Here is a 1,133,444-nt window from a genome sequence, read left to right as displayed (position 1 = left end):
GGTCTTTTGACATTCCAAAACTAGTTTTGTGTATGCAGTTAGAGAATGTTGGCTTGCTAAAATATTTTTTTTCAGAATTCTGCCCTTAAAGGAACAAATTCTTCCAGTAAGAATTTGCTTTTCCTTATCTGTGCCTTGAGCTATAAATGTTCTGCCAGTGCCCTCAGGACTAAGTCCTGAGGCAGAGAGAAAAAAAAAAGAGAGAAAAGAGGCCTTTTTAAAAAACATAAGCAAGTAAACTTAACTTATTCTAACTGTTACTTATAAACTAGTGAGTTTTATGTTGTAATATCTGATTCATAACTCAGTTTTAAAAATGAAGCTATGAAATCTCTGGTTGTGTCTGTATGTCTGTGTGTATATTATAGATGTGATATGTCTTTACCTGCAGATGGTATAACCAAAATTAATTTGGAAATGAGCTCTATTTAATTGGCTTAAAGGAAATTAAGGGCCTATATAAATTCTCAGAAACTAGCCCAAATGAATTTCAGGTTCACCTGATCTGGGAAATAGTCAATATTAAATTAATATTTGGTATCAAAGTTAGCTTAAGTTTGTTGGCTTAATGAATATAGACGTGTCTTTAGAGTCATCAATATTAAATATAATAGCTTTATTTCACATAGGTTTACTAGGAGTCAAATAAGAGCTTATCATTTCTGTTATAAAAATTTGACAGCAAGAAAAATAACTTGGTATGATGAAATTTTAAAAGTAAATTTTTAGGTGAACCCTTTAGAAATAATTATACTTTAGGAATGCCCTCTTAAAAATAGTTTCCCAGATATTTAGTAACTTGAAACTGGAGAGTTTTGATAAATTAAGTTAAAATGATGAAGGTTTATTGAATATAGAATCATTCCCAAATGAAATAGATACTAAAACATTAACTATTGAACATAGGCTTCTTTTTACAGAGAAACTAAAGGTATTTAGGACAACTAGTAAATATATTTGGTGTTAAATTGAGACATTTTCTGTAAGAAAGCACATGTTTTTAGAAATTATAAATAGTATTTATTAGTTTGCCAGTCTACAGAATGCTAATGGAAAAGACAGTTCATAATTGCTTAATTATTAGTTTTCACTAGAAATTAAGGTGCTTTTTTTTTTAAGAGTTGAGAACTCTAATTAAAATATGTAATTAAAGGTACTAAAAATTAATAAGGAGAACATTTTTGTTTGCAAGGAGAAAAAAGTATAAGGAATGGAAATGCATTTAGTTAAGGGAAGAAGAAATAATTTTGTCAGTAAAGAGAAAGGGAAATGCATAAGACAAAAATCTGGAGGCAGAAAAGAAGTTATAGAAGGTTTGGGGGAAAGAAACCCTAAAAAAAAAAAGAAAAGAAAGGTTTGTATGGGATCAGGGCTGGCTAAGAGTAGAATAAATTTAATTGAGTACATGAATTTTAATATTTAAGGTAGTGCCAAACCTGAATTTGGTTTTCTGTCTCTTGAGAGGACAAAGTTTTCTTAGATTATTGATCTGCTTTTGGTAACAGATTATGAAGTTTCTTTATTTTTTGAAGTAATCTGTTGTAGCTATCTATATTTGCCTTTGAAATCTTTTATTGTCACTTTGGTTAAATAAATGTAGTTTCACAGTGACTGAAGATCCTATTTGACCAAGTGTTTTTAAACCTTTTTGGTATTTTTGACAACCTTTTCCAAATCAAGTTTTAAATGAAATTCTTTGACCTCTAGTTAACTTTGAGGTTTTCCAGAGGTCCCTGGAACACCTGAAGAGATTTGTTTTCTCTCGTTATCAAAGAAAGATGTTAAATCTGGCACAACATTGTAAAATGACTATTACTCAGTAAAAAAATGTTAAAAAAAAAAAAAGAAGTTAAACTAGTTAGGCTTCTGTGGTATGTTAAATGACATGGAAAGCATTGTCAAATGAATGGTAATAAACATTCTTAGGTTCCATTGTATGGGTAAATGTCGTAAATGTTCTAAAAGTTATGTGAAACTTCTAAAACTTTAATATGTCCTTGTATAATGTTATCAGTCATAATTCGCTATTATTTTAATATTGTATGTCATAAAAATAACCAAATTCTTTGACATTTGCACTGTAATCAGTCTTTAACTCTACCTTTTAAAGTCATTTGCCATTTATAGACAGTTATTATTGTATTCTGATGCTTTTCCAAAAATACTTTATCTTCAAGAATATACACGGAAAGGACCTTTTGACAAGTACAGGTTTCTGATAACTTTCAGATCATAGCAGTGAACTGGGTAAGAAATTAAAGAATTCTAGTAGAAACCCTGATGGCTTCATAAAACTATTAACAAAAGATCAAGAATTAGTTACATAGGACTGAGTGAACTGATGAATATGGTTATAATTTTTATGGCTTTTTGTCTGAAGTATTACTAGCTTTTAATCTTTGTTTTCTAGGTATAAGGAAACCTTATATCTTAGCCAGGTGGAAGGAAACCTTTAACTAACTGTGACTTACAGCAAGTTGGTGAATTATACATTTGTAAGCAGAACTGAAACATTTATCTTTTTTTTCTACCTGATCCCTCCAGAAATTGGAAATTTTCCTAACAGCCCTCTCAGGTGAATAAGGAAGGTCACCTCCTGGCAGGTGCAAGAATGTGAAGATATTTTGGAGACCTTGAGAAGAGAATTCATGCAAATCTATAGATGTCGCAGGCGGAATCTGATGGCAAGCTCTTGGCATGGCTTTCCTGGCCTTAAGAGGCCTTTTAAAAGTTCAACCTGAGATTCCTTGTGAAAAGTTTCAGCACAGCCAATTTAAAAGAATCTATATGATCACCTACACTTATGTAAAAAACCAGGACAAGTTTATTTTGCAAATAAATTAGTCTTAATTTACCTGTATTTGGTAGAAATGAGGGTGATTTTAGAGAAAAAAGCATTAAGTTTCAGCGGATATTAAGTTATAGTGTTCTTAATTGTCTTCAAGGTTTATATTAACTGCCCAAGACTTACTTCTTTTGATGGCTTCTTGTTGCTCTGTTAATTATAATTATAAAGTTTAAAAATAATTATAAAGTTTAATGGAATTATTAAAAGGACATTATAAGTTTGTTTCTGAAGCTTATCACAGTAATCTTTGGATGAAGATCAAATGCCCCCTGACCTGTAACAAGGAGATGATGTATACTGGAAAAGACATCATTTAAAGGACTTTCTCCAGCCTAGATGGAAGGACCCTTATCAGGTACTCTTAACTAGCTAGTGAGCAGCAAAACTGAAGGGAATCGACTCTTGGATTTATATATTCCACTTAAAAAGTGCCCCTGCACTGGTCTAATAGAGAGGACTGCTGACCTTGAACTCACCTTATAACAACACTTAGAGAAGAAGCTACACCCACCCCAGGACGAGAAGAAGGCCACATCAGAAGCAGAGTACTAGGCCTGACCCATATGACTGTTTATAGTATTTTCTTAATTTCTTGGACTTTTGCATAAATCAAATGTTTTTCTATTATGGGCACAAATTCTATGCAGAATTCAAAAATTAATCCAATTATTGGGTTTACAGTCATTACCTACATCCAGTACTTCTGGGTTACCTTGGTGGATTTCTTCTCTCCATGGCTCTAACTGGATGGCCCTCAGGAAATTCCTTTTAGAAGAAAGAAGTTACAGTTCTGTTCAGGACCCCCTCACTTGGCCATCAGTCATATTTGCTCTGACCTTGGCCATAAATATGCATTTTCTTTTAAAGGTTAACTAAGGTCAGTCAGAGCAATGAGCTAAATTTCAAAGGATATAACTTCCTGATTATTAGGAGGGACACTCCCTCAGTTATGGGATGGATTTATATGACTAACACCAGACGATGATCATTTAAGTTGAAAGGCCCTTATATTGGTAACAACTAAATCATACTAGATAATCAGTCTACTAACACTAGGAAATTGGGTTGAGTACATTATGAACAATGCCAATATATCATTTCCCTTAAAGATAGCGATTGGTCTGGAACAGACTGGGTCAGGCAACCAGGGGATATGCTGGCCTGCACCTAATGGAAGCTCTTGACTTGAAGTATTTACTTATGACTTTATTAAGGCTACTAGCTATGTTACTTACATTCTGCCTATTTTACAAGATCATTTTTTCTTGAATTACCAAATGTGTAACTGAGCCTCCAGTGAAAATAAAGATGTCTAGGTGACTTGAAATGAACCAAATATATAGTTCTGTATGAGATCAGTGATTGCAATAGTCAAACTCTAGATAAGGGAAGAAGCAACAAGAGGGAATCTGTTCCTGGACCATAACAGACAAGCACGACATGTGGCCCAGAGACTTTTGGCTACTGATGGATAGGGTTTAGTTCAGTAATAGCACATCAAGTGACCTACAGTGAAATCCTCTCCAGACCTAGGAACGAGCCTTCCTAGCGCTGTGGGACAAATTGGTCATGAAATGCCTCCCAAACCTTCGTTGAATCTATGACCAAACGGAGGGCACTGCCAACTAAGGAATGTTGCCTACCATCCAGTTCTACAAGAATTGGGTCACTAGCCACTGCAGTCGCTGACTAATACACTCTGAAAGAACTCCAGGACAAAGATCAGGATGAGACACTGTGTTCCAGGAAAACTGGCAGAACAGGCCCTTAGAGAGTTGAAACTATTTCCAGAGAAATTTTTTATGAACCTGGATTTTTGCATCTTCCCTTACTTAGAAAAGCACGGAAACCTTTGGTGATACCTGCTGCTCATGACTAGCAGCGGCCTTTTACTGAGATGCATGTTTAATTGCATGCACCCCGTCACCTAAATCATATTTACTGCAGGGCGTTCCTCAGAGCTCAGAGCTAAGAGGCTGGCTCCTGGCTATAGTCCTTGGGAAGTCTCCAAATAAAATGGAAACTCACAGCACTCACGTTGTGTGTTTCAACTAACAGTGGAAATGACCCATTCAAGGTCACACAGGTGGTCAGGGGCAGGCCTGGGACAACAATACAAGTCTTCTGACCTTCAGCCCATCTTCACACGTGCGTTCGACTGTTCAATTATTGATTTATCCGTTTATGTCAAAGACCTTTTACCAAAGCCCTATGCGGAGTCAGTCCCCTTCTCAGGAGTTTGTTCTGGAGCAAAGATGGTGCCTCAGGGCTGAGCTCACAAAGCAGAGGGGAGAACTAGCCACAGACACAAAGAGAGGAGGCCCAGACCTGGCTGCATCCCACACCCTCCTCACACTTTCCGAGATTAAGCTCGGCCAGGCAGACTGCGCCACAGGGCTGGGCATGAACTGAAAGGTTGAAAACACAGGGTATTGTGGCGCTCAGCAGTCTTTGCACTCTGGGGGCCAGTGTTCTGAACGTGGACTCAGGAGGTGGCCCTGTCTCTCCTCTGTATTCCACGCTCCCACCCAGGCCCAGCGAGGGGGAGCCCCTCCCAGCCTGCAGGCTGGTCTCTGATGAAATCTTTTCCCTTTAAGGTCAACCTTTTAAGCCACATTCACCTGCAAAACTGTTGAGAGTTGTCACACTAGATTTGTTCCCAGCCCTTTAATGAGAGAGTTCCGAGTCTGGTCACCTCTGCCTGGAGGTAGAGTGAGGGCCTGAAAAGCAGGGAGCAGTGGAGGGTCCCCTCCCAGCTCTTGCTGTCCCCCTCATTTTAGAAAGGATGAGAGGAACAGGAGCTGCTCAGAGCCAGGCTGGGCGCCTGGTGTTCATCTGGAACAGGTGAGCCCCACATGCCCCCTCCAAGCCCCGCTGAAGCAGTGGGAAGGGGCCCGCAACCTGGAGAGGCCCTTGTGATGGGCTCCGCTGTGAGCAGTGGCTGCTGGGAGGCCCCGGCCCATCCTCAGGCCCCCTGTGACCCTGCCCGCACTGTGAAGCCTTCCTTAACCACCCAACCTTCTGCAACTGGCCTGTCCCCTACTGACAGTCCCACTAGAGGGGCCATCTCAGTCCTGATTTGTATAATGGCTTGTGTGTGTTTGCTGTCTCTTCTGTGGGCCTGCCCCCTCCCCCACCCCTCCCCAGCACTCAGCTCCAGGGGGCACAGAACAGGCTCCTTCTCTACGGGGCAACCAGTCCGGGAAGCCACAGGGGCGCAGGTATGTCTTCTGACTTAGGCAACCTGCCTGTGGGCTTTGTTTCCAGCCCCTGCAGAGTGGCAGGAAGATGGCACTGGAAGGAGAGGCCTTGGCCTCTTGTTTGTCTCCAGCCTGAGCTGGAGACGTAGAAAGAAGTCAGGGTGTGAGCAGGAAAGGCTGCAGGCCAGCTTCCCGAGGTGTGTCCTCAGACGTGGCCCACGTGCGCCCTCGCGCACGTGCGTGTCTTGGGGAAGGAGGTGGGGAGAGGGGAGGAGTTATTACGGGATTATCCATGCAGATAATGTTCAAGGCCTTGCCGTTGCTGTCCCATGGAGAATTATGGCCATTGTGACACTGTGACGGGGAGACGGGAGGATGGGGCTGATGCTGATGTCAGAGGCTGCTGTTCACTCCGGACGGGCGGGAGCTGCTGGTGACCTCCTGGGCCAAGGCTCCCTTCCTCAGCTGTTCCAAGCTGACTGACTAGTTAACTCTCACTGTCCCTCTGAGCAGTAAGGTGGGGACAGAGGTCTGGGAATTTCTCTGGTCCTGGAAGTCATGTGTATCTGGCTTTGGTTTTTAATGAGGGCAGAGCCCCCAAAGGAGACCGAAGGGCGCAGCAGGCCAAGAAGGGAGATGACCAGAGATGGAGCCCAGGCAGGACAGAGCGCAGGGGAGGAGGGACCAGGGCGGGGGAGGGAGGGAGGGCTTTGCAGACGAGAAGAGGACTCCACTCATTTACTCAACAATCCTTTATTGAGTCCACTGTGCTGCTTTCCAATTCTGAGGAAGCATCAACCAGATGACCTAGTATGGGGAGTTGTAGGGCAGACAAGGAGGTTTGGAAGGGAGGGAACACAGTGGGCAGGAGGAAGGGCGGGTATTGGAAGTCACGTTTGAGCCGAGTGTGGAAAGTACGATTAGGAGGTAGCCAGATGTGAAAGCGAGAGAGAGCGAGGGAATGTGGTGCAGGTGTTCCAGGTAGAGCAGATGGCCGGCCGCATGGAGAGGACACCTGAGGGTTGTTGAGCCATGGAGTGGAATGTTTGCAGGGTCTGGTGGGAAAGGAAGGCTGGAAAGAGAGACAGAGGCCAGAGCATGCCTGTCAGGCACGGGAAGACTCCTCTGCAGGTACCCAGGGGGCAGAGGCTGAGAGTGGAGGAGGTTGGCCTCGAGCTTGTCTGGGCCCCCAGGAGGTGAGCCTGGGGCACCCTGGGTGGTGTGGGGAGCTGTGGGCTGGGGTACAGACAGACTCCCAATCCCGCTTCCACCAATTTATGACTGTGAGCGGCTCACTTCTTCAATATGAACTTGCTTATCTGTAAAATAGGGATATGTTTTCCTTTTATTTGTGTAATTCTCTCAGGGTGCTCATAAGGCTTAAATCAGGTAACAATACATCAGGAGTCCACAAGACAAAGCCCCGACTTCTCAGCCAGTCTCTGGGCCCTCTGAACCCTCCCCCCTGGCTCTCTCCCCCAGCCCATGCAGACCCTCTCCATAAAGGCTTCCCTTTGGGCCGCACCTCACCCTACTCTCTAGTTAGAATGTAATACCTTTTGGGCCCCCTTGAAAAATGTTTTATCACAGTATCAATGACAATTGCTCATTTCCCCCACAAACACCTTTTTTTTTGTTGTTAAAAAAAGACTTGCTTTTTTTTTCAGCGCAGTTTTAGGTTCACAGTGGAACTGAAAGATACAGAGATTTCCCATAGACCCCCGGCCCCCATACATGCAGTTTCCCCCTCTTTCCCTGTCTGTATACTTTCCAAATTTTCGAATCCCTAGCATTCAGCACAGTGCTAGGTAATTAAGATACTGAATAAGTGTTTAATAAATAAAGCTTGGAGCCTAGCACTTCAGAGCCTCTGATTTTTCCCCACATCTCGTCCATACTGCTTATAGAGTACATGCTTATTTAATATCAAAAGAATGGAGTGTTATCCTCCAAAGGGGCCACTGTGAGGGCAGCAGAAAGTTAAAGTGGGGCAGGGTCAGAGGGAATAGCTCAGTGGTAGAGTGCATGCTTAGCACGCACGAGGTCCTGGGTTCAATCCCCAGTACCTCCATTAAAAAGAAAAGTTAAGGCAAGTTTAACTCATTGGGCTTGAGGTAATTATGGATTATCTCCCTTTAGAGAACAGCTTATGTCCTCCAGCGCTCAATTCCTTAAACTGAGTTGGTTGCCATTATTTCACAGGTATCATTCTTATGTGTACAAAGGAGACAATCAGTATAAGTTCATGGAAGGTATGGAATCTATCCCAAGAGGCTGACACAGTGCTGGGGACTCAGCAGATGGCAACAGCTGATACAGAGCGCTCCGTCTGCACCAGGCAGCACTCTGAGCAGTTCACATGTAGTCACTCAGTCCTTAGAACCACCACCTGAGAAGTCGGTCCTATCAGGATCCTTGTTTGTAGAAGAGGCACCTGAGGTACCGAGATGTGCAGCTGGACCAAGTCGGCAGAGCTCTGAACTGAAGAACCTAGGATGCACGATCAGGCGGTCTAGTCTGTGTGCTTCACCTTTTAAAATCTGCTTCTCTGTGAAAAGTGGTGCCCATGGCTGCCTCTCACACCCGGCACGTCATAGCGTGATGAACGGCTATTCTCGTGCGCCCTCCATTCCCTGCAGGTAAGCCAGGGGTGCTGGCAGGGGTGCTGACAGTGAAAGCACTGTCTTTCTAAACCAGAAGAGCAAACTGAAGGCAGGTGGGCTGAATTTAACCTTCCAGATACTTTATTTGTCCTGCACCCTACAAAAATTTTGAGTTAGTTGCCAACATGAACTGTGGGGACAGAAAACAGATCAGTGGATGCCAGGGGCTGGGGAAGGAGGGAAGAGTTAAGTTCGAAGGGGAAGGGGTGATGGCTGCATAACTGTATGCAGTTGTTACAACTCATAGAACTGGACATTAAAAAGAGTGAATTTTACTGTAGGCAAACATATACATCAGTAAAACTCGGTCTGAGAGATGAATTCCCAGGCCATCTGGGTTTCTGACCTTGGGCACTGCCAGCACTGGGCCTGCCCTCTTCCTTGTGGTACTAGCAGCTGGCCAGCGGGGGCTCTGACTCCTCTCGGTTCTCGGTGTTTCCAGAGCAGCCGCATTGGAGGCCATTCTCCACGCCGGGTGTAGCCAAGTGGTGGCAGCAACTGCTGAGTGTCTGGAGTTAGGGGAAAAAAATTATTTTTAAAAGGAGACCAGGGAAAAGTAGGAGGCCGAAGAGGGGAAAGAGAGGCAAAGCTGGGACGTGAGACAGGAGACAAAGAACAGACCTGATTTTATCCTCTGCTTCCAAGTAGCCCTGGCAGGCCTGGAGGAGTAGACAGGCAGGGGAGGGCTAACAAGGTGGCTCGACCCAGAGCTTTGGGGCATGCCAGCAGCAGATCTCTAGGATCAGTGTCCTAATTCTTTCAGGTTAGATCTTAGGTCACTTAACTAGACACAAACCCTGCTTAGTTTGTAAAAGCAAGCACCCATGATGCAGTCTCTTGCTCTCGTTACCTGGGGGGCCTCTGCAGGGGTAATGTGGAAGATAAGGGTGGGAGGAAAACACACCCAAGAATGTCTTGCTTCCAGCAACCCTGGGATACTCTGATTCTTACACTGGTTATTTCCAGATTCTTCAACCTGGAGGGCTGTGGGCTCCCATGAAGGCTGCCTGACAGCATGTCCGGATTCAGTGTAAGGATCACTGCTGATCGCTCCTGCTTGCTCGGTGGGTCCTGCTGTCTTCATCTTTGGGTGCTCTACTGGACTCTAAAGCATCTGAGTGTACCAGCTTGAATTCACAGCACGCTCCCATCCATCCATCAACCTAGCCTTCAACTCCAAAAATACACATTGAGACCTAATATATGCCCGGCATCACTCTAGATGTAGGAGTACAGGACTGAATGTGACAAAAGTTCTGTCCTTAAGGGCTGACATTCTAGTGGGGGAGTGGACCAGACAGTAAAGGGGTGAAATTTATGTTGGATTGTGATACTTGCTATGGAAAGGATGCAGGTGGGGGTGGGGTGCTGTTTAAAACAATTCGTCAGGGAAAGTGTAACTTGAACAGAGATCTAAAGGCTGCGAGGGAAGGATTCATGCCAGTACCCAGAGCAAGTTATTTCCTAAGCAGAGAGAAAAGGAAATTCCAGCTTCATCCAGGGCATGGCTGACTTTCAGGGGGTGCACCCGCTCTGCCTGCTGGCCTGTGCCATCTGCCACCTGTATCTCACTCAGCCTGACCTGCCACCTGTACTCTTGTGAGCAAAACTGAGGCTACTTTCCAGCCTTCATGTCTGTGTAACACCTCTGGGGTTCACGCTGACGTGGCATCCCCGAAAAGCCCTCCACAAGGAGCAGTATGAGGATATCTGGCTCTGCTAAGTGTCCAGGGCCTGCCAGGAGTTTATCAGAGCCAAGGAGGAGAGCAGATACTGCGGTTTAAATTTAGCTAAGAGCATGCAATGTAAGGTCAAGGGCCAAGGAAAGGGAAAAAGAACAGCTGTTAAGAGTGAGAGATACGCTGCTGTACCCAGTTAGGTTGGGAGGAAGATGGTCAGGACAGGGGCTGCAGTAGATCTCCCTTACTTGTTTTCCTTGAAAGCAGTCTCATAGATTCCCCTATTGGAAAAAAACTATTAAAGATAAAACAAAGGTACAAACTGAGGTTGACTTTGAAGTTTGATAATAGCAGAAGGGTACTAGCAGTGGTCCAGGAGAAAAAGCACCAGATTTCAGCATCTGCAAAGAGCCTGGATGGGGCAGAGCTGAGGGCAGCTGTTGCACTGAGCAGCGTGAGACTAAGAGGAGGGAAGCAGGTGGTCTAGTTTCATCCTTCAGGTCTAATTCTTTGCTGCTGCCTGTGTGACAAAGGCCTAAAATCAATATATTACTATGCATAATGACTGAAAGCTGGCTATAGCTTGGAAATTCCTGACCTACTGTGGAAATGAAGTCTCTTTTCTTTTTTGAATGTAAGAATAAATCATCTCTCTTATGATTGCATTTGGAATTGTTTGAAGGAGGTTGAAAAGACAACTACAGTTAATCTGAATCTCTTGAAGGGGTCAGAAGTTCTGAAACAGTGGTGCTCAGAAAAACAAATGCTGTAATTCTGCTGACTCTCAAAGAAAATCTTCTTGTAAAGTTAGCAGCTTCCAAAAGTTGGTGATGGGGTTTTCCCTTTGTGTGGGTGTTAATAACAAATCCCGGCTCTTAAACAGTTTAAGATTAGAGGTGAAACACACTAGATAAATCATCAAGTAACAGCTGTTCATCACAAATCATTTACTTTGAAACCAACCCAATGATGAATAGCTCAGCAGTCAAATAGTTTATCAGCATTTGAGGCAGTTTTAAAATCACCTGAGCTCATGAAGTGTAAAGGGTATTTAATACTACAAAATAACTCAACCACAGAGGAATTGGACATAAACACCGAAGGACATCTTTGCTCAAGACTATAAAAAGTTAAGTGTCTGGAATAATTTTAGTTAAAACTGAGAGTCAGGCGAGAGCAGTCAAGTTGGTGGAGTGAAGGACCTGGAGCTCACCTTACGCCAAAATCATAGCTAACCGAACAATTATCGATGAAAAAGACTGAAACCTACCAAAAAAGATCTTTGACTGAACACATGAAGAAGGAATCACAATGAGCTGGGCAGGAGGGGTGCACTCACAATATAATCAAAACTGACCATCAGAGAGGATAACCGACTTCCTTGAACCCAAGGTGCTGGAGAAAACCAAGTCCCAGCTTTACCCTGTATTTAACCTTTAACCAAGTTCAGTACACGGTTCATTCCACGATACTGCTCGTTTGGAAAGTACAGCCTCTTACAATTACCGTGCAGTTAACATCATACCAGAAAGGGAGCATCGCCGGGGGTGTCAGCCAAGACACAATGGCCAAGAATAACCCAGATGTTTCAGTCACTGAAACACCAACTTATTTGTGCTTCTTTTTGGTAACAGCGTACGAGGCTCAAGATCGATCCAAACGACTAGAAAACCTAACGAAATTAATAGCATGTTTAGAGAAAAAGTCACCTGAATCTCATGAGAACATGGTTTGGAACAGCCGTTGGCGAAGGAGAAACAGCAGGAGCCACAGTGATGCCGTCTCTGGAGCACCAGGCTTCTGCTGTCATCAGTAACTGCAAAACATCACTGAGAGAGCCCTCCTCAAGCCTGAAAATTTGTTTTTCTTATCAGAAGAAAACATGCCGAGAGGAGAGGGGAGGACCTTAGTATGAAAACATTCCTGCGTGAGTAACTCTTAGGTTGGAATTGTGACAGGAGGGGAATCCCAGTGTGTGTGAATGGATTTACAGCTTATACCTTTGAGAGGAGAGATTTAATTATGTCTCTTCATTGCAGGCAACTCACACTTGGGAAAGAACACCATCATTTTGAGATTTGTATTTTATTTACAAGTAAATGAAGAAAGTCTCCTATAACCTCTAATTTGGGGTGAGAAGAGCAATATAAAGAAGTAGCTGCTGGCTCCACAGTGCTGTGTGAAAGCAGTCCCTGCCACTGTTTCTTTAAATGATGATTTTCTTATTTAAAAAAAAAAAAAGAACCCACGTAATTTCTTCATGTTGTATACAGTGGAAGAATTCAAAATAAAAATGACTTTCCCAATCTCTACAGTAGTCTTTGTAGGCTGTACCATGTGTGAAGCGGCCAGGATGTCACCTTCACTCAGTGACAGCCCCTGCTCCCCAAGAGCAATGGCCTCTGAGCCAAAGGCTTAATACTCATCAAGAGTGTCTGCTCGAGGGATGGAGAGGCCTCGGTCCTTCAGAGCCTGAACTTTCAGCTTCTCGGCCTCCAGCCTGGTCTGCTGCTCCACCCTTTGTTCTTCTAGGATTTCTTCAATGGACACTTGCTGGAGGGGTGTGTCACTCTCCTTTTCTAAGTCCTACAAAACAAGCAGGTTTGGAAAACTTCACCTGATGACCAAAACATCACATCTAAAGCAAAGGGGTTTCGGGTGGTTTTTTTGTACTGGTGGCAGGGCTCAGATAGCCCGACAGACAAATAGTACAAAGAGATGGCTTGGCAGTGGTCCTACAGAACACATAAGCGTGTGGGAACAGGGAGCAGTACCAGTGTGTATGACCAAGCTTTAGGTTATCCAAAGTCAAGTCCTACATTAGTCTCTTAAAAAAGAGAAAAAGAAAACAACAAGAAAAGAACATCAGGGCTGCTCACAAACAGCTATCTCCCCAACCCCAGTCAATCCAAGAGAGAAGTTACCAACATCAGGATGGCTTCAGGGTAAATTCTGTATTTTTACAGCTAATTTCTGGGGAGGGGGGTTGCTCAGTAAGAAGGTAGGAACATTGATTCAAAGTAGCACTGTTGCTACCCCACCCCCCGCATTTAAAGGCAATAAACTGTCCCTCTGTCACATTAACTAGGAGTTGTTAAATCATAACACAGTACTTCCTTCCCCTCTATGACAAGTCTTCTGGAGAAAACCTCAGCAGACCATTTGGCCAATATATTTCTACACTATTTTAATTTAAAATATTTTTGCTTAATAGAAATTTTTTCCCCTTGTTTCAAAAAAACACGTTCCTTGTATGAAATTTAGAAAACAGACAAGAAGAAAAAAATTTTAAAAAACTATCTATGATCCAGTGTGGAGGAATAATACTTTGGTGAACGTCCTTCCAGTTTTTCTATGTATATACTGACTTAAGAAAAAGCTCAATGCAAAATTGGCTATTTTTTCCACTTAATACAGTGTATTATGCTTAATATTTTTACTTTTGAACACTTACAAACGTTTAATAACTGATTTTATAATGCAAAACCTTGCTGTAACAGTATCTCACTATCAACAGGCTCAGTTTATGCTCCTTAAAATGAACCCACAGGTTATTCTGTGGTTTCGTTACATGGAACGCCCATACAGACAGGGATTCCTACTTCTCATTCTCCTCTGTCACTTTTAATTATAAAATTCTGAGAAGGCATCAACACATTGTCCAGATGTTCCAGCCTGCCACTGGATACTAATCTTCACGAGCTGCCAAGGCCTCAGAACCCACAGGCGCTGACACAGCAGATGGAGGACTCTGGCCAGAGAGGTCAGAATGAAAGCCACATGTTTACATAAGCAAGCCCTGCCCTGGGTCAAAACTTAACTGCATCCAGCAAGATGTATGTTATCAGGTGTAATCTCCCCTCATACCCCACGGGCGGCAGAAGGGAAGATAACGTTCTTGGCTTAGTGTACTACACCTCTTGGGCTTTTCAATGTTATGCATTGAGCTAGTCATGTGGTTATGATAATGCTGTTTCACAATGATCAGTCTGTTACTTCAGACCATGTGTGTCTCATTATCCTTGAGGTAGGATCCAGGGACCTGGATATTTACAGGAACTAAATGGTTTCTAGGTTTGAGATTCCCTAGAATTGGTATGGAATTTCTTCACATTGACTGCTGATTTGTGTAACTATGTAAGCATTCCTGAACCATATTTTTTCAGTGGTACCACCGTAAAAATTCTGCAGCATGCAAACCATAACATACAAAAAAGGAGTACTTTTCTTTACAGAAGGGCTCCCAGGAAACAGTGAATAAACGCAAGTTCACTTCTCTTCACACACAACCAAACAGGGCCATTTGTGCCAATGTAACTCACACAGGAAGTGCCAGCTGTGGCGTTTACACTATTTTAGTTTAAATTGGTTCCCCTGACAGTGAAGTGATGTATCTCCCCTTCACAAATCAAATTCAGAAAAGAATGAAAAAAAGGAAAAAATCACCTACAATCCTGCCATCCAGGGGTGGGTCAGCCTCTTAAGGTGCTGCCAGACCACTTCCCAGTCACTTACTGCCCGCTCCCCAACCCCAGGTGCTTTATTTCAACCTTTACATGGTACCAGGAGGTAACAATTTCCGCTGCTTAAACATGTAAGAAATGATAACACTGAACCAAAAATGTCAACCACAAAAATATTTTTTAAATTAGGAAGAAAAAGTTATTTCATATATTTCACAGCAACACTTAGACAGGATTGACTAGTCATTCCTAGCTAACTGTTTCAACGTGAGGTCTCGGAACCAACGTGACCCTGGCAGAACTACCTCCATCCTTCCTCAAACGGCCTACCATTAAAAATAGCTATGGACCAAATCACCCCACTCCAAAGACTTCTGTAAACCTGACTTAAGATGTGGCTAGGTATTGGGAAACTTTACTGAAAACTTTAAAGATAAAATCAAGCAAACACCAAGGTTTGATTTTCCTGGAAAGCCAATAATCAGAAGCACCAGGCTTAGGTCAAAGATTTTACATAACGTACTCCTCTTTTAAAGTAAATGTTTCATCTGAAATACGAAATCAAGTTTTATCTTCTTTTAAAAATGAGTACTCTGACGGGGGGAGGGTTTAGCTTAAGTGGTAGAGCAGATGCTCAGCATGCATGAGGTCCTGGGTTCAATCCCCAGTACCTCACATTAAAAAAAAATTAAATAGAACTAATCACCCCCCAAAACAAACAAAACAAAAACTTAAAAATAAATAAATGCTTAAAATAAAAAAGCACTCTGAGTACTTCTCTTTTTTTTTTTTTTTGATTTTTTTGGTTTTGTTTTTTTTGAGGGGGACGTAATGAGCTTTATTTTTCATGGAGGGACTGGGGATTGAACCCAGGATCTTGTGCACGCTAAGCACTCCCTCTACCACTGAGCTATACCCTCCCCCCTGAGTACTTCTAATATATATGTTTTGGAATAGTTTTCTAATAGTCCACACACATATTCAGAGACTTAACAGTAACACCACTTTAGAGGATGTGATTTAACTTGTCACCTGCCAGCTGGTCTTCCTGACCCAGATGGCAGGTACCTCCTCCTTGGCTGTGAGCTAAGGCTCCAAGTGAAGGTGAGCTCCACTCTCAGGAAAGTTAACAGAAAGGATTCTTCTGCAGCCATTCTTTTCCCTCCCCACGCTTAAAAACATGAGTGTCACACTGTATATGCAATGTGCCTTTCCCCCAAACACCGCTAATTAACTTTCTGTCATGAACAACTGTTTAAATGACTCCAAAATGTTCCAATGTCAATTAAACCATACTCCATTGAGTTATTCTCTTCTTAGGTATCAAGCTTCTATTTTCTATTAGAGACACCGGAATAATACATTAACAAACACGTGTGTAGGACAGTATTTTTTTTTTATGATATTGGCAAAATCAATGATATTTTGCTTTAGTCAAAACCTTTAAAATGCCACGAGGCACTTTAACTGTTTTCTGTAGCTTTCCTTTTACAGCGTAACTTTCCTAAGCTAATTTGGTGGTTTCCTATGAGAAGCTGGGTGAATGTGGAAAATATATTTTTCCCATCTTGGAAAAGAAAAAAACCTAACTAGCATGATTAACAAGATCTATAGCAGCTTAACAGTTTTCACTTACTATTTCTCCTAGTAGGACCACATTTTCTCCTCTGACCACAAAAATCCCTCGAGGAATATCACCGTATTTTTTGCCCACATGAATACGCTCCACAGTCTGATGTAGCACTAAGTTAGCTATAAGTGTACAGGGAAGAAACAAAGATATTTAGTTCAAATTACTCGTAAAGGTCCATAACTCAATTAAGCAGTGAGTTCAAGTAGAAAAGGTTTAGCTAAACATGATTTTCAAACCTTCTAATTCTCAGAAAAGCTAAACTTTTGATCTCTTTCTGCTTCATTAAGACAAACCACTTAGGAGACTTTCAAACAACTGCAAACTGAGAGAGTATTTGCCATTACGTTGCACGAATACAAGAGGATGGTGGAAGTGAGTTAAGAAAACTGAATTTCTTTATGAGGTAACTGCTAGTATCACCAATGGCTGTAAGAAAATAAAAATGATAGGGCACCTGGAACACTAAATCCCAAACAACTGCAGAAAGGAAAACTCTGGTTTTTTGGAAGGAAACGGTTTCTCTGTGTTGTGTGGGGGTGTGATGTGATGGTTTATCAAAGAGCTGACTTTGTTTCAGTACTTAGGATTCATTTAATCTAATGGATTATAATACAACAATAACCTATTTCTTCCCTTTGTCAGATAACCATAATCTGGTCATCTGAAAGTGAAGTCAGAATTCACAGCTTTTCCTTCAAAGTTGTCTGATGAATTTGACTTAAGATTTAGAACCTCAACCTGTGAAGAATAATTACTTTTCTTCAGTTGATACTGTTTGTCTTACTTGAAGAAAGGCAGGTATCTGTGCTCCTCTTGTCTATAATTTTTGTAAGTTTTACAATTATGTTGTTTATCCTCATGGCCAAAGCCGCTTATCTAGCAGATGTCCAGCAAATGTTGATATGAAGTGAGAAGTTCCTCAAAACAGATGCAAATATAAGATCTCTCGAGAAAAATGCAGGAGGCAAAACCAAGACCAAGACCTTGAGTCCGATGTATCCGTAAGTGTAAAATCTTGAGTTTAATGTTGGAGGTCCCTAAAAAGCTTCAGGAAAGGCCTTCCATCCCATTTTCATTGGACAGGGAGGGATTACCTTCAGTGCAGGAACTGCTTTGAAAAGTAGTCACACCCAAGCCAATGTACAAATAAACAGCTTTTTCAGTGGACTGAGTTTATTTCTATCATCTGGCTCCCTCTAATGGGGAAAATAAAAAATAGCCCCAAACACTGTAATCACCATGTTTGAGTGAAAACCAGTTTTTGAAATACAAGCTCATGAACAAAACTTTTGGACCATCTAACTGTAATCTAGAAACTCAGAACAGTATTCCATTATGCCAGACACGTGAAAAAAGTTGCAGATAAAAAAATTCAATATGCAACAACACAGAAATACAATGGACAGCTCTTATTATGCAGAGTATAGAAGCCCATAACTAATACATACCAAATTGATCAATGCTTCTTAAAAAGCCTATAAGTGTCCTTCCATCTCGAAGCAGGACCAAGTGCTTTTCTAGGGAGAGGAAAAGAGATCTTTAAAAAAAATGAAAACTGTTAGCTTCAGTGAGTTTAAAGGATAACAACAAAAACAAAGCTACTAACAGATTCAGCTCTGCCACTTCCTCTTCCGATATATTTAAGGCAGAGCTCACTGGGGAATCAGAAGGATGACCAAGGCAGCCTGGGGTTCAGATGCGAAGACTAGTGGTGAAAAGAATCAGAGGAGCGTGGCAGAGGGGAAAGGAACTGGGTGTGTGGTCAGGGGGCCTGAATGACTGGCTCCGGATGCTGATGCTTGCGAGGTACACCCTCTCGGTGTCGTGTCAGTGTCCATACCTGCCAGTTTAGAAATTGAGTCTACATGATCTTTGTGATCTTAATTCAAGAATTATTTTCCCCTCAACTTAGAAGGAAGTTTCTATTTCACATTTTGGAATCAGGTGAATTATTTTATTTCATTTTATTTTAATTAATTATTAATTTATTTAGAGTTATAGTCAATTTACAGTGTTGTATCAATTTCCTCAGGTGAATTACTTTAAAATACAAATAGTGCCTCAGACATATAAAAAGAGGATGCTGAAAACGAACTGGAGAAAAAATTCAGTAATATTTATTGAGAGCTATGTGCTGTTCTGGGACCTAGCTCTATAGCAGAACATAAGATTCAGAGTCACCAGCCTCATGAACTTATATTCCTGGTGGACGAAGTCAAACAAATAAAAATGGCCTATAGTGACTAGTCTAGCAGAATAATAAACAAGATAATAGGATAGCGGGAGGAAGAGGGGAAGCAGCTACAGAAGAGAGGGTGGGTGGCTAGGGAAAACCTCTGAGGAGGTGACTCTGAGCTGACACTAAAGAATGACAGTAAGTTAGAACAGCTGGCAAAATTCACTCGTTTCTTCAGTGCCATACCTAAAGTACTTTCTAGATGCAGAACAGAGGAATAAGACCGATTCTTTCCTGAAGGAATTTATAGGCTTCCTTGGGGTATAGTTAAGTACCACAGGAAAGGCAATCTTAATTATATGAAACTGAGAGAAACTGTATCTAGCTGGAGGAGGTATCTGAGTTCGACCTTGAAAGGTAGATAATTTCTGGCCATGGGAAGAGTGACAGGGAAAGGGAAGAGGAAGGAAATCTGTAATTTAGGTAGAAGAAAAAAGAGCTGTGTATCCAAGTGTTTAGCTAAAAGGTGAGAGTATGAGGGGGAATAAAAGGAGATGAGGTCTGAAGAGTACTGGGAGCAGGCTGAGTCTGGGTGTGACTTCACAGGAAGCAAGGAAACACTTAAGATTAAACTGGCAGAAAAGAGAGCAGGTTTGAGGCTATTCCCAGAGTCAGAGGCATGAAGAAGAGACCTGAACCAGCGAAGAGTTGGGAAGGGAAGGGCAAGGACTCAGACACTGAGGTTGTAAGGGATGGGCATGGACACCCAGTTCTGTCTGCATATGTAGGTATATGTGAGAGAGCAGATGCTGAAGAGAGGAGTTAAAGAAGATGTAGGAATTCTGAGTCATCATGTCAGGGAGTCACCATTTACCAAAAGTTGGGAGTGAAAGAAGCAAGCTCAGGTGGAAGGTTATCAGCTGTTGTGATTCTGAAGTGCCATCAGGACATCTATGTAGAAATGTCAACAGGCAGCTGGAAATGTAAGACTAGAAGGCCGAACAGATTACAATTAGAGTAATTATGGATAAGTCCAGGAGCTCTTCTAGAGATTTAAAGAAAGCATCAGGCCAACGATGGAACCTAAAAGACCATCTGTTTTAGGGAACAATAAGAGCTGCAGAGGTAAGAAAATCGGCAAGTACCAGTGTTGGAGGAATCAAGAAAATAAAAAATCCAGTGGTGACAGTATCACAGTGCTGCGGAGGGGAGGGAAGAACTCAGAGGAGCGCATGAGACTGATGTCTTTTAAAGAATGCATCTCAGTAGTGTGTTGAGAACAAAAATCAGACTGCAGGGGTAACAGAGGTGGTATATTGTAGGTGGTCAAAAAGGAGAGTTAAAATGGGAGATGACTCAGAAGAGTTTTGTAGGTAAAGATACGAAAAAAGGATGGGAATTTGACAGGGAAACACAACTGAGAAAAAATTTGAGATGACCAGAGAAGAACATACATGAAGGGGAGGGTGCAGGGGGAGACAGAAAGAGATAAGATATGAGAAGAAAAGTATTAATTTGGATTTTAAAAAATGATTTCAGACAATGGGAAGATAACTTGATCATAAACTCACTCTTCAATTTGCACACACTAACTATAGGAATTGTTGTAACTTGTTTGGAACTGTCTGTAAACTATTCTGCAGCAATTACAAGTTAATGAGACAGATCACATGATTAAAACGATTTAAAAAAACGTTGCTTGAGGAATAATTCACAGATGACAGTTTAGAAAAAGGAAAGACAGGACAACTTATACAGGATTGAGCTCTGCCTCAGGACAGTGACTAGGAATAAGAGGTCCTCTTAACAAAAGCAAAAGAATACTGTCTAGGAGGGGAAAAAAAAAGTTTGAAGTGACTTAGCCTTTCTGGAAATGTCAATACCTTTTCTGGCAGCGGTCTCTACTACCGTAACCTGAACGTCTAAAGACTCAACGGCAAAAGAAGATTGCAAACGGACACACAACATAAAGCTTATGTTTAGTATCAATTAAGTCCAACCGCTGTTGTATTTAATATTTTCATTTGTTGACGAGTCCTTTCTCAAAGGAGTCTCATTCATCCCCCAGGAACCACTTCGTACTTTGAAATATCACAGGTGGGAGATGATGGACTGGGGTGGGGCTTGAGGGAGGAGGCAATTTTCGGCCTCAGCAGCCGCATCCCTGCAAAGCAGGAATGAATTCTACAACTTGAGCGGGGACTGGTGGAGGCTGCGAGAGACAGGATACAGGTAGTAGGCTAGCAGGTGGGCAAACGGTGTGTCCCGTGGCTCCTCCATCCAGTGAAGGACGTCAACGCCGAATGCCCAGAACTCTGCCAAAGACACACCGCCCTCCCGCCCCAGACTCATTTTCTGAGCTCCCTTCCAAGAGGCACCCTCCTGGAAGGAAGGGTCTCACCGCAGACTTCACCTAGAGGAGATGAACTACTCACTGTCAATGTCCTCGATGAGGCTGGCGGTGCCGGGCATATAGTTCATTTTGAACTGATATAAGGCTGCAATGTATAGCGACGGTGGGCCAGTGTGTCCAATAACTCCTTCTACCTACAGGAGTCGCCGCCTCGGCGGGACCGGGACAGGAACCCGGACCCGGACCAGCACGTCCGCCCCGGCTTTCAGCCGCCGGGGCCTGCCGGAAACGCCGCCATATTACCCCCACCCACTTCCGGCGTCACGTGCCCGTCCTCAGGAAGAGGCGGGACGTAGTGCTGTCCCTGGACTACATATCCGCATCCCTGATAAGAGGGAAAAGGAATTTAGTTTGGATAGATGGTGGTGAACTGTGCTCTCCTTTTTAAGGTACACGGTGTCGCCCCTCGTTTTCCTGCTTCCTAAGCCCCAGAGTCACAGCGCTCCGTCCTTCGACTCTCAAGACTCGGAAGCTGAGGGGGCGGGACCCGGCCTGAGATTGGCTGTTGTCGGCCGACCCCCCTCACTGCAGTCCATTCGCGCTCGCCGGTAGGCGCCTGCGCAATGGGCCGGCAGTGGGGGGCGGGAAGCGCCTCGGGCAGTGGAGCCCATGTCGGCCTTGAGGCGTTCGGGCTACGGCCCCAGTGACGGTCCGTCTTATGGCCGCTACTACGGGCCTGGGGGAGATGTGCCCGTGCACCCACCTCCGCCCATATATCCCCCCCGCCCCGAACCTCCCCAGCCTCCCATTTCCTGGCGGGTGCGCGGAGGCGGCCCGACTGAGACCACCTGGCCGGGAGAAGGCGGAGGAGGCGATGGCTACTATTCCTCTGGAGGCGCCTGGTCCGAGCCGGGTCGAGCTGGAGGAAGCCACCAGGTAAGCTTTGCGCTGTCTGTCCCAGGGAATCCGATAGGGGAGTCTTTGGGGGTGAGGGCCGTTGGGATTGATAGACCTCCAAGAGTTCGTAATGAATCGGGCTTCCTGTGTTTTCCTTACGCGGGGTTTGGAGAGACCGAGACTAGGATCGTGGGGTGGTGGGATTTCCTTGAGTTCTCCTTGCCCCTCCTTTTCTGGTTCAACCATAATAAATGTCTTGCCATTAAAAAAGAGGAAAAGATCTTGCGCTGCCCTGCTAAGCTAAGTAGCAGGCTGCGGAATCTCTCGCCTGGGAACGACGTTGGGCTGGAGGGAGCCGGCTCTGCTTTTCGAGCCCTAACAATTTATCCTGCGTGGCTTGTCGGGCCGGCTCTCCACGAGAAGCCGGGTGGTTGCAGCCCCCTCCGTCACTCAGCAACCCCTCCCGCTGGGAAGGAACCTGAAGAAAGGGGAGGGATCTGGGCATTTAGCCCTTTGCCCCTAGTGCTTTGCTTGGTATTGAATCATGCGTAATCAGTGTTGTAAAGCACCTTTACGTGGATTGTTTTATTTGATCTTAACTGTGACTGAAACGTAAATGTCATCAAAGCGTCCCTATTTTACGATAAAAGAATCTTTGGCCGTGAGAGATTAACTCAGTTAATCTGTTCGGACCTCTAACATTTTATCCCCTGTATTCCTGCTGGACATATACTTCTGTTTCGTTAATGCCGTATTTTTCGTAGATAATTTTCGTTATAATTATATCCTCATTGATTGAAAATGTAATAGTGAAATTCCCATACATTGCTGGTGGGAATGTTAAATGGTTCAATGCTTTGGAAAACAGTTTGGCAGTTCATCAGAAGGACGAGCATACTGTTAGGATATTACTCAGCAGGTCTGCTCCTAGAGATATTCACAGGAGACCTGAAAACCTGTTCACATAAAACTTGTATACAAGTTTATAGCAGCGTTTTTCATAATAGCCATAAAGGGAAATAACCCAAATGTCCATCAACTGATGAATAGATAAAATATACTGTCTTCATACAACGAAATTATTTAGTCATAGAAAGGAATGAAATACTGATTCATTCAACAACATGGATGTGCCTTGAAAATATGCTACATTAATGCAGCCAGTCACAAAGACCACACATTATATGAAATGTCCACAATAGGCAAATCTGTAGAGAGAAAGATTTGTCATTGCTGGGGGCCTGGGTACATTGGGGAAGATAGACAAAGGGTATGGGGTTTCTTTTTGGGATGAAGAAAATTTTCTGGAATTAGTGATGATAATTACACAACTCTAAATAGACTAAAAATCATTGAAATGTGCACTTTATTAGTTTTTATTTTTTAAAGCATTTTTGGGTTTTTTTGGAGGGGGTAATTAGATTTATTTATTTGTTGTTATTTTTTAACGGAGGTACTGGGGATTGAACCCAGGACCTCGTGCATGCTAAGCTCGTGCTCTACTGCCGAGCTCTACCCTCCAAATTGTGCACTTTAAAAGAGTAGGTTTTATGGTATATCTTTTAAAAATTCTATGAGAAAAAAAAATATAGTATGAGAGGTTAATTGCCAAGAAAGGCCCATGATTTCTCTGTCTAAATCTGGAATAAGTAGCCTGTGGGACTTCAACCCCATGACACTTCCCAGAGTGATGAAATGCTTGGCCTATAAGTAGGCAAACTACATCAAAGCTCAATTGAAGGGAAAGATGACGCCACTTTAGCTTACTGTGTTATCAAAACAGAAGTGTGTTTTCAGGGTTAAGGTTAGCGAAGTGAAGATCTTATTATTGTGTAGGGAGTTGTCAGGTGTAGTGGAGAACAGGTGTGTACACACGGTGGGTCATGGTGCCGGAGCTGTTGAGGAAGCTCCATAAAGCTGGAATGTGCAACAGGCACTGTAAACCATCTCAAGGGTTTATCTTCCAGGTTGATGTTTCTGAAACTTGGAAAGTATGGGACGATAATTTCTTTTTTTTGTTTTGGGGGGAGATAATTAGGTTTATTTACTTATTTTGGTAGAGGTAGTGGGGATTGAACCCAGGACCTTGTGCATGCTAGGCATGTGCTCCATCGCTGAGCTGTACCCTCCCCCCTGGGATGATAATTTCTTAAGCAGCAGAAGGAAACTAATACAAAAAATATACATACGTGTTGTCATCCATGTTGCAAGTTTTTTTCCTAAATCATTGTTAACTTTATTCTCGTTTTTGACGTATAACTTTTACATTTTTAAATAATCAAACATGTCAAACTTAAAAAAAAAAAAGTTAGGCATCCTTTAAACCTTACTCTTTAAATTTGTGGTCCATGGACTAGAAGAAGCTTCATTGGAGGTTGCAAGAAATGCAGAATCGCTCCTGCTTCAGACTTACTGCTGCTGCAGTTTAATAAGATCCTCGTGTGATTCATGAGCACTTTCAAGTTTGAGAAGCATTGCACTGTAGAACTGAATATATTGAGATAATGGTGCCCTGACCCACTACAAAGACTTGACTTTGTGTTAACAGATTTAAATGTGGCAGGGGGAAAAATGGAAAACCTCCCCCTATTTTCTTTCTTTCCTAACCCTGTTAGTTGTCCTTGCAGCCCTGAAGTTTGATTCCTGAACTAGCAGCATATGCATCACCTAGGAGCTTGTTGGAAATGCTGCATTTTGGGCCCCGCCCCAGACCTGCCGAATCAGAATGTGCCTTTTAAGGAGATCCCTAGGTGATTTACATGTTCCTCGAAACAAGTCATCCAAGAGAGTGCTGAGATGGAAGCTGAAAGCCGCAGTCTCATAACCTAATCTTGGAAGTGACGTACCGTCACTTCTGCCATATACTGTTGGTCAGAGAGACCAACCCTGGTACAGTGCTGGAGGCGGCTTCACGAGGGTGTGAATACAGTAGGTAGGGGTCAGTGGGAGCCATCGTGGAGGATGGTTACAACAGGAGGATTTGGGAAGACAGCTCAGTTAGGCTTCTGGATTCGTTCAGAAGGGAAGTAAAAAGGGCATGCGTTTGAAGAATGCCTGAATGAAGACAGGTTTTTTTTTTTTTTCCCAACACTTTATTATAAAAACTGTCAAGCATACAGAAAAGTTGAAATTATATGAAAAGTGAATACCCATATATTCACCACCTAGATTCTGTGATTAGTGTTTATTATATTTGGTGTATCACATCTCTCTATCTTATTTTTTGGTTGCGTTTCAAAACAAGATACATAGATTTGAAAGACATTTTCAAGGGTAATTGTAAGTGAGAGCTGCAGCAGAAACAAGGTAATTCTGAATTGTTAGTATTTCATAGGAATGACAAGGAAGAGGAACAGGTTTTTATGGGAAGATATGGTTTAATTTTGTGCCAAAAGAACTAGCGATTGGTTAATAGAGGAGCTTTAAAAATACAAAATACAAAAACTTGGTAAGGGTTTATGTACTGCCTTTATTTCCTTTTTTCTGGGAGCCAGCTCATCACGGTGGTTACCGTGTGCCAAGCTCTGGATGCAATGTATGTGATTGATTAGAGAGAAGTTTGTGATTTTCTGGGTGGTTTTTTTTTTTTTTTTTTTTTTTTTTTTGATGTCCAGTGTTAGAGTCTGTGGCATCCAGGAGTTGCTGTCTGTGGGACCAAAACAGTAGATGTGGGGCTCAGGAGGGAGATAGGGGATGGGGACAGTGATTTGAGAGTCACCAAATAGAAGCATAGTGAATTACCAAACTGGGTCATGCTGCCAGGGGGAGAGCTTTGAGGTCTAGGATGGATGACAGAGAGAACCCAGCAGGAGACCATGAGCAAGAATAACAGAAGGATATTAGGAAGTCAGGAAGTCATGCAATCAAGACGAAGTGAGGACACTGTTATTTTGTAGGTAAGTGGTAGGAGAACTGAAGAGAAGCAGCTGGATTGGCAATTAAGGAGGTATTGTTGATTTTAGTGGTGGGAGTTTAAAATAATATTAAAGTAATGAATGGGAGGTTTGGGTGAGAAGACATCTAGTGGAAACTGTTAGTAAATGAGAAAGTGGTCACTGGAAATCAGAATCTGAGGGAAGAATTTTTAGGATTAGGTGGCTTGAGGATGTTTGTCAGCAGCGGAGGGTAACGTAGTGGATTGAGAGAAAAGATGCGAACAAAAGGATGGAGTGTGATTTGGGGAGAGGCAGATTAGGAAGTGAGGAGGAACTGAGAAACCTCTTCAGAGCTAGAGGGGGAAAAAGGAGGCTTGGAGTTAGTTGCACGGGAGGGACATTGAAGGAGTTCATAGCTCTTGGTGTCCTTTCTTGAGGTAGGGAGGTCATCTGAGAGTGAAGTGGTTGGGATATGCTGGGAGCTTGCTATGGTAAGTGAAACAGGTGCTGGGAAAAGGGAGGCAGTGTGGAGGCGCATGGAAGAGACCCCCCGATGAGACTGAAAATGAGAAATGTGTGATGATAGAGCATAAAGTGCTTTTTGGTGGTTTTGGAATATATAGCTATAAAAATAATTTATAATGCGTTCCCCCCCAACCCTTTTTGTCTAATTCTTGTGCAAAATTAAACAAATTTATAAATAGATCCTAGGTAGTACCAGCACTACTCAGATTCCTCAACTGTTAGATTTATTTGGGCTGGAGTTATTTTTGGGAGGCATGGCAGCAAGTTACTTTGTAAAGTTAACCATATATCCACTTCTACCGGAACTAGTTAGTTCTGAGATAAATATGAAAGGAGTTGACTCCAGCCTTCATCTGAAATTTAGGTATTTCTTCTCAAAATAGAAGACAGTAAATAATTTTGCATAATTTAAATGGAATTTCCTTTGCCACAAGCACTTTAATTCATATTACTAACACTTGTAAAGACCTTTTATCATCTTTGTCTAGTTTACATCATCTTTTATCATCTTTGTCTAGTTTCAGACAGCAAATAAAAGTTTTGGAAAGACTTAGGCACCTGGTAAAATTGGCAACTTGGTCTGTAGAACGGCTGTCAGCTTCAGCCAGTTTCCTGTGAAACCAAATGCGTTTCACAGAATTCGTGTCATGTCAGGAGGTCCTTGAGCTGCAGGCTTTCATTGTTACTGGGAGTATTTTTAGATTTGTTCCATTTTGTACAAAGGGAGGAAAAAGAAGCAAAGACAACTTTTTTTTTTATTAAGGCTTTTTTTATATAAGGCTTAATTTTTACATCTTCATTAAGGATTTTTTTCATATAAAAATTATGGTGTATTTACATACTTGTAAATTTTACCATTTTTAAAGCGTAGATAGATCTGAATTTTGACAAATGCGTACGGTCATGTAACCACTACCACAATCAAGGTATAGATATTTCTCCATCTTAAAAAAAAAAGACTCCTAAGATAAGATGGAAGATTTAATTTTCATTCATCTCTAAATTCCATTAAAGTTACAAAAAAGGGACTGTGTTTCTCATTGTTTTAAAAAGTATGTCTTTGTGAGCTCATTTGCATAACATGTATGTATTTATGCACATATATTCAATATTTTGCATGTGTTTCAATCAGTTGCAGTAATTCTTTTTATTGCTTAAATGATCCCCTATTATGCCAATGGGAGCCTCTCTTCTTGGTTTCTAAGTCCTTTTGACATAACTTAACATGCCAATAACGTCAATTGATTTTTGACAACTTTCTTGATTTCTGGTACAAGATGTAGCAGGCCTATTCTGTATTCTGTCCTAGGCATTATTATCAGGCATTCCTTTAAGAAACCTTGATTTTTTTTTTTTAATTGGAGAATTATATTTAGAAGCTGTATATGTCAGAATCCAGGCGGGAAAACAGAACCTACACTAGTTCTTTTGAAAGAGAGAATTTGCTTTAGGAAATTAGTTAAATGGGTATTGGAAATCTGTAAAGGTAAAAAGAGAAAATGGAAGTAACACAGGAAGCAGCCTCAACTCCTAGGGCTGGGCAATAAAGAGAGGAGGTTGGGGTTATTAGACCCTGGAAAGGTGGAAGAATGGCTGGGTGGAGCTGGAACCGGGGAGGAGGCATTGCCAAGCTGGTGCTGGGAGTTTTGGGAAAACCAGAAGAGTCTGGAGACTGCTGCTGACTGGGCTTTGCTGGCCTGACACTGGCAGAAACCTGAAGCAAGCAAACAGGAAGGAGCAGATCCATTCTCCCCGCCTCCAACCTAGCGCCCCCTATTGGCAGAACCAAACAGTAAACAAGTGGCAAAGGAAAAATGTTTGCAGACTCCCTCCCCATCCTGCGTAACAGAGTGTGGTGTTTGGAGCTAAGGGCCAGTAGCTTAATAACTGGTACAAAAGTCAGATTTGGGTGCTGGGTGTACTGACTGCTACTGTGTTGTCATTGCTTCTGGCACTTTTCAGTGGACAGAGTTGCATGCATTTTAAAATAGAAAAATAAATGAGTTCATATATCTATTAATTCAAATTTAACATTTTTTTCTTCTTTGATTGTATTTATTACTTTTGTGTGGAAAATCTTGGTTCTTAACAATATTAAGATAATTACAAACACTTGTGCAATCCTACAATATTATATAAAATAACTTCAAAATAATGCCAGTTTCCAGTTCTGGCGTGACAGCATGGAGAGCTATGTGGACCCGGTCCTCGGTGAAACTGATGAAAAATACTTTTAAAAAACAACCAAATTAAAGTCTCTGGAAATGATCTTAGGGAATTTAGTAAACGAAGAAACATTTATTATAGAAAATGTACTCAAATTCAGTAAGAACAGTGAGATTCTGTGCTGTTTGAACCAAGACCTCCTCCCCTCTCTACCCGCCAACCCCTGCACCTCCCCCCAGCTCAGTGAGACAGACACTCCATTCCAGACTGGAGCAGCGAAGAAAACAGGGCTCCTTCTCCCCCCAGGTCCCAGTCATCCTGGGAGGGGCAGCACATCCACATAGCTCATCTTGCCTCTAGCTACTGTTGCAGAGGGCAAGTTTCGGGCAAGTTTCGGACAGGTGTGGCCAGTAGTGGTGGTTCCTACCTGTGGGATGGAGGCTTTACCCTGGGCAGAGTACTGCTGAGAACACTGGGTCTGATCACCCTTACTCTGACTTGTAAGGAAGTTAGCTGGGAAGGCCTGAGGCTACTGCCCTTTCCCCCCAGGTGCTCAGCTCTTAAAGCAAGGGTGTCTCTCAGAGAAGCACACCATTGTCCCCATCCCAGCTGCAGAATGTGGCTCAGACATTGTATCTGGAGGTAGAAGCAGGCTGTAAAACTGGTAGCTCAGAATCTTTTCCCAAAGGAGCTTACTTTATTTAAAGCATTAGAATGTGGAAAAGCTGCAGCCAAAGGATGTTCTGTGGAGGTTGTTGTGAAAGACAATTGGAAGGAGATCAGTGGATTCACTGGAGATACAGACTAAACTGTAGGGCAGCGGGTTTGCTAGAGAGAACCAGGGAAAGAGATTGCCTGGGGGGAGCCTTTTGGGGTCAGAACAAATCTCAAACACTGACTTCAGGAAGTGTCCCTTCCAAGAAGCCCAAAATTGATCGGATCCGTTTGTGGAGCAGTTAACGTCCCAGGATCTTGTTGGAAACAACAGAGAAACTAGCTGGAAATTTGTGGAGTTTTAACAGCTAAGTGTGGTCAAGGTATACGTGTGTATGTGTACACATACATATATACACATTCATTGAAATAATTAAAATGCGCATTAGGAAATATTCACTTAATGTAAAAGAAAGCAATAAAGGAAGAATTGAGAAACAACAAATATGATATAGAAAACAAAAGTGAAATGGCAGATGTAAATTCAGCTATATCAATAAAAACATTAAATGTGAATGGATAAAACAATCAAAGACAGAGATTGTCAGGCTGGATTTAAAAAAAGAAGATCCAATTATATGCTATTGTGATGTAATAGAAAAAAAAATGTAGGTTTCTGCCTCATGTTCTTGACACAGAGCTCCTGAAACCCTTGTAAATTCTTAAGTCATAAGAGCACTAGGAGCAGCTTTTGTTCTACTATTTGGTCTGTGACCCCCCCATTCCTGACACAGGGCTCCTAAATCCTTTGGAATTTTCTGGGCAATAGAATCTTTGTACTATTGAGGCAACTGTGGGTGGTCTCATGATTGGCTCCTAGGTGGAGCTGGTCACCGGGAAGACCCAGCCATGATTGGAAGCTTAGAATTTTTATCCCTGCTCCCCATTCTCTAGAGGTGAGAGAGGAGCCAGAAATGAAGTTAATAATGAGTCATGCCTATGTGAGGTAGCCTCAGTAAAAATGACAGTATGGAGTTCAGAGAGCTCCCAAGTTGGTGAACACCCACATATTGGGAGGGTGACACACCCCAGCTCCACAGGGACAGAAACACCCCCAGACCTTGTCCTATGTATCCCTTCATCTGGCTGTTCATTTGTATCCTTTTTTCATATCCTTTAATAATCTGGTAAATGTAAGTTATATGTTTCCCTGAGTTCTGTGAGCTGTACCAGGAAATAATCAAGTCCAAGGGGAAGGAGGTCATGGGAACCTCCAATTTGTAGCCAGGTCAGCCATAAGTTGTGGGTAACCTGGAGATGTACCCAATTTACAAATGGGCAAAACATAAAAAAATGAGCCATTTTTTATGAGCCAATGAGCCCATGAAAAATTCAAAATCATGTTGTCAGGGAACTGCAAATAAAAATCACAATGAGATACCACTTCACACCCACTAAGATGACTATAAAAATAAATAAAACCACGGAAAAAACTGGTGTTGGTGAGGAGATGGAGAAATTAGAACCCTTATACTTGGCTGATGGGAATGTAAAATGATACAGCTTCTTTGGAAAACAAATACCAGTTCTTCAAATTGTTAAACAGAGTTATTGTGTGACCCAGCAGTTCTACTCCTTAGTATATAGTGAAGGGAACCGAAAACATATGTCCACATAAAACACTATTCGTGGGTGTTTACAGAAGCATTATTCATAATAGCCAAAAGGAGGCAACAATCCAAATGCCCAGAATGGATAAGCAAATGCAGTGTTTGTATACAGTAGGATATTATGTGGTCTTTCAAACAGGAATGAAGTACTGATACGTGCAACAACAAACAGGCTACGTGAAAGAAGCCAGTCACATGGTATCACATATTACATGATTCCATTTATATGAAATGCTCAGAATAGACAAGTATGTAGAGACAGAAAGTAGATTGGCGGTGGTGTAAGGGCTGTAGGGATGGGAGATAAGAAGGTCTAGTTGAAGGAAATAGTGTTTCTTTCTGAGGTTTTGAAATGTTCTAAAATTGATTGTGGTAATGATCACATATCTCTCTAGAGTGTATCTGTGGATATACTAAAAACCATTGAATTGCACAGTTTAAATGAGCGAATTGTATGGTAGTGAATTACATCTCAATAAAGCTGTTAGTACAAATATTAACACCAGTTCTATGACTAACAGTTAACTAATGGATGCAGTTTAGGTTTCTTTGCAGTTCATCTGGTCCTTAGAGTATATTCCACTAAGGATGTATAGTCAAAGTAATATGATTTAGAAGTCATTTGAAATCATTCTTTTTTATGTATACACCAATTTGATATTTAGTTATCTCATCACCTGACTCTTCCTGTAGTGAAAAACAACACCAAGAGTTGTGGCTACAACAATGAATATTTACTTCTTGCTCATGTACTGTGAGTTCACCGCAGTGGCTCTTTTCCAGGCTCTGGACTGGGTTTGAGTTTGTCCATGGGTCTTCTTGTTCTGGGACTCTGGCTGAAATGACAGCTCCTATATGGGATATGCTGATCTTGTGGTTGGAGGGCAGGGGTGCAAAAGGGTTGCTAAGATTTGCAGTGACTCCTAAATCCTTTGTTTCAGCTGGCCCTTATTGGTTCTTATTCATATTTGTCACTTACCCGTATTTCTTTTGCATACAAGGTTAAATTACATTTTTAAAATATGTGAATGTAAACCTGTTTTTCCAATTCAAATCCATCGTACACGATTCTTCCTCATCTTTCTCTAGTCAGTATGTTGTCCTTTCCCATGTGAAAAATACTGGTTCCTCATAACATTGCTTTATTTATTTATTTCTTCTATTCTACAGCACACACAAAGTAGTTTAAAACTTAAAACACCAATATCATTACTAATAGCATTCTCTGTAAAGTTTAATGTTTCTTTGCATTTCTTTTGTCTTTAGACCACTAAGGTTATTCATTCAGAAAACTGTTCAAGAGTTACTTGGATTAATTACGTGTGTGGTTATCCATTTATTAGTTTTTTTAAAAGATAAAATACAATTTGAATTCAAACTAAAGTTTCCACATCAACTTAAGGGTTTGAAATTTCATTGTTCTTTTTCTTTAACTTTTTTTTATTGAGTTATAGTCATTTTACAATGTTGTGTCAAATTCCAGTGTAGAGCACAATTTTTCAGTTATACATGAACACATATATATTCATTGTCACATTTTTTTTTCGCTATGAGCTACCACAAGATCTTGTATATATTTCCCTGTGCTATACAGTATAATCTTGTTTATCTATACATTTTGAAATCCCAGTCTGTCCGTTCTGACCCCCCACCCCCTTGGCAACCACAAGTTTGTATTCTATGTCCATGAGTCTGTTTCTGTTTTGTATTTCTGTTTTGTTTTTTTTTAGATTCCACATATGAGCGATCTCATATGGTATTTTTCTTTCTCTTTCTGGCTTACTTCACTTAGAATGACATTCTCCAGGAACATCCATGTTGCTGCAAATGGCATTATGTTGTCGGTTTTTATGGCTGAACAGTATTCCATTGTATAAATATACCACTTCTTCTTTATCCACTCATCTGTTGATGGACATTTAGGCTGTCTCCATGTCTTGGCTATTGTAAATAGTGCTGCTATGAACATTGGGGTGCAGGTGTCATTTTGAAGTAGGGTTCCTTCTGGATATATGCCCAGGAGTGGGATTCCTGGGTCATATGGTAAGCCTATTCCTAGTCTTTTGAGGAATCTCCATACTATTTTCCACAGTGGCTGCACCAAACTGCATTCCCACCAGCAATGTAAGAGGGTTCCGTTTTCTCCACAGCCTCTCCAGCATTTGTTATTTGTTGACTTTTGAATGATGGCCATTCTGACTGGTGTGAGGTGATACCTCATTGTAGTTTTGATTTGCATTTCCCTGATAATTAGTGATACTGAGCATTTTTTCATGTGCCTATTGATCATTTGTATGTCTTCCTTGGAGAATTGCTTGTTTAGGTCTTCTGCCTATTTTTGGATTGGGTTGTTTGTTTTTTTCTTATTAAGTCATATGAGCTGCTTATATATTCTGGAGATCAAGCCTTTGTTGGTTTCATTTGCAAAAATTTTCTCCCATTCAGTAGGTTGTCATTTTGTTTTACTTATGGTTTCCTTTGCTGTTCAGAAGCTTGTAAGTTTAATTAAGTCCCATTTGTTTATTCTTGCTTTTACTTCTATTGCTTGGGTAGACTGCCCTAGGAGAGCATTTTTGAGATGTATGTCAGATAATGTTTTGCCTATATTTTCTTCTAGGAGGTTTATTGTATCTTGTCTTATGTTTAAGTCTTTGATCCATTTTGAGTTTACTTTTGTGTATGGTGTAAGGGAGTGTTCTGGCTTCATTGATTTACATGCTGGTATGCAGTTTTCCCAACACCATTTGCTGAAGAGACTGTCTTTATTCCATTGTATATTCTTGCCTCCTTTGTCAAAGATTAGTTGACCAAAAGTTTGTGGGTTCATTTCTGGGCTCTCTATTCTGTTCCATTGGTCCATAAGTCTGTTTTTGTACCAATACCATGCTGTCTTGATGACTGTAGCTCTATAGTATTGTCTGAAGTCTGGGAGAGTTATTCCTCCAGCCTCTTTCTTTTTCTTCAGTGATATTTTGGCAATTCTAGGTCTTTTGTGGTTCCATATAAGTTTTATTATGATTTGTTCTAGTTCTGTGAAATATGTCCTGGGTAATTTGATAGGGATTGCATTAAATCTGTAGATTGCCTTGGGCAGTGTGACCATTTTAACAATATTGATTCTTCCAATCCAAGAGCATGAGATATCTTTCCATTTTTTAAAGTCTTCTTTAATTTCCTTCATCAATGGTTTATAGTTTTCTGTGTATAATTCTTTCACCTCCTTGGTTAGATTTATTCCTAGGTATTTTATTACTTTGGGTGCTGTTTTAAAGGGATTGTTTCTTTACTTTCTTTTTCTGTTGATTCCTCGTTAGTGTAAAGAAATGTAACTGATGTTTGAATGTTAATCTTGTAACCTGCTACCTTGCTGAATTCTTCGATCAGCTCTAATAGTTTTTGTGTGGACCTTTTAGGGTCTTCTATATATAGTAACATGTCATTGGCATATAGTGACACTTTTACCTCTTCTTTTCCAATTTGGATCCCTTTTATTTCTCTCTCTTGCCTGATTGCTGTGGCTAGGACTTCCAAGACTATGTTGAATAGGAGTGGTAATAGTGCGCAGCCTTGTCTTGTCCCAGATTTTAGTGGGAAGCTTTTGAGTTTTTCACTGTTGAGTACTATGCTGGCTGTAGGTTTGTCATATATAGCTTTTATTATGTTGAGATATGTTCCCTCTATACCCACTTTGGTGAGAGTTTTTATCATAAATGGGTGTTGAATTTTATCAAATGCTTTTTCTGCATCTATTGAGATGATCATGTGTTTTTTGTCCTTTCTCTTGTTGATGTGATGTATTACATTGATTGTTTTGCTTATGTTGAACCACCCTTGTGTCCCTGAGATGAACCCCACTTGATCATGATATATAATCTTTTTTATGTGCTGTGGATTCTATTTGCTAAAATTTTGGTGAAGATTTTTGCATCTATGTTCATCAATGATATTGGCCTATAATTCTCTTTTTTGGTAGTGTCTGTGCCTGGTTTTGGTATCAGGGTGATGGTGGCTTCATAGAATGAGTTTGGGAGTATTCCCTTCTTTTCAATCTTTCAATCTTTGGTATGAGTTCTTCTTTGTATGTTTAGTGTAATTCCCCGGTGAAGCCGTCTGGTCCTGGACTTTTATTTGTAGGGAGGTTTTTTATTGCTAATTCGATTTCATTTCTAGTGATCGGTTTGTTCAAGTGGTCAGTTTCTTCTTGGTTCAGTCTTGGTGGACTGTATGTTTCCAGAAACTTTTCCATCTCCTCTAGGTTATCTATTTTGGTTCCATACAGTTCTTCATAATATTCTTGTATGATATTCTGTATTTCTATGTTATTTGTTGTAATTTCTCCATTTTCCTTTCTTACTTTGCTTATTTATGCTCTCTCTTTTTTCTTCTTTGTGAGTTTGGCCAGAGGTTTGTCGATTTTATTTACTTTTTCAAAAAACCAGCTGTTGGTTTGATTTTTTTCAGTTTTTTTTAAAATCTCTATTTTATTTATTTCTGCCCTGATCTTTATTATTTCTTTCCTTCTGTTGCCATTTGGGGTTTTTTGCTCTTCTTTTTCTAATTCTTTTAGCTGGTGGGTTAGATTGTTTATTTGAGATTGTTCTTCTTTTTTCAGGAAGGCCTGTTTCACTATAAACTTCCCTCTTAGCGCTGCTTTTGCTGCGTCCCATAAATTTTGTGTGGTTGTGTTTTCATTTTCATTTGTCTCAAGGTATTTTTTAATTTCAGCTTTGATTTCCTCATTGACCCATTGGTTTTTTAATAGCATGTTGTTTAATCTCCATGCTTTCCTTTTTTTCTCCTTTGTTTCTCTGTAGTACATTTCTAGTTGCATGGCATTGTGGTCAGTAAAGATGCTTGAGATAATTTCTTTCTTCTTAAAATTGTTGAGGCTTCTTTTGTGCCCAAGTACATGATCAATCCTAGAAAATATTCCATGTGCACTTGAAAAGAATGTATATCCTATTTTGGGGGGGGATATAATGCTCTGAAAATATCTAGCCAAGTCTAATTTTTCTATTGTATTATTTAATTTTCTGTTGCCTTATTTATTTTTTGTCTGGAAGATCTGTCTAGTGATGTTAATGTAGTGTTAAAATCTCCGACAATGATTGTATTCCCACCAGTATCCCCCTCTATCTCTGTTAGTAATTGTTTTATGTACTAAGGTGCTGCTAAATTTCATGATTCTTATATGACTTATCTCCCACTGTGAAGATGCTGATTTTCAGCCACACAAACATAATCACTCATTTTCAGCTACAAACCCACACAACAGTATCAAAACAGTACCAACAATGTTGGTAATTATTAGTATGATTACTAAAAAGAATCCATTTTAGTGGCCGTAGGGGGAAGTGCACAGAGTATGTCCCAGTAGGGATGCTGGCCACATTACTGTGCTTTACAGTCACTTGAAATAGTTTCTCTTTGGGGGGTTGTCCTGTCAATTTAATACTCAGTGTTTTTTGTTTTGTTTTGCTTTCTTTCAGGGATTTAAAAATATTTCATTATCTTTTGTAATTATGTAAAGTATTTTTCATTGTTCTAAAGTCAACTGTACAAAACAGGGTATATTTAAAGGAAATCTACCTTCAGTCCCTGCCCCACCATTTTGTTTTTTAACTTTTTATTGTAGAAATTTCCAAACATCTGTAAAAGAAGAGAGACTAGTATAATAAAACTCCCAGATATCCATCACTTATCTTTAGCAATTATCAAGTTGTTGTTAATCTTGTTTATTATACATCCAGTCACTTGCCACACTGTTAAGTATGGTAGTTTAAAAATATGTTTTAATATTTGTTTAGAGAAGTCTTGAGGGCAGGTTCTGATGGAGCTGATCTGCTCTCCTGGAGAAACAGATGATTGATAAAAGAAAGGGTAGTGAGAGCTGGAGGAATAAAGTGCTTTAGAAGGTAGAAGTTATGTGGTCCAGAGCTATGTGGAAGGATTGGCCTTTTAACAGGGCCAGAGACACTTCATTCTTGCTTTTTGGGAAGACAGTGACAGATATGGTACATTGTAGATTTAGTAAATAGGAAGACGGAGTTTCTGTCTGATTGCTGCTGCCTTTTTTTTTTTATTTAAGTGAAATACAAGATAAAGTTATCAGTTGAAAAATGAAGAGTAGCCTAAGAGGGTATGGAGATTTGAGGGGACAAAAAAAGGGAAACAGTTGTTCTTGAGAGTGAGACGCAGGTCCAGAGGAAGTGTAGTGCAGTTCTCGGCAGTGCTGAGTGTCTGCTTGCATGAAACCAGAGAGCCTGTGTTTCCCTCGGCTTGTGCTTAGATGAAGCACACAAATGGAGTCAGTGGATAATGGGGTTTAAACTGGGTGAGGTGTTTGCAGGGTGAGTGCATCTGAGGGAAAGAGCAGCAGGGGATTCAGGTGTTGGGAAGCTGAGTAAGGAAGGAGTAAGGACACGAGTGGGTGGAAGAGGTAGTAGAAATGTGTGGGGTGCTTCCAAGAATCAGTAGGAAAGAACAGAAGCCAAGGAAGTTCTGGGGATTTGGGTGTTCACCACACTCGGCCAGGGTGAGTCAGCTTCCACTCCTGTCTTTTCATCTCTTTAATCAAGGTTCAAATTCTTGGTAAAGAAAAATCAATTAGTCAGACACCACTTCAGGGCAAGGAAGGGAGGGCATTAATCAGGGGAATTTGCCTGACTGAGAAATTTGGTTGTTAGGATCTGACGTTTGCCCATAACATTTTCCTTGTAATCTTGCTAGTTTCTATATTGCTCTAGTTTTTGTGTTATGTAAGGGAGATGTTACATGCGCGGCTTGTATAATGTCATGTGGAATGATGGCATGCTTTGAAAACAAAGTATTATGAAACTGGTAAGTAGTGCAGTTAAGCTATGATGGTGATAATTAAATTCTCAGTGACGCATCTGCCAGTGAATTTCTTTCTGAGACCATATTTCAAGATTTGAAGATTCTGTTTAAGCTTAAAATTATACTTAAACTGTAAAGCTCAAAGCAAAATAACTCAGCTTATGGGTAACAAATATATATATTAAAACAGCCTGAAGGGGTTTGAGTTGATCTGGTCTCTTATCAGAGTGTATTGGCTTATTGCAAATGACTGCACTAACTTTTTGAGTTGGAATGAAAAGCTGTAAGGGTTAATGTCACAGGTGGATTTTCTCCTTGAAGGGGTAATTATTCTTCATAAGTTCCTAGTACTGAGTTAGCTGTGGACAGCCAGCAGAAAGCTTAGCTGTAACAGAAAGTAGAGGAATATGAAAAAACTAGGGGTGTGGCCAGGCAAAGAAGTTGAATATTGAAGATGTATGCATTTGAAGTAAAGTTTAGTAGTAATATTTTCAAGTTCCAAAGTTGTTGAGATAAGTAAATACTACTCTCCTTAACAAAGAACTATAATTGTGTTGCACTAATTAAATTAGTAGTGATGGGGTTAGTGATGGGAGAGGGATAAAGGAATCCATTGTCTCTAGTTTTGCTAATTATCTTGACATAGTAGACGTATTATTGATATATCCGTTGTTTATCGTTGATATAATGTGTAAGAATAGTTAATAATTGCTTTTTCTAGAACAAGTGATTTACCATATAATATATCTGCATCAGTTTTAATAATGAGTGATTTTATAGTGGGGCTCCCATTGCTTTTTTTTTTTTTTGGTACTTATACCTGCCTTTGTGAACTTTTCAGAATGATATAAGGATGTTAGTAAAAGTGACTCTGTTTTCCTTTTCTTCCTTAGGAGCAGCCACCATATCCTGGCTACAATTCTAACTATTGGAATTCTGCGCGACCTCGGGCTCCTTACCCAAGTACATATTCTGTAAGACCAGAAATGCAAGGCCAGGTATGGTCTAAAATTGACAGACTTTCTGAATTTTTTTCTTAACTAATTGATTTATTTTCAGAACCTGTGGAAATTTCATACTAAGATGTGTGGGTTTTTGTTATTTAATGGACTCTACTTTTAAAAAATTTTTTATTGAAGTATAGTCAGTTTACAATGTTGTGTAATGGACTCTATCTTAATCATTTTAATGTTTTTAACTCAGAGATAAGGAAATATCTAGGAAAAGGTAGCTGGAGGAATAGATTATTTCTCAGGGCCTGAAAACAACAAATACAAAATGTACTTCTTTTTAAAAATTCGGCCTGTTTTTGGAGATACAGTTGACATATACCATTATGTTAGTTTCAGGTTTACAACATAATGATTCAGTGTTTGTATACATTGGGAATGATCTCCAGAAGAAGCCTAGTTAACATTTATTACCTTACATAATTATAAATTTTTGATGTGTTGAGAACTTTTAAGATATACTCTCTTTGCAACTTTCAAATATGTAATACAGTATTTAATTATAGTTACCATGCTGTACACCCCCATAATTTATTTATTTTATAACTAGACATTTGTACTTTTTGACCACCTTCACCCCTTGGGGAGCACCTCCAACCCCTGCTCCACCTCTGGCAATCACCAGTCTGTTTTCTGTGTCTATGAGTTGGCTTGTTTGTTTTTTTGTTTTTTAGAGTCCACGTATAAATGAGATCTTATGATATTTGTCTTTCTCTGTCTAACATGTCATAGAGGATAATACCCTCAGGGCCCATCCATGTTGTCCCGAATGGCAAGATTCCCTTCTCTTTTATGATTGAATAATGTTCCATTGTAAATATATACATCTATATGTATACACACACCACATTTTCTTTATCGATTCATCCACCGATGGACACTTAGCTTGTTTCCGTGTCTTGGCTATTGTAAACTTTGCTCCAGTGAACACAGTGGCACAGCTGTCTTTTCGAGTTAGTGTTTTGTTTCCTTCAAATATATTTCCAGAAATGGAATTGCTGGATCATATGGTCATTCTGTTTTTAATTTTTGAGGCATCTTCATACTGTTTTCCGTAGTATAGTGTCTGCACCAATTTACATTCCCATCAACCATGCACAAGGGTTCCCTTTTCTCAACATCCTTATCAACACTTGTTATTTCTTGTCTTTTTGAGAATGATCATTCTAACAGGGGTGAGATGGTATCTCATTGTGGTTTTGATTTGCATTTCCCTAATGATTAGTGATATTGAGCACCTTTTCTTGTACCTTTTGGCCATCTGTACATCTTCTTTCAAAAAATGTCTATTCAGATCCTTTGCCCATTTTTTTAATCTGATTCTCTTTTTATGTTGAGTTGAATGAGTTCTTTATATACTTTGGATATTAACCCCTTATCAGATCTATGATTTGCAATAGTTTTCTCACATTCAGTAGGTTGACTTTCATTTTGTTGATGATTTCCTTTGCTCTGTAGAAGCTTGTTAGTTTGATGTAATCCCACTTACTTATTTTTGCTTTTGTTGTCAAAAAACTTGACTTCTTATGACAAATATTAAACTATAAGTATTTCAAGCGTTCCAGAAGAGTACAGAAAATACGTACATCTTTTTTTTATCTAGCACCTAGCTTTGTCGGTTTTTAAGTTTCAGAAATCTTTTAAAAAATAAGATAAATACAATTGGAGCCCCATGTAACACTTCTTTCCATTTCGTGAAGTTTTATTTGTCTCACATGTGTTTTCATGTTTTTACTACTTGCATATGAATTTTATAGTTTTATTTAACATGTTTTTAAACTTGGTATGAGTGGTTTCATACTAGCTTTCTCCTGTAGCTACCTTTAAACTCAACATTGTTTTTCCCTTTTCTATTGTATAACGTATGAGACAAGAATTACCCCGGGTATGGAATAGGTGGGTTTGGGGATGTACATCTTGATTTAATATAGTCAAATTTTCATAATGGTTGCACCAATGAGGAAATGTTTAAACAGTTAGTCACTGTGGGGGAGGGCATAGCTCATTGGTAGAGTGGATGCTTATCAAGCACAAGGTCCTGCATCCAGTCCCCAGTAGCTCCCTTAAAAAATAAGTACATGAATAAACCTAATTACCTCTCCCCACAAAATCAATAAATAAGTAAACAAGTAAATAAATAAATCATTGCCACTTAAAATTTTTTTTAAGTTAGTTACCCATAATTTGGCCACCCTAATAAAGCAATAATTGTCTCATTTGCAGATTTCCTTCCATTTTTTTCTATCCAGATATCATATTTCTATATGCAAATACTTTTTAAAAACATGATTGCAGTATATACCATTTTTAAAGCAGCTGCATTTAAGCAGCTTTCAAAGAATTTGAATGTTAGATCCAAGTTAGAATTCTCTGTAGACTGATGTTCTCTGCAGAGTTAAAATTTCACATCACCATCAACTATATTAATGTAATTCTCCTGATAGAGTTCAAAGTCACATACTCTATTCAATTATGTTCTAATTTACTTGTGATATGGAGGCTAAAGTAATGGAAATAAGTTTCTTTATGGGGTTGAATAATTAATTCATTAAAAAATTATGTTCCTTTTTTCTCATTAATTTGATGATAATATTAATCCTTTAAGATTGATTTTGAGCCAGAGGAATTTATTAAAGTTAGAGCAATATTTGATTATTTACTTAGGGAAATATAAAAGCAATAGGTTTTTAAAGTAATGATCACATTATGTATATGAACTTTAGGATAAAGTTGATCAGAGATAGTGGAATGCAAAATAAACAAAAGATCATGTTACTACTTATCACAAACTTCCATTTTATCTGTGTCACCTTCATTCCTGTGACTGAAACTGAAAAGCAAGCATTGTTATCCCTTCACGCTCCATGCTTGTGGTTTGGGCTTTAAAGCATACAATTCAGTTGTTTTTAGTATAGTCACAGGGTTATGCAGCTATCATCACTGATTCCAGAATGTTTTCATCACCCCAAATAGAGCAGTGTACCTATCACCCCATTCCACCCTCTCCCCAGCCCCCTGGCAGCTTCTAATCTATTTTTTTTTCTATGGATTTGCCTCTTTTGGACATTTCATTTTCACATGTGGATATCCAAATTTTGGAATCGTATAATACGTGATATCTTGTGACAGGCTTCTTTAACTTAGCATAATGTTCATGCACATTGTGGCATGTATCAATACTTCATTCTTTTCTGTGGCCAAATAATGTCCTCTTCTGTGGATATACCATTTAATTTTTATTTTTCCACGAGCTGTGTCGTGTAAAGTGGTATCTCCCTGTGGTTTTGATTTGCAGATCCCTGATGACTAATGATGTGGAGCATCTTCATGTGCTTATTAGCCATTCGTGTATCTTATTTGGAGAAATACATATTCAGATCCTCTGCCCATTTTGAAATTGGGGTATTTGTCTTTTTATTGTTGTTACAAGAGTTCTTTATAAATTCTACATACAAGTCTCTTATGAAATATATGATTTACAGGTATTTTCTCCCATTTTCTGGGTTGTCTTTTCACCCTCTTGATGCTATCCTTTGAAGCACAAATGTTTTGAGTTTTGATGTCTAATTTATCTGTGTTTCTATGTTGCTTCTGCTTTTGGTGTCAAATCTTAAGAAACCATTGCTGAAGCCAAGGTCACAAAGCTATACTCCTGTGTTTTCTTCTAAGAGGTTTTTTTCCCCCCTTCTTTTTTAACAATAGTTTTTGTTTTTACATTGAGGTCTGTGATCCACTTTGAGTTAATTTTTGTATATGGTGTGAAGTAGGGTCCAAATGCATTTTTTTTTACTTGTGAATATCCAAGTATCTCAGCACCGTCTGTTGAAAAGACTACTGTTCTTTCCCCATTGAATTGTCTTGGGACCCTTGTTGAAAATCAATTGACCATAAAGGTAAGAGTTTTTTTCTAGACTCCTAATTCTGTTCCCTTGATCTCTGTGTCTGTCCTTGTGCCGGTGCGAAACTGTTTTGATTACCGTAGATTTACATTAAGTTTTGAAATTGGGAAGTGTGAGTCCTCCAGCTGCTTTCTTTTTCAAGATTGTTTTAGGTATTCTGGGTCCTTTACATTTTCATATGAATTTTAGCATCGCCTTTGCAATTTCAGCACAAAAGGCAGGTGGGATTTTCACTTGGGTTGCATAAAGGTCAATTTGGGGAATGGCATACATTACTTTCACAGTTGATGAAGGAGGCAGACAAAACTCCTTACTTAAAGTCATGAGTCACAGTTTTTCTCAGCAATATTAATTTTTCTGATTCCATCAATTGTTCATGTTGATAAAGATCATTTTTAGGACATGACATTTTTCCCGCTTAGATAAAGGAATTTATTACATGTATCTATTACATGTATTTAAGAAAGATTGACTTTTAATTTAGTGCTGACTCTGGAAGCAACAGCAATAATGTGAGAGAGATTTTTGATACAACATACAAATTACTGGATTCTGAACCCAGAGGTATCTAGACATAACCGTGTGGGATTAGCACACGTATATTTTCTGGTGAAATATTCCACATTTTTCTTCTGACCAAAACAGACTCCTGTAGTTCTGTGTAGATATGGCTGGTTTCCTTATTTCAGAATTATGTGGTTTCACTCATTTGTCTTTCTAGCTGCCACCTCATGATCATTCTTCTCTTTGGTAGGTTTTCTAAATCTTACACAGTCTTAATTCAGAAACAGCTCCAATAAACCAAGAATGCACAATTTCGTGCATTTTTTCCCTAAGAGTATGGAATTTACATTTGTTTCTTTAGAAGCTTTTAATGCTGTGAGGGCCCCTGAGCAAGTCCCCACAGCTGGTTAGCGTGCTGTGCTCACGTGTGGTTTACATGCCAGGCAGGTGCTGGGGGCAGTCTTCAGAATGCAGCTTTCCTCGTTTTCCAGAGCTTCGTTCGTCAGCTCATAGTCAGGGTTGTCAGGGAGTGGGTAGGGTGGTTCAGGGGGCAGGTATGGGCAAGCAGTGCACCAGCTCGAACAGGCGCTGTGTGTCCCTGGAGGGAGAGGATGCTCATTAGACTGCTGATGAAATTCCTCAGCTGCTTTCTGAGTTCTTTAAACTAAGGTTGCTTCTTATTTGCTCTTAACTCCTCCATTTGCATCAAGGACTATCTTCTGAAGCTCCAAAAGTATCTTCTTTCTCTTGGCCTCTGTGTCAGGCTCTGAAACTCAGCCAGGAACTCCTTTATTTTCTTTGCTGTGCTGCCAAGCTGCTGTTCAGAAGACTTTAAAACCTTGAAACATTCTGAACTACGAACACTAGCTCATCCTTAGTCACTGCCTGTAGCAACTACAAAGCTAATAATACATATTCTTTTGACTCCACGATCGTTTGTAAACATGCAGATTGTAGCTCTGATCTGTGGACCCAGTGGGTACTTGGGAAAAGTATGAGCAGGCAGGTTTTCTGGTAAATACTGTGATTTTTTTGGTTTATTTAAAATCCTCTCACTGATCATTAAGGTAACTTGCTTTTCTAAAGCTCCCTGCCACCAGTATTTCCTAAAGAGTGAAACATGGATGTTTTCACGTTGATTTTTCGGGTAAAGAAGACCGTCTCTTGTCTTCTGGGAGATTACACGACAGAACACTGAGTGTCTGTGAATAGAAATGCTCTAACAAAGGAGACTAAAGTCCTTTTTACATTTTGAATTGAGAGTTCATGATACAAAAAGACGTTGGTCAGAACCTGTAACACCTTTTCATTTAATTTAAAGGGGAACTTGGTTATAAAATACAGCTTATTAAGTACTGTGGTTAGGGGTTCCTGGGAGACAAAAATTGAAATAGTTCTGTAAGTAGAGATACTGCATGAGGAAGCAGCCAGTGAGTGACAATAGATTTGGCAATCCTGAAAACGAGGATTAGTAGAAACTCAAGTTGATGCTGACTGCTGCTAATTATGAAGTCTTGGAGTACTTTTGTGGTGAATAGATAGGCACACCAGGAGGAATTGTGGTGTTGCTAGAGGAAATCTTTTTTTCCCCCTGCTTGGATTGGATCTGTTTGCTGATTGATATTCAGTATACCAAATGGAAGGGGAATCCATTAAACAGTGTATCACTTTCTGGGTGAGAGACTGGACCACTTTTCTCTTCTTTGGATTCTACATCAGCACAACAGTCCATCAACTGTAAAGCCAACTTTTGGAAGAAGTATTTCCTCCTGGCTAATCTTTAGCTTGCAGTGAGACACCATATGGTGTGATGTTATTTTGACTTTGGAATGCTAAGTCATATCGGCATTTACATCTAGAACAAGAACAGCACTCAGAATTGTTTTGAGTTTTAAGAGCTCCAGTCTCTTGATTTCTTCTGGAATCCGGAATGAGACTTTTACAGAAATTTAGTGCCTGTCAAAGACTTTATTTAGTTCTTCTTGTAGTTGCTCAGTTTCAGATTTCATGTGTTACCATACCAGTTGACAAGTTGCAGATCACAACTTGCTGTCCTTAGACATGTTTCTCTTCATGAAAATAGTCTACTTGGCCGTAGATGAAGTAGCGAGCGGCCCACCAGTTTCTAGACATACTTGGAATTTCATGACATTTAAAATTTTTTTTTTTACTGTAGAAAGTAATACAACTTTATTATTAAACATCCAGGAATAAAGGAAAGGGAGAAAAAACACTCAACTTCTGTCATCCTAATATATCTATATTTTGGTAAATTTGGTTTCAGCCTTTTCCCTATCATGTTTACATAGCGTTAAACTTATGGTACATACACTTTTTTGTATGACTTTTCACTTATCATATGTACTTTCCATGCTATAGGGTGAAATAACAAGAACTCTTTTTTTTTCTTAATATTAAAGAGATTTTCAAACACAATCCAAAGTAATGAGAATAGCACAGTAATCTCCCATGGCCCCATCTCTCAGCTTCAACTAGTATCAATCAAGGCCATAACGTTTCATCTATATCCTTGGAGTATTTTGAAGCAAATTCCAGCCATCATTACTATTTCACTGCTAAATACTTATGTATCTTGAAGATATAAGGAAGTCTTAAAAACAGTACTGCAGTGCCATTATTAAAACTCAAAGGTAAACTAAAAGTAATACTTTAATATCGTTAAATGTCTGGTTAATTCTAACAGTGAATTTTTTTAAGACAGAATAAACTTCCCTCAGTGAATAGTCCATAATCTACCTAAACATTCCATCGGTACAGGACATTTAGGTTGCTTACAAATCTGTGTGATTGCAAATAATGGCGTGATGAACAAAAACAACTTTTTCTCGGTTGAATCACTTCCTTAGGAAGGATTTCTAGAAGTTGAATAACGGTACAAAAAGTCACACGATGTTTTCTTATCGAGTCTTCAACTGTGTATGTTGCATAAGGGATTGTTTACAGACAGCAGCCTGTGGGCAGAAGACTTTATCAGCCTTGCAGTGGCTTTGACAAAGGGTGTTCCTTGTCCTTCTGCTCAGGGACGCCTTGCTGGGTCCTCCCTTGCGCCTGTCCCTGCAGGAATTCTTTGGTGGGAGTAGCCTGTCTTCTATCTTCTTGCCATAAAGGTATGGCTGAGAATTTAAGTTATTTCCCGCAGAACTAATGCCCTCCCTCCCACTTTGATCTGTCCCTCTATTTGATGTGTTAGATCAGGAATCAAATTTGAATTTCATCTTCTTCAGTCATTAACAGCTTTAGAAAGCAGATTTCTTTTTTAATTGAGGTATAATTGACATATGACATTAGTTTCAGAGTATACATGTAATGATTCAGTATCTGTGTACATTGTGACATGATCACCACAGTAAGTCTAGTTAATATCACAGGGCTCTTTTCTTATTCTTCTACCTAAAATAAGATGGATTATCTAGTCTTAGAAGGATGAGTACTAGAGAAATTGATTCTATGTTTTTACCATTTTAAAAAGGTAAAGTACAAATTAATACATTAAAGTAGTCACTTAGAGTTTAGCTTTAATCTTGTTTAGATTACTGAACTGAGGGTTCTAGGTGGAAAGGTGATTTAAAACTGCAGTAAGCAATGTATGAGGAATTTGTCTCTGTGTGCTGTTATTATCTGGGAAGCAGAGTGGGATGGTGCTCAGAACTTGGGCTTGGGGTCAGATCTGGTTTCGCTTCCTGACCTTGGCATCATAATACTAACAACAATATTATAAATAATTCCCAATCATTGAGCATACTGTGTGCCAGACACTGTACTAAGCATTGTATTTCTCTCATCTCACTTAATTTTTACAATAACCCTGCAAGATAAGTTCATGGTCTCCATTTTCCTGCTGGAGAAACTAAAGCTCAGGGAGGGTAAATGCAAAGCCTGTGGCAGGGCTGGGTCCATCTCTGTGGTCTTTTTTTCTTACTGTTCTGTCATGCTTATGTGTTTCTTTCTCTAGCCCTTCTCCCACGTTTCCCAAAATTCCCGCCTCCGGTTTGTGGGACAAGTTCCCTGCTGTCAGGGGTAACTGCTAGGTGCACTGATGGAAGTGGTGGAGAAGCGCTGCTCTGAGGCCATTACTTCGTCGTGCATCACAATATACCCTCCCTTTGTTATGACATAGACTGTGCAGTGGTGGTCTGAGTTTAGTGTATGTGTATGATTATAATACAAGAAAGAACACCTCAAAGATCGATATTTTCACTAGTTACTGGTCTCCTTTCTTCCCAAAGTTTTCAGAGTTGGGTATTAAGTCAGGGTGTTTCAGCTCTTCCACTCATTTGTCTTTTTTCCCCTCAACTTTGCTTTTTTAGAATTTGAATTCTTATACAAACGGAGCATATGGCCCGCCATACCCCCCTGGCCCCGGGACAAATACCGCCTCGTACTCTGGGGCTTATTACACACCTGGGTATGCTCAGACCAGTTACTCCACAGAGGTTCCAAGCACTTACCGTTCACCTGGCAACAGCCCAGCCCCAGTCTCTCGTTGGATGTACCCCCAGCAGGACTGCCAGACTGAAGCACCCCCTCTTAGGGGGCAGGTTCCCGGATATCCTGCTTCACAGGTGAGCTTTTTTCTGCTGTGTTTTTGTTTTTTAATATTAATGAATGGTACTGGATTTATTTCTCTGTTCACTTCAGGAGGTCAGGTTTACACTTTTTAACATTCTATGAATGATACCATGTTTATTTTTCTTTTCTTCAAGGGGAGTTCGAATATATCTTTATTTGTGCTTCCTTGTAGCATATTGGTCCATTTATTTACAGTATCTTTGGGACAGACTTACGTTATGCTTCAGCCACTGAAGTGTAGGCCCTGTTCCTTCTGAACTTGATTGTCACTAACTCTGCCCCTGGTATCCTTGGAACCAGGCTGTTTTAGGCTTGGAGAAATTATTGCAACAGATTAGAGATGCTACAGTTTAGCCCAGTGGTAGCTAAAATACACCATTAAGCATCTCATGTTTATACTGGAATCTTGTCGTTACTTGATTCAAGTGTGTTTTAGCAATGACCAGCAAATTTCCTTCCTCTCAATCCAGAACCCTGGAATGAGCATTCCCCATTATCCTTATGGGGATGGTAACCGTAGTGTTCCACAACCAGGACCGACTGTACGACCTCAGGAGGACTCATGGGCTCCTCCCGGTACTTACGGAATGGGCACCCGTTACCCCTGGCCTTCAGCTGCGCCCTCAGCACCACCTGGGAACCTCTACCTGAGCGAGAGCACTTCATCATGGCCCAGCAGTGGCTCTCCTCAGCCCCCTCCGTCCCCACCACCCCCGCTGCCCAAGGTAGGGGGCCTTCTAAACGTTGTTCTTTTGATGTTTGGAAAATTAAGACAGCACAACATGGAACTTCTTTGCATTGGTTTGTGTTAAATGGGGACCCATCGCAAAAAGTTGGTGGCTACTGCCTATAGCTTTACCCATCCTGGTTCCCCCCACCATTTTTTTTTTAATAGATTTTTTTTTTTTTTACAGCAGTTTTAGGTTCACATCCTTTTTTTGAAAGATGGAAAAATGCTGATTTACTGCTTGTTGTAATACTAGCTGAATGTTAAACAAAATCAAAAATTGGATTTTCTTACCTCAGTCTCCGGACAGAAGACAAAACCAATGTGAAATTGCATGGTTTAATTAAACCATAGACTTGAACATCATTTGCTTGTCGCTAAGTTCCTTTTCAAGATTCGTCTTAAGGTTTTATCTCTTTAGAGGAGAAACTGTCTAATTCCTATTTATTAAGTCGCTAGACAGATTGCGAGGTGGCCCTGAGGATGACCTGCCTGAGGGTAGATGCCAGCCTTTCTTCTCAGGAATTCTCTGCCTTTCGTCTTTTTTTCCCTCTTTTTTTAATAGAATAAAAAGGAGTTTATCAGGGTACCCAGCCATAGACAGCAGCGGGCCACACAGAGGTGTTGTGTGAGCCGCCTTTTATCTTTTTAGGGCTGTGTTTTTCTTAGATAATTAAGGAGGGCTGTCCAGTTTCATTGGTGGGGAATCTTTCCACGTACCTTCCTAGTCAGGTGAAAGATGGGGGCTAACACATCTGATGTTGATGGATTCCTGTTAAAACAGCTTTCCCCCCTTCTTTGCCCCCCACTCAAGGACTCCTCGTATCCCTATAGCCAATCAGATCAAGGCATGAACCGGCACAGCTTTCCTTGCGGGGTCCATCAGTACGAGTCCTCGGGAACAGCGAACAGTGATAACTCAGAACTCCTGGATTCCCAGGTCCAGTACAGCGCTGCGCCTCAGCTGTATGGTAGCGCCTCCAGCGAACATCCCAGCAGTCAAGATCAAAGCAATAATCTTCCTGAAGAGTGTTTATCTTCAGATGAGGGGACTCCCCCAAGTATTAAAAAAATCATACACGTGCTGGAGAAGGTCCAGTATCTTGAGCAAGAAGTGGAAGAGTTCGTAGGAAAAAAGACAGACAAAGCATACTGGCTTCTGGAAGAAATGCTAACCAAGGAACTTTTGGAACTGGATTCAGTTGAAACTGGGGGCCAGGACTCTGTCCGGCAGGCCAGGAAAGAGGCTGTTTGCAAAATCCAGGCCATACTGGAAAAATTGGAAAAAAAGGGATTATGAAAGGATTTAGAACAAAGGGGAAGCCTGTTACTAACTTGACCAAAGAACTCTTGATTTTGGTTAATTACCCTCTTACTGAAATGCCTGTTGACGACAAGAAGCAATACATTCCAACTTCCCTTTGATTTAAAACTTGAAAAACTGGTAAAGGACTTGGAAGAACATTTTGGTTATGAGTTGTTTAGAGTTTTCAGACCAATGAATGTAATAGGAAGCTATGGAGTTACTGATTTTGTCAGGTAGGCGTACCCTTTAGAAATGTATGTGTGTCGGCAAGCTGCTTCTTACCAGCAGGAGGGAAATACACTTTATGTAACAGGCTTACCAGAAACCTACCAGATAAGACTGGATATTATCTGAGACTAACAGGCTGTTTTTTTAAACATCTGGATTACTCTGTCGCATTTTTGTACGTTGTGACTGCTTTCAACGTGTACTTCATGTGTAAATTATAGCTTGGACTCCAGCCTTCTTGGACCTCTGTTTTGTTTTGTTATTTGCAGTTCAGAAGTATAGTATTATTCTCTACTTCTTGGTACATTTTGTAGTAATATGTGAATATAATTATTCAAGAAACTATATTGACAGTAGGCAATTCTGGATGAATTTATATCTTTTCACCACTTGAATATAATGCAGTGTGTAGTGAGTTCCCAAGGAAGATTGTCTCCTTTTTGGTACAGATCGTTAGGTTAGAGTTTTACCACGTCTACTTTTTATGTGAATATTGGAAGGTTAATTTGGAAAAGGCATGGGCACAGGAATGAAAATGTGGCCATTTTCTTTTTTGCTTCTTAAATTGTATTTGGGTAAAGATTCATTTAACCTCCCCCCTCCCCCAATTATCTTTTCATTACTGCTGCTTCCATACTGAGCAACATGATAAACACAGATGAAAAATAAAATGCCACAGTGAGTAGAAATCATAACCACAAAAGTAATAAACATGACCATTTGGGAATGCTGTTCCTCCATCTGAAATATTAGCTTCACCATCAGGACTCCTATGAGCAGATTTCAGCTCAGTTTATAGCAGAAACAGTGAGGGAGGAAGAGGATTCATGCTCAGGGAATGAATCAGCCATAGCTAGATGGGAAATTATTGTGTTCTGTTAAAGGAAGATTTTTTAATCTTTATTTCTCTAGAATAAGTTGCATGGACAGTATTGCTTGTTTTATAAAAAAGATGTTTACCACCACTAGTAATAGTCACTTTAGAGCCAGACTGAAGGAAGGATATTGAAAGGGTCTTAGCTGGATTTGCGTGGGCAGCCCTGTGCTATCACATAGAAGAGAGGTACATAACGTTTTACATCTGAAGTGAGTCCCAGTATACAGTATCTGTTATTGGAAAAGCCACCATTTCTTAATAAGATATCCAAATGATCATTTTCTTTCTTGACTGCCAAGCCTATTAATAAGATAATAAATCTATCAGCCATCTCCTCTCCTCACCAATGCAAACATATTATGTGATAAGAAGAAATAGAGTATGAATATTGGCCGGGTCTTTTGTGTTGGTATGAGTGATTTTATGAGATAATACGGTGACAATTTTATTCTAGGATTTTTAGTTTTTGGCCTACTATAGGAATGTTAAAAAAAAGGCTTTTCTATGAAAATTTCAAAGTTTATCTGAAAATTTAGAAGGGGAAGAATCTCAGAGCTAAGTTAATACAAAACTAGTGAGACAGTGAGATAATTCAGGAGAGAACGCTACTCTTTAACTGAGTGCCCAAGGTACCAATTTCCCTGAAGTCTTGATTTATATAAAGTCGTACATTATACACATATATACATATACGTGTGTGAATGTTAACAGTTTTTTTTAAACTTTGAGGTAATTTTAGACCTGAAGAGTTGTAAAAACAGCTTCTGTATACTCTCACCGTCTCCTTTTGTTACCGTCTTACATAACTATAGAACATTTGTCAAATTAAGAAATTAGCTTCGATATAATACCATTAGCTAAAGTAGAGAATTTTGAAAGTAGAGATTTTCTTAGTCTTTTCAGTAATGTCCTTTCACTGTTTCAGGATCCAATTCAGGATCCTGCCTTGGATTTAGCTGCCATGTCATCATAGTGGCCTCCAATCTGTGACAGTTTAGCATGACACCTGATGCGGTAATGTACTTCTGGTGTTGTTAACCTTAACCGCCGCTAGGATTCCCTGCTGTAAACTTACTGTGTTTCACTTTGTAGTGACTAAATATTTGCTGGAGATGTTTGAGCTATGCAAATGTCTTGTTTCTGCTGAAACCTTGCCTCACTCATTTTCACATCCACTGGCAGACCTTGCTCATGGCAGCTACGGCTGTGGTGTTCCAGCGGTGACTTCCTGTTTCTCTCATTCCCTCTACCTTCATTAACTGGAATTCTTCTGTAAGGAAAGGCTATTGCTTCTGGATTTACATTTTTTAATTATAATAAGATATTCAGGATAAGCACAAACTTAGAGTTGCAAACCATGATAGAATGATTCCAAATGCCAATATCAAAGAAAGGAAAATTCAATGGGGAACCTGTTCCAGAAAATATAGTGAACTTCAGAAGGAAAATAGTACTTATGTTTTGTGGATTTGGTTTTTTTTGACTTAGTATTGACTCCAGGCTAAATTCAAATTTTTCTTGGTATTTCACATCTGGACTTTAAAAAGTGTCTAAATTTATATCACTTGGGGGATAATTTTTGTCAAAATCTTGAGTGAAGTTATCCAGACCTAGCATGTTAAACACAGCTGTCTTCTTTATAATAAGCCACTATTATTCCAAACATAAATGCCAGTACAAATAGACAAATAGACCCTAATGAAGTATTCGTGGGGTGAGCTATGCTGGTCTCCACATGGTTGGTGGGGAATTCTTTTAAATGCTTTGACGAATAGGGTTCTGAAAATAGGTTTTTAGTTGGTTAATGTAATACTGTTAAAGATAGGCAGATTTTTTTTTTAAGTTGAAGAATGTATTAAATTGACATAAAAAAGGTTTTTTGGAGGATGGATAGTTGAGACTGGAGTTTTTCATCTTTTTTCTTTTTAAGAAAGTTATGAATTTAAAGACTCAATTTTATGGAAGTTAGGTGTTTAGGGGAAAGTCAATTCTGCACAAAGGAGCATTCATGCTTCTGTTCCCACTCCCATTTTTCCTTCTACAAAAGTAACCATCATCAATTGTTTTTTAGAAAAATTATCTCCATATTTTTTAATAGCACAATTGTATTGCTTCTTCTTGGTTTATCAATTTTAGGGGATTTCTACTGATTTTCTATTACAGAGGATGAAGGTTAGGTCTCTTTCTTGGTCTCTACCTTACACACATCTCAGTCCCCATCCCTCCAACTTCTCAGTCCAGTTACACAGTAATTCTGTTGTACTTTCTTATGACTGTGTAGACGCTAACCAGAGCTCAGTCATGTAGTAAACTGTGGTTGCTTTTCCTCCTCTGAACAACCCCTTGTTTTCCCTGGAAGAATCATTTGTCTGATTTGTTTTGTTTGCTTATGTACTTATGACTAATTTGACCTCAAATCCTCTATCATTTGTCTAAGTCTTCTCTTAAGATGCCCAGACATATTTGATCAACTTCAGACTCTTGAAGAAGTCTATCCCGGAGTCTTCTGACTGGAGAGGAGCGCCCTTTCATTCTGGAGCCTTCTGCTCGTCCTGGGGGTCCTCTCCACCTCTTCTGCTAATTTCCTTTTTTCTGTAGCCTGCGTCTTTCTCTTTCTTAGTTTATTCCCTCATTTTGGTAGCGTGTTTTCTCCAGCAACTCCCTGAAAAAGGGTGCATAGGAAATAATTTTTTTACATCCTGGATATTGGAAAATGTGTTTTCATGATCCTTTGTCTAAAACTTGGCTTTTCTCTTTAGGAGCCTTTAAGGTATTTTTTGTCCCCTCTGTTCTGAAATTTCCCAACAGTCTAGTGTTGGTGTGGGTCTGTTTTTGTCCATTTTGCTTGGCACATTTCATTCTGGAACCTCCTGCTCTTACGTCCTATAACAGCTTCTTGTTCCTTGTTCGTTTCCCGCTCTGCTGCCCTAATAATCTCTATGACATCTTGGGATTGCTGCTGTTTCTGTTAACAGAACCCTTAGACTGATCAACTTAATCTTTTCTCTTTTTATTTTTTGCCTTTTTGCCCTACTTTGTGGGAGATTTACTCACTTTATCTTCCACCTCTTTTTGAGTTTTACATTTCTTCTGTTATATTTTTAATTTCTGTTTAATTTTTAATTTTTTGCTCTCTGTGTTCTCTATGGAATTCTGCTCTTGCTTGTGATTGTAGCATTTTATATCTCTGAGGATAGTAATAATTTCTTGGTATTTTCTTCCTGCACAATGCATTTTCTCTGAAGTTGCTTTTTTTCTTTCTTGTTTGATCTCCATCTTTATCATGTTAGAGATATTTTTCAGATATCTATTAGTTCTTGGTTGTGTTTTTTTTTTTTTTTTTACAGTGTTACTGTACTGGAGACCCAAAGTTGTTTCTAGAAAATGCTTCCTGACTATTCTGTTTAATTTTCTTTTTTATCATAATCTGTCTTGAAGGAGATACTATTTTAAGTCTGGGATTGGGAAGGGAGGGTTATCTGGGTACTTTTCACTCCTTTGTGAAAACTGCGTGGCTTTTCTCACCAGGACTGGTGGGCAGTAGCACATTTGTTGTAATAAAAAGTGAGGCAGAGGAGAGGCCAGCTGCTGAGAGGGAGGATTTAGGGGTTTCTGAGATCAGGGCATATTTTCTCTTAGCCAACCCTTAAATGTTCTTTTATTTTGCAAATCATAACTTTATCTTGGTAAGTAAATGCCAAGAGCAGTATTGCCAGGTAAAATACAGGACTCTCAGTTACATTGGAATTTCAGAGAAACAACAAATCATCTTTTAGTACCAGTGTGTTCCAAATGTGTTCCAGTGTGTTCCATTGCATGGGATATAATGATGCTAAAAATGATTGTTTTTCTGAAATTCAAAATAACTGGGAGTACAGTCATCTGTCAGTATCCGTGGGGGATTGGTTCCAGGATCCCCCCACCCCTTGGAGATACCAAAATCTATGGATGTTCAAGTCCCTTATATAAAATGGTGTATTTGCATATAACCTCTGCACATCCTTCTGTATACTTTAAGTCATCTCTAGATTAGTTGTAATACCTAATACAATGTAAATACTATGTAAATAGTTGTACATACAATGTAAATACTAAGTATATAGTTGCCAGGTGTGTGGCAAATTCAAGTTTTGCTTTTTGGAACTTTCTGGAGGTTCCCCCCCCCCAAATATTGTCAATCCATGATTGGTTGAATCTGTGGATGTGAAATCCACAGATAGGAGTGCCAACTATATTGTATTTTTTAAATTAAAGGTTTTATTTTGAGATAATTGTAAATTCACATGCAGTTTCCTGAAATAATGCAGAACTGTCCTGTACCCTTTACCCAGTTTCCCCCAATGGTAACATCTTGCAAAACTTTACTGTGCTGTCACCACCGGGATATTGACATTGATGCGATCAAGATACAGAGCAATTCCATCTACCACAGCTGTTCCTCCTGTTGACCTTTCACAGCCACGCCTGCTCCTCCTTCCCCACCGCACCAAACCCTTGGCAACCACTAATCTGTTCTCCATTTCTAAATTTTGTCTTTTTGAGAATGTTTTGTAAGTGGAATTGTACAGTATACAGCCTTAGAGATTGGTTTTGTTTTTTTTTCACTTAGCGTAATTAATTCTCTTGACACTCATCCAAGTTGTTTCCTGTATCAGTAGTTCCTTTTTATTGCTAAGTAGTGGTCTGTGATATGGACGTACTGCAGTGTGTTCAGCCATTCCCCTGCTGACAGACATCTGGGTTGTTTCTAATTTGGGGCTGTTATGAATAAAGCTGCTATTATGTACATTCATGTACAGGTTTTTGTGTGGATATGGTTTTCATTTCTTTGGGATAAATGCCCAGGAGTGCAGTGCTGGGTCATATGATACTTGCAGGTTTAATTTTTTTAGGAAACTACCGAACTTTTCTAGAGTAGCCGTGCCATTTTACATTCCCAGCAGCAATGTATGAGTTTCTCTGCATCCTTGCCAGTATTTGGTGTTGTCACTGTTTTTTTATTTTAACCATTCTGACAGGTGTGTGGTGGTATCTCATTGTGCTTGAATTTGCATTTCCTTAATGGTTAATAGTGTTGAACATCTTTTCATGTGCTTATTTGACATCTGTATATTCTCTTCTGTGAAATGTCTGCACATGTCATTTGCTCATATTCTAACTGGGTTTATTTTAATAAACTTACTTTAGAACAGTTTAGATTTACAGAAAAAGCTGTGATGATACTACAGAGTTCCCATACACCCCACCCCCTGTTATCAACATCTTCGTGTTGTACATTTGTCACAATTAATGGATCAATATTGATACACTCTCATTGACTAAAGTCCATACTTTATTCCGGTTTCCTTTGTTTTTATCTAACACTCTCTCTCTCTTCCAGGAGTCCGTTCAGGATACCGTATTACATTTAGTCATCACATCTGAGGAGCCTCTTGGCTGTGATAGTTTCTCAGACTTTCCTTGTTTTTGATGACTTTCATAGTCCTGAGGAGTGAGTCAGCTGTTTTGTAGAATGCCCCTCAACTGGATTTGTCTGATGTTTTTCTCACAGTTACACTGGGGCTGTGGGGTTTGGGGAGGAAGACCACAGAGGTAAGTGCCCTTTCTCATCATATATTCAATGTATACACCACCAGCACAGCTTCTACTGCTGATGTTAACCGAGGTCACCTGGCTGGTGTAGTGTTTGTCAGGTTTCTCCACTGTGAAGGGACTGCCCCCAACCTTTTGATCCTGTACTCTTTGGAAGGAAATCCCTGTATGCAACTCCACACTTACGGAGTGGGGAATTAATCCTCCACTTCCTTGAGGGTGTTCATCTACAAAAATTATTTACAATTTCCCTGCAAGGTAGATTTGTTCATTCTCTCCCATTTGTTTGTTTAATCGGTCACTTAAGTCAGGAAGGACCCATAGACATTTATTTTGTTTTTGCGTTATGATCTAACATTACCTTGTTTATTTTGTTGCTCAGAATGATTGCCTTTGGTGGCTATTTGGAGCTCCTTTAGCTGTGTCCTTTTGCCATACCCCCATCATTGTCTGTAGCTTTTTGTTTGTTTTTTGGAGACTTCTTTGCTTTCCAGCACCACACGGTTCTCCAGGCTCATCTTGTACACATTTCCTGTTCTAGTCCTCGGATCAGTTATTTCTTCAGGAAGCTCTGGTCCTGCTTATTGAAGACTGGTATTGAAACCAAATTTGGGCTCCATTGTTTGTCTTTTTACTGTTGAGTTTTGAGAATCCTGTGTGTTTTCTAGATACTAGTCTTTTGCCAGATATGTGGTTTGCAGATATTTCATCCTAGTGTGTAGCTTGTCTTTTCATCCTCTTTTCTTTCTTTTTTTTTTTTTTTTAATTGAAGTGTAGTCAGTTACAATGGGTTAATTTCTGGTGTACAACATAATGTTTCATTCATACGTATACCTACATATATTCATTTTCATATTCTTTTTCATAAAAGGTTACTATAAGGTATTGAATATAGTTCCCCGTGCTGTACAGAAGAAATTGTCTTTTCATCCTCTTAGCAGAGTTTTTCAAAGAGCAAAAGTTTTAAATTTTGATCAAATCCTATTTATCATTTGTCCCTTTTAAGGACTGGACATTTGGTGTCAAGTCCCTAGGTACTCCTTGCTTACCCCCAGTTCCTGAAGATTTTCTCCTGTTGTTTCCTAAAATTGTTACATTTTACATTTGCATTAGCCAAGAGGAAACCTTGGCTTGATGGAAACTTCCAGGTGCCTGAGGTGAGTCACCGTGCTGCATAGCTTCAACTGAAGTTATCAGGTTGTCAGCTCAAAACAGTCCTCACTGAAGACAGAGACATCGTAAGGAAAGTATAAATCACTTTCCTCAAAGTTTAAAAAAAAAAAAAGGTTATTCAAGTTGAAGGCAGGAACTATTCATTTGTGGGTATAAAGTAATAAACTGTGTTTTCATGAATGGTTTATGAACTTATAAAAATCACCAACTTTGGGCTAGAAAAGAACATCACACTTGTTCTTTCAAGTTCTAACATTCTTATTTTATAAACAATGTCAGTAAGTAGTACAGCCGAAATTACAGCTGAGGTCTTCTATTCGCTGATTAAAGCACCCTGCCACATAGCCTCTGCCTGTATGTTCTTGATTAAAATGTAGATTCATTTTCCAGTGATTAAAAAAAATTTTAATGTAGATTCGTAACCCCTCTGATTAAGTATCTCTGGGTTTGGACCTGAAAATCGACATTTTAATGAATCTGCTTAGCATACTTTCCAAGTCATCAGAGCATGAGAATCACTGTCACAGCCTGAGGCCTTGTTATTTTATAGTCAGAGCATCAGAGACAATTGAGGAGTTTTCCCAACTTTTTGATGGCTAGGTGTCCACCAGGGACTGAGAACTTCCGCCTCTAAAAACTATGTATCCTCATAGCATCAAATGCCTTGTTAGGTTCTCATACTTTTTGAATATTGGAAGATGGCTTATTCTGGAAAGAAATAGGAATTCAAAATTGATGCCTAACAATTATTCTGACTTCGGATATGAAATCCAGTTGTTTCATGACTCTTGGACTCTTGCTTTTGCTCTTGAGGCAACTTACTGGCCATTAGCATTATCTTTTGCACCAGATCACGGAGTCAGCAAACTACCACCAGAGACCAAATTGAACCCACCGTCTGTTTTTGTAAATAAAGTTTTATTGGGACACAGCCACATGCATGGGTTTACCTACTGTCTCTGGCTGCTTTTGTGCTACAACAGATCTGATGATGTCTCAGAAACCTTACAGCCCACGCAGCCTAAAATATTTATCTGGCTCTTTGCAGAAAAAAGGTTTGCTGCCTCCTACACTAGAGAATTGAAAGAGGAAAAGTAGACTTTGTTTCAGATCTTACCTTTAAGCCTTTTCTGGTAAATGACTTGATAGATGACTGCAACAATAGCCAGTGAAATTGGTGGTTTTTTTGAGAGGTACCATAAGATAGTGTCTTTCTGAAACTACCTACCTACTGGGCCTTCTTGGAAACCTAGAATTTACACTTGTTTTTAAAGCAGTGTTTTTCTTTCTTTCTTTCTTTTATTGTATTATCAGTTTACAGTGTTGTGTCAATTTCTGAAAAGGCAGTGTTTCTTAAAGCATGAATCTCAAACCTGTCTGCATCTAAATCATCTGCAGGGCTTGTTTAAAATACAAATTCTGAATCCTTCCAAAGACCCACTGAATGAGAATTTCTGGGAGTGTGCCTGGACGTGTGACTAGCCCCTTTTCCATCAGTGTGTCTGGTCTCCGTCTCTATTACAGCACTCAGCAAGGTGTATTTTTCTACCTGCTTGTCTGTCCTAGTGAGACTGAACTTCAGGGTAGGTGTTGTGTTATTCATTACTTTCGTTTTCCAAGCCCCAGATTGGGTACATTTAATTGTTGTAGTTCTCAAAGGGCGGTCCGAGGACGCTGGGACTCTTTACTTAGACACCCCTTCAGGGGTCACAAGGTCAAAACTATTTTCTTAACAATAACTAGGACGTGATTTGCCTTTTTTCACTGTGTTGTTGATATTTGCACTGTTGACGCAAAAGCAATGGTGGGTAAAATTGCTGGCACCTTACCAGGAATTAGGGTAGTGGAAACAAACTGGTTAGGGCAGTGGAAACAAACTGGTCATTGTATTTTCCACTGCCATGCATTCGTAATAAAAATTGTGCCAATTTCACTTAAGAATGTGCTTCATGAAGAATGAAAAAAAATTATTAACTTTATTAACTCTTAACCCTTCAGTTCACACCTTTTTCAAATTCTGTGTAACAAAATGGTTAGTATGCATTAAAACAGTTCTGCATACTGAAGTACGCTGGTGAGAAGGGGTTCCTGGACCAGTTCCAACGTGTGTGTGGAGGCTTCCCCACACCACTAAGCAATTCCTAGAAGCCAGCAGTGTATGGAGAATGCAGTTTAATTCTGACACTGTCTACGGGAGACAGAATCAGATTTCACAGGTAAAGGGCTCAGTCCCACAGGACCACCCTCCGCTTTAGACCGACTGTAAATGAGAGATTCCCACGACTTCCTCCTCCTCAGCTTCAATTAATTTGTTAGAACAGCTCACAGGACTCAGGAAAACCCACTTATTTACTAATTACTGGCTAATTGTAAAAGGATATTAAAGGATACAAACAAACAAACAAAAAAACGAGCCTGATGAAAAGATACGTGGTGCATGACACAGGGGAAGGGGTGGAGTTTCCGTGCCAGGTGTACCCTCTCCAGGTGTACCACTCTGCCCGGTCCCCACGTGTTCCCCAACCTGGAAGCTCTCGGAACCCTGGGCTTTGGGTTTTTAAAGAGGCTTCATTACAAAGGCATGGTTGATTAAGTCATTGGCTGCTGGCAATTGATTCACCCTCCAGCCCTGCCCCCCTCCCCAGAGGCTGGGGGTTGAGGCTGAAAGTGCCCACCCTCTAACCACACGGTCGCTTCTCCTGGCAAGCAGCCCCCATCCTTGGGTGGGATCCGAAAGTCACTTTCCTTGAAGTGTTTTCAGGAACAGAGGACAAGACACCAAATATCCCACTGCTACAAATTTTTTTCCTGCTCAGGAAATGCCAAGGGTCTTGGAAGCTGTGAACTAGGAATTGGGGGATTAATATATACTCATTTGAATGACCAAATACATATTTTCCTGTAAATCACAATATTGCAGCTGGTCTCTTGAGGAAAAAGCACATGACATTATTTGACTTGGTAACTGAGCTAGCTACTCTTTTTCTGTGGAACATCATTTTTATTTGGAAGTACACATGGCAAACTATGGCTATTCAGATTTAGGTATTTGACAGAACTCTCGAAAACACTGAGCTTGTCACTTCAAGGAAAACAACTGAGACTATTTGTTGCCAATGATGCAATCAGAACTTTAAAGAAAGAATTTTTCACTTCAATTAAAAAAAAAAAAAGAACTTTGGAAAATCTTTATCTGCTATGAGCTTGACAGCTTCCCAATACCTAAAAATGACTTTTCTAATGAGATTGGTGGTAGTTTTTAAACATACGTATATAAAATGAAATGTGTTAATTAACATTTGGAACACTGCATAGCTCAGTGAACTGTTTTCCAAATGACCAGTGCATGATGTCATAAATCACACATGGGTGAAAGGTCCGTTCAAAGTGCAGGACAGACCAATGGGTTTTAATGTATCAGAGTTCAAAAAATTCACTGGTATGTTCTCAGATTCCACACTGCAACTCACTTTGAAGAAGCTACCATTTGTTGAATGTTAGGGTAATATTAAAAAGAATATCCACAATTATCTGAAAAGGCTATTAAAAGACACCTTTCTTCAACTACATAGCTGAGTGAGGCTGGGTTTTCTTCTTTTACTTCAGCCAAAACTAAAATTGTAACAGATTGACAGCAGAGGCAAATATGGGAATCCAACGGTTTTCTAAGTCAGGCATTAAACAACTTTACAAAAATGTAAAGCAGTATCATTCTTTTCTCTGATTTAAAAAAAATTTATTTTGGCAAATAGTTATTTTTCCATAAAAATGTTTATTTACATGAAACGGGTTTTTCTTATTTTTAAATGAATTAAGTGCTTAAATTTCTCAGTTTTAAGAGCTAATAAATAGTGATCGATAAATAGTAACACAAACAGTAAATGGTGATAGATACAACCTAAATAAACAACAATTTAGGGTCCTCAATAATTAGAGTATAAAGTGTCCTAAGACCAAAAAAAAAAAAAAAAAAAAAATCAGAGAATCTGGTATAGAGGCTGCAAGAGGGATTTGGAGAAAAAGGACCTAAATTCAAGTTCTGGTTCTGTCACTTGACTGACTTCAGTTCTAGGTAAGTTACCTGCAGGATCTGAAGACAGACCCTGTGTTTCTAATTTTGGCTCCATCTCCTGCTGGTAGTCTGTATGACTTTGGGTGAGTCACTCTACCGCAAATAGGGATAACCTACTTCATCAGGTTGCTATGAGGATTAAATGGGATGCTACTTGTGAAATGCTTACCATTGTGCCTAGAACAACCCAGTAAGAACTCAGTAAAAGCAGCTACTATTATTAGTTATATTAGCTAGTCATCAGACAGCATTCTAGAGACGAGGACACAGTCCCGGCTTGCTTCATCTCTGTAGAGAACAGAAGCTACCCAGGTGTTACACATTTGAGAAGGTGTAAGTAAATTTGTGGATATTTGTGTGTGGCTGTTAAACTGTAAGAGAATTAATGTGTTACAAAAATCCCCTCTTTCAGCTTCTTTTTTTTCTCCGCTTCTGAAGAAATAAAAAACTGAAAAACATTCCCTGAACCCTTGCCCTATAATCTAGTTAGAAATTATAAAGTATTTTATTGCATACCCAAAGGGACTGAAGTCTTCCAGAAAACGAAATACTCCAGAGATGTGGGCAGGGCTACTACTTGGGAAATTCGTTTACACTCTTCACCTCCACTGTGTCCTTTCGTTTGGACAAAAATACCTCATCTCCAACCTACTTTGTGCTTTTTGAACCCTGTCAAGCTCACTTCTACATCTTTTAGAGATATCTTTTTGGCAGCCTCGAAAAACGAATCAACGCATGGGAGAGGGGGCAAGGCCCTCAAAACGACGTTTTTTTCCTTGCAATTATCAACGGTATCGGTTATCAGCACCCAAAAGTGGAGGTCTGGATAGACGCAGCTGCTGCTAGCGCCCGGTCCTACTTCTCACCAGGGCCGTGGGCCTCCCCGCGTCCTCGCGGATGCCTGCACCATCCCCGCCCATCAGTAGAGTTAGCCACGGGGTCAGGAGGCCTGTTTCCCCATCTATGAAGTGAGGAGGCTGGGCTGGCTCATCTTAAACATTCTTGCTTTCACTGAAATTTGAAATGCTCCCCACCTGTAAGGTCTCATTCCCCATCCCTGCCTTCTAATGACCCCTGGCCTCACACCGAGATACCGCACTTCGGCTCGGCGCGGAGGGCATGCCGCACCACCACCTGTCCGCCCAGCGCTCCAGCCTCCGGCCGGCTCGGAGGAACACATCTCGCGCGATTCCCTCCACCTCTCGCGACACTTCCTGCCAGGGCTCCTACGGGCTCCGCGCCCCAGCCGTCGCTTCCACGCCCCGGTTTCCTTCATCTCACCTTTGCTCTCGGCAGCCCGGCCCGCCGGGAGCGCGGTGGAGCCCCGAGTTGGGCGCAAGCCCGGCGGGGCCGCAGCTCCGCCCTGCTCTGCTTCGCCCCGCCTGGGCTCGGGGGGAAGGCCTCCGCGGGGACATGTCGTGCCCCTCTCTGCGAGGGCCGGAGAGCGTGAAAGGCTGCGGGGCTTCCAGGTGAGTCCGGGACGGCGCGTTGGGGGCGGCGGCTGGGCCGAGGGGCCCGGCCGCGGGGAGGGTTGGGGGCGCTGCGGGATGGAGATGCCAGGGCGGAGGAGGACGCGTTGCCCCGGGCAGGAAAGGGCGGGTTTGGGAGGAACAGCCCCGGCGGGGTAGGAGTGACCCCGGTTCCAGGGAAGGGCCCCTCTATTATCGATTGCGCCCAGAAGCACCGGGAATTTACCGCGTTTCATCTGGCTCCGCTCCTCTCTGCGGGGCTGGAGGCCGGACGAAGAGACGTGTCCGCGAGCCGCGAGGTCCCAGAGTTGGGATGCAGAAGGCTCGGGGTCGCGGGGAGAAGGGACATGCAAGGTGGCGGAGGAAAATTCGTGCTGGGAAAGAAGATAAAGTAGCGAAAGCCTGGAGAGCTTCCGCTGAGTCCTGGAGGCCCGATGTTTGCGGTCCTGCTGCGCCCCGGTGATGAGACAGCGATGATCTTGCCCTTTCCCCTCGGAGGAGCCTGGGTTCATCTTTGATGTCTGCAGTGTTAGTCTCTGTCGAGTGTTAAGGGGATAGAAACACAGGTCAGAGTCTTCCGTGATGGAAGGGGGCTTTTGAGGTCACTTGTTAACTTTTCACCTGACAACTGGATGATGCGAGGGGGTGCGTGCGTGCGCGCAGTGGCCCCAAGCGATGGTTCGTGTTTTCAGAATTTGTACCCTAGTCTCTAATTAAGCACCCTTCAAAGATCGATAAAAAGTGACTGGTTCTTAAGTGAATACATTTATTTTCAAGACTGCAAGATTCCAGTTGTCATGTAAATGTGTAATGATGGGCCTGGAGCCTAAAACCAGGCGTTAATAAGACATTTAGTTGGAGTAAATATTTTTGCCTTTGGCACTAGACTTGGATTGGAAATTGGGGTAAAACGTTTTTTTTGCAATCAAAATTTCGACCACGTGTTTCTTGTGAGTCTGTCTGGTTTTGTTTGATTGAAACCATGCAGTTTTCTGAGAGAATTGGAGATCATTGCAAAGCAGTTGGTCTAACAATAAAAAGCATTTTTAAGCCTCTCTTCCATCCCCCGAAAATCCAGCTGTTATTTTATTTTAATTTTAAGTTGTATAGCCCCCTTAGACTTCTTTGTTTTCAGAAACGACTCCTTAAAGTGACCAGTTTGGTGTGTGTGAACAATTACACTGTTAACAGAAGGAAAAACATTTTTTTCTGATAGTTTTCTTTTGTCTTTTAGAGAAAGAAATGTCATCAGTGGAATCACTCCAGGAACAGTTGTCCCAGTCAGATCCATCTCCATCACCAAACTCATGTAGTTCCTTTGAGCTAATAGACATGGATGCTGGCAGTTTGTACGAACCAGTTTCTCCTCATTGGTTTTACTGTAAGATAATAGATTCTAAGGAGACATGGATTCCTTTCAATTCTGAGGATTCACAGCAACTGGAAGAGGCATATAGCTCTGGTAGGATGAAATGATGACCTGTAATAGGCAAGGACTTACTGTCAATCTCTCCCAAATTATAACGGTCCTTATAATGAGTGCTATTTAAAATAAATTTTAGAGTTTTTTCTAGTTGTCGCCTAAAGCATTTTTATATAGAAGCTCTGAGTTACTGTTCAGCCAATTTATAACATTCAAGAATTTGGTCTGTATTTTAAAAACAGTATCTGTTGTAATTTCTGCCTACTTATCCAATAATGTTTCTTACATTCTACCTTACGTTTCAGTTTTTGTTTATAAAGAGTGTGATGGGGGCCGGTGTCACATGGCAAAAGAATGAATTCTTTGATTTTTCACTTGTTTTTCTTCTTTTATGAAACAAGGCTGATGCTGATTACTGCTTTATCATCGTGATGGTCATGGTCATCGATTTACCTTTTGGTCCCTTAAGCAAAAAATTCATAAAAGCTTTCTTATTTACTTCTTTTTTTTAAGGGACTACTGTCTCTCCTCGGAAAACGAACAAAACAGTGTTTGGGAATTTTTTTCATGTTTCATTAAAACCATGAATGATTTTGATGGTTTATAAAGTAGTGTAACCAAGAAGAAACTGATCATTCATGTGTTTCATCATTTAGAGTATAACTCAGAATTGTATTTTGGGGCTGTTTTTTTGCTATACAATGTACTTCTTTTCCTTTCCAATCCTTGACAGGAAAAGATTGTAATGGGAGAGTGGTCCCCACTGATGGCGGCAGATATGATGTTCATCTGGGGGAGAGGATGCGGTACGCTGTGTACTGGGATGAGCTAGCATCAGAAGTGAGACGATGTACCTGGTTTTACAAGGGAGACAAAGATAATAAGTATGTTCCATATTCGGAGAGCTTCAGCCAAGTATTAGAGGTATTTCTTTGACTGTTTTTTACTCATTTTCCTCATTTTTTTCTTCATTTAATAGTCTTTCCTTCCTCTTGGGACTTATTTTGTGAAATTTCCAGAAAAAGTTTGGTTCTGTTTGCATCACAGTTTCTTTCTGCAAGTTTGTTTCAGGATAAAGGAGATTTGAGATTTTGAAATACTATGGAAACTATTACGCCTCTGAGTTAAAAAATTTTTTCCTAATGGTGATCGTTGTTAACATTTAAGCTATGATCACAGGCTTTTCTTTTTCCTTTTATTTTTCTTGCTCTGAAAACATTCTGAAACTTGATTTAAATTGGAATAGGACATTAATATTATTGAAAGAAATAAATCAAAATGTGAATAATGATTATGTCTAGTCTAGATCTGATGGAATTGGTAGTAATTTTTTTCCTCTGTCCTATACTATGTTATCATTGTAATTTTAAAAGGATTTTAAAATAAATTTGATAAATCAAGAAAAAGAGCTATATGTAACATAGTCTTAATTATGGAAAATGTGCATGCATTACTATTATTGAAAGGAATATATCAAATTGTGTACAGTGATTATCCCCAGTCTAGATGATACAAGTAGGGGTGATTAGGTTTTCTTTGTTTTATACTAGTATCTTTTGTAATTTTAAAAGAATTAAAATTGATAAATTGGAGTAAGATGTTCTCTAATAATTTTTTTTGTGTTTTTTGGGGAAAAGGTTGGGGAGGTGGTAAATAGCTTTCTTTCTTTCTTTAATGGAGGGACTGGGGATTGAACCCATGATCTCGAGCATGCTAAGTATGCGCTCTGCCACTGAGCTATATACTGTCCCCCACTGGAGTAGGATATTCTTATTGTAATTGTTTATCTAGCATTATTCCTGTGAAGAAGCTCAGTTTTAATAGAAAAGCTATTAGAGAAATCTAATGAAATGTGTTTTCTTTTAAGGAAACTTATATGCTTGCTGTAACTCTGGATGAATGGAAAAAGAAACTGGAGTCTCCCAACAGAGAAATTATTATATTACACAATCCAAAGGTAAAGCAAATTTCATCTCTTTAATGTCCAGGTTAAAGGTTAATTGCATTACTAAGGGGAACTTAATTGGTTTCTTTTTCCTGGGGATTCTACTTAGGATAACCTTTGGCAGTTTTTATGTTGCAGTCACAACTGGAAACTTAAAAGGTAGCCAGTACAGTTATTTGCTGGGCCAGTTCTTACATAAATTTTCTTAAGGGAAAACTGTGCCACCACAGGTTAAGAAAATCACTGAGATGTTGTGTGGGCGTGTCCTCCTTGTGTAGCTTGTTGTTGAAAGATCCGTTAGGCTGACGTATTTTCTTTTTTCTTTCTTAGCCTTATTGAGTTATAATTGACAAATAAAATAGTAAGAGATTTAAAGCGTACGACATTAGCCTGATGTGTTTTCAGGATTCTCATTTCTGACGATGTATGTATGTATTTCAAGCTGTAGGAGCTGCATATGAAAACTCCAGTTGAGACTTGACTATGTTTTATGTTTTGAAAGATCTGTTCCTACCCCTCCATGTGCAGAGATGTCTTTAATGCAGCTTATGTTTACTGCTCTGATCTTTTTTTATTTAAGCTTATGGTGCATTACCAGCCAGTTGCAGGGTCTGATGAGTGGGGTTCAACACCCACTGAGCAGGGTCGACCAAGAACAGTGAAGAGAGGGGTTGAGAACATCTCTGTTGACATTCATTGCGGTAATGTTAATCATTCATTTTGTTATCTTCTGATATACTTACATGCTTGTGACTTGACTTGTGGCCTTTTATTACGGCTTTAGATTACCTCAGGGCTTTAAAATGACTTTAATCAAAAGGGCTTAGAAGATTAGCATTACTTCATCTACTAAGAATCTTAATAGGTATAAAAATCTCTTTTAAAGTTGCTAAGTATATGGTGGGGTAAATAAAATTTGGCAGTATGATTCAGTAAAGTACAAATGAACTGATTTAGTCCTATTTCTAAGAAGGTTGATTCCACTTGCTTGATTATTAATTTATTCCAGTCATTCCTGTCCTTGAAGGTTTTCAACTAGGGAAAACTGTTTTTCAGTAGGACCTTGATAGTCATCAATTGCTAGGGTCATTTATGGTTGGTTTTATAATTCATTTCAGTGGATTATAAAATTGCCTTTTATCTTACATAGGAGATGGCTTGTGTCTTAGACAAACTGTTAGACTTACTGTAATTTAAAAAGATGAGTTTAAAATTTCAGGCTTCAAATACACACCAGACGTTATTGGTACGGCTGATAAAAATGGGATGTTAGGTAAAAGTATTCTGTCGATGTTAGACTGCCTGAATTTGGTAACTGCACTGTGGTTATGTAAGAGAGTATTCTTAGGAAATACACATTAAAATATTAAAGGGTTAAAGAGGTGTGATGAGTACAGTCTGACGATGTATGTATGCCACCTGCTCCCTGATGGCTGAGAAAAATAAAGGTGAATATGCATACACGTAGGATAATGAGGTAAATGTGCTAGTGTTGGGTCTGTAAAAAGTACAGGAGAGTTTCTGCACTGTTCTTTCAAGTTTTCTGCAAGATTGCAGCTACTTCAAAATAAAAGTTAAAAAGCTGAAATGTTTTTTTCATGGACTTATTTCAAGATAAATTAAAAATAAAATAAAATTACTATATTTTTACTAAGTAGCTAAATGTGGGACTATTTGTGTCCTTTAAATTATCTGCTCATATTTTAACTGGCCCATCTCTATAACCTATTCATTGTGAATTTGATTTTAGCATACGTGACTAATTACATAGACTAATTTTTCTTTGTAAATTCATTTGTAGGGGAACCTTTACAAATAGATCACTTGGTTTTTGTAGTCCACGGGATTGGACCAGCTTGTGATCTCCGCTTTCGGAGCATTGTACAGTGTGGTAGGTTTGCAGAGCACCTAAGATTAAATCATTCAGGGGGACTACAAGTGCTCCTGGGAGCTGAGATAAAGTATTGCCTTTAGTCTGTTGCCTTAGCTGCGTAATGAGATTTGGAGAGCTGAAGACAGGTGGCAAGGTGGTAAAGCTTCCCAGCTTAGACCTAAAGTGCTAGTAAATTCTCTAGGCTAATAGGTTTATACTCTTAACTAATAATTCTTGAGTGAACAAATCCTTAAGCCTTATAAAATGATTTTATTATATGATGGTCCTGTTTCTAACCATTCCAAGTTTAAAGGGAATCATAAATATATAACCACAAAGATAGTTTAAATGAGTAACAGAAGCTTTAGTCATTTTTGTAATTGATACTGTGATAAACCTTTCGATATTCTAATTGGAATATTTAGGTCATTAGTATAGCTTTATTTTGAAAGATAGTGTCTTCTAAAACTTCTTAGTATTCATAGTCTAACTGCCCCAATTTGGGAGTCCGACCCTAATGGCTAATGCTTCTAAGCATAAACCTTCTAGAAGGTTAAGATTGACGTAATAGGGATTTCAAACAGCAGTGTATTTCTTTTTAGTCTAAATTACTGGGTGATGGTTGTTTATAAGAACGGGAAAAGTAGGATGGGAATCTGACTGCAAGGCCACTTGATGTAGTCACTTGATTTTTTTTTAATTGAAACAGTTCCCATGACACAGTAGAACTTCTGAAGTCAGCATTTTTTTGATGAAATGTTTTGTATATAAAAGCAAGTTCTATATTGAAAGAACATCTTTTCCTATATGCACTGTTAATTTTTCCTGAATACCACTCTATTTTTGACGCAAGTCAATAGGTGCTCTAAGCAAATGTAGATAGACGCAGTATAATTACATGATCTGTTGCATCCTAATTCTGAGAATTCACTGCTTCACTGTTGATGCATAAGATAACTTTCTTTTCCAGTTAATGATTTTCGCAGTGTTTCTTTGAACCTGCTACAGACGCATTTTAAGAAAGCCCAAGAAAATCAGCAGATTGGGAGGGTAGAATTTCTCCCAGTCAACTGGCACAGTCCTTTGCATTCCACTGGTGTGGACGTGTGAGTAACGCCTTACACCACTGAATTGTTAACTGTGATTCTAGTATGTTTTCTGATCGATATGCTTAGGAACATTTCTGCTATAGCTGGTTGTATATTTAAAATTTTGTTCAACTAAAAGCTTTTTGTACTTCTCTGTTTTTTTCTTAAAGGTACATTACTAAATGGTGACCAATCCCTTGCTTTAGCTCAAGTTAGGAGTAAAGAGCTGTGTGTATCTTCTTCCAATATGTTTTACTGGCTCATTAGTGTTTACTGTTACAGCTTTATTTCTTTAGCACTAAAGCCAAACATTGCTTTCTCCCCATAGTGTATAAGCATTTCCATTTTCGGATGTCAAAAGCCAGCATACCTCCAGATGTGCAAAATATTTTGTTTTCCTTCTGTGATCATATTTAGATAATGTTTGTCCAAATTTGGGGAAAAAAGGAAATCCCCAAACATGAAATTAGTAGCATCTATAACTTGAGATGTAATTCATACAGTGACTTAAGTGATGGCTTTCTTACGTTTATAAGCCCAGTAGTTTCATTTCTAAACTTTATGATAACTTCAGAGAAGGCTGCCTTATGTTAAGGATACCCAGCTGTGGGCTCTCCAGGAAGAAGTGTGTTCGTAACATAGCTTCTAGGATAGAACTAGGAGGTGCTTCTCTGGTAGATAAAATGAAGTAGTCAGCATTATTTCCATGCTGGTCTTGGAAATGCTGTTCTGACTCTGTGTCTCTCAGTTCTTGGTACCCTGTGATTTGAGCATAGTCCATGTGCCAAAGGTTCCACTGTGGTGGTGCTTTTACTAGATATGGAGTTCACATTCCTTCCTGTCTGAGCTGATTCTGCATTGAGAGAGGGAGCTGATCCACTTATCACTTGACTTGTGATTTAGAACACCTTAATGCTAAGAATTCTAGGAAAAGCCTCTTGTATCTTTTGTCTTTTTAAAAAATTGTTTATTATAGAGAATTTTGTATCCAAATAATATATGTAATGAATCTTCATATACTGACTTTGATTGCCCAGCCCTAATAAGCCTCAGCACGTGGCCAGTTCTACCCCATCCATTTCTTCACACTCCTGTATACTGCCCATCCTGCCATCGTTTTATTTTTGAATAAAATCTTACATATCACATCATTTCATCCATTTCATCTGTAAATGTTTGTATATCTTAAAGGATTAAAAAATATAACCAATAATGCTATTATCACACCTAAAAAAATTCTTAATATCAGCAAATATATAATGTTCAAATTTCCAATTGTCTAATAAATGATTTATATAAACACATTCATACATATACATGCACATACACAAATGCACACACATATTTTAAACTGGGTTCCAAATAAGGTCCATGAATCGCAATTAGTTGATATGTCTATTAAGTCTCTTTTTTTATTTATTGAAGTATAGTTAATTTACAATGTTGTGTTAATTTCTGGCATACAGCATAGTGATTCAGTTAAACATATATATATATATATTCCTTTTCATATTCTTTTTCATTATAGGTTATTACAAGGTATTGAATAATTCCCTGTGCTAGACAGCAGGACTTTGCTGTTTATTTTATATATAATAATTAATATCTGCAAATCCCAAGCTCCCAGTTTATCCCTCCCCACCCTCTTTTCCCCCCAGTAACCTTAATTTTGTTTTCTGTGTCTGTGAGTCTGTTTCTGTTTTGTAAATAAGTTCATTTCTGTCTTTTTTTTTTTTTTTTTTTTTGATTGTACATGTAAGTACAATTTCTTTCTGGCTTACTTTACTTGGTGTGACAATCTGCAGGTCCATCCATAAGTCTCTCTTAATTTCTTGATTTCCATCTTAATTTTCTTGCAATTTTTGTACTGAAGAAACTGGGCTGTTTGTCTTGTAGTTTCTCACACTCTGATTTTGCTGATCACATCCCTTTGGCTTCTTTAAACGTGTCCTTCTGTCCTCTGTATTTTCTATAAATTGATAGGTATCTTTTGTATCTTTAAGTATCTGAGCTGGATGACTTAGAGGAGGTCACGGCTTGTACTTAGGTTTTCTGCTTTCCATACCTTTCCTTTTTGCAGAGATCTGCAGCGAATAACCTTGCCCAGCATCAACCGCCTTCGGCACTTCACCAATGACACAATTCTGGATGTCTTCTTCTACAACAGCCCCACCTACTGTCAGACTATTGTGGACACGGTTGCTTCTGAAATGAACCGAATATATAAACTTTTTCTGCAGAGGAATCCTGATTTCAAAGGAGGTGTATCCATTGCTGGTCACAGTTTAGGTAACAAACGGATTCTCTGTGACCAGAGAGGACTGTCACATTTAAGGACACCCATTTCTGAAGTACAGTGTCTTTCGTCAGTAGCAGATTCGGTGGTGTAGAACGGGTCTGTGATGAAGGAGTTGGAAGGGTGGCAGTGGTGGGTTGGAAAGACTCCCTGCTTCGTAGATTTTGCTCCCTGGGCAATTGGCTTATTGCTTTTTTATGTAAAAGACAGCTATTTGTGCTGATGCTTTGGAGTGTCCCTTCTATTTTACTTGTAGGTTCGCTTATATTGTTTGATATCCTAACAAATCAGAAGGATTCTTTGGGGGACACCGACAGTAAAAAGGTAACTTCAATGTTCAGATATATTCTCTGTAGAATTTCTTATAAGGATTTTTAGATTTTAGGCTTATATTTTGTTTTACTTTGTCTAATACCATAATATTAAATTTATATTTATTCTACTTTTAACATACTTGTAATTACCTCTGTCATTCTTGGATTATAGAAGACAGTAATACGCTTCTGCAAATATTTGCCACATTCTAAAATAATTATCAGTCTCTTATTTTTCACTATAAATATACACTAATGATCGTATATTAGAATTTTAGAATCATTCGGTTGAAATAAAATTTGCATATGAGGAAATGAAGAATGAATTGGATAGAAATTGATATAATTTATAGAAATTCTGTTTGAAAACAGTCCTTAAACATTGTTTCCCTAATAAAGAGCTCAGGAAATGCTTTGTTAATGATGATGAAGAATACTTGGATAATCATTCACTCACTCATTCATTTATTTAAAACATTAGGTTTCAACTGATGTTATAAGAACTTACATATCAATAACCTCTTAATTTATATTATGTATAAATTACAGTTCATTTAAAGTTAAGATACATCTCTACGTGGAAATCTTATATAGTACATCTCTTTATTGCAAAGTAGTATTCATGAAGGGAATGCAAATGAATGTAGAGAACATGAGCTTTACAATTTAACTTTTAGGATTCGCCGGATATTGTCATGGATCACGGAGACACACTGACATTAGAGGAGGATCTGAAGAAACTTCAACTGTCTGAATTCTTCAGTATCTTTGAGAAGGAGAAAGTAGATAAGGAAGCTCTGGTAAAAATAATCTTTGAAAACTTTACGCTGTACCATTTTCAGCATTTTTATTGCTTATCTTCACCCTACTGCTTGTTAAGAGTCAGCTCTTCAGAAGCGTTTAGTCATGAATACTTTATCATCAGTAATGTTCTTTAGCATTACTTACATGTTTGGTTTTTTTTTTTTTATCATATAAAGTGATCTTTGCTTTGTGGGAGTTCAGAGTTCAGAGGAGCCATATTGCCATGGAAATAGAGCAAAGACTAAACACAGCCGAGCTCTGAAAACACGAAAGCAGGAATAAATGACCACTAGCTTTTCCAACTTTTATTTTCTGTTACACTTTCCAGAGCTCTGCTGTGGATATTTGCTTTTGTTTGTTTGTTTTTTGCCACTTCTGATGTACTTTTTTTCCCCCATGTTTGTGATACATTAGTCCATTTAACAGGTGTTTAGTAAATGCCTGCTGTGATCAGGCAGACCATACCAAGCAGTGAATTAAGGTAGAATGGTGATAACCTCGTGATGTTTAGTGGAAAAGACACATGTTAAATAACCAAACACATGATGCAGTTCTAAGTGCACAGAGGTTTCAGAGCTGTAATGGGATGAGCTGACCTAGTCTGCGAGGGTGAAGGGAGACTTCCCCATCCAGGGCCGGCACTTGCGCTGACATCTCAGTTGTCGGTCTGTTTCATGCTGTGTGTTTGCTCTGCGTTCTTTCTGCTTGTGTCCGGGGGCAGGCATACAACTGTCCTCAGGAGCGTGACATCTAAGGAGCTTGGAAATCATGGAGGGTTTTTCTGTCATGAACTTAGATACTCACTTCTGTAGGTTTTCTTTATAATAATATCTGTCACTACAGCATTGATACTTGATACTAATATTTTTTACTCTTCTTTAGGCTCCTTTATGAATAAAATAGTCTTCCCTTCTCAAAGTTGTCAATGATGTCGTACCACTAGGGAGCCCTTGTCATGTAAAGCAAAGAACAACTTAGGCCTTATTCCTCCCAGAGAGCTGGACATTTCATTGATTTTATTTTGCCTAGAAATAAGAAAGACATTTGATTTTCTATGCCTAGGCTTTATGTACAGACAGAGATCTTCAGGAAATGGGAATTCCCTTAGGACCAAGAAAGAAGATACTAAACTACTTCAGGACCAGAAAAAATTCAATGGTACGTGCTTACTATAGCTTGTAGGGTTAAACAGGTGTTGACACCCTTGTACCCTTGTGCTTTGTGAGGTGTTTAGGGAGCTATGCAGTTTTTCCTGATCTTTGGCTCTCTTTTTAGAAATTAAACACATTTCCTTTATTTATATTAAACAAAATGTAATTAGCTTCAGAAGTCCTGTCTCCCTGGACTGCTGCCATTCAGTTTTTCCCCTTTTTTTGCTTGTTTTGTAACTGCTTTTTTGAAATACAGTTCACATCACATACCATTGAAATTCACCCTTTCAAAGCAGATAATTCAGTGGGCTTCAGTATATTCACAGAGCGGTCTAGCCATGACTACTGTGTAATTCCGCAGCACTTCTGTCTCCCCAAAAAGAAACGCCGTGTTCACAAGCAGTCACGCTCCCTTTCTCCCTCCTGGGACTCACTGATCTGTTTTCTAACTTCATGTATTTTCTTATTCTGGACATTTCACATAGATGGAATCATACAGCACGTGGCCTTTTGTGACTGGCTTCTTTCACTTAGCATAGTGATTTCAGGGTTTGTCCATGTCGTAACAGTGCTTCTGCATTCGGTACTTTTGGCCACTGAATTCCTTTCCAGATCCTAGTAGTGAATTCTTTTCCACCTTTCCGGCAGGTTGCTCTGTTCTTATTTAAGGCCCAGAGGGGCAGACTGCTTGCCTGGGTGAGAAGGGCGCAGCGCTCAGTGCCCCTGCGCTCTGCTGCTGTCCCTCCCAGGACGGCTGCCTGGAGCTTCCGCTGCTGCCCACGTGCCTGTGTACGGCTTCCGTCACTTTAGTGCTCGCAGGAGTGTCACTTCATAATTTAAGGCAACTTTTGTTGCCATCAGCTTTATCTTGTTTTCTGAGAGATTCTTCTTAAGAGTTGTTGGCTATCATTCAAAACCTTCCCAAGCATCCTTTCAAACCAGTAGAAAACTGTGTAATTCTTTGGGTATTTTTACTACATAGCCACTCCACAAAACTATTTTTTACTTCTTTAGGGTATTAATAGACTGACCCTGCAGTCAGCTTCAGGGGCGAACATGTCTAACCTTTCCAAAGAGTCGGAGTTCTGCAGTGGTACTGCTGGAAATGATCAGCATCTGGATGTTGGCATCGGGCAGGTAACAGTACTGATTCTCTTTGGTCATTTTATTGTTTGCCATTGCTATGGTAAGAATACATGGAACGTTTGTTATTAATGAGAGAAACTTTTTATTTCCTCTTTCCAGGTGTCTGTAGAATACCCCCGACTCATCTATAAACCAGAAATATTCTTTGCCTTTGGATCTCCCATTGGAATGTTCCTTACTGTCCGAGGACTAAAGAGAATTGACCCCAACTATAAATTTCCAACATGCAAAGGTTTCTTCAATATTTATCACCCTGTAAGCATTAGATAGATCTTGTGGTTTTGCCTGAATTCTTAGGGCTTATTGGTAAAGAGCATATGACAGTCTTTTGTGTTGAATTACTTTTTTCTATACGCTTCTGTACTAATGGGACAGTTTATAAGAGCATGAATCTGAAAGCAATGGGGCAGAACTGTACATTTTAAAAAAATGAGCTGATAGTTATTCTTGCCCGGCACGCAGTTCCTGAGCCTGTGGCTGCCTGTCTTCAGGAGAGGTACACGTAGTATTGTTTTTCCTACGTAGTTTGACCCTGTGGCCTATAGGATTGAACCCATGGTGGTCCCAGGAGTGGAGTTTGAGCCAATGCTGATCCCGCACCATAAAGGCAGGAAGCGGATGCACTTAGGTGAGTCGTGAGTGCAGAGCCTGGTAATTCGCCACCTTCTGGTCAGTGCAGCCTGGCTGGACCTCACCTGCTCTGTCTAGCTGCGTTTAGCTGTGTTCCCACATACAACCTTCTTAATTCACGTGTGTTTCAGAACTGAGAGAGGGCCTGACCAGGATGAGCATGGACCTGAAGAACAACCTGCTCGGCTCACTGCGGATGGCCTGGAAGTCTTTCACCAGAGCCCCCTACCCTGCCTTACAGGCTTCAGAAACTGCAGAAGAAACTGAAGCAGAACCTGAGTCAGGTTCAGAGAAGCCTAGTGGTCAGTGACAGTGTACACGTGGGGTTCCTGCAGCAGGCCAGATAAGAGGGACTCCGTGGTGGGTGGCTCGTGTTCGCCCAGGGTCTCCTTACTGTTCCCTTTCTGTTGTATGGGACCAATCCTGTGAGTCCTGTTGGGCCTTCAGCTCTGCTGGCACTTTTTATCATCTTATAGCCACAAATTATGGGAAAACATTATTTGTGAGAAAAATGTTGAGAAGCTGAGCATCTAGTAACAAGGCTTTAAAACACTCCCCACTTGGGAGCTACGGGGGTGATGCTAAGAGCTTACACTGTGGGAACCTTGCTTTTACAGGGGACTGTCTGTGTTCATGGGTCAGTTTTATTTCCCTGGGAGGGGACCAGCTAGGATGCTCTCCTCTCCTTTCAATTTTGCAGTTAATACTGCATCCTTTTGCTTTCATTTTCTACTGCCTGAAGAGTGCTAACCCTGCTTGCTTTAGTTGACAAATCAAAGGTAAATGAATTAGCTATCAGAGGTGCAGGAAAATAAAAGAGGGACTGGATAAAGTCAGTGGGACTTGAGGAGAAGCTTTAAGGGGACTGGGAGGTAGGAGAGAGCTGAGCAGAGCTCATCCTGCGGTAAACGTGGAGTCTGAGGGCAGGTGAGGCTGGAAGCTTTTGGGTTCTTATTATAGTTCCTCCCTATCCAGATGTTAGCACAGAGGAGAGCCCTGCGGCAGGGAAAGAAGACGCCCCCCCCATTAACGTGGGGATGCTGAACGGAGGCCAGCGCATTGACTACGTGCTCCAGGAGAAGCCCATTGAAAGTTTTAATGAGTATTTATTTGCTTTACAAAGCCATCTGTGCTACTGGTAAGTGTTGTTTGTTTTTGTTTCTAGAGGATTTTTTGTTCTAATTGTTTCACAGATACTTGATAGATGTAGAAAAGGACAGGCCAGTGTACATGCGGGGTTACAATGATTTCTTAACTCAATTAGAAAATAGTCTTGTCATTTAAAGAAATGTGGTGTAAACACGTTTTATTTTGCAGTTGGGTAGAGCATGGGGCCAACGGTGCCAGCAACCATGAGTTCAGTTAGCTTAGCCTTGAAAGTGTGTCCTCTGGCCATTAGTGGGACAGGACGGGTACATACGGATGAGCTGGAACAAAGACGTTCCTGTCACTAAAATTATTTTAAGAAACTCATTTGAAAGTATTTATAATAGCTAGATCAGACTTGTTTTGTCTTAATGTTTAAATGTTTTTTTCCCCAGATTTGAGATACAGTTGACATACAACATTGTGTAATTTTAAGGTGTACAAATGTGATGTTTGATACACATATATATTATGAAATGATGATCACAGTATCACGTCGCATTATCACCTTTGTGTGTGTGTGTGTGTGCGTGTGTGTGGTGAGGACATTTAAGATCCACTCTCAGCAACTTTCCAGTATAGAATACAGTATGGTTAACTGTAGTCACCGTGCTGTACATTAGATCCCCAGAACTTACTCATCAGAATTAATTATTCATAAATATAATTAATTACCTGATGGATTATGGGATGGACTAATGGTACTTACTGAAATTCATGATTTATAGCATAACAGAACTTAATCACTGAAGAAGTTGAACTAAAGGAAATAAAGCTAGGAAAATAAGTTGGGTCAAGGATAAGTGCTCAAAAAATGGATGCTTTATAGTCCTGAGAGGACTTGAATTTTTCTATTGAATTCTGATAAAGGGATTATTTGATATAATCAATATTTTCTCCGTGTATAATAAATACAGCAGAGGCCATGACATGAAGTCCATGTGCAAGTCAATAAAAGCGCTTTCTGTAAGGGGCCGAAATAATGCTAAGAATGATCTCTCCTGATGTGACCTGTAGATGTTTGAAAAAGGCGTTCTTTAAAAGTTTGAATGGGCAATACATTCATGTGGCTCAAACTTCAAAGAAAGACAAATGACGAAAAGCCTCTGTTACATTTTGTTCCTGCTAAGTAGTTCCCTCCCCATACGCAACTAACTGCATCTCCTAAACTGGTTTCCAGGGGTCTGCTTTACGCGGACATAATACAGGTGTGAGGGAGTGGGTTATACTGTTTCTTTCCTTTAACAAACACAGATAGTTTGTTTCAGGAATTGTTCTGTACCTTCCTTTTCCTTTCAGTATGTCTTGGGTTTTTCTGCCTGTCATGTAGAGAGAGTCTCTTCATCCTTTCTAGCAGCATGGTGTTCCACTGTGAATATATCATGATTTATTTAGTTCGTTATTACAAAATAATGGCGATAATTCCCCGTGCTGTACCATATATCCTGTTGCTTATCCATTTTATACATAGTAGTTTCTCTCTCTTAATCCCATACCCCTATCTTGCCCCTCCCCTGTTCCCTTTCTCCACTGATAACCACTAGTTTGTTCTGTGAGTCTGTTTCTGTTTTGTTATATTCACTAGTTTATTTTTAAGATTCTACATATAAGTGATTCCATATAGTATTTGCCTTTCTTTGATTTACTTCACTCAGCATAATAATCTCTAGGTCTATCCATGTTGCTGCAAATGGCAGAATTTCATTATTTTTAATGGCTGAGTAGTATTCCATTGTGTATATATGTGTGTGTCTCTCACATCTTTATTCATTTGCCTGTTGATGGACACCTGGGTTGCTTCCATGTCCTGGCTATTGTGAACAGTGCTGCTGTGAACACTGGGGTGCATGTGTCTTTTCAAATTAGTGTTTTCATTTTTCTCGGGTATATACACAGAAGTGGAATTGCTGGCTCATAGAGTAATTCTATTTTTAGTTTTTTGAGGAGCCTCCATACTGTTTTCCATAGTGGCTGCACCAATTTACATTCTCACCAAGGGAAAGGACATGGGTGTACTTTTGGTTTGCTAATATTTTGTTGAGGACTTTTGCATCTCTGTTCATCAGAGATGAAATTTTTTGTAATGTCTCTGTCTAGTTTTGGTTATCAGGGTAATGGTGGCCTTGTAGGATGAATTTGGGACTATTCCATCCTCTTCAATTTTTTTGGAATAGTTTAAGAAGAATAGGTATTAAATCTTCTTTGAATGTTTGGTAGAATTCCCCTGTGAAGCTATCTGGTCCTGAACTTTTGTTTGCTGGGAGTTTTTAAAATTACAAGTTTCACTACTAGTGACTGGTCTGTTCCAGTTGTTTCTTCTTGATTTAGTCTTGGTGGTTCTTATGTTTCTAGGTGTTTGTTTCCTCTAAACTGTCCAGTTTGTTGGCATACAGTAATTCATAGTGTTCTTAAGATTTTTTTGTATCTGGGGTGTTGGCTGTTTCTCCTGTCTCACCCCTTATTCTGTTTGTTTGGGTCCTCTCTCTTTTCTTCTTGGTGAACCTGGTGAAACGTTTCTCAGTTTGTCTTTTCAAAAAATTGTCTCTTGGTTTCATTGATCTTTTCTGCTTTTTTTTTTTTTTTGGTCCCTGTTTATTTCCTCTCTGATCTTTATTATTTCTTTCCTTCTGCTGCCTTTTTTTCCTTTCCAGGGAGTCTGAAGATACAGTATTGCTGGTCCTCAAAGAAATCTACCAAACCCAGGGTATCTTCCTCGATCAGCCTTTACAGTAAAAATGAACCACCCACGGCTGCTTGATGTGAGTTTTCCAGTGTCGTGTACGCAGCATGGTTCGTGCATATTAACGCTTGAGAAGGAACTGTGGAACCTCCAGCCCTTTATAAATATACTTTTTGTTGCCGTCACCGAGATCTGTGTTACAATTCCTTTTAGAGGGAGCCTGGTTAGAGTTCAGGGGAAGGAAGTAAAATGGCCCACTTAGAGAAGGGTCAGTGGATTTGTTTTGCTAGCGACTTGGTCCAGTGACCCTCAGAATCTTACTAGTTCTGAGCCTCTGAGAGTTACCATGGCAACAGTCAACAGCTTTAATAACAGCCCATCGTGGGATTTACACGCTCGGCCTTTTAGATGCGTAACTAGAAAGTGTGTGTGTCAGACTCCGGCGTTCTCTCCGGTCGCCTTCTGGTGCTGACCCCTCTCCCCCCCCTCTCCCCTAGATGGACTCTGAGGCGTCCTTCCCCAGAAAGCCCACCTCTTCACTGCTGCACTTCTCCTCTCCTCAGCCACGCCATTGCCTGCATGTTACCTGCCACTTACACCTCTGGGGTCCTTGGAGGAGAACCTTCCTTCCCGAGAGGGCGAGGGCAGCAAGGGGAGCCCCCTCCGCCTTCTCACACTGCTTCACATGGACTCTTGCCATCCTTTCCTCGTAGCTGGGGGTGGTCTGCATCTTTAATTCTTTGATGGTGTTTAGGTACCACACGTTACTGCTTACTACTTGAGATGATAATATAAAGTCTGTTTTGAGTTTGATTTGGGTTGGGTAGAAATTTTTCTGGGAAATTGTTGCTTATCTTTAGAAAATATTCTTATCTGGAAGTGGACTCTTAAGCTTCAGAAGACATCTGGGGTCTGCTCGTCTCACGGGTGTTCTGTGCGTTTGAAGGCCGAGACTGAGGGACCATGGGAAGACAGGTGGGCAGTCTCTGAGCCAGCTTTTCTTTCCTCCGAGAACTGTATGAAGAAAGACTAAAACTTGTGAAGATTGTTTACTCTCTGCAGCTGACTGATTGCTAGGAATCCCGGAGGCTGTTCATTGTTTTTATAGCTGTTTGAGCTGCTCGCAGTGTCTAAAGTGGACAGTTCAGTTCACATCAGGTGCATCTTTACAAAGCAAAGATATCATATATCCTAGGCCTGCTCTTTTATATCATACTTCACACTGGGAGCCTCCAGCTGGAGTCTGACTTAGGTATTAAGTTGAGGGTAAAGTTATAAAAGCTGATGAAATTACACAGCCCAGACAGACTGCTTAGGTTTTGAATAAAACCTTCTAGCGGAGCATTGATGGTGAAGTAGTTTGTGCAGATCACCTGCCGCGTCTGTCAGGGCGAAGGTAGCGCGGCGTCCCCTTTAAGAACACCCTGTGTACGCCACGCCGCCTCAGTCACCCGCAGTCCCGCATGCCTCCCGCACAGGCTCCCGGCACAGGCAGAGGCGGTGGAGCAGGTCGGTCTGGCTGCGTCCCTGGGGCTGGGAACGGCTGTTGCAGGGTCAGGTGAGGCGGGAGAGTGGAGACCAGCTATTCCTGAGGCATCTTCTCACCGCTGTGGGGGGCTGTTTTGTCACTGGTCACAGCTTCTTGTTGCCTTTGCTGTTCTCTTTGTGAGCGTCCTTCCCAGTCCCCTCAGGTTCCCGCAGGCCCCGCGTACACAGTGGCACAGGCAGGTGAGCTGTGTGTCTTGTAACTTTCTTATGAATATATTATAATGTCCAAAGCCCTGGCGTTTAACATCCACGTAAGCCATCCCTTCGACAGCGGTGGTCTTCATCCCTTTCTGGAGAGACAAGCAAAGGGGGGGTTACTGTCCCCCTAGAGGTAAGGCTGGGGTGTAGGTTGGAGCCTCTGGCCCTTCCTGGGCCACCGGCGGCTGGACTCACGCCGCCTCAGCCAGCGAGCAGTTTCAGACATGTGGGGCACTATTCCCTTACTATATAAACTGAGTTTGAAGGGTTACTGAAACTTAAGGAGCATCCAGTGTATATTAAAGGGGAAGCTTTCATCAAATTGTCTTCAAATTTAAACTTACTCTCCATATTAACAGAGTAAGTACTATTTAAGAGGGAACCAAAGGACAAGCAAGAGTGAGTTCCTGTAACCAAAGCTGAGCAGCGCCCCCTGGAGGGCTGGATGCACCAGTTTGTACGAAGCGTTTCTGTCCTGGGGGGGAGGGGCAGGTGACTGTAAAAGAGCTTTAGTCTGTCCACCTGGGGTAGCGTCGTGGCTGCGTATTACAGAGTAAGAAGCTTGACTTAAATTCTCCCGTTGTTTGTTGTTTGCACTACTTCAGCCGGGTCACGTGCGGACTCTTGACCAAGCCTATTCTTAAACTCCAGTAGTACCGTTTTCTACATATTCCCAGCCACAGAACTGGTGTTGCTTATCACACACATGAGACTGTCTGCATGGAAAGAGTAACAGCACTGATTAGCTTTCTAATATTTTGCACTTTTTGAAATGTTTATGTGATTATATTTAAAACTTTAGAAAATGCTGAAATAAACTATATTGACCAGTTTGCCTACTTTGACCTGGCTCATCCATCATAAAGTAAAGAAAACCAACTCAATAACCATGTCTTTTCCTCTAAAACAAGTTTAAAAAGTTTTGGCCAAAGAACGAATATTCAGATTCTTTCCCTTCGACTGGTGTCTTCCCTGTTAAAGGCAGATGGAGCTCAGAATTCTAAAGTTCGGTGAGTCTAAGGTTAGATACGGAGATGACCCTTTAGTGTTTATACACATCAGCCACTACAACAGATAATTGAATCACTTACATCCGATGTGGAATCCACTGTTTCACTTTGGAGATATTCCATTTCTCAAAAACAACCTTCACCATTTTGTTTGAATATCACATTTACTGAAGGAGAAAGATAAACCGAAAACATGTTCTAGAAAGAGCTGAATTCATCCCCAGTTGAATTTCTTTGAAGATGACTCAAGGGGGACTGCAGTGTCATTCCACCTCATTGGCTGGACCAAATCTGGAGGGAGAACCCCTGAGTTAGTTATTTTTTAAAACAACGTCATATTTAAAGTATAATCACAAAGAGAAAGGGAGTCATAGGTCCTAGAGCATCGGTTCTGATGATGTCTTGTAACTGCTCCAGCCCATTGTGAAGCAGGGACAGGAGAAGGCCTGTGTGTGCCCAGATGACGATGCTGTGGGTCCCCCCCGCCTCAGCTGGCTGGCGGCCACTGCGTGTGGGCAGCTCCTCAGTCGTGCGCGGAGGGAAGGGTGCTCGTGAGGACAGATGAGGTAGAGATGGCTGTCAGCTTAGTGCTGAAACCACGCTCCTCACCGCTTTCTTTTTTTTACTGTTTGTTAGTAATTCAACAAATCATTTGTGTTCACCGTATTCACAATGGACAGCAGTATTTGGCTGGACCTGGATTATGTCTGCATAACACAGTGGTAAATTAGCCAGAACTGGACATTTTCCTGTTTAAGCCTTGATGGAACTGTCACCAGAGAAAGTAACCAGAACTAAAATAACTTAAGATTATTATCCCTAGATTTTAAGATCTGGGGCTTTGGGAAATGTAAATTAAGTTCTGATAATCAACTCTGGCTTCCAGGACAAAGTGGGGCTAATGAAAAAGGCTTCTTTGTGACAAGATCTTTCCCAGAACAGTATCAAAATTAAATGTAAAAGCAGTAGATCCTGGGATATCAAGCCGATGGACCAGGTTCATCGCTGCTGGGGGCCCACGGAAAGAGCTCGTCCCCAGAACGCGTGGCACCAGGCAGTGAAAGAACCTGGGCTCCTCACAGTAAATCCACGCGGGCCGGTGCGGGACCGCAGCCGCGGGGGCTGTGCCTCGCTCGTACCTCTTAGGAAGTAAAAGGTCAGAAAGTCCTGTCCTGGGCGTGGTCACCTGTTCTCCTGGAGGTTGCTCCTGTGTCTAAATATCAAACTGATGAGGGCCACCGGGCCGCTTCTGTGCCATGGGAAGTGCGGGGCCGTGTCCCAGCGGCCTGTGGCAGTCCGCGTCCGTCAGGGGAGGGAAGTACTGCCGGTAGCAGCCGTAGGCCAGCGCCAGGCCCAGCGCGGACCCCGCCAGCACGTCTGCGGGGAGAGGACACGGGCCTTCCGGCAGTCGTGGTGGGCGCCGCGCAGCGGGGCGCTGGGCCCTCCGGCCACTCCAGTGGTTTGACTGCAGACCCCCCTGAAGTCCACGTTTATGGTTTCTTAGTTGTGTCACATAGAGCAGCACTGTCAGCATCAGGTTGTTGTCTGAACCCCGAATCAACACACATTTTTAATGAAGTAAGTGTAACAAGGCCTTTTCCGAATTCATTTGACTGAATTTTTTAATCCAAAAGAATAACACATTCACTAAATGTTATCCACAGCCCTTCTCACCACTCAGAGGTTCTAGAGGAAGGGCAAACTGTCCAGGAGGTGCTTCTCTACAAAAATTTGGTTTTTCCTTCCAAACAGACCTCCTCAGGGCCTCTGGGCAGTACTGCCAGCTTTTATTTTGAACTGTGAGGTTTTCTGTGCAGATTATTCTGTTATTTAGATGTTTTACTCTATTCATTCAACTTAAATTTCTTTGGTTTAATCACAATTTTGTGGTTTCTTGAATTTTACTTTTGTTTCTGAGCAGAAGTCTCAGGACAATGACCTTGATTTATTTTGAGACAGTAGTAAATTGAGCTTTGAGGTTGGTTGTAAAAAAAAAAAATTCCTAGAGAGTTTATTCTGAACTTATGATGCTTCAAAATAATGGGAAAGTTAGGATGTCCCTCCTCGGTAATCTCTTTAAGGATACCGTGTGCTTTCTCATGCTGCATGGAGCTCTGAATGCAGGACAGAACACTGGTGTGTCCACTTAGCAGGTGCCTGGGGAGGGTCTCCTCGTGCCCAGGGCTGGGGAGGGCTGACAGGAGAAACACGGAGGCATCCGTGGCCTGGACACCACGCTTACCTTGCCAGTGATGCTTGTAGTCACAGGTGCGGGACAGGGCGATCACAGCTGCAAAGAGTAGAGGTGACAGAAAGGCACAGAACCTCCAGGATTTCCCTCGGCCTCGCGGCGTGAAGCAGTGTAGCTTCCCTGCCAGGTAGAAGGACGCGAAGGCCAGGCCGGCAAATGCAACTAGAAGAGGGAGAAGTTCTAAGTCAGGTCTTTGAAAGGAAAAGGGGTATTTCTACAATGGAATACTACTCAGCCATAAAAACCGACAACATAATGCCATCTGCAGCAACATGGATGCTCCTGGAGAATGTCCTTCTAAGTGAAGTAAGCCAGAAAGAGAAAGAAAAATACCATGTGAGATCGCTCATATGTGGAATCTAAAAAACAAAAACAAAAACAAACAAACAAAAACAAAGCGTAAATACAGGACAGAAATAGACTCACAGACAGAGAATACAGACTTGTGGTTACCGGGGGGTGGAGGGTGGGAAGGGATAGCCTGGGATTTCAAAATTGTAGAATAGACTACACTGTATAGCACAGGGAAATATACACAAAATGTTATGATAACTCACAGAGAAAAAAATGTGACAATGAGTGTGTACATGTCCATGAATGACTGAAAAATTGTGCTGAACACTGGAATTTGACACATTGTAAAATGATTATAAATCAATAAAAAATGTTAAAAAAAAAAAAAAAGGAAAAGGGGGTTGGGGGCATGAGCAGATTTTTAGCCCTTTTTGTAACCTCTGGTGTAGATCATCGATTGAGATTATCGATTACAAGGCAGAAGGAAACAAGGGAAAATGAAAGACTGTCCCAAAGTGAGTAATAGCTGCCCTGAGAGCAGTTTTTGGAGTACCAGCCACAGGACTCCGGGCAGGTGACTTAACTTCTTGATGCCTTAGTTTCCTCCTGAATAAATGGGAATCATAAAAATCACAGTACCACCTCGTTGGCTATTATGGTATCAATAGAGACACGAGTCTAAAATGCTTCCCAAAGCACCTGACACACAGTAACCCTTCAATAAAGGTTAATTATGTTTTTATGACTAGTACGAGATTGCAGGATCTAGGCAAATAATACAGTAATAATGTTCAGAATTCCTTAAGGTGAACTACTTCCTCTGTCCTCAACTATCTACCCTAATAGTCAAGGTTCAAGCTTATTAAGGAGGGGGCGGTTCTCCAGTTTCCAGATACAAGAACAAGAGTACATGAGATGTTCCCATCCTGACAAGCTTCCTAGGTTACACTCAGTGATCCAAAAAAAAAAAAAAAAAAGCACAGAAGTAGAGCCCGGGTGGTGCTCATACAGGAAGAATGTCCACTGGGGAAGCTCTTCCGGCCCTCGTTCACCACATCCTTATCCCCCGTGCACATCAGGTCAGAGCGGGCTTGCCCGTCGGGGAAGCAGCGGTAGAAGAAGTCCGGGCGTGGCCTGGAAGAAATAAGCAGGGTCTGAACAGGGATCATTTACAGCTCCCGAAATTATTTTTCGGTTGTCTTGTGTCAATAAGCCTATTTACCGTTGGTCAAATAGTGTCTCTGGCAAAATAATGAAACTCGACTGGATAGTCACCACTAAAAGAAAAGCCTTGCTTCCAGGGTCAGTATTTAAAATTGGGGAGAAAAAGTTCACAGTGACACGATTAACTTTTAGGGCAAAGAGTGAGTCACACCGCCGCTGCCGGGGATGCCCTGGAGGACAGTGGCTCTGCCGTGTGTCAGTGGAAAATGCTGCCCAAGGCAGAAAAGAGCCCAAGTGTCACCTGTGGGACTGAGGTAGAGGAAGGGAGGAAGTGTTAAATGAGAAAAGAAAGATGAGACAGAAGAAAGAGAAAAGGAGCGGGGAACGGTGTGGTTGGGGTGCCCTTAACTACCTCTCCTGGTGGGGATGGGATGAGGCTGGTGCGGTGGCTGGCGCTTGTCACTTACCTCCCCACTATCAGCTTTATTGTGTTGGTGAAGACGCCGTTCAGGGCCAGGGCAAGGCTGGCAGCTGGAAGGCAAAGAGACTTGCTGTTCGTGGTATCTGCTAGGACTGCATGGTCCCTGTCATGTTAAGAGAGCAGCCTGGCTCTTCTGAGATGAGGGCTGAGCTGAGTGTACAAATAATTCTGGCCCTCGGTGACCAGTCGGCTGTGGTTCAGGGAGCACTCCTGTACTAGACTGAAGACATCCTTGAGGTACGAATAATCCAGTGCGTTAAAGCACACGTAGGAGGCGAAGCCAGTTCTTACAGTGCAGTTTCTCTGCTTCACAGGGTAACAGGTGGGGACACAATTACTTTAGGAACACAGAGCTCAGGGGCCACACACTGCGGCCACAACCCCGGGGTGGACCCCACCGCCCCTGCCGCTTTCCAGCCCAAAGATGAGAACACCAGCCAGGAGGGCTGGCTCTTACCCAGGCAGGCTTGTCTGCTGTCTGCCGTGTCTGCCTTCTTGAGACATTTGGCCAGGAGGATCAGAGACAACGGAGAGAGAAATGCAATGACCTGAACCAGAATACGTCCAAGGTTAAAACTAAAGAAAACCACACAGAAAACTCCGCACAACTAGTTGTGAAAAGAGCTCTTAGGGGAAGAGGGATGAAGTGACAGCAGAGCTCACACATCAGACCTAAATGTTCCTCCAAATGCAGTATCCAGTGTCTGTGGCTGACTGGGCTCAAAGTCCCACCGGTGAACACCAATCAGCCTTGTTCTAAACGACCAGTTACCCAGCACCGCCCTAAGGAACCTCGCCCACAGAACCTCTCTTAAGCAAAACAGACAGACGTCTTGCTCCCTAAACCTGGGTCTTAAACATCAGCACATCAGCGGAGGGAGCAGTGCTGTCCCCTGCACGGGGCATCCGGGAGCCAGTGTGAGCGCCTCCCGCTCCCTAGCACTGAACTCGGAAGGAGCCCGGAGGCCGCAAGGCAGGCCGCTCCGCTCCGCACGCACAAACATCGGCTTGGTTGGGAAGTAGTCGGCCTCCGCGTACGGGTTCCGGTACAGCCACATCTCCTCCGGCTGGATGAGCCTCTGGAAGGGCGGGAGCAGCTCCGTTACCCTGAAGGGGACACAAAGGTGTGAGCGTGTCGGCGGCTGCCCGGAAGCGCGCCCGGAGCCCGGCAGAGCGGCGGGACCTGCCCTCTCCAGGCGCGGGCGGGCGCGAGGGTGGGGGCCGGGGTCCAACCGCAGGTCTTACAGGAAGGCGGCGAACAGCGCGAGCCGCACGCCCACCTCGGCCCCGAGGGCCGCCGCCGCCTTGCCCATCCCAGACGGAGGACGGAGGACGGAGGACGGAGCTGACGTGGCCCCGTGGAGGGCGGTCCCGGGCCAAGCCGAGCCGAGCCGTGCCGGCGGCAGCGCGGCCTGGCGGACGCCGCGGAAACTGCACCGGGAGCGGCGGGGAGCGGCGGGGTCGGGCGCGCTGCTCTTCCTCCAGCCTGGCCCCGGGACCGGCTCCAGCCGCGCGGCGGCCACCCCGGGTCCGAGAGCGATGGGACAGGAGTGCGGGGTCCCCGCCGGCCAGGCTCACGCGCCGCGCCGCGCTGCGCTGCGGCGAGGGCCCTCCTTCCGCGGAAACGACGAGGCCCCCGTGTTTCCGGATCCATGTTCCTCAGCAGCGCAGCCCGTTCTGCCGGAAGACGTGCGGGCTCCCACCGGGGACTTCCAGGGCTGCAGGCCTGCTGGCCGCGGGGCACACACAGGGTCAGCCAGACCCGCGCTGGGTCCCCTCCCAGCCCGTGACGGCCTCTTGCCCCGTGACTTGTGGCAGGCAATGAACAAGTCCACATATTTAATTTGGAACATACAGGACAATTTATTGAAGTCAATCTCAAGCAAAATCTGAAATCAGTGGAATGTCATTAAAAATCTTTCCAAATTAATCCTCACGGAAGCAAAAACCACATCTGAATTCCAAAGTATTTGTGAAATAAAAAAAGGCAACATCTCAGTAGATACAATGTACAAAAATTATATGTTCCTACCAGCACACACAGCAGAAAGAAGCTTAAATATTACAGGCAGTCCTAAGTACGCTATAACTAGCCAACAATAAGCTATCTATGTACAGGTTAACCAAGCTTTATATGTGTCACACTATGCAACAGAACATAGGCCAATCAACAAAATCCCCGAAATATCATATATCTTGAAGTCTATGTGGCAACATCAAGTCATAATACAGTAATGCCCTAGCGGAACACCCCCCAGGGAGAACTAACACTAATCCCTCAGTGTCAAGAGCTTCTAGCCAAGTCACAGAAACTCAAGAGAGATCGACTTTAGTGAATATTGATGCTTTGTTATTAAAGACTCAAGTCTCAAGTGATTTAGGCAAAATAACATTTCACAGGGTCTACAAAGTTTATTACAGATAAAGTACAGAAATAACCAGTCTACAAAGGTCATTATCATAGACAAAGATCACGAGGAAATGAAAACAGAACCTGCAGGTATCTGTGTTCGTTGTGCAGTAATATCACAAGCCGATACAGATGAATTTCTCCTAGCAATTCCAATTATGCACACACCCTTGTATCTAAAAAGAGCCTTACTGTTAGCCAGTTGTGAGCATCATTTAGCATCCGGGTTATCAGCGGCAATATGCTTTTCTTCTTTAGCACAGGGTATGTGGCAGCACAAATAAGATAAAGGACAATATTAGTGACAACAAGGTAAATTTTATCCAGTCCACTTCTAAACCAACAAGAACACCATATAAACACCTCAGCTAGGTGATCTGATGGCTACTGAGAGCCATTCGCACACATCAGGAGTCTGGCAGGCCGGGAAGGGAGTACTGGAACCCGAGGGCGCTTTCTTGCCAATGAGCGGACGCAGTCATGTCATAGAAGAAAACTAAGGACTGAATAAATGACTTTGGCAACTACTCATCTTTTCCCTTTTTCTCACCTGTTAGCGACTTTTAGGGGTAATTGTCCTCCCCCTCCTCCTGCGCACACATGTGCCACAGCACCTGACCTTGTCACTTAAGCAATGGACTGACGAAAAAAGGACGAAAAAAGAACGGAAGTGGGTTTGAAACACACAGGCCACACCCAGCATTTCGGGAGTGTAACATAAGTGCAAATTTTTGTTTTTTCCCTACACAGGCATATATTAAAAAGAAAGAAGAGGTGCTTGGGGATGGGGTTGACAAAATAAAGGACATACGTGGGAAATACTCGTATAAATGCTGCTGGTATCTCATGCAGGAGTCTCTCCCCCAGGTGTGTGCATGGATCTGAGTGATACCGGGACCCCCAGCTGCAGAACCCCGCCTTTCATCCAACTCAGAGAGGGTGAGAGACAGAACAGTATACAAAACAATGCTTTCTACTACATAAATTCAAAAATTACTGTAAAATAAGGAGAATCTGAGGAGTTTCAAGTACTTAAAAAACCTGAATTCAATGAGGCAGAGGTCTCAATGTTAAAGTGACTACTTCGTACCTGTGGTAAACATCATCATCCCTCCCTGACTCTATTAAACCCCCTTTTCTCCCTGTACCCCACCCCAGATAGACGTTGGTAGATTTCAGTATATACAAATGTCCAACTCTTCACTATTAACACACGGCAAAGCTGTCTACCTGTGTCTATTCCCGAGCCTGTCTGAAAATGGAAGCCACTTCCACTCTTTGTTTACAAACAACCAGAGACCAATTCTACGTGGCCCTGGGCCAGAGGAAGTTGTTCCAAATGATCACTTCACGTCTGCAGCAGCTTGGACAACCAGGTGGCTGGACACATCGGCCTTGTAAGAGCAAGTCAAGTCTAATCTGCACTGGCCAGCAACAAGGCCACCTCCTGGTGTTGCCGTACCTCGGGCGGAAGGACATCCAGGGAAGCTTCCCGGGCTGTGGGGACTCCACGCTAACTTGTTTTCTTATCCTGGTGGGACGTGGCACCTTGGCTGGAAGGTGACTGCTGACGAAGAGCTTTATGTTTTAAAGTGAAATGAAAGACAAGCAACACTCCTCGGCAGTCCAGAGCCCGAGTCTGTCAAGCTGGCCTGTTTCCAAACTGCAGACCCGGGTCTTCCCGATTAGAACAGACCATGCAACGAGCTACTCGGCTTTACGCAATCACCTCAGGGTTTCACGACATGATACACAGGCGTGTTTCCAAAGCTATGTGGAAACGGCGGCAGGGAGCTGGCAGCAGCCCTCCCCTCCCCCCACCCCACTTTTTTTTTTTTTCTTTCAGTTTTTAGATGTGTTCCTGACTTGAACACACAGAAATCTCCAAGTTTCAGTGATTCTAAAAGCCTATTTTATAGCTTAGGCCAGAGCATTTTTGAGAATTAAGATAGGGTGGGACCTTGTTAAAAGGAAAATGAAAGCAAAGCCCACCTCACTCCTAACTTGAGCCCTGATTAGGTATTTAGGCAGTGACTCACTTCCTCCTGCTGCTCAGCCTTCCAGGAAAGGGGCCATCCACCCTCCCTTCTCAGGCCCCCAGGTCCGGCCCCTCCTCCTGCCCAGGGCTGGGGAGGTCCCCCTGGATTGCATCTTCACTTGTTGCCGATCCAACTTCTGAGGCTGTATGCTGATTATCAAAAATCTAACATTCACTTCTTCCTCCAGAGAATCAACACGAGGTTAAAAAAATACCACCATCCTCCCAGGCCACTTTAAGTTATTTCATTTTCAGACAAGAATAAAAACCAACCATTTGTGCTCTGACCACATACAGATTTAAAAGCAGACAAAGGACAAGTTCAGACGACGCATGAGTGACATTTCATCCGGGGCGGCACTGGCAGGCACCCCGCCAGCCAGGCTCACCCTTTCTGCCTCCATAACCTGCGACTTTAGAATCTATAAAACAGGTCAGCAGTGACACTGGAGGTGTGAGGACAGCTCCGCGGCATCGGCAGAACTAAAGCCACTTTCAGATGTCACAGAACGTTCGTGGACAAAGACTCCAGAGCTCGGTCAGCTAATCTGTGTTCTACCCTGATTTCTTAAATGGCAGAGTAATCCTATCAGTACCCCCCCCCCCACTGCCCTCCCAAAAAATCTCAGCAGAGCTCTGTTTCAGACATACGAACAAAACGCGACACAGTGAAGAAGCTGCATAAAAAGACTTAAACTGCAGGTGTTCATCGCACACAGGATATACCCTGGCTTCCCGTATAAAAGTCGTCAGGTATTAAATAGCACTGAGTCCAGAACAAAGCAAGGAGACACGATTTCAGGGCGGAGACTGTTTCAGCAAGAGTTGCGGTTTGAATATTAAAGGAAATCCTTCATGTTAGTAAGTTTAAAAAAGCAAACATTTATCATATACATATATAAAATAAAATTTCAGTATGATAAAACCTAGATTTTCTTAAATTATTCTGTAAAAGGACATCAAACTATATAATTCCTCAAGAGATTCTTCAAGAGCACAGTTTAGTGTTTGGTGCGCCGTGTCTCACGTGACTGGGAGCAATCACATTTGGTGACGTGTAGCATTTTCTATTCTGCTCTTTCTTTTGAGACCATGTCTACTCAAGAGAATTATTGGAGGTCCGATAAGCTACCTCAGAATTATTTGCTGGAATCAGGCAAATGGCAGTTTAGGAGCTTAAGTAAAGGAACTGTAGTGTTTTTTTTTGTTTGTTTTGTTTTGTTGTTTTTTTTTTTAACAAGAAACAATCCAGTATAATTGCACATTTACATACAAAAAAAAAAAAAGAGAGAGAGAGAGGCACAAAACATTTTTTTCCTTCTTTTTTCCAAAGAAGAGCTCTAAATTGATAGGAAAAAGGAACACACGTAACACAACGGAAGGTTTGCGGTAGAGCATCTATCTCCCCACCTTTGTAAGGTTACTAGGTACTTCTTGAGGGAAGATAAATGCTACCAGGTACCAGCAACTGTAAGCAGTCAAAATTCACAGAGAAAGTTAACGTTCATTGGAGCTAGCCCTAGGCTTCTGAGAACATGTTACAACGGTTCAGACATTACTGGTGAATTCATATGGGGGATACTGGATACAGAAGTTCCTTAGCAGTAGAAGCAAGGGAACTCGGTGGGCAGACATCCTGGCTCACGTGCATCTGTGAGACCCAACCCCTTGCGCTAACACTGCTTCCTCGGGGGCCCTCCCTCAGTGCTTCCTGCGACGAAGTGTGTTTGCGTGGCCCTTACATACCCTGTACAAGTGTTTTCCCTTCCTCGGGGGGTGATTTTAGGGACTGGACAACACTAAGCATAAGTTGTTTACATATAATTTGGGGACCCCCCCCAAAATTAGGAACTAAACCAAAAAGATCTATTCAAACACAGTTCAAATGCATCGGGGTGGTTTCACCAGGAAACACGACTGAGGGGTCAGTGGACAAAGGGGATGCTCGACAGGGAGAGGAAAGTAGAGACAGAAAATAAAACGCCCATAATTCTCTCCAAGTCAGACCAGAGTCAACATTAAATCGAACAGAAAATGGTGCTTATTTGATCCAACTTTCAGTCTGTGCCTTTCGTCTCCCTTTAGCTGCCTTTATCAGTGGGTCAGGGGAGCGGGAATGACCATTCTAACTACGCATTCACATCCACATAAATGCACTTCATCAAAAATACCCATTGTCAATGGAAAACATTCCAAACTCAGTGAGTGCATCAATTTCTTTTTTTTTTTTTTCCCCCAAAACAAAACCAACAACCACCTTACATACCATACCGTTCTAGGTACAGCTGTCTATCACAAAGCCCACCCAGTTTAAGACCACAGAGGTAATCCACTGAGGCCTTCTGTTTTCAAGAGGCCGGATTTGGTACTCCCACAGAGCCCTTCCCTAAGACTATGAAAGACACCTGGAAGGGAAAGAGAAGTCAGCCTACCTACTGCCCAGGACAGAGGTGTATGAGACCATCACACCCTTTTCTAGGGGGCTTTCTCCAATTCCTACTTAAAACACACACACACACACACGTACACTGATTAGACTATCTGAACTACACTTCTTAAAATTTTAAAACATGAAAATAAATAAAGGAATGATGGCTACTTTTGCTTTTTACACCAAAGGAACACATTCTAGACTTTAAATTTATCTCATTTATCTCATTCTTTTCTCGTTCTTATTTTAAAAGTGAAGACATCGTTTTCCAGCTGCAGAGGCATTGAAGCACAATAAAAAGCAAGAAAAGACCAAGGGAATCTAACCCTCCACAAGAGTCCCCAAACCAAAAGAACAAAACCGAGAAACCAGCTACCACCAACTGCTCCGGCCTGCACCACCTGCGTCCTGTCTCCGCTCGAACAGGGCGGCGCTGATGTCCGCGCTGCAGCGGCCTCTCCTGGCCCTCATGCAGCACCTACTGACTTTTTTCTTTTCCTTTTTTAATTTAAATAAAAAGAAAAAACAAAGAAAAAGGAAATCACCACCCAGTTATTCTTTGCCTTCTTCTGCGTGATCTTGTGATTCCAATTTACATTTCATCTTGCTCCAGTATTCGGACGACACGGGAGCTCCGGGGTCGTGTTCAGAGCAGCAGAGACGGCCTTCCAGCGCGGAGGGAACCAGCGCCCCCTCCTGGTGCTCTTTACAGAACGAGCGGGGACAGAACTCACAGAAGGAAGCGGCTGCACCGCCGCACTGGTCGCACCGATGCCACGGGCACTCCCACTTTCCTGGTGAGGGCGGGAGGGCGAGCCCGGTGAGTGCCTGCGCCCACGGCCCGCGGACACCCCCTCCCCGCCTCCTCCAGTCCAACCAGCGCGCTAGGCCCGGCGGCCCAACCGGCACAGGTCTGGGGGCCTCCAGCGCGGCTGGGGGCTACCGCCCCGCACGCAGCGCCCCGCGGCCAGCTCCTCCCCTACGTGATAAAATACAGGGAGCGAATGCTTGCTGGCCCGCAGGCACCCCGCACTTGCAGAGAGACCGATTTCTCACTAGCAACATTTTTGTTGGCTCTTGGGGCCTGTTCCTTCCACGTTTCCGGGTCCACGGCTCCACCAGGGAGCCCAGGACAAACTCCCAGCTACACATCACCGGCAAAAACTCGAGTCAGGGGAGGGTCCCGGGGCCGGGCTTACCGTACGGCGGCTGGGTCAGGTTAAGGCATAGGAGGTGGTAGGCTTTGGGACAGTCCTTTTTGTCGCACATGACCAGCTCTCCCCCGTCTCCACACTGAAAACAGTAATCTTCATGCATCTGCTTTGGTTCTGTTTTGATTTTTCGTCTCTTCTGCTTTAACTTAGCATTTTTTGCCTTTTCTTCGGTTGTGGACGCACACGCCGCCTGGTAGGACGGAAGGACCGCGGTTTTAATGATCACAGTGCATGAAGCTTCACAGAAAAGGAAAATCCTACAACCTCACGTTCACTGAACTTTGTCTGTTGTTCAGTGACTAAACCGCCGGAAGGACTCATCTCGTGACAGAACTATACTAAACATAAGGCTTCGTTTCCACTGACTTTTGAAAAAGTGCTTTTTTTAAAAACTTCAAAGACACTGAGATGTAATTCACAAACTATAAAATTCACCAATTTGATGGTTTTTAGTACACTGTGAATTTTTTAAAAACTGAAAAGGATTTTGCTAACTTCAAACTCAATCAGAAATAGACACCCCTTTGCAGAACTACCCGTTTTTACTGAGATGTACCCCTTGTGCAAGCTGGAGTCCAAACTTTGGGTAAACATAACTGACAACCTGCACACCAAACCAGGTCCCACTGGCCTGCACGTCCCCAGCCGGCCCCAGACAACCTTCATCAGCAGCCCGCCCCCAGCTCCAGGGCCTGGGCGCCCCCTCCCGACCTTCGGCCGCACTCCGAGAAAACCACTGCAGTTGTCCGCCCCACAGTGGCACTCCGTCCTGCCGTTGCCCAGACAGTCCAGGTTATAGTTAAATGTTAACTCCATCCCTAGAACAAGAGAGAGAGAAAATTCATCCTCAGGTCATGGGGAGGAGAGATGCTGTCAAAGACGCACCTTCATAAAGAAAAAAGACATAATTCTGACATGAAGATTTTTCCCTCTGAAGATGGTGATGGAAACAAGAAAAAAGGAAAAAACAACAAAACTGGAGGAAAATGTCCCCATCCACCAATGACTAAAGCAAAACTTAATATTCTACAAAAGTCATGTCCTTTTCAGTGAAGTGGTCAAAGACTATGTAATAGGGACTAAGAATCTGAAATCTGTGCTCAAGAAAAATGGGTTCTAGTTTAGCTCTCTTTTCTAAAGCTAATTTACACTAGTTTGTAAATAACAACACAACCATGGAATTGTGACAATTCATTCCAGGACTAAATGCCTATTACGCTCAGAAGAGTTCATGATGCACCATACACACCAAAATCCAGGGATTCAAACTAGGAGGTCCAAGCTTGCTTTTAGCTGGGCCTGGACAACACCCAGTGAGTGCTAGAAACACAGTTCACATCCCTTTTAGCTACAGCATTTCTCCTCTCACCCATTTTCCTACAAACTTAACAAATGAGAAATTAAGTTGTGCTGTTAAGATGCTGGACGGCTAAGGAGAAATGAAAGCAGTAACTCTGCTTCAAGAAACTTTTATGTCTAATTTGAAACAGACTGATCTTTCAAACTAAAAAATAAAAAACAAAGCCAACCCCCCCACAAACAAACGAAGAAACCAGCTGATGTTAACACAGGCTAATTACTTTTAATATTAAAAAAAAAACCCAAAGCTGAAACACCTGCTTGCATTATGCAGCCAGCAGTAATTTGGAGAACGAATTCAGCAGGATCACAGACACACAGAATTCTGTATTAACCTCCCTTACTCAGCTCCCTTTTGCAGGACATAGAGGTTAACTTCTTACTGGCAGATAGCAGTTCTAAATATAGCTCTTTATCTTATTTGAATAAATACTTGAACATCAAAACTTGAAGAATGTCCTGCCTTCTAAGATAAACTTAATTCCCAGAGAGGGAGCAAGTTGCTTTTACCTGCAGGAATGTCACAAAGAGCAAAGAGTCCCACTCGAACATCACCATTCACCGTCCACTTCTGTGTTTCACAGTTGGGATTACAACTGTGGTTCATAAAGCGAGAATAATTTCCTTTTGGGCCAGCATCAATGATTCGGTCCTTCAGGAAGAAAAGAAAGGAAAGGTCCCTTTGACATAAACCTGAGCATAAGCCTGTCTTAGAAACATCCAATGCTGGCAAGAGCTGCGAGGCAGCAGCAGATGGCCGACACCTGACAGCTCCAAAAACGGGGTGCTCTCTGTGCAACTAAGTTCTCTACTTTATCTGATGAACTTCAAGTCAAAGCTACTAAGATGAAGTGGAGTTTAGTTTCTTTTAAGGTTTGTTTCTGGCAACAGACAGATCACAGAATAATGCTACTTAGAAGATTAGCTGGCAGTAGGCTTAAGGAAAGGTATTTTCCGAGCAGAGCGCTCTCCTGTGCTGTCAGCCCTCCTTTCCGGCCCCGAGCAAGAGACAAAACTGGGGGTGTATGTAGTGGGGTGGACAGGAGCTTAGACCATAAAGAGGGGAGGAGGAAAAGTGAGAAACTTCTCTGAGTGAAGACGTGGAGATCTGACTGATGGTGGGGCTAGAGCTTGGGACATAATCTTTGTAATCTTATTTAATTTACACTAAAGTTTAAAATACTGTTAAAAGGTCAACATGTTGAGTTTAAACTCTGATAATCTGGAAAAGCTCTAGAGGATGAAGCCTCCTGAGTGCTGTCAAGCTGGCTGGTGGGGTCACTGGCAGTGAGGAGAGGATTTAAGGGGCCAATTAGCAGTCATAAATAAATGGCATTTAATGTTTATGAGTACATGTTCATGAAAGTTGTAAAACGTTTAAACAATGACGTATCAGTTAATACTTTTTAAATGATCTCTAGTTCTTTTAATAATACTTTGACTCTCAGTTTTAGAGACAGCCTGGAACTCAGGAAACACGGGTACTAGTCTTCATTAAACTAATGGCTTTTCATTAAACTATAACGATATTCAACAAATCTTTTTATCATGACTGGACCTCAGTTTCTTGTCCTCTGTAAATCAGAGGACTGCTGAATAAATTAAATGAAATAGTTTTGTTCTAAGGTGCATCAAATAGCAATTAGTTACACGTATTAAACCAGAAGTTTTACTGTCATTTTTCTTATGACAGCATCCATTTTTCCTAACTCATAAAAAAGTCGAAATACACAGAACAATTTAGGGTTACAATTTTTGCTAAAGCAGAATTTTAATGGTGGTTTATAACTTAGAATTACAGAGCTGATTCTCTCCTTCGGTGATAAAGAAACTGAGGGCCAGGTCTTTGGGTGACTAAGACGAGCTGGGACTCTGATCCAGGTGTGTTACCCCTACTCCTGGTCATCTTCCACTCACAGCGCTGTCTCACGTGACCTGTGCAAGGCTCCAATAACCATTTGCTTTTGTACTCTGGTATACTGACCACATTACAGTGGGTAGCATACTGGCTACTGCAAATCATTATAAAATTTGCCTGAAAAAATCAAATTAGAGGAAGGAAACTGAGTTCAACCTAAGAGCATGAAACTAAACCAAGAAATCCTTTTTTTCTTACCAAAAAAAAAAGCAATTTTACCTTGGTAACAGTTAACATATAAAAATTAGTTACACTGTTCTCGTGGGCTCGCTTGATTCGCAATCTGCACTCTTCTTCGTCAATTAATTCGCCAACATATTCATTTACAAATTCACCCTGCAGAGAAGCATGCAATAGAGAATGTAAAATTAGACTATTACATTAGCAAGTATTCCTTACCACCACATGCACAATCCAAGAGAATCAGCCAAAGAGAACCCTGCAAGCATAACTACAGCACAAAGTTAGAACCAGAAATGGACACTGGTACAAATCTACAAGGCTTACTCAGATTTCACCAATTTTACGTGCCCTCATTTGTATGCATGTGTGTAGTTGTATGGAATTCTGTCCGGTGTAGAGTCAGGTAACCACCACAGTCCAGGTACAGGGCTGTTCCATCAACACAGAGAGCCCCTGTGTAGCTCCATCCCTCCTCCACCCCATCCCGTTCCTAATTTGTCCTCCAACACTACAGTTTTGTCATTTTGAGTGTGTTCTAGAAACGGAATCACAGTATGTAACCTTTAGAGACTGACTCCTTAAAGAGAAACTCAGCCTCATTCTCTTGAGATCCATCCAGACTGTTGTGTGTATCAATAGTTGATTTTTTTTTTTTTTTTTTTTTTTTTACTGCTGAGTGATGGGCCACACTGCAGATGCACCACAGTTTAACCAGTCACCTGTTGAATGGTTTCCATATTTGGGCTATTACAACATTCTGATACAAGTTGTTGTGCACACAGAGGTTTTCGTTTCTCTGGGATAAATGCTGGATCATATGAGGAGCATATGTTTAATGTTTTAAGAAACTGTTGAGCGACTCTCCAGAGTGGCTGCACTCTCACCACATGTTCCCCGTGTCTGAGAGAGCCAGTTTCTCCACATCCTCGCTAGCACCTGGCATAGTCCCTTTTTTTAATTTTGCTGTTCTAACAGGTGTGTAGTGGTAAGCTCCTTTTGAAATAAGGGTAAATACTGTACATTCAATCTTTCATGCTTAAAAATGCATAATCATTAAAAGCATGTTTGATTCAGTCTAGGACAACAGCATTATCTACAGGATTTATCAGTGTTACTAATACATTTCTGAGGCAAAGAAATGCCTTAGGGAATAAGTTAAGATGTATTTGCTTATTGTTTTACTAGACTTGTGTTACTCCACCCACCCCCAAAACAGATTCTCATCAGCCCTTCTGATAACTCTTACATCACACAACTGACAGCAAATATCAGTCATCTAATACAGTACTGTATTATATTTTCTGATTTTGGTACATCACTAAGAACATAAGCTGATGTCCTTAATATTTTAATATAAAAGATTTAACTTGCTCTACTGAACAAAGAAAAGACGGTCACTTTTGTATATGACAAAAGAAGTGAATGGGTCAAATTGGGACGAGCCAACCCAGCTACCCACGAGTCAGGCTTTCTGGGCAGTGGGGTGGGGGCACCATCTACTTCAAGCAGCCACATGCTTGGATCATCTGGGGCATGGTCACACAGAAGTCCACCTCTGGCTTTTTGTCACCCTCATTTTTCTTGACTTACAAGCTATGACAAAGGGTTAGGTTAGAAAAGAGACACAATTCATCTGTAACTGCAATACTGTAACAGAACAGTTCTGCACATCTGTGGACCAGGCACTGGCAGCCTTCAATGGCTTTTTCTCCATCCAGTCTGGACTTGGACCTCAGCTAATGAACAGCATTTTGCACTATTATACAGTATCGCCACCCTCAGGGGCGTTCCATTTCAGTGCCGTCTTGGCTGCATGGCCACCTAGTGTTACTGTACTTAACTATTTTATGCCAAGTTTTCTTTAATGGAAACCCACAGAGCAGAACTCAAACCTAATCAGCTCCACTTCACTTTTTTTTTTTTTTTTTTTTTTACATAATGGAATTCAAGTTAAGGCTTCATTTGGAGACAGGGTTCTGTGGCTTTAAAAGCTTGAACACCATTTATTATGGCTTATATTTACTATTGTATGAAAAAGAGTGACTGTAGAAAATTAAAGTGCTGATAGCAAATGTGAGCAGTGCAAGTCTCACAAACCTGACGTGGCTGTGAACAAATGTCTCTACTATTCTGTCAAAGAAGTATTTTAGGCATCCAAAAAGTGACAAATCTTTAGCCTCAAAGAGTTACTTGCTGGACTTAAAACCATTAACTGTGAATTCAATTGTGAATAAAAATATCACAGTAAAGACCTTTTAAGATGCTAGAAATCTATACATAAAGGCAATGGCGAAAAGAGAGTGTTTGATTCAGTATTTTATATAATTTCTTCAATTTCTAAGAAACCACTTCCTAATAGGAAGTCCCCTGTTTAGCTCCGGTACACGGTCAGGAAAACTTTATGATTATGCTGTACAGTGACTGTATTTCTGGCTATTTTGTAAGAGACTGACTGTTTTACATTAGCAATTACCCGAGTGCTAAAGGGCAATCCTACCCTTTAATCCTGATTGTGTTTTCTTTTCTCTTTATTACATCATTAATTTAGTAAATAAGAGTAAATTTTAGAATAAAAGGTGTTAGCACGATATTAACTTGGATAGATTTCAGGGCGGTCCCCAAAACTCCCCTGAATTCATAGGCAAAAATTTGAACACGTGGTACACGAGGCGTTAAATATCAAAACCTGCGCATTATATAATGACGTGTCAAATGCAGGTGGCCTTTGTCCAAGCAATGCAATCCGCATGTCCAAGGTGGATATGATTTTTAAAAAGGTGATTTTTTTAAAAACAGTAGAAAGGTGCCAAGAATAATTTTCAATTCCCAACAATCCATCTTCTCTCAGTGAATACACCTCCCCGTTCTCTGTATAGGCACTAGGCAGGCGGGGACTTGTTTAAAGATGCAGATTATGCAGGCCTGTCCCCAATATTTCAGTAAGAGTGTTTTAACAAGGACCCTGGGAGATTCTCAGGATCTCTAAAGTTTGAGAGCCACTGTTTGAGTAGTAGGATGTACTGGTGATTTTCAATTTTCTTTGAGTTATTTGTATTAAAATTTTTTTCTACAGTGGGCATGCATTTCTTGTGCGAGACAAAAAGACTGCTTTGAAAAAATCACCTCAAAGTATAAGAATGAAGGTAATTCATAAGTTGTAAAGATCTCAACTTTTTCTAGTTGCTTTTGTATATATGAGCTACTTTGAGATTAGCAACAACCCTTAAATACATAGGGGATAATTATGTCCATTTTAGAGATGAGGAAACTGAGGCTCAGGGAAGCTGAATGACTTGGCCAGGGTTTCATGGCTAATGAATTATGATCTCGGTGCAAAGTCCTTGTGTTGCTAGTTTCTGTCCCAGTACATTATTTTACTCTTGTGCACTTTTGTTTAACAAGTAAAAAGTATTTCAAGTAGAATGACCAGTGTCCCTTTTCTTTTTTATGACTGATCATAGGAAAGCCAAAGTTGACGTGCATTTTATTGCTACATCTTCCTACCGTCTCTTCTTTGCTGAAGAACTGCCAAACCCTCAAGAGGGGAAGCTTCAAAATTTTGGACTAAATCTCCATCTACTTTGTCCTTAATGAAGCATCTCTAAGAGGCACAGGTCCTGGCTGTTCCTCTCCCACCACTGCCCTGTCCCATGCTACCTTCTTAATGCTCCTCTTGGTCCTGAGGCCCCAGCCTCTCCGCTCCGTCTTGATGATTTCCGCATCGGGGTAGAGCCTCTTTGTAAAGCACTGGTTCTGGCAGCGCTCCCCCGCCGGGCACACCTGCGGGTGGCACTCGTACTGCAGCATCCTGTTCAGGCACTCGGACTCCAGGCCGCACGGGTTCTCGTCAGCCGGCTTGCAGTTACAGCGGGGAATCTCTGACAGGTCTGCAACCTGGATCTGCACCTTTCCTATGACTTTGTTAGCCTGGAAAACAGAATCACAGATGAGAGGGAGGAACTCGACAAGGCAGGCAGAAACATCCAGGCCCCGGTGGCTCCGCTGCTGCCTTGTGGTGAGACCCTGAGAAAGGCTCTTTCTCTTAATCGTACTTTCCCCCACAGACGAGCTAGGAATACTACCTGCTGCTCCTTAGTTGACAAAAATATCACAACTTGATGTGAATTCTCACTTGTTTATCCTGAGTATTTCTCCTTCCATCAGTTGATGGAAATTTCATAACTGAAAACAACTGTGGACTCTCTGGAAGGAAGGGGCCACACACCCATATTCTCATTTGGTTACAGGATAAGCTGACGGAGCAAGAACAGGATTTCACATTGAACACAATGCTCCCCAGTATGAGGGGCTCATCAAAGACCAGGTCCTCAGGGGGCAGCAGCCACGGCTCCCAGATGACGCTCCAACAGCAGCTCTCAGCTGGTTTTTCGGAAGACTGGGTGGGAATCGGCCAAAGTTCTGCCAAGTCAACAAGGGCCTCCTAACTACTAATCATCTTGTCGTCAAACACCAGCGTTCTCACAGGCAAAGACTCACTTTGATGTGTTTGTAAGGAGGGGGCTTTCTCGAGTTTTTTTCAATCTCCAGGGCTTCTTTACTTTCTCTCTGTGCTTTCAATTCCTGGAAGCGTTTGGCAGCTTCTTCCAGTGCTGCAATGAGACCAAACAAAAAATACATAAATACCAAAAATAAACAAAGCCCGCTGGGAGAGTACTTTTAGTACTTTTACACTGCCTTCCAATGCACTGAATCTGGCCTGAGGTTTTTTTAAAATGATACTCTGGAAACAACCATTTACCTACCACTAGGATAGGGTAACACTGAGATAGGATGTAAGTCATTTATGGCTGGATGCTGTGCTCTGGGCCAGTGTCCTCAGAGAAGAGGCCCCTCTTCGACGATCAGCGACTTCCACATGAACCAGAGAGCAGCGGTCACCTTGTACCAGATTCTCATGCATTTCACTCTTACCCAGAGAGCTAAACTTCCCGGCAACTGGTGACTCTTTTGTGGCAAAGGAGCTTCACCTGATTCAGAAGACTGCATGTTTCCAGAACAACCTCTATGTCTGTAGAAACATCACTGAAGACACTATTTTCATCCCCATGCCACAGTCTACTTTACTGAATCTTTCTAATTGGTTGGATTGTGATGTGGTTCTAATGTGACTGGAAACTTAGGGACACCACCCAGTGAAACTCCTCATCTGATTAACATCATGTGCAAGTTAGGAGGTGCTGAGAGCCAACCTGGAGCCTGAGTTCTAAGCCACTGTAAACATTATACAATGTACCTTTTTTGAAGGTCTTGTTAATACTAGTTTGTCCCTCAGCAAAGCTTTTGTCTCCTTCGACGTAAGGGAACACTCTGCCCTGGTGGACCCAGTAGTAGTCGTGGGAGCCGAAGAAGAACACAGGGAAGTCCCCCAGGTCGTGCTTGAGGCCCTGGATGTTCAGCGGCACGGATCTGGGGTTGCAGATCTCCGCTGGCCACCATCTGAAAGCAAGAGGACCGCAAATCGCACTATGCTTTACGTGGCTGGCAGGAGCAGGGAAAGAGGTTTTGTACTTTGCAATTTTCATTCAGAATCTAAGGACACAAAGTGCCGGGTTTATCTTTAATCTTGCCTAAACTACACATCATTTGGAAACACACTGATTAACGAGTTAATGAATGAAAATAATGAACACAGACTGAACTAGGCACTAAACACCCAGTTTATGTTCTTTCTTCAAAAATTAGTATTTGAAATTTATAAAAGAATATATCATGAAAATGTTATAAAGCATAATAATAAAGTAAAAGTGAACCCACTACACAAGAATTAGAATTTATCAGTAATATTCCAAATCTAATTTCAGTCCTGGAAAAGTCATGTTTTTCTCCAAACGTGACATCCTTAATACCAAGATTGTCTTTCATGGTGTAAACATTTATTTCTAGTGGTCAAGGGAATCATCTGAAAATAAACTGCTGCTCCAGTCAAGAGTGCCTGCTCCCATTCAAACTGGCGTTTTCTGACTCTTTATTCACCCAGGGTAAATAAATACTTCTTGGGCAGACGTACTAGATTTGTATCAGTGCGTATTTCAGAATCTAATTTATCTTAGATCATTATAACTGTGGGATTTGGGACAGGACTGAATACGTAACTGCTTCATGCAGTGATGACCAAATCCACACCGTCACTAAGTGAACCACCTGTGAGGCACGCTGGACGGCTTCCAGCAATCGGGCAAGTGAGGAATGATGCGTGAGGCTTCTGTGGTATATGAAACCATCAACACCAACAGTAAGTACGCAGACACTTAAATTTTTTCAGTCTCTTATTTTACAGATGCCTCAGAAAGCCATTTATTTAATGAATACTTTAATTACTGAGATGATAAATGATGGCACGGTCACACTCCCAGATTTCTAGTGCAGAAATGGCACACGCTTCCTCTAAAAGGTACCCGGCTGTCCATCTAGGTGTTAATTAAAAATCTGAGGTATTAAAAACACATTATATCTAAATCTGTAATTTTAAAAAATTATATGAACACATGTAGAAATAATGTACATACTGTTTAACATGCTTCCTAAACCAACTATATATCATGGATATCTTCCCATGTTCCTACAATGACCTGCATTTCCTTTTCTTGGCTTCAAGGTGCTCAACAATAGATACACTATAATTTATCTGACAAACCCCCTACTGACTAAGCATATGGATTGTTCAAATTTTTGCAATTAGAAATAACACTGCAATGAACAACCCTAAAAATACATTTTTGCCTGCTTGTCTTCCCAAGTCCTCCGTAACCCCCAAATTGTTACTCTTTTAAATCTTTGCCAATCTGTTAATTGGAAAAAAAAAAAACCCTCTTTGTTTCTAATGCACATTTATTTTTAGTGAGGCTGAGCATTCTTACCTGTTTCTTTTTTGTTTGTTATTCTTGTGCAGACTGGCTTTTTCTCATCATTGCTTTTTCATGTAAGGTATTTGTCTTTTCTTATTGAGCAAATACTTTCCCTAGTTTGATACTTGTCTTTTAAAACTTTGTATCTTTTGCCATAAAGTATATACTTATTTGTGTATTCAAACTGTCAATTTTTTTTTTAAGAACTGGGAGGTTTCTTGTCATGTTAAAAAAAATAGTTTGGGTGGAGTAGGTAGAATGTCCCTCATCATAGCTAAAAATGAAGTTTTTAAGGTTATACAAGTAAGCAAAGTGGTGTATTTAAAACAGAAAACAACATAGCCTTTGTTAAAAAAATTACAGTATGTTTGAAATCCTATAGAAACATACTTAGGATTCTAACTGAAAAGCAGAACTCTATGTTCTCTTGAATAGTATCTCTTTTCTTAGCAAAATGATAAACATATGCCTCAAAATGTAGAATGCAGAGTTTTAAAAATATATCGCTATTTTTAGATAGACTGGGATTTCAAAATTGTAGAATAGATAAACAAGATTATACTGTATAGCACAGGGAAATATATACAAGATCTTATGGTAGCTCACAGAGAAAGCAATGTGACAATTAATATATATATGTTCATGTATAATTGAAAAATTCTGCTCTACACTGGAATTTGACACAACATTGTAAAATGATTATAAATCAATAAAAAGTTAAATAAATAAAGGATAATAATGAAAAAAATTGCTATTTTTGTTCAAAACTGGCTTCTTAAAAGGAGAGATTTGTTAAAATAATGGCAATCAAATCACACATTTCCTACTTCACTCCCTTAAGAACTAAGGGCTGCTAATGAAATAATCTCTCTTTAAATTCTAAAAAGGTTTCTCTTTTCACACTGTTTAGAACTTCTAGCTAGAACTAAAATGGACCAGATTTAGGGACAAACAGAGCTATTTTGGCCGGGATATTAACTCTTAATTTTATTGGAAAACAGAAATTAACACAAATCTAATTAGGATGCAAAAAAAACCTTACCTGCTATGCACGTGAAGCCTTTAATTCCAAAATCTATTAGTACCATAGTTCATTAGTATAAAATAACTGTCAGAACTTAAAAACAAAAGTCAACCAATAAAAAAAAAATCCAACAACCACTAACCTTCCCAACCTTCTAAACACCCAGACTCACAGTAGGTCTCTTTTCTTTCTTTTTCTAAGGCTTTCTGTTGTACTTCTAGCAGCGCTAGCTGGTCTACCTGTCTCCGAGCCACTCTGTGTACAGACTGTGAACCTATGTATGAGCAGTGATTGAATACTTCCTCTTTGTCCCTGGAAAAACTTGCCTGTAATTTCCTAATTTGACCCAAACAATCTGCTTGTAATGTAGTTTCTTGCCAGCTTTGCAGTCATTGCAATTCCAGCAGCCTTCTGGCATGTCTATGCTCAGGCACTCGGGGTGGAAGGAAGCGGGGCACGACTCACAGCAGAGCAGTCTTCCACCTTGAAACAAATAAACAGTCTTAATAACTGAGAAAAGAGGAAAGAGAAAGAAAAAGAGAAAGTTACCTCTTAAGTGCATGAAATTTGATTCAAACTGAGGGCAATTAACAAAGGGATTGAGTCATATTTTAGTGATGGATTAAAATAGAAAGCAATGAACATAGTTAGCTACTTCAGTCCTTTTCTAGGCTTCAGTAGCCAGAAACTCGAAGCTTCTGAGTATGAAAAGCATTACTCTTTACCCCTCTAAAATGTGGGCTACTGAGGTATCAGTTTAGCAGGCAGCTAAAACTCATAACATGAAAAAATAGATACATAAAATCCTCAGACTGAGTAGATTTGAGAACAGGTTTTCAGAGAAATATGCAGCAACTTTCTTTTCTCTCTAAGAGCTAAGAAAGAAAGCATGGCCATCTTTGTATTTTAATCCAGTGGCACTGTTAACTAAATCCCTTTATAGTAACATTAGCAAGCATGAAAATGGCCAACAGGTTGACCAGTACTTTTTTCTTCCCACATAAGAATACAGAAAAGCAGAAGTATTGTCTTTTGTTGAATTGGTGATTACATTATCATTACCTCTTCAGTGAAGATGAAGTTCAAATAGGCTATACAGCAGTGGTTTGCAACTTTTTCATCACCAAGCATCCCCTTTCCTTTTCTCAAGGACCTATGTTTTCAAGTATTTTATTTGAAATATTTTTGAAACCAACTCCCCCCCAAAACCCATGCATTTTGAAAGTAACAATTAATTTCTCCTGTTTTAATTAACCAAAGAAATACATAAGAGCCAATCAGAGCTTCTGATCTCAATAACAAAGCTAGTATTATCGCATTAAATTGTTAGAATCATAGCCAAATATAAACTCATACAACTGTATTTTGCACAAATGTGTGACTGTTAGACTTTCTGAAATATTAAATATAGTTCATATTTTGTTTATGAAATTTTCTGACTTCATATTGAGAACCACTGCTTTATAGCATAAAACTAAGTAAATATCAGTGTAGAATGAAGTACCACACGCAAGGAGATCCCTCCAAGTTCCCTGGCAAAAATCCTCTCTTTTTAAATACATAAAATGATCTCTGGATCAAGACCAAAACAGGTGTGGCAAACATTATTTTTAAATGCAAAGAAATTAAAGAGATTTGCCGGGGTTGGGTGGGGAGATTAGGTATTTCAACAAGTGACAGAGAAGAATGTTAACTACTGAAGATGAAATACAATAAAGACATTTACTGAAAAAAAAATCATCTTTCCATTGGAAAACTAGGTCTATAACCCACGAATAGACTGAGATTTAAAGTCTCATAAGCAAAAGTTTAGGAGCACTCTGTCTTTACCAAATCACAGGCTCCAACCTTTTGAGAGTTTACTATCAATTTTCCAGAAAATCTTGTCATCCTGGAGACTTTCAAACTTCTAACTGATTAACATAAAAACAAAAAGAAAATCCATATACAATCAGTGATGAATTAAATTACTATATTTCCTCTGCTTAAAAGCTTTTTTACTTCAATCATTGGGATTTCTCCCTTTGTCTGCAGATCTCAATATGGATTAATTGTTCCAATTCTCCAACCTAGAGATTAACTGCCTAAGTGCTCTTAGCCTACGTAGGGAATGCTTCTGTAAGTTTAAAGTAAAATGAGATAATTCATTTTTCCATCAGAAGGAAAGAACCAGTAGGGAGAGCAGTCTTTACAAATAGCTTTAGAGGAAGTGATTATTACAGCTGATGTGGTAAAGTCAGGCTGGCCATTTTTTAACATTATGGAATAGTCCTGAACTTTTAAGTCTTATTTCAGAGGAAATACAGATCCTGAATCATCAGTGAAAATCATGATTTTTTTTGGACAAAAATACAAAAGGGAAATAGAAAAATAAAAATATGAACAATCCACCTTGGTGCTATGCAAGGAAACTGCTTTAGGATGCAAGAGAAGTAAGATACAGTTCAAGCTAAGCAAACAAGAGGGCTCAAAATAATTTCAATTCATGTCAGGGTCAATACCGAGTACTGAAAACAAAGTAAGCAACAATTGAATTAGTCTAATTTTATAAAGGCGCCAGCAGGAAAATAAGGCATTTCCTAAAATGCCTCGGGCAGGCTAATTTTATTGCATTATGGAGTTAGTCAGACCCACGTCCATCTTTGTTTGGAAATAGGTAAGTATCACCAGTAAGATGCCATACTGTGACTTCAACGGAAAACAGACAAACAAACCAAAAAGCCAGTACTCTCTCCAACCTCCATCTCCATGGGTTCTAATCCACTTGCTTAGTTATACTTTCTTTTTCAGTCATGGGTTGCCACTTCAGATGTCTAACAGCAGGCAACACAAAGAGAGGTGGGGGGAAGCCCATGGAAATAGACCTAGTAGACTAGGTCTGAATTAAATTTTCTTTAAAGGTTCCAAACCTGGCCCCAGATCATATACAGAAAAAGGCCTGCACCTTCCAGGTTATTTATTTTACCCTCTGGGATAATAACTCCCTAAATAATACATTATTGTTAAACCACTTTCCCCCCTTTATTACATATAGGCTATGTAAAACAAAACACAAGATAAGATTTTCTTCTATGGACTAAATTAACTGGGAGAATATAAATGTACATTTAGCTCTTGGTTCTCTGTGGATAAATTATCTATAAGCAGTTCTTCAGTTCAGCTGGGCTGCCTTCCAATTTCCAGTATTTGGGGTGTTCTCCCCAGCTGCCCACCAATGTCTCCTAAGAGAAGGGCAACTAGTTTTCACAGCATCTTAACAAAAACACTTAAGAAACAAAATGATAGAATGTATTCCAAAATCAAAATCAGTATCTTGGTTCCCCTCTATATAATAACCTCTCTTGTTATTTAGTTGAAAGTTAGTAACAAATTACATGGCGTCTAAATCTATTCTAACACGAATGGTAGATCTACACCAGGCAAAAGAGAAAAGAACACAAAAAATATTCTTCTGTGTTGAGCAAAATCCTACTCTTGATTTTAATAATCTATAGATATATGGAATGTGTGAAAATTTATTCAAGGAGAAGAGTTAGTAAAAACTTATAATAATGGAATTATTTTAAGCCCTTTTTAATAATTTTGCAGCCATATGAAGACACAGTCACAACCACCAAGGTAGAATTTACCAAAAGCAAAAGATGGTGTTTGACAGGCATACATTTCCCCCCTTCCTTTAAAGAGAAAAAAATAGGAAATTCAAAAAATAAAAGTAAGAGATAAACTATTTTGATTATTACCTTTCTCACATTTCTTTTTGGAAGCTGACGAAGAAGGAATCATAGGTAATTTCATCAACTCTGCACGATTTGATTCATTCAGTAGGTAGTGGGACTTATAGGCATAGGAACTGAACATGGGGTCTGAATGGTCCTGAACTATCAGCCCTATACGAGACAAACAGAAAGATGTGAGCGGCAATGAAAGTACCCATGATTCCATGCGGAGAAATAAACCACCCCTACTATGCAGCTGTGCTTGAAGCTGGGGGGAAACGAGAATCTGAAGAGAAAGATCTGACAGAAAAGGCTTCCTGTAGTTATTAAAGGGGCTTTCCAACGCCTTACCCTGTACAGAAACCTACACACCCGAAGAAAACTCCAAATTAACTTGAGGATGTCAACTGCGTTTGAGTCATTCTGAAAACCCCCTCTGGAAAACAAAGCTACGTTCCTTAGTGTTCAGGAGTCCTACAACGACGATCCAAAGGACAGAATGACACTCGACGTCACTGCTGGGAGTAGAAACCATCGACACAACACAGCAGAGACCCTGTCCGCCTTCCGTGTACCAGGCAGCACTGAGCCTCTCCTCTGCTCTGCTCGGATCTTCAGATACAAAGTCTAGCTTTTCTCGGGGCAGATAACGAAGCTTTTCTCTATCAATACAATACACGATTTTAAAGAAGCCGTTAAGTTGCTCAACTTTACTGAGGTAATGCGAACCACTTAAAATTTTGTCCTGCCATGGTAATAACCAACTCAAGTGCTTACCAACTCAAGGGTCTATAAAAACAGTCCTGTCAAACTACCAATACAGCTGTCCTATTCGGAGGAAAACAGGATCTGCTCTCAACCACCCTGACTCCCCTCCTCCTCCCCCTAGTTAAGTTCATCATGTAGCTGCAGCCACTTCTAAACCCAGGGACCTGTGACACCAGGGAAACTTTCCTATTTGGTTACTGGCCAGCTTATAATGATCTAGGACTTTATAATACAAATCATGACAGAGGTTCATAGAGATCATTTTTGAGAAGAGGGGAGAGTTTTGTTTTTAAAGGAGTGACCATTTACGTTTTCCTGTGAATGTTATCTTCATCTGGTGCTACCCTACACTGAGAAAGATTCAGAAAACATCTCTGACACAGAAGACAGAATGGAACTTGAAATTACTAACTGGTAATAATACATAAGAATTTTCAAATAAAGGTTATATAATGTTGAATGGATTTCATACACTTAATAGAGGAGAGTGGTGTGGCTCTGAAATAAGAACAACTTAGAATGCTAAGTAATTTTTATTCTATACCAGCCTCCAGATGCAGGGAAATGCCAGAGCACGTACACCCGGGGAGGCACGGCTGCCCAGCCTGCGGTGCTGTGCGGCAGGGAGCAGAGGAACCACCTTCTAAACCCGAACACTTCTTACAATTTTTCTAGACATTTCAGCCCTTGAGAACTAGCCTAATGATTTTAAGCAATCAATAAACAAGAACTAAGAGAAAAATCCTCTGTGCGGAGGGAGAAACTCCGTATGAGGCAAGAAACAAAACCAAAATGGGCTTAGTCTCCAATATCAAAGCATAAACAATTAAAATACCCCTTTTTTATGCGTGGATTTATTACAACTGGATCTCTGTGGAAAAGGAGACCTCTATAAATACTGATAAAAGAACACATTTTATTTACTTCTGAAGAACTTTAAAGCCTTTTCAAACGCCAACATCTGACCTACTTAGGGTGAGTTTCTGTAAAGTGCTGGAAAGGAAATGGAAGTGTCTGTTTATTGCACAAAGTCGCCCAATTAAAATATTTGGGAATTAAGTAACTTTGCCTAAAGAGGCATTTAAATACAGCAAATCCTTCAGAAAAATTGCCAAATTGACAAGATGCAAACACGATCCTGTTGTTAAAATATGGGTTTTCCCCTCACTTCCATTATCTCAAGCTTTTAATCAAGGCATATAAGTTAAGCTTAACAAATGGCTAGAGAAATGGCCAGGACCTGGGTTCTTTGACAATGGTCATTTTCTACCTGTCTTAGGCCAAAAATACCCGTTTTAAAGGTCACCCAATTACTGAATGAAACAGAGCAAAAGAAAATACTGGGTGATATACATACTGATGGTACTCGACTCAGAATGTACTCCAAAGTAAGCCAACGTGACAGTTTTAAACTTGGTATTTAAAATGTTGGCTCAGTTACACACACACACACACACCCCCACACCCACACACCTCACTCTAGTAAAAGTGAGTAAAAGTAAGTGCCCAGAATGTTAGAATAAAACATTTACAAAGAAAAAGAGACCTTTTGTTATCACTGACACGCATCTGTTTAAAAGGCTCTAAAGCTAGTCATTCAATTGATAATTCAGTATTGCCATCCTATCATTACTTTCTTAGGGACGGGGAGATGGAAAAGACACACACTGACTTTTTATTTCTTTGGCTAATACAACATGGCATCAAACACTTCAGACCTTCTCCTCCCTGTGCCATCCAGGTGTCAGAGCAGGACCCGGCTGTCCTCGGTGCTTACACAACACTTCCCTCTAATGGCAGGCCACCGCGTGTGCCTGCAAATCTCTGGCAGACTCCAAGTAGACAGCGTGGACCCAGACGGCTGCTACAAGAGGACCACCATTTATTTAATCTTTTTACTGTCCACCTCTGCTGGCTATTTTTTTTTTTTAAATGAGAGTTCTAAAGGCAAAACAACTCAAGGTCTACAATCCTACCTAAATTCTATTAAAAATACTTTAAAGTACTTTTACCAAATTAAAAGAATGGTCTCCTAAAGCCAAAAGCAAAACAAAACAAAACAAAAGCCAATCTTCATCTTCAGTATGGTCTAAATACAATCTAACAGGCTTGAGACGCCATTTCAAGTATTTCACACTAAGGGGAGTCTGGAAAACTTAGCAGCCACGTGAAGAAAACAAACTGCATTGAGGGATATTAGTTGGTTTCTAAAATGCTTACTAAACACTAAAAACTGCTTTATTACAATACAGCTGAGGCACTCTGTAAAGTTGGATACTCTGTATCATATTCAACTAAAGAAGTTCTACTTTATATTTATCATGAACTCACTGTTCACAGACCCCCTCAGGGATATAATATTTTTTTAATTGATCACTCTCTCAGCAGACTTAAATATCAACAGCTGGCAAGTAAGAAAGCCTGCACTGCTGGCTCTTAACACACCACATATGTTGCCTTGGCTTTGTCCCATCAGGCTTTCGTCAGTGCCAGACCAAAACGTGATAAAACATCAACAATTACAAAAGAAATGTGCTCATCTTGCCTTCCAAGTGAAATCTCAAATTAGTTGGAAATTCTGGAGTAAAGAATATGATATGGGAGAGTCTACTTCCAACAGAAGAACTGTTTGCATAAGAAAAGAGAGTTGACGCCCAAACGATGCGGAGGTTAGGGGCACCGACCCCCAGGCAGTTGAAATCCACTATAAATTTACAGTCCTCCCACCAACCCCCGTATCTGTAGATTCAACCAAGCTTGGGTTGTGCAGTACTGTAGCACGTACTGAGAAAAATCCTCACATAAGAGGACTCATGTGGTTCAAACCCATTTCGTTCAAGGGTCAACTGTAGATTAATCTTTCGATGCTTCAAATAGGAACACTAAGAACTCATTTATAATTCTGAGTTGTTAAAAAAAAAACGCAGATTTTAGCTTAATTTAGGGAAGAATTACTATTCTGAAAGTTTGAATGTCTAATGGTATAAAAGAAACTGGTTTCCTTCTGGAAGTGTTACTCTCAGGGATATTACCGAAACTCAGTGTTAATGGGGAAATATGCCAGTGGGCTCAGAAAGACATAAAGAAAAAGGACTGATGCTCACCTCTTGCACAAACGAAACAAAAGCCTACATTTACTGCAGAGGAAGAGTTACTGCTCCGTTTGGAATGATTACTGCAGATGAGAACACAGGAAGACACAAAGATGCTGCCGGCAGCGATGCAAGTATCTCCAGAGTGATAGGCCATGGGGCACCTCAAACATCTCATCATGCGACCTGTTGAAAGACCACCAGAAAGGAATCTACATGACAAGGCATCAGCAGACACAAAATGAGACTTCTGGAGCTGGGCTCTTTTGGGATCCAATGTGATGCTGGTTATAGCAGAATAAAAATGTCTTTCTTCACTTGCTCGGCCTTTCTTACGCTGTGCGGCCCCTAAATGCAGTGTTCGTCTAGAGATCAGAAGAAAATCCGTCTGCTCCTGGGCTGAGGAGGTGGTGGTCTCCAATATGGCACCTGTTTAAGGAGTTTTCAAGGATAATTTTGAACACATGGAATTTTCTTCTCATGGTCTGAATTAGAACCTAGTCTCCTGCTCATCATATCATCCGTTGTGGCTGAGCTGTATTAGCTACAGAGGGAGAATGCCTGATGTTCTTTAGATAATGTGCTTATGATTGGCTACTAAACTTAAAAAAAAAAGCTCCATCCCCTCCCTTAGCTCTGTTTTACCTTTACTTGCTTTGTGGATATCTTTCTCCATGGAGCAGGCAGAGCAGCAGTGCTGGGGACAGCGGAATCCTTTTGATTCAAAGATGGCAGTGGGGAATTTGCGGACACAGGCTTCATGGTAAAATTTCCCACAAGCACCAACGGAGCAGCGCTTCACATCTGTACCAGACACTTTACATGAAAAACATGGGTGCTGTCCTGGAGTATTGGTGAGGAACACAGATTATATAAAGCCTGATTAATGCGTATTCCTTTTAAATAGAAGCAGCTACTGACATCAAAGAGCTACCCCCAAAAGGGATTCTACTACTATGTGTAAGATTTTAATATACAAAAAAAAGGGAGAGAAAATAGTTAAACCGTGACTTAATAAAATTTGCTAGAATAATTGATTTGCTATAATAATTGATAATCAATTTGGAGATAAAGCACTAAAAACAATTTAGACTTCCACTTCTCACTTTATACTAAAATTAATTCCATAGAAAACCCAAAACAGAATCTTTCAACACCTGGGAGCTGAGAGTGGCAGGGTCTTCTCAACACAGAATAAAAAAATTAGCAAAGAAAACACAGATCCCATTAGATAATCACAATTTCCTTTTGTAAAACATACATAAAATAAAAACTCACAATCTTAATAAAAATATAGAAAGTTACAGCTAGACATCTTATGCAAACTGTAGAAAGTCAAGGACAAGAAGATATTAAGATTACCCACAGAACAGACAACAATTACCTTCAAAGAAGCAGGACTGAGAGCTGACTGAAAGAGAAAGATGGAAGCCAGAAAACAAGGGGATGCTACCTCAAAGGACTGAAAGAGAACTGTCACCAAGCCAGAAGTCTACATCCAGTGAACGCACACTCTTCAAGAAGGAAGTGAAATCAATACACATTAGGGAGGACTAACAAAATCAAAAGCTGGTTCCTTGAAATAGGTTAATAAAACTGATATCCCTGGCAACAGCTGACTAATAAAAAAGGGGAGAAAAAGCAGCAAAACTAACAGTACCAGAAGTGAAAAATGGTACATCACTACAAATCCTACAAGTGTTAAAAAAATAATAAAAAGATATCGCTATATTTTTGCCAATAAATCTGAAATTTTAGATGAATGAACAGATTCCTAGAAAAACAGAACTTACCAACACTGGCACAAAAATAAATAGAAAATATGAATAGTTCTATAAACTATTAAAGAAATTGAAACTATAATTAGAAACCTTCCAACAAAGAAACCTTTTTAAGCCTAGATGACTCCACTGGTCAACCTGCCAAGCATTTAAAGGAAGAAATAATGCCAATTAGAATAGAACAGAAAAAAAAAGAACGAACAAGTAAAGGACAAACAGATGTAGAAAAATAAATGCAACAAAATGACAAAGGATTATGTTTTGTTAAAAAACAAAACAAACAAATGAATGTAACAAAACAGACCCACAAGTATAGAGAACAAACTAATGGTTACCAGTGGGGATGGGGTGGGGAAGGGGCAAGATAGGGGCAGAGGATTAAGAGGTACAAACGATTAGGTGTAAAACAGATAAGATACAAGGACATACTTTACAACAGAGGGAATATAGCTAATATTTTATAATAACTTTAAAATGAGTACAATCTATAAAAATTTTGAATTATGTTGTACATCTGAAACTAACATAATATTGTAAATCAACTATACTTTAATCGATCAATACAAAATAAAGCAGAATCATGGGGAAAAATTCACATATGGAGAAAACAGGCAACATACATAAGCAAAAATAACAAGACTTATAAAGAACTACGAATCAATACAGAAACGGTCTGATATGAAAGTGGGCAAAGGGGATAACTGGCAATCTACAGAAAGCAGGAAAACAGCCGATAAACACATGGCAAATGCTCAACTTCACTGGTAATCAGATAACTGCTAATTAAAACCACAAGTAACATCTCAAAAAATACATCAAGTGGAACAAAACTTAAAGAGTTAGATAATACCAACTGTTGATCAGGGTGTGGGGAAACAGGCACTGCTACATACTGCTGGTTGGACTCTAAGTTAGAAGGAGCTACCTTATGAAGGCCACAGGGCCGCATCCATTAAACTAAGAGGAGACATTCTCTTTCTGCAGCCTAGAAATTCTGCTTCCTGCTGTCTTCCTTAGGGAAGAATTGTCCGTGTAAAAGGATGTTGACTGAAGCACTGTAACTGCAAACAACTGAAAGCTGTAATTATCTGCCTTTTAAATAAGATTAGCATTTTCATTTTGTGTCTGTGTTACATATGGAAATTATAAGTGACTATTTACTGGCCATTTGGGTGTCATCTTTTGGGAAGTGTTCAAGTCTTTTGCCAATTTTTCTTATAATGCTATAAAAATTCTAAAGGAAAAAAATACAAGGAATATTTTTTTGTTTTGATTGTTTTACAAAAGGTTAGATTTGGTTTTGGAAGTACCTAACCTTTACAAATTGGCTGGCTAAATTATAAAAATCTTTTAAAATTAGCACTTTTAACTCTGGTGCTCAATTTTTTGGGGCTGCTTTGTTATAGAAATAAAACAAATTAGTGGGTTTTTTTTAATTGTTCTTCTGTTGCATATATGTAATTTCAAATTATATTTTAACACATAGGTAGATATGAAAACAATAGCATTGTTTTTAAAATAACTTTCAGAAATCTAAAATATTAGAAGTAAATTATTTTGAAGGTTAAGAGGTTTGACCTCACCTAATGTATGCACTGCTCTACGTAAAAATAAAATAGGCTTTCACTTGCATAATGATCAAAGTAAGTTTTATAGAACTGAAAACTGCTGTTAAGTAGCAATACAGTAGCATTAACAGAGAGCTGAGCTATACCCCCCCCCGGAAGACTAACGTTCAGAGCTCTAGCATGTGAACGCTTCTACCACCGTCCCTCCTCACTAGGACGTCCTTTTATTGCCTGATACACATTTTATTCAAAAGGGAGAGTGAAAATGCCTTCTCCCCAGAAATCACATGTCCTAAACAATAGAAAGTGATAGTATAAGTATCCTCTAATACTTTTTACATGAAAAGTATTTATCTTTTGATAAACAAACAAAAAAACTTCCTAAATGACCTTAAACAATGGTTTGAAGAATCTGAGTTTTCACTCCTAACATGTTGGCAGTGTACCAAGTTGATACCAAACTGATTTTCATGTGATAATAAATAAATCAAAAGCAATTTAAAAAACAATTACTTCTGTGGTTTTGATTTGCATTTCCCTGATTACTAATGAACATCTTTACACGTCTTATTGGCCATTTGTGTATTTTCTTTGGAGAACTGTCTATATATAAGTCCTTTGCTCAATTTTGAATTGGGTTATTTGGGGTTTTTTTTTTTTTTTTTTTTGGTATTTTCTTCTCAGAGTTTTATAGTTTTAGCTCTTGTGTTTTGGTCTTTGATCCATTTTGAATTAATTTTTATATATGGTGTTTTGTATATGGTAAGGATTCTTTTGCATGTGGATCCAATTTTCCCAGCACTATTTATTGAAAAGACTATCCTTTTCTCATTGAACAGTATTTGCACCCTTGTTAAAAAATCATTTGACTGTATCTGTGAGTTTATTTCTGGGCTCCCTATTCTATTCTATTGGTTTATATGTTTATATGGTCTTTACATCAGTACCACACTGTTTTAATTACTGTAGCTTTGTAGTAAATTTTTAAATTAGAAGGGAACTTTGTTTACTTAATTGTTTTTAAAGCAAATTTCCCTATTAAATTTCCTAATAAATGTGTACCAAATTAGATTATCTTTAACCTTTGTTGGCAGAGTTCTAGACTTAGGATAGAAGCCCTAAGAGCATTTTAATATTGAGATACATGGTCCTTCCTACCAGCAATTTAAGCCACAGGCTGCAAATCTGAGTGCTTAATGAGGCCAGGTAGGCTACATCAATGACTGAGTGACAGGGCTTTAGAAAAAGGGAACAGTAGGGGACATGGGGGGACAGGAGTACATGCCACTCCATGTTTGCACATTCAAAACTTATTCTGAAGACCAAATAAAACAATGTGCACATCATTTGACTTTGAGACTAACAGTTGACAAATTGTTCAAAAGTTTTTCTGCAGGGTCTAAATGTCATAAGTGATATTTTACATAGGGAAAAAGATAAATTATATGTTTAAAGCAGCTTCTATAAGCTTGATTTTTGCCAGGGTACATAGGTGTGTGTGTGTGTGTGTGTGTGTGTGTGTGTGTGTGTGTGTGTGTGTGTGTGTGTGTGTGAAAGAGGGGATATATGATATATGATCTCCATCCTACTAGTCAAGGTGGTAGAAGGCAGTGGTAAAGAGTGAGGACTCTGGGGTCAGGCTCTGCCTCCTGGGCCTAAACCAGTTTCATCATCTGCTCTTTGTGACTCTGAGCAAAGCTGGAATACAAACTCTCTAATTCTCAGTTTCACACTCTGTAAAATGGAAATAATAGTATCTGTCTCAATATTATGAGGACCAAATGAGGTGAGAAGATAAAATGCTTAGTACTAAACATACCTGGCATTTAGTAAGTGTTCAGTAAAAATAATAATAATAATAATAATGGAATTCAGAATGTACAAATGATTTTTTGGAGGCATACAAATAAAAGAGTCTAAAATAAATAGGAGAATCCAAATCAAGGGGGGAAGGAAGTAGGAGAATAATGAGCTGTCAAAGGTAAGGTCAGAGCATCATAAATACCTGATACCCAACCGGCTCACAGTTCCTCACAGCAAAACCAAAACACAAAAACACACACGGTTCCTAGGAGCACTACCACGCCACCTCCAGTTGACTTTTCCCTTGATTTACTGTTACAGGTTAAACAGTTCTATTTCCTGCTTTCTATGACTTTTAACTAGAATCATGGTGACACAGAGAAGAAATATAAACTTGCCTATTTCTTTCTCTGTAAATTATTTTGATAGGTGGCAATCTTTATATGGGGGGATAAGATATAAATGGTGACTCCAAAACCCCCATGTTTTAAAAACAATTTTCAGTAGCTCCACCTTTCCATTAAAAATATGATCACCATGCTTATAGTCTGTGATGGACACGTATTCCAGTCTATTAAAGTCAAAGGGTTTTAAACCAGTTTATTAACCACAAAAATTTCAAACCCATCTGAAAAATAATTCACTCTACATACTTTGTAAGCTCTTTAAATGAAACACAAATGTATCTCCATGATTTGATAGATTTTACGGTAAAGGCACTGGCAGGAAGAAATCTGACAGCAATATTGCTGACTACTCTTCTGATCTTAGAAAGCCTCATCACATGGTCTCAACTCGTTGAAACAGCTCTGGGAGAGGAGAGAAGAGCTGCGTCAAGGTGGTAAGAGACGGAGACGTCCTGGGAGATGAGGGCATTCATTGCATGAGCCTCCCTCCCCGCGGAAGCTCACCAGTTTTACATTCGATGCAGACGAACTTTCCATCAGGGAGTGATGTCAACCCCAGGCACTCCAGGTGAAAATGTTTGCAGCACTCTCCCTCACAAGGAACCAGAGAGTCACCAGAGCTTTCACAGATCTGTAACAGAGCAAAAAACAGTGGTTCTCAAACTTGAGCAGGCACAGGACCACTGGAGGGCCTGTTAAGACACTTTTCACAGGGTCCATGGTTTCTGATGCAGGAGATCGGGGTGGAGCCCAAGAGTCTGCATTTCTAATAAGACAATGCTGATGTTGCTGGTCCCTGGATAACCGGATAACTATTTCTAGGTGCAATATGTATAAAATTTAAAAGCCATATTTGATCTTTTATTACTCTTTCTTTGGAATCTGCATACTTTAACTTCTTCACAGGGCAAAGTGGTATTTTTCAAAAAAGAGTCAATATACATTAAAAAAGGTAACACCAACTTCAATTTAAGAAAGTGTTTTTGAAATCAGCCATCTTCCATTCCCTTCCAATTAATAACAGCATCACAATGAAGACTGGCACTCGCATGTAGATAATAAGAATTTCAACTCAGGGAAGAAAAGAGACAGAAATGGCTTTTAGATCTGTGACTTTAAAGGAATCTGATGATTTAGAAAGACACTGCCCTCTCCAACACGAGGCAGAATAGTCTAGCAATTCTTTTGAGCAGCAGGACAGGTCCCGTGCCTACCTGACACACAGCGTCCTTCTTACTCATCCCAGTGCCTCTTCTGGACAAACTTGAATCCACGGACTGCACATCAGAAGCATCTGCATCTGCGGTAGCGGAAGGGCTATCAGCTTGCTTTCCAAAGCCTACCTACGTGGAAAAAAAACAACACCTTTTTAAGAAAAACAAAAAATTTCATCAAAACTAGGTGCTAGGAAAATCCCAGTGCAAGACTAGCTCAAATAAACCACTGTACATTCTCTTGTTTTCTTTCTTTCTAAGACCCCTGGGTACCAGATGTCTGGTGTTTTGAGAGAAACTGTTAAAATTAAAACACTATGCTTCTGTTAGGTAAGAGATCAGCAAAATTAAAAGAGCCATAAGTCACAAAATAACCAAAATGATTTCTTTACTATGAGTTTGTTTGTTTGTTTTTTAATTCCTTGCTCTCCCCAAATAAGTCAGGCAAAGCATTGCTTGGTTATTGGTTTTGCAAAGCTGGACAGCACTGCGCCCAGACCCTGGGCCATGCTTACCTGCAGGTCGCTCAGTCCCCTGGAGTCGGAGTCGGACGTGTCTCTGTACGCTGAGCTAGCCATTTCTACGTCCGTTGAGGCGCGGCTCCTTTTCTTTAGGGGTTTACAGGAATCTGAAATCTCGCTGGCACCTTAACACAACACACCGAAATTAATCCTAAAATAGTGCTTAAAGTTTGTTGTTTTCAATTTTGTGTGTATGTGTGGGAGAATATTTTCTTTCCCCAAACTCATCTGTAGTGTGGAAAAAAAAAAAAAGCACGGCTCTCTTTGCAACAACTGAAGTCACAAGTCAAAACTTCGTAAGCTTCTGACCTTCCTGAAGATGAGTAATGATTTAATTTACAAACCGCTCTGTTAAAACATTGAATTCAGTGCTCCTGCGCTAAAGCTATTTTCAGGCCATAGAGCCCAAGTTCCAACCTAAAAACCAATTCTATCAAAACTGCAGGACAGCTGATACGATTTGGAGCGATCCAGAGAACCATTCAATTTGGAGGGGGAAGACATAAAACCCAACACACTGTGTAGCTTACAAATATGGTCGCAGAGACACCTCCATCTTGTTTTTATTAGGGATGTGACAAATCTTTGATTTGTATTCGATTCGTACACGGATAGTGCCATTTTCCCCCGAATTTTGCCATTCAGTTGATTATTGCCCCCCAAACAGATTCTGGATGTTCGCAATTGTTCATCTGAGACTTCCTTGGTGAAGGGCATTTACTGTGACCATTACAAGTGCTGCGGTACAGCTACATACGTCATGCCATTTAAGGAGGCACAGTGCTGAGGGCTGTAAACAGACAATCAACGTTCGAGTGCAGCCAAATCACGAAGAGCTGGATGAGAGGCCACTACGTGGAATTGGTTCGGGAAGGAATAAATATGAAAAAAAAAAAAAAAAAGGCAGAGAATAGTGTGGAATTTTTTTTTTTTTTAAAACTGTGTGTAATACAAATCCAGCCAAAACAATAGTGCAAAAAGTTACAAAGCAACAATCTCTTGGGCTAATGCGGTAGAGGCTACACAGAACAGCCGCGATGGTATGTGCAGGTCGGGCACGGTGAACACCAAGGAACCAAGGAGACGGTTAATATTTCAACCCACAGTTTGTGTTTTGGATGTTTTTTTTGCCCCCAAAATTTCCATACAACAAACAGACATCTAGATCAGCCCAGCAAGCTATGGTGGAAGTGTGCAGTCCAGAAGAGACCATGGAGGAACAGGTCTCCCGAGGCCATGAAGATCCGCAGGGCTGAGCGCGCGCAGCACGTGGCGTGTGGCCCCGGTCTGTGCCGGAGGCTGCGGGCCTCTTTAGACCGCTCAGATTCTGGAACCTCGTTACCACATCCCACGCTACAAGGTTTTCACTCAGTGTTTCCTGACATCTATAAATGAGGGTGCCTGCCCGTGTGAACGCTGATTTAAAAAAAAAAAAACACAAGTACACAAATCTATCTCCTTCATTGCTGGTGTATGGACCCAGAACACCACCACAAAATGTTTCCTTGGCCTAAAAGATCACTGGATTAACAAGGAGTTTTAACAGAGGAACAGGAGTGCTGTACTGAGAGGCTTTCGAAGGGAAACACAGGTACCGCCATTTCCGATGAGTTTCTGAAAATGCTAGAAAGACGACAGACTGCCAAAGACAGCCGCCATGCTGTTCTCCATGATAACGGCACTAATATTTTTTTTTTTAAAAAAAAATAAGAGCTTTTAATGATTGTAATGTATACAGTTTGGGCTGTTTGGCAAAACCCTGCAGATGTGCATTAATGATGCTTTATTGAAAAACAAAAAACAAAAAACAAAAAACAGTCCATGTTGAAATTGATCAGTGTAAGTTAAACGGTGGTTTTTAGGCTGGACCCATGATTTAAGCTGTACCCATCCAGCTCAGACCAAAAAAAAAAAAATCATTTGAATGTTAAAGCAATCGTTCAGAGTCTTGAAGAAGAAACCAGGCAGGAAAGTGCCAATAATGATGATTGGCAAAATCAAAATTGAAAACAAAGGAACTGTTTTATCGAGCCGCCGACAAAGAAATCTTGCATGGAGACTACAAGTCTGGAGTTTCTGGGATGAAATTGTACAGGAATCTCAGTCCACAGTTTCCTCAATCGCTGCGGAGACGGAGCTGTCACTGAATCTGACAGAGCCCTGCACTCCCCGGTCCGCCGACCCTGTGGAATGGTGGAAACACAACGCAATCAGGCCTCCTAATCTCGCAGCGATCGCGATGTCTTTTCTTGGAGCTCCGCCAAGCAGTGTTCCCTCCGAGAGGCTGTTCAGTTCTGCTGAGGATCTCCACGGAGACCATCGCTGCAGACTTCTCCCCGAGAATGCAGAGAGGCTGGTTTTTTTTTTTTTTTTTTTTTTAAATAATGCAATTTGCCCAGAGTAAACTACAGGGTATTAAATACAGTCTGATCTCACCAAAAACGCACGAATCATGCTATGGAGTTTGTACTGTAGTCAAATTGCACACAGAAAATACAGATATAAGTTTAAGCTTTCTTAAACTTTGTGCATATCGCAATTAGACTTTGCATAAGGTCATCTAATAATGGCCATAAATATGCTATGAATCATTTTAATTTACAAAAAAAGATTTTACAGCACTGTAAAAATAAACGTGGCAAGGTTTTTTTTCAATCAGGTTGTCTTGTCTGATTTGTCATAGTCCATGTTTGACAAACATTAATAGCTACTATTCGGTATTCACTCGAATACCAAAAAAAGTGGATTCGTCACATCCCTAGTTTATAAACCAGTGAAACCCCAGAATCTTATGGAGAAAAGTTGGAAACAGTATCAAGTCTACGTGGTGTTCTCCAATTTACCAAAACAAATAAGACTTTTCACACGGAGGCACAGAATAAGATCAACTCTAGAAGACACATGCGCGCACGCTCACACACACACAAACACAGGGGAATACTTCAATTTCACACAAATTATCGACTGAAGAGCAACAGCAATGATTTACAGAGACAAACAAAAATACATGAAGTACAAATAATTCTTTAAAATTGGTTTTAATCAAGGAAATGTAGAGCAACAACGTAAGAACTCACCTTTTTGTAATCCAGTCTTCACTGTAGCCTGAGGAACTGTTTCAACCTGTTTGGGGAGAAAAATATACCATTAATAAGGAATTCTTATTTTTCACTTCATTAACAGAGGAAAAAAATAATACTTCCATCAATCTAAGTGATGATGAGTGATTAATGTATCTGAAATCTGGACTCGGCCCCATTTTCTGGGTAAAGTTCTCTGTCTCAGGGTCAGGGAGGGTTTAAATCCTAGCTGCCTGTGCTGAATGCCAAGTGACAACACACAGCCACACGCTCTCTAGCCAAGACCTTTCCCACCATTCCTCGTATGTGAAGAGACCGAGAATGCTTTCCTCAGAGTCGGGAGGGCAGAAGAGGGGTTGTTTCTGCAACCAGCCCCAATGCTGCTATAAACCCCTACCGCCCCAAAGACGTTAGGATAAATTTTTACTTACTATGATACTCAGGTTAATGTAACTCACACCACTTTAAGGCCTTTCCGCGCCTGCACTCACATCTAAGTTGCTGGGAATCAGGACCCTCTCTGTAGAGAGTGCTACAGGGCTCCATACAGCTGGAAGCTCAATAATTTTGCTGCTACTACAAACTTAAGAAAGTAAGTTTGTGATATTGCAAAAGCACTTTCTCGAGTGTCTTATGAACAGTGTCTTGATCCTACATTAGGAGAGCGAGATCAGAAGTTATTCTGCCAATGTGTATGGAAAACGCGTGGTACTCTGAGGACTGAACCACTGGAATTAAAGAAAGGATGCTGTTTGGAGGATGCTTCCTGTTTAAGCAATGAACTGAACTTTATGTTTCTTTGAGTTGTGGTGAAATATGAATGTTGATGTTGAAACACATATTGTAAATATTTAAGGATTGTTCTAAGCTTTTTAAAATTTAAAAAAAAATTTTTTTTACAACAGGTAAAAAAACATACAACAGAAGTGCTTTTTTAAGACACAATTAGTAATACAAATATAAAATCTTCTAAACAATCACTGGTATTGTTCTACTACTAACTATAAACACAGTGGCATTAACAATTTGTCCTTATGCTTATTAATTTTAGACTGACTGGTCACAGACTGAATTTGGGAACCAGCTGGCAAGATCACATCTTCATTTTGGTAAGAAATACTGCAGATTCGCAAGAGCTTAGAAAGATTTTTTGGAATATAATTTCCTAAGCTTGGAAGTTAATTATGATAAATGAATGAAAAATTAGTATTTTACTTAAATTTTAGTTAAATATTTCTGAGAAAACTGTTTTACAAGCTTGATGATACCACAGAGCACCCACAATGTCACCTTTTAAGTTTGGAAGATTAAAATTATGAAGGAGATAATTTAAATTGAAAACTTCACATTCTTCCATACTTAAGTAGTTTTAAAAATATAAAGCTTATTGAATTAATACTCTTCAGAGTTCTTTTTATTTAATAGTAGCTGTCTGGGCTGTAAAACTGGATATTCTTTCACTTTAAAAAAATTAAGAAAAACTCTGACTTTGAGTTTAATTTAAAGGAGTAATGATTTCCAAAATTTTCTTTGAGAAGGTATGTTAATATGTATATGAAGACACTGATTACTCAGGTTTAATACCCTTCATTTAGAATACTTTTTTTTTTTTTTTTTTACTTAGTGTGTATCTGACAACCCATTAACAGGTGAGTGCCATTCCACTGGGAAAATAACATTCCAAAAAATGTGACACCAACAGAAAAACCACATCATCTATGATTATTTCTTAAATAAAACTCTTAGAGTTAAATTAATTTGATGTGTTTAAAAAATAAAAATAATACATACCAGCAGCTTAAACCAAAAATTAAAAATTTTTAAAAAGGAACTCACTGGTGGTTCCAAATAAAAATCATGAAAACATGAAATCATTTTGCTCACAACAGAAAGTTCAAAATAAATGTGAGGAATTCTTTAAAAGTCTTGTACCACTGGCTTAGCATCTCCCGAAGCCTGACCGCTTTCTGTGAAAATGCCTGAAGCAGAATCACAGGGATGGCGGTATTAGGACTGGGCACTGGGGTTCACCAGGACAGAATCACTAGATAGTCCAGAAAGGAAACCCTGTGTAGGGGAAGCTTCTTTTCTTTTAAGAGACCAATATGAGCCACATTTACAAATACAATGTTTTAACTCTCTACATGTAGGAAGCCAACCTGCTCCTTTTTGATCTTCTTCTTTGGCACAACCTCAGTGGATTTTTCTGATTCAGAACGAGTTCTAATTGATCTTCTTTGTTGCTTCTTTTCTGCTGAGCCTAGAAGATAATTTAAACAAACAAAAACTCATTTGATGGGGTAGCTGGTGATCGCTGGTCCTAGTGCCCCTACTTACAAGTCTGAAATAAAAGGGGAATGTAAAAACAAGACAACTCATTTGAGGATGCCTTGACATTTAAGTAAGAAAGATTTGACCAAATCCCCTCATTACTTTTGGTCTTTTAATTATAAATCATTAAAAAAAACTATTAAACACTTGGGAGTACATAAAAAAATTGTACAAATCAAATTGTAAAGGCTGATGGGTTGAGACTAGGACATAAAGATGACGCTATACAGATGAAGAAGGATTGATTTTTTTAAAATTATAAAGTCAAGCTGAAATAGCAGACATGGTTTAGTTTTAAAGCAGATAAACACATTTAGGTAACTATAACTGAAGGGATTGAGGCAATGGTTGAAAATGATTTTATTCTCAGTTCACACTGGGAATTAATGGTTCCAAATTCAATCAGGACTACATATTTTGCATTTTAACAGATCAATTAATTCTATACGTAAAATGCTTACAGTGCTGGGTGCACTTATAGAAGTTTTGCTGTTGTGTTATTAACAACCAAAAAGTAAAAAAATAGAAAAGGCACAAAAATATGACCAAAACCGTAATTTGACTATCAAGGGACTTGATGCACTTTAGAAATAATTACTCATGGAAAACTAGTTGAAACACATCATCAAGCTTTTTAATGTTAAATGGTGAAAAAAAAGAAAGTATGAAGATTTTTAAACAGTAAAAATTTTTGACAGTAAACAGAAAACTCACATGGACCCCATCTAGGAAAGGATAAAACTTGCACCAAAGGCCACAACGTGAAAGAATACTGTCAGGAATGATTTCATTCTGTGGCCCTGAGGAGGAATGATACCTTCAGTGCAGCTGTTCCCAGCTTTCCAGTGCCTAGACCACCTAAATGGTCCTTCCTAGACAAAAACCACCTTGCAGAAGCTACCTCCATAAAGCCTTCCTTCCACATCCCCTGTGTATTTTCTGGTTTCGCTGTTATTGTCTATGTGTAAATGGCTTCCCTCACGTTTGTTCAAAGCCAAAACAAAGGAGGCTCCCAGTACTTTTGCGGGAGGGGGGAAGGAGTAGGTTGTTTAATAATAATGTACTGTTTCTGAGCTGTGGTTAATTAATTTCCAGCAGAGAAGTCACAAAACGAAGGTGTCCTTTATTCTCACACTGATAAAAATTTACTAAGGCAACAGACCTCCCACCCTCACAGACACTTGTGTATTCCAGACAGTCATATTTTAGTATAGTCAATATTCAAGTACCTATAAGGAAAGAGGAAAATGAAAACATAACTGCTTAAAACAAACAAAAAAACAAACTTGACTTGTTTTGAGGATGAGACAATGTAACTGTTCCATCAAGCACAAATGATATCTGATCTGCTAAAGAAATTAAGGCAATGTGACTCCTTAAAATTATTCTGAAAACTACCCAAAGAACACATAAATTCTACTACATTTGAAACCACTGAAAAGTATTGTGTTACGTTCTAAGAGAGGGGAAGTGAGCATCTCTGGATTCGGAAACTAGTTTAGAAATCTGGCATAAATGCAAATACAGTTCTTCAAACCACAGAAATGGAGCAGTGCCACACACTTTCTGTAGTCCCTTAAATGCACTGAGAAGGCTCAAGAACTCTCCATAAGTAGTTAACACCCGTGGAGATGATGGTGCAATTGGTTTCTGAAGGGAGATCAGGTCTCTTTTCTGAATTTTCAGCTACTGAAGTTATTTTCACAAGGAGCAAAATGGTCATTTAAAAAGACAAAATATGCTTGTCAACTACAACTAGTAACAAAACTTAAACCGAGGTTAAAGCTTTAGAGCGCTCATTCCTGAACTGAGGCCCCAACATTAATTTACAGTCTAATTACATGTGCCTGTTTAAGGAAGAAACTGGGCATTTTCCAGATATAAGAATTATAATCTTTTGCTTTCACTTTAAAAAAAAAAAGGAAAAGAAGAAAATTCATAGCAGAACTTATATCTTGAAATGCAAAGACAAACATAAAAATAAAATGCTCAGGAGCTGAGTGGAAGAAAAAAACAAGCTCCATTAAAAGTAAAGGTATAATATTTAAGAGCAATCTAACATTATGCGAGGAATTTCCTTTCTCCCTAGCTGGAAGAATGGAGACGTTTAAATAATGATCCTCCTAGTCTCACACTTACAGTCAGACAAATTACTAACAGCTTGGGGTAAAGAAAGATGACAAAACTGACAGACCTAACTATGGAGAGCTGAGGCCAAAAGATCCTTTCAGTAGTCAGGGAAGGGAGCAAACATTTTCAATTACAGCTAATTAATGCAAAGTCTTCTAATTCATTATTCATTGCTTCAACATTGTAACTTCACTTCTCATGTAGTATTCTGAAATGATACAAGTCAAATCTGGTTCTGGACTTTGCTACTCCCTCCTTATTAAAAAAATTTTTTTTAATGTGTTGTAAGAATCTTATTTATTTTGGGAGGGGGAGGTAATTAAGTTTACTCATTCATTTATTTTAATGGAGGTACTGGGGATTGCATCCAGGCCCTTGCGCATGCTGAGCTCCACCCTCTGCTCTCCCTCCTTACTTTAATGGAGCTTCCTTTTCCAGCTCACTTTATGATCAAGGCATTCTGCTTAATGTGCCCTGTCCAACAGATGCCCCATGTCCTCTGCCACCACCTCTGATGGTCTTGCAGCCCCCAACGCTTTTTTTTTTTTTTTTAAGAAAGCTAGCCCAAGTTCTTTCCTGAATAATGACTGTTTTCATTTAGCTTTTATAATAATAAGAATTTTACTCAAAATTTCCCGTACAAAAATATCTACCCCTTAGCGCCACTCAGTTACAGGTTTGGCTCACTTACTTCTGATTCAAGATTACCACCTCAGGTCTTAAGATTTTAATCTTTCTAGGAAATAAATACATTTGGTCACTTCTTAGATTCCAAAAAATCTTTTTAAAGAACAAAGTGAAACACACTCCTTTCTCCTAAGATTTCGAATGACCAAGCTAGGTGATATCTCTCTTCTTGATGGCTGTGTGCCGCAGTAACACTGTCATGTCAAGCCAAACCCTCCACTCAGTGGAGCTGTAAGGTCCTCGGCAAGTCAGTCTCTTCATAAAGATGACTTTTACCTCTTCCAAAGGCACAGTCTTACTGAATACAGGCATTTCTCCTTTAAGCAAGGATAATTTAGCTTGATTTCAATTCATGGTATCTGTTAAGCAGGGAAGATTATAAAAGGAGTTAGGCCCGGGGCCCTTCAGCCCCCAACACAGCACACCTCAGAACAACAGAAAGAGCGTGGACATCCACTAACCTGCGACCGAGAGCGGGTAAAGGAGGAAACGGCAAGGGTGTTAACAGTGCTGGAGAAGTAAAGGTGTCATTCTCATGAGAGAGGTTGTCAGATGGTACATCTACTCACATATGCACAGATTTTACAACTATATTCTTTTCACTATAGAACCCTCCTATTATTGAAATTCCTGTAGGAAAAATAACTGTTATTGTTACTATGAATAAAGTTCTCTAGCTCCTAAACCATCCTTTCCCATTGAAATAATTGCTTTTATAGTATGATTTTTTAAATATAATTTGATTTTGATAACTAAAGGTTTCTTAGGAACATAGCTGCCATGTGACAGCAGAACAGAACCAAGGCCTCTCAAGTGGATCGAGGTCCTCTTCTGTCACACCCACCTGCAGGACCAGATGCTGCTTCCGGAGATGACATACTCTGAGTTGCCTTTTCATTTCTCTGGTTTGGTGTAGAAATTATAAGTCTGTCTTGTCCCCTGACACTTATTTCCGTTTTGTTACCAATTCCCTTCAAAATAAGCCAAATTAAAAAATAGGTGATTACCAGGTAAATGACATCACTGGCTTATAAAGACAGCTTAAGATGATCATAATGTGCTTGAATTTTATAGGGTCTTTGATTGCAGTTAATGTATTATCTTAGCCATTATCAGAACAATTTTATTAAGTCATCAGGATGTATTCTAAAATGTACAGTAAGATTATGCGGGGGAAAAAAAACTATTTGCTAAATCCAGAAGATGAGTATCACTAAAAAATGAACCTGTATCACCGAATCTTCTGCCAAAACCAAAATACTTTCTGGTCTGAACAGTCTCTCCCTTTACCCACATCACAGTAGAGAACTCAAGCCATTTTCACTTGGTAAAGTAACCACTACACATAAAAATGTCAACACGTCTTTGAAAGAGAAGGAAATCCTTAGACACAGAAGTATGCCATTCATGGTGACCAAAATGTGCACCCAATAAGCAGTTCGGAGCAGACAGAAGGCAATTACAGTTCTGTCTCCTTTTAGGTATTTTTAATGCAATGAAATAAAGGAGTGATTTATAAATATAGTATACGTATTTTTAAAAGATTGGTTTTATCTCAGATTTCATTTACATATAGCACTCTTTGGAGGAGGGTGACAAATTTTTCTCTTGTGCATCCAAAAGCAGATAAAAACCAGCTCCTAGAATGAAGCCAATTCGCAGTCAGAAAAGATGCAAAATATTCATTTGCTATTCAAAGCTACCAATAGAACCAAGTGGATACTTAACACAGGTCTTTCCAAGTAGCTTAGCCTTACTGAAATCAGCTGAACCTATAGGCAGAAACAGGTTAACAGAGGACCCTTACACTTTTCTTTAGGAAAATATATCACTAATGAGGCATACCTATATTTAATTTTAATGTGCATATGAAAATGTTAGGAAGAAAGTGCAAAAGTCTTTAAAAGTAGCATACACTCATGAGGTGCCACTCAATTCAATTCACAAGCCCACAGTTGTGGTAAGGGCTAGGAGGGTAGTGAAGAGGTATATGGAATAAAAATTGCAACTGTTGTAAAAGAGCTTTAAAGTCTTAAACCTAAAGTGTAAGTGCCCTAAATGGTCACCCTGGCTGGTGGAGGCATTCAGTTTGAAGAGGCTACTTCCACCCCATTACCCAAGCTATCGCCTCAGCTCATTGTTACAGAGCAAACACAGCTCTGCTATTCCTCCAGCGTGCATCAGACACCCCAAGCCAACACGAGCCTAACAAAATCGCTGGTGCAATCAGACAGATGGGCAGGTACAATGATCACAATGGTTACTTCAGATAACTGACAGAAATGATTTAGTAAGAAGCATGCTTTGCAACTAAGAAAAACTAACCATACAGACTAGAAACAGGCAAAGTGCCCAGTTTTTTTCCCATGACTTTAGGGAGCTGAGCTCAATTTTGGCTGCCCAGTTCAAGATTAATTTAGCACAGATGGGGATATTACAAAAGAGGGAAAAGAAGAAGAAAAACAAAGCCTTTTTGCCTATGTGTTTTTTGCCCCATCTTAAACAGAGTAAACTGACTGTACATTTCAAATGTAGTGGATGCAAAGGGTATTTAGATTACCACCTGGTGATGTTTGGCGTTTTTTTAAATATCATGGCTGACTAAATACTCACGTTCCCCAAAAAAAACCATGAGGAAAGGAGGTACCTTCGTTGAATAAACAAATTGATCGATAAATTTCCCATCTCCGGCAGCATTCTGAAGAGCAAACACTTGTTCAATTTTCACAACTGGAGACATGTTGCACTTTTGCAAGTCCAGGCTCCCTTTGTGCATTGTGATGGAAGCTGGTAAGGATTTCCTTGCTGCTGCCGTCTTCCAGGCTATCTTAACTGGAGGTGGGTCCTCCTCTTCGGCACTGGTGTGCCGCCTCTGGCTATGTCTCCGAATTTCAGTACTTGACAGGGAGGAGGCCGCCTCGCCTGCACTGGTCTGTTCTGGCTGAGTATTCAGCACTGATCTCGGTCTTCGGGGTTTTTTAACTTCGGCTTTGGAGGCAACATTCTTTTTTGCTTGGGATAAAGCCTCCTCAGGCTGTTTGTCAATGTAGATAAAAGTATACTGTTCTATCCTTTCCTCCCGGGTCATTTTCAACGCTTTCTCTGCGTGGGCAATGCCGATGTCCCATTGAGCGCGTTCTCGCTGAGGCCGGGGTTTCCGAATCTGGAAGCAAAGACAAACGGGCATTGAGAACATGCTTGGATCTAACAGGGACCTTTAAACCAATGTGTGTTTCCCACGTGATCTTCTCATCTTTCCAGGTATGCATAAACAGCTTCAGGTTCCTCAGTCAAAGGAAGGAAATGTCCCGACTCCGAGACCCTGATGAATCAGTGGTACTGTGGATGACTGCAGGTCTGCTCTCTTGCACAGTAAACCCTTCTTTGTTGACCATGCTGCGGGACGAGTCCCTCAAAGAGGCAGTCATCCTTCTCACACCAAACTCATAAAAAGCGAGCAATGATGATGGCAGGAGAAGAAAGATTACAGAAATGATCACGTCCAGTGGCCAATAAAACGCTACCGTTAAAAATGCCACCCTAAAGCTCAGAGACCACAGCAAAGCTAAGTAAGTGGCGGAGCGCCAGGGGGTGAAGCTGCGCGGCCAGCTGGAGCCAGAATGCACACGGGGCAGGGCGCAGGGACCAGGAGCCGGGAACGTGAAAGCGGACGAGACAGAAGACAGGAATGTTCGAGAGGAAAAATAAACCCGAGTCACAGTTTCCACAGGCCTGATCAGAAGACTCTGGATTGGCAAGACAGATGAGAACATTCAGAATAAAGGTATGCGAGATGACCAAAGCAATCAGGAACGATCCAGAGGGTTAGACAGAGGGAGCCAGAAATTAGCTGATGAACCCGTGAGACAGAAGAGCGTACACTGAACACAGATATTTACATCTGCAGAATGTTAGGTCCTGATAAAATCAATCCAAATCCTCTGTGATAATACGCAGCTTCGTGTAAAACTATGACACGTTTCTGAATCACAAGAGGCCCACGCTAAATGAGCTAAGCTTAAAAATCTCAACTGACAGATTATCAAAATTCTAATAGAGTCACCGCCTCATCCAACATCTTTGGTTCCCTCTGTGGTGTGAACTTGGTTGAACCAGCTACTTAAGCTTTCTGTGCCTCAACTTTTTCCTCTGTAGAAACAGGAATAGTAATATCTACCTCACTGAAGTTGTTATGAAGAGTAAATGGATTAATATATATATTAATTATATATTATCTATATATCTATTATATATTATAATATATATATTAATTATTATATATATACAATAAATATAATGCTTAAAACAGTGCCTGTCTCACACAGAAGTGCTCGCTAAATATTTTAAAACTTTAACTTTCATAAAACAATTCTGCTAATTAAGAATAAAGGGGAATTAGGGAAAGATGGTGAAGTAGGAAAAAGAATAAAACCCCCCGGCAAAACCCACATTTCACTAGCATCCCCTGGACTATGTGCATTTGAAGTCAATTCAGACCAGACTCCAAGACTGTATTAAGCAGATGGTGAAAGTTTTCAATAGTATCGTAATACTGTTTACATGACAGATTAAATTTATTGACACATAATAAATTATTAAAATTGAACTTAGAGGAGTAAAACATATCATTCTAATTGTCTGAATTCAAGTTACGAAAAGCTCTGCTAAATTATTAAGCCCTTCAAGAAGCGCATTCGGCCGATGATGCCACTATGCTGTCGGTTACCTTCTGCTTCTCAGAGTGATTGCTGGCTTGTTTGGCTGCCTCAGCCAGCAGCTCTTCATACTGCTTGTGACCTTTGTACTCTCGTACCCGCTTCTCATGGACCCATGCCCTCTCTGGCTGGTTGCTAAAAAACTGGACGTGATATTCCCGGGCACCTGTAAGGAAAAATTCTCATTAGCCACTTCAGAACAGAAGCATCTACGTGTACTTCACCAAAAACGTGGACCTAAGCCATGTTCCCTAGTATTATGCCTATTAAAACTTGTACCTCTTGGATTGTCCAAAGATATAATCCAACCCCTACCAATGGCACTAATAGTTACTGTAAAAATCACCCCCAAAATGATTAAAATTAGCAAGCAGATTTTAAGAGAAAAAATTAGGGATTCTGGTAATTATTAGATTTGTTACCTTGGTTACACTACTTTTACTGGCTTCAAACCTTTCTACAAACAAATCTGGGTATAAATAAATAATTTTTCCTTAAAAAAATATGTAACGTATTTTCTTGGATTTTCAAAAGCCAAGTGCTGGTCAAATTACTTTTCTAGTGACACAAGCGTGTGGCACAGACCTTGGGGAGGAGGAGAGGCCACTGAGACTATCCCAGGGATTCTGTGAGGTCAAAGCTGCCTTCACAATACTACCAAGATGCTGCCTTCTGCGCTTAATACTGCAAGAGCAATGGTGGATAAGACTGCTGGCACCTCAGCACAAATGAAGGCAATGAGTGTAGTACTGCCACACACCAACAGCTAATGAAAAACAAGACCAGTTTTACTTAGTGTCCTTGATGAAGCAGTAAACATTATTGATTTTACTAAATCTCTCTATGTGATGAAGTGGCAAGTGTGTATAAAGCACCCTCCACACTGAAGGCATGACGGTTGTCTTGAGGGAAAGAACTTTTGTGACTGCTGGAACTGCAAGATGAACTGGCCATGTGGAACACCATTTTTACTGGAGAGAATGACTGACAGGAGAACTATGGATATTTGAATTTGAGAATTTGGCAAATATTTCCTCAAAAATGAACAAGCAAGTCTGTCACTTCAAGGAAAACAACTGACAGTATTTGTTGCCAATAATAAAATTTGATCTTTCAAGAAAAATGAGAATACTAGAAAATGAGTATCTGCCCCTATGAGCCTTCCAACTTTCCTATAATCAAAGAATTTTCTGATGAAATCAGTGATGACATTAACAAACGTGATTTAAAAAAGTATCTAAGAGGAAAGTGACAACATTTGGAAGATATGCATACAATATTTTTAAAAGGCCAGTGTATGATGTTAATCACAAAAGGCAAACAATCCATTCAAAGTGCGAGATAGAACCAATGGATTTTAATGTAACAAAGTACAAAAAGTTTATCAATGTGATTTCAGATTCCACGTTGCAACTAACCCACCATTTGGTGTAAGATCAAAGAAACTGATCCACAATTATCTGAAAAGGCTATTAAAATTCTTTTCCCTTTTCCAACTACACATCTGTGTGAGGCCAGGTTATCTTCATATTCTTCAACCAAAACATAACAGAATGAATGCAGAAGCAGATAGGAGAATTAAGTGTCTTCACTTAAGCCGGACATTAAAGATTTGCAAAAATGTAAAAAACCCATTGCTCTCAATTTTTTATTTGAGAAAATATTTTTCATAAAAACGTAATTAATGATATAACATATAATAGGTTATTTTAAAATAAACTAGCAAACATTTTAAATTTTTCTCAGTTTTAATTTCTAAATGAAAAGAAATAGTAGTAGATATAATAACTCTTATAAACAAAAGCTTTTAGAGTCCTCGAATTTTAAGTGTGAAAGGGGTTCTTGGGCCAAAACATCTGAGAATCATTGTTCTACAGTCATGCTCCTCTGAAAGTGTGGTTCCCAGAAGAAGCCAGTCTGTGACAAAACAAGCAGAGAAATTAAGAGTGAGCGTTTAGAAACTATGATAATTTGATACTGCGTGACATCTAGGCCCGGGACCAGGGATCTTGCACCCTGAATTTTTTTGGAGGGACAGGCCTTTCACTTTTCTAATAGTTAATTTTATCATATTTCACAGAAGTAGTGGTCTGTGGTAGACTGGAATTTTTTTTTTTTTAAAAGAGCAATAAACTGGTCCTTTACCAAGTATAGTTTGGAAAACACTGCTCTAAAGTCTCAGGTCAACCTGGGGAACCCAAGGTAACTGAGGCAGGGGAGAAAGCCAACAAGCAGATCCTATAGGAAACATGGGGAGAAGCTTAAATTGAACTTAGTTATCTGAAATCGATTATACCTTGATTTCAAAATTTTTTAATTTTATTAGACGTTAACAGGAGATTATCTAAGGATTTACTTTAATCTGGTTTAAAACCAGATTAAAATTTCAAGTGTAAAATAGCCTATGAAAAGAGAGAAACACGCACCCACAACTTGGATTTCCGTATCATCTAATGTGAGAAGAACCAAGCATAAATTTGACTATAATTAATCAAGAAGGTTTATCAAAAGTCCACGGGTTTTGGCACACAAAAACAGAAATATAACCTAAACTAACAGGGGAGTTTGGTGGACGGGATGGTGGGTACAAGTAGCAGGGTTAAAAGAACACAGGGCATAATCTGTTTCCAAAAGTCATGGTTAGTTATTTAGAAGCAAACATGATCCCAAAGGACTTCATAGTTAAAATCTCATCTTAATGTTTATTTTCAACTTCTTCCTCCATTAAACCATTTACTACAGACAGACAAATCAAACAATCTGTCTCTGTGTTAGCACATTGCTTCCTGCTGGCTGGAAAACTATAAAACAAGAGTGAAATAAAAACCCAAAGACCTGAGAGATGAAGAAACTAGCACATCTGTCCCTAAGTAACGGGCTAAATTTCCAATAGAAAAGTGTGGGAGAAACATTTTTATATAAGAAAAATATATAAATAAAACCAACCAGTTTTAAATTAAAAAAATTTGGGGTTTAAAGTTACAATAGGTATAATGTGGTACGATTTGAAACTCTCAGTTAAAAATCTTTATTTTCATATCTATTCAATACAATATGCAAAGAGAAAAAGAATTACTCCCACATTATGCATCGGTCAAAACCCACAGAACTCAACACACTGATAGGAGTGAATGGGAAAGGAAGCTGGTTCTAAAGAAGGAAAGAAAGGACAGTCGGGCTAGCACGTCACTGATTCTAAGGTTCATTCTATATAGAACAGTGCTACCACATCACTTTCTGTTCTTTTGAAAAAAACTATAAAGGTATTCAAAGAGAAAATAAAAGATACATGATTTTGGACTATAACATCTGAATGTGCTAAAGAAAACACTGCAGGGAAATAAAAGTAACATTGTTGGAAAGGCAAGTAAAAAAAACCCCACAGACCTGCACAACACAAAAAGCGAACACCACTGTAAACTGCAGACTTCAGTTACTAATGATGGCTCAACACTGGTTCTTTCTGTGATAACTGTCCCACACTAATGCAAGACGCTAACAGGGGAAGCTGCGGGGTGGAGGGAGAGGGAATATATAGGAACTCTCTGTACTGTCTAATTTTTTAGTAGACTCAAAGCTGCTCTAAAAAAATCGTCTATTACTAGAACCAGAATTACTCCCAAACTCTTAACAACAGTTACAGGTCTGGAGGACGAAACAATGGGCATGTTCGCTTCTGACCATATATATGGTACTGTTACAAGCAGAGGAAGCATTTCATTTTTAACTTTTAAACTTAAAGTGAGACCTAAACAATGAAATACAACTTAAAATAGACATGTGACCCAAACATCTTTCAACATGCTCTTACAAAGAATTTTATCTTTATGTGTGAAAACCGTTAAATACGTTTTCCAATGCTGAGACTCTGACTAATAACAATACTGACTAATAACAATATGGAAACCAGTGATTACTATATCTAATTCAAGATAAATTTTACGAAGTAGTTTAGATAATAAGCAACACACAGTGCTTCACGGGTATCATGTGTGGAACAGAATCAACACAATTAAGTTTTATACTGTGTTTCTGGTTTCCAAAAAACTGTCAGAAAACTACTTCACTTAAAACTGCACCGCACAGCCATGCAATGGAATATTATTTGGCAATAAAAAGAGAGGTTTGAAGCATTGATACATGCCACTACACAGGTGAACCTCTAAACATGACGCTAAGTGAATGAAAGAAGCCAGACACAAAAGACCACATATTGTGGGGTTCCATCTCTATGAAATGCCCAGAATAAGAAAATCAATAGGGACAGAAAGGAGTTAGTGGCTGCTTAGGGCTTGGCAGCAGGGCAGGCATGGGGAGTGATTGCTAGTGCTGGTGGAGATGGGATTTCTTTTCTGGGTTGATGAAAAAGTCACAAAATTAAAGTGTGGGATGGCCACACAACTCTGTAAATGTAATAAATGTCATTGAATTGCACTTTAAAAGGGCGAATTTTATGGTATGCAAATCATAGCTCAAGAGGGGTATTATTTTAAAAACTACTGCAGACAAGAGAAAAATTTAAATATTATCGGAATGTTCCTTTTTCAAACCTCAATTCTCAGATTTCCTCAGTAATATTTCTTAAAATCATTTTTCCTGCACAGAAGTAGGAGATTGCCTATGGAGTACCAGACCAGATTAGATTAATTCATAAAACTAAATTTAAATACTTCCCTTGAAATACAAGATGAAGCATAAACTGTGCTTTCATTTGTATCCCATAAAAAAGCTGAATTTGGTAAGTTTTCATAAAGTAATTAGATGTTAAATGTGACATTCTTTATATAATCTCAATAGGATGCTTTTCTAAGGGGAGAGAACTGAAGAGCCACAACTCTCTCATGATGCAATAGTTCAAAGCGCTCTGGGGGCCCGAGGGGGACGTGCATTGCTTTCTCTGAGAAGGCTTGGCCCTCTTAGGAAATCCCTGTCCCTCTATCCTCCCATTCAAAGAATCACAGATTATTAAACGTGCAAGGTACTTTAGAGATTCCTAGTCCAGCACCCTTATCATATAAGCGATGGAACCAGGGCTACCGCCCCGACCCTCTGAGTAGGGAAATTCATTGACCTTCCCTGTATAACACAGTCATGTTTAAGAGTTGGGTTATGGAATAAGACTTCGCTGAGACTCTACACTGATCTGCAACGTAAGGACAGTAACAGTACCTGCTTCACAGGGTTGCTGCTGAGGACTGCAAAAGAAAACACATAAGAGAACTGCCCAGGTGCCACGCACAAAAGCGGACATTCAATAATGTGGGGTGTTTTTTTTCCTGTCCCACTGATGCTTCCAGTCACCCCAACCTTTAACCAGCAGTTACAGTGACAAGATGACTGCCTTCTGTGCAGGGGCATTCTTTGCTGTGCAGCACAGGAGTTAAAGATACAGTGGATCCTGTCACAACTCTGACTCACCAGACACCTTTTGTCCCTCATAACAGTGAACAGGGACAGAGGTGGAAAGTTTAAAATCAGAGAGAAAGAAATAGGTGCAAAGTTGTCACAGACAATAAGGAACTTGATAAGTGAGTTTGCAAAGTAAATACCCAGAAACAAATTCCAAACTCAAACCTTCCTCTGGCTACCAGGCAAGTCTATTCCACATGCCAGAGTCTCAGGAATCTAATCTACATGTTTTGGTCAAACCCAGGAAAAGGAGTAGAGAAAAGTCAGAACACACGTTTTCTTAATATTTACTCACATTCCTAAGGTGGGGTTCTATGGCATGTAGCTACCTTCAAACTCTACTTCTTCATCATACTGAATTCAGAAGGACGTCCCAGTAAATTTACAGATTCAAAAATTGAGCGGAGGAGGATAAAAGCATCTTGCAAAATTTATCAGGATGGAAAGCCCTTGTCTGAGTGAAAAATTAATAGCCATGGGAAACAATGATGAAATAAAAATGTTCTAGGAAAGCTTCACCCCAAAGCCTACTGAGCTCATTTAAGACATTTTATTACTAATCCATCTGCTCTCTTTTGGAATTCACTTGAGAGGTCAGAGGAAGGATTTTTAAAAAAAGAAGTGTGAAAAAAATCATAAACAAATGCAGGGTGTTTATAAAGGAAAACAAGGCCTGTGTCAGTTGTGGAGGCTCCCTGCCAGTCAAGACAGCTAATTATTTCACCGTTTATTAAAAAGTGATAGATACGTGTTTTCTGGTGTCAGCTTCTGTATCATGTATGTATTCTTTTATTCATATACAACATTTAAGATTTTCTCTCCCCGACCTTTAACTTAATAGCTACTTATGCCTTTTCTCACCTCTTGTGTTAATTTTGGTGTGGACCTCAAGTTGGGGATCACTTGAAACCATACAAGGCCACCAAGGGTAGGTCCCCACCTTAGACCAAACAAGATCGCCAACCTGGAACTTAACACCGGCAGACACTTCTGTTGTTGGAACAGAAGACAATACTGGCTGAACCTACAGGGAAAAAAGGTCATAAAAAACTTCATCAGGAGAAAAACTTTTTAAAAAGAAATGTACACAATACACCAAACACATTAACCATGTAAAACTGATTGTCAATCAGACTTTTCTCTGATGCCTGCTACCCATAACTTGCAAAAGGGCAGAAGAAAGGAAGGAAATAATAAGCCTCATTCCAATATTAAAAATAGGACGGTTTCTGTTGCCAAGTTACTGATAAGGCATCTTGAGAATTCACATCTATTAAAAAGTAGTTATAGTTTTGAAAAGGTAAGTAATTTGCTGGAAGTATCTTAAACCAGTTCCAAGATTTATTTCAGTATAACTTCTGAAATAAAGTATGGAACTATAATGAAACGTATTAAACGTGTCATAATTTAGTCACTCTGCTTTCACCTTCTCACACCGCATTTGGTGAGGCAGTCTTCAACAAAGTGACTTACCGGGGGCTCCTCTTTTAGTCCTGGATCTTCTCTTGGTTTTTCTGATACAGTGTCGACCCTCTCATTTGGTCTCTAGGAGAAAAGAACAAAATGGCAGCAAACCAAAGAGCAATGACGTACACAAAAAGGGTCAAAACTAAACAGCAAAGGGAAGAGAGAACATTTATCAATGAGCAATGTAAGAGGTAAGAATACAACTTATGCAGTACATGATCCTGTGTCTTTACATTCATTTTCCATTTCACACCATAGCTGTATCTCCCATTTCTTTTTTAATTTCTTTTAAAACTTAATTTGTTGGTTTTGGGTTTTTTTTAACCTATGAGAGTACAGAAAAGTGGGCAGTGAGATTGCTAGTAAGATGCAACTTGGAATTCTTCTGGAGAGTAATGTGGCAATATGTATGAAAAGCCTTAAATTGTCAGACACTGACCCACAAATTCACTCCTAAAAAAGTGTATTGAAAAAGCATTGATACATCTATATATAGAAAAATACACACATATACATATAAACAAAGGTATGCACAACAGTGCTATTTATAAGGGCAAATACTAAAATCAGACATCAGTCTAAGATGTGCAAAAATGTAGAATTAAAGGACATGGGAAAATAATAATACAATGTTATTTGAAAACAGCAAATTGCAAAGCAGTTTGTATAGTCTGATTCCAATCTTGGAAAAATAATTTTTTATCTGTACAGAAAAAAAGGACTAGAAGGCTACCACCAGGCAAAGGAGTAACAGATTTCTGAGGTGTGTTTTTCCATATTTGTAAAGTTGTCCTTAATAAACCTTACATTATTTTTCTAGTCATAAAATCCATAAATATGTTATTTAAAAACTGATTTCTGTAATCCTTTGGGGAGGTAATTTGGATGTATCCATCAAAATTCAAAATATGTACAGTCTTAAATTTAGCAATTATATTTTAAGAACCTATCCTACAGAAATAAAAAATGAGAAAATCTAAGCAGAGGGATGGTAACTACAGCATTATTTCATGTCAATAATCCACGTCTATCAACATTTTCCTAATTTTTATTTTAAAATAGACTATATATACCTTGAAAAATATTTGAAACATTGTACACCAATTGATAAGAGTAGTTACCTTTGAGGAACAAGATTAAAGAAACAGTGAGGGAAGATCTATACTTGTGTGCATTTTCAGTAAAAAGTAAATTACTTTCGTAATTTAAAGGTTTAAAAAATTTCCTTACTTGTCAAAGAACAAAACTTAATTTAGATGGCTTAAAAAAGAGGGATATATCCATTAACTTAGGCCTAATTCCACTAAAAAAAAGGCTAATTTTAAAAGTTACTTAAAATTCTCAGTTAATTCAAGACATTTAAGACATTGCTGTAAAAGTTTTACTAAATAAAAGAAATTGTAAAAATTGTTAGGAAATCAGCCAGACTCGTATCTCAAACCCCAAGTTTCAATCATTCATTCAACAGTGCCTACGATTTCCCAGGCATTGTTCTAGAAGTTGGGTACACAACAGTGGAACAAACAGACGTGATCCCTGACCGCAAAGAGCTTACAGCTGGGCAGCAAAGACAGACACTCAGCACAAACGTACACATACACAGTGTAAACATATGAAGAGAAATGGTGTGTGTGTGTGTGTGTGTGTGTGTGTGTGTGTGTGTGTGTGTGTGTGTGTGTGTGAGTGTGTCTTTAGAGATAAAGGTCAGGAAAGGCCTCTGTGAGAAAGTAAAGTACGATTTGAATAAAAAAAGAGGAGTTAGTCTAAGGAATAGACTTACCATATGACCCAGGAGTCCTGCTCCTGGGCATATATCCAGAAGGAACCCTACTTCAAAATGACACCTGCACCCCAATGTTCATAGGAGCACTATTTACAATAGCCAAGACATGGAAACAGCCTAAACGTCCATCAACAGATGACTGGATAAAGAAGATGTGGAATATTTATACAATGGAATACTATTCAGCCATAAAAACCGACAACATAACATCATTTGCAGCAACGTGGATGTTCCTGGAGAATGTCATTCTAAGTGAAGTAAGCCAGAAAAAGAAAGAAAAATACCATATGAGATCGCTCATATGCAGAATCTAAAAAAATAAAATCACAAGGGCTTCAGCTGCCTAAGGAAGCCCAAGTGCTTGGCGACGGCTTGGCTCTATGTTTAAAGGGGTGGGTTTATTTTGTGACTTCATTTTCTCTCTCAGGAGAATACTGAGACTGCAGCACATGTATAGATACCTTAATTCAATTCTGGAACTAAAAATTGAGCTAATTTTTTTTCAAATAACTTACAAAGAGTAATGCAAATTTAGATCATTTAGGTTTTGTCCAATCCTGCTGTAGGTCAAGAATCTTTAGAATTTTAAGTATATGTATTCTATCTCAAAAAAAAAAGAGAGAGAAATAAAACAAAATCTCATCTGGAAAGATAACATTAACCTCCGGTTATTTTGCGACTTTTAAGCAGCAGGACAGGGCTGTGACTACTTGTCTTCTCCCTTGCCCCCATTGTATCCTCATGTCCAGCACGGTGGAAAAACAATAAAATAAAATAAAAAAGAGGAGTTAGTCTAGTAAAAAGTGGGAGAAAGAACATTCCAAAGAGAAGGAGTGGCCTGTGTGAGGTCCCTGAGGTTGAAGAAAGGCAGAAACTTCAGAAAGGCCAGGACAACAGACTTACCTGCCACGAAGAGGAGAGGGGGGACAGGACAAGGTGGCGGGGAGGCACCGGGCCCTGTAAGCCACATCCCTGTGTTCTACCTTCTGGGCACTGAGAGCCTCTGATGAGGATCAGGCAGAGAAGTAACACATGCCAGTTTATGTTTCAAAAAGATCATGTTAGCTGCTGTGTGGAGACTATTTTGGGAGGGAGCAAGGGGGAAGCAGAAAGTTTAATGAGGAGGCTACTGAAAACATTGGAAAAAGCCCCGGGAAGGAAGGCGGCAGCAGCCTGCTGGTGGGCCCGAGGTCGGTTCTGTCAGGTGCATCTGCGGTGGCCCCGAGGCTCTCTCATCTCCTAGGACACACTCACTGAGCCAGGAAAGAAAAGTCTTATGATCAAGGGAAAATTCTTCCCCGGATCACTAGTGTAACAGGCAGTTTAAAAATACTGTCCACATTTGCACAGGCCCACTGGGCAGCTTCACTTCAGTCCACGGAGGAGCTGAAGCCTTCACCTCACGCTCTTTCTCAGCCACAGCAGGAAGGCGGGGCCCCAGAGGAAGCACACCTGCACCCAAGAAAGCAAGCCCTCCGGCTCCGCACCGCGGTCTCCGTGATGCCTGCGGGTCAGGGGTCTCTCTCCCGCTCTGAGAGCAGACAGATGAGGAGTGACGACTAATCTCTGCCAAACGACAGAACCCTACTAATGTAACAACTGGTCTGAAGCCCGTGAACAGCTTGCCCTTTCTGGATTGAAGACAGGATTTCCTCCTAAACCTTTGTATTATTCAAATGTCTTATCTCTTCTTGATTTTTTTGTTTGTTCCAGATTTGTTCCTTCAGGCTGGCTTGAAACACTGTTAAAATCACTTTCATAGAGCTGAAATTTTTTTACACAGTCATTTTAAAAGGAAAGAAATGGTAAGGGAGAAAAAGAAGCCCAGGAGGATTTATTCTAAGCATTCAAGACTATATAAATAAAAGAAGGAAAAAGAAGTCAAATAAGGATGCTGCAATGACAGGAAGGGAATACAAACTGTAAAAGTATTGACGCGTGAGCAAAACAGAAATGTTTAGTAGGCTTTCAGAGATTCATGACTTGAAAGAAAGGTAAAGCGAAACAGGAGAGCATCCCAAACATCAATTAAGAAGGGGGAGTTTTTAAGACAAAATGGTCAAGAGAAGCCAAATGCTTAGGAATCAAGAAAAATGAGTCAGAAATTGCCAACAGGTAAAACACTTCAGGGTGTAAAATCCATTTCCTTCAGTTGTTTAAAGGAGAGATATGCTTAAGAGAGATTAAAATCAAACAAGTAGGGACAGAAGACACCTTCTCTGGTACTAGCCATGCTGCTTCAGGAAGAGAACGCATCAGACAGAAAGACAACAGTAAGCTAGCTCTCCATAGTGTCTGAGTCATCTTAATTTTAAATTAATGCTTTTGCGGGTTTGTATCACTTTACATTTTTAGTTGATTCCACATGGAAAGACCTTTTTTGTTCCCCCAGTAAAGAATCATGGGAAGTTTCTTAAACAGGAAGAAAAAAATGCATTGAGAGCAGCTAAAATAAAATTACATTGCTTTAAACATTCCTTTAAAAAAATTTGGTCTAGGACTTTTATTAAAACCCAAGAGATTTATTAACATGAATAATATGCATCAAACCTGGCAGAATTCCAAATTTCTTTTACTTTCTGAATAACTGTGGAAGTTTGTAATGCATGGGAACAGTTTCTAAGAATTTTAAGACCTAACCCTCTGAGGCTACAGAACCCAATATAAACCACTAACTTAGTGCTAATAGGACTGAATCAGCTATTCAGCTTTTTATAAGTGAAAACGGCAAGCTAAGAGTTAATGAGACTGGTCTTTGTGGATAAGCCCACTGAGGTGCTGGTGGAAGACCAGTGTTTGAAGAGGGCCTACATTCACATGCCTGAGGCATTACACCTGCCAGGGAGGAAGAAATGCAGAAACATTTCCACATGTTTCTAATTTGGTGGGAGAAAAAAACAGCTAAAACAACTTTACAAAATATACAATTTCAGTAGTGATCTCAGGTCTCCTGCTGCCTAGATGTTTGGACACATTTTCATTGTTGAGAAGATATACTTGGGCTGTTCCAAATAAGTCACTCTTTAGAAGGCCAAACAGCTCAAAATTGGGAGGAAATATACATAGATCAAATACTAAGAAGAAAGAAAAGAAAAGGAATAACTGAAATCTTGAACTGTATTATTTTAGATGAGATTTTGTTTGCTCAAAAAGACCCTATGAGTGAGCTTGTAAGGAAAAAGTACATCCATCCATCCATCCACCTACCTACCTACCTATCAGCAAATCCAGCTTGGGGACAATCATTCCAGGCACACAGCTCTCATTACCATTCCCTCAGGCATCTGGGGGAGGGGAGCTGTCCAGTGGTGTCAGCCGACTCTTACGTGGGCTTCTATTTCCCTTCTAAGCCCTCTAAAATGCTGAACACCGAGGGCGTGGACCCCTAGTGACAACCAGGAGGCACAAGGGTATCAAAAATTAAAACACTTAAAAATGATGTCCTAAACAAAGCAAAATAGGTATTGTTCAAGTTAAGGAAATCCCATTAAAAACATATAAGGTTAGAAAATAGGTTGATTTGTGCACATCCCTGGTCCGTGTGGCTTAGCAGAGGTGCGACTCTGAAACAAGCTCTCGCCTCAGAGTTCTATTGTCAGAACACAGCATCACTTTTATGGCTTATAACTGTCCCCCATGTGTGATAAAAGTTTAATTAATGAAATTCAACTAACAAGAACTTAGCTGTTCACTTTATTTCTTTGAAAGAAAAGGGAGGAGGGAAGGGAAAGTGGGAGGAGAGAGAAAAAGAAACAGGGAGAGAAGGATGGGGAACAGGGAGGTAAATGGGGGGAGGAAAGAAAACCTGGACTTCCCCCCGAAACTCAACTTTCAGGCAATGGTCTTGGTAACATTTACTGTAACCAATGCCACTTACCACATCTACACCTTCTTTCAAGTTGACATTCCTTTACCCCAAGATATTGTAAGTTCCTAAATAAGGAATATTATGCCTCACATGATTTACTAAAAAAGAAAGCAAACTTAAACTCTTAGATTACATCTAACCATTTCAATCCCTGGCTATAGCAGTTAACTGAAAGTTAAGTGATATAAAGGGCCAGACAAAGCAGATATCCAATAAAGACAGAATCTGCTTTAAAATCTCACTGAAAAGTGACTACTAGAAACATCATTGTACTGAATTTATCTTTGATTCCAATAAAGCAAAAAGTGGGTATGAAAAATGAACAGACTATCTTCTCCTGCCTCTGCTTCCAGCCCTACTTCTATTTTGAGAGATTTTTAAACTTATTTTTATCAATAAAGGCAACAAGTCTAGTCTAATAAGTATAACTGGATAGTCTCCTATTTGCCAGATTCTCTAGAGCAAAAGCAAGATGAGCCAGCAAGCTGGTTCTCAGGAACTAAGCTAAAGCCAAATTCAGATTTTATACATTTTTGTGATTCCCAAGGGTCATAATGCATTAAATATCTTTTTACTGCAGGTCCATGAAAGAAATACTACACTGGATGTATCTGGAGTGCAAGAAGTTAAACTTCTCTCCTTCCAAATTGACTCATTCATTTAACATACAGTATAAGGCACTATGTGAATGAAATTCTGGAAGGGGGGCATTAAATAAACGACATAAGAAATTCAAAGTCATTTCAGAAAACATTTAGGTCCAAAGCCTTCATTTTACAGATGCAGATCTAAGACACCAGACTAGCTAGTGTCCCTGATTACTCTCTATCTCATCACCCAGTTTTACTTTCCTCACAGCACTCACCACTATCTGAACTTACACATATTTACGTACATATGTGTGTGTTTTCTGGTTCCTCTTACTAGAATATAAGCATCTTGAAAGTAGGCATCTTTACTTTTCATTCATTGCCCTACTCTCAATTCTTGGGAAGATGTCTAGCACACATTAGGTATTCAATCAATATTTGTTAAATGAATAAAGAAGAAAACCATAGAAAAATGAGGAAACCATACTGAGATATCACACTGAGACTTGTGAGAGCCTACAACCAGGGTGAGCTCCACTCCAAAAAAAGGTAACTTTTGAGTTGAAGGTATGAAGTACTGGAACCCAACTACCAAGGAAAAGGTGAGTTGGTAAGATGTAAACACGTCTTTGAACAGAAGATAACATATTAACCTATTCAGGCATACCGGATATAAAAGCAGACAACTGTCACAAAAACAAATATTCATTTCTTCCTAAATCAGTGTCTGAGAACACCTTCAATTCATACCATGTATTAGAATACTAACTAAAAACTCTTCATCCAAGCTAGAATTAATTTGTTACATACCTATTATTATTATTATTATTATTATTATTATTAATTATTATTATCTCGGCGATGTTAAAAAAATTCAGCAGCATGCATCTTAAGTTACCAATAAAGGATGACTTTTATAAACTCTATCTTAAGTTTTAATGAGTAAACATAAATACTAATGTTGACTTTAACAAAAAGAGTTTATTTACCTCAGGTTGTTTTGTAGCAAACATTAGGAATAAGTGTTAAATCTAAGCTCTACTGGTGAACGTTGGTCTAGAACAATGGAAAACCAGTATCATTAACCATCTTCCCTCTGCCTTTCCTCTTCATCTTCAGAAACCAGGAATTTATTACAAGCAAAATTAAGTGGAGCTATTAAAGAACCATAAGAAGCAAGATTCTTAGAACCACACGTTTAAAAAAAATTTTTTACCCTAATGATGTCCATTCATTTATTCAACAAATATTTACTCAGCACCTATTACAGTATCCCAGGCTCCTTGCTAGGGGTTAGAAGTTATCAGAAATACTTATATTTGAAGAGATTAAAAACTGAAAAAGATCTCCTGGACTTCCAGTAAATGTGAGATATTATAAAATTTTTCAAAAAGATGTTTCAACTTACATTTTGTTCCTCTGGTTCTAATTTGGGGATTTTGTGTGACTTGCGCTCCTCAGATCTAGATGAGTCATGCTTGTTGCTTTTTTTCCTCTTTTCTTTTCTGCTTTCATGCTTTGACTTTGTGTGCTCACTTGCCTGGACTTCATTTAAAAGGTCTCCACAAAGGGAGGACTCAAACAATTCCCTGCCATTCTGGATAGTTTTGGTTATTTTTAGTTTAATTTCAGGTGAGCCAGTCTTCTTTGGAATCACAGTTTGTGGTACCGAGGGAGGAGGTGGTGGCTGTGGAGGAGAAGGTTTTTCCAGAATTTCATGTGGTCTTGTGTTTGGAATTTCTGAATGGTAATAGTCAGTGGGGCTAAAGTTTCTAACTGCACCAAAGCCATTGGCTGACCCGTTGGGATACTGATTATATGACTGGTATTTGGTTTGAGTTTCATACATGCTGATTGATGGTGGGTAGCCATTGGTGAGGGGGGGAAGATCTTCTGTTGTAGGTGGGTACTGAAAGCCTTGCTGCAAGGTAGCTTCATATGGTGTCTGGCCACCATCTTCAACAATGTCACTGTTGTTGTCAAAGGCATCCTCCTGACGGATGTTGGCGGAGTCAATGAGTTGAGGTGGTTGCTGAATTGTGTTTCCCATGATCCCTTGCATGAAAGAGAAAGAGAAATCCATTGTTCTGCTCCAGCATCCTTAACTTTCCCTTTCTCTCATCGGGCCTAAAGTTTTAAAAGAGATTAAAAGGTGTTAGTTAATATCCTCAAAGGCTAGAGGCTAATCAATTGCAAAAGTCTGAATTCAATTTTCATATCCAGATATGCACAAATGCTAAATATTTTTAAAGTAGGTAGTCAATATAATTCTGACACAGGGTAAACACTTTTTTTTTTAATTGAAGTATAGTCAGTTTATGATGTGTCAATTTCTGGTGTACAGCATAACAGTTCAGTCATACCTATATACATACATATATTCGTTTTCATACTCTTTTTCATTATAGGTTGCTATTTTTATCTTAAATGCTTATCTGTTTAAAACTCAATTAGTTTCACAATAATTTTAGTAACAACATTTTGTCCACTTTGCAAACACGCAAAATAGCTTTGACATTCCTTTTTGTTTCCCAAGTTAGAGATTATATAAGTCTCAGGTTAAAACTGGTAATTGCAAAATAAGCAGTGTCCTGAGATAAATTAGGTTCCCTATGTGCTTCCCTTAAATCATTCATGTTCTGTCCAGTGGTTCTGTTACTACGAAAATAATAACATCTTATTACAAATATTTTTAAATACAAAAGTAAAAAGGCCAAACCTTCTGCCATACCATCATTCCCAGTCTTCTGTGTCATGGATAACCTCTGTAAACACTTTAGTGGGTATTCTTCTAAATCTTTCTCTATATATTTACACATAAAATATTTAAAATAGAGTTTACTCTGTGACTTGCTTATTCAACTTAAAAATACAACATAGATAGCTTTCTACATCAGCATGTATAGATCATTTCCATACATACTTCATATTGCACGGTAAAAACCTGTAGACTCTACCATATTTAACCATTTGTGTACTGACAGTCATTTAGTTGCTCACAACTGTTTGATACTATAAGTAGGTCTATAGGAAATTTTCTTGACACTGTATCTTTATGCACATATGTATCCCTATATGAAAGATTTGAAATTAGCTACTGCAAAACTGTTCTGTGGGCTGTACTATATAAATTTACACTCATACCAGTAGTGAGTAGGGATGCCTGATTCCCTACACTCTTGCCAGTATCTAGTTGTTTTTAACCAGTGGTATAGATGGCAAAATCATCTTTAGTTTTACCCAAAAAAAAAGACATGTCAAGACCTATATACTGGTGACTCTGATTCAATCAATCTGGGGTGAGGCCTAGAGCATGAGTATTTCAGGACCACATCCCAGCTGACACTGACGCACACTCTTGGTTGGGTCACTGCATTATACTCTTACAATTCCTGCACCTCCTCGAGATGTCTGAAGATGCCCACATTGTGTAACAATGTTAAAATCTAAATAAGCATGTATTAGGAAATGCTCTAAGATCACTCTGCTTTGCCATAAGGTTTGACAGGTCTACATCTTGGGACAAAAGTTTAACGGACAGTCCAGATATTATTTTGAAAATCCTATAACCATTTCTTCTAAAAAGCTCTAAGGCAAAGAGGATTTCACTACTGTATCAAGTCTGAGGGTCTGACTGTAGCTGCAGGAATACTGGGAAGAGGATTCTGATGCTACAGCCCAGTTCAATTCTATGATCAATTAATAATGTCCACCATCTTGGTTCTAATAGGATTTGCCATCATGATAAAGCAAGTAACCCAAAACAACAAAGGGAAGGAAATGAAAGCTAATGATACACTTTTCAAGGTGAATCCAATTAAACAGCTGTTGTTTATTCTGCTGTTAGCAAATGGAAACAATTTTAGAAGTTCTAAAACTGCAAATCAATGAGTACGAGCGCGTATAGGAAATCAAACTGCTCTTATTGCTCCACAGTGGAGTGGGGGCAGGGCCAGGGGGCATTCCGGAGCATGCCTGTTTTTTTCAGCATCTACCCTGGGCCAAGCACTTTATATATATCTCATTTAATCCTCATGACAACTCTGTAAGACAGGTACTGTGACTCCTGGCTCACAGGTAAACAAACAGCTTCAGAGGGGTCAGGTGGCTTGCCTAAACCACAATGCCAAGCAGGCAGAATTAGGATTTGAACGTAAGCATGTCTGACTCTAAAGCCCAAGATTTTCGCCCCTATGCCGCTTCCACCTTCCTCAGCTGTAACTTCTCAGAGGATGTGTTTCTTCTGTTCACTTACTTTATTCCTTGGCCACTGTCAAAACAGCAACTAACTATTCTATAATGACCACCGCTAACACTTAAAGAGCGCTCAGTACATGCCAGCAGCCATTCTGAGTGCTCTACGTGCAGTCCTACATTCAGTCTCCCAACAGCCTTCAACTAGACATTAATATTAGTCCCATGATGGATGAGGAAACAGAGGTAAGAGAGGTTATGACTTGCTCAAGTGCGCAAGGCCAGTCATTAGCCGAAGGAGCTGGGATTCGAGCCAGGCGGTCTGGTTTCACAGTCTGTGATCCTAACCAGCATACCAAACTGATAAAGCTGACACAGGTTAGAAATCACTTCTTCACATACAGCTTAAGAATCGAGACATTACCCTAATATGACCCTTGGCAAAAATGTATAGCTCATAGACACTAGAAAGGTGTATTCTAAAATTCTGTAAACACACACGGGGCAACTATACAGGTGGAATTCAAAAGTTTTTCAAACTTCCAACTTGAAGCAAGTTAAACACCGACATTTCACAAGATGCAACCTGTTTTTGGTTCTCACAACTGTCATACACAAGATTATCTTCTAGATAGTCTCCCAAATTATAGTCTACAGAGGTTTTCAGGCATATGTATTTAGAGACTAAGATTTCTGATGTTTTTGATTTAGTTCCAAACACAAACTTCCTAGACGTTGGATATTTTCACCCTCTCTTCCTTCCTCTAGCCCTAGAACCAAATATTTCATTTTAGTTTGAAGAAATAGCATTATCATATTACAATTATCATATAGGGGTTTACAATTACACAGTGTTTTATATGCATTCCGTTTTGGGGAGGTTTGGGAAAGAAGGTAATTAGGTTCGTTAATTAATTAATTAATCAGTTTTTACAGAGGGACTGGGGATTGAACCTAGGGCCTTGTGCATGCTAAGCACACTCTAGCACTGAGCTATCCCTCCCTGCCATATGCATTCTTACTTGATCCTCAAAACAATCCTGTAAGGCTAATGGGGCAGGTGTTAGCTTCATTTTTCAGATAACTACATTGAATATTTGAGTTGCTGAATTTCCCAAGACTACAAAGCTAATTAGTGATTAAGCCTGAAAAAGAATCAATCTCTTAGCTTCTAATCCTGTGCTCCTTCCCACAATATCTCACTGCCAGAGAGCATCCAACTACCCCAAGATAACATACTATAACCTTAGGTGTCATACGCTCAAAACTCAACAGACTGTCCTTTCCCTAACTCAGCTTTCAGACTACCCCAGACTAGTCACTGCTCCCACTATTTGTCTAGCTTCCCAGGCTAGAAGCCCCAGGTTCCTAGGTGCGGCTTCTTCCCCCTCCGGTAAGCCATAAAATGAATCACCGGACAAAGCCGGTAGTGTCTTCCTTTGAAATCTCTCTGACTTCTTGATCTCTACATCATGTCAGGCCAGGCCCTTTTCAGCACCTTATCCTGGAACTGCAACAACTGATTTCCTAGATATTTCTCACCTCTGACTTCTTCCTGCACAGCAGTTAGAGGATGCGTCCCGAAACCAAACTTCAATAAATCGATTCCTAAGACACTAAAACTCCATAGTCTATCAAGTCCCTTCCATGCCTTTCAAACTTTTCCATAACCTGACTTTTCCCACAAACCCAAGATGCATGTGCATCAATGAACTTTTCTGAGAATCTACTGGGCCAGCTATCTATAAACTGTGGCTTCACTCGTATATTACACTTCGTTTAATCCTGTGAAGCAAAGCATTAGTCCCATTTTACAGATGAGAAGGAATGGAGCGCAAAAAGATCAAGTGATTCGCCCTTAGCCACGTGGCCAAGAGAAGCTGAATAAGACAGTGGAATCAGATCTCCTGACTCCACCACTTGGTACACGGCGGCTACCTCATGATCTGCAAACTATCCAAACTCCCCATTTTTTACCAATATGCTCCATGCTCATAATCCAAATTTCTGTTTGACAGCTTCTCTCATAACTCACAAGCATCTTAAATACCTAATAAAGAACTCTTAGTTTTAATTTTACTTAAAATATGTCCTTACCCCAGTCTTTCCTACGAGAAAAAAGATGAAACCTCCACCTATCAGCTGCCCAAGCCAGAAGCCCGGGAATCACGACACATCCCTTCCCTTGCTCCTACCTGCGTCCAGTCAGTGAACTCCCTGAGTCTTACCTCCAAAGGGCATGTCTCACTTCTGTCTCTCATTCCGTCTCTCCTGCTCCTCACACTAGTCCAAGCTCCTCGCCTGGTCTACTCCACAGCCACTTCCCCAGTCTCCATGCTGGTCCTGCCTCTAAAATCTATTTCCCCATATAACAGCCAGTCACCTTTTAAAACTTATCCAGTCACGTGACTACCGCTCAAAATATGGCAGGGAAAATGAACATTGTGGATGACTCTCACGAATGTCATTTTGAATTAACTAAGCCAGACACAGTGATTCCACTTACACAGTGCACGGTGCGATTTCATTTACATAAGGTTCAGAAACAGGATAAAGTTAAAACTAAATGTGTAGTTAGCTGCCAGAAGAGTGGCTGCTTTTTTTGAAGAGGGTGCTGTAAACACAACAGGGGGACTGTAGGGATTTTTCTGAGCTACTAGTTACATTTAATTTATTGATCTAGATGGTAAATATATGATTTACTAAAATAAGCAAAAATAAAGAAAAAAACCTTCAATGCCTTCCCAGAGTATCTAGATAAAATCCAGGCTCCGCACCACTGCAGCAGGCCCCTGCACGGTCAGGCCTCGGTTTACCTTTCCAGAGTCATCTCCCAGCACTCCCCGCTGCAAGCACTGCATTCCAGCCTCAAGGGCTTCTTCTCAGTTTCTCAAATGTGCCAATCAGGGTTTTCACATGTGCCGCCCCAGCTGCTATCAGGGTTTTCCCATGTGCTGCCCCAGCTGCCTGAACACCTATATTCTCTCGGAGAGAACTTCCGAGGTCCTCTGCTCATTCCCTCACTGAGCCTGTGTTTTGTCCTTTGTACTGACCATAAGATGCGTTATACAGACATGTGTTTGCCTTCTTACTGTCTGTATCCCTCATTCCACTGCATGCTCTACAGGTGCAGAACCATGTATGTATTATTCAATGCTGGACACTCACTACTGTTCAATTAATAAATGAATCAAAGAGTCCCTGTCCTCAAAGGGCTTAAAACTACTACACCTCCACTGACCGGCAGCATTTCTGGGGATGTTAGCCTATAATGTAACTTAACTTACCCACTAATCCCTTATTTGGTAAAAATGTGTTATGCTTATTGTAAAAAACAAACAAAACATTGGCACCCATAATTACGCGGTCAACCGATCTTCTACAAAGGTGCCAAAGAGACAGGATGGTATTTAACACATGGGGCTGGAACAAATAACTGGATATCTATGTGGAGAAAATGAACCTCAATCCTTACTTTATATTATACCCCAAAAATTACTAAAATTAGTTCATAAGCCTAATGCTAAAGTCAAAACTTCTAGAATAAACATGGGAGTAAACATACTGCTAAGTAAGACAAAGATTTCTTAAACAAGACACAAATACCATAAACTATGAAAGAAAAAGATTGATATCCAGAGTGTTTAAAAAAAGTTTTTTAATAACATTAATTTTTTAATTAAAAAAAGATGAATAAAATGGCATTCAAAATTAAAAATTCTTGCTCTTCAAGAGATACTTAAGAAACACAAAGGTGAGTTATAGGCAGGGAGAAAATATTTGCAAAACATGTGTCCATCAAGGTGGGGAGGATATTGCTCAAGTGGTAGAGCAGGCACAAGGTCCCAGGTTCAATACCCAGTACCTCCTCAAAAAATCTAATCACCCCCCCCCCAAAAAAGAACCGATGTTTAGTTGAACATGTGTCCAACAAAGAACATCCTTACATCCTGACATTCTAGGACATGGGGAGAGACCTATTAAGGGTTTCTGAGCAAAAATGAGGCAAGAGAAATGACAGTTTAAGTATTCGTTACTCCACAGGTTGCTTACTAAATGCAAACAGGAAAATGTACAGTAGAGAGACGTGGCAGGCCTCATTTCAATAAGTGGTTAGGTACGGCAACACCAGAAGTGGGACTGACTGGCCTCATGGTGTGAGTCAGTAACACATCATCATCTCTGCAGTTCTCTTCCCCGTGCTCAAACTGAACCTCAAAATGGGGAAACAATTAGGCAAATCCCAAACATCGGACCTTCTCTCAAAAAACTGGCCTGGGCTCTTCAAAAATGTTACAAAAAACCAAAAGGTGGAAAGACTATTTTATACATATTTATTTATTTAGGATAGTAACACTATTCTGTCTATATATATTCAGAATAGAAAGACTATTCTCTCCCTCTCCCTCTCTCTCTCTATATATATGTATATTTTAATGGAGGTCCTGAAGATTGAACCCAGGACCTTGTGCATACTAAGCATGCGCTCTACCACTGAACTATACCCTCCTTCTATATTTTAGAAGACAAGATAAACAACCAATGCAATGCGTGAACTTTCATTAAGTCCTGGATTTAAATACACACAGATTAAAAACTACATTTTGGAGAAATGCATATTTAGAATATGAACTCGTTATTAAACAATGGAGCTATTAATTTTCAAGGGTATGGTAACAGTGTTCTGTTTATATATGAGAATGTATCTCCTTATTCTTAGGAGAGCTATGCTGAAATATTTAAAGTGTCATGGGATCCACAACTTTCAAACAGTTTAGGATTTAAAAAGTACATATACCTAAAATAAAACAAAGGAAGCAAAATGTTAACCAGTTAGCTAACCCAGGGGTTGTCTGTAATATTCTTTTAACTTTCCTAAAGGTTTGAACATTTTAAAAGTTAAATGTTGGGAAAAAATAAAAATAAATAATTTAGCTAAAGGGTTGAAAGAAGTATTGAAAAGAAAAAGTAACCGCTTCTTAGGGTGGTAAAAGCCCGCATTAAATCCTGACAGCATATTCTGACCAACTAAGCCAAATGGTCCACATTATCACATTTTCTAGTAAGTCTAAGCACGAATAGAGCCATGCTTTTTCATATTCTACCCCCAAATAATACAATAAAGCAGTTTTGATAATTTTAAAAAAGGTGTTTTAGGACTAAAACTAAATTCTTTTATATAGTGATTCTGTACGCACTGGAGTCTGGCAGCTAGTCTTCAAACAGCAGATGCACCAAGTGACAGGACAGTCAGGAGGCGCTCCAGTGAACACTGTGTTGAGAGAATCAAACTGCTAGGTTCAGAACTCAGATCCAAGGCTTACTAGCTATGTGACTTTCAGTGACTTCATCTCCCTAAATCTGTTTTCTTACCCAGAAACTGTGGCTACTCTGTCTACCTGTGCAGCGTTGCTGTAAGAAGTAAGAGGTAATCCCCGAGCGGAACTTGGGACAGTGCCCGGAGTGCCACCAGAGCCCAGGGTCTGCTGGCTGTTAATTCTATTATCCTTCAGTGCAACGCTGGGCTCACAGAACCTGTGAAACCCTGACCTCAGATCTGAAGGCATTTACAATCTCTTTGTAAATTAAACAAGACAGGATTTCATGGGCAAGAGTCATAAAATAGTAGTAAACAATGCAAACAAGTTAAACAGAAGGGGACCAGGAATTAAACTGCATGCCATTACAATTGTAACAGACATTTGAGAAGAGTGTTCACTAGGGAAGGAGGCATTTAGGCCACGGAAGACAGGTAGGATGTGGAAGCTGGGTGTTTCTCACCCACAGATTTTAAAACTACTGGGCAGAGGCCACCAAAACTCTCACACCTTTGGTACTAATAAACCCCTGATAAAGATGGTAGGTCTGAAAGTTTCTGCATTACTAAGGTAATAACAATACTGACTAGCATTTGAGGACTTACCACGTGTCAATACTGTCCTAAGTGTTTTTGTTACATTATCTCACTTCTCATAACACCTCTTTGAGGAAATGCTATCACTACCCGCATTTCACTCCTGAAAAACGAAGGCCAACAGATTAAGGGACGTGCCCACAGTCAGACATCCTGTTAAGGGAGGACCCACACCCAGGCGGTCGGTCCCACAGCGCTGGCCTCTGACAGTAATCTCACTCCCACAGCCCCTGAGTATGTGACACGAAGGCTCACTTGACATTTCACACTTCCCAATCCAACTCCCTAGGGCTCTACCATGTACTTCCAAGTAAGTGAAACCACCACGGACAAATAATTTAGGACAAACTCTTCCTCTGACCAATGTTTCTAGGTTTGTTTGTTTTTTTTTAAAGATGAAAGAAATCAATAAATGAAAAAAGAAAATCAATGAATGAGTTTTTTCACTTAAGTTTGATGAAGCTGTTCACTAGACATTTTTAAAGGAAAAAAGTTGAAAATTACCAACTGAAGCTTTAGGTCATTCATTCATTTATTCACCAACTTATTCATGAGGGGAGTGATAACAGAAAAGGTACAGAATCCTTAAATCAATCTTAGGTACAGAGTTAAACAAAAGGAAGCATATCATGTTTCACATGAACAGCTTAGGTTATAAATACCAACTAAGTATTCATCATGTGTTAAATGTATATTCTAAGTCACTATAACAAATTCTTCAAATGAACAATGCCCTTTGGTAGACCGTACATATTGTTGGATTCCAGTTTATAGAACTACATGCTATTCATAGCAGCACTATTTACAATAGCCAAGACAGGGAAACAGCCTAAATGTCCATCAACAGATGACTGGATAAAGAAGATGTGGTATATTTATGCAATGGAATACTACTCAGCCATCAAAACAGACAACATAATGCCATTTGCAGCAACATGGATGCTCCTGGAGAATGTCCTTCTAAGTGAAGTAAGCCAGAAAGAGAAAGAAAAATACCATATGAGATTGCTCATATGTGGAATCTAAAAAACAAACAAACAAACAAACAAAGCATAAATACAAAACAGAAACAGACTCATAGACATAGAATATAAACTTGTGGTTGCCAAAGGGGTGGAGGGTGGGAAGGGATAGACAGGATTTCAAAATTGTAGAATAGACAAACAAGATTATACTGTATAGCACAGGGAAATATACACAAGATCTTATGGTAGCTCACGGAGAAAAAAATGTGACAATGAATATATATATGTTCATGTATAACTGAAAAATTATGCTCTACACTGGAATTTGACACAGCATTGTAAAGTGATTATAAATCAATAAAAAATGTTAAAAAAAAAAAAAAAGAACTACACGCTGTGCTATTTTCCTGTTTAACACCAGTTTCTTCTCAATAAGAAAAAACTTTTTATTATAGATCAAAATTCCTCATATTAATATCACTATTCAGGCTTTCTGGAATCAGAATTAGTTTCAAAGATGTCATATAAATTATCTATTTCTATCTTTAGCTCCAATAATACATTCCTTCAATACATTCCCAGGTTGCTTAATTTGTAAATCTAACTGCATCACTTTCCTGATTAAAATCCTTCAGCGATTCCTAGAAAAAGTCAAAGCACTTTGGCTAACACAGCATATAAGGCCCTCCAAGCAAGGCCTCCATCTACAGCTTCAACTTCAAGTCACTTCTGTACACGAGTAATGTTAGATTAATGTTATCTCCTATGCCTAGGGTTTTCAATGTTAAATTAATGTAATCCCCTATGCCTTATACGCCCTTCTATGCTTTTTTTTTTTTTTTCAGCCTGACTTTTAATCATCTTTTGAACTCAGGAAGTCATTTCCAAGAAGTTGTCACTTAAGTTCTAGGCTAGTCTGAGTAACTTTCCTCTGTATTCCTAAGATACACTATGCATACCTCTTAGAATTAATCATGAAACAGTCTGTTTGTGCAACTTTCTTGAGAGCAGGAAGTAATTTTATTCATCCCTATGCTCCTAGAACCCAAAGCAAAGGCTCAGGGCTTAATGAATCTTTTAAACTGAACTGTGTAAACTTAAGGGAGTTATTACATATAAATGAAATGATTTAAAGAGTTGCTGAGGATCTTCCCAAGAAGAATGCAAGATAATATAAATGCAACTATGGCCTCCTCAGGAATATCCTTGGCAAAATCTGATTGATAACTACTCACCTAGCCACTACTGAGATTCTCCTTAATTCTGGGCTATCCTCCCCTGCAAGGCCTAAAGCCCCAAGAGACTGGCATCAAGTCAAATGAATTTCCAGAGAGAGTCTATTAACCCAACAAAAGGCCAAAAGATATCAAAAACTCTATGTAAAACCCTAATGTTATTACTACTGTGGATGTGAAATTCAGAATGTAGAAGCTCTCAAAATACAATTTTCATAGTCATATTAACTGAACTGGCATGAACATCAATTCTTATTTTCCAAACCTATTCCAGTAATTCTAACCAATCACACTAAAATACAAAGCAGACTTGATACATAAACACTAGAATTTTTACAGAGAAAGAAAAATAGTGGAAAATAACGTGATTCCCACAACACAGAGGAAGAGGGTGGTCTTCTTTCACCCAGGATAAACAAGGGATCCAGATGTTTCTTTATGTGAACTGTTACAAGAAACATTTCTCAAGGTTTATGATAAATCCACAGTCTGTGTGTGTTTCTATAGTAACAGGAATGGAGTACACGCAGACAGTCTACAGTAATGAATCAGCTATGCTGGTTCTTGAAAACCTGGCATTTTTAACTGGCGAATTCTGTGGCAAACATTTAAAAAAAATACATAATGTTCAAAAATTAAACGGTCATTTCGTTTTAAAGCAAAAAACAGAAATTCAGTACATAAAGGTAAGCTTAAGTATACATTCTTTGTGGCATATTAGAGAAAGCTATCAAATATATTCATATACTGATTTCTAACTGAATGATTACTAATATTTGAAAATCAGGCCCTGTATTTGAAATCAATTCAATATACACACACACATACCCCTCCAAAAAACCACTTCAACTACGACTCATACTTAATGACAGAATATGAAGATTTCCGGATGACAGCGTCAAGGGAGATTTTCATTCTACTATTTTTCCCCCCAAATCTACACCAAGAAGAAAACGGTAAGAGGAGTTTTGTTTTGCTTTTTTTAATATGGTCTATTATTTTCAGTACATAGGTTTGAGAGGGTGAGACCAGAACCTCTACAAAGTAAAAACTTGAAAAAACATTCTATATAGGAAGAATGCTAAAATTCCCTAATGCCAGGATTTTAAGAGAGTCTATTCTTTTTGGTTCTGTGTTCTATTCATATTTTAATCTAATTATATGATCAGAGTGATCCTTCGGCAATAAGCTATAAATTCTGTATTGCCTATTTTGGCTTTAATTTAAAAATTGTTTTAATATAAAAATTGTTTAATTGATAGTAATGTAATAACAAAGGTATATTGTTTAAAAAAAAGAACAGAGGTATATTATTTTGTTATATCTATTTTAAAACTGTAAGTAATTCATCCTTTTTGGAAGTAAATTAAGAGATAAATATTTTTTACAAGCCCAAACACACACCTTTAAAAATCAGCAAACATAAAGTGCTACTAAGTATGAACAGGATATAAGTTATGCTAAAATTCATATTCTTCCTTCACGAGCTTTTCTATATTTTAACTTCATCACAGACACACAAAAATTGGGGCTGGAGGTTACGGGAAAAAAAAGAAAAAAATCAATCACTTGGTTCTAAGAACCTAATCATATCTCTACAGCACAAAAAGGAAAAACAGTATTTACTTTTTATTTGTTAAAAGTAGCTAGAATTCATGGCATCTAATCTGGCTCTGTTATAGACAAAAAACAATAACTGAATTTGACACAGTGCCTACCAACTCAATGTCAATCTTCAAACAAAATGGATCCTACTTGAAAATGTTTAATCAAGGAAACACAAAGTTACAAATGGAAGTGGTGTTGCATTTGTTTTTAGATTATTTTATCTTTTGAGAGAACTGAAACCACAGAAGTTTACAAGATTTAATATTTATTCACAAACAAAATACTTTTAAAAACATTCAGGTGGTACACAGCTGGTACTTACAGCTACCTATCCACAGCTGTAACTATAATGGTGTAGAAGAAATTATTTCTAACTGAAATTGGGCATTTTCTCTCAATTTGTTAAATTCCCATGATAATATAAATGCTGGGACTTCTGAGACTTTGAGGCTGCCATATAATGATATTAATTCTATAGATACTTAACAAAATTTTAGTTTCCTTATGACTTTTTAATGAAAATTTAAGGATGTCAGAATGAAGCAGTTTGAAAAGAGTGCTGGTTAATTTCTGAATCATTTCAAGAGGTTTACTACCATTCTGATTGAGGCTAACTCTTTGAAAGTTTAATGCTATGATTTAGGGGAAAACATTTTCATTTCTGAACGATTTTTTCAGCAATTATACTAATAAAAGATCAACTCTCCAAATGACACAAAAGGCTTACAGTATTTTAGTATGTTAAATAAATGTTCTATATTAGTAAACCTTATCTGGGTATCTTGACTTAAAGGTACTTTCCGAGGTAGCCTTTTAAAAAGAACTCTAAGCTGCTGACTAATTTCTGGGTTAAACTGGAAAGTCTGCTTGCTTTAAAAAAAAAATAAACAACTCAGGAGAAAATACAGTCCCTTTATATTGTCATGTGACTTTACTCATTTATCCACCAAGATAAAAAGGAAATCATGTCACTTTTATACAGTTACTGATAACATGTATCCAAATCAAAGTAGTCTTACTCCATTTATATCTAATAAACTCAAGATGTATCAACAGAAGATACCCTTCTAGAACAGGATTTGTTACATGACACTTACTCATTAAGCAACAAAGCAAAATCATAAAGATTGGTGATGCTCTTCAATAAGCAGAGAAATAAAATGTGAACTTGGTGCTTAAACAATAAAAAACAAAACACAAATAAATACTGGTATGACTTTCTCTTCTTGCTCCCCACTAACATAGTATTTTTGTCCTATTTTCTTAAAGACACAGTCATATTTCTACAGAATGCTCTGCTAATCTATCAATTTTACTCAATTTAAATAAGAGTGCTGTCACCAAAGGCTACATATTGCATGATTCCACTTATGTGAAATGTCCAGAACAGGCAAATCTGTAGAGACAGAAAAAAGATCAGGGGCTAGGGGGAGGAAGGAGCGGAGGCTGACTGCTGCTGGGCACGGGCTCTCTTTTTGGGTGATGAAAATGTTCTGGAATTAGTGGTGATGGCTGCACAACCTTGTGAATATACCACAGAACTGCACACTTTAAAAAGGTGAACTGTATGGTATGTGAATTATGTCTCAAAAAAAATGCTATAAAAGAAATCAAGAAAGTGCTTGCATAAGCTTCTCAACAATAAAGTCTACAATATCCATTCAAAGAATTACTGGTTTGTATACACCAGTGTGCAAATTTACTTGAAGTACACAGCCTTCCACTTATTAAGACATGGGAATTAAAAGATGAGGTGCTGGGAAAGCAATAGACCAGCAAACAAAATAAGCTCCCGGACAGAGGACGCAAGCCTGAATGGGGAACTTGGAACGTCACAGAAGACACATGCAGATTAGTGAAGAAAGGACAGAAGATTCAAAGCATGGCAGTGGGACACTGTTTACCCATATGCGAAAAAAATTAGATCCTCACCATATCACGTATCAGCTCAGGTGGGTTAAAGACCAAGTACAAAAAGTAAAGCTTAAAAAACTATTAAGAAAAAAACAAAACATAAAATGGAAGCAGATCATTATGAACACAAGGTGGGGAAGGATTTCTTAAATAACAGAGTACAAAACATATCCATTAATGAAATCAATGATACTGTAAAAAATAAAAACACAAACTGTATGCCAAAAGTTAACACAAACAAGTGAAAAGAAGGCTCCAGCCTGGAAGAAGATAAACGCAACACATAAAATGAAGCTGGGTTCTGCCCTCCAGCTTTCTGCCAAATCTCCTCAATTCTTGTGATGTTCATTGGCTGAGCCGTATCATTTCTCATCGGAGTTAGAGTAACAACTCCAAACTGTTCTCTCTGCTTCCAGAGTTGTCTCCAATCTGCTCTCTGTAGCATTGACAGTACTTAAACAGAAAAAAGAAAACCCCTCACACTTAGTAACTTCCCTTGGTTCTCCATGCTTTAGGACAAAATCCAAAAAGCAAAAGGCCTTCTCGATTTGGCCCCGCCTACCTGTCCAGCCTCCTCTCCTCCAGCTTAAGCTTTCCCACCTTGCGAAGCCTCTCCAGACACCCCCACCCTCTGAAGCCAGTCATACCAGCTCACCCGTACTCTACCATAGCACTCAGTACATTGTAGGGGGCCACCTTGTCCTAAACAAAGGGGGTATGTGCGTAAGTGAATATGATCTCAAAACATCTGTGTAAGAACTCATAGTAAAATACTTGATTATATCCATTCTGGATACCAGCTGCTGCCTTTAATTGCCCTGTGTAGGCTGAGACATCACTGGGCCGAGATTCCTGCCAGCTCCTCCCTCCTTCCCATTCTGCTGCTGCTACATCGGGAAGGAGACCAGAAGTTGCAGCCAGGTTTTCCCCAGCCCTAATCTATACAGGCTTCTTTAAGAAAACAAATATGTATTGAGCACCTACTATTTACGAGACACTGGCCTAAGCTCTACAGTTGTAGAGCTGGAATCATACAGCTGCATTATTTTTGCAGAGAGAAGAGCAATAAAGGGGAAGTCCTGGAGATGAGACTCAGTAAGATTCATTTATTCAATTCATATTGAGTGCCTGTATTATGTTTGGTCCTAAGTACTATAGATAAAAGATGAGCAAAGACAGAGTCCCCATGGACAGAAAGGGGCAAGTGCTCTGGATGAAAAAGGAAAACATCCAGGGTTGAGAAGCTGGGGGATGCGGCATAGAAAGAGCATTCCGGGGGCCTCAGACATTTCAGGCCTAGGAAACAAAAAGCCCTAACCTGTGGCAAGGGAGGGGAACTCCTTCACAAAGACCTACATTAACCATCGCCTAAAATTGTTTTAGTTAAGAACTTTCTTGGCTTCTTAGTATCACATCTTCCAAATGATCTAGATTATTAGAAGGGCCTTTCTTGACATGTTGCAGAACCAAATCACAAGCATTTGATAGAAGCACACTACATAATTCAGGGAAATAAAAATAACTGAAATGGCAGAGAATATGGAAAGACATGGGACCACCTCATCTCTGAAACCCCAGGCCAACCCCAGTGGCTAGTACAACATCAATAAACAAATCAATCACAAACAGAAGGGAGTATCACAGTCAGGGGCCATAGGGCTGGATTCACAATGGAAGTACATTAACATGGCCTAACAGCCAGTAGTAACTAGCATTACTGAAATGCCACAGGCTGTTAGCAGCATGCATTTAGAACTGACTGTATAGACTGCTTTTTCCTTCCCAAAAAGATCACAAATAAAGCTAAAAAGTATCTGCACAATGATCATATGTCCAACACAAAACCAAACTAGCAGCAGGTAATCAGGTCACTAAGAGGAAACAAAACAAAATGAAATTTCCCCAATTATTTTTAAACTTCTTCAAAAGTTTAGTATTTAATCTTATTATATTTTATTCAGTAATATTTTCATCAGAATTAAATGAGAGCAGAGGATTTTTTTTTGAGTGCTGGGAATTCAGAGTATAAACACATCACATGAAAATCACTGACAAGAAACGGTTTCCCCAGGAAACTTTAAATATTTATGTAATCACATTTAATATGAAGCTCTCTACCATGAATCTAGTAATTCTACAGGCACATATAAACTATTAACATATTAGGGTTCATATTTTCCAAAACAGTAGTTGTATTATGAAAAGAAGCTTCGTCTTTCGTTCAGGGTATAAAACCCGCAGGCAGTACTAACGGGGTTAAGAGAAACTGTCACAACATTATCGCTGTTGAGTTTAATACATAAGGAGACTCTGAAATTCTAATAAAATGACTTCTCTTTCTTTGAATCATTTATAGACTAACACAAACCGGTACTAAACACAAAGTCAATGTGTATTAGAGTGCCAATCTGTACTTGAGATTTGAGGCATCTTTGAGCAACTTCAACGTTCAGAGACTTGTCAAATGGGTTCAGATTTCTGAAGTTCATATTCATCTTTAATTTCCAAAGCAAAGGGCAGCAGTGCCTTCTTAGGTCATGGAAAAACCAAACAACCAACAAAACAAAACTACTTCACTTCCAGCAAAGGTACTGCGTACTCATGTTTTGCTCACTACGGTACTGCTATCCCCAGCACAGTAAGGGAATGGAAAAGGCTGCTAAATGAATAGGGATGGCAAAAAGGACAAAAGGGAATTAGAACAGCTATTTTACTTAATTTTCATTTCCAACCAAGTAATGAAGACAGCAGAAAATGTGTTCTGGCTATCAAACTACAGTCAAAAGGACAGCCCCAAATCACTGCATTATTATTGGCCATAAACAGGACTTAAACTTCATAATCTAAAATTATGTAGATAATTTCAATGTGTAACTGTTTTGGAAACCTCATCAAACCACTGTGTTATACTAATCTCCAAAATTACTAACACTTCCCAAGAGCCAAATATGAGTTACCAAATCAAGTTTCATCTTTAGTATCTGGACTTTATGTAACCCACTGATCAAGAACTGAGCCAACATTCAAATATATGGTGAAGAATCAGACTAGGAAGGCAACACACTTATCAATGAGTTCACATTCTGAAACAAGGTTTTTCAACCCAGCAACACTAACATTTGTTGTAGGTAGGAGGTGCTGTCAAGTGCATTTAAGATGTTTAGCAGCATTCTGGATGCCAGTAGTACCACCCACCTGCCAGTAATAATAAAAAAAATCTCCAGACACTGCGAAATGTCCCTTGGAGGGCAGAATCGTGCTAGGGTTGAGAACCACTGCCGTAAAAGGATGGCCACTGAATTGTAAATGTTTACTATTGTTCTCTTTTGCTTCTCTGTAAAGTTTATAATGAACACATAAAAATATAAATACATTTTTTCAAGAGAAAAATACAATTCATTTATCATAAACCAAGGAAATGCTCATATTTATTCAGCGTGATTCCTATTTTTCAATGACTAACATGCTCAGATGCATTTCTGAATATGGCATATTTGAGTATTCAAAAAGTTTAACAACAACAACAAAAAACCCTGCAACAACTCAGAATAGATAAGATGTTAATCTACATAAGAATCTCTCTGAAATTTCAAACAAAAATACTTTAAAGATGCTTCAAGTAAAATAATATAATTTACTGAGCACTAATGATGTGACGTTCCAAGTGCTTTACAAGTATTATCTCATTTAATCCTCAGAAAGCCCCTGTAAAGTGGATACTAGTATCTCCATTTCACAGATGAGGAAATTGAAGGACCGACAGGTTAGGTCACACCCAGGCAGTCTGGCTTCACAGACTACACTCTTTTCCACATGCTATACTGTCACTGACCACTGAACCACTTTTCTGTAATGCCTGCATTAATTCAGAAAGGCAACCCTTACTGCTTCAGAAAACATCTCTATTACTACAGTTAATGAAGCCAGTATCTTCAACTTGTAAAGGCTGTGATAGAATAATAATACCCTCCCCCAAATTCCCCAATCCTAATCCCTGGAACCTGTGGACATGTTGCCTTATGGGGCAAAAGGGACTTGGCCAATGTGATTAAGGATCTTACAATGGAGAGATTATCGTGGATTATGGGGGGGGGGGGCCCCAATGTGATCACTAGGGTTCTTATAAAAAGAGAGGGAGAAGAGTCAGAGTCCGAGGGAGATTTGAAGGTGCTCTGCTGCTGGCTTTGAAAACAGAGGAAGGGGACCACAAACCAAGGAATGCACGCACCTCCTCCACCCGAGGAGGTGGAAGAGGCAAGGGAGCAGATTCTCTTCTAGAGCCTCCAGGAGGAACAGTCCCACTTATACCTTGATTTTAGCCAGTGGGACCCACGGTGGCCTTCTAACAGCCAGAGCTACAAGATAATGAATTCGTACTCTTTTAAATTTTGTTGCGTTTAAGCCACTAAGTCTGACATCATTTGTTAGAGAGGCAACAGGAAACAAGAGTCTTCTCTGACAGCATTTCCACTCACTTTGTCTTCATGAGTCCTATTAGCATCCCTATAAAACATTCAACAGGGAGGAGGAGACCTCCCTTAGATTCATTAACCTACGATGGAAATATCACTTTAAAAACTCTTACCCCATCACAACATAAACAGTCCTATCCATGGATACAAATATGCTAATAGGACCTACAACTTGTCTCTGGACAGCCAGAAAAGCCATTAGGTTCTAACTGCTGGCAGGGTGCTGCTGCCACCGTTCACAATGCAGAAGAAACGGAAACGATCTCTTCCCACTTTGTTGGCACAGTCACGGCTGCTTTCTATGCTCTGAAGTTTACTTTCATTCCCGTCACAGATGTGATACAAAGAACGAAATGGCAGTAAACCACTACCACGTGCGACACAGTAACATGGGTCCTTTTCTTACTAAAATACTTACTATATTTAAGATGTTCAATTTCTGACAACCGAAATCTCTGGGCCACACTGAATTTTGTGGCTGATTTTCACAAAAATATGTGGGGGCAGAGGGAGAAAACTTGCAGTAGTAAAGACAGGACTATGCTAAGAACCATTTCTTAAAGTCTGTTAATTTAGACAAATAGTAGCCGTAGTTAATAAAGAAAAGAAAAGCCTCTTGCAGCCATCCAAAAGAACTCTATTAAGCCAATATTTTTCCTAATGAATAGCATCTAACTGGAAATTTTGAAAAGGTGATTAATGTATAACTTCCCTAAACAAAAAGGCTTTCATTCACATCTGAAAACATTAACTATTTCAGAATATGTCCAGAAATAGACGAGTACAAATAAGATTCTTTCCACACGTATCATGTTGGCAATTAAAGGTCAGAAATTAAATTACCTAATTTACTATAAGGGAACATTTGATCTCCGACTACTCACAGATAACTCAAACCAGCCTCAGTCAAACACTGCTCTCATCAGGTAGAGTGCTTATGTCTCCTGCATGCCGATGTCCACTCCCAGACAAGTCAAACAACACACTGGAAAAGTAGGAGTTGGCAGTTTTCTTCTGGCCAAGCAACGGCATACAAATAAATGACTTCGAGTAAATTCCTTCATCTCCAAGAGGTAGGAAGTGAGGCCCAGTACTCAAAAACCGACCTTGGAAATATCCTCCCACTTGTTTTTTCCATTTTGTCAACTCTATGATGTTTTATGTGGAGAGAATTTATTTAATACATATATGTATCCCTGGACAAAAGTTTGTTTGTTTTTAAGTTAGAGTTCCCAGAGAAATGTTTCTGTACAGACTCATTCTAAACTCATCACCTTAAATTACCCACACCAACCCCACCAAGATAATCAGAAGCTGAGCCTCACCTTGCCCATTCCCAGACTCTAAGTGGCTTGTTAGTCCAGATAGATATCTCATCCCTCACAAAGTCCTTTTTTTGTTTTGCCTGTGACGTGGTTCATTACTGAACACCAACTATGTACCAGACCCTGTTCTAGGTCCTGGGAAATGAAAGGAAATAAGATTCTGGTCTCATGGAGCTTAAATAAACATGAAAATTTCAGATAATGATAAGCTACTATAAAACAGGGTAACAGGATATAGTGCCTGGGGGGGCTGGCTTGCTATAAAAAGGACAAATGGAATCAAAACCAGGAATTAGTCATACTGAAAGACCGAAGGAAGACAAGTGAGGAACTGAAGTATCTTTTACTTCCTTTCAAGATCTCTTTGTTTCAGAGGCTTCTAAGGTATGGCTATAGTAAAAAGATTTAAATAATAGTTTAGTCAAGTATTCCACATAGTATAAAAAGTTTCAGCTTTCAATACTATTTAACCATAATTACTCCAAAATACTACTGAAGTGAAATAATTTTGCTGGTGAGCAGTACAGTCTGTTAATAACTGCATCAATTAAAAGAGGTTTTACTACTTTTATATTTAAACTTTTTACTTAAATTCTAATTTTTAGAAATTTAAAAATATTAAAAATTTTGTATTTAAAAAGAAATCACCAAATAACTATTATTAAGTTGTTTCCTGTGAATGGATTTATTTACTACTTAAGATAGTGAGCATTTGGAAAAATGAGATTTTAAAAACCCAACTCCACAAAAACCAATACAGTAATCACAAGAGCAAAGAATGTGAAAGTGTCCACTTCTACTTAATTCTTTCCCTTCCCTTATCTAAATCTGTGCTAGTCGCACGTGGCTATTTAATTGTAAACAAATTAAAATTAAATACAATAAAAATTTAGTTCTCAAGGACGCTAGCCACGTTTCAAGTGTTCAAAATCGACATGTGGCAAGCGGCTACCACATGGGACAGCAGAGACAGAGTATTTCCATCACTGCAGAAAATTCTATTTGTCAGTGCTGATGTAAACCATTTTTCAAATTTAACCTAAACAAAATCATCTTTAAAAAGCTTATAAAAATAAGGCTAATCACGAACTTTTTAAAGAAATTGGTGACCAGTACTGAAAAACTAGATAGAAACCATGCAAGAGGAAATTCAGCAATCAGACCTGTAGGCCAGAATAAGAACAAACCAAGGAGAAGCAAAAATGTTTTTTGACACTGGCTTTGTAGTCATGAGACTTGAATTTTAGTTTCGATTATACCTCTAGCTTAGCTGCATGAATTTTGAAGAGATACAACATATTTGGACTTCTGTTTATAGCCCATAACAGAGGTTAAATCAGGTAATCCAAGTCACCTGAAATGACCCCAAACAATGGGAACATGAGCTGTGATTCCTCTTAGTTATCAATACATAAACGTATGCTTTGGATTTGCATTCTGACAAGAACATATGTGATTAAAAAATTAACTTTAAAGTCTTACCTACCACGTTAACATTATTTAAAGATGTTCATTTTATAACAACTCTGTGAAATTCACAACAAATAACTATTTAGATAAATAATACTTTAGGGGGTAAAATGATTCATGACCACCATATTTCTTTCTACAAAATTCTCTACATAAGTAATCAAGGTGGTAACCAAGTGACACGTTTTCTTCTAGTTTTTTTTTTATTTTTCTGAGTTTAGACTATTAATAATAGAGCAACACTAATTTTTAAAACAAAACTGTATTACTCCACAATCTGTTTAACTCTAATGTTACCACCCCAATAAATTCTGAAATTTTCACTTAATAATTTTCCACGAAAAATGTGCTAAGAGAAAGATGATGGTCAAGGGACATTAAAATATCCTGTATTAGGGAGTGACCTGTGGGAATGTGAAACACAATTAGCTAATGAAATACCAAAACAAACAAACAAAAAAATTGTTTATCAATTCATTTAACCAGGAACCCTGCCACTAAATACAGTCACACAATTTCACTTGACTATGATTCCATTAAATTACACAACATTTTAGGTTGCTTTGTAGTTCTTATTTTTTCCTGACTAAACCACATTACTATTGAACTGTCTTGTACCCAATACAAAACTTACTAGTAAAACACCCAATTTCCCTTATCTATTTGGTTTAACCTCAACATTTTCACTTTGTTCTTGACCACACCCAGCAATAACAGACGTGGTATTACCACTGGAAGAAAATTTACATTAAATTATTTTCCAGTCCCCTACATCAAGGGTACTGGTTCACACTGAAAATTCTGACACACTAACTTGTATCAGTCATCTTGTTCCATTCACTATGAAATCTAGCAAACCAACAAGTTCATCCGCATATTTTCCTACCTCTTTCCCTAACGAATTTTTAAATTACAGTAAAATGGTTTGAGATTGCTCAGAATTTACTTTCTTTTACCATAGCAAGGCAAAAAGACAGTGTATCACAGAAATGATACGTAGTTTTAAAAGTACTAAGCAATTTATCATAACATCTAAAAAAGATAATTACTGGGGGGAGGGTATAGCTCAATTGGTAGAGTGTTTGCTTAGCATGCATGAGGTCCTGGGTTCAATTCCCAGTAACTCCATTAAAAAATAAATAAACCTAATAACCTCTCTCACAAAAACAAAACAAAAATACAAAAAATAAATCTCTTAAAAAATAAAAAAGACAACTACCAAGTTTATCTTTCCTATAAAGATCAGATTTTTTGTTGTTGTTGTTCATCAGGTTTATCACTTTATTACTTTAGGTTCAACTGTATTCAACATTTCATTTTAAAAATAAGCAATAAAAATAAGAACACAAAGAACTTCATACCATATATTCAAATTTTATCACCGATTTGCTTAATCAGAACACTGATTAGCACTGGTGAAGCCACAGCCATCACGCTGTTGTAATAATGACAGTGGAGGTAAATTTGGACTGGAAAGTTAACTTCATGTTTATACTTGTACCAGCATGAAGTCTCTGTACCAGCTGAGAAACACCCATACAACCCATGCAAAGACTCTGCTCAAGCACTAATTAACATTCAACTTTTACCTTTTACAAAAGTGAGTTTAGGACAACTGAGTTCATTTCTTTATCTACAAAGCATTCAACTAGAAACTAGCTCACTTTGCATTGTTCTTTTTCTCATATTGAAGAAGTCATTTATCATCAGCAATGTGCCTGGTCCAGTTCTAGGCTCACTACAGTACGTCGAATTTGGATCCCTAGAATCCCCAAAAGTAGTCATTTTCATCTCCACTTCAGAGATAGGAACACTGAGCCTCAGTGGTACGAGGTGCAGTGGGGACAGGAACTCAGGTCTCCCTGACTCTTGCCCTACAGCCCACTGCCTGCTGAGTTTATTTAAAAAAAAAAAAAAAAAGTTCTGTTAAATGGCTTAAAGCAAACAGAACAATAAGAACAACTTTCACGGTGAAGTTCAGTTAGAGCAAAGCAAATCTCTCTTAATAAAGAGAAAACCATACTTTAGTTTGCTATAGTTAATTTTTAAGTAAATTGGTAAGTTTGCCATAGTTAATTATACAGGTATAGCACACATTCTATAGACATTTTCTAAAGTAAGGTGTTTCTAAGTGAAATTTGAATGAAAAGAAATATTTTAAACCACATACAACACTCTCAAGTAAAGGAATCTTGACTGAACAGGAAAATGATTTTATAATTGAAAAAATCTACCACCTACTTTGTTTCATAAGCTTAAACTTTGTCATGTTTTCTTAACACAGGAATATTGTTTTTATTGATTACTTTTAAAATCTCACTCCATTAATTGATAAAAAGTATCAATTATATCTCAATAAAGCTGAAATAAAGTTTTTTTAAAAGTAATTATTATTATAAAGAAAAAATGCATCACACAAGCTGTAGTGTTCTTGTATTCTTGTATTGCATATTAAAAACCACAAATAAATGCAATTTTTAAAAACAAAGCCTTTCTGATATTGCTAGGAGTTTAAATTGGTTCAAACCTTTCTGGAAATGTTCTAAAATCAACTGTGGTGATGATTACACAATTCTATGAATATACTAAAAACCACTGCATTATACATTTTAAAGGGGCGAACTGTATGGTATGTAAATTATTTCTCAACAAAACTATTATTAAGAAAAACTTTCTGGAGAGCAAATTCGGAATACGTGTCAAAAGCTTTCGTTATTCTACTTCTAGGAATTTATTGTAATGAAATCATCACAGTCATACAATTTTTTAATATGAAATAATGTTCATCAAGTTATAACACCTAAAAATTGCAAACCGCCTAAAATACCATCAATAGTATGATGGTAAATGGATATGGCACACCTATACAATGAAATTACATGTTGATTTTTAAAATCACATTGCTCAAAAAATTTATTTCACAATAAAGCAGGTTACAAAATAATATTATGTACAATTTCAATTTATAAAAAGAAATACACAAATGTGTGAGAAAAACACTGGAAGGATACAGAACAACATGTTAATTGTGGTAACTGCCAATCGGTAGGATTTCAGGTGATTTTAATCTTCTTTACATCTTACTGGTTTCAATTTCTCTACAATAAACAACCCTTTCATAACTTGAACATAATGTTATTTTTAAACTAGTAGCCACTTAGGAAAGTACAAATTTCCCATTAAAAAATAAAAACTAATAGGGCTATCAGCGTTTCTTAGGAGTACTGTGTATGCAGACGTATGCAGATGTGTGTAATATCTTAACCTCAATACCCTAATTCTATCACCCAATAAAATAAATTCTAATGACCAAGGCTTAATTGTACAGGTGATAACAATACTGAAAGCATGAGATGACCATAAGTATATTAACTCTATACACAAAGCCAAGTTACCTAATTTAGGTTGAAATAACTATATCAAATCATGTTCGTTTCCACATTTAGGAAAACTCAACATATATGTTCATTTCAAGATTTTAAATAATGTCTCATCCTTGCAGGAAATAACAATTAGCAAGGGATATATGTAACCTTCACCTAGAATAAAAAAGAACAGCATTCTATAGGAATTCTAGGATACAGCAAAGTATGACATGGTTTCTCACTACAATCAAACATGACATAGTATATTCTAATGTATTTGGATCCTGCAGAGATCATGAAAAACACAGCTTAAAATAACAAAATTAAAATAAACAAAGGCTTTAATTTATGTATGCAAATACGTTATCAAAATGCCCTCAAAGTTCACACTGAAGAGTTTTATGCAAATAGTTTGTATTCATCAGAGAGTCAGAGGGGAAAAAAATTCACTTTTTCTGCTATCAAAATCCTTGAAAGTCAACATGCAACCTTTCCATACATATAAGAAAATACTCTAGAAAGCCAGGGAAGCGCATTAAAGTAGGCTTATCCAGTTAAACAAGAAATGTGGTTCACCTAGCCAAGATGCAGACAAGGTAGGAATCAAAGAGGCACCAGGATGAAGAGTCAACACAGACGGCCACTGCTGACGACTTCAGGTTAATACTTTATAAAATGGTTACCTTAATGTGAAAGCAAGAGTCAAGCTAGTTTTTGTAAATAAGATACTTAAGCTAGGAGATTACTGACATAGGCAAATCCGACATTTTCCAAGCAAAAGTCACTGTTAAGAGTTTGCACATAGATCTAAAATCAATAGTCACTGAATCCTACCAAAAAGGGCAACAGAGATGAGCTCTGAATAAACAACTTGGTATAAAATTGCATGATCCTTTAGGATTCAACATTATTTTTTGTTTCACATTCATTAATAAAACACCAAGATTTCAAATCACTAAGTGATTACCCTAAATGTTAGGAAAACTGTCTAATTGTCTAGATAACCCTTTGGATAACAACAGATGATTCAGTTTACATGTGCAGACCCCTCACGGTTATTAGTTTTTCAGCTTACTTTTCAGTTGTTATCCCTGAAGTCCAACTACTACCAAGGCAATAACCAGTTAAACCAATCAGGCTGTCCCTGTAGCCTTTCTTAAAGGGCTTATTACCTGGGTGGTGACTACGTGATGTTCACTTCCTAATTATTTGTTTATACTGTATGTTTAGGTTTTATGCTCTTTTCTTTATATGCATGTTTTACAACTTAAAAGTTTTAAAAATGCACTTTAAGGGTTTTATTGTTTGTTTTCTATGTACAGCTTTCTTAAGACTCCACAGCTGAGAGATGTTAGTATAACACAAGAAAGGGGGAGGGTATACAACTCAGTGGTAGAGCACGTGCTTAGCGTGCACATTAAAATAAATAAATAAACCTAATTAACCCCTCCAAATTAAAAAAAAAGTATATAGCACAAGACTCACGAGACACAGTACTGTCTTTGGTTATGACCAAAACGCCACTAGGCAAGCCTCCAGATGAGATTCTTAATCTTCTGAATCTCAAATCAACTTGATAAGCTAAATTTTGTTTTGCCCACTTAAATCCCAGGAAGCCACATACTGCTTAAATTTAAAATACCTACTTATTTGAGTTCAATGGTTCTTGTGCCTTGCAACTTCACATACACACATAAAAAGATCAAGTTACTTGTGTGGGAATTCTATCAAACATCTCAGAAGGTGTCATGTAAGTGCAAGTATTATTAGATAATAATACTCATATATATATAGTTAAAATGGAAACTATATGTATATAAATTTCCTCAATTTCCTATTCACTTTCTCCTCAATACAGTCCTAAATCTGGATAAAAAAAAGGGAACCTATTAGAAAAAAGAATTCTCAATTTAGATCAGTCAATGATGACACAGATCCACATCCACAATTTAACATAAATCAAGAATCATTTACCAAAGAGCTTTTCAAATTCAAAATCTTGTTAATAAGCAGATGTACTTCAGGAGTAACAACACACATCCATCTAGCAAAAATCCAACATTCTCCAAATTGCAAAATTTTAAACAAGACTTTTCCTTCTTTTCATCCCACCCTGGACCGGTACGACATAATACAGGAATGTTTAAAAGTACTTTCAAGGTCAGCAGTAAAAAACAAAACAAAAACAAAGTTCAAAACAAAACAAAAAACCTCTGAGCACTGAAAAAACGTGTTAGGTAGTCGCAGCATAATCAACTTCTCAGATTTACCTTTATTAATATTTATTACAAGATCAGCCTGCAGAAATGAAGTTCACCATTCATTTAAAAACTCAAAGGCAGAACATGTTGTTTATTAACAAAGAAATAAATCAGTTGCTCTTTCAAAAAAAAAACTAGACTCTTTGTTCTGGTAAAATTGAAAACAGCATTGCATCAAGAAACAGATTTCATAGATAGACACCAAATTCTAAAACTTTTAAAAGTTTTAATGATTTTAATTTTTTAAGTGTCTATAAAACAGACTTTCTGTTTTAAAAGAACTCAATGAATAAGTATCATTGTTATTAATTATCTTCTTGATAGTAAAAAAGTAAAATAAAAAATTAAAATAATCAATGGTGCCTAAGGATTTTTTTAAAAAAAAATTGTTTTCAATTAGGTATTTTTAGCTCATTTTTTAAAACTTACCAGTGTCTCACTTTTCTTTCCAAGTTCTTTTCCAGGACCATGATGGATGGATCTCTTATTTTTTTCATTTCACCGTTACCTTATTTCATTGATGATTTTATTAAAACAGGAAAATTCCTGCCAAAACCACTTCATTACCCAAAACATAAATTTCAAGGTACCTGGACAAGATTCGTTTATGCATGTAATAATCTTTTGCATATATGCTATATGAACCACATGGCGAACGAAGTATGGAAAAGAGAAGAGCCTTTGCCTCCTTGTACCTGAATCCTCTTGCACCCATTACACTAAGCAAGCCTTGAGTGTCCCCCTCCCCTTGAGCACTGACAATACACTTCCACAATAATGAAGGAATGTGATGGGAGTATAAAGAGCCAGGTTACACCAATGCCATGGACTGAACTTCTCTAGGCTGCAGTGAATCCTCTTCTAAAATAAAGTAGTTAGATTACATCTCTTGTATTTAAGTAGGCTGTTAGGAACCTAATTCAGCACTGGCTACATTACTTATAATAGCAAAAACATGTTAACAACTTAATGTTACTATTAACCAATCTTCCAAACAATGGAATACTATACAACCCTTAAAAAGCTGTAGGTCTGTATGTAGTTATTTAAAGGATGTCCCAGGTAGTCCACTAAAACAAGAAAGCAAAGTGCAAAGAGTATCACCCAATTTGTACGTATTTTAAGACAGATGTACATATATATGTTCAAAAACTTTCTAGGGGGACACATAAGAATCTTCAAAATGGTTATCAGTGGCGAATAGTGTACTAACTTTAAAAAAAACTCTTATAGCTTTTTATAATATTTGGGGGGAAATTAAATAATGAACATGTATTATTTTTACCAATTTTTAAAAGAAACGAAAGAAAAGGTTGGCTGATCCAGGTTTTATAATTGGGAAAGACTTGGGTTCACATACTGGCTTTGCTATTTACCATCTGTATGATGTTAATAAATTATTTAACCTCAATTTCTCCATCTGTGAAAAGAAGTTAATAGTACTAACCCTACATAATTGTTGGCAGAATAAAAGGAAATTACATAAGACACTCAGCATAGCACACTGTAAAAGGACAACTATCAGCAGCTATTACTATGATTATTATAAATATTATTATAAACTCCAGAAACTGAGTCTATTTAGAATCAGACAATTGACTCAAAGCATTGACGATTCATTCACCGATGACCAATCTCAAAGGCAACTAATTTCCTTTACTCAAAACTCAATCTGATCAGTATTAACAAAGAGCACATCTATTAACTTAAAGATTAAAAAAAAAAAAAAGCTATCACAGGTAGCAGGTGAGCTGATGGATATGGTAATCAGAGCAACGTCTGGGTTTTAATTAAGTACCATCTAACTAGAATAGCCTTCTTCATTATATGGATACCCATCCAAGAAGCCAGAATACTCTTTGACAGCTGGGCAGGGGACCCTTCTCTTTACAAAATGCTGAATACACAGGAATATTGCCCCTTTTTAAAAAGTAATTCAAGTTTTCAACCTGAGTTTTTTTCTTATTTTAATAGACAACAATTTCTCATTTTCCTAAAAATGGCTGGCACTGACAGTTCATTTACAAATTAATTACAAATAACATGTCAATCAAGTGAGAGCTATAAAAATGAAATCCCCATAAAAACAAATTCAAAAAAGCATCCTGAATGGCTTTTCTGAATGGAAATTTTCTTCACAAGATTTTTAAAAATTCAGGCTGAGTATTATCAAGTCAAAATACCCCTAGTTGTAAGTCTGGCCTCTATACTAAAAGTATTCTCAGAAGGTGAGTGCTAACAATATTCAATTTTATTTTTCCAACAGACTAAGAATATCCCAAAATTCTATATAAAACTTGAAACGATGATGCATTAAGATAGATTAAATAATATGCAGTATAAGTGGTTTGAGTCCATCATATTACAATTTTAACAGGCCTTCCTGGTATTAGAAAACAGTTTCAATATCAATGTGATGGACTGAAGTTTGGATTACCCCTATTACAATTATAAAACAAAAACGAAAGGTCACGCAAGACAATCCTTTTCAATATGGAAATGAAACAGGCTCTACTTAATTTATCTACCATAAGTTTGTTAGTATTTAAACCTTTAGAACAGTAACTATTTCAAATCACGTAAGTAGATACATTTGAATACATTAAAGAGTTACTGTAGCTTTCCTGAGAGTGACCTGAAGTTCCCACCAAAAAAAAAAACAAAAAAAAAAACCAAAACCCCAAAAACCTGGCATCTGAATGATGCTCCAAGCCCTGCATGCCTGCTTCATAGATCATTACACTGTGCTGAACTGACATTTGGAGACTATTGAGCTAGATACATGAAACCAAAGGGAAAGGATGGGTGAGTTTCTTAAAAAAAGAAAAAAGAAAAGAAAAAAAAGAAAACACTTCTTAACACACCCATCACCCATAAGCAAGAGCTATCACAAACACCATTTGAAAAGACACATTTTTAATTTTTCAACATTCAAAATAGAGCAAGCAGGTAACCTACCACAGCAGATTTCCCTACCCATTCTCTCCCCCACACAGTGCTTTGCCAAGAGCACAAACCCAAGTAAAATAAGCGAGGCAATTTCCTTGTTTACTTAAAGAATTGCAGAAAACATGCTGACTGCTTCCGAGGCTTCTGAAACAAATGCATTTTCAACATTTAAAAGACTTTTCATGATCACGTTTGAAACAACAGAGTAGTAATGATTCCTTCAGCTAGTAAAAAAATACAGTTTTAACTTTATAAAAAGGGTTAAATTTTACTCTGCAGCTCATTAGCATGCCTTGTTTGCAACCAGAAGGAAGAGGGAAGAGGGGGGAAGCAGCAAAACACACAAGATGGAAAATATTACTACCTCTTTCGGTGGTTATGAATAATTTTAAATGACCCCAAGATGTATGGGAAGAGTTCATGAATAAGAAAGAAAGAGGTTTAACAATCTGAACTGGCCCCTTCCAGATTCATACTGATGTCGGGAGAGAAAAAGGAATTTATTTACACTGCAGTGCCTGGCAGCAAACATGGCTGCCCCTGCCCCCTTTAAATCGGAATAGTCTTCACTCCCTCACCAAAACCATCAAATTATGGCCATGTCTCTCCCTGTCTTGCTACCATTACATTAACACATCTCCTCCTCCCTCAAAGCAGTAAAACCCACACCTCCCCATTTCACAACATCATAACCACCAGCTTCTCTATTCTCTAGCCTTGAAAGAAAAGGCATAGAATACACACAAATATAGAGACAAAAGGCTTTCCCTTCCTTACACTTTAACACTCCGCTTCCCCTTCTTTTCCTCCCACTCTGTGACGCTTGGTCCACAGTTCTCATCCTTCTCAATATTCAGCTAATTTCCTTCCCTATCCCAAGCCTGGGTCTTCCAGTTTCCTGAGTCTATTTCCTATCTCCCTCCTGCATCCTATCTCAGTCCTTTCTCATCCCTTTTTCCTAATCCACCTCCCCCCCCCCACTTCCATTCCCTCGTGCTTCCCTTGAGGCCCCATTTCTCCATCAAATTCTATCTCCTTCCTCCAGACTCTTCTAGTTCCCACACTCCACCCCCAAACCTGCCTATTTGTCAGTATGCCCAGGTCTCTAATCTCCAAACCTAACTCTTCTCCTCGCTCCCTGCCCCTCCCCCGTTCCATCTTTATCCCCGCCCCCATCCCACCTCTACTCCCAATTCCCAGCTCAGCGCCACTCCATCTCTCATCCCAATCCGACCTCCCCTGCCCCACCTCCTAATCCCCTCCACACCCCCCACCTTGCCCCATCCTTCTAGACACCCCTCGAATCCTTTCAGGCCACCCGCTAGCCCTCCCATCCCTAAGGTCTCTCTCCCTACCCTGGTCCCATTCCTCGATCGCCCCCTCCTCAGCCCTTCCTTCCAGTACACACACACTCACACACACACTCACATGCATTCACTTTACCTTCAGTTTGTTCCATTCTAACCCCCCGGCCGTGTCAGTACGATCACAGGAGAGACACGGAGGCCCGGAGCGGGGCTGGGGTGCGGGCAGCCGCCGGGGCCGCGGGGGGAGGAGACGGAACCAAGCTAGGCCGCATGAAATCCCCGGGCTAAATTTCCCCCGCGCCGGACGCCTCTGCCATGGCGGCCGGCACCGAGGAGGGCCACGGCCGGGCCGGGCCGGGCGCGCGGCGAGAGGAGGAAGGCTGTGAGGCGGGGTGGGCAGGGGAGCCGGAGGGATGGGGGTCGCCGCGCAGCTGCAGCTGCCAGAGACGAGCCTGGGGCTGGCGGCCGGGCCGGGGCAGCAGGGTCCTCGGGACTCGACTCGGCCTCGCACGCCTCTCCGCGGCGACCAGTGGACAGTCCCCCTCGGCCTCCACCGCCGTCCTGGCCGCCGCCGCCGCCGCCGCCGCCCCGCTCCCCGCCGCGCCGCCGCCGCCGCCGCCGTCTCCGCCGCCGCTGCGCACAAAGCCCCCCCCAACCTCGACTCTCGGGACGCCGCCGCAGCCGCCGCCAAATCCTCAGCCGCTCATTGGCCGCTGGCCGCGGCGCCTGCCGGGAAATGCAGTCCCGGGCTCGGGGTGCAGGGGGCGAAAGGAGGAAGAGGCTCATCAGCGGGAGGAGAGAAGGGGCGGGGGCAGAGCCAGAAACGACAGCAGCAGGGCAGAGTCTAGACGAGAAGTGAGACCGCAGGCGATAAAGGCAGGGAGACTGGAAGGCACGATGCGGAGGGGAGTGAAAAACAAAACAAAACTAGAAGGCAGGTTAGAGGTGGGACCTGTGAAGCCAAATTGTGCTGGTGCATGTTCCTTGATGCTGGTGAAACAACAGCACGTGTGAATCACCAGATGGGACTCCTCGGGGTGACACTGCGATGCCATCCCTAGACGTTAGACATACCCTACAGACGGGCGCCTGGTTAAGATGACCGGGAAAGGGGACCCCTGTTTCTGTGCCTCCCTGGCTGTCTCCTGCCGGACAGCTGTCAGAGGGGGCGCTCCCTGTTCCCCGCAGCTCTGGGTCTGGAAGCCGCGGCAGCGATTTCAGACCGGAGCCTTGGGGGACAGTCTCCCATGGCAGGCTCCTCGGATGCCTCCCTGGCAGGCCCCGAGTCCCGCACGCCTTCCTCCTGCTCGCCCTGCGGGCCCGGGGGCTTGTGGGTAACGGGGGGTCGGCAGCGCCGCCCGCACCCCGACCCGGAGGGACCTGGCGGGCTCCGGGACCGTCACGTGCCAGGGCCTCCGCTGCTCGCTGCCAGACCTTCGCTTCGAGGAACGTGAGGGAGTTTGTCCTGGACAGAGCTCACTCGCGCAAGAATGAGAGGAGGAAGCGGCAGTCAAAATTCTCTGCAACCCCACATCCCTCCCCATCCTAGGAAATTTGTGTGAAACAATAGAAGGTCCCAGGTGTGTGACACAGGAAACTAGCCTTGCAGGAGTGTGCCGATTGGGGGATATTTCCTGGGGCCTGGTGATAATGACTTAGGACGTTGCAGCACAGACACATTAGGTACACAGGAAACCCACGCAGCGATCAGATGAGGAAACCAATACTCCGTTCTGAGAATAATAAAGTCATATCACCACTAGACGTTACACTCTCCATCAACGTAACAGTGCTGCATCTATTTGGTACCCTTACGGGCAACTCCTGCTATCTTTATCTTTAAATACCACTAAAAAGGGAAATTAAAAGATTCCTACAGATCAATTATTTTTATGATTACTAATTATGCATTCTTTTAAAAAAAAAGCATAACCCTGTTAATAATACTAAGGATGATATTCAGAATTGTATTCCCTATTACTAGAATCATTAACTATTTCTAAACCTATGCTTGTGTGGTTCCTATGCTTGTGGTATCAAAAGTTAAAGGAATCAACAAAAGCACATTGTGTTGGTTTTAAACGTCTTTTTAGAACACAGGTCTCCAATGTGGGCCACCTGAGCTAATTACAGTTTAACTCTATCTCCTGGTAAAAGAGGTTAAATTGATCTTTTTTTCTTTCCTTCTTTCCTATGATCTTTTATACCTCCATTCTTCTTTTCCACCTTCCTGCATCCTCCTTGCGTTGTTGATAAGCCATTTCCTTGGACTGACACCTGGATTTTCTTCTTGAGGAGGATGTGGTAAATTACTCCCAAGGACTTTATTTTAACCTGCTTCTAAAGCTATGCTAACAAGAGTTTAAAATGAAAGTTATGTGAAGTAGATACATAGTCTCTTCCTACATAACATACACATGTTATTAATAATATTTCATTTGGAGCTGTATTTAGGGGAATGGCCATTTAAAAATAATAATTCACATTTTTAGCATCTAACATCTTATGGGGTTCAGAACATGCTTTCTCTTCTTCATAGAAAATGAGCAAACAGTTCATTAAGACAGCAGTCTAACACAATTTTCAGGGCCAGGGTTAGGGAGGAAAAAACTGTTTTTCTCTTTTGAAGATTATATCAAAAAACTCACGGCATGATAAATCACTTATCCTGAGCGTCAAAAAATCTCTAGGCCTGAAAACGGGAGAAAGCAGGAATTGCTTTGAACCAATGGATTCCAATAAGTAAGATTCTTAATCCTTAATTTTTAAAAATACAATTGCTGACATATGGCCATGGTAGAAAATCTAGCTCATCTTTCAAATACTGAGCTTGAAATCGTTCATCTGGTTTATGAATACTTAATGATTTTCACTGTGCCTGGTTATAAATGAATACAATGCATGAGTAAGAATATTTCTCGGTATAAAATGTCTCCCAGGGAACTGAGAGGAATATTTTTGCATCTTTTATGATCTTTTCCAGAAAAGTACATGTACATGATAGTGCAGTGATTAATTTATGAAATTAAGATGAAAATTATACCTACCTAGCCGTTTAAAGCTCAAAATTTACCATCGGGAATTTTCAGGGAAGGAAAGGTAAAGAAGGCAAAGCTTTGTAGATTTTGTTAATTCTAGTAAACATACAATGTGAAGTGAAGCCTTTATGTGGAAAGTTGGGCATCAGACATGCACAAAGGGCCCTCTAGTGGCCAAACTGAAAAGTTTTTCCTATTTAACATAGTTGATCCGTTTAGTTATTTGCTGAAAAATGCTTTGTGGATTAAAGCAGTCTACATTTTTTAAAAAATGAAACTTTATACCCGCCATCTTTCATTCTTACAAATGTGCAGCCCAGGTGAGTAAGGTCTGCGGTCAGTCACTTGTTAAGAGAAGTATTCTCCGTGTAAAGGAGATTCCTTGCGGTCTGGTGTTCGTTAAAGTAGAGCCGCCAAAATTTTTGTTTTCCTTCTAGAGCCAGATAAAGTGGATGGGTAGAGATAACTGGTAAGCGAGAACATTTCTAGATCTTTCACGGTTCCACGATGGCTCAGTTCCCCATCCTAGGAACTGAAGTGCCTCCATACCTGCACTGCCAGTGACACTGCACAGCTAATACAAAAGACATTTTAAATGTTATTTGAGATTTCTACACGAACTACTGATCATAAACAGTATCTGTTAAGAGAACATTTTTAAGGCAATGTTCTTGAGTGGAATTCAAATTTTCGTATGAAGATTTCACAGCATTCCAGTTTGGGCCCCGGAGATAGGAGGGGAATGTTTTTCTTACCATTCCCGCCCTTTCTGCCACTCCGTCCCCACAGCTTTCCCCGCCACCTCCCCGCAGCTGTGTAGTTGGGAGGGGAGGGGGATATATCAAAGTGATGTAATTCCTGACTCCGAGATGGTTACCATGGCAACTATCAGGCACATTACACTGTAGGTAGAGTAAGAGCTTCTTTAATCCAGCCTTCAAGGAAGGTTTTTTTCTGGAGGTGGGGGGCAGAGGGGGTGAGTCCACAGCCTATAGAAAGTGAATAGGCAGAAAAACGTCAGTGTTGAGCCTCCCCCACCTCCCACCCAGTGTAGACACTCCTTAAGCTAAACCCAGTAGGGAGGTCATTTTACGGATGGGAACCAGACCTCGCCGTCCCTGGACTGCCACCGCGAAGGGCACCCTGGCTCCCCAGAATCTGAGAGCTCATTGGTAGGTGGTGTCGTCACTCAGAGTGACGTAATGGGTGAGGAAAGAGGTGGAGCCATAGAGACTTGGCTTGGGGCCCTTCTAGCTGGGGAGCTGGGGGAGGAGGGGAATAGGGAAGGGACTGGAGGACTGAGGCAGCCGTTCCGGGGAGCCGGCCGGAGGAGGTAGGGGTGGGCGGGCCAAGTCCTCCGGCTGTTACTTGGTCGACCGCGCCTGCCTGTTTTCCTCCGGAGCCTGCTCCCTCCGCATCCTGCTCCTCCCATCAGCACCCAGATTTCCCGACAGCTTCCAGTCCCCACCCCGCACTCTCCTCAGCCCTTGACCTCGGGCCTGCGCCTGCCCCCCAACTTTGAAGCTCAGCCTCCATCGCCCCTCCTTCCGTGCTTCGCTTCCTCGTTTCTCTTCTGTACCCTGCGCCCCGCTCCTCCTCGCCTTCCTTCCATAAACCTGGATCGCCAAGACTCGAGGTCCCTGAGCCTGCATCACCCCCGCTCCAAAAAACAAAGACCTCCCCCCGCCCGCCCAGACCCCACCACAACAAACACAGTCCACCAACACACAACGCGCACAAAAGCCACGGGCTGGGGAAGCCGAGGGCGCGCTTTGCCCCCGTGTCGTCGAGAACCCGAGGCCAAGGTAACCCAAGGAGCCTGGGCCCTGGGCGAGCCGGCGAGGGGGTGCGAAAACGCAGGCGGGGGTCCCCGCCCGGCCCCGCCCCGGCCCCCCGGGGAAGTGGTTGCCCACAGGCCGGGCTGCGAGTGCCCCGGGCGGGAGAGCAGATTAACCGCCCGGTAGGGTACGGTCTCCCTCCGGCAGGAGACCATCATCCGCCCTTAGTCTGGGCTCAGACGTTCCCAAGTGTTATTTGAATTCTTGTTCAAAATGTCATCTCCGTGGCCGAGGTTTCCGTCCATGCCAGACCCTGGTACTCCTTTCCCAGCTGCAGAGTTGGCCTAAGGCTCTTGCCGCCCTCGGCTGTAGGATGAAGAAAGATTTTGGTACAGCTTATTTAAAGGTTTAAAGCTCAGTTTGGGCTCTTTGGAGAATCATTAGCACAGAAACCCGGTTTACCTCCTCTTGAATTATCAGTTGGTACCATGTATATTTTCACTGCTACATAAATGAGTGAGTACTTTCCATCTTTAAAGTTGCAGCTTGGCCAAGGATGGGAAGAAAGCTCATTGAAAACAAACCCGGGATATTTACTGCCTACCTGTGGTCTTAGGCTACAAATAAGTGGCTTGATTAGCTTATTAAATACTTGGCAACCATTCAAGTAGATGTACTATTGACCAGAAATCAAGATGTGAAGATCGCATCATCATCATGAATATCATTGTATTAGAGAGCCTTTCATTCTTTTTTTTTTTTTTACCGTATAATGTATTTTTTTAAACATTTTTTATTGGTTTATAATCATTTTACAATGTTGTGTCAAATTCCAGTGTAGAGCACAATTTTTCAATAGAGATCCTTTCTATTTGTTGAAATCTCAAAGTACCATTCTCAAATCCAGGGCTAAGAAAATATCATTCATGACTTTTGGAAATGATCTTGAGGGAGATTTCACACCATGAATAGAATATGCAGATTTTCTACCTTTGTAATAGCTAAAAACACTTCAGTCCTGATATTCGTACACTTGATGTGTTTTGAAAGTACTGAATTATTTACTTACTCCTTCTACCTAGGTCCTATGTTGACTTGTTGAGACAAATATAAATAATGGCCTTCTACAGTTATAATTCAGTGTCAGCTATTGCTCGAGCAAGGTAAGTCTTAGAATTCCCCCTCCCTCCAATAATTATATGAACTTGATTCTTCCAGATAGAAAAGATTTCTATAAAAGGATAGGCTTAGTACACAATTAAAGCTTTGTTGGTTTTAACTATGTTGGTTTTTAGGCAGCTGACATCTTAATGTATTTAAACTTAACACCAGATTTTCTATACACTTTAGAACACAGGCTGAGTAAATTTGTGGAATTGTGTTACAGGTAAGATAGAAGATGGAATGGTTTGGGAGTGACACCTCTGTAACTGATGAATGTTACATGAGGCCCTTAGATGTAAAGAGGAGAAAAATGGCTGGCAAGCAAGCCAGTCCTAGGGCATACACCTGCCGCGTCAGGTCTGGGTCACTTATTTATCCCAAAGGATATCCACTGAGAACTTACCATGTGCCAGATACATTGTACATTTTCCCTTTTGGCCATTCAAAAAGTGCTTTATCCTGGCGCGCTTCAAAAACCATCTGAAAGGATGGGAATAAAGCCATCTCTTTGCCAAATAAGTCTCTTTGCCAGAAACCTTTGCCTAGATGGGTCTAATTTTTATTTTCAAACAATCTGAAGTGCCAGTTTAGCTGAAGATTGTGAGTTGTTGCAAAATTAAGATGGAGAGATCCCTGGCTGGGGTGCCCAATTCTAATTCTTATTCCTCGCATTCTTTAGGAATCTTAGGAGAAGGGCATTTCAGCTATAAGTCCCTCTCATTGGGAGGAGTCCCGGGCACCCCAAAGACAAAGCAGTATTATGTGATTGGATATTATTATTCTTAATAGCAGTATTATTAATCCCCACGAGGATCATGAAATGTTTCATTCAAACAATATTTCTGCCATCAGGATAGTAGATGAAGTCACAGGTGTTCTACCCATTTTAGGATAATAGAGAGAAAATTTTCAAATATAACCCCTGGTGGGAAAATGTTTGCTTTTTAAACGAATAGCTGCAGAATATCTAACTTGCAGGACCGTGATTATTCTCAGGACTTAACATGCATATTTCCCAGGGAGTATGCCATTCCCCCATAAAGCATACTGCTCTTCAGCTCTGCTAAAAAGTTACATTTCATTCATTAATGAACAATATCTGCTTTTAAAACTCAGGCTTAAAAACTATTGTTGTATTTTCCCAGATAAAGTATCTATTTCTTTAATTTTTAATGTTGTAAGAGTGTGTGCTCAACTCAAAGGATGTTGCTCTTTATTCCAGATTCCCTAGCCATTTTGTCCATCCCAGCAGCTCTCCTTACTCCCCATCATTTGCATTTCTCCACTTGCCAGATTCCCGTTCAAATAAAATACATGTGAAGAACTTTGGAAGCATGAAGTACGCCTGCCCTAGTCAGTCAGGCAATAAGGTACTTCACTTCCGAACTAGAATTACACAGAAGCTGCACACATCTACTCGCTGGCTACAAGAGGTCCCCGGTAAACGTCAGCTGGAGCAAACTGCAAAAAAGCCACAGGTGCCAAGCCCTCAGCCAACAAAAGACACTGGCAAGAAGATTAAGGAGGAAAAGCGATCTTACGGACAAATAATTATGGATGAACTTAAATATTATCGCAATGGATTCTATTTGCTTTGGATTGACACCAAGGTTGCTGCCCGGATGGTTTGGAGGCTGTTGCATGGACAGGTGCTGACCAGACGAGAGAGACGAAGGGTAGGCAAGAGTCATATTTGAGAAAGAAAATGTAAAGTTAAAATGAACTATTTGGGAACCAAGTTTTGAACTCAACTTAAAATTCATCTTCCAAATCCCAGAGTAGGAATAGTAAGTCATGGTGAGAACCAGAGTTTCTTATTTGTTTGCAGCTGACTTGCTGTACAACTTTGGGCAGGATTCTTTAAAATTTTTTGTACATTTGCCCATAGAATGGTTATAATTGTGTTTTCTAATCTCTCCACGGAGTTGAGAGGCTTCAATTTTGATCTGTGCATCCATAGTAGAAACTGCTGTTAATATATTTGACAAATTATTTTTTTTATTGTTTAGTTGATTTACAGTGTTATGTTAGTTTCTGGTGTACAGCATAATGATTCAGTTATATATATTCTTTTTCATTATAGGCTATTATGAGATATTGAATGTAGTTCCCTGTCAAGTGCATTAGGACCTTGTTGTTTATCTATTTCATACATAGTAGTGTGCATCTGTTAACTCCAAACTCCTAATTTATCCCTCCCCAATTTCCCTTTGGTAACCATAAGTTTGTTTTCTGTCTGAGAGTCTCTTTCTGTTTTGTCAATAAGTTCATTTGTATCATTTTTTTTAGACTCCACATACAAGTGATATCATGTGATATTTGTCTTTCTCTGTCTGACTTTACTTAATGTGATAATCTCTAGCACGTTGCTGCAAATGGTATTATGTCATTCTTTTTTACGACTTGAGTAGTATGTAGTCCATTGTGTATGTACACCACATTTTCTTTATCCAGTCATCTGTTTATGGACACTTAGGTTGCTTCCATGTCTTGGCTATTATAAATGAACACTGGGGTGCATATCTTTCAAATTAGAGTTTTCCCCAAATATATGCCCATAAGTAGGATTGCTGGATCATATGATAACTCTATTCTTAGTTTTTTAAGGAATCACCATACTGCCTGAAAAACCAATTTTAACAGATACCGTATTATTAAACTACAGACCCCTAACATAGATGAAAGCTAAGAGATGCCAATAATATGTTTTGGTTGTCACAGATTTCCTTCAAGATATCCCAGAAATATTACTTCAGAGAGGAAAATCTGGCCTTTCCATTTTATAAACAGCTGCAGAAAATCTGTCTTGGGTTTTTAACACTTTAAGAACCAAGGCAGACTTTTTTTTTTTTTTTTTTTTTTTTGGTCTGTTTTGTTTTGGGCATGTCCTAAAATAATGAATATTGCATATGCATTTAATTCTTTAGCTGTTGAGAACATGTGCTGATTTCTTCCGCCTGGTTCCATTTATGGTATTCATCATTGTCCCCTTCATGGAATTCTTATTACCAGTGTTTCTGAAACTCTTCCCAGAGATGTTGCCATCAACTTTTGAAAGGGAATCCAAAAAGGTATGTAGGATTTTTTTAGCTTTTTAAAAAATGAATAGACTTAAAAATTTTTTTAACTGAAACTTAGTTGATTTACAATGTTAGTTTCAGGTATACAGCAAAATGATTCAGTTATATATATACACACACATACATATAATTTCATATTTTCTTCCATTATATTACAAAAAACTGAACATAGTTCCCTGTGCTATACAGTAGGTCCTTGTTGTTTATCTATTTTATATATAGTAGTGAGTATCTGCTAATTGGCAGGCTCGTAAATTATTCCTCCCCCATGACTTTCCTCTTTGGTAACCATGGTTTGTTTTCTATGTCTATGAGTAAAAATTAACAGACTTTATTTTTTAGAGCAGTTTCTAGATTTACAGAAAAATTGAGCAGAAAGTACAGAGGGTCCCCAGATAACTCCCTCCCCCACCATTTCCCCTATTATTAACATCTTGCATTTGGATGGTACATTTGTTACAATTAAAGAACCAATATCTGTACATTAGTATTAATTAAATCTTATACTTTACATTAGGGTTCACTCTTTGTGTTGTACAGTTCTGTGGGTTTTGAAAAATACATAATGTCATGTATCCACTGTCGCAGTATCACACAGAATAGTTTCCCTGCCCTAAAAATCCCCAAGTGCTCCACTTCCTCCCCCAAACTGTAGTGATCAGTGATCTTTCTACTCTATAGTTCTGCCTTTTCCAAAATGTCGTGGATTTGGAATCATACAGTGTGTAGCCTTTTCAGACTGGCCCCTTTCACTTAGCAAGATGCGTTGAAGGTTCTGCCATGTCTTCTCATGACTCCATTGATGGATGTACCACAGTTGTTTATCCATTCACCTATCAGAGGACATCTTGGTTGCTTCCAATTTTTGGCAATTATCAACAAAACTGCTGTAGATATTTGAGTGCAGGGTTTTGTGTGGACATACGCTTTCAGCTCATTTGGGTGGCTACCCGGGAGAGTAGTTGCTAAATTATATGGTAAGACTGGTTAGTTTTGTAAGAAATAGCTAAACTGCCTTCCAAAGTAGTGGTACCACTTTGCATTCCCACCGGCCGTGAATGGGAGTTCCTGTAGCTCTTCATCTTCATCAGCATTTAGTGCTGTCAGCGCTTTGACTACTAGCTGTTCTGATTGGCACATAGTGGTACCTAATTGTTATTTTAATCTGCACTTTTCTGATGACAAAGGACATTGAGTATCTTTTCACATGCTTATTGGTCATCTGTGTGTCTTCTCTGGGCAGGTGTCTGTTCAAATCTTTTGCCCACTTTTTATTTGGGGTGTTTTCTTATTGCTGCCTTTAAAGAGTTCTACACATGTTTTGGATACAAGTTTTTTACCAGATATTTCTTTTGCAGATCTTTTCTGCCAGTTTTTACTGTGTCTCTTTTTATGGAGCAAATGGTTTTAATTTTAATGAAGTACAACTTATCATTTTTTTTCCCCTTGGATCGTGCTTTTGGTGTTGTATCCTGAACCCAAAATCGTCTATACTTTCTCCTACATTTTCTCCTAGGAGTTTTAGATTTTTGAGTTTAACATTTCAGTCTGTGATCTATTTTGAGTTAACTTTGGTGACAGGTATAACATTAGTGTCAAGTTTTTTTTTTTTTTTTTTTTTTTTTTTGCCCGTGGGTATCCAATTTTCCTAACATCGTTTGTTGAAAAAACTATTTTAGATTTTCAACCACTAAAAAATAAAACAAAAATCAGCTGTTACTACAATGACTAGTTGAATGGTAGGCATGATTTATCCAGCCAGCCAGACCCTTTGTGAGTGGTCCTTGAGAAGAGGGTGTCCCCCTGTGTCAGTCACTGGAAAGGTGAAGGGCTAGACCATAGAGGCAGCCGCTTCATGCTCTCTATCTGTGCCACTCTTCTGGGCAGATGGATGAAGCCACAGATGCAACACTATGAGGCCATGAGGGCAACTTTTCAATCAGACCGGGAAATGTTTCACAGAAGAGGTGACCATGGAACCAAGACTTAAAGAGAGTAGATTTTTACCACAGTGTTTGAAAGGCATGCTGGGTAGGAAGAATGAGCACTTAAGATGGCTTAACAGTGTGGAAGAATATGACATCTCAGAGACCACTGACTGGTTCTCTGTAGTTGGAGCAGGGGGTACAAGGTGACCAATGGGAGAAGATGAGACAAACGTCATGTGCTGGGTCAGGTTGGAAAGCATCCACCCCTCTAAGGAATTTAGACTTTACCTTTGACACTAGTGAATGAGGGAAGGTGAATTTAAGCAGGGAGTGAGAAAAAAGTGGCTGATCTGTATTTTAAATTAATCTAAATAATCTAATCAATTATGATTAGAGCTGCATTTTCAAAAAATAATTTGCTAGCAGGAAGGATTAAGGAGGGCAGGGCCAAGAGAGGAAAATCAGCTAGAATGTTTCTGTAGTGACACGAGAGAGATGATGAAGCCTCAGTGATAAAAGTTGCATCAGGAATTACCTGGAAGGTAGATTTGAATTAGATTTAAGATGCAGAATCAGATGGCAATATTTTACTGTCTGGCAGCAGTTTATTTTACTTACATTTAAAGTAGTGAGGTTCTAGAATTAATACCATAGGATTCCAAGGAATGCGTTAGTGTACGTGGGAAGATGGGGGACTAGAGAGATTGATTTATCTAAATAGTCTTCTTTCCTCAATGCTGTTCATTCCCCGAACATACAAATAGGCACCTCGTGGCCACAGTCCTAGAAAACACTTTCTCCTTTGCTTTGTTCCATGAAAGAGGAAGAGCGCGTGAGAGTGAGCGTGAGTGTGCTAGCTGCCTATTTCCACCAGCACAGAACACGCCCTCTCTCTCCTGGTAATTATCTGGTATATTTTACAGTAATTTGTGGAATTACTGGATTGACATTAGTCACTAAAGTTTGTCCCTCCCATTGGACTAGAAGCTCCATGAAGGCAGGAATTCTTATCTGTCTTTGCTCATTTTATCCCGAGCACCTCACACGCGGTAGAGACTCAATAAATAAATGGATGGTTGGATATAGATGAATGAAATGGATGGCTAAATGGGTTTTAATGATGGTATTGCCATTGTGTGACTTTTCTGGCTGATTCTTCTAAGAGCTCTCTAGAAAATCAATGATTGCTATGATTGGCTGGTCATTAGAATCTCTAATGGGAAAAAAAAATATATATATATACACATACATATATGTCTTCCTGTTCCTCTCCACCCACCCTGAGTCTTGACCATAGTTATTTTGAAAATGCTACAACACACACTGCATCTCTGATAACGAATGAGGATTTAGAAATACTGGTCAACACAGTGTCTTAAGAGTGTACATTTAATTCTCTTTGTGTAGTGCTTTGTTCAAATCTGTTTTAGCCTTAACTCATTGTCTTGTAATTAATTGTGCCTGTTTTCTCCTTAAACTGGAAGCTACTTTAGCTTCATTTTCTTTGTCTATGGCCCAAGCAAAATCTGGGGCCACTCAGACCAACGGTTGGCTTGGCCAGCAGCCTGCATGGTTTGTACCAGGTTAAGAGACAGTGTGTGTCTTATTCGAAATAGTGGCAAAGGCTCCCCTTGAGAGGACATTTGGGATCTATCAAATATTTATGGTCATTGTATTAGTGAGAAATAAGTGGTAAGATTAAGGAGACAAGTTGCACATCGAGGCTACTTTTTATTTGCTGTGATTCTCGAAACCCATTCAGTTAGGTCTGAAAATAATATTAATACTCAAAATAGGGTTGAACAGCAAAGCCAGAGTTATTTTTCTCTCATCTCTACTGAGTTGTAATCATGTAGGGTTGATTCACTTTGATTAACCTTTTTCTCTTCTATTATTAAGGAAGAAAAACAGAAAAAGAAAATGGCTGCAAAGTTGGAAATGGCAAAATTCCTCCAAGAAACGATCACAGAAATGGCGAGGAGGAACAGGGCCAAGCTGGGGGATGCCTCTACCCAGTTCTCATCCTACGTCAAACAGGTGTCTGTCTTCTACATAAACCCAGACAACTTCATGTCACCACGGAGCTTCCAAATTGTTCAGAAGCTCTGAATTTGCAAATATCTAAGTTACAGAGATACAATATTGCAAACATTTATGGAAGTTTGCAGAAAGACCTATCTTAAATCCATCAATGTGTTGAAGATGTTGATAACTTCTTGGAAAGAAGAGAATGAGAGTTCAAACTTTTGAACGACTTCTGATGTTTCCGTTGATCTAGTCTGACTTCAGACAGATTTTTTTTTATTCCTCTTTGATCAGAGGGCCCAGTTTCAGACATAAAATAGAATCCGTAAATGCTTTGGTGTACCTTTCAAATAGTCTACAGGGAAGATTCAGTTGAGTAGGAAGCATGTTTTAATTAGCCTCTTTGTCCCACTGCCTAGGTCCAGACGGGCCACAGGCCCAGCACGAAGGAGATAGTCCGCTTTTCCAAACTCTTTGAGGATCAGCTGACCTTGGAGCACCTCGACCGGCCTCAGCTGGTCGCCCTTTGCAAACTGCTAGAACTACAGTCCTTTGGAACCAACAATCTGCTCCGCTTTCAACTCCTGATGAGACTGAAGTCAATAAAAGCAGATGATGAAGTAAGAACTTAACTCGAGGTGTAAGGAATCAGCAAGGCGTTGGGGGCTGTCTTAGGGTGGCTTTGTGATGGAGTGCAGTGTCTCCTGGGAGGTCTGCTCATGGACTGGTTCTGGTAAAATGAGTGGTTTAAACAACCCTGACAACCTGAACCTCGATTACTCCTTTCAGGAGCTGTCTGTTTTGCTTGGACCCACATTCTTGAGGAGGCCGTTGCAAGCAGTTAGTAATTTGGATGTCTTAGCTGGGGCTAATCGAGCAGCTAGGACCTGCTGGGAAGGAGCAGAAGAAAAGCAGACCCCTGAGAATAGTAGATTCCACTGCCAAGGATAGTGCTCTGCCCCCGCCACCTCTGCTTCCCTCCTGCAGCTGGGCCAGTCGGCCTGATGAGAAGGGGTGGCAAAGAATAACTCAGGGGTGAAGGCAGAGCCTCAACACCTTCTGGAACAAGGGTACCATTTGGACCATAGTTACTAATTAGAGTCCTTAAAAAGTGGAAAGGATGTTTTTTGAATCTGAATCAGCTGCTTTAAAAGCCTTCCGCCTGAGGGAGCAGGATTCCCAGAACTGAGAAGGCATGATCCCATCCACCCCATTTGGATTTCGGCTGTTGCTCTCAGAACTTTGGAACAAACAGTACTGGTCCCAGAAGTACCATTGTTTGGGGTCATACCAGGCAGCAAGCATGTTAAGTTATTTATTGAGGGAGTTTGCAAACCAGAGAGTTAGGGCGGTTCCTGGGTTGGTGGTGGGGTTGGGGGACGAACACTCCTGAAACGTGCAACAAATGGTATACTGAAAGCTTTTCAAATGGAGTATTTTTCTAACAAGTCTCAACGCTGCTATGAAAGGGAAGAGGAGTAGCGATGTCACAGCCAGGCGAAGAGCGTGTCAAGAGTGGAAGGAATGACTCTGGTGACAGACTTGAGGAGGAGTTCTGTAAATATCTCTGATGTTAGTAACACCTGTGGGCAGGACTCCATCTCAACCGCTGCACCTCCCTAAGTCACCTTGTTTTATTTAAGCTCCTTGTCTTTGCAGCAGTCAGTGCAGGGCGCAAAGCGTGAAAGCGTCATAGTCTGCGTGTCCCCTGGTTTGCTGGGATTTAGGGATTAGGTAAAACTGGAACCCAAAGACCCAGTGCCATTCCTTACGTGTCCTTCAGATAATTGCCAAGGAAGGGGTGAGTGTTCTGAGTGTGTCAGAACTGCAAGCCGCCTGCAGGGCCCGAGGAATGAGGTCGCTGGGTCTCACTGAGGAGCAACTGAGACAACAGCTCACAGAGGCAAGTAGCAGCTTCCCCGGGGCCCCTTCGCCGGCACCCTCTCCCCTCCCCTTTGCAGACCTCGCTCTGTGGTTTCTGCTTTGCCAGCGAACCGTCTTACCTAATTTGCCTTCTGGAGCTGGGCAGTGAGAAGCTGAGGAAGCTGGATGTCTGTTAGTTTCCTATTGCTGCTGGCAAACCACCGCAGTGGCTCAAAGCAACATCCATTGACCGGCTCAGGGTCCAGCAGGTCAGAAGCGCAGGGTGTTTTTCTTTCTGGAGGCCGTCAGGGAGACTCTGCTGCCAAGCTCCTCCAGTTTGTTGGCTGAATTTAGTTCCTCGCAGCTGTGGGAGGGAGGTCCCTGTTTCCTCACTGGCTCCCAGCCCCCTGCTACTCTCAGCCCTGGAGACCCCTCCATCTGCAAAGCCAGCAAGTGAGCTTTTCGCATGACCTCCAGGTCCGGATGTAAAGGTCTCACGTGATTAGGCAAGCCCTACCTGATAATCTTCCGATTTTAAGGTCAGCTGACTTGGGACTTTGATTATATCTACAGAATCCCTACATGGCAGCACTTCGACTAGTGTTCAGTGAGGAACTGGGACGAAGTGTAGATACACCAGGGACTGGAAGTCTTGGGGCCACCTTTGAATTTTGCCCCCTCCAGGTATTGTAAGGGCTTGAGCAAAAGCTTAACACAGGAGCTGGCATCTGCGTAAACCCACCTGGGGGTCTTAACCTTGCTGGGGGCTCACCTGGGGCTGCTTTCCCAATCAGTGCCCCAAACCAGTGTAGAGTGTCGTGTTTGTAACACATTTTCCCCTCAGATAACAGACTTTCCCTCAAATAACGGATTTTAATTAAGATCGTCAATGCCTTCAAAGGAAGTAGTAACTCCTATTAAAATCCTCATTCCTAGAACCATAAAAAAGAACTCCGTGAAGTGTACACAAATCATTGAGATAGGAGCCATTGCTGTGACTTTGAAACCATGTCAGGTAGCTGTTTCTTCCCATGCTAGACCCACGCTGGTTGGAAGATGAATATATTGTAGTTACTTAGACATCATTTATTTCTTGAACATAGAGTATTAAGTGACTTCATACTGTCAACCTGCTTTCTTGAAAGGATGTATCATTTCACGGTCCCACTTCAAGGGGGTGAGAATACCAATCCAACCATGTGATACTCGGCACTATGTATTATTAACAGTAAACTTACAGAACATCTTCACTTCATAAAAAGAGAAATGAAAACCATGAGATTCCACAGTCAGCTGTTAGGTTGGGAAAGGTCAGGGTTGACGACGCAGTGTTTGGGAGGATGTGAGGAAGGGGCACTCATGCACTGCTGGTAAAACCCTCCGTGGAGGTTTGGCAGGAACTTTCACAGTTTAAAAGTGCATTTACTTTGACCTAGAAATTTCACTTCTAGGAATTTATCCTATATTCCTGCATATGTGCAAAATGATGTATCTGCAATGTATCCATTGCAGCACCACAGCAAAAGACTGAAAACTGCCAAAAGTTCATTAGTAGAATCAATCAAATAAATTATGGCATTTCTATATAGTGCAATCCCTTACAGATGTTTACAAAGAAGGCAGCTCTACATCTGGTGGTATGAATCAATTTCCAGGACATTTCAGTGAAAGAAAGCAAAGGACGAAGCAGTCTGTCTCATCCTTGGTATAGAGATAAACGTATAGATGCATATTTGTGCACCTCTGGAAGGTTGTATAAGGTGGTTGCTTCTAGGGAGGTAAATAGGGTAACTAGAAAATAGGGGTAGAAGGCAGGCTTATTTTCACTGATTACATTTTATTTATGTTTTGAATTTTGTCTCTCTTGTATGTATTACTGATCTAAATATATATATATTTATATATATATATATAAAACATATATATACATGTTTTAAAATGTGGCAAATTTGATACTTGAAAAACTACATCTCATTCTCATTTTAATGTTAATTTCTTTGGTTATGAATGAAGCTGATTTATTCTCCTTTCACACACATTACCTACTGTGTATCCAAGAGAAGATACTTACTTGGATCCACAATTGGTTTGAGAGTCTGACTGAACATTCCGTCTCCCTCGAGTGTGATCTGTGATCCCACTCCCACTGGGGTGAGGGGCTGCAGGGCCTGGTCCAGCCCGTGGTACCCAGTGGGCGCCTCGGGGGCTGTAAAGCCAGGGAGGAGCCCGTGACAGTGGGTCAGGCCCAGCACTAACGTTCTGTGATTGTCATGTTTCACCCCCTCCTGTTCTCCAGTGGCAGGACCTCCACCTGAAGGAGAATGTCCCTCCTTCTCTTTTGCTCCTGTCCCGAACCTTCTACCTGATAGACATGAAGCCAAAGCCGATTGAGATACCACTCAGTGGGGAGGTGAGTCCTGGGTCGGTGGGGAATCTGGACTGGGGCCTCGGCACAAATGTCTTATTTCTTTACAGTCGGGTTAGGTAGGCGTCTCTTTTGGCATATCTTTTGGAACTTGGCCTACCTGGCTTTAAAATCTTTTTAAAAATTCCTTAAAAAAGTGAAAATCGCTCAAATGACCTCTTGCTATTGGGCTGTTACTGTCTTTAACCCCAGCTTGATTTAGGAGTCTTCCCAATAGAAGTCCAGTTTATTCTTTCTCCTTAACTATCTAGTCTTCATTAGCAGACTTTTTTCCCCCATCACTGCTTTCTCCTTTGAGACTGAACAGTTCCCATTCTTTTATGTCTGTTTCATTTGTCCAGATTCCTCTTAATGTTTAAGCAGTGAATGGCCAATCTAGAATGTAAACACATTTTTTGGTCTTCCCTAACCCTCATTTCCTTAATCATTTTGTGTTGCCTTTAACTCAGCAGTTTTTCTTCTCCCAGTGTTTTACTGAAGGACCCAGGACTGGCCCAAGCACTAGAGCATCTTGCCCTGGGTCCATCAGAAAGGGCCTCTCACGTCCCTATTTTGTGGCTTCAAGTCTCAGGACTTGAGTGGGTGAGAGGGGAGAGACCATGAGAGAAGTTGCTGCACACATGGCTGAGTGGGGTCAGCTACGTGCTCTGGAATGAGGACAGTCATTCTGAATCTTAGCTGTGCAAGCGAGTCCTGGGGGAAGCCAGCGACAATGGTATAAAGTCCAGCGTGAAAAATGCATTGAGGAAAGGCCATCTTGCTCTCCCTTTCCACACCTCCAGAGACCACTCAGGATTTGAGCTTTGTCCAGAAAGGATTCTAGGAGACGAGGAGCAATTCTGGAGCACAGACCAGGCCCTAACGGGCGTGTGCGTTCTTACTCTCTCTGAGACAGACCGGCTATTTGTCATCCTCAGACGGCTCTCAGGAGCAAGGAAATCTTGGGAGTAGCACCATGCCTCGGAGCTAAATTTGAGTTTCGGAATTCTTCTAGAGGGGCATAAACTCTTGATCCAGATGTTGCTTTCTGGAATGGTTAAGAAAGACCGAGGAATTAAGAACAAGCTCCTAGGCATTTCATTGTTTTTGTTTTTGAAATCCATGTTTTTAAACTTCTATTCTCCATATGTACAAAATGAGAATGAGTAGTGTGCCGGGTTCTATAGAGAACTGAGATGTCAAACTGAATATACTATAATTTTTGATATATTTTCCCTCCAAAGTACATTTAGAAATTACTTCCGAAGAGCAATGATATATTTACTTTTCAAATCTAATTAACGTAATTGCTGAAGACAGGTTAGCTAGCTATTCTAAAGCACCACTCCCTGTCTTAAATATTAGAATCTAATTAGAGTACAACTTTTATTTATAGGATGCTCAAAACTCACAGGATAAATTACACTAAGTTTCTATTTCAGGGACATATACTTCATATGTTATTCATAAAGGAAGTCAGGGATTTAGTGGAAAGCAAACTTTGCTAGACAGCTTTGACTACTGCAGAAGAGCTTATGAGCTTCAGAAAGGCTTAGTTTATATAAAATATTTCTCTTTCTAGGCTACGAAGACGGAGATTCCTGTAGGATCACCCACTTCCCCTGAATCTAAAGAGAACATGGTGGGGTTAGCACCTCAACTGAAAGGAACTAAGGTTAGACAATTACTTTTCACTTGATTAATTAGGTTAAAAAGTGAAAATAACAGAAAGTTAACTTCTCTATTTTTAACCCCCTTAACGGTGCTGAATTTCCAGACAATGGTGTTCTTTCAGAAGGAATTTGTATTGTACTGTTTGATCTGTTTCTAAGAAAGTTCAACATTTGGCTATATATATTCAGCTTCCAGATTTTGCCTCTTGAGTCCTGTGCTAGGTATGAAGTAGTTGTTTCAAGTTCCTGGTAGTCATGGCAGTGACTGTAGCTCCAACACACACTGTGTTTTAAGCCAGTAACCCAACTCTCAGTTCTGATGTTTAAGGATGAAGAATTGATACAACTCCCACCAGTGACATCACCACCCACACCACCATCAAAGCCTATTTCATTACCTAAAGGATCCATCACCTCTGCTAAAGAAGCTGTAAGTTTCTAAAAAAAAGAAAACCCTTTCCCTCTAGTTATTTTTAAGGGCAGCAAGAATCCAAATTTAGAACTGTTGCAGAACAGGGCTCCAGCTCTTCCTGTTGTCCTAACAGGAAGTTGTAGGCTGAACGTTAGACATCTTATAACCACTACATTAAAAAAAAAAAAACCTCAATTATCCAAAAGCCAAAAAAAAAAATCAACAAACACAATCATGGATGCGACCTAAACATGTTAAGTCTAGAAGCTAATTACAATGTAGGCAGATTCTTAACTTTCTTTCACACCAGATGGAAATAGTTCCCATATGGTGTGTATTTCACACAGGCTTCAGATGTCAGGAAATACTAGCAGGGAAGTAATTTAAATCTTAGAAGTGCATGTAAATAAGAAATTACTTATTTACCCACTGTTCCCATTTGGGGTGAGAGCAGAAAGCACGACACAGTAAACTGTAGAGGGTCACGAGAGAGCTGATCTGGGGGGCCCTCAACTGGCTCCCAAGGACCAAAGAGAGAACCAGTAGAACACCCAGATCTTTAATCCAGGGGCCTTGTTTGCATGTCTTTATTTTTATTACCAAGGGAAATTATAAACTGACTTGATGTTGTGATCTGTCATTATTTTGGGGAAAAAGACTCCCCTCAAATTGTGTAGGTCTTGTGGTGACCAGTGCCTAAAGTCCTTATGTTTTGTGTCTTGACACCCCAGGCCAAGTCACAAAAGACAACCTAGAGCAGCAAGTCTAGTTCAAAAGGAGCCTAAGGACTAGTGGAGGATGAAGCTCCCTCTCTCCAGCTTCCTGCCCTCAGCAGTGGCCTCCAGAAAGGACCGATGTCCCAGCTAAGACTGCTGTCTCTGGTCTGAGACATAAGATCAGCTGTTTAGTCCTTGGGGCAGCCTTTCTGAGGTCTCGCAACCATTCAGATGACGTCAGCAGTGAGCCCAAGCTCAGACCACTTGGAAAACGATCATCACAAAGTCCATTTGCTCTGTAGCATCAGGTCATCCCACTGGCCCTTGGGTGAAGCCCACTCGCCATGTTCTTTTTGAACAGCTGCATGTCCTTCAAGGGAGGAAGTTTTTTGCAGAATGGAATCAGCTTGGTGACCCCAGAGAGGACTTGGAAACTTCAAAAGCCAGTGACTGTGAGAGCACCTGACCGGCCTTTTCAGTGACACATCAGCAGGGACAGTGCCCTGGAAACAAAGCAGCTTGTGAGATGGGATGGATAGAACTCCGCGGTCAGGCCTTCTTGGATATAAAGAAGAAAAAGCTTCTTGAAGAAAGTGGGGCGCCAAACAGACTGGCAGTCACAAAGACTCAGCTGCTGCTTGGCTGCTCCGAGACATCCCCTCCCGGGCCTGCAGGTTCCCAACCTGTGGGAGCCTGGGAGCTGCCACTGCTCTAGCTCACGTGGCTTCCATCAGCCTCCATCTTGCTAGGAAACGTAATTAAGGGTTTAAGACTTAACCATTTGTCTGTGCTGGGTGTGTGTTTTTCCTTGTCTGTTTGTCTCTCACAAACAAGACTCTTTGTTAGTCATCGGGCTGGTTAGAGTCAGATGTAACCCCTCCACTACCCAGTAACAAGTATTACGTTCAGGTATTTTCTGTTGGGTGTCTTCCGTGCTGTCAATACTGAAAAAAACCTAATAAATAGATCACCACGCAGCTGAGCAACAGCTCTCTTCCCTTGCGGGGTGTTTAGATGGGAAGAGGTATTTCAGCTGTGGGTGATGAAATTAGATTTCTTTACTTGCTGTGAAATTGCCATCAGTCAGACGGGAGGCCAGGGAATCGAGTCAAACGCAAACCTCCCCGTCTGTGATCATCTAAACGAGGAGTGTCGTCAGCACTTGGCAGCAAGGAAGTGCATTTTAGGGCGCTGCCTAAACCTCCCCTCCACCAGAGGACAAGCCTCACCACATCCTGCTGGGGACTCCAGTTCCTGGAGGGTGACAAGTTCTGACGGGTGGCGTTCTGTGGAGCTGGCCGTTGGCCTCGCAAGGTGATTCACAGGCAGCGTTCCTGTTTTCAAAATGATGGGTGTTTCTTTTCATTAGTTCACATTTCAAGTAAGGAAAGGATTAGCTGTTCATGGGCTGAATGATTCATAGGCGCTGCTGGGCTGTCCTCCACGTCTCTGGCTTCGCCCGTGAGCAGCGTGGGACTGGTTAGGTCCAAGGGCTCCCGGTCAACGTGCTGTCAGTTGGACTTTGCCCGTTTTTGCTTCATAAACAGGCATCTAGGATACCCGATGCACCTCTCTTCCCATTCTTCTGCGAGTGGCTCAGAGACGTCAAGGTTGCTTCTTTGGTCTCATGTAGAGCACTTAGCTGTCGGGTTCCATGATCGTCAGACCCAGCCCCGTGCTGAACCCGACTAGCAGTGTTCTGGTAAATAGATGATCAACAACCCACCCTGGCGGGGCATGGCTGCGGGGAGCCCTGATTTATAGCATCTGCAGATTCCAGGGATGTAAGTGATGCCCACATGGCTGATTTCAAGCTCCCAACGGGAGGACACTGAGCATCCCAGAGGTGGGAAGCGATGTGCACAATCAGCTCAAGACCACACTTGACCGATCCCAGCCCTCCTGGAGTAACAAGTAAACCTCTAGTTGGTGTGTGCAGCCAATGTGTCGGTTCTGAGCAACAATACAGACATGTGGGAGGCAGCACAGCATACGTGGCCCTAGATACTGCTAAGTGCTGAACACCCGGGCTCCTGCTGACCTCCCTCTCCCTGGCTCTCATCCGCGGAGGGGCTAGAGAGGCGCTCTCCCACTCTCCACCCTTCCCTGCAGATGCAGGTGCCTGTACCAGCTGCTAATAGTCTCACTGAGCACAATTTTAGGCATTTTCTACAACCCCACCTCAGTGGTGATGTCAGGCTTGGCCTGTGTTGCACACACTGAGAGGAGTTCTACTACAACAGAAAGGCGTTGGTGGCGCTGGACACATACGGACCTGCACTTGGTCTAATTCTGTATCTCAACCGTTACAAGTCACTCTGGTGATATCGAATCAATGTCCTGTGATGTTAAAACTGAGGCTAAACGTCTCCCAGTCACCACTTGTGCACACCTGGAGGTAAGATCGGACTAAGGGAACCTTAAAGCAGATTGGCATATGACCTAACCTTGACTGAGAGTCTGGCCTGCTGGCTCCTCCCAGTGGCGGCTGATAAACACAGCGACTTCATTGTCATTGAGATCGATTTCTTCATCTGAGGTTCAATCTTACTTACCTGGGGTCGATATAGTACATTAGTGGTGCCTGGGGACTGAAGACGCCCAGCCTATGGCAATTAGAAAGGGCAGGAAGGCAGTATTGATTAACTCAGCGTGATCCCAGGCCCTCGTATTTAACCCTCAGGAAACCAGACAGATTCAGTGCCCTGACAGCACGACATCTTCATTAGATGAACTGGATTCCTTTCCTCAGGAGACCCAATCTGGTCATCTAAGTAAAATGGCCATTTCATTTTCTCTCAGGTCAATTTCACTATCTTTTATTTGACAGCCAGCTCGGTCTCTTGGGAAATTTGTGGGTGATTAGAGTAGTAACAGCAAGGACATCACTGTTACGATAACAGTACCTTAGATTCCCCAGCACCTCTCCTGAAGGCACACGAAGCCCTTTTTAACAGATCCTCCATCCATTCATGCAACATGGCTTCCGGGGAGGGCCAAGGCAGAAATTACCATCACTGTTTTACAAGGAAAGACACCACTCTCAGGTCTCAAGCAAATGGTTTTAAGAGCTAAAATTCATTTCTGGCTCTGTTCACCAACTTAATGCCTTCTTTAAACATAAACATGAATCACACTATGTTGACAGTTGCATATTTACAGAGAGACATAGGAGAAGAGAGAACTTTTACAACAGTGGCCAACACGGCAGCTGCCAAGAAATAGCTAGCTCAGAAAGAAAAGTTCAAGAGCAATCCTGTTCTCCCTCTAGAAAAAAGGAAAGGATTTTTCTTTTGCACTCAGAAGGGGTTCAGCAAAGAGCAAGCTTGAGATGCAGAGGCCGCTGACTAACAGGCTGAGCGCTAAGGTTCCGAGGAGCCAGGACCCACCTCGCGAGGGCAGTGATGGGCCAGGAGGTGGCAGGGGAAGAAAATTTCCAAGCAGCCAAAACACCAACGTTAAGAGAATTTCTACCCTTTCCTGAGGGATGGGGTCTGTACAGAAAGAACTACAGGCCCAACACATGTGGTCTGATCACTCGAATACAGGCAGAATGGGACGGGGAGGAGCATGAACACAGGAAAGTCTGGGAAATGAGAAACCTGAAGCAGGGGGCCTGGAGGTAAAGCTAGTCTCAGGTGACAAGTGCGTGCTCAACAGAACCACACCCACGCCCACACAGAGGGGCAGCTCTGGGCTGGGCTGGAGTGTCTGCAGACTCTTGTCAATCCATCCTTAGCTCTCTGCTTCATCACAGTCTCTCTACCCCTGGGCTCAACTGAGCCTGGCTCAGCCCCCACCTGGCCTCACCATTTCCCCCAGGAAATGGTCAGTCGTGGGGGACTTCGGGACCTGGCCCTGGACCTCCGCTTCCTGCCCATCCTGCACCCACCTTCTGTCCCTGCCTTTCCAAGAGCATCAGAAAGGTAGGAGGCTTGTCCGGAGGCCTGGGGGCAGGACCTAAGGGGAGGAACAGGAGGAGGGGACCCAGGCAGCAAGCTGCGCCCTCCGGACAGACAGCCCCCACCCAAGCCTGTCAGCCTGGCTCCTTCCCAGCTGACGTTCCCTTCCGCGTCACACAGCCCGCAGAGCAATGAAGCAGCAGCAGTTTTTATTGAGGGACCTAAACTGAAAATAGGTTTAGAACATAATTTAAAAAAATAAAACAGCAAAAGTAGCAAAAAATATATGACCTTTTTAAAAACATTTTCCTTTTTTTTTTTTTTTTTTTTTGCTTTTTTCTTTGTTTTTCATATATAGCAACGGATGTCTCCCAGCCGCCAGGAGCATCTTACCCAATGGGTAAACCTCTGGTAACGACCCTTTTAAAAAGACATGTAAATATATACTCAGATTTATACACTTTGTGTTTTCTTCATAGCTATGTACAGAGCCCCCGGGTTGGGGCTGGGCCCCAGGGCCACAACACTGCTCCCAGCCTCTGCGTCCCCATCCTCTGGTACCAGGTATTTGGTCAGCAAAGCAAATTAGTATTGGAATTAATAAGCCACTGGCACCGTCCATCTGGGGCAGAGGTCGCCTTCAACCGAGGCCTGAGCGCCGATTCCCACCCCTCCCCACACCCCACCCCCAACTACCACTGTAGCCGGAGGACCAGGCACCCGCCACCAGAACACCGGCATCGGGGCCACGGTGGAGCAGACAAAACCAACACAGGAAAGCTCGGTGGTCTCTCGCTCGTGTGCTGCTCATCTTCCACTTCCCGACCCTCCAGGCGGCGGGCAGGGGCCTTGGTCCCACATCTGGGAGGCAACGAAGTGGCCTTCAGCGAGTACCTGCTTCCCTGCTCCTCTGTGTCACCAGCAGGCTGAGAGGAGGAGGGGGCGACAGGGGAGCTCAGGGGTGAAGGCCTCAGGTGGGCAGCTGGCTCCTGCCAGCAGGAAGGGGCAGAGGGGAGGCAGTGAGTCCAGCAGGAGTGGGGGCAGGGCCGCAGCTGAGGATGGAGTCCGGACAGGGGTGCTGGGGGGCTAGTCAGCGCCGTTTGAGTCCGCCATTGGCAAGCTGGGCCGGGTGTCGGGGCAGGCAGGGCTCCTCGGGCAAGGGCTCATGAGAGAAGACGGAATCCTCTCCGGAGGAGCAGGTGGAGCTGCGGGTGTCAGGGAAGCTGGGGGAGTATTGGTCCAGGGGCATCGACAGGTCCAGATACTCCTGCGGAAGGAGACAGAAGGACGCTGGCCCCGCGCTCTCCTCTCGGCAGCAGGATTAATTCAGAGAGGACCCGGCTGGTGGTGACTGAAGACCTGGGAAGGGCAGCCTCACCTGGTTGGAGGTCAAGGCCACGATGCGGTCCAGGTCTTCCACCAGCTGCTTGAAGGTAGGTCTTTGCGAGGGGACTGCATGCCAACAGTCCCGCATCATCATGTACCTGGGACAGGACGGGGAGGTCAAGGGAGGAAGGACGAAAGCAGGCTTATGGCAGAGGGACCGTCTGGAGAGGGTGTCTGGCTCGGCACCCCTTCCTTCCTCTCCCTGCCAAGCCCATCCCTCCCCCAGGGCCCAGCCCAGGACTCCGGGCATCTCCTCACGCTTACAGCTCATTGGTGCAGTTACTGGGCTTGTCCATACGATGACCCTCTTTCAGCAGCTTGAAAAGCTCCTCCACAGGTACACCAGGATACGGGGAGCCGCCCAGAGTGAAGATTTCCCATAGGAGCACCCCAAAAGACCACCTGTGGACAGGTGCAGGGCCTCTGGGTGTCATGGGCACAGAGCTAGGCCACCCCAGAGTCCTTGCCCCTCTCCCGCACCAGCACCTGAATCCACCCTCCCCCAACACAAGTCGTTCATCCCAGGGGACGCCAGGGGACAGTGGCCTTTCACCCTCAGGGAACAAAGTGATGGAACACATCCGATTTTTTTTTTTTCCTTTTTCTTTTTCTCTCCACGATGGGATGCAGGACTCCCTGTACTGGAAACTCTCCCCGGATATCCCCGGCAATTGCTCATTTCAGACTCACACATCACTCTGGTGGGTGTAAATCCGGTCAAACAATGCCTCGGGCGCCATCCACTTCACAGGCAGCCGGCCCTGCAAGCAGCACGGGGAGTTTGGGAGTGGCCCGGGACAGGGCGGTGAGAGGATGGAGGGGCACACGCAGGACAGACGCGGGGCGGGCACATTCTCAGCTCCGCCCGCCGCTGCCAGTTTCTCAAGGAGGAAGCCCAGCGGGGCAGAGGACAGGCACCCGGTGCGTTGTCAGCACTTACGTTGGTCGTCTTTTTATAGTAGTCGATGTGGTGGATGTCGCGAGCGAGGCCAAAGTCTGCAATCTTCATCACGTTATCCTCTGTCACCAAGACGTTCCTGGCGGCCAGGTCTCGGTGTATGCACTGCAGAGACAGGACAGGGGGAGAGATGAAAGAAAGGAGGGTGGGAGGCAGGGGAGGGTGACCCTCCGCCCCAGTGTCTGCTCTGCAGCTGCCAGGCACTTCCTGAACATTCCAGATTCCTGCTACAATGTTCCTCTCCTCCATGTCAAACCCAGTCATCCAAACGCCTCCAGCTCCAGGCCTCTTCATCACTTTAGCAGACCCTTCATATCTGCCATCCTTTCTTGCTCCTCACAGCTCTTAGCTTTGGATTTGTACCCAGAAAGCTGAATCTTTATGCTCGTGTCTGCACCAGCATCACGCCCTGTCTCCCGGGGTGCATCACGTCCATGCTGGGCTGGGCTTGAACAAAGCAGCACCTAATGAGCACCCAGACTGTGCCGAACTCTCCCACATAGGGCCTGTTTCCACCCCCATAACCATTCTACAGCTGAGGTGTCATCATTCTGACTTCCCCTTTGAGGAAATTTAAGTTGGTGGCTGTCTGAGGAAGCTAATCCAGTCTGGCCACAAGGCCACGCTGGCTCTCCTGACACTGAGATGCCCTGAGAGCAGTCCACACGCCCTCCACTCCACCCAGGGGAGCCTTCAGGTGCTGCACCTTCTTGGAGGCGAGATACTCCATGCCTCGGGCCACCTGGTAGGCGCAGGATACCAGGTCCTTGGAGGAGAGCTGCTCCTCCGGGTTGTGGCTGGGGTTGTAGCAGTATTCCAGCCCGGGCGGCCTCCGGGCCTGCAGGTACTCCCGGAGGTTGCCCTTGGAGGCGTACTCCACGATGACATAGAGAGGACCTGGGGGCACGAGGAGGCGGAGGCCATCAGGGCAGGCCGGCCGGCACACAGGCTTAGTTTCACCCCCAGCAGCACACCGCGAGCGTGTTCTCCAATCCTAAGCTCCCCTTTAGGGACCCCGGAAACTCGTTCCACTGCCCAAAGAAAGTCAGGGAAATCATTCCTCCCGGGATAGTCCAGGAAGTTCACAAGCAAAGCTTGGGGCAAGAGCCCTAACCTAGACCACAGTAACTCACCTGTTCCTGTCCACACACTGTGTGTGAATCCAGGTGCTGGTATTTTCAGACAAGCCCCAAAGGGCATCAGCCCAGACACTGAGGAACACATCCCAACTATTGCTAAACTGGGCTCTCCTCCCAACCCGCTTCCCTGAGCGTGGCTGAGAGATGCCCAGCCTGTTGCTGACACCCCAGCTTGGTTATCTTCTCCCTGAGAGACAGCGGGAGGCCCCGGTCCCTGCCCGAGCCCCTCCCGCACTAGCACGCGGGCAGGAAGCCAGCGGGGCTCCGTGCCTACCGTCCTGCGTGCAGGCCCCCAGCAGGTTGATGATGTTCTTGTGTTTCCCGATCATCTTCATCATCTCCATCTCGGAGATCAGGTCTGACAAGTCTTTCTCTGTTGCATCCGCTTTACAGACAAACCAGAGAAGGGGGTGAGACTCATTTGCTTTGGAAGGGAGAACAAGTAAGGGGGAGGACTAAGATGTATGCCCAGGGCGCCTACTTCTCTGGGGTGTGCTTCTCTCCTCCCCTTTTAACCTCCAAATTTACTTTCCTCTCTCCTCTCCTGAGAGCCAGTGTTGCGGTAAGAGGTAGTGAGCAGGGCAGAGGCTATGCAGGAAAGTCAGCTGGCAGTGGGATCTGGAAACATCTGGGGGAGGGTGTAGCTCAGGTGTAGAGCGTGCTTAGCATGCACAAGGTCCTGGGTTCAATCCCCAGTACCTCCATTAAAAAAAAATACATAAACCTAATTATCCGCTTCCCCCACCAAAAAAATTAAAAATAGATAAACAACAGGTTTCTACTGTAAATACAGAGAACTATATGCAATATTGCAATATCTTGTAGTAACCTATAATGAGAAAGAATATGAAAAGGAACATATGTATGTACATGTATCACTGAACCATGATGTGGTACACCAGAATTTGACATGGCATTGTAAACTGACTATACTTCAGTTTAAAAAAAAGTTGACTAAACACCTGACCACAACCCAGGTGGATGCCAAGGAACAAAGTGGGATCACAGTGATTCTGGGGTGCAGAACGCCCCCCACTCCTGGACGGACAACCCTACGCAGGCCACGTAGCAGGTGCAGGCACTGGAAGGGCCCCAGGCAGGGTGTTCTCCTTGGCCCGAGGCCCACACTCTGCTTGGAAAGGGAAAAGATCGTTTCTGCTAGAACAGAAATACCACTCACACTTCAGCATCTTCACAGCCACTTTGGTCACACGGTTGGGTTTGTCCTTGTCCAGCCCAATGGCCTCGGCCAACACCACCTGCCCAAAGCAGCCCTCTCCCAGGGGTTTGCCTAAAACCAGTCTTTTGGGGAAACAAGGGTGGTATAAGCTGGGGGTGTAAAGTTCAAACCCAAGAGGACACCCCATCCCCCCTCCACGCGTCCCCCCAGCCGAGAGCAGGAAGAGGAAGTCATGGTTTCTGGATGCACCTGGTACACAGTCACTTCCTGGGAGGTTCAAGCCCATGCAACTTCCACCATTAGAATGACAAGTGGGGATTCCTCACGAAGGGGAGAGGGTTACCTGTCCCGAGGGAGCTCCCAGCGAGGGTCTTCGGGAAGCTCATATTCAGAGACCCCAGCCAGCATGGGGGTTCCACTGGAGGAGAGCCGGGAGGGCCGAACCAGCAGGACTCCTGAGTTCATGGACGCGCTGGAGTCAGCCGACACCTACAGGGAAGCGTGGGGTCACCCTTCTAGCGGAGATGGGGGAAACGGCAGCAGATTCCTCCCACCCCACTCAGGGCTTTTGGCCACTGGCAGAGGGGTGTCCCTGTCATCTGAGTCCCCTCCCCAACACAGAGAGGCAGAAAGACCACCAGAGGTCGGAAGACCTATGTTCTATTTATTATTTTATTTGGGGTAGGAGGTAATTAGATTTATTTATTTATTTTTTAATGGAGGTACTGGAGATTGAACCCAGGACCTCGTGCATGCTAAGCAGGCACTTTACCACTGAGCTATACCCTCCCCCTGAACTACATTCTAAAACTGACTTATTTTCACCACCAATGAGCCTTTCTGGGCTTCAGTTTACTCACCTTTCTCATAAGCATTCCAGACTGACGTTTTGTAACTTATCACTGCAATAGCAACTCTACTCTTGTCCCAGTTCATTGTGAAAACCCTGCCTTAGATTCTGGATTGCTGATTCCCAAAGCTCTTTCCAGAATTAGCACGGCTCTGGGTGAAGGCTGCCTACTTTCACATGCCTGAACCTTCAGTTCCAATTCCTGGGACAAAGGGAGGTGGGTGCCTGGGAGATGGAATGGCCATCTTTCTCTCCCCTACTCTGTACCTTGGTACCGCTAACCGGCCCTCAGGGGGGCAGTTCAAATGTGCGTGTTCAGCATAGCTAGGACCATCTCCCAGTCCTGCGTGCCGGGTGAGCAGGGCACTGCGGGGGGGTGGGGTAAGGTGGGCACAGGGAATCCATAGGCTGGAACAGCTGACAGCCTGGCTCTGAGCACTGAGCACTGAGGTCAGGATGTTCCCCTGCCCCGGCCCAGAGGCCAGGAGCAAAGCCTGGGGTGGTCAGTTGAAGACAGTGCACAGGGACAGGGGGTTAGAGGGTCCCGGGGAAGCCCTTGGGGCACAGGGAGCTGGTGCGGCAGGGAGTGCAAATCCCCCATCTACTTTCTGTTACCTGTCTGCGCAGAGGGATGCTCTTGGCCAGCTTGTGCACGGCCATCTGGCTGTGGAAGTCACTCTTTTTGGTGCCGCTCTTCATCTTGTAGATGATGACAGACCCCACCATGCAGGAGATGAGGAAGGCCCCCGTGCAGTAGATGATGATCTCCAGGTACAGGGGCGAGGTCATCACCGCTGGTCGCTCTTCCAGGGCTGGGTCAGTGCGAACAGGGTGTTAGCGAGCTTGCAGGGCCCAGTCCACTAGGGTCCCAGCTCCTTAAGAAACTCAACACCCATCTCCTTTCTTCTGCGAATCTTAAGGGCAGGGAAGAACCAAGCCAGGTCGTAGCTAGGACGGGGTTCTGGTGCTGAGCAGATGACACAATCTGTGATCTTTGAGGCTTCCTGATGCTGACTTGAATCCCAAGAGGGATGGACTAGAACTACTGCTACACCAGGCCCATCCTCATGAACTCAGGGCCCCCCTGTGCTCAGCCGCATTGCTGGGCTGGATGGGTACCGGGTACCCTGTGAGAGACGGCTGGGAACCCACTTCCGCTAGATGCCTTCCTCAGCGTCCCCATGGAAATGTGCCCCTTCTCTGCAGTGCGAGCACCAGGTCAAACACCTATCACTGGGGACAGCCGACCATCCACGAGTCTGTCGTTATAGACAGTCCTCCAGTACCTTGAAGGCCCGGATGGCACCTCACTTGTGTCTGGAGGCCACAGCGCCTGGCATCGGGGGGCACCCACAGAACGAGGACACGTTGGTGGGGGGAGAGAAAACCAGCCTGTGTCCTGACTGAATTCCTCCCCCTCGCCTGTGTCATCTGTGCAGGTCAGACACGTGCACGCCAGACCACAGGCAAGACTAACTTAATTTCCAAACGTGTCTGGGCGGCTAAAGAGGAAAATGTAAGCTTTACTGCACTTCTTAAGAACTCTACTCACAGGCCTAACTCCTAAAACCGAAGAAGGAAGCTGGGGAGGGGGGAACTGTCTGATTCTCTTCTCTACTAAGAGTACACCCTGCTCTCACCCCCATAGAAACCCGTGCAGTTCAAACCCCCTCTCCCTCCCATGCAGAGGCTGGGGGGGGGGGTCCCATCCAGCACCGGCTTCATAGAATGCCCCCTCCCCGACGTGGAGGGGTCCCTCTTTCCCCTAGAGCTCTCCTCCCACTCCTCCCCTTTTAAAGACCCCAGCCAGCCACAGGGGCCAGCACCCCGGGGACCTCCCCTGGGAGGCCCTAAGTGTGACCTCAGATGAGCCCAAAGAGAACTTCCCGAGGCCTGACAAGGGGATGGCAGAGCTGATAACACGGAGAAGTGTTTCTGTTTTTCTCTTTCCCCAGCGTCGAGAAACAGAGACAACGGACTGGGAGCATACACAGGACACTGACAACGACGATGATAAAAACAGAACGCTTCTCTGCCTCCAGTGGGGGCATTATCAGAGGAGGAGATGGGGAGAGAGAAGACAAGAGGCCCGAGTCTGCAGAAAGCAGAGCAGCAGAGCGCCCAGACCACGTGCAGCCCCGCAGCCACCAGCCCGCCACCCTGCACAGGCTGCAGGCTCCTTCCTTCCCGGCCCTGCACACACGCCTCCCCCCCGGAGGGTAAATGGACACCACCAAGCTCGCTGCGCTGCGCTGCCCAGGACAGGCCTTGCTTAAAGCAGCTCAGGTCCGCTCATCTGAGCTCCCCTCCCTCTCCGCTCCGAGGTCAGGGCAGGGCGGCAGCGTGGGAGGATGGAGGATGTTGTTCCTTGCAAGCGGCAACCCCTCCTTCCAGCGGGGGCCTACATTCAGTTAGAAGAGGAGTGCGGCCTTTCTGAGACCTTGCGGGCTGGCCATAAAGGATCAGATGAGAGAAGGGAGGCCTGCTGGACCCAAGGATGGAAGGAGCTTGCCCTGGAGGAGAGCCCGGCTGCAGGTTAAATCCAGATCCCATGCATGCATTGCACTGGACAAGGGGAGAGCCAGTCGCAGGCGTGCAGGTGGGGGAGGCCTCCGCCTTCCCGCACCACTAGGAAAAGCTCCCGTGTGAGCTCGGAGGATTCGACCCACAAGGCTGGACAAGCAGCTAGAGCCGCCTGCTGGCCCTTGAAGCCCGGCTCTGTGTCTTCCCCGGCCCCTCAATGCATGCTCCCCCCGTGCCCGTGGATGAGGGCGGGACATCGAGAGGAGAAGTCCAGTGTATACCTTCCAGAACGGTCAACCATGCAGAGTGATGGGAGAGTCCGATAGAGTTACCCGCCAAGCATGTATACTCCCCCGCGTCCTCAAAGGAGACATTCCTTAAGTGAAGCACCTCCATCTCTTTGTCGGTGGTATTAACTCCGGCAGTCTAGAAGAGACAACGGAAGCAAAATGGACAAGCCCGGGACATGAGACCTCTCAGAGATGCAGAGAGAGAGGGAAGGAGGAAGAGCAAAGAGGGGATAAAAAAAACCCAGAGGAAGAAATGCTCCCCAGCGTCTCCTTTGCAACAAGGAACAAACAAAAACCACCAGGCAGCGCGAGACCTGTTAGAGGAAGAGAGTGAGACCCTGAGGGAGGAAGGCCGGCAGACCTGAGATGACGGTGGGGTGGCTGGTTATGACCCGTCACCAGACGCTGGCAGCCCCGGCCCATCCCAGCATGCGGCGGCGAGCTGCATGGAGAAATGAGGCCCGGCGAGCGGGCGGCTGTTTGGTTTCCAGTAAAGAAAGTCTCAGAAGGCACACACAGGAGGGATGGAGGGGGCTGCAGCCACACACACACACACACACACACCCCTGTGGATGCTCTTCCTTTCTCTCCTCCATCACTGAGGAGGCAGCAGGACCATCCCCCATGCAGCCGAGGAACACACACAAGGCACAGAGGGGGCGACACCAACACAGAACCAAACCAAACCAGCCTCCCAGGCCGGGTATTTTTCCATGGCTCCAGGGCACTAGGAACACAGCAGGACAACAGGGAGGGCTGGGCGCTGGCCTCCCCACCTGCCCCAGCAGCTAGGGGCCCCCTCCGTATTCCCGTTACCTTTTGCCACAGGTCTGGTGACAGTGAGCCACGCAGACTGGTTAGCTTCACCAATATAGTTGGAAACCTTACACACATACTCCCCGCTCTGGGCCTCTGTCACATTGAACAGGGTCAGCACCTCTGCATCCGAGCTATTTATCCCCGAATGCTGGAACAAACCAACGACATGCCATCAGTTGGGCCAACCCTGAGATGTGGCCAGATTTTGCTCCCAGGCAATGTCACAGGCAGGCCCAGGGAGCTGAGGGAAGGGAGGAGCAAGAGAGACTTAGCACCTTTCCCTTCTGAGCAGGACGCAAGTGGATTTCAAAAGTCCGAAGCCCTTGACTGAAAAATGAACTTCAGAAAGTCACTACCCACCCCAACCAAATGTTCTGTCTGTGTTAAACCCTCTCCTCCAGGACGAGGGCAGGGATTGTGAATGGAGACGTGGCCACGGCCCCACTTCCTACATGGCAGTTTCAGCACCAGGAGTGAGGGTGGCCGGTAAATCTTTGGGGGTAATCAGGCCAGGGAGGACGAGGTCTAACGCTGGGACCAGGAGGGAAACCACTTTCCCAGCTTCTGGTTACTTCCTGTTGTAGGATCCACTGGAGAATTAGGTAATTCTCTTCCCTGGATTAATGGGGCATTCAGGGACAAGGGCTGGGAGTGAGAGGAGAAAGGAATAAAGAGCCATTACTCCTGAAACTCTGAGGGCTGACCTGTGGCCTTTGCCTTTCCAGCCCTACCTAAGTCGTGCCCGGTCGTTCACCCCACGGGCCAGAAAGGACGTGACTCGGGAGCCAGGGCAGAGACTGGGAGACGCCTGCTGGAGAGGCTTTGGTCGCGGGCCATGGGAAGGCAGGAGTGCACACACCTTCCTGGAGCAGCTGCCCCGAAAGCCTGGGCACAGTCACTCTTGAAGCTCTTTAGAAGCCAGCAGTGCCCACCCCCCAGCCCTCTGTGCCCCTCACATCTCCACCTGTGACCTGCCCCTGGTGGTCCTGCAGGATGTGGCTAGGTCCCCATTTAAGTCGGAGCCCGTGCCTGGAGGGAAGGGATGGGTCCCCGTCTTGGGCCCTGAGCTCGACCACAGCAACCTGGACCCCGGGAGACACAGGTCTCCTCCCCAGAGCCCAGCCCACGGAGACTAGGGCCAAGATTACCTTCAAGATCTGGACATAAGGCAGGTTGTCTGGACCAATCTTACTCCCGTTCACCTCGATGTGCTTTAGCCACTGGATGTGGGGCTGTGGGTCACTGTACACCTTACACATGAACTCCACGTTGCTGCCCAGGGCCACTGTCTTGTTGGCGGGCAAGCCTGCCTGCAGGATGGGCCGGTGAGGGGACCGCTCTGCGGAGGAAAGGAGTACAGGATGGAGGCCCATGAGGCTCTGCCGTGGCAGCTCCTGGCTGGGATGCTGACAGAGGGCATCCTGAAGACCTCCGAGAAGCATGCACCCGCCTCGGCTCTCTCGGGGATGGGCAGTGCAGCTTCCCAGGCCCTCGGATGGGAGCTGGGAGAAGGGATACCCTTCTCTATTAAGACCCTGTTCCCTGAGGCAATGCATCTACATTCACAGGCATAAGACGTCTCTCTTTGCTTAACGCAGAACCTCATAGCAGAACCTCATACCTTAGTCGCTCCAAGACCTCAGCCCAGCCTACCTGCCCTCAGCTACAATCAGTCACTTAGACTCGTGCTGTTCAAGTGTGGTCCACGAGCAGCAGCACCAGCATCTCCAGGAGCTTGTTACAAAGGCTGAACCTCAGACCCCACCCCAGACCTCCGCGGCCAGAAGCTTATTTTTACACCATATCCTTCAAGCCGAGGCAGAACGCTGGCTGTGTAACAATTTACCTTAAGGTGCTAGAGAATGAGATGCAGAACCTCTAGAAGGAAGAGGCTGAAGCAGTAGCACCTAGAAGCATGATGTTCCTCCTAGTGTCTCATGCAACACCTGGAGCTCTGCATTAACTAGGTGTCTGACCTCTCTGAGCCTCAGTCTGCTCTTCTGTGCAATGGGAACAACAGCATCTCCCTTGCAGAGGCGCCATGAGAACTGCCTGTGGTGTATTTATAGTACCCAGCAGGGCAGGCTGCTGGCATTGCGGAGTGATAGCTACTATTATCCTAAATTTAACATCAGTACTCCAGTCACCGCCTGCAGGGGAGACTATCAACAGCACCTTTCACTCTACGAGTCTGTGGTACAGGCTGATCCTTGCAGCTCTATTCACAGATAAGAAAAGGGGGTGGGGAGGTTGCAGCTCAGTGACAGAGTGTGTGCTTAGATGCACGAGGTCCTGGGTTCAATCCCCAGTACCTCTGTTAAAAAATAAACAAATGAATAAACACACCTAATTACCTCTCCCTGTAAAAAATTAATTGTACAAAAAATAAATGTTCTAAAAAGAAAAGAAAAGGGAGGCACAAAACAGGAAGGTGATGGAGCTAATAAATGCCACAGCGTCCTGACTGCATCCCTGAGTCAGCCTGGCCCCCGGCTCGCGGTCTTACCCACAACGTCCAGCTGGTAGGTGTGGTTGATGCTACCGTATTCGTTCTCCACAATGCAGGTGTAGTTGCCTTTATCCGAAGGCACCACTGAGTCCATTATGATGCTCCAGGTGGCATAACGGACCTGAGGGGAAACGTGCCAAAGGGCCCCACTGTGGGTCTGGAGGCAAACGTGAGCAAAGCCACATGGCGGCGGTGTTGGGGCCCAGTGGCTGTTACCGTCCCATCAGAGCACAGAGCCGAGTGCGGGCTGCACCTGAGCCAGGACAAGGCGGGCACTGCCACCCAGCCCCTTTACACTCTGCAGGAGAGAAGCAGGCAGACCAGGGTGAGAACTCCGGAGGTCTGCCCACAACGGGCAAGGCCGCCCGTGATCTGGACAAACGTGCCGTCCTCACTCTCCCAAATACACTGGGAACTCTCCCAGCCCTGCACCTCTGTCCACGCTGTTCCTGTGCCGGAACGGCTCCCTGCTTAGAGTCCAGCCCTGTCCGCCCGCCCTTGACATCTCATTTCAAAAACCATCTCCTCCAGCCCCGTCTCCAGCCAGAACTGTCCTCCCGTCCCTCTGTGCCCCACAGATGCTTTCCATGGCAGTGGTCACGGATGCCTGCTGTCCTATTAGTTGGAATTCTTTATGGGCAGGATGCTGCTTTGCAACACTCAGAGCACAGAGTCTTGCATACAGCAAGTGTCTGGTGAATTAACTTTAAAGGTTTCCTTATTTTTTCTGATCACCTCTGCTTTTCTTATACAAGATGCTTGAGAAAAAAGCAGCCAGGTGAGATGGGAAAGAAACAGGGATGACATGTGTGATCAGAGACTTTCTAAAGGAGGGATTCTGATGTTCTGAAAAGCGTTAAACAGGCAAAGGACACGAACAAACAATTTACACACCAGGAACTGGAAACTGCTTATTAACATGTAAATTCTAACTTTGTTACTAAGCAAAACAGCCCACGAACAATGAGATATTTTCATGTGTCAAATTTGTTAATGAAGGTAGAGTGAGCTTGTCATTTTCATACTCTGCCGTGGGAGAGCGAATTCATTTTCCGTTTTAAGAAAGTAACTGTTACCACAATAAAATAAAATTAAAAAATAAAATCACACCCTCAACTCATGACATCGCCCTCCCTTAAGAGTAATTTATCACAGTAAAATTTTATGTCTTCCCATTGTACTTTGAACTCTGTTGCCTAGTACATTTTCTGGAAAGACATATGTTCAAGAAATGTTCACGTAATAAATGAACAAGTGAATGAATAAATAAAATTACCTAATTATGGGGGAAAAGTAATTGGGTGATGTGCGTCAAGGGCTTAAAAAAATTGCTTGTACTTTGATCTAGTAACTTCTAGCAATCTGTCCTAAGGCAGAATATTTTAAAATATGGTAACAAAGACTTATGTACAAAGATATTCACTGCAACTTTATAGCAGTGAACAACTGGAAATTAACTTGTATCACAAAACAGTTCATTAAATGATGGGGTATTGTAATACTGGAACATTATGCAGCCATGAAAAATTATCTTTCAAACACATGGCAAAAGACATATGTTATAATGTTAACAATTGACAAGAAATTATATACACAATGTGATCAACCATGTAAAAACCATATACAAAGAAAAAAAAAGACTGAAAAGATTGAACTTTACTGGCACTTTTTTGTATCTGAAGATTTTCTAATTTTACAGATAGAAAGCATTATTTAAAACAATCAAAGGCATATAAAAAAGGATTTTCTAAGTAGCATCTCCTGCTCCTCTTACTCTGACCTTCATATGAACACATGTACCTTGTAGCCTCCGATCCTGTGGTCAGGTTTGAATTCCTTGCCATTTTTCAGCCAGCGCAGGGTGGGGTTGGGAGTCCCACTGGAGGGGCATTTGAACTTCACTGTCTTGGCAGCTGGCACCGCGTGCAATTTCTTTTCCATCTTTTCTGGGGACGTCCAGTAGGGAGCCACGGCTGCCCGGGGAGAGCCGAGAAAGACGGGCAGGGGCTGGTCAGGCTCAGGAGCGAGGACCCCAGCCTGCTCACCTGCCCACCACCTGGGAACAATGCCTGCACTGATCTGATCCCCCGAGGGATCCCACCGCAAGCATCGTGATGCCACATGTCTTCTCCTCCCCTTCTCCAGACAATCACCAGAGCTTTCCCCCTTGCCGGTTCAAACCCGACACCCAGGCCCGGAGGGCAGTAAGGTAGGAAACAGTGTCTCACGCATACGGTTTGGTTTGGTGTTATCCGTCTCTTTCTCCTCTGAAGAGGAGTCATCATCGTCATCGTCGTCCTCTGAGGAGGGGAGGGCATCTACGGCAAGGAGAAGGGAGCACTGAGGTCCCTCCAAGGGAAAGGGGGCCGGCGAGCTTTCCATCCAACCCACAGCCACCCCATGAACAAAAAGGCCAGTCAGCTGTAGATATACTGACTCCAGTCCCCTCCTCCCTTAGTGACTGTCCCTCTGTGGAATAGAAACCGTTTGTTTAAGAACTGCATGCTCTACGCCTGTGCCCCTCCACCCCCAACCCCAGCACACTGCACCCCTCTGCCCGGAGGCCTTTACCCCAGGCAGTTCCATCACGGGCAGGTGAGTCCTCTTTCGTCTAACTCCACCCTGCATTCAGAGGCTCACTCAACTCATCATGCCCCAGAGGCGCTGAGTCTCTGAACTAGCAGCCAGGGAAACTGTCTCCTCCTCTGGAGACCCAGACAGATCTAGGCACTGCAGCCAGAAGCCAATTCCGAAGCCGCGGGCCAAACTACCTCCAGTCAGAATCTGTCCAGCACGTGTCTGCTGAGGTTTGGAAGCTGCCCTTCTAAACCAGAGCGGGTAGGGAGCCCACCACGCGGTCCGTCCACCAACACCTGCCCCCAGTAAGTATCCATCCCTTTTAAAAGGCTTGACACACATGTGGTCACCAATCAGGGTAATGCCAGATCTTTTCCCAGCCCTTCCTAGTACTTGTGGGGTCTGGAGGGAAATAAAGAAGGCAAGTCCTCAGGGAGGGGCAGGTTCTGGATGATGCCTGGGGGAGGAAGTGCCAGACCTGCACCCTGGGATACACGAGTACAGGAACCTTCAGCTCAACTTCGTTTAATCTAGGGTTTTGTAAAAGTCACATTCGACAAGTGGCAGATCCCCAAAGTCACTGAGTCCCAGGGTTCCTTGGTGGCCCTAACATAGCTCTGGAAGCTGAGGGACAGATGTTTCCCATTGAGCTGTGGCTATGGCGATGCACCTTTGTCACCCCTGGTCACAGGAGGGACCTCACCACATATTCGGGGGCTCTAATCACTAAGCCAAGTCCTAAGTCCAAATGGCAAGGGAATGAGAGGATGGATGCTGCTGGGCCCTCGGAGCACCCCAGAGACTTCACAGTGTCTCACTGCCCCGGGTTCGTCCGCAATCGCCTGCGGGGTAGGGCCCGGAGGCCCGCGCTCTCTGGCCCGAGGCCCGCACCATTGGTCATGCCCCAAGAGCTAAGCCACGCTGCGGGCGGGGAGCGATGTTAGTGGGCGGCAGCTTCTGAAGCAGAGTGGGGGGCAGATCACGGAATGGGAGGAGATCTGGCTCCCCCTGAAACCAGCAGAGAGGCTTGGAGGGGTGGGGGGTAGGGGAGGGCGAGGGTGGACTTGGCTACCAACCTGAGACGTTGACAGAGAAGTAGGTGGTGTCGCTGCCCGAGGGGCTGCTGGTCACACAGGCGTAGAGGCCGGAGTCGGCGGGCACGGAGTCCCGCACCTCCACCTCCTCCCCTGTGATGCGGGTGCGGTTGCTTTCCACCAGCTGCACCCCGTCCCGCAGCCAGTTGATGCTCTGCACATCGTCCCGCAGCCGACAGCGGAGCTGCAGCAGGTCACCGGGGTGGACCAGGAGGGACTCCACTTCCACGGGGGCTCCCCAGGGCTGGGCTGCAGCCACCACAGGGGCCGGGAAGAGGGGGCGAGGGGCAGGGGAGGAGGAGGGGAAAGACAAAGGGCATTACGCCAGCCGCACTGAGCTGCAACATCCCAGGGGTTACAGAGCTGGGGAAGTGGGAACGGGAACACGGGTCAGTCGGGAGGCGGCTCGCTATCTGGGCACCCCCATCACTGCGTCTCTACCCAACTCCTCCAGAGGGCAAAGGGAGAAAGAGGCAAAGTTAGGAAGCAGCTGCAGCAGCATTAAGCGGTTCACGTTTCATTTCCCTCCATCCAAGGGGTGACTTGTGTGTGTCCAGAGTGCCCCCTCCCCACACACATAGCTCTTTGCCAAGAATGGTGGCTTCCCAGAGGAACACTCCGTTTGCTTCTGGCTGGGGCGGCCTCACCCTTTACCCTAGGAACCCTTGAACAAGCCTCCCCAAACCCAGGAGCCCCCACTCATGTCGAGAGAAGGCAGTTTGTCACTGGGGGGCTCTGGGTTCCAGTGATTCAGCATTGGGGGTGGGACTGAGCCCCGCAGAGTCAGTGCATAGGATGCATATGTGGGAGAGACAGCCCAAGGAGAGGTCAGCTCAGGGGAGCCTCTAGCTAACAGGTGTCGGGCCAGCGGATTCGGAGCTTTTGACTATATTAGGAACGAAGGCCTGCAGCTGCCACAAAACCCACACTTGCTCTGGCAGCAAAAGCCACTGCACACAAAGCTCCTTTCTCCTCACCCGACTGCAGGGCTCCCCCTCTGGGGCCCCCCACCTTCCTCTGCCCTGTCCTCCCCCAACGCACTGGCACTCACAGCCTCTCCCCCTCACCGCTCCTTCCCTGGAGCCCGGGGGGCCACACACCCAACCCTCTTGCCCAGCAAAACCACAGTCAGGCTAACAAGAAGGCCTGAGGCCGGACACACCGGTGAGTCCACTGTCCCGTGCTGACCGGTCCTCTGAGCACCCCTGTCTTCACTAACAAGGGGAAAGGCAGCGCCTAGTAACTCTTGGGACGTGCAAACCTGCAATCCTGCTCCTGGCATCCTCTGCTGCCTGCCCATCCCCCATCAGAAGAACACACCTGTTGAGCTCACGTCCACCACCTGACTAGTCTCTAGCACCTTCTACAGCCTTCTTTCCTTCTCGGGTACCGGTTCACCATCAGAGGCTTGTCGGGGACAAGGTCCCCCGATGCCTGCAGGTCCCCCGATGCCTGAGGCTCTGCTGGGCTCTCTCCACACCCTCCCGCTCTCATCCCTTTCTGACCCCAGTCTGGGTCAGGTGCCCTCCCATTGCGCTGGTCACACTGAAGGACAGTCCCCTTTCTTGACTGAGTTGCGAGGGTGGGGACACGTCACATTTACCTTCAAACCCCAGCACCTGGGACGGCGCTTCCTGAATAACGTGATAACATCATCTCTTCATCACCTCCTTCCGGACTCCCTTTTCTCCTTCACCACCTCATTTTAACCGACTCTTTCTGAGATCCTCAATAGGTTTCTGCTGGAAACCTCACCAATGAAGGAATGAGTTTCCAGGCATTGGCCGGGGCTAGGGACTAAGGGCAGTTTCCCCCAGAGGGGCCGGGATGGGGCTCAGGGGCCAAGAATGCGGGCCCCGGCGCCTTTCCACCTGAGGGCTCTGTCTTAAATTTGGGGTAAATATTGAGTCATCCAAGGGGGTTGCTGCTTGAAAAGGGTTTGGAAACCACTCGGCCAGGACTCATTTATTTTTGTGAATCAGGTCAGGAGGAACACCACAAAGGTGAACAGACCGCACAACTGATTAAAAATAAGCCTTTGTGGATCTTGGGGAAAAAAAAAAGTTATTCTTTCCATTTTTAATGGTTTGTGGTTTTGCCAAAAGGAGGTAGAAGAAAAGCCATTCAGACTTGACCCTGAAGGAAAACAGAAGACGCTCCGAGGGATCAAATCTCACTTCCCCGCAGTGACCTCACTGATTAAATATTTTGCAGCTCGTGATCTGGACCAGCCGTTGGTCCAACAGTAAACTCCGGTAAACTCAAATTCTTAGCCGTTGGCATCACGGCCTATTTTGACAGGTCCCAGAAACAAAAAGGTAGCCAGGAGAACACGGGCGTTTCCCCAGGAAGAAGCAGCGAAGGGAGACGGGCCCTGCCGAGACCAGCCCTGGCGGATCCAGGCTGGAACTTCTGGCTCATCCCAACAAGGATGCGAACACAAAACCCTTCTGCGTGATCTATAAATCTCCTCAAGAGCCAGCTTTCTTCTCCCTGCCCCTGGAGGTCAGAGTCACCCTGAGGCTCCAGGATTTGGTGAGAACGCCTCATTCATTCTCCTGATCAAGGTTCTACACATTTTAAAGGATGAATTCTAACCCCGTGATCACCTCCCCATGCGACCTTCTTCCCCCCACCTTCCACTCCAAGTCTCTTCTCTGCACCAACAGCATTCTGCCCCCACACAGCAAAACCTCTTTCTGCTGGAGGCTGTCAGCCATCTCTCTAGAGCCCCCCACTCTCCTCAAAGTGCACCATCAAAGACGTCCAGGAAGAATTCCACGGGCACAAGTGTCTTTATCCGCGCTTTCTGTCAGTTACTGTCTGAACCACACACATTTGCACTAAGTTCCATACCATCTTGTACTGCTGCTTTTTCAAACATCTTGATTGAGATAGAATTCACATGCCATAAAGTTCACCCATTTAGAGTGTATAATGCAATGTTTTGTTTTGTTTTGCTTTTTAGTATATTCACAGTTATGCAATCCAACCTCAGAGATTTGGATCACCCCCCAAAGAAACCTTGTACCCAGGAGCAGTCACTCAGTATCCCCTCCCCTTCCTCCCAGTCCAGGCAACCATTGATCTCCTCTGTCTCTAGATTTCCCTCTTCTGGCTATTTCACAATGGACTCACACAATATATAGTTTTTCATGTCCTGCTTTCATTTAGCATAATGTTTTCAAGGTTCTCCCATGCTGTACCATGTCTCAGTACTTCATCTCTTTTAATGGCCAAATAATATCCCCTTGTATGGATGTACCATGTTTTATTAATCCATTCATCGGTTGATGGACACGCGGGTGTATTGTTTCCCAATTGTCAAAAGTGTCCATATCTTGCCTCTTCTAGGAAATAGCAAGCAACTCAGGACAGAATTGCCCATTCTAATTTTCCCACAGTGCCTAGGAATGTCAGAAACACAGAAAATGCTCTGCAGGTCTTGAAGTGGATTGAGCATCTGGCAAAGGCTAATTTTTAGAAGAACCAAAAACCAGCCTACGGCTCTTGGGTTATACTGGATTTTCCCTGGTTCTTGAATGTGTGTCAAAGTCTCCATTTACAGAGCAGGGATAATGCCACTTTCTCCTAGGAGGTGATGGAAAGGTAATCGACCATTGCTGGTTTACTGCCGAGAGCAGCGGTCCTGACCTTGGGGAGTTCCACGTAAGGCAGCTGATGTGGGACATCCCTGGATGCCTGCAACAATCAAGTCATTCCCCTACATTTTGGTCTTTCCAGTGTCCTCCATTTATATCCTCATTGGAAAGGCCCTTGTATCTGTGGCTCCATCTCTGCTGAGCTGGTCTTTCTCTGGTCAAGACCAACGGGCCAGGGTGATACTTGTTGGGGATCACTTAGCAAGAAAGGAGCTGAGTGATTTATTATTTTTTTTTATTGGGCTGGTCATGAAAGATGAAGAAAAGAAGGCAGTTTATTGCTCAGCCACTTGAAAAGACATTCCACCTCTTTGAGCCCCTGATGAATTGGAATGGGGACACTGAGGGAGGCAGTAAACCAAAACACTTGCTTTATGTGTCTTGTTTCCTGAGAGACGAGGTGGGGAACGGAGGCTGGAGGACGTTTGGTATCTGGATTCCCTGGTGACCAAGCCTGAGGCTGAAAGCGGCTGGCGTGAGTCTCGCTTGTACGGCCTCGGAAACACGCATTCTGCTTTCACGCCCTCAACACAGTCACTGTTTTCATTACCCTCCGGGAGTGGGGAGGTTGGGGTTAGGGTTGGGTTTGATTTGAACACCCTTGGAGGATTAAGGCTGTCAATGCCTTGGTCATCTCTCCAGAAAACAGGAGAGAACAAAGGCTTCGGCTTAGTGGTCTGAATCGAGACTGAGGAGGACTCTGGACCTGGGGCAGTTCCTGGGACGGTGCAGATGGCAGGTGGACCACGGAAGGCTGTGGATCCTGTATCCCCATTAGTGGGAGTGAAAGGGATTCATACAGCCATCCCTAATCCCACCCTTCTTTCTGATGGAGTCTCTCCATCCCCCAGGGATGCAGACCAGGGACCCACACTTTTGAGTAATCCTCAGGAACACAGCTAGAAAGACAGAGAGGTAAGGGGTGGTGTTGCCAAGTCAAGGAGCATGATTAATGTCAACAGGGCCCTGCTGAGTCCCTCTCCCTTTCCTTCAAAATACCAGGGCTTTGCAATTCCCAACAAGCCCAAAGGTTGTGGCATTTTGCTTATGGCAGGACTGGCCAGAAATCTGCCACTGTCACTGAGGAGGGGGTTCTGCCTGGGTTCGTCAGGTCAGATCCAAGTTCTGGATTCCAGACTCTGAGTCTTCTGCCAGCCGTGGGCACTGCGTGGGGTCGGGCCCAGGCTTGAGGAGGCTCAAATCCATACACACCTTGTCATTCTTATAAGAAGATGAGACCCCAGCTCCCCCAAATCTAGGGAAAAGAGAGGGAACTTTCTTCAAAATAACTATCACTGGAGGACTCTGCGAGCCCTTGTTACTGTGAAAAAAGAGAAGTAATGGGTAAACTAAGGAGCGGAAGACCCGTACCTTGTGCTAACCAGGGTGATACGATGTACGAAGCGCTGTATCATGAGACATGGGGACCGGGAGAAGAATGGCGAGCCCAGGACGGCTGATCCAACACAGGATCTGAGGTTACAGAACGCAAGTACTGGTGCTCAGAGCAGACAGCAGTGTTCACAGCGGAGGTGCTCACAGCGGTAGGGAAAGGGAGCAAAAGTTGGTGGCGGGGGCGGGGGGGACAAAAAAGAATGAGGTGCTTACGAGCAGGGCTGTGCCTCGGGATGAGGGGGAATGAGAGATGCGGTCAGATCGTATGGTTGAAAGCTGGGCATAGACCAGAACCACCAGAGAAGTCCCAGGGAACACATTTCTCTGCAGAGACTATGAATGCAGGCCTTTCATGCCCCAAGGATGAATATACCTGAAAACGTATTTTGAAATACCGCGTTACCGGCCCTGGTCCCATAAGAACCAATTTGGTCTGGAAGTGATTCCTCCCCAAGCCCCACGACTTAACGTGAACCCCGTGAAAAGTTAACAGCTGATATTTGCAGAGCGCTCTGCAATTTACCATGTGCCTTGCCATATATTATCTTGGGATCCTTCCACAAGTCTGAAAACAGTAATGCTAATACTGGCCAATATTGGCAGCATGCTTATGATACATCCCATACAGTGTGAGAGCTTTTTTAACACCGACCATCATTGAATCCTATGAGGTCAATACCAATGTTATCTCTACCCGATGGGCCCGGAGGCTGACAGTGTGCCGAGCACAGCTGCTTCACAATAACCCTATGAAGGAGGTATTATCCTCATTTTATGGCAGGGACACTGAGGCACAAGCAGGTTCAGGGTGTGTCCAAGATGGCCTACCTAGTCAGGAAGTGGCTGGGCAGGGATTCGAACCCAGGTGGCCTGGCTCTCCAGAAGCCACACGCACTCCAGAGCCCTGGTCTACCACTTTGAAAGGCAGCCTCTATTTTCACTGTCTTTGCAACCCATGACTTTCAAAGAGTGACAGAAACCCTTTCTGGTCAGCCCACTGGTCCTGTCCAAAGGCGTCCAGGTTTCCTACCGTCTCACATGAGATTCTGAGGTTGGCAGCTTTGGCCTCATCTTCCCCTTTCATTCCCTCAGCCCCACCACTACTACTTTGTTACTTAGTGTTTTAAAGTCAGAAATGCACTTTCCCGGCCATGCTCACCTGCCCTATAACGCTGAGCAGGTTTGACTGTGCACACTGGCGGATGAGGAAACTGGAGGGTGGCACTGTGACACTGGCGGACTCAGGACTAACCATAATGCTTTCCTTTGGTGTGGCACCTGAAACTTCACCAGGCATGTTGATTCACAATTGTGTTAATTCGTCTTCACTCCCATTTAAACGTGAGAAAATGGAGGCTGAGAGACTTCTCCCAAAGTCACAAAGCGGGGCTCAGCCCTGGCTCTCGGGGCTGGGTCTGCTGGGTCCTGGGCTCCTTACCCAGCACACGGGACAGTGGCAGGGACTTATAGCCCTGCCTTGGCCATGGGTACACGGCCCGGCCCCTCCCTCCCCCCTGGGTCCCTGGCTCAATCCTGGACCAACCAGCCACCTGACACCTTCTCTGGTCCCAAGCCCCTCATCTTGAGTACAGCTTACAGCTGAGCTGATGGCCGCAGATGACCCCTGCCTGACTCCACTGAGAAGATTAAGGACATCAGGCAAAGGAGCTCTCAAACCTTCACTTGGGCCAGCTCGCCTGATCACACATTCTCAGACTGTCCGGTTCTCAAGTGCTGACCCCTCCGCGCAGGCTCTCCACATCCATCCCTGCACACTCCCCAAGAGCCCGGTTCGGTGGTCCTCCTCCTCCTCCTCCAGGACCTGGGCCCACTCAACTACCTCCCCTGCTCTCCCCGCCCCCCAGCTCCCCTGGTTCCATCTCTGCAGCCAAGCTAACATCTTCTCTGTCCCTTTTCTTTTGCTTTCTCCTGAAATGGCTTTCTCCTTCTGTCTCCCCATCACTTCCCCAGATGTGAAAATTCATTCTCTGGAGGAGACTTCCTCAACTCCGTTCTCCATCTCATTCTTAACGGGACTTACAAATTTTCATGGCTTTTATCATGTACTCATTCAAGCTGCTATATATAAGTATATATATAACATATACATTATATGTACATATAGGTATATATAATAGACATGTTTTATATATACACATGTGAATATGTCTTTTCTACCCTCTGATGTCAGGGGCAGCATCATCTATCATTCCACACTCCAAAGGGGAAGGACATAGCGTTTGGATAACCAGCCCCCAACAAAATCCAGGCGTGACGCCTTGGGGTCCCCACTGAGGTCATCCCTAGGAAATCCTTTTGATTTTGCATTTCTGGGCTAAGAAAATTAGGGGAGAGTGGCCATGCTCTTCAGGAACGTGGGGGAACTGGTGGTCCAGGCTTGTTTACAGTCTTGGCACAAACTCCCCAGAGATAAATGAGGGGGCAGTTGTGGGCGGTGTGGAGGAACTCGGGGTGGCTTGGAAAGCAACTTAAAAGGAACACAGAACAGCCCAGCGGGGCTCCGGGAGCCCTCTGCAGAGGTTTTTATTACGTTCTTTTGGCTTTGAAATGGAACTGAAAACTTACTTTAGTCCGGCCAGGCCAGGCCAGGCCAGGCCAGAGGGGGATCTCGCTGAAATCCTGGGGAACAGCTATCATCCGGCAAGGATGGGGGGTACCGAGAAGCCCTCCAGACACATGATTCCCTGAACGTCCCCAGGGGACAGGGAAAGCTGCAGAAATGGGGAGCAGAGGCATGTGTGGCAGGGGACACAGGAACTCCAAATCAATTAGCGGGGTCTGACACCCTGACCCAGCCGCGTTCACCAGGCCCCGACCCAGGGGGCTTGGAGTGTAGGATGGTGTTTTTTTGACAGAAAAGAGGGAAAGAAGTAAGAAGGAGCATTTTGCATGCAAATGGGCCACTGCCAGAAGAGCCCATTAAAATGTAAAAGCTCCACATTCAGCCTGACAAAACGGTGCAAACTGCTGTGTTTGCCAGAGGGGCAGCGATACAGCTCCCGACAAAGGGGCCAGGGAACAATGGGACCTGAATGGCCCCAGTCAGCAGGTCCCCTCTCGCGTTGCCATGGGGACCCCACCGGGGCTTACTAAAGGTATTTCCTGAGGAGAAAGGCAGTGCACACAGGCCCAGGCGGCCCGGCTAATCCTGACAGGAAGCCATCACCATTCAGCAGCCCAGGGGCTTGGGGCCGGGACTTGTGTTTTGTTTTTATTAAAAAAAGCTTTCGGGGCTTTTGTGTGTCCCACCTCGTCACTGTAATTTAGTGCAGAGCTGCCTGCGCTGGCCAAAGCCACAGCCGGGGGCCCTGCGCCCACTCCAAGACCCCCCAAAACCAGCTTCCCCAGGAAGGAATCGGGAGGGGAGGCCAGTTTCGGGCACATCTTCCAACAGATGCGGAGACAGGAAACCCAGCATCAGACTGGAGTCTGGCTTCTACCTGAAGCCTCCGTGGTACCTGGATTTTCTTCCCTCCTAGGCATTGGGTCCCCCAACCCCTGCCTTCCCAATACCTCCCACCACGGGGAGCACGCTTGCAGGCTGGGGGGAAGGCCTGTAATTAAGTGATTAACAAAGGAATGTGCCCAGGAGTTGTTTTAAAAGAAATTTCCCCTCTGCCTCTCTCCCCAGGTGTTTACAGACATGCTCCGGGGCAGAGCCAAAAAGGAAACTCTTCCCGCGCCCAGTTCCCAAAAGGATTTCAAGGATTCCGGGTACCCTTGGCTGCTCTCCTGCCTACCTCTACCAGGAAGAAAGAGCCGCCCTGGGCGGAGGCAAGCTCACCTTGGACGTGCAGGAATCCACTCACCGAGGCCAGCACAGGTAGGTGCCCGGCGGCTACCAGGAAGGGAGGCCCAAGCTCCCGGTTCCTAGAAGTTGGTGTCACTGGCTCACATTTGGCACCAGAGGAATCAGCCTTGGCAGATTCAGGGAAGAAAGCCAACAACACAGCTGGCGGTGAAGACAGAAACTCCTGTGTGACAACTGCCCCCCTCGGACACAGTTTAGGGTCAATGAACATTTCCTGAGTAAACCTGTAAGTGGAAGGAGCCGGCTCCAGTGTCGATGGTAAAACCAGGGAGGCTCTACTCACTCAGGTCCGTGTGTTTGCAAAGCCCACGCTCTTGCCTCTAAATGAACCGCCCACAACACACACAAATGTTTTGAGCCTGGCCATTTTGATAGAATCATAAGGAGTTAAATTGATCATCTTGGCAGCATTAAGACTATCCCGCAACGGCCCTGAACACCTGGGAAGTTTCAAGAGCCACGCATGGTGGGTCCTATTTTGGGAGAAGGAGCTGGAGAGCCTTGTTCAATGATGGAAAACTCCCCCGACTCAAGCCCAGTAGGCACACTTATGTGGATGTAAGCTGAGCAGCTCGGGATGCTCAGGTGGGGGGGTCTTCCCTGCCTTTATTGAAAATCACGTCCTAAACTCAAAGCAAAAGTTATGTTACAACTGTTGCAACTCAGAAGGAACAACACCTTCCACTGAGCTGTCAGGGAAAAGCCGGGCGATTAGCTGAAGTGGGGTGTGAGTGTGTGTGTGCGCGTGCGTGTGCGTGTGCGTGTATGTGCAGGGGTCCCGCTGCTAGAAGGGGAGCTCAGACCCTCCCACCACTGGCCCGCAGCCCAGGCCTCCCAGCCATGTGTCTGCAGCTGTGACCTGTCATGCACTTCCTGGTCTGGGTTCTGTAATGGAAAGATCATTAAGAGTGGGGGGAGGGAGGACAGTGAGGAGGTAGCCCCGCAGCTCCCACTCCACCAGGCTCTGACCTTAAAGTCCGGTCAGGTTCCTTGAAGGAAAAGAATGTATGCCCTCCCCCCCCCAGGGCCTCTGCACAGCCTCCCCTCCCCCAGGCTCAGCGGAGCTGGTTTGGGGAAGGAAACACCAGCAGCTGGGTAGGAAAGAGCTGCCGCTCCTGAAACTTGCTGATAAATTAGTGGAGGCCACAGCTGTTTCAGAACCTGCCTTCTGGCCCCTCCAAACCTCTGTGGATACTTGAGAGCACAATACACCAGAGCTCTCGGCAGCCCAGTGGGTCTGCAATCTGCCCTCCCTGGCCGGTCCGATGTCTGTGATGGTGGGTCTGGGTCACGGGTCACTGCCCACTGCCGTGGGCAAAGGAATGGCTCTTCATAAAGTCCTATTTTCTTTTCCAATGTTAAAGAAATGCCCCTTATTTTTACATTATGAGAATAAAGGTAATAAATATCCTTTTAAAAGGAAGTGGTGTAAAAAAGGTGGTTGCCAGGAGCTGGAGGAGCAGAGACTGGGGAGCTAAGCGTTTAAATGGGTAGAGTTTCAGTTGGGAAGGTGAACCGTTCTGGAGATGGATGGTCGTGATGGTGGCGCAACAACGTGAATGTACTTAATGCCACAGAACTGTGCACTTAAAAATGGTGAATTTTACATTATGTATATTTTACCACAATAAAAATAAAAATGGTAATGGTAGTGGACATGACAGCATTGGGTTTTTAAAAAATGTTCTTAAGTGGCAAAGTAAATTGTCAACCCAAAATACCGGGGGGAAATGTGACCCATGAAACGTAAAAATCTGGAACCAATGGTCTATCCCACAGATTGGCAGAGAGCGGGGACTCCCAGGACCCAGGGACCACATAGGCATTCTCTCCCCATCACGCGCACCGTGAGACTTGGGCGTTCAGCACTATTTTCAGAGGCTGAAAGAGCATGGTTTAGGGATTTTGCTACCTGAGCGGGTAGGGCTGTCAGGCACAGAGCTGGTAGACCAGCCAGGACCAAGGTGGGGGGGGGGGGGGCAGCATCTGCAGTGGGGACCCCTTCACTCACACAATCGGAGGGGTCTTGAACTATGGGGCTCCTGGGGGAGATTCCCACTCTGGGCAACGTCCACATTCCGGCGCGTCCTAAGGGATGAGAGCCTTGAAATCCTTGGAAAAACCACTTAGTCCCAAACTTTGCTTGAGCCACAGGTGGTTGTAACCGCAGAGTATCTGCATAGAAATGGCGGGGGTGACTGGCCCCACTGCTCACCATGTGACCCTGGGCACGTCATCTCCTCACTCGGCCTCTGTGTCCTCAACAGAAATGGAAGGGCCGACTGGTCCAGCGCGAGGCCCCCTACAGCTGTAACCCACATCTCGGTGCCACTGGGCCTTCAGAGCTGAGTACCACCCACCGCCCCTGCCTGCCCCCCAGCCCAGGGCTCTCTCTGGTGTGAGGGGCGGCGAGAGACCAAGAGACCTCGCGTTCACTTTCTTTAAAGAAGAGGGGATGCTCTTTGGTCACAGAGTTCTGGCCACCAGCACCTTCAACAAACATCTCTCGCCATCTTTTACCTCTGGCCAGAGACATTCTCCCCAGAAGAATCCCTCCGCATCTTTTACACATTAAAACAATGGAATTTTATTTTGATGAAGAAGAACAGAGGATACAGAGTTGCTAAGAGGCTGTGACTGGCAGAAGGCTGGGAGCCCACAGATTCTGGGAGGATTTATTCACTGTCCTTTTTTGATGCCCGTGATAAGCCCCAGAATTGGCTAGGCACATCAATGTTAAAAACGGACTGGGAAACTTTACAAATCAACTACACTTAAAAAAAAACAACAGACTGGGGGTCTGAAGATAGGAGAAAGGGGTAACGTTATAAAACAAATGCTGCTTCCAGCGTACAGGCATTAATGCAGGTTTTTTGGGGGGATGGGTAGGGATCAAATCATTTCATTGAGGGGCTTCAGGGTAGGGTTGAAGGGCTGGGAGGACAATGAGATCCAACCGGGATCTCTCTGGCTTCACAGTTGCTGAAAGCATATAAGTTTTCTTTTTCCCCCTGAAGTTAAAACACCAGATTTTATTCTAAAAGAATAAAAAACTTAAAAATTACTTTACAAGTGATATATGACTTTTTAATGACATTCCAGCCAGAAAAAGAAAAAGAAAAAAAGGAATAATGACTTCAAATCCAAGTAGCTAGAAGTTATTCTTATTAAACAAGTGATCATCAGTCCAGACGTCCCTATCTATATGTGTAAATACAGAGAAATAATGGAGATATGACTATAAAATAGCGTTTGTTCTACGCATGTTTTAAAATCATTTAATCTTTTGCACTTAACAGCAAAACAGAATTGAAATATGAAACATTCTAATTTTAGATAAATGTTTACCGCTAAAGCTGATAAAAATCACAATGGAAAAGAATTGAGTGGTTGGAACTTAATATGGTCTTGAGGTTCACATAACATCAATGAAAGTTTTGGATGCCAAGGGGAGAACTTCATTCAGGAGGTTAGTGAAGGAGCCCGACACTTCTAAGGTTCAAAAGCTAATTCCTAAAACCCAAGGAAAATAAATCTTAATTCCAAAAGTAAACCCTGAAGTTCGACAATCAAGGGGCAGAGATTTCTGAATGCCAAAGGACCCTTCCAAGGGCAGGAGAGGTGATCAGCATTCCAAAGGCGGTGATAATTGACTTAAAGCCCCCAGCAAAGCAGGAGGAGGGCGGGCCAGGAAGAGGGTCTCCTTCCTTCCAGAAAAAGCTTTTAGACAACTTTCTAGCCCTAGTCCTTCCTCCCTCCCAATGCCTCCAGGCAAATGGACTCAGTCCACTTCTGCCAGCCTCACCTCCCCAGTCTTTCCAGAACAGAGGTTAGAGTCCTAGGCACTGATGTCAGGTAGACCTGTGTCCGAACTCTAGCGCCGCCATGTATTTTTGCTGTTTAAACTTGGCAGGTGTTTGCCTGTTTGCCCTCTCTGAGTCAGTTTCATGAACCATTCAATGGAAACAACATCTCCCTCACAGACTTTTGGGGGTGAGAAGTCATTGATATCAGAGATGCTCGAAGCGTGGTCCCCGGACCGGCAGCATCCGCATCCTCTGGGAACTTGATAGAACTCCCCTGCTCGGCCTGGCTTCAGAGTCCAGAACTCTGGGGATGGACAGTGGTGACGGGTTTTAACAAGCTCACCTGGGTGATGTCCCTGCTAGGAAAATATGAGCACCACTGCACCAGGTGGTACAAAGCATTTGTTACGTGGCAGCGATAACTATTTCTCACCTATTTTCCTTATCTTTCTGTTGAAAAGGATTTTATTTCTATCTTTTTTTTTAAAAACTAGAAATCGTAGGTATCTCTTTAAGGAAAGAAAAGGGACAGTTACTTCCCTGTGTGCTCATGCATGCATTCATTTATTCCAAAAGCCTTAATCAGTACCTGATTTGGAGCAGACATTCCTCTAAGGTGTGATGAAAAATCAGAACAAAACCCCTGCCTTCACAATGTCTGTATACACACACATCACAGCCCACAGACGATGGTCAAGTTGACCCTCTCCTGTGGCTTCAGATGTCCTCATAATTTGGGTTTTATGTCCTTATTTGAGGTTGTCTTTGGATGACGCTTCTTCAATGAGTCACTCATTGTTTTTACCTCTACGGAGTAAGAGTTACACTGGCCAGGTTGGGGGCCTGACCGTGACGAGGCTGGGGTAGCGGGTGGCATTTGTCCCGGGCCTCCCATCCAAGCCCGGCCTCCAAGGATTTTCGTGCTTTTTCCCCAAAGGTTACACAGATAGTTACTGACAAAACTGAGAAAATATTTACCAGACAACTCTCCATAAATCTGTGTTCCATTTCTGGGGCCCACGTCAAGACAGTATACCACAAATTAATATATATATTTTAAAATCCTATAATTATTCAGTGACTCGCCCAACTACATTGTAATGTATATTTTTGCTTAAAACATTAAGTTGTTCAATGTAAACACTAAGAAAAACAAAATTTTAGGACTCCTCCCCCACTGTTTTTTTGTATTTCTTCATGTTTTAAAATATACATATGTATTTTATATATATATATAGACACATACATACATACATACATACTGGTAGCCTCAAAACAATGCTAATGCTTCAGGCTTCCTGAACCTTTTATTTTTAATTTTTTTCTTACGGAGACACTGGGGATTGAACCCAGGACCTCATGCGTGCTAAGCATGCGCTCAACCACTGAGCTATGCCCTCCCCTAGGCTTGTTGAACCTTTTAACATGCTTATTTCCACCCATCAGTCATTGCTGGACCACTGTAGAAGCAATCTAGGTGGGTTTCTGTGCCCCGGCAATCTGACTATATTCTAGAATAAGTGTGACCTACAAGGAAAACTCAGGTGGGGCATCTGACACTTCAGAGACCTCTGATGCCAGACCTTCTCCCAGTGGATCTCAGCTACAGTGGAAGAGGCAGCCCCAGTGGGGTTTTTGTTCTAGTGATTATTCTAAGCCAGGGAACCTCTTTCATTAGGGCAGCTCACAGACCTATGACCGATGCACAACCTCGCAGCCAAGAGCAGAGTGTCACACAAGGAAGGACACAAGGCAGGCGTCTCCAGCTGCCCTTACCCCAGTCACACACGTACGTACCATCCCAGAAAGGGACCTGGAGCCTGATTCCTATGAGGTAAAGGCGACTGACCCAGCCATGTTTAAATTCCAGTGTTAGTCTGCCTGAATTCGGGGGAGAAACAGGGACATAGTATAATACACTGGAAAAAAAAATACTGGATTCAGACCTACCTGAGCCTGAATCCCACACCCACCTCTCACCAACTAGATGACCTGAGGCAAATTACTTAACTCCTTGAACCTCAGTTTCCTCATCTGATTATGGGAATAAAACCAATGGCCATGGTATCAGTGTAAAGACGTAAAAATGTGTAAAGCATGTGGAGTGTGCAGATGAAATAAATAATATTTATTATTATTTTAAAAGACCTTTATTGGTATTACCTTTCTAGGGCAGTATGTAATCAAAACTTCTAGAATATAAATATCCTTTGATACATGAACACCTGGACAAATTTTATTTGCAAAAGTATGTTACTTAAGTGCAAATTATTGAAAATAACTTAAATGCCCAATAGTAGAGGACTGAGTACATAAATTTTGCACACCCATACAGTGGCATACTATGCAGTTATTTAACCATGATGGAGACATCTCTGCATGACAGTAAGTACCCACTTAAGGTACAAACCAGTACATAATGTGTAAATTCCATTTTTGAAATGCAATTTTTAAATGCAAGAACAAGACTCTAAAGAAATAGTTGCTGTTAATAGTGATTATTTTGGGAAGAGGGAATGTTAAGAGCTTTCCTTTTTCTCTTTACAAGTCTATATTTTCTACAATAAACCTAGATTACGTATCAAAATATGCATGTTTTAAAAGAACAAATTAAAGCTGTCTTTTTGATTGCACAGAACTTTGCTCTAGTGGAGGAAACAGCCACATGTTAAAAACTCCATCTAATGTAAGGGAGGGGAAAGTAAAGTGCTGGACTGAAAGTTGCACAGAAAGGGGGAAAAGGAGTGATTAACTTGGAGGCAGAGAAGGGCTTCAAGAGGGAGGTGGCCCTTAAGCTACACCTTAAGCTAAACCCAAGCTAGACTTTAACCTAAGAGCAAGAATTACAAACAGTGAAAGGAGAAAAGGTTAGGGATGGAAAATCCTAGCTAAGAGACTGGAATAAACAATGGTTGTGTATGAATGTGTACGTTGTATTCAACCAGAAAAAAGGAAGTCTTGTTTGGCCGGATGGATGGATGGATGGATGGAAGAGAGGGAAGGAAAGAAGAAAAGAAAAAACTAAATCAGTAAACAAATGAAGGGACCATTAACCAGAGGCTAGTTTTCGATCCTGGAGGACACAGAGGAAAACCTAAGCTCTAAATTCAACTTTCTTGGTTGATTAAGTATTTGAAGCTTCAGTGTTGACAGTTCTGAACCCCTTTCCCCGCCCAAGCGCATCACCACTAATGTCCACTCTCTGCTGAACTCCCTGACCCTCTCACCCACTTGGGGCTCAATGCGCCTACACACCCAGGGCCTGGGAAACACGGCAGGGCCCCGCTGCCCCAGCATTCACCTCCTTTTACACAACCCGCCCCAGGAGGCTTGGCCACCACACAACATGTGAGATCAGGAAGGAGCCCTGGGTTTCCAGCCAACTTTCTCAGTGCTTGGAACAAGCTGGGCAGACCCCTGTGCCCAGCAGCCCTGTCTGCAAGGAGAAAGGCTTTAAATGAAGGCACTGGGCACTTCGTCTAGCAAGGGGATGGGGAGAGTCGATGTGAACTGAGAACAGGACAAGGTACCACCAAGAGGCACCCAGCCCACCCTGGAGGCATCAGGCAATTGTCCCCACTACTTGGCCGTCACCAGCTGTGAGTCAGAGCAAATCCCCAAGTTCAGGAGCAGCCCACACTCCAGAAGGCTTCTCCTAAGAGGAAGCAGCTTGGGATTTACTCCAGGCCTTAGGAGCCCAGGTGGAGCAGTTAACTTTCAGGGGAATCATGTGGGGAGGGGGGCTGCGGCAGGGGAGATGGTAGGCAGAGAAGGGAATGCCTGCAACAAGTCTGCAGATGAGCCGTTGCTCCAGAATGAGCAGGGAGGCCTGGGCGGCTGGATCTGGGAGACCGGCAGTGCCAGAGCAGCTGGACTCTCCCTCCCGGTCAGCAGGGAAACAGTTGTCCCGTGGCCAGGCTTCAGGGAGGGAAGAGGCAGAGGTGGTGTCTATAGACTGAGCTGGAGCCCCCAGTGGCTTCCAAGGAACAAGGCACTGTGAAAACAGGGAGCAGCTGCCGGTCAGGCTCTCTGACCCTGGACCTCGCCCTCCCGGATAATGACTCCCCAGAACTCACTTCTCCCCGGGCCATCCATCACCGCCCCAGACACAAGCCATCACTCACTGCTTCGGCCTGACCAGGAGCAAGTGTCCCAGCCGGGCCCGCAAAGACATCTCTGACCCTCTCTCTCCAGTTCCTGCTCACCCCAGACTACAGGGGGTCCCAGAAACTGGGGTGGGGGGTGGGGAGGAACGGGCGACAGCATCCCAGCCTGATTCTTTGTTTGGGCTCCCTCCCTTCCCCCACCCCGGCCAGGGCTCTGGACAGCCATTTGTTCTTCCCTGAGAAATTCCTCCTCCCTGACTTCGGGGAGCTGGCTGGCAAAGCCAGAGTGGAAAATCGGTGGAGCTAATGGTGTAGCAATGCGGGAGCCGGAGCCAAGAACACGGCCCTGGGGTGGCTCTGCTGCACTCACCCAGCGTGGTCAAGCGGACACGTGAGCCTCTGCCCTCCTCCCTCTCATGCTCTCACAGGCTGGGTCCTCCCTACCCCCGCCCTCTGCAAAGCTCAGCTCCCGGAACACTTGCAAACACACCCTTCCAGAGCCACCTCTCTCTGGGATGTGGCACAGAGCAGATCCCCTGGGAAAACCGGGCAGCCAAGCGCACTGCAGATTCCCACAGACCAGAATCCTCCACCCTGCTTCTCAAGGGGGTCACCCCACACCAGTCTCTGCGCCGTGTAATTCCACTCGCCTTCTGGCAGAGGGTGAAGAAACTTCTCTTAAATGTTCAGTGTGAATTAGAAGTAAACAGGTTCTTTGCACAAGAAGAAATTATGCTGGGGACCGGGTGTGATGGAGGAGCCTTCCTGCATGTTCCCAGGGCAGCCACAGGACACTGGTCCTCCAGACACTGGTCCCCTGGCCTCGCCAATCAGCCACAGCCAGTGGGATCACAGCCTGTGCAAGGCTCGTGGTGGGATGCCCTCTGGTACCTATCTGAGGTCCCCCCGCAGCCAGGCTGCAATGCCTACCCCTTGGGGCCAAAGACAGCTGCAGGACCACCTTGTGGGGGTGCCTTGGGCAGCCAGGGCCCTGGACTAAACTTGAAGCTGGGGCAGTTTCTCTGGCACACTTGCAGCCTCTCCCCCATGGGCCCAGGTTTCTGCAGGATGCAGAGACAAAGGCTTGCTTTGTGGCACCCGGCGTCCAGGGGGCTCGCAGCCAGAAATGGAAACGTGCGGCTTTTCCATTAAGTGTAACCTCTCCCCCTTCAACCGGCCACCAGACTCCTTCAAATCTGGGTAGGTGGGAGGAGCTGTAAAACCCCAGCCATTAAATCGTTTATTAGTTGCAGGTTTCTGAGCATGTAGGCAAGTATTTTGAGGCTGCAAGACTCATACGGTGCCCTCCACCATGGGGCCTGGGGGGTTTAACCCCGGTTACTGCTGAAAAGGGGGGCAGGACCCCCCACCCCCAATTATGAGAAGTGGCCTTGCAAGCAGTTTTGGATTCATCCACTTGCTTTTCTCCAACTCTCAGTCTAAAAGAGAGAAAAATACACAGAAACAAGCCTCTTCAAGCTCAAAGTGTCTTTCAAGCTGGTGCTTATCTTTTTAAAGGGGTAGTCTACCCACACCCTCTGCCCCACCCCCGCCCCAAAGCCTGGTTTGAAACAAGTGGAGCCTCTTTAAGATCCCAAACTAGAGAAGGGGAAGGAGAAGGGAGGGAAGGAGGGAGGCTGGTTTTCCTGGAACCCTTATTAAATCAACTTTCCAAGGACAGCCAGGAACTCCAGGCCCTCCCCACTCCCCGAGGAGCATTTGCAGACTGGGGGAGGGGCTCCCGAGACACACACACACACACACACACACACACACACACACACACACACACACACACACACACTCACACACTCACACACACAGCAAAGCCTTTCGAAAGGGGAAAAGCTCTCAGTCAGTGTGATAGAGGTTTTGGGTGGTTGGCTTCAAACTTTTGGGCAAACCTTTTACACCCAAATTGTAGCCTTTTCTGGAGGACAACAGCAGCATTGTTATTTAATAATCAGGGAATACTTTACATTTATGAGATACCTTATAGTTTACAAAGGATGGAGACAGACTTTCCCTTAGGACGGATTTCACAGCAGTTCTCTGAAGATGGTGGGGCCTGAGTTCTGCTCTCACAGAGCTCAGAAGGAATCATCAATGTGAAGAGACCAAACCACCAGAGGGGCTGACAACCAAACAGGGACCTGGGACTCGATCTCCAAGTCCGGTGGATTTCCACCTCTGCATCCTAAGACATTCTGGGTCTATCCAGGAAACAAGCTCCTGACTAGAGCATCCCCTTGTGGGCAAAGGGACCCGCAGGACTCCCACTTACGGCTCATTGACTCTGTCATTTGCATCTGATATTTGCAATGACCTTAGGAGAGATTTTCATGACCAGCACATTTGATGGAGGCGCAGAGAGAAATTTCCCACCAAGAGCCAACAGTCGGTAAGAAATGGGGCCAAAATTAAAACCACGGCAGTGCAGGGAAGACTCACACCCACAGATGTGTACTCGAATGTTCACAGGAGTTTTCGTAATAACAGCCTGAAGTGTTAACAACCCAAAGGGCCACCAACAGGTGAATGGAGACACGTTCACCATGTAATTCCATTCTGGGAAATTCTAGAATAGGCAGAACTAACCAACAGTGGTGGGAAGTAGATTGGTGATAGCCTGAGTCCAGTGCGGCAAAGGGCGCGAGGGAGGTTTTGGGGGTGATGGATGGAAATCTTCCATATTTTGATTGGGGTGGTACTTACATGGGACGTTACATTGATCAAAACACATCGAACTGTACACTGAAAACTGGTGCACTTTGTAGAATGTAAATGCTACCTCAATTAAGTTGAGCTTTTAAAAATAGTAGTCTAACTTCACTCTTCATTGCCACGGAGCCTAATAGCCCCTCCACCTCTCCTGCCCAGTCCTTCCCCTTCCTGGAACCTGTACTTTGTTCTCAGCAAGACCTCCAGCCCCCTGGCTCCACCCTCCATCACTGCCTCAGCTCCCTTCTTGAAGGGCCTGGTTGTGCATCGGGACAGAGACAAGCACAACCAGGCGCTTCAATGTCCATCTCCTCCCCCAACGCCTTACACTTGGACCCTTGGACACCCCCTTCCTGCTTACAGGTGCGCCAGTCCAATACCTACTATTCCCTTTCTCCATCCTCCATTCTCGGGCTGCAAAAGGGATTGTTAGAGAAAGTTTAAAAAAAAAAGTGCTTTAGGGTCCACCATAAATTCATATTCTCAAACGTCATCCAGGCGCTCCGTGCTTTTGGATTCATCACCGCCTTACGCTCTGGCTGACCCAAAGCTTCTGCATCCAGTCCGCACAAGCCTCCCACCCGAACTCACTCCCCTCTGCTCTCATCGGTCCCCCAGAGCTGACATCCAACCTACTCAACCCCACAGATTCCACTTCTACGGCGTCTCTGCCGTTTTTCCTTCCTTTACATCCTTTACCCGAGTCCCTACCCTTTCTTTCTCAAGCTAGACATTCAAAACAACCAGTTAACTGACTCGTCAGTCTAGCAACAGTGGTAGAGGCAGTAATAACTACTAACATTTCCCTTGTAAGTGCTTTATCTGGATTATCTCATTTAATCCGGCATCACTGTCCCTGTTTTAAAGATAAGCAAACTAAGGCTTAGTGTGTTTGAGTCATTTGTCAAAGCAAGTCCCGAGCATGATTCACCCATAGGTCCGTCTGACTTCCTCCTCCCATCCATCCAGACTCAGCTGCCTGGACATCTGAAAGCTGGATCATGTCATTATCGGCTCAGAACTTTTCAAGACTCCCAGTATCTCCCCATTTAAGCACATTTTCCAGAGCAGGGCATTAAGGTCTTGCATATGCTAACTAACTCAATCCAAGCTTTACTTCCTCCCTGCTCACCAGGGAGGTGGTTCTCTATACAGCTTATACATCCTGCCTCAGCACCTTTGCTCATGCTGTTCCACCTGGAACACCCTCCATTTCCCTTTCAGTCCCCTACCCATCCCTCTAGACCATCTCAGATGCCCTCTTCCTTGGCATTCCCACTGCACTGTGTTATAATTCTGCTGTGTGGTTTAAACACAGTCTACTTTGTATTTAGTTGCCCCGGTACTTGTCACCCTCTACCTGATGGTGAACTCCCTGAGGGCAGAGATGCTCCCTCCTACTCTGGTCTTCATCAACTTCTAGGTCAGGCCTTGCCTTCAGTTCTGTCACGGAATGCCACATGCATCTGCCTGCTCCAGCCAGTGCACATTCTAGAGGGTCCACACACCCTTCCCTCCTCCTTCTCCACCACCATTCAAGTGGACAAAAATTCGCACTCCTCATTCGTCATTCAAACACGTCCTGGCAGTGAGGCTGATGGCCCTTTAAATGCAGCCACTACATCACCTGCACACCTGAGCCCCCTACCCACTGCCTGCCTACCTCCTCTGTTTATGTCATCAGCCACTGAGTCACAAGTCACACTACCCTTTGGCAGCAGAAATGCCCAAATATTAGTTCTTAAAGACCTTCGAAAGCCAGCAGGTGTGCTGTACCTGTAATCTCCATGAAGTTATTTTTCCAACTCCAGAAAATCCCATGAGTGGGGGGTGGTGGGGATGGGCAGAGTCCTTCCTGTTACTAATAATTGCTCCGAATTTCCAATAAACTGCAGGCCCCTCCCAGCTCCCACGGCCAATAATGCTCCCCAGTTCTCCATCTCTTCCATTTCCTCCAGCAATACATACCCAAAGCAAACCTCTCATCAGGCCTCCAAACAGCCTATGAGACTCCGTCAACAAAGACACAATGGGGGGCATGTGGCCACGAGATCTGCCCCTCACAGATGTGAGTCTGGAATAATCTTCTAGAAGCCAGAGGTCTTTACGGAGCTCCCACATCCCTCCACGTCCCCTGTAACCCGATTCACGTTCAAAACTCGAGTCCATAGGTCACTCACTCCCCACTGCATCACCCAACCCCGTCTCATACATCATCCAGGTTAGGGAGCTGGCCCTCGGGTCCCAATCAGACTTTCTTTTTTTCAGGAGGAGAAAAGTATAAACCACCCTGGCTGTGTCACTCCTGGCAGATGGGTGTCCTCCATGACCCAACCTCTGATGAAGCTGGTGACGTTTATGGCCAGGCCTCAAGCAGCCCAAGGAACCTGGGAGTCTCTCCTCCAGGCCAGGAGCCCTCTGCTCCACGTGGATTGGAGCCTTCCCAGTCGGCCACATCACGTTTGACCTGGACCACAGACCACCCTGTTTCCGAGGGCGTGGAGCCCAGGCTGACCCGCAGCCCGGGCCCTTACCTTGTTCAGGCAAGGTCGGGGCCGGCCTGGCCGTGCAGAGCGTGGCTGTGACCAGCACAGCCCAGAGGAGGAGGCACTTCCAGCTCCACATCCCAGTTCTGCAGTTAGAGGTCGGGGACAAGGCTCCACATCTCCATGGAGACTCCGCCGTGGGCTTGATTCTCCTGTGCAAGTTGACCCTGGGGAGAGAAAAACCCAAGAAGTGAGGAGGGTCTGCATGGGGGTGGGGAGCCCAGAGAGAAAGAGGTAAAGCGTGTCACAGAGCCACCCTAAGTTAGGATAACTTACTCCTTCAGGCAACAAAGAAGGGAACTGTGGTCCTGCCCTAGTGCTGAATTTGAGGTTATCAGCCTTAATTAGACAAAGGAGTAAGTTAATTCAGTCCTACAACTATTTACTGAGTGGGGACTGTTTCCTTTGTTGGGAAAATCGTCACAGAGATTCCCGAGGCATGAGCCCCAAGATCATTTGTGCTGCTAAAATGAACAGCCTCAGGAAAGTCCCCTAGGAGACGTGGGTGGGCAGATGACTCCCCCAGGAGAAGACTTCACCCCCTCTAGGGCACCCCAACCATTCAGTGAGGGATACAGAGAGAGATGAAGCTTATGGAATAAGCCCCAAACCAGGGAATGGGAACCGGGCGAGATGCGGACCCTCCCTGGACCCGTGTGATGAGGAAGCTGAAATAAGCCATCTCCAAGATTCTTTTCGTCTCTAAATCCGGATGCCTCCCAGGGACCTCTGGTTCTACCAAACACAAGTCTCACCAACTGCTTAAAAAGGATCTCCGAGTGTGGAACCGTGAGGCGGACCCAGTCCTCCCCGATGCTGAGAGGTGACGGCGGACTGTCCAACAGAAATGAATCCAGAAGTGGGGAAAGGTCGCACTGAGGAAGGAGGGCTCCCACGAGCCCTGACTCAGAGGTGGCCCACGCCCGCCCGGGGCGGTGGGGGGTGGGGGAGAGCACAGACTGCAGCCCTTGATCCTTCTCAGACCCTGACTAGTAACATTTAAAACAACCCTCCAGGGTCTCTGGGAACCACAGATCTTTGCTGCTCAGCATGTACCAAGTGATGAGACTTTCTGGGCGCCGTTTGGGCTCCAGTCGGGGTGACCGCCTCCGTCTCCCAGGTGGCTTTTGTCCTAAATACACCAGGGAACCATCCAAGTTATTCAGAGAATCCACTTCCCCGGAACATGCCCTAATGTGGTGCTCGGCCCGGCCTCCCCCCACCCCCCCAGCCAGACAGGGCCCCTCGTGAGTGAGTGAGTCAGTCAGTCCCGGCCGGCCGAAAAGCCCCGGGTTCCTGGCTACGCTCACCGTCCCCTGCCAGTGGGAAGACCCTGCCGGTGGGAAGACGCAGGCACCGCCGCTAGCTCCCTCCCAAGGCTTTCCTAACATTAAAAAAAAAAAAAGAACTTCAAATCAAAGGAGAAGTAAACACTTCTCTCCCATTTTTCTAAATTTAGGAAAGGGACTAGACGAGACATAATTGATCAACGATTTACTGAAGACCTACTATGTGCCGAGCATGGACTAGTCAAACTTCGTTTCTTCCTTGCTATAAACTTATTGGGGGCAGGATAGGCATTTTTCTGGCCCTTTAAGCAGTAGGGAAACTGAGACTCAAAGAGGCTGAGTGCTCTGCCCAAGGACGTGCAGCGAGGAAGCAGCAGCCCTGTGGCTCCATCACCTGGGCCTTCCGATGCTGGAGGCCAGGGTGGAAGCAATGAAGGGGTTGATCAAACCTAGCTCTGTGGGATGTGAACTCATTTCCTCCAAAGGGCGTGTCTGTGCCACAAGGAAACCACATAGATAAGGACAGATCTGAGGCAACTCTGGTGACAGGTGAGCCTTGATTCTCAATTCCTTTGCTTGAGAGAAAAACCCTTGGGAGCAGCTCACGATGTACCATGTAGGACACAGGATGGGGCAGGATCTCTGGCTGGGGACAGACGCAATGCTTGCCAGAGGACATCCTCCTAACCCACATTCCACATCTCATCTCCTCCCAAGGATACACCAAACAGATGCAGGCAGAAAGCGACACCTGACTTAGAACCTAAGCCCAACAGGAGCAGCCAGAGTCATGAATGAATTTTTAGTGTCCAACGAGAAAGGGTGGTATTATCATCCTTAGAGGATGAAGCTTGTTCGCCCAGGCAGACAGGCAGCTTCCACCAGCACTCGGCCACTGTGGCCCCTGAGGCCCTTGAGGCCCCTGAAAAGCCCGCCCACCTCCTCCCAGGTATGGTCTCACTGCCGGCTGACCTCTTTCAGCTCTGAGATTAATGCACTTCAAACTAATCTGGCAGCTTCCCTGCAAAAGTCTCTTCCTCTCTTTCCCCTCTGGGCCCTCAGTCCCACATCTGTAAGACAAACAATGGTCAGAAAACCCAGCCCCCGGGCACCCGCTCCTGGTATGAGCAGCAAGTGGGTACACACCCCATTGCAGGAAACACAGTGACATGAACCCCTAGTCCACATACTCACTGGCTAGGACCCCTGGGACTGCCACCTCCTTCCCATTCTACTAATTAATGAATTCTTCAGATCCCTTAGGAACAGTCCCCTTCCTTCACTGCTTGACAGATGTGACCTGTAGCCTTGCAGGTGCACACAGCAGCTGGCTCCATCAGGCTCCCGGCATCAGTCACATCTCCTGGGATTGGCAGCCTGGCTTCCCCTCTGGGTGCAGAGGTCCTCACTGGGGAACGGCGGGAGATGGGGGACACATGATATCTCAGTTTTCCCACTTGTCCTCAGAAGGACCTAAAATGGTTGCCTTGCCTATATCCCCTGGGGTTATGAGCATCAAATGGGCAGCGTGGGTGACAGTACCTGCTCTCTCGTCTCGAAAGCACTAATCAAATGTAAGGAATTATATATAAATATTGTGCTTCGAGTTACTTCTTGGTAGTACTCTCAGGAGGCTTTAGTACTTGGCACAGGAAGACATGAACCTCCTTCCTTTACAGAGGCATTTCTCATTATCCGCCTTCACACCCTAGTCTCTAGACCTGGCTGTCCCACACGATGGCCACTCGAGGCTACTGAGCACTTAAAACGTGGCTAGTGCGAGCTGGGATACACTAGAAAGGAAAAATACCTGCAAGAATATAAAGTCTTCCAATAATTTTTTAGACCGATTTCATGTTCTAATGATAATATTTCGCATATATGGGGCTAAATCAAATATATGATTAAAATCAAAACAAAGTAATTAATGAAAATGAATATCACCTGTTCCCTTTTATATTTATGTTTTTTTTTCCCCCCAGATTCCACATATGAGCAATCTCATGTGGTATTTTTCTTTCTCTTTCTGGCTTACTTCACTTAAAATGACATTCTCCAGGAACATCCATGTTGCTGCAAACGATGTTAAGTTGTCGTTTTTATGGCTGAATAGTATTTCATTGTATAAATATACCACATCTTCTTTATCCAGTCATCTGCTGATGGACATTTAGGCTGTTTCCATGTCTTGGTTATTGTTAATAGTGCTGCTATGAACATTGGGGTGCAGGTGTCTACCTGTTCCCTTTTAATTTCAAACGCAGCTCCTAGAGAATCTGAGACTCCATGTGGCTTGTATGACATTTTACAGGATGTTGGGTCTTCTGAGGATCCTCTAAATTTCCCAAAACACCACGGGGTCACAAGCTCCTTAAGAGCAAGGACTATACTCTCTCTATATATATATTATCTCTATATAGGATTCTGATACAGAAACGCTTTCAGAAAAGAAGTTGACAACACTGGAGAAAACCATCACGCACTCCCTGTTAGCTAGCCAAACTCTATTTGAAAGCGTACCAACCCGGACTTTTTCTAAACATCTTGATTCCTGAGCAGTGAAGAAGTAATGCCAAAACTTTAATCCCGTTAGACAGGAATAAAACTTTTTAACAGGAATGGTCGCCTTTCTCCAAAGTGAGCATTCTCTACTCACTGTTGAGAGTAAGGGCAAGTACTTAACAAAAATCTGAAGGAAAAAAAAAAATGTATGCGGCTCAGCTTCCAAAATTCTAGTTGGTCCAAGGGAAATGCTAATTTAAAATTTTTGAGTCCCTGTAAAAATGTGCCCAAATGTCCTCGGGAGTGAGGTATATAAAAATTGAGTGATAATAAGTGAAACAGTTAACTGCTCCACCATAATCCAGGCATCCTCGCTACTGAAAACAGGATGGGCCAGTGGACCACCACCATATTCTTGGAGGTGTTCACCCAGGCAAGGGCTCTTTACTTGGAACCCAAACATAGCTTCTTTCATTGCAAGCAGGGAGAGGTGGTGAGGAGAGAATTTCTGTTTAAGGGAGATGCGGCCTTAGGGGGAAAAGCAAATATCCTGGCCCAAGTCTGGTTTTTAATCCTCTCTGGAAACACCAGAATCTTCTCTAAATCTTCTATGTCTGGACTCCTACCAGCCCCTGGTTGGCTCAGACCTTGCACAAAACTCTTGGGAAGACAAAGGCAGGACGTATTTCCCAAGTGGAAATTAAACTCATCTCAAGTGATGCGAGGCCCTTCCAGAGCAAGATGTTTGAATCACTTCTCTCTACCTCCTCTTCCTCCAGGAGCAACAGGCACAAACTTTCCTAGCCCTGAACTAACAGCCATTTTGATGAGAGACTTAAAACATGGAGGCAAGAAGAAAACGGTCAGAGGCTGCTCCAACCCCAAGCTCTGAGGAGCACATTTCCTCTTTGAAGAGTCTTGTTTCAGGTCAACATCCAAAACAAACAAAAAGCAGACAACAAAAAGCAAACCCATGGCCTTTTTTTGGTCTACCTACTCAATGCTCAACTCAGTTTTCCTGGCCTCTGGGGTCCACCAGGAATAAAGCTGGATCAGGCTTAGGGGTGCCTGGGGATGTTCCAATCCTCTCCCCCTCAAGATGGGTAGGGCCGTAGCATCCGCCATATTCCTTCTCCATCTCATCCCGAGGTTTGCTTCCCTTGCTATTCTGAGGGTGCCTCACGGAACTTTCTCACATCCTCTATGGCGAGGAGCCAAGGAAAAGAAGCACCCAAGACTGCCTACTTTGGAGCCAAAGGAAATGTGCCCACTCTGGCCCACATCCCATTTGTGAAACTGCCTCCAATATGGGCATTTCTACGGGCATGGTCAGAGCACAGGCAATGAAAGCACACCGTCCAAGTGGCTCCCCGCCCCGGATGGCCCTCATTAAAAAGCTGACACCCAGCTATGACTAAGAGTAAATGCAACAGATATTTCAAGGAGCTCGTCACCGATGCAGTACACAGGCATCCCAGCTGGAGCCAGGCCCCCGCAGCCTCCCTGTCCCCAAACACCCAGCGCTCCTCCGGGTGTCAGTGGCAGCCTTGGAGCCTCTCCCGATCAACTGGGGGGAAATATGTAAACAAGCCATTAGGGAGACAGGCCAAGAGGACAGACAGTCAGTAAGGTCGCTAGGTCCTCCACAGTGGCTCTCCCCCGGTCACTGGAAGGAAGGGAGCTGACCCAGGCTTGGGGGTAATTAGCCAGACAGAGGCACGTCCCCCGGGGCCCTGCTACTTAGCTTTTAAACAAGCCTCAGAGAGGAAACTGGGAGCCTGGGCCAAAGTGGGAAATGGCCACTTCTGCTCAACCGTCTCAAGGCTAAGGTTCTACAATTTAGATGGGATTCCAAAAAAAGCCCTGGGCCGGAGGTGCAAAGGGCAGGGCACATCTGTGGAGGAAACAGTCACCTTAATTACCATGTCTAGAGAAAGTGCGATTTCATTACAGCCTCCAAACTACCGCCCAAAGAAGGAAACCAGAGAAGTGTTTTCAATTTGAAAGAGGCTGGGAAGGAGAGGGTGAGAGACCAACTATCCCCACCCTCCCGCAACTTTGGAAGCAGAAGGTGCTTTCCTACCTCAAAGGGTAGAACCAAAAAACCCTCAACAATCCAACCCCTTTCAAACCTGTCCCCAGTATTGACATGGTAAAATGCCCCACTTAAGTTTCCGGGAGCTGCAGCCCAAAGAACCCCTTAAAAACACCCAGGGAAGGCCAGCCCCAGGGCCCCCCTCCCTCGCCCCTGGCTGCTGCGCCCCGAGCTCGCTCCAGGGAGGGTGGAAAAGGGACGTGTGACGCCACTGCCACCGCCGGAGACCTGGCGCGGGCTCCGGACAGGGTCAGACGCTCCCGCTGCTCCAGCTGTAACTGAAGGGACGAAAAAGCAATGCTTTGGTTCCAGAAACGTCCGTCAGGGCCAGTTCCGGGTCAGACCGATGGCCAAAGAGGCCACCTCTAGCAGATGTGCTATTGCCTAAAACCTTGACCCCAATTCCTATGACGCCTCTTTTCTCCACAAGCCAGAAAGCACCACCATCATCAGATCCTTAAGAACCTGGGATCCAGGGTAACTTCTTTTCTCCCCAAATCCCCAGGTCTCATCCCTAAGTCTTGAGAAATTTTAAAGAGCGAGGTGGTAAGGACAAGTTGAAGGATCTCAGCTTTAATCTGGGGGAGGGGGAAGGGAGAAGAGCTAATGTGGCTGCGGTGTACTCTGGTGGGGTGAAGCGGAACCAGATGCGGCGGCTACATCTGGAAAATAGGGGGGAAAGTGTTGGGGGAGAAAGACACCGCAGAAACTTTTAAAAGGGCTAAAGCTTCTGGGCCCAGAAAGGAGAAGCAGGCTTCACCGCTCCCCCCCCCCAACCCCAAAGGCGTCTGGCTGCCTTCAAAGGATATGTGTTAAATGAACTCCATCCACAACGTCAATAAATTCCTCTGCAAATGAGGGTGCCAGCCCCTCTTCTCCCAACCACAAACATAACGGGAAAGGGGAGCGAGGGCAGAGGGTTCTGGGCCAGAGAAGCAACATGCATCGCTCCTGAGTGAACCGCACCGGACAAAACCCTCATCCCTTCCCCCACCTCCCAGAACCCGCTTGGAATTGAACATTCCCCTCCCCCCCGACCCCATAATGGGGCTTAACATCACCCGCTGGGCGCCCTCCCCTTCCCCAAACTTCCGACCCTTTCAGAGATGGACTAAGTAGAAGATAACCGCCTCTGGAAAAGGGAATTTCTTTCTCGCTCTCCACTAAAGCAGATTCAGCCATTTGGTGACGACACCTCCTTAAAACCTATTCGAAGCGAAGCTAACCTACCCCTCCACTTCCTTCCCTCTTCAGGCCCCCAGCCTCCCTCCCACCCGTAAACGCGACTCCAGATTTTCCCAGAGGTGGAAAAGGGCTTAGAAACACCCCGGGATTTTAACGTTCCACCCGAAGCTACCTGCTGGATTGGGCTGAGTCCCCACGAGTGGACTAAAAAGAGGAGTGGAATGCAACACACGCATACACACACACACAACCCCATCTCACTGCCCGCTCCCGCCTGCCTCCCCAGTCCCAGGAAACCGAGGGCCGCCACCGCCTCGGCCCCGGCCCCGGCCCTCCCAGGACTCACCGCCGAGCCGCCGCCGCCTCGCCAGCTCCCCGGCGCGAGTTGGCGGAAAAGTTGGGCGGCAGGAGGAGCGGCGGGACAAGCGCGGGGAGGGGGCGCAGAAGGCGACGCGAGCGGAGGGAAGGGAGGGGAGACAAAAGGGGGGCGCCGAGCGCTGGGGAGGGAGTCGGAGGTGGGGGGGGGGGCGTGTAACGAGCGGAGGGAGGCGCCGGACCCGACCGGGCTGCTGCAGGGAGAGCGCGCAGCCGGGAGGCTCGGGCGCCGGGGGCCGCTCGGGACGCCGAACCCGCCCCGGATCTGGGGCCGCCGCGGCTCTTACCTCACTCGGCGCTGCGGTTCCGCCTCTGGAGAGTCCGCCGTGGCTCGTGCGGGCGGGCGAGCGCCCGTGCCCCCGGCTCCGGCCCGCCGCCCCCGGGCTCCGCTCGGGTCCTGGCGGGGCCGCGACAGCCCCGCGGCCGGCGCTCGACTCCCGGTGGCGCTCGGGGCTCGGCGCCTCCAGCCCGGGCGGGAACAATGGAGCCGAAGCTGGTGCCCCGGAGGCGGGGCGGGTGGGAGGGCTCCTGTCCGCCGCCCGGGGTCTCCAGACTCGGTGGCCCCCCTCTCCAGCACCGGGCGGCGGCCCTCACGCTTCTGGCAGACCGGGCTCCATGGCCCCGCGGGGGCCCCGGCGCCGAGGCGTGCCCGACTGCCTCACTGGTCCCGTGCGCCCCGCGGGGCGCCCCTCGGACCGGAGAAAAGTCCTCGGGCTCCGCCGCTCTTCCAGCTGCGGCGCGCGCTCACGGCCAGGGAAGGCGAGGTCGCCGCAATGCGCTAAGCTGAGTGTCGGTCCGGTCCGGACGTCGCCGCCCAGCTCCGGGCACAGCCCGGGCTCCTTCTCGCGCTGCGGCTGGACCAGAGTTCGCACTCCCGCTCGCCGTCGCCCGCTGCCGAGGCCGCCGCACCAGTGCCCGCAGGAGCGCTCCGAGCGCTGTGCGCCGGCGAGGCGCGAGGGCTTGCTCTCTCACTCCCAGCCCGCGCTGGTCCCACCTCCTCCTCCTCCCCCTGCAGCTGCCTGCTGGGCCTTGTAGTTCCCGAGCTGCGGCCCCCGAGAAGAGGGAGCGGGCTGAGCGGCCCCGCGCTCCGCTGCTCCTTTTCTGCGGCCTGACCTCCTCTGGCGCGCATGTCTCCCATCTGAGCACCCCCAGAGGGGCGCCCGAATTTCGGGCGGGGACAGATGAGCAACTGGGGGTGAGGTGGGGAGACGCTGTGTCCTGGGGTTGCCCATGGTAGCACGGGCTTTGGAGTCTGACTCTCTGCCTCGGGGAAACGATGTTCTCTCTTTACATCTCAGTTTTCTCATCTGTAAAAGGGAGCTAATAATACTTTCCATATAGAGTTGAGAATTAAATGAGGGCCTGGTACATAGTTACTCAATAAATCCAAGCTGTTTTTATTCATGAGAAGCTGTATTTATTCTCCTCCTGAGACCCTTCTCTTCCATCTCACTTCTCCCAGCCAAACAGTCCGGGTTTTGTGGTCCTGCGGGAGCTTGGTCTTGTAAATTCTACAGCACCGTTCTTGGCCTCCAGAAGCCTTCAGCCATCAGGGAAGGTTCTGGAAGCAACAAGGGAGCAAGAGAAGTTGGGAGGTGCTATTGGTTTGGAAATTAATCAGAGCCCATCCAGCTCACACGCCAGTACTCTCTGGAACCCAAGAAAAAGTGGCTAAAATGCCCTTTCCCCTGGTCCTCCCGCAGAGAGGTATAATTTAGTGGTTCCCTCTGGGGAACTTCTGAAAGATACAAATTTTTGGACCTGCTCAGACTTAAGGAATCAGGCTGTCCCAGGAAGGAGCAAAGAGTCTATTTTTTTTCTCCAGCACGCATGGTGCCAGGTTGGAGACCACCAGTAGGTTGAGAAGTATGCCACCCTCAGTATGAAAGATACCACCATTCTGGTCCTTTACTTATATACTGTGTGATATTAGACAAGTCATATATCTGAAGAAAATTACGACTTGTTTACACATTTCCCGCCAGTTGGTTGGGACTCCCTCACAAGGTTGTCACCAGAATCAAATAAAATAACAGACGTCAGTGCACCAAAAGTGTTACTTTTTGGTATAAATAAAGTTGCTGTGTATGTTCACAGTAGCACCTGCTCCCCGATCCTCACCCTACTTAAACCTACGAGGTCGTGGAAGCTCAAAAACCAATTTAAGAAAAGGATCTCCAAGTTATTTCTTTATCTGACTAGCAGGTAAAAGAATAGTGACACCACATAGTAGTGTCATGTACATAGTAGGAGCTCAATAAATGTTTATTGACTGAAGAGTAAATAAATACATATATGTGAATGAATGAAAAATTTGAAATGAAATAAAAAGCAGGGACTCACATATTTGTGGAATAAATGAGCTTCAGTCATTGCTTATAGGGTTAATTCCCCTATGAGCCTGTCCCTTCATCTTTCAACCCCTCAGCTCCTGATGAAACTCTATTTAACCTTTAATATAAGCTGCCCAGCCATAGGCCGCCTTCATTTTAAATAATGCTCATTCCAGGCCTGTAAGGAGGCCAAACTCGCACCTCTCCCCCTCTTGGAGGGGCCTTCCCAGCCAATCCCAGCTCTCCCAGTGCCTGGGGCCCCTACTGACCTTCTGGTCTATCCCACTGATTTGATACTTAACTTTGTTAGTTGTCATTTTCACCTTTTCTCGGTAACCAGCTCCTAAACTGTCCTAGGGCCAGGAGGCCAGGATCGCATCTGTGGATCTGACCCAGCTCAGGGGTCCACTCAGGAGGTGTTCCATCATGCTTCTTGTTGGTGGACTTGGTTTCAAACCTAAGAGAAATACAATTCGAGGGGATATGGCTGGGATGACAAGCCATGGACAGTCCAGCATTTAATGTTAACACCCAACTGTTTTCCCACTTTGTGACTGGAAGAGGATAGTTCACCATTCCTCTCTCTGATTCTTCAGAATAGGATTTTTGTGTTTGTTTGTTTTAAATCCAGCCCCTTTGCCTTTTGATTTGGAAGCATTTTAGGAGTATCTTGAACCCAAAAGACGAGGCTGAAGAACATGTCCTGGATTTAAGCAGAAAAACAATGGGATCTCAATGCCTGTCTATTTGGCGTCCAGTGGCATTGACCTGGTACCGAACAACTTTCTCTGTAGATGTAGCAAGAAACCAGAACGAGAGCCAGTGGTCAACTTGTGAGTTCTCTCTCCCCCTGGTCTCAGGGAAACAGCCAAAGACAGCGCCACAGAGAAGGTGAGAAACCCAGGGAAGGAAAGGGCCGTCCACAGACCACAGACAGGCCTTCTCCACTGAGAGCTCGCGGCTTCTCTCCTCCCAGCCCAGCTCCCCTTCTGTGCTGCTCTCCGCTCCCTCCTCCTGAAATGCAGACCATCCACTTCAGGACAGGCCCCGGGCCAGTGGAGGGAGAGCCTCCCCAGGGCAACCATGAGCCGCTCCAGGCCGAGGGGGTCAGACAGCCACTCTGCTGCCTCCGTCCTGCTCCGTCCTGCCTCCGTCCTGGCACCTTGCCTCTCCACCCAGAAATGTGATCTGCCCTCTGAGATAACAAAGCGCTGGGAGGGTCAGGGACGATGTGTAGGCCCCTTGCCCTGCCAGCTAGATGTCTGAGGGGGACAAAGGCCCTCACGGCTCGAGGACCTGATAACCAGCTGGGGGCCTGTCGCCTCCCGCGCGTCTGAGTGAGGAGGGGAGTGGTGCTGAATGAAACCCAGGGAAACAGAACTCTCCCCAAAGATCGGGTCTCTTTGTTTGGGAACACTGCAGAAAATCCCTTCCCTCTTCCTCCAGGTCCCTCAGCATTCTTCCACGGAGAAGGCTGCCCTCCTCTCCTAGGGCTCCCCTGCTCCATCTGAGTTAGGTTATTTTGGGGCTCAGCTGTTCCTAACAGGAATGAGCGCCCCTCACTACCCTGGGTTGGTCCTGCCGGGTTAACACCTCTTCGTTGTGGGAAAAGTGGGGGGAGGCAAGCATCTGGGGCAAGGGTGGGCCAGAAGGCTGCTCCAGCCTGCTGTGGGGGTCCCTCAGGCTGGTGGGGATCACCAGAGGCTAGGCACTGAGGACTGGCTGCAGGGGGCAGGTCGGGGAACTCAGGAGGAGGGAACTGCCTGGGTTTCTCCCTCCAGAGTGGAGGTTCCCAGGTCCCTGGGAGCAGGTGGGCCTTTTGCCCCAGGCCCCTGGAGTTAGGGAGTGGCAGTCACCATCTGGCTGCCATTTGGTGACCCCTGGCTGTTCTCAGCACAGCTTCAGCCTATCAGGGGGAAGGGAGGGTCTTGTTTGGCTTGGTGTTTCTGTAAATAACATTTCACTCTCTCCTACCAACTGGGGGTGGGACAGGGAGCTGGCGGGAGTGGTAGCGCACCTCCTCTGGCCCTAGTGCAACACTGACTCATCGAGCACTGGGGCGGGAGGCGGGGGACATGGCTCGTGGGGCAGACACTGTGCCGGGCAGCGTGGACCCCAAGATGAAAGAGACGAGGCTGCAGCCTCTGGGAGCTGACAGTCTTGCAGGGGGGAGACCAGGGGCACCTGCAGGGTGTTTGGGGAGAAGGCATCAGGAGAGGAGACGACTCAGGGGAGTAGTGCCCAAGAATCGTGAAAACTGACAGCATGTGAAACTCCACAAACTCCTCCAGGATAATTGAGGAAGGCAAGACTGGAGAGAACGTGCGGGGGTGTTGAAGCTTCCGTATTATCTTGCACTGAAGAGATGAACCCACTGCTTGGCATGGAGTAAGTGCTCAGTAAGTGCCCTGTTCTTATATTTTAGCCCAGGAACACCCCTTTTGGAGTCTTTTTTCTCCAGGTATCTTTGTGGTGTTGCCGTCAGTCATCACCATGCTCAGATTCTCTATCCCCTGGTATCTACAGGAAAGGATATATTTTTCCCACAAATCTCCCCCTTCCTTGTTGAACCGTTAAAGATAAGCAGCCCTCTTTCTTACAGATCTAACTGCGAAACAAGAAGAAAAATAACATGAACACGCGTGGAGAAGTAAACGTGGCTTATAAAATCTTGGCAGTCACAACAGCCATGGTCCCTGGTCTAGGTTTCAGACTCCTTTCAGGACACTGACAGCAAACTGGCTGGCCTTTCGTCCTCTGCTCTTCTTCAGAGCTCCCTAAACTCTCCCCTTTTTCTGACCCGGACTCACAAACCCTCACTTGCCCAGTAAAAGCTGCCCATCCAAAGCACGGTGCAGGGGGCTGGAGAGGTGACAGAGGAGACAGTGGCCCAACAGTGGACAATTTGCATTTCTGAGGACTCCCCAGGAGTAGAGAACCCCCCGTTCCTGAGGCTTCTGCCCTGCCCAGGGACAGAGATCAAAGTTGCAGGGTTAGACTGGGAGCCTCAAGAGTTCCACTTTGAAATGGATTCCATCCAGGGATATGCAAACAAAGTTGCAGATGACCCCTCCTGGGTTGTTAAGAACTTTTGGTGATATCGGGATGGATGAGGTCAGAGAGGAAGAGAATTTAAAAATAGTGTTCTCCCAGGTAGGTTAGGAAAGATAGATATGCATTTTATTATTTAAAAAAATTTTAATTTTTCCCTTAATGGAGGCATTGGGGATTGAACCCAGGTCCTCGTGCATGACGAGCACATAGGTGCTCTACCACTAAGCTATACCCCCACCCCCTAGCTGTGCATTTTAAAAGCTGGGAAGATAAAGGTGTTGGTGAGGGTGTGGGGAAATGGGCACCCCAAACCCTTGTTGGCAGGAGTGCTGATTGGTTACCCTTGGGGGCCATGTCATATTTATCAACATTTAATAAGTATATACTTTACATACTCTTTGACCTAACAATTCTTCTTCTAGGAATTAATATACAGATGTCCTTGCATACATGTAGAAAGACTATGTATAAAATACATATATATATATATACAATGATAATCATTGCAGCCTTGTGGCTGCAGAACACTGACAACAATGTACTAATTCACCACCTGACTCTTCCACAGGGGACCGGGTGAAATAAATCATGGTACATCTGTAAATGCAAAGTTGTTCATCTGTTAAAAGGAATAAGATGGATCCATATGGAAAGGAACGAGCACTATAAATGTAACAGATCACTTGGGTGAAAAAAAAACAGAGGGGCACACACACACTTACACATGCCGATACCTACTTTATGTGTAGATTACGTGGAAGGAATCTCACACACACACACACACACGCATAACAGGTGAATTGAATGCCTAGGAGGTCAGATATGTGAAGGGGACTTTCAAGCTATCCTTTTTGGCCCTGTTTAAAAATTTCGTCATGTGCCTGTTTTCCTCCCTAGTTGGATGTCACTATTCTGTTTAAAACGAAACAAATTTCTGTTCACCAAACAGCTAATAGTGGTTTTCTCTGCAATGTGATGACAGGAGGCTTACACTCTCTTTTTTACATACCTCTGGAGCGTTTGAAGTTTCTGCAAGGAGTGTGTTTACAGGGTCATCTGTGTGGTTGAGCAGGTTGCGTCCAGGGCGTGTGTTTCAGTGACTGAAATTCTGTGCAATGCTGCCGTTACATCTGCCCAGAGGAGGCAGCACCTTCTCCCGCCCCTGACTGTGTACCACTTTTATGATCAGCAAAATGACTGTAATAATAATAAATATTACCATAATAAAATTATTATTATTGCATATGTAGGAAATGCAAACTTACAGTGAGCACTATGATTTCATCTTAAGGGAGGAAAAGCGATCAGGAAGACACGTCTTGCCAACGCATGTCCATTTGGACACCACTTAAGTGGCCGTTCACTCTCAGGCTGTCACAGACGCTCTTAATCCCTCACCCGCAGTGGCCACAATCCCAGCCACCCTGCAAAATGGCCCCTCACGAAAGCCAATTTCTGACATCACAGTTGACCAGACAATGCATTGGTTTCAGGAAGTTCTGGAGATCCCTCTGGCCCTGAGTCTTTCCTGAAACCTGCTCTCCCTGATGCCAGCCAGCGCAGGGCCCCGGGGAGGCCTGCCAGAGTCAGAAGCCAGGTGTCGCCCGCAGCGCCCTGCAGCTCATCCGAGCCTTTGGTCAGCAGCGGGGGTGGATTTCTGAAGCCGAACTAGGAAGCAATCTGGGTCGGTGTTCCATCTTTCAGGAAGTTTCTCTCTCAGGCTAGGTAGAGGCTAAAAAATTCACCACTGGGTTCCTAAAGCCACTTGTTTGATTGGTCTCCAAGCATGTCAGCTTATTTCCTAAGAGGTGTTAGAAAATGCAAATAGCAGTGTTAGGTTCCATCTCTCTGCTTAAGGCTTTAAACAAATGTTTTGTTTGGAGGCCCCAACAGCTAGGATTTAATGAATGCTTGCCATGCAGACACCTTGCTAAATGCTTTTACGTTTGCTAAATGATGTCAGTGCCTTTAAACCCCACAACAATGAGATGAGCATTGTTAGCTCATTGTTGACTCTTAGCGCTCATTTCATAGATGAGAAGACTGAGACTTGGGGAGGCCAGCTCCACCTAGGAAAGCAAGGTTACTGATCCAGACAGTCTGACTCCAGAGTCTTCACTGCCAGCCATCCCATCTTGGGAAAAGAAGCTGCTCCTGATTCAGCAGTGTCTCCAGAAGGGACTTGAAAATCGCTCTTTCTTTAAAAATTCAATTATTAAGAAAAAAAGTTTAAACCACACCAAACATAATTGTAACAGCCTGAGTATGTATTTTAAAGAGAACTTGTTACTAATCTGCTTGAAGCAATACCAGGCCATTTTTTTTTCCTAAAACAGTTTTGCCTTGTGGGATCTCGTGACTGTGTGTGTGTGTCAGGGGCAGGGAGTAGGGTGGTAGGAAAAAAAAGAGCTGAAATCTGACACCTGTGGGCCCAAGTCTCCGTGTCACGTAGGGGTGTCACTAGGTTTCAGAATCGCTCTGCTTAAGTTCAGCTGGTCCTGCGGGAGGTGTTCAGGAATTATGAATTAATGCTGAAGCAGGAGCTAGGGGAGAACATGGAGGCATTTTAAAAGAGACTCAACCAGCCAGGGCAGAAACTGTATTTTAAGTAACCATATCTCTGTTATGAATAGGCCCACAGAGAATTGAGATGGAAAGAATCTTTCAAATCAAATGCACTTTCTGCTAGGTATGTTTCAAGTTTATTTTTCATTTTAATCTTTTCCCATACCCCCACCCCCAACCACTTATAATCCTGTCTCCGTCAGTCTTTCAGAGTTTTGAGAAGAGGAGCAGGGGACAGTGTTCTGATTAGAGAAATGATCTGGTCTTTTACTTTGCTGCCATTGTCAGAAACTCTTGTTTGACCGGAGAGTTTTCTCACTTCTATAAAAGATCCCAGAAGCGTATCCCCTGCCTCCCACCTCCCACCCTCCCAAGGGTTACTAGTTGTCCCAATGAGAGCTGTGCTTAACAGTGTGATTCCAAACCCAAGTCTTACATGCAGTCAGCGTCATGAAAACAACCAGTAAGACGGTCTGTCATGGCAAACAGCTGAATCTGGGGGGAAGGAAGGGAACATCAGGAACATGAGTCCCCAACTCAGACTGTGTGTCCCTGTCTGTCACCGAGCCTGTCCCCCTGCCAGGAGGGCCGCCTTCCTTGGCAGCACCCTGGCCATCCACGTTGACGCTACAAAGTCCTCTCTTAATGACTTAATGGAGACTCAGGGAGACTAGCCACTGCGGGGCTCAGCTCTGTGATTTCTTCCTTCCTGCATTTTTATTGAAGTGCCGGGAAGGGAGCCAGGACATTTGATGATGTTTGTTTCTACAGATACTCCACTCCCTTTTTTCCCTTCCAGATCAGATTATCATGTGTTGGTGGCAGCAAAAAACCTAGAGGATTGATGACAGGTAGAGAATTGCTGGGAACACACTGGGACGGGGGACCAACACCCGGCTTGATCCAGACAGCAGGTTGAGTCGCCCCTGCCCTGGATGAAGGCGCTTTGTCCTGCGACTGCTGAGCTGTCAGGCCCCCTCCCTGCCCTCCTTTTCCTGTTTCTGCTTCAGGTGGCCTTTTATTAAAACTCTTAAAGCCCGTTGGAGGATCTCAATGAGACTTTCTGTAGCCTTAATCAAAACTACAGGAGAAACAGAGCTCTCCTAGGCTTTTGCTTCGCTGACTTTCCAATATTCCCCTGGGGCGAGGGAAGCATTGGTGTATCCGGTATACAGATGTTTTGTTTTGTCACCTTGGCAAGCTTAGCAGCCTCTCTGGGCCTCTATTTTCCCAACTGTAAAATGGGTGTATAGGGTTGTGAGGATGTTAAAAAAATTTCATCTAAAATCCTGCACATGGAGCCTGACACATAGTAGGTGTTCATTAGATGTGGACAGCCTTTACCTGAGCTACTGTACAGGGTATCAGGAGTATCACTGAGCCAGGAGGGCTGAACAAGGCTCTAGCTCAAAATTCAGACAGGTGGCGGGTAGAAATCAAGCCACCCCACTGAGGGATGCTAAAGCCATCACCCAGATTTGTCCCATTTTTGGGTCTAAAGAGGCAGGGGCTTCCTGCTCCCTTTGCCTTCCTTCCTCTCCCTGACCACCATCAGGGGTCTTCATCTGCCCCAGCCCCGCTCAGCACTTCATCCTGAAATTACCCACAGCGCCCAGGTTTCATAAAGACGGATGTCAAAGAGGAAGCGATTGTAGCTGAGAATAAAAAGGTGAGCGATTAAGGAGAAGGAAACAGACTGGTGATTCTCAGATTCCTTTTTCTCAGTAAACTCCTTGGCCATCACTCTCTCTCTCTCTCTCTCTCTCTCTGGCCTCACAGTCTCCATCTCTCTGTGCCTGACAGCCAGGTTTCCAATGAATGAGGTCAAGCTGAAGATTTATGGAGTGTCCACAATGTTCCCAGCCCCGGCTCCTGCCCTCTGCCTCACTTCTCTCCTCCTGGACAGGACCTGCCGACCTTCGTCTTTCAGGAGGTCCCTTTCAATCCCTCCTCAATTGTATTATCCTTCTCAAGGGAATCAGTCCACTTGCAAACTAAGGAGGACCCTCAGCATTTCCTGACCACGTCTTGCAAAACACAGAACTCAGTCCTCCCTATTCATCAAGGCTGATTTTTCCTAGGGTCTATTTCCTATGGGGAGTAGGGGAGGGTGGGGCGTGCAGGGGGAGGGTGAAAGGTGAATGAAAGCCAGCAGGGGCAGGGGCTGACCCTCCCCAGCAGTGGGGCATCTTATAGACTCATTGGAAGCCCCAAGCCCCCCAGCCAGGCTTCGGGGATGGCACCCAGGGGATGCCCTGATGGGATCTCGTGCCCAGGGCTGGGTCGGCTGTGGCTGTATGTAGCCTCTTTCAATGCAGATAGAGGAAGTGGGAGCAAGAAGACACTTTCTGGATCAGATCTTTCCGATTCTCCTTCATGGCAAAGAAAAGAAGCTGTTTGGCTCGTGCAGGGTGGAGGGGGAGGGGGACGACTTTGTTGGGAGGGGTGGCAGTGCTTACAATTCACTTACATTTCAGGTGCTTTTTCTTTTCAATCACTAAACCTTGCTGACTCCCCCACACTCCCAGCGGCAAAAGCAGGAGAAAACAGCCTCCTTAGGGTGGAGGTGCAGGGAAGGAAGTAAGGTCTGTGCCAGGAAGAGCAGCCGTCCAGCTGTGAGATCCAGGAGCGGCCACGTGGCATGGGGAAGGGTGATCTTGTGTCTAAGAGGACAGAACGGAAGACAGAACGGAAGTAGGGGGTGTGGAGGGGAAGGAAGAGGTCCGAAGGGAACAGGAGAATTAAAGTAGCTCCAAGACAAGCACAGCAAGGAAGGAAGAGAGGGGAGAGAAATGTGGGGGGTGGGGGGGGCGAGGGAGGAGGTTGCTGCTCAGCTGCTGTCACTGCCGGGAGAAGACAGAGAGCCTGGCTGCGGGGCCATTGTGGGACTCCAGAAGGGGCTCGTCAGGGGCCATCACATGGGCCACGTGGTCTCCAGACAAGGGTTCCACCAGATCGTCCGTATGGCTCAGGCTCCTGTCCTTCTGCGGGTCCAGGCTCCTGGGGCCACGTGGGGAGCTGTTCCCCAAATTCTTTCTGTTACTAGGATGACACTTCCAGGGAAGAGCACCTTCCTGCCTCCTGGCTGATCTGGTGCTCGCCTCCTCGGGGGTCGGTTTATTAACACTGCTCAAAACCAACCAGTGGAATCTCTGGACCTCGGAGTGCAAACATTAAATCCAGTGTCCATTAATAGGAAGACTTTACATACAGGTACTGCAAGGGCGTCCAGGTTGAGTGAGATGCAGCTTACGCTGCCGAGTGACTTCCTCTCTGCGGTGGATGAAGGAAGGAGGCTCCTCCCACCTTTCTGCTGGCAGCACCCGCCAGGCCCTGTCACAGTGACAGAACCTCCAGAGGAGGCTTCCTTTGCTCATCAGGGGACAGGAGGAAAAGGATGGTTAAATGAGTGCAATGGTCCTCGCATCCCAGGTATCAGGGGTCACCCACCGGGAGGTAGCAGCCATCATCCGCTAGCATCACTGTTCTTCATGCTTTGGAAAGCGCCAAGCATGGGTCAAAGGGAGGCTGGGTGATTTGCCCAGCTGGGTTTCAGATCATGGGATCTTAGGAGCTCGGAAGCTAGGAAGTTCCCAGTTTCTTGAGTTGGTTTCCCTCTGTGATGAAGCTTTCAAGAGTCTGCACTGAAATGAGAAAAGAAAGATCAATAGAAGATTTTTCCATCTTTCTTTAAAGGACTCTCCTTCATAGCCTAAGATGGTGTCTCTCCTCCTTTTTTAGTACTGAAATGTGCTTTTCTTTTTTTAACTGATAGTGAGAGGAGATGGTGGTGTTTTAAAAATATTCTGCTTTGGCAATGTAAAACGTTTTTGTCAACTTTTAGTAAATTGGGCTGGACCAAAATTGGGGATCAGATCCAACCTTTTCCTAGTGGAAGTTGGGAAACTGAGGCCTAAGAAGCTCAAGGGACCTGTCTGAGGTCACACGGCAGGTAGGTGTTGGTTCTCAAAACTGCTTCCTGCTACCTACGTGGGCCCTGGAAGGTGTGACGAACGCTGTGAGGTCCCTGCAAGTCTGATGACCTCCCCATCTCCGGTTGTGGCATTAGAGCCTCAGCCCCTCTCTTATAACCAATTGCCACCAACCCTGCATTTGCTCCTTTGCATGGAGTCCCTCCTCCCCGCTTATGAAGCAGACAGCAGCCCGGCCCTCCCCTTCGTATGGCTGAGACCAGCCTCCTCCATAAAGTCATCCTTAAAAGGCAGAAATCAAATGCACCCGTAGCCGTGCTGCCAGGTCCGACCCATGGACCTGTGTGAGGGGTGCGCTGAGCGGCTCACTGGCTCATAAATTCTGTATTTACCTGGCTTCCCCTTGTACTCACCTGACCTCAATGAAACTTCCTGAGGGGAAAACGCAGTTTCTCCTCTTTGCTCTGTGACTCTCCACCCCTTTGGGTCTATTATTGATAACAATGCAACACACTCTGTTCTGAGTTCCTGGAAGGTCAGATCGCTTGAATAATGAGGCAGACTGGAACTGGGAGGTGGGGGAGGGGAGGGGAGGATCGGACGGAAGGATGCTTAAAGCCAAGCTTGAGATGAGAGAGGATACCCTAGTTCGAGGAAACCCTGGAGCTTAAAGAGGCTCCATCAGTCCCAGGACAAGGCTACCCTGGGAAGGACTTAGGTTCTGATGCTTCCAGACATGGAGGAAGGAGCTTGAAGCCCCTGGAAGTTGGAAAAAGTCTTGTATGGAATGGGAAGGCTCCTTCCTGTTCTGGAAACTTCCAGCTTCCTCTCCTTAGCAGACTCCTGAATTGGGGAGTGGGTTCCCTCCAGCTCCTAGGCAGAAACAAGAATCCATATCCCCTCGCTCGCGTTGTTAGTCTCTGGGGGGACCACGGCCAGCTTTCTGTTTATTTGTCTTGACCAAGGAGGGTGGGGCTCAGATGAACACAGAAGTTGCATTTTGCCTTGGGGTTTAAAAAAAAAAAAGTAGAAAAGAAGAGCGCTCCCTATTCCGGCTGCCTCCTTCGCCGCCAGCTTAAAGGGCTCTCAGCCCAGTTTGCAGATCAATAAGGACTGAATAGATCATTCAGCTTGAAATGGGCCCATTCAGGTCTTTGTGCGGTGGCTGTGGCCGGTGGTACAGCCTTCCCTGGGGAGAGATTCTGCCGGAAGTGGGACTTTTACCACCTCCCGGAATTAAAGCGTTCAGAGAGGGAAGAAGGCGAGAACACTCACTGCAGAAGGAAAGCCTCAATAAGTCAGGCGAGAACTTCATTACAGAGGAGCACCCACTCTACCCGAGGCCGACAGTGTCCCTTGTCCAATCAGAGAATCTGAAGAAGTGCCCGCCCCCCGCCCCCTGGCATATAAGTGCTATTCAAGACAACTTGTTTTTCCTGGGTTTGGTACTCAAAGGCGATAGTCTGGAGTTACAGAAATAAAATGTCATTTTTTTGCATTCCGATACCCATTAGGTTACAAGATGTGATGGATTTTGGAATCGGGCAGGCTTTGGCTCTAATACGGACGTAGGGAACTTGGTCAAGGTCATGGCTGTGATTTAGCTTTGTGGATTTGGTCAGTGGCCCAGCCTCTTTGGGGACTCAGCTTCCACATCTGTAAAGTGGAGAGGAAGAATGATAATACAGCTGGAGCTGATGTCAAGATGACGTAAGGATAAAGGCACACGAAAGCACTAGTGCTTAGTTGGTTCTCAGAACTGCTTCCTGCTACCTACCGGGCCGGAATCAAGACTTCTGAAAAGGGGAACGTGAGTAAGTGAGGAATTCTGTCATTTCAGAAGCTGTAGACTCCCTGTGGCTGTGTCCTGTCCCCAGGCTGCTCCGTGAAGGCTCTCATCCTTAGAACTCATTTGTCCAGCCACTAATCTGTTTAGAGGCATCTTGGCTTGCTGGAAAGACTGGAGAATCAGAATCCAGAAGACAGGCTCTCTTTCTGGTCCATCACCTGGTCTCAGAGACATCACTGACCCTCTGGACGAGATGGACCTTCAAAGTCATGTCCTCCAACCGCACACCTGAAGCTTGATCCTCACTCCGCCCCCCTCCATCCCTCATAAAATGGTTGTCCAGCTTCTGCGGGAACAACTCACTACATTTAAAACTTCTTGCTGCATCTTTAAGACAATTCCAACTGTGATAATGTTTTTCTTTCTGTTCAAGTGCAGTTTGCTTTCCTGATGTTTCTTCCTATTCATTGTATTTCTACCCCTTAGGGCCGTAAAGAAAAATGGACTTCCGCCTCCCACATGACAGTCCTTTTGTATTTAAAGAGGAGGATCTCATCTGCCTGAGTCTTCTCTGGCCCCTCACATGCTGTCTTGAGTTCCTTGGCCGTTCTGGTTGTCCCCTCTGTGCTCACCCAGATTCGGTGACTTCAGTTCCCTCATTTTAAAGCCAGGGATCGTTATTCCTGACTCGAAAGATGGCAGGGAGGATTTATCAATGAAGTGTGCCCTCAGACCAAGGATGTGCTCCATCAATATTTGATGATAAATGAGTGAATGAAATAGAATGTGAAAGCACTGTGTGAATGTAGTGCGTTCACTGTGTTAGCCTGCTCGGGCTGCCAGGACCAGGTACCACAGACCGGGTGGTTAAAACAACAGAAATGAATTATTTTCTCACCATCCTGGAGGCTGGAAGCCCAGGGTCAACATGCTGGCAGGTTTGATCCTTCTGAGGCCTCTCTCCTTGGCTGGGTGCCCCAGCGGTCATCCCTTGGTCTGTGTCGTTTGTGTCTTAATCTCCTTTTCTCATAAGGACATAAGTCATATTGGACTAGGCTGCATTTTATAGACTTCGTTTTAACATAATCACCTCCTTAAAGACCTTATCTCCAAATACGGTTACATTTTAAGGTACTGGGAGTTAGGGCTTCAATATATGAATTTTGGGGGGTTTACAATTTAGCCCGTAACACTCACCATATATCGTTAACAACTTTATTTATTGTGACACTTTTCAGAGATAGTATTTGCATGCTTTGGGGGGAGAGTCATGGAGTCCTTTGCATAGGAGAGATGAGATAGTGCAGGCCCATTTTAATAAATATATCTTTTTGAATAGGTAATGTTTTCCCATGGTTCAAAATTCAGAAAGTCCAGGGATGGCATAGCTCAGTGGTAGAGTGCGTGCTTAGCCTGAGTTCAATCCCCAGTCCCTCCATTAAAATAAATAAACAAATAAAGCTAATTACCTTTCCCCCAAAAAAGAAATAAGCACACACACAAAAAAATCAGAAAGTCATGGAAGAGGAAACGTGCATGGACAGTTACCATAAGATGCTCTCAGTGTCGCCAGTAACCAGGGAGATGTAAATTAAGATCATACTATGGTGCCATTTTACATACACTAGATTGGCAAAAAAAAAATTAATCTGTTAATACCAAGTGCCGGTGAGAATGCAGAGACACAAAAACCCTTTATGCTGCAGGTGACACTGTAAATCGGTATAATTCTGTTGGAAACCATTTGGTAAATGGTCACTGAGTTGAAGGTATATCTACCTGTTGACCCAGCAGCACCACCGCCAGGATCAAAGACTAGATTACTGTTGCACGTGTGCACACGAGACAGGCGTAGAAAGTTCATAGCTGCAAACGGGAAATAATTCAACACCTAACACTAGGAAAAAGGATAAATAAAGTGGGCGTATTCACTCAGTGGAATGGTAACTAACAACGAAAACCTGTGAATCAAGCATCAGGCTGGATGAATCACAGAACTTGGTGGTGAGAGAAATTTGCTCATCACAGAAAAATACATACGGTTTGACACCATCTTTATAAAGTTCCAAACAAGTCGAGTGAAGGCAGATACCACGTAGGGGTATGTGCATTTATGATGAAACTCTGGAGGTAGACACAGTTGAGGGTAAGGGGATGGCAGTTACCTCTGTGGAATCAGGGAAGTGAAGGAGGACGTTTCAGCCTTATTGTAATGTTCCATTTTTTGCCATGGATGATATTCTACCCACCAGGCAGAATTATTTAATGTCGTACCTCAATATATACATTGATTTCACATGTTCTTTGAACATATGAAATGACTCATTACAAAAAAAGTTTGAAAAGTTCAAAAGGTAGAAAAAGGTATATAATGAAAATCTCTCTCCGATGGCAATGGATGTTTTAAGATTTTTGTGCCTCATTCAGAGATGGTGTTACCTAGAGACATTTATCCTTACATCATTCAGCGGTAAGTTATGTTTGTCTGTACTCTACTTCCCCTCCATTTATGCGCTGGTAGGAATTCTGCAGCCTCCTTTTAAACAACACTATCATTAGATAGTAAAAGGTCAAGAAAGTAGAAAGTCTGAGGGAGAAAATGATGGATTTGACTGTATGTCCAGTAGTTTGGATTTGCAAAAAAAAAATCAGAGACAGATTTGCACTCATGAGTAAAAAGACTGGCTAGCAGGATTTCAGCTTTGTGGCTTAGACTGATGGGACATGGAATTCAGACCTGTTTAAAGCACGAAGTCACCTCCTGATTGAATCAAAGAGCGGAGACCAGCAATTCTTGCTCCTTAATAATGAGATCCCCTGTGTTGTCAGTGTCTCAGACCAACAACACAGATGTGAAGAAATAAGGAGAGGGCAGGCTTGTGACCAAATAAAAGCAGGAGGCGAATACATCGAGAGATAACACGGTATCAACATCAAATATATGTCAAGTGCATGCCTGGGATTAAGGCAGTTTGGGGAGCGGCAGGGACCGGGAAGCGTTCTTGCATGGAAGCCAGGAGAGGAGGCGAGAGCTTGGCCCAGCGGCTGGGAGCAGAGGGCAAGGCTAAGTGCCCACTGAGATGGAAGGTGGGTGAGTGACACTCAGGGAAGTTGCTAGGTTCAGACAGGGCCAACTCACGGAAGCTGCCAGTAGCTTAGTTGATCTGGGAAGACTTCCCAGAGAGGCTTTCAGGAGCAGCTTGAATGGGGAGAGAAACAGGTTGGTGAACAGATTGAGGGTGGGAGTTTCAGGCATCCCGCCCTGGCAGAGCTCCCGAGGGACACTTGCTTATCATCTTTCTGTTGTGTCTTTCACTCTTCTGTATTTCCTTAAAGATCCCAGAATCTGGCATGGGTGTCTGCTTATAGGATAAGCTGTTGAGAGTGGGTGTGCAAATGACGGCGATCGGGACGGGTTCTTGGTGTGGAGGTGGGGTGTGGATGTTCAGCGCTGGAGGAATGGGTCCTGGCAGAGAGGCAGCGCCGTCCGATGCACTGGTCCCCGCTGGGAGTCAGGAGCCTGGGGCTGCAGGCTCAGCTCAGATACTAAATTGTTTCGGGACCTTGGAAGGTCACAGAACCATCTAGCTTTTCTCAAGGACGAGATGGGTGTCCTAAATGACCCGTAAAATCTAACCAACTCAGTGATTGCCAGCCAGAAGAAGCCAAGTCTACCATTTCAGTGGAGCTGAGTATCTCCACAGCCTTGAAGCTTCCGATAGAAACATCACTCGTGATTGTCGCGCTTGCCAAGCACTTTACACAAGTCTTTCCCCATCTGTCATTTCACCTGCACCTCAGAATGACCCCCAAAGCGGGTAGAGCAGGTGGATGACTAGCGCCGTTTTACAAACGGGGAATCTGAGAGAAGGGCTAAGTCGTGCAAGGTCGTGGTGCTGGACCCTGGCTGGCTCTCTGCTCCCCGCACTCTCCCCGCTTGGATGTCAGGGGGTGTTCAGTGCATACCCACTACTGGCTCTGGGATGAGAGCCTGAAGCCCTGGTGCCGGGTCCACTCTCCCCACCCCAGCCTCAAGGTCAGGGTGGACAGCTTTCACCTGAGCATCTCTGACTGTACATCCGCTCCACCTGGCACACCCCTGCTGCCCTTGTGCTGGGACAAGGCACGCCGTTCACTTCCACAGGGTTGTGTGGGGAGCTGGCACTCGGGCCCCCGGGGACCTGTCCTCTGAGCTCCCGCCCGGCCGCCTCCAGGCTCTAGCCTGAGGGGCGTGGCCTTGCTTTTCTCCCAGCCTGGCTTCCTGTCTAGACATCTCGAATGGTCCACTGGATTTAGCACGCTGTGTCTGCCTGCCAGCTCTGTCAAACCCACACATTTCAGTGCCCAGTGGTGGCCTCCTTTTCACCGGAGCTGAGTCCTAGGAGTGGCTGGAACCGAGGCTTGAGGCTAAGAAGCGGCATAATGAAGGGGCCCGAGGGAGGATAAAGATGACAACACCCTTAGAGGCAGCTCAGCTAGAATCCTGTCCTTTTTGGAACTCGCACAGGCACTCACCCTCTCTCCCCCACACCTGGAAGGATGGGTTGTCAAGGCAACTTCTCATAAGCCCCAGGATCCTCAGTCCCATTGGTTCCCATGGACCCACTGTAGCTGGCTTGGAGCAGAAGCCTGTCCCTCAGACTGGCTCCGGGGGAATGAGAGCAGAGCTAGTCCTCTGGAGTATCCAATCCCAAGCTAAGATTCTCTCCTTCTTGGACCCATCCTTGCTGGAGGCTGAACCTCCTACAAGAGGCAAAGCTGAGAGAAACATCAGGCCAGCACTTCCAGAGCGAGGATGCCAGGGCTGGTTTCTGAACAGCCCATGTGATCCCCCAACGTACGGCTTAACCCACCTGCCCCGGCTCCTCACTTGCCCTGGACACAGACTCCCTCTCTTACCTGCCCAGGTGGTTCTAAAGGGCTTGAAATCAAGTTGAGAGACAAAAACATCCTGATCGAGGGACATTCTACAGAACGCCTGACCAGTCCTCCTCAAAATCACCAAAGTCATCAAAAGCAAGGACAGTCTGAGAAACTGTCACAACCAAGAGGAAATTAAAGAGCCATTAATATGTCCAACAACTGTGTGGTGGGGAGGGTAAGCCCTGGACTGAGTCTGTTATTAATACTAATAGACACCAATATAGGCAGTGCGTTTTTACAATTTCAAAGCAAAAATTTATTACTATTATTATTATTATTAATTATTATTATTATTATTATTATTTTAGTTGAAGTACAGTTACAATGTGTCAATTTCTGGTGTACAGTGCAATGTCCCAGGGATTCTATTCTTTACATCAGGGACTCATCATGAAAACTCACTGTGTACCGAACTGGTATAAATCTGGGACCACAAGAAATTACATGTGTGCTGGACTCTGAGGAGAGAGAGATTTTGGGTGGCTTCCTGGAGGAAGTGAGCCTGGAAGCATGGCTGAATGATAAGCAGAGGCCTTTCTCCTTCCTCAGATGAGGCAGGGGTGGGTTTAAAACCAGGCTCCTAACCTTAGTGCAACCCAGGGACCAGACCCTTCACATCCAACTCTTCAGGACTGGCTCCTTGCACCCTTGCCTCCTCCTGTGCTGTCCACAGTCCTGCCTTTAGGTCTTAGTCCACCCCAGTTCCCCCACCTGCCATGTTCTCCCTTCTCCTTCTTCCTGGATCACTCCAGCCCATGGCGACTTTGCCGCTCTGTCCAGACTGGCACTTTTGGTTCGAAAGCCCTTGTTTGGCATAGCACAGACTGCCCTGGATGGTGGGTTATCTTTTGTGGACTGGCTTGATGTCCCCTGACAAGCCGACTCTGGGTCTCACAGCTCCCCAGCTCAGCCCTGGCACGTAGCAGACGGTCGGTCAGCATTGGCTGATGAGTTTACTGGTTTCACGTTCTTCGGGGGCCGGAAACCTACCCCCCACCCCAGCACTTGATCGTACCTCTGATGCCCAGTTGATTCTTCCTGTCGAGTTTCCTGTGCCTCGTTGCCCACCTGCCTTTCCGTGGGTGGGAAGACAGGGTGGAAGAGAACATGGCTCCCACTTCCCCGATCACTGCTCCCTGGGAGCCTGGGAACTCGTGGACCAGTGCTCCAATAACACCCACAGAGTCTGTATCCTAGCGACTCTGCAAAGTTGCATCCGTGCCTTTTGTGAGTGAAGAAAAGCTCGCCTCTGTCTCCTACGGCCTCAGAGGTAACACTGGATGTGAGTGAGTGTGTGTGTGTGGGGGTGTGTGTGTGTGTGTTGTGGGTGGGGGTGGGATATGTGTTGTATGGATGTGATTGTGTGTGTGTATGTAGGTGTGTATGGATGTCCGCACGTGTGTGCTGTGTGAGTGGGGTGTGTGAGGGTATGGGTGTGTGTGTTGCGTGTGTTTGTGTGGGTATGAGAATGTGGGGGCACATGGGTATGTGTGAGCTTGTGCTTGTGTGAGCCTGGAGTGCTGTGTGTGTCCATGTGTTCACTGTACGTATGTGAGCGAGTGGGAGCGTGTGTGTGTTGTATGTGTGAACGGTGGGGTATGGATGGGCTGTATGTGTGCGTGTGTGCATGTAAGGGAGGTAGGGTCTTCGTAATCCTGTTAGAAAACTCAGGACTGTGCGCCCCGCTCCATGGGTAGAAGCCTGTGTGGTCCTGACCCGCCCTGACTGAGGTCTGGGCCCTTCACTCCCTCTTCCTTCCCAGTCCAAGCCACTCCCTCAAGTCACCCGCATCCCGTGGATGCAGCGTCCTTGGACATGTTCCTCCAGCCCCCACTGCAGAGGGTCCTGACTGCCGGCCAGGCCCCTCCTTCCCACCTTGGCCCCGTCCCCTTCTAGTAAGGACTGGACAACCTCGGAGGATGCTGGGAAGTGGTTTGGCGATCCACCATGTTCCACATTCCATGTTCCAAACCTTTGGTGTCCCCCGGCACCCCCCTCTGTGGGGGAGATGAATTTGGCATCAGATACCAGATGACAAGAGACTGCTGACACAGGCCTGAGGATGTGTGGGTCCTGCCGGGGTGATGGATGATGAGTTTCCAAGTGAAATTGAATAGAACGACCATGCATAATACATCTTTATGGGAGCAAATTCCAATTTGCATCCCATTAGGCCGCTGAAGTCTCAGAGGCCCAGCGGTGCTGCTCGAATCTTCTGTCGGAAGGAACCCAGAGCCTGTGCCAGCAGAGGTGGGACCCGATGGGAACTGACGTCACCGGAGGGGCCATGCTCTGTTCTCCCACGAGCTGTCTCTTGGTGCTTTCCCCCCCGGGCCTGGCTCTGGGCAGCTCCTCTCATGTCCTGGGCCCCCACGTGCTCTTTCCAAGCAGGATTCAAGGAGAGCCCGGCTCCCCAAGGCTGCTGTAACTTACATTCACCCTCCTGCTGTAGGTCATGACTCTGGAGGAAAAGAATGTGTGTGCCAGTTTGCAAAGAGGTAAACGGCAGCGAGAGGAGGAACGTGGTTAAAGTCTGTTAGGTCGCAGAGAGCTCTGAGCTGGGGACCTGGGAATGGGGCTCAGTCCCTGCTCCATGAATCACTGCTCCAGCTACCATTCCAGCCCCAGCACTGAACTCCACTAGGAAACCCCTGGTTTCCTTATCTGCGGAAGACATAGCATCCCCTGCCCCACCGGGCTTTTGTGAGTGTGAGCATTTGAGACTTTACAGTGATGCTCAACTAGGGGTGATCTCTGGACCCCAAATGCGGTGAGGGTGGGAGGCGGAGGGGGTGTGAGACTTCGTGTTAGGGGTGCAGAGGGGAAGGGGAAGATGGAGTATAGTTCCCTGTCCTGGAGCCCAGAAACCTCGGTCCGCTGATTCCTCCTCCTTCCATCAGCCCTGCCTTCCTCTGACAGCTGGGCCCAGGTTAGGTGCAGGCAGTAGGGATCTAAGGGCTGGAGACTTAGTCTGAGAAGGTAGAGCTTTAGGTTTCCTCCCAGGGACAGAGGAGGAGCATGGGAGGGGGTGGCAGTGCAGTTTTACTGGAGCTCTTGATATTTTAAGAGCAGAAAAGAATTCTGGAGAAACTGGGAGAGGAGCCAGGCTTGGAGGTGGGTGGGGTGAAGTCTGGTCCAGTAGAGGGAGGCCCAAGCTCTGTGGCTGTGGGTGATTCCTCCTGACAGTAACTGGGGACTCCCCAGACCCCTCTAAAACCCATCAGAGGCTTAGGAGACAGGCCACACCCATCATTCTGCCAAGAGGTCTCCCCCTGGTTCTCAACTGAGCCAGGGATGTGCCTGAGTGAGGGGTGGAGGAGCTCTGGGTCATAGGACGGAACCCTCTGTGAGCCCCGCCCAATTCCTGTCTGGCCCCCTGCCCGGCTGGCCGCTGGCCTTTCCTCCTCTGCTCTGCAGCTACTGCTGTCCTGATCCAAGGCCTCAGTGCTTCTGCAGGGCTGTCCCTCCCTGCGGCCAGATTGATTGGCACTTGACAGGCCCAAACTCCTAAATTACTCCCTGGAGTTCACGGAGGGGTGCAAGGCTGTGATTAGGTGAGTCAGTGCCCAGGGCCAAGTCCTCCTGGAGGGATATGCATGCTGCTGGTGATGTGGTGGGGGGGGCTGTAGGGTGGGAGGGGGGCCTGTCCTCCCAGCTCTCAGAGCCACTCAGAGCTCTCAGCTTACATGGCACTAAGTGAGGGAGAGGTTTGACAATTGCCTTAGGACCCCTAACATTTCTGTTTTCCCCTCTCGGTTATTGGGGTAACACAGGGGGAGCATGTAAAGTGTCAGAGGGTATCATTTGGAGGCTGCGCCCTGACCTGTAGGGACGTGTCTGCAAGGGCATGAACGTCCCACTATAGCTACAGTGATGGACCAGACAGCAAAGACCGGCCCGGGCTTTAGTTTTTTTACCCCTGCAAAATGCTACTTCAACTAGTCCCCTGGTTTTCTTGGGGTAGTAAAATGAAAGAGAAATAACAAAAGTACAAATTTGATCAAAGGTCTATTTGTGCCTTGGAAGTACCCTATGTACTGCAAAATGTTAAGGTGTAACATTATGGGGTTTATAGAGCTGACTGTAACAGTCCTTGCTATATTAGCCAAGAACGTGAAAATAATCTGTTGTGGGGACAGGAATGTCACACGGATATGTAATCGTTTGATGTCCTGCCTTTTGAACAGGTGCCAAAGCAGGTTAGAACCTGATGCCCATAGGATGGGTAGCGAGTGTCCAAATACCTTACCTCTCCGGTTTCCAAAGAGGCAGCAGGTTTGACTCTACGAATTTCTCAGGTTCCGTGGTCCCCCTCGAGCCATTCTGCCTGGGACACACCTTGTTTTATTTTTCTAAACAGGTTTTGTGATGTTTCTACCCAGACTTTTATGCTTCGGTCAATCACTTCCCCAGTAATTATTCACTTTCTCCACCAGACAGACTGCTCAGTTGGACAAGATTTGTGGTTGTGCCATTGCAGCTGAATCCCATTTTGTGGGGCATCTTTTCCAAAGCAGCCTCAGGTATGAGCTGTCATGGTGCACGAGCCTTCGAGCAGCCCACACCGGCGGGCTGACTGCTGCCGCGAAATTGTTCTAGACCTGTTGCGTGATCTGCCGTGGACAGGACGCACACCCTCCAATTATGCCTTCCATCACTTCCTCCCTCGGTTATTCCTGGGTAAGTTTTCACTTCTCATGTACCTTTCATAATGGTTAGCGGTGAACGGGTGATCCTGGATCCACTAAACAGATTTTCAGTCCAGACCCAACACCTCCCTTGATTTCAGTCACAAGTCAGACATCACTTCATCTGGCTGGTTTTGGCTAAGCTGTCAACAGGGACCTGAAGTTTCTTCAAGTCGTCCTGTTTACATTTGCTCCTGGTCTTTCTCTTCCCCATTTTTTTTTTTTTTTTTGCAGTAAAATACACATAACATAAAATTTCCCATCCTAATCATTTTTAAGCATACAGTCCCGTGGTATCAAAGATATTTGTCATGTTGTACAACCATCACCACTGTCCACCTCTAGAACTCATTTCTTTGTATAAAACTGAAGCTCTCTATACCCATTCAGCAATAACTTCCCCGTTCCTCTCTGCCTCCAGCCCCTGGCAACCACCGTTCTCCTTTCTGTCTTTATGAATTTGACCACTCCAGGTGCCCCATATAAGTGACATCCTACAGTATTTGTCTTCCGGTAGCTGGCTTATTTCACTGTGGGTAATGTCTTCAAATTTCATCTGTGTTGTAGCACGCGTCAGAACTCCCTCTTTGAAGAAGAGTTTTTCTAACAGATTTGGCCGTTCGGTTTTCGGGTTTGAATGCAGAACAGCCATGATTTTCACAGATCAACAAGGTTGCTATGATACTCACGGAAGACGTGCCTCTTTTTGCAATCATGGAGCGGTATCTGTTGTCAGTGTGAATTACTTCCTCTGCACTTGAGAACCTGGGGGATTTCCAGCAGGAGCATTTCCATGGAGAGTTACTCATTAACACCTTAATGTTCTGTCTGCATCGGACCACTTTATAACACCACGGATAGGTTTGCACGGACAAAACAGGTGACCAGAGTTGCCTAAATCTCATGGCTGGCATTGAGGCAAGGTCTTAATATTTTTGTTTTCATGGGAGGGAGATCAGCTTTTCTGCATTCTCTTGTTCATCTAGATGGTATGCACTGTGTGCAGGGCACTGAACCAAGGGCCAGGGACAGAAGGTACACAGAGGTCCAGCTTCTCTCTACACATGTGCTGGGACAGGTGGACAAGTCAGTTGCCCTATGCATCTGTAAGTGCTCCACTTTGGAGGCCCACCTGTCCTCACAGGGGAACCCAAAGCTCGCAAATCCTTCTGGGCAGGAGCTAAATCTTCACCTCTTCCTCCAGTAAAACCTTTCAGCTTTCTGTGACCGGCATTTAAACATTTCTCCTTGTACTGAATTTCTAGTCGTCTCAATGAGGGATTCTTTTTGGAGTGGGGGCTGTCAAACTGGGAGAGTGCTGTGTAATTTGAAAAAGTGTTTTCCCTGTTACACTCTCATTTCATATTTATATCATTAAACACAGAACTTATTACTTCTAGAGTACAGATTGGAGAAAGCACAGCTTCTTTCTGGGAGGGGCGAGAGTGGTGCATTCGGTATCAGTTATTCTCAGCGGGAAGGAGAGACACGGGGTCTTGATCAAGAGTTGTGCTTTCACGGCTCGGTTCAGCTTCCATTTCTTCTCGGCAGGGTGCGTCTGCGCCAGGGAGCATGTGGACCTGGCCGGACCTGTCAGGTGTACTGGATTTGGAACCATCTCCCAGTGGAGCGGGTCTGTGTTGCTTTGCCTGACTTTGCAAAATACAGCCTTTCTCAGTATCCTGCTTTTAAAGATGGGAGAAGCCACACGGAGGATGGCTGCCTAGCCCTTGCTCTTGAAGGCTGAGGCAGCTTGATTTAGGGAGTAGGAAATAGCCAGGAATGCCCCCCCCACCCCCAACCACATAGACACACACACACACACACACACACACATATCACTTGAATACAGAAAGGATTCCTTAGGAGGGGAGGGGCAGGCGGGGAATTGCAACCTTATCCCCTGGGACTTGGGCTCAGGAGCCGAGCCTCCAGGTTCAGTGAACCTGGTAGTAACATGAACTTGGTTGCCGTATTTCTCAGCCTGAGCTCATGCATTATTTACCTGCTGTAAGTAAACCTGCTTCTCCCAGTGTTGCTGGGGAAACCACTTTGATTTAGCGAGTTGGGTCTTACTCTCCAACGACAACACTGCTGTGTGGGAGGAGGGAGAGGGCGGATGCTGGGTCCCAGAGGCTCTGGGTGTGAATCAACGAAGGGGAGGGAGACACCGCTTTTCCCGCCCACCGCCTACGGAAGAAGGGCACTTCCCGTGTCCCACTTCTCTGAGTGCCCCTTTCTGCTGGACGCCCTCCAGGGTTGACTAAGCAAATCCCTCTTCTGAGCCCCCGGTAAAGGCCAATTGCTGCTGTCACCCTGACCGCTTTCAGAGACAGACACAGCAGCCTGAGCTGCACAGGGAGACGGGGGTGCGGGGGGGGGGTGCGTGGGGAGTATGGGGGGGTCAAGTTTCCCCAGAGGCTGTTTCCCTGGTGAATCAGCCTTGGGGAGCCAACTCGCATAAACACAGGTAAAGTGGTCCTCCCTCCTTCCAGACTCGTGTCAGCGCCTGTTCCGTGAGTGCCACCCGGGACCTGACAGCTGCGGGAGGCTGAGGAAGAGCTCTGGGTCTGACGGGTGGAGGCCCTGCATTCAAGTCTGAATGCTTTCATTTATAATGTGAATTGGAGCAAGTTGTGTGGTCCTTCTGCCTCTCCGAGCCCCATGGGTGGAAGGACACTAGGGGTTTGGTGCCTGTTGCCCAGGAAGTGATCTGGGAACACTGTCCTCCCCGACGAGGGGCCTGTGATGTGGGGTGAGGGGCCACCGGCCAGCACCTCCACCTCCTTTCCAGCCAGGCCCTGGCAGCACTCTCTCTACGGCCGTATTGATTTTTCCTTTCCTTCCTTTGTTCTATTTGTGGCTTCTCTGGCCCCTTGCAATTGCATTACTTCTGCAGAAGAGCACCAGGCGAGGGGGCCTGCTGTGCACGTGAGTGGCTGGGCCCTCCTCCTCGCCCACAGGCCTGTGCTGCGCCCCGTCTGGGATGCTGAGGCCTTTCGGTGCAAAAATGGCACCTCTGGCTCCTTCCAGATTCTCTCTCTGCTTCGACTGGAAGGAAGCTGCTATTTGTCAGGTGAGCGTGGGGGCGCCTGCCTGGGTAATGCAGACCCACGGTACGTCAAGGACGTAGTCATCCTTGCATTTACAAATATTTAGACAACAGCTATAACTCGGGGAACTTTGATTTTTTTTTTTTTTTTTTTGCTAAACTACCGTCAGACACTAGGTTAAAGGGAAAAAGAAACCCGTTTCCTAGGTTATCGCTAACTTACCTGTTTTTAGCAACATCTCTCTAGATTTTCTTTTGTCCTCCTGGGGCTCTTTTGTTATATTCAAGCTTATATTTAAGTCCTGAGCAGCCGGTACAGAGATTGGAATATAGGTGTTAATTACCTCCTTAACATTTCTGCTTTTACATTAGGTGCTAAATATCCCCAAGTGACTTCATTTCTCTCCACTTAAGCCGGTTCACCTGCTCCAGGCCTCTGTGCCTCCTGTTTTCTCTTTCTGAAACGGCCCTGTGGCTGGGACATCTATGTGTGTCACTGTGCCTGCCCCCAGCTCTGCTGACCTCATCTGTCCAGAGCTGGTCCCATGGATTCCAAACCAGATTCTTGAAGAGACTTCGAATTTCATTCAAACTGAACGACAGATCAGCAAGGAAGATGTGGACCCCCTCTTTTGGCTGCAGGGGCTCTTCTGGGAGGATGAGGAGGGATCCCTGCCTGAGGAAGGGGCCAGCCAAGGCGGGGAAGCCAAGTAGAGGGAGGAGGGTAATGCTAGGCGTCCTTAGCGGCACAGAGAGCAGAGTAAATACAGGATAAACTTTATTATGTGCGAGACACTCAGCTATTCACAAGTATATCCTTTAATCCTCCTAATGACCCTGTGAAGGAGGAATAACTATAATCCCATTTCACAGATGAGGAACACTGAGGCATCAGAGGGTCCAATAACTAGGCAATGACAGACCGAATGTGAACCCAGGCAGTGTAACAGTAAGGAACCGAGCCCTTGCCTCCACCCCACGCTGCCTTTTCTACTCTGTGTTGCCGTCCTTGAAGGCGAATGAACAGCTTTGAGAGACACAATGATCATTGCTGTTTTAAAGAGGAGGAAATGGAGGCTCAGGCAATCGGTCACAGCTTGAAGAAGAGTATCACCCCGGATCCCCTGATTCCAGATCTCAAGGTCTTGTCGCAAAACCAGCTGCTAATCAACCACAAGGCCTGAGTGAGAGTCTCCCACGTGCCCAGCGCTGAACTCAGTGGACAAAGAAGTTTACCAAGAAAGAGGAGGCCCTGCCTGGCAGGTGTGAGGGCGAGGCTGGTACCCTGCAAAGATGGGGCTGATAGCTTTGTTCTCATGCTGGGCGTCCTGTCATCCCTCCCTCCCGCCCTGGGCTGGGCTAAGGCAGCAGCTGGGATCCTGGGCCTGGAGGTGCCAACAGGGCCGGTCATTCAAAAAGCTACAGTTGGGTTTTGCAGCCATAGAGAAAGATACAGTCTTTTTCTCCAGGGAGTGGAAGCTGATACTGTAAACACTTTGGGCTTTATCTCTGATCTGGTGGGTCATCAGAGCTGCTTTTCTCCCCAGGTAGAGTTACCAGGAGAGCGCTGACCCAGGGCTTTGGAAAGCTGTGCCCTGCTGAACAGATGGTACAGATAGGGGCGGGGAAGGCCGGAGACACACATGTAGGCAGATTGAGAAGGGAGCCCAACGATTACCCCCAAATCTGGAACCCAGACACCGAATTCCAGGCCTCAGGGAAATTCCGAAGTTTAAAATAAATTCCTGCGGGTTTCAGCTTTTAGTCTTCAGCTTTCAAAGCAGTTCCTTTCTAGATAATGGGGAAAAATAACATGCATAATTTAAAAAGCTCCGAGCATCCTGAAACTAAAAGTATGTAAAGGCTTGTGCCAGGCCCTGAAGAGCCCTAACTGTGAGGTGATGGGTGGAGGGCACAGCTCTGAAGCACTTTTCTTTCTTCCAATCTACAGCCTTTGATCTCGGGGCCTTTCCCTGGCAGTTGCAATAAATCATAGTTCTGTTCAACAAGGTGGTTATTTTCCAGCTAACTTTTAGCATTGGAAGTGGCTTCTTGTCTTCTGTTTCCCCTGCTTGTAACACTCTTGCTGCTCTTTGGCTCTGTGAACTCCTATTCATCCTTCAAGACCCTATTCAAACATCACCTTCCAAACTGGCGTCGCCTGCTCTCCTTCTAGCCCCAGAAAAATCATTAAAACCATCAAGCTATTCTTCCACTGTCCTCCATCCATGAGCACCTTGTTTACAAGTCCACACAACTCATGAGAGATTACAGTCAGAGGTATTTTTCTGGCCAGATGGACCACAGAACTTGAGAAGAGATGATTTCTTATATAACATTGTATCTCTGGCACCCAGCACAATGTTTAGTACTTAACAAATGGCTTCAGATTAATGTCATTGAATGAATGCTCTTGTTCTTTCTGCATCAGAAGGGGAGTGAGAGGAAAGCAATATGGATGAGCGTCTTCACAGACCAAGTACTAGCTAGGTGTCATTTGTAAGTTATTTAATTTCATCTCTGTTAGAAGTGATTTCATTTGTGAAACTCTTAACATGGTGACCAAGGGAAAACAGGTGACTGTGGGAGATGCAAAGAACAATACTCATTCTCTAGGAGTTTCATATCTTACTGAGGATGGACACATACACCCCGCCTCCCCCCATAGATCACATCCACTCAAAGAAAGATCATTAATATTGTAAAACACAGTAATTTCTAAATACCTGATACAGTCCTAAATGTAACAGAAATGGGAAAATGAGAGGTAGCTGTGGGTGTGGTGGGAAATACAGACATCAGTCTGTCCCAGCGGCCCGTGCTCTCCTATGTGTAGAGACCCGGTGTAGATTACGTAACCTCCAGCACTCCGCTGGCTGGAGCACTGGACAATGATTTAGAATGATGACCGATGTTCATGACTGTTCAAAAAGTGCTGTAACATCCATGGTTGTATTTTATCCCCAGAGCCATGCAGCTGATGATGGAGTGGAGCCTGGGATAGCTTTCTGTCTCTGCTACTTATGAGCAAGGCTTCTGCTTGCCCACATGGCATCTCTGGGCCTATTAGGGAAAGGTGGCCCTGCCTCAGGTAAAATTTGGTTGAATTTAGCAGACTGTGGTGTAGCCTGAACAAGTGTAGGAGGCAGCCCGGTCCTGGCCACGCCCAGCAGAAAGCTTTCCTGAACCTCAACACGCAGCAGCCTGACCGAGAACACACAAGTGCCCACACCCTCACTTGCTCACACTCCCTGCCTGCCCCTTTCGCCCCGATGCCAGGACACACGTGCCCCTGGCAGCCCACACCTCTGTATCCACCCACATTCTCCCAAGAGTGTTATACCAGATTCAAAGGGGGGAGTAGGGATTGGTTCTCAGAATGGAAGGCAAGCAACAGAGTTAACCTTGGGGGACACCTGGGCTGTAGCTGGGACAAGCACAACAGTGCACAGGAGAGTGAGCCAGAAATGTGTGTGCAAGCTCTTCTGAGTGTGTGCGTGTTCCAGTGTATGGGTGTGCATTCTAAGTAGAAGAGAACTCCCCTCTTGCAGCTTCAGGACTTGAGGGCTGGTATCTCATCCCTTCCCTTCACTCCCCCATGTCTACTGTGTGAATAGCTCCCCTCTACCAGATCTTTGTGCAGTGCTCAACCTGAACAACTGTACACAGTGCTCCTTGAACTTGTGGAAGTTCCTTAATTCTTTTTTTATTTAGAAAGTTATAAAAGTTAGGCACTCTTTGATAGCAAGTTAAACTAAGTAAAGGAGTATGAAAACGAACTGAACAATCACCTTCTCTATCCTTTGCTTCTCTTACTTCTACTCCTGAGTAACCAGTGTTAATATTTCCACTACGTTGTGAATGCTAAGGGAAATACAAACATGCAGTATATAGACATATATGGGTTTTGTTTCTTTTAAACAAACATTTTAACAAAATAGAATCATACTATAGATGTGTTTTTGAAAAAAGAGTGTATCAGGGGAATCTTGAATGTAAGCTAATATATAGGGATCTATTTATTAATATTTTTGATAACTGCATAATATTCCACAGTATAGTTGTACCATCATTTATTCCATCTTTCTTCAGTTAATGAACATTGAGATCTTTTCCTTTTCCCATTTTTTTTTTCTTTTGGCTACTTCAATCACTGTTATAATAAATAAATTTCTACGTATTTCATTATATACTGGTACTCTTATTTCTGTAACTTAAATTCCTCAAGGTGAGGTTTTGGGATCAATGTATATCTTTAATTTTAATGGGTTTTTCCAGATAATATTTCAAGAATGTTTTAGCGGTTTGCATTTCTATCCGCCTTATATGTAAATGCATATTTCCCCACATCCTTACTAGCGCTGGGAAGTGTCCATTTGTTTGCTGTGTTGCTAATCTAATGTGTTAAATAATTACACCTCATCATCATTTCATACTGCATTTCCCTTACAGTAGTCAACAAGAAAGGCTGACTATTTTTTTTTTTTTTTTTTTTGGAGGAGGTAATTAGGTTTACTTATTTCTTTTTAGAGGAGGTACTGGGGAACTGGGAATTGAACCCAGGACCCTGTGTATGCTAAGCGTGCACCTTACCACTTGAGCTATATACCCTCCCACATTAACTGTGCTTTTGTACAATGATTGTATTTCTGCTCTGCTGAACTGCCTTTATATTTTTCTCCTTTTTCCTATTATCTCTTTCTGATCAATTTGTAGGCAGTCTTTGTATATTAGGGCTATTAACTCTTCTGTTAAATGTGTGGTATTATATTTTCTGTCAGTGTTTTATCTTTTATTTTATTGAATGTAACTTTTACCATCTTTTACATTTTATATAATCAACCTGTCTTCTCTTTATAGACTCTAGCCTCTGCAGGTCTCCAATATCCTGAGGTTATATGAATATTCTGCATTTCTCCATTTAAAAAAATACACCTAAATTGCTAATCCACTTGGATTTTATTTTTAGATGTGATGTTAGGTATGGAGATGTTTTTAAATCTCTCTGAGCCTTGGCTTCCTCAGTTGTCACATGAACGTCCCTAGGATAAAGGAAAATGTATGTAAAACTTACGGTTTTATCAACATGCGGTTGATACCAGGTTAACCGTTACGTTTAGAGTTAGAGCAGAACCATGACTGGCACTTTTGCTGAAACTCTGGGGAAACATGCTTGCTTTCCATTGGAATGTGTAGTTCCAAGGAACCCAGTAATGTGGAATTTCTGGGGCCATCTTTACTGCCACATCAAAAGAGCTTGCCTGAAAAATAAAGCCAACACAGAGGAAGACAGAGCTGAGAACTAGAGACAGAATGAATCCTGACTGACGTGAGCTGAATCCTGATCCACTGAGCCATCTACTCTTGGACGATTTTTAGTTCTGGCAGCCTGGTTTGAGTTAGGTTTCAGTCCTGACTACAAGTCTCCTCTCAGGTGTGGGCCCCCTCCCTAAGTTCAGCCCCTCAGTGGGGATAAAGTAGATCCAGGTAGAGTCAACTAGCCAGCCAGTCTCCTGACCAAGGTGTCCAAGGGACCCCAGGATCACTACTCTCCCGACTGGTGAGCAGCCTGCCTGGGGCCCACTGGTGCCCACTGGTACCCTGGGCGGATTGCTTCCCTGAGTCTTAGGTGCTCCCTCTGTTGGTTTCCTCCTTTTGCCGGTTGCACGCTCAGATGTGTGTGTGTGTGTGTGTATGTGTATACTTTCCTCCTACCCTGCTGGATTATCACAAGGATCAAATGGGATGGAGCGGGCATAATGCCTGGCACTTCCAGCGAACCCTCTCTTCCTTCCCCTTCCCTCCTCCTGACTCAGGAATGGGATTTAAGAATCTGTGATGTAGTTGGATTTTCAATGCCCTGGATAAAGCAGGGGGCAAGTGGTGTACAGTTGCCAGAAACAGGCGCTAGTTTGAATTAATTTTATCTGTTTGGAGTGAGATCTCTCAAAGTCACTGAATAAGTTGAGGTCACATATGTTTATGCAAATAAGTATTTTTCTTTGGAGCTGACAGCCCAAGTCCTTGTTTGTTCCATGACGCTGCAGCCGAGGCCAAATGTGCCATGTTTTCTCAAGCGATGGCTGCCAGCTCGGCAAATGTCATAACAGACGAGGCATCTCAGGGGCGGGGGTTGGGGGGTGGGCAAGTGCCAGGGTTCACTGTGGCTGGGAAGCATCGAAAAGCAGCTATTTTCCCCCCTTTTTTTCTTTTCCTTTTTTTTAAACTGAAGTATTGTCGATTTACAATGTTGTGTTAGTTTCTGGTGGACAGCATAGTGAGACAGTAATCCATATATACGTATATTCCTTTTCATAATTCTTTTTCATTATAGGCTATTACAAGATATTGACTACAGTTCCCTGTGCTGTACAGTAGGGCCTTGTTGTTTATCAATTTTACATATAGTAGTGTGTATCTGCAAATCCCAAACTCCCAATTTTTATTCTCTTTACTTTAATAATACGTTTTATTCTTCTCTATTGAACTATGCAAGTAATTCATACCTGAACAAGTCAAATAGTACAGAGTATATAAAAACTGATTTTCTTACCCATTCCAACCCCACCCTTTGAAGTAAACATTGTAACCAGATTCATATGTATCCTCCCACATTTTTTTCCATATGGACTTTTTTCACATCTTTCCGTGTATACACATTTCCTCCACATTTTTTAATGTATGCAAACATATACAAACATATATATCTATTTATAAGCTACCCTTTCAAATTTTTAAACACAAATCAGATCATATTCTGTAACCTGCTTTTTTAAAAAACATAATAAACTAGATCTCTTTTCAAGTGAATGTATGTCGATACAAGCCATTCTTTTTCAGAGTTGCATTGTCTTTCATTGTCTGGAGGTGCCATGGTTTATTTTTTACTAACTTCCCATTAATGCATTTTTCAGCTTCTTTACAGCTGTTTGTTATTACATATGCTGCTGAATTAAATACCTTTGTAAATACATTTATTTGTATTCAAGGAAATGTTTAGTTATTCTTCTTTGGCCATGCGCTGTGTATGAGGGACACTTACTCTCTCCATATTTACTAGGTCCATCGGTCTGTCTATCACGCGAGAGGGCATCCTAACGCCCTTTCCCACTGCATGCGTTTAGCGGAGCCCTGTTTGGAAAACACGATTATGTGAATGCAGAACCTGGACTTCAGATATGAGAGTAGGCTCACTCCACCCCTGAGCCGGAGCAGTGATTTCTCCGCTCCTTCCATTTGCTCTGCCCTGTTGTGCCCTCCTCGTCCCAGCCGCCTCCACAGCCAGTGACAAGATGCTATTGGAGGTAAAGGGCTTTGAAGTCCAGATGGATGAGATAATCAATCTCTGCTCTCCGGGGATGCAGGGCAGAGGCTGTGCCCACTGAATGGCCTCAGTCGTGCTGGGTTTAGAGCAAGTACTTAATTAATATGAAATAAGAACAATAAATCCAGGAGCTGAAGTGCTCCCTTTGAAGTTCGGGTCAACTCTGAGCCATCGGAGAATGAATGGAATGGATGCTTGAAACTCATAGATAATCCCAAACCTCATCTTAATAGTTAATAGGTGCTGGCTCTTTACCTAGTAAACCCTCAGAACTGCTAAAATAAATCCTCTACTGTATTTACTTTTTCATTTTTCTGGAGCCTGTGAAATTGAGCAGTGAAACAGTCCCCAGTAAGGTGAAAGAAGGAAGAACCAGGAGTCCTGAGTGAGACATTCATAGATGTTTCATAAGCAACTTTTGAATCACAGTGTTGTCTGCCAAAGGGCCCGGCCAATTACGGACCCAGACCCAAGACCCGTCATCCTGTGGGCTCCTCCTGACCTGGGTGGGGAGAGAGTGAGGCTTTGGGAGATGTGAAATGACTCTCAGTCTGAGCCTTCTGGCCAGAGACGCCCCAGTTTTGCCCTTGAGCTTACTCACGGACTCCAGCCTTTAAGTTGCTACATCAGTGTTTTACTCCATTGGAGGGTCCGGTCCTTTTTAGTAAAAAGGAGTGAGCTCATCACATCCCTGAGCGAAAAGGGAAAAGGACCCACTCTGTGCAGGTGGACTGAGGATGGGGCGGTGGGGTGGGGGTGGCCAGGACACCCGGGTCTGCACCTGGTTTTGCTGCAACCTCACACTGTGACTCTGGGACCTCCGGGTTGGCTTTTCCTGCCGCGGTACCTCTGTCTTTAAAACAGAGGGGTTGAAATTTGGGATCCTAAGATTCTGGCCATCTCAGACTCTGAAAACAACTCCACAGGCCTGAAGAATTTAACACTGTTGCTCCACAGGGGGGTTTCAGCAGGAAGGGCGGACAGATGGCTTCGTCTGGATCGGGTTCAGAAACATGGTGTGTGATGCACGGTGTGAAGGAAGCGTGGTGCCCTTTAAACACAGCTCACCCTGGGAGGGCCGCTCCCCCCTCAACCCCGCCCCACGTCACATTGGCATCTCGGCCTTGTACTGGGAAACACACTCGCGCTCACACACCTCCCCCAGCACACACTGACACACACTCGATGATTCATGAACGAACGGGACCTTTACACACGCATGGGATGACTCATCAGGGAGCTCACACACACGCAGGCTCACAATCCCCGTGACGTGTAGACACGCCTGAGCCCACGGCGACAGACACCCCCACGGGGGGCTTGGTTGAGTATCTCTCTGGCGTCTGCAAACGATTTAGCCCTTGGCTCTGCAGAACTGCCTGTTCTTTGTCTTTTCTGTTCACAGTTCAACCCTCTCCTTCCCGTCCATCCCCTGCTTGGCTGGTTTCAGTCTCTTGCTCAGTGGTCCTCAGCCACTAGACCCCGAGATCTCAAAGGCTCTTTCCAAGTCTGAAGCTCTTTGTTTCTGATAATCTCCTGGCTGTGAGAAGTTCTTTCCCCACGGGCTCACCCCCTTTGTGGCTGGGCATCTCTTCCTGGCTTCCCCTCTGGGTCTTGTCAGGAGGGTCTCCATACCTGTGCTCCCTTCACAGAGTGAGGGGGACCCAGCTGTCACACGATGGAAGGGCTGGCACCTGTGGAGTGTGGTCTCCAGCATCTCTGAGAGCCCCCCTCCTCCCAGCATCCCAGGCAGAGGGAAGTGGAGGGCTGTCTGCAGAGCCCATCTCTGGGCATTGAGCAGGACCAGCTGCTTCTGAAGGTGCTGAGGAAGGAGGGTCTCACTGATCACCAAGGTCTGTGCCACCCTTGCTGATCTGCCTTCACTCGACGTGGCCACCAGCCATGGTTTTACTGGGGAAACAGGGAGCGAGTCCTGGTGCTCGAATGAGTAGTGGAGCACTTGCTTTTCCTCTTTCCCTTGGGAATCCCTCAAGTGAGAGGCGGTGTCCCCAGTCTGGTGAAGGGTGCAGGCCAGGACCAGGGTGCTCAGGCATCTGTCTGTAGCCAGGGGGCCCTGGGTGTGCCATCAGCCATTGTGAGCGTCTGCTTCCTCCATTGCCAAGTGCCCTAATGGCACCTCTCTGACTACCCCAAACATGTGTTTGTGGGGAGCCAGGGAGACCAAGGGACTGTGCTTTGATGAATTCCTCTCTCCAGGAGAGAGGATGGGCAGGGACTGTGCTCCAGGGAGTTCACACCCAAGGAGGCGCTGGTTCAGGGATGCTGAGAACCAAGGGGCTTTCTGTGCCTAGAAATGTGTAAACTCTGAGCTCTCCTCTAGCTACCAATAGCTATGCACTGAAACACCTCTTTTCAACTCCACAATTTTTATGAGCCGAGTAAGCCTGGAGAACTTTTTATTTTCCCTGGCTGCTTGTGTGAGAACCTTATCCCTGACCACATTCAATCCATCTGAAGGTCTGGATTCTGGAGAGAACTACCTTGCCTTAGCTCACCAAGTCCCTGCCTCAAGCCTGTGCCCTCCGAAGAGCCTCTTCTCCCCTCCCCACTTCAACACTGGAAAAGGCTTCCTCAGCAAACATTCCTAGAGAGATTTCCAGTTAACTCCTTCCTTACAACTGGTCTGACTTTGGATTTAAGCTTACTTTGCATAGAATAGCGAAGATTATCTTGGAGATACCGTAGCAGGCTCGGCTGGCCCCAGCCAGCTTCAGCCAGGACCTTAACCCCTAATGGGGAGGAGTTTAAGATGAAGACATGACAGGGTTGACCTGAACAGGCTTCGTGTAGAAGTTTCCCCACAAATTCCTATCCTCTCTGTGTCATCTTCCAGAAAATGTATGGCAGAGGCAAGAAAGACTGTATTTTATTTTTAAATTATTTATGATAATTTTTATCGATGTATATAGTCAGTTTACAATGTTGTGTTAATTTCTGATGTACAGCATAGAGATTCAGTTATACATATAAATTTTTTTTCATTGTAGGCTATTACAAGGTATTGATAGAGTTCTCTGTGCTAACAGCGGGACCGTGCTGTGTATAAGAATGTCTCTATTTAATTATGCATGGAGGGGAGGGTATAGCTCAGTGGTAGAGTGCATGCCTAATATGCATGAGGTCCTGGGTCCAATCCTTGGTACCGCCACCAAAAGTAATAAATAAATAGACGGACCTAATTATCCCCCCACAAAAATTAAAAATGAAAAAAAATGCATTAATGGGAGGGAGGATCAATCAAATATGTATGGCACTCAGCAGCCATGTGTCAAATGATCCCACAGGATCCACGCGTGAGGGTTACTTGCACCTCTGTTCCAGATAAATTTGATACCTGGAAACCTAACCCAACGTTTATTTAACTCTCAGTTAAATCTTTAATTTATATAGCACTCACCGTGTGACAGGCACGGTTCTAAGCCTGCTCCTACAATTTATTTAATTTTCCTAAAACCCTTATGAGGTAGGGAACCCTCATCCCCACTGTGCCCGCGAGGACCCTGGCAAGAGCTGAAACAGTGCGCCCGGCTGGTGAGGGGTGGGCGTGGGCCTCCCGCCCAGACCGCCTGCCCTAGGATAGGAGCCCGGGGTCCCGCTCTCTGCCTGCTGGATGGTTGGTTATTCATAGAGTGTCCTAATTCGTACAAGCACTGCTTTTCTTGGGGCAGCAGAAATTCTTGACCTGTGGGCGGTGAGGAAAAAGTAAACTCAGGCTAGAGTTGAGGCCTAGGTGCACGACGTGACGATGGCCTTCTGTGCCCCCCCTGGGCCGGCAGGAGCCGCATCCACACAGAGCAGCGCTGGGGCTGCCCCTGGTTCCAACTGCCCCCCAGCCTCTCCAGGGGAGTCCCGCCGAGCCGTTGTCCTCCTGGCCCCAGCGATCCTGCCTCTTTTGGCAGAGACTGTGCGGCTTCTCTTATTTACCCATTAACAATTAAGCTCTAGGCATTTAACATATAAACACAGAAAACATCAGCATAATTATAGCAAAGATTTCAAAAGCTCCTTGGCAAGGAAGGGCCTGAATATTTACTTAACAAAAGAATTCCTTCCTTCAGTCTCTAATAAAGAATTCACAATAAGACTTAACTAGCCGGCTTCGCCAGTAAATTAAAAACATTCTTTTATTCACAAAGAATATGATTTGCATTTTTTAAAAATGTGACGCACCACAACTTTTCAAGAGAACATTCACAATTTTTTTTCTAAGAGATCGGTTCCCACGTTTTCTTAGAATAGTTCTCACTTACTGAGATAGTTTCTCCCTGAGCAGAGATAGATGGTGTGTGCATGTGTGTGGTGTGCGTGTGCGTGCGTGCGTGCGTGCGTGTGTGTGTGTGTGTGTGTGTGTAAGCGTCTTGGGGTCTGAAATTTCATTCTTAGAGACGCTTCCTTTGTATTAAGCTTGTCTTCTAGACATTTTTTTGGGGGGGTTGATGTTGTTGTTTTGTTTTGTTTTTAGGACCCAAGAAGAGTGTGTGTTCAGACTAATGACTCTTTATTAAGTATTTCTTACTTAGAGGGATTTAAGCTGATCTATAAAGGTCTAGGGCCCCTGGGAAGAGGAGAGGGAAGAGGGGAGAAAACACTAGTGAGTTTATTTGGAAACAGGAGGGGTATTCCCTTGTTCAACCATTGTTCTTTTTGTCAGCCATAATGATTCTCAAATTCCAACCATTGGCAGACATCTGGGATACAAAGATAATCAAGAAAATAGTACAGTGAGGAAGACAGACAAACAGTTGAGCTACACAGTTGAAAAAGATGCACAGTCTGGAAGGAGTGCCCAACGCTCCTTGGTCCAGGGTTGACAGATGGATTCCACATGGGGACAGTGAGGGGGAAGTTTTCACAGAGAGGAGAGTTGAGTTTCAAAGGTTGAGGAATAATAATAATAATAATAATAATAATAATAATAATAATAATAATAATAATAATAATAATAATAATACTTATGTTATACCTGCTGTGTATCCAGCATTATATAAAGCATCTTACCCTTCATCTCATGGAACCCTCACAAAAGTACTGCACGGAAAGTCCTATTATTAGCCTTATTTTACAGATAAGGAGACAGGCTCAGAGAAGATAAGTAATTTTCCTAAGTCCCATAACTAGAGAGCAGTATGGGATCAGAGCCTGGGGATCAGAAGTTGGGGGGCGGAGCAGCTGTGCTCATGGCAGAGGGTTCTAACCACTAGGGTGTAGCACCATGTACAGCGGTAATTTTGGTTTCCATCATGAAATATTTCAAATATCAAGAAAAATACAAAGAATAATGTAATGAAGTCCCATGAATCCACCATCCCACTCCATTAAATTCCAGTATTTTGCCTTGCTTAGTTTTTCTTAAAAAAAGAAAAAAAAAAACAAAACAAAACGAAATTATAGGTGCAGTTGGAGTCCTCTTGTATATTCTACCCAGAACACGTTCCCCTCTGTTCCCCGAGGTAAGTACGTAGCCTGAATTTGTGTATATGTTTCCAGGCATATTTTTATATTATTAAAACATTTGTATAGATCCATCAGCAATATATAACACTGTTTTGCTTGTTTTCAAACTTTGTGTACATAGTGTCATTTTACAACTTGCTTTTGCATTTGATGGTTTATCTTTGAGATTTTGTCTATGTCGGTACCACATTGTTATAAGTTTGTTTATTTAAAATAGCATATTATCAAATAGCGTTTGAAATATTGTATAGTATTACACTGTATGAATAATATACTGTATGAATCTCTGGCTTAAAATATTTTGCATAAAATGTTATTACAATGCGGCAGTGAACATTCTTGGCATGTCCTTTTTTGTGCTCCTTTGAGAATTTTAGAAGGGGCATTGCTGGGGAGAAGGGCAGGGCCATTTTTAGCTTCATTTTGTGAAATTCCTCTCCAAAGGGATTGGCCAGCTGTATTCCTACCACCAGTGTTAATCTACATCATACTTGCTATGATCAGACTCTGGGTACCACAGGACTTCTTACCGTCATTTTAACTGCATTCTCTGATTACTAGGGAAATTGAACATCTTTGCAGTTTTTGTTTGTTTCTTCCGAGAATTTCCCATTTACTCATGTCCAGTTTGATATTCATTCGTTTGCTTTTTTCTTAATTGATTTAAACAATCAGAGTAAAATGGACTTTTCTTGGGGGGAGGGGAGTTTGCATTTCTGAGTTTTAACACAGACATAGATCCCTGTAACTACACAGCAATTGGGATACAGAACAATTTCATTACCGCCAAGGAACTATTAGAATACTTTGAACATGAATTCATTGTCTTTAATAGATTTGAGACTCTTTGAGTCATCTGTCTCTTCTTAGGTAAGCTTTGTTAACATGTGGCTTTCAAGGAATTGATTCATTTACCTAAGTTGTCAAATTTATTTGCATAGCATTGTTTCTAGTATTCTTTTATTATTCTTTTAGTGTCTGTAGTCTGTGGTCTATAGTGAGATGTTCTCATTCCAGAAGTTGGTACTGTCTGCCCCCTGTATCCACAGATAAGGAAACTGTGGATTCGAGAGCTTACTGCACTTCACTATTTAATATAAGAGACTGGACCATCCGCAGATTTGGGTTTCCAAGGGCGGTGTGTGTGTGTGTGTGTGTGTATGTGTGTGTGTGTGTGTGCAGAGGAGCTTAGAACCAATCCCCCTTGGATACTGGAGAAAGGAGTGTAATTTGTGTCCTCTCTTTTGCCATCCTCTCCCCTTTTGTGTTACTCTAGCCAGAGATGTAGCAATTTTATTGAAATTTTCAAAGAATCTAGTTTCATCATTGATGTTCTCTGTTGTTTTTGCTTTTTATTTCATGGATTTCTTTTTGTCTTTATTCTTTCCTGCCCTCTCATTGTTTTGGGTTTACTTTGCTTTTCTTTTTCTACTTTTTTTTAAAGCGGGAGCTTAGAATATTTCCTTGAGATCTTTTTTTGATTTTAAATTTAAGCACTTAGTAGTATACATTTCCCTCTAAGCACTGCTTTAGCTGCATCCCATGATTCTGACACGTTGCATTCTCAATCAGGTCAAAGTGTTTTTTAATTTCTCTCAAAACTTTCTCTTTGGCCCATGGATTAATATATTGTTTAATTTCCAAGTGTTTGGAGGTTTTCGAGTTATCTTTCCAGTATTGATTGCTAGTTTAATTCCATTATGGTCAGAGAACATACTTTATATGATTTCAAGTCTATTTATTAAGGTTTGTTTTGTGACTATGGATATGATCTGTTATGGTGAATGTTCTATCTGCATTTTGAAAAGACTGCATATTCTGTTCTTGCTGGGTGGAGTGTTCTGTAAATATCTATTGGATCAGTTGGTAGATGGAATAGTTCAGTTCTTTCTATGTATTTGCTGATTTTCTGTTGGCTTGTTTATCAACTACTGAGAGAGGAGTGTTGCGGTCTCCCACTATAATTGTGGATTTGTTTAATTCTTTCAATTCTATCAGCATTTGCCGCATGTATTTTGAAGATCTTTTGTTAGGTTCATACACATTTAAAATTGTATCTTCTTGGTGAATTGACACTTTTATTGTCATAAATTGCTCCTCTTTATTCCTAGAAATTATCCTTGCCATGCAGTCTCTTTTGTCTAACATTAATATAGCCACTCCAGCTTTCTTCTTTTTTTAGGTTTTTTTTTTTTTTTTTTTTTTTGGCAGGGGAGGGAGGTAATTAGGCTTATTTATTTATTTACTTTTTTTGGAGGAGGTACTGGGGACTGAACCCAAGAACTTGTGCATGCTAAGCTTGCGCTCTACCACTTTGAGCTATACCCTCTCCCTACTCCAGCTTTCTTTAGATCAGTGTTTGCAAGGTACATCTTTTCCTATTCTTTTATTTTTAACCTACCTATATTATAAAATTATGCATAGCAAATTGTTGTATCTTGTTTTTTTTTAAAAATCTAATCTGACAAACCCTGTCTTTAGATTAATTTTACTTCATGTCAGTATTGATATGTTTAAAATTAGCTCTACATTTTTAGTATTTTGTATTCCATTTTAACTTATCTGTTGAGTTTTTAACTATATCTCTTTGGATGATTTTAAAGAAATGTTTTCAGTGGTTGCTCCAGGGATTATTATATATATACATAATATTTATATATATATATTTCACAGTGTACTTAGAATTAATATTTTGCTACTTCACGTAGCAGGTGGAAACCTTCCCACCCTATAGGTCCCTGCCCCCTCTCCCTTCATCTTACAGTTGTCATGTGAATTACATCTGTGTACACCAGAATTTCACTGAACAGTGTTACCATTTTTGCTGTCAATTGTCATACATACTTTGAAGACCATCTAAGGAGAAGAATAGTCTATTCTATATAACCAGATGGTTACTGTTTTTTCTTTCTCTTTCTTCATTCCTGATGCCCTAAGTTTCTTTTAGGTATCATTTTCCTTCTAGCTGAAGAATTTTCTTTAGCATTTATTTTAGAACAAGTCTGTGATGACAAATTCTCTTCGTTTTCTTTTTTTTTGAGAATATCTTTCACTCTCACTCTTTTTTTAAAACTTTTTTTATTGAGTTATAGTCATTTTACAATATTGTGTCAAATTCCAGTGTAGAGTACAATTTTTCAGTTATACATGAACATACATATATTCATTGTCACATTTTTTTTTCACTGTGAGCTCCCACAAGATCTTGTATATATTTCCCTGTGCTATACAGTATAATCTTGTTTATCTATTCTACATTTTGAAATCCCAGTCTGTCCCTTCCCACCCTCCGCCCTCTTGGCAACCACAAGTGTGTTTCTATGTCTATGAGTCTGTATCTGTTTTGTATTTATGGTTTTTTTTTTTAGATTCCACATATGAGCGATCTCATACGGTATTTTTCTTTCTCTTTCTGGCTTACTTCACTTAGACATTCTCCAGGAACATCCATGTTGCTGCAAATGGCGTTATGTTGTTGGTTTTTGTGGCTGAATAGTATTCCATTGTATAAATATACCACATCTTCTTTATCCAGTCATCTGTTGATGGACATTTAGGCTGTTTCCACGTCTTGGCTGTTGTAAATAGCACTCTCACTCTTGAAGAATATTTTCACTGAATAGAGACTTCTTTTTTTTAATCAAGGTAAAATTCACATAATATACAATCCACCACTGTAATTATTTTAAACTGCACAATTCAGTGGCATTTAGTACATTCTTAATGTTTTGCAACCATCACCACTAACTCAAGAACATCTTCATTACCTGAAAAAGAAACTCTATCCATTAAGCAGTTACTGCCATTTCCCCCTCCCCCCATCCCTTGGCAACCACTCATATTTCTGTCTCTGTGGATTTGTTTATTTTGGACATTTCATAGAATCACACAACATGTGACTTTAATGGTTGGCTTCTTTCAGTTGGCTTAATATTTTCAAGGCTCATCCACGTTGTAGTATATATCAATATTTCATTCTTTTCTATGATTAAATAATGTTCCATTGTATGGATATATCACACTTTGTTTATCTGTTCATCAGTTGACAGACATTTGGGTGGTTTTCACTTTTTAGCTATAATGAAAAATGCTGCTGTGAACATTTGTGTACAAGTTTTTGCGTGAACACCTGTTTTCAATTCTCTTGGATATATATCTAGGATTGGAATTGCTAGGTCATGTAATTCTGCGTTTAACTTTTTAGGATCTGCCAGACTGTTTTCTACAGTGGCTGCACCATTATGTATTTCCACTAATAATGTATGAGAACTCTAATTTTTCCACATCCTTACTAACACTGGTTATTTTCTGTTTATTTTACTTTATTTTATGATAGCCGTCCTAATGGGTGTAAAGCGGTATCTCATTCTGGTTTTTAACTTTGCATTTTCCTAATAACTAATGATGCTGAGCATCTTTTCACGTGCTTATCGGCCATTTGTAGATCTTCTTTGCAGAAACGTCAGTTCAGGTCTTTTGCACCTTTTTGAACTGGTTCCTTTGTCTTTTTATTTGAGTTGTAGAGTTTTTTTTTTTATCTATCCTAGATACTAGATACGTGATCTGTAAGTATCTTCCCCCATTCTGTAGGCTGTCTTTTCATTTTTCTTGATAGTGTCTTTTGATTTGCAAAAATTTTTAATTTTGATTAAGTCTCATTTTCTCTGTGTTTTTTGTTTCTGCTTTCTGTGACATGCCTAACACTTCATTGCCAAAGTTAAGATCACAGAGGTTTACGTCTATGTTTTCTTCTAAGAGATTTATTGTTTTTGCTTTCACTGTCGGGTCTTTGATCCATTTTGAGAGAGCTTCTGCGCACGGCATGGGATGGGAGCCCACTCGCAGTCTTTTGCATCCGGTTGTCCTGTTGGCCCAGCACCACCTGTGGAAGACTCTTCCTTCCTCCATTGACTAGTCTTGAAACCTCTGTGAAAAATCAGTTGACTATAGATAGATAGGTTTATTTCTGGACCCTCAGTTCTGTTCCTTTGATCTCTATGTTTACGTTTATGCCGATACTACACTGTTTTGATTACCGTTGCTTCATTGTAAGTTTTGAAATTGGAGTAAACACAGTACTGTATTAGTCACCTGGTGGTCGATAACAATGTACACTCTTCCAGGACAGGGTCTGGTGTGCTGTTTCATGGACTCTGCTCCTGTGTTAGCATAACCCCAATGCAGATGTGGAGTAGTGGTACTTTGGCTTGGTTCCTCGTGGCCATGGTGCACTCTGTTCCCACCCCCCACCTTGCTTCACTCTGACCCAGGGCATCTGAAGCAGGAGTCTGCAGGAGCTGACTGCAGCTCCTCTTTTCAGCCTCTTTTCATACGTAGAGAAGCCAAAATCTAGCCCCTGGTTTCAAGCCATGATCTGGTTCTGGTCCTGTGTCTCCCAGGAAAACATTTTTTTAGAGTAAACCTTTTTATTGAAGTGTAACACATATACAGAAAAGCACACAAATCACAAGTGAACACCTCGAGGAGTTTTCACAAGTGAACGTGCTGTACACTAACCATCAGGCCAAGAAAGAGAACAGTGTGAGCCTTCAGAAGCCCTTGGTGCTCCTGCCGGTCACGACCCTCGACCTCTGTAACAACACGAGCATCCCATGGGAGCCCAGCTCGCACGGAAACCACTGGGACCCAGAGCCTGGCGGCACCTCCATCACAACCCCATGCAATGATTTCTGTCTCTGTTCTGCTTCTGGTTCACAGAGATCATCATCTTGTTTTTGAGCCTGGCTCTGGGGGTTGGATTATCTCTTAAAATATTTTATTTATCACAGCTTTGTGGTTGGAACAGAGAGCTCAACACTCTATTTTTACTGAGACATAATAGACACAAAACATTGTATATAATAATTGGATTTATGTATATATTGCAAAATGATCACCATCAGTTTAGTTAACATCCATCATCATGTAATTAAAGTTTTTTTTTTCTTGTGATGAGAACTTTTAAGATCTACTCAATATCCTGTACAGTGTTGTTAACTATACTTACCATGCTGTACATTACATCCTCAGGACATATTTATCTTATAACTGGAAGTTTATACCTACCGACCCCCCTTCGCCCACTTTGTTCAACCCCCCACCCCCTGCCTCTGGCAACCACCAATCTGTTCTCTGTATCTATGAGTTCGAGTTTTTTAGATCCCGCATATGAGTGAGATCATACAGTATTTGTTTTTCTCTATCTGACTTATTTCACTTATTTTGGGTCCATCCATGTTGTTGCAAATGTCAGGATTTCCTTCTTTTTTAGGGCTGAAATATATATTATATATATGTCTATACAGAAATCGATATTACAGTTTCTTTATCCGTTCATCTACCAGCGGACACTGAGGTGGTTTCTGCTATGATAAATATTGCTGCAATGAACATCGGGGTGCAGCAGTCTTTTCAAGACAATGATTTTGCTTCATTCAGATAAAAAGTGGAATTGCTGGATCATATGGTGGCTCTATTTTTAATTTTTTGAGGAACTGCCATACTGTTTTCCAGAGTGGCTGCACCAATTTCACTGCTCCATCTCGACCGGAAATCCAGCAGGACCTGTTTAGGGAACTGTCACTCGTTCTGGCTGGAGACCAGGAAATGACAGTAGACAGGCTGGTTCAGCGGATGGAAAGTTTTGCACGCTCACTGACAAACTCACCTTATCCTCTGGGTAGTAGATGGACGATGAAAAATTATACGCCAGCAAGTGAAATGACTTGACATGCCTGCATTTTAGAAATATTTCTCTGGCTAAACTAGACAGGATGGGATAAGGAAGAGACGTGCAAAGCCAGAGTTCCCAGCTGGGAGGGAATTTCAGTAATCTGGGTGAGACGTTCCAAGGGCCCATGAGAGCAGGGGGGCTAGGGGTGGTGAGACTGTAGAGATACATTTGGGAGATAAATAGGAGGCGATGGATTGGATGGACATCAGGGATGATTCTGAGTTTCTGGAAAACTGGTGGAAGGTAGTGGAATTTGCTGAGCTTTAGGAATGCAAGGAAATGAGCAGGTTTGTGGGAATTCACTTTATTTCAAAATTTTGTCAGCGGGTGTCTCTGCACGTTGTCTCCCGAGGTTCTGGTCCTGACTCACCTGACAGATGCCTGTTTCTGAGCCCCTGCGATGAGGGCTGGACCCTGGGGAGATGAGGGTGGGTCGGGGATGAGCTAACAGATAGGTGTGCCCTCAGGCTGGGGCTCTTTGGAGCGAGAATTCATCAGTGAACAGGAAACGCTAGTCCTCAGGTTGGTGGTTCCTGCCCACAGGCAGTGTGGGTGCCCAGAATCTACCAGAAGTTTGGGCCCCTTTGAGAAAACTAGGGTGTGGGAGGCAGAGAGAGTCAAGCGTTTGAGAAATAAATAGAGACACAGAGAGACAGACAGACCTAGGAGCAAGGTCTTTCCCTTCTAATTGGTCAGAATTCAGTCATTTACACCCTGGCTAGAAATGTCTGCTTTTGAAAGTCCTTTAGTCCCTGGGATCCAGTCTCCTAGCACAGGAGAGATGCACAGGAGGGGAAGATACTAAACAATTCAGTGGCTGGACATGAATGAGCTTGGAGTTAGGGGGATAAACTGCCTTCTCCGTGATCCCACAGAAGATGCTGGAGGCGGGTTGGGAGTGGGGGTGGGGGAGGGGAGAAGTCTGTGATGACTCCTCCCTCTCTCCCTTCTCTCTCTCCACCTGCTCTTAACCTCTTCCCAAACATCCAGTCCTCCCCCCACCCAGACTGAATCTGACTTGGCTGCAGTCTGATCAGGGTTCCAGAAGCACATCACTGGAGCCCATGGTTTCCAGCAGAATGAGCTCAGACCCTCCAAGTCCCCTTCGCGGAGGACCAATTAGAGAGCTGGGTGCGGAACAGGCACTTTATGTCTGGGTCTCACCCCAAGCTCTTGTGGAAGAAGATGGGTACCACCGTCATGGTCTTGTTCAAACTCTGACTCTTATTACTTATTTTAGGCAGAAATAGAATAATAGGATGTTAGGACCTTTGAAATCATACTCCAACCCTGCATTCCATACGGGAGGCTCAGGGGAGTTTAAATCACTCCTTCGGTGTCAAACCAGGAACATTTTACTCTGCTTTCCCCCTCCCCACCCCACCCCTGGCAACCAAAGGGCTTTGGGGTCAGGCAGTGAGCTCAGGGTACCACCGCCGGGGGAGATACTGACCACCTTTGTGGATGGGCCTGGGAGCTCTTGGTCCCATGGGGACAGGCAGTATAGGATCTGAATTTGGGGTCTCATCAAAGTCTGGGGTCCACACGTTTCTCTGTAACCACGAATATAAGACAGGCTGCTTAAATCCCGTGGGTCTCACCCCTGCAGGCCCCTGCACCTGGGATTGGAAGGATGAATAGGGACCTTGTTTGGTAGGAATTTCTTTCCTCTGCTGTTTGCTTTGGGTTTTTTCCCTCTCCATTCCTGGCCGCTAACCCAATATTTGGCTCTCTGTGAACACTAAATATAATTCTTCATTTAACCCCCAGAATCATGGTTTCCTACCTGCTTCCCACGACCGGATCCACGGCCTGGAATGAAAACAGAACCCAAAGGGCATCGGCTGCTCACGGCTGAGGGTGGGGGCGGGTTCCGGGCGGCAGGGGAGCAGAGGCAGGGAGGGAGGGCAGGAGGGAGCATTCACCCACGCTGGGTATCTCTCAGACATCCTGAGACTGGGAGGGGCAGAGGGAGGGAGGCGACTCATTGGCTCCTGTCCCGCCTCCCTGAAACCCGGGCTCTGATCTTCTAGTCCCTATCCTAGAGGAGGCCTGGTTCCCACCCACAGCACCTCCACACACCCCAGCATTCCAGGCCCAGGGAACTATGAGGTAGGCCCGGGGCACAGTCACAACAAACAGCACCTACCCCAGAAGCGCACCGGCCGCCCCCGCGGATGTCTCTGGGATGGAAGGTCTCCTCAGGAGACCAGTGCAGGCAGGTGACAGCTACATGGAACTGGGCAGTGGAAAGTGCCCCCGCCCCCAGCCTCCCGGGGAGGAGCCCGAGCAGCTGCCGTTGAAGACCAGGGCTTGTCAGGCATCTGCCTCTCAGGTCGCCCACTGGCTAAGCCCCAGCTGGGGAGGAGGAGGCTGGGCGGGTAGGGAAGCCCGGAGCCCAGTTAATGCCGGTTACAGCTCTCCTCTGAAATCAGACGTGGGTTTGCAGATCGGGGACCCCGTGGTGGTACATACTGTCTCTCTCTGGTCGAGCAGGAAGACAGGAGACAGAGCTTCCTACCCCGTGATTTACAGCCTTGGCGTGTTTTTGATACACAAATCACTCCAGAGAGCGAGGCTCAGTTATGGCGGTGCAGATGCGATGCGGAGGGAGCGCTTCCTGCCGTGGCGGGGAGGCGGCGCTCAGACCCATCACCTGCCTAGGAGAGGCGGGTCCTGGGCACTCGGGGACCTGGGGAGCAGAAGCAGGCCTCCACTCCACCTGAAGCTCACCTGGCATCCTGGTGGGCCACGCTGGGGCCTGGGATTGGGCAGCAGGGCAGGAGGCGATTGGCCAGCTAGGCCACTCTGCCCGTCCTCTGACCTCGCCGCATCCTCACCCGAACCCACCTTCGTCTTCGCGTGTGGGGCACACTTGCCAGGCGCTGGGCACCGCGTTGGTGTGCAGGGGACACAGGAGGCACCAGCACCCCGCCCTCAGTTCCACAAGGAAGCAGCAGGGCCGCAGGGCCTGCAGCAAAAGGCAGCATGCGGTTAGTGCCTAAAACAGTCCAGAGAAGTGTCCTGGGGAATCAGAGCCTCTCCCCGGAAGCGGAGGAGCCTTCCCCAGAGGTGGGAGGTGATGTGATGCTGGCGCCTGGGGCAGGGCTCCCTGCCCCCTACAAGGCTGATTGGGTCTGTGGGGATCCCCCTGCCCCCCAACTAAAATCTGCCCAGAGCACCTGCTTTTTTGCTCTTAGATTAGCCACGTGGCAGGGGCTGCCCTTCCTTCATGGGCTGCAGGGTTTCTTGGGGGTGACACCAGGCAGGCATCACCCGGCTCTCTGCCCCACTGTCCTGTTGGAGTGAGAGGGCTTGCTTTGGACATCAGTTCAACTTTTACCTCTTGTAACAGGGTCACATGGCTCTTCCTGCAAGACCAGTGGATTTGGCGGATCTAACTGACCTGCCTTGGCGGGGAGAGGGTCCCCCATCCCCCTCCCCTGCCCCCCAGCACCACGGGGAGGTCTCCCCTCAATTCTCCTTAGCACGTGCTTTTCCTTCCACTCTGACACCCCTAGATGGTGATCTGGGTGCCAGGGACACAAAGATGGAGCAGAAGGTGCCGCCACCCTTGAGGAAGCCGCAGCCCGTGAACATTGCACCGTGGACGGTGCTTTCCGGGCACAGAGCACTTAGACTCACAGAACCCGTGGCTCCCCTTTCCACAGGGCGGGGTGGTGGGGTGGGGAGGTACCATTACGCCCCACAGGGTGGAGGCAGGTGACACAAAGCTCAGACTCTCAATGGTCTCCTCACATTCTTACCATCAGCTGGTGGGACTTGCTTTCAAGTCCTACTCTTGCCACTGTGATTTTGGGCAATTTTCTCCTCCATGCAAAACCAGCCTCGTCAGATTGTTGTAAAGATCAAACACTGCCCACAGAGGACACACTGGGAGGTTAGATTTCCTTTGTTGGGCAGGGGAGCACGTCCATCATGTTTATGTGATGCTCCCCCAACACTGATTGAGATGGAAACTTCTGTTTCTGCCCCTCTCCCCTTGCCTGGGTTCTTTATGAGGGTGAGGACGCTGGGACAAGGTTGGAGGTCAGAGGAGGGCGCTGGGCTTTATTAACTAACCTTGTCTCATCCCGGTGGGCAGAGGCCGGCCAGGTTGGTACCCTGCCTGCCCCGCCCGCTGGCGGAGGCAGCTTATGGATTTGGTGACAGATTCCACTGAGGAGATGAATGAAGCAATTGTGCTGTCAGTGCAGAAAAGATCCCAGATAGAGGAGATGTTTTCAATGGCAATAACCCTGAGATGTAGTATTTCACTGAGTCAACAAACAGAGTTATCGGGCCCCGGCTTCCCTTTGATGGGCCTGCGCGCACTTGAACGGCTCCGAAGCTGTTCTTGGCACGGTCGGACCATGTCTAAAAGCTTTTATTCTCTTCTTCGTTTTAATCACCCCTCCCACCTCCTGGAGGGATTCCTGATTCACATTCTTAGACAACAAAGGCAGCTAACGGAATCCCGGTGGGTGAGGTCCCAAACCAGAAAAATAGTTTTCACATTGCCCCTCAGATGCCTCTCCGGGTTTAGCCTTGGTTTTACAGAAACATCCGATGGCCAGATTTAGAGGCGTCTCTTAGGAGTTTTTAGGGGGTTTTGTGGGGAGAAGGGCCCTCCTCATCTGCTTATCAGAGTTTGAGAGGGTAACTTCGGGCTGGCTGAGGGCAGAGATGGACTTGCAAAATGTTTGCTGGGTGAATATTGGATTTTAAAAAAATTTCCGTCAGCTGGAGTCAGAGGGGTGGATGGGTCAGAGTGATGGAGGAGCCAGAGAGTTTGGGAGCCTCGGGCTTGTCGACAATGAGGGGCAGGCCTGACAGTGAGGCCCCAGTGGATGCTGCTGAGAACTGCCTGAACTTCAAGCACGTAGCATGAATCGGTCCTGGGAGACAGACAGCCACAGAGACACAAGGATGTGGTGGGGGGTGGGGGAGGGGGAGGAGGGGCTGGGGGGTAAGGGGTGAGATTTGGAAATTGGAGAAGAAAATGCTGGCCTGGAGCTATCCATAGGAAAACTACCTTCTCTTCCAAAGACTTAGACTCCCCTTCCATCTTGCCTTTAGGAGTCTGAAGAAAGCACTCCAAGACCGAATGTTCTGGAATTACCAGAGATTGCTCAGGGATTGCTCAGGGATTGCTGTGAGAATGAGCGAGCCTGGCCTTGCAGAGAGATGACCCTCCAGCTCCCAGGCTCTTTCTGGGTGGCGTCTTGGCCTCTGGTGGTTTCAGCCAGGCCTGTGCCCTTTCATTGACACCACAGCCAGGCAGGGCAACATGGCGGCTCCTGGGGTGGGGGAGAGAGGTCAGAAACAGAAGCTGTAATTAAATCTTTTTTTAACCACCTCACCCCCAGCAGGAAGTTATTCTTGGTGCTCAGTGAGGAGGAAGAAGGGGCGGAGTATGAGCCAAAAGGCCGCTTTTGAACTTGTGGCCTTCCTGGTGATCAGCGGAGGAGTTTTTAGATGAAGAAGAGATTTCCTTGAGCACCTTCTGAAAATAGTGACTGGGACCTCTAGTTTGACTCTTTCCAGGTTCTACTGCTGCGTTGGGGGCAGAGAAGGCCTAAGCATTGAGCACTGGCATCCTCCAGCCAACTGCAGCTCCCGGTCCGCCTTCTGTGGATGGCGGGTTTGGATATGGACCACATCCTGGAGACACAAATGGAGTCGCCTCACTTGTGTGGGCGGAGGCAGGTGTGGCTGTGGTGAGCCAGGGGCTTGTGTTTTCCAGATTGGTGGCCTGTTTTGGTGGAGCGGGTCTTGGAAACGTGCTCCATCCACAGCTCCTTCACCTCCTCCTCCCCTGCAGTCAGATGAGGGCGGGACGTCCAGGCCTGAGGATGCTAAGCAAGAAAGCAGAGACAGAGGATTAGCTGTTTTGCCAGGACGCTCCTTCCTGTCCTTCCTTCCAGGGGCTGTTGGGAAGAGCAGTCCATCTCTCCTTCCTCGTCCTCCTGTGTGTTCTCCACTCCATCAGTCCCCCAGCCCTCTCCTCTTCCCCCCAAAACTGGAGCCAGGGCCAAGGAAGTGTGGCCAAAACTGCAACTTGGTCCTGTCTCCTGCGGAAAGGCTTCCAGCATCTCCCATTTGACAAAAGCCAAATCTGCAAAAAATATAGGACATGGGGTCCAAATTCTTGGAACAGGGACTACAAACACTTCACCTCCAAGAAGAAAAATTACCGGCCCCTCCAAAATGAAGACTTAGGATCCTGTTCTGCTCCAGCTGCTCCTTGGGGCAAAATTCTCTTCCACTTGCATTTTTATAAAAAAAAAAAAAAGTGGGGGAGCATCTCTCTCCTTTAGTTCCTTCCTTTTGGAGCTCACCCTCCTCCTCACTGCCACCCCCCCCCCCCCACCTGTGGGGCCAGCTGGAGCCTGAAGCATTTCCCACACGTGTATATGCAACTTCCTTTCCACGGTTAATAGTTTGTCATCCTGACCGCGGCAGCCCGTGTGACGTCACTGGCATTTCAGCAGTGGATGAACGGGCTGCGGAGGGGAGGAGAGCTCTGGCAGGGCCGTCATCCTTGATGGTGGCCGCAGGGGCTGTCCAGTTCTGCCCTCTTATCCAGGGAACCTCCGCCTGCCCCTTCATTTCCATCCACTCTCCAGTCCTGCTGTCTTCTCCTCTTCAATTTCACTCACTCCATCTTCTTCCCCATCGCCTGCCACTACCAGCTGGCAGAAGCCTCCCAGGTACCTGTGATAGCCTCCCCCCCTGCTCCTGCAGCCTGCTCCCTGCTCCTTGACTACATCCCCACACTGAGGCCAGAGTGATTTTTCTAAACTTCAATAGGGCCCTTCCATGCCCTGCTTGGATCCCTGCAGTGGTACCCACAGTTTTCACGAGGGGGCCCAAGGGGCTCAGTGTGGCTCTTCTGAAAACTGCCACATTTGACCTCAGCTCGCAGCTTCTCGTTTCTTCCACTTCTGTTTTGTACACTGGGTTCCTGCTTTTCCCTGTCAGACTGGGCTCTCAGCTCTGCCTTCAGCAATCTGTGCAGGACCCTCCCTCTGCTGGGGAGACCCCTTCTCCCCAGTGTATGCAGTGTGTGTGTTTGCACATCAGGACACAGCCACATCCACACACAGGCGCTCATGCTCACACATACTACCCAATGCCTGGGCCTGGTTTGACTCCTTTTAGGGAGTACAATTTCCAGAAAGAGTTTCTAGATGGACCCCCAACTTCCCGGCTATTACCAACCCACGTCGTAGACAAAGATGTCCCTTGATCTCTCTGTTTTTGTCACTGTTGACTACTGCCTCCTCCTTGAAAACTGTCAACTGTGGTACTTTCCCCTGACATCCATTCCTTCTATTTTGGGGTAATTTTTTTTTTTAATTTAAGAAATCTACTCCTCTGTCTATGCGGTTTGTGGAATATCAAGCCCATCTCGTGCTCTAACTGGCGAAAACGGTTGGGCATAAGCTAATCAGAGCCACAGAAATTGCTTCAGGAGTTGGGCTATGACCAAATTCAAGCCAATGATCTTGGGGAAAAAATCTGATAGTTTTCTGGGTAAGAAAATTTCTTGCTCCTCTGGGAGATCTCTGGGTATGTGGGTCTTTCCCCCTAAACTCAGAGGCGGTGATATGAAACCTAGGAGTTTTGGTAATTGGCATTAGAAGAAAGATAATCCTACATAAGGCAGAGCCAAGAGATAGAAAGAAACTGGATCCTTGATGTCATTGTTGAGCAGCTGGATCAACCTAAACCTGAAGCTGGTATTGGCCCTGGATTTCCAATTACATGCACCTTTAAATCACATTTATTATTCAAGCCAGTTTGAATTGGCTTTTGGGTTACATGTAGAGAAGTCCTAGGACACTCACTCTCTTTCTCACCTGCTTTTTCTTCTATCATTTCTTTCAGCTTTTCCTGGGTTCTTCTTCCTTTTCCTTTCTACTATTTGATGGTGTTCCTTGGGGTTTAATCTTGCTATTTATAGACTGAAGGACCTCAGGTACTTGTATGACTTCAGTTTGCCATTGTCTTCCAAATCCATAACACTAGCTAACAACTTTCCAGCATCTCTTATTTGTCCCACAAACACCTCAAAGTCAACAAGTTCAAAATTGAACTCTTTATCATCCCCACGATGCTGCCCTTGGTCCATATTCCCTGCCTTTGTTAACAGCGCAGCTGTCCTCCTGGCCAATCAAGCCAGAAGCTGGTGTCATCTCTCTTCTTACACACAACCCGCATCCCTGCAGTCACTACATCCTGTCCATTCTTCCTCCTTAAATCCACCTGATCTGCCCCTTCTGTCCTGCCTCACCTCCACTGCTTCGATTCGGTTATCTGTCATTGTTCACTAGTCAAAGGCAGGCTCCTCTAGGACAGCGTCACTTCCTAAAACATAGCTCTGACTGTGCGTGGGCTGTCCCTAGAAGAGAGGGTTCTCCTTCTCGGCCTGAGCTCCTGCTCCCAGATCCGTTGCTGTCCTAGGCCTGCTCAGCCTTGACCTCTGCCCCCTGCCCCTTCCCCCATCTTCAGCACTGCTTAGGTGCCCCCCTCTCCTGCCCCCTTAGTTGCTTACCTCTGTGCCCTGCTGACCCCTATCCCAGACTTATCACACTGTCAGTTTCCAGACTCTAAGCTCCTTGAGGGCAAAGGCCATGGAACTCCCAGCCCCTCTCCCATGCCTCCCACACAATGGATGCCCTACGCCCCAGGCTGCTCCTTATCTCCCCTGCAGGCTGGGAGCTCAGTGAGGATGAATGGGTCTGGTGTCCTCAGTCCTCAGCAAGCAGTTGCCTGTAGTAAGTGCTCAGCAGATGTCCAGCCGAGCCAATGAATGAGCAGCCCCATCAGGTGATGAGACCAGCTTCTCCTGACAGAGAGAGCACTGTGAATTAGCTAAGGGGTCCCTGGGGCCGAACTGCCCCCACGCGAGGGTCACCCCAGGGGCCTGTTCCAGGTGGGAGCAGGAGGGAGAGGGTGGAGGACCCTGGACGTCAGCCCTCTGATTGGTCCCAGCAGCAGGCCTGGAGAGGGGGCGATGCATTACCCTCACCCCCAGGTCTTGGGGGGTTTGGGGGGAAGCAGGGAGGACTACATTGAGACCTAGAATCCCAGGAAAATGCTTTTGGGAGCAGACACAGGGAAACTTCCAGGCTATCAGGGTCCAGACAGGGGCGCAGAGGCACATGCTTAAGGTAGAAAGAGAGCTCTGGCTGCCTCTGCCACCCCCCACCGCCAATTCAGGTGCCCCCGACCCCCTTCTCCTAGACCAGCTCTGGCCCACCCCTCATGAGGCTGTCTGGGACCACCAGCATGTGATTCCCCCCTTCACTTTCAGGCAGGTCTAGAGTCCTGAGCACGCATGTGCCTGTGGGTTCAAAGCGGGTATGTGGGTGCGGGGGGCGGGGGCTGATGCTGCTCAGCTGATCCCGGGGTACCTGCAGCGGGCGAGAGGGCACTGGCTCCGAGTTACTTCTGAGCCCTGAATTATGATGAAAACTCCTGATAATAACAACCACATGATGGGAACTCACTGAGGTGTCTAATCCTCTTTCCAGCAGGCTGTTAATGAGGTCACATTCTGCAAAGCAGGCTGGGACTGCCAGCGAGTATCTGAGCGCAGGCCCTGCACGCCCTCCCCTCCCCGCTGCCCCTTCTGCGGTGGGTGGGATGGTGGGTGGGATGCAGTGGGAGGCAGAGCCTTGGCTGAGGGCTCGGTGGGCTGGGCTGGCTGACATCCACATGAGTAGGGTGTTGGGACGAGGGGCTGGAAGGCCAGGCTCATGATTGCGGGCCCCCCATCAATGCTTCCACCAACGGTGCGGCTTTGGTTCATCCCCTCCATGAAGGGAAGCCCTGCTTTTCAATTGCTGGGGATGTGAGGGGGTTTCAGGGGCCAGGGTAGCAGGGAGCTGGAGCAGGAGGGAGCTTAGGACAGACAGAACCCAGCAAGCAGCAGCTTAGAAGCCACTTGGAGCCACATTCAACTGCTCTGTAGCCACAAGTGACCACCCAGGGCCTCTTCCCACTGTGGCTACTGGTGTGTTCCCACCAGGACAGTTGTGCTTGTCATCGCCGCCTTCTCCCCGCTCCCTGCCTTCCTCCTCCCTGCTTTCTTTCTGCCTTCCCTAGATTCCAAGCACCACCCTTTATCTCCCTGGAAGAAAGCTCACAGAATTATTTCCAGGAATATTTGAATTTTATTAGGGCTTCTCAAGGCCAAAGGGCCTTAAGAACTGCAGTAATGTGGGTGGAATCTGACAGCCTCTTTTGGAGGAAATGAGAAGATAGGATGGTCTCCCAGGCTCTATTTTGAATAGCCCTGCCTGGGTAACCCCTCCCTCCCTTCCGCTTCCCTCCCTCCCCGCCTCCTTCCTTCCAGCGCTCACTTCAGGCTGGGCCCTTAGCTTGACACTGGGATGCAGAGGAGTCCAAGACCCGGCTTTTGCCTTCACTAAGCGCTCACACTCACTCCACACCCTGCAACTCTCTGCTTTTAAAAAAGTGCTGGTTTTTCCAGAGGAGGGAGCAGGGCTTCTGCTGGCAATGAGGTTGGGAGGGAATTCTCTGCTCCCTGGTTGGGCTCTGGATCACAGAGAGCCTTAAATGGGCTCCTTCTGGGGGTGGGCTCAGCTTTCATGAACCAGGGGCTCCCAGTCCCAGTTTGCTTTGGCTGAAGGCACCCGGCAAATGGCAGCAGATTCCTTGGAGTTGACCTTGTTATGGCTCTGGTGACTGCAGACAGATTTGCAGCTGAAGGCTAAGCCCAGGGCCTGGTGGATGAACATGGGTTTGAGCCACCATCACAGTCCCTGCGCACACCCAGAGCTGGGAGGCAGGGAGTGTTTTGTTAATTTGCAGTATAGTTGCTTTGCACTATCATGTTATTTTCCAGTATACAGCAAAGTGGTTCAGTTATAAACATACATATTTTTCAGATTTCTTTCCATTATAGGTTATTACAAGATACTGAACATAATTCCCTGTAAAACCTTGTTGTTTATCTCTTTTATGTACAGTGGTTTGTATCTGTTAATACCATAGTCCTATTTTTAATGTTTTATTTATTTAACTATTGTATTATTTAATTAGGGAGATAATTAGGTTTATTTATTTTTAGAGGAGGTACCAGGGATTGAACCCAGGACTCTGTGCATGCTAAGCACGTGCTCTACCACTTGAGCTATACCCTCCCCCCCCGCCATAGTCTTATTTTTTCCTCACCCTTCCCTCCCCGCTCCCTTTCCCTTTTGGTAACCATAAGACAGTTTTCTATGTCTGTGAGTGTTTCTGTTTTGTATATAGATTCATTTGTATTATTTTTTAGATTCCACATATAAGTGATATCATATGATATTTGTCTTTCTCTGACTTACTTCACTAAATACAATCATCTCTAGGTCCATCCATGTTGCTGCAAATGACAACATTTCATTCTTTTTTATGGCCAAGTAATATTCCATTATCTATCTATCAATCTATCTAACTGTTTATCTATCTATCTATATACACACCACATCTTCTTAAGCCATTTGTCTATTGATGGAGATGTCCTGGCTGTTGTAACTAGTGCTGCTATGAACATTGGGGTGCATGTATCTTTCCAAATTAGAGTTTTCATCATTTCCAGATATATACTCAGGAGTGGGATTGCTGGATCAAATGGTAGTTGTATTTTTAGTTTTTTAAGGAAACTTCACACTGTTTTCCATAGTGCCTGCACCAATTTACACTCAGGGGGATGCTATCTGATGTCCTCCCAGGGACACTGTGAGATCCAGAAGCTCTCAGCTCAGTGCTTGCCTTTTGGTGACTCAGGAAAGGCTGATGTGGGAGGGGCAAGAGACAGTTTGGCCCATCCTCAGGCAGGTTTCCTGAGCTGCTGTGGCCTGAGTGGGGCCAGTGAGGCTAGCCCCAGCTCTCAGGGACAGCCCTGAAGCCCTCACCAGCCCCCTGCCCCCATCAAGAGCCTCTTCTGTCTTGCATCCTGTTCCTGAAGAACCTTGCTCCCCACTCATCAACAGGACCAGCTCTATAACTTGCAGGGCCCAACACACAATGAAAATGCAGGGTCACTCCCATTAAAAATTGATTAAGCATCTCAAGATGGCCATGAAAGAGCATTAAACTAAGTTGAGGCAGGGGGCCTTCCAAGTGCCATGAAGCCAGTCCTGGCTGCCTGGTATTTGCTTCTCAAAGGGAGTCTTTGGGGCCATCTCAGAAAACAACTCTAAGTGAGAACTTCCAGGCCCTGTGACAGGTGGTCAAGGAGTTAGTACTGCCTGATAGTCTCAAATTTTACCATGAGGATTGGGGACCACCTACCCCAGTGAAAGGTAGTCTCCTTGACTTTTCCCTCACCTGTGTTCTCTTTTCAGTCAGGGGGCCAGGGAAGAGGGGTGGGGGGTGTGCGTGTGCGTGTGTGTGTGCGTGTGCGCGTGCGTGCATGTGCTGGAGCAGAGGAGCAGTCAGGAGGAGGGATGGTGGCAGACATCAGGGTTTGGTTTTCTATTAACCTTGGCCCAACCCTGGTCCTCAGTGGGGGGACATCCCTCTGGATGCCGTGTTTGAGTGACCTGGGGCTCCAGGCACAGGCTCTTTCCTGCTGTCCCCATGCCAAGGTGGGCCCTTGTCATCCACCCAGCTGCTTGGTAGGGAAGACAAACACTGCAGAGTGCCTGGGAGCTCAGAGCTCGTGCAGAGAGCAGAGACGATGTTTAATGGGCTTGTTATCAGGCACCTGCTGGGCTGCACGTCCCTCTCCCAAGAAGACAGGGCACTGGATCAATTATCTGGCCCGAGCTGCCTCCCTGGTGGGAGGAGAAATGCCTCAGAGCAGAGAGGGGGGAATTTACAAGATAGATAGGTCACGGGGTACAGGCAAAACTCAGTGGCACTGATCTGGGGGAGACCAGCAGCACTCCCTCTGCACTGCCAACAACCATACAACTCACTGATGAATCCTGGAATATCCTGGGGTACCTCTGGGGGCTACAGAGAGGTACCCACTCTACCTGCCTCCAATGAATTCACAGATCTCACAGTGGCCTCACCTCCTTGAGACCTGGGACTGGAGGCTGGGCATTCAGCAGGGCCTGGGCACATGGAAGGGGCTGAAGGACAACTGAATGGATTGAACCAAGAAAGTGGGGGCAAAATATGGCGAGGACAGTAAGCCGGTCAGAATTCAGACAATAAGAAATCAGAATGATGAAAGAAGAATTCCATTGGGCTGAAGGTGGGCACTGTCAGAAGAGAGGGGATTTGAGTTGCGTCTTGAAGGATTCAGATTGTTGGGAGCTGGAGAGAGTGGGGGACGGAGATCAGGCAATGCAGGGGAGAGACTGAGAGCAGAAGTGTTGGAATATGGATGATGTGGTTTCCAAGGCCGGCTCAACTCTGAATAGCTGTGTGGCTCTGGGTAAGTCACTCAAACTTTCTGAGCTTCATTTTTCTTTCTATGTATATGGGGAGAAATAGTGCCTGTCTCGTAGACTTGTCGTAAGGATGACCTAAAATATTTCCCCAAAGCTCATATCAAGTTACTTGGCATATAATAGATGCTAATGAAATGGTGTCAGCTTTTCATTATTAACTACCAAGACAGAAAACAGAAAAGTACAACATGTTGGAGGAAGAGGCAACAACTTTTTTCACTAGAGAAAAACGGGGTTTATTTGAGGGGTATGGGCTTTAAAATGTATGATGGAGTTAGACTATGTAGGGTTTTGAATGCCCGTTTCAGAAAATGAGCTTTTTTGGAGAAGATCACAAAAATGAAGTGATCCTTTGGGATCTCGGAGAGTTATTCCTTTTGCTCTAACCAGTTTCGTCAACTCATTCTCAGTCAGTGCTAACCTATCAGTACTCTGTTGCCGTACACTTTCTTCCAATTACTTCCAGACATCATGAATTTTGTCTGAATTTGGGCATAATCATGAAATCTTTGGATCGTATGAGCAAAGAGGTTATTAGAAATTGAAAGTGGAAGCCATTGGTATCTTAGAATTTTTAAAAATAGCCGTAATTCGAGCATTTGCCTGGCTCCTGCCTGTAAAAAGTCACAAGAAGTGGGGAAAAGACGATGCTCCCGCCGCTGCCTCCAGGTGGGAAGTAACGGGAAGTAACAGCCAAATGGAGCCCTTCACCAGTCCCCTGGCTCTTGGCGCTCAGGCGGGAACGATATTTCTTTACATGGGGGCTTCCTATTTAGCCTCCTTTCTAGAAGGCAATCGAGGAATATACTTCCCAATATAAAATATGCAACTCCTTCCCCATTTCTGGGGCTTAATCTCAAGAAATGTCCATTGTAGCTTGTTCATCATAGCAAAGCCATGACAGCAGCTTAAGTATCCATTAACATGGTGTTGACTAGGCTAACTGGGGGGTTATCTCTTCAAGAGAATGTTAAGCTGGTATTAAAAGTTACGGGGTATAATTGAAGTATTTATTCATCAAAAGCTTTCTATGGTAGAGTTTCAGAGTTAAAAAAAGCAGGTCTTGGAACAGTATATTTGGATGATCAAGTTCATGCAAGTTAATTTATCTTTATCCATGCATTAAAACTCAGAAAGGCTATAAACCAACCTATTATAGTGGCAATCTTTGGGTTTATGAGTAGATATTCGATGTTTACTGCACTATTTTTGTATTGTATGAATTTTTAATATCATTCTTATCATAAGAAAAAATATGTCTCAGATTTGAAAAAAAAAATCATTGTGCCTTTTTTGTGGGCTTGAAAGGAAAATGAAACCAGTAAATGCCCTTGAGGGGAGAGGGGTGGGAAGGGACGGACTGGGAGTTTGAGATTTGTAGATACCGACAGGTATATATAGAATAGATAAACAAGTTTATACTGTATAGCACAGGGAAATATATACAAGATCTTGCAGTAGCTCACGGTGAAAAAGAACATGAAAATGAATATATGTATATTCATGTATGACTGAAAAATTGTGCTGTACACCAGAAATTGACACAACGTTGTAAACTGATTATAACTTAATAAAATTTAAATTTAGAAAAAAGTAAATGCTCTTGAAAAGTAGCTGATTTTAGAGTAAACAAGGTGAAAAACAGCTCCCATAAAAGAGAAGATATTACAATGGTTGGCATAATTGAAGTCAATATCAATCATAAGAAAACAATAATGTTCATTGTAAATCACTTTTTTTTCATGTGACAGCTTTCCTGAGGTGTAATTCATATATTGTACAAGTCACCCATTTAAAGTGTATAATTCAGTGGTTTTTAGTATATTCTCAGAGTTGTGCAGTCGTCACCACAATCAATTTTATAACATTTTCATCACCCCCAAAATAACCCCATACCCACCAACAATCATTCCCCATTTCCCCCACCTCCTCCTTGCCCCGGCAGCTACTAATCTACGTTTTCTCTCTCTGGATATTTCATACAAATGGCATCATATTATATGTGGTCTTTTGGGTCTGGCTTCTTTCACTTAGCATGATTTTCAAGGTTCATTCATGTTGTAGTATACGAACTACACACTACATGCTTATATATGAAGCATCAGTGCTACATTCTTTTTCTTTCCCTGAATAATATTCCATTATGTGGAGAAACCACATTTCATGTATCCATTCATCAGTTGATGGACATTTGGATTATTTCCACTTTTGGCTATTATGACTAATGCTTCTATGGAGAAATTTATATGCAAATTTCTGTGTGGACATATGTTTTCATGTAAATGACTTTTAAAGATTGTTTTCATCAAATCTACAGCTTGTGATTAAAGCTCAACACTTAAAATCCACATGAATGTTATGAGGATGATTTATGTTGATCCCCCTCCATCTGCTGCAGGCTCCTGGGGTCCCCTGAGAAGTCAGAATTGAACGGCACCTGGGACTCAGATGTGTCTGGTGGCCCGTCTGTCAGTGACACATTTCAAGAGGGCAGGATCCCACAGTGAACTACGGAGGTTATGAGAGATGTGGCTGTTCCCCTCCTTTACCAGTTCTTGTCTTGGCCATACACCAACAAGTAAGTACAGTTGCCCTCCATATCTGTGGGTTCTGCAGATTGAAAATATGCAAGAAGAAAAAAATCCAGAAAGTTCCAAAAAACAAACCTCGAATTTGCAATAGTATTTACATTGTATTGACAACATTTACAAAGCAGGGACATTATATTAGGTTTTATTAGTAACCTAGAGATGATTAAAAGTATAGGGGAGTATATGTCTAGGTTACATGTAAATATTACACCATTGTATATAAGGGACTTGAGCATCAATGGATTTTGGTATCTGAGGGGGGTCCTGGAACCAATCCCCGCTCCCCGTTCACCAAGAGACGAGGGATGATTGTATTTATTTGGGCACTTAGCAAACGCCCCACGGAGCTGAGGAAATAGATCTGAAGTGAATAAACGGACCTTGCTCTCAAGGAGCCTGAAATGCCGCCTCTAGGTCGTCACAACGCTGCAATAATACAGCCACAGTTAACCTAGCAGATTGTTGACCAGCATGTAAATTAAGGAATCAAGGCGAGTGGCTGAGGAGGGAATGGTGGGGGGCAAGGATCTCTCTCCTGGAGATGATTAAGATGATTAAGATACACTCCGCCTTGAGACGCAATAGCTGTGATTTCCCAGGCGAGGATGTGCTGCTCCTGAGAATTAGAAGGTCTGACGTGAAATGTGAGGCAGCAAACACGTGGTGACTAAAAGCAGGGGTGGTGGAAACAGACCAGTTTGGAGTTTGAATCTTGGCTCTGCTGTTTATCAACTGTGTGGCTTTGGGCAAGTTACTTCGTCACTAAGCTTTACATTCTTTACTTGCTAAGAAAAAAAGAGAGAGAAAAAAAGAAAAGAATCACATTGTGAGGTCATGTAAGCAAAGTTACTGCGCATAAAGTTAGTCCTGTAAATAACTTTTCCGGTTGGGTACCATCACACACATTTTGCCGAAGAAGAAACGGAAGCTTGGGGACAAAAGTGACATCGAACCCCAAAGCCTCCGCTCTTGTTTCCGATCAGCCTCCCTCCCACTTGCTCGGCACACCTCCTCCCACGCCTCTGGTCCTCCTCCTCTTCTCCAGTCCTGCCCCTCCATCCTCCGTGTGATTACACACGGTCTTGTCTCACTCACGCTTCTTCCACAGTCATGTCAAAGACTGAACTCTCGCGTCCTTGTCTGGGACGTAGTTAGGAGACTGGAGAGAGAAGAGGGGTGAAAATGAAGAGGCCACTCAGGGGTGATAGCTTCTAAAAAGCAGAGGAACCCAAGCATCCCTGGGACTGACTGTTCAGGAGAAAGGGGCCAAAGGCAGTGTTTTCTGAATGGGGCAGGGGCTGGAAGGACTTTGTATTGACTGGTGGAGGCAGGGAGGAAAAGGCGGGCCAGAAGTGAGAAGAGAGATCTGATGCCTTGTAGGACCCGGCGGGCGAGGGAACCCGCCCAGAGAAAGCCGGTCTCTGCAGATGGGGGACAGTTAGAGGTGCTGAAGTAAGGGGACACCATGTCCTATCACTGGGGGACCCCTAACTAGGGTTACATGGGGTTGTTTGCGCGTGGGATAAGGGGTTAGGAATTTGTTAGTTTCACTTGTTAAACTTGTAAGGATTGCATTTCCTAGCCCGACTCTTTTGTTTTCTTCTGTGTCTTCTGCCCCCTATTCTGTGTCTCTGATGCGTGCGAGTGATGGCTTCTCTAGGGGGAAAATACACAAATGTGCTGCCTGTTCTAGGACCCATATGCTATTTTCATTAAAGGAAGACTGTTCAGAGCGTTTGCAGACACCTGCTCTGAACGGAGCCTGCGTGTGCTGGTGCTGACAGCTCCCACTGGAGCAGTTGTGCAGGAGTGAGGGGCTCACAGCCCAGAAGGAGGCCCCTCCAAACCCAGCAGGCGAGGTGATGCAGGTGAAGGTGGCAGCCAGGAAGGTGTGAGCACGGGTTTGACTTCACCGCTTCCAACTGTGGGACTGGAAGCCTCGGTTTCCTCTTTAAACAGAGGAAACAGTACCCACCGTGAAGACCTCGCTCTCCTCCCCCATGGAGGGCTCTCTAGGTCAGTGTCTTCGTGTGGCAGGATTCTCTGGCTCAGAAACCAGGGGATAGTCATTCAAACCACAGAGCTGCCAGAGTCGTCCTCTGCCGACACACGGCCCACCTGGCCACCTTCTGCCTGGGCAGGTGAAATGGCGAGCAGCAGATGGGGAAGTTATTTTTAGCATCCCGAATAGGATGACGTCGGTGACTTCCAAGGCCACATACCTGGATCGGTGCTTATCAGACATACGCACACTGACCCAGTGTGCAGTGAAGAGGAAATTTCAGTAGAAAAGTGCCAGGAAAGCTCCTAGACCAGGCAGAGAACAAGCATTCCAAGGTGCACCCCTGCCAGGCACCCAGGGTGAGGGCCCAGCCTTCAGAAGTTTACTCTTGAAGGGGCCACCTTTTCACTCAGCTCTGTGGCTCTGCACCCACAAATCCCCCCTACCGCCCCTGCCCTTCTTGTTTTATAGAATTTTTGGTGATGGTGGCGGTAATTAGGTTTATTTTTTTACTTCTCCCTGCTCCTTCCTGTTTTAGGTTCCTACCAATCTTCCCGCAACTTTTCCTGACACCCCGAGCAGTGATAGGTACCCCCGTGAGTCATTCACACGCACTATTGTTGACACACAGTATTGTTAACACACTATGGCAATTACCCACCCCTCAAGCAAACTGAGACCTTGTGGGGCCAGGCCCCTGCCTGATTCCTGTTTGTACCTCGGGGACATCACACAGAACTTGGCACATGGTGGGTGTTTGTTGAATGAATTATATGAATTTGTCAATCAGCTATGACAACGAAGACACTTATGAATCTGTCAGACTTGTGACATCTTTCCTTCCACTTGGCTCCCACAAAGTTCTCTCTGATGTTGCCTTCATTTTTTTTAAATGAAAATGAATTCAAATTACTTTGGCTTTAAGAATTTCACAGCCACCCACTGAAGCCACTGTGGATCTGGGGAGCCCCGAAGAGAAGGCTGAGAGCCCCTGTCCCTCATCCTCAAGTTAGAAGACGCTTGTCTCAGGGGGACCGGCTGTCAGCAGGGTGGGGCTGCTGCACACAACACAGGGAGGAACGCGCAAGCCGGTCAGCTGGGCGCCTGGGGCTGCCCCGCCCCGACCTAAGCCCCCGCCCGGGGTCACTGGGGGGCTAGCTGGGCTTCCCCTAAAGAGCTGCCTTCGTTGTGGGTTAAAGCAGCCCTGGAAATGCTGCAGCTCTAGAAGGTCAGGGTCAACCTGGGCTCACCCCGTCAGAGGTCAGGTTTTCATCTGAAATCTTGGCCCTTCTCCGCCCCAGGCATGATGCACAGAAGGCTGGGGCCGGTCTTATCCTTCTTCTCTCCAAAGACTAAGGCTGGCATGTACCTCTTCTCCCAGTGCCTCCTGGCGATATGCTAGGAGACCCAGGGGGTCAGGGAAGAATGGAGTGGCTGAAGGGGTCTCCGCTATGCTTGGCGGTCTCCACTCTGGACGTGTGTGGCTCTTTGGCTCTGGCTGCTGAGCTGGAAGGCCGTGCTATGGACTCATCGATAAACGGACTCCATCTCCATTGCCTCTGGGGGATCAGGGTTCACTGGGGTTAGAACTTGAAAGATGCTCCAGGGAGATGCTCAGAGAAACTAGGACCATTTTAAGGGGAAGGTGTGCCAATTATAAGCATGTCAAGAAAAAGAATTAAGCCTTAACCTGGACTCTGAAGGAACCTCCTTGTAAAATCTTGGAGCCTGATTTTCAGCAGCTGAAGGGGACTGGTCTTATGTCCTGTCGTCGGATTTTCCTCATGGAGTCACCAAAATGAGATACCAGGAGCTCTAAGAACATGTTACTTCAGAGGCTGAATTACAGACTCTCAGCAGCCAAAACGGCTATTTGCAATAATGACTATTCTAGCGCAGGCTGGAAAAGCCTGGTAAATGTTGCCCTGATTTGAAGTCTCCCCCTGCTCCCCGCCCCACCACCTCCCCAGTGCTGAACGGGTTGAGAGGCAAAGGGACTATTTTCTGTTTGTGCTGTAGAGCCAAGCTGTCTGGAACTACGGTCTGGAAGAGCCATTTCCCCACCCCAGCAAGTGTACCTGGCAATCAGGAGCCACCGCCGGACTGGACCCGGGGCAGCCTGGATAAACATTTACTATGAGATCCGGAGGGGTTATTAGGGGAGGGCAGAGGATGTCTCTGTGTGAACCTCTGCTGGTCACTGTTAAGTCCCAAACTGAGCTCAGCCATTGACCTTTAACTCATGGAAATTCAAAACACTGGGAAGAAAGAACAATCTAAACCAGAGATTCTCGACCTTGTCCACACTTGAGTATCACCAAGGAGCTTTGGCTAATCCAGATTCCCCAGGCTGTGCTGCAGGGGGTTAAGTCAGAACCTCTGGGGGCGGGACTCAGGGTCTTAGAGCTCCCCAGGAGATTGCAACAAGCAGCCTAGGCTGAGAACCTCTGACTTAAATGGAGCTTGGAGTACCTGCTGACTCTTCATCCCCGAGACTCAAGCCCTGCAGCAAGGACCAGATGGAGGAATGACTCTGCTCTTCCCATGGAGGGCCCGGTTCCTTGTGTTTTTCATGCAATGAGTGGCTTTCCAGGCTGAGTGCGATTCTGGAATTTAAGGACTGTGCATAACAAGGAACTAGAACTTCAGCTAATTCAACCAAAGCATCTGGACTTTATGGGCAACCAAGGGACTTTGCAAGTAGAAAGGTGACCATGTGAAGTTATATCTACATCCAGACTCTCAAACCTCAGCCCTGGACGACTCCCCTGCATTCCTGTGTCAGTGGATAGTTAACCATTCACCAGTGGCCCTGCGGGAACTCCAGGCATCGTTTTGATCTTCTTGCATTCCATCCGCCCCTGCGTTGGTCCCCAGGTCTCACAGATGCTACTTCCCTGTCTCTTTCTAGGCCCTCTGCCCCTGCTTTGGGTCAGTCCTTCCTCTCCCATCTATTACCATCACCTCCTAAACAGCCTCCCTGTGTTAGTCGTGTCCCCTTCTTCCCCGTTATCTGCCTGCCATCAGGTGGTGGTCCAGATACAAATGCCCACGTTGTCCCCAGCGTAAAACCCATCAGGAGCCCCTCACTGCTTCCCTAAGGGCGCTTACACATCTGGGTGTGGCCTTCAGTGCTCTGGTGGCCAAGCCCCTTTCCAGCCCCAGCTCCCATCACATTACCTGAGGACCCTATACTCCAACCACATAGAACTTCGCTTTTTCACAAGCCTCTGCTTAGGCTGTTCCCTCTGCCAGGCAGGTATTCCATTCCCTCTACTGCTAGATTCCTCCTTACTTGTCTCTTAATAGTCAGCCCCCGTGTTGGATCCTCCCCGTTCCCCAGGCTGTGTCCGGTCCCCGTTCCCCAGGCCCTGCCTCTGTGAGCATCACTCAGATGAAGCATTTCAAACAGGGATGCTCTTGTGTTTCTCCCCACGAGACCGTGAGCTCCTTGAGGGCAGGAGCTGGGTCTTTGCCTCCTTGATGCCCACACGGTCCTGGGACCCAAGGAGGCCTGTGTTCAGTGCCCGAATTTGCTTCAGTATAATCGCCCCCTCCTTTCCCCTTGTTGATTTCAGACCTGGCTCAGATTCCCGTGGTGAGCGCAAAGCCCTGAGACAGGAAAAGTGTGCCTTGGGCCCCCTTCCATCTTTTTTGGGGGGAGGTGGTAGCTTTGTTTTATTTTTGAGGTGGGGAGGTAATTAGATTTATTTATTTATTTTATGGAGGTACTGGGGATTGAATCAGGACCTCCGGCATGCTAGGCATGCACTCCACCACTGAGCTATGCCCTCCTCCCTTCCATCTTTCTGTCCTGCAGTTGCTCCTTCTTTCTTTGAGACTTCTCTTCAATGTTCCTAACTCTCTTACTCTCAAATCATTTCTCTCCAATTCTTTCTCTCCCTATCAGAGTAATCCCCAAATTCTTTCTCTATCAGGGTAGTCTCTCAGAATAAAAACAGTTGCTCTGAAACACAAATAGCTGTTACCTTAACACTGCTTATTCGTATTTTAACAGAAAAAAGTCAAAGGAAGTAATTTCTAAGTGTGGAAATATCTGGCGATAGAAGGGAAAGCTAGATTGAAAAACAGAGGGTGAGAGCCTTCTGGGGAGACTTTCTTCAAAGACTGTCATGCAATCTCTTTTACCAGAGGACGGATTTGGAAAGGGTGACATTTATTTGTCTTCTGCTGTGGAGAGACTAGGAAGGCAGCAGGCAGGCCCTCGCTGAGGGCATTGGAGGCAGAGCAGAAGAGCGACAGTTGTCATTGGGGAGTGGAGTGAAGAGAAGTGAGCATGGGCGGGTGAGCTGCTCAGGACCTAGATCGCCAACACTGGGCAGCCTAGGGAGTGACTTTTAGGTTGATCTCGGCAGGACTCCCCCAGCTGAGGGAGACCATGTTCTGGGCAGGGGTCAGGACGCACGTTCTGCAGGTGAGCCACAGCAGACCCCAGTCTCGGGCTGGGAGTGACCCACGCCCCCAGCAGCTGTGACCCCCGTGACATGGATACCATCACGGTGGGTAGCTCGGTGCCCCAGGGGACTGCTGCACAACGTTCTGGCGGGCAGGGTTCTTGCTTTTCTGGGGCAGAAGTGCCAAAAATATATAGGAGTTGCCTTCAAGCTTGCAGCCAGCACCCAGTGGTCCTCGGGCCAGGTCATCAGGGTGCATATTCCTGCCACGTGGCACCTCCTTCAGAAGTGGGTGCAGCCACGCCCCGAGGGATGCTCAGACTTACTTGGTACCTGCTTCATACCTATTCTCTCCTTGGACTGTGGCAGTTGCTGTTTCCTCCACCCTCTTCAGAGGCAGGAGACTTAAAGAGGCAAACAGGCAAAGTAGGTAGCAGCCACTGACCTTCAAGGGGCTCCCCAGAGACCCCTCACTCTCCTTCCCCCAATATCCTCTTACAGTTCGCTTAACTCTCTGATTCCTTATGAGGATTCCACCCCTGGTGTCCGGACACTACCTCTTGTAAGGATGCAAAGAGTCTCACGTCCTCTTCGGACACTTAGCGCCCACGTGCTCTTGCCAGATCCCACCTGGGGCTGTTTTCATCCATGGGGAGGCCAAAGGGAGGATGGAGTGGGGTGGGCAGCGGGCAGGACTGTATGAGGGGAGAGCAGTGGGTGCCAGGGGACGTGGGGACTTTATGTAGACGGAACCCACCTACTTTCCAGTCTGTAGCTGCAGTGATCACAGTTTCTAAAACCCAGCTGGGGCATTCGGGTGATGAAAGATTTTTGTCCCAATCCCAAAGTGAGGGGGCAATTTTGAAACTGTAGCTCAGGACACCAAAATGTTACAATTTCCAGGCCATTTGGCTAGTTTATGGGGTCAACAGGATATTTGAAACTGGAACTGTCCTAGAAAATGCTGGCTGCTCTGTGGCCACCATGGCGGTAGCAAGTGCCAGGAGGTCCCCTGGTGACTGCCTCCTGCTGACCTCTGTCTCATCCTTTGTTCTGCATCATTTAGAGGATGGAGGTAAACGTGTCACCACTGAGGTCCTGTCTGGTCAGTCGGACCCTCCCCCGGCACAGGCTTTGGCTCAGCCCAAACAGGAACCATGGTGGTCCCAACAGTTCAGAGAAATGGGTGAGAATCCAGAAACTTCTCTGCTGTCCTTGTCTAGAGGTCGAATCATGTGTTTTTCTTCTGCGGGAAGGAAAAGACGAAAAGAGGGAGAGGAAAAAAGACTGGGTGGGGCGAGAAACCAGCAAAACACACACAGAAGGGGAACACACTATCCAAAATCCCTTCTGAGCTTCCTGGAGGAGACCGCGAGTGTCTGGTTTTCGACAAACAGCTTGGAGGCCAGCCTTGAGCCGGCTTTGTGTTTCCTGGGGAAAAGGTAGGGATTCTCCAGTTTTCTGAAGGAAAAAAAAAAAAAGATAGGGTGGAATAGAGGGTGCCTTGACACCCTGTGAAAGGCCCCACGTTTCTATCTACACTTTCCTAGCCTTGGAGGCCCCGGGGCATGGCTGGTACCCCTGCCCGGCACAGCCTCGCTGGCTGATCTCATCTCTTTGCAAAGAATCTTGTCCTGTGAGTTAGTCTCACGCTTGTGGGCAGGATCTGGGTCTTGTCCACCTTCATCCTCCCCATGATGCCCAACAGTGCAGTGCACGTAGCAGGTGCTTAGTAAACTCGGCCATAGCCTCATTGGCTTCCTTTTAGCTGCAGAGGCTGCGATCCCAAAGCTTGGAAGAACCTCCCATAGCACATCTGTCAGAGTAGAGAGGCGGCGTGATTGTAATCAGGTGGGAGCGGAGCCCTCAAAGCCACCTGTGTTTCTGTGTGACCTTGGCAGGAACCCCTCCTCTCTCCCTCCCCCACCCTGGCCCTCCCACGCTCCCCATGCACACACGGGCTCTCCCATCTGTGCACAGAATGCTCCAGATTCTGGGATGAAACATCGTCTGTCCAGGTACAAATGATTGCTACTTTACTACCTCAGACATCCTCCTTTCCCCCTTTTAAGTCGTCTTTGAAATTAAACTAAAAAAGAAATATTTGCACAGAGATATCCCCCAAGGCCATTTTTAATACACCTGGTAATCAGCACTGGCTTTCAAAAGTATGGTTGTTATTGCCGTAAAATTATTGCCTCATTTGACTAAAATCCTTCTGTGAATGTTTCTGATAAAACTTTTCTTTATTAACAAATGTTTTCTAATGAGGCTGTTTTCCTCCCCTTTCATCTGAGAGCCAGAGCTGCCTCCCTGTCGAGGGTTACTTGGATGGTCAAAGGCTTCCTTAGCTATTTCCCACACTTTTCTTCTAAGGGCCTCAAGGTGATTTCTGGACCCAGGAGAAACTTGTTTTGCATCTAGGATGAAATTGAGGCACCGTGGAAGGGGTGGGCTTGCTGTAAATGGCTTGGCCCCAAAACACACGGCGATCAGCCCTGGAGCAGGGAAAGGACACCAGTGCCCTGAACCTCCCTTTGCTCTTTAGGAAAGTGCCTTTGGATACATTATGATGGAAGAGAGGTTGATCTTTTATCAGCCTCACCATCCCTGTTCTAAAATGTTTCTCCTCACCCACCCCACACCATTCTTACGTTTGGTAATGGGTAGACCTTATGAACTTTTGACTTAGTGGTATTTTTCGTTTTATCCTTTTATTTTTCCTTCTTTTGAGTAGCATCGTGACATCCTTTTGGAGAATCAACTCTCCTCCAAGGATGGCGGGTGATGGTTAGTTAATCAGATGCCTGCCTTCCTTAAGCGACGGGGCAGGCATGTGAACTTTGCTAGACCAGCCAGGTGCCTATCCTTACTGGCAATATTCTAACATGTTCATAGCATTCTTATTTAACTGGATTATTTGATATATTCTTAGCGTTGCCACATTTAGCAAATAAAAACACAGCATACCCAGGTAGATTTGAATTTCAGATAAGCACTTTTAAAGTAAGTTATACTTTGTATTACAACATGTCTTCAGTATTGCACGGGGCATACTTATACTGCAAAAATCTTCACTGTTAATCTGAAAGTTAAATTTGACTGAGCATCCTGTAGTTTATCTGCCAGCTCAGTCTGCTGAGATGCACTCACTCCTGGGAAAAGTTTAATTGTTGGTCCAGCCATCGAATGGAGTCCAAGCAGTGAATGTTTTGACCGTGGCTTTCTGATAAGCAGATATTGAATGGGAACTGGGACCGTGTGGAAGTATAGCTCCTCTAAAAGACTAGACAGGCAAGCTCATAACAAAACAGTGCCCCCTTCTTTTCCTAAGGAAGAGGCAGGCCAAGGGCTCTGTTTATGTGGTCAAGTTTCACAGCCAGGGGTGGAAATAACAAAAAGATTTAGAGATGTGTTCCTGGATTGGAGGCAAGGGATCTTTAAGAGCAAAAGAGCTATTAGATGCCAATTAAAATGTTGGTATTGGGCCAGAACATCATGAATTTTCATTTTTCAGGGCAGCCGTGAATGGGGCTGTGAGAAATTCAGCAGAGACTTAGGAAGGGAGAAGACTGGGGATGCAGGCTGGTCCAGATGCCAGGAGAAACCAGCATTTCCAGGGGGCTGGGAGCATCCCAGGTGGGAGTGATGGCCATTTAGGCTGGAGGGAGGGCCCCAGCACTGCGGTGTGCCTGCTTCCCACACAGGCACGGAGCTACCCGACAGGTGGGGAAGGAGTCTCCTCACGCCACCCTCAGACAGCAGATTGTCACTCCGCCGCAGGGCCAGGGCGCACTGAATTCTTAAGTGTTTCCATAAATCCTAGAACCAATCAACTTGTGAATTTCACAATTATATTGCACTGTATATTTCCTATATTAAACATGTCTGTTTGTTTAACGTGAACGTTTATAATAAGCCCCTCTTTTGGAAATATCTTCAAAACCAAAAAGTGGCCCAGACCAACCTCGACTTCCAGGGATGCCTACTGTCTCAGGCGGCCCTTGAGAACCCTGTGCTCCCAGCGTCTCCACCTCAACTAAGCCATGGGAAAACAGACAGGACCCTAATTAAAGTCAGGTTTACGTTCATGGTCAGCTGGGTATGCCTGGAATGATCTGAGGCCCTCCCCACTGGCTGCCTTGAATCTCTGTTTGCTGACACCTGAAATTACGTTCTTCGACAAGGACACAAGTCTCAGTGCAAAATGGGAGTGGTGAGGAAGGGGTGGAAGACCAGAGATTTGGCATCCAAATGGGGTTAAAGTTTCAGCTGAAAAAGGAGGCTGAATCGGAATGCAGATTTCAGAGTCTGCAAGTCACCCCAGGTTGTGCAGTGCAGTCCTTGGAGCGCCCGCTCCAGGGGTTGATTCTGGCTTTGTCAGGATCTAGCTGTGTGACCTAAAGCAAGTTACCTGACCTCTCTGTGCCCGGTTGTCTCATCAGTGAAATGAGGATAACAATAATATCTTCCTTCCTGGTTTGTTAGGAGAAATTAAATAACATATATATGCAAAGTGCTTACAACAGAGCCTGGCACAAAATGAGAGTTATGTTAGAGTTAGCTTTAATAATTGGCCCCCACTGTCCACCTTCAGCTGTTTGCTCAGGCTCTCCAGTCCTGCAGCTAGAAGGTCAACAGCTGGGTCTCACCTGATTTAGGAAGATCTAGGGGAATTAGCTTTTATTTTCCTAACATGCTCACTCTCAAGGAAAGAACACCATTCCCAGAGGATTTGTGACGAATTATTTCTATAAAACCATGGCAAAATAGCTTCTGAAGCACTTGCATTTAACAGATTAAGAAAGCCTGGATTTCAGGAATGCGATGCTGGGGAATTTTAGGCATCCCTCTGTTGACAGCATCCAAAGATGCCACTGGTACTGGAGGGGTGGCTGGGGCTGCAGCAGCTTAGTGGGTAGGGGTGGATCTCGTGAGGCTGATTTAGATGGGAGGTTCTTGCAGAGGGAAGAGCTGTGCCACGGTCTAGAGCAGTGGTTCTCAACGCGTGGTCCCTGGACCAGAAGCATCAGTGTCACCTGGGAACTTCTTAGAAATGCAAATTCTCGGGCCCATCCCAGACCCACTTAGAAACTCTCAGGATGGAGACCAGCAGTCATATTTTAGCAAGTCTTCTTGGTGATTCTGATGCTTGCTAAAGTTTGAAAACCTCTCTGGCCTGGAGGATAAGTAAAGCCCAGGTTCAAATAACTGAGGAGAAGTCAGAGCCAAGAGATTGGAGGAGGGTGAGAAGGAATCTGAGCCAAATCAGAGAATGGAGGTTCTGGGAAATTGCTCTGAACACCCGTGGCTATTTTCAGCCAGACTTTATCTTCTGCAGGTGCAGCCTGGGGATGGGTTGGGCTAACTTAAAGGGCCAGAAGCGAAGTGGATAGGTAGAGAAGTATTTGCAGGTGTTTTTGCAGGTCATACCGATCCTTTTGGAATGGCAAAATGTGATCTGTCACCCTTTCTGCTTTCAAAAGATTAGGTCCTGTCAGTGCTTCTCTGAGAGCGCTGGCCTGGCTTGAATACAGTATGATAGAAATGGAATTCTGCCAGCAGATGAGTCCTTACAGGTCAGAGCCTGGCCGCCTTCTCCAATGCAGGAATCCACTCTGCAGTATTCCTGATGAAGGGTTGGGATCCCCCTCCAACACTCTAACTTGCTGGAATTAATTCCATTCGTTGAAAAGTCCTTCCTTTGGATGGCCCAAGGCACCTATCACCTTAAATAGAGTAAGTGCTCGCAACATACTGATTGAAACTCGAATACCTTATATTGAACAGACATCTGATCCATGTGACTCTCCCCTCTGCCTGGAGCAACACAGGAAGTGTCTATTCCTGCTTCTATTCAGAGATGCCCATCATGCCTCCCTCAGTCTCTTCCCCAGGGAAAATGCTTCCTACGTTTCTTCCAAAGTTCCTAATATAAATTGACTTTCAGAGACCCGAAAGACTCCAAATAAAATGACTGAGGAGCAGAGACATGGAAGAAGGATCCAGGAAATCAGATTGTACATAAGATGAGAGGGGGCAGGTGGGGGCATAGAAGAGAATGGGGAAAGGTCAGATAAGTGGGGCTGATGAAACAAGGAAATTTAGCATCTAAGCCCATGGGCACTGGACGACCACTGGGGAGTTCTTTGCCTTGGGCCTTGTGTCTCTCACCAAAGCTAGGGGGATTTGGGTAGGACCGAGCAGGACCAGCCAGGGTCAGGTTGAAATTACGGTCACGACACCCCCGCAGGTCCTTTGTCCGTGAACTGCTGCCAAGCCAGGGCACAGCAATACTGTGCTTCAACAATTGGTATTTTGGACCTAACTTCAGGGCTTTACCTAATCCTTATTAAGTTTAATCTTGTTTATTCTAATCAGTTGAAACCATTTGAACTTCGTTTCTGGAATGTGTTATCTGTCCCTTTCAACTTCGTCTCATGCATCAAATTTATAAGCTGACTTTGATCTCCATGTCTAAATCGTCAACAAAAATGTGGACCAGCAGCTCATTAGGGACCGCCTTTCAAACTGAACCGATGTTAACCATCACCATTGGCTATGGACCGTTCCACTAGCTACCTGCTCATTTATTCATTTGTTCCTGGGGGAAATGCTGTTCGGGCAATGATGGTATCTTGTTCTAATGGTGCTGGGTGAGGACTGTGTTAGGAATATCTATGGCAAGTGCCTGCTGTATCCACGGGCCCTTCTAAAGAAATTATCTTGCTTGAGGCAGCACGGGGCTACGGTATTTTACACCGTAGGAGCGAACTCATGGGCTGACCAATCAAGTACCTATTTCCAGGGGTTTGAATTAAAGGTGGAGAGGCCAGGTATTTAAAGTTAGTTATAAAGTGTCTGAATAAGCAAACCATGAGGAGGCAACAACTATGAGGCGGCTCAAACTGTAATTTTGTTGTCAGTATGTCAACTCTTTTGCTACAAAACACCCAAGACTCTTGGATATGATAAAACAAGTACCCTTTTCAATACACAACTGAGCTTATTTAAAAAAAAAAAAAAAAAAAAAAGCAAAAGAAATCCCCAAGGCCAAAAATAAAGAGAAAACTGAAAACCAGGCTGGTAAATATGTGATCAAAGACTGTGGCAGCCCACGGGGGAGGGCTGGTAACAGCTGGATCTAAACCCCTTGGGAGACAGAGACTTGGGCCTACATCAAGCAGAGAGGTTGAAACTGAGGCTCTTCCCTAAGCTGGAGTCATTTATGGGCTAAATGCTCAGTAAAATTATGGGCTTAAAAAATATCCACTCATCAGCAGAAGGAGCCAGCAAAGACACTTGTCTGCTTTGGCTTGGGTCTGGGTTGGAAAGAGTACCCCCTGAGAATTTGTAGTCACAGCCTGTACCTTGCCTGAGTTTGGTTCTATTTTACACTATACGGGTGGTCCAGGAATCCTCAGGCTAAGACATTAACATTCAAGTGGCCCAAGGCCGATGGTACCTCCGGGGAGACTGGCAGAAGCAAACACAAAATCCCACTGGAAGGATACACCCCGATCCCAAGCTTTACCGGATTCCCACAGATGGAGTTCTGCTGACTATGGGCTCAAAAGTTAAAACTCACAAGAAAATAATCCATAATGAACATGTGTCAGTGGGTGTGACTAAGAATTTTGGAAAATGTAAGAGATGGACATTCTTAAAAAATAGAGGCTTGAAATGATTAAAGACATAAATGAAGCAATAAAAATGCAAGAAAAGAGAGAGATACAGTGAAAATACACTGGGTATATGAAATGAAAAATATGGGCACTGAAATGGAAACATAATAATTGTATGAAACAGTAAATCTACACAAAACAAGAATAAACAAACTGAAAGCTAGCGCTAAAGAAATTGCCCAGAATTTATTGCAAGGGGTTAAAGAGTTATAAAACATTGAGGAGATGTTACCAGACATAGAGGATAGTCTAAAAGTCTAAAAAGTTTCAATATATATCTAACAGAAGTTCCAGGAAAAAAATTAAATAAAAGAATGAAGGAGAGTCAATATTTAAATGACTGATAATTTTCCGAAGTTGAGGAGAGATATGAATTATAGATTCATGGCAGAGTAAATTAAACCAAAACCACAACTAGACACATTGTGGTAAAAAGGCACAACAGTAGAGACTCAAGGGAAGTATTAAAAACAAACATAGTAATCCACAAAGAAACAGCAATAGACAATTACCAGATTTCTCAACAGTAACAACAGAAGCCTGAAAATCATGTAGGAAAATTTCAGAAGACTGACAAAAGATTTTTATACCTGGCTAAACTGTCATTCAAGAGTGAGGGCAAAATAAAAACATTTTCAGAACAAAGCCTGAGAGACACTAACACACACTCACTGAAAGAATTAGAAGTTGCTCTTCAGAAAGAGCAAAACTGAAAACAGAAGGAAGAATTAAGGTGCAAGTAGAAATGATGAACAAAGAAATTAGCAGACAAAAATCTGAATAAGCATTGATTATCTAAAACAATGATAATGATGATGATTAATTTGGAGGATGTAACAAGCTACTGAACACCTACATAAAAGATGTGCAGAAATGACTGAAGTTAGAATGCTAAAATTCTGTATTATTAAGGAAGGGTATAAAGATATCAATGAAGGCAAATATACATTCTCTGGCAGACATGAAATTTTGAAATTAGAGAAATTTAATACAAAAAAGTATAGAGTGAAGTGTAGCTTCCTTCCACCCATGACCCCAGACCCCAAAATCTCCTCTCTCAAGGTAACCACTTTTGTATCCTTCCACAGATTTATTGCATTTGCATATGCAAATAAAATGTATATGTTCATTTAAAAATACCTACAAAAAGTAGTATGCTCTAAAGACAATTTTGCACCTTGTCTTTTTCATTTAACAATAAATCTGGAAGAACTTTTCATCTCAATGCATACAGATTTACCTTATTCTTTTAAAAGATTGCACAGCTGGTCTATTTCAATGAGGGAGAAATAAAAACTTACTCTTGTCTATATCAAGTAATGAAGGTTTACTGTAAGGATATATGAGGCAAGTAAGGGAAAATGAGATCTGTAAAAATAAAAAAATAAAAAGATAAACCTCAGCAAGTGTTCATGATCTCCCCTAAAGTTTTGTGTCAATAATGAGACTCAGTTACTCTTCAAGTGCCCACAAGCAATGAATGAGAGTTCTTGTTGGTCCTCATCCTTGCCAGCACTTGGGGTGTTGTCAGTTCTGGATTTTGGCCATTCTACTAGATGTATAGTGGTATCTCATTGTTTTTAAATTTTCATTTCCCTGATGACGTATGATGTGGATCATATTTTCAAATGCTTATTTGCCCTCTGTCTCTGAGAAATCTCTTTGGAGAGATGTCTGTTAAGATCTTTGGCCCATTTTTAAAGTTGGGTTATTTAATTTCTTATTGATGAGTTTTAAAATATATATTGGGTAACCATCCTTCATCAGATGTGCATTTCACAAATATTTTCTCCCAGCCTGTGACTTGTCTTCTCATTCTCTTGACAGTGTCTTTTGCAGAGCAGAAAATTTTTAATTTTAATGAGTTCAGTGTATTAATTCCTTGTTTCATCAATCATGCCTTTGGTTTTGTATCTAAAAAGTCATTGCCATACCTAAGGTTATCTAGATTTTCTCCTCTATTATTTTCTAGAAGTGTTATAGTTTATGTTCTATGTTTAGGTCTGTGATTCATTTTGAGTTAATTTTGTGAAAGGTATAAGGTCTGTGTCTAGATTATTTATTTTTTCATGTAGATGTCCAGCATCATTTGTTGAAAAGCCTATTTTTGCTTCACTGTACTGCCTTTGTTCCTTTGTCAAAGATCAGTTGACTATATTTGTGGGTCTCTTTTGGGCTCTCTGTTCTGTTCCATTGATCTGTTTATCTATTCTTTTACTGATACCACACTGTCTTGATTACTGTAGCTTTATAGTAAGTCTTGAGGCTGAGTAGTGTCAATCCTCTAACTTTGTGCTCCCTCAATATTGTGTTGGCTATTCTGGGTCTTTTCCCTCTCCATATTAACTTTAGAATCAGTCAGTCTATATTCACAAAATAACTTGCTGGAATTTTGATTGAGGTTACATTGAATCTATAGATCAAATTGGGAAGAACTGATATCTTCTCAACATTGAGTGTTCCTATCCATGAACATGGACTATCTCTTCATTTATTTATCTCTCTTTTGATTTGGTTCATCAGAGTTTTGTGGTTTTCCTTATATAGATCTTGCACATATTTTGTTAGATTTATACCTAAGTATTTAAATTTGGGGAATGATAATTTAAATGGTATTGTGTTTTTCACTTAAATTCCACTTCTTCATTGTGGGCATATAGGAAAACAATTGAATTTTGTATATTAACCTTGTATCTTGCATCCTTGCTTTAATCACTTATTAGTTCCAGGAGGGTTTTGGGGCTCTTTTGTCTATTCTTTCAGATTTTCTACATAGACAATCATGTCATCTGCAAACAAAGGCAGTTTTACTTCTTCCTTCCCAATCTATTTACCTTTTATTTCATGCTCTTGTCTCGTTGCATTAACTAGAACTGCCGGTACAATGTTGAAAAGGAGTGGTGAGACGGGCATCCTTGCTTTGTACCTGATCCTAGAGGGAAATCTTTGAGTTTCTCACCATCAAGTATAATTCTTTTGGAATTAAAAGGATCATGTGCAGGTATGATCGGTTAAAAATAAATTTTGTTATCCATTGTCCAAATACTACCTCCTCCCTAAAGCAGTTCCTGATTCCCCCAATCAGATGGTTTCTCCTTCCCTTGAAAAATCCCATGCCATTAATTTTGATCTTTCATGGCACATATTATATTCTGTCTTGTTTTTTAGTTACTTATGGGCTTTTCCTTGGTCCTTCCTCCTGGATTTTAAGCTTGAGAGCAAAGACCCTGCCTATCCATCTTTGTACTCCTAACTGTTCCTAGCCCTATGCCTTACACCATTGGGTTCTTAATAAATATTTGATGGACTTATCCTAACTGAATTGTTTAGCCACATACTTCTGCACTATTTTTTTTTTTTTTTCCTGTCGGTGACTATTAGCAGTGAGCAAGCTTCTCCTACTCCTTGCAACTTATTTCCATAGTGTAGCACCTACAGAAAGCTTTCTTCACACTTTGCCCTGGAGCACGAACACGCTCAAGAAGTCATTTGCCCACAGCATTTTTCTCCCTGGTCTGTGTCACTCTAAACAGTTTGGTTCCATGAAATACGTGGAGCTAACTTGTTGCTAGCCTGACAGCCGTTACTTAGCCATACCTCCTTGGAGAAAGTCCCTTGATTTCTGACACTTGCAATCTGTGAGGAGGAGTATTGAGATCCTCCGAGGACAGATACTGACAAAGGCCTCTTTGTGCTGCTCCAGCGTTGTTTAGTGTCTGGCTTTGGAGTGATGAGGGCTGGGACGTGTTCTTACCTGGGTACGTCTCTGTTACAGGAAGACGGCTGTCTGAGCTCAGGTCCCAAGCGCGTCATGAAGGGCACAGCCTCTCTGGCGGGGGCAGCAGCCTGCATGTGATGCTTTTATAAATCAGGTTCTGAGAAATTCATTATAGCTAGTAGACGGAGGAATCTCAATTTGTTGGAGTGTGATCTTGAAACGGCATGAGTTTTTCCCAATCACTGCTTCTTTTACACAGTGTAGACCCAGCATCCCACTGGTTAGTGACTTACTGACTTTTTGGCTGGGTGCTGACTTTCCTGTCACTCTGAGTCATTTGCCGCATCTCATCCCAGCATTTAAGACTTCAGTCTTAAACACAACTCAATACTTGTTTCCTCCCTCATCCAGGCTGGTGAGACTGTTAGTTTCTAGACTGTTAGTTTCTGTTAGATAGAGTGCAGAAAGGGGGTGTAGTCTGTTTTGAGACACTTCCTCCTTTACTCTCTCCAAGAAAAGGATTGAGGGACCCAGTGTCAATGCAGTGTCCCAGGCCTGGCTTTCTTGGAGGCAATGTTCAGTTTCACTATGGCCTCCTTCAAGGTGAGGGACAGCCATCAGGGAGGCACAGAGTCCCCTTTGGGCCCCACTTCTGGTTTGCATATCGAACCACCCAGCTCTGTGGCTGCCCCAGAGCCCCTGGTCCTGTCCCTCTGCTAACCACAGGCTCCTTCACACACAACCACGGGAATCCCTGGGGTTGTCTTTATAACCCCCAGAAGCCATAGTGCACTGGAAGAGATGGGAACTACCTGCCTTCCTTTTAGGTGCTCTGTGCTACTATCCCTTCACGTTCAGCTGGCACTGGCCATTCCCATGAGCCTCTCACCTTCAGAAATCTCTGGTCCAGAAATAGTCCATAAGAGCATCTGTTATGGGTTGAATTGCATCTCCCCCCAAAGATAATCCGAATCCTAACTTCCAGTAACCCAGAATGTAACCTTATTTGGAAAGAGGGTCATTGTAGATGTCATTGGTTAAGATGAAGTCCGGAGGAGGATGGACTCCTAATCCATCGTGACTAATGTCCTTGTAAGAAGAGACCATGTGAAGGCAGACACACAGGGAGGATGCCGTATGATGACAGAGGCAGAGACTGAAGCGTTGCAACTACAAGCCAAGGAGCTATAAAGATTGCTGGCAAACCACCAGAAGCCACGGAGGGGGAAGGAAGGATTCTCCTCTGCAGGTTTCAGAGGGAGCATGGCACTGTCCACAACTCGATCTCGGGCTTCTGATCTCCAGAACCGAGAGCCAATAAGTATCTGTTGCTTTATGCCTCCCTGGGTGTGGTTCTTTGTTACGACAGCCTAGGAAACTGAGATAGTATCTCTGCTCTCAAAAACGAAGGAGCATACGCCAAGCACCCTCTTTTTGGCCCATAGGTGGAGGAGGGGACTGAAATGCCGCTGCACCATGCTCTTAGGATTCCAGAATGTTCTTTGAAGAGTTTCTCATTACCCTCCACTCCAACAGCAGAGGATGAGATACCAGTCTTTCAGGCATCTCTAACCTTGAATAGAGGTTCTCTTGGCGTCCCCCTCACTGCTTTTTGGGGCACAAAAAGCACCCTCATGACCACCTTGGTGTTAAGACCAGTGCCCCTGATTCCTGTGCTAGACCCCCTCACATGGCCTGGGATGGTGGTTGGCTGGCTGGTTCTGGCTCCTCTTAGCCTGTCCTAGGTGACCTGGTTGGTAATTCTGAACGTGAGATCCTAACTGTGACTGGCCTTCTTTGCCCTCATCTTGGACCCATGCCATAATCCTGGGCAACCAGCAAAGAAAGCCCCATTCAACATCTTGTTCCCTCATTTAGATGCCAGAGGAGCACTTAAATGCTCTCTGCTTCTCCAGAGGGGCCTGAATGGGCTGTGATGTGTGGCTTCAGGATCCTGATTCCCTAAGGTAAGAGCGGACTGCTGGAGCAGGTGGACCCCTAACCCAACAGGACCGACATCCTTATAGAAGAGACCATGTGAAGGTAGAGATAAGACCCAAGGTCCAGGCTGCATCAGAAAGAAGCTCACCCAGTCTTGGGGCTCCTCCAGGGAGGTCTGGGTCTCAGACAATGGGAATCTCATTATGTTCTTTCCTAGTGGATAGTTTTTAGTGGGGAATCTTGCTGCTGTGAACATCCCGGGCTGACCTGAAAGTGTTAAGGGTCACAGTTCAGCGTGAAGCGCAAAGTGTGGAGAGGAGGAGGCTGACTTCAAGCCTTGCCTTGGTTCTAGTGAAAGAAGAGGGACATGTCCTCAGTGGAACCACTTTTCTGTTCACACCTTCTCCAGTTCCTCCTGGGGGCTGCCTGTTCGTCGCAGAGTAGGGCCAATGGTTTGCTGGACCCCAGACAGCTCTTTTGTCTGGCTCCCGGGAGGACTTCTGGTGGGGGCTGGAGCAGGCCGGGCTGGCTGCTCTGAAGGGATGGGATGTGCGGTGGCCTTGCCCACACGTCTGCCCCCACCTTCCATACGCGGAGGCCCTGCCTGGGAAGCGGTCAATGAACTGAGGTCTGGCTTTGCTTGACTCTGCCATTTGCAAGGAACCGAAACACCCAGACCACATGGAGAACACGGGGCCATGCTGCCTCAGAACTTGATCCAGAAGTCGCAGCTGCCAAAGCGGCTCCAAGCACCTGCTCCCCGCAGAGCTCACTCCGGCCGCGTGGTCTCTCCATCCGGGCGTCTCTTCTCTCTGTGCCTCATTTCTGACCAGCTTCCCAATCTTCTCTTTGTGTCCGCGTCACACATGGAGTCAGATGGGCCGAATTCGTATGTCAGGCCACTTCAAGGGATGCCAGCCGGCCTATGGGCGGGATTCCCTTGGGTCAGGCGTCCAACTCAGGCCAGCCCCGGGGCAGAGCCTCTTAGCACCGCCCCTGGCGGAGGTGTGGGAGGGGCTGCGAGTTCACCAGCCAAGGTGGGCGGGGCAGCTTTGTAACTGACATGTCCTGCCGGAGGGCTTGCTTCACAGCAATCCGTCTATCCCTCCCTGACGTCTTCCCTTCGTAAATTAGCCCTCTGGACAGGCCAAGGCTGTAAGTTCCCTCAGTATAAATTCCTCTGGGACAAGAGATGTAACAGGTGGGCAGTGGGTGCCGGTGGCAGAGACGGGGTGCTGAAAGTCAGGCCAGGCACATAGTAAGTGCTCAATAAACAATTCTGCAGGATAGACGAAGAACAAATGAATGAGTTACTGCTAGATCGTGAGGAACATGACTATTTTGAAAAGATCCAAGTAGGGAGAGGGAGCAAGCAGAGAGCCTCCCTCCTAGATTAACATTATAATTTATTGACTTTTCCTAGTAGAATGTTAAGATAGGACCTTACAGGAGGACATAACATTTTAGCAATGATTGACTGTCTGGTTAATTAAATTAAAGGTATGTATTTATCCCTCATCTCCATTAGCATGATGGCCCCATCTTCCCACGTTCTAATTGCTGCATCATGTCCTGGCTGGACCAGCCCACCCTGGGAAAGCCCTCTGGGGGAAGGGATTCAGTCAGGAGTTACCCAGGACAAAGAAGCCCTAAGTCTCTGCTATTAGTTAATTAGGTGCTGGATAAAATAGACTTGAAAGACTGAGTGAAAGGGATCATTACAGGCTCCTAATGGCTGGGAATTGATTTATGAGCCCGGCACCACATTTGCATGCAAGACAGAAAGTTGGTAATAACCCAGAGTGGGATTTTGCAGCCAGAGGGATGGAGGGTTTGGGGCCACTGGGGGAGCCTCTGTAGGGATTTCTTTGAACTTTTCCCTGCCCAGCCACTCCAGGAGATTTTCTTAGGGGAGCAAAGAGGTACTCATTTTCCAAACATAAGACTGTCCTCAAAGATGGCCACACTCTTGACAACAGGAGACCCAAACTATCCCGCTTCTCCCTTCATTTTGTATATAATGATAGCAATATTGACATGGTGCCTACTTACAGCTTCCGGGCCAGACTCTGTTCTCAAAATGCTTTGCACGTGCACTGAATTACTAAATCCTTATGACAACGTTGGACAATGGTGCTAAGAGTTGCCTTTTATAGCTGAGGAAACTGGGGCACATGGTGCCCAAGCTAGTTTGTGGCTAATCCGTGGCAATTCTATGATTCAAGCCCCAGCGATCTGACACCCTTAAAGACTGTGTCACCCATGAAGGAGTGGAACTGCCCCTGACTTGACATAACTTAGTCTGTCTTTGGCTCAGTTGAGTCCTTCCCTCCCCCTCAAAACCCAGGCATCCTAGGCTCCCGCCTCCTAATTTTCTAAAATAAGCTGGTCTCAGATCCTTCATTTCCCACTAAAGTGTAAATGACTGAGAATTCCTTAAAGGGATACCCCGCCCTGGGAAAACATTTTAGCAGGATCTGGAATGTTAAACTGAACGAGTGAAACTTTAAAGGTGGGATCTGAAGCAACTTCGGGAATGCGTGTTGTGGGTGGGTATTTGTACGCTTCTGGGTCAGACTGCGGACTGGTGGGCAGGCAGGCGATGCTTGTTCTGTTCGTTTGGGGACTTAGGCCGCCCGGAGGATGGAGCTGGGCGGAGCCTCGACTGTGCCCCTCAGTGGCTGGCTGCAGGAGCCTGCTCATTGAGCTTTGAACAGCAGCGCAGCTGCCAGCCACCACCAACTCCATCATTAGAAAACCTGGTATGAAGTTTATAGCATATTTCACAGTTTTAAAAGTGTGCTTTTGATGTAAATCTCCTCAAACTACTCAACCTCATGGGGCAGGTTGGCTTGGTCCTGGTGCCAACCCCGCAGCCGCCCTGGACACGTGGGACTTTTCACGGCAGTCCCTGCAGCTGTGATCAAAGGCAGGGGTGAAAGCATGCCGGCGACAGGAATAGCCTCTTGGATGGAGTGGGGAGAGAGCAGAGACCCCCCTGAGTGGCCCAGAATAGAGGTCCAAGTTACACGTGCGGCCTGCAGAGAGGAGGGCCTTCTGATAGGGTCCTGGGGAGCCTAGACGCGCAGGCGGGGATCACAGAGACGTCCGAGGTGGCCCCCACCCAGGAAGCAGGCCCCGCCCTGGATCCATGACTCGTGTGTGGCCTTTATGGGCCATGACCAATGGCTCGAGGCCTGGGCTGGCAGCCCTAAGCCTCCATCCTGGGCAGGAATTCTAATTAAACTGGGGCTCCTGAAGCTCACTTACAAAGAGCTCCGCACCAGGCGCTGCCTTTCAAGCCCCACTAGCTGGTCATACTCTGAGTGCCACCTGCCAGTCGCCAGCTCTGGGTGGGGGTGGAAGGGGGTCCCTGCTTATGGCCAGGGACCCCAGTCTGGTCCTGGGGGTGGGCCTTGAGATTTTTTTAAAAATTGAATTATAGTCAGTTTACAATGTTGTGTTAATTTCTGGTGGACAGCATAGTGATTCAGTTATGCATATATTTATTCCTTTTCATATTCTTTTTCATCATAGGTTATTACAAGGTATTGAATATAGTTCTGCATGCTATCCAGTAGGGCCTTGTTGTTTATCTATTTTATACATAGTAGTTTATATCTGCAAATCCCAAACACCCAATTTGTCCTTCCCCACCCCCACTTCCGCCCCTGGTAACTGTAAATTTGTTTTCTATGTCTGTGAGTCTGTTTCTATTTTGTAAATAAGTTCATTTGTGCCATTTTTTTAGATTCCACATGTACATGGTATCATATGATATTTTTCTTTCTCTGTCTGACTTACTTCACTTAGTATGACAATCTCAGAGCCCATCCAAGTTGCTGCAAATGGCATCATTTTATTCTTTTCTACGACTGAGTAGTATTCATATATATATACCACATCTTCTTTATCTAGTCATCTGTTGATGGACATTTAGGTTGCTTCCATATCTTAGCTATTGTAAATAGTGCTGCTATGAACACTGGGGTGCATGTATCTTTTCAAATTAGAGTTTCCTCCAGATATATCGGGCCCTGAGATTCACACAGATCTCTAGAGAAAACACTTGACGGCCTCTCTGATCATTCTGCCAGACACCCTTCTTGGTGTTTGTGTCTTTCTTTTACATTTGTCACTTTCTTCTCTTTTCTTGACAGTGAATTGGGTTCCTTTATGTATTCAGGGACCCAGGGGAATTCAAGGTGGTAGAATCCTCTCATCCAGGTTTCTCCGAGGGCTCAGTGGGCAAGGCTTCACTTAGGGGTATATGAGCATCAGGGTCCCTGGCTTATGGGAGATGGATGAGGGATGGAGGGCTTTCCAGAAGAGCTGGACCCAGAGCTGAAGCTTAAGGGACTAGAAGGGTTTGTGTAAGCAGAGAGGAAGCCCAAGGGACAAGGAAATCACTGCCGTGCACATTTTCAGTGCCGTGCACATTTTCAATCAAATTAGAATTTTATCTGCACATTAAAAATCCTTAATTCCCAAACTCATCTCGTTCTGATCATTTCTAAAGTGAAGGGCTGGAGGAACCCTCCTCCCCTTCGATATTCGATGTTTAGATTGTCCTGTGGCTACTTACTTTTCTCTTTTTTTAAAAATGGAAGTCCTGGGGATTGAACCCAGGCCCTTGTGCAAGCTAAGCACGCATTCTACCATTGAGCTATTCCTGTCCCCTATTTTCCTTTTTAAATAATGTCTAATTTTTCTTTTGCTTTAAATTCATTGTAATTCCAGCAGTCTAAAACGAGAATGCAGCTGATGGTAGCCATGATGGAGGGTGGGGAGTAACATACCCCCCAGGGCTTTGACTGAAGCTGTGTCAGCAAGTGCATTACAGAGGTCACTCCCCAACCCCTCCCCCCGACCCACCTGGGCCTGGGTCTCCATTGCCGTGCCTCCCCTCAGTCCTGTTCTGTGATGAACCAAGAAGCTCAGGGAAGAAACGGTGAAAGGTCTGGGATGAAAAATGAGACCCCAGGGGCCCCTGATGCTGTCTCGTGGGCACAGATGCTCTCTGGGCTCCGTGGGGCTGCACAGGCTGACGCCTAGGCTCCAGGCCCACGTTCCTGCTCATCCAGAAGACGCCCACACACCCAAACCGCCCAGAATCCGGCTTGCTGACCTTGGCAGGAAGGAGGGCTGAGTCGGCCTTTTGCATAACATAAATACTCAGCACAGCTGCCTCTGACCTACCCACTTTTTGTCAAATCCAAGAAGGAAGGGACCTCGCGGCCAAACCCTTTACCCCACTGTACCTCAGACCCCTAGAAACTTGGACTCTGCTCCAGTTAACGAGTTGGAGCTCTCCAACCCCCCAAAACTGGCTGCTGGTGGAGGAAAAGTCTGGGTAAGAAGGACAGTGAGAAAATCCAAGGAGCTGCCTGTGCTAATGGAAAAAGAAAAGATCTGCTGTTGAGAAACGTTCTTGGGAAGCTCCTGAAACTTCTTGTTAGGGAAGCTCTGGGCCTCTGGGCCTGGGCTGGCTGATGGGAGGGTGGTAGGGGGTGGGGGAAGGAAAGGAGAAAGAACAGAATAATTCCCCTTGGCGAAAGGAGTTATCTTTCCCAGTGCTCTTCTCACCCATCCTCAACATGAACGCTGGACCCCTCACCCGCCTCCCAACACCATGCAGTCCTTTGTTCATAATGTACAGTCACCAGCCCCACTCCTCCCATCCCCTACAATGCCCTCCTTCCCCACTCTGCGTGTCTAGGTCCCACACATCCTTCCAGACCTGACTCAAGCCCCACGACTTTCCTGAAGCTTTCTGCTACTCGCTTTGATTTCTCGCTTCTTGGAACTCTTGACAGCCTAGAGTCAGTCCCCCCACACGCTGTTAGCACTTGGTTCTCTAACAGCTTCATGAAAATTAGCTCTATCCCACCAGCTTGTTGTCATCACTTAGAGAGCACAGCCCAGTTGCGTCCTGGGATGGACTCAGCAAGTACAGGTTGACGGACAGGTTTCTGGAAGGATAGCAAGTCCTTCCAGCATAGGAGGATTGGCCACCGTGCCCATCTTCTGGGGACTGCCAGACCATGGGGTATATTGGAAGGAGGGTATTCGGTCCTGACATTTGATGATGAGTCTCCAGCAGGAAGGAGAACTGAGCTGATTCGTGCCTGTGTGCTTTCTGGATGGAGCGCACATCAGTCCCAAGGCGCCATTGGTGGTCCTTATGTGAGGGCCTGTCAGGAGGTGAAGGGGCAAGATGCTGCCTGAGCATTTCAGGGCCACAGTTTCCTCATCTGGATGGCTGGTTTGAGTAGGTTATTCCTAATGTCCTACTACTGTGGTGGAATTGTGAGCCCCGAAATTCGCATATTGAAGCCCCAACCCCCAGTGTGACTGTATTTGGAGGCAGAGCTTTTGGGAGGTTAAGCAGGCTTTAGAGTTTCTCCTGGGATTGGTGGAGGGTAGAGAAAGGCAGCACGGGGGTTGGAGGGAAGGTGATAAACTTGGTCACATATCACACATGCTGTAGAAGAGATGCTTGCTTTGGGAGCTGAGAAGGATGGATGGCCTTCTGTTCCAGTCAGCTCTAAGAGGTCAATCAGAATGTACACGAAACACTGTGGCATGAGGGGGAGTTACTGAATTGGAAGAGGGGAACCTTCTTACTGCAGTGAACCCCTCTGGGTCTCGGTTGACTCCTATGAAAAATAAAACGACCCACCCTGTTCAAAGGCAGGGGCCAACTAGGTGATTGCTTGAGGGTCCTTCCAGCTCAAAGAACCAGTAAGGAAAGTTACGAGAAGGGAGACTGACTGCAGCCCATATGAGAGAATATTTCTCACCCTAACCGCTGCTTGGCAACGGAATGGTTATCTCGTCAATGGATGTGTTTCAGCGGGAGCTGAGAGACACCCAATGGGGCTGCACCAGAGGCCAGATGGCTTCTAATGCTAAGTCTCTTCCAGCACTAAGGGGCTTCTGTGAGGCTATGCCTCGTGTCTCTTTATACTCCTCATCCTTTCCTCGGTCACTGTTAGCCCCTTACAGTCAAATATGGCCCCGTGTTACACTTGGCCATGAAAACCAGACCACAGCACAGAGCCAAGCCCAGCTGTAAGGGTCTCCATCTTCCCGACTTATTATTGCCATTTGCCTCTTGAGCGGGGAGGTGGTCTGTGTCTCAGGACCTGGGACTTCGAGTCATGGAAGGGTCAACAGGGTAAGACATATCTTGGCAAAGACACCTGGAGAGATGGTGGCTTTGGGGGTAAGGTTATATGATGGATACCCAGCAAACAGGTACTGAGTCAGAAGATGCTTTCCAAGAGTGATGAGGGGCTCATGGCCCCTCTGGGGTTCCAGTAGAGCCTCCCACACTTCTCTCATCTCTCCATCAACTGCCCACCTGTCTTCATCTAGAGCCTCACCTGTCTTCTACGACCATGGGCATCCTTATGGATTCTCAGAATCCTAGCATTTCCCATCTGGAAGGATCCTCTGAGAATACATAATTCAGTGTTTCCCCAAGTGTCAGTCTTTCACACACCACGTTCGCAGTTTTTGCCATATACATATGCCAACTGTTCTATTATTTACTCATAGCCTTATTTAAGTTAAGACTTTTCAAAAATCTGCATTTTTTGTATTACCAACATAAATGGAAAGCCAGCCATACTTTCCATGCATTCAAGATAACCACAATTAATATTAACCATTACATTTAAAAAATGTTTGCCCACGTACCCAAGTAAAATGATCCCAAGACCTTATCATGGTTCACCCACACTGTGCTTTTGGAAACATGCATCTGCTGTAACCCTTCTTCTCAACAGATATGAAAACTTAGGCCCAGAGAGGTTTAGGGAGTCGCTCAAGTTCCACAGATGGTGAGTGGCCTGCACTCTTGACTCTCAATCGAAGACTCTTGGTTCCTTCTATCTCACGCCTCTTCAGATGAAACTGATGGGTTAGGGTTGGAGTGTTAAGATATTTATCACCTGTATTAGTTCTCCTGGGGTGGCAATAACAATGTACCACAAACTGAGTGGCTTAAAATGACAGAAAATTTTTGTCTCATGATTCTAGAGGCTGGAAGTCCAAAATCAAGGTGCTGCGGGGGCCATGCTCCCTCTGATCCCTCCAGGGATAGGATCCTTCCTTGCCTCGTCCAGCTTCTGGTAGTCCTAGAAGTTCCTTGGCTTATGGCAGCATAACACCAGTCTCCACTTGATCTATACATACATGGTATTCCCTGTGTGTATTTCTGTGTATTTACACGGCCATCTTCTTATAAGGAGACCATTCATATTGGATTAAGGGACCACTTTACTCCAGTATGACCAGATCCTAACTTAACTAATTGCATCTGCAATGACCCTATTTCCAAATAAGGTCACACTTCGAGGGACTAGGGGTTAGAACTTCAACAGATCTTTTGGGGGGAATACAATTTAACCTATAATACCATCCCAGAGGGACTTGAATTTCAGAGGGGACACTGAAAGTCCCCAGATGCATCACCAATAAGATGAAAGGAATGGGATTACACACATTGATAAAATTATAACTTGCATTGTACATTGCTGTGTCCAAGCACCATCTCATTTGGTCCTCGACATAGCTCTCTGAAGTAAACAGGTGCTGTAGATCATTGTAGTAATGGTGCCAATGAATCGTTCTCCCTGTGGCTGGGTCTTTGTAGAACCCCTTTGATAATGATTCTGGACTCAGCCTCATGACTTGCTTTGGCCAATGGAGTATTAGTCAGAGTGATACAATCAGAGGCTTGAAAGACGCTTATTTAGTGGCGGGTTTGCCTTCTCTTGCTGCTGGGAACTCCTCTGCTATCATGAAGAAGCCTAGGCTAGGATGAAAGCCTAGCCTACGGAGGATGGGACTTCATGGGGCAGAGAAGACTGCCGCAATTGAGGTCTCCTAAACCAACCAGCCTCCAGATGACCGGCCAGCTGAATGCAGCTACATGAGTGACCCTGGGCAGGACCAGCAGAACAACTGCCAAACCCAACCCAACTGGCTGAGTCACAGAATCATGGGCAAATAAAATGATTGTTGTAAGCCATTAAGTTTTGGGGTGGTTTGTTACTCATTAACATATAATTAGCATAGCAGACGCTGCTGCTATTTTACAGATGAAGAAACGGACTCTCCAAGGGTTTGATTGACTTGTTTCATCAGCACAAGGACCAGAAAGAAAGAGAAAGCCCCATCCTTCTTTGATGCAAGAACCGAGCAGTTGAACACAGTGCTATGGGCAGTTCTGATCTTGGCTGACCAATAACTCATGCTAGAGTTTGAGAAATTCTAGAAGAAAGGAATAAAATATTCTAGGGACTGAAGTCTGGCCAAGTAGGAAGAGACTACAGAGAGGATGCCCTTTGTGACTGGAAAGTCAAATGTATATGTTCGGAGCAGTGAAGGCTGCAAAAACATGGTAGAAAGGTGAACACAGACATGGCTACCAAAGCTAAAAATCACAGATTCGGGGAGCAGGAGGACAGCTCCCCAAACTTAAAAGAGGCACTTCTAGGACTAATAAAGGAAAGGGCTACTTTTCACAGTGGGCATTCGAGTAATAGGTCTCATTACTTTTAAGTGTGGTAGAGGTTTAAAATATAAAATAGTTTTATGCATTCATTAATACATCCAATCACATTTAATGGGGGCCTATTCCATGCTCAGTGTCAGAAATTAACAGCACTCAGACAGACACGTTGGTTATCCATTCAGCACCTGCTGATTGACCAGGCCACGTGCCAGACCCTGTGCTCGGACTGCAGAGAGAGTGGTGAGGAAAACAGAAATCCCTCCTGCCCTCCTTGAGCCCACAGTCTCTTAGAGAAGGCAGATGTTAGAGAAATCATTCAATCACAAGACATGGTTAGTCAGTCACTGGTGAGCATGGTGTTTTAGGAGAGAAGTACAGGGAGCTTTAGGAATGTAATAAAAGAGTCACTATCTGGTCTGGGGAGTCATAAAAGATCTCCCCCAGGAAGTTAGGGGTAAGCTGAGAGTAGGAGGCGGAACAGTCATGAGGTTGGCAAAGGGAGGGGACGTCATGTGGCAAAGGGTGGAAGAGCGTTATTTGAGGAACAGAGAGATGTCCAGTGTGGCTGTGGTTTTTTTTTTAACTGAAGTGCCGTTGATTGACAATGTTGTGTTAGCTTCTGGTGTGCAGCAAAGTGATTCAGTTATATATACGTGTGGGTTTTTTTAATATTCTTTTTCATTATAGGCTATTACAAAGTTTTGAATATAGCTCCCTGTGCTGTGCAGTACAGGATCTTATTGTTTTCTATTTTATGTATAGTAGTTAGTATATATAATATATATTGTAGTTAGTATCTGCAAATCTTGAACTCTCAATTTATCCTTTCCCACCCCCTTTCCTCCCTGGTAACCATAAGTCTGTTTCCATGTCTTTGAGTCTGTCTGTCTTAAGTTCATTTATGTCTTTTTTAGATTCCACATATAAGTGATATCATATGATATTTGTCTTTCTCTATTTGTCTTACTTCACTTAGTACGATAATCTCTAGGTCCAAACATTTTGCTGCAAATGGTATTATTTTATTCTTTTTTATAGCTGAGTAGTATTCCATTGTATGTATATACCACATCTTCTTTATCTAGTCATCTGTTGATGGACATTTAGGTGGCTTCCATGTCTTGGCTATTGTAAATAGTGCTGATGTGAACGCTGGGGTGCATCTATCTTTTCAAATTAGAGTTTTCTCCAGATATACGCCCAGGAGTGGGATTACTGGATCATATGGTAAGTCTATTCTTAGTTTTTAAAGGAATCTCCATACTGTTTTCCATAGTGGCTGCACCAAACTGCATTCCCACCAACAGTGTAGAAAGGTTCCCTTTTCTCCACACACCCTCCAGTATTTATTTCTGTGGACTTTTTAATGATGGCCATTCTGACCAGTGTGAGGTGATACCTCATTGCAGTTTCGATTTGCATTGCTCTGATAATTAGTGCTATTGAGCATTTTTTCACATGCCTATTGTAGTGTGGTGATATGGGGCTACAATAGGTCCTTCCCTGCCTTGCTCTGCACCCGGGAGGCTGAACGATAAAATCACTTCCTCTGGCTTCCCTGCCCTCCGGCTTCCAGTTCGGTCTGAGTGATGCGGGCACGTGGAGGAGATGGAAGAACCCAGGGGAGAGACAGAGACGGCGGGGCATTTCTTCTCCTGCGTGGGGGCCGACGTTCTGGCAGGGGCTGGGCCCTGGAACACCAGCTCCTGGTGCATGCCCCAGCTTTCCTGGCTCTGGACCGCCCTTTGTTCACTCTGCCTTTTAGGGCCCTGCAGTCACCATGACTTCCCACAATTGCTAGTCCTGAGTGCCTTAATCTCCCTTTTTGTTTTCCTTAGCTTCTGTAAATAGCCTCTGGTTCTCTCTGTCTCTCTTTTCCTTCTAAACTTTGCAAAAAAGGTAGTCAGCTCAGTTGTTGACTGGGGAAAATACCAGGGCAGACAGGCTTAAATTAACCACGTATACAGAGTTAAAGATTAAGGAATATTACCTTGTTGGAGGCACTCACTCATTTTATACTTTGCCCCAGACTGTTACTCTTAAAGAGATCCTCTTTAAAACAGTGGTTGCAAATTGGAGGCCTGTGGGTGGGAATCAACCTATAAAAATGTGTTTGGCCTGTACAGTTAAAAAAAAAAACTCTTAAAGTAACGTTTAAAAATTGTATATAAAAAAATCTGATTTCCAGCTTCTCTTTATTTTATTTATTTATTTATTTATTTAAGCACAACCATTTTTAAATTAACTTAAATCTTTTAATTGAAGTACCATCAGTTACAATGTGTCAATTTTTGGTGTACAGCATTCCAGCTTCTCTTTAAAAGTTAAAAGATATGCTGGCACTGGGCTTATATGTGGTGGCACAAGACAGCAGCTGGCTCTGACAGTCTTTTTTTTTTTTAGAGTATAAAGCTTCTTCAATTCACCTAGTCAGCGGTTCACAGAAGGCCTGTGGACTTGAACCTATGGGACATTTAAGAGAGTGCTTGCTGGTTTGGAAGAAGCAAGAGCTGGCTATCAATGTGGTGGTCAGGGAGGTTAACTTTTAAACTTAGACCTGCAGGAAATAGAGTCATCGCAACCTCCGTGCCTCAGTTTCCGTATCTGTAAAGTGGGGTTGGAAATGGCGCTGTTGTCAGAAGCACTGGTGATGGAGAATGCACAGGGCAGGCTTGAACTTGGGGCTGTAGGGCGTGACTATGGGGCTTGGCCATCTGGTATCCAAACAACCCCCTGCCCCAATCACCCACTTAGCTAGGGGCCAGCCCCTCCAGGCGGTAGGGGGGGGCACCTCCTGCTCCCATTCCCCACTCGTTTCTTCCCAGGCTGTCACCCTTCACGCTCCATCTCTCAGCCTCCCCGAAGGTGGCGGTCCCTCTCAATAGTCCCTTTATTGAAGTGTCTTTAAAAATCCCAGTTGAGGGATTTTTCTGTTTCTTGCTCAGAAATCTAACTGAAGGTCCCACTAAGGATTTTGGGCTTTACTCTCAGGGAAATGGTAAGATGTTTATGGGATTTTAGCAGGGAAGGGACATGATATTTGCTTTTTAAAATATTTTAGAGTTTCTGCTTCTAGTAATGACGGAGTAAGATCTCACCAGACTGACTCTCCTATAAAAACCAACTAAAAAAATCTGGACAAGTTGCAAAAAAGCCGCAGAGGCAGATACTCTTCAGGGCAGTAAACCCTCAGAGGACGGGAGCCATACCAAAGTGAGTTCTCAGGCCTGTGGCTTTTCTTCCTGGGGCCAAGGGCAGTGATGTGAAAGAACTCAAATGCCTACTGCAGCGCAGGTAAACAGACTGCGGATTGTCCACACAGCATCCAGCAATAAAAAGGAATGAAATATTAACACCCGAACGGATCTCAAAAGCACCTTGTGAAATGAAAAAAGTCAAAACAAAAGACTACATGCTGCCTGAGTTCATTTATATGGAACTTTAGACAAGGTGAAACTCTAGTGACAGAAAACAGATCAGTGGTCACCTGGAGCAAGGGTCAGGGGAGGGTATCGACTGGATGGTTGCATGAGAAAAGGTTTTATGGTTATAGAAACATCTGTGTCTTGAGTGTGTACATGTGTAGGACTACCTACAGTTACTAAAATTTTATCAAACCTTGCACTTAAAATAGGTGAATTTTTTTTGGTACAAAATCATACCTGGCTGTGGTGTGCTGAACAGAGGGGAAGGGGGCAGGAGTGGAAGCCGGGAGGCCAGTGGGGAGGCTAAGGTCTCCCTCATCCCCCATCTTTCAGGCAGCACCCCCTTTCCAGTTGCTTTGCAGCTGGGGAGGCTGGCAGAGCAGAGTTGGGGGCCCTGGTTCTTCTCCACCCAACTATAACACGAAGGATCAAATCACCGCCGCTGCTCTGGTCACCATCTCCGCGTCTGGCTGCTTCCCAAGGACGTTATTGGGTTAACAGAGATCTTGTCTACAAAGCAATCCCAGTTCCATGGAGACCAATATCCACTAAGCCCGGGGAAGATAAGCAGCTCACCCACAGCACCTTGTTTTCTCCAGGCCGCCGCCTCTGGGGACCCTTTGAGCCCTAACGGCTTGTGATTTTAAGTGCAATGCAGCTGTGATTTGAGTTTTTACTTCCAGTCTTTTCAAATGTATACCCTGTCATCCGCAGCACCTGATTCCGCAGCACCTGATTGCATCTCGCTCCGCCTTCGAGGGCCGGCAGATGTCCCCTCCATACTCTGTGAAGGCCCAGCTGGCTAGTCTCGGTCCCCCTGCCCTGGCCTCCCCTTCAGTTATAGTCTGGACTGAATGACTGGGCGTTACATACGGGGTGATGCAAACCACTGTAGGCTGATATTTCATATATGATATTGGTCTTTCCTTAGAAAAAACTTTTTATTTACTTTTTAGTTTTTGAAGGGGGAGGTTTTCTTTTTCTTTCTTTTTTTTTTTTTAACTTATTTATTTTTCTGGAGGTACTGGGGATTGAACCCAGGACTTTGTGAATGCTAGGCATGCACTCTACCACTGACCTGTACCCTCCCCTCCACATCCCACCCCTATATTGATCTTTTATGAACTAGTTTGCAGAAGGTTCCTCCCTTCCCCAACCTCTCTGTCCCAACACACACACACACACACACGCACACGCACACACACACGCACACACAGTCTCACATTCACACTCTGCTGTGAGTTTGATCGCTAGGTACATACGCGATGAAGTTGTGTTAAGAGTTCTGGTGTTCTTATTCTGCTCCCACAACTTGCTTTTCTTTCATTCTGCTTGACTCTCTGCCTTCTTGTCCCAACACTGGCTGCTCTTGGCCGGGTACCAGGCAGGTAAACTCCAGCTAGTTCTCAGAAATCATTAGGAAGCAATCCTATCTGGCTGCCCCGATACCACCCACTGACCTTACTGTTCCTAATTTCACCAGCGTGGACAGGTTGTATGGACAGAAATCTTCCCCCCAAACAGATGCTTGGCTGAAGAGGTGGGAAGGAAGCTCTAAATGAGAGAGCTTTCCCCCATGTTCTTTCAGAGACGATTGTTGGCCCAGTAGCATGATGGCTTTTAACCATAGACCGATTTCTATTTGGCCCTAACCACATGGATCCCAGACATTTGGCGATCAAGACTTATTTCCAGGGTTTTATAGAAAGAAAACCATTTGCTGTATGTTGAAATGCATGGTCTTGAAAGTCAACGAGATTTGGGGTCAAGTCCTGGATCTGCCACCTACTAGCTGTGTGACCTTGGTCTAATGATAGCACCTCTCTGTGCCCCAGTTTCTGTATCTTTAAAATAAGATCTGTTGGAGAACCAGAGAAAATGACACACGGACAGTGCTTGGCACCGGGGCTGGCGTGTAACTAATTACTCAACAAATGGTCCTTGTTATGCTTTTCCTGCTGTGCCCAAAAATGCGGAGTGCAAACCAAAACGGCTCTCCATTTCCAACAGGGAGGCAAGGCTGTAGGGGTGGCCGGTGGGACAGGCTCTCTGATTCCCATCCTGAGGAGCTCTCCAGGGCTCTGTTGGGAAACCAAGCTGCTGGCTGCATCTGGAGGCTGTTCTTTCTGGGCGGGGCCCTGCAGGCATCAAAGGCTGAGCCCTTCCTTTTGAAGGGGAGTATTTGCAGCTCATTAGCTCTGTGGCAGAGACCACCAACCAAATCAAATAAGGGTTCTGGCTTAGCCTCTGCAAGATCCCCAAAGACCTCTGCAGCCTTTTTGGAGAAGACAAGTTTGTTTCAGACTGACACAGTGAGGAGAGACTGGGTGCAGAACACAATCGTAGGAGTTTATAATGAGCAACAGCTCTCGATGCTGAAGAGAAAGCTTCAAACACTGCAGAGGGAGCTGGCTTGATTGGCCCATCTCGGTGTTATGCACATCTGGACACTCTAGGAAAAAAATGCCATACGATGATGATGTTGGTGTGGTAACATTGCTCCGCAATGAACTCTTGGGCAAGATGCACATCAAAGTCCCAGACAAATGTTCTCCTACTGTACCAGCCACACACCGGGTGGTGCTGATGTTTTGATCCCAGCCCTAGAGTGAAGGGGTGGGGCTGCTTCTTCTTGAGTCCAGTCCGGGTAACTATGGGCTGTGCCCACAGAGCACCCCACCACCACAGGGCTCCCAGAACCTCCAGCCCAGGATTCTGCATCCAGGCAGGAATGTGTCGAAGTTTATCTAAACATAACTGGTGCACTGAGTTCTGTTCCCCTAGACCGGTGGGGCTGGGGGACGATCTCACAAGTGCCCTGGCTCACCACTGGTGGCATTTCACAGCCCTTCTCTATCCTGGAGTGAGGACAAGAAGTCTTTTAACTTGACTTCATGGGATTGGGTTCTAGGCTGGCCTTAAAGGAAATGAGGGGGATGGGCATAGCTCAGTGGTAGAGCACATGCTTAGCATGCACAAGGTCCTGGATTCAATCCCTGGTATCCTTATTTAAAAAAAAAAAAAAAAAGAACTTAAAAAGTGCTTATAAAAAATAAAGTTATAAAAAATAAAAAGAAGAAAATGAGAATGCAGCTGCTTATAGAGTCTACATCAGGAACACGAAAGAGCACTTTGCTCCCTTAAATACCTTTCCCTTGGTTGATGCTGCCTGTGGTCATTTTAAAGCCTTTAATTCCCCGATTAGGGGTGATTGAAAGGCAAATAACTCTAGGTTGACCTAACTAGGATTTTAAATTCACAGTAAGTCTAAATGATTGAGCTGAAAGAATTTTCCTAAGGGCGTGATTTGCTAGGCAGGCAAGAGATGGTTAGGGTTTTACAAACCTGCTGGGGATGGGGCTGCAAAGGAGCGAAACTGGTACCCAATGAACAGTTCTACCCAAAGCCTTTACTTAGGATGGTGGATTAAAGGCCTGTGTGGACCAGAATGGCCCTTATTTATTGGAAGTCAGTAGGGGGTAGATGTGGATTGATGGGTGGAGTCTGGGTGATGTCACGTGATGGGGGCTTGATACAGATTCCTGAGGGGTGCCTGCCCTCAACCAGCTGATGTCCTTTGAGGGACAAACCTTTTCTCTTCTCTGTTCATTTAAGATGCCTAGATGTTTTCCCAAGGATGCCAACGCTCCACTTCCTTTCATTATAGGTGACTTAGAGGGAAGGGAAGCAGGCATCACTGAGAGAAGGACACTGCCTGGAGGAAGTGAAAAGCCCCATTTATTCCGGCGCTTGTCAGTGTGGAAGAAGTGGGGTCGGGATGGAATTTGAGATGGGCTGGGAATTGCCGGTGAGGAACAGGGAAGGACAAGGAAGGAAAAGGAAGCAAGAGAATGTTTTTCTTTCTTTACATTTTAAATGGAAACAAGCACATGGGGAGAAAGAGGACTGGGAGAGAGGCCAGGGCAGGGCAGACCCTCTGAAACGGACCTGTTACCCCTTTGCTCCCGCTGCAGCCAGGAAGCAGGGCATTTTTCAGGAACATGCTTCCTCATACAGCTGTGCAGGGAAGATGCCACAGGTTACTCCCGTCTCCTGGCTCATCTTCTGAAACTGAGAATATTTTTTTGAGGCTTTTCCTCTTTCTTCTGAGACTGCAGATAATTAAGGCTCTCTCTCCTCCCCGCTCCTCCGCCTCTGCCCTCCCCTCCTGTCCCCCACTGTGCCCACCTCCACTTCTCTCTCTCTGCTTTCCTCCACCGCCCCGCCTCCCTCTTCTCTTCTCTCCCAGACAAGCCCGACCTCCTGCATTTAAGGGCAGACAGGCTTGTGCCCAGCAGCCCACGGCTCTGGCAGACGTGCCGGAGACAGCTCAGCCAAGTGGCCCAAACTAATGAATTCAAGACCTGCTCGGCTGGTCCAGAGAAAAAGCTGGGCTTTCCGTCTTGCGGGAAAAAGCAGAACTCTGCCCCCTTGTTGGGAAGATTTACACCCGGAGGCCCAGCGGGGCCCTATTGCATCAGGGAAACAATTACTTGGAAAACTACATTTTGTGGAAACAAAGAACATACCAAAAAAACCCCCAAAAAAACCCAAAAACCCATCATTGAATTCCTTGTTGCCCCTTCCCCCAACCCCACTTCCTGTGCCCATCGCCCCTCGCCCACCACCCAGCATCTCTAGGCTTTCCCAAGCCACCGATGGTCTACCTCACTGTGTCCTGCTCACCCCAGAGAACCAGGACTCAGTTGCTTCGAAATCAAAAGAACAGGCTGAAACTCTGCACCTGGAGAAGCTGCCCCACCAGGGAGGGGAGCCCCTAGAGGCAGCAGGAAATTTGTGGCCTCGGGCTTTACTCTTGCTGGAACCCCTCGCCCCTTCCAGTGAAAGCAAGGGTGGGGTAGGGTGGGGTGGGGTGGGGGCGCCCGGGTTCTGAGAGGGAGTTCCCAGCACCACAGCCCTGCTTGAGATCAGAAGCCACCCAGCTCTGCCTGCCTTCAAAATCCCAACTCGTTAGGGGCAGCCGCAAAACACAGCCCCCCACCCCCACCCCCACCCCAAGTGGCCACAAGTCTATGGAGAACTCTCTGTGGGACTTGATTACTGTTTTCAAGTACTTAACAGGCTATCATTTGGAAAAGAGAATTATTTGGTGTGGAGCCAGAGGAGAAAATTAAGTCCAAAGGGAGAAGTTATAAGAAAACAGATTTAGGGCTCAATAAAAAGAATAATGGTTTTGTTCCTGGTAGCATTGGGCACTGTAATGTGTGGCCTTCAGAGGTAGTAAGTTCCCCAGCACTGGAGGTATTCAGACAGAAGGAATTTGGTTTTTTGTTTATGGGGGTGGGTGTGTGTGTGGTTTTTTTTTTTTTTTTTTTTAATCTCACAGGTACTTTTATTCATGCTTGAGGGCAGCGGCCCGTCTACAAGTCAACACGATGTCTCACGTTCCCAATCAACCCAGCCAGACCGTTCTTCCATCCACGTAAAGCTGGTTCATGGTCGCCATGAGCAGGCGCAGGACTGGAAGCGTTCAGGGCTTTACTTTGTTTTTTTTTTATCAGCACTCCTGATTTTATAAACGATGAAGCCCTTCAACCGCCTTCCTACCCAAATCTCCTGGTAAACTTGGGTATAGTAGGGCTTTGTGGGGATCCGAACATTCTTAACGCGGCTTTGAAGCATCTCGGTGCAGGACCAGCAGGTCAGGCGGTCCCAACCCCCACACAGCGACTCGGGAAGGGGAGCGAGTGCGCAGGCGCCGCGTGGGCACGGCCGGGGAGGCGGGGTCAGGCCGCGGGAGTTCCGGCCGCGCGTCCCTGTGTCCGGCCGCCTCTCCACGTGCTCCTGGGAGGTAGGTGCTCTGCTGTTCATGTCTCTTTAAGGGCCTGGCATGTACACAGCATGGACTCAATGTTTGTTGAATGAATTAATGATTGAAAACCAGGGCAGAAGATTGTGTTCAGTGATGTCTAAGGTATGTTCCAACAGTGACTGTGGGCGTCTCAATGTTTTCTCGCTTTTCGGAGGCCAGGAATAGAGCAGTTGTGAAAAGTAACAGAGTTGTGAATGGGAGAGGGCTGGGTCCGCGCACTGAGTCATTGGCGGTGGTGGTAGGAATGGTGGAGGAGCCACAGGGCTCCTTTCCCACTGCTCAAAATACCAGGCTGGTTTCCAGCGGGATCCAGTACTCACACCAGGGGCTGGAGCCATGAGCTGGGAACAGAACGTCTCACAGTTCTCCGAGAGCAGCTCGGGGTCTGTGAGTCCCTCAGACATCACCAAAGGGGAGTAATGGGGTGGGCGTGGCAGCTGGAGCAGGGCTGCGTGTCCCTACCCCCCAGTTCCAGCAGAACTACTTTGCTCAAGTCTGTCTTATAGAACGGAATCCCTTACAATATTTTTGAAGAAAGGGCTGCACACTGAGAAGTTCCAAGTCGCTAGCCTATAGGATTTGTTCATGTATTGAGCATCTACTGTAAACCAGACGTTGCTCTAGGTGCTGGGGTTATAGCAGTGAAACAGACAAAAATCCCTGCCCTTGGGACCTTGGATTCTAATGGAGGCAGACAGACAGACAGATAGGAAAGTCAACTGGAGTATGTTTGAGAGTGCAAAGTGTTATGAAGAAAAATAAAACCGGGAGAAGGAACAGACAGTGTGGGGGTTTAGGGGTCAAAGAAAGCCTCGCTGAAGAGGTGACATTTGAGCGGAGACTTGAGGGAGGTGTTAATGGCCAGCGGTTTGGGAATCGCAGTCCCAGGTGGAGGACCTGTGGGACCAAGGCCTGCGGTAGGGGTGCCTCGCGTATTGATGGAAGAACAAAGAGGCCGGGGCAGAGGAAGAAGCGGGGTACGGTGGGCTGTTTCTACAGGGGCTCCAGTGATCTGTGACTTTGTGTAACCCCCAGCCCTTGAGTGTGGGCTGGACCTAGAGGTTTGCTTTCAATGAATATAATACAGCAAAAATGATGGGGGCCCATTTCTGGGAATAAGTCACCAAAAGACTGGCTTCTGCCTTGCGTGCCTCCTTGTTCTTTCACTTGCTCTGATGGACGCACCTGCCACATCGTGAGCTCTTAATGGAGAAGCTGCGTGGCAGGAAATGAGCGGGAGCCACTGAGGACCTCGATCCCACAGCCCCCAGGGAGCTGAGTCCTGCCAACCACCTGGTGGGTGAGCTTGGAAGTGATAAGCCTGGAGATGGCCACAGTTCCAAGTGACACCTTGATGGCGCCTTGTGAGAGACACAGAGCCCGAGGACCCTCCTACACCACACCCTGCCTCCTGCCAGGAAACTGTGAGGGAATAAATGTTTGCTGTTTCCAGCCACTAAGTTTGGGGGTAATTTCTTATGCAGTCATCGACAACCAACACCCACGGGAAGACTAGTAAGAGATGAGATCACAGAGTTAATGGAGCCAGATCATGTCACGTTTGTTGGTCATTAAAGCCCTTTGGCATTTCCCTGGGGAGGTGGGAGCCATCGGAGGGTTTAAGGAGGGGAGGGGTGGGATGTAATCGGACTTAAAAATCTTTGAAAAGATTATTTTGGTTGTTGCCTGCAGAATAGGTTTAGAAAAGGGGGCAAGTATGGAAGTAAGAACTGTTAGCAGGCTACTGCAATAAGCCAGGTGCAAGGATGGTGGCTTAGACCCTGGGAGTAGTGGTCGAGATGATGGGAAGTGGTCAGAATCTAATTTACTGTGAAGCAGAATCAATGGGATTTCCTGATGGACTGGATGTGGGATGCGAGAGAAAGAGGGAGGCAAAGAGGACTCCAGAATTTGTAATGGAGCAGGTGGAAGGATGGGGTTGCTATCAAGTGAGCTGGAGAAGACTGGGGGAAGATCTGGTTTGGGGGAGGGAATTACAAGTTCAATTTGGGGAAATGTCAAGTTCTAGATGCCTACCGGAGATCCAAGTGGAGATGTAAGTAGACTGTTGGGTATATAAGTCAAGAGTTCAGGGAAGAGGTCTGAGCTGGAGTTTTACATTTGGAAGTCATCAGCAAATATATTTGAAGCCATGAGACTGGATGATATCACAATGGTGGGGAGAGAAGTGAAGAGGTCTGCTGTATGATTAGCAATTCCACTTCTGGCTACAGACCAAAAGAATTGAAAGCAGGGTCTCAAAGAGATATTTGCACACCCATGTTCATAGCAGGATTATTCACAAGAGCCAAGAGATGGAAGCAGCCCCTGACCATCGATGGATGAATGGATAAACAAAATGTGGTCGATATATACAGTGAAATATTGCTCAGCCTAAAAAGGGAAGGAGATCCTGTTACATGCTACAGTGTGGATGAACCTAGAGGATGTGATGCTAAGTGAAATGAACCAATCACAAAGAGACAAATATTGTATGATTCTAGGTATAAGAGGTACCTAGAGTAGCCCAGTTCATAGAGACAGAAGGTTGAATGATGGTTGCTGGGGAGTTGGGAGGAGGGGAGGCGGTGGAGGGGGGTTGATGTTCAGCGGGTATAGAGTTTCAGATTTACAAGATGAGAAGCGTTCTGGAGATGGCTCACACAACGTGAATGTACTTAACTATACACTTAAAAGCGAGTTAAGACAGTACATTTTATGTTATATATGTTTTACCGTAGTTAAAATAATTTTTAAAGTTAAACAAACACTGGCTCCCCCCCCACACACACACCAAAAAAAGCAAGGAGGTCCAACTCAGAGCCCTGGGGTACTCCAAACGGAAGATGGTCAGGGAGCTGGGGAGAAAGTAGAAAAGGCTGATGACAAGGGTGGGAGGAAACTGGGGGAGTGTGGTGTCTGGAAGCCAAGTGGAGAAAGTGCCTCGCGGTAAGGGGGTGATTGACTGTGTCAAAGGCTGTTGAGAGTCAAGGAAGATAAACACTGGACTGAACAATGTGGGGGCCATTGATGACCTTGGCAAGAACAGTCTCCGGATGAAAGCTTGAATGAATGGCTTGAGAGGGATGGAGAGAACTGGGGACAGTGAGTGCAGCTACCTTTCTAGGAGCTTCACTCAAAGGAAAGCAGAGAAGTGGGCTCAAGGAGGTGTATTTGTTTTGTTTTGCTAACATAGGTGACATAATAGTCTGTCTGGACGGTATAGGAAGGAACAGGCAAAAGAGCGTGCGATCTGGAGCACAAATGCAGGAAATACAGCTCTACCCTGGGACCTCGAAGGTTCTAGTTCCTAAAGGAACTAAGGTTTCAGTTCTAGTTATCCTAAACTGCCTTTCCAGATTCTCTCTCACTACCTCTCTTTATTTCACTCCCATTTTAGAGATATTGTCTCCTCTTCCCTGAATAAACCACCAACTCTCCTGTTTCTGGACCTTTGCTTATGGTGTTTCCTCCACCAGGAATGTCTCCCCGGGCTTCTCAAAGGCTCTCCTCATCACCCCTAGAAAAGGGAGTTTCTTCCTCCACCCCACCCCTCAGAATTCTTCATCTGTGCCTTCCTGATTTCCTTGTCTCCCTTGAGTAGCTGTCTTATCTTCCTCTCTAGACAGAGAGTTACCAGAGGGAAAGAGTCACGCCTGCCTGCACCATCACCACCATGTGGCTGACACCTCTTGAGAGCTTCCTATGAACGTCACTATGCTAAGTACACTATCTCATTTAATGGGTTCCAGGTTCAGTTTTACAAAGGAGCAGACAGAGGCTTGGAGTAAATTGTCTGAGTCGCAGAGACAGAGAGTGAGTCTTGGGGGGATCTGTGTGACCGGGGCTGATTCAGTGTCTGTAGTCACCACTCCACTCACTGCTGCTGCCCCAGCCCTAGCTGGGAGCGATGCTCAGTAACCATCCTCACTTGATGTACAGATAGACCTAGAGAAATCAATCTGGCCCCAGGACGAATGGCTCCACACTTGTAACTTACTCCACCAGTTACCTGGACCCTTTCTTTCAAGCCAGGAAAGAACACAGCACACAGCCTCGCCTGCTGTGGAGACGGTGGGCCCTGCTGTGTACGAGGTGTGGGCGAGGCAGGGACCACGCCTGGCCTGGCTCGTTCTGAGGGTTCTCCATGAAAAAGAAAACTGCCAGAGAAATGGTCTCCGTGGCAGGAGAGGGGGAGCAGGGGGAATAGGACCGGGAGGAGGACGGAGGGATGGAAGAAAAGGAGAGAGAAGGAAATGGAAGGAGGAAGGAGCCTAGGAAGGCAAGGACGGGAGGGGTGTGAGCTGGGGAAGGTGGAGGGAGAAGGGTGGGCCGAGTGCTGGGAGAGGAGAGGCTGCTTCCTTGGGTCCTGGCGCTGTGTGCCCCGGGTGGGACGGTCTCCAGGCTGTCATCCTCACAGAAGGAGTGAGCATCTTTGCCTTCTCCCTCTTGCTCCACCGCTGCCCTGATAGCTTTCCCCGGGAAGCAGCAAAGGGCCTCTCCACCCTGCAGAGCCCGTGGTGCTGCGCGCAGGGCCGCGAGGTGGGAGGAGCCAGGCAGGGGGCGGAGTCTGGGCGTCCAGCCGGCGAGGAGAGCAAGTTCCTAACTGGGGGCTAGCCTTGGCCAACCTCGTCTCTGCCTCACAGAGCCCTGCCTTCACTACGGCCCCAGCCCGTATGTGCTCAGCGGAGTCCAACGGCCATCGTGTCCAGCAGCTACCTTTAAAAAGTGTGAAATGTAGCGTTTTGGGGAACATACTGTTAGGGCATCCCACTCCAACAGGTGTGTCTCCTTTGATGCAAGTACTTTGGGCTGGAGACATGGCTCCTCAGGCTCTCTTGGGAGCAACTTACAGCCGGGGGAAGAGTCACTAGGAGGCACTGTGGGGAGTCTGAGGCCAGGGGTGCTGAAGCTGTGTCAGGAACTGCAGCCCCACTCCAGAACACACCCATCCTGCCTCTGAAGGCAGGAGCGCGTAGGGGTCTCCAGGACTCAGGTGAGAGGCCCTAGTCTTTGTTCTGGTCCAGGACTCCTCTGAGGCTGCCCGGAGTGGAAGGAACATTACAAACCCCTCCCTGGACTCTGGTCTCTGAGGTGTGGGGAGCTGAGGTGAGTTAAGCTCTAGGAGAAAACATCTTGGCTTCTTGCTACCCCTGGGCCTGTGGCCTGAGGCAGTTAAAGGGGTGGAGAGCCTCCTAGGGCCACTGCCTTGTACGCAGAGGATTTGATTTCAGGCCTCAGCTATTAAGGGAATGCCAGGGTGAAAAAAGAGAGTTTGGCAGGTTTTTAAAGAGCTAAAATAATTGGCCATCCATGCCAAGAGCTCATTAGCTCAAGCCGGATGCTTCAGTGCAGACGGCCAGCCTCGCACCCTGGGCAGAGGGTGCCCCGATTTCTGCTGCCAGCTGGGAAGGGGTGCCTACACACGGCCTGCCTGGGCAGCTGGCTCCTCAGCCAGCCTATGGGATGAAGGCTGGACGATGGGCCCTTCGGCACTGAAATGCCTCCAGGTTTCACACTCTTAGCTTCCAACTACCCTGTAGAAAAACAGAGGAAACAGAAAGAGCCCTGGCTGGAAGCTGAGATCCTGTCCCCTTAGACAAGAACATGAGCCTTAGAAGTTGGCTTTATTCAGAGCTGGAGGAGGTCTCCATGGGGACGTAGGAAGTCTTGCCCTTTGCCAGCGTGCCTGCCAGGTTTATCTTCCTGTCATTCCACCTGCCCGTGGGAAAGTCAGAAGACTTTGCCTTTAATCCCGTCCTGCTTGTTTACCAGAAGCATGATCTTGGGAAGGCCAGTTGGCCTTTCAGAATCTCAGGTTCCTCATCTCCATATTGGGATAGTTGTGATTTTGTGAGGCCACATGAATGAAAGTGCTGTATAAATAAGGAATCAATAAATAAGGAATTTATACATTGTGGGTAGAGTTCAAAATTAGTGAGCGTCATAGGGAAGGAGGGCCTTGTAAAATCTGGTTAATCAGGTCTGGCTCCCAGGACTATTTTATGAGTCAGCAGTGGAGAAGGTGTCTTTGGGGCTAATGGTTGGGTCTGTCCAAGAGAGTAGGATTGTCCTGTTGCAATCCTGGGACTGACTGGTAGGATCTAGGACATCAGATAGCTCACCTGGAGTTAGAAGAAGGCTCATCAAGGGGAGGAGAGTGTCCAGGGTTTGTTCAGTTAACTCCTTCCATGCCAGTGGCCTCCAGAGTTTTCCTGGATGAGAACACTGATCACAGCATCTGCTCTAGATGGTCTGACTCTGAGCTCTGGATTCCAGAGCCTTTGGAGGCAAAAAAGAAGAAAGCTCACATGTGGAGGTGGTTACAGCCCTCACTGGCATTAGAGCGAATTCCAAAAAGGCAGAATTTCAAAAAAGTATATAAGGCCAGGTCACTGTCAAGGCCAGATGCCCTGAAAGCCTTGGGGCAGTTGCCCCACTGACTCCTGAGATAGTCAACCCCCCCCCCAACATGTGCAAGGAAGCACTCAAGATCTGGGACTTCCCATTTTCTTTAAAGATGAGTCATAAAATTAAGTTATCTTGTTTTTCATTTTGAAATTGCCTGCATGTAAATTCCATGAGAGGCAGATTCTGTCCAAGAATAGAGCCTGGCACCAAGTAGGCACTTAATAAATATTTGTTTAAGTGAATGAATAAATGAATGAATGGTATGGCCTTCTATCTCACTTTTTAGTCTCTTTCCATGTTCTGTTCTTTTTATTTTATTCTAGCCCTTCCCTAGGCCAGCATGGGAACCCAGAAGGATAAATAAATTATATACTGAAAAATGGGTTTTTGCCTAGGGATGGACGATTCATATATTCATTCAACAAACCGAGAACTATATGTCAATATTACGTGCTTTATAGATATTTCTTTTAGTTATCACTTTCAATGGCAATAAAGAGAAATGAAAAGTAAAAAGATTGGAGGGAAAGATTTCTCACAGTCATTTCTCACAGATTACATGATTGTATACTTGGGAAATCGAAAAGAATCCTCAGATAAACTCAGAATTAATAAGTGAGTTTAGCAAGGTCACTAGATATAAAAAGCAATATGCAGAAGTCAATTGTATTTCTATATTCTAGCAACAAACACTTAGGAAATGAAAATTTTAAAATGATACCATTTATAACAACATAAACTATCAAATATTTAGGGATAAATCTAACAAAAGATAGGTAAGATCTCTTCACTGAAAATTACAAAACATGATTGAAAGATAGTAAAGAAGAGGTTATTAAATATACCATGGAATATACCATGTTCAGGGATTGAAAAACCCGGCACTGCAAACAGTCAGTTCTCCTCAAAGGGAGGAAGGGAGGGAAAAAAATAGAACTATAGAGTAGGGGTGGTCATAGCTTAAGTGGTAGAGTGCCTGCTTAGCATGCATGAGGTCCTGGGTTCAATCCCCAGTACCTCCTCTAAAAATTAAAAAAAAAAAAACTAATTACACCCCCCATTAAATAATAAAGTAATAATAAAGAAATAAAAATAAAAAACAGTTTGGCAAATGATCTCTAAGTAACCAATAAGCACTTGACGGATGAGCCTACAGTGTGCAGCTCAGATCCCCTTTTAGGACGAAAGCACTCAATCCCTTAGCTTCTGGGAATGTTGGTCTCAACTGGGTCCTTCTCCAGGAATTGCTTTTGGCAAAAGAGAACTTTTAACACTCCTCCCTAGAGATAGTCCACATCTAGTGATTGGTCAGTACTGGCATGAAGGTCTGGCCTCCTTGTCGCAAGGCAGGACACCTCTGAAGGTTCCTGCCAACTCCAGAGCTGCCCACGGGGTCAGCTGAAGCCCACTGCAGTGGAATATCAATCCTGCTGGCTTCTGTCTCCTGCAGGGCGTGCTCCACAAACTCCCTGCACGTAAATCTCCATCTCAGTCTGTTTCTCAAGGAACCTGACCTGAGACCGCACTCAAGTTCATTAGCCATCTGGGAAATGCAAATTCAAACCACTACGTGGCTAAAATGGCTAACATGGCTAAAATTAAAATATTGACAATACAGAGGGTCGATGAGGACATTCCTAGAAGCTCACTGACATACACATTTTCAGATGCTTAAATGATCTCTCAATACCAGCCCCCCTCCTTCCCTTGACATCACGGCAAAAGCTTCTGCTGACTGAAGGGAGCAAAGGATGGAGGCAGTGAGGGTAAGGTGTGAGAAGCTACTTTTTGTTCTCAGCCTTACAAGCTCTTGAGGTAGCAGTGATGCCAGATTGATCCCGGGACATAGGAAAGAACTTCTGCTCATCTTTGAAGTTTGAAACATACCCAGTGGATCATCAGCCAGTAAAGCATCTGACATTGTACCTGGCATGCAATGCACCCTCAAGAAATATCAAACTTCCTTTTCTTTCGAGGGTGCGGCATTGCTTGAAGATCCTATGGGGGATACGATGAAATGTGAGGCATCATCCCAGCCTTTAAAGAGCTTAGTGACTTAACATTATTCAGCGATGAATCCCACCCATCAGAAAAAAAGGGAAAGCACCAAAACCCCTCCCCACTGAGCCACGGCCCCCATGGGAGTAGAAGTCAGACATCAGCCAGTCTGCTCAGCCCCTCTCCCCACCCCCCAAATTTAATCTGTTTAATTATTTCTTCATGTGTGCTCTAGAGAGCCTGTTATTTTTATGGGTCTATGTCTATTAATTTTTCTTCCCCAGCCTTCCCTCTTTCAGCACGACCAGAGCAGCGCAGACAGAGGGCTGGAGTCAGGCTCCAGTGAGCAGAGATTACATAGATATTCACAGAGATGAGAGGAGGCAGGCAGGAAAATGCAGTCACCTCTGAGGCTGCAGAGAAGCTGTTAAGTGCTGGAGATTTAAAGCTTCATTCGCCTCTGTGCTGACTTCAAGCTGCTCTAAGCCCAGTCTCCCAGACGGCAAAACTCAGACCAGCTGCGAGAGAAAGGCTATTACTCCCTCCGGAGCCTCGGGTCTGATTTAGAGGGTGCTTAGAGGAGGCAGGTGGGAAGGAAGGAGCAGAACAATCAGAGTTTTATTTCTGGGGAAACTTTCTCTGCTGAAGAGAAGGCCAAGGACAGAAAGAAAACCCTCGTTAGTGATTTGCCACGGTCACAATGGAGGAGATGGGAATTGGGGCCTCCATTAGAGCAGGAAAAAAGTCGGGTTTGATCTAAAGGAAGACCTCTTCACCTGCAAGAGTGGTTAAGTATTAGCAGGACGATCGGGAGATAGAATAATTGTCTCACAGTAAGATTTGGATATTCACCTGACCAGGGGCAAGTGGATGGACCCAATGACGCCATAAGGTCATTTCCAACTCTGTTTTGTTGTGGGTGCATCCTGGAGCAAGGCAAATTAGGTCTCCATATGGGACTGGGTTGGTGGAGAGGGGTGCGAGGATGCCAGAAACAGGGCTGGGGGGCCTTCCTTGCCTGTCTCCCTGACTGGAGCAAGCACAAATAACTCAGAGGATCCTGTAGTAGAAAGAGCCTGCGTCTGGGAAAGGAGAGCAGAGAAAAAGCTTTTTAGGGTGGCATCTGGGCAGGAGTATGGAAGTTGAAGAAGGGAAAGGGTAAAGAGGACTTTTCCACTCATTGGGAAGTCCAGAGGAATTCAGACATCAAACTGAGTGATTGGGTGATTGGGGCTGAGCCTGGGGCTGACAATGGAGCCCAAGGGCAGGCTTTGGGAATCTGAGGGGCAACAGCTGATGGGCCAGTGAGGGTGGGGGATCCACTTTCATCAGTGGCAGAAGCTTTATGTAGTGAGTGGTTCTCTGGGACAGCTCTGTGGCTGTTGGACACTCGGCTTAAGGTATCTATCTATCTACAGGTAGAGGGTTGCTTTTCTTTTCCCTTGCAAAGATGTGTGTGATTGGGTAAAAGAGAAAACATTACATTCTCCCCAGAGGAATGTCTGGCCTGCAGAGCAAGATGGGTTTTCCCTCCTGGAACGGAACAGCTGCAGGGAGCAACCTGGCATGCGCCCAGTGGCCGTGGAGTCATGGGCTTGCCTCGCACCCTGGAGCCATGCTGGTGGCCCACACGCATCATGGGAATTTCTCAGAAATTGGCAACAGAGTGGAAATGGGAGTTTGAAGCTTGTTTTGGGGGTTTGCCCTTTGCTGAAGACCTTTCTAGCCGCCTCTTCTGTTCTCTGTTCTTCTCAGACTTCTTAATCGGTATTTTTCCTTCCCAACTAAAAGGTGGTTGGGAGTCAATGAAAAAAATAATTTTTTGAAACCACGATTGGTCCAGCAAGCATGACCCCTTCTGCCTGGGCTGCCAGAAAAGCAAAGGCCAAATTTATTGCTAGAATATCAGAAGCAGAACATTCTCCGTGTCAGAAAGCATCAATTCCTTCTGATTCCTTCAGATGGATTCCATTTAAATGGATCCTGAACTACATCCTTCTTTAGAGGTACCTTGAGTCCTATTGAAAGTTAAGTTCAGCACACGATTCAATCAATCACATACTAATTTTCATGCTCTGGACAATGCTAGGCAAGTGGAGGGGATCCAACAAAGACATGGTTCCCACATCATCCCTTCAGTACACACAAGGCGGGGGACAAGATGCACACAGGGATGAGACTGCATCTCCAGGTGGTTTGGCACCTCTGTGGTCAGAATGAAAGATAGTTAAGACTTGATTCTTCTACCATCTTTAAAGCCAGAGCTTGTCCAGAGTTTCCTGCTACGAGTTAGGGTTTCTCTTCTCTTAGTCATTCTGTAAAGGGGGAAGCTGGTCCAGAGAGGTGGTCCAGAGAGGAAAGGTGACCTGCTCAAGGTCATAGAGAAAATATCTGGATGAAGAGGGACAGAGAAATCACGCGGAATGCTAGGCCTTCAGGGAAGGGAGAGCCCTTTGCCCAGGATAGAAGGAGTTGGCATCCACCATCCCATTCAGGGGGCTTTCAAGGCCCTGAGGAATCTAACAGCAGAATTGAGGAGAGCTTGCTTTCTTTTTTTGAGAAAGGAAGCCTTCCTGGAAAACTGCTTGATGATATAAGGCCAGCCGAGTACTTAGCCTGCATTACTGAGCTCTTTGCCTCCCCTGAGAATGGAGACTTCTCAGGCTTTTCCCACAGGGCAGTGCTGCAGAGAAAGGCAAGAGGAAGTGTCCTGGAGAGGGAGTGGATTTGGAGAGAGGCATTTTACAGGGAAAGCAAGAGGTCCACTCGGATAGAGGAACAGTTCAGAGAGGGAAGAAAGGGTCAGATGCTTAAATATCCAAGCCCAGGAAATGGGAGCGGTGAGACGTGAACTTCCCTCTCGATGCCTCTGGGTGTAGCGTGAACTCTTCCTGGAGGACTTTGTTCCTCTCCGCTAAGACAATGATTGCATAACCTCTCATTTTTAGCCAACTAATGGGCTGCATTAATAGCCTTTTTTTATTGGCTTTTTATGAGAGGATGATATAGTCCTGGCTTTTTAGTAGTTAGTCAAATTGTCTAGTTGCCCATAAACCAAGACAAATTAGAAATGACCATCTCTCTCCTGGAGTCAGACATACTAAGTAGGTTTTTTCTGGAGTTCTTTTGGGTGTTTTGTTTTGTTTTGTTTTGTTTTGTTTTGAGTACTCAGACAGGAAGGAGGGTGGCTGCAGATAGAGTGGAAGTGAGCAGATTGTTCCCTTGAGCTTAAGCACTTTTAATTCAACAGCCCCAGGGGTGGAGGAATTATTCAATTCTGGACTTGGAAGCAAGAGGCCAAAAGCAGCAGCCAGGAGTTATGATTTAATGGCACTTAATTAAGTATCATTTCCACTTGAGGAAGATTTTTCTAGGTCATTAATTTACAATCTTCCTACTGCAACTTCTCTGGGAGAAGGGGAGAAAGTTTCTTCTTCCATCTGAAGAAATTTGAAGGAATGGAGTAAAGGGATTTCAGGAATTTAATGCTTGAAGTTCCTTTCTATGAGGGTGTCTTAGAGTCCCATGAGTTCAGGACAGACTAGGGCTGGGATCTGGAGTTTAGTCAGACGTGATATGCTGGTTTGGGCTCAAAGGTGATTTCTAAGTGAATTATATAATGTAAAAGGTCACAGACCTTTAGCGATCAATTCATCTAAGGGCCTCATTTTACAGATGAGGGTCAGGGAGGAAAACACACCTGCCCACCCGCAGAGCAAAGAGGCCAGACCCACTGGAACCCTGGGTCTGCTGATTCCTGTTGACTTTTTATCTTGTAACATGGCCTTCCTTCTGTGCAAGTTAAACATCCTCTTTGGCTGGGTGGCCCCACTAGGGAGGAACATTTTCTTTCTTCTTTGGTATTCACCTGCCTTCATCCCTCCCCTTTATTTCTAAATTTTTACTTATCCTCCTCTGCTCTTATCCATCCCATAGAGCAAGGCTGGAGCAGGGTGCTTTGCATCTTTATCAAGGCACAAAGAACAAACCCCAAGAGACTCCATCTCTGGCTGGAATGTCTAATCTTTCCCAACGCTTGCTTCAATGGCTTGTCTTAATTTGGAAAATGCTGGACCCTCACGAAGGCTAAATCCTGCTCTTACTCATTCTTGGTTCCTTTCCTTTCTCTGATCTTCCTCCCTGTCATTTATTTTCCTCCTGTTGTTTTGGTGCCGGGCAGTTGAAACACTAAATGGTGGGGACGGCTGCCTTATCACTCCAGCACTGATCCAGAAGTGGAAGAGAAAAGCTGTTCAGAGAGGAGTCTACCTCTTCTCGGGAAAGTGGCCCCAGCTCTGTCCATTACCAGGAAGAGGCTACAACCCACCTTTTCCACAGAGGGAGACTGGAGACATAGGAAGGGAAGTGACTGTCCAAGGTCACCAAGCAAGTGATGGGTCCTCTCAAGAATAGGATTCAGATCTCCTGACTTGTAATACTGTTCTCTTTCCAATGCATTTCACTTTAAAAAATCAATTATCATTGCACTCTAGCAGGCAGAATCCAAATTAATGGACTCTCCATTTGATAGAATTCTTCAAGTATTATGACACATTTACTAGATTTTTACAGCCATCTTTCCAAAGAGTTCAAGACATACTATACATAGACATTGAGTCTTGTCACGAAAGTTTAAGTAGAAAGCATGAAAATTGCGTGGAAGGAACAGGTGATAAGAAAACACTAATTTGTGCTTTTATTCGACAAGTGTTTTTGGATTGCTTCCTATAATTCAGCAAACAGTGCTGGCTGCTAAAGGAGATATCAGAAAACCATCAACCAGTATTTCCTCTTCATGGGTTTATACTTAATTAAAACACACAGAAGGAAAGATCAGCGGAGGTTTGGGTGGTCAGGGAGGGCTTCATCGATGAAGTCAACTTGAAGTGGACGTTGAAGGCTTAAAGAGGTTTGGATTGGCATGAAGAAGAGAGAGGAAGAAAGGGAATTTCAGACCAAAGGCAAGGTTGGGGTCAGATTAATCATGACTCATTTCAGCCTTGGTGATGAGCCGTATTTGCCTTGAGACAGGAATGGAGGTAGAATTGAATAGGTAGGGTAGGGCCAGAGCATTGAATGCCATGAGAAGGAGGGGATTATGAGCAGAAGTTGGGGAAAGACTAAGCACTGTTTAATTTAAAACTTCCGGCAAACTGGGATCAAAAGGAAGAAGAAAGAGCCTTTTTAGCCCCGCCTCCCCAAGATCAACAAAAGATTCTGTCCAGGATGAACAGTGACCTTGCAGCCAGCATCCTTCCATGGAGACAACCCAGGCGCTTGGGGTGGTGGGTGAAGGTGCCCGCGGCCACCGCCGTGGGGTGGGAGGGCGCCAAAACGCGGGTGCCATTTTCCTGCATGTGTTTGAAACCTGGACTGACAAGACGAGCTGGATAATTTTGCTCAGTTACGTATTGAATTCGCTTCTCTGTGGTACAGGATCCCCTTGAAGCGTGACAGCTGCAATGACTTCCAGATGTTTGCCTCCTCTCTTCTAGCAGACCAGGGTGGATGTGGTAAACGCCGCGATGGAAACCAAAAACCCAGCCAGATGTACCATGTCAGTGTCAGCAACACACACATCTGGCTTCAATACCGGCAGCGATAACCAGAACAAATGGCTGTTATTCCCGCTGTATTCAACTTGTCAGCATTCCCCGTTAAAAGGCGGCGGGGGCGGGGCGCACGGGCCGCGGGGAGCGACGTGGCGAGGCCGGCCGGGGAGGGGGTGCGGGCCCGGGCAGCCAGGGTAAATATTTGCTTTGCTCGCCCGGAGCGAGGAGCCTCGGCGTCCACCGGAAGGCGCGGCCCTGGCGGCCAGGCTGTCCCTCCCCGCGACGAGGGTCTCCGGGCGGGTGGGCCGCGGGCCGGGCTCTCCGATCGCCGCGGCAGGAGCTGCCTCGCGCGGGACCGGGCGTCCGGGCGGCCCAGGCCGGGCGGGGCAGACTGCGCAGACTGCCGGGCTCCCCTCGGCGGCCGGAGGCCCAGGCGGCCCCTTCCTCGTGCGATCGCTGTGGGCCGGGCCGGGCCGTCAGAGCGCAGACCCGGGGGGAGCGTTTAGGAAAACTCTGTGCGAGTTTGAGGACAAGTAACGTGAGCGGAGCTGGGCCTCAAGCGGCGGCTTGGGGGCCCGGGTGCGCGTCCAGGCCTGGATCCCGGTTCGCGGCCCAGCGCCCTCGCAGGAGCCTCGGCGCCCGGCCGGGTGGGGAGCGCCGAGCAGCCTCCCGGACCGTGAGCGCGGGTCGGCGGGGCCGGGGGCGGGGCGGGGCTGCCCCGGGAGGGATGCTGCGGCCCAGAAGCGAGGATGCTGCAGGGGTTACGCCCGCGGCCAGCTTCACTCAGCTGTGTCTCCTGAATCCGCGACCTGGATGACCACTGTGCTGGAGCATGAGTAAATCCCAGCTGTTATTTCAGTGATCGTATTTTCTAAACAAAAACGTCGGGTAAATAGGTGTTGTGAAAACAGGACAGTTTGAAATCTGGCCTTCCTGGGAAGGCGGGTGCCCACGCCCACGTCTGCTGGTCTGCAAGCAGCCAGGGGAGGAGGCCGCCTCAGGAGGCCGCTGCCTCTCTTCACCCGTAATTATGTTCGGTCTTATATTTACTCACAGCCGTTATTGTATATTTGAAAAGCCCTTAATTTAGCACCAGAACGGTTGAGTTTGGGTCCTGGTTCTGATGCCAACCAGCCAGGTGATATGAGCTGGATCTTGGTTTCCTCCTTTAAAAATTGGAATCATACATATATTTTTGCTTCAAGGGGGTGGATATAGTTCAGTGGTAGAGCGCATGCTTAATCCTGGATTCAGTCCCCAGTACCTCCATTAAATTTTTTTTTTTAATTTTTACTTCATAGAGTTTCTCTGACTGTAAATTGAGATAATGTTTACAAACAAAAGTGAACTATGTGTGGGACTAGAATTCGGGTTCCACCATTGACTAGCTGTGTGATTTTATGCAACACATGTCATTCCCCTCCCCCACCTCAATTTTATCTCCTGAGAAACTGGCTCAGGGACTGGAAAACAAACAGCCCTGAAACATACGCTTACTACACATATGCAGGATTTGATATATATCCATTTGTTTGCAACAGAAAAAAACAGGCTCAGAGAAATTGTCTTACCTCCCCCAAAACTACATAGTAGACACTTGAAGTTTTCTTTCTTACTTCGGTTTGGCTTAGACTGACAGATACTTGGGTTTTAATCAGTCACATCAGTTTGGCTTTGCAGGACATCCTTCCTTCTACCTTCGGTTTTAAGGCCAGAGGTTTATTCAGCTGGGGAAGAAGCCTCATGATTGAGGCTCAGGTCAAAACCGCTCTACGTAAAGCCCCTGGAATGCTACCTCGAAGCGTCCCTGGCTTAAGCCCACATAATTTCCATGTAGTTTGTTCCTCTTTTTTTGGGTCTATGGCCTAGGACAAATGTCTCTGCCCTGTCTTAGTCAGTCTCTCCCTTTTTCATTTGCTCTGGCTTTCTGCTTGTAATTTTTCCAAGAATCCCATCCTTTTTTTTCCAGTTCTTATGGAAACATCTCTCTCTCTCTCTTTTTTTCCATAACTTTCCCAGTTAGGTCCGCCCTTGCATAATTCACCCATTAGGGTCTTTTTGACCTTCCCTTCTGGGTCACTGTCTCCATTTTCTAAGGTGACTTAGCCAGGCCCATTCTCCCTGTCATTTCTCTTTCCAAAAATTTATTTTGATCAAAGGGATGTTTAAAAGATTTTATAAGCCAAACATGGAGGTGAGGGGTATGGCTTAGAGGCAGAGCATGTGCTTGGCTTACACAAGGTCCTGGGTTCAATCCCCCGTGCCCCTGTTAAGGGGGGAAAAAAGCCAAACATTACAGCCAAACTGTTGTCTATAACAACAGTAACAAGAAAAACAGCGATTCCTCAACCATTCCAGGTTACCCCCCCCCCGACCAGAAGCAATCACTTTAAGCTCTTATCTGTTTCATCTCAGTATTTAGCCCTTTTAAATAACATGCTTATCCTGTATTTCTCAGTTCATTGATTTTAGGTATGGTCTCTTGACTTCCTGCCACGGAAGGTGAGACTCGGCAGCATAGTAACTAACAGGAAGGGCTCTGGAGAGAAGTTACGTGGTTCAAATCCCAAGTCCAATGCTTTACTAATTTTGCGAACTTACGCAAGTTGCTTAACTGCCGTGTGCCTCAGTTTCCCCATGTGTAAGATGGATGATAATAGTATTTATCTCCTAGAGTGTTTAGGAAAATTAAAATTGAAAATATAAAGAGCTTGTAATAATTTCTGGCACACAGTATAATATACACAGCCATAGAAATGTTGTTTTTCATCATTAAAAACTGGCCTGTACACACCTTCCCTCTGCTCATTCTCCCAATATAGTTACGTCTCCATTTTTGGTTAGATCAATATTAAGTATTTACATTATGACTATGTAAATATTATTTCCAGCCAAGCCACGTAGAATCATATAATTATGTTTCTTTTCTCATTCAACCTTTTGTTTTCACTGGAATTAATACTTTTCTATCTTTGCATGTGTACGTGTTCTGTTTAGTGTTCTGTGTACCCATTATTAATTCATCCACAAACTCTCCTGTCAATACATTCAAATACAGGTACTCTCTTGGCTTCATTATTTTCCTTGGCAACCCTTCTGGAGCTTTTGAAGCTCTCCTGTTCCCAAGTGGGCTGGTCACCCTGTGGCCTGAGTCACAGTTCTGGTCTGTGGGTGGGACATCCCGGGACATCCCTACAGCATCATCCTGGGATTCATCTCTGCTGCTCTCCTGTACTGGCGTCCACACATGGTAGAAACTGCTGACTATCCTCCATCCATTCTTTCCTTCTTCCACAGTAACAGAATTGTAGCTAATAAGTGGCTACCCTGCTGAAAACTACATTTCTCAACGCACCCCTGAAGCCACCCAGGTGTTACTATATATGACTAGGTTTTGCCAGTAAGTGCAAGTGAAAGCAATGTATGTCCCTTCCTGGCTTTTCCATAAAAACCTCCACACTTTTTCCCTCTGGTGAGCTGGACCATGAGTGCCTACAAACTTTGATCATATAGGAAAGGATAATGCCCTACAGTAGTCGTCTCAAACTTTCGCATCTATCAGACTTATGTGGAAGACTTGTTGAAACAGATTTCTGGGATCTACCCCCAGAACTCCTGATTCATTAGACCTGGTGTTGGGACCTGAGCATTTACTTTTCTAACAAGTTCTCAAGTGATGCTGATCAGATTGCTCTGTGAGCACCACTGCTGTAAGGAGCAGCAGAGAAACAGGGTGGAAGGAATCTGGTTCCCTGCATGACTCAGTGGAGCAGAGTTGCCCTGCAAACCTGGAACCATGAGGCAAAAAACAAAAACAAAAACATATATCTTCGTTAGCCATTAAATTCTTTTTGGACCTCCAGTCAGCCTTCCCATAACCATTTCTTCTTCTCCTTTTCTTACTCCTTTGTTTTATCGAAGCACATTCACCAATAGCTTCCTGAGAAAAGAAGATAAATTTTTTGAGACTTTGAAACTCTGTTTTTATATGAGTGCACTTGATTCACAGTTTGGCTGGGTATAGAATTCAGGGTTAAAACCATTTCCCTCAGAATTTCTCCATTGCCTTCAATTGCTGTTCTGATTCTCTGTCTTTTTAAGTGGCTTTTTAAAATTTCCTTTTAGAAACTTTTATGATATTTTTATTCCTAAGGATATGAGATTTTAGAAGGATTTGTCTTGGGCATGCCTTTTCTCATTCACTATACTGTCCTTCAGTTCAGACCCAGTATTAATTCTTGAATGACTTCCTCCCGTTCGTTTTCTTGGTTCTTTCTTTCTGGAACCTCTGTCTCAAATTTTCCTATGCTTTACATCTTCTATAACCTTTTCTTTTTGGTACACTTTTTGGGTGATTTCCTCAACTTTATCTTTCAAAAGAAAAGTTGATATTTTTCCTCATATATTTAACTACTCAGACTATTTTCTTGCTTTCTAAATTTTTTACAGCCTCTGTTCTTATTTCACAAATTCAGTGTTTTCTCTCTCTCTCTCTCTTGTTTTTTTTTTTTTTTTTTTTTAGAGATTTTCTTTTGCGTCCTGCCCTGTTTTTTCTGAGCTTCTCTTTTTGGTTAGTTTGGTTTGTTTTGGTGTGTTTCATGTTAGGGGCTCTTCTCAAGTGTCTAGTGATCCTTTTCTGCATGGAGGGAGGGTGTGTGTCCCTCCATGAGGGGACGAGCTTCACCACAGCTTATGTAGGAAACTGATGCTTCCTGGGGTGGCCTGGGGGACCTCTCTAGTCTTTGCTCATAGGAGAACGTTGCAATCTCCTGGCCGGGGTGAGTGTGGGGGTAGGGGGCAGTGTGGGGGCTCTGCTGCCAGCATTCTGGGAACTGAGCCGGGGAAGGGGCTGGGAGTCTGACATTTCAGAAGGTATGTCATCTTTCCCTTAAATACTCTTCTTTCATTCAGGTGCCTCATCCTCTCCTCGGCAGTACCTGATGTTTCTGGCCCAGAATCCATCTGGTCCAGCCTCTCTGGAGGGTAAATCTGCTGCCTTCCTGGGTCAAGGAGGGGCTTTGGAGGGCCTAGCTGCTGCTTTTAAAGGCAGTCATGGATTTTTAAGTCACGGCATGGATTTTAGTTTCCTCCAATCCCGCTAAGTCATCACTCATCTGGTCTGCTTTTCGGTTCTCAGAATTTCAATCACATCTTTTGGTTTTTGTCATCTTCACTTCCATTCGCTTTTTCATCGTGGGTTTTTAGGTTTTGTTTTGTTTCGGTTCTTTCTTGTCACTTTAGTGGCTTTTAGAAAGGAACAGAAATAATAAACATCTGCCCATCTTTGACTGGAAGCTTCTATTCTTCTTAGTAAAAATGAAAACATCAGACTATCTTAATCACCTAAATTATATTAGTAGTTGTATTAATATAGTGACATTGTATTTTTTTCTCTTTTCTCTGTTTTATGTAATGAGTTCACATTCTTTTTAGAATATCTGAATTGCATTTCTTTTGATCCAGTCCTGGACATTCATCCTAAGGCAACAACCAAAAATGTGTACAAGAAACCTTCACAAGGAGGTTCCTCACAGGGTATTTATAATGTCAAACCAAGGGAAACAGCCTAACTGTCCAACAACAGGAGGCTGGTGAAACACTTTCGGGAACATTCATGTGATGGCGTACTTGGCAGCCAATAAAAATGATGTTGTGGGGCACTAATGATGTGTAAAAATGTTCATAATACATTGTAAGTTTAAAAAGGATGAGCAAAACACTATGTAAAGTATGGCCCTTTTATGAAACAAGAGTGTATGAGTGTGTGTATATGTACATAATATGGCAATGATCTGTGTATATATAATGTGCCTATAATAATAGTATTATTGAGCACTTCCTGCTTGCCTGGTGATGCTCTGAGCCCCTTCTTTGGATCATCTTAGTTCATTCTCACAACAATTAGATGAGGTTAGTGCTATTATTCTTTCCATTTTACAGATGAAGAAACTGAGGCCTAGAAAGCTTATGTAATTGACCAGGGGCATGATTCCCATGCAGGCCTGCTGACCCCTGAGACTGCCTGCTTGATCATAACCATCGTACACCAAACTATTAAAAGGGGATGGCATTTCAAGTGACCTTCAGTTCCTTTGTGTGTTTAGGGAGTGAGGAAGAGGGTGAAGAAATAAGACGGGATTTGAAAAGATCAAACTTCGTTGCAGTGTTTTCTTTGCTATTTATCAGTGGAAAACTACCTCTTTTCCCCATTTGTTAGATTTTGCTTGTCTCTGATATATCTCTAATGTATGTTTAAGGGTGGTACTTTTTTGTGCTTGTCCTGTATCATTAGATGATGCTGTCTGAGGGCGTAAGCTGTCTACTTTTAGGTCAGATTCCATTAGAAAGCAAACCCTGAAATGCCAAGCAAAACCACAAAGAAATATCACCTCACACCTGCTAGAATGGCTGTCATCCCAAAGACAAGGGGTAAGTGCTGGAAAGCGCGTGGCGAGCAGGGAACCCTGGTGCACTGTTGGCGCGAATGTAAGTTGGTGCAGCCACTGTGGAAAACAGTGTGGCGGTTCCTCAAAAAATTAAAAACAGAACTCCCATACGATCCAGCAGTCCCACTCCTGGGTATAAATCCAGAGGAAATGAAATTGCTACCGTGAAGAGGTATCCGCATCCCCATGTTCGTTGTGGCATTATTCAGGAAGACATATAAACAACCCAAGTGTCCGTCAGCAGGTGAGGAGATGAAGATGTGTGATAGAAATATATAGATATCTGTGTCTCCGTCTGTCTGTACCTTGTGCTGTCTCAGACCCTGAAAGGGGTTTTATTTTACTAGGACACCTTAACAATAGTGTGATTTATGGAGCAATTCATTAGAGCCAGAGGAAGTGTAATGTAACAAACATTTTTCACATGCCTTCTCCCTTACCACAAATGCAAAACCACCGACAGGAAAAACTGAGGTGCATCATATATATAACAGACATATGTGATGGAATATTATTCAGTCATGAAAAAGGAGATCCTGCCATTTGTGGCAATGTGGGTGGACCTTGATGGCATTATGCTTTAGTGAAAGAAGTCAGACAGAGAAAGGCAAATACTGTATGATCTCACCTATATGTCAACTCCAAAGAAGCCAAACTGATAGAAGCAGAGAGCAGAATGAAGCTTGCCAAGGGCTGAGGAGTTGGGGAAATGGGGAGATGTTGGTCAAAGGGTACAGACTTTCAGTTATAAGATGACTAAGTTCGGGGACTTGAGGCACAGGGTGGTGACTGTTAACAGTGCGGTACACTTGAAAGTTGCTAAGAGAGCAGAGCTTTCCTGTTCTCACCATAACAACGCCAACAACAAAATGGAAATCACGTGATGTGAAGAATTGTGGTAAACATATCACAGCGTATACGTGTTTCAAATCATCACATTGTACACCTTAAACTCACACAACGTTCTCTGTCAATCATCTCTCAATAAAGCTGGAAAAAGGAAAAGAAAAAGAAGAAAACAAATCCTGCAACAAGAAATCCAAGCAACAAAAAGACAAGGAGGCGCCTCTTATTTAGGTCAAATATTCTGTTGGCCAAAGTTCCAGAATTTAGCATTTGTTGTAGGATTCGGCCTTCCTTTGGCTTGTGTTTTTCCATCATACCTGGTGCCGAGTGGTTTATGGGCTCTCAGTAAGGGCTGTTGGCCTGCTAACTAGTTGTCCTAAGGGATAATCTGAGGAACCAGCACCGCTGTTACCACTTCCCCTCCCCGAGGTTTGCACTGAGAGCCTAGGACTCAAGGAGCCAGGTTCACTGCCGTTCTTGTGCTGCGATCAGGGACAGGCGCCCCCGGGAATAGCTGGGATGCTGGTACCTGCCGGCCTCCCAGCAAACACGCGGGGCCCAGCTGAATCTGATTAAAGGTTCTTCCTGATTTATGGAGCCCCCACCGCCCCCCACATCCTCACCCTGTGCTGCTAGAACTAGCTCATTAAGATGCAGCAGGTGTTCGATATTGTTTTGCTATAAAACTAAATGGGCTTAAAGTGTTCGGAGATGATGCATTCCTATCTCCGAGTATTTATGAAGGAGACTCTGGTTTGGCCCCAGTCCCAATATATGCTCTTCTCCAGACCTCACACACATTACAGTCTGTGTTTTTTATGTTTTCTACTTCTTTCCCTTTTTTTTTTTTTTTTTTAAAAAAAAGCGTCCCTTCTGCAATGGTTGCGTCTGATTAATATCCTTGTGCTCTCAGAGACCCTGAAAGTGGTTTGGTTTTGCTAGGGTACTTTAACAGTTACGTGATTTACGGAGCAATTCATCGGAGCCAGGGGGCAATGGAATATAACAGAGCATTTTTCACAGGCCTTCTCCCTGACTTACCACAAATGCAAAACCCCTGATGGGAAAAGCTGACGTGCAGACAACACGGGAACCAAGGTAAATCCACGGAAAGAGCAAAAGGCACAGGTTTCCAAAGGCCATGTTGAATCATCAAACGTAGTAGGGACCCATTTACCCCAGGTGGACTCAAGTCAGGTGAAAAGCAAAGGGCGGGGGGCAGTTCCCTCCCTGGGGTTCAGTCCGAGATACCGGTGTCGCCGCTGCCTTTATCTCACTAGCACTGGGCTGAATACAGCTTCCTTTCTGAATCACCGACCTTCATATGATCTGGGGCTAAGGGGCAGCCTGGAACCAGGTCCAGCCACTGGCGTGTGTGTGTGGATGACACTGCCCAGGGCAAGTGGCCCTTGTCCCCGGCTCTGCAGACCAGACGTGCCTCCCAAGTCAGAGCCGCGTCACGCATCACGGAGAGATGGAAAGGGAAGTTCTGCTCGTTAGGAACCATTTCCCCCTGCAGCACTGCCGCCGGCCTGGCAGACTGCTCCCAGCCGGCCCGGGGTGGACAGAAATGAGGCTTCCAACAGCCTCGGGAGTTACTGGGCAGCCCGGTGCGAGAGAGGTTTGATGGTTAGCCCCAGCTAAGTGCAGCGGGCAGCCTCTGAGCCTTGGGCTGAGAGCCTGTCTTCCTGCTCCAGCTGGGCTAGGCAGCTGCCCACGGCGTTTTGCTCTAGACTTGATGGGTGACTCATCTGACCGAGTGTTTTCCTTGCTGGCACCTCAGCTTCCCAGCCTACAAAAAGGAGGATTTGAGGGGAGCCTCTGCACCAGTCAGTCAGTGAATAACTCCGGATTAAAGAACTACCGGGGGTCTGACACGGGGCTCGCTGCCACGGCCCCTTACAGATACAGACATGGTCCCTTCACGTCAGGAGCCTACAGTCCATTTGGGGAAACCATATAAGCACGTGAAAAACAAAAAGAAGATGATAAAGTGCTGAGTGTATAGCATTGAGTCTAAACACAATTGAAGTTTACGGGGCTCATGTGTACGTCGGGGTTCACGGACTTCAGGGTTCATGGATGGGAGCGAGATAGAAAGCCTGGAGGTCAAAATGCCAGCAACATATAGTTCACAGAGTTTCCTGGACTGTAATAAGGTCAGGAAGCACAAATGGAAAGAGAGTATCGTGGGTTGGACTGCCTTTCCTCCTGGCTACCAGGTGCACAGTGACGTGCGATGCTCCCCAGAAGCGTCACCGTGCAGGAGCCGTCCTCCAACGTGGCCCCAGGGATCCCCGCCTCCCGGTGTTGACCCTCTTGTGTGGCTGTTTCCCACACTGTCCCAGGGTTGGTCTGGGTGACCAACAGCATATGGCAGACGTAATGCTGCTCCACTTGTGGGATTAGATTTTGAAAGACGCCATGGCTTCCATCTCTCTCCCTCCTCCCTCTTCCTCTCACTCGCCCTCTCTCACGTGCACTGGGCAAAGTCAGCTTCCAAGTCATGCGCAGCCCTACGGAGAGGCCCATGTGACAAGGGACGGAGACTTTCTATGAACAGCCCTATGAATGAGCTGGGAGGTGGGTCCTCCAGCCCCATTCAACCCTTTCAGATGCCTGTAGCTTGATCGCAACCTTGTGAGAGACACTGAGTCAAAGCCACCCAGCTGCACTGCTCCTGGCTTCCAGACCCATAGAAACTATGTGAAAAGATGCATATTTATTGTTTTAAGCCACAGTCATTGAGCACCATCCCATTCTGAGCCAGCTCCCACCTCTGTGGTCCAGTCTTCAGCGCAGGCTCTGCAGAACCAGGACGTCTGATTACACCGCTCTTCTTCCTGGGACCAAGTTGGTACCATCTGTTTCAAACTCAAGGCTTGAAAGCTCCTCTCGGTGGTTGAACTGACCTTGGTCACTGCTCTGGGTTTGCAGGAGTAGCCACACAGTCCCCTGGTTGTGGATACATCAGACAGTGCTGCTGACTTCTGTGCAAGCTTGGGTCTTCAGCCTGCTGAGTGGACGTGACTAGCCGCCTTCCACGTGGTCTGTGAAAGCCACCAACCAGAAGAACATCGGCAAAGGAGTGGCAGCCCCCACCTCCCTGCGGTGGTGGACATAGAGCATGAGATGCTTATCTAGAGACTTTCCAGTGCCTTCTGGCGTTGAGAGAACAGTCCGAATCAGGAATCATGACACTACCCACAGACATGATGGTGAAATCTAGCCACTGGCAAAGCACTTACTGAGCTCACTGTTCTCTCTTGGCCAAAGCTGCGAGGCGCAGCTAGACCATGTCAGGGCTTGTCAGATGTTTGGAAGAAGGGGAAGAACCAGGCTGGGAGAGCCCAGGGCCCCACGTGGGAGGGAGGAGAGCAGGACTTCAGTCTCCAGACACATTGTCTCCGTGGCCACCCCAGTTGTCTTCTTCTTCTGGGATTTCTCTGCTTCCGTGAGCGGCAGGACCATCCGCTCAGTTTTCCAAAGCCACAGGAGAGAATGGTTTCGGATCTCTCACACTCCTCCATCCCTTATCCAGTCTGACCGAGGGCCTTCTGTTTCCCCAGCCTCCTCCCGTCTTCTGTTCCCGCTGTGGTGGCTGCAGTGGGCCCTTGTTATTTCTTGCCGGGATTATACCTGGTGATCAGTTATCTTTCCAAGACAGAGCTCTGATACCGTAATCCCTTTGCTCAAAAGCATTTAGTGTCTGTTACCTGCAGGAAATAATCCAAACTCCAGGACACGGAGGGGGCGGAGCCCTCCTGGTTCCATGACCGAAAACCAAATAGGTCAAAAGAGGCTTTACATACAAAGTGTCAAGACTGTGGCTGGAATTCTCTTTCCGCCACCTCTCAAGTTCTCTAGGCCTCAGGTGTCTCTTCTGTAAAATAAGGTAACAAGGCTTGTCTTGAGAAGAGCCTGGCCCCTGGGAGGCCTGCCACAAATAATTGTTGGGTGAGTGTCTCTCATATATAAACCTATAATTATCTCTTATCTGTGGTCATGTATTAAGTGATCCTCTTTCTTAACTGTAACTATATTGTTATTGTGTATTGTGTGTGTGTGTGTGTGTGTGTGTGTGTGTGTGTGTGTGTGTGTGTGTGAATAGCTCTGCACACACTGTAGCCTCTTGTCTCTTTATCCACATTCAGGCACAGCAGTCATCCTTCCATACGGCCCTTGCGTGGTCTGTTTCCTCTTCATGTACTAGTATTTTCTTCCTGCTTCTAGTCAACTTTTTGTTTATTCTGGTTTATTTGTTTCCTATATGCTTACCAGAATCCTTCCAAAAAGCATCTTTTAGTAAAACTGTGAATCTTTTGGAGGGGGGAGGGTATAGCTCAGTGGTAGAGCACGTGCTTAGCATGCACGAGGTCCTGGGTTCCATCCCCAGCACCTCGGTTAAAATTAAAAAGTAAATAATAAATAAACCTAATTACCCCCCCAAACCTGTAAAACTTGTAGACAACAATGTCCCGAGTGCTGTCAGCCCTCTCTTCTCTCCTCACAACTCCCTTTGTGGACACACGCCATGTGCCTTCGTGATTTGGTTGAAATAGGCCCATCCTGACAGGTCACTTTATAGATATTCCTCTACTGAATAAGGCCCTCGGCAAGGAAGTTTTCCACATCCATCTTCAGTCACCAGCCAAGCAAAAGCAATTTTCAAAGTCTCAGATGAAGAGAAACTTTCCTCTGATTCCAGAAACCCCAAGACCAGGAACAGAGAAAGCTATTTATCTGTAAAAGCACAGCCCCACTTAAGACAACTCAATTTTGTGTCTGCAAAAGAGGAGAAAGCATGAAGAAAGGAAATTCAACTAATGTATGTAAGTTCCTGACACGTAATACACATTTAGTAGGGCTTCCTCTCCCACTTTGATTCTGTTCATATTTGTGTCAGATGCTGTTTTCTGGTTGCAAACAATAAAGCAACTGGAGCTAATTTAAGGAAAAAGGAATGAGCTAGAGAGATTTCACCGAGGCATCGTGCTGGAGTAAATGCTCCCTCAACTTTTCTGGTTTTTTTTTTTCCTGCTTTGCTCCATTCTATCTTCAACATTCCAAAAAAAGAATTTGCCATTCCTAGAGTGATCTGGCTTGTGACAAGTGCCCCACCTGGAGGGTGTTATTAGGGGTGGTAGATGGATCCTGGGTGGTCAAAGAGCCATTTGTGACAATGACACACCAGAGCCTTCCCACCCCACCTCCACCTGCACCGCCTGCCATGTATGCTCCAGTCTCTCCACCACTCTCATACCCCTGGGACTTCTGTGACTTTATTCCTTCTGTGTGGTGTTTCCTTCTCTGGCCCTCCTCTTAGAGGTCCTCATCATCCTTCACAACTTAGATGTCATCCCAAGGAAGATGTGCAAATGACCGACAAGCACCTGAAAAGATGCTCCACGTCACTAATCATTAGGGAAATGCAAATCAAAACCACTATGAGACACCACCTCACACCCATTAGGATGTCTGTTATCGAAAACAAAAACAAAAAGAGAAAAAAAAGAAACCAAGTGTGGGTGAGGATGTGGAGGAATTGGAGCCTTTGTGCCTTGTTGATGGGAATGTAAATTGGTGCAGCAGCTGTGGAAAACAGTATGGCGGTTCCTCGAAAAAATTAAAAGTAGAACAGCTAAATAATTTAGCAGCTCCATTTCTGGGTACACATCCAAAAGAGCTGAAGGCCAGGTTTTCCAGAGATTTTTGTGTACACATATTCCTAGCGTCATTATTCACAATAGTCAAAAGGTGGAAGCAACCCACGTGTCCATTGACAGATGACTGGAGAAACAAAATATGTTACATGTATAAAGTGGAATATTATTCAGCATTAAAAAGGAAAGAAATGCTAACACATGCTACAACATGAATGAACGTTGAAGACATCGTGCTTAGTGAAATAAGCCAGTCACGATAGGACAAATATTGTTTGATTCCACTTATATGAGGCAAATTCATAGAGGCAGAAATTAGAATGGTGGTTTCCAGGGTGAGGGAACGAGGGATGAGAAGCTATATTGTCTAGTGGGTACAGAGTGTCAGTTTTGCAAGATAAAAAGGGCTCTGTGGATGGATGGTGGTGATGACTGTACAATGTGGATGTCCTTAATCCCACCGAAATATGGTACACTTAAAAATGGCTAAGAGGTACAACAGATGATTGGATAAAGAAGATTATGGATAAAGAAGATATATATATACAATAGAATACTTCTCAGCCATAAAAAGAACAAAATAATGCCATTTGCAGCAACATGGATGGACCTGGAGATTGTCATACTAAGTGAAGGAAGCCAGAAAGAGAAAGAAAAATACCGTATGATATCACTTATATGTGGAATATATAACTCACAGACTCACAAGCATAGAAAACAAACTTGTGGCTACCAGGGGAGAAGGAGGGGTGCAGGAATAATTTGGGGGTTCGGGATTTGCAGATACTAACTACTATGTATAAAATAGATAAACAGCAAGGTCTACTGTAGAGCACAGGGAACTATATTCAATACCTTGTCATAGCCTGTAATGAAAAAGAATATGAAAAATATATATGTATAACTGAACCACGATGCTGCACACCAGAAATTAACACAATATTGTAAACCAACTATAATTTAAAGAATAATTAAGATGGTGAATTTTATGTTATGTGTATTTTACCACATTTCTTAAAATAATAAGATAAGATTAAGAAGGGCCACTCAAGTATTATGAACTATTGCCCCACAAATCCAGGATCCATCCCTGTATATACAGAACATAATAATGAAGTACCTTTTGATGATTTCTTTCAAAGAAAATCAAAATTTAAGTAAAGACTATTCCTTTGAAAGAGACCTCACATGTCATCACTTTGGTACACGCTTCGTAACTACTGCCAGACAGTGGCTTTCAAATTGGACAATGGTTCTCAAAGATTAGCATGAATAAACATCATCTGAGAAACTCATTAAAATACATCTTCCTCATGAAAATGATCTCCCTGAGATCATGATTTGGAAGTTCCGGGACGAGGTCTGGGAATCTATGTTTTTCACAAGTCTGATTCTGATTCAGATGGTCTGTGCACAGCCAGGTTGGTCCTTCCGCTGGGCACCTGTAGCTCCTTGGACGTACCTTTTAGAGCCCTCACTGCGTCCTGTTGCTTCTGTTCCTGCCTCTGGCTCCTTATCTGGAGCGGAGTCCTTCCTTGGGTGCCTGGAATCCTCTGCGCCAGCACAGTGCCGAGCACACATCAGACACTATAGGATATATCTGCGTATTGAATGAATCACTGTCTCCCGGGGCATGCTTGCAATAGCCAAGAATCAGAGACTCGTAGAGAGTGGAGAAGGCTACTCCAGACATGATGGCCCTGATCCCTCTGCAAGGACAGCCCCAGTGTTGCCCGGGTTGTCACCTGGACGGGCTTCAAAGGTGTGGAGACAATTTCAGACCCTGCAGGGGGTGAGGGGAAGGCACGATTGTGGGAGGTCTGGAGAGAGGAGATGTGGTAGATCCGTAGAAAGAACCAAGTCCTGAAATGCCAAATGAAAGAATGGGGGAGGCAGAAGACCATTTAAGGCCAGGACAACTCAGGGACGGTCAGTCCCCTGGCTTTTCTGAAGGCTTCAAACTAGCTACTCAAGGAAAAAAAAATCCTGCCAGAGAGGGGGGCCGACAAGCCCAGGTGGTGGGGCCAGGCTGGGGCCTGGCCAGCACCCAGACTGGCCACTCAAGAAGCACAGGGGCTATTTTTTGTGAGGAACCAGAAACAGGGAACAATCCTGGCTGGCAGGGCGCTCCCCAAGGAAATCAAGGGGCTTCCCTCTTAGCCGCCCTCACTTCCCATACGCTGGTGTGTTTGTTGGCATCACCCTCCTGTTAATTAAAGGAAGTGTGTGAGCCTTCCGGCGCTGGTACCCTGGCTCCGGCATCACTCTTTCCAGGGGTCTCCACCGAGGTGCCGCCACAGCCTGCGGGAGAATCAATTAGGCTTCCGCCCAAAAGTCAGGCTGCGTTTCCCAGCCTGGAGGTGAAACAGCTCCCTTGCCACTGCCGCTCAGGGCTCACATGTCGGCTCCACGTTTCTCCCCGTAACTCTGGCCTGGCAGCTCCAGGGGCCTGTGCTGGGGGGGGATGTCTGCCAAAATGAATAGAAAAATAACTCTTGGGAGCAATCCACCAGCCTACAGACCCAGGAGCTCCAGGGAATCTGCTTGTGTAACGGGCTGGAGCCTTTCATAACCCATCCCGCCACCCCGCTGTACAGTTCTAACTTTATTTGAGCCTGGCCTTATAAACAATTTTTTATGAAGCCGGAGAAAAGGTGCCCCAAGCAGAGGTGAGCAGGCTTCCCTAGGAGTCAGTAAAAGTTACACCTGAGGTGTAACAGCCTTCATTAAAACGCCGCCAGGGAGCTTCCAGTTTTCCAGCCTCTCACCGACAGGCCAGGGCCCAGGGCAGACCCACACAGGGTGGTGGAGGGAACCCAGCTGCATCAGGCAGGCTCTGGGGTGTGTTGGAGTGGAACCCCAGTCCCTTCCCTTCCCAATTTGCAAGCATCACCACAGGGAAGGCTGGTACAGCATTAAGCTGCCCAGTACGTTCAGAGGCTAGCTCTCCGGGAGTTCATTAGGACTCCACACCCCATCAGCCGGTGGCAATTCCAGGGGGTCTGCCTCCTTCCTCCATCCTATCCCGTGGTCCCCACCCTGGTGATGTACTGACAGTCGTAGTCATTACAGAGTATATTCATGGACACACACACTTAGATCTTGATCGCACCTTTATAATGAGACAGGGATGGTTGTCGCCAATCTACAGCCATTAAGGCAGGGAAAGCCAGCAGAGCCAGAATTCAGTCTCTAGTTTTTGGACTCCAAGCCCAGCGTTCTTTCTGCTAAACCACATTGTCTCGCCAGGCTTCCTGCTCTAATTAACTCATTTACATCAAGCAGTTTTGGACTCGGTGTGCTTTAAATTTCCAAGAGTATATGCATTTTGTAAGTGTATTCCAAATTCTCTTTTTTCCTCCAACAATCTTGACACAGATGGGAGGGCTCGTGACAGTCATTATGGAATCACAGCTGTCCCTAGGGGTGTTATTGAAGGAAAGTCACCCTTAAAATTATGCCACATCAGCAGTTACTTTGAGTAACTCCAACCCTAAACAAGAAAAAAAAAAAAAAAAAAGAAAAGAAAAAAATATAAAAAACCAGCCCTGAGGTAGTTTTCGGTTCCCATCATGCTTTTTAAGTGTCAAGATTTGACTCTTCTGTTTGATTGGCCTTTGCAGCTTGGCTCAAATTTAGCTAAAACATTAAATGAGTAAGAACGCAAAAGTCCAAGAGAAGCTGCGCTTTAAAGGGACACAGATATTATTACCAGTTGTAAAGGAAATGTGGAAATTGTGGGGCTCAAAGTCACAGGCTGGATTCTTTCCAGTGGTTTGATTCTGCATCTTGGAACCAGTCTGTGGGTAAAGACGTGACGAGGCCCTCGGCCCCGGGGCTGGGTAGGATTCCTGGAAGTGAGGTACACCGCAGGACTGCCGAAGCGTCGGGGTCAGCTGGGACCACGCGCCCTGAGCCAGCGGATCTTGAGACCGCTTGAAGGGGAACACTGTGCAGTCCATCCTGGCGGGATGCCTTCCTCTCCTGCAGCCTCAGGGGTAGGGCTCTGGTTAGCAGAAGGGTACGAAGCACCAGTCCTCAGGGTTTGCACTGCGTAACTGAGTTGGGTGGAGCCCTCGTTGAAACCTAAGGAAATATGGCTTGGAAACTGGAGTTCTGTTTGCCAGTCCTGCCTGAAATGCAGCCACTGTGCCGGAGAAGCGAACGCAGGCACTGTTTGTGCTAGCATCAAGGACCACGCTGTTTCTTTGACACAGCCAAGCCCTGCCCCCCCCCCCCATGGCTTGGAGGAGTTCCCTTTGACCGCCAAGGAAGAAGAGGAAGAAAAGTGCAGAGTCCTTATCCAGCAGGTTCCTAGCATCTGACCAAAATCTGGGACCTTGAGGAGAGGGGTAGAGAGAGATTCAAAACAGAATCAGTTTTTTAAAAAAAGAGCATCTTGTACCAAGTTGTTCCAAGTTCAGGAAAAGCTCCCAGCATCAAGTGTCTCTTGGAGGAGTTTGTTGTACATGCTTCAGAGCCACATGGATTAAGTTTCCCTCAAAATATACATCCATTTGAAAATTAAAGGGGGAAGAGCCTGAGACAAGACATGTTTGGGTTTCTGTCAAACTCAGAGCCTTTGGAGAGCAGTTTGGAAGCCAGGATGTGGCTTTTTAGGACTTCCCCTGTCCTAACCAGACCTCTGCCACTTTTGTCTGGGCCAAGCTCACGCCCCGTCTCTGCTCCGGGCATCTCAACGCACCTCCCCTTCCCTCTCCAAGGGGCTGTAGTCCGATAGCGGTTGGCACCTTGCTTTCAGTAATGGATTCAACTCCCCTGTCATCGTCTCCATACACTTGGTCCAGCTGGTCTGAAGAGCCTCACGTGACTTTATCAAACACTGGGGAGGGAGTGTCAGAGCAGGGGGACCTCAGAGATCGTTAACTCCAGCCTCCCACGTCCCTTCACTACAGACTAACCAGCACCGCAAAGCTCGTCAACTTCACCTGCATCGCTCCTCCCAGAGTCCTTAATCCTCATGGCGATCTCCTCTGTGACTCACAACGTCACCTCCTCTGGACGCCTTCCTCTCCTGCAACCTTATTTCCCTGAGTCTTCTCCCACCCCCACCCCCACCCTCACCCCAACAAAATCCTCTTTTCTCATACCTGCTTCTTCCACATCACATCTTCCTTCTAGAATCAAATTCTTGAAGTACATCTTCTAATCCTTTAGTAGTTCTTTGGGTAAGGGTTTGTGAGTGGTTTTAAAAAAAAAAGGCCCAATTTTACTTTGAAAAATACCTTTATTTCACCCCTGGTGGTAAATGGCACTTAATCTGGGTTTCAGATTTTAGGTTGACTATTATTTGCACTGAGCACACTGGAGATATCTTCCTTTCTTCTCTGGCCCCTTTTGTTTCTGTGAGGTGGATCCTCGCTGTAAGTCTTTGCAGGTAATACGTCGTTCCTTTCTGGTTTCTTCAAGATTTTTCTCTTTGTCTTTGATGCTCTGCAGTTTAGTATAATGTGTCTAGGTATGGATTTATTTTTATTTATCTTTCTTGTGATTCTTTAAACAGTGGTTTGAATCTTTTACCAATCTGGGGTCATTCTCATTAGTGACAATCATAGCTGTATAGATGATCTGTTTCTTACATGCTCTGATTTACAGATGCTGTCTTGTTTAATTCTCATAGCAGAGTCCTATAACCATTTTATAATCCAGGAAACTGAGTCCTATAGAGGTTAAATTATTTGCCAAGGTAAGATAGTAATTGGCAAGGCCAGTTTTTGAAAACAGATACTACGTTTTGAATACGGTTTCTTCTTTCTGGTACCTTTTTCTGGTACTCCTAGAAGCTATACTTGTTTCTTTTCATTCATCCTTGTCTTTTAACCTGTCTTTTATGTATTTAATCTCTTTGTCTCTCTGTGCAGCATTCTGAAATATTTCCTGAGATCTCTCCTCCACTTCACTAATTCTCTCTTCTGTGTGTCTGTTCTGCTATTTAAGCATTCCTTGCACTTTTAGTTTCAGGAACCATGTTTTTTATGTCTAGAAGTTCCCTCTGGCTCGTTCACATCTTTCCATTCTTTTTTAAATGGTGCCTTATACTCCTCTTAGGAGTACCTTCTTTGATTTGTAAAATCATTCAACAGCACTAATTTTATGGGCTCTATCTAGTTGTTTATCTACTGTCTGAAGTTTTGAGGAGTTTAATCCTGCCGTTTTTTGACTGCTGCCTCTTACACATGATAGATTATTTCCCTCTGTTTTTATATATATATATATATTTTACTGTAAGCAGAGCTTTGTTCCTCGTGTAGGAATTCTCTGTGGCCTGGAGGGTTGAAGTTTAATTTTAGGCTGGTTTTATGTTGGCTCCTGCCAGGTATCCTAGGGGTATCACTGGCAAAAGACCAATTTTGTATTAATTTCTTGGCTTAAGATTTTCTTCTGATGTAGGTAGTAGGTATTTGGAGTCTAAACTTGTGTCAAGCACCTGACTGGGGTTTTGCTATTCCACAGGGGACCCTTTTTCCCCATTTAGTGTCAGGGCAGAGATGAGCTTCCTTGATCCCTTTCCTGATGGTTGGCTTTTCTGAGAGCATCTGGGCTTCATGAAGGGGACCCAGTTCATTTCATTTCACCCGGGCTTAAGGCCTCATCTCGTGTCCTTGCCTGGGTGTTACAATCCAAGTCCACAGCTGTTCTGGGTTGGACCATCTCCCCAGGACCACTGCAGCATAAGTTCCAGAGTCTGCTGTTCCACTTTTTAGTTTCCTCTTCACCACCCGGAGATTTCCTGTTCTAACTTTCAAGCTCGCCTGTGCTTTGTTTATTTATTTTTATTTTATTTTTTTTAAATCATGGTAAAATACACATAGCATAAAATTTACCATCTTAACCAGTTCACATTATTGTTTACTCATCACCACCACCCACCGAAAGAACTATTTTCATCTTGCAAAACTGACATTTTGTACCCATGAGACAACATGGCTCCTCATCTCCCCCTCCCTCAACCCCGGGTACCCACCACTCTACTTTCTGTCTCTATGTATTTGCCTCACGTAAGTGGAATCATACAATGTATCCTTCTGTGACTGGCTTATTTCACTCAGCATAATGTCTTCAGAGTTCATCTATGTTGTAAGCATGTGTTAGAATTTTGTTCCCTTTTAAGGCTGAATAATATTCTGTTGTGTGCACATAGCACATCTTTATCCATTCATCCCTTGATGGACACGGGTTGCCTCCACTTTTTGACAATTGTGAAGAATGCTGCTGGGATTGTGGGTGTGCAAATATCTCTTCACTAGCCCACTTTCAGTTCTTTAGGATGCGAACTCAGAAGTAGAATTGCTGATCATATGGGAGTCCTACTTTTAATTTTTTGAGGAACTGCCATATCAGTTTCCATAGCAGCTGCACCATTTTACATTCCCACCAACAGTGCACAAGGATTCCAATTTCTCTCTATCCCTGCTAACACTTGTTATTTTCTATTTTTCTGTTTGTTTGTTTTCATAGCAGCCATCCTAATGGGTCTGAGGTGGTATCTCACTGTGGTTTGGGTTTGCAATTCCCTAACGACTAGATGAGCATCTTTCCATGTGCTTATTGGCCATTGGTGTATTGTCTTTGGAGAAATGTCTCTCGAAGTTCTTTGCCCATTTTTTAATTGGGTTGTTTTACCCCGTTGTTGTTGCCATGTGTTTTAAGAGTTTTATTTTGTAAGATCTTCCTAAGTGTTTGTATGAGAGGATTTCTATGCTCTCCTATGGCTGCTTGGCTGGATCAGGGATTCTCTAAGATCGCCTTTCTGATGTTTTTCACCATGCCCTACACAATGACCAGTTTCACAGCCAAGGAACTTCCCTTCATCCTCAGCCTTTTCTAGAATGTGCCCTCTCTGCTTCCTTGTCCTAACAGGGTTGGCCTTGCCCTAATGATGCCACTGACCCTGCAACCCTCTCAAGTGAAGGGCCCAACGCTCCCCTCCCATCCTTTCAAAGCATCTCAGATTCGGGGGAGGGGTCAAGCATTTATTAAAGACACTTTAGTCTTCCTCTCCACTCCCACTCTGTCACCCCCTCCAGCGTCTGTCCTGGGAACCCAGCAATCATCTGAGCTGCAGCCTCGCTGGGTGGTGTGAGTAGAGCCTCGACTCTGGAGCTGGGTATGTGGGACTTCAGCCTTCTCACCTACAAAAATAAAAAGATGGGATAAGAAACTACCTTGAGAGCAAGTTGTAAGAATTAAATGAGATAATGTACATCAGATGCTGACCCAGTTCCTCGCACGGGCTGAGTGCTTCTGGGGTTTATTTCAATTTCATTTGACTTCACTCCACTTTGGCAATCACACGGCTACCAGCTGGATTTTATTCTCACCCCACACAACCCTCCTTTTGTGAGTACAACTCCTCTGTGATCTTGTCTGCATAACCTGAGATTCCTGGGGCTGCTGTAACAAATCACTGCAAACTTGGTTGTTTAAAGCAACAGAAGTTTGTTCGCTCAGAGTTCTGGAGGCTGGAAGTTCAAAATGAGTATTGCTGAGCGGAAATCAGGGTGTTGGCAGGGCCTCACCTCCCTCCCTCTGGAAGCTCTAGAGGAGAATTCTTGCTTCTTGCAGCTACTTGTGGCTGCAGACGGCCCTTGGCTTATGGCCACATCCCTGCGGTCTCTGCCTCTGTGGTCACACTGCGATCTCCTCCTCTGTGAATCAAATATCCTTCTGTAAGGACCCTTGTAATTGCATTTAGGGCCCGCCTGGATAACCCAGGGCTATCTCCCCATCTCGAGAGCTGTAACTGAATCACATTGGCAGAGTTCTCCTTTAGCCAGATACGGTCACAATCACAGGTGCCAGGGACTGGGTCGTGGATATCTTTTGGGGGTGGGTGTCACTGTTCAGGCCTCCACACCTGCATCCCCACCCAGGTTTCCACTCCCATGGAACATTCTTTTCCGCAGCATCATGTTGCCAGCCCTCGTTCACTTCCTGTCCTTACAGGTCGTCACTGGTCCCCTAGATTCACTCCCCCGCTCCTCGCAGCCCTCCCCCACAACTAGACCCCCTCACTGGTCATTCCCACTGCGCTCTCCGGGGACTTCAGTGCCCTCACCTCTTTGGCCTTCCACCAATGTCAGCATCTCTAATCCACCCAAAGAAGCCAGGCGCCTGCAGGTGGGAAAGCTCTCAACTCCTTTCCCTTTCCTCTAAAGTGATGAACACATTTCTTCCCTCTCTCCCTCCTGCTTTCCCCTCCCTCTCTCTCTTGATTCTTATCTTTCTCCACTTTGGGGTGTGGGTTGTATTGGGGGGGGTGGGATGAATGGGAGAGGAATGGTGGAGGGTCCCACCTGCAGACCTGAGGGATGGTGGGCTCTGGGACATCTGGGAAGGTGCTGACTTGCCGCAGTTTGGCCAACACAGCTATCAACTCAGGCCGAGTCAGCGCCAGCCCAGGAGGAGATGATGCTCAGAGTGAGGGTGGGGCGCTATTCCCTACTAAAACCGGGGTGTCAGACTACAAAAAGCAGATGGCGCTGCAGAACAGTCTGTTTTCCTCCAGGTGCTTAGATTCTTCTGGATATCTTCCAACCTGATTAAATATCTCTGAGGGTGGGTGGGGAAGGAATTCTGCATTTCTGATCCACTTGGGGCATTTTAAATAGTCGAATTCTTTTCAGGGTTATCCATTACTCTGATCGAACTCCTTTGGTCTAATGAGTAGAACCTCCTTATGCCCTTGGACATAAAGATGGGAGTGTTCACATTTCCTTCTTCCTGGAACTGGTCCCATGGGAGCCCTTGGCTGGACTCTCTCGAGGGCCCTGCACATTAGTATACTCCAGTTGCGAAGGAAGAGACTCTGTCTGGACTTCTGCTGCAGCAAGATTCTTTTAAGGGCTCAAGATCTTTTTTACATCTGCCCCAATCCTGGCCCATCCCAACCAAGCATGCATATAGTAAGGATGGCCATTTCTCTGGGTGAAGATTTAGAACAGGCATGTGTTTGATAAGGTTTGGAAGTGGGAAGTGGTTGCCCTGAAAGCCTGGAGATACCTTCCTGAGGGGGCCCAGCATCCTGTGATAATGAGGGATTACCCTGATACAAACCTCACTTCCATTTCTTAGGTCTTTCTGATGAACCAGAAATCATATCTCTTCACCTTCTGTCTCTAGCTTCCCTATGCTTTTATCTTGCAAGGTGAAATGAAGCCAGCTCGAGCACTTGGTGCAGAGGAAGGGAGAGACACGGAGACAGGATGACTTAAAGGACCCCCCTTTCTCTCAGACTGGCTTGGAGTTTCCCCTGGGCACACCTAAGCATGCCCTGACCAGGCCATACCTGGACCCAGCAGGTGGTCTGACTTTCTGACCCTTGGATTATTTCCTGTTATGGTTTCACATTTGCTTCTTGGATCAGACACTTCCCACGACCCCCCTGGTACTCACCGTGCTCACTCGCTGGTTCCTGCTGTGCCAGGTAAACGTGTCTTCTGGTGCAGCTGACCCTCCCTTGGCTGCTGCTTGTCCTGGGAGTCACCTAGGGTTGGCGAAGGGGATGTGAGCATTGCCAGCCTCATATAATCCATCCTTCCTGGACAGCCTCCCCAAGACCTGTCTTCCAGGCACCATCCTGTCCCCCAAACCTGCTCCTTGTCCTGTATTTTTTCTCTTTGTTAGTAATAACAGCAATCACTCAGTTAGTTATTCAACCAGAAATCAAAGAGCCACCCTGGACTCCTCTTTTCCTTTATCTTTGCTTCCAGTTAATTTGTTTCTTGTTAATACCACCCGCCTAAGGTCTGTCAAATCTACTCCTCCCTTTCTGTCTCCCGCTCCTGCCTTAGTTCAGACTCACCGTTCTCACCCAGACTTCCTCGCTGGTCCCTCTGACTTCAGTCTTGCCTCATCCCACCCCTAATGCACCCTCCGCCATGCCACTGCGTGGTCTATAAATGCAGGCTTCATTCCATCTACTTCCCAACTTAAACCACCCCAGTGGCTCCCCAGTGGCTGCAGCACGCAGTCTGAAACCCTTAGCCTGGGAGAGGAGACCCCCACCACCACCCCCGTGTTCTGATAGCTGCTTTGTGCTCCTGCTTTATGTCTTGCCAGCCCCACAACTGACCCTAGCTTGTGCCCCCAAACTTTCGTGCCCTTCCTCCTCCCCCCTTTCCTGCATGTCTCCTTTGTCTTGAATTCTCTTTCCAACCTCAGGCCACCTTTCTTGGCAGGCAAACCTCCACCAGTCCTTTAAAACAGATCGGATGTCATCTCCTACACAACATCAAACTAGTAGCTCTCATCACTTGATGGGAAGGGAGTTAGGGTGATTTTTCACTTTCTTATGAATCGTATTTTGTTTGAATTTCCTTGAGACCGTGTATTATTATTATCATTTTAAAAAAAAACAGTGAAGATGATTTTTTTTTCCACCTTTCCTTTGAAAACGTCCCTGTCTTTCCTCTCCAGCTGCGATTAATTACGCCTTCGGATGGTCATTCAAGGCATATGTTCATGTATGACTTTCACAAATGATTATAAAAAGCTGTTTCTTTTCTGGTTTATAGCTGTCTTCTCAGCCAAAGTGTAAGCAATTTAAAGACAGAAACTGTGTCTTATCCAACTTGGCACCTCCGGCACCTAGCACAATACCTGGTACATAGGAGGCGCCCAAAAACATTCATGGAATGGAACTAAATTACCCACGTTCACTTAACTAATTAGTGGTGGAGGCTGGATTAAAATCCAGGCCAGGTGATTCCCACTTGGATGTTTTTCCCATTTCGCTACATTGATGTACATGGCAAACTGTGCCTGCACAGACACAAGGTGTCTTAGCGAGGCTGCACGTGTGGAAGAAAGAGAAACCAGCTGTCCTCTTTTGTTAAGTGGGAGAATTAGCCTGTTTGTCCTCAGTCTTTATAAGGACCACATGGGACAATGTCTGTGACCACGTCTGATAAAATAAAAAGTTGCATTTTGAGAAAGCAGATTATTATTGACATATAGTTCACTGCATAGCTTGCATTTTTAACAAATGGGTTACAAATTAGAACAAATGTTTCTGTATTACTATGAAGCCATCAAAAAAGGATTTACTCTTTATTCTCTGACCTTCCAGGCCAATTGTAATAGATGAGAGGGTTCTTGTATAGTTAGAAGGAGTATGTGTACTCTTTTGTCCCCATATTATGCTAGGGAAATCTCTCCCCTGTCTCTTAGAGATGGTCCCCTATTCACTTTACCCAGATGTGTAACAGGGTGAGTCCCAGAGGTGGTTCTACATCTGGGCTGCCGAGCTGTACATCGCCCTTCTCACTGTGTAATTTCTGAAATCCTCGGTGGGATAAGATACTGCACCCTTGAAACACCAGGATGCTCTACACAAGGGATGTTCTGAAAACAAGAGACCTCAGAAATTTAATAGAAGATAAATTATTTTTAATTTAGCTTTTTATTTCGACATAAAAGGGGATTTCCTAGCAGTTGTAAGAATTAATACAGAGAAGTCTCTTGTATGCTTTACCGATGGTAACGTTTTGCAAAACCACAATGTAACATCACAATCAGAATGGGACTTTGATAGAATCCACTGACCTAGAAGATAAAAAATTTAGCAGAAGAATTGGAAGATAGTGATGAAGAAATCACCTAAAAAGTAGAACAAAAAGACCAAGAATTGGAAAATAGGAGAGGAAAAAAAATAAGAAAATTATAGGGCAGATCCTTGGGGTTCAATATTTGAACAAGAGGAGGTCCATAAAGAGGGAACAGAGTAAAGTGAAGGAGGAAATTCATAATGAAGTAATTGAATATCTCAGACTCGAGGACGTGTGTTTCTTGATTGGAAGGGCTCACTGAGCTCCTGGCACAGTGGGTGACAGTGGAGTTGCCCCGAGTGCATCTTCCTGAAATTTCACACCTTTGGGATCAAGGAGAAGAGCTAACAAGCTTTCAGAGAGAGAGAGAGACAGAAGTTTCATCCACATCATCAAGTATCAAGATGCTCCTCGATTTCTCAACAGCAACCCAGGAAGTTAGAAGACAACAGAGCCGTGCCTTCGAAATTCCAAGAGAAAATTATTTCCAGCCTAAAATTCTATCTCCAGCCAAACTCCAGAAGAGAAGGATGAATTTTCAGACAGTCAAGGTCTCAAAAACTTTACTCCCACGTACTCTTTCCCCAGAAGCCCCTGGAGGATACGCTAGCAAAAAGAAGGGAGGAAAAAAAAAAAACCCCAGAAAAGAAGACAGAGCTCCAACACAGGAAAAGATGGGATCCCTGTGGCGACAGTGGGGAGGGTCACTCTGCCCCAGCCCAATGAGGGGTCAGTCCAGATGGGAGGTCCCAAGGCGGTGAGGGTGATTTCCATCAGAGATGTCGGCCAAATGCGAATAGTGCACTTTGGGAAGAGTTGGAGGTGGAATGAATCAGGCATACAGAGAAAACTAAGGAGACGGAGAAGGCAGTCATAACATGAGTATCAATGGTACCAAATTACGGCAGCGTTGGGATGATGTGGGGCTGCGGGGTGGGAGTTTTCGAGGTGTGGGCGATGATGGTATAAGAGAGGCAAACCTTATTTTCTCTGGGAAGTCAATAGATTAAAGCCGAAAAATTAAGAAGTAGCAGTATGCTCACGTGATTTAGAAATGAGGGTAACTACCTTGTGAATCAGCTCAGATTTTGAATTTGTAGTTTCTGGGGGATGGGAAATAAAAGGGGGTGGGGCTTGGGGATATTGCTGTTTGGTTTGGTCTGGTTTTAAATATTTCTTGTTAAGACTATCTCCTGCAAATCTACATCCATGGTTCACGGGCTGCATCACCTGGGGCTCCTCAGAAACCCCAGGACCTGGGCCACACCTCCCATCGATTTTTACTCAGCAGCTCTGGAGTGCAGTCCAGGCTTCAGGATTTTAAAACATTTTCCCAGATGAGTCTAAATTTCAGCCGTGTTTGAGAACCGCTGAGAAAAAGTGTATGTGTAACTTTGATAGAAATTGAAACTAACTTTAAAAGAGATTAATATATAAATAAAGCACGTAGGATCGTTCTGGGCCCTCTGCCCTTCAATATATGAATACTCCCAATGGGAGTTGGGGGAAGTTCCAGAAAAGGGTGGCCTGAGATGCTCAAGGCAGATGTCACTCGAAACTTCCAGACTTTGATTCTTACCAGCCAAAAAAAAAAAAAACCTCACTCGTCCTCAACCTGAAATTCCTTTAACAGAGGAGAGCCTTTCCTGGGGGGTGATGGCTAAAACAGAATACCTGGGAGATGCCAGAGGATTAACTTTACATGGAGGTGTGAATGGCATGCATCTGATCCTCCCTTGGAAGGGTCAAAGGGCAGAGGTCATGAGAGTAATGAGAGCCTGAGATGGAGATGAAGGGGAGGAGGAGCCTTGAGGTGGGGGAGGTGAGACCAGGGAGGCGAAACAAAGAAGCCAACCTTCAACTCCTTTTTATCTAATTCCAGATGAATAAATAGCCTCTCCCTCTGCTCTCTCGAGAAATCCTCCAAGAAGTCAATTTGAGTCTGCACGTTAATTGATGGCCTTGGCTGGTGGCTTTCAGAAGGGAGAGTCTCGGTTCCCTATTCTCTTTTTTGGTCCCTGGGTCAAGCAGAGCTGTGTTCCACCCCCTGAAGGAGGGTGGCTGCCTGTGGCTTTGGGTCACTTGAGAAGAATGGCGTGATTATGCCCGCAGTCATCACCATCTCCCCGGACACATCTACAGGTGTGCCCTTTCTTACTGTGCCTCCCACAGGTTTCCTTTTCCCTCCGCTGTTGGCCTCTCCTGGATATAGGAGCCTGCCTGTTATTCACCACGCGGTGTATTGTTACCCGCTTTGATTTGCTGCTGTTTGAACCAGATGCTGTCTGTCTTGTAGCATTTAATCCCTTGAAAGGTTGAAGGATGCAATTTCTGTGAGTGATGGCTCTTTATAAGACGGCAGAGTCATATTGTACTTCATGCTTATCTCGAGCAGATTTCCCTGTCTCCTCTCCCACCCCAACTAAGAGATTAATGAATTGAGAAGTACGTTTTGGTGGCTTTAAACAGACTGCCTCCTGGGAAATGCCAGCACATTCCTGTGATTGCTAGGGGTCTAGAGGGTTCCGTCGCTGGCCTCTCCTTTCTGCACGGAGGCACCTCAGCTCCATCCTGCATCATAAATCGAGGGGAGCATGAGCCCTCGGTAGAGAGTAATGACCCTCTTCCTGGTGGCATTTCAAATATCTGGAAAGGAACAGACACAGTTTGGAGAGTTTGCTTTTAAAATAAATGTCCTTTATGTGGAATCTAAAAAAAGGAGACAAATGAACTTATTTACAAAACAGAAACAGACTCATAGAAAACAAACTTGTGGTTGCCAGTGGGGTAAAGGGGGTGGAGGGATAAATTGGGAGTTTGGGATTTGCAGATAATAATTCCTATATATAAAATAGATTAACAGTGGGGTCCTAGCATATAGCACAGGGAACTATATTCAACACCTTGTAATAGCCTATAATGAAAAAGAATATGGAAAGGAATGTATATGTATATAACTGAATCAGTGTGCTGTCCACCAGAAATTAACACATTGCAAACCGACTATACTTCAATAAAAAAATAAAGTAAATATCCATATGTTGAGTCATTTGTATATATATATTTTTAATTTTTTAGTATTACTTTAATTAAGACTTTTTTTCTTAAAGTATAGCTTTTTTTTTTTTTTTAATTGAAGTATAGTCAGTTACAATGTGTCAGTTTCTGGTGTACAGCACAATGTCCCAGTCATACGTATACATACATTTCATATTCTTGAGGTATAGTTGATTTACAATGTTGTGTTAGTTTCTGGTATACAGCATAGTGACTCAGTCATACATACATATATTCTTTTTCATATTCTTTTTCATTATAGGTTATTACAAGCTATTGAATCTAGTTCCCTTTGCTATATAATAGGACTGTACATAGTCATTTGTATCTGCTAATCTCAAACTCCTAATTTACTGAATCATTTCCCCCCAATTGACTTTTATTCAAAATTTTAGATATACTGTGGATGGAATTGACGTAATAAATAAAATCACCCTGCAAATTATTCAACTAGCATTTTTAAAGCCTTGTAGAAAAGAAAACAAGGAGGAAAAAAATCCCACTCAGATGAATGAATCAGAGATGCTGAGCATAGAAGTGGAATCTTCAGATCAACAGGACACAGTGGCCTTTACTGATTCTTATAGATGCTACAGTTAAAAGTTACGTTACATCCTCTGAAATCTCAGACATTACGCTCTGCAGACATGAGGTCGCTCTAGTTACCAACATTAGAGAAAAACATATCTTATACAAATAAGCCTAATAGGAAAGAAGCACTTCAAACTGTGCCTGGCACCTAGGAAACACAATAAACATTTTTACTCATGTGTTATTTTAGCACAGGACCACCATGGAAAAACAGCCACAGCCCTCTGCCAGGAAAGCGTGGGATCGAGGCTCCACCCTCAGTTCCCACTTATTGGGGCCCAGACCCCATCCAGGCTCTGAGGAGCCCGGCTCCTGGAACTGATTAGGGAGAGAAGACACAGCCCCGAAAGAAGCAACATTCCTGGGGGTTATTGGGGAAGGCTGGGATGTTTTCGAAAGGAAGGAACCTTCCTTCCATCTCAGTCCTGAAAAATGACTAGGTGTTCACCAGATGGGCCCAGAGAGGGGAGGACTTTCCAGGCAAAGGGAGCAGAACCTGCCTAAGCACGAAGGTGTGAAAATAGCTGGGAAACTGCGGTGGGTGGGAAGGGTATGTTTCAGGAAGGAGGATGAAACTGGAAGGCAAGCTGCAGATACTGGAGAGTGGTTAAGTGCTCCTTGAAGGAGGCTCACCTTCACTCAGTGGGGCCGTAGCAGGCTTCTCAGCTGAGCTTGTGTTTGCATGCGCATCTGGTGTGTGTGCACTGTGTTCTGTGTTAAATCACCATAGACACTAAGCCTTCCGAGGGATTAAGGGACAGTTCAGAAAAGGACTAGAGGTTAGGTGAGCAGGTTGAGTATTAGAATCATGCTCAAGAGGAGCCCAGTAATCTAGGGACTAGGCAGATAGCAGAGATAAAGAAGGAAGATGTTAAGGAAAGGAAAAATCCTCCAGGAAGAGCAGGATCAGATGTGATAGGACTGGAACCTTGAAAACAGCCTAAAGCTGCATCCTCGGTGGAGGAGTCAGAGAGCTTTGACAATGTGGGTCAAAGTGCGGTTGGTCCCACAGATCGCCCCCGGGGACTGGGGGAGGAGAACCAGCCTTGTGAAAATGTAGACTCCTGGGCCCTGAGGCTGTCGTGTACAGCTCACTCTACGGAGGATTCTTGGGCATCCTAACGTCTGAGGACCAGTCCCCGGGCAGAGGAGAGCGCCCCCAGAGCAACTGGAAGAGCTGGGTTCCAGCCACTGCACATTCCTTGCTGGCTGTGTGGCCAGGAGCTAATTGCTTGACCCCTCTGAGCTTCACATTTTAAAAAGGAGCCATAGGAACCTGCTGCACCTGCCTCACCCCTCAGTGGAGCGAGAAGCTCCAAGCCAGACGAGAGCTCAGTCATATTATGAGAATGCTGTGATGACTTCAAACGTTCCATCACAGGAGAAGAGTCCCTGGGGTCTTGGAGAAGGTCTGTGTGCTTGATTTGGGTGGTGGTTAAGTGGAGAGTATTTCTATCAACATATTTGTGCATTTGATTGTATGTAAATTATACCTCAATTTAAAAAAACAAACAAACAAACAAACAAGAACAAGAAGAAGATGCAGCATCCGAGTGGGGAGCGGTGGCCCTTTTGCATCTGCGGTGGCAGCCGGCTGGCCCACGGCCAGGAGCCTCCCGGCAGAGCCACAGCGGAGGCCCACGGAGTCCTGGGCTGCAGCTCCCTTCTTCCCAGTCACTCAGAACCTGATGTCTCTAGTGCATTTGGGGGACAGTGTTTGGCTTTTAGAGACCAACAGGGTGACCTAAGCTCAAGGGGCCGGAGACTCAGAATCAGGGCTGAAGTCAGGATGGGAAACGCGGCCCCAGGGGACCTAAGAATTCCGCAGCCATTCTTCACCAACCAGGTATCAGTCTGTGGACGTGGGCCTTCTGACAGGGGTTTTTCTGCAGGGAAGTTTCTGAAAATGGACATGTGTCCTAGGCCGGGTCCCCAGGGCTGCTGGTGTCACGGTGCTTTGCACTTGACCGCGAACGTCATTTCCCCGCGGCTCCCGGAACAGCGCGCTGTTCTTTGCGGGGGTTCCGTCCGCGTGGCTGCCCCGCCGCGGCTCATGTCCTTAGATACCCACAAGAAAAACACATCTCTCTCAGCCACATGACCTCCCCTGGTGGAACAGAACACAGTTACCTAAGAGTTTACAGGAGAAACATTACAAACCACCTCCCTGAGGGGGTGTCGGAGCTGTAGTCACTGGTCCAGGCAGGAAGCTTGGACTCTGAGCACGCCCCCTCCCTGCAGAGAACCTGGGGGCAGACTCCAGGCCCACGCTGTCTCCGGAGGCCAGAACCCTGCGGAGGGATTGAGAAAGAGATGGGGGAAACCCAGCTCCCTCCAGGAGACGGGAATTCAGGAAGAGGGCCCACTGCTGTTTCTCCCGGGAGCCGCTGCAGGGGTGATTTTCAGATTCCGCTTTACAGCTGCTATAATTAAGACAATAACTCGAAAGCCTTAGATAGGCAGCCAACATGAAAAGTCCAGGACCTTAGCCATCCAAATGTTCGCAGTACCTTCCCATGTGTTCTCAAAGAGGCGACTTCTCCAATAAAGCAATAGGAGAGATACTTGGATGTGAATGAAGAGTGGATGGGGGGAGTGGGTGATGGAGACAGTTAGACAGTGGCAGAGGGCCAGCTGGAGGCCCCATCAGAAGCATCCCATTCAGCATGCCAGCCCTCTGAGCCTCCCATCAGACACAGCAAAAGCTCTCCTTTAAGTCAGTTCAGAAACACTGACTCCCTCTCTGTCCCCCTGGGACCTCTAGGGGCGTCTAGGGGCTTCTTCTGGGTCACCAGGGGCTGCCACCTTTCTCTGACCGGTCAGAGGGCTTAGCTCTTCTTTTATTACCGGAATGTGAATCCCATAATCACTTTGCTCCTGCTGTTGAGTTGGCTGACCCCTGTGAAATGATGGTTTTCATCAGAGAAATACTGTGAGCTGCAATGGTATTCGGAAGGATGTGATTCCAAACCGAGGGGGAAAATAAATGGTTCAGAGACAGTTTACTGATCTAAAACCATCCACGCCTTCTGGGAACAATGAACAAGTTCCTGGTTCCCCACCCAGAGAATGGCCTGCAGTACAGGCAGCAGGCATGTCCCCTGGTAATTCATGTGACTCGTCCCCCGTTCCTCCCCGGACAGCCTCCACCCGCTCCAGTTCTGGACCTCAACGAGTACGTCCAGCTTCTTCACTTAAGTGCCCACACAGATACACAAACACACACGCACACACACTCATGCCTCACACCCCTGGCAGCGATCTGTGGTGGCACTAACCATCATTAAGTGTCAGCAACTGGATTTGACAAAGATGAACTCCCAACTGACAGTGACGCCTGGAAATGTTACCTGCTACGTCTTCCTGCAATATTTTCAATCCACCTGATTGTGGTAATTATGGACAAACGTGTCTTCCTGCAGTCTCCTGCTTTCTTTCCTGGGTCGGTAACACAGCCTAAGGGCTGGTTTTAAGACCTTTGGGATAGGACGGATGCCAGAAGTACCCAGTTTTTCCATTTGTCCAAGGAGTTGGCAGCCTGCAAAACATGTCTAAAGTTATCCCTCCTTCCAAGTCCTCTCTACACAATCAACCTCTCCAATATAATTCCAAACCCTTTCTTGATTCCTGCTTTTAATAAAGTACATTTACAGAGGATATGAATTCCAGATTTGATTTCAGACTCTGGGGATGTATATTCCTCTTCTGGAACTTGTATATCCGGTCCTGGGATGAAAAAAAAAAAAAAAAAAAAGGAAAGAGAGAAAGAGAAAGAGAGGAGGGGAGAGTGCATAGCATAACAAGCATTCCTTGTATTTCTTCTGTCTTTTGCCCACTGAGCATGGAGGAGAGAGACAGGCTGATACACAGCATCTGGTTAAAGTCAGGTAAGTAACACTCTGGGGGAAAAGCGTGAAGTCAGTTGCCAACCTCCTTCTCTTTCTAATGTGTTTTTGCAGATGGATAAAAACTGCAGCCAATATAGATGTTTCCATTTCAGGCGATACTTGGGAGCAAAGAGAGAAGCAGAAACACTTTGTTCAATCACTGTCTTACCAGCTCCAAGCCATTCTGAACATTTGGCATCATGAATGGAATGAAGAATCACACCATCCACCACCCCCACCCCGCCTCCCAGGTGCAAATATGCCAAAGAAACATCTTCAGCTGTAGGATTCCCTTGAATGAAAACTAGGAGATATGAGGGGGGCCCAGACAAGAAACTGAAGGTGTGCTTCCAAACATAAACGTCTGTCACCATTGTTGCCCTGGGCCGTGTACGTCTCCTGCTGGGTCACGGGAGAGGCTCACAGCCCTGTAGGAGGAGCGTGGAGCTGGGATCGGGGCGTCTCACTCCTGGTGTGGATTTGCACCCAGCGCCTTTTGACCGTGGATGAGACATTTCATCACTGGACCTTGGTTCCTGCACGTGTAAGATGGAGACGGGAATGTCTGCTTCACCTGGTCCCATGGTCCACATGAGCCTTTTCCTGCACAGGAAGGAGGTCATGCTAAGGAGCAAGGTCACCGAAGCACCCACCCTCCTCTTGAAGTAGAACATGAAAGACTTGAAAATGCTCTGGGCTTTTCGGTGAGCCCCCTCCCACTGTGAGGTGGGAAACTAGATTTACTCCTGCCCTCTAATCTCAGTCCCATCCCAAGCTCTGGAGCAGTTTCCTTTGGATAATCCAGTCTTTGCCTGGGTGTGTGAGGGAGGCTTACTGTATTCTCACGGCTGGAGCGGGGCAGGCTTGAGTCCACATGGTGTTTTCTGCTGCAGGGTGGCCACTCTGGGCTGCTCCCTGGGCTATTGGCTTGTCCCATGGCCTTGGCAGCAGGCCAGTGCATGCGGCTGAAGACTGTGGGTCCGGTAGCCAGTGGTTCATCTTCCTCTCCTGGCTGAGTTGGAGCCCAGCCTCCCTTTCCCCTAGTTTGGCTGCCCCCAGCTCGCCCTCGATGCTGGAGGCCCCTGGCTCTGGCTGTGAGGTCAGGGCCCAGGCAGTTGATTTTGCAACCCCTGCCCACAGCACCATCTTGCCCCCACTTGGGTCATTCCTCTCTGGTGTGTTCTTGAGCCAGATTCCAGCCAGCATCTGTGCCTCACCCCCTGCCAGGAGCAGACGGGAGATTCTGAGTTCTTTCCACACCACACAGGAACTGAGGGTAGCTTGGGAATGCTAAAATTCTAGCCCTTCCACTGTCTAACCACGCTGTCCGGCTGAGTTTGCTCGGATGTGGCTGCTCCCACTGGTGTGGGGAGCCTGTGTCCCACGCAGTCTTAAACAAGGGCAAGGCCTTGTGTTGATTTTAATTTATCTAACACACCTCCCCCTCTGGGCTGCCCAGAGCCAGAAAAATCAAGATCAATGTCTCTCCAGCCTCCATCTCCCTCTTCTTGTTCATGGTCCTTTAGGACCAGAAATGGGCAGGCTTCCTGCCCCTATAACTCATCATTCTCCTCCTGTCCTGGTACACTAGCCTTGTGGCCTAGCTGCCATAAACAGAAATGGTCCTTGTGGCCCCCAGAAGTGGTCCCGTGATCGGAGCCCTACCATCAGGCTTGGCTCTTGTTACGCTAAGTGGGAGCTAAATAAATTGAGAAAATCCTATTTCTCTCTCAACAAAGCCTAGTTTCTACAGCTATGATGACGACGAAATTCCCATTTTGGGTGGTGAGAACCTGAATATTAACTTTTTTTTTTCATTCATGCTCTGGAACTCTAAAGGCAGACCTATGTCTCCGAGGAAAGGGAAACGTGAAGCGGTGGGTAAATCAATGAAATGTAAACGCGAGAAGTTAATTAATAGTCTTCCAAAAATGTTATCCCTGTCTCAACCAGATAACCTTCAGACGCCCTCCAACTCAAAAGGATCTAACTCCTAAGAGGGTGTGTGAAAATGCAGTTCGGAAAATATGACGCACTTTTCGAATGTATACGTAGATGCTAACTTTATTATTCCTGCTATTATATTTCCAAAGGGCTAGTCTCTCAGAAATCTTCCTAGGGCATCTTGAACTTTGATGAATGGCTATTTAACAGGCTGGTGCTGAACAAGGATGCAGCGTGAGCATCCAACAACTCCTCTTCTGGTAAAAACTGTTCCCTGAATTATCCTAAAACATCTACTCTCCATTCGCTCATGTATTACTTTGGAGATCATAAATGAGATTCCAGTTGCTGTGGTCTTTCACTTGGATAACTCACTTTACCCCACGCCCCTACCCAGCACCCCTCCATTCTCATTCCTCCTTGGGGAACAGCCACTGTGACCTGGGAAAGGAATCAGAGAAGACGGGTTCCTCAGCGGCTCGAGCCGGTAGGCAAGCAGACAGCTCTACTACAGAACATGAACTTGTCATTTCCTGACCTTCAGATGAATCTGAGGTTGGCATCAAGTATTGGAGAAGTAACCCTCATAGAGCAAGGCCACTGGACTGCTCATCAGAGCTACTAAACCAACCTGTGCTCGTTTGCCTTCTGGTCTGATGCCAAGCCCCTCCACCGAGTGAAATCAGTCAACCAAACAAGCACCACCCCTGGGTTCAGTACTCCGTGAAGATGGTGCAAAAGATAGCAGAGCATCCCTGACCTGGGAAGCTTACAGTCCACCAGGAGGAGATCAAGTCAATAGTGAGTTAATTAGAAAACAAAATTGAACGCTGAACTCTGTGGCGCCTTCTGTAGGAACAATAGGAATCTGAGAAGGAGGAATAGTCTTAGGAGATTTTATAGAAGAAGGGAAGGGTGTCTAGATTGCGATAAGCCTGAGAGAAGAGAAATAGCATGACCGGGAAAATAATGAGGAAGGCATGAGATGAGGAGAGGGACATGTGGGCGTGTGCTGGGGACTGTGAGAAGACTCACCTGAAAGGGGGGAAGGAAATGACAATAGATTGGTAGGAAAATGGCCAGACAGTGGAGGTTCTAGACAGTGGAGGCTCCAGACAGTGGAGGCTCCAGACAGTGGAGGCTCCAGACAGTGGAGGCTCTAGACAACGGAAGATCTAAAACAGGACTTGTGATAGACAAAGGGGTGTCACGTGCAGGTGCACAGCATGCAACGTGATGAGGACAGCTGTGCTTTGGGGATGCTTGGGGACAAGACTGACTGTCTCATGGGGCGTGTCTGAAGCTGGACTAGTTATTGGACTTGACTGTGGTAGTGGCAGTAGGAGAAAAGAGTTTGAAAAAACACAACTGAGAAATAGGGATTCCTGATCATTGTCCGGCTCTGGGACACAAGGGAGAAGGAACTTGTTGGGTTTTAGCATCAGACACAGGAGCAGCGGTGGTGAAACTGAGAAGAAAAACTGATTGGAGGGGAGGCTATCATGGGTGGGAGAGTAGCAGGGGATGAACCCTGTCTCCCAGCAGAGAGATTGGTTTCTTTTGGTTATTTGGTTTATTTCTATTGGTTATGGTTCCAGCTTGGCCTCCTAGCTGGAACGATCAACATGGACCCAAACGATGCCACACATTTTGGCCACGTGGATGGTTCTGTCTAATAGCAATGGGACCTGGGGTTTTTCAGTCACTTCTAGAAGTTACAAACCTGCCTATTTCAGCAGACGGATGTGAGGCTGGGAGGCCCTGGGGTCAAAGCTGACTGTTCTCAAGTCCCTGCTCCACTACTTACCAGCTGTGTGGTTTGCTCAGTTCCTCGTCTGTAGCCGTAGGGATAATCGCGCCCACCTCATGAGAAAGCTCGCATTGAGCACTTGAGATGTAACATAGTGACTTATCTTAGTAATGGCTCAACAAACGTTAGCTGTTTCATTTCCATCATATAAAATAAGAAGAACTTAAACAATTTATAAATTTCAAAGCTTTCAAGAGAGGGAAAGATTTTTTTTTTTTGGTAGAGACAATGGGTTGGATTAGAAAAAGTACTGGACCTGGATTCTCTGTTCTAATCCTACGTCCAACACCAAGTAGTTCTGTTCCTCAAGGTGAGCCTCGAAGAAATCTCAGTCTATTCACTTAATATAAATAATAAAGCGTGTCCTGCCTATTACATGGTTCTGAAAATAGAAGAGATGATTCAATGTGACGCTATTTGATGCGAACTATAAATGCTTTACAAAGGAAACGTATTAATTTGTTATCTTCATTAGGATGTTAAAGAACCATCTTTCATTTTTGTGTGATGATCAGAATGAACACTCAATTCATTGGAAATGCTTTCACCATGTCTCAAAATAGCATTCCATGAAAATCTTATTTCCCTAGGTTCCAGGGTTTAATTGCCTCCGAGGATGTTTGGTGGCCCCTGTGAAGAGAGAAGTCTTGGGTTACTTGACATTGGCCTGGGCTTTGGGAATGGGTGGCTGTAACTCTGAATGGCATCACTGTTGAGCTTTACACGTTTATTATTTATTTTGGTTAGAGCAACCAGCAAGGATGGGGATGGGATCCCTGTGGGTGTGGTGGGCCAGGGGAGGAGTAGCCTGGTCAGTGGTTAAACTGGGAATTTCCAGTGCTCATCAGTCCTTTTAGGAAAGGCCCAAGCCCTCCTCTTTCCCGGTGACTGTCCATCCTCAATGAATCTCCCGGAAAGCACCCGCCCCCAGCTCTCCCCTGCCCAAGCAATGCTGAGTCTTTAGTATGGACGGTTCATAGAAAAACAAAGCTTTGAGAGGCAGGACAGAAACAAATCCTGACTTGACCTCAAACTGCTCCTGCGGCCCAGGGTGCATGTTCCCTCTCCGCACGTCAGTCTCAGCGCTCGGGGCTGGCAAGGTGGGAGCCGGGCTCACGGCGCCCTTCAATCAGGGGACGGCGCTTGAGGCAGCGAGGAGGAGGCGGGAAGCGCTCATTATGTGAGCTTGTTAGAGTCTGCTCCTCTCGTCTCTTTGTTTTCCTTCACGGAACTTAGTTTTATGATGGCCTTGGACCAGAATGAAGCAAAGATTCTGAGTCAACATCACCTTCATCCGGCGTTTTAGAAAGAGATCCTTTGCAACCCAGCCTCCTCTCTCCTCTCGCTCCGTTGTTGATTTGTGCAGTTTTCATTTTTCTGGAGAGGACAGTCATTTGCTTAGAAGCTCACTGGAGGTGATGAGAATTCTAACTGCTGCTTGCTAATAGCCGCCTGACGTTTGCTAGTCAGTTTCTATATTCGATCCAGTTGGTGTAGCCATTGTGATATGCCTCGGCCATGGGACCAATCTGAAGTCAGGGCTGTTTTCCACCCACAAGGCGCAACTCACAGCTCCATAAACCAAGGCCCTTCCTTGACCTCCTTCCCCATGACCTATGGCAACAAGCATAGATGAGCCTGGCTCAGGCCTCGGGCTCTACTTCTCTGGCTCCCAGGAATCCTCATATCAGCCACCTTTGGGAATAAAAACACTCTTAGAGCACCTGAAAAATAAAAACTAACTCTGGTACATTTCAGAATGTGGGGCTTTTTCTTTCCCTCCACAGAGTATCGAGGTGAGATTTGGAAATCCTAATTAAAGTGCTTTTGTGCTGTTATTGCAGATTAAAAGATAGGGAACCACTAACTAGGTTCTTGCCACTGGTTTTCAGCTGACACTGTTCGCTCTCTCCAAATCCTTTATTTAATCAGGGGGTCAGGGGAGGCAGGTTCAGAAATCTGCCTTCTATTCTAAAAGCACAGGCATTTTCTTTTTAAGCGTATTACATTCAAAACAAAAGCATATTTGCATTTGGAATTTATCGCTGTTCAAATGGATTCACCACATTCACAGCCGACGTCTTTATTGTCATCCGCAGGCACCTGGGAAAGAAGCAGTGGTTTTCACTCTCCGGGGAGAATGGATTTAGACAGAAGCAGCAGAGTGACCGAAGTGCCTTGTAACGTGATCCCATCGCTCTTGCATCAGGAGGTTTTCGGTAAGGGAAACTTTACATTTTTGACTCTGAAAATAATTACCTTGTAAAAATTAAGAACTCTAAGAGACTTTGGCGTTAAGGCTCTGCTAGGCAGCAAAGTAGCAAAAGCCAGTTTGGTCCTGGTGAGCCCTTTCACCTCAGTGTGGCCAGACTCCTGGCTCTGCACTCCCAGGGGATCAAAGTCAAGCTGATGCAGGAGTACCAGCTCTGGCTCTGCACTCCCAGGGGATTGGGAGGGGCCGAGTTCTGCAAAGTCAAGCTGATGCAGGAGTACCAGCTCTTGGCAGGCCCAGCCCAGGGACTCGCCCACCACCCTGCCTTCCTTCTTCCACTTCTAATAAGAAGGCAGTCCGGCACCATGAGGACTTTGGTCACGTGCATCCTTCCGCTGCTGTCAGCTGAGCACCACCTCGTTCCAGGCTGGCCGAGCAGAATGTGGATGGTGACACTGACTTTCAGACGCTACCAACCGTGTCACCGGTGATGACGAGAGGAAAGCTTCTCTGCATTCTCTTTCCAGGTTCCCCTCTGTCCAGGTGGCTGAAATGTTCCTGGCTTTTGATAGGGCAGTTGGGCCATTTCAGGTGTGGAAATGGAAAGAGCGGCGCAGTTACCTTTCACAGTGGTCGTTTGCCGTTCACGGTGCATTTCCAGGAGCCTCAGGTGGGCGCCGCCTGCGTGGGTCTTAACTGCCACTTGGATCATCGGCCCTCAGGGGTCCATGCAGAGAAAACCAATACAGACCAGTAAGTAAAATCTCATCGTGGTCAAACATCCTGTGCATCTCAAGTGACCTAGGAATCTTATTCGCTTTCTGGGGCCCTAAAAACACACCACCAACTGACACAGCTTCTGAACCAAAGAGGCCCTGATGCGCAGTCTATTGGGAATGCGCCCTGTCTCCGGGCTTGGGCTGCTCTGCTGGGCTGGCCTGGGCCTGGGCTGGCGTGTCTGGGGTGAGCATCTCCAGAGACTGGAAGCTCTGCCCTCCTCCAGCCATCCCAGCGTCCACAGCAGGGTCCCCGGCCCCTTGAACTTGATCATTTGGGCTGCTACTCCTCCCTGAAACTGCTCCTCTCTCGCCTTTCACCGCAGACAGCCTCGGCCAGCTCCCAGCGGCTGGTCCCACAGGTGACCTGCAAACCGCTTTCTGTGTTCGCGATGTTTAGGGGATGGTTGGATTCGTTAGGACAGGCTAGGTTGTGCTGTGATAACAGATTCGCCCCAGACCCCAATGCTGAGCACACATAAAAATTTATTTCCTGAGCATGCTACATGTCCGGTGCAAGTTAAGGGTCGGGGGTATAGGTGCTGGGAAAATTCCACTCCATCGCGTCACTCAAGGATCCAGGCTGATGGAGGCTCTCACCGTCTGTAGCTGCAATATGTAGAACATGTGACTCCTTTGGTCTCCTCGGCAGGGAAGAGAGAGACTGGACATCTCACCTGCTCTTCAGTGCTGTGGAGTGACAGGTGTCACTCAACCTCACATCCCATTGGACTAAACCAGTCTCACCGCCTCGCCAAACCCCAGAGGGCCAGGTAGCCTGGTCTCTAGAAGGAGAGGAGACCCAGACAGTGTGAGCACTGGAGATATCTGCCACATGACCCGTGCTTTTGTTTCAAGCAGGACTTATTTATTTACTTAATATACCTAATAAACACCCAGTGCCCCAGGGAAGGCCTCATCAGAGCAGCAACAAGTTTCGTGAATCCCAATAAGCTTGGTTCTGTAGCCTCCCGCCGGGACGTGAAGGGTTCAGAGCTTCTTTTTTTTTTTTTTTTTTTATTCCTCCCACAGAAGAAATCAAAAACCAAAAATGTTTTGAGGAGCACAGTCTTTGATAGCCAAGCTATACAGCAGCGGCAAGGAAACCCTGAAGACTAGGGGGGGCCCTGCGTCGTAAGAGCCTCCAGCTAATTAACCCCATGGCCATTTGCGGTCCCATCCACCCGCAGGCATGCAGATTCAGCCTCAGTCTGCGCTCAGAACTCATCCTTAGCCGGGCAGGCTGCGGCCGTTCTGAGATGCCAGAGTTTAACTTACTGGAACAGAAACCACATCAAACAGCCTGTCACGTGACAGCGCCAAGGCCCTCAAAGCCCACATCAGAACGCTCTGGCTAGTGTAGAAGTCCTGAGATGTAATGTGTATTCTTCACTGTGAATTAAGAACATGTGGGCCCATCCTAAGCAGCGCCTACCCCGAAAGTTTCTAATTAGGAGTTGAGACCCTGGAGCGTTAGTGGCCAGAATTGACCTGGCTGTGAGATGGAGACCATGTGGACTGGGTCTAACTTCTGAGAACTTAAATCACCTGCACACAGTAGGTGCTCAAAAAGGGTTTTCTTCACGATGATATTATGTTGTGTGACCTATGATGGCCGGGATAAAACTCGGTGGAATTCCCTCTGCTGGCTCTTTGGAGGATACAGACACAGAGCCATGTCTTGCCTTAACTTCCTCACAGTAAGTACAAAAAGCTGATCGTCTTCAGGATCTGAGAACCATCAGCAAACGTTGGTTACTGACCACAATGACAATGGGTACCATTTATCGCGTGCCTACTCAGTTCAAAGGCACTGTTTGAAGAACTTTACACAGATCAGTTTATTTAATCCTCATAACTACCTGTGAGGTTCAGTTATTATCTTTCTTATACGAATGAGCAAACTGAGGCTTTAAAAGTTCAAGGAACTCATCTGGAATCACAAATTGAAGACATCATGGAGCTGGGTTCTAACATAGGTCTGTCTGATTATAAAGCTCGTGTGTGTTTCCAAACAACTTCCTTTAAACAACACAACTAAAAGAAAAATGTAAAAATACAAAAATGAAGAGGGAATGAAATAAGTATCATTTGTAATCCACTCTCCAGAGGTATTAACTGTCATGATTTGGAGCGTGTATATCTTGGACTTCCATTCTGGAGTTACAAGTGACTTGAAATTCCGTGGGCTGTTCTTGTTCTTGGCCTGAATCTGCCTTCAGTGTATGTCAACATCACCCCAATTTTCCCCCAAAGAATACACTCCCAACACCAAAAAGTATTTCTTTAGGTAATATAGACATTTCAACAATGTTAATTCTTCCAGTCCGTGAGCACGGAATATCTTTCCATTTATTTGTGTCATCATCAATTTCTTTCAACAGGGTCTTACCGTTCTCAGTGTACAAGTTTTTCACCTCCTTGGTTAAATTTCTTCCTAGGTGTTTCATTCTTTCTGTTGCAATTGTAAGTGGGATTGTTTTCTTAATTTCTCTTTCTGCTAGCTCGTTGTGAGTGTATACAAACACAACAGATTTTTTGCATGTTAATTTTGTTTCCTGCAACTTTTATTTATTTGTTTATTATTTTGAGTGGGGTTTTTTTGGTGAATTCTTTGGGACTTTCTATATATAAAATCATGTCATCTGCAAATGGTGACAGTTTTACTTCTTTCTTTCCAGTTTTGATGGCTTTTCTTTCTTTTTCTTGCCTAATTTCTCAGGCCAGGGCTTCTCATACTGTGTTGAAGAGGAGTGGCAAGAGTGGGCATCTTTGTCTTGTTCCTGTTCTTAGAGGGGTAACTTCCAACTTTGCACCATTGAGTATGATGTTAGCTGTGGGTTTGTCATAAATGGCCTTTACTATGTTGAGGTACATTCCTTCTATTCCCATTTTATTGAGAGTTTTGTTATCAATGGGTATTGAATCTTGTCAAATACTTTTTCTGCTGTATTGAGATGATCTAATGGTTTTTATCCTTAATTTTATTAGTGTGGTTTATCCTGTCGATTGATTTGTAGATGTTGAACCATCCTTGGCTCCCTGGACGAAATCTTCCTTGATCACAATATGTGACCTTTTTCATGTATTACTGTATTCAGTTTGCTAATATTTTGTTGAGAATTTCTGCATCTATGGTCATTGGAGATACTGGCCTATAATTTTCTCTTTTTGTGTGTGTTGTCTTTGTCTGACTTTGGCATCAGAGTGATGTTGGCCTCATAATATGAATTAGGAAGCAGTCCCCCTCTTCAATTTTTTGGGAAAAGTTTTTGAAGGATAGATATTAAATCTTCTTTGAATGTTTGGTAGGATTTACCTATAAAGCCACCTGATCCTGGACTTTAGTTTTTCACAGGAGTTTTTTTGTTTTGTTTTGTTCGTGGGATTTTTTTTTTTTTTTGGAAGGGGGAGGTGGTAATTAGGTTTATTATTTTTTTTTAGAGGAAGCCCTAGGGATTGAACCCAGGACCTCATACATGCCAAGCACACACTCGACCTCTTAAGCTATACCCTCCCCCAACAGGAGCTTTTTGATTACTGTTTCAATTTCTGTACTAAAATGCACAGAGGGACTGAATAGACTTTTTCCCAAGGAAGACATACAGATGGCCAACAGGCACATGAAAAGATGTTCAAGCATCACTAACCATCAAGATAATGCAAATCAAAATCACAATGAGATATGACCTCACACTTGTTAGATCGGCTGTTATCAAAAAGACAGAAAATAAAAAGAAGCTGACAAGGATGTGGAAAAAAGGGAACCCTCATACACTGTTGGTGGAATGTAAATTGGTGCAGCCACTATGGAATACAGTATGGAGATTCCTCCCCAAAATTAAGAATAGAACTACCATATGATCCAGCTAGCCTACTTCTGGGTATTTATCCAAAGAATATGAAAACACTAATTCAGAAAGATACATGCACCCCTATGTTCACTGCAGCATTGTTTACAATGGCCAAGACATGGAAACAACCTAAGTGCCCATCAGTGGATAAATGAATAAAAAAGATGTGATACACACACATATGCATATACATGCAATGGAATATTACTCAGCCATTAAAAAAGATGAAATCTTGCCACTCACAGCAACATGAATGGACCTGAGGATATTATCCTAAGTGAAATAAGTCAGAGAGAGAAAGGCAAATACTGTATGATTTTACTCATATGTGGAACAGAAAAAAATGAATACAAACAAACAAAAAACCCCAAAATGAATGAATAAGCCAAACCAACAAAAACAAACACATAAATATAGATGACAGAATACTGGTTACCAAAGGGGACAAGGTTAGGCAGAGGGCAAAATGGGTAAACGGAGTCAACTAAATGGTGACAGACAGAAACTAAATTTATGATGGTGAGCACACTGTAGTGTATACAGAAGTCAAAATATAATGTTGTACACATGAAACAAATATTACTGTGTATCAGTGTTACCTCAATAAAAATAAATTTTAAAAAAGAGTTGCCCAATAATGTAGATTTTGCTGAAGGTTTTGTGGCATCCTGGTGGAGATTCCCTGCTGCCCATACAGGAAGATTATCTCCCACCCACACTTTTAAACAAGTCATCCTCTCTGCTTTTGCCTCATTCCAACATTTCTTCCTTTTCCCCTGGGAAAAAAAAAAAACCTTCTTATTATTTCCCTTTTTCTAATTCGCACCCTCACCCATCACCCTGCTCAGGAAAACAATAGATTTTTCTCAGGATCTTCTCTTAGTGCCAGAATTTAGGATCATAAATGATGGAAAATTTACTCTTGTCTCTCTCACATGCATTTTCTTACAAAAATGGGTTTATTCTGTTCAGTAAGCCACTTTTATCTTCCTCAAGAGTATATTATGTTATATAGCAGAAATCTTAAAGTTCTGTTTGTGATTGTTTTACTTGATGGACTGAGAAAGGAAAAGCAGGTGTCCTCCTGTGCACTGGGGAATTTCTGGTAGAACACAGTTACCACAATAGCCTTTTGGGTCATAAAGTCATTCTGAGTATATTTAGGTTAATATTCAATATATTTTGGTTTACATTCAATATATTTTGGTTTAAAGTATACTATTGTAGAAGAGAAATTTTTTTACAGGTCACCAACACCTAACCAGGTAAATGCTTTATTTCTACTTCTAGTCAAAGTCTTTTGTTAAGCAAGAGAAAGCAGTAGTGCCGATGAGAGTTAGATTATGTTTTTCCCTCCACTATCCTGCGTATATTCTTCTGACTATGCTTTTGGAGTAAATAAGCCCTTAAGAGAAAAGCCTGAGCATCATTTCTCAGATGATACTGACAAAACAGCTTTGGGCAGGTGCACCAGTGGGAGCAGATCAACTTCTGATGGCCACGAATTTCTTATGTAAGAGAGCTGAGCCTGGGGGTGGAGCAGCTGGTACATTTTCTGTTTATATAAATGAGGGTTTTTCAGACATTTGTGGCTGCATACCATGTATGGGATCAAAGATGGCCACGAATGCTTTGACAGACCGCTGTGCCTCCACGCCTTGAACTTTGCGTGGACTCTTAGACCACTTTGCCCAGTAGAATATGATGGAAATGACACAATGGTATTTTCTTGCTCCAGGCCTTAAAAGGCTGACAATTTCTGCTTCCTGTCTCTTGGAACATTCCCTCTTGGAATCCAGCCTCCATTTCATGAGGAAGCCCCAGGAGCCCAATGGGGAAGCCATATGGCAAAGAGCGAACACATCCCCCCTTCCCCTGTAGGGAACAGCCAACGGCCCTGGCTGAGCTCCCAGCTTGCCAATCAAGTGAGTAATTCATCTTGGAAATGGATTTTCTAGATGGAGTTGAGCTGCTCCAACTCGTACTATTTGGGCGAAAGATAAATTTCTCAGGTGAGGTCTTCACAAGTTTCTGATCCACAAGCTTGTGAACAAAATTAAATGGTGTTTTAAGCCACTGAGTTTCTGATTTATTTGTTACACAGCCACAGGTAACCAGAACACATCTTTATCATCAAAAACATTTTAGCAATCTTGGTAAACTTAGTTCTTACGTACCAGCCAGTTATACTGTGTGCATTATAAAACATATCAGAAATAGAAAATAAAAAGAGATTAACTATAAGGAGAAATTCTAAAATTCTCTTCTTACAGAAAGATTGTTTTGAGCAAATATGCATTTTGGCCACCACTGTTCTAGAGTAGATAATGTTTGAGACTCAGTTGTCAATAAATAACCCCCCAATACTAGTCAAGTATCTTGAGACATGGAGAGTGTATAGTTACCACATGGTCCAAGAGGGGTTAATTAACCATATGTTTACGGAGAGCCGAATTTGACCCAAGCAATAATGCCCAAATTGGGAGAAGGGCAGATTTTTGCCACTTCCATATTTCTCCCTTTTAAATTTCTACAACCAATAAATAGGTTTTTTGTTTGTTTGATTTTTAAAACACAGGGTTGATAGTAAACAATTTATTTGAATCTTGCTGTGGCCTAGGGAGAATTTATATACGCTGCTCCAAAGCCATTCCACAATATGTATTATTCCAGGTCACTAAATAAAAGTTCCCATCATTATTTTCGTAAATACATGATATTCCAATAGGTGGAATTATTATTATTCTTGACCCACAGCTTACCATTGGATATTCATAGTGGTTTTCCAATTTTTAGTAATCATGACAATCATTCTTATAACTAAATATTTGCAGGCTTTCCTTTTTTTTTTTTGAGACTGTTGTATCCTTGATACTTGTGTTTGTTTTCTGTTGCTATGTAACAAAGTATCACAAACTTAATTGCTTAAAAAGAGCATCAATTTATTAGCTCGCAGGTCTGTAAGTCATGGTCCATGCAGGCTCTGCTGTGTGTTCTTCAGGGTATCACAGGCATGCGTTCCTTTTTATTTAATTATTTCCCTCTGATGTACCCAGACTGTTGGTTATGGGCAAGCACTGGTTGGGAATAAACACTGTAAAATTTCTCTCCAGAAAGCTTGCACCAATTTATAATTTCTCCAGCACCAGTGTCTGTTTCTCAGCACCCTCAACAATACTTGGTACTATAATTAAAAAAATAATTGTGTCAGCTTAGTATAAAGACTGTGCTATACTTATACATATGACTTGTATTTCATGTATTAAATCTTCCCTTTGATTTTTTTGGCTTATTGCCTACTTTTCCCATTTATTTTTTATAAGCTGCTTCAGAATTTTTTTGTCTGTGGGAAGGGATAAAGCACACTATAAATAAACAATTTTAAAGAGGTAATTTCCTAATTCTGGGAAAGACAGAAACGGCAGTTTTATTAGTCAATAACTCCTTTCATTTGCAAGTGTCATAAACACAACTCCAATTGGCTTAAGCCAAAAAGGAATTTATTGGCTCACTGAAGAGTTTCAGGCACAGCTGGATGAATGGTTTAAATAATAACATCAGGACTCTCTCCATCTCTCAGTTCTGGTTCCCTCTGCTTGTCTTCATTCCTAGTCAGACTCTTGCTTCAGGCCAGCAGGGATGGGAAGAAAGATTGCATCTTTCCCAAACACTTTAACAAAAGGCACAGAGAAGGCTGTGATTGGCCAGCTTCAGTCACGTGCTCATACCTGAGCCAATCATAGTGGCCAGGATGACCGAATACTCTGGTCAGGCTTTAGCTCCACATCTTCAGTTAGGGGCATGGTGGGTTCCAGCACAGCCAAACGGAATGAATACTACAGGATTAGGGGGTGGGGTAACTCCCAAAGGAAGGGGACTGCTAGACAGAAAGAAGGCACATGTCCTTTTGAGCAGATTTGGTAGGGTTTGACCAACTCACAGTTCTCTCTGGGTCTTAATGAAAGGCAGTTTGATACAATAGGAATAGGATCTAGGATTCTGGAAATCTGGGATTCGTCCTGCCTTTTCACCACTTCCTGGGGGAGGTCTCTGAGCTTCAGCTTTCTCATTCATCAAAGGGAAAGACTGACCCCCACCTTACCTACCTCAAATGATTCTGGTCAGACTCAGATGAGATCGCGAACGTGAAAGTGCTCGCTGACAATGAAGTATCGTGCAAACACACCCTGCATACAAAGAAAACAAAAACTAGGAAATTCTGTGTGTTCCCAAGTGCAGTTTTGCACGAGCACCCCCTTGGAAATCAAATGAAAAAAATCAGTGCCTTGTGGCTCTAAGGCACATACCCTCCCTTAACACTGACTCTGTCTAAAACAGTTTATTCTAATTGTGCCAGAAGTCATGTTGAACTGTTGTCCTCAGGAAGCAGGAGAGGGTAGTGGCCATAATCAGTGTTGAAAGTTGGAAATAGTACTGACATCACACCATACTGGTGTCTTTCTAGGAAAAGTTGCATCCTGTCTGTCTTTGCTTTCTAGCTGATTAACAAGCCTGTGACCTTCCCTAGCACGGGAATGACCCACAGTCCAATGTGGAGCAGCAGGAAGCACCGAAGTGCATCTGGGCAGCCATGGAATCGCGATTGTGCTGAATCCCAGTTCAGGGCAGGGTCGGAGAAAGATACCAGGCATGGGGGCTCTCCGAGAAGCTGAGGAGTTCTGGCTGGGAAATTTGTTTGGAAATAGGCACATGCAGGCAGGGAATTAGGCATGGGGCTGGTTTTTCACCCGGTTACCCAGGGAAATCTGCACTAATTGCTTCTTGGCCACCAGTGAAGACGAGTTCATGCTGCGTGCTGTACAGAAAAGCAAGATTTTCACAGATATTCCTGCTCACACCTGCCAGGATGTGGAAGGAGACGAGAGGCACAGCCAAAGGAAGTCACCACCAGCCTCAACCCAGAACGGTCACTGTGCACCAGATCTCAACATGCAGCCCCCTCTCTTCACCCCCCCTCGCCCCACCCCGCACCCACCAGGTTACTGCCTAAAATTCTCACAATTCAGACAACTCTTTTAGAGGTATTATTATCTCCAAAAAACCTTGTTAAAATACAAATGTGGGGAGAAGGTAGGGTGGTTGAGGAAGAAGGCTAACAAATCCGTTAAATCATTATCCTCCAAGCACTGGGATCTGTGAGGGGCACAGAGGGGAAGAGGGGGTCAGAGTGAGGACAGTAGATACTTGAAGGGGATGAAGGGTCTGGAAGATAAGGTCTGCCTGTCTCTGAGGCTGGTCTCTATGGGTTAAAAATGGCTAAAAATGCATCACCAGACAATCACATCTCTACACACTGGATCACGCCTGACCTCATCTCTTGATTTAAATACAGAGGAGAAGACAACAGGTTTCGTCTGTCATTCCAACTGCAGATTTTGCTAAATGATTGGTTATAGTTTAGTGCCCTGCTGGATCCTCCTGAGAGTTGAGATCCCCTGGCTGGAACTAGTTTTCAGTACAAATCTGTAAAAAACAAAATCTAAGTCTCATTGATTTCCAGATGGTACCCGTTATCAGGACGACTGCTGCTTCAGGACCACTTTCGAGCCCATCTTCTCCTAAACAAAATGAAATTCTGGCCCCCAGGGCAGCCTTCCCTCCATTTTGTGTTTCTTTGATGCCTCATGGCTGCTTCTTTGGCTGTTTCTTAGCCATTCTTCTTTTGACTCCAACTAGTGACTAGAACTGTATTTGCCAACTGTCAGGTCACCGCTGTCATTGGCGCTGGCCCCTTCTCCCCCCCCCCCCCCATTTAGGGAAGCTGTATTACCTCATGACATATGGCCCCGTGCACATTTTGAAAGCAAAGAACTGGAAAGTTTCTCTTTTGGCAACGTTTCCCCCAGTTGCCCTGGCAATTTCCACATGCAACACTTTCCATTCTCATTGAGTGCAGAGTTGAGAGAGTTGGAAATAGAAGACCTCTCAGGTTTTCGGGGTTGGCAAAAAAAAAAAAAAAAAAAAAGCCATCTCCAACAGATGCCAAGACAACTGGTCAGTTCGAACACTTTGGTCTGAAGCAGTAGTCAATGCAGAGGAATTTGGGACCTCATTTCTCATGCTCTGGGTCGCCTTAAGAGTAGATTTTTTTCCTCCCAGGTTGACATTTAGCCCAGTTAATAAACTCAGCAATGAAACAGTCAAATTTTGTAATGGCAGGGCAACTGAAAAGAAATCACTGGGAGAGAGACACGAATGATCACAGAGAAGGGTGACTCTAACCAGGGCTACGGAGTGGAACCCGGGCACCAGGACCCGATGGCAGTCACAGATGGCCCTCTAAAGGGCATGCGGCCACGGGAGTGCCAGGCTCACTCTGGAATCAATTTGGATCCAGTTTGGAAGTGCTGGGAGCTCTGGTCAAGCCAAGAGAGGCCAGGCTGCAAAGTTAACAGCCTTCCCTTCAACTGTGAAGGCCAGGACGGCATGTAGCAACCAGGAAGACACAGGGGAGCTCCCTGGACCTCTGAGGCTCTCCTCGTGTGAGCCACACGCAGCTCGTTCTCTGCACCCCAGAGGCTATCTTGGGGTGAGAAGGAGGAGGAGGAATATTTTAAATCTATGAGACACTGAACTTTACCCAAAGGGACTGTTTAAGTTACTGAAGCTTTAAATGGGGTTGGAGAAGTGGTTATTTTTTCACTTTCTAACCAGTGAGTGAAGACCAGCAGAGTCACAGACAAAATAAATGAATTGCATCTTCTCTGCACCGCCCTGCTGGAGCGTGGATAAACTTTGCCTGTCCTGCTACAGGAAAGTAGGGCCTGGCCCCTCTGCTCCTCAGCCTGCTGGGTTCCTTTACCTCTACCTGCAATGGACCCGTCTGGGCTTTTGACTCTGCCCAGGTGCTCCTGGTTGATGACAAGCTGTGATGTCCCTGCAGGCTGGGACTCTTGGGTTCCTCTCTCCCTGGCTCGTGTTTGCGGCAGGCTGCTCACACGTTGGGCATTTGGTTACTTCCTCTCTGCAGGTTCTCTTGCCAAATCTCGTCCCTAGAGGAGTTGTCCTTTGTCCCCTTCCACAGTTCCCAGGGGCATGGCCAGACCCAAGGCTCAGACTGAATGAGATGCAGAAAGAAATCCTTAAAAGGGCCTCAAAGCTACATGCCATCTGGCAAAACGCAGGCTCCTGAGGACATCTTGTAGAGAAACAGTATCTCTAGTTAGGTTAGATAGAGTTAGGAAAAAAAAGAAAAATGGCCTATTATGTTTCTAATGCTTCCCTGGTAGACATCCCGCTCCCTAAGCTCATCCCCACTCTCCCTCTCCCCATGTACTTTTCTGCCTTTTTGTTTGCACATCTTGTTCCTAAGGGCTCGTAATGAATACAAGTAAAAACAACAGTGACACTTACTGAGGGCGTCTTATGTGCCAGGCTCTGGGTGAAGTGCTTATCATTTAAAGCCACATCTGTCCTCTGCGGTTGAAGAAATACTCGGGATTGAAAAATAAGCAGCGGAAACTGTGGCGGGGGGATGTGGAGAGGCGGCCGGAAGCTGCTGGGTTGGAATACGGACAAGACACAGACTCAGAAACTCACGCTGGACTCTCCTCATTGCTAGCTGATTTCCAGACTTTCCTGTTCCTGTTGCTGCCAAAATCCTCCACACTGTGGCCGGAGCTCCATGCCTCCATCTCCTCTTCCCTTTAACGCGGCCTCCCGCCCCCGCAATTCTGTTGAAACGTCTCAACCAGGCCTTCGTGACTCTCTTCTGGCCAAACCCCATGGTTTTTCCCTTAGTTTTTGTCCTTTCTGACCTCCCGGCGATATCTGACTTTGTTAATTACCCGCCTCCAGGACACAGCTCCCCAGCTTCCTCTCTCCTGCCTGCTTGTTGGTTGAGTCCTCTGAGCATCCCCTGCGCCTGGGGATTCTGCGGGGCTCCTCCGCGTTACCCATCCCCTCTCTGCCGGTTTCAGCTGGTGGATCTCTGTAGATCTCCAGTTTACCTCTCCAGCCCAGACTCTGCCGCATGCTCTCACATGCTCTGTGGGTGGATATCCCACACCCTTGAGGTCCCCAAATAAATGTATCTTCTTTTCCCCTCTAATTTCCCCTCCAGATACGCCCATTTCCAAAGCGTGTCTAAGGCAAAAGCAACCCCAAAGCCTTGGAGTCATCTGCTCCTGCGCCCCTTCCCCCACTCTACACACTCAACCCCTCAAACTGCGCTGCTTTCCCAGGCCTCCCACTTCTGACCTCCTCTCCACCCCACTGCTCTGCCTGGTTCAGACCCTTCCCACCTCAACCCTCCCCCTCCCATTGGCCTATATAATTCATCTCGGAGTCGCTACCTCTCCATGCCTCCGTGTTTTTCTAAAACATTTCATTTGAAAGCAATTTTTGTTCATCAGCACCTTTTAAATCATCTTTGATCTGGAGATTCTATGCATAGAAATCCAAAGTAAACAGAGATAAGTGAGAACAAAGATTGATAAACAAGAATATTCGGTGATTACCAGTTAAACGGACAAGAGTGGGAAGGTGGGTAATAAATGCATTACAGTGAGTCCACTACAAGGGAACATGGTGCAGCTATTAAAAACCATGCTTCAAAAGGATTTTTGATGATATGGACAAATGTTAATTCTATATTGTTAAACGAAAAACACAGGCTACAACCCAGAACTTACACCGTGACCCAGGTCTGCTGCTCGAAACATCCCAGCAACGTTCCTCTTTCAGTTCTGTTAAGCTCTTTCCTTCCCCAGGGCATTTGCACATGTCAAGAAAAACTGGGAAACACTCCGAGCTAGTTTACAAGTCTCTAAGTGGTAGATAACTGAGAATAATGCAAATGATTATTTTCCATGTGCCAGTGAGTTCTGTCCAGGGGAGGGACGACTAATTTTCTTGCAGTTTGGCATCTGTTTATATTTCATTTCAGTACACCTGATTGATAGGTGTGGTACTTTGAATTCTCCTTCAAACCAGTTGTAACATCTTACTGGTGCCCCCATTACTTTATGAGTTAAATGAAATCTTTGGCACAGGTTCATTTTATACTTCTGTAGAGTCATGATTTACCTTTAAAAAATATATACCGTTTAACCCACACCTGCCTGTTCCTCCCTCTCTTCACTGGTCTAAAACCCTGCTCACCCCAAGTCTCAGCTTAAATGTCACATCCTCAGAGATCAGGATTTATTTATTCTCTTACTTGTCTGTCCCTTCATAGCATTTGTTACAGTGTATAATTATATATTGTGTGTGCTTACGAATGTCTGGGAGTCAAATTATCCCGTGATTTGCATTTTCTTTATTTTTTTAAATTTTACAAATTTTCTATAATGAATATGTTACACTTTTATATATTTCTTAATGTTATCTTTAATCACTACTTTCCAAAGGAAAAAAGAGAACCACAATCTGTCAGTTGCCTCCTGCATCTCCAGTGAAATCTCCCTCCTCCAACTACTCCAGCCCACCCAGATTGCCCCCTTTCCACAAACTCCCATTGCAATTATACTCTGTTCCACACAATTATACTTACTGGAGCATTCAGGAAGAGCATAATGAGCACCTAATGTGAGTGTGTGAGTGTGTGTATGTGTGTGACTGTGTGTGTGTGTGTGTGTTTGAGAGAGAGATGTGACCCCAAGAAGAGTAAGTTGTACTTCCTACTCTGAAAGAGTTTATAACCTAATGCGTGCTCTAGGACAGCTTAAATATTACCTAAGGAAGTGCCAAAGCTCTACACCAGGTTCAAGCTTGTGCTGACTGAGAGCCCAAACGATCACGTGGCCTTAGGTGATCTCAGCCCATTTGGGAGTTCCGTGAGTGGAACTAGGATGCAAAGTCTCAGAAGCCCAGACCGTGTTCTGGCTTCTTTAATATGACCCACAGTAGCAAACACGGCCCAGAGACACAGCAGAAGCTTTTGCTCACTGATTGCTTCATCCATGGTCCATGATGACTGGGTCAAGTCTTAGCATGTAGCTTATCTGGGAAATGGGAGTTTTACTGAGAGGCCCTCCCCACTCCGGCAGAGTCCATACCTGGGTTTATCATATCAGCATCCCAGTTATTGCAAAGTTAGATAATCGTGATTGCCCATCTCCTGCTGGGACTACTGAAAGAGATGGCAGGAAGATCATGCAGAGGCTGATAAAACAAGGTCTGAGTCTGGGTGGGAGGTTTTGTGACCACCTCCTTGGGGTCTCTCCATAAGCAGTTGCAGGGGGTGGGGCGCACAGCAATGGCTGTTTCCAGGCAAGTGGTCCTGTTCCAGCCGCCCAGGACCCAGACCGCCAGGGTGTTTCCCGGAAGGTGGGCCTTTGCTTAAGCAGAAGCTGGAGGCCAAGCACCTTCCCACTCGCTCCACTTCGGTCTAGTCACAAGGGTGTCAACTCTTGTACAACAACTTGCTTAAGACTTTAGTTCAGGAGCCCTGAGGTCAGACTTTGCCATCATCCTGTGGTTTTACATCCTGCATATGACAGGTCTTCTCTGGAGCCTCCTTGAAAATATCCCCACTGTCCACTTTGAACCTTCCATGAGGAAACACAACCCCAGCCACCTCGTGTTTGGATCTGCAGAGTAATCTGGGACAAGATACATGGATCAAAGGAATTCTGATTAGGGAGGAACTTATTTTGGAGTCACAGTCTATCCATTGCCTCCTCCAGGTAGCCTTAGAAACTTGCCTAAGAGTAGAGTTCATACCCTTCTAACCTCCAACCAGTTTGCTGCCTCCCACTTCCTTTTTTTAAAACTCCCTGTTGGCACAGTCTGACCTTCCTTGTGAAATGAGACACCAAGAGCCTGGTATCTCTCTGTCTCTCTTTATCCCTCTTGCTTTTGCGAGGCATCCCTTCCCTTGAAGACTGACAGCAAAGAGCTCACTCCATCATCCTCCAAATTCTGGGATGCTGTTTTCAGGGACGAGCCCCCGGGGGCTGGATGGAGCAGGGTCTAAACCTGTGTGGCAGTGTTTCCCGTTCTGCAGTGGCACCGTGGGGGTCAGGCCCCGGGCATGAGAGATGTAGATGCTGGGGGCGTCTTGGCCGGGACGGGCCGCCAGGGTCCCAGGAAGCGGACTCCGCGGCCCAGTTGGAAACTCAGCGCCCACCTATCTCGAGATCGTTGTGCCTGGTGTCTTTCTGAATGTGAAATTCTAGCTGCCAGATGTGGGGCGGGAATGCCAGGGTGACTGGACTCTCCAGTCCCAGGGCAGCCTTTCATCCGAGTCCAGGGAAGGGTGAAAAAATCGTCATGTAAGTTCTGCAGCCTGGCCGTGATGATTTCCACACAGCCATGTGGGCCACATTGCTCTGCCTCTCCTGGAAGATCTTTGGCTCTCAGACCCCTGGCTGGCTCCCAGCAGGCCTCCCTGCAGCTCTGCTCCGGGGCCTGGCTGCCTCCGCCTGATTAATGCAGCCCAGCTTTCCCCAAAGATGCCTGGTGAGGGGGATGCAGGCGGGGCAGGATTTAAGTCTTTCTAACAGCCTAATTGACTGATCACTTTTATTTCTCCTTTGCTGTTGACTTCCTGTTTATCGTTCCTTCCCGCTTCTCCGAAGCCATTTGCAGCCACACGAGGTTTTAAGACGCTCTTCATTCAGGGAGAGCCAAGAGACAAAACTGCAGTCTGCCTACCGGAGAAAACAAAAGAAGCAAGGGCTCCGAGGAACGATTCCTCCTTTGCGGGGGTGGCTGCCTGCCGCTTTGCCCCGCGATGTGATGATTGCAGTCATTAAGCCCGTCTGGTTGGGGGGGGGGGGAGGCCAAGGGAGGAACCAAAAACAATAAAAGAGAGAAAAATGAGTCCCAGGGACTGAGAACTGTGCAGACAGAAGGGAAAAGAAAAGAGAAAAAAATCCCCTGCACTCTTTTTACAGTTCATAGCCAGGAGGATAAACACCACTTAATTTGCAAATGATTGCCATTTGGAGATGATTAAAACAAATGAAATGTCGCTGGAAGAAACTGCTTACACGGAAATCGCGAGAACGCGTGCTGAGAACGCGGGTGAATTTCTTCTCCGCTGTCTGTTCATAGCTCTGCTCCGGGACGTCTGTTCCTAGGGCAGCTTGGTGTTTGGTTGTTTACAGCAAGGAGGTGGCGGTTCAGACCTGAGTGATAGGCTGATTTCACCCCTCCCTTCCTCTAATCATTGGGCCCTGTCTGTAGACATTTTTGATGGTCACAACTGTGTGTGCGTGTGAAACAGAGACTGGGTTGTGAGCACAGCAGGTGTGTAGGGACCAGGGACACTGTTGAAAATCCTACAGTGCACTGAACAGCCCCTCCACAGCACAAAATGTACCAGCCCAAAATGTCAGTGGTGCTCTGATTGAGAAATAAGGTGTCCACCCAAAAGCAGAATGGAACAAAGATGCATCGGTTTTAAATTCTACTTGACGAAGTTGGGGTAAAGGCAAGGAGCCCATCTAGAAAGTTCCCGACTTTCTGGAAACACACAGAGCTAATAGGATTTATGGAACTGGTATTATTACAGTCCTGGCATGATCAGAATTGAGGGTCTCCTAAAATCCAGGTGGAGACATGAGCACCCGTCACTACCCCCTAGTGGACCCAATCGGTCAGCTGTCCATGTGTGAGCAGCCACCGCCCTCTAGGGGAAGAAATGCAGGCGGCTGCCTGCCCCCGAACCCCGCGTGCATGTCTTAAGGCAACAGGATGAACCTCGGAGGCCCCTTCTCCACTTCAGCGGTATATGGGAAACAACCCCAATTTTGTGGTTAAAAGGCTGCTTTCAAGTCCCAGCTCTGCCATTGCTCACAGTGACAAACCTCTTCACCTCTCTTAGCCCCCATCACTCCCTTTGTACTTGACGGGTTCTGGGCATCTCAGCGGAGCTTGGATGAGGACTGTGGAGGCGGGAAAGCATCATATAAATAGATGGAGGTGGGTCTGGTACATCTAGGATTACAAGGTTGGAGATGCTCAAGGTTAACACATCGTTACTGAGAGCCTGTCCCCTGCCACCCTCTCTTGTAAGGGCTGAAAATATAAGGTAGACATGACAAGCTCGTGGTTGAGGGAGAAAGATGATAAGGTGTCAGCCAGTCAGATAGAGTGTATGATCAGGAAGCGTTCACAGCTATGAAGAAGAGCGTCTAGGATGATGGGATAGAGTAAGACTGGGACGGGGAGGTGAGTACCACTTTAGTTAGTCCTGATGGTCAAGGGAGGTCTTTCCATGTCTGGGACATGGAAGGAAGTGAACTTGCAGATGGAACTACCTTTGGACCAAGGCACTAGACACCTGGGCCCTGCGTGAAGAGGAACCCGAGCATCCTCACTGCTGAACACTGGACTTCAGCGAAATGCTTCTCCACTCTGTCTCCCAATGCAAACTAACATGGAGAGGACTAGCATGGCAGAGGGAGGCGCCTGGGAAAGAGAAAGGATAATTAAGGAATTCGTATGTTAAACTCCTCAGATTGCATCACTGCATCAGATTATTGCATAAGGAATTGTTTCCCAGAGTTCCTAACTTTTTTTTTTTTTTTTTTTGGTTCTTTGTGTTCTGGAGACGCCCATGGATTAGAGTATTTGCCACATTTGCACATGCTGTGTGAGGGACATTTTGCAACATTAAATAATTCATGCTTCTTTTAAAGTTGCATATATGTTTTAAAGTTGCATATATGTTGGTCTCGATGTAAGATGCTCGGAGCTTACCATTTCTTTACCTTGACAACCACATGGACATTCAACACTCATTGAGAATCATTTTTTAACAAGAATATTTATAATATATAACTTTAATTATATACGAATATAATATATAATATAATTATAAGTACATCTAATAATATAATTTGGATAGTTTCTTCCAAAGCTCTTCAGCTTTATTGAAATAATTCTAAGTTAAAATTTTCATACCTGCTAATTATACTATGCACCTACAAAATTTCGAATAATTTTGAATATTTGAGAAAAGTGACTCTTTGAAAGCATATGTGAAGACATCTTATTTTTTAATTTTTTTAATTTTGGGAGGGTAATTAAATTTATTTATTTATTTTTAATTTAGGTTTGTTTTTTTTTTTAATGGAGGTACTGGGGATTGAACCCAGGACTTCGTGCATGCTAAGCTAAGCACGTGCTCTACCACTGAGCTACACCCTGCTCCCCAGTTTTTTATTTTTATATTTACTTTTGGTTACATTTTTAATGATAATATACTCAAATTTTGTACATCTGAGGACAAAAAAGTTTTTCAAAATCTTTTGTGTCGTTCATCTCAATAGAACATGAGTTATTAAAAATGATTTTACTAGTGATTTTGCTTAAATGACAACAAAAAATGAATTTTTGTGAAATAAACATAGGTTATGAATAATGTATGTCTCTATTTTATTACTCACTCAGATGTCACCAGCCAACCAGGAGAACCCTCAAAAATGCACAATAATAATTAAATTCAGCCGTCTTTTGTCTTCTACTAACAGATGGTCATGAAAACCATACGCTGACACATATTTTTCAGTTTCGCCATTATGAAGACATTCGTCATGGTGGCAGGGTAGAATGTAGCTTATGTGACAGGTTTTCATGGTATGTGGGCCTCCATCTGTACCCTTGTCCTGGGCCCCTCTAATGCCAGGGGTGGGCCTGTGTGTGATGATCTGTGGGAAGGGGCAGTAACACCTTCAAAGGCCCTGAAACAGCAAAATGTTGGGTGTGTTGGAGGGGCAGGAAGGCCAGTGTGGCGGCGGCCGGGTGGGTGATGTGGGAGGGGTGGGCGAGGCCTCACGACATGGTGAGGAGCTTGGGTCTTCCCATCCTGGCTGTGGGAAGCCAGGGGAGGGTTTTAAACTGGAGAAGATGGTTCTGGGTGCTGTTTAGAGAGTGATGTCTGGGGGAACAAGAGTAGACGAAGGGGCCCCACTGGGAGTGTTGGCCGTGCAGGTGGTAAGAGTGGTCAGATCGGGGATGTATTTGAAGGAAGAAGTGAGAGGACTCGCTGGTGGATTGAGTGTTGGGGAGGTGGGGGGTGGGGAATGATTCCCAGGTCTTTGGTTTGAGAAACTGGTGTGTGGTGGAGGGAAGCCTAGAGAACCTTGTATTTGGAACAGAAGCCCTGCTTTTGTAGAAGCCCTTATGCTCCTGCAAACGGCTACGGGAGAAACTAGAAAGGTAGGGGAAATTTACCATCGTACCTTCTCACATTCCTGTCAACGCCTTGCAGCTCTCACTGCGGCTTGTTGCCCAGGTGCCAGCCTGTCCCATCAACTGTCCCTGCAAGGTTTTGATGGGGTAATTGAGCTATTATCCACTAAATTCTTTCTAGCCTCAAAATTCTATGATTTTTAAGGTGACGAGGTAGGACTCAGCAGTATTTGAATTCTGAAAGATTTCTCGCAGACAGAAGAGGAATCCATCCGTAAAGGTAGAAGTGTTTGCGTGGCAGACTTCCAACCAGCCCCCAGGCACACCGCCAGCATCCTTATCCAAGAATCCTTGTCTCTGTACACCAAGGGTACACATCCACATAGACGTGCAATTTTTACGGAGCAGATTTGGTTAGATGTCCTCATGTGTTTTATGAATCCACAGCTCTGTGCACTCAAAATAAGGGCACAGGATGTGAGGACAAGAAGGAGCTCTAGGGAGCAGCTGTTCTGATGCTCAGTTGCCCAGGGACATGACGTGGAGGATAAGCTGCTGTGAGACGGTCATTGATATGATCACATAGCTGGCTGGGGGATTGAGCCCAGGCGCTGGGACTTCCAGCCCAGTGTGCTTCCCACATGGGGAGTCTCTGGGATGAAACAAGGGGTCGTACAAGGCAAGGACCTGACATCAGAATAGGTCTCAGAGCTCTCCTTGCAGTGACTGTAGACTTATGCCATTTTCTGCTCTGGAGAGCCTCATCAACCTCCCAGGAAGTCAGAGCTCTTTCATAAACACAGTAGCACCGATCTCCACTGCCCTTCATTCAACTGGCCAGTATTTGAGTGTCGAACCCAGCACTACTAAGGATACAAAGAATAGGGCTGCCCTAAAGGCGCTGCCAGCGTCTGTGTGCGTTGGATGGGGTGGGGGTGTGGGGTCAGGGAGACACTGACATTGACGACTCCAATGCAGTGTGTTCGGTTCGGAGTCGAGATGGCAGTGGTCACAGGGTACCCTGGGATGGCCCAACACTGACTGCAAACAATGGTTGGTGTGGTGTCCGCAGCCATCGAGCCCTGGGCTGCACTGAGGTGTTAAACAGGAGCCAAAGGAAGAGTGCCCAAGGCTGTTTCAGGAAAAGGGAACAGTGTGTGCAAAGGCAAAGAAGGACAGCAGAATTTGTCAAGTATGAAAAATTGCCAGTACTTGATATCTGGAACATGGGTGGAGGGGAGGAGAGGTGAGGGATGGAGAAGTGGGCAGGGGCAGGGCCAGTGACGGTTACTCCCTGATACGGGTGCTGGAATCTGCAGCAGACGTGCAATGGGCCGCAGAGTGAGATTCCCAGACCTTAGGGCTAGTTATTCCAGAGTCAAGAAATGCCTTCTCGGATAGACTTTAGAGTTTGGGACTAACAGACACACATTACTATATATAAAATAGACAAACAACAAGCACCTACTGTATAGCACAGGGAACTCTATTCAATTTCTTGTAATGAGCTGTAATGGAAAAGTATCTGAAAAAAAATATGTTTGTATGTATAGGTATAACTGAATCGCTTTGCTGTACACCAGAAACTAACACTATAAATTGACTGCACTTCTGTAAAAAAAAAAAAAAAGAATTTAAAAAAAGGAGAAAAAAGCAGTTTGTACAAGAATCCAGAAAGAGAATGAGAGAAAGAAAGAAAGAAAGAAAGAAAGAAAGAAAGAAAGAAAAGACAAGACAAGACAAGACAAGACAAGACAAGACAGAACTCCTTCTCCAAGGCGGAAGTTTAACCAGGTGAAATCTTCGGAGTGAACATAAGGGATAGTGTTAAAAGTTTAGAACTATCAAGCCACGAAAAGACATGGAGGACACTTAAATGCATATGACTAAGTGAAAAAAGCCAATATGAAAAGCCTGCAGACTGTATGATTCCAAGGATACGACTTTCTGGAAAAGGCAAAACTATGAAGACAATGAAAAGATCAGGGATTTCCAGGGATGAGTAACAGCACAGAGGACTTTCCAGTCAGCAGCGAAGATACTCTCTGTGGTACTATAAAGGCGGATGCATGTCATTAAATATTCTCCAAACCCATAAAGTGTACACAACCAAGAGTGACTCTTAATGTAGACTTTGGGTGATAATGACGTATCAATGTAGGTTCATCAGCTGTAACAAATGCACCAGCTCTGGTGGGGGATGTTGGTAATAGGGAAGTCTGTGCGTATATTGAGGTAGGGGGTATGTGGGAAATCTCTGTATGTTTCACTCAATTTTTCTGGGAACCTAAAACTACTCAAAAAAAAATAGTCTATTAAAATTTCTTTTTAAAAATGTTTAGGGACGGGTGGAAGAGGCAGCCACAGAGCGGGCTGAGTTTCTCCCTCTTCTCTTCTGGGAACACCTGGTGCAGCCTGCTCTTCAGAATCTTACTTTGTCTCACCTGGTGACTCCCTCCCACCAGTCTGTCATGCGTGGAGCCCCAAGACTATCAGACTTTACCCCTGCGCATGGCACAGGCTCTGCCTGTTAATAACGCATAAGCCTACTAATCACAAAGTACCTGGCACGTAGTAGGTGCACATGAATGAATGATGTGAATGAGTCAATAGGGATTCTTTGCTTTGTTCCCCACACCGCCCCCCAACAACGCCATCGCCGCCCCTCCTCCAGGCGCCCCCCCCCCCCACGTGCCAGACCTCGAATCTGATTGGCTGGGGTTGGCAGAGACGAGCCCTAGGGGTTTGTGTACCAGATGCTTCAAACAAGTCACACCAACTTCTATCCCCACCACACCCTTGCGGTCAGTATTGCAAATCCACAATCTCTTACCCCAAAGCCAGTTGTGCTTCAGGGTTCTGAATTTTTTTTTCTTTCTTTTTTTTAGATTTTGGAAAGGTAATAATGCATAATATACTTTTGATGATAGCAAATCCCCAGTGGGTGGGGGCGGGGTGGGGGGAGCACCTTATAATCAAACACAAAAACCCATTCTGCCCTGAAATGTAAAAATATTCATGCTAAGTAGGAAAACAAAACCTCAGGTCAGTTTAGGTCAGGTCTTGCTGCGGAGTGAGTTACGAAACGCTTCTGGTTTTCAGCGTGTGGGAGTTTGGAAATGTGGACAGGAGCTGGTGGGCCTGTGCAAGCCTCACTTTTTGGAAGAGGCAACTGAGGTTCAGAGTCACGTTACTGGGGGGCGGGGTTGGGGGGAGTCTGGATTAGGACACGATTTCGCCCAACGTCAAAGCTCATGATCTTTCTACGGTGTATTTTGGGCTCCTTGGCTTGTCTGCTGCCCAGTGCAAGGAGTAAATCTCAAGTCATATGTGAGCCTCAGCTGACGGAGCAGTACTGAGAACAGGCTTGGAAAGTTTGGTGTTTTTTTTTTCTGGAACAGCAATGCCGCCATCTACTGTACACACTTGAGAACGACATCTGTCCCGCAGCAAGAAATGATGTTTATTGTCCTGGTGATGACCTCTGTACAGGGCAGCCGACTTGTCTCTCCCTCTGTAACGAAGTTGTATGCAAGACATATTTCAGGGATCAGAAAGTTGCTGCTAAATTACCTCTACATAATTCATTCTTGAAAACAAAACAACAACAACAGTAATAATCATGAAACCTCTTTTACCCAATTGCCAGAGATTCTGGAGTAGCTCTCAGAACAGCTCTTCTAAAACATGACACCCTCTTTCTTCAAACTTTTCAGTGAATCCTATTCGTTACAGAAGCGACTCCATTGGCCTCCTTTCTTACCACCTGCCTCTCCAGCCGTTCCCCCCAACATACACTCCCTGCTCTCACCCGGTCTTTATCTCACCTGTATTTTCTATTACAGCACCTGAAACTGCCTTTTCTTTGCTTTGTTTCGTCTGCCAGACTCTTAGTTCTTGTGCCTTTCAGGCTACTTGGAATACAGTAGGAGTTTAATCATTTCTGAGAGATGAAAAATTAGAGTGAATTTATTTCATTGGCTTAAAATGTAATAGGGAAGAACAAATCTGACTCCATATTAGACCTGTTCCCTTGGCTCTAACCCTGTGCTCTGTTTCCTGGGCTTAGTCATGCTGGTTCTGCACCTTTTGTAAAATAATGTCGCCTACAGCCTGAAATATGTAAGAGAACCCACTCTCAAGGCTCTGACCTTTTAAGGGTATAACACCTTCCCATTCATATAGAGATAAAAAGTTGCAGAACACAGAGTCACATTTGTCCTGTTGGAGGTTTACAGGAACATCGTGACCTAACCTACGTGGACAGCTGCAAGAACAAAGGATTCCAACACCAAGAAGTCTGCACCAACCAACCACACCCCCTCCCTTTTTTAGTATAAAAGGAACCTGAATTCTGACTTGGGGAAGATGTTTCTCCAGGACATAAATCTGCCATCTTCTTGATCTGTGGTCTTTCCAAATAAAGTCATTATTCCTTGCCCCCAACACCTCGTCTGCCAATTTACTGGCCTGTCGTGTGGTGAGCAGAACGTATTTGGACTCGGTAACAAAAACACCCAAAAATGTGTTCATCAGTTAAATGCACATACAGTAATTGTCAGGCTTCTAAATCTCAGTGTAATTCTACTTTCAAAATCCTTACTTGACTATGAATTTTGGAAGAGGGTAGGATGAAGAGAGCTTGAGGATATTTGTTTCCCTAAAGAAGGAAAAGTATCAGAATCACACTATGCAGAATAATGTTCCTCTAAGACTGGATTCTTTCCTTGAATCTCCCACGTCATCTTTTCTTCTCTCAAAGTAAAACCTCAAAATGAGTTAGCCAAGGAAACAAGAACCCATACATAGAATACAACACTTTAGAAGTTGGGATAGGTCACAAAATAAACAGATAGAGTTATTACTTTTTCAGGTATGTGTATTGTTTTTGCAATAGCTTTATTGAGATGTAATTTACATACCATAAAGTCACCTATTTAAAGTGTACAATTCAGTGAGGTTTAGTATATTTACAAAGTTGTGCAATCATTGCCATAATCAATTTTAGAACATTTTTGTCATTCCCAAAGAAACCCTGTACTCTTTAACTATCAATCCCCCCAACCTCCCTGCTCCACCACAACCCCAGCTCTTCGCAAATACTAACTTCCTCTCTCTATGGATTTGCCCATTCTGGTCATTTCATATAAATGAAATTGTATGATTTGTGGTGTTCAGTGACTGGCATGATGTATTCAAGGCTCATCCACATTGTAGCATGTTTCGGAACATCTCTTCTTTTCATGGCTGAGTAATATTCTGTTGTATGACTTTATCATATTTTGTTTATCCACTCATCACTTGATGGACACGTGGTTTCTTTGACCAGTGGCTATAATGCCTAATGCTGCTACAAACATTTGTGTACAGGTTTTGGTGTGGGCATAGTTTTCAGTTCTCTTGGGTCTGTACTTAAGAATGGAAGTTGAATCAAATGATGCAGATATGTTTATTTCCACCCACTACGAGATTAGAAACAGCCCCAGGGCAGAGTTTGAGGCGTTCATCTCCTGACCCAGTACTGTGTACGTAGATGTTCAGCAAATGTTTGTTGACTGGAATGAATGAATGGGTGATATTTGCAATCCTAACACAGAACGTGGTAGGCAGTAGGGGGACTAGACAGGCAGCGTAAATAAAATGAATCTGGAAAAAAAGCAACCCATCTTGATCCCACCAAGTAAAACTGCAAAATACACTTCTCAGAAGCCCAGCCGCCCTTCTGTGAAGTGGGGGTAACAATACCTTGCAGAGTTGTGGTGTCAGATTGCTTTCTCTCTGAGGAGGCCTGGGACAGACCTGGGACACCCTTGAGGCATTAACCAATGCTATACATACAGCTCCTTAAATTCAGGATGGTCCCTCTCCCACAAACCAATCCCATCTTTGGCCTTCTGTGAAATATTTAGATTTAACCTTGAAAGGACTGAGCTTTCGTCCCACTCTGTCTTTTGCAGGCCTGATCATTACACCTGTGTCTACATTCATGCTACCAAAGCTGCTAGTTTAAAAAGTGAAAGGAGGTGACTGATCCAGTGGATTTTGCTCTCAAGATGAGAATTAGAAGTGCCATCTCCTCAATCTGTCCTGGAATCATCATTACTTCCCTGGGGCAAGGTGTGCCACCCAGCTACACACTCTCCAAGTCTGCAGAATTAGACTTTCTGCTTTGTTTATTATTTGGATGTCAAATAGACTCAATCTGTCAACCTCTGAAAAAGAATATATATATATATACTGAATCACTTTGCTGTACACCTGAAACATTGTAAATCAACTGTAATTTTTAAAAAGGAAAATAAAAAACAAATAAAAAAACAGAGTATGATTCTTGAGATTGAGGACAAAAACCAAGAGAGGGGGTTCTGTGTTTATTACACGGTTATGTTAAGTATGTTTAAACATAAGTAAGCATACAATTAAATATTTTTAATGATGGGATGAATTTTGTTGATTAGGATTATCTCCACAGTAAAGTGTGTTTGAAATGACAGAATCTCTAAATTTCAGAATGTAATTGCATGTCAATGACTTCCCAGTTCAGGTACCAAACTCAAGCTAGAAGAGAAAAATATCACCTAAGTCAGTTTGGCTTCACTAACTAGATAAAAATGATATGTAATCTGCACATCAACTCAACAATCTAAAAATTGTTAGTCTCAGCCTAGTATGTACACCATATAATTTTTGTAAATGAAAGACACTTCTAAAACAGATGAAACCTTCTATCCTCATGAACTGGCACAAAATTTTTTCTTATAATTTTGCTTGCACTATTAATTTGCTTATAACCCACCTTCTTTTAATAAATAGAGGAGAAGTTCTCATTTCCTGTTTGTGGACAAATCCCCCAATTAGCACTGTGAGAACCACGGTGTTTTATTGCAGGGGTCAACGAGGACCCCCAAAGGTTCCCAATTTATGGTGGCATTTGACAGTTCACAGACATGCGCCCCCTCCAGGCGATGGCCAACAACTGAATCTTAGGATGTCTGCTCACCTCATGCACCCCCACCCCAGCTCTTACCGCCTCATCCCTAGGGTGGGGGTAGGGGCGCCGAGGAGGCAGAGTTTGCAGCTAGAACTGGACCCCATTTGGGAAGGAGACCAATTTCTGTGATTCCATCATAGAAAGACCTAGAACTAAAAGAGGGCCTTAAAGACAATCGTCACTCCTGCTTACAAAACAGCACAGACGCTCTACTGTGGGCGGAGGTGTGCGCACGTGGATGGCGACCCCCCGCGGGACCCTGTGAACCCACAACCCCAGGACATTTTCACTGACATCTTCCGTCAGTGATTAGTGCTGTAATTTTTTTAACTAGAAGGGGAGGGGGGGAAAACAGTCAAGAGTGATGTGGGTGTGTATATTTCTTGGAATTCAGAGGTTCGGGGAACGCGGAAGTGGGGAACCCACCAAAAATATCCCTAGTACAGAAGTTGGCAAAACAAACAGCTCTTACTTTTTTTTTTAAAGCTGAAATGTGTAACAGGAGAAATTCTCTCACAAGGGGAAAGTGTTCCTAAGCCAAGTTCAGGCGGAGGAAAAATTTTCCAGCATGTCAGGAACGAAGCTGACGTTCCATTAAGTAACCAAAAAAAAAAGTTCTGGAGGAAAGAGGAAGGAAGAAAAGGCACCAAAATTAAGACGGCGCTTTCCATTCCAGACGGCGCAGCTGAGCGCGCTTGGGAAGTTGCCTGGGAAGGGAGGGAGCAGCCGACTTCTCCCCGGAGGTCCCGGCCCCAGCGGATGTTTCCTGTCCTGCCCCAGGACCTTCAAGCCGAAGCTTACAAAACATCCTTTCCCCTGGAACCGAGCGCTCGGTGCGGAGACCCTCCCCTCCCCGCCTCGGCGACCTCGGAGCCCGCCCTCCGCTTCCTCCCGCGCAGCCCCTCCCTCCCGGAGCCGCGGCGCCCGGCCCGGAGCGCGGAGAGGAAGGGTCCGCGGTAGCAGGTGGCGCCACCGGGAGAGAGGAGCCCCGGGGACCGCCGCCCGCGAGGTAGGAACCGGGGCTGCACGTCCTTGGGTCATCTGACATCTATTGAGCAAAGCGGGGCGGGGGAGGGGGGACCTTGACCTTCCAGCCTCGGGCTGCGGGCATTTTCTTGCTGATGGGTGTGCGTGGTGGGTGAGTGGGCTCCGAGAAGGTCACGCATTTCTTTTCCCTCTCTTTCCAAATGTAACTTTGGCTCTTGGGCGCCTGAAAGCACACGTTTTGTTGGCGTTCTGGTGTGGAAAGTGTTAGGGCTGAATTCTGGGGATTCCCGAGATTTTTTTTTCTTTTTGGGGGGAAGGGGTGTGGGGAGGGAATCCGGAATGTCAAGGGGAATTCGTAAATTACCTTCAGCACTGAAGGGATTCAGGAAGAAGGGAGCGCTATGGAAGCTTGAGGAAAAGGCATTTTCGCCTGGATGAGCTGGGGTCTAGTTATGTCCCCAGGACCTGGGTCGCGTGTCCTTCTGCCCCCCTCCCCCGGCAAAATGCTCCCTGCTTCCCTCTCTCCCGCCCGCCGTCCTGGGAACACACCCCTGGAGCTGCTCCTCCCGCGTGGGGCTGTGGCACGAGTCCCAGTGCTGTGCGCTTAAGGGCAGAGCCCAGATGCCTGGAGACTTGGATGTCTGTCCGTCTAGGGTAGAGCGAACCGGTCCACCCGGAAGGTTGCATGTGACCCTGGTCTCCGTTAGGGACATGCCCCAGCAGCTGGTTGCTGATAGTCTAGCCTTGGCAGCCTGTGCTGAGATTGGACTGACCCAGAGAACTCAGCATGGCTTCTGCACAAATGTTCAAAATTTTATGAAGCATTTCAAATGCCCTTTCTCTGAACTCCAATGGCCTTTACTTCTCTGCAGTGCACATTTTGCTCCTTATCAGCACACTGCCTTGCACTGTTCTCTGACAAGCGAAATAAACAGGAGAGTGAACTGGCCAGCCCAGTCAGGACCTATCAGTTGATCCCAAGACAAGACAGTAAGGAACTCTTTTTGAGCCCTGGCTGTGCCAGGCACCACTCTAAAGGAGGTGAATGTTAACATCCTCAGCCCGGTTTTGTGGGTGGGTGACTTTGGACGAGTTCTGTGTCCTCAGCCTCAGTTTTCTCATCTGTAAAATGAGACAGTAATGACTCCAACCTCACAGAGGTGTGGCAAGAGGTATGTTCATTTCAAAAGGTTATTTTATTAAAGCAGGTGAACAATACAGGCTGGTCTCCCTGTCCTCAGAGTGTGCAGTGTAGATGGGGGGGGGGGATCTCTTGCCACTGAAAAGCGGCTGGGTTCTGTAGGAGGTACCAAGAGTGCCTTGTTAGGATTTGTACCTTAATGAGGACATTGGATTTCACTTGCCAGCCAGTGCAAGCCCATAGGTGTCAGCTCACTAGGCTCTAAGCTCCCTAAGGGCAGGGTTCGTATTGTATACAGGTTCAGTGTGCGTGGATTCAGCCAAAAGGAAGGAAGGAAGGAAGGAAGGAAGGAAGGAAGGAAGGAAGGAAGGAAGGAAGGAAGGAAGGAAGGAAGGAATTACAGAAAATTCCAAAAAGCAAAACTTGGGTTTGCACTGAAACTATTTACATAACATTTACATTGCATTTCCAACTGTTTACATGGCACTTACATTGAAGTACAGCTGATTTACAGTGTGTTTGGTTTTATAAGTCATCTAGAGATGACTTAAAGTATAAGGGAGGATGCAGTGCAGGATGTGCATAGGTTGTATGTAATTACTATGTCATTTTATATAAGGGACTTGAGCATCAGTGGACTGTGGTATCTGCAAGCATCCTGGAACCAAACCCCACCCCAGCCCCGGGGAAACCCAGGGATGACTATGTATTTTTTTCCCTTAAAAAAAAGTTTCTCAAACTGTGGTCTAAGGACCTCATCACTCTTGAGAAGGGATGCAGGGTCCCCTCTGGGGAAGAATTCAGCAGGGAGCCTGTGGGTGCCCAGGAGGCTCCTCTTCCCACTCCCAGCAAAGCAGCTCTATCTCTACCCGACTTACATGTTGGGGCAACCAGCTGAAAGATTTGAAAACAATTTGCAGAACTGCTCACCTGAAACAGGTGATGTTGTATGCAGGCAGAACAGAACTGCTCATGGAACGGCGTTGATTTACAGACTGATCTCCAGCTTGGCCCTGTCTAGGCTCTCACTTGGCCCTCCCCATCGCCTCCCACGTCATGACCATCTCCTGCCGCAGGAATCCCCCAGGAGTGGTCGGCACCGACCAGGCTCAGCAGATGAGTTCTGCCGTCTCAGGCAGCTGGTCCTCAGGTTCAGGGACAGACAAGGGCCAGGACCCCAGAGCGCTCATGTTCCAACCTGGCCTCTCTTTGAATCTTTTCTGACAGTCTTAAGTCACTGTGAGCTCGATTCTGCTCGCGGTGACAGGTTGCGTGACCAATGATCACAGTAGCTGTTACTGATCTGCCTTTATGATGACAGCTTACTTACTGAGCCAGGCAGTGTGCTGAGCACGTTACGCAGAGTAGCTCACGTCATCCCCACAAAAGCCCTATTCCCCGCTCTGCTGACGGGCAGTCCAAAGGTGGAGGTGTTACGTGACTTGACCAAGGGCATCCAGCCAGTTGGTGCTGAAGGTGGGATGGGAGCCCCATCCCCCGAGTCTGAGCCACGCTGCCTTGAATATTTTTGCAGCCCCACTGGACAGAGGTAAGAGGGATATTGTTCTGAGTGCATTTCTTTCATATTTTTGGCAAAGAATGTCCCCCGAGAATAGGCTGGGAGGACAGAGTGGCAGGGCCAGGACAGAACGTTCCGTGGAGGAAGTGTGCTGCTGTGAAAAAAGTATTCAGGGACTGGGGAGAAGGGTATATAGCTCAGTAGTCAGAGCACATGCTTAGCACTCACAAGGTCATGGGTTCGATCCCCGGTACTTCCATTAAAGTAACTAAATAAATAAGCCTAATTACCTCTCCCTCCAAAAAACAAAAACAAAAACCCACAAGCAAAATAAATAAAATGTCTTTTTTTAAAAAAGTAGTCAGGATTCCTGTCCAAGCTGTGCCTCAGGGAAACTTCACCCCTCCTGAGAGGTGGGGAGGTTTAGTGGGAAAGGACCAGCTCTGTTGCCAGACTCCCTGGGTTCAAATCCTAGCTTTGCCGCAAATTAGCTCAGTCATCTTAGTCAAATTATCAAGATAACGACATTTCGTGTAGAGGGTTGATAATGACAGTACTTTATCGTAAAGATGGTATTATGATGGCTTAGTCCATCTAAAGCATGTAGAGCTGTGCCTGGCACATAGTAAGCACTCAATAAATATGTAATTATGTGTAAAAGGGTTGGGTTCACCTTAGGGAAGGTAGTTGGGGGGCAGGCTGGAAATAAGAAGTAACTGGTGTTTGAGACTGTAAAATGGGAGCCAACAATTTAACTGTGAGCTGGGGAGAGGAGGGCTGTGCCTGGACCCCAGCCAGGAAGGACCCGCGGGTCCCTGAGAAGAGACAGCGTAGAACCTACGAGAAAGAGCTCAGGTGTTCTCTCCGAAGTTTAAAAAAAACAGAAACAACTAGTCTTTAAGATGGGCTTTGCCAAATTGGATCCAGTGATTCAATAAAGTATAACTTATTTATCTTTGCAGTTATGGAAATGAGTCCCACCTCTGACCTATTGTCATTTCAGAAAAAAAAAAAAACAACAAAATACCTTACTTGTAAATGCCACTGGCTGAACCGCTTGTATTTTTGGAAGGATGACTTGAAGATTTCAAGCTGAGATATAAAATTTAAGAGCTAAATATAGCTGATGAAAAAAACATGACTTACAAAAGAATTCTGTGGTTTTTTTCAAAGAACAGCTCTGTGAGCGCTGCCTAAGTCTAGGTTAAATTTGCAATGATTTTTAAAGTAGTGTGCACCAGTTTGCCAACCTTCACTGGAAGTAAAAGTTGGCAAGAAATAATTACTGTCTGACATTTACTGAGCACTTCTTATGAGTTAGGTGTTGTGCTCAGTGCTTCACATGTAATTTCTCACTTCTTTAACCCTCATGTCCATCTATCAGGTGAATACAGTTGAACCTTAAACTGCATGGGTCCACGTATACAAGGATTTTCAATAAATACTTGCAGTCCTATAGGATCTGGGGTTGGTTGAATGCACGGATGTGGAATCTCGGATACGGAGGGCTGGCTGTAAAGTTACACTTGGATTTTCGACTGTGGGGAGAGTTGTGGACCCTAACGCCCTCGTGTCATTCAAGGGTCAACCGTACTACTGTTATCCCTAGTTTACAAATAAGGATAACAAAGCTTAGAGAAGGAAATGATACGCACAGAACCACACGGCTGTGAAGTGATAGGGTGGGGATTCTGACTCAGGACTGTCTGGTTGGGTCTTGGTGCTTAAATCTTACATTTTGGGTGCAGCCTTTATGGAGACAGTATGGAGGTTCCTTAAACAACTAAAAATAGATTTATCATATGATCCAGCAATCCCACACCTGGGCATATATCTGGAAAAGACAAAAACTCTAATTTGAAAAGATATATGCGCCCCTAATGTCATAGCAGCACTATTTACAACAGCCAAGATGTGGAAGCTACCTAAATGTCCATGGACAGGTGATTGGATAAAGAAAATGTGGTATATATACACAATGGAATAGTACTCAGCCATAAAAAAGGATGAAATAATGCCATTTGCAGCAACATGGATGGACCTAGAGATTATCATACCAAGTGAAGTAAATGAGAAGGAGAAATAAAAATACCATATGATACCACTTATATGTAGAAGCTAAAAAGAAGATACAATGAACTTATTTACAAAACTGAAACAGACTTATAGAAAACAAATTTATGGTTACAGGGGGAAAGGAGTAGGGAGGGATAAATTGGGAGTATGGGATTTGCAGATACTAACTACTATATATAAAATGGATAAATAACAGAATCCTAGTATATAGCACAGGGAAATATATTCAATATCTTGTAATAATCTATAATGAAATAGATTTGGAAAAATCTAATCCTCCCTGATTTAAGCCTTTTCTACGTGTTTGAGGAGGGCTGTATCTGGAAGGGGACGGAGGGAGCATTAACTCACAAGCCTCTTAGGCATTTGGAGAGGAGGGGGTCAGAAGATGCAAAGGTACCAGACAGGAGAGGCTCCTTGCAGCCGCACCGAGGTCAGCAGACTGTGTCTGGGGACTAGGCGTGGGGAAGCTCATGAAGCGAGTTGTACTTCACCCTTCTCCCTGTGCTCCCAGAGGCCCGCTGTCTCCAGGGATCTGTCCCTCCTTTTCTGCAGGGATCTCGGTTGCTCGCTGGCAAGACAAAGGGGGCCCCAGCTGCAGCCTCCCATGGAGCTGCTCTTAGCACTGAACCCCCTTCGTGTCCCTTATCTAAAATGAATTCCCTTAGTTGCTGTCCCTCCGGCCCTCCTTGGCCCGTGCTTGACTGTCAGCAAACCACTGGAAAGTGATGAACAGATGAGCACAGGTGCATCTCTAGTGGGAGACGGATTTCACTGTGGCAGCAAATAGGGAGCATTCTGGAGGCGGGAGGCTCCCCAGACACCCCCTACCCAGCCCCCCAGTTGTTACCTGCTCCATTCTGGAAAGACAAGCTCCTTTCTGAGGGTCTGGGGTTACTTGATGGAGGAGCTGTGCATGTGAATTCTCCAGACCTTTATAGCATTGACTCAACCCAGACAGCTCCCGGCAGCAGCATGAAGTGGGTGACGTCTTTCCTCGGTGCTCAGAGTTCTTTGTCTGTCTGTCTGTCTGTCTGTTCTTTTCTCTTGCCTAGCGTCCCCTTTTCCACCCACTTTCTCAGCGTCTCATATGCAGACTCCTCCTTCTTTCCCCATCGCTAGTAACGCCTTCAGGCCCTTCAGTTCACTGAACAACCGTAAAGCACACATTATCCACATGTGTGCGTGTTTATAAGAATCAATTTTTTTCCTTTCTTTCTTTTTTTCTTTCTTTCTCTTTCTTTCTTTCTTCCTTTCTCTCTTCCTTCCTTCCTTTCTTTCTTTTCCTTCTCTCCTTCTTTCTTTCTCTGGAGACAAGATGACCATGGAATTTATGAATCCATGAGCAGTGTGGGGAAGGGTATAAGGATTTGGAATATAGGTCCTTCCTACACGATAAACCAGGACTCACGTGGGTCATTAGTGATTGTAGAGGCCTTAGCTTAGTGACCAGGGGTGGGGTCAGGGGAAGGAAGGAGATCTGTGGTATCTCCCAGGCCTCCCAAGACAGACAGGAAAGTACACACCCTCTGTGCTTTCAACCCTGGAGGGCTCCCTTAGCCTCACCCTCTGTTTACAAAAAGAGGTTCCCAAGAGACAGAAGCAGACGGGAGGATTTGGAAAAGCAGGACCCAATACTGAACAAAATGTTCCAAGGCAACAGAGAAGGGCTTGGTGTATGTTCACTGGTCTACGCGGGGCTCTTCTGGACCCTTGGAACTTTCCATAGCTTAACTCGCTGGCTAATTATTACCAGCTGTGTGGTTGCTGACAGCCACCTCTGTGCCAGGCCTGCCAGCCGAGTTCCGGGCTAGCCTGAGGGCTGCACCAGCCGCCGTCGGGGGCTGAGGTCCCTGGAGTTTTCTTCAGGAACAAGCAGGGGGCCCCGGGCTGCCCACCTGCCTGCAGCTTGAGTGACTGGCCTTTCTGCTGCCTCCTGGCCTCTGGCTGCTTGTTGTCCAGAGCCCCGTCTGGTTTTTGGGGATGTCTGAGCCGTCTGCATACCCCGCATGAGCGCGGTCAGCTCCCCCCCTGGGTGGCTCAGTGGCCCACGTGTGCAGCCCCTCTGTGCACAGATGCCAAGGGCGTCTCCGGAAAAGAGAGGCTCGCACAGGCTTTAGTAAATACACAGCTGTCAGGGCTCCAGGCACGTAGCAGCCGTAGCCTGGTGAGGCATTTGATCTGCTTCTAAAACCATGAGCCTCAGGACTGAAATGGATCTTGGAGACTTTCCAGACTAAACTCTTCATGTTACAGGTGAGGAGACCGACTCCTAGCTAAAGAGCAATTTGGCCAAGGTCATGGAGCTTGGGTCCACAAAACCAGCCTGCTGCCTGGGTGGTCTGGGGGGTGGGGTTACAGTTTCAGGGGTGCTGGGTGTTTCCATTTGCCCCTAAAGCCCCTCCCCAGCCTTCTCCTCTCCCCTCTATGTCCCGGGGGCTGACCTGAATGGCACCCTTGCATTTGGCTTCAAGTTTAAGTTCAGCCAGTGGAGGCCACGGGCAGGAGATCAGAGGCGTGGATATTTATTCCCTTTGCTCCTTTCCTGCTCCATTGCCTGGGCTGGTTGTGTCCTCTGACTGAAGGCCACACTCCTGTCACACAGCCCTGTCCCTCTGGCCCCTTAGACCCTAACCCTAACCCTAACTCCAGGGCAGCAGCAGTGCCTGCCCCACCGGGTAGCCCTGGAAAACGGCACTCTCTCATCTCCAGACTCTACTCAGCCCTCTGTCAAGGGTCCCTTTATGAAACTCTCAAACTGGACAGTGTTACCTGCCAGGGTCCTGACAGATCCATGTGGCTTTGTTGACCAGATAAAGAAAAGTCTGTATGAAAAGAGGTGAAATTTAGCAGGAGGGTGTATTTGTTTCCCAAGGCTGCTGTTAAAAATGACCATGAACTTGGCGACTTAAAACAGCAGACACTTCTCTCACAGCTCTGGAGGTCAGAAAGCCAACATCAGTATCTCTGGGCAGAAATCCAGGTGTCCACCAGGCTCCCTCCAGCGCCTCTAAGGGAGGAAGGCTGGAGTTGAGAATCTCCCTTCCCCAGCAGGTTAGGCTCTGATTAACTATTTCCCCTGAGGCCTTGTTAAGAAGAACGGAATGCTGGCGGGTGTCAAATGGTTTCCTTCCGCAACCCCAGCCAGAAGCCCAAGGGGATTTTCCTCTGATATTTACTGCGGGAATCTGGTCGAGCCCCTGGAGGCAAATCTCACAGTGATGTAGGGGTCCCCCGTGACTGGGTCCCCCTGGAGTTTTAAACTCTCAGAGTTGTTGACACTGAGCCCTCAGCAATTCATCAATTACAGTCCCCCCCGGCACCAGTGGTTTCCACAGTGGTCCTCATCGTCAGTCTCTGCTCCCCTAAGGTGTGACTTCCTGCATTCACGTTTGATCGCTTCTTTACCTCCTGGCCCTGTAAGATGTTCTGGGCTCATCTTGTATATTTCCTGCCCCTAGTCTTGGAATCAGCCATTTCTTCAAGTAGCCCTGGTTCCTTTTATTGGAGAATGGGGTTGAGAACCAAGGTCTGGGTGCTAGTTATGCTTGTTGCCTCTGAGGTGCTGTTGTTTCCAGGCCTTCTCAACTTACAGAGCAAGAAGATACATGTGTGTATACTAACCTGCATATACACACACATTTAAACATATCTGTAGGTAACCATCTGAATCTATACTAAGCAGAACATGAATTCACATTGCTGTGTCCAACTCTAATCCACGACCTCATGGATCTTTCTAGACCTCCCCTTGCTTGTCTATAACTTCCCACGCCGACAACGAGAAATCTGGCTCCAGCCACCTTCCGTCCATTTACTTCATTGTTCAATTGCAACATGCACGGATAGCGGTTTTAGAACAGTTAACACGTACTCCCACGGGAAATGACAGCTTTATCAGCTAGAGAACAGTGCTGGTATACAATTTCTTTGGCCCACGGTCTTATAGATGCCACTCATTTCCAATGTTAGTTAGGTCAGCGTCTTTTCCCCCACAGTCCCTCCAGTGAAGTTCTTTCAGACAGTTGTGATCCAGTTAGACTGGTCACGGTCTGCATCCCATCCTGGCAGTCCCCGCTCTCCTCAATGATTTTTCCTTAATTTATACCCAGGAAGGTTCACTCTTTGTGCCGTAAAGTTCTATGGGTTTTGGCAAATGTGTAGTGTCCTGTCCCCAGCATTACAGTATCCTATACAATAGTTTTACACCCTAAAAAAATCCTCTGTGCTTCACGTATTCAGGCTGATTGAGAGTAACACTTGGGAAAGGAAAAAGAGGAAAAGCAAGATTGGGCAGGAGAGCCTTCAGACTGTAATGCAAGCCTCTGCTGGGCCAATGCGCAGCTCCCAAGCAAAGGTTAGAGGAGTCCTGTGCTCAGCCGTTGGCTGGGGGCTGCCGGGGAAGACTGATCTCAGCTCAGAAGCAGAGGCAGACTCTTGAGTCTTCAGAGGCACTAACAGCTGGAGGTTATCAGCCAGCCACATTCCTCGAAGCTGGGTTGCTAAATCCGTTCACTTCCTTTTTTTTTTTAATTGAAGTGTAGTCAATTTACAATGTGTTAATTTCTGGCATACAGCATAGTGATTCATTTATACATATATGTATATATATACATATATTCCTTTTCATGTTCTTTTTCATTATAGGGCCATTACAAGGTATTGAATATAGTTCCCTGTGCTATACAGTAGGACCTTGTTTACCTATTTTATATATAGTACTTCTACAAATCCTGAACTCCCAGTTTATCCCTCCCCACCCTCTTTCCATTAAATCCATTCTTGACAGGGATCTGAGTGTGGTAACTCTGTGTCCTCCGGAAATATCTTTGAAATTTCCAAGCAGAGGTTGGCTGACTGTTGGTGAGGAATCTTGAGCAGAGGGATCCCTGTATCAGGTGTGATTTGGAATCAGGTGACCCCAGTGGCCTCTTCCAGCTCTGGGGCCATGACAGTCCTTCAGCCTGCTCCAATGCAGACAGCCCAGGTATTCCGTTTCTCACATGCATTCCATCTCGCGCAAGCCCTTCTCCTCTTAAGCTGACCAGCTTACGCCCTGCTCTGCCCTAGAGGAAGGATCAGGGACCAAGGATAATTCACGGAGATGCCGAGGAGCCAGAGATGCTATGGTTCCCACTTCTGATGCGCACGCCTTTCTAGATCCCAGATGCACAAGAAAATGGTTACAGTATCAATAGCAATGTGGACCACAGACTGGGGCGTAGATAAAAAGCTTGTGAGTACAGGCAAGAAGGTCGAAAAATTCAAAGCTAAGACTGCACTAACCAAATCCGGTTTGGATTTGTCCCCTCCCCGGAACATGGAAAAAGCCAAACAGCACTCCCTACTGACCCTTAGAGCCCCGCACACTGAGCCAGGTACAACGTTCTTATTTCCTTCCATCCCCACTCCTAGGGGTGCTCCTGGGCTTTTATCTGCAGGTGCAGAGCCATTCCAGAGCGGTCCTGACCTTTCTCCGCAGGAAGGTGGAAAACTTCCAGACTTCCGGAAGGAAAAGTGGCTCTGATATTTTGTTCTACCTGGCCTTACTCTGCCTTTTGTTTAACCTGCTTAACTTTAAAAGCCTGTTTTATTTTTGTAACTTGGCAGCGCTGCCTGGCTCACAGATGTCCTAAGGCAAACAGGCAAGGTCTGTATATAACCTCTTAGGACAGTCTTAGCTCCCAAGCCAAAAGGACTTTTAATATTTACTTTGTCTCTCTTTAGAGATTTACTTTGAACGCTTGCTTCTGCTTTGAAGCATTTTCAGGCTTCAAAGACCCCGTTTGTTGTGCCCAGCCAGAGAACAGTAGCATTTTTTTCCTTATATTGACACTGCTATTTTTATACAATGAATCACGCATACCAATTTTAATTCCAAAGGCTCACAATTAAAGCGCTTCCTTGAACCCAGGACACTGGCCAGCCTTCTCACCTTCCTGTCCACCCTGTCACTTCTTGGTGGAACAACTAAAGCCAGAATCTGCTGGGTCAGAGAGTGGAAATAAAGTACTGGAGGATAAAATTTCCTGACCCTTCCATCCCCAGGATCAGACAATCGGGTTAGAATCCATATTTAAATACTCAATGGTTGCTCCAGGTCTCTACTCCAAAGTTACATGAGACCCACAAACGTACTAAGAGTTAATATTCTGAGAAGACATTTGCGGTTAGTGAGTCCAGGATGTTTGAATTATAGGCAGATTCTGTCTCTGAAAACAATGCCGGAACACAAAAAAATAGCCTGCTTAAAAAAAAATAAATCAATAAAAAGCACACAAAGCACATACTGTCCTTGAGCCATTCTGTAGGAATAGAGATGACAAGTAAATGAAATTTTAAAAAAAGCAAAAGAAGTGTTTTATTTTAATTATAGTATGGTCAGCTTACAATGTTGTGTCAATTTCTGGTGTACAGCATCGTGTCTCAGTCATATATGTACATACATATATTCCTTGTCATATTCTTTTTCATTATAGGTTACTGCAAGGTACTGAATATAGTTCCCTGTGCTATCCAGTTGAAACTTGTGGTTTATCGATTTTATATATAGTTGTTAGTATCTGCAAATTTCGAACTCCCAATTTATCCCTTCCCACCCCTTTTCCCCCCTAGTAACCATAAGTTTGTTTTCTATGTCTGTTGAGTCTGTTAGAAGTTTTTTTCTTAAGTGCTTTCATTCCTCTCCTGGAGAATACAGAGTGACATTGTGAACTTGGCCGCCGTTTCCACAGAAGGAGAGCAGGGTCACAGGTCTGAGGCACCAGCTCTCCTCTGGAAACTGCCAGCTCATTATAGGTGACAGTTGCATCACCTTGAATTAGGGGAACAAAGACTTTTTTGTCCCCCAGATTTCAGCTTTGCTAGCACAAAGTGTTAGAGAACGGTCACATACAGAGTGGCTGTTGGAATTCTGGAGGAATTTCTAAGAATTAGCCTCAGGCAAAGGGCATTTGGCTGGAAACTTGCTCTGAAAACTTACCTTGTAAGTAAGCATGTGACTTCCACCTGACTTAATTTTCCTCAGTCCCAAGGGTTCCAGGGCCAGGGAAAAGGTCCCAGTCTGGGTTGCTGGCGTGGTCACTCTTCAGAGTAAACTGGGAATAAAATCAAAGACAAATCACCAAAAGTAATGTCTCTCTTTGACACTGAGTATGACTGGGAGGATTTTAAAGTAAAATTTTTAAAAATTTCCTAATTCAAAAGACAGATATGGATCTTTGTATTTGAACTAAGTCTGAATGAAGGAGAAAAAGATAGAGGGGAGAACAAAGGACCGAGTAGGAGTGGGGAAATCAGAGTCCTGGTTCTAGCTTTGGCTCTGTCTCTTAACCTTGGGCAAATCTACAGCGTATCAGGGCCTTTGTTTACTTATTTTTTTTTTAATTTAAAAATTTTGTTTGGTTTACTTATATTAAAATTAGAAGGTGGAACTAGATGGCCTGTAAAAGCCTTTCCAGCTCTGTTCTAGCAATTCGTCTCTTAGTTGTTTTGGGGTGTTTTTTTTGGTTAAGTTTAAGCCAAAACAATGATGCAAAGTGGAATATGGGTATAGACTTGCAAGAGGGTCATCTCGAGGCTGGTAGCTGGCCTCAGGCGACTCTCACCTCATGCAGTTTGCGAAGATGAGCTGACATTAAGATGGGCGTCATGACAGGCTGTTTGTATATATCTGTTGAATGAATGAGTGAATCAATCCATCAGTCAGTCAGGACAGCACTGAGACAGGAGAGGATGGAGACCTTGTTTATGTGGCACAGATTTGCTTTTCAGTGATGCCTGGGGAGAGGTTTTAGGGGCAGATTCAGCCGGAGCTGAACTTCCAAGGTGAGGGCTAATTTACACAGCACTCTTCGTCTGTGGAGCAGGACGGAGACGCTGCTGGCAGGATGCTGAGGACTGTGGTTCTTCCAGGTACAGGTGGCTTGACTATGAAGAAATGGGACTCTTTTTTCTCCCCAGTTTAATGACCAGAATATTGATTAGTATTTGCTTTGGCTGAGTCTTACAGAAGCCCAAAACAACAGTGGCTTAGCAACATGTAAGTAAATTTTTCTCTCACATAAAAGAAATCTGTAGGTAGGCGATTCATGGTAGGCGTGGAGGCTCCACGTGTCATGGATGAGGGTCTATCAAACTCAGATTTGAGTATGGCTGCGTGAACTCAGCGATCGCATCAGCATTCCAGTCAGCGGGGAAAAGAAAGAACCAAAAAAGGGCTCACCTCCTGTCTTCCTGTCTTAGTCTGTTCTGGCCCCTGTAGCAAAATACCACAGACTGGGCCGCTTGTAAACAACAGGAATTTATTCCTCGTCATTTTGGAGGCTGGACGTCTGAGATCAGGACACCAGCCTGGTTGTATTCCAGTGAGGCGCTCTTCCTGGTTCACTGCGGGTGCCTTCTAGCGGTGTCCTCACCCGCTGGAAGGGGCAACGGGTCTGTCTGGAGCCTCTTTTATAAGGACACTGATGGATTTAAGCATCTCCCAAAGGCTCCATCTCCTAATACCATCACCTTGAGGGGTTAAGATTTTAACCTGTGAAATTTGGGGGTGCAAAAACATTCGGACCATCGTACCTCCCTGTGCCCCACCCACCCATGATACTTCCTGGGAGTTGAACTTGACATTTCTGTTTTTCTCCCATCGCCCAAAACTTGGTCACATGGCCACACCTAAGCGCAATGGAGACTGGGAAACAGCTTTTATTCATAATACCTAAAAATCAGGGTTTTTTTTTTCTTTTACTAAGAGAGAAGGGGAGAACTGATGTTAGGGAATATTCGTCTTGAGGATTCTCAGACTTCCAGTTATGCAGTGATACTCCCATGGCTCCACTCCTTTGATCCCTTAAAATCATCTTCAGGGCCCAGAGCAAATTATTTTCAACATTCCAAGGGAATTTTCATCCTGTGGAGGCAAATCTGATTTCCAGAAGCAGGCCGGGGTCACTCAGGACAACCGTGATGGTGATAAAGCTGAGAATTGCCATTTCATAAGAATGAAATATGCACTTCTACTGCTGGATAGTATAGGCTGTCCTGGGTATTGTGACCATGCCTACAGAAAATGACTCTAAAACCTGGACGTAATACATAAAGCAATTATTTGAAAAGGAAACAGAAGTAGGTAGATTCTGGTGGGTAGGGTATAGCTCAGTGGTAGAGTGCGTGCTTAGTGTGTGTGAGGTCCTGGATTCAATCCCTAGTACCTCCATTAAAAAAAAAAAAAAAAAGAAGTAGTTAGATTCTGGTGTTGCAGGTCAGCTTGGAGAAGAGGAGATGAGGACTTATACAAGGGGCTTGAGTAGAAGAGAGACATACACGAGAAACTCCAGACTCTTTCTGTTCCGGGGAATGAGAAAAGTGAAGCCAGGAAACCATGAATGCTGAAAAAGTAGGGGAACCCAGGAAGGGAAGAGCCCAAGAGGGGATCCCCAAGCCAAATCTCTGATCAACCCCTGGACCACTTCTGCACAGAAAACACTGAAAGCTGCTCGGCTAGACAGAAGATCAGCACTCAGACTAGATCTGCACCCAAGAAACAGGGTTTGCATTTCAAGCCCAGTAAGAAAATTACACCCTGGAAAAAAGGAAAAACAGCTCTCATCAGAGGAAAATAATGGGACCTGAAATCTCCACAACTTAGTATTCACGATGTCCAGGATGCAGTCCAAAATTATCTAACGTATCAAGAACTGTAAAGACGAAACACATTCTTTAAAGTCAATCAGATCTAACCTGGAGATGAACGTTATGTTAGAATTTAAAAGGCAAGTGTTCTTAAGTGTTTCTATACTTTTAAAAGATTTCATAGCTATCCTCAGTGAAGTAAAAATAATAACAATGCGGGGGGAAGCGCTTATTTTCAATTAAGCAAAATCTCAGCGGAGGAAAGGGAGGTTTCAACAGAGAAATTGAAATCATAAAAAAGAACCAAATGGAAATCCCTTTTTCAGTTGCTCTCTTTCTACTTGAAAGATTTAGAACATTTTGACCAAGGTGTGCCTTGGCATGGACTTTGTTATGTTTATTTTCTTGGTGTTTGTTTAGCACATTTCTGATTTTTACTACATTTGGGAATGTTTGGCTATCATTTCTTCACATATTTTTCTACTCCATTCTCTTCTCAGCTTCTGGATTTCCAATTGTATGTAAATTTGACGTTTGATTTCATCTGAAACGTCTCTGAGATTTTGTCCATTTTATTCCTGTGTTTTTCCTCTCTATTACTCATCCTGAATAATTTTGATTGATCCATCTTTAACTTTACTTATTCTTTCATTTGACATGTCCATTTGGCTATTAAGTGCATCTGGTGAATTTTTTTTTTCAGAAGTTGCACTTTTCAGCTCTAGAATACACATGAAGAAGTACATTATTCATGTACTAAATGGGCTATGAAAAGTTAAGGATGTATTTGGTAACTTAAAAGTCAACCGCTAAAAACAAAATGCTAACACTATAGTTAAAAAGCCATCAATAAAACTAGAATGGAATAATTGTTAAAAAAAAACCTCAAGTAATCAAAAAAGTAGGAAATGGGAAATGGAGAAACAAATGTCAGAAGAGAAAAAAAAAATAAAATGATCGACCCATTCCCAATCATAGAGATAATTACAATAAATGTTAATGACCTAAACATTTCAATTAAAAAAAGATCGGCAATTGTTTTTATATGGATTTTAAAAAGCCAAATATAACACCTCATTGAAGAAGATATACAGACGGCAAACAAATACGAAATGCTTATATGAAAAGATAACTCCACATCAGATGTCATTAAGAGACTGCAAATTAAAGCAACGTGATACCATTACACACCAGTAAGAATGGCAAAAATCCAGAACACTGATGACACCAAATGCTGGTGAGGATGAGGAGCAACAGGAAATTTCATTCATTGCTGGTGGGAGTGCAAAATGGTCCAGCCACTCTGAAAGATGGTTTGGTGGTTACTTACAAAACTAAACCTACTCTTAGAATAGGATGCAGCAATTGCATTTCTTACTATTCACCCAAATTAGCTGACAACTTATGTCAAAGCAAAACTCTGCCCACAATAATAATAGCAGCTTTATTCATGAAGTGCCAAAACTTGGAAGTAACCAAGATGTCCTTCAGTGGGTAACTGCATAAATAAACAGTGATACATCCAGACCAGGAATATTATTCAGGGTTTAAAAAAAAAGAGAGAGCTATCAAGCCACAAAAAGACATGGAGGAATCCTAAATGCATTTATTATTAAGTGAAAGAAGTCAATCCATAAAGGCTACATACCACTGGATTCTAACTATATGACATCTGGAAAAGGCAAAACTATGGAGACACTAAAAATATCAGGGGATTGGGGAGGGGAAGGATGAATAGGCAGAGCAGAGAGGGCTTTTAGGGCAGTGAAACTGTATGACACTACAGTGGTGGAGACTTGTTGTTATGTATTTGCCAAAATAAGTGGAATGAACACCACCAAGAGTGAATCCTGATGTAAACCAGATCCTGGCTCTGCTTCCAAGAGAAGTACAAACCATTACATGTTGGTGGGAAGAGAGGTGTTTGGGGCTCTCGGGTCTACGCGGGGCCCTCGTCAGTTTACTTCCCAAAGACAAGACTTCCTTTGACTGTCTTCCTCTGGGTCTGGAGCCCCAGCCACCCCTGTCTCTGTACCAGCCAGGCTGGCAAAACCAGTGAACACAAGCATGTCTGCAGAGATGTTCTTTGGGCCCCTATAGTCCCCCTTTTGCATTCTTGTGCAGACTCCTTTTCCCCCTCATTGTCTCAGTTTCTCTGCACCACAACAGGACATGGGCTTCACTTTTCCCCTTTTCTCTTAAACCATTTTAGTAATGCCATCCCGTGCCTTTCTGCAAACGTAGTAATACAGCTCCTCCCATCAGCCCATCTTGTCTAGCCGGCAGAAAGAAATCTCTCCCATCCTCACCGTCCTCTCCCACCGCCTCTCCTCCCATTTTCCCCTTGGAATAACCCACTGGGAATAAAGCCCTTCCTCCCTAGGAGGGGCTGAGTGTTCCTCCGGAGGGGACACCAGCTCTGACAAGGTCATGTTTGCATTTTCAATGACACTTCCATCACAGTGTCCAAGTATTCCAGACTGACTGCAGGCAGAATTTGAACTTTTAAAAAATTACCTGCCAAGAGTCAACTTTGATTCAGCTATTTGAAATCCTTCCCACAAAACCTCAATACCCAGTCTCAATGCCCTTTTACTAATTAATGTTTATTTTCCTACCCCCAGGTAGTCTGCTTGTCTGCGTCTACGTAGGCTCAGACAGCGTCCTAAACCCCGGGGAACTCTCTGGATTTAGTAGAGTGAAGAGAAGGTATAAACAGGAAGCCAAAACTTGACATAAAAAAGAGAGATCTGTTGTAAACATGTCTCTATTAGGGGTTTCCCATCCTTTCTGGAAACAATAAAATGTAGCCACATCTTTTTTGTCCATAGCTTCCAGTCGAGGAGGAAGTTAATGTCCAACACGATTCTGTGTGCATAACCGCAGGCTAATATTTATATGTAAGCCAGGATACAGGCGCTGTGCCAGCACTAAAGCTTGGATACAGAGATAAGGAAGCGTTCTTGCCATTAAAGAACTCATATTCTAGTAGAAGACAGACAAGTGAAGAGATCATCACAAAATGAGGTTGGTAAAGTGCTATGTTAGAGAAATTAACAAGTGCTGGGAGAGCAGCGGGAAGGAAGGAGATAACATGTGTAAGATGATGCACTTACCAACAATGATGAGTTTCTACGATGTGTGTGCCAAGCAGTGTTGGGGGAACAGTGAAAACGAAATCAATCCCCTGTCTTCACGGAGTTTACATTCTAGTGCAGGAAACAGGCAATAAGAAAAAAAGATGTAAGATCAGGGAACAGGGTGGTGTTACACAAGGCAGTTTGAGTTGGGTCAGGAAGGATAAATAGATGTTAGCAGCAAAGGGCGTTCCACTCTGTCAACACACAAAACTAAACGCTGGGATGGCCAAGAGGTGGCTGGAGGAGAGGGAAGCAGGGGACGGGAACGGATGAGAAAGAGCATGAAATATTCTGAAAAGGGAGTTATGAGCTGCAGAAGTAGTAGATCGCAGGTGTCACGGGAGGGCCAGGGTGCATTTTTTTTCTCCTGAGTTTGGAAGAGAATTCATTCATCGGTTGTCAGAACCGGAAGGGACATTAAGAGGTAGACAGAGATCATGCTTCCTTATTTTACAGACGAAGAAAGGAAGACTCGGAGACGGAGAAGTAACTTGTCCCAAGTCACCCGGCTAGTCGAGGGCAGAACCAGGATTCCTCCAGTTTTCTGCACAGCTCGGCGCGGGCTTCTGTGCGGGAGAAGCGGCTGGGGGAGGCCCGCGGCTCGAAGGCAGCCCGGGTCGGGGATGCCGGCACACACCGCCCCCTCCCGGGGCTGCTCTGCAGGGCCTCCTTCCAGCCGCTCCCCTTACAGCCTCCCGCTGGGGCTCCCCGGGCGCTGGCGGCAGAGGCTTGAGGAGCAGGCAGGGAAAGCGACGACTCCCGGCCCCCCCCGCCCACTCCACCTGTTGCCCTCGGCCGCCGAGGGGCTCAGCATCGCCCGGAGGAGAATGGGGGCCGGGGGTCGGGGGCTGCCGTGCGGGCCGAGCCCTGCGATTGGCGGAGAAGTCGCAGCGTCTCCGGCAACGCCCTTTCGCCGGCTCTCCCGGAGGCCGGGACCCTGAGGCCGGGCTCCCGGGCACCCCCGCCCACCCGCAGCCCCACCCTTCCTCCTCCGCCTGCCGCCTCCTCCTCCCGCTGGGGTCCGGGTCGGGCCGGCGAGCCGCGGAGCACGGGCAGGCGCAGCCGGGGCGCCGCGCTCCGAGCCATGGGAGGCGCCCACTCTCAGACCCCGAGGGGCCGGGAGCCGGCCGCGGAGAGGCCCCCGAGAGCTGGAGAGACCGCGTGAGTCCCAGAGCCCCCCCTCCCCGGCGCCCCCCACCCCCCACCCCGGGGCCACTGTTCGGGGTTTCGCGTGCCAGCACGGGACGGGAGCGCACGGCGTCCGTCCCACCGGGGCTGGGGAGGTGGGGCTCCCGCTCGCGCCCGCGGGGCGCAGGGGCGCAGGGGCGCGGGGGTGGGCCTGGTAGGACATCCCGCCCCGGGGACGCACAGCACCGACCCCACCGCGACAGAATCGCGCCGAGGCGAGGCTGAGGTCCCGCGCCTTGTTCACGTTGCGCGGTTGGGACAAGGGGACCCCGAGGTTTTCCGGACTCGTCCCGGCAGGAACACTTCACGTGTCCTAAAGGGCTCAGAAACACTCCCGAGACAGAGCTATTTGCAGGGGGGGAGTAGATACGAGAAAAGGACTGAGTCTCAGAGATAACTCCGCTCGTGTCGGCCTTCAGAGTCCAGGAACTTGATGCAGTGCGGGCTGTTCACAAGAACTCCCTCTCTTGTTGGCTCCGAGGGCTTCACAATGATCTCAGAGAAAGGGCCGTATTGTAGCAGCAGCAATTAGGCTTTTGTTCTGGGACAGCTACAGTTGGGGACACCAAGTACTGAAATGCAAGCTCCGAAGGGACGTTTGTAGAGAACGTGATTTAGAGCAAGTTGCACAGTTTGAAAGACGGCCTTGAATCTTACCACGGCGAGGACGCATTGATAAGTATTAATTTGAGAACCCACTCTTTAAGCGTTTGATTTAAAACGTTTGAAGTGTCTCTGTGTCTTGGAGGTGAGGTAATGTCAAGGAATCCATACTCTATTTCAATGCCGCCAATGCCAAGGTTATTTAGTTTGCGAAAGATACACTTGGCCGTCATATAGGCAGCCTGGGCCATGGGAAGGCTTTTTTTGATTATCTTTTATGATTATCTTTTCCAGACAAATTAAACTCCGGATATCCAACGTGTTAGTTGTTCCTCCTGATGTTTACATGTGATCACTAATCTAAATTTAGTTCCAGGGGAGGGTATCGCTCAGTAGTACAGCACATGCCTAGCAGGCATGAGGTCCTGGGTTCAATCCCCAGTACCTCCATTAAAATAAGTAGATAAACATAATTACCTACCCCTCAAGAAAAACAGAACTTATTTCTAGCATCTTAGCTGAGAATTATTGAGCGTGGGAAATGTGCCAAACACTGTTCTCAAAACTCTGTGTTGTTTAATCCCCAAGAACACTGAGTTAGTTTCTGTTATTGCCCTCATTTGATTGGTGAGGAAACTAAAGTACAGAGACGAGAAGTGACTTGTCCAAGGTCACACAGCTAGAAAGTGGAGGACCCAGGCTGTCTGACTCCAGAGATCCTGGTGCAGCTCCTCCCCACAGGAGAGTTGTGACCGTCTTAGGAAACAAACATCGCAGTTGGCAACAACACACTCCATGTTTTCTTTAATTCTTCCCGAATAAGGGGAAAATCAGAATTAACAATGTTTATACCTAATAAGAGAAAATGGCCAAAGTGGATTTAACTTTTTAAAAAGCAAACATAAGAGGCAGTTAGAAGACTGAGATGAAGTTAAGAGTTTTGGAGACAGGATAGCCCTGGGTTTAATTCTAGGCTCTGCTCCTTAACAGCTGGAGATCTTTTATCTGTTCCTTAACCTCTCTGTTTCCTTGTGTGTAAAGTGGGAATGAAGACAGTGTCCACTTCGTAGGCTTTTCTGAGGATAGGATCATGAATATATGAATACCAAGTTAGTTTTCTCTCTGAGCAGTAAGTTGTTTGAGCAAGGATGACAGTTGACTATTTAATCTTTGCGAGCATGTGGCTGGTTTTATGGTGTAGCTCCAAAGTAAATATTGGAATCATTCCCTGATAGGAAGCTGAAGAAATGAACTCAGAGCTTTCTGGGTAGGATGAGGAATTAATTCTCAGTTGTTAAATTATCCCATGCTTTGACAACAGACAGAGGATCTCTCTCGCCAGTGAGGGTCTACATGTGCCTTATATATTTAGCAAAGCTTGCCTAAAAATAATCAACATAAAATCCTATCCTTGGTCTAAACCTGGGAATACAGCCCAGGGATGCCCTTCCCTACTCAGGTGACTACATTAAGAAGCACATAAGGGGGGAGGGTATAGCTCAATGGTTAGAGTGTGTGCTTAGCATGCACGAGGTCCTGGGTTCAATCCCCAGTACTGCCATTAAAACAAATAAACAAACCTAATCACCTCTCCCCCCTTAAAAAAGAAAAGCACATAAGCCCATGGAGGTAGTGTTGGGATTTGGGGCTTCATCAGAGTGTGCAGGTTCTGCTTAATGAGTCAACGCTACAAGCCACGTGGCACAGAGTAGGGGAAAATGCTAGATGAGCTTCGATGCCTGTGATATATCTGAAAAGCAAAAAGCATGCTTTTTACCCAAGTCCTGTCTCCTTCAGATGTACAGTCACGAGGGTCTCCATGGTCATTTATCATTATTATTATTGAAGTACAGTCAATTACAATGTGGCAATTTCTTGTGTACAGCGCAGTGTCCCAATTATGCATATACATGCATTTATTTGTTTTCTTTTTTTTCATTGAAGGTTATTACAATATTACAAGATATTGAACATAGTTCCCTATGCTATACAGAAGAAACTTTTTTAAAAAATCTATTTTCATATATAGTGGCTAACATTTGTAAATCTCAAACTCCAAAATTTACCCCTTCCCACCCGCTCCATGGTCATTGTTAATGTCATGCAGCTTCAGATTTCCTGCCAGACACGTGGTTGCCTTGGATAACACTGACCTCGAGGAAGTTCTTCTGCTCAGGCCACTGCATTTTCAAAATCTATTGTTCCTTTAAAAAAAAACACATGAAGATCTCACCAGTAATGCATTAAGACTGGCATTTGTCTCTTGAGGGAGAAAGTATGTTTCAGAATGTTCACAATTTATATTTCGGAATAATTTAATCAACTGTGAGAACTGACCAGGTAAATCTGTCTCACAAACACTCTGTTTTGAAATATTAACATGTCTGGATGTGCATGGAGAGAAAGTTCTGATATTAAGAGAAAACTCATTATTAGGGAAAATTGTAGGTGTCTCCCTTCCCCAGAGCAAACAAATGAGCGGGTTTTAGTAAAAAACAAAATTAGGGAGATTTTCACTTCATTTATTCAGGGAGGCTGCCCAATATGGTGATAAGAGCAGAAGCTGCAGAGTCAGGCAGACCTGGGCTGGAATTCCAGCAACGTCGCTTGCCAGCTTGGTTTCAAGAAGCTTTGGAAAATAATCGTTTAACTCTTCAGTTTAACATGACAGTAATAATCATATCTACTTAATGACTTGGTGTATATTATTGGTCCAGAGCGTGGTACTTCAGGGCTTCCTATCTGAGTTATTATTAATGCATTCACTTGGGTATGTACTGAGAAACTGGATGCTGTGTTGGGTTCAGTGGATGCATATTTTTGAGTGAGGCAGGGTCTCTTCTAAAGGCAGGGTTGACTTGTGTGCTGATTCCGCAAGACCTCTGGGAGAAGCAAGACAAGGACTCTTTCGAGTTAACTTTTTCCTCAGTTCATTTCCATTTCCCAGAAAGATGCGCTATCCAGCGGGTAGACCTGTGTGTGGGGATGTTGTAGTTTGGGGAACTCTTTGAAAACATTGACCCCTGAGTGGATTATTTTCGGCAGTGTGGCCAAGGTGGGTTTTCTAAGAGCAGTATATAATTTCGGAGAGGTTTGGAGACTGACATAAAGCAGAACCTATTTCTCAATAGGGAATATGGCAAGTAACCAGTCCATCTAGTGTTTGGAAAGTGGGACTCAAAAGCAAGAAACTTTCTGAAACCCATTTCTTTCAAATTTATGATATTGTTCACCACCTCCTCACCACACAATTTTTATTGTCATTAAAATCATTTAAGTCCCCAGTTGCTATAGAAATTTTTTCAGACATCAGTGTCAAATGTTTTAGCGTACAGTTAAGAGAGAGTTTTAGAGAACGTTTGTGGGGAAAAAAAAAAACCAGAAAAACCAGCTATATGAAGTAAAGTTAAACGAAATATAATGTTTAAGTTGGAGGAGGGACTTGAGAGATATAGAAAGATATAATTAGTTGGACATGTTGGCTGCCTTCATCTCTGGCGATGCCAACCCAACAGGAAGTGGTTTGAATCGCAGGATAGTGGAATTATTTGTGTCTATATGTTGAGTTTAGATATCACAACTTCTAGACCGTGTGGGTAGTTGATAGGAAAAAGGATTGGTAGTAAAGAGAGTTAATACTTGAAGAAAAAGCCCTTTCTGCCAATCATTAAAAGGTAAGAGAGAGGGGAGGGTAGCTCAGTGGTAAAGTGTGTGCTTAGCATGCAAGAGGTCCTGGGTTCAATCCCCAGTCCCTCCATTAAAATAAATAAGTGAATAAATAAACCTAATTACCTCCCCCCAAAACAAAAAATAAATGAATAAATAAATAATTTTTTAAATGATAAGAGAGAGACTCTAGGTGGGGTTTCGAGTTTGGTTTTGCTCCACGATTTCTTCTTTTAGCTTTGGTGGCCGAATGCGCCCCAGCCTCACCTCCGCCCTACAGCTTCTCCCAGCTGGTGTGTGTTTTGGTGTTAAAAGTCAAGAAGAAAATGGGGGAGGGAGAGGGGCAGAGCTGCTGGTGTCCTGAGCTAGCAAAGTGGATTATTTGATGTTTGAGTTGGGTGGTAGCCAGAGTGGGCGGCAGGGTACATGAATTTGTTAACCCAAGGTCAGGATATGTACTTGGTAGCGTCCAAGTACATCAGGGTGGCATCCCCAATGGCCGTGGAACCTAGAGGAACATCTGAGAAAGTTCACTCTGGCTGTTCTAGGGTGCTTTTCTTTGCAGGTTGTGTGTGTGTGTGTGTGTGTGTGTGTGTGTGTGTGTGTGGTAAAATACACGTAAGATAAAATTCACCATCTTAATCATTTTTAAGTGTACAGTTCATTGGCATTATGTCCATTCACAACGTTGTTCAACCATCATGATTATCCACATACTGTTCAACTTTTTGAGGACCCGGCAAACTGTTTTCCACAGGACTTCACCATTTTACATTCCCACCAGCAATGCATGAGGATTCCAGTTTCTCCACCTCCTTGCTCACATTATATTTTGTTTGTTGTTGTTTTGCTTTGGGGATTTTTTTTTTTTTTTTTGGTTCATAGCTATCTTCACGGGTATTAAGTGGCATCTCGCTGGTTTTGATTTGCATTTCCCTAATGATTAGTAATGTTGATTGTCTTTTCATGTGTTTATTGGCCATCTGTATGTCTTCTTTGGGGAAATGTCTATTCAAATCTTTTGCCCAGTTTTGAATTAGGTTGTTTGTTTTGTTGTTGTCAAGTTATAGGCATTCTTTATATATTCTGGATATTAATCCCTCATCAGGTATGTGATTTGCAAACATTTTCTCCCATTCTGGAGGTGGCCTTTTTATTGTGTCAGTAATGCCCTTTGATGCAAAAAAGTTTTTAACTTTGATGAAGTCCAGCTTATCTATTTTTTTCTTCTGTTGCCTGTGCTTTTGTTGTTATATCCAAGAAGTCATTGCCAAATCCAATACCATGAAGATATTCCCCTACATCTTATTCTAAGAGTTTCATAGTTTTAGCTCCTAAGTTTAGGTCTTTGATCCCTTCGAAGGTGAACTTTGCATATGGTGTGAGGTAAGGGTTCCTTCAGTCTTTTGCATGTGGATCCAGTTTTCCCAGCACCATTTTTTTTTCAAGCATCCTTTCCCAATGAACGATGTTTGCATGCTTGTCGAAATCAATTGACAATATATGTGAGGGTTTATTTGGCAGCTCTGCTCTATCCTGTTGACATATATCTTTGCCTTTATGCCAGCACCACACTTGGATTACTGTAGCTTTGTAGTAGGTTTTGAAATCAAGAAGTTTTAATCCTTCAACTTTGTTCCTTTTCAAGATTGTTTTAGCTGTTTGGGGTTTCTTGAGGTTTGTTTTTGTTTTTGTAATTTAATCTCTCCATCTGTCTTTGTCTCTGTCTCTGTCTTTTTCTTCTTGGCTGGTGGCAGTCAGCAACCTTGCATGGGAGAATGCTGGACTGCCTTCAGGTGGGGGGTGTGCTATCCCAGAAATTCTCTTTCCCTGCCCTCCCTTCTACCTCGCCTCCAGCCAGACTTTTCACCTCAAGACACGAACCTGCTATGAGCCAGACACTCAGGCACTGAGTGTCCAAAGAGGATCCAGATGTGGTGGGGAGCCCAGTAGGGGAGGGCAGGAGTCACTGTATGGTCAGAGGTCCCAAGAGACAAGCATTAGGGAGCACCTGTTCCCAGAGGAGAAACTGATCCTTGAAGGTGTCTTCAGGGATGAGTGAGCAGCCGGGGGGAGAGCAGGCCAGGATCTGTCATGTCCGGGCAGTGGGGAGGAGTTGGGGGTCAGGTGGGGATGGTATGGATCTGGGGATTGGGAAGCAGCGAGTCTGGAGGGGTGGAGAAGGGCTGTGTGCCAAGGTCTTTGTGGCAGTGTGGGAGTTTGGACTTAATTCCAGGAGCCATAGATGGGGGCTTTCAGCTGACGGTTGGACAAGCCCTGGGGGGAGCTGGGGGGAAGTATTCTCCCCGAGGGGCTCAACGTCTTGGTGGGAGTCCCTGTGATTCTCCCCAGCACCTCATCCATCTCCGAGCCAGGCATCACATCCAGGATGCTAGATTTCCCTTTTTCAGCTTCTTTGTCCTCATTTTTTAAAATATTATTTATTTATTTATGTTTGTATTTGGGGGAGGAGGTAATTAGGTTTATTTATTTATTTATTTATTTATTTATTTATTTATTTAATGGCGGCACTGGGGATTGAACCCAGGACCTTGGGCATGCTAAGCATGCGCTCTACCACTGAGCTACACCCTCCCCTCCTCTTCATTTTTGCATATTAGCAATTCAATAACATGTATAAACATTTTCTTCTTTTCACTTTTCTAGTTTTCCAAATTTTCTATCACAAATACTTTCCTTTGATAATCATAACATACATTTTTTTTTAAATCTGAAAATTTAGAAAACTCAGAAAACTACAAAGAAGATAAACCACTCATAATCTCATCACCCAAAGATGACTGTTAATATGTTGGTACATTTTATGACAGTCTCCCTTTTTTTGCAGTTAATATAATTTTCAAAAGTGGGGTTATATTACATATGTTTTACATCCTAATTTTTTCACTTAACATTAGAAACATTGTATCCTTATACTGAAATATTTTATTTCTTGCTTAATGGTACACTCTGCATGTACTATAATTAATTTAATTTTTTTCCAAATGGCTGGTATTCAGGGTGATTGCTATTTTGATTATATAAGTAACACAGTTAATAAATAAATTCTTTGTGCATCTCTGATTAATAACTCAAGATACCTAGACATTTAATTATAGGGTCAAAGAATGAACGTTCTAAAGGTTATACTTCCTTTTGTATTACTATATATTTCTATTATTAAATTATTCCCCCCAAAGTAGTACAAATTACCCCCCCGCCCCCGGAGTATAGCATCCTTTCCATTACTGACCACTGTCATTTTCAATCTTTGCCAGTTTGGTGAAAGAAAAAATATATATAATCTTGTTTTGATTTTTTAATTCTTATCAGTGAGAGTGAACTTTTTATGTTTATTAGCCATTTGTAATGTTTTAATTTATTTATTTCTCTTTGCCAATTTTGTATCAAGATACTACTTTTTCTATATTTATTTGTGAGAATTCTTTGTATGGTGAAGCCAGTTATCATTTATCAAGCACTTACTATGTGCTAGGAAAATGTTAGTCTCTCATGTGCATTAAGTGGTATGATGCTCAAAAGAACCCAGTGAGGTAGGCGCAGTTTTAAATTTCCATTTTACACATGAGGAAACAGGCAGAGATTCAATAACTTGTCCAGGATGTCACAGCTGGAGTGACAAAATTGAGATTTCTAGATGGCCTGAATTCAGAGACCTATGTGCCTGGCCCTTGTCTTATATAAATCTGTTCACCCTTGCCCACCATTTTTGTTTTGTATCTTCTGAAGGAGAGGTATTTTTTTTCATTAACTTTTTATTTGAGAACCGTTCCAGATTTACAGAAAATTTCAGCAGATATACCGAGAGGTCCCCATAGACGCCAGAAGCAGCTTCTCTTATTATTAATGTCTTATATGAATATGGCACTTTAGTTACAGTTAATGAAAATGAAACCATCATTGATATATTATTATTAACTAAAGTCCATACTTTATTTAGATTTCCTTAGTTTCTACCTGATATCCTTTTTATGCTCCAGAACATACTACATTTAGTTACTTTTTAATACAAATCAGCCTATCCTGTTCTCCTTTGAGGTTTCCTCTCTGTCTTTGTGCTTAGTAAGCTCTTCCCTGTCCCAGAATGAGATCACTGTTCTTCTTCTAGTTGTCGCATCACGTCCTTTTCTTTATAAGAAACCATTCATGGTGGGGAAGGTGGCTCAGTGGTAGAGTGCATGCCTAGCATACGTGAGATCTTAGGTTCAGTCCCCAGTACCTCCATTAAAATTAAAAAAAATTTTTTAATTAAAAAAGAAAAAAAGAAATCATTCACTCGATCTGAAGTTTGTAGACTGTCTAGAAAGAAAGCTCTAACATCTTATTTTTTTTTCAAAATAGCCAACCAGTTACTCCAGTACTAGTGTTAAATAGTAAATAATCCTTTCTCTTCCCACAGATTTGTAATACCATTTTTAAAAATTCAATATTATATCAAGATATTCAGTATCTTTCCTTCTGTTTAACCCTTGATGGTTTTTCTCTTTCCATTCTCACTCACTCAGCAAATATGAGTTGGCTGCCTTCTTACATTCAGGCACTGTGAATATTATTTTTTATTTATGTGGGAATTCACAGGGGCACAGGAAAGCATTTCTCAGTGTATAAAATCTGAACTTTAGCCTCCAGTATTGGGGGCAGGACATTTGCCAGAGAGTCAGACAAGGGAGGCGACCTTGGGAAAGGAGCTTGGCAAAAATAAGAACCTTCACCACTGAGATTTTCTTGTAGGTTTTACGCCGACCTAGGTCACCCTGCTGTCCACCTGAAGGTTTCACTTTAAGCAGTTTCACTTCCTGTGCAGAAACAGCGGTGCCTTCAGATTCTTGCAGGTCCTCGGTGTGCTTTGTCCGGCTTAGTTTTTCATGAACAGTCTAGACTTTATTCTTCACAGTAACGTGGTATAAAGTCCAGATTTATATAAGGAATGACGAATGGTGCACTGCTTCTCTCTACTCTTCCTTTATCTTCCACCTCATCTACCGGTGGGGACTTGGGAGCCTTGGAGAGTAAGTGAATCCCTCTTTGGACATTTCTTCAGTCTCAGTGTTCTTACTGCTAAGGGCACTGGATGTCTTTTTTGTTTTTTGTTTTTTGTTTTGGCCTGTACATGGTACAGTTTTACCTTACTCTTATGGTATGTCTGCTGTGAATGTTTTTAATAACAATTGTAAACGAAAGAAATGCTCTGTGGCTTACTTAAAGGCAGGGGTGTGACGTAGAAACTTGAGCATCGTATCTGTTTTCTGGAAGCAGGGTAGTTCTGTTTCTAATTAAACCCATACGTCTGTCTCACACCGCATGTCCCCATCACAGCCTGACAGTGTGGAAGGTGGCTGGTTTGGATGAGAGCTCCGAGGAATCTTCGGAAGATGCTTTTGCTGTAGAGCAACAACTCTGAAAACTTGCTTGGGTCACAGATCCCTTGATAACATAAAACTTTTCTAGACTTTTTCCAAGTGAAAAGTACACATATACACAGGACCTGAAAGTTAAGAGAGGGGTGGAGGGTATATCTCAGTGGTAGAGCAGCTGCTTGGCATGCATGAGGTCCTGGGTTCAGTCCCCAGTCCCTCCACTAAGGGGGAAAAGATTTAGGAGGGTCAAGAGATCCTGAGGCTGAGGCATTATCTTACTTTAATCCGCTCACAGACCCTATGATGTAGATGTAATCATCTCCATTTTACAGATGAATAAACTGAGGCCTGGGACAGTTGAGGAACCAACGCTGCAGAGTGAATGGTGGAGCAGGGATTCAGGCCAGCCTGGCTGAGAGGAAACAGTCACCCCATCATTTCCAGAGAGGGTTCTGCCACGGGGCAGCTTATTCACTAGTGGAGGCTTCAGTTTATCTGCTAGAAAATACGTTTTTATGGCTCTTTCCCTACTGATAACACAGTTCCAAGAACGTAAATGTTTGCGAAAACCTTGTCCAGCCCATTCGGTAGGCAAATAGCCACATACTGTATTGCATTTACTCAGAGCAGAGGGAAAGCCCCTCCCGGGTTTCTTTGCTGAATTATTTTTGTCTGTGAGCTGGGTGTTCCTAACAACTGCAAAATGTTATGTTTCCATAGCTACCTCAGAATTGTCCTTAAATAGGGGTTTGAGAAAACAAAACTAAGAAGGCTTGGGCAAGGCACAGCGGTGGGAAGACAACAGACTTCTACCTGCCACATGTCACCTTCCAAGCACTTCTCTGCGTCCAGTGGAGCCTCGTCTCTGTCCCTTCCCCATTTGCCCCCTCTGCCTTTTCAAACTTGCTTATCCGCTGGTTTCACCTGTGTGAAGCCATGGTTCCCATCCTGGCGTGATGACATTCGGGAACACAAGTCAAGTTCTGAGTAACAGGGGCCACCTTTACAGTTGGTCCCCAAAGTGAAAGTTGGAAGGTTCTGTTGAAGACCAGATTGGAGCCAAGAGATACGGCCAAGTTTCAAGAGTAGCGGACGACAGCGGGGAGGAAGAGACCGAGGTCCGCCCTGCTTCTGGCCAGGTGGAAGGTGCTGTTCTCCAGTCTTCCCACCAGAGGGCGCCAGCCATCACCGGCCGAGTTTCTGGCCCTGTTGGCCCGAGGTGAACAGGACTTCAGGCCCCGCCTTTGCTGGGTGGGATAAAATGAGAAAGGCACCTGATACTAACTTACAGTACATGTAGGAGAGAAAAAAAAAGATTAGGGAACAAGGGAGAGTGAAACTGAGGTTTTTGATATTTCCAGTTTCTTCTGCTGGCCGGGCTTCTCGTCTCCCTGGTGTGTTGTTTCTCTTCACGCCTCCGAATGGCAGGGTTCAGGGCGTAATTTTTGTGGCTTCTGAGAAGCCTGGAGTCTTGCCTGTCCTTGGTGAGAGTTCCCTGGTGTTCACGGTGCAGTGTCAACACCCAGGGTTGGATGCAAAAGGGGTCCTTGTGACTTTTTGATTAATAGAAATACAAATCTTGAAGAGATTCTCTTCAAAAAATGTGCTGATTGACTGTGTGACAGAAGTTTCTGGTGCCTCCCCCCCACCAGGCTGCAGTGGAGTGAGCTTTCGCTCCCGAGGGGAAGGGGGAGCCCTGCCTCCCCGCCCCACGTGCTCCGGTTCCCCTTCGGCGGCCCTGCTGTCCCAGCCCCTCGGGAATGTCCCTCAGAATCCCAGAGCCAACACCTCTAATCCGGGACTGGCTCTTCCAGCATCTCTTTTTCTCAGTTTTTGTTGCCTGAGGCCTACACTTTTCAATTTCCTTTATGTTTCTCATTCAGCAGTCTTTTCCCAGTTTACGGCCTCTATCTTTTAAGTAAAAATTTGTTTTATACCCCTGATAATTGTCTTGTCTGACTGATTCCTTACCCCTGTGTGAACGGCCAATGGGGCTGGGGAGGGTCTTGTGTTTGGGGCTGAAATGCCAGTGAGGGGGTGGGTGTGTGTGTGTGTGTCTGTGACTTTGTGTGGGAGGTGTGTGTATGTATATGTGTGTGTGTGTGACCGTGTGTGTGACTGTGGGAGGTGTGTGTATATATGTGTGTGTGTGACTGTGTAGGGGAGGTGCGTGTATGTGACTGTGCGTGTGTGACTGCGTGTGGGGTGTGTATGTGTGGGAGGTGTATGTGTGGGTGTGTGTGTGACTGTGACTGTGATTGTGGGGTGTGTGTGTGACTGTGTGTGGGAGGTGCGTGTATGTATATGTGGGGGGGGGGGGTCCGTGCATGCGTGTGAGCAGTTCTCCCAGGGCAGTGACCCTTGGGCACAGAGCCGGCAGGAGACTCAGGCTCCCGCTGAGCTGAAGCGTCCTCGGGGCTGTGGCGGGTCCGTGCACAGCCCCAGTGACCGGTCGCATCCCAGACTCCCCACCTGCCTTGCAAAGCAGAGAGGGGTTGATGCCATGGTGTTCATCAGCAGGCAGATCTCTCCCCGGGACTGGCCTTGCTTCTGCGTCACTGGCGGGGAGCGTGGCCCGGGGTCTCCTTTCTCCTTTGCATCAGTGTCGTCACCTCCCTCAGGCCCCCCGCCCCTGCCCTCTCCCCGCATCTTCCTTCCCTCGGGTTGGAAAACCCTCTATGGAAGCTGAATCCTGTCTTCTCCTTTTTTGGTCATCCTGGAGCTTTCCTCCACTCCTGACACTGGATGTGTGAGACAAATCCGTCATGCGTCTGTTTTGTGTGCTTTGAGTTCAGACAGAACAAGTGGGTCCCTGGGCATGGGGTGCCCTCGCTGAGCCGCTCGGTAGATGCTCTTGAAGGAGTGAATTTAATTAAAGTGCGGATGCTGAAAACAAAACCATTATGAGTATCTGATTTAGAAAAAAAAAAACACCTCAGCGTCTAAAGGGAGAGAAAAAAAGGAAGCTTCCAGCACAGGGACGCGTCCGTCTCTCTGAGTTGGGGAATGTCTGGCCCGTTGGCCCCTGCTGGGGTTGGGAGGGAGCGTGAGTTCTGGGAACATCTGAGGCCACGTCTTCCCCGACAGCCGCACCCCGAGCCCCGCGATGAGGCTGAGGAATGTTGCCACACAGTCTGCACGTCTCCATCCCAGCCCCCGCCCGCCTGGGAAATGTGTCTGCCAGCTGTCCCTGCTGGAGGCTTGCAGAGTGTCAGAGATAAAGAGATGATTGAACCAGGAGGCTGGTGACTAATGGAAATGCCCATCCTGGTGGCCGACTCCCGCATGGAGTCCCAGCTCTGCGTGTCCTGCCCACGGCTGTCCTTGAACCGGGCTCAGCCGGTCCGCGGGGATGCCTGCAGGCCGGTCCTCCTGGGGAAAGTGTTTCGTGTCCCTCCATCCCTTGGGAATCCTACCAGAGGGCCCCAGGTTTGTTACAGGGAGTAGGAGGGGTCATGGTGGAAAAGCTGAGACCTTGTCAGGGGACATCCATCCTACGGGCTTGAGTCCTGTGTCCTTGGCTGGGTCCTGCTGGTGGGGGTGTGGGGGGTGGGGCTGAAAGGGGTTCTGAGTCAGGCCTGAGTCTCTCCCGCCCCTGCACCCAGAGCATCCAGACCACAGGCCCTGCCAGTGGAAGGGTCACGGGAGCTGTGGATTGTGGCTCCAGGAAGGGGAGTGATGCTGGGCGGACAAGGATGGGGAGTCCCTGGTGCAGCCGTGATGCGGCTGCTGTGGGTGGGGGAGTCTTGCTGAGGTAGGTCAGAATGTCTTCAACGAAAGGAAACAGTCAATGATGTTCAGTCCATAAACACCGTATTGAGGAGGAAATCTTGAACTTGCTACTGATTAAAAAGCTGGTCTCCGGTTTAGAGGTTAGAGGCATGCTTCCTGTGCAGAGAGTGAGGGGCTCGGGGGTGATGGACTCCCCAGGGATTCAGGGCGCTTGAGCCAGCAGCACGCCCGGACATCCCCCCGAGGGCCCAGGCCCAGCGTGTCTGATTCGCTGGGTCCAGGTAGGGAAATTGCATTTCTAATTCGCAGGGGATGCTGACATTGCTGGGCCGGGGGCCACAGATTTAAGGCAAAGGACCTAGAGGCTCCATCTACCAAAAAAAGAAAGCAAGAGGGGAAGAAGCTGGGAGGGGCGGGGTGCGGAAAGGAAGCAGTCAGCCAGGGTTTCAGTAAATCCGTTACAGGAGACCCAGACTTCATTAATAATCAAATGTGTTCAAATAAAACCAACGGTGGCGTAGCATTTCCACCCATTTGCCAAAGATTTGGAAGATCAACTGATTCAGTGTGGGTTCGGATTTGGGGAAAGGCTGTCTCCTACCCTGCTGTTTAAAACCGTAAATTAGTTGCAGCCCTTCTGGAGGGCAGTTTGGCTGTGTGTCTCCAAATATATAACGTGTTCTAGAGTTTTAACTCTAAGACAGAATCCTGGAGGCGTGAGAAGATGCGTTGTTCATCTGGGTTCCACTTAAAATGAGGAAAAATACACCTCCTAAATATTCCTCCATGGGGAGAAAATTATGTCATTTAGATAGGCACACAAAGGCTGCAGCCAAGAGGAGATCAGAATGCGGGCTCCACGGGGGTCTGGAAGGGTCTTGGCGGCTCGGTCTGGTTCCCTCTTCCTCCCCTGGATCAGGGCGTACGATGGAAACTGGAGAAGCTGGGAACAAGCCCTCACCTCTAGCAAAGGGCAATATGTATATTTAAATCTCATTTGTTTAAAAGTATCTGTCTGTCTATTTGTCCGTCTGTGTATCCATGCTCATAAGTACATACGTGTGTGTATGTAACAGGGTGATTTGGGAAGGTTCTGTCTACTCATTTAGTGGCCAAATGTTATGGAGCAGACAGAACAAGGCGGACAAGGTGCTTTGTGTCCCTGGGGCGTCCTTCTAGTTGGGAAAGATGGATACTAAGTGGAAAAAATAGAAGTAATTTGATTCCAGGTATAAAAAGTGCCTTGGAAAAAGGAGAGAGAGGTCGTAAGGCGTTAGACAGTCAGCCATCACCCCAGGCTGTTTTTCTTGCTGACAAATTTCATGCAGAGATAACGTGAACTTATTTGACCAATAAACCCAAGTAGGATAACGCTGTATGTCTAAGTTATTGTAGTGCTGGCATTTCTGAAGACATAGCTATTTGAATATCCAACCGCTAGCTTTTGTTTACTGAAGATTATCTCAGAATACATGAACTTGAAAAGCATTTGGGTTCGTTTCTATTATATGTCTGAGAGTTTCAGGAATCCTTTATACGTGTAAGTGCTCAGTTCTCTTCAAATCAATTAAATAGCGCTCTTTTACAAGTTAATTTTAGTAATACCATCCAAAGCTGGAAAATACCATACATTTTTCACGCAGATACATAGACACATACAGACAGATGCAAATACCTATAGCTTCTGTTTTAAAACTTAGCCGTGAATCAGGTAAATTATAAGAGGCTGGATCCAAATTCTGTGTCTCGTGGATGGCACAATTTAAGGTTGCCTGCTCGGATGGCTAAGGCTTTTTATTTGTAATGTGGTGAAGACACTGAAGCTTTCTCAACGCTTTTTCCTCTTCATGTGGCGCCAAATCTGCGATCTTTATTTTGTGTGTGACTTTGTTAATTACGCCGAAGTTTGGACAGTCATCATTCCGACGGAGCTTTGACAGATTCTGTTGCTTCTAGAGTGTTTTCTCCCCATGGTTTGATTTGTGATATTTAGCCATCTCATCCATCTGGAGTTTATCTTACGCTCCAAGGTAAGGGTTTGATTTCATCTTTTCCCATTGCCAACCAATTACTCTTCAATCATTTATTATATAATCTTCCCTTCCCCACTGGCTTGTAACTTCTCTACCACCTAATAAATTTCTCCATCTTACAGGTACGTTTTCTGGGCTTTCTGTTCTGTTTCACAGAACACAAATATGCCTCTCTTTGCATAAATGTGTCTTAATATCTTGCAGAACTAATCCCTTTCTTGCCTCTTCTTTCCCCAAAGAACCTAAAGTATGCTTACCAGTTTAGTTACCCTCCCCACTTTCCAGATAAACTTTTGAAAAATGTTGACAAATCCTCAGAAAAATCCCATAAGAATTCTGGTGGTAATCGCATTAGACCTGTAAATTAATTGGGTAGGATCGCCATCTTTACAAAATTTAGTTTTACCAACTTGGAACATCATTCTGTGTTTGCTTTTATTCAGCTAATCACTTAGCTTACATTTATCCGTGAAGAAAATGAGCAAGGTTACTATCGGGCACTTTTACAAAAGTTCACACCCACAGAAAGGACAGCTTCCCCCTGTCCCGCCGGTACTGTAACAGGGAAGTAAAGACATACATTTTTCTTCAATTTTCACCCACATGCAGTTTCAGAAGCAAATTATGGCAGTGAAACTCTTCCTGTAGAAAGTAATAGGCTGGAAGTAATAGGCTGCATACCACGTGGTGGGGTTCTGAGTTCCCCATCTTTTTCTCCCAGGAAGGTTATGCATCAAAAACACAAGCTACCGTAACGAAGATCCCCACGTCCCCAGAGCAAGGTTTCCGTGGAGTGGGTGTCCCAGTTACTTTGGAAAACTTTTTGTGGTTTTATTCTCTCTTCTGAGCAGATCCTTCTCCCCACATCCTCCCAGCAGTGAATCTCTGCTGCCCTTTCCCAGTGCCCCCCCCCACGCACACAGTCTGCACCTTCTAACTTCCCAGGGACAATGTTTTGTAAATGAAAAGGGGGACACGTATTTATGGGGATAGCAGGTAGAACATTTGATATCAGGATGATCTCAGAAAGTCGGAGCCATCTGACCAATGTTCCTCTGGTCTAACAAATGGGGAGGTTTATTGGGGGAATATTTATTTTATTTTGAAGGGGAGGAAATGAAATGGCCACAGGAGAAGGAATATTATTCTATTTCAATGTCCGTAATTCCCCCGCCTTAGCTCCCACCCTTCCCTGTAACCCTGGTTAATGAAGTAAAGGAGATCTCTCAAAGTCAGGGTAACGTGCGTTATTAGAAACTTAAACTCGTAAATAATTTAGAAAGGGTTTCAGATGGTTTTCGTGTCTCAGGCTCTGTGTATAAAGCTCTCTGATTGGAGGGCCCACTCTTCCTGGTGCCTCATCTGCTAACAAGGAATGTAAGTTGCGCTGAAAAATAAACAAAATGTGCTACATCAGTCATTTTACAAGATGAATACCCGTTTAACAGGCTTTGTGATCTTAGTAATGTGGTTTAGTAGGAAAAACCAACCTGTATCTGCCGGAAGAGACGTTTCTAAGCTTAAAGGTGGTTCACTGCTCTGAGAGGATCTTCTGTGTTTATTGTCCCTTTGCTTGTTTTCAAGTTCAGATTTGTGGTAGTTGGTGGCAAGCATGAGGGACAACGTTGGGGTCATCTTCCTCACGTAGAATGGACCGACTGACTGAATTCTGTTTCTATCTTCTGTGTTCAACAACGGTTTCTCTAACACTCTTACATCCCAGGGGACAGCGCAAAAGTGAACTTGCTTATAAAGTCAGTAAACATGAAGTCATGGCATCTGCTGCGGATGAGGGAGAACCTTGTACACCTGGCTCTTCTGTGACACTGGTTTTGTGTCAACGTCAGAACATATGTGTATTTCTTTTCTGGCTTCTCCAAAAGCTGACCCCGTGTAACTCTGCTCTGGGGCGGTTCTGCTGGAAGGTCTGGTTGTGACCTAAGTTGAATAACATACCTTCTGGGGAAGTCAAACTTTGGTTTTATGATGCAGAACAAAATAGATGAGAGGGTGGATCTGATGAGGTGCCCCCAGAGCAAAGACCAGGGCAAGGATCTCTGAGCAGGCTCTAGGTGGGGAGCTTGGCCAAGTCTTTAACGAATGCAATCTGGATTCCTTCTAATTTTCCTGGAACTCTGAAAAAGTATTAACTATGGACATAAATCCAGCTTTTCTCTTTAAAAAAACAAAAACGAGAAAGGAGGTTCTCTGTACAATGTAAGTTTCAGTGTCAATGCACAATACAGATTCCCTGATCGGGGTGTGTGGGTAGTGGAGGGAAGATCTCAAATCTCCGGGTGATGACAACCCCCAGGTGAAGGACAACATTGGATCTTGTAAGGTTAAGACCATGATGTTAACTTATTTGCATATCATCAGTGCCGTTGTTGGCAATGGCAGTCTCTCACCGGGGGAGTGATGTGTACCGAGTTGTGACTCTGCAGCCCGCGCCCCGTAAGCAGGAAGCCAAGACTGCTGTGGCGGCCCCACATGGCGAGGACTGATGGAGCCACCAGCCCAGAGTGGCTGCGAGGGCATTTTTTTTTTTTTTATTCCAGTTTGATGCAGAACGAAGGAAGGAAACTGAAACTTAGAGACGAGGGTTCCAGATTCCGTTCTGGTGCCAGATAGCGGGGGCACCATTCCAGACAGGTGGTTGCTCTTTCTGCTTCAGTCCACTGTAGTCATCAGCAAACTGAGAAGACCTGTCGCACTCCCTGAGAGGATGGTTGGGCGATTGTGGGGTTGTTAGCAGATAGAGAGACCCCTAAATTAGGAGGCCCACCGAAGTGTGAGTCCTTATCTGCTGGCTGGCAAGAATGCACAGCTGAGGCAGAGGGATGAGTCAAAGCTGCCCTATTTCTCCAAAGAGGAAAAGGAAGGAAAGCCCTTGGCAGGAGAAGGAAAGAAAAGCAGGGAAAGGAAGCGCCTGAGTCGGGGGCTGTCAGCCTAGATGGCCGGTAGGGACAGCTCCTGCCCAGGTCGGGCCGCGTGGGCTTTATGGGAGGCTTCTGCCATCATGACGTCCTCCTTCCAGGTGTGATGGAGCCAATCAGCCCTTGTACAGGCTTTTTCCGGTTGTCATGGCAACCGTCAACCGTCATGGCTCTGGTGGGCGTGTCACTTAGCATGCTAATGCGTTACAATGAGTGTATAGTGAGGCTCGAGGTCCACTGGAAGTCAAATTCTCCACCATCTTGGGCTCCATTGGTTCTAACCAGCTCTTGAGTCTTCTCTGCAGCTGCCTCCTGAGACTTAGATGAGGGTAATTGGTTTCTGTTTGAGGGACAGGCAGGGGTAGGAGCCTGGGGGCAACAGTCTTGGTAACAAAAAGGAAAGTTGCTTTTAATCAGAATGCCTGCAATCTGGTGGACACAGCACTCCCCCCACCCCCCTAAAAAAAAGCTCCAAAGATTCTGTTCAGCCGTGAAAGTTTTAAAGGGAAATGAAGGCACAATCTCAGTTAATGGTTGAGATAGGTGGTCAGGGTTGCCACCCCCCAGTGCTGCAGGCTTGTCCTGATCAATAACTTGAGCTGCTCCTCTGTGACTCAGGGAGGCCTGGGCGACGTCAGCTTTTCTATAAACAAGAGGCAAGAGTTGTAGAGGGGAGTCCCACAGGGTCCTGCTCAGTGTTAGGGTCGGATGAAACTCGACTGATGTAAGGTACAGTTATCATTACATCTTAGAGTCCTTCTGCGCTTAAATATTCAAGAAGAAACAAGTTAAGGGTTGAGGGTGTTTAGCTTGGTGGGCGAGGAGAGAACGTTCAGTGATCAGGTTGATGGTGAAAGCACATGCCAGGAATGCCCTACCACGTCTTCAAAGCTCATCCAGGCGACAGGTGACTCTCAAAACGCAGGATGGGGAGGTTCTGATGAGGCACCTAAATCTAGCTGCCATTTGCTGTTTCAATTCACGTGGGCCAGTGCTTTTTCTCAGCCCTTCAGAGCTGCCCGGCCACTTTGGTTACATCATCAATCTGGCATTTAATCCTAATTGAATTAGATGTATGTTCTGCTCATCAAATTCTTAAATTGTTAGAAAATACAGATAAGTTGATGGGTTTGCCTGGCTGCCCACCGTTTCTGCTTTCTCGGTGGTGACTTTATCTCTGATTCCCTTCATGCCATCCCGGTCCCAGCCTCCTTCCCAGCCTCTTCCTCTCCCTCAAGGTCGCCTCTCACACACAGGCCTTCTCTTTTCACCGGCTGTCGGAAATGCTTATCTTCTTTCTTTGCAGAAGCAGTTTCCTTTTCCTTCCATTGTAAAAGGTTCCGCATCGTGCGTGGACTGCTCACCACTCCGACACTTACTGAACAAGAGGAGTGGAAGATAAGGAGGCCAGTTCCAGGTTTCACCTCTTCCACCCCAGGCCACAGATTATTGCCGGAATGATCTTTCTAAATGGAAATGTAACTTACCTGCTCCAAAGCCCAGTGACTCCCCTCCATCCAGGCTCCTTGGGCCACGCAGGCGTACAAATGTCTTCTGTTTGCCCTGCACCATGTTGGCCTCTGCAAGGTTTAAAACAACTTAAATTAGTAAGAACAGGAAAGCTTGGAAGATGGCTTATAAAATCCAGGGTTTGTGGTGGGAGGGTATAGCTCAGTGGTAGAGCGCGTGCTTAGCGTGCACGAGGTCCTGGGTTCAATCCCCAGTACTTCCATTAAAGAAAAAAAATTCAGGGTTTGGGTGATGGTTAGATGGGCTCCAAAAACTGGGTCAGGTCACCCCTTAGCCACAGCAGTGTTTTCTGGATGACACAGCTACTACCCAGGCCTTGTCACTTCCCCCCACTACAAGGTCAAGTTCAACTTGAGTTAAGGTCTCCCCCATAACAGGTGTGCGGATCCTTCCCCAGCAATCAGGCCCCACCCTGCCTCTGCCCTCCCCTCCTGCTGCGTTCCCACGGGCATTCTCCCCGTAGCCAAGCCACTAAGTGGATAATTTCCTTGTGTGAGAGTTTGCTGACTCATATATTTTATTCTGTTTTTTTTGTTTTTGTTTTTTTTTTTACCAAAGAGACCCATTTTGCAGACCCCTCTGGAGCATCCATTTAGCAGCAAGGTGTGTGGCTGGCCCTGCCACCACCGTGGAGTGTTTCAAGGAGTGTCATTTTAGATTTTCATGGTGTATTGATCCAAAGCCTCTGCGAAGGGCAAGAAGCACAGGAAGAAAGAGAACAGTTGGGCCCTTCCTCTGCTTACGGTCATTTCCAAAACCAAGACGTGCCATTTGGTCAGGAATTTGCAGACATTCTGCTCCGTGAGGCTAAGAGTGCAGCGGCAAAAAGATTTACCTTGGTTGTCAAACATCGCCCATTCTTTCCCAGAGTTACAGGGAAATTGGTATATCGCTTAGCCTCATTATTTGTACTTCTGGAGAAAAAAAATCAATTAGAGCTATTGAGTAATTACTTTACTGCTGTTCACATTAAGTTCGAAAGCTTGCAGAGGATGGATTTTCAGAAACCCAGGCCTTTGCTTCTCCATTTTCGAGAAATTGCTGTATACGCTGAGCTTTGTCTTGCCGGCGTCATCACTCGTATGCGTTCTGTTCTGTGCTGCTTCAAAATCCTGATTTCCCCAGGAAGAGTCAGGCTTAAGGAATCTATGTCACCCTAGCCAAGCTTCTCAGGTCTATTTGTAACCTACAATATTGCTTTTCTGCACATTTATTGAATACCCTGCTGAGGGTGTGGCCCTGTCCTGATCTCTGGGGAAACAAAAATAAACCAGTAAATACAGTGTGGTTCCTGCTGGTTAGAAGCTTATGGTCCAGAAGTGGGACAGTCACATACGCAGATCTGCAATATATACTGTGCTCAGTGTAGGGTGACCTTACATCCTGGGACGTCCTGGTTTATGTCTGTGGTCCTGGTGTAACTATTAGCAGTGCCCCCCTTTCACAGCTATCTAAGGGCCACGGTAAAAGCCTCTATGAATGTTCTGGGTACAGAAATGGTGGAAAGCAGGGAGAAATCAGCCTGCTTTCCCAGAGCCGATACTCTGGCTGGGTGAGGAAGAAGTCTGGGCAGTCAAGGTCTAGAGACTGGAGGTGGAGGGGGCGGGGATGAGGTGTGCAAAACTCTGCAGGCAAGAGGGAGATTGTTCCGGAAGCAGCAATCCATTGGCTAAAGCTGGTCCTTGTTTCCCAAATTTCTCCTGTGAAAAAAATTCCCCAGGACACTTGGTAAAAAATGTAGATGTGCAGATCCTGCTGGCAGTTTGGATTTGTGTCTTGATCAAGAAGCACCCCCGTTGATTCCTGGACATAAACACGATTCAGAACCAGTTCTCTAGTGATCACAGCTAGGATTCCAAAAGGCCGGAATAGAGGGGAGAGGAACGGCAAGACTAGAGCACAAGTCACAGAGCAACCAGGCAAGGGCGACCCCAGCTGAGAAAACTCTCAGAGGTGGAACCAGCTGGGAGACATTTACAGTAGCTCTATGAAAAATGGGACTGCAGGGACTGTCAGACACAGCCAGGATGCAGAGGAATGAAAAGCTTGGAGGGCTATTCAGGAGGAAGAATGAACAGGATCTAGTATATAGCAATTACTGATTTACATGGGTCATAAGATTTCCAAGCAGCAAAACACTTGTGTCAGACCTAGGAACCTGGGGGGTCCTTATAAATAATCTGAAGGTTTATGTGATGAGCCATAAACCTAAAAATAATAACAGTTGGATAGTGTTTGGGTTCTTTCATGTAGACCTAAAACACACACACACACACACACACACACACACACACACACACAAAACAAAAACCGACTCCTGTTTATTTCACATCTCTGTAGTCCCCAGAAGTTGTGACAGTTGTGACAGTTGTGATGTGTTTATCTCTGGGAAGGGGCTGAATGAATTCTAAAGCATCCAGATAACCCAACCCTTTAGTCTAGACTTCAAAAGACAAACCTCTGCCCTTCTGTTATGGGAAGAGTACCTGCCATGCCGTATCTTGCATTATTTTTGCTTTTGTTTTTATTATTGAATGTGTAAGACAGCCATGATTCATCAGCAGTATGCATGCCGACCCCTTCCAGGGGAGACGTCTCTTTGGCACCTTCAGCTTGACTGTTCCTAAATTCTGGGGCTGCTTTCTCTATGGGAACCTGCAGCCACCCCACAGATTGGCTGCAACTCTGGAAATTAACTCGGAACTCCTTATTCAGGCAAGATCATTAAGCCTGGATGTTTGAGGCAGTCCTTTCACTTGGTGCATTGCTGATTCTGAGCAGGGCAAGGCCAAAGTGGAATCCCTGAATGGAAAATGAAGAAAACTCGAAGAGACCTCTATTTCCCTCTGCCTTCAGCCATAGAGGGTGTTTATTTTGAAGGCTGCCGTCACCAGGCCTGTTGGCTGACTTCTGAAGCAGCAAACGAAGTCGGAAATCAAAGACTTAGAAGTTATGAAAAGAAAGAGTCAAAAAGAACGAGGAACCCATCAGGCTGTCATTTCGCAGGGTAATTTAGCGCCTGTTTTACCCAAGGCCGGGCCACGGCGCATCCACCTGTGCGGACTGGGGAGGGACAAAGCATCCACAGTTCCAGTCCTTGGCTTCTCTTGCAGCGTTGCTGAGGGATTTCCAAATCTTAGGAGTGATGGGGTTGAAGGTGAACCGGCTGAATTCTTCCAGGCGGTCACTACTAGGGAGGGGAAAACACCCACCACTGCGACCTCAAAGTTTTTTACAAAAAGGGGTTAAACTTCTCTGCGACCCAGTATCACCCACGCCATTAAGTAGCGGTGGCAAGATAAAAAAAAAATAATAATAAAAAGGGAAGGAGGAACAGGCCAGCGTGCACGGAGCCGGAAAACAGACCGTCCCCGCTGCGGCCGCGGGCAGAGCTGTTAGAGGCGCCCGGGTCCTCGGCCAGCGGCCAGAGTCGCAGCCGGGAAGCCCCTTCCCGCAGTGCGGGCGCGACCAGCGTGGCGCCGCGGCGGGGGGATCCGGCCGGCAAGCCGCGCACTTCAAAGGCCCGCCGCCGCCTGCCGCCCCCGCGGGCGCGCGCGAATAGTACGGTCCGAGGGGGCGGCTCCTGGGGTGCGGCTCCGCCGCAGCTGATGCGCGCCCGGCCGGCGGGGAGGCGGGAGCCGGGCCGCCGGGCAGCCGGACCCTGAGCCCCGGAGCCGCCAAGGCCGAGCCGCCGGGCGCCGCGGGCCCCAGCCCCAGGAAGGCCCCAGGAGAGGCATCTTCCCCCGCGGGAGTCGCCGGACGCGGGGGCGCCGCGGCCGCGCGTTCCGCAAGGAGGACGAGGAGGAAGCGGCGCAGCTTGCCGGCCGAGAGGAAGCGCTCCACCCGCGCCCCCGACGGCGCTCGTTTAACCACATCCGCGCCTCCGCTGGAAACGCGTCCAGGCGCCTGTCACCGGTTCCCTCCATTTTGAAAGGGAAAAAAGGCTCTCCCCCTTCCCCTCCTCCTAGGAGCCGGAGCCGGAGGAGCCGCGCTCATGGCGTTCAGCCCCTGGCAGATCCTGTCCCCCGTGCAGTGGGCGAAATGGACGTGGTCCGCGGTGCGCGGCGGGGGTGCCGGAGAGGACGAGGCCCGAGGGCCCGAGGGCGACCCCGAGGAGGAGGACTCGCAAGCCGAGACCAAATCCTTGAGTTTCAGGCAAGTACACGCGTTCCTGCCGAGATGCACACGCGCTGCCATCCATCCATCTGCGGCTCATTCTGTGTGCGTGTTTGTGGTCGCCACCCGCGTAACCGTGTTCATGGCAATGCTGCGTCCCTGCCTGTAACCAGGTCCCCGCTGTGCATTCGAAAGTTCAGGATGTTCTGTCCTCCCGGGTGTCTTCTCCCCCAGCCCTTCTCCATTTCAGTATGAGCTTTCTGAACCTAACCCAGCATCTGCAGTCCCTCCGCATCCCCGTCTGCCTCGGTCACTTTCTCTAAGCTTGAACCTCCCAGCCCCCGCCCCAACACACACACACACACACACACACACACACACACACACACACACACACACACGAGTCAATCGTGGATCACACCCTGTGGAACTTGGGGCCCTCCCTTGTGGGGAAGAAGTCACTCCCAGGCCTTCCTGGGGCCCCACTGTGTCCCATATATGCACCCTTAGTAAAGAAGGTCGCGTGATGACAGGCCTCTGGCAGCTGGTGAGAAATGGTGGTCTCTACTGAGCTGTCTGTCACCCGTAAGATTGCGGAAGGCAGGTGACAGCATTCTCGGCCTCCTGCCGAGTGAATTCCAACCAGGTAGAGGCCTGCGGAAGAAAAAGGCATCCTGGCGAGAGAATTGGCTTAATTTTTTTAGGGTGAGGGGGCAATCTTAATTTTTAAACCTCCAGGAAAGGGCTCTTGGGAGAAAAGGAGTCTGTTGCAAAGTGCTTTAGGGGGATGTCACAGGGAAGGATGACCTCAAAAATAAAGGGTGCTGGAGAAAGACTCTGGAGGACGGAGATTTCAGGGAGACGGAGACCAGACAGAAGCCGGAGGAGGGCCCTGTTAGGAAAATCCACAGCAGCTCCCACCGGCCAGTCCACACTGAGGGCCCGTGGGTTGTAAAGTTAGGCCAAAATACTGGACGTTAGCCTTTGTGTATGTGGAGGCTCTAAAAGGTGTCAGAAATACCGTTGAAAGTGGTAATTCCCCATTTTTCCCCCTTGGCAGCTCGGATTCTGAAGGTAATTTTGAGACCCCTGAAGCTGAAACGCCCATCAGATCGCCGCTCAAGGACTCCTGTGATTCACAGCTGGGACTGGCAGGCCCTGGGGCCAAAACCCAAGGTAAAGACTTTCATTTTCTGCCTCTTTTGTTTAAAGTTTTGAAAATGTAAATGAGGGAAAGAAAAGTGTTCACTTAGGGCCATTTGAAAAGGTTGAGATTGTCTCCTTCCTGAGCAGGAGCTGTTTGAAAGCTGCTGGTTTATTTGAAATGATTTTTTTGTTGTTGTTAGTTTTTACAAAAAACAAGTGGGGTGGTCAGAGGCTTTCTTCCTGAAATAGGTTGTACGTTTGCAGAATGAGATTATCATTAATTGAACACTCCTGCTAGGCCCTTCCCCTCAGCCCCTGAAAAACAAAAAACGTGTGTGGTAACGCCAAGGTGGAGGAATGCTTAGATTTGCTTCACACGTTTCTCCAGAGTGTAGCTGGAGACAAGAATTAGAGGTAAGTGTTGCCTTTTTTAGATAAAGAGGAATCTTAAGAGGCTGTTGCAGAATTGTTTACCTCTTCCTCATCCCCCAGGGATGGTGGTAAGTCCCCGGGAAACCCCGGCCCCTCAGCCCAACCTTGAGCCTGCCCTTCACCTCCAGAAGCTGCTGCTCTTCCCCTTTGTTAGTAAAAACCATTTTTGTCACCCGGCCAGTTCTGAGTTAAGCGTCACCAGTGCTGATGGAGTTTATCTCTCCGTTCAGTTAATAGAACGCAGGGAAGCAGTCCCGTGCCCACCAGGCAAGCGCTGTGGAAGGAGATGGCGCTTTCAGAGGGGAAGCAAAATCCATATGTCAGCTTGTCTTCAGTGTTGAGGGGAAAGATAAAGCAGGGGAAGGAGGAACTGAGCGTATGTGGTGCGGGTAGGAGATGTGAAGGCAGATGAGGGGGAGCCTTCCTGATCAGGGGACTTGAGCAGAGCCGGGAAGGATGATGGGGGGCACGGCTGGGCAGGTTCCTGACCAGACAGCTTTCTCAGCAGAGAGACTGGCACCTGCTAAAGTCTGAGACAGCGCCTGCCTGCGACAGGGGGAGGCCCTCTGGTGGCAGGGTGGCAGCATGTTTGGAGCCCCGGGAAGAGGCCAGGGTGGCTGCAGTGACTAGGCAGGGAGTAGTGGAAGCTGAAGTCATGCAGGTCCAGGGACGTCTGGACCTTAACATAGCGATGCTTTGATTTTCTTTCTGACTCAGAGAGGAAGTCACTGGAGGATGCGTTTGCTTCCTAGGGCTGCCCATAAAAAGTGCCACAGACTGCGTGGCTTAAGACAACGGAAATTTATTCTCTCACAGTTCTGGAAGCTAGAAGTCTGAAACCAAGGTGTTGGCAGGGCCTTGCTCCCCCCAAAGGTTCTGGGGAAGAATTCTTCCCTGTTTCTTCCTGGCTTCCGGCAGTTGCTAGCATTTCTTGGTGTTCTTGACTTGTGGCAGTGAGACTCCCATCTCTGCCTCCTTCATTAGATGGCCAGCTTCTCCCTGTGTGTCTCTGTGCCTTTCTTATAAAGACACCAGTCACTAGATTTAGGGACCTTCCTAATCCAGGTGGACCTCATCTTAACTACATCTACAAAGGTACTACGGTTGACCCTTGAACAACACATGTACGAACTGTGCTGGTCCACGCGTATGCTGGTGTGGAGGGTTTTTGACTGTGCTGGGGTGGGGGGCCCCTGCGTTGTTCGAGGGTCAGCTGTATTTCCCGATGCGGTCACATTCACAGATGCGGGGAGTTAGGTCTTCAGCGCATCTTTTGGAGGGAACACAGTTCAGCCCACGGCAGAGGGCTTTGCAGACAGGGCTCGTGTTTTGACTTCCTTTTTCAAAGGCTAACTGGCTGCTGTCTGGAGAAGGAACTGTAGGATGGATGTCTTTATTCTCCCAACAGTTATTGTGCTTTCTTGCTTAGTAACTTCCTCGTGGGGCTCTGGGCTTCATGACGGAGCTAGAATTACTGGGGCGATGACATCAGCTTTTCGTGAGCTGGTTTTGCTTCAAGGTGGTGAGCTCGATGCTGGGCTTCCCTGCTGAGGATTCGGGGGCAGAGTCCTCCTGGGAACGGGCACGATTCCTGCTGGAGGGCTGCCTTGTAGCAGTCTCAGTGACGTAAGAGGCCACTTCACAGCTTCCCTTTTCTTCTCTTGAGATTGGCAGATCAGAAGGGAGATTTGAAAGCCTGAAAGAACTGTTCTGTGATCAAATTTAAATAAAGCTTACAGGATACGTTAAGTAGCTGTTTGAAAGCCTCTTTGAATTGCTCAGCTTGGCCTCCCCCTCCCTCACTGCTCGGTCAGCTGGTAGCCTGATTCATCCTGACACATTCTTTGCTCATTGAATAGAGGCCTGTATGGCCCAGGCCCCCAGAGCCACACGGACCCAGGTGGTCCCTTCTGTGCCACTGACTCATTTTTACAAGTTTTGGTAACTTCTAGCTCATACTCCCTTCTTCACTCTCTCTAGCAGTTTTCCTTTTTGAGAATCATGGACCAGGAAAGTTCTGTGGAGTAGATCGTAATTGCAGACCATGTATATGGCCGGGGGTACAGACTAGGGAACAACCACTAAGTATTGTGAAATCTTTCAGTTTAAAGTCTTTAAATAAAGACCATCAGCCTGGTAGTATCCTGCCTTCTCAGACTTCTTCAACCCAACACCTAGTCCTGGTCCAGAGCCCTGTTGATGATGGCCTTTTCATATATACACAGAAAATGTTTTTGTTTGTTTATTTGTTTGTTTAAAAAAAAAAAAGACAGACAGAGGTCTAATCAAGGAAGATATCAGTGGGCAAAAATTCCCAGAGTCTAATGTTGAAGTCTAATTTCTGGGCCTCAATGGTTCTCTTTCTCCCCAAACTGTTGATTATTTAGCTCCTGATAAAGTTAGTCTTTTATATTCCTGTGGTTCTAGAGAACGGTGGGACAGCAGGTAGATTGTATAAGACTGTGTCTTCTGTGGGGCTGATCTGTGAGTTGTTACCCAGTCAGGGGGTCAGAGTTAACACACGTAAAAGATCCTGGCTCCCTGGTGTGTCAGGGCCCTCAAATGTGTGGCCTTACATCTGTACCCAGGGCCTCCATCTAGTTCTTTGGACTCACAGAAACATCTTCATCTATTTTGGGTTACTTTTCTTTTTATTGGACGCTTTTCTTTTTTTTGGACGCTTTTTAGGGACTTAAAAGTATCTGAATGCTATACAGACATATCTCATTTTATTGTACTTCGCAGATACTACATTTTTTATGGATTGAAGGTTTGTGGCAACTCCTGCATTGTCAGATGATAGTTATCTTTTTTTTTTTTAGCAATAAAACGTATTTAAATAAAGATATATATATTGTTTTTAAGACAGTGCTATTGCAAACTTAATAAATTACAGAAAAATATAAAAATAACTTTTTTATGCACTGAGAAACCAAAAACAGTGCCAGTGACTCATTTTGCACATCATACTCACTTCATTGCAGTAGTCTGGGACCAAACCCACAGCATCTCCGAGGTACGCCTGTAATAACTCTAGAGTTGTATGCCATCCTAGGAATTAGACGTGGGCGAGGTTGTGGAGTTTTGTTTAAGCCACAGATAGAAGCCAGTTTCAGACTAACTGGCAAAATAAAACTATAGCCAGAGAGGTTTCTTGGATATACGAGAGTGGTGGCTATAGTGTTGGGGCCAGTAGTTCTGTGTTTGCTATCTGTCTGCCTTTCTCCGAAAGGGATGTTTAAGTTGCTGGTGTCACTGCTCTTTCTCTTTGCTGGGAGGTGTGTCACTGAGGAGACGTCGCCTACCTAGGAAAGAGGTACAATCTCAAGTTCATCCCTTTTTTTTTTTTCTGCTGATGGACTGTGGTTTTGTCCAGTATTTTAGATTATAAAAGCTGCAGTGGATGTCTGCTAATTGAGGCCTCCCCCAGCATGCACACACCCCTTTATTTACAGATTGTTACCTTTCTTTGAGGGAGAGAATTTTAACTCAGGCTGAAGCTCTCCTGTGCCCTAGGAACAACTCCCCAGTTTGATGTGCTGATTAGATTGCCTAGATATTTCAAACACATACTCCAGAATAGCAGGGGAGAGATAAACAGGATCAATCCGTAGATATTTACTGCTGGATGCCTGGGGAGACTGCAGAGCTGTTGACACAGTTTGGGTTCGTCTAAATCAGGCATCAGCCAACTCATGGGCCAAACCTGGCCTGCTACAGCTTCTTACTGTTCTGCCCAAGAGCTAAGAACTGTCTCTACGTTTTTAAATGGTTGGGGAAAAAAATACTTTGTGATGTGTGAAAGCGATGTGAAATTCAAACTTCAGGGCCCACAAATAAAGTTTTATTGGAAGGCAGCCACGCTCGCTCAGTTAAATGTTGTCTGTGGCCGCTTTTGCACCGAGGTTTCAGGGCTGAGGACTGGAACAGAGACCAAATGGCCGGCAGAAGCCTGAGGTAGTTACCCTTTGGCTCTTTATAGAAAAGTTTGCTGACTTAGATACACGCCTATGACAATTTTGATGAAATTGTGAAGTTTGAGTGATTTGGGGTGATGGCTTTTAAAAAGCTACAAGGCTACACCTGATTAATTAACAAATGAACCATGGGTGCTGGGAGCCATTCAGGTAAGGCTTCAGGGAGAGGCTGGTTTGGGCTGGCTGGCTGTCTCCCTCCCAGACAGATGTTTTGCTCTGTCGCTCTACCGCATTGTCAGTTAACTAAAAGATCTGATAAAAAAAGGAAATTAGGGAAGAATGAGGAAAATTTTGGAATCATTTGCTGGAAGTACAAAGATACAGACTTTTTCACTTTTGCCCATTAAGTGTTTTTAATGTAACTTTTGAGAATCTGTAATCTGATTGTTACTATGGGATATTGTTGGTGTACACTGTGTGGTTGACATGGTGTCTGTATTGGATTGTTGTAGACTCTGTGCATATAAGACCTAAAATGGAGATCTCATTAAAATATAAGTGTTAGATTTTTGATTCTAAAGCTTTGGGCTACACATACAAGCAAATACTACACAAACATTTTTCATGAGGTACTTACTGGAGAGTTCCAGTATGAACCATATCTATAAGCATGGTTCTCCTGAGAGATTTTAACATCCTTTCCCTGCCCCCTACCACAGGGATTGCATCATTAGAGTTTCCTAGAAACAGTGGGACTAAGAACCCTTACTGTTACCTAGTCTGATAATTCAGCCCATGTGGCTCCTTGGGTAACATCCCAGGCTGATGCTCTTATTTTTGATTTTAATTTTTTGGCGTGATTGTCTCTTTCACTTTTGATTTTATTTTTACTTTTATAATTCTATTTTTATAAAATGTCTAGGGCTTGAAAACCTCAGTAGCATGATACAAGTCCACTTCCGCCCTCCCCTCCTCCAACCATTGAATGTTTGTAGCCCTCAGCTTGGACAGTCCTACCAGTTAGTAAGTGGGGTCAGGCCGTGTTTCTGTGTTGCTTTACTTACACTAGTAAATGACCCGAGGAGGGAGCACCTCACTTCTATACGGCGCTCCACCCAAAGGGAGTGGACTCGTGGGGGAAAAGTATAGTTTTCCCAGCAGAGATCTCAGAGGATGTAGAACCACAGTGTTTGAATAAAACACTCGGGGGCGGAGCAAAATCTGCCTTGCCGGAAGTGAAGATTTTAGTAACCGTCAAAGCAGTATCGTTCTTTGCAGATGAATAGTAAATTCAAGACCATCTTAAGTGTTGCAATGATTAAACTCATTTCAGACTTGCATTTCCCAGTCTGGGGCTTACCTGAGCGTCAAATAAAACAGTATCACTTACTTTGAGAGTTTCTGGCGGTGGAGGCATTTTCTCGGGGTGGGAGGTGTCGGGGGCAAGCCTTCTCAAATTATGTTGCTACCATTTAATGTTCCACCTAAAAACTGGATGTGATCTAAAGCCACTGAAACATTTAAAGGGCAGTCATGATATCTTTTTTGAGTGACCAGCACTGCCATTCACAGGAAGCCCCTGTGAATGGATATAAACCATTTTGTTACGGTCTCCTGAACTCAGATTAGAGATGGGAAGATCATGGCTTATCCACCCCAAACAGCCATCTCTGTGGGAACTTGATAACTGAGAGTTGCTGACTTGTCCGCTGTTAACACTGGGCCTAGCGAGGGACCATGCTGGTGAGTTCAAGATCTCACCCTCACCTTTGCGTAGACATGAACCTAATTTTGTGGGTTCAATGCAAACATGATTGGGTCCTCAGGGGTTAGATTGATGGTGGCCAAACTTGTAAGGGGATAATAACCAAATGGAGTACTTCATTAATTCACCAATGAGAAATGTAATTTGAGGGGGGGAATGTGTAGTTTGGTGGACCTGTTTGGCAGGCACAAACAATGTCTTAGCCAGTCCAGGCTAAGGCTCTTCTCTGTGTCTTTGCTGGAAATCATGACAACAAAGTCCTCATCGCCACCAAAAGATTTCCCACCACAAGATTCTCTCTGCAGGGAATGTATGGATCTCTCTCTTTACTGAATTCAGAGAAGACTTATCAAAAGGAATAAAAGTTCTTAAAATGATGCCAGGACAGAGTATGTGATGGGGGAAAACATCTTTAGTGTCTTGTTAAATGATACTAATTTTAAAAAGAAATCAGAGGCTACGTCTTCCACGTGTGTTAACTTGACATGTATAATGTATGAAGTATAAAGTGTATTTTATGAGTTTTGAGCATCAGAAACTTGCAGCACCATTTAGACATGGAGTCAGAATAGGGGAAATCGTCTCTGGGTCAGCAGTGCTTTTGGATTGAAAACATTTTGCTGCCTTAATGCTGAGCTTCAGCTCCTCAGTGAGGAGTAAAGATGGAATGGACACGTTCCATAATGTCTCCGGCTTCACGCTCCACCTGTGCATCGGGCGTGGGTGAGGACAGGCAGGTGCAGGGAGATGTGGGCAGCCTTCTGGGACTCAAGCACCTATTCTGGAGAAGAAAGAGTGCTTTCTGAGAGGGCGGTATTAGTTATCTCCTGCTGCATGACAGATGACCGCACAACTCACTAGCAGCTTAAAACAATAAACATTTGTTATCTCCCATAGTTTTCATAGGTCCAGAATTTGGGTGCAGCCTAGCTGGGTGGTCCGGCTTGGGGTTGCTGTGAGGGCGCAGTCACGACGTTGGCTGGGGCTCTGTAGTCATCTGAAGGCTTGACTGGGGCTGGAGGACCCCTCCTCAGGCAGCTCCCCCATGTCTGGCATCTTGATGCCGGCTGTTGGCGGGGGGCCTCAGCTCTTGACCGCACGGGTGGACCCCTCTCTCGGCGGGGTTGCTTGAGTGGTCTTCCAGCGTGGCAGCTACAGTGTCGCTGATGGCAGCCTCAGAAGTCGCACTGTTACTCCACAGTACCCTTTCGGTTCCACGGGTCCAAGGGCGTGAATACCAGGAGGTGGGACTCCTCCAGGACCATCTTGGAGGCTGGCTGCCACAAGCCCGTCACTCTCCTCCTTTGGGGCCTCTGCCCTGCCTCCCCCACCCCTTCCTTCTGCCCCTCTTCTTAGGGTGCGGGAGCAGAAGAGGGGGAAGAAATGATGTGCTTTCAGCCAGGGTCCCCATCCTGTTCTGGGGGCGTCTCGTTGCTCTGTCTGGAGGCTCCTCTCTTGCCCAGCGTTCCACTGCTTTCTCTTTATCCTGTGTCAGCTTCCTAGCCCTGTGTGGGCGGTTGCTGCTTTGTGAGAGAGGCAGTTGGTGTTTTGAATCGTGGAGTAATTATCCCCAGAGAGATGTGCTTTATGGTGGTGAGGCAGCCGAGAGTGAAGTCCTCCTTGTGGGTTCAGTTAGCCCGTTTCTCCTCGCCGTGCTGGGGATGGGGCAGAAGGCTCTGGAACCGTGGCTTCAGACAGCTCAGCAGCACTCCTGAGTGAGGAGAGAAGCCGGATTCACACTGTTGGCTCAGCTCCTGGGGAGGACTTGTGTCCTGGGGGGCAGATCCTCCTGACTAGTGGGCCCCACCCTCTTATCTCCGTGTAACCTTGGCCTTCAGAGGGCGGGGTTGGGCTCTTTTTAAGCAAAACAGCACAGGGCGCTGGTTTGGAAATTTGAAGTACTTTCTTCATCCTTAGTACAAGCTTGTTCAGTTTAGAGCGACTTTCTGGAATATTCTCTACCTGCAGAGTCTTGTATATTAGCATGAGCCTCTCAGAAGTTAGAAGTTTATTTCAGGAGGACAGCCTGGCACCTGGCCCCCCGTCTCTTACAAAAAGCAAGTAAATGACACCCAGCCCGACCCCCAGCTTCCGGGTAATGTTCTAGTTTGGCGGGTTTTTTGGAGGGTGGGGAGGAGGAGGTTTGGACAGTTAGTTTGTTGTCTGGGTTCAGGCAGGGTGTGTGGGGGGGTGTTTTTCTGCCTTAAGCAGTGACATCTTAACCTTCACGACATACCGAGACTGTCTTAACTCACCCGCTTGGAAGCCCCTGGTCACTCCCAGGCTCTGGGTGACCTGGGGCCCCAGAGTTGTCAGGGGAGTGGGATCGCTGCAGCCCACCCTTCGGGTCTACCCAGTGGGCCTGGAAAAGGCCTCCTTGTCCCGGTGTCCTGCCCCCAGGATACTGCAGTGTGTCCAGTTCTATGCCATTTTGAGGCCGAGGCCCTTGTCTGGGCAGCTGAGAATGTACAGATACAAAATATATTTCAACTTTGGGGGAATCAGAGGGACCCAGAACTCAGAGATGCGAAACTCAAAAAACAAAAAACAAAAACCCTTCACATTTTGGGCACTTGCCCTAAATGCTAAATATGCCTGATTAACAGCCCCCTCGGGTCAGACCACTTTAGTAGAAAGGGGTGGCGTAGTGCCAGTCACACTTGTTTCCCCCCAAAGCCCTTGGTTCACACACACAGGAGAGCAGAACAGGATGGGAGGGGGGACCGGGGCAGGGAGAGCAGGGTGGGAGGGGGGACCGGGGCAGGGAGAGCAGGGTGGGAGGGGGGACCATGGCAGACATTGCTAGGAGGAGGGGTCTTCAAAGGGGAAGGGGCAAAGGAAGAACAGGCGTTACCCGTCACCACTGTTGCGGAGAGCTGAAGGCTTGATCACTGCTGTGCTTTACATTTTCCATATGAAAGTCAGTCAGGTGAGAAGGGGGTCCTCTGTGTATCTGCCGCTTGCTCAGCAGTGACACTGAGCATCAGCTCTGTTTGGGGCACTCAGCTTCTGCTTTGGGGACACAAAGGGGACTGGGGGAAAGGCCCCTGCAGAGCTCAGAGTCCAGAGGGAGCTGACCACCTTGCTTCCCAGGCCTCCTGGCCTTCCCCAGACATCTTAGCAGCAAATAGATAGTTTTAGCCAGGGAATGTGAGGGAGTTCTGGGAGGAAGTCAAATGTTAAAAGTTAGAATTAAAAAAAAAAAAAAGCAACATCCACCCCCCCACCAAAAAAACACCCAACACAGAAGCCTTTTGAAGGTGCCAGTTGTCATATCTCTAAGATGGTTCACATACTTGGCTGTGTCTGTTGTCAGAAAGAGAAGTGATGTCATTTTTTCACCTCTGTCTATAAATAGAATTTATCCGGCACGTTGCAGGCTTCCTTAAGAAAAATTTAAAATTCCATACTGCTGTGATGGTGAGACCTACCCACTCTCTCAAATATATGTTCCTACAAGGGACACATGTAAGAGACTGTTTAAAGCATTTCCGAAATGTAAGTCTGTGCTGTCGTGGAATGTTTTATAGGATTGTGGGACATGCTCCTGCTCTGTTACCCTGAGTCTCTTCATTCTCTCTTCTTTTTTTAATAGTTTTATTGAAATTGAATTCACATGCCATACAGTTCACCCATTTAAAGGGTGTGTAACTCGGTTTTTATTCTGTTGACCATAGATGTAAGGGTTGAACTTCTGATTCTGTTTCATTGATCCTTTCCTTATGCACACTGTCGTGATTACGGTAGCTTTGTAGTAAGTTTTGCAATCAGGAAGCAGCAATCCTAACTTTGTTCTTTTTTCCCCAAGGTTATTATAGCCATTCTAGGTCCCATTACATTTCCATATGAATTTTAATAACAGCTTGTTAATTTTGCAAAGAATCCAACTGGGATTTGATAAAGATTGTGTTCAATCTGTAGATAACTTTGGGGAGTATGATCATCTTAACAATGTTAAATCTTCCAATCCATGAATATGGAATGTCTTTCCATTTATTTAGATCTTCTTTAATTTTTTCAAACAGTGTTTTGTAGTTTTTAGAGTACAAGGCTTGCAATTCTTTTGTTAACTTTGTTTCTAACTATTTTTTTTGATACGACTATAAATTGAATTGTTTTCATGATTACATTTTTGGACTTTTCATTGAAAGTGTACAGACATCCAGTTGATGTTTGCATATTGATCTTGCATCCTGCAACCTTGCTGAATTCAGCAAGGTTGGGTTTTTGGGGGGCTTTTTGGTGAATTCCTTAGAACTTTCTATACACAAAATTGTATCCTCTACAAATAGAGTTTTACTTTTCCTCTTTGCAACCTGGATTTTTTTTTTTCTTTTGCCTAATTGGTCTGGCTAGAACTTCTAGTACTATTTTCATTAGAAGTGGTGAGAACTGACATTCTTGCCTTGTTCTTGATTTTAGGATAAAAGCAGTCTTTTACCACTAAGTGTGACATTAGCTGTGGATTTTTCATAGATGTCCTTTATCAAGTTGAGGAAGTTCCCTTTTATTTCTAGTTTGATGAGTGATTTTTTTTTTTTAGTCATGAAAGGATGTTGAATTTTATCAAATTCTTCTGCATATATTGAGATGATCATGTGGTTTATGCCTTTCATTGTATTGCTGTGGTATACTGTGCTAAATGATTTTCAGATGTTAAACCAACCTTGCATTCCTGAGATAAATCCTGCTTATTCATGGTGTATACTCCTTTTTATGTATTGGTGGATTTGATTTGCTAATATTTTGTTGAGGATTCTTACGTCTGTTTTCAATAAGAAATATGGTCTGCAGTTTGTGTGTGTGTGTGTGTGTGTATTTGGTGGTGTCTTTGTTTGCTTTTGACATCAGGGTAATATTGGCCTGATAGAATGAGTTGGCAAGTGTTTCCTCCTCCTATAGTTTTTGGAAGTTTGTGAGCAGTTGATATTAATTCTTCTTTAAGTAGTTGGTAGAATTCACCAGTCTTGTCTAGGTCTTTCTTCGTGTGAGGGAATGGGTGGTAGGAGTTTTTAATTTACTAACTCAATCTCTTATCTTATTTTAGATATATTCAGGTTTTCTGTTTCCTCTTGAGTCAGTTTCAGTTGTTTCTGTGTCTTTCTAGGAATTTGTCTAAGTTATCAAATTTGTTAACATACAGTTATCCATCATGTCATTTTCTTGTTTTTATTTTTTTATTTTTATTTATTTTAATGGAGGTACTGGGGATTGAACTCAGGACCTCGTGCAGGCTAAGCATACGCTCTGCCACTGAGCTATACCCTCCCCACCCCTTGTTTTCTTGTTTTCAAGTGGAATGAACAAACCCTGCTCTGCCTTTCTCACAGGGTTGATTGGAGGGTCAGGTGAGGTGATATGTAGGGAAGTGCTTTGGCCATCATGAACTGTGAAGTAGTTTATTTGTTCTGAATTCTTAGTTCTAGGCAGATGCACCCCGGTTACCACAGTCTAGTTTATGCAGTTGAATATTTGTACTGTGTTCCTCCGTGAGTGGCATTTCAGGGGAGAGACTGTCCCACTTGTTACCAAAGGAGCATGAGCCAAGATTGGGATGGAGAGGGGAATTAAAGTGACCTGGGGGCCTGTTTGCCTGTTTCTTGAGGGGTGACAGAACGTGGGTCCTACACTGTCAGGGTCAGAGGGCATCAGTGCCCCGTTAGGAAATCGGCATCTGACCACTCGGCTCCTGCCAGCTCCGGGGGCAGCTCTTACCTTCCTTCTCAGAGGAACAGCGCCGAGCCGGGTGCAGTCTCTCCTGTCCTTGCCTCTGCTGTACCCTGTACCCCAGATGCCTCCGTTCATTCTTACCTCCTCCCAGCGTGCTTCTAAGTCCACAGTAGAGGTCCCGTTAAAATACACCCTCACTGGCTTTCAAAAATATAGAATCAGTGCTTCCAGAAAGTTCTCTTGCTAAATGTGTAGGCAGATTGAAAGAGGAAGTAACTCATTTTGAAAGGGAAGAGAAGCCGGTGATGCGGGAAGACCAGAGCCCAGCAGTGGAAGCGTGCACTCTGTCAGAACACGCGAGCTTCGATCGTGTTGCAAAGGTGGTGGTTACTCCTTCATGACGAGTGCTTGGCTGTTCTCTGAAGGGGCTCTGCACGTGAAGGGGGCTCTCCTTTACTGAACTATAACCCCCCGTGCTTGATTTGTGGTCCCTTCACACCTAACACAGCGTGTGCTGCAGGTCATAGGGCCTGTGACTGGTTGGTTAGATGGTTATCTTAGAAATCATTCTGTGATTTGACTTCAGGGCTTCAGGTCCTGGTGAAGCTGAGGGCGTTAAACTAATTCGGGAGTGCTGACTGTGAACGTCCAGACTGGGTCTTCGTGTCAGCTTTCTTAGTCCTGTGGCTGACAGTCAGTAGTACGTTTGTAAAACGTCACGGTCACTGCTGCGCCCTCCGGGTTTGTGTTCTTTCTGCAGATCCTCCATGCAGTCCTGAATAGCAGAGACCCACCCTGTGGGCTTGAGTTCAGAAATCCAGGCCAGTGCCTTGGGAACCAGGGGTCCTGTTCTAATAGCTGACAGACCGAGCTTTGCCAGTTACGAGACATTACCACCTGCGGGGTTGTGTGAGGTTGTGGGGTCAGGTCCCCCCATGAGGACAGAATGGAGCAGGGAGGTGGGAGTAGTTGCGCCTGTTTGAGATGTGCAGCCCGGCTTGGTCACCTGGGTTCTGGACCGCAGTTGTGCGCACTCTGAAGCGTGGCACGAGTGGTTTGTCCCTAGAGCAGCCCTGTCCCTCTGCTTCCTCTGTGACTCTGTGGATGTAACACCGGAGGGAGGTGTGCTTGACTGTGTCAGACCAGAGCCTCCAGCCTCCACCCTGGAACCCTCCTTCCTGGGCTTGTGGTCCCACTTGGGTTTTCTCAGGGTCATCCTGGGAGTGAAAGGAAATCAGATGGACGAAGACAGCTCTCGAATTAATTGGGGGGCTGTGTGGCATGGGTGAGCCAAGACCTGTCTGTGCCCTAGACCACGTTCCATGCCGCCTCCTCCCTCCTGCTCCTTGACTCTCTCTGTTCCAAACTTTCTCAACCATGGTTTTGTCACCTGTAAGGTGGGGTGAGAGTTGTTTTGAGTGTGAAATAAAGTCATATATCTGGGCCTCCAAGCACAGTTACAACAGCAGTGCAATTATGGAGAAAGAATTCTCCAGGAGGGAGACACATCTCAAACAGCCCTTAACAGTAGTAAGGCCCGCCCTTCTGTCTGGGAAGAGAAGGAGAGGCAGGGCTGGGCGGGGCTGGAGCAGGAGTCCTGTGTTGAATTGGAGACAAAGACGGATGGGGTAGGAGGAGTCAGGTTTGGGGAAGGAGAAATTTTTATGCTTAATAAAAAGGATTCTGGGCCTCCGGATGGGAGAATTGGCTCAATATCACTCATTTTGTTTATATGTCTGTAACATTCGGGGATGATTTAATGCTTATCCAAGGTTTATTGCATGAGAATCGTTACGTGAGTAAACACTCCGTGGTTAAGCCATTCTGGAAGTGAGGCGAAGGCTCTGGTCCCAGAGTTTTCTAGAAATCGACTTGTCTGATAGCATATAGCCAGCGTCTTTCCATGCCAGTCACCACTTCAAAACATAATTTTTCATGTTGTTGGACCAATACATTGTTTTTGTTTTAGTCATTGAGCTGGAATCAGACAGCTACTGAGGGGAGGTTAAGCGGTCCTGTGGGGCAGCTTCCTCTCTGTTCTTTTTCTGGAGGATGTGGGGAGGGCACTGCCTAACATCTTGCAGAGCCTGGTTTTATGAGAATCTGCTTGGTGTGCCTCGTGAAGACCATCAGCCCTGGGCGTCGTGAATCGAGCCGCTGCTTCCGTCACACGGATGCAGGACCTGTGTTCTTACTGCCAGATGAGGCTGCATCCCTCTGCTGTCTGGGGCCAACCTGTAGCGTATCAGATACATGAACATGTGACTAAATAGCGCATGTACTTACGAGGCTTTTCCCTCGATACTGAGTATGTGGTGTCTTCAGACACCGATTCTCTGAGTGTTGACACGCCAGCTGGGTGTCCTGCGGTTCAGCCCTAGTCTGACGCTAGCTGCCTGGAGTTAGCATCAGACTCCAGAGGCTTAAGGGCTCTGCCCCACAAGGCTGTCCTTACTTGAGGTGCCAGGTGCGTCCCAGGTGGTCCCCAGGCTGCCCACACTTCTGCCCGACTTGGCTACAGATTTGGGGGTTCCCACGACCACTCCCTCAGCCTCTGTAATTCACCACAGTGACTCAAAGAACTCAGGAAAATACGTTTACTGGTTTATTGTAAAGGAGGCGAGTCGGGGACAGCCAGACAGAAGAGACGCGTGGGGCCGGGCGTGGGGCAGGCACGGGGCTTGCGCGTCCTCTCCAGGCCTGTCACCCCTCCAGCACCTCGACAGGTTCACCAACCCAGAAGCTTTCTGAATCTCACCCTTCAGGACTTTTTAGAACCCAGTCTCCAGCCTCTGCAAGTTCCCACCCTCTGAATCATGATTTTGGGCTTCCTGGTGACCAGCCCCATCTAGACACTAGGGGCCCCCACCCTGAGACACCTCATTACACTCAGGTGTGGTCAGAAAGGGCTCATTGTGAAAAAAACAGGACAATCTCATCACTCAGGAACTTCCAAGGGTCTCAGGAGCTCCGTGCCAGGAACCCCGGGCGAAGGCCGGCCTCGTTGTACCACAGTTGTCTGATGTGAAGATGCGTCCGTAAAGGTGTTCATCACAGCAGTGATTAGAAAGACAAGGAAATTTGGAAACCCTCAACACTTATGTAATGAGTAGTGTGGCTTTAGTGTTCATGTCATTAGTTTAACAACCCAGTGTGTGTTTTGGGGGATGGGTGAAAGGTCACACTGGGAGGAGCGGGGTGAAAGGTCACATCGGGGAGGAGCAGGGTAGAAGGCCAGGTGGGGATACCCGAGGAGATGGAGAGGGGTGAGGGCAGGTGCCCACGCGCGTGCGTGCTGCTGCCCTGGGGCTGCTGGTGAGGGAGAGACTGCTGTTTCCATCCACTTTTTTTTTTTTAAGTTGCTGTTCTGGGGACACCCAAAGACTTCTCCTGAGAAGGAAATGGCTCAGTAAATATGACGCAAGAGGTTTGTGATTTGGGTATTGCATGGCATCCCCTAGAAAACCACGCTGTCCAGTAAGGTCTGCACACTTGGGCCAGACTGTGGCTGCCTCCTGACCTTACGCTGCCCTCTGCCCCGCAAAACCCAAACCACCCTCTAGAGAAGGAACACACTCATCCAGGTCTGCTCCTCGGAGGTCCAGTTTCCCACGGGGTGATCTGTCCAGGCGTCCCCTCCTGCCACCCCGTGCCCTGTCAAGACCACCCCGCCAGCTTTCACTGGACGTTCAGTGCCCCTTAGGGCCCGGCCACCCACCCTCCACGCCCCTCTTCACATCAGCACGTGGGAAGCTAGTGACTGACTTCTGTTTAAATGGACTAATTTAAATTTGTGTTTCAGCAAGCATTCCCTCTCAGAGATTTAGTTCACACCTAAAGTTGCTTAAAATAGCACTTTGCAACATTCCTTTGGAATGTTCTCAGAGGTGACAAGCTTTACTCTTTGATGTTAAGCTGTTTTTCCCCCAAGTAGCTTGAGAGTTTTTAAACCTCAGGGTGGTTGGTGGTTTTGAGGGGGGATTGAAGTGTCACTATCAAGCAATCAGGAGCCCTTTTGAGGCCCCTGAAAGTGGGTCCCGAATACAGAGGCTTCTGCTCGGGGGATTCTAAGGCCAGGCTGTGAAGAAGGCTTTGGGTCTTCTCCCCTGGGGAAGGCGACGGTGTAATTTTTCCATTGAGTCTCAGGGGGCTTCAGGGACCCTCTGAAAATTCACCTCAGAACCCTGCTTCCTGAACGACAGCGGAGATGTTCATTTTCACGTGTTGGTTCAGAGAGATTGTTTAAAGGCTGCCGCCTCAGAGTCCCAGCCCGTCTCTGAGACGTGGGTGACTGCTTAGATCTTGAGGTTAGGAGGCCAGCACGTGTGTCTGCGAGATACAGGAGGTCTGTCCAACTTTACAGCTCTGTCACTTTATTACGTACCCTGTATTTAGAAACCCGTACAGGGACCTCCCCCAGCTAAAGGAGAGGAAGTGGCGGGCAGATCTAAAAGGAGCTTTCAGAGAAGTTTTTGCCAAAAAAGTTACAATGTGAGGAGGGGAGAAAGTCAAGCATGCTTGAGAAAAACACCAAATCTGAACTGTTGGTGTACAGTGTTTCCCGAGCAGTTGCTGTTTTATCTCCTCTCAAACGAGATTACCCATGTGGAAGCAGCTCGTGGCGCGGGTTCTCAGTCTGTGTGAGCTGCATACATTTCTGAGTTTCAAAAATATTTGGTGATCGTGGCATTTCCCCTCTTGTAAGGCTTTCAAGGTTTCCCATCAGCTCGTATTTTAACCCGGCATATTTTCAAAATACCAGAGCGCCAACCAGAACGTCAAGCTGTTACCCCAGTCTCTAGAATTCTGGCATTCGGTGCCTTTTCTTTTAAAGTATTATAAAGTGGGAGGGAAAACCTCTTCTTACACGAGGGTCATCGATATCCTGAATCAGCATGGAAGAAACCTACTGATCAGAGCATCCAGGGGGCATCACACAGTGTCTCAGACTTGGGGGAGGCTGCTCGTTGGAAGGAAGGGTTTTGTTAACAGCAACAGACGCGGCAGAAGTGGAAATGTTGGTCTATTTTTGGATTTCCTCTGTGTTTGCTTTGAATTCGTCTACTGATCTCATCTCTGTCTGTTCACGAAGCCGCCAGGCAGCGCTGTGCTTGTCAGAATCATCCAAGCTCAGCCAGGCTCTTTGCAGGGGGAGAGCCTGTCAGCGCCCAGGAGGAAGGTTTGAGGGGCTGCAGGACCCTTGTAGGGACAGGGGGCTGACTAGAGGGAGGTCAGTTACGTAACAGGGTTCTCAGAGGAAAACACAGGCCGACAGCCATGGTCAGAATGAGCCCGCAGACACGGTGGGTGTTTCTTTTCTTACCGAAAGTTACTAGTGGTGCGATGCCGGCAGCTTCGGTCCTGTTTTAGGGCAGCACTGGGTGTTGGGGTCAGCTGGCACTGGGACCTTGCTGATAGAGAATGTAAACGCAGTGAAATCTTACTCAAACGGACCATTGTGAGTTACATGAGAAGTTTGGTGTTTTTCTTGTTTCACATGTTCACAAACTCCCCAAACTGGTTTAAATCAGTGAGCAGCTGCCTCCCGCCCCTGCCTCTACCCCTGTGAGTGCTCTCTCCTGGTGACTGAAGATGCTGGCCTGCGGTGGGTGGGGTCTGCAGGGAGTGGCTGGAGGGCTGGGCATGGCTGTTCACCTGGCATCTGGCTAAGAAATGCCTGGGGGCGGGGGTCTTCTCCCCAGGCTGGGGACTGAATTCAGGGAAGGGGTGTTTGTTTTCCTTCCCCATTCCACGAAGACCCTTTCATCCTCAGAGCTGCAGGTGTTTCAGGTTGCTGGCACTGGGCAGGGCTAGAGCTTGGTCTCCCTGAGACCTGCTCCTCTGTCCCCAGCTGGTGCGAAGGGTGGGGATGGGGAAGAGGGGAGGGTCTAGAAGAGCTGGTGGATGTGGAGGAGGTGGAAAAGGCCCTGCCTTCTTCTAATGGAGGAGATTAGGGTGGGAACTGATAGCTGGGAGAGAGTGACAGGTGATTCTGTAAGTTTCCCCTTGGCCTCAGCGGGGCTTGGGATGATGGTGGAGGAATCAGGAGATGAAGACAAAAGATTCCAAGAAGTGGGAAGGCATGGGGCTACAAGAGGAGGACCACTGGGTTGGAGACACTGTCCTTTCCTTGTCTCAGCCTCACCCTTTCCCCTTAACCTGTCTCAGCCTGTGGGGAAGGAACACAGAGGAGTCCGTACTGGTGCCCGGGGCTCCCTTGCAGGACACCGATGGTAAATGTGTTGGAGTCAATGGCAAGGAGAGGAGAAAGGGAGAGAAATTATGTAACAAACAAGAAATTTTTCTTTTGGATTGTCATCAGCTTCCAGCGTCCCACGCAAGGGTGAGCCATCCATGTCCCCACTGTCCAGATTAATAATTGTCCAGATTTTCCCAGACTTGCGTTCATCATCCCCTCACCTTTTTCTTTTGTTTTGTCGCTTGGGTATTTTTAAAACAAATTCCAGGTATCATGTCACAAATATTTCAGGATGCAGCTCTACAGTGGGCGCTTTCCGATACAACTATGATGTCATCATTAATAATAGTACTCTTTTAATTCACAAAGGTGGTTGAACTTCAAGTTTTATTTTTAAATTCAAGTAATCTTTTTTAGGTAAACTTTTAGAAAAGAAGATAATCGACTTATGTAAAAAAATTAGAATTGCTAGGGCTCAAAGATGAGAGTGTAGGGGGGAGATAACTTACAATTATGTTGTATCCAGTGACTATGAAAGAAATCGCACGTACATCACAGCTCTAGTTACTATCACAGCCCAGACCTCTCTGAGCTTACTCACTGCCTCCTCAGTGTGTCTACTTCAGGGTCCCAAAGAGCCCTGAGTGTCAAAGGTCGACCTCACAACCCCACTCCAATGGCCCCCAAGCTCTTTGGCTGGTGGCCCCGAATCTCACTGAGCAGTGACACCATCCTCTGGTTCCACAAGCTGAACACGTCCGCGTCATCTTTGATACCTCCTTTTACTTCAGTCCTACGTCCGGCCTGTCCCCAAGCCTCATCAAGTTCACCTCCTTTTCTCAGATACTGTGCACTTCCTGTGCATTAACACCAGTCTCGTAGAGGCCCCCAGGGTAGCACACCAGTGGTCCTGTTTGTCCCGTGTTGACCTCCTTCCAGCCCGTCTGCACGTCGCAGCTGGAGTGAGCTGATGGGAACACAGATCTGGTTTTGTTCCACCCCTGCTTAAACGCTCTCTGTGGCTCAATGTGAAATAACTAGGGGGGAGGGTATAGCTCAGTGGTAGACTGCATGCCTAGCAAGCACGAGGTCCTGGGTTCAATCCCCAGCACCCCCATTAAATAAATAAATAGATAAAAACCTAATTACCTCCCCCTACCAAAAAATGTAAGTGATAACTATCTGTGCTGTGATCTAATCAAGATTTGATATATATATATATATATTTTTTTAAATACAACCGACTGACACTAGGGTGCCAGCAGGAGTGCCCAGGCCCCACCTGGCTTCTAACCCAGACTGTTCGTGTAGATTTTTGCAGCCCCGGGTTTTTGATGCTGCGTTTTCACTATTGCTTGTCCTCCCTCCCCTCATGTTAAATCCCAGCTATCATGTGTTGAGACCTGTCTTGAAAATTGCAGTATTAATAATGGTTATATATCTCTTTAAAAACAAGACAGGCTGGTCATTGGTGACTGTCTGAAGCATGTGTGCAGAACAGTCTGTAAGCCACTGCCTAGTTCCATCCATAGGAGCCGTGCACAAAGATGTGTGAGTGCCTTAAAAAGCAACTGCAGTGATGCTCAGTTCTTTGATCCTGGATAAAGATTAGGAGGTAGGCGTAAGTTTCCCTTAAATCATGAGATAACGATGGTAATAACCAATTTATTCCATGTTTGCTGCCACTGTGCTATAATTTCAGATGTCTAAGTCAGGAAAGCATTATCTTAGTTTGTGCTTTAGAGAAATACCCTCATTTATACCTTCCTGATCGCAGCGTTTCTCCTAACAAGACCCCAATTTAAAAGGATCTTGAATCCTCACACATGATTTGAGAGAATTCCTGGCCCAGCTTAGAGAGAGATTTTGAAGAAGAAATAACGTTACTGTTTTATGATTTGTGTCTTAATAAAATAAAGGCTGTTTGCTCTTAAATCCATTTTTCTTGTATCTGCTTTTTCAAATTCATCTTTAAGTCTGCAGAGAAGTTATTCTGAGCAGGCCACGATGAGCTTTTCATTTAATTTTAAAACAGTCCAGTTATTTAAATTCTATTCTGGGGAAGAGAGAATACTTATTTTTAACATCCAAAGATTAAAATGCTTCCGGCACAAAACTGGACCCTGAAGCTGTCAGGCAGGGGCTGGGAACGGTGTCAGTGCTGGAGCAGAGCCCTGCGCCTGAGCTGTCAGTGTCCAGAGCTGCTTCCAGACCAGTTGTTTTGAATCCACGAAACTGTAACATTGTATTAGTATGCTTTGCAGAAGGCCTTTTCCTAAACAGCTCTACTGGGTGTAATTACTATTTGTATACCTTGGGTAATAAATACACAGGCACCGTTTGGGGTGGAAAGCGTCGCTTGAGAGTGTGGTCCAGCCGTCCCCTCTCAGGCCGCCGTGCCATCCTTGCCGGACCCTGGGGGTGCTTAGTACAAGCAGAGAGAGAATAGCTCGCTGTTGGTCTGCGTGGGCTCAGCTCACGGAGAATATTCACCAGTGCCCAAAAGATCACTTTTTAACAGACGGCTTTTGTGTTTTGTTCTAGACTCAGAAGAAGTGGATGAACAGCTGGTGGCAGAAGTGGTTGCACAGCGTTCATCTGAGGCTTGTTCTAGTCCCCCAGGAAATGAGGGGGCTCAGCAAGCTGCCACCTGTTCCTCAGCCAAGGGTTTCAAAGAACAGCCTGAACCTGACATTAGCAAAATCTCAGTGGTGAGGCCATTTTCCATAGAAACCAAGAATTCCACGGATACCCCAGCAGCACTTGGGACAAACGCAGGTTATGGCAGTGTCACCACGGACTTAGGCGAGGCCGGGCCCTCCGGGGCACCAGACGCCCTCCAGGACGAGGCCATGACCGAGGGCACCAGGGGGCTCCCGCTGGAGGCGCCCGCAGAAGCTGGCCCGAAGGCAGGGAGCCCCTGTCCGGAGCTGGTGCCCGGCAGGAGCAGGCTGAGGAAGCCCAAGCCCGTCCCCCTGAGGAAGAAGGCCATCGGCGGGGACTTCTTGGAGGGCCCACACCTCCCCGGGCCGTCCAGCCAGCTCGGTCCTGATGGAGCGGATGGGAACCACAGCCCTTCCTCACGCAGATGTCCCCCCAAGGTTAAGGAAACTCCCGGCCCTCCTGGGAATGACATCAACGACTCAGGGGTTGAGCTGCTGGAGGGGTCGCAGAGCTCCCCGCTGAAGCTGGAGTTTGATTTCTCAGAAGATGTGGCAAGTGAAGAGGCCAGGAAAGCCCTTCCCAGGAGACTGGGCAGGAAAGCGGGGAGCAGACTGACTCCCCAGGCCCAGAAAGATGGTGCCAGCGCGGCAGGAGGAGCAGAGCCGCCTCCTGGCCTGGCCGCAGACGGTGGTCCTCTCCCCCGAGCATCTTCCACGCTGGACCCCGGGCCCTGGGAGAGCCCCACGTCCAGTCCCCTTGGGGGCCACTCCGCCCTGCAGCACTCCCCCCTGCTCTCCTCTAAGGGCTCCTACCGCTTCGACCCAGATAACTTTGACGAATCCATGGATCCCTTTAAACCCACCATGACTCTCACGGGCAGTGACTTTTGCTCTCCCGCCGGTAGTCATGTTCATGAAATCTTAGATTCACCCAAGAAGGCCAAGTCGCGTTTAATAACGTGAGTGACAGCGGGTGTGGGTGCTGTGTTCCGTGTCCTCTCTGTGAGTTTGGTGGCCACAGCTTTTGGTTTTGGTGACCTGAAGCTCTCTTTGAAGGTGCCCCAGGCAGACTCAAAGCTAGTAGCTTCGTACTACAGTGATCACTTTTTTTACCTAAGTCTGGTGTGGAATCAGAAATACCGGGGTCTCCTTTTTGGATGTCTACCATGCTTCTGAGTCCTCAGCTTACTCAGCTGAGTTCTTCCCCCTATTTTATCCCCCACCCCGAGTTCTTCCTGTTTTTAAACAAGGGGGGGAAAAAAGGGTACTTTTTTTCTGTTTAAAAAAAAAAGTTGTGAGACAGGCAGGTAGAGATTTGGTGGTTTTCAGAAATCCTATCTGAGCTGTCAGGATCATTTTATCTACAGAATTCAAGTGTCATTGCTAGCCACCGTCTTCAGATTGTCTATGGACGAAACAAAAGTTCCAAGCCTGCAGATTAACCTGTAACACGTGGGAAAGGGTCTTACAGAAGTCTTCTCACTTAAACAGAAAGCTGTGATTTTTTGTTGTTGGAAACAAACCTACCACTAAATGGTGATGAGAATTCTCATGTCTCCTTATAGAGCTTTTGGCTCTATGAGGAAGGAGGGGAGTTTCCAAAACGAATCATGACTGTTTTCAACGATTGCCTAAATCTGACTGACTTAGTCTGTTAGTCTTTTGCTGTATGAAGCCTCTGCCCACCGCCACCTCCCTTCCCCTGGGAAAACTGGGGCCACTTTTGCAAGATCCTTAGAATTCTCAGAGTGACGACCCTCCGGCTGTAGTCCCTTCAGTTTCAGTTTGTCACACAGTTGCCATGTCCTAAAACTTGAGTCGCTGACGGTCTTGCTTTGTGGCCCCGTGACGTTTTACTAAACAATCAGCTATAAAGAAGGGCCAGTGACACGGAGGATGAACTGTGAAAAGCAAGGCTGAGAAGAAGCACCGGGTTTCTAGTTGTTACCACAGGTCAGTCTGGGAGATGATTTTCAGCATGACTGTGACTTAAAGGAAAACGCCAGGTGGCGTGGCGTGGTGGATCAACACCAGGGAAGGAGGTTGAAAGAGGCATGAGCAATGTGGGAGTCAGTTCTCTAGCACCCCCAGGATGCTCCCCAGAATTGTCAGGGGCATGGACTGTCACTGGTGGTTCTCGCTCTGTTCTTTGATTGTGTATACAGATGAGCACTTAAATGGTTGCTGGGAAATATTGTCGATCAGGTGTTTTTAAAGTGCCCGTCAGTGGCTCAGGTTAGTTACCTGTGTCTGGACAGCGCCCCAGGCATGCGATGGCCAGGTCTTTGCCCGGGTGTTTCCTAACGTGGGGTCCCCTAATTATGGGCAGCCCCGCCTGGCGGGATTGGTAAGGAATCCCTGGGAGCCTCCCTTTCAGTTGCTTGTTGAAGGTGTGTGGCCAGCGCATTCATGTGACATGTGACCAGATCGGGGCCCAGGAGAAGGACATTCACCCTACGCCTTGTTTTCAGCAGCAAGAAGCGTCCTCTCTCAGTGCTGCCTCCCTCACCTGCTGCATTTTCCTCCGGTTCTCTTTTTGATGAATGAACTTCCTGGGCTAAAATACCTGATAGATTTTTTTAAAAAACTCTTATGCAACGAAAACTCTTGTCTCCTGGTTCTTTCTGCAGGAGAAGGGTACTCCACCGCTAGTGTAACTCTAGGGTTTTGTTTGGCAAATCTTTTCATCGTAGGAGAGATTGGAAATACACAGGTGGAAGTAGACTCCAGTGGGGAGTTAGAAGTTCTGGTCACCGGGTGCTTGTGTGACTTTTCTTAAAAGATGTGTAGAGTAGGCATTTCAGATCCTTCCTCTGTAAAATAGAGACATCAGCCTATGACTGGGATTTTGTGGACCAAATAAGATAAGTTATGGAAAATCATTGTAAGTGTCTTAGTGATAGGCACCTACCGGAGACATAAGCAGATACATTTTCAATTATATTCTCACTCCTTCATTGATTGCCTTTAATCAGGATGATTCGACATCTGAGTAAACATAGTCGGCAGTAACGTTGTTTTTTGACATTTACAAATACTTGAGAGTTTACTTTTCATCGATAAATTTGACTACGTGGCATTTCTGAGGGTTTCTCCCACTCTCTCCCTCCGGATAATCATTCACTCACTGGTGATAGCGTACATGGGTGTGAGATTTTAAATTTGTATCCCACCTCATAGAAAGAACTTTGCAGCGTTTACATCTGCCAGACTAGAGATGAATATTCCAGGCTTTACATGATTTTTTTTTTTCTCCATCTGTCTGTCTCTTTCCCGTCTCTAATTTTGTTGGTGCATCAGGACTACTGAGCAAGTGAAATTTCTCTGTTTTCTGTTGTAAGTACTCCTGCTGTTCCTGTTTCTCCCTGGGACCATTGGCAGTTCCTCCCCCGCCCTCCCCGGACCGTCTCTCCATAGCATGTTGGCTTTCCTTTCTGAGTTTGACCTTCTGGTGATTTTTTTTCTTTTTTCCTTTTTTTTTGCATTTCATTTGCCCCTCCATGAGTCAGCTTAGCCTTGCAGTCGATAACCTAACGGAGTGGAACTGGGCCCTCCCACCTTGGGTGCGAGAGCCTGCGTTCCTGGCTTGGCACGCCCCGTGTGGCGCTTTGATGCTGCGCGCTGGCTTGGTCCCACCATCATCCATCCCCACGGTGGTTTGAGGAACTTCTCTGCTATGGAGCGTCAGAAATAATCGACTCTTTTGATAGGGTCTTCTGCTGCCTTGGTGCAGGGGGATGCGTTTTACCGAGTCAGCTCAACTCAAGTTTGATGTCAGGGGTAGCGCTCAGGCATCGCGAGGGAAAACCAGGTGGTGGTTCACACTCTCGTGATGTGTATGCTGGTCTGTTCTTTGCCCCCCAGAGCGAGAAAAAATTGCTCTTTTTCTTTTCTTTTCTTTTTTCTTTTCTTTTCTTTTCTTTTTTCTTTTCTTTTCTTTTCTCTTTTTGATCAGAGTGGTGGTACTGGAAATTTTAAGTATGTTGAAACAGACCAGAATCTGAATCAGTCTTCGGATCACAAATTAGATGCTAGTTTAAACACAGCAGGCGGTTTGAGCTTCCCCAGTTCCGGCCGTGACATTCATTTTCCATCTTACTACTTAATAGGAACGGTAACAGTTTGCTCAGAAATTTTTATTTTTACACACTCTGTTACCCACAGCCCTTCTCCGTGAGCACACAGGTCTGGAGCCGTCTCACCAGACTTCTGTGGCTGTTAGCATAATAAAGAATTTTCAAAGACCGTGGTCCAGCGTGGTAATTCTAACAATGACTGTCAGAGCCCAGTGAGCGCGGATCAGACGATGCAAATGTCTCCCTGAGCCTAGGCTGCTCTCGAAAGAGCCATTGGTGACATGTCATTAAAACCCGTAGGGGCCCGAGGGCTGGTGTTCAGCATCCCGAGACGCGAGTGTTCCCGTCTCTCACGCGTAGACGTGTGCCTCGTGCAGGGCTGTATGCTTGGCTTCTGTCTGCACACACCGCTGTCTGCTCCATCCCGCAGCACGGACGTGCTCAGCGTGATTCCAAACCGGCCTGGTGTTCTCTTTGTCTCTCCCCAGGAGTGGCTGTAAGGTGAAGAAATACGACGCTCAGTCTCTGGCTTTGGACGGCTGTTCTCAGGTAAGTCTGTGCCTGTCCCCACAATGTCTCCTGGACCAACCTTCCCCACCGGGGCGGTGATTAAGGAAGATTTTCCAGTGGGGATCTGAGTAACTCAGCTTTAAGTAAACCAGCTTCCAGATCCTTAACTTCCAAAACTGGTTCAAGAAGGCCTCCGGAGACAAGGGAACCATTCCTTCAGTTACATGCATTTCTTTGGGGATAACTTTTTGATGGAACTAGGGAGGAAATACGAATTCAGAGAGGAAAGAGAATGACGTAAATTTCTGACATTAAAGGGCTTGTTCATGTTCGATTCTAGGTAGGTCATTAAGTGTCAAATCACTAGATTCACTGGGTTGAACTTACAAGCAAAGTCAGTATTTAGAATATAACAGAATTTTTTTCCTTTCTCTTTAATTTTGTGTCTATAAGAGGATGGATGTTTTGCAAACTTACTGTGATAATTTCACGGTGTATGTATATCAGACAATTATGCAGTACATCTTAAAAGTGTGCAGAGCTGTATGTCAATTTTATCAATAAAACTGGAAGGAAAAATAAGTAGACAAGCAAGTCAAGAAATAATATACAGCAGGTAGTATGTTCTTGGACTATTTAAACTCATGCTGAAAGCTATTTAGATGTCACCTGGAAATGCACTGGGGTACATAAATTTTCCCCCAAAATGTAGGCACCATGTGCGCAAAATACATGAAAACTACTGCCTTTAACCACTTCAATGTCTTGCTTGTAAATTTAGGCTAGAAAAGCTCCATTTTTGAGTTCTCGGGTTTGGGGTGCACAAGCCTGGTCCCAGGAAGTATGGCCGCTCGTGGCTGAGAGGTTTGTGTCCTGGTCCTCGGTCAGCTCACCGAACCCCCATGGGGGGTGGTCCTGAGACGTCACTCCCCCCACCGTGTGCCCCCCTACACGGTAGCATCCTATCTATCGCCTTCCCCAGGATGAAGGAGTGGTGACCTCCCAGCTTTCAGACATCTCCCACCGGGACGGCCACGCCACCGATGAGGAGAAGCTGGCGTCCACGACGTCGGGTCAGAAACCCGTGGGGCCCGAGGGGAAAGGTGAGCCAGAGGACGGCCCGGAGTACTTTGAATGTTCCAATGTTCCCGTGTCTGCCGTAAGTCGCACATTCGCATCCTCAGAAGCAGGTATGGAAGCAGATCTTCATCTTTCTTACTTACGTAAGCGTGGAAATGCCTGAGAGCCCAGGGCAGGAGATGCCTTAGGGAGGTCAGAGAACTGGGCCCCTCGGGGTAGGTTTAGGTTTAGGTGGCCGGTCTATGCTTTGCCTCTTGGTCTGGAGAAGAGACGCAAAAGTGTGTCCCGTGGAAGCTCCAGGGACAGACGGACAAGTGTGGCAGGACGCACAGAGACACTGGTGTGTCAGACTGCTTGAACTTTGTAGCAGTGACTTTAGTCTGGCTGCATCTTACAGTGCAGTGTCCCGTAACCACGTTGTGATCATTGGGCTCCTTGTTTCACATCTAGAAATAATAATAACCAGCAGGTGTGGTTACTCACCGCATGCAGGCACTGCTCCGAGTGCTTTACGTGTGTTCACTCGTTTCTCCTCACTGGGTAGTGTTCTCCCCGTTTTTCAGAGAGGAGAGGGAGACAGAGGTTAAGTGGCTTGGCCAAGGTCTCTTGTCTAGTAAGTGGTGGGACTAGGATTCTTTAGGATTCAAGTTCTTCACAGCAGTCTGGTTCCACAGTCTTCTGACCACGAGGCTAACTTGTAACAAGATGGTTTTCATTCCACTGGACTGTTACCAGTTTTTTTGCTCACGTACATGGTGGGTTGAAATGGACCAGTGCCCTACAAAATTCTTCTTCATGGTCTTTTTTTAACAGAGGTGCTGGGGATTGAAGCTCATGCAAGCACATACTGTACCACTGAGCTGAACACCCCCCAACCTCCCTCATGTTCTGGGCCAACCTGGGCTGAAATTTCTGGCTGTGGTCCTCTTTAGAACATTTCAGATCCAAGGCCCTTTTCCAGATCCCACATCGTATCTGTGTCCTTAACCTTGACTCGTGAAATGTTTAGCACCGTGTTCTGACTACATTAAAGGTCATTAAAGACTCAGGTCTTCAGCAGTGTAATTTAACGTGGGGCTTTTATACTTAGAATTCTAAAAATCATGATCTGTCATCAAACCAGGGAAGCAGGTGGAAATCTGGACTTTGTGAGAGTTCTGTTCCCAGCTCCCCGCCAACCCCAGGTCTGTTTCCCGTCTATAAAGTAAAACGTGTCAGGCAGTGTTCCAGACTTCTTCCCTGGCCTCTTTCTGCTCTGACACTTTTTCCCCAAAGACCCCCGTTTGCCATTTCCTATTCTGTCTCTTTACCCCAGTTACGTAGGCTAGCCCTGAGTACTCTCGTACCTACACTTATTTCTTACACATAAAATACCTTTCTTTGCCGTCTCCTATGGAAATTCTGCCCATCCTTGCAGGTCTAGCTCAAAAGTGTCACGTGGCTCCCACAGAATTTCTTCTTATGTTGCCGTTCAGTGTATTAGTTACAGAAGGTACCTTTGATAAACTTTTTTTAGGTTAAGGACTATGAGTGATTCATCTTCAAATTTCCTCTGATGCAGGTGCACGGTCACGTTCGTTGAATAATATTCTTCCTCGCTAGGAGGAAATCCCTTTGGCAGAAATCTTTGGAGCTGGGGTTCTACGTACAGAACAGCTACTGTCAATGCTGTTCGTAACTGACCAGCCATAACATGGGGAGGTGGTGGCGGGGGTCTGTGTCCTGGGAGAGTTACCTTCGAGCGAGGTCTCGATAGATACGGACAGAGATGTACCCCGGGGTGATCTCTCACAGGGGTGGGAAGGAACCTGTCTTGTAGGTAAAATGCCCAGTAACTCTCCATGAGTTCAGGGCAGGTGGGAACACCAGCTCGTCCTGAAAATTTTGGGCTGGATCCTGTTGGTATAGGGGAGCCGTTGAAAGTTTTTAAATGGAGTCGTGATGGTCATATTTGTGTTTTAAATAATGCACTATTGACAGGACACTAAAAGAGTAATTTGTTATTGCATGTACAGGATTGTAGGTTTAATGTTATGTGTGCTGTCCCATATTTAAAATTTTTCTTTGGTAAATACATGTGTCCTTTAATTAGAAAAAGCATTATGTTGTGTGTTTTTTTTTTAAATGTTGACTCTGGTGGTAGAGACCAGGAGACCAGTCTGAAGGGTGTGGGAAGGATAATGAATTTCGTTTCCAAGCACTGCCATCTAGAGCTTATTGTTTTGTCTGCTGTGTTAATTCGATTGAGGGTACCTTTCCCGGCTGGAATTTAGATTCACTCCAACTTGGTAACAGAATAGCTCTCAGTGTTATGGGTTAGGACAACTCCCTTGTAAAACTTCTCATGGACACAAGGGGGCAGCCTTGTCGCTCTTTCCACCTGAAGACCTGGTTCCCGTTATGGAGGACGGGCCACGAGCTCCTTTCTCCAGGGCGTTTTGGACCTTTGACAGCAGTCATTAACATGCAGTGCGCACTCAGGACCCCTGAGATGCTGGTCTCGGGTTCACAGACATCCCTCTAGGCCTTCACTGGGGTTTCCCAGAGTCTCTCACTAGGAGGGGACAGCACCAACTTCTCGGGGTGACCGTAACCATGACTCTCTGTGTTTCAGGCATCGAGAAAGACACGTGCCAAAAGATGGAGAAGGAAGGACCTGCGGGGCCCGTGAGTTCCTCCACTTCGGGGGCAGGGCGGGCGGGGCGCAGGGTGTTTCAGCATTTGTTCCGAAGCCCGTGTTAATTCCCATAAATAAATCCTAGGCAGTGGTTGGTGACGGGAGTGAGATGCAAACAAAGCACAATTTCTTCAGGTCCTGAGACGTCCTGCAGTGTCACCACCAGCACTTGCCTGTGGCTGGACATCCTGAGATGTCCCCTAAGTGTGAAGTTCAACCAGCTTCTGAAGGCTTTTAGTACAAAAAAGAAGGGAAAACAAAATACCTAACTTCTTACATTGGTTACACAGTGAGATGATGACCCCTTGGAAATGCTGGGTCCACGAAACTGTATCAGTAAAATTTAATTTCACCTGTTTTTTACTCTTTAAATGCGGCCACTGGAAATGTTTTAATTACACATGGCTTACATTGCACTTCTTTTGAGAGGTGCTGGTGGGAGATACAGAAAGGAAGCCAACGTTACATTGGTTGTGAACGTTACACTGGGATGTGTCCCTGGGGCTGTGGGCACCAGGGCTGACCGGCTCTGTGGCAGGTGTCAGGAAGGCTGGACTTGAGCTGATTGAAAACAGTTTTTTAAAACTTTTAGGCTTCCAAAAATAATATGAGGAATTCTTGTAAATGTTGCATGCATCCTCCCCAAATGTTAACATTTTCTATAATCACAGTGCAGTCATCAAAATCAGTTAACACTGATACAGTATTATTATCCAATCTGTAAACCATACTCAGGTCTTATCAGTTGCCCCAGGAATGCCCTTTTTCTGGTGCAGACCCCACACTGCACTCAGTTCCCGTGTTCTCAGGCCCCTTTAATCCGTGACAGCTCCTCAGTCTGTATCCTTCCGGACCTTGACACTTTCCAAGAGCGCCAGTCAGTTATTTTGTAGAGTATCTTTCAGTTTGCGTCCGTCCAGTGTTTTCTCACGATTCAATTCAGTTTATACATTCTTGGCACAGATAGATCAGAAGTGACCTTGTGGATATCAGTGTGTCCCATGATGGGTGGAATTAGCTTTGGTCATGTGGTTGAGGTGTGGTATCTTCTAGGTCCCTCCTTTTGAACTAAGTTTTAAAGGAAGAATGAGGGTTTCGGGGCAGATGAGATAACAGGGGGCTCCAGGCAGGAGGGTTGTTCCTCCAACGACACGGGGTAAGAAGGGGTGTGGACTTCATAAGGAGCTGTAAGGGTGGATACTCTCCTGTGACTGGAGAGTCCTGTGCTCATGGGAGGTGAGGGCCAGGCCATGGGGGCCCTGTAGACGTCATGTGTGGAGGGCTGGAATTCACAGCGGAGGCACCGGTCACTATCGCCCGGTTTCAGGCGGAGCATCGTGGTCGGCAGTCGTTCGGGGGAGGGGGCGGGGGCCGAGCCTTGGCAGGTGGAACCATCGCTGCTCGGTGGCTCAGCAGGATACACGGCGGCTGGGGTGGAGGTGGCAATCAGAGAAAGCCCCTGAAGGCCACTCAAGGCTTCTGCCCTGAACATCCAAGTGGTCAGTGTCAGCTGAGGACCAAGCCCACGGGGCCCCCGTTAATAAGTGGCACCACTGTCCATCTCATTGTCTACCCCTCACTCTGGGGTCGTCCTGGACTCCTCCTTTCCTTTACTCCCACGGGCAAGGTCTGTGGCTTCTCTGTCCAGAAACTGTAAGTTGTAAATCCATCTACTTCTGCTGAGCCCGTGGTACCACAACCACCACTGAATACGGTGGCAACGTCCTAAGGAGTTTCTCTGTTTCCAAGGCTAATCTTGCGTCTTTTTCCGTAAGCCAGGATCGTCCCTCTTGGCTTAAACCCCTTCGGTGGCTTCCCTTGTCTTTAGACGAAGCTCAGACCCTCCCTGTGGCCAACGCGACTTCTGCAGAGACCTGGCCGCTCTCCCCGCACCAAGCACCTGACTCTTGCCCTCTGAGCAGGGCTGCTCGGTTCTGCTGACCTGCCCCCTCGGGTCGCCTTCTGTCTGGCTGTCCTCACAGGACCACAGTGCTCGCTGCTGTCCCTTGGCACCTGCCGCAGTAAACTGCCGTCGCCGGAGTCAGTAAATCAGGAATACAGGGGGAGAGGGATGCGTGAAAGGTCGTTTGTAGACGTGGGACTCTGAGACACCTGTAGGACCAGGTTCTAAGTTCACATCCCCGGAGGCAGCTTGGAGTCCAGAGCTTTGGCTCAAAAAAGGTCTGGGTTGACATAGGTAGACCTGAGGGCCCTGGGGACATGGGATAGCGGAAGCTGTAGGATCAGATGATGTTGTGATCAAAACAGTCTGCCTTGATCCACAGTAAAAATACATGTTGCGTCTTGACTAATAGACCACGTGCCACATCTCAACACAGGCATTTGTGTATTGATAAAACAGATTGCATGGAACGGGATCTACCTTTCTCCCTGTGAGTCCCTTTAATTTTTTTTTTTCTGTTCTAGTTCATTTTTTTCATGCGCATTCCTTGTCCCAGTACCTGTTTTCGTGACTCACTGTTAGGCTGTGACCCACGGGGTTTCCCTGGAGGATGTGGAGGCAGAGGGAGGGGTGGGAGTCATGCACACAGAGATCGGGGACCCCGAGCGTTAGCCTCTCATGGGGACCTCACACTGCAGTGGTGGTTATTTCTGGACAGAATCATCCTTTTGGGAGCCTGGTCACCTCATCCCAGCACAGCCCCCATGACCAATGGCACAGTCCCTTTGAGGGCTCCGAATGCCTCCCTTCTGCACGTGGTGAAGTGTCCCCTCATCTGGGGGGTGCCTGCAGTCCCCCCGCGAGAGGATGAGACTCCATCCTCCGCCCCACACACTGCCTGGTTGTGCACGGTGACCAGTTCCTTTTTGACGTGTTCTAAGTCCTCAGGGGGCACTTTCTAGTCTGTTCCGTGTGTAAAAGTGGCAAAGGGGTGGTTGAAGAAGGGCATGGCGAGTGGGCCAAGCATTGTTGGTCTGCGTGGCTGCAGATTCAGGAGGTTCCCCCAGATCTTGAAACACAGTTCAAGTTGCAGATTCCCCACTGATCCTCCTAAGGTTAGCCACACCCACCGCCTCTTCCGAGGAATTGTGAGGATGAAAGAGGCTGATAAGGGGAAAGGCTGAGCCGGGAAGCCTGGGCCAGTGTGAGGGTGACTGGGAAGCGGGGGAAGAGAGAGAAAAGGGGGAGATCTGTCTCGGGCGCCTGCAGCCCTAGAATGTACACTGGGTTGTGATCTTTGACCAGCAACCCAACCCCAGCTGAACTTGCGGGAATAAATAATTTCTACTCCCTTAGAATGTTGAATAAATGTTGCATAAAGAAATTGCAGTATTCAAAACACTGAATAAAGGAATCCGTTTAATCTAGCACTTACCTGTTTAAGCCTCCCGGGGGGTTGATTCGAAGTGCATTCCTGTTGTAGCCTCGTACCCAGCGGTGGGGGGCGGCCAGGGCGAAGTAACCAAGGCCTGGCCTGACGAGGGACACTCAGCGGGGGCCTTAAGTCTCATCTTGCTTTTCAGCCCGTGATCTGCAGCATTTTTCACTGAAGAGTCAATTTGTTTATTTATTTTTAAAGAATTCTTAAAGTTGTTAGAAGTTGAGTTCTCTTGGCTTTTCCAGCGTGTCTGTTTGAGGAAGGTGGTGGGGGTGGCGCTGCTCTAACAGGTTCAAGGACAGATGGGGTGAGCTTGGCAGATCAGGGATTCTGAGTGTCTCATCCGAGGAGGTGAGCAGAGAATTAATTACTTGGTAGCATCTGTGCTCACCATGAGCATGCAGCCAAGACTCCCCTGCGTCCCGCTGTCTGTAGACAAGTCTTGGTGGGTCCTCAGTGCTGAATGCTTTGTGGGTCGGGGAGAAGGACTGGGGGACATGAAACAGGACCCTTTTGGAAGGATGTGATTCATTCAGCATCTTTGTTAAGCACGTACCAGTTTGCCCAGCCCAGGAAGATCGCCAGGCCAGTTTTTTGTGATGGTAGATTTAGTGGGCTTTCTACGTTGTTTGATAAACTGTATTAAAGGACTGAGGAATGGAAAAAGCTAAATCCTAGAGGACTGGAAAAGGCGGCTGAAATTGGCCACGGCCATAAATTCCTCGTAAGAGCCATTGCATTTTGAGCTGTGCGTCTCGTGGGCATGTGGCCAGGCAGAGCCCACCCGTCTGGCTGTGTTTGCCTCCGTGCAGGGTCTGATCTTCAACTGAGAACGCTGCCTCCTTCAGACACCTCGTTTGTTAGAGTGAAGTTGTTCAACAGGCAGGCAGACTGAATTCACTTGTCCCCCCACAAATGAATGAGATGCGGAACTCTAGACAAGACAGCATTTTCCTTACTAGGAAAACTTGGCTTATTTCCCAAGTAACATGAGGGTCACGGGAGGCACAGGGCCAGTTTCCCAGAGCTGACTTGACTTGGGGATTCCGATTTAGAATAAGAAAAACAAAAGGCTGATTTAAAATGTATTAATTTAGAATCAAAAGTCACAAGGTGAACCCAACATGTGGGCTTGGCCTAATGCGATACTGCCCTGTAGGCAAGTTATAGGGGAACAGGATTATGGGATGTGCTTTCTTGATAAGAAAAAGATTAAAGTGATGACTGGGCATGTTGATTACAGCGTGATCTCATCATTTCTGGGTCAGGAAACCCGGGGCACCTTCACTAGGTGCCTCTGACTCGGGGTCAGTCACGGCCTGTGATCAAGGTGTAGACCAGGGCTGCGGTCACTCCAGGCTCCATTTGGGGCAGATCTGAGACAAGAAGGAAGGGGACAGGGCACAGCCACTCCAGGAATGACAGCAGTTAACACCAAAATGGTGGGAGATTTGACTCCCAATAGACTTTGAGCTTCTTTATAGGCTCATTGTAGTATAGTAGCATGATAAATGACATGCCCACAGGTGCCCCGATAGGCTGAAAGGCCAAAGAGTGGGCAGTGGGCAACTTCCTGGGAATCCCAGCCCCTCCCCCAGGGTAGTTGGAATGGTCCTCCCTCTTGCCGGTGTGTGAAGCTACCGAGCCCATAAAAACTAGCAACACTGCACCTCTTGGCCGCCACCCTAGCTCTCTCTTCTCATCTTCGTAGACGGCTCGCACTCTGGCTGTGGAGTGTGTGTCCACTTTTGCTTTAACCTGAGCATCACAACCCCCACACCTGGTGGCCTTTCTCTCACCTTCTGAAACAGCCTACACTCTATGTAGTATGTGTCTCTCTAAATAAATCGACCTTTACTCAGCTGTGGCTCGCTCTGTGGCATGAAGCCAAGGACTCACACCTGGCAGGGCACGTCCCGGGGGCTCAGCTGAGACCTGGGACACGGCCATCCCCTCACCCTACATTCGTTTCTCCTGTATCAGATTCGCCTCCAAGATCACTCCCGTGGCTGTTGGTGGAGGCGACTGTTCCCTACCACGTGCTTCCATACAGTGCCTCACAGCCAAGCGTCTTTCAACTAGTGACATCCCGTGACTGTATGTCTTCTGTTCTTTAGAATAGAGCCGCCAGATCCAGCCTCGCTCAAGGGCAGAGACACACGAGAGGACTGATACCAGGAGGTGGGGTGGTTGGAGCCTTTTGGGAGGCTGCCGACCACAAGCAGCTTCTGGCCCTAGTGATGGAAATCCTCTACGGTAGAGAGTGCTTCCGGGACCTGGGCTTCTGTCCGCGTGGTGTCCTCCCCCAGATGCAGCTGGATCGCGCACTGCCGGCTTGTGGCTTTTGCATTTCCCTTTTCTGTGCCCTAAGCCAGGGTTTTCCCTACTGGGCCCTGGGTTGAGGGCTGTGAAGCTCCGTGCAAAAATAACATGGTTTTGAGCATTTTCTAGAGAGTGGTGAGTCCCTAACGACCCTGTGGGTCAACGTGGGTTGACCTTGGACTTCCTTTTCAAGCTTGATTCGAACAAGACACCAGAGAACCTAATTGATTATAGTCGATAACTAATTGATTGGTTATGCTGACGTGTAAAGTTAAGATTTTTTTTTTTTAAAAAGAAAGAGAAGATTCCCTTTGGCTGGCATCTTGGATGTTATTAGATCAGCTTTTTCCCCATTTGTACAACAAAAAGTAACCCTCCAAAAATGCTTTTTGGGAAGAAAAATGGTACAAAGTCCATGTTCTTGTGAAAAACAAAATCCTAACCGAACGTGGCTCTCTGGAACCCGCATTTACAACAGAATCAAGGTGACACATCCCAGGCTGCTGAGAGGGAATTGAAAACGTTAGGAGGACCCAGGACTTGGAATGCAGCCCAGACCCTGACGTACTGTGTGCGCTTCGCAGCATGGCTGGGTGTCCGCACACCAGCCCTGCGGAGCCACCGAGGTTCCCAGTGACCCAGAATCGCCCCAGGGGTGGGGTCAGAGTGCACGTATAGCTGCCATTTCTGCCTGCTTAGGCCCGAAAATCATTTTAGAAACATTTCCATCCACAGTGGCTAAATAAGGATACACACAAAGCATCAATATGTTAAAAGGTTGACACTTTTTTTGAAAATGGGACGCATCATCCCAGATTCCCAGGTCCAGCAGACACGGACCGTGGGTGGTTTCTCCTTTATACCCGTGACGCTTTGATGACTGACCACAGCGATAATTACACTTTCTCATTTTTGCACAAAAAGAAAACTGCTCCAGGCCATCTGTCAAAGCAGAAGCTAAGACCCCTGTGATACTCATTAATAATGGCTTTTCCTTTAGATCTTACTGTAACTAGATTTTTTTTTTTTAAACCTTCTCCCTGCTGTTTTTTTTTTTTCTTCAAACGTGCTTTTAAAGAGTGTGATCAGTTTAGTCAAGAGGAAGTTACTGATGGATATTTGGGGTGAAAAAACTGAAGCCTGGACGTCTTACCTGTGACCTCTCCTCCCCCTCCCGCCGCAGGGACTGCTAGAGTCCCCAATGGAGAAGGTCCCGGTGTCGGTGGCCTGCGGAGGGGAGAGCCCCCTCGATGGCATCTGCCTCAGTGAATCAGACAAGACCGCCGTGCTCACCCTGATCAGAGAAGAGGTAAAGGCTTCCTTGTTCTGTCCACTTATCGCTCTGTTACTTTGTGAAGCCAGTGTGCTGATGGAGAGATTCCATCTCTGCTGGCTTGAGTTCTTTCTCCCTGGGCAGAAGGTCGTATTTCCTGCAGCTTGTAGCTCATATAAAGTGCTCTCTGTAAAAACTCCATGGTGATGCTGGAGTCCTGGCCTTCTGGTGTCCAGGGGGCAAAGCTTGGAAATACCCTTAAGATTAGCCTTGAAGTTTTCTCATTTGTTTGGGGGTGTTATTAAGTTTATTTATTAGTTTTTTGATGGAGGTAGTGGGGATTGAACCCAGGACCTCATGCATGCTAAGCATGCGCTCTACCACTGAGCTATACCCTCCCCACCAACCTTGAAGTTTTAAATATCAAACTTTGCCAACTTCACCCACATATATAACTAAACCAGCGACTTCATTCACAGAGGATATGTGCTCATGCCCTAAAGTTCCTTAAGTTCTGGCATTACAAGAATATAAAATTGTCTCCTGCCTTCATCCATCCTTTAATTAAACAGTTCAACTCTTGAATTCCTGTATCATGTCCATTGAGCATCCTCTGTTCAAACAGATCACAGCTAGGCCTTTCCTGGATGATGTAAAAGGCAGGAAAGCAGTTGTTAGGTGCTGCTAATCAGTTACCACCCTCCCTGTTACCTTTCTGCGCTGTCTTTTACGTGCTTGGTTTGTGTGTGTCTTGATGACACCACCCTTTTTTTTTTAAGAAGGTAATCCCTTTGGTGTAGCAATTTTATTTTCATGTAATAGGATGAGAGTAGTTAAGTACCTCTGACCTAGGTCTTTCAAACCTGTAAACCACAGCAATAGGTTGGTAATTAGGGGTGTCCGCTAGTCCTATGTCAAAACGTGGGAGCTGTGGCAACGAGGCCCCCGCAAAACCTCGTAAATGAGAAAAGCAACTTCATCTTTCTCCTGAGAGTTAAAACTATGAGATGATCACCGGATTCATCAAAGCAAAGATGTGCCTGGTCCCCCTGAAGCAAACACGCTGGCTTCTAGCTCTTGAGATCCTGATTAACGGCACCAGAATAAAGGGTGTACCAATTAGGAAGAAGCACAGAAAAGTATAGTGCTTATCTAAGCTCTGTGCAGGGCAAACGGGGTTTGAGGCCATGAATTTAGAGTATTTTTTCCAGTTAGCACAGGTATCCCAGATGCAGGGACTGGGGTTCTGGTCTGAGGAGCAAAGATCTCGCTAGCAGTGAGATGGATGCTCCTGCCTGGAGGCACTGAACGCCTGAGCCCCATTCTGACTCAATCCAAAATCTCCGCAGAAAAACAGTACCTGGACACGCCGATGTCCACGGCTTGGATTTTCCGGCAGTTTCATCTCTCATCCTAATTAAACTGGCTCTTTGGCATCTAAATGGCTCTTGTTGGCATCCTGCCTCATCAGGGTTCTGGGCTGTCAGAGCTGAGAGCCAGACTCTGGACCCAGGTGACGTTTACAGAGGTTGTCATTATCACTTGGAGCTTTCCTGGGAGGTGTTCCGCTCCCCCTTGCTCTGGCGACCACATTCCAGCATCCTGTGCAGCCGAGAGCATTTCCCCCAGTGTTTGTGAGCCTTGTATACAGATGTGAGGTTTTATGTTCCTAATGTAGATTGAATGACTTGGGATGGACCTGGCAGTGTGTTGTCTTCCATCTCTAATCTTAACTTCAAACTGTAAGAGATTGGTTGGGTAAAACCGAGCTGTGTCCCCATTGTAACCTAGATCATCACTAAAGAGATTGAAGCAAATGAATGGAAGAAAAAATACGAAGAAACCCGACAGGAAGTCTTGGAGATGAGGTGAGATGGGAGGACTGGGTACCTTTGTGCATTGTTAGATTTGAGACGAAGCGACGACAGTGTTTGCTTACCACAGAACCAGCTGTTGAGAACTTGAGGGCTTTGCTGTTTGCACCTTCATTTGTGATTAATAATGTCATTTCCTGAGTGTTGCTGACCAGCTATTGTGTTCAAAAGCTGTAGCTTATTTTGGGTTGTTCAGAACATTACAAGTAAGCAGAACCCACATAATCCTTGTCTTTTGAAAAGACAAATTCGTGTAAAAAATAATCCACTTGAAGTACAGAGTAATAAGATTTATTGACATATTCAATTATGGAGACGTTGTATCATAATCCCTTTCTAAAATGAATTATACATGGCAGCTTCAAGTTTCATAACCACAAAGTAGATTATGAAAGCAAAACTGATGGACTTTAAGTTGAAATCTTTCTATTGTTGCTGCTCACTCCCTAGAGAGTTAGAAGCTGTGAAATAACTGAGGATGGCAGCAAAGGCAGGGAGTGGGGGCATAAATAACTTATAAACTGTGCAGTCGGCACTTGGATGATTAAGAAACATTTTAAATATGTACACTCTAATTGGTGGCTCTTGTACTGTTTGGTTTTCTGTGCATTTACTGGGCATAAGTCCCTGTGCTGGCATGGAGGAGAGAAAAGCCCAGCCCCGACCTTGGGGACCTTACAGCAGCCATCGTCAGAACCTTGGATACAGGGCCAGTGTGATGGGAGCTGCTGTGAAGGGCAGGGGGCGTGGTCACTTCTTACGGGGGGGGGGGGGGTGTCATCCAGAGGCACACCCATCACTAGGCGGGGTCAAGAAAAGAGTTCACTTCGCTAAAAAAATAAAAACTAAACATTAACATGATGGGGTGATCTTTAAAGATCTTTGAATAGTGGAAGTACTTTTGGAATTAAGACAATAAAATGAAACCTGGAACTGAATCAGAGGGACAGACTGCCTGTAAGAGTGGACTGGGGCCAGGAAAACCTGAGCTCAGATCAGATCTCTTAGGAAGAGCCCCACGAATGTCATGAACTTATTTTGTAGAAGACTGACTGATCTTAAGCAGATTCAAGTACTGCCTTGAGGTCATTCACGTAGGTGCAAAGAAAGAGCCAAGGCAGGTGCTGCTAGAAATAGAACAAAAGCTGTGTTAAACATAAAATCTTAAGAAAAACCTTTTTGAATGTTAACAAATCTTTCCTTAAATGAAAAAATAGGGGAGCCCCAAAGCAAGTAACTAGGTTATGTAAATTTGTCCATAGATGTTAACGTGTTTACCTGTTGGGGTAGCATTTCTCCACCTTGCCTTGTCTGAAAATTCTCTCCTGATAAGATTTTGTGTTTGCTTCTTTAAGGAAAATCGTGGCCGAGTATGAGAAGACCATTGCCCAAATGATCGGTGAGATTTTCGTCTAGAGTGTGAGTCATAGGATCCAGAGGTGATCTTCAAGGCAGAATGCAGACTCAGCTTGTCCATTACCAAGACACAGCGGCTTCTCGTTATTTGCAGTAGTTGTGTTTTATGAAGTTGCCACAAACACTGAATTAGCCAAGTTGCTCCCCTGGGAAGCACAGGGTTCGATCCCCGTGAGCCTGTGGCCACAGCATTTTTGTCCACACATAACCTTGCCTTGTGTGTGTTTCTGTCTAAAAACCTCTTCTTTAATACATGTTGATTCATTAACATTGAGCCCCTGGCCCACAGTGCTTCAGCTCCCGCCCGAACGAGGCTCCTATAACACACGTGTCCTCCCCGTGACACACCTCACAGCCTTGTTGCTCTTGGACGTGGGACAGCACCTCAGCCCTAGGTTTGGGGGCCACTTCAGAGTCACCAGCATAGAGGGGAGAGGGTAGTAGCTCAGTGGTAGTGCGTGTGCTTAGCATGCACAAGGTCCTGGGTTCAATCCCCAGTCCCTCCATTAAATAAAGTGCTTAACAACAACAACAACAACAACAACAACAACAACAACAACCACCACCACCACCTATTCTGTCGATCAGATCTACAGACACATTGAAAATATCCTAAAAAATAAAAGTGAAATAGAGATATTTTTTTAAAAACACTTTTTTGAATCAATTCTTATTTTGTGGTTGGCTTTATTCCTTTGATAACTCTAAGTTTAAAAAGCTAAAACTCTAAACATTCTTAGAAACAATGAACAGTACATATATATAAATTTTAAAAATATGCAGTATAGTGTGTGTATGTATTTACATGCAATATATTGTATATGTGCACATTGTAAGAATTCTACCTAATGAAACAAAAAATGAAAAAAACATTAGGCAGTATGACAGAGAAAAAACAAATACCATATGATATCACTTACATGTGGAATCTAAAAAAATGACACAAATGAACTTATTTACAAAACAGAAAGACTGAAAACAAACTTATGCTTACCCAAGGGGAAAGACGGGGAGGGTTAAATCAGGAGTTTGGGACCAGCAGGTAGAAACTACTCTGTATGAATTAGACGAACAACAGGGTCCTACTGTGTAGCACAGGGAACTAGATTCAATAGCTTGTAATAACCTATAATGAAAAAGAATGCATATATGTGTGTATAACTGAATCACTATGCTGTACACCAGAAATTAACACAACATTGTAAATCAATTACACTTCAATTAAAAAAAATTAGGAAAAAAAATCTCTTGTAGCTACTCCTGTAAGGACAGAGTCCCTAAACAAAATCAAGTCTTTCTGCATCAGCTTAAGCACAGAGATGATGTCTTCTGCCATCTGAGTCACCCAGCACCAGGGTAGCTGGGTGGCTTCTGCCCTCGGTTCCTCTGGGTCTCTGCTCAAGTCGCTCCTCCAAGAGAGGCCGCTCAGGATGAAAAAGGCACCCCCACCCCTCTTGCCCTGCTGTGTTCTTCCCCCACCGCCTGCCACCATGTCCCCCAGCAGCATGGCCATCCTCGTGCAGGGTCACCTTTCTCACTGGGCCCCCCACCCAGGGTGCCATCCAGCGGCTCAGGAGGGCAGCTGTGAACTGTCTGTGGAGTGAACATGCCATTGCTTCTGACTGTGATTCACAGAAGACGAGCAGAGGACAAGCATGTCGTCTCAGAAGAGCTTCCAGCAGCTGACTATGGAGAAGGAGCAGGCCCTGGCCGACCTGAACTCTGTGGAAAGGTCGCTGTCCGACCTCTTCAGGAGATACGAGAACCTGAAAGGCGTCCTGGAAGGGTTCAAGAAGGTAGTGTCCTTGTCCTCCCGTCTCCTGGGCCGCGTGCCGTCTTGGTAATGGGTCTCCAAACCTAGGGGGGGTCCCTGCTGGCCTTGCGTCCTCTGTTCCTGTGAAGCCGGGGCTTTCCCCTCCTTCCTCCCTTCTGTGGTTTGCTCAGGCATCTGGACCCCCCAACCCCGGGTGGCGTGTTGGTCACGCCTCTCCTGGGTCAGGGCAGTAAGCCCCGGACACACCCAGAGTGTGAGAACCATGGGGCTCTCAGACATCAGGAGAACTTCAGAAATGTTCTTCTTGACTATTCATCACTTTAACATGACTAAAAGTAAAAGGGAGTCTGCCATAGCCCTGAGAAGCTCAGGCTGCATGTTCTAGAAGAAAGCAAGTGTAACATTTCAAACCTAGGTGTAAGTGGGCGTGTCCATTTAATGCAGTTGCACCATCAGTAAGACACGTTGGTAGCAGTGAACATTCTTTTTTTATTTTCTTCCCCATATTAAAGTAAAAATGAGACTGGCCAATTTCTCTAGAATGGGAATCAGATTGCCCTTCACTTTTGAATAACTACCCTCCTGAAGCAGGTGTATGAGTGTGATTTGGAAATTGATGCATGAAGATGTTATCTGCAGTTTCTTCAGCAAGAATAATCTGTGTCTGTTTCAGATGAGCACAGAGTGTTATTTGAAGGCGTCCGCATTTGTTAGGTTTTCTCATTTTTTGAAAAATGAGAACTCTGATGCTCAGTATGTTACTGGTAGAAGAAAAACGAAATGACCTGTGTCTTTCATCTTAAATTGTCCCCTGGGACCAGAACGAAGAAGCCTTGAAAAAGTGCGCTCAGGATTACTTAGCCAGAGTCAGACAAGAGGAGCAGCGGTACCAGGCCCTGAAAATCCACGCAGAAGAGAAACTAGACAAGTAAGAGCTTACGCACGAGAATTTCACTCTCCGTGTTGTCGTGGGGAGATGGGCCGAGGCAAGGGGGAAAATATCACTGTTTCTGCAACTCCAGATTGCATCTGTGTGTATGTGTGTGCGTGCTTTATTTAATTTTTTGAAGAGGTAGAATCTTCACATGGTTCAAACATTGAAAAAGAGGAAAAGATGCAGTCTTCCCCTCCCACCCCATTCCCTTCCACTGGGTTCCCTCCTCTTTCCTCACCCCAGGTCATCATCACTCTTTTATCCTTCCTGATGTACTTTTTCCCCTCCTCTCCCCCCACCCAGCTTTATTGAGCTGTAATTGATGTGTAAGTTTAAGGTGTACCACGTGTCAATTTGATACGTTTACATATACATTTATATATGCACCACCATCAAGTCAGCTAATGCCTCAGTCAAATCACAAAATTACCATTTTTTTAATGTGGTGAGAATCTCCTTTTTTTTAGAGATGGCATACCTCGCTTTTTTCATTTAGCAGTATATTTTGGAAATCTTACCATGTCAACCCATAGCTTCCTTTTTTTTTTTTTTTTTTAAGTCCTGTGGTGTTCCGTTGTTGGAATGTATCATTTATGTAACCAGTCCCCTCCTGCTGGACATTTAGGTTATTCAGAATCTTCTGCTACAAACAGTGCTAGAATAAGAGATCTTGTATGATTGTCATTTGGCAGGCATGTGACATCTCTGTATGATACAAAAGGAACTGCTAAAGATATGAATGTGTAACTATGATAATATTGTCAGATTGCCCTCATTAGACTTGCGTTATTTTACAGTCCTGCACAATGTCTCAGAGCGGCTTGTCTCCCTACAGCTTTGCCAACATAGCAAATTTTTGGTTTTCAGCAAATCTAACCAGTGAAAAGATGGTATTCTGATTTAGTTGGTGCTTTGGTTTGGTTTTTTTTGTTGTTGTTTGGGTTTTTTTTTTTTTGGCCAGCAAGAGAGCATTTATTTCATTCAATGTGGTTTTTTTTTTCATTCAATGTAGTTTTGATTTGTGTTGATCTTATGAGTGAAATTGAACACATTTTAGTAGCCGTCTATACGTATTACTTTACATGAATGATTCTGTTCTTTGCTTGGTTTTCTATTCTCAGTTTATGTTTTTAAAATACAAGTATGTTTAGGATGCCAGCCCTTTGTGATATGAATTATGAATAATTCTTCCAGCTTGTCTTTTATCTTTTGGCTCTGCCTGTCATGTGCTTTGATATGCAGAAATTTCCTTTGTAGTGAAATTTCTCAGTGATTTCTTTTATAGCTGTAGGATTTCCTGTCATAGTAACGAAGATCTTCTCCACGCCGAATATAAAATATTCTCCTATGTTCTCCTTCATTTATAGGTTAATTTTTTTAATCCTTAAATCCAAAACACTTGAAAATTTATCCTGGGAAATAAAGGATGTATAAAGGATGCCTCCAACTTTATTTTTTAACTACAAAAATATATACTTGTTTTTTTGCCATCTTCCTATTTATAAAGGCTTTCTTTTAAATTTTCTTTTGTGGGAGTAATTAGGTTCATTTATTTACTTATGTTAATGGAGGTACTAGGGATTGAACTCAGGACCTTGTGCATGCTAGGCATGCACTCTACCACTGAGCTATACCCTGCCCCCTGTAAAGGCTTTTAAGTTCCCCCTTTCTCATTCCTACTCCCAGAGGGACTTTTATTGAAGGTTTATTTTGTCTCCCTCCAGTCTTCTCTGTGAACCTTTACAAACACCACCCAACATGGCCTTGGACTTTTTTTGTTTTTCTGTAATATTGGAGTCATATAATACAGGTTTCCATTTTCACTTAATTGTATGTCCTGGCCATTTTTTCCATCTCAGAGCACATCACCCCATCTAATTATTTTATTAGGTTGTAGACCATTCCATTCCTTTAGGGATGGGCATTAGACAGTTTCAGCTTTTCCACTGCGAACAGCGCTGCAGCGAACGTCTGTGGCCTCGCCGTGGTGCCACGCGATGTGCTGCGGAGGGTAGGTCCCTGAGCCAGAGCTGCTGGGTCAGCAGTGTCTGAAGTTGAAGTTGTGACAGTCCCCACCGCGTGGCCCTCCACAAAGTCTGCGCCGCGTTCGTTCCCCCATCAGCACGTGAGCCTGTTTCCTCCCTTCTCGGCCAGCACGGGACAAGGTCATCCTTGCTGATTTTTGCCAGTCTGCTAAATGTTTAAAGTTTTTCACTTTAATTTTCCTGCCTCTAATTACTAAGTGAGTTTTTAGCAACCTTTCATCACTCAGTTGGCTATTTATCAACTGATGTCTATGGTTTAAAAATTTTCCTTTTGCATCTCATTAATGACAGCGCTCTGAGGTCTTTGTCTCATGGATGTCAGTGGTTAGTCTCCGGACTCATTAGCTGTGTTAATCCCACAGAAGTTCCCACTTGCTGTTGTACTGGGTCAAAAGAAAATCGAAGATTGTTGTAGAAACGGTCATGTGATCCCATTCTCTAGTGGCATGTGAATTTGGAAGGTCACGAGGACACTGTGGCCTTTGAGATGAATTCTGCCATTGGTTTGCACCATGGAAATCTCCCTAGCAGTTGTGTGTCAATTGAATTTTTATAAATTAAAATGGAATTACCTAGGTCACCGATCCCTGTTTTACCTCTTAATCACGAAGTCAGTTCTCATAGGTCCGGATCTCGCAGATATCAGCAGTTAGCGCCCGACCCCTGGGCCGAGAATGATGACTAACCACGTGCTTTTTGCCCCTTCATCACACAAACCCATAAACAGAGCCAACGAGGAGATTGCTCAGGTCCGGACAAAAGCAAAGGCCGAGAGCGCCGCCCTCCACGCGGGGCTCCGGAAAGAGCAGATGAAGGTGGAGTCTCTGGAAAGGGCCCTTCAGCAGAAGGTAAGGGGGCCGAGGTGTGAGGACCACAGGCACTCGTGGTTTTGCTCCCCTTGGTTAGCGTGGGTCTGGGTGAAGAGGCTGTCTCTTTGTTCAGACACTTGGGTCCAGCTCCCTTGGAACTGACTCGGGTGGAGACAAGTGAGGCAAACCGTTGACCTCCCAGGTGCCCTGGTGGGACCCACCCACAGGCAGGGTGCACGGGGAAGTGCAGTAACTGATGTGCTGCTGGCGACCAAACGCTTAGGCTCTGAGGCTACCTTTTTTTCTTTTCGTTTTAATGTAATACATGAAGCCATCTTTCCCCTTCATTACAGTTTTACCCTCCAGGGGACATACGGCAACGCCTGGAGGGAGGTGTGTTTGGGTGTCATGACGGGGAGATGCTGTGGGCGTCTAGTGGGTAGAAGCCAGAAATGCTGCTGAACGTCCTGCAGTGCACAGGACAGCCCCACAGCAAGGGCTGCCCTGCCCGAGTGGCCGTGGTGCTGTGGTCCAGAAACTGCTCGATAAGTAGGAGTCAGTGGTGATGACGGTCCCAATCTCTCACTACTTGGCGATTCCTAGGTTTCATTTTTGTATGCCTCTACTGTTCTTCTTACTGTGTCTACTTATGCACTCAGGCCCATGGCATCCATTCAGCTAGTGCAGGGATTTTCATCATGGAGGCCCTGGCGTGGTCCCCAGGATGCTCAGACTCCAGAATCCCAGGTCCCTGGAGATGCTGATGGATTAAGTGATCCCCAGATACTTGTGTTTTTAACAAACACCCCCAAGATAATTCCTATGATAGCAAGAAAATTTGAGAACTAAGAGGTTCAAGGACAAACTTCAGAGGGCCGGTGATTACCCTCACTCCTCACTCAATTTAAGCGTAACTTTGTGAACACATAACTACTTTCCAGGGAAGAGGTATACAGCCTTCCTTTCTTCAGAGGGTTTCTGAGGTAGGAAAGTTAAGAAGCACTGAGTCGGGATGCCCAGCGAGAGCACAGCCAATCTTGGGATGATTCCGCTGTCCTTCTTTGTCTCAGGGCACCAACTGCATCCTCTCATCATCTGTCTTTCAGAACCAAGAAATCGAAGAACTGACGAAAATCTGTGACGAGCTGATTGCAAAGCTGGGAAAGACGGACTGAGTTTCCCCGGTTAGCTCAGCAGATCTGCATTTGGCTGCTTCTCTCTCGTGACCACAATTACCTTGCCTTATCCAGGAATAATTTCCCCCTTGCAGAGAAAAAAAAAAAAACAAAAAACACATTACAAAAGCACACACCTACTGCTGCCTGTCCTGCTTTGCTGCCAGTGCAACGGCCCCAGAGGAAACGCCGAGAAAGGAGTGGGACCAAACCCCGTCGAGAGGCTTGTCCAGACAGGCTGCGGAGCCCGGGCTACAATTTCTCCATCTTTAGTTCGTTTTAAAGTCATCTTTACTTTCCCACAGTGTGTTCCGTTTATGATTTTGTAGCTACTCTTTGGGGTCATCTCCTGCCCACCCCTTGTCTGATTTTTTAAAAATTTTACTTATTTCATCTTTTAAATGTTAAGTTTCAATAGTAGTGGTTTTATTCGAGGAGATAGTTTGAGCAGGTGAGCACCAGTTGTGTGCACGCTCACATACGCACACACACACACACACACGTATTTATATGTGCTCCTGGCTTTTTTCTCCCTGAAGCATAGTCAGATAAGAACTTCTCTACAGAAGAGCATGTTTCCCTAAATGTAAAACGCTATTTTGAAACAGAAGCCTTGCTCAGAATGCCAACTTCAGAATTGGGGGGTTCGAGGTTGTTGAAGATGTGAAGCCCCCAGACTCCACGTCTGGCTTGACTCAGAACCTCGGACTCAGGTGTCATGTGGGGGAGACTTGGCTGCAGTGTTCTTGCCCCGCGTCTGGACGCCCCTTAGCCTGGATGCTGGGGGACCCCTTGGGGTTAGTCCTCAGACTGAGAGTGTCTCCTTTCTGTGTGGCCCCTCACAGCTGGGGTGGCGTAGAGCCACCAGTCTCCTCTGCATCCTTCCTTGCTACAAAATCAGCATTTACCCTGTATTCTCTTTCTGTTGGAAGTATGCGAAGAAAATCTACTTGTGAAAGGTTTTATTTAATGAACCCCATTCGCAATTGTAAGGTGAAGCCATGGTCGGGTTTTTTTTGCAAGTGTGATGCATTGTTCTTCAGATTTTTTTTTCCTAAAGACAAAAAAATTCCTCTCAAACTCAAAATAGCAGAACGTTTAACAAAATGGGTAGGAAGAATCATGTGAACCACTCCAAAAATCAGCGCATTTTGAATATTTTTAAACCAAGGACAATTGGATACTGGAGAGGGGGAGTGCAGGGAGCAGACTGCCCCCCCTCCAAAAAAACCAACAACAAATTCCTCAAGCTGTTCCTGGACTCCATTCAGCGTGGCAGGCTATTCACCCCCAAGTAGAAGTTTCCTCTGTACCACCGTGAGTCCCCTCCCATCTGATAGGCAAAACCAAGTCCCGGCTGGGGTTTTGAAGCACTCTTTTATCTTAATCTGAACAGCCTGAGCATCTTCATGGTGACATGCACTCTCCTCAGTTCATGTAAGTTTTCAGACTTTTCTTGTCAACCTGTTGCATGATCCACCTTCAGCAGTGACTTGTGCCTCGTGGAGAATGTGTGTAGACCTTTAAAGGGTGACCCTTCCTTTAGCCGTGTACTCTTTACGTGGGTGCAGTCTTTAGCCCCAGGGAGGTCAGTGATGTCTTTTAAAGCCAGAAGTCACATTTTACTGATACGCATTTATCGTAATTGGTGCTTGGGCTGTATTTTAAAGCCTATCATCTTAACATTTTGTACAAAAAAAGACAACAACAGAAACGATCTTCTGTGTTTGGAGAAGTGACTTGACAATCACTGGGGCTCCGAAAGCCGTCGCTGTGCTGCTGTTAGGGTCCTCAGAGGAACAGGTGTCTCCAGTTGGGGTGACCCACAGCCCCTCCCACTCCTCCGCGCCTCCAGAAACTAACCCTGCGTTTTGCAGAAAGAAGCGTCACTAACCCTTGTTGGCGGCTGTGTTGCGGTGACACATCCGTGTTTACTTGTTTCACGTTGATCTGTTTGACACAGGAGAGGCTTTTAGTGGTCTCCGTTAGGAAGCCGCGGCCCTCTTTTCAGGCATCGCATGCCTAAAAGGAGAAGGTCGCTGTGTGTTAGGTAAGACAGAGGTGACGACAATCCTTCCCCAGCAGACTGGTGAGAAGAGACCCCTTAAAACCTAGACCTTCGTGAATGAAGTTGCCGCCCAAGGAAAACGCAAAGGCTCCTGTCAAGTAGTACTTGCCGCTGGCCTCTCAGCCGTGACTGTTGCAAGGAAACGGTCTTCCTTCCCACTTAATAGATGCATGTCCTCCAACAGGAGGAGCATGGTAGCTTTACAGCTGGCAAATCAAGAGAATACACTGGGTAGATGAAGTATGTTTGTTTATTTTTATTATTTTTTTAATAAGGGGGGAAAAGAGCTTTTAGTATTCCGGAGAGTAAAAATACAGCCCAGGGTTTTGCTTCAAAATATGGGCGGGCCCGATGCCCTGTGGGTTAGGAGTGACACAGCCTGGGACAAGCGTGGGGAGGACACGAGGGGGAGCCTGGCATGGACGGGGCTCGGGAACCCAGGGGTCCCGCTGAGGCTCTGGACCCACAGCTGGTTCTTAGCTTGTTGGCTTTGCTGAAGTGGAGGTAGATGGTCTTTATCTAAAAGTGTTGTAAGTGGAGGATCTCGTGTAAGACAGACTGAACTGTTTGTCACTCGGGTGGCTGGTCAGTCACAGACATCCCGAACTGTGCTTGCCTTAGAGAAGCTCCTAGAAGCCAGAGACACGCCCAAACCCTTTGTCTGTAAAACCGGTCTGGAAACGCTGAGGAGTCTGTTTGCTCACGTGGCTGCTGGCATCTTCAGACCCATCCAAATTAGGAAGTGCAGAAGGCACACGTTGCTGGAAATTTCCAAGGGTCTGGCAGCCTTCCGGGACGATGCGGAGTCCGAGGGAAGACGTTTGGAGGCCAGCTCAAGCTGAACCCTCTTTCCAGCCAGTTACCCTTCCTAACATCCCACACTTTCTGCAGCCCTCACACAGACACTCAGCTGTCTTTCAGACAGCCCTGAATTCGTGCGGACGAATTGCAGTCCGGGAGAGTAAACGGTCCCAAGTGTTCCTGGGCTGACTCAGGGCAGCCAGAGTGAAGCAGTCATCCTAATGGAAGGGAGCAGAGGACCCAAGGGCTGTAAAGCTCCAAGTGCAGTTGCCAGAGCTGGTGTGGTTTGTCTGTGTGCTCGAGCTGGGAACGATTCGGTGCCTGCTGTTTCAGTAGACTAAAAGCTCCCAAGCTCCCTCTCCTCCTTTTGGTTTTTCACTGCAGTTGGTAGGTGTGTCATGCACTGTCCACGACTTCTTTGTAGTTTGGTGACGACCAGGCAAGCTTGCTTTTGGCCTTGGGTGGTATCTTACACAAATGATTTCTTTAAAGTAATTGAACCTCTTGTTGGGAAGAGAGAAAACTAGGTGTTGAAGGATGAAGTGAGTCCGGCAAAGCATTTTTAAAGTAAAGCCGTATATATCCTGAAGACTTTGAAAGATAGCAGATTATTATTACTTGCTTATTAAAAGAATAAATATTGTCTGGGAATCCCAGAATTGTCAAGCCAAAGGTCTATAAAGTCACTTCCTTCAAAGATTTCAACAAGTATTTTAAGGAGACTTCTGTCCGAAAAAGTTTTGACTGGCCTCCAGATTCCAGTGATTTTAAGAAAGCAACTCATCACACAAACCTTGAGTCTCCCATGCAGTAAAGAGAGAGGAATGGATATAATAGACGCTTCTAAGGATCTCCTCTGGATGGCAGCGTTTCCAGTGGAGACTCCCTCCCCAGTGCTCAGAGCTAGCATTCTGGAGACTAAAGATTGCACTTTCTGTTGTTTTTCGTCCAAATGCAATCCCATTTCTGTGCCTCTTAGCATGCAGTTAGATTTGGACAAATAAGATTCCTAAGGAATGACTTTATTAACTATAATATGGTTACAGCTATTACATATACACACACACACACACAGGTTATAGTTTTACTCCGGAGACGGTGCATGCGACGCTGGCCTGTGGCAGTCTGTCTGCTGCTTTAACTCAGTTGGAGGAGGCCCGGCCTGGTGCTGAGGTGTGGCTTTGAACCATCCCTGTAGTGATTCTTCACTTCCGAAGGTTAAAGACGCCACGTTCTCCCCCTTCTGCCTTTCAGTGGTATCTGAAAAGTGCCCCCAAAGGCATTTCCCAGTCACATTGTTAACCAGTCAACTGTGTGAGTAGTTTTCTAGTGGTCATATAAAATGTGAGCTCCGGAACCAGCCCGCCGTCCAGACACAGGGCAGTCTGCAGGTGAGACAGGCTGCCTCAGCCTGGGCCCTTCTCACCCAGTGGGACAGGACGCGGGCATTTCTTTTACATCTCAGAGGTCACAGCAAACTTCTCCGTGTCGCTCTCAGCAAGTGTGTGTTCGCCAGTAGATTCCCCACGTGTACTCATGTGCCAACGAGTAAATGTTAATGACTTGCACATCTGCTTCCCCTGTGTCCCCACGGGTGCCACGAAGTGTGTAAGGAGCCTCGTCCAGAGGAACGTAACGCTGCACTGACTACTGCTCCCGGGATTGTGTCGCGTGGAATGAGCCTCTACATAAGTTTTATATGCACAAGTAATTGCCCTTTTATATGTCAGGTAAATATTTGTAAAAGTTATACTCACACAAATGAAATTATTATAATGATTACTAATATATTTTTTCCATGTTTCATTGCCTGAATAAAGACTGTTTACCACTGTTAGATGTGGCCGTGTGGATGATTCCCCTCCTTGCCCCCACTGCCCGCATTGTGTCATTTTATCCCTGAACATGAAAATTTACGACAGCCTCGCTTTTACAGGCTCCATGATTCAGTCTAAAAAAAAGAAAAGATGACATTTTGGCTACACTCATTCTGTGGGATTTCATGCCTTTGGTTGGGTGTGTAATTAAAAAAAACAAAACAAACTTTGGAATTCGGACCTTACCATATAAATTTCCATGCCTTTGCATCTGTGCAAACACAGTATTTAATTGGGTGCTTTTCGGTTTTGCTTACAGACTGCTTGTCTGCTCTGGTATATTTCAAGTCGTAAGAACCTAAGTCAGTCCACCACCCCCACCCCCAGCTTTCCAACTCTGAAGGACACAGGATCCGCCAGACTGTGTAAACATTGCAGCAAAGCCCGCAGAAAAGAGTTGATGTTTTATGTTTCTTCTAGGTTAATAACAGGAAAAATTTTCTCAGTACCAAGCAAGCCAGCTCTCCACTTAAAGGGGTAAGAGACTGGGCAGGAAATGTCGTGAGTTTTATTACAGGAAACGATCAATTAAGAGGCCAGTTAAGGCTCCATCCATGTGGCTTAGTGGGGGATCCACTAAGGAAAATCAGAGCAGGGTTGCTTTCTCTTTCCCGCATCGTAAGACACGCGGCAGCCTATTAAGTTCCTAAAAAGAATATTTCTCTCTAGTGTGCCCCTGAACCGTCCGGAGTAAGGATGTGGCAAACTTTTATTAAATTAATAAGTACATAATAAATTAGTGTAAATGAAGAGAAAATGCAGCAGGAAATAGAGTGCATTGTAGAAGTTAAGGATAAGTATTGCTTCATGAAATTTGTTTCAGATATAAATAAATGTGTGCTGGGTCACAACAAAAAATAGGATGCAAAAACTTGATCTAGTCAACAGAAGTGCTTTTACAAATGAAGAAACTGAGGCCCAGAAGGAGATGTGGGGCATCCACTTGTGCATTACTGACCATTGTTGCTGTCACTCAAAATGAGCAATGAAATTAATTGCCCCTTGGTCCTTTGGGAACTCTTTAAATCCAAGTTCTCCCAGCTTTGGATAGCAGTATAATTCTATCATTCTTAATGTTTGTAGGTAATTTAAGAATGAGTCAAAACCAAAGACTGTAGAATGAATGTTTTTTCTACATTCATTCATTCACTTACCAAATTTTTAACTGCATTTGCAGAGTTAAAGGGAAACATGCAAAAATTTCTCATGCTAGTTAAACAGAAATGTTTTGAAGTTTAACTGAAGCTTCATTTAAATATAAACCATATGCTAATTATAAAACTACTCTTTCCCAGAAACTATAAACATCAGTCAGCCAAGAAGGTGGCTGGCATGAGAATCCAGGCAGGTCTCTGATCTCAGATCTCATTCTTAAAGGCACTACATCCTGGGAATACTTTGGAATATGTTCTTCAGCAGGGACAGGGCCAAGGAGGAACTTTTTATTCACTGAATGAATTTTCTTGCTCTTTTCTCATCTCAAGTGGGAATATTCAGTGGATATCAGAGAAACTTGCATAATGACATCACCAAAGTTCAGTGGTGTTAAGAACATGAAACACAAAGATGCATAATTTGGGGGAGTGGGTATAGCAGGGTGGTAGAGCACATGCTTAGCATGTGCAAGGTCCTGGGTTCAATCCCCAGTCCCTCCGTTAAAAGAAAAGATGCATAATTCATGACTGTTGGGAAGGCAGGCGGCATCAGGGAAATCAGAGCTCCAGTTCCTTCTGCCATCCTCGTTCGCAGAAACAGTTTTGGCATAAAGGCTGAGACATGGTTTCTGGTCCTAGTTTTGGTCAGCTGCCTTGGACAGGCCCTTAACACCTTCATCTGAACTGGGAATGCTAGAAGATCCTTTTCTGTGATTAGAGATTTTACAATCTGTGAAGTGCTAACGGTAAGACCAAAGTCTCCCAGTGTTTCTTTCAAAACCATTCTGAAAAGGCCCGAGTTGTCCTGACGGTAGCGGACTTGCCACAGGATGATGGGTCTGCAGGGCTTTGTGCCACGAAGCCTGTGCCTACAGCATTTGGAGAGGTGAATGCCTGTCCACATCACCCAGGACGGGGAGAGGCCCGGGCCGCCAGCCCCAGACCAACATCCAAGGCCATGCTCTCATTTTCTCCGGCGACTGCAGCTCTGTGGACCTTGGTTTTGTCCTCAGGGTGAAGAAGCTGGGTCTGTCCTCTGAGGCCTTTGCCAAGAGTGAGTGTCATTGTTACCAGTCCCTCTCCGGATTCTTGGACAGCAATACCGCAAAAATGGATATCGCTTCCACAAGACTCTTAGGCAAGCAAACTTTTTGTTAAAGAGATGGTTTTTGCATAAAGGAGAAGGCAGCGGGGTGGGGAGTGCCAGCTCTCCGAGTAAAAGAGGCGAGTTGCTTTTATAACAAAAGGGAAGGTTTGTCCCATGATCACTGATAATTCCCAGAAACATCAGACTTCTTCGATCAGTAGCAGGGGATGCTCCGAGGTGGTTCTCAGGAGTAGGGGGTGCTTCTGTGAGGGGAACGGAGTGCCTGAGGACTTTCTGCAAAAAAGCACCAGAACAGATAAGGTTAAAATTTATGGTTGAGCTTCTGGTAACAGATAAAGTTAATCTTTTATTCCTGCGAGCCTGGTTTTTGTCTCTGGGACTCAGGCCCCCAGGACGTTTCTTCTTTAGCTTGCAAGGTCTTTTTTTGCCCAAGGCTGTTCCCGAGTCCTTTTCCAAAATGGCTGTGCTCTTGTCTTCCTGTCTCCGTTACAGCGGCCGCACCCCTGACTCCAGCCAACACAAGCGCAACATTTTCCCAGGAATCTGCCCACAGGCCTCGCAGTTCAGCTGCACGCCCTGTGAACACGGCCAGCCTGCGCTGTCTGCATTTCTAGACTAGGCTGACAAAATGTGTCGAGTCCTTAAGATGTGCAAACTCACAGTCACAAATAAGCAATTGCAAAACACCGTGTAGATCCCAAAAGGCATTTTTGTTCTAGACACCAAAAATGACAGCACACTTAGCTAATTTGGTGCATTCAGGCATAATCACAATATTTTTCTAAAACCCTGAGTCTGGACAGATCTGTCCAGCTTCGTGGTGGCGTGCCAAGATGAAAGCGATCTGTTTCAACCCCAGAACTGGCACTGACTGTAAGGTCTTCTGAAATTCTGATTTTTTTTTCCCCTGACACATTATTTTTTTTTCTTTCTCCCTCTTGGTTGATCTTTGTAATAACCCCAATTTTCGGGAAAAATAAGATGTCTAAAATATGATTTAATGTGTGTGGATGGTCACTAGGGGGCTCCACTCCCAAAGACTTGCAGTCAGTCTTGCCGGCCGTGGTTTTCAAACAGCAGGTCAAACCCCATTTATAGAGGCTGTGGATTAGAAGAGGCCAGAAAAAAAAGAGTGTTTGTATGAGTAAACAGTGAAAGAAAACATTGTTTTGTGGAACTTTTATTTCACTTACATGTGTATGTAAGTGTGTACTGGGTTGGAATTTTATTTCACTTACATGTGTGTGTAAGTGTGTACTGGGTTTTAAGTTGGGGGCTTGAAAAGTCCAAAAGAAAAAAAAAGTTTTAAAGTGGTTAAAAAGCCATTAACTTCAGGTTATGGGGGAGGAAGTTTGTTGAATCAGTCAAGGGTTTTATGAGAGTCAAAAATAACTTATGACGGCAATATCCATCTTTTAAAAGTAAGCTACAGAGTTAAAACACTCGGTAACCAGGCACCACGGTTTATAGTAACTTAAAGAAATCCAAACTTGAGAACAGGAGCACGAAGCTGCATTCTGAAAACGGGACAGAGTAAAAATTCCTTTCTAATGCTCAGTCAAGAGGGAGAGGAGAAGAGAGGAAGTTAGCAGGAGAGCGTATGGAGAATAAAATCCTGTGACCCGAAAACTGCTCTAAAAAATAAAGTGTGTTCAAAAAATAAAAGCAAAATTCTTCTTTACTAGCCCCCTTCCCACTTCGTGGCAGCAGAGAGGGAGCTACATGTTCAAAAGCCCCACTTCTGTTTTGTTACTGCTTTAAAAAAAAAATAATGAACCTGATTCACATCTGAAAAAAATGAAACCTTTGTTAGGAGCAAGAATTCTCCTCGATTATACTCAGTTCTCTTGGCACAGTTCAATTCAAAACGAGAAACGGTTCGTATCTGCAGTCACTGAGATCCCTCATGCAAATCCTAACGGAGACCAGGGTGATTGTTACCACCAAGGCATCCTTTTTCAGCTCAGTAGCCACAAGCGACCGGTCCACAGGCGGGAGATGAGTGAGTGACTCAGTCCCGAGGTGACCACATGTTTTCAGAAGTGCAATAAAGCTTGAAGTTGAATCCGAGAGATTGAATTAAGGAAATAAATGTAAGGAGAAAACAGAGAGGTTCACCGCAATGTCACGTGGATAGAAATCAGAGAATTTCAGGGGTCCGGGAGAATAATTGGTCAGTTGGAATATTTGTTGAAATAACCACAGGCTTCTCTAAATATCTTACAGCTATTTTGGAATCATTGCAGAAGTACAGGAAAGTGGATCCTATAAACTTTCCTTCTTTTGTGGCGAGCTCTCTGCCCCTACCCTTCCCTATTTCTTCTTCCACTCTTACTGTGTCCAAGACAGTGGGAGAATTTATTGAGTGTTTCCCATATGCCACGTCCCCCGTGGGTGCTGATGGAAGAATCATTTCTTGGTGATGATGGGAGAGGCTTTGCTCATTTCTTTCCAACAGTGCTGCCCCCTTCCTTCAAACATTATTGCAGTGTGTGGTCTGATGCAAGAAGGGACAAGGAAGGATCTGTGCTCACCACCCATCTTAGAAACAAGCATCACTGTGGCTTGTCACCAAGTGGTGGAGTTGTGGGCTATCTTGTTCCCAGGAAGAGAAATTACCTTAAATCTTTTTAAAGCTGCAAATCAACAGGTGATCATTTGTCTTAGATCAAAGAAAGGCCCCTCCCTTTTCCTCTCTGCATCTTCTATGCAAAGGGCCTGAGTCAAGTTGAAGAAGAGAGCTTGGTTGAAGGCTCAGCCAGCACAATGGGGCTGTGGATAGTCCCTGAGATGCCTGATCCTCTTTCCTCACTGGTAAATTGCCAGAAGTTGGGACTCGCTCTGTGAGTCTGTTCTTTCTGAAACCGCGTACGTGTTTAGGCATTCTGTCATGTTCCATGGATCTTTAAAACTTGAGCTCTTTTCCAGTTTCTGTTCAGGCTTCCTTCATTTTCCAGAGAGGTTCTCCTGCTATAGCAGTTTTCCGAATTTGTTTGGTCACAGTCCTGCACTGAGAACTGCTGCTCTTTATAGGATTCCTGTTTGAAAGTTCACCCTCCAAATTAACTTTTGCCTGAGCCCTAAAAGAAATCAGTAGCACAAAAAAGAGAGAGAGAGAGAGAGAGAGACGGAATCATGAACCCCTAAGCAAAAATACAGCCAGCCATGTCTTTGTGTGGGGCCGTGTGATCTTCAGGGAGGAGCGGGTTCCCTTGCTGGAGGCAAATGCTTTTGTGTGTCTGGGAGACAGTCCGGGGGAGGGGGAGGGAGGCGTCAGTGCCAGGAGGCGAAGCCGGCAGCATCTGGAGGTCCCAGCTGGGTCCTTTTCAACTCCGTAGGTGGATCAAATTCTGGGCCTCTGTGCTTTTGGATACTGATGTGCTAGTTTCCTGACTCTGGAAAATTCCTATCTCTGGTCTATGAAATTGCCCAGTCCGACAGTTTTTCTAGCTTATCTGGGAGGAGATATCTTGTAATGTGATTCTGGTCACATTTTCTGATCAGCATGTACTTTCTCCTTAGACGAATTTATCATTCTGTTTTATTTATGATTTAAAATTCTATTTTATTTAAAATTCTGTTTTGTTTTCAATTCTATTTTATTTACTATTATTTATTATTTTAAAAGGATCTAAGGCAGTTTCCAGGACGCTATAAAATCATCAGCGTCACTTAAGATTTCAGTTAAGAGTGATGATGGCGGAGCATTTGCTTGATGCAGTTAGGACTCGTGGCTCCCACCCCAGCCACACGACAGGCTGAGCCAAGCCCGCTAAACTCCTGTCATCCCAGATTGAATCTTTCTGAACTGACTCTGCAAGTTACTCTCCTAAAACGTCTCCCTTTTGCCTTTATCCAAGTGTTAGTTAATTCCACAAACATGTGAACATCAATTACTCGAAAAGGACTAGATTAAAGGTTATATGAAGAAGACATAATTCTGGCCTTTGACAGACCCAGGATCTGATTCAGGGCTCAGTAAACCATGGCCTGGGGCCAAATCGAGCCTACTGCCTGTTTATCGACAGCCCTCAAGCTAAGAATGGCTTTTACATTTTTAAATGGTTGAAAAAAATCAAAGGCAGAATAATATTTCATGTCGTATGAAAATTATATTAAATTCAAATTTCAGAGTCTATCAAGTTTCATTGTAACACAGCCCCACCCATTCGTGTATGTAACGTCTGTGGTGCTTCTCCATCCCCACAGAATCAAGCAGTTGGATGGAGACCTTTTGACTCACAAAGTCTACATTAGTAACTACCTGGTCCTTTACAAAAACTAATTTGCCAACCTGTGTTATACGATTCAGGTCATCTATTGAGGGTCTACCGTGTTCTTTCTTGGCTCTTGGTTCTACTGGGCTCTGGGCTGCAAAGTTCCTATCCTAACGGCCCCTGCACACTAGAGGGAGATGGACATTAATAATTAGATCCTAGGGTACTGAGGACTGTAATCTAGAAAATAACAGTAATCACAAACCCCTGGTGCTTCTACATGCCAAGCACCACTCTGAGGATTGTACATGCGTGAACCCCCTTCATTTTCACAATAACCCCATGAAGTGGTTTTTTATTTTCCCCCATCTGGAATAAGTCTTTTTTTTTTTAATTTTTACCTTATGAAGTGTTGAAATAATTTTTAGAAAAGGGCATAACCATGCTTTCTATACAGATGTAAAAAATGAACACATGTCAAAGATTTTATTAAACTCATTAATGAATGAGGGGACCAGTAAAATGAGTGATGCCAAGGAGAACTCAAAGAGCCTAGACAGATTGAGAGAATAAGGAATTCTGAAATAAACTTATGAATAGGTACAGACGAAGTGTGGCCGCAAGGCAATAATCAGTTGCGTCCTCTCTGACACAGACACACGTCCAGGGACAAGGATCGTTTCCACTAGCATCGGTTTCTACGATTTACAGAGTTGAAAGGAACTTGAAGGTGAGAGTGAAGAGAACAGAGATGGGGCAGCTGATCTGAGTCCTCACCAAGCTTTTTTTTTCCTGCCTATTTCAGTCTTTCACAATCTTTTTCTGGCGGAAGTCAGTACTAGTGTGTGTCCATAAAATTTATGTTTTATGCACTGAAGATCTTCTTCATACAGTTAGCAGTTGGAGGGACCCCTGAATTAGGAAGCCCACTGAAGTGTGGGTCCTTGTCCCCCTGGCTGGGAAAGAATTCACACAGCAGAGGCAGAGGGACCAAATGAACAGCCGCTTTACTGCTCCGAAGGGGAAATGGAAGGAAAGCGCTTGAGCGGAGAGAAGGGAAGAAAAGCTCTCGAGGGAGCGGAGAGCCGTCAGCCAGGGTGGCCGGAAGAGACAGCTCCTGCCCCAGTCGGGCCAAGGGGTCTTTGGTTAGAAGGCTCTGCCATCATTGCCTTCATTTCAGGTGGTGGTGTCATTATTTTCTGCTACGGGCTCTTCCCCGCTCAGAGCTCAGCCCTGAAACAAAAAGCAATTAGCAGAAACTTCGGAGGAACAAAGGAAGACATACTGGGGTACATCCTTCGATTTGTAAGGAGCCAGCTGTGCGGTAAGAGAAATGTCCTGCCTTTTCATTAGCTGGGGACTTCCTTTCCCTCGGACATCAGCCAGGGGGACCTCTGCTGGCCTGTGGCAGAGCCAGAGTGAGAGTCCAGAGGGGCTGGCTCAGGGTCCGTGCTCTGCACGGGTGAAGAACGAGGCTCTCATACCATGTGCTCCCTCAGGCAGAACACCTGATTTGCACAGTCCCCGCAGGGCATGCCCTTCTCTCCCATTAGAAAGATGACTTTACGCCTGGCTTAGTTATCACCGAGGGTTCTCCCTGACACTTGATGATGCTTCTGGCAGGACTCACTCGAATCTCCGGCCCCTGGTTAATGGAAAGCCCAGTGCCCTCCCCAGATCACTGAGAATTCCACACTGGCTTCCCTGCTTATGGTGAACTTGGAGCCAGCTTCCTTCCTCCAGTGAATTCTTGTTCTTCACTCTGGATCCGATGGCTGTTCCTAAGTCCCTATACCTGCAGTGACTGAAATGTGTACTTAGCATCTTTTTAAAGACGTCTTCACCAAAGTAGTAGTAGTAATAATATAATAATAATAATGTAAACCCTGTGGCTGTAGAATGACTGCAGAACAGGTAAACATCCCAGGAATGCAACCACTCAACTTTGAGCATTAGACAGGGCTGGTAATACCTAGTACCTCCTGAGTGCTTGTGTGCTAGGTACTACCTATACAGCTGTATGCACAGTAAACTCCTCCACAGGTAACACATGGAGTCCACGTGTTCAGTCCCCCAAAACGCAGATTGGTTAATGAAATGACCAGAGGTGAGCTTGTTCCACTTGCAGGCCAGGCGTTCCAGAGGTCCAGCTGTGTGCTGTAATTCCATCCTATGGTTCGGCCCCATCCCCCGAGTGGTGACTGACCACTCTGGCTTAACCATCCATAGCGTCAGTCTCCCATCCTGGGGTTAGCCGGCCTTCCAGGATGGTAGCCCCAACTTCAGGAACCTCCTAGTTAGATGGTGCCAAGGAGACGGGCAGGGAGATCACGGGGCATGAAAGCACCCTCTGTCTTCTGAGGCTGTGCCGCCCCCTCCCACAGTCCTCCCCTCCCCCCAGAGGAAGTGAGACCCTGAGCCCAGCACAGCCACACTGCTGTGAACTGTCACTTAAAAATGGTTATAAGAGGAAATTTTAAGTTACATATATTTTACCACAATTAAAAAAAAAAGAAAGAAACTTAGCCCAACTCTGGATAAGGATGGGAGTTGGGCAGAGGAGGGGAGCCAAGTACCAATTCTCTTCTAACTAAATTTGCTTTATCACAAAGTGCATCATGACAGGCTTCATAGCTGGAAGCCTAGGTAGGTGACCAAACTCTGGGGTCTCCGTTTCCAATTGCATCGCACAGACCCCACTACCATTCCACCTCTTGGTTGAACTATTTCCAACAACAATAATAAACAAAAAAACCCCAACAAGGTCTTACTGTATAGAACAGGGAACTGTATTTAATATCTTGTAATAACCTGTAATGAAAATATATATATATATAAAACTAAATCACAATGCTGTACACCAGAAACTAACAGAACATTGTGAAACAACTATACTTCAATTAAAAAAAATTTTTTTAGCTTTTAGAAAAATAACAAACAAAAAAACCACATTTCTTCCTCTTTATTATGCACAACAGTTCAATAATTCCTCCCCTGGGTCTGTCTTTTTAGGCTCTGTCCCATCTTTTAAAACCTAAATGTCCCTTCAAGGTACTTTTCTAAACAAAAACAGTTCCCTCCTTCAGAGGAATTCCTGCAGAGGACTTTAAAATGTTTTTTCAGTATTGAAAGGTGACCTTGAATCCACTCTGAATTTTCTAAACATCACTTTCAAATTTTAGTGCTCTAAGTATTCATTTGGAATAGAAGCCTGACAGTGTCACGCACCCCCCCACGCCCTCCCCCCAGTGGTTGAGAAGCACTGCTTTAATCTCCCAATTCTGCACATGTGTCACATTACAGATCGACCTCAGGGCTCAGAAGGACTGTTTATGAGCTTGTCTCCTCACAGCTGGAGCTCCTGACAAATGCTTGGATGCAGCCAGCTGAGAAGAGGCGTCTCTCCTGAGCCTCCTTCCCGGGACTTGGTACCACAGAACTGCTCTGGGATTGGCCCAGGACGCGTCTCTCCACTGCCCTCCGCAGCCCTGGCTGATGACCTCTGGCAGAAAATTTTGGCCAAGTTGTGATTTGATAGGGAACAAAACCCAGGAGGAGCCATGACTCAGCCCCACGGCCAAAAACCTAGAATGGAATGCTTTGTCTCCTCAAGTTATCTCGTCAACCTTCCTGCCTTTTTTTTTTTTTTTTCCCCTCTCTTTGCAAAAGTGAGACCCTGAAAGGCCACAGCTGCTGTTGAACCTCCAGGGACCACCTCAGTTAATTCCTCAAATTAGGGCCTCTGATTTTAACAGTGCAGCGAAGATCCAAAGCTCAGAAAACCAAGAAAGAAAATTGGCATTGATGAGTCCCCATTCACTGGACTGCAAAAATCCACAGCCTCGCGAGGAAGAGTGTTTAAGTCAGAACCGGGCTGAGCAACTTCAGATGCTGGAGGGGTGATAGACGAAAATGACGAATCAAAACCTCCCCTTCATGTAACTTACTGATGAGAGAAATCTCACTTTCTGCTGATCAGAAAATGTCATTGCCAAAACAAAAACAAAATCGAAAACAAAAACAAAAAAACAAAAAAAGAAAAGAAGATGTCATTGACAGAGGGCAGGACCCTGGGAGATGGTCTCGTCCCAACTCCCTTATTTGGCAGATGTGAGACATGGGGACCTGCCGGGGCCACAAAGTCGTTTTGTGGCCGTGATGGGATTGTTACTTATGTCTTCTTTCCACTCAACCAGTTTACCTTTAGAAGAAAAATTTCAAATGTCTCTAAGTTTTAAGGAGGAGAGGTGCTTGCTATTGTGATAGTTATGTTGTAGTCTACACGAATGGCGCCCCCTGGAGTTGTGACCTGTCCCAGTTGTGACTGTTCATGGTGCCCTGATGAGAGTTTTATAACTGAGAGTCGGGTGGGGATGGCTCAGTGGTAGAGCGCATGCCTAGCATGCATGAAGTCCTGGGTTCAATCCCTAGTACCTCCATCAAAAAATAAATGGAAATAGTTTAAAAAAAAAAAAAAGAGGTATACTCTGTTTAGGAAAATTGCAGCAAATTAGACAAAACTCTCAATGGCAATCTTGGAAGAAGAGGTGTTACCCTCATGGGCCTGTTACAGAGAGGTCAAGTTTGGGGCTGAAGGGCAGGGTGTGACTTGCCTGCTTTTCTGGTTGTGACTGGCAGCCTCCTGCAGTCTCATAGTTAGAAAGCTGCTTCCCTTTGCTGGGTCGTGGGTGGGGTGGTCCCCCGCCCGTCTCTTCTCACCCTGTCTGTGGGTCCTGGGCCCCTTTTCAGGGCAGCCCTGCCCCCCCCTGACCCCTGCGTGGAGCCGAGACCACCCCTTCCTGACCTTCGCTGCCCTCACTCCTCAGGTGGGCCCAGCTTTGGCTGTGGCCCAGGGGACATAACCTTGAGAAGTGGAAATTCCAGAAAGTTGGGGGAAATATCTTCACCGAGAGTAGAATGAGTTTGAATTTGAGAAATGGGGAAGTGGGTGAGTAAGAGCGAGTTGAGCTGCGGGGAAATAAAGGGAACAGAAGAGGAATCAGTCTGACTTGACCCTTGAGGGAAGCTGCCTTAAAAATGTGAAAATACTTTGCAGAGGAATGTGGACACGAAAACTAAACTAAAGAAAAAACAACTTACACACCAGCATCTAAATGTCACTTGTTCCCAGAGGCAATGAGCTCAGAAGCTACAAGGAGAGGGGAGCCTCTCCAACTATTAAATGTATTTTTTTAAGGCTCTTTTGGGTTATTTGGTTCCAGGAAGAACATGGGCGCGTATCCCCGGAGAGGTGTCTGTGCAGAGGCTCGGGGAAGGGCTGAGATGCTGAGTGTTCAGATTGGGGGTGGCTGGTGCCCAGAGCAGAGAGGTCAACCAGAAATAGTCTGCCACTGGTGGTTTCAGCCAATAAATTCAGCCAGATTTTGAGATCAAACGTTTGGAGCTTGAGAAACTCCCTCCGGGGCAGCTTTTGTTTATCATACTTTTCTGGCCCTCGGAGTTCACAGAGGGTGATCGCACAGAGAGATCTTACAAAGGAGGTCCAAGTTTACCAAGGCACAATCTTAGGAATGGAAAACAGCTCCAAGGTTGGTTCAAAAGGGTCACACAGAAACCGAAGTGGGCCTTCTTCATAAGGACCTCCCGAACAGGGAAAAAAGCTGAAAATCCAACTGCCAGTGCAGGCAGCTAGCTGGGCCCCCGAGGGGAGAGAGGAACCAGGCTTCCTGATTCCCAGTCTTGTTCTTTTGTTATCAGCTTGATCCTACAGCATAGAAGTCAGCCTTGTAAGTATAAAAGTAAATTCAAAAATGAAGTTGTGGTGGGGAAGATACAGCTCAAGTGGTAGAGCGTGTGCTTAGCATTCACAAGGTCCTGGGTTCAATCCCCAATGCCTCCATTAAATTAAAAAAAAAAGTGAGGTTGATTTATTTTATTTTATTTTAATTTTAACCTTTTTTTATTGAATTATAGTCATTTTACAATGTGTCAAATTCCAGTGTAGAGCACAATTTTTCAGTTATACATGAACATATATATTCATTGTCACATTTTTTTTCACTGTGAGCTACCACAAGATCTTGTATATATTTTCCTGTGCTATACAGTATAATCTTGTTTGTCTATTCAACATATGCCTGTCAGTATCTACAAATTTTGAACTCCCAGTCTGTCCCTTCCCTACCCTCACCCTTGGCAACCACAAGTTTGTATTCTATGTCTATGAGTCAGTTTCTGTTTTGTATTTATGTTTGTTTGTTTGTTTGTTTTTTAGATTCCACACATGAGCCATCTCAATATGGTATTTTTCTTTCTCTTTCTGGCTTACTTCACTTAGAATGACATTCTCCAGAAACATCCACGTTGCTACAAATGGTGTTATGTTGTCGGTTTTTAGGGCTGAATAGTATTCCGTTGTATACATATACCACTTCTTCTTTATCCTGTCATCTGTTGATGGACATTTAGGCTGTTTCTATGTCTTGGCTAGAGGTTGATTTATATACTAAATACAGAGACACCTAGTGTCCCCAGGCACTGCACAGAATCCAGACCTCGAAGCAACTTGTCACAATCCAAGGACATCCAGTCAAAAGGGGATCAGGAAGATGCTACCACCCAGCCTGAGAGAAGGCGGACTCACCAGGCTGGGGGCTGGGGGCCTGGGGGGCTGGGGGCCTGGGGGAGGCCACTCTTACCCCTGCTGCAATTTCAGGAGGCTGCTTCCCCTTTTGCAAAACCTCCGACTTCCTCCCTCCTCTGTAGGCCAAGGCCTAATGTTCTACCTCTAGAGCTTCGTTGGTTTGCCTCTGAACGCACCTCTGTCCCCTTGCTTTGGGTTAACAAAGGCTGGAGGAGTCAGTGTTACCGCAGGTGACTTCAAGGTAATACTGGGGATTCCACCCCTCTCCATTCCCTCCCTTCATCTTTACCTGCAGATCCACTCCCCTCCCCACCTCCTGCTGGTTTTGTTGGATTTTTTTCTCCCCTTTCCACTGTTTTATATCAAAAAGTCTCCAAGGTCATTACAGTGTGTGGTCGACTACTGCTGAGTCTTCAGCAATTTCCATTCATTCAATGAACCCTTCATCAAGTGCCTTCTGCGAATCCAGGCTCAGTATTAGGGAGTCAAGGCCAGTCCTGGTCCCTCCATGGCCTGGGGGGGTGGGTCAGAGAGGAAAACACTAGGGAGGGCTCGCAGGGAGGGTCCGGTGCCCAGGGGAGGGGAGGGGTGTACGTGGGAGGCTGGCTCTGCCTGGAGATCCAGCAAGGGTTACCCTGCGGGTAGGACGCAGGTGAGAGGTGACCAGAAAGTTGACTTTGAACCCAGGGGAAAGCGTGGCTAGGAGCACCTGGCCACAGCTCTGGGGCTCCAAGGAGGTTGTAATACTGAGCAGTCAACCATCCCTAGGAACCTGGGCCTCCTTGGGTTTGTCCCACGGAGGTGGGGGGAGCAGTCCCTGGGTGCCCTGACCTGAGAACTCTGGGCCCCCCCCAATGCCATCATCTGTCTCCCAGAGAGGCTGCTGAGGATTTGGGAACGGCTGCATTCACAGACAACCCCAAGGAGAGGAAAAGGCCGGTTCTATAAATAAATGCGCGGCTCCTGGGTGATGCCCTGTCCTCCCACTCCCACCCCCATCACCTTGTGACTGGCAGAGCAGAGCAGCTCAAGCCAGGGATCAGTGTGAGCACAAGGTCACGGTAGATACCCGGGTCCATAAATACTCCTGGAGAGCTTTAGTCTTTGGACAGGAGCCGGGAGGGGGAAGACCAAGGGAGGAGAGAGAGAGAGCTGGACACCGGCCGGGGCTAGCTTGAAATGCTACAGTAAAAACAACGAAAAAGAAAGGAGCCTGGCTTTCCTCCAGAATGTGGAAATCTAGAGAGAGTGTGCAGAAGGGAAGGGGAAGGGGCGATTCCCACAAAAGTGCTCTTGTTTTTAGGGTGGCGAGCCTGAACCTGAGAACACAGATCTGGCCCCCAAACGTTGTAGAAAGACCCAAGAGCTGGTTCCACCAGAAATTGCAGACTCTCTCGTAATACAGTCAGCATCAGAACGGCTGAAAGTTCACAGAAAATGAATTTTTGGCCCTTCCGCAGGGGAGAAGCTCAGAGAAGCAGGAAGAGAGGGCAGGGCTCCTGGGCCGATAAGGCAGGGGAAGAGGCTGGGTCTGGTCTCCTTGGATACGCAGACCAGAGGAGATCACTTGGAGGGGCTTTTCTGTGGGTTCTGAGGACCCTCGGGACCTCTGGGTTTGCACACTCTGGGTGGTGCAGGTGGACGGAAACGGTGGAGAAACATGATGGAGGTGGGGGAGAGCTCTGGGTAGGAGCAAGTTGCCCAAGAGGACGGCACCTAAATAACGACAGCCAGGATGCACTGCTGACGGTGCTGCAGAGCTGATATTCTGCTGTTTCACCAGATGTGGCGCTGGGGCAGGGGGCGGGGGGCGTGGCGTTCAGCGTCTCTGTCAGCAGCAGAGACAATGTCCTGAGCAGCTTGGATGAATCCTCTGGTGCACATGCATACTCCCAATGTTAAATATGGGAGATGGGGGTGGGGAGCTGGATTTGGGGTCTGTAATTTGGGGACCCAGTGTGTCTAATTCTGTTTTCAATGATGGAGTTTTTTGGTACCCTTTTGAGTGAAACTTTGTGTGACTTACTTAAACACAGACCGCCACTAAACTTCTGCTGTTAGAAGGCAAAGACCTAAGTTACTTAGGGTGATGTACTTCATGCAAGCAGCTAATCAACAACAAATTAGCTAACTGGGACACGGTCACACGTTATGAGCATCAAATGCTGTTAACATCTTTGTCTTCCTCTTAAAACCAAGGTCCAGGTCGTAGTTCCAGAGTGAGTTTGTGTTTCCAGCTGATGTTCGGAGGAAAGACTTGGAACACTGCCCGCCTTCCCACACCTCCCTGGGAGCCTGTGTTGGAGACAGAGCATGGCGCTGGAGCCACGACAGATGTGACCCTGTGCCACCTCATATCCACAGAGAGGAGCCATGGAATTAAATTCCTCCTTTGCCTTTGAGGACCTGGGTTCTGCCTCTGCAGAAAATAAAGATTAAGGAAGATGATGACTGAGCAAATGGGGATACAAGAAACTCTCTTAAGAGGGTCAGAGGTTAAAAGCTAGCTAACAAAAGCCTTAAGGGACTTTTCTTGTGCACTTGGAGCTGAGTGACCATGGGATCTATATTAGGTGATATTTAATCAATATGAAACATCTTGCTGGGATCTAAAAAGCTGAAACTCAATATATCCATCAAGTAACAGATATATTTAGTATGTGTTTGTTACGTGCAGTCAATGAACTCCATGGGGCACTGCTCTGAAGACACTGTGTCATGTATCAAATTAGATTGGTGAGTCAAGAGATAAACATATGGAAAGTGAAAAAAGAAGAAGGAGAGGCAGAGGAAGAGGAAGAAGAGGAGAAGGAGAAGAAAAGGAGAAGTCAACCGCAATTTTGTACCATTAAGTGAGGAGCTACGCGGACTTAAACTTGACCCAGAAGCTGCACATGGCTTTCTGCTTGAGACCAAGTGAAATCACCACAGTCAGGATTTATGGAAGGATGAGTCATCATAATTTGTAGTTTGATTTTAAGTTTTCAAGGCTTTCTTCAGAAATTGGTCCTGATTTCATCGCATCCCAGCACCGGCCAGCCACCCTCCCCTAAGCATGGCTCCATGCGAGGCGGTGCCAGCAGTGATGTCTCCCTGGCAAAGCCTCTGGGTGTCTTGCTGTAGCTGTCTGGAGAGCAGGAGAATTTATGATCATTGGTCTTCACAAGGGGCACATTTGCCTTTGGGGTCCCATCATGACTTTTTTCAGTGAGAACCTGCAAAAGAGTCATCAGCGACAAGAGTTCTCTTGACCCTCTGTCAGCAGCGTGCACGGATGGTGCGCCCCCGTGTGTAGTTTCCAGGGCTCAGCACACGTGACCGTCTCCCTGTGCCTCCAGGTCAGTCTCGCCTCCCCTTCTTCTGAGATGCAGCTGCTGAAAAAAAGGCAGAATCCGTTTCAAATGCATTTCTCAGTACGTGGCATGCACTTTGAATAAGCAGCAGAGAAGCTGCTCCAAGCGCTCGGCAGGGTCTTTCCTGATTCTCCGGGGGTTTGTCCTCACTTGTGGTCCGGCCCATAAGCAGACCCAAGCTGGTAGAAGCCACATATTGACCTTCAGCATCAAGGTCAAGAGACCCTGAAAAGAAAAAATCGACAGCTGTTACCGCCTGTATAACACGCCACCCAGCACTTGATTATATAGTCCTGGGTTATAGTCTAATTCTGTCCCACAGATCAGCGTGTCAATTGACAAATATCAGCTGAGTGTCTTCGCCAGATAACATCGTGATCTCCCTTCCCCAAACAGAGGGAACAGGTTACGTACTTCCTCATTCTCCCCGGCCTGCACTCCACAGTGCTAGACACTCAGCAGGAAATTATGAAGGGACAAGTTCGGTCTCCAAGTATGCTGTGCCAGCCAGCTACCAGGTCCCCACTGCCATCTGTCGGTGGGAGGAGCACTGCCCAGGGGATGATGCGGACACTGCAGAAGGCAGAGAGGTGCCTGAAAGCAAACAGGCTTCAAATCCGTGCCCCACAAATACTGTTACCTGGTCAAACCCTTACCCAAACTCATCCTTACCAGTGAGGACTGATGGATTGAACCCAGGACCTTGTGCATGCTCAGCACGCGCTCTACCACTGAGCTATCCCCTCCCCCCACCCCGTGGGGTTTTTACTTTCTCAGATGTCAGGGCTAAGGGGGCACCAACTGCTCTGTAGCCCCTAAATCTTAACATTCTCTTTTTCCTAACCTGGGGGCTTCCTTCTCTCAGAGCAGCTTTCTTCACCCACCATGCGTAATCTGACACCCAGCTTTGATGCACAGAAGAAGAGGACCTGGATTGTTTTTATTCAGCTCTAATTTGAAATATCCCAAATAAGTTGACCAATGGGCCAGACTTGGGTCACAGCCTCATCCCTGGATGGATGCACTGAGCCCAGTAGGTGGGACATGGTGATGGGTTTGGATTAAAACAGGGATCCATTGACCCTATGACCAGATGACGGTATGAGGGAGGCAGCGTTCAGGGAGAACAGAGAGATGACAACCCCTCCCCTGCGCCCCGGGCTTTGGAACCCGAGTTGCAAGTTGTGGAGAGAGGAAGAGGATTTCTCAGGAGAGCGGAGGTGTGGGGAGGGGACCTTCTCCCAAGCCGCGGTGTGTGGGCGAGTGTCCTGGGCGGACGAAGCACTGGAGCCAGTCCTCCATCACGGGTCCCCTCACAGCTGCTTTCCAGGTCTGCCTTCCTCCCACCCAAGCCCTCCCAGCCCTCACACCAGATGCTCATTGGCTTTTTGCCCCACAGAGGTACCAGCGATCCTCTTCAGAAATCAGTGACTGATGGAAATCACACTGTTACCATCTTCTGGAATCACTGAGCTTTGCATTGGGCACAGACTGCAGACCAAGTCCTCTCTCAGCCAAAGTCCCCTGAAGTGATATGGGCAGAGGTGCCCTTTTCTTCATGAATTACTCCACCTGCAGTTTACTTGTACTTTATTTTACTTCCCTTTCCATGTCTGTTACCCAGCCCGGCCCTCTACCAGCTGGTGTGACAATTATTCTTCCTTCCTCTGGATTGAACAAAGGCTTTCTCTCCCCGCCCGCGCTGCCCCCAGCAGCCCTCACAAGGTGTCCAACTCTTTGTTAACAGTCATGACTCCTGCCATCTTGGCCCAAGAAGGGCCATCAGCTGGTCCGATCCTTTTATCTCACCGGGGAGAAAAGGAAGCTAAACAATTATATCTGAGCTTTTTCCAAGGCCACCCAGGACAGCAGCGGCACGGGACAGCTGAAGTCTTGGTGTTGTCTGGTTCCGAACCCAGCAATGTCTCCAGGACTGGACAAAACACCAGCAAAAACTAGAAATGGGGTGGTACACAGAGAATCACTCAAGCAGTTCCTCAGGTCCTGTGACCAAAATCCCCCACTGTCATCCTGCTTTTTTTATTCTCGTTTAAAATAAATCTGTCCCCCTTAGGGACATGTCACCGCAGGACCTCTTACCAAGACAGGGCGGGCCTCCCGTGGCTTGTTCAGAAGAGAGTTATCAAGCGACTCTCATGCCAAGTGGGGGATGCAAGAAAAACAAAAACAAAAAAACCCCAAGCAACCAAACAAAAAATACATTAGCTCTGGTCCCTAACCATCAGAAAGTTTTCAGCTGGTTTGAGGAGAAAGGCCAAACATATTTGATCCAGTTCAGGAGACAAGGACATCAGAGAGCAGAGTGTGATGTCATCAAACACGTGGAGACACCAGGCTTCACAATATTGTCCTTACTCTGCATTTTGTCATCATCTTATGTTAAATATATATATATATTAGAAACTTCTCCTGAGCTCCATAAAGATGCACCCAGATCTCCTCCAGTTTATTCTAGAGGTTGAAGAAACGTAATTATTGCGGGAAAGGGATAGACTTCAGGACCAAGAGTTCAGAGGATGAGAAGGGTGTCCAAGGAGAGGCCACCCACTGGGCTCTGAGCGCCACCCCCAACTTCTGGCGTCACCAGCTCCTCATCTGACGCGCGAGAAACTGAAATCCTGCAGCAGGACAGGGAAGAACTCGGACCAGAACTCAGAATGCCTCTTGTGTCAACTTTCAAGTGATCCTGTGAAAGCAATGGATGCACACAGTTCAGGACATCAAGTGATGCTACGAGACTTATCACACAAAAGAGCTCTGGGCGTCAACCGCCACCCTGACCTGAGAGGTAATCACTGTGAACTCAGCTCTGTCGGACGCTCTTTACCTTCTTGGTTTCAGACATCATGTTTGTGCTCTATTGCTTGTTTTTTTTTTCCTTCTGTGGACATCTTACTATGGAATATGAGATTTTTCTCTCCCTTACTTCTCTCCTTTCTGGTTACATAACCAGTTTTATCAAATCAACGTTCCACGTTTCCATTAGTCCTTCTGTAAACATTGTCCAGAGAAAAGCCACGTAGCACGTTGTGATTACGCGTTCTTTCCTATATAACTTTCTGTTTTTCCTGGAATTAGTAACTTGCCTCTTGGTTGTTGTGATTGTTTAACTGGTTTTCTGTGTCTCTCTCATGAATTCATCTTCCAACTTTACAAGTTATAAAATTATAATTTCAGAATTATCAAATTCATAATTTTATAAAATAAGAATATAATTCTATAATTAATAGGACTTATAAAATTCTTCCTAATACCTCCAAACACATCAGGTGAGCTCTTAATTTCTTATAAAAATAGAAATAAGACAAGTCCTTTGGATTCACCAATCCTGAATTTCTCACTCTTCCAGCCGTGATAAGGACTGCTTTTCCCCTAGGTCTGATGCTCAGCTATGATTTTGAAACTTAGCTTCATTTTCATCCTGGGAATTCCTTCCACCTCCTGTGTTGGGCCTGCTTTCCAGGATTCTAAGTTTGTCTCCTCCTTTGGGAGGAATGCATCTTCCAGTAGCTTTTTGCGAATGGGTAAATGGGAAGTGAATTTTGTGAGAAAAGGTATTCCTGAAAAATACCTTTATTCTATCCCCGTGATGGGTTTACACTTTGGTTGGGTATAGAGGTCTAGGTTGTAAGCCATTTCTCCTTTCTGAGGCCTTTTGAAGACCTTGATCCCTTTGGCCTTGGGAATCCAGTACTGCTAATGCTAGTCTGCCTCCTGGACTTCTTTGAATATGACCTGTTTCTTTCTGGAAGCTTTTAGCATCTTCTGTTTATCCTGGAAGTCCTGAAGTTTCACGGGGATGGTGTGGGTCTGTTTTTATTCACTGTGTTGGGTACTCAGTGGCCCTTTTAATTGGGAAACCGAAGTCCTTCAGTTCTGGGATTCCATCATGATTTAGTTTCTCTCTTCTGTCCTTTTGTAACTCTTATCCAGACATTGCCCCTCCTTGGTTTGTATCCATTTTTTCCCCGTCTTTCCTACTTTCCAACTTTGTATCTTTCTGTTTTACTTTCTGGTAGATTTCTTCAACTTTATCTTTCAACCCTGCTACTGAATTTTTTCCTATCTTATTTGTAATCTCTGTGACTTCTTCTTTTTCTTTTTCTTTTTTTTTTTTTTTAACATTTTTAATCTCCATGACTTCTTTCTTGTTTTCTGAATGCTCTGTCTCTCTCTTTAAAGGGCATCCTGGTATTTTAAAGAAGTTATTATTATATTAAAAATGAACACTGTGTCTTTTTTTTAACTTCAATATTATAGTATTTTTTCTCTCCGTGCGTTGCCTCTGTTTCTTTGAAGTTCCCCCATTTCCCCTTATTTGTGTATCTTGGTCTATCTTATGTTGGAGGGTTCCCTCCAATATTACATGGTCCTTGATGGTTCACAGTTCTGAGTGAGGCACTCAGACCTATTTGAAAGTGTTGAGCATAACTGGGGGGTTTGAAGGCAGGTGGGCTGCACCAAAGCTATTGCCCTGGGAGACAGAGACCTGATTCTAGTGTTTTTCTCTTGAGCTGGACAGTTTCCCAATGATATGAACCCTCCATTTTCCTGCCTGGGGGTGGGGGTGGGAATTGAGGAGGTACAAGCCTTTTTCAGCAATCTTCCATCAAGAATGAGTAAGGATTGTGTAAGGGAGATGGGAGATCCTAGATCTTAAGCCCTGAGACTTCGTGTTCAACCTCTCAGTCTTCTTCCTCCCCACACGAGCTTTCAACCAATCTTCCTGTTTCCAACCTCACCCAAACCCCACTTCCCCTGCCGCCACCCTGAGCCCATCTGGGGCTTGGAGATGCTGAACAGCCGGTTTCTGACTGGCCTCCAGTCTGCGTAGGTCTAGGTTTCTCTGGTAAGGTCGGTTAGTTTCCACTGATCATAGCTTTTATGTTTCTTGAAGGTTTAACATTATTGTTCGTTGTTGCTGTTTTCACATTCTCTTTGTCCTTGAGGAGGTAGATGCCTTTCCTCCCTTTATTGTCATTTCAATGGAGGTTTAAGAGGGAGCAGGGATAAAATTATATCTTCTATAGATCGTGCTTAACTGGGATGTCCATGTGCCTTTTTGAAAATTCACTGTTCCAGTTTTCTTTTTTTTTCTCCCTGTCTCTCCTTCCCTTCTTCCCTCCCTCCCCACTCCCTCCCTTTCTCCTTTCTTTCCTTCTTTTTCTTTCTTCCTCAGTTCCTCCTCTCCCCCACCCCACCCCAAAGGTTGTTCCTCCCTCCTGGAAGGTGTTGCAAAGGCTGATGGTCTCTGCTCTCTCCCTTTCTCCTTCCCTCCCTCCTCTCTCTCCTTTCTGTCTTCCATTCTTTCTTGCTTTTCTTTCTTTTTTCTGCAATCCCTCCCCTCTCCCTCCCTCCTTCCCTCTTTCTTTCTATGGGAGACGTGAGCCCTCCTTCTGGTGTCTCCTTGGCCAGGCAGCTGGGGATGCACTCTTCCAGGGCTCAGCATTCACGGTCTGCAGAACCAAAGGCAGAGGCACTGACTGGTGCACAAGATCCCCCTGAAACTGGCTCTTCATCCTTGGACATCGCTCTTGTTATCTTCTCAACTCCAAACCTAGGGAGAGTGTGTCATGTTGAATCAGAGGGAGGAAACACATTCCACTGGTAACCAGCAGTGTTTTTGAGCCCCATCTTCAGTGTGGAAAGGACCAGGGGAAAACAAGTCAGGCAAACCCTGAACTAGAACTTTCCCAAACCACAGGACACTCTTAGACATGCTTTTTTGTCTCAGGACACTCTTTTTCTCTTTCTCATTTTTTTCCCCTTTCTTTTTTCTTAAAAACATTTTTTTTTAATTTTTATCTTTTTAGGAGGGGTAGGTAATTAGGTATTTATTTATTTATTTATTTATTCCTTCGTTCATTCATTCATTCATTCATTCATTCATTTATAATGGAGGTCCTGGGGCTTGAACCCAGAACCTTGTGCATGCTAAGCATGTGCTCTGCCACTGAGCTATATCCTCCCAACCCTTTCTTTTTTTCTTGTCAATAACAAAAAAAAAAAAAAAATTCACCAGAGTATTGAGACATGGAGCTAAGGAATGGCCATGAGGACAGAGGGGTGGGGAGGGGCAGAGGTTAGGTCTGGAGAGATTTTCAGGAAGGCAGACCAACTGTCCCCCAGAGGAAGATCAAGGGGTTAAGTGCGTGAACTGGGAGAGCGACACACACACACACACACACACACCTCTCTGAATTTCATCAGTTTTTCCGTTTTTAAAACTCTTGTCTCTGAAACAGGAACTTGCCTTGAGGCTCCTGAACCGAGGGGCACAGGGCTAGCCTCCCTCCTCCTTGCTGTCACCTCGTCCTTGTCAGCGGTTGGCCGGCCGGCCGAGGTGGCTGCTTCTGGCTGGTGAGGAGCTGGCTCCCTTGTGCAGGGAGACTTGTGCTTCCCAAACCAGGGCGGGTAAGTGGAGGCTGCAGTGCCCCCCAACCCGGGGGGCTCCTGGGGGGCTCCTCTCTCACTTCTAAGAATGAGGCAGAGAGGGTGTGTGTGGGGGGAGGGGGGAGGAACAGGAGGTGGGGGTGGGGTGCAGAGATTCTGCCAAATTACAGATGGAGCCGCCTAGATCCAGAACAATTCCCAGGGGAGCTGCTCCCCCGCCCACAGGAAGGCCGAAAAAAGGCTTGAAATTCACATTATTTTTGGTACTTGGGAGATGGGAGGGGAGTGAGAGAGGGCAGTGGTTAGTAAATAGAACAGAAGGGGGAAGAAAAAAGGAAAAACTTGGTCGGTGTCTTTCCTAAGCAGCAGCTCAGGACTGCAGCAAAGACGATCTGATACGAAGTTGGACTTGAATATTTCCTGTTCCGCCTCCATGGGCTAGCCTGGGCGGGGAACAGTCGCAGACTTGATATCAATTTGGTGTCTGCCCTGCAAGCAGCAACTGCTGCCCCACCTCCGTTTTATAGCCCTGTTTTTTAATGTTTTTTAGTGACTTAAAACAACACAGACTTATTATTTTATTTTAGTTTATTTTTTATTACACTACAGTTGATTTACAATGTTAGTTTCAGGTGTACAGCAAAGCAGTTCAGTTATACATTTACATACATGTATACATTTATTTTCAGATTCTTTTCCATTATTTATTACAAGAAATTGAGTAAGTTCTCTGTGCTATATGTCCTTGTTATTTATCTATTTTATATATAGTGGTGTGTATCTGTTAATCCCAAGCCCCTAATTTACCCCCCCTTTCCCCTTTGATAACCATAATTTGTTTTCTGTGTCCGTGAGTCTATTTCTGGTTTGTAAATAAAACTTGTGTCTTTCTTTAGATTCCACATATAAGTGATACCATCTGATACTTGTCTTTCCCAGTCTGACTTACTTCACTAAGTATGATCATCTCTAGGTGCATCCATGTTGCTGCAAATGGCATTATTTCATTGCTTTTTATTAGCCCTGTTTTTGAGGTGATGGGGCTCTGATGTTACAGTTCTGTGTATTCGAGGTGGTTCTTAAATCACCCCCCTCTGGTGATGTGAAAAGCCTGGGTACCCCCAGGGAACATGGTTTTAAGAGCATCAGTCTCTACATTTGCCTGAGATGGAGAGAAAACCGGGTCTCACATCCGTCTCCTCTGCTCCCCACTCTCCTTTCACACCAGCCCTCTCTCTTCTTCTCAAAAAGGAAAGAAAGGCATTGCCCTTTGCCGTAAAAACCTCCAGGGCCAAGACAAGGGACAACGAAAAGTATCTGGGTTTGTGTTGAGAAAGCAGAAGCCTTTTGTAACTGAGGTGCGAATCATTTCACAAGGTAGGTGGTTTCCAATTTATGACTTTCCATAAAACTTGGAGAAAAAAACCAAACTGAGCTGACCACTGATAGATCATTACAATAAAGTTTTTAAATAGACTTTATTTTTTAGAGCAGTTTTAGGTTCACAGCAGAATTGAGCAGAAAGCACAGTGTTCCTGTACCCTCCCTGCCCACCATATGCACAACCTCCTCCATAGCGTAAGTTTTGAACAGATGTCTGACCTATAACTCGAAGGAGTTCAAAAAATTGAATGACACTGCCAAGTTTGGCTATGCTGAAAAACAAATTTTGAGTTCCCTGGGAAAGGTGGATCAGCTAGAAATCTTCACGCAGAATTTGTGTTCACAGGCAAATTCCAGCCTCCCCTCTGAAGCCACGAGGCCAGAAATATGTCCCAATTTTCCTTCCTTCTCGACAGCCCTAAACATTGTCATAACGAAACTCCTTCCAGCCCCATCGACTTGTTAATGTGAACAAGGTTTCTCAGCACCTACATTCCAAAAAATGAGAAATTGGGACAATATGTTAAACCTACTCTTCTTGCGGTAACTAGTATTAATTCATGGCTATTTGAACTAATTACATATCTATGTAAATATGTAAAAATCCATGTATTTAAAAATCCATCCTCATCCATCACATTAAGAAAATAATTTCCAATAATATTTTACTATTTTATGTTTAATGATGAATAAAATATATATCTATCTTGTTACTCATAATTGTAACGATGACTTGGTCTCAAAAAAAAATGTTTCACACTTAAAGCCTGATGGGTCACAGGATATTTTTAAATTGTGACTTTTTAAAATTGTAAACTCAATTTACATATGCATTTTTGTTTCAGAAAATATGATAGGATAATCAAAAAGAGATGTTCCAATAATAAAAGATGTCATAAAAGTATATGACATTTGGATACATACACTTCTTTAGAACTGGAAAGAAAATACAGTTCAAGGAGGGAAGGGAAGCATTTAACTTTTTTGACTGTTTAAAGAACTGCTTCGTGTTGAGAAAGGAACAATGGTGTCAAGTAACTCTGATATTTAGATTCTATCGGGTACATTTTAAAAGCGTGATCTGACAGTTTTATTTTAAAATATCCCATGTTGCGGGGAGGGCATAGCTCAGTGGTAGAGCGCGTGCTTAGCATGCACAAGGTCCTGGGTTCAATCCCCAGTACTGCCATTAAAATAAATACATAAATAATCTAATTACCTACCCCCAATTAAAATATCTCATGTTAACAATTGGCAGAATACTTTCTTTGCAAGCACTCAAACCTATGATTAAAAGTTACAGATGCCATCTTAAAAACGTGCAAGGAGATAGACACTTTTCCAGCCTTTTTAGGGGGTGTGTGAAGAAAAGCTTGACAACCAGCACTTTGTGTCATGGTCTTATTTCTTCTGGTAATACAGCATTTTACATTTCTAGATTCTTTACAGCTTTGAACAATAAAAAATGCAGGCATCATTTTACCTACAACGTCAGAGGGTTCCTAATCCAGAGTTCTTGGTACCTCAGCATGCTGCCCACCTACTCTGAACTGGGTGCTAGTTACAGGGTCATGATACAAGGGCTTAAATTGGAGAAACCAGAAATAAATCAGCCTATAGACCTCGCGGCTGAGCTATTTCAAGACTATGCACTTACATTTCAGGGGCCATGATTTGACTCCTGGTGTAGTCAGTAACATACAATCACAAGCTGCATCCTAATTGACTTGTACTGTGACACTGGCTTGTCACCTTCTGAATTTATGGGGCCACCGCAGGGCTGGATGGTCGCTAATTGAAATGATCTAATCAACCCTGTTGTGCACCCTGTCATGGGAGAGTGACTTTCTTGGGTACCAGCCGAGGTTCTGGGGGAGACTCCACAACACGGATTGTAGCAGCGAGGCAGGAGAGGAAGAAGCCCTGTTCCTCACGTCGGAACTGAAGAGGAAATGTTAGCTCACCACCATCTGAGTACTGCCAGGCACAAAATGCAAAACTGCGCTTAACCGGTGTGCGGAGTGTGTAAGTAGTGATGGCTTCATTAAACTAGGGTCGAGAGGGGAATACGTTTCACCGCAAGTGACTTTAAAAAAAAATCTATTTAAGCACAAAGCACTCACAAAAATTTGTTTAGCTTTAAATTTTTTTCTCTAATTAAACCTTTTATTTGGAGATAATTATAGATTCACAGGCAGTTGTAAGAAATAATTCAGAGAGACCCCACGTACCATTTTACCCAGGTTCCCCTGATGGCAGCGTCTCGTAAACCACAGTACGATATTGCAACCAGATATTGATGCAGATACAGCCAAGAAAGAGAACATTTCCATCAGCACAATGATCTACGTGTTGCTCTTTTTTTTTTTTTTTTGCCACACACACTTCCCTTTCTACCCCACCCACTTCTTAACCCTTAGCAATCACGTATCTGTTCTCCGTTTCTATTATTTTTATCATTTCAAGAATGTTATATACACAGAATCAATCATATAATATCTCAGCTTTTGGAACTGGTGTTTTTCACTCAGTGTAATTCTCTGAATATTCACCCAGGTTGTTGTGTGTATCAACTGTTTGTTCCTTTTTTGTTACTGAGTGGTATTCAGTGGTACGTACGTTCCACAGTTTCTTTATTCACCTGTTGAAGGACGTCTGGGTGGTGTCCAGTTTTGGGCTATTATCAATAAAGCTGCACTCAGGTTTTTGTGTGAACATAAGTCTTCATTTCTCTGGGATAAATGCCCAGGAATGCAATTACTGGTTTGTATGATAGTTGCATATTTAGTTTTTTTTAAGAAATTGCCAGTTTTCCAGAGAGGCTGTACCATTTTACATTCCCACCAGCAATGTACCATGATCCAGTTTCTCTGCATCCTCACCGACATAGGATGTTGTCACTGTTTTATATTTTAGCCATTCTGATAGGTCTGTAGTGCATCTCATTGTGATGTTTCTCATTGTGTAGAATATATACATATATATATTAAAAATTTTTGAAATTTTCCCATTTTTATTGATATAATTGACATATAAATTGTATTTGTTTAAGATGTACACAACATAATGATTTAATACATGTGAATATTGCAAAATGATCCCACAATTAAGTCTAGTTGACATCCATCACCTCACATAATTACACTTTTTTGTTCTGAGAACTTTTGAGGTCTACTCTCTTACAAACTTTCAAATACACAATAGAGTATTGTTAACTCCAGTTACCATACTGTACGTTACACCCCCATAACTTACCTATCTTATAACTGGAAGTTTGTACCTTTTGACCACCTTCACCCATTTCCCCCACCAACCACTCCCACCTCGTGCTCCCTCCCTCCTCTGGCCCCCACTTGCCTCTGGAAACCACCAATCTGTTCTCTGTCTCAGGTGTTTTGGATTCCACATATAAGTGAGATCATACAGCATTTGTTTTTCTCTGTCTTATTTCACTTAGCATAATGCCCTCAATCTCCTCCTTTTTTATGGCTGTGTAATACTTCATTGTGTGTGTGTGTGTGTGTGTGTGTGTGTGTGTGTGTATGTGTGTGTATACACATCACATTATATCTATATACCACATTTTATATATATATATGTATATCCCCCACATTTTCTTTATACATTCATCTATCAATGGACACAGGTTGTTTCTATGTCTTGGCTATTGTGAATGATGCTACAATGGTCATGGGAATGCAGGATATCTTTTTGAGATAATGATTTTGTTTCCTTCTGATACATACACAGAAGTGGAACTGCTGGATCATATGGTAGTTCTATTTTTAATTTTTTGAGGAACCTCCATACTGTTTTCCAGAGTGGCTGCCCTAATTTGCATTCCAACAGTGCCCAAGGGTTCCCTTTTCTTCACATCCTCCCCAACATTTGTCATTTTCCAATAGCCATTTGCTAATAGCCATTCTGAGAGGTATGGGGTGGTATCTCATTGTGGCCCTGATTGCAGTTCCCTGATGGTTAGTAATGTGGAGCACCTTTCCATGTACCTATGGCTGGTTGTATGTCTTCTTTAGAAAAATGTTCAGATCTTCTGTCCATTTTTTAATCAGATTGTTTTTGTTGGTGGTGGTGTGTATGAGTTCTTAATATTTATTTTTATTTATAAAAATATATTTATTTATATGTATTTAATATATCTATATTTATTTGTTTATATTAATTTTATTTATATGTGTATATTTATATTTTATATTTATCTTTTTATTTATCTTGGATATTAAGCCTTTACTGAATATCTGGTTTACAAATATCTCCTCTCATTTGGAAAGTTGCCTTTTCATTTTAATGACAGTTTCCTTTGCTGCGCAGGACTCTTTAGCATGATGCGGCCCCACTGGTTTGTTTTTGCTTTTGGTGCCTCTTGTTGCTTTTGGTGTCACATCTGAAAAAACCATTGCCAAGACCAATGTCAAGGAGCTTTCTTAGGCTTTTTTCTAGACTTTTATGGTTTCAGGTCTTCAATACTTTGATTTATACAATTTCCTTTTCAAAGACTTGTTATTTGTGAAGTCTTTTGCAGGGGCTTTAAATTTTTTTTTAAAAAATTTATTATTAAACAAAAGAAGCATAAGGCACACAATATACTATTTAGAAATATACAAGAGCACGAATGAATCCTGTCTCCTCTGACCACCTCCCGGGTGGTCTCCCCCCTAGGGGCCACCACTCCTACCAGCAAAACCATATGAAACTTTCCACCTAAAATAAAGGCACCGATCTCAGTTCAACCACTCTTTCCTACCCCAGGTCATTGCTGGGAATGATGAAGATTGTCTCGGGCACACAGAACCCCTGGGAATGCTTGTTAAATTTTCTTTTCCTCCTTTGTTGCTGTCGGCGAATCCATTTACAGGCAGAGGAATGAACTGAATGAAATCATTTCTGCTCCCCGCCCCACCCTCAATGGCTTCTCCAGTTTCTTGGTTTCTAATCGGCTGAGGACTGGGAGACCACACAATGGGACCTTCTGAAATGAGGTCTTCAATCAGAGTCAATAAGCAGGGACTTTGGCAACTCAGAGGCCCTTCCCCTCTTACTTTCTGGCTCGGAGTTTTGTTCCAGAGGTTGAAGTTACCAGAAGGTGACCCCCAGGTCAGAACCATGTTCCTGTCTCTGTCTCTTTGGCAAGCCAGGACCTTGAAGCCTTCCGACATCAGGTGCTAGAGCGTCCATTTGGCTGTTTATCCAATTATCGCATGTGCAGCATCATTAGGTTTTAGGTGTAAGGATGCAATTAGCTTGTTATTACTTGATTACTAAATGAAACTCACGCTGGACTGGGCTTAATTCTGCAGCTTCAGTGCTACACTTAATTTTAACAATGTTTGGCAGACATGTGGAGTCATCATACAAATTATGATGAAATATGAAAGAAGATTCCTCAGCAAATTACCTGTCTCCAGTGACTCACACTGAATCGCACTAGGTCTCGGGTTCAAACTGCTCATCAGGTTTCGTATATGTTTTCCAGTGGCCGGAGTTTTAATGTGAATGGATACAAAATTGGCTAAAATTTCTTTAAAAATGTATCCACAGACTGACAAGTATTTTTAAATTGAAGATAAAGTTAGCTCTATTTTTTTTAAACCACAAAGCAGCTATGAGATCTCTGAGTTTTACATTGAAACCCAGTTATTCACTTATAAAATAAACATTTTGTCTCTTATCATCAAATAATACAAGCATCTTGAGGAATTCTTGGACAATTCAGAAATAGGACAGGTTTAAAAAAAAATAAGATATTTGCTCACTCTTACTCCTTTGTACTTTTTGAACTTTGGACTGTGTGCACGTATTCCCTAGTTAACAAAATAATGGGAGGACATAAATCCATCTGTCCAAATATCCGGTTTGATTGTCTTTGTTTTGTAATCATCAGCTTGTGTTGGGAACTGCTGATGTAAGAGGCAGCCTGCTTCAGTGACCTCCACAGGCATCTCTTGGAATAAACCAGATAGAATTTATTCCAGATACAACTTTGACTATATTCGCCTCCAGGATTTTCTCATCGCAGCCCCCAGGCAAGGCTTGGTGTTGAAGAAATGGATTATGTAACTAGTCTAAGCAAACATAAAGTGAAATAAAGCAGTAAATCATGGTCAGGGACCCAAACTGAGGGTATCTAGTTCTTCTCTGCTCTGATGCCACAGGCCCAGCTCTTCCCATATAATCACAGGGCACATCTCTGGGGATGCGGGAATCCCAGCCGTGCTCTGCGCTTATCCAAACTGACGGGAAAACAATGCCATGAGCATGAATCAGTAGGAATGGTGCATTGGGCCGGGAGACTGTTATTTCTGGGACCTGGATGAACACTTCGTTTTGAAGTTTATATGAGCATCTGATTTAGCAGTATAGCAATGTTTTCCAAACTCTGTCACTAGGAAATCATTTTGGCATGTGTACATATGTCATGTCTATAAATATGTATGAGTATAAAAAGTACTATCGCGTGGGTGGCTTGAACAACAGAAATTTATTTTCTCACAGTCCTGGAGGCTGGAAGTCCGGGATCGGGTTGTCAGCACAGTTGGACCCTGGTGAGAGTTCTTTTCTTGGATTGCAGATGGCTGCCTTCTTGCTATGTGTTCACATGGCCTTTCCAGGATGTCGTAGAGACAGGGAGCGATCTCTTCCTCTTCTTATAAGGCCATTAGTCCTATCGGAATAGGATCTTGCCTTTATGAACTCATGTAACCTTAATAACCTCCCAAAAGCTCTGTCTCCACACACAGTCAGATTGTTTGTTGGGGGAGGGGAGGGTATAGCTCAGTGGTAGAGTGTGTGCTTAGCATGCATGAGGTCCTGGGTTCAATCCCCAGTGCCTCCATTAAAAAACAAACAAACAAATAAATAAATCTAATTACCTCCCTACCCCTGCCAAAAACAGCCCACAAACAGATTGTGAGTTAGGTCTCCAATATATGTTTTATTTTGGGGAGGGGGTGTATGTGTGGCATAATTCACCATGTAAAAATATATGTATTTTTTACAAGTTTGATTTTATATACAAACTTCCTGCTGTTCCACCAATTTTTTCTCTTTTTGACTTTACTTTATCACTGTCCCTCACTGCTGTTTCCCTTATCCTATAAACAGAAATTGCCAACATTTCTTCCACTCTCCACTTTTCCTATTTTCCAAGCTCTGAGAATTTGAGCTAAGAGATCACTCTGGCTTTGGGGCAGGGATCGCTGAACCAGGATTCAGAACTCATGGATTCAACTCGTGACTGGCTATATGATTCTGAAATTGCATCTCTCTCCTTAAAACCTAAATTCTCCCATCTGTAAAATGAGATTACTAATATATAATCCTGTGAAGGTGTGAAGAAAGAATAGTTAATAATTTGTCATGTAATGTTAGCTCTTGGTAAAAAGTTTCAAAATGAAAACAATTTTCATCCAAAAGTATGAAACTGATTGTTAAAATTTAACAGACATTCATAGCACTTACCATGTGCCGTAAAAACATTAACTCAACAGCCTCAACAGCACTGCTGTGAGACAGGTTATCTGTTACGACCACCTTCTCCATTTCACAGAAGCACAGAGAAGCAGAGCAACTGGTCCACGGCTATACAGCTAGTTAGTGACAGTCAGGAATCACATCCCGGCGGTAGCTCGGTGATGGAGACCAGTTACTACGCAGTCACCAACTGCGGAACTGCTGCTGTTTATTTACTTCTAATTGTGTCACTTCCTTTTTCAAAAACCTCCAGCGGCCCTTGAACTAAAGTAAAATAAGTTCAACTCATTTGCTTAGCAATGAAGACCGTCTAGAGACCTTTCTTTTGTTCCTTTGTTTCACCCCCCTTAAAATCCTTCATCCCGTCCACCCCCATCCCCCACCCGCATCCCCCACCCGTGCTCCGGCTCAGCTGGACCCGTCGCTTTATCTGGAATCTACCTTTTCTAAAACCCCTCTCCATCTTCTGTATTTTACACTGTCTGCATCTTCAAGTTCCTTCCAAAGTGCCATTTCCTTGATACGTTTTTTCCTGCAACTCTCAATCCCAGCCGGTTGGTTTTTTTTTTCCCCCAGAATTTTTTCTCCCCTCTCTTCTCTGCGTGGTATTGGTTCCTGGCTTTTATGATAGTTCTTTCTGTATATGTTATATTCCCTCCCTAACAAATGGTGGGATCTTTCAGGGCTGCAATATGCTTTCTCATAGAACTTTAAAGTTTTTTTATTAACATTTAAAATCATTATTGTTCTTCTTTGATAACCAAACGTATGCAGGCTTATTGCAGAAAAATTAAACATCACAGAAATAAGTCTCCTAGTGAGATCCATCAGTATAGCCCCTCCTCCCCGACCCTAAGAGAACAGTTGACAGTTTGGAATGTAGGTTTTTTTTTTTTTCAATTGAAATACAGTCAGTTATGATGTGTCAACTTCTGGCTGTAGCACAATGTCCCAGTCATGCATATACACACATATATTCGTTTTCATTAAAGGTTATTACAAGATACTGAATATAGTTTCCTGTGCTATACAGAATGTAGTCTTTTAGGCTTTTTTGTGTGTGTGTGCGTAATAAACATGTATCCTTTTTATTTACAGAAGTGGGATTGTACTATACGCGGGAGCATATCCTTTTTATTTACAGAAATGGGATTGTACTATATGCAGGAGCTTTATGCTTTTTTTTAACCACTTAAAATATTTAGTATTTTTCATATAGAGATGTATCCCATTCTAAAAAAAGAAAAGCTGTTAAAAAAACAAAACAGCTGCATAGTATGAGATTGTGTGGTTGTGACAATACTTATCTGTTTAGTCCCCTGTTAATGAACACAAAAGTGATTTTCAGTTTTCACCCATAGGATCACTGCTGCAATGAATACGTGTGTGTGTTCCGTATACACACAAGCGCACACACTCCGTATTGCACTGTCTGTATTTCCAGATGACTTTCTGTAGGACAAATCCTTGGACGTGAAATGGCTAGCTGAAACGGAATGGAGATTCTACACGATGACAATTCTTGAAAATGTGGAGGGAAAAGAGTCTGGTTTTATGTCTTCCTGTATCCTTCACAAACTTAGTGGTGAAGAGGGCAGACTCTAGTAACAGACTGCTCAGGCTTGTATCTGGGTTTGGTCCCTGTGTTTTAATCACCTCATCTATAAATGGGGAGTAGGACTTGACTCCCAGTGTTGTAAGACTTAAATGAGATAATATGTGTAGAGCAATTAGCATTTAGTAAGTAGCTGGAAAATAAGTAAATGTAAGATATACCGGAGGAAAAATGGTTAATAGATTCTGATAATTGCTGAATGAATAGTATGAAATAGAACAATAGTAATTTGAGTAATCTTCCTAGAAATGGCTGGTACTTTGCTATCAAAACCAAAAGCAACTCTTTATAAAATGACCAGCTAGCATTATAAGTGCAATGGCTTTGGAGCAATGTATGGCCTCTGTGCAAAATTATCTGGGTTGAACCAGGCACAACCACTGACCTTGGCCTCTTCAGTTGCACACTTTCCCCAGCTGAACGAACTGGCCCCAGCCACAGCCTGGAACCTTATATAATGGGTGTGTCTAAGGACAGAGAACAATGCGCTTCCCCCCAGGGTGCGTGGGGCTCACCACTGAAGGTTGTCAGGGTGTCTAGTTACCCAGCTGTGAACACTGAAAATAAACAGAAAGTGCATAAATGGCTAGAGTATAAGGCTCTCTGTTTAAATTCTTAGGTTCTGGGCTAGTAGTCTTCATCTTCACGGAAAGATTCCTGTATCAGTACTAGACAGTTCTGGGGATAGTCGACCCCAGAAACATCTCTGCCACTAACTAGCCACAGAACCTCGAGCAAATTGTTGAACCTCATCTTGCACCGATACAACAGGGGGCTGAAATGGCTGATGTGAAAGGTCCTTTCTGACATTCCTTTCCCCACAAGCAGAATCACATTTTCAGACACCAGGATTGTTTATTGCAGTGAAAAAAAAAAAAAAAGAAAGCATAAAAATCAGGCAATGGAAATACTTTCAAAATATGTGGGTCAGGAGATGGCAAAAGGACCACAGCAGGGCTCGCACTCAACTGACACCCGCTCAGTGGGGCCACTACAAGTGGGGATGGTCGGGGTCCTCAGAGGAAGCATTGGAAATGCAGGGAGGAGGGGGTGGACTCAGGGCAGGAATTGTAGTCTGACTGGAGCCAGGTCCTGGCTGGGAGGTAAACGTGGCAGTAAGTGAGGCTCTCAGTGAAGTCCAAGCATCACCCAGAGTTGCACTAATGACCTTCTCCCCAGCCCAACAGGTACACCTCCATCCCCCTCACCTTCCTGGCCCACAGGAGTCAAATTGTACCCATCTTTTCAGGCCCATTTCAAAATCTACCTCCTTCTTGAGGAACCCCTTCCCCACCACCTCCTAACCCAACACACAAACACACACACACATACACACACACAATTGCACCTCGGTCCTCTAAAGGCTGCCAGCACTTGCCCTCGGTACTATTCACAGCACTTCCAGGAGGGATACCAGGCTGCCTCAACCCCTTAGTGACACTTGGAGACCCCAGGCCATTGGCTCTTCTTTGCCTCCCAGGCATCCAACACAGTAGTGCTCAGAAAATATTTGTGGTTCCGTGATTGAGTGACTCAGACAGGCCCCACGGGGAGAAGAGTTTCGTGGGTTTTTAATATGAACCATACCATGGAATCTGAGACTTTTATCTTATTGCTCAGAATGGAAACCATCAGTTCCAGTCAGATTTGCTGGGAGCCAGAGGGAATTTGGTTCCTTTTCGCGCAGAAAACCATAATCTAATTTTTAAAGTCAAAAACATTTACATAGCGCTTGCTTCATGTTTGGCTGTAATCGAAACACTTTACAAATGTTCCCTCATTTACTCTTCATAACCATCCAGATGTAGAAAGTGAAGGCGCCCAAAGGTTGTCACTTGCCCTGAGATCAAAGCTAATAAGCACCAGAGCTGGGATGCAACCCCAGGCCATCTGGTTCCAGAGTATATGCTCTGCCTGAAATTTATGTGAGTGGCAAAAATCTTCATGAGCAGAAAAAAAAAATGACATTGATGTATTTATTTCAAAGGAAATTTTTTTTTTCATGTGTCCCCCTTTCCTTCCTCATTCAAAGCAAAATGTTCTAAAGCTAACAGTCTTTTTTCACACCTGAGAGAGCTAGGGGTTCTTTTTTTTTTTTTTGCTCTGACAGTCAAAATGGAAGAGGAAACTTGTGTGGTTTCTTCGCTGGTGTTTTCGGGGTGTGTGCTGCGCTGCGGGTGGTCCTTCAGCCTACCACCAGGCTGATGTGGCTGGAGCCCCCCCTTCCTCCAGGCTTCGTTGCCTCAGGTCCTGGAGACTTTTAACAGCCTGCCTGTCCCCCTCCAACACTGGGATATGGACCCGCCTTTCCGGCACTCCCGCCTGATCCAGACTTTGAGCCTCAGGGGTCTTCTTAGGCCCACCCCTTCGTCAAAGCCCCGCTGGACCCAGACCTTGTCAAATGTATTTGCATCAGAATCCCCAGAAATCGCAGCTCGAGGTCTTCCATCCCAGGGTGAATCCACTCCATTTCTGTTTGGGAAGTTAAGTGCCTGACTTCTTGTATATTTAAATATCTATCTCGCCGCGTGGGAGGCCGGCGTCAGAACCCGACAGACCAGCCATTGATTAACTGTTGGACCCAGGGCAAATTACTTAACGTCTCTGAGTCTCGGTTTCCTCATCGCGAAGGGGATTGATACCCACTGGGTTGCCGCGTGGATCCAAAGAGCGAACGCAGAAGCTGCACCGGCACCCAGCGCAACTCTTGGGTTCCTCTTGGCAACATTACTTAATACCTGCTGGTCTGTTTCCCATGTTTTTGCAGAGCACCGTCTAACTCTGAGGGCTACAAGGTCGTCTTGGCGCCACATTCTGATAAAGCCCCTATTCACCCTTGTTAGAACGGAAGACCCCACTGGGCTCCTGGGGCACATTCATGACAACCTGTGGGAACCTGCGCTGCTTCTTTTGACTCTGACGCTAAACCTAACTCCGCGGACCCAGATGGCTTAAGGGCGCCGGGTCCGAGGGAGGCCCTGCTGAAGCCGCCGGAGGTGGCGTGGTGGGAGGCTTTGGCTTCGGGAAGAAGAAATGGGATCAAGAGAGAGCCTGCGCTCTGACTCGCCTCCCTCCTTCTGGGATGCCCACAGCCCCGGGCCCCTTTCCCTCTCGGACACCTGCTGAGCGGGGCCCGGCGTCGGAGGCAGGGCCTCCCCCGGCGCGGCCGGCTCCACGGCCCCGCTTCCCACCTGCGCCGCCGCGGGCGCGGGCGAGGTGGTCCCGGAGCGCAGCCTGGGGGCCGCCTCCTGGGCGCCCCGCCCCTGCCAGGTCCGCGCAGCCTGGGCGCCCGGCCGCGCCCCCTCCCAGCCCGCGGCGCCCCAGCACCCCTCTCCTCCCCCGGCGGGCTCGGCGGAGCATTGTACTCACATCCGGGGCTGGGTTTTGCTTTAATACGAAACGTAATTAACCCGGAAAAAAGAGCCGAGAGACCAGAGAGAAGGAGGGGGCGGGGGGTAGGGGGAGAAGAGCCAGAGGAGCGCGAGGCCCCGAGAGTTCGGCGGCGACAGAAATCCCCCGAGAGCGACGGCCCGGCGGGCCCGAGAGGCGCGTCCCAGCCCGATGTGACCCACGCACCCTGCCCGAGCCCCGGCCGTGCGCGGCGGGGTAAGTGGGGCGCCCGCGCGGGCCCGGGAGCCGAGCGGCGGCGGCGGGCGCGCGGGGGCCGGCGGGGGGCGGGGGAGCCGGGCGGGCGGCCCCTCCTCCGGCCCTCGCGAGCGCCCGGGGTGGCCAAGGTCGCCGCCGCCAGGGGTCGGGCTGCGGGGGTGGGGCCGCGGGCAGGGTGGGGGCGGGTGTTCTGCTGAGCTGCGTTTTCTCACGTTTGCAGCGGCGAAACTTCTCTGCGGGTTCTGGCGCTGGGGCAGCGGCCCCGCAACGACTGCCCGGGCTGCGGGGAGGGGAGGCGAGCAGAGAACGTCCAGGCAAGTCCCGGGGGGCGCGGACTGGGCTGTGGAGGCTCCTTTTCCCCTGCCCTTACTACCTTCTTACATGGCAGGCCTAGAATACTCCCGAGGGAGCGCCCTCCCTTCCCCCTGGGTCCAGCCCGGGCCCTCGGGCTTCTGGAACTCGGGCTTCTGGGGTGACTGGAAGGAAACCGTCCTAAAATGCAGGTTCGGTGCCAGGTTGGGAAAGCACTCGAGGGAAGCTGTCTGTCTGTCTGTCTCACCAACTTCTTCCTTGCTTTACACGCTTCCCTCTTCTGCTCCAGTTCTAAACACTGTTATTTCATCGAATTAAAAAAAAAAAGAAAGGGAAAAGAGAGGCCTTGTAGGAAAGAAAAGTGTGCAGACACGTCTAGAGAGGAGGCGCGGCTGGGCCACCTCAGTAGGGGTTGACGCATCTCCTGCCCGGGCCAGCCCTGTCCCCCACCCCCCTCCCCCAACCCCAGCCTTTCGCTTTAAAGGTTTCCTTCCTTCTGGGCGAATCTTCCCCCTCTAATTCCTTCTCCAGCCCCTCCCTCCTGTCTTTCTTTAGGACTCCAAATGAGGTTCTCGGAGGAGAGTAAACAGCGGAGAAGGGGGAGGGGACATTCTACCGGGACGCCAGCTGTGGCTCCTGGAGGCACCTCCGCCCTCTGAGTGGTGGTCGCACTTGGGATGAAGTTCCAAAATTGGACTCATGTGTCCTTACAGGCAACTAAGTCAGTCCCCCTTTTGCTTCTTTTTGGAGTTTCATCGTTTTTCTTTGTTTGGTGGCAAAACCTTCAGAAACGGAGAAGCCGAAGATCTTGGAAGAATAGAAGCGTTTGTTTTCCATTTCAGTTGCATTCAGTTGACATTTGTCGGGTAATCGATTGTTGTTTGTTTGTTTTTTGTTTTTTTAATGGAGGTGCCGGGGATTGAACCCGGGGCCTCGTGTGTGATAAGCTCAACCACTGAGCTGTACCCACCCTCCCTAGGGAGCTGTGACACCAAAGGCAGTGATGAACAAAACGTAGCCTCTATCTTCAGGGAGCTTACAGTCTGATGGAGGCCATAGGCCGCACAGAGTACCTAGAATACAAAGCAGATTGCTGAAATCGAAATCCAGTATGCTTTGAGAAACCACAGGAGACTTTTAAAAAGCCTCCTCATCGTTTCAGATATTAGCCTTCTCCACTGCTGCTTTCATGCAGGTGACTTTTGCCATAGCGAAGCTCTAGTTTGTAGTTTAAACTCTGTGGCCAGCCTGGTGTATGACATCTGCTAGCTGCTAAGTAAATGTTTGTTGAGTGAATGTGTGAGTGACTGCAAGCACAGGCATTGTTTGCCTTTGTCCAAATGGAAGAGAAAGGAGTGGTGTGGCAGTGCGCCAAGCCAGTTCAAGCTGGTTCATGAGGGTTTACCTTGGATATTGCCTTTAGACCTAAGTATCCTTTGCCCTATTTGTAGGCCTTGCTTTTTGCAAAGTCTGTGGCACTTCTAGTGATGGAGTCTTGCTCCCCTTTCAGATGGGTAATCACCTAGTTGTGAATTGGAAAACCACCTACCCTTTGGTGGAGAGTTTGCAAAGCCTTCTTTTCCCTTGTCGGTGCATTCTTTATTCTGTGTAAGGAAGTAGGGTCTGCAAATCCCATCCTGTCTTCGTAGTGAGCTGAATCACATTCAGCCCGGTATTTTCCTTGACGTTAAAATAAACCCTGAAGACCTGCAGGTTTTGGTGGCTTCCTGCTTATGGAGAGGTTCTGCAGAGTGGGAAGGGGGAGGCATCAGCCCTTATCACCAAGCCCCTCCGAGCAGCCTTCTCGCTGGCTTGCACGGTGTTTGCTGAAAGTCCTGGAGCACTAGGGAGACCAGGACAGCAGGGGCTCGTCTTCAGGTGTCACCAGATCTGTCTGCTTCATGGGGCAGGTGGACAGGTGGGTGATGCCCCTGCTAAAAGTTTGGAATGCTTCAAATTAGGTCTTGCTGGGGCCCCAGTGCACTAAATATCCTGTTTCACTGAAACTGCTGAGAGGCTATTTGTTCTGGCCGATGCAGCCCTAGAGCTTGGAAAAAATGATCTGGGTGCCGGGACATTGGGCTGCTCTGCTTCTTCCCTCTTCCCACCGTGGGCAGTTGGGGCTGCCTTACTTTCAGTTTGCTGTGTGTCTGAGCGAGCTTGAGAGGACTCTGGCAATCCAGTCTCTTAGGCTTTGGACAGGAAGGAAGGAGAGCAAGTATTATAGAGTGACGGCCCATGGCAAGAGAAGAATCCTAGCTCTGCCCCATGTAAGCCCATCCCTGAGCCGAGAAGTGGGACGGGAGGGGAGAGGGGCTGACGAGCGCTCGCAGGGCCGGGGTCCGTCCCTTCCTTTCCGTCCTCACCAGGCCTGTGGTTGGTGCAGCGGGACAGTAATTGGGAGAAGACTCTGTTGACCTTAACTCTTGAATCTTGCGCTGCTCTGCTCTGGCCTTCCATGGTCCCTGCTGCTAAACCCGCCCTCCTTTTTGGCTTTATAACTTTCTTTTCTTCTGGAGGCGCCTTCTCTGCCCTGACCCCCAGCGACTGAAGCACTTGCAGGGGGTGGAAGGCTGAGTTGGGCTCTCTCTCCTGCTGCTGGGGCCGCACTCCTGACACTGCCCAGTGTGGGCAAAAGGCTTTCAGCTCTGGACCTGTGATGTACCTGTCCGCCCCTGGAGGCCGGCCAGCTGAGGTAACGAGAGTGGGAAGCGAGGTCCCTTCTCCTTCCGCTCTTGAAAAACACAGTAGTTAAAGTGCGGAGGCTGGGGCTTGCGGTCCCATCGGCGGGGACCCCCACCTGGCCGTCCACTTGCAGAGTGGCCCCGCTGCTGTGATTCTCCCATGGGCAGAGCAGGAGGTGGCTCCAGGGTCCCTTCCCTGGAACCGGCTCACCCGCCTGGTTCTGTTAACTTTCAGGGTGGCCTGGCTGAGATGGAGACTGGATTTTTGATGGAACTCTTGGATTTCTGTTTTAACCTCTTGGAGAATTTTAGAGATGAGGAATATGATGGTTTGGACTCAAGGAAATAGGATGGCCAGTGGATGCCTTTCTCTCTGAGGGATCCCAGTGTCACCGCCTGGCCGCTGGGATTTGCTTGTTGATATCTGAGGGGTAGAGATGGCGAGGCAGCTGCCTGCCTTGTATTAAGCAGCTTTGAGGTAGTTGTGGGAGTCCTATACCACTTGTTAGACACTTCTCACACACACACACACACACACGCACACCCATCTTAACACCAGCATTTCCCCAGTGCTTAGTCTTTTCCAGACCTCCTGGTAAGCTCTTTTCACACATTATTTCATTTAACCCGCACGGCAGCCTTTGAAGTAAGTAGAGCGATTCTCTCCATTTTGCAAATGAGTGTGAAATGGGCTTAGAAAAGAGTAGTAGGATCTGTCTGACCCTAAAACCTGTGCCCCTTCACTTCACTCCAGCACATCGATGGGTAACTGAAATCAGCACACCCATTTCCCTGTCACCTTCTTGCAAGAGTTTCGTCAAATGCACTCACAACCATCGCTGTCACTTGCACATTCCCTTTGCTACACGCAGCCCCTCCTCCTTCCCTCCCTCCCTCCAGAGACCAGAGCATCTGCCTTTAGACAGACTTGCTTAGGTCATTTAGATGTTCCCCCAGCACTTTGCCAAAGGCTGGTTTATGGGAGAAAAATGGATGCTTCCTCTGCATTCTCCTGCTGCCAGTGTTTTCGTGGGTGAGACAGTCAGGTTTTAAATGACGATCATAGCCCTGGGCTGCTCCCGTGCGGCTCCCATTAGGAAGCCGGACAGTGAAGCTGAATTCATCCAGTCTTCTAATCCCGGGGGACTTTCACATTCTGAAAGTTGGAGATCTCAGTTTTTATAGGCTATTTATAAACCCACGGTGGCCGCTCCCTGTGCTGGTTGATCCCTTTGGTGGCTGTGGTCCAAGGAGTCAAGGGCAAGACTTTGTTTCCTGCGACCCCATTTTCTCTGAACCCAAAGGAGGCTGCTGTGAAGTGTGGTCATGCGCATTGAAAGATTTTGTTGTTTTGGGCATCTTTGTTGCGGTGGTATCAATATTCAGGTATTCATGCCTTTTCCCCAATATTTTTTCCCTTAAAAACTGCTCGAGGGTCCCTTGCCCTGCATTTTGGGTTCTCAGGTCCAGGGGGAACTGGGCACTGTTTCTCACCCTCCCCTGGGGCTGTTGGCGGCCCTCACCCTGCGCTTCCGTAGGGACCGAGTTCTCAGTACATCCCCTCCTCTCCCACATCATTCTTCTCCTGCCTTAGACTATTTGGAATGTGCTCTGATGACAGCTTCAATATGCAACGATGTTATCACAATAGGAAATAGATGTTCCCACACTTTCGAAGTGATAATCTTTCGCCGGCCTCAGGGCTGTGTTCTGAAATAGCTGTGCTTGAGTTTGGTGGCTGCGCTGGTTGTGTTTTTACTGGGCCCTTGGCATCGCCGAGGCTCCGCAGTGCACACTCACACAGGCTGGAGGTTGAAACCTAGGTGAACTCTCTGTTCACGTGGCCCCTGCCTCTTCTAACTTCCACACCCCAGTTCCTGTCTGCTCATGCCAGCCCTCTCTGGGACCTCTGATGTCATTTCCCGATTAACTTTCTCCTGTCGAAGTTTAGCAGTTTCCTGTTGGTATCCCTCCTGCTCACCACGGATGCTGCCGTCCCCAGCTTCCACCCTCCAGGGTGGCAGCGCAGCAGACGTGCTCACTGCCTGCCCTCACTACTTGTCCAGGAACGCCTTCTTGACTTTTTTCTGGAGCAGAACCCCTGGAAGTCCTTGTCCTGCCAACGCCAAGTAACGTGAAAGAGAACTCTCCAGATTGAAAAATGGATTTAATTTTGTTTCCATTTTTGAACTGTCGGAGGTGAGAGTGGCTTGTTTCATCGTGGGACCAATACCACTTAAGGCTTATGTCTTCTATCACTTTCTCTTGTTTTTATTTACCTGAAAAATGTCAGAATTATCAGGCCAATGAATCTCCTTTATTTCACTCTTTTTTCCCCCCTGTATCTGCAAACCACATTAGAGATCTTAAAAATAAAACATCCATTGGATAATACAGTAAGCCATAGCTTTCATGACTTTAGCTTTTCTTAAAGAAAACCTGTTTATCCATCTCTTTATTCATCTGTGCAGCCCTTTAATTTAAAAATGTCAGTCCCATCTCTCCACTTTCAAGAAGGAAAATTCCACTGGGGGGTCTTTGTAGGGGTCCCTGCTTCCATTCCCGGGATGGAGCCATCAACTCGGGTGTGAACCTTCAGGCGACCCCCAGGACAGGGGCTCCTCTTAGGAAGACCAGAGAGCAAGGAACCAAACCCACAGAGGAAAGAAAGAGCTTCTCTAAGAGGATGTTGCAATAGGAAGTAAGAAACCCAGCTAGATTGGAGGATGCTGGAGCCCTCTGGGTAGGTACCTGGCTTTTAGGCAGTTGTGATGGGTGGAACATTGCTTTGTTACATTTAAGACTTTGCAACACAAAAAAGCCCCAAGAGAGCTATAATTTAGGCAAGGTTTTGCTTGTTTGTGAACTCTGGAGAATTGAGAAATTTATTCTCAGCTTCAAACTTATACGCTGGGGATGGGGTTGGGGGGTTGTGGATGCAAATACCTTTTCCTCCTGCTAAATAAAGTAACATACATTTCTTGTAGAAAATTTTCAAAATATGGAAAATATATAAAAGTAAATAAAATTTGCCCATGATCCACAGATGATGACTGCTAATATTTTGATGTCTGCATGTCCATCTTTTTCTATCCAAATATAGAAATATAAAAGTAATATTTAGAAGATTGGGATCATATTTTAAATCATATTATTGTATCTTAAAAAAAACTTACAGTTAAGTTTCTCTCTAATTTATTTAAAATTACTTGAAAATATAGTTGTTTTGTTTTGTTTTGTTTTGTTTTTGATGGAGGCACTGGGGATTGAAACCAGGACTTCATGCATGCTAAGCACTCGCTCTACCACTGAGCTTACCCTGCCCCACAAAACATAGCTTTTTAAAGATCATGTAGCGTTTCCTTATGTGAATCATTTATTTAATTATTCCCTAGTCATTGGGACATGCAGGGCATTTCCAACTTTTTGTTATTGTAAATTCTATTACAGTGGCTATCTTTTTATTTTAATCTTTATTTGCATCTTTATTTACTTGGATGGAATCCTAGAAGTAGAATTGCTGGGTCAAAGGGTATGAGCATTTTTAGCTCCCTTGTTACATACGGCCAGGCTGCTTTCCAGAAAGATTCATGCCCCTGTCCCGGGTATAACAGAATCCTGTTGCTGCTGATCCATGCATGGGTGACTCCATGCAAAGCCACTCCCTCAAGGTTTCACTTTTACCATGAATTAAATATTAAATGTATTCATATTTTCATTTGCAGCACATACTTAGGAACTTAGACACTGAAGGAATCTAGATTGTGTAAAACTTCCGTCTTTTCTTTCTAACTTCTCATTGTAATGCATTATTTACTTACCTGGATTATGTGAGGCCATGTTGTGGTTGGGTCTGGGCACATGCGTGTGTATGTGTGTGTGCGTGTGAGCATGAGGAGGCGGGAAATTGTGTGCACACATAATTTTGATTTGCATTTAACAAAGTCTCGGAAGGAAGATGAAGCTGGAAACTAACATGAAAAAATGTTCCGCATCATTATACGTTTAAACAAGCCACAGTTAAAAATAATGAGAACATTCTATGTGTGTGAGGTTACGGCAGTGGTAACAATATACTGCTGGCTGCAGCGTAAACAGATGAAATCACTTCAGAAAGCAATTTTGTAATAAGTCTCAGGAATTATAAAAGATCATAACCTATGATCTAGTCACATTATGACTTGGAATTTATGCTGTTTCCGTGTGTAAAAGAAGAAACAAAGTATAAAAACATGAATTTTAGCATTAGAAAAATTGGATGTAATCTAACCGTCTAATCATAGAGAAATGGTTTGAGTAAATTATACTAAATCCAGCCCAGTAATATTATGCAACCATTAAAAACAATGATTATAAAGACCGTGTAGCAACATGGAACATGTCTGTGATATAATTTAAAGTTTTAAGAAGCCTGATTATGTGGACAGAGACATGAAAAAGCATGCAAGACTGAAAACGGTTGGCTTGGGTGATTTTTTTTTTTTTTTTAAAGACCAGCAGTGTTATATGGTGATTTTTGCACTGAAAATGGAAGACACTAGGGAGGCTGGCATGCTTTGGAAAGATAGGGTGCTGCATGCAGTGGACCGAGGTCCCTGCCTGCACACACGGTCTGTGCTGTTTGTCATCCCTGTGTTGTGATGGCAGAGGGGATCCTTGCTGGGTGGTCTTATCGTGGTGTTAGAGCCAAGGCAGAGGGGCTGGCCTGAGAGAGGGGTGTCTGGCGCTCTGACCCAGCGAGAATACTTTGCATGTTGTCCCAGGAAGTGTGACAAGAGTCGTTGTCTGGGTGACAGTGTTAGGACGCGGTGGTGATGGAGCAAGTCCTGGGACCCATCCCCCGGTGTCACCTTCCACCCAGTATTTTTACCCCGGGGAACTCGGTTCAAATGAAATTTAAGATAAATGATTTTCAAGTTTAGAAGATGGGCTGAAACTATGTAACTGAGGAGTGTTGTGAGAGTTGGAAAGGACATTTCCAAGGAGTGAGTCTGTGTATGTCCCCCTCCCCTTTACATACCTTTCTCCCCGCACTGCCAGGTTGTTGGGGCTGGCCTAGGGGTGGGGGCAGAGTAACTGTATTAGAGGAGCCTCTCTGGGGAACAGAGGAGGAGCCAGTGGGACTTGGAAGATGATGGTGGCAGGTTGAAGAGGCAGGGAGGAGGGACTGGAGCCTGGGGGGAACGCAGGCTCTCTGTACCACATCTCAGCTGCTGTGACAAGGGATGTAACAGATGGGGCTGGGAGGACCGGGCTCAGGACCTCGGATTTGGGCATTGTGTACCATCTCTGGGTCCGCTGTCTCTGCGTGGGTCGGCCAGTTATCAGCACGCTTCCATGTGATGCTTGGTTCTCTGCCGCCCACCCTCGCCCCACCTCCCACGTGCCACTGAGCTCTGTGACTCAGCTGCTTCTCAGGACATCTGAGCAGCTTTTTTTTTTCCCCTGGGGCTGGCACCACTGTCAGGAGATGTGTAAGCAGAATTCTTCTTTTTATTATTGTTCCTTTTGGTCCCTGAGGTGCCTCTCCCACCCACGGGTCCGTGCCAGTGGGAAGCCCCCTCAACAAGAGTAGATTGTTGGCAGATGGTGGAAAGAGGGCCTTCTGTAGCCTCTGATTTGAGAACGAGGCTGGCACTGATGAGTGAATCCCTCGGGCTGCAGCGGGAGCACTGGAAGGCAGTCCACTGCAGTTTATATGCCTCCTCTTAGAGATGTCCCAGGAGCGGCGACAGCCGTGACTGCCCTGGAGCGTCTGTATTTGTGGCTGGGCTGGCATCAGGGGAATTTGCTGAGTTTTCCTGGGGGATGGGTGCCCGCTTATGGCGGCGAGGCTGACCCAGCCTTTCTGCCTGGGACTCCTGATCTCCCCTGATCCTCTGGGGGAAGCCGCATCCTTTCTCAGGGATCTGCTTCCCCTCCCACCAGCACCGGGCCTCTCCCTCCCCATCTTTGACCCAGTGTCTTCCAGACTTGAAGTCCCTTCCATGGTCCCTCCCATGGCGATTGTTCTTTGGCTTGAGCCCATCTCTCTCCCTTTTCTGAATTCACAGTTGCCCCTCGTGAAACTGGAGCTGGGCTGGAAGCTTCGTCTGGGGAGGCACTGAGAAGCAGGGCAACTGGAGTGGGTACCTCTGACCACGTGATGTGCTGCATGCACGGCTGTTCCCCTCCCCTCGGCCACCTTTTCCATCCTCCTCCTTCCACTGTTTCTTACCTCCTCTTTTACTTCTGCTCCTTCTCCTTCCTCTCTAGCTGCGCCGTTTCATCTGTGTCCTGTTTCCCTGCCTGCTTTTGCTCTTTTGTGCCCCATCATTACCCAGTGAGTCACGGTGAGATCCCCTGACCCATCTCCCTCCTGACGGAGTCATTTGCCCCTTTGGGATTCTGCCTGACCTCACCTGGAATCTAGGGGCTCACTGTTTCCTGATATCCTTGTGTGTGTGTGTGTGTTTGTGTGTGTGTAGGGGGGTACTTTTTTCTTGGGGCAGCCTCTCAGCATCGCAGGGCCTCTTGTAGGGGCAGGAGAGAGCAGACCACACCGCCATCACTACCCTTAGAAATAAGCCTGATTTCCTGGGAACGTGGGTCCCTGCTTGTGGGACTTGCCCCTCCTGGCCCGGGAGCCTGCGAGCTCACATCTCGGTAGCCCATGTGCTGACCCAGTATCGTGATGCAGGGCCTGGCCCTCCACCAGCCGTCTCACCGCCACGCTTAGTCATAGACTAAGGGCCACGGTGGGCTTGGGTCAGTGAAGCTTGCTTTGTTGGAGCCGAGCAGGGCTGGGGCTGGGTGGTGTCTGTCCTTGAAGGTCTGAATGTCACATGGGGTTTTCTAATCCTTGGGGACCGTGCCCCACTTCTGCAGTATATTGTGCAGCCAGGTGGGGTGTCCCTGCCTGTCCCAAGAAGGCGCCCGTCCTCTTGGGGGATTGAACAGCGCTCCTGCCTCTTCCTCTGGCTCATCAGACAGACGGAAGGAAACCTGGAGGAGAGGGAGGCTGGCTTGAGGGCGCGGCTTTTCTCAAATCACCAGACCCTGTTTTGGAGTCAGGGAATGTGTTCAGGGCTGGGCTCTTCTTCTGTTCCCTCATCCTTTCAGTTACAAGTGGCTTCTGGGACGTAGGGAAGTGAGGGGTGTGATGTGGGAGCTGAGGGGTGGTCCTGCCCCAGGAACCCCTCGGATTTGAGTCCTTGGTGCCCTGGAGGCCTGCTCTTTACTCCTGAAATCGGAGTTTATCCAGGTATTTGCACTGGAGCTTAGACCCTGTCTGAGATTGTTCCTTTATGTATAAAATTGGGTTATGACCTACTTTACAAGGCTTTTCTGAAGAGTAATAATAATTCTTAGTGTTTCTGAAGGCTTCCTGTCTGTTCAGCACTTAATTCTCATCAAAATCTCAAACGGTGTGGGTCCTAGTATCATCCCCATTGTCCAGATGCAGAAGCTGAGGCGAGGAAAGATGAAACAGTTCGTGGTCACACAGTCAGCCAGCGGCCAGAACTGGGATTTGAACCCAGGCCCCGGACCCCAGGTCTAGGATCTTGTGTTTGTGGATTTTGATGATGTGGAGGGGAGTTGGTAGACGTTTCCAGGGACTGGTTAGGGTGGGACATTTGGGGCCCTGGGGAAGGGGGCGGATGAGAGGGGCGCCAGCCTCCCTCCCTCCCTGAGGTGAGTCAGGCCAGAGCGAGGTGCCCGCCCCCACTTCTCACGGCCCCTCCCTCCCTCCTGCCACGCAGGGTGATGTGAGCAGAGCCCAGGAATGCCTTATGTGGATCGGCAGAACCGCATCTGTGGGTTTCTGGACATCGAGGAGAATGAGAGCAGTGGCAAGTTTCTGCGGAGGTACTTTATCCTGGATACGCAGGCCAACTGCCTCCTCTGGTACATGGACAACCCCCAGGTGAGAGGTGGGGGGGTAGGGGGTGGGGGGGCTGGGAGGGTGGGGTGGCCAGCCGCCGTCACTGCCTGGGAGGATGCGCAGAGGCTGAGCATCGAGGGCTTCCTTTCTCACGGGCAGCACCAACCTGCGGGTCAGTGAGTAGGAAAAAATCCTGCAATGCACACCTACACCCACACCCACAACCACACCCACACCCACACCCACGCACAGGAGCAGACACGCCTGCACAGGAAACCAGCCCAGATCTTGGCTGGAGGAGACAGAAGCTCATCTCTCCTGCCCCTGGGGACCGGGGGGTCTTGTCTTTTTCCAGACTCAGGAATGTAACACTTGCAGAAGTCCAGCCGAGGCCGGCCAGGCTGGATCAGGCTCTCAGGCAGGGCTTGCTTCCTCTTACGTCTCGCCAGGGCTGTGGCCCTGCGGCCACGCCTGCTCCTCCAGCCGGGGGCCCCTCCCCAGCAGAGAATGTGACCAAGCTTGGACTCCTTTGGTCTCCTGCTCAGGGAGTCATAGAATCCTGGGTTGGAGGTGACTTTGGGGGCTGCCCCGGGTGTGACAGATGAGAAATTTGACTCTCACGTTGGAATTGGCTTCAGCAAGGACACAGCCAGGACTGGGGGGTGGGTGGTGCTGGCTTAGCGCTCTGTGGCGGTCAGGCGAGAGGACAGGCCCCGAGGCTTCACTGCTGTGCCCGGAGTCACTGGTTGGGAAAACGTTGCTCTCCTCCTGACTGGGGATCTCAGATCTTTTTCTCTCGAGCTGAGTGCTGTCGGCTCTCCCCTCCCCTCTGCCCTGGGCGCGTGGTGGGATGAGGCTCCCAACGATGGTCGGGCCCTGGCGCTCAGCAAGGTCGTGGTCATGGCTGTGTGGGGGCAGGGAGGGGTGCGGGGCTGAGACCTGGCTCTCCTTCAGAGATTTGGGAAGAGGAGAGTCTGAGCGTTGGGGGCTGGATTTGTGCTTTAAGATGTGAAGTGGGAAAAATCTGGAGACCAACTCTCTAGAAGCCTTTGGTGTTTGTCTTCTGGACTTGCTGGCTGAGAGAAAATGCTACACATACGGCCTTTATACCTTTACACCAAGGTAGGTCTGGTTGGATGGAACGGCCCAGCGGCCAGCAGTTCGCTGGGGGCAGAGGGGTTGCAGTTTCCCCTGCTGCTGCCCATCTAGGGAAGAGGTGGGGCCTGGAGGGGGAATCTCAGGTGAAAAGTGCCCAGGAGATCAAGGATCAAGTCCTCTCTCCGCCACTGCGTTGTTTTGTAGGTTAGGCAGGTCATCACTGTAGTCACTCTACGTCATCCGTAACCTGGCTTTTAGTCCTTTGTTTCCTGAAAGGCTGAGATCCTGGACAACACTATTTAACACATCCTTGCACAGTATACCCCAGGATGCTGAAGTGACAACTGTGAATACGTCCAAGTCTTGGTCTTGTAGGTAGGGAGATGGAGGACTAGATAAAAATGTGGCATAGAGAGCTACGGGCCAGGCCTTTGTGGAGGGATGGCTTAGATCCAGGTCTGCAAGGATGGGTGAGCCGTGAGTCATTATTCCTCCAAGGAGTTCATAATGGTAGCACATTTTACAGGTTTGAAGTGTTTTCACTTAACGCTGGCTCATTTGATTGTTATGCACCCTGTCCTGAGCAGAGCCCAAGGGGAAGAGGAGGGCGTCCCAAGGCAGGAAACAGCGCCATTAGCGGTCAGAGACAGCACCAGGCAGGGACGTGAGCTCACCTGCTTCCAGGATGTCCAGGGTCGGGCTCCCCAGAAGGAGACCCCAAGACCCAGCCTCAGGCACCGAGACAAGGATCGTGGCAAGTTCTTTATTAAGGAGATATTTTCCTGGAGACTGTTAAGAGGATTGGGAAGCCGGACAAGGGTGTGAGCTCAGGCAGAAGTCTGTCAAGGGTAGGCTCAGCCTGATTCTCTGGGACTCGCCGTGAGTCAGGCCGAAGAGGTGCCCTAAGGAGGCGGGCTTCCGCGTGCCACACTGTGGGCCGAAACGGCAGAGATGGGAGGCCAGCGACCACGTCTGCTTGCAGGACAATGGTGGGTGCGTGTCGGGAGTCACCGTGGACCACATACAGCTTTGACTGCCTGTTAGATTTAGATTGCTGTGCTCAAGTGTGAAATCAAGGCTTTTTTCGTCCAGAGAGTGGTGGCACCAAACAGATACAGGCTGAAACCCACTGGCTAAAAGGGACCCTGTCAATGGAAAATTTCAGTGTTATCGATTCGGCCACCGATTTGGTTAATGCATTTAAAAATCAATCTGCTGACAGTACTGAGCACACAATTCCTGAAGAGAAACAGAGAATGGCTGGGTTTCCCGTAAGACGTGACTGCGATGTGCTAGGACCAGCATGTGCCTTTCAGTTTCATGTTGGTCCCTGTCATGACGGAGGAGGTGAAAGTCCTTCATTAGGCTGCTTTACTGTATCGCTGTGACCCTCAGGGTCACTGTGTTTCAGTTGTACGGCAATGCTCGTGTTCCACCCTTGTGATGCCCGCTTGGTTAAGTATCACGAGACTTCATCATACAGCCAGGAGCAAAGGGTGAACAGAAGCATGGCAACAATGTCGCACGAGATTGTGCTCTTCTCAGATTTACTACATAATCTATGTTTTCTCTCTTTTGCCAAAAAAATACTCAGATGCTTTCACTTTCCAAAGGCCATGATGTGAATTATGGATTCTCATAATCTCCAAAATGATTGCTTTTCTCTGGTAACTCTGGGGCCACAGTAAAAGCCCTTTGCTTTTGGCTTTTTTTTTTTCTTCAATAAGCTGGAAACGATTCTTTCCATTGAAAGGGGCAAAGAGCTTTAACTGTGTTGACAAAGAGATGGATCTTTGGCTGGATTTTAGTGGAAAGAATACAGAGGACCAGGAAGAAATTACATTCACATACAACGTATAATGGATAATACTTTTGCCTTAAAGGCTTGGTGAAAATTGCTATTTTTTTTTAAATTGCGTTTTCTGTATCAGAAGTTTCTTTGAGCAACATTTGGCTGAAATTCAACAATATTTAAAAAGCTTCTGTGTCGTATGCTTCAACCTGTCAAAATGCCAAGAACCAGGAATATAACTTTCGTTAAAAAATGGCCAGCACATACACATGATACAAAATTCAAAATGTGGGAAAACTGATTTAGTGACACATTTCTCCCCACCCCATCCCTCAGCCACATGTCCCCCCAGCCAGTGGCAACCAATATTTCCAAGTTCTTTTTTTTTAAACAGCTTTATTGAGATATAATTCACATAGTTATGTATATTTAAAAAATTTTTATTTATTTATTATTGTTTACTTGTCTCTTCTTTTGGGGGGGGGAATAATTAGATTTTTCTTTTTAAATGGAGGTACTGGGGATTGAACCCAGGACCTCGTGCGTGCTAGGCACACACTCTACCACTGAGCCACACCTCCTCGCTATTTCCAGATTCTTGTGTGTCTCTGCAGAGATACTCTCTACAGGTGTAAGCATCATGATAACTTTCAGATCTTCAGCAATTGTTTGCTCAAAGAATTTTTTTTTAATTTATTATTTTATTTTTATTTAAAAAAATTTTTTTTTATTTCATTGTGGGGGGAGGTAATTAGGTTTATTTATTTATTTTTTAATGGAGGCACTGGGGGTTGAACCCAGGACCTCGCGCATGCTAAGCATGCACTCTACCACTGAGCTATAATCCTCCCTGCAAAGTGTTTTTAATTCATGATTTTGTGTAATTGGTATATTAACTGTCCATGTAGACACATGACTTCAAGGGTTAATTGGAATTGCTGGCGTGCTTTGGTCCATACTAGGTTAGAGTAAGAATGCAGAATTCCTTTTGGAAAAAAATCCCCAAAGATTTTAAGCAACAGATTTGTGTTTTCACCAAAATGCAAATTCTGCTTAGGGTCAGTTACTATTAAATTAATTATTTTAGACTCAAAATATTATGTGGACTTTCTGAGAGTTAAAATAAGTGCAGTTTTGTTTTCTGTGCTTTCTACAGTCATCTTATTTTTTTAGGACAATTCTTGTCCTGAACAATTATTCTTGTCCTATAACAGGATGTGCTTTGTCTAAATTAAAAAGAAGTGAAAACTAAGAAGCACTTTGGGACAACCATGTTAATAGTTAGCATTGCTCAGTATGAAAGTCCAAGCAACTAGAGATGGAAGCTGTGAAGATGAGCAGGTTTTACTGATGCAGGACTGTGGTGAAGACTGTTCCAAGTTTTCTTGAAATTTGTTGTTAGGTTTTGCTTTCAATTGTAACCTTCAGCATTTGTTTTGTCTGCCTATTGTATATGTCTATTTTTACATGGTTAAATATCTACATGCAAAAAAATGCCATTTTATTATTAAAATAATGTGTCTGGGAGAAGGATATAGCTCAGTGGTAGAGCACAAAGTTCTGGGTTCAATCCCCTGTCCCTCCATTAAATTAATAAGTAAATAAACCTAACTGCCCCACCCCTCCAGAAATAGAACTCTGAATAGAGCTTATTTTTAAAAAAAAGGAAAATAAATTTTAAAAAGATAATGTCTCTAAGGCAGAGCAGGCAATTGTGTGTTTGGGAGAAGGGCTGCATATCAGATTTTGCTTCAGAATCCCTTTTGTTAGTTACATCAGCTGAGCACGAGGCACCTGGATGAACATGTTAATTAGGAAAACAGCCCCTTTTCTGAGCCTCCATCATCTTTACCTCAGACCCTGTTGCCATGAAGAATAAGTAAAGTGATGTGTAGGGAAGCACTTTGATAAACTAAAGTGCTACAGAGACGCCATTTGTTCAGGAAGCTTGTTCTGGCAGTGACATCAGGATGGGCGGGGAAGCCGGGGAGCCTGAGATTGGAGATGATGGCAAGGAATTCATCCTAGAGTTTCCGGAGGTGTTTGCGGTGGCGGTGTGGTGGGAGCAGCGAGGAAGGGACAGATCTAAAGGCCGTCTGAAGGCAGCCAGTGGCCCGCCTGGTGACTGACGGAAGGGTGAGTTACATCCGTCAGAGGCATGGTACCCGGTTGACTCGGGGAGAACACGGGGCGGCCGATGGACCTGGGATGTTGGGAAGGGAACCCTTTGGAGGGTGGAGGGGAAGTGATGACTGAGTTTGAGGCAAATGTGTTGGAGGCTGCGTTGATGAAAGGGGTGAGGAGTTGGCTTATGAGTTTAATGTTTTGGAACCGTTTCCATGGCCAACAGTTGGAGTCGTAGAACTTGAACATGTCCGGGAGATTCTCTACAGCTTAGCCCGGTGTCTTTAGGTCATTATCACTAGGACTGAAAGAGGGAAGCAAGGAGCTGGGGAATGGGACCAAGAGGCTGACACGTCATGAAGTCCATCCTGGCTGAACAGGTGCTGGTGTGTCAGCGAGAGACACTCTCAGATCCGAGGATGAAAGCATCGCACCAGCACAGCCGTTTATGTCATGGGATTGGCTGTTTTTAAATGGAAGTATAGTTGATTTGCAATGTTGCATTAGTTTCTGGTGTCCCACAAAGTGATTCAGTTACACATATGTATATAGATAATCTTTTTCATACTCTTTTCCATTGTAGGTATTACGAGATACTGAGGGGAAGCCGGTGGGGAGGGACAAAATGGGAGTTCAAAATTTGCAGAAACTAATATACATAAACTAGATAAACAAGGTCTTACTGTATAGCTCAAGGAACTGTATTTAATATAGTAGTAACTCATGGTGAAAAAGAATGTGAAAATGAATATATGTATGTTCATGTATGACTGAAGCATTGTGATGTACACCAGAAATTGACACAACATTGTAAACTGACTACACTTCAATAAAAAAATACATATACAAAAAAAAAGATATCGAATATGATTCCCTGTGGACCTTGTTGTTTATCTATTCTGTGTATAGGATAGGATTGACTTTTCTTGAAGGGAAAGATTAAATGCTATTTTGACCTGGAGGATGGGGAGAGGAGCCTCGGGTCTGTCCTCGAGTTGGATCAGCAAGTGGAGCCCCAGCTGGTGGAGGTGTGCTGGGATCGGAGCAGCAGGTGAAGCCGCGGTGCGGCCGTCCAGGGCCTGGGAATAGCTTGCTTGCTTTCCTTTGGGTTGGTCTCTCATGCCGGGGCGAAGGCTGGGCAGTGGGCAGAGGGAGTCAGGCTCTCCCCTTCCTCCGTTCCCATCACACTGCTCTGCTGAGCAAGCCTTTCTTTTCCGAGAGTCTGTGTCTGGCCTTGGCTGGTGGTGGTTTGAGTTGTGGGTTCACCTCGGGGGCAGCCGTGGTGGCTGGACCCACCCACTCCTCCCCCTACCCTGGGTCACCAGCCGGCTGGTCTTGGCTGCCCGTGGTGCGCCTTGCTGCCGGCCAGGCGCCTGGGAGGGACGTGGGAGAAGGTAAGAGGCCCCAGCATCCCCCTTCTCCCGCTTCGCTCCCTGAATCTTTTGGAGTTTGGCACCCACAAGCCAGTTTGACTAGCTCCTGCCCTGCCCAGTTCGGGCAGCTCTGTGGGGCCTCTTGGTGTCACCCAGCTGGCCCTGCTCTCGTCTTTACCTTTCATTGGTAATGAGCTCTCAGATAATGAGCAGGTCCTGGTGGAGTTAAAGGACTGTCTCATGGGAGGAGGCCTGGTGTAGAGAGGAAGTGCCTGCGATGTGAGAATCGGGAAGGGTTGGGTTCGAATCCTGGCCTGACTAGCCTGTACCTCCGTGACCTTGGGCAGCTTGCTTCACCTGCTTCGCTTCACCCGTGTTTGTGGAAGACTTCATGTCCGTGAAGCCGGGTTAGGATTAAGCGACGGGGGGCCGCAGCAGCAGCCCTGGTGTGTGTGTCAGTTTCCTCCCTCCGTGCAGCCTCCCAGGTGGATGCTGGAGTTGTGAGGTCTGTCTGTCGGCCCCTGGAGAGTGAGGCCGAGAGGCCCCGTGGTGAATGACCAGGCATCCACAGAACCTTCTAGTGCCGATGTTCCGTGAACTTAGGCTCTGTGGACGGATCTTCTGGTCATTTCTGTGTTTTTGTGGTTCTTGCTTGCTGGTGGGGAATTGTTTCTCTTTCACCAGGAAATCGTGTTGCTTCTAGAAAAAAGGCTTCCCCTAGGAAGTGTGTCACGTCTCTGGGGGTCCTCGGCTCCTTCCTTGGTGATGGGACAGAATCACCCCTGGGGTCCCTGCTCAGGGGGAGTGGGAGCTCCTCTGAGGCCCTGGGTGGCAGAAGAACCCTTGAACAGAAAGCAGGGGTTGGCAGCGTCTTCCTAAAACCATCTGTCATTTCACAGGAACGTGCCCTGCCCCCTACACTGTTCCAGAAAGTTTAGAAGCCCCAGAATTGTACAGGCTGCCCCTGGGGGAGAGACACCCAGTGTAGGCTGGGCTCTCCTCTCCCCCATCTGCCACCCACGACTGCCCTGCTCCTCTTCCCTGAGTGCTGGTGCCACACTGGGCCGCAGCTGGGTGTGGCCCTTTGTCTCACCAGCTGTTGCCAGTGTCTGCAGCAGTGAGTCTCAGACCTGGCGGCCCAGTGGATTCACTTGCGACCTTTAAAAATATACAGGTGCCTGGGTCCTACCCCTTGTCACTTGGGATGAAGCTTGGGCATTAGTTTGTATAAAAATCCTCCCAGGTGATTCACACGAGGAGCCTCCCCCACAGCCTCTGTCTCCGCTTCCCACCTGCTCAGATGCTCCCCACCTGCTCAGATGCTCCCCACCTGCTCAGATGCTCCCTGGCCTTCTCCCTAGTCTGGTCCTCAACTCCCTCCCTGATGGGACTCAGTCTGTCATGCCTTCTGCACCCGGGACAAGGGAACTGCAGACTGAGGTGACACCCAAGCTCAAACATGAACATGACTTCTGGAAAAAAACGTTTGCCCGTGGTGGCGAGAAGCTGTCCTGGTCTTCAGTACCATCTGAGTGTAGCCGGCTCTCATGGGCTGGTTTGGAAACTTCACCACCACGTAAGCAGTGTTTTCATTTAAAAATCGAGGAGTCTGCCGGGTAGAGGAATAAGATTCTACTCATGTCCTCAGTGTGCTTAAAACTGAGGAAGAAGAGACAAACTCACAGTAGGACATAGTCCAGTGCAGACTCCAGGGTGAGATTTTCTCCTGGAGACCGGTGGTTCTCAAACTTGGGCCTATTCGAGACCACGGAGGAGCATTTAAAAATGGGCATGTTCTGACCACATTCCACTTGAGTCTGATTCCATGTGTTTTGGGTGAGGCTTGAGTCTGGGCCTTTTTAAAACAAGCTCACCAGAAGAGGCTGATGTGCAGCGAAGCTGGAGAGGGGTGATGTACACACGAATTCAGAGAGAGGGCGATCAGGGCAGGCGGCAGTCATGGCCAAGGCCTCGTGAAGGCAGGGCCTCTGGTCCTTTCCCTGGAAGAGCCAGGCTGGGGCCAGGGTTGGGAGGGGCGGCTGGTGTGGGCTCTGACGCCGGGCCCTCCCCAGGTGCCGATGACATCTGGCTGCTGAGACCCTCAGCACAGGTAGTCGGCACGCTCTTCCTGAACCGGGGAGTGTCTTCCTGGGGCTGTTGCCCTGGCAGCCAGCTGTCACCGGTCATCTCCTGGGTCCAGCAGTCACCGTGGACACTGAGCCATCACTCTGGCTCAAACCTTGGCTGTTTCCTCCTGTCACTCATTTCCCCCCGGGTGGGGAGGAAGGTGGGGGGAAACCGCCTTTTCAGACATGTGTCATGCATGTGGGCCTAGGAGCAGGCGGGCAGTGGGCAGGCTGTGGGGAAGGGAGTGGGGACACCCCCAGGTGGCAGGGCTTGGTGAACGGCTGTGTCTTTGTTTCCGAAGTGGGAGAGCCCGGGTGGCAGGGGCTGAGGGTGGAGCGGTCCTCTGGAGGGCGGAGGGGATGCAGGGGTCGAAGTGGGATCCGCTCACCTCTGGCACTGCGTGAGGGTTAGGGACCGAACGGCTCCTCAGATCCCACTTCATCGCTCATAACTGGAGACGGGGCTCTGGGGACCTCTGGGCTGTGGCTCGGGGTGAGCAGAGTGAGTTGCGTAAGAGCGGCCCCGAGACTTGGCGTCCGCAGTGTGTAATTAGTGTTGTGGGTCCGGGAGGGGTCCGGCCCTGCGCGGGGGCTCGTGCTGGTTCGTCTTACGTAACCCTCACAACGAGCCTATGAGGCAGGGCTGAGGAGCCCCCCTTTATAGGTTAAGAAACTCGCCTGCAGTCCCCGGGCGGTAATGTCACAGCTGGAATTCCAGCAGCTCAGGCGTTTAAAATGACACTGCGCTGCTTCTGGGGCATCAGGTGGGAGTCAGGAGACCTGAGCTCCAGTTCAGGCTCAATTGTGTGGCCTTGGGCAAAACCCCTTACGCACGAGTCACTTTCCTCAAGTGTGAAACAGGAGGCTAGGGGCGGACCAGGTGCCCCTGCTCCGTGTGTTCCTGTGGGCGATGCAGGCCGGCCATGGACAGCATCCCTCTGAGCAGAGCTGTCTGCCTGTGGTGGTTCACAGGCTCCTCCGGGGCCGTGTCAGCCGCTCACTGGCCTTTTGGGGTGCTGTGGCTCCTTTCTGGACTCTGATTTAGGGGTACAAGCCCTCTCTCTCTTTCCCCAGTAGAGGTTTTCTGAAAACGAATGCAGCCACTATGTAGTGGAAAAAAATAGGTCAATCCGATAATCTTTACTGGAAATGCTAATTCAGCTACTTGTCAAAACTTTTAGGTTTATGGCCTAAGGGGGGAGGTGTCCTTCATAGATCTCTCTCTCCCTAAATTTCTAGGGCTATCAGAATCCTTTTGTCCTGGTTTATCCCCGTCCCTTTTCTTGTGACTAGGAAACTTCACCCTCTCCTTTGCTGATGCATGTGAGTTTAGGTGGCTGGGCCCAGAAGGGCTCTTCTCCACCATCTAAGGTGCTTCTTAGGGCAGTCCCCTGGAGGGACAGGTCAGTTCGCTGGTAACCCTTTAGGATACTTACTAAATCCCCATTACCCCAGATTTGTCTCTTGTTCATTGCTTTGAGGTGACCCCAGGTAGTGGGGGCTTCAAGGTTATTCTTTGAGGCTTATGGCAAGTTTAAGAGGTTACCAGGAGCTGGTCCTTGGGGGAGTGAATTTTCCAAGGTGTCAGTGAGAAACTCCACGGCTGTGATTTCTCATCCTGGCCACTTCCTTGGTTTGATACCATCCTCCTGTCTTCACCGCCTCACTTCTGACAGTGGAGACATTAGAAAGCCAAAGAGGTTGTGTCACGGCAAAATATTGCCAGACAAGGTGCCTGTGAGTTTCTGGCTGTGTTAATAGTGCATTTACTTAGTGTTTTATAGTGTTTGGACATCATTCCATTTGGAATACTCGTAACAGTCCTGTGAAATAGACTGCACAGCTGTATTTTTCCTTTTTGTTTTTCTGTACTGTGTGAATCTGTACCCTGTTTATTGAGAAAAGGATTTGGAGTGGCATAAAACAGGACCAAGCCAGCAAAGAGATCAGAGCAGTCAGGACTGAAAAAAAAATCTTAATGGCTAACCCTTGCTGAGACTCGTGTACATACCAGGGACGATTCTGAGGGGTCTTTAAAAATTTTGTTTGTTTGTTTGTTTTTGAGGGGGCAGGTAATTAGATTTATTCATTCATTTATTTTTAGAGGAGGTACTGGGGATTGAACCCAGGACCTCGTGCATGCTAAGCATGTACTCTACCATTTAAGCTATACCCTCCCCCGCTGAGGGGTCTTAAATGTATTAACTCATCCTTAACTACCTGCCTGGTAGGCAGACACTTGTCATGCCTGTTTTTACAGAAGGGAAAAAACTGAGGCTTATTGGTTAAGGAATTTATTCACAGTCCAGTGGTGGCGCCCACACTTTTAACCCCTGTGCTAGAATACCTCTCTGTGACAAATGAGGCCAAGGGAAATATTGATGTCCTTGTACCCAAAACCGTGATCAGTGTTTTACAGACGAGGAAGGTGAGCTAAATAGGAACGTGCCTTGCTCAAGGTTGCAGAGCCAGTCAGTGGCAACACAGGTCTTCTCTCTCCTAGTGCTGATTCTGTGGCCTTTGCACAGCATCCTTCTTAACACGAAAAACAAACACATGTCTTTCAGAACCTGGCAGTTGGGGCAGGAGCCGTCGGATCTTTGCAGCTGACCTACATCTCGAAGGTAATGTTGGCCTGGAGCTCTGGGAATTCGTGGTCTGTAAGTAGGTTTAGTATCTGAACTAGAGGAAGTGTCACCTCCTCTGGCGTTGGCACTGGGGAGGTTGCGGGGCAGTCATGGTTGCCTGGAACCCCTGCTGCTGGCTGGGGCGGCGGGGTGGGGGGGACTGTGGTCAGCAGGTTCTCGGAGGGCGGCTGGACCCCTCTGTCAGTGACGCTACTGGCTCCCGCCAAGGAGGGAGGGGGTGGGGGGAGGAGCAGGATGTGGTCTTTTTTGTATTTGGGATAAAAAGGAACACAAACACCACAACAGAAAGCCTGGTGAATGTAAACGATTCTCCCAAAGGGTGTGGTTCAGCTGGCGTAGCTCAGGAAGAGTTGGGGCCGCACTGGGATTTTATCCATCACTGGACGGGATCTCTGTGGAGGGAAGGTTCAGGCTGCCCCAGGAGGTACTCAGATGTGCCAGGAAGCCATTCCACAGCCAGATAACTGCTGGAGGGTCTGGCGGGCCTGCCGACAGGCCATGCCCTTGTCCAGTTTGCGCAGACAGGGCGAGAGCAGCCCCTCGAGGTGCTGAGACCTGGGTGGGGGCTGGAGCTGGTTGATGGAGCCCCACCCGGAGCTGCTGAATTCAGCTTTTTTCAGCAGCCCCTCCCTGGAGCAGGCACCAGTGCTGACCTGTGATGCAGCCATGATAAAAAAGAAAAAAAAAAGCTGGGGAGGTAGAGCTTTGCCAGAATGAGGAACTCTTTGTCCAGCGAGGAGAGCCAGGTGGCGCCCAGCCAGCAACGAGGTTCTGGAAGGCCTGCTCTCCCCCGCCCCGTCACTTTGGGCCTCTTGGGGACCTCTGCTTCCTCGGCCACCTTCTCCCACCCTCGGGGGTGTTGAGACCCTGGTCTGAGTGGCTGCAGCAGGCCCTGGGGGTCCTTGAGCAGCCGTCTCTGCTGGTTGGAGGTGGAGGCGGCGGCAGGGGCAGCAGGAGCAAAGGCGAAAGGTGCAGGGCCACATCTGAGCGCCTTAGGGAGGGAGGGGAGGACCTGGGGGGCGCAGGGAAGGGCCTTTGAAAGCAGGCAGTTTGTGGTAAGAACGTGTGCCCGGCTGGCCCTTCTTTCTTCCCCGCTTGCTCTGAGCTCCTCACAAGATTCGGAGAAAGAGAATTCAGAGAGAGGGGAGCCGAGAACCTCAATATTAATGAAACTGCAAACGCTCCTGTTGGAGAGTGATTTATAAATACAGCTCCGATGAGGGTTTTTGAAATTCCCAGCTTTGGAAGCAGCTTCCCTTAGCAAGGATGGACCTGCCCTTTGCCCTTCGCGGATGGAAGAGGCAGGCCTGGGTGGGTTTTGCAAAACCCGCAGCTGCCCCCTGGTCAGGCTTCTCTGAGCAAAGCATCTTCGCCTGCTGCCTGGTCCAATGCCAGAAAGCGGAGTTTTCCCAGAAAAATACTTTAGCCGGTGCTGGGATCAAATTCAGCATTCTGGGGTTTTTTTTGTTAACCTCTAGATTTGTGCCTCCCCGAGTGTCAGCTCAGTGTCAGCTTGGCTGGGGGTTGGGTGTGTGTGGCCTCTCTGTTCAGGGGTGTGCTTTCTTGAGCACTAGTGTGGGGGATGATGGGGTACTTCAGAGGGGCCAGCAGAGATGAAGGTTCTCGACTTGATGTCACACAGGCCCTTGATGGCAGCAGAACCAAGCTAGCCGCCCACCTACCCTTGTCCACACAGCCAGCCCCACTGTCCTGCCTCCAGCGTGTGTCCCATTTTCTCTGGGCTTCCCCGACCCACTACTTTACCTACAATGAAGATTGCCCTAGAACAGTGTTCCTGACTTTCGGGGGAGGGTTCAAGGATCCTTTGGAAAGTCTGATGAAAAATGTGGACCCATTTCCCAGGTAAATTACATATGTGTGTACACACCCTAGTTTTGCCTGTAACTTCAGGGCTCATTGACCCCACGAAGCTGGCCCAGAGACCCTGACTTAGAACCCCTGCGCATCGTTCTGTGTAAGTGATGCTCCCCTCTCTCTTGAAGCCGCCTTGCAGGGCAGGGTCACTCTGGACACGGAGGCAGAGCTGCACCAGGGCTCCGAGGCCTTGGTCTGATGCTGCTGCTTCAGGCAGAGGGGCCCCAGCTCCACTTCCGGCCGAGGGCAGACAGGGTGGGGCGGGCCAGCCGTGCCCCGCCGCCCCATGACTTTGCTGCTCCTGTGGTCTGCGTTTGATCTGATAAGAGCAAGTTCCCGAGAGTCTGTCGAGCTGCGGGGCGGCCTCATCTGCGTCACTCTGCGGGTGACCGGTGCCCTGTCCCTCCCTCACATCCTCACTGCTGCCTCAGCCAAGGACCCACCAGCCAGCCACCATTGTGCAGCCACTGAACTGTGGCCAGAGTCAGCCTGTCAGCCACACTGCTTCCTTAAGAGCCTCTGTTCCTTCACAACATGTGTAGGGGGCTGCGTGGCCTGGCCTGGGCATCACCGTGCGGTGGGGGTATGGGGGAGTGGACTTAGTTATGCCTCCCGGGGGACAGGTTCTGCCCTGCCACCACCAGGATGTCAGGGGGAGGCCAGAGGTATACCCCTCCGTAGTAAGTGAGACCCCCCGAACTGGGCCCTTCTCTTTGAGGGCACAACGACCGCTAGATACTTCATTCTCTTGTCATTCTGAGGCTCTAAGAAGAACGATCATTCCACTCTGGTTTTGCCAATCAGGAACCTGATCAGAGACATTGAGGGTCTCACCCCTGCTAAACAGCCTATCAGGGCTGAACTAGAGCTGAAGTCCTGTTATTTCAGCAAGGAACTACTTTGCAAAAAATCCTTCCATGGTCACCGTGAGGCATGAGGCAAATTATAAACAAGGAATCACGCATACCCTCAACTGAAAACTGGGTGAACCTATAAAAACGAATGAAAAACCAGGCAACCTGTCTGAAAGCTTCAGTTCCCGTAATAAGCACGTGGGTAGCGTTCTCACTGTGGAAGCTGGTAACGAGTTGTGGTCAGAGGGGACCGTTTGTCACCCAGCCAGGGTGAAGGTGTCCGTTTGGGTGCTCTCTCCAGTTGACGATGAAAGGTCAAGTGTCCTAACATAAGCCAGGGACGGTCTCGAGGCCCCCAGCCATTTCAGTGCCCTTTGAAAGCCAGAAGTAGAAGGGGGGCCGTGAGACAGGTGGGTTCTGAGGGCCAGGGGGGCCGGGGCGGTTCTGCGACTGTCAGGGTCACACGGGAACCAGGAGCAGGACACACAGGAGTTGTGGGCTCAAGGACCCACAGGGACACGGATCCTGAGGGACAGAGGAAGCACACGGGTCACTGACAGATCAGAACATCAGAGGCAAACAGGATGAAGGCACACACCCTGGTTCACATTGAATTCTGGGCTCTGAAACCCAGAAAAACAAGATAGCACGGCGGTCGGCACTCTGATGTCGTGGGGCTCTAGCGCGCGGTTCCTGGGAGTGCTGAAGACCTGATGGAATTTGCACTGTCTGCGTCTGAACTCAGGATACGGTGCTCACCACTGCGTAAATCTTCATGTTTTGGGGGACTAACTAAAGACTTTCCCAGGCCCCATGGCCTGCACCTCACATCATGGTAAACATATCAAAATGCACCCACATCCCTCATTGACTATAATTGTCTGGCTGTAAAATATTTGAAAGGATTTTAAGTTTTTTTTAATTCGGGGGACGTAATTAGTTTTATTTATTTATTTTTATTTTTTTATGTATTTTTTTTTTTTAACCGAGGTACTGGGGATTGAACCCAGGACCTTGTGCATGCTAAATAAGCAGGCACTCCACCACTGAGCTGGACCCTCCCCCTGCCCCAAAAGGATTTTAATCGTTTTACTTTGGGCATCATTTGGCTGTAACTCATTTAATTTATGATGAGCTTCATTTCACAGCAATCCTCTTATACATCCGAGGATTCTCGTGAACCAAGAACATTGAAGCAACTAAAGTATTTTTGAATGTAATGCAATATTGGCGAACGTTTAATTGGAACGTTGATGACGTTGACTTAACGTGACATCTTGTAGGCATTTACTTAAATACTTCTCAGCGAGATGGAGTGTTATACAGATTTGTAATTAAATATTTATTAAAGTCAAGTATGCCATGTTCATTTTGTGGGTTGGAGGCCAGCTCTTGTACCTTTATTTTGGGCTCCTGAGCACCTCACAAAGCCCTTGGCCTTTTGCCTATAGTGCTGAGCATGGCACCACCTGTATTGATATGTAGGGGGTGGGTTTAAATGACTGTTCAGTTCCTCTTTGACTGAGGAGCTTCTGTATGACAGGATGGGTCAAGTGCCTCACTCGCACTGTCACGTTGAACTGTCGCCATAGCCCCTTGAGAACACGATTTCTTATCCCTGTTTGGGAAAACAGGAAATGGGGGTCAGACAACCTGGGGATGCCTCCGGCACCAAAGCCCAGGCCGTGCTTCCTTTGATCTTTTATATTTTATAGGCTGCCACCTCGGTTCCTGTCTTAAGTATTTCGGGCAGTATTAATTTTGGTTGTTAAGGAATCTGGGCAGGTCTTTAGAAAGAACTTAGAGCCAAGAGGGAGACTGCAGACAGACGGGTGGGTCAGTCAGGCCCCGAGTAACCGTGAGCCACGAAGAGACCTTAATTTCTTTTTATTTTTAAAATTTTTTGTGGGGGTGGGTAATTAGGTTTGTTTGTTTGTTTGTAAAGGGGAGGGACTGGGGATTGAACCCAGGACCTTGTGCATGCTAAGCATGCACTCTACCACTGAGCTATTCACCTCCCCAACCCTCAAGACCTTAATTTAGACTCAAGTTTTCTTTAGCTCCTGACTTCTAATTTGCCTCCTGTAAAATTAGCAAGAAGCACTCCAGGAGCCCTGGGTGAGAGCGAGTAGGAGAGTGCCCTTGGCTGGAAACGAGGGGCTCGTGTCCACGGAGGATTATGAGAACATGTGAATAGTGGTTCCTGCCCTAGTTTCCGGAGCAAGGGGGCTGCCGCCTTAGAAACCACAGGTACTGGGGTGGAGGCCAGCTCTGGGGGGACTCAGTCCATCACGGGCAGTCACCCAGTTCCGTATGCTGTCCTTTCTCCGATCAGTGCATTTGAACCTGAGTGTGGCTCACATGTGCACAAAGGAATGTACATGCAAGAGGCAGACTTGGAAAAGCAGGAAATACTTCGGCTTTCTTGTGCCTTCCCTTCACCTCGGGTCTGTCTCTGATTCTACCTGCTTCTCTCTGGGGAGGTGGAAAGCAACTATTTTCACGGTTAAGCCGTCAGGGTAGACAGAAGGGAAATCGGTCACGTGTCCCAGTGAGTGAGTGACAGGCTGCCTTACTTTTCTGTGAGCTCCGATTGGAATCTATGTATTTGTGGCAATTTTACCTACAATTTGCAGAACCGTTTAGGGAGGGTCTGGTCTTTGGGAGAGGAGTGGAAATCTTGCTGGTGTGAGGGGTGCCGGTACAGTTTTGTGGTCCAAAGAGAATTCTGGGGTAGAGTATAGCTCAGTGGTAGATCGCATGCTTAGCGACCTGAGGTCCTGGGTTCAATCCCTAATCTTTCCATTAAAAAATAAAGAAGAATAAAAGTTAAATAGTAAAAAAAAAAAGGGTTAAAGAATACAAACAAACAAACAGAACAAAGAGAATTTTATCAGGACTCTGTGGCTTTTATATATTTTTGCAAAGATCAAGATAAACACAGACGTGAAGATATTGGTTATCTTCAAGGGGCGGAGACGGGATTCTGTCTGGGAGGGGCACACAAGGGCTTCTAAGAAATAGGACTGATAATGGCCTATTTCTTAATCTAGGTGGTGAGTACAGGGTTTCCACTTAAGTATAGTCTTTAAAACGTTCCCATGTATTTTACATACTCTTTTTGTATAACATTTCCCAATTTAAAAAATTTGGGGGGAAAAAGGACTTTGCAGCACTGTTAGAAACGTATTCATGTTTCTTTAATTTTTTATTTGATTTAGGTGAGCATAGCTACCCCAAAGCAGAAACCCAAAACTCCGTTTTGCTTCGGTAAGTACTGAACCAGAGGGCAGGTTTTCTGAACAGCCTTACAGCTACTTCCTCCTTTGCGTGGAGTCGGTCCTGTGATCACATGTGACTTATACCCTGTGTGTATGAGTGACTTCAGTCCCAGCCACGTCCCTGGGCCTCAAGTGATACTCCTTCCCTCGGTCTCACTGCAAAGATTGTCAGTAACATAAGGCAGAGGTCCTTCCAGGGAACAGTCACGTTTCAGTGTTCCTGGCTCCACAGGGCAGGGTGCAAGATCCTTTCAAAGTTTTTAGGAATCCTCGACTCTGAGCAGTGTGCTCAGGAAAGGTGGTGATCCAGGGAGTTGGGGGATGGTAGAAAAGGAGGAGAATTCTGTCTCGGGTCTCACTGTTGCCAAATGAGTGGCAGTTGGGGGTGACACAGGAAGCGGAGCCACTTGGCAGATGCAAGTCATTGAATCATCATATCTGCTCAGCTTCCCCTGCATGTCAGTGCTGTCTGAGCTACGAGCCTCAGCAAATAAACAGCCTCTGTTGCACATCTGGAGGGGGTCTGAGGGTGAGCTCCACGAAGGCTGGGGTGTTCCTCTGCTGTGTCACTGCCGTGTCCCCGGCACTTAAGAGTGTGGTTCTTGGCACGCAGTAGCTGCCCAGTAAATATTTGCTGAATGAATGAGTGAACTAATGAATTCTGTGTCTACCCCCATGATGTCTACCTGTTCCAATTCGGGCTTATTGATGCGAGGAGAGTAAAATTGCCCCCTGAGCTACATCCCCTTTCCCAACTTCAGGTTGATTCGAACTTTTTTGGTGCTCATTCTCCTATTTCATTCAAACATCGTTGCTAAGTTCAAAAGTGAACCTCAGATTTTGTGGGTGGCAGATCTAAAAAAACAAAACAAAACAAAACAAAACAAACAACCTAGAAGTAAATTGTTGACCTCATGGAGTGCTCAGAGGAAAGACCCAGTTGTCGATGAGGTCAGGGTCACAGGTTTGATCTCAGGCAAGCTTTGTTCCGTTTCCCAGCCACAGACAAGACTTCTCACCCAGGTCAGATGTGCCAGTGGAAACCGGGCACTGGGGCCCAAATTACCCACATCCTAACCATAACTGTAACTCTCCTGGTGCCTCTGAAAAGCCGTTCAAGCTGGTCTCTTATGGATGGTGGATCAGTGGCCTTACCGCACAGCAGCACGTTAAAGCTGTTAATGTTGTTAGGCAGCATTCTTGTGGCCAATGGAATAATCCACACTTTTTAAAAGTGAGAGCCCACTGCTCCTCAGATACTCACACGAGTGACTTCATAAAGATAAAGGAAATCTTTTCGTCCGCTCTGGGGGGCACTCTCCATCCTGCTGGGTCCAGCACCTTAGTTTTTTATGGAGTCTTTGTGTTGCTTAGCTTATAACCTGGGTTCCTTTTTTTCATCCCTGTGCCTTTTTCAGTCATCAATGCCCTGTCACAGAGATACTTTCTTCAAGCCAATGACCAGAAAGATCTGAAGGACTGGGTCGAAGCCCTGAACCAAGCCAGCAAAATCACTGTACGTATGAGCCTTCTTCCGGGTGGAGGGAGTCGGGGCCTCTGCCCCGCAGGTGGCCCATTTGGGTGGGGAAGGACCCCCTCCCCATCAGATGGCAGCGGGGACTTTCCCCGGACCCCACTCCACACCAAGTCCCCTCCCTCTTACACCTCGGCTGACTAACCGCAAGTTGAACTGAGAGTTTGAGTTTGAATCAAGTTCAAGGGGAAGTTTGTGGAGTGTCCCCTTGGTGCTTCCTGGGAGGGCTCCTGGTTGGTCGTGGTCTGGGTCATTCTGGGATGCTGATTCAGAACCTGGTGGGACTGGAACATGGATTGCTGACTACGAGGAACAGTAACGGGAAACACAGATGAGGAGGGAAGTCAGGGCCTTTTCCTGGCCCGGGGGAGACTCTCTGACTTTAAGAGGTGGCCCTGGGACCCGTCCAAGCCATCCACACACCCGTCCTGGGAAAGCCTTCCGTTCAGAAGCACCGCTGAGCTAGTTCTATGAAGATTCGTTTTCCTGGACTTGGCTGACGAAGAACTCCTTTCGTTTTTCTTAGAAATACAGAAAAAGAAGGGTAGGAAGAAAAAGAGGGAGAAACTGTATGTCTGGGATAAAACTGGACCTTGAACCAATAACACAGGCGGACTTCTGGTATACAAAAGAGGCTTTGTTGAAAAGTTTGATTTTCTGTATCATACAGTCAGAAATGCTTACATTCTAGTGACTTCCAGGGATAACCAGTCTTTGCTGGGGCAGGTTATTCTGTCTAATACCTAAGGGTTCCCGTGAATAAATTAATAGGAGAAATCTGTACACCCATCCAGTACCCGTGATACTGCACCCAAGCAGGGTACCGTTCAGTCATTGAGGCGGTTTTGCTTGTTGGCTTGTTATTCTGATAAACCTCGGTAAACCTGTGAAAAGGGAAAGAAATGGTGGGGTGGGGAGCAGGGGGTTTGCTGCCAGCCCACATATGTCTGCTAACCACGTGCTTATGTATGTGAGTCTGGAATGATGATTTTCTTTGTTCACGTTTGGGTCTTCACCTTTCTGTGTCTTCCGCAACTTGGCGGGTTTCTTTCAATGTCTGGTACTTTCTTCTCGTTCAGTGTTTCCTCCTGGATTTCCTCCTTTGCTCCTGCCTGGTGAGCTGGGCTCCACAGCGTGTGAGGCGGTGCAGCCTCTCAGCCTTGCTTTAGTGCCTTGAGTGTAGAGTTGCCGGCAAAAAGCTGGTTCCCTGTGCTCTTCCGTGGCCCCGCTGAGCAGAAGTGATGAGTGACAGGAGTGGGAGGGCACGTGCTGGTGCCCAGAGGCCTGTCGGGCTGTCACCACCTCTGCAGGGGCTCCATGTCCTCAGGATCTCCCTTCCTTCCCTTTGCTCTGTTTATTCATCTCCTCACTCCTCCGTCCAGAGGTCCCTGTGGGACAGAAGGAAGGGGAGGGGAACTCTCCTTCCCAATTATGTGCATATTTACCTCAGGGCACCTTGTGTGCAAAGCAGAGAATCTTGAGGGGACGCAGAGATGGAAGACACAGTGTTTCAAGCCAGGCTTTCTCACGTGGTGTACCATTCACTCCTCATCACTCCTGTGAGACGGGTGGTTTTACTCCCATTTTTTAGGTGAGGAAAACGGAAATCAGTCTTGTCCCAAATCTAGAGGTTAGTAAATGGCAGAGCTGAGATTCAAACCCAGGACCCTCAGACTTCCAAGCCCTGAAAGAGTTCATTAAAAATGTGAAAAACGAGCAGCCGTTGCAAAAGATGTTAGATTACACGCCGCTTTTACGTCCATGGCTTCGTTTTAGCCTCGTGAAAACCTTAACTCGGAGGAACATGTGTTACTCCCTCCATTTATAGAGGAGGAGATGGAAGTGCGCAGAGATCCGAGTGGCCTGCCCAGGGTCAGGGGTCGGTTTTTCTGCCCACAGATCACTGGTCATTTAGTGCCAGGTCACTGAGTCCCCGTGATTGAAGATAATGGTCGGCACGTGGTGATTAGAGAACTGGGTTCTCTTGGAGTACTAGTTTGGGTGCTACGGCTGTCGTAGCAAAGTGGGCCACTTAAAGCAGCAGACATGTATTCTCCCGTAGTCCTGAGGGCTCTGAAATCAAACTGTTGGCCGGGCCATCCATGTTGCCCCTGAAAGCTCAAGGGGAGACCCCATCCTCGCCCGTTCCAGCTCCCACTGGCCCCCGGCTGGCCTGGGTGTTCCCTGCCCATGGCTGCATCCCTCCGTCTGCCTCCGTCGCTGTGTGGCCTGTGTGTCTGTGCGACTCTCCTCTTCCTATGAGGTCATCAGCCCTTGGGCTCAGGGCCCTCCCTAAACCAGTGTGACTTCATCTTAATTTAATGACATCTGCCAAGACCCTGTTTCCACATAAAGTCATGTTTCTGAGGTTGTGGGTGGACAGTTTGGCGGGGACACATTATTCAACTCACTGCCTTTTTTCAGAAGGATTGAAAATTGAGCCGTAAGAGTAAATCACAGCTTTCCCTTCCCTCCCAAGTTGGGTTACTCCTTGTAGACAAGTCCTTGCAAATATCATTTCACGTTGCAAGTAGGGGCTCCCTGTGGCCCACCCCATGGACTGCCCCCATCAGAGAGCCCTCCACAGTGTCGTGTGTAGAGTGCCCACCTTTCATCCGGCCTCTGGGAGGTGGACAAGCCAAGGGGATGACCTTGTTTTCAAGCTCTGGACCATAGTTTTGGGGAGTTTGTCCTCCACAGGCTGATTCAGAGTCTCCGAAAGTGGAAATGGCTGTGAATGGGCTCCGGGTTGGTCAGAGGCAGCCCACAGTGCAGGGGTGTGAATGGGTCCTTGGGGTAGGCTGACAGGGTTGAGGGGCAATGCAACAGCCCAGCTTCCGTGAGTCCTTTTCTGGCCACTGTGAACTTCCCCTCTTCTTTGCTGAATTTCAGGAATTCACTTGGGGGCTGTTGTGCTGTTCCATGGTGATGATATCACTAGCCATCCCATAGCTGCTCCACTTCCCTAAAGAATTTCATCACACCAGAGCCAAATGCAGAGAAATTGGAAAGGGTGGACCAGGTAGGTAGGTAGGCAGTGGTGCTTAGCAGTGAGGCAGTTGCTTCGTTTTAGTGAGCTTTAGTTTACTTCATCTACGAAATGGAGAAAATAGTGCCCATCTGGTAAGATGGTCTGAGATGAGAGATAACTTGGTAAACAGACGTGTACTTTGCCTGGAACTGAACGGATGCCCAAAGCAATGAATCAAGTCGCTGTTGTTTTCCTGCCAGAAGGAAAGGAGAGGGTAGATTTCTGGCCCGACAGTCTGGTCTCTGTTCAGGTGTTAATCATGGCTTTGGGCAAATGACTGGATTGCTTTTGGGCCTCTCTTGTGATGAAAGATTTCATCAGCGTTTCCAGAATAAATGAGAAATGGACAAGGAGGAAGAAAAGTGGTGACGTGAATGAGGATAAATGGTACCTGACACACAGCCTCGGGTTGGGAGGATGGTCAGGACTGTGGCAAATTGAAGGATCTATTCCCTGTTCGAAGACTGAAGTATGTAATTTTCAGCACAGCTGAAAATCAGGATTTATATATGAAATAATCCAGATTTTAACTGCAGATTGAAACACACAGTGGATGGGACAAATAAAACACAGTTGGGGCAAAGTCTGCCTTTAAGCCACTAGTTTGCAACTTGTGGTCTCAAACTCACCCTAAGACTTCTGTGATTCTTTATCAGCTGTGGTGCTCCAACTCCACCAAGGAGCGGAGCAAAGACAACTCATTCTGCAGAGAGAGCTTCGTATGTAAGTGGTAGTACCGTTTGTAAAAGGTTACTTAGAGTATTTTGTTAATTAAAATACTTTTGTATTTTTATCTGTGCTCCTAAAGTTTTAAAATTTATATCCTCTGACATTTGTTGACCAGGACAACACCATGATTATGTCCCTCAGTGACAGGTCGGGCCCCAGGACTCATGCTCCCCAACTCCTGTACGGTACACCACACACATCTGACCTCCTCCCTAGCGTGCTTTCTCCCAACTTTACATTCCTGCCTCCTTTTTATCCTCCATATTACTGTTTACCATCTCCCCTAGGGACCTCCTCCAGCCCCGCCAACCACACCAGCCACACCGGCCACTCATTTCAAGTAGTTCCGCTGCCGCTGTCTCTCTCAGCTCCTGGTTATTGTCTGCATGGCACTCGCCACGCTTTGTCATTACTCTGATTGTTAGTCTTGCCCTGTGATTTTTGTCACTCTCCCCTATCAGCGTGTACATGGCGTGAGGGCAGGACGTGTGTCTGTGTTTGCCGTTTTATCTTTGGTCTCTAGCCAGACACGGGCAGCCTCGCAGTAGGTGCTTAGTACATTTGTTGGCTTGCAGACTTCATCACATCCAGGTTTGGATGGACGGAAGGGCAGTGGAGAGAAGGACATCTTACTGTAACTGGATACATTAGATTTCCTCCCCACACCCCCTCCTGCTGCGGTCGCTGCTTTTCCTAAGCCTGTTAACCATGCTGTCATTCTTCCAGGTACCCAAAGCTGGGAACCTGCCCCTGACGACTGAAGTTCTCAAAAGCCTAGCAGTTCCTCCGGCCCTGGAGAAGAAGCCACAGGTGGCCTACAAGACTGAGATCATCGGAGGGGTGGTGGTGCACACACCCATCAACCAGGTGCTGGGCCCGGGGCTGCCAGGGGGTCGTGGGGTTTGGTGGTGTCCGTGGTGTGCCAGTCACGTGACAAGAGGACTGGACTGAGGGGAGAGTAGGGGTGGGGTGGGGGAGCCAGTGCACATGGAGTGGTCAAGAAAATCCAGGGCAGGGGTGGGCGTGAGTAACAGCAGAGCAGAAATTCGAGGCCACCGCGTCCTGAAGCTCTGTGGCCGGTACTCCTCTGCACCACACGTGGGAGGCTGACACTTGTAAACCCCAGAGGAAGTGGGGCCCGAGGGCGGCTGGAAACAGGCCCTCTGTCCCTCCTCCCGTCGGGGTGCTTATCCCCTCTTGCGGTTTGCATTCTCCAGTATCTTGTCCTTTTATCCTGGGTCCGCCCAACCTCCCCGTACTTGTTCTGTGAGAGCGCCCAGGACAGTGCATGACGGAAGCAAAGCAAATGTTTATTTTCTTGTTTATTTCTGATTTGAGTGCCGTCGTCGTCGTGGGCCGGGAGACAAGAGATGATTGGCCAGAGGGGTGGGGCGGGGCAGGGGGTGTGGCTCGCTAATCCTGCCCCTGTTTCCTCGCAGAACGGTGGGGATGGGCAGGAGGGGAGTGAGCCCGGCTCCCACGCCATCCTCCGAAGGTCTCAGAGTTACATCCCCACGACGGGCTGCCGTGTGCCCCCCGGGCCCCCCCTCATTAAGAGCGGCTACTGTGTGAAGCAAGGGAACGTGGTGAGCGTCAGTGTCCGGGCGGGAGGGGGTTCCTGGGACCCTGGGAGCCCGTGAGTGTGGGCGAGGCAGAGGGGAGGGTGGTTTGCACGGAGGAGCATGGAGCCAGCCACACCCAAACCTGGGAGAGGCTTGGAATAGGACACCCGCCACCCCGCTCCCCCCCGTCCCCCCACGCGCAGCTTCAGCTCCCGGAATAGGAACGAGTCCTGGCCATAGCCCCAACCCTGAGCGACCCCCCCCCCCCCCCACTGCTGAGACCTCTTCTAAAGCCCTGCTTTTTACCTTTATTTCAGCGGAAGAGCTGGAAACGGCGCTTCTTTGCGCTCGATGACTTTACCATCTGCTACTTCAAGTGTGAGCAGGTGGGTAGTCACCCTGGGGCCCTCCTGGGAGGCCGTGGAGGGAAGAGGCGCGTGACTCACACCCCCGCGTGCGTGTCTGAGCCGAGAGGTGGGCACGCAGCCTGCAGAGTGCCTGTGTCCTACCTCCACCCGTCCTGTGTGGGCATCTTCACCGCCACGTGAAAGTGGCCTTCACTTCCTCCCTGCCTCGGTGGTCAGAGCCACAGAGCACCGTATTACATTTTTTCCCCCCTCAATTATTCTGAGACCTTGTCTTGCTTGCGACCTGGTTTTGGCCAGTCATCCATGAGGAGGGAGGCGTTTGGGCCCCTTGGTCTGGGCTGAGAGCCTCAGTCACCCTCTCTCCGTTTCTCCCGCAGGACCGAGAACCACTGCGGACCATATTCCTCAAGGATGTTCTCAAGACTCACGAGTGTCTGGTCAAGTCTGGGTAATTGTCTCTGCACATTCTTCTGTGATCCGAACCCCCACGTGCCCTTCTTCAGTTACTACCCTTCTGAGGCTGCCTTCCAGAGTCTTCCTCCAAGAGCGGGACGTTGTCTTCTTGTTGGCATCTTGCAGCTGACACTCTGCATCCAAGCTGAGCAAAATATCCCTCTTCTGTCCCTTTAGTTTAACTCCTGCGAACATGAGCGTCTGTCATAGATTTTTTTTTTTTAATTTTGTTTTGGAGGGGTAATTAGGTTTACTTATTTATTTTTAGAGGGTGTACTGGGGAGTGAACCCAGGTCCTCATGCAGGCTAAGCGTGTGCTCTACCACTTGAGCTATACCCTCCCGCCATAATAGTTTTCTGATGGAGAAACTATTTTCTGAATAAAGGAGAGAGCGTCTTCTCCAGTATCAGAGGGAGATGCTCATCTCACAGGAGACTGGGGCTCAAGGGGCTGTGCTCCTAGTCTCTTGCTTTTCACCATTTCTGGGCAGACCCCTCTTTTGCCGGTGCCTCTGCCCTGAACTTAGGACGTTTCTCTCCTCCTTTTGACAAAGTCCCTAATGTCTTCTTAACACCAGGGTGATTCACGGCAATGCTGTTGGGCAGGAAGGGGAAGTATTTTTAATGTGTTCCTCTTTCCACGAGGAAATGGTTACCTTTCAAGTGCCATGGTGCGTCTTATGAGTTTGGAACCCGGGCCCCTTCCAGGGCTCTCCCAGCTCCAGCACGAGTACAGGGGCCTGAAGAACCCAACTTCAGAAACCCCAGGGCATCTGGGCATCGAGCAGATCCTCATTCAGCCCTCAGTCTGCTGGGACAGTATGTTGTATCTCCGTCCCACAGACTATGTGGGCAGAGCCAGATCACCAGGGAAGCTGTTGGCAGCGGGCAGACTGTTGTCACATGAAGGCATGGGAGGGTCTCGCATGACAGCAAGGGGCCGCACGGCCCAGGGAAGCAGGGACTGTCCTGAGTCTTGCCAGTGGCAGTTGCAGAGTGTGGAAGATTAGGGAAGTTCCCACGGACAGTTTATAATTCGTGAAAGCTACAGAGCTACAGAGGGAAGTTCCAGAAGCCAGGCTCCAGAGGTGACAGTGGGCGGAGGAGAGCTTGGGCACGACGGGGTCCTCACAGGGCTTCCTGACCCTGGAGGCCTGTGCAGCTAGATAAACATCTTGGGGCAGCTCTGCGAACCCAGATCAGGTTCAGTCCTAAGAGTTCTTTGCACTTTGCCAGAGTCAGGCTGAACTCCAGTGAAAGGAGTAAGGGAGTTGAAGACCCCTGGGGAAGGAAGTTCCCGAGGCTGTGCAGTCAGTGGGGGTTTAGGGCATCTGAATAGTCAGTTAACATTTGTTGAATTGAATTGAATTGAGTTGAGTTGAGTTGAGCTGTGTTGAATTGAATTGAATTGAATTGCAACATGCATCCTGAGAAGTAGATGTGAAAAGGCTGGGGATTTCCTCCCTGTTTTGCTTCTACCTCCTCTGCAGTTGGCTACATGATTGTACTGTCTGTGCATGAATAGTTTAAAAGGTTAGACTCTTTTAGCCAGAAAGAAGAGCCATCTCCACTCAGATACTCAGAAAGTGATTCTAAGAGCTAGTGAAATGATTTTCAAATGACCACCACTCTGTGACGTTCATTGTACCAGTTGCCTTGGTGGTGGTGAGCTTGGTAGAGGAGGGCTTTGGGTGTCTGTTTTATCGTCGGAGTACAAAGCTCACTAAGTTTCAAACGTATTCCTAAAATAGCTTTTCCCAGTGGAGTCGTGTTGGGTCCCAGGTCTGTCCGAACGTCGATTGCCATCCATCCCCTTCCATGTGGGTCTTTAGTCTGAGGCTCCTCCTTTGTCCGGGTGCCCAAGTCACTGGCCAAGCACCTGCCGTTTCCTTCCAAGTCCTGATTCCTGAAGTCAGCCCTGCCTGGGATCAGCCCTTTCTTAAAATCCTTCCACCTCTAGGCAGATAACACACCATCCAACATCTGATTGTATAGTTTTGCTTTGTCATGTTCTTTGATGGGGAAGGAATTGGATCTTTTTGCTCCTGTGTATTTCCCCACAGTGACCAGATACACAGAGCAGGCATTTCACACTGTAAATAATTTCGGGTGACTTGAGGTTGGTGGCTGAGCGTCTGCTGCTTCTTGCCTCCTTCCTTGCAGAAGTCAGTATCCCTCTTCCAAAGCTCACACCCGATTTGAAGCATCTTAAAGTGGTCCACTCCCTCCTGCCCTTTCTCCTCTTTAGCATCCAGTCCCCTCGTGAGAGCAGGAATTTAAGGACGCTGATGAAGTTGCTGTGTGGGTGGAGAAAGGCTCTGGGACTGAGAGAGTTGGGTTCCTTAGGGGAAACCGCTGGTGGTGGAGTAATTAAGGGACTCTGGGGTTAGACCTGGCTTCAAATCTTGGCCCCACCATTTACTTACTCCGGCACCACAGACAGGTCACGTCACTTCTCTGAGCCTTATTGCCTCATTGGATTGATGTGAAGATTGGATGAAATAACACATTACAAAGCACTAAGAACATGTTGGTGGTTGTCAGAGGCAGGGGGTTGGGGGATGGTCGGAATGAGTGAAGGAGGTCGAAAGGTACAGACCTCCAGTTATAAAATAAATAAGTCCTGGGGACAGAGTGTCCAGCACGGTGACTCTAGTTAACATTACTAGAGTGTATCTGAAAGTCGCTAAGAGAGTAAATCTTCAAAGTTCCCATCACAAGAAAAAAAAAATTGTAACTGTGTGTAGTAATGACCTTACTAGACAGTGATCTCTTTTTAGGTTTTTTTTGTTTTTTTGTTAAATAGAGGTACTGGGGATTGAACCCAGGACCTTCTGCATGCTAAGCATGCACTCTGCCACTGAGCTATACCCTCCCTCCCGTCGATCACTTGCAATGTATACAAATAAGGAGTCATGTTGTACACCTTAAAACTAATATAATGTTGTGTGTCCATTAAACTCCAATAAATATGTATATATAAATATTTATATAGAATTGAGATATAATGGACATATAACTGTGTGTGAATGTTTATGTGTGTGTGTGTGTGTGTGTGTACACACATACATATATATATGCCACTAAAATTTCCATCCACTTGACCCTAAAGTAGAAGCACTCAAAGCGGTACTTCTCGCAAAGCACTTGACACATCTTAGCCACTAAAAAACACACGTGTAGGTAGTATGGGGTGTGGTACAGATGAGGCAAGAGGTTTTAGAGGCAAAGGAGCTCTGCCTTGTTAGAACTGGTGGTGGTGTGCATTAGGGGAGCGTCCACAGGGGTGGTTAAATTACCTGAGACTCTCCAGGAAGGGAAGCTGGAGGAGACCCTGTGATGTCTTCCGAGGCCGGGGCCACAGGAGGGACAGCTGGGGACCCCCCTTCACAGGAGGGGACATGGGTGCCTGACGTCGGGCACATCGGGTCCTCAGCCTGTGACCAGCATGCCCAGTAACTTTCTTTCTCTTTCTCTGTCTAGCGATCTCCTAATGAGGGACAACCTGTTTGAAATAATCACAAGCTCGAGGACCTTCTACGTGCAGGTAACAATTTCCTTCCAAGAAGATGCCGACGGTCCTTTTCTGTAGATGGTGGACTTGTAGGCCTGCCTTCCCCTTGGCCTTTCTCTTTTACTTTGTGTGAAGTTTCTAGGTGGTAAATTTAGCCCCCGATGATCAGTCTGAGTCCCATTTTATTCTAAACAGGATGTTTGCCTAGAGCTTCCCAACCATAAAATAATGAGCGGGTCGAGCCACTAAACTGGGGAATGTGAGTTTGTACCAGCTGCTCTCGGCTGCTGGGCGCCAGCTAAGCAGAGAAAAGGAGAACTGGTCAGTGGTTTCACTTCTCCTTCGGAGGGTATTTATAAGCCCCGTCTGTGTGGACATCGCTGTGTGCGGAAGGACAGAAGCACAGAGGGCCCTGTGCAGACAGCAGGTGCACGGCCCAGCTGCACAGAGCAAGCCATTGTTTGGGCTCCGACCGTTCAGCTCTCAGAAGCTTCTCCCCTCCACCCACAGCTTTGGAGTTCTCCCAACTCCTTCTGAAGTCATAGGAGCTGGAAAGGCAGATTTCTATCCTCCAGCACGGTCTAGACTTTCAAGGCCGAGTCCCCTCCCCAGCCCACCCGGCGGTCCGCACAGCTCATTCCTGCAGCCTCGTCATGATGCTGCATTTCTGGCGTTAGGACCACCATGGAGGGTGATGGTTTAAAAGTGGGGCTCCCCGAGCAAAGCTTTTCAGGGTACCTGGCACACACCCCGCTCACTACCTATTCGTGGGGTCGCCCTTTCCCCCTTTCTTGGGCAGCAGCTCCCTCAGAACTGGTCCCCAACCTGAGCCCAGCAGGCAGGCTCGCAGCCTGACGCACCTGTGGGTTCTCTCCATTCAGACAAGCGCGTGCCCTCTGGGAAGAGCTGTGGAGCATGTTGCTGGGGTGTTAAGAGTTTGCTCCACCGCCATCCAGGCACAGAATTCGAGCCATGGGTGCAACGAGAGAGTTTCTAGTTTTTGGATTTAACAGCTATCTGGAGAGCATCCCCAGAGGGCAGGCATTGCCTCACCCTGGGGACACTGCGGTGTTCAGCGGAACAGATTCTGAACTATAGAGGGAGATAGTCAAGTAAACGGTCAGTTAAAACAGTGTGAGGAGGTGAGGGAGGGCGGGTTGGAGAGATGAACGCAGGGGAGCTTCTAGGGCAGTGAAACTGTTCTGTATGATAGTGTAGTGGCAGATGCATGAAACAGAACTTTATAGCATGTAGCATAAACCTTGATGCAAATTTAAAAAGTCATTTAGGAGGTCATGTGATCCTAGCATGGCGTGCAGAATCTGACAGGTGAACGTCAGTGTGTTACAAATATGAAACAACCTCATGGGGTGGGGTTGGGGGAATAAAAGATAAAAAAACAAAACCCAAAACCAAGGTGGTAAGGGCTCGCCCTAGAGTGAGTAGCGGTTGCCATGGGAACTCCTAAGAAGGGGACTTCAGGGACTCAGGGGAGGCCTCCTGAAGGAAGACGCATCTGAGTCCACTGGGGAGAGAGTGGCCCCTGGGGCAGAGGGAACAGCAAACAGCAAGTGTCAAAAAAGCCTGCAGATCAGAGGGGCAGAGAGCGACCAGGCGCTGGAGAGCTGATGGGGAGGGTCAGGGCCCTGTGGGCCTTGTCAAAGAGCTTGCATTTTATCCTAGAGGTTAAACTAAGTTTGGGGGCGGGGGGAAATGACCCAATCAGATCTGCCTTCTAAAAATAACACTTGGGCAAGTGACTTAACTTTCAGAGCCTTGTTTTCCATCTGTACAGTGGAGAGGACAGACCTCGGCCCTGGCCCCTTTGACGGGACGCTGGCTGTGAGTGTCCTGGCTGGAGCAGGGTCGGGGACAGACAAGGAAAGGGTAAGACAGGAGCTCAGGAGAGCAGTTGAGAGTCTATTGTAAGAGTTTAGGTGAGGGATGAAGGCAGCCTGATCTCAGGTGGATGGAGAAAAGTGGGAAATTTTAAAGCTTTCCAGGACTTAAGATTGACTGGATGTCAGGTAAAGGGAGAGAGGGGAGAGGGAGGGTCCTTCTCAGATACCTGGCTTGGTTCTCAGGATGGCTGAAGGCAGTGATCACCGTGATGGATGGTCACACGGGGGAAGGGATTGTTGAGAGCAGAGATAAGCGTCGCACTGGTGGTTGTGAGTGCCTCTGGGACATCCAGGTGACCTGTTATGAAGGCCTTTTGTTAAGGTGGTGCCTGACAAGTCAGTGTTACTAAGTAAATATTTGTCAAGTGAACAATTATGCTGGTAAGAGTAGAACAGAGCTTTGCACTGGAGATAGTGATTTGGGAAACATGTATGCCAACCACCACCAAAAATGTTCCAATGACACGACATCCTTTGCCCGAGTGTCCACACATCGACCAGAACCTCATCATCACTTCTGCCCTCCTCTGCCATCTGCGCCCATGTTTCTGGGGTAAAAGAACACTTAGCATCGCCCTGCAGAAATAAATGAGCGAATGGATGGATCTGTGTTTGGCACCCAGCTCAAAGAGAATAGAAAGTTGGTGAAGAATAGAGATTAAAAAACCATTAAAAATAGTATTTGTTCATTTTAAACCAGCAACCATAAACTCCTTAATGTGAACCCAAGTAACATTTTATGAAAAATAACTATCACTAAAACAAAAAAGCAATGTGAGGAGCATTGTTGGGTTTTTTTTTTCCTCACATTTTTGCAAATCTCATTAATGACTGGCTCATTAGAAGTCAGCAGAACTTTTCTATCTGCTTCTGCATTCGGTCTGTGGCCATATGTTGTTTTGATGGAAGAAAATGATGAAAATCTGGCCCTGCCCAGTTATGTGTTTGGAAAAAAGGAGTATTTTAATAGCTCTTTCAGATGATTTGATTCTATACCAAACTTGACAAATAGTTTCTTAGTGTTTAGGTGCAGTGCGGAATTGGAAACTGACACCAGTAAACGTTCATACTCTTGTGTTGAAATCCATTGGTTAGTTTTACACTTTGAATGGATCCTTTTTTACCGATGCATGATTTTGCAACTGCATGCATTGGTCATTTGGAAATTAGTGGTCTGGACTGAGGTGCGCAGACCTTCTAAACGTTGACACATTTTATCAGATAATACAGAAAAATCATATTCATTAATGTCACCGCTGGTAACATCAAACCAAGTCTTTGTGAAAAGCTGTCAAACTCATGGAGGTGGATACAAGGTTCCTGAAATTCTCTCTCTTTTTTGTTTCTTTGAAAGCTCAAACTTCATCATATGCAAAAGGAAAAAAAAAGTACTTGCCTGATTTTCCTTGACGTAACAGGCTCATTCATTGCATTAGTTTTTCATAAAGAGCCGGCCATGCCCATGTCTGATTAAGTTTGACTGACAGTTTGCCAGTTACTCATTTCAAGTAAAAATCATGTTTCATGCAGAAGGTGAAACAATACAGTAGCTACTCAGACAGTGTGGTGTCAGCAGTTTTACCCACCATGCCAGAGGGGCCTTCTGACCCGCTGCCCGAGGTGGTGATCAGTAAATCTGCCTGAAGGAACCACGTTTCCTTGGTGTCTGGGAAAGCTCAACCAGAGAGCCGGGCGGATCCAGGCAGAGAAAATGAACTCCTTGGACAGAAGGGAAGGACTTGGGGATAGAAGAGGGCTGGATTCTAGCTACGTAGGGGCTGGTCATTTACCTCTATGTCACCTTGGCTTTAGATGTCACATTTATGTATCACTGCTCACATCGATGTCCCAGGCACGGTGTCAGGCAGTTTATAGGCAGGACTTAATTCTCACTTAATTCTCAGCTGTCTCTGAGATCGTCTCCACTTTAGAGGTGAGGAACCGGAGTATCTGAAGGCAAATTACATGTTTGAGATTATAAACCTGGTGAATTATGGTACTGACTGAGAGGTCCCAGATGCTAGAGGAAGACCTCACTTGTGTTGGTGAAAACTGAAAAGCTCAGTGCAGAACCCAAGAGGTAGCAGGTGTGACCATAGGCAGCCTGGGGAGACTGGCTCTGAATCGGGAGACCACCTTGAGGCAACTGGGTGAGTTGGTAGGTGGGTCATCATGGTGACAAAGATCCAAGATCTGGAGGTAATCAGGTATCTAAGTTTGTGATGTTAGCAGGTTCTCAGTCTGGGGCAAGGGTTTCAAATGAGATTCCAGTCTTTGGAATACAAGGCAAGCAGAGTTCACCGTTTCCCCATTTCCCAGTCACAGAGGGTCAGGGGTATTAAGTAGCTTATCAAGAGGAGGATCAGTTGCTCGAAATGAGAAATGTAGTGTAGACTGGTTTTGGTGACTTGGCAGAAGCCGTTGTCAGAACTAGGGGCTATGTCAGGGTAAGAATAGTCACAGAGGGCTCACCCATGGATTGCAGAGTGTTGGGCTAGAACTCCTGGGGTGCTTATTGTTTTAATTTAGACTACAAGGTGAATGACATCCCTTAGAACCATGTAGTGCATAGCTGATGAATCATGTGGCAGGGCTGTGTCTAAAGATGGGACTGGTTCTTGGGGAGAGGGTAAGGGTTATGAGCTGTTGGGAAGAGAGGGCTGCAGAGGCTGAGAATAGGATGAGGAAGGAGCTGCCTAACATTTTGGACGACTGCAGTGGAGGGAACCAGAAGTACATACTGGAAGGCTTTTCTTGGTGACCTTTCGCATTCATTGCTTGAAACCACTGAATCTGTTACGGTGCGGGGCTCACGGCAGATACTCAATGAAAGCTGTCGGACTGCAATAAACCACAGACTGCAGTGACTCATTTTAATACCCTTTGTTCCTCTCACCTCAAAAACTGCCCTCAAGGACAGAAACCCTTCTTTTTGTTTTGAGCCAAGCACGAGAAATATGCCCACACTTAAGCAGACCGGGAAGAGAGGAAGGGTCAGCCTGGTACCTCACTTTTTGTTCTGCTGAGTTTCAAGGTTTGTTTTTTTTTTTTTTTTTTTAAGTCTCAGGAATTCACTGTGGGGTTGATGGGTTTCAGCTCTTTTTTACCTTTGGCTCATGAAGCTACCTTTGTGATGTGGTTTTAAGATATTTTTGAGTTTTTTGATGAAAGCTAAGCACAGGCTTTCCATAAAAGACAGATACACACATACACCATGATTTTTGCATATTGTTTTTGAGGTTTCACTGAATTGCTGTTGCCAGTGGATTCCAGCTCTTAAAACTACTAATAGAGATTTTAATTGTGATCTCAATAAAATAATACTCTATTTCTTCTCATGTGGAATCAATTTCTCCTTTTCTATTTGAATAAGATTTTAAACATCACTAAGCATTAAAATAATGTTTCCTCATGTTTATTATCCTCATGGCTGGGTTAACTCCCTAGGTTATCTGACCGAAAAATGTCCTTAAATGGAATTAGAGAAACAGGGAAGAATTATAATTAGCAAATAATTTCCATCTCAGTTACTAAATGTTTTAAGAAAGAGATTTAATTATTTTGCCTTTCGTATTGGCACAGATTTTTTTGTTTGTTCTGTGGGGTTTTTTTTGGGGGGGGTAGGTAATTCAGTTTGTTTATTTATTTATTTATTTATTTATTTATTTATTTATTTATTTATTAGAGAAGGTACTGGGGATTGAACCCGGGACCTTGTGCATGCTAAGCACACGCTCTACCACGTGAGCTATACCCTCCCTGCTAGCACAGATTATTTTTTTATTGCAATATTTAATTCTAACAAGGGTGCGTGTAAAAAAATATATGTATATACACAGTTGGTAAATGAAATTTATATTGTTGGCTAGAAATCACTCTGGCCACATGTAACAAAAGCCTTAAAAGAATGTGTTCTCTTTCATCCAACAATTTCCCTGGGAGCTGACGACTCCCAAGTATGAAAAGGGGTTTCTCCACAAAGATGTGAATAGCAGTCTTATTTCTATTAGACAATTGGAAATGATTGAAATGAGCTTTAGAGGATTTTGATTCTTGTGTTTGAATCTGCTGATGGGAAGTCAGGTGATTCCTGGTTTTCTCTGATTCAGGGATTCCTTGCAGAGTGGAGCTGGGGTGAAGCCCCCTAGGCTTGTGGTGTGATTGCTCCTAGAGAAGATGTGAGCGTTTGTTGGTGAGGTCTCAAAGGGCAGTCAGATAGGTGGCCTGTGGCTTGGGCGGGTGGAGTAACATTTAACATGGGGGGGTGTGTTTTGCTGAGGTAGCAGACAGAGCACCTTAAAAGCCCTGGAAACTGATTCCTGGACTGTCATCACAGGGCCCTTGTGATCGGGGCTGAAAATGGCAGGTCTGCTGTGTGATGCGGGAGACATTTGTCTGTCCCTCCCCCAGCTCCGTCGTTCCTTCTTTCTCACATTTCCCCACCAAATCAGCTTCTCTTCCCTTACAGGGAAGATCGCTAAGAAATGCTTTTCTGCTCATGTTCAGTTTAATTGCTGCCATCTTATTCCAATTCCAATATGGAATTTTTCCTCCCTCAAATATGTTATCTTATTTGATCCCAGCAATTTGATCCTTTAGGTGAGAATTATCTACAGAAAGAAAAAAAAGATGAAGAAAATGAGAAAAAAAAAAAAAAAGTCCCAGGGAGGAGACAGGGAACATATTTATAATATTGGAATTTGAGGCTTCATTTGTGTCCCTCATATCATATAATAATAATAATAAAACAGTAATGACTAATACTTGTGAAGCCCTTTCTGTGTAGTAGGCACTGTTCAAACTGCTTTACCTAAATGAGTTCGTTTAATTTTTCCCAGTAGTTCTGCTTGTGGAACAGCTAGTCCTCATAACTAGTAAAGTGCCTTCTGGAGGAATCTTGGAGACCTTGTCCTGGATGTCCTTTTAGATGAGGAATGGATTTCTTTTTCTTGGAAAACCACCAGGTTGTCAAGTACCTGGGCAAAGTCCAGGGCAGTGAGAGGGCAGGTGCACTTGCAGCTCTTTGTGGCCCAGTGCCAGGGTGTGAAACTGTTTCCCTTGTAAGTGTCCTGCACACACCTAACCAAGGAGGGTTTGTTTGGGGTGACAGAAAGGGGTAGGGATGCAAGTTTGAAGGTTTAAAAAAAACCTGGTCATATATTACCTTGATACAATGCAAAGAAAAAGAATCATTGTAGAGATGGGGAGAGGGAGGGGAACATGTGGAGAATTTTGCACGCCAGCGCGTGATGTTTGCATTCACACATGCACAGGCACGCACATGCATGCTGGTGATGTTGGGTGACGCTCCACTGTCAGGGGAAGGTGCAGGGGGACAGAGAGAGCTTAACAAATACACACTCCTGGAGGTCAAGGATTCAGTCTTGGTCCCATCGCTGTGCCAGGTACCTGATGCCACGTATAACACTGAGTCAGGCCTCAGCAAACGTTTGCCGGGTTCTCTTGAGCACAGCCTCTGTAAAGCTGGAAAACGCTGAGAATTCCCAGGGCTCGGCCTGCTGTGGCTTGGCCTCAGATTTTCCTTCCTTTCTTCACAGAGCTGCTGCTGCCCCCTTCTGGGGCTGCCCGGTATTTCTGGGGGAGGCACTTTTTAAGGGCTCAGCAGTGCCCCTACCTGCTGGGGAGCTTGGTGCTCCAAGTCTCGCAACTCTGGAGGTCTGGGCGAGATTCTGGACAAACCCGGCTCGCTTGTGCTTTGAGAGAAGCCCTGTTCCTGGAGGAAAAATGGATGAAAAGATGGGCTGCACTGGGAGGCAGGAGACCTGGAATCCAGAGTTTTCTGGGCCTCATTTTCCTTTTCTGTAAAGCAGGAGGAGAGGGGCTTCTACAGGGATGGGCCTCCAGGCTCTGCCTTCCTCGTGACCTCTGCCCCACTGCCAAGAGGCTCCACTTTGAGCCCTTTTATTTATGGGGTGTCAGATACAATTCTGCAGGGGAAAAAAAAATGTCCTCAGATGACTGAGGGCCACTGGCCTTAATGACCTCTGAGATCCCTTCCAGTGCTAATGGTGTGATTTTTATGAACTTAGAATTGAGTCAGAGATGTGACAGCTGAGATCACAGTGCCAGACAGGTCTCTGTAAGTGCAGGGCGGGGGATGTTTTGCAGGCAGACAGCCCAGAAGACATGCACAGCTGGATTAAGGAGATCGGGGCAGCTGTCCAGGCCCTCAAGTGCCACCCCAGAGTAAGTCACTTCCTTCCTGTCCCCAGGCAGCGTCAGCCTCGCGGTGAGTTGTCCCGAGTGGGCAGGTGTTATTTGGTGACGTGAGCAAGCTGCCCGGTCCCTGGATGCAGCTGAAGCCCGGTGCTGTCGTGCTTGGTTTTCTCTTTCGACTGATTTGGGCACAAATTTTTATTTTTTGTTTTTTTGAGTCGTCAGAGAAGGTGAGGTAGGGTTGGATAGAGAACCAGAGCTTCTGATGCGTCTGGTGCGTCTCCCTGCCAGGCTGACCTTGGCACATCTGGAGCGGATTCCGTGGGCTGTGTCTGATTTCTGTCGACAAGTGTCTGGACCAGGGAGGTGGTGATGCTGGGTGGGGCAGCCCTTCCTGGGGCTTTGGTATAAACATCAGGAAAGCTCATGTTGTCCTTTCCCTCCTCCTTTATTTGTGTAGGAAATGTCCTTTTCTAGGTCCATTTCTTTGACCCGCTCTGGAGGCTCCAGCCTTGCAGGGGGGCCCAACTCTGCCTTGTGCAGAGGGCGGCCCCCTGTGGAGGAGAGAAGGGCCCTCTGCAAAGCCCCCTCCGTGGCCTCGTCCTGGCAGCCGTGGACGCCTGTCCCCCGGGCTGGGGAAAAGCTGCTTCCCGCCGAAGAGACTCTCGAGGACTCTTTGTTCACGCCTCGCCCCGGGGAGAGCGGCACTGCTGGGGTGTCGCCCAGCTCCCGGATGAGGCACAGATCGGAGCCCCAGCACCCCAAGGAGAAGCCGTTTGTATTCAGCCTGGATGATGCGAGCATACGGACCTCTGACGTGTGATGAGGCGTGGTGCCCAGGGAGGGTTGGTGGGGGGGGGCAGCTCAGACAAGGGGCCACGGTGCAGCTTCTCCACCTGCTCGAATCCCTAGGGAGCTCTGTGGGAGGGGCCCTCCCAGCTGGCTTAAAAAAATATGTATATCAATGCAGTGTATTTAATTTGGGGAAAGTCACTAGGTTAGGCCTGTAGGTATGCCCAGTGGAGAGCGGGGTGCCTCTTACTTGACTATTCCAAGGTCTTCCTGGTGAGAGGAGGTTGGAAGTCCAATCTCATCCCCAACCAAGTTTTATTTCCCTGTCTTAGTCTTATCCCTTTGTTTCCAAGCCAGGCACAGAATCTTAAGGCCGGTCATCTGGTTTTATCCTATTTCCTGTTTATTGGCTGAAGTTTGACTGTGAAGAGCAGGGTGGAGACTAGTGCAGCTGATGGGAGGGGGGGAGGAGGGGGGAGGAGGGGGCAGACCCAGGCTCCAGCTCCACAGGGACACATTCTGAGGGGAGGTGTTAAAATCTGGGGGCTCGGGGGGGGGGTCCCTCAGAATGTTGACCAGGGCTGATCCCCCCAGGGGACCTCCGTAGGGGAAGACCTAGGGACCTCTTGTAAGGTACGGGGAATGATTCCACCCCAGCGCATCAGCCAGTTTTGGAAATGACTCTCTACTCTTCTGGACGGTCTCTGACCCTAAATACTGTCGATGTGAGAGACAGACCTGCCCACCCGGCTTCTGTGTCAGGCCCCAAGGATGCGTGAAATCAGCATTCAATGTTGAGAACAGAATGGACAGTACCCTTGATAACCGGGTTACTTGGAACATGGAGAGGGTTGATGAATGTGTGATAATTCACTCCTGTGACAGATCAGATCTCTGTTCTAGAATGTGAGAGTCACTTTACAGCCGGTGCTGGGAAGAGATGGATTATAGTTCACCCAGCTCAAATGTTTTGATCCATGTTTTCTAGATAGAAGAAAAGGTCTGTGTTAGCAAAGACGGATGACCTTGACTCTGTGCCTCACAGCCCTTCTTTAAGGGGCCGATGGAAGTCTAATTTTCAGTGCTGTGTGGTGTGTACCCTGCCAGGTGTGCTTTCTTCCCATGCTTTGTGTTGCCCTTTGAATGATGCCTTGTGTACTTGCGTGATCACACCTGTCATCTGATGAGGTCCCCTGTACTTAACAGCGAACAGATAACAAAGATAATCTCGAGAGATATTTATATTTTTAATAAAATAGAAACTGTGCATAGAAACATTGATTTAGAGGCTGTGCTTTGCTGCCTAGAGACTTCCCGGAGAGAAGAACATAGATTGTATTTCCCACGCCACATCTTAGGAGCTACATTCTTCTGTTTGACAAGGGAGTCTTCTATATTTCCAGGGTCCCTGGGAGAATCTGTCCATCCGGCTTAGGTGGTGAACCTGAAGGGGTTCCCTGAAGGGAGGGAGCTTAACTCACTTCTGTCTGTAACTTTTTATCAGCTAGATCATTCACTTTTGTCTTTACATTAAAAATTAGTGACTAGAGGAGATTAGGAGAAGCATTTTTACCTCAGTCAGTCCTTTCCCCTGCTTATGCCCAAATCTCATGCAGGGGCAAAAACATGTGATTAGAAAATCCTTACTGGCTGGTGGGAAATCCTCTGTGTCTTTCAGGCACTGGAGTCTCCTTGAAGTCTGTGTCAGGTTGAGGACTTTTCTTGACTGTGCTGCTGAAACCTTCATTTAAGTTGTTTGGCTGAGTGGTCCTGGTGTCAACATTGATACAAAAAAGGAAATCTGCCCTGGATCGATTGGTCAACTGATCAATCTCTCTCTTTTTCTGTTTTCTGCAGCCTCTTGTATACTTTTATCCTCAGAAATCCGTAGTTTGGGGATTATTTATCTGAGTGGTCAGGGAGACAATATACTTCAAGTGGTCTGATTTCAAGAAGCCATTCCCAGTTCTTATAACTGTTTTGTCTCTAGTTTCATCTTCAAATTTTACTTGAGAAAATTCTTTGGCTAGGTCAGTGATAACGGAACTACCAAAAGTAAACTAGGAACTTTTGAGATCTCTTTAAACAGTCCCTAACTCATGGAGAGATGTCATCTCTTGATGCTTAAGTTGTGAAAACCTATCCATTTCTCTCTCTTTTAAGTAAACTGCTGGATTACCATTGCTAAATCAATTGGCCATTATAGTAAGCTGATCTGTTTCTTATTCAGTAAGGTCTATTTTGAGAATGTACCAAATTAAACATACTTATAAATCCAGATTGTATTATTGTGGTAGAAGGCAAACAAGGACTCTAGTTGGCAAATATTTGGGAATTCCAAGTTAGGACATTGTTAATGTAGTTCCAACACTGGATAAATATAATTATCTTCAAGGAAAGACATTCTCCTTCCGAAATCTGAATCTGAATTCTGAAATTGAATTCCTTTTTGTGTCCGTATTTCTTACCTCTGGTTAATTTCATATCACCACCTTTTAATGTAACTACCTGTGTGAGCCAAAGATGGCGCCTATACCGCTAGAGCCTCTGGTTTTAAATGTGTAAAATGGAACCAAATGGAAAGAACAGGGTGGGGACGCAATATTGGTTAGTAAGTTAAGTGCATAGGCTTGGGCATAAATCTGTGTTTAAAAAAAAAAAAAGAACCAAAAAAGATACTGCATTTTCTTTGTGGAGTAAAAACATTCTCTGAGTTGTGCCGTTTTCATAAGACATTGGACGTGGTCTTGACCCACTGTGTGTAACAGTATTTCGTGTGTCTCCCCATAGCTGAACGATTATTGTCCACCGTTCTTGAAAGTTAAGGATTTGCCTGTTCGCGGTCAGCTGATGGCTGGTGAACATGGTTTGTCCTTTTGCATTCAGTGAGACGACATAATTGTACTAAGGTGTCCACCGAGCAAAGTGAGTCAGGTCAAAATATGAGAATTTCAAATCTGTTTCTGAGTAAAATGCTGAGCTCCCGTGAGAAAGAATCCAACTTCATAGTTCACTTGAAGCAGAACTTTTTTTTTTCCTTTTTCTTTTTGACCCAAACCTAACTGGGCTCAGATACGGGCTAAAGAGATCCAATAAGGTAGCAGATTCAGTAGTGGAGAGCAGTGGCACCTGGTATGTTTATTTTCACTGTTAACCAGATAAACAGACAAATTGGGGTAGCAGCATTTTGGAAACTGGGTTTCCCAAATCAGCTTTGTTTTATAAACTTTGAACATGTCAGAAATGAGCAGGTTTATTAAATCTTTTTTTCTCTTACTCCATTTCTCTTTCTCTGTTATGCCTGCGCTAGTGAATGACAGCCACTCATGCTAGGAAGAATCTGAATAAAGCAGACATTTGGCCCAAACCTCTACTGTTTGACCCCTTCCCCGGTTGCTTCTGAGGGTGTGGCATGACTCTGTTTTGAACCAGTGTGTTTCAGCTGTGAAATGCACTCCCCGTAGGCTCTGAGCTGAGTGCATGGAAACTGTTACGCTTCTCATTTTACGTGGTCTCCTAATTGGTATGTAGCAAAAAGTAATTTTCTAAAACTGTTTTGTTGCTTGTTTTGTAATAAAACCATGTGAGATACTGAAATGTGGTGTGTGTTTTCCCAGCTCTGACCTTCCGTCCGTGGGTGGGTGATGTGTCTTGTCAGTCTGTCCCCGTTACTGGTTTTAATGTATTTCAGCAGGCAGGTCCCTGCTGGGCCGGGGACGGGTCTTCATCGCTTGGGGCGGGTGGAGGAGGAGATGGACGGGGGTGTGCGGAGAGGGCTGCCAGGTTCTGCCCCTTAAAGTCGGGGGGCTGGCGGAGGCGGCAGCCCAGTCCGCAGAAAGCGTTGCCCTTCTTAGAGCAGCTGCGGGCCCAGGGGAAAGTCATTGGGAAAGTGGGAGGGAAGAGGGAAGGGAACAGGATGAGCAGACGGCCGCTGCGGCCCGCGGGGCTCGGTCCCTCCCTCCTGCTCTGGCTGCTGCTGCCCCCGGGGCCCGTGCCCGTGCCCGGGGTGCAGGCCTGGAGGGCCAGGCCCCCGCCGTCCTGCCCCGCAGTCTGCGAGCCGATGCGCTGCCCCCAGCTGCCCCCTTGCTCGGCGGGGACGACGCCGATGCTCGACCGCTGCGGATGCTGCCGCGTCTGCCCGGCGGCCGAGGGCGAGGCCTGCGGCGGGGCGCTCGTCCGGCCCTGCGCCCTGGGGCTGCAGTGCCGCGCGCCATCCGCGCCCCGGCTCCTCGGCGGCGGCGGCGGCGGCGGCGGCGGCGGCGGGCTGGGCACCTGCGGCTGCCGGGCGGCGGGGGCGGCCGTGTGCGGCAGCGACGGGCGCACCTACCCCAGCCTGTGCGCGCTCCGCGCCCAGAACCGCGCCGCGCGCCTCCGTGGCGCGCCCCCGGCCGTGCCGGTGCAGAAGGGGGAGTGCGGGGACCCAGGTGAGCGGAGGGCCGCGCGCCCTAGGCGCCCTCTTTGCACTTCCTTCACCAGCCGCCTTCGCCGCGGGCTCTCCCCCGCTCCATCGCCAGAGGGACTCAACGCCTCCTTGCTCCCGATTTTCTTCCCTCTTAGGTGTCTCGTTACCGGTTCCCACGTGGTTGCTCCCCAATTTCCTCCCCAAAGCTGTTTGCAGTCTTACCTTTAAAAAATTTTTTCCACCCAGGATGGGAGGTCTAGTTCCTTCAAGGCGTATCCTCATGGGACCGCAGTGAATACATAGGGGGAGACCCAAGAGAGGAAGGGAAGGGAAGGTGACGGAGAGGGAGGAGAGGGGCCGAGAGATTTGAGAGATGACGCCCGGATGCGGTCAGGCAGCGAGGGTCCCCCGCCCCAAGAATGGAGCATCTCTTCACAGGGACCAGAAGCGCAGGCTGGCTCAGGAGCAAGTACAACTTCGTCGCGGCGGTGGTGGAGAAGGTGGCGCCGTCTGTGGTGCACTTGCAGCTGTTCCGCAGGTAAAGGAGATTGGAGGAGGACCTCAGTTCCCGAGGGTTAATTGTTTCCCTGAGCCTCCGTGCTCTCCAAGCGTCATTTAGTCGTAAAAACCGCGGAGAGGAAACCAAGCGACTCAAAGAGGTTGAATAAACTGGCTCGTTTAGCCGAAGAGCAGAAAGCACAGGGATTCTGACTTCCCAGTCTGGGCTACCCCTCTCTCTCATCTCCCACAGATTTAAGAGCTAGAAGGCATCTTGATGGTGATTTTGCCTGGCCCTCTCCTTTGCAAGGAAGGAATCCCAGACCCAGACAGCAGGAGTAATTTGTCCTATGTCACAAAGCCAGTTAGTAGCGGAACCTAAGCTGGAAGCAGACTTCCTTGACTCCCTCCCTGCCTGGGTGTTGGATAATGTGGCACTCGCTCCACTTTTGCCCCCAGTATTATGATTAGGTCAGTCCTCGTTGAAGCAGAGGGCTGATGCTTTGACCAGCTCTCAAGAAGGGAGCATCCTTGGAACAGGAGAGTTGGAATCAGCTCTCAGTCGTGTTCACAAGAGACGGCCAGAGCCCGGAAGAGGCAGAGTCCAGTTACACATGGGGAGAATGAAAACAGACAGGGAAAAGGGAAATGTCTGAGAAAACTGTGGTGGCAGTTATGTTTAATAAATGTGAGGGTCCCATGCTTCCGGACCACGGTGGAAGCCCGGATTTTCCCACCCTCTGCTTATGCTGCTGTCTTGCCGAGACAGGTCACCTCTCACTGGCGAGGATATTCCTGCATCCAGTGGCTCTGGGTTCATAGTGTCTGAGGATGGGCTCATTGTTACCAATGCCCACGTCCTCACCAACCGGCAGCGGATCCAGGTGGAGCTCCAGAGCGGGGTCCAGTATGAAGCCACCGTCAAGGACATTGACCATAAATTGGATCTCGCTCTCATTAAGATTGAGCCAGACGTGAGTCTGCGAGGGCCAAATCAAAAGTCTGCATATTTGGGGGTTTTCATCAATTTGCTCATATTTTCTTCCCCACCCCCACCGCACATCTTTTCTCCCTGGTATATGCCTTTTTTCCCCATAGTTTCCTTTCTTTTTGTTCTTCATGTCTTCTCGTTTATTTTCTTCCATCCTGTCTGTCTGTATATCCCTAACGATTTCTATTAACTACCCAGCAGTCTTTTTTTCTCCTTCGCCTCGTTCTTCCACAGATACTGCTGCTCGGAAACTTACTTCTCTGCTTGTCTTAGAACAGCGGGAGTGCTTGAAATGGATTCAAAACTGCTAAGGAATGCTTTGAGTTTCTTGCTATACACAATGGTCTACCCTCCCACCCCCCACTTCCGGCAGCACTGACATCATCTGAGAATTTTTCAGAAATGCAGAATCTCAGACCCCACACAGGTCTACTGAATCAGGGTCTTTAGTAAGGTCCCCAGGTGATTCGTGTTTGCATTAAAGAGATGTGCTGCTTTGGGTGACATTTCTGCCTGTGGCTTGTTATCTTTGTAAATTTTTGAGCTGGAATGGTGCTAAGTAAGTTGCGGATGTCAGTTTATGTTCATCAGTCACTTCGTGGGCAGTTTACTTACAGTGATTTCTGCAGGCGATGATTTTAGATTTTAGAGATGGTCTCCAGCATCTCAACAAGGGAGAGTTCAGAGGTAGTTGGAATTTAAGGAAGAGGCCTCGGTCAGTTGTAGAACCTATGTTGGGGGGTGGTGATTCTTGGGTTATAAGTTTCAAAAGGTTGGAGACTGTGTCACATGTGTGTGGTACACAAACACTGGTTGATTCCATTCTTGATTTGTTCTTCACCTCTTTGTTGTCCCCGTCCCTCCTTGTGCATGTGCAGACGGACCTTCCTGTATTGCTGCTGGGAAGGTCATCTGACCTGCGAGCTGGCGAGTTCGTGGTGGCCTTGGGCAGCCCGTTTTCTCTGCAGAACACAGTGACCGTGGGAATTGTCAGCACTACCCAGCGAGGGGGCAAAGAGCTGGGGCTGAGGGATTCCGACATGGACTATATCCAGACGGACGCCATAATTAATGTAAGTCACAGGGGTGGACCATCCTCAGCCCCTAAGACACTGGCAGTGCAGTGAGAGGAACACTTCAGGGTGCCTCCTTTTCCTTTTGGCCTTTTGGGCATGTCCAGAGTTCAGTTTTATCCCCACAAGAGGGACGGGATGGCACGCTGTTAGAGCTCAGCCTGTTTGATGTGATACTGGGCATCCATGATACTGGGTGGCCTCTCAGGGTCTGTCACTGAGGTCACCACTGCTGTAGGAGGTGGTGGTCCTCCTGCTGTTGTCCTTCACCTGCACCGACTTCAGCATTTATGATGAGGGGGCATAGCTTTCCCTGCCCTGGGGGACTAGGAGCTCGCTAGGGCAGGCTGCTTTTGGTAAACCTCTTTAGGAACTATCAGAAAAGGACTGACACCTTTTTCAAATTCTGTCTTCAGCACGGGAATTCGGGGGGGCCCCTGGTGAACTTGGTAAGTGGCCCCTTTCCTTGCTGCTCCACGCCTCTTCCTAACTTTCAAAGACTCGACAGATTCCCTGATGCAGACTAGGATGTCGCTCTTGCATAGAGATTTGTGGAACAATGTTTTTCTATGATTGCGTCTTAAGGAAAGGGTTAGGAAAAATTTAAGATCTACAAAGGATTTGTCATCCTGGCGTGTGAGCTCATCCAACTGAGGGCACCGGGGTGTCTTTACAGTCTCCTTACCTCTTCAACATGCTTTGTTTACATTGGCTACTTAACAAAAGTCCTGCGTTCGCAACCCAAATTTATGTCAAATGACACGTGTATTATGTAAGGTATCTCCTTCAAGACCCCTTGTTGCTGCGTATGAGGAACTAACCCTCATCCCCAAATGTGAATTTTGTGTTAACCTGCTTAGAGATGTCAGAAAAGCCACAAGAATCCCTTACTGTGTAGTGCATTTAATTCTTAAATTTTCTTCAGCATCCTTAGTGAAACTGCCAAGGTTTCTGGTTGCTGGAATACATGTGAGGGGGCAGTGCTGTTTGACCCGCAGTCTATGATCACACTTTCTGAGTCTCTGTGATCTGATTGCTTTTGGTGCCTCTTTACATATTACTCTTGCTTGTCGGAGGATGAATTGTGTGTGAATTACCGAGCGCTTTTTACTCCTAACATTGCATGTGTTATTTGTGTCTGCCGTCTCCAGTAGATAATGAATTTACAAGAGCGGGGATGAACTGCAGAATTTCAGCCACACTCCAGACCTACCGAATGATAATCTGTGTTTTAATGTGATTCCTAGTCTCTTTTCTGTCCTTTCCGTTACTGAGCTAAAGGATGGTGAAATGCACAAAAAGGAAAGTATTTACCACATCGTAGCTTTAGCTTTTACAGCTCTGTTCCTAAGTTCAATTTGCTCAATCTTCTGAATAGTTTCACTGAAGTGTTGCTGAAAGTCCACAGTTTTTTTTGCCTTTTCCCTGTTTATTTTTAGTTTCATTTAAGGAACAAAAAGGCAAGTACTCCTTGTCCTCATATCTGTGTCAAAATATGAAGTCTGGTTCACTTTGAATATCAGTGTAATTTGGCCAAGGGGGAAAAAAATGGGAGCTCGAGAATAAGCACCAGATTCCTCAGCAGGAATTTGCACACGTGTATGTCCCCTCTGATGACCTGTCACACTGTCCATCCCCTAAGAGGACAGCCGTTGCTCTATCCTAAGTGATGCGGTTTGCTGGCCTCTGCTTGTTTCATCTGCCCAGCTGGGCAGCTGAGTGATGTCACCTGCCTTGTCAGGATGGTGAGGTGATCGGCATAAACACCCTGAAGGTGACAGCGGGCATCTCCTTTGCGATTCCCTCCGATCGCATCCGACAGTTCTTGGAGGAATTCCACGAGCGCCAGCTGAAAGGTAAGGGGGGTTAGGACTTTTTCTTCCCCTCCTGTGCTTCCTAGGAGCCCTCCAAGGATGGATGCTCCATCGTGGTGGGGACACTCCTTTGAGGTCTGTAGAAAACGGAGTCACTGTTACTCAGCTCTTGTCACAGTGGTCCAGGCAGCAATACGGGGGGACCAAGCCCCAAACCCGGAAATATTTGAGTTGAACTATTGTGGAAGGGGAAGCGATGGGCTGGAGGTGGGAGGGAGGTGGGAGGAAGGCAAAGGTTCTCCGAGGCACGTTTGTCTTGAAAGGGCAGCTATCCTAGTAAGGATATTCTGTGACTTAGGTGTCTTTTAAACTCTGCCAAAAGGAAAGAAGTCTTGTCGTTAGGGACGCATTATAACTTTTCTTTCCAGGAAAGGCTCTTTCACAGAAGAAATACCTGGGTCTGCGAATGCTGCCCCTTACCATGAAGTAAGCACTGGTTTGCAAACGTCTGGGGTGTTTTTCTGAAGCCAAAGCTGTAGGTAGAGTCTTGGCGGGGAAGTTAGAGCCTTTGGCTACTGCTGGCTCCTCATGTGACCGTAGGAGTCCAGGGTGGGTGTCTGCCTCTGCCTGTACCCGCATCCACTGGACTTTCCAGGGCTTTCTTTCACTGCGGCTGTCTGTGCTTTATCACGCCCAGCGGGTCTTGGCTTTAGAGAATCGGTCAGGGAAGAAAGATTGTGAGCAGCTGGAGGGAAGGAAGCCTCATCCCCTGGGTGTGAGCCTCGAGCGTGCCTGATGGTGTCCTGACCTCATGGGAAGCCTCTGCTCACTCTCCTTAGCCTGCTTCAGGACATGAAAAGGCACGATCCCGACTTCCCTGATGTGAGCTCTGGGGTTTTTGTGTATGAGGTGATTCAAGGAACCGCGGCTGAAAGGTAAGAGGGCCTCAGGCCTTTGCCCAACCTCCTCCGTCCTCGCCAGCTGTGTCCCATGCTAAACGTGTGTTGCATCTGGATTTGCAGTGTCCCCCCACCTCCCCCATGGCTGTGGAACCCTTGAGGTGTGGCATGTGTGACTGAGGAACTGCATTTTAAATTTTATTTGAGTTTATTTAAATTAAAAAAACAAACCCAGAAGCAATGCAAAATATTTTCCCACTTTTTTTTTTTTTGCTTGGGGAAGACTGCATTTCACTTTAATAACTGCATTGTGTAAGACGTTACCATTGTAGAGCAGCAGATGGGTGTGTGCTATTTCTGGGGGACTTCAAAGACTTACAACAGAGTATCAACTATCTGTTAAGGATTATGATTACATGTTAAAATGATATTTTGTATGTAGTTAAATAAGATATATTATTAACATTAATTTCATCTGTTTAAAACTTTTAAAAATCTTTAAAAACTGTAATTTTTGGGGGGAGGTAATTAGGTTTATTTACTTATTTATTTTTAGAGGACGTACTGGGGATTGAACCCAGGACCTCCTGCATGCTAAGCATGGGCTCTACTACTTGAGCTACACCCTCCTCCTCCCTAAAAATTAAAAAAAAAAAAAATTTTTTTAAACATGCCTATCAGAAAATGTAAAATTGTATGTGGCTTGCCTGACATTTCTCTTGGACAGTGCTGATTTAGACATGTGCTTGTAAGGTTTTTTTTTTTTGGAAGGGGATGGTTCTCTGCAACCCGAGAATTCATGCTATGAGGTTACAACAGAAGTTTATATTAATTTTGCTAGGAATTCCCAAGTCTATTCTTTTGCTACGTTAGTTATTAAGAATCAGAAGAATCCAGTGGGTTAGAAGCTTAAGAATATATTTTAGGGACTTTAAGACACTTTTGGCTTTGAATTCGGGATGACAGAGGCCAACAATAAACAGACAAACAAGTAAATAAAAGTAAATAAAGTGAAGCTAGAGGCATTCTGAGACATTTATCGTAACTACTGAGGGAAGAGGTGGCCTGTCCCGCAGTTATCCTCCTGGGCCTCTCTTGTACATCTTCGATCTCTCTCTCTCACCGTTTTTGTTTTTCAAGAGCCCACTAATCTGCTTAGATTATGGCCACCCTTTTAGCAGGGGGAAGAAATCACAGGACACGAACCGTGCAGAGTAGCTAAGTGTTAGGAAACCTGTTACTAAATTTGGCTGGTCACAGGCTTTTCTAGACTTTCTTGGTTCCCCGCCACCCCCACCCCCAGGGCAACACACATACACACACTTATTTTTAACTTCTGGTTCAAGGCCAGAGCTATTTCTTTCAGCTCTCCAACTCCTTGCTCCTCAAAACGTGGTCCATAGACCAGCAGCAGTAGAATCAGCTGGAGCTGTTTAGAAATGCAGAATTACAGATGCACCACTGAATCAGAAATCTGCTTTTTAAATAAGATCTTCGGGGCAATCTGAATGCCCATGAAAATGTGGGAGGTACTGCTTGCTTGAAGTCGCTGATAAACCGGAAATGGTTCTGACGTCTCTCTAATAATAATGGTAATAATTACAGTAATAACAGCTGGCATTTGTCAACCACTATGTCAGGCACCACTTTAAGTGTTCTGCACACTTGTTTGAGCCCCTCCAGGAGTTTGGGGCGGGTACAGGTGTTAATTTATGGAGGAAGCAGCTGTGCTCCAGAGAGGTTAATTACCCTGAGTGTTACACAGGAAGTCAGAGGGCCGGCATGCGGAACCAGCCTGGCTTCTGTAGCAATTAGCCCATTGCCGTGGCTGCCCTTCTTGTTTCTGAGAGGCCGAGTGACTGGCATCGAAGATGAGTTTTCAAGTCTGAAAGACCCAGGATCAAATTCTGCTTTAGCCTCTTACGACGTGGGGGTCCTGGTGAGGTGTTTGTTTGTTTTTTTTTTAATCCTGCCTGAGCCTCACTTCTTCATACTTGGTGCATAGTTGCCCTAACAATCTGCAGGTTTTTCTCTTCACAGAACTACTACGCATTAAGTTCTTTCTTGGTGCTCTGTGCCTGTCATCCTCCTGAGCTGTCCTTGTTCTAAAGGCTTTTCCTATTTTTAGCTCTACCCTCAAACTTCTCCACATCCTCTTGCTTTACATTTTTCTTCTTCTTTTTTTTTTAAAATAAGCCACACGTATCTTGGTAATCTTCCCACATTAATCACTCTTCCCTGGGTTTCCCACTTCTCTTAAATGGTGTTTCCTGGAATCATTTAATTTGACTTTCAGCCTATTTTTTTTTTGGCAGGGAGGAGGTAATTTGATTGATTGATTTACACTGGGGTCCTGGGGACTGAAGCCAGGACTGGGCATGCTAAGTATGCCTTGTACCACTGAGCTAACCCCTCCCCACTTCAGCCTGTTTTTGGCTTTAAGACAAATCATCAGCAAGGCTATATATTTATTGCAGTGTTTTGTTTTTGGAGCTGGTTTTTGTTTCTAAGGTATATATTGCACGTGAAGCAAATATGCTGGAGACTGAATACAATCACAACTTGGAGGCAAAGGAGCCTAAAACCAGTGTCTTAAATATTTAGACTTTGGAGACTGGTTTTTGACTTACTGGAAGCAGCTTCTACGGCGCACCTCAGTATTCTCTCCAGTTCCATGAAGTGTGGGTGAAGACAGGGCTAGCGAGTGCGCCGTCTACATCAAACTGAGCAGAGTGTAACTCCGGGGAAAATAGATCGCTTGGGCTTTTCAGGTTTGCTGGTAAGACTGAGAGTGCACCTGAGGTTAACAGCAGTCAGGGATTAATAGAAATGAAAAGCTAAACTCTCTATTCCAAACCAAATCCAACAGATGGGAGGAGTAAACCTCTTACACACGATTCTGGTATAATATTAATTTTAGAAAGGATGTTGCCCTTCAGGTGATTTTACAGCGTATCTTAGAACAGCTCTCATATTTGGAAGGATGGAGGCGATTTCTCGTTTCCTGATCGGCATGTTTAATGCTAGCAAAACAGTAGTGCTGTGAGATAAGTAGAACTCATAGTTTGATGGTCCTTTTCACCCCCTCTTCCAGCTCGGGGTTGAGAGACCACGATGTAATTGTCAGCATAAACGGGCAACCTGTCACCACCACCACCGATGTGATTGAAGCCGTGAAGGCCAGTGATTCTCTGTCCATCCTGGTTCGTCGGAAAAGTCAAACTTTGATCCTGACAGTCACACCTGAAATAATCAATTAAGTGCCTTGCTTTAAAGAGAAATGATCTAACAAAACCAAAGCTATATGTAGTACCTGGTTTGTATTGAAGATGTGTCAAAGATGGAAAGGTGTTTGAAGGCTCGCTCTCTTATAAAGAAAAATGAATGCTTTCAAACACACACACTCACACACACACACACACACACACACATATTCAGGGTTGAGGGTGTTACAACTGCTGCCGAGAAGGCTTCCTAAGGCAAGGACATGGTGCCAGGAAGTCTGGGAAGCTGATACAATTTTATTTAAAGACAGGAAACAACTGAAACAGGCACAGTTTCTAATTTAACCTTGACAGAAGGACACTTTAGTATTTTAAAACCTCTCTATAGCCACAAACTGGATATGAGACACACGCACACACAAATAGATCTATCTACCAAATATTAAGAAACAATCTGCATCCAGAGTGCAAAGGAGATTACATTTTAAATAATATTCCTTTGTTCAATCAGTTTTTCAGGTTGTACCGTATCTGGCCAGGGTTTGTGAAAACAGAGGACAGGCAGGCATTGTCCAGAAGTCAGACTGAAACTGACAAATGCACATCGTCACAGAGGAATAGAAGGATTCCCAGGTTGTCACCCAGCAGTGGGAACAACCTGGTTCTCTATCAGCTTTTCTGACCATGAGAAAGGTTTCTTCCACAGAACAGAAACTCTTTACAATTTACAGCCTTTTATCTTTTTACCCAAGCTCTTCTTCCTGGAAACACTAATGATTAATGCTTTTTGGGTCTGGAAACTTCGAGAGATTTTTAATTTTGTTTTTATTTATTTTTAATTTTTATTTTTTAAAAAAGAAAATAGTTTTGATGGGGTTGGTGAATATCCTCGACTTTTTTTTTTTTTTTTTTTTGAAGTGTAAGATGAGGCAGGATTTGTAACTTAAAGTAGTATCTTATTTTGGGTAAGATTTTAATTTTAGTTACTGTTTCCAGATTTTTCTTAGAAGTGAGTTTTCTTTTTTCTTCTTCTTCTTTTTTTAAATAGACTTTATTTTTTAGGGCAGTTTTAGGTTGCCAGCAAAATTGAGTGGAAAGGTCAGAGTTTCCCCATATCTCCTGCCTTTACCTACACAGCCTTCCCCACTATCAACATCCCAAACCAGGTGGTTCATTTACTATAATAGATCTACCTCCATCAACACATCATTATCAGCCAAAATCTGTAGTTCACATTATGATTCCCCCTTGGTGTTGTACAGTCTTCGGGTTTTGACAAGTGTACAAGGACATATCCACCATTAGAATATCATGGGGGATAGTTTCATGGCTCTAAAAATCCTCTCAGCCCTGCCTGTTCATTCTTCCTCTCCTGCCCCGGGCAACCGCTGATCTATTCGCTGTCTCCATAGTTTTGCCTTTTCCAGAATGTCGTATGGTTGGAATCATACACTATGCAGCCTTTTCAGATTGGTTCCTTTCACTTTGTAATATGCATTTAAGTTTCCTCTGTGTTTTTATAACCTGATAAGTTTTCTGGCTTGATACTCTTTTTTATATTTATGATTTTCTTTTCTTCTTTTTTTTTTTGTGGTATGGTTCCTGTATAGTAAACTACACATATTTCAAATGTATAGTTTGATGAATTTTGATAGATGTATATGCCCCAGTGAAACCCCTACCACGATCAAGATAGCTAACATTTCCATCACTCCCCAAGAGGAGCAATTTTCAAATTCCCAGTTTATTCCTTCCCACCCCTTTTACCCACTGGTAACCATAAGTTTGTTTTCTATGTCTGTGACTCTGGTTCTATTTTGTAGATGAGTTCATTTGTGTCCTTTTAATTTTTTTTTAAGATTCCACATACAAGTGATATGGCATTTTTCTTTCTGGCTTGCTTCACTCAGAATGATGATCTCCAGGTCCACCCATGTTGCTGCAAATGGCATTATTTTATTCTTTTTTTATGGTTGAGTAGTACTCCATTGTATATATGAACCACAACTTCTTTATCTGGTCATCTGTCAATGAACATTTAGGTTGCTTCCATGTCTTAGCTATTGTAAGTAGTGCTGCTATGAATACGAACAGGGGGGTGCATGTGTCTTTTTGAATTACATTTTTCTCCAGATATATGCCTAACAAACAGTGGGATTGCTGGATCATATGGTAAGTCTATTTTTCAGTTTTTTAAGAAACCTCCATAGTGGCTGCACCAATTTACATTCTTACCAACAGTGTAGGAGGGGATCCATTCCTCCACACCCTCTCCAGCATTTATCATTTGAAGACTTTTTAATGATGGCCATTCTGACTGGTGTGAGGTGGTATCTCATTGTAGTTTTGATTTGCATTTCATTAACAATTAGTGATGTTGAGCATCTTTTCTTGTGCTTGTTGGCCATCTGTATGACTTCTTTGGAGATGTCTACTTAAGTCTTCTGCCCTTTTTTTGATTGGGTTGCCCGTTTTTTTTGTTTGTTTTTTGATACTAAGGTGTATGAGCTGTTTGTGTATTTTGGAAACTAGCCCTTTGCCAGTTGCTCACTTGCAAACATTTTCTCGCATTCTGAAGGTTGTCTTTTTGCTTTGTTGATGGTATTCTTAGCTGTGCAAAAGGCTTTTAAGTTTAATTAGATCTGATTTGTTTATTTTTGCTTTTATGTCCATTACTCCAGGAGCTGGTTCAAAAAATAGATTGCTGTGATTTATGTCAGAGTGTGTTCTGCCTATGTTTTCCTCTAGTAGTTTGCAGTATCTGGTCTTACATTTAAGACTTTAATCCATTTTGAGTTTATTTTTGTATGTGGTTTTGGAGAATGTTCCAGTTTCAGTTTTTACAGGTAACTGTTGAATTTCCCCAGTTATCATTTTATTGAAGAGACTGTCTTTGCTCTACTGTATATTCTTGCCTCCTTTGTCGTAGATTAATTTGACCATAAGAGTGTGGGTTTATTTTTGGACTTTCTATCCCATTCCACATTGTCTATTTCTTCCTGGTTCAGTCTTGGCAAATTGTACCTAAGAAGTTTTCTGTTTCTTCTACGTTGTCCTTTTTGCTGGCGTATAGTTGCTCAGAGTAGCCTCTTATGATCATTGTATTTCTGTGGTGTTGGTTATAACCTGTCCTTTTTCATTTCTGATTAATTTGGACCCTCTCCCTTTCTTTCTTGATGAGTCTGACTAAAGATTCATCAAATTTCTTTTCAAAGAACCAGCTTTTAGTTTCATTGATCTTTCCTATTTTTTTTTAAGGTCTATCTCATTTATTTCTACTCTGATCTTTTATTTTTTTGAAGGGGGAGGTAATTAGGTTCATTTGTTTATTAATTTTTTAAGAGGAGGTACTGGGGATTGAACCCAGGAACTCCTGCATGCTAAGCATGCGCTCTACCACTTGAGCTATATCCTCCCCCTTCTGCTCGAATCTTTAAGATATCTTTTCTTCTACTGACCTTGGGTTTTGTTTGTTCTTTCTCTAGCTGCTCTAGGTGTAGGGTTAGGTTGTTTACTTGAGATTTTTCTTGATTCCTGAGGTAGGCTTGTATTACTATAAACTTCCCTCTTACAACTGCTTTTGCTGCATCCCAGAGGTTTTGGATCATTGTTGTTTTCATTGTCATTTTCTCAAAGTATTTTCTGATTTCCTCAGTGACCCATTGTTTGTTTAGTAGTATATTGTTGAACTTCCATGTGTTTGCAGTTTTCTTTCTTGTAGTTGTATTCTAATCTTATAGCATTGTGGTTGGAAAAGATGCTTGGTATGATTTCAATTTTTAAAAATTTACTGAGGCTTGCTTTGTGGGCCAGCATGTGGTCAATTTCTTATTGATTTTCTGTCTGGATTATCTGTCCATTGATTTAAGTAGGGTGTTAACGTACCCAGCTATCATTGTATTATTGTTAATTTCTCCTTTTATGTCTATTAATAATTCCCTTATGTATTGAGGTGCTCCTATGTTGAGTGCATATATATTTACAATTGTTACATCCTCTTGGATTGATCCCTTGAGCATTATGTAGTATCCTAGTCTTGTGTAACAGTCTTTACCTTAAAATCTATTTTGTCTGATATACATATTGGTACCCCAGCCTTCTTTTGGTTTCCGTTTGCATGGAGTATCTTTTTCTATCCCCTTACTTTCAGCCTGCATGTGTCTCTAGCTCTGAATTGGGCCTTTTATACAGACAGCATATATATGGGTCTTGTTTTTATATCCAGCCAGCCAGTCGATGTCTTTTGGTTGGAGTGTTTAATCCATTTACATTTGAGGTAATGATCGATATGTATGTTCTTATTGCCATTTTGTTAACTGTTTTGGGTTTGTTTTGTAGGTTTTATTTTCCTCTTCTTTTGGTTCTCTTTTCTGTGGTTTGATGACTAGAGAAGTTCCTTTAACTTTTGTTGTAAAGCTGATTTAGCGGTGCTGAATTCTTTTAGATTTTGTTTATCTGTGAAGCTTTTGATTTCTCCATCAAATATGAAGGACAGCCTTGCTGGACAGAGTGTTCTTGGTTGTAAGTTTTCCCCTTTCACCACTTTAAATATATCAGGCCACTCCTTTATGGCCTGTAGAGTTTCTGCTGGAAAATCAGATAACCTTATTGGACTTCTCTTGTATGTTACTTGTTGCTTTTCTCTTGCTGACTTTAATATTTTCTCCTTATCTTTAATTTTTGACAACTTGATTACTGTGTGCCTTGGTGTGTTCCTCTTTGGGTTGATCCTGTGTGGAACTCTCTGTGCTTCCCTGACTTGGGTGACAGTTTCCTTTCCCAAGTTAGGGAAGTTTTCAGTTATTACCACTTCAAAAATTTTCTCATGTCCTCTCTCTCTCTCTCGTCTCTTTCTGGGACCCCTATAATGTGAATATTAGTGCACTACATGTTGTCCCAGAGCTCTCTTAAACTATCCTCAATTCTTTTCATTCTTTTTTGTTTTGTAGTGATTTCCACTAACCTGTCTTCTAGCTCACTGATCCATTCTTCTGCCTCATTTAGTCTATTCTTGGTTCCTTCTAATGTGTTATTCATTTCAGTAACTTTATTCATCAACTCTGGTATTTTTTATATTTTCCAACTCTTTGCTAAAATCTTCACTCTGTGCATCTATACACCGTTTAAGTTCTCTGAACATCTTCACCATCATTAATTTAAATTCTTTCTCAGATAAATTGGCTATCTCTTCATCACTTAATTCTTCTTCTGGGGTTTTATCTTGCACCTTGGTCTGGAACATATTCCTCTGCCACCTCATATTGTCTTTCTATTTGTAATTTTAGGTAGGTTAGTTATATTTCTTGGCCTTGGAGAAGTGGCCTCTGTGGGAGACGTCCTATGCATCCCAGCAGTACACTCGTCTCTTGTACCTCAAGGGCCAGGGTTCAGCCAGTCCCAGGGTAGATTCTGGCCTGTGTTTGTGGATTCCTTCCACAGGCTTTTGGGTTGTTGTTTTCTTATTTCTGGTACCTGCCACCTGGTGGATGAGGCTGGACTAGAGGCTTATGCAGGTTTCCTGGCAGGAGCAGTGGGAGTGCCTGCCCACTGCTGGGTGAAGCTTGGTCCTGGTCCTCTGGTGGGTAGAGCCATGTCCCAAGGTGTGTCTAGAGCTGTTTGTGGCTCAGGAAGTTTGCTGATGGTTGGGGCTGCATTCTCACCCCATATATCGTTTGGCCTGAGGCTTCCCAGCACTTAAGTCTAGAGTCTGTTGAGTGGGACTAGGTGTTGATGCCAATGATCCAGTCAAGATGTCAGCCTCCAGGAAAGCTTGTATAGATGAACAGTCCAGGAATGTCTGCCACCAGCTTTTATGACCCGTAGGTGAGCCGCAGCCATCCCCTACCTCCCCAGAAGACCTTCCAAATCCAGCAGGCAATTCTGGCCCACGTTTCTATGAAATCACTGCCTCTGTCCTTGGACCTGGCGCACGTAAGATTACGCTGTACACTTCCCAAGAGAATGAAGTCTGTTTACCCCAGTCCTGTGGGGCTCCTGGTGTTAAGCCCCACTGGCCTTCAAAACCAGATGTCCTGGGGTCTCCTCCTCTCAATGCTGGAACCCCAGGCTGGGGACTTATATGGTGCTCAGGACTCTCATTCCTGTGGGAGGGCCTTTGCAACTTAATTATTCTTCAGCTTGTGGGTCACCCACCCAGGAAGTGTGGTTTCCAATTATATCACGCCCCTCCTACCGTTCTGCTGTGGTTCCCTCCTTATATTTCCATTTGAAGAAGATCTTTAATAGGTTTCAGTCTTTTTTCTCGATGTTTGCTTAGCAGTCAGTTGTGGTTTTGTTGTTGAGAAGACTATTTATGATTTTTTTAAATGGAAGTAACTGTACTGGGGATTGAACTCAGGACCTTGTGCATGCTAAGCCACTACTCTACTACTGAACTCTCTCTTTTTTTTTTTTAAGGGGCATCCTTGAACTCCCTTAAATCCTATGCAAAATTTTATGTATCTGCATTTCTGGGGGGAAAGGGTCGTTTCTTCATGACCTATGGGAATTTAAGTAATTCTGCCTTAGAGATTTTGAGTAAGAATCTTAATTATTACTGTTATAAACAAGGTTAAGGTCAATGTGGTCCAGAACTTTCAAGGTAGAACAGAATAAGTTGTTTTAATTTCTACATGATAGCCATCACTTAATAGCAGTGATCATATTAATCAGGGCTAATAAAGCTGAAACTTTTAGGAATACTGCTTCATAATGATAGAGCATTTCCGAAGTTAGTTTAACTGTGATTCCTGGTTTTTATGTCAATTATTAGGAGACTAAACTTTGAACAGGTCTACATTGATTGTTGCTGGAAATTGTAAGTTACTGAAGTAGCAGGCTGTTAGTTTGACTTACATACAAATTTGTCCTTTTGCTATGTACTTCAACAGTTCTTTTCAACTCAGATTGCAAGGGATGGGAACTAAGTTTTTAAAATCATTTATAATTCGGAACATTTTTGTATACTCAGTGATTTGGGAATGCAAAAGCTTGGTTCTCTCTTTACCTCTGGCTGATGGCTGTAGCCCACAGGGAGAGAGTTTGGTACCATGCTTATTTTGACAGAATGCGTTCAATTTCTCTTTGCCCATATAAATCACATCCTAACTCTAACCAGCACTCATAAATAATATCCCTTAAGTAAGAGTCTGTTTTTCTTTCCAAGGTCATGAGGTTCCTCACCTTATCTTACCTAACCATAAAGAATATTTTTACAGTTACCTGTATGAAATCTTTTTTACCAGCTCTCTAAACTGGTAAATACGAATTTTTAGATAGGAAAATTCTGCCAAGAGGACAGCTTAACCTAGACATGTCTGATACTGTTGGCTTTCAAAGCCTAACTGAAATGAAGAAATTATTGTATCATATGTGTTGTCTCTTGGGCATAATGATGATGCAACAATAGGGTTTAATTAATAGGCTCACTCCAAACGCCTAGCTTTTAGCAAAACGTGTATAATTTTGAGTTTCACTGTACCTCCTGAGAATACCCAGCATTCCAGGTTGGTAACGTTGAATCTCAATGTGTATGAAAATCCATCACCATTTCTACTTCTGCTGAAGATTTTCGCTGGTTCTTCTCTGTGTGAAGGCTCAGGATCACAAAAGGCACAAGGCGAAAAATATTCACTTTGTTCATCCCGTTGGGTCCACTTGCTCCAAAAGACTGACAACACAGCAATGCACAGAAGTAAAGAATGTGGAAACCCTGCTGCGGTTTATAAGTTAATTACCATCCTTTATATTTTGTACATGAGGAAAGGTACACAGATGATACTTGCAATACTGTTTGCGTGTCATTTCTAGTCTGTAAGGGGAAATTCTGCACTGAAAATCCATAGTCCAAGGAAACCTTCCTAACCAAATCCATTCCCTCCAAGGAGGGAAAGCAGTGGTCGAGTCTGATATCAAGGAAGAGTCTGACGTCCAGGAGGAGCCTGCAGAGATGAATTCAGAAGACTTGCCCCTCTGAGCCAGGACAGCGGCTCTTTTCAGTAAATAGTGCACCAATTGCTGCCGTCACTGGGCATCAGCCCTCCAGCGATGAGCAAAATGAGGTCAACAAACCACCAAATCCCAAGTCCTCCAAGTGTCAAGAGCTTCCCTACGGCTGTGCCGGTGTGTCCCAGACAGAAACGATCCACTCCGAAACAGCCCAGGAAGAAAGAGTAGAGTAAAGTGGTTATGAAGTAGTGTCCGGTGTACCTGGACAAAAAGAATTAAGAGGAAGGTGTTTACCACGCGGAGATGAACACACTTCGTGACTAGTGAATTTCATGTTAAGTGAAAAGGTGGGGACGCAGTACCTTTGTGACCTCTTACTCCTGTAAAAAAGGGAAATCTCTAGTTAGCTGAGTCTCAAAAGAGTACTTGCTAAGGTATGAGGACCTGTAAGATCCCAGACAGGGCTGGACTGGGGAAGAAACCATCAAGCACATTTGCACAACTGGCATTCTGGTAGGAGTGGAGTTGGGCCCCCCCTCCCGCCCTCACTCAGGCTCCTTTCCCAAGGCCATGGTGCTGAATGTAGTTCTCTAACGAAGTGTTACGGTTCCTGAAATGAACACTGACCTCCTCATTCCTTTCCTGCTGTTTTGTGGCACCTAAAAACGGGGACTTCCATCTTACGTCCTGTGACGACATTCCATTGCGGTTGTCCTAAGACCATCACTCGGCACAGTCATAGACTCTCTAGCAAATGGTGTAAGTAAATTCTGGGCCTTAAAGCAGAGTTTACAGGAATAACCCTAATTCTTTTAACTTTCATCAGTGTTATCCTAAATGCTGATTTTTCAGGGAGAGAGGCCCACAGTTTTCATAATAAAACCTTTATTTCTGAAATTCTAAGGCTGTTTTCATACGATTTATGCCTGTCATAGGAACCTTGGAACTACATCATCTGGTCCAACCCCCTCATTTTGAGGATGAAGAGACAGAGACTTGGGGGTGCCCAAAGGTCCTGAAAGAGACATTTAGAAATTTCAGCCTTTGGTCTCAAGTCCAGTGTCCTCCCTATTATAACCACATTACCCAGGTCGGTGGATTATGCATAGAATTAATCATGTTGCCCCATTAACACTTAAGGTAAAAAAAGAAAGAGTCACATCGAGAGACGACAAAGAAAACAGCTCCACCTCCATCCAAGTATTAACTGCCTCATTCAAAGTAACACTTACTTTATACAAGGTTTATTCTCTCGTAGGAAGGTTCTAGGGCTGGCACACTCAATCCCGTCTAGGGCCCGGCACTGGACTGAAGTGTGTTCCACGTCGCTGTAGGCCTGACCACCAAACTGTGGAATAACAACCAAAACAAAACCACCAACTGACCAAACTCACCAGAGCAAGTCACACGACACATTAGCTTTCCGTGAATTAATAAAAGCTGACTCAGGACAACCATCACGCTAACGGAGGTCGGGTAAAGCTGTGCTAAATAGCAAGGAATTTTGTGACATCCTTTAAGGGATTTGAAATTAGTCCATCCTAAATGTACATGGTTTTCAAATAAACTTTTTTCCCCCTTTATGACTGCCTTCTTTAATAATACAGCAAAAAAGTTTGTTATAATCACTTTCATTAAATGCCATTTAGTATAGACAGACACAATGCTTTAATTATCATATATTTGCAGGAAAAAAGAACACATTTCTGAGTATTTGGAAATGGGTATTTAAAAAGTCAATGTGTATTTGAGGTCTGTTTTATACACATATTATAGGTGAACATAATTAGGAAAGAACTCAGAATATTAGCTCAGAACTTGACTTGGGTCATAAAAGTGTCATCAGATATCTGTAGTACCACTAAAGAGTTAAGTTTAAATTCCAGCAAAAAATTTCAGAACAGGACCTCTGACCCTTTGTGTAACTGAATTTGAACAGAGAAAGCACAGCTGTATATTCTCTATTGACACCTTATGAAGTGCTTCACCACTGATTTTTCTGGAACATTCCTCAAAGGGAAGGGAGTGGGAAATGAGGACACTTGCTTCTCATATCTCCCCCGGGGCTCCGGGGCCTGAATACTGAGGGTCCTCTAAGAATTCAGGGGGATGTGATGGTTTGAGTGTCTTCTCGGGATCAACCCAGGTTTTCATTAAAATGGATCAAAGCATATCTGTACAATGATCTCTGTACAGTGCTCACTCAAACTTTTATCAGTAATTATCAATACAGCAAGATTTCATTGGATTAAAAATACTTCCTTATACATGATTGCAGTAGCAGTTGCCTTTTTGGCCTTATCATTTTTAGGTTTATTCCTCTGGGTCTGATATAGTACAAGGAATACCTTCCTGTATTTCTCTTATACCTGACTGCGTCTTGACTGGCATCACACAGCGTAACAGAACATAACGGTGAATCAACAGTGGGGACGAAGAACATGAACTTCACTAGTTCTCGGGAGACTGACTAGGAAGCATGCACCCAGCTTTAGGGATGTTATTTACGGAACTGCATGGCTTTTTTCTATTCCAAGATGCCACTGTTATCAAAGGCTTCTCCTGGAATGTTATAACCTCCTACAAAGACATGTACTCACAGACTCTATTTCTTAAGGACATGGTGGGAAATTGCTTGTCTGGTGAAAAGAGGTTATTGGCAACTAGGAATTCTGTCCCAGACGCGTGGGTAATGAAGATATTGCTCAATCCATCATCAGTTTTGAAAGTCCACAGACCTTTCTTTTCCTCTTTCAGGAAAGTACAGGCCTTGAAGGATAGTCAGGGGTGATATTTTAGCTCCAAATCTGTCAGTCTCAATGGCCAAAGGAACCAAAGACAGGTGGGTCTTTGCACCTGGGTAACTTAGGCACAGAGACTGTTTCTTCTAGAGGCAACTACATGTCTTGTTCAGCCACTGACCCAGGCTATGCTGGAAATTTCCAGTAATAGTCATTCCAGTGAATTTTACAAAATGGTGACTTCATATCCTTTATACTTTTCTGTAACAGCATTTAGCCAGCACTATTCCTCTGTGGAAGAGTCTGCTTATAAAACAAAACAAAAACCCACCTTGAGACAACCATAACCAAGTTCCTGGGATGCCGTTGCATTTCCAACATGATCCACTGGGTCTTCACATTCTATAAATTCATCAGGTCTGTAAATCAGCAGTAAGATCAGGATCACCGTCATCATTAAGGACTTTGCAAATGGCTGTTTCAATGTACATAATCAAAACAGGCAAGAGACATTTCTTTGTTTTCTGCGGTTTAACTTCATTCTGACTCTTCTCCAAGATGTGATGGTGTCAATTAGGCTGACACACAGCAGGTCAGCCATCCAAAGGAAGCTTCTGTTGGGGTGGGGTGGGTATTTTTGGTCCTATTTCTTTTTTATTAATTAATTTCTAAAAATTGAAGTATAGTTGATTTGTTAATGTTGTGTTAGTTTCTGGTGTACAGCATAGTGATTCAGACATACATAGACTTACATACACTTTCTAGGTTATTACAAGATATTGAATATAGTTCTCCATGCTATACAGTAGGACCTTGTTGTTTACCTGGTCCTATTTCTACAAGGATTCTACTTCTGCCATGGCTTCCTCTCATCCCTAGGTAAACAGCCACAAGGCTATGGAGGCAAAATTGAAACCAAGGATTCCAGTTCTTTTTGCATTTCCCAAGTGCTTTTGCTTATCTGACATAAAACAGATGTTAAAAATTTTGGGGGGAGGGTATAGCTCAAGGCCCACAAGCTGAAGAAAAATCAAGTCCCAGAGGCCCTCCCACAGGAATGAGAGTTCTGAGCCCCACATAAGTCCCCAGCCCAGGATTCATTCCGGTACTGGGAGGAGGAGACCCCAGGACATCTGGTTTTGAAGGTGAGTAGGGCTTAACCCCTGGAGCCCCACGGGACAGGGGGAAACAGAAACTTTATGCTCTGGGGAAGCGCACACAGAATCTCGCAGGTGCCAGGTCCAGGGGCAGAGGCAGCGATTTCATAGGAACCTAGGCCAGACCTGCCTGCGGGTTTTGGAAGGGCTTTTAGGGAGGTAGGGGATGGCTGGGGTTCACTCAGGGGACATAAAAGCTGGTGGCGGACATTCTGGGACTGTTCATTTACATGAGCTTCCCTGGAGGCTGACATCTTGACTGGATCACTGGCACCAACCCCTAGACCCACTCAACAGCCTCTAGGCTTAAGTGCTGGGAAGCCTCAGGCCAAACAACATATGGGGTGAGAATGCAGCCTCGACCATCAGCAAACTTCCTGAGCCACAAACACCTCTAGACATGCCCTGAGACATGGCTCTACCCACCAGAGGACCAGGACCAAGCTTCACCCAGCAGTGGGCAGGCACTCCCACTGCTCCTGCCAGGAAACCTACATAAGCCTCTAGTCCAGCCTCATCCACCAGGTGGCAGATGACAGAAATAAGAAAACAACAATCCCAAAACAACAGGCCGGACTACCCGGGGACTGGCTGGACCCTGGCCCTTGAGTGACAAGAGAGAAGTGTACTGCTGGGATGCATAAGATGTCTCCCACAGAGAGAAGAGGGACATTTCTCCAAGGTCAAGAAATTTAACTAACCTACCTAAAAATCAAATAGAAAGATAGATGATACGAGGCAGCAGAGGAATATCTTCTAGGCCAAGGTACAAGATAAAACCCCAAAAGAAAAAATAAGTGATGAGGGAACAAGCAATCTATCCGAGAAAGAGTTTAGATGAATGATAGAGAAGATGTCTAGAGAACTCAAGAGGAATAGAGATGCACACAGTGAAAGTTTTAGCAAAGAGTTGAAAAAAGTAAAGAACATCTAAACAGAGTTGAAGAATAAAATCACTGAAATGAATTAACACACTAGAAGGAACCAAGAATAGACTAAATGAGGCAGAAGGATGGAACAATGAGCTAGAAGACAGACTAGTGGAAATCACTACTACAGAATGGAAAAAAAGAAAAAATAATGAAAAGAAATGAGGATAGTTTAAGAGAACTCTGGACAACATGAAGTGCACTCATATTCATATTATGAAAGGGGGTCCCAGAAAGAGGAGAGAGAGAGGTGAGAAAATTTTTTAAGTGGTAATAACTGAAAACTTCCCTAACCTGGGAAAGGAAACTGTCACCCAAGTCCAGGAAGTGCAGAGAGTTCCACACAGGATCAACCCAAAAAGGAACACACCAGGGCACATAGTAATCAAATTGTCAAAATTAAGGATAAGGAAAAAATATTAAAATCTGCAAGAGAAAAGCAACAAGTAACATATGAGGGAAGGAAGTCCAATAAAGTTATTAGTTGATTTTCCAGCAGAAACTCTACAGGCCAGAAGGGAGAGACACCACAGAAATGTAAGAGATCATAATAAGTTACTATGAGCAACTATATGCCAACAAGAAGGACAATATAGAAATGGACATGTCCTTTGAAAGGTACAATCTACCAAGACGGGACCAGGAAGAAATAAGACAGTATGAACAGACCAATTACCAGTACTGAAATTGAATCAGTAATTAAACTCCCAACAAACAAAAGTTCAGGACCAGATGGCTTCACAGGGGAATTCTATGAAACATTTACAGAAAAGTTAATACCTATCCTTCTGAAAGTATTCCAAGAGGAATTCCAGAGGCAGGAAGACTTCGAAACCCATTCTATGAGGCCATCATCACCCTGATTCCAAAACTAGACAAAGATACCACAAAAAAAGAAAATTACAGGCTAATATCACTTATGAAGATAGATGCAAAAATCCTCAACAAAATACTAGCAAATTGACTCCTATAATGCATTAAAAGGATCATACACCACGATCAAGTGGGATTTATCCCAGGGATGCAAGGATTTTTCAAAATCTGCAAGTCAATCAATGTGATACACCACATTGAGAAACTGAAGAATAAAACCCACAAAATCATCTCAATAGATACAGAAAAATATTTTGATAAAATTCAATATCCATTTACAATGAAAACTCTCCAGAAGTGGTCATTCACTAAATATACCTCAAGATAATAAAGGATGTCTATGGCAAACCCACAGTTAACATCATACTTAATGGGGAAAAGCTGGAAGCATTTCCTCTAAGATCAGGAACAAGACAAGGACGCCCACTCTTGCCACTTTTATTCGACTTAGTTTTGGAAGTTTGAGCCATAGCTATCAGAGGATAAAAAGAAATAAAGGAATCTAAATTGGAAATGAAGAAATAAAACTGTCACTGTTTGCAGATGACATGATACCATACATAGAAAACCCGAAAGAAGTGACCAGAAAACTACTACAACTCATCAGTGAATCTGGTAAAGTTGCAGGATACAAAATTAATACACAGAAATCAGTTACATTTCCAGACACTAACAACAAAATAGCAGAAAAAGAAATTAAGGAAACAATACCATTCACCATTGTACCAAAATGAATAAAATACCTAGGAACAAACCTATCCAAGGAGGCAAAAGACTTGTACTCCAAAAACTATAAGACACTGATGAAACAAACTGAAGACGACATAAACAAATGGAAAGATATACCATGTTCTTGGATTCGAAGACTCAATATTGTTGAAATGGCTATAGTACCCCAGGAAATAAAGAGACTTAGTGCAATCCCTACCAAATGCCCAGGGACATTTTTCACAGAGCTGGAACAAAAAATGTTAAAATTTGTATGGAAACACAAAAGACGCTGAATAGCAAAAACAATCTTGAAAAAGAAGAATGGAGCTGGGAGAAACACCCTCCCTGACTTCAGAGTATACTAGAAAGATACAGTAACGAAAACAGTATGGTACTGGCACAAAAACGGACACACAGATCAATGGAACAGGATAGAAAATCCAGAAATAAGCCCATGTACTTATGGTCAATTAATCTACAACAAAGGAGGCAAGAATATACAATGGAGAAATGACAGTCTCTTCAGTAGATGGTGTGGGGAAAACTAGACAGTTGTCTAGAAAAGACTGAAATCAGAACATTCTTTAACACCATATACCAAAAACCTCAAAATGGATTATAGACTTAAATGTAAGACCAGATACTATAAAACTCCTAGAGTAAATCATAGGCAGGACACTCTTGCACATAAATCACAGCAATATAGTTTTTGAAGCAACTCCTAGAGTAATGGAGATAAAAGCAAAAATAAACAAGTGGGATCTAACTAAACTTAAAAGCTTTTGCACAGTTAAGGACACTATCAACAAAATGAAAAGACAACCTACAGAACGTGAGAAAATGTTTGTAAATGATGCAACCAACAAGGGACTAATTTCCAAAATATACAAACAGCTCATACACCTTAATATGAAAAAAAAAAGAAGCAACCCAATCAAGAAATGGGCAGAAGACCTAAATAGGCATATCTCCAAAGAAGACATACAGGTGGCCAACAAGTACATGAAAAGATGCTCAACATCACTAATTGTTGGAGAAATGCAAATCAAACCTACAATGAGATACCACCTCAAACCAGTCAGAATGCCTTCATTAAAAAGGCCACAAATGATAAATGTTGGAGGGGGTGTGGAGAAAAAGGAATTCCCCTACACTGTTGGTGAGAAAGTAACTTGGTGCAGCCACTATGTAGGACAGTATGGACACTTCTCAAAAGACTAAAAATAGACTTACTATATGATCCAGCAATCCCACTCCTGGGCATTTATCTGGAGAAAAATATAATTCAAAAAGACACATGCACCCCAGTTTTCATTGCAGCACTATTTACAATATCCAAGACATGGAAACAACCCAAACGTCTATCAACAGATGACTGGATATAGATGTGGTGTATATATATACAATGGAATACTACTCAGCCATAAAAAATAAAATAATGCCATTTGCAGAACATAGGTGGACCTGGAGATCATCATTCTATGGGAAGGAAGCCAGGAAGAGAAAGAAAAATGCCATATGATATTGCTTATATGTGGAATCTTAAAAAAAGGGACACAAATGAAATTATCTACAAAACAGAAGCAGACTTACAAACAGAGAACAAACTTATGGTTACTAGCGGTTAAAGGGGGAGGGAAGGGATAAATTGGGAATTCCAAAATTGCACCTCTTGGGGAGTGATGGAAATGTTAGCCTTCTTGATTGCAGTAGAGGTTTCACTGGTGTATACATCTATCAAAATTCATCAAAGTGTATATCTGAAATATGTGTAGTTTACTGTACAGGAACCATACCACAATAAAGGTGAAGTTAAGAAAAAAAGATATGAAAAGGTATTTGAAAAAAATCATAACTGAAAAATTCCCAAATCTAAAGAAGGAATCAGATATCCAAGGACAGGAAGCATAGATGGTACCAAACAAGAAGAACCAAATAGACCCACACCAAGACATGTTATAATTAAGATGGCCAAAGTTAAAGATAAATCGTTCTAAAGGCACCAAGAGAAAAACAAAGAGTTAGTTACAAGGGAATGCCCATAAGGCTTTCAGCTGATTTCTCAACACAAACATTGCAGGCCACAAAGGTGTGGCAAGATATAGTCAAAGTCCTGAATGAGAAAAAGCTGTAACCTAGGATACTCAATCCAACAAGACTATCCTTTAGAATAGAAGGAGAGAGAAAGACTTCCACAGATAAGCGAAAACTAAAAGAATTCAGCAATACTAAACCTACCCTAAACAAAATACTGGAAGGTCTACTTTAAATAGAAAAGAAGCAGGAAACTATAGAAAGGAGAAAACCATAATTGGAAATGTGATAACTACAATGAATTGCAAATGAATAAACATGAAGATGTAAAAGAGGACATCAAAACCATTAAAGATGGGAGAGGGGAGCAAGAAAATATATACTTTTTTCTTTCCTTTTAGGATGTGTTTGAGCTTACATGACTATTGGTTTAAAGCAAACAGATATAGTAATGGGTTAGCATACTTTAAAAACATGGTAACCACAAACCAAAAGCACAGAGTCACAAAACCCAAAAAGAAACCAAGATAATACAAAAAAATTTTATCAAACCACAGAAAGAAAAAGGGAAAGGAACAAATAAGAAATACCAAATCAACTGGAAAACTAAGTTCAAAATGGCAATAAACACACCTTTACCAATAATTACCATAAATGTCAACGGACTAAATGCTCCAGTCAAAAGACAGAGTTCCAGATTGGATAATAAAACAAGAATCTACAATATGCTGTATACAAGAGACTCACTTTAGGGTGAAGGACACACATAGATGGAAACGAGAGAATGAATGGAAACCACAAGAAAGCAAATACTGATTTCAGACACAACAGAGTTTAAACAAAGTCCATAAAGATAAAGAAGGAAACTACATAACGATTAACGGAGCAATAAAAGATGAGGATACTACACTCCTTAACATACATGCACCCAATATAGGAGCACCTAAATACATAAAGCAAATACTAACAGATATAGAAGGAGAAATTGATGGGAACACAATCATAGTAGGAAACTTGAATCCCTCATTAACATCATGGGATAGATTTTCCAGACAGAAAATCAATAAGGCAATGGAGAAACTAAATGACACAATCAAACAGCTGAACTTGGTTGATATTTTTAGGATACTATATCCCCCCAAAACAGAATATACATTCTTTCCAAGTGTGTATGGAACATTCTCTAGGATAGGTCATGTCCAATCACTCAGGCACAAAAGGAGCCTCAACAAATCTGAGAGGATAGAAATTATTTCAAGCATCTTTTCTGACCACTATGTCATGAAACTAGAAATCAACCACAGAAAAACAAAGGAGAAGAAAAACAGCAGCATGGCGATTATACAGTATGCCCCCCCAAAACCAATGGATCAGTGATGAAATCAAAGAATAAATTAAAAAATACTTTGAGACAAATGACAGTGAAAACACAACCACACAAAATGCACGGGATGCACCAAAAACAGTCCTAAGAAGGAAGTTCCTCGTGGTACAGGCCTTTCTCAAAAACAAGAACAATCTCAAATGAGCAACTGAACCCACCACCTAAAAAAGTTAGAAAAAGAAGAACAAAACCTAAAGTCAGCAGAAGGAAAGAAATAATAAAGATCAGGGAGGAAATAAATAAAATAGAGATTTAAAAAAAGAATAGGAAAAAAATCAATCTCACCAAGAGCTGGTTTTTTGAAAGAGTAAACAAAATTGACAAACCTCTGGCCAGGCTCACAACGAAGAAGAGAGAGAACACAAGTAAAAAAAAAATAAGAAAGGAAAATGGAGAAATTACAATCAATACCACAGAAATACAGTAAATCATGAGAGAATACTATGAACTACATGGCAATAAATCGGACAACTTAGAAGAAATGGACAAGTTTCTAGAAACATTGCATTGTTCCAGCCCAACAAAACTGAATCAAGAAGAAACAGATCATTTGAACAGACCAATCAATACAAATGAAATAGAATCAGCAATAAAAAGCCTCCCTGCAAACAAAAGTCCAAGACCAGAAGGCTTCACTGGGGAATTCTACCAAACATACAAAGAACTCATACCAGTCCTTCTCAAACTCTTCCAAAAGACTGAAGAGGAGGGGATACTCCCAAACCATCACCCTGATACTAAAACCAGACAAAGACACTACCAAAAAAAGGCCAATATCATTGATGAACATAGATACAAAAATCCTTAACAAAATATTAGCAAACAGAATCCAACAGCACGTAAAAAAGATTATACACCATGATCAAGTTGGGTTCATCCCAGGGACACAAGGGTGGCTCAACATATGCAAGTCAATCAATGTGATACATCATATCAACAAGAGAAAGGACAAAAATCACATGATCATCTCAACAGATGCAGAAAAAGCACTTAACAAAATTCAACACCCATTTATGATAAAAACTCTTACCAAACTGGGTATATCTCAACATAATAAAAGCAATTTATGATAAACCCACAGCTAGCATAGTACTCAATGGTGAAAAAAGTCTTCCCACTAAAACCTGTAACAAGACAAGGCTGCCCACTCTCACCACTTCTATTCAACATAGTGTTGGAAGTCCTAGCCACAGCAATCAGGCAACAGAAAAAGTAAAAGGGATCCAAATTGGAAGAGAAGATGTAAAATTGTCACTATATGCGGATGATACTATATATAGACAACCCTAAGAGTTCCACACAAGAACCACTAGAGCTGACAAAAGAATTCAGCAAGTTAGCAGGATACAAGATTAACATACAGAAATCAGTTGCATTTCTTTACACTAACAATGCAATGTCAGGAAAAGAAAGTAAAGAAACAATCCCTTTTAAAATCATATCCAAAACAATAGAACACTTAGGAATAAATCTGACCAAGGAGGTGTAAGACTTATACATGGAGAATTACAAAACACTGATTAAGGAAATTAAAGATGACTTGAAGAAATGGAAAGATAGCCCATGCTCTTGGGTTGGAAGAATCAGTATTGTTAAAATGGCCATACTGCTGAAGGCAATCTACAGATTTAATTACACAGGACATTTTTCAAGAACTAGAACAAGTAACCCCAAAATTTACATGGAATCACAAAAGACCCAGAATTGCCAAAGCAATACTGAAGAAAAAGAACGAAGCTGGAGGAGAAACCCTCCCAGACTTCAGACAATACTACAGAGCTACAATAATTAAAACAACACAGTACTGGTACAAAAACAGACATATGGATCAATGAAACAGAATAGGAAGCCCAGAAATAAACCCACAGATGTATTCTCAATTAATCTTTGACAAAAGAGGCAAGCATATACAATGGAGAAAAGACAATCTCTCCAGCATTGGTGTTGGGAAAACTGGACAGCCCCATTAAATCAGTGAAGTTAGAACACTCCAGCACATCACACAGAAAAATAAACTCAAAATGGCTTAAAGACTTGAACTATAAGAAAGACAATATAAATCTCCTGGAAGAAAACACAGGCAAAACATTCTCTGACATAAATCTTAGCAATGTTCTCCTAGGGCAGTACCCAGGCAATAGATATAAAAGCAAAAATAAACAAATAGGACTTAATTAAACTCACAAGCTTTTGCATAGCAAAGGAAACCATAAGCAAAACAAAATAACAACCTACAGAATGGAAGAAAATATTTGCAAATGATGTGACTGACAAAGGCTTAATTTCCAGAATATATAAACAGCTCATACAACTTAATAATTAAAAAAAAACCAACCCAATCCAAAAATGGGCAGAAGACTTAAACAAGTAATTCTCCAATGAAGACATACAAATGGCTAATAGGCACATGAAAAAATGCTCAATATCACTAATTATCAGAGAAAGGCAAATCAAAACTACAATGAGGTATCATCTCACACCAGTCAGAAAGGCCATCATTAAAAAGTCCACAAACAGTAAATGCTGGAGAGGCTGTGGAGAAAAGAGAACCCTCCTACACTGTTGGTGGGAATGCAGTTTGGTGCAGCCATTTTTGAAAACAGTGTGGAGAATCCTCAAAAAACTAAAAATAGACTTACCCTATGATCCAGCAATCCCACTCCTGAGCATATATCTGGAGGGGGCTCTAATTCGAAAAGACACATGCATCCCAATATTCACAGCAGCACTATATACAATAGCCAAGACATGGAAGCAACCTACATGTCCATCAACAGATGACTGGATAAAGAAGTTGTGGTATATACACAATGGAATACTACTCAGAGATAAAAAACAAAATAATGCCATTTGCAGAAACATGGACCTGTAGGTCATCATTCTAAGTGAATCAAGCCAGAAAAAGAAAGAAAAATACCATCTATCACTCATATGTGGAATATTGAAAAAAGAGAAAAGAGGATACTAAAGGACTCATCTACAAAACTGAAACAGACTCGCAGACAGTAAACAATCTTATGGTTACTGGGGGAAAGGAGGTGGGAAGTGATAAATTTGGGAGTTTGAGATTTTTAAATGTTAACCACTATATATAAAAATAGATAAAACAAATTTTTGCTGTATAGCCCAGGGAACTATATTCAATATCTGTGACAACCTTTAATGAAAAATAATATGAAAACAAATGTATATATATGTGCATGTATATATATATGTGTATGTATATATATATATATGTGTATATACACACACACACACACACATATGCATGACTGGGACATGCTGTACACCAGAAACTGATACACTGTAACTGACTATACTGCAATAAAAAATTTTTTGACTTGGTTTTGCAATGGTAAGGAGATACATATACACACACACACACACATACATATACCCGCATGTATATAATATATATACATTTTAAAGGAAGTGCCTTGTAGGGACAAGTAATTAACTCTATTTGTGGCCTCAGTACCAGCACCTGCGTCGGCTTCTCCGGTTAAAGGGAGTAGGACAAAGAAGCCACAATCTCGTACCCTTCTTCCGGTGTCTACATGTCACTTCTCCCTACTTCTCCTCTTTGGGGATCCTGAACGATCTGCTACCAACACACAGGGCTTTTCCCTGCATGGGTGAGAGGACTGAGAAACCTGCCACGCTATTTACCTCCCAGGTGTTGCCTATCAGGTCCTCAGGTGAAGAGCGTTTAGGGAAAAAAAGGCAGCCTCCCTCCCCTCCTCTCCCCGCACAACACCCTTGCATCCCAGGCCCCATCTCCATCTCCACCCGCCTCGACGACTGGGCAGCTTACAGGTAAGAGCAAAGGATGACTGGAGAGTGGGGGTCGCCATATTCCCAGCTCGCCGCGCCGGGGGAGCCCTCCGGGTGGGCGACGCCAGCCGATGTGAGCTCGGGCTCAGCTGTGGTGTTGTGCGAATGGCTCCGAGAGACACAGTGCAGCAGAAGTAGGTTCCCCAGCAGCAAAGCCGCCTGGCCGCACAGAAGTAAATAACTCACCGGGCAACCCCCCAGCACCATCTTCCCAGGCCCAGGGGCGGAGACCCAGCTTTAATCGCAAACCCGGGCCGGCACAGCTGACCCCAAGCTCTGTTCCGTCAGGCCTTTCCGCGTAGCCCCCCTCTCCTCGCCGCCAAACAGCCAATGGGAGCGCAGCTCGACCCCGTCAACCCCGCCAACCAATCAGAAAAGGCTGCGCAGGGGGCGGTGCTGCGCTTCGCTACAGCCTCTCAATTCCGCTTCTGGACCTGAAGTTCCGCCTTCTTTTGTGCCGAGCGCTTCCTCCAATGGGTTCTCTCGACCCCCGAAGGAGGCGGGCCTGGGCGGGGCGGGGGCGGGCCCAGGCGGGGCGGGGGCGGGGGCGGGCCCGGGCGGGGAGGAGGGTGACGCGCCGGGCGGACTGGTGCGGGTCTCCGCGTCCGGATAGAAAGCCCATTTTCCCGCCGTGAACGGATTTCTCCCTACGTCAGTGCAGCCGGCGCCGTGTCGGGAGCGAGCTCGGACCGGGGCCGAGTTGCGTCAGTGCGGAGCGCGCGCTTCGCTGCCAGTTCTGGGGCCCCGGCGGGGCTGGGAAGCGGTGGAGCGGGCGGGGGTAGGGGCGACGAGTGTTTAGTGGAACCTGTCGAGGACTCCGGCCGAGATGGGATCGAGCGCGCCCTCTGGGACCCTCTGCTTCCAGTGGCTGCTGTTGTTCGGCTTGGTGAGCCCAGCCCTCGGTGGGGCTCGGTCAGGTGGGTGTCCGCCCCTGGAGACCTTCGGGATTTTTGTTTCCTAGGGCTGGGATGTTTGGAGTCACCCTGTGGTGCCTGGGGGTGGAGGGGCCTGGCCTGACGACCGGACCTGGAGTCGGGGAGGCGGAGCTGCTTAGCCGTGTGAGGACAGTGTTCGGGACCCCCAAACCCTTCTGGGGTTCCTCGTCCTCCGTCTCCTGCTGGGCAGAGCCTTTGGCGGTGCGCCCTACCCCCATCTCGTGCAAAGCTGGGTCCCCAGACCCTTCCTGGGCGACTCGGGACCCTGACCTCGGGGACTCGGCTGAGAGCTTTGGAGGCTGGGTGCACGCCTTGGGCTTGAGAAGTGCTCTGATAAATGGAGCTTGGTGTTGCTTGTAGAGTAAATGAGGCCGGGAGATGGAACTTTTGCTCCAGGTTGTCATGATTTGAATTTTTGATGTCCAGTTCATTAGCGGAGTCACCCGGAGGTACATAGAGCTAAATTTAGCGATAGAATAAAGAAGAGGGGTGGGGAAGATTGCTTATTTCTCTCGGGCCATTTTGTTGTAGTAAGAATACTTCTTTTTTGGGAACGAAGTGCTACATTTATTTCTATAGCCAGTGTTTTATTTTCGTTTTTCTTGGGTTCGTAATGTCTCAAATCCAGACAATCCTTGCTTGCTCTGCTTAACTCACAGGATTGCCGTAAGAAGCAAATCATTTATGTAAAATCACTTGAATTGTGAAACTTCCCTTGAATATGTAAGGTATTTACATTGGACATGCCCAAACCTAGTGGAAACCGGTCGCTAAATTCTAGCTTCTTTCTGGGAACAACTTCTTTATTTGTTTTGGCTCCTGTACTAAATTATTGTTTGCATGGCTGTTGTTTCTTTATCAGACATAGAGTGTGATGGAGAATGGGGGTCTCTACTAAATCGTAGTCTTGAGAGTTGTTCAAAGGTGATGATGGGAGTTTTCAATGCAGGACTGCCGACCTTCAGGAAACTAATTAGTTATTTTCTTATCTTTGGTTTATTCTTTCTCAGTTAAGTAAATTTGCCCTATTGCGGGCATTTTGAGGCTCTCAGTGCTGAAACTTTATTGAATGGGAAGCTACCAGATCTTTTCTGGTGAAGACTATTTTTGCTGTGGTATTCTCCACTAGTTAACTTTTACCAACATTTAAGGGGAAGTTTACACATCTGGAATTTTAGTAATCCATGATTCTGTTTGCAAATACTATAAATAAGACTAATTTTGATGTTTATGTATGGATTATTACATACCTGCATATAGATAGTTGGAATATGCATTTATTTTTTCACTGTGGCTGTAACAGTTTATGACCAGTTCCTCATTTCAAAATGTATATGTTTTCAAAAGTTAGTCAGCGTTTATCAAACTCCTGTAAACCCTAAGGTCAGTGCTTGTGGAGGGGCACAGCGTGACCAAAGGTACTAAGTCTCTTTGAGGGATGTTGGGGAAGGCTTCATCTAGAAAGTGATATTTGAATTGATCTATATAGGCAAATGGTCAAGTAAAGGAATACGAATGCATGCTAAGCAGAAGAGAGAGTTTTTGCATGAGTATAGAGGGGTGAAAGGACATGACTTGTTAGGGAATGATGGGAATAGCGCCAGAAAGTCTTCAGTGAAGGGGAGGCAGGGGAAAGATAAGGTGAGTTGGGGAGAGTCTTCTGACTCTGTGGTTTGGACTTTACCCTGTAGCAAGTTCTTTGGGCAACCAGGATTTTAAATAGGGGTGTGTGGTAATTGGATTTGCAGTTAATATAATTGGCTACCCAGTGGAGGGTAGACTATAGGAGGGAGAGGGAGGCCGGGAGAGACCAGTTAAGAGGCTTCTGTAATAGTCTGCGGTGAGTCAACTCATGTTTCCCTACGGGAATGTTCTTCCAAAGTCAGCTGACTGAATTTTTGCAATACAGGATGTTTAAAACATGCACTGAAAATGCTTTCCCCTAATGAAAAAGAGGAATTTAAGTACTGAGTAAGTATCACCCACACATCAGTTACACTAGGAGTTAAATAGGTTTCAATAGGATTTCTGTTACCATTTAGAACATTGTGTCAATGAGGAAATGCAGTATAAATTCCACAAAGCTGACACTTACAGTAAACTTTTTTTTTTTTTAAGCTGGGGCTGACAAAGGTAATTTTGTATCATTGTGAAAAATAGCAAAAGGAATCTGGTATGAAACCTCATCCCATTTTCTCTTTTAAGGTAGTAATTGTGATGTGCAGATCTAGAATTTTTTTTTTAAACTAGAATTCTAGAGGAAATGAATTTTAAAGCTTACTCATGGTGAATCACTATAAAAGAAGCTCATGGTAAGAACTTAGGTTCATACTAATTTTGATTTTAGGTGCCTGTGGGTTATTTGAATTTGGTATGTTTGCGTTGGTGCTACAAAGGAGGATGTAGTCTTTTAAATTTAAAGATAATTTGGGTTTCACTACTTTTATGTAGAAAATAAAAACATTTACAACTAAAATAAGTACAGAACAAGTTGCTAGGTTCCAAGACAGTTTTCAAAACACACTTTAAATTTTCTCTTACCAAAGTTGACTTTATATTAATTTTTTTTTGTTAAAAATCCTGGTTTATTATAGAATCCCCTCCAAGATGCAAGGTTTATGTAACTGGAAACTTTTTTGAAATAGCCACAGGCTCAAATGCAGATAGCCTCGTGATATTTCTTCCTTTTGTTTTTTTTCCCTCTGATTCTTAGTATATGGTAGAGTCTTAGGGTCTTGGAGCCATCCTTTGCGTCAGTCGTACGGGACTGCCTCACAAGTAAATCTAGTCCTCTTAGTATCACAGTAACTAACCCCCCATGACCCTACCTTTGAATGGGACCAGCGTGGACGCAACCAAATTTGAGTTACACTTTGAATTGCATAGTCTTGTTTACATATCAAGATATTATTGTAGTTTATTTTTCATTTTGCGACAGTGTTATTTTAGTCAGATCCTTTTCCCAAAGTGATCAGATGTGGGGTAACACATCTTTTTAAGAGTAAATTTGGGAATCTGAGACATGCATTCAATTTCTTCAGTTTTTAAACATGCGGTTGTTTTTGTATCTGTTTATATTGATTTTAACCTAAGAATTAGAGTATTTCAGCTTACAATAAGTAGAAAGGGTGCCACCTCCCAGACATTTGTCATATTGTAGGACAAAAACCCATCCCCGTACATGGGAAATGCCTCTTTCCCTTTGACACATTTTCCTTTTAATGAGATTTCTTTATGGTTTAACTCATTTTCGGAGGGTTCCCCCCCACCCCTCCTCCTTTAGTAGCTCCTCGAGTAGAGCCCTGAAGAGCCTGTACCACGTTCACTGACACGTCGGAATCTTGTTAGGAATAGACGTTCCAATCCCAGCTGCTTAAGAGGTGAGAGTAAGCAGTCTCTGGAATGGCAGTAAAGTGAGAGACAGCATTGCCATTAACGTGACCAGTGTGGTGAGCCAGGTGGGTTTGTGGAAAATTGAAATGAAAGATGCTGATCATAAAAAATAAAGCAGATTTTAGGTCGTATATGCTAATTGCCAATTATGAGAGCTATGTGTGTACAGCTGTCAAGATCAGAAGAGGTCATTTACTCAATACACATCTTTGGAGAATCAACGGTTCCAGTGCAGGAAACACATGATGAGTAAGACTGCCTTTTGTTTCAAGAATCTTAAATTCCTTGGTAGAGGAATTTAAATTCTCTAGAGCTTTAAATCTTATAAATGGTGAGTGTTTTTCCCAAAGGACCACTTGCAAACAAACCATAGCAGACGTCCTGTTTCTTTTTGAATGGAAACATGGGTAAATGTAAAAAAAAAAAAAAAATATATATATATATATATAAAAAACACAAAATGTAAGCATTGTTGGACATAGCAGTGGAAATTTTAATTGTGTTTGAAGATAGTTCTTATATATAATATATGTTTATTTGGGATTGACCTTGGAACGGAATGGAAATACATGGCTCAGAGTAACAGTGATTTCTGGATCTAACAACAATTTCTCTTCAAGAAATCGTTCAGACAACAGATTTATTCATCCTGTATGTGGAACCCAGGTTTATTTTCTATAGTGAAAGTACTTAAGGGTGGCTCTTTGTTTACATAGTAGGCGGAAGGAAAGGCGAAAATCCCCTGGCTGAGGGTTCAGATTTATTTGCTTTGCAATTAGGTAGAATTCTTTTCACTTATTTCCCTCTGCTGCAATTGTGATCGAGAAAAGCCAAACTCTGACAGCGGGTGTTTGCAGCAAAGTAAGGATTTGTTGCAGGGCGCCAAGCAAGGGGGAGAGGGAGACAAGTCTCAGATCCACTCCCTAGAGTTAGGGTTGTTTTTTTTTTTTTTTTTTTTTTTTTCCTTTAAAGGGGAAGAACAAAGGTGCCGGGATTAACCATCATCCTGTGACATTTCAGAGTAGTGCTTCTGGGAGTCAGAATGCCTCTGGTTTGTGATTATCTGGCCAGGTTATCCATAGCTGGGGCCTGTGATCTCTTGCCCTGGAGAAACACCCTGAGTTTGTTGATGGTCCCTACAGCAGTCTTACTACATCAACGATGTTATCAACATTAGTCATTTTAGTTCTCTGACTGGTTGATAAGTATTAGTTAGCACTGGATTGCGGCCAGAGGTGACCAGAAAAGGAGTAGAATTTTAGATGGAGAGATTCATCATGAACTCCGTAAGGGAACTAGCTTTTAGGGGGATTCAGTTTCACAGATACTGTTACAAACCATAGACTTCTTCCAAAACACAGTACATAAAAGTATCTGTGGAGGTAGAGGAAGAAAGAAATGCAACGAACACGAACCTTTTCCTTTCTTTTACTATGTTTAAAATGCTTTAAGTTTCAATTCTTCTTTTTATTTCCAGCCCATGTTTTCTGGTAATGGGATTTTTTGATGGTGCGCTTATCCTGTCAAGTTCTTATATAACAGTTTGTATTTTCCACAGAGCTGACTGTACTAAGATTTTCGTTTTCATTGTGAACTATATACCAGTGGTTTTCAACAAGTGATTTTTGCCCCCCAAAGTCATCTGGGGGATGCCTTTTTTTTTTTTTTTTTTCCTTTTCAGTTGTCACACTCGTGATGCTTTCTGGCCTATGGCGGGGCAGGCTCTTGGACGCTGCTGGCCATCCCACATCGCACAGAAGAACACCCACCACAAAGAATTTCCTGTCCCCAAATGTCAGCTTCAGTGCTGAGGTTGAAGCTTTACAGTACAAATAATGTTGATGCGCTGCCTTTATAGTGACATGGGAAACTTGTTCTTTTGATTTCCCATGAGAAGTTGCTACCATTTGGAATTAAAGACAAAAAGTAACAGGAATTGGGGGGAAAAAATCTATGCAAGGTAGGAACAGGAAAAAAAAAAAAAAAGAGCCACAGTCAGAGATAAAGCAATTTGGAAAAAAACATAGGAAGGAGGATTTTCATACAACTAGTGTATATTGCTTTTGAATGACAGAACCAAATATGTGCATTTTTTTAATGGTGTTTTAGAACTCCTTACGGAGCTCAGAAAGTGGATGCTTGGATTTTAAAACCGAGGAGCCAGTATCAGAGTAACAGCTCTTAATATAGAAGTTATTTTTGGGTGGTATAGTTTTGAAAGCCTGTTAAAAATAAGTGATTAATTGTGGCTCCAAAACAAGAATTGTGCTTTAAAATGGAAGAGAGGAAAGAACGTATCTTGTATTCCTATACCGGACATTCGTTCTTTGCTAACAATCTTGGTGAAAGATTCATAGTTTCAGTCCTGGCCTGAAACTGGCTGGGTGACCTTATAAAGTCACTTATGTTTCAGAATGAGAGCTGTTTCAATATGTACCTGCTCATTTTCTTAAAATTATTTGATTTACACTGTTGTGTTAATTTCTGGCGCACAGCATAGTGATTCAGAGATATATACATATATATATATATATATATATATATATAATCACCTATCTACACGGTGTTGAAATTTCCCTGATTGTCTCAGAATTTGTTTTTTTCTGTTGATTTATTTGAATTGGGATCCAAATAGGTTCAGCTCTTACATTTGGCTGTATAGCTCCTTAATTTATAACAGTCCCCTCTTCCTCCTTTTCATGGTATTTGTTCAAGAAATTCCACTTAATGAACTTCTTTCCTAAATTGATCCCCACTGAGTGGAGGCTGTGACTCTGTCCTTCCTGTGTACGCCATTCTTAAGCCTCCTCATACCGAATCTGATTTTGATATGTGGAAATGTAGAGACATGTAAATTTTTCATCCATGGTCCTTAGATGGTGACCATCTACTGCATCACATTCGCTGAACAAACATGTGCCATCGGCAGTGATGCTGGAAGGAGAAGAAGAGGTTGTGTAGAGTGTATGAGAGACTAGGTGTCAGCATCCAACCTGGGTTGTGTCTTCCTGAGGGATTCCCATGGGCCATTTTAGTTAAATCCAAACTTTGCTGAAGTGATGACTATTTTTTTTCCCTTAGGTATCTAATTATTTTAAATATGTGATTATATAACACCTTTAATAATATCAAAAATATCAAGAATACAAAATTAGAACCTAACAATAAAACTCCTTATTTAGAGATAAATCCTCCTTGACCATCTCAGTGACAATGAACCAGAAATGGCTTTCTGCTCGTTCTTTCATTCAATTTTTTTTAAAGTGGATCTTACTTTTTTTTTTAAATTGAAGCAGAGTTGATTTACAATATTTTGTTAGTTTCAGTGTACAGCAAAGTGATTCAGTTATATATATATGTATTCAGACTTTTTCATTATAGATTATTATAAGATATTAAATATAGTTCCCTGTGCTATACAGGAAGTCCCTGTTGCTTATCTATTTTATATACAGTGGTGTGTATCTGTGACCTCCATACTCCTAGTTTATCCTTCCCCCCACACCCATCAAGGGATGACTTTAAAACTCAGGCCCCACTTAGATGCAGTTTCACTGTGTGGGGAGCTGTACCAGATTGGAACTGGGAGGAAGTCTTGCATGCTTGTCCTGAGTTCTTCATTGTTAATGAATTTTATCTATTCAAGATTTTGTTTATAGGACAGATAATGGCAATAATTTCGTTTGAGATAATTACTGCATTGTTAAGTGTGCATTTCTTAAAGTTAATCCACCAGGAGTGAAAAGTAACTTTTCCCTCTTATTGTCCTTGGCCATTTCATAGAAGTACCCCAGTGCCATCTGGGATGTCATTCACGTTGGGTGAGGGTGTGAGATGAGAGAGGAGTGAATGGTGCCAGGCTCTACATGCCTTCCCTCCATACCCTCCTCCAAAAAAAGTAGTTTTTTTTTTTCTTTTATTTATACCTTAAGATTTCCTTTAAGACAGAGGGTTAAGGTTTATAGCAAAAAATTGTTTGAAAATGATTGCTGTATGTATACTGTTTGGATAAAGGCTGACATCCTTTTCTAAGAAATATATTTCTTCCCTGCTCATACTTATCTGGTACATTGCTGTTTTCCTATAAAACTTCATGTACGTATATTTTTATATGGGAATGCCAGATGATGTTTTCAGTGATTTGAACGTTCAGCTTTTGATTTCCATTATATTTTGGAACTGTGTAGTTTTTCGGGTTCAGTTGTTTTGTAACATTTGTTATTCCCTTTTCTGTAGGTTTTCCACAGACTTCACATCTCTCTTCTTATGAAATTATAACTCCTTGGAGATTAACTAGAGAACAAAGAGACGCCCCTAGGCCCCATTCAGAACAGGTAAGTTGTCTCTTGAGAAATATGGATGTATTTAAATTTCACTTTTTTTCTTTTTTTTAAGACAAGGGTGTTAGTTTCAGCAGTGATTTCCCACGGTGATTTTGGCACTGATATCCATTGCACATTATTCTGGTCATAGCGACATATGGACCCTTAGTAGCTTTTTTTTTTTCCCCAAAAAAACAAAATAATCAACTTGAAACATAACAAAATGAAAAAGTCAGATGAGGAAAATTCTATGACCAGGGTAGGATGCTGGTTACATAGTTTTCTGACCCTTAACTGACTGGCGGTGGTTGCAGTGGTCTTGTTATAATAAGGATTCACCTCTCTCTTCGCGTGTAAAAGGTAGAATATTTCATGCTGTACCGTCACTGACACTGGAGAATAGTAGTGTATTATATGCATATATTTCCTATCTGGGAGTGTTTGCTCTAAAGTGAGTTTTATCTCCATATCAGAAGAAACATACTATGCTAACGGGGTAACCAATGACCCCAAATTATTTTTTATACTATTTTTTCTTACTGTAAAGTTCAGAAATAATGTATTTGGTTATCAACGGATTGTACAAACTCTTCAACTTTATAGAAGCATAATTTAACTTTATTGTAATTAATTTAACAGTAACAGGTAGTGAGAGAGAGAGTTTAGTTTATTTCTCTCTGAATTGCTGATCTATTTCTAGCTATAAGGTAGCTTGTGCATTGTTTTGGGATGAGACGTAGTGAAGAGAACACTGGAGTTAGCATCAGGAGCTTTTAGTTTTAGCCCTCCCTCTGGTTACTAATTGGGTAGATCATTTGTCTTCACTTACTTCTTTTTAAATGAAGAATAAATGACTCTAAGATCTCCTTCCAGAGGAACAATTTGTAGTTTTTCCTTGTTTTGCTTTTGAAACTGGACATGCTACTCTTTGATTTTGTTCTGCCTTTAGAATAGAATTCATTTGTGTTTTCTTCTTTTTTAAATTATTTTTTATTGAAGCACAGTCAGTTACAATGTGTCAGTTTCTGGTGTACAGCACAATGTCCCAGTCAATTTGCATTTTCTTTATTGTTTTTCCCCTTTCCTCCACTTTGTAGCGCAGGGACTGTGTTTTCCACGTTATGGTGTCTCTGATGATCTTCATCAGACCGCACACATTGATACTTGTGGTTGTAGTATGTGTCCTGCGGGCACCCCGATAAATACTTGGAGAAGAGTTGGAAGCCCTACTTAAGCACAGGGGATACGGCAGTGAACAAAACAGATAAAATCCATGCCCCTTTGGGGCTTCCATTCTCGTGGGTGGAGATTAATAACAGAGATTACTTAAGATGCTAATAAGTGCAGTGGAGAAAATTAAAGCAGGGAGGGGAGCACTGGAATTGGGGGTAGGGGTGATGGGCTGGGGGCTTGTGTTTTTTAATAGGATAGTCAGGGAAGGCCTTACTAAGAAGGTGACCCTTGAGCACAGTGAAGGCCAGAAGGAAGGGAATGAGCAATTGAGGCAGATATTTGGGGAAGAATATGGGATCATGAAACAATTCCTAGACTCTCAGAATTCTCAGAGGAGACGACAATGATGTTTTTGCATCCTACGTTTGGCTGAGAGCAGAAAGGATAGAAAGGCACACTCCAGACCTGTGGCGATGGGAGGGACTTGGTATTTTGATGCCTCAGTGGAGACGGAGGCAGAGAGCAGAGTCCTGAGGTCCGCACACAGGATGTGGAAGTAGGACCTGGATCTCGGTCTAGAGGCCCCAGAAGTCGGGCGTTGAAGTGCCCTAGGAGGGGGGATCCTGCTGTTTCTTGGCAGAATGTTAACCCAGAGGCCCGAAGCAGTAGGGAGACTAAGAGGACACTTCTGATAATATTCTTATTTGTTGATTCCTCTATGAGCATCGGTTCTATTAGAATTTAGGCAGAGTTGAATCCCCTGGTTCTAGAGATCACATTAAGGGCTCTGGTTAATGAAATGGTGAGTTGCTGGGGAGGATGTTTTAGTGTTTGAGGTGGAGAAGAGGACCCCGCGAGCTGAGATGTGTAAGCACAAGTGGCCTTATCTCAGCTCTGTGACTCCGAGACGCCACCATTGTGAGGCACACTGTTATTTAATGGATCTCTAATTAAGAAAGAAACAGGGGGGTAGGGGTATGTAAGCTCAGTGGTAGAGCACATGCTTAGCATGCATGAGGTGGTGGGTTCAATCCCCAGTACCTCCATTTAAAAAAAAAAGGTCTTAAAAAAAAAGAAGAAACAGAATGCTACCCATTTGACTGCTACACCCGTGTACAATGTGTCCTGATTTCACAGATGTTCTTGTGAGGGTAAAAGTGTCTTCTAGAACCATTGAAATGTGTTATGAAGGTATAAAATCATAAAAATGTATTAATTCGTTCTCACTTTTGGATAACCAGAACAAGGGATAATCTCTTGAAACTAAGAGGTTCATTTCCTTTAAACAAAAGGAAGACGTACTGGATGGACTTAATAAAAACAATCCCTTAAGTTATAGCTCAATTATAAATGAATTTAAGAAAAGTTTAGATAAACATGCAGGAGATTTTCTGTAATAGGTTATTAAAGGAAGGTAGGGATGAGCAGAGTATATTTTTATTATTTAAGAGCATATTTAAGGTTCTTTCATACAATAGTTTCAGTCAGATTATTTAATTCAGGATGGAATTTCCAGTGTCCTATAAATACCTGTTGTTGAAAAGTAATTTAGAAGATAGTGTTTTACTGTTCTTTTCTCCTTTGTGCATTTAGGTATCTTATGTCATTCAAGCTGAAGGAAAAGAGCATATTATTCACTTGGAAAGGAATAAGTAAGAAATTTAATTTACTTTGGCTTTTCAGTAATGTTATTTTTTTTTTTTCCTTCAACAGTAGATTGGTTTCTTTTCTAGTTAGATGTTGCTCAGTGGAGTGATAAAAAGGTGAGAGTGATAAGAGTAGAAGTATGGAAAAAGCCCCACTTTGCATTTCTGTGGACATTAGAGCAAAGGAAAATAAATCTAAATTATAGGAGGAGAAAAGTTGTATTTAAGAAAACTTTTCAATCATGATTGACCCAAGAAACAATTGAGCAGGGGGTAAAGAAGTCTTTTTTTCTCAGCGGAGCCCGGATGTCCAAGATCAAGGTGCCAGAGGGGTTGGTGTGTGGTGAGGGCTCTCCTCTTGGGTTGCAGTTGGCCACCTTCTGGCTGGTGCTTACGGGGCCTCTCCTTAATCTGTGTGCATGGGGAGGGAGGTGGATGGAGGAGCAAGCTTTCTGGTGTTTCTTCTTATAAGGACACTAATCCTGTTGGCTCAGGGCCCCACCCTTATGACCTCATTTAATCATAGCTTCCTTAGTGGCCCCATCTGCAAATACAGCCACACTAGGGGTTAGGGCTTCAACATAGGAATTTGTGGGGGACCACAAATACTGAGCCCATAACAGTAGTGTCTCACTCCCCTTTTTAATCTCTTCCCCTCATCTTGGCATGTTTTCACCTGATCCCACCTTGGTAATCTGTGTTCTTCTGCTGCCTTATTGAAATGCCACGCTTCTGACTGTGCTGAGCTCCCCACCTTCCTGTGGTCCATCCTGTGCTCCTCTCCCTTTTCTATGTAGCAAAACTTCCAATATCTTCAGTGAGAGATCTCAGGAAGAAAGTCACCTAACAGTCCTGCTCGCAGTGAGATGTGAATGATGGGATGGGAAATGCCACTCAGAGTGAACCAGCAGCCGCAGCAGCAGCACCTGGGAGTTTGTTAGAAATGCACGCTCTCCGGTCCACCCCTAGAATGAAGCAAGGTTTGGGGGAGCTGTCACAGCAGCCTGTGTTTTAACAAGCCTTCCAGATGATTTTTAAACACCCTCAAGTTTAAATAACACCTTTTATCTTAGAAGAGAATGCTAAGCCAAAGGGTGTGAGATGTCCTGGGCAGGACTTCAGGCAGTGTGACAGATATTTTCAGACAGAGAGGCTTTCTGTGTTGCAGACACTGTACCAGGTGCTTTTAAGTGTATTACTCATTTCATTCTCACAAGACTCCTGAGATCCTGCTTGACTCCAATGTAATGATGTCATTATGCACAAAAATCTAATAGCTATAAATATTTTTTCCTGTGCTTTCTGTAGGAGATGTAAGTTAAAATTATTTCAATAAAATAATAGTTCCTTATGTTTGCCTAGTCTTCAGCTTGTAAAGCGTTTTCAATCACCTTTATCTCGTTTGTCATATTGTTGTGACAATTTGGTTGTAGAGCAGTGTTTGTGGTCCTCGCTTTATGCAAAAGAATATGAAGGTTCAGGAAGGTTAGTTGACTGAGTTAGCATCACATAGTTTATAAGAAGGGCACAAATCCAAGTCATGTGACTGGAAATCTAGTGATGTACCTCTGTGTGCTACATCTGGTCTACACGCCTGTGCTTCTTGAATTGGTGGGCAAATGATAATTTTCCAGGCAATTGTCAGAGTTGCCAGGTCTTTGTGTATCTTTAAAAGGTAGTCATCAAAGCTAATGATCACAAAAAACAAGTTAGGATAGTCTATTATTATAGCTATCAATGAAGGAGTGACTTTATTTGAGTAAATGCTTATTTTTTTCCTCCCATTGCCTCTAGAAAAATGTTCTTAACTTTCTTTTTAGGATCACGAGTCCCTTGAGAGTCTGGTAAAAGCTGTGGAGTTTCCTTGTAGCTGGGTGTACCTAATTATTACCGTTGGGGTATTTGGCAGGGATGGGGGTTTCTGGGGCAGAAAACAGCACACCTTTTCTCTTTCTGTGCTGGACAAATTTAAAATACATTCAGAGGGCGACTTAGATAGAAGGTGAAAATAATCACTTTTCTTATTAAGGACTGGGTTGGAGGATTTATCATGGAACAAGAGCCTGATGGACCTGCCAGTCGTGACCCCAGGGTTAGGCAGATTCAGCCACTCCCGTCAGCACAGCACAGTGGCAGGCAGCTCACTAAGGGGACTTTCATAAAGGTCAAGGATACAGGACATCAGGACGAAGAAAGCACAGGTAATCAGGGCTTCAAAAACCCCCAGGCAGAGCCCCCCAAGGTCCTTTATCAGTTGCTGGTGTGTGCTTTGTCTTCAGATTACAAACCACTGAGACATGAGGGAAGCCTCGGCTTTCCAGGGTGGCGCAGGCACAGGTTTACAGGAGGGGTCTTTTTACACTATCCCGATTATGTGGCTAAAGCCTGGCTGTGTTACTGATTCAAATGCATGCAAGCCATCAATCTCTCTGTCTCTTAAACAGTCTGGACAGTCTGGTCCTGGAGTTTAGAACTTTAAATGGCGCATCATAATTTACCAGCTAGCACACTGCCTCCCTGACTTGTCCTTAAGCCCTGGAGATAAGTTTGTTGCCGCCCCAGTTCTGCTGCACACAACAAGGATTGTTTGCTTGACTGAACTTTGGCCAGGCTGCTGATCCTTCTCCTGGGCCCATCTGTGCACTCCTTGGAAAATCCAGTTTTAGCAAGAACCCCCCACTTGCAACATGTGATCAAGTTTCTCATCCTTCACCATCCCCCCCACCCCCGGTGATGTCTGATCACCGTGGCCCTTCCTCAGTAAGAATCCGTCAGGTGGGTTTAGCCAGAGCCTCCTTCACCCCTCGTGTTTCCTCGTAGTAATTTTCCATCCACTAACCCTCACCCTGCTCATTGGGTACAGATTCCCACCCCCCCGTGCTGTGTATGGAGTTGAGCCTGATCTCTGTCCCCCACTGTAGAATCCCACTGCAGTGATCCCCATACCTTTGTGATGGTCTGAATCAGATCGGCCTCACCGTCTAACAAGTGTCATTGACTGTATTTTTTCTCTGACAGTCATGGTGCTGTGACTCGAATAGGATCAGATTCATCACTGGACCCCCAGACCTCTCACTCTGGACCCTAGGTACGCACGTCTGAAGCCTTTGTCTTCAGTCCTGACAAACTGATCGGGGATCCATTGGTGAGTCTGACTCCCGAGCCATTGCTCTGGGCAAACGTCTGTTGAAGCTGGTAAGGACCGACTTGATGCTGAAGGTGTTGAGTAGACTGAGGCTTGGTTAGAGTCTCGGGCTTCTTTCAACAGCTGCCTCCTGGGCTGGCAGGCCTTCTTGGCTCCTTGCTCTGGGTGGGGATTATTCCCTGGCTCCATGGGTTGGAAGTCCCTTCTCGACTCTGTGAGTCTCCCTGTTGGATTCTGTCTTCTCCCATTGGAACTTCTCAGTCAACTGAAACCCCTCTTCTCCCACTCCTGCTGACTCTCTGCTCTGCCAGCTCTGTCTGCTTCCTGTCTTGTTGGCATGATTTTACAGAGGATACTTTGGAACTTTGTTGGTCTCTTTGGGAAACTTGAGGTCTCCCCAAACAGGCTCCTCGAATACTTCTCCCCCCATTGCTTCTGTGCCTCCTCTTCCCACTGTCGGTCTTCCCTCCAGGTCCCTTGGGTCCTTTGATGTGTCCCACTTCAAACCCCACCTCCTCCATCCCTCCGTCCACTCCCTCCACCCTCCCCCTTCAGACTTTCTCTTCTCAAGAAACTCAGGTACCCCTGAAAGCAACGACTTGAGTCTGAAAAGAAGAAAAAAAGGCTATTTAGAAATAGAACTGAACGATTTGTCCACTCACATGGGCTTTGGAAACATCCAGACAGCAGTTAGATGTCTCCTGTCACTCACCTAAGGTTTAGAACACGGTAAAAGAAGATTTGTCGAAAGAAAACCTTTGGTAGGCAGGTAATCTTAATTTGTTCCATTCACCAGAGACAGTTCAGATGAAAATACAAAGTGGAGATAAACCATGAGATTGTATGACTGTTTTACTGACTCCTGGCTAGAATTTTAGCATAAAAACTCTGTTATTTGTGTCTATACGTTTGCGTATGTCTACGTATGTACGTATGTTATAGATGAGCGATAGTTTTCTGCCCCTGGGTGGTATTGTATGTTAATTTATAAAATCTCTTAAAGAGTTCTATTCAAATCGCCTTAGAGATAAATGAGCATTTATCAAAATTGTTTTCCTATAACTCTGGAATACAGAAACTAACCCAAGTGTTTTTTTTAAGTTCAAGAGATCTTAAGTAATCTTTTCGCTAGCTTTTAAATTGTTGATACAATTGTCCGTCAACTCTGACAGCTTCAGAGTTGTCAGCATTAAATATGTAATGCAGATATATAATTTTTTCTATCTACGTTTACTGTTCAAGCAAGCTTATGTTAGCTTTACTAGATATTTAAGGCCACAAATTATAAATCCATACTAAGAACACAATGTATAGTAAAAAAGTTGCTTGATGTCAAGCATGACAGTTAAAAAAAAAAGGGAAGAAGCATAAATATATAATTTTTTAGCTCTTTGCTTTTATGGTTTTTTTTTTTTTTTTGATACTGGCCTGATTTGTCAGAAATCAGTTTAGGAGAAACAGCTTAAGATGGTGGGTGGCTAGCTTTGTTTCATTAATGTCTCATGAAATTTTCATGAGTAATTCAAGCCTAATTGCTCAGAACAAGTAAATTAAATAGATGTAAATAGGATAAAATTTTGTAAATGCTTTGCAGTAGTAATTATGTTTTATATCTCCTTAAAAATAGCTTCAAAACTTTTTTTGTATCTTGAAACCTTAAAGCTATATAGTAAGTTGAAGTTAAAGATGGGTATCTTTATCTAGACAATTTCCAAATAAGATAAAATATTGAAATATTAACTGCTGAAGATAAATTTGATTTTATTTACTTTTGGCATCTTATTTTTATATGGTATAGAGAAGCTTAATATATTTGGGTCTGTTAATAAGCATGAGAAATTGTACTGTGGGAAAGACACGTCTCTAGAAATTATGAAATGATGTATTCATGAATTTTCTACAAAATAGTAGTATGTAGCAGGCAGTTTGCTTCCTAATTTTTACTGAAAATTCATGTCACTGGTGATTAAAAATCTCATCAATATGTGTGAATGAAACTGCTAGGAATAATAAGGGTAAAGAGAAAAAAACTATGCAAGGAAGGTGTTTTTGATAAGAAAGAGTATGAAGAATGTGTTTTGCTAAGGGGAAAAGAGAATAATTTTGACTTAAAGTAGAATGACTGGTTGTTCCAGAATAAGAAAGAAGAAAAACGTAGGACAAAACCTAAGTGATATAAGAAACATTTTTTGGGAAGTTTGTGGAAAGGAATCTCTCCTTGGGTAGTCAAAGTTGGCTAATATTGGATGGATTTATTTGTAAGGTTTTTTCTTTTTTTTTTTTTTAAACTTGCCTTAGCATTAGTAGTACACTGATAAAAAAAAAAAAAAAAAAACACCAGAATTTGATGTTCTCTCTCTATTAAAATGGCAAGTTTTTTTTAGTTTATTGGTTTGCTCTAAATAGAAAATTGTAAAAAAAAAAATTGTTTTTCTTTACCTTTAAAAGTAAAGGTATTTACTTAAAGTGAACAGCTTGGGAAGAAGAGATTTTGTGTTTTTAAGGTAATTTCCTGTGTGTCATGTCTTTATCAGCTCTTTGATTATTTAAGAAAACCAAATCTCAATATTAAAAAAGCTAAGTTTTTTTTTTTAATAACTATGTAACTTTTTGTATTTGCCTTTGAAATCTTTTAATTGTGACTTTGGTTAAATGGACAGCTAAGTGTGTCACAGTGACACCTGTAATCCTATTTAGTCAATTGTTCAAACATGGCATATTTAACAGCTTCCTTAAATCAAGTTCTAAGTGGAATCTTTTTGACGTCAAACTAACTGAGATTTCCTAGATGGCTCTTGGAAAATCGCAAAGGATTTGTCTCTCTCCTTATAAAAAAGGAGATGTTTAGCTAATTAGGCTTGTTCGATGTGTTAAACACATCTTATTTTCATGGCAATATAGTTATTTGCATAAGTTCAATAAAAATCTGTTCTCCTTGTAATGAGAAACAATTGGAAACCTTGGTTTTATTACCATGGCTTTGATAGGAATGTCATATTTGAGAATGATGTATCGAATAAGATATGATTAGATAGCTTTAAGGAACTAAGGTTGATTTTTAAGGAGGCAACTTAAATGTTTATACAGCTTCCCTTGGGAAAACCAGGCTTAGAGGGTTTCCTGCCTTACAGGTGAGTCAGGAAGGTCATTTCTGGCAGGCCCAGGAACCTCAAGATATTTTGGGGATCTTGAGAAGAGAGGAATTCACCCAAATCTTTAGATATTTCAGGCAAAATCTAGTGGTGAGTGCTTGACTTGGCTTCTTAGCCTTGAGAAGCTTTTCAGAGTACAGTCAGATTCCTTATGAAATGTCCCAGCAAAGCAAACTCAGACAAGGACCTGTGTGGTCAATCACCGTTTTTGCTGCACTTAATGTAAATAACCAGGCCAAGTTTAATGAGACCAGACTTACTTTTTGCGAACAAATTAGTGTTAGTTTGATTATCTTTCACAGAAATGGGGGTGGCTGTAGAGAGAATGTTTTTTGTTCCGATAGAAAACTATAATGAACCCCCCTTGATCCTTGCATCTTGAACATTTTGCCAGCTTTCTCAAATCCCGAATTCTTCTGGTTTTCTCCAGTATCAGGCTGCAACTCTCTAAATTAGCAATTCCAATTTTTATCATTTCTGACTTGGAATCATTGAGAGCTAAAACTGTCCTTATCCTGAAGCTCTGCAGACCGCAGCTGGAAGACCTGATAGAAACTTCAAAAAAATTATTACAACAGATCACATATGAGCAGCCTTCATACTTCCTGCTGTCTGGAGCACTCAGGAAGTTCATCAGAATATCTCATGCTATTGCCAGAGACATTCAAACTGCAAACCAGGAAGATTTGTCAGATGGTCAGCACCATCCTCACTCTGCCATCTGAAGATGCTCCAAACTCAGGTCTGAAAAATCCTGACCGCTGCCCACTCGACTCAGAAACTGGATTTCTGTCTGTTAATCTTTGTTTTTCTTTTATTTTCATAGCAACTCCCCTCATTAGATTCCTGACTGCTGGCACCACCCAGCAAATATCCTCTACTACCAAGTTCCAATAAATGATTCAACTGGTCTGTAATGAACAAAAGACAACTGAATGAGGAAATGGGCTTGTGTTACTCAGAGGAAAGAAGAATGTCTCTTCTTTTCTTGAACAAGAGGGGAGACAAAGACTCTTTGCTTGAGCAAACTTTAGTCAGGTTTCTGAATCTTCTCCTAGGTCCATCAGTGCGCTTTGCTGTAAAATCTAGTTTCAGCAAGGCCCTCTACCCCTCCTCACATATCTGATCACTCTGGATGCCTGATCAGGTTCATTATCCCCTCCCCCTGCCACCCCCACCCCCTGCAGTGATGTCTGATAACGCTGGCCTGTCTTCAGCAAGAATCTGTCAGGTTGGTTTAGACAGGATGTCCCTCACCTCTGATGTTTCCTCTTAGTAATTTTTCATCCAGTGACACTCACCCTGTTCTTGGCTTTCAGTTCCCACTTGGCCATGCTGTATTTGGAGCTGAGCCGGCTTTTTCTCCCCATCCCCCTGTAAAATCCCTTTGAAGTGGTCCCTATACATATCTCAGTGATAAAGTCTGCCTTACCATCTTCAACAAGCGTCATTGGGTATATTTTTCTCTAACAGAGCTAACCCTGTCTTTACACATGAAGTTCACACCATCCATCTCCCTTAACATGGCAGGAAGCTTCAGGAATCAGCAGTAATTGTTTCCTCTGACAGCTGACACAGATTTTGCCCCTGTACTTAGGCGGTGAAGGGAATGAGTGCTGTTTCTTTATATAGGACATTTAAAAGAGTAAAATAATTTATTTTCTTTTAGAAAGATGATGTGCTATATAACCTAATTTATACTTTCTCTATGAGATGTCTCAGAAAACTTTTAGGATGTTACGTGTGTTTTTTTGCAACCAGCATTTTATAACCATGAGAACAAATGTGCAGCCTAACTATTCTTTATGATGGAGCAGTGCATGTGATTTCAGATGCCAGTCCGTTTATGAGCTTTTAGTTCTATGATAGCTCCTTCTTTAATAGTTTATCAGGTAAATGTTTTTATTCCTGCACATCTTTCTGAGGAGTAATGCCTTATGAGTTGTGTTCTTAGTTGTAAGTAGATAAAATAATTTTAAATGTTGTGTTTTATTCCTCTTGCAGAGACCTTTTGCCCAAAGATTTTGTAGTTTATACCTACAACAAGGAAGGGGCTCTGATTGCTGACTACCCTAATACACAGGTAATACATTTCCCTCTTGATCCTATAGCAGAATTTGAAACAGTTATAATTTTAAAGTAAGTTCTCTTCTAAAGGTGCTTAGGACTGTTACCTTGGTCTACCCCCAAGGGCCACCTCTGATGTTATAACATACGGAATTGTCCTGGGGTAGAAGTGGTGAGTGCATTTCTGTAGATTAAACTGTACCTTACAGCTCTCCTGGTACTCTGTAGTCAAGTGTTCTTTTACAGAACAGGAAAATAATCTTCTATTTAATGATAATCCTTACTGATTATAAGGGGGAAAAGTTTGATTTACTTTTTATTTCTGTTTATTTTTTACTAAAAGTTAATACCTCTGAATGCACATCTTTCTCATTTAACCATTAGATTTGCCGTTAGTACTTAGTAAAGAACAAACAACTTGTTTGCGATTATGTATTCTAATTTTTTGCTAAAAACAGTTCTTTTCTAGAGAAGTATGGTCCTCTTTGCATCAGAGAATAGAGCAGTCTTGAGGACAAAACTAGCCAGGAATACTTGAAATAATTGACAGATGTCAAATTTGGCTTTATGTGTTATTTAATTAGAGCGTCGACATTTCTAGTTTTATTTGGAAAGAGTGTCTTACAGTCTTTTTTGGCAGTTAGGTATTATATATTATTTTCTTTTGCTGTAGTTTTCTTAAGAAGTCTTTGTTTTCATTAAACATGTATTATTTTTCCCCTGAGCTTTGTAAAGCTTTGCTAGCTGGAATTGTTTATGTGAGTTATGCACTTTTGCAGCACTCTTCAAATAAATAGAAGGCAAAACATTTATTTTAGATTAATTATTTGTACTTTAAAAAAACAAGGAAATGCTGACTTAAACCTATCATTTTTCTGGGCCATTTTCTAATTCCTTTATCGTAGTATTTTGTTTGTCCATTTTTTAATAGCAGAAGAGTTAGAGGAGCTTAAATGTACGTGATAGCATAAACCAGACCACACATAATCCATTCATCCATCCAGCCAGCCATCCATCTGAAGGTTATTACAGCATGAGACCAAAGATCACATAATTTATGCCACTCCACAAAAGCAGTGATCTTAAAAAGGCTTTTTTTTTCCTTTTGGAGAGGTTTCTTGGCCTGGATTTTGGTGACACACACTGCTTGGACTTGATTCCCGACTCTGTTATTGTGGACTGAGCACCGCTTATTAAAAAGTGCATCTTTGCCTCGGTGATTTGAGATGCCACTTTTATCCTGTTAAGTTCCATATGTATTTCAGTCTGTTTTGAAACCTGTATTCTGCCCCGCTGGTTGGTCTCTCAATAATGCACCACCAGTACCATACTGTTTTAATTACTGAGGCCTGGTGATGTGTCGTGACGTCCTCCCCTTCCTCCCACTCCCCTTGGCTTCTTTTTTTGGTGTTTTGTAATTACTTTAAAGATGATAAAAACCTCATTGTATGCACAAAAAGTCTGATATTCGTAAGTGATATGCTTGTATATCCACTGGTCAATTTCTTGCTCAAGATTAAGGATAAAAGCTCTTTAGTTTTTAAAGATGGCTAAATGTATAACTAAATAATAATATAATCAATATAGCTATAGGAAGAAAAGAAAAATCACCTGATCAAAGTCCCTTTTTTTGCAGTAACTGAAATTTTTTTCCCTTGGCATCATTGGCCTGTCACAAGGTCCTCTTCTGTATCCGATTTCAGTTGGCTGTTGTGTCTTGAATTGCCTGTGATTTAAAATGTTAAACATGATGTAACGCTATCTTGATCTGCTTCTAGGTTTAAAGGTTATTGGGGGGTAGAGCTGTTTGTACTCAGTATCCTCTGGAATTCTGCCTAAATATTTGTGTAGCTGCAGGGTGATGGCGGACAGTCTGAAGATAGACCAAAGAATGCCGGGTGTTATTATGAGATGCCGATGATGCAAATAAAATTTTCAGTTTAGTGACTTTAAATAGTTTTGTTGATTCTGCAGTTTCTGTGATGATGTTCAGCAGCCCAACAGTATTTGAAGGTAATACAGTTTTTATCATTATAGAATCATTGCCATTATCGCGGATATGTGGAAGGAATCTATGATTCATCCATCGCTCTTACTGACTGTTCTGGACTCAGGTAAGGAATATTCTTTATCAGTTTTTTTTTTTTTTTTTTTCCTGTTCCCTTCTTTCCCATTTACTTATCTCTATCTCCAAATCAAGTCATTTGGTGGGGCGTAAATGTAGATTTTACTTTGATGTCTCTGAGGATCTAATTTAGAGCTACGGCTCAGATACCATTCTTGGCATGTTTATTTAGGATGATACTACAGTTGATGAATTTTAAAAGCTAAAGAAAAAATTTCATTTTTTGAGACTGCTAAGTAAGTTTTACTATTTAAAGTAAAGCGTACTTTAAATTTCTGTGACCCCTTAGTTTTAGAATATTTTCACAAGTATTCTTTCATTTAAGTCTCATAATGACCATGAAGAGGGGCTCATTTTTTCCCCATATTTTTATCATATATCAAGTGAAGTGAGAGCAATATTAAAATTAAAGTTATTAAGGCCCTGGCAGTATGACACTGGGGTAGTTGACTGGTTGCATGATTGATTGAACGAATAAATATTACTTTTAATTCTCAAACCAACTATCTATGAAGCCTGTAATTTTCTCCATTTAAGTAATGATGCTTATAGAATAGGTACTATGTACCAAGCAATGTTCTAAGTGTTTTGTGCCTATTAGATAACTTAGTTTTCAGAATAGCCCCATGGAGAAGGTTAAGGCAGAAGTTAAATAATTTGGGGAGAGTCCTATGGTTAGCAGGAAACATTTGGGATTCGAACTCTGGTCCTCTGGCTCCAGACTCCATGCTTTTAGCCATTATTCTGAATTGCCTTTCGTTATACAGTGGTCCTTCCCAGAGGTTAAGTAACTTTCAGGCAGTGATGCAAGGAAGTAGCGGCCCTGAGCTATAAATTTAGATCTGCTTAACTCTAAGACCTCTCTGTTTTTCTCAGTACCCTGCTATCATGTCTTACTTACATTGAGAACTAGGACTTGAATTCAGGTTTTCTGATTCCTTTTTCCTGTGTATTTTTTTGTTGTTGTTTTTCATCTTCTTTTCCTTCTCAAAAATTGGGAATGTGTCACATGACACTAGAGGATTGCTGCATATCGAGAATGTGAGTTATGGAATCGAGCCCTTGCAAAACAGCTCTCGTTTTGAGCACATCTTGTATCGAATGGACAACGTCCACAAAGAGCCTCTGAAGTGCGGGGTTTCCGGCAAGGATGTAGAGGAAGAAATCACGTGGGATGAAGAAGACCAGCCTCATCACATCACTCAGCTACTTCGAGTAAGGAGATAATGTTTTTCTTCGTGGCTCAGACTAAAGTTTCGAATAATCGTGTGTTTGTGCATTAAACCAATACCTGTCATGACTGTGCTTTTGCCAACTGTGTGCCAGACATTGTGGTGGGTACCAGTGGGTAAAAAGATGGGCAGCATGCAGTTCCCACCACCAAGTTGTGTGCAGTCGGGCTTCTGTGTTCTGAAAACTAGGGCTTAAATCTTAAACACTAATCCTATTTCTTTTTGTCATAGCTGCATACTAGAGAGCAGTGGAGTTTTTTGTTTTTTTTTTTAAACGTGGATTCCTTTTACACAAACTGGAATGATGGTTCTGGAGCTCTAAACTGAGCTCAACAGAGAGAGGGAGATTGGGTTTTTAGGGCTTCAGTGACCTCAGATGTCTTTCAGGGACACTTGTATCCCTGTTTTGAGGCTGCTGCTGCTTTTTTTCTTCTCTCTCTTTTAAATTACATTGAATACAGTCATAATTTTACGTGCATTCATGTAGTTTTTTATTTTTTTTAATTTTTAATTAATTAATTAATTTTAATTGAAGTTGAGTCAGTTACGTGTCGTTCTCTGGTGTACAGCACAATGTCCCAGTCATGCATGTGCGTACGTATTTTCATTTTCATGTGCTGAGGCTTCTTTTGGATTCCGTGGCTTTCTCCACACAGGGATCTCTTAGACTGAACCATTTCTAGGGCTAGAGCAACCTCGGCTGCAGGAAGGCGGCTTTCTGCAACATGAGATGATGTTGCCAGGTTGGGAGAGATGTGTGGCCCTTCCAGTCTGTTGTCACTAACTCATACTAGTTTATGGCATTATTTTCATTGTCTCTCCCGCTGTTCATTCTTTTGGCGATTGGACTGTTAAAACTTTAATCATTGGAAAACATTGAAATTTTAGCTCATTCTAAATTTTATATAAGTTTCTATAATATCACAAAACTAGTCATTTTTTAAAAGTGGACAGTATGTCGGTGTCAATTATAATTTAATAGAACTAGAGGGGGAAAAGTAAATGAAAGACAAGAACAAACAAATTAAATGGCAAATCTTGTCCGCCCTTCTGCTCTCAGGGACTAGTAGGTGTTTTTTCTCTCACTCTCAGCAAAGTAGGGGGTTTCCTATTGAAATGTGTGTGTGTGTGTGTGTGTGTGTGTGTGTGTGTGTGTATGTAGTTCTGATGTTAGAAAATCAGTAATTCTGCTTTGGAAACTTGAATAACTCGTATTATCTTTAACTAGAATTTTTCTCAGATCAGTACAGATGATAGATAATCACTTAAAAAAAAGCGTGTTTTTGGCTTTATTGATTTAGGACGTGTTAAGTAAAATCATGTTCTGAAGCTCTTAGCAGGCATGAAATAAATGACTAGACGTTAAGGTAAGATCATTGTGTATGAGGAACGTATAGACTTATACCTTTTTTTTTTGCCTTTATGTTGTTTGTGTTTTTGACAGAGAAGAAGAGCTGTCCTGCCCCAGACCCGCTACGTGGAGCTGCTCATTGTTGTAGACAAGGAAAAGGTAGGATCGGTGACAGTTTTTTTTTCTTTTTCATGAAAAGCAGACGAGAAGTGAGCATCCCATGAAGGAAATACGCAATATTGTGTATCTGTATTGATTTTTCTTAAATGTAATTTGAAAACTAAAATTAACTTTTTTTTCCTATAAACATACTTAATATTCATAATAACCTCCAGAAGCTGAATGTAGCAAATGAGTTTACGTCTACCTGTATTTTTCACTAGTGACTTTGTTTTATTTTTCCTGTCCTTTCGGGTGATTGGCACCTGCTGAAGTTGTTAAGTGCAACTGTACTGCTTTCTCAGGATGTGGAGACCTTTTCAGATTAATTTAAAGGACTGGGGTAATAAACCCAGTTAATCAGATATTGCTTTCTTGCCGTATAAAATGCTTTGTTTGCTAGAATTTCGGCTAACCGGGACTTCACTTTTTTTTTTTTCCAGTTATTGATTTATTGCATCTTAGCTTCTAATGAACCCTCTTAGCCTGCTCTGTGGAAAGGATCTGGGATAACCGATAATTTACTTTAAGAGATGGGAAACCTCCATTCCTGGAGTGCTTTAGAGGGGAATGGAGGAGAATGGTTCTCAGCATTTATTGTCACTTTCACTCTATGGGACAACACCAGGGCGTTTTCCTTATTCATCAACTTAAAAGTTGTGCTTTACTTAACTAAGAATAACGTCTCTATCTCAGCATTTTCAGAATGATCAATTTTAGATATAGCCACTGTATAATTTTACCAATAGATTATTTAAAATGTTTTGTCTCACAAAATTACTGCCAACTTGGTTGGTTGTATGAAAAGTTGTTTGCAGAAATGTAACTTGGTTGACAATTCCTTTCTGGTAAGCTGTAAGAGGAAGTTTTGAGGATTTTTATGATTTAGAAAAATCCCTTATTCTATGGAGGTAAGAAAAAAAATTCATATTTTTAAGAAGTAGATATACATTCAGATTTGTTCATAGTAGGTTCATTACCCTCAAGTGTGGAAGGAAGACTCATAAGGCAGTGTTAACAAGCATGAACTCTGTCCCAAATGATGAATGGAAAGTTCCTGTAGAATGTTGCGGACAAGTGACAAAAATAGAGATTTGGAATGTTTTTCTTTATTACTCTCTCCAGATAGGTAGAAAAATGATTCAAAATAAAAATGGCTCTGTTCTAATCAAAGCTTGTCAAATGTGTTAAAATGTTTTTTTCTTGATTAGGAGAATCATGGTAAAATGCCTAATTGAAAAAATCTGATATATTCTGGCATGAATGCCCTTATCTCAGGGAAAAACCACTCATTCTTTTAAAACTTTTCTTGTAATTAGTTATTAAATTGGTTGTTTTAAAATAATGTTAAAATAGACATTTGGATTTAGCTAGTTCTCAAAGAAATGAATGTCATATCAATTCTTTGGTTTAAATGGTTAAAATTTCATATAACTCTATATTTCTATCTATGTATAATGTTTCCACTAGTGAACAGTGGCTAATCTCTGATTATTAATTTAGCCCAGAGTTTAGAAATGGGTTATTGGTAATGTCTTTGGCCTCGGAGGTGCAAGGATCAGGAAATCTTTTAGATTGTCTTTTATTCCTTTAAGTGTTTTGATTGTTTTAAACTACCTCTGTGAAATGCTTGAAAATGTTTTTGCATTAAAATGAATAAAAAGACCATTAAGAGCAAAACTCATTTTAAAATTGTACTAATTTGGAGAAAATTAAAGTTTCAATGCTTTTTCATTAGGATTCACTTCACATATGTACCTGTTTTTCTTTTATTTCTACTTGTCATAAAATGTACCCTTTAGACGTATTCGTTTGAAATGCAGGAGAATGTTTAAATGCTTCAATTTTTGGTTCAGAGGGAATATTTGGATTCTTCATTATAAGAGAATATAGATTTTTTTTTCTTAAATTACTTTGGTGATAATGATTTGCCTTCTTTGATTTTCAGTATGACACGATGGGAAGAAACCAGACTGCAGTGCGAGCAGAGATGATTCGTTTGGCAAACTGCCTGGACAGCGTAAGTCGGATTTTCTATCAACAGGGACTATTCTGTCCTCCCCTTTCACAGGCTCCGAACAGCACTTCAGAGTTGTTTCATTTTGAGCTCTGATTATTCTAGAGCCTAAGTAACTCAGTTTTTCAGGGACCTGCTTTCTAAATTTGTTCCCTAACTTTTCTTATGTTTAAAAGGAAAGTGTCATTGTTGAGAGTCTCTGAGACAGACAGGAAATTTCAAATTAGCATCTACTTTAGAGTCGAGTCAGCGAAAAATTGATCAGTTGATCTAAGAAAGAAATCGAAGATTTTATTCGGGCCGAATTTGAGGATCATAACCTGGGAAGAGCATCTCAGAAAGCCCTGAGGACTGTTCCACAAGTTAGAAGTCAAGACACAGTTATAGAAGTGTTTTGAGACAGAGGGCTGCACGTCAAATGATGTATTGTTGACAGTTTACAGAATCCAGATCTAAGCTAAGTGTCATCCTGGTGGGTCATGTGATGCCTTATGAGATCAAGAAGGAATGTTATCTTTAAGGAATTATCTTGTTGATCTAGGAGAATGTTGCTTTTTGTGATTGAGCAGGTATTTTTGCCGACGGGGGAGGTTTGGTGGATGCGTGATGCAGACATGCAATGCATAGTTGAGGGAGAGAGGAGGCCAAAGGACAGAGAAGAATTTTTAAAGTTTTTAATTTAATTTAATTTATTTATTTAATTTTTTGGGGTGGGGCTGTAATTAGGTTGGTTTATTTCTTTGTTTGTTTAAATGGAGGTACTGGAGATTGAACCCTGGACCTTGTGCATGCTAAGCATGCCCTCTAACCACTGAGCTATACCCTCCCCCTAAAGTTTTCTTGTCTTCCCATAAAATATGAATTTTATTTCTCTAGGGAGGCTAAGGTACTTTGGCATTTATGAAAAGATCTTTGAATTTTTACTGAGAGAATCTTATTTTAAATAAGGCTGCCTCCTACTCGGAAACCATAATATGGCAATATGTGTGTGTGTGTGTGTGTGTGTGTGTGTGTGTGTGTGTATGAGAGAGAGAGAGAGAAGGAGAGAGGAAGGGAGGGAAGGATTTGAGTCAGAGAGAGAGGGAGGGGTTTGGTTTGAGACTTTGGAGTTCATTCATTCATTGTGAAATACTGAAGAATTAAATACACATTCTTACAATTTCATTTCTAAATTGTTCCCCTAATACGAATACCAAGCACAATAATGATGATGATGACGATGGCATTCTATTGAGTATTTATAATGGGTTAGAAATGGAGCTGAGTACCTTAGACTTATTAAAACATTTATTCCTCACACTGTCTCTGTGAAAGAAATACGATTTCCATAACCTTTATCTGAAACCTTTGGGGCATATGTAATTTGAATTTTACATAAGAAGGATATATGGTTCACTCTGTATTACATTACACCGCCAACAGGAGTTTGGGGTAGCACCTTGTACTCAAACTCATTGATGTTTCTGCAGTGAAATGGATGAGTATTTACATTAGGTGAGCTAAATATGGACGATAAATTGGCTTGCATTCATTTATGGAAAATTTTGGAACTAAAATACCCCAACCTTTAAATATCCAGAGTTTGTCAGATTTTCAAAAGGAAGATTAAAAAGAATTTTGAACTTTTATTACTTTTGCTTATGCATGAGGAAACTGAGACTCTTGAGAGATTAGAATCTCATTGTATTGAGAGAACTTTTTATTGGAGGAGAGGAGTCCTGCTTTTAATTTAAATAGTTGTATTAATTATAAGTTAAAAGATATTCTCATATTCTTTATGTTGTTTTTTTTTTAATTGACGTATAGTCAATGTACAGTATTATATGTTACAGGTGTAAAATGTAGGGATTCACAATGTTTGAAGGTGATACTCCATTTATAGTTATTATAAAATACTAGCTATATTCTCTGTATTGTGCAATAGATCCTTGTAACTTACTTTATACATAATAGTTTGTACCTCTTAATCGCCTCCCCCTGTATTGCCCCTCTATCCTTCTCTCTCCCCATTGGTAACCACTAGTTTGTTCTCTATCTGTGAGTCTGCTTCTTTTTTGTTATGTTCACTAGTTTGTTGTATTTTTTAGATTCCACATATAAATGATACCATACAGTATTTGACCTCCTCTGTCTGGCTTATTTCACTTGGCATAATACCTTCCAAGTCCATCCATGTTGTTGCAAATGGCAAAGTTTCATTCTTTTTTATGGCTGAGTAGCATTCCACTGTGTATGTATACCACATCTTCTTTATTCATTTATCTGTTTATGAACACTTAGGTTGCTTCTGTGTCTTGGCTATTGTAAATAGTGCTACTAGGAACATTGGAGTGTGTATATCTTTTTGAATTAGAATTTTAATTTTTTTAAATTATATAAAATATATACCCCTGAGTTATTCTCATATTCTTTAATGTATTTTATATATTTTTATTTCTGTTTACTTCCCAGATGTACATTATGTTAAATATTCAAATTGTGCTGGTTGGACTAGAGATCTGGACAAATGGAAATCTGATCAGCCTAAATGGAGGTGCTGGTGACGTGTTGAAGAGCTTTGTAGAGTGGCGGGAAAAGTTTCTTATAACACGTCGGAGACATGACAGTGCACAGCTAATTCTGTAAGTGAGTTTTATTTTTATACTATTAATGACATGGTCAGAATAATAATTTTTGCTTTTTTTCCTTTTATTAGAATCATATTCTCTTAAGGTTTTTGAGCATTCACTTCAATGAGGAAAACTTTGATACTATAAGACAACTGACAGTGTGCCAGTAAGACCTCTCTGTGTTGGACCCCCTGTGACCTTTACCCCATACTCTTCTTCCTCTTCCGTAGGTTTCCCTCCTCATTTTGGTATGGCATGTTTTCTAGTTTCCTTTTGTGAAAGGATAGATAGAAAGAAAAAGATTTCACCTCTTACATGTCAGAAAATATGTTTCACAGACTCGAAACAGAATTTTAAAATGATCTCACTTTGACCTCTGAATATCCTAAGGCATCAGTAACTCAGTCTTTCAGAGGTGTGCTTTCTAGTTTGTATTGTAAATTTCTCGTTAGTTTGCTGGGTATAAAATTCTAGGTTGAAAACTTTTTTCCTTCAGAATTTTGAAGGCCTGGCTGTTATCTCTTGACTTCCAGAATTACTGTTGAGAAGCCTTAATCCATTCTGATTCTTGATCTCTTGTAGGTGGTGGTAGCCTTTTTTTTTTTTTTTTCTCTCTTTCTCTCCTCCGGAAACTTGTAGATCTTCTCTTGGTTCCTAGGCTTCTAAATTTCCTGATGTTGTAGGTCTGTTATCACTCATTGTGCTGTGTTCTTAGTGGGTAATTTCATTCTTGAAACTCGTGTCCTGTGGTTCTAGGAATTTTTCTCAAATTGTTTGGTAGATGATTTCATCCTTTTTATCTTTATTCTTCATTTCTTCTGGAATTTCTTTTACTCTGCTATCGAGTTTCTTGTGCTTGTTTTCTGTTTTTATTTTATCTTTTGTGTCCTTTCTTTTCATTGTCTTTTGTTCTACTTTCTGGGACATTTCCTTAAATTTATCTTCTAAGCTTTTTATTGCATTTTTCATTTCTGCTATCTTACCTTTAATGTTTAATAGCTCTTTTTTTCATCCCCCTTAACATTTTTATGTAATTGAATTCTTATTCTATGGATGTAATAGATTTTTTTAACTTTCTTTGAGATATTTCTGTTATATATTTAAAAAAATTTTCTTCTTTCTACACAGCATTTTCATGGTACCATAATAAAACCTAAACTTATATAATCACTTAATACAAATATATCCCCAAAACTTACAGCAAAACCCTCACTTAAAAATTAAAAAATTTCATCCTTCTTAAAAATTTTCTGGTTGATGGCTGACGTTTTGCAAAAAAATGTTTTACGTAATAATTTTTGCCTCCCTCAATGGTAGTGGTAGCTAAAACTCAATTTTTCCTGAGGAGAAATTTCACTTGATTTTATTTTGTTTTCTTCTGTTGCATGAGTTAATTTAAAGCAAGACACTGAGAGTGCCTAAATGGATTTTTATGGCCCCATAACTCCAAAGGCTTGGCCTGACCTTTTTATTAATTTTTAGTAAAATTGCTCCCTGAAGTGTCCTCACACCCTCCCTGGCAGTGAGAGTGCTACCTCGTTCCCCGAAAACCAAGAGGAGCAGGCACCGAGCAGACTCCCTGTGCTTTCCCAGCCACACCTCCCAGCTGTCTTTCTCCTCTGTTTGGTCTCCATCTGCCACGTTGGACGCATTCCCCAGAGGTCTGATGATCCCTGGTTGTTGTTTGTGGTTAAGAATGGGGCACTAAAAAAGCCTTTTGTAAGCACTTAGGACAGTAGTGGGGCTTGAGGACTTCACTACAGGGTGATCTGGCTAAAATGTTTCCTTGGCAGTTCTCTTATGTCAGTATCCCTAGGCCTCTTGTCCTGGCTGGTTAAGATGCCCCAGAGAAGGATTAGTTTTTTCATTTAAAAAGTACTTGTTAGATGTATACCTAGGCCCCTGGGTAGAGCAGTGAACAAAACAGACAAAAATTCTTGCTCATGGAGTTCATATTGTGGTGGAGGAGATTAGTCTCATAATTGAGATAGGTAAGTATATATGATACACTAAATAGTGGTAAGGAGGGTAAATAAAGCAGGGATGGTAGAGGGGGAAGTGTTGCAGGAGTGACGTTGAAATTTTAGGGAAGATCTCAGTGAGAGGATGGCTTTTGAGTAAAGGACTGAAGGTGGAGAAGGAGTAAGTTGGGAGTGTGTTTCAGGGAAGAGGGCTGTAGGTAGAGGGACTAGGTCCTGAGATCCAGGTGTGTCCAGGATGATCAAGGAACCACAGGGAGAGCCCTGTGGCTCTCCTGTTCCCTGTGCTCCCTGCCTGCAGCCTCCTGTGTATGTTCACTGACTTTGTTACCCAATCTCTCTAGAATTTTTGAATAAGTAGATGTCACGTGTTCTAGGAAAGTTTTTCGTCTAGAAGGTAGAAAACAACCTGGTTCGATATCTAAAATGTGTCCTCACTTGCCTGCAAAATGAATTTGTAATATTAATCTCACTCTCTGATAATAAAAAGGAGACAAGGCTTTCATTGAATTGTGATTTTTTAAATGGTATTTTTACTTTTTTGCCACTTTCCTCCCACTTTTTGTAGGTTCTACCAATCAGTTTAGGATTACCCCAGAAAAATAGGAGCAATGTGTACCTTTTTCCCCCAAGAACATTTTGTAACTTTTACCTTTGCTCTTCATTTAGGAAGAAAGGTTTTGGTGGGACCGCGGGAATGGCATTTGTGGGAACGGTGTGTTCGAGGAGCCATGCTGGCGGGATTAACGTGGTATGTCTTGTTCTTAATGTTCAACCGTGGACATCTGCATTGGGAAATGTCATGCGTTCATTGACTCTGCACTTCCTCTCCTGGTCCTTATAACGATATTTTGGGTATTATGAGGGACATGGTAGAAGCAGCTCTTTCCCTAGAGACTGGATTAAGTTTTCTGATATTTATGGTGTGTTTATTAGCACCTCACTTTTTATGATTGAGGAAACAAAGGCTCTGCTTGAGAAAATTAAATTAGAACCATGAACCTGTTTCCCCATAAACCACCATCAGTAATCTGTCGGTGCTAAAGGAGTTGATCTGTTACTTAAAGGGTTTGTCTCTGTCGTCAGTGTGTTGTCACACCAGTTTCTTACTAGACTGAAGTATATACACACTGATATTGGATGCTAGATTTATCACATGGACTATCAACATGGTAGTGATGAGTTTTCTTTTTGTGAAAAAATCATCTAAGAAACAGAAGGCATGTCCTTTTGGTTCTGAACTCTAATTAATACCTTCCTGTGTTTGGTCAGTTTGGACAAATCGCGGTGGAGATATTTGCATCCATTGTTGCTCACGAGTTGGGTCATAACCTTGGAATGAATCATGATGATGGGAGAAATTGTCACTGTGTAGTCAAGAGCTGCATCATGAATTCAGGAGCGTCGTGAGTAACTGAATTCTTCCTTTTGATTCTTCTTAATGTGGGATTGCAGATCAGTGTGTCTTAAACTCTGTGGTATATTCATGTGTATGTTGGAAACATAGGAAACATTACTCCTTGGTCCCCTGAAATTAATTACGTGGTAACACCAATGAGAAGTTGATTTTTCAATTAAATAAATAACCCCAGAGAGCTTTAAGAAGGAAACATTTATGTAGGGCACAGGTCTGGAACTACATTCCTCTGTAAAGCAATGGAGAGACCAGAGGAGTGTGAGAACATGGAAGAATTTATATGTAATTAGAAATTAGAGAAGGGTTTCCGGTAGACTCAGTGCAGGTTGGATTGGAGTATAGGAAGCGTTTGCTCACAGACCCTTTCTTGAGAAAGCGCTGCATTGTCACTGAAGACGTCCTGACATCTTCCTACTAACACCCTCAATTTTATAGCTCAAGGTGGGAGACAAGACAAAGAGGAGAAAGAAGAGTTAACATTTACTGAACCCCTTTATGTATCAGACATTGTTCTAAGCATTTAAGAGGCACGAACTACTTAATGCTCAGCAACGTGATAGACGTAGGGACTTTGTTATCTCTGTTGACGAAGGAGGACATGGAGGTCACACATCTAAGTAAGTGGTGAGGCTGGGATTTGAAGTTAGGAAGTCTGGGTCCAGAGCCTGTGATCTTAGAACCCCTCCCTTTACCAGGGCACAAAAATAATTACAACAGAGAGTCTGAGGATGAAAAAAACCATTGAGTTATTTGGCTTCTTTTTGATGCAGATCTGTCATAATGCAGCAAGGTTCCTTCCTAATTCAGTAGGCAGGGGTGCTAAGCAGAGAGCTGGAGATAGCCACAGTACAGACATGGAGAGAAGCTGAGCCAGAGAGAGAATTAGATATGAAAGATGTCCATCTTTATTTATTTATTTTTCATTGAAGTATAGTCAGTTACACTGTGTCAGTTTCTGGTGCACAGCACAATGTCCCAGTCATGCATATATATACATATATTCGTTTTCATATTCTTTTTCATTAAAGGTTACTACGAGATATTGAATACAGCTCCCTGTGTTATACAGAAGAAACTTGGTTTTTTTTAATCCATTTTTATATATAGTGGCTAACATTTACAAATCTCAAACTCCCGAATGTATCCCTTCCCACCCACTTTCCCCAGTAACCATAAGATTATTTACTATGTCTATGAGTCTGTTTCTGTTTTGTAGATGAGTTCATTAATGTCCTTTTTTTTCCTCACATATGAGTGATACCATATGGTATTTTTCTTTCTCTTTCTGGCTTACTTCATTTAGAATGATGATCTCTAGGTCCATCCATGTTGCTGCAAATGGCATTATTTTATTCTTTTTTATGGCTGAGTAATATTCCATGGTATATTATAATATTCCACATCTTCTTCATCCAGTCATCTGTTGATGGACTTTTAGGTTGCTTCCATGTCTTGGCTATTGTACATAGTGCTGCTATGAACATTGAGGTGCATGTAAAAGATGTTCATCTTTAACAAACACAGATGAAGATTTCATGGGGAGTTCATTCCCTTTTCTACCTCCCTCCAGCTCCTGAACACAGAAAGAATAATGAAAACCTCTGTTAGCCAGTTATCTTCAGACCTGAGAGTGCAGGGCTCTTTAATCCTGGTATAAAATGACACACTTAAGCAAAATTTACTAGAGAGTTTATCTCTTTTTGACACATGGTATGCTGAAAAATAGATATGGAAGAATTAGAATAGTACTTAGGAAAAAACTGTACTTAGTAAAGAAAAGGTAATTTTTGTCACAAGAAAAATCACATGTTTGTAAAAGATGTCTAGTAGGAGAGGGAAGTAAATTTGGCATCTGCTTTGGTTGCCACTTAAGGAAGACATGAATTCAGGAAACAAGAAATAAATAAGCAACAATGAGGTAAGACAGGGGACTGAGATGGAACAAGGAGCATCAGAGTTAAGGAGGGGATGCCGTGAAGTGTTTCTCTCGTGGAGTTTAAAATGGGGTAAGAAGTAATGAAGAACGGACTGTACTTTTTTCATTCACTCATCAAATATTTTATTGAGCACTCATGATGTGCCACACTTTGTTTTAGGTGCTTGGACGCACTCTGTGAATTAGACACAGACTTGCTAGTGAGAGAATTTACATTTTCGTGGAGGAAGAGAAACTATTAGCATAATGAATGCATCAATAATATAGAACGTGAGAAGGTGCTAAGTGCTGTGGAAAATAAAATGGAGCAGGATGGAAGAGTGGAAGGGCCTGGGGTGGTGGAGGTGGTGGTGGTCGAGGTTAGTTTGTGGTTTTAAGTTCATACAGTCAGAGTAAGCATCTTTGAGATGACACTAGACCAAGTACTTGAAGGAGGTAAGTGGAAGGTTAGCCATGTGGATGTCTGAAGTACAAAGGAAGTGCGGTCAGGATAGAGTGTTCTTTTTCAAGATGGAGGAAATTGTAGTGGGTTTATATACTGGCAGGACTGATTTAGTAGAGGGTGAAGAATTGATGATCAAAGGCAGAGGGGAACAGTGCTGGAGGAGTCCTGCAATGGGGGGGAGTGTTTGGGATCTGGGGCACACGTGGAGGGATTTGCGTTCATGGAGTGCTGGCAGGGTGTGTGTCATAATAGGAGTAAATGGATGTAGATGTTGTTGTTGGATGGATGTGATGGTGGGAGTCTGTGCTCAAGTTTTGTCAGTGAGGCGGGAAGTAGGTTCATCAGCTAAAAGATGGGGCAGGGGAGGAGCTGTTTGGGGTTTCAGGAAATAGGAGCAGGCGGGAAATGGTCCTCTGGGAGAGTAAATGGAGTAGGGCGTGTTTCCTGGGCAGCTGGAGAAGGCACCGAGTTTCACAGTTACGACTTCTAAGTGAGATCAGTCAGCGTGGTTGTGTGTTTTTGTTCAGCCAGTCTCAGCTACCTAGGCACAGAAGAGAGATGGATTTAATTAGGCTCTTTGAACAAAGACAGTCGCTCCTCCCCATGCACAGGTCATCTCCTCCACTCCCTCCCCTTTCCCCCAACTCACACTTACCTCCTGATGCACCATTGAATTTCCTTACTTCTTATATTTATAGTCTGTGTCCCTCCCTAGAATGTCACCTTCACAGGGGCGGGGATTGTTGTCTGCTTTGTTTATTGTTTTCCCCTTTGCACAAAGAAGAGCGCCTTGTACATAACAGGTGTTCCCCAAATATTGGTCGAATGAACAATGTACAGAAAGGACTCCCCCTTACAACAGTTTTAAGCAGAGAGGAGCAAGAAAAAGACTATGAAGACAACTGTTTTTGTTGCTGTCAGAAACCTCGGGCTGGGTCTTACTTTCTGTGTGAGTTCTTTCCAGTCCCAAGAGCCAAGAGCCAGGACTGTCTGCTTCCTACGAGACTTTGGGCCGGTGAGCAGAGGCGAGTTTACGCAGGGGACAAAGCCTCACAGGAAGGATCTGTTTCTTAGATTCCTTGAATGTCCAGAAGCCTCGGCATAGATAGGAAGCCCTCCTCAGTGACCGTAATGTAACAGAGTTTTCATTCCCACTGTTGCTTTTGGCACCGTTGCTCAAACTGATGAAAAAGGGATTCTTTCAGGGCACTGAACGTCCTTGATAAAATTTTGAGAGGACTCAGATTTCTTAAAGATTCATGTTGTATATATGAGTGTGTTTCCCACTAGTCTTCGAAAGTGAAAACAGTGGAACTATCTGGAAATATTTTATTGTTACTGAGAAAAACGACAACTGAAAAACCCTCCATAGCACATAGACACACATCAGAATTGCATTTGTTCAAATAGCACATAGAGAGTTCCAGTTGGATGGTTTCCAGCAGCCTTCAGACTATTAACTGTGGTTCTTAGAAATTATCACAAGAGGCTTCATCTAAACCTCACATGGTGGCTGAAATTCTGCACTGTGTGTCCCGCCCCTGGATGCCACGTCATCCTCCCTGAAACTGCCCGCTGTCTTCACGTAGCACCTTGTAAGTGATGATGAGGATAATGTGCGACTGTTATTCAGCAGAGTGGAAAGAGATTGGGGAAACGTAGCCAGCTTCAAACAGTTGAAGAGCCCCTTTTGATGGAAGATAAATAAAACTCAATTCTGGGTAGGACTAGATAGTTTTTCAGGTCTCTTCTGCTGGCGAGACTTCTGATATTATAAGTATTTTCTGTCACTAAAAATATTCACTTCTTGTTGGTTGAAGGAGTGACTCAAACATTTCAAAATGAACAATCGCTCTGACCAAAGACCTTTTTCTTAATGTTTATTACAGAGGTTCCAAAAACTTTAGCAGTTGCAGTGTGGAAGACTTTGAGAACTTTATTTTAAAGTACGGTGGGAACTGCCTTCTTAATATTCCAAAGCCTGCTGAGGCGTATAGTCCTCCTTTCTGCGGCAATAAGCTGGTGGACCCCGGGGAGGAGTGTGACTGCGGAACTCCGAAGGTTAGTTTCCCTCCTGACGTTTGCTCTGCGAATTTAGCTCGCAATTTGCAAAAAGTGAAAAAGTGTAGCTCGCTTTTGGGCAACGCTGGCACAGGAGCCCAAGTGAAAGTTAGTGACAAAATGAGGATTGGTATTTTGCTTGTGGGGCTGTGTTCCTGGGGTTGATCGCTCCCTCTTTCCTAGAATGTAACTGATGGTGTCCTGTTTTGGTACCATATTCATTCTTCCATTTTTTGCTACCTTCTACAATTTCTGTTATGCTTATGGGGTCATTTATTTAGTAAATGGGAGCTGGCCCATTCTCCAGAGCTCTTCATTGAGAATGTTCTTGTGACTCAACTTAGTTATTCTCCCTTTACTAACCTTCGGTTCACCTCCTGACCTCTGGCTTTCTCAGACCTATTAACCCACACTTACTGTCTTAAGTCCATGCCCATAATAAAGGCTTATTATTATTTTTCTGTATCTTAGCCATTCTCCTCTCAAAATGACCAACCTAAGTCCTCCTAGACAAGGCTTAGCAGGAACATTTTTTTAAATTAAATTTTAAAAATTAAAAAAAAAATTAAGTTTCAAAGAAAACTTGTTCAGTGGTGTGCACGCTTTGCTATATTCTCAGTCTTCTCTGAAAGTACTGTTGCTTCTTCCTCACCTGACCACACGCACCTGGCTTTTGCCGGGAAACTTCACCTTCTAGAAAGGCAGTATGTATTTTATGATGAAATTGTGTTGGGCCTTCACTGCACTATTGCTACATGTCAGGGACTTCCGCTAAATGTTCTACGTGGTATAATCCCCACAGTAAACCTAGGAGATTGGTATTTCTTTATATTCTTATTTTTAAATGAGGACAGTAAAGCCTCACGAGCTTCTGTTCAATTTCTAAATTAACGGCATGCTGTTAGGATGACCAGACCCTTCTTTTCCAAGCATTCTCAGATCCCTCTCCTCAAATATTTAATGTTTTGATTTCTCCTGACTACGTAGTTCATTCCCAGACTAATTGAAATAGTCTATATTTGCTTCTTGAGCTTTCACACTGCAAAATTACTCCTGAAAAAAGTATTTCTTCCCCTCACAGATATCAGAGATGTTTTTCTTGGTATAAAAGTTTCAAACAGTACAAGCAAAATTCCCCTTTCGTATCTTTATTTTCCCTGTACATTTTGTAACTTCCTCCTGCAGCGGTAACCATTCTTAGAAGTTTAGTGTGTTTCTTTATAGATTTTATTCTGTGCATTTATATACATACATACACTATGTGCGTTTGTACATAGTTGGGTTTGTTTTAGGATTTTATTTTTTTACATAAATGAAATCCAACGAAGTATGTCGTAGGCAGAATTTTTTTTTTCTGTTAGCATATCCTGGAGATTTTTTTTTTACCATGTCACTATAGTTAGACATAATCCTTTAGTCTGCTGAATAGTATTTCTTTTTAAAAATATTTTTATTGAAGTATGGTCAGTTTACAATGTTGTGTCAATTTCTGGTGTACAGCATAATACTTCAGTCATATAGGAACATACATGTATTCGTTTTCATACTCTTTTTCACTGTAAGTTACTATAAGGTATTGAATAGAGTTCCCCGTGCTATACAGTATACACTCGTTGTTTATCTATTTTATATGTATTAGTATCTGCAAATCTCGAACTCCCAATTTATCCCTTCCCCTTCTTCCCCTGGTAACCACAAGTTTGTTTTCAATGATTAGTGTTTCAATATGAGGGTGCACTATGGCTTATTTAACTGTATTCTGATTAAAGGATATTTACTCATCATGGTTAGTATTCTTCTGCTGGCAAACAGTACATCCTTGTATATGCCCCATGTGTATATATACACGAATATTTCCCTAAGATAGCTACATAAAGGTGGAATTATTGAATTGGAAAGTATGTGCATTTTTAGCTTTACTAGAGGCTACCACATTCCCTACAAAAAGGCTGTGTCAGTTTGCACCCCTGTCAACAGTGTATCATGGCATTCAGTGACCCTCCCCCGTAGTTTTGTGACTAAGCAAGGTCCAAGTTTCACTTCTGTTTCAAGATTATCAAAAAAAAAAAAAAAGATTATCATCATAGCCCTTCTATAATTTTTTCTAGCATTTTTTAATTGAGAATTTTTATATTAGCTCTTTAATTGAAGGGGGTAGTCACGTGAAGTGAGCTAGAGAATTAACTTTTATTCGTTAAATGTCAGCTGTTGCAAAACCATTTAATACGGTGCTTTCACCTGGAACAAAATTCCTGTGTACATAATCTATTTCCTTATCCTCTATTCTTTTATGAAGCCATCAGTCCTGCACAATATTTTTGAAAAAAAAATTAACAGCTTTGTTCGGGGGAGGATATAGCTCAGTGGTAGAGCACATGCTAAGCATACATGAGGTCCTGGGTTCAATCCCCAGTACCTCCATTAAAAAGTTCATAAATAAATAACCTAATTACCTCCCCACCAAAAAGTTAAAAAAAAAATTAACAGTTTTATTGACGTATAGTTGAATACAATTTCAAAAAACTCAAATTCAGACTTAGATAAGAAAAGGCTTTATTTAGAAGACAGACTTGTAGCAGGGAGAGCACGCAGATCTCAAATCTGGAAGCGTCTCAAAGTCGAACAAAAAGGTTTGTCTTTTATAGGGTAAAGGTGGGGGCAAACAGAGATAAACAGAATCTTTTCAGGTGAAGCTGGATAAGCCAGTGGAAATGCCCAGTTGAGGTCCAATAGGAAATTGTCCCATGGTCAACTGATTTCCAGAAGAAGCTGATGGAGGGGTGGGTACTTTCTCCCCTTTTTTTTCGGTGGAGGGGGTGACAAGCAGAGTTCAAGGGCCTATAGGAAACAGAGGAGTCCTATCAAAGTTTGATCAAGACAAAGCCAAGGGTAAGAAATAGGCAATTATGAACACTTGTCAACACCTGTTTAAAGCATACAAGTTAAGTTTTGACCCACGTGTGCATATGCGAAACTATCACCACAGTCAAGATAATGTGCGTATCGTCATCTCCAAAAGTTCTTTGTGACTCTTGGCAATCCCTTCTTCTCACCCCACGTTGTTCCTCCGTTCCCCTCAGGCAGTCACTGATCTGCAGTCACTGTATATTAGTGTGCATTTCCTAAAACTTCATGCAGATGGAATGGCTCTTTTTTGTCCAGCTTCATTCACTCCGCATAATTATTTTGGGTTCATCCATGTTGCTACTGTGTCAGTGGTTCTTTCATTTTCACTGTTTATCATTGAGGAGCGTGGAAGCCAGAAGAAAATGGGGGAACAATAAGGGCCAGAAGACAATAGAACAGCCGCTTTACAGTTCTGAAAGAAAAAAAAACACCCATCAACCTAGAATTCATACGTATACATCGCAAATAAATGCTCTTCAAAAATTAAAGCTTATTTCTCTGCCCCTTTCTCCTCCTCCATTCTGCTGTCTTCTTCTCTGCACTTCTCCCTTCTTTGTTTCCCAAACAGTTCAGACCTGGAGACATCAGTTGAGACAGGAGAGTAGTTGCCTCTGGGTGGGAGGCTGGGGGGAGTGGGGAGCCATGGTGGCCCACAGTGGAGTGAGAGAAGCCAAGCAAGATGAAAGGAATGTCCACGTCAGCTGAGAGCCCGCCCAACAGAGAAGTCAAACCCTGAGCATGAGGAGAAGTACATTCATGGGTGCTTAATTCCCTACGATCATGAAGTATACTCTTACAGACGGAATGTTTGTGTTCTCCTCAGGTTCATATGTTGAAGCCCTAACCCCCAAGAATGGCTGTATTTGGAGATGGGCCTCTAGGGAAATAATTAAGATGAAATGAGGTCATAAGGGTGGGCCCTAATCTGATGGGATCAGTGCCCTTATTAAAAAGAGCTTGCTTGCTGTCTCTGAACACACACAGTGCAGAAAGGCCCTGTGAGCACACTGCAGGAAGGCAGCTGTCTGCAAGCCAGGAAGAGAGTCCTCGCCAGAAACTGAATTGGCTGCAACTTTGGTCTTGGACTTGTAGCCTCCAGAGCTGTGACGTAATACATTTCTACTGTTGAAGCCACTCGTCTACGGTATCTTGTTCTGGCAGTCCAAGCAGACTAAGACACGTACTTTCTATGATTTCAGCCCTCTGAAGTATGTTGTGACCTAAATAGTCACTAAAGAGTCACTGATAAGGGGGAGGGTATAGCTCAAGCGGTAGAGTGCATGCTTAGTATGCATGAGGTCCTGGGTTCAATCCCCGGTACCTCCTCTAAAAATAAATAAATACACCTAATGATCTGCGCGCACATGTGCATGCACACGTGCACACACACAGACACAAAAGGAGCCACTGGTAAATCCAGAAGGATCATTCAGCGACTGCAGAGAGTAGCTGCCATAGCCAGATTAGAGAGAAGTATGGGTCTAGGATAAGAGTTCTGTTAATGAATATTGATGATGATTATTCATTTCTTTATTGACAGTTTTCTTTGTTCTTCACAGGAATGTGAATCGGACCCTTGTTGTGAAGCAAAGACCTGTAAGCTTAAATCATTTGCTAAGTGTGCCTATGGTGACTGTTGTCACAAATGTCAGGTAGGGAATTCCTCCCTATTCGGAAAAAAAAAGTAGAAAAAGGGAAAATACGCATGTATCAGAATTTGTTTTCTCTGATCTGTAAGAAAGCACTATATCTTATTACATGATATTTTACACCACCTGTTTGCATCATGTTCATGACATATGGTCTAGTGAGATTTTTTTTTTCCTAAGTAGAAACATTTTTTTCTGATTTTAAGAATAATCTATGTGTTTTTATTAAAAATTCAACAATACCACAGTATAGAAAGTAGACACTGAAAGACACTTATTTTACCCTCTTTGGTAGCCATTGTTGGTAATTTGTCCTATATAAATGTGAGTGTGTATGTGTGTGTGTGTGTGTGTGTGTGCGTGTGTGTGTGTATAAGTGGGTAAATGTGGATACACGTATTTTTACTACCTACTTTTTTCAATAAGACACTACTAAGTGGACTTTCCTTTATTCGTGTGGTTCTGAAGGCTGTATAATTAGTGTTCCTTGGTATGGCTATACCGTAATTTATTTGGTCAACTAATGATGGGCATTAAGATTGCTTCCAATTTTTGTTTACAAGTGGAATTATTGGGACAGAGTATGTGTGTGAAAACTCTTGGCATGCATTTTATTTACCTGGACACATGGGCCAGTGTGTACTCGCTGGTGTAATCGCACACAGTGGAATCACAGTGCTTGTCTCCTCATGGCAACGTTGGTTGCTAGCAAGGGGTGTAATGTAGGTTAGTCTGATAGGAGTAAAGTGCTTTTATACTTTGCTTAAATAATTTGCATTCCTTTTGGTTATCAGTGAGGTTATGTTTTCTTGTTTTCCGTATTTCCTAACTTTTATGAATTGCCTATTATTGCCTTTTGTTCATTTTTCTACCGGGCTATTTAATCTTTTGTTTTTGCTAGAACTTTTTTAGAGATTGAAATACTGTGGTTTCAAATTTGGTTATCACTTTGTGGAAATTTTCCTCATATTGCTGTTTAATTTGAACCCTGTTACCCTAGTTCCTTTCAGGAGGTACTTTATGCCGAGGAAAAACCAATGAATGTGATGTTCCCGAGTATTGCAATGGTTCTTCTCAGTTCTGTCAGCCGGATGTTTTTATTCAGAATGGGCACCCTTGCCGGAATAACAAAGCCTATTGTTACAACGGCATGTGCCAGGATTATGACGTTCAGTGTCAAGCCATCTTTGGCTCAAGTAAGATATTTTATTTATATTGATTGCTTTGATTTTATTTATTTCTTTGTTTTAGTTTTTTGTTAAAAACGGAAATTGTTAAAATTTAAGTTCTCCCATTTCCTTTCTTCTCCTGTCACATCTCCCTCTTTTCTCTCCGTAGACAGTCATGGTTATGAATTAGATGTGTCCAAATTCAGCTGGTGATTTTTGCTTTTACTCTCTCGCTCTCATCTCCCTATCCTGTGTATATAAACAACATGTCATATAGATATTGTGTATGTGTGTATATATATATGTGCACAGTATCATATTCTAGTTTTAATAAATTCATGAAACTACTATGGACACACACATATGGGTCTTCTGTCTTCATTGTTCACTCAGAATGTTTTTGAGATCCATCTGTGCTGCTATATTTAGATCGTAGATCAGTGGACTGTTCCATTATATAAAATGGAATCTATTCTCTTACGAATAGTATTTAATATGTTTTTTATTTTTTGTTTCTCTTTAAAAAATTTTCATTTTTATCAAAGCTGTACATACAATAAAGAGCCATATTGTTCACAAGCCTTTATGGAAAAGTAAAGTGTACTCACACGTAATGATCACATCCCTTTTTTTTTTTAAATTTTTTTTTTAAATTGAAGTATAGTCAGTTACAATGTGTCAGTTTCTGGTGCACAGCACAATGTCCCAGTCATGCATATACATACATATATTCATTTTCATGTTCTTTTTCATTAATGGTTATTACAAGATATTGAATATAGTTCCATGTGCTATATAGTAGGACTTTGTCTCTTTTTTTTGTTTTTGTTTTTTTAAAATCTATTTTTATATATAGTGGCTAGTGTTTACAGATCTCAAACTCACAAATATATCCCTTCCTACCCCCTTTCCCCAGTAACCGTAAGATTGTTTACTAAGTTTGCGAGTCTGTTTCTGTTTTGTAGGTGAGTTCATACTGTCCTCTTTTTTCTTTTTTTTTTAGATTCCACATGTGAGTGATATCATATCATATTTTTCTTTCTCTTTCAATAGCCACATCCTTGAGGCAACCGCTTTTACCTTTACTCACTGATTTCTACCCGCGTACTGTGTTACCTGCTCCAGGCCTTTAGATAATCTCTGGATAATGCTACTTTTCAGTTTTTCCATTCTAGGTATTAACTGTCAATTTTTCACTGTGGCGGATGAGAATTTAATTTCTTACCTTCTCGTCTCTCAACACTTGTCAACTCTCATCATATTCCTGCTCATTTTTCATTCTCCATCCTCTTAATATGGATTAATTATAATTTTATTATAAGACCTGTGTTGACTGTTGAGATATTGTGATTTATAATGATAAAAAAGGTTTCGTCTTTGTCCAGTTTTTGGCATGAGCTCCTAAAACCTTTGGAATTTCCCAAGTGATAAGAGCCATTAAAGCGTCTTTTGTTATGTCAATGAGGTGACTTTTGGAAAGTCCCTGGGTGACCTAAGGATGGGACTGGTTGCCAGGGAACTAACCCTGCCATTAGAGGTTGGAACTTTTAGTCCCTCATGGCCAGTGATTGTCAGTCATGCCTAGGTAGAGGTCTCCATAAAAACCTGGAAGGAAAGGACTTCCCAGCCTGATCTAGCCAGGGAGCAGCAGATCTGTGTATGAGAGCAATAAGGACTAATATGCTGAAAGTGTCATCATACAGTGCATGGTTTTCAGTTTATTTATAATTTCATCTTGTTTTATGACATTTCTTTTACAGCCTGAGTGTTTGAGTCCAGGCTAACTTTTAAGTACCATCTAAGCTTTATTTTTACATTTTCTTGTTAATCATAAAAGGTGGAACAAAACGTGTTATCTTTAGGTCCTGAAACTTTTTCACAGATGTTGAGGCAGTTCATCCAGGTGTATGGACTGTCGTAAGGAATACTTTCATTTCTGAATTAAATTGCCATAATTTTTTAATTTAAATTTTTGATGTTACAGAAGCCAAGGCTGCCCCCAAAGATTGTTTCATTGATGTGAATTCCAAAGGTGACAGATTTGGCAATTGTGGTTTTTCTAACAATGAATACAAGAAGTGTGCCACTGGGTAAGTGGAAGTGAGGTTGTAAAAGAATATGAAAAATTATAAGACTGGTCATCCTTAATTGCTCCTTGTGACTACCGACTTTCTCCCCCTTAAATATCTGACTTTTCAAACTTACAATTTTGCAACACATGGCTTCAGAGAGACTCTGAATAGAGAAAGTAAAATAATTTATGCCTTTTGACCTCACCTGTCTAAAATTTAATGTTTTTTTAAAATGTTTTTTAATGATTTTTATCTTTTTTTGTTTTGTTTTGTTTTTTATGGGGGGGATGTAATTGGATTTGTTTATTTATATTTGGAGGAGGTACTGGGGATTGAACCCAGGACCTCATGCATGCTAAGCATGCACTCTACCACTGAGCTATCCCCTCCCACCACAAATTTAGTGGTTTTTAGCAGCTTACTTTTGTCTATCCTTGTTCTACTGTAAGAACCTCAGATAAACATTCTTCTTCCTCTTCCTTTCATTAAAGATTATGCTGCTAAATCTGTAGATAAAGGTACCTGCAGAATTATCTCTGGGCTTCATTATTTTCTTCTGGCTCTATATAATTTTAAAGTGACAAATTAAAAACCTTTTTTGTTTCTCTAACACTTGCATATTGTAAAAAATAATGTTACAAAATTATAAACAAGAGAAAAGTCATCCATAGTTCGTCTATATATTCACTAATTTCAGTGGATGTCTTTGTTTTTTAAATTTCTGTGCAGTGTCCTTGTACACACTAACATTTTATGTAATTGAAATTATTCTGTAATACTGTGCAGCCCTTCTGGCCACTCCATCTCCTAGTCTGCCAGTTAGGTTATGTAGCTGCAGTGAAAACAGTGCTTACCAAGAAGAAGTAACTACAGTGACCTCCATGTTACTAAATCCAAGAGACATTTTTATGTCTTCATGCTGCTTGACCTTTCAGTAGCATTCAACTGTGTTGACCATTTTCTCCTTGAAAAAACCCCCTTTCCTTGACTTTTATGTAGAATGTTTTAGTATTTTTTTCTATTTCTGGATGCGCCTTTAATGTGTTTATTTGTGGGCTCATCTTTCTCTCCTGAGCCATTAAATGCTGTGAAATACTTCGGCTATACTGGTCTGCATGTGACCTGCCCCAGGCCCTTGACATGTACTGCTCCTTCTGCCTGGCATGTTCTTCTCTCCCTGCTAGATCTCATAATTACAACTTCTCTAAGGAAGACTTTCCTCAACTTCTTTAACAGAGTCAGGTACCCCTCTGACAGACGTTATTAATGCTGTATGCTTTTTAAAAAGTTAGCCAATTTATGTTGCTCTGATTCTTTACAAATTAGTTATCCACATAAAGTGCATTTCACAGAATGTCTAGAATATACATTTCTTGATATATTGAAATAGAGTAGATTGAGAGAAATTAGAAAACCAAAGTATTTCAAAAGGGGGATAAACACAACTGTTTCGACTAACCTGTATTGTCTCAAACTAGGTGTAGATAGAAATTCTCTTGCATTTGTATAACACTGCTTTTTTCTGGGAAAGTCAAACTATTATTCTTAATAACTTTTTAGCATATTTAAATTGTGTGGGAAAATTTTATGTCCAAACCATTGCCTTAGCAAACACATTTGAAGTTAGATTCTAGGTTTGAATCCTGCTTCAGCCATTTAAGATCTCGGAGACTTTGGACGAAATGCTTCACTTACAGACCTCATGTTCCTCTTCTGTGAGATGAGGATAATAACAGTACCCATTTCTGAGTGTTGTTTTGGAGCCTGAATGAGTTAGGGGTGTTAGGACTAAGGAGCGTCCCCAGTTCATTGTAGGACTCATCATTGTCATGTCAGCGTCATTGCTTTGTCATCATCCCCATCACAGAAAATGTATAACACATAGAAAAGTCTTGGGAAAGTGATCACATATGGTCCTACTATCCAGAGAAAACTCCGTTAAATTTTGGTTGTATTTCCTTCTCATGTGTGTATACATTTATAGACATGTGTACATGCATCATACGTGTATATACATATATGTATGGTACTCAGAGGCCCACATTTGTACATATAAACAAAATGCATAGTATGGTTTATACTGTTTTATAAGTCGATGTAATCACTTTCCACGATATTAAGAGTATTCATGGTGTGGGGGAGGGTATAGCTCAAGTGGTAGAGTGTATGCTTAGCTTGTGCAAGGTGCCAGGTTCAGTCCCCAGCACTGCTACCAAAAAAAAATTAATAAATAAACCTGATTACCTCCCCACTCAAAAAAAGCTAAAAAAGTAAGTAAATAAATAAAGTCTCCCAGAAAATATACGGAAAAACAAACTTAAAAAAATAAAAATTGTTTAAAAAGAGCATTCGTAGGGTATACCCAGCTTCTTTTAACCATTTCCTTATGGTAGAAATGTAAGTTGTTTCCAGTGCTTGTTATTTTAAACAAGGCTGTGATAAATGCAGTTTAAATATTTGTTTCTCTGATTATTTCCTTAGTAGATTTTTGTCGGTCAAAGAATATGGAGGATAGTTTCAAGGCTCTGCATAGACATTTCCAAATTGACCTTCAAAATGTTTGGCTGATTCGTGCTCTTCCTGCCCCCTCATCAGTGTAATAGAGTATTATCTTAAAAATTACTTTTCCAATTTATTACATCAAATAGGTATTTCACTTTTGTTTTAAATGAATTTAAGTCATGATTTAATTTGTTGTGGTTATTGTCATTCAGAAATGTTTGAAGGAACATAGAGAAAGTGTGGCTTTCACTCCTTTCCTTTTTTTCCCTCTTCCCACCCTACCCCCACACCCGACATGTCTTTTAGCTTCTCGTATGCCTTTGTGGCGTTTCATTATGCAAATATATAATCTGCATCTATTGAGACGATCATGTGGTTTTTGTCCTTTCTTTTGTTGACGTGGTGTAACACGTTGATTGATTTGCGTATGTTGAACCACCCTTGTGTCCCTGGGATGAGTCCAACTCGATCATGGTGTATGATCTTTTTTATGTGTTGTTGGATTCTGTTTGCTAATATTTTGTTGAGGATTTTTGCATCTATGTTCATCAATGATATTGGCCTGTAATTTTCTTTTTTGGTGATGTCTTTGTCTGGTTTTGGTATGAGGGTGATGGTGGCTTCATAGAATGAGTTTGGGAGTGTTCCCCTCCTCTTCAGTCTTTTGGAAGAGTTTGAGAAGGATCCGTATGAGTTCTTCCCCAGTGAAGCCATCTGATTGGTCCTGGGCTTTCGTTTGCAGGGTGGGTTTTTACTGCTGATTCTATTTCACTTCTAGTGATCTGTCTAGTGAAGAAGAGGCTTAATAGCAGCATGTGCAAAAAGTGAGTAGGGGTTTTAGCTAGGGATAAGTTTAAAGACATCAATCATGTAATGTAGTTACCATAAAAGCTACTGTCAGCCTAGGCTTCCTAGAAGTACGATATCTAGAATAAAGGAAATGATAGCTCCATCTTGTTCTTTGCTTGTCAGGCTATAACTGGAATTTCATGTTTCACTCTGAGCACTTTGCTTGGAGATGCAGTGAGACAAACTGGAACGTTTTTAGAGGGGAACTTCCTTGTTGCATGAGAAATGATTGTAAAATATTACCCTGGTGAAGTAGGTAGTTGGGCCCTACATGATAATTGTTCCTAAGAAGTTGCCATGTGGAGGAAAGAAAAGACATTACCTGTGTAGTCTCATACGGAAGATCTGGGACCAATCAGGAAAAGTTATAGGGAGGAAAGATTTTAACTCAAGGATAGAAGAATGTTATGATAGTTAGAATGAGAATATTTAGGAAGTGGTGAGTTAGAGGAATTGGAAAACAGTGTCCTATAATGACTTGGCAGTGATATCACAGGGGAGATTTAAGAATCGGCTAGGTGCTTGGATCAAAAGACTATCAATTAAATAGGAAATTTCAATACAGCATCATAAAAGTTGATGTTGGGAATACTTAGTGTATCATGAAAGGATACAGGAAGGACGTTTAACTCATACGGCCTTGGTAATAGGAATTGTAGTCTGGGAAGTTTCTTAGAGTTCCAGTACTGAATCAGTGAATTGAACTAGTGCATTAATGAGTTAATGAATTGAGTGTTTAAGTAAGTTAACTAAAAGTTAACCACACGAAGAAAGGTGGAGTCCTTTCATAGTTATTTATCATTACAGAGTCTAACTTCCTCCTTACTGTATAACTCTGTAAGAAGACACAATTGAATTTTGGTATAGTTCTGTTATTTTCTGTGTAAAAGGATCAATATGATTATATCATACGTAAAAACAACTTTGTTAGTTAGACTTTTTTGAGCCCTAGACAGATAGAGAAGAGGGATTTTTAGGTGTCAGAAAAGAAGGAGCATCAGCACCGCCTGGTACCCTCCTAATTTGCGTCTTTGCATCCACTTGCGTCTTCTTTGCCATATTTGAAGAGAGCGATTTTGATCTTTGTTGCTCTTATATGCTTTCTGTGTTGAGATTCTCTTCAGCTCAGTAGCAGTAAACTCTGTCTATATACAAAAATATATAATTTTTCATTTGCATCTACACTGGATACAGTTTATATTTGCATTATTTCTCTGTCTTTCCAGGAATGCTTTGTGTGGAAAGCTTCAGTGTGAGAACGTACACGAATTACCTGTCTTTGGAATTGTACCTGCTATTATTCAAACTCCTGGGAGAGGCACCAAATGTTGGGGTGTGGATTTCCAGCTAGGATCAGATGTTCCAGATCCCGGCATGGTGAATGAAGGCACAAGATGTGACGTGGGAAAGGTAATCAAAATGTTTTCTCCAGGCGAAGTACAATTAAAAAAATTTTTTTTTAAATCATGATGCAAAGCGAGTGGTTCCTTTCTGATTAAAAGAAATCTATATTTATTGTAGAGATTTTGGAAAATAGAAAGCCACCAGGAACAAAATTAAGGGAGGGGAGGGTACAGCTCAGTGGCAGAGTGCATGTTTAGCATGCACAAGGTCCTGGCTTCAATCCCCAGTCCATCCATTAAAATAAATAAATAAACAAATAAATAAATACCCAATTACATTCCCTCCCCCCCCAAAAAAAGAGGAACAAAATTAAGAATAGCTATAGTTTTACCATCCTGATTTCTTCTTTGGGGTCATATATTTTAACCTGTGGTTTCTATGTTATAATATATTGTGCATCCTCCCCCCTCCCCCAATAAACGTGCTGTAATTTATTAGCCAGTCGACTGTTACTGGGACACACAAGTGATTTCCAGGATTTGTGTATGTGTGTGTGTACACGCATGCACATGGATCTCTCTCTACTAGGAATGTTATATAGCACTTGTCCTGCCCCTGTTTTGCTGCCCTGACCACAGCTATTTGGATCAAGCGTGAGCCAAGAGGTAGCCCCTGACTTGTTCCTGGTGGTTTTTGTTATTTTATTCCTAGGTATTTTATATTTTTATTGCTATTATAAATTGCCCACTTTGGGCCTGTTACGTTTGCTGATTTGTTATGTTACATTTTCTAATTGGTTTCTACTGATGTGTGAAGCTATTTTGTTTATATTTTTACTGGGCATTATTGACAGTCAGAAAAAAAATTCATTTTTTTATATTTTGTTACCAGCCCTATGTTTAGTGTTACATATTTTTGTTGTTCATTACATTAGAATTTTCTTGGGAAACAGTCATTATCTATAAATGATACAAAATTTATTTCCTTTCTCATGTTTACAATTTGGATTTATTTTCTTGTGAAATTGCAATGATAGAACTTTCAGGATAATTTTAAATAATAATGATGATAGTGTACGTCTTTGTCCTGTCCCTAACTTGACTGAGAATGCACCCACCCTTCCAAGATTATATGTGATTTTGGCTATTGTCTTGGTGTAGGTAGTATTTTTCATTTAATGGAGAATCCTTTAAATTCTAGTTAATAAGAATAAAAAAACAGAAGATTTAAAGTTTTGTAAGTATTTTTTTTTCAACTGGTGTTGAAGTAATCATTACATATTTTCCTTTGACCTATTGATGTCAAAGGAAAAGTGTTACATTCCTAAATTCTCTGATATTAAATTGTCTTTACATTCGTGGAGCAAACATTGGTAATACAGATTTATTCCTGGATTCTATGTGCTAGTGAATAGACTTTTGTATTCCTGAAAACTGTAAACTTACCCTTTTTTAAATTTATGAAATTTTACTCTGTGGATTATATTTGGTACTCTTAAGTCTCAGAAAAACTCAGCCAAGACTGAATTAAAGCGTAACAGAAAATTTATTGATTCAAACTGTAGAATCATATAAAGAGCTTTGGAACCCAGAATCTCAGATAATGTTCCTGTGATTCTTTTACTGTATCTTTTGTCTCTGCTTCTCCTTTGTTGACTCCCGTCCCCAACTGCAGCTGTATTGAGATACAGTCAATATGCATAACATTGTGTAAGTTTAAGGTTTACAGTGTGATGATTTGATACACATATATATTGTGAAATGATTACCACAATAAGGTTAGTTCACACATCTATTACCTCACATAAATAGAATTTGTATTGTGTGTGGTGAGGACATTTAATACTTACTTTCGTATCGATTTTTAAGTATATAATACAGTATTGTTAACTATAATCACCATGCTGAATGTTAGATTCCCCAGAACTTACTCATCTGATAACTGGAACTTTGTACCCTTTGACAGACATCTCCTCATTTCTCCCATTCCCCAGCCCCTGGCAGCCACCACTCTACTCTGTTTCTGAGTTTGGTTTTTTAAGACATTCCACATATAAGTGAGATCCTACAGTACTTGCCTTTCCTTGTCGGACTTATTTCTCTCAACCAGGATGCCTTGAAGGTCCATCCACGTTGTTGCAAGTGACAGGATTGCTTGTTTGGAGTGTGTTGTTTAATTTTCATGTTTTCGTGAGTTTTCCAGTTTTCCTCCTCCCATTATTGATTTCTAGTTTTCTACTGCTGTGCTCGAAAAAGAGACCAGTTAGGATTTTGAGCTAGTGAGTTTGTTAAATCTTGCTTTGTGGCCCAACATATGATTTATCCTGCAGAATGTTTTATGCGCTTGAGAAGAATCGGTGTTCTGCTGCTGTTGTGTGGAATGTTCTGTGTATGTCTGTTACGTACATTTTGGTCTATGGTGTTCTTTAGGTCTGATGTTTCCTTATTACATTTCTGTCTGGATCATCCATCCAGTGTTGAAATTGAAGTCTGCTACTATTATTATATTGCTGTCTTATTTCTCTCTTCAGTTCTGTTATTACTTGCATTAAATATTTAGGTGCGCCAATGTCGGAAGTGTATCTACTTAAAATTGTCATATCTTCTTGGTAATTTGATTTCTTTATCACTATGTAGTGACCTTTGTTTCTTGCAATTGATTTTGACTGAAAGTCAAATATATCTTTTTTTTTTCTTGTTTGCCCATTCATATACCTCTGTTCGTATACTTCTCCAAATTTCCTTCTCACCAGTTTTCCAATCATGCTTCTTCCAAGTCCTGACAATCCTGCCAAACTATTGGCCACAGACCATGAATTGGTGTATAAAGCACATATGGCCTTTTCTCCTTCCAAGCAAACTTCCAAGAGAACAACTTGGTGCACTGCTCAATTCTGTCCATTGGGAGGATTTCCCTTCACCTGCTGTTCTTTCAGGATGTCCAAGAGAGGGGCTGTAATGCTGCAGCTGTGTACATTAGGGTGATGAAAGATTCTCAGCCTAGAATGAGGTACACAGCCAAAGTAGCCATCAAGTGAGGGGGTACAATAAAGACATTTCAGACAGTTTATCTTTTCAAACTTTCTTTTCAGAAAATTTACCTTTTATTTGCCCATTTTTAGGAAATCATTTAATGTAATGTTCAAGCAAATGAAGTAAACCGAAAAGAGAAAGAATTATAATCTAGGACCCAAAAGAACTGTCAAAGAGCAATTGTAAGGTAGCAGCTGTGTACTAGGCCAGGCCAGGAGAGTAATCTGTTTATACTGGAACAAGGGGATCTGCAGGGAGGTTTCTGGAGAAAGAGGGAACTTGAAAGAGGGAAAGGACATGAGAGAGGTGTTTTTTTTTTTTTCTTTTGTGGGGAGGTTGAATATTGATATGACAAAGGCCAATTGTGTAAGAAGAAAGGCCAGTGTTAGCGGTAGTAAAAACAAAAGCTGTATAAGAAAGAAAGTACACTTTTAGTACTTAGCTTTGAAATCAGCTGGGTGTTACCTTAATTGTCGTCAAGGGATACTTATTCCCTGCCTCACTGTTTCCCTGTCGGGGAACTTCCATTAAAATAACACTCCCCGGCTTTTGAGTAACATCAACAACATGATGAATAAGAGCTCCCTCATTTGTGTTCCCCTCTAACAATAACAACTTGGCATCCATCCATGGACAGAAGTACCTTTGGGGGAACTGTGGGATCCAGCACCAAATATAAGGGACCTGGGAGGGCCTTGCCCCTCATGAGTCAGGCAAATAGGCAGACAGACCTCAGTTCTGGGTGTGGACCCTGCAGTGGCCTGTGCCTGGCTCCAGCCCTTCTGGGCTGCAGGCTGGAAGCCCATGGAAAATACAATCTTAGTCTGTCACCCATGGTGAGAGAGCCCTTGTGGAAGCCCAGGTTTCCAGTGGAGGAGTTCCAGCACAATATCGGAGCAAAAAGTTATGAGATTGGAGGCACAGGAGAGGGTAAGGATAATGGCTTGACTTTACCCGCAACCCCCCTCACCCAGGCAGCACAGCTTAGGACCAGGATATTTTCAGCCTGTGATCTCTCCTGTGAGGGGGAAATGAGAGCAGGTGTGTGAGTGACTGGCTTCCCCAGCTGTTAGGGGCCCATTCTATACCCAGAGTACTGACTTGTGAGTGGCATGACTAGGGGATGAGAGGAGGCTGGGAGAGTGGCATATAGGCTTCTCAGAGGATGTAAAAGGAATGCAGATCCTACTGTGAGGTGGACTCCATCAAGAAGCCCACCCACGAGTGCAGACCCCTCACCTGCAGACCCCTCACCAAGTGGCCCACAAGCATCCCCAGCTCTCCGCATGCCTCACCCAGACACCCCTCACCCTGTGGCCAGCATTCTATGTGCCCTCCCAACAGTGGTGCAAGACTGAGCTTCTGCAGACAGCTAGTGAGCATGTGCAGAAAGCCAGCCAGAATCTAATGGCCAGAGAGAGACTGCAGATTTGAGCTTCAGCATCACTTTTGGGAAAGGTTATCAGCACTTGGCTTGGTGTGCTGCAGGATTGAGAGAAGGCAATAAGATCAATGAGATTAAGAATTCTGCCCTAAGAGGGAGCAAGAAGGATGGAACAGGCATTTCCTAGTAGTCTGAGAAAGCCTTAGAATCCTAGCACGATTGAAGGGAAGGTATTTCCTTAAAGGTAGTTTGTAACGACTGGAGGAGGTGACAGCAGTATAGAACTTCTAGGAATATAAACAATCAAGGAAACATGACACCACCAAAGGATCATAATAATTTTCCAGTCACTGATCCCAAAGACATATGATGTGAGATGTACCAGTAAAGAACTCAAATAGCAGTTTTCAGGATGCTCGATGAGTTAGAAGAAAACACAGAAGGACAATTTAATGAGATCAGGAAAACAATTCATGAACAAAATGAAAAGGTTAGCAAAGAGATAAAAATCATTAAAAAAGAACCCGACAAATTCTGGAGCTGAAAAGTACAGCAAATGAAATGAAAAAAAAAAAAAATATTGCAGAACATCAACCTCAGAATGGATGAAATGGAAGAAAGAATCTCTGAGTTGGAAGACAGGAACTTTGAGATTATCCATTCAGAGGAAAAGAAGAGCAAAAGAATGAAAAAGAGTGAAGAAACCTGATGTGATAGCATAATGTCAAAAGAAACAATTTGTGAATTATTGAGTTCCAGAGGAGACTAGGGGGAAGGGGGAAGGAAGCTTATTTAATGAAATAATGGCTGAGAATTTCCCAAAGCTGAGGAGGAAATTTCATATCCAAGTTCACAAAACAAATGGGTCAGCAAACAAGCTCTGAGATATTCTCTCCATGACACATTATAATAAATCTGTCAAAAAATTAAAGAAAAACAGAGAATCTTAAAAGCAATAAGAAATAAGAAGCTTGCAAATTACAAAGGAGACTACACAAGACTATCAGTGGATTTCTCAGCATCAATCTTACAGGCCATGTTCATACTCATATTCACTTACTCTGTTAAGTCCGTATTCATATCTTTCTGTTTTTCTGTTGAGTTATCTTTTTATTATTATTTTAACAGGCTCCTCATATATAAAGATTATTAACTGGCAGTCAGTTATGTCTGTTGTAAATATTTTTTTTACAGTGCATCGTTTATTTTGCCCTAAAAAATTTAAAATATCATGGAATCATTCCAATTTTGTCTCTTAAAAAGAGTGTCTGTGGATTTTCATGAATTTAGTTTCATAATTAGTCACAATATTGGAAGATAAATTCTGTCTTATCAACAAAGTACCTTTTATTCTTATTTTGGAAAGAATTTTAAAAAATAAAAGGAGTTTCAAATTTTATCAAATGCTATTTTGATACCTGTTTTAATAATGACAATTTATGTGAGGTATTATAGTAATAGATTTCCTATCATTGATTCTTTTTAGTAGTAGTGGGAACCTTTCTATCTGACTTGAAAAAAGTCCACTTGTGATTATTTTACTTTGGATTTTCACGACTATATTTGTATGGAAGGATAGATTTTGGTTTTATCTTTTGTTTTTAGCCTTTGTGTCATCTTTGTCCTTTTTGATTATTAGTTCTATGTCACTTAGTTAATTTCACTTATTTTTCTACGTTTTCAAATATATAATATGGGAATTAACTATTCCTTAAACATTTGGAAGAATTCACCAATGAAATAATCTACACCCAGGTCTTTTTTTCTGGCTAGTTTATCAATGTGTTCAGTTTTTCTTTACTCATTACTTTTTTTTCCCCAGATCTGTAGAAATTTCCAGTGTGTAAATGCTTCAGTTCTGAATTATGACTGTGATATTCAGGGAAAGTGTCATGGACATGGGGTAGGTAATACTCTCTTTTGATTTGTTCACAAAATTAGTGCTGAATAATGAGACTGCTCAGTGAGATTTCTTAAGATTTTTAGATTTTTAGATATTGGGGAATTTAGATGCCTGATCAATTTTTCATCCTTAAAAAGAGTGTCTGGTTTTGCATGAATTTAGCCTTTTCTCTTGGTTTCCATTCTTGAGCTCATGATTTACAGCAACATTCATAATTAACAAAAGTGGTATTTTGATTATTTTGAAGGTATGTAATAGCAATAAGAATTGTCACTGTGATGATGACTGGGCTCCCCCCAACTGTGAGACTCCAGGATACGGAGGAAGTGTGGACAGTGGACCTGCATATAATGGCAAGTAAAATAGAGGAAAATTACTGAGATCTCCCAGTGGCCCGTGTCAGAAATTGGGCATCCTTAAACCTCTGCCTTACTTCCCACATCAGTTAATCTATTTGTGTCTTTATATTTAAAGTGGGTTTCTTGTAGGCGGCATATAGGTGGGTCTTTTTTTTTAACTGCTCTGCCCATCTCTGCCTTTTAATTGAGTTGTTTTGGACAATTATATTTAATTTGATTATTGATATGTTTGGGTTTAAATCTACCATATTGATATTTTCTATCAAAATCTCCCTTCATGTGATATTGTATCATGTCAATATCCTTCCTTTTCACTCCTCCCAGCTTTTGTGCTATTGTTGTCATTTCACTCTTCTGTGCTGTCAGATCTGCCATTAATAATTTCATCCCGTGTGTTTTTCATCTTAGATGTTGGAATTTTTATTTCTTCCTTCCTTCCTCCCTCCCTCCATCCCTCCCTCCCTCTCTCTTTTTTCTTTGTATCTTTCACATCTCTTCACAGCATGTTCAATCTTTAGCTTCTTAAACATATGGAGTACAGTTATAATAACTTCTAATGTCCTTGTCTACTAATTCTATCATCGGCATCATTTCTTAGTTTTGATTGATTTTTCTGCTCATTTTGGGTCATATTTTCCTGCTTCTTTACATGCCTCATAATTTTTTTATTAGATGCCAGAAACTGTGAATTTTGCCTGTTGGATACTAGGTATTTTTGGATTTCTATTGATGAGCTTTGTTTTAGTCGGCTTAACTTACTTGGACTTAGTTTGGTCCTTTTGAATCTTGCTTTTAAGCTCTGCATTTAGCCGAGGGCTGATTTTGCCCCGTTACTGAGGCAGACCCCTTCTGTTCATCCTACTCACTGTTGTTAACTGTGGCGTTTCCCCCTGGATGTGGTAGGACGGGGCACTCTTCCCGGTCCTGTGTGCATTGTGGGGTTCGCTCCCACCAGTCCTTTCAGGTGTTTCTCTGGCTTCAGGTGGTTTCCTTACCTGTGTACAGTGATCCATCATCACCTGAAGGTTTGCTGGGGGCCCTCAGCAGAGCTTTCAAGTCCTGTCTGTGCGGCTCTCTCCCTCCTGGTCCTTTGCCCAGTGAACTTGAGCTGCCTTGGCTTCCTCAGACAACCAACTCCATTCCTCAACTCAGGGAGACCATGGGGTTTTGCTTGGGTTCCTCAACTCTCCTCACAATCTAGCACTTTCTAGAACTTTCTCTAGCAGCATCCTGGGACAGTTTAAAGCTCACCTTATTTGTTTTCTGTCTCTCGGGGATCACTGTTCTTCATCACCTCATGTCCAGTGTCTTGAAAACCATTGCTTCATGTATTTTGTTTGGTTTTTTGATTGTTAAAGCTGGGAGGGTTAATCTGGCCCCTGTTACTCCATCTTAGCTAGAAGTGGGAGTCAGAACTATGGGATTTAGCAGCTGTGTGTCATCCCGTTGAGTGGATGTGCCATTACTTGACTTAGCTGTTTTCTGATTATTTGACATTTAGGTTGTTTCTGAGTTTTTGATACACACTGGGAATATCGTAGTGCACATCTCAGTATTTACTGCATTTTTTCCAGTTGAGAGATAAGTTGCCAGTGATGAGATTATTAATTAGACTGAAGGGTATAATGTTTTTTATGGTTCTCAATAAAAATTCCAAATGAATCTGTGTAATGCCACTGACAGCATGAAGGTACCAATTTCAACATAACTTTGCTAGTGTTGGATGCTTTAATTTAAATTTTGTTTACTTATTAGTAAGTATGAAATGATATATCAACCTTGCTTTAATTTTTCATATTTTTATTTTTAATTGGGTTGAATGTTGTTTCATATAGTTTCATATAACTTTTAACAAAGTTTAGGTACTTTGACAGGTTTATAATTATGAGGCTAATTTCACAGTTTACCACTCATGTTCATATTTACAATATTCTCTCACGGAAGAACATAAAACAGACAAAATTAATGTTAATTAATGCATTTTAAGAAGTTCTAAATCCAGAAGCCATAAAAAATAAGATTGATAAATTCAGCTACCTCAGAATAATAAACTTATGCATGGAGAAAAGCATTGCACTATAAGACAAATGACAAAATGCGGGAAGTATTTCCAAGTCATATCACAGAAAAAATATTCTCTCTAATATATAAAGAGTTTTTAGCAACTGAAAAGACAAAAACCCAGTAGACCAGTAGAAAAATAGTCAAAGGACTGAGAAGAAAAAGAAATACAGGGTTTCCTTAAACATGAAAAGTTGTTCAAATCATGGTATAAAAAGAGAAACACAAGTAAAAATCACATAAGATATAATTTTTCACCTGCCAGGTTAGAGAAAATATAGACATTTGACTCTGTGGGTGAGGCTGTGAGGAATTCTTGTATATTGCTGGCAGGCATGCTAACGTGTGACCACTACTGTAGTAGACCAGCTGACAATGCCTTAACAAAATGATGAATGCGTTTAACCTCTGATATAGCAATTATACTTTTGGGAAATTATTCTGTATGTATATCTGCACCCATATGATATGACATATGCACAAGATTCTTTATTATGATTTTTTTTTTGTAATTGCAAAGGTTGGAAAGATAAAAGTATTAGTAGGGTATCTACTGATTAAATAAATAATGAGGCATTCTTACAATGGAGTTTTGTATCGCTGTACAGAAAATGAGGTGGCCTCTACGTATGGTTTGGGATGATATATAGTATAGATAAGTAAAAAAGTAATGTGCTGAATAGCATTTATGCTGAGCTACGTTTAGCATAAAAAAAGGGTTAACGGTAAAACATTTTGTTCTAGCTTATATTCACATGAAGAAATCCTGTAAGATTATACAAGAAATTGATAAAAGTGGTTATCTTTGGGAAGGCAGAAATGAAGTGGGTAGGCATGAGGTGTTGAACAAGACTTCTGAATGTATTTCAATTTATATCGGTGAGACTTTGTGAAAATGTGGAATGTATCATCACCTAGTATGTTTTAGTTAATATATGTTAACTTCCAGTTTAATGATTATTCATGTAAACTCCTTCTCTCTAGAAAAGAATGCTGCCTTGAGGAACGGACTTCTGATATTCTTCCTTGGAATTGTTCCTCTAATTGCAATCGGTATTTTTGTCTTCATTAAGAGGGATCAGCTATTGAGGACCTTCAGAAAGAAGAGATCACAAACGTATGAGTACTTAGATTTTTTTTGTTGTTTTAAATTCATATTAAGTAGTTTAAAGTAATTATTAATGATGATAGGCATATCATAGAGGCTGGTTTAAAAATTCTATGTTGTCTCTCTAGTCTTTTGATATGGTTAGCAAGAGTTAAAGTGTAGTGGTAACTCAGTCACCTCTTTTAATGGAGTGGGGAAAGGGTTATGGTGACCAGCATGTTTGCTCCTGAAAAAGATCCCTAGGCTTCATTTTGGTTGGCTTTGATTCCTGATAGGGTAAGTAGAATTTGGGGCTACAAATTCTGATTTGGGCTTCATTAAAAATTTTCCTTCCATGTCTATTTCAGAGTATCAGTTCTCATAGAAAAAATGTTTTTTAAGTCTGTTTTTAAAACAGATTTTGTGAATCATCAGCTTTTAAAAAACAAGTGATGAAAGAAAGGGTTGTCGTAATTCAGACACTTGACATTTCTAGTCAGTGTTGGACTCTTGTACAACTGTCTCTCAATGGCCACTTCTAATAATGTTGGCGTTGGAACATAGCATATATTACTGTGGCCCTTGTAGTCAGATCTAAGTTCAGATTGCATTTGTCATTTGCTAGAATTATGAACTGGAACAGTAAATAAAAGTCTCTGAGCCTTGGATTAATTTCTCTAATATGGGAATAATAATATTACCTACTTCTTAGGGTTGATGTAAGAATTAAATGAGGAAATATTAACAGATAAAACCCATAGCACAATGTAATTACTTAATAACTAATTTTGATTATGATTTCAAAATGTACATATCTTGCCTTGATTGCTCACCTTTACTTCATTGCTCTATTTCTCAATTACTACATAATATTTTCCTAGAGTATCCTGATGTTAGCTTTATTTATTTTTTTTAATGTATTCTACAACAGGTTTATCTTTCTACCCTTTCCTTCTCTCAGCTTTCTATCACACTTCAGATCCACCAATCCATGTAGGTAATTCCCCAATCCACATCTCTGAAATTTCAGTTCCAGAATGATAGCTTTCTCCCAAACATCCCTACCTAGTTGATTTACTGCCACCCCGGCATGTTTACGACTTAGCCGACATCTTTCCAGCCAGCTCGTTTGCTCCTCCTGGTCTTCCTAATATTCATAGTGACTTCTTCATGCCTAAGAATCTGCCTTTCCTCCTGTCTGATTTCAGGAAGACTCAAGGAGAAAAGTTTAGAGACACCCACCCAATTGACCAGATTTCACAGTTTCTTAGAATTTCAGTCTATTTAATTGTAAAATGGGGTTAATAAAACTGTCTAGTACTGTAAGGATTAAAACTGTGTGAAAGCTGTTAAAAAATGCCATAAAATTTTTAGCTGTCATCATGATCATCATCTCCGCCACTACCAATGTCATTATGCTGTATTTGGGAAACTGCAAGGTCTGTGTGATATATCATGGAGAAATGTTTTAGTCTTAATTTAACTCAGATGTAATTGTGCCTTTCAGATCGGATGGCAAAAATCAACCAAAAGTTTCTAGACAGCCAGGGAATGCTCCTGGACATGTTCCCTCAGCGATGACTCCCAGAGAAGTTGTAAGTTTAAATGAAAAATTCTTTTTCTTTACTATATTATGGTATCAAGTTCTTAAAGTTTCAAAAAATTGTTACATAAGATAGAAATAAACATAGAAAATTTCTGAAGAATTTAGGATTATGGTCTATAGGTGGTCTCTGGATTAGTTAAAGGAATGCCAGTAGGGTCCCTGGCTCAGAGGAGATGGGAGAAACCATCTAGACATTGAGAATGTCTTGCCTTGAAACCCAAATTGGGAAATGACATGGGATTTATGCTGTCATTATTTTTCCCTGTGTCTGCTGTCTTTCTGTTTTCCATATCTAGCTCTCCCAGAGCATGTGACCAATGACCTGGTGCTGAGCTTCTGGAATAATCGGCCTGATTGTCTCAGCCATGGGGCCAGCATCACTGTTCCTCTTAGTGTATTAGGTTGTATTGGGTTGATGATACACTTTTCCTCACATGCATATATCACTAAGAAATGTCTAATACTACTTTATCTGCTTTTAAACTTTGTATAATGTTTTGTGTGCTTTTTTACACAAATATCTGCAACCTGCTTTTTCCTTTAACATTACTTTGTGATTTGTCCCTGTCAATATACGTGGCTTCCATGCGTTCATCTTCACTGTTGATACTATGTTACATAAATACCACACAATTAAAAAATCCATTTTTCTGTGACCAGATTCCAATTTTTCATTACTATGAACAAAGCTAAGATGAACATTCTGTATGTTTCTAAATGCACTTGTGTGAGTTCTAGGACTACACACGAGGACAGTAGTAACTATCCATATGTGGCTGTTTAAATTTTATTTTATATTAAATAAAATTAAGAATTCCATTCCTTATTGATGTTTTTTTAATTCAAATTTTTAATTTTTAGCTGGGAGGTAAATAGGTTTAATTTTAGGTTTATTTATTTATTTTTTACTGGAGGTACTGGGGATTGAACCCAGGCACTTTACTGCTGACCTATACCATCCCCTCTCCTCACTGACATTTTAAATGCTCAGTAAATCACATGTGGCCGCTAACTATGGTATCGGACACCACAGACATAGAATGTTTCCATCATTGCAGAAAATTCTGTTAGAGAGCTCTGATTTAGAGTCATGTAAGGAATTTAATTGCTGGGTTGAAAGATATGTGAATATTTATTAGAAAATGCTAAATTGTTTTCCAAAAAGGTCACACCATTGGGTGATGGTGTCGTCAGTGGTGTATGAGCATGCCTGTCAAACTACATCTTTGCCAACACTTGCTATTGTCAGATGTTTAAAGTCTTTCCAATTATGTGGAAGTACAGTGATTAAATATCCTTCTAATATGGAAGGATACATATGGAATCTCCCTGTTCTCCTTTTTTCCTTTATAAAAAAAGAAACAAAAATTCTTATGCTCTTTTCCCCCTTAACCATATATCTTGGAGATGTTTCCACATCACTACATGTACAGAATGATCACACAGTCCGTACACATACAAGTGGGAAATTGCATATATGTTCTTTTTTTTGTCTTTGACATATTTTTTCTTTTTTTTATTGTGGTAAAATGTATATGCCCTAAAAGTTGCCATCTTGACCACTTTAAAATTTACAATTCAGTGGCATTAATTACATTCACAATGTTGTGCAATCATCACCGCTATCTATTTCTAAAACTTTTTCGTTACCTTAAACAGAAACTCTGTACCCATGAAACAGTAACTCCTTATTCTTCCCTACCAAGAAACCACTGTTCTACTTTTTAAAAATATTAAAATACAATTGAGATATAACGTTATGTAAGTTTCAAGTATATAACTTGATTCAATATTTACATATAGTATGAAATGAGCACCATGGTAAGTCTAGTTAACAGTCATCATTACACGTAGTTACAAATTGTTTTTCTTCTGATGAGAACTTTTAAGATTTACTCTCTTAGCAGCTTTCAGATATGCAATGCAGTATTACTAAGTATAGCCCCCACTGTACATTACATCCCCATGACTTATTTCTTTTATAACTGGAAATTAGTACCTTTTGACCACCTTCACCTATTTTCACCCATTCCCTCTCCTGCCTCTGGCAATCTCCAGTCTGTTCTCTGAGTCTGGTACTTGTTATTTGTTTGTTTGTTTGTTTGTTTTGAGATTCCACATGTAAGTGAGATCCTATAGTATTTGTCTTTCTCTGTCTTACTTGTTTCACTTAGCTTCATGTCCTCAAGTCCATCTGTGTTGTTGCAAATGGCAAGGTTTCCTTTTTTTTTGGTGGTTGAATTATATTCTTATATATACATATGCCACAGATGGACACTTAGGCTGCTTCCATGTATTTGGTATTTTAAATAATGCTGCAGTGAACCTGGGGGTGCAGATGTTTTTACAAGTTAGTGTTTTTAATTTGGATAAATACCCAGAAGTAGAATTCCCGGATCATATTCTACTTTTACTTTTTTGAGGAACCGCCATACTGTTTTTCATAGTGACTTCACCAATTTACATTCCTCCAACCGCGCACAAAGGTTCCCTTTACTCCACATCCTCCCCAACACTTGTTATTTCTTGTCTTTTCAGATAATAGCCATTCTGACAGGTGTGAAGTGAAATTGCATTATGTTTTGACGACAATTCCTTGGTGATTAGTAATGTTGAGCACCTTTTCATAACCTGTTGGCCATTTGGGAAAATGTCTATTCAGATTTTCTACCCATTTTTTGGCCATTTTTGTTGTTATTATTGACGTTTATGAGTTCTTCATATATTTTGGACATTAACCCCTTTTGGAATATATGCTTTGCAGGTATTTTCTCCCATTCAGTAGGTTGCCTTTTCCTTTTGTTGATGGTTCCCTTTGCTGTGCAGAAGCTTTTTAGTTTGATGTCCTGCCACTTGTTTATGTTTGCTTTTTTTATCTTTGCTTTTGGTGTCCCATTCAGAAAATCATCTTAATCCATTTTGAGTTACTGTTTGTGTGTGGTGTAAGATAGTGGTTCAGTTTCATTCTCTTGCATGTGTCTGTCCAGTTTTCCCACCACCATTTATTGAAGAGACTGTCCTTTCCCCATTGTGTTTTATTGGCTTTGTTGTAAATGGATTAACCGTATATGCATGGGTTTATTTCTGGGCTCTCTAGTCTATGTGTCTGTTTTTATGCCAGTACCATACTGTTTTGATTACTATAGCCTTATATATAGTTTGAAATCAGAAAGTGTGATGCCTTCTATTTTGTTCCTTTTTCTCAAGATTGCTTTGGCTAGTGGGGTCTTTTTCTATTTTCTGTCTCTATGAATTTGCCTATTCTGGGTACCTCATACAAGTGGAATTATACAATATTTGTTCTTTTGTGTCTGACTTATTTCCTGTAGCACAGTGTCTTCAAGGTTCATCCCTTGTAATAGCATGTATGAGAACTTCTTTTTTAGGTTAACATTCCATTGTATGTATATATAACATCTTGTTCATTCATCTGTTGATGAACATTTGGGTTGTTTCCACCTTTTGCCTAATGTGTATAATGTTGCCATGAACCTGTACTTGTTTTGAGTACCTATTTTCAATTTTTTGGGTCTATACCTAAGAGTGCAGTTGTTATATCATATAGTTCTTGTATAGATCAGTACCAAGGCCTACTTAGCAGTGTCTCCACTGTTCTTTGAGACAGGTGTTTATCTAATTAACCCAGGGACAATATTGCTCTTCAGGGTCTAGGCTTTATATAAGGTCTTACATTCAGCATTCCATCCAACTCAGGCCCCAAGTATTGTCTTCTAGGTCTGTGTTACCTGAAAATGCATAATGTAACCCACCAAGGATGGGAAGATATTCACAGGACAAATGCTGCGACTTGGACTCTTCCATGCTTTCTTACTGTTTTTGGTCTTGAATATCTTTCTTACCGCCTAGTAACTCATCCAAGGATTTAAAAATTTCTATTTAATATTTTAACAAGCATTTTATTTTATTTTTCTTTATTTTTAATTTTTAAAATTTTTTGTTTATATTTTTATTGAAGTATAGTCAGTTCACAATGTTGTGTCTATTTCTGGTGTACAGCGTAATGTTTCAGTCATACATGAACATACATATATTCATTTTCATATTCTTTTTCACCATAAGTTACTACAAGATATTGAATATAGTTCCCTGTGCTGTACAATATGAACTTGTTTTAACTTTAGATTCTCTCTGCTTGGAACATTTTAGTCTGCTGTTTGTGAGTAATGAGTATGTACCCCATTGTTTTCCATAACTGCATACCACTCCATCTTATAGATTGACCATAAATTTAAAAACAGGTTATTTCAAATCTTGTTAGCACAGAAAATGCAGCATCAGGCTTCCTTGTACATAGGTCTTTCCATATATGTAAAAGTATATGTTATATAAGTTTCAGGAAGTGGAGTTTATCCCTTTAAAGTGCTGTTCCTATGGCTTGGTGGCAAGGGATATTTTGTTTTGTTTTGTTTTTTTGCATCCTTTCTCCATTTTCACAGAACAAGTAAATCACTCTGTGGGGCGAAAAAATAGCAGGTGCTCGAGCACCTTTTCCATAGCAGGACCCAGAGAATGTTTTCTGACTCTGCGTATTCTGCCACTCAGAGAGCTTGAGGAAATAACAGTATATAGTGGAGAACATTGTGGTCCAGATCACGTCAGCAGTGATTAGTAATTCTATCTGATTTGTCCCTAACTTTTCCTCATGTAATGTGATATTTGAAAAATACTTACTTTGACTTTCTTACTTGTGGTTATAGAGTCTCACTTTATTGTAAAATTTTATTTCAACTACCTTGACAAGGAAGAACATCATGAATTCTAAAGTCAAGGGTTGTAAACTAGTGGTATTTATAGTATCAGTTAAGTACTGTATAAGATTGGCAATACATTTTTGGAAGATTTTATTAAATAAGATATCTGGACATGGGAAATGTGTTTCATTTCAATAATGTAGTTGATCAGGGCCAAGATTATTATTCATTATTATTGAATTGAAAAAATACAGTCTTAAAAGGATTAAGTATTCTGCATTCAGTGGCAAAGATATGTTGACTAAGCAAAATATTTTAAAATGTCAGCATTATAAGTTGTCCATTCATTGGTTTTTTAAAAAAATAGGAATTACTTTTATATGGAAAATAAACTTATAGAAAATGTATTTATGAATGCATTGTGGTAATTTTTTTTTTCCTTTTTAGCCTGTATCTGCAAACAGATTTCCAGTACCAACTTATGCAGCCAAGCAGCCTCAGCCATTCCCATCAAGGTCTGAAGTGAATTTGTTTAGATTTTTTGACCAGAATAGAACCCAGGGTTAATGTCTAAATAGCTCCCCTGTATTTTAATTTAATTTAGGACCAGGTATTTATTGCCAATAGTTTAGATGGAGCACAACTTGCAGTAAAGCTTGTAAGAACTTTTATCTAACTTTTGTCATGTTAATGCAGTGTCAAAATGAAATTTTAAAGAGGCCCAAACAAGACAATCAACAGCTGTTGTAGCCTTTGGTGTCCGTAAGATTCAGAGCAAGGACCTTTAAAATAGCCAGCAATGGGAAATCAGACAGGCTGGTCCAGACTTTCTGTTAGGAACATCCAGAAAAGCTAGACAATGTAAGAAAATATGTGTGTGAAGGCGTCAGAAAACTACCAAAGAGATGAGGGATTATGGGGCTATGGTTCAGGAGAGGAAGACGGTCCAGAGATGATCTCAGTTTTTGGGACCATTTTTCTGTTCTCAATTGTATCTGCCTGTTCTGAACATGAGAGGTTAGGAAGCTGAGGAGCCCTGCCAAGAAGGTGGTACCCTGGCGAATATCCCAGGCTTTGTGTTAGAACCCCATGGGTAAGGGTGAACCAGAGCCTCAACTTACTTCTTACAGTTTTTTTTTTTTTTTTTAAATCACCAACTCCGCATTCTCCCTCCTCCAGCCCCTGGCAACCACCATCCTATTGTCTGTCTCTATGATTTTGATGTCTCTAGGAACTTCACCTAAGGGGAATCATATAGTATTTGTCTTTTTGTGACTTTGCTTACATTTGATTTGTTTTGCCCCTGGTTTAAAAAGCCAGATATGTAAGAAAAGAAAATGTGACTAATCCCAAGAAAAGCAGACTCAAAGGGTATCCAGTTAATAGTTATCAGGCACAGGCTTTAAAGTCACTGTAATGATTATGTCATGGAATTCATAGTTAAGATTAAGAATTTCAGGATAGAACTAGGTGTGCTGAGCTTAAAACCCTAAAGAAGGAATCAGATGGAAATTCTGGAACTGAAAAACACAAGGACTGAAATTAAAGACTCCATGGATGGGCTTAACATCACCAAGACAGGAGAAAATTTATTACATTCTGTATCACATAAAATACATCTCACCCTTCCCGCCCCCCAAAAATCCTCCAAGTTACAATTGAATTGCAACACTGAGTAGTGTCCTCAGGTATAGTCTTAATGTGAGATAAGAGTGCATTGAATCCAACAGAGCATCCAAAGAGTATATAAACTGTGAGATCGATATTCACCAGGTAAAGTTCTAGTAGGTTATTGGAGTAGAGATATACTAGAATTGGATGAAGAGGTTAAGGAAGATGGTATCCACAGGTTAAAGTGTAAAGATTGAAAAGAGTGGGTATAGACGTCATAGGAGGTTTAATTCTCCGAGTGGAAATTATATTTGAGAGAGCTGGAATCTTCAGCTCTATGTATATATGCAAGGTTTACACTTTGTAGTAATTTGCTGCCCTTAAATCCTTATAGCATAAGAGGTACTTAATCCACATGGTGTCTTCACTTGTCTTTTATCATTTTTCTTCTCAATTTCATGGACTCTCCTTTTCAAAATCATGTAAAGCAGATCCTATATACATCGTTGATTATAAATCAGCATTACGTTAAGGTAGTTACTCCATTTTAGACTCTGATGGGAGACCTTTGACCATTATATATCAGATTCATAGTAATCTCAGAATAGTTTAGTATGCACAAGGTCCTGGGTTCAATCCCCAGTACCGCCACTGAAAAAAAAAAAAGCTAAACAAATAAATAAATAAAGCTAATTACCTCCTACCCCTCCAAAAAAATTAAAATAAAAAAGGAAAAAGAAAGAATTATAATTAAAAAGATAATAATCTCAGGATATAATATACCCTTAAGAATTGTCAGTGCTTTAAGGATGGTGTTATGTTGGGCTTGTAATGAATGTAGCATTGTTTTATTCAGTCGAAACATACGATTAACTGTTTTTTTCCCCCTTCACAGGCCACCTCCACCACAACCGAAAGTAACAACTCAGGGAAATATAATTCCTGCTCGTCCTGCTCCTCCACCTCCTTTATATAGTTCCCTCGCTTGATTTTTTTTTTTTTTTTTTTGTTACCTTTCATTTTGCAGATATCTTCAGGGAACTGAGCTAATATTTTTTTTCCTGATATTTTCTTGAAAAGCCTTTCTTCCTGCTGCAATTATGAATGAAGACAAAATACCACAAAACAAACTTTATTAATACAGAAAAACAGAACTTGAGTCGTGGGAAATGAGAAATAGAAGAAACGCAGTGAAGCCAGGGAATTTAGAATAACATTTTCATTTCCATTACTGAATATGCTGTATTCAGTCATCTGTGAGGTTAATGCACCTGACATGGATTATGTTATTTGAACATGTTACTGTAATGGATTTCAAATTAACTATATTGGTTTAAATTTTGTCACTGTGTGCTTAAATGTAATTCTGAATTTTGACCTTAGTTATCATTAATGTAGTTTCTGGTTGAATGTGTAATAATCTAATACCTATGAAAACCAACAAATTAGCTGCCGATAATATCTAATATTTCTCATCTCGCATGGACTAACCATCCTGTGCTAGAAATCTTGTCTGTCTTATTCACTACATGAATAAAGGAATATTCTGTTTTCAGAAGAACGCACAGAACCCACAATTAAGATATCATAATATTTTTTTAAAAGTGCAGAACACACTAAAAATGTGTGTGTTATTATCTTCCACTTTTATGAACATTCTATGGATAAATGATTCTGTGGATTCTATGGGTAATAGATTCTATGGGTCTATCTATGGATCATGAATATTAGGAAAGTTAATTTAATAATAGAATTTCTATATGGATCATGTTAAAGCATAGCATCCTTTTACAATAGCATTATTTTAAATAAATTATAAACTTTAAGGTACGAAGTATTTAATAGAACTAATCAGATATGCTGTTGATTCATGGCTATAATTAAAAGCAGGAGCAATTATAATATCTTCCATCAATTGAACTATCATAGAACCACTTGAGAATTTCATATGCACTTTAAGTCCAAAATCTGAAACTTCAAAACCTGTTATTAATACAATTTAGAATGTTTACATTTACTAAGTTGTGCTTGATAATGTTTCACTTGACAGTAATATTTTTAAAGGAATTAGAGTGGAGAAAGGGAGGACGAAAAGGTTTTCTTAGATAAGTGCGAAAAGTTAGTGTGGTGTCTGTGAGTTATTGTCCCAGCTGTGATTAAAAATGAATTTTTACCATGGAAGAAATGATATGCACGATAAAAATTTAAGCACCTAAAATTTTTTCATAACCTTTCATAATAAAGTTTATTAATAAGTTTATTAACTGAATTTCATTAGTTTTTCAAAAAAAATTTTGGTTTGTGTATAAATACATATACAAATATAAGATTTACAATAAATAAAATACTTGAAATTCTAATTTGTGTCACCCAGTAACCTCTTAAATACTCAGCTATTTATAACCTTATTAATTAAAACATTATACTAGTTTTAGATAAAACTACAAGTTAAATATTTACACAAACCATCTCATTGAGTTTCCAGACTTCTGCCAAATTATGAACAATGGCTTTTTGTTATTAAAGGAAGACAGATTAGTTTTGAAAAAGACACATCTCAGTCCTCTGAAGATGGTACATTATTTTAACCATCAGGTATATATTAAAAATTGTAAACAATCCCAAATTAAGATTCTTCATTTAATTTAAATCTCTGAATGAATTAATATATGATTAAAAATGTTCTTTTCACTGATACAGACCCAGTTTTTGCAATTATAATTCATATCACTGAAATTTTACAGTTGTTATTATATTAACTGCACTTAAAACTTTTCTCAGAATTAGATAATTCCTTGGATCTTTGAATATTTAGAAAGTTTTTCTAAAAGACCACTTGATCAATCTAAACTTCTTTTGCTTTTATACATATTTTTACATATTTTATATGCTTTTCACTTAGGTATATCTTTGACTTATCTTGGATTGTTATTAAAAATTATAAACTTTCTTGGGCATAGATGCCACTACAAAATTTGAAAAATATTAAAGGGCTTCCTTGCCATCTGCTAAAGATATTTTAGTAATCAAAAATAAATTGTAACTTTGACAGTGTATGACTATGTTGACAAATTGAACTGTTCAAGTTACTGCATTTTCCCTTTCTATCAAGAAGATGCCTGGGTCTCTAACCATATGGTTAAGCACAATCCAGGTTTTCTAAGCACAAGTCAGATTTTACTACATTCTATAAATGTTTACTGAGACTATCATCTTGCAGGTACCACGTTAGGTACTGTGATAGATAAGTTCTGGATGGGACATGCCTCCGTTTATAGAGAGAGCCATATACGCAAGAACAATGTAAAGTCTGCTCTTTTAAAGATTTAAACAGGAAAGTTTCAGAAGAAGGAAATAAGAAAGAAATACAGTAACTAGAAGTTCATTAAAAATACTTAACACTAATTGACAAGTCGAAGCATTTACAGTAATGGTTCCAATGCTGTGAAGCAAGACGAAACAGGCTTTTGGCTCAACTATCCATTAAAAGAAGTGTTAATCTAGCATTGTCTGTTCCTGTTGATATACAAGCTAGGTGTATACAGTTGACCCTTGAACCACGTGGGTTTGAACTGTGCAAATGCACTTGTAAGTTGATTCCCCCGCCCCAGTAAATTTAGTGGCACTCCCTAGCCGTAGGTTCACATCCGGGGATTCAGCTAACCGCAGATGGCAAACAAATCTGTGGTTGGTTGAATCTGCGGATGCGAAGCTGGAGGGCCAATGCTGGAACCTCGGTTTCTGGGGATTTGTGTATCCACCATGGATCCTGGAACCCATCTCCCCTTGGATACCGAGGGGCTAACTGTATTTTTGTTGCCGTGTTTCTGATATGCTTTTTCAGGCTTAGATTACCCTGTCGAAATCCTATGCAGCCTTAAAATCACATATCAATGGTCAGTTCAGATGTGTTGCTTCCCCAAGTGAGCTTTTCAGCGTTACCACGGGAACTTTTAGTTTGTGTCTGTCGTTCTGTTAATTGGTACGAGAGATTAATTCCTTCTTTGGGATTTGAAAAGAATTAAAGATAGTGCATATAGGTAGAGACCGGAAGGTGAGGCTAGGAGGGAGGAGGCATTGCAGTCCGAGGGAGTAGACGATGTTAATTCAGGGAAGACCAGAAATCAGTGGTCTTTGCACTGGGGAATAGGAGAAAAGAGGCAGCAGCCTGGGTTCCGAATTTAGAAAATTTTGAATACTGTGTTGAGGTACGTGGCTAGAATTTTCTACTGGAACGTATGTACCGTAATCATGGGCAAGAATCTTGTCCATCTCATTCACTACGTGAATGAATGAATATGCATTGTACCAAGAAGTTACTGAACAAGAAAAAGCCATCACATGGATTTTTGCTGAAAGTCTGGGGACAACCACAATGATTGAAGTAAGAAGTACACAGCCTGGTTACAAGGTGTATTTGGGCAGTGGGTGTGGGAAAAACCTCAGACGGTACTTTCCGAAGATACCAAAATCTCACTTTCCCCTTTCTTGGAATCATTTTTATGTATCTGGCTTTTTTTTTTTTAATTAAAACCACCAGTTTTAGTAAATATGAATGTGTAATTCGTGTGTGTGTGCGTGCGCGCGCGCGAGCGCGGAGTTTTAAATTCAGAGAGTACGTCTTTTAAAACACCTAGACGCGTCTGATACAAAACAGCGCACAATATATGTGTTCTAGCTCCATCCACAAGAAGCGAAAGGTCTGTGAGGGACGACGATCGCGACAGAGAGCGCTGGGGTGGTCGGGTAACTCCGGATGAACTGCGGGCCACTGGGAAAAGAGCGCCACTTAGACCCAGACGGACCAACCTGCAGGCGGGAGCACACGGCCGGCGACTGGTGCGTTGGACGCTGAGTGTCGGGCGCTCCCGCGGTCGCCGTGGTCTCGCGAGAACTCCGCCCACCAACGGCCAACGGCCGCTGGGCTTTGTCGCCGCTCGAAGCCGAGAAGCCACACCATGTTCCGCCTAATGGTGCTGCTGGCGGGGCTCCGTGGCTTGCTAACGTCAAGACCTGGTAAGCCTGTCGTGGAGGCCCTGTTTCCCCCGTGTGGGGCAGAGGAAGAGTTTTCTTACCCTTCTTTCAACGTGTAACTACTTTTGGTCAAACTGCGTCCCAACTGGAATGAAAAACCCGGGGCCTTTCCCTGCTTTTTGGTTCCTTTTGCCCTGTCACTTCTGGACGCCAGGCCTCTCAGGCGCTGCGTCGGGGTAGAGAGGTGACTCGAGAGAGAAATATAATTTCAGTAAGCTCGAAGGCAGATCCCAGACTCTGAATCTGGGTTTGGAACAGCCTTTTTTGTAGGTCTGTTTCGCGCTTCACAAAAATACCTCAGAATTTATTGCGCTCAAAAGTACCCTCAGAAATTTGATGAACTCCACTCAGACTCCCCCAAATGGACTTTACTCAGATATCATTTGTTCCAAGATAATAACTTGCCCTGCATGCAGTAATAATGTGTCCTGCCATACAAAAGAATATATATATTCAATGTCTGCTGTGCCGACACTGACGAAGGTGCATTATGACAGAATAGGAGGAACAGATATAAAGAGTCCTCAAACATTTAAAGGGTATTAGTGGAGATTTAGATGTAAGTAAAAATTTAAGATTAAATGTTCTCATTTCCTTCCTTTTTATACACTGTTTAGAGTCTTGCCGTTCCGTATCCAGTATGTGGAATGTTTTTTTGTGTTTTGTTTTCCTCCTCCATCTGCATAGTGTTCTGTGGTTGTCATCACGATTTATTAGCCAGTTTTCATATTAATGGACCGTTGGATTGTTTCCAGTCATTTTGCTATTACATTCTGTGCTGCTGAGCTCAGACTGCCCTGGTAACAAAATACCCCAGACTGGGTGGCTTAAACAACAGAAATTTATTTTCTCTTAGTTCTGGAGGTGGAAGTCTGAGATCAGGGTGCTGTACCAAATGGGGATCTGGTGAGGTCTCTTTTCCTGGCTTACAGACCGTTCCCTTCTTGCTGTGTACTCACATGACCTCTTTGTGGGCAGAGAGAGCAAACTCGCTGTTGTCTCTTATAAAGGTGCTAATCCCATCATGAAAGACCCACCTTCACAACTTCATTACCTGCCAAAGGTCCCACTTCTAAATACAATTTTAGAGATTAGAGCTTCAACACGAAATTTTCTGGGGGGATATATCTTTATCATAACACCTACAATATTTAAATACAGTGGTTCTCAAAACTTTTTGGAGTATTTCCTTACACGAAGAAATTAAAAAATCTAACAATTATTGAAATTCTGAAAGAGTTTTTGTTTTGTTTACATTTGTCAATATTTATCATATTTCACTTGCATCCTGTTAAATAACCATGACTCCAACCATTGTTTTGGCTTCTATTCTGTATTTAGGTTTATTTAAAGCTCACTACTAAGCCTTTTACCTTAACTCAATTGATAGCTTTACTGGCAGAAGTTTGCCTTTTGTGACAGGCACATATGAACTATTTTGCTTGAACATTTGCTTGTAAATAGGTGTCTTTTGTCTCTATATTTGAATGACAGTTTCTTGGGGTATAAAATTCCTGGATTCACACTTTTACTGAAGATTTTTTTTTAGACATAGTTCTTCAGTTTTTTAACATTGTGTACTATTTCAAAAAAATCTCAACCCAATCTGCTTTTCTCTCCTTATGATTTTCTTTTTTTTTCTTTCTGCTCATATACCCATAAAATTCTTTATCTTAGAATTCAGATAACTTTAGTAGATTATGTCTCAGTTTTAATTAATTATTATCACTTATTCCTGAAATTCAGTGTACTTTCCAGTCTATTGTTTAAAATTTTTTATTTCAGGAAAGTTTTCTTGAAGAATATATTTGATTATTTTTTAATCCATTTGTTCTGTTTTATTCAGGAACAGCAAATTTTGTATAAGTTGAATATCTTTCTCTGCACTACTTTTGGTATTTCATATCTTGTCTGTCTTTAAATGTTTTCAAGATTTTATAGGAATACACAGTAATGACTCATTTGCATAAGTGCATTTTATGAAAGAAACTGAACACATATTTAGTCAGGTTTAAAAAAGTTATTAACTGTTTATTTTCTTTTTTCAGGTTTTCAAAATTCATTTCTACAAATCATATATCCAGAGAAAATCCAAGCAAATACAAGTGGTAATTCAGAAAATGTGAGAGATTTTTTATGGTCAATATTGTTATATGAAATTTCTTATTTTTATTATATAGCAATGAAACATATCAATTCCATTGTAGTATGAATATAAGTAACCAATATTACTACTGTTAAGGAATTAAAAGTTTTGATGGTAAAAGCAAATATATAAATCAGAATGTTCTGTTTAACATTTATTGTTTCCTCATGATAAAACTATCCTTAAAATTCAAATACAGAATATAATATAAAAGAATTAGGGTCTTATCTGAATGGTGTCTAGATAATTCATGTGAAGAGAATAGTTTTCTCCAAAATGGTTAAGGAGAACATCTTTTACTGAAACCTTCTTCCTTAATCTTTACCCTTGCACCTACCAGTTCTCAGAGAGTATAAATGCTTTATTCTGTTATTTTTGTTAGAAAGGGAGATACTTTATTCATTTATTTATTTACCAGATATTTCTCTGGACTTGTGTGCATAACTACATACTAAGTATTTCAGGAGGAAAAAAAGAAATACAAAAAGCAAGCCTTGCTTATAAGTGCCAATCTTTTGATAACGCTTCATTTTAACAGTTTTAATGAGATATAATTATACACCACAGTTTTAATGAGATATAATTATACACCACAGAATTCACCCATTGTAAGTGTACAATGATTATTAGTACATAAACAGAATTATGTGAACATTACCACAATCCAGTTTTAGAGTATTTCTATTGTTTTAAAAAGTTCCTGCATGCCTATTTGCAGTTCTTCTCTGTTTCCATGCTCAGCCCTTGGTAACTGCTGATCTGTTTTCTGTTTCTCCACATCCTTGCCAATATTTGTTATTTGTAGACTTTTTGATGAGAGCCATTCTGACAAGTATGAGGTGATATTTCATTTTTGTTTCTTATACTATTATTGACTATAATTCCCTATGTGTACATTACATCCCCTGACTTATTCATTTATTTTAATTTGCAATATAGTTGATTTATAATAGTTTCAGGTGTACAATGTAGTGATTCAATATTATAATAGATTATACTCCATTTAAAGTTATTACAAAATAATGGCCATGTATCCCTGTGTTGTAGAGTATAATCTTGTTGTTTATTTTATACATACTAGTTTGTACCTTTTAATCCCTTCCTCCTTCCTGTCTTGCCCCTTCCCTCTTCCCTCTCCCTGCTGATGACCACTAACTTGTTCTCTATGCCTATGAGTCTGTTTTTGTTTGTATATGTGGTATAGCCACCATGGAAAACAGTTGGAAGTTCCTCAGAAAACTAAAAATAGAACTACCATGTAATCAAGTAATTCTGCTTCTATGTATATATCCAAAAAATCCACAGAACACTAATTTGAAAAGTTTCATGCACTCCAGTGTTCTTAGCAGCATTATTTACAATAGCCAAGACATGGAGGCAACCTGAGTGTCCATCAATAGATGAACGAGAAAGATATATACACACACACAGATATGACTATATATGATGGAATATTACTTAGCCATAAAAAAGAATGAAATTCTGCCATTTGTAACAAAGTAGTTGGACTTAGAGATTATTTTGCTTAGTGAAATAAGTCAGTCAAGTAAAGACAAATACTCTTATGTTATCACTTATATGTGGAATCTAAAAAATAAAACAAACAAATGTATATAATACTGAATGTACAACAATGGTATCTCATTGTGGTTTTGACTTACATTTTCCTCATGATTAGTGATACTGAGTATTTTTTCATGTACCTGTTGGCCATCTGTTAATCTTTTTTGGAAAATGTCTGTTCAGGTCTTCTGACGATTTTTTAAGGAGGTTGTTTGGGTTTTTGTTTGTTTGGTTTTTTGTTTTTTTTGCTTTGTGAGAGTGGGCATCCTTGTCCTATTCCTGATTTTAGAGGAAAAGTGTTCTGCTTTTCAACTTTGAGCATGTTGTTAGCTGTGGGTTTGTTATAAATGGCCTTTATTATGTTAAGATATGTTCCTTCTATATTACCTTTTCTTAGTTTGTATCATTGATGGACGTTGAATTTTGTTAAATGGATTTTCTGCATTAATTGAGATAATATGTGATTTTTATGCTTCTTTTGGTTAATGTGGTGTATCAAATTGATTTGAAAATATTGAACCATCCTTGCATTCCTAGACTAAATCCCACTTGATAATGGTGTTTGATCTTTTCTATATATTGTTGTATTTGGTCTGTTAATATTTTGCTGAGGACTTTTACTTCCATATCCACTAGAGATGTTGGGCTGTAATTTTTTTTGTAGTGTCTTTGTATAGTTTTGATATCAGGGTGATGATGGCCTTACATAATTAATTTGGGGGTGTTCCATTCTCTTCAGTTTTTGGAAATAGTTTGAGAAGGATAGGTATTAGGTCTTCTTTATATGTTTGGTAGAATTCCCCTGTGAAGCTGTCTAGTCCTGGACTTTTGTTTGCTAGGAGGTTTTTTTAAATTACAAATTCAGTTTCACTAATAGTGGTCTGTCTGTTCAGCTTGTCTATTTTTTTCTGATTCAGTCTTGGAAGGTTGTATGTTTCTAGGAATTTGTTTTCTAAGTTGTCCAGTTTGTTGGCCTATACCTGTTTGTAGTATTGTATTATGATTTTTTTTGTATCTCTATAATATTGGTTGTTACTTCTCCTCTTTCATTTCTGATTTTGTCTATTTGGGTCTCCTCTTTTGTTTTTTCATAAGCCTGGTGAAACATTCATCAGTTTTATTTATCTTTACAAAAAATCAGCTCTTGGTTTCATTGATCTTTTTTATTTTTTATCTCTATTTCCTCTCTGATCTTTATTATTTCCTTCCATCTGCTGACTTTGGTCTTTGTTTGTTTTTCTTTTTCTGATTTCTTTAGATGATGTTTTTCTTATTTTTTGAGGTAGGCCTGTATTGCTATAAACTTACTTCTTAGAGCTGATTTTGCTGCATCCTGATTCTTAGAACTGATTTTGGAAAGTTGTGTTTTTATTTTTATTTGTATTGAGTTATTTTCTGATTTCTCTTCAATTTCCTCACTGACCCATTGTTTTTTAAGTAGCATGTTGTTTAGTCTCCATATGTTTGTGCTTTTTCCATTTTTCTTCCTGTAATTGATTTCTAGTTTTATAATGTTGTGGTTGGAAAAAAATGCTTGATATAATTTTTATCCTTAAATTGTTGAAACCTGTTTTATGGACTAGCGTGTGATCTATCCTGGAGAATTATCATTGTGTGCTTGAAAAGAGTGTATATTCTGATGACTTTGAATAGAATGTCCTGTAGATATCTATTAAGTACAACTGGTAATTTTGTCATTGGAGACCACTGTTTTCTTGTTCATTTTCTGTCTGGATGACTTTGTCCATTGATGTAAGTGGGATTTTTTAAGTGCCTTACTATTATTGTATTATTCTAACTTCCTCCTTTTATGTATGTTATTATTTGTTTTATATATTTATATAAATATAGAATATATACAGTTTATATAAAAACATATGCACCTCATACAGGTGCTCCAATATTAATTGCATATATGTTATATATAGTATCCTTTTACTGATCCTTTTATCAATATATAATGCCCTTCTTTGTCTTTTGTTATATACTTTGTTTTGAAGTCTATTTTATTTGATGCGAGTATTGCTACCCCACTTTCTTGTCTCTCTATTTGCATGAAATATCTTTTCCCATCCTTTCACTTTCAGTCTGCATATGTGTTTAGCTCTGAAGTGATTCTCTTGTTAGCAGCATATAGATGGGTCTTTTTTTTTTTTTAAATACCATTAGCCATCTTGTGTCTTTTGATTGGGCCATTTAACCCATTGACACTTAAAGTAATTATTGATAAGTTATACTTATTGCCATTTTGTTACTTGTTTTCTGGTTGTTTTTGTAGTTTTCTCTCTATTTCTTCTTTTAGTTTCTTCCCTTGTGGTTTGATGATTTTCTTTATTGTTATGTTTGTGTTCCTTTCTCTGTAGTTTTTGTGTATCTATTGTAGGTTTCTGATTTGTGGTTACCATGGGGTTCATATATGGTGACCTATAACTATATCTACTTATTTTAAACAGGTACTCCTTTAAGTTCAAACACATTTTTAAAAAGCTACACTGTTTACTTCCCTCCCCCAAATTTTGTGTTTTTGATGACATATTTTACATCTCCATGTTTATCCTGTTACTGAAACCATATACTGTGCACTTGTATTTGATTTTATAATTTTTGTCTTTTAATCTTCATACTAGTTTATTTAAGTTGTTGATCCTCAGCCTATCCTATATATTTGCCTTTCCTAGTGGGATTTTTCCTTTCTTGTAGATTCTTAGTTCTTATTACAGCCTTTCTTTCCAACTTAGGGAAACCTTTAACATTTCACTTACAGCAAGTTTGATATTGATGAACACTTTTAGTTTTGCTTGTCTAAGAATTTATTTCTCTTCCAATTCTAAATGATAACTTTGCTCAGTATAGTATCCTAGTTTGCAGGTTTTTCCCTTTCAGGACTTTAAATATATAATGTCACTCCCTTCTGGCCTGCAAAGTTTCCGCAGAATAACCAGTTGATAGCCTATGGGAGTTCCCTTGTATATGACTATCTTTCTCTTGCTGCCTTTTAAATTCTCTTTTTATCTTCACCTTTTGCCATTTTAATTATATTATGTCTTCATGTGTATCTCTTTGGGTTCGTCTTGCTTGTGGCCCTCTGTGCTTCCTGCACCCAGATTTATGTTTCCTTTTCAGGTTTGGGAAATTTTCAGCTATAATTTTCAATCCGCAGTCTCTGGCCAGACTTACTTTGTAATTTCAGTTTGGGTTGTTGGTTCCCCAACTCTTGAGATACCACTGTATTCTGGTATTCATGTCTTTTTGGTTTTTTGCTTTAGCAAAGTTTTCTTTTCAATGATGCTCTAAATCTTGTTTTTCTCATGTTCTCTTTTGCAGGATAAAATCTTATCACATAGGTTCACCAACCAATTGATATTGCAACTTACTGCCATCCATGTTTTAACTTGAGAATAGTAGTGATTGAATCAAGAAAAATACCAAATTTTGTTCAGTAATCTTCTGTTTAGAAGTATAGGAAACAGGCCATACATTCCAAGAAAATGGTTAAAGTAAATAATTGTTTTGCTCAATAGAGTAAGGTTCACTGATGTAGAGTACCTTATTATCCCAAGATGCTACCTGAACAGACACTACAGCATGGCACATGGTCTTTCCTTTCAGAAGAGTTTAAAATTCAGTTACACATAGATTTCTAGTGCTATATTACTCCTTAGATTGGGCTTATTTTTGTGGAAATAGTAAGGATGGATTATATAATAAATAAATACTATAATTTTTGATATATTGTTGCAGATTTTAAATCATACATAGTCATACATTTTAAGCATGATTTGAAGGAATAAATTAGTGTAAAATTATGTAAAATCATTGTTTTGCTTCTTCTATTACACTTGTCTTCACTCTCAGTTGTTCTGGATTCTCTAGGAACAGGTGTCCTATATTATTCCAATAAGTGAGAAACCATATACTGTACACCTTAAGCAAAGGTAATCTTTTTATTCTTTAGTTTTGGATTTAATTTTATTTTATATGAATTTATTTACTTAAAAAAAAACTCGAGCAATAATATAGTTGTTACTAAAAGTTTTTAGTTGTCTCAGGTGAACAGATGCTCTCCTATGATGCCTCACGTAGTCTTCTGTGAATAGAGAAGTTAGGAACAAGAAAAATAGAGACTCACCTCCTGAAGATTAATCTATATGATCTTAAGTTAGCAGAAATAGCTGGACTTATGTAATCAGAGCAGGATGTCACAATAAGAAAGAAGTAAGTCTTTAAGTGATGATATCAGTTAGGGTTTGATCAGGGAGGCAGGCTCACCACCAGGAATATGAAATAAGGGATTTAATATAGAAATTAGATCATACAGTATTGTCGGAGCTGGTGAATAGTTTATGGAAAATAGTACCAGCTATGTACCATCTCTAAGAGAACAGCAAAATAATTTAAATAACTTTCTATAGGGTTTAATTCTTTGATAGAAACCCAGTTGAGAAAGTCTGGCTTAAAAGCAATTTGTGACTTTCAAGAGGTCAGGTTCAATTAAATTTTGGGTGTAGAACTAGACTACATCGTATTAGGGAGAGGTGAATTGTGAGAAACCAAAAGTGTTAAGTGAAAATGGCTTTAAAAAAAAGTTCAGCAGAGAAAAAAGAAAAAAGAGTTTCATATGAATGCTTTTTTAAGAAAGAAAAAACCAAGTATTTTGGCTGAGAGGAAGTTTCTTAAAGAGAGAATTATAACAAGCAATTCATTATGTTGTTAGGTGCCAAGGAGTAGCATTGGGTAACAGAAAAGTTAATCTACTCCTTTAGACAGAAGGGAAAAGAGTAGTAAATAACAATACAAAGAACTTTTCAAGCACAGAAGAGGGAAAGCGAGAACTCATATTGCATTTGAATATTGTATCAGGACTACCAACAGTGGTAAGAAATAGAGGGTCTGGAGCTTGGAAGATGGAGAGGGCATGTGTGTACTCCATTCTTGGAAACTAGCTGCATAATATATCAGCATAATGACATACAGAAGCTATTGCCAAAAACTTATATAAGAAATAATGAGAAGCAGAACTATGACCATATAAGAGTTCTTTCTTTTTTCCTTTCTTTTCTTTTTTGAGACATACTGAGGTGGCAGAAAAAAGATTAGATAACAGATTAGGCATAGTGGTAGCAGAGATTTGGTGGGGCAGTGAAGGAGAAGAACAGATCTATGTCGGGAAATACGGGCTCATTTTTGGAAAAGTTGGATGTGAAGTGCTTGTGGGATATCCAGGAAAAATGTCCAGTTGGCAGTTTGAGAGAGTGATTGAGGTATGGTTGACGTACAATGTTATAGTAGTTTCAGGTGTACAATATGGGGATTCTACATTTTTATAGATCACAAGCCCTACAATTACATTATTATTGACTATATTCCCTGTGCTGTACATTGTATCTCTATGACTTGTTTATTTTATGATTGATAGGTTGTACCTCTTAATCCCCTTCACTTATATAGTAAAGGTTATTTATGACAAACCCACAGCTATCATAGTACTCACCACTGAAAGCTTTTCCTGTAAGATCAGGAACAAGATAAGGATGCCCACTCTCACCACTTTCATCCAACACAGTATTGGAAGTCCTAACCACAGCAATTAAAAAGAAATAGAATATATCCAAAATGGAAGGGAAGAACTAAAACTGTCACTATTTGCAGATGGCATGATACTGTAGAAACCCTAAAGATGCCACCAAAAAAACTATTAGAACTAATGAATTTACTCAGTAAAGCTGCAGGATACAAAATTAATGTACAGAAATCTGTTGCATTTCTATACACTAATAATGAAATATCAGAAAAAGAAATCAATCCCGTTTACAATTGCATCAAAAGAAAAAATATCTGGGAATAAATTCAATGAAGGGAGGTGAAAGACCTGTACTCTGAAAACTGTAAGAGATTGATAAAAGAAACGTAAGAGAACACACTAAATGGGAAGATATACCATGCTTATGCATTTAAGAATGAATATTGTTAAAATGTCCATATTACTAAGCAAGGTAATCTACAGATTCAGTGCAATCCCTGTCAAAATACCCCATTTTCACAGAACTAGAACAAATAATTCTAAAATCTGTATGGAACCACAAAAGACCCCAAATAGCCAGTTAGATTTAGTTTAGGTCATGGGAGAGAGGTGTGTTTCAGAGCCAACTTTTTATATAGGTATAAACAAGGCACCAGAAATGAACAAGATGTAGAAGCGGGGGTGAATGTTAATGATGAGATGGAAAAACAACATAGAATTGAATGTGATGGAAACATTAAGTGAAGAAGTAAGGATCCAGATGAAGGGGCTTGTGAAAGGAGACAGAAAGATAGGTGGGAAACGGGGGTAAATGGTATGATGGAAGTTGAAGAATGGATGGTTTAAAGAAGGGATTGTGGCCAACAGTGTGGACTGCATCAGGGTAGGTCTACTTGACTCAAACTTTCTCTTGGATATGACAACAAGGAGGTCATTAGTAACCATGTGACACGAGTTCTAGTGGAGGATTCCCGGCAGAGGCTAGTCTGGGTGGTTGCCTTAGACTGGGTTGAAGAGTGAGCATAACTAAACTAGCGTAGTACACACAGGGAGTGATGCCAGAGAAGGTTGAACTCAGACTTGTAGCTTCAATACCTGTGTTCTGCTTAGTACGACTTTTACAGAACACTCTTCCACTTCATTAGAGTTGTACATATTCCTGAGAGTAACACTGAGAAGGAATGAAAGAATAGGAAACTCTCCTCATCTTACATCTGTTTCACATCTTTGTAAATTTAAAAATTTCCTCTCAATTTGTAGTCCCTTCTCCTTATTTTCTTTATAAAGGAGTATATTAAGATGGGAAAATTATTTTGAGTAAATGTGTATTGCTTTGAATAAAAATTACGTACATGTCAAAAGAAAATACCACCTTTGTCAGAGATTGACAAACTTTTTCTCCAAAGGCCCAGATAATAAATATTTTAGGCTTTGAGGGCCATACTGCCTCTGTCAGAATGACTCAGCTCTGCTGTTGTAGCATGAAAGCTGCCATAAGCCATACATAAGTGAATGGGTGTGGCTGTGTTCCAATAAAATGTTATTTACAAATACAAAGGTATGTCAGATTTGGCTTAAGAGTGTTAATTTTGCTGACTGCTGCCTTATATGTTTCAAAAAGAATAACTTTTAAAATTCTGTCACTTTTTTATATTCAGATTTTTTTTAGCAGATAATTTCATGGTTTATTTGTATAATCAAGGATCTATGAATTCTTATTCTTCAGATATTCGGGTAAGATTTAAGTTTTATATTTTACAATTTTTTAAAAACTTTTTGCATTGAATAAATGCTTTCCTAATACAGAAGACTCCACTCACAGGGAATATGTTTAAGTAATCCACGTAAGCTTTGTTTCACCCATTATTTGGCTTTTTTGAAGCTTAGTAAATTAAAGACAAGGTAGATTGACTTAGCACCTTCCACTCTGCCAAGAACATAGGTACAATTTAATTAGTTAATATTTTGTTGAATAAATGAATATAAATTAAATAATAATAGAAGCAAACACAAATATTATTGAACACAAAATCACAGATTGAAATTCTTTTCTTTTTTTTTAACCCCCTATCCTTCCATCAATAAATCTTATGGGCTCTACATTTCAAATTATATATTCAGAACCCACTGTCTTCCTCTGTCTCTCTCATTGATACCACTGTTTTCCAAGTAAACATCATATCTAGTTTAGATTATTGCCATAACTTCCTGAATAACTTCCATGCTTCCATACCTTGCCCATCCCCTCGGTTAGTTCTCAACATGGCAACCAGGCAACCAGGTCAGTCCTACTAAAACCTCATCAGATAATGTCACTTCTCTGCTCAGAAGCCTCTGTGGGACTTGTTGTTCATGAAGTGAAAATCACAGTCATTTCAGTATCCTGCAGGCTTGGCACAACCTGGTCCTCATTACTCTCTGACCTTGCTTCTGTTATTCTCTGCCTTGCTCTTTCTGTTCCAGCCACATTGATTTTCTTGCTGTTCTTCAAAGAAGCCAGACATGTTCTCCTTTCAAGAACTTTGCACTTTCTGTTTTCTCTGATCCAGATGTTTGCTTTTTCCCAAAATACTCACGTTTTTCTCCCTCATTTCCTTCAAGCCTTTGCTCAAAACCACCCTATTAGTCCTTGACCCCTATTTTAAATTGCACTCTTAACCTTGTTTTGTTTTGCTTACCTGTTTTGTTTTGCTCCATAGTGGTTATCAATAGATGATGTACTATATATTTTATCTATTTATTTTCTGTTTCCTCAGTGCAATAGGATTTTCATTAGGGCAGAGCTTTTTTTTATTCAATGATGCATCTCTAGTGCCTAGAAATATTCCTGGCACATAGCGTTTAATAAAAATTTGTTGAATTATTGAAATATGTAACTTCATTTCTATAGGAAAGGACCATTAGTTTACTTTTCTTGTTCCTACTTCCTCCCCTTAGCATAAAGCAGTGTGTTAATAGGAAATCTTATATTGATTCCTACTGAAATTTTTAACACTATTGAATCTTGGAAATTATCCTTTTTTGTCTGTGATGGTAGTTGCTGTCTCTGTGTTAATTGTACTGTGGTCAGAACTTTGTGTGATTTCAGGCCTTTAAAATTTGTTGTTGTGTTTCATGGCCCAGAATATAGTTTCATCTTTGTAAATGTTACATGTTCTTTGAAAAGAAAATGTATTATATAGTTTTTAAGTGTAGTGTTCTACCTATATTAGGTTAACATTCTGTTCAAATCTTCTGTAGATTCTGAATGCTAGATTTATCAGTTACCGACAGTAACGTATGCTTAAAAATCTTTTAGTATGATTATCTATTTCTTTATTTTATTATTCTTAAAATTTTGGCTTTATATATTTTGAAGCTATGTTATTACAAATATGGAATATTTGTATCTTGCTGGTTAATTGAAACTCTTATCATTATGAAATGTCCCTCTTTATGTCTAGTAATGCTTTTTGCCTTAAAGCCTACATTTCCTGTATTAGTATAGTTTCAGAATCATCCTTTTGGTTTGTGTTGGTGTGGTATATCTTTTTCTAGCTCTTCAATCTTTCTGTGCCCTTAAATTTTAGATGTTTCTTTTTAGCAGAATATCAGATTTTAAAGAAAATCTGGAGTCAAAATCTTCATCTTTTAATTGATGACCTAAATTTATACACTGGAAAATAATTTTACCTAAAAAATGGGAAAACATTTTGGAAGCAGGGTGTAAAATAATAATTCCAAGTATTGATCTGACAGGAGTACTTACTATGGTGAAAGTGGCAAATATGGGGAGACTTTTTTCTGAATGTCACCTTATTCATACTGTTATAAACTGTGCAGCCTGTGAAAAATATTTAGAAAGTTCTATTAAGTATAAAGAGAAATCATTAGAAAGTTTTGTCATTTCCTAGGTAACCACTTTACTTTTTTTCCCCCTAGACTCAATGCTACTACCAAGGATATATTGAAGGATATCTGAATTCTGTTGTCGCACTTAGCACATGCTCTGGACTGAGGTTATGTATTTTTGTTGTTGATGTGCAAACACCACAGTTACAATATTTGGCTGTAGTGAATTTGTTAGTTTATACAAATATGGAGCTGGAAGAGAATTCTCATGTGGAGATTCTTCAGTGGTATCTTCGTCTGAACATGTTTCTTCTCTTATTTCTCCTCACTTTCCCCACTGACCAGAGACATGTCTGACTTCCTTGAAGGTTTAGATTTCCTGGTGAACTTGCTCCCCGTCTTGTTTTTTCTTTACTACAGAAATGACAAATGTGTTTGACTACAACAAGTTGGAGGAGCTAAGTTCAGGGTAGCTTATCTTTTCAACAAGTAGAATATTTTTGATATCTACCATGTACCACCTACTGGCCTAGTGTCTGGAGATGTAAAGATAAATAAACAAAGCATGCCTCGTCACAAGGAAAATCATCTTCAGAGAGAGGAAGCAACTTCTATATAAATACATATTATTATAGCACATACATTTTTTTCTAGTAATATCACTATCTTAAACTCTGTAGAATTGTAGGGTTTCCTCCTTAGTGCTTGGAGAGGTTTCCATCTGCCAGGAAATTCTTCACCTTCATTTTGTAGTGTTGGATCTTTGTTACACAAACAAATATTTCTCAGTGCTTTTTACATGGAATTCTGAAATTTGGTTTTTTAGGGACTATCACTTGAACTGTTACTTGTATTCATGGAAGAATAGTTATAAAAGCTGTTTATTCTTTAAAACCTTGCTTTTAATTTCTTATTGAGACTATGTACATAAAAGTAATAAATAACCTTTTTATAATTTCTGCTAAATTTTATTTTATGAATAAAATTTCTCATTACGTATCCTTTTGTTATACAAGCAATGTAATCATTTTTCAAAATCAGTGCCAACCAGAGAGAAATTTGTCCAGATTTCTGTTTGGTATTGCTTTCATTAAATCACTGGCTTGGAGAGCAGGGGACTGACTTGATCTCAGGAATGCTGTATACTTGCACACCTGGCAACTGATTACATAATTCTGTTGCATTTATAACTATAAAGAAAATTAAACAGGCAGTTTGTGGATTGGGGAAGATACTTTTTTGTCTCTTCAGAGTCACCTCCAAAGCATGAAGAGTTTGGGTTAAAATACTGAGCTCAAAAATATTCTATATTTTTCTTCTTCTACTCTTCCCACCCCTTCTCTTCTCTTTCTCCCTCTTTCTCCTTCTTTATTTGGAATTCTGTCAGAATTTTATAATGTAGACCTGATTAAAAGCACTTAAATTTTATCCTTAATTCTACAGAGGAATTTTGCAATTTGAAAATGTTTCTTATGGAATTGAGCCTCTGGAATCTGCAGTTGAATTTCAGCACCTTCTTTATAAATTACGGAATGAAAATGAATTTCCATTTCTTACTGAAAATAACCAAGACACAGAACAAAACCCAATGGACTATACTGTTTTTATAAATGAAAAAGTGAGTTGTATATGCTTTATTACTCTTTCAAGGCAGCTATTGCTTTATTTAATTTATTTAAAAAAAGATTTATTAACCAATAATGTAGCTGTAGCTAATACCTTTTCTGTAAGAACATTCTCACCTTTTCTTAACGTTACAAATTCCTTTGAACCATGTGTTACCTTTTCCTCCTTGCAGCAATCTATCATTTACTTTTTATGATCCATTTAATTTTTAATTTTTATTTTGTTTGTTGCATACTTATAACTTTCTAAAAATTACTGTATATTCAGTATAAACTTTAAAAACTTATTTCTTGCTTTTGGCTCTATATTCCTGGAAATTATTCAATTAAGCCAGTATTTTATAAACGCTGCATTTGTAACCAGGGAATCATCATTAATTAAATTACAGAAATGATTAAAATGTCATAAGCAGGATTGTCGTGCATGACCATGTAAATTGTTCACTCTGTATAACTGCGTGTTTTGGTTCTCATAAAAGTAATTATGAAAGGGAAGATTTTTGTGCCAAGTAAAAGTGGCGTGAATGTGCATAGTTTATACAAGAAGTATATGGCAGTATTGTTCCCAATACATGTTCTCCCTGTATTCTGTCAGTTTAAAAAAATAGACAAAAACCCTCAGAATTTAGCTAGGCATTAAAAAAAAGACTCCGTTTCTCAACTTCCGTGGATTTATTCTCTTAATGTATTGTTGGAATCAGTTTGCTGATATTCTGTTAAGGAGTTTTGCATCTATGTTTGTTTATCAGTGATATTGGCCCACAACTTTCTTTTTTTGTGGTATCTTTGTCTGGTTTTGGTATCAGGTGTCGGTGGCTCATAGGATGATTTTGAAAGTGTTCCTTCCTCTGCAATTGCTTTCAGTAGTTTCAGAAGGAGAGATATTAACTCTTTCCTAAATGTTTGGTAGAATTCACCTGTGAAGCTATCTGGTCCTGGACTTTTGATTGTTGATAGTTTTAAATTACTGATTCAATTTTAGTACTGGTAATTTGTCTGTTCATATTTTCTATTTCTGGTTCAGTCTTGAGAGGTTGTACCTTTCTAACAATTTGTCCATTTCTTCTAGGTTGTCCATTTTGTTGGTGTATAGTTTCTTGTAGTAGTCTCTTATGCCCCTTTGTATTCCTGTGATGTCGGTTATAACTTCTCCTCTTTCATTTCTGATTTTATTGATTTGAGCCCTCTTCCTTTTTTTCTTGATGAGTCTAGCTAAAGGTTTATCAATTTTGTTTATCTTTTCAAAGAACTAGCTCCTAGTTTCATTGATCTTTTCTGTTGTTTTTTTAAGTCTCTATTTCATTTATTTCTGCTCTGATTTTATGATTTGTTTCCTTCTAGTAACTTTGTATTTTATTTGTTCTTCTTTCTCTAGTTCCTTTAGGTATGAGGTTAGGTTGTTTATTTGAGAGTTTTTGTTTCCTGAGACAAGCTTTATTGCTATAAATTTTCATGTTAGAACTGCTTTTGCTGTGTCCCATAAGTTTTGGATTGTTGTATATTCATTTTCATTTGTCTCTAGGTGTGTTTTGATTTCCTCTTTGATTTCTTCAGTGATCCATTGGTTGCTTAGTAGCATGTTGTTTAGCCTCCATGTGTTGTTGTTTTTCAGTTTTTTTCTTGTAGTTGATTCCTAGTCTCATAGCATTGTGGTTGGAAAAGATGCTTGATATGATTTCAGTTTTCTTAAATGTACTGAGGCTTGTTTTATGGCCTAGCATGTGATCTATCCTGGAGAATGTTCCGTGTGCACTGGAAAACAAAGTATATTCTGCTGCTTTCAGATGGAATGCTCTATAAATATCAATTAAGTCCATTAGGTCTATTGTATTATTTAAGGCCTGTGTTTACTTACTGTTTTTCTGTCTGGGTGATCTGTCCTTTGATGTAAGTGGGATGTTAAAGTCCCCTACTAATGTGTTACTGTTGATTTCTCCTTTTATTTCTGTTAATATTTGCCTTATATTGAGGTCCACCTATGATAGGTTCACATATATTTACAACTGTTATATCTTCTTCTTGGATGTATCCCTTAATTACTATATAGTGTCCTTCTTTGCCCCTTGTAACAGTCTTTATTTTAAAGTCAATTTTATCTGATATAAATATTGCTACTCTGGTTTTCTTTTGATTCCCACTTGTGGAATATGTTTTCCCATTCCTTCACTTTAAGTTTGTATGTGTCTCTAGATCTGAAGTGAGTCCCTTGTAGGCAGCATATATATGGGTCTTGTTTTTGCATCCATTTGGCCTATATCTTTTGGTTGAAGAACTTAGTCCATTTACATTTAAGGTAATTACTGATATGTATTTTCTCATTGTCACTTCTGTTCATTGTTTTGAATATGTTTTTGTAGGTCTTTTTCACCCCTGCCTTCTTTTGTTCCCTTCTCTTGTGATTTGATGACTATCTTTATGTGTTATGTTTGGATTCCTTTTTCTTTTTTGTGTGTGTATATCTATTATAGATTTTTGGTTTGTGGTCATCGTGAGGTTTCTGTACAGCAGTCTACATATACGTTATTGTTTTAAGTTGCTGAAATCTTAATTTCAAATGCATTAAAAAAAACTGCATTTGTTCTCTCCTCCCCTCACAATTACTGTTTTTTGTATCAATAAGGAAACATTGGCTTAAATAACACATTGGACAGATGCACTTAACAGATATGTACAGAATATTCCATTTAAAAGCAACAGGATACAAATTCTTCTGAAGTGCACATGGAACATTTTCCAGGAGAGATCGTGTTAGGCCACAAAACAATCTTAACAAATATAAGGAGATTAATAACGTATGAAGCATGACTTTAAGGTCAGGAATATGTCAAAGATGCCCACTCTCATCACTTTTATTCAGCTTAGAATTGGAAGTCATAGCCATAGTAATGAGGCAAGAAAAAGAAATGAAATGCATTCAGATTGGAAGGGAAGAAGTAAAATTATCAATTATCACTATTTGCAGATGACATGATATTATATATAGAACACTAATCACTCCATAAAAAAGTGTTAGAAACTACTTAACTAATTCAGTAAATTTGCAGGATACAAAACTCATGCACAGAAATCTGTTGTGTTTCTATACACCAATAAGAAATGATCTGAAAGAGAAATAAAGGAAACAATCCCATTACAATGCATCAAAAATAACTAGGAATGAATTTAACCAAGGAAGTGAAAGACCTCTTCTGTATTGAAAACTGCAAGACATTTATCAAAGAAACTGAAGAAGACCCAAATAAATGGGAGTATATTCCATGCTCATAGATTGAGTCAGGATTGTTAAAATTTCCATACTACTCAGAGCAATCTACATATTCAGTGCAATCCCTATCCAAATTCCATTGGCATTTTTCAAAGAAATAAGATAATACTTAAATTTGTATGGAACCACAAACACACACCAAATAGATGAAAGAATCTTGAATAAGAAAACAAAGCTGGAGGCTTCCGACTCTCTGATTTCAAGCTATATTACTAAGCTATAGTACTTAAAATAGTATCATATTGGCATAAAAAGGGACACATAGATCAGTGGAACAGAATTGAGAACCCAGAAATAAACCCACGCATATATGGTCAATTAATGTATGACAAAGGAACCAAGACTATTCAGTGGGAAAATGTAGACTTTTCAATAAATGATATTGGGAAAACTGGACAGGCACATGCAAAATAATAAACATCATTATTTTACACCATACACAAAAATTAACTCAAAATGGATTAAAGACTCGAATGTAAGACCTGACATCATAAAATTCTTAGAAGAAAACAAATATAGTAACTCGAAAATATATATGCACTTCTGTGTTCATTGAACCATTATTTACAAGAGCCAAAATATGGAAGGAATCTAAGTATTTGCTGATGGATGAATGGATACATAAATTGTTATATACATATATATGTATATACAGAGTGGAATAATATTCAGCCTTAAAAAAGAAGAGAATCCTGACATTTGTGGCAATATGGATGAACCTTGAGGACATTATACTAGTGAAATAAGCCAGACACAGAAAGACAAATACTGCAACTACTCACTTTTATGTGGAATCTAAAACAGTCAGACCCATAGATACAGAGAGTACAGTGGTGTTTGCCTGGGGCTGCAGACAGAGAAATCAGGAAATGCTGGTCAAAGAGTATAAAGTTTGAACTTTGCAAGATGAATAAATTCTGGAGATTTAATAAATACCAATGGGACTATTGTTAAAAGTATTGTATTGTAAACTTGAAGTTTTCTGAGAGCGTTGGTCTTATGTGTTCTCACCACACACATACACACACACACAGAGAAAAAAATGGTAGCTATATGAGAGTGGATATATTAATTAGCTTGATTGTAGCAGTTACTTCACATTGTATACATATATCAAAACATCAAGTCTTATAACTTAAATGTATATACATTTACTTTTCAACTATGCCTCAATAAAGGTGGAAAAATATTTTAAAAGTTCAGAATAAACAATTTGTAAAAGTGTTTAAGTTTTTAAATGCTGTTATTCTTTTTTCTAGCCAGAATCAACTGTTTCAGATTTAATTCCTCTTTATTTAGAAATGCATATCGTGGTGGACAAAGTTTTGGTATGTGTTTTGCTTTTTCTTTCGTTTTAAACATTTGATATGAATGTATGTTTATCCTTGGCTAGAAAGAAACTTAAAGATCCAGTCTTCTTACTCGCATGTCGTAGAAAAGTGGAGAAATTTTCCGTCTGAAAAACCAAATATTCAAAATTACATGAGTTCTATCCAAAATGTTTTATTTGAACTCTTTACATAACAAACCTGCATATAAAATTGATTTTTTTTTTTTTTTTTGCTGACACTTAATATCTTTAGGGCCTCTCTCAATCCATAAACATTTCTAATGGTGATTTTTTTAAGTGAAATTCTTTAAGCTTTTAATTCTTGTTTTAAGGTACTTGAAGAGCAGCATGTAGTCTAGAGAATGTTTTGCCCTGTAAAGTATTTGTTGGCACTAAAATGATGAAAGCCTGACTATTTGTGACAACTGCTTACAAAAGTGTCAAGATTTTTTTAAAGTGGTTTTTAATGGTGCAACTGTTTGAGTCTCATCTAAATGCACCTCTAGATCCCTGATTCCCACGAACAGTTTGAGGACCTCTGAACTTTAGACCCTTGAGGTGATAACTTATTTTATACTCAATCAAGTTTGGTTTTATTTCTTCTATATTTCAGAGATTTGAGAAAACAGGGATAAAAATGTACTGTCCGGGTTTTGTTCTGAAGATAAGCATTTGATTGTCACATCTGTGGAATACCACAGAGGATATGACTCATCCTTTGTTACCAGTTCTGCTAGGATTGCAGAACTTGTCAGGAAGCCAGAGCTGGGGGTCAGAGACAGGAGAGATTTGGAGGCGGCTATTAAAACACTTGATTTATTAGAGTGTTAGGGAAAAGGGGCAAAGGGAAGATTTAATAGAAGTTGAGATATTTGTAGTAAAGATGACTAAATTTCCAGGGAATATTTTGGACTATGAAAATTATTTTGTTTCGGGATTATGTTGCAAATTTTGAGAGTTGTTTTAAAAGCTTCTTGTCCTAACTGCCAGATTTGCCAGCCGTATGATGCTGATTACACATCTCTTTTTTATGTTCTTATACATATTTACATGTTCTTTAATAAATCAGACATTGAGCCAGCTATTACATCTGTGTTACTAGGTGTTGGGCATGTAAAAAAATGTAGTGATACTGTCTTCAATCACTTCACAAATTTTAACTCCACAATTTTAGCCTAGTGAATTCAGTGCCAGATTGAGGGAAGCTTATGGTACTATAAAAACTCAGTGCTTTAGTGGAGAAAGACATGGAGATACACAGCTGTAACTTGGCGTACTCTTAAGAGCACGTACGTAGGTGTTTTAAAATGTAGGTTTTGTTATTATTTAGGTATGCTGACCACAGATCAGGAGATGACTGCTATAGGAAAGATAGCTTGTTATTCCCAGTTCCCAGGGGAAAGGGCATACACATCATGCCCTGTGGGGAAGCACCCGAGTAGGGCAGGAGACAGAGGGAGAGATGCGAAAACATGGCGGGGGCCTTTATTGTGGTTTCCATGGGAAGAGAACAGCAAGGCCAGGTAAACAGGTTTAGGATTGGCTCGTTTGCAAAATTTTAGTGGGTTTGGGAATAGAGGTTGTTTCAAGTTGTTTGGTACCTTGCCCTTGGATGATTAAGGCAGGGGAATTGGAGTGTGAGAACCTGATAGGAGATGGTTGGGGGTTGTGTTCTGGTTTGGTTAGTTTGGGCAGTGGGGAGAGGATGGGGCCAGGGAAGAGTTAGCGTGAGAGATTTCTTTGCAAGGACACATGAAAATACGAGAGACTCTTCTTTTCAGATAACTCCAAGTTTAGTATGATTAATACACAGGGTTGAAGAAGGGAAAGGAAAAGGAATGAATTGAAGAATTGAGATGATATTTGAATTTTATCCTAAACGTCATAGAGAGTCAATGAAAGAGTAGAGACATGTTCATGTTTTCATCTTAGAATCATTTTTGTATTAGCGTATGAACTGGAATGCTTGTGGGAAATTGGAGAAAGAGAAAGCATTTAAGAGACTATTCCAGTAATCAAGGTGGAATTTTATAAATTAATAGTGTTAGGAATAGACAGAAAATGGCAATTTTAAAAGTTACTAATGAGGCTTAATTAGAAGAACTTGTGAATTGATTTGATTTATTCATTCATTTAATAAATTTATTAAGCATCACCTGCCATCCAGGTGCTTAATAAATTTATTGTTCTGTTTACTGGGGATAGAGCAGTGCCCAAACAGAAAAAGTTTTGCTGTCATGAACATGTAGTATAAAAAATGTGGGAGGTCATAGATGATAATACCATTCACTAAAGTAGTGGAAGTCTCAGTGGGAGCATATTTTTGAGGGAGGATAATGAGTGTAGTTTTGAATGTGTTTAATTTGATGGCCCTGTGGAATATCCAAGGGATAGTGTACTTTAGAGATTTATTTTATAGATATGGAATTTGACATTGGTACATCCCTCAGAGCTTATTCAGATTTCAGGTTATATATACACTCATCTGTGTGTGTGTGTGTGTGTCTGTGTGTGTGTGTGTCTGTGTCTGTATGTGGTTTCAGTGTGATAGTAGTCTTTCGTAGCCACCAGTGATCAAGGCACTCAACAGTACCAGCACCACAAGACTTTTTTGTTATCCGTTCAACGTCACACCCATTCCTCCCCTCTTCTGTACACTTCTTAACCTCTGGCAATCACTAATCAATTCTCCATCTCTATGATTTCAGGAATATTGCATAAATGTTATCATGTAGTATGTATATTTGAGATATTTTTATACTGAGTATAGTTTTTGTGAGGTTTATCCAAACTGTTCCATATATCAACAGTTCAGTTACTTTTTATTACTGAATAGCATTCCATGGCATGAGTTTACCACAGTTTGTTTAACCTGTTAACCATTGAAGGACATGTGTTTCCAGTCATGTATGGGTCTTTGTGCGCATCATTTTTTATTTCTTTGGGATAAATGCCCAGAGGTGCAATTGCTAGGTCATATAGTATGTCCATTATTTGATTTGAAAGAAGCTGCCCAAGTATTTTCCAGAGTGGCTATATGGTTTTACATGCCCACCAGCATGTATGAGTGATCTAATTTATATTCATTTTTTATTTGTTGTTGTCTTATTTTGAAGTGTTCTAAAGAACCCCAAAGCAGCCTCAACCTCAGAGAGTAGATGGAGAGTAAATCTCAAACATATTAGGTGACAAATTATATTTAAATTTTAAATTAATTCTGTTTTTCAGTATGATTTCCTGGGCTCTGATAGCATGATAGTAACAAACAAAGTCATCGAAATTATTGGCCTTGTAAATTCGGTAAGTATTTTCCTTTCATACTAGTTAGGAAAATTTAGGAAAATTCAGTTTTGAAATTATAATTTGCACTAACTTGACATGTCATTTCTGAATAATTAAGTTATCCATATAAATTGAGTGTGGATTTGTCAAAACATTGAATTAATTTCTTGGTTGTTATAAAATAACATAAAAATTAATTTTTTGTGTCTTTATCTCTTCTGTTTTTAGATGTTTGCCCAATTTAAAATTACTGTTGTGCTGTCATCTTTGGAGTTGTGGTCAGATAAAAATAAGATCGCTACAGTTGGTGAGGCAGATGAATTATTGCATAGATTTTTAGAATGGAAAAAGTCCTATCTTACCCTAAGACCTCATGATATTGCGTATCTATTCATGTAAGAATAATGTTTCAATCTTCCTCAAAATCAAAGATGTATGATACTGATGGAGCTGAAAGGAGGGAATAGTTCATTTCTGACTTTTCACACTTTGCTTATTCAGTATGCACTCATTCAGGCCTCATTCTCTCTTTCTGGTTGTCAGGCAATAAGAAAGATTACTAAAATTTATTTCTATGCTTATCAACATTTACTGATGAGGAGATTGATATTTCAAGAGGTTAAACCAACGCAGGACTCCTGGTTGTAGTGGTGTGTTTAGGTTTTGAGCTCACAATCTTAATCAGTACATAAAAAGATGGGATTTATCTTTTGAAGCTTGTATTTTTGTTACAGGTTTTGATCAAAGGCTTGGTAAAGTAGGTTAAAATATTGTATCCTAATGAATTTTCTGCATTATTTTTAAATGTTGGTTTTCTAATGATCAATCATAAGTATATATTTATAATTTTATTCATATAAAATTTATTAGCAGTTATAGTCAGCAAATGGCTTTCAATAAATCTGTATATACATATTTTAAGTTGGCATGATAATATTTCCTTTTTCATGTGTGTAAAATTAATCTTTTCCCCACACCTCTACCAACAATGTGTTGCTTCTCTTTTCATTTTTGCCACTCTGATGGGTATAAATTGATGTTAATATTTTTTAATTTGTTTCTTCTAAAAACTCATATATTTGAGCATCTTTTCATGTTTGTTGATCATTTGGATCTGTCCTTCTGAAATTCCCTTTTCATGGTATTTGACCACTTCTTTGTAATTTATAAGGGCTTATTGAGTGTTTAGATATTAGTCCTTTATTTATGTATATCAAAAGATACCTTTTCTAGGTCTACAATTTTTCTATAGATATTAAAAATCTTTTTTTGCCACATGAAATCTTTTGTGTTTATAGGGCCAAATTTGTTAATCTTTTCTTTTTTTACTTCTGTATTTCCTGTTTGATAAAGGTCTCTCCCAGCCCTAAATATTAGTCTACAGCTTTTTAAAAAAGAATAAATATTATTACTTTTTATAAATAAAATTTTAATATATCTTTAATTTTTATATAGTACAAAAGAGAAATAAAATTTTATTTTCTGCCGGATGAATAGGCAGTTTTGCGATAAATTTACCAGTTTTGGCAAACACTTGTCAAGTCCCACAAAAAAAAATCTTGAAATGTTTAGAGAGATTAAATTAAATCTATATATTGATTTGTTATTTGTAGACTTTTTGGTGATAGCCATTCTTACAGTTGTGAGGTGATAGCTCGTGGTTTTGATTTGCATTTCCTTGATGACTAGTGATATTGAGCATCTTTTCATGTGTCCCTTGGCTATCTATGTCTTCTTTGGAAAAATGTCTTTTCAGGTCTTCTGCCCAATTTTAATGAGGTTATTTGTTTTTTTAGTGTTGAGTTGTATGCGTTCTTTGTATATTTTGGGTATTAATCCCTTATAAGATGTATCATTTGCAAATATCTTCTCTTGTTCAAAATAGGTTGCTTTTTGATCTTATTGACATTTTCCTTCACTGTGCAAAGCATTTTAGTTTGATATAGTCCCATTTGTTTATTTTTGCTTTTGTTTCCCTTGCCTGAGGAGACGGATATAAAAAATATTGCTAAGACCAATATCAAAGAGCAAGCTTCTTATGTCTTATTTGAGAAGTTTTAAGATTTCAGGTCTTAAACGTTTAATTCCTGAATCCATTTTGAGGCTTTTTTGAATATGGTGTGAGAAATTGGTCCACTTTTAATCTTTCTCATGTGGCTGTCCAGTTGTCCGATCTGGTCCTGGACATTTGTTTGTTGGGAGTTCTCTTGTTACTGATTCAATTTCAGTACTGGTAGTTGGTCAGTTCATGTTTTCTGTTTCTTCCTGATTCCATCTTGGGGAATATACATTTCTAGGAGTTTGTCCATTTCTTCTAGGTTGTTTATTTTCTTGGGATATAGTTTTCATAGTGGTCTCTTACAATCCTTTGTACTTCTGTTGTGTCAATTGTAACTTCTTCTTTTTCTTTTCTGATTTTATTGATTTGGGCTCTTTTTTTCTTGAGGAGTCTGGCTAAGTTTATCAATTTTGAAAAACCATTGAACACTCGTTATAGTGGCTAAATCAAAACAGAGCAGAACAAAACAAAACAAAACCCTGGCAATGCCACCTGCTGGAGAGTATGCAGAACAACTCTTCTGTATTGCTAGTGGGAATGCAAAAATGGTTGCCCATTTCCTATGAAGTTAAACTTACACTTACCTTATGACCTGACAGTCCTACTCTGAGGTATTTACCCAAGTGAAATAAAAACCTGTTAAAAAAAAACTGGCTTTGATTTGCATTTCCCTGGTGATTAGTGATGTTGAGCATCTTTTCATGTGTCCCTTGGCTGTCTGTATGTCTGGCAACCACCATTCAACTCTTTGCTTTTATGAGTTGGATGGACTAGTTTAGGTTGCACACGTAAGTGAGACCATACAGTACTTGCCTTTTTATCTCTGGCTTATTTTACTTAGCATAAGATCATCCAGGTTTATCCATGTTGTAAATGGCAGAATTTCCTTCTTTCTTGAGGCTGAGTGATGTTCCACTGCATATGTACATCACATCTTCTTTGTCCATTCATCTGTCAGTGGACATTTCAAAAGTCAGCCTCTTGGGCATCGTGTCACGTGGCTAGGGGCGCTCACTATGCTCTCACCTTCGCCCTACGTGCCTTGGGAGGAATCATGACTGAAGGCCTCTCTCTCGGCACTGAGCTGCGCTACCTTGAGGGTAGCACGTGAGTAAAGTGCAGCTGTTCTCACCTTCTTTAACATGTCTTTTTTGGATTTTTTTTTTTTTTTGCTTCAGTGTGATATGAGACCTTTCCTTGGACTCTTGGGCCACAAAGATACTCTCATCTGTGGGTGGTTGTCAGAATTGTTTCTGTGGGGAGATGAGGGCTAAAAAACTCCTATTCTGCCATCTTGCTGATGTCACTCCACAAGACTAATGCCAGCACATTATCTCCACTTATTTATAGTTTATAGGAGGAAAAAACAATGAGAGTGAGAGAGCAAGAGTGAAAGAGAGACTCAAAATGCGGTATAACAAAAAGGCCAAATTAAAGAAGTACTAACTGAAGTAAAAGTAGGAAGGCAGATTTAGGCATATTTAAATTCAGTACAAGGAGGTGGAAAGCACTCCAGGTTATGGAAACTGTGCTTAGAAGCATGAGACTAAATAATAGTTCTTTTCAAAGACTATGGAATTCATAGTTACAACTAGAGCTGAACCTCTGAAGGAGGTGAAGGATGCAAAAAACACTGAAGAAGTAAAAACAGTAAATCTTGACAACTGATTTGATGTGGAGACTGGATGGGCAGTATTAAGTAAAAAATAGCTATCATTGAGTCCAGCTCATCAGGAGTATGCAGAGAGTTGGAATGTAAAGCCAAAGTTGGGTGCTAAAGGCAAATACTTGGAAATAAGTGCTGGAGGGGTTAGGTATAAACAACACCAGAGAGACAGGATAAGGAAGCAGTGGAGAGTGCAGTTGTGAAGTGCAGGTGAGACTGAGGGGGCATTTCAAATTGAGAATTGAGTACCAAGCTTTTTCACGCACATCCCAGAATGTTCTTTTGACGAGGGCTCTGCAGATGGCAGAATATGTGTAGAGCATCCATATCTTAGTGATTGAGAGCGTGGCTCTGGATTCAGACTGCCCAAGTTCATGTTCAGGAGTACTTATTAATTGTGCTGCCTTGAGAAAGTTACTTGTACTTCCCATCTGATGTTGGATTTGTTCAGTGGGGATAAAAGTCGTATCTATTTCACTGGCTAGATTTGAGGACTAAGTAGAATAATTTGTAAATCTCTAAGAATAACGATATTATTATATGGCAGCTTATATGGGCCCTTTCTCAAAGCAGAAAAAAAAATGTTAAGTCATTCCAATGAGAAAAAGGTGAGCTTTTCTACATTAGAGTGAAAACTTTTAATCCATACATAAAAACTATTTTTCACTGTCACCCAACAAAATGCTTTTGATTGAAATGTTGATGAAAGCTTTGGTAACTGTAACCAAATGTGGTAAGAATAGTAAAGTCATCAAAAACTTGGATCCATTGGATATGTTTTAGAAACCTTGAGTGCTTAATCTCATTTAATTAAGACTATTTTACAAATTTGAAACAATTAAGAACATATGGAAAGACTGTACTTAAGTTTGCCTCAGACTAGAATTTTGTGAACTGCAGACAGACAAATTATTAGCAGGAATTATCACTTGTGAATTGTTTGTCAAAATTAATTATAATTGTATACTTATTTATTTAGCTATCGAGATTATCCAGATTATGTGGGAGCAACGTTTCCTGGAAAAATGTGTGTTACCCATTATTCTTCAGGAATTGCTTTGGTATGTAATTTCTTAATTTTATTATTTGAAAAAAGTGTACATTTAAAAATTATCCAGCATTACAGCATATAGTTTATACAGTTTACATTTATATTTACACTTAGAGATTGCATTTATTTTCCTATTACTGTTAAAATTTTGAAGTATGTAGAAGGAAGAGTTTTATGAAGTACAAGTGTCTTATTGCAATTATTTTGAGGTTAAAGTGGAATAAAAATATCACAAATACACATGCATTCCTTAATATATAGAATAGTGCATTATGAAAAATCTGTAAAGGTATTTCTATAACCCAAATAGAGTTTTGCTTATAGATATAAAATTGAAGAAATAGTCTTACAGATGAAATAGCTTCAAAATGAAAACAATCAACCAAAAAGTATGATAAAAATCCTTTAAAATGCTTCAAACCTCTGAATATAGTATTTAAAAGAAACTTTTGTGTCTATTTTAAATATTTATAGTTCTTATGCATATTTTATATATAAATTAATTATTGATACAATTAGAGGCATCACTGAAAGGTGAAGGAATTCATTCAGCCTTTTCCCCACCTATTCATTCTTTTTAAAATAAGTTTAAGTACTATATATGCATCTTTAAATTACTAAGTCATTTATGTTATTCATGTCCATTTCTTAAAGAACGTATAGAAGCCTATTAGAAAACTCATATGTTCTGGAATCTTCCAAGGGATGAAGCGATGATCACTGTTAACATTTTGATAGATGTGTGTCTTCTTCTTCGAGTTTTTAATCTGTTACTGTGGCTCCCCCTGTATGTTTTTGCAAAAATGGGATTTGCAATACATACTTTTATTTCTGATACTCTTTTAATTATTTTTATTACAGAATTTATTTATGCATGCATATATATGTAAACTATCTTATGTATAGATATAAAAAGCAAAAATTGATGGTAAAACTCTCTTCTTTATTTCATGTAGTCCCATTTAAGAATTTATAATTTCTATTTAAATTCTCTGGTAGTTAAGTTTATTTATTTACAATATAAACACTCTTACTACTACTATGATTAATACACTTTAGACAGCATTGGTAATATTATCTTTGACATATTTAACCCAACTATTTGTCATATATTTTTATATTTTATTATTTTACTAGTATTTATAATAGTAAACTATACTATAATATACTTTAAATATTTTATGTATGTATACATAATAGATGTAATTATATATTATATATAATATATAGTATTTAATGCACAATAGTGTAATATATGGAATATTATATAGTATATTGTTATATTAATATTTTTATTTATATTTATTATTTAAAAAATACCTGTTTACCTTAGGCAAAGTCCATTGCTTACTTGCTATGAAAAATAAGATGTAAAATAGCTGTCATATCCACTTATATCCACTTCTTATTTCCATTGTTAAGAGTTATAAAATTTGTAATTTATTCTTATAGAACTTTCGTACTTTGTCTACAGGTTGATTTAAAAATTAAGTCAATAAATATTATTTTATAGTATTATGAATTTAAAAATATTAACTCTGAATCAAGAAGTAAGTATATTGTTATGCTAGTAAAGCTTTGATGGCCAAAAGAGGATCTTTTAGGCATCAGAGTCTAATGATACTTCTTATTTTTTTTCCTGACTTCTTTTACTTCTGTGGGTGGAGCCAATCACCACAGAAAATTTAACTTCATATTTCTTTCCTCAGAATTCCTTGCTGTTTTTCTGGTATAACTCTTTGAGTTTTTCAATTTTAAACACACACACTGAATTATTTTATTAATGAAAACACTTATGCTTTCCTTCCACATTTGATTGACAGTTTGGCTAGGTTTAGAATCTAAATATGAACATTTTATTGTTTGATTGAATACCTAAGAATATGGAAATACAGTTCCTTGGACAAATAAGATGCTGAAGTTCTACTTACAAAATTTTATTGAGATATAAGCATTTTGAGCCTATGTCTAGCTTTGCCATGATCTAGCAAGTGAATGCCTAACATTCAACTACTAACTACTAACAAGTAGTGCGGGGTGATAGCACCAATTTACTTCCCAAACCTACCAGATTTGGTGGGGAAGGAGTCAGAATCTGAAACTTGGGATGGGAACAATTGGTATCTACTACTCTGTCCTATTGTTTGCAGATCTGTTCCTTTGTATCATCTAATCTACTGTTTATTTCTTATAGTGTAATTTTCATTTCAGTTATTATATTCTTCAGCTCTGTTAGGTTCTGCATTGTATTTTCTCAGTTTTTGTTGAAATTGTCATTGTGTTCATCCATTCATCTCCAGAGTTTGTTGAGCATCTTGAAGATCATTTCCTTGAACTATTTATAAATTGCTTGTCTCCCTATGTTTAGTTCTTTGTGAGCTATAGATCTAGATTTCTAGATCTATATGTCTGTTTTTTGTGCCAGTACCACCCAGTTTTGATTACCGTAGCTTTGTACTATTGTCTGAAGTCTGGAAGGATTATGTCTCCAACTATGTTCTTTTTCCTCAGGATTGGTCTGGCAATTTTGGATCTTTTGCAATTCCATATAAATTTTAGAATTATTTGTTCAGGTTCTGTGAAAAATGTCCTGGGTAATTTGATAGTGATTGTATTTAATCTGTGTATATCTTTGAGTAGTATGGCCATTTTACCCATATTAATTCTTCCAACCCAAGAGCATAGGATATCTTTCAATTTCCTTAAATCATCTTCGTTTTCCTTTATCAATGCTTTATAGTTCTCAGCGTATAAGTCTTTCACCTCTTTGATTAGATTTATTCCTAGATATTTTTTCAATTCAATTTTAAATGGGATTTTTTTCTTTCTGATATTTCATTGTTAGTATAGAGAAATACAACAGATTTATGTATATTAATTTGTTTTGTTTGTTTGTTTGATGAGGGGGAGGTAATTAGGTTTATTTATTTATTTCTATTTGGAAGAGGTGCTAGGGATTGAACCCAGGACCTCGTGCATGCTAAGCATGCACTCTGCCTCTTGAGCTATACCCTACCCGCTGTATATTAATCTTATATCCTGCTACCTTGCTGAATTCATTTATCAACTCTAGAAGTTTTTGTGTTGAGTCTCTAGGGTTTTCTATATAGAGTATCATATCATCAGCATATAATGACAGTTTTACCTCTTCCCTTCCGATTTGGATGCCTTTTATTTCTTGTCTGATTGCTGTGTCTGACTTCCAATAGTATGTTGAATGGAAGTAGTGAGGGTGGGCATCCTTGTCTCATTCCAGAATTTAGCTGAAAAGCTTTCAGCTTTTCACTTTTGAGTATTATATTGGCTGTGGGTGTGTCATAAATGGCTTTTATTATGTTGAGATATGTTTCCTTTATACCCACTTTGGTGAGACTTTTTATCATGAATGGATGTTGAATTTTATCAAATGCTTTTTCTGCATCTATTGAGATGATCATGTACTTAATTCCTTGGCCAGATGGGACCACCAGGTCTTTCTCTGAAGATGGGCAAAACCATGGGCTGTGCTCTCTGTTCAAGTGCACTGTAAGCAAGGTTGTTGGATGGGCTTCACAGCTTCCTGTGTGCTCTGGTTAGGTTCCCTGGTTGGGCTTTCTGAAGGCTATATTTAGCAGTGGACCGGGCTATGAATTAGTTTCCTTGCCCAGGTGGTTTGGGGGAACCAGCTCAGCTCATGGTTTGTGGCCTTGACTCAAGGCAACTCGCACTCCCGTTTCCTAGTCAAACTGTGCCATGGGCTTTGCTCTGTGAACAGTCAACTCTGCCTGCCATATTCTCTGCTCAAATGTTGCTGCCCTGTGCAGACCTGCACCCCATTGACTTCCCTGGTCAGGCTGCTTCACTGTCCTGCTCTGCAGATGAGCAAAGCTGCTAGTTGGGACTACTACTAAGGTGCTACAGGTGGGAACTTGACTTGCCAAGATCCAAACCCTGGTTACTGCAAACCCCTCCTGCCTCCTCTGTCATGATCAGATTCCCAGTGATCAAATCCCGCTCATCCTTTGTCATCCTCATGAGGCAAGACCAGAGTGGGGACTCCCAGAAGTAACCCACAATGCTGGGGGAGTGGATGTCTACCCCGGGCGTCTTTTCCCACTCAAGGGACCATAGGCTCTGGGAAGACCTCTTGTGTGGTGCTTCACCAGCCTTGAGGAGGAGCAATGCAGTCAGTGTACAGCTTCTCTTCCTAACCTTCTAATGAGGTCTGTCTTGGTCTCTGTGGTGCAGGGGTGCTTCAGCCTCACCTCTGTGTTCCAGGATTTTCTCAGTGGTGTCTTATCCATGAATAGTTGCTAGTTGTTCTTCTTGTGAGGGGGAGTGAAGTTTGGAAAAACCTATATTGCCATCTTGGTGACATCACTCTTGTTGCAATTTAATTCTTATTATGGACCTGAGACAGTGAGGGGTAGTGAGACAATTACCCCAGGTGTTGTCACTAAAAGTGTCACTTTTTAAAATGTAGGGGCTCTTTCATTGTTTAGAGGGAGGCTTACTTTACTGGCAAGGCAAGTCCATGTCACTTCAGTTGTTCCCATCCCAAGTTTCAGATTCTGATTCCTTCCCCACCAAATCTGGTAGGTTTGAGAATTAAATTGGTGCTATCACCCCGCACTACTTGTTAGTAGTTAGTAGTTGAATGTTAGGCATTCACTTGCTAGATCATGGCAAAGCTAGACATAGGCTCAAAATGCTTATATCTCAATAAAATTTTGTAAGTAGAACTTCAGCATCTTATTTGTCCAAGGAACTGTATTTCCATATTCTTAGGTATTCAATCAAACAATAAAATGTTCATATTTAGAAAAAATATTATTCTTACCACTCTTCACTGAGTTGTCTTTTATTTGAATTTTCTTTGTTGTTAATGTAGTATCCCAAGGAGATAACTTTGGAGGCGTTTTCAACTATTGTCACCCAGATGCTGGGACTCAGTCTGGGGATCTCATATGATGACCCAAAGAAATGTCAATGCTCAGCGGCCACCTGCATAATGAATCCAAAAGCTATGTAAGTTTTTAAAACATTAGATATGTTTATTGGTTATGTTCATTTTGTTTTAAATAGTTGAAGGGAAAAATTTTAGTATTTGCTTATAGCACAAATCATCTATAAATGGACCATGTATTAAAAAATATAAATATGAAATTTTAAGGGTCAAAGGAGTATGGATTGAGGTTACCATTAAGAACAAAGATTAAAGAAAAGAAGATAAATCCAACCTGCAAGATACATTACCAAAATGATTCTCCTTAGGCTATGTATTGTCTGAAATCATTTAGTAAAGATATTTAAAAATATGTCAGTAGGCCAAAACAAGTGGCTTTTGTTTTTAGACAGAATTTTTGGTTCTGCTTTTAGTAAATTAAGTGGGAAAACTACAATCTAAAGAATATACTATTTGTGTGACTTTGGATAAATTACTAGAACTTGCTTGCTTAGATTTATTTTTCTTATCTTTAAAATGGGAATGATCATGCCTATTCTCTTATGCTAAGTGTGACCTAATCCTAATTAAACAATCAGAAATCAAAAATGAAAACAAGCTGTTAATTTTTTAAAGCATCCTCTTTTTATAGTTACTCCTAAGCACACCTAAGGTTAACTCTAAAAATAGCTCAAACTCAAACATATGTATTTATATATACACATATATTACAAATTAGTTCTACATGGATTATATATAAAAACAATATTTTATACATATAAAATATTACATAATTTTGTTAAATTAAATATGTAATAAATTAAAATATTATAAAATTATTTATTAAATCAAATATAAAATTTATATAGATATATAAAAATATGAGAATTACCATTCTGGGCCTGTTGTCCATTTGGCCAACTATTCTCAAGTATGCTATGACAAGGTGTTTTGTGTAAGTCACCTAGAGTCTAGTATTAATGACAATTAAAAATAAGATGTTTACAGTGTACTTGCTATGTGCTAGAGACCATTCCACACATTTTACATATGTTGAATCCTTTGATTCTCACAACATCTTTTTAGGGCAGGTCCTATTATTCTCATCTTTACAGATGAGAAGCTGAATTATAAGAAGGATACTCTGGGGTCAGATAGCTAGTTTGTGGCAGACCTGAGTTTTCAACCTAGGCCTTCTGGCTTTAGAAACTGTGTTAATAAACCTTTAGTTTTTATGGTGCTTTTATGATATTTAAAGTGATTTCATACATATTCTCCAATTTCTTACAAAACCTTGGTGATGTGTGTAGAGCAAGTATTATCTTAATTTCTACAAAATCTCACAATTATGTATGATAAATGGATATATAAAGTCTGTAAATGCAGATAGATACATCTTTTGCATTTCCACAGTACATCTCATACATTGTTTTATGTAATTTTCAAAGAAAATATTATTATTTCTATTTGTCTTTTTCCATGGATTTTTTTTAAAAGACCTGGAGTACAGAGAACCTAAATGACTCTCCACTGGATACACAGTTAGTAAGTGGCCAACTTCAGCCGATGTCAGTCATGTCATCAGTGGTTTATTGGGCACCTGCAATAAGCCAGGGGGTTGAATTAGAGACTTTGCTTGTTTATTAACCTGTAATCCTCACAATAACCCTATGAAGTGGATGGGTAATATCCCTATTTTGTTGATGAGAAAACAGACTTAGAGAGTTTAATCACTTTGCCTAAAACCTCCTAAGTCTCAAGATTGGTACTAGTCAACAAGTTTATCTAACTCAAAGCTTCGTTATTTTCTCTGCTCCATACTGACTTCATATAGAAGACAATTAATATAGTGGAATTAATTTAAAACAAGTAGCAAGAGAACGTTAAAATGTATTTGTACAAACTTCATTCTTTATTTCTGTGATCCTTGTAACATTTTTTTGATGACTTAATTTATACCTACTTCTTAAAAGTGGGTAAGTCATGTCTGAAACTCCAATTTTCAACATAGTCTATACAAACAAGTGAGTTCATAAATGGAGGGAGGAAAGAGGCATAGAAAATGGTGATAAATATGAATGTAGGAGCTTAGGGAAAACTTATGGTGACGGTTTACTCACCTATCCAGTTGCATCATTTTACAGAAAGGCAAAAACATTTGGAAGAAGCATGGAGTTATCATTTGTTAAGAGAAATTAAATTATTTTATTCATATTGCTTTCTCTTAATTCCCTGTCAAGACCAATTTTATTAAGCTATAAGAATTTGGAGAAGAGGGGCTACCATTTTGGAGTAAGGGATACATTGATGGTAATGTGAGCTTTGGAGTCTTTCACTTCTTTAATTTTTTTCCTAACCCTATTTTTCTCATCTGAAAAATGAAGATCATGGTAGCTGCATCACACAGTTATTGTGAGGATGCAGTTAATCAAGAAATATGTAAGTTATTTATCATGTGCTACACTCTGTCCTTTCTGAAGAGTAGGGAAGACCTAGAAGGTATTAAGATAGTGGTGGTAGGGATCCACAAGAGCAGTGAGAGTATGGAATTTGGGCGGGGTAGGGGGGGGAGTGTAGGCAAGAGACGAACCCTGAAAGGAAAGTGAAATAGTGTAAAAGAGAAACTTCTTTTCTCAAAAGGGTGTCAAGTGCTCACTCTAACTTCAGAAAAATGGTAGAATTGTGGGTGGTTTTGTTTTGTTTGGTTTGGTTTTGCTTAATTTGTTTCTGTCAAATAAGTTCTCTGTTCTTTGAATACAGAACTTAGACTAGTTATATAGTAAGCTTTTATAAAATAATTTGGGAACAAAATAACAGCATTAGAATTTAGAGTACAGAATCTCAACTAAATGAATGATAAGGAAAACTCTAGATAAGTGATTCAAATAAACTTTGGGAACATATGTTCTTAGTTAAGAACTGCCATGTGGGTAGCAAAAAGGTAAATAATTAGGAATTATATACAGTTAACTATAAATAGTTTCTAGATACAAAATATTATACAGTTTTTTAATTAAAAATTTTCTTCACCTTTCAGTTTTAGTGGTAAGGTCATCAAAATTTATGGTTTATACCAAAATATCTATTAATATTTAATAGTAAATATTTTATTGAAGGATTTATGTTCAGAGATGAATTTTTGAGTAAAAATTACCTGAATTTGAAATCTTAAATTACTGAATCCTGCTAATTTACAAACTATCTGAATTTGATAGGTTTCTAGCTTCTCTGACATTTAATTCAACTTTTTTTTTTTAATTCAACTTTTGTAAAATGCTGATGACAATAGCAACCTCTCTGGTTTGTAGTGAGGATTAAATAGTCAAGTGAATAAAATATCTGGCTAATAATAGGTGCTCAATACATGTCAGTTTCCTCCTTGCCTTACAGATTTATACCATATATGGAGAGTAACTCATCCTATGGAAATTTTCTCTGCAGTTATTTTTATTAGTGGTATATGGACATAATTATATAAAATTTTAATTAATATACAATTTCTGTGAAATCTTTGAGAAAGGTGAGGATTAAGCACAGCACAGTCTGTTTAATAAAATTTTGTTATTAAGAAGAATCAATAGACAGTTCTACATTTGCTTAGAACTTTGTGGGTAGTAAATTACATTAACAATAAAGATGACAAAATTCCTGCCTCAAGCAACTTATAATTTAATGAATTATCATATTATATATGTAGTACAAACCTGTGAATAAACATTGAAAAGCCATTAAAAGAGAAGAGATTCAAGCTTTCAGAGTTTGATTCTTAATTTGGTCAATGGAAAGATGGAGGAAATAGAAGTTTAAAGAGTTGTTGATGTACGTCTGGGAATTTACTTAAGTGGCTGCTGGTGTTCTCCACGCCATCATTTCAGTTGTATTTCACCTGGGCAGAGGCATCATACACATATATAGCCAGACTTATCTTTATGCAAGGATTTGCATGTAACAACACTGAGAAGTTCAAAACTTTCTCTTAGGTGGATTTAGTTTGTAATGCATATAAAAATAAAATTAATCTATTCTTTTTTCTTCCAGTTTTACTGAGGTGTAATTGGCACACAGTGCTGTATAAGTTTAGAGTGTACAGCCTAATTATTTGATTTACATAATAATGAAATGGTTATCACAGTAAGTTTAGTGAACATCCATTATCTCAAATAGATAAAAAATTAAATAGAAAAAAATTTTTCCATGTGATGAGAACTCTTAGCATATACTGTCTTAATAAATTTCATGTATAATATAGAGCAATGTTAATTATATTTATAATGTTATATATTACATTCCTATTCCTTATAACAGGAGTTTGTGCCTGCTGACTATTTTCATCCAGTACCCACTTCCCCCTACTCCCGTCTCTGGTTACCCACATCTGATCTCTTTTTCTATGAGTTTTTTGTTCATTACTTCCTGTTACACAACATAGTGATTTGATATTTCTATACATTTCAAAATGATCACCACATGTCATGTTATGTTATGTCATGTCATCATACAAAGATGTTACATAGTTACTATGTTCCCCACACGCTACGTTTCATTTCTGTTTTGCAACTAGAAGTTAGCACCTTTTAATCTCCCTCACCTATTTCTTACTGCTCCTCCTCCCCTCTGGAAACCACTTGTATATTCTCTGTATGTATAACTGTTTCTATTTTGCTATGTTAGTTTATTTGTTTTGTTTTTTAGAGTACACATGTAAGTGAAATCATATAGTATTTAGCTTTCTCTGACTAATTTCACTTAGCATAATACCCTCTAGTTCCATGAATGTTATAGCAAATGGCAATATTTCATTGTTTATGGCTGAGTAGTAGTCCATTGCATTTATACACACCACATCTTCTATGTCCATTCACCTATTGATGGGAACTTAGGTTAACTATTGTAAATAGTGTTCAAAGGAACATATGGGCACATGTGTCTTTTCTAATTTGTGTTTTTGTTTCTCCAGATAAATACACAGGAGAGGAATTGAGGGATTGTATGGTAGTTCTATTTTGAAATTTTGAGTAATAGCCATACTGTTTTCCATAGTGATTGTACCAATTTACATTCCCACTAACAGTGCACGAGGGTTTCCTTTTCTTCACATCCTTGCCAAAACTTATTTGTTGTCTTTTTTATAATAGCCATTCAGTAGGTCACCTTTTCATTTTGTTGATGGTTTCCTTTACTGTACAAATGCTTTTTAGTATGATGTAGTCCAATTTCTTAATTTTTGCTTTTGTCTCCCTTGCTTGAGGAGACAGATACAAAAAAATATTACTAAGACTGATGTCAAACAGCTTACTTACCTATTTACTTCTAGAAATTTCATGGTGTAAGGTCTTATATTTAAGTCTTTAATCCATTTTGAATTTTTTTTCTACATGGTGTGAGAGAGAAGACTAGTTTGATTCTTTTGCATGTAGCTGTCCAGTTTTCACAGCATGATTTATTGAAAAGGCTGCCTTTTCTCTATTGTATATCCTTGCCTCCTGTGTTGTAGATTAATTGACCTTTAAGTGCATAGGTTTATTTCTGGGCTTTCTATTCTGTTCCACTGATCTATATGTCTGTTTTTGTGACAGTACTGTACTGTTTTGATGACTGGAACTTTGTACTATAGTTTGAAATCAGAGAGTATGATACCTTCAGCTCTGTTCTTTCTCAGGATTTCTTTGGCTATTTGGAGTCTACTGTGCTTCTATACAAATTTTAGAATTATTCTAGTTCTGTGAAAAATGCTATTGATATTTTGATAGGAGTTACACTGCATCTGTAGATTTCCTTGGGTAGTATGATTATTTTAACAATATGATTTCTCTTCCAGTCCATGAATACAGTATTTCCATTTGTCTGTGCCATCTTCAATTTCTTTCATCAGTGTCTTACAGTTTTCCGAGTACAGGTCTTTTACCTCCTTAGTTAGATTTCTTCCTAGGTACTTCATTCTTTTTGATGGAATTGTAAATGGGATTGTTTTCTTAATTTCTCTTTCAGATAGTTTGTTGCTAATGTATAGAAATACATCACATTTCTGTATATTAATTTTGTATCCTGCAACTTTACCGAATTCATTGATAAGTTCTAATAGTTTTTTTGGCAGTGTCTTTAGGATTTGCTATATATAGTATCATGCCGTTTGCAAAAGGTGACAGTTTTATTTATTTCTTTCCAATTTGGATTCCTTTTATTTCTTTTTCTAGTCTGATTACTGTGACTAGGATTCTAATGCTATATTGAACAAAATTGGTGAGGGGGAATCCTTCTCTTATTCCTGATCTTAGAGGAAATGCTTTCAGCTTTTCACTTGTGTGTGATATTAGCTGTGGGTTTGTCATATGTTTAGATGTGAAGTGAGTCTCTTGTAGGAGGCTTATGTATGGGTATTATTTTTGTATCCATTCAGCCACTCTGTGTCTTTTGATTGGAGCATTTAGTCCATTTACATTTAAGTTAGTTATTGATAAGTATGTACTTACTGCCGTGCTGTTAATTGGTTTGATGTTGTTTTTGTAGTTCTTTTTTATTCATTTCCTCTTCTTTTTTTCTCTTTTCCTACAATTTGATGCCTATCTTTGGTGTTATGTTTGGATGCCTTTCTCTTTTCTGTGTGTGTATCTATTACAGATTTTTGGTTTGTGGTTACCATGAGGTTTACATATAGCAATCTCCATATGTACGTGATTATTTTAAGTTGTTGATCTCTTATGTTCAAACACATTTTAACAACCCTGTATTTTTACATCCCACCCTCAATGTTTACTATTTTTGACATATTTTACAGGTATGTACCACATTTTATTTTTCTGTTTCTGTTTCTTTTTCTGCCAATGGATGTTTTGATTGCCTCCATATCTTGCTATTGTGAATATTGCTGCAGTAAGCATGGGAGTGCAGATATCACTTCCATATCCTGATTTCAGTTGTTTTGGATATATCCCCAGACGTAGGGTTGCTGGATCGTATGGTAGTTCTATTTTTAATTATTTGAGGACCCTCTGTGCTGTTTTCCACAGAGGCTGGACCAATTTACACAAACAATGTACCAGGGTTCCAATTTCTCCATATCCTCACCATCACTTGTTACTTTTTTTTTCCCTAAGAATCATAGCTATCTTAACAGGTGTGAGGTGATATCTCATTTTTTTTTTTTTGATTTGCATTTCCCTGATTATTAGTGATGTTGTTCACCTTTCATATACCTGTTGGTCATTTATATGTCTTCCTTGGAGAAATATCTATTCAAATCCTTTGCAGATTTTCTAATTGGCTTATCTAGTTTTGCCCATTGAACTTAATTTTGTTTTAAGAGGATATGTATTCTAGTGAATGAAATCACATGACTTCTTCAAGAATGACTTTGGCCTCTAACCACTTGTTATGAACATTTATCATTATTTCTTGGATTAACATTTTCAAATTAATTTATATGATATAGAATTGTGTTTTCAGAAGTATGCTGTCAATGATATTATATGGATTCGTCTTTAGGCAATCCAGTGGTGTGAAGACTTTTAGCAGTTGCAGTTTGAGTGACTTTAAAAATTTCATTTCAAATATGGGTGCCCGGTGTCTTCAGAATAAGCCACAAATGCAAAAGACTCTGGTATCAATCTGTGGCAACGGCAGAGTGGAGGGAAATGAAGTCTGTGACTGTGGTACTGAGGAAGTAAGTCTGATAACTAGGAAAATTGATAGATAAATTTATCATTTTAGTTCATCACTTTGTCATAAATGCTATATATCTCAAATATGACTGAGTACCATGCAGAATATTGGCAGTAATGAAATCAAGGTTGAGATACATACAAGAATATTCTGTCTAGGTTTAATAGGTTGAAGAGTTTCGCACAAATAGATGAATATTCCAAAAAATTTTTGCTGATAGGAAAAAAGGGGAGTCGAGAATGACCTGGTTCTAGACTAAATTATAAAAACTTTCCAAACCTGTGCTTAACCTTGTCTTACTGAAGACTAGTGTGTGATAGACCATCAGATTTCCTTTGAATCAGCAGTATGGGGAGGAAAGACTGTTAATGTTAAAGTCTGAACATTGGGTGATTTTGATTATTCACTTGATAGAGAAGCCCTGAAAATATAAGAATGCCGAAGGTCCAGGATATAATGCTTCCAGATAGTTCAGGATTTGCAGCAGTACTGCAGATATCATAAATGTCTGTGATTACAAGATAGACAGAAATGATATGAGGGTTGAATACATACATGGGTGGGAACGAACTTGGACTCATATCACATTGTTTTAGTAGCATGCCTTTGTGTTATGTTTTACCATTCTGGTAGAACAAGTCCTTCCTCTTTATTCATCTTCATCTATTTTAAAATCAGTTTTATTGGGGCATAATCTACATACAGTAAAATTCAACTGTTTTATGTATACAGGTAGATGACTTTTCACAAATGTACATAAGCATTGGTACAATTCAGATACAGATTTTTTCTTATTTTAAAATTTATCTACAACACTATGTTAATTCCTATTAGACAACATAGTGATTCAGTATTTGCATGCATTTCAGAATGATCACCATGATAAGTTCTAGTTATGATATGTCACCATGCAAAGATATCACATGGTTATTGGCTATATTCCCCACCTTGTACATTTTATACTCATGACTCATTTATTTTGCAACTAGAATTTTGTACTTCTTATTCTCCCTCACCTATATCCTTCCTCCCCCAAGCCTCTTGCTTCTGGCAACCACCTGTTTGTTCTGTGTGTCTATAACTCTGTTTCTGTTTTGCTATGTTTGTTTATTTGTTATGTTTTTAGATTCCACATAGAAGTGAAATCATACGCTATTTCTTTTTCCGACTTATGTCACTTAGCATAATGCCCTCTAGGTCCATCCATGTTTTTACAAATGGTAAGATTTAATTCTTTGTTATGACTGAGTATTATTTCATTGTATATATGTACCATATCTTCTTTATGCATTTGTCTATTGATAGGCATTTATGTTGCTTCTGTATCTTAGTTACTGTAAATAATTTCTTTACATAAATAATCATCTAATCTATGGACAAAAACAGGTTTTATTTCTTCTTTTCTATTTGTGTATTTTTCACTTCAGTTTTTAGTCTTATTGCATTAGCTAGGACTTCCAGTAAGATGTCGGAAGGAGTGGTGAGAGGAGGCATCCTTGCCTTGTTCCTTTTTTAGGAAGAAAATTTATGGTTTCTCACCATAACTATGATGTTAGCTATAGGTTTTTTCTAGATTAAAAAAACATCAAATTGAGGAACTTCCCTCTATTCCTAGTTTGCTAACATTTTGTGTAATAAATGAGTGTTGGGTTTTGTCAAATGCTGTTTCTACAGCAATTGTTACGGTCATTGATTTTTCTTCTTTAGCCTGTCAGTATGATGGAGTACATTAATGGATGTTTGCATAATAAACCAGCCTTGCATACTTGTGATAAATCCCACTTGGTTGTAGTGTGTAATTATTTTAATACACAGCTGGATTCAATTTCCTAATTTTTTTGTTGAGGATTTTTATGTCTATGTTTATGAGAGATATTGATCTGTACTTTTCCTTTCTTGTAATATGTATATCTGGGTTTGATATTAAGCTAATACTTACCTCACTGAGTTAGGAAGCCTCACACAGCAATCCTGGGAGAGTAATGTGTCTGTGATTCCATGGGGTGAAGACAGTAGGAGCTCCATATTTAGTGCTTCTCCTGGATTCTCTCTATTTGCTTCTCCTGGCTGATTTTAATTTGTATCCTTTCCATATAGTAAACCGTAACTGTCAGTATAACAGCTTTCAGTGAGTTCTGTAAGTCCTTCCAGTAAATTATCAAACCTGAGGGTGGTTTTAGGAATCCAGTGAACTTGTGATTGGTGTAAGAAATGAAGGCAGTCTTGGGAACTTTCCTACTTTGCAGTGGGCCTAAACTCTACCCACCCTTTTTCCTCCAGCTTTATTGAAGTATGTTGTACAAATACAAATTGTATATATTTAAAGTGTACAGGTATACAACGTGATGTTTTGATGTATGTATACATTGTGAAATGATTCCCATGGTCAAACTAATTAACATATCCGTCATCTCACACAGTTATCATTTTTTGGTATGGTGAAAATATTTCATCTATCTTCTTAACAAATTTCAACCATATAGTACAGAGATGTTGAGTATAGTCAACTAGCTGTACGTTAGATCCTGAAAACTAGCTCACCTCATAAGTGAAGGTTTGTACCCTTGATCAGTATCTCCCCTTTCCTCTCACCCTTCAGGCATGGTAACTACCATTCTACTCTCTGTTACTGTTATCAAGTTTCTGGAAAAAGTTGTTTTATATATTTTTCCCAGTTTTCTAGTTGATTATAAGAGTTAGCAAGGTACCAGCTACCCTGTTTGGATCCAAAGTATAAGTCCCACCTTGGTATTTTAATTGTTTAGAGATGCAAAAATATGTAAATGTCTACAGCATTCATATTGTTCCCCTCAGATAAAAAAATTAGCCCTTAATACAGCTCCTGCCGAAATCTGTACTATTGCCGTGATGTATTTATACTTGTGCATTCCGCTCACTTATAGCAATGTGGAACTGATAGCTGTTGTAATCCTCGAACTTGTATGTTGCAACCAGGTGCAAATTGTGATACAGGATCATGCTGCAACAACTGTCAAGTAAGATTTAAGTTTGTTATTATCTTCCCAGTATGTAATGAATTATGTCTTGGATACTGTAGGATACTTAGACACTTAGCACAAAGTCAGAATAAATGACCTTTCATATAAAGAAAAAGATACTAAATTCAGGATCATGTGTCTGATTTTGTGAATTATAGTTGGATGTTGAGGCCTTTTTCTAATGGCATTATTCTCACCAATGATGCTGCTGGTTTTAAGCCTTGATTGAGACCTGTTTCAGAATTCTTTGCTACAGAAGATCTCTATTAAAAGGGACTTTTTACATTTATTTTATCCAATATTTACATATTTTTTTTGAATAAAAATGTTGTTTTAGGTTGTGGTGGGTATCTCCAGGTATGTAACTGAAAGATATGGCAGCTTCCCATAAATGCATAAATAATGAAACTTACTGGAATTAACACTTTTCAAATACTACATGTTAATACAAAATTTAAACTATGAACTTGTTATACAAAGATTATTTGACTTAAAGGTCACATTTTAGCTTATTTGGTGAAGATACTAATTCCTGTCTTTTATTTTCCTTTTAAGCTCTTTTACCATATCTGTAACAGATTTGTCACGTGAGAACCCCTCTGTTGAACAACCTGCCACTGGTTCTGTGTCCTTCACTGTCCTTGACTGATGCAGTTTTATTTTAGATTTTTTTCCAGAATTTTATTATGTAGCTAATTCTTAACCTCTGTGATCTTTTTAGTATCAACTGGAAATCATCAATTAGGAAGTATGATATAGAGATTCTTTATATAAATTTAGAGGAAACTATACATGGAAGTGTTAATTAACCATAGGATAATTCAGGAGAAAGATTGCAGTTGGATTCCTTCCTTTCCAAAGAATTCTGTAGCTGAACTGCCTCTTTGATCACCCTCGATTTCCCACTGTTCATTCTCAGTTATTTAAGTTTCACATTTTCATGGAATTATAAATATTCCATACTTACAGATTGTGGTTTGAATAAGTCTATTTTATTTGGAAATTATCTAAATGACACAGTTTTTGCCCAAAAGGAATAATTGTCCCAAGCTAAAAGCTGGTTTTCCTTCCTTCCACCAAACACAAACAAAACTTGGGCTCTCATCACATGTTTGTGTTATACTCTTCCTTTACCCATGTCATCTCCGTTCTGGTTGATAACATTCAATTTTTTTTTAATATGATTATCATAATGTTTTACACAAAGAAGGTACTAAGAGACGTTAATAGGTACATCATCAAAGTATAAGTGGAGTTAGAGCAATTTTGAAATAAATATTGATAAATACAACAATCATATATAATGCTTTTAGTTTTATATTTTAATTTCTTCTAGTTTAAGGCAGCAGGTGCTGAATGCAGGCCCGTTGGGCATCCTGAATGTGATATTTCTGAGGCTTGTAATGGAAGCTCAGCAATCTGTCCAACTGATATAACCATACACAATGGACACAAGTGTAAAGATGGAAAAGCTTTTTGTTTTGATGGAGGCTGCCATGATCTTGATGCACGTTGTGAGAGCATATTTGGAAAAGGTAATATTGTTTTTGTAACATCTATATAGATGGTCCTTAATGTTTTTATTAACATTACCAAAACAGTGGGCAATTATATGTATTTGAATTCTTTATTCTGTTCAACATCTCTATTTTTATTTTTTGAACTTTATTAAGATATAACTGACAAAAATGTTTAAGGTGTATGACTTAATATTTTGATATGCATATACATTGTGAAATAATTGCCACAATCAGTTATTTAACGTATTTATTGCATATATATATATATATATATATATATATATACACACACCCAGGAATAGGCTTGCTGGATCACAAAGTAGTGCATTTAAATTTTTGAGAAGACTTTCTACTGTTTTCCATAAGGGCTGTACCAATTTCCATTTCCACTAATACAGTATATAAAGGTTCCCTTTTTTCCACATCCTTGCTAATACTTATGATCTTTTGTCTTTTTGATAACAGCTATTCTAAAAGGTGTGGGCTGTGGTTTGATTTGCATTTCCCTAATGTTAGTGATGTTGACCCCTTCTCATATATCTGATGGCCATTTTTATATCTTGTATTTTGGGAAATGTCTATTTGGGTCTTTGCTATTTTAAAATCTCATTATTTGTCTTTGTTATTGAGTTGTATGAGTTACTTATACATTTTGAAGATTAATTCCTTATCAGGTATTTGTTAATATTTTCTCCCGTTCTGTAAGTTTCATTTTAACTTTGTTGACTGTTTCCTTTGCTGTGCAGAACCTTTTTAGTTTGATGAAATCCTACTTTTTAGTTTTTGCCTTTGTTGCTAGTGCTTTTGGTGTCATATCACTGTTAGTGTATAGAAATGCAATTGATTTTTGTATGTTTCTATATTGATTTTCTGTCTGGATGTTCTATCCATTAAGTGGGATAAAGAAGTCTAGTGTTGTATTGCTTTCAATTACTCCCTACGGATCCGCCGATCTTATGCTTTATATGTATTAGTTGCATATATATTTATAATTGTTTTATCTTTCTATTGAATAGACCCTTTAATCATGAATTGACTCTTTAGTTCATTTAATAATGAATTTCTTTGTCTCTAGAGATAGTTTTGACTTAAAGTCTATTTGTCTAAGTGTATAACCTTGCTTTCCTTTGGTTCTCATTTGGATGGAATCTCTTTTCCATCTTTTCACTTTCAGGCAATTTGTAGATCTCCATTTCTTTGGGTAGTTACTGGGGAATCTGTTTTGTTCCTTTGATGGTGTCTGAGCTTTTGAAGGATCAGTCACTTCTAGAATTTACAGACTGGCTTCGGTGGGGGAAAGACCCCCACTTTTGGGGGGTGCAAGAGTACCAGCTGGGCGGGGTGCAGTGGACCTGTGGGGACACAGCAGTGTCTCTGGCTCCAGGAGGGCACAGTGGTATGGACTCTGGGCCTTTCCATCAGCTGTGATCAGCATGGGTAAAGACCACTGTCTTCCTTGGCAGCTAAGACTGCAGGTGTCTGAGGTGGTTGTGTGGGATTCTGCATCCTCTCTGTGGTGAAGGCTGCTGGGGTCCTTCTGCTCTACTTTTCCTACGTGGAGGAAAGGTGTTCCTTCTTGGTGCTGAGGTCTGGGGCATGGGTACATTCATGACAGCAGGGCTGGTGTCTGGGGCATGGGCTTGTGCACAACGTCAGCTTTATATGGAATGTTACTAGATGTCTTAAAGCCACTGATCATGGTAGTTTTAAGTGAGATAAAGAATAAAAAGCACTTGGAATATTAACCTAGGACACAGTAAGTGCTCAGTTACTATATTTATATAGCACCTTTATTCTGAGATGACTGAATTTAGTTAGTAAGTGCTACTAATTTTTTATTCACAGGTGTATATTGCAATATAATACAGATAGTTAAATTATAATAGCCTGAAAGTACTAAAATAATTACCTCTTCCTTATACACTATATCTTGACTCTGAGGCCAGCTTCTCCTAAAAACAAACCAACTCAAAACTATACCTTAAAAAGACCTCTTTAGCACCTGTATTGTTAGCAAAATTCCTCTTCTTCTGTTTCAGTCATAAATTCCTCACCAGATTAGTGGGCCCACCTGGATACTGTGTTAGTCCAGAGGATGACACACGATCCAAGACAAGTCAGAATCTCCTTCAGATATTATTTTCACACTGTAGCCACATTGAAAAGACATTTTTGTGTGTGCTTTGGGGATGGGCCCATTCTCTGTCTGTAAGAACTATTCTGCAGTAGGGGCAGTGAAGCCAAAATGAAGAGAAAAGCAAAGATGAAAGATAGAAACAGAGGATCTTGCTTATTTTTAATTGTCAAGTCAGCTTCACCTTTGAACTTTGTGCTCTTTGCTGATGACCCAGTTAATTCACTTTCATTGCGTAAGCTCACTTAGGTTGGGTTTCTATCATTTACAACCAAATTGATTTGATTAGTACAGAAATGCCTGAAATTAGGTTCTTTTAATTGGCAGATCATAACATGTTTTGAGGTTGAATGGGAGAATAATGAGAAATATTTCTAGCTTAAGAAATAGCAGCCTTGGTTATGCACTACGAAAGCAATTGGCTTAACTATCACCTGTTGTTAGTAGTCAAACCAATTGCCCATAGCTGCTTGAGTTTTAAAAAGGATTTTGTGTATAAAATGAGTTACTTTTTGAAACCTTTAGAATATTGCTGAAGGTTTTGTTCAAATGTTACCTAACAGTTTATAAAGCACAAAATATTTTTGTACTGTTTTATTAAGTGAGAGCTATTACCCAATGACCCAAGATCGTTTTACATCATATATAATATGGTAGTCTATGAGAATGATAAAAAGCCATGTCCAAACCTTATGAGGAGAAATGGACATCATCCAGAGCTCTGGAACTTGGAATTCATTGCCATAGTTGGATGTGACTTAGATTTGGAGTAGAGGTGAATGTGTTAGTTGTTGTGTATGAGTCTGTCCAGTTTAGAATTTGTACGTATGAAAAGGTGACTGTGTGTTTTCATATGTGTCCAGGCACCAGTGGTCTGTGGGTATTTTTTTCACTTTTATTTAAAAATATCCTAACTGTTAAACAGAGCTGATCTTTCAGTGAGTAAAAGATGCATTATTAAACTATTTTATAGTGCATTATTAATAGATAATACAGTAGTTATTTTTATTAGATATAATTATTATTAAGTAGATCATTAAATATGTTATTAAACTTGTGGATAATTACTAAAATTACCCAATAATTTATTTACCATAACTCTGATAAGCACTACATGGGAGACTTCTGTGGTAAATGTGACTATTATCGTAAGAAAATCCACCCAATGTGTGTGTAGTGGGCCAATGACATTTGATATGAGGGAGAAATAATTATTCTGCTGAAGGGCATGGGAAAGAGTCATCACAGATAACAGGGACAGCATGTGAAAAGATTCCAGAGTGAGAACCAGTATGGAGGGAGCTGAAGGGAAGCCAGACAGAGTGGTAATGAAGAGGGCAGCTGCCATTCTATACATTATTACAGTATTCCGGGAAATGGGTGATTGTAGTTTGGATTTGACAAAAATTGATTTGAGAGCTGTTTAGAAAAAAACTGATAAGTATAGAAGATTAGTGAAATAAAGGGGTTGAGGGAGTGGGAAGTGTCAAGAATTACTCCCAATTTATGACTTTTTAAATAAGGACATGATTATACCATTCCTCTACTGGGAAAAAATTGGGGTGTGGAAAGGAGAGAGTAAAGATCCAGTTTTATACATGCTTAGGTTGAGGTGCTTGTAGTAGGTCAACTTAATTGTGTCTTTTACAACACCATGTACTATAATCCTCGTTTCATGGGTTTGATAATTTTCCTGACATCCCATAGCTAGTAAAAGGCAGCCAGATTTTCTTGACATCAGAGTTTACATTCTTAATAGTTTAACTATTCAATACATTTTCTCTTAATTGAGAAAAAGACTGTGCAAGATAAATTGTCCTGCTGGCGTTGGTAGATAAGTTTCTGTTAGTTACATAGTAACCCAGTGCATTCATTTGGCAGGATGTCCCAAAGGATGGCATCTTTTTTCCCATCCCAAAATATTCCATTCTGGAGCTCAGGGCTTGGTCACTAATCATTTTAGCTAAGCAAGTTCTCTGTTAGAGATTCAGTCAAGAGAGATAGCAACATGATAATGTATCAATCAGGATTCTAAACTAGATAAGATGGAGCAATTTGGAGGTAAATCAGGATAAAAAATGAAGGAAGCAGGTAGAGTATAAAGTAAGAATAGATTAAGTACCAGATTGGGATGGATATTCTGATACTGGGTATCAGTCATGGCATTCTTTGCCTAACTTGATTTGTCAGTACAAGACTTAACAGCGTTTGTATATATAAATATACATTTGTATATATATATATATATGCACCTGTATTAGGTGTGTATGTGTATGTATATATATGTGTGTGTATGTATGTATGTGTGTATATATATATATATATATATATATATATATATATATATATATATCTTGGTAGATGATCAATAATTAGTGCTTCCCTTTTAATCTGTTTTCATTTTTCAGAATTTGTTGTTCTTCTGTCTGCTGTATACTCATTACTAAATTCCATCAATAATCAGTGCCTATTTTTGCTCAGTGCTTCTAAGCTAACTTCTGAATCTTGTGTCCATTGCTGTATCTCCAGCACATAGAATAATCCCCGGCACAAAATGGTTGTTCAATAATTGAATAAACGAATAGTGAAAGAATCTTTTACAACTGTAGTTTGCTTTTGCAAGTAGCTCACATATCTGGTTCCATAGTGAGGACTTGAATATTAGTTAGCAAACTTTTTTTCACATTAAGACTACCTGAAGAAAAGGGGATTAAATAATAGGGATTTATTTTGCATGTGTAATAAAAAAGACAAGAGATTATTTTAGAGTCGGATTGTTGAATTCTATCCTTGTCAAGTTTCTGGACTGACTTCCCCATCATTCTCTTGACTTTCTTCTTAGTGATGGTCAGGTAGTTTCTTTGTTCAAAGGTAGGGAAAAGGGGCTTATGTAGTTCTACTTATCTCTTTTACAAGAAAGAACAGTCTTTTACAGAAGTCCTTAGCATAATTTCTCTCAGGACCACTGGCCATGATTGGGCCACATGCCCATGATCTGGCTGCAAAGGAGGTTTAGAAAGGTAATATCTGTTATTTTTCAGTCTTTATGTTGGGAATTGGTTTCTTCTAGCAAGAATTGGAGTGTGAGAATATTTTAGATCGGCACATGAGTTATGAAAAATATTTATTGTAAAAGAAAAAAATCCCTAAATACTGCAGGTACAATGGTAAAGGGAATCTGATTCTCAAACTCTGTGTCAAGGAGTCATGAGGGAATTGTGGAGACTCTGGCAACCTGGATAAAGTACATCATGTCTAAGGAAGGCAGATGAATCTCATTTCTCCCCAAATTATGAAACCTGAGCTGCCCATCATGAACACAATGCTATATGATATACCAAGATGTGCAAAGCACCAAAGAGGAAGATCTAAGTAAGTTATTTGAGCAGGTGGCCAAAAGTCCCATGCCACGCACTCCTGCTGCATTGCTAACCCTTTCTCCGTGCGTCCCTGTGGCTTTACGGGAGTTTCCTAGAACCGGTTGCTGGAGGAAGAAAACAACTGAGGCCTGGTACAGATGACTCTACCTAGTTTTTGACACCACTTGGAAGTGGATGCCCTCTGCATTATTATAGCGTTTCTCAGAGGTGTTTTTGAAAAACAATGATCAAGGAAAATTCTCTTATTGTGTAGAACTCTGAGCAGTGTATCTGGTTTTCTACTTTGTCTGAAAAAGGAGGAATCCAGAGGTAGTCATTGTTAATATTTGACAGTGGCTAATCATGTGCAATTAATTAGGGCTTGAAAAAATAAGATTAAAAAGTTGATGACAGGGAGTTCTGGAGAAGATGTATGTGGTTGTGCCTCTCAGAATGAGCATGGAATATGAAGGTATTTGTGTTGCCCGCAAAGCTCAACAAAGGGCATTCCACATAGAGGAGCCTCTGAATAGTTAGATAAACAAGATGATCTGTCCTGAGATGTCAGCATCTCTCTCCAGGTACCCTAGTACGTTCATAGTGAGCCCATGTACAAAGAGTTGATGGCTTCAGGGATGGAGACAATGAATGGGTTCAAAAATAGATTTTCCCCACTCAGGTGATCTGACTGCCTCTGTTGCTAAGTTAACAACCATGGGCTAAGTCAACAGCAATGGGCCAGAATTCAGATTCTGACTTAGCACGGTGCTGCGACTGGCCAGCCACTGTGCCAGCTTGATGACATTAGATCTTTTCAACATGTAAGGGCAGTAATTTCCCCTGACTGGAATAGAGACATAATTTACATATGGATTTACCTTTCTGATTATCATACTTCTGCTAGCAGCATTAACCATGGACTTAAAAAACTGGGATATAATTACATAAAGTGAACTTCATAGATCTTTAAAGTATATTTCAATGAATTTGAAAGATGCAAGTATAATCCTCACTCCAGTTAAAAGGTGGAAAATTTTCATCAGCTCAGTAAATTCCTTTGTATCTCTTTTCTTGTCAGTTCCTTTAAAGCAACAACTGTTATCTTTCCTATTATCATACGTTAATTTTACCTGTTCTTGAACTTCATATAAATGAAGTATTTCATGGTATAAGTATACTGCAAATGATTTTTACATTCTCCTGTTTATGGACATTTGGATTGTTTCTAGTTTTTTTTTTCTATCGTGAATAAAGGTGTTATAAACCTTCATATATAAGTCTTTTTGTGAATAAATGTTTTTGTTTCTCCTAAGTAAAGATTTAGGAGTGGAACTGCTGTCTTAGGGTAGCTGTATGTTTAATTTGATGAGAAACCTGCTCACAGTTTTCTAAAGTTGTATTACTTTCTGTCTCTACCAGCAACATGAGAATTTCAGTTGCTCCATATCCTTGCTCACATTTGATGTTGTCAGTCTTTTTAATTTTAGTTGCTGTATTGGTTGTAAAATAGTAGTTCATTGTAGCTTTTATGTGCATTTCTATTGCGTATAATTGTCATTAAGAATGCTGAGCATATTATTTGGTGCTCATTTGACACATGTATGATACATTGTATATATATATCTTCCTTTTGCAGTGCTTGCCCATTTTTAATTAGGCTTTGGCCTTTTCATTATTGATTTATATGTGTACTTTATATATTCTGTATTCAAATACATTTTAAATTATAAGTATTGTATTTTTTCCCGGTATGAGGTTTCCCCCTATACGTTTTTAATGGTGATTTTTGATGAGGAGAAATTTTTCATTTTGAGGAAGTTTAGTTTATCAAATTTTTTCTATAGTCAGTCTAAGAAATATTTGCCTACTCTGACCGAGGTCATCCACATATTTTCCTGTTTTTTTCTAAGAGGTTTTGATTTAACTTTTAAATCAAATTAATTTTTGTGTATGGTGTGAGATAAGGATTGAGATTTATTTTCCCCTCGTAAGCTTGTCCACATATTCCATCATTATTTCTTGGAAAGATGATTATTTTTCATTCATTTGATTTGATAGATCTGCTAAAAATCAATTGATGATGTAATAAAGTTCCATGTCTAGATTTATTCTACATTGACCTATCTGTCTATCCTTATGCTATTGGTTACTGTAGTTTTTAGTAAGCCTTTATATATTAGGTGGTATAAATCATTCCACTGTATTCTTTTTCAATATTGCTTTGGATTTTCTGAGTCCTTTTCATCTCCACATGGATTTTAATATAAGTTTGCCAATTTCTAAAAAAAAAAAAAAATGCCTGCTAGAATTTTGTGTCAGATTTATAAATGAATTCTGGATGATTGACATCTTAACAATGTTGTGTTTTGCAACCCATTGATATGATAGATAGCTGAGAAAAAGCCCCAAACACTAATGAGAGAGGGTATTCAAGGGAGAAATGAATAATAGGGCTCATTGGTGCCTTTAGAAGCAATAGATGGGCTTGTACAAGTTGGGCTGGATGAAGAGCATTCCTAACCTGGTATTCTCAGATTCACAACCAAACTGATTAAACATTGTGAATACTCACGACATGACCTGTCCTCACAGTATGTATACAATCACCTTGATGGGCCAGTGTTTAAAAATGGTGGAAAGAGTCAGAATTAGAAGGTAAAAAATTAAAAGGGCTAGTAAATTGGAGAAACCCTCTTTTAAAATTTTTATTGAAGTATAGTTGATACAGTGTTTCAGGTGTACAGCAAAGTGATTCAGTTTTACATGTACACACACACACACATATATGTATTCTTTTTCAGATTCTCTTTTCCATTATAGTTTATTACAAGATATTGAATATAGTTCCCTTTACTATATAATAGGTCCTTGTTATTTATCTATTTTATATATGGTATTGTGTATCTACCAACCTCAAATTCCAAATTTATCCCCCCCTCCTTGGTAATCATAAGTTTGTTTCTATTTCTATTTGGAAATAAGTTCCTTTGTATCATTTTTTTTTTAGATTTCACATATAAGTGATATGATATTTGTCTTTTTCTATCTGACTTATGTCACTTAGTATGATAATCTCTAGTTCCATCCATGTTGCTGAAAATGGCATTATTTCATTCTTTTTTATGGCTAAGTAATGTTCGTGTGTGTGTGTGTGTGTGTGTGTGTGTGTTTATGTGTACACACCTCACAGCTTCTTTATCCATTCGTCTGTATTTAGGTTGCTCCCATGTCTTCGCTATTGTAAATAGTGTTGCTATGAACACTGGGGAGCATGTCTTTTTGAGTTAGAGTTTTCTCCCAAAAATGTCCAGGAGTGGGATTGCAGGATCATATGGTAGCTCTATTTTTAGTTTTTTAAGGAACTTTCATACTGTTCTTTATAGTGTCTGCACTAATTTTACATTCCCACCAACAGTGTACGAGGTGGAGAAACCCTCTTGATATTAAAAGAAAATGGAGAAGGATTAGATGAGAATTAACAATGACTAAATAAACATCATCTTAATTAATTCTCATAACAATCTATTGAAGTAGCTATTATTCCCTACTTTTATATTTTGTAGACAGGTAGTCAGACTCAGCAAGGTTTGTTTGGGGGAAGGTAACGGCTAGGTAGAATTCTAAGATGGCCCCCATACTCTTCTGGTATACATTTCTTGGATAATCCCCTCTCTTTGAGTTGGGGGAGAACCAGTGAATATATGATGAAATATTTCCTATGATTAGATTATATCATAAATATGAAGGGATTTTAAAGAGGTAGTTAAGGTCCATAATCAGTCGACTTTGAATTAATCAAAAGGGAGATCATTCTCAGTGGGGCCTCCCCTAATCCTGTGAGCCCTTAAAAGATGGGAGATGTCAGAAGATTCTCTTGCTGGCTTGGAAGAAATAAGCTGCCATGTTGTGAGAGGGCCATGTGACCAGGACCTGAGGGGGAGCTCCTAGGGGCCAAGAGCAACCCCTGGCAGATAGTTAGGACTAAAATGGAGCAATGGCTGCAAGAAAATGAATTCTTCCAACAACCAATGAGACAGGAAGAGGACTCCAGCCTCAAATGAGACTGTGACCCCAGCCAGGAACTTTATTTCCGCCTAGTGAGACCCCAAACAGAGAACCTGCTTGTGCTTTGTTGGACTTCTGACTTAACAGGAACTGTGACATGGGTGTTGTTTAAAGTTGCCAAGATTTTGGTAATGTTTTACACAGCGATAAAAAACTAATATACCAAAGAAGGAAAAACAGGTAACTATATGGGTTGGCAATTTTGGTCCCTTCATTTTAGATTTCCTGAAGATATGAAGTTTCTTCATGAGATTTTGTTATAGACCTGCCTTTTTATAAATTCCTACTCAGAATCTAAGAGAACAAGTATAGTTTTCTTGTGTTACCTGTCTATTGCTGTCTTTCACAGAGGCTGCTCTCAAGGCTTCCACCTCTATAACTTTCCCCTACCCTCATAATATCTTTTGTGGTGGAAATTACTGAAAGTGAAGTAAAAGGAAAAATAACCATGGTTATTACTTTTCACTTTAACTCTTTCTCTTTTCTTACAACTTCACCAGGAAACTTCTGAATAGATAATAATAATAGAGAAAAAGGCAAAACAAACATAAAATATGAGGAGATGGAGAAAGATGGAAAAGAAAGGAAGTATTAATCCAAATATATTTCTAACTTTGACAGGTTCAAAAAATGCTCCATTTGCCTGCTATGAAGAAATACACTCTCAAAATGATAGGTTTGGGAACTGTGGTAAACAAGGAAAGAGTTACAAATTCTGTCCATGGAGGTATGCTATGAAAATATTAAAAATACTTCTCCTGTGTTCCGTAAGATCCTATTTTTGGTTTTTCTCTATGTATGTCATTCATTCCAATTGTTTCAAGTATTGCATGTGTATGGGAGTGAACCTGAAATCAAAATCTCTAACCTTGACATCTTTCTTGTGCTCCAGGCTTATTACATTTCAATCTAATTTTTAAACGTTTATATATGGATGATCATTAGACCCTTAGGTCTGATCCAAGATTGAAACTAATAATAGCCATTGCATCTTTCCTCTCTGAACATACTCATGTTTTAAAAAATAGAAATACCATCCCTATTCACTTGATTGCTTGCCCAAGCTGAAGACTACCCAGTATCTGTTAAATGAACTTCAGTTTCCCCTGCATCTGAAGAGCTAGTTATTTGATATTTTGGTTATAATTTTATTTTAACAAATATTTATTAAGAACCTACTATGTGCTGGACACTGGGCTAGATACTTGTTAGCCAAGCATACATGGCCCTTGTATTTATGAAATTTATAGTGCCTAATGTATAATAATCATATAATTTTATTATGTTTGCAGGAATCTTATATGTGGAAGATTAATTTGTACCTACCCTTCTCAAACTCCTTTCCTTCAAGAAGATGCTTCTGTGATTTATGCTTTTGTACGAGATGTTGTATGTATAACTCTGCACCACAGATCAAAAAATGAAGATCCAATGGAGATAAAAAGTGGCTCTATTTGTGATGATGGGAGGGTAAATGACTTAAAATCCATTTTTTACAAAATCTAGTTTAAAAATGTGTATATGGAAAAGCAAAATGAAAGAAAAAATCTAGTTTTATTTATTTCTTTAATAAATATTTTCATTAAATATTAAATTACAGTTCATTTCCGGTTGTATGTAACCTTAAATATTTGGACAAGGAGAAAATGAATAAGCTTCATTTGGTCTCCAGATAATAAGAGGGAAATGGAAATGTTTGATCTGCTTTAGAATTTCCATTTTCTGAGCAAAGAAACTCCAAGTGTTTTGGGGCTGGAGTGGGGAGGAGAGAGATCTTAGGAATACTTGTAGTTAAATATTCCATAACATGGAAAGGCACATTTTTTCTAGAAGAAGAAACAAGAAATCCCACTTAGTAATATATGTCTCTTTGTGGCCCAATAGATAAAAGTACAACTTAGATCAGGTTGCTTAGAATCAATCTTCACCTCTTATTTTTTGATATTTTGCAAGTTACCTAACCAGCCTGAGATACCACAACTGACTGTAAAGTAAGGATAATAATAACATTTACTTTGTGGAGTTGTGGCAAAGATTAAATGAGATAATAGTATAAAGTGCTTAGCACGATGCTCAGCACATAGTAAGAGCTAAATATAGGTTGGCTATTATTATTGCTATTATAATTTATTACCTATGAAACCAACCCAAATCTAGAGAAAACATGGAATAAAGTTACTTAAAAGCTCATTTAATTCCTACTCAGAGTTTTGCTTATGTGGAACTATAATATAATATAAAGTGTAGGCTTTGAAGACAGATGCCCATAGATTTGAATTTTGACTCTTCCACTTACTTGATAGATGATTTTGAACAAATTATTAAATATGTGAAATGACTGTGTATGTTAATAGCCACTTTTGGTGATCTTACAGTTTAAATGATGTTTACTATAGGTAAAGTGCATGTATATATATATGTGTATACACACACACACACACACACACACACTCTCTCTCTCTCTCCTTAATATTAGCTTCCTCTTCATGCCTAGAAGTCATAAATGCCTCTTTGAAGGAGGTACATGCCAAGGAGCTCAGTAGATACATTTATGCCATGGAGCCAAAACAATTAAAAAGTGAGACATGGAGTAAGTAAGCACCTGGAAGGTCAGAGCTGACTGAAATTGAGTGCTTCCCTTCTCCCAGAGCAGTTAGGTGCTGATGAAACACCAGCAAGGTTGGCTCTGGTTAACTAGTTTCTCCTCAGGGCAAGCTTTGTTAAGAAGGACAGAGTGCTTGGGCTATTTCAGAATGGTTCCTTTCCCCCTCCTCCTGCCAGAAAACAAGAAGAATTTTCTCTAATAGTTACCATGAGAACCTGGCAGAGCTTCTGGATGTACATCTCCCAAAACTGTAGGGGTCCCCCATGGCTGGGTCGCCTGGGGTTTTAACTCTCAGAGTTGTCCACAACGAACCTCCAGCAATCCATCAGTTACAGTTCAGGCTTTCCCTGGCACTGGTACCCAAGGTGGCTTTGCTTGTGAATCTTTGCTCTAGTTAAGCGGCGACTCCCCATGTCTGCTTGTCTATCTCCCTAATTTGGGGGCAGTGGTTGGCCTTTGTCTCCACTTCTCTTGTGGATCCTAGAAGAGCTGTTGATTTTTCAGTCTGTTCAATTTTTCACTTGTTGTTAGGATGGAGTGGCAACTTGCAAACTCCTTATATGGGGAACCAAATACTGGAAGCCTGAATCATTTTTTAAAAATTTATTTTAAAAAATACTTTTTTAAGAGCAGTTTTAGGTTCACATCAAAAGTTGCAGAAAGTACAGGGAGTTCCCACATACCTCTACATAAGTACAGACTCCTACACTCTCCACCATTGTCACCCAAAGTCCATGGTTTACATTAGACTTATCTGAAAAATCCCAAAATAGTTGTAGCTTAAAGTACACGTTTCTAAATAACCCTTGTGTCAAAGGAGAAATCCCAAGAGAAACTGAAAAATATTTTGAACTAAGTGAAAATGAAAATACAACATATAAAAATTTGTGGGATGCAACAAAAACAGTAGTTAGTGGAAATGTGTTGCATTGAATGGCCATGGCCTTAACTATAAAACCACTGATTGTATTTGTTAAGATAACTGGGCTCCTCTGACTTGGAAACATTTTTTTGTATGTATTTTTCTTTAGATTTGTGTAAATCGTGAATGTGTAGAATCAAGGATACTTGCAACTCAATCACATACTTGTTCACAAAAGTGCAATGGACACGGAGTAAGTAAGCACCGGATTCCTGTTTCCTCAAATCACATCTCTCCTGGACACTTCTCAGCATCAATCATTAATGTATTCAACATTTATTGGGTTCCCACTGTGTGCTAGGACCTGATGTATCTAGCTTCAATGTGGGGCTGAATCGGGTTACTAAATTTGTAGTCATGTGTTTTAGAGAACATTGTATAGAATTAAATTGCTGATGACCTTAACAGATTTCTTACTACAGCTGGGCACTTCTCAGAGGTGTTAAATATTCCAATAAATACATTAACCTGTTCTTCAAGGGAAGATAATTACGCTAAAATTTATGTGTCTGTGGATACATAGGGTAAAGGAAAACTATCGGTTTTATCCCTCATTTTATACTAGAATTTTTTTGTTGAAGTATAGTTGATTTACAATGTTGTGTTGGTTTCAGGTGTATAGCAAAGTGATTTAGATACACATACATATATATGTCTATTCTAGACTTTATTTTTTTAGAGCAGTTTGAGGTTCATGGCAAAACTGAGCAGAAAGTATAGATTGCCTACATACCCTCCGACCCCAGTACACACAGCCTATCCCACATCAACATCCCCCACCAGAGTGGTACATTTGTTACAATTGATGAACCTACATTGACACATCATTATACCTCAAAGTCCATAGTTTATATTAGGATTCACTCTTGGTGCTGTCCGTTCTATGGGCTTGGACAAATGTATAATGACAGATAGCCATCATTAATAATATCATACAGAGTAGTTTCACTGCCCTAAAAACCTCTGTGTTCTGACAATTGGTCCCTCTGTCTCTCCTACCCCTGACAACCCCTCATTTTTTTTTAAACTGTTTTCATAGTTTTGCCTTTTTCAGAATATCATGTAGTTGGAATCATACAGTATATAGCCTTTTCAGATTGGTTTTCCCTTAGTAATATGCACTTAAAGTTCCCCCATGTCTTCTCATCAACGAATTTCATAAAGCTGCAGGATACAAAGTTAATATACAGAAATCTGTTAATTCTTTCCATTTAAAATTGCATCAAAAGAATAAAATGCCTAGGATAAACTTACCTTAAGGACTTAAAAGAGTTTTACTCAGAAAACTATGAGACACTGATGAAAGAAATTGAAGACAGCACAAACAGATGGGAAGATATTCTGTGTTCATGCATTGGAAGAATTAATATTGTTAAAATAACCATACTCCCCAAGGCAATCTACAGACTCAGTGCAATACCAATCAAAGTTCCAGTGGCATTTTCCCACAGAACTAGAACACATAATTTAAAAATTTGTATGGAAACACAGAAGACCCTGAATAGCCAAAACAATCTTGAGAAAGAACAGAGCTGGAGGTAAAACACTCCCTGACTTCAGACTATATTACAAAGCTACCATAATGAAAACCATATGGGCAGGGCTGTGAATTAGCTCACCTTCCCACGCAGAGTTGGAGAGCTGGCTCCATGCAACCTCCCAGGTGTTCTGGTTAGACCTTTTGTTTGGGCAGGACGAGGAGCTACACCCAACAATGGGAGCAACTATGAATTAGCTCCGCTGTCTGGGCAAAGCAGGGGAATTGTCTCCAAACTTTGGAAGTCTCTTTGTGGTCTTGACAAGCTAACCTGCACCCCATATCCTCTGGCTGAATGATACCAATGGCTTCGCTCTATAGTCAATCTGCTCTGCCTGCCAGACTCACTGCTGGACCGTTGCTGGGCTGTGCGGTTTATAGGTATTCTAACAAGGATTTCTGGTCATGTGGAGCTGGTAACTATACTTAGCACTGGGCAGGGTTATGACTCAGCTCCCCTGCCTGGTGAGGGTACAGACCAACTCAAGAAGTGGCAAGGCTCTTCTTTTGAGATTCAAAATTAGGCAGACCTGCACCCCATCAAGTTCCCTTACCAGACTGTGCCACTATTTTGGCTCGACAGATGAGCAAAGCTGCCAGTTGGAACTACTGCTTGGGTGCTGTGGGTGGGACCTTGGTCTACTTAGATCCAAGCACTGCTATTTCAAGCCCCTCCTGCCTTCTCTGCCACGATCAGAATCCCAGTGGACAAGCCCCACAGATTTGCCCATGAGCACCATGAGCCAAGACTGGAGTGGGGTCTTTTGTATTGAGATAATTGTTTACTTAGCTTCATGTTCTTGTGGATCCAGTTCCTTCCCCAGGTTTGGGAAGTTCTCTGCTATTATTTATTTAAGTAAACTCAGTTCGTTCTTCTGTGGGATACTCAATACCCAGATGTTGCCGTTTCTAAAAGAACTGGATAGCTCTCATAGAATTCCCTCATTTTTATCTTATTTCTCTTTCCTCGTCTACTTGTATCGTTTCTTGATTTCCATCTTCATGCTAGCTCTCTCTCCCATATGATCTGCTCTATTTCCAGTGCTTTCTAAGGCATTTTTTGTCTACTTTATTGAGTTCTTCAGCTCCAGAATTTGTTTGTTTCTTTTTTAGAGTTTCAGTATCTTTGGTAAAGTATTCCTTCTGTTAATTAATTTTGTTCCTAAGCTAATTGAACTGCCTTTATGAGATTTCTTGTAACTTGTTGAGTTTCTGCACAACACCTATTTTGAATTCTCTATCAGACTGCAATATTTTGTGACTCTAAGTTCAGTTTCTGGAGCATTCATTTTCTTTTTGTGATACAGTGTTACTGTGGTTCTTCATAGTGCTGGTTGAGTTGTTCCTCTGCCCGCACATTTTAAGTGGGGAACACCTTTCTGCTTGATTCTAATGATTCAACCGGTTAGAAATTAGAGGTCTTGCTTTTGTTTTCCAGTAGGTGGCGCCAGAGCACAAGTTTTTTTGGGTTTTCTTGCGCTGTTTCTGGTTATATTTTAAAGCCTGCACTTTCCACCCTCTGCCACCTCTGGCAGAGTTGTTGCCTGTGCCTGTTATCACTTCTTGTGCCTCCGGGGTTGTTGGTGCCATACATCTGTCAGCTCACTGTTCTTGCCGCCTGGAGCACTGGGATGGTGGGTTCTTCCCTTCTGTCCAGGACTCCTGAGTGTCAGGCTCCACCACCACTGTGGGAGGGGAAGAGTCACACAGGAGCCAGGGTCCTGCTGGCGTCTCTTACATATCTGGTGCTTTAAGGTTCTTCTTAAAAGCAGCTCCACTCTGTGGGTTGGGGGGCAAGGGGCTGGGGTCACGAGCATTCAGCAGCTGGAGGAACAGTGTCCCAGGTCCCAGTGCTGCTACTACTCAGTTAACTGTGGCCGCGGGTGCTGCTGCAGCCGAGAGGCCAGGATCACGTGCGCTACCTCCCCTGCTGCTACTGGCTTCTCTGTGGGTGCAGCTCGGCCGCCGTGGCTGGAGGGCCAGGACTGCACGCACAGCTTCTGCTTTCCCTGGTTTCTGCTTCCTCTCTGTGCTCCAGCTCACCCCCCTTTAGCTGTATACATGTGTACAGTTCTCTAGTGTCCTGCTGCACTGGGCAGAGACACCTTTGTTGCACTGGGGATGTTTTACTGGTTGTAGATTGAAGGGGAAAAGCAAGGGTAGCTTTCACTTCACCGTGTTGCTGACGTCATCCCTTGCTATAGCCTTGTGGGTCTCATGGCCCTAAGTCCTGTTGGCTTTCAAAGCTGGATTGGGGTGGGGGTGGAGGGCTTGTTTCTCAATTGCATGTCTGAAGAGTTGGGTGCTAAAGTAAAAGCTATGAAGTGAGGCTCACAATATTTGCATCAAGAAAATTTAGCATCTTCAGATATTCACCTGAAAATTTCAAAAACATATACTTAAATTCTAATGAAAATGAGACCCTTCCAGTGGTGTGTTGGTGCCAGCTAGTTCAAACTCCCAGGGCGGACTGCCTACGTCTCTTCCCATCTCTAGGTTCAGTGCTGTCATGTGGCAGCTTAAGTATTTGCACTTACAAATGAGGATTTATCCTCCCCCAGGCTAGTTGCCCTTTGACCAAGATCAGGTTTTGTTTCATTTGTTTGCTTTTGTTTGATTTTTAAGCAAAAGCTTTTTGCATTCCAAAAGGGCATCAAATACTTAAATACAGCATAACATTAAGACTGATGGTTTCTGTAATTAATTAATAATAGGAAACAGTTTTATGGTACTTACTTTGTGTAAATTTCTAATCTGAGCATTTTATATAGATTTACTTATTAAATCCTCACAACAGCCTATGAGATCAGGACTATTATTCCCACTTCGCAGATGAATACACTGAGGCATAGATTTTTAACATGCCAAGAGTCACATGGCTAGTAAGTGATGGAGCCAGGGTTTTTAACCAAAGCAATCCAGTTTCAGAGTCTCTGCTTTTGACCACTATGCTATGCTACTTCTCAAAATAATATAAAACATCTCTCAATTTCTAAGATCTCAATTTAAGGACATGAATCTAATTTCTTTCTTCCAGGGCTTAAATGTACGGGGGAAAAGCCCTATGTTTGGGGTATCCACTGCCCCAGCTTCTCTAATACCACCATGTTGTGTGTGTGTGTGTGTGTGTGTGCACGCGCGCGTGTGTGTACCGTGTGTACTCTGAAATACCTCACAGGAGTGATGTTGCCCTTCTCAGGAGACACATGTCAGTTTGTTCTCATGTTGTGATGTCACTTTTGGATTACTTAGTTAAGGTGATGTCTTCCAAGTTTTTACACTGTAATTTACCATTTGTAATAATAAGTAATCTGTGAGGAGATACTTGTGAGGTTATGTAAGTATCTGGGTCCTTGTAAAGTTTCACGTGCTAGTTTCAGGAACCACTGATAATTATTTTTAGCATGTGTGTGTGTGTGCGTGCGTGTGCACTTTAGGCTAAGAAACCAAGCATTTCCCCTGTAGGATTATCCCTTTAAATAAATAAAACAAACAAAATTACACTAGATGAAAATACAAAAGTAAACTTGATGACCCATCTGATAATTTTACTTTCTATGAGAAAATATTTTAAAATGATCATTTAACATTTAAAACAATGTCCTTAGGTGTGCACTTCAACCTTGGAGTGCCATTGTTCTAGTGGCTTCAGACCTCCAGATTGCCAAAGGAGTGCCCGGGACTCTTCTAATTCACCTGGGGAACAGGGTAATTACCTATCTCTTTTCATACCCAGTTAATAAAATTCTCAAATTGCTTATCTTCACAAAAAGAGTTACATTTTTGCCACTTAGAAAGAAATCAATATTTGTAATTAAAAGATAAAAAACTTCCTCAAGAAATGGAAACCAAATATGCCTTCTTAATCTTGCTGTTTTTTTCTAATACTAACTTTCAAATATGATTGAAGCTGAGTGTATCTTTTAAAATTTTTCTTTACTTATGTCTGACTTTCTCCTTTAAACCACCTTTCAGCCTTTTCCCCCTTTATGATTGATCCTGGGATCTCAGCTCTATACAAGCAACACTTACCCTGTGTCCAGCACAGTTACTGTATGTCTGTTATAGAAGAAATAAAGGAAATCAAAGATGAAAGATTCAGAGTAAATTACTCTCATTTACAGTTTAAATGAGAAAAATCTATTAACTGCTGCTAAAGAGATGACAGAAGGAATGCTAAAGCAACACTGTTTGTTCACCGTGACTGTAGTTTCTGTTATTCATTCATTGATGTAGCCAATATTTACTGAACTCCTTGAACTCCTAGTATACACCAAGTGCTCGTCATGCGGCATGAGGCCTGTACAGTAAGCAAAGCAAAGTCCTGCTCCTCATGGAGCTTAAAGAATACCCAGTGCTAACTGGTTGCAGAATTAGAGTTAGGAATCAGGCCTCCCCATCTTACACTGGTGGCGTTTTAGTAGCAGTGCAATGGCTCAGTGTATAAAAACAGATCCCTAATGTCAAAGAGCCAACAATCTAATGAAAGCAAGATACGCTGAGATATAGTGGGATTCTGTGATAATGCACCTTGTAACGAGGCAAGTTTGCTAGCTAACCTTACAGTTACACACTCCTGCACTACACATTACTGAAGTCTTGGGGCCCCACTTAAGGTGAGATTTTGCTGCAGCTGCTGTGTAATGTAGAACACGTGGGGACTTTCTGTAACTTAGTTTCTATTCTTTCACATGAGAGGTTATAGAGACAAGTATTATGATTATATTATTATTGTTCTCTGTTCCTTGAATAACAAGTGAAAATTAAGAACATTGTAATTAGTTTGCTGCAACTTGAAAGTAAAAGTAGACAGCTTAATTTTTTTACTCTGGCTTTTTAATGTATTTTCATTTTTAGGTTTAATTATGGAAAAAACCTTTGTGAAGGCTCGGAAGAAACAGTGGCTTCTGGGTATCTACCTGGCTTTACCTGTTCTCACCGTAGCAACCATAACAGCTATTTCATGGAAGCGTTTGAAGAAGCGGCTCACCAAGCAACAGGAATCCCAAAGTAGCGAGTAAGTGGAATTTATGTTCTGAAGTTAAACTTTAATACCATTTAAGTCTAGTCATGTGTAAGGCAATATTTTGAGCAGCAACAATTATTCAATTTTACCAGGAATTTTAAATGCTGTATCAACATCTCTGAGATAGTTTTGAATATCCTTATTTTAATTAAAGATGCAAAAATTTGGGAATGTGGTTTTAATAACTTGCTAACATCATTGCGTTGGTAATTGAGAGAGGAAGAACTAAAATGTATCCATATCTATTGCTTTCAAATACCCAGTGGTTCTCAAAGTGTGACCTGTGTCACCTATAGGAGAAGTACTTATTTAGAATGCAGATTTCTGAGCCTTACCACAAACGAAATACTTCAGTTTGCATTGCTGCTTCATTCAGTGGTCAGTACCGGCGGAACACGCGAGGGGGACCCTGTGCAGATCTCAGAAGCTCTCTCTGTGCAACGTGTCCCTCTCTACAGTTTTGCCCTGAGAATTGTAACTGCCTCCCTAGACTCTGTTACCTCAACTCAGGGAGACTCCTGGCCTTTGCCTGGGATCCTCTCGCTGTACAGAATGGAAACTCTCACCAGGCAGTAAGAAGGGTCAATCAGGGATCTCACCTCTAGTCCCTTCTCTCAGAGATCACTGTCCTGCCTAGTACTCAGCATCTGAAAATCAGTGTTTCATAGCTTTTGTCCAGATTTTCAGTTGTTTCAAGCAGGAGGGTAAGTCCAGTCTGTCATTCCATCCTGGCCAGAGTTGGAAGTATGTCTTTGTGGTTTGTAACTGCGCTTTCGTCGTTGTCTGCGTCTCACACTCTGCTTGACTCCCTCAGGTCGCTCTTGCATTTCACCGTTCTTCCTTCTCTGTCCTGTTCTGGACTTAAGGGTTCTAATTCCTACAAAGATCTTGATGGAAATTCTAAATAGTCTCAAAGTTTTTGAAATCGTTTGTATTTCTTGGTGTGTGAATTTGTTGTTCTTCTGTGGCTGTTGACATGGACTATTAGGGGTTTGTAATCACAGACTCTTTCTCTTCAGTGTCTGGCTTCCCCATGAGAATTCTGCATGCTCTGTGTTGAAAACACATACCTATGGGTTGTTTTATCTTTGCTACCTTTAAAACAAAAACATATGAAGCAATTGCTATGCCTCGTGTTCAGGAATTTGTAGGGGTGTGAACTGGGGTCCTGGAAATAGACTTTTTGGAGGCTTGGGAACCCTACATCTGAGTGATGCAGTTTCCTCCCATCTCTTCCTGCTGCGTATCCCTTCCCCTGCTGCATCCCAGAGGCCACTGCTCAACATTTTTATTATCCCTGTTTAATGGGGTATATGGCCATTCATGGCTCCAGTTTTAATTAAGGAGCTCATTTAGTTTCCCCACATGGAAAGGTCTCATAACTTAACTCCTAAGGAAGGGCTGTTAAATCTCTAGTCCCAAAGCCTGGTCACCAGTTTAGATACCCCTGAAACCGTTTACTTTTAGCCCCTGTTTAGCCTTTGAATTCTGTTTCTTCATTTTTTAAACAGCACCAGGAAAAGTCTTCTCTTGTTAACCTCAGTTATGTATTAAATGTTTGTGTTATTTTTTTCAGCACTCCTCTATGAGGAATGCAAAGGGGGACTGTCCCACCAGCTCATTCTGCCAGATTGTCTAGAAGTCAGTATGGGTTTTAATTCACAAAATGTAGCATTTATTTATCAATGAATAGAAGGATAAAAGTTGGGGTATGAAGCTCAGAATCAGGCATTCAGGGTCAAACCTATGTTCTGTGTTCAGAGGAGACAAGGATAAAGCAAACCTGTGCCTTCTTGACAGTTTCCTCACTGCAAGTTTGAAATGCACTCTTTGTGGATGAGGTGTAGTGGTGGAGGTGAATAAGAATGTTACTTATTTGCATCGTTATTCCATGAACTTAGACACTGTTTTTTGTTTTGATAACTAGTCTTGTGAAAGAGAAAATACTGCTTATAAAATAGCCTATCTTATTCATGCAGTTGGCAAGCTCTCTTAGTACTAACTTTGGACATGATTTTCCATTTTTTTAAATATCTAGATCAGAAAGCAGCACTCACAGAACTGACAGCAGGTAGGTAAACTGGAAGACATCTTAAGGTATGTGTTAAAAATTAAGAACGAATTAACAATTCACAATTAATTTCTAGATACTGTTTGAACAGCTGCAGTTGGTAAAGTAATCCACTGAAAACCAGGCTACTAATTTAGTTTCTAGTAATTTAGTCTCTTATTTATAAATTTAATAAATGTTTACTGGAAATCCACTCTGAGGAACCAAGGAATAAAATGACTGTTTTTATTAGTAACAGATAACATATGTATAATTAATAAGGAAAAGGATGTATAGTGCCTGGAAGTGACCCAACCTGGGGAATATTCATGTACTGCTCGGGTAAACAACCAAGCAAACGCCAACATTTGAGAGGTTGTACGTGACAGAACTCAGAACTCAGACCTCATGTATAAATCCAGGATAATTATGGGTTGGTGAGAACTGATGACATTGACAGCTGTGCTGTTCTTTTATCATTAAAAGTAGCATATTGTCCCTGTTAATAGTTTTTAACCATAAACTCAGTCCTTACTGTTTTATAGCTGCTATACCAACTTTCTGTTTGTTAAATTTACCTTATGTAACTTTTCCATCCCTTACTTTCAATCTTTTATTTAAGCTGGTCTCTTAAAAACAGCCTGCCAATGGAATTTAAAAATATGTAATCTCAAGAATTTCTCAGTAGTTGAATTTAATATGTTTATATACTCATGTTTGCTGATATATTTAGACTAAATTCTACCACTTTGTTTTGTGTGTTTTTCTATTTATCCTGCTTTATCAATATTTTCTTTTTCTACTTTCTTGTATTCCATTATGTTGATTGTGATTGTTTTTTCTTTCCTTCTACCAATTCGGTCATTATATGTTCTAATTCTATTCTTTTAGTGATATTCTGTAATTATTAAATTATTATGTTATGATGTATTTAATTATTAAAATTAAATGTAGTTAAAGTTACAACTTTAGATATAACAAATATTTATAATCTTTTAACAATTTAGGGATATTAGCCCATTAAACCCTATACTCTTTTCTACACTCTTGCATATTATTATCATTTGGTTTTTAGTTACTCATGAATTTTAACCTGCTACAAGTAAGTCATCATTATCATTACTATGCTTAATCAAAACCTACTAGGATTTCACTACCTATTTGTCACTTTATTTACTCACTATTCTTTTTAGTGTTCAGTCTCCCTTTAGGTGAAGTACATCTCTTAGAATTTCCACCATGAGTCTGTGTGTAGTGAGCTGTTTATCTTATTCACTTAAAATCGTCTTTATTTTCACTCTCAAGTGTGAATTTATGTAGTGTGGACTTCGAGGCTGAGAGTTATTTTGCCTCAGCTGTTTGAAGAAAGTCAGTGTAGTGCAGCATTCTGTACTGATAATGATAAGTCTTCTGTTTGTGTTTTGATTCATTTATTCCTTTATGGTTAATATGAGTTTTACCTATAGCAGTCTTTGTATTTCTATTGCTGCGTAACAAGTTACCACCCATGTAGTAACTTAAGCAACATCCATTTATTATGTGGATGTTCCGTAAGACAGAAGTACAGGTGGATTTAGCTGGCTTGTCGCAAGGCTGACCTGAAGGCCTGAAAGCCAGGCAGGGTTCTTGGCTCATTCAGGACATAAGAAAAATCCAACTGCTTCCAGCTGTAGGTCTGAGGTATCTATTTCCTTGATGCCTGTCTGCTTGGGTCCCCACCCCCCCTTTCCTAGAGGCCACCTGCATTGCTTCTCACGTACCTCCTTCACCTTTAAAGAAACAAGGGCACACAAGTCTTCCTAAGGCTTTGACTCTCTCTCACTTTCTCTTCTCTACCAGCAGGAGAAAACTCTACTTTTAAAGGGCTGACCTGACTGGGTCAGGCCCACCAAAGTAATCTCTGTATTATAAGATTTGGAGCTTTAATTACATGTGCACAATGTCTTCAGAGTAGTACTTTTGAAGAGTGTTTGAATAACCAAGGAATGGGAGCCATCGTTAGAATTCTGCCTACCACAGCCTCTAAGGTTTATTCTTTGTCCTCACAGTGTGGTTATTTTGTTATAGTGTATTCTGGTAGAGATATTTGTAAAATCATGAACTGGGCCCAATATTTCCTTTCAGTGTGAAGACTCATGCCTTTCTTCAGTTTTGAAAAGTCCTAGCCTTTTTCGCTGCAAGTATTGACTCTCCTTCATTTTAAGTTTTCTGTGTCTAAATTGCTCCATGTTTCTTAACTGGACTGTTATGTATTATATTTCCGCTTACCTAGTGTTCTCAGTGATTTCTCTAAATAATTTAAAATCAGCAACTCTTTTTTTTTTCAGTTCTCTCATGTCTTTTTTTCCTTCTTTTAATTGAGGTGCAGTTGATTTATAGTATTATATAAGTTTCAAGTGTACAACATATTGGTTTTTAATTTTTTATAAAGCTTATACTCTATTTATAGATATTATAAAATATTGGCAATATTCCTTGTACTGTACAATATATCTATGTAGCTCATTTATTTTATACATAGTAGTTTGTATGTCTTACCCCTCCCCCGCTCTTGTCCCTCCTGCCTTCCATCTCTATACTGATAATCACTAATTTGTTCTTTGTATCTGTGAGTCTATTTCTTTTTTGTTATATTCACTAGTTTTTTTTTTTTAGATTTCACATGATACCATATAGTATTTGTCTTTCTCTGTCTGACTTATTTCATTAAGCATAATGTTTTTCAAGGACATCTATGTTTTTGCAAATGGCAAGATTTCTTTCTTTTTAATGGCTGAGTAGTATTCCATTGTCTATAAATATATTGCATCTTCTTTATCCATTCATCTGTTGATGGACACAAGGTTGCTTCAGTATCTTGGCTTGGCTAATGTTACTGTGAACACTGGGGTGCGTATATCTTTTCAAATTAGTGTTTTTGTTTTCTTTGGATAAATACCCAGGAGTGGAATTGCTGGATCATATGGTAGTTCTATTTTTAGTTTTTTAAAGGAATCTCATACTGTTTTCTACAGTGATTGCTCCTGTTTACATTCCCACCTGCAGTGTACGAGGGTTCTCTTTGCTTCACATCCTCATTAACATTTGTTATTTGTGGTCTTTTTGATGATAGCCATTCTGACAGTTGTGAGGTGATAGCTTGTCATGGTTCTGATTTGCATTTCTCTGATGATTAGTGATGTTTAGCATCTTTTGTATCTGTTGACCACCTGTATCTCTTCTTTAGAAAAATGTCCATTCAAGTCTTCTGCCCATTTTTTAATCAGTTGTTTGGGTTTTTTTGATTTTGAGTTGTGTAAGCTGTATAGTTTGGGTATTAATCCCTTAGCAGTCATATCATTTGCAGATATTTTCTCCAGGAGATTGGCTTTTCATTTGGTTGATAGTGTCCTTTGCTGTGCGAAAGCTTTTAAGTTTAATTAGATCCCATTTATTTATTTTTGCTTTTGTTTCCTTTGCCTTAGGAGATAGCTCCAAAACAATGTTGCTACAATTTATGTCAAAGACTGTTTTGCCTGCATTCTCTTCTGGGAGTCTTATGGTTTCTGGCTTTAATTCATTTTGAGCTTATTTTTGTGTATGATGTAAAAAATGTGCTATCTCATTCTTTTAGATACAGCTGTGTGGTTTCCCCAGCACCACTTATTGATGAGACTGTCTTTTCTCCTATATATTCTTGCCTCCTTTTTGTACATTAATTGACCATAAGTGCATGAGTTTATTTCTGAGCTCTTTATTCTGTTCCATTCATCTGTGGTTCTGTTTTTGTGGAAGTACTAAACTATTTTGATTACTATAGCTTTGTAATATAGTCTGAAGCTAGAAAGTGCGATACCTCCAGCTCTGTCCTTCTTTCTCAAGATTGTATTAGCCATCAGTGGTCTTTTGTATTTCCATACAAATTTTAGAGTTATTTGTCCTAGTTCTGTGAAAAATGGCATTGGTATTTTGATAGGGATTTCACTGAGTCTGTAGATCACCTTGGGTAATATGGTCATTTTAACAATATTAATTATACCAATCTAAGAACATGGTATATCTTTCCATCTATTGTATCATCTTTAATTTCTTTTATCAGTGTCATAATTTTCTGAGTGCAAGTTTTTTACCTCTGCGTTCCAGGGGTGCTCCCTATGTGGGCTGTGTGGGTCCTCTGTGTTGTGGCAATCTGGCTACTGTAAGTGGCCTTGTAGGCTTGGTTGGCCCCTGTTCCAGGTGGTTGCCGGACCGTGCCTCATGTGGAAGCTACAGGCTGCTGGTTGGCAGGCCAGGTCACAAGACAGCTGGCTGTGAAACCCCAGGGAGGGGGCATGTCCGAGGCTAGTGCTGGCTTTCTGGTGGGTGAAGTTGGGTTCCAGAAGATCGCAGGAATGTTGCTTACCCACCAGTGGGTGAAGCCAGTTCCTGAGGCTAGTGCTGGCCCACTGGAAGGCAGATCTGGGTCCTGGGGGTCTGGCTGCAGTGCCCCAGGGTCTCAGAGCTGGTGTTAGGCCAGTCGTGGGTGGGGCTGGTTCCTGACACAGCTGGCTGCAGGGCCCAGGCTGTCTCAAAGCTTGTGTTGGCCTTCTGGTGGGCGGGGACAGGGCTCAGCCAGTCCCAGGGCTGGTGCTGGCCTGCTGGACGGGGCTGGATCCACAGGCTGTGGGGCTGCAGCTGTCCCGGGCCTGCTGCCCACCTGCTGCTGGGTGAGGGTAGTCCTGAGTCTAGGGCAGGCTCACTGGTGGGCAGGGCCAGGGGCTCCAGGGCTGGGACCTGCCTACTTATGGGTGGAGCTGGATCCCAGGGGCTCTGGCTGCAGAGCCCTGGGGCTCCTGAGTCTGGTGCCTGTGCACTGGTGTGTGGGGCTGGGCCCTGGGCCCTCTGGTGTGCAGGGCTGTGGCCCAGGGTGGCCATGGGCTCAGGGGGGGTCTTAAGCTGGTAGGTGAAGCTATGTCCCTGTTCAATTATTTGCTTGTCCCGCTACTGGTGCCTATTGGATGTGGGGCTGGGGTGGGACTGGTCCTGGGGCTAACTGGCTAGACAGAGGATTCCAGAATGGTACTTGCCAGCACCAGTGTCCATGTGGTAGACTGACCTCCCCCAAATGGCTGCTGTCAGTGTCTGTCCCCAGGATGAGTGCCAGTTGCCTCCTCCCTCTCTGGGGGGCTTTCCAAGATCAGCAGGTAGGTCTGACCCAGGCTTCTTTCAGATTACTGCTTCTGCCCTGGGTCCTGGAGTGTGTGAGAGTCTGTGTGCCTTTCAAGAGTGGCGTCTCTATTTCCCACAGCCCTCTGGTTCTCCTGAAAGTATGCCCCACTGGCCTTCAGCTAAATGTTCTAGGGACTCATCTTCCCAGTGCAGGACCCCAGGCTGGGGGTCCTGATGTGGGGCTCAGGTACCTCACTCCTTGGGGAGAATCTCTGCAGTTGTAATTATGCTCCCATTTGGGGGTCGCCCACCCGGGGGTGTGGGTTGACTATATTGTGACTCTGCCCCTCCTGCCCATCTTGTTGTGGTTCCTTCTTTATATCTTTAGTTGTAGAAGATCTTTTCTAGTAGGTTTCAGTTTTTTTCATCGATAGCTGTTCTGCAAATAGTTGTGATTTTGGTATGTCTGTGAGAGAAGAGGAGGTGAGTGTAACATCTTCTTATTCTGCCATCTTGGCCGATCTCATTCTGTCGTTTCTTGTTTAATGAACTCTGTTCTTTTGCTGATCTCTATGGAAATCCTAAACATTCTTTTTTCAAAGTTTTCCTGTTATTTATGTTAGTGTATGAATTGTTTAATTTACTCTGGCTGTGGACATTACCTCTACTGGCTTTTTAAATTTGATTGTAAGGTCATCTGAAGTAGCAGTGATTATGTCATGAGAATGCTGCATATCCTTCTTGTAGAATCCTCCTCGTCAAGATTATGTTATGTTTTACCCTCCTAAGTCATAAATGTTTACAGTGCTTGTTACACGTGGAAATCTAGAGTTCATAGGAAGTGAGAGGAAGTGTCCTGAACCTGTGTGGTGAAGGCTTAAGTTTCCAGTTTTGGTAGTGATGTCTTCCCCATCCATATCCCTAAACCCTTCTAAGCACCTGGGTTTCTGTGTCTCTAGGTGATCCTTTTCCATCTGTACTTCTGAAGCAATTTCCCAGAAGCATCTCTGAGACTCATGATAACAATTTTTTTATCCCACTTAGTGGGTGGAATGATCTTTCATGGCAGCCAGGGTTAGAGGAGGGGGTCAGCTCCAGTGCTCCAGGTGGTCTCCATCCTTATAAGCAGATGTGTTTAACTGATTCCCCTCCCCCTGGAGTCATTCACCTTTAGTTCCTCTAGTGCTTTCAACTTCCTCTTTTTTTTTTTTTTTTTCAAATTACCATTAGAAATGTTCCTTTCTTCTCTTAAATTTTCATTAGTATTTTGTGTTTTTTCTTTTTTTTCCCCACCATTTCTCTACTATAGAATAGGAGGTGGAAATTACCCTGTCAGCCCAGTCTGCTTGCTTGTTTAGAAATCAGTGAGGCTTTTAAATCACGTCCTGCAGTAATTTATCAGTGGGTAAAACGTTAGGTTAGAACCTTAAAGGTCAGAATGAAGCATTCAGAATCAATCATAGAGTCTGTGCTAGGAGAAGAAAAATCTGTGTTCTTGCTCCTCTTTCTATTTGGGAATTTGAGGTATATTTTCTTTAGGGATGTGGTATATGTGTACATAAGGATGTTACTTGTTCACATACCATAATTTAGTGATCTTTCGGAAGGACTCATTAGTGGTGACGACTGGTATAAGAGAGTTAATGCAGGTTCCAGAATAGTCTGGTGCTCACTTGTCATGTACACACAGTTTTTAAAGCATTAATTTGGAAGCATTATTTTCACTTTCATTTAGATCCAGATCAGAAAGTAGCAGCGGAACAGACACTGTCAGGTAAGTACATTAGGACGTATTTCTGAAAATGAGGACGTGTTAAAAATAAGATGAACAAATTGATAATTAACAATTGGTAAGAATTAACTGAGAAGCAATTCATAAGGTGCTACACACAAAACTAATCCTATTAATATTTGCCAGTCTAGTAACTGGTGAGTATTTGTCTAAATAAATCAATGCCCTCTTCTCTTCACTTTGTTAAGATATGTTGAGAATTTATTCTTGGGAAGCAAAAGAATAAATGATTGTAAAATGTTTATGGTGCTGACTCATAAATGGGGAGGTTTACTTCTTTATTTTGAGACTCTACAGGCAGAAACCCAATATGTATGCTCACGGACAACTGAATGAATGCTTTCCCTGGTCACTTAGGGACAATTTGCTGAAGAAAAAGACGGTAAAGGAATAATAATTCTGTGTATTCCACAGCCGCTCAGGATTACAAAGTAGCTTTAAGTAGGTCTTCCTCTGTTTCCTGAAAGATGGGTATCTCTGCATAATAATACAATATTTGTTTGGTTTCCCCAGTCCAATAGTTTTTGATGGTGTTATTCCACTGAGTTTCCTCCGAAGTACCCTGCTTTTCCAAAACTCCCAAATCTATGGAATAAGCTGTCTAGGCTGCACAATAGGGTTGCATCATTTCTTTCCTTCCAGAAGAGGTCTTCCTTTTAATTACAGTATCTGCTTTTCTTACCCTTTCTCTCTCTTATTATTATGATCTTCTCCTCTTAGTGACACTTTGGAGTTATGTTACTCTCACCAGACTAAAAAAAACTGATTTTCAATATTATGTCCTCTCAGTGTCAGGGAGTTACTGTATGGTCCTCAAGCACAGTTTACCTTTTCCTCACCTTGGACATACATCTCATAATACTGTGTCACTGTAGAGGGTAAAGGCCATGTTTATCTTGCTCAGTGTTGTATAGCTAGCATGTAGCAGAGTTTGTGGTTAATGGCAGAACTCAATAAGTATTTGTTGAATGAATGAATGATTACTTTCAATCTTTTCCACACACACACAGAGGCAGCCAGACAAAAAACAAATCCCCCCACACAAAGATAACGTAGACAAACACACACACACATCTGTATATCTGTAATGTTATAACTGCCCCCATTTCTCCCTCTCATCTTATCTCTCATCCTGAAACCTTGTTGACATAATTCATCTCTCATAGGATATTACCCACCTACACTGAGTGAGGGCTGACAGCATCATCCATTGGTAAATGTACATTTCAACTGGAGCAGTATAATATGGAATATAAATCCACTGGTCTAACCTTCTGGCTTGGTGTACACCAGGGAAACATTTTTAGGATAATTTTATTCATTTAAATTTACAGAATGCCACTTGACGCTACTGCTGTGCTTTACTGACAGAGCATCCACTGCAGTGTTCAGGTCATTTATTTTTGGAATAATCTTTTTCTGGTGGAAAGTCAGTGGGAAAGACTGTTGAGGTCAAAGATTACAGGGAGGTGGGATGAATCCCGGTATGGGTTATACTCATACCATTTTAGTATAATTAATTTTTTAAATATCTAAATTCAATCAATATTTTCAGTCTTTTTCTAAACAACAGAAGGATGTTAGGTCATTTAGCAGCAAACCCCTATCAGTAAGCTCTCCCATAATGTCATTTGACTTTTAACTTCTTTCCTTTTTTACCTGCATGACTCCCCCTTCATTTGTCAGTTATTAGTGTTACCATTTTACATTAAACGAATACTTACTAGGACTTCACAACGTATTTACCCGTTGCTTTGCTCACTGTTCATTCTTGAGCCCATTTTTTTCATTTTGATTTCCATTTCCCTTTTCCTGAAGTATAGCCTTTTAGTTACCAGTGTCTGTGGTTATAAGCATTTCGTGGCAAATGTCTGAACATGTCTTTTTTATGCTCGTTTTTGAAAGCTAGCTTGGATGGTTACAGACTTGTAGTTGAGAATCACTTTCCACAACTCTTTTATATTCTGTTGCTGTTAGTGTGTCATTTACTGTCAGTGATGAGCCCTCAGTTGTCAGTCTGATTAATTTATTCATTCCCTTCCAATCAATGTATTTACTCTAAATGACTTCTGAGATTTCCTCTTTGTCCTGAATGTTTTGTTATTTTATTATAACATGTTCTGATAGGATGTGTTTTTATTTGTGCTGCTCTGGATTCAATATAGTCTTTAGATATCAGCACTCAGGTCATTAGTTTTGGGAAAAAATCAGTCATTATCTCTTTAACCATTGACTCTGCTCCGTTCTTTTTCTTTCTGCATGTACAGTGACTGTGTTTGGGAGAGTCTTCTCGCTTTATCCTCCATTCTTAACCGGGCTGCTCATATGCGGTGCTTTTTCACGTCTCTATCTGGCGTTGGTTTCCCCATGTTAGTTTCCAAATCACCCCCCCTTTCAACAGCTGTCCTTGTCTTGCCTCATTTCTGCCTTGATCTCTGTGGAGATCCAAAACATTTCTATTAGAGGTTTTTCTGTTCTCCATTGATCTTACCATGTGAATTTTTTGTTCTGCTGTGCTCTGGCTGTGGGCATGAACACACAGTCGTTTGTAATTTAGACTTGTAAACTGGTCCTCAGGGGCAATGATTGTTCTCATGGGATTTCTGCAGACCCAAGTTGAAGAGGCACACATTAGCAAGAGAGGAATGTTTCTGGTTTGCCTGTCTAAGGGCATGAATGTTCCAATATTTTCTATGCATGCTGGTTCAGACTTGTGGGTAGTGGAATTAAGGAACTGTGGTCCAGTCCCGATGCATGGTGCAGGCGAGGTGATCCTCTTCCACTGCTTGGCTGGGGCAGGTTGCCTGTTACACTCTCGGTGTCCATAGCTTTCATTATCTCCATTCTAGAGGTCCAAGCTTGGGCTTTATTCTCACTTTCTAACGTCTAAATATCGGTGCCTTATGCTTCTTCCAAGCTAGGATTATTAAAATCACATCCTTCGGGGTATAAGTAATTTGGGTTCCTTTGTAGTCATTCAGCTTTTGCTCTTGTTTGCCCTCTGAATTTCTAGATTCTTCATTTTTTACTGGCAGACAAAAAGCCTTTTCTGACTGTTAAGCTCAGTTGGGTATTAAATTTTTCTGTGGAATAGAAACTAAGCTTTTTATGTGGAATAGAAAAGGGAAGTTATTCCATCAATTAAGTCCTCTAGTTTGCTCAGAAGTAAATGTGAGTTTTAATTTGCAAAATGTAGCAATTTATGTATCAACCAATAATAAGCTAATCTGTAACCTGAAGGTGAAATTTAGGCATTCAGAGTCAAACTTATATACTGTGCTTTGAAATGATAAAGAAAAAAAATGCATCTCTGCTATCTTGATACATTTCCCCACTGGAGGATTTCAATTTTGCATTGTATGTTACACTTGGTGTTGCATACATGCCCCTGGTGTTAAAAGAGCTAGTTTTGGTATAAAATGGCTTGATTATCATTCTTAAAGTAGGCAGTTTCTTAGTATTAACTTTCACACATTTTTATTTTTATTTAGATCCAAGTCAGAAAGCAGTGCCCAAACAAACACTACTAGCAGGTAAGCCACTTAGGAAGTGTTTCTTATAAGTAGGTATATGTTGAAAATGAGAATGAAAAAATAATTGCTTAATATTTTTTGAGCAGCCAGTTAATAAAATACTGCACCAAAACTACTTATTAATATTTTTCATTCTATTGATTAATCTTTTCTTCAGTTACTTAAATTTTTATTGATTGCCCACTGTCTTAATACATAGGAAAAAACTAGTTAAGTCTAATGAGAGACAAGATATTTACAATTGTTTTGTGAAACTAACTCATAAGTACAACATTTTTTGCATGCTTTATGATGAAATACACAAAGGGAGATTTTACTTTTTTGTTCAGATTCCGTTTATACCTACAAACTCATTATGAGCAACTGAGTGAATTATTATCCCAATTAGGAGGAGTTTATCTAAGAGACAGTTATCATAAACACACTAAAATTCTACATTTTCCATGTCCCCAACCCCAGCCCAATAGCTTACAGTTGTGTTGATAAGGGTCCTCTGAACTGTTTTTGAGTTTTCAGTTTTCCCATGTGGCCTTGTGATTCTTCTAAAGTCATCAGATATTTACTGATCTCATCTTCTTTTCTCCCTTGTAGAGTTTTAGGTTTCTTGTACTGCCTTGCATTTTTCCTTAAGGTTTCTTCTTTTAGTTACATTCTGTCCGTTGATTTTCCAGAATATCCTTTATATCCACAGATTAAGTTTCCAGGCTACACCACAGCATTAAGGAGTATCTGTCCTCCCTTATGAAGCCACTCCCTCCAGAAGGGAAGCGCCTGACATTTCTATATCCTTTATTCTGTCTTTGAATGTCTCCTAACATAATTACCCTTTTATAGACATTACTTTCTCCAACTAAGTATGAAGAAAAAAGCTGATTTTCTTTATTGCCTCCACTCTGTGACCATTACCAAGGGGTTTGTGATTTGTGGTACAGTGCTCAGACCCTATAATCCTTTCAGACTTCTGCCTACCTGTGAGCATTCCTTTCCTGATAAACTCTGAAATTCCTTGAGTGTAATGGGCGTATGTATTTTGCTAATCAGTTTATAGTTAGCACCTAGCAGAGTAAATGCTTAATAAGTATTTGTTTAATGAAGGAGTGATTACTCTTCTTTTTTTTTTTTTTTTTAAGGAGTGATTACTCTTAAACTTCACATGCACACGTGACTAATGTTATCACTGCTCCAGCTGTCCCTCCCATTACCTCCCATTATAGAATACGTCATTCACACAGTCATCCTCTTCTGGAAGTGGTGCTCAAGCCTGAGGGACAGTCAGCATCCACAGGACAATGTATATTGCACTGGAAGAGTATAATCTGGAATATCAACCCTAGTCTAGCTTGTATTTAGCATGCCAGAAAAGCATTCTTGGATTACTCTCTGTTTTAAAGTTAATAAGGTTAGGCAGACATAGTTGCTGCGTTTTACTGTTAGAGTGCCCATTATATATTTTTCCCCTGTTTTAAGAATTTTTTTTTTTCAGTATTTGTTTTCATTTGAAAACCAGTAGGAGACGTTGGTAGAACCAACTCCTTGGGTAAACACTACCACAGCAAAACTCTTTTTTAAAACTGGAAATCTGATGGGTTATATATGCTAGTAGACTCACAAATCTACATATACAATCCCTTTGTCAGTTTTGGGGAAAACTAACTACATTAAATACAGGGGTTTCATGGTCAAAGTAGTAGCAGAAATCTACCGTAAGTTTTGAAAACAGAAAATAGCAGAGGTAGGGAAAGGATGGGAAGGGTAAAACTGTATCACTCTTATCACTGAATTCTCTCCCTAGTCTTACTCTCTATGTTATCATCTTTGTCAGTTAACCTCAATTAATTTGTCTTCAGTGTATTCATTTTCTCTGTCATTCTTTTAGCTGGGGGGTCAGAAACAAGAAATCTGTGGATATAAAAATGGAAAAGAGGCCCAAGAATTTGATTTTTGACTTTTGGTAATAATTAGTATAAAACCAGAAATGTGGCAAATACTTCTTTTTCACCACAATTTTGAAGGAGAAGAAGAAACTGCTATAAAAATATGACTTTGTCAGACTGTATTATATGAAGCTAAAAGCATTATTTCCTTATTTATTTAGATCAAATCACAGAAAAGCATCAAAACACATAGTGATAAGCAAGTGCATTAGGAAGTATCTCTTAAAATAAATATGCTTTAAATTAAAATGAAATTTATGATCTACAGTTGATTCCTAAATATTTTTTGGGTAGATGAATTGGTAAAGTACTGCACCAAAAATAATGTATTAATCTCTACTAGTCTTTATTTTTAATGAGTAATTAAATCACTTTTAAAAGACTTTAGTCTTTTTTCTTCAGTTTAGTAAAGTTCTCTTAAGTTTGTTGGGAATTTGCTCTTGTGGATAGAATGGAATTAAAGAGTTGAATCTAATAAGATATAAGGTACATAAATTAGTCTATAAAATGAATTCATAATCATACCACTTTATCCATTAGGCATTGTAGGCAAAATGCTTAAGGTCTATGAGTTTCTATGTGGCAAAAACAAAACACTGTTTACAACATGAAAAAAGTAAAAGTGATTGGCTCCAAGATTTGGAAGAAGTAAAATTAATATGTATTTAAATCTCTCTAAAATGCAAAGATTTAACTTGGTTGTTGTATTCATGAACATTTCATTGCATGTGGGAAAAATGTTAGACTTTCTCATTCACAAGTACTTCAGATTAAATATGATGATTCCTCAGAAATCACAGAAAATTGTAAGTAAGTTACTCATAGCCAAATAATTTCACAAGCAAAACTAAAAATTCTTTCTAGAGTTCTTTTTTTGCTGTATGAATTTTTCACTTGGCAGTATGTCAACTGTCTGTACGTTTTGCACTGGAAGTTACTTTATTTGCTACCAGTACCTTCAGCACATGTGTCTTTGTTATCTTCCACAGTAACTAATACTTCCTTCAGAAGGCAACAGACGTTACCAACGGTCTCAGTGAGAAACGAAAATTCTGCCTTTCCTCCCCTGGGCACAGCCAAAGGAGACAATAAACCGAGTGTGGACCCATTTGCAGGAGTGTCTGTTTCTCTTTCGGCCTGTAGGCACCAGTGCTGGGACCCCTCAAGCCACGCAACTAACTGGGGTAGGGCGAACACAGCCTTAAGACCTCTCTGGCCCACAGCTGCCCCTGGATGTGACCCTTCCCACCAGAGAGCCCAGGACCCAGCCCCACTCACAAGCATGGAGGAATCAGCCACAGAAATCCCTGGGCCCTGGCCTGCAGGGAGCCTGTTCTAGCCTCTGCACCAGTCTTAACCACCAGCAGGGAGTAACCAAATGCATGAAAAACCACAATCCCAAAATCTGGGGACCCAGCCTGACCATAGTAGGATAGGTCTTGCCCTGGGACAACCTGGGCCCCAACCCTGCCCACCAGCAGGCCAACACAAGCTTCAGGACACCCCAGACCCTATACCAAACTGTGTCAGGAATTACAGCCCCTTCCCCCAAACCCAGCAATCCGATTCCAGCTCTGGGATCCCTGGGCCCTGCAATCGGACCCTAGGACCCGGCTTGCTCGCCAGTAGTCTAGCACTAACCCCAGTGGGTGGGCAACAGCTCTGGAGTTTTTGCGACCTTGACTCTGCCCACCAGTGAGGCAGCCCTAGCCCCGGGGCCCCCTGCGGTTCTTCAGTCAGCCACCTGGTGACCTGGTCCCACCAACCAGCAGCTGACAGCCTCTGCTCAAGACAGGGCCTGGCAACCAACCAGATCACCCGACAGCCTACCAGCAGCTTTCGCAAACATCTGCATTTTGCCTGTTTGGATGGTATGTAACCAACCAGGAGGGAGCTTGCTTGCTGTCAGTAACTTGAGCATTTTTTATCTTTGTTCCTTCTCCTCACTGCAAGTAGAAAGCACTTCAAAAATCGCCGGCCTAAGTAAAAGATACAAACAAAGCAGTCGCCAGGCACCGTCGCCAGGCACCGCCTAATCCGAGAATTCAGAACCGCAAACAGCGCAGCCTCTCCTCCGTTAACGAGAAACCGAATGTGTGTGTCGCTGCTGTCTTCCCTGGAGCCCCATCCGCCCGCCCGCCGGGATGCCCACTCACCTCCAGAGGCAGCAGAGAGCCGTGGTGCTGCTGCTTCCTTCCAGCGCTTTCTCGCTCCGCAGCCCGCCCCTTCTCCTCCGGCGCGCGGCGCCTCCACGCGCCCCAACGCCCCAACCGCCGCCTGGTACTGGGCAACGGGGCTCCAAGTCAGCGGAGCCATGTTCCTTCTTCTGGTCCTTCTCGCCGGCCTTGGGGGGCTACACTCAGGCCCCAGTAAGTCCAGAGCCTTCCTGCCCTCCCAGCCCAGGCCTCGGAGGAGACTGTGTTGGGTTCGGGGGCTGTCCGTGTTGGTCCTGGATCCAGGCCGGCCCGACCTTACCCCTGCCCCCCGCTCTCCCCACCTTGCGCTGTCTCCTTACCTTTGGCTTCCAGGTCCGTAGCCAAGAAGGCAGAGAGGAGCCTCCGGGCAGAAACTCTTTTCACTTCACAGCGGTGGGTTCCTTGTCTGTAAAATGGGCAGAAATGGAAGATGTGGTCTTTTCCACAGACGGAATTTTGCTGTTCTAGAAATAACTGCAGCGCCGTGGAGAAGCTACTTAGCAATGATTTCCTGGTTGAGGGACGGCTGTCTTCCACCTTCTCCGTTGAAAACTGCAGATCACCCTTGTATGCCGTGTTCTACCTCTTTTCCCTGCAAATGATTCTCTTTCTTGATGCACCTGTGTTTTATTTCCACACCTCTTTTACACACCGTAGTATGTTACTCGGTGTAGTCAAAGTGCCTAACTGCCTAGTATGCCTATGGGTGTGTGTAGGGATAGAATAAAAACTTGAGATCTCACAAGCGTTAAGAAATTGGTTGGTAAGAATGACCCAAAGACACTGAAAAGGAAAAGTAGCTGCATAGATTATACCAAAAAGTTGGTAATGTAGAGAAAGAAATAATTGGATTTAGAAATGAGTAATATAAGATATCAAATATCGGAGTAACTTGGCTTATTTTTGTTTTAGATCCTCATAAAACATTTCTGCAGACCACAGTTCCTGAGAAGATTTCATCACCTGAGGCAATAAAAGATCCAGAAAATAATGTAATTGGGAAATTATACTTTTATATCAAATAGTGTTAAGTTGCTTTTAGTATCAAGACTACAGGTGCTGAACGTGGGCAGGTGTTCCGTTGTTGGGGGCAGAGCTCACTGCTCTGACCAGGCTCACAACAAGGTCATTTTGGTGTGTGTTAGTTAATGTGTGTGATTCTGTATGTTTCTGTTGAGGATGAAGGAGTCTTAAGGATAGGGTTTGCCGGGGCAAGGGCTTGAGAGAGGCAGGCTCTTAAGTTCAAACACATTTTAACAACCCTGCATTTTTACATCCCACCCCTAGTGAGTACTGTTATTGACATCATGTTTTACATCTTTTTGTTTTGTGTATACCTTAACTAATTGTGGATACAGATAATTTTATTTAGCTGCTAGCTTTACAAGTGGTTGATCCACTACCTTTACTGTATATTTGTCTTTACCAGTGAGGTGTTTTCCTTCCATAATTTTTGTATGTTCAGTTGTGGTCTTGGCTTTTACGCTTAGAGAAGTCCATTCACCATTTCTTGTAAAGCTGGTTTAGAGGTGCTGCACTCTCTTAGCTTTGGCTTTTCTGTAGAGCTGTTCGTCTCCTCTTGAGATCTGAATGAGAGCCTTGCTGGATGGAGTATCTTGGTTGTAGGTCCTCTCCCTTCATCACTGTGCATATAGGGCGCCGCTCCCTTCTGGTCTTCCAAGTTTCTCCTGAAAAGCCAGCTGAAAGCCTTATGGGAGTTCTGTTGCATCTAACTAGTTGCTTTTCTTTTGCTGCTTTACGAGTCTTTATTTTTAATTTTTGACATCTGAATTTTGGAGTGGACCTCTTTGGGTTCATTTTGCGGCTTAGCAGGCTGTGATTCCTGGACCTGTATGTCTGTCTCCTTTCCATTCCTACGGATGTTTTCAACTATTATTTCTTCAAATAAGTTGTCTCTCCCTTTCTCTCTCTCTCTCTGCTTCTTGTAATGTGAGTGTTAGTAGGCTTGATGTTGTCTCAGAGTTCTCTTAAAAATTTTTTTTTCTTTTTCTGTTCACCTTGAGTGATGTCTATTCTTTCTTCCTTTTCACTAATCTGTTCTTTGGCACTGTCTCATCTACTGTTGGTTCCTTCAAGTGTATTTTTTTATTTCAGGTGTTGTATTCTTCAGCTCTGTTTGGTTCTTCTTCATATTTTCTGACTCTTGGTAAACGTCTCACTGTGTTCGTCTGTTGTTCTGAGCTCAGTGAGCATCTTTATGATCATTACCTTGGGCTCTTTATTGGGTAGATTGCTTATCTCTGCTTTGCTGAGTTCCTTTTCTGGAGTTTTATTCCTTTGTTTGGAATATATTCTGTCACCTCATTTTGTCTAATTCCCCTTTTTCATTTCTATGTCTTAGGTAGGTCAGTTACATTTCCTGATCTTGGAGAAGTGGCCTTGTATAGGAGATGTCCTACAGGGCCTTGAACACACTCCCCTTTGGTCATCAGAGCTGTGTGCTCTAGGGCTGCCCCCACAGGGCTGCATGAGCCCTTCTGTTGTGGTGGGTCCACTGCTGTGGACAGACAGGTAGACAGGGCTGTCCCCCTTCCCAGCTGGCTGCCAAACTCTGCTTTGTAGGAGGGCTGCCGGCCCACTTGGGGCTGGGTCCAGGGCTTACTGGTCGGGGGCCAGGTCCTAGCATGGCTGGCTGTGGGGCTGGTGGTGGAGGACTTGGGCTTGGTGCCAGCCTACTGGTGAGCAGGGCTGTGTCCCCCTGTAGCTGGTTGCTTGGCCTGGGGTTCCCAGGACGGTTGGGGGCCAGAATATGGGAAGGTAAACCCCTGGTGCTAGTGGGAGGCTGGTAAGAAGATTCCAAAATGGTGCTTGCCAGCACCAATGTCCTGCTGGGACTGTGTCCCCAAGGGGAGTTCCAGTCACTTCCTGCCCCTCTGGGATTTTCTCCAAGATCAGTTCAGGACCCTTTTAAATTACTGCTTCTGTGCTGAGTTTCAGAGTGTGTGAGATTTGATGTGTGCTCTTTGAAAACAGTCTCTGTTTCTTGCAACCCTCTGGCCCTCCTGTGCGCCAGCCTTACTGGTTTTTAAAGCAGACGTTCTGTGAGCTGGTCTTACCTGCACAGGACCTCCCGCTGGGGAGCTCCACAGGAGCTCAGAGCCCCCACTCCTTGGGAGAACCTCTGCAGCTGTGGCTGCCCTCCTGCCTGTGTTCACCTCCCCAGGGGAGTGGGTCTTGACTGTACCGCATCACCATGCTCCTACCCATCCACTGTGGCTGCTGCTTCATATCTTTATTCGTGGAAAATCTTTTCTGCTGCTCTTTATACCAGCCATGGTTGCTCCTGACACTGTCCTCTGGGTTTTTAGAGTTTCGCTGCAGGGTGCCCACGTTGTCTTGCTCTGAGGCTAACGTCCAAAAATAGGTGTAACTGGCTTAATGTCATTCTCTTTTTTCAAGTGTTGGCTCATTTCTAGAACGTGTCTGCTTTTGTTCACTTTCCAATGCCGTAAGGTCATTTTTATGTGTGTTTTAACCAGAATGTATATTTGTTATCTGTAGTAAGGCTAGTTCTGGTAGCAGCTACTTGACCACAACAGAATGGGAGACACTTTTCCTTGACTTAAGAGAAACTTATTGTTTTCTTTGAAAATGAGTCATTTGTCTCTGGTTTGAGCTGCAAATATTTTCTTCCAGTTTGTTATTTGTGTTATATTTTTATATTTCTTCACATTTTTGTTTGAACTTTTTATTGGGCTATACATTTCAGTAAAATACACAATCTTAATTGATGAAATTTCATGCATTGTAAACATCTGCTTACCCATCACACAGTTCCAGATATAGAATTCTTAGCATCGTAGCAGCATTCCTAGCTTTGTACCCTCCTATAACCTCCCAGTCAGGACCCATAAATGTTACCACTATTCTTATTTCTTTCAGCATAGGTTAATTATGACTGTAGTTTATATACATAAATCCATATCCATATATATATACATATACACATGTTAAATAAATATATCTGTGTATACATGTATATTTGTGTTTATATGGAATCATACAGTAGGTGATCTTTTTGTGTAGCTTCTGTCATTTAACATTTTATCTCTTTGATTCAAATTGACTGACATACTTTTTTTTCTTATGTTCTTCATTCTTTTTTATATTTTCAAGATTTTTTTCTTAGAACTATTTTCTTTCATTAAAAAAACTATTGTTAGTGTTTCTCTTAGTGCAGGTTTGCTGGCAATGAATTCTCTCATCTCCTCTTGTTAGGAAATGTGTTTATTTTGCTTGCGTATTTGCTGGGTATTTTTGCTGGGTATAAAACTCTTGGTTGTATATCATTTTCTTTCAACACTTTAAAGATGTCATTCCATTCCCTTCTGGTGTCCATTGTTCCTGTGGGAGAGTTACACATACTTTATTAAAAATTATTTTGAAGGTGGGCATCTTGGTATTTGGGCTTGGTGAATTGGTGGTGTGTGTCCAAACCAAAAGATAATTACCAGCAAGCTTCTCCCTCAGATATGTGAGCAGTGGTGATTAGTGGGCACGGGGGGACTCTACCACCTAGTTCTCAGTTCCGAATCCTGCCACTGCACATATCCACATGGGAAGGGAAGCATATATAATGGTTATATATTATTATTATTATTATTAATTTTGTCAATTTAAAAGCATAACTTAGAGAAAACACTATTTAGCATATATTATTTCCAAATGTTGTTATTGAAATTTTTTTGTGTGCTCGTGTTACAGGTTGCTTATATCATTACAGTAGAAGGAAAACCATATTTTGTCCATCTCAAAAAGCAGTAAGTAATTATTTTATCTTTTCAAATTTTATGAATATTCTTTGGTTTCTTGATTTTTAAAAATAATTATGAATAGAATCATTTCAAATCAAATGTATATTTGATACCTATGTACATTTGTTACCTCTTGTCTATTGGTTATTGGATAAAGTCCTAAGCATGCAAAAGACAATAAAACATGGTGCACAGTTAAAGAATTTATAGTTCAGAAAGATATATTCAGACATATCAATAGAGAAATGGAGAATTTTATTATGATGTGGTATTATGATAAATGTGTAGATAGTATTTGCTAAAAATCAGGGAAGGCTTTTTGGAAAGAGTTAAGAGATGACTTGAGAAGGGAAGATACTTAGCTTTGTAAAGAAGTAGGTAGTCATCTACATAACAGGAGAAATTATATGTAGACAACTCTTTTGATAAAATCAGTTGAGAATTGATAATACATAGGGAATAGCTCGAGGAGGACACAGGGTCATGGGAGAGTTACTTAGGATGATAATGACTTGATAATAAACTTTTTAATAGTATTAAGATTAAAAAAAACCAATAGAGAGGAAGAGTTAGAAGTTACTGTACCAAAAAGTATGTATCTTCAATACGTGGCCCAGAATAGGATGCTTAATGCGAGTTTAAGGGTTTGTTTTGAACAAAGAAGGTCATCCTCCAGAAATAAAGATACGGTGTGAGGATGGTACAGGTGATCTGAAAGTCAGGTGACATGGAGATTATTGAGATGACTGACAGGAGTGGTGTCTGGATTTTGAATTATGAAGTGAGGAGGATAAAAGAAAATTATGACTAAGGTTATTGAGAAGAACTTGGTGCTTCGCTAAGCTTAGTGAATATGAATTTGTAGTGATACCAAGAAGACCTTTTAAAATTCTGTCCTAACTCTGCATTTTAATTTTGAGATTCAGGTTTAAAATCTAGAATTAATGAACAATCAAGACAAAGATTTCAAAGTTCTTTGCTGGAAGTTGAGACCTATTTGGTATTTCTAGCAACTTGGGTTGTTCATTGTGATGCATTTTAGTATTATATGTTACTGTGTGAAAATGCCTCCCTCCGCCCCTAATTTATTGTAAATGACAAGCATTTGGTCAATAGGCTATGCCAAGATAATTGGCACCACTTTAAATTCCTCCGTAAAAGGAAAATAATTGTATTATGAAGAATAATTTCTTCTGTGTTTTCTGATCATAATTCGAGCGTGTTTTTGTGATTTCTGCCTAGATCATTTTTATCTTCAGCTTTTGTTGTTTATTATGACAAAGATGACCACCAACATTCTCAACCTTTGTTAGATCAGGTAAGACTTCAGGTTTTTTTCTTAGAGGTTTCTTATTCTGGATTAAAAAATATATGAATATTATGAAATTACTAGAATATTATTTTACACATTCACTGAAACTGAAGAACCTGGACTAGTTATTTCCACATGGTACCACTTCATTGGGTAATGGCCATTCTTATTACAGTACTAAGGTAGTTAAAGTGGTAAATATAAATGAGATCGCTGGGATGTCCATTTGAAAAATAAGGTATCCATTTGTTTTTCTCTGTGTATTTTTTTTTCAGATGGATTGCAGTTATCATGGATATGTTGCAGGTTTTCCAAATTCTCTTGTGTCACTCAACACTTGTTCAGGACTCAGGTTGTAACCTATTTAAAGCTAATTCCACTAGCCAGTATTCGGTCTTGTTAGTCTATAAGTTGATCCTCCATGTGTCTTTTCTGTCACCTCTGTTATTTCAGTTTTCTAAGGAGTGAAGTAGAATTGCTGATTAAATTGGTCCAGAATGCGTTCCAGATGGGAGGCTGCTTGTTGATTCTAACAAGAGGCTTTGAACAATCTTGAGTGTAGGGGGTATTGATTGGATGTCTCCATACTTGTTTAGTCTTTCCAAATTCTTTGTTTTTATTACTGGGAAAAGGGGAATAAGAGTTACCTCGGTTCTTAGTCACCCCCCAAAAAAGAATTTTTAACGAGAGATAGAAAGCATGATATAAACAAGATTTTATTAGTAAAGAAAAAAGTTAGTAAAATATAGTACACTCCTGAGAACGGGGAGTGGGCCAATCCAAAAGAGAAAAAAATGGCGCTGCTCCTTTGTTTTTCCTGTTTTTATTTCCTGGCTTAGGGGCTGTTTTTGTGATTGATTGATTGATTCATGGCTCAGGTTCTTTGAGTGTTCAGGCTGACTGACAGCTGTTTCCCTATGCTCAGGCTGACTGACAGCTCAGGTTCCCTGTGCTCAGGCACTCCCATCTGTTTTATGCATGCTTTTACTCATGATGCACACAGAGAAACCTATGGCAGGGGGTCTCAAACTGTAATGTTAATTACATTATAATGAGCATTGGGTCAAGTTAAGCTGGGTCCTTCTCTCCAGTGTGCAGCCATAGCGCTTGATTTTAGCCAGCTTCTTTGCTGGCCTTCATTTAGAGAAAGTAAGTTTTTTGGAGCCCCTTATCCTGAGCGCAGGCTTATGGTTATTTTCTGGGTTGCTCCCTCCCCCTTCTCCCCTTGCCTGGTGCTCATTTCTGTCTGCCTAACATTTTTTACTGGTTTCTTAATTTCCTAGGATGGTTGACAATTGTAGAATACCTGAGTCTGATAGGTACTTTGGCTTGCCTCACAGTCATTTTTAGGCAGGTGGTACCTTTAATTCAGGCCACACAAACAAATGATTTGGGACATTGAACATCAAGGGAGAGTTAGGTTTTTTAAAAAGAGGAAAGGGAGCTAAGAGTAAGGAGGAGAGTGCCTGTAGATCCCAAAGGCTGGCTTAGAAAAATCGACACCATAAGTAGAGATCTTATCCTTTTTAAGCACATGGATGCATGCCACTAGCATGCTTTCTTTAAGATAATCAAAATGTTTCTGTTAGAATGTTTGTAATAAAAAGCCATATGTATCCTGTGTTATTGCTGGTCCAGTTCTGGGGTAACACCTCAAAGAATAAAGAGAGAAAGTACAAAAACTAAAGTGACTTTACATGTAGGAAAACTTTTTTTGGCCAACATTTCTCTTTAGAATATTAGATTATGGTTCTGGTAGAATCATCTCAGACTTGTTTTGATTATTTTATTTCAGGGGAATATTGCAGTTTAAAAACGTCTCATATGGAATTGAACCAATGGAGGCTGTATCAGGATTCATGCACATGATTTATGAAGAAAAAAATGATGACAGTAATATTCCTCTGTTGTGGGAAAATGACACTTACAGCTATAGGAGGAACTCAGAGTATCCTGTCAGAAAAGGTTCAGAAGTAAGTGTTGACATTTATTTTAGCTTTTTAGTATAATTTTATGAAATGAAAAATGCTTTCAGAGCAAAATTTGGTGACTTGCAAATTTTAAGTTGATTTTACTTTTTCCTGACGGCCCTGCGTGACTTTTAAAATGGATAGAGAATGAATTAAGTTCTTTGTAATGCCTGTAATTAGATGAAAGTTTAGCAAAAACTTAGGTAATTAATCTGGGAAATAGATATGTGAATATAGGATTAAATAAACCAAAAAACTAATTTTCATAGGTGGGCATTTGGATAATTAATGTAAATTATTCCCTTTCCTCAATTATTCTGATAATTCAGTGCAACTAATATGTGATTTAGATTTCTAAAGAAGTCTTTGTTACACGAGAATTCAGAAATGAATACTATCAGTGGCTTACATAAGGTTCATGTAAGGCAAGCTGATAAATTCTTCCTCCACAAAGACCTGTAAGCTGCCATACGTAACATTCCCGGCTCTAGTAAACTGCCATTGATTGTCAACTTTAGTAACATTTTTCTAAACTGCATTGTTTGTCAAAACTAGTTTCTAATAATTGGTAGCAGAAAACTGCCCAAGTGGAAGATGACTATGAGAAATTATCATAAGACTAAGGAAAGTTTTGTGTTATAAACTTAATATTTCCAATTTCAGCTATTGCTAAAGTCAAAATATATCTGGGTTTTTGTATAGCTTGGAATCTCATTGAAAATTCTTTAACCACAGGCACGTTTTGGAGTGGAATTTTCTGCACGGTACCCACATTTTGTATTTTGCAAATCACTTTAATATGTAATCAGTAGCAGTAATGTCTCTCAGTTTTATCTCTGAACATAATTTCAATAGAAGGTAAATTTGTGGAAATTTCTCAGGACTCATGTTATGTGTTTTTCAGAGACCTCAGTATTTCAAGTTATTCCCCCAGTATCTTGAGATGTATATTGTTGTGGATAAAAATATGGTAGGTCTTTTTTTACGCATTGTTATTTATAAACTATTGAACATTTGTCTTTAACTTGATTTCAGTGGTGTACTTGAGCAGGCAGCCCAGTCAGGGGCTCTGAATCTGCAGAGCAGAGACAGTGGCCCTGACTGGCCAGGGAGTTGAGTACAGTTCTTTCTGATTTAATACACAAATACCATTTCCATTCCGGGGACTGTTTTGCAGCCCAAGTTGGGCAAGAAACTTATTTAATTACATAACTGGAGCCTTGGGACTCTGTGAAGCCGCTCCTGCAGCTCTAATTGATGCAGGAAAACAGATGTGGGGCATGAGAAGGGCTGTGTCCCAGGCTTTGGTTGAGCCCCTGGAATGTCCTCGCCAAGTGTGGGTCCTTAGCTTTGCGCAGGAAAGAATTCAAGAGCGAGCCACAGTTGAGTAAAAGTAGATTTATTCAGAGAGATACATTGAAAGGCAAGAGAAAGACCATGAAGTGTGAGGGTTGGGTACACATTCCATAGACAGAATGTGGGAATGTGGGCCACCTCTGAAGAGGGAGAGAGAGGGGTCACAGTGAGGTGCTGTGTTGCGTTTTTATGGGCTTGATGGCTTCATATGCTAATAAGTGGAAGGACCAGTCTAAGTAGCCTGGGGAAGCGGCTGGGATTCCCAGGAAGTTGGCCATTTCCCACTCTTTGACCTTTTGTGGCTAGCCTTGGCACTGCCATGGCGCCTGTGGGCGTGTTATCTATCATGTTAGTATATTACAGTGGGCGTATAATGAAGCTCAAGACCTACTAGGAGTTAAATCTCCCATCATCTTGAGCCTCAAGGCCTACTGGGGGTGGAATCTTTCACCATTTTGATGTTAATTGCTGTAGCATTCCTTGAATGGCTGTGCCCTGCCCCTTTCCTGTCTCACAGAGCAGCACTTGAGCAGAGAGCCCATCAAGCAGTCCTGCCTATTTGCAGGGCCTCAGGCCAGTGAGCTTTGTGTATGCATCTGCTTACTTTGATCCCCCGCAAAAAGGCTGGCTGGAACTGGTGCCTATGTGGAGGCTTCACCTGGGCGGAGAAACTGCTTCTTAGCCCAGCCCACTGCTGATTACAGCTTTCAGCCCACATGACCAGGGACCCTACCGAACACAGAGGATGCTGTGTAGCCCATAATATAACTCTGCTCACAGGCGCATTGAACAGAGAACACAGCCCATGGCTTTCTGAGTCTGCAGAGCAAATCTGGTAGCCCCACCCGGCCAGGGAATTCAGTGCACAGTGCTGTCTGATTCAGGTCCTCAGACGTGAGCCACAGACGCCATGGGTTCATTCTGCTGCCACACCAGGGCAGGGAAGCTAACCATTCACTTAAGCCAAAAGGAAGAAAACATGTTATGGTGTTAAAAAGGGTTAAGATGATACAACTGTGGCCTTGGGGAAGGTTAAAACAGGCAAACAAGCGCAAATTTCACAAATTCTTCAGTGGAGGTAAGAATTTAAATCAAAACATCACATTCTACACCTCAAAGTTACATAATCTTATATGTCAATTATATTTCAAAAAGCTGGAAATAAAAAGAATTTGAATGTTTTCAAGTGTTATATATTAATAGTTTTATAGGAGAGTTCTTTAAAATGTTTCAGGAAGACAATTCATATGCTAATATGATTCTAGGGTGTAGAAAAATATGCAACTAAATGTTAGGTAGTGTTTTAATATTTACTAAGCTGTGTTCATTTGCTCTTTTATGACAAAACGCGCATGCACACACAGCCAAGAAGCTCATCTTTCTTAAAGCTACAAACTTCTAAACAAAATGTTAAAACCTTTGATAGTATTTTAGTAGAAGGTAATGTTTTGACAAAGGAATAGACGATAGTTTAATATTAAGTAATGTATTAATGAAATGTATTGCATCAATCGTTCAAAACACAAAAATCATTATCATTTTGGTATGCTTCCAAAAGGCTTTTGATAAAAATTCAACTTCATATTTTACAAAAGCTTTGGTAAATAGGAAGATTTATAAATAGGCGTTTCTCAACATGATCTAAAATACTCATCATAAACTGAACACCACTTAATGATGAAATATTTGAGGTTTTCCAGTGAAAAACCAGGAGCAAAGCTCACATTCCTGATATCACCACTGTTATTTAATATTGTCCTGGCATTTTAAAGCCGTTGGACATAGAAAGAGCTAGTTGGAATAAAGAAGTTAGAACAGGAGTTACATGGGGACTGTCAAAAATGTATCGTAACAAACTATCCATGATCACTTTGTGAGCCTCTCGTTGAGGATTATTCCCTCTTTATGCATATTTTTTTGGTTTGTGATTATATGTGTTATTTTAGAAATGAGTATATTTTGAAATACCGCATTTAAAAAATTTAATTCAATTATCATAAACAATTAATAATGCCACAAGTGCATTAAGCATTATTTAAAATCATGTTATTAAATGTTTTTATTTATTTATTATATAGACTAAATTATTGATTTAATTAATTTAAATAAATGATTATTTACTCATTTACATATACAAACGTAAATACACATTGCCTGGATCTCAGTTGGAATGTAGCCCTATGGCTATTTTAGAATACAGCATATTGTATGTGTAAAGCGTGTGTGATATCTTAATGGTACCCACTATTTTTTAATAATAATTTATTTTTTTCAGTTTGATTTCATGGGCTCTGATATAAAAGCTGTAACACAGAAGGTTATTCAGATCATTGGCTTTGTTAACAGTGTAAGTTTTTAAAAACTATTTTGTTTCTTTATTTTGTAAAAGTACAGGTGATATGACTTGATGTATATGGTATTTTGCTGTGCTGTTGAAGAGTTTCCACAATCAAACTATTGAATTAAATGTCTTAAATATACATTTGTAAAAATGTAATATAATGTTCAAATTTATTTTTAAAATGTCATTTATTTTCTTCATTTAGATGCTTACCCAGTTAAAACTGACTGTTAGAATATCTGCCATAGAGATCTGGTCAAAAAAAAACAAAATTTCTACTATAGGAAATCCTAATTATATATTATATAAATTTTTAGAATGGAAATACAAATCTGTTACTCGGCCTCATCATACTGCATACTTATTTGCGTGAGTACAGTATTCCATATTTCTATAACATTAAAGAAATAACCCCAGATGATTTCATATGTTAATTATGAAAAATTAGCATTTACTTAATATATCCCGAGTTCTACAAATTTGGTAGGCACTATGGGATGGGGAAAAAAATGTAAGTTAAAGTCCTTGTCCTTAGGGAGCTAATATGAGGTAAGACTTAAAAACTTTTATAAACTGACATAAAATTACCTGATAAATTAAAAGTATGGAAATAACTAAACAAGATTAATTATGAGTGATACAGTGTTTTGACTTCCCTTGGCTTTTATCTTTTACTGTTATCTTATCTCTTCATTCTTGTCTCTCATCTGATTCATTTTTGTGTTTTTATTTTCTAATAATATGAATATGTGGAATGTTTGAAATATATGGAATGTAAAGTCTAATGCACAGAAAAACCTATTCATGTTTAGTGAATAAATGAATGAGGAGGTCACAGAAAATTGAATTTTCAGGGCTATCAATGTAGAGAGAACCAGAATAAAAATGACAACCATTAGGGCAATGATATTTTGCATGAACTATTAGGCCTCATACTTACTATAATTCTGGATGTTTTTCAAATGCAAAATTTATAAATATATATTGAAATGATCTTATCATTGAAGGTTTGAAAAAATGTATTTAAATAGTTTAATTCAGAGTAGCATGGTGCATAGCATATAGTAATTGTTAAATAATGTTTACTGCTATGAAAATTATTGTCATTAACAATATCACTCAAAATGCCATTAGGAGGAAAATTGTTATTTTTCAGCTTCAAGAAACATCCTACTTTTATAGGAGCCACATATCCTGGAAAAATATGTAATGAGAATTATGCTGGCGGAGTTGTTCTGGTGCGTAATCACTAACCAGTTTGCTCTCATTCTCGTGTTTCAAAATATCCTAAATATTTTAAAGCACAAATAAATATATTATTGGTTTACTCATGCTTTAATAGTTTTTTATATTACTAATTTGAAACGTGAAAGTTAAACTGTGTATAATTGCTTTAAAATACAGAATATTTATAAATTGAACTGATCTGAATATGAAATGATCATTTTGTTTTAAAAACATATCTGCCTTTTAAAGTCAGTTTAATTGTTTTGAACAGTGGTATGCTTGCATCAATATTTATTATATAATCAATGCAATTTTAATGTTAATTATTAAACATTATCAGTATTTCTCTCAAAACTAATAATTGGTATACACTCGTGCTTTTTTATTAAGAGACATTCATTATTTTTTCTGTTTCATGGTAATTTTTATTATTGCATTCAGTTCTTTGTTATATGTTTGGGAGGTGCAGACTCTTGTAGGAAGAAACAACAATCAAATATTCATAATCTGTAGTTTTCTGGAAAATGGGAATAAGCTTTTACAATGAAGTTATATTCCTTTTACAACAAGCTATATAAAAAGTAACAAAGGGAACTAACTTAACAGTGCTTTAGAAAAAGAAGTCCACACTATGATTTTTATACTGACCCATTTGCATATTTTGTTGACGATTAGTAGCACTTGCAATGATTCAAATTGCCATTGACAGATTAGAATGATTTAAAACCTGTACTGGTGTTGGGCTGCACCCTGCTGGCCTGTGCATGCCGAGCTTCAAGACTGAAGAAAGAGCCAAGAGTCAGCAACAGAGACATCAGTGGTTTAATGGATGGGGCATCTTACATGTCGGAAGCAAGGTCCTGGAGGGACACCCCACCACGTGTGGCTGACAGTGGGCTCCTGGGGTGGGGTAGGGGAGGTCATCAGTTACAGGGGGAATTGACATCAGGTTAGCTCATCGGTTACCAGGGAAACCAGCAGAGGGGCACGCCCTCACCAACCCTTTGATAAGCAAAGGGGAGAGTTCTGATCTAAACCTAGAGCACTGGGGCCTGGGGCAAGTATGTAGGAAGGTCAGTCATGTGAGTAGGTGTAGGTGAAGCAGGCACGGGTCGAGCAGGGATGCACAGAGAGCAAGGAATGGCCACCTTGACTGGCCTGACCACCAGCTGATGATATGTACTTGTTACCATGACTACAAAAGTTGTACTGATTGATTAGGTAGATCTAAAACCCGTTCTGCAGGTGATTTGTTACCATGGCTAAAGAACAGTCACATATTTCCTAGGGATTTGTTTTTATTCTCAGTCCCTGCTGTTGGTCTTCTTTCAGCCCAGACTTGAGGAAGGACCACCAGCAGCTGTCTGGGTCTTTGCCACTGTTGTTAATTCGCCTGAAAACAGTGTTTCTTTGCTGAGAACTAATTGCTAGGTCACGTGCGTGTGAAGCAAATAAAGCAGATGATAGGAGTTGCTGAGTATAAGTGGTTAGTATGTGTGTTTTCCTGGTGCCGTTCTTCAGACTTCAATTGTGATTGGAATTTTTGTAAAAAATTTTGTAAGGAAAAGAATTAATATATGAGTTAGGCAAGAATGCTTTAAAAGTGTCAGTATGAATTTAAAATATAAATATAAATTTTTTTGATTTATTCTAATAACAAAGTTTGAAGATAAATTTTAAAAAGACAGATATCAATCATAATATTCTAAAATATTTTTTAAAAGTTAAAAATCAGTCCTTGAGTGTGGTAACTTTGTTATATGTTTTGAAATCAGGTAGTTTAAGCCATCCAACTTAAAACTGCCATTGGAATTTTGGTAGGGATTGAATTGAATCTATAGATGGCTTTGTGTAAAATGGACATTTAAACAATATAAATTCTTCCAGTCCATGAGCATGGACTATCTTTCCATTTATTTGTGTCTTCTTCAGTTTTTCTTCAAAAAATTATAGTTTTCAGTGTACAACTCTTTCATAGCCTTGGTTAAATTTATTCCTAGGTATTTTGTTCTTTTTAATACAGCTGTAAGTGGGAGTGTTTACTTAATTTCTCTTTCTGGTAGTGCATTATTAGTGTATAGAAACACAACAGATTTTCTCGTATTGATTGTATGTCCAGAAACTACTGAATTCATATATTAGTTCTAATGGTTTTTGTGTTTGTGTGTGTGGAGTTTTAGGGTTTTCTATATATAATATCATGTTATCTGACAATAGTGTCAGTTTTATTTCTTTCTTTCCCAATTTGGATGCCTTTTATTTCTTTTTCTTGCCTAATTGCTCTGGCTAGGACTTCCAATAATACATTTTAAAAAAGTGATGATAGTGGGTATCCTTGTCTTGTTCCTGATCTTAGAGGAAAAGCTTTCAACTTTTCACCATTGAGTATGATGTTAGCTGTGAGCTTGTTATGTATGGCCTTTATTATGTTGAGTTATGGTCCCTCTATACCCATTTCTGAGAGGTTTTTTTAAAATCATAAATGGATGGTGAATTTTGTCTATTTTCTATTCATTGTCCTTGTTCCTTGTTTCTTGTTTCTTTTAAAAATCTTCCTCTTTTTTTTTTTTTTTTGCCTTGTGTGGTTTTAGTTGCACATTTTATATTATTCCATTTTCTCTCTTTTCTAGAATATCAATTATATTAAAAATATGTAAGCAGTTACCTTAGAGTTCACAATATACATTTACAACTAATTTAGTTGTAATATGGTTTGAATTAATTAGACTAAACTAACTTAACTGAAGCAGAACAAACTAATCTAGTCGGGAAGGTTGTTTGAGTTTACCTGGAATCTGTTTCCATTAGGTGTGGAAAGACATGCAGACATGGAAATGACTGTCATGCGGGAAGAAGTTTATCATACAGTTCCCTAGAAACAAAAGATCTGCTGCGCCACGCAGGGGCCACATGAGGAAGCACCATGTTTGGTCAGGAAGCATGGGGGGCGGGGAGGGGAAAATGTGGGCAAGAGCCTCTGTTGTGGTTTCTTTGGGAAGAAATGGTCAAGGCAGGGTAAGCAGGCCTAGGATTGGCTCGTTCAAGTAATTTCAGCAGGTTATGGTGCATAGAAGCTGTCTTTAGTAGTCTGGTCCCTAGCCCTGTGTTATTTTGGCAGGTGGATGGTGGCCTGGAGTATGTGAGTCTGATGAAGCAGGTGGTAGGGTGTGTGGGCTCTGGATGGATTGGTTCACATATGCTGTCTTTGTGCAGGATGCAGAGTCATCTCCAACAGGGAGGTCTTGGGCTGGAGTGATGTCGTTTGAGGTGCTAATATCTCTAGCAGTGAGACCTGGGGCCAGGGCAGTGTGGCTAGAGATGTGGAGCTAACATATCCTTTTTAAGCTGGTACCTGCTTGAGTTAATGTAGGTGTTATTTTTGTGGCTCTGCAGTATTAAAATGATGAAGTACTTGTGTAATTTGAAGGCAGTGTTGGGCCTGGGACTTTGACTTATAAATATCTCTTAACCGAAGGGGCTGGTGGGTTCACAGCAAACAGAAGTGACATTGGCTTCTGTGCAGAGCCCGACTGGCACAGTTAAAGTCCACGTTAGGTGCACCTGGATCTAAAAGTGCCCAACAGTCTAAAGTTTTATCTTATGAGGTGATGAGAAGAGTTCTGTTGTACATAGATTTTCAGTCATGTGACCTGATGTTGGTGTATGTTGTTAATAGGTTGTCAGGTTGTCCTCCATTTAAAATATTTATGCCCTCGTTTGTGGCTCCATAATTCTGCTGTAGGCAGGCAGCCTAATTTGGACTTTGGCCTCAGTTGTTGGTTTGGTTAGCGACAGCCAGGCCAGTCTTTGGGTTGTAAAGTCTGTATCAGCCAAACTCGGTGGCTTGTGAGCCTCCGCATTTGCCACGTGTGGGTGAAACAGTGGCTTTCTTGGAGGATTCAGGCCTCCAGATGGCAAACTCCTGAGAGCACTCGGACCAGTAGTAAAGAGATGAGTAGGCAACAGAATGTTGTACAGCTACACTTGTGAGGTTTTTTTTTTTATTTTGTTTTGTTTCTTCATTCGCTTGTTTTTGTGGTGGTGGAAATTTAAGCTCAAGTGGCTCTCCTATCAGATTATCGGCCGCCTGGTCAGTAAGGAAGTCGGTAGTTACCAGACCCCAGAAGTGTATGTGCCCTGGATCTGACCTCCAGCTCTTATGGGAGGGGGCAAGATAAAAATTTAAAACAATAGGGAAGGCATAACTAAAGGGCCTTGTGTATAATGAGTCTTTATATACATGGAATCAAGAAAGAACCTCCTTTCAATATAGGGAAGGAAAATGGAAAAAAAAATTTAAAGTTGGTGGGAGGTGTGAGTCAGACAAAGGTCCTTGAATTAAGAGAGATTAAGAGCGTGGGCAATCTAGAGACCCCTGGAGGGGATCCATTTGTTGGATTGGTTGGACTAGAGTTTGAAAAGGAATTGTTTGAGCACACTGTAATGTCGCTCAGTTCAACCAGCCATCTGGGACCTGTCAGAGACGTGAAAGTTATATTGAATGCCTGCCTTCTTGATGAGACAGTGTTGTGTCTTCTGAGAAGCAAAACGCGTTCCTTGGTTACTATTAATGATGTCTGTAACTAGGAAGGGAATAAAGTGTGTCCTACAAGGCCTTCTGTTTCGTGCTAAGAACTGTTTTTGCTCAAAAACTGGGATGCAGGAAGGAGAGAATGCTTGAGTTCAAGGAGTGTTCCAGGAAACCAAATTTCTCTCTCTCTCTGAAGGTGGACTGAAATGTCTGATGCAGCAGTTGATTGTTGTTTTCTACCTCTTAGTGGCTGTGGTTGAACAACAAGCAGCCCAGGGCAGTGGGGGGAATAGAAACTTTAGGAACGTCTTCACGGGTCATTTGCATCTTTCTTCTCTGAACTGTTCTTTACTTACCACTTCCTTACAATGCTGTCTTGCTCTTGGTCCATCAAGAACCAACAACTTTCAAAAAGTATTATTTTTAGAGCTGCTTTGGGTTCACAGCAAAACTGAGGGACAGTGCATAGATTATCCATCTATATCCCTTGCCCCTACGTGCAGAGCCCCCTCTGTTGTCAGCGTCACTCACCAGAGTGGCACACTTGTCACAAGCGATAGATGTACATTTACCCATTAAAGTTCAAAGTTTGCCTTGGGGTTCCATCTTGATGTTGTACATTCTATGAGTTTGGTCAAATAACGCTATGGATCCATCATTATGGAATCATACACGGTATTTTCATTGCCTTAAAAGTCCTCTGTGCTCTGCCTATTAATTCCTTCCCTCCCCCCTGCAACCATGGATCTTTTGTGCCCTTAATTTTTTTTTTCCGGAATGTCATATAGTGGGAATTATATAAAGTATATAGTCTTTGCAGATTGGCTTCTTTCACTTTGTAATATGCATTTAAGTCTCCTCCATGTCTTCCCATGACCTTATATCTCGTTTCTTTTTAGTGCTGAATAACATCCCATTGTCTGAAACATGCCACAGTTTACTTATGTTCATTTGCTGAAAGACATGGATGCTTGCAGGTTTTGGCAGTTATGAATAAAGCTGCTGTAAATATCTGTATGCAGATTCTGAAAGTAATCAAAAGGAAAACACCACCTATTGAGGGTGTATTAGATAACTAATAGTATTTTAGATAATATTATTTGAATAGTATTTAGATAATAATATTTTAGATAGTAGCTAATACTAATTAGGTAACTATTGCTATGTAACTGATAATACCAAACCTTAGCACATGGAAACAGCATAGTTCTGTGGGTCAGGAATCTGAGAACAGCTTGGTGGGTAAAATGAAGGTGTCAGCCAGGACTGTAGTTATCTCAAGGTTCAACAGAGAGGGGGTGTGCTTCCCAGGCTCAGCTATGTGGCTATAGGAGGACCAGAAAATGTTTCCAAGCTCACACCTGAGGACCTCTCCACAAGCCTGCTTCACGACATAGCAGCCGCTATGAGACATAGAATCCAAGAAGTCAGACTCTTTATAACCTGTCCTGCAAATGAAGACCCAGCACTTCTGCTATATTCAGTTAATTAGAAGCGGGTCAGCAGGTCCAGCCTGTGCTCAGTGGAGCGGGAATACACAGGAGCATTAATACCAGGAGGTGGGGGTCACTGGGACCCACTGTAGACACTGTTAGCTGCAAAGAGAATTTAGAATTGACTATTAAAGGATTAAAAGCATTTTGCTTAAAATAACTCAAAGAAGTGATGCAACATGGTATTTAAACTCTTAGATTTGCTAAGATAGCAGGTATTTGCATCAAGTAATGATACCTGGGAATTATTGTGTTATTCATCCATGTTTAGTAATATTTATATAACTCTGCTACAGTTGCGTCTCCATAGATATCTTGGATGCATTAATGAATTTTAAAATTGAGTTTTATATGCTAATTTTTGACTATAATAAATAATTTTTAATAACTGAAGAGGACTCTTAGCTGACTATTTTCCTTTTCTTTTCCTTATATTTAGTATCCAGAGGGTTTATCCTTGGAGTCATACAGCATCAGTGTCGTGCAGTTGCTTGGCCTTAACATGGGACTGAGTTTTGATAATACTGAGATCTGCCACTGTTCAGGAGATGTTTGCATAATGTCGTCAGAAGCTGTGTAAGATGATTCTGTTGTTGTTGTTAAGTGCACACTATACTCAATTTTTTATTATTATTATTTTTTGGTTAGGAACTTTACATTTTTGTTAACCAAACTGAAGTAATTGACACTTACCCAACAACTCTCAGATACACATTCTTTTCAAGTGCAAATGGGACACACACCCCAATAGGCCCAACACTCCTCCAGGCCTCTCCATGCCTGGGGAAATTCTCTTCCTCCTTCCTGCCTCCCAGAGTCCGGCTTGAATTTTTCTCTGCTGGCTAGGTTGAAGGCAACCTCTAGGAACAAGCCATATGAATTGCGTAATTTCAGTGCTTCTGCATAAAGTCAAATGCTTTGGTATTTGCATTGTACAATATAAGGATGAATACTGCAATTCATGTTAATAATTTAAAGTAAAAATGTTTATTTAGAAAGACATTAAGTCGCACATAAATAAAACCATGACCGACTGAAAGAGAGGACTGTTGAAGAAAGGATAAAATTTCTTTAATTTTAGTACCGTCAATAATACCTCTTCCCTACTTTACAAATAAGAGCTCCTGCATTTCCATTTTGCATTGGTTCCTGCAGTCACGTAGCCAGTCCTGGTTGATCCGCATCACCACCAAGACTGGTATGCTCAGTATGTTTAATTTGAGTCATTTTAGTGTGTATGTACAGTTACCTCATATTGGTTTTAATCTGCATTTCTTAGAAGATAATGATGTTAAGCATATTTTCATGCATTATAGCTTTGAATATCTCAGTTGGTGAAGAGCCTGTTTAACACTTTTGTCCATTTTTTAAAATAACAAATGAGATGTTCATGCTCTTGTTGAGTTGTAAGAATTGTTTATATATTCTAGCAATCAGTCCTTTACCAGATACATGATTTTTTGAATATTTTATCCTTATAGTGTCTTTTTTTAAGAAAATATTTTTAATTTTGATGAAGTACAGTTCATTTTTTTCTTCATGCATCATGGTTTTATAGCTCTTGTATTCAGTTTTATCATACAGTTTGAATTAATCATTATGTACGTGTTTAAGTTCATTTTTATTTTTACCCTATGGATTTCCAGTTATTCCAATTCCACTTGTTGAAGATACCATCATTTCCCCCACTTAATTGCCTTGGTGACTTTGTGAAAAACCAGTTGACCAGAAATGTGTGAATTTTTATTGGACTCTTATTTCATATCATTAGTCTGTACGTCTGCCCTTATAGAAAAGCAAACTGCTTTTATTACTGCAGCTCTATACTGAATTTTGAAATCATGTAGTACAAGTCCCTAAATTTTTTCTTCTTTTGCAAAATTGTTTTGGCCATTCTGGGTCCTTTGCATTTTCATATGCATTTTATTATCAGATTTCCAATTTTTATGAAACCTCCTGTTGAGATTTTTAAAAATTGAAATATAGCTTATTTATAACATTATATTGGTTTCAAGTGTACAGCATAGTGATTCAGTATTTTGACAGATTATATTCCATTAAAAGTTATTACAAGATAATGGCCCTAATTCCCTGTGCTGTACAATATATCCTTGTTGCTTAAAATAAAATATTATACATAGTAGTTTGTATGTCTTAATACCCTACGTGTAACTTGTGCCTCCCCTCTTCTCTCTCCTCTTGGTAACCACTGGTTTGGTTTCTATATCTGTGAGTCTGTTTCTGTTTTGCATATACCTTCTTTTGTGTTATTTTTTAGATTTCACATATAAGTGATATACATTATTTGCCTTTCTCTGACTTATTTCACTAAGCATAATGTTCTTGAGGTCCATCCACATTGCTACAAATGGTGGAATATATAGGTATATAAATTCCTGAACCACAGTGTCAATCAGGCTATGCAACATATATATCTCCACAGAAAAGTTCTTTTGTGATACTCAACTGTCACAAAGGGCCAGGTCCTGGGTTTCTCATCTCAAAAGCCCCGCAGGTGCTATTTGTTGTGCTGGCCCAGTGTGGGGCTGCCAAACTAAGACCTGGCGGATCGAAGGTCAGCTGCCTGTCCAGCAGTCAGTCTCCTCCCTGACTCTGCAGTGATCTGTTGGTTTTAATGCTGGATCAAACAGTATGTTGTACTTTCCAGACTGGCGGCTGGGGACCTGAGCCACAGCTCCCCATCCCGCCACCCTCACCCCGCCTTCCTGCCTCCATGTAAGTCCTCTCTTGTTTTAGTGATTTGCAGTGAGCATCCCTTTCCCTCTGTTGCAGGGGACCTGGAGGAAAAGGAAAGGTGTGTTGCCATATTTCCTACTCTTTAGGGCATGGATTCCCTCCTTTCCCTTTGTTAGTGTCCTGGGTTCCCATGGACTCAGGGATTTGTCAGTTGAGGTTTCTCTGCGTGTGTGTGTATACTTATATATATTTAAATACACATTATATATAGTACAGAGTAAAAATGTTTTATTGAAAAAAAAAGGGCCCTTTTACCTTCCACCCTGCCTCAGGCAACAACTGATCTAATTTCTGTCACTGCAGTTAGATTTATTGGCTCTAAAATATGTGAATTGAATGAAATGTACTCTCTTTTGAATGTTCAGTCTATAAGACTGTAATTTCTCTGAATTATTTAAGCATTTTTCTTTAATTATTTGAATTTATTTATAATGTCTCCTTTTAAGTATTTGTATGCTAAATCTGACACCCGAGCTACCTCAGTGTTACTTTCTACTGACTACTTTTTTTTAATTGACTATGGATTACATTTTCTTATTTCTTCGTACATCTGTTATTATCAGCATATTGGATATTGTTGATAGTACAATAGAAAGCCTAGATTCTCCCACCTTCCTCTGAATAGCGTTGACTCTCTTTCTGCCAGGCAATTCAATTGTTGGGTAATCATTTTTAACTTTACATGCTTGGTTTTACGCCTTGTTAGTATGGATCTATGGAAAACTCAAGGTATTTCCAAACCTCTCTAAAATGGCAGGATTGAACCTCCAAATTTGGTTTTCCCCGGGGAACTTGTCAGGGCTTGAGTTTAGGCTCTAACTGAGAGAATTGATACAGAGTAGGTTTTAGTGTAGGGCAGAGGTCAGCCAACAACAATCCATAGGCAAACTCTGGCTGCCTGCCTGTTCTGTAAATAAAACTGTCTACGCTTATTGGCTTACATATTGTTTACAGCTGCTTCTGTACCACAGTGGCAGAGCTGAATAATTGCAACAGAGCATATGGCATATAAGCCTATCATATTTAGTCTGTGGCCACTTACAAAAAAGTGCATCAACTACTCTTAAATCGTGTTCTTTCTTGTGTTTTAGTTGGATGCTGAGGTGTTAGTGAAGTACTAACAGCTCTCTCACTCTGTCAGGACAGGTGTTTCTACTGCCCTTCCCGTGGTATAAACCAACAGATATTTATCTGAAAAATGCTTAATTATGGAGAGCAAAAGCTCTAAAACACGCTTTTAAGGTTAATACAAACATACTCATATTGTCACTTAAAGAAAAACATAGAAAGATGATATTAAATATATAAAAAGTGTATTAAATACTGAGGTCAAAAATTTTAAATTCAATTTTTTTGGCCCTGGGAATGTAAATAAGGAACACCAGAATTTCTATGTCTAAAGACTTAATAAAGATCATAGGGTAGGTAGATAACAGGTCTTACTTAAAACAAGATGAATGGCAAATGATTTTGGAACTTTTTTTTTTTACTTCATTATTTATTTATTTATTTATTTATTTATTTTACTTTTTTTTATTGAGTTATAGTCAGTTTACAATGTTGTGTCAGTTTCCAGTGTAGAGCACAATTTTTCAGTCATACATGAACATACATATATTCATTGTCACATTTTTTTTTGCTGTGAGCTACCACACGATCTTGTATCTATTTCCCTGTGCTGTACAGTATGATCTTGTTTATCTATTCTGCGTATGTCTCTCAGTATCTACAAATTTTGAACTCCCAGTCTGTCCCTTTGAAACTTCTTTTTTTCATTACAAGATTTTTCATGATGAAACTTAAAAAGTGTGTTAAAACATATTAGTATTTTAAAAATACTTTTTATTTTTAAAAAGTGTTCTTATTGTTTTCCATGAGAATAATGCTCTTTAAATTTCTCTTCAAAATATACAGTAGGAGAAATGGAGAGATACACAGTAATAATTTTTGTCGTACTCATGTTTTGTATATGTCAGGCACTCTGCGGGTGTAAAGGATTTTAGCACCTGTAGCTTGGATGACTTTAAATATTTTGCTTCACATTCTGGCCTTGAATGTCTTCGTAACATCTTTCCTGAGAAACCAGCTTACAAGCAGGGCACAGTATGTGGCAATGGAATTTTGGAAGCAGGTGAAGAATGTGATTGTGGTACTTTACAGGTTAGTAGGAAGTTTCTTCAAAAGCTTTTTATTTCCCATATATATGTATAATAGGTGGAAAAAAAGATAAAGAAGACCTTGTCTTCTAGAAAAATAAATTTGAGAAAGACATTTTGGGGGGAAAGATGGAAGCCTTTAAGTTTCCTACTTTTGCTATTTTTTGAAGTGGACAGCAAAGATCCTTCAGATAATGTTTGTCTTCAAATATTGCCCTCTGACCTTCTTTAGAGACATCAGCTCTAACCTTATAATTAGTGACCACAAAGAGTGCATAAGGAGTTGGAGAAATACTCCCTTAACAACAAGCAGTAAATGAAAACCGACAAGAGCATCTAAAGACTATAGACTGTTACCAGTGGGAGAGCAAAATGCATTGTTTGCTATTATATGGAGAAGAATTTTTGTTGACAGATTATGCCAATTAAAAATAGTTTAAAATGAAATCTGTTGCTTGTAGGAAACATAAAAATATAGAACTAGGATAAAACCGAAACAAAGATGAAAGATGATAGAAGAGGAATTGACAACGAAGTGAAGAGTCATATGAAAACTCTCAGGAACAACAATGATAAAATATGGAATCTATTATACACAAATTATATATATATATATATATATATATATATAATTTTATGTAGTAAAATATATAGTAGATACACACACACACGCATGCACACACACACACACTCACACACACACAATGTATATTACTTAATGGTACTGGAAAACATCTAAAAGAAGGAAGAAGCCAGAGGAGAGATTAATCTCCCCATAAAAACTGCTAAAACCAATTAATGAATGAAAGTGAATCCAAATTCCATGGATTTCTATGTGTAAATAATAAATAAATGGAAAAGGAAATAAACTGTACAATTCCATATACATTGTTTCAAAAACACGAAATATATAGAGATAAATTTAACAGAATATGTGTAAGACCTGTACAATAAAATCTTAGGTTACTCAAATAAATGAAAGAAGATTGAAATGGAGACACATCCCACTGCATGGATTGGAAGACACAATATTGTTAAGATGTCAGCTCTGCATAGATTGATCTGTACCCTCAACGTAATCTCCATCCAAACCCCACCCATCTTTCTGTAGAAACTGGCAAGCTGATACTATATATGGAAATGCAAAGGACCTAGAGTAGACAGAGCAATTAGAAGAAAAAGAGCAAGAGTGGAGTGTAAACACTAGTTTTCTGTAAATTTCAACATTTTCTGTAAAGTGGTAATAATCAAAGCAATGTGGTATTGGCCAAAGCATGAATATTTACCTTAATGAAATAGTATAGAAAATCCAGATATAAAATATTTATATAATCAGTTGACTTTCTGCCATTATGTTAAGACAATTTAATGGGTGAAGAAAATCTTTTCAACAAAGATATTATATGAACTAGATTTTCATGTACATAAAATAAACCATGACATCCCACCATACACAAAAATTAACTTGAAATGGATCAAAGACCTAAATATGAAAGCAAAAATTCTAAAACTTAGAATAAAACATAGGAGGCAGTCTTTTTGACTCTGTAATAGGCAACAGTTTCTTAGATAAGGCAAATAAAAAAGAGATTTTAAGGAAAAAAACGTAAGTTGTACTTCATCAAATTTAGAAACTTTTTCTTTTAGGCTTTGTTGAGAAAAATAAAATAGCAAACTCTGAAATGGGAGAAAATATTTACATATCATATATGTTCCAACATATATGTATAATATATTCAAAAGCCAATTCAAAGGACTTTATTCAAATACATAAAAAGGACAATTAAGAATTCTGATTTCTAGGGGGGAAGGTATAGCTCAGTGGTAGAGGGCATGCTTAGCATATGTGAGGTCCTGGGTTCAATCCGAGTACCTCCATTAAAAATAAACAAGCAAACAAACCTAATTACCTGCCCCTCCCCCAAATATGTGAGAAGTTTAGGAATCAGCACTCAGTCCTTACAACAAGTAAAAAGCTAAACAAATTAATAAAGCAACAGCTCTTCTTACATCCATCAGAGAAGTGAGGTCACAGAGCAAACCACTGCCCGCTCCAAACTGGAAAAACACTCAGGTAAATGCAGAGAATCACAACTTACTGGAGTAGCAACCCAAAGCTAAAACCTTTTGGGAACCAGCACCTGAGCAGACAAACCTGAACTATAATTTTCAAATTTCTGGAGGCTCAACATGTAGAACTTGGATAGTTTAAAACTCCAGGGGGACCCAGTCATAGATGGGAACCACCCACCATTTCATGAATTTTACCTCCAGGAGTTTGAACTGTTCATCACAGTGAATACTGGACACAAGTTTTATGCTTCCGGCGAGGGGAGGAAAAGGAACCATCCTGAAATAGCCAGAGCATTCTATTCTTAAGAAAGTCTGCCCTTAATAATTACAAAGTTGTATGGAAAAAACAACTCCCCCAAACTAAGAGTAACCAAACATTTGATTAAAAGAAATGGTGAAGGAATAATTAAACTTTGAGCGCATCAGCACATAAGTCAGTATATGAAACAAATAACTTTTTAAAAGTATAGTATTGCTGTCTGTGGTGAAGCTGTTTATTAAAATACCAACTAAAAATAACAGTAACCAAAAAGACAAGACCAGGAAACCCAAACTTCTGATGTTGGTAAACTCCATAGTTTAGAACAAACTTGCTACTGACGACTGGAAAAGTTGGTTGAAGGCACTGAATCTTGTACAATATAAGTAATCATGGGGCCAACATCCCAGTGAAAGCAGAAGTCTGGACAGACCAGCATGGCTTCTGGGACCATTTTGTTGAGGGGCAGGGGTTTGGGGTTTTGCCATTTCAGAGAGAGATGCTGAGAGTCTGAATGTTGCTCTTGACAGCTTCACATCAGAGAAGTTCTATATGTAAATAGAAGTATTAAGGAAACAAGAACATAAGAAAAATTTTGAAGACAATGTTAGTTAACAAGGCATCTTAATAAGTATTTCCTCTAAGAGTCTGGCTCCACAGCAGTATGTTAATATTGTTCAAATTACATGGAATGTTGTGAAATGACACATTTCTTTTACAAACTAGTGAATGAGATGTTGATTTCAGTAAGTCTCAGGTAAAGAATGAGATTACTGAAACTGTGCATTTTACGAAACGTGTGTACTTTGTAAAGAAGGTCTGTGTTGCAGTTTTATTTGACAATACCTAATCATACATGATTGAGTAACGAAGCATTTGTTCACAGGATTGTACACATATGAAATGCTGCGATCCTAGAACATGTAGAAAAAAGAAGAGAGAGTTAGTATGTGGCTCTGGGGAATGCTGTACCACGAGATGTGTGGTAGGAGGCAATCTGTATTTTATTATATCTTAACATTAGAATTTCTTTTATTTATTTATTTATCTATTTTAACATTTTTTTGAGTAATAGTCATTTTACAATGTTGTGTCAAATTCCAGTGTAGAGCATAATTTTTCAGTTATACATGAACATACATATATTCATTGTCACATTGTTTTTTGCTGTGAGCTACCACGGGATCTTGTATATATTTCCCTGTGCTGTACAGTATAATGTTGCTTATCTATTCTACATTTTAAAATTCCAGTCTGTCCCTTCCCACCCCCAACCCCCTTGGCAACCACAAGTTTGTAATCTATGTCTATGAGTCTGTTTCTGTTTTGTATATATGTTTTATTTTTTTTAGGTTCCATATATGAGTGATCTCATATGGTATTTTTCTTTCTCTTTCTGGCTTACTTCACTTGGAATGACATTCTCCAGGAACATCCATGTTGCTGCAAATGGCGTTATGTTGTCGGCTTTTGTGGCTGAATAGTATTCCATTGTATAAATATACCACATCTTCTTTATCCACTCATCTGTTGATGGACATTTAGGCTGTTTCCATGTCTTGGCTATTGTAAATAGTGTTGCTATGAACACTGGGGTGCAGGTGTCATTTTGAAGTAGGGTTCCTCCTGGATATATGCCCAGGAGCAGGATTCCTGGGTCATACGGTAAGTCTATTCCTAGTCTTTTGAGGAATCTCCATACTGTTTTCCACAGTGGCTTTCCTTGCTTCCCTCTCCCACTCTTAATGATTTAGATGTCTTATTTTACAATTTTGTGTTTATTCTATTTGTAATTCATGATAGTTATCACCTTTCCAATTACGAGTTTCTCATTTTTGTAGCATCCTGCTTCTTTTCTATTTAGAGTAGATCTGTCAGTATTTCTTTTAGCATGGGTTTAGTGTTGCTAAACTCTTCTAGTTTTTGCTCGTCTGTGAAGTTCTTTATCTCTCCTTCTATCCTAAAGGATAGCCTTGCTGGATAGAGTATCCTAGGCTGCATCTTTTTTTCATTCAGGACTTTGAATCTATCTTGCCACTCCCTTCTGGCCTATAGTGTTTGTGTAGAGAAATCAGCTGAGAGCCTAATGGGGGTTCCCTTGTAATTCACTCTTTGTTTTTCTCTTGCTGCTTTTAGGATCATTTTTTTATCCTTGACTCTGGCCATCTTGATTATAATATGTCTTGGTGTGGGTCTATTTGGGTTCTTCGTGTTTGGGACCCTCTGAGCCTCCTTCCTGTACTTCTTGAGGTTTGGGAAGTTTTCAGTCATGATTTCTCCAAATACCTTTTCAATCCCCTTTGTTCTTTCTTCCCCTTCTGGAGCCCCTATTATGCGTAGATTGGCACACTTTATATTATCCCATAGGTCCCTTATATTGTTTTTGTTGTTTTTTATTTGTTTTTCTCTCAGCTGTTCTGACTGGGTGCTTTCTGTTGTCCTGTCTTCTAGGTCACTTATTTGTTCCTCTGCATGATCTAGCCTGCTTTGCACAGCCTTTAGGTCAGCTCTCATCTCAGCAAGTGAGTTTACTAATTCTACTTGGTTCTTCTTTATACCTTCTATTTCATTTTTGACATATTTTATATCTCTAAACACTATTTCTTTTAGTTCCTTCAGCACTTTGATCACTCCTTTTTTGAAACCTTGATCTATAGGCCATCAATGTCTATTTCCTCGATCGTAGTTTCAGGGGATTTCTCTTGCTCTTTTAATTGGGAGTGGTTCCTCTGCTTCTTCATATTGCTCATATCTCTCTGGTACTGTGGCTAGTGGGTGGGTGGGTCACTCCCCCTCCCGATGCTGCAGTCAGATGCTGCGCTCAGGCTAGGCAGGTGGGCAGATTGCGCCCCCTCCCAGAACTGTGGTCAGGTGCTGCGTTCCTGCTGGGAAGGCAGGTGGCTACCTGCCCTCTCCCAGCGCCGGTTGCTCCACTGCTCTGTGCAGCTGCCTGCTCCACCTCGGATCGGTGCTCCGCTCTGTAGGCGGGCTCGGGGAAGACCGCAGAACAGCCCTGCCCCTGCTGTGTGCCAAATCTCAACTCCTTGTTTGTCTTGGTGGTGTGAGTTCTTTGAGGTGCCAGGGCAGAAAGATCCTATCTGCCTCAGGCTGTAAACAAGTCTCAGTCCTGTGTAGAAGTTTGCAGAGCCCCCAGGTGTGGAAGCAGGTCTCGGCCCCGCCACTACCCAGACACTGCGCGCAGGAGAAGATGGCGGCTGTGGCTGCACCCGCCTCTCTTCTTGCAAGAAGTGCCAGTAATGGCGCCATGGGTCTGAGGAGACAAAGGCTATGGTGCCCCTTCCCCCAGGGCACACTAGCCATGTTGCTTTGCTTTTTTCCACAATTTATGGGGGACCGAGGTGGTTCTGCTCCGTATCCCCTCCCAGCCACAGCGCGCAGCACCTTGCAGTCCCCTGGGGCTACCTCAGTGCAGCCGCCCCAGTCCTCCGCCCAGCTCGGGTGGCCTGTCCCAGCCCCCAGCTGCCAGCTCGTGTCTCGGGCTGGGTGTCGCGTGGACCCTTTGTGCCCGTTTAACTTAGGTCTGTTGGTCAAGGGGTGCTTAGGGCAGATCTGAGACTCAGAGGCTCCCTCTCCGTCCTACTGATCTCTCCGTTGGAGAGGGGGAGACCCAGCGAATGAGCGCCAGACCTCCTTTGCCGCTCCCTCCTCCCGGGACTGGTCCTGCACTGTTCTGCTTTTTCTTCTTTCTTTTTTCCTTTTCTCCTACCAGACTTTTGGTGTCTTTGTCTTTTGAAGGGGGCAATGTTCTGTTGGAGTTTGGCAGCTGCTCTGGTTGGCTGAGTGGGTCTGTAGATGTGAGTTTTGGTGTATTTGTGGGAGAGGGTGAGCTATGAGCATCCTTCTACTCCACTATCTTGCTTCTCCCTCTAAAATTTCTTGAAATTCTTGTTTTTCCAAGGCAATGAAAAACATGTCAGTACTATATTCTGTCCTTACCATTATGTTATATGCAATTAGTCCTGGACCCGCTGTCACACTTCAGTCCAGTCAGTGATCTGTCATCTCTAGGACTCTCCTGTATGTAGTGCCTGGTGCTTCTGTCTCCTGGCTTGACCTCCCATTGGTATCCCACATTACAAATCTCTCCTACACCCATTGAGATTTCTCTATGATCAGCATATATCTTGGGGAACCCTCTTCAGGTCTTATTTTCCAACACACTGCTTCACATGGGGACAGGAAGTTAGATTAGTTCCTTCTGTTGGCTAACTCCTCTTGACTGTCTTCTGGTAAAGTCCTCTTCGCAATTCATGCAGTTACTGTTATATAACCATTCAGTCCTTCTTTATTGAAAGCATTGAAAGAATTCCTGAAAATTGCCCAACAGACAGCACAAATACACTGGACTCCTAAGGAGAAAGAAACAAACTCTCGAACAAGATAAATGGTGCACCTCCATAAGATTGGAGAAACAGTATGATTTTATCTTTAAAAACTTCCCCCCAGGTTTATTGGTGTAATCAACATAAAACATTCTGTAGTTTAAGATGTAAAATGTAATGATTTGCTTTCTATTAAGCATATATTGTGCAAAGGTGACCACAATAAGGTTAGTTAACACATCTGCCACGTCACATAAGTGAGAACATTTAAGATTTACTATCTTAGCAACTTCCAAGTATATAATACATCATTGTTAACTAGAGTCATCATGCAGGACATTAGATCCCAAGACTCTTTCATTTTATAACTGAAAATTTGTACCCTTAACTGTTAACTCAAGCTTGAGTGACACAAGTGTCGTGTCTTCTCACATGTCACTTGGAGAATCTGTTTCATATTTACCCCAGGTAGCAGATACTTACTGACAATGAGACGAGTATCCAGAAAACCTCTTTGAGAGGCAGGGTTTGAGCTGCATCTGTAGAACCTTTGAAGCTAAATCAAACTTGACTTAGTTTGCATAAGATAGTGATGATAGCCATAAGGAACTGGGGCTTGGCTTGAAGAAGGGGTTTGCAGTGATGATATTTAGATGTTTGTTGGCAAAAGTAGGTAAACATAAAGGGAACCCTGGTAGCTATGAGCACTGAAGAGATGAAAGATGCATAATTGGATAAATTATTTTTTTATAGCTGTTTTCAAAATGGTTTGTGAAATAAACCTTCACCTATGTGTCCTACAAATTTCTTTTCCTGAATGTTTATGAGGAAGATTTATTGTTTTGTCAATGGTTGCTGATTTCTGCTTTAAGAATAGTATAGTTAAGAAACCAGAGGCTGCCCATGGGAGCATACCCTTAATGGGTTGAAAGCAATTTTTATACTAATTCCTTAGTTCTTTCTTTTTTTATAATTACGGTGGTCTACTTATCTTTGAGTTTATCATATCTCTCACAAGCAATACCCACTCCTCGGGCACAATAAATAGGTGTCTATGAAAGGCTCAAGCAGTTAACAAGAAAACAATTTCCTTATTGCTCTTAGCAAATGAGAAAAAAATGGATGGAAATTTCAAGCCTGAAGAGAAAGCAAACTTGGGTGTCCTTGACATGTACTTTTTCCCCTTATGTTCCTTTTCTCTTCTAGCTGAAGCCACCTGGTACTGTGTGTAGGGAGCCAGTTGATGAGTGTGACTTCAGGGAGTACTGTAGTGGGACTCGGCCACACTGTGGGGTGGACACCTATGCACGAAATGGAGAGATTTGCTCTGGGGGTTCCTCCTTCTGTTTCGGTGGACGCTGTCGGTCATACACAGCGCAGTGCAAGCGTTTACTTGGAAGAGGTAATGACCATCCTTTTCCTTCTTTGTTCCTAAAAGCCAATTATTCCAAGCTCCATTGTTCAATTCTATGAAACAAAAATGTACGTGTAATTTTAAAATGAGTATATATTATGTGTAGACCTAGTGTGGAGTAGTGTTAAAAGAAATAAAATTTTCTTTTTTTTATTTATTTTTATTTTATTGTTTTAGAAATAAAATTTTCTTCATTATGAATAAAAAAAAAACCTCTGAATTTATAAAGATTCCTTCTTTGCATAAGAGATAAACCTCAAGTGGAAATGTAGCTTCTTGGAAGATTATGTTGACAAAAAATTAAGTAGTAGTCAATCTAAGAAAGAAATAGGGAATGTTATTCGAGCCAACATGAGGATTATAACCCAGGAGATAGTCTTTCAGAAAGCTCTGAGGACTGACTGTTCTGCCCATTAGAGGTCAAAGCATAGTTATATATGTTTTCTAGACAAAAGGTCATACATCAAAGTAACATACTGACAGTGTATATAGTCCAGATCTGCACGTAAAAGGCCAAGTAGTGGGTCATCGTGACCCCTTACAGGATTGAGAAAGGAATGTTATCTCCCAAGGAGTTACCTTGCTGATGCCAGGAGAAAATTGCTCTTTTTGTTGGAGCAGACATTCCAGTGTCTTCCAGGGAGGTCTGGTTATGTATAATGTAGATTCTCAATAAGAGAGGTATTGGCCCAAATGGGCAGAGAAAGAATTTTATTTGAAAATTTTCTTGAGCTGCCTTAAAAATCATCTTATTTCATCAATTATATAGAACTTGTGGTGGTGCAGTTTAGTTTAGATTTAAATAAAACAAGCATTTTTACTAGAACAAAGCAGGGCTAATCACTGATTGGGTGAATTTCAAAAGTGGGTGTGTTCAAAAGGTCTTGCTGTTGAATGAAGGCTTCAACTTGGAACTGGTCTTGCCCAGTTTGATAGCTTTCTGTAAATCTGTGAATCATTAGCTTCATTGAAATATACAATCTCTTGCACATGAGAAGCTCATGTTCTTTGAGAGAGAGAAATTTTTCATTCTCTGTCCTCCCTTTTGGCCTTCCTTAGCCAGGTTATAAGAGAGGACTCTAAGTATTGTCTAGAGGGATATGAATGCCAGAGATTTAAGAAGGATATGAGATGAGATACAGGTTTTGGTGATTTTTATAATTTTTTTCTGCTTTTCCACCAGAGTTATAGTTACACCATCTGACAGGACAATGGCTCCATTAAAGTAGTATTTAAAACATAATTGAAACAAAAGAGATACAGTCAAACAAATGGCCAGTAAAATTGGGAAGAAAAACAATCCAGATCCATGATTCAATGTTCCCCCAAGTAAAACCAGGAAAATAAATCTCAGTTCTGACCACATAAATTTAGAGCCAGGTAGTGGGATGTCGGCTAGGTGTCCCTCAGGTTGTTTATTTTATTTACTGTTTCTTTAGTATTAGCAGTGATTCTGAGTGATATTAAGCCCTCTGTGAGGATTACATGTGTGTAAGTAAAACAATCTTCTCCATTAATGGTACAGATTTCTCCCTGGAGGCAAGTATAACATCTAAAGCGTTTTGATTTCAAAGTAATGCCTGTCCAGCACAAGTGGCAATTTGTGCTAATGAATTTAGAGCATGATGAGTCTAGGCCTAACTGTCATTCAGTTTTTGTACTTATTTTTGGAAAACAATCCCATTTTCTAATCCTTCTGCAAAACTTGGGGGCAAAGGAGGCTGTTGCAAAATTTCCCTCAATCGTCATTGTATTTCCATCCAAATTAAGTATAATTCATCTCTGTCATGGACACTAGTTAATTAGAACAGTATTGAGTAGGGGGTGATATAATTCTAAAATAGGCATTATATTTCCAAGATAAAAAATATGATTTACAGGCAACAACAGCCCATAAAAATCGTATTCCACAGACGCAATACAAGCCATCATGTACCACCAAATTATCGTTTCTGCCAAAATATACTTATGGGGTTGTAATACTGAAAGACACAGCTTATACATAAAGCGATATCATTTAAAGTAGAGAAATCTATAGATCTACGGTAAAGAACCTTGAGTTTAAGCAGTAAGGTTTTTTTTTTTTTCTTTCTTTCTTAGGTTAGTAAATGCACCTCCACTGGAAATGTACCACTTTCTCTAAGTTCCTTTGTTTCTGGAAAAGTCTAGTTTACAGCATGCTCTCACACGCAGAAGCTTTCTATTCTAGGTGTACTATAGAATGATGTTACAGTGTGGATCCCATCCCACTCGTGGTGATGTTCGTCCTCTAGAATGTAGAAAGTCTAGCTGGTTGTTAAGTCACATATATTATTAGGGGGATTTGTCACGAAATTGAACTGTGTGACGCGTAAAGAACGTGAGTACATAACCAAATTACATCAGGCTTTCTCAGCCTCGGCACTGTTGGTATTTTAGGCCAGACAATTCTTGTTCTGAGAGGTAGGGGATTGCATTTTAGCATTTTTAGCAGCATTCATGGCCTTTTCCTGCCAGACACAGTGCCTGCACACATTTTTGGTTTCCACAGCTGGCTTCTAGAGAGCAGAATTCAGGGTTGCTGTTCAGTATCCTACAATGCACAGAACAGTCCCTACAAGAAAGAATGATCTGACCGCAAATACAAGGACTTACTAATGCCATCTCATTAATTGCTTTCTGGCTGTTTTGTAGCTCCCCTGTGAGAAAATACTTGCAAATTATATATCTGATAAGAAGTTAATATGCAGAATATATAGAAAACTCCTAAAAGTCAACAACAGAAAGCAAACAGCCTGATTCAAAAAAGGCATATTACTTAAATATTTCTCCAAAGAAAATACACAGATGGCCAACAAGCACATGAAAAGAAGATCAACATCACCAATCATTAGGAAAATGCAAATCAAAACTACAATGAGATACCACCTCACACCCATTAGGATGGCTTCTGTCAATAAACCAAAAAACAGCAAATGTTGACAAGGATATGGAAAAACTGGAAACATTGTGTACTGCTGGTGGGAATGTAAAATGATACAGCCACAGTACTGTGTATGAAGACTCCTCAGAAAATTAGAGATAGAATTACCATATGGCCCAGCAATTCCTCTTCTGGGTATACCCAGAAGAACTCAAGGCAGTATCTGGAAGAGGCATTTGTACACCCACGTTCATAGCAGCATTATTCATAGGAGCTAAAACTTGGAAGCAACCCAAATGTCTACCAATGGATGAATGGATAAAGCAAAATGTGGTGCATATAAACACCGGAATCTTATTTAGTCTCAAAAATGGTGGACATTTTGCAATAAGCTACCACATGGATGAACCTTCAGGACATTACAATAAGTGAACTAAGCCAGTTACAAAAAGACAAATACTGTGTGATTCCACTGAAAAGAGGCACTTAGCATAATCAATATCATAGAAACAGAAAGTAGAATGGTGGTTGCTAGGGGGTCAGAGGAGGGAAGAATGGAGAGTTATTACTCTGTTGGTATAAAGTTTCCATTTTACAAGATAAACAGAGCTATGGGGATGGACAGCAGTGATGGTTGCTGAACAATGTGAATGTATGATCACTTAACCCTGTACTTAAAAATAGTTAAGATGGTAAACTCTGTGTGTATTTTAACATAAAATTTGTAGAAAGGCAAACAAAATACCTACTTTATTTGACATTTGGAACTACGTCTTTTTAAGATTCTTTATAATAATCCAGGCTAATTTTTTTTAAAGCTTCATCCCATTATTTCCTTCCTTTGATGCCCATTTGATACCCATAGTTGGAGAATGAGAGGTATTACCATTTCCTTAAATGTCTGGTAGAATTCCCATGTGAAGCTGTCTGGTCTTGGACTTTTTGTTTGTTGGGAGTTTTTTGATTATTCATTTAATTTCAATACCAGCAATCTATGTCTGTTCAGGTGATCTGTTTCTTCCTGATTCAGTCGTGGAAGATTATATGTTTATAGGATTTAACCTTTTTCTTCTAGGTTGTCCAATTTGTTGATTTATAAGTTCATAGTATCATTATATGATTGTTTGTATTTCTGTGATATTGTTGTAATTTCTGCTTTTTTATTTCTAATTTCATGTATTTGAGTCCTCTGTCTTTTGTCTTTTTTCTTTTTTTTTCTCTCTGTCTTTTTTCTTAATGAGCCTGGCTAATGGCTTACCCATTATGTTTATTTTCTCAAAAAAAGCATCTCTTGATTTCATTGACCTCTCCTGGAGAGTAGAAATGTGCACTTGATGAGAATGTGTATTCTCATGATTTTCGATGAACTGTTCTGTAGGTATCTATCAAGTCCAACTTGTCTAATGTGTCATTTAAGGCCAGAATGGTTTCCTTGTTGTTGATTTTTCTGTCTGGATGATCTATCCATTGATCTAAGACGGACATTAAAATTCCCTTACTAATATTGCATTACTGTCAGTTTCTCCCTGAATGTCTATTAATATTTGCTTTATATTCAGGTGCTCTTATAGTAGGTGCATACATGTTTACAAATGTTACATTCTCTTCTCTGTGGGCCCCTTTATCATTATATAATGACCTTCTCTGTCTTTTATTATGGACTTAAGTCTCCTTTGTCTGATACGAGTATTGCTACCCCAGCTTTTTCTTTTTTCATTTTCATTTCATAAAACATCTTTTCCATCCCCTCACTTTCACATTGCGTGTTTCTTTAGGTCTGTTGAATTCTTCAGTTCAGTCATTGGATTCTTCATCTCCAACATTTGTTTGTTTTTTTTTTTTAATATTTTCTACCTCCTCATTGAACCTCTTAATTTGTTCTTGTATTATTTTCTGTATATCCTAAATTGCTTGTCTGTTTGCTTTTGTGGCTTTCCTAGTATCTTTAGAGCAATTATTTTGAATTATTTGTCAAACATTTTCTGGGTATCTACTCCTTTGGGGCCATTTTCTGGAGTTTTATTGTGTTCTTTTTGTGGTGTCATATTTCTCTGATTTTCATGATCCCTGTATCCCTGCATAGGTGTCTGCACATTTAAAGAAATGGTCACCTTAAGTTTTGCACCTTTTCAATTCTGGCCATGTATAGAATTTGGGAGAATTGGGAAGTTAGATTTAATCAAATCTGTATTTTGAGTATAGGAAAGCAAACAGAAGCCAATTACTTACTGGTGAGTTGAAGAGCAGGCCTTTTCAAAAGAATTGCTGCTGATTATGGTGGATTCTTGCTACGAATCTATTTTGGCCTGTTTTATAGAATCCTGTAGATGTATGGATGGATTGTGTCTTTCAGGAGAGAGAGTGAAATTTATAGACCATGTTCTCCAGCTATGAAAATCTGTGAAATTGCTGAAGAGAGCACCCTTGTCAATTAAAAGTGGTGACAACAAAAGATCTCAGTTCTTATTTATGTGTGATGAACATGATCAACACCACCCACCTCCAAATCACCAAGTCAAAGCGATGGGGCAGCCTTACATACCTTTTAATTTTTCATGACCTTAAAATTAGATACAACTAAATATTTAAAAGGGCTAAAGTAGTTGAACATTCACATGTTTCCTAATTTTCAAATTCAGTAGTTCTAGTTCAGCGATTGTTAGGATACTAGGGAACAGAGATGAGGACCCTAGTTTGGAATAAGAAGAGTTAAATCACTGCTCAGTATTGCATTGTGAATACTATCGCTTTCCTTTTATTTTGTAATGAGAGGAAACTATCCTTTCACACTGGATAGGTAGCTAAGGCAGAAAGTAAACAATTTAGAGGAAATAGAGCAATGGCAGCTTATTTTTCTAACAGCCTGTGTTTTTTCCATATGTAGCCATTTGAGTAATGTTGCTTTTTACTTAACTAATCTTGATTTATCCCCAGCAACATTTTAATGCCAGGTAATTATAAACCTTCCTAGGGATCATATTATAATTTCCAGACTGAGTCTTTTATTTCTATAATGGTAGTTGGAATTATGTGTTATAATTTACTTAAGGCTTTTTTTTTTTTCTTTTAGGTGCTAGAGGTGGTCCATTTGCTTGTTTTGATGAAATAAATACAAGAGCAGATAAATTTGGAAACTGTGGCCGAGGATTTTGTGATTTCCGGTATGTACTTATAAAATCATAATTTCATTTGGAGTATAGGTTACATATTGCTAAGATTCTAGAATATATTATTTTGTACAAGTTAAGGTGGCATTTTATAACAGGTGCTTTTTGTTTCATGATCTGAGCTAAATAGTATTACCTGTTGCCTACAAATAACATGTATTCATTGCCTATAATGTTACAACAATGAAAACTTGCCTCTATTTACTGCTGGGATGTGCTAGGCATTGTGTTAGGTCATTTACATACATCATATGTTTATTCTATATATTATAAATATATTTATATACATGAAGTATTTGTAGTTAGAATTACTTATCTCATTTTACTAATGGAAAAAAATTGAAGTCCAGTGATCATTTGCTCACATTTCAGAAGCTAATATAGAACAGATCAGGGCCGCCAGATGCAAAAGTGATTTTTACCTTGCCACGTTTCCTCACAAAACAAAAAGAGCCAAGTCATACATGAATCAGTGTGCTCAAAAAGTTTACTGGGAAAAATATGTAAAACTTGGATCAAAATGAGTAAAATACTTTTAAAACTCAGCTATAGCAGGCATCTATGTTATTTCAGTAAATAGTAATATAATCTTTTTCTTCCTTATGCTTCTAGTCATGCCCTATGTGGAAAATTAGTGTGTGCCTGGCCACACAAAGCTATAGTAACACATCCAAATTTATCTGTGATTTACACACATGTGCGAGGGGAAATATGCACATCTACATTTCTACACACGGATAAGCCAGTTAAAGGAACAATGACCACAATTGATAGACCTGAAGAAAGAGATGAGACATTTGTGGAAGATGGCAGTATGTGTGGACCTTATATGGTAATTAGAACTAAAAAATTTTAATGTTTTAAACATTATTTTTTGTGGTTATAATCATTTTGACAGTATACCAACCAGTGCATTTTAAACAGCCTTATTGAGGTATTATTTACCATAAAATTCACCCATGGTAAGTGTACAATTCATTGCTTTTGACTAATGTATAGAGTTGCCCAGTCATCACCATATTCAATTTTGGACCCCTGCCCTGATTTCCCCCCTCCCCGTATTGACTACCCCACCCATAAGCAACAAACCAGCTTCCCCTATTATTATATCTAACAATGGTGTGGTTTATGCGTTATAATCAATGAACCAGCGTTGATACATTACTCTTAACTAAATCTCATGCCTCATTCAGATTCCCCTAGCCTTTACCTAGTGTCCTTTTGCAAGGTTCCACTCAGAATACCACGTGATTTATTAAATGTGTATCTTTAGCCTCCTCTTGACAGTTTCTCAGAATTTTCTTGGTTTTGATGGCCTTGACAGTTTGCAGGAGATATTCTGTAGAATGTCCCTCAGTTTGGATTTGTCTAATGTGTTTCTTATGACTAGCCTGGGTCTATGTGTTCTTGGGAGGAAAACTACAGAGATCAAGTGCTCTACCATCATGTCATATCAAGTATAGGTCCTTGCTGATGTTAGATTAGGCTTGATTAACTGGCTGAGGTCATGTTTGTCAGATCTCTCACTGTAAAATTACTCTTTTCCTCCTCTTTCCGTATTGTACTTTAATTGAAAGAAGGCACCACGTATACACCAGATTTAAAGAGCAGGGAGTTGTGTTCCATCTTATTGAAGGCTCGGGAACTACATGCATTTTTCTTTATTTGGGCATAGTTGATTTATGATGTGATATAAGTTCCCCGTCTACAGCAGAATGAGTCAATATTTTTATAGCTTATACTCCACTTAAAGTTATTATGAGTCTAAAATGAGGGGACCAAAATTGCCAACTGGTATATTTACCTATTTTTCCCTGGTTACTATATTAATTTTTTATCGCTGTGTAAAACATTACCAAAATCTTGGCAACTTAAAACAACACCCATGTCACAGTTCCTGTTAAGTCAGAAGTCCAACAAAGCACAAGCAGGTTCTCTGTTTGGGGTCTCACTAGGCGGAAATAAAGTTCCTGGCTGGGGTCACAGTCTCATTTGAGGCTGGAGTCCTCTTCCTGTCTCATTGGTTGTTGGAAGAATTCATTTTCTTGCAGCCATTGCTCCATTTTAGTCCTAACTATCTGCCAGGGGTTGCTCTTGGCCCCTAGGAGCTCCCCCTCAGGTCCTGGTCACATGGCCCTCTCACAACATGGCAGTTTATTTCTTCCAAGCCAGCAAGAGAATCTTCTGACATCTCCCATCTTTTAAGGGCTCACAGGATTAGGGGAGGCCCCATTGAGAATGATCTCCCTTTTGATTAATTCAAAGTCAACTGATTATGGACCTTAACTACCTCTTTAAAATCCTTTTATATCTATGAAATAATCTAATCATAGGAATGATATTCCATCATATATTCACTGGTTCTCCCCCAACTCAAAGAGAGGGGATTATCCAAGAAATGTATACCAGAAGAGTATGGGGGCCATCTTAGAATTCTACCTAGCCGTTACCTTCCCCCAAGCAAACCTTACTGAGTCTGATTGCCCATCTATAAAATATAAAAGTAGGGAATAATATCTACCTCAATGGATTGTTACAAGAATTAACATATACAGTTACTTATATTATACATAAAAATAAGAAAACAGTATTAACAATTAATTATATAGCATACTGTAATTATAGAAAGCTTTTAGAAACTTATAATATTCTATAAATTAATGATGTATCTAACAATTTAATATTCTAATTAATCCTAGAAACCATTCTAAGAGTTGCTCTGCAAAATTTAATTAACAGACTTTTTTTTGAGAGACAGTCTCAAGGTTTAATTGCTAAATTCAAATTTATTTCTATATAATACTTTTTGATAATAGCACATGAAAATAATTATAGATCTGTCACATCTTGCTCATTTGGAAACATAGGTAAAAATATGACCCAAGGTGTCCCTCCCCCTTGAAATCTAAGTGATATTGGCTCAAACCTGTATCTTAGAATTCTGACCCTTCTCTTTCTGCATATTGTTGGTTATTGTGATCCAAAGACAAACTTCACCCAAGAACAAAATCCTTTCACAAAGTATTGAATTTACTGAATATTTTTGGATAATTAAGAAAAGTCACACAATTTAATGCCATAAATTGGGAAAATGTTAATTTACACGTTAAACATTCCTTTTTCTTAGAAGGCCTTTTAGCCATCTCACCCTTGGGAGTCTCTAACTGTGCTGTTACCTCATATAATGATCTGTTACCCTGGCTTTTCTCCTTCTCATTTTTTCCCCACATGGAATAGTAAATTACCTTCCTTTGCTCCTCATACCAGTGATTTTAAGACCTTGACCTCTCACTAGATAGTTCTCAACCCTGACTGCCCATGATGACAGCTGGACCTGCCCCACGAGATTTTCACAGAAGGCTCTCGTGTGGAGCCCAGTCACGAGTATTTTTTAAAACGCTCCTCAGATAATTATTGAACTCAAGAGACTAATCAAATTATTTTTCCAGATATTTCTCTTTCTAAGAAGACTACTGATGCTAGATGGTAAGAAAATAAAACTTCCACCTTCTTCCATTTGACTTTATCTTTACCATTTGAAGGCACATAGCTTATTTAACATTTATTTCAATATAGTCACAATTATTAGTTTATTTTACTTTTTGGGTTTTTGTGAAAATTCTTGGTAATGTGAATTCTGGCATTTTCTTGAATTTTTCTTATTATGTATGCACACAAGCTGATGGTTTGACTGACTTTGTTTTTCACTTCTGCTTTATTTTAGTTTTGTCTGAAGTTTCTATGTGTAGAGGCCAAATACCAAATGAATCTTAGGGCTTGCAATTCTGATATCGATTGTCATAAAAATGGAGTAAGTAATTTCAATTTTCATTTTAAGCAACATGCTTTGAACTATTCAATAAATAGTTTGGCGATTTAAATAAATCATTTGAATGATTTTTTTAAAAAAATTTCATGCTGCTTGGTGTCACTTAACAGTCTATAACTTAGAGCCTCAATCTTATTTTCTTAAGAAATCCTGCCAAATTCTAAAGTATGGAAATTTCAAGAGAAAATTTGTGAAAATTTGTTGAATTTGTCTATTTAAGATAAATTCTCTAGAATGGACAAATTCTTTGGAATAAATTCTGTTGAATAAGTATAGAATTGGTCTCTATTGAAAGCCATCTTTGTACATAAAAAATTGTTTATTTTCTGCTTATTCTAGACCTGCAACAATTTTAACCATTGCCAGTGTAAGGAGGGATTTATGCCTCCTAATTGTTTACCAAAGGAAGGAGAATTTGGAAGTATTGATGATGGACATGTGATCAAATCTGGTTAGTGTCTTTAAAACTTTATTAATCAAAGATAATACGTGAGAGAGTAAGTTTAGGTTCCAAGACAATACATAAGAGAATAAACTGATTAATCAAAGATGGTATATGAGAGAGGAAGTTTAGGTTCCAAGCTAGACTGCAAAGCAATTGATGTCAACAAATACGGTTTTACTTTACTTGTAAGATTTTAAAAGACTTTAAGATAGTTTAAGTTTGTATTGTTCTTTCTATATCAACATTGACATTATTTATTAACAAAAAGTGTACCTAATGTTAGGCAATTTTAAAAGTAGAAATTTCATTGCATTAAAAAAAAAAACTAACAACAACAAAAAACAGTGTAAGGGAAGGAAGCAGGATCTGTTTTCTGGTCCCTGAAAATATTACTTAGACTTTCGAGGCCACCTGGGCATATATTACTTTCATTTTCAGATATCCACGTGGTATCTATCACTGATCACCCAGAAGACAATACAGGGTGCAGAGAACCCACCTGCAGTGCGTGGCCAGAGAGGCCTGATGCACTCCCTGTCTGATTACAAATAATCATTATCTTGAAGATACGTAGGGAACCCCAAGCATGTGCATAAAGCTGACTGAAAAAGAAAATGCTGCTCCTACTTGGAATTCACTTGAAAAACAAAACAAAACAAAACAAAAAACCTATGGGAAGAAAGGATCGCTGGGGCGGTTGTAAGGAGTATTTTGAGCCTGGCGATCACCGCACTGTGGCCGAAGGAAGAGTGGCTCTTCCGACCCTCGGCTCCTCCTGCGGCAAAGGCGTGGTAGAAAAATAGCTCATGTCAGGTGAAAGGAAACATGGCGGCAAGTTGTGGAGGAAGCAGGCCTTGGTCCGTTGTAAATCCAGAAAGGTGGACCTGAGGAGCCACATAGATCAGATGCTCAGGAATGAATACAGATGTTCGCTGAGAATCGAAAAGAACTGGTTAGTCAGAAGTGGGTCAAAGCCAGGCTTAGCCGTGACTTGAGCCATTTTAACAATTTACTCTTGCTCCATATTTGATTAAAGGACTTAAATAAGTTAGAGACTACTAATTTTTGATTTTTAGGAAAAAAAATCGTAGTATTGTAAGAGAAATTAATGTCGTATACCCCAGATTTAATTTTCACATATAGGTACAACCCCAGTACTCTTTGTAATATCTATACTGGAGCTTTGAAGACCCTGTGTCAGAATGGAACTAAAGAAATATTTGAAAGCATTAAACACATGGTCCATGAAAGAACATTACCTTCATTCAAGGAAATCACCATACGGTGAAAGTTTGAAAACTCAAAAACATCAGTAAAGCACTAGTAACAGCCCATTTTATACATGAGTTCAGTTTTTCAGATTTTACATTTTCATAGTCTCTGTGAATGAAATGTTCAGCGTCCAGGAATATTGTGGGTAATGATATCCCCTCCACCTTTTCATATGGTTAATAAAATCTCTGACATAATTTGAAGTGCATGTTTTCCATTCTAGGTAAAGGTTATTTGGAGGAAAGATCTCTCACTGGTACAAAACACAGATTTCAACTCATCTTGTACCTTTCCCTACCCGTACTGCTCATTACCACCGCTGTCATCATAAAGCGGAATAAAATAAGACAGCTCTGTGACAGAGGGGAAACGGAAAGTGAGACGTATGTATTTTTTTGTCTTATTACGTTAAATCAGTCACAGAAAAACGCTTTACATCTCATCAGGAACAATCTCAGACTATAGGGATAATCTGTAGACTCTAATCAGCGGTACGAGACGAGGCCCTGGGATACAGTTCAGACTGGTTTGTGTCCTTCGTGTTTTCTCTGGCTTTGCACATCCTGCAAACCATTCATTTTACCACCAGTATCACTTTAGGAGGAGACATGGGTCCAAGGGTATCGTGGCGGGTTACTCAGCCTCCTGGCCCACTGACCCTGTCTAAACAGTCGTATTGTCCGTGAACTTCATGAGAATAATCAACACTGCATTTAAAAATAAATTAAGATCCAGATCCTCAGACAGTGGTCAGCAACTTTTATCAGAACATCCTGCTCAACCAGAGGTGATGTCTGTGAACCTGCCTGCTTAATATTTATTTCCCTAGCTACTGAGGTTGTTAATTTCTCATTTCTCAGTTAGAAATTGCGTGTGTAGTTAATGATCAGGTTACGAGACAGGAGGAAGCATCAGAAATGGGGAGAAGATTACTTTTCGCCTCAGAAAACCTGGTTTTCACTCCTAAATGGTGCCTATCTTGATAACTTATGGTGTCTTGAGCAAGTGATTTAATCTTTATATTCTTAAGATTATTCTCCATAACTCTGTAAAACGTGAGATCATAGTGATAGCTTTCCACTGTAGCATAAGCACTGGGGCAAACCAGATTAGTAAGTGAAATGATCACATCCTCTGTAACTGGTTACACAAATATTTGTACATCATTATTAAGCCCCTTATTCCTTATTCATAAATTACTATATTTTTCTACAGAGGTGTTTACCTCTAGTTTTGCCTTCCAAGGGTTGATGTGAAGGGAAGATGTGAGTCTGTGTTACAAGAAGATGAAAAAAATTCCCTGAAGCTTTTGAGAGTGCTACTTTCTGGTTTTAGCCCAAGTTGACCTGAGGAGTTAGGGGTATCATAGAATCAGGGGGCCTGTCTACACAGATGTGGGTTTATCCCATAAATACTTGAATAAACATAAAAGGAGGATGAGAGGGGTGAGTCGACAAAGCAAGGTGGCTGACTGCATTTGTTCTAATAATGAGACAGTACCTGTTCTATTTCTTTTATTTTGCTGGAAGGAGACATTTTATTTAGTGAATCACTCTGTTTCTTGGAAGAACATTCTTTGTTCAAACAGTCCCTTAATTGTTACAAGACTTTTCCATTTCCCCACTGAACACTTTATCGACGTTACAGATCTGTGTCAGAAGGAAGCAGCAGTGACAGCAAGTTGTCCCCCAGCGCAAGGTGAGTGCAGAACAAGTGATTAACCATTCGGTATTGGACACTTTGATCATTGTTTAAGGAGCACTTAAGAATTGTTAATTTTTATTATTGTTAATTATTATTATTCCCAGTTTTATTGTGAACGAAATCCCAAGTGTGGGATTTTTGTGCACCCACACTAGCATTTATGAGCACATAAATCGTGGGATTCTTTTTTTTTTTTATCTGAGGATTGGTGAGGAGTACTTATATCTTGACTTCATTTCACTGCCACATAAAAAGAGGGCTGATATCATAAAGATGCCAGAGGTGCTCTGAGTTACACTGTTAACTCAGAAAAAAATTACTGAAAGTAAGTTAGAGCCTTGGAGTTTTCATTCATTTTATTGTCTTAATTCACCCAGGAAAGTAAATTTAGAGATCAGACTGTGGAATAATCAAATCTAACATTTTATAAATATAAAATTAGATATTTCCCCTTTATTTTCAGTATATAAAAATTTTCCTGTAAGATGATGGATGAAATATAAAAGGAGAGAGTATTTCAGATAGCATCCAGGATTGTTTTTCAGTTTTCTCTTGGTCCTGACAGTATAACGTTGCACACTGACTATGATATTCATGTAACAGATGTTGAGATACATGTCTGAACCGAGGGAATTCCTGGTTTTAGGCAAAGCACTATGAAGTATGGACGGGCACCATCCTAACCCTACTGTCAAGGCAGACTCTTTCAGGTGCTCCCAAGAGGACACGTCTCTGCTCTCCAGGCAAGACTGTACTGAAGTCCTTTTAACTGCAGTGAAATGCGTATTACAGGGCAGAGGCCAATAGAAAGTGGCTGTTTTCATTATAATCTCTATCAAAAAGGTAGAAAAGGAAGAACTAATTGCCCTCACAGACAGTGGATGGAAAGAAAGAATTAAGGGAAGAGCAGAAATAAATGAAAAGGAAAATAAACAAACAAAAAAAAGAAACAGAAAAAAAGCAAAGACAAAGGCTGATTCTTTGAGAAGATTTATATGGTTGGTAAAAATTAGTTCAAAATAAAAAGAGAGCCAATATCAGGTAATAAAGCTGCATATTTGGGATCTGTTAGACATTAGAAGAAAAGAGGATCCCAATGAGAACTAAAACCCAGGCAGTTTAAAGTTTTAGATGATATACATATGATCTTCCAAAAACACATTTTTTCCATCTTTCCCAAACTTGAATATAGATAAATTGAAAGTATAAACAAAACTACATCCATCAAAGATCTGGAAACTACGATTTAAAACTTTCTCACAAAGTTGACGCTTGGGCATCATCTTTTCACCGCAGGCATCAGGAACACCAGGACCAAACCAAGTAATCCGCTCGCTCCGTCGTGCTGCCCTACGTTGCACTGGACAGACAAGTCACAGTTACCAAACTCATAAAGCTCATAAAAGGGTGTTTATGCCGCCCACCCACTCTGATAGGAGGTCCCAGTCCGTCTGTAATGAGTTGGAACTTCCATAAGTTACTCGTTTTAGTCAATGGGACGTTTTTGAGTAATATGCCTTCTGAGTCATAGCGTATCTTATATTCGACTTCCTCTCAATATCCTATTTTTAAAAAAATTTTCCACTCTGTTATCTAGTAATGGACTGTTTTGATAGTAAGTGTGGCACAGAAGTAAAAATAGGTAATATAGTTACATGGGATTCGAGGCATTTTTGAGGCTCCCTTCAGTGTGAGGAGGGTTTAGTGTGCCTTGACCTTCTCCCATCTCTCACTCCACTGGTTCTTCCGTTACACAAGTTAGGATTTTAGGCCTAGCCTACTGTTAGTAAATTCCTGCCTTTAAACATTACTTATCTTGGTTCCAAAAACATTTTATCATTTTCAGTTTTGTGCTGATGTTTACCACAAAAATTTTGACATTATTTTATGCTTAACCATTTCCACTTTTCATAATGATGAAAAGTTATTTTAGATTGTTAATGACATTAAGATCCTTTTCCATCCAGAGAGCTGGGAATGCCCTAATATTTCCCTGACTCTTTAGTCAATAAATTGTACATGCATGTGAGTGTGTGAATGATTCTGTTTCTTATTACAGTAGTAAGTAATACACATTTTATTTAAAGAGTCTGAGTATGCATAAGAATAAAATAATTATCATCATTAATCTTAACACGTAGGATGATCACTTTTTAAAATATGTCATTATATAGATATATAGACGTGTGTGTGCACATGTATGTTGGTGTTTTTCTCTTTTATAAAATATGAGAGCACTTAGAAATGTCAGTCTTTTCTTTTTTATTCTAAATTAAAATCCATCTATATGCTTAGAATGGAAATTTAAAGGCACTTTGCTTTATTGACCTAAATAGTTACCAAAAATAGGTAAATAAATGCAGGGTACTTTAGGAAGCCACTCTATTACAAGACTAAGGATATCTGCAGTTGAGGTAACAGATGATTGTTTTCTCTGCAATCAATTTTTATTTTTTTGATCCTTACTCTTCAGTCATTCATGCCTTTTAAATAAGTTACTTGGGTGAGAAGTATGTTACTCAAAAAAAAAAAAAAAAAAAAGAGTAACACTGGGATTTTGTTTGAGTTGTGTTTTGTCTTGTTTTCTCTGACAGTAACGGTTGATAACAGTATTGGCCTGAAGAGAGGATAGGACCAAATAACTCATCAGAAACTGGCTTAAACCAAGAAGGAAAAAAAAAACAACAACAATTTCTCCCTCCCCTCTGTTGTCACTGCTGAGGGTTTAAATTATGAAATAATAAATCATCTCTACCTGAATCACCTGAATTACGTCTGGTGTTTTTCCCTTAATTTTCATTTCCAACTCCCATCCTATCTACTCTAACTTGACTCCAGAAAAGTATCTGAATCAGGTCAAAGCAGCCAAAGACCCTCATCCCATAGAGCGGCAAGAGCCTGCCGGTTGAGGCCATGACCCCAGGATGGAGAGTACCCTTTTCTGCTACTGCTTTTTAGGTTGCCCTGATCCCCCTGCCCCTCAGTCTGACCTTCCTCCTCCCCTGCAGAGCCCCCTGACTTCAGCTAGCCTGTGACTTGTCCTAGTGGCACTTAGGTAGGAGTTGAATCCAGTCTTTCTCTTGTTCCTGCATCTCCGCTTTGAAAGCTTGATACCCACTTGACAGAGTTCAGATTCCTGTTTACCACGAGGAGCTTTACCACGAAGCCAAGGAAGCAAAAGCATCAGGGCAACTTACTTCCATAGGTTCTTTTCAGCCTCGGGGACCTGATTTTGTATGTCATCCACAACAAATAATTCTGTATCTTTTGAGAAATGGGGGTATGTTCCTGGGCTCTAGGAGAGCTGGAACAATTGACCTTCAGACACCAGGTGGCCACACATCTGAACTGCTCACTATGGCTGGCCACGCCACGAAGTCAGACTCCTGTTCCCCAGCACAACAGCACTGGTTTTCTTCCTGTAGCTTGTGCCTGTGGCCATGTTAGTCTGGGTCCCATCAGGAAACAGGAATTACACAGTAATTTAAATAGGAAGTATAATAATAAGCGCCAATGGAGAGTGATTATAAAGCTATAAAGAGAACTCTGCAGGTATCTGAGGGGTCTGAGGGAAAGTACCTGGGGAAGGACAAGATTGGAAGGGTGGCCACTCTCCAAGCCTGGGGTTCAGACCAGGTATATATACAAGTGTGTATTTCACCTGTTTTGTTAATATCAGCTGAAATATCTGTGGAGACTTGATAGAGAGGATATTTGCTGGAAGGTGCAAGCACCCAGGCATTTAATGAGGGAATTTTCTATGACAATAAAAGAAAAATAATAATAGTTATAAACCAATCTTTTCAGTCTAGAAGGAGGCCAGCCTGATTTCTAGACTTGAGTTTTGAGCATCTTTACATGGTGGAGTAAGGATGGAAGTGGAAATCTGATCAATTTCCTGGCTTGCAGTTTTAATGTCTTTCACGATTGCTTTGGGTGTTTCGGTGAACTTTCCGAGTGGTTCACACAGCAACGGGCAACGGTTGCTCCTACATGGTCCTCTGTGATTTCTGTGAACTTTGTATCAATTGTCCCATTTCAGGGCTTCAGGAAAAGGAAAAGTTCTCAGTGATCCCAAGTTGGCAGAGGTGATTCACCAGACGGTAATAACCTTAACCCTGCAACTTTGCTTCAAGCACCACAAGGAAGAAAACTCTAACTGCATTTTATTAACCGATTATCTACTTGCTCCTAATAGGAATGACTTAAAAGAAAATCCTATAGCGAATGCTGATTTAATTTGTTTTTACAGATGGTTCCTAGTTAAAGGAGAAACAGAGATGTCACCAAACTCGATATGCAATCAAGTCCATGGTGAACGTAATTGAAAGCTCTTGTTTACAGCAACAAAGTCATTACAACAAGCTGAATTAATTGCCTTAACCTGAGCTTGTCAAGTAGCTTAAGACCAGGTGCCAAATATTTATCCTGGCAGTTGCTGTGCCTTTGGAGTGGCACACCACTTTGGAATGTTGTGGAAACAATGAGGGGTTTTAACCCCTTCGGATAGCTCATAAAAATGGAAAACAGCGCTCCCTTCGGCAGCCCATATACCAAAACTGGAATGACACACAGAAGATTAGCATGGCCCCTGCACAAGGATGACACGCAAATTCGTGGAGCGTTCCATATTTTAAAAAAATGGAAAACAGGTTGCAGAGTTATTAAAAGCTATATGACTATTAAAACTGTTGGCGAGGATTAAAATACCAGTCATTCCAAATCTGACACCATGGAAGCTAAAGGAAGTCATCTTGTTGGTGCTGCAGCCGGGCAGGCAGCTTTAATCTTGTTCAGCCTCCACAGTGTCCACTGCTATCCATTCACTCTGCTAACCCAGCCAAAAGATGTCCTCCTGCAGGCTCAAGAAACCATCACTGAAGGAGAGAAACAGATGGGGCAACAAAAGGGGGAAATTTTTGGCCCTGTCACAAAAGTAGGGTTTGGACCTGATAAAAAAAAATCCGTAGTGCCTGTTGGTGCACAGTGGCTGTTACTCCAGCATATACATTCTTTAACTGGCCGGGCACCTGAGAAGACGGTTTTAGGGGGAAAATGATATTTCCCACAACTTTCTCCCATGGTGGTTCATAAAATATATACTCTGTGGACTATATGCCCAAAATATAATCCTGGAAAACCACTTCATGGGTCATAAATTCACTTTTCCCTTCCTAAGGAACCCTTTGAAGTATGCTCGTTGGACTGTGTCCAAATGCCAACATCTCAAGGGTATAAATAGATCTTGGTAATGATCTGTATGTGGTCACGCTGGGTTGGAGCTTTTCCCTGCAGGCGAGCAAGGCCTTAACAGTAGGTCAATTGTTATTGGAAAGGATAGTTCCTGTTTGGGGAATTCCTTCTGAGTTACCTTGTGACCGAGGAGCTCATTTTACTGGACAAGTAATTAAATCTATTTGTCACATTTGGCCGATGCATTTTCACTGCTCTTATCATCCCCAGTCTTCGGGTTTGGTGGAAAGAAACAATGGCAGTGTCAAAACACAACTGGCAAAACTTTCAGAAGCATTTGGTCTCTCATAGCCAAAAGCGTTTCCTCTAGGGCTTCTCAGCCTTAGGTTTACTCCTTTTGGTAAACATTGGCTGTCTCCTGAAATAAAGACAGGGCCTAGCCTGTGTGACTAGATGAGGGAACGTATGAAGAAGCAGTGTTACTCAGGGGAGATCTATATTTGTCTGGATTTTACTAAGACACTTAAAGGAAATGAAAATTTGGCAGCTAATTCCTTTCACAGTGAGTTCCAGGGAGATGAAGACCTTAAGGATCATGGATTACAACCTGGAGATGTTGTTTATTGGAAAACACATCAAATAGAAGATTCTTGGCAGCCACATTGGAAAGGACTTTATCAGCTATTATTAACTAATCCATGTGCTGCCAAACTAAAAGGCACAGACTCAAGGATTCACATCTGTCACTTTAAAAAGAGCCCTCCGTCTCCATGGACTTGACTCCTTGTTTCAGACTCCTGGCTTTGCCTGCCTAAGGCAAGCGTCACTAGAGTCAGAAGACTGAGTAAAGACCACTGTCCACAACGCTGGTGGGCATCCACTGCGCTGCGCTCCTGAACAGAACACAAAGACAGAGGAAGGGTCAATTTGCTCTATGCTTGAGTTAAGACTCTATTTTCTTCTGCTTTCTGACATCAGCACCCCTGGTTTTCAGACTGGGACTGTTTCTCTGACTAATACAGATTTGGAGATTTACAGGATGAATTCTGGGATTCTTGAAACTGGCTTTGTAATCTGATAAAATTTAAAGATGCCATTGGCTATTTCCAGTAATAAAAAGAGCACTGATAGTCCATGGAATGAACTATTTACAGAGATATGCAAAATACTTGCTTTGGATACTTCTAATCAACCACTTATAAGAAGAAAGGAGCCAAGTGACTCTGTATATGATACTTCTGAACATTTTTTGAAAACTAAGGAATATAACAACACTGACGTCCTTTAACGTCGCTGGACAACATGGTGAAAGACAAAGGTAAGCTCCGAGATCTGAATTTCCAGGTCAAGTGTTGCATAAATGACCCAAAGGCTTTTAGGCGTGCCCTGAAGAAGGGACTGCTCTCTTACAGCCGCAGGACTGAAATTGCTGAAAATTAAATGGAGAACCTCATTGTGTAATTGGCTGAGTTATAATGCAAGTTGACCTCCCAGCCTCACAGGGTGTCTACTGTCAAAGTGAGGGCATATATTGGGAAAGAATGGGACTCTGTTAGGATGGGGATGTGTGGGAAGACTGATGAAGCTAGAGACATCCTAGAGGATGTAGGGTGAGCCCCTACATCCCAGCGAGCCCTCTTGGTGGGAGAGGACCCCCAACCCTCATTGAAATTGGCCAACTGTTCATCATAAAATGGATATTTTCTGACCACGAAGCCATAAAATGAGACAGCACCGAAACATGCCATCATCAAACTGAAATGGCAAATATGTGAGCAGGCCCAAGCTGGCCCTGAGGGCACAGGTAAGTTATAAGAAGTGGCCTAAATGCGACACTGCCTTCTCGCTCTCAGCTTGCATTTCTGGCCTCATAAGGAGTCCACTACAATCAATGACAGAGGAAGAGAAGACTTGGGTGAGCTTACAGATGATTCTGTACAGTGTGCAGGCCCCACCTGAGGGTGGAGAGCTGTATCCTACAGCCCTTCTCGTGGACATCCCTGCAGGACAGGGGTGAAAGGGAATCCTACTGAAAGGGCAGAGCTTCTGGCAGTGTACCTGGTTGTGCAAGTCGCTTGAAAGGAGAAATAACCAGACATGGGATTATATACTGATTCATGGGCTGTAGCCGGTGGTTTGGCTGGATGATCAAGGACTGGGAAGGAACATGAATGGAAAATTGATGATGAAGAAATCTGAGAAAGAAGTACGTGGTTAGACCTCTCTGAACGAGGTCAATCTGCTCTTGGCTTGAGCTGAGACATCCACCTTCTCCTACCCTTGGACATCCATTAGTATTCCTAGTTCTCAGGTTCTGGGACTCAAGTAGGGACTTACACCATTGGGCCCCCCCATTTCTCAGGCCTTTAGATTCATACTGAATTACACTATCAGCACTTTCCTGGTTCTCCAGTTTGCAGATGGCAGATCTTGGGACTTCTTGGCCTCCATAACCATGTGAGCCAATTTCTATAATAAATTTCCTCAGCTATCTCTCTGTATGTCTCTGTCTGTCTCTGTCTCTGTCTGTCTCTGTCACTCTTCTATTGGTTGTTTCTCTGGAGAAGCCCAACTCACACATTTGTATTATTGTAGCTTTCTCTTAGATTTACCTTTTGCATTATGACACGTTCTTTTTTATATATACTAATGCTTTTTGTGTTAAAACCTATCCAGCTTTCTTTTTTATAAAGTTCCATGGTACATATATTGGTATATAGATTTCTGTCTTTTATTATGAATCTTTATATAACTAAAATTGTGTCTTTTATAAGTAGCATATAGTTGAGAATTTTTTCCAAATCTTAGGATCATTGTCTTTTGATTGGCTATAGACTATGAGACTGTAACATAACCACACACCATTGACATTTAAAATATAACAGTGGCCTTTAACCATGGTATTGCATGTATTACATTATAACCTTTTCTTATCTCATGCCTACTGATGAACAGAGTCAATGCCTACTGACTAACAGAATTAATGTGAGATAACTTTAAAAATAAGAAATATGCAGTATAAAACTCATAAACATGTATTCCTTAAAAATAATTTATCTATGGTATTATATTATATTATACTTGAAAATTTCTATCTTTTCTTGACAGATCAAAGCCATAATGTGCAGGTTTTGAATCCCAGGCATTCAGGCAATGCATGTACTTTTTTTTTTCTTTTCCATTTTTCTGGCCCATCAAAGATAATTACTCTGGAAGAATAAATAAAGGAGAAAAATTCACCTGTATGACCAATCAAGTTAAAAATGATGGTTAATTCAACAAATGTCATGAGGGTACACTTATTTTGATGTAGAGTTCTATCATGTAATTCACTCGTAACCAACATTTTGAATACATAAATGCTAAAGAAATAAGCATTATTAGAAAAAATATATAAAAGCACTACAAGAAGTAGTTTAAATGACAAATTTACCACATCTATGACAGCTTACAATATTGAAAACTACTCCTCAATTTAATTTTTATCATATGCAGGTATATGACTAGCACCACTTAATCTAGATTTATATTATTTTTATCTATCTAATACATTGAATTGTCTCTGTTTCTCTGTCTCTCCCTCTCATCCTTAAAGTATTCAGTACTTACTGTGGTATCGTGGTTTCTTTGGTTTTGCAGTCTAGTCTTTGGGCTCACTCTCACTTTCAAATTGCCTATATATTTAAAAATAAAAATAATTTTTTAAAATTGTAATTTCTTCAAAGATTGTTCTACAAAACTCTGTACCATCTATCAGTATTGAAACAGTTTTGAATCCTTATCTGAGATCTGGGAGCAACCACTACTTGAGAATATCTTACCAATGAGAACAATTCTCTGCTGATAATCAGGGCTAACATGAGAAGAGGCACAGTAATATAATTTTACCTGAAAATGAACTCAGATCATATTCATATTCATACCATTATTATCTAAATAGCTTTAAGCCTTTTTTTTACCATTCATATTCTGATCAGCTTTTCCACAATAAAATCATCCAATAAAAGAAAATTCCTTTAATATATTTAAGTATTATCTGAATTACATAACCATTTTATGTTACTTATTATTTCAGCAAGTTTATACAAACTTTTCAAAGTATTTCTATGCAATGTCTTCTCTTTTAATATTGTCTTAAGTTACCACTTTAATAAAATTCTTAAAATATTTTCATAAAATTCATTTCATTTTAACTAAATTGGAGGGCACAGATATAAAACTCAAAGGTAGGAATTATTTTATAGCAATTTCCAAGAAGAGAAGTAAACCAATTTTAATATTTATTTTTTTCTTAAAGCATATTTTCAGATAGTTCTGTTTGAAAAATTGTTTTATTTTATTTTTTTCTGTAGATTAGCCATGGTTTTAATCTAGATTTTTCAGTTTTACTATTATATGTCAATTTTTAATCTTTTCCACCTCTGGCTGCCTCTCAGTTTATTTAAGTGCATTAAAGGCTAAATACTCTACTAAATTTCCCAGCTATATTTTAAGAAAATAGTGTATGTAAAATTTCCTTGAAATATATAAATATTAAAAACTAAAGTAATAATGTTTAATATACATTAACTAATTAAGATCAAATAGTACAAGGAGGTAGATAAACATTAACTAGAAATCATTTCTATTCAAACTTACCCTTAACAGAGTCTAAGGTGTTTTAAGGTTAAAATTAGTCACCTCTTAAATATTGTTGATTAATTATATTGATCATTAATATATTATATATTAGATTTCCATATACAAATAAATATATAATCTGAATTATTACTAGTTACATCAACATGTTATTTACTGACAAGTAACTATGGATGCCAACCAATTATAAATGTAATGAATCTTAAATATGAAATTAACATACTCATCGCTTGAATACTCCTCAGTTCTCCATTTTTTTCTTTGGAAATAAACTTTTACCAGTGTAGCAATCAGTACACAGAGAATAATGAAAAAAGGAATGAGTAAGAAAAATGGCCATTTCGTAGGTTTGGCATGGTAAGTAGTCTCAATATAGCGGCCTCCTAGGAGAGAAAACATTAGTGATTTGAAGAAAACAGCAAAAACACATCTGTATTTTAATATAATGACTATTAGCACAAAATGTTTCAACATTTAATAATTTTATAATTAACATATTTTTATATTCATATAGATTAGTTGAAAGCATAGGTGCCCAAAGTTAGACACTTCTAACTCTTATGTAATAGTCCTGTTCCTCATTTTTTTAAAATTAAGAACCTTCTATTCCATGTAGTTTCTTTTCAGCTCTGTCTCATAATACAGATGAAAAGAATTAGAGTGTGATCCCGGTAAGAACCGAATTTTCCCTCAATACTCAATTTTTTTTTTAAAGAAATACTGCCATGTAATAAAATTTTGATCAAGTCCAAACTATCTTTTTTTTTTGCGTCAATATGTATTTTCATGGTTTATCTAAGAAATTATTTCTCATCTCAAGGTCATGTAGACATTTCCCATGCTTCTTTCAAGAATAGTTTTAGTTTCTATGTTCAGATTTATCGTCTGTCTTGTATGAACTGTGAAGTAAGTTGTGATTTTCAGATTCATTTGTCTAATGTGGATATCCAGTTCTTAGAATACAGTGTTTTAAACTGATTTTCCTCCCCTTTTGAACTATCTTTGGTACTTTTCTTGATTATTGTAACTATATACTAAATCTGTGCTATAATAAATTTAATACAAGGCAAATAGACTAAGCTGTCCTTCTTTGCTGTTATTTTTCAGAGCTCTCTAGCTCTTCTTAAACACTTTTGTGTGTATTTTAGAATGAAATTGTTGATATCTAAAAATATTGCCTGTTTTTATAATTGGGTTTTGTGATCTCTAGATTTAATTTGGTGAGAATTGACATCTTGGCAAAAACAAACTTTCCAATAGGTAAACATGGCATATTTCTCCACTTACTTGTATATTTAGTATCTATTTGCATTTTTGTTTGGTTTCAGTGTAAAAGTCTTGCACATCTTTTGTTAAATTTATTCCTAATGTTTTTTATATCTTGATACTATTGTAGATGGTGCTGATTTTAAGCTGATTTTCATTTACTGCTGCTAGTATATAAAATACTACTGACTTTTAAACATTGTTTTCTTTGATCTTCAAAAGATTTTTATTACTTCTGGAAGTGTTTTTGTAGATTCCTTAGGATTTTCTAATTAAGCATATTGTCTGCAGTCTCATTTCATTCTTTCTAACTTTATGCTCCTGATTTTTTGTTCTTTACTTGCTGCACTGGATAGGACTTTGGGTTAAATGTTGACGTGGTGGTAGCAGGCGTCATTGCTTTGCTCCCAACTTTTTGGAAAAAACCAACGTATTTTATCATAAGCTACATTAGCTACAATTTTTTGGTTGATGCTTTTTTATCAGATTGATGAAGTTTACTTCTGTGGTAGTTTGTTGCCTTTTAACAAGTTCATAAATAGGTGTAGAATTTTGTCTTAATGACTTTTCTGCATCAAATGAGAAAATTGTACACATTAAAACATTTCTTGATTTGGTTAATTGCACTGATTTTCAAATGATAAAAGAGTCTTGTATTACTAGGATAAACTCCAGTGTGTCTGCATTTTTATCCTTTTAAAATAGATAGCTACATAAACTGAGTTAATATTTTGTTGAGAATATTTACATTTATGTTTATGAAATACATGTCATTTTTTTGTTAACTTTCTCGTCTGGATTTCACATCAGGGTTGTTTTCCTTAGACAATGAGGTGGCAGAAGTCCCTCCCACCACTGTTTTTTAAAATGTTATTTCTTCCTTGCAAAAAAAATTGCTGGAATTAACCTGTGAAAACCATCTACACCTATATTTCTTGTTGCTGTTATTTTTGTTGTGATTTTTAAAAATCACAAGCACACAGATCAATGAAGTTTTGGCTTCTGATTTCTTCCTTATACCCTATGATTTGTAATTCCATTTCCAGGAGCACGTTTATCAGTCTCCTTGCCCAAGACTGAGTAGGACTCAAAGAGCATATGTATTTTCTTGGTCATTTTTGAATGGATGTAATTCCTTTAAAAAGTTTGGATCTAGAGTATTACATAAAAAAAATACACCTGATTAAACAAAACCACACCCACAAATCTCTTTGATGTAAGCCTGTCTGTACTGGACCCTGGTGAGACTGTATGAAATAACCTATTTAAGACTCATACTATCCTTACTGTTTGAGAGTTTTTACGAGGCGGTCCACTATGAGCCTTCTAGGCTTTTTCTATAGATGAACGTGTCTAAGGGGCATCACTAAATTTTTCTGAGGTCTTAACAGGTGTTTACATATGCTTGACAATTTTTATCTGAGATCAAATTCTATTGCTCAGTATCTAAAATTTAGCTGTTAGCCGTTTCTTACTTTAAGAAAGTTTTGCCGGAAGAGTCCAAAAATGAAAATTCATTTTATTTTCAACCCAAAAACATTTTCTAGCTCTTTTTATATTTGCTACATTTTACTTGAAAATCAAGCTGCTCCTTCATTAATAATTACTGCCGGCTTGCATTTTATCATAGGTAGCTTAAATCACCCGACCTGGAAATCATTACAGTCTACCTGGAAATATTGCTGACTAGAATCATGATTTCTATTTATCACACTATCACAGGTAGCAGAGATATCACACAATTCACAACTTCATAATAAATGTCTTCATGTCTCCAACTTCTAATAAAACGTTTTTAAGCTATTTTTGAATTGCTCACCAGCAATATTCTCAAGATGATTTCGACATATACCAACTGTCTTCAACAGTTTCCTATTCTGTCTTCCACACACCATCCACTTCCAATGCTACCTGTTTTAGATTCTCATTATATAAATACAACATCTGGTACCAAATTGTGGGGTGGGGGTGGAGAGAGACAGCGAGCTTGTGCAAGAAAGTATCCCCAAATTGAATAACTTAAAGGACTGAAACAGTCGTTTAATCTTGTTAATTTTGTGTCATGAATTTGAGGAGGGCTTCGTTGCATGGTTGTATTTTTGTGTCTCAGTCAAATTTCATAATATGAGCAGATGATTTTCAACAGAACGAGTGTTCCAATACTGAGAGTTAGCATTCTAGAAAACCCAGTCAGAGTCTGCAGGAAGACCATGGAAGCCGCAGAATCTCGATTCTGTACACTTTGGCGTTCAATCATGTCGCTAAGGCCAACCTGGATTCTAGGCAAGCACAGTCCCCTCTGCCCTTTGGAGAAACGGCATGCATATGTATGGACAGAAGCAATTCACTGTAGTTAATTTGAAGGTATGCTAACTGTTACTACTAAAATAGAAATAGCTTGATAATACATTAAATATGTTATAATGTTTTTTACTTCTTCTATTATCATATGGCCTTAAACGCTATATTTCAAATGCTGGAATGAATGTGGAAATATTAAGAACTATGTCTGGCTCAAAATCTAGAGAAATCTGCTTCGATTATATGTAAATATAGGTTTTTATGTAAAGGAAGTCTGGTCCTAAGCATCACTAGATACGCTGGCTTGCTCTAAAATCTATCTCTACTTCGAACCAAAAATTGTAGAAAACTACATTTCCTAAGCTCCTTGACCTCCTGTCTTCTAGTTTGATTTGGCCAATGGGATTCAATGGATGAGATTTGGACAATAAGAAAGCATGAAATTGCCATGACATTTATTCCCCTCTCTCTCTCCAGCGTCTCCAATTGTGTCTGTGCATCCTCCGTACCCACCTCATGCTGGAGAGCAACTCTCCCTGTGATCTCGGACCTGGCATGCAGCCCTGACCATGTTACACATCCTTCAAGATGGCTCTGATGCTGGTTCTAGTAATGCCATCTCCATCCGCTGTCCACCCGGCCCTAAGAAGTGGTGGTGGCTGCCTGTGCTCTGTCCTCTGGGTCGCCTCCCTGTTCTCTGACTGGCTGTCATCTCTGCCATTACGTGTTACCCCACACCTTATACTGACCTCCTTCTGTATGAAAGACTACAGTGATTTCTATTTTCCTGCCTGGGCCCTTGTTGACATATCGTATTTATAATATGTGTTTCATACGTTACAACATATTAGTCTCTGGAAATAAAACACAATTAAGTAGCCATGTATGGTTTATCTATTGATACTGAAACATAATCTAAATATAAATTAGTAGATAATTATTTATTAAGTTTGATATATTAAAATGTTGTTTCAATTATGTTTTTGGTTTGTTATCAATGCTTACCAGGTACACCGCCTCCTCCTGAGGGTGGAAAGTTACCACTGTCGACACTCCCACCAGTCCATCCTGGTGATTCATTTTGGCAAACTGGAGGTAAATACGTAGGGTTACAGTGACAGTTCTTTTTATTATTACATATCTGAAACAAGGAGAAGTGTCACCTTATAAAGTAAGTAGCTAAAATTATTTGTATTCCTTTAGAATTGTGAAATATCTAGGTCAGATAAGGCCAATTTTCTTATGTGGTTTACAAGTGTGCGTGTGTGTGTGTGTGTGTGTAGCTGTATGTTTGTTTTCCATGGATCATTCTCAATGATTTCTATTCTTGCTGCACAGTACTGATACTTACACCTTGATTGTTGCATTTTTCTGGAGTACAGTCATAATTCAAGAACGCAGAATCTACACATGTTTTATTCTTGCAAACCTAAAACAAAAATAACCCGAAGCAGGTTAACTGAAATGCCATCTGTATTTGGCATCTAATTAAAATGGTTCCATATTATACTGACAAAAAAGGTGTTCACTTAATAATATTACTATACTAACAATAAGTGATTAACTTATAGTGCTTTTGTGTTTCCAGCATTAGGTGAGACTGGTTATCTGAAAGTAAACAAGACAATAAAAGCAACTTCCCTGCTTATACTGGGATAGGATGTACAGACATGAAATCAATACAAGTAAAGATAAATATGTAATTAATACTATAATGAAAAAATAGTTTTACGAGAGAATAAAACACACAGAATGTATCGAATATCTGAGGACAGTAAAACATGTTTATTGATCCCTGATGCTGAGCAGGACTTAGCCAAGCATAGAGACGAAAGGCAAAGAACTTACAGAAACAGAAGAAATACTTGGGAATGACTCTGAATTGGAAGATAGTACAGAGCTTTTAAGAAATGTTAAGGGTGGTGTAGCTGCTACACAGAGACCAGCCATTCAAACACTGATTGACTAAATAGTTGAGTCTTACAATGGCTCTGGCCCTGAAAACACAGCAGTGAACAAACAAACAAAAAACCCCCTCCTCTTGTTCGTAGTGCAGTAAAGATACAGAAACGCACACAGACAAAAAGCCCACATGCGATGTGACGGAGGTTATTGCAGAAGGACTGAGTCTTACAGCTTAATCAGAAAGGTGGCCTATAAACAGTTGATTGTATTCAGCGATTTAATTGGAAGATGGAAAGCTGATACAAGTAGGTTTTGGAAAAGAGACTGTAAAGGGGAAGAGAAAACACAGTGAGACAAACTAGAGAGGCCGCACGAAGTCTAGGAAAGTGACAACCACAGAGTGAAACTGAGTGGCGGTGGTGGTGTGGTGGAAACCAGTGGTTGTAACTGAGACACAGTGAAATAGCTTAATCCACCAAGTTCAGTGATGGACTGTCCATGAAAGATGAGAAGAGAGCTGGGGCAATGGCGCCAAGGTTTCTGGTATACCTAACTTTCTCTCGGTTGTGGTGAAATTAATGAGAGAGTACAGGTAAGCATCAAGCTCAGAAGTTTAGAAATATTACTTTTGAGACTTCTTTTTACTTGTAGTATCAAATAATACTATGCCTTAGATTTTTTTTAAAATGTTTACTGCACTCACAGAAAGGCTCATAGTGACCAATGGTAAACCAAAGAACATATAATTGGAAATATTATTTTTATAAAAAACATTTTCTAAATGATGCTGTCAATATAGCTTTGGAATTTATCCTCTTAAAAAAATACGACCAAAATATACTAATGGTATAGTCAGAGAGTGCAATCTGCTCACATAGGTTTTGTTAAAATTTGAGTATGAAAAATATGTTGTTATATTTCATCTTCCATATATAATCACTATAACTGTGGCGACATACACCTTTGTTTAAGAACTAGGAAAAAACATATTGATCATAAATAGATGGTCAGGTCACACTGAGTGGCTGGGGACAGAGTATGAAAGTTCCAGCTCTGGATACAGACTAGTAACATGATAGTTAGAAATACACCCACTCTGTTAGAAGGATGTCTTGGGGTGGAGATATTAGATACATAGTTTGCAAAGCTGTTGTCCAGAAGAAGGTAAACCTAATCCTTGTAACCATTAAATAAATGCTTTCAACCAGAGAACAAAGAAGTTGAAAAGGGATTGTTCGTATTTTTTTTGTAAAATGGAATTTTTTTTCTTGAGCTTGAACATGTTTACTTCAGTTGTGTACAAGGCAAGGGAGAAAATCCATTCAAACTAGGAACCTAGCTATAAAACCACAGAAGTTATCTGTCACCATTCAGGGATAATACCATATAAAGAATATTATTTTTTGAAATTAAATGTACACTGAAATTATGAGGATAATACCAAATATGCATTTAAATTTGAAATTAGGAAATTACTTGGTAATAAGACTACACAGACTACATACCTTTCTTTCACCACAGACAGTTCCATCTCTTACCCACATATTGTCGCTGGCTTTATCACCAAATGCATAGTCCAAGGCAACACAGAGATGTCCTTTTATGTTGGCATAAACAATAGTGGCACTTGGAATGTTAATTAGTTCTGTCTTATCATATGTGCATATTAATTTTCCACATTTCAGATCCCTATAATTTACCATCAAAAAAAATCATTAGTTTTTCCATACAGAGAAATACTAGAATATTATTTCTTAAGCAAAAAGATTTAAGTAAAGCACAAAGGCCTGCGAAAAGACGTGTGCTATTAATTGTGAAACATCGAAAACACGAGGGCCTTTCCTGCACTGCTAATAATAATGACATTTTAGTAATTATGAACCATGTCCTATCTGGCCTGATCACTTTTTTGGTAACAATTCTTCACTCTTTTTTGACTCTTAATCATGATACTGAGCTTATTCTAGCCTAAAAAAAAAAAAAAAAAAGGGTAAAATTTATGTAATTACCACTCTAATTGGATTTCCTCTTCTGTTTTTCAAACATAATACCTACTTTCTGCATGATGGGTCCTGAACCAACAAGACATTGATGCATATGCTCAAGAAGCATTATATGCAATAAATGTTAACACTGAAAGACTAAGATATGTCATGATAATAGTGCCGTAAACCACAGGAAAAAAATCATGAAAGTAACCAGAAAATAAAAAAGCATTAAAAACAAAAGAACTGTAATACAACTTAAGACTGACTTTCCAAAAGAGACAACGGAAACCAGAAGATTATCGAATGACAGATTTAAAGGTGAGACAAAACACCTAGTGTCTTCCTATCCTGTATGCAGAGGAAATACCTTTCAAAAGGAAACAAGGCATCTTCAAATGATAATTAAGAAAATTTACCAACAGCAGTCCTAGACTAGAAAATGTAAACTGAGTTCTTCACATTGAAGGGCATTTATCTTAGATGTAACTTGCAGAAATACAAAATCCATATAGCTTGATCAGATTGAGGATCTCCTTTCTATTCCTATTGAGATGAGAGTGTTTCTCATGAGTCAGTGCTAGGATTTGTGATAAATCAGGCACAAAATAAAGAAAATTGTGTAGTTAAATCCAAATTGGGAGGGGGGCTAGGAGAGAGAGAAGAAATAGGTAAATTATCTCCCTTCACAATAAGTATAAAACTGTTGCAAACTTGTCAAGACAACCATTTCAGGGCTATGAAAATTGATCACAAGCAAACAACAAATTGAGAAGCATTTATGAAAAGTTGTCAAAAAATCAAGTGAGAACACCAAGCTGTGGTCTTCCTGCCTGAGTCGGCTCCCTTGCCCTCTCTCAGGTCAACTGATGACATCTTTTTACCAGGGCAAGGGTGGCCAGGAAAACCAGTAAACTCGACATCAGAGGGGTCATCCTTGATTTTGGCGCAGAGGGCCAAAAAATCTCAGCCAGCAGCATTTTGAGTTAAAGTAGCAAATTTGGTAGGGAAGGATCTTAACGGCCCTAAACTAGAAACATTCTACATGCCCAGCAACTGGTAAATAATTTGAAAATATTGTATATCCACACTACACAATATTACCCAGTAATAAGAAGTTATGAACCACTGATATAAGCTACAAAATGGATGAACCTCAAAACCATCTGATAAGCCAAAGAAACAAGACAACAAGACTACATATTGCGTGATTTCTCTTATACAACATTTCCAGAAAAGGCAAATCCATGGAAAGAGAAAGCAGGTCTCTCGTTGCTTGGGGCTGGGATCAGAAGTTAGGACTGGTTCCAAATGGGCACAAAGGAAAATTTAAAGTGATTCTAGATTCTGGTGATTTTAGCAGTTTCAGTAACTTTATCACAAAGTAAACAAAATAGCCCATTAAAATAGATGAGTACTTTTTAATTGTTTTAAATCTTAGTAAAGCTGTTGAAATTATTTATGAGCTCCTATGGAAAGTTTAGAAGTAATTTTTCCTGTCTTTACAAGGAAAAGCTGAATGAACTGACACCAGCGACTTTTCAGGGACCCAGCAGAGAACGGAGGTTGCAGAGAAAGCCCCTACGTGGATCTGGAAACTTAAGGACGTTTAGAAACAAGTTCAGCGCTTGCTCAAAGAAGCCACTGGATTCCGTAAGTCACTGATAATAATTAAATGCTGATTTTGACAAGTTGCCAGAGACTGAACGTGGACTAAAACATAACTACTCAAAGCAATAATGCAAGAATGTGCTGGATATTTATTTCATACGTAGAAGTAAAATTAATAACAATAAGTTATCACAAGCATGTGGATGCAGGAATTGGGAAACTGTTATAATCCACCTTCACTACACATGAAGGAGTGAACAATTATTTGAATGTGGGCTATTAATGTTTTATATATTGTGTTATTTGTAAATAGTAGATGTGAGTCAAAGTACATTAGTAATCACTTTTAATGGGAGTGGTCTAAACAACTAATTAAAAGCCAGACATTGTCAGAGTTGATGATAAAAACATGACCCATGATTTTAACATCTGAAAATCAATTAATGTAATAGACTATATCAATAGAATAATGGGAAAAAAACATAGATTCATGTTAATAGATGTATGAAAAGCATTTGAAAAATAGAGCCACCATTCAAGATCAAAAACTCTCAACAAAGTAGGAACACAAGGGAACTTTCCTAATCAGATAAAGGGCATCGACAAAAATCCTACAGCTAACAACACACAGTGGTTTAAGGCTAAATTTTTCTCATAAAATTGGTAATGAACAAGTCTTTTCTTTCTCCACCTGTATTTCAACATTTTAACCGACGTGTATACAGTGTAACCAAGCAAGAAAAACAAACAAAGGAATCCCAATTAGAAAAGAATAAATAATTCAGACTTTATTTGTAGATTCCATGATCCTGGACATGGAAATACTGAGAAATTCACACACACATACATGAAAGAATCCATGTAAAACTGACAAAATATGAGCAGTAAGGTGTGTGAATTTACCAGTGCCAATTTCCTCAGTTTGCTATTTCACTACAGGTAAGATATATAAGTCATATGAGATGTCACCATTCGGGGAGAACAGCCAAAGTGGACAGGGGTCCTCTGTATTCTCTCTATATTATTTTTGCAACTTCCCATGAATCTACCACTAGCTCAGAATGAAAAGATACACAGGTAAAATTCAATGTATTTTTTTTTTTTTACAGAATTTTAATTTTTACTATCAAACCAAGTTTGAAATAGAGTCAAAATAAAATATTATATTGACTGTGACATTCAAGTTCTAATATACATAACAATCATAATAGTTAACAGTGAACGCTCATATAGTGCATACTACGTGTCAGTCCCACTCTAAGTGCTTTTCGTAGAGTATCTGAATTCCACACTGGCACCAGCCCAACGATGTTACTAGAAATGATACGCATATTTTACACATCAAAAAGGTGAGGCACATGTCCAAGGTCACACTTGTAGGTAAGCACTGGGATTAGCATTTGAAATCAAGATGTCTGATTGTGGAGTGTGTGTTCTTCAACACAGTGCTTTACTTCCTGGGTAGTAAAAATGTATACATTTTTTAATTAGATTACTATAAAGAATTGTCTTCCTTTGTGAAATTAAAGTGACAGATGCAAAATAAAAATGATCAGTCCTTCTAACTAATGGGGAATGAATGTACCTATATGTAAATTCAGTGCTCTGCAGGCTGGTACAAGGGATAGGTTTGGATACATGAGAAAGGTTAAGTACAGACATTCAGTATTTAAGACATTTATAATTTGATTAAATACAGTCTTACTTCATGACTGGGCGATACTGATTATTTCTAAAGTTAATTATCGCATGATATTTTCAAATTTAAGGCAATAAATAAAGTTCCTCAGATATATTTCTTAAAGCTTACTTGGGTTCGCACTTCGTGTACCCTGAAGCAGTGGCACCACAGTTCCCTGACTGGTCACCCTTAGAATTAAGATCTTCATAACACTCTTGACCAGCAAAACTTGAACCTGAAAAAAGAAATGTGTGGTTAGTCGTACTGAACTTGCATTAATTTAAAATAATCAAAGAGTACACTTAAAATTCTCAGATGGCTTAAAATACTGCACAAAATAAGCGCATAAAATTGAAAACAAAAACTTCCAGTTTAAAATCACGCAAGACCACTTCAATGAAATATTTTAAAGTTGAAAGTACTCTCATCCACTCTCCAAACAGATTTTAGGATTAACTGCAGTATGCAGTTTATCTTCTACTTTTTTTGTAAGTCTAGAAGTATATAAGAAACTTTTTTGAAACAAATAATATGATTTATCAGTCAACAGTGTTTTTGTATAAATGTCTTTTCAAGTCAAACCACTAACATAATGTCTTATTTTTTGATCCTAATTTCCTCAGACCAAAAAATCTTGGAGTCATAACAGATTTATTTTCACATTCACTATCCAATCCGCACACATTATGTGTTTAATTCTGATAAGATCCAGTCCACTAAAAGAGCAGTTTCTTGATCATAATTATATCAGTTTCACTCTAATTGGAAGATTAAGCCAAAAACCTCTGAGAGGAAGATTTTAACCATGCAGAAAAGTGATACAACCTAAGAGGAGCCCCAGTGAATCCATCAGGATCTCAGCTGAAAGCACTAGAGACAGTGTGAACTGAAGATACTGTCCCCAAAGTCATTTACAAACCTAGCTAGGTGTGACAGGTCAAAGTTATAAGCTTAGCTAGGGAAGCAGGCCATTGGACAAAAAAAGGGCCAAAGTTGGAGGATCTTTTATGACTACAGTCACAAAATTGAAGACTCCAGGGTCCTCCACATAAGACATGTTCCTGCTTCTAAACATGAGAAGAGGAGATTAAAACATAAAGAGACGCCCTCCATAAAGCAGAGCATGCTTTCCTGTGGTTTCTGTGCTGCAGTTGTATACCTGCCGGGGGCAGAATCTCAGTAACCGGGCCCACTTTCAGTTGAAGGCGCTCAAGAGCTATGCCTTAGAAATGAGAGGGGACAAGATAGAGACTGAAACTAATGGAAGCTCTAAGTGAACCTTAACAATCATTGGTTTTTGATTTAATTAGAGCGATTAGTCTCTCATTTCATATCCTTAACAGAAGAAAAAGACAGATGTATCTACAAATATAGATACGTATTATCTACATAAGAGAAGCACTTAGACCGAAAACAGTTTCTGTAAGTCAAATATTGAAGATGGAGACAATGAAAAAATTTTTAACTAGCAGTATGTTTTTATGTAAAATATTCAAGAAAAAATATAAAATAAAGACATTCATGTATGTTAAAAAAATTGAATCGGAGAACCATGGTACGTATGTACTAAAATTTATTACAAAGGATATAAATCTTGAACGTGGCAAAGCATCAAAAATAATTGAGATAATTACGGAGAGATAATTAAATATAAACATAAATTGAAATTAGAAATCTGTACAATGTACAGTGTTTACACCAGTTTCACGATACTCAGGAACACCGAGAACAATTACATGCACACGCATCCACACACACACATTCGAACATGTATCATGAAGACTGCTAAAAACCAAGGACAAAAAAATCTTGATGGCTCAAAGAGAGAAGAGACACAAGATAAGAGATTTTTCTTCAGAAATATGAAAACCATATGACAACGGGGTAACCTCTTTAAAATGCCGGTGGAAATAGAGGTTCTAATTCAAGATGGGGGGGGGGGGAGCAGGGTCCTGAAGTCACAACCTCTCGCAAATATGCCAAGTCTACAGCTACATGTGGAACAATTTCCAGCAAGGAAAACCTGAACCCTGGTGGAGTGATCCCTTCATGCTGGGCAAACAAGAGGATGGCTACACTGCAGCAGGTAGGAAAGGCCAAGACGCAATCCTGTGGTAAACCCATCCTGGCTGGACAATCCACAGCTGGGAGGGAACTCAAAACTTGGAGCTTCTCGAGGGAACCCCACATTGGGCACCACAGCTTTTACTGCACCTGGAAGATGAGCCCTTGAAATATCCAGCTTTGATAACAGGGGCTCATGAGAGAATGAGGGCTTCATCACAGGGTTATAGAGAACTGTGAAATGGTTCTGAAGGCCATTTATGCTCAGGGGTCCCAGGACTGTAACTGATGGAGAAAGAGTTCTTAACTGGCCCCTACCCAGCACGACCAGGGGCAGCAGAGGAGCCCAGTCTTTCTGTAAAAAAGGCCTGTGAGCTTGTCTTTGTAGCTGTGGCCAGAGGAGCTGGCTTCTAATTAAACACACATCCACAGACCTACCACGAGCCTTCACAGAGACTTGGGAGGGTGAGGGCCATCTTCGTGTTCTCACTCTGCCACACCCCTGAGTGCCAGGATTTCCCAGAGGGAAGGTTTTACATGCATTTTATGCCCTGTTTTTCACTTGTGGGGCTCTGATTTTTGTGGCTGTGTCCCAGGGACACCCCTACAATCACCTGGCTCTGGTGGCCGGGGTGGGTGGTTGCATACCTGGGTCCCCTGGGATGGTAACGGTCAGAGAGAGTGTTTTGGCCAGCTAACACCGCCAGGGCACGGCACAGCCAGCAGGCTGAAATGGATGCTCAGTCTTGCTGTGAAAGAGTATGTTCATGTATAACTGAAAAATTGTGCTCTACACTGGAATTTGACACAGCATTGTGAAATGACTATAACTCAATAAAAAATGTTAAAAAAAAAAAAAAAAGAAAGAAAGAAAGAGACCTCTTTGCTTGTCCTGAAGCTTTGGCCTGAAGGGAAGGCATCTGGTTTGGGTATCTACAGATCGAGAGAAAGAGAGAGAAGGAGAAGAATGACAAGGCCTGCAGGTTCTGTTTCTCTGGTGGCATCCGGGCTGACACAGTTGTTAAGACAGAGGGCTCTGTGATGTTTCGATTTGGGGATATTCTCATCTTTCCTCGGCGGCATGGTAGCCAAAAGGCAGCAGCCTTACGGCTAACGAAGAGATCTGACCTATTTGGAGCCTCGGTAAAAGCACCGGAGCACAGTGAGAAAGTTATCCAAACTGACTTACCTAGAAAACCTCTGTTCCCGGGTTGCTGTTGTGATTTGGTTCGAGCTGGAGCTCAGCGCAGCAGAGAGAAAACGCCTCCCACCCAGGGAATTACTGAAATGACAGCGATATGCCAGCAGCACTTCAGCAACTGAGGCAAACAAGAGCCTACTGAGAATTTAAGAGGACACCTTGGAGAACTAGATGGTCACAAGGACTGCTGAAAAGCTCCAACACATAACTGAACGTAAAAGGATCTACATGTGCCAAGAACAATCCTGAGAAAGGAGGAGTCCCCAGACACTCTTCTCTGGATTATATTTAGGTCTTGAACAAGCAAGAGGTGGAAGCTATGGCTGTCCTGTAAACTGACTGAAGCTTGAAGCTGTGTCTTCTCACCCAGATATCCTGGGTCTGGGGAAGAAAATGAACAGTCAGGGCATTTAAGGGTATCTGACAAGCTGTTGGCTGGGCACTCAATTGTATTAACTTGGAGTTCTCCCCAGCAAATCAGGCTTTAAAAAATAAATAAGAACTTGGGGGAAAGGAAAAAAAAAAACTGGCAGAGAACTCAGTGGCTGCACACAGCAGGGAATAAAGAACCTGAAAAATTAGTCCAGGATAGTTGCTAAACAAATAAACAGTAAGAAAAGAAACAGTAACAGTAAACCCTGGAGAAATCTGAATCAGAATTGTTAAAATTTATTATCTACAATTTCCACTTTTTAAAGTTTCACTACATGCAAGGAAATAAAAGTATATTACACACCCAGGAAAATAAAGCCAATAGAAAATGTCCTCAGAGATCCCAAATTTTGAATCCAGTAGACAAAGACTTAAATTAGCTCCTATAAATATGTTCAAATTACAAATATGTTCAAATTTTTTGAACATTTCTAGAAAACTAAACAGAGAATATGAGAGTTTTAAATAAAAAAGGGAACCAAATAGAAATTCTGGAATTGAAAACTATATTAACTAAAATGAAAAAATTCACTAAAGAAATTAAAAACTTAATAGGTTTAATCTGGCAGATTCTGTTGACCTGAAGGTAGGTCAATGGAGATTATCCAGTATGAGGAACAGAAAGAAAAGCAAATAGTCCAAAATAAAGGAGCTTTATGGACCAGTTGGACCTCAAGTGTATGAATATTGGCATACAGGGATTCCAAAACTGAGGGAAAAACAGAAAAGGGGAGAGATACATTTTAAGAAACAATGACTGAAATCTTTTCAAATTTAACTATCTATCTATCCATCCATCTATCATCTATCTTTACAAGATTTTTAAAGCAACTCCACATATAATCATCTTAAAGAGGTGCACATATCAGGATCAAATTGATTACACTCTTCATTAGAGACAAGGGAGGCAGGTGACTGCAGGATAATATCTATAGAGTTTTGCGAGAAAAAAGACTAAGAATTCTATATTCAGCTAAATTCTTCTCAAAAAAATTATGGAGAAATTATAACATTCCAAGATAAACGATATCGGAGAGAACTCATCTCTGGCAAAGCTTTCCAGCAAGACCTAATAAAATGCACCCTTAAGGCTGAAGTCAAAGGACACTAAGAGGTGACTAGGACCCACGTGAAGTGATACTGAATGCTAACATAGTAAATGTTAGTGTAAAAGAACATGTAATAGACAGTGTAAGTATGTTTACCGTTTGGATTCTCTTCTACAGATTTTAAAAGACAATTGCATAAAAACAATTATTATAGAACTTTGTCATCAGGCTTATATAAAGATGTCAAACGTTTGAAAAAAAAACAGAACAAGGGATGGGAAAACAGAGGTATGTATAAGCTAAGTTTTTGTTTACTTTTGAAATTAAATTAGTTATTAATTGAATGTCTTAAGACAAATTATAACACCTGAGCAAACCACTCAACTAGCTAAATATATATAGTAAAAGAAACCACAGAGAGATTAAAATATTACACTAGGAAATACCTATTCAACAGAAACAAAGACATGGCTGAGGAATATAGGGTAAAATATACGACATATTGGAAAACATATAGCAGAACAGCTGATGTAAAGACTACCTTATTTATATGAATGGATTAAACACTTCAGTCGAAATGAAGAGACTGACAGAATGTATTACAAAACATGATCCAACGATGTGATCTATGGAACTGACAGATTTTAGATTCAAAGATATAAATAGGTTGGAAATAAAAGGGTGAATGCAGGCAGACTGTACTGGCAGTAACAAAAAGAACTAGAATGGCTATACTAAAACCATAAAAATAGGCTGTAAGAAAAAATGCTATTAGAGACAAAAAAGAGTATTTTCTAATGGTAAGAGAGTCAGTCCATGAGGAAATTATCACACTTATAAACGTATCCCCTAAGAATAGAGCAACACATTCAATATAGTACTGGAGTCCTGCTCAGAGCCATAGGTGAGAAAAAAAGACATCTAAATTGGAATGGAAGAAATAAAATTATCTCTGTTCATAGTTACCATGATCTTTTATATAAAGAACACCCTAATGATTACACACACAGCCAAATACACACACACACCAACACACACACAAACTGTTAGAACTGATATATTCAGCAAAGTTTCAGGATACAAAATTAATCCATGAAAATCATTTGCATTTTTATATATTAGCAATGAAAAATCCCAGAAGGTAATAAAGTAAACAATTTCATTTACCATAGAATCAAAAAAAAAAATACTTAGGAGATTAAATTGATTAAAGATGTAAAAAACTTGTACAATGAAACCCACAAAATGTTGCTAAGAGAAATTATAGAAGACACAAATAAATGAAAGACATCACATTTGCGGGTTGGAAGACCAAATATTCAGATGACAATATTACCCAAAGTGATCAACAGCTTCAATGCAAACTTTATCAAAAATATTAACAATATATTTTTGGAGAAAGAGAAAAATCTATCCTAAAATTTATATGGAATCTCCAGGGACTTCAAATAGCCAAAACAATCTTGAAAATGGAGAATAGTGGAGGTTTCACACTTCTTGAATTTCATAACTTACTGCAAAACTAAAGTATTCAAAACAATGTGGTATTGGAATTAAGACAGATATGTAGATCAGTGGATTAAAATATAAATCACAGAGATAAAGCCTTGCATATATGGTAAATAATTTTTGAAAAGGGTGCCAAGACCATTTAATGGGAAAGGTTAGATTTTTCAACAACCGGTATTGAAAAACCATACCGTTCTTCATCCATCCACATGGAGAACAGTAAGGTTGATTACCTACCTTACATGCTACACAAAAATTAACTCAAAATGCATCAAATACCTGAACATAAGAGCTAAAATATAGGGGAAAAGATTTGACATTGGATCTGGCAATCATTTCTTGGATTGCCAGGCACCAAAAGAAAATATAGACAAAATTTTTTAAAAAATCACACTTCTGTGCATGAAAAAATCAACAGTGAAGTCAACTGACAGAATGGGAGAAAATATTTGCAAATCATACAGAGTTAGCTGTTCAAGCACATTTGTTCAAAGACTTGCAGGATAGTTTTGCTGATTAGGGAGCTCTCGTTGGACACATTTCTTTTAGCCTTTAGGAGGTCTTTTTTCTTTATCTTCTGTCTTCCACAATTGCAGAGAAATTAGAAGACTGACTCATTCTTGGCTCCTTTAGAGGCACTGTTTCTCCCCATTTTTGTTCTTCTCTTTTTAGTTATTTTCTGTCAGTTCGTTATGATGTCTTTATGTGTCTTAGGGCACCTTAGATTTGTGAGTTTCCATTTCATTTCGTTTCAGAATTTCATTTTGAAAATGATTGGTTCTTATCTCTTTTAGGTATGGGCTTATTTCTGTTTTCTTTCTTATCTTTTTTAATGCTTCCCTTTTCTGAGTCAGGCAGCCTGGGCAAGGCAGTGATCACCCAGGTCCAATCAGGCAACTAAACGGGCCAAGGCTACTGCAGTTTTATTCGGCTTTAGTCATTATCTTGGGCGTGGCCCTTGCACCCTGCTGATTGAGAGCCTTGCAAATATTTATTTTCTGTTCAGTGAAAGTTTGCTGTGGATAAATAATATGCTCTTTAGTCTCAGAACAGCTTCCGAGCCGACCAGCATGCAGCAAAAGGTTTTAGAAGAGTAAGACTTTTTTAAAGGCAAAATGCCTCTTCCATTTGGTTTTCCATAGTCTTGTGACTGCAAGGAAGATTGTAAGGCCTACTTAAATGTTCTTCATCTAACTGACCAAGTTTCCGAGCAGCTTCAGAGCTCCAAGGATGCCTCGTGGAAAAATAGTCTATGGTTTTGACAGTTCCTCCTCCTAAATTCCAACTGCTGAAACTTTTCTGTATCTCTACCTAAGCCAAGCCTGACCTTCAACTTTCAGAACCTACATATGTCCCTAGGAACAGAAATGGCTGTCAGCTGTCCCCTAAGATACGCCAAGTTTCTCTCCTGAGGAGATTTAAATTAGTTGTTTCTGGTTTCAGTGTACTCGAAAGCCTTTAAAAATGCCATCAACGCAATACATCTTGATTTTTCTAGTCATTTTCTTGTAGTTGCATCTGTCAGTTCTTGCTGTGTTCTTTCCCTAAATTTAATACCCAATACAGCTTTTATACTTAATGTACTTGCTAAATATTTAAATGTAAATAACCAGTCTTACTACTTGTTTTCATATTCTATGTTCTTTTATTTCTCTGTTCTGATCTCCTTTTGGGTTAATCAAATATACTAACTGCTTTTGTTTTTCTCCCCCTTTTAACTTTAAGTTTCTAATTATTTTATTACTATTCTTGGATTTACCTTAGATAATAAAACAAATACTTGATTTACACCAATTCTTAATTTCTCTGGGTGCTGCATCTTATTGGAATAATTGAGTTTTGTTCCACCCCCCCCCCCCGGTGATACTATCTTTTCTATTTTTATTCTTCTAGAGGTTTACATATTTTTGGACATATTAATAGCTTCATTTCATAACATTCTTTGTCTTTTCTATAGAGAGATATGTATATTAGTCAACAATGACTTTTACTAATTTCTATGATTTTCATTTCCTCTTTCTTAATTCTTCTTTCTCCTGGTTTTTGAACATCATTCATAACCACTTTTTACAGAGATGACTTAGGAAAGTAAATTAGATGGGTTCAAATATGTGCTTTCACATACTTTTTTTTTTTTTTGTATTTATCTTTTTAGCATTGGGTAAATTTCTCAATTCTATCTGCCAGCGTCAACAGAAGTTCGGCCTTATGAGTCATATAACCAACATATTAATTTATTTGTAAATTTTAACCAGTGTATCTTTTAGTTCAAGTTCTTCTTTTCCTTTCTTTTTTTCTTTCTCTCTCTCTCCCTCAATCTCTCTCTCTATAGCTACATGTATATTTTTTTCCTCTCTTTCTTCAAAACTTACTGTGATTCCAAATCACCCACTTCCTCAGGACAGCACTTCTCCACCTGTAAGTTTCTTTCCTTGTGTGTTCGTGTGTTTCTACCCAACACCCACTCTGATTGTGTGTTCATTTTGGGAGCTGATTGTCATTTTTCAACTCCTTTTACGCAGAAATGAGAGTAGACATTGAGAGAAGGCTGAGCCACCTGGCTATTTCATGAATGCCCTAAATACTCCCATTCGGTTGCTCCTGATTCTTCTGAATACTGTTGCCACTTCTGCTTTCCATCTTCTTCGGCAAATGATTCCACGTATAGTTTGTATCATGGTTTTTCTTTTGTTTTCAGCCTCAGTGCACGTTATCTTTTAATGATTTCATAGTTCCTGGATTTTCATGAGTCCGTGTGTTGATTTTCATGTCTCCCTCGCAGTTCCCAGGTGTGAATGTGTGCCCACGCTGGCTGTGTCTGCATGCGTGTTTTAAATTATGTTCATGTGCCAACTTACACTTACGACCCCCATGTTCATAGCCATATGCATTTATTCTCTGTTTACTAAGAAAACTGTGGCTACAGAGTGAGAGGACAGTGGAGGTTGTATTTCATCTGCCTTCTTCCTCCTTGAATGCAGATCCCATAGACTTTGAGTCTTTCCTTTTAGTATTTAGTGGAAATACTTCAGAATTTTCATCCCAGAAAACATGTATTTTTTTCCCTTACAGTATTCGATAATCTCTTTCTGTAATCCTTTAAAATATTTATACTAAAAAAATCAAAATTATATATCAATATCCATTTTCAGTTTCCAGAAAAATACATATATAGGAAATCAAATTGTCATAAATACCTTCACCAAATATGTGCGTACATTGGATTGCCCCACTCATACAGTTTCCTTCCAAACAGATCCACTGATTGTCCTCACATGGATGCCCATTCTGAACATAAAAGTCGTCTTGACATGATGCAGATGAGCCATTGCAAAATTCAGGGAGATCACATTCATTAGAGGCAGGTCGACACATCTCTCCTGAGAGCTTATACTGGTGGGGTGAGGTAAACAATATTGAATAAAGAAGGTGAGCATATAAATATTATTTAAAAAAATGAAACTTTGCTAATGTAGGTAACAGCAGTTTAAACAGGCTCTTACAGCACAAGCTTCACAGCAGGGGCCAGTATCGCAAACCGAATTGCCTGACAGTTGACACGTGGCGCGGTTACAGCACACCTGTGGCAGAGCCTCACATTCCTGAAAGGCAAATCGGGAGCTTTAAAGTGTCTTCTGATTTTTATTTACATTAAATAGATATTTTAATGAAGACAGCATATTATATAATATACAAACAGATACTTAACTTCAATGTTGGCAAGCAGAAAAAAGAAATAAAGCCACTTAATCGTTCGCATATTTATCAGACACGCACTGGTTTTCTAACGTGCTAGACCAGGCGTTCTTTAAGTCCCTCCAGGAGGTCTGACGACATTGGTAGCAGGGTTTTCTAAAGCCCGGGAGTCCCCCAAAGCCCAGATGTCAAGTTCTCTGGCTCTCGTAAACAGTTAAAGGCAAGATGTTAACTGAACAGAAGCTATGATTTAAAAATTGCATTATAGTGACTAGTCCTTAATCAAATGTTATGAATCTACTGTACTTAGATGTCTTTAACTTTTATGGAATATTCAAAGTTTACTTATAACTCTCTAAAGATGAAGTGCTATAAAATGACATTTCGGAACACGACTGAAATGATCGCTTTTGTATCATTCACCCTCACCTTCTTATGCCTTGTTTTATGTTATAATTCATCTCTGCCTGTGATTCTGTACTTAAAAATACTATTATTAGGGTTAATAAAAAGCAACAGATAAGAAAGGGGAAGGCTGGAGAGATAGAACACATACACACTCATACACAGTCACATTTTTTAAATACCCTGGAATGTGAAATAGGGTTAATTGGGCAACAAATTCCAGTCAGTTACAAAAAATAAATCATGGATTTTAAAAGCTTTAATATGAGTTATGGCAGGATACTTACCAGGGCACAGTCCATTTGCAGCATTTCCCAGAACTATCCCTCCTAAACAGTGTCATTGCTACTGCTATTGTCTTTGGGATTCCAGAGGGTGAAGTTACATCACACGGGGTTTGGGACTCAACCATATGACTTTTAATGGAACTAAGATACACTCCTGTCTGTTTTTATTAGAAATTTTCAAGTTGTTTCCATTTAGTCCCCTCAAGGCAAAAACACGTGCGTTCTGGGGAGCAATTCCTTTAGCACGTTACCCAGCTAGGTATCTGAGAACACCCTGTGCGTGCTGTGAAGGGCCTGCATGAATGAACACTGAGCTACTGCAGTAGGGAACACGGCACCTGTTCATGTCTTCTTGAGTCTCTCAGGTCACCCTGAGTCTCACAAACTCTCTCCTTTATTGCATTTCCTTTATCGCCTCTCTTTCCACCTGTCTCCAGTCCAGCAGCTTTCTCTAAGATTACTGTGGGTTAGAAAAGCCAGCTTTTATTGATCATACGTGGTCCAAATCTTTTGACTTAAATATTGATCTGGATTAAAACATTCAAAGCCACAGCTGAGTCTCCTATGTTTTCTTGTTCAATTGTGAAAGCTTTCTAGCTGTCTTTCTGAATGTCAGAGGATCTTAGGTTAAGAAGAAATACTAAGGATTCAAGAGGGCAAGTGTAAACCTAGGTCAGCTCAGTTGTAGGATTAAGACCTTGAAAATCGCCTATATGAATCATCTTACAAACTACTGAATTCATATACTAGTGCACTCATTAATTTAATATAATCCCACTGTGCATTCTTAAGGTCTTTGTAGAAAAGCAAGTTTGATAAATTAAGGAAAATGGCCGTGTGACGCTATAAAAATTAATAATTTTTGATGTCATTCCGGTATATAGTCTTCGAAATTGGTACCAACCTCCTCAGACCCACAGTCACACTGTTCTCCTTCTTCGACTTCTCCATTACCGCACACTGCACTTTTGTAGGATGGATCTAAACGTGGCTGGTTTTGAAGACATTGGGATTTTGCAGTAAAATGTGCAAAATCTTCCATGCTGCAGTTACTAAAGAACTTCACACCACTGGAATGACTGAAAATACACCAAACTTCAAATTTTTATGTAAGTGATGCTTCCATAAATCGCCTAGCCTCAGAATAAAAGTCTATAATTTAATGATCAATTACTAACAATTAATAGATTAACAATTAATTGATTACTAACAATTAAAAGTCTATAATTTAATGATAGAAGACTAACAATTAATCCTTTTCAAATATGCCGTTTATTCAGATTCTCTTTTAAATATAGCAGATTTTCACATTTTTTGCCATTCAACAAAAAGTGAAGTGGCTGTCCTCCAAAATTTTAGAATCATACAATGCTATTCAAATGATGCTGTGCATTTAAAGATATGATTAATAGGCATTTTTTGCAAGTTGTAATTTGTCATACTAAGCTTTTTAAAAAAAATGTTTCCACAGATGAATTGTTTCTATATGTATATTAATAATTTCACCAATCTTATAGGCCATAGTTGCATATTTTAAAGTGGAATTTCTGTTTTTGCACATTTACACAAGAATTAGTTGTATTATGTTAAAAAATTTTATTTCAACACTCATTTAGATTGTAAGTTATGTTTATTGATTAAGTTGTTTTGAAGGGCATATTGGAAAGTTAAAAAAAAGGCAAAATATTACAGATAATATGGGAATTAAATGCACTGTTAAGCAAAATTAAATAAAATGTACTGTTGGGCTTACAGTCCAAAAAAAGGGGGGGGGATAAGAAGTTGGCTCCAGTCACTAACTGGATGATGGTTTCCCTAAATCTCATAACTATTTGGTCCTAATTTTATAAAATCCTATAGCGTATTCTAAGAATAACGATGATAACAGCAAACAATTCACTAGGCCTTTGAGGCATGATAACTAGTGCAAAAGGCCTTCTCTAGTGACAAAGAAAAAGCTGAATAACAGCATCTCTGAAATTAGAAGATGCCAAGAGTTCAGGCTGAGCCACAGCAAAATGAAGGAGATTCATGCAGAAAGGGCCTACTGATAAATCAGCCTTGTATAATCATCACAGGCCTGTATTTGGCTTATCAAGTCAGGCATCGGATTGTAAAACTAACAAATCACGCAAGTGACATCGTGATAAATGTAGAGTTCGGTCACATACAAGAAAGCAAGCGTGACATCAGAATACGAGAAATACTGAGACGCGCAGCACGGGCCCGGGGATACATATTTTGGTCTGGGGTCCTTGGCCACAGTTTATATTTGACCGTTATTAATTATTTTAATAGCGCAGACGTTCACAGGCTAAACATACCAAACTTCGTTTCGTATAAGCTACATATGTAAAGCATATAAAAGTAGAGCCTCTTACACTGCTTCTGGGTTCATCACGCAGACGGCCCCTGGGCAGTGGCATTTATTAATGTCATCATAAGCTATCCCCATACTGAAGCTGAGTAACTGAGCTATGATAATGGCCAGTGATTCCAGACTTATGGTTCTGGGGTGCTGGGGAAAAAAATCATTTAACCACATTTTAGGAGATCATTTATTTACCTGGAGTATAATGTAATTGTTAAAAATAGTTCCATGAGAAAGTGGGAATAGAGACATCTAATACGTTAACCACAGAAGTGCCATCCATGTTGGCCCAAGATCTTACAGGTACCATGATCAATATAAGGAAAATATGAAAAGTGAAATCTGAAATTTTACCAAAATGTAAATGCAGGGTTCACTTGGTGGCATCAGGCTAAGAAAATATTTGCCCAATAACTTGTTAATTATATAGAACATTAGTTACAGCCATGTTTGTACTCACAAAAGAAAATCTTTAAAGACACACTCATATTCACATATGGTGTCAAATTATGAACAGGTTGTGTTCATGTATCATTTAATTATTTGGAGATAATATTTTATATGAATGTATCATGCATTAAAAAAACCATAAATTAACCCAATGAATTAATTCGTATTATGGTAATAATGACTGATGAGGAGAATGCTGACTTTTCGCCGTTTAAATCTTATTTTCAAAACTAAAATGCCTTTGCTTCTTTTTAATAAATATAACTTGTGGTTGCCAGGGGGATGGGGGTGGGAAGGGAAAGACTGGGATTTCAAAATATAGAATAGATAAACAAGATTGTACTGTGCAGCACAGGGAAACATATACAGGATCTTGTGGTGGCTCACAGTGAAAGAGAATGTGACAATGAATGTATGTATGTCCATGTAGAACTGAAAAATTGTGCTCTACACTGGAATTTGACACAACATTGTAAAAATGACTATAACTCAATAAAAAAAGTTTAAAAAAATAAATGTAAGATGTTTATTACATAGCACATTTTGACCATACTAAAACATACGATTTTAAAGAAGAATCCACAGATGACACTATCCCTTCAAGTACATCTAGTAACGTTTTGATGAATGTACTTCAAGAGAGTTTCTAGAAATGCATTTTGGCAGCTCCTGTCTGCCTCCCTGCATCAACTTTCCATCATCTTCTTCCCTACTCTCTAGCCCAGAAGGATTATGCCAGTGGATTATGTCAAGGGGCTCCTTTGCTCTCTGCTCTTACCTTGCTTTTGTCTAATGGGGAGAAGAGGGTGAGAAAAGAGCAAGGTATTTATTACCATCCGTTCCAGGGTATCTACCACTGTCTGAACCCCTGGGTACAGGCTTCTACCTTCTGTGTGTCCTTTCCTTCAAGCCTGAATGACAATTAAATGTCTTTGTTACTAGCCTGAGGTATTGCGAGGTCCCTCCATCTTGCATACACACTGATAAGTGGTCGCTGTCAAATTACCACAGCTGAATGTACCATCCACTTTCAGAGCGAGAGGGGCAGGGAGGAGGGAGGACGAGACAGAGGGAGGGAGAGAGAAAAGAAGAGGAAAGAGGAGGAGGAGGAATGATTGATTCTATGGAGAAGAAAGTGAAGATTCTGCTAAACTTCAAGCATTTAAATAATAGGATATTACAAATAATAATGCAAGAAGTATGAGAAGTTTCCTGGTATTCTTCTTTCTTTTTCTCCACACTTCATTGGGGTGATCATTGCCTAATCTTTCGCTGGAAAAATTAGCAGCAGCTGATGTTCAGAGGAATGAGACGTTGAAGAAACGCAGCCCTGCCCTCTGATGACTGAACGTCCACTACCCTCCCTCCCTAATCCCCCAGGGCTGCGGAATCAAGTCTAGGAACCATTTCCTTCCAGGACTGCTCCTTCCTCAGAGTTTATGGGTGAAACCACAACCCCAAGAAGTTTCGGGGTGGGTAGAAGCAAGTTAATAGAGTCAGCAGATTTTTGATGTCTTTGCCCTGGGGCTCACCTACTCAGCTGTCCTGACGCAAGTTCACTTGCAAGGACAGACACAAATTAGTTCTTGGCCTCAAGAGATTTATACGTTACCTATTACCAGACATACTGTCTGTTGACCTCAGTTCCTGGACTATATGGATTCTGAGCATTAAACTTCTTCAGAAGAAAGCACACTACATAACACATACCACTTGAAGCAGATGTATGTTAGCAGTTGTAGACCAGGAATTTCCATCCATCTTCAAATTAGCATCCTATTTATACATCTTAGCCAAGCAAAGTAAACCATACCATACCAGAGCAACACCACCTCCATACTGTTTATCACACATCTTCCCTTGAAAGGTTGCACCAACGTAATTTGTTTTTTCTCTGTAACTTAAGTTTAAAAAAGAAGCTTAATTACACAACTTTGTAAAATTAAGCACAATTAATATTAAATTTACCTAATATATTTTTGATTTGCATATTTATATAATAAATTCATAGATACTTTCACCTAATATTAGGATAACAAAGCACAGAAGGCGACTAAATGTCTCTGCTTATTTTGAAAATAGTAAAATAGATTTAAAAATCGAATAATAGAAAGTGTGTTATCATATGAATTTTCTAGAAAATCATGGAAGGTTCTTTTTTAAGTATTTAGTGTATTTAGAAATTATAATAATTCCTATAATGTAAAAAATAGTAACAATCAATAAATTGTTTAAACCTAGAAAACTAAGGCAATGCAGTTGACAGATGGGCAGAGTAACCTTATGGGCTGAGGTCTCCCCTTAACCAGATAGAATTAGCCTGCCCAAACCATACAAAGGCATGCATACATGTGGGACAGAAATATTTATAAGAGAAAAACAGAGATTACATAGAAAGGGAAGCTTATATTTTCAAAAGTGCAGCATACTGTGAATATGGTATGACAAATATTAAAATGTACAACAATAGTGTTTCCATTTCCTCATTATTTTTGCTTATATTTTATGGAAATAAAGCATAAGAAGAAGGCCAAATTACTATATTCACAGAATTCAGGTGTATTTCTTCAGACAGAGATTGTTAATATTTTATGTATAGTTAGGCACATTTAATGATACGCTATAGACACACTCTAAGATAAGAAGACATAGTTATAAGATTGAAGGAATGAGTTTTAACTACAAGCCAATCAACAGAATAACTGATATCAATATTTCTGCTATAAAACTTGTGTTGTAAAAAAATAATATTCACAAGATAGTGTATATAAGAAAAAAAGGCACAAGATTTTTTTTTTTTACCGTAAGGGACTGTCAACTGTCAGAAATTAAGCCAAATTACATATGCTTTCTATGTGGCAGATTTAGTAATGCCAAAATATACTTACACAAGTAAAAAGGCCACATCATGTGGACGCAAAACAAGATAAGATTGTTTCCATTTTAAAAATCTGTATAATAATTCATTAGCATCTCCAGTTACTGAAATTTTATTTTCATCTATCCAAAGCTCTAATGAAGATAGAATTACTGTAATTTTAAAAGCTGTAAAAATCTAAAATAGAAGACATACAGAAAATATGTTCAAACTACATGGTTTATATAGATTTCGGAATTTATCTGCAAAAATAAACACTATTCTGACTTCAAATATTAAAAACCTGAACTGTAAGTCTGGATTGGATCTTTTTTTTTTTTTGGTACAATTTATTTTTATTTGTTTATTTTGGGGGGAGGTAATTAGGTTTATTTATTTATTTTTAGAGGAGGTACTGGGGATTGAACCCAGTACCTCATGCATGTTGAGCATGCACTCCACCACTGAGCTATACCTTTCCCCCAAGTCTAGACTGGATCTTATAAATTCTATTAGCAAGTAATAAATAACACTAATAAAACAGGTATTAATTAACATTTTGATATGCTTGTACTTAACATAGCCCAATGTCAAGTGTTTCATTTAATTTAATCCTTGCAAAACCCTAATCAGGTACTTACAATTATTATTACTCCAACTAAACAGTTAGAAAACAGAGACGTAAAATGGATATATTTTTGGCCTATTTCACACATGTGTATTCAAGCACACTCATAAAAAAAAGTATGAGAATTGTTTAAGTAACACAAACAAACGCAAAAGCACTAAAAAGCAAGTACTTACAGCATTGGTCAGTCCAATCAACTGGAAAATTTTTTGAGTGACAACAGCAGTATCAGAGCCCATCTGATTATACTGAAAAAGATAATTATCTTTTAGATTTAAATATATATTGCTTAATATTTAATGATGGTTACTCTGTTTAAAATTTAAAAATATGACTTAAGAAACTGTTTAAATTACCAATGTATTAGTTTTTAGATATTATTTATTCTTAGAAGAATAATGTGATATAAAGTGTGAATGATAAAAAATATTTAAAAATACAAAAAGACACTACCAACTCTTACAAAAATAAGAAAAGAGGAAACCCTTTCAAATGCATTTTATCACGCCAGCATTATCCTAATATCAAAACCAGACAAGGACAGCACAAAAAAAAGAAAATCACAGGCCAATATTCCTGATGAATATAGATGGAAAAATCCTCAACAGAATGTTGGGAATATGAATTCAACAGCACATTAAAAGGATCACACCCCATGATCAAGTGGGCTTTATTGTACAGAGGCAACAATGTTTCAACTTCTGCAGGTCAATGTGATATATACCACATTAACAAAATGAAGCATTAAAAAAATCATATGATCATTTCAATATATGTTGAAAGGTATTTGACAAAATTCAACATCCTTTCAGGATAAAAACTTTTAACAAAGTCGATATAGAGGGAATGTACCTTAACATAATAAAGGCCATATATGACAAGTTCACATCTAACATCATACTCAACGGTGAAAAGCTGAAAGCTTCCCTTCTAAGACCAGAAACAAGAGAAGGATCCCTACTATTGCCAAATTGATCTAACATAGTATTGGAAGTCCTAGCCAGAGCAATTAGGCAAGAAAAAGAAATAAAGCACATTAAATCTGGGAAGAAAAGTAAAACTGTCACTATTTGCAGATGATGTTAATATGTAGAAAACCCTAAAGACTCCACAAAAAAAAAAAAAAAAGAAAGAAAAACAATTCAGTGAAGTTGTAGGATACAAAATTGATATGCAAAAATCTGTTGCATTTCTATATAATAATAACAAACTATCAGAAAGAAAAATTAAGAAAACAATCCCATTTAAAACTGCATCAGAAAGAATGAAATGCCCAGGAAAAAATTTAACCAAGGAGGTGAAAGATCTGAGGTTGCTAGACCTTAGGGGTGTGGGAAGGATGAATAAAAATGACTAAGAATCTATTCTATAGGTAACAGCTGTTTTAGCTTACATTATTTATATAAAATTAAAACTAATAGAGATTTCCAATTTACTACTGATACTAGTAACTTCAATTCATTAAAACAGAGATAAAGCAAAAATTATCATTTATTTTCTATGTTAAAATTTTATTCCAACTTTTCTTATAACCTCTCATTGCTAATATAATTGACATAAGACAAGTAAGTGAAAACATACTTACCAAATTTTTTTCAACTACAACATGCATTTCTATATACTGAGTGACGTCTGCAAGTGGCTGAAAAAAACCGCAAACTTTAGATCAAAATTGAAGAATTACTAAATATTTTAGTGCATATCACTATTTCACAAATTCAGTGTTGAAAATTCAATTTTACATATTAAAGTAGAAATCATTTTCAGAATATGATCTTTGTCACATCTTATGCACCTGATCAGTCATTTAACTTATTCAGAAAACAACTTTCCTCTACCTTCCACTCTCCGTGTGCTTACTGGTACTGGGTTACTAATGCTATTCTCTTCTCTGAAGAACCCCGTCCCTTGACTTCCCATTAGCTCTGTATTTGCATTAGTTTAATGATGCTATTACACATTGATATGTGGTATGGTTTTATCGATGACCTTGAGAGAGTAAGGGCATATCTCTGTTTAGAGGGGTGGGATTTCATCTGAAGGATGAAGTTAATCCTTGTATAAATCACGTCAGGAAAAAGTGAACAACAGAGAATCAAAATGACTGAATTTCTTAAACTGAACCATAGATATCTCAAGATATAGATTCTGGGTATGATGTCATCCACTTAGACCACAGTGGTTAACTTAGGCACAAATATGAGGCCCAATGGGCTTATAATTTTTGTGATTTAGACTCGGCCAATTTAGGAGGATAAAGTAATCATTATTGTCAATACCATTAGTAAAATGTTCCTTGTTTTCATCATTATTTTTCTGTGAATTTAACGTAGGAGGAATGCACTAGGGAACATTTATAAGACACACTTTGTGGGCACTTTAAAACTGTAGCGTAGATAACTCAAAATAATGTATTACCAAAATACCACCTACGGGCACGGGACAAATACATAGAAGCAGAAAAGAAGGACTGAATTTCAAAAATTGAGGAAACTTTTATTACACTTATTTTAAGTCTGCATTTCTTTTCTTTCTACTGGTATTTAATCCCTTGAAAACTCAAAACGGTTGCACTTTAGTTAAATCATTTTCGTTAACATAAAGAGGAGCAATATTGGAATTTGACACAACGCTGTAAAATGACTATAACTCAATAAAAAAAAGTTTAAAAAAGAAAAAAAGAGGAGCAATAAAGTGGGAAAAACAAATCCAGATTTAGCAAAGGTGAGAAAAGTGAAGGTTATAGATTTAAAGGGAAAAAAGTTAAGAAAGGTCAGAAAGACAAAATTAGGGCTGGATGATTATTGAGTTTTCCCCCCGACTTTAAAATTCTCTTTTAAAGCTTTGGAGATTTGAGGGTTTTGTTTAAAAAACGCAAATAAAATCCCCTGTGTTCTAACTGGTTTATCATTCCCATCCAAAAGTGAGCACCAGATGTTTCGTGGTAGTCTTGCTTATGGGACTCCAGCCTTTCATTTAAGTTCCTAAACAAGCAAACAACACTACTTGCCTACAGGATAAAAATAAACATTTAAATTAATGGAGAGAAACAAAACAATAATGGATTGAGGGATTTAAAACTATTTCTTTGCTTTAACCAACATAAGTGTTAGTAGACTTAGATTTCCTGAAGTAACCTTTGTTTATTTTCACCTTTGAGGTTGGGATTGATGATATTTAGTTGATAATAATGCATTAGTTTATTTACTGGACAATAAGCTTTCATGGAGAAAAGATTTTAGCAAAATAAATAAAAATTTAAGACAAAGGTACAGAAAAGGATGCCAGGAGATGTGTGTATTGGGAAGGTGGGCAGGGATTAGATTTCAAAAGATGGTAAAAGCCATTTTATTTAGTAAAAGAAAGTAGCCATGTAAGGAAAACCAATTCCTTGGATCTGGGTTATATAAAGTTGACACCAACTGCACAAAAGTTTGCTTTGGTCAAGTAAGCACCAAAGAATTAGATCTAGGTAAAAAGGTTGGAGGACACAGCTAAACTATCCAATTGCAATGTAGTTGGGTTAAAGAGTTAAATTTGTAAGATGTCAGAGGTCACTGGTAAGAATATTCAGGGAGTGAGAAGGGACGTGAAGGTGATGATACATAGGTGGATGATACAGACAGATAAATAAACAGATAAGTAGGTAAATATTAATGTGTGTGTTCATGTATTTTGTTTAACCCAGACAATCATTATGTCCAATAGAGGATCAGTGACTTAGAAAAAAAATGAGAGTGGGAGATCTTTAAATCACCATAGATAAATGGAAAAATAAATCAGACAAACAAAAACCTGAGACACAACACAGGAAATATCAATATCTAGAATGTGAGTGTATAACGAAAAGTCAGAGAAAGCGAGATAGGAAGAAAAGCACGAGAATTTTATCAGAGAGTAAAGTGAGTTGAAAATTCCAGGCCATTTTTATTTTATTTCACCATGAACATTGTACTTAAGGGTGGTGGACTGAATCCTTTCCTCCTAAAATTGATCGAAGACAAGGAAATTTTTTCTACCATTTCAACTCCATACTAGGTGCTATACATAGAGAGAAAGGAGTGCACCTGCAGACCAAAAAAGGTCTGGGTCACAGGGCAAAAATGCCACGTGGTCACAGTGGAAAATGCTAGCTTGGAATTCTGGAAAGCTTCATGACTAGTTTTAAGGCTTACAATAAAAGTTATGAGGTTTCTGTTATCCTCTCTCTCTCTCTCTCTGAGACATATTACTGTAAATAATTTGTTTATCAGAAAAATACATTGTTTGTATGGCTGCACAATAATAACCATATAGTTTCCTCAATGAATCACCTACCTCCACACTTTGTATTTTGTAGGGCATTTCTCTTGACTCAGTCTCCTTCTCAGCATATAAAGAAATGCCTGCGTTCCTATGTTTCACTTGATAAATCACATGTTCAAAACCAATTGAAGGCTCCAAGGGCTCAATCCCATAACTGACATTTTCAAACTGCAGTAAACCCCTACAAATTCCAAAAAATAAGTGGACAAATGAAATAATGCATTTATATTTATATGCACATTTACATATTGCATTTATATTTACAAAATAATGCACAAAGTCAATAAAATGACAATCAGTTTTTTAAACTAGCATGCAGATTATCTTCAGTCTTAGCCTTAGGTGGTGAAGTTGAAAAAAGTTACTGAGTATCCACAAACTTCCTGAGTGGAACGAACTAGCAATGTTATTGGTATTTGCCCGGCTGTCGATACTTCATGTCCTCAAATATATTAGAAATCTTAATTCAGGAGAAGAGTAGGAGACATTACAAGAATTTCCACTCTATGCTTTTTCAATGACAGTTTTCCACAATAAGCCATGTCTCACTTTAGAACCTCTGAAAATATTTCTTTTAATTTGAACATTATTTCTAAAAAAATTCCATTTTGTAACCATAAATTTATATTTTCACAACCTGAGTCCAGTACATGTGCTAATGATCGCCACAGAATTTGGGTAGCCTTCAATAAACCCTTGGTAGTAGCAAAGATTCTGAAAAATAAACACATACATTTTTATTAGAACAATTCATGTCAAATGCACTATTTTCAAATATTTAGAACACATATGTCTACTTGTGTGTGTGTGTCAAATACTCATTGTTTCCAAAATGGATTTATAAGATTATCAGATGAACATTTGGCTCAATTATCCAAAACTGTCCCGAGAAGTTCAAAAGAGTACGTACACTTGCATAATTTTTTCTGTTATATATTAAACATGACAACCTCAGTTATTAGGATGAAGGTAAAAAATCAAAAAATTATTTCTTCATGCTCTCCTGACTTAATTTTGGAAAGGTAGAATTAAAAAAAAAAACAAAATAAATTCAAAATATAAATTTTTCATTTCAAAATTTCTTTAGTGTAATGGCAGAGTAGCTTGCAATGGATTAGCCTTCTCACCAGTAACAAACATAAACTCTGAGAAAATATTTTTTAAAACTCCAACTGCAAAGGCAGGCAACAAAAAAAATGAGGGAAGGGAATCAACTGTAGAAAGAAGAAAACTGCATTTACTGAGTTTGATTATATTGGTTTTCACCCGAGGACGTTCCATATGGCAGGGCAGCACATAGTAACTCACGTTCCACCAAAAACCCCCAATCTTACTGACCCTGGTTTCCAAAGTGCCTAGAAATTCAAGTGCGAAATCTAGGTCAGGAGGAGACACACAGTGAGGCCCCTAAATGTGTGCTATAAACTCAGGTGTAAGTTCTTTACTTGCATCAAAACTGAGAGTCTGCCGATGAGATTGCAAAAAGCTTAACAGAATCTAAGACCAGAAGAATTGAAAAGAGATTTTTGGCTGTCTCCAAACACAGGGCAGTAGAGTTTGGAAACTCATTCTTACCAAGTTAATTGCCTGATGGAAGAAGAATGAAAACTCCCCAAAGAATCACAAGCTCTCCAATGTGTCACTGAATATGAGTAGCATGTGATTAAATAATATTAGATATGTGAATAAAAGATGAATGCGGCCCACAATGCAGCCCACAATCAAAAAACCAAAAAGAAAACTGACTCTGAAATAACTCAGGATTTCGGAATTAGTAAATAAATGCATTTAAAACAGATATTAAAAATGTGATGAAACATAAAGAGAAATGTGGGCATAATTAAGGCAGCAACTAGGAAATTTAGCAGAGAAATAAATGGTATAAAAATTCCAACTCTAAATTCCAGAACAAAAAAATATATTTAAAATGAAATACGCTGGATAGGTTTTGCTACACATTGCAGATGGCCAGAAAAAAAAAAAAAACCACCCTAGAATAAAAATGTATAGAAATGATCAAATCTGATAGAAACCTGGGAGAAAAGAAGCTTTAAAAATTTGACACAAAATTGTAAAATGACTATAACTCAATAAAAAAATGTTTAAAAAACTGAGTATAGCTTCAGCAACCTACGGGACAATGTTTAACTGGAAAAGAGAAAATGGAAAGAGAAAACACGTATAAAAGTATTTGAAAAAATAATGGCCCAAATTTCCCCCAATTTAGTGAGAAATCAACATTGATTGATTGAGACAATGAATGAACAAGTGGACAATGGCCAGCCCATATATAAAAACAGAACTCTGACCCACAGGACACCAACCCCCTATTGACAGTAAGTAGCCAACTTTGCAGGACGTCAGACTGCTGTGTCCAGTAACAATCCAGGAAGCTAACCAATAACTTATAAAACAAACAGCCCCAATAACAAAGACTTGATTAAAAAATGTCAGCTTGTCTAATTTTTGTCCCTGCTTCCATCTGAGAGCCAAGGAGAGAAAGCCAAATATGCACGCTAATCACACAGAGCGCTTCGCTGCTAGTTGGCCTACCTACAGCACCCCCTGCCAGCAACCCCCAATCAGGGCACGCCTGTGGCCTCCCCTTCCTTCCCCCGTAAAGCTTTGCCACTCCTCCGCCTGCCTTTGGGCATTGGCCAAGATGCAAGTGACAGTGGCCAACTTCCTTGCTATGGCAAGCTCTAAATAATTAATTAATTTGCTGATTCTCATTTGTTTGGTTTTTATTTATCTCCACAAGACCCAAGGAACTAATCACATCAGCATAAACGGCTGAAAACCAAAAATGAAGAGCGTTATCTTGAAATAAACCAAGGAAAAGTAACACATAACATCCAGGCAGGACACAGCGGGACGAAATAAAAGGCTGCAAGACAGAAAAGTGCCCTGGCACTTAGAATTCTATACTAAGTAAAATCATTCTTCAAAGATAAAGACCATGAGCAGCTCCACAGGTCCAACCCCTAGGGAAACTGATGAAAATAAGTAAATAACCATTTAAATCCTCTGGACGTGGATATAAGGACAAACGGTCCTAACAGAAAATAAACAGCCACCCAAGAAAACATGAAAAATTCAGCAAGAAAAACGAATCCCTGTGGTATTTGGTATCTGAGCCAAGATCACACTGTCCTTCCCTGCTTCCAAGCTCAGTAAGGAAGGGACTGTACTCCAGACCGGTGCAGCCAAGACCTCCCCTTGGGAAGAGCAACGTGCCAGCATCTCTCATCCCTCCTCCAGATAGCTGTCACTGAGGCTAAGTTCCAGGCCAGTGCCATCAAAAATTAGGAGCTCCCTTCTTTTGTCCAGGCATCAGTCATGGGACACAGGCTTTAACGTGGACACAGCAGTGCAGATCACACGGAGACTATGGTCACTCCTGCTCTGGTTCATAAGCCGGTGACTGATTCCATGCCAGGAGACGCAAGCTGAGCTGCCAAGGTACTGCCCACCTTATCTACTGAGTGCCAAGCTACCAAAACAGGGGTGTCACTCAGAAAGACGTGTGCAACTGTTCCCACCGCCAGCTTGTCTTAGTTTGGACTGCTGTAGCAAAATATGGTAGGCTGGGTGGATTCAACATCATACACTTATTTGTCACCATTCTAGAGGACGGAAAGGTGCTGACTGATTCAGTGTCTGGTGAGGAACCCCTTCCTGGTTTGTAGACAGTAGCCTACTTGTTATATCCCACATAGCCGAACAAGAAATTCTCTCTCTCGTCTATCTTATTATAAGGGCAATAATTCCATTCATAAGGGCCCCATCGTCATGGCCTAATTTCTTCCCAAAAGCCCTCCCTCCAAACACCATCCCACTGGAGAGTAGGGCTTCACATATGGGTTTTGGTGAGTCAAAAACATCCAATACATAGTACATCTCCAGAGCACTGGTCAAGAGGTTTTGCCTGGTGAGAAAAGTGGGGTATAAAACAGATAGTAGCTAAACTCCCCTCAGAGGAAATTACTTTATTTGCAACAGAGTGTAGAGACATTCAAAGCTAAGGGCATATTAAAAATGGCGGAGGTTGTGGTTGGGAGCAATTGGTAGAAGATTCGTGGAATCAATGAAGATACAGGCTCCATCTGTAGCTTGGTTATTTGTAAGTGAGAGCTGGGGAAGTAGATGTTTGGGAGGAGCTCTCCTGGGGTCAGAACAAATATTGACAAGACTCAGGGGACCGTTCCTTCAAGTGAGTTCAAATTTGATTGGATTAGACTGTGGAACGATTTGTCTCCAAAGCACTGCTGAACGCAATAGAGCAATCAGGGAACAGTTCGCGGAGTTTAACAGATGAGTGTGGTCAGGGGAAGGGACAAAGAGAGCCCTGCCAAATCGTGTCATTTTTATGTATGTACACATTTTGATTGCTATGCCATCTGGCAGTTTCACCTTTTAACCACTATGAGCATCTCTCTGTCGTGGAGAGATCGTTAAGTAGGCTGTAGACGCAGGGAACAAATTCTTTCTGGATCTAACTGTTTGATTTGTTCTCTTGTAGGTAAGTCTTTAGTTAACAAGATAATACGATTTCTAGGGATGAAAATCATTTGTGGAATTCATGAAAAATAAAATTTATATGCTTTTAATCTAATTTAATAAACTTTCCTGATTTTTCCTATACTGAAGACAGGTTTGCAGCTTTGATAAACATAATTTACTTACATGGCATTGTAGAATTCATTTATTTGAGGCCTGCATTCAATAAGTTACTATATTCAGGTTGTTAATAAAACATTTTTTGCTTTGTCTCTTTAATTACACATTTATCTCTCATGGTCACCTGCTGGGAAGCAGGAAGTAGGGTTACGTGCTAGGGGTGGCAGAATTACATAAAATTCAGGTGTGGGATGCTGTGGCCCTGTGTCTCGGTTTTAAGTCTGTCTTCCTCCCTCCCTTTCACCATATTCACACACACACACAAACGCCACACACACGAGTGTGTGTATATGCACATATATATGCATATGTGTACATATCATAAAACTCTTTGACAGTGTGCATTATTTATATGTTTGTATAGAGAACTCCACAGATGTTTCACATACATTTGCCCACTCTCTTGGGCAAAATCTGAAGAATTCACCATGTCTATTATTTCTCCTGTTAAAAGCTTAGTCTCCATAAAAATGCTTTAATTTCAAAGTAGTAGTTGATTTGCTACATGGAAATCTGGAATGCAAATTAAAAAAAAAAAAACCCAAAAGGAACTGGTAAGGCAGGGTAAATTTAAAAACAAAAACAGCATTTCAGGCCTGGGTAATCCCTGAAATTCTACGCACACTTCTCTATTATATTTACAACAAGCTGCAAACTCTATTAAATGAAGCTCCAAGTGTTCCAAACAGATGAAAATTTAATATATTCCTCACCGAGCTTGAAATTTAATGTGTATTTATTTGATTCCTGAACATGCTTCAGACAAGTCTTTGGATTCTCCTTTTCTTCCTAGAGATTTAGCTTTCCTGATTCAAGTCATGGTTTTTTTTGTTTGTTTTTTTTTTAAATTTTCAGTATTTCACTCCATATTTAACCCTGCTGCCACAGGAACATAAGCACACACTTGTACATCGTCATGAAGTAATAGCTTAAAAACATCACGATCATTTTTGGTTTGGCTAACCATCCGTGTAGCAGGGCTAATTCAAGACACACCATCAAAGGGGAACGGCTACATTCACGTCAAAACAAAATATAACTCTGGCTCTGTACACTCTAGCAACATGTGGGCCCTAAGAAAGGTGATCACAGCAACTCACATAACAAAGCTAAAACAGACAACAGAAATCTAAAACAGATACAAAAAATCGTACCTGAAACTGTTGTGCAAGAGGTTTCATACTTCCTGTGCCATTATAGGCATAAACTCTAAAATTATGAGGTAAGAAAGCTCTGTAAAATAAAGGTATAAAGTATTTAATGTAAATTTGTTTTCCAGATTTTATTTTGAAAATACATTTCTTTTATTCTATTTATTATAGATAGGTAGGCAGAGAGAAAGAGAGATTCTCTGATTCCATACATTTTGTTCTAATTTTGCTCAAAAATCCTAGTCTCCAGACGTCTCCTCACTCACCTGACAAGCTTGCCTGTTGTGTTTAAAAAGCAGCTCAGAGGAGAGTGTGACAGTCAGGTGAGTATTATATTGTATATGAAATCGATAAACATATCATTATAATACTCAGGGTATTTGCACTGGTTGTCGCCCCTTCCTGGGATGTTCTGGAACATGGTTCATTACCTCGTGTACTTCAAGTCTTTGCTTATATATCAGCTTCTTACTGAGGCTGATCTTGACGAGTTTATAAAAAATTTGCAACTTTCTCAATTATCAAAGGGTAGGATTTCCAAACAACACTTCTTTGTTCTACATTTTTGCTTAAGCACTGATCACTTCTAGCATTCTTCCTAATCTACTTTTTATCGTATCATTATTAGTCTCATCTGATGATGACCTTGGCTGCGCCCCTAATCCCTACCTCGGGGCACAGTCCTACAAAGAGCTAGTAACTGCGGCTGAACCAGCCGTTTGCCAGCATCACGGGAACACTAAGAAAATCAGACCCACGTCCACTGGCTCAAGGTGGGAGCTGCTGGACTGATCTAGAAGTCAACCGCCTACAGATTTCTTATCAAGTGCAAAACGTATGTGTCATATGGTTTGAGCTACTTCTAGTCAGATGTTCTGTTTCTGCTGCATTCCTTATTCATATGATGACATAATATTTTCTGCTGTTGAACTTCCTGCTTATGAGCTAGAGAATGTTATATGAAGTGGAGATTGGAACTTCCTCTTTCAGCTAGACCTAGCTCAGAGCCTCTCCTGGGCTGTAATACTTGGAAGTTTTAGCTCCTTTAAATAAATTAATACAAGAGAATCGCCTCTCCCCTCCTAGGAAGCAGGTCACTTTGCCCTCTCTTCCAACCCAGGACTGCTCTGGAGGCATGATTCCTTTATGTGCTGTGAAAATGCAATTAAAATGTTTTCTTCTAAAGATATAGGCACTCCAAGGTTCATAGCAACACTATTTACAATAGTCAAGATGTGGAAGCAAACTAAATGTCCACCAACAGATGACTGAGTACACACACACACACAACACACACACTGGAATATTACCTAGTCATAAAAAAGGAATGAAATAAAGTCATTTGTAGCAACATGGATGGACCTAGAGATTATCATATTAAGTGAAGTTAAGTCAGACAGAAAGACAAATACCGTATGATATCACTTATATGTAAAATCTAAAAACAAAATGATACAAATGAACTTGTTTACAAAACAGAAAGACTCACAAAGAAAACAATCTTACGGTTACCAAAGGGGAATGGTAGGGAGGGATAAAGTAGAAGTTTGGGATTAACAGGTACACACTACTATACATAAAACAGATAAACAACAAGGACCTACTGTATAGCACAGGGAACTATATTCAATATCTTGTAATAACCTATAATGAAAAAGAATCTGAAAGACTATATATATATATATGGCATGGAATCATTTTGATGTCCACCTGAAGCTAACACAACATTGTAAGTCAACTATATTCAATTTTACCCGTGATAGTGAAAGCTATTTATAGGCTGCTTTAAGCCTGACCACTGGCTCACTCTCACATCCATAACTTGGCGTTCCAAAGTAGCAACTGACTATGAGATTGTATCTGGATTTTCTCTATGTATTTCTAGCAAAAATGCAGCTTTTTTTTTTTCCTTCAGGAAGAAGCAATTTTGAGTCAGCTTTTTAATGTCTTCCTTCAAACTAGTACCATCCATATCTTAGATATAGAAAATATTTCCCAAACTTTAAGATGTATAAAAGAATTGAAGCTTTAAATTCTAGAAATGATGTAGATGTATTTCTTAATTTTGTATTGACTTGGTAGCTTCACTTGCAGGCTTCTGTCAGTCATTATTATTAGAAGTCTATTCTTATCTTTTGAAACAGGACCACTACAATTTTAATTTTTCTTTATTCCTAAGTATGGTGTGCTTGCTTTTCCCAGATCCATCAGCTGACATGGACTGAGTCTGGCTAACTACAGTTACAGTCTTAGTCCTCAATACATTCTGATATGTAAACTAATTTAAAAAAATCACTGGTCTTTCCACTTGAAAATCCACTATGTTCTTTCAAATATAGTTGAATGTAAGGGAGCTCGAAAACAAGTCATATTTATGTTTTGATCACGATAGAAAAATATGAAAATTCATCCTCCACAAAACCACATAAACAGTCAAATGGAAAGGTGGTGCCACTGGGAAGGAGGAAGGTGGGAGCACACATGATGGATTCAAGTTCTAAATATTTATTATATAGACTTAAAATCTTTTTCTGAAGCATGAAGTGAGACAAATGAACAGCCAGCAACTAGAAATGTTAACAAATCCAAAATAATTACTTTCTGGAGAATTGTAAACAATAATTGTAAATAGAACAAAGACAGGTGGTAGAATAAAGTATGTCACTTACTTTTGCATTAGGTTCACAGTGTATGTTTTCCCTTCAATTACAATCTTGTAGGACACCTGGCAGGAGAGTATATTAAAAAGGCAAAGAAAAGTGAGAAGAATATTAAAAAGGAAAACTATCATTTTATATTCACAATAATTACATCCTAAAGCACAATAATACAACAAAAAAGAGAGAAATTTATTGTTTAACATTGATTTATTTCAATGAAATCTGATACTAAAATATTGGCTTTCACAATAAAGATGAATGGGAAAATACGGCATGTGCAGTTTCTTATTAGTTTTAAAATTTATCCAGTAAAATAGAATCTGAAATGTTGATGATTTTCATCCGATAATTGTGTTAGCTTAGTAAAGATTGAGGCCACTGCAAAATTTATGCTTAAAAATAGAAGAGCATAACTAAATTACTCAATAGAAAATATATATAATATAGCAAAGAATTAATAACATACAATGTATAATATTTGTAGATTTTATAAAATGTTTCAAGTTTGGATGCAATACTCATTGATTTTGTTAATATTAAGAAAGAATGAGTAAAGAATGGACAATTTAGTATTTATAGATCAGTTTGAGGAGCCTTAACATTTTTACATTATTGGCTCTTCCAACTCATGAGCATGGGATATACTCAATTTATATAGACCTTAAACTCCTCTCATCTTGTTTTATTCAGTGAGGAGGTTTTCCTTTTTGTGGGGTTAGATTTCTTTAGATTTTGATTTTTATGTATGTAAATTGTATCTTTGAAAACTTTCATTTTGTATCTTTGCATAATAGAAGTGCAATTGATTAATATTTATATTGTTTCTTGTTTCCAGAGAATTTATTAAATTATTGTAATACTTATAATGTTCTCTAGATTATTTTGTGTAAACATGTGTTGTGATACCTGATCTGAAGATTCATTTTTTAATCATTTCTCAGTTAATACATGTTTAATATAACCTCTTCTCCAGATTTTTCTCTCTCTTTCAGGAATTCTAATTATTCTGTTCTTACATCTCTTAATTATATCCTCTTTTTCTCTTAGTCGTTTATACATTGTATTTATTTAGTCTCTTCAGTTGTCTCTGGTCTACTGTTAATTTTCGATTTTACTTTCATATTGTATTTTTCATGTACAGAAGTTCCATTCAGTTATTTTTAAAATCTGCTAGATTTTTTAAGTTGAATATCTCTTACAATATACTCTTTATTAATTATAATAATTACAAACATATACAGTTTAATACTATGCTTGTAGCATTTGTTAAATCACTAAGTATAACAGCCTTATTGGCTAAAAAATACTACTAATCTTTTAATATGTATCCAGCTCTGTTCCAGGCACTGGAGTTAGAGATATGAACAAAATAGTCAAAATTTTTCCCTCATGAATTTGACAGTTGAGGACAGGTGATTTTTTTTTTCCCCTACTTCTCCTATGGGACTTACTATCATGGAATCTGGTGAAATCTGCTGCAAGATACTTGCCTTTAAAGAGATTCTGTGTATATTTTCTAATATGACCAAGCAATTCCATATATTTTTCCTTTAAAAAATAAAATGCTGTTAAATGCCTCACCTCTTTTTCTGTATTTAAATGATTTAATTTAAAGTTTTCATAAATATGAATTCCCTTTAAAATGATATATTGAAAATTTTAAGCTTGTAATATCTGTACTACGGTGATATGTCGGTAGTTGCTAAAGAAATATTTGCACTCAAATTATCAAAATATTTACTAACCAACCAAAAAGAAAATTAAAGTGTAGCACTTCAAAAAACACATTTCACTTCTTTAGAAATGATTCTAGAAATTAGTAAAAAAAAGAAAAAAAAGAAAAAAAGAAACTTTCTATTTAATTCAAAGGAAGAAGAAAGAAAACTAATACCTGAATCAGGATGAACTAAGGCACACAAAGAATTCTAAATGATTAACATATTTGCAATCGAGATATAAAAATTACCCATACAACGCTTCATTAAATAAAATCGTCATTCCATATAAGGAAACTATAGGCTTCCTTAACAACAAACACTAAAATCTTCCAAATATTGCCCCCTGAGTGAGAAGAGACTCTAAATAGATCAGGTCAGTTATCACTCAGACACTCAAGAGGGAAAACAGATTTAGAAGACGGGGCTTGAGGCTTTGGTAATGAGCATCACAGCACCATAGTTCTATGGAACATTATTAATTTTGGTTTATTTTCAAAAGGGCTCTTCCACTTAAGAAAAATGGAGTATAAACATAAAATTCAGAAAGTGTGCAAGAATCAAAAATGCCAGGTTTAGTTATTGGAAACAAAATATTCACATGCTTTTTAGTTTTGAAAAATGTTAGTACTTAATTACCTGTGATTCAACTCCTCCACTTGATATTGACCGTGTTTTCTCTGGAACTGTAATTTGCACACGTAGCCTTTCAGACCCTGCAAGGTGCAAAATGTTTTATTGGGGCGACACCCATCACCGCAGAGATTCCTTCATTATTTCCTCATGTAAATCCGTAATATTCTACATGTCACCTCTTATATTTTACTTTTTTTTTTCAAATATCTTCAATACCCGCTTCTTTCTAGAATTACAAATCTTTTAAAGAGAAGTAAGTATTCTGTTTTACAAACAGTGCCCTGTGGGCAGGTTATGGTAACCCTTAGGCAACAGACCCAAGTATTCTCAATACAAATAGTCAGGTCCTTCGGACCTTCTGACTACAGAATCCAGAGGTCAAAAATACAGAGCAGTACATGAGGCTTTAATCTCAAGGTATCCACTCGAACTACGGCATCCCTCATTTTCACCATGGTCCCAAAAACAGTGGGAAAGATCCTCACAGCCAGAGCGGATTCTGACTGGGGAGATGGCAGTGTGGGAGTGCACTCGGGCTCACACAGTTGGCGCCCCGACAGAAAAGCATGTTCATAGGGATGGACAGCCTCTCAGAGGGAAACGGAGAGGAGACCTGACGTTCCCTAAAGGTCAGAGGAGGGATTTTTGTACGTACTGTCGTCTGTCTGGAGCCCGATGAGCCCAGTGAGCAGAAACAGAAGGCACAGCATGGCTTGACGTCCCGGATGCCAGCCCGAGTAGTGGCCGTTGGCGAGGGTGGCGGGCAGTTGGGAGCGCGAGGAGACCCCTCCGGCCCGCGCACGCTGCCTGGAGCGGCGGCTGTGAGAGCCACGTGGGCGGAGAGGCTGGTGCCGAGCGCTGCTGAACGCGGGCGGTCTTGGCCCCCAAATCTACGCAGACGGAGGCTTCAACTCAGTTGGATTACGCTTTCCAGCTGAAAAAAAAAAAGTGCAGAATCACTTCCAAAAGGCAGGGTTGAAGAAACAGCTACTGAACAGCAAGACTTATCTTCACTTCTTAAATGAACTTACATACGTGTATTTTATATACATACAGGTGCACAGTTCAATATTCAAGTTAACAAACCAGTGTAATTAACACCTAGATTCCGATCAAGAAATAAAATATAGAATGACTGAAGTCCCCAGATTGCCCCTTGACAGACAGTCATCACCTCTAACACCATAGATTAGTTCTGTCTGTTTTTGAGCTTATGCAAATGGAACCAATCAGCATGTACCCTTTTTACCTTTGGGGTCTTTTAACGCAATGATTAGGAGATCCACCCATGTTGTGAGTAGCAGATCCATCCACTTGGTAAGTAGCAATAGTTTTTTTTTTCCTTGTTGTATATCACACACTGAATGAATATGTGGCCATCTGTCTTTCTATTTTACTATTGATTAGAATTTTGTTCATTTATAGTTGCAGCTACTAAAAAATATATTTGGCATAATGCCTTCCAGGTCCATTCATGTTGTTGCAAATGGTACTATGCTTACTGAAGTAAGTCAGACAGAGGAAGACAAATACTGTATATTATCACCTATATTTGGAATCTAAAAAAATAAAATAAATGAATATAATAAAGCAGACTCACAGATACAGAGAAAAAACTAGTGTTACCAGTGGGGAGAGGGGAGAGGGAAGGGGCACGATAGGGATGGGAGATTAAGAGGTACAAACTCCTATGTGTAAAATAAATAAGCTACAAGGATATATTACATAGCATAGGGAATATAGCCAATATTTTGTATTAACTTTAAATGGAGTATAATCTATAAAAATACTGAATCACTATGTTGTTAACCTGAAACTAATAAAACATTGTAACGCAACCTTGTAAATCAACCACATTTCAGTTAAAAAAGTTTTTGAAAAAAGTTTTTGAAGGACACCTATCTCAGTAAGAGGGAGATGAAGAGAGGCGGCACTGAAGCAAGAAAATGCCACCCAGGAAAGCTCGGCTTCAGGGAAGAAGGAGCAGCAAGTCCGAGTTGCTTCAAAGGACAAAGAAATATTCCAGATGCCAATTTCCAAGAGGCCAAGGAAGCATCACCTGGAGACAGAACAGTTATCTGTGACCAGGAGCTCAGTCTGAGCACCTCCTTGAGGACAGAACGGATGCAGCGACTCTCTCAGGGCTCTGGGCTGGCCTCACCTAGCAGCACCTTCTCTCCACATTCCGAAGCTTGGGATGCACAGGGCCTAGGTGTCCGCTCTGAGACGGGAGCAATTAGCAGGGCCATGGGCACCTGAGGGCAGGCAGCAGCAGGAGTGGAATGTTTTCAGTTTGGGGTGTAACAGCCTCCTGGCTTCAGAAGAGGCCAACTTGCTGATTTCCTACCCGATGATCAGGGCGGGAGAAGAATCAACAGACGCAAGCCGGCGTGCTTTCACTCACAGGGTTTATTTTGGTTTCTGAAATTGAAAGCTTTAAGGCATCACAAAAGGAGAGAAGAGCAGACTTTCATTCTTGAATCAGGCCGGTTAATAGTGAGTTTGTTGGTAATATCTTTTCTTCAAACTGTGGCTTTTGACATAACTGTTTACTCACTGTGGTAAAATAAATATAGAAAAATAGAAATGCTACATTTTAATTGTTAGTAAAAGCTCTTTAATGTTACTACACAATGACAGGTGTATCAACTAATTAGCACAAGAAGACAGTTCATACCGTCAGTCTATGCCTGTGCTCCACAGAATTCATACCTGAGTTTTTGTTTGTTCTGATTTTTCCCTGAATCGTTCGTGATAGTCACACTGAAAGGAAATGCTATAAACTGGTATTTATGTATGTTTCGTTTACACAGCCTCCCTGTTTTGCATGGGTGAAAGGAAATCATGAACAAGGAAACAGAAAGGTTCACCTTCAAAATTTATTCCTAAGACCTTCGTTTACACAGCCTCCCTGTTTTGCATGAGTGAAAGGAAATCATGAACAAGGAAACAGAAAGGTTCACCTTCAAAATTTATTCCTAAGACCTTCGTTTACACAGCCTCCCTGTTTTGCATGAGTGAAAGGAAATCATGAACAAGGAAACAGAAAGGTTCACCTTCAAAATTTATTCCTAAGACCATCTTTACCACCCCTGGTCTGGGGTAACATCCTTTTTCTCCTGGATTATTGCAGTCGCTTCTCCACTACCTGCTTTCTCCACATCTACTCCTGCCATCATAAAGATTATTTTCAACAAACCAGCCTTTAAAAGTTTAAGTCATGTGCTTGGAATTTAACTCCTCCAGTGATTCCTGCTTTTCACTTAAATAACCTCCAGGTCCTCCCAGGTCCTCCCAGTGTTTTACTTCTCTGACCTCATCACCACTACAGCCCGCTTGCTAACTCTGCTCCAGGTGAACTGGCATCACTGTCATTCATCAGACATTCCTGACTTCTTTGTCCATCGTATCATTCATGGGCTTGAAGAGTTCCTGCCCATATACCTACATGGACAGCTCTGCCAGCTCTATGCCTGCGTGAGACCGAGTTAATTTACAGCTGGAATGGAGAAGCTCCATCTGTATCTGTTGGAAAGCTTGAATATGTGGTTTCACTTTTTGCTGAGCCAAGGGCAGAGGGATCTATGCCGGGCTGTATAAAATTCAAAATAAGGAACCTTGAGACCTTGTGCGTGAGGTGTCTCTTTGAGCCCCAGTGCTTGCCTGCACTCTCTCTCGTTGCACTGCATCCCTTGTATTTAAACAAAAGCCTATGTGAGTCGATTCTGTGATGTCAGGTGACTCCTTTCAAATATCTAAACTGGCTGGTTATCTGCACCTCCTCCCATTCTTTGTTTACTTACCACTTGCTCAATAGGGCCGACTCAGTCAACCACTTTTAATCACTGCTATCCACTTCCGCAACATCATCTGCCCCAATTACCTCTGCTTCTCCCATCTTTTCTATATGCTTAATCACCTTTCAAAATACATATAGTCAACTGATAAGTTTATTTATTACTTATGGACTGAATGCCTAACTACTGTGTCAAATTCTTGATGCAAGACCTTAATATAAACATAAAGTACTACTGGCAGGAGAAGGCTGTGGGAAGAAAATGTAAAAGAAAGCAAGATATTGAATTGATGACTTAAGATCTGGGAAGAATCGGGGTCATGGCATGGTCGGCGTACTGGTCTAGGAGAATGACTGAAGCTGAGTGGAGGTGAGGTGTTCAGGGGAGGACACCTAGCACGATGATGAGACTATGAAGGACATGAGAAGAAGACAGCCAAGTGCCAAAATCTCCACCTGAGATGTGGGCCTTTAATAGAGTTGTCAAAGAAGAGGCAGAGGATGATCTAGGCAGAAACAAGACTATTTTACATTGAGGGTAACAGCTATAAATATTTTCTTTGGCAGCAGATACTGAAACAGATCAGAGATCCATTATTTATCCTCAACCAAAGTCAGATATGGCACATAAGTAAAGGGATGAACTCGATCTCAGCTTGGATCGATTTTTGTTTTTTTCCTTTAGTCCCAGTGATAAGTTTAAAATGTCAACTATCACAATTTCTTTATATATATGAGTTAGAAATTTGAACAATATACACAGAAGCCTACTTTATCCCTTCTCAGTAAAGAACTGTTCTTCTGCCTTGGAGGGTGAGTACATTTAGCATTTTGCTTGGCATCTCCTAGGTCCTCAATAAATGTAAATCCCCTTCCCAGTCCCCAGTCATACATCAGAAAATATGTGTCAAAATTGTGGCGTTATTATGAGTTTAAACCCTGGAGTCTGACTGTCTTAAACTCCAATTCAAAAACTTACTAAAATTCTATACATGTGGGGAAGTTTTTAAATTCTTTATGTCTGTTTCCTTATTTCTAAAGTAAGAAGAGCAAATAAGCAGGGGGTCACTAAGGAAGAAACGTAAGTGTTGGGAGACAATTTGCGTAAATCTATGAATTTGAACCTTAAATCTATGAATCAAATGCATGATTGCTCATAAATATTTTAAGAACATTTAAAAAATTTCTTTAGTCATTTTTATTATAAAAATGTTGGTTAATAAAACTATAGCTAATGTGAATTATCATTAACTGGTTCTAGATAAGTATAAAATAACAGCACTAAGGTACTGTTAAACATATTTTTTAAACTATTTAATGAATCATATTATTTTGTCAATAATTTTACTCATTTACTTCACCTTTAACTGTAAGACTGGTTGCTGTTACTACTGCTGTCTTCTGATGTAGATCTGTATGCAAGAAATAAGAGTTATTTTTAAAGGTTAGAAAACATTCTAATCTTAAAGTCAAGAAAACCAAAAAACCCAAATTTGTACTAACTACTCAATTAAAATGTACCAATATCTAGTTTGCCTCCTATATCCCATCTCAGGAAGTAGAGGTGTTGATGGAAGTTTATTTGATTATTTTATCTTCTTCTCCATAAGTAAGAAACAGAGAACCATACTCCCTTCACATGGAGCAATGAGACATGTTTCTAACTTATCCTTACTTTTCCATTCTTATTTTCCTAAATATTCACTCAGCCAGCTGTGGCTTGTATTGGTGTTATGATAAAGCAAAAAGCTGTGCAAGTGCCTTAATTCTAAGTTTAGAAATACATGAGTGATATTAGTTACGTGTGAAGTGGGCAGTCTCCTGGGTTCTCTCCTTCATTCTCTGCCGTCTTATATTTTTCTCACCTCCCCACATTCTACACTTCCGTATCTCCCCTCATCTTCACCTGCCTCATAGTCTATGCTGCCCTGTCTGTATGAATCTTCTTGGTACAACTGAATGTCAATACGAGGAAAACGGGGTTGCTTAGGAAGCAAACAGACCTTCTAAAGCAATTACAGCCAACATGGCTTTCTAGTCAAAAGGCACTGAGGGTTTACTGAGTAGCTTCAGTTGTTCCTGGGCTTATACGACCACAAAAGATGCCTACCTGCCTGAATCCTGAAAACACAAAACAAAACCTGGAATAAACACTAACTCAATCTGTCCAAGGACCCCTACTTGTGATATTCTGAATTACATTTGAATTCTTCCCATAATACATTTTTCATGAGAAATATAAAAACAGTTTACTTCCTCTCCACTTACTGTTCCCTCTCTGTTCCAAAATCTCTTCATTTTATTCCATTTAAGGGTGATGATGGCAGTTAAAATAAGGAAAGGCAGATAAATGTAGAAACTGATCAAGAGGCCATTTTTTTGGATGAGCAGCACGCTGCATGAGGAAGTCTGTACTTTTAACTGGAAATATAAGATTACCTTTTAAGTTTTTAAAAATAATATTAAGAGACCACTAATTTGATTTATGAAAATTTGGTATTCAAATAATACAGTCATATAATAAATAAATTTAAAAGTGTTTTCCCAATATTCTATTCATCATATATTTATGTCAACTCAATATTATATATAACTACATCACTGACATAAATGTGTTTTTATATTTATCATTTATAAGAGTTTTTTATGTACTATATTCTAGTGTATTTTATTTTATCATATTTCCTTCCATGAACTGTTACTTAGAAAAATTAGATTGATAATATTTAATAAGTTCTATTTAAAAAACAGACCAAAAAAAGAACTGCTTTCAAAATGATTTAATAAAAAATTGACAAAACTGAGGATTAATTTTAAAAAACAATTAATGATGGTAAACTAGGTTGAATTTCCATATTATCTGTATAATATGCTATTGTTTTAATTTTGCCTATATTAATTAGAAAAATAGATATTCCTCTAAGTGTAACAGAAAATTAGGGGGGAAAAAAAACCTATGGAACTTTGGTACATACAACTAAAATACAAAAACCAAAATTAAGCAATCAGAATTACCACCAAAGCAACTACGATTATATTAAATGTAAATGAATATCCCCCAAAAGACAAAAGTTTGTTAACTTTGAAACACAATTTCATTCTATGTAGTTATTAAGTCATTTACCTAAAAGAAAGTGATTCAAGATGTTTTACGTATTATAGGAAATAAATTGGTAAACACATGAAAGATGTTGAAATGAAGCAAACATGCAGCAGACTAAAGCTATAGTAGGACAAAACACTTTGAAAGCTGCCCTGTCCCAGCCTCGTCCATCAGAAAAGGTCAACTTTCTATTAGTCCACCTTCACTTAAATTTCCTACTGGAAGTGAAGCTTTCCACCTCACACGCTTAACCACTCGAAAGGCTGATTAAAGAAACTGCACCTAATTATTACTGAATTAATAGGGAGATATCCATTACTCTAAGGAAGAAATGACGTCCACTTTGACCATGATGAAGTTTTTCCATTAAATTGTGCCAAACTTGCCCTCTTGAAATAAAAAACAGAGCAAAATACATGAGGGAAATGGTTTCTGAAAGGCAACAGCAAAAGCAAAACTATAGTATCTGAAACAAGGAAAAGATGTTGATTTATGAAAATCCAACTCTACATATGGACAATTGGCTGATCTCAGCACAAAGAATTGGAGTCGTAGGCAAAGCGCAGCATTCGCACTGAGTTAAGGAAGCAGAGGACAGAGCTCCCAGCAGCAGGAATGGCTGGAATCTTCAGGCTGCAGCAATGGAGAGGAAGTTGCTGTGTAGATTAGAGACCCCAGAAGTGTTGGGGGGAGACTGAGGAGTCCTTGCAGAGGAATAAGGAAGCTGTAACCTATTTTTAATTGTGTTATTTGTTGTTTTATATGAACTGGAAAGTGCTCTTCACATATTCTGCAGACAAGTCTCATGTCCGCGTAAGTTTTGCAAATATTTTCTCCCATTCTGTAGTTTGCCTTTCATGTTCTTGGATGTATCATTTGTAGCACAATATTTCTTAATTTTGATGAAGTTCAATTAATCTGTTGCTTCTTTCTTTACTTGTGCGTTGGTGTCTACAACAGCATAGCCTATGTGAGGTCATAAAGATTTACTCATATGTGGTCTAAGTGTTTTATAAGTTTAGTTCTTATTTAGATCTATGATCCACTTTCAATTTTTGTGACTATTGTGATGAAGCAATCAAAATTCTTTAGCATGTTGATATTTACCTTCCACAACAACATTTGCTGAAAAATACATTCCTTTCCCATTGAATTGCCTTTGTATCCTTTGTCAAAATTCAATGACTATAAATATGAGGCTTTATATCTGGACTCTGTTGTATTCCACTGAATTATATGTTTATTCTTATCCAGTATCTTGATTATTTTAATTTGTAATGTTTTTAAATTTAGAGGTGTTTTTAGTTTCTAGTTTTCTTGAAAATTATGTTTTCAAGATTGCTTTTTCTATTTGGTGTCCTTAGGAATTTTGGTGTGACTTTTTCAGCAAAAAAACAAAAACAAAAACAGCTATGGTTTGTTAAGGATTGTGTTGAATTTGTAGATCAATTTTGGGAGTATTTCTGTATTAACAAAATTGAGTATTCCAATACACAAACATGAGATATCTTCACGTTTATTTAGATTCTCTTTCAATAACGTGTTTTTAGTGTTCAGTGTATCTCACACTTTTCATAAAAATATTTCTAAATATACTATTTTTGGTGATATCATAAGTAGAATTTTTCCTAATTTTTTATTGTGGTAAAATATACAACACACAAAATGTATCATATATAATTTTTAAAGTGTACACTGAGTGGCCTTAAGCACACTCACATTGTCATGCATCTGTTGTCACTGTCAAACTCTAGAACTTTTTCATCTCCCTAAACTGAAATTCTCTACCCCTTAAACAGTAACTTACCATTTCTCTCTCCTCCTAGCTAGGACAGGGCTGTGATAACCACAGAGCAGACAGGAGACCCTGCTCAACATCCAGCACAGGCTCTGGTCACCACAACACCAATCACAACCTCAGTCAAAGGGATAACAGACAGCACACGTGGAGGAAAGAAGTGGCAGCCATCCATACTAAAAACAGCCCTCTGAACAAAAATAAAAGACACAACAGTCTACACAGGGATGCTCCCACATAAAAACAGCCCTTCAAGACCACAGTAATAACCACTGGTCCTAAACTCACAGAGCCAGAGAAATATAAGTAAAATGAAGAAGCTGAGGAACCACTCCCAATTAAAAAAAGCGAGAAGTCCCCCAAATGAACAATGAAATAGATCTCGACAGTCTACTAGATCCTGAGTTCAAAAAGGAGGAGTTTATAGGCATGGAAGGAAATAAGTGAGGCTATCAAAAGAAATGCAGCATATTATAAAAAGGAAATAGAAACTATAAACAGCAGCCAATTAACGGCTGAGATAACAGCTGAGCTAAAGGCAGTTAGTAGCAGACTAAATAATGCAGAAAACTAACAAGTGATTTGGAAGATAGGGTAATGGAAATCAATCAATCAAAATACCAGAAAGAAAAGCAAATGAAAATCAATGAAAGCAATATAAGGGACCTTTGGGATAATATAAAGCATGCCAATCTACACATAATATGGGTCTGGGAAGAAGAAAGAGAAAGGAGGGTTGAAAAGGAATTTGAAGAAAGTATGACGGAAAACTTCCCAAACCTACAGAAGGAAACAGATATCTAAATATAGGAAGCAGAGAGGACCCCCAAACAAAATGGACCCCAACAGACCTACACCAACACATATTATAAATAAGATGGCCAAATTAAAGACAAAGAAAAGATTCTAAAGGCAGCAAGAGAAAAACAAAGAGTTAGTTATAGAAAACCCCCATAAGGCTTTCTGCTGATTTCTCTACACAAACACTTCTGGTCAGAAGGGGGTGGCAAGATACATTCAAAGTCCTGAAAGAGAAATATGTGCAACCTATGATACCCTATCCAGCAGGAGTATCATTTAGAAAATGAAAGATAAAGAATTTCTCAGACAAGCAAAAACAAAAAGTATGCAGCAATACTAAACCTGTCCTAGAAAAATACTGAAACTTCTTCTCTATATAGAAAAGAAGCATGAAGCTTAGAAATGAGATTATCCACAATTGGAAATATGAAAACTACAATGAACAGCAAAATAAACATGAAGATGTAAAAGAGGATATCAAAATCATAAAATGTGGGAGAGTGGAGCTAGAAAATGTAGATTTTTCTTTTTGTTCTTTTTTGGATGTGTTTGAGCCTGTATGATTATCAGTCTAAAGCAAACAGTGTAATGGGTTACCATACTTGAAAAACAGGGTAACCACAAATTAAAGCATACAAAAGAGACACAAAAACCAAAGAGAATAGAAATCAAGCTAATACAAAAGAAAATTATCAAATCACAAAGGAAAAAACAAAAAGAAAAAAAGAAGAAACACAAAATCAACTGGGGAGAAAGGTTGGGATGGGATAAATTAGGAATTTGAGATTTGCAGATATTAACTACTATATATAAAATAGATAAACAACAAGTTTCTTCTGTATAGCACAGGGAACCATATTCAATACCTTTCAGTAGCTATAATAAAAAATATTGAAAGGAATATTTGTATGTCTGAAACATACAGTATACACCGAAAGTTGACATAATGTTGCAAACTGACTATACCACAAAAAAAAATTAACTGGAAAACGAAGTTTAACATGGCAAAAAAACACGTATTTATCAATAATCACCATAACTGTACAATGGACTAAATGCTCCAATCAAAAGACATAGAATGGCAGACTGCATAATAAAACAAGAGCCTACAACATGCTGCCTACAAGGAACCCACTTTAGGGTGAGGACACATACAGATTAAAACAAGAGGATGGAAAAAGATATTTCATGCAAATGGAAATAACTTGAAAGTGGGGGTAACAAGAGTCATACCAGACAAAATAAACTTTAAAACAAAGGCCAAAAAGAAAGATAAAGAAGAACATTATATAATGATAAAAGGAGCAATTGAAGAAGAGTATATTTCACTTGTTAACATATATAGACCCAGTATAGGAGCATCTATATATGTAAAACAAATACTAACAGACATAAAGGGAGACACTGATGGAAATACAATAATATTAGGAGACTTTAAAACCCCATTAACATCACTGGAGAGATATTCCATACAGAAAAAGACAACAGAGATGCTAAATGTCACAATAAAACAGTTAGACCTAATTGATATTTTCAGGGTATTACATCCAAAAAAGCACCAGAATATACATTCTTTTCAAGTGCACATGTGACATTCTCTAAGATAGACCACACAGTCATATACAAAACAAACATCAACAAATTTAAGAGGATAAAAATTATTTCAAGCATATTTTATGACCACTAGGGCATGAAACTAGAAATCAACCACAGAAAGAAAAAGAAAAACAAAACCAAATGCATGGAGACTAAACATTACACTACAAAAAAAACCAATGGGTCAATGATAACATCAAAGAGGAAATGAAAACAATATCTTGCAGTAAATGACAATGGAAACACAAACCACACAGACTTTATCGGATACAGCAAAATTAGTCCTAAGAGGGAAGTTCATAGCAATAAAGGTCTTCCTCAAAAACCAAGACAATCTCAAATAAATAACTCACCTACCACCTAAAAGAATTAGAAAAAGAATAAACAAAAACTAAAGTTAACAGAAGGAAAGTAATATTAAAGATCAGGGAGGTAATAAAACAAACAAGGAAAAATCAATCAAACCAAGAGTTTGTTTTTTCAAAGAGTAAACAAATCCACAAACCTCTGGCCAGGCTCACCAAGAAAAGAGAGAGGACACAAACAAAATAAGAAATGAAACAATAGAAATCACAACCAACACCACAGAAATATAAAAAACCATAAGAGAACTATGTGGCAACAAATTGGACAATCTAGAAGAAATGGACAAGTTCTAGAAAGACAGAATCCACAAAAAATTAATTAAGAAGAAATAGATCATTTGAAAAGATTTATCACTAGACAGGAATTAGAATTTGTAATAAAAAAAACTCCCTGCAAACAAAAGTCCAGGACCAGACAGCCTCACTGGGGAATTCTATCAAACATACAAAGAAGAACTTATTCCAGTCCTTCTCAAACATTTCCAAAAGACTGAAGAGGAAGGAACTCTCTCAAACTCATTGTATGAAGTCAGCATCATAGTCATAGCAAAACCAGACAAAGACACTATCAGAAAAGAAAATTAAAGGCAAATATCATGGATGAACATAGATGAAAAAATTCTCAATGAAATATTAGCAAGCAGAATCCAATCTGATTCATCCCAGAGACACAAGGATGGTTCCGCATATGCAAATTAATCAAGGTGATACACCACATTAACAAAAGGACAAAAATCACATGATCATCTCAGTAGATGCAGAAAAAGCATTTTATAAAATTCAACATTGTTTATGGTAAAAACTCTCAGCAAAGTGGGTACAGAAGGAACATATCTCAACACAATAAAGCTATTTATGACAAACCCATACCCATCATAATACTCAATGGTCAAAAAAGGAAAACTGTCTTGCTGAAACCTGAAACAAGATAAGGATGCCTACTCTCCCCACTTCTACTGAACACAGTATTGAAAATCCTAGCCATAGCAATCAGAAAAATAAAGAAATAAAAGGGATCCAAATTGAAAAAGAAGAGGTAAAATTGTCAAAATACACACATGACATGATACTGTATATAGACAACCCCAAAGACTCCACACGAAAACTGCTAGAGCTGATGAACGAACTCAGCATTGCAGCAGGATACAAGATTAACATACAGAAATGTGTTGCATTTCTTTACAGTAACAATGAAATACTAGAAAGGAAAAGTTAGAAAGCACTTTCTTTTAAAATCACATAAAAAATAAAATATTTAGGAATATACCTGACCAAGGAGATGAAAGACCTATATGATCAAGGAAATTAAAGACGATTTAATAAAAATGGAAAGGTATCCCCTGCTCTTGGTTTGGAAGAATTGGTATTGTTAACATGACCAAACTACCCAAAGCAATCTACAGATTTAATGTGATCCCTATCTAATTACCCAGGATATTTTTCACAGATCTAGAACAAATAATCCTATAATTTATATGGAATCACAAAAGACCCAGAATTGCCAAAGCAACATTGAAGAAAAAGAACTAAGCTGAAGCATGACTGAATCAGACTTCAGACAATATACAAAGCTACAATAATCAAACCAGTTTCCCACTGACACAGAGACAGACGTACGGATCAGTGGAACAGAAGAGAGAGACTAGAAACTAACTTACACACCTACCATCAATTAACCTTCTACAAAGGAGGCAAGAACATACAATGGAGAAAAAGCAGTCTCTTTGGCAAGTGGTGTTGGGAAACCTGCACAGCTGCATGTAAATCAGTGAAGTTAGATTACTCCCTTACACACCGTAGACAAAAATACACTCAAAATGGCCTAAAGACTTCAATGTAATACAGGACACTATAAGCCTCCTAGAGGAGAACATAAGCAAACCTTTCACCGACATAAATCTTAGCATATTCTCCTGGGTCAGTCTCTCCCAAGGCCATAGAAACAGAACAAAAAATAAACAAATGGGAACCTAATTAACCTTATAAGCTTTTTCACAGCAAAGAAAACCATAAACAAAATTAAAAATCAACCTACAGAATGGAGAAAATATCTGCAAACAATATGACTGAGAAAAGCTTAATTTCCCAAATATACAGACAGCACATACAACTCAATAACAAAAAAGACAAATTACTCAATCAAAAATGGGCAGAAGACTTGAACCAACATTTCTCCAATGAAGACATGCAGATAGCTAACAGGGACATGAAAAAAATGCTCATTATGGCTAATTATTAGAGAAATGCAAATCAAAACCATAATATGGTATCACCCCACACCGGTCAGAATGGCCATTAACACAAAGTCCACAAACCTAAATGCAGGACAGAGTGTGGAGAAAAGAGAATCCTCCTACACTGTTAGTGGGATGGAAGTTGGTGCAGCCACTATGGAGGTTCCTTAAAAAACTAAAACTAGACTTACCATACAATCAAGCAATCCCATTCCTGGGCATATATCTGTAAAAGACAAAACTCTAATTCGAAAAGATACATGTACCCCAATGTTCCAAGCAGCACTATTTACAATAGTCAAGACATGGAAGCAACCTAAATACCCACTGACAAATGAATGAACAAAGATGTTGTGCTGAAAAAAAAATATATATATATATATATTTAAACAATGGACTATTACTAAGCTATAAAAAAAACAATGAAATAATACCATTTGCAGCAACATAGATTATCATACTCAAAGAAGTAAGTTAGAGAAGGAAAAATATCATTTGATATCACTTACATGTGGAAACTGAAAAAAGGATAGAAACGAACTTACATATAAAACAGAAACAGACTCACAAACATGGAAAACAAACTTATGATTACCAAAGGGGAAAGGTGGGGAAGGATAAATCAGGAGTATGGGATAAAAATACAAACTACTATATACAAAATAGATAAAAAAGGACCTACAGTACAGCACAGGGAACTATATTCACTGTATTAGAATAATCTATAATGAAAAAGAATCTTAAAAATAATATACACATTTTTGTATCACTGAATCACTTTGCTGTACACCTTAAACTAACAAAACATTGGAAATCAACTATACTTCAAGAAAAAAATCTTTTAAAAAGAAATTTAAAAAAACCAATCAATGGAACAAAAGGAGCATTAAATAAATGAAGGTAAGGTAATAGATACTCATATGCAAAAAAAAAAAAAAAAAAGAAAGAAAGAAAGACAAAAAAAACCCTTGACCCTATTTCACAGCATTAAAAAATGATCACGGACATAAATATCAAACAAAAATTAGAAATTTCTGGAAGAAACTCTATGAGAATATTCCCAAGGCTTGTGTCGGCAAATGATTCTTAAACAGAAGATAAAAAGAACAGGTAAATATTTGATTAACTGGACATCATTTAAACTAAACTCTGATGTCCACCTAAAGGCACCATTAAGAAAGTTAACAGGAAATCCCTAAAAAATGACACTTTCAATTCATATCCAATTGGCCCATCAACATGCAGCTATCACTCATCATTACTATTCATCACAGGATGGCCAACAAACCACAAAGGACAGAATGAAAGAGAAATAAAATGAACAAAATTGCAAACAACAACAAGGAGCCAGGATGCCAACTGTTCATGAGGATGTGGAACAACTGAAATGCTCATGTATTGCTAGTGAAAATGTAAAATAGTAAAACCACTTTAGGAAACTATTTACCAGATTTCAATAAATGTGAATGTGCTCTTACTATAAATCAGCATTTCACCATTAGAAATATGCACATGAAAACACTTGTCAATAGAACACCTGTTTCCTTGTAGCCGATTTATTCATATTGCCTACAAACCAGAAACAATGTCCACTAACAGGTAAATAATTCAATTTTTGGTAATCTACACAACTGTAAAATTTATTAACAAATTCATACATAAAATTACATGCATGAATCTCAAAAACAGAATCTTGAATAAAAGAAGACAACCAAAAAACAAGTATTACTGGATGATCCCTTTCATGTGAAGTTAGAGACAACAAAATAGTGATGTTGGTGGTTATGTCTGAAAAAGGCACAAAGGAACTTTCTGAGGGGTCTGATCTGGGTGAGGGCACACACAAGTTTAGGTATGCAAAAAAAGGTTCAGATTTATGTATTTTGATATGATTATACATGTTTTTTTAAGAATCAGAATCTCTAAAGGGAGGGGACAAGAGGATTTAAGCAACGTTTCACTTTGTTAATAGGATAAGAGAATCAGTGCTATTTCATCTGGCGTTAGCATTGTTATATTTTTATGATTTTAACTATTTTCTTTAAAGTACAAGTTAAAGACATACACTTTTTCATCAGTTTATGTAATCCCTTATATATTCCTCATTTCTAATAGTACATACTTACCTTCTCCTTTTCATCTTCCTTAGTCTTTCTCACCAAAAGTTCTGTTGTATATTCCTTTCAGAAACCTACTTTGGACACTGTGAATCCAGACTACTTCAGCTTAATTTTCTCTTTCATTTTAACAATGATTTATATATGAATATATATGTAAACATAGGCATTAAGATTATTTTTTATACATTGTCATTTTAAAATCATGTTACAAGGTAATTATTAGTATGACTTCACTTACATAAGATATATTTTTAAATGTACATCTTTTCTAGAAAAAATCCAGTAGACTCTATATGCCATTTTGTGTGATAGGAACTTAGGTAAATTTTTTTTTTTTTTTTTGGTTTGTATTTTAAAATTGTTTCATAATGTCCACCTATTACTTGAGAAAGGAAAGGAAACGAAACGAAATGAAACCAAACAAAACCAAAACATTTGCTCTCCCTCAGACAAAACGGCTCCTGAGCACTGCAATTTTAAACACAGAATTTCATGAAGGGATACGCATGATTTGGCACTTGTAGTCCAGTAAAAATAAAACACTCATTTGTTTACAGTGATTTCTGAATTACCTGAGTTTCTGAATCACCGCCGGCACTGGAGTTTGACCCAGTCTTCTCGCCACTGTAATTTGTAGAAGTGATGTTTGCTCTCAGCCCTCCAACCAGCAGGCCCAGCACCTGGGCGGGCTCTGAGCCGACGCTGGGCTCGCCCAGGCCTGGCCTGCTTTTCTGAAGCCGAGGGGCACTGCGACAGGCAGCCCTCCTACCCAGCACGGCCCTCACTTACGATGGCTGGTGGTGGTCAGCCGGCCCAGCCCTGAGAGGAGCAGCAAGAGAGACAGCATTGCGTGGCCGCCGGCCTCGCCACAGCGATGGCGGTTGGACGCTAAACGGCTGCAGCAGGTGGTGCGCGGGCGCCTGGGCTCTAGGCCGGGGCGGGGCGGGGCGGGAGCGGAAGGGGCGGGGCGGGGCGGGGCTGGAGCGGAAGGGGCGGGGCGGGGCGAGTGAGTGAGATGAGAAAGTGTGGCAGCAGAGTCTTGGCTCTGGTCCAGCTCTGAGGAGAGAAGCCCCAGTTGCAGCCCCTGGGCAGGCACCTGCTGTCAGGTGTATGAGGTACAGGAAAGCCCTTGTCTTGCCCAAGTTTGCTTTATTTAAAAAAATTTTGACATTTTAAAGATATTCACGGGGCAACATAAGAGTTATAAACTTCACTTTTTCCTCTTGAAACAGCCAATTTGTTGGTGAAGTTCTTGGCAATATTGATATACATATTATAGCTTTCTGATGCATTGTTTGAATTACTGTAGTAAAGAAAAACTGAACAGAAATTCACGCTATGTTTAGTAGCTGACCATTGCCATTTTAACCATATCTCCTGCCACATTTCTACTTTAAGTTTCCAGTAAAAATAAACATATACACACGCACAAAGAGATATTGCTAAAAACAAAAAACAAAAACTAAAGAAAAGAAAAAAAAGGCTAAGTTAATTCTATCATTGTATATAAGTTTAGTTTTTAGAAAACTCTTCAGTTAAGGTAATGAAATTAAAAAGCTAAATATGAAATGTGTAAATATGTATATATATGCTTTAATCCCTCTGTATGGATTTGTAATTTAAGTATCAGGCAATAAAAATCACAACTGCAAAAAGATTCTGTAAAACAAACTTATTTTCCCATTATGTATTGTTACATTGTGCATAATTTGCCTTTCTAGGAAAATCTGTGGCTAAGGAGACTAAATGATAGGTTAAAAATAAATATTTTTCCCTAGCTGTAGGCACATGGAAAAGCAATAGTATCAACTTGGAAAAAGCATTCATTTTAATGGCTTAATATGCAGGTTGGCAACTTGCATAATTTCACTTTCCAAGGATTTTTGACAGACAGTTCTTAAGTTGTCTTTCCATGGAATATTTGTGCTTGCATTCCTTACATGCAATATTTATATACAAAAGCAAATGACTGTATTGTGTTTTCTCAATTTGTGAAAGGAAACAAAATGGAAAAACATGTAAAGCTAGCCTGTTTTTAAAAAGTTTTTTCATGCTTACCTACATCATTTTTGTGTCTATCAAGAAAATAGTTGTGCAAAGAATAGCAAATGATAACAGAGGAAATTTAACTTCAAAATAGCCAATCCAGCATATTTCATGAGTGTATTTATTGCCTAATTATTTAATTTTCATTTAGTGCATGTTGTATCACATATTTATTTAATATTTTAAATATTTCTACATACCTTAAAATTAGTAATTTATTTTTTTCTGATTATATGAAAATTAAAGGAATTTAATATGTCAGGATTGAATGTGCTGCTCTAAAGTATAATGACTTTCTGATTGTCTATAACCTGATCAAACTTTGAAGTCTAACATATGTTGTTGAAGGCATGATAAGCATTAAAAAGTTGTTCCTGTTATAACTGAAAATCTCTGTAGTTCAGTCAAATAACTAAATGAGGAAATATATATATTTATTATTTAAATTCATTTGTGTGTTGGTATTGACTGCTCATTTTTTAATGGACATGACTTACAGGCATTCAAATCATTTGTCTTTAATTCAACAATTTTTTACATGCTTACTGCAAGCCTGAAACTAGGCCAGTGTCAGAATGTGTGTGACACCATCCCTGTCTCCAGGGACATCAGAGACTAGCAGAAATGTGGATGTGACTGGAGATGCCATGGGTAGAAAAATTCTTCGTTAGAGGGATGTTCAAAATTCTCTGGGAATAGTATTAAGATACTTTTGTTTACAGATATCAAGTGAAGCTTAGGAGTGTGACATTTGAGATCTCAGTCATTTACAGATGAGGAGATAACTGATATGGGTATTGGTATATTTGAGGACTTTATTCTTAATTTAAAATCATCCAAAAAGTTTAGGGCAAATGAATGATGGATTTTTGTGTTCAAATGATTACTTGTAAAAGTCTGGTTGTGGTAGGATTGAGAATGATGACTGGAAGCAATGAGTTCATTAAGGGGAATTTTTCCATAGTTTAGGATAAAAATGTCTACATCCTCAAGATTAGAGAGTGGGAAGACAAAGTAAGTTATTGACAGTATCTCCCAGATATTTAGGAAAAAAACAGGTTTATTGAATAACTTGACATGAAGGTTAATGAAACTTTTAAGATGACTAAGCAACTGTGATGAGAGTGGCACCAATTCTAGAAGTAGATTTGAACAGGGAGTGGGAGATAATGAGTTAAGTTAAATATATGTTGAACCCAAAGTATTTGTGGAATAGCAGTACAGATACTGGATGGGTTGTTGGAAATATGAGTCATGCTCTAGAGTTTAAATTGAAATATATAGATTTATGAACATATAAAAAAGGAATTTGAAAGAACAAGAGTGAATAAGGTCATCTAAGAGAAGCATATGGAAAGAAAGAGGCAGTCGAAAATAGAACTGTGGGCAATGCAGATGACTTGGGGATTAGGAGAAAAGAATCCAGATAGTAAATGAAACTAAAGATTAAGGTCAGCAAGGAAGTAGAAGATGGTATAATTATGGTGACTAAAAAGAAAATAACAGAATTTCAGAGGGGGCAATTAGCAATTTCAAATGCTACTCAGAGATCAAGTTGAATGAGAACTGAGAAAGTGATTATTGTGTGGTAGTAACGAGTCAATAGTGAACATCTCTACTGTGTCCTCCAAGAAGCAGAGGCTGAGGAAGAGTTAGAGAGCAAAATGGTTTTTAGGGAGCAAAATCTGTGAAAGGAAGGAGGAAGCAGAATTGGATAAGGGGAGTCTAGGACCATAATGAAGACTTGACTGACTTTCTGCCAACTCAAGCAAGGGAGCTGCAGAGCAAACACTGAGAAGCACCAGAGCAAAGATGGCTCATTAAAGGAGACAAAGTTTAGGCCTTCCTACCAATGTTTTGCTTGTTAATTGAACTGATACACACCCACAAGGCCATGTAGTTGTTTCAAAAGCTGAAACAGATCTTAAATCAGCTAAGAATCTGAGGATGCCACACTCCTCCCTTGGGAAGAAATCCTTTCTTGAAGGGGGATCTGAGTGGTGCATTTTTCTCTTAGCCGAATAAACCTTGCTAGAATCTGGCAGAATATCATGCAGAAAGTTAGGAAAGAAAGTGGAGTGAGGAAATGCAGACATTAGCAGAAGTAGCCTATATTTTTTAGGAGGGTCAATGAAAGATCCAGTTAGGAAGGAACAGACTTAGCAAGGCTGAAGTTGGAAGATAAGGATGATTAGAAAATAAAATACGAAAGTAAAAAGAAAATTGAATCACTTTGAAAGAGACATGATTAAAACACTAAATTAATAATCTATTACTGTTTTTTGTAAAGAAGGGAGAAATATTGTGCCAAATGAATTAACATTTGGAGGGTGATAAAAGCACCAGTTCAGAATGTTAAGAGGCGTTGTCTACTGTGTGACATAAGATGTACAGTAAATAGTAATATTTCCTAATTAGAATGTAAGTTGCATAGGGCAGGGATTTTTTAAAATTTCCATTTTTCTCACTGTGCCTAGGACGATGTCTAGAATATGGTAAGTACTTCATAACAATATGTTGACTGAATACATATTTGTTGAATTAGCTATATAGTTAATTAAAACGAGTTACCTGCAGGGGCAAAAACATAGTTTGAGATAAACTTTAAGAGAGCAGAGCATGGAATATTGCCATGACATATGCTGTAGCAATTTCCCAACAAATTCCCATGAATGATAAATGAAATCACTGTCATGGACAGAAAGGGCATGCAAATATTTGAGGTAAGGAGAAAAAAGATGCCAAGGCTAAGGCAGTCTGAGATTTCTAGGTGTAAAGATGTATTTTTTCCATAGTTTCCACATATATTCTTGATAGTGTATGTGGAGGAAAAAATAGAATGTTGTTGAAGAGATGTTATGTGAGGGCAGGGGCTATGGATGGTGGACCAGAATGTACTTAGACCTATGATGAGCTTCAGTTTTTTCCCAAGATATGAAAATGATGAAATTTATCTTGAAGAGATAAATTATAAGCCATTACATAAGATCATAAATATGGAACACCTCATTTAATACAGTAACATGCTTTCTTATAATGTAGTTGAACTTGTTTGGATAGCTAAAGGAAGAATATAGGCATATTTCATGCAATGTGGAGGATGATATATTATGAAAAAATTCCTCTGGAACAATAGTAATTAAAGTGCTTGATAAAACTATAAATATATATAGCTGACCCTTGAACAACACAGGTTTGAACTGTGTGAGTCCACTTACACTCAGATTTTTTTTTTCAATAGTAAATAGTACAGTACTACATGATCTAGGTTGGCTGAATCTTTCCTTGCTTAAATATTTGTAGGTGGAATCATGCATATGGAGGAGCAAAGCGTATGGAGGGAATACTGTAAGTTTTATGCAGATTTTGGACTGTGTAGAGGGTCAGCGTCCCTAACCACCACATTGTTCAAGAGGTCAATTACATATGTAAGTGTATACATATGTTTATTATATATATATATTATAACATATTTATTTAAAGTATAACCTCAAATCCATATGTTCAAGAAAGTAAGAGAAATCCTCAACAGCAAAAAAATGAAGCGACAGATATAAGCCTAAATGGTAAACAGGCATTAAATTTTGAGAGGGCTTTAGAGATGTTGCCTAATAGTTTTCTTTCCTACAAGCATATTAAAGTATAATTGATGTACAATAATATGCACATATTTAAAATCTACAACTCCATGAATTTTGACATATGAATACAATCTTGAAACTGTAATCAAAATAGTAAGCATATCCATTACCTCCAAATATTGTCTTACATCCATTTGTAAACCATGTGCCCTACCAGCACCCCCACCCTCAGGAAACCACTGATTGGGTTGCTTTTAGTCAGTATAGATTAGATTTCCTTCTCTAAAATTGCATGTAAATTTAATCATAATGTATGTACAACTTTTTTGAACTGACTTCTTTTTCAGCAAAAGTATTTTAAGATTTATTCATCTTATGTATACAAATACTTCATTCCTGTTTATGATTAAGTAGTATTCTATTGTTTGATACACCACAATCTGTTTATCCATCTACATGCTCATAGACAATAGGACTGTATCCCATTTTTACTATTACAAATAAAGCTTTTACAAACAAGTCCTTGTGTGGCTCTTTGTTTTCATTTCTCTTAAGTAAACATCTAGCAGAGGAAAGGCTGGGTAATAAGGTTAATATATGGTTAACTTTATAGTAAAATTCCAAGCAGTTTTCCAAAATGTTTATGCAATTTCACGCACTTACCAGCAATAAATGATTCCCAGTTGCTCTAAATTTTTTGTCAATATTTGATAAGTTAGTCTTAATATTAATGATTCTAAGTGGGTTGTAAATTATATCCTATTGTGGTTTAATTTTGCACTTACATAATAACTAATGATGCTAAGTGGATTTTCACATGCTTATGTGATCCATATATCTTCTTCAATGAAGTGTCAATTCAAATCTTTGTCCAGTTTAATTGGGTTGTCTGTGTTCAAGCTATTCAATTGTGAGTGTTCTTGATATAAGAATTTGTTTAATATAGATTTTCAAATTTTTTCCAAAGTTTATGCTTGTCATTATATATTTTTGACACTTTTTTGTAATGAGCAAAATTTCCCATTTTAATGACTCCAATTTATCAATTTTTCCTTAACAGCTTGTGCTTTGTTTTCTAAGAAATCATTACCTAAACTGAGATTGCTAAGATTTTGCTCTAAGTGTTTCTTACAGAGATTGTATAGTTTTTGTTCTTATATTTTATTCTATGATCCATTTTGAGTCAATTTTTTTAATAAGGTGTGAGACTGGTCAAGATTCTTTGATGAATATTGGTCAAGATGCTCAAGAGAGCATCAATAGCAGATTGACCAAAAATAAGAAAGAATTAGTGAATTAAAAAACAGGTCCTTTGACCCCAAACACCCAAAGCAATCTTGAGAAAAAAGAACAAAGCTGGAGGTATCAAGTTCCCTGACTTCAGACTAAACTACAAAACTACAGTGATCAAAACAGCATGGTACTGGTGCAAAAACAGACACATAGATCAATGGAATAAAATTGAAAGGCCAGAAATAAACCCACACAACTATAGTCAATTAATCTGTGACAAAGGAGGTAAGAACATACAATGGAGAAAAGATCATCTCTTCAATAAGTGGTGCTGGGAAAACTGGACAGCTACGTGTAAAACAATGAAATTAGAATATTTTCTTATACCACATACAAAAATAAATTCAAAACAGATTAAAGACCTAAATGTAAAACCAGAAACCATAAAACTGTTAGAAGAAAACATAGACAGAACACTCTTTGATGTAAAAGCAATTTTTTCTATCTGTCCCCCAAGGCAAAGGAAACAAAAGAAAAAAAATGACCTAATTAAACTTAAGAGCTCTTGCACAGCAATGGAAGCCATCAACAAAAGAAAATGATAACCTACTTAATGGGAACAATATTTGCAAATGATATGACTGATGAAAGGTTACTATCCAAAATATATAATTAGCTCATAAACTCAACCTCAGTATGGAGGTTCTGAAAAAACTAAAATTGGAATTACCATATGATCTAGCAATTCTACTCCGGGGTATATATCCAAAGAAAACAAAAACACTAACTTGAAAATATATGTGCATCCCAATACTCAGAGCATCATTATTTACAATAGCCAAGACATGGAAGTAACACAAGTGCCCATCAACAGACAATTGGATTAAGAAGACATGACATATATATATACAATGGACTATTACTCAGCCATAAAAAGGGTGAAATTCTGCCATCTGCAGCAACATGAAGACTATTATGATTAGTGAAATAAGTCAGACAAAGTCAAATAGTGTATGTCACTTATATGTGGAATCTAAAAAAATAATACAACTGAATATATGTGCAAAACAAAAACAGACTCTCAGATATAGAAAACAAACTAGTGGTTACCAAAGGGGAGATGGAATCGGGGACAGGCAAGTTAGGGGTATGGGATTAATAGATACAAACTGCTACGTATAAAACAGACAAGCAACAAGGATATATTGTACAGCACAGGGAATACAGACAATATTTTATAATAGCCTTATGGAGTATAATTTATAAAAATATTGATTCACTATGTGGTATACCTGAAACTAATATAATATAGTAAATCAATACAACTTTAATATAAAAAAGAGATTCTCTGAAATCATCCAGAGGAGAAAATTTCTTTTAAAAAAATGAAAAAGAGTAAAGAAGACCTACCTAAGTATGTAATACTATAACAGAAACAATGTAGACATCACTACATTCCGAAAATGAGAAGAGAGAGAAGGGGGCAGAAAGCTTATTTATAGAAATAATGACTGAAAAATTCTCAAAGCTGGGGAAAGATATGGATATCCAAGTTTATGAAACTAACTGGTCACCTCAAAATTTTATCCCCATACAATCTTCTCCAACACATATTATAAAAATTTGGTCTAAATTTTTCAAAAATTGGGAAAGAGAGAAAAATTTTAAAGCAGCAAGAGAAAAAAAAATCCTGTAAATATAAGGGAATTGTAACAAGGATGTTAGTGAATATTTCAGCAGAAACCTTGAAGGTCAGGAGAGAGTGAGATGATGTGTTCAAAGTGCTGACAGTTGCTGCCAAACAAGAATAATTTACCTATCAATGTTATATTTAAGAATTGAAGGAAAGAAAAGGACTTTACTAAACAAACAAAAAAAATTGAGAGAGATCATCAACATTAGACCTGTCTTACAAGTGAGCAAAGGAGTTCTAGAAGCTGAAATGAAAGCATGCAAATTAGTAACATGAAAATACATAAAAATGTAAAAACCATCAGTAACATTAAGTATACAGTAAAATTCAGAATACTCTAACACTTTAACTTGGTTGTGTGCTAATCGTTTAAATCTAGTATAAAATTAAAAGGACAAAGGTATTAAATATAACTGTATCTTCAATGATGTCTTCATGCATAAACAACAAAAAATATAAATTGTGACATCAAAAACATAAACTATCAGAAATGAGTAAAAAGTTTTATATGCAAAGTTAAGCAGTTATCAATTTAAACTAGACTGTAATATCTATATTTTCTCTAAACCTCATGGTGAACACAAAGCAAAACCTACAGTAGATGCATAAGGCATAAGGAGAACGGAATCACAGCACATCGTTATAAAACAATCTTACCTATAATAAAAGAATTGGCACTTGGTTTCTTAGTGTCCGTATTCCTTTGCGTGTATATTCTGACCTGAGAATTAACATAGAAATCCGCCGGTAGAGAAGCTTAAAATAGACAACTGTCTACTACTAAACATACTGTAATTTCGTTTTCCTTTTTCCTTCACATTCAGCCATTGCACCAGAACGCTATGACATGGATTATTAATAGTGCCAAGAACTTCACCAGCGAATGGCCTACATGCAGAGGAAAAAGTTCAGTTTATAACGCTGACGTGACGCCTGAATAACTTTAAAAGGTCAAATGTTTGGAAATAAAGCACACTTGGGCAGGACGAGGGCTCCCGTGTGCTTACCTCATACACCTGACAGCAGGTGTGCACCCTGGGTCTGCAATAGCGGCTTCCGGGTCCAAGGAGCTGGGGGCGGGGCCAGGACACCTCTGCCGACCTTCGGCTCCAGTCAGCCGCCCCGCCCCCTCCGCTCCCCCCCGCCCCCTCCGCTCCCGCCCCGCCCCGGTCTAGAGCCCAGGCTCCCGCGCACCACCTGCTGCAGCCGTTTAGCGTCCAACCGCCATCGCTGTGGCGAGGCCGGCGGCCACGCAATGCTGTCTCTCTTGCTGCTCCTCTCAGGGCTGGGCCGGCTGACCACCACCAGCCATCGTAAGTGAGGGCCCTGCTGGGTAGCAGGGCTGCCCGTCGCGGTGCCCCTCGGCTTCAGAAAAGCAGGCCAGGCCTGGGCGAGCCCAGCGTCGGCTCAGAGCCCGCCCTGGTGCAGGGTCCTGCTGGGCCTGCTGCTTGGAGGGCCGAGAGCAGGCCTGGGGCAGTTGTCCCTCAGGACCTGAGCCTGCGCCGCGGGAGGGGGCGCCGGCCCTCCCGGGAGGTGGGGGAAGGAGGGAGCCTGGGTGGGGTCCTGGGGCCGGGCCCTTCTTCCCCTACTGAGGCCTGAGGTCAGCCAGCCCCAAGGGTCTGTGGACGGTGGTAGGGAAACAACACTCCCACTTGGAGAGGAGCCTCTTTCTGAATCCTCCACGGTCTGATTTTGTGGTGTGTGTGTGTTGGAGCTTGGAAAATCCGAGAGTAATGTGAGAGGAAGGACAAGTTAGTGAAGAGTAAGGATGTCGCTATGCGTTGGGTGACGCTGACACATGCTTTCCTTACTGCAGAGTCTGAAACATCACTTCTACAAATTATAGTGCCGCAGAAGATTGGGTCAAACTCCAGTGCCGACGGTGATTCAGAAACGCAGGTAATTCAGAAATCAGTTTAAACATATGAGTGTTTTATTTTTACTGGACTATAAGATCTAAATCAGTTTACGCATGTTCCCTTCATGAAATTTTGAGTTTAAAATTACAGTGCTCAGGAGACATTTTGTTTGAGGGAGAACAAACGTTTTATTTTAAGTAATAGGTGGGTATTACGAAAAAATTTTAAAACACAGACTGAAAAAAATAAAAAATTACCCAGATACCTATCACACAAAATGGCATATGGAATCTACTGGGTTTTTTTCTAGAAAAGATGTACGTTTAAAAATACATGCTATGTAAGTGAGGTCATACTAATATTTACCTTATAATATGATTTTAAAATGATTTAAAATACATAACCAATAACTTCATGTCTGTATTTAATTATATGCACATATAAATGTTTGTAAAGCTGAAAGTAATTATTGATCTAATTAAACTGGTAAACCATGTACATGGTAAAATTAATCTAGACAGTATAGAACGTGAAGAAAGTGACTATCCACCTCGTTTTCTAAAGGTAGTAAATTTGAATGAAATGATCTTTGAATGACATGCATACACACACACACACATATATTTTTTATAATCATGTAGGAGAGTTTTAATTGGGTTTTCCATTTATTTGTAAAGCTAGGATTTACTTTTATGATAATAAATGCAGCTCTGTCATTATTTTTCCTCACTGCAAGATGTCTTATTATATGGATGTAACATCATACAGTGCTTCAAATTTTAGACATGTAGTTTCATAAACCTTCTTTGAATAGTCATCTCAATGGAAAGAACTGCAAGCCATTTAAAATTTTTTTGATAAATATTTTTTGATGGAAAATTGCATTATGTTCGACCCCTATTAACGAAGAATAATATTGCTTGTCTTCCTGCGGCCTCTTCAGGCTTGCTTCAGTCTTTTCATCTTTGCTCTTGCAAACATCGCAGTGAACGCTTCACTTTTAACAGGTATTTTCTGGTTAAGCCTTAACAAGAGATGCCTTTATATATAGTGACTGATTTATTTTGTTAGTTGTCCATATCTTAACTGGTTTTGACTTCTCTTTTAATAAGTATTAGCAGCTTTGGGCAGGACACTTTGTTTTCAGGAAGGAGTGTTGATGTAAAGACACACAGGGATGAATAGGAATTAGAGGATTAGAACCTCAGTAGCAAGGTTTGAGGGCAGTTTGTCAGTTGTCAACTGAAAAACTGTTAGATACTGAGGCAGGTTTTATAGACTGAGAGGTCTACTTCTGACTGTCCTACTGTGTGGCACCAAGAAAAGCCAGCAATTGTGTATTTATAAAGCAATCAAACCCCCAAATTAACATTTGGAGACATCCTAAAATTCTTCATAAAGAAAAGGAAAATATGAACCACAAAAATAACTTAATGGATAACGTGAACCCAAGGAAGTTTATGTATTGTTTTCCCTTTTTTGCTCCTTATTAAGACACACTAGACTCCACAGAGTGTCATACATGAGGCTTTTATTTAATGGTAAAGCATATGGTGCAGCAAGGGAAGGAGAATTCAGGCAAGTGTCAGGAATCCAGGAAACGTCTACAGTGAGCTCCCTAAGAACCCAATCTCTGTGCTCCTGGAACATGCTGAGCCTCTGGCTTGAAAGAACAAGATTTATGGAAGGGATTTGGCTTTGGGAGGACTTACAAAGCTTTCAGTGGGTGACTCTTTTAAGTAGCCAACCCTTTTTTGTCAAACTAGTTAGGGAAACACAGCAGAAGCAAAATCTTGGCCAGGGGAGCTCTGAACCCTAAACGGTACGTTATAAATCTCAGCGCCTTTGTCTTAGCCAAGAGTCAGGAACATCCAGACTTGTAGGCATGCCCCGAATAGAGCTTTTCTGGCCAAGCTGTACTTATGCTCTTTCTCTGATGTGAATAATACTTCTCAAGAATACTCCTAATTTTCAAGAATATACAGCATCATCCAACAAAATTGACCACAGGAAGGAAAAGAGAGAAATAAATAAAAAGCAAATACCAAAGTGGGTATAGAGGGAACATATCTCAACATAATAAAAGCTATATATGACAAACCTACAGCCAGCATAGTACTCAATGGTGAAAAACTCAAAAGCTTCCCACTAAAATCTGGGACAGTACAAGGCTGCCCACTATCACCACTCCTGTTCAACATAGTCTTGGAAGTCCAGGCAAGAGAGAGAAATAAAAGGGATCCAAATTGGAAAAGAAGAGGTAAAAGTGTCACTATATGCAGATGACATGATACTATATATAAAACCCTAAAAGGTCCACACAAAAGCTACTAGAAATAATTAAAGAATTCAGCAAGGTAGCAGGTTACAAGATGAATGTTCAAAAATCAGTTGCATTTCTTTACACTAATGATGAATCAACAGAAAAATTTGAAAGTAAAGAAACAATCCCCTTTAAAATAGCACCAAACGTAATAAAATACCTAGGAGTGAATCTAACCAAGGAGATGAAAGACTTATACACGGAAAATTATAAAACACTGATTAAGGAAATTAAATAAGACTTAAAAAAATGGAAAGATATCCCATGCTCCTGGATTGGAAGAATCAATATTGTTAAAATGGTCATACTGCCCAAGGCAATTTACAGATTTAATGCAATCCCTATCAAATTACCCAGGACTTAATTAGAAAAAACAAACAACCCAATCCAAAAATGGGTAGAAGACCTAAACAAGCAATTCTCCAAGGAAGAAATACATGATCAATAGAAATGATCAATAGGCACATGAAGAAATGCTCAGTATCACTAATTATCGGAGAAATGCAAATCAGAACTACAATGAGGTATCACCTCACACCAGTCAGAGTGGCAGTCATTCAAAAGTCCACAAATGACAAATGCTGGAGAGGCTGTGGAGAAAAGGGACCCCTCCTACACTGCTGGTGGGAATGCAGTTTGGTGCAGCCACTGTGGAAAACAGTATGGAGATTCCTCAAAAGACTAGGAATAGACTTACCATATGACCCAGGAATCCCGCTCCTGGGCATATATCCAGAAGGAACCCTACTTCAAAAATGACACCTGCACCCCAATGTTCATAGCAGTACTATTAACAATATCCAAGACATGGGAACAGCCTCAATGTCCATTAACAGATGACTGGATAAAGAAGAAGTGGTATATTTATACAGTGGAATACTATTCAGCCACAAAAACCGACAACATAAGGCCGTTTGCAGCAACATGGATGTTCCTGGAGAATGTCATTCTAAGTGAAGTAAGCCAGAAAGAGAAAGAAAAATACCATATGAGATCGCTCATATGCAGAATCTAAACAAAACAAAACAAAACAAAAGATAAATGCAAAACAGAAACAGACTCATAGACATGGAATACAAACTTGTGGTTGCCAGGGGGACGGGGGTGGTGGGAAGGGACTGAGATTTCAAAATGTAGAATAGATAAACAAGGTTGTACTGTGTAGCACAGGGAAATATATACAGGATCTTGTGGCTCACAGTGAAAGAAAATGTGACAATGAATGTATGTATGTTCATGTATAACTGAAAAATTGTGCTCTACACTGGAATTTGACACAACATTGTAAAATGACTATAACTCAATAAAAAAATGAATAGTGCAGAACTCCTTATCTGGTAATAATGCAATTAAGTTAAAACTTAACAAAAAGACTGAGAACTGTTCTTGGAAATTCAAATACATACTTTGATATAATCCATGGGTTGTAGAGGAAACCATTAATCATAATGTTAAATAATAATGAACAAGAAGGAAAAAATGACAAAAATTTGAGTCATGCTCTCAAGATGATATAGGAGCATAATTTCTAAGTACAAATAATTAAACAAGCCAATAATGGTCATAAATTTAAAGTCAGAAATATAATTATAACCTTAGAATTCTTACAAATGCTATTAAATTAAGAATTAGAGTCAATGAAAGAGAAAATTAAGGTAAGATAGCCTGGATTTACAGTGTCCGAAGTTGGTTTCCAAAATGAATATACAACAAAACTTTTGGTGAGAAAGAGTAAGGAAAATGAAAAGGATAAAGAAAATATGTAGTATTAGAAATGAGGAATATAGAAAGGATTACATAAAAAGATGAATAAGTGAATGCCTGTAACTTATACTTTAAGGAAAATAGTTAAAATCATAAAAATATAACAGTGCTAACACAGATGAAATAGCACTGATTCTCTTATCCTATTAAGAAAGTGAAACGTCGTTTGAATCTTGTTGCCCCCTCCCTTTAGAGGCTATTCTGATCCTTAAAAAACTGTGGATAATCATATCAGAGTATTTAAATCTGAACTGTTTTTGCATCCCTAAACTTCTTTGTACCCTCACCCAGATCAGACTCCTCAGAAAGTTCCTTTGTGCCTTTCTCAGGCATAACCACCACTGCCATTTTGTTGTTTCCAGCTTCACGTGAGAGGGATCATCCAGTAGTACATTTTTGTGTGTGCTTTTTTTAATTCACGAGTTTGTTTTTGAGATTCACGAGCTTTATATATGAATTTGTTAATAAATTTTAAACTGTGTAGATAGACAAAATTGAGTATTCAGCTGTTAGTGGACATTGTTTCCAGTTTTTAAGCCAATGTGAATAAATCTGCTACAAGGAAACAAGTGTTCTACAGACACATTTTCATGTGCATATTTCTGGTAGTGAAATGCTGATTTATAGTGTAAGAGCACATTCACGTTTATCGAAATCTGGTAAATAGTTTCCTAAAGTAGTCTTACCATTTTACATTTCCACCAGCAATATATGAACATTTCAGTTCCATATCCTCACGAACAGTTGGCATTCTGGCTCCTTGTTGTTTGCAATTTTGTTAATTTTATTTCTTTCATTCTGTCCTTTGTGGTTTATTGGCCATCCCGTGATGAATAGTAATGATGAGTGATAATTGAATGTTGATGGCCAATATGAATTGCAAATATCATTCTTAAGGGATTTCCTGTTAACTTTCTTAATGATGCCTTTAAGTGGACATCAGAGCTTAGTTTAAATGATGTCCAATTAATAAAATATTTACTTTATAGCTGTCCTTTTAATTTTCTATTTAACAATCATTTGCCCACATAAGGCCCTGGGACTATTCTCATGGAGTTTCTACCAAAAATTTCTAATTTTAGTTTTGATATTTATGCTTGTGATCATTTCTGAATTTTTTTAATGTTGTGAAGTAAGGTCAAGGGTTTTTTTTTTGAATATGAATATCTGTTGCCTTACTTCATTTATTTAATACTATCTTTTTTCCATTAATTGATTTTTTAATTAATTTTTTACTTTTTAAAAATTGAAGTATAGTTGATTTGATTTCCAATGTTGTGTTAGTTTAACGTGTACGGCAAAGTGATTCAGTTATATGTAAGTGTATATATTCTTTTTCATTATAGGTTTTTACATAATATTGAAAATAGTTCCCTCTGCTATAGAGTAGGTTCTTGTTGTTTATCTGTTTTATATATTAGTACTGTGTATCTGTTAATCCCATACTCCTAATTTATCCCTCCCACCTTTTCCCTTCGATAACTATACCTTTGTTTTCTGGTGTCTGTGAGTCTGTTTCTGTTTTGTAGATAAGTTTGTTTGTTTGAATTCTATATATAAGTGATACCATACGGCATTTTTCTTTCTCTTTCTGGCTTACTTCATTTCGTATGACAATCTCCAGGTCCATCCATGTTGCTACAAATGACATCATTTGATTCTTTATCATGGCTGAGTAGTATTCCATTGTGTATATCTATACCTACATCTATATCTATATCTGTGCCACAAGTTCTTTATCCAGTCATCTGTCACTAGACATTTCAGTTATTTCCATGTCTTGGCTATTGTAAATAGTGCTGCTATGAACATTGGGGTGCATGTATCTTTTCGAATTAGAGTTTCCTTCAGACACATGCCAAGGAGTGGGATTGCTGGATCATATGGTAAGTCTATTTTTAGTTTGTTATGGAATCTCCATACTGTTTTCTCTAACGGCTTTTCAAACATTTACCAGAATTTACCATATGCTGCACCTTAAAGAATGCATATGTTTTATGATGATGTCATAAATTGAGTTCTTTGAGATTTAGTCTCTGAGAAGATTCATTTGAAGGAAGTTTATTAGTAAATCAAATTTAACATTTGATTGTTACTTAAATTCAGTGACTGATGCTCTTACTTTTGACAGATTTAGATTTCTGGATTTTATGTAAGTTTGATTATGATTAAATCTGTCACACATTCCAAGTTTAATGAAGAAAGGTAACTATAACTATGTATGTATGTATGTATGTATTATGTAATTTTGGCCCATTCATGATACATTCTGTGTTTATATTAAAGAGTATGTATGTTTAAAAAATTAGGGCTATTGACTTTTAAGAGTTAAAAATTTCTAATGAGTCATTTCTCTCTGAATACTTTGCTGTAGGTCACTTATGCCATCAAAATAGACAGGAAAACATATACTCTCCATCTTGAAAAACAGTAAGTGGCCATTCTTCTGTTTATACGCTTGTTTTTAGTTTCTTAAATTTTACAGTCACTACTCTAAACTGATGGTAATTTAGAGCCTGAGTATTAAAGAGCATCAATATTATATTTGCTTAACATGTTAAGTATTTGTGATTCATGTAAGACTAGAATTTTGAGTCTTTAGATTTTAAATCTTAATATTCAAACCAATTTGTAATTTAATGATATAAATATTAAAGTATGTCAGATAAGTGAAAATCACTTTATATAACTTCTTAAAATCTGATTACAGTTTGAGCTATTAAGGGAATAATTTTATTTGTCCATGATTAATTTTGTTTGCCTCATGTCATTTTACAGGTCATTATATGATTTTAAGCATTTTACTTGCTGTTACACTGTAGTTGTGACTCATTTTGCTCTAGTGTATATTTTTAATTGCTTCGGTTTTCTATTTTCTATTTTTACACTTGAGGAAACTATTGTTAATAACATCTATGTATTATTCAGTGATTTTATATCTTAAATTTCATCTTAATCTTAAATATAACATATAGAAACATACCCCAAAAATGCTGTTTTCTACAAATGGACATAGCGTTTTGCAGGTGTCAAGTTTTATTTAAAAATGGGATTTGTTTTCTTGCTCTGTGTACGTATTTTTCTTCCTTTTAAATAGGTGTACATGAGATCCCATTGATTGAAATGTTGATAGATAATGAGGTTATTTCCAGGGATTGTCACTGTAGACTCATACCATGAACTTCCTTGTCTGTGTATTCTTATTAGAGATTTTGGTTTGTAGACTGGATATAAATAAATGGGCTTCTGAATAAAGCATGATGAATGCTAATAATAGTAGTGATAATGATAATAAGAATAAGAAAAAAAACAACAAAAGTAACTGACATTTATTGAACACAAACCATTTTCCTGGCATATTACTAAGCCATTTGCATGTGGTAACTGATTTAGTTTTTACAACCACCCCTAAGGTAAGCATTGTGTATCACCTACATTTTATAGCATATCAAGATTTTGAGCGATACTGCCAGTTACTTTCTGAAAAGGCAATAGCAGCTTAGATTTCCAGGAGCATGCGTGATGTGCTAAAGCGTTATATCTCATCTCAATGTCAGGTTGTAGCTCCCTAAATGATCTCCCTAAACATTTATAAGCTGTTAGCATTGTATGTGGTTTGCCTATTCAGCAAGTTTTCCTATTATTGTTTATTATTATTATTTTGATATTATTTATTTTTAGAGAAATTGTAGGTTCCCAGCAAAGTTGAGTGGATGGCCCAGAGATTTTCCATATACCGTCTGCCCCGACACATGGAGAGCTTCCGCCATTATCGATATTTCCCACTAGAGATAGATATTTGTTATAACTGATGATCCTACATTGACGCATCATTATTACCCAAAGTCTATAGATTACATTAGCACACTGTTTTTTGTATTGGCTTTTTTGAATGAATAAAAAAGAAAAATTCTGAGACTTTTATGAACAATTAGGTTTTTACTATAAATGTTGCACATGTAAACATTTTGCCTACTTTTTTTTTGGTTTTCTTTTTATTTTTTTTGATTGACGTATAGTCAGTTTACAATGTTGTGTCAATTTCTGGCATACAGCATAATAGTTCAGTCATATATATACATACATGTATTGCTTTTAATATTCTCTTTCATTATAGGATACTACAAGATATTGACTATAGTTCCCTGTGCTGTACAGCATAAATTTGTTTATCTATTTTATATATAGTAGTTACTCTCTGCAAATCTCAAACTCCCAATTTATCCCTTCCCACCCCTTTTCCACTCTGGTAGCCAGAAGTTTGTTTTCTGTGTCTGTTTCTGTTTTGTAACTAAGTTCATTTGTCTTTTTTTTAGATTCCACATGTAAGTGATGTCATATGGTATTTGTCTTTCTCTTTCTGGCTTACTTCACTTAGAATGATAATCTCTAGATCCATCCATGTTGCTGCAAATGGCATTATTTTTAAAAAATTGTACATGGCAAGTAACAGTGAAGTCTGTTCCTTCTATGCTCAGACCTGTACAATACTCTCACTCCACTGTGTTAATCACAATTATGATACTGACATATTTTTATGTCATCTTTATAGCTTCATTCATCCCTATGTCTACAGATCAGTGAAAATGATAGTGTTTGGAGGATTCCTTTAAGTAGACATAAATGGTACAGTGCTGTACAGTATATTCCATTATACGATTTATTATGGTGGATCAGAAGGGTAGGTTAGGGTGGACCTTAATATGGTGAATCACAAAAGTGACCCCAATTCTTTACCTTTCTTTGTGCCTTCACTCTTTGCCATGTAACTTTGAGTTCCTGTCACCAAAAGGTGGCGTATGCACAACTCTCCAGCCACCCCACACCCAGTTTTTGGATCTGAGTTTATCTACACATGGCCAACGTCATGGACCTGAGGGGCGCAAGGTTAGAAGAACCCTGTACTTGGTTTAGTGCTTTGCTGTTGCTGTTCTGAGATTCTTAGTACTTTCAAACAAGAGGCCTTACATTTTCATTTTGCCTTAGGGGCCCCACAAATTTTTAGCCCAGTTTGTGGCTATGTCATTTACTTTGGTCAAAGAGATGGTAACTGACTTGATTCCAGCAGAGGCTTGAACAAATTCTCCTGCTTTTCTGCTTTCCTTCTTGTTTATGTGTCATTCCCATGAGAATACCCCTAGGCTATCTTGCTGGAAGATTAAAAGACATGTGGACCACAGCCAGGGAGCTCTATTTATCCTTCCATCGGCCAACACTCAGCTGAATCCTGTACCACTGAGCAAGCCTGGCCAGAATTAGCAGAGCTACCGTGGCTACCTGCACATGACCCAGAAGTGTGAGCAATAGATACTTATTATTTTATTGTATGTGGTTGCGGTCTTGTGGTTGTTTGTTATGCAGTATTTTGGATAATATTATTTGCTGAGATTCATTCATATTGATGTATGCAAAATGAGTTCATTTTGTAAAATGCGTATGTAGCCATCAAATGATTATACCTCATTTGTTATTTATCCACCCATATTTACAGCAAGAACTGCTGTATTGTGGGCATCACTGGCCATGACTTCCTGGGCAACAGTGAATTTGCTGGATGATAAGTAAGAAAATTCTCAAGTACTGTATATTACCAGTGTTTTCCTTCAAAAGTCTTACACCAGTTTTCACCCAGGCCAGTATTTGAAAGTGTTTCTCTTCTCTACATTCTCAACAAAATGAGTATCTTCGCTCACATATTTTTGGTAATTAATGGGTAACACATGCTATTTTATAATTTTTTAATATGTACTTCACTGGTTATTAATAAAATGTTAATAACTAATTAGTAATTAATAACATCTTGACAAGTGTTTCCTGACCATTCTAATTGACTTGCTTCTACTAAGGTTTTGTTTTATACTTTGGGTCTTAATTAAAAAATTTTTTTTTTTTATTGAGTTATAGTCGGTTTACAATGTTGTGTCAATTTCCAGTGTAGAGCACAATTTTTCAGTTATACATGATCATACATATATTCATTGTCACATTCTTTTTTCCTATGAACTACCACAAGATTTTGTGTATATTTCCCTGCGCTATGCCGTATAATCTTGTTTATCTATTCTACATATGCCTGTCTTAATTTTTATTCATTTGTTTTCTTTATTTTCAATCTATGGCTTATCTTTCTGTTTTTTTGTTGTTGTTGTTCCTGATCAATTTGTGGGAACCTTTGTTTTCTGTAGATATTAACAGATACTCTATAATTTTGCAAATATGCCACCCAGAGTATTGCTTGTCTTTCTTCCTTTGCTTCTGGGATTCATTGGTATAAAAATGAAATATTGTATAATCATTATGTTCATATTTTCTTTATAAGTTCTTAGATTCATCTCGTATGTCTCTGATAATGAATTTATATTCTAATATTCCTGTAGTATTTAAAATTTTTTCCTCTTGAGATATAAATCCACTGCTTTCAGTTTCCTTAACAACAGTATTATATTCTCCTACTTTTATCACTGCTTCTTTTTTATTTTTTTCTTTTTATTGCAGCTTTATGCTGACTGAGTTATAGTTTAGTTTTAATAGTTTCGGATTATTTCCTTAAGATGTGATATGCAGACAGCATGCTTTCTGAATCTGTGCATATCTGCAGATGTCCCTTTGGTTCTATTAACTGAGTAACATTTTGGCAGTGTAAAGAATTTGTGAGTCACATTTTTTTTCTATAAGTTTTTGCAGTTTCATATAGTCCATCTTAAGTAAATTTTACAGTGCATTTTGTGTGTGTGGTGGGTGCGTATGAGTTTGTGTGTGTGTGTTTGTATTACATTAATCCCACAATGATACATCACAAGTCCTTTAGTTTTTTATTTTAGTTTTAAATTCCTACACTATTTTTTCCTTCTTTGGGAAATCCATGTTTTCATCCTGGTTCTTATTTCTCTGTGCTCCCTATCATAGTTATTTTTTCTATAATTTAAAAATTAATTTATATTTTTTGTGCATTTTACCAGTATTTTTGTCTTCATTTGCTCAGCTTCTAATGCTGGTCTCAGTAACAAAATCCTCTTTGACACATTTACTGAATTTTCAAATTTTAACTGTCGTGTATTTTACAGTTTTAGAGAATTTTTTCTTGAAATGGTCTCTTCTGAAAACTTACTAACTTTTTTGAAATTAATTTTTTTCAATCAGTGCTACTTCACTAGGAAGTAACTTTTAAGTTTTGCCTTCTTCCTTTTTTTTGTTCATGTTCCTTGCATTGGATGTGGCTTTTCTTTAAATGTTATATTTTCATACGTCACTGATTAAGGCAGACTGTATTGTTTTCTGTAGAAGCAAAAAGTATGCTGTTGAAAAAGGGCCCAGGATGAATACACTTGCAAGCTAAATTTTTATCCTTTTAATAATGCTTGTCAAATACCTGCTAAGACTTTTTACTTCTAATTTTTTTCCCTGGAAACTGCTTCTGGATTCCCACGTGCACCAGCTCCACTTACATACTTACCCTTATCAACATGTGGCTCTGCCCTTGTACCAGATGTCATGTTCTACACACTTGCACCTAAGCCAACCCAGGCCTGTCAGAGTTTTTCTTGAATATGTGTGGAATGCGAACTGATAAATATCAATTTTTCCCTGGAATTTCTCTAGCTTTGTTATTTCAATTGAGGAAATGCAAAACTTTTAGAGACAATGAAGGAAATATGAAAAGAAGAACAGTAGTGAAAGAAAGTACTCTGTTAATACTCTAATTCCTATTCCATTCCAACACTCACATGCTTCTTGGTGTTTAGTATTTTGAGAAATCCCAGTGTTCCTACAATAAATAACAGTGCTAGATTTAAATTGTTCTGGATGATCAGCATGTTCCTTGTGAGAAGATAGTAGTTCCATATCACGTTTATATTAGGTTTGTCTATAGAAATAATTTAGCTTATGAAATTTGAGCATAACACTAAATCCTACTTCTAAGCAGTGGGTTTAAGAACTATTGTTTGTTTCTACAATTTTTCTCCTTCTGCTACAAGAAGGGCGTCTTCCACGGAGGCATCGGGCCTCCCCTGGTTGCAGAGCGCAGGCAGTGCGGAGCTGAACCTGCAGTAATGTTGTGGGGAAAGAACATCCATTGTCATTTGAAGGCACTGGGAATTTGGAGGTGGTTTTTACCACAGCAGGACTTCATGAAAAGACACTAATGAAATAGGCTGATAGATTTTTTTTGGTTTCAATCAGTCCATGACTACTTGTCAGCAACTTTTAACTAACAGATTTACGCCATGAGATGTAATGATGGTTGAATCCAGAGGGACACTTTGCTGTGGGAATGTGGAAGTCCTGGATTTTACTAGACATCAGCCTGTGTGATTCCATTGCCCTCACTGGGGCCTGGTCATCCTGGTTATGATTTCCTCTCCTCTACACTATATGGCATCAGAAAGAAAGCTAGATAATGGAGCTATGATCCCTTGTAATTTTTGCGTATTTGAGCTTATAAAATGGAAAGAAAATTTGAATAATTTTCTGATTCTGGAAATTCCTTTTATGAATGCTTTTATTACAACGAAGCATTATTCTTTTGATTGAATTAGGTCATTTTTAGACTCTCACTTCCTGGTCTATTCATACAAGTCAGGGGCATTGTATCCAGAGTCTTCACTTATAAAGGTAAGTTTTACTTTATGTTGTGTAGATTGATATTTTTATGTGGTGAAGGTGCTGTTGGTGGGAAGAAGAATGCTTTGTACTCTATAGAATTCTTGGGCAAACAGATTGATCACAAACCCAAATATGAAGTGGCAGTGACTACGAAGGCACGTGGAATAGAGCAGCTGCTTTTTAAATTTGGAACTCAGGCCTCACTTACCTGAAAAGGTTACTTACACTATGTGGAAGTACTAATAGGAGTTTGAGAGGGAAAATAATTGGGAAAGGAATGAAGAAGCCGGTAAACACAGGGAGAAGTTTTGATGAGGATACCATAGGGCTGAGGAGTGGAGGCAACAGCGGAAGTTCCTTCTAGAAAGAGCATGGGGAAGTGAAATTGTGAAAGCACATTTGGTGCAGCATCTGAATATGTTCACTTGTGAAGCACAGGAGTTTGAATTATATCCCAAAATGCAGAGAGAAGTCAAGAAATTTTTTAAAGAATGTGAGAAAGTTAACTTTAGTCTAAGGTACTTATTTTGCTGGAATAGATGACTGGAAATTAGCAGATGCAAGTGACTGGTGAGATTGTGTTGCTCTGTTGCAACTGAGAGAGAATGGAATTTAAACTGTGGTAACTTGCACGACATTTGTCTTTCTCACCATCTACAGTAGAAAGCAGAACAAAGTCCATGAGGCACTTGTTTTGAGATATTTGACAATTTTTTTTAAATGAGGAATTTTCTCTCTGACAGAAAGAAAGCAGAGGAGGTGAGTCTCACACTGAACTTGGCCCTGTGACTGGGGATACTGTGTCAACCATAGCACAAGGGTGGAACCATGCAGGACTCTTTAAGAGTTTGGAGTTCGGGGCTGCTGGAGCAGCTGGAACTTGCAGGACACGGGACCAGAGATAGAGGGGCTGCCAGATGTGGGTTTTTTTGTTTTTGTTTTTCTTGGGAGGCCAGTTGTCTTGTTCCCTCTGACTAAGGATTAGGCTGCATCTTTGATGGGTAAGACTCTACTGAAGGGTAGAGAGTAAAATGGAGCTAATACTAAAGATGAAACAGTGTCGGGAGACGTCGGATGTTCAGCCTAGCCAGTGTAGAGTGACCTTGCTCAAAACCCAGGCGTTCAGCTCAGACAGAAATGCTAAGTACCTTAGGAGGAAGGATCATGCTCTAGAGTAAGAGATGAGTTTATCACCCCCATTCCCCACCTCAAAGCCTACAACCCAGCCAAGACAGGATTAAGGATGGTTACCATTAAATTAGTTGCCCTCCAATAGCAAATGTGATACTCTAGCAAGAGTTAAAACATAGTAGAGGAAGGAAATAATGCAGTAAGTTGAGAAATCAGTGAGATAGAAAAAGGAGAAAGAATAGGAAAAGAAATTGAGCTATTTGAAAGGACTAATAAAACAAATCATCCCCAGTAACTCTTACCTACATCAAAAAAAAATTTCCATCAGCATTAGGGATGAAATGAGATAGTCGTAGTCATACAGAAGATAAAATGATATTTTACAGTATTATGAAAGCTTTATGTCAAATTTCATCATTTGATAGACAATCTCAATCACATGAAATATATTTTACAAAACTGCATTCCTAAACAGCCAGTTTCCCCCAAAGGAACACCTTAGTTCTCACACTTCATCATTTGAGGGCTATTTTGGCTCTTTCCAATCTTTAGCAATTGATAATAATGCTTCTGTGAGCATTCACATACAATTTGTTGTTTAGATGTGAATTTTTATTTTTCTGGGATACATGCCCAGGAATATCATTGCCAGATTATACGGTAAGTGTATGTATGTTTATTTTTTAAAAGAAATTACTACTGAACACTTTTCTAGAGTGCTGTACCACTGTAACTTTCTTTTGGCAATGTACGAGAGATAAATGTATATCTGCATTGTTGCCATTTTTTTGCTATTTAAATTTTAGAATTTTATTTGAGCCATTTTGATGGATGTGTAATTTATCTTATGTAACTTGACTTGCTTTTTTCTGAGGAGTAATGATGTTGGACATAGTTTCATGTGCTTATTTGACAGTGAGTGGGAGATAGAAGGTAAGCTTAGTGCTGAGATGTGTGATTGGTTCCCGATGAAATTGTGTGCCTGGGAGCTAACGACTTTTAAACGCATTTGTAGGGAGAATGTGCTGATACTTAAGTTCTCATAGCAGAGGATTAACAAAGGAACAGGACTGATTGCAATTTCACCAGACTTCTAAGGGAAGAGAAGGGAATATTCACTGAAAGAAAATATCAGGGGAGAACCTGGGAAGGCTAATGTCATGAAAGTCCATGGAGAGGAGAGTTTGAACTGAGGATGATGAACATGGTGAGATATTAAAGAGAAAATAGTGAGGAAATGTCAGTTAAGGATATTTTAAGGTAATTTAGTAAAAAACAAATGAAATATTTCAGTTGAAGTGAAATCAGTGCAGTTAATTACACTGAGGTAGCATTTATAGATGATGTGTTGAAAAAATGGGGCTGGGAAGAAAAGATACAGGTCAGAAAGTTGTCAACAGTTTAGAATTCTGGCAAACATCATTTGGAGTAGGATGAGAGTTGTGATTATTCACAGAGAGAAGTGGGTGGAGGGCAAAAGGTTGTAGGTAGATAACAATGAAATGGAATATCTGGGGAATAAAATTATGGTGATGGCTAAATCTGAATATTTGATGATGTCTAGGAAGTAAGGATAGACCCTAACTTTTTTTTCCCAAATCATTCATGAATGTGTCTGTATATACTCCTTTTTAGGGCCATTGCTTTTATCAAGGATTTGCCACAGAGATTCCAAAATCCATTGTGACGCTCAGCACCTGTTCCGGACTCAGGTAATGGCATATTCCAGAGATGTACAGGATTGAAATCTTGTGTATCCTTTTAATTTTTAGAAACTTCTTGAATGGTAGAGTGAAGGCAAGGAAAATAGACACTTTGATTGTGTTTCTTCTCCTCTGCTTCCTTTTTCTTCTCATCATCTTGTCATTTCTCCCAGACTCTTGGTCTCTTTCCCAGGGATGCAGTCATAGAATTTATTCAGAAAAAGCTCCCACTACGTAGAGGAATATTCCCATTTCTCAGCCACTCTAGAACTGCAATGACTGCTCAAAGCCATAATAGAAGAAGTTATGAAATTGGGTTTTAGAGTGAATTCAAGTTAGATGGGATGATTCTGAGATGTTAGACCACAAAGGCCATTTTCAGATATCTATATAAGGTTTTTTATTAAGTATTGATTTGATTTCATCGCTGGAAATCTGCATTAATCATTTTGTAATTTCTTCTTTATGTATTTAAATATTCAGTGGATTATTGCAGTTCGAAAATGTCAGTTACGGAATTGAACCATTGGAATATTCATCTACATATGAGCATATGCTTTATCAGATAAAGGATAATAAAATTGATGTTTCCTCTATACCGGAAGATTATTCAACCTCCCAGGTGGTAGATCAGTCCTATAAAATTCTTGTAAAATCAGAAGTAAGTAACTTCTTTAATGAGATCTTCAGTTGTTCAACTTTTGATAAAGTTATTCAAATTGAATTGTATTACATTTAAATAAGAGTTTTAACCATATTGGTTATAATAAAACCTTCTCTTGTAAAATACTTATTTTAAAGATTTTTGTTTAATTATGTAATATATAGGAAATGTAAATATATAATTCAGAAGTCAAAATTCTCATGTTTCCCTAATTGCAAGTATTTTAATGCAGATATGCTTAGTTGCACTGTTACTGAATTTGCATCCTAATAATATAATAGTACTCAAATTTGCTGATTATTACTCTGTCAGCATTTTCTTGCCGGACATTTTTTCTTTGTGAAAAATTGTTATTTTGATAGAGAATGTAAAAGCAGAAAATAGGTAAGAAGTTGTCCCAAATCTCATTGTCTAGGCATAGTGCTCTTAGAACTTTGGAGTATTTCTCTAATTGGTTTACTATATCTAGTGAAAAAAGTAGATTTATAAAACAACTTTTATTTAACATAAAACTATCTAACCATATATGCTTCTTTGAAATTTCCTTTTTGTTTTTGAGGGGTTAATGCATATTTTAACTTACTAAATTGTGTTACCTTTATTATTATTTTAAGTTAATTTTAGTTAATATTGATTAAGATATTAAATATAGGCATAAGGAAGATAAGACTGTACCGTAATACCATGCTTTAGAGGAAACGCTCTTGCAGAACCCAGTGCAGTCGTTTCATATACACTCTTTTTTGCTGTTTCATATATGTCTACGCATAAACTTAAAATATATGCATTATATAATTATGGCATGTTTTGCATATCTGTATTTTTACTTTAATCAAGAAATGAACCACATGAATGTACCAAATTTTGAGCAGTCACTCTTATCAATACTTGTACCTAAGAATAGACTTACTTCCAAAGTTTTTTAGATACATATATCCTAACTTCCTCCTTAAAAGTATTTCCACAACTTTACATTTTACCATCAGTGGTTAAAGAGATGACTGTGACGCATTCTCATGCTTATTGGGTATTCTGTTTAGAGAAGCAAAACAAAGTAGTAATGGATAAAACTTGAATTTAATTTATGATGATCTCCATCTCACTGTTGCTTTAATATGCATTTTTTTATTTTACCAAAGAAATTGGTGCAAATACAGATTAATAAAATTATCTTTTCAGAAACTCATAAAAAATGTTAAAACATAACCATAGATAAGAAATGAAAATTTGATTTTTAATGGAACTAAGATGTGACCTCAAACTCGATGCCCTCTGTATGTTGTGGCACAACATGGACGTCATTGCAGACCATTTTCATAACTGAAATAGAGCACTGTCTCATAAAGTACATTGAAAAACTCTTCGATGAATACTCCTCTTTGGGAAAGCCCAAAGGGGTTTACATGCGTTGGAAAATAGAAATAATACTGCCCGTGAAGGGATCTTTCCAATCAACGAATAAGAGAGACTGGAGGAGACAGATAACATACAGCTCCAGCTGTCTCACTTTGAAGTTTGATCTGGTCAGGCTAAAGCCACAAGAATTTGGGCAAGTAACATCCATCTGTGTTTCAGTTTTCTCATCTGTAAAAATCCAGTGATAAAAATAATACTCAATGACACATTTATTTCAAACGTTCAATAAATTTATAAATGAAATTTACTTAGCACAGTATGTGGAGAACACAGGTGATCAATAAATATCACTACTTCTACTATTACTGTTTGCTCCCCGTATTTTCCAATGTAGAGGAACAGGTAACTGGGAATAATTATGGAAAATATGTGTATAAAACAAAATGCAATAATGAAATAAAATAGAGACTAAAATTTCAGAACCTCGAAGAAGCCAGGGATACCACTGCAGGAATGGAGATAACTGGATATTTGTATGTGTCTGTAAATTAAGTGATTGCTGTTTACCCTGAATTTGAAAGGCTTAAATCTAGAGCTTTAGTTAAAGTATTTGTTGACGAGCACTAGTACTTTTACAAGCACAAATATACAAAGCAGATTTCTTCAATAAAATAGGTTTTTAAAAAAGACAGAAAAAAATCTTGTATTTTAGGCATATTTTTACATTTATGAAAAGAAACACAAATAAACTCATAATCAAGGTGAATGCCTTCATTATAACCACTGTGAAAAAAGCAGCAAATAAAATATATAGTGAACTTATCTGTTGAACACCTACTGGACACATGCATTTACCCCTGCCTGATTTTCACAAGATAAAATTCCAGAAATCACATAAAAACTAAAGTATCAACAAAAATGACAGCAAAATTTGAGAGATAAAAAATTCAATTAAAATAACAATGTGGGTGATAAAATATAATTTCCAGTGTCCATAAGCATAGAAATTTGAGTTGAGTAAGTCACAGAAGAGTCCAGGAAAAGACCTCAAAATGATTTAAGGTGAATTTCTGGACTGATATTTTCAAAATATTGTTTCTTCTATATAAACAAGATGCAGAATGGCATGAAATTACCAGCAGCAATATTGGAAGCTGAAAGGCAGTATAACAATTACTTAAAATGGGGCAAAATAATTTCTAGGCTATAATTCTATACTGAGGCAAAACTACATTAATTGAGGTTTTTGGTTGAAACCATTTTTTTTCCTTCCTATTATGAATGTCCTTCCTAATGTATAAACAAAAAAAAAAGCTAGAACTCAACACAAAAAAGCAAAAACAAACAAACAAAAAACAAAACCAAAACCCACTAAATTGAACAGAAATAAATAGACTCTGAACTCATCCTGAATAAAAACAGCAGCCAGCCACAATCACAACCAAATTCCCAAAGGATAGTTTCCAAATACAGCAAAGTTTCATTCAAATCAAAAGATGGAAGAACTCTGTAAGCCGCTGTCCTCGGACTGTATCCTTCATGAGAACCACTGTCAGGTCAAATACCACTAGATTTTGAAGCCACCAATTCCCAGCTTTCAGTAGTTTAACATAATGTGTGTCTTGCTCATGCAGAGACCGAGGTGGATGAAACTCTCCTGGTTGTTTCCTTTTCTAGCTTCAACTCAGGGCCCCTGAGTGTCCCCTACTAGTTTTTGAATCTGGACAAGATAAGGGGAAAACTGTGTGTGTCCCCACCTTGATACAGCTGGGCCTGGACAGCTGGCTTTCTCTTGGAGAACGAGCAAACATCATTCTTGGATAATTGACCATTTCTTATAAACCAAAGTGTAGTATAAGTCACTTATCCCCATCATTTGTTCAAAAAAGGTTTGACATGAAAGAAATGAATGTTTTCTAAAAGAAGAAGAATCCAAATGGAATGAACATGGGCTCTGAGGGTAAATATAAAGATGAAATATAAGACAAATAAAAGATCCAAATGAATTAAAGGGCAATATATATATATATTCATGGACTGCCTCACAAGCGCCATGTATTGTACTAGGAGCTTTACAGTATACCCTGCATTTTCCATTCTTTCAACAATTATCCCCCTTTTCAGCCAAGGAAACAAAGATTTAAAGTGCTTAAGTTGCTATCCTAGGAAATCCTCCAGTAAGTTGCAGCATTAAAATTCAAACCTAAATAATACAACCGCAGAGATATGTTCTTTAGAATTTACATATCTGTTGTTACATAGTCTATTTAAAGATCCCTGGAAGTAATCAAGAAATAAATGAAGGAAAAGTCATTTAAAAAAAAAAAGACGTTGGCAATAGAACTAGTGAATAACAGAGTAGACACTGTGTTAAAACCCCAATGTAATATTTTAGTCAGGGTTAAGGAAATAGAGAAAGCTATAGTATAAAGATGATGGCAGTGAAAACCAAAACTCTGTGATGGTTAATTTTATGTGTCAACCTCCCCTGAGCCATGGTGCCTGGATGGTAGTCAGATTTTCTGGGTGTTTCTGTGAGGGTCTTTTTGAGTAAGATTAGCAACTAAGTCAGTGGAAATTGTGTAAAGCAGACATCCTCCATAGTGTGGGTAGACCTCCTCCAGCAGGTGGAAGTCCTGAACGTAAGAAAAGGATGGACGTTCCCCTGAGCAAGACAGGACTGTGTAGCTGACAGCCTTCCAACTGGAACTGTCGCATCAGCTCTCCCCGGGTCTCCAGCCCACTGGACCACCCCGCAGATTTTTGACTCGCCAGCCTCCAGAACCATATGAGCCAATTCCTTGTAATAAAGCTCATTATAATAAGTATAATAAATATGTAAATATACACACATTCTATTGGTTCTGTTTCTTTGAGGAACCCTGACTAGTAGAGTGTCCACCCAGAGGGCATCCATCCCCTTATTTTCATGTTACCCATTTCTTTATGTATGTATGTCTGTATCTCTCTTGCTATCCATCTGTCATTTATCTAGCTGCCATCTACACCTATGTATCTATATATAAATGTATAATGATTTTGATAATTAGAAACACTATAAGAATATAGAAAGTGTCTCAAAATATTTCTGTCCTCTGTTTCACAGAAAAAATCAGATGTGCTGTTGAAAAGTATTCTGAAAATACAAGTCATTATGGATAAAGCTTTGGTATGCATTTGTTGATACATTTTATTATAGCTGTTTTGTATTTAAAGTGAAAGGAACTATGAAAAAGAATCTTTAATTGTTTATAGTTCAGATATATTTTACTCTGTTCAAAATATGTATCTCAGTATAACAGGATATAAAGAAATGTCCATTGTTTCCACACTGGCATGAAGGGACCGATGTTTCTGGTATTGATTGCCAAATCAGTATAGAATTCTAGCAAAATGTGCGACTTCCCTATGTAGGGAGGGTTCTGTTGGACTATAACCCGTTGGCTTATAACTAGTTACATGTACTTCTGGACCCACCCAAAATTAATGGTGAAACTGTTCCTTAAGTCAATTTTCATATTAAAGCAAGGTATTTCATTTATTACTCAATTGGAGGTCGTTGTTATTAATATTATCTAAGACTGTTTTATGCTTTATCATGGCTTAGGGTCCTCTAGTGGAAGTTCCATATTTAAAAAATGGGAAAAATAGTTTATAGGAACACTTACTTGATTATTAAACTTTTTACTTATACAATTAGTTTTAGCAAAGACATATGGGCAACAAGTTAAAAAGCCTGATTTGTCCATTATCACTAGTAATTTTGCATAAAGTGTCTCACTATGTGTCATGATATTCTAGACTTTTTTCTTCAAAGGAAATCTTCAGATCTTTAAATAATTTTTATGACAGTAATAACAAGAAAGAATGATAGGTAAAAGAATAAAGAAATAAAGCACATGTAATTTCATTATGAGGAGATAAAATATATACACACATTTCCTGGTTTTAATATGTAAATACGTGTATATATGGTCACATGGCTTTGTCTCATGTATAATATTTTGTAAACCATCATGTTTTCTCGTATTAATGAATTGTATTATTTCAAATTAATTGCAAGGTTTACATAGTGTCCGATTTCCAATAATTTGATCTATTTAAATAGCTAATGCCCTTTGTTTGTATTTTCATTGTTGTTGTTACATGGGGAACAGTGGTATTTGGCCTAAAACCAGGATCACAAACACTGAAATTATCCTCTGCCACAGCCACCCCCATGAGGTTAGTGACATTAAATCTAGACAGTCTGCTTTTCTCTCCCACCTAGCTGTGTACATTGTTAGCGTGCTAAAAATAACAAAAAGGCATTTTCAATGCAAATGTCATCATGCAAAAAAAGAATTCCAAAGAATTCTTTATAATGTCGTATGACAAATATTATCCCTCCTTTTATGTTTAACTTATCTGTGTTTGTTTTGTCTTTTGAGGGGAGGGGGAAGGTAATTAGGTTTTGTTTATTGATTTTTCATGGAGGATCTGCGGATTGAACCAAGGACCTCTTCCATGCTAAGCAAACTCTCTACCAGTGAGCTATATCCATCCCCACCTAATATACCTGTTTTAAATTTTACAGTCTGACTCTGTAAACAGTTTACTTATAAGTCTGTTTTTTTCTCTCTACTAAGTCATGTAATCCCCATCTTTTTATTAGAAGTTTGAGTTGATTTATGTGTATCAAAAAAACAAGTAACCATTGACCAGGTTAAATACTACTGTGTTGTTAGTCTTCTATTTGTCCCATCAACTATGTGCTCCTTTTTCCTCCTTTGCTGTCCTTGGATATGTGTTATTTTTAGCATTTATTTTTATCTCTTGTATTGTTTTTTTTTTTCTGATATACACCTTTCCCCTCACATCCCACTCCAGTGGTTTCTCTAGTGATTCCAGTTAACATTCCTAATTTATCATGATCTTGAATTAATGTTATGCCACGTCATATGTGATGTAAGAACCTTGCAACAGTAAAATCCCATTTAACCCTTTTGCGATGTTATTGTAATATGTCTTACATCTCCGTGTGTTACAAACTACAAAATCATTTTTCCTTAAATGTCTAATTGATGTTTTAAGAAGCTAAGGAAAGGAAGAAGTATTTCATTTTTTCCACATATTTACTATTTCCAAACTCTACATTCCTTCTTGGAGGTTGGTGTTTCTGATACTTCCTTTTAGCCTGTCGATGAATTCTCTTCAGTTTTTGTTGATCTGAAATGATCTTTATTTCGTCTCTACTTTTTAAATGTTTTATTTTATTTGGAAATATTTTCGAACTTTCAAAAATGTTGCAAGAAAAAGAATAATACAAAGAACACCTATATTCTTTTACACGGATTTATTAATATTGTTTCTCATTATTACTTGTGGTTTCTCCATGTGAACATAAAGTTGTAAGTTACACCATGCAGTATTTTTCAGCATGCATTTACATAGAATAAGATAACTTATCTTATGAATCCACAATAGAGTCATCCATGTAAGTAATTTTTAAGTAACACTGTTAGAATACTTGTTATCAAGTTTGTGGTAACTTAATTGCATTCTGGTTGGACAATGTGATCTAAGTGATACAATGTTTTATATTTGAAGAACTGCTTCATGGCCTAATATGAGACAATTTATATAAAACTTCCAGATATTTACTAAAATATTTATTTATATATATATCAAGCTTATTGTTTCATGTAAGCTTTTGTATATGCAGATTGCATCCATAGTTTGCTTCAGTTTTAAAAATCTTGTGTATCTTTAATGTTAACTTATCTGGTTGATCTGTTAATGATTATGAGACCTAAATAAAAATCTGTCACTATGATAGACACTTTTTATTTGTAATTCTGTTAAATTTTGTCTTATGTATTTTGTTGCTCTGCTGTTAGTTATAAGCCAGTTTAAAAATATGTGTTCACCCTCAATTAGACATGTTTCAGAGAAAATATTATGATTTTTGTTGCCCTGAATGATGACATATTCTTGAAATCATTCTCTGTTGTAGTGGTCAGAGCTCTGTGTTAAGAAAGTACGTTGCATATCTAGGATGCGTAGTCATGTTGTCTTATTGGAATGAGGACAAAAGAAGGCAGCACAGAAAAGATAGCAGCCAGTGAGGACTTAGGAGCTTAGTTAGACATTTGAGTCCTGGTTCTCACCCTTATTAGTTATGCAATCTTGGAAGCTTAACTTTTGACCCTGAATTTCTACTTGTGCAAACAGAACGATAATCACAACCATGACATTTTAATATTATTGATTAATATATAAAGTCCCTATGTTTACATCTAAAACTTAACGAAGCACTTGCTAAGTCTCAATTCTGCTTTTGTCCTTTCACTGGAGCACTGCATTATTTGAACATGTTTATATCCATTTAAAACGTGGTAGTTGAGTAATTTTTACTAGCGATTAAGACACAAATTTGTCTTTCAGTATGATTATATGGGCTCTGAAGTGGCAGTTGCAGCTCAGAAAATTGTCCACGTCTTTAGTCTGATCAACACTGTAAGTATTTGTTTCATATTTAAATAAGAAGCATTCTGATTAATACAGTAGCATTGCTGGACTAAATCACATTTGCAATTTTATAAGAAGTATAGTCTTACTAACTAGTTTATTTCAGTAATGGATATCATTTCAAAAAACAGTAAATTGAATATGTTATCATTACATACAGAGGTGAAATACTATATTTATGATTACCTAAAACTTTGTATGATGTTTGTTCTGTTTTCAGATGTTTTCCCAGCTTAAAGTGACTGTGATGTTAACTTCTCTGGAGCTCTGGTCAGATCAAAATAAAATTTCAACTAATGGGGATGCTAATGAGTTATTACATAGATTTGTGTCATGGAAAGAAAAATTTTTGTTTCAAAGGTCCCATGACATGGCATACTTACTAATGTAAGTAATTTATTTTCATTGGTATAAGGTTTATCAAATTATTTGATAAATTAGGTATCAAAATTATATATAAAATGTATTGTTTATAATGACAAGACACCTCAGAAAAAGATTGTGTGAGCACTGACTGTATTGGCAATATGCAAGCTATAAAAATCTGATAACGATGTAGGACACAGGGTTGGTTATTATCCTAATAGTGGGCTGCTTACCCATGGAAATGTAAAGAACTGGAAATATGGAAAACTTTGGGAAAACTTAGGGACCCTGTGGTTTTAAAGATTTTCTCAGAGTAAATAACTGAAAGCATCATTTTAACATTAAAGAAAATGTAAATTAGTTAACAGTATAATAATTGCATATAAAGCTGCTTATATTATAAAAACATAAAAATAGTAATGTGGTGACCTTAGGATGTTTCTATACTGACCTAGGGTGTAGCTGTTTAACTGCTTGTACTGTATGGGTCAATAGTCTTTATAGAGATTTTTGTTTTACTAATTTGATTATTTTAGATGAAAAAAACCGAAACACAATTCTGATATCCGATACGCAATATGAAATACTCTTGCAAATCTGTGGGTGTCTGTGTGGAATCTAAGATCAGGTTTGGGGATTTGGGAGCAGCATTAACTAAGGACTGAACGTGTGAGGACACTTTCCACAGCCCGCCTCCCCTCATCGTCGTGTGTGTGCCGTGTGGTGTGTCTTTCTCCTGTCTTCCAGTCCAGCCCTTGTTACACACTCTACGGATTCTCTGTGTGGAAATCATGGCAGTAAGCTGTCCTGACTTTCACATCTTAGAATTCTCTCCATCCAGTGCTGACAACGGTGGTGATTAATTTGGGGGGAGAATTAGGCAGTGCTGAATTTTGGGCTGTGGATCACATAATGTTCAAGTTGCCTCTAGAACTTAACTTTGTAGGGACGATGGGAGATTACCCAAGTACAAAATGATGGAAAGCATTAGTCATGATATGTAATACTCATGTTTTAAAGAAAAAAGCTTGATTGAGGAAGCACATACTTAAAGAGTCATTAAATTATTAATTTAAAGTACACTTATCACAAGATTAAATTTGTTGTTCAGTTACAGGGACCATCCTAATTATGTAGGAGCAACGTACCATGGAATGGCATGTGACCCAAAGTTTGCTGCAGGAATTGCTCTGGTATGCATCTTCTCATGTTTTCAGTACTTATATCACAATTTGAAAATTAATGTCCACTTCACAGAACAAAATTACATACAGTATATCTACCATTTTTATAAAATGAACATTTTTAAAAAATGATATTTTTAACTTTGAAACTTAAATGTTACCATTTTTAAAGGATTTTTTTTAATTGGGAAAAAGTACAAATAACATAAAATTCACTGTCTTAACTATTTTCTTAACATGTATCTTTTTCATAAAAGATTATTACAAGAGATTGAATATATTTCCCTGGGCTGTACAGAGAAATTTGTTTTTTAACCTATTTTTATATATAGTAGTTATCATGTTCAGTTTTTTTTTTTTTGATGTGATTGTAAATGAGATTTTTTTCTCTTAATTTCTCTTTCTGATGGTTTGTTGTTAGTGTGTGGAAATGCAACAGATGTCCACAGATGCCTGTATATTAGTTTTGTTCCTGCAACTTTGGCAAATTATTTTTGAACTCTAGTAGCTTTTTGTTGGTGTCTTTAGAATTTTCTGTGTATAATATCATGTCATCTGCAACCAGTGACAGTTTTACTTCTTCCTTTCCAATATGGATTTTTAAATTTCTTTTTCTTGTCTGATTCTTGTGGCCGGGACTTCCAATGCTATGTTGAGTAAAAGTGGTGACAGTGGGTATCCTTGTCTTGTTCCTGAACTTAGAAGAAATTCTTTCAGCTTTGCATACCTGAGTATGATGGTAGCTGTGGGATTGTCATGTATGACCTTTATTATGTTGAGGTATGTTCCCTCTATACCTACTTTGTGGTGAGTTTTCATCCTAAGTAAATGTTGAATTCTGTCAAAAGCTTTGTCTGCGTCGGTTGAGATGATTGTATTATTTTTCTTGTTCACTTTGTTAAGGTGGTGTGTCACATTGGTTGATTGGTGAATACTGAGCCATCCCTGGTGTGATTTGTACTTGATCATGATGTGTGATTCTACTAATGCATTGTTGAATACAGTTTGCTAATATTGGATAATACAGTTCTTATATTTTGAATATTAACCCCATATCAGATAAATAATTTGTAGATGTTCTTCCATTCTGTATGTTTCCTTTACATTCTGTTGATTGTCTCTTTTGAACTGCAAAGAGGTTTAAATTTGGCATAGTCCTATTTGTCTATTTTTGCGTCTGTGGTCTGTGTTTTTCTGATCATATCTACAAAATCTTTATCAAGATTTGTGAAATTTTCTCTCCATGTTTTCTTCTAAGAATTTTACAGTTTGGGCTCTTAACATTTAAATTGTTATACCATTTTGAGTTAATTTTTGTATGTGACGTATTATAAAGGTCCTACATTTTTCTTTTGTATATGGATACTTAATTTTCCCATCACCATTTATTGAAGAGACAATATATTCTTTATTGAGTATTCTTATTGAAGAAACTGTCCCTTTCCCATTGTGTAGTTGGCACCCTTGTCATTTGACCATGTATATGAGGGTTCATTTATAGGCTCTCCATTCTATTTTATATATATATGTATGGCATATTTACATGCCAATACCACATTATTTTGATGGTTAGAGCTAGTAATATGTTTTGAAGTCAGGAAATGTGAGTCCCCCAACTTTGTTCTTTTTCAAAATTGTTACAGTTATTCAGGGTCCCTTGAGATTCCATGCCAATTTTAAGTTTTCTTTTTTCTATTCCTGCCCAAAAAATGCTGCTGGGATTGTGGTAGGCATTTCATTGAATGTATAGATTGCTTTGGATAGTAATGACATCTTAAAAATATGAAGTTTTTCAATCTATGGACATGGAATATGTCTTTCCATTTATTTGTGTCTTTTGTGTTTACACTGCTATATTTTGCAGCCATTAATGTACAGTTCTTTCACCTACTTCGATAGGTTTATTCCTAAGTATTTTACTGTTTTTCATAGTATTATAAGTGGAATTATTTTAAAAATATATTTTCCAGTTGTTAAGAATCGTAATCTATTGTGTTGATTTTGTACACTACAACTTTGCTGAATTCATTTATTCTAACAGTTTCTTTTATGTGGAAAATTTCACGGTTCCTACATATAAGATCATGTCATCTGTGCTCAGAAATAATTGTTCTCTCTTTCCATGTTAGAAGCCTTTTATTCATTCAGTTGCTGAATGTGCTGGCTTGGGCTTCCTATATTATGTGAAACAGATGTGGCCAGAGTGAGCATCCTCTTACTCTTGATATTAGAGGGAACCTTTCAGTATTTCACCGTTGAATGTGACGTTAGCTGTGTTCTTTACTCCATGTTCCATTTCTTGTGGTGGTCATTTTGTTATATTCCAAGTTTTTTGATTTTTTTTTGTATCACTAAAAGTGTGTTGAATCTTGTCAAAGGCATTTTCTGCGTTAGTTGAGATAGTCATGTGCTTTTTGTACTTCATTCTGCAAAAGTGGTGTGATACCATTTTAAATCTAAAACAGGTTTTAACATATTTTTGGATTCCAGGAATAAACGACTTGATCATGGTGTACAAAACTTATAGCGTGTTATTGAATGCTCTTTGCTTGTATTTTGTTGAAGATTTTTGCAGTAGTATTCATCAGGGATATCACGCTATAGTTTTCTTGTTGACCCTTGTCTGGTTTTTGTATCAAGGTAATGTTGCCCATATAGAAAGATTTGGTCAGTTTTCCTTCCTGTTTATTTCTTTGGCAGAATTTGAGGAGGACTGGTATTCTTTGTTTAATGTTTGGTAGAATTTACCCCTGAAGTCATCCAGGTCCTGGACTTTTTTGGATTGGAAGTTTTCGGTTTTTTTTTTTATTATTACTTGAATCTCCTTAGTGGTTTTCAGATTTTCTATTTCTTCATGAGTCAACTTTGATCGGTTGTGTGTTTATAAGTGTTTATCTTTTTTTTCTAAATTACTCAGCTTACTGGTATACAATTTTTATAGTATCATCTTGTGATCTTTTTAAAAAATTTCTGTGGTATCGGTTGTAGTGTTAACTTTTTGTTTTTTTATTTTGTTTCAAAACTAAATGCTTCCCTCTAAGATTGGAAAGAAGGCAAAAATGTATCTTATTGTTCTCATTCATCTTTGTACAGATGTGCAAAACATCGATAACACCAAATACTGTGTTGATGTGGAGCACCAGGAACTCTCCTTTATGTTGATGGGGTTACAAAATGGTACAGACACTGTGGTAGACAGTATGGCAATTGCTTATGAGATTCATCATACTCTTACCATATGATCCAGCATTTGTCCACTATACCATTTTCAAAAAACTACCTTAATACTTATATCTACACAAAACTATGGACGTGGTTGTGTATAGAAGTTTTATTTATAATTGCTTAAATTTGAAAGCAACCAAGATGTCCTTTAATAGGCAACGCAATAAAGAACTTAGGGTTAATCCGTAGAAAGGAATATTATTCGGTGATTTTAAAAATGAGCCATCAAGCCATTAAAAGATGTAGAACAATCTTAAATGCATAATGGTTAGTGAAAAAAGCCTAAGCTGAAAAGGCTACGCATAGTATGATTCCAACTCTATAATTTTCTGAAAAAGGCAAAACTATGGCGATAGTAAAAATATCATTGATTACGAGTGCTATGTGGACTGCTCAGATCACCAGTTCTCAGGTTTTATTTTTTTAATATTCTGCCTTTAGAAAATGCATGTTTGATTCTCTCTCCTACAGCTATTTCTGAAGTGTAAACTGATTGTCAGTTAAACCCTTAAGAATCTGTGTGTTTTTTTAAGTGTTTCCATTAAAAGTAATACAGTTACTGAAACAGTGATTAATCTTTTCAAAATGTTTTGTTTATTGAAATTAAGTGAGTTTCAGGAAAACAGAGGGTAATACTAATCTCATTTTGTGATTTGTCAATGGTGTTCTGATTGAGAGTACTGTTACTCAAAAAGAATAACTAAGTTATGGTTTATATTTTTGAGAGAATATTGCGCTTAATTAAATTAATATTTGCATTTAGGTAATATGGCCACAATTACATGAAAAGACCAAAGGGATGAAAAAATGTCTTAAGCAACAATTCTGTTTTTTTCTCTATGTAGTATCCAAAGATGATAACCTTAGAGGCATTTTCTGTTGTTATGGCACAGTTGCTTGGAATTAACCTGGGATTAGCATATAATAATGATATCTACACTTGTTACTGTCCGGCATCTACATGCATAATGAATCCTGAAGCAATGTAAGGTGCCATTTTTATCAAATCTTTGTCTTCTTTTGGGAGATGTCTCTAGCATTCTTTGATGTATAATTTCTTTCAGTATAACTTGAATAAGAATATTTTCATTGAATACATATGAGTCATTTTAAAGCTTATTAAAGAGAACGATTATTTGATATTGTAGGAAATGTGCTTGAAAATCCTATAGTCAATGCTGTTATATCAGAAGAAAGTGGATGTTGGTGACTTTCTGTGGTGTAGTAGAATTTCGAGGTGAAATGCATTCATTCAATCAAGAAATTCTAAAAAGCATGTACTGTGTCACATGTATGGTATTAGTTTGCCTTAAAAATGGTTAACAAGATAGAACAGTGCTAGACATACCAGCCCATCAGGGACAGAAAATTAATAAGTGGACATAAGAAAAAATAAAATTTAAACGTGTGAAAAGCACCATGAGGGAAATAAACAGAGACTAACTGTGAGAAGAAACTTTCTGATGAAGTGGTCTAATTACTTTAAAAGCAAATGGGTGAATTTCTCCAATCAAAAGACAGTTTGGATGATGGATGAAAAACAAGCCCGTCTATACTGCTATGAGTGACTCACTTCAAATGTAACAACAAACAGCCAAAAGGTGAAGGGATAGAAAAAGGTATCCCCCATAACTTGAAACCAAAAGAAAGGTGAATTAGCTTTACTTATATCACACAAAATAGACTTTCAAACAAAAACTATAATCAGAGCAAAGAAAGATATTATTTCAGTTCAATAAGAAGGTACAACATTTGTAAATATATATGCACTCAATATAGGAGCATGTAAATACATAAAGCAATTATTAACAGAAATAAAAGCTAGTAGTGGATTATAATCCATAAGTATAATAGGAAAATATGATTCCATGTTCATATAAATATGTCCATGAATAAATTGAAAATGGGAGTAGAAATGAGATATTTACATAAAACGTTCTTGAAATAATTATTAACTGAGGAGGAAAAAAGAAATGTTAGGCTGAAGACCAGCAGACACACCTTAATCAACTGATCAGAGTGTATTTATCAGGAATATAACAAATTGAAATCGTGTGTCTCTGTCTGTTAGGATGCAGGGAAGCAGACTCAGCAGCACTTCTGTGATGATGAGGCTGCCGGATGCATAACCTCAGTCTAACCACGGGGAACATTTGATAAACCTCAACTGAGGGACATTTTACCAAATAATCAGCCAGTAGTTATAGATCTTTTCAGTATTATACAATTCAACAAAAAATGTAGTCAACTAATCTAAGGAGACATGAGAACTAAATGCAGTGGTTGACTTGGAACTGGATCCTTATGCTATAAAGTGCCAATATTGTGATGAAGGGGAAATTTGAACATGATATGAGGATTATATGTTAGTAATGTTCCATTATTTCCTGCTATGGAAGGAAGAATTCATTTCTATGTAAAAATTATTCATTAAAATATTTAGAGTTATCAGGATATCCCATTGGCAACTTACTCAACTGTGTAAGGAAACCAAATTTATTCTTTAGATTTTTTTTATCATTTCTGTAAGTATGAGATTGTTACAAATTTAAACAAAAACCTGTGAAACAGGGCACTTAGAAATAAAGAAGTATGAAAATAAAAGAAATCTAGGCTTAAAACATTTAATGAAATCAGTGTTGAGATATTGCTGACTTTTCATTAACAAAATCAACCATCATTTATTTCTTCAGTTTTCCATGTTATTCCTGGTATGTTCAGTTTTCTTAATGATAATAAGTGCTTCTTATATAATGATTATAATTATGATGATATTAACAGTGATATTAACAGTAATATTGAAAATAATAAATAAGGCAGACTTAAGTAGACCCGTTTGTGTGCCAAGCACTATTTTGTTTTAAGGTATTCTATCTCATGTCACTTTAACTTCCTCTAGTTAGTAGGTGTCTGTTATATTGAATTACAATAGAAGTGAACTTCCTGCTTTTATTTAGGGGTTGTATTGAAAATAAAAGCTCTCTCCACTTCTTGGCTCTTCTGTAAGGGAACTAGTACAGAATTCATAGCACTTTACTGAAGAGTGTTACTTTGATACTGATTTTATCCCATTTATCTATTTAATTTTAGACGTTCCCGTGGTGTAAAGTTTTTCAGCAGTTGCAGCGTAGATGGATTTAAACACATAGTTTCACAGCCTGAATTTGAATGTCTTCAGAATCAAACAGGTCCAAAAGTGGTTCCACAAGGAAGAGTTGGAGTTTGTGGCAATGGAATTTTGGAACCACCAGAGCAATGTGATTGTGGTGCTGAAGGGGTTAGTGAGAAACATTCATAACTTACCTGAAGATTTGTTTTCATGTTTGTCAGGTGGTCTTATAAATATAGGTGTGATATAAAAAGAGAGGAATTTTTTTTTAATGTTGTACCATTTTATCAAATACCTAAGATGGGGAGATATGGGATGTGTGATAATGGATTCATCCTGAATTTGAAGCATTTGAAGAATTTAAGTATGGGTTAAGTGTAGCATGGATTAAAGAAGTAGGTTTTCAAAAAAAAAAACAAAAACAAAAGTAGGTTTTCTTTATTGTGTAAACGTCACTACCAATACCCTCCTTCCTGTATCATAAACATCAATTCCAACAGGAATATAATTATCACCTAAATCCTCCCTGAATTCCTCCAAAGTCTCAGAATTGCATCACCAAGTTATTGAATGCATGCTGTTGCTTCCCGACTCATCTCCTAATTTCAGTCCTTGCATCTGGAGAGCTCCATTTATTTTAACTTGGTTCCACAGAACTGAATTAATCGCAGTCCTAGGTTTGTTAGTGTTATATTTAGCTTTTGGCTGTTCTCGTCCTTGTTCAATTGTGCTGGGTAAGACAGCTCGTCACTGAGTTTTGTTGTGCCTGGCTTCATACACTTGTGCATGGTGATTTTTTTGATTTAGGGAGAATTTTGAGAAGATGAAAGGTCAATAATTGTAAAGAACAAAATTCTGTATGTGATTATATCATAATTTTTAAGTTAGTGACTCAACTCTTCTGTATTTGTAATAATTTTGATTGCCTGAACTTTGAGTACTTGAGGAATAATATTGATACATCCAACTATACAGTTGAATTTGCCTAGTTTTCACTATAATTTACTCAGTTCATGCTTCATATTTTTGAAGCTGTTTTATATGGTGCAGACTTATTTACAGTTGTGCTTATATCTTCTTAGAAACTGCAGTTTTTACCTTCAATCCTGAATCTGTATATTTTTTAAGTTGCTTTCTGTTCTAAAGTCTCTATGTCCTGACATATCTGTATGCCTGTATGCCTGTCTATATTAATGCACAAGCTAGCTTCTTTAATTAACATTTTCCTGATATTTTTCTATCCTCATGTAGTTTTTATTTTGCTGTTAAGTTCAATATCTACATAAGGTTTCAATTTATTATTCAGTATGTCTGATTAAAAGGTTATCCCTTCAAACGTTATTATGATTCATAATTTGCATATTTATAAATTAACTATATTTCAGTTTATTCATTAAGATTTCCTTTTCTTTTACCCAATGGCTTCTTTCTGTCCAAGGGTTTTTTTCCAGGATACCTCATTACATTAGGTATTCTTTACACTGCCTTTTTTTTTTTTAATTTTAGTTGTCTCAAAATTTCTGTGTTCATTTTGCCATATTTAGTTTTACTACTTTTTTTTTTTTACTTTCTTAGCCACATTTAGTTTTTAATTGAATTTGTATTTATTTCTTTTTGTCTGTGTGTTTGGTTTTTCTTTATTCCACTGTTTCCTTCAGGGATTTAGTGTATATGTACTTATTATTTCCCTTTAGTGATGATCCTTGCATTTTCATCATACCTTTTTAAGGTTTAACCATACCTGGGCCACCTTCCCCCCTAAGTATCAGGGTTTAAAACCCAATTAACTTACAAAGTATTTTTGAAAAAAATTTATTTCTGTCATCTTTACTCTTTACATTACAAAGTACTACGATGACTTTATTCATCCAAAAATAGTACCTATCATTGCTTTTGTTTATTAGTAATTTCTGGGGTTTTTTTGTTTGTGTGTGTGTGTGTGTGTGTGTGAGTGTGTGAGAGTTTCCTTCTGAAATAATAGTAATTTCCTTTTGAATTATATTCTCTTCCTTAAGATATATATAAGGACAGTTCTCTACCCACTTTTGTTAAGCATTTAATATTTATATAATACTCGTAATGTCATTGTGATACATAATACACATAAAATATATACATGAAATGTGGATGAAGAGTGTATTGAATAGACATTTAAGAAGGTCACAAACTCTCTCTGCAAGAGAAGTTGTTTTTGTGACCCTTCTCAATCACATGCCTCTTCCTTCCAACCATCATTTAGAATTTAATGATCATCATTTCAGTGCTTTGCTTTTCATTAAAGTTTTACCTCTTATGCATCCTTACACAATACAGTGTGACTGTTTTCTACCTTTATATAATTTGCAATCATATGGTTTATACAGTTTGGTAACTTGGTCTAGTACTTATAAATTGTTTTCATTGATTTTAGTATTAATTTTACAAATATTAAAGTATGTCCATTCTTAGTAAATGAAAATTGAAGTTTATATCAGCTTTTAATTGTCAAGACTCACTCACTTATGACTTTCCTTGCATGTGTGCCTGCATTTCAGCAGGGGGTATGTATACCAATGAGTGAGTTTGCTATGTCTTGAAGTGTATATGTATATGTAACTTTTAAGTCAGGATATCTTACTTCCTTTGGGTTTTCTTACCCTTCAGTGGTCTTTTCGTGTGTTCTACACGTTTATCTGTCATTTCGTCAGCATTCATTTCTGTGAATTACCAGCAGTTTATCATCAATATGATAGAAAACTAGGGGATATATGCTCGTTTTCCAGTAATGTAAGTTTTCTCAGATTGACACAAGTCTTGTAAAGAGGACTCTGAGAGACCAAGTCTTTCAAGTAAAGCAGTAGCTATGTTGTTTCTGTTTCTTGTGGCTGGAAATCCTCCTATTTGTGGAGTTTATCAGTGTCAGAAGTTACCCGGTTCTAGTGGAACTTTTGGGGGTTTTCCCACCCAATTGGATTGGATTGTTTCATAAAGGACTTTTAACAGAATGAGAGTATTGAGAATTGTTATCTTTTCTTCACCTAACTATGGAATAAAATTACTTGGTTCCAAATTCCAGAAGCCAGTGATTACCAGAGGAAATTCAGGGCCAGTGGATAAAATCAGCTGTGTAAGTGGTCAGAGATGCCTGCAGTGCATGGGATCCTAATCAGATATGGTGTCCAATGGTGGGCCTTCCCCCCTTTATCCTGGGCTCTGTTTTTTTAGAATTCTTGTTGCTGAGCTCCACTTGTCCCCCTTTTTTGCATTACCTTTTAACAGTTCAAATTCCTGAGCATGGAATCATGAATAATTTCATTACCTTCTTTTTTTCCTGTATTACAATGTATTAACTCTAACAAAGTGGTGTTCAAGATCAATCCAGAGGTAAAAATCATACTGTGATTGTAATTAAGTTAGAAATATACTGTAGTATATTGTGACAATAAATGTTGTGACAGTAAATAAAATTATTTATTTGATTGAAAATTCCTATTATTTAACATGATTATATTTGGTTTTAGCATTGCAGTCATATAAAATGCTGTGATCCTGTAAATTGTGCTCTGAAGCCAATGGCAACGTGTGGTACTGGACCATGCTGTGACAAAAAAACTTGTCATGTAAGTTTTTGAAATACTGCATTATTTTCTTCCATGAAATTTTTGTAGGTTTGTGAGTTCATTTTGGGGGGCTTTTTTACTTTCTTTCTGTTAGTTTATGCTCTGATTCATGCACAGTTGATTTCAGAATTGAATGGTGGTCCTTAGGTCTTTTTTAACCCCCTTTTTTAGCTCCACCTCTCACTGTGTTGTTTCAGTCTCTGCTCAAGACCCACCGCGTTGTTGCATTCAGTAGCAATTCCAGGTAGTTTGCATGCTAGGGCCTCCTCTCGGTAGTGCCTGAAAGGTCGCTCTTCACGGTCAAACAACTTTTGATAAAATTAAAATAAGCGTCCCAACACACACTTAATATGCAATATTTGAATACAGAGACAATAGGAATGAAAAAATCTCATACTGAAAGTAGCAGAAAAGGAATCCATGTAGAAGAGTCAGCAATATGTAGCGTGTCTACTACTGAAGGTGAACTTTGACAAAGCCCTGCAGGTGGACTGACTGAATCCTTGTCTTCCCTTGGGAAGTTCTCCATCCAGGTTTCCTTTGTAGCCACATCCGATAGGAGACTGGGAACGAGCGCTGTTCCAGGGTTTGCTGCATTTTAGCGACTGCCCTTTTTGGTGTTGCTTTCAGGAGTCTGTGAAAAACATAGAAGCTGATTAATGAGAGGTTTTGACGGTCAGATTTGGCTTTTTCTCTGTCGGTGAATCCCTGGTAACATTACTTTGTTCTGTGAGTGTTCTCTTTCCTTCTCTGGGCTAGTTTTTAAAGCCACAGCTCCTTTGCTTTGAAGGCACGAGTATAGAGACCAGCTAGGGTTTACACTTCGTGGTAACTCTCCTTGGTCTTTCCTTCACCAGAGCTCTCATCTCAGTCTTTGTCTCCAAATCAGTGGGACTGAGCAATCAGTGAGGCTTTTCTAAGCAGTCCATCGCCCTTTCCCCACATCACAAAGGATAGTTTATTAAATGGAGAAAATCACAACATTTGATGGAATGAAAATTCATAGCATTAGTTGCTAGGGAGGGTTTCAGGGTAACAGCTAAATGTACTGTGTTAGTGTGCATTAACTTTATTATGTGTTGCAGCAGAAAATTTGGCCTGTGTTGGCATTTAAAGGCTCACAGGTGCCTTACGCTCTTGCTGTCATTTGTTCATTCTTGGTCTTAGTGTAAAGGCTTTCTGTTTCCTTCTGTGTCTACTTTCAGGTAGGCCAGTTTCCACTGATGTTTGTGGGAAGTTTAATGATTTGATCCAGTTTTTTTCCTTTATATTTTTAATTTAGATAGACCCAAGTCCAAGTGCAAAGACATGGAAGATCAATAATTAAACCAGCTATTCTTATGACAGATAACAGTGATGAACATGTTTTTAGCCAGTACTCAGACATTCCTGTATGCAATTTAAGAAATTGTGATTGGTACCTTCAGTTCTGTCTTCATAATGAGAAGCCAAGCAAAGGATAACAAACAGACGGTTGTGAGGCTTACATAGGAGAAGAGTTTAGCTTCGTGCTCAGTTGAATATTTGTAAAACAGGAACAGCACGATCTTAACCCTGTAGATCTGCTGGATATGCTTGCCTTTGTGTGGGCCGTTCTTACGCTTTTTTCTGTGTGCGGTACAGGTAGCTCATTGCAGTTCCGGGCTTTTCGAGGCCGTGGTGTACAATATTCCAGAAGAACAGAGGGATCCTCTCTTTCCCAACATCCACCCCCATCCCTGGTAGTGAAGGAAACCGCAACCCACCCCTACACTCTACGTTAAATTTCCCACCGCTGTGTCTAGGGAGCAGTGTTCCAATTATCATCCTGAGTCAAAAGCAGAGTGTCGACCGAAATAAATGCACAGCCTAAAAGATGAGAGTTATGTTTTATTTGGTGGACATTTCAGAGGACTCGAATCCCTTCATTCCTGGGATGACAGCCTCTCAGATGGTGCTGAGGGACTGCTCCGAAGAGGTAGGGGAGGAGCTAGGATATATAGGAGTTTTACAAGAAAGACCAGGTTGTCATAACATTAAAAAATTACTTGTTAACTGAAGAAAACGAGACATCTCACATTGAAGAATTTAGTGCTTTTCTGTGTATGAGAGGGAGCAAACATTTGGGCTCATTGAAATCGTTTTTCTAAAAAGCATCTAGCTACCTCTAGGGTGTTTTATTTTGTCCTTTATTATTGTGAGTCCGCCCAGAGTGCACCATTATGAGTGGCTGCAGAGGCTGGGCTGCAGGCTTGTCTTCACTGGGGGGTGGTGGCAGTGGCTGATGACTTGATGGCTTCAACATTCTTTGTTTACTATATTGCTTGCAGTATTTTTTGTTCATGAGAGCCATGTGATTTGTAAACTTCTCATGGTGGAAGTGGAGCAGGTCCTAAAAGGAAAATTGACATGCAAAAGTAATTCAAGATGTACATTTAGAAACATTTTAGAAATACAGCAAAGACTGGCATCTGAGTCCGTTACAGGATTTCAGGAGTGCGGTTAATTAGAAGAAGCAAACGTTGAATAACAAATACAGGTAGCTTTATATCAGATATTTTCTATTTATCTGGAAGTAAATATTCAGGGTAAGCCCAGCATTTGAAGTATGAGAACTTTCACTAGAGCCATTTTTCAAATTGAGGTGAAAAGCACACAAGATAAAACTAACCATTTTCAAGTGACGAACTGAGTGGCATCACAGTGTTGTGCAGCTGCCAGCTCTGCCTCGTGCTGTACCAGGGTCATCCCCCAAACAGGAGAGCCCTGACCCCTGAAGCACTTGCTCTCCTTTTCTTACTGAATTGCACAGGAGCCCCCCACTTTGGGGGCCCTAGCTGAAACCAGAGCCCTCCTGCCTCCATCAAGGAGTTCTCTCCTGCTCAGGAACTTGCTGCCAATAATGAAAGTGAGTTTGGTGACCTTTGTGTCTGGTTTTCCTCACTTAATACAGTGTTTTCAGGTTTCCTCCACCTTGTAGCATATATCAGTACTCCATTCCTGTAAATGGCCCAGAACATTCCACTGTGTGCATGTGCCACAGTTTGTTTATCCATTCATCCACTGATGAACATTTGGCTTCTTCCTGCTCTATTTCACCAGACTTTTACATGAATTCATAATTTAACTTTAAATACTTACAGAGGTAATAGTAATGGAAATGATAGTTACAAGTACAATGCTCCTATTTAAATTTTTTATGTTTTGTTTTACTACTTTGAAAACGAATCTTGGTTTTTCTTTGTCTCACAGGTATTTTCAAAAGGAAAATTATGTAGAAAAAGCACAGATCTGTGTGATTTTCCAGAATATTGCGATGGCAGATCTGAGTTCTGTGTACCTGACATGAAAGCTGCTGATTTAGAACTGTGTAATAATAAGACTGCCTATTGTTTCGAAGGAACGTGCCGTGACCCTGATCAGCAGTGTGCACAGTTGTTTGGAAAATGTAATAGTTCTGTCTTTCTTTTTGAGGTTTATATTTATACTGTATTTTTTCCTAAAGTTAGTAACCCACCCTATAGCCATGATCATAATTCTTGCTTAATCTAAATTTGAAAATAAAATTGCAAATCAAAGCAATGTTGAACTATGTCAAGAGGTGAAAAAGACCTTGTAAGTATAGGACAAAGAGAGTAGAATATAATTCAAATTTCAGGTGATTGGTGACAAGGAAGTAGAATGTTAGAGTTATAGATAATTGAGCAAATGACTGTTTTAGTTCTTAATCATTTCTGCACTATAATAACAATTTTCCTATTCTCAAGTGGGGACTTTCTAGTAAGTGTTTCTCCTTCATGTATACCAGTGGATGACAGCAAAAATTTAGAGTAGATGACAATGACTGGGCTTTGTTAGATGTCTCTATACCAATTTACCATACGTTTAGTTTTTTAATGTTTTTTTTTTAAGATGATTAATTGCAACTTTATATTTTCAGTTGCAAAAGCGGGTACTGATATATGTATGCAAGAAGTGAATATGCACTCAGACAATTTTGGAAACTGTAACGCTGCATTTTGTCATCTTAGGTGTGTATTTTGAAAAATATACATTTTCCTAATGCAATGTATGTGTATGTGTGTGTACTGCAAAGAATCACTCAGTACAAATGAGGGATGACTATAGTATATAAAGACAAATCTACATGTTGCCCTTTGTAAGATGGTGTATGTTCTGAATAGCTTTGGTGTTATGATCTGAATAACAGTTTGAATTATCCTCACATTTTTCATTGTTATTATGTAATTTATTTTGTGGCTAAATGACATAAGGGTAATTTTTTCTGTCTTAAATCATAGGAATGTCTTATGCGGAAAGTTAGTTTGTACCTGGACACGAACAGAAGTAGTGCCATTTAAAAATTTTGATACTCAATATGCTTACGTTGATGGCCTTGTGTGTATATCTGCAAGTCTGAGAAATCTGACACCAGTGTTACTGCCAGTGGATTATACCTATGTATGGAATGGCACTATGTGTGGTCCAAATCGGGTAAATGAAAACTTTTCTTAATTCTATATATCGTGTGTGAGTGTCTTAGTGTCAGTGTGTGTGTGCGTGAGAGAGCGAGACAGACCTTAAGATTTTTTTATTTGTAATTGTTAAAATTTTGGTGACTCCATCACGAACGTAAGCCTTAAAGGTCAAAATTTTTGTTGGTTAAAGAAACACTTGCTTTAACTATCTGTCATATTTTATTATGAATTTTACTCTTGATATTTAAAGTTGTTTCCTCACGCTTGAGTATCTTACTTAGCCTCTTCACTAGGCCAGGACCAGGTCTGCAATAATTTGTGTAAAAAAATAAGAAAAAAGAATGAAATAATGCACCCAAAAAGTAGGTCAAAACAGCCTGAATGTTAAGAACAACAAAGACGATTAATTTAGCTACAGTGAAAGTAAAACATTTATTTGCTCATTAGCTTACTTTCCCTAATTCTTTTTCCAAAACCCTAATATATCTGTTAAAAATTCACCCTTTCTTAGGTCACAAAAGAGAGTAAGCTTTATTTATTTGTATTTTTCTTAAACATTTAAAGAAACATTAATAGAAGGCTTTAAACTTGTACCATTGAAAATTTAGCTGAGTAATGTAAAACAATACACAGTTAATTCACATTTAAATTTAAATTATTTACCTTGAGAAATAATATTTTAAGAAATGAAAAATAAGAGGAAAATAGAAGTGAATAGTAAAATTGAATGGGAAGAGATATTCTTACCTAAACATAATAAAGTAATCACAACGGAACGTACTGGTGCTGATTACATTTTAAAATAATATTGTTAGCCCTTCAAAGATCATTTAAATCAAATGGCAAATAGTTTTCTATAAATATGGCAGAGTAAAGAAATACATTTATTGTCTAATTTCATCATTCATTAATTGGAAAAAAGCACGATAGTGGCTTATACACATGGCGTAACACTGAAAAAATAATTTTGTCTGTCCCTAGTTTTTGGCAGAGAGCTTCTAAACCTCTTGGGATTTCCTGACTGATAAGAATGGTTTTTTGTCATTCATAATTTGCCCTTTCCAATCAAACTGAATTTACGCTAACGAGGTAATAGGGTACGGCCTCTAGATGGCTTCAGGATAGAGCTGGTCGCCAGAAAGACCAAGTAATTAGAGGCATGGAACTTCTAGTTCCATTCACAACTTCCATAAAGGGAGTGGTGTGGCTGGAGACTGAACTATATAAAAACTTTTGAACAGTGAGGTTCAGGGAACTTCCAAGTTGTTGAAATAAAAATGAATATCCAACAATTGTTTTTGTCTATCAGTTGGAAATTGAAAATAATAATTGATGATGAGAAGTGTAATTTACGGTCATACTAAAACAAATATAAATTAGTGCATACTTTCTGGAGAGTGATTTAGAAATATGTAAGAAGTCAAATATATTATACCTTTCTATGGATTTTAAACATTTATTATTATTACTTTTTTGAGATCTTACTGAAACATAACATTATATCAACTCCATTTGTACAACATAATGATTCAATATTTATATATATTTCAAAATGGTCACCACAATAAGTCTAATTAATATGTCACTGTATATAGTTACAATTTTTTTCTTATGAGAAATTTAAGGTTACTCTCTTGTCAAGTTTCAAATATGGAATAAAATACTATCAGCTATAGTCACCATCCTATACTGTACACTGGAAATCTCCCAGACTTTACAACTGGAAGTTTGTACCTTTTGACGCCCTTCACCCATTTTGCTCAACCCCCAAATGCCACCTCTGGCAGCCACCAGTCTGTTCCCTGTATCTGTGAGCTTTGAGTTTTCTTGGTTTTGGTTTTATTCTTTCTGGGATTCCACATATAAGTGAGATCATACAGTATTTATTTGCCTTTCTGTCTGACTTATTTCATTTAGCATAATGCTCTCAAAGTCCATCGACATTGTCAAAACTGGCACGATTTCAGTTTGTGTGGCTGAATAGTATTCTGTTGTGTATATAGATTACATTTTCTTTACTCAGTTCATCCACTGACAGACACGAGTTGCTTCCACATCTTAGCAATTATAAATAATGCTGAAATGAACATGAAGGTGTGGATATATTTTTGAGTTAGTGTTTTTCATTTTCTTCAGATAAATACCCACAAGTGAGATTGCTGGGTCATGTGGTACTTCCATTTGTAATTTTTTTGGATGAAACTCCATACTGCTTTTTATATTGGCTGCACCAACTTACATTCCCACCAACAGAAACTAAACTTCCCTTTCCTCTAGTTCTAAGCCAGCACTTACTCCTTGTCTTTATGATAATAGCCATTCTACTGTCTTAGAAGAACAGGAGAAACAATTTAAAGATAGAAAAGTATTTGAGGAGATAATGTCTGGAAAATTTCCAAATCTATCAAAAGGTATAAACCTACAAATGCAAGAAGCCAAAAATACATTATATAGAATGAACCCAATGAAATCCATAGTAGGATGCAGTATAATAAAATTTCTGAAAGACAAGGACAAATAAAAATAATCTTAAAATCAATGAAAGTGAAATAATTTTATGTACTGGATAAACACAATTACAATGACAACAATTGCAATAAAACCATAGGGAACTAGACATACAAATGCCATAGAGGATTGCCATGCCAGTTAATTAGCCTTCTCTCATCCCACATGACACTTCAGTTCAGCAAGTGTCCTGTGGAAAAATGGGCCATTTATTTAAAAGACCTCTGGTTTCTCCCATCAGCCCTGTGTGACCATGACAAGCTTTACAGGTTACTCATGTCTCCTACATGATTCTCTGCCTGGGAAAGTCCGATCATTAGACCCTGCCCAACTGGGCAACGTCCCCATGGATGGAAAAGAAAACAGAAAGGAGAGGGGAGGAAATGGAAGGGGATGGAAGGGAAAGGAAGGAAAGGGAGGAGAAGGGAAGGGAAGGAGACAGGAAGAAAGGAAGACAAAGACTGACTTTTCCTGCTCATGCCAGTAGGAGCTTTAAGCTGGCAATGATGTTTTGATCCCACACCCTTTTTAAAATACAAATCCTAATTGGCAGCTCTCTCTGTGTGACTGGGTCTGTCACATGACAGCCTTTATTTTGGAGGCTGGCTTTTAGGCCACAGGCCTAACTTCTGGTACTTGCAGTAGTTTAATTGGATAGAGGATACATCACTGGAGACGCCCGGATTCTGTAGTCACCATTAATTCAGTTGCTTTAGGAGACAAAATACCCTTCTAAATTGTCTCCCTTGGGATCAAAGCATTGTGTTGACTGTTCTGAAACTGGGGGAAAGGGAGAGGTGAGTAGTGAATCTGGAGAGCTGACGAGCTGCGTGGTTTTGTGGACAGACCTCCACTGGCCTTTCCGCATGGTGGCCGCCCTGTCCGGTCTTGCCCTTTCAGCTCTCCTTCCTGCTTTTCCTGAGGACTCGGGGGCTCCAGCCCCTCCAGAGCCTTGTGAGCTAATCCACTAGGCTCTCTCCTTTGCCACTGTGTCCCCTGTTGCTTTCTCACTTCACTTCATCCAACACTGGCCTTCATTTTATTTCAGAATCCCAGGAAGTTCTTAAACCTCTCATGTTCTGGTTGTCTCTTTCTGACTTTCCTCTACTCTCATTTATTGGGAAGAAAGGGGGCTTAAAATTGTGTGGGCCAGATCTGTGAATTTGAATCACTCTAGTTATTTTAAAAATTCATCAAGGTTATACTTTATTTTCATTTGTTATTTTACAGTGTTCAGTTGTTTTCAGAGAGGTTAGAAAGGAAAGGCTTCTTTACCGTGTCCTCATTAAATGTGATTCCTGTGTAAAAATCAACCTGTTTATTGATAGATAAGAAATAAAAGAGAAAGAGAGAAATGGAACTATTTGTTTTTTTTTTTTAGCATTTTTTAATTGAGGTATAGTCATCTTACAATGTTGTGTCAAATTCCAGTGTAGAGCACAATTTTTCAGTCATACATGAGCACACATACATGCCTTGTCATATTTTTTTTTTCACTGTGAGCTACCACAAGATCTTGTATATATTTCCCTGTGCTATATAGTATAATCTTGTTTATCTATTCTACATTTTGAAGTCCCAGTCTGTCCCTTCCCAACCCCCACCCCCTTGGCAACCACAAGTTTGTACTCTATGTCTATGAGTCTGTTTCTGTTTGTATTTGTGTTCTTTTCTTTTCTTTTTTTTTTTTTTTAAGATTCCACATATGAGCGATCTCATGTGGTATTTTTCTTTCTCTTTCTGGCTTACTTCACTTAGAATGACATTCTCCAGGAGCATCCATGTTGCTGCAAATGGCGTTATGTTGTCGGTTTTTATGGCTGAGTAGTATTCCATTGTATAAATATACCACTTCTTCTTTATCCAGTCACCTGTCGATGGACATTTAGGCTATCTCCATGTCTTGGCTATTGTAAATAGTGCTGCTATGAACATTGGGGTGCAGGTGTCATCTTGAAGTAGGGTTCCTTCTGGATATATGCCCAGGAGTCTTTTGAGGAATCTCCACACTGTTTTCCCCAGTGGCTGCACCAGACTGCATTCCCACCAGCAGTGTAGGAGGGTTCCCTTTTCTCCACAGCCTCTCCAGCATTTGTCATTTGTGGACTTTTGAATGATGGCCATTCTGACTGTAGTTTTGCTTTGCATTTCTCGGATAATTAGTGATATTGAGCATTTTTTCATGTGCCTATTGATCATTTGTATTTCTTCCTAGGAGAATTGCTTGTTTAGGTCTTCTGCCCATTTTTGGATTGGGTTGTTCAGGTTGTTTCTTATTAAGTTGTATGAGCTGCTTATGTTTTCTGGAGATGAAGCCTTTGTCGGTTTCATTTGCAAAAATTTTCTCCCATTCCGTAGCTTGTCGTTTTGTTTTACTTACAGTTTCCTTTGCTGTGCAGAAGCTTGTAAGTTTCATTAGGTCTCATGTGTTTATTCTTGGTTTTATTTCTATTGCTTGGGTATTGTCCTCTGAAAACATTTTTGAGATGTATGTCAGATAATGTTTTGCCTATATGTTCTTCTAGGTGGTTTATTGTATCTTGTCTTATGTTTAAGTCTTTGATCCATTTTGAGTTTATTTTTATGTATGGTGTGAGGGAGTGTTCTAGCTTCACTGATTTACATGCTGCTGTTCAGTTTTCCCAACACCATTTGCTGAAGAGACTGTCTTTATTCCATTGTATATTCTTGCCTCCTTTGTTGAAGATTAGTTGACCAAAAGTTTGTGGGTTCATTTATGGGCTCTCTATTCTGTTCCATTGGTCCATAAGTCTGTTTTTGTGCCAATACCATGCTGTCTTGATGACTGTAGCTCTATAGTATTGTCTGAAGTCTGGGAGAGTTATTCCTCCAGCCTCTTTCTTTTTCTTCAGTACTGTTTTGGCAATTCTAGGTCTTTTGTGGTTCCATATAAATTTTATTATGATTTGTTCTAGTTCTGTGAAATATGTCCTGGGTAATATGATAGGGATTGCATTAAATCTGTAGATTGCCTTGGGCAGTATGACCATTTAACAATATTGATTCTTCCAATCCAGGAGCATGGGGTATCTCTCCACTTTTTTAAAGTCTTCTTTAATTTGCTTAATCAGCGTTTTATAGTTTTCCATGTATAAGTCTTTCACCTCCTTGGTTAGATTTATTCCTAGGTATTTTATTACTTTGGGTGCTATTTTAAAGGGGATTGTTTCTTTACTTTCTTTTTCTGTTGATTCATCATTAGTGTAAAGAAATGCAACTGATTTTTGAACGTTAATCCTGTAACCTGCTACCTTGCTGAGTTCTTTGATTTTTTTTAGTAGTTTTAGGGTTTTCTATGTATACTATTATGCCATCTGCATATAGTGACACTTTCACCTCTTCTTTTCCAATTTGGATCCCTTTTATTTCTCTCTCTTTCCTGATTGCTGTGGCTAGGACTTCCAAGACTATGTTGAATAGGAGTGGTGATAGTGGGCAGCCTTGTCTTGTCCCAGATTTTAGTGGGAAGCTTTTGAGTTTTTCACCGTTGAGTACTATGCTGGCTGTAGGTTTGTCGTATATAGTTTTTATTATGTTGAGATATGATCCCTCTGTCCCCACTTTGGTGAGAGTTTTTATTACAAATGGGTGTTGAATTTTCGCAAATGTGTCTCTGCATTTATTGAGATGATCATATGGTTTTTATCCTTTTTCTTGTTGATGTGATGTATTACATTGATTGATTTGCATATGTTGAACCACCCTTGTGTCCCTGGGATGAACCCCACTTGGTCATGATGCATAATCTTTTTTATGTGCTGTTGGATTCTATTTGCTAAAATTTCGGTAAGGAGTTTTGCATCTATGGTCATCAGTGACATTGGTCTGTAATTCTCTTTTTTGGTGGTGTCTTTGCCTGGTTTTGGTATCAGGGTGATGGTGGCTTCATAGAATGAGTTTAGGAGTATTCCCTCCTTTTCAATCTTCTGAAAGAGTTTGAGAAGGACTGTTACAAGTTCTTCTTTGTGTGTTTGGTAGAATTCCCCGCTGAAGCCATCCAGTCCTGGACTTTTATTTGTAGGGAGGTTTTTTATTGCTGATTTGATTTCATTTCTAGTGATCAGTTTCTTCAACTGGTCAGTTTCTTCTCGATTCAGTCTTGGTGGACTGTATGTTTCCAGAAACTTGTCCGTCTCCTCTAGGTTATCCATTTTGGTTCCATACAGTTTTTCATAATAGTCTTATATGCTATTCTGTATTTCCATGTTATTTGTTGTGATTTCTCCATTTTCCTTTCTTATTTTGCTGATTTGTGCTCTCCCTTTTTTCTCCTTTGTGAGTTTGGCCAGAGGTTTGTCGGTTTGTCGATTTTATTTACTCTTTCAAAAAACCAGCTTTTGGTTTGATTGATTTTTTTCTATTGTTTTTTTAATCTCTATTTTATTTATTTTCTCCCTGATCTTTATTATTTCCTTCCTTCTGCTGACTTTTGGGTTTGAGACTGTTTCTTATTTATTGACATGAAGAAATATGTCTTCCTTTTTAATTATAGTAAAAATTGTAAATAAAACATATATTTAACACTGTAATATACTGTTTGAAGGGTGTATTACATGGAGATAGGCATTATTCCAGCAATGCAAGCCCTTAATACTGGTTGTGATGGAAAGCTTCTTTGAATCTTTATTTATAAAATAGAGAATAGAATAGTTTATCAAACTGATTCTAGTGCACATAGGTAGGCGAGGGGAGAGAAGAACATCTCATCATGTTCATTTCAAACTGGAAAAGGAGGATGTTTGGGGCATGTAACTGCCCACAAGTAGATAGGCTGATCAATGAACGGATAAATGAAATTACTCCCTTTTTCTCACCCATTCTTATACATAGGAATATAAGAAAATAAACCACATAATCTAGACTTTGCCCTCAGGAAATATGCTTTTAGTTCTATTTGGATTTTTTTTGAGCCTTGATTAACTGTTTCTGAGACCATATTTGTGTCTCTTGTTCAAAGAAGGAAGTCTTACATGTTAATATCTGAGACCAAGGCTAAGTGCTATCATAGTGTCCCTCGCTTTTTTTGTCATTACAAAAGATCCAGCTGCACATTGATCTGTTTACTTGAAGGAAATTGTATCAGAAGCATGGCTCTTAACTTTTTCTGGCTTGGTTTTCCCCTGAAAATAACCCAGGGAGGTATGACTAGTTCATTATTGCTTCGGTGACACTGTCTAAAGAGCAGTAGAATGAAAACAGGTTTGTGCACAGATAATGCTGGTTTGTCTAACATTTTGTTTTTCTCGCTGGCTTCATCAGAGCACCTTCAGTTAATTAACAAGCTGATATTTGTTCTTAATTAGCAGTGGTGTAGAAAATAATGATATTTTTAGATTATTCATCAGATGGTGGGTATTCTCTCAGATACTTTAGAAAATCCATCAGATAGTCTTAGTAGATTCCCCCAAAGATACTCAGACTAAACTGAAATGTGGATAGACAAATATTTAGAGTCTACATAGAAATCAGGTTAAATAAATAATTAGAATAATATCCTTTATTTAGTGAGCGTTTACTATGTACCAAAGACTGATTTTGTTCCTTCACATGTAACAAATTATTCATCCTGATAGCCTATGAGGTGGGTATAGTTATTATTCCCGATTCAGAGATGGATAGACTGAGGTATGGAGGGATTAAATTAATTTCTCAAGGTCACACATTTTTCTAATACAGAAGATAAGAAGTAATGTCACTAAAGTTGGAAAAAAATGTAAAAATGTCAGGAAGACTGGTATTGAGCTTTTGATCACTAGGTGGGCTCTGTGAGTAAAGTTCTTACACTGAATATTTGCTCTGTTAATAACTGATGGCATGACCTTAATTTTCATCAACTGTAAAATAAGAATAAAAATATCTCCTTCACAGGGTTAATGTGAGTATATATTATGAAAATGCATAAAAAGTGAGAAAATAAACCCTAACTCATTATAGTACCAGTTGGCTATTTTTATACTTATGCCAACTAATATCAATAAATGCACAGTTCTGATCTCTCAAAGATAAAAATTGTATCTGATTCTCAAAATTTGATATTTGTGGTAAGGTAGATGTGAAATACAGGTTCATCTGAGACGTATGTATCTTGTACATTTAACTTTCTTACCAAGTGCGGTTGTTCAACTCTTGACTTTACATTTAAAATTTTTGTTGTTGGTTGTTTTAACATGCTAGTTTTGTGAAAGGGCAAGTTGCAGAACCATTGAAAACGAACGTGCACTATGTATTTCCCAACAGAAATGCAAAGGACATGGGGTATGTATAATGGTTACTCTATTTTTAAGTATAGTCACTTTGATCCATGTGGTAACATTTTTCAGTATAATAATGCGTAGAATTATTTGAAGTGTACAAATTTCTTTGGAAAATTGAAATTAAGGGAAGCAGATACCATTATTCACACATATGTATGTGATTTATGTGTTCAATCAGGGTTTATAGGCCTTGTGAGCAAATAAGCTTTGAAATTTGTACTAAAATGCAATGTGAAACTATTATTATAATGTTAGATTAAGATTATGAGATTTTAGAAATGAAGTATTACACACATTTATACATACATATAAATATTGCTCATAATTACTATGTGTACTAATATTTAAACACAATATATTTATATTATGCGTATTGTTTATAATCTAGTATTTTCATGGGAGCAGAGTTTCCTGTTCATTCAGATCTGCTTCATCCTTCAACAGCTTCATTGTGTTTCTCTGTATGTCTCTTCCATACTATATTTGGAAATTTATTCATTGATGGACTTTCAGAGAAGGCTGAATTTTTACTTAACTACTGTAAATAGTAGGTAAAGTGGACACTGTTGTACATTCACCTTTGCACATTTTTCTGATTCCTTAAATTGTTAGCAGTGAAATCTGATGAGCAATTTAAATTTTCATTAATATTACATGGTTTTCACCTATCATGTATAAAAAGGTGTATTTCCTTACATTCTGGCCAGACTAGTTTCTCTATCTTTTTAATCTCTTCAAACATGCTAAATCCACTGTTAATTTTCATTTATTTAATAATTATATAGTTCTTAAACATGTATGGTCACATTTTCCATTTGCATATCTATTTGTCCATCCACCATGGAATAATCTACTGGGTTATAGGAATTTTGTAAGCTTTGTAAGTTCTTCCAAGCATGCGTTTGGCTTTAACTGTGTAGCTCTTGTCTCCTGCCATCTCGACGCTTCACGTTTCATATAGTCATCCAGGGTAAAGGTGACCCGTGTGTCTTTTATCATATTTTTCTCTCAGATCACTTATATGTCCAGTTATTTACAGATTCTTTTCAATTTCTTCTTTATTTAATTTGAATCTAATTTCTTACTAACTTTTTCACAAACCTACATCTGGATTCTCTGTTCTGTTTCTGGCCCTTCTTTTGATTCACCCACCAGATTACATTTATAGATATTTCCTAGCCACCTTCTCTCTATTAAAATAAATTTTGCTATCTGTGTCTGATGAAGCAAACTTCTTCCTTTAGTTCCCCCCCTTTTTTTGTAAAAATTGGCTCTTGTGATGGCTAATTTTTTAAAACTAGCACAATTCATAGTGTATTTGAACTCCTACTGTTTTATAATTTCTAGGTTCGTCATTCTCATGCCTTTGTAGAATAAGGCATTTCAGTTGTGTCAGAATATGATATACTTTTAAAAAGAGTTTACTATTTTTACTATTACAAGGGACGAGAAAATCTCTATAACATTTGAAAAGATACTGCATGAACATTACATTAATTTTTATTTTTAAATTGCTTTCCACATTAATATAAAAACTACCCCACTGTATGTGTGTGTGTATATATATAAAACATACAGTACTTAGGGAAAGAGTTTACTTTGACTAAAAATAACAATGTGTGTAATTTTTACGCTGTACGTAAAATTCTCTTTTTAAATTTGATTTTGGTTCTAGGTTTGCAATACTTTAAATAATTGTCACTGTGATGCTGGATATGCTCCTCCAAATTGTAGCGAAAGACCCTCATCACCAGGAGGAAGTATAGATGATGGGTTTTGGTCTGCAGATGGTTAGTATCTAAGTCACTTTGCTCCAACAGAGCTGTCTGCACTTAGGAGAGATACTCTACACCTCCACGGTTTACATGACTTTGAGCACCTGACGTGTGGCCAGTGCAGCTAAGGAACTGAAGTTTCCACTTGATTTCACTTAATGAAAATTTAACTAGTCACTTGTGGTTAGTAGCTACTATATTAGACAGTGCAGCTCTAGATCATAGTGTCAATCAACATTTTGTATGTGCTTTTAATTCACATCCAGAAATGAACATTTTATTAGGCCATCTCTTAATTTTAACCATGGTTCCCAGAACTTTTCTATGTATACAATGGAATTTTCTAGATAGGTATGCTTAATTGATAGAATAGGTGATAGTTTTATTACAGTCTGTATATTCAGTTATACATGTAGATATATATATTCCTTTTCATATTCTTTTTTATTGAAGCATTGTCAGTTTACAGTGTTATGTCAATTTCTGGTGTACAGCATAATGTTTCAGTCATATCCATATATATATTTGTTTTCATATTCTTTTTCATTATAGGTTATTGCAAGATACTGAATATAGTTCCCTGTGCCCTACAGTAGGACCTGGTTGTCTATCTGTTTTACATATAGTAGTGTGTATCTGCAAATCCCAAACTCCCAATTTATTGCTTCCTACCCTGATCTTTCAGGCAACCAGGATGTGAAGAAATTGGGATCTTCTTGGTGTTCTTTTCTCCAGCTCTGTTCAGACTCTTCTAGCATCTCTTTTCCACTCTCACCCCAGTAAGAGCTGCTGTCTCATTCGCTTCAGGCTGTCTCATACTGTGTGCACTTATATTTACCTTATCTTTCTGTAAGGGCACCTGGGAGGATCCGCGCACACACTGGAATCCTTAATCTGCAGAGCAGCTTTCTGTCTGATGCTGCACCCTTCATATTCCAGCCATTTCTCTGCTGTGAACTCTGTCCTCTGCTTCCTTAACCCAGTGGGAATGCTGCACTTTGCCTAGGACTTTAATTCTCTGTGCTGAGATCAGAAAATTGTCCATAGGTAGAATTGGATTTCCGTAACTCAACATCATGTTTTCTTTCCTTCAGATATTATAGTTATATATTTCCTGTTGGCTTCCAGAAACCATTTCCCTCGTGTAATTTGTTATGCTTCATATTTTTATTATTTGGCACCATTTAATGGAAAACATTCATCATGTCCCAAAGTGGAAGCACCCTAACTTTCTTCCTTAGAGTAATAGATGTCTCTCAATTAATCTAATAATAATTTCTTTAATCAGTCTTTGGAGTAAGTAAGCACATGAGAAGGAACCTCCATTTCCAATATGATTATTTTAGTAAAGTTGGATTAAAGGAGAGTTGACCTTTCCTGATGGACAAGGCAGGGAAAAGAGAGCTTTATAAATACTAAGTTGTACCGTAGCATAAGACTGCTACATGTTTGATTAGTTTCAATATTTTTGCACATATTTGCCAATTTATTTCTTATAATACATAAAACTTCCTGAGATATTTTATTTTAGGTAAATCACTTCTAATCAGCATAGAACTGTATTGTGTGTGTGTTTCAAAGTTACTGATTCTTTTGTCTTTTTGACAAATTTATTTACACTCAATATCATCATAAGTTGCTTTGCTGGTAATTCTGATTGTTTACTTTAGTTATTTTGTATTTCAGTTGTCTGGTTTATTTATTTTGTTTAATGGGACCAAGTTTCCATAGATTTTATTTTCTAATTTTATGTAATATCTTTATAACACCTGGACGAGTACTTCTCTATTCCTCTAATTTTCTAATTATTACAGTGAAAATTAAAGTTAAAACAGTGTCACCTTATACATCTATTATGGAAATTTAACCTTGTTTACTGTTATTGCTTTTTAAAATTAGACTCAGTTATATCAATAATTTTCATTAAATAATTAAAAAAATTTTTTTGCTATATTTTAAAAATGGAAGAGCCTATTAGATAATAATAGCAATTTACTGTGTTCTAAGTAGCAGTTCATAAAAGAGAATATGATGGAATAAAATACATTAGAATGTAGCACATAAATAAATATTAAATATACACATAAGGACTAAAAATAAATTTTATGTATATACATTTGACATGAATATGTCATGCACTTTGGTGCGTTGTCACAGAATATTGGAAAACACTTTTAAGTTTAGTCTTTCTATGACTATATTATTTGAATTTCAAATTTTTATAATTCAGATTACTAACATGATTTGAGTATCATTTTTGAAAAACTTAAAAAGTACCCTTATGTTTTCAGATAGAAGTGCAGACTTTCTGGTAAAACGACGTGGTGCTTCTCGAAAAAATGGCCTCTTGATCAGTTTCTACGTTTTCTTACCTTTCCTCATTTTAATTGCCATTATTGCTTTTAAATGGAATAAAATGAAGATATTTTGGAACAGAGAGGGTACAGTAAGTGGAGGGTAAGTAAACTCATTATTTTTTATATTTCATATTAAAAAATACTTTATCAGGAAAATTCAAATTTCATTCAGAATATTATAAGTAGGCATTCTTGTTGCATTTCTATACACTAACAATGAAATAGCATGAGAGAAATTATGTTATCATCCCATTTACCATTGCATCAAAAAGAATAAAATACCTAGCAATAAACCTACCTAAGGAGACAAAGGATCTAAATCTGAAAACTATAAAATGCTGATGAGGGAAATTGAAGATGGCACAAGCAGATGGAAAGATACACTGTGTTCCTGGATTAGATGAATCGGAATTGATAAAATGGACTACTCAAGGAAATCTATAGATTCAGTGAAATCCCCATCAAATTACCAATGGCATTTTTTACAGAAGTAGAACAAAAATTTTAAAATTTGTAGGGAAACACAAAAGACCCCAGATAGCCAAAACAGTCTTGAGAACAGAGCTGGAGGAAATCATACTCCCTGACTTCAGACTATTGCAAAATGATCACCACAATAAGCCTGGTTAACATCTGTCACCATACATAGCTAGAACAATTTGATTTTCTTCTGATGACGACTTTTAAGATGTACTCTTTTAGCAAGTTGCCAATATACGATACATTATTATTAATGACAGTCACCATGCTGTAAATTACATCCCCATGAGTTATTTATTAAGTTGAAGTTTGTATCTTTTTGACCCCCTTCACCCATTTTTCTCATCCCTCACCCAAAACCTCTGGCAACCCCAAGGCTGTTCTCTGTATCTATGAGCTTTTGTAAAAAGTTTTTATTTTTAGGTTCCATATACAAGTGGGATCATACTTTGTCTTTCTCTGTTTGACTTACTTCATTTTTTTCTTTACTGTAATGCAAGCCACGATTTGCTTAGGGAACATTTAGGAAAACGAGAATGCAGAAATAAGGGTAAATATGTGGATCTTGTTTCTTCTTTCTAAAGCAAATCTTTTTGTTTCTCATTTGTGTAGACAGAGATAAAATAAAATGATACAAAGTTTCCATCAACTCCTTTGTTTCCCAAGGTAGTTAATTTTATTTATCAATAAATGAGCAGCAGCCAGTTAAATTCAGAGTAGTATTCTGCATGTTTCATAAGTCTTCCTGTGCTCTTACTTAAGACATCTTGGAAAAATCTGAATAATTTCAAAAAGTAAACCTGACTTTTGGAAGAGATGCTATAGTAAGAGATTATTGATCATAAATAACAAAATCTGGTCATGACAGTAGTTTCGAGCAACAGTAAATGGTTTCAGGGCTGCAAGGGCCAGAAATGACATAGAGCTGAAACACAAAAGCATGGTGATGAACCGGGTGGTCAGGACCGAGGTCATTCTCTCCATCACCCAAAGGCTTATGATTGGCATCATCTTATTGTCTACGTCCATTCTCTCCAAAATGACTGCTCTGCCTGCACATGGTCCAGGGTACTTAGCTCAGCCCTGTCTAGTTTCATGTTCAAATAAAAATACCAGTCATCTGTCCACAGCCAATATCTCTTAGTTTATATTCTCAAGACACGGAAGGAAGTAGCTGTGCAGGTGTAGCTAAATTCAGCCAGTGTTCTGTCTGGGTTTCTAAGCCTGAGTTAGGTGTTCAAACCTGATCTTATCATCTGTGGCCAAGAATTGTAGCTGTTTGGTAGGAGCCTTTACCAGGGCATTCCTCTTGAACCGGAACTGTGTGTGCATACAAGCCAAAGACAGATGGAGGCTGCAAACATACCACAGAATGTAACAAAACATAGCTGACAGACAGAGAGGCCCCATTAAGGACCTCATTAATAAAAGTGGAATAATGAGTGATCTACATAGAAATATGATAATTGGAGATAGGATCATTTAAGAATTTACATTAAGTTATCTGTTTAACGTTGGAGAAGCATTATCATAGATACTTTAATATTTCATCCTGTCTTCCATGTAGACAAAATTGAGAAAAGTAACAGATGAAATTTTAGTTTGAAATTTTAAAACTGCTTAACATATTTAAAAGGTAGCCTAACATTAGAAAAATTCCAAACACTAGACCATGCGATCCCTGAGGTGGGATATAGGAAGCAAAGTGAATATTGGTACATATTAATTAGTAATTAGTATAAATTTGGCTTTTTTATTTTCTTGACTTTAAGATTAGAATGTCTTCTAACCTTAAAAAAATAACTCTTTCTTGTATACAGATCTGTATCAGAAGACAGCAGTAGTAACAGCACCCAGTCTTACAGTTAAAGGTAAAGGAATAAAATTATTGACAAAATAATATAATTGATTAAACAGTTTAAAAAATATTTTTAACAATACCTCAGTATAAGAAAGCTATTATTCCCATATTTCATTATTCTGATTTCTGTTTGTGAGTATTATACATGAAAACAAAGACAAAAACAAAGCATTTGATGTTAATTTTATTTAATACTTATGTAGAACCATTTAATGTTAACTTACATTAGCTACAGTTTTATTAACCAATATTTTTGTAATAAACATGGCTTTAAAGAAATTTTAAAAACATTCTTAAAATATTTGAGCAATCATGCATTTAATTGGTAGATTTAAGGTTCTAATTGATAGATTTACACAAATTGTCTCCCAACACTTATATGTCTTCCTGCTGACTCCCTGCTTATTGCTCTTCTTATTTTAGAAATGAGGAAACAGACATAAAGAATTTTAAAACTTCCCCATGTGTATAGAACTTCAGTTAGAGTTTGAGAGTCACACTCCAGGGTTTAAACTCTTAATAACGCCACAATTTTGACACATATTTTCTGATGTATGACTGGGGACTGGGAAGGGGATTTACATTTATTGAGGACCTAGGAGATGCCAAGCAAAATGCTAAATGTACTCACCCTCCAAGGCAGAAGAACAGTTCTTTACTATGAGAAGGGATAAAGTAGGCTTCTGTGTATAATGTTCAAATTTCTAACTCATATATGTGTAAAAAATTATGATATTTGACATATTAGACATATCACTGTAGGTAAAGGAAAAAATCAGGAATTGATCCAAGCTGACATCCAGAGTTCATCCCTTTACTTATGTGCCATATCTGACTTTGGTTGAGGATAAGTAATGGATCGTTGATCTGTTTCAGTATCTGCTGCCAAAGAAAATATTTATAGCTGTTACCCTCAATGTAAAATAGTCTTGTTTCTGCCTAGATCATCCTCTGCCTCTTCTTTGACAACTCTATTAAAGGCCCACGTCTCAGGTGGAGATTTTGGCACTTGGCTGTCTTCTTCTCATGTCCTTCATAGTCTCATCATCGTGCTGGGTGTCCTCCTGTGAACACCTCACCTCCACTCAGTTTCAGTCATTCTCCTAGACCAGTATGCCGGCCATGCCATGACCCCAATTCTTCCCAGATCTTAAGTCATCAATTCAATATCTTGCTTTCTTTTACATTTTCTTCCCATAGCCTTCTCCTGCCAGTAGTACTTTATGTTTATATTAAGTTCTTGCCTGAAGAATTTGACACAGTAGGTTAGGGTTTCAGTCCATGAGTAATAAATAAACATATCTTATCAGTTGACTATATATGTATTAAAAGGTGATTAAGTATATAGAAAAGATTGGAGAAGGCTGGTTTGTTAAAAATATTCTTTATGATGGCAGGAGTAGATGTGGAGAAAGCAGGTAATGGAGAAGCGACTGCAATAATCCAGGAGAGAAAGGATGTTACCCCAGACCAGGGTTAGTACAGATGATCTTAGGAACAAATTTTGAAGGTGAATCAACACAATGACTTGATGGTTTGGAAGTAGAGTGCAGAAAAACGTGCTTAAATGATGTGTATTGCTAGGAAGCAGGAAGATGGCGAGGCTGCAGTGTAAAGCAGACCTTTCTGTTTCTACATTTGTGCTCTTAATATATTTAAAAATTCATTTTACAGTTTATGGATGTTGAAAGAGAAAATCTGCACAAGTGATCATGGCCAAGGCAAGTGTCTGATATGCTGTGATAAGGAGTTTAAATTTTCTCGGATATGAATAGGAACATAGTTACTAATATGAACATAGTTAACATAGTTACAGTAGTTTTTGAAGTGGTCAGGGAGGGATTTAGCACAATATGGTTCGCCTTTTACACATTTCACAGGGGTAAATGAGGAGGAAGTTCAGTTGGATTCAGTGAGAACTGGAGACTAGTGACAAGGAGCACACAGGAAGTGTGATGAGGGCAGGGCTGGATAAGAGGGAAAGAACAACCAAGTTCTGAGGGACGTCAGAGCTGTAGACATGATAGATCGGTGACTGGATGCATGCACTTGGGTTAGGCTTACCCATTTCTGACACAGTGGATAAGGACACCCTATACGAATGCTGTGCTGTACAGCAGGTGAGAACCAGGGTGGTCACGGAGTAGTGAAGTGGAGGGGAGTGAAGAATGTGTGTGGTTTTGAACGTGTGTATGTGGGACACCTGTTGGAAATGCACAGAAGTCTCTTGGAAGTTCTCTTCCTCTGTAGACAGAAAGAGACAAGATAATAGTACTATTTACTTCTCCTTATCTTACTGTTTTTTTCCTCTCTGTTTCCTTGTTCGTGATTTCCTTTCACTCATGCAAAACAGGGAGGCTGTAAACGAAATATACATAAAAACCAGTTTATAGCATTTCCTTTCAGTGTGACTATCATGAACGATTCAGGGAAAAATCAGAACAAACAAAAACTTAGGTTTCAAATTCTGTGGAGCACAGGCATAGACTGTGATAGTATGAACTGTCTTATTGTACTAATTAGTTGATACACCTGTAGTGTAGTAATGTTAAATAGCTTTTTCTAACAATTAAAACATAGCATTTCTATTTTACTATATTTCTTTTGTGACAGTGAGTGAACAATAATGTCAAAAGCCACAGTTTGGAGAAAATATACTACCAGGAAATTCACCATTAACTGACCTGGTTCAATAATGAAGAAAAATCTGCTCTTCTCTCCTTTCGTGATGCCTTAAAGCTTTCAATTTCAGAAACCAAAATAAACCCTGTGAGTGAAAGCACGCCGGCTTGCGTCTTGTTTCTTCTCCCACCATGATCATCTGGTAGGAAATCAGCAAGTTGGCCTCTTCTGAAGCCAGGAGGCTGTTACACCCCAAACTGAAAACATTCCACTCCTGCTGCTGCCTGCCCTCAGGTGCCCACGGCCCTGCTAATTGCTCCCATCTCAGAGAGGACGCCTTCAGTCTGCGCCTCTCCGATAGCTCGTGACCCTCGGGCCCTGTGCATCCCAAGCTTCGGAATGTGGAGAGGAGGTGCTGCTAGGTGAGGCTAGCCCAGAGCCCTGAGAGAGTCACTGCATCCGTTCTGTCCTCAAGGAGGTGCTCAGACTGAGCTCCTGGTCACAAATAACTGTTCTGTCTCCAGGTGATGCTTCCTTGGCCTCTTGGAAATTGACATGTGGAATATTTCTTTGTCCTTTGAAGGAAGTCGGACTCGCTGCTCCTTCTTCCCTGAAGCCGAGCTTTCCTGGGTGACATTTTCTTGCTTCAGTGCCCCCTCTCTTCATCTCCCTCTTACTGAGATGGGTGTCCTGCACACCTCAAAGCATTATTGGTGGATTAGGAACCATCATCTGATCTGGAGTCTAATCAGGACCCACAGAGTCTCCATCTATGTAAACAAAGATGCTCTTGCATCAGCAGTGGGAGTAGCTCATCACAAAGGCCAAGAGTACCCTCCTGCGAATGTTCAGTAACTGACGAGTGGATAAACAAATCGTGGGCTCTCCATGCAATGGGCTATTATCCAACCCCAGAGGGGAATGAAGCACTGACACTGCTGCAGCATGGATGAACCTTGAAAGCATTATGCTCCGTGAATAAGACCAGTCACAGAAGACATGTAGTGTGCATTTGTATGAAATATCCAGAACAGGGACATCTAGAGAGACTAGGGTTAGTGGCTGTTTAGTGCTGGGAGTGCAGGCGGGGATGAGAAGCCTGGGTGGAGTGTTGGAAAAGGTAAAGGGTGGAGGACATAGTTTTGAGATGAGAGAACTGAAATTGACTCTGGTAAGGGTTGCACGTGTTGGGAATATAGTGAAAGTCCTTCAGTTAATTGCTTTAAGTGGGTGCACTATGAGGTAAAAATAACACATTGGGGTGATTCTCCCGTAGCTTTCCCTCATCCTCATGGCCACTAACTAGTTTTAAGCCATTACGATCTCTGCCTTCTTTTAATGATGATTTTTCAGGACTAGCGTCCCAGGTGTACTACTACCCAGCAGGTGCCGACCAGAGCTTATTTTTGCACCTGTTGGATCTGTACCTCCTTGCTGTAGAGTGTCCTGGAATATGGGAAGGTCTGGGTGAGTGGTAGGTAGAAGTGGAGGTAGGCTTTAGGCACATGCAGTTTTAAGATTAACATCAGGGAAGTCAGACATTGGTGTGCTCTTTGCAGTGATGCCACTTTTCCTCTCAGTTTCTCCTGCTGCCCTTCCCATTTCTACACCTTCCTTTCTACGGCTCTAACAGTGACTTAACAAAACACACTTAGGTTTATTTTAAAAAACCTTTCCCTTTGCTCAGCAGATTATAGTCTTAACATTGAAGAATAGGCATATATTGACGAATAGTGTTTTTCACTGCCTTATCCGGGATCAAGTTCAATATTCTTTATTTTTCCTCATTTGCAAAGACTTTAAAAAACATGATGCCACTAATAGCACGAATTAAGTAGAAAATTTCTTGTAAAATAGTTAATATTTCCATTTTCCTCTTTTTCGCTCCACCAGAATAAATAAAATATGTCAGAAAACTAACATGGAGAAACTAAAGTACCAGGAACCTCACCCGGAAAGCAACGCTTACGTGGTGTGTCTCACTTCTGATGGTTTTGAACGATGTCAACTTAGTCACCACAACCCAGCTGTGCACAAAGACTTAACGCTTTTGTTTGCTGTTCTTTTCCCTGCCCTGAGCGCCCAGCAACTAAGGATCCCTGAGGGTGAGCCCCCACTGGCTGAAAGCAACCGCAGTCCTCACCCCAGGGCCCCGCGGCCGCGCTCCGCTCCCGAGGACTCCTGCCCGCGAGCCCCAGCGGCGCCCAACGGTCTCCAGCCTCAGCCGCTTCCGGGGCCCCGGCCCAGCCATGTTCCTGCTCCTGGCACTGCTTGCTGAGCTTGGAGGGCTGCACGCCCACCTGGGTGAGATCGCGGGAGCCTTGATTTCCTTCTCCCTTCTTTGGCCTCTAAGCAGGGCTGGGCTCTTACTGGCGAGCAATTTCTTCTAGCTCTGGGACCCCTCCCGCCCCTTTCTCGGATGGATTCTCTGCTGGTGTCTTCCTCCGTGTCTTTCCAGCCACCCCAGCCCCTCCCTGGCCCGGATCAGGGCAGGCAGGGAACAGAGCATGTTAGTCAGGGAACCCACTCTGCATCAAATGTCCAGCGTCTCAGCAGCGGGTCTTTCTGGGCGACCACCTCTGTGTCCCAAGGATTTAAGGGGTTCGATATTGCCCTCGATTTATTCGAGAACAGGCCCCAGCGTGGTTCCGGAAACGAACGGAATGGTCCTATAGAATTGCAGTGTCAAATTTTTGTTCCTTTGTTTGTATCTTAACCACTTTTAGTATGCCATTGAAAATCTATGGAAATCTGCGGACCAGGAAGTAGGGTGGACGCCCATAAATAAGTTTACTTACACTTTAAGACCCCATCCTGAACTCAAGCTTAAGAACCCGTGCTTGACTGAGTGGACTGTAGTTGCAAAGAAAACAAAACGAAAAATCCCATTTTCTTTCTATAGATGTGGAGAGACTATTCCTGTATGTCACTGTTCCACAGAAGATAAGGTCAAATGAGAGTGAAGATTCAGAGAAGCAGGTAAATCAACATTATTAGTTTAATAATTAAGTTTAAGACTATTTTTATTTACCTTTGTATTGAATTAGATCACACTGATCTGTAGTCACTTGCAAAGCAAAATATTTTCACTCCTAACTCCTGTGCCCTTCCCTTCGTCTCTCCTTCTCTTCTGACTTAATGCTCACAATTTTCAAGAATTAAACACTTTTTAGGAATCATACTGATAGACAGCAAATCAATATTAAATAAGCATAACAATGTCCTGCCATTTATAAAAAATACTGTTAATGGTCACTTCAAGTGACAAGGAAAATGTTCTTGAGCAATGTTTAGAGCAGCAAATTTTGACCCAGTAGCATCAGATTTAATAGAAGTAATGGCCAAAGAAAAAAGAAAAGGAAAAACAAAAATGTCACATTTGTCTGATTATGAGGAGTGTTTTTAATAAATAGATATTAACTGGAAAAAAGCTGTAAATGCATAGCTGCTATTAAAAATTGATGAAATTGAAGACACTCCATCTGAAATATTTTCTTGATTAAAATACTTCAAATTGGGATAATTATAATGTTTTATATTACAAACTAGAAGTCACAATACAGGGTTTAGATTTTCATGGGGTTAAAGTGTTGTGGTCAATATATGGACACTCTGAGAAAATGTTTTCAGGTTGAAGGAATAATTTTTGAAATGAGTAAATTAAGAAAAAGAATATTAACTCTATTTTGACATACAGTATCGGAACCTATCAATATTATGTTCTACTGAACAATTATAATAAAAATTAAATGTATGTGAAATTATACTTGAAAATCACAATAATTTCCTTTAGAAAAGTTATATTTTCATATACTACTCTAATTCTCACATTAACCCTCTAAAATATGATATATATACAAGAAAGAGAATTACAAATGTGAAGTTAAGGTAATCAAAGTTACAAGTTTCAGGACATGGAATCCAATCTTTCAATGATGACTCCACTTCCCTTATAAGTAAACTACCTTCTGTTGAAAAATTATTTACATAAAAGTTTATTGTGGTTTTTTTTTTTTTTTCTGATTTACTTCTGTTTGTATGTATCTTGCATGATCACTTTAAATTTTAAGTTGTTTACTTCGGCTTGCCTGTCACAAAGCCTGTAGCAACTTTGCAAGACGTGAAGTGTGCTGTACCCCTCCACATGCTTTGAAATTGGTATATATTTCATTACTGATAATTGTTGTGTTCACATTTTCTATTTCTTCCTGGCTCAGTCGTGGGAGATTGTACCTTTCTAACAATATGTCCATTTCTTCCAGGTTGTCCAATTTATTAGCGTATAGTTGTTCATAATGGTCTCTTATGACGGTATTTCTTGTGGTGTCAGTTGTAACTTCTCCTTTTTCATTTTTGATTTTATTGATTTGGGCCTTCTACCATTTTTTTCTTAATGAATCTGACAAGAAGTTTATCAATTTTGTTTATCTTTTCAAAGAACAAGCTTTCAGTTTCATTGATCTTTTGTTGTTTCTTTAGTCTCTACTTCATTTTTTTCTGCTCTAATCTTTGATTTCTTTCCTACTAACTATGGCGTTTTGTTTGTTCTCCTTTCTCAAGTTCCTTTAGGTGTAGGGTTAGGTTGTTTATTTGAGATTTTTCTTATTTCCTGGGGCAAGCTTGTATCTCTATAAACTTTGCTCTTAGAACTGCTTTTGCTGGGTCCCAGAGGTTTTGGATCGTTGTGTTTTCACTTACATTTGCCTCTAGGTATTTCCTGATTTCTTTTTTGATTTCCTCAGCAATCCATTGGTTATCTGATTGGCATATGATTTAACCTCCACGTTTGTTTTTTTTGCAATTTTATTCTTGTAGTTAATATCTAGTTTCATAGCACTGTGGTCGGAAAAGATGCTTGATATGATTTCAGTTTTCTTAAATTTACCAAGGCTTGATTGTGGCCCAGTGTGTGATCTGTTCTGGAGAATGTCCCATGTGCACTTGAAAAGAATGTGTCTTCTGCTGCTTTCACTTGGAATGCTCTTTATATATCAGTTAAGTCCATTTGCTCTAATGTGTTATTTAACGCCTGTGTTTTCTTATTGATTTTCAGTGTGGGTGGTTTGCCCATAGATGTAGATAGGGTGTTAAGCAGCCATGTCACACATGGACTCCTGATCCACAGAAGCTGCAGGACTGTAAATACGTATTGTTTTAAGCCACTATGTTTGCAATAATCTGTTATGCAGCAATTGAAAACTCTTACACTCATCCCCATAAAATTCTACTCTACATACAAATAACTTAATATTCCCTCCTTCTTGGTACAGCCTAGGAAGTTCATGGAGACAAGAAGCCAGGACAGTTGTAGTGCACACCTCATCTTTAGCTCTTCTCTCTGTGATCATAACCTAGTACTGCCTATTTTCTAGTCTCTAAAAGCATGTTTCATTCATTGTGTCTAGTTTTCTAGTTGTTTGCTGCCAAAGGGCACATGAGTCCCAGTTTTCCTGTTCTAGCAGGGATGGAACTGGTGTCACTGATCATCACTGCTTCTTGCATGTGGTCCTTCCTTCTCAGTTCACTTTTCTTCTTGCCAAAGTTCATCCTTTTATGATTCATTCATATTATATCTGTCAGTGTTAAACTCACTGCATTACTATATTAAGAGAAGTATCTTTAATTTGGCTGAATTTGTTGAAGATAATTTATGATTTTAGAATTCTTTCCTGTCACTTTGATGTGTGCTTGGCAGAAGGTGCCTATGTGACAAATAATGAGAAATCCGGCTCCCATCGTCCATCATCCATTTAATACTTTTTCTAAATCCTGGTATAGATGTATAGTAGTCTCAGAATTTTTAACCCATATCCTGGTGGGAAAAAAAAAACTTTACCAACTAGAATAGTGCTGTGTAGACTTTGTCTTCAGTCTTACACTTCTCCACTTATTTCCAAAATTACTTATGTCAGAACATTTGTCCCCTATGCTCTTCATTGATGGTGTATCATACATGTGTAATAAAGTTTGATTCTTTTGCCATAATCTGCCCTTCACTGTGGGATACTGACCCTCTAAAGGATTTTTAAAAATTGGCATACATTAAAGTTCAGTCATACACAGGTTTGTAGGTTTTTACAAATAAATGATTTTATATATCCAGCATTACAGAATCATGCAGAAGTTTCACTTCCCTAAAGAATCCCCTGTGCTTCAACCCTCCTACCCACTTTCTGTCCAGACCCTGGCAACCAATTTGTTTAGTCTGTAGGGTGTTGCCTTTTCTAGAATGTCATATAGTTGGAATCATATAGAACATAGCCTTTGCAGACTGGCTTCTTTCCTATTAGCAATACGAGTTTAAAATTTATCTATGTTGGTTTCATGTTTCGGTAATTCATGCTTTCTATTGTTTAATAGTATTCGATTGTATAGATGTAACATAGTTTGTTTATTTTCCTATTGAAGGACATCTTGGTTGTTTTAGTTTGTGGTAGTTATGAATAAAGCTGCTATTAACATTCTTATGTAGGTTTTTGTAGACATAAGTTTCAAATCAGTTGAATAAATACCCAAGAGAATGATTCTTGAATTGTAAGTTAAGATTATATTTAGCTTTATAAGAAATTGTCAAATTGTCTTCCAAAGTGGTTGTACATTTTGCTTTTCCACCCTCAGTGAATGAGAGTTCCTATTCATCCACATCCTCACCAGCATTTGGTTATGTGAGGTTTTAAAATTTTAGCCATTCCATTAGTTGTATATTAGTACCTTATGGAGGCTTTAATTTGCATTTCCCTAATAAAAATAATGTTGGGCATGTTTTCACATGTTTATTTTTCATCTGTATATCTTCTCTGGTAAGATGCCTGTTAGGATCTTTTACGCTGTTTTGGGGTTTTATAAGTTCTTTGTGTATTCTGGATACAAGTCTCTTATCAAATATGTAGCTTACAAATAGTTTTTCAGTCTACAGTTTTTTTTTTTTCATTGTCTTAACATTGTCTTTCTTAGAACGAAAGATTTTAAATTAAATAAAGTACAACTTGTTATTTTCTTTCCTGGATGGATTGTAATTTTTATGTCATATCCCAAAACTTACCACCAACACTAAGTCCCCATAGGTTTCCTCCTATGCTTTACTCTAGAAGTTTTATAGTTTTGCATATTACATTTAGGTCTATGCTGCTTTTTCAGTTATTTTTTGTAGAAGGTCTGAGGTCTGTGTTACCTCATCATTTTGCATATGGACAGCCAATTCCCAGCACCATCAGTGAAAATGACTATTATTTCTACATTGAAGTCTTTACACCTTTGAAAAAGAATCAGTTGATTATAATTTTGTTGGTCACTTTCTGGATTCTCTTTTCTGTTTCATTGGTTAGTGTGTCTATTTCTTTGCCAATGACATGCTGACTTGTTTACAGTAGGTTTATGGAAAATGTTGAAATTTGGTAATGTAATTACTTCAACTTTGTTCTCCCTTAGAATTTGGATGACTGACAATCCTAGATCTTTTACTTTTTTGTCAGTTTTTTTTGTTTTCAATTTTCTACATGACTCATGGTGAGAACATGAAATGGGACTGAAATCTCCATTTCTAGGCAATTTGTAAGTACTGTGTCTAAACTGTCGCTTCAACCTTGTTATCTTTATTTTTGCCTCCTGACATTCTTATTAGCTGATGTTGAAAGTTCTGGAAATAGCTTGTTTCTTATATATTCTTGCAGATCTTCCACCTTGAAAATCATTTTGTACTTAATCCCCAGAAACTTTCATAGCTTTAATGTTCAACCTCACTACTTCATGCTTCTGACATATCTAAGCTCTTATTCAGGATAATGATTTACTTAAAATCAACAATTACATTTTCATCTGTATTATCGATAATTGGTTTATTTAATACACATTATTCTTCCTTCAGTAAGAACTATCTGGTCTTCATGTGTTAGCAGCATAATGTAGTGTGGAAGCACATGACCTCTCTGTCAAGCTCTAACACTCCTTAGATACGTTATCTTGAGAGAATTACTTCATCTCTTTTTTCTCAAAATGAAAATTATGGTTGTTATGATGATAAAATTTTTTTTAAAATGTCAAGTGCTTAGGATAGGGCTAGGCATATAATAAGCACTTACTACCTCATGAAGTGTGAGACATTTTTAGAAAGATTATTCCATTACACCTAAATCTACTTGGTATAATACACACTCTCACTTCTCTAAGGATATTAAATGATTTTCAGGTCCTGTCTTACACAGTTTACAGTTTTCTCAGAAGGAAATTATTTTATTGGATTTCCTTCTGCCTCTGTTTTGCCCTTAGTCTGAGGTGATGCATGGACTGTGCTGGAGGACATTACAGTAATTGTATGGAACAACAGGGATATGGTTTGCTTCAGGTTCGGAGGCATCTGGTCGTTGGAGTCCGTCACAGGCACAAGCCACAAGCACCACTGCCCTCTCGCCAGCTCACAGACTTGGCTCCAGCTTAAAATCAGTGTTCTTCCTTGAAATTGGCTTGTCTGGAGGATAGACTGTGAATTAGCTAGGGATGGTACCTGACTTCCTTTGTGGAACTAGCCTGCTCCCTCACTCTGTAAGGATCCTGTGAGGCACCTCCTGTTCCTGGGCATCCTCACATGATGAGGACCGTGATAACTTAGTCAGTCCCTGGGGTATCTCAGCTGCAATTCCTGCAGCCCCCGGTTCCTTGCTAGCTTCATTCTCTCACGTCTTTTTTCCTCACAGTGTATATGTTAAGCCTTGCAAAGTGGCTCTAGTGTTTGTTAGCACGTATGTATGTATTTAGAAATGTTTTATTGTTTCATTATATTTGGTGTAGAATGTAAGCCTACAACCATCTCATTCACTGTGACTAAAGTGAATATATTTTTTTCTAAATATAAACAATTAAAATACAGAATTGATAAATGGTAAAATTATATTTTTAAAAATATAGTTTTAATCTATTTTCTTCAGAAGCCATCCCTACATTAAATGTATCACCCTCATCCTGAATTTATTAGAAACATTAAAAAATTTTACTATTTAGAACAATAAATTATGAAGAATATATTCCTTTTTTTTAATGGATCAGGTGAATCTTTTTTGACTTGAGTGCAAAATACTTTTACTTTATATATTTCTGATTTACTAAATCTTCTTTATTTATTTGCTTTATCTTAGGTGACTTACATCATTACAATCGATAAAAAACCATATACTCTGCATCTCAGAAAACAGTAAGAGATGATTTCCCCTTAAAGCTTAGAATTTACTTTTTAAATGTTTTTGTACAATATTTAAATTTGAGAGTGCAGTGAAATGTGGGTTGTTTAGTCAAATTTTCAGTTTAGGATTCATTAGGTCTTGAATATTAGATGTATGAGAACTTTGCAGTTTTATTTTCCAGCTTGCTATTTTCAGATTAAGAAATAAGCTTCATGTTTGAAGCTTATTCTTGAGATAAATCTTTGAGTATAAAACTATTGAACCCAAGAACTACAAGTTATATATCAAGTATATCCAGTGTGATATCAAACATATGTACACATTAGTTACTGGTAGACAATTCTACTAGTGGCATACTTTGTATGGAGGTGTTACATATGTATTTTATTTTTAACAACTTTATTTGGTACATTATATATATAATTATATATATAAATATATACAATATATATATATAACTCTCTCAAGTGTATAATTCAATACCTTTTAATAACTTTAATACTATATTACAATTATCTACCATAAATCAGTTTTATAACATTTCATTCCCCACATAAGGTCCATCATACTATTTTCACGTTTAATCCCTGTTACCATCACTGCTCCAAGGCTACAACCTGTCTAGTTTCTGTCTCTTAATTTGTGTTTTCTCAACATATTATATAAATAGAACCAAACAGCCTCATCTCTACCTACACCTTTGAAAATATGTATTTAAAACAACTGCATTTTGTACGCCTACATCTTTGTAATTGAACAAGACTGGAGAAAATTCTCTTCACTATTTATGACTATTTTTGTTGGCTTCGTGATTGTTAAATTCATATTGGTTTTTAATGTCTCTACCATTCCATGAAAATGTTTTTTGATAAGATCATCCATGGTCCTCATGTTTCTGAATGTCAGTTACTTTTCACTCTTCATTTTTCTTGATCAATTCACAGCATTTTGTATAGCCAAATAGTGTTTCCCCCATATAATAGTTTCTTCATTTGGCTTCCAGAATAGCACAGACTTCTGGCTTAACTCTTACCACTGTGCTCACTCTTTCTCAGATCCTGTTTTGCTTGTTTTCTAGATTCCTCTTCCTCTCTCCAATCTTAGAGGACTCTGTAGTATTAGTCTTAAATCTTGTTTTTTTTTTTTTTTTCCCCTAGCTGTACTCAATCACCTGGTTATTTTATCTACTCCTATGGCTTTAATACCATTTATGTACTGATTACTCTCAAACTTATATCTCTACTTTATTCCTCTCCAGTGAGCACCATATTCATTTGACTTATTTGATAACCAAGCATTTACTAGAACTCTCATATTTAATGTGTCTAAAATGTACTTCTGATCCTTTTCCAAAATTTGTCTTTCCCACAATTATTTCAGTAAATGGCACCTCTACTCTTTCAGTTTCTTGGAACAAAAATGGTAGGGTCATTCTTGACATTTTTTTTTTCTTTTGTTTTTTCCCCATATCCAGTGGATTATTAACTCACATGCAGTCTATCTTAAAAATGCATCCAGAATTTCACCACTGCCACAATCCTAGTTCAAGCTACCATCTTGTCTTGCCTGGATGACTGTTAAAGCCTGGATGATCTCTCTGCTTCTGCTCATTTATCCTACAGATGGTTCCCAGTACAGCATTCAGTCTGCTTCTATTAAAATGTGGGTCTGACCCTGTCATCTGTCTGCTCAAAATCTCCCAATGGCTTATCATCTCTGGGACACTGTCTCTTAACGACTGTCTCTTGTCTTCACTCCACACTCCATCCCGGCACATTGCCACTCGGAGGTCATTGTATAGACACAACATATTTCTGCCTCAGGGCATTTGCACTTTCTCCTTTCCCTGTCTGGAATAATATTTCCGTGCAGATCGATGGAGCTTGTTTTCAGGTCTTTAATAGTCGATTTCCATGCCATCCTATCTACATTGTGCAACCAGCCTCCCTCAGCCACAGGCCTTACTTATCATCATCTAAAGCATTAGCAGCGTGGGTCTCTCATCGTCATAAAGCCCAATGGGTCTGTCTTTTCTTTACTGCTGTAAAGACAGTTGGCACTCGGTAAATTCTGTTGAATGAAGACATATGCAGGCACACACAAATATCTGAACTGGAGGATTTAGAGTCTATTCCAGTGGCAAGAAAGCCAAAACTGTCTGATACATCAGTTCTATTAATTTACACTGTTATGGCACACTAAAATTACTCTAATTAAAGAATATTATTACATGAGTCCTATATATTTTACTTTCTTATTTTCATGTTTATATTCCTCATAAAATCATGACTCAAATCATTTTTTATTTTTGTTTTTCTTAGCTTATTCTTATCCCAGAACTTTTTGGTTTATACATATAACGAAACTGGATCTCTGTATTCTGAGTCTTCGTATTTTAAGGTAAGGCTCAGATGTCTTAGACATTTATTATCATGTTTATTGAAGTGGACGTAGTATTACCACTGGGATATGTGTGTTCTGTGCTGGTAGTTATATACAGCATTATTCCATATTCTATATATGATAGAGATGAAACCCAGACTGAGACAATACTCATGGGCACCTAGCTGGTACAAAGTAAAGAGAGTAGTCAGATACTTATTTTCCTTGAATCTTTGCATTAACAAATTTGTATGATACAGAACCTTATTATTTTCAACCATTTTAATGTTTTGAATATTCTGTAATGTTTGCCAATACATCTTTATGCATAAATAATTTACTGATTTGTCTTGGTCCTGCTTTCCAGATGCACTGCCATTACCAAGGATATGTTGCCAATTTTCCAAGTTCAGCTGTGACACTCAGCATCTGCTCTGGACTCAGGTAACAGCATCTTAGGGGATATTCATGCATGAAAACTTAGGAAGTGCTTTAAAATGGACTTAGTAGCTACAAGACACAGATATGGGATATTTATGTAGAATTCACATCTGAACGTTTTGGCCATGATGGCCTTACTTTTTTATATTAATACTAGTAAATGGACCCTACCGGTGCCCATTCAAGTGAAATCACTCCGGGGAATTCTGACTGGAGATATTTTCACGTTATTGAGCAGAAGGAGATAGATTCAGTTCAAAACAAAACAAAACCAAACAACCTCCCTCCCCCAAATTCCGTAAGAACATCTCCCTACACAGTATTATTGTATTATCTATCAGTGATCTCGGATAGTTATGGGAAGTGACGTTGGTTAGTTACTTAAATAAGCACATACTGTATGTTTAGGTCACGTAGTATCAGAGGTAAAGCGACTAGTGGAGAAGGTGCCGAAGGGGTAAAAGGGCAGCAATTAGTGATTTTCATCATGGACAGCGGCGGGAAGAAGGTGGCAAGTTTATGAGAGGAAGACAGGTCCAGAGCAGAGCCAAAAGACTCTGCCTAACTTCCTTTTGCTTTTGGTTGCCTGATTTCCAGAATTTACTCATGTCAACTCCAAAAACTGACATTCTCTGATTTTTCCCTTATTCCAACCTCTGTAAGAAGAGGGACTTTTTATTCTCAGAATTCTCAACAGATATCTTGGTTCCCAGCAAATACTTGGCCTTAATGAATACATCTTGAATGAGTGACTACTTCACAGAAAATACAAAATACTTTTCAGTATATTTAGCTCTTTAATCTGTGAATAAAACTAAAGCAAATGCGGTTACTCAGTTACTATTGGTAGGCTGGGGAAAAAAATGTAGGAAAAGAGACTGGGTTTAAAGCATGTTCCCTGGTTTGATTTCTCACTTCTCACAACATTTTAGATTATAGGTCTGATGGGATCATTTGCAAGATTTTTATATCACTGCCTTCTCAATGTTCAGGGGATTCCTTCAGTTTGAAAATATCACCTATGGAATTGAGCCACTGGAATCTTCAGCAAGATTTGAACACATAATTTATCAAGTGAAAAATGACAATCCAGATATGCCAATGTTAGCAGAAAATTACAGCAATATTTGGCAGAAAGACCAGCCCTATAAAATTCACTTAAGCTCACAGGTAACAGACAATATGATTTTATGACACACTATAAAATTACTTCTGTAGAGAACTGTGTTAATCATGAAAAGAAACTACTTACCTGTTGAGTAGAAATATAAAATTTGGCATATCTTTTTTTCTATACTGATAAATAAAACATCCATAGTCCATCTAAAATGTACAGAAAATATGCAACAATGTATTTCATGCTTATTGTTATATGATGTATTATGTAACAATTTTTATATTTAAGACCTCATGAAGGCCTTTTTGCCCTCTTTACATGTCACTCTCTGTGCTTAATATGTTTGAAACATGTTAACATTTGATAAACTTTGTTTTTCAGGAAAAAATGCTTTCAAAACTATTACCCCAGTATCTAGAAATGCACATTATAGTGGAAAAAGCTTTGGTAAGTCAAACTTTCCCCTTCTTCCCTTCCTCCCTCCCTCCTTCTCTCCTCTTTTTTAAACATAATGATAATTTTCCTTAATTTCAAAGATATAATGGAATTTTCTCATTATTTACAAATAAAAATATTTTATTTTAAGTGTCACTTAGACATGACTAGGATCCCAAACTAGCCTGGAATGCCCTGCACCACCCACTTACCTGCCCCTTTATCCCCAGGAATAATTGATAAATAAGATTGTGTATTAAATTGTACAATGTGAAGATGTGATATACACGTACATGGTGGATTGATTACTGAGGTCAAGATAATGAACACATTCATCCACCTCACATAGTTAACTCTTTTTCCTGTGCACACACGTGTGTGTGTGTGTTGAGAAGATCTACTCTCAGCAACTTCCAAGCGTACAATACCATATACTTAACTGTAGTCACCATGCTGCATATTAGACCCTCAGAATTTATTCTTGTAATTGAAAGCGTGTACCCTTTACCTACATTTGTCCATTTCCCTCTCTGGCAACCAAAATTATATTCTCCATTTCAGTGAAATTGTATTTTTTTTTTTTGGTGCTACATACAAGTAATACCATACAGTTTTGTCTTTTCTCTGGCTGGCTGATTTCACTTAGCATAATGCCCTCCAGGTTCATCATGTTGTTGTAAATGGGAGAATTTCCTTCTTTTTAATGACTGAATAATATTCCAGTGTGTGTGTGTGTGTGTGTGTGTGTGTGTGTGTGTGTGTGTACACATATACACCATAGTTTCTTTGTTTATTCATCTGCTGATGGACACTTAGGTTGTTTGCATATCTAGGCTACTGTGAAGTTTCGATAAACACAAGAATGCAGATATCTCTGAGATAATGATTTCATTTCCTTAGGATATATACCCAAGAGTGGGACTGTCAAATCATATGGTAGTTCCATTTTTAATTTGTTAAGGAACATACATATTATTTTCCATAGTGGCTCTATCAATTTATATTCATACAGTGTCCAGGGGTCCCTTTTCTCAACATCTTCAGCATTTGTTAGCTCTTGTCTTTTTGATGGTAAATATTCTAACACTTGTTGATATCACATGGATTTGATTTGCATTTCCCTGATGTTGAGTGATGTTAAATACCTTTTTGTGTACCTATTGGCCACTTGTATATCTTCTTAGGAAAGATGTTCTTTTGGTAGACATAGTGTCTTTTGATTATCTACCTAAGAGTGAAATTATGTGATTGGGTTAGTGTATGTTACTTTTAGAGGATATTGATAAATAGTTTTCGAAAGTGATTATAACAGTTTGTTCTTCCATAGGCAATGTATGAAAGATCCAAGGGCCCTGTATCTTCATAAACAATTGATTTTGATAGTCTTTAAATTTTGCCATTCTGGTGTATGAATAGTGAGATTATATAGTGGTTTTTATCAGCATTTACTTGATGATTAATGAGTTTGAACACATTTGATACTGTTGTTGACCACTAGGATTTCTCTTTATGACTAATTATATAAATGTTTCCCATTTTATTTTTTCTTATTGTTTATGGGAATTTTTATATACTATAAATATGAATTCTTTGTCAGATAGTTACATTGGGACTATCTTGTTTTTACACTCAATAGTGTCTTTTAATGGACATACATTATGAATGATGATGCATTTAATTTATGATTTTTCTTATTATTTTCTTTTCTTTTTAATATTTTTTTATTCCAGGAACATAAGTATTTTCACCTATTTTTTATTTTAGAATTTATTTTTCTTTACCTCTTCACATATAGTTTTATGATCTGTCTCTAACTGATGAAAATGAGCAATGTGAGGTAGAGGTTAAGGTTTATTTTTTCTGTTTTATTTTGCTCCAGCACCATTTATTAAAAAAAACCTGCCTAAGTCAGTTGTGTTGACAGTTTTCACCAAGCCATGTAATGGAATATATATGTTCTTGACTCTTATTTTCTACTGACCCATTTATGTTTTTTTGAATCAATACTACACTGTTATTGTAGCTTTATTGTTATTTAATCTCTTGTTTAAATTCTTTTATTATTCTTCATTATTGCTTTGATTATTCTGGGTCCTTTGCATTTAAACACACTTTAGAATTGCTCTACAAATTCCATACATACACACACAAACTGTGTTTTTGATTTGGGGATTGCACTGAATGCTTAGAACTCTTTGTGAAGAATTGTCATCTTAACAGTGTTAATCCATAATTGCACAAACACCTTTATATCTTTTGTTAGTTTCTTTCACCAGTGTTCTGTTGTGAGCTTGAGAAGATTTATTAGTTTTATTGTTTTGTATTAAGATCATCTAAACTAATTTTTTCTCCTTTAACATTTCAGTTTTTCTTGCTAGTTTATGGAGAAAACATTGATTTTTATGTATTCATCTTATCCTGTGATCTTGCCTAATTCACTTGTTCATTCTTAAGAGATTTTTTTGTAGATTCCTTTAAATATTCTATGTACACAATCATACCTGTGAATAATGACATTTTTAATTCCTCTTTTTAAATGTTTGATTTCCCTTCCTGCTTTTATTTCTTACTTTATTGTCTTAGCTTGACTCTAATACACATGAATTTATTATGTACATTTCTAACTTTTCCCCTAACTTCTAGAGCAGCCACTTTCTTTAAGTGTCATACTAGCTATAGTTTTTCATAGATTAGCTTCGTAATACTAAGAAAGTTCCCATAAAGTCTTAGTTTCCTGAGATTTCTTTTTAACCATAGACAGTTATTGAATTTTATCAAATGCTTTGTCTGCACCCATTGAGATAATCATATATTTTAAACCAACCTTGTGTTTCTAAAATATATCCAGCTAATTCATTATATTCACATGTCATGGATGATTTCTTTAACATTTTGTTTAGGATTTGGGGGTTTATATTCATGAAATAATGTTCCTTCTTTATAATGTTTTGTTTCGATGTGATATCAAGATTAGGCAGGCCTCAAACTGTGAGTGACTGAGTTTTACTCTTCTTATATTCTGCTCTAATTTTAAAAAATGTATTTACCAGTTTCAGAAGACAAATTCTTTCCTTTCTCCTTTCCTTTATGCTGTTTCATTTGTTTTTTTAATCAAACCTTTTTGAGTCATTCCACATAATTTTCACTTTACATCACTATGATTTCTGTCTTTTTTCCTATAGATTTATTTGAGGATTTGATTATTTTTAATGCTTCTTTCTGCTATATTATTAATGCTTATTTACTCTTTTCTTTAATTACTAAGCATGCAATGGGAAATACTGTCATTGATTTCCTCTGTTACAGAATACTTCTTCCTCAAGAAATCCCTTTACAATACGGAGGGATCTGTGAAGTTATTTTAGTACGTGTTTAGTTTCAAATGTTTCTGCTGGACAGTGTCTTTAAAATATATAACAATTGAGAATGTATTTTGAATGCCCAAGTTGATTTGTTCCCTTTGTTTTTTTGTTTTCATTTATTATAAATATTATCATCTTTATGTGAGTATGCTTTAAATTGTCTGACAAATCCTATGTTTTTCCTGGCTGGTATCATCAAGATGTATTCAGCATCCAAAAAAAAAAATTGTTATCATCCACATTTTTAAAGGAATTATTAAAAAAATTTATTTTTCAGTATGATTATATGGGATCAGAAATGATGGCCGTAACGCAGAAAATTATCCAGATTATTAGCCTTGTCAACACTGTAAGTTTTAAATTTTTTACATTTATAATTTTACAAAAAGTCATTGAAAAACTTTCCATTATATCATGACAAATTAATGACTTAAAGCCCTTTAATTGGTTTAATATCCAAAATAATCAAGTAACTTCTTTATTTTTTGTTTTTATGTTTTGATGTAATGAGTTATGTTATTTGAATAAATACATCATAAATCTTATTTTTAGATGTTTAGTCAGTTCACATTGACTGTGATACTGTCCTCCTTGGAGTTATGGTCAGATAAAAACCAAATTTCTACCAACGGGGATGCTGATGATTTATTACACAGATTTTTGACGTGGAAACGGGACTATCTTATCCTACGGCCCCATGACGTAGCATTCTTACTAATGTAAGCATAATGTTCTACAGTAATAAAGATATACATAAATAATTCCATTGATTTTATAATTTAATGCATTTACTGTGTTCTTCAACTTTCTGTAGTCCCCTCTGAAAATGTTAAATAAAGCATAACAGTTGCCATTGAGGTGATCATGTAGTTGGAAATATGATAAAAATAAAAACAACACGAATCACTTATGTAACAAAATACTTTGAAGTATAATTTATATGAAAAGATCTGTCTGTCATGAACTTTTGTGATATCAACTATACTACTGAATACATACAAGCCTTAGTTTATTAGGGATGTAAAATTGACACTAGTCAGTTAACATTATCTATGATGTGTTAATATATTTCATGTCGACTGTTTAACAAAGATTTGATTTTTTGCTAATATTTAATTTTTAAAAATTCTTATCTTTAAAACAAGCAAGATTTCTTTTCCACAAGTTAAAAACCCTCTTTGTTTTATCTCTTAGTGACCAGAACAGTGAATGCAGAATGAGAGACGCTAAGGAGAACTCGAGATAATATAATACCAAGTTTAGGAGTTAGGTTAGGAAAGATGGTTGGTAAATTATAGTTTTAAATGATTTGAGCACTTTGTATAATATATTAGATATTGTTCAGATTTTAAAAAACTGTATGAGAAAATTATTTTAAATTTTATGGAAGGGAAATTTAATATAATAAATAAGCAAGTAAATCATTCTGAATAACTAATAAAAAAGGCAATACTGTATGTTGTAGTTACAGGAAGCAGCCTAAATATGTGGGAGCAACTGTTCCTGGCACAATATGCAATGAAAGTTACGACGCAGATATTGCTATGGTATGGAAATGTGTACCTTTCTTCATATTACTATTTTATCTAAGCTTGATATTACATTTTATAAGTATTATTTTATGTACTTAAGTAAACTTGAGTTTTTCCTCTATATTTCTATTATTATTTTGTTGGGACAACATTATTTTTACTCTCATAAAGTTTATTTAATTATAGCTTTCAGACAGAAGGAAATAATATGAACAAACAGTAATGGACCCCTTCACCACCTAGGCATAATGGATACTAACTTTGCATCAGATTTAGAAAAGTTAAAGCCTGCTGTTATGTTTCCTTCAAATTCAAGAAATAACAAAAAGTCATGAATTCATGCGTGCCTTTTTTTGCATACTTCATACTATTGTTACAAATATATGTCTCCATTTTACCATTTCAAGTGGAATATAAGAATGTTAACACCATAGTTTATGTCCCAAATTATATATATGATCATAAAATAGAGAATTTTATGGTATAGTTTGCTTAAATGTTACTTTTAAATATGTTTAGAACTATATAGCACACTAAATTACAATTTTTGTCTTCAACCATGAAACATAACTTTATAAAAAGTCAAATGAAGTAGAATAGTCTATTATATCTTCCCATATGTATGTAACCTTTCTGTTCTTTCTTCATGATGTTACAAGTCTTCTTTTATTATCATTTTCATTCTTGTATGAAGAACTTTCTTTCGTCTTTGTTTTGAAGCAGGGTGACTGGCAACATGCTGTCATAATTTTCCTTCATTTTAGGATGTCTTTATTTTCATTCTTTAAGATAATTTTTTCTGGGTGAAAGTCATGGGGTGACATTTCTTTTCTTTCAGCACTTGAAAACTGTTGTGCTCAATGCTCTGTCCAACATTATTTCTGATGAGAAACCCCCTGTCATAGTAATCATTGCTCCTCTGTAAGCAACGTGCTGTTCTCCTTTTGCTGATTTCAAGACATTTAAAATTTTTCTCCAGCTATTTAACGATGATGTGCCCGGCCATGGATTACTCTGAGTTTATCCAGTTAGAAGTTTTGTGAATCTATTATATATGTTGATTTGTGTCTTTTGCCAAATTTGGGAGTTTTTCAGCTACTTGTTCTTTAAAAATTTTTCAGCTATGCACTTTTTCTCCTCTTCCGGGCCACTGATGACATTAATGCTAGGGTTTTTTGTTTTGTTTTGTTTTGTTTTGTTATTGTCCCATTGCTCCTAAATTTGTTAATTTTTTAAAAAACTATTTTCTCTGTTATTCAGATTGGGTAATTTATATCAATCAGTCTTTAAATGTTCCTAAATTTGTTAATTTTTTAAAAAACTATTTTCTCTGTTATTCAGATTGGGTAATTTATATCAATCAGTCTTTAAGTTCACTGATTCTCCCTTCTGACAGCTCCAATTTGCTACTAAGTTCATCTATTGAGGTTTATTTTTTTATTACTGTATTTTTCTGTTCTGAAATTTTCATTTTGTTCTTTTCATGTTATCTGTTTCTTTGATGAGAATTTTGTTTTCTAATTTGTCTCAAGAGTTTTTGTAGTAGCTAGTTGGAGCATATTTATGGTAGTCGCTTTAAAGTCCTGGTCAGGGAATGCGATGTATGAAATGTCTTGATTTTGCTGTCGATTGTCTTCTAATTGCAGTTGAGATATTCCTGGTTCTTGGTATGAGTAATTTTGGCCTGTGTAAAGGATATTTCTGAGAATTATGTCACAAGAAAGTGATTTCTCTTTAAATCTTCCATTTCTGTAGACAGTTTATTCTTGAAAACACACATTCTGGATCAGTTTTATGGGCCACTGTTGACACCTACACTGAGTTTTCATGGCCTTTTCAATGACAGTCTTTGATACCTTGGACAGTATTATGGTAACAGGGAGTCTGGATTCTGTGCTTTTCTCTGGTGACGGTTGATTTTTTGTTTGCTTGTTTTGTCATGCAGTGCTCTTGGTTAAATTCAGGACAGCAACGCTGGATCATGAACAGCAGCTCTGGTCTCAGCTGAGATCGTCAGTCTTTAGCTAAATTGTGTTGAGGCTGTTCCACATATGAGGGTTTCAGGAATTGGCAAGAACTGTGGGAGACAGAATTGGAGGATATTGTTTCTGAAGCTTTCTGCTTGTGAATTTAGCAGACATCATTTCCTCACATTCACATTTTATATTTGCCAGGCCAGAAACAGTAAAATCTTTTCCATCAGTGCCCTGAGAACCCACATGCCATGTCTATTACACCTGGTCCCAGTCTAATAGACACAAAAGCTGTCACTCTTTAGAGTTACTTTCCTTCGACCGTGGACTCCCAGCCGATGCTACAAGCTTCTGTTAATCCAAGGTGGGCTCCAACGTCTTCAGGACCTGAAGCATCTGTTAGATTCTGCCTATAGATTTTAATTCTCTATTGTAACTGTCCAATACTCATTTATTTTCTCCATCTTATTCCTTTATTCACACAAACACACACACACACACATACCACAGCTCTTTCTTCCCCCCAGCTTTATTGAGGCATAATTGACAAAATATGAGTATATTTAAAGTGTATAGTGTGATCATTTGATATGTTGATCATTTGATATATGTATAAATCATGAATGATTCCCCAACTTAAATGAATATATCCATCAACTCATGTAGTTACCATTTTATTTACAGAAATGCTTAACATCTACTCTCTATACGAATTTCAGGTGTATAATACAGTATTATTACCCATAGTCACCATGCTTTACATTAGGTCATCAGAACTCATTCATCCTATAACTGAAAGTTTGTAACCTTGCATCAACCCCTCCCTATTTCCTCCATCCCCCAGCTCCTAGCGACCACCATGCTACTCCCATTTCTCTGAGTTCAACAGGTTGTGTTTTTAGATTCCACATATAAGTGATACCATACTGTATGTGTGTGTCTCTCTCTGTACCTTTTAATCCTCTTCATGTATTTCACCCACCTCACCAGCCCCCTCCCTTGTGCTAACCACCAATTAGTTCTCTGCATCTATGACTGTTCTGTTTGGTTGTTTGATTTTTAGATTCCACATGTAAGTGAAATCATACAGTATTTGTCCTTCTCTGTCCGACTTATTTCACTTAGTATAATGCCCACGAGGTCATCCCTGTTGTCGCAAATGTCAGAATTTCCTTTTCTATAAACAATACTGTATTGTATACCACGTTTTCTTATCAATTCACTCACTGATGAACATGCAGGTTATTTCCATACCTTGGCTGTTGTGAATAACGCTGCTATGAACAAGGGAGTACAGACAGTGATATCATTTTCTTTGCGTACATATGCACAAGTGGGGCTGCTGGCTTATATGGGAGTTCTATTGTTAATTTTTTGAGGAAACTGCATACTGTTTTCCAAAATGACTGTATCAAATTACATTCCCACCAACAGTGCACCAGGATCCCATTTTCTCCACAGCCTTGCCAGCGTCGGTTATCTCGTGTCTTTTTGATCATACCTGTCCTATCTTTATAAAGTGGCATCTCATTGTGGTTTTGATTTGCATTTCTCTGATGAATAGCGATGTTGAGCATCTTTTCATATACTTGAGGGCCATGTGTATGTCTTCTTTGGGGAAAAAAGTGTCTATTCAGGTCTTTTGTTCATGTTGTAATTGAGTTATTTGGTGTTTTTTGCTACTGAGTTCTAGGAGCTCCTTGTATTTTTAATATAACCTTTTATTGGCTACATGGTGTGCAAATGTTTTCTCCCATTCTACAGGTTGCCTTTCATTTTGTTGATTGTTTCCTTTGCTGTGTAGAAATATTTTTGTTTGATGTGGTCCTATGTCTTTATTTCTGCTTTTGTTGCCTGTGCTTTTTGTGTGAAATCCAACAAAATCATTGCCAAGATGACTGTCAAAAAGCTTTTCTCCTATCTTTTCTTTTAAAAATGTTGTGGTTTCTGTCCTTATGTTTAATTATTTAATCCTTTTCAAGTTAATTTTTGTGAGTGGTATGAAATAGGGGTCAACTTTCATTCTTTTGTACATCATAGCTCTTTTTAATCTGCAGAATCTTTATTAGTGTCCTCTTTTATCCCCATTTTATTAATTTTTTATATAATCTTCTCTTCCTATACTATATAGCTAGGGGGTTATTTTATCCTGTTGAATGGCTTTATACAGGGCATTTATTTTTAACCATATAAATAAAGAAGTGTAAGACTATTTCTCTTGTGAGTTGGCACTGAAAGTCCAGTTTCTGGTTCCACCTCTCGCCCTAAAACCTGATGGTTAGCCAGATATCATCTCACATTCTACTTTGTCTTTAACCTCATTTCAAATTCTGATACAGGGATTTTCCTTTTTTTTCAATCTTAGCTCTTATCGGATAACAGGAGAGGGTACCTAGTAACTCATTTTTCCAGATTGCTAGATAATATTCCACGTTTTCATGCACACATATGCACACAAGTTTTTTTTCTTTTGGGTATGAATTACTTCAATTTTACCTGCTATAAGTTTTAATTGATGTAGAAAAATTAGAGAAGTTCTAAGACTTTTACTCATAATGATTAAAAAGATGGGAAAAGAATCAAAATTTCTTTATCAAGGTTAAATCATATGGAATGCCACTCTGCACTACCACCAACCATTTTTTAACAAATAAGATCTCAATACAAATTTCTTTACCGTGGCTCTGCTGTCTCTCTAACTTCCGTCCTGCCGTCTCTTCACTTCACTCATTATACTGCAGCCTTTGACAGGTTCCCACACAAGCTCCCTACTCCTAGTCATAATGCCGGTCACTTCCGTAAACTTTCTATCTCAGCCTGAATATCAATTTCACAAATAGGTTTTCCTAACTATCTCACCTATATAGTTATACCCCTCCTCAATATTCTCTATTGGAGCACCCCATTTCTTCATAGCACTTTTCATGATCCCTTTATATTTGGCAAGTTTGTTGTTAATTTCCTATCAATCCTCTCTCTCCGCTTCTGTAACAGAAGCTCCAGGTGTGGAAGAGTCCCTTTCTTCCATGCATGCCACTGTGGTCTTATCTTCTGTCACAGTGCCCGACACATGTATGTATTGAATTAATATTTGTTAATTGAATGGATTGATTTAATTAGAAAGTTAAATGTGTTTTATATTGGCTACGTCAGCAACACTGAGTGTGTTTAAGGCTGTGGAATCTGGGCATGCCAAATTTTACACCAGAAAATACCGGTGGTTTGATCACATTTTACTTTGTTTCATGCTTCTAAATAAATTAACTAGTATGGATATTCATATCAGTGATCTATCAAAATAAAGTGTAACATGGTCAACATAAAAAAGTATGAAAATATGAAATATGACAGGAATAAAACTTTAATGTATGAGATGCTTTTGTTTTCCTCTTACAATACTCATCAGTCTTCTTTATTTTAGTATCCAGATGCAATGACATTGGAGGGATTTTCGGTTATTATAACTCAACTGCTTGGCCTTAAAATAGGATTAACATATGATGACATCAATAAGTGTTCCTGTCCGAGAGCTACGTGTATAATGAATCACGAAGCAGTGTAAGGTTTTTTTTTCCCTTTTGAATTAATTTCACACATGTATTTTTGAGGTTGTTTATAAGATGTAATGAACAACTTCTTTATACTCAACTCCACATCAAAAATTGGGAAAGTATGTTGTTCATGAAGAGATATTGAGGTGGGAAGCCCCATGAAAAGACCAGCAGGACCCCCAGGCAGGGCCACTACTTTCCTGCCAGCGCCATCCAGTTCCCTGGCCTGGCGGCATTATCTCACGTTTTACTTCTGTGGCGTGGCTTGCTTCTAGGAAAGGAGAACTTACGCCTACGATTCTGTTGGTTCCCTGAGCTCACTCCTGATTGGTCCATTTCTAAAAAGCTCATTCCTGATTGGTCTACTTTGTTACACCTTATTTTCATATGATGTTGCAAAGTCTATGCTGGCAGCCTGTAAAAACCTGTGCAAACCTACAGACGGGGTCCAGAGCTTGGAGTGTTAACTCCTCTGGGCCTGCTGATGTAATAAACCTGAGTTCTCCAACTCTCCCAAGTGCTGCTTGGTCTTGTCAGGATCCAGGCTGCTGTCACAACTGAGCTGTAACACACTTTGCTGCAATAACATAACTAACAAATTTGTCCAAGTGATACAAGACTTCAGAAATCAATAAATCCCATGACTATGAAAGATTCCCTCAAAGTAATTAGATTTATGAAGACTATGAAATACTATATTAACATATGATACAATTGTTGTTTTTTGTTGTTGTTGTTGTAGCCTTTGTTGCTCAAGGCAAGGATGTCTAAAATTACCCTTGATTTATATAACATAGTACTGGTAGCTTTGGCTATTATTTTGAGGCAAAAAAAAGATTTGAAGAAGAAATTAGTTGTCCTCATTTGCAGATATTATGATTGACTAGCTACATAAATCAACAGAATAAGTATACAATTATAACATCAAAAAACTCATTTTGATCAATCTTGAAATCCTTAGTATATGTACCCACCTTAAACAGAAGTTCTAATTAACACTTTTAATTTTCACTCAAAAAACATGTGGTCCAAGTAGAAATTAATCTCTGAGTCCCTGTCTGTTTTTGAACTTATTTTGTTTAAAAGGCTATCTGTGTTCAAAGTATATAGCTCTTGTGTGAGAGTGGCCTGCACAAACACGATGGCACTGGTGCCACTTGAAACAATGTAGTTAAAACAAAAAGACAACCTACGAAATGGGAGAAAATACTTACAATGATGTGACTGACAAAGGCTTAATTTCCAGAGTATATAAACAACTCATACAACTTAATAACAACAATGACAAAAAACAACCTAATCCAAAAATGGGCAGAAGACCTAAACAAGCAATTCTCCAAGGAAGACATACAGATGGCCAATAGGCACATGAAAAAATGCTCAATATCGCTAATTAGCAGAGAAATGCAAATCAAAACTACAACGAGTTTTCACCTCAAACCAGTCAGAATGGCCATCATTCAAAAGTCTATGAACGATAAATGCTGGAGAGGCTGTGGAGAAAAGGGAACCCTCCTACACTGTTGGTGGGAATGTATTTTGGTGCAGCCATATGGAAAACAGTATGGATATTCCTTAAAAAACTAAAAATAGACTTACCCTATGATCTAGCAATCCCACTCCTGGGCATATATCCGGAAGGAACTCTAATTCAAAAAGACACGCACACCCCAATGTTCATGGCAGCACTATTTACAATAGCCAAAATATGGAAGCAATGTAAACGTCCATTGACAGATGACTAGATAAAGAAACTGTGGTATATTTATAAAATGGAATACTATTCAGCCATAAAAATGATAACATAGTACCATCTGAAGCAACATGGATGGACCTGGAGATTGTCATTCTAAGTGAAGTAAGCCAGAAAGAGAAAGAAAATACCATATGATATCACTCGTATGTGGAATCTTTAAGGAAAAAAAAAGAAAGGAAAAAAGAGGACAGTAACAAACTCATCTACAAAACAAACAGACTTGCAGACATACTAAACAATTTTATGGTTACTGGGGAAAAAGGGATGGGAAGGGATAAATTTGGGAGTTTGAGATTTGTAAATGATAACCACTGTATATATAAAAAAAAAACCCCAAATTTCTTCTGTATAGCACAGGGAACTATATTAAATATCCTGTAATAACCTTTAATGAAAAAGAATATGAAAATATATGTATATATATGTATGACTGGGACATTGCGCTGTACACCAGAAATTGACACATTGTAACTGATGGTACTTCAAGAAAAGAAAAAAAACAAGTAACAGAAATCTGCTTAAATACTAGTATTCCTTGCCATAGTCTTCCCAATTCCCCCTATTTATCTCATTCCAAATGGCTATGTCATGAAAGCTAAAGCATTTCTGTTTTCTCTCACGATCCCCCAACTCTGAATCCTTGGCAGTTAGCTATTTCTTTTCTCAAAGGCTCAGGAGACAACCCAGAACCTGTCATCGTAGATACAGCTGCTCAGATGCTACTTCTTCAGACATGATTGCTTAGAGGGGCACTGTGCAGTAGAAATAAAGTGTCAGCCACATATATGATTTTAAAGTTTAGAGTCACTACATTAAAACATTAAAATAAACAGAATTATAGTAATATTTTAATAAAATATTTCATTTTACCCAGTCTATCCAAAATATGACCATTTCAACATGCAATCAACATAAACGTTGTTAACTGGATATTTGTGTGTGTATGTGCATGTATGTGTGTGTGTGTGTGTGTGTGTTGGTACAGTGTGTGAAGGAAAGAGGAGAATCTGGAGTCACACCACGGTTATCAGCCTGGGCAACCAAAAGAATGGAATCGCCAGAAGTGGAGAACAGTGGATGCAGCAGATGTGGAGATGACAGTAGTTCAATGCTGCACCTTGTGTATCTGAAATGTCTGTTGGACATCTGTGAGACACAGCTATCAGACAGACAGTCTACTGGACATATAGCTGTGAACCTGAAAATGCAGGACTTCAAGGAACTTGTATTTCACTGCAAAATTTAGGTCATATAAAATATATTTAAAAGATACAGATTTTTAAAAAACTTATTTTCCATGATGCTATGTAGAATAATAAATATTAAAATTGGAAGGAGAATGTGGGAGGTGACACAATTTCAGATAATTGTCTGAAATTGTCAAGATCTCATTAGAAGGCGATATTTGAGCAGGTATCTGATGGGAATGAGGGGAGGAAGCTTTCAATACGTGAGAGAAGAGCATATTAGCCAGAGAGAAAGATAGGTGATGATAGATGGATAGACAGATAAAATTAACCATTACAACCTTACTGCTTTCCTATAAAGATTAATATTCAATGCTATTTTAAAAAAAAGAATGTTAAATACAAGCAATGATAAATTAAAATTTAATCATGGTTGACTCTGTCTCTACTAAGGTACAAGTTTTTCATTTGCTGCCATCTTGCAAATCATATCCTAATATATGGAACATTGTTTAGATGTGGTTTTATTCACTAGGCTTATTTAACCTGAGGACTTTTATTTTGTTTTAGGGTTTCCAGTGGTATAAAGATTTTTAGCAACTGTAGCATGCATGACTACAGATACTTTGTTTCAAAATTTGAGACTCAGTGTCTTCAGAGCTTTTCAAAATTGAAACCATTATACCAAAATCAGTCGGTGTGTGGTAATGGGATTTTGGAACCTCATGAAGAATGTGACTGTGGCAGTGAAGAGGTGAGCAATTAAGACTGAAATCTGAGCACAATTTCCTATGTTTCTAATAAGCAGTCCTGGTATAGATGGAACAATTTATGCAACTAAGTCTTCAATAGAATTAAGATATGAAAATGAGGATCACTTAAGATATATCAATCACTGCCCCACACTTCTTCAACTGAGAAGATGGATGAGTCATGAAACCTTGGTTTCTACACACCATTCCCAATTATGCCAGCAGATTTTGCATGTATAGGCTCAAAGAGTCCCCTTTTATCTTAAATTATGTGACTTCAGTCTCTTGTTTTTTCTGCAAACTTCTCCTGAACTTGGTTCAAGTTTTTTTCTCTCTCTTGTGGTTTCAAGTTTATCTGAACATGTGTTTTTCTTAATTATTCTCAAACATTCCTGCATTTTCAGGTTTCAGGATGATCACAATTTGTTCTATTTACTCAATTTCAAGTATAGGTATGCAATTTACTATAGTCCCATCAACCAAATGTTCAATGCACATTGTTCTCAACAGATTGGGCCATATATTTAGTCTGTTATATAATATCATTATTTTGTAATATTTAAGGATTCCTCCTATTTGAATAAAATAAAGCTTCTTCATTATTCCACCCATAGTTAAATGAATTTCTTATCTGACCCACACAACCAGCTAACCGCTACTTGTTCACGTAACTCTAAATCCCTACAAATTCTCTTCAATCATCTATCATTCCCTAAAGTTATATGTATACAGTACATGTTATACATATGCACGTGTATCTGTGTCTCTGTATATGTGTATACGTGGTTTTCAATTATCTCAGATTTTTCCAGTGTCAATCTTAGTGTCTTGATAAATGGTACTATGCTTATCTTGCATCCATTTAAAACCCCTAAAATATGGTGCCAATTACTGCCAAAAATTCTGGTTATTTTTAATGAAGGATAAAATGAAACAACATAATCTGGGGCTAAATCTACACATTGTGAGTTTTCACAGCTGCAGGTGGAGGCTGAATGTGACCTATGGCAGACACCGTTAGTGCTCTCCCAGGGTCCCCTTGGCCCTGATGGTTCCTGCAGGTGTTCTTGCTTCACGTATCTGACACTTCCTGTTGGAGGGCTTCCTCTTGCCTCAGTGGAATAGAACAATTATGTTCCAGATTCCTTGAGGAAATCCCTTGAGGCATCAGAATTCTACAAATCATAGCCATTGGGCCAAATACAGCTGCCACTTATTTTTGTGAATGGAACTTTACTGGAATGCAGCCATGCCCTGACGTTTGCATAGTGTCTGGGGCTGTTTTTGTGCTACAACAGCAGAGTTGAATAGTGACAAGAGACCCTATAGCACGGCATGTAAGCAAACTTAGAAACTATTTGCTGCTCCATCCTTTACAGAAACTGTTTGCTATCCCCTATTCTGCATTGTCCTGGAGGTCCTTGTGGGATTTAGCTTTATCTTACAGGAGTGGTAACCAGCTCACAAACCCGCTTGTATTGGCTTGCTTCCGTTCCCTCACACCCACCCTCTCACACCAGTGTTTTGCTGACAAGCAGAATGCACCTTCAAAGATGTCCTCACTCTAACCCGTGGAATTTGTGGAGGTGCCTATTACATGGCACAGGGTGGTTTACAGAAGTAATTGAGGTTATGGACCTTAAAATAGGGACATTGTCCTGGATTATCTGGGTGGGTCCAATCTAATCACATGATCCCTTAAACACAGAGAATGTTCATCAGGTAAAGTCAGAGCGATGTGGCAGAAGGGGGCTCACAAAGACTCGGAGAGAGAGAAGGACTCAAGCTGCTGTTGATGGAGAAGACCTCTGGAAGCGCAAGAAGAAATGCTAACAGTTTCTGGGGGGAAAGTCAAGCCCTTGGCTGACAGCCACAAAAGAAACAGGAAGCTTCTTTCCCCACACCCTGGTTCTACCCTGTGGGACTGCAAGCAGAGGAGCTGACCTGGTTTGCCTATCTGAATTCCGACCTATAGAAACAGTGAGAAAATTGCCTCCCATTACTTTAAGTCACTAAGTTTGTGGTCATTTGTAACAGTATTGATGGGAAACCAGGACACCTTCCAAATAAATTACTCATATGCATCCTTGTCTCAGAGTCTCTTTCTGGGGAAACTCAAAGCACATTAGCAGGACCAGAAATTGTCCTAGGAAGCAGACACTCAAGGCAGGATTCTGAAAGTGGATATCGCTAGCCAGATGGTAATGAGTGCTTATGTCTCTGAGTTTAGTACACTTGAATAGATGCACTTTAGAAACCTAAAACCTCTGGATTCCTCAGAACCCCCTGGGCTGCGAAGCTCCCACTACCCCCGGTGGAATCAAGCAGCTGCACATTCCCGTAGACCAGGAGACGTCACACGAGGTGGATGTCTCATGAGATGATGCATGTTCTGCGCAAGATCTGTGCCTGCCTTCCCTCCTTGGTGCTAATCAGTCTCCAGTCTAAGCAGAGCCCACGTGAAGAAATACTCTTTGATACTGGAAGAGAGAGGTTCTTTTTAAAAATTTGTAGAATGTGTTAATACGTGTGGACAAGACATGGAAAACATGCCAGGGATGGATGTTAAGGATGCTGACTCCACGATATTAAAATAGAAGCCTGGAGAGGGGTACCAAGATGGTAGAGTAGAAGGATACTCTTAGCTCACCCTCTCCCACAAATACACAGAGACATCCACAGACCTGCCTGTTCATTCTGAACACCTGATGAACATTGACAGAACATTGTCTACTACAAAAGACAAGATTTCTCACAAAATCTGGTAGGAGGAAAAAAAAAAAAACTTGTCTTGCGGAGAGGGAGCAGCAAAAGAGGAATAATGCTCCTAAGCCTGAATGCCCCTCTCCAACTGAGGGGTCAGCAGGGACAGAGGGGGAACATCTGAGACTCAGAGGAGTGCACAGGAGCCTCTTGGCTGACAGAACTGAGAGAAACCAGCACAAAGGGTCCCTGCGATTCCCAGTCCTAAATGCAAGCCAGCAGTGGTGGGCTGGGATTGGCTGCTAGAGCCCAGGCAGAGGGCTGAGGCCCACCGCACAGAGGCAGCCTCAGGGGGCTGGAGTGTGCTACGTGCTGTGGCTGGGAGTGTATACAGAACAAAACAGCCTGGGTCGCCCATAAAAAACCCCCAACACTGCTGGTGTGTGTGTTGTGGGGAGCGGTGCAGGCCCACAGAACCATTCCTAGTGCGTTTTCAGGAGAAGAGAGGTGGGGCTCAGCCATAGCCACCATACTCACTGGTGCCTAGCTCCCAGGTGGAGGTGGGGTTGAAACTTGGATCCACAGCGAGCGGCTCCACAACTTCATAGGCAGGACTGAGATTTGTTTACACCCTAGGCAGAGGGGACCCATTTGCTCTGTGGGTGCCTTTATGGATGTAATGGGTTAATATACTTGAAACACAGGGTAACCACAAATCAAAAGCATACAATACAGTCACAAAAGCCAAAAATAAACCAATATAATGTAAAAGAAAATCATCAAACCACAAAAAGAAAAAGAAAGGAACAAAGAGGAAATACCAAATCAACTGGAAAACTAAGTTCAAAGTGGCAATAAACACATCTATCAATAATTAATGTAAACGTCAATGGGCTAAATGCTCCAATCTAAAGACATACAGTTGCAGATTGGCTAATATAACAAGGGCCTACAATATGCTGCATACAAGAGACCCATTTTAGGATGAAGGAAACACATAGACTGAAAAGGAGAGGATGGGAAATGATAAAAAAAATTTCATGCAAATGGAAATGACAAGAAAGCGGGAGTAGCAATACTCATATCAGACAAAACAGACTTTAAAAAAAAGGCCATAAAGAAAGATAAAGAAGGACACCATATAATGATTAAAGGAGCAATACAAGATGAAGATATTACACTCATTGACATATATGCACACAATATAGGAGCACCTAAATATATAAAACAAATACTAGTAGACATAAAGGGAGAAATTGATGGGAACATAATCACAGTAGGAGACTTTAACACCCTGTTAACATCATTGGACAGATCTTCCAGACAGAAAAATCAATAAGGCAATGAAGATACTAAATGACAGAATTGGATAGTTGGACTTGGTTGATATTTTTAGGACATCACATCCCCAAAAAACAGAATATACATTCTTTTCAAATGCACATGGAACATTATCTGGAATAGACCACGTACGCAGGCACAAAGGAAGACTCAACAAATTTAAGAGGATAGAAATTACTTCAAGCATGTTTTCTGACTACAAGGGCATGAAACCAGAAATCAACCACAGAAAAACGAATGAGAAAAAAGTGACAGCATGGAGACTAAATAACATGCTATTAAAAAACCAATGGGTCAACAATGAAATCAAAGACGAAATTAAAAATACTTTGAGACAAATAACAGTGAAGACACAAGCACACAAAATCTATGGGATACAGCAAAAGCAGTCCTAGGAGGGAAGTTCATAGCGATATAGGCCTTCCTCAAAAAACAAGAACAATCTCAAATAATCAACCTAACCTACCATCTAAAAGAATTAGAAAAAGAGGAGCAAATAAAACCAAAAGTCAGCAGAAGGAAGGGGGTAATAAAGATTAGGGAGGAAATAAATAAAATTGAGATTAAAAAAAAAAGAAAGAAAAAATCAATCAAACCAAGAGCTGGTTTTCTGGGAGAGTGAACAAAACTGACAAACCTCTGACCAGACTCACCAAGAAGAAAAGATAGAGAACACAAATCAAATAAGAAAGGAAAATGGAGAAATTACAACTAATACTACAGAAAAACAGAAAACTATAAGGAAATACTGTGAACAACTATATGGCAACAAATTGGACAAACTAGAAGAAATGGACTAGTTTCTGGAAACATACAGTCCACCAAGACTGACTGAGGAAGAAACAGATCACTTGAACAGATTGATCACTAGAAATGAAACAGAATTAGAATAAAAAAAAAAACCTCCCTACAAACAAAAGCCCAGGACAAGATGGCTTCACTGGGGAATTCTACCAGACATACAAAAAACTCAAACTGATCTTTCTCAAACTCTTCCAAAAGACTGAAAAGGAGAGGATACTCCTAAACTCATTCTATGAAGCCACCATCACCTTGATACCAAAACCAGACAAAGACACTACCAAAAAAGAAAAATACAGGCCAATATCATTGACGAACATAGATGCAAAAGTCCTTAACAAAGTATTAGCAAACAGAATCCAACAATGCATAAAAAAGATCATACACCATGATCAAGGCAGATTCATCCCAGGGACACAAGGATGGTTCAACATATGCAAATCAATGTGATACATCACATCAACAAGAGAAAGGACAAAAATCACATGATCATCTCAATAGATGCAGAAAAAAAGCATTTGATAAAATTCAACACTCATTTATGATAAAAACTCTCACCAAAGTGGGTATAGAGGGAACATATCTCAACATAATAAAAGCTACTTATGACAAACCCCCAACCAGCATGATATTCAGTGAAAAACTGAAAGCCTTCCCACTCAAATCTGGAACAAGACAAGGATGCCCACTCACACTATCTCTATCCAACATAGTTTTCAAAGTCCTAGCCACAGCAATCAGGCAAGAAAAATAAAATAAAATAAAATAAAAGGGATCCAAATCAGAAGAGAAGAGGTAAAACTGTCACTATTTGTGGATGTCATGATACTATATATAGAAAACCCTAAAAGCTACACAAAAATTACTAGGAGCTCACAAAAGAATTTGGCAAGGTAGCAGGATACAAGATTAACATACAGAATAATGTTACATGTACATAAGTTATAAATACATAAGTAACATCTATGTTACATATATCTATTCACATAAACACATAAAAAATTGGAAACATGGAAAATTTTAAATGAAAAAGAATCCTACCTTCTTAATAAAGGACAAGATCTTTGAAACTGGATTTTTGAGTAAATGGAAAATGTTTGATTTTTAAGTGTTAAGAATATAAAATTATTAAAAGAATTGTATAAATGCAACATATATATATGAAAACAATATTTAGGTTTGTTAACATTATTTAAATTATCACCTAATTTGAGTAACAGTTGACTGACATCTACCTTATGAAAATACATGTGTCAACATATCCATTGTAATAAAACACTGCATATGATTACTACACCAGAAGTATTTTTATTATATATATTGCCTAACTCTACCTTTATTCACAAAGGGAAACTTTAGTAAACAAATCACTAAAAAGACAACTGGGGAGAATTTTCTCTTGGAAATTCAAATGATATATTTACATGTTGGCAATTTATGAGTTAATTACCAAATATTTTAAGTAATAAGTGTTACTAATCAACTGCTATTTTAAATGTTATTTATTTAGTTCTAATAGTTGTATGTGTCTTTGGGTATTCTGGAAATAATAAAATAGTAAAACGTCATTGACTATAACTATGTTGTACAACTAGAAAGTTAAACACAAGAGAGTATTAAATAGGAGTTGAGATTAAGAAACAAGAGCTGTTAAGTGGTTAGCTAATATAGTACTTCTTATGAAATTTTAGGAATGTCAATTTAAGAATTGCTGTGATTATAATACATGTAAACTGAAAGGCTCAGTAAAATGTGGTTCTGGATCATGCTGTACATCAAAATGTGAGGTAAGTTTCCAACATTTATGTTGGAACTTGAACTGTGATAACAGAAGGCCATGTTAATTGAATTAATGTGGAATTGATAGATTATAGAATAATTCAGTGGAACAAGGGTGCATCAACCACCACAAGTATATACGGATGACTACAATGAGATAAAGGAGGCACCTCAGATTACTATTGATTATTCTGTTGTGTTGTAACCACAGCTTACCATCTTCTAATTTATCACATAAAGAGCAGCATAAACAAATACACTGCTATACAAAAAAATCAACTCTCAAGGCAATTGTGAAGTCAAATAAATGGTAAATGACCATGAAAATACATGCAGAGCAGGCAAAACGCGTAGCAAATAACACGTGTAGTATACAGAATATGCAAAGAACACTCACACACCGATAAGTCAAATCATACACCACACACACGTGTATGCAAAGGGAGTGCCCAGGCAACTTACAACAATGAAAAGCAGAATTGTTCAATGTGTATGTACACTGATCACCTGCAGTGATTCAGGCTAACAGAAATAAAATTTTTTTTTATGATTTTCTTTTTCCTCCTAGCTATCAGTAGCAGGCACTCCATGCAGGAAGAGTATTGATCAAGAGTGTGATTTTACAGAGTATTGCAATGGAACTTCTAGTAATTGTGTTCCTGACACTTATGCAATGAATGGCCAGTTGTGCAGGTTGGGGACTGCATATTGTTATAATGGACAATGCCAAACTATCGATAACCAGTGTGCCAAGTTATTTGGTAAAGGTATTGCTCTTTCTTATATATTTCTCTTTTTCTTGTCTTTGATGAAGCAGTAGAAATTATCAATTCTATTAAGCCCCAACTTTTGAGTCCATGGCTTCCTGATATTCTTCTGTGTGCTATACAAGAAGGATACAGAAAGCACTTCTGCTTCTTACTGCAGTATGTGGTGAAGCACTTGTGCAACTTGTGGTTGAGTTGCCAGCTGAACTAGCCACTTTTTTTTTTTTAATCGAATGCCTTTTCTACTTAAAATAGTCATTGTGACAAACTGTTTATTAAGAGTTGGGTATGTGGCAGACAATTTTATCAAAAGTGAATGAGGTGAGCCTGTAACTTCAAGGCAAATACTGGAAGAATGTGTTGCTAATGATAAAATTCAAACCTTCAACTGAAAACTTCGAGCTTTAGAAAACATACCTGCCACGGTGACCCAATAGCTTTTGAATAAAGATGCATCTGATTAAATTGGTGGCAATATTAACAAATGTGTTTGCTTGAAATTGTACAATGAAATATGTCAACATTTGGAAGAGCTACGTAAATCAGTCAGCCAGTATTTTCCAAATGAGCAATGCATGATGTCACAAAATCATGCATGGGTAAAAGTCCATTCAAGGTTTGAGACAGATCAATGGATTTTAATGTAACAGAGTGCAAACAGTTCACTGATAATATTTCAGGTTCCATGTTGCAACCAACTTTACAGAAACTATCATTTGTCTACATTTAGTGTAGACCAAAAAAAAAAAAAGAAAGAATATCCACAATTATCTGAAACAGTTATTAAAATATTTCTTCCCTTTCCAACTGTGTATCTGTATGAGGCTGATTTTTTCATATACTTCAACTAAAATAGTATACACAACAAACTGAATATACAAGAATCCAGTGGTATTCTATTGGGCCAGGCACTAAAGAGATTTTGTTTTGAAGAAGTTATTTTTCACTATAGATATATTATTTATATAAGCATACAATGGATTTATTAGAGTTACTTGTCAAGAAACGTTTCAATAATTTCTCAGTTTTAATTTCTAAGACAATGTTGTTTAACTCACATAAACAAATGCTTTTTTGGAATCCTCACTATTTTTGAGGAGTGTAAAGGATTCCTGAGTACATCTGAGGATACCATACTGCTTCGACATGAGGCTTAGATGTAAAAAGTCACATGGTTTCAGTATTTGCAATTTATGTAACATTATATGTGAGGTTGTAAAGTTGGTCTTAGATTGATGGAGGAAAGTTTTTCTTCAGTTGTTCAGTTCCTTGTCAACATTTCTTACTTCTTCATTTTAATGACTTTTGTTGTTTTCTAATTTTACGAGCAATACATGTTCATTGCAGACAATTAGAAATACATAAAGCATAAAGTAAAAACTAACAACTGCCTATCATCCTTGCCCTGCAGCGATAACCACCATTACATTTCAGTGCATTTCCTCCCAGTGTCTACATATTTTTTCACTGCAGCATAATTGACCTACAACACTATGTTAGTCCCAGGTGCACAAAATAGTGATTCAATATTTCTACACATTATGAAATAATCACCATAATGAGTCTAGGAATCATCTACTACCATACAAATATATTACAATATAATGCACTATATTCCCTGTGCCATATGTTTCATCTCTGTGACTCATTTATTATGTAACTGGAAATCTGTGGCAGGGCTGAATCCTAGGAGTGCTGGTAGGTGGGGCTGGTCCCTGGCCTGGTTGGCTGCCAGGCCTGCCTAGTGCACAGGCTGCAGGCTGCTGGTGGAGAGAGCTGGGTCCTGGCAGAGCTAGCTGCAAGGTTCCTGGGGTCCTGGGTCTGGTGTGGGCCCACTGATGAGGATGCCAGGTCCCAGCGCAGCTGGGTGGAGGGCTGGGAGACCTGTCATATTTCTTTCATCTTAAATTTGGATCCCTCTGTAGGAGATAATACTTATTACACAACTCTAGAAGTGGAAGAACTTGAATCACAAGGTCAATAAACGTTAAATTTGAATTAAAGGTTAGTTTCTGCAGGAGCATTTCAGATTTTCCACGATGGTATTGTACATTCCTTTTCTCATGGTTTGATTTTCGTTTTTGGTTTTAGCTACGTGGGCAAAAATCCATGTTCACAGCTCATGTTAGGAGTTGCATTTATGTATATAGAGATTGGAGTGGCACATCAGTAGATTCTGAAATTTTATTTAATTTCCTTTTACTTTACACATTCATAGTCTAATTTTAATGGCCATAAACTTTAAAAAGCTCAGAATGCATTTCATTCACAGGTAACCGTATTTCCTCACTGAAGGACTGCTATGATAAGAGTTGTCATAGGCAACTCATCAAAATTTATTTTTATGTTTTGCTTTTTAAAGAGTTTTTGAGAATAATTCAAATAAGATTCATGCATATATGCTTACTATCTAGACAGTGACTATTCATAATAGCCCACTATGTTTTTGTATTTTTAGAAGAAAAATAAATTAAATTGGAATAGATCAAAATTACTCAGTGAGACTCAAATATAATCATTTGGCAATTGAGTAAAGGTAATATAACACCAACTCTCAGTTATTTGCGTTACTCTCAACCTTGCCACCTTACTGCCAGGCTTCGATTACAATGCCACGTTTTAGGCATGTTCTACAGCAGAACTCCACTTCTAGGTGCTAATTCCTATGTTTACTGAATGGAAGTAAACCTCAAATCTCTGAGGTTTACAAGTCTAATACAGGTTCTCTGCTGCTCCACATTGCCTTACTGTGACACCTAGACTGACTCATGAACCTCTACTTAAAACACTGCTTGTCCCCCATCAGAAAAAAAAAAAATAGAAGAGGGGAGAGTATACCTCAGTAGTAGAACACATGCATAGCATGCATGAGGTCCTGGGTTCAATCCCCAGTACCTGCATTAAAAGAAAAAGTAAAATTAAAAAATCTAACTGCTCCCCCACAACAAAAAAATTGAAAAACAAACAAAAAAAGAGAAAATGGCAGTCTATCTGCTAGTTCTGAAGGTTTTGCCCCTAAATGATGTTCCAAATGTCTCTTTTCATTAAGCAGAGCAAGTTACAAGGTCAAGCCTGATGTACATTGGACTAGGAAATACACGTTTCCACAGGGAGGATAAGCAAATTGTTTTTAACCATAACATAATTTACTACAATAGATATAATCATTTTCTATTTTCTGACAGATAAGACAATAGTTTCTACTTGCAGTGATATCCTACACACAGAAAAAATAAGTGTGATCATGACCATGATTTTTTAATGTAATGAGTTTCATTTGCTTTTTATTGACAAATGTTTTATTTGGATTAAGAATAATAAGTGAATGGGCATGTTTTCATTTTAAGGTGCTCAAGGTGCTCCCTTTGCCTGTTTTGAAGAAGTTAATTCTCTGCATAATAGACTTGGAAACTGTGGTTTTCAAAATTCCCAACCATTACCTTGTGAACAGAAGTATGTATATAGAAATTTATTGTTTCATTGAATCATAAAAATTATATATTCCTCGTCAAGAGACATTAAATAGTATTTGAAAGTAAATCATGTATCTGGAGAACATTTTCAAATAATATTGTACTATGTTTTTCTTCTGTGCAATACAGTTCTCTTTTTTCTTTTTTTCTGCTTGTGTGTTAATAAGGAGACTAGATTAAGACAAATCCGGTGTTCATTACTAAAGGCAGAAAGTGGGCTCAGTGCAGAGGGAACAGATGAAATCACCCATCTCCAAGTCTTTCCCTGGAAGGCTTCCATCTGCATACTAGGAAATCTGCTACCTAAAGGTCAGGTTCCTAAGTTAGCACACATCTAGGGACTGACTGCAATCCTCCCCAGAGACTCGGGAAACTGACAGACACTTTCCCTACTGTCTCTTTTGTAGTCCACTTCCAAATCACCAGTATTTCCTTGTACAAGGAACTTGTACACATTTCTGCACCCACAGCTAACATTATACTTAATGGGAACAGCTGGGAGTATTACCTCTAAGATCAAGAATAATACAATAATGTCTTCTTTTGTCACTTCTAGTCAATGTAATACTGCAAGTCCCATCCAGAGCAATTAGGCAAGAAAAAAAAAATAAAAAGCATCCAAATCAGGAGGAGGAAAGCAAAATCTTCTTTGCCAGAGAAGATATGATCTTAATGTGTGGGCAACCTGAGACTTACCAAAAAACTGTTAGAACTAGTCAACAAAATCAGTACAGCTGCAAGATACCATCTCAATATACAAAAATCAGTTATACTTCTATAGACGAACAATGAAATATTGGAAAGAGAAATTAATAAAACAGTCCCATTTATAAATATCATCAAAAAGAAAATATTCCAGAATAAAGTTAACGAAGGGAATCAAAGATCTATACACTGAAAACTATCAGACATTGATAAAAGATACTGAAGAAAACCCAAATAAATACAAATACACTATATACCAATTGCTTGGAAGAACTAATGTTGTCTAAATATCCACCCAAAGCTATCTACAGATTCAGTACAATCCCTAACAAAATCCCAAGGACCTTTTTTTTTTTTTACAGAAATAGGAAAATAATCCTAAAATTGAATGGAACTACAAAAGATCCTAGATAGCCAAAACAATATTGAGAAAGGAGATTAAGCTCGAGCCATCACATTTCCTGATTTTAAACTGTATTACAAAGCTATAATAATCAAAAGAATATGCTATTAGCATAAAAACAGATGTATCAATGAAACAGAATAGCCTAGAAACAAATACATGCATACACAGTTAATTTTCAACAAAGGGGTCAAGATTATAAAATGGAGAAAAAAGAGACCCTTCAATAAATGGTGTAGGAAAACCTGTATTGCTATAGGAAAAAAAAAAATAAACTGGACTTCTGTCTTATACTATACACAAAAAAATCATCTCAAGGTGGGAAAAAAAATTTGAAAGTAAGACTTGAAACTGTAAAACTCCTAGAAGGAAATACAGGAGATAAGCGTCTTGACATTGGTCTTAGCAATGATTTTTTTTTTCAGATTGGCACCAAAAGCAAAAGCAACAAAAGAAAAATTAGACAACTAGGACTGTCTCAAACTAAAAAGCTTCTGCTCAGCACTGGAAACCATCCACAAAATAAAAGGGCAAACTATGGAATGGGAGGAAATATTTGCAAACCACATATCTGATAAGAGGTTAATATCCAAAATATGCAAGGAACTCTTAGATCTCAATAGCAAACAATATTTTAAAAATAATAATGATAATCTTTATTTAAAAATGGGCAAAGGACCCAAACAGATGTGTTTAAAAAAAAAACCAAAAACATACAATTGACCAACAAGTACATGAAAAGCTGCTTAATGTCACTAATCATTATGATCATGCAAATCAAAACCACAATGAGCTACCAGCTCATGCCTGTTAGAATGGCTATTATCAGAAAACAATGGATAACAAACACTGGTGAGGATGTGAAGAAAAGGGAGCCCTCCTGCACTGTTGGTGGGAATGTAATTTGATACAGTCATTACGGAAAACAGTATGGAGGTTCCTCAGGAAATTAAAAATAGAACTACCATATGATCCAGCAAAAGCTAAGGTATGGACACAGTAAGTGTCCACCAAGGGATCAAGAAAATGTAGAATGCATACAATGGAATATTCAGCTTTTAAAAAAGGTGGAAATCCTGACACTTGTGACAACGTGTATAAAGCTGTGGGGTGGTATGGTAAGTGAAATAAGCAGGTGATGAATTTTCCCAAAGAATATGATAAAACATGATGAGGGGAGAGTAAAAGTTGAGTTCTGAAATAGGAAAGGAAGGCATGTCTGAATACTTGAGTTCAGTGCATAGATTTTAGTTCTGCTACGGTGCTAATTAACTGGGTTGCATTCAGTTGTCGGGCACCATAAGACAATGTCATTTTGGCATTTTTCTGGTTTTATACTATCAGTTAAACAACAATTTATGTTATCATACATGTAATACAATTCTTTTTAGAAATGCAAATCAAAACTACAATGAGGTATCACCTCACACCAGTCAGAAAGGCTATCGTTCAAAAGCCCATGAACAATAAATGCTGGAGAGGGTGTGGAGAAAAGGGAACCTCCCACACTGCTGGTGAGAATGTAGTTTGCTGCAGATATTATGGAAAACAGTATAGAGATTCCTCCAGAGGCTAAAAAGGCTTACCATATGATCCAGCAATCCTATTCCTGGCCATATATCCAGAGGGAACATCAATTCAAAAACATACATGCACCCCAATGTTCATAGCAGCACTATTTACAATAGCCAAGACATGGAAACAACCCAAATGTCCATCGACAGATTGGATAAAGAAGTTGTGGGATATATATACAATGGAACACTATTCTGCCATAAAAAAGAATAAAACAATGCCATTTGCAGTAACATGGATGGACCTGGAGATCATCATTCTAAAAGAAGAAAGCCAGAAAGAGAAAGAAAAATACTATATGATATCACTTATATGTGAAATCTTAAAAAAAAAAAAAAAGAACAAATGAACTTATTTACAAAACAGAAACAGACTAACAGACATAGAAAACAAACTTATGGTTACCGGGAGTGGGGAGGGGGTGGGAAGGGATAAATTGAGTGTTTGAGATTTGCAGATACTAACTACTATATATAAAGTAAACAGGTTCATACTTCATAGCACAGGGAACTATATTCAACAGCTTACAGTAACCTCTAATGAAAAAGAATGTATGTATGTGTATGTAAAAAAATAAAAAAAAAAAACCTGATTTCATTAAAAGACAAAATGATTAAGACTTTTTTTCTTTTCATTTCCAGGGATGTTCTCTGTGGAAAATTAGCTTGTGTTTGGCCACAAAAGAATCCTTTCAAAACTGATGTTCGATCTGCGGTTTATTTGTATACTCAAGGACATGTATGCATAACTACAGGATCATCAGTGAGATCAGGTGGCAGAGATTATGCCTATGTGGCTGATGGCACTGTGTGTGGCGCACAAATGGTAACAAAATACGCTCATTTATATTTATCTGTGTTAAATTATGTGATTATCAGCTACATACTCCATGATGACTATCACAATCATACTGAATGGATTTGAACCTGGTGCTGCCACATATTTCCCATATGATAATGAAAAGATAATTAAACTAAGCCTCAGTTATCCAATAACATTTTGGATTAATCTGTCATCATTCCTAATGTGAGAACATGTGTTTTTAAGCACAAGATTCCACTAAATTATGAGTGATTTTTTTTAGATCTTTGAATTCCAATAGCTTGAAATCATTAAATTCTAATTTTGAGTTTTTAGTTTTTTCCTGTCTCACAAAGAAACTTCATTGAGTTTTCATGTTTCTTCAATCATTGGCTCATCTGTATGATCAAAATGTCAGTGTGAGAAGTTTGGAAGACCCAAACAAGACGCCTGTACTGGGAGAGCACAAGCTCATACAAGCTCTTGGCGATGTATGAGCTTGTGTTCGTACGTATGTGTAGTACTAGTCAGGCAGTCAAAAAATAAACGGAGAACAAAAATGGTTCAGAGGTTTATCGTGCTGTACACCAGAAATTGACACACTGTAACTGTACTTCAATTTTAAAAAAGAGTGCCAAAAACCTCTATGCAAGGGTTTATTTAATGTTTTAAATTTAATAAAAAATACATAACATAAACATGCAGTTTTAACCATTTTCATGTATACAAAATACTGTGGCATTTAGTACATTCACTTTTGTATATATGTAACTTTATTTCTGGGCTCTCTGTTGCATTAGTCAATACGTCTTAATTTATGCCAGAACCACACTGTTTTTATTGCTATAGCTTTATATTAAGTTTTGAAATCAGAAAGCGTGAGTCCTCCAGCTCTGTTATTTTTTAAGACTGCTTTGGTTATTTATAGAGTCTCTTGAGATTCCATATGCATTTTAGGACGGGAAAAAAGTGTCTTTGGAATTTTGATAGACTGCACTGAATTTACAGATGCTTTTGATAGTATTGATATCGTAACAATATTATGTCTTCCAGTCCATGAATACAGGGTAGCTTTCTATTTTTTTGTGTTTATTTAACTTATTTTTTAGTATTTCTTTTTAGTTTTCAGTGTATGCTTCTTGGTTAAGTTTAGCTGACTAATAATAGTTGATGCTATTCTAAATTGAATTTTTTTTAAATTTCCTTTTCAGAATATTCATTGTTAGTGTAAAGAAATGCATTTTATTTTTGTGTTAATATTCTAGCCTGCAACTTCACTGAATTCACTGATTAGTTCTAACTGGTATTTGTGTGTGTGGAGTCTTTACAGTTGACATATAAGATCATATCACCTACAAACAAATAATTTTAATTCTTTAACATGTGTATGCCTTTCATTTTTCTTGCCTAATTGCTCTGGCTAAAACTTCCAATGTTATACTGAAGAGAAGGGGCAAAAGTAGACTGGCATATGCAACATCATTCATTTATTGGCAATATACCAACACTCAGGAAATAAAAGCTAATTTTCGTTCTCATTGGATATATTCCTATTTTCAACGATTTAATCATATTATATGCTGATATTTTTAAAGAAATCAAAAGAACGTAAGTTAGGAGCTCAGTTAAAAAAAACAGAAAAAGGTAAATGAGGGGGAAAATGACTAATTTACCACTGGATTACCCACCTTTGACATCAGAAGGGTTTTACAATGGATACAAATTAAGTTAAAATATTTATCTTGTCAGATTATTCTGATCAACATTATAATAAGGATTCATGATAACTTATAATCCAAAATATTAATTTATATTTGAAACCCAAACCAAATTAATAAATTATGTTGCGGTTTTTTAGGGACAAATCATTAATATTGATCTAACCAGTTATTCATAACAGAACATTAACATAACAAATAAGACTATCCTGATAAAGATTCTCAATTCAATTCTCAATTGTAAGTATCAAAACCAAAATTATATGACTTTATTATATAAACTATGTTAAGGCAAGCATTCTCAAAATTTTTAAAAATTTATTATTGTTCACAATTTTGTATTGGAATGCCAGAATCTTTGTATTGGAGTACCAGAATCAGAATACTACGGAATAAAAGGTCTCAAGTTGGGCATCTCTTATACATCTATAACAAGTAGTTAATTCTTTTCTCCTATCAAATTTGTAAATAATTATGAAATACTATGTGTTTTGTTTTATTTCAGTATTGCGTAAATAAAACCTGCAAAGAAGTTCCTTTAATGGGATATAATTGTGATGCCACTGAAAAATGCAAAGGTAATGGGGTAAGTTACTTTTCTTTTTGTAGTTCTAAATTTCATGATATTTTTGTGGGTAATTCAAAATAAAAGTCTGTCCTGTTTGGGAGAATTGAAAGTCTACGTGACTTTCAATCTGACCTTGCCTAGGAATAGCTAACTAATATAAAGAAAATTAGCCAATCTTCAACTGATTCAAACGCTATTAAGTGAATTGTAGTATATGTGTACTGAATTTATTGTAAGAAACTACGACTTATGAATTTGTAACTTACTTAAATAAAACACATTTGTTTTCTTATGTGAATAAATGCACATTTTATTTATATTGTGAACATATTTGTTCTCCCTCATACCTTCCATAATTAAAATTTATGGCTTATATATTTTACAAAGGAAATTCAATTGTATAACGTTTTCTTTTTGGTCACTAGTTACCTTGTACTTTTAACATTTTTCTTGTATCTTTCTTCCTCTATCTTTATATCAAACAAGTAAGAACGATTTCTCCCTGCAAATATAACTGTCTTGCCCACTTTGGTACTTTGGCATTCTTTTACTTTTCACCTGTAAGTTGTGTTTTTCGACTTCGAGTTTGATGTTCTTGAGATATACTATTCATTATGTCAAGTTTTTCTAAAATTAATGTTATAGGGAAGTTACAGTCTATTTAGATTTGATATTCTAGATAAAGGTTCTAATATGTCATTGTTCATCTACCTTAATGAAAGGAATGAGGTGCTGATTTACTTTTTTTTTCAAAGAGTAGAGACAAACGTATGTGGGAGATACAGATTTAGAGGTCTCACATACCAGCCATGCAAAAATTTTGCCTTTCCACATAAAAAAATCCCTTTGTTGTCAGAGGATTATTGCATTTTACTTCCCCTCTCCCAAAACTTTGTACACTGTGTTGCACTGTCCTGTCGCTTTTGGTCCAGTCAGAGAGAGAGGTGATGCTAATTTAATTCCCCTTGCTTTGTGCCGAATGTTGTGAGATTACTTTTCTTTGGTTTTTGAGCTTAGAAATATTGCTGACAAGTGTCTAAGGTCTATGTTTTTTGTTTCATTTTTTTTTTCTATTAGAAAGTCAAATTACACACCCAGTCTGAAATAGCAAGTCATTCTTCATTTAATAAAATTTAATATTATTTATTTGGCTATTGCTTCTGCTCTAGCTGACAATCTTTCTCTTTCATTCAGTTAGTAAAAATGCAATGATGAGATCGATGGTATCCTCTGTTGACGTATGTTGCTTAGAAAATGGTAAATTAATTCAGGAAGGGGGAACGGTTTTGAATTAGGTTTGAAATAATAAGTAAGTGATATTCTAATGCTAATTTCTAAATTTTATGTTAAAATATTTATCACCACTGCACTAAATATCAAAAAATAGAGATACTGATGTGTAAAACAGAAGGACACTTTATGGAATTCAATGTTACAGAGAAAAGAGACTTAAAATTTTAATAATCTTTCTTTACTTTCTTTTTTTGTTGATTCATCGTTAGTGTAAAGAAATGCAACTGATTTTTGTACATTACCTTGTAACCTGCTACCTTGCTGAATTCGTCGATTAGTTCTAGTAGCTTTTGTGTGGACCTTTTAGGGTTTTCTATATATAGTATCATGTCATCTGCATATAGTGACACTTTTACCCCTTCTTTTCCAATTTGGATCTCTTTTATTTCTCTCTCTTGCCTGATGGCTGTGGCTAGGACTTCCAAGACTATGTTGAATAGGAGTGGTGACAGTGAACAGCCTTGTCTTGTCCCAGATTTTAGTGGGAAGCTTTTGAGTTTTTCACCGTTGAGTACTATGCTGGCTGTAGGTTTGTCATATGTAGCTTTTATTATGTTGAGATATGTTCCCTCTATACTCACTTTGGTGAGAGTTTTTTTTATCATAAATAGGTGTTGAATTTTATCAAATGCTTTTTCTGCATCTATTGAGATGATCATGTGGTTTTTGTCCTTTCTCTTGTTGATGTGATGTATTACATTGATTGATTAGTGTATACTGAACCACCCTTGTGTCCTTGGGATGAACCCCACTTGATCATGATGTACAATCTTTTTTATGTGCTGTTCGATTCTATTTGCTAATATTTTGGTGAGGATTTTTGCATCTATGTTCATCAGTGATATTGGGCTGTAATTCTCTTTTTGGTAGTATCTTTGCCTGGTTTTGGTATCAGGATGATTGTGGCTTCACAGAATGAGTTTGGGAGTATTATAATAATAATCTTTACACACAAAGAATTTAATACTATCAGTGTGCATGGACAGAACACAATATCTGAATCAGAATTATAAAAATATGCATACCATTGAATATTATGTCTATTTTTAAAATGTGCCAGTCTATATTTATACATACAGGTATAGGAATACAGTCATAATATAACATCAGTCTGTTAGTTTGGCAAAAACCTATGAATGTGTGTTTACATGGGTTTGTGGATGTGAGTATATGTGTTTATATATGAATATATATATCACAGAAAATAGTTAGCAATGGAGAGTGGGACTTCATTAGTGGATGAAGACACTTTTAGTTCTGTGCATCTGAACTGTTTGAATTTTATAAAATTTTAGTTACATGTTTTACTTTAAAATGAAAATTAATACTAAATTATTGAAATGTCAAAACACAGGTAACATGTAAACTCACTGAATATGAACTGCTAACAATTCAAGCTTATTATAAAGTTTTATTGTATATTTTAAGTATTTTTTTTGCATCTATGTTTTATTTTGAAAAATTATTTACATAAAAATGAAATACAAATGGTTGATCAATAGTATTAAATTTTGAAAAAGGGGCTAGGATATAAGAAATTAAAGTGGCCAAGTCAATTGATGGCAGTTTTATCACAATATTTTATATATAAATTAAAGTGCATGAATAGAAAATGTGGAAGTGGTGACAGCAAATGTTTCATAAATAACTAAATGAAGTACTATTTGTGAAAAATTCTAAATTCACCCAATGATGCTCTTCTCTGTGAATACAGTGGCCATAATTTTATTGACTCCCATTTACTAAAAAATGATTGAGGAAGACAAAGTATTTATCAAAAACAGTCAGTATATGCAGGCCAGAAATAAACTATAATGTAGGGTAGTGATTTTGTCTTTGACTATTATGTTGCCAAAATTTTCACTACTTTTTCTAATCTATCCTCATGATACACAGTCTTAATAAACTTAACAAATAATGATTTTATTCTTTTGAATTTAGGTATTTATATATAACATTTGAAGATTACCATGATTTACAGTGATTATGCATTTTTCTGTTTCAGATATGTAATAATTTAGGTAATTGTCATTGCCTTCCTGGATATAGGCCTCCATATTGTGAATTACAAATTGATTCACCAGGAGGAAGTATTGATGATGGAAACGTTCATACATCTGGTGAGTAAAAACTGAACTTTCAAAACAAAATATAATATTAACATTGTTTTATAAAATAATTGAAGAAATATACTGCTGAGTCACATCTTTCATGATCTCCTGAGTAATTAAAATAGTTATCTTAAATAGTGGCTTTAATTAAATTAGGATTAAATAGTATTTGTAATGAGTTTTCCTCAGAGACACTCAGCTTTAATCAACTTAGTCACCAAGATAGAATATAGTACTCTTAAGTATAAATAAATTTTACAGCAAGAATTCAAAACAAATTTCAGTATGGATGAATGAACACTACACATATTATGTGCATTCTATGTTATTAAAAACTTGGTAGGTTATTAAAAAATGACTGTAGGATGAGGTGTTATTCTGAGTTAAATTTAGACAAAAACATATGATGAACTGTAAGTATATGTACTTATTAGGAAATACTAGTAAATTACATTTGGGGTGATGGAGTACATGTTTATACTTTCTCTTGTTCTCATGAATGAAGGCAAGTGGCTATTCATTGATTCAACATCCATTTATGATAAAAACTCTCAACAAAGTGTGTATAGAGGGACTATATCTCAACATAACAGAGCCATATATGACAAACCCAAAGTTAACATTTTACTCAAGAGTGAAAACCTGAAAGCTTTTCCTCTAAGATCAGGAACAAGACAAGGATGCCCACTCTCACCAGTTTTATTCAACATAGCACTGGGAGTCCTGCCCACAGGAATTCAACAACAACAACAACAAAGAAATAAAAGGACTCCAAATTGGAAAGAAAGAAGTAAAGCTATCACTACTTGTAGATGACATAATGTGTGTGTGTGTATATATATGTGTGTATATGTATATCTATATATACACACACACATTAAAGGAAATCCCTGTAAAAATCATCCAGCAGGCTCAATTGAGAAACTGACAAGCTGATTATAAACTTTAAACAGAAATTCAAAGAACCAAAAATTGCCAAAATTACTTTGAAAAAGAGTGATGTGGAAAAAACACACCACCCAATTTCAAAACTTTCTATAAAGCTACAGTAACCAACAGTGTAACACTGATGTCAACACAAATATGTAGATCAATGGAACAGAATAAAGAACTGGAAACAGACCCAGAGATATACAGAAAACAGATAATCAATAAAAGTGTAAAGCAATTCAGTGAGTAACTTGGATATCAACAAAATTAAAAACTTTTGCTTTTTAAAAGTCAGTTAGGTATATACCTAATAAGGTATATTCAGAATATATACAAATTTTACATTCAGGACATATAATCCTTAAAACTTAATGAAAAATAAATAGCCCTATAAAAATGGGTAAAATATTTGAACTGAACATCTTATCAAAGAAGATATGGCAAATAAGCACATGTGAAGATACTCAACATCATTGTTCATCAAGGAAATGCAAATTAAAATCACAATTAGATACCATTACATTCCTTTAAAATTTGTTTACATTTAAAGGGCTAACCACATGAAGGCCAAGGTGTGAGGGTAGTATCTCATACACTACTGTTGAAATGTAAAATTGTGCAGTTTCTGCAAGGTAAACATTCAAACCATGTAATTCAGTCATTTTTACCCAAGAGAATAGAATGCTTTCACCCACACAGAATTTTGTATACAAATGTTCATAACAACTTTATGCGTAATAGATAAAATTGGGAAACAACCCAAATCAACAGGTGATGGATCAACAAAGCACGGTGTATCCAAACAATAGTGTATTATCGAATATTAAGAAGGAACAAGCTATTGTTAAATGAGCCAATGTAGATGGCGTGAACATTTATGTTGTGTGAAAGAAGCAAGATAATAATGAATACATACTGTCTATTTGTATTAAATTGTAGAACATGCAAACTAGTTTATAGTGAAAGAATGCAGATCAGATCAGGGGTTGCCTGTGGGGGGAGGGGTAGCATGGCAGGATCATAAATGGGCAAGAGGAAACTTTTGTGGATGACGCATATACTCATTACACTTGACCCTTGGACAACACAGATTTAGACCACCCAGATCCACTTATGTGCAGATTTTCAAAAAAAAAAAACCAACAAAAAACGACAGCATCCCAGGTTGGTTGAATCCACGAAAGGGGAACCTTAGACACGGAGGACCAATGCTAAAGCTATACATGGATTTTAGACTGCTGGGCGTGGATACCCTGTCAATGACAATAATCAATAAACAATCAACAATAAGAATAGAAAAAAGTTTTACACAAGCCAAACTGTGGACTATAGCCCAGAAGCCAGCTTCCCAGATGGCTCTGAGATGCTGCTCTCTCAAGAAGTAGGATTTTCGGCACAGTTTTATATCTTGTCAGAACAAAGAACATTCAGTGGATCAGGGATACATTTCTTCAAGGTTTCAAAAAAACAAGACCAGCACATACACGTACAGCATGTATGGTATGGCCTTGGCACCTGGGAACGGAGTCCTATCATCAAAGGAGGACCAGCGTTGGCATCCCAGGTAGAGGGTCACTTAACCTTTATTTTTAACATGGACATGCTTTACTTCTGGTCAATATGCCCTTTTCTTTAATAATTAAGGTGTACAATATATGTCTGATAGGCCACAAACAGGTTATTTCAGTTGGCATAAAATTCAAGTTAACTCATGTATAAGCCAGAATGACTTCCCTATATCTCAAGATGTAAAGATTTATTTTATCAATTCCCTCCTTTTGATCATAAACCTTTTGTTAGAAAGCACTGATGATCAAAACCCCTAACCCCCCAATAAGGAAACAAAATCCTAACCTCTGTGTCTTTCAAGGGTCAACCATATTTTGACTGATGTGGTACCTTTATAAATGGATACATATAATAAAACCTATAAAATTGTACATTTTAAATAGGCCTATTAATACATGTCTTAAATAACTCAATAAAGCTGTTAAAATAGCAAAATTTAAATAACATGATAGTCACACTATTTTGTTGTCAGATCTCAGGCATTAAACTTATGTTATTTACTTATCAAAAAACAAAAGAATTTTACATTAAATGAAGAAAACTCCCAACTGTCAAAACAGAATCTTTTAGATGTTTGCCTTATTGGAGGAGTATGCGTTTGCTAAATCTTATCCATCTGTACAGTTATATGTTTGCATTTCATTGTATATGAAGAATAACTATAATAAAAAAGGAAAATATCATACATACCAAAATTGTCATCCACTGGTAATGGGAATGTAATTTCTACAGCCACTTGGGAAAATCATTGGAAAATTTACTAATGTTCCATATAGACATATGCTATGAATATGCCACTTCCAAGGGCATATACGTGAGAGAGATGCACACAAATGGTGACTAAGAGACATGGAGGGTAACACTCAGAGCAGCACTATTCATAACACCCATAACTGCAAATTACCCAAATGCTCTTAAGTAGAATGCATTAACAGCTGTTATTTCTACATGAAGATATTCTATGCAGTGATGAGAATGAATATTTTACAACTGTAAGCAATAATATGGGTGAATCTCCAAATTAGGTAATATTGAGCAAAAAAAATCGGAATAAAAGTATATAAAATATAACTCTATTTATATAAAATTTAAAATCTGTCAAAAATGATCCATGCTCTTGGGAGACAATGGATTAGTGATTCTCACTGGGAAGGACAGAGGCTGAAAGAAAGCTGATTGGAGGTCCTTAAATGTAAGTGAATTGCAAGGTTTTAGTTTGGAATTTTTTTTCCATTTCAAAAACTAAATAGAAAGGAAAATTTGGAGTGTGAGAGGGAAGATGATACAGGGTAGAGGAGATGGAAAATGATTTAGATAATCTTCACATGTTTTTCCACATGTTGTCAATATATTTTCCAGGACTCAACTATTTGCTTTATTCTTTCTTTTTAAAATTTGCTTTATTCTTTATTTCTTCAATTTAAAAAATTTTGTACTTTGTATGTGTGATGTGAAAAAAACAAAAAATAAACAAAAACACAGGTGCTGGTAATATGACATTCCTGGATTTGGTGCTGCTTACACAGATGTGTTCAACTCAGGATATCCTTTGAGTTGTATAATTACAGCATGCATGCATTTCTGTTAGTCTGCTGTACTTCAGTAAAAATTTTACTAATTAATCGTGGAAGAAGTCCATGAATGATGATTAGAAAATGTTCTGAGGATGCTTTTGGGATTCTCTCAGGCCATGTTTTGAGGTCTGGGTGATCGTGCTAATTCTTGGCTAATACATTTATTTATTATGTACTTTTGTGAATTGTGTAATACTTCCATTTTTTAAGCTTAAGAAGTAACAAAAGGGCATGATATGTTATTGAATGTCAATGGGGGGAATACACACAACACAAACACGTTACATGTGGGTAGATACAGATACAAGTATAGGTATGGATACGGATTTTATTCATATGTATAAAATATAAACACTAGGTGGAGAAACATTAAGTCATTTAAAAATGGTTTCCCCCAAGGACAGAAACTATGTGACTTGGCAAGGGAGGGGTTGGGGGTTTCATGATGTATTTCTTTCCAAATTTTTAACTTAAGCCCTATTACTGTATCACCTTTTAAAATATTGATGCCATAAATAAGCTGAATGTAGTAAGCAGAACTCAAAACACGTATCCAGTATCATAATAATTAAACAAATATGCATGAAAGATGAACAGTAAATCTATGAAAAATGCATTTTAGAAGGTATTAAAATTTCAGTTCTACATATGATTTTATATATGTACATATAACAGTGAAATAAATATAAATTTCTTTAAATATTCAATGAATATCCACTGATTCCTGTGTTTCACTTCTAGATATAACTTTGGTTAAAAAAGGCTACAAAACACATCAGAGCAACTGGCTTACTTTGAGTTTCTACATTGTTCTGCCCTTTTTCGTATTTTTCACCACTATGATCATAAAGCGAAATGAAATGAGAAAAGTATGCAACAGAGAGAATGCAGAATACGAGGGGTAAATATTATTGCACAAATAACTCATTATCTTAAATTGTGCTGATCCTTAACTAGGGTCATAAATTCATGACCATATGATATTTGTTATATTTCTTATTCAGTTTGTGCCGTTTTAAATCTAAGGCAAATGGCATTTTAACAGTTTTCTTTTCCCAATAGTTTGTGTTGTTAATGTATTGAGGCAAATCAAAATTTTGACTGCTCTAAAACTGTTTTCCTGATGAGTATTCCACACTGAACTAGAAATGTAATATGTCAGAGAAGACTATTTGGTGCATCTCGTTAAGTTCCTTTTCCAGTTAGACCTACATTAAGTACTGGTGTTTGTTTCTTTCAGGGCAAGCCTTTTTTCCAATTTAGAATTTTTGTTAAAACTGTCACTAATAAATCCTTGAATCCCATGATTTTTCTCTTTAGTAGTCTCAAATACTGTTAAAAAAATCTACAGAATTCCTTTGAAATTACATAATGTTTCTTATCATTTTGTACATGCTCTTTTTACATTTGTGCATCTTCTGATGACCTAACATTACTAAAGGCCAGAAACCCTCAAATTAGTCCCTAAATGTAACCACACAGATGGCGATTTCGGCTTCAAAGTGACGTTTTCTTTGCAAGCTATAATTACTGGTCCATTTTATGAAGCCCTTTCAATTGTACACACATTCTATGTATATTGTTCAGGGAAGTGATGGGCCACAGTCACTGAAAGAGCAAGTGAGTTTACTGGCCTATCATGAGCCTTTGCAGAGAAAAAGGAAGAAAAATAAAAAAGAGAGAGAATTCAAGGAAAGGTGACAACTATTACCTGACAGGTAGCATCACTGAGGGAGCTTTAGTAATATACATGTTCCACAGTCTTTTTAGGTGTCTACTGCCCCAGCCTTAGTGAATGCTCTTTTATAAACTCACCAGGCCTGGGATGTGTACCATTAGGCCTCCCATTTTTGTTCATTCTCTAAGTATATATACTATACTGGAGCCACTGAAAACATAATTTTCACCAGCTGGAAAGAACGATTTCATTGTAGCAATATATTTATTTCCAACACACATTAGGCTGGGGCTACGGGTTTAAGTTGGGAGACCACAGAGATGGAATGTCATTCTCATCCTATCAAGGACAAATGCTATCAATTGATAACTTAATTATCAACCTTGATTACCTGGAGGAAGCAGTGTTTGTCAGGTGTTCCCTGAAATCACGAAAACACCTGTAAGGTTATTTTTTTCCTTCCTTTTTATACCTAAATATATAAAGGGAAGTGACTAAATGTACCCCATGTGTTTTTGTTTTTTGAGCAATTATTACTTTCTGGCGCTATAAGAATTGCCGAAACTCTGATAGTGTTCCAGAATAATCTTGTATATTCCTTGCCACAGCCTTGAAAGCAGCCGTTTCTACAAAGATCCTTGATTTCTTTTATTGGAGAACAGTATTAGATCTAGATGGTAGGTGTCATTGCTTCTAGATCCTCACAACAGACAGAAATATAAATTCCATACACATGTATTAACACTTGTATACACACCTGTCTACATATCCTGCGTGTAAATCGTTTATCAGACATAAAATTGCAAATCTTTTCTTCAGGTATGTGTCCTGCTTTCATTCTCACCAGTGTCTTTTGCCGAGAAGCTACTAATTTTATGGTCTCCAATCTTGGATTTTGCTTTTGTTGTTATATTTAAAAACCCACCACCAAACCGATGGTCACTCAGATCCTCTCCTATGCCTTCTTCTTGAATATTTAAAGCTTTGCATTTCACATTTAGATCTATAATCCATTTTGAGGTTAATTTTTGTGTAAAGCTCAAAGTAAATTTTGAGTAAGGTATGAAATAGGTGATAAGGTTTGTATTTTTGTATATGTAATAAAATACACACATATATACTTATAGATGAATATATATATAAATATATATACATTTAATGTTTAGCTTTTTATTTGGACTGCTTAGTTCTCTAAGAAAAAAATGTATCTCTAAGAGTTGACTTTTGATTTCTTAGTGTCTGTGTCCTTTGCATGTGTGTTTTGACCTGAGAAGTGAAACAAAAACCTGGTGCTACATACGGTTAAAGCAGGCTAACTGTCTGCTACTAAACATACTGTCAATGTTTCCTTTTTCCTTCACACCAGTCATGCAGCCATTGCACCAGAACGCTATGACATGGGTTAATACCGCCAAGAACTTCACCAGCAAATGGCCTATTTCAAGAGGAAAAATTACAATTTATAACCCTTATGTTACCCCCTGAATACGTTTAAAATGTCAAATGTTTGGAAATAAAGCAAACTTCGACAGGACGAGTGCTCCTCTGTGCTTACCTCTTACAACTGAGAGCAGGTAGGCGTCCTAGCGCTGCGATTGGGGCTTAAGGCTCCAAGGAGCTGAGGTCCGGTCAGGACACCACTGCCACACTTCTCCTCCACTCAGCCCTGCTGCTCCTTCCTCTTGCTCTGCCCGTTCCGCTCCCGCCCCAACCCCTTCCGCTCCCACCCCCTCCGCTCCCGCCCCGCCCCTTCCGCTCCCGCCCCGCCCCGGCCTAGAGCCCAGGCTCCCGCGCACCACCTGCTGCAGCCGTTTAGCGTCCAACCGCCATCACTGTGGCGAGGCCGGCGGCCACGCAATGCTGTCTCTCTTGCTGCTCCTCTCAGGGCTGGGCCGGCTGACCACCACCAGCCATCGTAAGTGAGGGCCGTGCTGGGTAGGAGGGCTGCCCATCGCGGTGCCCCTCGGCTTCAGAAAAGCAGGCCAGGCCTGGGCGAGCCCAGCGTCGGCTCAGAGCCCGCCCTGGTGCAGGGTCCTGCTGGGCCTGCTGCTTGGAGGGCCGAGAGCAGGCCTGGGGCAGTTGTCCCTCAGGACCTGAGCCTGCGCCGCGGGAGGGGGCGCCGGCCCTCCCGGGAGGTGGGGGAAGGAGGGAGTCTGGGTGGGGTCCTGGGGCCAGGCCCTTCTTCCCCTACTGAGGCCTGAGGTCAGCCAGCCCCAAGGGTCTGTGGACGGTGGTAGGGAAACAACACTCCCACTTGGAGAGGAGCCTCTTCCTGAATCCTCCACGGTCTGATTTTGTGGTGTGTGTGTGTAATCTGTATATATTTATGCAGATTACAGTCTTAAATCCTAAAAGCACCTCAATCTGGGAGATTCCATTTTTCCCTAGTTTACAAAGGAGAAGTGAAAAGAGACTTGCCTGGGCCCCTGTATGAGTCGGTACCAAGTTGACATTCAAACACCCTCCAACCGGCCTGAGAACCCACGCTTCTGCAAGACAGTGCACTTCCCCTGACCTTCTCCATCCTCTGGTTATCTCGGTATCAGAGCCCCAGTGAGAAGGCAGAGAATTAGCTGTTCAGCCTTAGCTGGGAACGTGAGCCTTGGTACAATCGAATTTTTTTGCCACCTTGGTCATAAACACAAACGATCCAGAAAGAGCTACAAATAGATTTGGGGGTTACAAATGCCTCTTAGCAAACAGGCAAATTTACAAACATGGAAAAATAATGATTGACTATTTTATTTTGTAACATGATTTAAAGATAAATATAAAATCAGTAAGATTTGAAAGATAATGTATATACTAGCTACTTTTTGCAGATTATATGGTTACTTAGATTGAAATCCTGAGACATTTTACATCCAAATGCTTGGAATTAGAAAGTTTAGCAAAGGATGCCTGGTCACGAAAAAAAAAAAAAAAAAAAAAAAAGAATTAGTAGGTGTAATGGTGAAAAAGCTTAAATGTGTTGAGGGAAGTGGTGCTTCCAAGTCTCCATCACTTACTGGATCTATGCCAAAATAAATCTAAGTTCTTTAGTTTTCTTAACTGTAAAATGGGTAAAACATAACCATACCTAGCTCATAAGTTTATTGTGATACTTTGAGGTAATTTAAAAAGTGCTTAGCCATAATGCAAAGAACAGGTTTTTTTACGTTTTGCTTTTACCAGTTAGGTACAGGTATATTTTGTTATTGAAACAGATTTTTGCCTTAAATAATGGTATATGGTGATACCATTACATGATATCTAGAATGTGGAAGGCAAAATAAACATTTTTATTTTCAAACAATGGGATAAAGGCAGGGAAGGCTACTAAAATGTTTTAATGGTTTGCTTCCTATAGAATTTGTAGCAAATATAGTTATAAATCCATCATGGACTGCAACATACAAAAGCAGCCTGTGTGGTACACCACATTAACAGAAGGAAGGAAAAGAACCACATGATTCTTAATGATGCAAAAAAAAAAAAAAAAAAAAAAAGCATTTCCAAAATGTAACATACTTTAATGACACAAGTATATCAACTTATTTCCAAAATATAATTTTCCTTTTCATCATTAAAAGATTAATTGTTGATGTTACACTGTTGCAACATAAAAAAAATCATGTAGCTACTGATAAAAAGGAATAGATCCTTGAAAATATGTACCAGTCATTGAATCATGCCAACAAAATGTGGTCCATCTGTTTACAGCTGAAATTCAGAGCAGTGTTCTGACCACTGTGCAGATGTGAGGGTACTTGTACACCCTATTATTGTTTTTTATTGTTAAGGTGAAATTCACAAAACATAAAATTAATCATTTCTAAGTGAACAATTCTGTAACATTCAAAACGGTGTGTGATCACTACTTCTCCATAATTGCAAAACATTTCCCTCACTCCAAAACAAAACCCCATACCCATTGAACAGTCTCATCCTAATTTGTCCTCTGCCCAGCACCTGAAAACCACTAATCTGCATTCTGCTCTATAAATAAAATTGTTCTGGATAATCAATAAAGATAGAATTAAAAACTACCTTTTGTGTCTGGTTTCTTTCACTTAGCGTAATACTTTAGAGGTTTAGGCACTGTATAGCAGGTATCAGACTTTCATTTCTGTTAATGACTGATTAATATTCCACTTATACCACATATATATGCCAGACTTTGTGTATCCGTTTGTGCATTTGATAGGCATTTGAGCTGTTTCCACCTTCTGGGTTTTGTAAATAGTGTTGGTACAAACGTGTATACGTGTGTATGTTTGAGTCCTTGTTTTTAATTCTTTGGTGTATACCTAGGAATGGAAGTGCTGCGTCAGATGGCAGTCCTATGTTTAACTTTTCAAGGAACACCCAAACTCTTTTCCATAGTAGCTGAACCATTTTACATCCCCAGTGGCAGTGTATGATGATTCCAATCTGGCCAACACTTGCTTTTTTTCTTTTTTTTCTCTTTTGTTATAGCCATTCCAGTGCATGTTAGTTGATACCACATATGGTTTTGATTAGCATTTTCCTAAAGACCAAGATACTGAGCATCTTTTCATATGCATGTTTAGGCATTCTTATATCTTCTTTGGAAAACTGTCTATTCAAGTCCTTTACACATTAATAGGGTTTTTCGTTGTTGAATTGCAGGGTTTTTTTTTTTTTGTGTGTGTATTCTGGGTATTATATGAATACTGTATATTTTTTCTGCCATCCTGTAGATATCTTTTCATGTTCTTGATAATAAAGGTATTTCTTTAAAAGCAAAAACCTCACAGGGACACCAAACAAAATAAAACAAAACGAAACAAAAAAAGCCAACAAGATGAAGACAAAAGCAACAAAATGTGAAGTCTGAAAAATAGATGAATCTCCTTCTAACTGAAGACCCCAATCAAATGTTTTCAGTGTCCCATGTTTAAGTATCAGATGCTTAATGTCTGAGTCAAGCATCTACCATTAAATTAAATACCCAAACAAACAAAACATACTGGATAAAGCAAAAAGTATGCGTAAAGAATAATACAAAAAATAATTTTAATAGTATCAACATGGAGAAAATGAAGACAGCATGCATCAAAAAAAGAACAAAATACTCTAAAAATAAACAGATACAGAAAGTACTCTTGGAATTTAAAAATACTATAGCAAAATTTTAAAAAAATGTTCTTTCCCAAAAGAAAGTCGAATAAATTTCTCAACTTTTTTTTTGTTAGCAAAAAAGTAACAAATGGAAAAGAGAAAAAGTGAGTTAAAACAGTTTGATATGTTCAATAGTCAAAAAGAGCCCCGCAAAAGGGAATAGATAACAAAAATGGGAAAACGTTATAAAAAATAATTAAAATTCCTTGGTATCTTAGAACATGAGGTTCCAAACTGAAAAGAAGCTATTACATGTCCAGAATTAATTCAAATTGAGAGGACCGAAAAAAATTACCCTCCATAATTGCATGTAAACTCACCCATGTACGTAATTTTTCTCTAAAGCTAGATAAGAAAATCTTTATTCTCTACAATATGAGTCAAAGTAAGAGATTTTTATTTTGCTCCTTAGAGAATATCTATTGATAGACCTTTCTTTTAAAATATAGATAATGCACACACATAGTTTAAAAGTTCACAATAAACCAAGTGTTAGGCACTTATGGCTTCCAGCCCAACATGTAAGGAGTTTAGAGGTTAACCACTCCATCCTAACAGCAAGTGAAAAGCTGAACATCTGAAAAATCAACCACTCCATTTAGATCTGTTGGAGCCATGAGGTCAGAGGGCAGACTGTTGGCCCCCAAACTGGAGAGACAGACAAGTGAATACAGAGAATGACAACTTAGCAGAGAAGAAAACTCCACAGGAAAACCAGTTTCACCGTAAGAAAATCTGAAATGTAACTGACAAACTACTGGAGACTCAGTCTAAAAAAGTCAGAGCGGTAAAACCTACAGGGGGATTCAGTCTTTGAGGAGCCCCCATAATTCTGTAAAATTTACCTCCTGGAGCATTACCAGATTCTCACAGTGACCAGCAGAGAAAAACTCCCTTGTGCTTCCAGCAGGGGAAGGGGGAAAGGAACCATCTTAAAAATGCCAAAACATTTTAACCTTAACAAGATATGCCCATGAGAGAAACTATTTTAAAAGAATATAACCTACTGGGGTTTCCCCAGAGCCATACTGACCTGTGGGAAGGGAAATACCCAACTCCAGCCCACTATAGACATCGTGTCCCTCCTAACAAGTGGGGAGAGGGGAACTAAGAAGCCTTGTGGAGTTCACAGTCCAGAGGAACAGGCTCGCTAAAAGACTGACACCTAATCATAGGAGAGCTGAATGTTTCCCCATCTCCTCCTTTATCACCACATTACTAATATCATATTTACAGCAGTTTCTCTTACCCAATACATCATTTCTGGCTATCAAGAAAAAATTACAAGGCATACTAAACAGTGAAAAAAAAAGTTACAGAGACAGAGCAAGCATCTGAACCAAAATCAGATACAACAGGGATATTGGATTTCTTAGACCAGAAATATAAAACAGCTATGATTAATTTGCTAAGGGCTCTAATGGCTAATATAGAAAGCATATAAAAATACAAAAATAGGTGGGCCATGTAGCCAGAGAGATGGAAATTCTAAGAAATATCCAAGAATTCTGGGGCAACTATGAAAGATAGAACATACACATAATGGGAGTACCAGAAGAAGAGAGAAGGAAACAAATATTTGAAACAATAATGGCTGAGAATTGGTCCGAATTGGTATCAGACACTATACTATAGACCCAAGAAAACCAGAGAACACTAAATAGGATAAATGCCAAGAACTACACAACAGAAAATCAACGTTAAAGAAGAAACTCCTGATAGAACCCAGAGGAAAAAAATGCCATACTGAAATAGGTTTCTCTAGGGTTTACATTATACATTTACAATGAATTCAAGTGTATTTTCAAATAACAGTGTATCACTTCACGGGTAGTATGAGTACCTAACAGAAACAAAAATAAAGAAGTCCTAATTCCTTTTGTTTCATCTCTTGTATCATTGCTGGCATTTACCCATAAATATATACGTATATATAATTGAATAAATTGTTGCTATTGTTATTTTAAATACTGTTGTCTGTCAGATCTATTAAAAATAAAAATATTTTTTGATATTACCTTCTCATCCTCTCTTCATTGATCTTCCTTTCTTTATGTGAACCTGAGTTTTTGACCTATATTGTTTTCCTTCTGTCTAAAGAGTTTCTTTTAACATTTCTTCAAAGCTAGATCTACTGGCAAAAAACATTTTCTCAATATTTGTTTGAGAAAGTTTTTATTTTATTTGTGTACTATGGTGAAAGCAGTGCTTAGGGGAAATTTTGTAACAATGAATGCATATATTAGAAAAAAATAAAAATCTAAAATAAGTAATCTAAGCTTCCATCTTAGGAAACTATAAAATGAAGATAAAATTAAACCCAAAGTAAGTGGAAGAAAAGAAATAATAAAAAGCAGAAATCAATGAAACTGAAAATAAGAAATCAATAAAGAAAATCGATGAAACTAAAATCTGTTCCTTTCAAAACATCAATTAAATCAGTAAGCCTCTAGTCAGGCTAACTATGAAAAAAGAAAAAAAGACACAAATAGCTAATATCAGAAATGAAAGCAGGGATACCAGTACAGACCCCTTGGACACTGAAAGAATAATAAAGAATACTGTGAATAATCCTATGACCACGAAATTGAAAACTTCAATGAAATGCACCAATTTCTTGAAAGATAAAATCTGTCCAAACTCACACACACACCCACCACATGAACACAAATCATCTGAATAGGACTTTAACTATAAATGATATTGAATTCATAATTAATAACCTTTCCAAAGAAAAAGCAGCAGACCCAGATGGATTCACAGGTAAATTCTACGAAATGCTTAAGGAAGAAATTACATCAATTCTCTACACTCTCTTTTAGGAGATAGAAACAGGATATACTTTATAACTCATTCTATGAGGCCACTATTAGCATTACTGGAGTGGTAAAAATCAAAACCAGAAAAGATATTACAAGAAAAGAAAATTACAAACCAGTATCTCTCATTGACATAGATCCAAAAATCCTCAACAAAATTAGCCAATTGAATTCAACAATGAATAAAATAATTATATACCACTCGCTCCTGATCTGTAGTTTCTGCTAAGAAATCTGCTTACAGCCTGATTGGGATTTCTTTGTAAGTTACTTACTTTTCCCCCCTGCATTTAGGATTCTTTATCATTGATCTTTGACAGCTTCTCTATAATAAATCTTGGACATGGTCTTTTGACATTGATATAATAGGGTTTTTTTTGTTTGTTTGTTTGTTTGTTTTAGCTTCATGAACTTGTGCATCCAGTTCTTATTTCAGATTTGGGAAGTTTTCAGCTTTTATTTCTTTAAACTATCTGCCCCCTTCTCCCTTTATTTTCCTTCTAGTATACCAATTATTTTTATATTTCCCTTTCAGATTCAATCCAATTATTTCTATATTTCTATTCTGCCAGTCACTTATTCTCTCTTCTATCTATCTGCCCTGTTATTTATGCTATCTATTGCATTCTTCACCTCATTCATTGAATTCTTCAGCTTCAGAATTTCTGTCTGGTCCTTTTTTTGTAATTTTACTTTTTGGTAAAGAACTCCTTCTGTTCATTCATTTTACTCCTGAATTCACTGAATTGTCTTTCTGAATCTTCTTGTAACTCATTGAATTTCTTCCTAATAGCTATTTTGAGTCCTTTATCAGTTAGATCACAATATTCCATGTATTTGAGTTCAGTTGCTGGAGAATTATTATTTTGTTTGTGTGATACCGTATTTCCTTAATTTTTCATAGTGTTTGATAATATGAGCTTCTGCTTTCTCATTTGAACTAGCTGGACATCTTCCTTAATTAAGAATTTATGTTTACTTTTCTTCCTATGATTCAACAGACTGGTAATTAGAAATCTTTCTTTAACTGAAAAATTGTGCTCTGCACTGGAATTTGACACAACATTGTAAAATGACTGTAACTCGATAAAAAAAAAAGTTTAAAAAAAGAGAAATATTTCTTTTCTTCTCCAGGAGGTGGCGCTATAGCTCAAGTTTGTGGTATCCCCTACAGGAGCTGGCTCTTGAGGACGCACCTGGTGGGGAGTGTGCACTAGGAGCTGGTATCAGAGTGGGAGGATGTTTGGGCTTAGCATCTCAGCATCTCAGGCTTTGGGGATATTCATAGCCTAGGGGTAAGAACCTCAACTGGGGCACTCTCAGAGGTCTAAGGGTGTACCCCCTGCTGAAATCCCAAAGCTGACAGCAGGAAATCTATTCCTTCAATGCCCATTGATATTTCCTGTCTGCCCCCTTCTTTCTTCTCCCTCCCACCAATCACAGAGGTCCCTCATCAGAAATCTGGGTACTGCTGGAGAGAAACAGGTTCTCCAGCTGCAATTCACACAACTGGACAGCTGAGTGGTCCCTCGTGGCTTTTACCTCCCACCTCCTCTGCCAGGAGAGGTCATCTCCGGTGCTCTCAAAAGCCTGTGCCTCATTCTGGAGTGAGGACACGCTTGGTTAGTTCCTCCATCTCTTCTGCCTCAAAACTCACTTCTGACCCACTCTGATGGTGTATCAGATTCCACTGTCCAGGCAGGCTGGACCTCCACAAATTCTCTATCAGCTGTGGGTATCTGCCCAGTTTTGCATTCTCCAGATTTCCTTTTTCCCAACCATAGCAAGCAGGCTCACCAACTCTCGTGGTTCTACAGCCCCCAGTGAGGTCCCATCTTCCGACTTTCAGGTGCACAGAAGAGCAGAAACCTCCTTGGTGTCCTGGTGTAATGTGCAGAGGCACTTAGGTTTGGTTATGAATGTTTAATTAGTTGTAAATCAAAGTGAAGAGAAAAAAATGAATGACTCACTCTGCCATGATGCTGACATCACTATCAGTTAGTTTTTACACACAAATCTTAGCTGTAAAAATAGAACTAGAGAAAGAAAAAGAACGTTACCATCACCCCTAAATCCCACTATTATGCTGACATCTATTCATTTCCCTCAGAAGTAACCATTATTTTGACTTCTATCACTATATATTACTTGTCTTATGTTATTTTTATGTAATGATGATGTAGTTATCATTTGCCATCTATTACTCAACATTTATTTGAGTAATCCATTTACCTATTTAGGGACATTTAGGTAGTTTCCTATGGAGGGCTTCCAGTGGAGAGCTAGTACAAATAGTAACACAATAAACATTCTAATTCATGTCTTTTAGTGAATATTTATGTGCATTTCTCTTGGGAATATACAAAGAAATGAAATTGATAGGTCATAGTGACCTATGTATCAGTATCAGTGAGCTGCTACAAAAAAAAAAAAAAAAATACTGCAAAACAGATGCAAAACCCAGAAACATTCAACAGTGTTTCAACAATGTTCCTGTGAGCACATCTGTCCTTTGTTCCTTTTTCTCATTCCCTGTTTTGTGCTTATTGCATATCGCTTTTCACTTCTCCTTTTATTATTTAATATGATGAGAATTCTAAGTGCAGTTATGTTTGGATCTCTGATTAAAAATCTATTTGCTGAATTTGAAAGTGCTCTCTAGAGTAGAGTGTGGACTATTTGAGTTATAAACAAATAAAATATCCTAGCATAAAATTCATAGAACTGTCACAACGTGTAACTAGTTCGTAGAAATCCTTTCCTGGAAACTCGTGCACCTTGTTAAATCCAAGAGTAAAAGGAAAAAAAAAAAAAAAAAGGCAATGAATGCTTTGTTACCTCTTATCTGAAGAGAGGTTACATAGCATAATGGTCTTAAGATTCTTGAGCAAGTCTGCTTAGGCTGAAATCCTGTGTTTCTACATACTGTGAGATTGTACAATTTACTTAAATTCTGCATGCCTTATATTTATCATCAGGAAAATAATAAAACATACATACCTTTCAGGATGTTGGCAAGAATGGAATGGGTTAACATTTGCAAACTGTTTAGAAAAATGCTATTTAAGTATTTGATAATTAAAATGTTGATTATTTGGTTTACATGGCATTTCAAAAACAATTAGGGAAGTGTAGTTGTTGATCAAAACATATTTACTCTGAATACCTTGCACTTCTCTTTAGTCAGAGCTTGCAACAAAAAAAGTGACTCAGATTTTCACTTCCTTATTAGTATATTTGTCATTACTGTAGCACTGTAGTGATACTCCCTTTTTCATTGCTGATATTAGGTATATTCTTTGTCTTCATTAGTCTTATCGGGGGCTTAAACATGGGGATTTTCCAGTTAACTTTTTGTTACTTATTTCTATCTTCATTTGTCTTGGTCTAAAAGTATATTCTGTGTGATTTAATCATATGAAAATTTTGAGACTTATGGACTTGCACATATATGGTCAATTTTTGTAAATGTTCCACTGTACTTGAAAATAATACACATCTTGAGATTGTTGAGTTTGATATTCTACATATCTTAATTAGACCAAGTTCATTAATTCTGTTTTTAAAATTGTATATATATTTAGTGATTTTTGGCTAGCTTGTGCTGTTACTGAGATTTTAAATAAAAACAAAAAATTTCAGTCTATGGGTTCATTTTTCTGTATTTCTGTTTCATCTCCATCGATTTTGCTTTACGTATTTTGAGGTTATGTTATCAAATGCATAGGAATTTAAAATTGTCATATCTTCCTGTTAAACTGAATGCTTTCTGTTATAAAGTACTCCTCTTTTATCACTGTGATGATTAACTTCAAGTCAACATGACTAGGCTATAGTACACCCTTCTCTGATTAAACACTAATCTAGGTTGCTGTGAAGATATTTTATAGGTGTGGCTAACATCTATAATTAGTTAGCTTTAAGTTAAGGGAATTAATCATGATGATTTGGGTGGGCCTCATCCAATCAGTTGAAAGGTACTTAAGAGCAAAAACAGGTTTTCCTAAAAAAGGAGAAATCCTGCCTGTGAACTGCAACATTAGATTCTGTCAGAGATTTTCTAGTTTTCTGCCTTATTCTCTGAATTTCAGACTTCCTAGTGCCCACAGTCATATTATATAAACCAATTCCTTGATGTCTAGCTATCATCCATACATATTTATCTAAAATATCTCCAGCTTCCTAGTTCTGTTTCTCTGGAGAATGCTCACTAATAAAATCTCTAATGATACTTTTTGCCTTGAAGTCTACACTACTTAATATTTACATAGACATGCTAGTTATTTTTATTAGTGTTTCCATAATACATATATTTCATCATTATATTTTTTAACCTTTCTGCATCCTTACATTTGTATTTTATATTTTAAATAATATATAAATACAATTTTTTAAAAGCCCAAGTGGATAATTTTTGTAGTTTTAAGTTGTAATGTTTAGCCAATTTACACAGTGTAATTATTGATATATATGACTTTAAATATACCATTGAACTATTTGCTTTCTGTGTGATAGCTCTGTTTAGCATTTTTGTCTATTTTATTTCTTCTCTTGTATCAATTAACATTTACTTATTAATCAGTTTTTTCCATCTATTGGCTTTTTGCTTTTATTAATATGTGAATAGGTGCAGTTTTTCCTCACTGCATTCTTCTGTTTTATTTTCTCTCTCTCTCTTTCTCTCCCTCCCTCTCTCTTCTTCTCTCTCTCTCTTTTTTTTTTTTTTTTTTCATTTTTTTCTCTCCGGGCTTTAATGTGTGTTTTCTATCTGCAAGTCCATTAATTCTCTCCTCAATTATGATAATTCCATAATACTCATTTGGTTTTCACATTTTCTGTATTTTCCAGAAAAAATTCCCCAATCTCATCTTTTATTTTTTGAATATATTAAACAAGTGACTTTTAAAGTCTGTATTGGATGGTGTGTCTGATTATTTAACACTTGTCAGATGTCTATAAAAGCCATAAAAATACTTTGGGGTCCAAGCGAGTATTCCCAACAATGCTGAGTGCTCAGGAAAATCTGGATACTGTTAATTCTCATCAAAACCTTGTGGAAACCATGATCACCAAAATACAAATGGCAAACGTCAATGGATTTTGGTATTTCAATGATTTTTTTTCATTTTTATATGCTCTAGATTACTTTCTTAGCTGGGAATTCTTTTATTCTCAAAGCCACTCTTTATAAAACAGCATAGAAAAATGGCAAGTAGGAAGTTGGATGTTTTTTGAGGATGGTATATTCTGAGGGAATAAACTTGTATCTATCACGGTACTGGGTACAAGTCCTTTTGCTGGTCTACTCATAATAGTCCTGTGTCAATGAAGTGCCCAGTGAAACAGTGGAATGGGATTTTCAGATGAAGATGCTCACAGGCAATTGAAGATACAGTTTATAGCTATGGAGCTAAGTCAGGAGATACATATATATATGTATACACACACACACACACAATCATTATAGAGAAGAGATCACCCAAGTAATAAACTAGGTGATACACACAAGCCAGACAGAGTCTTAGAAACTCTCAGGGCTAGGAGGCTACAGAGAAGAAGGCTGAGTTCTGGCTTTCTCTCATAATGACCCAGACACAGGTGAAAAGACAAAGGCTCTATATATAAGGTACTGAGATTAAGATGTTCTTCTGGCACTGTGTGAAAAGGGATTTCCAAGATGAGGCTATTGCTGCAGAAAAATCAGAATGAATCAAGTCTGAGGATCAAGTAAGAATGTAAGCGTCAGAAATACGACAGGGGGCTGAAGTTTGAAGGATTTCAAAAAGGTGGAGATCAAAGTAGGACAGTAAAGTATTCTTGTTTCTGCACTCAAAGGTAGGGCAGAGCTAAAGAAGGAGCCGGGTAAGCAGAGTCAAGAAAAAGTCCTATCTGGCTATACTTCCTAAAAATCTATCCTCAGAGATTTTTTTTTTCCCCAAGATGGAATCATAAAAGTTCATTACATGCCTGTTTTGACTCACCCATTTAAAAAAAAAAAAATCAGGTACCAAAAAAAAAAAAAAAAAAAGAATAACCACACATTTTCTAATTTTCAATATTTTGTTGGTATGTTTGGCTTTCCTATAGATATGATAGCACATGATAATTTTTGTTGGTTTTTTTCCTCTTTGTCCTGGTTTCAAGTTTAAGCCTCATGAATCATTTATTTTAAAGAAGTGAAGCCATTGTGTTCTCTTGGGTGTGTAATTTTAATTTCAGTTTCCTTTACCTTTGTTATAAAGAGAACATATTCTTGTGAAACAACATCTTAAAAAAAAAAAAAAGCCATACTGTAATAAGGAAAACAGTGTAAGAACCAATTCTAGAATGTGGTCATTCTAATGTATTCTAAGTGCTGACAAGCTGCAAGACAACACCGCATTGTGGGTTTTTAAAATTTTTTTCAATTGAGGTAGTCAGTTTATACTGCTGTGTCAATTTCTGGTGTACAGCGTCATGTTTTAATACATGTATGTGTATATATTCCTTGTCATATTCTTTTTCATTATAGGTTACTACAAGGTATTGCATACAGTTCCCTGTGCTATACAGTAGAAACTTGTTATTTATCTATTTTATATACAGTAGTATCTATCTGCAAATCTTGAACTCTCAGTTTATCCCTTCCCACTCCCTTTCCCCGCTGGTAACCATGAGTTTGTTCTCTAGGTCTGGGAGTCTGTTTCTGTTTTGTAAATAAGTTCATTTGTGTCATTTTGTTAGATTTCACATGTAATTGTTATCACATGGTATTTTTCTCTCTCTTTCTGCCTTCCTTCACTTAGTATGACGATCTCCAAGTCCACTGTGTTTTAATGTGCTGAACACTCCCTCTTCCTTTTTTCTCCTTCTGATCATCAAAAGGGACAACAGGGCTTCTTTGGCTTCAGCCTCCTGTGTGAGATCAAACAATGCCTGAAAGCTACCATGGACCTGCCGACACCCTGAAAATCTCTACCAAGTGTAGTGTTAATTTGCATTTTGAAAGAACCATTTTCAAGGTATTTCATCCTTCCTTTCAACTTTTAATACATTAGAATCCCCAAATTGAAGGACTGTTGCCTTAGCTGTCTCTTAGCAGTCAGACAAAGTAGAGATGCAGGAAAATCTTCCTTAAAAATGACTTATTAGGTATATGAAGAAAAAAAAAAGGATAGTGTCATTCATAGAACACACATAAAAGCTTGGGTAAGAAAAACGGGGCTGGGAGGTGAAGAGATACTCTGTGCATCACAGATTTTTCTTTCGTGGTTGCTGAAAATAAGACACTAATATGTTCAGAGAACCCTGGATATTTTAAAGAAAGCCAATGACAGTAATAACTCAGTGATGGTTTAGGACATTAGCCTTGGTCCAAATCATTATTTCAATTCAAAGACTCAAAAGCTCCCATGAAAAAAAAATGTTCTTTCTGGTCACTTGATTTCCTCAAAGGCAGTAAGCAAATGATGCTCCCAGTGATTAATGTCTGGAATGGAATATGAACTTCCAGTTTCTTCCCATGATAAATAGTGATGCTTTCGTGGTTTTATTTTTTTTTAAATCAAATTACAAATAAAGAGAGTTGAAAGTGAAACTATTTTAAAAGTGGAAGTCAATTCTTACTGCCTACGTGGGTAGTTATGGTCATTTCTGCAATAAATAGATGCTCTGAAACTCCTCAGAGCCTTAGCAGGACCAGAGCAGCAGCTTGGAAGAACTGCACCTGATAAGCCATCTCCTATGGAAAATTCTTGGAAGATGTTTGAAGAATTCCACATAGATGAAGAGATGGGCTTTGCTCTGCCAAATCCACTGGTAAGAGAGGACATTGAAATAGGGGCAAAAATATTTTCTTATCTTGACCCTCCCCGAACAAGTTAATTTCTCTTGAACAAATGTGGTTTGGTAATTTCTACTGAGCAAATGGATAAAGCAGTAGCCAAATTGGAGGCAGAGTTTTAATAAAGGGGTCTCACTTAACTTTAAAATTTGCTGCCTAGAAATGTCGTCTTAGATGTAATTCTTACTTACCTTACACAGGTAGAGATGAGATAAGGAAATGACAGAAATATTTTGGCTTATGACAATTGCACTTCAGTCATAAATGACCCATGAGTCAAAGGAATCCCTTTTATCAGCTGATATCCCTTAAATGGTACAAGTGTGTGTTCCTACTTTGATAATGTTTTTGAGGTGGGAAATCAAGCAACTTAGACTCAAATTAATATTGCTTGGAGTTTCCTAAGCCTAAGATTCAAGTGAGAGTTAGAACTACTTTTTCTTTTTTTTCATTTAACAAGTTTTGCCAACAAAGTGCCAGGCATGTAGAGTTAACATTGGCCTCAGAAACTACATCTCCCTAAGTTATCTTCCAAAGAATGCCACGAAAAGCATCTTATTGTTAGTATTTTAATCATCAAATATTTATATAGCATTTTTAAGCAATTTACAAATACTGAGTCCATCTTTACAGCCATTCTGAAAGGTATGCGTGTTATTAATCCCATTTGCCTGATGAGAAGGGTAAGCCAGGCAGAGTTTAAGTAATTACCCAAAGTTGACACAGCTGGCAGTCGCAGACATGGGCTGTCTGGCTAGTCAGTCCGGCCCCAGAGTCTGTGATCTGAAAACCACTATCTATTATGCTGCATTGCTTCACTCGAGCAGAGATCGCACGACATTACTTTTTTTTTTTTTTCCCCTAGTCTTGAGTTTAACAAGGTACTTGAGATTCCAGGAGAGGATTTCTAGAAACTAGTTACATTTGCGCCAACTCCTGTGTACCATTACGTCTCTATTCAAATGAATAGAACTGTGAATAGAACGTTGGCTCAAACAGTTAAGAGTCCACACCCTAGAGAGAGAACCTTTGAATACAGCAAATGTGTTTTTCAGTCAGATTCCAGTCTAACTGTACCTAGAAATTACATCCTGTAAATACCTTGGGTAATGCAGGCAAATCTAATTTTCCTCTTCAATTTATTACATTAATTTAGGAAAATGTAGTATATGTTTTAACTTTATTGCTAAAAGCACCTGGTTTGCTTTATATTTGCAGATGCTTCCTCCCCTTATACAAGTACACAGGTGTCAGGGCTGGATGTCACAAGGACGTACTTAGCAATAGTACCGAAAAAAAAAAAGGAAAGAAATCTTTTCAGAAACTAAAAGCCTTATATCAAATGTATTATTATTTTTTTTTTCTAAAAAGTTGGTTCTCTTAAGAAAAATAATCATGGTTAATTATGGAGACCTCTAAAACTGATTCCAGGGGTTAAAGCAAGACCCCCAAAACTAGAGCAAAATAAAACTCTTCCTGAGCTACTTAAAAAATAATGCCACTACTTGAGATGCTTAGGAAGTTAGATTCAGTGCCCTAAAACACGCAAAAAAAAAAAAAAAAGAAAAGAAAAAGAAAAAATAGAAATTACTTTTATTCCTTCACTGAAGATCTTTCCCACAAATTATGGGTTCAAAAATGTCCATTTCTCATAATCTGTCAGCCTCCTATTCTAAAGGAAGACAATGTGTCTTCTGCTTCCATAAAGATGTGAAATACATTCTCTCATCTAGCAGTAGTTGAATGGCCCTCTGTGTTATTCTTTATAAATTTATATTATATCATTTAGGCATCCTCTGAACCAGAAGTATAGTACTGATTGAGTTTTACATTTGTTGAAAGTTCTGTCAAATAGGACACTCATCATGACACACAAGAAAGCGTTTCTGTTATTCTGGGGGAAACAGCAATGATCAAAAATTCAGATGTGCTACCCGGTGCAACACACAACACAAAGTGTTTACTGCTGAAAACACTAGAGGGCAGCCTTTGTGTGGCTAGGGAGAAAAATGCGGAACAAACAAGAAAGGTGACTAGTGAATATACCGCCTGGACCTTTCATTGCTAAACATTATGTTTGGCCAATTATCTGCAGCCCCTGAACAGGTCTGAATTTTATATTAAATTTGTCTTCGTGTTTTATAGCTTACTTATAATATTCATTTGGTTCGGAGGCTTAAAGCCTCGCTCCTTTTGCTTTGAGGAAGCCTCTTGCTATTCCATCCCCACAGTTCAGGACTGATCACCCCAAGCCCATGTCTGGAAGCAGCTTAGTGAAGAAGTGATGGGAACAGGGCATGTGGGGAGCTGTTCCGAGATCTTATTTCAGGGTGTTACTTCAGTCTTTTGTCTTTATGTTTTCCCCTGAGATGAGCTTATAAACATCAGATCTAGAGAGACACTTGTTAAAAAACAAAATTCAACTGAGTAAATTTTAAAGATGTCATTGGCTTCTTTCAATCAGGCAGCATCCCTTCTAACAGATAGAAAGGGTCTCTGAGTTGCTGTACAAAATGAAAGGCTTTTATGGGCAGAAGAGAGCACATTCTTTTATTCAGATTTCATTTTTACTGGGCAAAAAAATAAGCCTATAGTACCAAAGCAGACAGTCAACATCTACCATACCAGCATCTCCTACACGTCCAGTACTGCGCCAGTTCCTGTAAGAAATACAGAATTAAAAGCATGGTTGGGATGGGGCGGGTAATAGCTCAGAGGTAGAGTATGCATTTAGCATGCATGAGGTCTTGGGTTCAATCCCCAGCACCTCAATTTAAAAATAAATTAATAAACCTAATTACCTCCCCCTACAAAAATAAATAAATAAAAGCTCGCCATTAGATAGTGAGATGTAAAAAGAGCAAGATTTTTTTGAAGTTGGAAACACTTGTGTCTGAACCACAATAAACTATATTCATGAAACCAGTTGCATAAACTGCCTGAGCCTAGCTTTTCTTACCGATGACATGGGGATCACAATCAATTTGGGGGGCCATTAGAATAATTAAGTGAGAAGTTACCAAGCAAAACTGCCTAGATGACTGCGGACATGTAATAAATCTCATTTTTCTTCCATTCCAAAAAAAAAAAACATTAAAATCTAGCTTAGGAAGGAATAAAATATTTTTAGTGAAGTACTGAATGTGAAAAGGTATCATCCATTGGGTTCATAACGGGAAGAGCGAGTGTAGAATGGAATAGTCAGGAAGATGACAGTGAGACATTTGAGGTGACCTCTGCAAAGGAGGCAGATGACAGTCCTTGAGGAGAGAGGACGTGGCCCTGAGTGTGTAGACAGCAATCCACGGGCTGGCGCTCCAGACACGTGAGTGTGTGTCTGCATCACACAGAACTGGTGAAGAGGCAACACGGACCATCAGTGGGAGGCAGAGCTATTTTATAATACGCTCCACAAGTAAAATGAAAAGACCTATTTCTTCTTCTCAAGGTGGAGCTACCTCACCCTTACGATGCCTGGATTTCCATCGCTAGAAATCTGCCTCAACTGATTGAGGATGGCCAGCTCCGTGCGGAAGTTGAGAAGGTTTGAAAAAAAGTTATTTTTAAAAAAATCTATTTTAGCTTCCTAAAATGTTTGACTTGGTTTTGCGGCTCTAACGTCACCCATTTTGAGTTGAATCCACCTGTCCGTTTCCTCTCAGTTAGCAACACTCAGCACTGATGGGCTGGAAGGACACAAGGAGCAGCGCCTCGGACATCTGGCCCTGGGGTACCTCACCATGGCCTACGTGTGGGGGCGAGGAGATGGAGACATCCGCAAGGTTTGGACACTTTCAAATCTTACTTCTTTTCAATCATGACAGATTGCCATCCGATTTAGACTTCACATAGAAAATTCTAAAAGTATTGAAACTGCAGGTTGTGAAGCTTGGCTAACAGGAAAAAAATAAACACAGGGAGGCAGAAAACAATCATTCACTGAGTTCGCATGTCAGTTGTTATTATGATTGGATTTTCAGTCTTTTGTTTATATCACACAATCGCTCCATCCTGTGCATATACCTACATGTCCAGCTTCTTTCTCTCAAATTACGTTGTAAGCATTTGTAAATTACTACACAGTCATCCTAGACATCATGTGAAATCACTTTGTAATTTTTCATTGGGTTCCTGAACTTTATTTATTCAATCTTCTATTGATAAATCTTTTCCTTGTTTTTAATATTTTACCATTGTAAATGACACCGCCATCAATGTATTTGAATATGAAATGTCTTCCTCTATTTATGACTCTTGGGAGATAAAAATATTTTATGACCCTCCTTAGTTAATGGGAAGTTAGTGTGCTGTCTTACATCTGTCAACAGAGAACAATACATTGTTTACATCCTACTCTCATCAACAGTATATAACTTTAGATTGAAAATAAGATTACCCTGTATTTTATCTGGCAACCCTAATCACTTGAAACCAGTACAGACTGTAACACCTAACCTTTAGACCACAAACAAGGAGATAAAATAGATTCCAGAGGCACCTTCTGCCATTTAGTGAAAGTTTTTCTCTCCTTTATTGACAAAGGTAATTGACATCTTATCTTGTCTTTCCTTCCACATCCTGTTTAAAGACAGAAAAACATATATGGTTCACCTATGTTATGCATCACCTTCTGATAAGTAAAGAAGAGAAAAAAATTGTTGTGCATAATTGTGGGAACACCATTCTGGGATGACACAATAAAGTTTAAGATTAGTTCTTATCTTATAACCTGCCTTAAAATTTAACTAAGCACACAGTCTTGCTAGGCTTGCTGGAGTCTGAGGCTAGCTGAAGGCAGAGGCATGGTTTACAAAAAAAGCATCCATACCGAAGGGCAGTGAATGCTAGCTGCACGAGAGTCCAGTGGTGGTAAATAGCAGTTGATGTGATCGTGAAATGTGTCCAGGAAGAAGTTGGGACTTGACTGACTTCTTGAAAGATTGGGAGAGCTTATCCAGCGAGGAGAGGAACAGAAAGGAAAGAGAGGACTAGCAAAAAAAAAAAAAAAAAAAAGTGGAACCAGAACGGACACGGCATAATCAAATGATAGTAAACTTACCAGACTGGAGATCAGAATTATAAGAGAAAACAGGAAAATGTATTTTTTAAATGATTTATCCAGCTTTTGTATGCCACATCATTCTGAAAAGGATCTTAGAAGCTGGCAATGGAAAAAAAAATAGAGAAAGATAAAAAGTATTTAAGTGAGGAAATTGGAGGAAAGAAATCAAATGGATAAAAAATAAGACACGTCAACGTAAGGCATATTTTGCTTGAGAATGGGCAAGAAATTAGCACCTGAGTTTTCTAGCCACTGCATGAGTGTGCATAACAGATTAAGATGTGTTTGAACATCTCCCTTCTTCTTCCCAAGTCATTTCAAATGAATCATTAATTAGACTTCTGTCCTCCTGTTTCTCTTTGATCTTTTCTCTAAATCAGAGAAGGGCAAAACTGATTTTCTTTTGAAACACATGTGAATCGTTTGCCACCCAAAATGTTTCAGTTCCCAGAGGCAGAAGGTCTGCCACTGGACGCACACACCCAGGTGTGACGTCGCCAGTCCACAGTCCTAATCCAACATTTGTTCTCTCGGTTAAACCATCATCTTCAGGTGTACTGAGCTGATCTGAGGCTCCCATGACTTTCACAGAACTGTGGAGCGGGTCACAGTCACGCTGCCTCTGCCTCTGAAGTGCCATCACCCACCACCCCCAGAGGGACCACACCTCCTTATCTTTTGCCTGGTTAGATACACACGTTCCAACCGCTGGCTGCAGATGACAGGGATGACCTTAACAACTGCATAGGACCAGCTGGTTATAAGCCAACTGATAGTCAGATGAGGAAGTCGGGCAGATAAAGGATGAAATGTCAGCTTTATGACTAACAGAGCAGCTGGAAAACATGGCTTGAGCAGGAAGCAACAAACTGCCCCCTCAGGATGCACTTATTCCTCAGAATTATCCTGAAGGTAGGAGCCTCTTCCTGTGTGGCTGAACACAGAGCAGAACTGTGTGGGTAACAGCCTCAGAGAAAGCAGAGTTGAAGAGAAAAGGGGGCTGGGTTTCCGTTTCACCCCCAGACACGACCGTTAGGTAAGCCTGGATGCCTCCCTGGAGGAAGGGTAAGTCAAAGAGCTGAGATGAGCCAGGAGTGTCGCTCTAGTTGGTATATCTGCATGGAAATGTAAAGCAAGGGTGAAGGAGATCCCTCCTTCTGACACACGTAAGTCTTCAAGGCCAAGTACCAATGTCAGTCCATGGTGAGGTTTTCTAAAAAGTCATCCAGAGAGAGCTTCTGTCAGCATCGTGCTCCCAGAGCCATAACCCATGTGCACATCTAGTCTGTATCAGACCCCCAAGTCTCAATTCCAGATGACTCTGAGCTTCTCTGAGACACTCCATTTTATCCTTGTACTGCCGGTGCACAATGAGTTCCTTGCACCTTGCACAGAGGACTTGCCTAACAGACGTTCGTGGAATGGATGGATGAGCGAGCAATTAGTTGCAAGTGGCCCACGGGCCATCAGAAAGTCAGAGATACAGTCTTTGTTCCTCTCTACGCCCAGATTGTGTCCACATCCACCCAAATCCAAAAACGCAAGCATTTAACAAAAGCTGGGCTTAAGAAATGAAATGAGGAAGAGAAAATTAACATTAGTTTGCTTTCAAAGCACCCCCGTGTCGAACAGTTAATGGCTGGGCACCAGGAAGCAGAAGAGAAGGTAAGACATTTCTATGGTTAACGCTGAATACGGTGTTTGAATCAGGTCCTGCCAAGCAACATCGCCATCCCTTACTGCCAACTTTCTGAGAAGCTGGGCCTGCCTCCTATTCTGGTTTACGCAGACTGTGTGTTGGCCAACTGGAAGAAAAAGGATCCCAGCGGGTACGTACACCGTGATGCCAGGAATGAGGGGGGTGCGCTCCACGGAAATCAAAAGGGACTTAGTTACTGGTTTAATTTTTGGCAGCGCGGCTTTAAATTTTGGCATCCTCTGCTATTGGGGTGTAAAACATACGTGTGTGTGAGAGGGAGGCATCTGACTGACACAGAATGACATGCACAAATCTTACGGGGTCGGTTTCATGATTTTCACTAACTTCTCCTGTTTCTGAGATTCTGTACATTTCCATTTCAACTACTCAGTTGAGTTTAGGAGTCGACACGTCTTCAGCACTCGAGACGGCAAGGTCTGCGCTTTCAGGACAGCCTGCTCAGAATCTAGACCCTTCCTGAGCATTTAGTAGTGGCCTCCACTACAGTAAAGGGACAGAGTTTCTGGGTGCGCACCTGCAGAGGCATATTCTAGATGTGGGAATACCACAACATGCAATGATCTCATCTAGAAAAGTGTCTTGTTAGTAACAACTCGTGTTGACTTTCCAAGTATGTCCTTTGCGTTTTTAATATTTTTTCACTTACAAAGTCCAAAGTGTCTGTGATGCCCACTCGAGAAACAGAAAAAACATGTCTTTAATTTGATTTTTAATTGATTTCTTCACTTTAATTGATTTCCTTTCTCTCTTCCAATTGGTCCATTGCTTCGTGGTGGCTCTCAAAAGGCCCATGACTTATGAGTGAGTATTCGATCTTTTTAATTCTAAGAATTATTTGTTATTCAAAGTAAATATAGGTTTATCATTAGCCTCCAAATGCATTTTTTAGAACACCAGTTGAATTCAGGCAAAAAAGTAATTCATGTAATTATTTACAGAGCAAGTCATGAAGGGACAGCATCTGTTTGATATTCTAGCTGTTAATACATACAGAAGTGGGGGGCGGGTACAGCTCAGTGGCAGAGCATGTGCTCGGCATGCACGAGGTCCTGGGCTCAATCCCAGAATTTGCAAGTACAGATGATTCCTGACTTAAGGATGGTTCAACCTAAAATTTCTCGACTTTAAGATGGTGCAAAGGTGATACACATTCAGTAGAAAACATAGTTTGAATTTTCTATTTTGATCTTTCCCCGACATAGCGATATGTATGCAGTCCCTACTCTCTGTTGGCACAGTCGTCCAAGTCATCACGAGGGTGAACAACAGATACATTTAAAACCATTCCGCACCCAGATAGCCATTCTATTTCGTTACTTTCAGTAGTGTATTCAGTAAATTACGTGAGCTCATCAACACTTTACTATAAAACAGACCTGATATGAGATGATTTTGCCCAGCTGTTGGCTAATGTGAGTCTCCTGAGCACATTTAAGGGAGGCGAGGCTAAGCTACAAGGTTTGGCAGCTTGAGTGTATTAAATGAATTTTCACCTTACAGTATTTTCAAATCACAATGGGTTTATAGGGACTTAACCCCATCGTAAGTTGGGGAAGATTTGTAAATAAATGTAATTAATATGCATAAATACAAAATGCACATATATCTGTGTATCTATGATGTAATAACCTCAGTGGCCAGAAAAATAAACCTATGCTTTTGGACCCAATTCTTACTATTTTTGACCTATGTACTAAACAGAGGTTAAGAGCTAGGGAAAGAAAAGTAAATACCATAGGACAAAGCCTGCCCTGATGAAACTGGACCAGTGGGGAGGAAGGAAGATATACAGACATTATATCCACTGCTATATGGTCCGTATTTCCACTGCTATACGATTAAGAGAATGGGTAAGAAGTTAAAGTACCAGAAGTTCGAACGAAACAAAGGAGTGAGGGAAGAATCCTTGTCTCAAGCTACTTAAGCTGAGCCCTGTCCTGTGAGCAGGCATCACCCTGAAGGAAAAGATGAGCATGTTCCTAGTGGAAGAAACAACAAGTGTGAGGGCCTTGAAGCGACACAAACCTTGGTGCCTTATCTGAACAGAAGGAAGGCTAGTGTTGCTGATAAACAAAGAATGGTTAAAGGAACAGTGTAGGAAAGGGGTGAAAAAATAAACTTAAGAAATGTTATGTAGGACTCCGGGCTATGATGAGGGGTTTAAACAGTATCCTAAATTAAACGAGAAGCTATGGAAGGTTTTGCAAGGATGACATCATCAGTCCCATTTCACAGATGAGAACACCGAGGCTGAAACAGGTGCAATGTTTTGTTCAAGGTCACATAGCAAGTCAGCTGTGGAAATCATCTGGCGCAGACCATAAATTTAACTGCTATGAAACTCAGATACTGAGACCATGTTTGCACCAATGCAAAACTTCAGTTAAAAAAAACAGGACGTGACAAGTTATTTGAATGTCCCAGCCAATTGCTTTCTAAGGCAGATAAATCCCTGATATATTGAATCAGGTTCATAGATAAATATGTGGACATAAATTTATTTATTTAAGCAAAAAGTCTACTTTTAAAAATCATAACCTCACAGGTATCTCTGTAAACATTGAGTTTATACATTTAAATACATATGCATGGGAAAAATTGATGGCATAAAAGAAACAGAAATAGTCTTGAAGTTTCTACTTTCAAGTTCTAGGATGGAGTTTCAAATCTTGGCTTAATTTACTGTTAATTACATGATCTTAGACAGTAGACCCAATGTTAATATTCCTAGCTACATAATGGACACAGTAAAACCTGCCATACTTCTCTCACAAGAGTATTTGGAAAATATAGGATATGTAAAAAAATCCTTGAAAACCATAAAGTACTCAAGTTTACAAATTTTTTTGCTAAATTCTTGGCTAATTTTCTTAGGAACATGGACATTCTGTTCTCGTTCCCGGGTGGGGACTGTGGCAAAGGATTCTTCCTGATTTCTCTCCTGGTGGAAATGGCAGCTGCTTCTGCAATCAAAGTACGTCCACCCTTCCTGGGAAACGTGTAGCTGGCTTCACGTAGGCAGAGCGATCATTTAGTGACGGAACTATACAGCACATGAAATAACTTTATCCTGACTGACTACAGCATTTGATTATTTAATTGGAGACAAGAGTTCATTGAGTATTTGTGTATTGCCTAAAATATAAACTGTAGATGCTGTATATCTAGAATCAAATTTCAAACCCCAATAAAAGAGAACTGTTTTCAATGCAATTTGGCATTGGACCTGTATCATATAATGACATAAATCTACTGGTTTTGCCCCTCAGAAAAAAAGGAAATAGAAAACAGAAATACAAAACTATGTAAACCTATATGATAAACGAATAAAGACAACTCTAAGCTTAATTAAATACATGGAAATTAGTCAAAGAATCAGAGGGTACTTAGCCCAAGAAAGAAGTGGAAACACCAAGGGGTGGGGATATAGCTCAATGGTTAAAAAAACAAAACAAAACAAAACATATGCTTAGCAAGCATTTAAGTCCTAGGTTGGATCCCTAATACCGTCAAGAAAAAAAAAAAACCCTTAAAATAAAAAAAAATACTAATTTAAAAAAAGAAGTGGAAATACCAAATTTAATTTAGGGATTAAGATTTAGGAGAATTTTATTCTCTGCCAGCGTTTAGTGCTATGAAATCTTAAGTGTTTGTCTTTTTTTTTTTTTTTTTAAGGTGATTCCCATTATTTTCAAGGCAGTACAATGTGAAGACTCGGAAACTTTGCAAGATGCACTGCGTGAGATAGCTTCTTGCCTGAAGAGAGCCCTTGAAAGGTTTCACCAAATTCACGGCAAGTATTGTATGCCATACTCCATGCGAGCCGCAGTCAAATGTTTCTGAATATATGAGAGGTAGAGTTGTTGTAAAAAAAAAAAGGAAGCAAAAAACAACTCTTAGTGGGTGTGTCTGCACCAAATCCTTACACTTTCCACATGGCCAGTATTATGACATTCATTTTATAGATAAGGCAATCTAACGTTGGAGGGCTAAGATAAATGACCTCAAATTACATAAATAGTAAATAGTGAAGCCAGAATTCCAAGCGAGGTCTATTTAACTCCAAGGACTGTCCTTGTCTCCCACTCAAATCCATGGAGAAACTTGCCGGCGGCGAAGGATGTTTTAAGTTCTGAAAACCTTAGCTTCTGCTTGCTAGGAACTCTCTACGAAGTATGCTTTTTTCACAAGTTAACTGAAAAACAACATAGAAAAGCCATGGAGCTCAAAAGCTATGGCAAAATTAACAGCTCAAAAACAGCAATAACTCAGAACATACATAAGCCAGGATCTGCAAAAGGAAATGTGCCCTACAGGACACTCCCAAGTACACAACTGTGTATCACTGGGCTTTGGCAAGAAGACGGAACTTCAAACCAAAGACCTTAGCAAGCGCTGGGGAGGGACACCCAGAGACAAGGTCCACAGGGCTCAAGGAGCTTTCTTTGGTTTTCAGCTTTCTTTTTGTTTAGGTTTGTCTTTCTTTATGTAAACAATTTATCTGTTATGTCAGCAAACACATGAAGTAGCCTTAAATAAATGCTGGCAGTTTAGTTGGCTTCCTGAGGATGACGGGTGGTAGATGGACCCAGGCTCTTTGTCACAAGCCATGTATTAGCCCTCTGGTGACCCGGTTCAGTGTACATGGGTGATGAGTGGGGCTCAGCCGGGAGAGGGCAGGTGAGTGAGACCTTGCCCTCGGGGACTTTTTCTTCACAGACTGACCTAACGCCTTTCTTGCATCCTACGCTGAAATCTATTATAAATTGTTTACAATACCTTGATTCCCACCCCCCATCCGTCTGACGGTACTTAATTAAACATATCTCATCTCTTTACAGATTATGTCGACCCAAACATATTTTTCAATGTTCTTCGCATATATTTGTCTGGGTATGTAGTCTTGTGCTTGAATTTGTTTCCTCTTAAACAATGAAAGAAGACAACAACTTTCCACTGGTGCTCCCCAGTATCAATCCAGTTTAAGAAACAATTTATATCCTGAAATACATGTTGTAAGAATCAACAGACTCATCTCTCTGTTGGCCAGGCGTACCCTGGAGTCTGGACAGGAGAACTAGTCATTTTAAAGAGGGCGGGATAATCTCGGGTCATGCCAAAGCGAGCTTCCATTAATAGCATACTTATGCCGAATTTGCTCAGTACCATGTTATTTATGATCCTCATGCACGAACACAAGTAGAAAGGGGAGTGTGGAAGAAGCATCACGAAATCTGTCTCTCTTCACCCTCCATCCATCCTCTAGTGCAAGATTCTGTATATGAAAATTGGGCAATTAACCCAGGTAACAATTCTTCTTTCCTTCCTGGCTTAGTTGGAAAGGCAACCCCTCACTGCCGGAGGGCCTGCTGTATGAAGGTGTCTGGGACACCCCAAAGCAGTTCGCTGGGGGCAGTGCAGCCCAAAGCAGCGTCTTCCAGTGCTTTGACGTCCTGCTGGGCGTCCAGCATGCTGCTGGTGGAGGTGAGTGGGAAACCGCAGATAATAGTCATCTCTCGTGCTAACGCAGTGGTATCCAGGAAGTACCTCTCCACCAGCCTCTTCTCTGAGCTTATCTGATGCTTTTAGCTTATCTGATGGCAATCATCCCACCTCACAGATGGAGAAGCAGGAACTTAAAGAGAATAGGCTCCCTGTTAACCAGTTAGAAAGCAGTGAAGCCAGAACTCAAACCAAGTTCAACACCCTCTCCATCCTGAGGTAGGACTGTGTCTGGGAGGCCTGACTGGCTGTGGTGAAGCCAATATCACATGTTTGGAAAATGAATGATCCGATTCAGAAAGAGAAAGTGTCCTGCAAATGAGACATGTCTTGGCGTTGAGGCTGGCGAGGAGAGAGGCTTGGTCCTGGTCTCGCTCCGCCGTCCTCCTGCCCGGGTGACCCAGGGCCAACACCACCACCAAGGGTTAAAGAGGAGCCACGTTCATTAGCTTCCTTCCAGGGGCTTAAGGGGGCACAGGAAGAGGCTCCAGGAAGAACTTCTTTCTACTGTTCTCTGTTTTCCTAAACTTCTGTTTAACGGTCCAAGGGGAGAGCGCTGGGCTGGGTGATTGTGAGCTTTTTCCTGAGGTCCTCCCCTTACGGAAAAGCGATCCCTCAGGATCTCTTGGACTCAGTGTCACGATCTGCCCAGCACAGTGTGTATATCATGTCTACAACATCGGCTTCTTAGAAGGATCAAATGCAGGAGGGAAGCGAGACAGGAAGCCAAACGAAAATATTATGAAAGAATGCGTTTGGCTCAGGTGGTTTTCAGAACTGAGTACCTTTGACAATGACCATTACTAGTCGGAGCTAGAGGAGGAGGAGGCTGATAGGATGGTTGTAGACGCATTGCCTCGTACGCGAGGTTGGCCTGTGATCGCCCACCCACCCCGACCTCACTCTGCCCTTCTTCCCTGGACCGGGGAGCGCTCAGGAGCCCCTTACTGACTCCTCTTTTCCTTTAGCTTCTTCAGTCTCTGCTGCTGAATTCCTCCAGGAAATGAGAACCTACATGCCACCAGCTCACCGGAACTTTCTTCGCTCGTTAGAGTCAGGACCCTCAGTCCGTGAGTTTGTCCTTTCAAAAGGTGATGCCAGCCTGCGGGAAACTTACAACAAGTGTGTACAAGCTATGGTTTCCCTGAGGAAATACCACTTTCAAATAGTAACTAAGTACATTTTGATTCCTGCGAGGCGGAAATCCAAGGAAAAAGGAACATCGAAAGGGTCTTCAAAATCAGAAGATAAAGGAACTGGAGGCACCAGTCTCGTAGATTTTCTAAAGACTGTAAGAAGAACTACTGAAAGGACCCTGCTGAAGGAAGGTTAATGCAACACAAGGAAGTGTATATTTTGCTAAGACAAAGCTATCCTGTGTGGTAATGTCATTGTCCATTCTATCAGACCTACAATAACAAATTCTGTTTTTTTTAAATTGAGGTATAGTCAGTTTACAATGTTGTGTCAATTTCTTTAGCAAAATGCTTCAGCCGTACATGAATATAATAAATTCATTTTCATATTTTTTTCAGCATAAGCTACTACAAGATACTGAATATATTTCCCTGTGCTATACAGTATAAATTTATCTACTTCATATATATCAGTCAGTATCTGCAAACAGATTCTTAATACTGCATGATAAATAGTTTTGAGATTTTTTTCTGATATCTGTGGGTGTCTTGTGTAAAAAAAATAGAAAGCAATTAGAAGTATTTTGATCTTTCTTCTACATTTAGAGTGTAATGATGAAATTCAATAAAATGTGATATGATGTAATAAAAATGTCTAAAAGTTGCCTTATTCATAACTAGAATTCAGTATTCCTCCAGAGGAGACGTACTGCCCACTGCTACCCTTCAAACAGGGCTAGTAGGTCCCTGTATGTCCCCTATATAAATATCACACTTTTTCAAAACTATCTGTTTACTTGTCTGCATTCTCATCACAAGCTCAGCTTCACGATGTCACGGACACTCTTGTGTTGTTTACTAGACTCATGCATCCCCAGTTCTTAATAAGTACTTTGCAAATACCTGCTTCATGAATATATAAAAGATTGAGTGAACTTGTGAACTAACTAATTGGGGCTAATATGAAGAGGTTGCCTTTAAAGTATCATTTCTGCTGGGAAATCAGTATTATTGAGCACTCACACTATGGCACAGATTAATAATGGAACCTAAGAAAGTTAGGGCAGAAGAGGAACTTAAAAATCATATGGGGCGGATGGGATGAAGATGGCGAAGTAAGAGGACCCTGACCTCACCTCCCCCCATGAACACATCAAAACTACCGCTATATATAGAGCAACTCTCGCTGAAATCAACTGGGAGACTAGTGTAATTAGCAGGTATAAAAAAGAACCAGTCAGAGCTGAGGAACACAATAACTGATTTCAAAAAATACACGAGAAGGTCTTCACAGCAGATTAGATGACAGAGAAGAATCCATAAGTCACCTGGAATATAGAATAGTGGCTATTACCCAATCAGAACAGCAAAAAGAATCAGGATAGTTTAAGGGACCTCTAGGAAAACATCAGACTCGCTAACATTCACATTACAAGGGGTCCTAGGAGGAGAAGAGAGACAAAAAGTGGTCGAAAATGTGTTTGATGAAATTATGGCTGAAAACTTTCCATACCTGAAGAAAGAAACAATGTACAAGTGCAGGAAACACAGAGTCCCAAATGAAATGAAACCAAAAGACTGACACCAAGATGTATCAAAATTAAAAGGGCAAAAGTTAAAGACAAAGAGAATGTTAATGGCAGCAAGAGACACATAGAAGGGAACCCTTTACAAGGCTATCAGCTGATTTTTCTGCAGAAACTTTGCAGAAAAGAAGGGAGTGGCATGGTGTGCTTAAAGTACTGAAAGGAAAAAGCCCTACAGCCAAGGACTCTCTACCCAGCAAGATTATAATTCAGGACTGAAAGGGACATAAAGAGCTTCTCAGTAAGCAAAACCTAGGAGTTCATCGATCCTAAACCATTCTAAGAAGCTTTAAAGGGTCTTCCTTAAGTGACAAAGAAAAGTCTACAACAAGAAATAAGAAATTATTGGAGGGGAAAACGCCATTGGTAAAGGCAACTATACAGAACAGGCTGTGGCTCAGCTACTTAAATAATTTAGTGTGACGTTTAAAAGAGAAAAATCATAAAACCAACTATAACTACAACAAACAGTTAAGGAATGGGCCTGAGGACATAAAACGTGACGTGGAATCACAAAATGTGAAAGGGGAGTAAAAAATGTAGGTCTTTTATAATACAATGGGAGAAGATATTTGCCAGTGATGTGCCTGATAAAGGGTTAAAATCTAAAATATACAAAGAGCCTCATACAACTCAATATCAAAGAAATAAATGACCTAATTAAAAAATGGGTAGAGGACCTGAGCAGACATTTTTCCAATGAAGACATACAGATGGCCGCTCAGGCACATGATAAGATGCTCCACATCACTAGTCATCAAGGAAATGCAAATCAAAACCACACAATAAGGTAACACCTCACACGTGTCAGAATAGCTATCATCAAAGAGACAACAAATAATAAATCTTGGCAAGAGTGTGGAGAAAAGGGAATTCCAGTGCACTGGTGGTGAGAATGTCAGTTGGTGGAGTTACTGCCTCAAAAATAATTAATAATAGAACTACCATGTGATCCAGTGATTCTATTTCTGGGTGTATATCTGAAGCAAAGGAAAACACTAATTACAAAAGACACATGCACCCTAATGTTCATAGCAGCACTATTTACAATAGCCAAGATATGGGAGCAACCGAAGTATCTTTCATGGACAAATGGAAAAAGCAGCCGTGATATATATGTGTGTGTGTGTGTGTGTGTGTGTGTGTGTGTGTGTGTGTGTGTGTGTGTATGATATACATGTAATGAAATACTACTCAGCCATAAAAAAGAATGAAATAATGCCATTTGCAGTAACACAGATGGACCTGGAGAGTATTATGCTTAGTGAAGTAGGTCAGACAGAGAAAGATAAATATTGTATGTTTTCACTTACATGTGGAATCTAAAATACACAACAAAAGAATGACTATAACAAACGAGAAACAGAGTCACAGGTACAGAGAATGAACTAGTGGGTACCAGCGGGGAGAGGGGCAGGGGCAGGGACAGGAAAGGGGAAGGCATTCATACACAGCACAGGGAAATTAGCCAATATTTTATAATAAACTTTAAATAAAGTATAATCTATAAAATTATCAGCTCACAGCTGGACACCCGCAACTAACATAGTATTATAAATCAACTATACTTTCAATCAATCCATCCATCCATCTTATGAGTAAAACTCATCTTAAAAGGACAAAGTTGAGGCTCAGAAAGTGAAATAACTTACTTAGGGGCACACAATTAGTTATAAAAGGGAGGAGAACTTAAGTATTTTGATAACTCTCATCTTTTTCGCTTGCCTTGGAGGAGACCAGATTCAAGAGCAAGGAAAGTTTGGGCAAAGGAGATGACATGACTTGGCAGGATCTCATGAGGTGTAGATGGTTGGCCAGGAACTGTGAAGGCTGTGAAAAATGAGAAGAGAAAAGAGTTGTGACGGTTGCATGGGTGAAGGATTAGCAAGCACTTTCTGATTACGAGAAGCCCAGCTCTGAGGAAATGGGTTGAAGACATCAGAGCAGTTTGAAGGAAGGAAGTGTAGTGAGACACACATCTAAAGAAAAACATCAAAAAACGCTTTTAACAACATTTCTCAGTACAACTCAATCTTACGAAATCAAGTGGAATCTTCCTGCTCACAGCAAAATTTTGCTTGATTCCCTAGAGAATACACCACACGTCAATGGTGATAGTTGTTAGGGGATGGGAAGCTTTATCTTTTTGTTCCCCTGTCAGTGTTTCTGCAATGAGCATATCGAAGTTTACAATGGAAAAATTATGTCTCCATACGTACATCCCAAATGCACATATGCGTGTGCATATGCATGTAATTTTTAAGAGATGACCAGAAAGATCATCATGTCGTACAGCTTGACACAGTTCAGGAAGCACTAAACCCAGAGCCAGGAGACTAAAATATGGGTTCTATGTTGGACATCTATCTGGACAAGCTTTGTGACCTTGGAGAAGTCGCCTCATATTTCTGTAACATGAGTATAATAATATTTGCCTTGTCTCATTCACAAAATTACTGTGAAGACAATGAAATATAGTGCTAAAGTTTAGGAACAGTCACGTACTATTGAATATAAGTAAGTAAATTGCTAAGGATCATTTATTGGCTTCAAGTCAAGATATTTTCTGTCCTGTCTGCTCCACTGATCACTTTCACTCCACTGCTATACATCCCAGAGCTACACAGCAGGAGTTTCTCCTCCAGACTTCATTTTCTCTAATTAGTATTGAATCACCTTGAGATGCAGAGCATCTTTGGTTCCCTCGACAAGACCTTGTACCCACATCTTCTTTAGAATACCCATGTCCATCCAACCTGGTGGTAGAGGAGAGGTAGGCAGAGGGAGGGGAAAGCAAAGGGCATTGTCACTGCCCCTGCACTGTTGCTACTGTTGATTGAAAAAAATGTACAGCTTAGGACACCTCAAGTTAATGAACTTAACGCTTTTCTAAGTATGGGAGAATGCAGGAGTCTGGGCTCAAGGAAATCATTCCTTCGATGTGCATCTTCACTATCCAGGGCCGGTATCCGCCCTTCTCCTTCCTCAGTCCCCTCAGGGTGCACCGTCAGGGGCAGCTGCAGTGGCTGCTGGCTTGATGGCATCCCATGCCATGTGTTCTCTGCTTGATCACAGTGAGAGGTGGTAGGGGCTGAGGTCGCTGGGGGGTGAAGGCAGCCTCCTACAAGAGAAGGCTTTAGCCAGATCTAATGCGCTCTCGGTAACATGGCTTCTCTTTGAGTAGAGTGAATGATAATCCCATCCCAGTCTAGGTCCTAGAAGAATTGTGGCATGGTATGACTGCTTCCATGAGTGAGGAGAATTTAGCTTAAAAGAGGCATCATTTACATATCAAGGAATCAGAAGAGGAAGAATTCTTTATCTGCTTCCTTCCATAATTGACTTCTGCACGATGAATGATGGAAACTCCCTATGTATAACGTCTGTGTTTTCTTACTCTAACCTAGTAGATGTTCCATGGCGCAGAGAAAATATTCGTCAATTTACACCATCCTGAACTCCTCCGGCCCTTATGCAAAAGCCAGTGCAGAGAGTCATGCAGTTAAGCTTGGTCAGCCACCAGCTAAAGATAGAAATTTATTCATTTCCACAGAATTGTTTCATGTGACGATAAGCCATCGAAAAGCTACAAGTCCAGAAAGGCTAAAAATTTGGCACAGAAACATGCACTTAGTGGACTCCAAGGTTCTTGCCAGCTGAGCCGTGGCCCATGGAATGCAAGAATTCCTCTCCAACGCCCCTGGCAACATAGCACATTCTTACTCAGCACTTCCTTCACCAATCCCAGCTCCAACTGGTGCTAACTCACTTGATCTTCAAAGCAACTTCACCAGGTAGGTGTTATTATTCTCCCTATTTTATAGATGGGGAAACCAAGATGCAGAGAGGATAAGAAATCCATTCCAAAACACAAGAAAGGGGCAAAGCCAGGGTCTCAACTCAGTTTGGCTCCAAAGATTGAGCTCTTAACCACCACAGAAGGAAATCTGCTTCTGGAGAAGAGGAACTCATTGACACACATACAGCTTGACTCTCCTTTGGTTTTTTTTGTGGGGGGAGGTAATTAGGTTTATTTATTTACTTGTTTTTTAACGGAGGGACTGGGGGTTGAACCCACGACCTCATGCATGCTCAGCACGTGCTCTACCACTGAGCTCGACCCTCCCCTGACTCTTTTGTGTAGGCACTTGTTTACGCACGTGGGACTTAAAAATTAGTAAAACACATTCACTAATCTCAGTCAACTCATAGTCTAACAGACCAAGACACCATTATATTGTATTTCCATTGGTTGATTACCTTCCTAATTGTTCAACTAATAAGGAAAACGGTGTGTCACAGAGGCACAGAATCGGAAGGTGATTCTGCCTGGGAGAGATGAGGAACGTTTCTTACAGGAGGTAACGTTGGATGCTTATCTTTAAAATGTAATTAATTGTTACAGTTTCATTTAAAAATGCCTCCTGAATTTCCTGCAATAAGTAAACAAGCAAATTTATAACTCCACTTGTCAACTCAGCCTCATACAATTCAAGAAAGAAACATTAACAATGTGAATTATGCAAATGAGAAGTAGCATCATCTAACACGTGGAACTGTCTGATAGAATGTGCAACACCAGGAAGAAGTCCTAATGTAAATTACGGACCCTGGCTGATAATGATGTGTCAGGGTAGGTTTATCAGTTGTAACAAGTGCACCTCTCTGGTGGGCAAAGCTGTGCTTGCCCAGCGCAGGAGATACACGGGAAGTCTACTTTGTGCTCAGTTTTGCCAAGGGCCTGAAACTGCTCTAAAAATTAAAGTCTATTAAAAAGAAAACTGCTAAAATGACCTTAGATAATTCACTTAACCTCTATGATTTATTTTTGCACATCAAAAATGATCATAGATAAACAGACTAAGGCACCTTCCAACACTATGATTCAATCCTATGTGTGATCTGAAAATGAGTCCATAAAAAGTCAACTGGTAGGCCATGTGAACCAATGGAAATTTCAAACAACAAAATGTCAACGTGTGCTGAAAAGCAGAATAGCCCTTAAATTTCTTCCAGATCATAAAGACAATGATTTTGATTTAATAGCTTTTCTAACATATTTAACATTTTTAGATGTTTACAATGGGTTTTCCCTCAATGGCCTTGTTTCCTATTTACAACATGGTCAGTAAGTAAAAATAGGAACTATTTTTCTGTTTTTATGTTGATTTTAATTAGCGCGGGAGGTAGAGTGAATGAGAAAAGGAAAGTACCGGGATAATTTGTCTTTTGAAGACCATACATACCAGACCAGACCATATAATTCTCCAAGAATGGTCAATGCCTCACGGAACCTGGGAAGATCCCCAAAGATCATGCCAACAGCACCACTTCCCACCCACCCATTTCTATTTGAGACCCACTATTTTAGGCCATTGCCGCAGCCCAACTAGAGGATTAACTTAGAGGAAATCTCTCTCAACTCTGTCCCCACAGATGTTTTTTCTCTTTCAGTACATGTCTTTTTGCCCTTATACAGTGATTGTGTGTTTTTGTGTGTTTGTGTGTGTTTTATTTCACTTGCTCATTTGTCAGTTTCCCAAAGAAAGGACCCATGGCTTCCTAGTTTTACATCACAGCACTTAGAGAGGTACCTAAATATTGTCCGTTAAAAGAAGAAACACAGTTGACCCTTGAACAACACAGTGGGTAGGGATGCTGGCCCTCCCGACTGTGGAAAACCCGCATGTAACTTTCCATCAGGCCTCTGTCTATGTGGTTCCACTGCATACGTGGTTCCTTGGTATTTGAAATCCACATCCTGGATTCAACAGACTGCAGATGAGTGTAGCACCACAGTATTTCCTAGTGAAAAAAAAAATCCACATGTAAGTGGAGCCATGCACTCCAAACCCATGTTGTCCAAGGGTCAAGTGTACATGAATCCGTGTTGTCCCAAGGACTGTTTCATCATTTGGGTTGGACCTAACCTTGTAAGCATCAGAATCTCTACCCTAAACCTTCATTTGTTCAATAACCATTTAACAGGCAAACACAGTATGTTAGTTCCTGAGCGAGATAGCAGAGATTGAAACATGAAGGGCGCCCACACTCCCTAGAAGGAACTCACCATTAGGGAAGTGGACACGTGGATTACTTCAACACCGTGAAATAAGAGGTAGATAAACACAGAGTTTAGGAGCACAGAGGAGCAGTTCTCTAAGCCAGACTAGGAGGCAGCAAAGGGGAAATGGGGCTTTCAACAGACCCAACAGGGCAGAGCAGTGCTGAGAAAAGTGTGTGGTAAGAGCAGGTTTTCTCAGGTCATGAGATGACACTTTCATTTTTTTTTTAAACGTTACCTTCTTTTTTTTAGGGGATGGTGTAGATCAGCGGTAGAGTGCGTGCTTAGCATGCACGGGGTCCTGGGTTCCATCCGCAGTCCCTCCATGAAAAACTAATACTTAAATAAAGAAACCTGATTACCTCCCCCTAAAAAAATTAATTAAAAAATTTTAAAAATAATAAAATGTAACCTTTTTGAAATAGAATTTATTTTGGGGGGGAAGGTAATAGGTATATTTATTTATTTAATGGAGGGACTGGGGATTGAACCCAGGACCTCATGCATGCTAGGTGTGCACCCTGCCACTGAGCTATACCTTCCCCCACCACTGGATTAGTTTTAAAGGGTGATTAGTATACATACAAATAAAAGAAAGGTCAGAAAATCTCAGGAAGAGAAAGAAGGGTGTGCAAAGAACAGCAGGGCACGGCCTCCATGAGGAGGTGCACAGAGCTCAGCATGACTGAAGCATAAAAGAATAAAAAGGGTGGCTGGCTGGCGAAATGAAATCATGATTGGCTTCCAGGGCCCTGCATAAAGTAGTTTCAATTCATCCTGAAAACAAAGGGAACAATTTTAAGCGGAGAAATGACTTCATGATATTTGTATGTGTGAAGACCATTTGAAAGAAGCGTTGCCCATTATAAAGAAATTAATATTTCGAGGACTCTGGTAGTAGCTGGGGGGGGGGGGTGGTCGGGTTGGGATAAAATGGGGAGTGATAAGAAAGGAAGCGTGATGAGCTTGGAGGCGGTAAAAGTGACCAAGGCTGCACTGATGGGAAAGAACCGTAGGACTAGATTTGAGGCCAAGAGGTCAGTTAGGGACTGGCGTGTATACTGTTCCGATGGGAAGTGGCAAGGGATTGAAAACAACGGCAGGGAGACTGGAGACAAGGAAAACACAAGAAATATCAAGACATACTGGTAAGACGGTGCTGTGTCGGACATGATGGACAGATGACTTCCAGGTCTCTGACTGGTCAGCTGTGTCCACAGAGCCACCAGGGCCAGGCTGTGGACATCCGGGTCTTGCATGACTTAAGAATGTTCTACTGTCAGTGTCTTAAAATTCTCAATAATTTTGAGCAAGGGTCCTTACATTTTTATCCTTCACTGGGCCTCTCAAAACATACTGCCAGTTCTAAAAGCTACCATTTACCAAGGCACAGACTAGAGGGCGAGAAGATGAGCTTGGTTCTTACCGTGAGAGAGTAAGCGGTCAGGAAGCCTTGGGTCTGTCGCTTGGCAGTGGGCTCTCTGCTCAGGACCTTGCGCTGGTCGCTGGAGGTTTTCTAAGCATTTGCCCCTGTCTTAATGGAAGGTTAGTCTGGTACATGTTTGATGTGTTACGTAAGTATTTCTTGAGATGCCTCTTGAGAGTGGTCGTGCTAAGGATATCTAGTAGAGGACAGGAGAGATCCAACTAGAAACAAAACGCTGGGAGTCCCCAGCCTAGACATGATGGCTGAAGTCTCTGAATGGAGATGATCGCCCAGGCAGGGGGAACGCCGTAAGAAGAGAGGGGAGTCCAGGACCTGAACTCTGGCGATCACCAGTGGTAAACTGTAACCAGAACAATGACAGAGAGAAAAAACGAAGAAGGGAAGCCATCCCTAGGGGTTAGGAGCGATGGCTTTAAAGTCAGAGTACTCCAGTCCTGACTGCATCTCTCACAGAAAGTATGACCTTAGGCTTTGACACAACCTTCCCGAGGGGCTGTTTCCTCAACTGAATTCTGGCGATAATATTGGTACCTGACCCACAGGGCTGTTGCGATGGTTACCTGAGACCCTCCATGAAAGATGCTTACCACAGGCCTTGGCACAGCGGAAACATCAGTGAGTGTTAACCATTAGTTTTTTCTTATTAGTCTTAAGTAGAATGAAACCAGAAGGAATACGTGACATAGGGGAGGTCAAGAAGAAAATTTAAAAAAATAAAATAAAACAAAGAAGGAAGCAAAACTGCAGATGCTCGAACAATTAATCAGAAGGGACTAGAAAGTCCCATTGAATTTATGAACAAAGAGGTCATTAATGAACAGTACAAGGATAACTTCAGTGTACCAGTACTGTTTGGGCTGGCAGCTTTTGACAGTTCAGATTTTGGACTTTATCACTCTGAAAGCAAAACTATGTAGGCCTGAAACGGCACTTAGAAAACATTTAAATGATATCCTAAAAATTTCCATTGTGAATGTTTTTTTTTTTTTCCTTTTCTGAATGTTCCTTGGTCCATTTCCAAAAGACCCTAATACCCAGACTAAGAAAGATGGAACCCTTCTTCCATACTGATACCACAGCAGTTAGCGGGAAACCTGGCGATGGAACCCAGGACTCCGAAACGACAAGCCTCACTATTAGGAGAGGAAGTTCGTGGGCACAATTATGTCTAACCAACTTCCTCTTTGTCAATAAGAAAGATGACGAGCAAATTTCCACGTGGCCACTGTGTCCCTTACTGCAGAGCGAGTCTCTGGTGCTCCGGCGGGGCAACAGAAAAGACCGCCAGCTGCTCCCTGGCATCCAGACACCAGCTCTAAAAATGAGATGCTGAGAGATGACTGATTAACAAACATATATGGAACTCCAGACACTGCACGTGCTGCTAAAGGAAAGACAGCGCTGAGTTAAACACGGCTTCGCCAAGGAGCTTACAATCTAATAGAAAAGATGAGATAAATACAAAGCTTGAATGTTAGTAACAAGCAAACCAGGTAGAACTTGAAACATGATGTCAAAAGAGGTTCAAGGGGACAGAAGAATTTTGCACAACCAGAAGGATGTTTAGAGGTCAGGTGATGGACACTGAATGCCAGGCCAAGGAAATGTGAGCTTTATTTAACTTACAGTGAGGAGTTCTTGAACGATTTTGTGGCAGGACCTGAGATAGTCACTGGCCCACCACGTTCCAAGGGCCTAGAATGTGGAAGCAAGGAAGGTCAAGGCTGAAGATGCAGACTTAGGTACCTGGGCATAGAATTAATGGTTAAGATCAGATGCAAATCCGTAAGAACAGTGAGGTAGATAAATGGGTTATAATAATGCTGCAAATATTTAGATGTTTCGGTCTGAACTAGGAAAAGGAGTTAGCGACTGAAACAGAAAAGATGTAGTCAGGCTAATCGGAAAGGAAACCAGAAAAAAATACGACATTAAAAATAGATTTGCAGAATGCGGGGAAAAGAACAGGAGAAAAATAGCATTTACTGTGACCTATCTGCTAGGTGCTTTACGTAAGATTTCTCTTTTATTCACTGGGATTACCGCTTTCCGCAGAGGTGGAAATAGGTTTGGAATGTTAAGCCACTTGTTAAAAACTCCGCTAACTAAGGAGGAAACAGAGTCGAAATTCACAGCCAGGTCGCCTGGCTGAGTGCACTGAGTGGGAAAGTTCTGGGCTGAGAGGCAGCAGGTCCAAGTTCTAGGTCAATTCTGATGCCAACTCCCATAAGGACATTTGTTAAGTCATTTCATTCCCATAAATCTCAGGTTTTCCCAGTTTACTGTGAGTGTTGAACTGAATCACTTATTGAGTAAGGTTACTTTCAGTTCTGATATTCTGATTCCGTGCCTTTATAATGTTACAGTAAATTCTTGAGAGGGTGCAGAGGGAACGGATGAAAAATAACGTGACTAGAGGAAGCAAAAACACCTGTGCCTTCTTCTCATGTGAGACTGAAGGAAAAAACAAGACTTCATATAGGAAATTTGACAAGTTGCATTTAGGAGGCATCAGAAACTGAACTTTGTGACTGGTCGGGTTACTGGGCTGAGAGGGCAGTGAGTAACTGAGGACGGCTCTTAGGGGCTAAGGAACCATAAATCCATTAGGCTACTTTTGACCACACGAACCTTCCAGGTTGCATCCTCCGTGAGAACCATTACGCGAATTCTCAGAGCATGTTCTGCCCTTAGTTTTTCTATCTATCTTAGAGAAAGGGAGGGAGGAGAAGATGTGTATAGACAAATTACTTTTCAAATAAATTTGTTTACAACCTTACAACCCAAGTGAAGGGTCTGCTGGGCAAAACGTAGCGTTTTCGGAATTTTCACAGTGCAGGTCTATTGCCTGGAACTTCTCATCTTCTTTTAACTTCTTTAACTTCTTTTAACTTCTTTAAACTTCTTTTAAAAGACTGCCAATCAGTACACATTAAAGTGAATTCAAACCCTGATGGTACCTTTGACAGACAGCCTGGCAGTCAGATCTAGTGAAAAGAGGAATGGCTTGGAATCAAAAACAACAAACAAACAAGTAAACAAATCAAATCTTATATTCACAAGCATGAAAAGAAAAGAGTTTTTTTTTTTTTTTTTCTGAGCTGGTTTTGTTTGCCTGTTTCTTTTAATCAGCAGCATTTACTTGCTTACTCAGCTTTGTGAAGGAGAAAGTCCACGGCAGTGTGGAATTCAACCTCAGACCAAGGTTCTCCCCTGTTCCCGAGATAACTGCACAGCTTTGGAGCAGTTGTCTCTTCAGGAGCAGCTTTGGTGCAGACACTTCAAACAAAATTATGGAGCCTCAGAGTCCGAATCTGAAGACAACACCATCGTTGACTTTAGGAAGATTTCACATTTCCGAAGACTATGGCTTTCTTCTTCCAAGTCCTCTGGTAAGGACAGAGCCCTGGGCGAAGTCAGAAAAAGGTTTCTTGAGATGCTGATTGGTTTGTTTGTTTAATACATGTGCTCTTTAAGAAAGGTGCAATGTAAGTGCCAAGCCGCTGACATGAGACAGATAACACACATAACGCGCAGCAAGAGGCGTGACAGCCACAGCAGAGCAGTTCAAATGGGATGTTTTACTCTCCGTTTCTTTTAAAGGACTGCCAATCAGTCCAGTAAACTTAGGAACAAATGGGCAGTTATCAAAAAAAACAAAAAACAAAAAACTAAGACAGAAGTCGGATAAAGATTAATTGCATGGGCAGATCAATTTATCTTGACTTGCTAGTGGAAGAGAACAGAGAACACAAGAGACACTGGGTGCCACTGAGGCTGGTAGGGGGGTTAGGGATTCACAGAAATTGCCGAGAAGAGGAAAGAACACTTGAGAACAAATAGTGCTTATTACTTAACCGTTCTTATCGGTCAACCTGTAATGCAATTCTGTTTCATCAGTTAACCCTGTTTAATCTTTGAACGTAGTGTGAGGTCTAAAATGTTAAAACTGTCAGAAAACTTGGAAACCATCTGGTCCCACCCCTGTCCTTTGTATTTGGACTAGCTGAAACCAGAAGTAGCCCGCCCAGAGGCATATTAGCAACAAAAACAGAACTAGTGGTACTCAGGACTCTTTTTTTTTTTTTTTTTAAGTGCCACATGGAATTTATTTGCAGGGAGCATTTGGGGTAAGAAAGAAAAGAAAGCAAATTATCAAAACGGTCTCCACTAGCACGTGGGAGGGAGCAAAGAGGCAGAGGCGGTTAGGCAGGGAGTGAGTACTCAGGATGCTTGACATGTTTTTTCTACTACGTCATAAATAAGGCTCAAGGCTACTATGAAGAATCCAGGGACCCCACGTTGCAGTCATGGCCGTAACTTATTAGATCCAGTTTTTTCCTTCCATCGGCCTCATTGGTCCTTTAACTGTGACTAATGAATGGGCTGGAATTCAATAAACTTTTATCAAATACCTGAGTATGTTAACAGAGGAATACAGACGAAGGCAGGACCTAGTTGCTGGTCCCCAAAGCCCTCTGTAGAGCTGGGAGTTGTGAGAGCAAGTCACAGGTCTGCAAGTAACCTGAGCGTTGAAAGTAATCACTTCAGGATTGGCAGATACAAAGCACTATGTACAGAATAGATAAGCAAGAAGGTCAATTGAATAGCACAGGAAACCAACTATATTCAATGGCTTTAGTAACCTGTAATGAAAAAGAATATATATATATACACACACACACATATACATACACACACACATACATACATACATACACACAACTGAATATATATATATATATATACAACTGAATCACTATGCTGTACACCAGAAACCAATACAACATTGTAAATCAACTAGACAACAATTTTAAAAAAAGCAATGACTTCAGAGTGCAGAGGAAAGTTGTAACCCAGAACACTGGACTGTGTTCTCTGACACTGCCACCAGGGTGACCAGGAATGTCCAACTGGAACTTATTTACAAAACTGACACAGACTCACAGACACAGAAAACAAACTTATGGTTACCGGTGGGGGGGGAAGCGGGTAGGAAGGGATAAATTGAGAGTTCAAAGATTCGCAGATACTAACTTCTATATATAAAATGGATAAACAACAAGGACCTACTGTCCAGCACAGGGAACTCTATTCAGTATCTCGTAGTGACCTCTAACGAAAAAGAATATGAAAAGGAATATATGGATGTATATGGATGACTGAAACATCATGCTGTCCACCAGAAACTGACACACCATTGTAAACTACCTCAATTAAATACCTCAATTTAAAAAAATACCTCAATTAAAAAATTGTAAAGTATCTCAATTAAAAAAAAAAGAATGTCCTTTTGCTAGACACTGAAGGGGTTTCAAGATGCAGGAATTTCCATGCTAACCCAGCAAAGTCTTGGGCAAACCAGAATTATTCAGTCACCCTACCTCACACTGACTAACCCTTGGGATCTTGAATGAATCAGAAGCTTTGCCTGCCCTTCAGCTTTCACATGTATTTAGATGGAGATCTAGGGCTACCCTCCAGCCCTGATGGGGTAAGGTCACCATCACTGTGTACCCTTCTCTTCCGTTTCCTTTCTTGTAAACAAGAAAACCAGATGGGAAACAATGCCACCACTGAGTGCTTGTGGCTTGCTGAGCCAACACAAGACTGTATCTGTCCTGCGGTTCGGCTGATGGGTACCCAGAGAGGAGAATTCCATTCTGGAGCTCACAGAAACACTTCCTGGAAAACTGGGTCTACTCTCGCAGCCCTATGTCAGAGTGCCAAAGATTGCAATTCTTTCTTTGAGTTTTGGTTTCACTTGTGGGAGAATGTGAAACATCTCCATTTTGGGGAAGAGTCTTCACACACCAGAATCTGCATCAGGCTTGCTCAACTGATCAGGAAAGAATCTGTCACCACCCATCACCAGGCCACAGTGGTGTCACAACTGACGACACATTGGGAAATATCAGATACTGACCATGCCGAGGGCATACCCCAGCATGCTCTTCCAGCAAGCTTGCTTACTAACTTACCATAAAGGCTTACTCCAAAGTCTCTGCGAAGAAAACTTAGTCAAGCCAATGAATCAGCAAACACTCTGGCTCTGTGGGAGGGCGGACTCGGTTTCAAATACTCTCCTCCACTATTTCTGTAAACTCTGAAACATTTCCAGAGTCTTGTGTTTCAGTGAGGAAAACAGCCAGCTTTCAGACCCAGGTCCCTACATAAGCCACAAAACTCCCTTGCCAGAGCACAGGTCCTGTGTTTGCATGTGTTTGGGTGGGTGGGTACAGAGGGCTCTTTCTTTAGACATAAAGAAGATGAGGAAATTAGCTTGACAGGAAAAGTGGGGTCACGAGAGACGACAGCAGGAGACCGGACTGCAGTAGGACTGAGAGAACCTGAACGTTGGCTCAGAGTTTGCATCTCACACATCTGATAAATGAATATATTCCTAGCAGAACATTATGTGCAGGGTGAGTGAGAGCAGGTGTTCCTGGACTGCACACCAAAATTCACTGGGGAGAGTAAAATAAATACTGATGCCAGGATCCCAGCCAGAAGCTAATTCAGAATCTCCAGCCTAACAAACTATGAGAAACAGTAAGAAGAGCTCGAAGCAGTTTAAATACAGACAGAAAGGAAGGGGGACATTTTAAAGGTGCGACGGAGCAGAAGAAAAGGAACGGCGCAAATAGTCATGGGGAAGCCGCGAACTTTATTCTGTACGGTCATTAAGCAAGCATTTGGGAAAAATACATACTCTTCTGTAGAAATTCAAAGCACCTAAGAGAAGTGGTGGACTCAAGCTGCTTCGAAAGCAGAACAGAAACATAATTAACACAGGAGGCTACAGTTTCCTGATACAAAGTGGTGGTAGGAAGAAATCAGATATTTCCTTGAGAAAATTATTGCCATCTCTGCTGTTGTCTGGGGCATATGCCTGATCGTGGCGAACGGGGATTTGAGGCAATGAGGGTAATACAGTGGAGAGAGACACAAAGAGATCAGATTTCATAATCTTTAGCGCAGATCAATAAAGAAAGATGTGTTTGGTGGGATACGGATTTCCTTCTGTGCCAAAATTCAGGAGCCAGGAGAAGGGAGAGGAGCCAAGGGGGAACCGGGTGGACAGGGGTAAGGAAGTGGACGTAGAGACAGCCAAGACAGACCTCTAGAAACTGGAATTCTGAACAACGAAACAACTTGAGAGTTCCTCACTCAGAATATCTGAGCTGCAGAAAAGCGTAAGACAATGTGGAGGTGAGCTGCCAGATCTGAGAAAGGAGGCAAAAATCGAGCATTGGAAAAATATCTGCTACTTCCAGTCAAAAGGAGGCTCAGGGAGTCAATTCATTCCCTAGGACCGTTGTAACAAATTACCGACATTTTGGTGGCTTAGGACGCAGAAATGTGTTCTCTCCGAGTTCCGGAGGTCAGAAGTCTGAAGTCAGGCGTCGCCAGGCCCACTCCTCCTCCAAAAGCTCGAAGGCAGAACCCATCCTTGTCTCTTCCCTCTTCTCGGGGCCCCAGGTGCTCCTTGGTGTGGCAGCATCACTCTGCTCTCTCTGCACCTGCATCTCCTTCCCTCCTGCCTACAGCTTCTCTTGTCGGGACACTGCCATCGGATCCGCCTCGATCCAGGATGAGCTCATCTTGTGATCATTAACTCAATGACATCCTCAAAGACCCTTTTCCAAATAAGGCCACATTCAGTTTCCAAGTGGACTTATGTTTGCCGGTCGGGGCTGGGGGATGGGGGTTGGCACACTGTTCAACCCACTACAGGGAGTGAGGTGAAGAAACAGAGGGAGGGGGGAACCTGGACAAAAGGGGAACTAAAGCTTTGTCTTGTCCCGAATATCTCGAAGCTGAGCATCCAGGCGTGGGAGGGTGAAAGACAGTGAGACATGAAGGTGTGAAACACAGAGTGGTCAAGGAGGCACGAGGACCCGGTTAAGTACTGATGGGTTTTGGCAGCAGACTGTTCACCAGTCTGACCTCGATGTTCTGAAGAAAATTCACATGCTACGCTGTCAAACTGTAGCTTTAAGATCAGAGGACTAACTACTACATACAAGATAGATAAACAACAGGACCCTCCTGTAGAGCATAGGGAATCATAGTCAATACCTTGTAATGGCCTAAAATGGCAAAGAATATGAAAAGGAATATATATGTATATAAATATGCATAAATAAATCACTATACTGGACACCAGAAATTAACACAACATTGTAAATCGACTATGCTTCATTGAGAACAAAAAATCAGAGGAAAGCGAGACTATGAGAAGTCACCATATGGGCAAAGGGTAGACAGTTAAGTTAAGCCACAGGAGCTGAATTTCCAGACTTGTTTTTCCAAATGCGAGCACTGTAATCATGTGACCACAGTCACATAGGAGAAGAGACCTCTTCTCTCTGCTTCGATTTAAAAGGATCAGCTAGATTCACGTTTCTGAAGTGGTTGCCTGCGGAGTGGGACAGGAAAGGGAAGCAAAGATACATTCCAGAGAGCACATAAATACGATTTTTAATTTTGTGTTTTTCTTCTCTGACTAGATATTAAAAGGAAACATTTTATGTTACAGAGATAACTTGCAATTGGAAGATGTTTCCGTAAAGTAAAATTTTAGTTTCTTCTTCTTTTTTTTTTTTTCCAACTGAGGTCTTTGGATCTTTGGGAAATTATTCTCGGGGACCCATGAAAATTATTCCTTTAAGGAAATTCTATCCATTACTCTAGTTGAGAAACAGTAGGTAGTTAACGTGACACATTCTGTTTAACGGCATAGACAGACGCTGTAACAGCTGTGCTGAGATGATTCTGAAGTCCAGCTAAATCTCTTCTTGGGTTTAAAGCTAGAAGTCGTATTTGGTCTCTTTTGACCTATTTTGGTTGTGTGAGGATAACAGTTCCTGGGCAGTCTGTGAGGATCAGAGTGAGCAACCACTACAAGTCAGATCTTCCTACATAAAAGCCCTCATAATTCTGACACTCTGCGGTTTGAGTCTAGAACTAAACACGAGGTGAGGCACAATTCTGCGTTCTTCTGACAACAGGATTAAGTTGTTACCATGCAGCCTAGATTTCCTAAATTGTGATCAACTTGAAATGGAGTATTTTATCACATTTCATACTGTAATTACATCAATAGTTATCAAAGTATGTGTCAATATGATTTTGAAACATACAATTATTGTAAGTATCTCCCAACTGCTTTTAATAACATCTTATGACCCCCATTACTGATACAAAATCTTTCAATTATCTATAATCTCAGGTTAATGAGTGCCATAAACGGACAATCCTCTGCTTGAAATCTTACTTTCAATGACTATGTTATTATTGATCTTTAGAAATTGGGAGACTACTGAAGTATGATTCCTCATTAGTCACAGTATTTTTATGAGAAAATATTCTAAATATGGCGATTCTCTTACTAAACAAATAAAAGCATATTAAACAAAAATTGGAAAATGGAAAAGAGTAGGACACTCATTATTCACAGCTCCACCACAAAATCAAAATACCGTTGGTGTCGGGGGTGCAATTTATCTAAGGGTGTGTATGTCGGGGCAGGTACTTGTGTGTGTGCCTGCCAAGTTGTAAAGTTGTAATTCTGTTGCGTATCAAAGTCTGCATTGTGCATTTTTAACTCAATGCTATAAAATAATAAACCTTTGCCTGAAATTAACCAGTCTTAATAATACAATTTTCATGGTTTCATTAAACCCCATTTGCACGATACAGCACTGCGACATTTAAATGGCACACCAGACATTTTGGTTAATTTCAGTTTTTCTCTCTTTGTACATTAAACTGATACCTAAAACATCTGTGTCTAATCTACCCTTGCTGTCTGAATTCAAAGCAAACCATCTGCGCAAACATTTCGTATCTTGTTCCTAAAACTAACTTGTAACCATCAGCTAATTTTGAGGGCAATTGTTTGGACCACTTCCCCATCCTTCATTTTAACCTCCAGCCACTTGTTCTCTCTCTCTAGCGTCCAGTTAATGTCCCTTGCCTGATTTACTATGCCCTCAATTTTGTACTGGAATTTCATTTACTGTTTCAATCTAGTGAATTTTTTTTTCAGGCACTTAGGTAGAGGCCTAAGGATACAGATGTGAGTAAAAAGATTAATGGAAACTCTGTACTCCAGACTAAAGAAAATTTTCATTGAAAGTATGGGACCAGAACCAAAGATCTGGGGAGGGGAGGCCCCATAGATGAGTGAATTGATTTGGTGTCTATGAAAAGTTTTTACTATTTGTCCAGTATTTATTATAGAAACACCTGAGCTCTCATTCTGGGTGCAGGGAAGGGACAGAGACCGTGAAACTCTCTCCTGCGGCTGCTGTCCACGGCTACTGGGCTTCGGTCCCAAATATGTTTACCTATCCCTTAGGAAAAAGCAAAAAAAAGAAAAAAGAGAGAGAGAGAGAGAAAAAGTAAAGAGAAGAAAACCTGATCATTGTCAAGTTCCACCTTGGAAGGCATCTGAGCAACCGTTTACTGTTACTCTGGTGTGTCCTCAAACAGCTTATCAAAATGTTCTCTCCAAATCTTTTCTATACTTTTTCTGAGTTTTTCTCATTTTGTGTATAATAATAACTTCCCAATAACAAAATATAATAATGCTCCAAATTGATTGATCTTTGAATATATTATTGAATTCAATTTGACAATATTTTATTTAAGAATTATCTTTTTTCAGTGCTAGAGCGCATGCTTAGCATGCACAAGGTCCTGGGTTCAACCCCAGTACCTCTATTAAAAAAAAAAAAAAAAAAGAGTTACCTTTTTGTATTCATACATACAGTCTATTTCAAGGGTTAGTCCTGAGGTTATGTTATCTTCATGAGACCCCCTTGGATGCTTTCTCATCTTTGTCTATCCTATGGAACTTGATCGTAAGACCAAAGAAATTTTAGGTGGTAAGTTTTTAATCACATTTTTCATTTCCTCTATGCTTATTGGTCATTTAGTTTTCACACGTCTAGACAAAAAATAAAATTGATCTTTTACAGTTTTCCAAATGGGGTTTCGATTCAGATTTTCATGAGCAAGACTGATAGATACCATTCTCTCATATTTCATTAAGAGTTGAGTTTTTCTTATTTCCTGTGATAGCCCCTTTATAATGTATAATAATATAACAGGAGAAAGCATTCATTGGTAGGTGCTCAGTTTGAACCAAGCCTTGTGTGAACCTTAACTGCACATTTTGCATGGGAGCCTCGCAATAATCTTCACTCTCCCCCATTGATTCACTGGAAGATGAGTGGTTCAGCGCTGTCTCTGAGTTGTATCTCCTAGCTGTCCACCTTTTTCTTTTCCACCTGGTCCAGTCCACCATCATTTCTCCCCAGACTGTTGCCACCTCACTTGTCTTGGCCATACATTCCATATACATATGAGTCATTTTTTAACTTTTTGAAAATCATACTTTGACAGATGTAAAAGTCCAGGAAAAAAATAACCTAAAACAAGAACGTGATTTTTATTAAGAAAGGAAGGCCAAAGATTTGAATGTTCCTGTCCATCACACCTCTGGGTCTTCCAATCATTGGAATGAGAGGAAGAAAAGCATGTGAAGCGTCTCTCGACTTCTGGTCCCCTTGCCCCAGCCCCTCATCTCCCCGGCCCACTGTCTGTCCCCATGTTTACTTTCAGGACATACTGGAAAGTACACTGAACTTGGAGTCAGAAGAGGTTTGACCTGGCCACTGACCAGATGTGTGACCTTGGGAAAGTTATACAATTTCTGTTGGCTTGAACTTCCTCTATCTCAAAATGGAAATAATGAGATAATACGGCCTATCCCATAGATGGATTAAAGATTTAAGAACCAACAATTAAACTAGAGATAATCTAAAAGAAATGATATTAGGAACTTTCTAAGTGTCCTTTAAAACCCAGTGGCATAATGAAAATGTTGGTTCATCTGACTACCTTGGTCCGAATGCCTATTTTACAACGCACCCAAAATGCAATGACCGAGGCACAGGAAAAGATATTCAGACTCATTAATAATCATAGAAATGTAAATTTAAACAACAGAATGACAGCATACACAGATTCTGGAAAACCACGTAACAAACTTCCAGGGGTCGTCATTCTAGACGGGAGGGTAAGAATTAGTACACTTTTACTTTCCATCTTGTAAATTTAGTGCTTTTTGGCTGTCTTTCCATTAAACATGGATTGCACTATTTTTAATCACCATTTCTGAGAAAGGTGTATTTTTGGATGGCTATTTTAATAAGTTTATTAGATACTGAAATATTATAGAATTGTAGTGCAAATAATACAACATGTATTATAACTTAAAAACAACAAAACAAAAAAATTTGGTAATGCACAGTGCTGTGAGAATCATAGATAAACTGGCACTCCTGGTATATAGTGCATACTATAACTGCGATTATTAATTCATGTACTTTTTCTGTTAAAAAGTAAAAGAAGTAGTTCTCAAGCTTTCCATGTGCAGAATCTTTTTGTTTTTAATTGAAGTATAGTCAGTTTACAATGTGTCAATTATTTCTGGTGGACAGCCTAATCTTTCAGTCATACATATACATAGCCATATTCATTTGCATATTCTTTTTCATTATAAGTTACTACAATATATTGAATACAGTTCCCTGTGCTCTACAGTATAAACCTGTTCGTGTGCAGAATCTTTAATCCAGTAAATCCACTTTTATAAATCTGTCCTAATAATGAGAAACCACCTAAAAATACGTGTGTAAGGATGACTGTTTCAGACTTGTTAACGAGAGTGAAAAACTATAAGCAATTAGTAACAGTCATTACTAGAATACTGGAAGTGTATACAGGTTTTAAAACAGATGTGACAGGTAAGTATTAACTAACACCAAAAGGGTGGTAGTTAGTGAAAAATCTCATCAACTGATCCTGTCCCCCATACTGTAAATATTTTTTTAAAATCCAGGAATCAAAAAATAATTTTACATAATTCAACATTTTCTTCCATCTCTAGAGGAAAAGCCCATTGGGAGGGTGAGCGCATTTTTAACGGACTGCGAAATAGCTTTAAAAGCTCTCCTCCCCTTACTTTCAAGGTTCCCACGTTCATGGCTTTCAAACTTTTGGGTACATTAGCTTCACCTCCGGGGCTTGCTAAAACACATACCGCTGGGTCCCGGGCCAGAGTTTCAGATGCAATGCATCTGGAGTCAGGGCCCAGGAATATGCACGTCTAACAAGCTTCCAAGGGATGATGGATGGGGACCACACCTGGCACCCCAAGCGATATGGGAGTCCAAAGAAGGGAGAGGATGAAGAAGAGGAGGAAGGGAAAGAAGATGCTAGGACTCTAAAGGGAAAGAACAAGAAACATGAAAGAACAGAGTGTATCCTAGGTTGAGGCAAAATGTAGTATTAAGGGTGTCCATGCAAGCCAGGAAGCAGAAATCCAGGAAGCTTTAATTTAATTCCCAGAACATGATCCCTTCCCTAGGCATCAAAGAAGAAGGACAGAGGTGGTGATGTAGTTACAACTTTTCATAAAACCCATTTTATCTTTTTTACGTTTATTTTTATTTTAAAAGAAGTCCTGGGGGTTGAACCCAGGACCTCCAACATGTGAAGCACGTGCTCTAACACTGAGCAGTACCCCTGCCCCCTACAAAACCCACTTTAAAAGGACCGTCTGAATACTCACTCTGCATCTCCTGGAAACATCATTGTCCATTGTCTTTGCAACTGCATTCAAGTTTTGCTCGTGAAACATATGCATCGTGCAGATGAGAAGAAAAATTTGCCAGCTCAGAGTCAGTTTAGCATAAATCTCTCTGCCTTTATTTTCGCTGCCACTATTAACTCTGCTGCGACGCTGTGAGTCCCCAGACATGGGTCAGTTTCATTTATCAGCCTTTTTCGACTCTGCACCACCGCTGAGCATGGCTAGGGAAAATCAAACCCCCATGCTTATAAATGTTTTTCTATTTGGGAGAAGAGGAGGGGGAGCACAGGAGACTGCCTCCTCCCAGAAGCTGGGGTACAGGGTGAGGCACATATGAAGAGGAGACCTTGATGTGATTTCTTCTGAGAGGAAGTTGCTGGGGCCCAGGGCAAGCTACCCTCAAATAGGCCTCAAGGCATATTGATTATTTTGAATTAAAGTTACTTAGAGTCAATGCAAGAGGGACTTCGTTCTTCCTCTCTCTCTCCCTAAGCAGGAAGTAAATCTCTCTTGTGAGAGGGCCTTCCCTGCACCTGAAGGTAGAAAGACACCCTTTATCACCAGAGGTAGGGAATTCGGGCCGAGAAGCCTGCATAAGCAAACCTGTTACCTCCTTCATTGACCACCCCGAGCCCTAACTCTGTTTAGATTCTTCATTAATTAAGTCCCCAAAGGCTAAGCTTCTTTGTCCTGTCAATTCCTCACAATTTTGTTGTTTGTCAAAAAGTATAAAAGTTGCCTGCTTTGGCCACTTCTTAAGTCTCATTTCTACGAGACTCGTGTGAGTGCACGAACTAAAATTTATTTTTCTCCTGTTAATCTGCTTTGGGTCAATTTTACATTTAGCCCAGCCACAAGAAATCAAGATGTGTGGAGGGGAAAATTCCTCCCCCCCGGATAATATCTATACTAAAAATTGAAAATGATCACATTTGGTGTCAATTGGATTCACTGGGAAAGCCGGTAAAGGGTGCCCAACTGGTCCTGAATTGAGTCAAGGTCCAAGACAGAAAAGGAGGGGTTACATAAAGTCTCCAGTTTTCAGAGATTCCATGTTGGGTGTTAGGTTCACCCAGATTCATTTTAGATTCTGAGTGGCAGAGGACTTTCAACAAGTGACTTCTGGGTATAAGATCTATGCCTCATATAGAGCTATATCTCTCCAAACTTATAGTTTTCAAACTTCCCTAGGTTTGTAATATCATTACAATATACACAGGATATTACATATTGAATTTCCTGTTCCTTTCCCTTCTCTAATTATTTCAGCACTCACCCCGCTCCTCAAGCCACGTGACCTGAATTGCTATTCCCACTGGCTGAGAAAATGTGTTCACAAGAAACAAAGTCCCGTAAACTCCAAGCTTTCTCATTCCGTTGCGTCAAACCAGATGTTCCATTTGGGCTCCTCCTCACCTTCCTCCTCCTCTTCCTCTTGACCCTTTACTTTTAATTTCTCCCTCTCGCCTTTTATTTTGTCTCTGCCTCTGATGGCAGCAGACCATAAACCACGCCAGTTTCTTATTCTTAAATGGAAATCACCCTCAAACACAAATTTCCCCTTTGTTACTGCCTTATGGCTTTCCTAAAAAAAAAAAAAAAAAAAAAAAGGAATTTACATTTTCAATCTGTTTTCTTACCTCCTCAACATACTAAAACTGGAACCCTGTTTCCATGAGCCTGACCTAAACTTCTGTGCCTTATATATAGAATGACTGGGATATGCATATATATACACACACATGACTCTTGGGTTTGTTCTTTTTTTTTTCAAAGGGATAGTCTTACTTTAATGATGCTTTTGGCCTTCTGATGAGTCTCTACTTCTGGGAAATCCTCTAATGTCTTGACTCCTGTAGGTTTATTCTTTATTCTCTTCCGGCTCTTTGAGCCATCTCTGATCTGATTTGCTGGATTCGGTTCCTCTGTCCGCCTTGTGAGTATCCCTGAGTGTGCCAATCCAAGCCTTCTTCTCTTTTCACTTTGCAATTTCTCCCTAATGACCTCTACCCTCTTGTGGGGTTTTGACCGCAATGTGGAAATTGCAATGTGGAAAATTATGCCTCCCAATTGCATATTTCTAATATCAATTCCCTTCTGAACTTCCCACTATGTATTCCAACTGCCCAGTCTACAGCCGTATCTTGACATCCCACAGACATTTTCAATTGGAAAGAATCTAAAAATCAATTCATGACTTGGACACCTTCTCCTTGACATCTGTCACGTGTCTATTTCAATGTGTGTTCTCACCAACCCATTCAGTCACCTGATTCATAAATGGAAACCATCCTCACCTCCTCTCCTCCCAGAGACACGACATTCAGTTAGTGCAGAGGGTCCTCTGAAAAAGGAGGCCCAGACCATGGGGCTAGACCAGGACTTGGCGAACTATTTCTGTAGAGGGTCAAACAGTAAATACTTCAAGCTTTGCAGAACATGTGGTTTCTGTTCCAACAATTCACCCCTGCCACTGTCATGTGGAAGCAGCTACAGATGACATGGAAACACATGAACTTGTCTGTGTCCTCATAAAAGTTTATTTATAACAACAGGCAGTTTGCCATAGTTTGTCATTTCTTGGGATAGAGTCAATGCTGAAATCCAGTCTCTGTTCTACTTGGCCAAACTGTGGGCCCAGAGAGGGGAAAAAAAAAAAAAAAAGGATGCTATTGGGCTAGGAATCGTCTTGCCTTCCGCCCCAACTCCACCCCTAAAACAAATCATTTCAGTTTTATTTTCCAATTTTTTGGGGAATATTTTCCTTCTTTCCAAATTCACTGTCATTGTGTAAGTTCAGTTTTTGAACAGTATTTCAAAAGCTTCCTAGTCTGACTTTGTATCTCAAAATCCTCCCAGAAAAATGATCTTCCTAAAATTCAGATAGAACCATGTCACCAACATCCATAAAAATAAAGTCTTGATGTATTCCACACAAAGCCCACTTGGTCTGATTTTCCGCCCTTGTATTTCACCCTCCTTTCTCTTAAGCTTTATCTTCTAGTAACACTGAATCACCTGTAGTCCCAAGAAGCAGTTATCTCTATTGAACCACAATCCCGTTTCACTTCCTTCCCATCTTCAAACTGCCACCTAAAAAAAGTCACTTTCAGACCGTAATCTTGGCCCTAACTGTCATATTCCTATGAATATTTCCCTTTAATTCTCTAGAGCAGCTGACAGAATTAGCCACTTCCTCCTCTGCAAGTCGTAAGCTCGCATGCACATTAGTCGCTGAGCATATGATACTGCACTGAGATGCGCCTGGTTGCACTGTATTTACCCCTCACGAGACTACGTGTTCCTTAAGCACAAGGGCTGTGCTTTTGTCACCTGTGTATCTCTGCCGTACCTAGTACAGTGCCCCACAGAGACTGAATTCTCAATATTTGCCGAACTGAATTGACCTGAATTCTGCTTTCAGACTGAAATCTGAAAGCAGCCACTACCCCAGGCTTCCTCCCGGAGAGTTCTCAAACCCTGAGATGTCTATTTTCTGAATGCAGAGAGAGCTTCCGGATCATTATCGGCCATGGATGGAGATTGCCAACCAACTTCCTCACTTGATTGAGAGCGGCCAGCTTCGAGCTCAAGTGGATAAGGTACCACTTTCTGTGTTCTCTTCCTGACCCCCTCCTTAGGGTCAGGCCAGGTTTCATCGTCACACGGCCTTCCTCTCTCAACTGTTTGGCACTGGGTCAACTGACCTATCACAGGAAGCTACTCATCCTGCGTGAGGAACAGCATGACATTCATTTCTGATATGACAAGTATGTTTCCCTAAACTTTTCAGAGGCTGCACAGAACAATTCCTGGAACATAAGCATTTAAGAATTTGTTTCAAAAAGGAAGACAATCTGGTTGGGAACTGCCAGCAAGGTGCTAGGTACGATTCAGCCGGGGCTGGCCAGGCAGGGACGTGGAAATGGTGTCCTCCATCCAAATCCCACGATCAGTGCTCTGCTCCCCTCCTTCCGCGTGAGGCCACTCGGAGTGACCACTGGGGTCTCAAAGAAGAGCTGGGTCAGAGACTTCCTGAGTCATCAAGCCAGGGTTCTCTGGTTCTTCAGAAATAATTGCTAAGTCTATAAACGCCATTTAATCAGAGAAGATGTGCGACACTTTCCAAGAGTCTGTAAGGAACGGTGACCAGTCCTGGTCCCGGGGACAACCACCGCGGGAATTATAAGAAGGTGCGATGGGAAGAACGCAGACCTTGACTCAGGGAGACCTTGACTCTCAGTTTCACCACTTAGTCGCTATAAACCTTGACCAAGTTACTTAACAACTACTTAACAAGTAACCGGTCACTTCTTCTGCTCCCTTATTTATAAAGTGGGAGGAATTCTGGGCCCCTAGAACTTCCATGAAAACTAAATGACTTTTGGAATAGTCCTTTCATAGTTCCTGCCACACAACTGTGTTCAATAAATAATTATATTTCCCTCTGTTCTCTTCATCTGTCTTAAATCACACCGATTTGGAGTGTCATGTGATTTCAGAGATATTTGAGGGTTTTTTTTTAGGATTCTTAAAAAATTGAACAATTCCAATTTTTTAGGATTTAAAAAAAATTGAACAATTATAAGTTTTTTAGGATTTTTTTTAATTGAACAATTACAAGGGTTTTTTGTTTTTTAGGTTTTTTTTTTTTTTAATACAAGAGGTTTTCCACCCTCCAAAATTCCCCTTCACTGTCTTAGATATATTTCATGCCTACAATTACAAATTCATTTAAAAAGGCTGATTGAATGCCTGCTAAGTGCAGGCACAAGGTTTATGATCCTGCAAGAGAAGCATGGGACTGTTCTCAGTGTCTGTGAGGACGGCAAACTAAATCAAAGAATTTTTTTTCCTGCTGGATAAAGTCTCATTAATGTGACCAAAGAAATACAAAAAGAAGAAACAAAAATGAGAGAGAGAGAAGGGAAGTATCTGTGAGTGAGGGAGAAGAAGAGACAGCACCAATGATGGGATAAAAACCTTAAGGATCTCTGTGTTTTATTAAGCAAATTATATCAGATCCAGAAATGGGTCCGTAGTACCCACGCCGAGCATTCAACCTAAGCGAAAGGAAGACCCCCAGATGCTCCGTCTCCCATCTCAGAGTGACAGGGCGAAGAAGCAGGGGGAGCCTGGGACAGTCTGCCCGAAGGCAGATTACAGTTCAATCTGTGAGCCGCACAGTCCTCTGCACTGGGCTTTCCTCGGGCTCGATGTGACTGAACTTCCGTAAGTGAAGTAGGGACCTGCTGAACTGGTGCTTCTCTTGTGTTGAATGTCAATGAGGAAAGGCCAGGTGTGTCCAGCTAACTTCCGGTGATGGAAAACCTGGGCGCTGGGGAAACAGCTCAGGACGGCAGTGGAATCAACCCCCTGACACTCCTGCTGGGTTCAACAGTGTCTCTCCAGGGATCACGTCTACCTGGAACCTGTGCAGGTGGCCTCACTGGGAAGCAGGGTGTTCACAGGTGTAACCGAGGTAGATAAGGGCCGCATGGTACTGGGGAGCACTCTAAATCCAGTAAGACTGGTGTGCTTACAGTAGGAAGGGGATTTGGACACAGAGGCAGCTCATAGGCTGGGACACCACGTGAATGAAGACAGAGTCAGAGATTGAAGCAACGCACCTACAAGCCCTTAACGCACCCCGAGAGCGGCTGGCAAACGCCAGAAACTAGGAGAGAAACATGGATCAGATTCTCCCCGGGAGTCCCAGAGGGAACAGACCTCACAAACACCTTCATTTCAGACTTTCAGCCTCCGGAACCGTGAGAGAACACATTTCTGTTGTTTTAAGCATCCGGGTTTGTCTTCATTTGTGGGGACAACCATTGGAAACAAACAAGACGCTCGTGGCCAGTCTCTATCCTTCTAATTACATATAGAACAACTAATGAAATGAAGCCACACTCTGAAGACTTCACCACCACAGACTGAGGCTGCATCTACTGGAAAAGCACCCTGAGATGCAAATGTGATGGCTTCCACGACCACGTGTGGAGCTACGGACCAAGACGTTTGCTTCTGCTAGGCACAGAGAACGTAAGTGAATTCACACGTTGAGTAAATAAGAGACAGGACCAATGATGGAATAAAAACTTAAAGGATCTTTGCACCTTATTAAGCAAATTATATCAGATCCAGAAATGAGTCTGTAGTACCCACACTGAGCATTCAACCCAAGTAAAAAGAAGACCCCAGAGGCTCCATCTCCCATCTCACAGTGCCTCTGGGCCAACCACCTTGCTCGCAGAAAGCCCCGGTGCACCTGTCTATTAGCTCTTGGGGAAAAATAAAAACTTGGTCACTGGCTTAGAGTCACCCATCTACCAGGAAGATTTCCCTTCTCCGCCCTCTGCCGCAAAACACTGCAGGCAACTGACTAGCTCGCAGGAAGCTATACGAGAGGAAACATGGAAATAGTCTGGAAACGTGATCAGCCAACGTTATTGGCTTCTAATTGTCGTAACCCTAGCCTCCATTCCTTCACATGAGCAGAGAATCCCAAGTTACTAAATGATATGAAGAGAATAAGCAAGTCAAAAAGGAGGAGGAAGAGACAGAACATTTAGCTTCCGATAAAAACCAAAAAGATGAGATCAGTTATTTCTAAATTCTAATTAATGTCTCCAGTGTATCTACTTCATAAAAATGTAAAGTTGAGAGGAGACGGAGAAGATGGCGGAGTAGAAGGACGCTCGCAGGTCACCCTCTCCCACAAATACACCAAGACCCACATCTACAGACCCACTCAGCCAACCAGAGCACCTGTGGAACTCCGACAGAACATCGCCCTCTTCAAAAGATAAAGACGCCAAAAATCTGGTAGGAGAAAAGGAAAAAAGAAAGAACAAAAGGCAAAGCAGCGCGGGACAGGTCCCGCGGGGAGGGAGAGGCAAAGGAGGACTCGCGCTCGCTCGCTGGGTCTCCCCTCTCCAACGGAGAGGCCAGCGGGACGGAGGGGGAGCCTCCGAGGCTCGGATCTGTACAGAGCAGCCCTTGACTAACAGAACTAAGTTAAACGGGCACAGAGCGTCCCCCCGACACCCAGCCTGAGACGCGGGCCGGCAGCGGCGGGCAGGGCCAGGCTGCACAAGCCCGGCGGAGGACGGGGGCGGCTGCACGGAGGCAGCCCCGGGGGAACGCAAGGGGCTGCGCGCCGTGGCTGTGGGTGTACAGGGCAGAACAACCTGGGCCCTCCATAAAACAGCAGGGTTGATGTGCTCTCGGGGGAAGGGTGCACACCCCCATCTCTGAAAACCCGCGGAAAGTTTTCGGGGGAAGAGAGGCGGGGCTCAGGCACAGCCGCCATATCCTCCGCGCTGAGCACTCGGGCGGGGGCGGGGGCGGGGGCGGGGGCGAAACCTGCATCCGCACCGAAGGGCTTAGCAGCCTCAACGGCCAGACTGAGACTGGCCTGCAGCCCGGGGCAGATAGGATCCTTCCATCCATGTCCCTCAGAGAACTTGCTCCACAAAGACAAACAAGGAGCTGGGTTTTGGCTCGGAGCGGGGACAGGGCTGTCCCTTGGTCTTCCCTGAGCCCACCTGCAGAGCGCCGACCAGGGCGGAGAGCGCAGCCGCACAGAGAGCGGAACTACCGGTGGCGCAGGTAGAGGGAGAGCGGCCCCCCTGCCTTTCGGGCAGGAACACAGCCCCTGACCGAGGTGCTGGGAGGGGGCACGACCCGCCCTCCTACCCGGCCAGTCTGCAACATCTGACTGCGGCATCCGGAGGGGCAGCGACCCGCCCGCCCATAGCAGAGAGCTGCACCTGACCCAGTGTTGGGAGGAGGCGCGATCTGCTTGCCGACAGGGGCTGGGAGCAGCACAGAAGAGGGCGCCAACGGAGGGCCCCTGAAAACAGCAAGCTGAGCTTCCAAAACAGGACAAAGACAGAAAGACTTCACATTAAAAGCACACAGACTCCAGGAGAACACCGACAAACCCACCCCCTTTTTTTTTTAAATCTGTTTTTACCTGTTCTATTTTCTATTACTCTCTTAATCTTTACTTCTTAATTCATTTCTATTTCTCTTGGGTTTTGATGTTCTGCTATTGATTAGACACAGGTTTCAAATACATCTATTCATCTCCCCCCCCCCCTTTTTTTGTAAAGGTTTTAAAAGGACGTCCCAACCCGATTAATACTCTGCTTCAACTCACTCTTCTTTTATTCATTATACACTGTTTTCAAACCCTCTTTCTCCCTTCTTTTAAAATTCTCTCTCTCTCTCTCTCTTATTTTTTTTTCTTTTTTTCCTAAGTTCTATTCCTAAATAGGCATCAGATAGATAAAATCCTTAAGGACCAAAATAAACAACTGATACTCCATAAACCACAGTGCCAAAGAGGTATGAGCAAGATGAAGAAGCAGAAAAACCTTTCCCAATTAAAAGAACAAGAGAAATCCCCTGAAAGAAAGAGCAACGAAATAGACATCGATAGCCTACTAGATCAAGATTTCAAAAAAGGAGTGATCGAATTGCTGAAGGAATTAAAAGAGATAGTGTTTAGAGATATAAAATATGTCAAAAATGAAATTGAAGCTATAAAGAAGAGCCAAGTAGAATGGGTAAACTCATTGACAGAGATGAGGAATGATCTAATAGCTGTGCAAAGCCGACTAGATAATGCAGAGGAACGAATTAGTGACCTAGAAGACAGGGCAATAGAAAGCACCCATTCAGAAGAACTACAAGAGAAGCAAATAAAAAATAATGAAAATAGCATAAGGGACCTATGGGATAATATAAAGCGTCCCAATCTTCGCATAATAGGGGTCCCAGAAGGAGAAGAAAGATCAAAGGGGATTGAAAAGGTTTTTGAAGAAATCATGACTGAAAACTTCCCAAACTTAAAGAAGGAATCAGATATCCAAGTACAGGAAGCTCAGAGGGTCCCAAACAGGAAAAACCCAAATAGACCCACACCAAGACATATCATAATCAAGATGGCCAGAGTCAAGGATAAAGAAATGATTCTAAAGGCAGCAAGAGAAAAGCAAAGAGTAAGTTACAAGGGAACCCCCCCATAAGGCTATCAGCTGATTTCTCTACACAAACACTACAGGCCAGAAGGGAGTGGCAAGATATATTCAAAGCCCTGAATGAAAAAAAGATGCAGCCTAGGATCCTTTATCCAGCAAGGCTATCCTTGAGGATAGAAGGAGAAATAAAGAGTTTCACAGACAAAAAAAAAGCTGCAGGAGTTTAGCAACACTAAACCCATGCTAAAAGAAATATTGAAAGGGCTATTCTAAATAGAAAAGCAGCAGGATGCTACAGAAATGAGAAACACACAATTGGAAAGGTGATAACTCATGAATTACAAATAAAGTAAACATGAAATTATAAAAGAAGACATACAAATCACTGAGAGTGGGAGAGGGAGGCAGGGAAATATAGAATATTTTTTTCTTTCTTTTAAAAATTTTTTTAACAGTAGGATGGGTTTGAGATCATGTTACTATCAGTTTAATAAAAACAGTTATAGTAATGGGTTGATAGATTTACAAAAAAGGGTAACCACAAGCCAAAAATTTACAAAGGAGTCACAAAAATGAAATAAAATCCATGATAATACAAAGGAAAATTACCAAACCACAAAAGGAAGAAGAAAGGAACAAAGAGGATATACCAATTCAACTGCAAAGATAGGTTCAAAATGGCAATAAACACACATCTATCATTAATTACTGTAAATGTTAATGGACTAAATGCTCCAGTCAAAAGACACAGAGTGGCAGACTGGATAATAAAGCAAGAACCTTCAATATGCTGCATACAAGAGACCCACTTTAGGGAGAAGGACACATATAGATTGAGAGTGAAAGGATGGAAAAGGATATTCCATGCAAATGGAAAAGCCAAAAAAGCAGGTGTTGCAGTACTGATTTCAGACAAAATAGACTTTAAAACAAAGGCCATAAAGAAAGATAAAGAAGGACATTTTATAATGATTAAAGGAGTGATATAAGATGAGGATATTACACTCATTAATATATATGCACCCAATATAGGAGCACCTAAGTACATATAAGAATTACTAACAGAGATAAAGGGGGATATTGATGGGAATACAATCATAGTTGGAGATTTTAACACTGCATTAACATCACTAGACAGATCTTCCAGACAGAAAATAAACAAGGCAACAGAGAAATTAAATACTACAATAGAAAAACTAGATTTGGTGGATATTTTCAGAGCATTACACCCCCCAAAAATAGGATATACATTCTTTTCAAGTGCACATGGAACATTTTCCAGGATCGATCATGTACTTGGGCACAAAAGAAACCTCAACAATTTTAAGAAGATAGAAATTATCTCAAGCATCTTTACTGACCACAATGCCATGAAACTGGAAATCAACAACAGAGAAACAAAGGAGAAAAAAAGGAAAGCATGGAGATTAAACAATATGTTATTGAAAAAACAATGGATCAATGAGGAAATCAAAGCTGAAATTAAAAAATACCTTGAGACAAATGATAATGAAAGCACAACCACTCAAAACCTATGGGACACAGCAAAGGCAGTGCTAAGAGGGAAGTTTATAGCGATACAGGCCTTCCTCAAAAAAGAAGAACAATCTCAAATAAACAATTTAACCCACCACCTGAATGAATTAGAAAAAGAAGAACAAAAAGCCCCAAAAAGCAGCAGAAGGAAGGAAATAATAAAGATCAGAGGGGAATTAAATACGATAGAGATTAACAAGACCATAGAAAAAATCAACCAAACCAAAAGCTGGTTTTTTGAAAAAGTAAATAAAATCGACAAACCTCTGGCCAAACTCACAAAGAAGAAAAAAGAGAGAGCACAAATTAGCAAAATAAGAAAGGAAAATGGAGAAATTACAACAAACAAAATAGAAATACAGAATATCATACGAGAATATTATGAAAAACTATATGGAACCAAACTGGATAACCTAGAGGAGATGGACAAGTTTCTGGAAACATACTGTCCACCAAAACTGAATCAAGAAGAATCTGAACACTTGAACAATCCGATCACTAGAAAGGAAATAGAAATAGCAATTAAAAACCTCCCTACAAATAAAAGTCCAGGACCGGACGGCTTCACCGGGGAATTCTACCAAACATACAAAGAAGAACTCATACCAGTCCTCAAACTCTTCCAGACGATTGAAAAGGAGGGAATACTCCCAAACTCATTCTATGAAGCCACCATCACCCTGATACCAAAACCAGGCAAAGACACTACAAAAAAAGAGAATTATAGGCCAATATCACTGATGAACATAGACGCCAAAATCCTCACCAAAATTTTAGCAAATAGAATCCAACAACACATAAAAAAGATTATACATCATGACCAAGTGGGGTTCATCCCAGGGACACAAGGCTGGTTCAACATACGCAAATCAATCAGTGTAATACATCACATCAACAAGAGAAAGGACAAAAACCACATGATCATCTCAATCGATGCAGAAAAAGCATTTGATAAAATTCAACACCCATTTATGATAAAAACTCTCGCCAAAGTGGGTATAGAGGGAACATATCTCAACATAATAAAAGCTATATATGACAAACCTACAGCCAGCATAGTACTCAATGGTGAAAAACTCAAAAGCTTCCCACTAAAATCTGGGACAAGACAAGGATGCGCACTATCACCACTCCTATTCAACATAGTCCTGGAAGTCCTAGCCACAGCAGTCAGGCAAGAGAAAGAAATAAAAGGGATCCAAATTGGAAAAGAAGAGGTAAAAGTGTCATTATATGCTGATGACATGTTACTATATATAGAAAACCCTAAAAGGTCCACACAAAAGCTACTAGAGCTGATTGAAGAATTCAGCAAGGTAGCAGGTTACAAAGTTAACGTTCAAAAATCAGTTGCATTTCTTTACACTAACGATAAATCAACAGAAGAAGAAAGTAAAGAAACAATCCCCTTTAAAATAGCACCCAAAGTAATAAAATATCTGGGAATAAATCTAACCAAGGAGGTGAAAGAATTATACACAGAAAACTATAAACCATTGATGAAGGAAATTAAAGAAGACTTTAAAAAATGGAAAGATATTCCATGCTCTTGGATTGGAAGAATCAATATTGTTAAAATGGTCACACTGCCCAAGGCAATCTACAGATTTAATGCAATCCCTATCCAATTACCCAGGACATATTTCACAGAACTAGAAAAAAATCATAATAAAATTCATATGGAACCATCAAAGACCTAGAATTGCCAAAGCATTACTGAAGAGAAAGAAAGAGGCTGGAGGAATAACTCTCCCAGACTTCAGACAATACTATAGAGCTACAGTCATCAAGACAGCATGGTATTGGTACCAAAACAGACATATAGACCAATGGAACAGAATAGAGAGCCCAGAAATGAACCCACAAACTTTTGGTCAACTCATCTTTGACAAAGGAGGCAAGAATATACATTGGAATAAAGACAGTCTCTTCAGCAAATGGTGTTGGGAAAACTGGACAGCAGCATGTAAAACAATGAAGCTAGAACACTCCCTTACACCATATACAAAAATCAACTCAAAATGGATTAAAGACTTAAACATAAGACAAGATACAATAAACCTCCTAGAGGAAAACATAGGCAAAACATTATCTGACATACATCTCAAAAATTTTCTCCTAGAAGAAATAAAAGCAAGAATAAACAAATGGGCCCTAATGAAACTTACAAGCTTCTGCACAGCAAAGGAAACCAGAAGTAAAACAAGAAGAAAACCTACGGAATGGGAGAAAATTTTTGCAAGTGAAACCGACAAAGGCTTGATCTCCAGAATATATAAGCAGCTCATACGACTCAATAAGAAAAAAATAAACAACCCAATCCAAAAATGGGCAGAAGACCTAAACAAGCAATTCTCCAAGGAAGACATACAAATGATCAAAAAGCACATGAAAAAATGCTCAATATCACTAATTATCAGAGAAATGCAAATCAAAACTACAATGAGGTATCACCTCACACCAGTCAGAATGGCTGTCATTCAAAGATCCACAAATGACAAATGCTGGAGAGGCTGTGGAGAAAGGGGAACCCTCCTACACTGCTGGTGGGAATGCAGTTTGGTGCAGCCACTATGGAAAACAGTGTGGAGATTCCTCAAAAGACTAGGAATAGACTTACCATATGACCCAGGAATCCCACTCCTGGGCTTGTATCCAGAAGGAAATCTACTTCAGGATGACACCTGCACCCCAATGTTCATAGCAGCACTATTTACAATAGCCAAAACATGGAAACAGCCTAAATGTCCATCAACAGGTGACTGGATAAAGAAGAGGTGGTATATTTATACAATGGAATACTACTCAGCCATAAAAACCGACAACATAATGCCATTTACAGCAACATGGATGCTCCTGGAGAATGTCATTCTAAGTGAAGTAAGCCAGAAAGAGAAAGAAAAATACCATATGAGATCACTCATATGTGGAATCTAAAAAACAAAAACAAAAACAAACAAACAAAAACAAAGCGTAAATAAAGGACAGAAATAGACTCACAGACAGAGAATACAGACTTGTGGTTACCAGGGGGGTGGAGGGTGGGAAGGGATAGACTGGGATTTCAAAACTGTAGAATAGACTACACTGTATAGCACAGGGAAATATACACAAAATGTTATGATAACTCACAGAGAAAAAAATGTGACAATGAGTGTGTATATGTCCATGAATAACTGAAAAATTGTGCTGAACACTGGAATTTGACACAACATTGTAAAATGATTATAAATCAATAAAAAATAAAAAAAAGTGTAAAGTTGCTATGTAAAAGGAACTACTGGAAAGCAAAGAAATAAACAACATAAACCCAAATAAATGGGCGGTGTACTGATCACCGAGAAACAGAACCGACACGATGTACAGAGATAGAAGGAAAGAGATTTATTGGGAGCGGTTGGTTCACGTGATCACAGAGGCTCACGAGTCCTGTGTTCTGCCACCTGCAAGCTGGAGGCCCAGGAGAGCTGAGAACCGGGGGAGCCAGTGGTATAATTTCCAGTCTGGATCTGAAGAGCCAAGAACTAGGAGTGTTAATGTTTGGGGCCAGAGGGAGAGAGCTGCCCCAGCTCAGAGAGGAGATTCACCCTTTCTCCACTTTTTCTGTTCTATTTATGCCCTAAACAGAGTGGATGATGCCACCAGAATTCTTTACTCGGGTACCAGGCTCTTCCAGAATCTCTTCCAAAAACACTCATGGATGTGCCCAGAAACAATATTTACTGGCTATCTGGACATCCCTTAGCCTAGTCAAGGTGACACACAAAATTGACCAACACAGAAAGAAATTAGGTTAGGAGGGTGGAATGGGATGTTCATAAGTGGAATTAGTGCCCTGATAAAAGTGACCCCAGGGCGCTCTGGCCCTCTTTTGCTATCACGTGAGGACGCAACAAGAAGACAGCAGGAGGGTTCTCACCGGAACCCAACCATGCTGGCACCCCGATCTTAGCTTCTGCCTCCCTAAATTGGAAGAATGAACTTTCCATTGTTTATAAGCCATCCAGCCTATGGCACTTTGTTCCAGCAGTCTGCACCAAGACACTGAGTTGTATTCATACAATGGAATGCTATTCAGTGACCAAACTGAATGAGCTATTGATTTATTCAACAGCATGGATGAACCTTAAATACATTTGCTAAATGAAATGTGTCAGAAACAAAAGGGGAGGGTATAGCTCAGTGTTAGAGCACATGCTTAGCATGCACAGGGTCCTGGGTTCAATCCCCAGCACCTCCATCAAAAACAAACACACAAACAAAAGAAATTAAAAAGGCGGGGGAATGGGGTTATGTCAAAGGGGACAATGGGACACGCTAACCTAAATTAACTCCCAGGGCCCAAGCTGGAACAGTTTGAGCAAGCAAATAAAGTAGCATCAGGTGATAACACAAAGTATAAGATAAAGATACATCTGTGTATAATCAGAGATAAAGTATGGATATTTAACATTTTGGGAAAAAGAGTATTTAGAACCCAGATTTTATTATTCATCTGTGAGCACAAAAGAAAATAAATTATCAGTCAAATCAAGAAGTAAGAAACTATACCATGTAAGCCCTTTGTCTCAGTTGCTCAGGAATGATTCCACCACAGTGACTACAAATCCAAATAAAGGACTCGGGAAAGAGAAATGAGTATTTAAGAAACATTGCCAAAGAGGGAAATTAATGAACGGTATGGTCAATTCTAAGTAATCATTGCGAATGTGGCTGTGTGATAAGAGATGATTTCTAAAATAATGTGTGTGAATCAACATGCTCTCCTGGCCAAGATGTGTTACATGATGGAGCTGAAGTTCTGTATGTCTTTTTAACAAGGCATAGTGTGCCAAAGTTGTAATGGCAGATTGTGTTTCGTTTGCTATGCTGTGTTACAAAGCAAAAGAACAAAAAATAATAATGATTATTTAACAGCAAGGTAAGAAGATTTGCCTTATCGGTTATCATGACATCTTCTAAAACTATAGAACTTGAGACCAGTCTTCTGAGACACTAAGGCAGCAATGCACAAAGAGAACCGAACATCTTAACAGAGAGTCTACACAGAGACCCACATAAGTGTGAAATCTTAATAAATAATAGTGATGAAATGATAGATCAGTGGGGAACATAACGGTACTAGGGTGACTTTATTTGCACGAACCACACGCCAATAGCAAAAATCACACGTTGAATCTGCTCCTTTTATCACAAACAGAAATAACTTCATCCCAAATAGTTAAGACCTTACATGAAAAAGACAAAACCTTTGTGAAGACCATTTAAAAGAATAGTCACTTGGACTACGGAAGAATTTTGTAATGATATAAGATTAGGATATTTTTACGATAACTTGATTTCCTTAAAATAGGATCTCTGTTTGTCAAAACAGAGCATAACAGAAAATGAAAAGCCGAGCGACAAACTGAAGGAAGTTACTGTCATACACGTAGCTCAGGAAAATATCTGTATCCTGAATATATAAAGTCCTGGAAATCAGTAAGGAAGCCAAGCAACCAAGCAAGAAAGCGTATTAACAGACACGAGCAGGCATTTGACAGAGTAGGAAGCAAAGATGATCGCATGGCACACGAAAGATGCCAACCTTCATATAACCAGGAAAACGAAAATGAAAACTATAATAGGGTAACATTTTACAACCACAAAACGGGAAAATGTTTAAAACTCTGACGGTACCGGTTATTGGCAAGAGTATGAGGCAGCTGGATGGCTCGTGTGCTGTGAGTAGGTACCACCTCCTTGAACAACTATTTGTCATTATCAGGAAAACACTGAGATACGCATCTCTCTTATCTAAGGATTCCACGCTTGTGTATATAAATACCTTCCTGGGTGTCTGCGTGCCCTGTGGGGTTTAAAAATGCCACTTATCGAAGCAAAAACATGTGAAATCGCTGGAGAAATGAATGAACCGTATGCAGTAACGTGGGTGAATCTCAAAATTACCCAAACTCAGTAACATACTGTTTAGTCATCACATACATATAAATTCTGAATATAATAGCAAGAAAATAACCAACAGAGAATTCAGCAAATGGGAGTCTCTGGTAGGCTAAGGAGAGAACTTGGTAAAGTTCTGCTTCTTAAGCTGGAATGATGGGTAAATAAGCATTTACCTGCATTTATCCTTTAAACTGTAAATAAATGTCTATGTATCTAATATATACGCATGTGATATCTTTCACAGAATACTTTTATTAACTAAAAAGGATGAAATGCACTTCCAAAACATTTGGTGGAGAAATAGAGGGCCAATCTGTTAGTCAGCATCACGTTTTAGAGTCAAAAAATGCTCACACACACTGAGAAACTCAGTCAGTATTTTTTCACTCCAAGAAGGAAAACCTCAGACTTATCTCTCCCAACACATCCGAGGGCCAGAAACTGTCAAAATATTAGCTGGGTATCACCAAGGAAGATGAGTCATCGATCAGGAGAGGACATTTCCACTGGGGTAAAAACCCCCCAATGAGTTTCTCTGTTTTTAGTCCCCATTTCATTTACACAAATTTGCGGGTTGTGAATATCCCTGTCGTAAGCGATAATATGGGCTCACGTCCCCAAAGTCATTTACAATGCAGAACACAGTGGCTTAGAAGTAAAATGTGGTCAATGTTGTTTTTTTATTCGTTTGTGAAAAGAGTTGATAATAATTTACCAATAAAATATCTCTGCAGTGGGTCTGATTGCAATATAATGTTGAAATAACATTCAAAATAAATTATTAAAAGAGAAATGATAAACTAGGGAAATAATCTAGAACATCTGTATCAGACAAAGTTCAGGATTGTGATGTAAAATGAGTTCTACCAAATCGATAAGGTGATCGACCGGCAAAGACAGGTAAGGGACATGAATGGTTAAATTACAGACAGAGGTATCTGGATGGATAATAATAAACATGCAAAAACGCTCAATGTCAGGAATAAACAAAAAAATGCAAAGGAAAACAGCAGAGTATCTGGGTTTGGCCATCGGTTTGGCAACAAATGAAACAAACCATTACCATGATGGAGTTAACTTGCGGAAGAGCAAAGCTGACAGCAAGAGAGAAAATTGGTGCGAGCTTTCTGACAAGCAATTTGGCCCCGTCCGTTAAAATTTTAAATACGCGTAAGCTTTCATCTAGCAAATTTTATCTCATTTGTATGGGTTTTTATGAATTTATCCCACAGAAATACTCGCTCAAAAGGGCAAAGATGATTAAGCAAGGGTGTTCATGGCAGCAATTCTCATAGTGAAATAAACAAAAAAAGAAAAAAGATGACAAATATATTATCCCCTAAATAGTTATTAATAACTAACTGGATCTGGATACTTAAGTAATTGGATTTGGATACTTAAGTGGTTGTATAGTTTTCCATTTACTTAAGTACTATTTCCATTCACTATACAACTATTAAGTGACAATGTATACATCTATCTCTCCTCTGTATGTACGTGTATATATAAAATATACATACTTTTGCAATATAGTTCACAGAAAAAAGGAAGGTGTATAGAGTAAAAATTATATACATGATGTATATAAATGCATCATGTATATAATGATATAAATGCCTATAAGTATGTATATATGTAAAATAATTATCTATTTGATGCATATATATATTTAATATAAACACTGAATGTGTATATTTTAAATATTATTGCATAATTGTTTAATATTTACAGATATTTAGACAGATAGAAGTAGAAATACTGAAGTTTCAACAGCAATTAGCTCTAAGGAGTGATATCAAGACTAGTAGAAACCACTTTCTCATATATATGTGTATATTTAGTATTTTTACAGTAGCATTCTACTATTTTTGTATACATTAAAAAATATATATATATATTTAAGTGTCATTTTTCTCCAGAAGCTCACGCCCTAGTGGGACAGTCAGACAATTAAAAAAAGGTTAATGTCAGCCATTTTAAAAATAATATGACGCTGGCACCAGCAAAGTGATGTGTGTCTAAGGAAGTAGTCATTCAGCTGAGCCGATGCTGGCCTGGCTGAAGGGTCCTTGAGACCAAACTGGGAAAACTGACTCATGCCCTTGTATTCTAACTGCAGTATTCTCAATCCAGCTTCCTCCCTCTTTCCATAAAGGGCGATTGTAACCAACAGTAAGAAAATCAGGAAACAAGCCAGCTCCCTCTTGCCAAAGACAAAAGAAAACTGTTTTATGAAATCCAGTGAAACCGGGTCTGCAAAGTATCTCCTTTCCATTTAACAAGAAAACATAAATATGAAATCAGGTTGTTTAAACTGAGAGAAACAGTCAGTGTATGACTCACTCTCTTCCTAACCACTTCATCTTGGTTTTTTTTTTTTTTGGTAAAAAAAAAAATTCTATTATGAATGCTTTCTTTCTTAATCCATTAAAAATATTTCTTATATATATTCATATACATATAAATTGTCTTATATATAAAAGACAAGCAAGCAAACATACATATGTATGTGTTTGTTTGCTTGGAGGGACTCCGAAATGTTCAGGAAGTTTCCAGAAAACCTCTAACCAAGAGGAACATTCTTAACTCAGGCCTTAGTTCTTTACCTGAAAGTTTCATTGCATGTAGCCAACAGCCACTTGCGGTTACTGTGCACTTGAAATGTGGCGGGGACAAACTGACTTACAAGCACCTCACTGGATGTGGAAGACTTACCGTAAAAAGAGAGTGCAAAACAGCCCCGTATTTTTTTAATATTGATTATGCGTTGATAACATGTTGCCTATATCAACTTAGCACGTTATTAAAATAATTTCTGTGTTGTTGTTGTTGCTATTTTTACAACGTGGCTAGTAGGAACTAAAACGACACACGCGGCTCTCATGTATTTCTACGGGGCTGCGGTCAGCACAACTGCGGTCACACCGCGGCTCAGTCCCTCCCGGCTCTGTGCCCCTGGGCCTGTGTCTTACCTTCTCTGACTCTCAGTTTGGTCCTGTGAGTTTGGGTGAAGGTGGAGGGCCGTCCTGGTTGGGAAGCTTTTAGCAGCACGCCTCGGCCACTTTAGTAAGAGCTAAATAAATACGATTATAGTAAGTTAAGTATTGAAATAAATAACTGCAGTTATGACTCTCAGGCTGGTTCCCGTTAAAAGGCAACATCTCAGCAGCAGTCCTAACAACCGGCACGCACACACGCCTAGGGCACAGAACTTTCGCGATTCTCCCTCGGGGCCAATTTTTAAGACGAAATGTGCTCAGTCGGGCTCCCCCTAGCGGACGGCGGACGAAGGGGTCGGTGGCTGCCGCGGCTGCAGGGCGAGCTGCCCTGCGCGCTGGGCGGGAGGACCCCCGGGTCCCAGCCCCTCTCTGTCCTCCCATCGCTCCCCGAGCCTGGATCTTAAAGGGATACACACGACGTCCACCGAGGCCCTTTCCAGCGCTTCGGACCCCGGAGAGGGGCAGCTGGGAAGATGCCCAGATGTGTCCAGAGCTAGCGGAGGGATGGGGGATGGAGAAGAGCCGAGGGGGGTGTGCAGGGAAGCTGGAGCTCAAACTTTGTTAATGTTAAATCGAGACAGGCAGAGCCGGCCCAGGCTAAGCTGAGAAACGTAATATTTGCCTGGGCAGGGCTGTCCGTAATAACTAACTTGTGTACACAGTGTTGCTTTCCATGGTACCACCCCCTTTACACCTGCCTATGATGCATTTTGACAAGGAGGGAGCGGGCATGGAGAGGTCAGCAGACCTCTCCAGGGTCTCGGGGAGTGTTCAAACCGAGCAACCATCTGGCCGCGCTCAGCCACCTCCCCACAGGGATTTGGACGAATTCCTAACTCCACTCCTCCTCTGTTTACCAGCGAATTAACCAGAAGGAGTAAGGCCCAGAGTAGCAGGGCTGTGATTAGGGTTAAAAGATAACGCCACTTCAGCGCAGGTGCTTTGGGACGCAGGCTTTTAAAGTTGCTATGGGGGACTCCGTCTAACAAGTGATCTCAGTCTTGGGACTTAGTTATTCTAGAACATTCTAACCAAGCTGTCTCTTCAGCAACAGTGACCAGAGTCCGGCACCGCCGTGGGGACAAATTGGGGGCTGGGGTGGGAGTGGCTGGGTACTTTGCGAACAGTATGACCTGGAATACCTCCTATACTGTAATGTCCTAAGATGAGGGGAGAAATGGATGTGCGTGGAACCTGTAGTGCCTTCACTGAAATATAACCCTTTCCTTACACTCGAACCCTTCAAGCCACAGACCCAGGCGCCCTTGGCACCCGTGCAACTGCTCATCTCTGGAAATTCTCTTAAACAGATGCCTCTCCTGAGCTGCCAGTTCCTCACGGGTTACCGGGAACAGCGCCTCGCCCACCTGACCCTGAGCTTTATTACCATCGGGTATGTCTGGCAGGAAGGAGAGACCCAGCCCAAAGAGGTAGGGACAAAGGGACCCCTGTCCTTTTTCCCTTTTTCTTCTTTATGAAGGGACTGGGGATTGAACCCAGGACCCCGTGTGCGCTAAGCGTGCGCTCTACCACTGAGCTGTCCCCTCCCCCTAGGGGACTCCTGTCTTGCCATCTGACAGGTCTGCTGCACCTTGAGTTTGCCCTCTACACTCTTTTCCCAGAAAGTGGGTCATTTCTTGTTCTTTCCTTTGGGTATGAGTTGATGGAAGGGCAAAATCCTCATTTAAATAAAAGACTCTTTTCCTCCGGCCAGGAGGTTAATTTTCTTTAGAACTGGTAGCCCTTTCATTCGTTTTTGAATCTTTTTTTTTTTCTGGCACCCACCCTCTTCCAAGAATTTTGAAGAGTTGCATTTGAAGGCAAGTTCTGAGACATCATAAAAAACTTAATGACTTATATTTTAGAGCATTTTCTGCTCTTAGACATATCAATAATCACAATGTTCACAATCCTGGAAGGTAAGTACACCAGCACCATGCCCATTTTACAGATAGTTGAGGACTGTGGAAGTTAAATTCCTTGTCCAAGATCAGAGAGCAAGTTGGTGGAAAATCCAGGGCCACAATCCAGACCTTCTGATTTCACTAATGCAGACTTCTTCCTGTAGAGGCACACACTGCCATTTACAAGACTACTCTCATTCGTTTAAAATGTTGCTTGCTGTCTCCCAGTAGTGATCTGTCTTAATCATTCATTTAAATCTCGTCTGAGACTTTGCCTGGCTTTTTACTGGTTTAGTCTGAACCTTGGAACATGAAATCTTTGAGTTCCACTAACCACAGTTTGAATCACTGTTAGTTTCATTTTTGTTTTTATAAGTGGACGTTTTCCAGATATCAGGGTGTTATGCTTGTTCTCGTACCATGCTTAAGGGAATAGCCTGTGCTGACTTTGTTTGCCTGGTTAATCTTATCTTTTAAGTCCAGGAGACTGTCTGTGAGAAAAAGGAAGGAAAGTGAGAAAGGAGAGAAAAGGGAGGCAGCGTGCTGCTTCAGATTTTTGAAATGTCAGGATGTCTAACCTCTTGTTTTTGAAGGATAGTCAGTTACAATGTGTCAGTTTCAGGATGGCTAACTTTACAGAGTCATGAGTCTGGTGTTGAAAAGTCTGAGATCTAAGTACACACCATAGGACATCCCAGTGGGTTTCCCACTCCCTTCCCTCCAAACCATAATCCTAAATCAGGGAAATGGTAGAGTTGATGACAGGGGTGTGTCCATGTCCTTCCCAGCTACCAGTGAGCCCCCTGCTCCCCGACCTCGAGTCATCTCTTTGTTTCTCTGCCTTTAACTTTTCAACAAAGTAGACACTTAATTCTTCACTGCCCTCCTCATCCCCTGCCTCCCAAGGGAAGCTGGCCTTAGGTTGGAATCTGAAAACTCTTTAAAGCTCTTCTTGTCTTCTGCCTAAAAAATAGTTCTGTCCCAGGCCTCTCAAAAAATCTCGGGAAAAAACAAAAGCAGAAGTTGGGCTTCTTTGAACGGCTGTGTCCAGCTCAGGAGGGGATGGAAATGGAAGTGGGAGACAGGGCTTGTCAGAATGTTCCTTTTGGATCTGGGCTAATTTAGCTTCGTTCATGGCTGGAACCCCCCCCCACTGCCACCCTCAGGGATCTGAGTACTTTTCCTGGGTTTAGGGGTGGATAATGGTCTTCAGAGCACCCCTCAGAGACCTTGGGGACTGAATGGGGACTGTCTTGAGGTTATTTGCTTGAAGTTGTTATTGGGTTTGATGAAGTGTTCTATCTCTCCCATGCCTCTTGCTGATTCACACACACACACGTATGTACGCACACATACGTGTATATGGTCTTAACACTAAGACTAGACACACAGACACACATATATAACCAGAGTGAGGTGTGTGTGTATGGATCACTCCTATGATTCCAGTTTTACCCCGGGTCATTTCTCTACCACAAGGTTGCTGGAATAAGAGACAGGCTGCTTGCACTGATGCATTCTTTCTAGAACATGCTGATTGTCCAGGTTTATATCTGAAAGGTTCTGCCAAGAAACCTTGCTCTTCCCTTTGTGGAAGTCTCCAGGAGCGTGGGGCTCCCTCCCATCCTGACTCACTCAGACTTGGTGCTGGCCAACTGGACGGCTAGGGATCCAGGAAGGTAAGACAGGGAGAGGGTGCTTGGGATTTGACCAGATGAACACCAAGGAAGGGGCAGTCTTGGGACTTCTACTCTCCCTATGGGAAAAGTCCAGGCTTTTTCAGCCATCTTTTGGTTAGAGATGCTCATATTCATTACCTGATGTATGGTTCCAAAGAAGGGGTGGACTTGAGCTTAAGGTCATAAATCATAGTTCCCAGGAATTTCCCCTTGATCATGAATACATGGGTGCAGGCTACTTTCTCTGCTTCTACATCACATTGGAAGTTCCCTACCTGACCTTCAAGCTCCTTCATAATTCAGATGCAGGGAAAATGGATGTGGGGTGTGTGGAGGGCTGTGTCCCAGGTCTTGTTTGAGTCCCTGGGACATGCCTCGCCAAGTGTGGGTCCTTGGCTTCGTGCAGGAAAGAATTCGAGAGCGAGCCACAGTTGAGTAAAGGTAGATTTATTTAGAGAGATGCATACTGATTAGAGTGTAAGGTGAGAGAAAGGCAAGGAAGGTGGTGTGGGATTTGGATGCTCAGGTTAAAGTAAAATTGGTACACACTCCATAAACAGAGTATAGGGCAGTCTCCAAAGAGGAGGGAGTGAAAAAGAGTGGCCACAAGGCATGGTGTTGCCAGTTTTTATGGGCTCAGTAGCTCCACAACTACAAGTGGGAGGACTATTTCAGCTACCCTGGGGAAGGGGCTGGAGTTCCTAGGAACTGGGCCACCACCCACTCTTTGACCTTCTATGGTTAGTCTTGGGACTGTCGTGGCGCCTGTGGGCATGTTATTTATCATGCTAATATGTTACCATGAGCATATAATGAGGCTCAAGATCTACTAGAAGTCAAATCTCCTGCCATCTTAATCATCAAGGTCTACTGGGAGTTGAGTCTTCCGCCATTTTGGTGTTAATTGCTGTCATTCCGTGAATGGCGGTGCCCTGCCCCCTTCCCTCCTGTCTCACTCAGACTTCACTCGTTCTTTCTCACGCAACTGTGACTGTTCCATAACATGCCTTCCATTCAAGTCAAGATAGGACCAGGACCTTCGCTAGGTGATCATTATATAGTGACCCTAAATCAGTGGTTATGGATGAGTTGAGACTGGGTGCTCTGGGTATGTTGCATTGGAAATTTGATTAATAATGCTGTCCCAGCTAACTGGCAACATACCTTTGACAGTTGAGCTAGGAATAGAGGCAATTTGTCTAAAGAAGAAATGGCATGAGTTTTTACAAGCAAGAAAGTCCAATAAATAGTCAGAATGGGGTGAAAGAGATGAAGTGTTAAATTTCCTTTTAAACTTCATGACTGCAGCCAAATTTACTCCAGGCTATAGAGGTAAGGGGCAGTACTTTTATGACTTACTAAAATAGCTTGAGGGACGATTAGGTTAGACGTGAGGAAGAAGTTTCTCACGGAAGGGCTGTGAGTAACCACGGGTGTGAGCGAGCAGGTGGCTGAACCTGTTTAAAGGATTAAACCACTAAACAATGTAGCTTTTAGGATGGATGTGTGCACCCCTTGGAGGAAGTGAGATTGGGCCATCTCATCTTTCTAAGGACCTCTGAGCCTTAGGATCTTAACATCTTCTCTAGCTGTCAGGGAAGATCTTTGACCAGCTCTGCTTTAATAACAGGATTGGCTCATGGTGTTCCCATGGAAAGCTGCATAATCTGGCTCAGAAGTTGGACAGAAATAAATACAAAATCTATGTGCAGAAATGATTCTGGTCAAGGCATTCAGTGTTGAATAAGCTGGATTTCTGATTCAATGAGAAACAGAGAAGTGGGAGTCAGAAATATGATGACAGAAAGCTGGTTTCTTAGTGAGTGAGGGTGCAGGGCTCGACTGAGCCCAAAGATGCAGACTCAGTCCCGGGGCTCAGTAGTTATGCTTCTTTGCAATTATTTTTTGGAGTCTTTCGATAATCCTAGCACAGGGCTAAGGGCTAAGAGGAAATAGAAAAAGTAGTAGGAAAGTCTACCCACAAGTGACTTATTAACAAGACAAAGGAGTACCAGACTTGGGACAGTGATGCGGACAATAAGCCTTTCAGAATTTCTAAGAAATTACATCAGTGCAGGCTTTAAAGATCAGGAAATGGTGAGGGGGTGGGACTTAGTCTAAGGTAGGCGCTAAAAGCTAAGTAGGAATAGAATAGCTGTAACAAAAGTGTGGATCTGTGGCAACTACAGATAAATAAAAGGGGTAAGATAAATTGTCAGGATGGCCACTGGCTAAATGTTCTGGGCTGTTGTGGGCGCTGAGCTCTGTCTGTCTATCACACTGAGTTCTGTAGGGGAGGAAAAGATTTCCCTTTGTATAGGTTCCTCCTCTGGTCTAAAATAACTAAACTGACCCAAGACAGATGAACAGGAGAAAAACAGGTGTAATACCGCACATATTGGAGCCCCATAAAAGTATGAGACTCAAAGACGTGACTAATGCAGGCAGCTTTTAGGCGACGAAGTAATACATTTGGGTAGAACTGATAAGACAGGGGTTGGGGCTCAGGGAAGCTAATTAGTGAAACAGTAACAAAGTTTGTTTATACAGTTTTCCCCCCCCGGATTCCACATCTCTGGTGGCGATGCTGTCTCTCTACCTCCTGGTGCAACGAGGGTGCCTTCACATGGGAGATTTATTTCCTGCATTGAGGGCCACAAAGGAGGTCAGAGCGTCTCTCTTGCGCACCTGCTGTTTCTCAACTACCTTTAATTCAAAATCATCAATATGAGACAGGAGGGAAGGGGACAGGGCACAACCACTGAAGGAATGACAAAGCAGCTGAGGACAGGACAAACTGGTTAGAACCAAGATGGCGGAAGACTCGACTTCCAGGAGGCCTTGAGCCTCATGGCACACCCACAGGCGCCATGACCATTCCCTGGCTGACCCAATTCCTGGGAATCCCCGCCCCTTCCCCAAAGTAGTTGGAATAATCCTCCCACTTGTTAGCATATCAAGTGACTGAGCCCATAAAAACTAACCACCCCCACACCTCGTGGCTGATCTCATTTTCGTGGACAGCCCCATCCTCTGAGGCTGTCACCGCTGGTGCCTCTCACCTCTTGCGATGATCAGCATTCTGCCTATGGAATGTGTACCTCCTTGGCCCCTGGCTCCCTCGCCTTGGAGACAGCCCACACTCTGTCTGTGGAGTGTCTTTCTCTCTGAATAAAGCTACTTTTACTCAACTGTGGCTCGCTCTTAAATTCTTTCCTTGAAAATCAAGGACCTTCACTTGGCGGGGTCCATCCCATGGACTCGACGGAGACCTGGGACCCGGCCATTCTCTTGTGCTATTTTCCTGTATCAAATATGCCAAAGTGGCTTATTTTGGGTGGCGTCTGCTGCTCCCCTCAGGCCCATAGTCGAGTCACAACCCTGACATCCAAAGTGCGCGGATGTGTGTGTCTGCACATATATTTGCTCCCAAGTGCGCATGCCTGCGAACAACGTGGCCCCGGAAGGTGTATCAGGTTTACAAACTGATTTGTTCTTTTCTTTTTTTTCCCTCCCTGGTTGTCAATAACTGAACTTGGACTAGACCCCTGGAAATCAGGTAAGCCCTCAGAAATCCTTCACTCACTTTAGGGCCATGTGAGGCTCTGAGAGCCCTCAGGTCAGGTGACTGGGGCTGGGGTTGATCGGTCTCCTTCCTCCCCGAATGCTCCTGAAGGGGGAGATGCTCATCCTTGGAGGGGAGAACCTTGCCCACTGGTTGCACTTTGCACGTGGAGTTGCCTAGTTCTGAGGCCACCACTGGACCACGTGTAGCCACTGTGTGCAGACCTCTCTAACCACGTGGTCCTCTCCCTCCCCAGGAACTTGGACATCATTTTCTCACTTCCTGGGGGAGAAAGCCTGCGTGGTTTTATACTGGTGATTGTTTTGGTGGAGAACGCAGCAGTGCCTGGGATTAAGGTATCTTCTCACTCACTTTTTCACTCCCTCTCCAAGTCCCTTTCCCCACCGTGGATTAATTAACGTAGACAAGCAGGGGCCTTGTCTTCCTTGGTTAGTTGAGCAAAGGGACCTAAGTTCTAGCCCACAACTGCTGTGAACCGTGGAATTGACCATTTGCACATTCAACACACTAGCACCGTTCTCGGCAATGGAGTATCTGGGGGGAAAAGACAGACGTTACTCTGGCCTCCACAGAAACTCAGGATCCAGTGGAGGAAGATGGGTTGACGTACGGGGTAACAAGAAAAGAAGTGCAGTCTTTCATGAAAAGATATGGAAAACCTAATTTAGACCTGAAGGTGTTGCCACAAAACTGGCAAAACTGCACCCAGAAAGCCAGATTGAGACTCCGAGGCAGAGTTTTGGGAGAAAAAGAACAGCTTCCTTGCTTTGCCAGGCCTTCTAAGTCAACTGTGACTCCGTCTCGGGGCTGGGGTCTTAGGGTTTTATAGAAAAACTGGATGGACCAGAAAAGGTGGTAAAATCCAGGGCCCTTTACAGGGTGCTGCCACCTTCCCCTTAACCTCTGTGTCACAATGGGGGAACCGCAGAGGGTCTGCCCATTCTTCTGAGATTGTCGGCCCATTACCTTCTTCCTGGAGCACAGCCTCTGGGTTAAAACCATCGTAAAGAATGTCAGGGAGAAGTGTGGAGGCTGCCTAGCACAAAAGCAGCAAGGGAGAGAAAGCCAACTGCAGGAATTCTTAGAAAGAATCAGCAAACAGTTTTAGCATCAGGGATGTTAGTTTGTTCCTTCCCTGCTCCTTCAAAAGGTCAGGCAAAGCTTTCCAAGGGAAATGGCAGGTCTTAAAGTCAAAACCTGAGTCATGTAGAGAAATTAAGCAGGGAGAGAGAGACAGAGAGACAGAGACAGAACCTGATACCTGGCAGAGAGAGCTGCGATGCACAGGCTCTGAGGGAAAATGAACCATCCTTGAGATCACCTGGTGGGGGGACTGTAAACTTGAACTCTTCTAGGGGTCAGGCAGGTACAAAAGACACTGAAACAGCAGGTGATCAGCTAGAGAAAAGTCCTGCCTTGCCGCAAGATACTGAAGCTAGATTTCTGTCTTTCTGTACCCCCTCCCTGGTGAGCATGTTTGGAGGGCGTGTGTGTCTATGGTAGGGTGACCAGATCGTGGCAGAACCATCATGTCTTTCCCTCTCAGAAGGGAAACCCTCTGGTCACTTTCCTTCCTATCCGTGTGTTTACTCCATGGAAAGATACAGAATAAAATACTTCTCTTCCAAATACATCTCAGATGAGGTTGAGAATTGCTAATGGCGGGGTGGGGGCTCCTGAGTGTGGGCTCCCCAGAATCTGTCTGCTTTTGTGTAAGAGCAGGACTCAGGAGTGTGGGTGGCCTAACTCAAGATGTGGAAGTAGAAAGGATCCTCAGGCCTGACAACTCCGGAGGAAAGGAAGGTGGAAAATGATAGAGTAGCAGCCAGAGGAAAGATCCAGAAGGACCTAACCAGGGGTCCATCTGGGAATTGACCAGAGAGAACTCCCAGGGGAGCCCTGCCAAAGAGGCCAGTACTCAGAGGGCGGCCCTTCCGGGAGTCCCCAGCTCTGACAGCAGGACTTTTGGGTATTTTTGGCAGGGGGGAGGGGGGAGGTGTTCAGTAGTAATTAGGTTTATTTATTTATTTATTTGAACGGAGGTACTGGGGATTGGACCTCACGCATGCTAGGCACGCACTCTCCCACTGAGCTATCCCCCGCCTCCCCCAGCTCTGAGGCTCATTCCACCCCAATCGGCCTTAAGTGAACGCTAATGAATTGACTGACTGAATCTGGTCCCCAGGCCCTGGTTCAGGCAGTGAATGCCATCCTGCAGCCCAGCCCGGAATCCCTGCTCCAAGCCCTGCAGCGTCTGAGGCTCTCCATCCAGGACATCAAAGGAGTCTTGGGACAAATGCACGGTAGGGCAGCCGAGGGCTCTGCTTGGGGGAGGAAGGGCCTGGACGTTGGGAACCTCCATCAGATGGCGCTGGTGTATTAGCTTTGTTTTAAGGTACCCGCTCTTCCTACTACTGGAAAGTGATCTCTCGGTTTGCAGGGCTCTTCTTGCAGTTTTATCCTTTATTGTCTCTTGGGATTAGAGTCGTTTCCTCTCTTTGGTGGTCATTTATTTATTTGCATGCTGAGGTCTTGCCCGAAGCTTGGGAGGAGGGGAGGGGGCACACAGCAGCCTCATCTGTACCTGCTTGGTCCAGCAAGGACCGTGGTACCAGCGGAGACGACTGCCCTTGGCTTCCTCAGCCCTCCTTTTCTGTGGCCAGAGCAGGGATAAAGTTATCAAACTTGGGACCAGTTAAGGTGTGCACCCTTCCTGCATTCCTGCAATTCGTTAGATAATATTCTGGTGATTGCATTCCTGTCCAATATTTGGGTGTGATCTGTTTAATAAGGAAAAAGCTGCTAAGTGTCTGTTTCCCTAGGTCCTGCTTCACTGGAAAAAAAAAGGAGGGGAATTCTAGGAAAAGAGAGTGTTTATAGGAAATGAGACAGGAGGGAGGGAGCAGGAGAGAGGGTGGTGTTCAAGTAATATGACCTTTCATTAAAAGAGTTTGTTTATTTGCTCTCCCATACTCTATGTCCTAGAAGTCCATCTGGAATCACGGGGTTATGTAGTTTCCATTCAGTTCCCCTGTTTCACGTTTTAGATTCACAGCTCTGCATTTTCCTGGATTTTAATTTTAAAGCGCTCATGATTGCATCAGTAGGCCTTCTGCCAAACCACCTCTCTCAACTCAGTGAGATAGATCTTAGTTTTGCCAAGATGCCCTGACTTTATCTCTCAGGATATGAAGGCCACTGGAGGTCCCTGGCAGGTGTCTTCAGATCGTATGAATGAGCAGAAGTGAGGAGTTGGCAGGGTCACAGGGGGCCCTTCACCCTGTCGCGGCACATGTGCGGTGAGGTGGTGCAGCCCTGTGTGACTGTTACAGGCTTCCCTAGTTCTCAAGGTCCCTTCTCCAGCCTGGGCCAGCCCTGAGGTTTTCTTGATCGTCCTCTGCAGGAGGTCTGATGGCCTCGGGAGGTGATGGGGCGACTTCCCTTGTTTCCCCCAAAGGCAGATTTTCCCACACAGACATAATTTATTTTAAAAGTTTCACTACTAGTCACGGCAGTGAAATATATGTACGTATCAGATTGCATTTTTCAAAAATGGCCACAAGGACATCTTCCAGCCCATTTGTTCCCTTACCATGTGACCTTGGGACTCCTCTTATGTCCTTGCTTGTGACATAGGTGGCCTTGTGACATGCTTGGGATCAATAGGATCAGCAGGGAAACAATCTAAATGTCCATGGACAGATGATTGGATAAAGTTGTGGCATATTTATATAGAGGAATAGTACTCAGCCATAAAAAAGGATAAAATGCCATTTGCAGCAACATGGATAGACCTGGAGATGGTTATCTTAAGTGAAGTAAACCAGAAAGAGAAAAAAAAATCATATGATAACACTTATATGTAGAATCTAAAAAAAAAAAAAGAGACAAACTTATTTACAAAACAGAAACAGACTTATAGACATAGAGAACAAACTTATGGTTACTGGGGGGGAAGTGGGGGAAGGGATAAACTAGGAGCTTGAGATTTGCAGATACTAACTTCTATATATAAAATGGATAAACCACAAGGTCCTAATCTATAGCACAGGGAACTCTATTCAATATCTTGTAGTAACTGTTGGTGAAAAAGAATATGAAAACGAATATATGTATGTTCATGTATGACTGAAGCATTACAGAAATCGATACAACATTGTAAACTGACTATACTTCAATTAAAAATATATATATATATGTACACTGTTAGGAAAAAAAAGAAAAAAACTTTGTGATCAGGAAAAAAAATTGGGCTCAGCAGCATGACACTGCCTGACCTCCCAGACAAGGCTAGAAAAGTGATGTCACTGCTGCCTTGTGTACCAAGTCTCCACTGAAAAAGTCCTCCTACCCTGGGGCCACCATGGCCATGAACAAGGGTGTCAAGCCACACAGAGAGGCCAAGTGTAGGTGCCAGCGGGGGTGAATGAGCCCTCCGGTGAGCGTCTGTTCCTACCGTCAAGGCATCCTGGGCCTCCCATCTTCCCAGCTGAGGACCCAGTCACTGTGCAGCAGAGACAAGCCGTCTCCTCTGTGCCTCGTCCCCATTCCTGACCTGCAGAGCCCATGAGTGTAATTCCATGGTGGTTCTGTACTGCTGAGTTTGGAGTCGGTTGCCATGCAACCGTAGTAACCAGAAAGATGAAATCATACAAACAAGAACAAATAATAGACACAACAAAGTGTGAGGAATCACGTGGATTTTTTTTAGTCATTGCCTGTGGTTTATGGTTGCTGACGTTCTTCTGGGTGATAGAGCTTCGTTGCATGGCTTTCCTCCCTCAGATGGAGCTCACCCCACAATTCCTTCTTTCTGAGCCCAACTTTAGCACGAATTGTGTGCTCCGCTCTGTTCCTCCCCAAATACCTCCTTTCCAAGCATGTCAGCCTGGAATCATAAGGGCAGGGGAAGGAGGAAGAGGTCCCCTTTATTTTAAGGCTGCCATTTGCGTATCTGAGGACCACCGTGACCTTTGTCACCAGGCCTTTGTCCAGCCCACAGAGATGTCCATGTCACAGTTTTCCACAGTTCTCATGGCTGAACTGGAAAATAAAACCAGACCACCCTTTTCCCAGGGCCTGACTCCCACAAGGCAGAAGTCCATTGCAGCACCTCCCGTGTCATCCATGCTCCCCGCAGGACCCAGTGCTCACTGTATCCCCACCCTGCACACCTGCAGGGCTGGTTCTGGCTCTCCCTTTGTTGGTGGTTTACAGAGAACTGAGCCAGGTCCGAGCTCTGGTCTCCCTTGGAAGGCACATATCCTTTGTCATATTTATGAATAGCTCTTGTCCTCTAAGAATGAATTTTCTCATGAAAACCTGTTCTTCCAGACCCAGCCTGATCTGACCCCAGGCCATTTTAATTTTAATTAATTTTAATTAATTTCATACCATATTTCCCTTCACTTGTTCTTTCCAACACTAGTTTTTAGTTCCCAAAAAGAACCTTTTTCCACTGCAAGGCTTGTGTGTGCTCTATTCTTTCTGCTTTACGCATTCTTCCCAACTCCTCCTTTGCCTAGTTAACACCTACTTATACTTCAGATGTAACCCTGGTCTCCTCCAGGCTCACAGAGCTGCTTAATCCTTATCAGCAATGCTGTGAGACCCAGGAGCAGGGGCAGGGGTGGAGAAGTGGCAGCAACAGAAAAGATCGACAAGGGACATCGAGGAGGACCCAGGGCAGGAGAAGGGGTCAAGGATGAACGTATGGTTTCAAAGCTGGTTAAAAAAAAAATCACGACCCCTAACTTGAAATCCCACCTCACCAATAGTTAATATAGTCAGCTTTATTCATTTCTGCATTCAGTTATTGATTGATTGATTGATTGATTGATTGCCAATCTGATAGCCTCTCTTTTTTCTCAGGTTCACTGAGATGGAATTGACGTATTGCATTGTGTAAGTTTAAGGTGTCCAGTGTAATGACATGATATGTGTATATACCATGATATGATGACTACAATAAGGAAAAGATTTCTTATTCTGAAGATTGAATCGGGTTCTGCTGGGTTGGTAGATTGATTTTCAAAGTAAACAGGGAATGCAGGGGCCGGAAGCAACACTTGGTTTTGTGACACATCACATTCAGGGTGATGGGGAGACACCTAGTGGAAATATGTGGCTTTTAAGGTGGGAATTACACACAAAAGATACAGATTGGGGCTCATGACCATTGGATATGAAGTTCAATTACGCGTCTACCATGCTTTGTTTTTGGTATCAGTGATAGCCTTACTTCCCTGAGTGGGACTATATTGAACGTTAATAATGTCATGTGAAAAATGCTGGGATGATTCTGGGTCTGTGGTTTTACAGCACTGACCCAAATCAAGAATTTGCTGAGTTTTGCTTTGTGTAAAGACCACTTCTTAGGATAAAGCCTAAATCCCTACCCTTGAAAAGTATACAAAGCCAGCTTTTTTAGGTTTTCCAAACAAAACAAAAACAATACTTATTTTCATGAGGCGAGCGTTAACTAACCGAAAGCAGACATTGTGTCTTTCTTGAGATTCACTTATATTTAGAAGAAAAAGATACTTGACTAAATGTTTTGTGTTTAGCTGAACAGCAACAACAGCGACTCTGGAAGACATCACAGAGTGGACCTGGGTTTGGCCACTGGGGCCATTTTCCCCCTGCGCCCAGGAGACACATGCAAGGAAAGGGGGGAGGCTTGACTCAAGTGCTCTTGGACCTTCTGTCTTCCCTGGAGGATAATGTCACTGGCTTTTAGGAACTGCCTTTCTTAGCCAAAAGGTACACACATTAGATCCAGAAGCAAGAGTGTTTACGTGGCTCTCATCCCTCACCAGCGCCATGTTAGTAGACGATCTCTGCCTGGTATTCTCTGAACCAGGTGTTCATATTAACCCTATGAGCTTGCTCGAAATTTCTCCCTGACAATTCAGCTTCAGGAAAATGAAAAGAATACCAGATTCAGAGTCAGAAATTTGGATTCTAGCTCTGATTCTAATAATAGCCACACAAGTATACCACTGTGGACCCTAGTTGCTTTTCTTTTTAAAATAAAAGACCTCATGTATATACAATACAAAAATATTTAAATCAAGTATATGCAAAAATTGTAATTGTCAAATAAACACCTTCATACACAGATTAACTTAAGAAATAGACCATTGCCAAAAACTTTGAAACCATCTGTGTGGTTCTTTCCAACTGCATGCCCGAAACTTTCCTTTCAGTTACCATCGTTCTGATGATGATAGTCATCATTCAATTTCACTTCTTAATAATGTCACTATTTGAGAATTATTCCTAAACAGCATATTAATTTTTTGAACTTTATATACAAAGAATTAAAATGTATATTTTATTTCTGCAACTTAGTTCTCTAAAGATTATCAATATTAGTCATATAGATGTAGTACATTTTCATTGCTATATACAGCAGCTTTTTGTATAAATATATAATTCATTCTCTTGCTTACTTCTGGGGGTTTTGTTTGTTTTTTTGGTTTGGTTTGGTTTTGCTGTTATGAGACATGTTGCTGCAAATATTCATGCGCAAACTCCTGGGATATAAACTGGAAATATCTCTGAGCCTTCAGTTTTACTAACTGGCACCAAATTGTTCTCCAAGTGATTTACTAACTTGAAATTCCACCTCACCAACAGTTAATATAGTCGGCTTTATTCATTTATTCATTCCATTATTCATTGATCGACTGATTGATTGCCAATCTGATATCCTCTTTTTTTCTCGGGTTCATTGGGATATAATTGACAGATCACATCATGTAAGTTTAAGGTGTACAGTGCAGTGATGCGATACATGTATATACTGGGAAATGATTACTACGATAAGTTAACACATCCTTCACCCCGTGTAATTACCATTTTGTTGGTTTTTGTGGTGGTAACATTCACGATTCCTCTCTAAGCAACATTCAGGTTGCAATACAGCATTGCCGACTACGGTCACCACGCTCTAGGTTAGAGCCTCAGAACTTGTTTCTCTTGCAGCTGAAGTTTGTCTCTTTTGACCAACATTTTCTCCTCATTTTACCCACCACCCTGCCTCTGGCAACCAGCCATCTACTCTGTTTCTATAACTTTGGTTTTTTCTTTTTCGTTTTTTAGATTCTACCTAGGAGATAGATAACACAGCATTTGTCTTTCTCTGTCTGATTTCTCTCACTTAACATAATTCCCTCAAGATTCATCCACGTTTTTGCAATGGTAGGAAACCCCAGGGGCTCATAGGCGGGTGGGTTTCTTGATGGAGTCCGTGAGGTGGGGCGTAGGATCTGTATCCCTTTAATGCCCCCCCCCCCCAGAGCCCTGTTTGATACCCTCCCCAGCCCCGCAGCCCGCCCTCCTGCAGCACACCTCAGTATTTCCGATGATGCGGTGAGAAGGAGGTGGGTGTCTTTGCAGCATTTGTTGCAGCCGGGGAAGCCAGGCCCTCACTCACTGTCCCTCGCGCGAGGAATCACAGGCTGAGAAGGTCCCCCCTGGCACTGAGCTGCGCTGGGGAAGGGGCGATGTGGTTAAAGTGACATGAAATTCTCACCCTCTTCAATGCATCCAGTCTTTTTTTTTTTTTTTTTTTTTTCCGCTCCAGTGGTGTGCTGGGACTCCCACAAAGGCGCTCTTATCCACGGTGGTGACTCGTCTAAATCAATGTTCATTGGGGGAAAGGGCAGAAAACTCGTATTCCGCCACGATGGTGATGTTGCTCTTGCCTTTCTCTGATTTCTAGCAAGTGAACTATCTTCTCTGTGTGTGTGTGTGTGTACGCGTGTGTTCCTGCATGCTCACTGCTCCTGTTCCTGTTTTGTGAAATGCATGTCTTTCCTAATTTTTCTAAAAGTCTTTTATCTTTTAATTGTTCCTTTTTGTGTATATATATATATATATATATATATATATATATATATATATATATTTATTGAAGTATAGTCAGTTTACAATGTTGTGTCAATTTCTGGTGTACAGCATAGTGCTTCAGTCATGAACATACATGTATTCATTTCTTTTACTTATTGCTTTTAATTCTTTTATTTGTACACTCTGGAGGGTGATTTTTGTTAGTTATATATTGCAAATGTTGTAGTTTGTCTTATTCTACCTTTTGAAAGCAGAAGTTCTTAATTCAAATATAGTCAAAGTATCATTTCTTTTGTAAAAGGCTATGTTTTAGAAGGTCTTGCATAAGATATTATTTCATAAGCATAGGTCTTAAATATATTTTTCTACATTTTCTTCTGAAATTGTCTTTCATATTTCAGGCCTTAATACACATATAATTAGATAATTCATTATAGTTGTAATAGTTATATTATAGTTACACAGTTTTAATAATTAAAGAATAATTATCTATATAGAGGATGACAAAGGAAACAAATTTGATTTCCCTTCTGTGAACACTCACTCTTCTACACTATGAGCACAGTGTTACAGCAGATTTTCGTAGAAGATGGGATCTGTTTCCAGGCTCCCTGTTCCGTTTCACTGCCTGTCTGTCGCTCCCCACTCCAGTACCATCTGTCTTAAGGGAACTACAGCTTCCTGGTGTTTCCCGTTTTCAGGGAGAGAAAATGCCCCTCCCCTTGCTATTCTCCAGGGACGCCTTTCCCATCTTTGACCCTTGCCTTTCGTGTAAACATAGAATCAGCTTGTCAAATTCCAATAGAAAGCCCGTTAGGAATTTTTCTCGAATTACATTAAATCTGCATATTAATTTGGAGAAAAATGACCTGAATTTGATATTACATCTTGCCCTTCTGCCTTATAATCCAGGCAGGTGGAGAGGCGGAGACCAGCGTAAACACATTAACCTGCTCCCCTCAGACCATGTCTTTATATCACTGGGGATTCTTTTGTCCCATGGCCTGAAATTTTTCCAAACAGAAAATCTTCTGTATGTGCATTTCTTCTCTTAGATATTGATGCTGAGTTTTCTTGTCCATGAACAAGGATTTTTCTTAAATTTCTTCAGTTTCTTTCAAGATAAAAGATTTAGGTATCTTCTGCTTTATTCATAGCTACTTTCTATTTTTGTTTTGAATATGTTATCTTTTGATTTAACTAATTCCTGTTTGTTCCTGGTTTATAGAATGAAATCGATATTTAATATTAACCTTGAATCTAGCAACTTTGATAAACACTCTTATTAATTTTCATAATGATCTGTAGATTACCTGGGTTTTCTATGTAGAAATCGTATTATCTGAGAATAATGTTGTTTTATTTTTTCATTACCAATACTTATAACTTATTTCTTCTAATTTATTTCTTACTCTTTATGCTAGGACTCCTAACACAGTGTTGAACAGAAGTGCTAACACTTGTTTTCTTCCCCATATTTTAAAAGACTGATTTTTATATTTCAACATTAAGTATACTATGTACTATAGGCTTTCTATGGATTCCTTTGCTCAGTTTAAGGTTGTTACCTCCTATACCTAATCAGTTAACATTTTTTGCTTGCTTGTTTTAATCATGAATGGATTATTTATACCTATCGAAAAATTTTACATCAAAATTATCTTACATCTATTGAAATAAGCATTTGCCTTTTCCTCCTTAAATAGGACAAGTTGGTTAAAACATGAAATTATTGCCAGTCATTACCGCTTCAGCAAAAATTTTACATAGTACTTTGCATAGTATTTTTGTGGGAACAGAGCGCCAGCTGGGAAGGATTGAGAAGTGGGGTCGAGAGAAAGGTCCAGCACATAAGACGCTGTTGCAAATGAGCAGAGAGGATGTGACAGGACTCAGAGGCCCTGAGAAAGCCCTGAGATGGATGGAAGGTGTGAGTTTCCTGAGCCCAGGGGGCTTCAGGGCAAAGAGAGATGGAGGACCAGAGACCAGGTGTGATGGTGGGACAGGTAAATCGATGGTTTAGAGATATCATTATTTAGGTCTAATAAAAAAGATGTTTCTTTTTTCCCAGAAACAAAGAGACATAGACAGGAATCTGGCTAAGAGAAACATGCCAGGTCACAGGGGGACCCCATGGAGTAAAGAAGAGAAAACAACCTTCAAAAATTGATGAAAAGAAATTTATCACAATGTGAGGATGCGCTTCCTTATACACAAGTTAATAAACTGTGGAATCAATTACTCCCACACATTGGCTTAGATTCAAAACTAGCTGTGCAGACTGATGAGTGCAGCTCAGTGAGCCTGTATGTGAGCAGGTGTGACAAACCCTGGACAGGAGACCCTCCGCTCTCTGTCCTTTGTTGACTCTACAGAACTTTTCATGAGCATCCGTGGCTTCAGTTTCCCTCTCTTCTGAAAGTCTTGAGAGAGGAAGTTCTTTCTCTGCTTTTCTCCTTTCATCTTCCCACATTCGCTCAAATATCACGTCTGTTTAAAAATACTAATTTTTTAAAGATGGCCTTGATCTCTTTTTTTGTGGTTGTTTTTAAGTACAGAGGAGGGAAGGACCACAAATAGAAGAAGGGCAGCATTTGGAAGAGTTTAACACTTCTGCAAGCGCCAGCGAGGGGGACGACAGAGGGAACGTTCCTCCCTCTCCTGCTGCTGTGTTCATTCCAGGTTTCTGTGAGGATCAGATAGAGGAGGCGGCCCCAGGAGGGCGGCAGAACACAAGCACATGGAACCAATTGCTTTTTTTGCCTGTAGTAAAGTTCACGTTTTGATTGCTTCTGCAGATTATGCAGATCCAGACGTATTTTATGCAGTCATCCGGATCTTCTTGTCTGGGTGAGTATAGTTCAACTGTTTTCTTGCATGAGGCATCCATAGCATTTCCCAAATTCGTGAAGGGGGAAACAGACAGAAGCTTCCTAGAATAAGAAACACACCGAGTAACCCCTTGCTAACAACATAATCACCTAGACGCACGCTCGGATGAAAGGAGACCTCTGCATGAGAAGTAACACGGAGAGGGTAAAATTTAAGTTAGAGCAGTTGTCTTTACACCATCACTTTACATTCATTTGTATTCACCTTTCTCAGGAAGCCACCTTGATGACAGAGGGGAAAAAGGCCCAGTGTGCCACCCACAAAGCTCTGTCATTTATACCCACTCTCCTCCTTGTGATCAAGGCAGATGGCGGCACAGACAGTAGCTTAAAGGCTTCCTCCTAACATGCCTGGAATAGCTACCCCAAGACATTTTATTCCCATTCCTGGGTCCTCTTTGGTCCCATGGCCTGCAATTTTTTTTCAACTAGAGAACTCTACTCTTAGATACATTTCTTATTTTATATACATTAGTCATACCTTGACATGTTTTAATGAGATTGCTTTCCTATTGACTATAACTGAGAGAAATGAAGTTTTTGTTTTTGTTTTAATGGTGAAAAGTGAAAGGTGGCTGGAGTGGATGGAAGAGGTGAAACATGTGAAATACATTGTGTAGATATCATGTAGATATCATCTAGACACGATCTAGCTATCGTCTGGAGATCATCTAGATATCTCCTGGAGATCCTCTACATACCACGCAGATGTCATCTAGACATCATCTAGCTATCTCCCAGACATCGTCCAGATACCACGCAGATGTCATCTAGACAACATCTCGCTATCTCCCAGACATCGTCCAGATACCACGCAGATGTCATCTAGACATTATCCAGCTGTCATCTAGAAATCATCTAGAATGCCTTCTTGACCACTAGGATGTGCCTGAAGTCCTGTTGTTATCAAGAGTCTGAAGCTGTATCTGGATGTAGCAAGACTCATGCTGAATACCAACATCAGTAGATTTATTGATTTGCTGGTACATTTAGTGCTATATTCCTTTGGTGCAAGAAGGGAGTGACAATGTGTAGTAAGCATTTTCTCTAGGTTGGGTAGGTCTATAGTGTGAGACAGTCTAAAGGGAGGCTAGCCTGGGTGAAGATCCCTCACTGTAGAGAGTGAAAGCAAGATGGTTTTGAGAGAGTAAGTCCAGAGGAATGGGTACCTAGTTTATGGGGAGAAGAGAAAGAAATGGTGAAAGCAAAGAAATGGAATTGAGAGTGTGTCTCAGAATTTAGCCTTTCCCTGTGTACCCTTCACTCCCAAAACCCCCACGAAGGATTATCTACCCTGTAGAAGTTTTCTTGCTCTCTGTATATTTTGCTTGTAGTCAGGGTCAAGAGAAAGATCTGATGGTAGAATAGAGATTCTAGCAACAAATATTACATAAAACATGCAGACAGGCTTTGGAAGGAGAGGAGAGGGGAAGGAAAAAAAGGGGCCATTTCTTAAACATTTTAAATAGACTAGAATTTAGGAGGCATCTAATTCTGAAGAATCTCTTTGTGCTTCCCTTTGCTCTGTGACTTTTTATTCGTTTCTACTGTTCCAGTAATAAATTACCACAAATTATCAGCTTAAAACAATGCTCATGTATTATCTCGCGTTCCCATAGGCCACAAGTCCAGGTGAGGTTGGCTTGGTTCTCTTCTGAGGGTCTCAAAAGGCCCAAGTCAGGGTATCTGCAGGACTGAGCTCTTATCTGGAGAATCTGGGAAAGAATTCACTTCCAGGCTCATTCAGGTTTTTGGTAGAATCAGGTCTTTGTGGTTTTGGTACTGAGGTCTCCTTTTCTTTCCTGACAGAATCTGCTTTCAGCTTTCCATGCCCCTTGTCACATGGCTCCTCAAATCCAGTGACATCACTTCAGATCCTTCTACTAATTCGGATTTCTCCTTCTGCCACTAGCCAGAGAAAACGCTCTGCTTTTAAGGTCTTGTGTGATTAGGTTAAGCTCACCTAGGTAATCCAGGATTACTTCGTATGTTAACGTCATTGGTGAGTGGCCTTAATTACACCTGCAAAGTACCTTTTGCCTTGCCATATAATATATCATATCAACAGACATGCTATCACATAATGTTAACAGTTCTAGGAGTTAGAATGGGAGTCTTGGGAAAGCATTTTTAGAATTCCTATCATAATTAGGCACCAGAAAGTGACTTCATGTTCATTTAAATAAGTTCTGGGATAAGATGCATTTTATCTGTGATCTACATAAATGCCTGCATTCTGTTTCTGATCTCAAAAATACATATCTCCCATAGCTCACCTAAGAGGCCAGTATCAAATCCTAAATGTACTGATGGCCAAAAACATCTAGATTGTGGAGAGTCCCCAGGGGGGTTGTCCTGAAAAATCTAAATCTGCTCCTGTGATCTTGATTTGCCCTGGTTTATTATTTTTCTTTACTTCTTTTAAAAATTGTTCTCACTTAGGGGAGTTGAGAAATTCCACCGGTTAATGAAGCATAGTCCCTTTATTTCTCATTCATGTTAAATTTCTCAGGGAAGTTATCAGCCCCTGTGGGAAAAAAAATGTCATCTCATTTCCTTTTCTTTTTTTTTTCTATTTAAACTTCCTCTTTTCTTGAGTTTGCTAGAAATATGCTACAAAAAAGGCTAAAAATAACCTGGCCGACAGAGATTTGAAAGGAAAATAATTCCTTTTCTTCACAAACAGCAGTTTGAGTCTTAGAATGCATGGGAGCAATTACTGAGCTGCTCAGGAAAACCTGATTTTCCTTCTTCCAAATAACCTCATCACAGGGGGAGGAGATGGGTCTTCAAAGTAGGCGCCTCCCTTTTATTTTTATTTTTTAACTTTCCTGCTGTTTTTTCCTCTATTGCCTTCTTTTAAGCTGGCCAGGTCCTTCCAAGAAAGAGACTTGGATTTACATATTCTAGATAGACAATATCTAATTATAGCATGCTACTTTCTCATTCATTCATTCATCAAATGTTTAGCGAGTGCTTGCCGGATGCCAGGCACAGCTCTAGGTGCTGGGAAATGGAGCAGTAAAACAAAACGGAAACTTCATTCCCGTGGAGCTTATATTTTGATCACGGGAGACAGATAACGAATACATAAAGATAACAGAGGCAAGTATCCCACTAAATGTGTCATAGCAAGAAGTGATACAGGGAGATATAACGTAGGCCATGGCACGTTACAGAGTGTTGGGGTGGTGGCTGAAATGTCTTAGCTATTTATTGTGATCTGTGAATGCCACACTTTTAAGGGATGTTTAAGCCACTATCAGAAGGTGAGGAGTACGCCACCCAGGCATCTATCACAGAGACCCTGAGGTGGGAATACATTTGGAGGAAGAGCTGTACTGAGTCCAGCAGTGTCTGCGTGGAGTAAACGTGGGGAGAATGAGAGATACAAGTGATGAGGGGACCAGAAGTGGGTAGAGGCCCCTTGACTTCTTTTCTGAATATGATGAGCAACTCCAGCAAGTTTTCAGAAGAATGACATGAGCTGTCTTAAGTTTCAAATGATCACTCCAGCCTTTGAGTGGGAAATAGAATGGGCCAAGGAAGGCACTTTAGAAGCTACAACTACAATTCAGGGTGGTGGCTTGGACTAGGGTGGTGGCAGTGGAGCCCTCGAGAAATGCTCAGTTCTGGATGTCGACTGAAGGTAAAGTTGACAGGATCTGCTGTTGGATTGCACGTAGAACACAAGAGAAAGAGGTCAGCCAGAGAGGACTCTAAGGTTTGCAGCCAGATCCAATGAAAGAATGGAGCCGCCATTTTGTTTTCTCTTACAGTGGAGACTCTGAGAGGAATGAGTCTGGGAGAAGGAGAGGAATTGAGAGGTCATTTTGGGACATATCTGTTCCCATGGAGATGTCCAGTAGGCAGTTGACTGGACTATAGGGGAGAGGTCCAGGCATAGGTGCCAATTTGTCAATAGTCCTAATATAGTTGACTTGTAAATCCACGAGGCTAGATGAGATCACTTGGGAAGTGGAAGCAGTGAGAAGCCCAAAGACTGAGTCGTGAGAGGGTCCAGCACTTAGAAGTGGTCATGAACAGAAGAAGCAAGAGAAGGGCACTATATAAATCATATAATATGAGTAGAAAGTGGCTACGCAAGACCATCAACAGGATTATGGAGAAAAACCTGAACAAGCGTGATCATTGTGTTTGGTCCACTTGCCACGCAGTAGCTGTCAGGGCTTCCATATTTCTGCCCCATGAAATGCTGTTTAGAAATCCTATTGGACCAGTACCCTGAACTCTGACAAGTCACCAGAAATTTCTGGAATCCATTAGACTCTTAACTTATTTTCTGTTTGGGGGGGGAGGTAATTAGGTTTATTTACTTACTCATTTATTTTTTTAACATTCTTTTATTGAGTAATAGTCATTTTACAATGTTGTGTCAAATTCCAGTGTAGAACACAATTTTTCAGTTATACACGAACATACATATATTCATTGTCACACATTTTTTTTTTTGCTGTGGGCTACCACAAGATCTTGTATATATTTCCTTGTGCTACACAGCACAATCTTGTCTATCTATTCTACAATTTTGAAATCCCAGTCTATCTCTTCCCACCCCCCACCCCCTTGGCAACCACAAGTTTGTATTCTATGTCTGTGAGTCTATTTCTGTTTTGTATGCTTTGTTTTTGTTTTTGCTTTTTTTTTTTTTTTTTAGATTCCACATATAAGCAATTTCATATGGTATTTTTCTTTCTCTTTCTGGCTTACTTCACTTAGAATGACATTCTCTAGGGACATCCATGTTGCTGCAAATGGCATTATGTTGTCAGTTTTTATGGCTGAGTAGTATTCCATTGCATAAATATACCACATCTTCTTTATCCAGTCATCTATTGACGGACATTTAGGCTGCTTCCATGTCTTGGCTATTGTTAATAGTGCTGCTATGAACACTGGGGTGCCGATGTCTTTTTGAAGTAAGGTTCCTTCTGGATATAGGCCCAGGAGCGGGATTCCTGGGTCATATGGTAAGTCTATTCCTAGTCTTCAGTTACTCATTTTAATGGAGGTACGGGGGATTGAATGCAGGACCTCATGCATGCTAAGCATGTGCTCTACCACTGAGCTAAAGCCTGCCCCTCATCCATTTGATTCTTCCAGGAGCTTTAGGATGTAGGTACATGTCAGGGGCACTGAGACTCAGAAGGGTTTATACAAAGTTACAAAATGATGAACTGGAGGGAGCAGAGATTACAACACACTCCGAATAACATGATAAAATGGCTAACAGTTATCAAATGCTTAGTATTTTCCAGGCACTGAGCAGGTATTATTTTAATTAGTTCTCACAACAACCCAATAAGGTGGACACTAATATAACTCGGATGAGGAAACCAAGGCTCTGAGAGGTGAATTAACTCCGTCAAGGCTCAGAGTTACTAAGCATCAAAGCCGAGAGTAAGTTCCGTATCTGCCGCAGATGAACCCCTCTCTCCTAACAGCTACAGCATCTTGTGATCTTAGACGCAGAATCCTCCCCACCACGCTCTTCCTGCGTGTCTCCTGCCCAGCTTTCTGTGCCTAGTCTGTTTCTAGAGTGATATTCCTCCACCTGCAAAGGCCATTCAGTGAAACCATAGAACAGACAACCCAGAACAGCTCCAGATGAAAGCAAGAGCATTTCCTACCACAGGAAAGTATTTGGAGAAGGTCATGGACATAAGCCAAGCCGTCTGTCTGCAGCTCTTGTCTGTGCGTGATGTGTGTGTTTCCTGCTCTTGAGCAAAAGGACTTTTAGAATTACAGGAAGAAGGTGAGACAGCAACGAAAGCCTGATATTTAAGCCGACCACAACATCTTGTTCCTGGCAATAAGAGGAAGACAGAGTCTGTTCTTTAGTAAAAGTAGAAATTCACATCTGGGGATGTTGGGAAATGAAACTAGAAAATTACAAGTTTGGGGTATGAGTTCTGGTTCCCCAACTCTCTAACAATGTCACCCTGGAGACTTAGTGCCTTGAGTCTTTGTTTCCTTAGCTGTAAAATGGGTTTAAAAATGCCTGCGTTGACCTAGTCCAGAGAGGACAAATGAGAAAATGGATGTGACTGTGATGAAGAAACTGTAAAGGGTTGTAAGTACAAAGGTGATGTGATCTTGGTGCTGCTGTTTCTGTCTCCTTGTGGAGTCACCCACATACACTCCGTGATTGTTCAAGACCCTGTAAAAAATGAGACAGGCACCCCAATGTTCACAGCAGCACTATTTACAACAGCCAAGACATGGAAGCAACATAAGTGTCCATCTACAGATGACTGGATAAAGAAGTTGTGGTATGTATACACGATGGAATACTACTCAGCTATAAAAAGAATGAAATCATGCCATTTGCATCAACATGGATGGACCTAGAGATCATCATATTAAGTGAAGTAAGTCAGATAGAGAAAGACAAATATCATATGCTATCACTTATACATGGAATCTAAAATATGACACAAATGAACTTATTTACAAACCAGAAATAGACTCACAAACATGGAAAACAAACTTATGGTTACCACAGGGGAAAAGAGTCGGGGAGGGATAAACTCAGAATTTGGGATTAGCAGATATACATTACTATATATAAAGTAGCTAAACAACAAGGTCCTACTGTATAGCATAGGGAACTATATTCAATATCCTGTAATAGACCACAGTGGAAAAGAATCTGAAAAGAATATATATATAATATATACTTTAACATATATATGTTGACATATATAATAACATATAAATATATAAATGTATATAATATATAATATTATATATATATATATATCTGAATCACTTTGCTGTACACCAGAAGCTGACAAAATTGTAGATCCACTCTACTTCAATAAAAAAAATTAAATTAAATTAAAAAATTAAAAAATCAGACAGGGAAATGAGTAACAGAGTTGGAGGCAGAGAGATAGGGACTCAGAGACAAAAAGATGAAGAAATGGAATCAGGGCGACAGAAGAGGAGAGAAAAGACGAGAAGAGAGGAGAGAGAAGGAAGGAAAAACCACGCAATCTGAGCCTCAGTTCCAGTCCTTCCTCATGTCCTTGGCTGTAGCTTCTGGTGACCTGCAGAGTTGTGTTGTGTTCTCTTTGCTACCACACTTAGTATTGACACCTCCAGCCAACAAAGTATTTGATAAAGGCATTTCCATGAAGTCAGGTAGTATTTAGAACTGAGAGATTAACACGAAAGCTGTTATAGTTATAACTGTTTTAGGGAAGGGCAAAGATTGTGTGTGTGTGTGTGTGTGTGTGTGTTATTTTCAAAAGTCTACTTGTGGAGTTACAGCTGTCAGGCCATGAAGGCTGAGATTAGCAGAGGGAGGGAAGAGCACCTTCCAGAGCCCCCATATTAATTATTCCCATTGATCAGCACTGATAACATCTTTATAACTGAATCTTCCCAATGAATATATCCTAGGACCAATGCCAAGGATTCCTCTCTAAATATCTTGTACTCCTCTGGAACAATCCTATGAACGAGGAAAGAGAAGGGCTGGTCTGTTCTGAGGCTGGGGACAAGCTGATGTTTTAGTGTATATCCCACAAAGGTAGCCAGTCTCTGGCCCCGAGGCTGCCATTGAAAGGATGTCGGCTTTCTTCTTCAATGTTTGTTTCCATATCAGAAAGTAGACTCCTAACTCCAGCTCCCACTTCTTCTCTCTGACTCTTGTTCTTGCCTAGGTGGAAGGATAACCCAGCGATGCCTGCGGGGTTGATTTATGAAGGCGTCTCCAACGAGCCCCTGCGATACTCGGGCGGGAGCACCGCTCAGAGCACAGTGCTCCAGGCCTTTGATGAGTTCTTAGGCATTCATCACAGCGAGGAGAGCGGTAAGTCAGACATTTTTCTCTCTTTCTCTTTTTTTCCTTAACAGGGAGAAAGGACAAAGGTGTTTTTACCAATCGATAATCGATAGGTTATGAGTGTCAAGTCAATTAAGAGCAGAGCTGATCTGAAGAGTGGGTTTTTATTTCCAAATCTTAAAACATGGCTCTGTCTCCAGCTGTTCCCTGTAATTTGGTTTGGCTCCTTAGGTGGTAGCTTCCTTACTCTAAAGTGGAGGAGAGAGATCTGGAGATGGAAGGCTATGACGCTATGTTGCCAAGTCTGGATTTAGTTGGTGGTGGGGCTGAGCTTCTCCAGTGCAACCCCTGCCCATAAACATGATGCCGCCTCAAGCCAAATCTGTGTGGACCCAGACAGGGAGCCTGCCATTGACAAACTTGAAATCGCTCATTTCCTTACTGCCAGCATCAAGCCAAATTTCCTTACTGCATCGAGACAGCTGTGATACAGACTTCCTAGTAGAGAGTTTTCCAGTTGGATTAGGAAAAAAAAAAAGTGGCTAGAACGTGATGACCTAGAGTCCAGTCTCATTCACAAAAGCCAGCTCTCTGGAACTAGTCCACTTTTCATTGACTTCTGATTTGGTGATATTAGTAGTTGACCTACTCTGCGTAATAGGAATCCTAGAATGGATTTCTTCTAAATAATCTATCATCTCTCTGTATTTCCTATAAATATCTGTTGACTTGATTTTTAAACAACTTGACTTCAAGATGCTGTTACTGGAACACATGCTCACTCTTTATCTCTTTGCTCTCAGAAACTCAATTTTTTCTCTTCCTTAGCACTCCCTCCAAAACACAGCACCCAGGAAACAATATTCAGTGGCATATTTATTTAGCTCAGCAGTTTAAGGCTTCACAGCTTCCATTTGCAGATAACCTTCCCAGTAACTGGCAAGATGTTCTGCCCACATTTGGCGGATGATAAATATTTAGACACTGATTGATTAGATCTATTTTCAACTTCGTTACCTGAGACAGGCTCCTTTTTCCCTTCCTATCTCCAGTCAACCCTCAGACATGTGCATTTTAAGTATCTGAAGTTTACAAGCCAGCCTTCCTATTAGGATGAGAGCAACAGCTTTCGCTGCATTGACGTCTGCAGAAGCAGACAGACTCTCTTATCTTTGCGTGTGGTGCTACGTACAGCATTGTTCTGCTTGGTTTCTTTCAGCTGATTTTCTGCACAAGATGAGGGACTACATGCCTCCTTCCCATAAGGCTTTCATAGAAGAAATTCACTCTGCTCCTTCACTGAGGGACCACATTCTGTCCTCCGGAAATGGCCAACTTCTGGCAGCCTACAACCAGTGTGTGGAGGCCCTCGTGGCACTGCGCAGCTATCACATCGCCATGGTGACCAAGTACCTCATCACAGCTGCAGCCAGAGCCAAGGGCAGGAGGCCAAGCCAGCTCCCAGGGCCACCTTGGGCCTTAGAAGAGAGGGGCACAGGCGGAACTGTGGTTCTGAGATTCCTGAAGAGCGTCAGGGATAAGACCTTAGAGGCAATCCTCCACCAAAGCGGTTAAGAGGCTGCCTTCTCCCCAGCAATGCAAACCCAGCCAATGCATGTCTTTCCTAACCCTCTTCCCCACTGGATAGCAGGTGAGCCTGGAGAATGAGGACCAGGGTTCTTCCTGGGAGACTCTCAAAGGGACCTCAGCCCTGTTCACGTCCTTGCTCCATAGAACATCTTCTTCTTTGTTGAGAGCTGTTGGTCTTCACAGAGGAGAATTTTCGCAGCCAGAAACCTTTCTTTCTCTACCTGATCACTGGTTAACAGCTTCGGATATTCCCTCAATCAGAACCCCCACCGAGGAGCCAGGTGTCTCCCCTATTCTGTTTGTGAAGTGCTAGAAAATCAACCTAAATTTCAACAAATCAAATAAATTTGCTTGTGACAGATCACCTTGTTCACGTCTCAAAAATTAAAAAAAAAATGCATGCATGCACTCATTCACTTACCAACTTAGGAAGTTCTTTCTGAGGACTGGCTTAGGGCTCACAGCAGGGACTCCAGCCCTTTTCTCCCTGAATGTGCAGAATCTGGGGGCAGAAGGTTGAAAGTGCTCAGTGGGGATGTGGAGGAAAGAGGCAGCTGACAAGCAGACTCCGAAATCACCAGCATGAAGATGGGTAGTTAATGACATGGGAACAGGTGAGACGTTGTCCACGAGGTTCACAAATTTGTACATCTGTTTTAGTTTCCTTCTTTATTTTTAGAAGAACCATTCTTCCTCCTTGCACTGAATGTTTGTATTTGTAAAATGAATGAATTTGGAGTAGGAAACAAACTAACTTCCCTGATGCTCAAACTGTTTGCCGATTCTTTCTGACTAAGAAACCCTGTGGTTGGCTTTCTCTCCATTACAATAGTTTTAACCCAGAGGCTGTGCTCCAGGAAGAAGGTAATGGGCTGATAATCTCAGAAGAATGGACAGCCCTTCCGTGATTCCCCGATGACCCAAAGGTTAAGGGGAAGGTAGCAGCCCCTGTAAAGAGCCCTGGTTGTTACCACCTTTTCTGGTCCATCCAGTTTTTCTATAAAACCTAATACCCAACCCCAAGTCAAATTCACATGAGGCACGAGCCTGCTGTGACTCCCTCTTTGCCTGGCAAAGCAAGGAAG

The 1,133,444-nt window shown here is 41.7% G+C and overlaps 19 protein-coding genes, 6 long non-coding RNA genes, 2 other non-coding genes and 1 pseudogene across 75 annotated transcripts; 17 read left to right on the top strand and 11 right to left on the bottom strand.

The window, feature by feature from the left end:
- Positions 1-12,176: 12,176 nt before the first annotated feature.
- LOC116660086 lies at positions 12,177-12,700 on the top strand. The gene is made up of 2 exons (XR_004315462.1): positions 12,177-12,317; positions 12,430-12,700. It is a non-coding gene; the product is annotated as an uncharacterized LOC116660086 (long non-coding RNA).
- LSM1 (LSM1 homolog, mRNA degradation associated) lies at positions 12,460-21,418 on the bottom strand. The gene is made up of 4 exons (XM_006183352.3): positions 21,098-21,418; positions 17,935-18,003; positions 16,490-16,605; positions 12,460-12,976 (listed from the first exon to the last, which is right to left on the bottom strand). The coding sequence occupies exons 1-4, from the start codon at positions 21,141-21,143 to the stop codon at positions 12,806-12,808; spliced, it is 402 nt and encodes a 133-aa protein (XP_006183414.1). The 5' UTR covers positions 21,144-21,418; the 3' UTR covers positions 12,460-12,805.
- A 112-nt stretch (positions 21,419-21,530) lies between these two features.
- On the top strand, positions 21,531-50,146 carry BAG4 (BAG cochaperone 4). Its single transcript, XM_006183351.3, has 5 exons — positions 21,531-21,951; positions 38,533-38,637; positions 47,381-47,635; positions 48,113-48,367; positions 49,184-50,146. The coding sequence occupies exons 1-5, from the start codon at positions 21,685-21,687 to the stop codon at positions 49,667-49,669; spliced, it is 1,368 nt and encodes a 455-aa protein (XP_006183413.2). The 5' UTR covers positions 21,531-21,684; the 3' UTR covers positions 49,670-50,146.
- A 12,576-nt stretch (positions 50,147-62,722) lies between these two features.
- Positions 62,723-82,168, top strand: DDHD2 (DDHD domain containing 2). Of its 6 annotated transcripts, none has more exons than XM_032468592.1 (18): positions 62,745-63,086; positions 64,321-64,548; positions 65,243-65,433; positions 66,377-66,466; positions 67,035-67,155; positions 68,256-68,345; positions 69,298-69,433; positions 71,496-71,704; positions 71,968-72,035; positions 72,703-72,825; positions 73,892-73,987; positions 74,995-75,117; positions 75,226-75,381; positions 75,652-75,754; positions 75,888-76,058; positions 76,732-76,894; positions 79,554-79,661; positions 80,443-82,168. In XM_032468592.1, exons 2-17 carry the CDS (start codon positions 64,329-64,331, stop codon positions 79,633-79,635), a joined length of 2,142 nt encoding a protein of 713 aa, XP_032324483.1. In that variant the 5' UTR covers positions 62,745-63,086; positions 64,321-64,328; the 3' UTR covers positions 79,636-79,661; positions 80,443-82,168. The 6 variants fall into 6 exon arrangements, with proteins under 6 accessions (XP_032324485.1, XP_032324483.1, XP_032324484.1 ...); XM_032468591.1 differs by having other exon boundaries at positions 62,746-63,086; positions 80,080-82,168; XM_032468590.1 differs by having other exon boundaries at positions 62,747-63,086; positions 79,554-82,167.
- Positions 72,982-78,472, bottom strand: LOC116660047. The gene is made up of 2 exons (XR_004315400.1): positions 78,185-78,472; positions 72,982-77,183 (listed from the first exon to the last, which is right to left on the bottom strand). It is a non-coding gene; the product is annotated as an uncharacterized LOC116660047 (long non-coding RNA).
- On the bottom strand, positions 80,376-88,141 carry PLPP5 (phospholipid phosphatase 5). 5 transcript variants are annotated; one of them, XM_032468600.1, is made up of 9 exons: positions 87,774-88,141; positions 87,477-87,635; positions 86,986-87,076; positions 86,515-86,578; positions 85,893-86,017; positions 84,581-84,751; positions 83,525-83,715; positions 82,420-82,629; positions 80,376-82,044 (listed from the first exon to the last, which is right to left on the bottom strand). In XM_032468600.1, the coding sequence occupies exons 5-7, from the start codon at positions 85,957-85,959 to the stop codon at positions 83,552-83,554; spliced, it is 402 nt and encodes a 133-aa protein (XP_032324491.1). In that variant the 5' UTR covers positions 85,960-86,017; positions 86,515-86,578; positions 86,986-87,076; positions 87,477-87,635; positions 87,774-88,141; the 3' UTR covers positions 80,376-82,044; positions 82,420-82,629; positions 83,525-83,551. The 5 variants fall into 5 exon arrangements, with proteins under 5 accessions (XP_032324491.1, XP_032324489.1, XP_014413592.1 ...); XM_032468598.1 differs by having other exon boundaries at positions 87,527-87,635; positions 87,774-87,957; XM_014558106.2 differs by lacking the exon at positions 87,774-88,141 and having other exon boundaries at positions 87,375-87,616.
- Positions 88,142-88,366: 225 nt separating this feature from the next.
- Positions 88,367-180,498, bottom strand: NSD3 (nuclear receptor binding SET domain protein 3). Of its 4 annotated transcripts, none has more exons than XM_032468576.1 (24): positions 180,017-180,432; positions 148,310-149,028; positions 140,667-140,738; positions 140,055-140,217; positions 133,796-133,950; positions 131,717-132,232; positions 129,914-130,040; positions 126,081-126,181; positions 123,919-123,964; positions 120,836-120,966; positions 120,321-120,449; positions 119,611-119,737; positions 114,193-114,390; positions 113,560-113,733; positions 109,712-109,858; positions 106,298-106,454; positions 103,336-103,538; positions 102,579-102,691; positions 101,739-102,008; positions 98,118-98,234; positions 96,491-96,632; positions 95,333-95,439; positions 94,607-94,811; positions 88,367-94,201 (listed from the first exon to the last, which is right to left on the bottom strand). In XM_032468576.1, exons 2-24 carry the CDS (start codon positions 148,982-148,984, stop codon positions 93,960-93,962), a joined length of 4,317 nt encoding a protein of 1,438 aa, XP_032324467.1. In that variant the 5' UTR covers positions 148,985-149,028; positions 180,017-180,432; the 3' UTR covers positions 88,367-93,959. The 4 variants fall into 4 exon arrangements, with proteins under 4 accessions (XP_032324467.1, XP_032324468.1, XP_032324469.1 ...); XM_032468577.1 differs by having other exon boundaries at positions 98,151-98,234; positions 180,017-180,126; XM_032468578.1 differs by lacking the exon at positions 109,712-109,858 and having other exon boundaries at positions 180,017-180,126.
- A 3,678-nt stretch (positions 180,499-184,176) lies between these two features.
- On the top strand, positions 184,177-200,943 carry LETM2 (leucine zipper and EF-hand containing transmembrane protein 2). 2 transcript variants are annotated; one of them, XM_032468596.1, is made up of 11 exons: positions 184,177-184,723; positions 185,779-185,859; positions 187,083-187,536; positions 188,788-188,931; positions 192,768-192,905; positions 193,313-193,513; positions 194,677-194,796; positions 197,053-197,166; positions 198,743-198,835; positions 199,162-199,263; positions 199,977-200,943. In XM_032468596.1, exons 2-11 carry the CDS (start codon positions 185,813-185,815, stop codon positions 199,998-200,000), a joined length of 1,437 nt encoding a protein of 478 aa, XP_032324487.1. In that variant the 5' UTR covers positions 184,177-184,723; positions 185,779-185,812; the 3' UTR covers positions 200,001-200,943. The 2 variants fall into 2 exon arrangements, with proteins under 2 accessions (XP_032324487.1, XP_032324488.1); XM_032468597.1 differs by having other exon boundaries at positions 184,192-184,251.
- A 2,061-nt stretch (positions 200,944-203,004) lies between these two features.
- FGFR1 (fibroblast growth factor receptor 1) lies at positions 203,005-249,358 on the bottom strand. Of its 8 annotated transcripts, none has more exons than XM_032468580.1 (18): positions 248,990-249,122; positions 241,245-241,423; positions 219,171-219,437; positions 217,746-217,835; positions 217,318-217,490; positions 215,515-215,638; positions 214,157-214,347; positions 212,181-212,325; positions 209,986-210,188; positions 208,870-209,015; positions 208,527-208,648; positions 207,621-207,731; positions 206,914-207,104; positions 206,190-206,312; positions 205,940-206,010; positions 205,514-205,651; positions 205,242-205,347; positions 203,005-205,130 (listed from the first exon to the last, which is right to left on the bottom strand). In XM_032468580.1, exons 2-18 carry the CDS (start codon positions 241,333-241,335, stop codon positions 204,954-204,956), a joined length of 2,469 nt encoding a protein of 822 aa, XP_032324471.1. In that variant the 5' UTR covers positions 241,336-241,423; positions 248,990-249,122; the 3' UTR covers positions 203,005-204,953. The 8 variants fall into 8 exon arrangements, with proteins under 8 accessions (XP_032324471.1, XP_032324477.1, XP_032324473.1 ...); XM_032468586.1 differs by having other exon boundaries at positions 204,954-205,130; positions 217,752-217,835; positions 248,990-249,358; XM_032468582.1 differs by having other exon boundaries at positions 204,954-205,130; positions 209,992-210,188.
- Positions 249,359-348,633: 99,275 nt separating this feature from the next.
- Positions 348,634-349,067, bottom strand: LOC102519720 (annotated as a pseudogene).
- Positions 349,068-400,643: 51,576 nt separating this feature from the next.
- Positions 400,644-414,448, bottom strand: LOC116659996. Its single transcript, XR_004315349.1, has 4 exons — positions 414,118-414,448; positions 410,850-410,930; positions 402,735-403,674; positions 400,644-401,596 (listed from the first exon to the last, which is right to left on the bottom strand). It is a non-coding gene; the product is annotated as an uncharacterized LOC116659996 (long non-coding RNA).
- A 15,290-nt stretch (positions 414,449-429,738) lies between these two features.
- On the top strand, positions 429,739-523,112 carry TACC1 (transforming acidic coiled-coil containing protein 1). 9 transcript variants are annotated; one of them, XM_032468452.1, is made up of 14 exons: positions 429,739-429,848; positions 472,367-472,553; positions 473,575-473,690; positions 494,188-495,265; positions 498,871-498,931; positions 499,875-500,082; positions 502,587-502,639; positions 509,496-509,621; positions 511,377-511,453; positions 512,815-512,858; positions 514,511-514,671; positions 515,471-515,577; positions 518,356-518,476; positions 519,544-523,112. In XM_032468452.1, the coding sequence occupies exons 2-14, from the start codon at positions 472,393-472,395 to the stop codon at positions 519,610-519,612; spliced, it is 2,382 nt and encodes a 793-aa protein (XP_032324343.1). In that variant the 5' UTR covers positions 429,739-429,848; positions 472,367-472,392; the 3' UTR covers positions 519,613-523,112. The 9 variants fall into 9 exon arrangements, with proteins under 9 accessions (XP_032324343.1, XP_032324346.1, XP_032324345.1 ...); XM_032468456.1 differs by lacking the exon at positions 429,739-429,848 and adding an exon at positions 448,292-448,493 and having other exon boundaries at positions 499,875-499,995; XM_032468453.1 differs by lacking the exon at positions 429,739-429,848 and adding an exon at positions 448,373-448,493 and having other exon boundaries at positions 519,544-519,729.
- Positions 523,113-543,211: 20,099 nt separating this feature from the next.
- Positions 543,212-564,886, bottom strand: LOC116660068. The gene is made up of 3 exons (XR_004315433.1): positions 564,817-564,886; positions 546,992-547,007; positions 543,212-543,224 (listed from the first exon to the last, which is right to left on the bottom strand). It is a non-coding gene; the product is annotated as an uncharacterized LOC116660068 (long non-coding RNA).
- On the top strand, positions 546,770-554,723 carry LOC116660067. Its single transcript, XR_004315432.1, has 3 exons — positions 546,770-547,229; positions 548,460-548,585; positions 553,359-554,723. It is a non-coding gene; the product is annotated as an uncharacterized LOC116660067 (long non-coding RNA).
- On the top strand, positions 561,039-612,989 carry PLEKHA2 (pleckstrin homology domain containing A2). 4 transcript variants are annotated; one of them, XM_032468681.1, is made up of 13 exons: positions 561,049-561,300; positions 561,521-561,614; positions 572,039-572,202; positions 583,241-583,297; positions 589,272-589,320; positions 590,750-590,847; positions 595,352-595,492; positions 596,065-596,211; positions 596,505-596,573; positions 596,933-597,003; positions 600,492-600,555; positions 608,553-608,630; positions 609,061-612,989. In XM_032468681.1, the coding sequence occupies exons 3-13, from the start codon at positions 572,062-572,064 to the stop codon at positions 609,421-609,423; spliced, it is 1,278 nt and encodes a 425-aa protein (XP_032324572.1). In that variant the 5' UTR covers positions 561,049-561,300; positions 561,521-561,614; positions 572,039-572,061; the 3' UTR covers positions 609,424-612,989. The 4 variants fall into 4 exon arrangements, with proteins under 4 accessions (XP_032324575.1, XP_032324574.1, XP_032324572.1 ...); XM_032468684.1 differs by lacking the exon at positions 608,553-608,630 and having other exon boundaries at positions 561,039-561,300; XM_032468683.1 differs by lacking the exon at positions 561,521-561,614 and having other exon boundaries at positions 561,045-561,300.
- On the bottom strand, positions 575,560-575,631 carry TRNAA-AGC. The gene has a single exon. It is a non-coding gene; the product is annotated as a tRNA-Ala (tRNA).
- Positions 612,990-613,308: 319 nt separating the features above from the next.
- On the top strand, positions 613,309-622,416 carry HTRA4 (HtrA serine peptidase 4). The gene is made up of 9 exons (XM_032468439.1): positions 613,309-613,816; positions 614,233-614,332; positions 615,062-615,266; positions 616,162-616,356; positions 616,773-616,805; positions 618,098-618,212; positions 618,599-618,656; positions 619,010-619,105; positions 622,164-622,416. The coding sequence occupies exons 1-9, from the start codon at positions 613,309-613,311 to the stop codon at positions 622,327-622,329; spliced, it is 1,476 nt and encodes a 491-aa protein (XP_032324330.1). The 3' UTR covers positions 622,330-622,416.
- Positions 622,417-628,695: 6,279 nt separating this feature from the next.
- On the bottom strand, positions 628,696-644,228 carry TM2D2 (TM2 domain containing 2). Its single transcript, XM_006183340.3, has 4 exons — positions 643,884-644,228; positions 633,313-633,400; positions 631,473-631,588; positions 628,696-630,501 (listed from the first exon to the last, which is right to left on the bottom strand). The coding sequence occupies exons 1-4, from the start codon at positions 644,108-644,110 to the stop codon at positions 630,288-630,290; spliced, it is 645 nt and encodes a 214-aa protein (XP_006183402.2). The 5' UTR covers positions 644,111-644,228; the 3' UTR covers positions 628,696-630,287.
- A 231-nt stretch (positions 644,229-644,459) lies between these two features.
- On the top strand, positions 644,460-713,575 carry ADAM9 (ADAM metallopeptidase domain 9). The gene is made up of 22 exons (XM_014558093.2): positions 644,460-644,820; positions 652,468-652,565; positions 655,320-655,378; positions 663,674-663,752; positions 665,774-665,850; positions 666,881-667,076; positions 668,538-668,603; positions 670,552-670,623; positions 673,072-673,241; positions 675,878-675,959; positions 676,481-676,614; positions 680,896-681,067; positions 685,534-685,626; positions 686,624-686,819; positions 688,777-688,882; positions 693,442-693,625; positions 699,798-699,878; positions 700,126-700,231; positions 703,283-703,415; positions 704,893-704,980; positions 710,151-710,218; positions 712,210-713,575. Exons 1-22 carry the CDS (start codon positions 644,730-644,732, stop codon positions 712,301-712,303), a joined length of 2,445 nt encoding a protein of 814 aa, XP_014413579.2. The 5' UTR covers positions 644,460-644,729; the 3' UTR covers positions 712,304-713,575.
- Positions 713,576-715,937: 2,362 nt separating this feature from the next.
- Positions 715,938-796,949, top strand: ADAM32 (ADAM metallopeptidase domain 32). Its single transcript, XM_032468655.1, has 24 exons — positions 715,938-716,330; positions 718,397-718,470; positions 719,448-719,462; positions 723,931-723,992; positions 727,237-727,312; positions 729,500-729,576; positions 730,853-731,027; positions 735,559-735,627; positions 738,858-738,929; positions 739,140-739,306; positions 743,616-743,697; positions 748,558-748,694; positions 756,094-756,271; positions 759,174-759,266; positions 760,606-760,804; positions 770,969-771,074; positions 771,640-771,817; positions 773,984-774,067; positions 779,020-779,119; positions 780,269-780,428; positions 782,476-782,508; positions 789,350-789,388; positions 792,898-792,939; positions 795,863-796,949. Exons 1-24 carry the CDS (start codon positions 716,273-716,275, stop codon positions 795,867-795,869), a joined length of 2,283 nt encoding a protein of 760 aa, XP_032324546.1. The 5' UTR covers positions 715,938-716,272; the 3' UTR covers positions 795,870-796,949.
- A 218-nt stretch (positions 796,950-797,167) lies between these two features.
- Positions 797,168-845,105, top strand: LOC102519012 (disintegrin and metalloproteinase domain-containing protein 5). The gene is made up of 21 exons (XM_014558091.2): positions 797,168-797,635; positions 797,981-798,060; positions 801,794-801,849; positions 803,086-803,161; positions 803,431-803,507; positions 804,951-805,128; positions 806,030-806,095; positions 808,757-808,828; positions 809,028-809,191; positions 809,979-810,060; positions 816,513-816,649; positions 820,807-820,990; positions 824,205-824,303; positions 828,868-829,063; positions 835,048-835,138; positions 835,757-835,976; positions 838,869-838,955; positions 839,313-839,424; positions 840,914-841,073; positions 842,338-842,388; positions 844,989-845,105. The coding sequence occupies exons 1-21, from the start codon at positions 797,482-797,484 to the stop codon at positions 844,996-844,998; spliced, it is 2,352 nt and encodes a 783-aa protein (XP_014413577.2). The 5' UTR covers positions 797,168-797,481; the 3' UTR covers positions 844,999-845,105.
- A 1,818-nt stretch (positions 845,106-846,923) lies between these two features.
- Positions 846,924-847,030, top strand: LOC116660113. Its single transcript, XR_004315498.1, has one exon. It is a non-coding gene; the product is annotated as a U6 spliceosomal RNA (small nuclear RNA).
- A 1,320-nt stretch (positions 847,031-848,350) lies between these two features.
- On the top strand, positions 848,351-863,116 carry LOC116659989. Its single transcript, XR_004315325.1, has 3 exons — positions 848,351-850,044; positions 856,801-856,887; positions 861,192-863,116. It is a non-coding gene; the product is annotated as an uncharacterized LOC116659989 (long non-coding RNA).
- On the bottom strand, positions 850,303-911,813 carry ADAM2 (ADAM metallopeptidase domain 2). Of its 15 annotated transcripts, none has more exons than XM_032468426.1 (26): positions 911,456-911,813; positions 908,955-908,989; positions 901,135-901,287; positions 900,228-900,278; positions 897,232-897,626; positions 895,726-896,004; positions 895,074-895,150; positions 892,729-892,784; positions 890,063-890,141; positions 884,866-884,942; positions 884,241-884,409; positions 881,509-881,565; positions 880,100-880,171; positions 879,327-879,493; positions 878,257-878,338; positions 875,999-876,135; positions 874,522-874,696; positions 872,733-872,831; positions 872,427-872,622; positions 863,104-863,209; positions 859,203-859,386; positions 857,144-857,221; positions 856,798-856,933; positions 852,449-852,608; positions 851,197-851,261; positions 850,303-850,796 (listed from the first exon to the last, which is right to left on the bottom strand). In XM_032468426.1, exons 6-25 carry the CDS (start codon positions 895,778-895,780, stop codon positions 851,228-851,230), a joined length of 2,196 nt encoding a protein of 731 aa, XP_032324317.1. In that variant the 5' UTR covers positions 895,781-896,004; positions 897,232-897,626; positions 900,228-900,278; positions 901,135-901,287; positions 908,955-908,989; positions 911,456-911,813; the 3' UTR covers positions 850,303-850,796; positions 851,197-851,227. The 15 variants fall into 15 exon arrangements, with proteins under 15 accessions (XP_032324317.1, XP_032324319.1, XP_032324315.1 ...); XM_032468428.1 differs by lacking the exon at positions 901,135-901,287 and having other exon boundaries at positions 911,456-911,507; positions 911,673-911,813; XM_032468424.1 differs by lacking the exon at positions 901,135-901,287.
- Positions 911,814-920,674: 8,861 nt separating this feature from the next.
- Positions 920,675-979,723, top strand: LOC102518756 (A disintegrin and metallopeptidase domain 3). Its single transcript, XM_032468689.1, has 21 exons — positions 920,675-920,749; positions 921,253-921,335; positions 927,757-927,812; positions 933,920-933,995; positions 936,753-936,829; positions 937,304-937,481; positions 941,947-942,009; positions 945,267-945,338; positions 945,571-945,737; positions 946,828-946,909; positions 950,971-951,110; positions 953,216-953,402; positions 956,735-956,833; positions 960,065-960,260; positions 960,753-960,843; positions 961,114-961,306; positions 969,994-970,074; positions 971,749-971,863; positions 974,140-974,305; positions 976,506-976,556; positions 979,160-979,723. Exons 1-20 carry the CDS (start codon positions 920,692-920,694, stop codon positions 976,552-976,554), a joined length of 2,229 nt encoding a protein of 742 aa, XP_032324580.1. The 5' UTR covers positions 920,675-920,691; the 3' UTR covers positions 976,555-976,556; positions 979,160-979,723.
- A 1,362-nt stretch (positions 979,724-981,085) lies between these two features.
- ADAM18 (ADAM metallopeptidase domain 18) lies at positions 981,086-1,032,005 on the top strand. Of its 2 annotated transcripts, XM_032468690.1 has the most exons (21): positions 981,086-981,140; positions 981,248-981,472; positions 982,071-982,147; positions 988,297-988,352; positions 990,663-990,741; positions 991,091-991,167; positions 992,157-992,334; positions 992,663-992,728; positions 996,356-996,427; positions 996,631-996,797; positions 997,544-997,625; positions 1,003,005-1,003,141; positions 1,006,648-1,006,831; positions 1,013,366-1,013,461; positions 1,014,022-1,014,220; positions 1,017,568-1,017,673; positions 1,021,018-1,021,201; positions 1,023,401-1,023,481; positions 1,026,762-1,026,880; positions 1,028,636-1,028,640; positions 1,031,682-1,032,005. In XM_032468690.1, the coding sequence occupies exons 2-21, from the start codon at positions 981,418-981,420 to the stop codon at positions 1,031,843-1,031,845; spliced, it is 2,184 nt and encodes a 727-aa protein (XP_032324581.1). In that variant the 5' UTR covers positions 981,086-981,140; positions 981,248-981,417; the 3' UTR covers positions 1,031,846-1,032,005. The 2 variants fall into 2 exon arrangements, with proteins under 2 accessions (XP_032324581.1, XP_032324582.1); XM_032468691.1 differs by lacking the exons at positions 981,086-981,140; positions 996,356-996,427 and having other exon boundaries at positions 981,239-981,472.
- Positions 1,032,006-1,048,206: 16,201 nt separating this feature from the next.
- Positions 1,048,207-1,062,467, top strand: IDO1 (indoleamine 2,3-dioxygenase 1). Its single transcript, XM_014558119.2, has 10 exons — positions 1,048,207-1,048,358; positions 1,051,832-1,051,927; positions 1,052,046-1,052,165; positions 1,055,156-1,055,274; positions 1,055,952-1,055,966; positions 1,058,040-1,058,139; positions 1,058,841-1,058,958; positions 1,060,007-1,060,058; positions 1,060,501-1,060,649; positions 1,061,636-1,062,467. The coding sequence occupies exons 1-10, from the start codon at positions 1,048,284-1,048,286 to the stop codon at positions 1,061,998-1,062,000; spliced, it is 1,209 nt and encodes a 402-aa protein (XP_014413605.2). The 5' UTR covers positions 1,048,207-1,048,283; the 3' UTR covers positions 1,062,001-1,062,467.
- An 11,519-nt stretch (positions 1,062,468-1,073,986) lies between these two features.
- On the top strand, positions 1,073,987-1,132,720 carry IDO2 (indoleamine 2,3-dioxygenase 2). Of its 3 annotated transcripts, XM_032468692.1 has the most exons (10): positions 1,074,160-1,074,292; positions 1,088,076-1,088,171; positions 1,105,351-1,105,470; positions 1,107,505-1,107,623; positions 1,111,168-1,111,182; positions 1,111,445-1,111,544; positions 1,113,395-1,113,512; positions 1,122,864-1,122,915; positions 1,130,648-1,130,796; positions 1,131,989-1,132,720. In XM_032468692.1, the coding sequence occupies exons 1-10, from the start codon at positions 1,074,194-1,074,196 to the stop codon at positions 1,132,342-1,132,344; spliced, it is 1,224 nt and encodes a 407-aa protein (XP_032324583.1). In that variant the 5' UTR covers positions 1,074,160-1,074,193; the 3' UTR covers positions 1,132,345-1,132,720. The 3 variants fall into 3 exon arrangements, with proteins under 3 accessions (XP_032324584.1, XP_032324583.1, XP_032324585.1); XM_032468693.1 differs by lacking the exon at positions 1,088,076-1,088,171 and having other exon boundaries at positions 1,073,987-1,074,292; XM_032468694.1 differs by lacking the exons at positions 1,074,160-1,074,292; positions 1,088,076-1,088,171 and adding an exon at positions 1,104,828-1,104,977.
- The last annotated feature ends 724 nt before the right edge of the window (positions 1,132,721-1,133,444 follow it).

Source organism: Camelus ferus, chromosome 26, assembly GCF_009834535.1.
Source record: "Camelus ferus isolate YT-003-E chromosome 26, BCGSAC_Cfer_1.0, whole genome shotgun sequence".
NCBI lineage: Eukaryota > Metazoa > Chordata > Mammalia > Artiodactyla > Camelidae > Camelus > Camelus ferus.
Note: the sequence above shows the minus strand (reverse complement) of the source record. Positions and strands in the feature narration are given on the sequence as shown.

Bases quoted from the DNA above. Each gene is read 5' to 3' on its own strand.
- HTRA4 (XM_032468439.1), top strand. From the start codon at position 613,309: ATGAGCAGACGGCCGCTGCGGCCCGCGGGGCTCGGTCCCTCCCTCCTG. The intron at 613,817-614,232 runs GTGAGCGGAGGG...ATCTCTTCACAG, and splicing joins GGGGGAGTGCGGGGACCCAG to GGACCAGAAGCGCAGGCTGG. The intron at 618,657-619,009 runs GTAAGCACTGGT...CACTCTCCTTAG, and splicing joins ATGCTGCCCCTTACCATGAA to CCTGCTTCAGGACATGAAAA.
- LOC102518756 (XM_032468689.1), top strand. From the start codon at position 920,692: ATGCTGTCTCTCTTGCTGCTCCTCTCAGGGCTGGGCCGGCTGACCACC. The intron at 921,336-927,756 runs GTAATTCAGAAA...ACTTTGCTGTAG, and splicing joins ACGGTGATTCAGAAACGCAG to GTCACTTATGCCATCAAAAT. The intron at 960,844-961,113 runs GTGTGTATTTTG...CTTAAATCATAG, and splicing joins GCTGCATTTTGTCATCTTAG to GAATGTCTTATGCGGAAAGT.
- TACC1 (XM_032468452.1), top strand. From the start codon at position 472,393: ATGGCGTTCAGCCCCTGGCAGATCCTGTCCCCCGTGCAGTGGGCGAAA. The intron at 511,454-512,814 runs GTGAGATGGGAG...TGCTTCTTTAAG, and splicing joins CAGGAAGTCTTGGAGATGAG to GAAAATCGTGGCCGAGTATG. The intron at 514,672-515,470 runs GTAGTGTCCTTG...CCCTGGGACCAG, and splicing joins TCCTGGAAGGGTTCAAGAAG to AACGAAGAAGCCTTGAAAAA.
- IDO2 (XM_032468692.1), top strand. From the start codon at position 1,074,194: ATGGAGCCTCAGAGTCCGAATCTGAAGACAACACCATCGTTGACTTTA. The intron at 1,105,471-1,107,504 runs GTAGGGACAAAG...TATATCTGAAAG, and splicing joins GAGAGACCCAGCCCAAAGAG to GTTCTGCCAAGAAACCTTGC. The intron at 1,130,797-1,131,988 runs GTAAGTCAGACA...GGTTTCTTTCAG, and splicing joins TCATCACAGCGAGGAGAGCG to CTGATTTTCTGCACAAGATG.
- LETM2 (XM_032468596.1), top strand. From the start codon at position 185,813: ATGGCCTTCTACAGTTATAATTCAGTGTCAGCTATTGCTCGAGCAAG. The intron at 185,860-187,082 runs GTAAGTCTTAGA...TCTTTATTCCAG, and splicing joins TCAGCTATTGCTCGAGCAAG to ATTCCCTAGCCATTTTGTCC. The intron at 187,537-188,787 runs GTAGGCAAGAGT...TTAATTCTTTAG, and splicing joins CCAGACGAGAGAGACGAAGG to CTGTTGAGAACATGTGCTGA.
- LSM1 (XM_006183352.3), bottom strand. From the start codon at position 21,143: ATGAACTATATGCCCGGCACCGCCAGCCTCATCGAGGACATTGACA. The intron at 18,004-21,097 runs GTGAGTAGTTCA...TCCTCTCCCTAG, and splicing joins CCTCATCGAGGACATTGACA to AAAAGCACTTGGTCCTGCTT. The intron at 16,606-17,934 runs GTATGTATTAGT...GTACACTTATAG, and splicing joins AAGAAGCATTGATCAATTTG to CTAACTTAGTGCTACATCAG.
- FGFR1 (XM_032468580.1), bottom strand. From the start codon at position 241,335: ATGTGGAGCTGGAAGTGCCTCCTCCTCTGGGCTGTGCTGGTCACAGCC. The intron at 217,836-219,170 runs GTTGGTAGCCAA...TCCTTGCCGTAG, and splicing joins CTTCTCTGTCAACGTCTCAG to ATGCCCTCCCCTCCTCAGAG. The intron at 208,649-208,869 runs GTAACCCTCTCC...TTTCCCCAAAAG, and splicing joins TGGGAGCTCCCTCGGGACAG to ACTGGTTTTAGGCAAACCCC.
- ADAM2 (XM_032468426.1), bottom strand. From the start codon at position 895,780: ATGCTGTGCCTTCTGTTTCTGCTCACTGGGCTCATCGGGCTCCAGACA. The intron at 884,943-890,062 runs GTACGATTTTTT...TTTATTTTTCAG, and splicing joins CTCTTGCACAACAGTTTCAG to AATCTTTGCTACTACCAAGG. The intron at 879,494-880,099 runs GTAAGTACTTGC...CTTCTATTTTAG, and splicing joins TGATTGGACTGACCAATGCT to ATTTTTACAGCTTTTAAAAT.
- PLPP5 (XM_032468598.1), bottom strand. From the start codon at position 87,841: ATGGGCAAGGCGGCGGCGGCCCTCGGGGCCGAGGTGGGCGTGCGGCTC. The intron at 86,018-86,514 runs GTAAGTGACAAG...TATTTCTTCCAG, and splicing joins ATAAAGCTGATAGTGGGGAG to GCCACGCCCGGACTTCTTCT. The intron at 83,716-84,580 runs GTAAGCGTGGTG...CTCTCCCCGCAG, and splicing joins CTACAAGCATCACTGGCAAG to ACGTGCTGGCGGGGTCCGCG.
- ADAM18 (XM_032468690.1), top strand. From the start codon at position 981,418: ATGTTCCTGCTCCTGGCACTGCTTGCTGAGCTTGGAGGGCTGCACGCC. The intron at 1,003,142-1,006,647 runs GTAAGGTTTTTT...ATTTTGTTTTAG, and splicing joins ATAATGAATCACGAAGCAGT to GGTTTCCAGTGGTATAAAGA. The intron at 1,006,832-1,013,365 runs GTGAGCAATTAA...ATGAAATTTTAG, and splicing joins GTGACTGTGGCAGTGAAGAG to GAATGTCAATTTAAGAATTG.
- ADAM32 (XM_032468655.1), top strand. From the start codon at position 716,273: ATGTTCCGCCTAATGGTGCTGCTGGCGGGGCTCCGTGGCTTGCTAACG. The intron at 723,993-727,236 runs GTAATCTTTTTA...TTTTATATTCAG, and splicing joins ACTGTACACCTTAAGCAAAG to ATTTTTTTTAGCAGATAATT. The intron at 731,028-735,558 runs GTGAGTTGTATA...TCTTTTTTCTAG, and splicing joins CTGTTTTTATAAATGAAAAA to CCAGAATCAACTGTTTCAGA.
- PLEKHA2 (XM_032468683.1), top strand. From the start codon at position 572,062: ATGCCTTATGTGGATCGGCAGAACCGCATCTGTGGGTTTCTGGACATC. The intron at 589,321-590,749 runs GTAAGTACTGAA...TGCCTTTTTCAG, and splicing joins CAAAACTCCGTTTTGCTTCG to TCATCAATGCCCTGTCACAG. The intron at 597,004-600,491 runs GTAATTGTCTCT...TTCTCTGTCTAG, and splicing joins GAGTGTCTGGTCAAGTCTGG to CGATCTCCTAATGAGGGACA.
- BAG4 (XM_006183351.3), top strand. From the start codon at position 21,685: ATGTCGGCCTTGAGGCGTTCGGGCTACGGCCCCAGTGACGGTCCGTCT. The intron at 38,638-47,380 runs GTATGGTCTAAA...TTGCTTTTTTAG, and splicing joins GACCAGAAATGCAAGGCCAG to AATTTGAATTCTTATACAAA. The intron at 48,368-49,183 runs GTAGGGGGCCTT...CCCCCACTCAAG, and splicing joins CACCACCCCCGCTGCCCAAG to GACTCCTCGTATCCCTATAG.
- IDO1 (XM_014558119.2), top strand. From the start codon at position 1,048,284: ATGGAAAATTCTTGGAAGATGTTTGAAGAATTCCACATAGATGAAGAG. The intron at 1,052,166-1,055,155 runs GTTTGGACACTT...TGTTTGAATCAG, and splicing joins GAGATGGAGACATCCGCAAG to GTCCTGCCAAGCAACATCGC. The intron at 1,060,059-1,060,500 runs GTATGTAGTCTT...TTCCTGGCTTAG, and splicing joins CTTCGCATATATTTGTCTGG to TTGGAAAGGCAACCCCTCAC.
- TM2D2 (XM_006183340.3), bottom strand. From the start codon at position 644,110: ATGGTGCTGGGGGGTTGCCCGGTGAGTTATTTACTTCTGTGCGGCCAG. The intron at 633,401-643,883 runs GTAAGCTGCCCA...GCTGATTTACAG, and splicing joins GTCATCCTTTGCTCTTACCT to ACCTGATGAATTTATAGAAT. The intron at 631,589-633,312 runs GTGGGTTTTTGT...GTTATTCCACAG, and splicing joins TTGGTTATGGTTGTCTCAAG to TTTGGTGGTCAGGCCTACAG.
- LOC102519012 (XM_014558091.2), top strand. From the start codon at position 797,482: ATGGGCAGAAATGGAAGATGTGGTCTTTTCCACAGACGGAATTTTGCT. The intron at 803,508-804,950 runs GTTGTAACCTAT...ATTTTATTTCAG, and splicing joins AACACTTGTTCAGGACTCAG to GGGAATATTGCAGTTTAAAA. The intron at 808,829-809,027 runs GTAAGTTTTTAA...TTCTTCATTTAG, and splicing joins TCATTGGCTTTGTTAACAGT to ATGCTTACCCAGTTAAAACT.
- DDHD2 (XM_032468592.1), top strand. From the start codon at position 64,329: ATGTCATCAGTGGAATCACTCCAGGAACAGTTGTCCCAGTCAGATCCA. The intron at 71,705-71,967 runs GTAACAAACGGA...TTTTACTTGTAG, and splicing joins CATTGCTGGTCACAGTTTAG to GTTCGCTTATATTGTTTGAT. The intron at 76,895-79,553 runs GTAAGTGTTGTT...TTTCCTTTCCAG, and splicing joins CAAAGCCATCTGTGCTACTG to GGAGTCTGAAGATACAGTAT.
- NSD3 (XM_032468576.1), bottom strand. From the start codon at position 148,984: ATGGATTTCTCTTTCTCTTTCATGCAAGGGATCATGGGAAACACAATT. The intron at 123,965-126,080 runs GTTGGCTTCCTA...CTCCCCAAACAG, and splicing joins AGAAGATCAAAAAGGAGCAG to GTTGAAACAGTTCCTCAGGC. The intron at 94,202-94,606 runs GTAAGCCCGGCC...CGCCCTCACCAG, and splicing joins CCTGACCCAGCCGCCGTACG to GAAAGTGGGAGTGCCCGTGG.
- ADAM9 (XM_014558093.2), top strand. From the start codon at position 644,730: ATGGGATCGAGCGCGCCCTCTGGGACCCTCTGCTTCCAGTGGCTGCTG. The intron at 665,851-666,880 runs GTAAGGAATATT...ACATGACACTAG, and splicing joins ACTGACTGTTCTGGACTCAG to AGGATTGCTGCATATCGAGA. The intron at 703,416-704,892 runs GTATGAGTACTT...TGTGCCTTTCAG, and splicing joins AGAAAGAAGAGATCACAAAC to ATCGGATGGCAAAAATCAAC.